The 1,153,433-nt window shown below is 41.8% G+C and overlaps 6 protein-coding genes across 21 annotated transcripts; 4 read left to right on the forward strand and 2 right to left on the reverse strand.

The window, feature by feature from the left end:
• The first annotated feature begins 4,681 nt into the window (after positions 1–4,681).
• On the forward strand, positions 4,682–235,572 carry PTK2 (protein tyrosine kinase 2). 10 transcript variants are annotated; one of them, XM_054191983.1, is made up of 35 exons: positions 4,682–4,852; positions 20,361–20,419; positions 48,038–48,064; positions 96,139–96,365; positions 108,447–108,613; positions 117,599–117,686; positions 135,187–135,266; positions 136,819–136,881; positions 141,390–141,444; positions 145,567–145,707; positions 146,420–146,497; positions 147,475–147,582; positions 148,845–148,962; positions 157,386–157,416; positions 160,066–160,118; positions 169,027–169,110; positions 170,323–170,340; positions 174,209–174,265; positions 176,790–176,887; positions 180,401–180,485; positions 183,042–183,142; positions 184,419–184,534; positions 186,082–186,182; positions 187,349–187,438; positions 188,771–188,975; positions 196,603–196,714; positions 199,521–199,607; positions 200,807–200,944; positions 202,580–202,711; positions 212,232–212,294; positions 217,181–217,220; positions 217,970–218,076; positions 232,649–232,804; positions 233,277–233,357; positions 234,305–235,572. In XM_054191983.1, the coding sequence occupies exons 4-35, from the start codon at positions 96,171–96,173 to the stop codon at positions 234,515–234,517; spliced, it is 3,261 nt and encodes a 1,086-aa protein (XP_054047958.1). In that variant the 5' UTR covers positions 4,682–4,852; positions 20,361–20,419; positions 48,038–48,064; positions 96,139–96,170; the 3' UTR covers positions 234,518–235,572. The 10 variants fall into 10 exon arrangements, 9 of the variants coding, with proteins under 9 accessions (XP_054047958.1, XP_054047959.1, XP_054047960.1 ...); XM_054191984.1 differs by lacking the exon at positions 4,682–4,852 and adding an exon at positions 5,757–5,848; XM_054191980.1 differs by lacking the exons at positions 4,682–4,852; positions 20,361–20,419; positions 48,038–48,064 and adding an exon at positions 64,841–65,306.
• A 1,228-nt stretch (positions 235,573–236,800) lies between these two features.
• On the reverse strand, positions 236,801–238,450 carry RPLP1 (ribosomal protein lateral stalk subunit P1). The gene is made up of 4 exons (XM_054191350.1): positions 238,271–238,450; positions 238,092–238,166; positions 237,496–237,613; positions 236,801–236,921 (listed from the first exon to the last, which is right to left on the reverse strand). Exons 1-4 carry the CDS (start codon positions 238,340–238,342, stop codon positions 236,842–236,844), a joined length of 345 nt encoding a protein of 114 aa, XP_054047325.1. The 5' UTR covers positions 238,343–238,450; the 3' UTR covers positions 236,801–236,841.
• Positions 238,451–250,056: 11,606 nt separating this feature from the next.
• On the forward strand, positions 250,057–301,707 carry AGO2 (argonaute RISC catalytic component 2). 4 transcript variants are annotated; one of them, XM_054189381.1, is made up of 19 exons: positions 250,057–250,306; positions 269,450–269,645; positions 273,502–273,622; positions 279,646–279,830; positions 281,184–281,320; positions 281,456–281,590; positions 283,839–283,926; positions 285,011–285,158; positions 285,357–285,476; positions 285,836–285,958; positions 287,707–287,840; positions 290,713–290,897; positions 292,814–292,973; positions 295,282–295,372; positions 296,497–296,691; positions 297,839–297,973; positions 299,438–299,539; positions 300,137–300,336; positions 300,688–301,707. In XM_054189381.1, exons 1-19 carry the CDS (start codon positions 250,276–250,278, stop codon positions 300,794–300,796), a joined length of 2,595 nt encoding a protein of 864 aa, XP_054045356.1. In that variant the 5' UTR covers positions 250,057–250,275; the 3' UTR covers positions 300,797–301,707. The 4 variants fall into 4 exon arrangements, with proteins under 4 accessions (XP_054045356.1, XP_054045354.1, XP_054045355.1 ...); XM_054189379.1 differs by lacking the exon at positions 250,057–250,306 and adding an exon at positions 263,924–264,269; XM_054189380.1 differs by lacking the exon at positions 250,057–250,306 and adding an exon at positions 263,924–264,269 and having other exon boundaries at positions 279,649–279,830.
• A 17,669-nt stretch (positions 301,708–319,376) lies between these two features.
• Positions 319,377–323,214, reverse strand: CHRAC1 (chromatin accessibility complex subunit 1). Its single transcript, XM_054192942.1, has 3 exons — positions 323,019–323,214; positions 321,355–321,481; positions 319,377–320,489 (listed from the first exon to the last, which is right to left on the reverse strand). The coding sequence occupies exons 1-3, from the start codon at positions 323,151–323,153 to the stop codon at positions 320,344–320,346; spliced, it is 408 nt and encodes a 135-aa protein (XP_054048917.1). The 5' UTR covers positions 323,154–323,214; the 3' UTR covers positions 319,377–320,343.
• Positions 323,215–334,193: 10,979 nt separating this feature from the next.
• On the forward strand, positions 334,194–872,964 carry TRAPPC9 (trafficking protein particle complex subunit 9). Of its 4 annotated transcripts, none has more exons than XM_054191250.1 (23): positions 334,194–334,275; positions 335,535–336,135; positions 346,832–346,977; positions 349,554–349,682; positions 353,035–353,061; positions 354,529–354,650; positions 359,498–359,623; positions 364,819–365,035; positions 367,612–367,755; positions 386,636–386,762; positions 394,886–395,031; positions 401,688–401,773; positions 412,932–413,058; positions 414,678–414,810; positions 421,989–422,152; positions 432,792–432,944; positions 446,055–446,179; positions 522,856–522,998; positions 539,232–539,342; positions 592,900–593,053; positions 603,820–603,910; positions 860,722–860,945; positions 869,731–872,964. In XM_054191250.1, the coding sequence occupies exons 2-23, from the start codon at positions 335,552–335,554 to the stop codon at positions 869,908–869,910; spliced, it is 3,459 nt and encodes a 1,152-aa protein (XP_054047225.1). In that variant the 5' UTR covers positions 334,194–334,275; positions 335,535–335,551; the 3' UTR covers positions 869,911–872,964. The 4 variants fall into 4 exon arrangements, with proteins under 4 accessions (XP_054047225.1, XP_054047224.1, XP_054047226.1 ...); XM_054191249.1 differs by lacking the exon at positions 334,194–334,275 and adding an exon at positions 334,314–334,572; XM_054191251.1 differs by lacking the exons at positions 334,194–334,275; positions 353,035–353,061 and adding an exon at positions 334,314–334,572.
• Positions 872,965–930,359: 57,395 nt separating this feature from the next.
• On the forward strand, positions 930,360–1,013,638 carry KCNK9 (potassium two pore domain channel subfamily K member 9). The gene is made up of 2 exons (XM_054192529.1): positions 930,360–930,945; positions 1,012,797–1,013,638. The coding sequence occupies exons 1-2, from the start codon at positions 930,360–930,362 to the stop codon at positions 1,013,636–1,013,638; spliced, it is 1,428 nt and encodes a 475-aa protein (XP_054048504.1).
• The last annotated feature ends 139,795 nt before the right edge of the window (positions 1,013,639–1,153,433 follow it).

The raw sequence follows: 1,153,433 nt of genomic DNA on the forward strand, positions 1-1,153,433 counted from the left end.
TGGTCCCATGCTTCCACCTAGTCACCCTGCTGGAAGGCCAGGTAAGGTGGTCTGCGTCACCGTTCTGGTAGCAACGCTGCAAACACACACCAGAAAACGGAACAGAACACAGTGGGAGTGTTCCCTTGCTGCCATGCTTGTTTTTAGCCAGCTATATTCAGAAAAAAAATTGTCTTGTTTTTGTTTTGTTTTGGTTTTTTTTGTTTTGTTTCCCACTGGGAAATCTAAGAAGTTATTACGCTGCTTCTAATTAACACATTAACATTTGCTTTGGAGGTTTTAGTTAATAACAGCAACCGATCAAGTGGGTCCCCCAGCTGCTAATTAGTTTTTTCCCCACCAAATTTTCTACCTGAAATTTCCTTCCTGATCCCACGCAATTTTGCCGATTTCCCTTGAAGCTTTTCTTAAGAATTTCTTTGTGTTTTGTTTTGTTTCGTTTTTTAAATAAATTAGAAACACCTCAACTGGTGACTTTCCATTCAGCTTCTACTCTAGATACTGCCCAGAAATGACAATATAATGGTTTGCCTTTTTTTTTTTAAATGCAGAGAGAAGCAAAGACATGCATATTAACATTATTAACATTTTGGTGCCTTTAATTGTTCAAGTCTGTACCTTCCAACCATGAGGCTGCACACACCACTGTGCCCCTAATTGCTGTAACGCTCGTCCTCCATCTGTTTGGCGTTATTCATTGTTCAACGTAGGACCTGATCCCTCAAGGTAACGCACGCCGCTGACCCGACTGATGAAATATGAAAACTCTATATGAAAACTCCCACATGAGAAAAACTTGCAGCATCAGGTTTGCAGCAGGTTGTAACTCTGACAAGATGGGCATTGTCGGTTTATTTCTACCTACTTATAAAATAGGAATTTACTATGCACTTTTCCTTCACTGGTGTCAGGGTACTATGCAGACTGCTTATGTATGCAATTGGAGACTTCTTTATCTGGGGTTGATTTAAGTGATTAAAAAAGAAAAGCTCTTACGATGAAGAATGTTACTATGTATTTTGTGAAATATTTAACATCTTGACATTTTCCCTTTTTTTTTTTTTACAAATCCCTCCGCATTTCATTGTCACAGCTTGAAACAGCCCTGCAGTTCAGAGCTACCTGTCTCCCATCAGCCTGATCACAGAATCACAGAATCTTCGTGGTTGGAAAGGACCCTTAAAATCATCGAGTCCAAGCAAACAACCTACAATCTCTGCCACTAGAGCATGCCCTGAAGCGCCACATCTAGACGTTTCTTAAAAATCACTCTGGTTGTTTTAATGAATATTTACCAGCCTGCAGAAAAAGCTGAAGATGCCTGACTGCAGCTGTGCTCCAAAGCGCCAGAAAGAACTAGTTCTCTTTACAGCCATTAGCCCCAGCTCCATCACTTAATAAAAGGAAAGACAATACATGCTACACTATAATGGAGTTTCCTACCCTTTTTGTTTATACCAATGCGGCACAGGTTTAATAACCACTGTAAATTAAATGAGATAATGGCATGGACTGAACAAATAATATCATTAGTATTAAACTGAATGTCTTACCTCAATATTAATCATTCCGTAATAAATTATAGGGGATAGTCTTTTTTCCACCTACCAACAACCTCTGTGTAGCCAGAGCGGGCAAGAAAATGATTTTACTTTTCCGCGCAAGTTCTCAAGAATCAGAGGAAAATAAGAACCTTAGAAGACAAAGGTGCAAGTCACAACTTATAAAAGTTTAGCTATGTAAAGATTTACGCTAATTACCTAGGCTCTCCCGTAGTCAATTGAGAAAAATAAGGGTGATCAGAGAGCGATTCATTGTATTCTCAACGGGTAGGATGGATGAGCTTCTGGAAGCACCTTTCTCATAGGCAATTAGTTTGGATGAGGCCCTGAAGTTGGAGGGGAAAAAAACACAGCAGAGATTTGAATCTAGGTGCCTTGTTGTCCATAGAGAAGCCATGACTATTATCCTAGCCATGTCTCGTGAGTTTCCACTGAAACTATCCTTTTCGATAATCATGTAACTTTTCATTGGACACCACCACAGCTCCCCTCTCCCAGCTGAGAGCCTGAACCACCAGCTTTTACAGAACTTCCTCTACATTTGACTAAAAACTGCATTCTGTAACGTGAGAAAGATTTCCCAGTAGTGCTTTATCAAAATCAGTATGTTGCTGAAGGCTTCTCTTTTTACAAGCATTTTGCTGATGAAAGAAAGTAACAAGAAACCAAAAAAAAAAAAAAAATCTCACCAGGACCTGAAACTGAAGCTTTTCAGGAATTGCTACAAACCATCAATTTGATATATTATTTTGGGCTTGCCTTCATCCCATTAAAACCAATGGGAAAGCTCCCAAGGACTTTAGGCAGCATACTTCTTTTCCATATGAAAAAGTGTAACTATTAAAAGATTGAGCAGAAATACAAGAATCAGATTCACCGTTCTACCATTGCTCTGGCTTCCCTCTGTCTACTCCATCAATCACCCGTGTATCTCTTCATAGTTTTTCCACCCGTAAGATGGAGAGAATGGGTACACTGATGTTGCCCAGAGGATAAAGTTATAAAAACACAGGAATAGTAATTATTTATTAGAGCAAGGACATTCAAAAAGATATTGAGACGACGAATGTTTATTAAATCGGTATATAAAATCAATATAATATACTATGCGCGACAGGAAGCAGGCATTGCTCCTATCTTGTATGCATAGGATACAGGCCTGGAAAGGAGCTATTTGCTTTTAGGCCTGTTCATCCAGTGAATAATGCGTGAATTTGGCAACTCAAATACTGTCTCAGCTTTCCAGTGTAAAAAAACCGGGGATAACTATCTTCTTCACAAGTTTGCTGAGAGGCTAGAGCACTTTAACATCTTTGGATGAAGGCTGAGACAAAGGAGAAATGATTACTAATTGGGATCAAATGCTTGAAGGGTCATTTAGTGCAATTCCCTGCTACTGCTAACAACCATATCATAAAAATTTATGAAGCTCCATTTTCCCTTTCCAGTATTTATACCACCCCTTCCCTGTGTATTAATCAGAAAACATGCTCCTATTTTACTCATGCATTTCCTTCCATTCTTACTATCCCAGTCCTCAAGAGCATCGGATTTTTCCTGTGTGTTACTGTGAACATCCTCTTTATTGATGTCTCCCAACTTTCTGTCATCAGTAATTTTAATTAGCGCATTTCTACCTTTTCTGGCAAGAGCATCAATAGCGATCCCAAGACCAATAATTACAAAATAACTGAAATCATCCTTCCTTCCTTCCTTCCTTCATTTCTGCAGAGTGGTCCAGCTTCAGTAGAAAGGGTAGAGCGTGTCTGCTGTCCTGTCTCGCCTACAGCCTGCTGGTTAAAGGACTCTCCCAGGAGAATGACAGGTTCAGGTTGGAATCTCTGGGGTTAAGGGAGTCACCAAGTCTCCCATTTTGTTAGTAGCTACTCTAATGGACAAGCTTTTCTATAAAAGATGGTTAGGAATGCTGTACTGCTGCTTAAAAGAGTTTCTAGGACTTATTTCTATATGGGGCTCAATGCATTTGTATCATGTTCAGAGCTTACCTGATGGATTGGCTCCTGGAGGGGGACATTTTAGGTGGGATTCACCTGAAAAACTGTATTTATGATGTAGGTGCCTACTTGTTCAGCACATCTCCCTTGGGTTTTCTTATGGTGCCTGGAAAACTAAAAAGCACAGGGAAGTTTAAGAGCATGACCTGTCATACCCTAAAGTAAGCTACTTTATGATGAGTCACATCCCAACAGCATTGACTGTATCGACTAGTTCTCCGCGGACTCTAAGGCAGCCCAGACAGCTGGCTCAGCTGCAGATACGTAAAACACCAAAGTGAAACGCATCCTACCTCCCGTTTCCAGACACCCTGGACACTTCCAGAGGGCAAGTTCGGGATCTGCTCATGCTCAGGCTGCCTCGAGCATGCAGAAGAGCAAAATCCGAGTTCAACTGCCATTAGAGGCAAGCGTTGGATTAATAGGGACTTTTAAAATGTCTATTTCAGGCTTAGGTTATTAAATATACCTAATGACTGACAAGCACGCAAACACTGTGGTCATATACAAGTAAATACGCAAGGATTTCCTTGAAAGAGAATATCCCAGCATGGAAACAAGAGAAGAATTGTGCCACCGTGGAAATGAAGCAAGGCCCCATCTCCTCAGGGGAGCAGCTGCCTGTGTCTTTGATGTCCCTCAGGAGGGGACACCGGGGTCCCAATAAAGGCCACAGCGCCAGTCGGTGTGAGGCGCCGGGCAGCTGGGCCGCCCGGCCAGGGATGAAGGAGAGAGACGGCGAGGACGCGACCTCAAGAGGCGCTTCTGGAGGACCGAGGGAGGAAAAGGGGTGAAACCTCCCCTCTTCCCGAGCCACCCGGGGAAGGCGAGCGGGAAGAGCCCCTGAAGGCCGGCGAAGGGACGGGACGCGCCCCGCCGCCATCGCCGCTGACAGGACTCCGGGGCTCACGCCACCTGAGGCCCGCAGCCCGCGCCTGCGCAGGCGGGGCGGATCCCCCCTCCTCCGCCGCCCTCCCCGGTCGGGCTGACCCCCCTCTCCATCCCCCGCAGCCATGTTAGTGTGGGGTGCGGAGCGGGCGGGGAGGGAAGGAGGGAGAGGGCAGCCGCGCATCCCATGGTGCAGCGCGCCGGGAGGGCGGGGGAGCGGCCTGGGGTGGCCGGGGCGGGCAGGCAGGCGGGCGGGCGGCTGGCCGCGGAGAGCCAGCTAGAGCGGGGCGGCCTCGGCCAGCCGGCGCTGACGGGACGGTTCCTCCGCTTCTCCTTCCCCCCTCGCCTCAGCCGCCCCTCCGCCCGGAGGCGGCTGCCCGTAGCGCGGTGAGTGCTGGCGGCAGGGGATGCCTGAGGAGAGGAGGAGGAGGAGGAGGGGGGGGACGGAAGGGTGAGGGAGAGAGGAGGCCCCCAACTTACATATGGGGGTGTGAGGAGGCGGGGGGGGGGCGGCTGTGTAGGGAGAAGGGGGCGTGCGTGGGGTGAGGGGGATCTGTGTGGAGAAAGGGGGTTTCTGTGTGGGGAAAGGGTGTTTTTATGGGGAGGGGGGGCTGTGTGGTGAGAAGAGGGGCTGCGTAGGGAAAAGGTGTCTGTGTGGGGAGAGGGGGTTTGTGTGGGGAGAGGGGGGCGGTGGGGAACACAGCGGCTTTTCCTTCCGTGTGCCCCCCTCCCCCGTCGGCCCCCTCTGCTCAGGGGAAGAGCCGCCCGTGCCTGGTGTGCCCCTCGGGAGGGGCTGGTTGGACACCGGGGGTGGGGTGGGGGGGTACGGGAGACACCCCCCTCACCCCCCACGGGGACACGCTTGTGTGCACACACGGCCGTGCCCACGGTGGGTGCCCGCAGCTGAGGGCAGCCCGCGGCCGGAGGGCTGCGGCCGGCCGAGGCGGGGGAAGGCGGGTACGGGGAGGGTGGGCTTGGGGGGGTGCGGGCAGAGCCGCTTCCCTCCTCCCCGCGGCGCCTGCGAGGGAGCTTCGCCGTGGGGACGGGCGGGATGGGGATGGAACGGGAGGAGAGGAGGCTGCGGGCAGAGGTCGGACGGTGCCCCGGGGAGAAGCCGGCCGTCCCCTCCGGCCTGCCAGCCCCGGCCGGCCCTCCCCGCTCCCACCCCCCCCCCGGGGCCGGGGCGGTCCGGTCCGGTCCCACCGGATGCGGCGGGAGGCGGCCCGAGGTGCCGGTGGCGGCGGGGCCGCAGCTCGGCCGGGCGGAGCGGGACGGTCCGTAAAGTAAACAAAGGGAAAGGAAAAGGGAGGAGGAGGTGGTGGTGTCGGTGTCCCCTCGCCGCCGGAGCCCGGCTTTGCCCCGGCCTCTCTCCAGGCGCGCCCGGTAAATCTGTGGTTGCCTCTCAGAGCCCGGGTGGGAGCGCGGGGGAAGTGGTTGAGGTTTCTTCTTTTTTGTGCGTGTTGGGGTTTTCTGGGGTTTAGTTTTCGGTTTTGGTGTGGGTTTTTTTTTTTTTGGTTTCTTCTCCTACCGCACTTGCTGGAGAGCGCGGTGGCGTGATCCGAAGAGAAGCGGGGGCAACCTTTGGGGTCACATACACGGTTTCACCCGGGGATACCTTCCTAAATCTGTAGTGGAGAAGGTGAGCAAGTGCTCCTCAGCGTTGCTTTGGATCGACCCGGCTGGCGCCACCGAAGTTGGATTACATAGAGGAGCCTTTGTGGTTCTTGAAGAAATTAGATTTTATTTTTTTTCCCGTTGTAAACCCGATTTTGGAGTACAGTGAAAATTTTACTTCTGCAGCTGTAACGGAGTATCTTTCTCCTGAAATCCCTGGGACTAATTTTGAAGCATGTGCTGTAGATTGCCAATTTTCACATCCATTCTCTTTCCAAACCTTCTTTACTTGGATGATGCTTTTTTGCAACGAGGGGCAGCCTTTCCCTTTGATTTCTCTGTCTTTTTTTTTTTTTTTTTTCCCCTTCCCCCCCCCCCCCCCCCGGCCGAAAGACCGTTCACTGTATTGTTTCTGTGTGTTAGTTGACTTGCAGTCTGTCTTATTTAAGTGCTCAGAAAGCAGAGTTTATCCTGTAGGCCCTAGCACCAATGTTGGACTCTTGCAGTGTCAGCCTGCAGCTCAGTTTTTGGCAGTTTGACTAGGATAATAGCAGTGCTGTAGTAAATGTGTTGAACAAAAAGTTCACTTGAAAGGAGAAACGCTTGGGGATTCATATTGAAGTGTTTAATGTAAATGTTAGCTTAAAAGTGAAGTGGTATTGCAGTGTCCCTTAAAAATTCAGACTCCTTTGGCCTTTGGTTGTTTAATATCTTTTTTTTTTTTTTTCCCCCCTGTGCTATTTGGAAAAGTCCCACATTCCTCAAAGCTAATAAGCCTTTATCATCTCTGATTCTATTAAACCTGGGTAAGGTCAAGAGCATAACTGGATTGGGACCAGAAAATATTAAATGTTAAATAGTTATTTGGAACAGCTTGTTATCTTACTGATGTTGTCCATGTCCAAAATTCCCCCACTTCCTTTCTCCACCCGGCTCATTTTTTGTTACCTCTGAAATCAGGCTGTTATCCTAACTCGTATCTTTGTTGGAACACCTTTGCCTGTATGGTGTGATTTGCAGATGGAGGTCACAGCCTTTGGATTTCTTAAAGCAAGGTTTATGGCTAAGATTTTATAAAGAACGTGTTATGTGTACCAGTGAGATTGGAGCCTGTGTAATAAATTTAACAGACCTAAAATCTGGGGTACTGTTAACAAAATAAACAGCAAAAAAGAAAAGAGGGAGGAGACACTAGTTGCTGGGAAACACTTTCTCTCACAGGACTGTAAACTCTACAGGCTATTCAACAGGAGAAAAACAGTTCTGAAATTAATTTGTCTTTTCTGCTATTATGTCTTAAATCCAGTTTTTGTAGAACATGGCTTGGACTGATGTTTATGTTGGTTGACCTTTAATTTTGCAGGAACGTTAAAATGTACGTGTAAAAGGAAGATGGCATAGTACTTATTTGTCAAAAGCTCTATGCTTTTCTCCGCCTTAGGTGTTATTAAAAGTACTAAGCATGTGTAGATGACAGCAATCAATCAACTAGTAGTGTATTGGAGTACTTAATCCAGAACTGAATATTCTTAGAATAGCACTGTTGTGCCTTGGATGTGTAATTTGCTGAAATAGCTTTAAAAATGGTTTCAGCTGCTAGAGATCTAATGATGCAACTTTGCTTCAAAGTATGTTACATATTGTTGAAAAGGTGATTTTTAAAAAATATAATGGCTTACCACATGATGGTTAGTAGTTGAATGGGGGAAATCTTGGTCTTGTAAATTCCACCAAGCTAATAGATATGAGGGGGGGTGATAGGAGGAGAGAAAAGCAGGAGTGGTTTTTGGAGATTGAGTAGTAAACCAGGTGGCTTTGACAGTTAGGGGATTTTCTTATTATTTTTTTAATGTGTATATAAATGCGGTGAGTTTTTATTTCTTGCCATTTGTATAACAAAATGATAATTTTATTTCTTCCCCTGGTAGGCATTGCCATGTGTGGCAGTCTCATATTTCGTGTGATGTAACATTCATAATAATAATACAGGCTATTCCCATTCCTTTCCGTATCTCTTAGGAATTGCAGAAAAGTCTTTTTCACTACGACAGAGAACTTTCTGTGTTTTCAAAGTGTAGTTTGGAATAGTACAAAATATAGTAGTACGTTGTGCAGCTGGTTGTTCTTAAATATATGTATATGTGCACACCTACAGGTTTTTGACAGCTACCTGCACTGCTGTTTAAACAAGAGTCATGTTTTGCAGAATATTGGTAACTATAAGTAGGTTGTAATTTTGCTGTAAAATCTGTATATTCAAATCTTATACGTTTTTAGTCTTGCATAATTTTTTGTCTTAAATTGAACGTCCGTAGCTTTACATTTCATGTAGATTATTGCATAAAGTACCTCCGTATTCTCACATTCTGGGCAAATTTCAATAAATTGGTAGAAGGTATTTAAAAAGGATGTTCTTATGCCAGAATTCATACTCCAGATCTTTTTTTCCTGTGTTACAACTACCACTCTGGGATGTTAGCAGTGAAAACGTAGGTTTTATTTACTTCTTAGCAGTGAGGTTATAAGTCTTTGTTTCGGACAGCTGTCAAGCCTGTGAGTGATATTTAGCTCCATCAGATGTGGTTTCCAAACTAAATCTGTCTTTCCTCTTATCTCGTGTCAATGTAGTTCTAAAGTTTCAAGTACCATTGCTTAGTAACATGAAAATGTGGGCATATTGACTTAATTTACTGAAAAAGTTTTAATTAGAGGTCAGCGTTTTAAAAACTGCAACAAAAAAATCCTTGCTGTGTCGCTTTGAGCTCTTGTGTGGAATGACAGCAGAAAGGATTTAGGAACACTCTAAAACTAATTTTCAGTGTACTTATTTAGCACCTGAACTATGACGAGGCTTGTCTCCCTGAATGGTAACTTCTACAGGATAGTTCTTTTGTACTAAAAGCTGTCTTTTTAATTTTTTGTGTGTTTGAAAAAAACGTAGAACTTAATGCCGATTAATGCAAGATTAGAGTTTGTAAATTGTTAGCAATTTCAAGTCAGTCTCTTGGTTTGTATATGACTGCCACTTAGGAACCTCTGAAGCCCAGTGTGTTCTACCACAGGTTCAATGAATGTGGCTTATTGTGTCTGTTAGAAAGATGTGAAGTTGAAAGAATGGGAAATTAAATGGAAAATGTGACACCCACATAGATACCTGGTTTTAAATAGTCTTTTTAATGTAGGAGAGGAAGAACTTCTGTGGAGATGATCAAGTACATCTGTGTAAAAGCTCTTGTTTTTCATGTCCTGCTTTCCATATTCAGGCAGTGGTTGATGGCTAGTCAGATAAACTGTTGAAGAAAGTGTCTGTTTAGGGACTGAATGCCTTAGAAACCTGCAGTTTTTGTGTTATAGTCTTAAATTTTTATTTTCCCTATGTCATTCCTTTCTAGCTTTGTGTTTTCTACCATGTAAACTTCCTAAGGTAGGAATTTGAGTGTTAAGTCTTCATGAATAGAACATGATTTTAAAAAATCCCCAAGTGCACAAAAAAAGTAAACCAACCAACCAAAAGCACAAAAAACTTCAGGTGGCTTGATCTGATTTTCTCTAATTGTATTAAAGCAGACCCAAGAGAGACAGTTGGGATTACCCAGGTGCGTTGTGCTGAAAGGTGTGTGAACTACTAAAACTTGGAAGGGGATGTTTTGAAAGCTAAATCCCGGGGATGTGTTGTTGGAGGGAGCTGACACAGGGGATCGTGTGTATGGAAGAAGTAGTTTCAGAGGTGGCAGGAGAACCACAGAAGCTGAATGCTCTCTGGCTCTGACAATACTTTAAATCTGGAGATTAAGAAATCGGAGAATAGCTTCTGAAATCTGGTTTATAAGGTTTGAATGCAATTTCTGTCAAGTAAAAATTGGGATGGAAGAGGTAAATAAGAAAAGTTCAAAGCAACAGGCTTTGCTAGAGAACATCTGATGATTGCTTGCATCAGCGTTAATTGCGGGTATACCTAAATTTTCTTCAGTTCTGCAGCAGTCCATGGCTGAACTGGTAAAACTCTCCTGTATTGGATTTCCTTTGTCCCCTGTGACTTCAAGACTTTTTTTTCCACCGTCTAACTCTCTGCATTGTTCCTCTGCCCCTTTTTTTATTGTGTTCAGAGCAGAAGGGGCATGTAGAAAAAGTTCAAGTAGTCTTTGTTAGTTTCCTATTGCACTGAAGTATTATTCTTTCTTTTCTCTCTCTTCCCCCCCCCCCATGGGAATTGACAAGCACTCAATTCAGTTTCGTTTTGCTGCACGGTTCCAACTTTGCACAGTACAATATGGGTCAGTTTAGAGCTTAATCCTAAATATTAATGTTGACTCTTTCCCTGCCCATGGAACTGTAATTTAATTCGTTTTAAGACCCTGGACTAATTTCCTTCCTTTTGACCAAAACTGTATAAGCAAAATGTGTGCATCAGTTGTCCTGGAGACAGGAATGGGAGATCACATATTCTTCGCGACTGCTATCATTCTAAGTTTGTTGATGAACAGTAAATTTAGAAGCATTTAGACAGTGTATATGTCAAGAGTCCTTAAATGATGCACTTCTCCCTGCCTTTGCAGAGGTTGTAGTGACAGAGCCAAAGCTGTTCTTGCTGTTGGGCACAGTAAGAAAGAGGTCAGAGGGCTCTGCTGGCTGCAAACTGCTCCTGCTTCCTGCTGCCATGCTTGGGGTTTTTCATTGTTTACCCACACATGAAAATGTGCAATTCCTGCTTTTGTTTTATTTCAGTTTGGGGGAGGGGACAGGGGGCGGACCATCTGACGCTATAAAGTATCTGTGGAAGGCAGAGACGATTTTTTCTTTAGTCTGATTAAAAGTTCCTGGGAAGGATTTGAAGCAGCAGCTGACTATTTCTTTTATTTTTATTTTTTTTTAATATGGGAAGGAGGAGCTACTACTCTTTCCCGTTTTTTTGCTGCTAGGATAGCAAATAATTCAGTTGCAAGGGGGTAGCAGAAGTCTAGTTTAGCAGAAGCTCAAAATGAGCTAAATGATATATTTTGCAGATAGGGATGCACATCTTCAAGCAGGTACCTAGCTTTTTCCCAGGGCTTTCTTAACGCTGCAAAGAGTGTTTACTGATACAATCTATGGGATGTTCAATAGCCAGTATGGTCTTGGGTCCATCTACACTTGATAATTTCCTAGCATTGCCTTCAAGATTGCTGCTACTGAAGATACCAGTAAGAGACTTATAAATCCTAACGTCTGAATTACACTAGTGGTGGGGACTTATATCAATCAATACCTGTTTCATCCTGTCTGTTGTAAGTTTTATGTTCAGCATCAATGCTGAGGCAATTTTCTCCTCAGTAATACTCTGTAGCATTGAGATTCAGAAATTCTGTGATCTTTAAAAGAGAATTTCCTTTTACTGATTTTAGCCAATTTTAAAATTCTTTTTCTATGAAAGATAGTGTAAAAACATAAAATCTACTGCCATTTTCTTATTTTTACATAGATAGCAGTTCTTGATTTCCTTTTTTGGACTAAACAGTCGTAATCTCCCTGTCCTTTGAGGGGAAAATTGTCCATGTTCTGGTTTAGAATGTTGGAATTAAAAATTAAGTTAGTGTTTAAAAGAGTTCAGTTCCTTTTTATTTTTGGTTAATTAACCAAGCTGTTTCTCAACTTTTTTTTCCTCTGCTATTTCTAATACACTTTTCTTCAAGCACAAATTCCGTTTGCTGGTGGCTGCATGCTCTTGTGGTTCTCTCATGCCTGCTCATACCTCAGGTTTTAGCAGTTGTCTCCTTCATCCCCCTTGTGCCTTTACTGATGCTCTTCTGTAGTGGAAGCTGTTTAAAGGCAGGGTTACTTCTTCATAATTGATTTTACAGTCTAGGCTGTTAACACACAGAAGTAACGTGTAACAGGTACCTTCATAGTTCAGGTGCTTGAATTTACTCTTTATATAGAGTTAACCTTCGTACTTCTTTAAGTTCTTACTGCCCTTTCTTCAGCCTTTCTCCCAGCAAGTTCCAGAACTTGATGGAGGTATTGCTGTATTTTTGCCAATAGCTAGGACCCCTCGTTCCTGATACCACTGTTTCTGTTAACCAGTGGTGGAAAGAGATGATAAACATTGATACAACCGCAGCCTTGTCAGGAGACAAGAATTTTATTTCTACCTCTTCTATGGTGCTTTTTTTTTCTTTTTCCTTTTGATGTTGGCTAAACTAATTTAGCTGCTGTGCTGTTGTTTATTCCCCTTTAAAATAAGGACAGTGCTTTGCTCAGGCTCGGTCCACTGGCATATGAATATGTGGTGACTCTGAAGTGCTTTTAGTAGAGGGGTTTGAGGCAGCCCTCACAAGGAAAAGTAGAAACCATGATGTCAGATCCAAGTAGTTCATTTAAGGTGCCATCTTGCTGCTTGGAATGAACCCTGGCATGGTCATTGCAATTAACTCGCATTTGTCAGTGCACTTGTTAACCTTTCACAATGCCTGAGTCGGAACTACATTTGCATTTACTAAATAAAACGCACTTGCATTTTATATAATGAGAAGGAACAAAAGCTGGTCAATGATATGTATATAAAAATGCATGGTTCCATTAGCTGGAGGGTTTTAATATCTTAATTTCCATTTTTAATTGCATTGAAGACCATTTTGTTGCGTTTTTAACTAGTTTTCTATTGCCAGCCTTCACCCAGGAAACCTTTCCCTGCTGCTGAGGTGTCTCTTCCTTGCAGTGGAGCTCTTTGCAAATGTTACAAATTACAGTTTCTGTTCCTGCTCTTGTGTTAACAGCACTGTTATGGGAATGCTGTTAATTAGTGGCTGAAGAAGTAATTCTGAATTTTTATCAGCTCTCATTATCTATGTCAGGCTTAAGCACAATATCCTAGAGGCTTCTAGATTCCAGTTGGTTTATTAATTATCTTGTCATTTTCATTTTAGTTTGTATAAATCGCAAAGGTGGCTGTTTTTCTGCACTTGTTCTGGTGGTTTGCAAATCCACAGCCTCTTCCTACTGTGCGTTTAGTGCCTTTTGAATTTTGGTGTTCAAATGTCTGCCTAAAACATACTTTTCAAGTTGTACAAGAGCTGAGTAAGCAGGTTATTGATTGATTGGTGCGCAGTTTACGATTAACCTGGTTCCGCTGATGCGGAAAAAGAAATGCTCGACTGTGATATATCAAGGGGGGGAAATACTTGGAGTCGTCATTCTATGGGATTTGGTCTGGGTAGGATTTAGTCTAAATGCTGTGTTCAGTTTTGGGGCACTGTTCTTCAAGAAAGGGTTTTCCTCTCTCTTGGATGCTTTTGGTAGCAGATCAGATACCTGAAGAATATGACACACAAGAATTAAGCAAATTAAGATGTTAACTTTTTTACCTCCTTGTAGTCTTTAAGTTGTTCATGTGCATTAGGCTACTACAAGGAGGCAGAAGATAAAGGCTTACAGGGGCTAAAACAAGAAATGGTTGACTTAAGTAGTAGGACTGAAGACTTGGGTTACTTGGGGAGGAAAACTTCTAATGCTAATAACAAACCATTGGAATAGATTAGGGAGGGGACTCTTGTCACTGATTGTCTTTAAGAACAAATTAGATATCTGTCAGAAAGGAAATGCTGTTTGTCCCTACCTCAGCAGTGGCAGATTGACAAGATGACCTGTTGAGTCCTATCCAGCACTGATTTTAGTGATGCTAACGGGTAAAGAATGTGGAGTTATTATTTTCAGGCTTAGACTGACAGTCAAAAGGTAGGTGACAGTAACCCCAGCTGCTGACGGCTTTCTCGGAGCTCTTGTAAGCATGTCCTCTCTGTTACCTTGTTGCCTGAGACTGTGCAGCTTTGATGTAAATCTGTTACAGGCAAAGCATCTTGGTTTTTTTTTTTTTTTTTGTGGAATGCTGTTCTCAGTGATGGCTGTAAAGGTCACGGAGAGAAGATCCTTCCCGTAAATGAAATTGGCATGCTCTTCTATAGATGCAGATGTTACCTAGATATGGCTTGAAAAACAGAATTAGAAACTGGTTGCTGATATTAGAACAACTAGCTTAGTTGCATTTCCTTGTATACTTACAAATTTCACGCAAGACTTCTAAATTGTGCAAGCAAATTAATGAAGTCACCTTGGAGAATGACTTTTCTTATCCCTTTGGTATTGCCCTTTAATTAATGACTATATTTTATTATGTATTGATAAACTGAGCTTTGCTTTCAGAATAGTAGGAACTTCTGGTGGATCTATGCTTTCTTTTGATGTCTGTCTTTCACTCTTTAATACGATAGCTTGTGTTTTGATGCTGCACCAGTAGGCTTCCTCTTAATTGTAACTCAAGTTAATCTGTTTTAAAGCAAGTCAAAATATTTCTCAGCGTTTTGTCATGGAACGAGTAAGTCGCTACTGAGCTTATGAAACAGAATTAAGTAATCTTTAGTGAAAATGTGTGTGGAGACGAATTAAAATGTGGTCTCTGCCTTTCTGTACTCAGTACAGCCTCTGCTGGAAACTGGTATTAATGACGTACCCTGCATTTGAGATCTTTCTTATGAGAGAATAAACTCGTTGATCAGGTAGCTTTTTAAACATCATGTTAAACTTCAGAGGCAGAAGCTGCTGAAATTAACGTTTTAGTGCTACATCTGGGCTTTCAGGGAGCCTCTAAACTAGAAGGTGGAGCTAAAAGTGTACATTTGTGCAATATGTATAAACTCTTTAAGCCATTTGCTGTGGTCTGGGGAACTAGAAGTAATTTAAAAAAAAAAACCAATGTGGTGTGCAGGCAAGGGGAAGTCTTGTGCTCATCATTTCTGTTGAATTCTGTTTTAATAAGTTATAAAAGCACCTTGTCAGACTGGATACTATTGCGTTCATTATCAGGATAATCTAATAATTTCAAATTTATGTGGATTTCTTGTTTAGTATTGCCTGTATAAATTGCATGATTTTTGCTGGTGGGGGAGAATCTCATCTAAGGAGGAGGGTAGCATTGTTATTATATGCTTTAGTGCATATATATGTAAGTTGTTTTGGATGTTTTAATTAATCATTGGTTATCAGGAAAAATCAATGCATTTCCAGAAGTGTACAGTTTAAGGATTGAAAAATGCAGGGGGGAAGAATATCATGCGCTTCTCTTGTGGGGATATTCTGACTTTGTCTCTTCTTGAACACTTTGTGAATATTAGATTGAATATTACTTGTGTTTCTCGGGTTGTGGATGGAAACAAAAATAACATAGTCAGAGCCCCTGCAAAATTTAGGCAAGGAATGGAGTCAAAAGAAGGAGCGGATATAACATCAAATATGCTTCTGTTCCAGCTTCTGCCTAGAGTTTGCATCAATATTTCATTTTTATAAGAAACTGAGCTTCAGTACTACTCTGGATTTCATTCCCTTGTTGCTGTAAATTTGTTACCCACACAAAATTAATAAATCACCAAGTGGATTTCTTTAGGAGATTAGGCACCTTTAGACGAAGATGGTGTGCTGCACAGATGGTTAATCCTTAGGTGGGGATTTAAATGAAGTGAAAGTTTCGTTGTGTCGTTGTGTCATAGGCTACGAGTCCCCCCTTATTCAGCCTTAGCTGAAGGGGAAGGATTTCTTTGTGTCATGGCAGCACTGCTTGTCTCATGCTATTCCAGGGCACTCAACAGCCAGTTTTATGCCTTGCTCTCTTTTTGTCAACATAAGAGAGGGAATTTTTAAAGACTTCTAAATTTTTAAAGAGTGTGTATCATTGACTTCCTTTTACAACTGAATCAGCTTTTTCCTCTCTTAAAGGCAAACAAAACCTTTAAACTGTTTCGTAATCTGAGAAGAGTATTGAACGCAGGAGCTTCCCTTCCTAGGAAACAAATTTTGGAGTTCTGTAATGTATTTATCTATGTGGCTTCTGGGAGATAGATGGGGATTGCATTGAAGTTCTTTCTTTCAAAAGTCTTTGTTACTTCTGTTGAAAATAGATATTGAACTACAGTATTCTCAAGTGGGAGTAAGAACATTGGTCGTATTACAGCAAATGAGATCATAGAGTGGAAGTACTGGAAGGGTGAAGACTGCAGCAAGTTCTGAAAATAAATGTACATAAAGCACACTTGCTTTAATACCTTACTCTTGAAGTTGATAGAAGGAGTAAAATAAGGCAAGACCTTGTGGGTTGCTGAGTTGAGATCAATTTTGGAAAGGCAAGATAAAAGAAGTGAGTCTTGAGAAAGGATTTGAAGTGTAGTCAAAATGAAAAGGGGAGGGGGAAACTGTGGCTCTGCATATAACGGGAGTACTTAATGCACAGCTGCCGCTTGAAATATGATAGTGTTTTGGACTGAGTCTGTGTTACAGCAATTTTAAGTGTTACATCAAACTTGCATTCTGTGTTGTTAAATCTTCGTCTTCATAGCTGATTTTCTGTGATGGCCCTTATGAATAAGAGGGTGATAGTAAGTATGGACTCCTTTATTTTTTTGGTGGTTTTAATATGATAGGGAATTGAGATCTTACTGAAGTTTCCCGTTCTTCACCCAAATAAGTTACAACAATCTCATTAAAAGTTTCTGTAGAACTACTGGTGGTGAGGCTGGCAGTGGCTGTGTGGGTATGTTTTGTGGTGGTGTGTTGGATGTTTGGGTCCAATGAGTCTATTCCAAATTCTGGTTTATGGACTACATTCTTCTGTGTTCAAGCCACTAGGCAATATCAAGATCAAGTTAGTACTTTTATACCAATTATCCTAAAACACTGAGGGTTTAAAGACTACTAAATCTTCACAGCATTGTGTCTGCGCAAATAGCGTCTTTGAGTCAGTCTAGAATTCAATAACTGCCTTGACTGTTCTGGGACTTATCCTGAAGGACATGGGTCATCTGGTAGTAGATTGTGCTCAGGGCTGTGTTGTATTATTTTCCTGTGTAGATTTCTTTTTGGTGCTAAAAGTGCACCAAGCAGGTCCGTTCCCCTCTTCGCTCGATGTGTAGAGGGAGCTGCGTGTATACAGTTGTTTACACATGATATAGGAAAGTATCTAAAAACCTAGGTGTATTGTATAACTAGCAGGGACACTAACACTGCAGATGACTTAGTTATATCTCATCTCTGCTAAAGAAAATATTACTTGTGTCCAGAAATTCTGTTCCTGTTCTTTCCCTGCACTGGCAGAGCTCTTGAAGTCTTTCCTGACTACTGTGAACTTTTGTGGAGTTTTACTGTGACTTACTGCAGTGCCAGAGGGGCATCATTAGAGACCAGACCTGATCATGTTAAATGCTTTATAAGGATGAAAATGTTGCATAACACCAAACTGTTTATTTGCTTTGCTGCTGCAGATCAGAGGTGGAAGGAGAGGGAAGTGAAACAAGTACTGTTGATCATTAGTGGTCCGTCTTTAGCTTTGTAAGGCTTGAGATGATGAATTGCTGTATTGAAATGGAGTGGAGGATCTGGGAGAGGGTTACAAAGAGAGGAGTTTGTGAAGAGTAAATTAATGGAGTGATGAGAAAAGAGCAAAGAGGACAAATTTTCTTGAAGGCCATGATCAAAGAGCATTAAAGGTAACTGAAAACATAAGGAAGCTGAGGAACGGGCTCCCCGCCTAGAAGGTATTTTAAAATTTTTCTTCTTGGCTACTAGTAACTGGTTCATGTCTTCAGTGGTATGCTTGGTGAAGAAGTCAAAATGGAGAGAGAACAGAATGATACTGGAAGATAAAACTTAAAATTTCAGACAGTGTATACGGAGGTTTAGATCTACAAGTAAGATGCTCTCTCTTTTAATTGAAAAACAGGATTATGCATGATTTTTAAGAGGAAAATAAGGTAAGACAGAGTGATAGATAAAGCCGAGTGATAAAAGATAAGAAAACAAATAAAGCCGGACCAAATGGGCAACTTAGAGCTGCCAGTTGGAAAAAGTCTAAAAAGGAATAGTTTTCCGCCACAAAAAAATGTGTTAAATTTAACAGTTCAATATTCTCAGTTTACTAAAAACCTATCCCTTGTGGAGAAAGTAGAGAAATTTAAAAGCTATGAAATTTTCCCCCCAGCAGATATTTTTTTTCTTTTACTTTAAAGAAACCATTTTTTAAGATATATACAGATTTATTATTTTTACAAAAAGTTGAAATAAAAGCACAATGTTTTGCTTAACCCAACCACTTCTTAGACTTAGTCTCCTTTTGACCACTTTAGAAGCTTTCAGCATTTATCCCAATTAGAATGAGACTAATTGATGTTTTAAGAAGTGTTACAGCTGGTCAGACTTGAGCATAGGAGAGTTCTTGTCACCGCTTGCTTCCGGAGTAACTGATGAATGAATTAAATCAGTAAGTAACCTGCGAGGAACAAATCTTGGGAAGGTGTGTCTGGAAATGGCTGTCAGTGTAAAGGAGATGAAATGATCCTGTGTTTGGATCGTCTCTGATGACATTACTCTCTTAATAGCTAATGACCAGAAGAGAGACCCTTTATCTGCACTCTAGGGTTGCTGTCCGACATCAAATCCCATAGCATGTGTTTGTACACTGGATTTTACACACATGGGTAGTTCTATTGAAAATCTGTGGGATAACTTGTGTGGAAAATTTAGCATGCTTGTAAGCGTTTGCATTATTGATGCCTAAGCAATTAAAATAATATTTTTCTAGTTTTTGTGTTTGGTGCATTTTTGATGTTGCATGCGGGTAAGTCCCATGGTATTATGCACACAATTATTTTAACAAATGCTTTAAGGGTGCTATTGACGTAACTTCCCGGAGTGGGGAAAGGTCGTTACTATCGGCCTCAGAAATTAAAAGTAGCTTTTGCTATATCAGAAAACATCTTTAATTAAACCAATAACTGCACGGGTTTCTCAATCTGAGAAACAGTCTCATGAGCGATTTCCCTTTTCATAAAGGACTTGTCATGATGTCATTCCCATTGTGTTAATCGTTGGTGTCTTCACGAATTGTCCCAAATCATGACTAATTCCCTAAAAATATTCAGAGCAGACATGACTCTGGGGAAAGCTGTCGTTTGCCACCCAGTCTGGTAGAGATAATGGGACAGCCAGCTGACTTAACAGATTCTGTGTTAACTTTAAGATTAGTATTTTGAGGCAGTGTCACCATAAAATCACATGCCACCATAAAACCAGTTCAGGTTCTCAGTGGTACTTTTCCCAATGGTATGGGGGTGTGTTTCAGGTGAGTGTCTGTGGTGCATTTGTGGCTTACCTGAAGAAATATGAATATTTTGGTTTTCTTATTTTTTCAGTTTATTATCGTTTAGATGAACACTTAAAATAGGATTGGAGTCTTCTGGTTTTTTATATACCAAGAAAAATGATCTCTGCACAGTTTCTCATAACTTTGTTGTGTTACTTTATCTCATTGGATTCTCTTCTCTTGTGGAAATCTTTCAGTGGCCTTTGTGTGTGGGAAAAACTTAAATAGCAAAGGTGTATGAAGGTTCAGAAGCAGTTCTTAACAAATCGATTTCTGAGTGCTTAATATGTAAGCTTAGGCTTTCTACTGCTATCGCCTTTGTCCCTGTAGTATATATTTGAGAGGCAAAAGAGTGAAAACAGCTAGCAAAATAGCAAAACCAACTCTGTAGATTACTCAGCTCTGCAATTCTTTCGGTTTGATCATTCCATTTCAGAAAAAAAAACCCAGAACTCTTCCTGGACCATGTATTACATATGTGTTTTGAGCTATATCTGTATGTATTTGTTACTTCAGTGAAAAACTGGCTTGGCTGTCCTGTGATGCACGTACCCCGAGGAAATAAATGCTTTTAACTAGTTCCTCCCACACACTACTACGCTTCTGTTTTTTTCTTCTTTTCCCCAGGGAAGCAATCTTCCTAATTCTAGATCTGGATGCTGCTAACTTTTTCAAACACTCATCAGGGTTTTCAGTACTCACTGAATTGTTGTTTCTATTAAATGTACGTTAGCTATATGAACGGTTCTCTTCATAATCCTTCTTTAACCTTCCTCAAAATACCAAACCCATCAACTTGTGACATTTTTTAGTTTCATGGGACCTACAGGATTTCTGGCAACTTGCTTTGTAAGGTATCTATTTTGAGGTCAAATGTAAGCCCCTGGCTTCTACAAACTTCATTTGTGTTTGGTTTGGTTTCTTTGTTGTTTTTTTTTTTATTTGGTTTTGTTTTCTAAGGGCCTCTAGCTAAATAATCTTCACTTGTAAAGTGCATTCCTTTAGAAGGTTATTGTGCCTTCATGATAAGAATATCAGTTATTTGCTGTTAAATTTGTTGGATATTTGACTACTTCAATGTTAGGTCAAGAAAATATCCTAATCAATTCTAAATGTTTGTTTCAGATTTCATGTTTCATCCCTTGTTGAGCACCTGCTGCTAAGAGCTGGAAAAGCTACTTAAGGTATGTGGAACAGCTACTGATTTCACTTCTGCACAGCTTCTTTTCTGGGTAAAATGATTCAAGTTGAGATTATATTCTTTGTTCTTCCCTTGTAATTATTGTTGAAAATACAGATTTTTAAACAGTGGATGTTAAAATGGAATTTCTTGGTTTGTCTTTTCCCCTGAGCCTCCTAGAACTGGCCTTTCTCTGACATCCCATTTATGGCCCTTCTGTTCAGCCTGAGGGGTGCAGAGGTGTGTAGGCCTGTGCAGCAATTGATTTATGGCGCGTGGGAGAAAATTGTAAGGTGTTTTCTCACCTACCAAAACTACTTAGCTGGGAATTGTCTGACCAGACCGATGTGCTAGCTTTGGAGGGAAATAGTAATGATTCTCTATTTTCACATTCTGCTTTTCTGTAGTACGTGAAAATTTATTTCAAGCAAAATCTTTGCTGTAGGGGCACCTAATCCTCAAGTAGTTTTGCTATAAGCAGGAGTAGAGAAGTTGGATAACCGTGGAAGCTATTTCTGGTCTCCTTTTTTTTTTTTTTTGGGAGTCCTTGTGGCCCCCCTCCCGCCCCCCCGGTGAATGGTTATATTTGCAAACCTCAGTTTTATTCCTCATTATACTTAGTATTTCTGACTTCTACTTTTATTGGTGCTGACTTGGAATAGTCTTACATTTGAGTGTGGGTAGAATAATTTATGTGATCCTTTTTTTTTTTTCTTTGTTTCTTCTGATTTGGTGTTTCTGTTGTGGTTTTTTTGGTGTTTTTGTGGTTTGTTTTTTTTTTTCCTTCTACAGCCTTCCCTGTGGCTGGTGGTCTGGGAGCCTGTATTACATTATTTTTTCTATTTCTTAGCCTCTGGCAGGTAACAAAGTTCATCATCTGCTGCTTCAAGAGCACTTTTGTGTCTAATGTGCTGATGTGGAGAACTTTATGTAGAACTTCTGTATCACCTGTTTTAGGTTGTGTTAATGTTCTTGCCTGGGCTGTAATGCACTTGAGAACAAAGGAAATGTGGCATTTCAGGTGGACATTTCAGACTGTTACCTTGCAATTTAACTTCAGAGTGTTGCTTCTCCAGGATCTCTCCATTTTTTCACCCTCAGGAAACAGCAGATGGTCACTCAGTGTCTCCTGACTATCTAAATTTGCAGGTGCGGATGTCTTTATTCTTCAGGGGCTTTTTTGCTTAACTTCTTACTTCATGAGTGCTCTGGATGTTAGTCAGCCTTTCTTAAACTTCAGTTTTCAAGCTTATGGCGACTAGTTGCTTCTCTTTTCTAATTTCTCCCTTCCCTTTTCTGGTATGGAATGATGTTTGTATTACGCAGTTAGTTTTTCAAAGGAATTCCATCTACTTTCACCACTCTGAGGAGTAAGTTGAGTGGTTTAAAAAATAGTAGTCTTCAGTTTTGTCACCTAAACTGGAAAAAACCTGAAGTACTTCAGTTTGAACAAAAAGCACCAGTACTGATATTTTTATAAATTAGGGCTAAAATTTGTCACCTTATGTATCATGTTGAATCTGAACTATGATTCAGATGGGCCCCCAGACATTTTTTAAAATAGTGTTTGATTGCCGAAAACTAGTAGTGTGACAAATCCAGAAAACAAGTTTAATTGCATATAGAGGCCTACAAATCAGACCTGTGATTTCAGGTTTTTTAAGCTTCCTTTCATTTTGCTTGACCTTTTAAAAGGAACAGCTATGACTGTCGTGATGTCATTGGCAAAAAAGCACATGTTTTGTGAACTGAAGCCATTTCTTCCTTGGGATACATGGTTTGTAAAAGGCTGAAGTGAGTCATATCCTGGTAAAACCATGACAACTAAGTATTTATTAGTTTGTTAGGTAAATATCTTGCAGTACCTTCCTAGATAAGACTTTATAGAAGACCAGACCTGTGAATAACAAGGTGGTGAAATATAATGGCAAGTAAGAAGAAGAAACAGCAGAAGATCTTAAATGTAAATTGCAAGTACTTCTGACTTGTCAGGTTTACATTGAAGTATGTGTATTTTTTCTGGCTGGGGATTTGGTAGGAGGAAGAGATTAGTGCTACTTACTCTTTGAAATTGGTATTATATATGCAAATACTGGAATGACAGTTCCGGTGGAAATAACAGAAAAATGCACTGAATCTCTTGCTTACCCAGTGCTTCATAAACTGTTATTGAAAGTCTTATATTCATATTGCAAAAATTTAAGCTCTTATGTATATTATAAGCTATTCGTTACATGATTGTATGTTTTTTTCCACAGAACCACACCTTGTTTGGTACCAAAAACATACTTGTCTATTCACTGTGCTCTTCAAGCCCTTCTCTTACAGGATGGATTTTTTCCTGTTACGTTTGCCATGGTAGTGCTGGCTTTACCCATTCATTTTATGATATTATTAGTATCTGTATTGGATGGAGCCACAGAATTTAGCATAAAAGGCATCAATTTTAGGTCTGTGCTCAGGCATACCATTTTTTTGTTGTAACACTTAAAAGCAGATCTCTCACTGATTTGAATAGCACCGGAAAGTACTTGGCAGTTCTGTGTTTAACCCCCCGAGACCCCAAGTCTCAGGTCCATGAAAGAGAAAAGCATGGCGATTGCAGAAAACTTGACTAAATGACTCTGCTAAGATCATCCAGAAATCCTGAATGCATTGATGACACTTAATTGCTTCAGCTCGTATAGTATTTTTTGTCATCTTCTGATGCTGGTTATTTACTCTGATTACTAACGAATGCAGAAGACATGTATCAATAGGAAGGGACTATGAGAAACAGGGTTTTTTTAGCTTTATAATTCTGATCTATTCCTCAGGCCAGTCTTTATGCACTGAATTTGTGCAAGGGTTTTGTATGTACATGTAATTGTACGGGTATTTATTGCGTCTGTGTTTTCAAAGGTGTCGAACAGCCATTGACAGTAGGTGGTGCTAGCAATTCCACCTAACATGCGGCTTCCAAAAGATGTTCTCCTGACTGTATCACTGCTGCAGGTGACAGCAGATGCTTTCCAACTTTATGGTTTTGTTTCACTTGAAATTAAACTGGTATTTGATGAGCAACTTTGTTGTATCCAGCGTAGCATTTGTTTCTGGCAGATTGATATATTTGTGTTCCTTTTTATCTTTTACAGTAAGAAATGCTTCCTTAATGAATTCTTTTAAAGATCCATGATTTCTGTAAATTTTGGATGTTATGCTTGTATTCTTGTTTTAATACATACAGGGCTTTTCCCTTCTTAATACAGAATCTGTTTCAAAAGATTTCAATTTGTGCTTAAAACTGTAAAGAGTAACCACTCTGTTCTCAAGTGTCAAGATAGTTAATGCACATTGGTTGTTGCCAACAACACCTGTGTGCTTATAGCTCCTCCTGGCTTCTGAAAGGGGAATTTTGCTGGGCTTGTTGTCTGGTTTATTATTCTGGACTTTTGGGGAGTTGAGAAAGATCTACTTTTCCACCAAGGTGATGGTAAACTTCAACTTCTTCCAAGCAGGCCTGGCTCACAAGCGTGTGTGATTTCACCAGTGACTGAGTGCAGAATCCGCTCTTCTGTCTGGCGGGGTTCTTGCTGTGAAGGGCTCTGCCTGGATGCAGTCCTGGGTAAAGTGCTCTAGGCAGCCCTGCTTTAGCAGGGGAGTTGGACTAGATGGTCTCTAGAGGTCCCTTCCAACTCTGAAATTCTGTGATTCCGTGTATTGGCAGCAGAGTTTTAAAAGCAATGAATCTGAATGTAATGAACACAAACTATGCCATGTGGTGCCTAATGCCTTCCTGAACTCCGTCCTGGCCTTTGCTCAGCATAGCTGGTTCTTCCTCGGTCTGTCCCCAGAGCAACCGTTGTCTTTTACATAAAAGTAAGTGGGCTAGGAGAAATATATTTTGGTGCTTTCGATATCCTCCTTAATTGCCTTGTCTCTCAGTGGAGTTTAATAAAACCTCAGCCCGTTTGGATTATCTTGGAATATGTTACCATGGTAGAAAGAACCAGGGTTTTAGTCTTCTCTCTGGAGGTGCCAAAGGTCTTCTATATACCAAAACAAATTATTTGTTTTGGTTGCTAGCCCTTCTGGTAAATGTGAATAGGGAAATATAAAGCAGAAAACAAAGTTTGACTCTGTAAATAGTGCTCCTTTGTAATACGACTTGGATGGATCTGTAGTAGTACATTCTGGTGATGCCAGGAATAGCCATGTAATGCTGCTGCTACCTTCCCAGCTGTTTAAATTGCAGATTTCTGAATGATTGACTTAGTTAAGTATCCATAAAGCTTTCCCCCATACATCAAGGCATTAGCCTGTACATGTCAGCATTGTTTCAGCTTGCAAATGTTGAGACCTTTTCACAGAAAACATTCTTCTTGTCTTGGGGCAACTATTTATTTTTTTCTTCATCCCAACCCTGCAAACACATACCTGTTCAAATTTGTGCAACCATGTTGACATGTTCAAATCGGTAAGAGTAGTTCTTCTATCTGAAGTCAAGCATGCCTATATGTATTTTTTTTTGCTGTTATGGTGGTAGGCACTTATAATAAAGACGGATGCAACCCATTTTATTGGTGTAAAAAGCAAAACTAACTCTGTTTCACTATGGCTGTTCTGTTCCATCCCACTAATGTATTTATCACTTCTCTAAAAATAGACTTAGAGCTTTTGGGAATGCAGGGTTATATTTGCAGTAAAGTTCGCTGTAGCTCTTATTTCTGTGAGGACACTTCACTTGCTCACTGGTAGTGTATAGTAGTCCTTTGATCCTGTATTTTGGTTAATGGGTTAAGGTCTGTACCTCCTGTTATTTGCTGGAGGAAGTACACAAATCTGTTTAACACCGGCCTACGAAAGTTTCTAAAAGCAGCACGTTATTCTGAATCATTCACCAAGACCGTTCTTTAACAAAATAATCAATGATAATGTGCATCTTGCTGCTTGGTGGTAGAATTTTACCTTTGCAGTGTGTCCAAAGTTCAGACACTTAGTGGATCAACTTCACATCAGCCTTGCACCTCAAAGTGTGTTACCTGCTCATAAAAAGAATACTTGAAGAGAATTTTCTGAGAGCATCAAAAAGTCGAATTCAACTCAGACTGTAATCTTTTCAAGGCTTGTAAATGATGGTTTTTATCTGTAAATTGAGTTAGACTTGCCAGGCTTCCTGTTATCCATTGTGATAGTGTTTGGCATTGGAGTATGCCATCTTCAGTTGCAGTTGTAGACCAGGTTGTAATGAGTGTCCTTACAAGAAGAGGAAAATTAGTGGATACAAAGGTACTAACAAATAATAAAATACTGGCCAAAAAAATATTGGCCAACTTGATAGGCAGCAGGACCAGCAAGTGACAACCAAGTTGCCAAGGTTGGTTTGTGTGTGCTGTAGTAAAGGAAAGATCTGGTTTTATTTCCTGGCAAATGTTCATGGGGAACTTCCTCTGAGGAGAAGCAGTCTTGAGTGCACTTCCTGAAATGTGTTTTAATTAGCTGCGCCTGAGATGCAGGGAATTTCACTCCTCAGGAAATTCAGGGCTTATAAATACTGTGCTGAGCCCAAAACGGGTCCTGATGTTCTAGCCTAACCCTTATCGGCATTGTAGAAAGTGAAAAGATTACTTGTCTCCCTTACGTCTGGCACCCCTTGTTCACAAGTCCCAACATAATTTTAATTTTTTATTTATTTTTCCTTTTCAGTCTCGATAGTTCCTGCTCACTTTTGAGTCACTAAAATCTCCAGATTTTCTGTGGTATTACTGTCTTGCTAGTAACCTCACTTTATGTACGCACGGTTGGTTATTCTTACCTACTTGCGAAGCTGGTGGAAAATCATGCGATAGTGTTAAAACCCTCTGATGTGATGTCTTTCCTTCTCATGTATTTATAAGACACGTTACCAGTTACATGTGAACAGCCAGTAATAAATCCTTTCAAATTGACCTGACTACCCTTTATGTTTAGATGCTTGTAGATAATTTGGTTTGCTTATTCTTTTATTTCTTTGGGACTTTGAGTTGTGTAAGTCTTTCTAATGCATCATAATTCTTCAGATGCCAATTTCTTTTGAGACTATTAAGTGTTGGAAGTAATGCTGTGTTTTCATGTGCTTGAATGTCATTAAATCCATTTACAGTAGCAGGGATTGGCAGAAACAGTGGTTTATTTTTGATTGTATTGTGTACCATCCACACGTACTGCTATCTTGGGTGTAGAGTAGGTGACTGTCAGAAGTGATGTGATTTCTTTTGTTTTTTTTTTACTGGTAGCTATCAATTGGTACTTTTTTTTCCTGTGGCAAGAAGTAAAGCAGGCAGCTTGAATTCCCTGTGCAAGACTCTGGACAAATGCTGCTTGGACAGTGTTTCCTTGCTAATGAGGATGAAGAGGACACGAGAAGGCAATAAGAGTTTGTAACTGCACCCATAAATGAATGCATTAAATAAGATAGAATTCTGTTCTAAGAGAGTGCCTTGATGCCTAGCAGAGGTTATTAATAGCTGTTCCAGGTACCACTGAAATGCTGCCCTTTAACAACATGCGGAAGGTATATTGTAACACAGTTCACTCCCAGCTGTATTGTGGAAGGTGCAGGTTTTAAATTGCTAACCAAGATTCACATTTAAAAAAAAACAAACCAAAAGAAAAACCAAAAAACAAAAAGGTCACTTCTTACTTTAGAAAATAGTATTTAGAATGTGGAAAGGAAAAGGGCATTTAAAAAGTCACAGTTGTCAACAGGACTCCACGTTTCGCATTCCAGGTTATTTTTGTATGTATTGTAAGCAGGTGGTTGTGTTGTCATTTCCCTCTTTCAGGATCAGGCTACTCAGTTTAACTTTCAGGATAGGACGATGAAAGTTTGGCAGAATCATAGTAGGTGTTAAGTTCCAAAGGAATTGGGGCAGCTGTAATCATGGAGTTCTTCCTTTCAGCCTGTTCCTTTATTCTAAATGATCTCTGCAAGAGCAATATCCAAAAGGAGTGGTAGGTTTTTTCTGATAGTATAATACTCAATGTGTTTTAAGTTTCTTCTGTTTCTGGAAGTCTTTGTGTTGTTTTGCTAGTAGTAATATTCCTGGCAGTCTGAACCATGTTGTATCCTAGTTATTTTAAGCAGAACAATTCAGGTTGTGCTCCTCTGCCTTCAATGTGTGCTGACTCTTACAAATCACTTCACACGTAAACTTGAGTTGGACTCTTATTATGGTAAATAATTTACCTTAGAAGCCTCTGCATAATAATTTTTGTTTTTGAAAAACACACAAGCAAACAGGACAACAATTTGCACCTCCTTTTTGCATGGTGTTAGGGGCTATGTGTTAATCCTTCTTTGGTACCTTAAAAATTCCGAAGCACAGGGTATATTTGTATCCAGCCTGAGCCTTGTGTTTCTAGCTCTATGCTAAATCCTAAATAGATGTGACCCTATACGAAGGTGGTCCTTAAATAATAACTGCTACATCTTTTTGCGGGGAGGCTTTCTTGGGTGGCTTTTTCTTTCTTTTTTTTTTCTTTTTTCTTTTTTTTTTTAATTTATTTTAAAAGGCCCGCTTTCTCCAGGATATCTTGTTTAGATATAGGTAGTCAATGAAGAATAGGACAGACATCTGGTGAAACCTGGGCTTCAGTTCAGAGGTTTCCTGTTCATAAGGTTTGAAGAGGAGCCAAGCCGAAGCTACCTGGAAGATTTACTTGGGGGGGTGTGCGTGTGTATGTGTGTATAAACATATGTGTATGGTGTGTAACTTCCACCAGTTACTCTTAATATTTTCCTTCAAAAAGTAGAAGAGTTAGAGTTCTATACTAAATCCAGAGTTCAAGTGACATAAAAATTACCAAATCCTGATACTAATACAAGGAATTAATATTTTTGATATTGCTTTTGGTAACAAACGCTTCACTTTAGAGACATAGACATAAATGCAGCTTTCCCCCAGGAAAGGAGGAAGACATAAGGAAAACAGCAAGTTTCGGTGCTTAATATAGTGATGGTCTCTGTATCCATAGTGATGACAGCAGAAAAACCTGCACAGAATGCTGCTGCCATCACTGCACTAATTGTGTACAAGCAATATGAGTAATATGGGTCAGAAGATGCTGTTTTAGCTTTTCTAACTGAAACTCCCACTTGAAGGTATCCTCATACAAAGAAAACCTGTGATGGCCACATTCAGGGGAGCATCACAGATTTTAAAAAGCAGCTGAAATGCACAAATACAGAGTTAATTATTCTTTTGGCATGTAACGCTTTTCTGCATCCCCTAATTCTTAGTGGGCAAAGTGCGGAAGTACTAAGGGTTGGGGCGGGAGGGAGGGTTGCATTCAATAAGAAGGCTCATCTGTTCTTAAATACAAGAGTACATAATCCCTTCTTCATTCAGATTCCTCAGCTGGTTTATATTTTTAAAGAAAATATTTAATCCCTAAATTTGCATCTGAACTGCAAAATATTTTCGTCCGGAAAAAGTAATTTCTATGTTATTTGAGTGAGCTGGGTGGAGTTTACTTTAAATTTTTTACTTCAGCATGAACTTCTTTTCCCCCCTTTCTTCAAATAATTTTTCAAGATAAGTTAGCGGGAACCCGAGAATATTTGAAAAACAGTTTGAAGAAAAGGCCCAAAGCTTGACCTCAGGTCTAGAATTTTGCTCTCATAGAAGTTATAGTTAATTACAGAAGATTATAGAAACTGAATGAAAGACTTGTTGCTCTTGGGGATGGTGGAACTACCGTCTTTCTCAGTCTTCTTAAGTGGCAGCAATGCAGAAATTCTGCAAATTGGCATATTTCAGTTAATGTTGGTTTCCATCTCAGTAGCATCCATATTTTCTGTATAGCTGGTCTGGTGCATAGTTGAGGTCATATGTATTCTGTTCAGGAAATCCTAGTAATTTTGCATTTTCTTATTAATACTACTGTGTCATTAAAATTGCCTAAAATGTGTTTCGAAGCAAGGACGTGTCTTGATTTGTCTGCGGTATCTCAGATTTCTGAAGAATGCAGAAATTTGAAGGAGGGAAGCAGTCGGGGATGTGAGCAGCCCAAGGACAAGGAAACCTCTCCAAGCCCACTTTATTCCCTGTGGTAGAAAGAGAAATATGTGGGGGAAAAAAAATTGGTTTTGGATTATGCAAATAATGGCACATATCTGCCATTTGTAAGTTAAATGGGGTGGTTGTTCCCAAAGTTTTGTTATTTTTTTTTTTAGTATCCCCTGCTTTTATGTTGAAATATTCATAGTATATAATTGCTGAGGCTGTTGGTAGTGCATATTGGTATTTATTTCACTTTGTGGTTTATAATATACACTTTGTAGATAACTTCTGTTATATTTTTAACTTCTACACTGACTGCAAATTAAATATTGATTTGTGCATTGCTGGTTTTTAAGCTTCAAGGCACTTCTGAGCTGTGGTTAATTGATCTCCAACTCCATACTTGAACACACAGTGGTAGTTCTGAAAGCAGGGCATCTGAATTACAAATTACTGTATGTTTTACACATGTGGTTCACATATTTAACTGATTTCACAAACTTCAGACTAGCTTGTTTTGCTGTGCAAGTTACTCTTTGAAGTGCTTGTAAATACGAAGTGAAAATAAGGATAGAACAAAATAAGAAATAAGCTGCTTCTAACAAGTTTTCTAATATAAAATTAATGTTATTTATGTGTGAAATATTTGGAAATTCCATGTTCTTATTCATGCTGTCCATTTCATGGTATTCAGTTTTCCTAAAAGTCAGACCTCAATTTTCTGGAGCTTTCTGTTGCAAACATTAGTATTTAGCCAGTAATCGGGGCTGTAATCTAGTCCGTGAATGTTCCCAGCATAGGTTTCTCCTAGTTTATTATCACAATTTATACGTGTGAATTAAATTTCATCATCTGTTATGGTTTTCTTAAATGAGAGAATTTTGTCCCTATAAATACTTTTTTTTTTTTGTGGCTCTTGTGTGAGGCCATATTATTTTAATCTTTTATGCCACACATAAAACTTTAATCTTCTATGCTACGCATTTGAATGCCTGTTCCTGCTTTGTTCTTAGTCTGTGATAGGACTGTTGCCTTCCATTTGAATAACATACCTAACTTTAAAGGGTGTTGGGATGGAGGTCCACCAGGTCCCTGGTCTTGGTCCTAACGTAAAATTTAAAAACCCACCAAGACCATAGAGGGCAACTATTGAGTTCAGCAGTTGTAAAGAGCTGCTCATTACCTGGAGGTCATGTCTCTGGTGATGAGCTGATAAGAGTTAGTGTACCACAGGGCGACTGACTTAACTCTTCAGCAGGTAGAGTGCATGTTCCTTGTTTGCTCTTTCCTCTTTGAGATGTCCTTGAAAAAGCTGATGTCAGGAGGGAGAGTGTTGTTGGCCTTCGGGCATCAGGTGTAGTAGGTTGACTCCATCAGCCCGCAGTTTATAAGGAGAGAAGGTGTCCATTAATGATCTGCACGGAAGGGAGCACATTGGAACCATTTTGTGACAAAAGTACTATATTGGTGTACCCCAACTGCAAAAGCAATATTTTGAATGACTTTAGTTTTTGGATTTGGGATTGAGGCTGAGAAGAAAATGGGGAGTTAAGTCCTGTGGAGACTAAATCTTGCATGCCTAAATAGAGATAAAGTCCTTAGTTTCTTAGTCTAGCTTGGTATTTTTGTACTTTAGGGGAAAGATGGGCGAGTTGGAACTTTTTATTCTCTTAGCATTCACTTCTTAAAAAGCCAAACAAGATAGTTGTTTTTTTTTTTTTTCTTCAAGCTTTTCAGAAATAGATGCTCTGGATGTAGGACAGGTCAGAAAGGTAAAACTTGAGTGTTCTTGCATTCATGTTAGTGCTTTGGAAAGGGACCTCAGGGTGAATCATGGCAAGTCACTGCTGTCTGCCCAGCCTTCAGTTGCACTTTGTGATTTCTGAAACAATATCTCATCAATTTCTGGACTTTAAATATTAGAGCTGTATGTAATTGCCAAATCTGTTGACATTGTCTAATGTCTACAGACAGATGTGAAGATGTCTTCCTTGGAAAAGGAAGGGAAGAACATGAAATCTTTCAGTATCGTTTTTTCTGAAGTGACGTAAATGCGTTTTAGCTAGTGGACTCTAATCGTACATTGTTGGGATAAGCCTTTTTGTATATGTTCTCTGTAAGAGGTAGGTTGACCCAGACAATGTCCTTTTTCCCTGTACAGAACCTCTTGGACAGGATGAAACTGTTAGAATTCATGGACCTTAGCACCCTGATATCACGCTTACCTTCTCTCCACAGTCATGTTCTTAGTATCGCCTGATGTTAGCCCATTTTCCTTATTAATTACAATACTGCATACCACCTCTGTTACAGTCTCCCCCATGCTTTTTTGGCCATAAGCTGGTTCCTACCAGACTCAGCACAGAGGCATTCAGGCTGCTGACATCAGCGTGTGTACATGGTGTCCCCCAAACTGGTACACTTGGAACTTTGAACCAGCCACAGCTCTAGGATGCTTGTTGCCAGCTGGTAGCAAGAAGGTGGGGTTGGGGCTCGGGGGCTCGCCAGAATGGCTGTCAGGAGGTGGGTAATGGAAGGTCAGATGAGTTTTATGAAAGATTTGCTAGTGTACAGGTGTCTGGGGATGAAGGGGTCGCACTGGTGGTGGTTGTGCTTTCTCCTTGCTCAAGGGTGTTCTGCACACTGTGATGGTGTTGAGTATGTGTGTGTGTGGGGTTGGAATTAGATGATCTTTAAAGGTCCCTTCCAACCCAAACCATTTTCCCATTCACCCAGTCCAGCCTTCCTGGGTTACTGGGGAATGCTTTAAGCCACTGGCAGAGCTAATCCAGCCAGATCTGCTGCAGCGATGTGAAAAGTTACTGCTCTGCTTTCTGGAGGTCAGAGTTGCTCAGTTTACCCCAGATTCTTCTAGAGGATTTCTGTGGCTTTTCTCTTAGCTGTAGAAAGAGAGACATGCTCCATAGGTTTCCTTCTGGCCTTGTGACTTTACTCACTGCTCTGTGATTCAGGAAATGGGAGAAAGGAGATAAATTGACGTACTTAAATTGTGTTCATTTGGCAGCAGGGTTAACATCCCTGTCATTTAGGCTGCAAATAATTCATTCGTTCTTTGAGCTTCCTCTGGTTTGCTCTGAGCTTTCAGTATCCTGTTGTTAAGAACTTGTGCATTTCTTCTGTGGGGCTGCAGCAGACAAATCCAAAGTAGAAATTATTTCAACTCCAATTCCGTGACACGTTGTTAGCATCTGTGGCCCAGAATTCCTTTGTACTGTCACAAATGCTTAATTTGCAGAATGGTGAAATAAATATTAACTGTACCAGAGCTGACGCCAGAATAAGTACACACTAGAGTTCTTTAATTTGATCTCTTTCTGCATATCAGCAAAGATGTATGTGTTCAGAAGTTCCTGAAATACCGGCATCCCTGTGCAGTAGCTGGATGATTTTGTGCCAGAATTACTTTAGCGTTCTCAAGCACACTTAAGTTCACGTCCACTTGGAACCTGATCAGATCTTGAAACAGCTTGCACTGAAAATGAGTCTCTCTGTAATAATGATTGGAAATTCGAATAAGGTTTTTAATTTGGACATTAAGCCATTTTCTTTCTCATTTATGCTTCAGGCTTGAATTAGAATGTTTGGGGTTTTTTTGAGGGCCAGTTTTAGGATACATTCATCAGCAATTCGGAGAGGGAAGATTGAAGAAAAGAGATCTTGATGAACTCAATATTGCTTCAATGTTTTGATTAATTTTAATTTTTTAATAAGCATTGCATATGTATTCCGCACATTATGGGAGACAGAAGATACTGTTACCATGTGTTCTAAATAACTTAGTCTGCGAGGGGTACCTGACATGATAAATTGAAAACTAGACTGTAGTGTAATTAAATGTTCACCATCTTCATGTTACTGAGGTTGAAAGTCCGTGAAACAAGTGTCAGTTCAGTTCTAGATAATCACTGTCACCACGTTTAATCCTTTGTTCTTACTCTTGAGGGATTTGGTGGCATCTGACTTTGTCCAGGTTGGATCTGGAGCAGAGAAAACTGGATGGCTTTTATAGCTGGTCTTTCCTTCTTCTGTGCCCAGTGAATGATCAGAAAAGAAAAAGGTTTTTAGAGAATAGTCCTCAAATAGTTTATCCTTGTTCGAAATAACAGAAGAGGTGAGCTGGTGTTGGTTTTTCAGGCACACGGAGTGGTTGGGTAACGAGTAAACTACAATATCAGTGAAGAATTTAAAAAGCTTAACAATGTTTTTTCTTGGTTTAGACTTTATTATTGTTGCTGTAGTTTCCTACAGATTATATCGAGGTACAAAAGATTTATGTTTTACTGCCTCCTAGCTCTCATTGCTGAGGCAAAAAGCCTACATTTCTTCTGTGCGCTTCTTTGTGATCTTGAATTCTTATCTTTGTGCAGAAAATATTTGTTCACTGAGTCCAACCTACACAGGGTTGTACCAAGTACACTTATATAATGAGGATCTTTGTGGTCCTTTTCTGTTTATTCTTAAAGGTCTACGTCGTCATTTTCTTTATTTCTGCCAATGCATGTTACAGCTAACTTGCTGATAAGGAGTCATTATACGTCAACAGTGTTTGTATTCACCATTAGTATTGCATTTTATGTATCAACAAAGCAAGTTCAAGTAAAATGTAATTGTACAAGTGTATACACTATATGATCCCTTTGCATAAATGCAAAAAGCTGTTAGTGGAATATTTGCCTGTGTGCTTTTCGAGTCAAACAGCACTGTTTCTGAACATCAGCAGCAATAGTAAATTTCAGACTTTAATAGTAGATGCATCTTGTATTGGATTTTTTTTTTCCTAGGAAGTCACATCTAGATACAAAATTATGGTAGACTTAAAATCAATTTAAAATAGGCCTGCAATACTCTGTAGTACTTAAAGGTAAGCTAAGTCAGAGTTACTAAGGGTCTTAGTGATTTTTAGCTAAGACAGTAATGAGCGTGTTCTGTGAGCTGCGCTCCGTCAGGATTCCTTTCCTCGCTGCTGCCATTAAAATTGGCTTGTTCGTTACTTGTGAGGAAAATTGGTTTGACAGCCCTGAAGGCAGAAGTGTTCGTTTCGCAGTACAAATAATGCCGTCACGCCATCGCCCTGGCCCTGGGATGACAAGAGCTGCGTCTTGGAGAACCAGCTCCGGTCTCGCCCCAGGACCATTTGGGTACCTCCAGCTGTGGGGCCACCAGGCAGATGTGTCTCCTGTAACATATGTGAACTTACAGCTTCAAACCCTTGGGTGGACCTCCAAACATTCTTACACGGCAGCTTTCTGTCAATGTTTTTTGGTATTTCTGTGGATAATGTAACTAGTTTAAATAGAACCTTAACAAGCAACTTGCAACCCTACACAAAATTTGTCATCTCATCTAAGACGGCAGGGACCTGGACCTAGAACTTGTTCTGTTCTGCCCCGTGCATTTATCCAACCTGGTTTTGGCCAGGAACCTACACAGGAGAGGTAAAGTGTATATAAATTGAGAGTTCTCTTTGCTGTCCGTGTTCTATCTCCCTGGTGCCTGTGGAGTCTGTTAGTATGTAGCGACAGGACAGGGGGCAATGGTTTTAAACTGAAAGAGAGGAAATTTAGATTGGATATCAGGAAGAAATTCTTGACTGTGAGGGTGGTGAGACACTGGCCCAGGTTGCCCAGAGAAGCTGTGGCTGCCCCATCCCTGGAGGTGTCCAAGGCCAGGCTGGATGGGGCTTGGAGCAGCCTGGTCTGGTGGGAGGTGTCCCTGCCCATGGCAGGGGGTTGGAACTAGATGATCTTTAAGGTTTCTTTCAACCTAAACCATTCTATGGTTCTGTGAAATAATATTTTATGAGATTTTTACCTTAAAAATCGCAGTCCTGGCTTGTGTAGGAGGTGCAACTTGAGTTATCTGCTGAGGAGGTAATTGCAATGTTAAGTGAAAACCCACAGCTCTTGGACACATTATTGAGTCCACAGACTATAGAGTTTATAGCATATCTAATGTTTATCTGCCACCTAAGATGTAATGAATCTTAAATCTTTCTGCAAGTATTTCTGGTGGTCTTAATCTGTTTCATGCCAGAGGCAGAGAGAAATAATGCATTCAATTTTGTCAAATTAAGTTTTTACTGTGCATTAAATTGATTAAATAGAGCAGCAGATTAAGGCGAAAAATACTATCTTAAATAGCAATTCAGGACTGATAGAATCTTAATGATGCCAAGCTGAAATTTTGCAGTGGGTTTGTGGCTATGGGAATCCATTAATCATGTATGCTAGACTCCGCGGGCTGCTGTGTTAGAAACAAACTATTTGACTTGCTGGCTTTGCTGAGATGAGTAATGGCCGCGTTTGGAAGTCGCAGCAAACAGAATACGGAAGCCGCACGCATGATGTGTTCTGTCAAGCCAACTGGGTCTCCTGTTTGATCATCCTGTTCTCGTGGAGAACAGACGTTGTTGGGGGTTTTTCCTTTTACACGAATGACAGTGTCTTTTGAGAGTCGCTCTCCGACGGCTACATGACAGAAGCAATTAGGAGAAGAAAGCCTGTCTTGTGTTGTGTACTGAAATTCTTCTGTCTGCCGTCTTGTTTTCCCCCACTACCCCCTTTTTTTCCCTTCATGATCCAGTTTTTGTCAGTCATCTCTTTTGATTTCTTTGTCCTGGTGTATATGTGTTGTTTTCTTTTGCTGTTTTTTTTTTTTTTCTGTTTGTGGTTCCTCCCCACCTCACTTGTCATCTTTTTTGTTGTCTTAATTCGTCCTCCATTTCTTTTCCATCTGGAAAACTGTATAACAGGGGACAGAAGCAGAGAAGCTGGGGAAAAGATTTATTATTTTTTTTTCTCTATTTCTGCTGGTGTGTCTGCCTTGCATGGGTGTAAAGGGTGGAGAGAACTGACCAAACACAAACGCTACTATCGTGAAACATAGCAAGAAAAATTAATAACATCAGTTTAGATGAATGCATAATACATAGCTTTATAATTACTCTTTCGCCCTTTCCTGATTTGTTGTCTTTATTTCTGTTGCCCCTAAATTCCTATTTCAGACCCTGAGGTAGTCTCTGTGTCTTTTTGGCTTAAAAATAATTACATAAGCTTGTGTAATGATAGAAATAATGATGTTTGTTGTCATCTTCTTGCTAATTCTCATTGCCCTGTGTCTGCTCTGTTCTTTGACAAATAATTTATTCACTGTAGATGGTTCTTGAAACAACATGCCTTTGTGACCTAGGATTTGGAAAGCTTTTTTTTTTTTTGACTTGAAAAAAAACAACAAACCCACCCCAAAAACCAAACAAACAAGAAAAAACCCCAAACTCAACCCACTAGAATTACACTCTGCAGCGTGTTGTGCCTCCGAAGAGAACAGAGTTGGAAGCGTTGTAATTTGTGTAAGATGCGTTAAGACTTGCTGAAACAAGATTCCATTAGAGGAGTCTTTCCTGTGCCTGTGGTGGTACATTTACTGGAAGTTTGGCCCACGGAGTGTGCTGTCCTCTCTTCTCTGCTATTTCTTACATCGTTAAGATCCAAAACTGTCATGTCTCACTGGAGAACTGATTTCAGACTCTCTGTAGCTCTGGCTGCAAATGCCCAGAGCCAGACGCTTGTGGAAATGCCCGTTTGTTGTGAAGGGATGTTACGCTTCGCTTTGAGGACAAGCTCTAACTGCAGAAAAAATTTATCTCCATCCATACTATCAATATTAGACTAAGAAAACACCATTTTTTGGGGGGGTAAAAATAGATTTCATCTTGTTTATTGGGGCAGATTTCTGTACAGAGCAAAACTTCTGCAGCTGCTGTCAAGCTCGCTTTGAATGCCTTGCAGTAATCCCACTGAGATCAAGAAAACATTTTATTTTTTAGGCAATAAGTAGGTTAGTCTTTTCATGCATGCAAGTGTTAACTTGGAACGCCTCCCCCTTTTTTTTTTTTTTTTAGGTAAGTACAGTGTATGAGCAAAGATTATAATCTCTTAAACTTTTGACAAACTACTTTGTGTGTGTTCTTTCCTGGAAAGCTGTCCTTTAGGTTTTTTCCTTCTCCCTCCCTGCGTGCTGGCTGCATTGATTGTCTTCAACCTTCTTTCACTCGTCTTGAATGTTCTGTAACTTCAAATGAAAAAAACGTAGAACTTTAATTCTGGCTTCTGAAAAAGTGCTGTAACAATGGAATCCATGTGTGGGCCATAACCATGGAAACGGCATAATTTTACAGTGGTGGAACATGAAGGGAATGACTCTCCCAGCCTTCTAAGAACTTGTCTTTAAGAAAAACCAGCCCCCAAAACTCGCAAAATATTGTTTTAGTATTCCAAAAAGAAACTTTAAGTAGTTTTTTGTTACAGTGTTAGTCTGTTACCCTAAATCTTCTTAACTAGTTATCATTTTAAAACAAAAGGAAAAAAAAACACCTGAAACCCCCTAAAAAAAAACCCAACCAAACACCAAACCACGCCTCTACCCCCCAGAAAAAATCCCCCCAAAAAACCAAAACAAACACAAAAAAACCCACCCAGACAAAAAAAACACTGAAGAAAGCAGTTTTTTCTTACATTGTGTTCGGGACTCTGTAACTCCATTTGAGTTGTTTGGGGTTGGTTTTTTTTTTTTTTTTTACTTTCCTCCCATCTCTCTTGTTTTCTTGGTTGTGCCCTTGGTGTTTATTTCTCTACCTAGAAAAACATTTATTTTACATTCTGAAACATCTACACGCTGAGTTCCTGTCACACCTAGAGTGCAAAACGGCTTTACTGGCATGCAGTGCTGGTTTGTATTTGAGTACAGGAGCTATAAAATCCTGTCACCTTTTGACAAGGTGGGTGACATGGGGTGGCACACGGCATGTCACGAGTCCATCATGGAAAATGACAAGGGAAATTCAATGACAGCAAGCAATGTCAAGGCAATGTTTTGTTTTGTTTTTTTTTTAAATACTCCACTAAACCTATCACTTCTAACAACAAGCACTCTGTACTGCAAAGGGAGAGGAGCTAGAAAGGTGTAGAGTGCACATCTATGGTTTTCCCTAAGCTTGCCTGAGGGCCTGAATTGTTAGGTTCATAAAATGTCACAGTACTTCCATCAGGAATTACATGATCACAGGTCATAGTGCTGGGGATATTCCTGCTAGATCTGAGCCATTGCCTGCACAGAGATGTCCCGCCTTAAACGTCTTAAGTGGTTTTAAAGTTTCTTGGGCTTGTTCAGAGTTAAACACATCTCCTTTTGCTGTAAGACATGAAAGGATAACATTCCTATAAAGTAGCTGACATTCTTGAAAAAGCACTTCTGATTGAGTAGATATTCTTATAGGTCATATCTAAAGCTTGTGGCTGTCCTACATCTTTACAGAGCCATGACGGGATGTTAAGAGCATGAGACGCTGCTGGATGAAAGCAGGGATCCTCCAGCCCAGCAGTGTGCCTCAATGGCCGCAGCAGGTGGTGTTTAAATAGAGTTTGCACGCGTGGCCCTGTGTGTCCTCGGCATCCCTGTGGCATCAGGGATGGCAGCCGGTACCTCCCTGACTGGTCCTTCTCATCTTCCCTTGTCAACCTGCTGTGAATCTGCCAACTGCCTTTGAGCTTGCTGACGGTCCCTGCCTCCACACTGTTCTCTAGCAGGAACTTCAGGAAGCTCACTGCCAGCTGTGAAGAGAGGCACTTGTACTGGTGTGAAGCTAATCTCCAGTAGTTTCCTCAGATGTTTCCTACTGCTCACGCTGGTGGGATTTGATGAGGGTGGTGCTGCGTTGATTTACTTTTCACAGAATCCCAGAATGGTAGAGGTTGGAAGGGACCTCTGGAGATCATCTAGTCCAGTCCCCCTGCCAGAGCAGGGGCACCCAGTTCAGGTTGCACAGGAACGCATCCAGGCGGGTTTGGAGTGTCTCCAGAGACGGAGACTCCACCACCTCTCTGGGCAGCCTGTGCCAGGGCTCTGCCACCCTCAAAGGAAAGAAGATTCTCCTCATGCTGAGATGGAATTTCCTGTGTTCCAGTTTGTGCCCGTTGCCCCTTGTCCTGTCAGTGGGCACCACTGAGAAGAGTCTGGCCCCATCCTCTTGACACCCGCCCTTTAGATATTGCTCAGCATTGATGAGATCCCCTCTGTCTTCTCTTCTCCAGGCTGAACAGCCCCAGGTCTCTCAGCCTTTCCTCATGAGAGAGATGCTCCAGTCCCTTGATGATCTTTGTAGCCCTCTGCTGCACCCTCTCCAGTAGTTCCCTGTCCCTCTTGAACCGGGGAGCCCAGAACTGGACACAGTACTCCAGCTGTGGCCTTCCCAGGGCAGAGTAGAGGGGGAGGATGGCCTCCCTCAACCTGCTGGCCTTTAATGTACCCCAGGAGAGCACTGTCCTTGTTGGCCACAAGGGCACATTCCTGCCCCATGGTCACCATGACTCCAGGTCTCTCTCTGCAGAGCTGCTTTCCAGCAGCTTTCCTTTTTCTTTCTTTCTTTTTTTTTTTTTTTTTTTTTTTTGGTCCCCCCCCTCGCTTGTAAGCTCTGTCTGAATTCATTGTGAGCCTTGTGTCCTCCCAGCTTAGAGCGCCCAGGTTTCATAGTCTGGCTGTATATGGCAGCTGCTCCATCCCTCGATGCCTTCAGTTGCCTTCTAGACCTTCTTGAAGTCCATTGTGGATTCCTTCTGGTGCAGAGACCAGAACTGAACACAAGATATGGATGCGTTACTGTTTTGTACAGTACCGTGTTTTAAGTACCATGTTTTCAGTACCCTTCCTAATGATACACAACGTTTTATTGCCTTTTTTTGGTCAGCTACTGCTCTTTGAGCTGATGATTTCAGAGAAAACAGTGACTCAGCCTTCCTCCCGCATTTGGAACTGGAGAAAGTGCAAGTGTTAAGTGGTTAAGGAGGTATTGCTCAGAATATTTTTCCCCTAGATGCATTACATCACGTCTATCTGCTGTCTTTTAGCAACTTGCTTCATTTTGTGGGATCCTTCTGGATATTTTTCCCATTGGCATGGCTTTTGTCTACCCATAAGAGCTTAATGTCACCTGCAGATGTGGAGATTTCACTTAACCATTTTGTGATGCTGAGTTAGTTCTTGGGGATCTTACTCCAGTCTCTTCTCTATCCCTGCCTCCCTTCCCCATAGGCAAAAGGTGTTTATAGTGCTTGTGGAGATACTGAGAATAAATTCTTTATCTGAGTTGCTCAGATACCGCATGTTCTGTAACTCAGTGTGTAATGAGATTGATCCCACCTGCCCTGAGTAATGATTGAGTGATTTCTTTTGCTCTTCTTAACCTCCTTGAATGTAGAACTCTTTCATTTAATCTCTTACTGTTCAGTATTTCTGGTCTAAAATTTGGCTACTGGTGGCTGGATAGGTAATGTTGTTCTCTAAGCTCAATGATGCTGTGTAAATGAATTTAAAATTTCCAGCTGCGTGCCCTTTCAGTTCAGGGCAGAGTTCAGCTGAGATGAAGGAAAAAGCCTGTGAATTACTCTCGGCACCTTAATGAGAATTTGGGTTTGTTTTGTTTTTTTTTTTTTTTTTTTTTTTTCAATTTAAAAAACTAGTATTTAACAAGCATAAGGTGAGTGATTTAAGAGGAGTTTCTCCCAGTGGAAGAGGGAAAATTGTGATTGAAAACTTGAAATACTTTTGTAGATGCTATAAACTAAGGAGGCTAAACCTTGCTTTTGTTTTTAAGTCAGGGTGAGTGGGAAGCCGAAGGCAGGTATAAACAGAAGACTGAGGCGAGTGAGAAGAATGCAGCAGTTAATTAGCCACTGATTTGTCAGTTACGGAAGCAAATATAAACTGAACGTGTTCCTGAGGTACAGGACAAGTCGGCTGATGCTGACACTTGTTCTGCTGTAATAACATTATGCTCATGCCTGTCTAAAGCTATTTGAAGCACGTCAGATATGGTGATGATCACACTGTAAATGTGTCTAGTACGTATTTTGTCAACCAAATATGTAATCTGAAAAAAAAATAATGTTAGTGTTCTGTGCAGTACTTCTGTTGGTCCTCTAACTTTTCCTTACTTTCATTTTGTGTTGGTTCTTGTGATTCAGTGGCTGCCGCTTGCATTAAAACTAATAATTGGTTAAACAGAACTTCTCAAAAATATAATATAGGCTGTGCATATTTCCCAAGGAGGGTCTCATAGCGTTCTTGGCTGTTTGCTAGTTAACCTTTTCAACTCATGCAAATGAAAACATTAAATCATTACTGCTGATATTCAAAGTTGAAACCCAGATTGAAATAAAGATAATAAAGGACTACAGTGCAGCGTGAATCTCCTGTGGAGGAGAGTTGTAAACAAAAGATGTGTGATTTTCTACAGACTTTCTTCTGAACTGACCAAGCTAAAAAAAATGCTGGCAAGTTTTGTGCACGGAAGCGTGTCTGTCCCATAATCAACCCCCCCATCTCTCCCCATGGTAAGAGATAAAAATTTACAGTTAATGGTGGATATTCAGCTGCTGCTGTGCCGAAGGCAAATGCAATTAATATGTCAATAGGGGGAAAAAACTCCGTCTAAGCAAGCAAATGGTATTTTTAGTGCTGTTACGATTGACTTACGAATACTGTGTCAGGTATTGGTGGTTGCAAATTGGGGAAGCTACCAAAAGTAAAAATAGTTTGAGCATTCAGAGACTTGTGAGGATGATCAAAGGGTTAGACAAATGGGCCTTTATAGCAATCCACTTCTGCGCCTCATTCTACATAGCTAATATAAGAAAAAATTTGATGGAGTTGCTCTTTAAAATTGCCCTAAAATTGCCTTAATGGGAAATGATATAATAAAGGGCTGTTAACATTCAGCTCTGCAGCCTGCTAAATTAGAAGTAGGTCAGATTTAGGTTAGAAATAAGGGATGAACTTTTAACGATGAAGGAAAAAAAGTACACGTATGGGACAATCTAATGGGTGGTTTATGTAATCTTTTAATCATATTGTAAAACTTTTGAATAGCTTTTCCGTAGTGGGTGTGCTGTCAGAGTGAATTCATCGTTATCTCCAAGGTCTTTGCTTGATGGGTCGGATGATCATGGATAAATCCTTGGAATGGTGATAAAACGGTGTAATTTTACAAAGCAGTTTTTTTGAAAGGTGACTTGTGTTTTCTGCTTAATTATTTACTCTTTAAAAACAGGAAAATATTTTGACATAGATGATGAGATCTCAACTTCATTAAAGATTAGAGGAACATCCAACACTCTTTTTATCCTGCTGGAGAATGATAGGAAGGGAGACTTCCAGGCTGTTGAATCCAGCCTCTAAGGCAGCATCCTTCAGCATCAGTCGCACAAAGGCTAATAGCCGAATACACTTGTGTATTCCTAAATTATTTTGGTACCAGTAGATCAATAGGAAAATTGCATCTTAAAGTTGATTTTGTGATATTCCTCGTTCAGTCGGAAGGATTGTTGCGGAATGACATGTGCTACTTGGCTTCCTGGAGATTGTGGTTTGTGGTTCCTTGTGTGCTGCGAGCCCTTACTCCACACTGGAATGAGAGATTGGTTCATGAACTGAAGATCTGAAGGCATTTCAAGAGAATACTGTTAGATTAGAGTCAGACAGTTCCTGCTACAGGAGAACAGGATTAAATTTCTTGTGGTCGGCCGCTTACCACAGCTCTGGAAGGAGATCAGTGCTGCAGACGGGGTGAGAGTCTGAGCCTCTGTAGTTGTCCATGGAGCCATATTCTCGTTTTACCTTGAGGTAGGAACACGAAGCTCAGAAAATATTCCTGTTTTTGATGATTAGATGTTACTCTTGGAAAGAAGATGTTAAATTGCGGCTCCATTTCCAAGAAAACATTTGAGGAAACTGCGATGCAAAATGCATAGTTTCATAAAAACAAATATAGCGTTAGAGATATCCAGTACTCAAGGCATCCTTAAATCATAGAAAAAACTATTTGTGACAGGATCCACAAAGTCTATTTGAGGACTGTACTGCCCAAAACCATCTCGGTGGGTACAGCAGTAATTCTTTCTTTAAAATATAGGGGGGTTTGTGGGTTTTCTTTTTTTTTTTTTCTTTTTCTTTTTTTTTTTTTTTTTTGTTCCTCAGTGAATTCATATAGCAAATTGGTTTACTTGGAAAGTTTTTTCTGGCTAAGGAACTTTCTTATTTTGTAGCACCTCTAATGTTGTTACAGCTTCTTTCCTGTTCTGTTGTTGTCATCTGTGTATGGTGTTAGCAGAAACCTTGGTTGGAACAGACCTCTTGAGGCCATCTGCCCCATCCTCCCACTATCTATTTGGGATAAAACCAGTTTCCTTGAGAACTGGCTTATCGTTACAAGATATGTAAAAGCTTGTAAAGAATATTGTCCAAAAATTATTTTTCTTTCTGCTTATTCAAACTGATGGTTTGTTTCCTACACAATAAGACATGTAAGAATATAAATACAGAACATGACTGATCACTGGAAAGTATCAGTAGGAGTAGAAGCGCACGAAATCTGATTAATTTTTAATTTCACTTTGAAGAATTGCTTTGGAGCAGTTAAAACACATAAGGTTGGTTCATGTCATACAGCTGTAAATATGGTTTGTGTGACAGCATTCATGTACATTCAGGTAATGAGCTGTAGGAGACAAGTCATTCAGTGACACACCAGAAGGCTGTGCTGCCATACGGCGAGACCTGGACAGGCTGGAGAGTTGGGTGGAGAGAAACCTTATGAAATTCAACAAGGGCAAGTGTAGGGTGCTGTCCCTGGGGAGGAATAACCCCATGCACCAGTACAGGTTGGGGGCTGACCTGTTGGAGAGCAGCTCTGTGGAAAGAGACCTGGGAGTCCCGGTGGAGAACAGGATGACCATGAGCCAGCAATGTGCCCTTGTGGACAAAAAGGCCGATGGCATCCTAGGGTGCATCAAGAAGAGTGTGGTCAGCAGGTCGAGGGAGGTCATCCTCCCCCTCCACTCTGCCTTGGTGAGGCCATATCTGGAGTACTGTGTCCAGTTCTGGGCTCCCCGGTTCAAGAAGGACAGGGAACTGCTGGAGAGGGTGCAGCAAAGGACTATGAAGATGCTGAGGGGACTGGAACACCCCTCTTATGAAGAAAGGCTGAGGGATTTGGGTCTCTTCAGTCTGGAAAAAAGATGATTGACGGGGGATCTTATCAGCACCCACTTAAAGGGTGGGTGTCAGGAGGATGGGGCCAGGCTCTTTTCAGTGGTGCCCAGTGACAGGACAAGAGGTAACGGGCACAAACTTGAGCATAGGAAGTTCCACCTAAACATGAGGAGGAACTTCTTTCCTTTGAGGGTGGCAGAGCCCTGGCACAGGCTGCCCCGAGAGGTGGTGGAGTCTCCAACTCTGGAGACATTCCAAACCCGCCTGGACACGTTCCTGTGCAACCTGCTCTAGGTGACCCTGCTCTGGCGGGGGGTTGAATTAGATGATCTCTGAAGGTCCTGTCCAACCCCGACCACTCTGTGATTCCCTTCAAAAAGGGAAAGGTTTTGCACAGCAAAGGCAGCAAGTTTGTAAACAAGATCTGAAATGAGTAGCTACCTAACTGTATAGTCTCAGTGAATTAAGTTTTTGAAATGTTGCCAGAGTCCACTAATCTTTTTTCAGTGTTAGATATTAAATGGAAAATGATATTTGGAGAATAAAGCTGTTTAAAGCCAGAAAAGATTAGAGAGTAGAGAGTGCTGGGGAAACAGGGTAAACCCAAGGGTAAGAAATATCATCAAAGTTCCTAATGTGACTGTGCAACTAATAAAAATACATGAAGGTAATGAACATTCACTTACTGTTGTGGCGTCTAAATATACAAACACACACCAAAAAGTGGAATTGTTACTTTTATCTTTGGAATTGTGACAGCATTTGCTTCATTTATGCTATCATGAGTGGATATTTCTGTTGTGGCTGGTGTTGCCGGAATTAAGATGGATTAGCCTATAGAGGACCTTGTGCTTAATGGAAATCTTTGGAAAAATATGATACAAATAACTTACTAAGTGCATTTATACAATTTTGAGTAGACTAATATGACCTTCAGGCTTCAATTTCTTTTGTCCTACTTGTTTTTAAATCTAGTGCGTGTCAATTAATTGTAGAAAACAGGCTCACTTACACTAAATTGTATTAGAAGAACGTGTACTTGCAGGAAGCTGTTCAGTATGCTTGTCCCAGAGGTGTAGCATCTCTTTGGTTAATGCACTTATGGAACTGATTTGCAGCGGAACATGGAAGTAAAAAATCATTACGGTGTTTGATTTAAATATAGTAACGATGCTGATGATGTAGGTACCCCGTTTGGATAGGTCCCAGTGCAGGAATGGGATCTGTGTGAGCGCTGGTGCCTGTGCAGGGAGAGATCCCAGCGGAAGCAGCGGCTCAGGTGTTAAGGACAAACACTGGACTATGATCAAGACTTTCTTAAGTTAAAAATGTGTGTGTGTCTTAACTGCAGAGCTTTCCCTGGAGGCGTTTGAAATTGCATGGCTAAGTTCCTGGGATGTAAATGAATGTTTTCTGCCTATCTGTGTGCATATGATAACGTTATTTTTCTGGTGGTTATGTTTACCGTTATTTTCTTGAAGTCTGTTGTGTAGGCACACTTAACCAAATTGCCTGCTTCAAGAGTAATAAATGCCGTGATAAAACATTTCAGAACATCAAGAATTAGAACAAAACTTTAATGCAGCTTGTTAGTAGTAACTTAGTAGGTTTTTTTGTAGTAACTTAAATTTTCCAGTGTTCTTTAATTCTAGTTATAAATGGGATTTAGAGATTAGTTTCTATCACTGTAACAAAAATCAAATACAGTATTTTCTACTCTGCTATTTTAGTTGTTTTTTTCGGGTGGCTATAGTTGTTCTTGCTGTATATCCAAGTGACAAGCAGGAATTTTTTTGTGACTTCATAAAAACAGTACACAGAAACCATTAAATGTATATAAACAAATAGAAAGATGCCACATTTCATTTAATTTTCCAAATCAGTTGTCACTGCAACACATTTTTCTGCCAGAAGAAAGCACCATTCCGTGTGTGCTGATCCGGATTCTGTGCAGGAGGCGACTGGAGGTTTTTCCTTCCTGCAGTTTATGCATCTTCTTCCTTTCTGGGTTTCTCCCATCTCAAGGCATTTCTTATAACGTAAGAAGGCTTGGTTCATAAGCGGACAGCGTGATGAGCACCTTTTAAATGTACCTTATTATCTTTTTAAACTTTGTGTTCTACCAGCGTAAAGCATTCAATATTTTCTCTCTTCCTTGTGGTGTCCTATTACTATTTTCACTTTGTGTTTTAGGTGTGTTTCAACTTCGTGCGTTGCCATTTCATTGTCTCCTCAGTAATACAGTTCATTTTCCAAAATTTTTATTAGACTGCCTTGAACTTTCGGGTGTAATTCTCTTTGGTATTCAAGTTTTATCATGTTTTGCAGCCACAAACATGGACTGTAAATGAAAGCAAGCATAATGCTAAGAATCTGTTGCTTAGAGCGGGGCTAATAAATTTATTACGCCTTGTTATTTCTTCTGTTAGGTAGCAAAGCAGTGACCATCTGCCCTCATAACCTCTGAATCTGTTCCAGTTACTATGTCTCTGGTTAAAGTTCAGTTGCCATGTGGATTTTGTACCCAATACGACAATTTTATTACTCAACATTGCTGTCTCCTTTTAACCAAATAACTGCAGACCTTTTTTTTTCAGTTCAGTTTCTTACTTATTTGTTTTACTACTTGCCCTTTCTCGTTGCCCCCCTACTTGTATTTATTTCAGCTTTCATTAACCCTTTGATGTGTGTCCCCAGTCCTCGTCCTTACAGACTTTGAGTAATTCCTGCTTTCCAGTTCTTTGTGGGGTATAGTTTCTGTTCTGAACTCTGGTCGGCACCTCCAGTCCCAGTTACGATCACGTGTACTGAGATGACAAGTAGATGTATGAAAAGCAGGCAGAAGGAATATAATGAGTTACAGTCTATATAATTACATATTTAGGAAAATTTAATGCATGTGCATCTATACCCATCTTTCTTTAGTGTATAATTTTTAATATGATCTATTTAGAGTGTGAGACAGTGGTTCTTGTAAAGTTGATTGCAGCTCAAGACACGCTTGGCATTTACTATAAAAATATTCAGCAACTGTGTCTCATGTGCCTCAGTGACAAAAATCACTCTCCTTTCTTTTAATATTTTGATTGCTCCATACTTATCCATCTGTAAGCTTGGCTGCCTTTTCTCTAAAGGTTTAAGAATAAAGAAAACATACAGTAATATCCGCTTCGTATGCAAAGACTAACCCTGACACTTTCAGCTCTGAAATTACATAGGTGATAATGGTGAAATCCGCATGTAACACTTAATTTGTGTGTAGTGACCTGTATTCTGCTGTAGTAATTACACTCAGTGCCTCGCAGTATCGTCTTTGTCCTTTGGTTAGGTAGGTAAAACGTAATCTTGTTAATGAACGGGGTGAGACAAGGAAAATGCTTTTGATTTGCATGTGGCATGCCTAGCAGCTAGCAAATTGCCTCCAATAATGTGCTTTATTAAACAAGTATAGCCTTGCAGAAAAATGATTAGGCCAATGAAATTTTAGAGCAATTTTTTTCCCTTCTGTTTCTAAATGTATTTCTTTATTGTTACAGATATTTCAAGACTTTCCTTGCCAGCAGGTAAGTTCTCTTCTTTCATTTATGTCTCAATGTGACAGCAGGCAGCTTTTAAGGGCTTGCTTGCAATATAGTCCTGCTTTTAGATAATCAGAATATCAGTTCTTATTGGCACTGTCATGGTACTCAGTCATGTGGAGATCTGAGGTCAAAACAAAACCTGTTGTACAGATGTTTTTACATTTAAATAGTGTATTTTGACAAGGGGAGGAGGGAACTGAGATATAAATATATGCAGTTGTTAAATATGCGGGTGATATAGTTAATGCTTACAACGACTCAGCACAGCGTGTGATACCGCTGTCAGAAGAACAGATTAGCAGCAGCCACAAATAGTATTAGTGGTGAATCAGAGGGACGACGTGCAAGGAAATGTGGCTTATGGGTAGTTCATGGGGGGAAGGAATGTCCCCAGGTGCTAATGGGGAAGGTGACAGAGACTTTCCCTTGTCTGGGGTCACAGCTGACTTGTGCTAGAGCTGGAAATATCCCTCTGCTCTGTTGGACCCTGGTTCTCTCCTAGCAGTGGTGTTTTAAAAATGAAAAAAAAAAACCCACACCGAAACAACAACAAAAACCACAACCCACCAAAAAAACAGCCCCACCAAAAAAAAACCCAGACCCCCAAAGACTTGATTTTAAAAAATGGTATTTTTTGTTTATTGTTTGATACATTTGGTCTTTATTCAAGTGTTAAGCTTTATAAATTGACTCGTGCTGTGGGCTCAAGCTGTGCTGCAGAACTCAGAATGATGATGTCCTCTGTTCCCCAGCATTGTGTCTGTCCATTCACCGTTTGTAATGTGAGTTCTAGAATCATAACCCTAGTGTGCTTTTACTCCTGGTTGAGCAAATTTGGGATTAGGTGTTTGTTATCGGGCCTGCTGCATTTTGTCCTGAAGTTGCGTTGGTGATTTTGCCTATGTATCCATTCTTTTATTTCTTCTTACTGAGATGTGCTTCATATCTATCCACGAACACCTTTTGTACAAATTAATACCTAAAGTGTAACAATACTTGGTAAATATAAATCTGCTCTGGAGATAGTTGCTATTTCCCATTTGAATCAAACGGCAATTTCAGTTAAAAGCTTGATAGCTCATATATTGCAGTCTTTCCACAAGAACTTTAGAGTGTCTGTTCTGGAAAAAAAAAATTTGCTTGAAGCAGTGAAGAGAACTTTAAATGTGGAAAAAGTTGTGTTTTTTTTCTTTTAAGGATGGCATCTTAAAAATGATTTTAAGTGCTGAGCGGTTGTAAGGCAGGCAAGTATTTGTGGAGAATATTGAAAAAATGAATGCCTGGTGTTTAGGTCAGGCTGACGGGAAGATAAGGGGTGTTGTGTTTTGTTCTGCAGCTTTTGGGACAAGGATGTGTGATGAAACTTCTTCCGAATTTCTATCTGGGAGTTGAAGAGTTCAGCTGGTATTTTGAATCTGAGTCACAATGAGATTATTCTTTTCAATTTGGGTATGTGAGTGGGGGTGTCGTAATTATACTTTTTAGCTAGATTGTTGAAGGGCTGATAAGAGGATAAAAATTTACCCAGGATTTTGAAACGGTAACCTTCTTCCATGGTAAGGCAAGAGGCGTTTATAGAAGGTGGAAAAGCTATTATACACAACTGCTCGCCTGTAGCAGGGGTTTGACACTATCCAATGATAAATGAACTAATGAAACCTGTTAAAAACATGCTTAAAATATTGTCAAAAGAGAAGGGTGTGTCAAATAGAGTTCCACAGGGGTCTGACTTGTCCTGTGGTATTACAGTATTTTCATTAATGACCATGATGATGGATTTTATGTGCCTATTCAATCTGCCAGTAACGCCAATATGAAAAGAGTTTTGAGCACATTGGATGATGAGATTAAAATTCAGAAGAAATTTGACAACTTGGAGAAATAGCCAGGTTAAAAGATATGATGCATTTGAATAAAGATGAGGTTCTACATTCAGATGGGCAGTTTTAATCATCAGAACTCGTCTTTGCAATGAAAACCACTATTTTCTTATTTCAAGTTTTGAAGAACTTTTCTCTCTTTTCTGGGCGCCACTTTTAGTGATGAACAATAGATGTCACTAGAAATGCTCTCACTTTTGCCACCTGGTTTTAGTACTCTAAATTTGCATCATAATAGGGTGGGGGGGTTGCAGTGTTTGAAGACTTTGCAGTAGAGAGGAGACTACTTAAAATGGTCTTTATTGTAGTGTCTTATTTGAGGTTATATTACATGTAAATTCGTTAGAGTCAGTGATATACCAAGGTCATCCAGAACACTGCCTTTTTGCTTTTGATTCCATAGCAAAATCTTCGTGTAAAGAAGGATTGTTTGTGTGCTGTTGAATGCATTAGTTGATTAGGTCGTTAGTTAAATCATTACTCAGGAGAGGTATCCTACATTAATCTATATCACTGCTTTGAAGTCTATGAGTAACTTGGTTTTTTACTACCTTGTAATTGAGGCCATGGATATGAGCGTAGAGAATTTTTGGAATGTGAACCTGTAGGGGCTTGGAGGGCAACTTGCTAAAATATTATAATTTCGAAGCCAGATAGAGAACACAGTACACGCGTCTATACGTGAAGTTATCTTGGAACATGAGTGTGGTCGTGGTATACCGGGAGGAATGAAAGACTGGTTTCCTTTGGTAAATGCAGTTAAACTTTGGCTGTTCGCACTGTTGGGATTAAAAACAATTCCTCCTGGATTGTCGCCATCTGAATTTAAAACGGGTATAGCAGCTGTGTGACGTTGGGGACTTTTCTTTGGACTTGGTCTTTTGTTCTTGATTTTCTAGTGCAAATAAGTATTCATTACCAGAATCAAGAAATAGTAAGAAAGCAAAAGAACTATAGCAAAGACCTATACCAGATAGGTAGAGGAGAACAAAGACAAAGGAAATAAATGAGCATATACTAGGATTTTGGTTAAAAATGGAACAAAACATTCTCCTGGAATGGAATCTTAGGTACGGGCGTTTGTTCCTGCTGACTCTGTCCTTCAGAGAACATCTGAGTTCTGTAAAATCTTGCTGTCTCCTAGCATAAGGTAACAAAAAAAATATAGGAAATTAGTATTGTTTGTGTAGCATAATTCCAGATATGCAATATATTTGAAGTCTGTCTGATGTTTTTGTGTGCATTTTTTGATGTATAGTATACAATCTAGTGCGCTATCCACACACAGTCATTGTTATCTTGAAATATTAAACGGTTTTGGAACTATTTTTAGTTCCAAGTACTCATTTGGGACAAAAAAAAAAAAAAGTTTTTACACAATTTCAGCTCAACCTAAAGAAGTTGTTCTTTCTGAATTAAAACCATGTCCTCGATCAGTGTTTCGTTAGCGTGCACGGCCTTGCTGCTTACATAAAGCCCACTAGCGATCCCTTCAATTAAAGCAGATTCATCTCCTGGCACCTTCCACAGGAGCACGCTGCCTCCAAACAACCTGCTGCTGCTTTTTTCTCTTACCCACTGGATACGAGGTGGGGTGTTTAATCCTGCGCCGGGTAATTAGATCTTCCTTATCCTAAATCTACACCTGCCTGTGTATGAATTTAAATATAGCAACTTGAAATGCAACCCAGCTTTTCAGACTAGAATTAAGAAAAAAAAACAACCAAACAATGCCATGGATACTCTCTAGGATGGAAAATTAAAAATCAGTTGAGGGATCGCCAGATGAAGTCGCAGTACCAAGAACTGACAGAATTGAGGATATGCAGAATTCTTAAAATAAATGTTCACGTGTATTACAGGGGGTAATAAATTATGCAGTGATTATTCACGCAGCTGAGAACAAACTCAACATGAGCAGAGAACTGTTGTTAATGTCCCTACTTAAAGGGAAAGAAAAAGTGACAAACTGTGTAGTCAAAAGTAAAAAAAAAAAAAAAGTATAAAATAGTGGCTTTTTGATTTGTCACTTCAATTTTAAATAAGAACTAAATACAAGCTGCATTAAGACCGTAAACAGTTCCTTTCATGTCAGAATGCCTGACGTGGTTCTTAAGGGATTACGCAAGGAAACCTGCGCTGTCTTTTCCACTAAAAGTAGCATTTTCAATAATCCCTTTGAAAATCAGGATTGTTTTTCTTCTAGGAATCTTTGCAGATTTTATTAAGAATTCTGATTTTATCCAAGAGTAAATTTAATTACAGCCAAAACCATTAAAAGTATATGCATTTTTTTTATTTGCACTTAGATTATGAGGTACTCTTCCAAATAAAAAAGTACGGAACTGAAAACTTCTCAATTTATGAAACGTTCATACTGTCAAGTTAGAATAGCTGTCTGCATGCCCCTATGGTTCAGAGGATGTAAGAAGGCTTTTCTTCTTTTGATGCAAATATGCCTTATAGTTTTAATTCTTTTCACCACCAGTGAGGAATGTGCTATTTCTGGACTTCCAAATGCCGTATCGCAAAACTTCTGTTGGTACTGGATGAGATTATTGCTGACAAAACTTTAATGCCAGTTTGAGGAAGTTTCCCTTGCTATTTGTGTCTCAAACCTTCCTATTTTAAAATTTGATTGAGTAGGTTTAATAATCTAATCCTCGATACCTCCTAAAATGCATTTTCCTGTTGTTACATACCTCTGATACTTGGAAAAACAATATATTTATCCTTTGCAAGCTATTGCTGTTGGTGTCTGGTTTTGGGTGGGGGTTTTTTGCATTGGATTTTTTTTGTGTTTTATGCATATTTTGGCTGTGCTTTTGACACTGCCCTCTTCCCTTCACTCCCATCCATTTTTGATAGCTGATGTCCACATGGGACAATAGCAATGGCATGGGTTGGTAAGAAAAAGGTAGCATTTTTAGCGATGAGCCTGATGTACGTAGTAGTGTTGTAGTAGTGTTATTCAAGTGAAGTACTTGATCTGCATCTAAAGTAGAATATCATCTGGACTCCACCACGGTTCCAGAAATGTGACGTTTCTCACGTTTCTGCAGGAGAAGCTGAAAGCTTTCTTGGCCTCAGGGAGCAGCTGTATGAATGCTGCTGGACTCTCAAGTGGAGGGTGCCTCTGGCTTTCCAGAGGTGGAGCTGGTGCACTCCTTTCTATGGGTACCTGACCCAGTGTCCCTGCTCCACCTCAATACAGCAACCCCTGCTAGAGTGAGACGTCCCGACAGTAGCAAAGAATGCAAAACCCGTGCTCTGTTTTACACTTACTGCGTGCAAGCAGTGAACTCATTTCCAGTCTGTGGTCGAGCATCAGCTGGAGACAGTTGCTTTTACTGGCTAGACTTGCTTAAGAAGTGTGCACCTGCTCAGTTACAGTGGGACACTGTGTGGTTACAAACTTCAAAAGAAATTTTTAAGGGTATTTGGTAAGGGCTTAGGAACGTATAGGATTTATTAGGAAATAAATATTAGGAAGATATCAGGAAGAAATTCTTTGCTGTGAGGGTGGTGAGACACTGGCACAGGCTGCCCAGAGAAGCTGTGGCTGCCCCATCCCTGGAGGTGTTCAAGGCCAGGCTGGATGGGGCTTGGAGCAGCCTGGTCTGGTGGGAGGTGTCCCTGCCCAGGGTAGGGGGGTTGGAACTAGATGATCTTTAAGGTCCCTTCTAACCTAAACCATTCTATGATTTTTGTTGTTGTAGGGTGGTGGATTTTTAGTTCAGAATGTTTTTTGTGATCAGCAAGGCAGGGGTGGGTATCTGCTAAGAGGACTGGAGAATCCATCTCTTTCTCTTTCAGGAGAAAAAATAAATAATCCAGGAGCAGAGCCAGCCTTGCAAATGGAGGACCTGTAATTATTATAGTAATGAGCTATATATATTATATATAACTATATATATTATAGCAGTGAGCTGTAATCAAGGGGTCAGGATATTGTGAATGAGAGACTCTGTTGCCTCTTTATAACACAACGCCTTCAGTGGCAGTCACAGAACCTATCTTGTTCTGGTGCAGAATTACTTAAGGAAAACACAAAACTTCGAAGAAATGAATAATTATGGTACAGAAACATGTGTTCTTTACTCTGTCCTGTGAGCAATATCCTGCTTACGCCCCTGATGCATTCACGTTGTTTTTACAAGACTACTCCACGGAAAGCACAGTTTCAATTAATTTCTGTAACCCCTTCAACTCCTGCAGTTCTTTCAACTTAGCTGCATAATGCACTTAACAGCTTTCTGCGCGCGTTTCTGTTAAATCCACCCAGCACGTTGGAAATGTCCCGTCTTGTGGTGCCCTACTGCGGAAGACAACCTAAATGAGCAATAACTGACTGAGCCTTGAGCAAGTTTTTCAAGACCTTACCTCTTTTTGTTGATGTTGGTGGGGTTTTTTTGCTTGTTTTGTTTCTCCCTGTTGATAAAACACGACATTGGAAAGGAAGGTTTTCCCCATCCCTCCATTTCGTCAAGAAGTTAATTCCTTTACAGTTAATTTTGATGAGACCTGAAGCTTTCTTGGCTGAGCGCGTTGGAGATGCTTCCTCTAGTACCTGAGTCCGTTAGTACCTAAGGTTTTTATCACAGCAACTATGAAGTAAAGGAAGGGCGGGGATGACCGTGTTACTGAAAGAAAGATTCTGAAAATCAAGTTGGATCTTGTGTAGCTGGTTTATATAAAACGTTAGTTGTTAGAGTGTGTTTTTTGTTCTGAGAGACCTGGGCTGGGAGCGGCTTGGGATCTTCTCCCAAAATACACATAAGCTTGTTTGAAGTGGAACATCACGGGCTACAGTGAACCAAGAGGAAAAACATTGCATGGCTGAACTTTTATCAACTACTTTGTTACAAGTTACGCCTAAAATGACCATAAATAAAAGATTATATGAGCTTTCCTTTAGTCTGTTTTTATATCCTTGACAGCTCTTAATATATAGCTCCGCTGCTCTGCTTGTGTAGTTAGCTAATAACTTTTTATTTTTGCAGGGTTTTTTTGCTCAGCAGAAGAGTAGAAAAAGGAAGTAGTAAGAAAAATTGTAGATACTGTACCTATGACTTTTACCTCCTTCTCTTCTTTTATTTTCCGAAGGTGAAGAATACGTTTAAGAAAATACCCAAACAGCTTATGACGGCTGTGTTGTTTCCTGCAGGCCTTTCCCCTGTTGGGTGGGAGGTGGGGATCAATAATCTGAATGTGAAAAACTGCAGGAGTTATTTTGTCAGGCATAAAGCTGATGTTCTTCAGGTTTTCATATGGAAGGGTCACGCTTAAAAAAAAGAAGTCTGTTCCTTGTAGCAACATTTTTCCTTGGGACTTTATTCTTATGTGGGGTCGACTAACAGAAGCAGTCTGTTAAATGCCTGTTGTTCCGTCGATGGGCTGGAATTAACGCTTCAGATGGATGTGAAACTGCTTAGAAATTCGTAAGAAATTGTTTAACTCTGGCACAAAGCTGTTTTGCAGATTATATCTTCATTCACTAATTATCCCTTTAAAATTGAAGTTTCTCGTTAGTCCCCATTCAGATTACTTGCTGGAATGGTTTCACATGGTTTGATTTTTATATATATATTTTTTTCACTGTGCCGTGTGATAACTCTTCCTGTGAAAGGCTTAAAATAGAGAATCACTGGAACTGTATTTCCAGGATTAATAGAGTTTGTCTTTAGATTTGCATGCTTTTTTGATTCACTCTATAAAGACTGGCTGGGCCAGAGTGTGAGCACACACGGTTGCGGTGGGTTTTCTTATTCTGCAGACACTTCACAAAAAGCTCCAGCAAAGTGGTCCTGTGTTGTCGTGGAGCAAACTTCATGGACTCAAAGAGCAGATGAACTGGTAATGAAATCTTAGAATGCAACTAAGGCTTTTAGTCTCCATAACACATTATTGATTAGAATCGAAATTGCTACTGACTGTTCCCTGGTCAACTGTGCATACTCCAAGAGGAGGAGTAAAAGATGTTACTGAAACTGGAGGCCTTATGATAGAGAAAGGTGGAGGAGCCAAGTGATCCAGTGACATGTTAGAGATAGTAATGATGATTTGGGTTCTGGCAACGTTAGTAACTGAATTATTGAAATTTTTGTATAGAACTTCTTAAAGAAGGGTTTTCAGTAGAAATTTGAAGGATGGTGGTCAGGCTTTGTTTAATGACCTGCATCCCTCAAAACTTGAGGAGGGGAAAGGAAGCCTATCCTTCTACCCTAAGGCAGAACTGACTAGCCTTAAGTATTTCCTTGAAGATATTTAACCTATTAAGAACGCAGTTTCAGAGGTCCTTCTGCAATTTAAAAATTCTTACTATGCTTTCATTTCAGGGTACTTGAACTTCTCTACCACCAGTTTAATTTTACTACAGTTTGTTCTCCATGTCTTGGTGGTAGGATAAGTCTTCCTCTGCATATGCATTCACTGATTTTATTTTTTTTGTTCTCAGCCTCTTGTTCTCTTAAAAGCTTTAATACTATTTCTTGGTTGAAGCGCATCAAACGGGATTGTGGAGACCAGTACCACAGGCTTTTGGAAGCGGTGCTCAGCAGCTCTGTACCACACGTGAGATGAGCTCTTGGCCCTGTCAGATGCTCTTATGTGTCAACAATGTTGTTCCTGTGATGTTTGGTGATTTAGGTCATTCAGGCTGCTATCACAAAGGGTGTTTTTTAATGTTCTGATTACCTCTGCAAGACATTGGATATTTATTTAATGTCTCTTCTCCTGATTCGGAAGAAGGACTGTGCCCAAAAAATCCGCTGTATCAGCTGGTCTTGTAGATTTTGGTCTTGCCTAGTTGAATTTTTATAGGAGTGTTCTTGAACATGTCTTCAGCTTCATCAAAACACTGCCTTAATCTGTCCTCAAGCTAATGGGTGAACCTTAGTACACTTAAAGTTTAGTTGAATTTGGAGCTAAAAAAGAGAGGTGGCATTTGCTCATAAATTTACATATCATAAAAGGATATTTGCTGTCTTTGAGTGCTGGTTCATCTCGTTCCACAGCTGGTTGGCTAAACTAACTTGAGCTTTATTCGATTTTGGTAGTGAGCTCCTGGAAGACTCTTTAAGGCTAAGCAACTTGGGCTTGTGTTTTCTGAGAACTTTGATATCACTCTGCAGGCATTTTCGTAGGTAAACATAACTTGTTCACCACAACTCTGCTGACAACGAGCTGTTTTGTGTAATTGGAGGAACAGATGAGGCTATTTAAGGTGGTGGATTTTGCATCAAATGAAAGGGTTTTGTGTTATCTGAAGATGACCTTTGATTCCCCATAATGCAGCATAAAATGACTGCCTTAGGAACTGCTCCTTGAAAGTTTATTGCTGTTCTCATCAACCACTGATAGAGGTGAAAGCTCTTGTAAAGCGAGTGACCCTTCTTGGTATAAAATTGGGAGAAGGATTGATTACAGTGAATAGCAGTTGAATTTTCTGTAGTTTAGAGGCTAAGCTAGACCTGGACTGTACTAGAGGTTCTCCTAAACAAAGCATCAAACTCTGTATGTTGTAATTTCTTATGCGACAGTTTTGAATCCAAATTATGCTAATTGGAGAGGGAAAAGAGGGATTTGTGTCTATTTAACAATATTTTCTTGTTTTTTAAATACGTTAGTCTCTGCTTGATAGGCTAGGCACAGAATTTGCTTGGTTAATAGAGCAGCCTTAACATTTTTATTATAAACCTTTAAAAAGATGTTATGTAAAAATTCATTTTTAATTGTCTGTTTTCTTACCCTTGAAGGGTGTCAACACGGGCTTGATTTGCTCTGTAACACTGGAACTTTAAAGTTAGATAGCCATTTGTCATAGCCTATATGTGTTTGTTTATACATAGGGGATTTATGCCATGCTCATCCTTCACTAAGAAATACAATGTTAACTGTTCCACCAGTGTGTTTTTAAATATAAATGGAATAATATTTTGTTACTGTGAGCACATAGATTATTTTTTATTCAGTTTGTAATTGCAGTTAATGGTTTGGAAGTCTGAGGAATTGCTAATGTCATATTTGTGTTTTATGTAACGCTGGGAGTCTTTGAAAATTACGTATTTTCTTCCAGAGTGCAGCGATACATAAATCAGGTACAGCTCTCAGTTGTAAATGTCCTTTTAGCACAGAGTTTTTGGTAAGCTGTTGTTCTAACTTTGTATTTACCATTTGGTGAGGAAGCAGGACAGGGGAGACATGTCCAGACTGCACTGTTTTTGTTAAATTAATTGGACCCTCTGTGGCAGCAGAGTTTTCCTACTTGCTTTTGTGTTTTCAGGTAGATGAGAGAGAAAGCAGCCCAGATATGAGCAGACGCTTAAGAGACTTGCTGACCCATAAGCATCTTCATTTTCCTAGATCCCTCTCAGAAGATGTGACTGATTATTTCTACATTAGCCTTGAATTAATGAAGTGGGGTTTTAAGAAGCATCTGTAAGGTCAACTGATCCACTCATGGATCCCTTCCACGGAACAAAAGTAATCCTCGCAGAATGCATTTCCTTTAAACAGTATCAAAGGAGTGGGGTCCTCCCCCTTCGGATATCTTCGGCTAGTGGTCAGGCACTGGAACAGCCTGCCCAGGGAGGTGGTTGAGTCACCATCCCTAGAGGTGTTTAAGAAACGTCTAGATGTGGCACTTCAGGGCATGCTCTAGTGGCAGAGATTGTAGGTTGTTTGGTTGGACTCGATGATCTCAAAGGTCCTTTCCAACCATGAAGATTCTATGATTCTACCTTCTACTGTGTTTACCTCATAAATAGAAGGGTTTCCTCGTTAAATAGAGGAAGCTTTGTAAGGTCAGGAAAGGTTCTGGTGACCATTCTGGATTGCTTTGTCTCACTCTTCCTCCTGTTACCCCTCCTCTTTCTCCCCATCTGAGGTTGAAGAGAAGCCGTGCAAACTGATAAGCCCAGTCAGCCTGTCGCAGAGCAAACTTATCAGACTGAATTTTGCAGTAAAACAAGGATTAGGAGGTGTAGGGTTCACTTTTTCTCCTCTTAGTTTTCCAGGTCTCCATGAAGCAGATGTTTGCTTTAAGCACTGGAATTGTGAAGGAACTTCTCAAAGATATCTTCAGGATAGCAACAGTTTTGTTGTTTGTTTGGGTTTTTTTTGTAAATAGCATAGAACATGAAGACGCAGAAGACTGGAATCAGTGCCCCAAGGAAGGAGTAATTTTAAACCATTCTCAGCTTTCATGGCACTGACTTTATACTTCTCTACAGTGAGCCTCCAAAAAGTAAATGGAGGGAAGTGGGAGAATATGAGCGAGTTAGTCCACCCACAGGAAAATGTGCTGCAACTTTCATGCCCGAAAATTAATACAAGCCATATGGCTTTAAAAAATGACTAGTCTTTATTTATGAAATAATAAAAACAAAGTTAACTTAGTGGTCCTTCTAACATCTGTTGTCTTAACAGCATGGGCTGGGAGGCTGCATGGGGTCTGCTCTGCTGCTCAGCATCACAGGACCCTTTGGGAAGGAGAAGTTTGGGAAGCTTCATTACCACTATGGTCCTCCTGCTTTCTCCCAACATCCTGCTCTCTTTCCCTTCCCCACCTTGCTGCTACCAATAGGTTGAGATTTGACAATAACAGCAGTGAATTCTGTTAACTTGTACTTTAAAATGTAGTTCAGAGGATAGTAAGGCTGTGACCATGGCCCAGAAGGTGAGAAAGTGTTGCTTTAAAACTCTGTATGTTTCAGGAATACTGTACACGTATCCTACTAATAAAGCTCAGCAAATGGAGGAAAATGACAAGAAATTCAGTATTGGATTGAATTTATGCCAGAAGAATGTCTTAAGCAGAGATCCAAAGCAGTTTTTATTCTAGAACGAGTTTATGTTGGGATACTGGAGGCTTATTCTGGTCAGTTGAAGAGCTGTAGTGTGACTCTTGCAGTGCATTTTCTTTTCTTCCTGGCTATCGACTGCCCCAGGTTGAAGCGAGGAAGCGTGGCCTTCACTCTGTCCTACCCATTCAAATCTCAGGCATTCTCTGAGCAAGAAATCTTGAAGTGGGTATCACTAGAAGTTCAAAGTGAAGACGAAAATCACAAATGCGAATTTTTCATTTGATTGGTGGCAACCTCACAGGAGAGCACTTGGCTCTACAGGCAATGAACGTGTCTAGTAGTTTGCTTTGCTTTTTTTGTGATTGATTGATTGATTCTCTAAGGTCTATTTCTTAAGCCCCTATTACCATTTTTCCTTCAGGAGAAAAATGGCCTAATCTGATCCAGAGCATGGAATTAGAGTTTGTCTGTCTTGCAAAGAGTCAAATGAATTCATGGAGACAATGTTGCCTCTCAGTTGCGCTGAATGATTTCTGACGGAGGACTGGGCTTGGATTTTGACACTCAAAGTAAAATGTCATTTGTCTTTTGGTTTTATCTGTCAGAACGTTCATAGTTAATAAGAAAGAACATCTCTGGTGGCAGTACCATTTTTCAATAGTTCCTGTGAACAGAGGAGATGATGTTTGTTTGACTCTGGCTAAGGAGAAACTTAGGGCAGATAATCTTTTCCAGTCTTAATTATTACGCACATGAAATAATTATAGTAATTAAAAAAAAAAAACAAACACCATAAGGAACAAGCTTGAGAGCATGAAGACGAATGGAGATTACAGTGCAGTGTCAATGTCTGGAGAGGATCTTCGCAGAATTCTGGATACAAACATGGAAAAGCAACTAGGATGCAGAAGATTCACATAAGCAATAAACATGCTTTAATTTTTAAAACAGTTGTCAGGCACGTTTAGCTTTATAGCCTGTTCTGCAGTTGTCTTAGTAAAAGCATTTGTGGCTTTACCAAAAAATCCTGTGCTTTTCCTGAGGGCAAACTTAGTTTGGGAGCTTTCATTTTTTGTTAGCCAAGTGAATGCAATGAAGAAATGTTCTTCTTCCATCTCTTACATCAGTATGCAGATCTTCTTAAAATAAATACACTAGTTCTTCAGCATCTAGTAACTGTTAGAGGGATAAATAGTAGGCTGTGAAGTGGCTAAGACTATGAATTATCAAGTCCAAAATAATAATACTAACGATGATGTGATTGCTGTGCTCTAGGCTCTACCTCTTTGTTTTTGTCTCGAGCAAATGGGCTGCTCTCCTCTCTCTGTTGGAAGGAGATCTCTGTTGCTGGTATGTGCATCTGGTGGCCAAAATGTTGCAAAAGAGGAACTGAAAACCAAATCTTTATTCCGCTATAAAGTGCTGCTTTGATACAGATCTGTCTGCCTTCTTCACAAAGTTGCTGAATACCGAGTTTAGTTTGGTGAAACTCAGGCAAGTGTTCCCTGTTTGGCTCTGTCCTGTTCCCCTTGTCAGCAGTGCTCCAGCTTGCCAGCCAGTTTGATCAAAATTTGATGACTAGAGATATTAACTGATGTGAAAATAATTGGTTGAATAGCGGAGAGATCCTAATGATGCCGTTCATTGAGGGAGAAACCGTGGTTAGCTCTCTGCTGATGAGATATCCGAGACACCCACAGGAGCTCCGTCTCTAGATATCACCCAAGCTTTGCCAGTTCAGCTGAAAGGCGGTTTAGATCTTTACATTTGTTTGGATAAGCTTGAGTGGAAAAAATTATACAATCTTTTATGTGCCTCCCAGTCATATAAAACCGTTGTTTAACCCTTTATTCCACAAGGCTTTGGGATTTTTGCAGTCGACTTCACTAGGAGACAGGATCAGCCCTGCAGGCAAATTTAAAACAAAAATTAAATGCCTTGATGCAATTCAAAAGCTTCTGACTCTCCCCCCCCTTGCATTCAAAAACTGATGCTGATGTTCAGTAGACTTTAAAACCAGGCTGCAATTGAGAAAGCAAAATCACAGTCACAGTAGAGAAGTCTTGACTTGAATTTTCTTGGAGGCAAAATGCCAATTCTTAGCTGAGGACCTTGCCCTGCCTGTTGTTTTTGGGGGAGTCTGAGGTTTTTCTGGTTAGAATGTGTATTTTCAGGAAATGGCCAGTGCTTCTACGTGTTCTTAGTATCAACTGATGCGTTCATTTTCTAAAAAATAAATATTATTTTAGTATTTTCTGTTGGCATCATTGCTTCCAGAGTGAGTACTGAGCAGATACTATCAGTGTAATCCAGCAGATGCATCGCGCACAACAAGAACCAACACTCCCGTTCCACGCTCCTAATTTCTGACGGATGTTCCTTACCTCGGTAAATGTTATAATCTGATTGGCATCACTTAAAACAGATTATTTTACATAAATGGTACTCGGATACCTACTTGATGAACAGTATTTATAAAATGTTGCAAATACTCGGTACTAAGTATACCAGAGACATATTTAACATGTCTTTTTAAATTTTTTCTTCCCCCCGCCCCCCCCTCCCCCCCCACTTTGTGCCTGGTCTTCTGCTCTATCCCTGCCTTGTCCCCCCACAACTGAAAGTTTGGGGTTTCTGACTTTCTCCAGAGCACAGATTTTTTGCTCTTGGCATTTTTATGCAGGAAAACTGATCGTGTTATTTGAAAGAAGAGAAAGAGCATGTGTCCATGGGTTACTTTTTACATTAACAAATAAAAATTAAGTAATTTTATTTTTTTTTCTAAATTTTAGCATCAAGGAAGTACTTATTTTGAAAAATCTATACTCATGAGTGTCTAAAATGGAATAAAAAATCTCCCATGCTATGTAGTACTTTGTTTTCACCTTCATTTTGTAGCCTAATATTACAAGAAGAAGGTCTGGCCTTGAGGAGAATGATTAGAATACTCGTGTCATCAATAAGGAGAACTGTAACGAGCAGACGCTATCTCTTGACACTTGGATTGATAATCTGTAGTAGTTTCATTTGTTAAAAGTATAAAGAAAAATGCCAGTCCACACATTCTGTTTATTAAAATTCTCCTTGGTAGTGCACTTACCAGTTGCTATTTAAAGGGGTTTGTTTTCATGAATAAAATTTAATTTAGGCTCTACCTTTTTTTACCTCTTGAATTTTTTTTTTTAGCTAGTTTTCTGTGAAACACTTTATTTCTATATTTTACCTAAAGCACAGACCAAACCGACTTAGGGAAAACTGAAGAAGCATCTGGAGCTTTCTGTTTTGTGAGGAAACGGGACTGACTCGCTCAAGGTCATCGCGGGAGCCCGGGGCTGGATGTGTAAAAGCAGCTTTTCACCCTGCGAGATGCAGCTTGGCCCAAAAATGCACCTATCCTGCATCTGGGCATCGTCTGTAGACACACAATTTGTGCTCTAAATATTACTATAACATGTTTTGCTTTATTATCGGAGGTAAATATAATCAACCTTGCTGCTGGAAGTATTCGGCTGGCACTTGGGGGCTTTGAAAACTTTCGGGTGGGGGGGAGGAAGGCACCCAGGCACGTCTTCAGTTCCCTTTGCCTTTCTTCAGCCCCAGAAAGAGCTTTGTGCCTGAGCAGTGATGCAGAACATCTGATGGGCCTGCTTCTGGCCTAATCTCTCTCTCTCTCTCCCCCCCCCCCCCCCGTGAATATTTTTTTCTCCTTTGAATACAGAAGAAAGCAGTGCTTTAAAAAAAAAAAAAAAAAAGCAGCAACTGTATTTAAACTGTATTTATCAAGAGTTTTGCCATACAGCACTGTGGTTCTGCGTTGCCAGTGCATTGAGAAGCGAAGCTGGCAGAATTATCGTCAAGAATGGTAATTAAACATATGCTGTAGACGAGTGCGTGCTGCTACAAGTAGGCAGATAGGTTAAGTTGAAGGCTGCTGGCGGTAGATTAATTCCCTTTTGGTTCTAGGCTTGGATAAGCCTCATGCCTTACTGCTGAGGGCTGGGAGCGAGGAGAGATTACCATGGAATATATAAAGAGCTTTAATGATGTGTGTGTGTGTCTTGTTCCTGTTGACTTTTAATTCATATTTTTGCCGAATCAGTTGTCCAGATTTTTGTGAAACCTTCTGCTGGGAGTAAAATGAATATTTTCTTTATTTCCCTGTACGTATGCTGCCTGAATGTGTGTTTATAAACCTATGCTTTTGCAATGTTTATACTCGCATTTTATGAAGAAGAAAAGAAAAAAAATAATGTCTTAAGCAGTTTTGATGTTGTGTGCTGCAAAGTTAAGAAGAAATGCTGTGCAGCACGTGGTGTGTACATTTGTGTGACCTTTGCCTGGAAGTGTATAAAGAAGCCCTGGTTTTAGAGGAGGGCTAGACGTGGTACTGAGTAATTAGCGGTGGTGATATTTGCTCTTTATTTAAGGCGCGGGAACATTACCAGCGTGGTTTTATCAGTGATTTTTGTAGTTGTGAAGTCGAGCGGGGGGTGATGGAGGCTCTAAGCCCGGGTTGTGGCAGTTCTCCTGCGCTTTTAGGGTGTTGGGTTCTTTTTTTTCAGTACGGCTGTATGTCAGTACAGGAAGAAATTCTTTGCTGTGAGGGAGGTGAGACACTGGCCCAGGTTGCCCAGAGAAGCTGTGGCTGCCCCATCCCTGGAGGTGTCCAAGGCCAGGTTGGACGGGGCTTGGAGCAGCCTGGTCTGGTGGGAGGTGTCCCTGCCCAGGGCAGGGGGGTGGGAACTAGATGATCCTTAAGGTCCCTTCCAGCCCAAACCATTCCATGATTCTGTACAAAATGGGATAAAAGCGATGCCCAAAGGTGGGTGCCTGGGGGGATTTGTTGGATCCAAATGCCCCGGCCGCTGGCCGGGGGGGATGGAGAGATGCTGAAACACCCCCACGCTGGTGGTGGTGGGGGGAAGCGCATCTCCAGCCCCCTCCCGGCCCTGGCGTGATGTGCAGCTCGGTGGCTTTCGGCGGCGGCTCGGTAAACAGCCGGCTGCGCCCAACAGACGGGGGAGATTTGCATATTAATGCGGCGCTTTGCTAATCACCTCCCCTCCCTCCTCCCCGCCTCCCCGATGAAGGCGGGAGGCCGGGCACCCGCGCTCACTCCGCCGCTCGCCCTCGCACGCCCCCGGGAGGGGTGAGGGGGGAGGAGAGGATGGTCCGAGCTTCCACTCGCCCAGGGGGGAGAGGATGAAGCCGCGGCGCCGTCCCCCCCCGCCGGCGGAGCGGGCTGCGCGGGGCGCGGAGCGGGGCCGCGCCGCCGCCGGCAGGTGAAGGAGCGCAGCGCGCCCGCGGAAGGGGAGCGGGTTCCTCCCGGCTTTCCTCCCTCCTTCCTCCTCCCCCACCTCCTCCTCCTCCCCCCCGCGTACCGGCGGAGCGCGGAACCGGGGCGGTGTATGCGGAATCTCCGCAGGGGCGTGTGGATGTGGGTGCTGGAGGTGGCAGGGCAGCGCGCCCCGAAGCCGGCAGGTGCGGGCTGCATGGAGAAGAGCGGCTGTAGCCCATTTCCCATATGCTGGGCTAAAGGTACACAGACCTTTTTTTTTTTTTTTTTTTTTTTGTGGCATTTATTTCTCCCCACCCTGTTAATTTAATGTTTTACCACCTGTGGGTCTATAGCTTTTTTCCTCTCAACGAAAAAAAACAAAGCTGAAAAATAAAATCTCTTTATTCTAGTCATGCGCTTGTAATGCAAAGCAAGTCCGCAGGATCTTCTTTCACCTGACAGCTGTAACGCCTTTTTTTATTTTATTTTTTTTCCCCCTTTGCTTTTCAGAATTATTTGAAATGAAAGAGCAACCGAGCTGTTTGGGGGTTGCTTCCACTGATGCGAGGATGGGAGGGCTTTGTTTTGGATCTTTGTGTGTTGGAAACCCCTGTGCGAGTGTAATTCTGCTTTTGGAAGAAGTAGTTTTTTTAAGTGGCTGATCGTATTTACAGTGGAACACTAACATCTTTTTACTTGATGTCTGAGGAGTTGCCACCCCTATTATTCACCCCCCAAAAAGAGACAATAACTAGCCACAAAGCATGCATTTATTACAATGAGAGGGTTTGACTTGCAGTTGAAGCTTAACAATGATTAGATGGAAATGTGAAACTCAAGTCACGTGATTATCTTAACTTGCACCCCCAGACATTTATAACATTATAAATATCCTGAACATATTTACCCTATTATAATCTAGAAAGTATTTGTATGCTGGTGTTGTGGTTGGGAGTGCGTATATGAAGGTACAGTACAGGGATAAAGCTCGAAATTCTGTTAGTAGCCAAAGAATCAAATCTTCCTTAGATGGCAAACAACTGCAAAAGGTTGAGTGTTGCTGGTTGTAAGCATAACTTTCCTCGTGTTCGCTTTCATTTCAATGTACTTTCTTTTTTGGAAGAGAAACTGGCAGGGAAGTGTTGCGTCACCGTAATCTTGGATCACAGACAGAGGCAGTTACTTCAGAAGCTCAGGAGCTGGTAGGCACAGCTGCTGATGAGTTGTCTCGGGAAAAAATAACAGTAAATTTATTTAGAATTTTTATCATCTCGTTATTTGGAGGAGATGAGAAGGAGCGTTTAACACTGTCTTTGTCTTGCACGCTTCCTCTACCTTACTGAACTGTTCAGGCCAAACTAGCATTTGCCACACACTGACGTATTATAGTAGCACATATAGTAGAAATAACTTAAAAAGAAGAAATTGCAGAACTTGTCCTGGTAACGTCTTGTGGAGTTCAGAATTTGCCATCTCACTGAGGAATAATAGTTAATAAAAGAGTAAGTAACAGTAGCTGGAAACAAAGCTAAACCAGAGCTGTGCTTTGCTTTTACTAAAACTTGTTTACCAGGAAGGGGTAAGAGTGATGCCTGCTCCTCTGCGTCATAAACTGGGTAACGAAAGTATTAGATGAAATTGGTGTTCATCCCCTCCTTGGACTATTCTGAGGCTCAGAATGAAGGTACTTCCCAGAGAGTAACTTTCAAAAATAGGGAAGAAAAATCTTGTGGAAGAAAAAGCAAGTTGTTGCCATCTGTTGTCAAGGCTGGTTAGTACTGGGGATATCAGTTTTCTCCCTCCTGCTCCAGCAGCAGAGGGTGACTGCAGCAGGGCCTGCTGCTCCGCGCAGGAGAGGGCTGCGTTGGGCCGTGATAAAAGGTATCGATTCCCCCACCACCACCACCCACTCCAGCAACTAAAATGAATGAAAAACGATCCCTCCCTCTTCCCCTCGTTGCCTGCGAAGTGTTCTCAGAACGTAACTTCAGGGGAGATGGCTTATCCAGCCGCCTCCGTCCCGAAATGGAGAACAGCCATGTAATCTCTTTTTATTCCTGGGGGGGGAGAAGGGGGACACCAGGAGTTGCATAAGAGGACAAAGGCACCAGCATCTTCATGACTGCCAATGGTGGTGATTTCTAGAAAAAGCTCCCTCTCAGTCCCCCCCCCCAAAAAAATAGGACAGATGAGAAATAGCTTGTGCTATATTTGTTGTTGAATGGTGGCCATTCCGTAGTTGATGAATACTCTGGATCCTGCTCACCAGCGTAACCTTAGGGAAATGAAACGGATCTGGCCTACTTTGATAAGGGCTGTGAGATATCTGCAGTCAAAGAAAGGTAATATATTAATAAGAGAAACATTTAGTCTGGATCGTTTTATTCTGTCTCTTTGGCTTTTCTGTTAAAGTTTCAGGTCGCCTGCAGCAAAAATTGATAAAACTTTTAAAAGTATTTCATAATGCCTTAAAATGTGATCTTGATGTATATGTTTTATTATCTATAATGTCTTTCTAAATGGTCCGTTCTCTATTGGATGCGACAGATTGAGCTTTTGGCATGTTATGTGTGATCTCATAGCAAACGGTCATTCTTTGAAAATGCTTTGAAATCTTTCAGTGCGCCTGTGTTCATACGGAGTGTGCTTCTACTTTTTTTTTGGTAGTGTTCCTAAATCTAAAATCTTCAGTCGTCTTAGTGATGCTGTGTCCTGACCTAATTGCAGCCAATTCTGTGGGCTCTGTCTGTAGGGCTGCATCAAAGAAAAAGATAATATTTGCTTTCTTTATGAAGTGTTTGTGCAATCTCTATACGATACAAGCCAGGTTTTGCCTCTTCTTTACGCTGAAGTCAGTCCTAAAGTAATGTTACTGAACTTGGTAATTTAGTCTGGATCTGCATGCTCCAGATTTGAGAATATTTGGGTTGTCAAATGAAGCGAAAGTGTGTATTTTGCTTACTGGCGTATTTCTTCTCAGCAAGCAAGTCTGTATTACTTTACTTTAGTGGTGGTCGAAGTAAGATGTTTTTGGCTGCTCCCCTCCTCCCTTATTAAGTAATTTGAAACTTAAAATCTCTGGTCTTGCGGAATAAACAGCCTCAAGCTTGGGTACAGCTTTGGGGAACGCCGAGGAGGAAGGACTTGTCTTCTAGCTCAGTACTGGAAATTTTTGCCAGTATCATACAGGGATGTTTTCTGACTGTAACAGCAGACTAGAGACTGCTTCAGTTGCCTCAAATTTTTACCAATTTTTTTTTTTTTGGGGGGGATCATTAGTAATCGTGCCAAAGCCAAATCGTACCAGAGGAGGGATGATGATACATTTTCTAGTGGTCTTTTTTTCCTGAGTTTCCCATGGCATGCTGTTTTAAGTTTACAAAATAACTCGGTGAAATAAATGTAAGTGTAACAGTTAAGGATAGCTGGATAGCTCTGCAGTACGGCTTTAAATTATCCAACCCAATAAGGAGGAAGTTTCTTGAATTATCTTCCGTCAGAAAGCTCTGTTTAATAATTTATGAACAATAAATTGACGTGATGTTGTTAAGTGTATGTCATGTGAGTAGTTAGGGAAGGGTGACCACAGTTGTCTAATTCAACCGTTCAGACTAGCATGAAAAGATCTATACTGTTTTAAGATAATCAGGCCCAATTCAGTCCAAAACTTTGTCTTGATTTAGAAAAAAAAATAACAAAATTAAGCCAACTATGTTGTGAAATGTATTTAATAACGGGGAAGGAGTTTTACCCCATTTATTGCAATCTGTTAATGTTGCAATCTTTTTTTAAAGCGATAAGCAATTCCAAATTAAATGTTTTCTCTTCTGATGAACTCTGCTGTTTCAGGAGGCGTGTTCAGATGGGACCTGCTGGTGATCTTGTGAGTGTAAGCAAGATAGTTGGGTACAGAGGAGAAAAGTTCAATGCTGTTTCTCCTTCATCTCCTTCTCAGAAGTCTCTACTGTTTTCCTAACAGAAAAATGCTCGGCTGGTAATTTTCAGTCTAACAGACCCTTAGATCTTTAGGTGATTGGTAGTCACTAAAAGGGACTCGGTGGTAGAAACGGAATAAGGAACGTGGCTGATACCACAAAGGTAGGTAGGTAAACAGTCTCTAAAACAGGATTTCTTATCTTTTTGATGTACACACTGTGCATATATAACAGAAATATAATAGCTAAGGTGTATTAGGAAAGAAAAAAACGCTCATCTGTTAGCATGAGTGTTCTGCTGCGTCTTCGCAGTGACTTTCAGTGGAGGTGACTGGAGGGAAGCACCCACTCGCGTTTTTTGCAGCTCTGTAGGTGTAGTTACAGAAAGCTGTGAAGTGATTTTTCCCGTGGTTTCTGAGGGCGTAACAGCACGGAGAAGAGTCTCGTCTGTCATTTGACAGTCTCTTCAGCTGACGTGACACAGCAGCCATTTCCTTCCAAACCATAAATTTGTCTAAACTTTATCTGTTAAACTTTATTAACTTATTTATTAATCTGTTAACTTATTTATTAATCTGTTAAACTTTATTAACTTAGTGGCTTCTCAAGGTGTGAGATTTGCAAACTGTTAAAGCGTCTGTTATTTCAAGTCATGGTTTTTTGCCTGTTTTTTTTTTTGTTGGAAATCTTTGTAGAAAAAAAAATCAAAAAAGCGTTAATCTCATCAAACCACTAATTTTCAAAGGTGGTTTAAAAACAATTCCTGAAATGCCTGTGTACATTTAAAAGTGGAAAATAGTCTGGAAAAGCAGAGAGGAGGTTTCTTCCCTTGAGTGTTACAGTACAACATGTGGTACCATCGATGTTCTTCAAAATGTATAGGAAATGTGCAGCTATGAGAGTACTGATCCATTTCCATTGGTGTGATTTGTTTCTTATTCAAATACTCCTGGAGCAGAAGATGGAGCTTTAGATATTTTAACAAAAGGAGGAAAGTGATTGTTTTAAGGGCTGGCCGGTGGGATCATTCAGGGTTCCCTGTGTAATGGAGATGTATGACCTTATCAATTGTAGCACCTCCTAATGAACCAGTGAGACCTGCTGGCTCTGAGCTGCCTGGGAAAAACTTACCCAAGGAAAACAAAATGTTTTAAATATCCTTTTGAAGATGAATTAAGAAAAGGCTGAAGAGCGAAGTCTGGAAGTCAGCATTTAAGAGAAAGGTGCATTGTGAAATGCTGGGTGAATGCAATTGAAACGATGTATTCCTGCAGAAAAGTTAAACAGGAGTTTGTGGCCTTAATAGCTTTCTTATTCAGTTGATATTTGAAATTTGGTATCGCAAGTCACGTTGTGTGTGTATATATACCTGTATTTTCTATATGGCCCATACATATACACACACGTGTGGGCACACACAGCCTCAGCATCACTCACCTTGCCCATTTAGCCTGGCAACAGTTGCGACATTTTGAAATTAGCATCCTGAGATACTGGAGATGATCCCTTGCCTGGTTTTGGTGTGGTTTTAGTGAATGCAATTCATCGGGCAACTGATTTTCATGCACAGCTTTTAGTGGAAGGGCCACTGTAATGAAATAAGCTTTTCTGACTGGTGCTATGTTTGTAAGAAATATATCACCTTGTCTCAGTCCTTCCACTTGCTGAAGTGTTGCTTAAATGGAATAGTTGCAAATTCATGTCTTGTAAAAAAACAAAACAAAAACAACCAACAAAACTTGTCGTGTCAGCAAAGAGTATGTAGTCTTAATTAATTATTAGTCTGAAAAAACCTCGTTGGTATCCTTAAATTCATGACCTGATAGGGATGTGGTCATGGTGATCTATTAAAAACTGGAGACATCTTAAATTAATAAACGCTATCACATCGCAGTAGGCAAGCCCGTACAAGCTACAAAGTTCTATAAACTAGCACAGCAACCAAAAGGCAGACATAAGGAAATGTCTTAGGCTTGTTTTAATATAACATTTACAAAGTACAGCACATCATAAATGTATTTGTTTATAGCAATTATAAAAAGCATTCATGAAGATTTCATCATCTTGCAAAATAAATGAGATCACTGCAATATCTACTGTTGAATCCAGGTTGCGAATTATCGATGCCAGTTTTTCCTGACGGGTTGTAAAGGACGGGGGTTGCTGAGGTTGTGGAGTTAACTGGTGGTCACCCAGCACTTACGTGACGCTTTATTTACTGGCATACAGGAAGAGAGTTGGATTTTCCTCTTCTGGTGTTGAATGTAGCTTAGCGAAGATGTTACAAAAAGTATATCTGGGTGGAATTCAAACCTGCTGAGTCATTTCTTTGAAAATAATCTGCAAACAAACTCCTTTTTTTTTTTTTTTATTTGATAACCAAGGTTTATTTCTTTGCCAGAAGAGAATTTGCTTTTTACTTTTCCCAAGCACTGTCACTGCTTTCCAAAATAACGTTTCCCCTGCCAATTATTTGAGATCCGTAAAACTAAGCATTAGGGGGTTGGTTTGTAATTTTTTATTTAAATTGGACCCAGTCTGCGAATTAAGTATTGTCCCTTGCTTTACTGAGGAAATCTGTAAGGAAAACCAGCTTTTTCCATGGTCTGAGTCCCCTCATCTTGAGTAAGTGCAGGAAGGAAGTTGGTGTGTGATCTTCAGTTCTGCCATTACTGCTCACAGCAGCTGCAGACTCTTCAGTGAAGAGCTGTAGAGGGTGTCATATCGTAGAATGGTTTGGGTTGGAAGGGACCTTAAAGATCATCTAGTTCCAACCCCCTGCCATGGGCAGGGACACCTCCCACCAGACCAGGCTGCTCCAAGCTCCATCCAGCCTGGCCTTGAACACCTCCAGGGATGGGGCAGCCACAGCTTCTCTGGGCAACCTGGGCCAGTGTCTCACCACCCTCAAGACTGTATCAACAGATGAAGAGCATAATCAACTGAAGTGTGGCATTTTGAGACTGAAAGCTAAACTTTGACTTCAATTTGATGTGCTGTAGGACTAAAAGTCTCCTTTTGTCAGAGGAAGTTGAATAATCTTAACTTCTTTGCATCCAGTGTTCGATGGTTCATCTCACGTTTGCTGAATGGGCCCTCAGGGATGTGGCAGTTTTCTTTCAGATTTGGAAGAGGTACGGATACAGCAATTCTAAACATGTCTAAAACAGCGATGGAAAGCTTCTGCTTCTCAACCTTGTAGATGGTGTGGATCATTTTCACTGTCATGTTCCTTATAGTATGTGACACCCCGGGGTTGTCTGAGTAGCAATTAAAGAATGGTAGTGCCTTCCTTTCATTGCATGATTTTTTCTAATTTCTAGAGGAATTTGGCCTAAGCCAATTCTACTTAAAATTGTCTTTAAAATTGTAAAACCCGACTTTTCTTCATTTAGGTGATACTGCTGCTTGATGAAGCTAGACTAATTACTTGATTGCCAGTAAGTATTTGGTCATGAATTCCCATACTGGTTGAGTTTTCTCCTTTAATAAGTGTATAAAGGTTACTGTGGCAAAGAACTTTTTCATCACAAGTAGTTGCAGGGTGAGTAGCAGGCTGCAGTCCTGTTAAATCTTTACTTCTAGGGAAGGGGATGGTAAGGAACTGGATGTTTTTCTGAAGCTTCTCAGCTGGCTTCTGAAGATAAGGGGCGATAAGATTTAAGCTCTTCTCATAGGCTTTCTGCTGTTACGTTTGTGTCTTGGCAGTGATCTGTTGCCCTCACTGTTATGGGGAGATAGTAGAAGGAATCGTATTCCTGAAATCCAAGTGTGTTCTACTCCAAGGGGGTTTTGTCTAGTCTGTGACATGATGGTTGCTCAAGATAAATTGAAGAATTGTGACAAAGATACCTTAGAGGGACCTTTTCAATGTGATCGCAACAGCTGATTCCCGTACAACAACTTGTGTTGCCGGTCAACTTGAACAGCAGCTTTTTGTCTATTCAGGTGTTTGATTGCAATGGTCTGGAGTCATACTGGCAGAATTAAAAGATCTCTGATTTATGGTTGTCTATAGCTGTACCTGCCAAAATGGAAACATATGTGTGTTGTAGATATCTATCCCAACCCTTTACCAGAGGGAAAAGGTACTGCTCAGATGGGAGTTGTGGATCTGTTCCTTACCCAATAGTGTTGGCAGTGCGGTGCTAATTAGTGTCCCGCTTTTATCATGCGAGTGCCAAAGAAGTGGGTGATTTGCACCCTGACCTGTTGAGCTGTTGTGAGCACAGAGGTGGGATGGGCAGTTAGCAGGTTGCCTGTCAGCTCAGCGTGTTAATGTTTTCTCAACTAACTGTAGGGTTTAGCAGAAGGTAGGCTTTTCTGTATGTGTTTCTAAATCGTACTTTCTAATAGAAGGGTTTATTGCTCTAGTTATAATGGGAGGTTTTAATACTTGGGGTTTCTTATACAGAGGCAAGAGAATGTCACTGCACTATTTCTGTTCTGCCCTTGAAATGAGGGATTTGCATCTTTGTACTTCTGCCGAGTTCCTTCAGCCACATTGTGTTTATATTTCTTACATATATGCACATTATTTATAGAGTATATAATATAAAATATGTAATATATGTATAATAGATATAAACTAAATGAATTTATCCGAGGTATAATCAGCGCCTCAGACAGGAAAATGTTGGTCACTTATTCTTTCATAGAATCACAGAATTGTAGGGGTTGGAAGGAACCTTCAGAGATCATCTAGTCCAGTCCCCTGCCAGAGCAGGGGCACCCAGTTCAGGTTGCACAGGAACACATCCAGACAGGTTTGGAGTGTCTCCAGAGAAGGAGACTCCACCACCTCTCTGGGCAGCCTGTGCCAGGGCTCTGCCACCCTCAAAGGAAAGAAATTCCTCCTCATGCTGAGATGGAACTTCCTCTGTTCCAGTTTGTGCCCATTGCCCTTTGTCCTGACACTGGGCACTACTGAAAAGAATCTGGCCCCATCCTCTTGACACCCGCCCTTTAGATATTGATGAGATCCCCTTTCAGTCATCTTCAGGCTAAACAGACTCAAGTCTGTAAGCCTTTCCTCATGGGAGAGATGCTCCAGTCCCTTGATGATCTTTGTAGCCCTCCGCTGGGCTCTCTCCAGTAGTTCTCTGTCCCTCTTGAACCGGGGAGCCCAGAACTGGACACAGTACTCCAGCTGTGGCCTTCCCAGGGAAGAGTAGAGGGGGAGGATGGCCTCCCTCAACCTGCTCGCCACATTCTTTTTAATGTGCTCCAGGAGACCATTGGCCGTCTTGGCCACAAGGCCTCATGCTGCCTCACTTCTTCCAAAATCATTTTGGGAGTTGCGTAGGTTCTGGTTTGATCTGATACGGAACAAAGGTCTTGCTGGTTTTGGCTGCGCTGATCTAGTTCTGCTGAAACAAACTGTGTGACCTGCATTGGCCAGGGGTGTTGGGCACGATGCTTCAAGTACCAAGGTTGCAGATCTCAACATAATTTGAAAAATCCTTTGTCAGTCTGGAGGTGCAGTAAGAATTCATTTAGAATATTGCTATCATCTGTCGCATCTCATTTCTTTTCAGAACTCTGAATGTGGTATCTTTGTACTGCTTAAGTGCGCTATACCTCGATAAAAACCACGGTATTACTCGCTATGCCTGTGGCTACTGAATAATTTCTGTGATAAACCCTCCTTCGGGTCGTTTTCTGAACTTCAGATTTTCAGTGTTCTTATTGTTTGCACTGAAATTAAATTCTGGAATCTCTCTGCTCCAAAATTGCTCGTTTCCTATAACTGGAAGGGCAAGTAGTTAATGCTCAGCCATGCTGCCGTTCCCTCCTCCAGCAGTGTTGCGTCGGGCCCTTTCTAGCAAAATTTTCCATGAGAGAGGAAGGAGGGGAGTGATGTATATTTAGTGTTTCTGTAAATACAGTGCAGCTCTTTAGAAAGTTTTACTCTTTTAATTTAATACTACTTTTTTTGGTTTTACTGTCTCTGATATTCTTTTTTTTTTATCTTAACTACATTTCTGTTGTTCCGCTAGTCTAGTTAACAACCATGTTGCTCGCCGAAAATACATACTAAGAAGGATTACTATATAAGAGAAATTCTTTTCTAACCGTTAACATTTCGTTTTTATGTTTCATGTTTAGATGCTAAGTAGAAAATAGTTTTAGTTGCTAAACATTGACTGGAAAGTAGCAATAGACTTGAGCAGGTTGATGTTGTAGTGCAGAGGAACGATGAGGATAGTGGGAAGCATCTGCTCAGTGCTTCTTGCCGGGCATTACTTCAACAATTTAAAGAAAAGCATAGCAGGTTCCTTAAAGAAAAGCGAGGAAAGAGAAAAAAGTGTAGTTCATCACTTCTGTAAGTGATGAATGTCACATAGTGGCATAAGGCAGTGAAGATCACAGCTTGTACCTCAACAAGTCCCGCGTACCCTGAACCTGGGGTGTGGTACCTGCCTGGCTGCTATTTAGAGAAGATACTGGAGTAGAGAATTGCCCTTCTGAAACACTCATGGTTTAGCAATTAAAGGCAAAGCAAAAATAATGATTATGTGTTGGTCACCATCCCAGTGTGAAGTTCTTTAAAATCCGATGGCTGCTTATTGAGCCGATAGAAAGGGATTTGAGGGCTTGTTGCACAGAAAGTTTGCAGTACTTCAAACATGTGATTTATTTTGTTAAAGATGAATCTTTATCCATCATAGAAAAGCAATGGCACACACTCATTTCTGTGTAATCTAGCCTTATCTCCACTTTGGTGTTTTTTTTAATGTTAAAATCACAGTTCAGCCAAAATAAAATAAACCAGGATGGGCTTAAGAGTCTGAGGAACTAGTAAAATTCATGAAAAAGGGGGAAAACTTGGAAGCTACGTATTTAAAACTGGTTATAAGATGGAATCATTATTTATGAATACAGAAGATGCTTACCATTCAGAGGTTCCCAAAACATTAACTTAAAGATGTTTATATCAGTATCTCTAGTTTCTGTGCGTATTGTGTAGCCACAGTGGCTTGTGCATCTTCAAGAGAGTGAGAAATTAATCCAGTTTTGAAACTTGCACTCGCATCTCTTGTGTCTTTCTACAGTTTGGTCTTAGGCAATTTGGAGAAGTTCAGTGTGTTCATGCTGTATTTGGAGATGTAAAAACAAGAGGGCAGACGGGAGGTAGGAAACCAAACCTCAACTTAAAATGGTTTTACTTGGCTGTTAAGTGTGCTTGCCCACAGCCTGTTGATATGCTATAATGATTTATTTTAATGCTTTTTTTAAAAAAAGAATGGGTCACTGATGCCTTAAGCCAGTCCATATGATAGGAACATAAACAAGAAGTTGAGTAAACTTCAATTCTTTTGACTAACACTACACTTAGGGGAGTGGGAGCCGTTCCCTTTCGCTGGTGTGGATGGGATGGGATCCTCGCTACCCGCGCTGAGGATGTGGACAATTACAATGGATTTATTTTTGTTTGTATCTCTGTGGCAATGTGATGCTTCAGCCCTGGAATAATCATTTGAAGCAGGAGTTAATCTATAACTTTTTGTAACTTATTACCATCAAATTCTTGGAGGGAATATTTTTCCTTCTTATTAGACTTTCCTTGCTCTTTATATCCAGTCTACACTCAGATTACTAATATTGATCCAGTTCTGTTGGAAATAAAATACTGTCGTTGTCTTTCCTTCAATGGGAAAACTATTTCTCGGTGCAGGCAGTAGATGGGCCGTAAGCTCTTACCCTCCGGTTCTTGCAAGGTCAGGCGACCTACTGTAAGGCAATGAAGTTGCTCATAAAATGTGTCCTTTGTGACTGACTGTGCAAGTTTTTACAGGGCCAGGTCTTTTTCCTCCTTCCTTATCTGCCTGCACGTACATATTCCAGTGCTTATCACTTGAACATAAATATGCTTGTCTGTTCAAATCTGCTTTTCTCCTGGAAGCCCAAAGGTACAGTCATCGCATTGCAAAATGGAGGCCATGCTGAAGAAGGGTGGATCCTCCACGCTTCAGGTTGTTGATTTGTTAATTACGGCACATTTTTTTCTTTGCCCTTGGTGGTACAGTGTAATTTGGCACTGAATTTTCAGATGGACTGTTATTTCTGGCTTTGATTGCTACTTCTTTGTGTTCATTCCCTTTTCCTCTCGCTCCTTTCAGGCCACAGAGATGCTGTTTGGTTTATCGCTGTGAAATGTTTTGTTTAGCGTGTAAGAGTAGATTATATAAATGTTATAATAACTTGATTTACGAGTTCAGAGCTTTCTGTCAAAACAACATGTTCTTAGGAATATTCCCAAAGTAACTCGTTGTATCTCTCTTTAATCTTAATTTTGTTGCATTAAAATAAACAAACAAGGAATTTAAGCCTCTCCTGGAAGATGTCCTGGAAGAATTGACAAACCCTCTCCAAAATTTCTTTGTAAATACCTTATATTGGTATATACCTTTGTTAAATGCCTTATAAAAGAAAACATAGGGTAAATCTGTAAGTTTAAGATGGAATATATGCTGTGCAGCATTATATCCTCTTTTTAAATTTAAACTCCGAAAGAAAAAATCCAGTTCTAAAATTACATCCTACGTTTGGAAAATGAGGGATAAAGTGTTGAATCTTTTTTTTTTACTGGACATTTATCTGTTATATAAAAGCATCATCTCTAACTTCAGATTCTTTCTTTTATATCAAGTATTTTGTAGGTGACAGAAAATGAAACAATCAAAGGCAGACACACCAGTGAAAAAGTTTTTTTAATTTTTTTTTTTAAGTCCTCTCCTTTTTAAATACTGTTAAAATGACTGGATTGCTGTGTGCAGGGGAAAATGGGTACGAGGTGTTTTTAACAAATATCCTCGTACATCATAAATGTGAAGTAAATAGAAACTGAAACAAGTTTTTGTTTAGTTTGGGGGTCAGTTGTCTTCATCTCTGAAATCTTTAAGGTGCGAGTTTCTTGTGGTCAATTAAAAAAAAGAAGAATCTTCAGTTGTCTAGTTTAAAAAAAAATATTGAGCACAGATTGGGGGTGAGGAAGGTCTTCCACAGTTGGAGTTGGCCATAGAAACCTCAGCTCCAATGAAGAAATGTTTAAAAATTCCTTCAGGAAGAGCAAGGTAGGGGATCATTAAAATAAGTGAGTAAATGGGGGTGGGCTCTGCTGCCACTTCTGCGGGGAAGAAACATGCCAGTGTCTGTTCCTGAAGGTTTTTCTTACAGCAACACCCTTTTCATGCGTCTCTCGCTTCTGCTCTCAAGTACAGCAGTGACACGGTCTGCGCAGCTGAAGCTCTTGCTGTGAAAAAGACATTTGTCACAAGAAGAGTGGAACGGGGATGTTTTCAGTCTCTTTATTAACTGATGTCTTAAATGAGGAATTAGTGTTGCACATTAATGAATCGGAATTTGCTCTTTCTTAAAACTTTCTAAATGCAGTAAGTGAAAGATGGTGGCTTGAGGGTGTTTGTTTAGGGGGGAGATTGCTCTTTTTCTGTCTATTTTTTAAAGCTGAAGGGGTAGAGTAAGGCATGCCGTCTCGTCGAGTCTGCTGCTCTTCACATTAGCAAAGTATTCTTAAAGGGGGAAAATTAATTTCCTTCTGGAGCGGGAAATAGTAGCTCATTTCTCTTGGAGCAAATCTTATTAACTCTTAATTTCTCAGGTTTTACTCTTGCATAGAAGGAATGTTGGCACTACATCTCCCAAAGCCCAGCAGCAGAGGTCCCACAGTGCTGCCGGGGGCGTGGTGTCCCAGGGCCGTGGCCGCCAGGTGGAATGACAATGCTCTTGAAGCTTGACAAACTTGGCTTTTTTCCTCTTTGCTTCTCTGATTGCCTCTTTTCGGTATCCATCATTGGAGAAGCGTTGGCTTTGACAGAAGAATATAACTGCATTTTAAATGAGGTTTTCCTCTTTGAGTGCCTGCTGTCTATGAAACTCCCTTCACTTAATGAAATACTCTGTAGCTGATTAAAAATGTAGTGGAATCGTTTGTTGTAGAATTGCCAAGGTTGGAAGGGACCTTCCAGATCATCCAGTCCAACCATCAACCTAACACTGACAAAAACCATCACTAAACCATATCTCTAAGCACTGTGTCTACCCGTCTTTTAAATACCTCCAGGGATGGTGCCTCAACCACTTCCCTGGGCAGCCTGTTCCAATGCTTAATAACCCTTTCAGTGTAAAAATTTTTCCTAATTCCCAATCTAAACCTCCCCTGGTGCAACTTGAGGCCATTTCCTCTTGTCCTGTCGCCTGTTACTTGGGAGAAGAGACCAGTCCCCACCTCGCTACAACCTCCAGGCAAATGCTGATCTTCTCTAAACCATACTTTGACATTTACAAAATAGTGGGGAATAATTCAAGGTTAAGTGTGCTGCTCTTGACTGTGCCAGGCCTATTTCAAATTAACCTTTTTCCTTTACACTTCATGGGAGTTACTTGTTCCATCTTGTGTTCAAATGGTCTCTGCCCAAAAAGTTGCTTTTAACTGGTAATGTGCTTCTACCAGCTTTGGCTGAAGATCTGTAGATGGTGCCATGATAGTTAACTATCAGATACTTTGTTGATTGTGGTGCAAATTACAGGTGCTTATCACTGTCAGGTCACCCTTGTATCAGGTGCAAACCAGCCTGACTTGTCTGTCCTGTTCCCCTGGAATTTCATCACCTCTGCCCATGTCCCAGTTTTTGGAATTAAGAATTTCATTGGTAAGAACTTATCAAAGGGTGAAACCTGCTCTAGTACCAGAACTACTGTCTAACCTGTTAGTAAACGCTCTGCTCCTAAACAAAGGGGAACTGTAGTTGTTTTGAGTAAATTAGGTAATTAGGCTATATATTTTTTTCCTTTCAGACTGTGCCTTCAAGGCCTTCATCTCGTCCGCGGTCTAATCTGAACCCAAAAGTCAGGAGATGCCTCAGTTTTTAATAGTAAAAGTTTCTAGAGATATGAAGTTTGGATATGCTTTTGTGAATGTGTTCGATATTTCACAAATAGACTTTCCATACCTTCTTCCTTTGCATATGTTTTGTAATACATCAGCGTGTATGTGGCAGAACAGCATCAGATTGATTGATTTTCATTTTTTCTTTAGAAGATAGTTGTATCTCAAAAGAACACTGGATATTAGAGCAGCTGTGATTGTCCACTTTACAGACACTTCAAACTGGGAAATCACTACCACATAAATTTCTCGTGTTGCTCCATTGTCAGGAAACACAAGAATAATCTTAAATTAATGATACGCAATTAATGTGTGTCTGAGGCCTTACATTTAGTCTGTTATATGCAATCTTTTGAAGTCTGTTACAGCAACAAAACGTTTAAGTTCAGCAAAGCCATTACCATAAACACTATTTTTCATGATTATGATGTAACAAGTCAGTCATCTGCAGTTTCTGTTGGGTTTGGTTTTTTTTTAGTATGCAGGGTAAGGAGTAGAGATGACGTGGGTCTGTCGGTGACCTAAAGGACAGCTCATCTTTATTCTTTAGGAGATGCACGTAGGAGCTTTGTAGATCAGCAGGGTCCTCCCTGGTGAGGCACTGGAAGGGGAGTGTTATTTCAGCCAGGAACCTGGACTCGCTCATGTTTGAACATGCTGCTGAACACCCCAAAAGTGCCCTCGCTCTGCCTTGAAGGTGTTACTTGATTTTTCTCAGCAGCATTTCCCTCTTCTGTCTTCATGTTTGTTCCTTCTGTCCCCGCTGACACTTTGTGGGTATTCCTCTGTGCTCTTTCAGTACGTTACTGTTAAAGATTCGTAGTCTCTTTCAAATTTCTCCTTTTAGTTGGTCCAACATATCTGGGTACCAGCTAAGAGTTGATAAATGGCTTTAAAGGAAGAAGGGGGGAAAAAATAAGGTTGAAGTCGAAAGTAACACTTGAATTTTTAATATTAGTATTTAAACCAAATTATTTTTGCCTTCTTTAATCATTATAGTGGAAGTGTTCCTCTCCTACCCATGCTCTGCCTTCCCCCCTGCGCCCCCCTTGTCCCCAGGTGTTGAAAAGCAGTAAATGCTATGTAATGGTTCGGCATCAGGGGCTCAGAGCTGTCAGATTTGGGCAGCAAATGACTCGTGCAGCCGTACTGGAAGAAAAAGCAATTTTGCCAATACAAAACTCATTCATTTCTCCAACCCTTTGGTGAGCGCAGAGGAAGATGGTTTCTCTCTCCCATTGATGTGTTTATTTCTCCCCCCCCCCTCAAGATGTAGTCCAAGAAAGAGGAGGGAGCCGACACACCAGCTTGAAGCTGCCCAAAATGGGAAGCCTTCTCCTCCCTACTTCTGCCCATGTGCTGTTTACTTTGTGCTGCCCCCAGAGGTTTCTAGAGCTTTTTGGAGCCACTTCACCTCATTTAAATAGACCTCTCTTCGAAAAAACCCAAACGAAGCAAAACCAAACCCCCACCAAAACCAGAAAAAAAGAAGCCTGGATTGATTTCTTCTGTCTTAATAAGTAAAAGCAGCTCCAAAACTGTTTAAGAAGCAGCAGGAGGCTGGAGAAGGGAATAAAGGGCTGCATAGTTGGGAAGAATGCTTGGCAGGGAGGAAAGGGGTAGGAAGCTCCGCAGTTTTGGCAGCAGCAAGGACAAATTGGTTATATTAAGTGGGTTCAGCAGCCTGTGGTGACAACTTAGTTGCCTTTGAAAAATTAACTCAAACCTCTGTACAAATATATTCTTCAGAAGTAATCATATATCAATTCTGCTGTCTGTAGCTTCGTACAGAGACAGATCTGAGAAACCAGATTTAAATTCCTTTAATGATATTTAAACATTAAAATATACAGGAGAACTTGAACTGCGTGCAAGAAAATATTTGACTTTTTAAAAAAAATCTCTGAAAATATTGCATGACCAATGGGCCATCTTTAATTTTGGTTATTTTAAACATATGAACCCTTATAAATATTAGAATATACAGTGTAGACTTTTCTGATGTATTCATAGATGTGTTTTTTTCTAAGATTGTTTAATTTTCTGATTTGTTCTATGCAAAAAAATCATCAAAATGTCATTTATCGTCTTTTTGTTTCCTGATTTGATGTCAGTCTTTTCCAAGCCTGGAAATCATCATCTCGCACTGGCAACTACCGTCTTGATAAATATATAAAAAGTCTATAATATACAAGGCATGAGGAAGCTGGCAATGCTGGTATATCTGTATTTTCATCTGAACTTTCTGGAAGCACTAAGGGTCATGTTTCAGCTTCAACAGTAGAAGCAAAAGGTTAAGCTTTTATGGACGTTCTTAATGTAAAAAAAATAAATAAATGTATCGCATCAGTAGGTCCACTCTTTTTGACAGCATCTCCTATTTGTGACTCTTTCAGGAGACCACGTGAGCATGGCTCTTGTCTGCAGCCCATCCTTGGGTTTCTTCAGCATCCAGTGCATTAGAGGCTTTTAGAGAGGCTTTTAATATCCATCCTTGCGCCCTTTGCCCATACCTTTCTGAACTTGTTGCTACCACCTGCCTCCGCAGTCTGCTGTCTGCTACCTCCTGTTCAGAAAAGATCTTTTGACTGAAACTGATAGGGGATTATTTTAGGGTTCAGTTTATCCATCACTGCAGATTTTGTAAACATTGATTGAATTCTCCGCTGAAATCTCAGCTTTTTTTTTAGGTTCTGGTCACGTGGCTGCTGCTCTGCTCTGTAATCATTTTAGTTGGACTTTCTGGACAGTACTCAAGATGTGGTGGAAATTCCATTGACTTTTCTACTCTGCTGGACCTTGGCGTTCTGTTCTGCGTCTTGGGGTTTTCTGCTGGCAAGGGATGGTATGATGCTGAAGATACTTGACACCCATCCATGGTGTTTACTATGCACTGACAGAACCTCTTCCGATTTACAGTGATCCCGAAGGACCCCATTTCAGGCTAAAATGAACAACGCAGTGAACTACTGCATCCTTCAGTTGGAATACTTCATATTTTATCCCTTTGTGTCATTTACCAGTACCTAAAGGGGTCCTACAAGAAAGATGGGGAGGGACTCTTTATCAGGGAGTGGAACAATAGGACAAGGGGGAACGGTTTTAAACTGAAGGAGGGGAGATTTAGATGAGGTATCAGGAAGAAATTCTTTGTTGTGAGGGTGGTGAGGCCCTGGCCCAGGTTGCCCAGAGAAGCTGTGGCTGCTCCATCCCTGGAGGTGTTCAAGGCCAGGCTGGGTGGGGCTTGGAGCAGCCTGGTCTGATGGGAGGTGTCCCTGCCCAGGGCAGGGGGTTGGAACTGGGTGATCTTTAAGGTCCCTTCCAACCCAAACCAGTCTGTGATTCTATGATTCTATTCCATTATTTTTCCTAAAGCCAGCCACTGTGCCAGTTTGTGTAGGGGTTTGTGTGACATTCGGTGCCTCCGACCTGTGAAATACTGCTGCGTGGAAAAAACTGTAGTGTGGAGGGTGTGTTACCACAACTGCAGTAGTATTCTGGTTTTGTGCAGAAACGTGTGTGTTTTCATACATGTTAAAGCACATGTACTCCTTGTTGAAAGAGCTCGTTTTTCCATTTTCTCTTTAGCTTCTAAGAAGTACTTACTTTAAAATAAATTTAAAAATAAATTTAAACACATTAAGAGCACAGATTGCAAATATATAAAAACACTTTGCTTCCTGAAGCTCATGTGCAAAGGTGTTTTAATTACTGAATCCTTCTGTAAGAGAATGTGTTTTCAGGCCAAGTAAAACTTAACATTTAAATAAACTACACATGTTTAAGTAGCACACACGCACCCCAACGAATCTTTCTGTATGTTCTAATAGGGACTGAAGGAAGATTGGATTGACAGCTCTGGGTGTATTGTTGGCTTGCGGAGGTGTCTTGTTTGTCTAATATCAACTTAAATTATTACCGCCTGCTGTTTCTGCAAATGGTCGGATAGTTGTACGCAAATTGTGGATTTCATCACTATGATGTGGTGGTGAGTTGATTTGTTGTTTCCAGGGAGATGATTTAATAGAATAAAAATACACTAAAAAGTAACATTTAATCTTTAGAAGTCTTCTTAATGCCTACCCATGATCAAATGTAGTATAAAAAGATGCAATAAATTCTTGTGGAGGTAGTGAAACCTGCTTACTTGATTTCTCCAGGTCTGCCCTAGTTTCTTGACCATGATGACGTTACAACAGTCATCCCTTGTGTCCTTTGGTACCCTGGCATGATGAGGGACAGCACACACTGGTGGTTTTGTACCTATGCAAGTGCTGGTAGATCCTTCATCACGTTTGTGCTCATTAGGCAGCTGACGGGCTGTCAAAAAATATGTGAGGACTGAATTTTACTACTGACTTTTTTTTTTTTTTCCCGAAAATGTGCAGCAATTGAATTACCTGATATTTCTGACCCCATACCAAGTTGTTTGAAATTAGGTAACTGGCAGTAACTAATAAACTTCTGTATTTGTTGGGGTGGGATGAGATGGACTAGGTGAAACCACACAAACTGATTTAATGGAACAGGCTGAAGCTGGTTGTGGCAAGGGCCGAGTTGTATTTATGGCCCACCCATCGCAAAGCACGGCAGAGTTTTGATGCCCCCTATCATGAGAGGGCAGAGGAGAGAAGAAAACAGTGCCACATGTACTACGATCAGTTCTTCTTGAGATGTTCCTGCATGACTTCTTCCACAATGTGAAGTGACAAACCCAATGAAGCTTAATTATAACAAAACTCGTTTTGCTGTAGGGGAATTGAACCCATCTCTTCTGGGTTCCAATTGATTTTTCTGCCACAGACCAATATCTTATCCTTTGAAGTATTAAGTTTCTCTTTCAGAGAACGGTGTTGAATGAAGCCCTGAAGCGAATGTATTTCGGCTGGGTAATACCTGGTTTAAGAACAGCTTTTTTTCCCCCCTTGTTTAAAAACTTAAGGAAATAGCAACTCATTGGAAATAGAATGGTCCAGTTGCAGCTGTTACAGTTCAACGCAGAACTCTTAGCCTTTTTGATGGCTTGTCTCATGCAAATCTAAATCTTTTACTGATCCTGACATACATACTAGAGATGGTTATAGGAAAAAAAAGTGGTTATTCTAAAATCAGTTGTTGGGTAAGCGTTTGTCTGTTTTCTGTCCCCATTTACTGGATATTGAGGAAACCCCCATTTGAACTCCCTTTATGTCTTTAGCAAGTTGCCTAAGTGACGGAATTAATGAATTCCTTATTTCTCAGTACAATGCAAAGGATGAACCTCAGGAGCTCTAGTATATTAAACATGCTGCTTTAATCAGACTAAACTCAAGGAAGGTTCAGTAGCTCTATATTAGTAGATTGGAGGTTAAGGATTGAAAAACGCTTTTAACGAGGGCCAAGGGTGTTTTTTGGATGATTCGGGTCTTCAGAGCTTTTCAGCGTTGGTGTGTCTCGTCAAAGACTTAATGGAGCATTCACTGGAAAAACCCACTGCAACGAGTAGCAAAAACTTCATGGGTATTAAAAAGAAGAAAGACAGTGGATGCCCCTCCCGGTAGATGTGCAGTGCACAGAGCAGCAGTCTCTGCTTTTGTGGGGACAGGGACTATGTCCAAGGGAGAACTCCAGCTGCAGTGAGATGGTGAGTTGAAAGGGCAGAGGTCCTGGGTTTCGATTCAGCCCTACACAGCTTGTCAAGAGGATACACTTAGGATGAAAGCAGTGGTAGAGAATCCATAAATCTTATTCTGCCACAAAGCAATATGGAATCATTGGAATTGTCTCCAGAAGTCTGGAGAAGGCCCTGATGTACTGCTTTGAGTGGATTAAGTGTTCTAAATTGTCTTTTTAAGGCTATATCAAGTTTTGTTGGTGTTTTTTGTGGTGTTTGTTTTTTTTTTTTAAATAAAATTATCAAAATGGGCCATACAGTGTATATCTATCTGCTCCTAGCTTGACTTCACCAGAGGACTGAGGCTTAGTAGTCACCATAGCGTAGAGGCTTGGACTTGTGCCAGTTTCATGATTGTGTCGGTACGTGTATGCTGGAGACCACCAACTGATTTCTCACCAGGTAGCATGCCTTTGACTTGACTGTTAAATCAAATGCCAAATTGGAGAAGGTAGTGCTTCTATTAATTAAGCTAATTCTGCTTACTCTTCTGTCTTTGGGTGCAGTAGATGGAGACTTTAGGAGAAATGGATGTCTAGCTCAAGAATGATGTGGCTGGTGTTTAGGTCCTCAAACACGGCTGGAGTCTTGAGGTGCCAAGAGCTCTGATTCCTAAGGGGATCCAAGGGAATATCACGACTTATTCTGCTCTTCGGGATCTCATGTGAGGATGCAAGGAGATGTATGGTACATGCCCAGTTCCAACAACCGCAACTATGGAAATCACTGATTTTTTTATTTTTTTTATTATTTTTTTATTTATTTATTTTGTATGTGTGGAGATACTCAGAAGCATAATCTCAAAAAGTTTGTGATGAGGAGAATTATTAGGGTCAGCCTACTTTGAACTTCCACTTGGTCATTTGAATAAGAATCACTTTAGTCTTTATTTCTACCTGTATAGAGGCTGTAATTACTGGCTTTGGAAAACACTTGAGCGAGAACAGGCTTAAATAAAACTTTTTACAGGTCGTTGAATTTAGTAATAAGCCATTGTCGTGCAGCACAATGACGTGTGACCACTGTTGTCATGCTCTGTTCCTCTTGGGCACTTCGGTGCCTTTTCATCCCATGCCTGCTTCTGGTTTTCGTGAAAAACAGGGATAACACAAACACGGTTGAAACTGTACTAAAGGGGATCAAAAATTAAAAGCCTGTGAAGTTGAATGTTTTGAAATACAGGGCTGGGATGATACAAACATTCAGTAATGTAAAACTAGGGAAGGCAGGTTTAGGGTCAAATAGTAGCCAAACCCAAATGTGTTGAGCTGTGATAGCGCGTGGCCAGAACACCTTACTACTTTCCTTAGCTGCCTCTAGTTTCGGGCACTTCTAGTGTTTAATTTAAGACCCATACTTGCATTATCACTAATTCTAATTAGTTTTTACTATTCTGGAAAGACAATAAACTCTCACTGCTTCTGTTTACTTCTGAGGCTGTTCAGGAAAGAGCTTGTGCTGTGTAGAGCCTTCAGAGAGCAAAAAAAGAAGAACTGAATTCACGCGGCTTACTTCACGCTCTTGTTCTGGTGTTCGTAGGTAGGGCTGCTGCCAACCAGTGGTGCAATTTCAAAATAAAAAGACTTTTATTTTAACCTTTATTTTAAAAATGCAGAATTCTTATTTGCTCACTTCTGTGGTGCCTTTTTAAAGAAAACCGCACTACGGTAATTCTCTGCAGCTTCCTAGAGAAATTCCAAAGATCAGCAACAGAAGATGGAAGGGGAGGGTGGTGTTTACTTGGATTTCAGCGGTGCCAAGGTTCAGAATGCTAGTGAGAAATGAAGTAAGTATCTTAGCTGGGTACCTTGTTCTAATTTAACCATGTACAGACATTGATTTCCTTGTATTCCCCACACAACTGATGTTTCCTCATTATTAAATTTTTTAACGTTAAAAATAGAAATTGGTGCCAACTCCAGAGGGAATTGCTGGTAGCGCAGATTACGCAATATTACAATAAATTGGGTTAAACTGAACGTTTAAGGTATGTCAGGACTTATTCCTGTGGGGGAAGGATGTGAAGTGTGAAGGATGGGGACCGTTTTGAATGTCTCGGGATGGCCAGAGTGCAAGATGTCTTGGTAAATTTAAATTCCTGCTTGGCAGTACAAATAGTTCAGCTGATTTTCAGTGCTCTGAAACTTTTTGCTCTCTCTCTCTCTCTCCATCCCAAGGTGCGGAGCTACCCAGGTAACAGGCTGCTGCTTCTGCAGCACTGAGCAAAGGGGACTTACAAGTCCTTAAAACACCCTGCATCAGTAGCAGCTGTACATGGAACGTGCCCTTGTTCCAATTAGTTTAGGTGATGTATGTATTTATTAATTGATTTTTGCTGAGATATACTTGCCTTGTGTTTAACAGGCCCAAGGTTGTCATATTGCTTTGGTTCATATGGCTCTTGTAGTTCACTCTTCCTACAAAATCCTCCTTCGTGCTCCTCTGAATGCTTAATCTCCTAAAACATTGATATAATTGAAATAAATTTTCCCATCTTGGCAACTTGCATTCCTAAACTAGTTTTGACTTTGGTCTGTGTTATCCTTTCATGTGAATTTTTCTGGTGTGTTTCTAAAATACTTAACTCTGCAAAGAAAGAAAAACTATGTATTTCTGCCATGAAATTTATTGAGACATAGAGTTAGTAACTGTTTAGGCAATATTTCCTTGGGGAAAAAGTAGTCAGAGAAATTACCAGTACCAGGCTGTTTTTCCATTTCATGTGGATATAGTGAAATATTCGATGTGTTAATTTAGACTAAAATAGATACTAAGAACTAAATTTTTAAATTGTTTTAATGTGGCTGATCCGGCTGCTTTATACTTTGACCTGGGGGCCTTGATAAATGCTTTTGACTGCAAATAATGTGCTTAAAAATACGTACGTATCTGGAGGAATGGGGAAAGAGCAGCGACCAGGAGGGGGTCAGAGAGGAGGCAACAGGAGAAATAAATGCATTCTTGGCTGTCGTTGTAGCAAGTATGACCAAGAAGAGTGAATATAGCTGAAGGGTGTGTAAGGTGGAACAAAAGATTATCGCTTTTTTCTTTTGCTTTTGAACATCAGCATTAGCTAAAAGAAAGAGAACAAGAAAAATAAACTCAGGAGGAGATAAACAGGGACTTTCCAATGTGATTTATAGAAATAGCTGAAACTATTGACACTTTTTGAAGGCAAAAGTGATGATCTCTTTCTATGTTTGTCCCTAATTTGAAATCACAAACCTAATGGTTTTCTTGATGTTAGACGTTTAAGGTTGTAGACTTAAGGATGAAAAAAGATGTTAGGAACAGGTAAACACAAAAACCCCATGTTGCACGCCAAGTGTGCACGCTGATGCTTTCCTGTGGTGCGTATGCCTTCTGGGGGGGGGTGCTTTGACCACTTTGCTTTTTTGTAGAAGAAACATGTCTTTTAAGTGCTGCTAAAAAGGATTTTAGCAAGTCATGCATTTTATGTCCAACAGCAAGCATTGGGACCAGATTTTATGATAAATATGTGTGTGTGTGTGTATACATATATATATATGTATGTATCAGGAGACAACATACCAAAAGTCATCAATGTGCTGACTCTTAACACAGACTTATGAAAATACAAGCTTTGTCATGGGGTACCTAGTTAAAATTGTACATAACATCCTTACTTTCTGTGAGGATGAGATAGACAAGCTAATATTTGCAAGGTGAGCTACAGCAGGATTTAATGTAAACTGTGAAAAAGGATTGAGCTTGAAATTCATGAGACGTTTAATGTCTGATGGGAGATGCATTATGGATAATTCTAAGGAATTTAGAGTGTGGAAGAAATTCTTAATCACAAAATCGCTGAGGTTGGAAGGGACCTGGGGAGCTGGTTTGGTGCAACTCCCCTGCTCGGAGTAGGTTCTTCAGGGCTGTGTCTGGTTGTGTTTTGAATATCTTCATGGATGGAGACTCCACAACCTCTCTGGGTAACCTCTTGCAGTGCTTACCCACCTGTGCAAAAGCTTTCTCTTAAGTAGGAATTCCTGTTTGTCACTTTGTGCCCATTAACCTCGTGTCCTCACTGGGCATCGCTGAGAACGGTCTGGCTCGGTCTTCACTGGTATTTATACACATTGGTGAGATCCCTCTGAGCCTTCCCTTCTCCAGATCAAACCATCCCATCTCTCTTAGCCTCTCCTTGTACGACAGATGCTCATATCCCCAAATGACCTTTGTGGTCATTGGTCTGTCTCCATTATGTCCATGTCTGTCTTGTACTGGGCCCAGTGCTCCCGATGCCCCTCACCAGTGCAGAGTAAAGGGAAGGATCATCGACCTGCTGGCAAGGCCTAACGGCCCAGGAGGCTGGTTCTTTGCTGCAAGGGCATGTTGCTGGCTCACGGTTGGCTTGCTGTCCACCAAGATCTCCAGGTCCTTCTCTGCAAAGCTGCTTTCCAGCCAGTCACTCTGGTAAAGCAGCATTGTTTATTGAGGGTGCAAGTAACCTAAAGGCTCTTATTTCTTTTAAAATACTTTAAAATATTGAAGTTATTAAGTCTTTTTACACCAGGATCCAAAGGAAGAAATGAACTCTGATTTTTTTTTTTTTACTGTGTTCTTATATTTTTTTTTTACAGATTTATATAAATTTTTATACGTTTGAATTGAGATGTGCCAAGGTATTTTGTGGAAATGCAACATAGAAGGGGCACTATTTCATTGATGGCGATGCTGTCAATCCTGAGATAGGGATCGGAATATGGAGATCGGGCAACGTTCTAAAACTTCATCATACCTACGAAGGACAATATGAAGTCACAGTGTCAAGAATTACAGCTTGATTCCTTGTCACGTGGACTTGTTAAACACTGTGTTGTTGGCCATCTGCCAATGATAGATTATCCAACTGCTAACATTGAAGACATTGGTGTTGAAAAGATTTCCCTTATGAGAATACTTTAACATTTCTATCAGTTGACTAATCAATTTTTAGTTAATGAATTTAAACTATTTTTTTTAATTTTTTTTGACTCTCATTAGTGGAAATGATTTAGTTTCTAAGTGCTAGGTGCTGGTAGGGAAATGTGACTTTGACTGTTTGTACTGGAAGTCGTAATACTGACTTTGTTCCTGATGTAGTTGGCAAATACAGGTCATATGCAGCGCTCGTAAGATGTGTTGGTAGGAGTCACACTGAGTAGCAAATGACTTGGAAACAGAATTCTAGAAGGATTCAATTAGTTATCTCATCGTTTTGTGGGTTTTTTGAGAAATTAAAACAACTTTTATTAAAGTTTCCTAATGTAAATGGTACCTAAAGTGAAAATGGCAGATATTCAAAACTGACTTGTGTAAAGGCAGAAAGGAGCACAGGAAAGGTCAACGGTGCTTTCTTGTAATTCACTTGAGAAGCTGTGAAGTGCAGTGGTGTTGGTCTTGGTTTGGTTTTTGTATTTTTTTCTGAAAAACTTTATCTTTTAATCTCATTTAACTGTTTCCTGTATGCTTTCCTAAACTTCAGCTACTCCACTACAGTAGAGCAAATCATCTGAACGATAACACACACCATAGTTTGGTAACAACTGCGTCATCTTAACAGAGCTGCTGAATATCAGGAGGCCAGGTTTGGTTTTCTCCACTCTGCTCCCCAAGCTTAGAATAAATCTTTCCAGTACTGAGAAATGTGAGTGGTTTTTGTAAAGCGTGAGCATTTGGAGAACAATAGCCTTTATTCTTGGAAGCACAAAGGGTTAGCTGGCACACAACTTTGTGGACAAACAAGTTTGACCAGACTTGATTTTACATCATTAGTCTTCAGGGACAGGGATCAGGTTGCTCAAAGTCCTGTTCAACCTGGCCTTGAACACCTCCAGGGATGGGGCAGCCACAGCTTCTCTGGGCAGCCTGGGCCAGGGGCTCACCACCCTCGGAATAAAACATTTCTTCCTTCTATCTAGTCTAAATCTACCTTCTTTTAGTTGACTGTAGCTTGTTTGGGCTCCGTGCTACTTGCCTGTTTAATACAAAGAGAACTAAAGCCGCTGTTCTAAACTGGGATCTGTAATGGCAGGATTATAAACCAGTCTGGTTTTAATTTAGAAGAACCCAAGTAGGCACCCAGGTCTTGTAATTTAAGCGTTCTTTGTATCTTGAAACAACCAAGCAAGTCTTGTAAAATAGTTATTGAACTATCCTTGCGTGGAGAGCAGCTACGTTTTACAAAGTTTTGGCCCAGAGCAGAGTTTTATGGTCACACTATAAACTCAAACCCAGGAGCTGGTATTAATGGGAATGTTAATATGCCCATAACCAGAGATATGGCATGGGTTTCTATAACTTGAGCTATCAAGTTTATTGCTCTTTTGGTACCTCATAAAGAAAGCCTTGGGATTTTTTTGAAGAAGTTGTAAAAAACTCAAAAATGATCAAAACCCAAAGGAAAACTGCCTTTCTGGCTTTGCACAGGAGGTTGTTTTACCTTTAAAAACCTCTGTTCTGTAAAACCTTCTGCAAACTGACAGTACCCTGTACCCAGTACAGTCAGTCCCATGTTTAATTCCACATTTTCCTCAGTGTGATGAATATGAAAAAAACTGTAATAGCGTTTTGCCTGTCCATTGAAATCACGCTGCCTGAGAGCACTTCTGTGGGTAGAGACTGATGTCTCTTGTTGCTTTCTGTTTGCTGCTCCCGAGGGACGTAGATTGTCCATATTAAGCCTGTGGCCAGACATCTTCTAAATGCTTGCTTTGGTATTTTCCTGTAGCTTTTCTCCCTGTTCTTTTTTTTGCCAAATAAAACCTGATGAGTGTGTATGTTAAATGGATGGAATACAGCAAATTAATATTAAAGCAGGCTTTCTTTTAGTTCTCCTTTACTAAAAAAATTACTTATTTCATAGAATCACAGACTGGTTTGAGTTGGAAGGGACCTTAAAGATCACCCAGTTCCACCTCCCTGCCCTGGGCAGGGACACCTCCCACCAGACCAGGCTGCTCCAAGCCCCGTCCAGCCTGGCCTTGGACACCTCCAGGGATGGGGCAGCCACAGCTTCTCTGGGCAACCTTTTCCTTGGTTTCTAGCAAGTTTTCCTGCTGTTTGTGTACGTAAGCTTGAACTAAAGCTTAGCATTTTTACTAGTGACTTTGAGGTGCGGTAGGTTGTTCTGAAGGGCTAAAGTGTGATGCAGAAGCTGGACTTGAAAACTGCCATTTCCCTCCGAGCAGTTGCACTACTTGAAGGCCTTTGTCTGCACAGATTCGACCTGATGAAACTCCGCACCCTGCGTCCATTTTGAGTTTCACCACGGCTATTTTAACCTTCCTGGAAAGGAGCCCTGCAGTTAGGAGCGTGTACGGTCATGTCATCTGCCACAGGGGAGACTTTTATAGCTGCTTCAACTTTCAAGTCAAGTTTTCCATGAAAACAGCTCACAAGTGATGAGTATAGGTCAAGAGGAATGTTGCTGAGGGTTTCTCTGCGTTTTCAGGTCTGTATCTGTTGGTGTAGGGTGGACAGGAGGAAAGGTTTTAACATGGGCATAAGGTTGGCTTTATACATTTGTATTGATTGCCAGAAAAGAGAACAATAGAGCAAGGTACAAAGGCTATAATGGTTTCTAGAATTTTCAGACAGGGATATGAAACTGAGCTCCACTTGGAAGGTGGGGGAGGTCCCTCAAGGGTCAGGCACTGGGGGAATGTTTGGGAGAAACATCTCCTTGGCCTGCTCTTACCATCTTCCCTGAGGGCAGGGCATTAGAGGCCTTTTGTCTGACCCAGGACCACCAATCTTAATGATGAATTCAACCATTTATTCAGGAGGTAAAGACATACTGCACAGATGGGCTGTTTGGTTCCTCTTTATCTTGTGGGCCTGGATTATGTAGATGCTTAAGATCCTTGTGTTAGACTTCAAGTCCTGTTTTAGCCTCTAGCAAATGTTGTTATCTGCAGCCTGGAGATTTCAAGCCTTGATATTCCCGGCTCTGGATTCCTGTTAGCTGAGCTCATGCTGTGGTTTGACATTACCGGTGAACTGGTGTGATGGGAGGCTGCTGCTGGAGGGGAGACCTTCCTGCACTGCCCCTCACCACCGGCTGCTTCTACTTGTCTTCCTCTGTGCGTGTCTGACATGGCGAACTACTTCGGGCAGATGTGGTATAAAACTGAGCCAACCCTGAAAACCAAATCACCTTCTTCTCTTTTTTCCTCATAGCTTCCTGAACTGGTTGTCAGGGAGGATGGCAGAGCACCATGGCGGTGGCAGGTTGAGGTCGGCAGAGCATTGGGACAGGTGACAGGTTGAGGTCGGCAGAGCACCGTGGTGGGTGGCAGGTTGAGGTTGGTAGAGCACAGTGGCGGGTTGAGGTATAAGAGACGGCCTGTAAATTCCGTGATGAGGGGCAGAAGGCCCTCCAAACCTTCAATGGAATGCCTCCAACACGCTGAAGGAAATATATAATGCAGGCCTGACCTTCAAAGAACTGATAAGGCTAACACTTCAGGCACCTGAAAGCGTGGGAGGACTGACTGCCTTGTGAAGACAGGATAGTTCTGCTGCTGGTGTGGTGAGCTTGCTAGTTCTCAGTTCTCAAGGCCATTGTGTCCGATAAGTGACTTTTACTTCATCATCTGTGAAATGCATATGAAAGCACACACCCTGCATATGCTAATGAAGATTATAGAGCTCATGCTAAACATGTATAACTGTGGCACTCGTCTCTCCACCCAAATCATGCTACACCTCACCTGGGAGAAGGGAGAAACCTGAGACGAGGCAGTCCTTGGCAAGGGGGGTGGACCGTGCTAATTCAGCAAACATAAAAGGGGAAAATAAGTGCCCCTACAGAGAGGAAACAAGAAGATCATGCCTGGGAAGATTTTTCCCAAGAAAGAATACTGTACTTGGGAAGATTTTTCCAAGAAAGATGATGATTATGCCTGGGAAGGTTCCCTGAAAAAGATGCTGGAACCAGAACTGGTGATCTCTTTTTCTCCGTCTTTTCCTTTCTCTATCCCTCAGTTTCTCTTTTCTCTTACAGTTGTTAAGTAACGGTTAGAGTTGTTAAGTAGTGCTTGCCATAAGTCGTATACCTGTTGTTAAGTAACACAATGCATACCTCACCGTTTGCCATAATTTGGTATATACCTAACCAATTATTGTGGACTTAAGACCTGTACTAACCATTTTGGGAAACTAATAAATGTTTGCATATGGACCTTGGGATTATCTCACCTTAGTCCGCACCGTTGGGGATTTATGAATCTGAAGTCACTTACCGCCGCTGTTCCCTGAGAGTGGAAGGTGACATGAGATCAGCAGAGCGCCGTGGCAGGTTGTGGTTGGCAGAGCACCGTGGCGAGTGGCAGGTTGAGGTGGGCAAAGCACGGTGGCGGTTGGCAGGTCGGTGGCTGAAGCTCTGTTGAGGGACAGGCAGGCGTTACAGGAGCTCAGCTGGAAGCACGGGTCTCTCTTCTGCCTCGCAGGGAAGCAGACGAAGGCTCAGGCGTTCAGTAGCAGTGCTGCTTACAGCAGTTTCACTCTCCTCCAGCCTCTTTGCGCAGGCCAGCTTTACTACCAGAAAGGCATTCTATGCCAAAAAGATCAAGTTTATTTTATTTTTAACGTCTCCAGATTTCCAAAACCGTCTCCCTGCTGGCTGCTCGCTGTGAGGAGGAGGTACAGAAATCTCGGTGCACTTGTCCAAGCCCTGGAGCAAAGCCCTGCAGTTCTTTGCTCTTTCCAGCCAGCAGACTGGAATGATGCTGGAGACTGTGTCAGGCGAGGGAGGAGGTATTGTTTGCTCTTTTTCTCTGGTACTGCGCTGATTTCTCAGACACCATCTGCTTGTGGCTGATTAATTTGCAGCAGTAGCCAAGAGGCAATTTTTTTCTGTTTTTTTTTGAGAGGCAGGCTCATACCATGGTCCTTTGGCCACCAGCCTTGGAAATCACTTGGAAGTTGGGCTAGTCGGTGATAAAACTTAACCACTTATTTAGTAGTTGATGAGAGGAGGGACAGTGGTGTTCCTAACGGTTCCTTGGCAAATAACGAATTTATCTCTGGGTGGTTTTGAGTCACACTAGTTCCCAAAACAGCAAAAAAACGAGTGATGTGACAATGTCTGAGCCTTAAATGGGAGAGCCTGGTGCTGGTGTGCGGCTTCATAGTGGAGAACCTCCAGTTGGGTGACTGGGGGCTGTCAGGGTTTCCCTATGCTGATCTTTAGAGGGCTATTGCAAGACCAGACTCGGCGGATTGTGGGGATGGGAGCTCCTGTTAAAACTGGAAGGCTCTATTCCAGCTTGAAGGCTTTGGCAGGGGCCTGTGTTAAGTCATTGAGGAACTAGAGGAAGAAGTCTTGCCAAAGGTACCACTTTTGTTAATGATTGTGTTGTTTAAATTTGGATCACTTGCTCTGCGGGGCTTCCAGTTCCTCTGGTCGTCGTCTGGGTAGGTTTTTTATGTTTGTAGGTGTATAACTATTTTAGGAGGGGACTCCAAAAAAGGCAACTAAATGTCCCTTAAAAATGGGTCTTTATGGATTTCTGGTAAGCGCTTTGCATGAATCAGTGTACGATTCAGATATAACTAACATTAATTTATTTTTTGTTTCTCTTTCCTAGAATATGACAGATACCTAGCATCTAGCAAAACCATGGCAGCAGCTTACCTTGATCCAAACTTGAATCATACACCAAGTTCGAGTGCAAAGACGCACCTCAGTACTGGGATGGAGCGTTCCCCAGGGGCCATGGAACGAGTCTTAAAGGTTTTTCACTACTTTGAAAATAGCAGTGAACCGACAACGTGGGCCAGCATTATCCGGCATGGAGATGCTACTGATGTCCGAGTAAGTCTGGCTTTAGCATTCTTATGCCATCTTTAGGTTAAGTGTTAACTTCGTGTTCAAAAAATGGGAGGTAAAAGTCTGGAAGCAAACACACACAGAAGTTTTGCGGTTTATTTTAGAAGGATCTTTACCTGTTGTATATTGTAAGTAACTTCTGAAAAAGCTTTAAGTGGTGCCACCTCCCCTTGAGAACAAAAAACACTGATTTATGATTGTGTATTATCTTAAAGACATGAGAACTCTTCCCATTTTTGCAGAATAGAAACTTGAAATTTAGAACAGTGGTTATCAATCTGGATACCGCTACCGATGCATGTCACTTGGCTTTTACCACTTCATACTCCCCCAGAGCCTGTGTGACGCCTCGTGGCAGGGGTGGTGACATTAAATGACACTTTTCATGTTTAAAAAAATTAAAAATAACATGTTTAAATTTAAGATGTGTATATTTACATGCTGAAAATACTAAAATGTAATGTGTACATGAGTTTTTTATAAAAAAAAAAAAAAAAAGTTGTTTGAAAACTCATTCCTCCCCAGTATGAGGAAATTGAGCTGAAGAATCCTTTCTCCCCCAGTAAGTCCCTTTGTCCCCCCTGCCACCCTGGTAGTCACCTGCTGCCTGTATTTGTACAATGTGGTCCTTCAGTGAGTCTATGCAGAAAGAATCAGAAGTTGGGATTTTTTTAAAGAATAACTTTTAAGTATCTGTAATCTTAGAGGTATGTGGAGATGTATGTGTGCATGAAAAAACAGTGGTTATTCTGAAGCAACTACTCTCTAATGCTGAGACCTTTACTTACCGTTTGCTACACTTACTCTTTCAATTTTTGAGGTGTTGCGGTATTTAAACTGCAACAAAGCTCAATTTAACATGTCAAATGCTTTTAGAACTTTGTGGTTTGCTTGTTTTTTGATTCTCCTTCTGGAGCAGAATCTTGCCTGGTGGTAGGTGGTGTGCGGGGTTGTTTTCTTCTGTGAGGTTCTTAGTGTAGAAGCAGGTTCCCATCTGCTCATTCCTTCCAACGTTTGTATTCTCGTTTGTATTCTCTGCACGGTACTTCAGATTCCACTACACCGTGATTCCAATCTGCTGAAGGGAGAGAGTCGTCAGGGTTAAGGAGACCTGTTGTCTCCTTCTGCCCACTATTAAGTTTGCAAATGAAAACCAAGTAAAAAAGACTAAAGAGTTTTCTCTTCCTTTCCTCCTGTTTGTTTTCTCGCATGGCTGTGTGTGATAAGACCTAACAGCATTCCTAAGTGGAGTAGATCTTGTGACAGTGGTCATAGACCTCTGAAATTCAAGGGTTTTCATTGGTGATGATCAGAAAAATCTGTCTCTTGTCAATTTAATAAGCTCACATCTGTGTTCAGGGATAACTTGGTGAATGGACAGATTAGAGGTGCAACAATCGGAATCATTATCATCAATGGCATACATTTATTTTACCAGGAATAGGGTTTTTTTTGGGTGCCACTTGAAACATCTTTGCTCCCTGGCTGAAGTATAGCAGTTTGATATATATCTAACATGATTAATTTGTTTCATAAAGTGTGTTACTTGGTACAAGGGAAGAAAAACTATGTCTCAGAATGTTTTTAACCTTGCAAGCCTCTATTGTGGACGGATGTCTAGGATTCTTTATATGGTACTTAAAATTGAGGTTATCTTTCCAAAGAAGTATGTAGAAACTTGAGAAAACAAAAGCAGAGATTACATCTTGGGTTTCTCCAGCTCAGAAATACCTGTGGTTATGGGCTTTAAGGATCCAAAACTTACAGGGACTGTAAGAAATTCAGTGCTGAGTTCAGTTTGCAGAGTTACATATCCTTATTTTAAGCAGAAATGTGTCATTTTTAATAAAAGCGGGATCAAAAGAACAGGCAAGTAGCAGTTATTTGAGGCTTGCCTTAATTTTTAGTTTTCTTATATCCACACTTAATTGGATATTTTTGTAAAAGTAATGGGATTTTTGTATTGTTCTCCTTTCTTAATAAAGAAGACTGCGATGGGTTGCTGTTAAACTTTGTTCTTTTAACAAATGTAGTTCTTGTTTTATTTTGTGAAACTGGGACAATGACTGTTGAATGTGCAGGTACTCCGTAGTGAAGATCTAGCACTGGTGTATTACAATATCCTGACATTTATTTTAGAAACCATAAACAGTTGTTGAGTACAAGTCTACATTCCATTGGAATGACTGCTGTTTGACCAAGCCGAATAATTTAGGATTAAAATAGCCTTTAAGGTTTTTACGCCTTAGTTTTAACCGCCCCCTCCCCTTTTATGGGGGAGATGGTGTGCAATAGAGCTTCCATTTCTTCTGAATTACAAACTGAGGAGGAGCCTGGTGCTGGGTTTGGCTTTTGACTTCTTTCCAAGGCGCTCTTTAAGAATATTCAGAGGTGGATGTCTTTGAGACAGCTCTGCAATTAAAAGGAAAAGAAAAAAAGGTTTTTCAAGACAACTCCCTGGTTAGCACAGCTTCTGGAACGGTAGCCGAGGAACCTTTCCAGTATTGGAAGGAAGACAGACTTGGTCTGAAATCTCCAGAAGAGCCAATTTAAGGTATTTCTGCTGGTAAAGTGGAGGACTTTGTGGAATGTACTAATACCAAGGGAAAGTAAGCATGGAATTTTCTTTCCTGATTTGTGATTTCTAACATCATCTGTTTGTAACAAAGTCAAGTTTGCTTTTCTCAATGGAAAGGACGCGTTTGACAAGAAGTGAGGAAAGGCCCTTTTCCCTAAAAAAAAAAAATAATCTTATGTGACTTCCTAAGAGTGGAAGCAGTGCTTTAGCTGTGTACATTGTACACAAATCCTCGATCATGAGAGGAAACTCTTTTCATTAAAAACCTCATTGTTAAGCTCAGATGAATAGGAATTACCTTTCTGTAAAAGTGTCTTAAGTGTCTAGACTAAAAGTATGGTTTCCTTGCTATTTGACTTGAAATATCTGCAACCCTGACAGCAGTGTGCCTATATGTAGGCTTTGCTTTGAGGAGAACTGCTGGCTGTGGACCTCTGTTTATTCTGGATGGGTTTAGTCCCTCAAAGACAGCTGTTTCCTTTGAGGGATGAGTCTGTGCTCTGCAAAGGATTCAAGCACAGCTTTTCAATTCTTGGAAATGCTTTCTTGGATTTCAAAGAACTGGCGGTCTCCCTTTACCCCTTTTTTTCCTTGGTGTAATACTGAAGACATGCTTCTCTTCCAAAAGTAAAAAAAAAAAAAAAAGGCGGTTTTTATGAATGTGCAAACAGTGGTCTCCTGCGAAATGTGCATGGAGCCACGCATTTGCCAGAGAAAGAAAGGTTGTTTATCTTGCCTATTTATCTTGGTATGTCTTCAGTTGGATGTGTTGTCTACGTGCATATTCGCAGAGGGATTTCCAGGGCTTTGGGGTTGGAGAGGATGCAGGGCATGCTCTGCCCTGTTCCCAGCCCCAGGTGTGGCATCCGAGTAGGTGGGTGTTGCTGAGATGGAATTTCTTTGGTCTCAAGTGCACCCTGGAAGGAAACACTGCCACCGCATCTTGATCAGCACTTACAGGTGGATCACCTTTCTGTTTTCAGAAGATGTGGCTGAAGCAGAATTGTAACAACCGTAGTTGATAGAGAAATGAATGCGCTGCATCTAGCGCGCTGAGGGGGTAGGGGAGGCTTGGGTTTTTTTAGAAAAGAGACATTTGGAAACCTTGTGTGAGCCCTCATAGATGGCTTTCAGTGAAGTGCAGTTCTGCTCCGTGGTCTGCATTCCCAATCCAGAGGGGCCTAGCTTGCATCCATTACACCTTCTTCTAAACATCTAGCCCTTAAAGCTTCTCCTTGATTCTTTAATAGTAGTTGTGAGAAGTAAAGATGGCATTATTTATGTGGAAATAAAAACCAGAAATCTCAAACCAGGTTATTGCTAGACATGCATCACACCTTTGTTCCTATAAAGCTTTTTTTTCTTCCAGTTTTGTAAGACTAGCTGACTGAAACATAAACTGGATAGGGATAGCATTGAAACTTTTATCTGTCAGCTTTGTCCTTATTTCAGGAACTAGGGAGAAGCGTGGTTTGTCTTTGCCAAATACAGATACGGTGTCCTGGGCTCTCTTAGCCTGTTCAGCATTCTGTCTTTTTCTTCCTTTTTTATGCAGTAGCACCCTAAAGTGTTGGCTTCTTTAATGTTAGCGGAATAAGCACTCAAAAAGCTGAAGAAGAAACTAACATCATTAGCTAAGGAGAAGGATATATCTGACTTAATGGACCCGAAAAATTTTGAAGTCAAGGGGCATGCCTTGGCTGTGTCCCATCCCTACGGCAGGGGAAAAGACTGGAGCAAGTTCATCAGCTTCCCTACCCACCTGCAGAATCTTATTTTTCACTGATAGAAGGGTTGGAAAACTGTATTCCAGCCAATTGCCTAATTTGAGGTTTTTGGAAGAAGGGCTGAAGCACATTCAGCTGAGACATCACTAAAGCAGTTTATTAAACTGCATTGCTGTGTTAGTATTTGCTCACTCTTTTCCTCTTTGACTCTCCCCTTCTATCCATATCCGATTTTTATCTTCCCAAACCATTTGCAGTTTGCATGTCTTAGTCCATCCTACAGAGTCGGTATTTCATTCATTTTTGGCTTGCTGTTTTTGCAGTATTTCCATTCTTTGCAGGTTTCTCTACGTTAGGCTCCTGAGTTTTTGCAGGTGTTTCTGCGCTACGGATGGTTGCTGTATTTTACCCAGTAATAAAGGAGGTTGAGTGTTTGATTGGAGGTTCAGTTTGTGATGGAGGAATGGAAAGAGTCTCTAGTGCAAAGGTCTGAAACTCAAACGATGTCCTAGTTCGACGAGCATTTCTTTGGGCAGCAGTGCCAGCTTCCTTCTCGCTGTTTTCTCGTGCTGCTGCCTTAGTTGTGCTGGCATAGGTGTTGCGACTGTTTGGCAAACTTGGTCCAAGTTAAAATGAATGACTACTTTAGTGTCGTTGACTAACTTCTAGCCATTCATTCTCACCTCTGTGCTCCAAGTGTCTTCCCCCTTTTCAATCTTGCCTTATTTCGACCCAATATCTGGACAAAAGATCACTGTGGCTGGGCTGGAGCAGAGCTGGTGTACACCATACTGGTTCCTATCAACTACCAGGTAGCCAGAAGTTGAACACGATGCTTCCCAACTGCTGAATGGGCCAAGTACACTTTATTGCTTCTTGGTACCTCCTAAACCAAGCAGATAGCTTGAAGACTTTTAGGGGATTGGGCATGTGGTTGGACGGTTCTGATGTGTCTACTGATACCTGTAAAGGAGAAGGCAGATTTATTATACAGGACGTTTTTTTTGTCTGCTGGGTTTCTCTTTTAAAATCGATCGTTATGATATTATAGTACAAGGGTAGCAAGTTGGTCACACAGTTCTTTCACATTTGATGGAAAGAGTCTGTGAACATTAGCAGGACTCAAAACTGCCAGGTAAGTATTTTTGGTGTTACAGAATACTTGGTCTTTAGAATGCCTGTTTTACTTGTGCAAAATACTCTTGATGTCCTTGGATGAGAGAGACGTGCAAAATAACATTTTAAAAACAATAACAATAAATAGCCCTTTGACATTTTTCTGGAAACACCTATATCTAAAGATAGCTTCAAGTCATAGAATGATAGAATATCCCAACTTGGAGGGCACCCATCAGGATCATTGAGTCCAACTCCCTGCCCCTCGCAGGACTACCTAAAACTAAACCAAATGACTAGGAGCGTCCTCCAGATGCTCCTTGAACTCTGACAGGCTTGGTGCCATGACCACTTCCTTGGGGAGCCTGTTCCAGTGACCGACCACCCTCTCAGTGAAGAACCTTTTCCTAATGTCCCATCTGAACTTGCCCTGATGCAGCTTCATTCCATTCCCTCATGTCCTGTCACTCGTCACCGGAGAGAGGAGATCAGCACCCACCTCAAGTCAAGAGCAATCCCACATGAGCCATAGAGGACTGGATCCAAGGAAGCTCCTGGACTTTGCAAATGCAACTGCAGACAGGGGATAGTACATTCTTGTATGTTAAGACTCTGGCAAACTGAACTTATTGTCAACATTTAACGTACTGTAATGTTTATTTCGGAAGCTATACCAGTGTGCAGTAGCATCAGAAGAGTTTGGATTCATCTGAGGAGACTGGGAAGCACAGCAGTATTGGCGCTGTGTTTTTGTGTGCTGTCGGCGTGTGCTCGGAGGTTACTGGAATGTGGAATGCCGCGTGAATGTGGGGAAGCACTTTGGATGACTGATCTGTGTATGGGTTAGGTGGGAGAGATGCTGAGGCACTTGGGTGGATTTGTTGCTTGGGTTGATGGTGTCTCTGGGCTTGCACAGTGACAAAATCCTAGGTGCCAGAATAACGTGTTTTCAGGCTATAGTTTTGATATATACTTGTTGGTGGGCTTCCGCAGCCGAGTTCTTCTTCAGCTGGATCAGTTCCCCAGCCTAGTTTAGCATGACGTGTACAAACGTGTTTGCTGGATCAGTGGAGGAGAGAGAAAGTAGCGCCATAATGAGGAAGAGGGATGTGGGCGTTGCTCTTTGAATATCAGACAGTGTCATTGGAGGACAACCTGCATTTTGGTGTTTTGAGGGCATTCTAGAGTTTTCCTTTATGGAAATTGTAAATTAATTGCATCATAGCTTTGTAGTTTACTTTTGTCCAGCTTTTCGGTTAAGCTCCCCGTATAAATCTCTCATCAGGAGTTACAATACTTGATGTATAAATAGCATTTGACATATTTGAAGTGCTTCACAAACATTACCACTGTGTCCCTATGTCAGAGCAGCTATTTAAGGACTTTTTCTAGTGCAAGACACTTTCTCCTTCCTACTAAATAGGGAAATTAGGTTTGTAGTCACACTGGGAGTATATTGTTCCAACTTCAATTTATTCATAGTAGCACATCAGCTTTGTTAATTTACAAGCAAGAAATTCATTTTCACTCATTTACAGAAGCACAAGGTATTATTATTGATTCGTACTGGGAGAGCCGAGGGTATGCTGCGCCTCTTGGCCTTTCTCTGGTCTGTCTTGACTTTTCAACAGCCTCCTGGATACACTGTACTGTAAATTTTATTTTTGGACGCATGCTCCTAATTTAGGACAAATATTGATCTATTTTTCAAATTAGCTGTGTTGAATATCTGTTGGGTTTTTAGCCAAATGAGTACAAATGAGTGCTAGCCTGTTTTCTAGCTATTGAAAAAGCTTTTCTTTTCCTTCCCTTTGGGGTAAAGGGAGGGAAAGGTGACCTGTCACTTCCCTGTTATTGATAGGAAATTCCTCTAAGGGCTCCCCATTCTCTCTTGCTCAGCTGTACTGGCCTTTTTTATGTTTGGGATGCAAATGTTAGCTCTGGAAACCTAATTAAAGTCAATGTGATGACAGTAAACAGCATTCAACTGGCATATGATTGTGTGACTTCCTTGCAGTTGTAGGATATTTATCAGAATGACAATAGACACCTGAAAACTCGTAGAAATTTATATGCATGTAGGTACCTGTGTACACCCAAAGTGTCAGCTCGTCTGGAGGAGGTTTCTGCTGGAGTCAAGCTCTCCTGTGAGTCGTTCTAGAGGTTGTAAGTTTGTAATCAAGGTTGAAACTGTGGTGTTCCTTACCTGTTTTTTTTCCACTCAAGAATGCATCCTGAGCTAAAAGGCGGGTTGTAGTCAGGCCTGGAGAGATTTCGGATGTCTTTGGCTATGCTTCCAGTTAAAAAATTGTCATGACGTTTCTCAGCAGGATGCCTTAGTCTCTATTGTGCAGTGGTTAAGCAGTTAAATTGTTTGTCTGGAAGCTTCTGATTAAGCATTCTGTTCACTCCGGTGAAGAACATCAGGCGTGTTTCTGGCAAGGCTCCTCACACTGCAACCATGAAAGACAGAGAAGCTGTCACCCATCCTGGAGTGATGGTGATGGCTTTGTTTGACACTCCCTGTGTCTCCACTTGGTCTGTGGAGGCTGTACGCGTTGTTTACTACCCAATCGGAGTTAAATAAACTGACTTGATTACGGCTGCGGTGCCAGTGCAGCCCTTGGAGATGAATCTTGTTCTGTTTGGCAAGAGCAGCCAGATAAACCGAACCCTGTCCTGCTGCAGGGGAATCCCTGGGCTGTTCATCCCTGGGCTGTTCATCCCTGGGCTGTTCATCCCTGGGCTGTTCATCCCTGGGCTGTTCATACGCTGCACCTCCCCGCTGCCGAATGAACCGCACTGTTGTGGTGCTGCGTTATGTTGATTGAAGGTGTTCTAAAATTCAGCTTCTCTGGTTTATTAATAAAAGAGAAAATAATCATAGAATCATAGAATGGTTTTGGTTGAAAGGGACCTTAAAGATCTTCTAGTTCCAACCCCCTGCCATGGGCAGGGACACCTCCCACTAGACCAGGTTACTCAAAGCCCCATCAAGCTTGGTCTCCAGACCTTGGTTCTCCAGAACATCTCCAGGGATGGGGCAGCCACAGCTTCTCTGGGCAACCTGGGCCAGCGTCTCACCACCCTCAGAGTGAAAAATTTTTTCCTGATATCTAATCTAAATCTCCCCTCTTTCAGTTTGAAGCCATCACCCCTTGTCCTATCACTACATTCCCTTGTAAAAAGCTCCTCTCCAGCTTCCTTGTAGGCCCCCTTCAGACGCTGAAAGGCTGCTATAAGGTCTCCCCGGAGCCTTCTCTTCTCCAGGCTGAACAGCCCCAAGTCTCTCGGCCTGTCCTTATAGGCAAATAAGCAAATAGATGTTTTATTTGAGAGGTTTCCCCTGCAGACCAGCCATTTGTGTCTTAATCACCACGTTTCCTTATTTCTCTATTTTTTGATTCTGGCTCTGGTTTGTTAGCGCCTGGAACGACCTCTCGGGCATTCCCAAACAAAAAAGAAGCCGCTCAGATGTTTGTTTTGTGTAAAGCATCACTTCTTCCTTTCTGGGCATGCGTAAGTTTTCAGAATGTATTTCAAACACTTGCACTTGACCTCCTTTGCAGCAATGCTGCTATCTCCTTAATGTTTACATTGAAGTTGAATTCTTGAGTTGCAGTATGTGCTAATTGTTGCTAATTATTATCCTGGGGTGTTATCAACTACCTGGCCGGGAGTGTGGTACCCTTCTTACATAATGTAGAAAATACACTTACTTTTTTATTATTATTTAGTTTTGTACCTGTGATAGGTTTGGAATCAATCGGTGATATAAAAAGGATAGAAACTTAAAAATCTCACTCACTTTTGGTGGGAATTGAGACATCTGATTTCTTAAGCCATTTTGAAATCCCAACCTGAAAATCAGAGAGGTTCTGAGGCGTCTGGCTTGATTCTTTCCTGAGTAAATACTACTGGTTTCAGCTGAGCCCTCTGCATCAGTATCCTCGGTGGTTCATGGTCATAGATAATTTTGCCTTAATTTTTTTTTTCTTTCCAAAGCCATTGCTTATCACAGCAGGCATAGCTGCCTTTTAAGAACACGCGCCCCCATTTTCATTATCGACTGGCACAGTCAGGGGAAGGGGTGGCTTTCCAAAAAGAAACGCTGTGTGTTTTTTGTGCTCTATTTATGCAGGGTGTAGAAAGAGATGCAAATGAAGGAATCTCTTCTGTTTGCATGCGTATAGGCAAGCTGGCAGCCTTCCCTTCCAGGAGAGCAGCCTGCCAAAATGGTAGGCTTTAGTTACTAAGCAGAGATTGTCCTTTGGGTGAAGAAGAGGTTAAATGCGCCTCTGTCACTTCTGAGAGTACTTGGTGGTGGTTTTGTGTTTCCCGGGATACAGGCAACTGTTCTCCTTGGCAGTTATTGATACAAAGACCCTTAAATACAGGCAAGAAACAAACTTAACCAATTTTTGTATGGTGCGGTCAATACGTTTCATTCAGATTTAAAACCGTTCACTGACCTGATAATAGATCTTTGGAACTTGGTGGGGAAGACTGCAAAAAGTTAACTGCTTTAAGAGGAGACGGGATGAGTAACTGGAAGAGTTTCATTGAGGGCTGATGAATGACAGAAACAATGCTTGGCTCAGGAAATCCACTCGGATAAAAATAGTCAGAGGCTGTGAGAGCACTTGGAGGAAGTGTCGTCTGTGCCTGCCTGGTGTCGCCTCTTCCCCCAGCATCCGGCTGTGGCCACTGTGGTTCTTCCTTCAGTTGTATGACCAGTGAACCTGCAGGGAGGTCACTTCTGTTTCTATCAGACATTTGTCCCAGCAACTTGGGCACTTCCTGGCTGCCAGGACTCGGCTGTTGCTGGTCCGGTTGCTGTGCTGCCAGCTGAGAATTTCACTTGAAAACTTGGATTTGCCAGTGTGTTTTGAAGTCTCCCTCCTACACGGTGCAGTTCTGTAAGCATCTGGCATGCTTTGCTGTTTGTGGCCATCTTCCTTTAAGTGTAGGGCTTGTCATCCACTTAGATGGATGTCCAGCTCTTGGGCCTGGGAGAAGGACAAGGGTGTTGGGAGGCACCACTGGGACTGACGCAAATGATGCTCATGTGCTGCTGTCAGACACAGCGTGCTGGGCTTGATGGAACCCCTTCTGACTTGGTTTCCATGAACTTACTAAACACGGCTTCTGTTTCATTCTTGTGGGCTTGAAAGAATTATTATTACTTTTTTTACATTTCACTATGCACTGTGTTGCTTCTGGAAGATCATTTAGAGGTTTGATAAGATGTGTGAACTGATCTAAGAGTTCGCTGTCACCTCACCAAAAGCATGATTCCACTCCTACATGTGTCAGCTTCCTCCTCTGCTCAAGATTTAGTGCTTCCTTAAATATCTTCTTGCAGTTAGTTTTCTGCTTGCTTAATTTGCAGAATTGGGATCTTAAACAATTTCTTTGGGATATAAAATAAGAAATTTGGGGAAACAATGTCATCCTGTAAAAAAAAAAAAAATAAAAAATTCCCTTTTGCCTGACTCACTCCAGTAGCCCACCTGTGGCTCCTGTAGAACTTGCTGTTGGTTGGTATTTTCTGAAATTCTGAGCAAGAATCATGAGCTTGGGCATGTGTGTCTGTATGTATGTGCGTGTGTGTGTATGTGCGTGTGTGTGTATGTGCGTGTGTCTATGCACACACTCGCACACGAGCATTTCCAGTAGGAATTTTTCAGACCGTGGCAGGGTGAGAAGCGAAGGGACTATGAATTCCTGGGAGGAGTGTCTGGGAGCAGTGATAGCCCCCGCTCCTGCCGAGCGCTAAACGTGGGACTGGCAGGGATCTGCCGCCTTGCAGGGAGACAAGCCGGACCTTCTGCTGCGTGGTGAGGCAGCAGCTCTCAGCTCCTGCTGGCTTTCTAATCTGCATCGGAGCAGGACAGCCTGGCACGCGGCACCTGAGAGGTTGCTAATCCACGAGCTGCTAACACATTTGAATTTTAGTTACTGCAAGTTAGACCTTTTTAGGGTCTGAACATGGCAATCTGTTATGCTGTTTTTCCTTTCTTGGGCAAGACATCGTCAAACTATGAAATGTACTTCAGGAACAAACAAGTAGGACATTTGTTTTGTTTGAGAATCTTCCCAAATAATTGTTTCTTGCCTCATTTTCTGTGCGATCTGTGCTGAATGTCAGGAGAAAATGAGTGGGGGGAAGAGGGGGAAGGAAACCAAGGGGCTGTGATGTGACCTACCAAATCCTGGCCGTTGAGGCATTAAATAGGATGAAAGTCTAAGATGATTTTCCAGTTGTAGATGGAGAGTGACTTTTAAAGGCTGGTGGTGGGTTTTTTGAACAAATACATCTTGCTTTCATCCACAGATCTGCTTTTTATATTTTGGCTTTTATGTTACTCTGTTTTACATGAAGGAAATAGTGGCTTAATTCTGATAAGATGCATGGAAATGTATTTACTGATGTTTTGTGAAGCCAGGCTGGTAAAACTTCAGAAATTGTAAATGGTTGCCTGAAATAGCAGCTTACAATTGAACATGTTTAGTATTCTTAATAAAGGTGATACCTGATTTATTGCTTAGTATTCTGTATAGGGTATTACATGGTAATATTTTTCTTTAAAAATATCTATTGCATTTTACGTCTTGTAAGGAGTGTATGTTTCTCTGTTTTAGGGCATAATTCAGAAGATTGTGGACAGTCACAAAGTGAAAAATGTGGCCTGCTATGGGTTACGGCTCAGTCATCTGCAGTCTGAGGAGGTTCACTGGCTACACCTGGACATGGGGGTGTCCAATGTGAGAGAGAAATTTGAACTAGCCCACCCTCCAGAAGAATGGAAGTAAGAGTATAAATCTGTTCAGTGCCAAAATCGAGTCACATAAGTCCTTTTGCCTTGTGTTAAGAAACAACTCCATAATTTTGCTTTATTAAGGGAGATCCTCTTGTGGTGTAATAGAGGTGATGGAACGGGAAAAAACCCCACAGCTTTTCACATCAAAGAGTTAAAAGAAGTGAAGAACACTTTTGTTGTTGTAAGGGGCTTCCTGGAAACTGAGGAGAACAGATGAGTGTTCTTCTCTGGGATTTAGAGGAGGCATGAAGTAGGAGCAGAAATCTCCTAGTCGTTTGTCCTCAAAAACCTGCAAAAATTGTGATAAGTGTCTGGTGAACCAGCCCCATCTCAGGTTTTGTCATCCTTAAAAGTTTTAGGACAGGAATCCTATTTGTGGTATAAGCACTCCGCCAATGATATAAAAGGATAAATCTTGTTATTTAAATGAAAACAAGAGAATATTGTTAAGTACTGGATGTATTTAGATAGAGACTAAGTAGGAGAAAGGTAATTTGAAGCAAGTGAAATGCAGTGAATAGATCAGTTTATCCCTCTGCAGTTATAAAATGATTTATTGGGTAATTAATGGAGGCCCAGAGCGATGAGGAACATCTGCCTTTCTTCTAACTGGGATATTCCATTATTCCAGGAGCAATGGACAATAGAAAGGTAGCTGCAGAACTTGGCTTTTTTTCATAGCTGAAGTACATTTGCTGAGGTATTTTCATGATACCAGTTAGTTGGTTAAAAGAGGCGCTATGACCCGTGCTCTCTGTTGAAGGCTGAGTTTTCTTCATCTTTTTATCAGAGTAAGCTGAAAAGGCAAAGAACAAGGAGAGAACTTAGGCTGGAGAGGAAGAAGGGAAAATTGTCCACTTTCCTGGTAGAAAGACAAGAGGAAACTAAAATTACTTGCAAGAGGACACAATAGTCTACTAGAGAAGATGGGGGAGCTCAGAGTTTTAAAATGCTATTAAACTATGGTTACTAGTTCATTGCAGGGGGGTTGTGCATGTTTTTCTGTGGTTTCTGTTTATAACCACGATTTGTGCGGAAGTCCCTAGTTATTTTGAAGGCTACACGTATCTTCTGCAAAATTATTGTAAATAGCCTATACTTAATTTCTTGCAAATGGAGTTATAATATACTAGCAGATGTCACAGTTGCTAATCTTCAGTTTATAAATTCTCTTTAGGGGCCCGATGTTAACAAACGCAGCAAAGTCAAACAAGTTAGGAATGTTTAAAACTCAAGTTTCAGATGTGTTGCACATTCTCTTCTGTGCATGTGACACTTCGATGTTTCTGTGTATGCATCAATATTTTTCCTTCGGTACCTTACAAGAAATTTGTCATTGATAATACTGTGCAATCCCAGTTTAGGAAGTAGGGAATTCCTGAATCCTTTCCGTGATCATAGTGTAACCTGAATATAGATGTGAATAATCGATGCTCTGGAAATCTGTTACATAGTGTACAGGTGTCAGTTCCAGTTTTATTAAGCGGTGCAACTCACATGGCACGCATTGCAGAACAAAGTTAATCAGTTGTAAAAGCAAAATTAGATGATTGTTTTGAAGTTTGTGGACAGGAATTGTATCAAATACTCATTAAAGAGCTATGATAAGATGTAAATTATTGAATACCTTTCCAGAGTGTCATTTAATGTTTTATCGAACACATACAGCCTGGCGTACCTTTTAAACCCATAGAGATTTGCAGTGCATAATCAAAACGCTGCTGTCATATTTGTAATACCATAACACAGAGTGTTTAAGATCATATGACAGTACTTGTAAAAATATTTAGATTAGTAAAGGGGGAGAAGTCTTGGAATGGTTCTTAAATTAAAAGCTTCCTATAGTGTTAATGAATCAGTAACTGACTCTGATGCGATTATTTTTATTTTTTTTACTCATCTAAATTAAAGGGGCTGTATATTCAGTGTTCAGAAGTTAGATCTCGGACATTCTCCCGGGCTAATCCAGATACTAGAAGTTAAGCTGATCGTCAGTAGTAGGTTGTACACAAAAGTTACCAGAAAAAGGTCGGTTTCCCGTATGTGCAGCTTTTGTTTGGTGCTGCACTGCTTGTGATCCTGCAGAGGATGGGCTAGTGAAGGGGAGAACTAGGGATGGGACTCGGCTTCAGATGGCACAGCTATAGTTAGAGCTTAGGAAAAGTAAATAATAGGGGCCTTTAGGGCAACAAGGCCAACCGCAATTCTGTCACTTCAAATTTTCTTCCCTCTTTCTGTGGCAAACAGTTCGCTTGCAGGAGCACACACAATTTAGCTTTGCCAAACTGGATAACCTCAATTACGTGGCAAAAGAGGAACAGGAAATCATTGCTTACTGGAAGTCTTTTTTTTTTTTTTTTTCCCCACCCTCATGTTTGCTTTTATATACTACTTTGACCTTCTTTTTGCTAAAAAAAGGTTTGGATTTTGCACAAGATAGGAGACTTTTGAACTATCTAGTAGCTTTAAAAAAACCCAAACAAACAGTAAAGTCCTAATACTTCATTTTTTCCTACAGAGAAGAAAGATTTGCCCTAAAATTCAGATAAAAGCTTTCTGATAACTGTGCCTGTGTCTTCACTGTATGTTTACTTCAGGAATGTTCATGTTAATTAACTGTATCAAACAAAATATTCTTTTTTCCATTGTGTTTTATTCTCTAGCAATGAAGATAATTCTGTCCGGCACCAGAAAATTTCGAATGTGTCTCAATCATGGTGCCAAAAGTGATCAGAGTTATAATTATTGGAACTGTTTGCTTATTTGTTTGTAGTAGTTTGTTCAGGAAATAAGTATTCTGGAGTCTGCTGTGTTTTCTGTACTGTCTTATTTCTTTGAGTTATACAAGATTTAGCACTACAGAAGCATTGTATAATTTCAATATAATTTGATGTAATTGCTTTAGAATAACTGTAGTCTTCCAAATGCAGGCTGAGAGTTTTGTTCATTACTGAATGCAAATAATATGGCTGCTTTTAGGTTTATCGTACAGTAGCATAAATTGTTCAATGTTCCTTAAGCATTGTATGAAGGCCTGTGTACCTGTCCAAGCAAGATGATCCCAGATGACAAGTGAAATACAAACAAAATCCAGGGCTTTTTTATGGGAAGGCAATAAAGACTGGAGTGGATTTGTTTGCTTCAGGTTTCCTCTTAGAGTTTACGCTAGCAAGGCAGACCTGGGCATGTATTAAACTCACTTTTTAATGAAGTAATTAGTCTTCGCTTGTGGTATTATTATTTTAATGACTGGATGCCAAGGGCATGAGGGTGAAAGATGAAAGAGCCTTCCTCCCTTAACCTTCACCTGTACCCTGTACAGCCAGGTGAACTAGGGTTAGCGGGATGTGGGACTCTTAAATCATAGCATCAACTGGTCACTTTTGGTAACACTGAGCCTTCAGCAGCAATCCCAGCAGCTATCCTTTCTGTCTATAAAAATGGTATGTGCCAAAACACTGTTACATTTGCTGGTCTTTTTTGTTCCACAAGAGGAGAATCAAGAGGTTTGAGTAATGAATTGTTCCCCACGGCGTTAGACATCTTCCAGTTCTATACTTAAGGCTTGTAGGTAAAGCAGGTCCTTGTGAGCGGGCAACATTCATGCTTTGGCTCTGACAGGTAGAAGATGCCCCAAAGAAGCCCCAGTGCTTTAGCAATCCTGTACTGTAAGTTTTGATAGCTGCAATACAAGTGCCTTGGCACTGACACAAGGGCCAGACCACCTGCGGAATTATTTAATGAGTTGACTAAGTTGATCTAAAAGCTTGGTACCTCTCCGCGGTCTGCCTTCTCCCCTCTTGCTTCCCGTTATCCAATCCCTTCCCTTTTCTTCTGTGAGCCTTAATGCTTGTCTGATCCCCCAGCAAACTGATTCAGTTCATTAAACTCATATAAGGCTGTTTTCTTGCTCCTTTGTCTGCCCTTTTTGTTCCCATCTTCTCCTTTCTGGTCACTTTTCTGCTCACGTGAACCAAATCAGAGCTTGCTGGAAGCAACCATGGTTGGGACTGGTGAGATTGTTTCTTTCAGTGCCACGAAATATTAACAGTTGGATCATCCTTTCCTTTTTTGCTCCACAAACTGCCTGGGTAGTGTTTGTATAGATGCAGAGCAGCAAGTAGAATAGTAGTCTTCTGCTTTTATCAAACATAGGGGAAGTCATCGTCAGCTGGTATACTTGCTCAAAAAGCAGACATGGTTTGTGAGAAAGGGACTTGTTGTTCTCATCAGTTGTCTGCGTTTCAAACACAGTAGATTTACAAGATATTGACAATCAAGCCCATCCTTGAGTTGGCCTTTGGAAGTCAGCCTCTTCATTCCCATAGGCAATAGTCAGAGATTAGGTTATTAAGGTTATAAATAGATAATGAAGGTCACTCTCAGTGACTGTCCCAACCAAGCTGTTTCGCCTTACCTGATTTTCTCATGAGATCCTGTTGCAAACAGCAGTACTTTTCGTGGCTGCTCAGTTAAGTCAACAGCTCCCTGTAAAGCAGAAAGATTGCTTTTCCTATATTGTTTTTAATTCCAGAGAGTAAAGGTGTTCTACATCCTGGTCTAGATCAGGGTGACTGAGGCAGTATGTATGCTGCTGAAGGTCTGAGATCAATTCCATTTGCATTTCTTCAGGCCTCTGTCTTCTGGCTTGTAGGATGACTGAAAAATAGGAAAAGAGGTGGTGTGGAGTGCCTGCCAGTCAGTATTTCTTCTTAGTACATCAGGAGACCAAATAAAGGATGCTTTTCATTTGTATAGTGTGAAAATTCAACCCCATCTTCAGTATCTGTTATTAAATAAGACATCTGAAACACATGCAGTGAATCATAACACTTCCCTTCCAGCATTTAGAAGGTCGTCTTTGTCGGGCATTTGATACCCTTGTGGTGGGTTGACCTTGGTTGGCTGCCAGAGCCCACCCAGCCACTCTCACTCCCTCTCCTCATCAGGACGGGGAGAAAACAGGATGAGAAAACCTGCGCGTCAAGAATAAAGACAGACCACTTACCAAGTGTGGTCACAGGCAAAACGGACTCTAATTCAGGAAAATTCATTTAATTTCTTGCCAATTAATATAGATTGAGGTAGTGATAAACAAAGACAAACATTAATAAACACATCCCCCCTCCCCTTCTTCCCAGGCCCAGTTTCTCCCCTTCACTCCCGGCTCCTCTCCCCCAAACAGTGCTGGGGATGGGGGTTGTGGTCAGGATGAAAAGCTGGACGTGACCTGGCAATGGCCCAGAAAGCCAACCACATCCTGGGCTGCATCAAAAGGAGCATGGCCAGCAGGGGCAAGGGAGGGGATTCTGCCCCTCTGCTCTGCTCCGCTCTTGTGAGACCCCACCTGCAGTGCTGTGTCCAGCTCTGGGGCCCCCAACCTGTTGGAGTGGATCCAGGGGAGGCCAAGAAGATGCTCCGAGGGCTGGAGCACCTCTGCTGTGAGGACAGGCTGAGAGAGCTGGGCTTGTTCAGCCTGGAGAAGAGAAGGCTCTGGGGAGACCTTAGAGCTCCTTCCAGTACCTAAAAGGGGCTACAAGAAAGCTGTAAAGAAAGACTTTTTAGCAGGGCCTGTTGTGACAGTATATGGGGTAATTGCTTTAAACTAAAAGAGGGAAGATTTAGAGTAGATATAAGGAAGCAATTTTTTACGCTGAGGGTGGTGAGACACTGGCCCAGGTCGCCCAGAGAGGTGGTAGATGCCCCATCCCTGGAAACATTCAAGGCCATGTTGGATGAGGCTCTGAGCAACCTGATCTAGTTGAAGATGTCCTGCTCATTACAGTGGGGTTGGACTAGATGACCTTTAAATGTCCCTTCCAACCCAAACTATTCTATGATCCCAGCCCCTCGGGGCCGCTCCTCCCTCCTCAGCCCTCTCCCTGCTCCAGCGCGGGCCCTGCCCCGGGCTGCAGTCCTTCAGGGACAACCTGCTCCCGCCTGGGCTCTCCACGGCCGCAGCTCCTGCAGGAAATATCCCCCCGCTGCGGCCTGGGGCCCTCCCCGGCCTGCAGGGGGGGTCTCTGCTCCAGCGGGGTCTCTGCAGGGCTGCAGGGGATCCCTGCTCCGGGCCTGCAGCACCTCCTGCCCTCCTCCTCCTCCGCCCTGGGGCTCCCTCTGCTGCTGCTCCCTCCTTGCCTTCCTCCTCCTCTGCCTGGGCCGCCTTCGGCCCTTTCGCAAACCTCTTTTCCCCCCGGCGCCCCCAGCTTGGCTGAGGGGCTCAGCTGTGTCCTGCGCTGGGGCCCTTGGAGCCGGCTGGGACCGGCTGTGTCTGGCACCGGGCAGCCCCGGCCGCTCCACACACAGGCAGAGCCCTGACAGGGCCTGGGTACCCAGTACAGCCCCTTGGGGCAGGTACACTTACTAACTTTTCTTTGCTTTGAAATCTTTGAAAATATCTTGTCCATTAACTGTCCCCCAGAAGCGCCGTGTGCTGATATTCTGCCTTGTGCATAAACCATGTAGAAATCCATTCAGATAAAGCCGTAGCTTTTGTGCTCAAGGAAGTGGCCAGTGGTGGTTTGCAGGATACTGAATTTTCCTTAGTTGACTTCACTCTCTGATTTACAAATTCTCTTGTCCCATGGTAATGCCCTCAAGTTGCACACCAGCCTTTTTTGATATGTATTTGGCAGTCCCTCGCAATGATTTATCAGAGCAATAATAAAATAGATACCAGAATTTGTATTAACATCCAATAATCTGACAAAGTCCAGCTCTGATGGGAAGGGATGAAAATGTTTTAATTAAGTGGGAGGTGCTGCAAGACAGATAACCAGTTAGCCAGTCACCTTCAAGTATCCGATTAGCCAACTTTTCTTTGCTCAGAGGTTGGATCTTCACTTTTGAATAATACTCTTTTTCCTACTTGCTGTTTCATGTGGAAACCTGCTGCCATGGAGAAGAATTCAAATAGATAAAGGATGAGAGAATAGAAGAAGAAAAGGCACCTGGGAAACTGTGAGAAATCCATAAGGACAGTTTTCAGAGAGCAGTGTTGGTTTTAATCTTAAAATGTAGGATGTGCCGGGTTATAGAGTCAACAAAATGCAAACAAATAATTTTTTACATAGATTTGTTTTGTTTCATGAGAGTCTTGGTAGTGGTGTTCAGCGGTAGATTTGAGGGGATGTGGCAGAGGCTGGGCGTAGGGAGTTCTGCTTCTGGACACTATGCTCATGCTGCTTTCTCTCCTTAGCCCTTAAACGCTAAAATTTTACTGAATAACTAGATATCTTCTATGTATATGAAAGGTAAACAGTGATCAGTAATAGAAAGTGAATGTGCATGCCTCCTCAATTAGAGTAATTTTTGAGAATTTGTCTTAATTTTGACTTTGAATTTTTTTTGTTTATATGTCTGTGTCGTCGTATCACAGAATGGTTTGGGTTGGAAGGGACTTTAAAGATCATCCAGTTCCAACCCCCTGCCGTGGGCAGGGACACCTCCCACTAGAGCAGGTTGCTCAAACCTGTCCTGCCTGGCCTTGAACACCTCCAGGGATGGGGCAGCCACAGCTTCTCTGGGCAACTGTTTCCAGTCTCTCGCCGCCCTCATCGTAAAAAATTTCTCCTCCCTCAGGTTTTTTTCCACCGCTGTTGTGTATCCTGCAGTCTGAAGACCCTTTACTTTAAAAACATGTTTTTTGTGTGTAAGAAGACTGAGCATGCATTTTCCTTTATGACATAAACTTGCCATGATATGAAAAAACTTAATTCTAAATATTTTATGTGAATGTAATTACAGTTTCTAAATGCTTTCCGTATTTTAATAATTTCTGATGGGACAGTGTGTTTTCAATGAATCTTTCAAAGCAAAGAAGAATACTACAACTTCTGTTTGCCGTGGAATCCTAAGCAGCAGTAACTCCTAGGAACTTTTTATCACATTCCCCTATAAATCTTGATTGCAGGCAGCCAGATCACTTGCTGAAAAGACGTTCTTGTCCTGCCGAAAGCAATAGATTGAAATGTTGCAATATGTGCTCTTACCATCATGAGTAGATTGCTAAATATACTTATTTTGGGGAAGGGCTGTAAGAGTTTTATACTTAGGATATGCTGTATTGGCACACCGAAAGGGATGAGGACATTTATTATCAGAATTTCATGGCAGGAATGTGTTAGAGGGGGAAACATGCAGGGCATGTCAAACATCGTGGGCTGTTACCTCAGGACAAGCAATAGGATTAAATTTAGGGCTTGGAAGTAGTAGTTTTGGGTTTAAGAAGGGATACAAATTTGGTATACGTCACGAATCAAGGCTCATTCTGAATCTGCCTTGCTCTGTGATGTACTATTAAGTTGAAAAATATGACTGTCATGGTGAAAACTGCTTCATTCGGCTTCTGCGTACATCTTGGTGATGAATAAGGAAGAAGAAAACCTTTTTACAGAGAAATCCCTTCAAAACCTTTGGCACAATTCAGAGGTGAATATTGCAGCGCTTAATCAGAGGAGTGGAGTCATGTTCCTTGAGTAAGCCCTTGTTTTGTCTGTAGGATGTGGCTCCTGGTGAGTAACAGTGGTTGCCAGTCTCACTTGGAGCACTGGGATCTGTGTTTTGAGTACCACGCTTGTGATAACCAAAGATAAAAGCTGTTACCAGGGCATCATGTCGGTGGTTATGGCAGCTTGTCTGCTGTCGTCACCTAATTTGGGTTTCCCTTCCTATGGATCTGGCCCTCATAGCTCATCTGCTGCAAGTCTTGGTGCTTCGGTCCCCACTGAAGCTTTGAGAAAGCAGCAGGGGTTTATGTTTGTTTCTGTTGCAAAGGTGCTTTGTAAATATTTTTATGAACTGTCAGATACTACATTCCAGTTCTGCGAGTAATCAAAAGAGAAAATTTCCCCTTAGTTTTCTGAGTTTGTTTCCGATTTTATCCTTATTTTTAAGAATGTTGAAGGCATCTATTTGTGAAGAAATCTCCATTATTTATTTTGTCTCACCAGTTCTCTTTTTCTTGCTTTTCAGATACGAATTGAGAATTCGATATTTGCCAAAAGGATTTCTAAACCAGTTCACTGAGGACAAACCAACTCTAAATTTTTTCTATCAGCAGGTATGTTCCGTTCTACTGCTCTTTTCTGTTGCTGGCATAAATTTGGGAAATTCTGGCTTTGTTTATGCCGATAACATGTTACTGCAGAAACAGAAATTGGTAAAATTGAAGGTTGCATATATAAAGCAGAAAGGGCATGAAGGTCATGGCATCTTTTGCCTTGAGAAGTGATAAGGAATATTTTCCAAAGACAAGGTAATTCTGCAGTTGTTGTCTTAACTTGGGTAAAATTTACTATTGTTCAGCTGTCTTCGTATAGTTGTTTCACACTTTATTAAAATGCTGGATTTCTTTATTTTTGCAAGTGCAAATAAGTGGGCAATTTCACTACGACCGTGGAATTTTTTTCCCCCCCATATGATTAGGTTGTTTTCTTGATTTGAGTATCTCTTATTGATTAGTGAAACTGCATTATGGTAGAAGTTTCTATAAATAAAGCACCTAAATCTTCGTTTTCTTCACTTAAGTAATTTTAATCACAGGGATATCTCGTAGAGAAGTCTGGATGAGAACTGTTACAGTATCCCCTAATGTTAAGAATCCATGTGTCTCTAAAGATTCAAACTTAAACTTTCTTATTTGCTGCTTGTTAGGTGGGTCTTTTCCAGCGTTAGGGTGGTATGCTGTCTGTGTTCATACACCGAAATACTGTTACTGCTTCACAAACAGTTCGTGTTACTCATGGTGACAGGTCTGTGACCCAGATACGTTTTTATGTCAGTTTTAAGCAATACTTTGCACTTCTGTATGGAGGATTAGCTTTAATCTAGATTCTTTAAAGGAGTCATTTTATGGAGTATTGTAACGATAGAGATAAGGTAAGAATGAGAGGCAGAGAGGGCTTGTGAAGTCAGATGAAATGGCAGAGCTCAAGAACTACACCAGGAAAGCTCGGGAGTTTTGTTTTGAAATGGGAAAATTATTTTTGGTTTTTTACCTGATGCATTTTGTTGTGTCAAAGGAACAACATTATGAAGTGCTGATAATTTTACTCAAACCCCAAAGGCTTCTACCAGGAAAACTATTCCCATGGGCTGCTGTTCTTTTGTTTGTGCCTCTGCCACATTCCAAAATATCCTGATCTTCGGTTGGTTGCTTGGGGCATACCATAATTCTTGAGCAACATCCCCTAAAATTAGGATATAACTGGAGCTTCTCCAAAGCGTTGGCACGCTTCTGCCCTTGTTAACAGATGCGTTTGCAGATGAGGAACTAGGAAACAGTAATTCTGATTAAATTTTCTTTTTAAGTTTCTAAAAAGAGGAAAACACAATCCTCCCCTTAGTCTAATACTTTATCTGACAGCAGAATATTGAATTAATACGCTCGTATTAATTTCTTAAATGTCTTCTATCTTTGATTGTATACACACACATTTCTGCTAAAGGATTTTTAATTATTTTAATGTGTGATGAAATTCTTGTGTTGATGTATGACGGAGTTGACTTCTGAGAAGACAATTCTGGTGCAATTCTGTCTGAACTTAGCATTCTAGTTTAACTGATCTGTGTGATATGCTTGTTTCAGCCTAAAAATGTCTGGATTTTGGTGACTTTTTAGTACTGCCTGCGGTTCTTCTAGTAACAACAAAATCGTGTTCCTCATGCGGTACCTCCGCAGCAGGTGACTGACTTCATTCACATTGGCTTTAAACATAGGAGAGCTGTGTCTTCCATGATGCAGAAGTGGGTGATGAGCTCCAAAATAATTTCCTGAACATCATTTCCCTATCCAAGAGCAGGGAACGCTGCAGCGTCCTCTCATTTGTGCCTCAGAGAACTCTTTCTTTCAAGCACGGAATTTTTTGTAGCATTTTCTGAGAAACACATTTTTACTAAATTTCCGGAAATCATTAGAAACGGGTACAAATGTCTCAGAATAGTAAGAAGGTTTATGAAAGGTAGCAGGAACTGGTATGCAAAGATGACAGCTCCCCGTATCTGACGATGGCCTGTATCCTACTTCTATTATAAAATTAAAATCAGAGGTTCTAGTCTCCTTGCTCTGCACACTATACCTTTTTTTTTTCTCTTTTCTTCTCCACCTTATTGTGAGGTATTTCAAACTCTGTTTCTTCAAAAGTCATGGTTCTTGGTTCTGGGGTGCTTCAAGGTATTTGGGTCATCATTGTCATGGAAATCAGGTGCACAACTTTTCAGAGCTGTCTTCTCTGTCCATGACTCTGTTTTGCTCCATAAGTCTCACTTGACCATTTGAATAAATTACAACAATTACTTTTATCTAATAAGAGTGTTAAGGCAACCCCACTGGCTTATGAAAAGAAGGCAGGAAAAGAATTTGTGGAATAATGCCAGATCATAAAACAGACCTAAAACATAGGAGAATGTGGAAAAACAAGGAAAGACAATTTTTCACATTCTGGTCCCCTCTCATTGTTATTCCCACAACATTTTAACATTCTTTTTTGCTAACCACAGCTCACCCTTCGCAATCAGACGTATCATCTCGTATGTAGGCAAGAAGAACAGAATGTATGTAAATCATAGAGTCAGCTAGGTTGGACGGGACCTTTCAGATCATCTGGTCCAACCATCAACCTAACTCTGACAAAAACCAACACTAAACAGTATCTCTAAGCACTGTCTGCCCATCTTTTGCATACATAGATATCTTGAGCTTTCTGCCCGGAAATAACTATGTTAGAAATAATCAACATAGGACCCAGTTACAGAATTAAAAAAAATCCAACAGAATAACTCTTCTGTAATCAAATTGGCTTTTGTAGATGTAAAAGTCAAATATGTTGCTCTTTCCTTATAAATGTTATAAATGAGAAGAAGATTTTGAGGACCAGATGCTGCCTGTGACTAAATCTTTCTTTTCATCAAATGAGGCTGAGAACCTATTGCTAACTTGATAACGCCTAAACACATGTTGTCTGACTTATTAAAAATGTACATCAAATGAAAAAGTTCATGGAGAAGGAAAAGAAATATGGTGACCTCTGTCACCCATGAATTGTCCATGGATTTTAGAAAATATGATTATTTTCTTGAATTTGAGTTGCAGAGCAGCAGTGGTGTTAAAAAAGAAGCTGAAAGTTTAAGAGACTGAATCCTCAAGTGATCTTCATCTTCCAGAAAAGCACAGAACATTTGTAAAGATAACAACGTGTTACCTTAATCACTGTCAACAGACACAGTTTATTCATGCAGTTGACCCAAACCGCAATTATCGGGCTGTTAAACTGAAAACTGGCACACGTTTATAACTGCCATGCATGACTACTCCCATTCACCTCAATGAGTGCATTGCCCTGTGAAAACTGGTGCAGGCATTTCAGTCTTCTCAGCTCGGAGTTAAGTATGTCAAATCTTTCCTTTTGTTTTTTTCCTCCTCTTAGTTTTGATTATTCTGAGGATGCTGTGACCTTTCTTTGTTTTGGATATATTCTTTATTTTCAAGAGCCTTGAACAAATCACGAACCCACGACCAGAACTGTTTGTAGCTTGATGTACAGCCGGTTGTAATTGGGGGGCGGTCATTCTGCCATCTGCAGTGGGCGTAAGCTGTTCTAATTAGAAGTATAAAAGCGGGGCACTTAACGAGACTTTTCAGAAGAGTGCCCCTGGTTTGCAATCTGTAGAGCAAAGGATTAAAATCCATGTGTGTGAGAGTGGGGGACGCACACACCATGGAACTTGTTTGTGATGTCAGAATTAGTCATAATAATATTGATACCGTGCAGTTTGTGGAAGCATCTGTGTTTCAGGCTTTGAGGCTGGAGATGGGGGAGAGGCCGATGCTCAGGCCATTCCTCCTGACTGGAGGAGTTGTGTGTTCAAGGCACGTCATTTTACATCCCAGTTGAGAGCTCTGGTCAACAGACTGACGCTAGAAGTGTGTCTTTTTTTACTGGGCTGTTTGGAAGGTGTCCAAGGCAGTGGATGACAGGTCTTCGGAGGTGTCTTCGCTTTTTTCATTAAGTGGAGCGTTTAGGGGTGATACTCATTGTGTTATTCCCTCGGGCCCAACTGCTTACGATTTCAGCCAAATTAGGCAAATTGGAACCCACCCAGTGCATTGTGAGGTTAAAGTATTAAAAAAATGAGGAAATGCCAGATTTATGGTTGTCTGCACAGTTGGCAGATGCTCGCTGTGTAGGTTTTATGTGCCAGCCTTCAGTTGTGTCCCTTTGTGTTGTGTACCCAAATCTGAACCAAAGTGAACTCTAAGCCCAGCCCCAAAACCTTAAACATCAAGAACGCAGGATTGCTGAGTAGAAATACTGTAAGTTTATTTTTATCAGTAAGCAGTCTCTTTTTTTTTGTTCAGTTGACAGTAAATCTCAGAAGAATAAAGATATCTGTCTTTTGTATCAATTTTTACCATTTTTCAAGAAAACTTCAAGCAAGCATAAGGGTACAAAAGGAGAATTAAAAATGGGATTTTTTTCAATAATGAAAATTAGACTTCACATTTTTCTTGTACTTTTTGGGAGCATTTCCGGCTGCTTTAAATAAGTGTTGGTGAAATTCATTGTGAGAGTCTCCCTTTCCCCTCTGTTCCGGTGACATGGCTGTTCGGAGGTAGAAATAAAGGGGAGAGGATTCTCTTTTCCCTTAATAGCTGAGTGAGGAACGAAAGCAATATCTCACATCAAGATAGAATACAGCTTTTAAAAACATTCTTATAATGAGAATCAGACGTAAGCTACTTGAATTGCCTTCCTTTTATTGTGGGACAAGAGCCTGCACACATTTATCCTTGAATAACGCGTTAGCCTCCAGTAATTGGAGATGGTTTATCCCTTGGTGAAAAGGGAGTGAGCATCTGTATGAGAGTGGAGGGGGGAAACAGCTCTTGGGCATCAGCCCTTCCATTGTTGCTGTCCTTGTGCTTCAAACTGAAGACTCTTAAAGTAACTTTTTGGGGTTTTTTAGAACCCAAAGAACAAGAAAAGGTCAGTTTTGTCAGCGTAGAATTTTTCTGTGTGCTGCTTTGTTTAGCCTGTAGCGTGGAGCTGCCCTGAGGTGTACCTATACATAAAATAACGGAGACCAGAGGACTGGAGCGTATTTTGGTTTTGCTTTTTGAAATAATCCAAAGTTTGTGTAATGCACAAGAGAAAGAATTACAAGTAGAGAGAGGATGATCTCAAAGTTAGAGCAGGTCAATGATGTTCTGCAAAAATCAAGCTGAATTCGGTGCCACAGGGATTCAGTGTTTCACCAGACAAGTACAACGCAGGCTCATTTTCATATGAAAACTGTTTTTAAAAAGAAAAGAGGAAAAAGTAATACTTGTTGTCTTCCAAAAAAAAGAAAATCCTCTAAAGAGGAGGCAAAGTTTCTTGTGGACAAATGGCACGTTTTTGCTCAGCCTCTGTAGTGTCTGTGAAGACAACGTTAACGCTTAAAATGTATTTTCTTAAATGAAAATTCCCTTTTATATTGTGGCAGATAAAGGCATCACGCAAATTCAGTTATTTTTATAACACGGTCCCCCAACATGTAGGAAATTTCAAGTCCAGGCAATTACTGTAATAACTTAATGATTAAAGTTTTATAAGGCTTAGGTGCATGAGATATAATTTGAAGTGCAGGCTGGGAATTGGACTCTTTAACCTAATTAAATAACAACATCTCTTATACCCTAATAAAAATAGGAGACCTAAAGCAAATGACTTTGACAGGAAAAGCGTTGAAGAAAGTCAAGGACATAGGGAGAAAAGCTGGCATTGTTCCTGATATTGGCAGCCTGTTTAAAACAAAAAATAAAAAAAAGATCTTTCAGGAAGAGTTGATGGTTGACACGTAAACTGCGCCCTAAAGGGATTTGGTAATAAATGTAAGAATTGCAGCTGCTTAAAAAGATATTTTAAAAAATTATTTAAAAAAAATGGTAAGAATATAAATCAAACTGAACGTCACCTATCTGCTCCTTACAGCTTGTAAAAATAATTATGAGTGAGATATCCTTTACAGGGGTCGGTTTCTTGAAATTGCTAAACTTCACAATTCCTCATAAAGTATTCATTTTTTAACTATAAAAATTGATTTACCCTCTCAAAACCATGCTGACATTCTTGTTGTGGATCTTGCTGTTTGTGTCGTCATGTAGCTACTTTGGTATCTTCCAAATGTTCTGGGTCAAATGTCTGCTTTCTGTTAGCAGTGCTGTATGACAGGAAGGTAAAACACACTTGTATTCCTAAATACCTCTTAAATAGTCGGCCAAGCTCAGTCCAAAGGAAAATGACCGCTTTGATTTCAAATTTCCACCTGTCAACCGGCATGGTGAAAATAGTGCTTGTGGGCTTTCTTGCAATCATAGGTGAATTACCCTTAATTCAAGACGGTACATTTGAAATGCTCAGGACCGGTTTCCATCTACTGAAGCGTAGATATGTCTTTGTTACTTTTAAAAAAAAAGTTGACTCACGTTGATGCTTGGACTTATTTGCCCTCGAAAAGAAAAATTCTGTGTCGGAGAGAAGAAGTATAAAATTAGCTGTTGGCAAGGCAAGCGTAGTAGGTTGAGTACTCTGTGGCTCCCAAGAGTATAGTCCTACTTTATCGAAGATCTGAGAGGCAGCAGCGTGTATTGCAGTGACATCTGGAGATCAGCCTGCTCGGACAGAAGGGATCATTTTTAGCCATTCTGTCCCTAACAATGCCTCGTCAGAAGTTGATTTTCTCCCCCCCATCCCATCTCTAATGCCCTTATTATTAACAGAGGAGCTTCCAAAATTAGTTAGAGATGTCAAAGTTCACCTCTAGATAATAGAGAGACGGTGACCTTGGAAGACGAAGAGGAGGAGCAGCTGGGGGCAGATGGCAAATGAATGTTGTCCTGATACTGAATTGGGGCTTTTAACTCCACTAGAAAAAGCCAAAGCCTTAATTTTCCCTAATGTAGACTTAGCTTCTATAATAAGTCTTAATATTATCAGATGGGTAAATAGGGGTGGAAACACATGTGTTTCCCTCCTGTGCATGTTTTAAAAACCACCATTACAATCATTAAGGTGGCTCCTAAAAATACTGATGACATTAGAAGCGTGCCCTGGGCTTCTGTGCATATGGGGCTTCGTTCAGAGCAGATGAAGCACAAATCTTTGAGGGTTAATTTTGCATAAGATTTTCTGAAGCTGTAGTAATGTGGGTTGGGACCCTACTCTTACAAGCTGATTATTCTGAGCCTGTAGTGAAGAAAATTCAGTGTCCTACAGGAACCTGCTGGTGGTGAACGAGGGTGGACTCGGCTGTGAGAAGTTGGAGGAACCATCTCCTTTTGCAGTTTGGTGATTACGGAAATAGGCAATTATGTAGGGTGATTGTTCCGCATTCATCCAATGATGTATCTGTCCCAGGGTACGCTACAGCATTTCTGCGGTGCATTTAATGCTACAAGACAGATTACAGAATATTTGAAATAATTATGTCTTACAAGGTACCACGGAAGAGCTGTGTCATGGATCATGGTGGACTTCAATGTGGTACCTGCTGAAGTGCAGAACAAAAAGTGTTCTGAACAGGAGCACTCGGAGCACAGAGCAGCTTTGTTCATTTGGAATGTGAAATTGTGGGGAAAATAAATGTGGTATATGCTTCAGTCGTTGTCTTGGTCACATAAGTAGTTGCTGAAGATCAGCTTTTCTCTTGGATATGTGGAGGTATTCTGAACTTTCGTGTTACAGAAGCCAGAATTTAAGAGTTGGTAAATTACAGGAAAAATTTCACTGGACTTCCATAGGACCAATGTCCCCAGAAGTGATGTGTCTTTGTGTAAAAGGAAGATCCCAATGAGCAGTTTCTGTGGTGTCCGAGAGTGAGTTGTTATATACAAAAAACAAACACCAAAATACCTTCAGATAATAGAAACGTCAATGTTTAAAAGCAGGTGTCAGAACATACCTGAGCCGTTAAAGAGGAGAATAAATAAAAGACTGTCACAGATACAGGCAGGTTAAGAGGAAGGTTGTATTTGTTGATATAAATATCACTAAGCACAAGTACAGAATTTCTGAACATAAAAAACACCAGCTAAAAATATCTGGATAGAACAAATGGATAAGGAGTAAATGATGTGGTGTGAATCGTTGTTTTCCATGCTTCGTTAAACTATTATAATTATGCTTCGTCTGGTACTTACTAAATGGAGTACAGAAGACATTTTGTTTCTTTGTTTGCTTATCTAAATATCTTATGTGTTGTGATTTTTTTTTTTTTTTTGCTATGCACTTAACTCGTTAGGGGGCACTTAATGACTGAAGTGCTGTTTAAATGCAGTTTTCAGATCAATGCCGATTTGAAAGAAAATAAATAAAAAAGGACTAAGTTGTGTAAGTAGGTCATAGACATGGAAAGTAAAGCATGAGAAATAGATTGCTTATTTTTAAACTGTCCTCCTGAAAAATCGGAGATTATCCTGTGGGAAATTTCTTGGTAACATTAAATGAGCTGGGAAAGCCGCTGTGGTGGCTAATTATTGGTATTCGCCCTTTTTGAGACACCATTTGATAGTACTGTTGCTAAAGAATTTCCGCAGCAGTCACGCTTGAAAAGAAAACTCAATAGAAAGTTTGATAATTTTTAAAAAATAATTTCTACGGATATAAGCAAATTTAAACCTAAAATACATTTTTAAGACACAGCAAGTAGGTTTGGGTTTTGGTTTTTTTTAAATCCTTAAACTGCTGGAAAGCATTCAGTGCTAAGTTCAGAATGATTTTACTCCTGTTCTTAATAAAGAAATTTAAATCCAGCGTGGTGTTTTTATGAACTGCGCTGGCAAGATGGCTTGTCAGCCTGGGTGAACGTTTTTCTGAAATACTGCAGCTGCATAAAAAAAAAAAATAGTGTGCAGGAAAATGAAGCAGATGGCTTTTGAAAGTAGCAGCTGGTATATAAAATACGAGGCCTGTGATAGATTTTGTCTTAAATCATGTGTACTAGCGTAGGGCTATTCTCTGATTTCTCCATCTTCACAAACACGGGCTTTCCTCTGTCTCCAGTTTTTATTTTAAATGATACCAGCTGGAATTTGCTAGCCATTTATATAGCTGGGAAAGCGCCCGTTATTTCCTAGTAAATTTTGAGAAGTTAGAAGTTACACTGTCAGTAATTTGCCTATTCAGGCAAAACCCCAAATATTTTAGAAGTCTGACATCAGAAATTAAACTGGGCTTTTGTTTACGTGCCTGTCTTCCTTGTGGAAAACGCTTATTAGCTCATGGTTCAGTGTTCACTTCCTTTCTTTTCCTGTGATTTAAGAGTATCTTTGAACTTTTAATGCTCAAAAGACTGAAGACAGAAGACAGATTTTTGTTCTGGCTAGCCAAAGAAGAATAGTGATGAAAAAAATATTTAAACATATTGGTGAGAATAGAAAGTAAATAAAGTGAATTCTTGTTGAATGTCAAGACGTTAACACGTCAGGAAATGCATTGTGGCGTGGGATTATGTTGAATTCTTGTTTGTTATAAATGCTGCTACCCTTTCTAAGCATGTATCCGTTGAACGCAGGTAGTGTCTGTTGGGGAGTGACAATTTTATTTCACATTTTATCAGAACATGTAAAACACTACTTTTTCCTATCTCCGAGAGGTGTATTTATGCTTGGCATTTATATTTTCCGCATATTGCATCCCTTCCGTGAAGTAGACTGTAGCTGTCATGACCAAGAAGTTAACTACAGATGTGAAGCGTAGGTCACACTTTGATTCTTATTTTCCAGCCTGTGAGTGAGCAAATCCAAATCTGTTTGCTTCTTCTAACACTGACATCGTGGTAGTGCTCATCCGGAAGCCTGAAATGGTTTGCATTTCCATTATACCATGTTTAATCAAACTTAAATAGACTAATCCTCCCCCCCCTCAAAGCATACACCTGCTTGACTGTAAATCTGATTTAAACTTGTTAGAACATTTACCAAAAAAAAATCCGAGGGAAAAGGTGCTTGAAATCACCACAGCAATAAATTATTTTTGTCTCTGTCCTCTTTAAAACTGTTTTCCAATATATTTTTCTCTGGGAGTTCAGATAAGCACATTCTGCTGGAAGGCAAAATGGGTACGTAAGTGGAAGCAACATAAACCGAAGTGTTTCGCTTAAGACATAATATTTTGGGATTTTGATTGTTACCAAATAAAAAGTATAAAGGCTTTTAGCAGCATAACACCTGAATTTATAATTCTAATGTAAATCTAAGTATTTGTCTTCTAATCTTTGTGCATTTTTGTTGCTAAAACATTGTGACCGTGAAGCATTTGAGATGATTACAGACTTCACGGAGTCTTACTGTTGCCAGAGCACCTGGTCTCTAGTTTGTGGCATAACTGAAGTAATGGCACACAGGTTTAGCAGGAGCCTTTTAAAGTTTAAAGGCTTCATTTAAAATTTAAACTTCATTTAAGTTTAAGTTTAAAGGCTTCATTGGGCTGGTGGAAATTGGTACGGGTTGCTGCTTTGCAGTTTCTTGTTTGGTCTGTTGGGTTTTTTTGGGGTGCTTTTTCAAAACAAGGTTTGTGTGACAAGTTTATATAAATTAGTGTTGTCTTAGAAACTAGGTAAAATTAATTTATATTAAATAGCATCCTATAATTTTTTATGATTTAGCCTTTGGAGGGATCTCGTTTGGAACAATTAAAATGGGGTGCAGAACAGCAACAGTGGTACTTGCTGTGCTTGAATGGCATGTATATATATATATATACACACACACCCATATATATATATATATACACACACACACACATATCTATCTCTCTTGATGATATACTCTTCAGCCTTCCTCCAGGCATCGCACACTGTTAACTGAACTTCCAAGCCATAAGTAAAGGTCTGCACATGCCACCAAGGAGGGCGGTTCTGCAGGTGAAACACGAGCTCCCAGATAACACTATCTCCAAAACCCACAGATCAGGGTTCCTCTTCCTTCTTAACATGCTTCTGAATTCATAGTAAGCAGAAAAAACTGGTAGAATTGTTTAAATTTGTCAGAGTTTCATTTTTGTGTCTTTGTGTGTATATGGGCTTTACGCTCTTGAAGATAGGGTCTTTTTTCTCTTCAACAGACAAAAAATATTCTCGTTTCTCTCATTTAACTATATTAACAACAATAATAAAAGTAATAATTGAGCAAACACAAAAGACTTCTAGGAAAACTATTCAATTGCCCTGTGGCAGTGTGTGCTTAATTACCATTAAATTATCTCTTGCGTCTCTTCCATTTCATATTTGTTCAGGCTTTTTGCTTAGGAGGTTATGCAGCTCGTCCTCAACCTCTTGCAAAATTCTTATCTAATCTTTGCACGAGCAGTAGCTCGTGCATTGATCTAATGCCATCTCAAAGAGAATAGTCGAGAAAAATTAAAGGTGATAAGAGAAGTTCTCATTAGTATTCTGGGAGTAGAAATTGAATCTGCTTTCGTTTCGCCCCCTCCCCTTAGACTTACTGAAATTTAAAGAAGAACGTGTGCGGACAGGTTTCTGAAAAAAGCAGGACAAAATTAATTCCTTCTATCAATTTATTACCTTTGCTATCCATAATAGGACACTACTCCATCTAATTAGACCACAGGATTATGGCTATAGGCTTCCTGAAGCTTATAAACTCTTTGTATACCTTCCGAAGTTGAAACACAAAAATAAATAGGTGTATATAAAGCATGTGCGGTGCTTTATGTTAATCAAGTCCAGCTGTTAATTTTGATGAGAGGATGTCATGACTGATTCTGTGAACTCTGCTATTAGGCACTTGGGGACGCTGAAGGAGGGTATTTTTCCAATGTTTTCATCTCATTTCTTAGGCAGATAAAGGCATTTTTATCCCACTCTTCAGGTTGAAGGATGTAGTGAATTTGAAAGACTTGAAACTCCGTGTTACTGTTCCAAGGAACTTCAGAAACGACACCCCCCGCACCCACAACCCCCGTGATAAATCAGCAGGGCAGAGTCTCTGTTGGCTGAAATGTGAGGTGGAGGGAATATATGTCATTTACTCCGTCTTTATGAAATACCTGTGTTTGTCCATCTCTTCTGGACTGGGATGTGCAAAAAAACCCCCTTTTTTCTGCTTATCAGACTACCAAAATTATGCACTCAAGTAGGCGACTGACTGCTTGCAGCGTTACGGTGCAAATGTCTCACTTTTGTCTTGCAAATAAGCTGAGAATTTTCACAATACTTATTTTTTCTTCCAAATTGTTGGGGTTGGGAGGGTTTTTAAAATTTTCTTCCTCAAGTTCTGGTGCCTGTAGTTGGCAGAGTCAAACTGGGAAAACGTGACTGGAATTTGTGAGAGCTCCCGAGCCAGAGGGCAAGAGGAAAGAAACTCCAAACTTGAAATGTTTGGGTTCTGTGGCCTATTTATTTAAGGAATAGTAGTTACTTGAGGCTATAGCAGCATTTTAAAATACGTTTGCGGGAAGCTGAAGATGTTCTTAAACTGTTTAGTTTAACAAATGAAGTACTTTGGTACTGGGATCTACAAGGCAATAAGCTGTGAAAATAAATGAATACAAATGTGATCATGATATACTAGTAGCCTCAAATTCGCATAGTTTCTGCAGTGGGAAGTTTTATATATCAGGATTAAAAAAATACTTCACTACAGTCAGTTCTTCTCAGTGTCTGAATGCCTCAAGGAATAGGTGGATAACAGCTCTGGAATTTCCTGGGGATGCAAAACTGCTGAAATGGTTCAAAACATTGAATGCGTATTTAAAAAAAATAAAAACAGTTTAATTAAATATAAGTGAACTAGCTGATGGATATTTGATTTGGGTGGATGTAAGGCAGGCTAGCTAACGGGGTTTGTGAACAGGTACGTTAGCTTTTTAGCTGAAGTAACTTGGCCTATACGTGAAGGTGAATTCTCAGAATGAAATGACAGCGTGTATTTAAAGTACAATTCAAGTTCATTATACCTCAGCATGGATGTTATAAACAAGAAGGAAATTGATAATATTTTTTTTTAACTTCATACATTTCTGGAATATGGGCATCCATATAAGAGCCGAACTCAGGTAGAATTTGCATTTTCAGTTTGTTGGTTACTTTTCAAATATCCCCATGTAGACCTGGGGGCAAAGAGTACTGAGCTGTCCTTTGCCACTGTGGGTGCTGCAGGGGTCATTTATGGTAATAACACGGGAGCCTGAAAGCAATATTCCTGATTTAAATGCTCTGAGCTTGGGTCTGACAGTTTTAATGCAGGACAGGTTTCATAGCCTTACTGATGAACAGAAGGTCTAATTTAATTTTCTGTTTCAATTACTACGTTGTGCCATTTAGGAAGGCATCTAGATGGTAGCTCTGATTTAAAGTTAAACAAAACCTTGGTTATAGAAGATTTTCTCTTAGAGAAATACTATACCATTGATAACAGGTGCAGTTCTGCAGTGGAATGAAGGGTATTTGTAAATGGACACTAGTTGAGATAAGATACTACTCAAAAATCTCTGCTGGTCAGAAATACACAAATTTCTGGATTGCCAAATTTCTTGAAAATGCCTCCAGGTGTTGTAATGACTTGGAGTACAAGAGAGATCAAGCTTCGGCAGAGGGTCCAGTGAAGGGCCATGGAGATGATGAAGGGCCTGGACCATCTTTGCTGTGGGTGGGAGGAAAGGCTGAGAGAGCTGGGACTGTTCAGCCTGGAGAAGAGAACGCTCAGGGGGGTCTCATCAATGTATACCAATACCTGAAAGGAGAGGGCAAAGAAGATGGAGCCACGCTCTTTCCAGTGGTGCCCAGTGCCAGGACCAGAGGCAATGGGCACCAACTGAAGCACAGGAGGTTCCCTCTGAACATCAGGAAACCTTTTTGGTTTTTTGCTGTGAGGGTGACCGAGCACTGGCACAGCTTGCCCAGGGGTGCTGTGGAGTCTACATCCTTGGAGATACTCAAAAGCCATCTGGACGTGGTCCTGGGCGGCTGGCTCTAGGTTGGCCCTGCTTGAGCAGGGGAGTTGGACCAGTGGGATTCCGAGTGATTCAGATGGGAGAACTCTTCATCACTTTGTAACATTAGGCAGTGTTTTACACGTGATGCTGAAGGATAGGACCTTAAATTTCCCAGCAGAAAATATTTCTGCAGTATCTTCTTTGCCGAGTCTTTTGAATGAATGGAATGTATCTGCCATATCTTATAAATAAATAGATAATATAATAATTTCACTTCATTTAGGTTGGAAAAGACCTTTAAGATCATCGAGTCCAACCATTAACCTAACCCTGCCAAGTCCACCATTAAACCATGTCCCTCAGCACCACACCTACATGTCTTTTAAGTACATCCAGGGATGGTGCCTCAACCACTTCCCTGGGCAGCCTATTCCAATGCTTAATAACCCTTTCAGAGTAAAAATTTTTCCTAATTCCCAATCTAAATCTCCCCTGGTGCAACTTGAGGCCATTTCCTCTTGTCCTATCACTTGTTACTTGGGAGAAGAGACCGACCACCACCTCTCTACCCCCTCCTTTCAGGTAGTTGTAGAGAGCGAGAAGGTCTCCCCTCAGCCTCCTTTTCTCCAGGCTGAACACCCCCAGCTCCCTCAGTCGCTCCTCACAAGACTTGTTCTCCAGACCCCTCACCAGCTCCGTTGCCCTTCTCTGGACGTGCTCCAGCACCTCAGTGTCTGTCTTGTAGTGAGGGGCCCAAAACTGGACACAGCACTTGAGGTGGGGCCTCACCAGTGCCGAGTACAGGGGGACGATCACTGCCCTAGTCCTGCTGGCCACACTGTTCCTGACACAGGCCAGGATGCTGTTGGCCTTCTTGGCCCCCTGGGCACACTGCTGGCTCATATTCAGCCGGCTGTCGACCAACACCTTTTCCACCAGGCAGCTCTCCAGCCACTCTGCCCCAAGCCCGTAGCGTCCATGGGGTTGTTGTGGCCCAAGTGCAGGACCCGGCACTTGGCCTTGTTGAACCTCAGCCCATAGGCCTCAGCCCATCAATCCATATCCATCATATGTACTGTAGATGTATATGATGTCTGTGGTTATATAATTGACAGTTCTCTGTTATTTATACAGTTGTTTGCAAGTTATTTCATGAATTAGAAGATATTTTGTCCACTAGAGCGGTGACTGTTTACTTGGCTGACACTTAGGGATCTTCATGGTTTTGAATGAAAATACTGAATGAAAATCTCTTGACTTCCTGGAAGATGCGTCTCTCTCAGTTTGTATCACTTACAGCCCTTGTAATTACCAGATCCATCTGTGGTTTTAGGTGGGCTTTTTTTTTAACCTTTAGTCAGATAAATCTTTGTAAACGTTACCAGAAAAACTCAAATAGAATGCTGTTTCACATGAGAAGTTTGGGGTTTTTTAATTGTATGCATAATGAAGAAAAATACAATTATTAATTCTACATATTTTGTGTATTACTGCCATGGGAATACAGAATGACTATTTCCGTATGTGTATGCAAATAGTAAGCTACATGATGCTAACGGCCAATTATTTCTTCTGTCTCTCTTATTAGTATTTGTCAAAGTTGAATTGAGAACAGTTAAAAGTTTATTGTTTTGTTATGCTGAGTACCTGTATGAGTTCAAATGCAAGAAGCTTTCTTCTGATGTTGCCGCTATTGTAATAATTCATATTCTCACTCTTGCACAGTTTGTCATATTTCTTCGTTCACATTTTTCAATAACAAATTAAAATTTTCCATGCACTTCATGACTAGGAAAGTCTCACATGTCTGTTGCTGTGTAGTCTCGGGCTGGATCCAGCTGTCGTACTGGTGGCGAGGGAGTGCTGTAGTGCATGCTCCTGTGTTACTGGGAGGATGCTGAACTGGGGAGAACCTCCAGCTTTTGAACCTGCTGTGGTGCTTTCTTATCTGTTAAACTAGGGATTTCATAGCCGTAGCAGTTCGAGATAGGTTTTCCTTCAACATGTCATCACTCAAAAAAAAATTTTACGAAGTATATTTATTTCATAAGGTATAATCTACTCTTCGATTTGTGGGTTTTCGTGATATTTCAGGACTTTCTGCAGCTTTAGGATCTTGGGCTTTAGGATCTCAATAGCAAGTTTATGATTTCATAAGATTGAGGATAACGTGAACTGTTAAAGAAAAGTTGTACTTCTGTAGAGATACGTTACTGATAAAAAATGCCTGTTGCTTAGAAGACAGGAGGGCTGGAGGACCTCTCCTATGAAGACTGGCCAAGGGAGTTGGGGTTGTTCAGCCTGGAGAAGAGAAGGCTCCAGGGAGACCTTATAGCGGCCTTCCTGAAGGGGGCCTGGAGGTGACCTATAAGAAAGCTGGAGAGGGACTTTTTACAAGGGCATGTAGTGATAGGACGAGGGGTAATGGCTTCAAACTTGAAGAAAGTAGATTTAGATTAGATATGAGGAAGAAGTTTTTCACTCAGAGGGTGGTGAGACACTGGCCCAGGTTGCCCAGAGAAGCTGTGGCTGCCCCATCCCTGGAGGTGTTCAAGGCCAGGCTGGATGGGGCTTGGAGCAGCCTGGTCTGGTGGGAGGTGTCCCTGCCCATGGCAGGGGGATTGGAAGTAGATGATCTTTAAGGTCCCTTCCAACCCAAACCATTCTAGGATTCTATCCTACGATTTGCAGAATTGTGTTCTTCAGCACTAGTTCTGTTCTCTCTTACTGTCTTTTGTTTGTTTGTTAATAAGCCTATACATTATCTCAAAAGTAGGCTTTCAGCAACATTGATGTTAGTAAATAAAACAAGTAAGTCCAGGACATGTGGTGGAACTTTGCCCCACCATAGTCCACCTTGTTGAATACTGAGCATGCTCTGTGGTACAGCTTTTGCCCGTGCCACTTTACCATTCTTCTGGAGTGTGCCCCAGCCCAGCTGGGAGACGCTGTTGGCCAGCAATGGCCAAAGACGCTGCTTTGGCCCAGCCGCCCTCTGCGGGAGGGGTGACTGTGAGGCCATAGCGCTTGGCCTCCCCCAGGTCAGAGCACGCTCCTATTTCATTTCCTACTGTAGATGGTAACCATCTAGTTCCACTCTTGTTTCTTCTTCTTGCCACTTCAGACATTATTTTAAGTCGGTGTGCAGTAGCATTTTCACATACCACTCTTTTTACTTACTGCTATTATTATTTTCACAGTAATATACGGACATTTGTCTGGTTTCTATGAATGATTAGATGCGCCTACAAAATGAAAAACTGTTGACAAAGATGATTCAAGAATACAGCAAACGTTCACATATACTAAACGCAGGTGCAACCATTTGCTCAACCTCCTGGGAAGGTTTTGATTATATTTAATAAAACATAGATAATATTGATGTAGATAAGGGAAATGGTTTTATCAAGTTCATGGCGGTTGAAATGGGTTTCTTACAAAAGCGCAGCTCATTTGTGGAGAATATGAACATAACTTCTTTTTTTTCCCTTTGTGCACTGAAAATAGTCATTCAGAAAAATTAAACTTAAGAGATATATTTATTCTAAAGTTGTTTGGGCAATATTATAGTCTGTATCGGCGCTAAACTGATCTTTCTGTGATGCGTACCTACTTCTTTTGCTGTAGGTGAAAAATGACTATATGTTAGAAATAGCAGATCAAGTGGACCAGGAAATTGCTTTGAAACTAGGTTGCCTTGAAATCCGGTAAGCTGATAATTTCATTTATTATTCAACATGTTTCTGACTGAATATATACATTAATTTTGAAACTGCTTATAGTTCATCGATTTCTGAGCAGTATAGTGGAATAAAACATCATAAGACTTTTTTTTGCTTCAAAGTAGTTTGAAGAAGAACTGAATAGACTGTGTTGTAACCAATTTCTAGTGATCTTTAAATTAACATTAATTTAAAAATGTTAATTAATTACATCTTGATACTGCCTTTTGGGTAAATTCGTCATCTGAATAATTCAAAGGCTTGTAGAGTACAGTGAAATAAACTTTAAAAAAATGCATCTGTGGTGTTATTTAGCAAACAGTCTTGTCATGGTGCGTATATAAATCCTACAGCTAGAGAACGTAATTAAAGCTGACTACTGCTTCCTTTCCTCTCTGCATTTACTCAATTTTTAAGGTGCTATTTTCAAATGATTAAATCTTAAGTATTCTTTTGGGTGTTTCTGGTGTTCTTGTCAACTGTGTCGCCAGCTGGAAAATAAAGATAAATTTATCAGATTAAGAGATCCTTGAGAGAGCTCCCAGCACAGCTTTTGAAATGCATGTTTTGGGTTTTGATGATTTATGGAGAGTTTCCAGCCTGAAACATTTGCTTTAGTTATGCTGTTGTCTCGCACAGGGGGATTAGGGAAGAAGTAATATTGATAAGAAATTAATGGCAAATGTAAACTTGTTAGCAGAGAATGAATGTGTCCTTTGAACACTACTTTCCAAATTAAAAGAAAATTTAGGCTTACGAAATCGCCTAGATATCGCAGGAGAACCTGATGTCTTTGCTCTTAGTTTTGCCAGTGGCCCTAGAGAAAACACAAATTCTTTGCGTAACTGCAAACTCCTTACGCCCTTATGAAATTATTGGTGCCTTATTTCAAGATATGTAGTGAGGATGATAATCCACGATTATTTTGTCAGCCAAGTCCTGCTTCCCATGGTTCTCATGCCGTGGCTCTTCGGAGCATTTTCATGAGATGCTTCATGTAGATGACTACTGAGACTCTCTTACCACAAGCATTACTAGTCCACTTTCTCCACGAAAACAATGATCCCAGACGTCTCCCAACAACAGCTACTCATTCCTGATTTATTTATTCATTTATGTTTTTAGAGTGAACGTGTCTGGATTGAAATTGTTAGTTTTCATCATTCCCTGCTTCTCTGGTTCTCCCTGTTACATGCCCAGACACCGGGAGGGAGGCGCTGTTGGAGGTAGAAAGGAGCTGCTGAAGGGCAGGTTAAATCACTTCTCTGGGTAGCAGCGTAGTTAAGCTGGTTTAAAGTGATTCTAAAAATGCAGTACTGCTATAGTCCTGCGTAATGTTCCATACGTGAAATTATTTTGTAAAATAAAAATCTGATCTGTTGAGGCAGGAGAATAATGTACTAATGTTTATATTTGAATTCATTCATCCAATGTTTTCTCATGGTAAGTCTCTGAAAGGTTTTGACTGCATTAATGTTGTAGTTTTAGGCTGGATCATCCAATAATTGTCGCTTTCAAATATTTTTCCTGACTTCAGGAGATCCTACGGAGAGATGAGAGGCAATGCATTAGAAAAGAAGTCCAACTATGAAGTGTTAGAGTAAGTATTGTGTTCTAGCTTGAGGTTTGAACTGTTTCTTAATCAGGGACATTAAATTCAATTCAGTAACAAAACATTTCTGTTGTAATTTTTTATTCCATGAAGTTTGTTGAGATCTTTGAGTGCTTTAATACAAGAGAAGGATGATGAAACCTATCAAGGTATAGAAGTAGGAAGAGCACCTCTAACTCTGGTCCAGGAAAACAGGGTTGGAGTTGTTTAAACTTGATCACGAAGCTCATTACGATTTTTTTTTGTGATTTTGCTAATGTTTATGGGTTCATCAAGTCTAATTCTAAGGTGATTCTGTTTCTAAACAGTTTTCTGTGCACAGTTGCGTTCTTCAGTTGTGACTCATCTGTGGTAAACTTTGAGATACTTGAAAATGTTTGTGGTATTGTTTTTTCTTCTCTTTGCTCAGAATGTGGGTTTCCTGAGTGGTGACCTTGCAATTAGCAAGTTTATTTATCTATGTATCACAAATTTTAAGAAGACCAAGAAGTATCCCTACACTGAAAGTATTTTGCTTACTTGGTCATGTTGTAGAGTAGACAGCTTCAATCCAAACAACCCAAAGTCCTTTAGAACCTTCGGGGATTGAAAACTGGTTTTATTTGTATTCATGGAATGAGTTTCATACATCCATACACCAATGATCTGCTCTTTCCTACTAATTAGCTTTGTGAAAAGATACTGTACAGTTTAACAGAAAATTAGCATAAAAGGTTGGTGCAGCAGTGACGTCTCTACTTTTTATTTTATTTTAATAAAACACGTGCTGACTTTTAGAGGTGTGAAGTTAGAGAATTTGGAGGTGGAAGATAAGATTTTTCATCACAATGAATAAGTTCACGAGGACTTTTGAGGAAACTATATATAGATTTTAATAGGTAAAGATAACTTAAATGAATTGCTTTCTTATTTATATAGCGCTCCTCTATCTGTGCAGAATTTTTAAAGCTTTGTTTTTGTTTGAATTAGGGGGTTTTGGAAGGACTAGTTTTCTGGCAGTTGAGGAACCACAGAGAAAGGGCTAATAAGGACGAACAGGATGAGCTGATAGGCAAGGCTAAAAGGTGATTTTAAAAAGATTTGAAAGTTCTGTGACCTGGAGAAATTCAGATCCATGTCAGCCTCTTCCGGAAAAGGGAGCTTGTGAGTTACGGGGGTTGCAGTTTATGTATGTTCCAGCAAGAACTTGAGAAAGGTATTTTTAAGTCGGTTATTTAGCAACTCATAAGCTACAAACATTAGGAATTAGGTGACCAACTTTGGAAACTGAGACAAAGGAAACAAGGGTCGTAACAGCTGACACGAAGTATTCATTAATAATTGTAACAGGTGAAAGTTCCTGGAGGACTCAGGAAGGGGCTGTTTCCAGTTTAAGTGACATGTTTCTTCCAGTGCACGCGTTTTCCAAGCAGTAACTGTCTTGGTAGGAAATAACTAAATTGCTGCTGTGAAAGACAAAGGGAAGTAAAACCCTGGTATGCTGTGCAGAGTTGGAAATGTAGTATTGTGCATTTCAAGATACTGGTTTTTTTTGAGAAGCAAAATGTGTTTTGTGTGAGAATAAGCAGGGAGAGATGAGGGATAAAAGCACCTTAAAGTGGCTATAGGTAATTATAAGCTACTAAGGGTCTGCAAAAAGTGCCAGAGAACCCCAAAATTTATTCATTCTCTCTTACCACCTTAATAGCCTATAAAGATTTATCTACACAAGTAATATTCCTTTCTCAAGTGAGGCTTTTTGTTTGGTTGGTTTGTGGTTTTTTTCTCGTTTTAGTACATCATGAGGCACTTCACCAGCTGAGTGCAATTTTTAAATGGCACTTCTGTGCATTTGGTGTGATTGCTTCTTGCCTGCCTTTGTCAGATGTCTATTTGATGTATATTCGTCTTTGATCGGATTTTCATACAAAACCAAATCTGGATGGGAAATGGTAGATAGAATCAAACTGTTAAGTAGCCTTTAATAGTTGAGCCTTCGCGTAATGAAAGAAGAATTTTTTTCATAATAAATGTGAAGCCTGTTAGCATAGAGCAGGGATAATTACAAGTACAAAAATGGGAGCTATATGAAGGAACAGCTGCAGCCACAGTTTTGTAAAAAGCATGTTAAGGTCTATTATGTTAATCTAACATTACTTTTTTGTTGTAACTTCAATTGAGATGAAAAATAGAAATAAAGATATATGTTGCCTAAAGCTGCTTATCGTTACACGGCAAGCGGTATCATCTATCTGTAGTTGGTGTTTTATTAATCCTACTGCAGTTTATACATTTAAAAAAAGATAAATTTACAGTTAAGCCCACACGTAGGCTGGAGCAGATGAGGTTAAATACAAAGCTGTAGTAGAACTGTGTGAACCAGGATCTCGCTACTAATTATCTCCTACTGGCGATCAGAAAGCAGATGTCTGAGTTGTTAATCGGGAGGACCGGGTCGGTGTCTATCCCAAGTTGGCCGTTTCGCCCCCACGCAGCGCAGCTGAGGAGGGAAGGGAAGGACTTTGGGTTGTGTGTTTAAAACTGTTTGTGTGGTCCAAGTTCCAGTGCTTCATCTCTTATTTATAGGTACCCTTAGTTTGTTAGTGACTGTGGCATTAAACCTCTATGCTGCTTATGTTAAATTCTGCCCCAGGAAATAAATCTGCCGTCTCAGTTAAACATAGGATATGCTTTATTAACAAATTTTATTGAGTAGTGTTTTGTTCTGCTCTGCTTAAGAATTTCTTCTGAATTTGTCACGTACAGATCTGCGCAAAAGGCTGCTCTGCAACTCTTTTTAATAACGAGTCGAGTCAGATGCTCGCAGCCCCGTGGTGCAGTACTGTTAAACTGGGTGATACTGGAGTGATGTAGGGTGCTTCGTTTTCGAAAACACCATTTCTCTCTCAAATGCTTGATGCTAAACTAATATATTCCGTGTCAAAATGTCTTTGCATGTTATTTAGATGGTAATAGCGTGTTAGATTTATTTAACTGTGTGGGATGATAAACCGCGTATAATTTGCATTTGAGAAGAAATGCATCAAAGGAATTAACATTTATGAAAGTTTTATAATCTTTCAGCTTACTGTCATTGCACAGATGCCAGCGTTCACTGCTGCGCATGAACGTTCTCTCAGTTGAGGATGTTTTTAGTACGTTTTGTGAAATTGTATGTAGAGAGCTTTAAAAATACCGTGTTTTATTATTTTGAGTAAGCTTTTTATATTGACTTTAATGTTGGCTTTCTCCTTGCGCCGTGAGGTAGCAGTAAATAAGAACTGTATATCTCAGGCTGGCTAGCGGCTTTTCTTTTTTTTTTTTTGCCAAATGTATGAATTCCACATGTATTTCTGCTCATGTTCTAGGCCTTTAGTCATGGAAAGCTTTCTTTCATACTCACTTCAGAAGCAGTGTTTGTTTAAAAGAGATTGTAACCTCTTAAATTTAAAGGAAAAGAGTCCGTAATGCCTTTGAGAGGCAGGGATATAAGTCCTTTTCCTATTTACATTTTCCTTTCAGTTTTTCCTTTTCCTCCTGCGAATTTTCTGCTAATACTCTACAACTAGTTCACAGTCATGCAACATTTGATATACCTGGTTCTATAGTGATCATCATCTGCACTAACATCTCTGGCAACTTCTCAGGCATCTTTCTTGAAGTTAATGCTTAGCTGTAGTGCGACATCCGCAGTCGGACGTAAGCTACGAGCAGCACATCTCAGCCACAAGAACATTTAATCTTTATGGCTCTGGGTTTCAAACTAGGGCTGCAACCCCGTTTATGAGTGTGAAGGTGAGCTCGGTATGATTCAGTTTTCAAAATCCAAGCTCACAGACAGATTTAGGATCCTGATTTACTGATGCAAAAAGTGAGATTACTTGCAATAAAGAGCTGGGAATTTTAACATTAGATGCTCAATATGAGGAAAAAGTGACAGTAGAAATGAAAAAAAAAAAAATCCACTTTAATTATACTCCTGCAAAGCGTAAACCAGTAGTGGAACAGCAGTCAACATGCACTTACTGAGGTGGTGTGGTGAGAAGTCCTTTCCTTTATGTTGTATCTCCTACACGATTCTAATAGATGTTTATTAGAATTTGCCATTTTTATCTTGTTCCCTTCTCAGCTTACTACATGCTGTAAATATTTTTTCAATATTCTTTAAATTATTAAAATATACAAAGAACAGTTTTTATTCTAAAACCTTCTCTGTGCCCAAGCCAACATTTCAAATAATATGCTTTTCACCGCGGGTACCTGTTGTAAATGTGATATCCATTTGAATTTAAACTGGAAGACGCTGCTATCCCACCTGTGCTGTGGAGTGGCATTTTAATGGTTCTGTTTGTCACTCTGAGATTGTCAAGCACCTTACTATGAAAATCATGTACTATATTGCATGTGCTAAACAAAAAAACAAAACACAACCAAACCCCAAACCACCACCCTGAAAAAGAGCAATATAATATTGCATGATGCTTTTTATATTAATGCTGTGTGTGTTTTTGTTTCAGGAAAGATGTTGGGTTAAGGCGTTTTTTTCCGAAGAGTTTACTAGATTCTGTGAAGGTAATTATAGTTCCAGTCAATTGTGTAATACCAAAAAAAAAAATCAGTGTCAGATATCGAAAATTGCATTGTTATTTCCACTGTATCATTGTAAGGGAATTGCTGTGCAGTTGTGCTGCCAGAACTAAGATAGTAGAGATTTATATGGCCTTGCTGAGCTATTGTGAGAGGTAGACCTCTGCCTCTCAAACCTTGTGGACAAAAGTTCAAAACAAGTCTTCGGATCACAGAATCACAGAATGGTCGGGGTTGGAAGGGACCTCTGGAGATCACCCAGTCCAACCCCCTGCCAGAGCAGGGTCACCCAGAGCAGGTTGCACAGGAACGCGTCCAGGCGGGTTTGGAATGTCTCCAGAGACGGAGACTCCACCACCTCTCCGGGCAGCCTGTGCCAGGGCTCTGCCACCCTCAAAGGAAAGAAGTTCCTCCTCATGTTTAGGTGGAACTTCCTATGCTCAAGTTTGTGCCTGTTACTGAGAAGAGCCTGGCCCCATCCTCCTGACACCCACCCTTGAAGCATTTATAAGCAGTCATCTTTTTTCCAGACTGAAGAGACCCAAATCCCTCAGCCTTTCTTCATAACGGAGATGTTTTGGTCCCCTCAGCATTTAGTATCATTTACTCTGATCCTTTTATTATCCCCTAAAAAAGAAATGAGACTTCTGGAGAAAGAGGAAGGGGACATGTAAGAAAACAGCATATTTTTAGTGGCCGCTTGATAAAACCATATTCTGCCTTCCTTGCTCAAGGCTGTATCCAGCTCATTCAAGGACGGTTTCCAGTAATTTCCACTTACGTTAATCCTAGTTAAGACTATAAACATTAGTCGAATCCTGCTTCCATTGAAGTCCATATGCTCCCAAAGTAAAAAATGCAAATTTTTCCCGACATGTCTTGAAAAGGAGGGTTAAGAACGGTCACCAAGTATTTTCACAGCTATAGCCGTCGTGATATGAATGTCTCGGAAAAATATCTCTTACCATTCATATGTGAAAGTGTAAATCATAAATTGCTATTTTAGAGCTGGATTTGGTAAGCAGTGATGGTTTTATAGAAATAATAGAATTCAGCTTCAGATTTAGAAGGTTCCTACTTAGTGATTTAAATGGATAAACAGAAAAGGTCTGTCATGAAGGGGTTTTGTTTCAAAAAAGACTTTTGAAAATCAGAAGCTAATGAAGTCAAGTGGATTTAAGTAATCTCTCTGCATTTTAATTTAAGCAATTATATGAAACTGTATTCTCTTCTAATGGGAGAAATTGTGGTGAAAGGCTCCAGACGTAAAAGAATGAATAACTGTCTCAAAAAATGGTATTACGGAGCCAGAAAACTGACCAACAAAGAAAACTGCTCTTCAGAAATCATGAAATGGAGAGAATAGCAGAAAGAAGTTGCAAGAATTGCCAGAAGGTGAAGCTGAACAGAATCTTGCAAAGACATGAAGAAAAATGTTGGACATATGAAGAAGAAAAACGGGTCTGCTTTTTAATGAAAATGAAATCCCTATTAAAAATCATTTAGGATTGGTTCAAATGATTAAATGGCTCTCTCACTTTGTGAAGGCGAATGATTTTGAAGTGGCAGGCAAAGGAGAGCTCGTGATGGCCATGAAAGATAAAATTAATTCTTTCTCTCTATTAGTGAGGTAAAGCTTAGAGGGTAGCGCAGTGGTAATCAAATTTGTTGATGTTACAGATTCAGGAGATGGGAGCTATGCGGAGGGTATCACTCTATGTGCAGGAAGACAAGACAACTGGAAAAATGAAAATCAAAATATTTAACGGTGCAAAGTACGAGGTGATATGCAGGAGTTTAAAAACAGAAAGTTCAGCTTCATTTGGGGAACTCCCTAAATAATTTTTAAGAAGTCAGGAGTTTAGAAAAATCTATATATCAGCTGATTACAGAGTGTCTGTGAGACAACGTTGTAGAAGAAAGCAAGTGCTGTCCCAGGACGTGTCCAGGGAGGTTTCTCCAGGAGGAAACATTGAAGTCGTTGGACAATACTCTGTATCTCGTATATGCTGCAAGTAGTTCTGTCTGTCTGTGTTCAAGAAAGAGTAAGTCCGCCTAATTCAAGCACAGAGGAAAAGTTACTGAGTCAACAGGCCTTCCATTTTCATCACTTCACGAGAGAAGAACAAGAAACCTCCCTGCGCTTTGCTAAGCCATGCTGTGTGTAGGTAGAGCAAGGATGCAAACACCACGGGGGAAAAAACATCTTCTTACGCTAAACCAGCCATTGGGGGGCGAGGGAGATGCGGAGGTGTAAACCAGGTTGTGTTTAGTTTGCAGATTAGGAGTCTTCCCTGTCACTCTAGAGCACGCCTTGAGCAAAAGCTGAGGAAAAAAAAGACACGTTCTTGGGAAATATTTTAAGAGCGAATTTTCAGTGTATTTCCCTTGAAGTCAGGGTGACGCTGAAACAGGCCAGGAGAGCAAACCGTGGCCAGAATGAAGTATCTTTCACCAACTGAGTGGCTGAAATACTTGAGACAACTTGAGCTAGCAGATTTTTTTCTTTTTACAGTGTCATTGCAAAACTGATCATTTTCTATGTGAATGTGCAGTCGCCTTGGATCCCGGCTGTCAGAGTGACTCTTTTCTGACCACTCCCTTTAAAAATTTCTGGCCATTTAGAGTTCTGAATGTTCTTTAAAGTCTTACTAAAAATGAATGCCTAATTTGACTGGAAGTGCTAACGACAAAAGGAAGTTTATATTTGTGTAGTTTGTAATTGTGTAGCTGTTATAGGCAAGGTGAAAGAATTGAGAGGTTTGATGCCATTACAATAGGACATTCAGATGTGTTTTGGTAGAGGAACAGTGGTAATTTCTGTCTTAATCTTGACATATTGCAAAAATAAGCATGGGTTTGCTTTCTAGCATTGTTGTTAGTTGGAAGATATATTAAAAATATATTACTAAGGGGTTTTTTTAAACGTATTCAGTCACTTTAGACATGGGTCAAGCTTTGGCAAAGGGAAAAAGAATAGATGTGTTTGTGGGTTTGTGGATTTTGCATTATGTGATGTAAACAATGATGGAAAAACAGTGGGTCGCCTGGCCCCCCAGCACTGCCGCAGCATACCTGTGCTCCGTCTTTCCCAGCCTAAATGATTCTGTGATTCTTACGATTAGGACAGATGAGGAGAAGGCACTGCACTTCTGTCCAGATGAATTCTAGTGTTTAGAAACAGATGGGTTTATTCAGGATTCTTGATTGCGTGTTCAGTTTTGGGGCACGTTAAAGAGATTGCTTTTCAGATTCTGTTTCTATTTTCACATGAGTGGCAGCTTTCCCAGGGATTATACATTACATACAGGCGAATACTTCACTTTCATAAGTCTCAGTTTAGTTATCCTTTTTTTAAAAAAAAAATGCGGTTGTTTGAAAGCCTGCTTGTATCCGTTACATACTTTATTTTTCAAGATATGTAATTAGGTGTCTTGCTCTGTCCCAGATGTTGGGAGGATGATTGCTGCTGCTCTTTTTAAGTGGTTATTTCTACCCTGGAAACAGTTAATAAAACTATACAAAATATAGTTAAAATGGTTTAATTTAAATGTTTGTTTTACTTTTTCCATTAATTTTCAATTTACTATTTAAATTTATCTTCTATATGGAAGTTTTGCATATCATCAGACTTTAAGAATCGACTGTACTATGGATAGTCCAAGATATTGTGCACAGAGATTAAGATACAGCTACAGCTGGGTTGTTGCCACTGGGTAAAAAAATGGTGATTTAAGTTTAAAACCTAGTATGAAGGTATAGATTGTTGTGGTTTTGTATTGGTACGCAGTTAAGAGGTTGGAAGAAATGAGGAATCTAGAAAGAATAGTTCCTGCAAAGGTTGACATGTTGTCTTTTATTATAATTTATTCAAAACATTATTAGTTAGATATTCCCTCTGTAATATATAGGAGAAATAATTTTGTTCCCGAGCAGAAGTTAGAAGGCAGAACTGTTACTTATCTTTTGAAGTTGATTTTTTCTTGAGAATTGTCTGCGTCTCATTGATAAAGAAACTGTTAGTGATATGAAGTGACTGAAACTCTTAGAATGCACCGTCACTGTTTAGGTGTAAAATAATTGATCTTTGAATGTTTTAATACACAGGCCAAAACACTACGAAAATTAATCCAACAAACATTTCGACAATTTGCCAACCTCAATAGAGAAGAAAGTATTTTGAAATTCTTTGAGATCCTCTCTCCAGTGTACAGATTTGACAAGGAATGCTTCAAGTGTGCTCTCGGTGTAAGTAGAGGAATGTGATGGTCACCAGAATACATGCTGTCGTTACGAGTCGAATTGGTTTTCCTTAGTTCTGCGACTAATTAGCTCCTGGTTTGATGCGGAGATGAGTTCTTGCATTTCATTAACAACAAAATACATTTATTGATTTTACTTCGAGCTTTCTCAGGTAACTGGTAAGAAAGCACTGTTCATTAGTAGGGTAAGAATTATATGTTATTGAATCTGTTTGTGCTTTGTTTGCGAAAGTCAAGCAATTTTTAACCTGGTTTCCCGAGGAAATGAGACTTCTCAGCTTTTTCTGTTTTACATTTTCCTCTAATGCCTTTTAATTTCTAGCAATTTCAAATTTTGAGAAAGGGCCTTAAGTCTGCAAGCTTTGTGAAAACAGACACTCAAGTAGAAATTAGAACATGTACATCAATGTCCATGAGAAGAGGAAATGTAGGAAATATATAGTTCTCATGTAGACCTAAGATAAAACACATGGAAATGCATTTTGGGTAGCACGGATCCCCAGGAAACCAGTCATGAGGAGTTTTGCTACTTATAGAAATGCTTGATTTTAATATATTTTAAATTATTTGAAGGGTTTAAAAGCTTCTTGAGATTAATTAGTAAAAACAGTAATTATAGCATTGGAGGGTAGCATTCCATAGCAAGGTCTTGTCTTACTGTTGAAATTTTGCCCTGTCTTTCTCCTTCGATTCTGAAGTCAAGCTGGATTATTTCAGTGGAGCTGGCGATCGGCCCAGAAGAAGGAATCAGTTACCTTACAGACAAGGGTGCAAATGTAAGTCTGCTTCTGCTTGATTTTCTCAGTTACTGTCTTAACAACCGTGACCTGTTGTGAACTGAACTTCACACAAAGGGGAATGGCAAGTCTAATCTTTGAGTGAAACACAGAAGAGCTGGGAAATTCAGCACATACAGCTGTTATTCAGATATTAACTCATGATTTGGTATCAGAGAAAATGCGCTTGAATAGAGAGATGGTGTCAGCCTTAGCACTGAATTTGTTGGCTTTTGTACCCAGTGAAGTGCTCGCTTGCAGAATTTGAAGTGTTAGCGGTGACTTTTTAACAATGAAACATGAAAATTATTCTAAATTATTCTCCTCTTTCTTAGGAATGTGTGAATGAAGAGCTTGTTTAATCAGTTAGTGTTGAGCGCTTGTGCAGTCATTGCTGGCTTATTTGCTGCACTTCGTGTCCTTAACAGCCTTTTCGTTACCTGATATGGACTGTGCTACAGGAGATACTGTGCACCTCCCCGGTGCGAGGAAGTATGTTCAGACAGGTTCTCGTAGCAAAATGCTTGGGACCTTCACAGTCATGACTTCAGTTGAGTCCATGTCCAACTTTGATTGAAATTCATTCAAAGGCAGTGAAAAGTTTTGAAGATGGGGAATACGTAGTCAGCTGTAAGAACATACCATGCACAGCAGTCTGCTGCGTGTTCTTGGAGGCGACTGTTGAGTCTGACCTGCAGGAGGTTGTTTCCACGATGTACTTTAGCGTGTGCCTGGAGTTACTCAACAGTGACCTCTGTAGGCTTGGTTTCATCTTGCTTGGTTTCATTTTGCAAATACTGTGGGTATGTCTGTTACCCAAAGCCTAGTGAAACTAGAAAGGAACAGAGGGACAAACTTCTGCAAGTGTAATCTGGAGACCAAATTCTACGTGTGCATTTGCAACATCAAGAATAATGACTAAGTATTTTTGCTGTAATTTTGAAATTTTCCTCACTTTTTCCATTGCCTTTCCGCAGCCAACTCATCTAGCAGACTTTAATCAAGTGCAAACTATTCAGTATTCAAACAGTGAAGACAAGGACAGAAAAGGGATGTTGCAACTCAAGATAGCAGGTGCACCTGAGGTATGATACTGATAGTTGTGATAAACTTCCTAGCTTTGGTTTCCCTGGGAAGAGGCAGAGAGTAGTATACTCTTAATGGAGACATTCTGTATGTTGTAGTTTTGTTCTGGTCTGTAACTTCATTCTGGATTTTTCTACTGTCGGTGTAAATACGTACCAAAAGTATACTTCACTTTTGTACCTGCATGTTTGAGCTGGGCACTGCCCTGTGTGTGTGTACAAATACTTCAAGTATTGTTAAACTCTCCTGCCCCTCCTATAGTTACAACCAGTGCATTGTATTTTAACAGTTTGCATTCCGGGCATTCTGCAGTTGTTTGATTTTTCTTGTTCTTTGAGGGGAAAGGGAAGTTGAGTGTGAGCAGTCATCATTATACCAGTTAGATATTTTTGTTTTTAAAACAGATTTAGAACTCATTACGTGTCTTAGGTTTTGCATCTGGTGCTTGTATACTTTGATATTTGTAAAAGAAGCTTAATTCAAAAATACTTGTCCTTAAGTGCAACTTAACTGAAGCCTGCGTATGTATATGAGGCTATGTCTTAAAGAGGAAACTGAGCAATTTCACTTTGTGGAAAGGGGAAATATGAAAGAGGGAAAATTTCTTCCCTTGTGTTACATGGAGGCAGAGCTGGAAGTGAAATCAAATCTTTTCCTTGGTCCGGTGCACTGGAAAACAGTCTCTGTGGTAGAGCGGGACTGGGGGCAAATTGGCAAATCCGTGCAGAGGATGAGGAATGTTGGTGGTATTAAAATTAATAACTTGTCTGTATGTCTCTCATCTCCTTTTCCACTGTCTGTCTCTTTTTTTATTTTCTTTTTATCTTTTTTGAAATTGAGAAAGTTACTTCTTAGGGCAAAGAATAAATTGCTACAAAAGGGTGGAAAAAGAATACCACCTGTAAGAGCTTTAAGGAATAGGCAGCTTCTTCAGAATTGTCGTCATTATAGCCATGAAAGTCATAACAGTTGTAATGAACAGTGATTGACGGAAAACTTAGCCAGCAAGCCACTTAATGAGCCCAGATCAATATTACATTTGGGTGGAGGGTTTTATCAGCTGTGCTTTCTGAACCTCGTGTTTCAAATTTGCTACAGAAGAGGTAAAGCAAGAATCTGATAGTTCTTTCTCACCCGCATTTTTCTGTTTACTGTTTGCAAGTGTGTGTGAAGTTCTGATGCAATGACACAGCTGTTCTGCTCGGTGTTTGCAACTACAATAATTCCTCTTTGTTGGTGCCTTGTTTTTTTCCTTCTTCAGCCTCTGACAGTGACAGCACCATCCTTAACCATTGCAGAGAATATGGCTGACTTGATAGACGGATATTGCCGGCTGGTGAATGGAGCTACGCAATCTTTTATTATCAGGCCACAGAAAGGTAAGGAGATGTTTCATTCCGGTAGTTGCTATGCTCACATCTACTGATAGATTATTTTGCGTTTGAATAGAAGGCACAAGGTATCAGCAAAAACCTCACTGGGAGGCTCTTGTATTTCAGGGGGGAGCCATGAGGTATTTTTGTTATGAGAGACACTGATAGTAAACGTCACTCCCTCAAAAATTACTTAATGGCTGATAATTGAGACTAGTTTTCAGTAATTGCTGCTTTGCACTATTCTGAGCTTCACTAGCAGGTGTAAACAAATTGTAATTAAGGGCACTCCTAACAAGGACATGTTGTCTTGAAATGTGATTCCCTAATATACAAGTGGAAATTCAGAGCAGTTGGTTAGAATGCATTTGGATACGGTTTTGACTAGTGATAAGTTTTAGAAATTACTGCCTTCCTCCTAGATACTCAAAACATCTTTAAAATATAAAAATGTCGAGAGAAGTCTCATGAGCCTTTCTCATGAAATAGAGCTGAAGCAGAGGTATGCATTTTGTAATGCTGATCAGTTGTTTTTGTAACAACCCACAAGCTGGAAGCAGTGAGGCCAGGGTGCAGGTACACCTTTAAGAGAGAGACTTTTTATTAAATTTCATTAGAATTTCTAATTTCAGCCAGCTTTAATTATTGAAAAACACCCAAGCAAAGCTGCTTAAGAATGAAAATTTCTGTCCTCCCGTACTAATCTTTACTTGTGGAAATCAGTTCAACATTTTTAGTATCTAAAACAATGAATAAATTGTTTCCTTCTTCCATATTTGTAATACAAGAAAGTAGACAAACCATCTCAGAAGCTCTCCAGTCTAAAGCTGGGTCCCTTTTTAGCCATGTTTTTCCTTTTCTGTGCCACTGGTTTTCCCTGGTCTGTAGCTGTTGGAATGGAATAGCATTATTGATGTAGTTCAGGTCTTTCCCAGGTCCATACATAGCATCCTGCCTGGCACGGCAGGAGAAATGAAAAAACCTGAAACTTGGTCATTCGGTAATGAAGAAATGTGATTGGAGGGTGTTAGATGTTTTGATAGCACTTAGTAATTGTTCAAATTATTCTTGAGTTTGCATGTTTGTTATTTCTGACCCTTAGTGTGTGTGACTCACCCTTAGCTCCCACACAGGCAGCTCTGTTAGAATTTGCGTTAGTCATGCGACCTTACCTCCATACAAAGGAAAATCTTCCCTCAGCGCAAACTCAGCTCTTCCAGCCACCCTGATGCGCAGCGCTATGATGATGAACCATTGGCCTGAAAATTCAACACCAAAAGGATAAGCTAACATCAGTGATAAGGCTAGTTAATACACCAGAAGTAAAATTGGCATCACAAACCAAGATTTTCACTTCATTAGCCTAGGCTATTCTTGGGAACGATTGTCTTTTGTGCCTCTTCTTTTCTGAAAAATCATGGTTTGGGGTTTGTTACAGTCATTATTCACTCCCAAAACTTTCCTTATAATAGCCAGTGGATTGGCTGTTTTTCAGCCTGAACTATAGCAGCCAAAGCCGAGCTTTTAAAAAACTTTTCATAGCTTAACACATTACCTCTCCCCACCTTTCATTCATACGAGGTTAATGGAGGTCTCTGTCACCTCATTTTTCTTTAGATGCACATACGTAGAGTAAATCCAATTCTTGCCAATTCTGCACTGGTGATATTTCAGAAATTGGGTCCGTTCAGTCTACGTTGCCAGTGCTATTATCCGCTTGTTCCTCTATTAGAACGGCTATCCTTTCCTTACCTGTACATAAATGCTCTTAACTCCACAAAATACCTCTGCCTGAGGATTTCCAGTTCTGTCATTCGCAGCAGGCAGTCAAAGCCTTCATCAGGTCTTAGCTCTGTTCACCCAGTGCCCAAGCTTCCAGAGCTGTGCATGGTGGCATTGATTGTCTGCCATCACGTGCGTTTCCGTTTCCCAGCCAAACCTTGCTCTGCTGCCCTCTGTGCTCTTCTTGCCCCAGCCAGGGAGCAGCTCCCAGTCCAAATCTCCACAGGATTTCCCGTGTCCTCTTCAATATTTGTTCCGTGATGCATAGAAGCAACCCCCATTTAAGATTAGCAGGGCACGGGGGTCCTGATTTGCTGCTGCTGTAGGTGGCAGTAAAAGTTCACCCACTCTTTTTGCACTTTTTCTGTCTCATTCTTGTCTTCCTCTGACCCGATTTGCTTATCTGTTATGTCTTGTAGACCCACAAAGCTCTGTTAAGAGCAAGATCTCTGATTTTTCTATGTGTTTGTACAGTACAAGGCACAACTATGCCTTGCGCTGTGGGTTGCCGGCAGGCATGAATGCAAAATAAATCAATGCATTTAATGGAGTGTGTTTATTTGTGTGATACTGTTATTGGTGTATTTTAACGTAGAGCAGATGAGCAGTGATTGAGTTAAAGGAACATTATACAGCACTTAGGGAACACTCTTTATGCAAACATTAAGAGAATCCCACCAGTTAAAAAAAATTGTGGGGTTATTTTGTCTGAGGTTACTCTTTTTGAAGTTCATAGCAATGCTCAACATAATTAATTAAACATTTCGTAGGAGAGCTGTCCCCACCATGATCTGCATTCCCAGATCCCTCCCACCGTGAGCTTTGATTATACCAGGCACATCAGAAACAAATCATGTAGCAACTCTGGGTCCAACAGTTGTGCTTTCTCCCCTCTTTGAGCTTTCCCGTCCCCTGTTTGTTGTAAATTTACATGTTTATTGCAAGTCTCCTCATAAATTATCCTTCTTGATTACTAAAAGAACCTGTGTTTTTGTGATACTATCTGTCTTGCTATCCATTAATAATCTAGTTTTTCTTAATTTGGTAATGTTTAAGACCTGGACAGTGTTTGGCATGTTTCCATTAAGTTTGTTTTATTTTTCATAAATATTATGGTATATAGGTCCCTTTAGACCAATGTGGAAACTTTAAACTTAGTATCTGTGTTTCCATTATCACACTTTAACTCTTACAGGCCAAGAGCACAAATGAAGCAACTGATAATACCTTAAACTGATATTAAGAAGCTATTTACTGATTAGACTGTGCACTAAGTAGCTTTGCTGTGATCTGAGTCTAGTGGCTGAATTTGGGATCTGTTAATCACTTTAAACAAGCTTTATAGGTAATGCAAAATTGCCAAAACTCTTACAAAAGGCTAAAAATATTTTCAGTCGGAGGAGGACGGTTTACATTGGGATAAATCAAAATACTTGAGTGTTCTTTTTGCGTGTTGTGGAGGCAGGGGTTAGAGGAGTGGTGGAAGGTACTGGGTGTACGTGCGAAGGCTTTGATAGCAGGGGCCGCTGTGGGAACAGCCGCCTCCACGCCATTTCCGCCCCTTGCCTCTGTGGCACACACACTTGACAATTAACATTAAAATATATGTTCATCGCATATTCTTTATGACCTTCACTGCCATCAACAAAAATTCCCTCCGTCAAATTCTAAAGCATCATCATCACAAAAGCAAAACAAGAAAAGAACAGTATAGACACAGTAAAACTCCTCACCTTGTCATGTTACCACTTTACGATGACAAATTCCCAACACCAGCATCCAGGCTCCCCACAATTACTCCAGTCCCGCGTATTTTCCACTCTGACCTTTGGCCGCTGCCTCTTTCAGTGACTGTTGGCGCCTTGAACTGCTGAAGCCCCACGTTGGGCACCACAAAGGTGGGTTAGACCTGGCCAGCAGCCACCGCCTGCTGCCGCTCACTCCTGCTCCTCTGCAGGACGGGGGAGAAAATGGGATGAGAAAGCTCGTGGGTGGAGGTAAAGGCAGGGACATCACTTACCTGTTATTGTCATGGGCAAAACAGGCATAGCTTGTGGAAAATTATGTCATTTACTGCCAAATAAAACAGAACTGTGTGGTAAGAAACAAAAGGACAGACAATAAAAAAAACATTTTCCTGCCCCCTTGCCATTCCCATCTTCCCCCCTCACTCCCAACCCCTCTCCCCACCCCGAGGGGCGCAGGGCTGGGGCTGGGGGTGTGGGTCCGTCCGTGCCAGCCCCTCGGGGCCGCTCCTCCCTCCTCAGCCCTCTCCCTGCTCCAGCGCGGGCCCTGCCCCGGGCTGCAGTCCTTCAGGGACAACCTGCTCCCGCCTGGGCTCTCCACGGCCGCAGCTCCTGCAGGAAATATCCCCCCGCTGCGGCCTGGGGCCCTCCCCGGCCTGCAGGGGGGGTCTCTGCTCCAGCGGGGTCTCTGCAGGGCTGCAGGGGATCCCTGCTCCGGGCCTGCAGCACCTCCTGCCCTCCTCCTCCTCCGCCCTGGGGCTCCCTCTGCTGCTGCTCCCTCCTTGCCTTCCTCCTCCTCTGCCTGGGCCGCCTTCGGCCCTTTCGCAAACCTCTTTTCCCCCCGGCGCCCCCAGCTTGGCTGAGGGGCTCAGCTGTGTCCTGCGCTGGGGCCCTTGGAGCCGGCTGGGACCGGCTGGGACCGGCTGTGTCCGGCACGGGGCAGCCCCGGCCGCTCCACACACAGGCAACACCTGGGCACAGACACCCTGATACAATCATGCGTATCCCGTTTCTTTAATTGAATATAGAATTGGGCAAAATGTTGTGGGTTTCAACTTGTGAAAAACAACATATGCTTTTACTGGGATGTTGTTAGTAATGAATTTTGACTTCAGACCTACAAGGGTACTAATGAATGTTCCGTATTTTATTTAGCTGTAAAAGGATGAGCACCAATTTAGGAAGTGCTGCCTGAAGTGAGCAGTTTGTATCCAGAGAGCACGTAGGCGTCTCTAAGATCAGCTTTGATATGCCATTTTAACAGTAGTTTGATGTGGATGGATTTTTCTTGAATTTTCTGCAGTGAAAGGGGAGGCGTCTCTAATACTACTTAATAGTAGGTTTTTATTTCTGACTGCTTTTTTTTTTACATATGTTTGCGTTTCCGATTTTCCCTGTCCGTAAATGGCCCTCCGCTTGACGTCTGTCTCCAGCAGCCAGAAGGGGGATGTCCATGTAGCTGGTCAGTGTAGACGTGAGATGGTGGCCACAGAGCAGTGCTGTGTGCTCCTTCCTTCTCCCCAGGGCTGAGCGTGCCTTGTCCACCCCTCCCACCCCTGTCAGCCCAGGGGACAAGGGGCTAGTTCTGCTCAGAGCATGACAGTGCGTTGTTCCACTACTAATGAGAACAAAATCAGTCGTGCCTCCTAGAATTTGGCAAAGGACAGTGAAAAGGAAGATGATCAAAAAAACCAAGTATTTAGATATGTTGGACCCACGCATGCTGCCTGTTTTTCCAACCAATCTGTAAAGAAACATTCATTTAACTTGGGTTAGAGTGTCTGCTTTTCTCCGTCCCTCTGTCCCCATCATTTCCTCCCAACGTTTTTCAGCCATCTTCAATTCCTTGTGCCTTTGTCATCCGCTACTTGTTAACCACATCATGTTACTACTCCTCAACTACCTACATAATGATACCAGTTATTCCCATTCTCCTTATCTCACAAAATGTGTAGAATGGGTTTACTATTAAGATGGAATCAGGATTTTGTTGTGAAAGAGATTTTATTACAGTCCTTGCTCTGTATTTCACACTGAGAGAAAGTTGTTCAGTTAAGTGAGACTTGCAGGAGCAGAACAGGATTCTCATCATTAAGGAAACTTAATACTGCATCGGAAAGTTGGATCCTATCTTTAGCTCTCTTAGATCCTTTTTGATAGGTAGTAATTGACTTCAGCGTACACTAGCAGTTGCCACCTGTGGTATTTCTCACTTTCTTGAGAGGTTGGGGTCTACGTTTGCAGGAGAGAGAAACAGTCTGATCTGCAGCTGACTATGAAGCTGCAGCTGAGTTTGAAGTATGCATGCTGCATACTTCAAACATATGAAGCACTGTGGCCCTGCAAGTGTTATGAAATCGTTCCCTGGTGTTTCTGAAGTCCCCAGATACGATACTGATGTGCTCTCCACAAAACAAAAAGCCACAAACACCTAGAGGAAGTTAACAGCTCTATATTTAGAATACAGTTTGCACAGAGCATTGTTAATATGCGATGGTACTACATATTAAGCAGCAAGGAAAATTATTTTGAATAGCTGCTCATTAATTGTGCACCAGTTATCTCAATTTAAAGATATCGAATGATGAAGTTAACTTTGCGGTTTAATGAAGTGTTTTTAACACAGAGGTTTGTATGTTTGTATCATTCCCTAAGTGTTTAAAACCAGCAGACTGTAGGTATGTTTTACCAGTAACACATGTGATTCATCAGCAACGTGTAAACCATTAAATGCGTTGCCAAATGTTAGACCGGTGTTGGAATAACTAACAGTAGCATCATAACTTGATGTAAACTAGAACATGGGGTGCTTTCACAAATAATGGTGACAGCTGGTGTAGGTACCATGTAGATCTTAAAGGTTCTTGAGTCCCCTTCACAACCCTAAGGAGGCCTGCACAGTGGTGGCAGGACTCTTCTGGCTGTTTCTCCAGGCTTGATGTCTCTTGCCCAGTTCCATCCAGCGCAAATCCTCTAGTGCCCATTCCAGTCCCTCTTTTTTGGGTACCTCCCCCCAGTCTTTTTATTGCCAGGCTGTCATCTTCAAGCTTGTCATACTTCTCACTCCACACTACCTTTCATGATTTTTGCCTTCGTTTCCTTTCCTGAAAGGTGTCATTTACCCTAATATCACAACACCTTTATCTCCCACCTCATGCTTCTTGTATAATCTTGCTGTCCTTCCTCCACCCTCCAATTTCAGGGTCTTGCTCTAGGTGCTTTGCTGAGCTGCTCTAGGTCGTCTTCCAAGTCACAGCTCCTTTTTTCCCTTCTCTCCTGCATCTTCCTTTTCAACACCCCCCATCAGACCTTGAGGTGCACCTCTCTTACCCTTTCTGCACTTAGGGGGACCCGCTGTCTCTTCAGCGTCTTTAAGTACCATTGAGTCTGCGTCCAAACCCACTGGGAAAGATCTGACTTTGTAGCCCTGGGCTTGATGTGGAGCATGTGCAGCCCAAGTCCAGTGCTGGAGTCTCCTCTCTGAGGAGGTCTGAGGCTCTAAGAGCCAAAAAAACCTGAGAGCTTGACTAAAATCAGGCAGACTTCCTTTGAAACAGTGAAAGGAAACATCCTGACACAACACCCATCTCATAGCAAATTATGATACATCCCTGCTCAAAACTGTATAGGCCTGGGCAATTTCCAAAGGTTGTTTTTACCATTAAAAGGTCTGACTAGTCCCCTAGAAGTCAGACAGCCAGCTTGGGGCAGAAGTTTAGCATGGAAGCAAGAGACCTGATTAGTGAAAGCACAGTGAAGTTGTAGGAAACGGAAAATGGATATTTGTGAACTTAACAGGCCATGTTGTTAACATCATTTATGGATTAAACATTGTTAAATAAACTTAAAACCAGACCTAGGTTGGTGAGCCAAACTATGTTGCTCTCCCTTTAGACACCAAAAAAAAATAATTGTAATAAAATACTGTATTTTGCCGCGTTGAGCGTGGTGTCTGGGTGCTGGGCATTTCTCTACGTAGTCCCATAATACACAAAGGCAACACTGCAGTTCTCTTTTATAAGGTCTGGAAATTTTGGAAATTTTAACAGGATAAGAACAAGCTAGAATTTACACTACTTTTGTGTAATCGATATGTATCACCATTTTCTGAAAGTGTTGCTCTGTCACTCCATCAGTACTACAGTGATTTAGAGAGTGATAACCCATTTTAATTGCCTTTTCTCTCCTTCCCTTCATACTGTGACCTACTATAAATCATTGGTGTTTTACAAAAGGATCTGTGGCTTCCCCATCGTCCTTTCCCACATGGTTACCAAGTGTCTCATCAAATCCAATAGGGAAAAAAAAGCTTGATTATTTACATCCAAGTTTTCATTATGCAGTACCATTATCAGAGAAAGACCGGCAAAGCTTTGAAAATAGTTCAGAAAAAGCTAACTTCATCTCTGGCTACTAAACATTACTGTTGTATTATCTCAACCAAATGTGAAATCAATATGATATATTATATACTTTAATGATTTATTTCAGTTGTCTTGCTTGGAAGTCCAAGTTGGCTTCAATTGTTTTATTAATGTGTTAGTGCTTAGCATGTCTTGGAGATAAAAGAAAAGCATTTCTTACTGTAGAGATGAGATACTGTCATACCTTCTGCAAGGTGATTTATTGTAGTTCTTGGTTAAGAATAAAAAAGAACTTTTGTATTCTGTATGCATTGTGCTCTCAGATAAGAGTTTGCTAAAAGGTCTGTATCACTGTTTAGAAGGAGTTGTGTTGATACACTGCTCTAAATACATGTCTAGAACAGTCTTTGGAATTAACATCGTTTCCCTGAGAGGTTGTGATGATCGTTGTTTCAGGCATTTACGTATTGCATATTGAGAAAGGTTATTTGGAAACTTGGAATAAAATTTTAATCCTGTTTTCTTCTTGTTTACACAGAAGGTGAAAGAGCTTTACCGTCAATACCAAAGTAAGTGTTACGCTTTCTTTTCTTAAATATTAAAAAAAATGTTTTGAAAAATGGTTTTACTTAAGTGACGCTTTAGGACTTTTTATGCGTGCTTAATTTTTATTGTTGCTTTTGGATTCTAGGACAAATAGGAGACGGTCATTTGGGACCATGGGGCATAAATGACTGACAGCAGCACTAAACGATACAGATATTAGAAATAAAATCAGAGGGAAAAAGTGCATAATGCATAGAACATATTCGATAGTAACAAAAGAAGGATGTTTTGGAAAAGACTTGCCTGGGATTCCGGCTGTTTGTTTTGAGTCCATGAGTAAATGTAATTATAGGAATGATGCTAAACAGTTTCTGAATTGTGGTTTCAGTCTGTGAGTCAGTCAGTGCTCTTGTTTTTCCTATTTGTCCCCTTTTTCTGCTTATGTGAAATACAAAATTTTTTTTTTTTTTCTCCTGACATAAATCTGTCGTGTTGCCTTTTGTTAATAAAATTTCCATAATGGGGCCAGTCTGAGCTGGGACCTCTAGGTTCAACGTAATAAAGGATACCGTTTACCTAGCAAATACTTTTTAATCTATTTTTTTAAAATGCAGTAATGTAGAAAAATCCTTCTCTGATAGTAATTGTGGGTTGTAGAAAATGCTAATCTGTGTTTGGCGAATAGAGTTGCCTTTTTTTCTCTGGCTAGTTTTACGGCGATGCTATATCTGAGGTACGCTGAGACATGCTATCTGCATCTAATAATTCTTACTTAAAGTATGCTGAGATACCTCTCTGCATTTTTCTCCTTCCCAATAAGGTAAATAAGGAAAGATTTCTAATTCAACTCCACTGGAACTAAGGACACTTCTTATGTTGTTGGTATCCCGTAACACAGTGGCAGGCAAGCCTGTTAATTCTTCCTGCGGACTCTCTGCATTCCTGGTGTCAGTGCCGAGGTCTCCATCCCATCTGGCCAGTTTGGGTGGTTCTCTCCCCTTTCCACGTGCAGTTTCTTACTGTGGCCTCCTAAACTTCAGTCTTTTAACCAAACCACTTGGTTTTTGCATTTTTTTTTTGCAATCTGACTGCTTTCTCTATAGCCACGTTCGCACCCAGTTTAAAGCCAGTCTCATCAGATTGTTTGCCTTGAACCTTATCGGGCAGCGTCACCAGTATCCCGTAGCAGGAGATAACTGTTGAAAGCCCAAATGAAATTTAGCAGTTTATAGTATCTCATCGCTTCCTTTTTCCTTTGGGACACAGGGACCGGACCGTGCCTACTTTGACCCAGCCACCTCATTCTTTTTCTTCCACGATTCCTGGAAGAAGTCCAGAATTGTTACTTTTTAAACTACTGGGTAGAGTACGGAAAACAGGTTGTTCCTGAATCTGCAAGAAACTAGCCACTTAGATACTCGGGATTTCTCTCCCTTCCCAGGTCCTGCTGCAGTCCTTGCTAGCCAGGTAGCTTGCTCGTGGTGCAGGAAGAGAGGAGTTAAAATGCAGGGAGGAAAAGGAAATGAAAATGCAGGGAGGAAAAGGAAATGAAAATGCAGGGAGGAAAAGGAAATGAAAGTCGAGGCTGGAAGCAGTAAAATTGGTAAACTTAGTACGTGCTCATATGGAAGAGGAAAACTTGTTTTTGCTTAAATAGATACGACCGAGAAACACAGAATAACTTTCTAATTGCATAGATTTTATTTAATATTAATTACATAGATTACATACATTTATTATATACATATTATATACATTTATACATAAGTAGATTACATTAGATTTAATATTAATTACATAGATTTTATTTGTAGGCATTTCTGGGATGAAATAAGGTTTGAAGGAAAAATTTCTTCCCATTTTTGGGACACTTTACCAAAACTGAATTTGTATGCTTGACGCTGTTTAAACGAGGGCTGCACCATATGCTCTTGGTCCGGCAGCAGAGGAATGGGCTGTTTTCAAATACATAAAACTACTAGCCAACAGCATCTTGCATCTGGAAAGATTTGTCTTTGCCAGATGAAATTCCAGATTTCTCAAAGCGTGAAGTGGAGCGCTCTCTTACTGTTAAAATTGTGTGTATGTATGTACGTGAACAAAATTTAGAAGAATTCATTGGAATTTCTGATACTAGTGACGTGAACAAAATTTAGAAGAATTCATTGGAATTTCTGATACTAGTGAACATTTATACCTAACTACGTTTAAATGTAATTGGTTTTCTTTATTTACTTGACCTGTAATTTAATTTAAAATTGTTGTACAGGATAAGTCGTCTTACAGACAAAAACTCAAGTCATACTTTATTTCCAGTATATAATACAGAAAGTAGAAGCACCATCAGATTACATACATTGACGATGTTTAGACGTGCACGGCTTGACCTTAAAAGTTTGTAAAACTGGGGTTTTGTTTTTTCCTTTACATTTGCTCTGTCGTTGTGAATCACTATGCTAATTAAAACGGTAATGCATTCTCTCCACTCTTACTCCCCCAGCTGGGTTTGAGATGGTAGGTTCCTTTCTGACTTTTCTCCCCCTCAAAAGCTGTCACTGTGGGAAATGGATTGGCCCTGCTAATTACAGTAGGTGCCCTGTTAGGATGAATTCCCAGTGTGTGTGACCGTGAAGAATGTACAGCATTCAGCGATTCCAACCTCTGTTTTACAGGCTGGCCAACAATGAGAAGCAAGGAGTAAGGTCACACACAGTCTCTGTGTCAGGTAAGGCTCATAAAAAAAAAATATAATATACAAGTTTATTTATAAAGCTAGCAGATGTTTAGGCAGTTTTTTCACTCGCAGTTAGCTCACTTCTTGCTCCATGGCTATTGACTTTCCCGAGGCCGGAGCTGTGCTGCCTTTTGAAGTGCAGTTTCTAAAGAGAAACTTTTTGCAGCCATCCCGTGTAGCGTCACTTGCCGGAACAGCCGTATCCCTGCAGTCACGCAGGGCCGGAACACTTCAAAGCAAGGCTGCTCGTCAATATTTTCCCTTAGCTTTGTAATGAAGTAGAATGTGGTGGGCTAGAACTTAAATTACCTGAGTATGTGTTAATTATGAAGGAGGCGCTTTGAAAAGTGAAAATAGGCAATTAAATATTAATCATCGCTTTTCAGAAAGAAGAAACTTAATAGCTTTTTTTGTGTAGCTGCTGTTTAGATCAAAGCACTTCATTTTTGCTATTGAAAATCACAAGTTAATTGAAGGATGAGCATGTGAGGTAATACATGTTGTTTGTATAGCTTATAGGCTTCTGAGATTTCTCTTAGTTACTGTGGCTTAAGTTTTTATACTTGAGAACATTTTTCTTTCGCAGAATCTCCGAACAAATCCTTTTGAGGGATTGATTCAGTGTCTTAGTAGGAAATACATTTCTAGATCCTTATACGTAATATTTATTAAGGAGATTTTCAATGCAAAAGTGTATTAATGACATGGTGTGTTCCTATAGATTACTAGTATTTGGCTACGAACTTCAGGAGCCAATGGTGTGACCCAGTGGAGTGTCCACCCCTGACTTGCAGGGAGGCTGCAGCCCCATTTTAACAGCTATGTGAGCGTTTAGTGGCATGTATTCAAAAAAATGACATATTTCATACAAGGAGGAGGAAAAATATGTAGCTGTTTGATTAATTTTCTACTTTTCAGATTCCTTTCCCCGCCCTTAACCTTTTTGTAAAGATGTTTGAGATTCACCCCGTGGCAGAGGAAGCCCAAGTAAACAGACCTTGTGCAAGAAAATAGATGAGAGGATCGGGAATTCAAATGTGTATCAAGCTGTAGAGGTGTAATAGAGCTTCTTCGGTTACTGTTACCTCCCAGAGTCAAATAGCAGCTCTCCTTCCTTCAGTACTGATCAAGCAAGCATGGTAGATAAGATAGACAAGCATGAAGCACAGTCAACATGTTCTCTCTTGATTCTTACCTGTGTGGTTCCCTTTAGCTGTTAGAAAAAGTTGAAATTTCTTAAGTGATTAGTGCTGTGCTTTTTAAGCGCTCCACTCGCACACAAAAAAGCTAATCTTCAGGACAAAAAAGTCCTGCTCCCCTGCCACCTCAAACTTTTACTCCTTCAGTTTTTCTAAGAATGCTGATATACTTTAAATATTAAAAGCAGTAATAAATGCTTACTTCACAATCCTTTATTGCTGTCACTTTGACTTTGCTAATTTAGGTATCTCTTGCTTGATGCATTGTAGCCGAAGTACTCGTCTCTGAGCACAAACTCACTTCTCTACTCTTTCGAAGTAGTGTTTTGATCTTAACATAGGGAAGTTAGTTAGAATAACACAGAACTCTGGCATTCGGGGTGTCACGTAAAGGTGAGTGCCAGGCACATCAGAGCTTTGCTGTAGCACCGCAGAAACAGAAGTAGCGGCGTGGGAGGTGAGCTGGTCGTTCAAGAGACCATCAAGGAGGCTGTAAGGCGCAAAGCTGCTCCTGATGCCATAAGCAAAACAATAACATTAAACCAGAAAATGTCCGTCTCTTTCTTCCCAATACCAATATCAAAACCAACTAGGTGTTTTCCTTGCATTGTAGAAAGGTTTTGTATCTTTCCACAATGAAGCCATTGTGCTTGATTCTTGCTTTTTATACCGTGTTACAGGCCACTGGAAAGGCTGACATAATTCTGGAATGATTCAAGCCATTGCATTTATTATTCGTTCTCAAGGGTTCTTCTTTTTAACATGGGTACGCAGAACACTGGCATACTTTTTGTTGTTGTTGGTTTGGGGTTTTTGCCCAAAAATGATTTTAAATGCATCGAGTGTGGCATGGATGTCAGTATATTAAATTTAAATCGCAGACAGATCGTTGAGATGAAGTGGCATAATAAGGGTTTTTCCTCGGGAGGTACTTTCTGTAAAAATCTCTGAGTCCCCAAAGGAATCAACTTGTGATAAATGAAGCAATACTTCATGTAGATGTGAAGAAGTGTCACTCCTGTTGTCACACGTAACTGATCCGTCAGTACGGAACAACGGAGGCAACAGATGTACGTGATGTTCAGTTAACCCGAGAGTTCCAGGTCAGCAGCGGCTGACAGCTGACAGCATCCCGTGCAAAGCCAGCTGTGGGTGATGCTAGCGTGGCTTGCAGAATAAGAGCTTTTCTCTGGTGACATTTAAATGACTTGGAGCAAAGGGCGTCAAATAAGACGAGCTTTTATAACTTACTGACAGCTGTAGCGTCCTTCATGCCTTTGGTGGGTTAAATCATAAATTAACTCCGCCGTTCATTTTCAGTGAGATCGCTCCCCTTTCTTTAGACCTCTCCCGATGCTAACGCTAAATAGCAAAAATCTGAGACAGACATTCAGCAGGAAAATTAAGCAGTCAGACACATTTATAGTATTAATAACCTTAGTTCTAAAGGCAAGTTTCACAGTGAGTTCCCTGCTACAATTTGGGGAAACCAGCAATAGCCAAAAACCAGTGTGGAACATGGATTTGGTGGTCTAAAGTTCAGGTGTTTGTCTGAAGTTTGGTAAGTTTAAAAATGAGCCAGTTAATGAAAGATGCCTTGTCTTTCTTTTTTGAACTATTTATTAACATGCCTTGAAATATTTCTGGCCTAGTGAAATGCAGACTTGTTCTTTCCGAGTGTTGCAGTATTCCAAAGCATACAAAGATACCAGGTTTTTAAATACTTTTTTTTTTTTCCCCCTGCTCTAAATAAAGGCCTTTTCAAACTAGTGAAGGGTGAAGTTGGTTCCAGGAATCCAAAGCAGCAGATTGCTGGACCTGGGAGCCAAGAAATGTTCTCTTACGGCTGTGTATCACTGAACCAGGTTTCACCACCCACCTCTTGCTGCACGCTTCTGCTTCTGGTTTTTTCTGGTATTATTTGTCTGTCTTGCTTCTTTAAATTCTGTGTTCCTCGCCGTGGGCACCAGCTTCCACTGTGTGCAAGTAAGACATCAACCAAATTCCCCTGGTTTTTTAAAGCACAGTAATAATCTTATTCCTCAAATTTTACATTTGGTGGGGGTGAGGGTGGGTTTATAAATAAATTTAAATAAAAAGCCCAATTAAATATGAGCTGGATTTCAGATTTCTTTGGTATACACACGATGATTTGATTTAAGTTATTGTGATTCACCAGAAGCAATTAGTGTTTTAGCTAACAGATAGATAGTTCCAACTTCTATCTCCTTCTCCCTCTACTTCTGTCTTTACATTAAGAAGGAATTCTTTGTCCTTAGCCAAGAGCGTACACTCAGGAAATAGTAAGGCTAAACTATTTGCTCTGTGCAAATAGTGTATCAAATCTGTAAGAAGCGGCATAGCAGTTTAGTATAATTTTATTGACCAGATTTCCTGCTGTTTTGCTTGGAGTCACCTTATTAAAAGGCTCTACTCCAGTCTACAGGAACTTATTTTGGCCAGCAGTTTGTTTTGAAATAGCAAACATTCGCCTTAGTAAAGTGATGCACATATTTCCTGATACACGCATTTCCAAAAATAATAATTTACCTAGTCAATTATATATTATAAAAAGTTCTTCATAACATGAAATCAATAAAGCCTTAGTTTGCTTGCTCCCTTTTTACATAAATTCGGTCTGACACAGAGTTCTTTGGTTTCTCCTGCTCCATCCTCACTTGTATAAATATGACTGGGAAGAATAAAGACGCTTTTGCTTCCCTTGGCTAATCGCTCTGCCTCCTTTGCACTAGAGAATCCCGTGGACAGAAGTTTTTTGAATGGTAGCTCAAACCTTACTTTATATGCGGTGCTACGGAATATGACATTTCAGGCCCGCTGGTTTCAGCGCCTGTTGAACAAGCAGAATATTGAACAAGCCGTGGTGGTGTTAGGTTCTTGGCAGTGCTAGGGTTACGGTTGGACTCCATCTTAACGGTGTTTTCCAACCTAAACGATTCTATGATTCTAAGCACGCGCTCTTGACACTTGGATATCCAGGTACTGCTGAGTAAAATACCGTCTTTGTCGGGAGGGAGCTGGAACTGGAGAGATGAGAGTAAGGAGGAAGATGAGCATGTGCCTGAAGAGGGTTTTAGGGGCTGCCCCAGGGTTGGTCTTGCTTCAAAGCGGGTGCTGCGTTTGCAGCTTTACTCTGTGCTTATTTGGTGTAGGAAATTGAAAGGTGTTTAAAAATACCATCACTGTTTCAGATGCTCAGGCAGGCTGTTCAAGCCATCTAAGTAACAGACCCCAGGGCACGCGCCTTCAATAGGGAAAAAGGTATCTTAAAGAGAAATTAATTTCTCATCTTGTTCCCTGGCTGGGGCAGCTGGTGTTACTAACACAAGTAGCTTTTTAAGGTCACAAAGGGTGTAGCTGTAAGTGTATAATAATATGATGGCATAAATTTCTAATAATGCTGATGTGCCGTTGCCTCTCTGTAGAGGGAAAAAAGAAAATTTCTTTGCTTATAGTGACTCTGGAGGAAATTATAACTGCATCCTGTGGTTTAGATATATCCAGTAAGATGCCCTGCGAAGGAGAAATCGGATCTCTTGGAGAGAACATCCTTATAGGAACTGAAGGATTTTAGCATCTTGAAAGAGGGGCTTCTCAGGAAGATTCCAGGTTCTGCTTTAGAAGCACAGGTTTATAATATCATTACACTTAAATCACATATTGTGGTTCAGTCCTGATGGTGGCAGTGAAGTGGTGTGAGAGTTCTTCTTCTCTAGGGCGCTACTGATGAGCAGATCCTGAATTTGAAGTAGTTGCCAATTTAGTCATACCACTTAGCTGAAATTTCAGTTGGAATGAAAAAAAATCTCTTTTGAAGGGGAGAAACATGACGTAAGTGAGATTTTAACCTGCAGAAAAAACCAATATGGTATAGTTCATCCGCGAGAGAGACTTGCAGTAGGTTTCCTAGAGCAAACTGAAATATAGCAGGAGCCAAATGTCAAAATGCAACAAACAGGAGAGGAAAAAAATAATAAATATCTTCCCCTGATTTCAGTATTACAACACTTTAAAATGTTCTTAATGAAGGAGATGTCGGCAAGTGAAAGGACCCGAGTGTACGGGCGAATGATGCGGGGTAGTCAGAAGCAAAGCTGGGAGCAAGGGTGGAAAGACAAACACGATGTTGTTGACGCGCTTCTGCTCGCAAAGCACAGTGCGTGCTCTACGCAGGGTTTCCCGTGCTCAAAATGAAGGTCTGCCCTGTGCTCAACTCTGAAAGAGTTTCTTGTCTAGGACTTGGATTTCCTAGTTCCATTTGAATTAGTTGGTAGGAGTTGTAAAGTTGGGCTTGTTTTACACGCTCACTCCAAAAAGACAATGCTGAAAAGTGTAAGTGAATTTTTAAAACGCAAACTTGTGTCTTGATGCATATGACTGCGTCTGCCGGCTCACTTAGGTCGTACTCTACAGCTCACTTCTGAAAAGGAAGACTAACAGTGTTAGCATAAATTACATAGCTTTACATTCTAATTATTAAGTAATTAGAGGAATGTGAAGGCTCTGTACAGCTGTAGCTGTGCCGTGTGGTCACGGGACTGGGAGACACTCAAGCCGAAGGTTTTTTACAGATTAATTTTGTAAACTTTGAGCAAGCCATTAGTCTCCAAGTTCACAAAGCTACTTCCTTCTTAGCTCACCCAGCTATTCCGCTAATTAATAAATGTAAAGTTTATTATGCCCTTAATGCTAATAAATTACGGTATTTCAGATTCCCGTCACAAGAAGACCAGACTGAGCTGTGGTGACAGGCTGAACAGATTTCCTCCGTTTCAGTGCTTAGGAAGTTACCGCATTGGTTTCCTCGGTCTGTGGTGTGGGTAAAAGAGTTCTTCCCCTCCTACGCTCCTCCTTTGTGATCCATTTATTTGATTTGAGCAGACACTCTTGCTTTACTAGTAGCAACACTGTAGTATGACTAAAGAAACGTTCCATGCAGTATTAGGTTTGGGGGTTTGTTGTTTATATATAAACATACTTGATGTGACAACTGCACAGTGCTCATTTTATTTCGAAAGGTCGAAAACAAATAGATTTATTCATTCTACTGATTTTTTTTGTCAGGGTTTTTCCTCAAACTGGTTTAGGAATGTACGAATAAATAGAATGGGACGTTATCAGTTTCAGGCTTCCAGTATTGGTTATTTACTCATACAATCCTAACGAGGAGCTCCAGTAGTAACAACCCTTTAGCCTGGTTGCTTCCTTTCTAACATAGTCTGTTACATAGTAAGTGATTTGTTCTTTTTTTTTTTTTTTACACAATAATTTTCCTGAGTACTTAGTATCGAGAAGAGGAAATAAACAAAAAAAAAGAAGTCCAGTGCAGTTTTCAGCAGCATTTCTGAGCTTTATGGGCATTTAGGTAGACACCACTGGAAGCCAGTGTGGAACAGTGGAAATCCTTCTAAGTAGTATTCATTTCAAGCAGGCACTCTCTCTCTAAACTCCTGAAAAAGTCTTGGAACTTTTTTTTTTTGTTTAACTTGGAATCAACTTTTTACTTAAATAAGCTTTCTTTTGCAGCTAGACTTGACGATGTGGTGAGTTTAAGACAAAGCAGTGTTCCATGTGGTCTGGCAGAATAGTTCAACAGACTTTAGACAATAAATCATAAAGGCAAAGTTTGAAATGCAGAAGAGGAGTTGGACCCCGTATCGCGGGGCATCAGGACACGCACATGATGAATTAAACCCACTTTTGTCGTTTTGATGTGCCCTTCGTATGAAATAGGTTTCAGTCAGCTTCTGCTACCCGTGGATCAATGCGAGAGGGAGCAGCATTTCAGCATTTCAAGCTTAAATTAGATTCGTGGCCTGAGCAGACGGGTCAAGGGTTGAAACATCTCTTCCCTTTTTGATAGCTTGTGTTGCTTCCAGCGACTCTATACCTGTTCTTCTGTTTCAGTACGGAGTATCGGATTCCTTTATTCTCATTTCCGTAGTCTCTTAAAATAGCTGTAGGGTTTTTTTTCTTTTCTTGCATGCTATGTCTGAAGCTTTTTATGAATGTTACCTCAGGTTTGTGTTAGAATGAGAGTGCTGAAAATGGTGCTGTGTGATGTTAGGAAGAGAAGTCCCTCGGAGTGCGGTAACGTGGTATACACAGGCATGCCGATACACTAACTTAGGCAATAATTTTGCTCTCTCCTTGCATCTCTTTTATTTTTTAGCATTGAATATGATTAATGTTCTGTCATTTCCAATGGCATGTAAATTTTCACAATTGATGAATGATTTCTGTTTGTTTACCCCAGCAGTTTTTATAATGGTCCTTGGTTGTTTAGGACGCAATGATAAATCTCACCCACTTGTTTTAATTTTGGATTAAAATTGCCATCTTAGCAAAGTGTGGCTTGTATCTGGGAGTGCGTTACCCATTAGATTTGCATGCGTGAAATTCGATATGCAGCCTCCAGATTGGACTGTGATCGAACACACTTAATACACCTTTAAAAAGATTCTGCACATTTTCCCTCAAAATCTGGCCACTAAAAACTGCACAGCTCTGTATAAGATGGTGCTTTCGTGTAAGTATAGCTGCTTTGATGGCTCCTAGGTTTCTAGAATCTATGAAAAATGTGAAAGTATTTTAATTAAAAGGTAATTCTCCTTTTCCACCCTTCCTCCACTCTTTCCACCGCTAACTGGTCTGCTGTCCCAGTAGGCTGCTTCTGTGCTACTGGGCTTCTCTTCTAACAGCTGTACCTCCAGTCTGTAGAACTCAAGGTGGCTGGACCTCACTTGAGTTTTGACGGTGAAGGACTACCAGCAACAAGATGCGGGTTTTTAGTTGATTGGCTTTTTAAACCACCTCTCACATTTCCTGAGATGGAGGAGAGAGGGAAAGGAAGAAAACGGATAACGAGAAAGAAAAGGAGCAGCTGTCCTCGGATTCATCTTGTGTCCTCCTTTCTCACCTTGTGAAATCAGTTGTGGCTTCTTTGTATTTTCTCCTACTCAAAAATCTGCTCCTGATAAGCACTTTGCTAATAAATGCAGTAGGGTGAGTAGGAAAGGGACCAGTGAGGACAGTAGCGTGGTCCGCTCACCCAGAGATCCTTGGAGAGCTGAATGTCAGTTGGCGAGACAGGTCTGCACCGGAGTTACAACTCCAGTGGCCATTTTCAGATCATAAAATAACGTCAGTGTTGTATCACAGTGGGACAGAGAAACTGTGTTCTTCCTTGTTCTATGTAACCTTGCTACGTGACATACTTGGTTTGTCTTAAGTTCTTTTAAGGGTCCAGAAAGTCAATACGTCCATGGTTAAGTCTGGTGGCTGCCTCTTAACTCAGAATTTCGCTGTAGCACAGTCCTAGTAGAACGTAGATGGGGAGCTTGCAAAAGGGGGTTACACTTCTGGGATAGACAATGTTCTTTGCGTTGTCGATGGATGGTACACATAGCTGGCAAAAGCTAACTTTTTAATAGATTCTAGTCCTAGTTTTAAAAACTGAAATAAGAACAACTTTGCTGTAGAAAGGAATTTGAAGGAAAATACTAAATGCGCTTTAGAGTTTCAACAACATTCGTATATCTGTTTGCGTATACGGAATTGTAATGTAAACCTTTACTTTTATGTTCATTCGTTGTAGATGTTCTCTCCTGTCTCTTTTCTTTTATTTCCAAATAATTTGTTTCTGTTTTTCTCTTTCCTTTTCTTGCCTCTGTGTAAAGGAGTCAATCACTGTCAGCATAAAGTAAAGAAAGCTAGACGCTTTCTCCCTTTCGTCTTCTGTTCCCATGAGCCGCCGCCTAAGGGTACTGCACTGCTCTTTGTATAGGCTGCCTAAGTAACCCAAAAAGCTGAATATACTAATGCAGTTACTGGTTTTTTGTACTACTTTAGCCTCAGGTAAACAGAGTTCCAAGAATAATGTCATTAAATTTCTGCTACCCCTTCCCTCCTTTTGAATTGGATTTTCATGCCATGTCACAAACTTGCTGGTCCCCGTTTTTATGGGGGACTTAGTTTTAAGCATCATATTCTACAACGACAAACGTATTAATAATGTCAGTTGTATAGCTCTGCATCCCCCGTCTACCCATGGGGTTTTTTGGTTAATATGTTTTTACTTCATTCTTGGACCCCTGATACAGCATGCTTATGAATGAAATAGAATCGCAACAATAAGCATCAGCTGAGATCACTTGGAATTAAATATTGAATACGGTGATGCTTTTGGCTGCATACTGGTTCAGCAGTTGGTCCGGACCAGTTTGGCTTTGTTAGGGGTAAGAAGAATTGGAGTAATAGTTGCATTACTTTTACAACATTAATGCTTATCTTCCTTTTATTCATAAATAATGTCTAAAGTGCATCAGCTTGTGCTGTGGGTATTGGTGTGCAATAGGGCTGCTGCTGTAAATGCAGAATATGGTGCTCATTTGAACATCTTCCCGGTAGAGCTGCCCCCTTTGCCAGTCGTTCAGATTGCAACTTTGTGTAACTGCCGTATGCTCTGTGTAATTCGTGCTTAGATGGTTCCATTTCTTACTCGTGTCTTAGCGATAGCGCAGGAGTGCTATCAGTTTCCTTTGAAAGGGTCAACACCAACGCTACTTACCCGAAGTCGTAAGTGTATGCGCAAAGTCAAATTGAACTGACTCATCTGGCTGTAGATCTAATTTGTAGTGAAGCATTAAATAAAACCAGAAATTGACTTTCCTTAACAATGCCTTAAAAAAACCTAGTTCCACTCCCAGATTTAATTTTTGTGTAATTTTGTGTTCAAAAGTCATTAACTCTGACAAACTTCTTAGAACATATCTTTGTGCCTTGGGTTTTAGGTGAGAAGTCTTAAATTCTGCTACTTTTCTGGTTTCTCTTGAGTCAGGTATATAAGATAACTGCAGTCTGAATACTTTTGGATTACTCATGAATTTAATAGTCTATTTTCCCCTCCCCCTTCTCTGTCCCTTCTCTCTCCCCCTCTGTTTTTCTCTTTCCTTGCATGCCACCTGGATCTGCAGATGAAATTAGTGGGGACGGTAATATGTTTTCTAGTCTGTGTGTTACTAACGTGCAATATGCAACCTTTATATCCGTATGCTGCTTAATGCACATTTCAGTAATAAATTTCCTACCGATTTTAATATTAAAAAGCAGTCTGCTTTGGACATTAGCCAATAAATATTGTACTTTACAAGCTGTGCAACTAACACTTTCCGCTAAACTGGAATTGAAAAAGGAAAAAAAAAAAAACATTTCAGACACACAGGGATGTGCTGTTGCATGCGTTTGCAATGAGAGCTCTGGCATGATGCAAAGAAGGTTTATAGGTTTGCAAGAGCGTCCATTCAGCTTGATTGAAATGGTTATATCACATTTTTTTTGGTCGGTGGGTGAGATAATGGATGTAACATGTGAGAAATGAGTCTACTAAGCGATGCTGTAAAGACACGGTAGCATCAAAGTGCTCTGTTATCCGCTACTGCTCCTTGCTCTACAAGATGGATTAATGTAGATTGAATACATGAAATGTTCATCAGGTTTCAGCCACTCAAACTTCTAATTTTAAAGACAGATTTTAATGTTCTTCTTCAAAACTTTGAAATTTCTTACAAAATATTAAAATTTTCCAGAATTTTAAAGTCTTTTTCCTAGAAAATATTGACTTGCTATCTTCTGCAAACAAGTTGGGCTTTGGTTTTGTTTTTTTTAAAGAAGTTTTTAGCAGTTTTTCTAAAGGATTCCATCTGATGTTGGAAAAAATTCAAACTGCTACTACTGGGAGTGTATGTGTCTTTATTCTTACAAATAGGGGGGACTAAAAGGGCATAAAAAGCAGTATGCAAAGGAAGGCGATAAGAAGAAATAGATAATGTCTTGTGACCTTCCTGTCAGTAAAATATAAAGGGGGTGTACAAATTGTCATCTCCTTCCTCTCCTTGAGATATAAATCATGTTAAGGTAATTCTACCTAAATTTTCTCTCTTTTTTTTTTAAGTTACAAACTCAAAGGGCATTTTTTCTGTCATAAATTCAGAAATTTTATGTCAGATACTAACCCTGTATCGCTTTTTATTGGTGCTTATCATCTGTTATAACTTCTGGTCTCTGATAAGTGGAGGGAAAAGTCATGGAAAAGGAAATATCAAAGAAGTGGTTAAAATCATAGATTAGTTTTTATGGATTTAATATACTGGGATTTTTTTCCTACTATTTAATAAATGCATTCAGATTTAGTGAAGCTCAAATGGACTCGCTCACCTGTACCACCAACGCTGTATCTTTGTCCAAAAGCGACCTATTGGTATTTCCATTGAGAACAATCTCAGGTTGGCCAACAAGTGACAAGGTTCGGTGCTGGTTTTAAAATATGCGAGAGAGCAGCAGTAAACTAATATTTGTAAGTATTAGTTTTACTAGACTTAGGAAAGGCCTCCAAGATAGAACGTCTCCTGGCATCGCTGCTTTGTTGTGGGTGTTCAGCTCTTGAGACTGCTGTGTGTAGCACATCCTTCCTCGTAGAGCAGCCTGGAGAGCCTTGCCCAGAGGAGCTTTGCTCTGGACTCCGCATGGGTTCTGGAATATCTTAGCTGACACGGTTATAGTCTCAGCAGACTTGGTTATAGTCTCCTACGGTATGACTCTAATCGTGCGGTAAAGGCTGCATGGGAGGGAGGTCAGTTATCTTTGTTGCAAAACACTTTGAGCACATCACTGATAATGCCTTGATTGAATTTTCCTCTAATTCCCAGAAACAATGCCAGGCACGTATAGGAATTATTTTCTCAATTCGTATTACATATACTCCTCTCCAGAGTGTTAAATGTGTAACAAAAAATATTTATTTTGTTAATTACATACATTTAATTTATTTGGATTGGCTACTGAAGACCCTTTTCGTTTCAGGATGGTTTTGGGCAATGTGTCAAAACCATGTGAAGTGCTCTGTGGTGTTCTGATAATGCTTTTATTATGAATGAAGTTCATTAATTTAAAACAGAGAGATGAACAAGCCAAGCCATTATCACATTTTGTAAGCACATAATCTAAATTCATCTCAAATATATTTATAATATCTTTGATTCAGCCCATTTTTTTTTACGTAGATTAAGAACTTTCTGGTATCCTCCAATATTAGCTTGTAACAACATTTGATATATATCACACTAAATAAATGTTAAAAACGTCTTACCACAATATTACAAGGAAGCAGAGTGATTTATCCCCATCACATTGGTGTTGTGCTAACGGTTTCTTTCAAACAGGAGCTTATTTTTTAGATCAACCCGGGGCTTATTTTCTACAAAAACTTTAGTTTATAGTTTAGGGAGAAAAAAACATACCAAGAAAGGGATCAGTGCCTCTGGAGTACGCTGGCTGTTTGGAAGTGTGCACTGTCTCTGTAATTAATCAAACTTTCATGAGGTGACTCAGTTTTGCTGTGTCCTAAATAGAAACGGCCTGGCAAAAATTTAAATGGCATAGAATTTCCTGATTCTGTTTTTACAAGACACGGTGTATTCCTACAGGAGTTTGGAAGAAAAATAGCTTTAATTTTATTTAAGTAGTACAAAGTTAGGATCATAAAACTACGTTTACTCACTGAAGTGTGTTGAACTGCAAAGATTATAGGCAACCTGTAGTTTCCTAATTGTTGAATATGCAGTTTGTATGAAAATTAAGCCTCTTGTTTGTGTATGTCTATAATATTTAGGAGCCTTGCTCTGGTTTCAGAGTTGGCTTAAGTTGGTTGACCTGAGGGCTGTCCCAAAAGGGTCATCCCATCCTTCCTTCCCGTCTCACCGTGGCTTTGTCCCATTCTCCATTCAGAACCTCTGCAGGGTGCAGGGAGTATTAGGGATGTATGTATGCTCCAGGGCAGATGGGGAAAAAGGAGGAGTAACTCACAGCTTTCAGAGGCAGCCCAATATGTGGTCACCTGAAACCAACCCTGAAAACCACATACTGGATTTAAAATTACTCAATTTTGAGACTCTCTCTCTGTGCATTTGAAGTTGGCGAGTGGAGTTTAAGGGCCTTGAAGTGAAAAATTATCTCACTCTTGTGGACTGGTTTTGTGACCCCCGGAGGAATTTATCTGACCATTAGGAAATGACCTACGCACGCTGGAAGTTCTTTAGAGCAAGAGAAGGACCTTCTGATGTGACCTGACACCATTTAAACCACTTTGAGAACAGATGACGTTAAAAGTCATAAGTTTTAAACAGAGGAAGAAATAGACTGTTCTTTTTCTGAAAATTTTGAGAATGGGTTGTTTTCAAACACTGTCCATGAGATGTTGATTCTTGACTGCAAAACTGGTGGTGAATTTCCACTAAACAAGGAAAAGTGAGACTAATGCGAGAAAAATGGGTGTAAGGCAAGAGTGTGACTTAAACGATCTTTTTGCTGTAGAAGACTCTGGAAAAGAACTCACCTTGCCACACCGACAGTAGGTAGATGCTGCCCTGGAACATCTTTACTGGCTGTTCTGCATGTTTGACATTAAAAACTAGCAAACTATTATTCACACTTGATTGAAAGTAAAACAATTTAAGCCATTAGTAATGTTTTCTCCTTACCGCAGTGGAATTTGCAGTTAAAAAGATTTTCTTTTTGAGTCAACAGTTTAGATGGGTTTCAGTTACAGAACTTTTTTGAATACGAATGAGTCTTCATTTTACTCCTTGATGAATGCTTCTATGTGACGTAGTATAATTGGCGCTGAGGTCATTATCATACCATAAATTATGCATGAGCAAGTTTTTATTCATGCTTTTGTAAATGCGTCCCAGCAATGTCGAGGTTGGGGGTTGCGACATATCAGCCTTGATAAATTGGAGATATTGTTCTGGAGAATTGTTTTCATCTGCTTTTCCCGAAATTCTTCAATTCCTCCCTTTACAGAGACAGATGACTATGCAGAGATTATAGATGAAGAAGACACTTACACAATGCCATCAAGTAAGTACGGTAGTTAACCTGGGAACTTTTCTGTCCTAAAGCTTCTTTGGTTTAGCAGGGCCTGAATCTTGTCTTTCAGCCTTAAGTAATATGTGCGCAAAGAAAATATTCTTTATGATGTTTTGGAAACTGCTAGATTCGGTGTTTTTCAAGTTCAAGTTTTGAAGGAAATAAAACCAAATTCTGGTTTGCTGCTGCCAGTGACTTCACAGTGAAATTCCTTTTATGTCTCAAAATGTGCATTTTTTTGATTGTGATGCTGAACACAACGCTTAAAGAATGGGTAAGATTTCTGTGATAAGAGCAAACCATTCGTAAAGCTCGTGTGTGTCGGTGTCGAACTGTATCTCACTCTCGCTCTAGGACAGACTTGCTGCTCTCAAATTCCTTGGTAGAGGAAAGTCATCTGTACCACATGCAATTTTGTTAAAGATGAACGACTTCAGGAACAAAAATAAAAATGCAAAGTTCTTCTGAGTCTTCATCTTTGAAGTCAAAAAACTGATGCATGAGCGGCCACAAGGATTTTGTCTTACGGCGTATTTGAATTATAATATAATCTTAATCTGTCAAGGCTAACTAATTTAACGTGGAATTCTAGTATTCTGATTTTAAAAGTTGCGTCTGCAAAATTGCAGTTGTGTTTTGGCAGCCAAGGGTTTCTCTAGAAGTAGACAATCGGTCGATAAGCCGACCTGCACAAATGTGGGGTGTCGTTAGTGTAGGAGGGGTGGATGGTGGTAAGCTGGTACCACATTCTGCTGAAGAACCATCAATCTCCTCAAGGATTTCTGGAGTTTACCATGTGGCAGGAATGTTTCATGATCACCTCCGTGTTTCCAGCACAGTTTCCGCTACTGTGGAAAATATTTGAAAAGCGAGAATATATGTTTTGAAAAACATATATATTTGAACATAAATATTTGAAAAGCAAGAATATATGTTTTCCAGAAATAAACAGTGTGTTTTGAATGTTTTGCAGTAAGTCACTACATGATTCCACTGAAATAATTGCAGGATCAGAAAGTACTGTGATAAATTATATTTTTTTCTTGACATATTAACTTCGTGTGGGGTTTGTTTTTTTTCCTTAATATTTTCATTTAAATTCTCATGAAAGTAATTACTTGTGGGCCCAGCCTTGGATGCTGCTGAACTCTTAAGTATGCCTTCAGTTCCAGGCCCAGGAGATGGGCTGCTGCAGTGAAATTCATTACGTGCGTTGCCGGGTTGAAGTGAACTCAAGTGTTCAGCTCTCCAAGGACTGAGTCAGTAAAGATCACAAGAACAGACCTGTGACTTCTGCTAATGTAAACTTAAAATTGCATCAGTATATTTCTTCATTTTAAAAAAAAAAAAAAGTTAAAAAATGTTTGTCCTTGTCTTGATTTTGAGAAACTTTATCTAAGTAAGCGTTTGATTTTTCTCTTAATTGCACTGCAGAAAGCTATGGAATAGATGAAGGTAACAGGAGACCCTTTACCCATCCTTGTATGCTTGCAATTTGGAATGATGTGGAATTTTTAAGTTTACTATTCACTTTCATTTAATAAACATTCTTTATTTATAGTTAAACCAGTTAGCTTTGGGATTTTAAAGAGGAAAATGCAGTACTTTAAAAAAAAAGAAATTAAAAAGGCATTTATCACTTTCTTATCCAGCTCTAGATGACATTATTTCCGTAGTGTTAATGAAGTCAAAATCATCAGTCGTGGTGTCCTAAGCTGGTTGATTATATTTTTTTTCTCTGAATTGTACAAGTAGAGGTGAAAACATATACTGCACATGCTTTTCTGCTATTCCTGAAATATTTTTCTGTGTCTGCTAGAAATTAAATTGCAAATGAAGCGATTCAATTGCAATTGATTAAATGTTTTGCTGAAGTACTGAGCCATTTTTATCAGTAATATTCGCAGTCGGTTAAACCACTAAATTAACAAAATTGCGTAAGTCCACAAAACATCTCAATTTTACTTCAGTTACACACTGATAGAGGTGTAGTGCTCTCAAAATTTTGCTCGTTCATTTTGTCTTTATTTGCCATGCTCTTGTTCCTGTATTTTTTTCTTGCAGTTACCTCTTTAAAAATTCTCCGGGCTCATTTGATGGTTCCAAAATCTAAAATACCGCATAGTGGAGTTCTCTTAAACATATATAGGGATGAGCGCGCTGAGGCTGTGTTTAATATAATTGGTATTGCCCTAGGCTATTTGTATTGTCTTTTACTAACTATAATTGAGAAGGATTCAATTATGTCTATTGCGTTGAAATAAATAATGCATAGTAGTTAATTTAGCAAATTGGATTTCGCAATTCCTTTTTCATTGCTTGGAGTCAAACGTTTGTTTAAGAGGTTTCCACTGTGTGTACACGGCATTTGTCTAGGTTGGTGTGCAGCAAATGTTAATTGTAGTTATTCATCTGTGAGACATTCGAGTGACTTACTTTGAGTTTTGTATCTTGTGGATTATTTCTTTGCCCTGCATCAGAAATTTGATATTTTAAGTGCGTTATATTCTTATAGCCAGAGATTATGAAATTCAAAGGGAGAGAATTGAACTGGGGCGCTGCATCGGTGAAGGACAGTTTGGAGATGTACACCAAGGAGTTTACATGAGTCCGGTAAGCCTCACTTCTGAAATAAAAATAAACAACAAAAGCTTTCTATTTAAAAAATAAAATAAAAAATAAATGTATTCTTTAGCTGCCTTGGTCTGAGTCTTCCAGAAAAAATAAAAATTGACCTTGTTATTTATTTTTCTGCGTAATCAGCATGTAGAGAATATACCCCACGTTTCAGATAAGTAGAAAACTAGCTCCAGAGTAGTTTTGCTGCTCCTATATCCCCCTTTCTTACAGCTCAGGAAAGGAACCAAAAGAGCCAAATAAATGATTCAGGACTGTCCCAAAGCCAGTGGCTGAGTCAGAATTAGAAGTCGTTGCTTTTCACCCCAGCAATACACTTTCTTCTTTATTTTGAGTGTGTCCAAGCATGGTGAGTACGCGTCCCTTTGGCCACGCTCCCCTAGTGAGCAATCAGTGCTTTAGAACCTTTTCCAGAGTTAAAAACATTATTTATTGGTGTTCAGCCTGACTTGGGTTTAGGTTCAGCGTTCAGTGCAGAAGCTGCCAACTGTGTCAGAATTAGCGAATGTAACTTCTCTGCTGACATAGAGAAGAAATCAGTACCCCACAACTGGGGGACAATAATGTTAAACACATGCATCTGCTTCTCCAGTGCGCATCTCACTAGATCTCTCCCAAAGAAGCTTGTGTGTTAATAAAATTAATACTTATTCCTGAAAGAAAAGATAGAAAATACTTGGACACTGATCCAGCAAAACCCCAATGCACAAAAGTCTCCTGAGTGAAACCAGTGAGGCTGGTGGGACTTGTGTAATTTGGACTGGTCCTTATGTGTTTCTTCTAGACTGCAGCTACAAAAATTAAGATTGCAATTTAAATGGATGAAAAATTAAGTTTGTGGAAAAAAAACAAGAGAAAGCTGGAAAACTATTTCATTTCAACCAGTTTTGAGCTTATAATAAATGAATTTTGCAAGTGTAAAATGAAGATTTATTTCTCATTTGGAGAAATTAAGTGTCTGGATTTTGGATTAAGTGTCTGGATTATTTTCTTCTGGATGAAGTAATAATTCATGTGGACAACAGTCTAGTTCTGACTTCAGAAACGGTATTTCGCAGAAACAGCTGGTTAGGGCCCTGGGTTCGGTGCATTAAATAAACAAATCTTTAATGCAATATTTAAGTAAATAAATAACGATAAATGCTATCTATTTCAGACAAGTTTGAAGTCTATTCCGATACCTTCATTTACAAAAGCATATCTGATATTCTTTGCATGAAGGGAGATTCTTATTTTTCATTTAATCCTGTCCACGTTAACAGGAGTACTTGAGGAGTAATATTTCACTGAACTTGGGGCACAGTGGATAAATCTAATGCTCTATAAAACCAATTAAAGCCCCCTTTTCTTAGGGACTATTGTTTGGAATATGCTGTCTCTCTCCGTTCTTTTTCTTGAATTGGAAAACAGATTTTATTCAGTCATCTTGTGTCTAGTATGAGTTTTTTAAATGGCAATCTCCCGATTGCTTTCATTAATAACATTTTACTACGTCTAAGACACTTGAATGTGGGAAGGGAAAACAGAAAGGTACGATGATTAAATTTTATTGTACTAGTCAGAGTGTAAGTTACACTTTTGGAAGAAATCTTAACACTAGATAAAAGATTAGTTACAATAACATGATAGCGTTTCCATCCTTGTAAATATTCAGCTCACGTGCAAAAACATACGTAAGATTTCTGACCTCCTGTTCCGCTACCTGAAGTTTGAATCTGAAAAATCTCATTTATCCTTGTTCATTGCACTTGCAAAGTTCTTATTCTAGTGATTGTGCGGCATCCACCTCTTCTCAAATGCTGCTTACTGCCAGGTATTCCTGAAATATCACAGCCAGCCTGTATCTATAGGGTACCAAATGGAAAAATGTATGTGTACGTATAGCATCCTATTGCTCAGATGTAAGCAATTCAAATGATACTGTCTTTAAAGGCTGATTTACTGTGGGATTAATCCAGAAGTGTCATTTAAAATAGCATTTGCTGCTCAGTACGTGAAGTGTTGCCAGTCTGATCTGTCCTCACTGGTTTGTCTCCTTATCTGAAAACAAAACATCGGCAAACTCCTATTTCAGGCCTTCTCCTGTATTTATTTTGCAAAATGTTTGGAGCCTTTGCTGGTTGCAGACACTGAAACTCTTCCTTTTGATGCTCATGTCGGTTATGAGGTGTTTCAAAAACTTCAACACCAGGAGAGGGATTGGTCTTGCTGGTCTCCAGAGGTCTCAGCCAGGGTTGGTTATTGAATGCTGATTTCAGAAGGGAATAAAATCATCTCAGTTTACCACCTGTTTTTCTATCTACTGTTTTTCTAACTACCTGTTTGCGTGTGAGAGAAGGTTTTAGTCAGTATTTTCCTGCAAAGTCAGCTTGAAGAGCGATGTTGTGAGTAACTTAGAAAATAGACATTTAAGCCTGAAAAATATAAATCTTATTCTAAAGAACTAAGTGAGGACGTACATTAACCCTTTAGCCTTCTGGGGAAAGGTTAATGTGTAACCTTCCCATTAAACAATGCACAATTCCCGGTTTCCCAGGTGGAAGGAAGGCCTACTAGCCCTCGAGCAGGCCTATAGCCAATGTAGAAGCTTAATTTTAAAACACTTTGGCTGCTTTCAAGGCATTAAGAAGTTGTATGGGTGAACATCTGAGCACCGCATGGTGCCGTGGGGATACACTGTGTTGTAAAAATACCATTTTCTAAGTAAGTCGTGGCGTTTTGAACGCTAGTGAAGCTCGAACACCTAAAGCTTCTTTTCAGGAGAAAAACGCTTGTCTGTAACTTATGGAAAGGGTATTCGAAAAACACCAAAGCAAGAGAAGATGAAAGATGCCGCCGGAGCTCAGAGGCCTCCTTTGGGCTGTCCGAGCGCTCCTCGTTTTTCAGTATTCAGAGGATAAGCAATCATGTGGTAAAATCTGTTCCTGATTTTGAATACGTGTGTTCTGTTGAACTCGCTTTTAAGCCCTTGATATAACTGATTGTGAAGCCAATATGCAAAATCTTTATTTTACTTTCCTTTGTAGTTTGAGTTCAAACTTGTAGCCGGTCTTTGCCCTGCAAGAGCCACAAAAAGTCCTTTATTTGGCTTTCCAGGTTGCTTCCTTGCATAAGCCAAGTGTGGTTTTAGGCATGTATCTGCCTGCTTCCTCTGCTTTTGCTAAATATCGACAAGAGTTTGCCATCCTCAATGACACAAAAAGTTTAGAGTACTATTCAGTTAAGCTTACTATCTTTTGACATAATTTCTGTACGATTTAACATAGTTTAAAACAGATTGAATATTTCCATGGGGCATTAGATGTAAACGTTGTACACTAGGTGTCTTGATTATAATAATATTTCAACACTGAAGCTTTCAAAATGTAATTTCTTAACTAAAGATATTTTAGTTAATGGTCTTTTTCTCTAAAGCATTTTTGCTCGAATTTTGACAGGCTTGGCTTTTGGTGGGCTGTATTTCAGTTATTTCTCAATAATGTCTTTCAGGAAAATCCAGCTATGGCTGTTGCAATCAAAACGTGTAAAAACTGCACCTCAGACAGCGTTAGAGAAAAATTCTTACAAGAAGCCTGTGAGTATTAAAATACTTATTTTTGGGTAGCTTCTGTAACCATTCCTTGCAAAGACTGCAGCCATCTGTGCCAGAAACTTCTGCCACTAATGTAAATCTCGTTATTAATATGTCGCATGACCTTTTTCTCTCCTACAATGTGTGCCAGGAAGACCGCTTTACGTCCTTCCATAGCCCATGTATATGATTATATGTGAGTTTTTTGATTTTTCTGAACTGAACTGTGATATCTGACTCCTGCAAGGCTTCAGAAACAGTTTTGGAATATTAAAGATCTGATCCTCTATTTTCTTCTTCCTCCTTAATGAATTAAAAAAAAAAACTCAGCACTTGTTTCAGTTTATTACTTTAGAAGGTCAGGTGGTTGTCTTTGTTAACGAAGGTGCTAAAAATTATGTGTCTAAGAGAGATCTGTTTTGAAAATTCAGAATTAAAAACCAATTTTCTACCTAATTGCCCAGAAATATTGCATTCCCCAAACTGTACATTTCATACCTGGAGGAAGGCTTTTTGTTGAGGTGAATACGAACAGAAAACAACTATAAGAATGTTGTAGTTACTGATTTCTTTGCTGTTTGGTTTTGTAAGCACATTAAAATATGAGACTTAGGCCTTAACTTTTGCCTGTTATCCTCTACTATTGTATATCTATAAATCTTGTGAAGCTATTGTATTATATCACTAAATTATTCGGTTGTGGACAGATGTTACAGTATACTTTTATTCACTCTTCCTTTGTTCAAGGATATTTTTTCTAATTGTTCAGAAAAGCTGTGTTCATAGTTAATGGCTTCTTGGTTTGGGATGTCAGATTTTTCTTAAATTACTATAGTTTTTTTCCATTACATTTCTGGCTGTTGGAAAAGTAAATACCATCGTGTATAGTAATAACTTAGCAGTCAAAGGTAGGCTGCTGTCTCTTAACAATGTAGAAAAATAATTGCTCATTGAATGCTCCTTATTGTGCTTTGAGCTTGACAGATTAGGAAATGCCAACGTCGTAGACAGATAAATAGTGCTTTTCAATTTTGATTTAATAGTTTTGCCATTTCTTCTTTCCTTTTTTTTTTTTTTTTTTTTTTTTTTAATTTTAATTCCTATCTGTTACCTTTCTCTTGTTTGGGTTCAGATTGCAAACTCTCTCAGAAGATACTGACTCCTAGTTTTTAACAGCATTCTTCAAAAGGCCCAAATCCAACATCTGGAGAGGCAGAGTTGGGTGATACTCTGGAGGGAAGGGATGTCATCAAGAGGGACCTTGGCAGGCGTGAGGAGTGGGACTGTGCGAATCTCATGAGGTTCAACAAGGCCCCAGCACACATACAGATTGGGTGATGAGTGGATTGAGAACAGCCTTGAGAAGAAGCACTTGGGGCTACTGGTGGATTAAAAACTGAATACGAGCCAGCAATGTACACTGGCAGCCTAGAAAGCCAACCGCATCCTGGGCTGCATCCCCAGCAGCGTGGCAGCAGGGCAAGGGAGGGAATTCTGCCCCTCTGCTCCGCTCTGCTGAGACCCCCCTGCAGTGCTGCCTCCAGCTCTGGGGGCCTCAGCACAAGAAGGACATGGACCTGTTGGAGCAGGTCCAGAGGAGGCCACGAAGATGATCCGAGGGCTGGAGCCCCTCTGCTGTGAGGACAGGCTGAGACAGCTGGGGCTGTTCAGCCTGGAGAAGAGAAGGCTCCGGGGAGGCCTTAGAGCCCCTTCCAGTACCTAAAGGGGCTACAGGAGAGATGGGGAGGGACTCTGGATCAGGGAGTGTAGTGGTAGGATGAGGGGTAACGGTTTTAAACTGAAAGAGGGGAGATATAGATTAGATATTAGAAAGAAATTCTTTCCTGTGAGGGTGGTGAGACACTGGCCCAGGTTGCCCAGAGAAGCTGTGGCTGCCCCATCCCTGGAGGTGTTCAAGGCCAGGCTGGATGGGGCTTGGAGCAGCCTGGTCTGGTGGGAGGTGTCCCTGCCCAGGGCAGGGGGGTTTGAACTGGGTGATCTTTAAGGTCTCTTCCAACCCAAACCTTTATATGATTCCGTGATTTGTATGCCTTACTGCATAAAATGCACTGTGACTGCACTGCTGAGACTGAAAAGTTAATTAAGTCCATGGAAAATAAAATGAGATGTGAACACAATGATTAAATGAGATTCTTGTCGATGTCATAAACTGATACACGTTTTTCTCAGACATTGAATTGTACGTACCGTTTTCTCCTTCCTCCTCTTCCGATAGGAAGGCACAGGTTAATTGGTCATGCACTGGATTAATAGGTCATTATGTTAATTTATGTTATGCTCAGCCAGGGCAGAAGAGCCAGAGAACCTGACTTGACTTGCACCTTCCACAGCAGTTTACTAAAGCATGCAGTGTTTCATACTTAAATGCGGAACATTAAATGACCAGACGTTATTGCTTCCAGGCAGTTGTTTCAAGTCCCGCAGAACTGTGATTATATTTTCTGGTCCTAGACTAAATGCTTCTTAAGTGACTTTTTTGTTTTTATTTAAAAAAAAAAGGTTTTGTGTAACACACCGTCTCGTTTCTTTTCCTTTCAGTAACAATGCGTCAGTTTGATCATCCTCACATTGTGAAGCTCATTGGAGTTATTACAGAGAACCCAGTTTGGATAATCATGGAGCTCTGTACGCTTGGAGAGGTATGAAAAATCCTGGTACAACTTTGGTCTTGTCTCTTTAAGCTCGCAGATACCTTTACAAAAGACTAAAAAACCACTTCTCAGCAAAGGCGCTCTCCTCAAATGTGGTATCATACTTTTTTGTAGAATCATGGACTCAGAAACAGGAGTGTCAGAATTTGACCAAACTCCTCCACGGAGGGAACTGCATTAGCTCATACCAAAGTCATTCAGTCATTGTTTTCAGAGAACTTCAGTTGCTGTTCCAGAATGAGAGCATGACCTGGGTCAAGATGATGATAATGCAATAGCATTTAAACAGCATCTGCAAACATACCTTTGAGAAGTGAAATTATGTGGTACATCTTTTATCCTTACTGAATAATACTGCGTTTTCCCTTGGAACACTGAATTTCTGTGGGGTTTTTTCTGTACAACTTCTGCAGCAGAGACCCTAGAGGAGATGACTTTCCTATTATTATGTCTTTTGGATCAGTGGTTTTAACAAAACTAGCTCTCAGGTTTTATAATAATTTTGGTTTTTTGAGCTACATGTTTCTGAAAATGTGAGCTGAAGTAATACTGCGTTGCATTGCAAAGCAGTCATTGTAATTACCAAACTGCGATATGTTGTCCAAGGGAAAAAAAAAGGCAGAAAAACCTGTAGTGGAGAAGTCATTTTGTGTCAAAAACTGACAGATTTCCTTTCCAGTGCCCAAATCACTTGCCAAAGCCATGTTTTAATTTCTAAGGTGACTCCAGTGCCACCTTCCATTAGGTCTTAACTGCCTTCTACTAGGAAGCCTTTAAAAATTCTGCGTTGATATTGGCCACTCTGAGCTATATCCAGTTGTTGTAGCAAATGTAGATTAAAATTAATGCTTCCAAAAAAGTGCTGATCTAATTGGTGTTCGGGTTGTTGTGTGTACGGTTTTGTTCTGAAATTATTTTGGCCAGAAACGCGCGCAGTTCTCAAGGGAAGAATGCATAAGAAGTCCACAAGTGCTTTACTCTGGAACAGCGGCAGCAGATGCTCTCAGTCTTCACACAGAGCCTGCACACAATGCACAGATTTTTGTTTGTTTCTTTGGCTAACGGTTTTCATGTAGAAAAAACCTGCTTGAATTTAACGCCGAGTCAGACTTCTTCATGGGAAGTCATTTTCTTTTCTCATCCAGTCTTAAGGAAGGAACTTAAAGGAACATTAAGGAACTTTACAATTTGAGATGTGCCTTGTTCACATTCATTGTTTTTTCATCCTAACTTGTCTCCTTTTTTTCCTTCTTGGTGCAAAAAGTTGAGATCATTTTTGCAAGTAAGAAAATACAGCTTGGATCTGGCCTCTCTGATACTCTACGCTCACCAGCTTAGCACAGCACTCGCCTACTTAGAGAGCAAAAGATTTGTACATAGGTAAGATTTTATACCTATATATGTGTATGAGTGTATTTTTATACATAACGACTTGAAATCTATGGGAATACGAGCTGTCTTAGATTTTTGACTGGCAGTATCCTGGCTATTAGATACACTTGCTCAAGCGAAGAGAAAACGCTTACAACACGTAATTGGATTCTTTGAAACCTTTCTTTTGTGTTTCTTTTACTTGATTTAGCATGAATGTGTAGCAGCGATACTTTCAAACTCTTAAAATCCACTTACCTCTTTTATGGCAGTCTCCATGTTAGTATGTCATGGTTTTTTTAAATGCTGTCACCAAATTTACACCCTTTTCAAGAGTGACACCTGCTGGCCCACGCCAGGATTGACTCGGGGAGGGTGCCGGATTTTAATCAGAATGGCTTTCAGCCGAGTTGTTGCTTTGCGGTTACAATATTTTTTAAAGCTGCGAGTCAACTGCAATCTTCCAAATACAGCAAAGCAAAACAAGGGACCACCACCTTCTTAAGTGAAGAACAGAGAAAACAAAATATTTATAAAACACAAGTACTTGCTTAATCAGAAAGTGAGCCTAAATTTCCTTCTAGGTGCGTTTTGAATTTTACATGAGCCTACTAGGGAGAAGAGACTGGCTTTAGCCTCTTCCTGTATGCAGTTAAAAGTTCACGGCACTCCAATTATCATGTACCATTTAATTTTGAACTTTAGCATTTTATTTGTTTTTAAATACTTACGTTCAAATTATGTGTGTTGTATGCATTGTACATACAAACACAGGTATATGTAAGTATTAGGTATGTCTATATACATAGATATGTATATAAAAACATTGTAAATAACAGACCCTTAAAATTGTTAAAGACACTTGAATTTTGGCCAAGTTGCTGTTTATTTTAACTCTAGAAATGAAATTTCGAAACAGAACTTGTTCATGCTGTACTGAAACGGGGGAAAGCAGCAGTGCTGTTTGCTGAACTTACTTCCCTGCTCAAAGCTAAATCTGTCCATACTTAGTCAACCTGCTGAAATCCAGAATCAACAGACACATGCGGCGGGCCGTCTCACCTGGGAAGGTGTGGGAGAAAAATGCTCGAGTCTTTTCATCATCCTTGTGGCATCGCCAAAAACCGAGCTCCTTATTAGGAAGCCTCGTACAGGACTGAGATCTTGAACCGATTCCTTATTTTTGCAGGGTCTGGAGGCAGATTTTCTTTTTTCCACCAACTCTAATTGCTAAAAACTTTTAGCCTGTGACATTTAAATAGATGAAGAATAAAACTTTTTCCTCTCATGTTGACACGGATGGTTGTACTTTCAGATGACAGCTGTTACGGATAAGGATCAAACGTACTGCAGCATCTCTGCAAACTTCTCAGAATCAGTAGACAAATACGTAGTTATCTTTTCCTGTACATGCACACCCAAAGCATGACTAGAAAAATAATTCAGTCCGCTCAAAGTTGTTTGATACTTCTGGGTTTTAATAACTTTTTTCCAAATATTATTTCACCACTTCAATTTTTTTAATTACTAGAAATAATATCTCCTCTGTTTGGCAGGGACATTGCTGCTAGAAACGTGCTGGTGTCTGCCACTGACTGTGTGAAATTAGGTGACTTTGGTTTATCCCGATACATGGAAGACAGTACTTACTATAAAGGTAAGTTGACACTCTGGATCCTTCTTGCAGGCCTCTTAGAACACAAATGCCTCCACAATAGCGATCCTTTTGTTGTCAAAAGGAATTAACCAGATTTTCTTGGTCTAGCCGTTGTACGTGTATAAAAAGGCAAGCTATTAAACAATTTAATAGATGACAGTAAATTCCTACGGGTACGCTTAGGGAGAAGGTTCACAAGGTCTGATTTAAGTTGCAAAAAGTAGGAAATTCATGTGTAGGTAAAATTCCATTTTTAAGGATAAGCTAATAGTGCTTTTCTTAACAATTTTTAGAAGATTACCCACATTTAAGGCTTATTTGAGATAATATTCATACTCATGGCATAATATAGCCTACAATGAGCCCAAGGTTACCTGTGGTTAAATTTTGAGTTTGTGCTGTCGCTGCGTGCTGTGTACTTCAGATGCCGCTGGACTAGGGAGGTTCAGTACAAAAAAGTCTTTGAAGCCTACTTTTCCCCCCATTTTGGATGGAACGCTGGTCTTAAGTGGCTCCAGCAGCTGTGGGGTGTCCTGCAGTGCCTGATAGATGGGAAACGCAGCAGGAGAGGAGAGAATGCTTGTAGGGTACCAACAGGAGCATTTTGTATCTGGTGTATATTGTGAAACCATAAATCTGATCTTCAGTGTATTTCTAGTTTCAGACATATATTTTAATATAGCCTTTATCTGTCCCCTTACACTTATTATGTTTCCTTGTTTCATTTGTCTCATACCGCTGTGAGCTACATACCGTCAGTTTAATTGCTGAGAGGAGAGGAGGAATGCTTTCTGACATGATCATTTCTTGTGCTTTTGGGGTTTGTTATCAGGGGCTTTATTGGGAGGTTTGGGGAATTATTGTGGTTTTGTTGGTTCTTTTTTCTGTTTTATGTAAGGCCAAACAACCTACCCTTTTTTTTGATGAATCATTTAACAACACCTACTCCCTTGCTGAGATTTTGTGACTGTTTCGGATTTCATACCGGTACCTTCTTAACCGCAATAGTTGCATCTTGAAATAAGAATTAACTTAAAACTTGCAAGAGCTCAATCAGTCCGAATATTTAGGCGAAGTGCTGCTCTTCTCTCTGTCTAGAGGAACAAAATCTGTGTTTGAGCTCAGTGGTAGGAATAAAAACCTGCCTTCTCTTGCCTTCCCAATAGCTTCCAAAGGAAAATTACCTATTAAATGGATGGCTCCAGAGTCAATCAACTTCCGACGGTTTACCTCAGCGAGCGATGTGTGGATGTTTGGTAAGTGAGTACCGAACGGTGGGGTTTCTCAAGTGTCTTGATGTTTTATTTTAACTTCTGTAAATGAATAATTTCCAGATATTTGGCACTGGTTTTACCGGACTTTCTGAAAATCCATTTTCTTCCAGCACATTTTCCATCTCTCTATTTTTCTTTCCTTTTTCTACTTAGTAAGCCTAAAGTTTCACGTGCCTTTTCGCCTCTAGTAAGAAGCCGCCAGAAATGAAGGTACAAGGAAATTAGGTCATAGTCATAACGGAGATGATTTTTTTTTACTGTCGTTTTTCCTTCTGATTTCTTTTTGATATACCGTTGTTGTTTCTGTTATTTTATATTTTCACTACTTCTTTTACGGTGATGTGCCTGCTTCCTTGCTTAGTGAATAGATCAGCCTACATCATGTCCTGCTTCCAGATATTTAATGCTAAGTTCCCACTTAATTGGTCTGTCGTAGTTCCTGCTAGCTTACAAAACATGACCAGAAGCTGAGTTAGAATAAGGGTAAATGGGAATATCCTGAAGCCTTGATCTTTTTTCCTAAATATGCAAGTTTTTATATGAATCTGATCGCCTGTACTCAGACTGGTCCAGACTGCTGGTCTGGATGGACAGAGCAAAGACAGGCTGCGTAAGGGAGCAAAGATGATGAGGCTTGAAATAAGAGCACGACAAACGAGTAAGGGTTCACCCTTTTTACAAAATAAAATTTGAATGTTTTAAGTGAAGGGCATGTGAATTTTAGCAGGTTTGTAATAGGTTGAAGAAAACTAGTACAGAGTTAGAAAAATGAAGTCTGTGGAACATTCTGGCCAATTCTAAACTGACAGACCACTTTCCCCTTTGTGCTTTTAACACAGTTTCAGCAGAAACTGTTTTATTACCTAGTTTCAGCACAAAAAAAAATTGGATTGATGCCAGCGTTGAAACACCCTCACAGTGATAATGCACTCTACGTGTCCAAACAAGCCCGTTGGAACTAGTCAAAGGGAAAAGCAAACACAGCTCATGCTACTTCGTAAAAGGGTAGATTTGAATATGAGCAACCGTTCTGATTTACAATAGGTAAAAGGTAGTGAAATGTGAAGCCGGGCTGCCATGAGCCAGCTGTGGGTCATGCTTCCTCATAAATAGCTCAGGTTGATCCCGTGTGCGTAATCCTACCGCACATCACTCCTCTCTGCTGCCAGCCGGTAAGTCAAACTGATTCGCCAGCTACACATTTCAGAAGAAATTGCGTTGTTTGGTTCTGCAAAATTGGGGTTTGTTTCTTTTTTAATGGGTTATTTTGTTTGCTCACGCTGGGGAAAACGTTTTTGTGTGTGTGTTTCTCAGGTGTGTGTATGTGGGAGATCCTAATGCATGGGGTAAAGCCCTTCCAAGGAGTGAAGAATAATGATGTGATTGGGCGAATCGAGAACGGTGAGCGGCTCCCAATGCCTCCAAACTGCCCTCCCACCCTCTACAGCCTTATGACCAAGTGCTGGGCGTACGACCCTAGCAGACGACCCAGATTTACTGAACTTAAAGCACAACTCAGGTAGGGTTATACTTCTGAAAGGTCGTTTCCTTCTTCAGAAGCATTTATTTTTCACTGTATCTTCTGTTACAGTATATTCTTTCCATTGAAAATGCAAGACATAGTGTGTTAAGTTTTATCTTCATAAGGCCAGGTTGTTGGTACTCTTGGAAATCTGGACCTTATCTGTTGGAGAAAATTAGACTAGGCAAGAAATTCAAATAACTGTAAATATGAATCACCTTTCTCTCCCAAGAAAACCCTCATATTTTACTAGCAATCTGTTTATAATTTTAGCTATGTATGCTACAATTCTTGGGGAGGGAGGTAGAAAGAATTTAAGAGTGATTACCTAGTCAAAGGTGCAGTGTTTGGTTTTGGGGTAGAAATGTATCCTTTCTTAAATAAATGAACCATCAGGTGAGTGCCGTTATAACATATGTAGCAGACTAGCTGCCCTGTGGCAGCTGTGTCTGTGCAATTGCAGATCCTGCACTAAATGCAACGTCATTAACTAGAAATTCCTTTGCCCTTTGTAAACCAGGATATGGTCTACCTGATGTTTGTCTTGGAATAAATGTGAGCACGCACTTTTGAGACCAGTCTGAATTCACACCCTAGTTATTCTGCAATAATTTATTCCAGCCTCCATATCTCCATTTCACCAGCCACAAAGTGGGAGTGATATTTAATCTTTGAAACATCACTGCTGTATCGTGTAGACACATTTGATATTTGTGACCAGCTTTGGGACTTTATGGGACTTTATCTATTTTGCCTAAGTCAATATAAACTTCAGACAATATCTAGGTATTGTATGCTGTAAATCCACTCTTGCATTTGTTGTAATTCATTGCCAAATTCTTCAGTTTTATCTTATGTCTTCTTCCAAAGTTGTGCTTTTGGGCATGTTTTATTTTCGTAATATCATTGTCACTTGTTCATGGTACAACATAATTCATAGGTGGTTTTTAAAAAAGGACGATTTTAATATAATTATGATGCTGTTTCGGAGTAGCTGTATGGATAACTTAGCTACCTTTAAGTTTTTTCCTATTTCTTAAAAATGTCGCATGATTCCGCCATCTGTTACTCTGGGAGCTCCTGGGTAGACTAAGAATTTACATAGATAGAGGCTGACGGAGCCCTTCTCACAAAGAACTTACGCTATTGACTGTGTGGAGTTAACTGCAAAGGAAGGAATCCTGGTAGGGATTGCAAGGAAAAGACATGACGCGGTTGTGTGATTTGGGTAATAGGTGGGAACTGGCTTTTTTTTTTCTTTTTTTGGCTCTGGAAGAATAGGATTCTTTTTAATTTGCAGTCACATTGTACTGATAACTTACAGCTGACTGGCATGGAGGAGAATGAAACCCTAAAGAAAATGTGACTAGGAAGATGGGTATGGTGTGTAAATCCAGGCAGGGAGAGTATCTCACCAGCAAGGGAAGAGCATGAGTAAATCCAGAGTAAAAGTAATTGTTTTGTGGGTTGAAACAGAATGTAGGTTGCACTCAGACAGAGCGTGATGGCAGCAACACTTATAACAGCGTAAGTCTGGAGTGGGAGAGGGGAAAATAGTGAGAGACATGGAATGGTATCACCAGTTAAACAGGAGAGGCCAGTGCCCAAGAGCCTGGCTCTCCTCAGAAATGCACAGACAGAGGGCGAGAACCAACGCTCACGACATGCAACAAGGCGCAGTCTCCTTAGTTACAAATCACAATGTTTCCCAGTGTGCGGGGTAAGCTCTGAAACAGGTCGCCCAGAAACACTCTGGAATTTCCATGCAGGGAGACTTTCAAACCTTGACTGGAAAAGGCTCTGAGCAACCTGACCTCGCCATGCGTGGAGCTCAGCGGTACCAGCAGATTGGACTGAAGACCTCCCGGAGTCCCTTCCAACCTAAACCATTCTCTGGTTCTAGATGAAAAATTGCACCAAGGGCGTGGGTTTTTGCTCCTCTAGTCATGCTGTGAGATTTGAAGCATTGTTTAGAGGACAGGCTCTCTCCTGGGGCCACAGCAACCCTAAAATCCAGTTTTTACTCTATTGGCGCCAAAGCAGAGAGTTTTCTGCCACTCCAAACTGGTGACCTTTATCTCCTGGAAGTTAGGCAGCACGGTCGTCCTTAGGGCTTCTTTGCGCTGCTTGCAGGCAGAGTCTCGTTGGAAAGGTTGCCAATTCCCGTACGATGAGGCGCTCTCAGGCAGCTAGGAAAGATTGTGTTTCAAAACTCAAATTCCCATGAACTTGCAAAAACAAGCCATTTCCCTGGTGGCCTTTTCTGTGTGGTGTTGCTGCTGCTCGTTCTGGATCATCTCCAGGGTAGTCTTTTCAAGCTGAGAGCAGAGCAGTTGTTTGCTTGAAGCCAGTGAGACGGTAGTGCAACATTCCTCTCTCTTTTAATGAGAAAAAGTCCGTGGCTTTGGGAAAAAACCTTCTTTTCTGCATCTGAAATAGCACTGATGGGAGCATAAGCATTTGGTGTGTTCTCTGTTATTTTTCCCCATTTCGTAGTAACATCTGCTTTGCACAGCTTTACGTGCAGCTGCTTGTGCAATGCGAAGATGCTGATTTCTGTAGAATTTATACGGCGTTATTAGGGTAGTGTTAAGGCCTGATGTTTTATAGCATTTGATCTGTCCAAAGTGGATAGGGGTGAGTTAGTCTTCACAGCAAACACAGAAACAAATGGGCGGGTTGTGGATTTCCAAATTTAATTCCTCCTCTCATCCTGAGTCCTTTTTTTCAATTTTAAGGGGTGGCAAAATTGAGAATAAGTCAGGAAAGTGAGGTGCTACCCTGCTACTCCTGCGATTCTGTCACTGACTGGGCCACAATTAGCATCTGTGGTATTTTAATCAGGAAGCATGTGTTGCCTTACTGATTTCGTGTCGAAGAGATTTTTAGTCTTGCACTACATGGTAAATAAGAGGCCCTTTGCAAAGTGTTTACTGTACCCAAATCATGCAATATCGCTTTTTCCCTTCAGAGTCACTCCTAGCCACTTGCCATAACCATGCACTTACTATACTATAATCATGCGCTCGCTGTAACCATGCATGTAACTATCTCCTACATGCATGTATTATTAAATTTAATTTATTCTTTGCTCTGTTTGGTATGCTGCAGGTGTGTGTTGCCAAATTAACATCAGTGTACTCACAGACTTTCTTATAAATCAGCTCCCAGGCTTGTGCTTGTGGGTGGTCGTGCACTAAATGTCCCTTTGGTTGGTAATGTTTTGTGCTGGAGGTTAAGTTGGATTTTAATTTTGAGCCTTACCATTAATTTACATTAATTTAAAAATGCAATTGGATGACATTTTTCACTGCATCATTGAATGAATTTTATATAAAGTACCTATTGCTTATGCTTTCTCTCTACTGAAAATAGCAAAATAAAGAGCAGTTGTATCCCTGCTGTGGTAAGGGCGTGAGTCCGGCCCTCTGTTGGTCACTGATGAAGCAGCACAGGTTTTACCAGAGTGGATGACCCCACTAGCCCCCCAGCACTGCAGGTCACCTATTTAATACAGCTCTATAAAGAATGCCAAAAAAAAGAGACTTATTTATACTTCTAAAGTCTGGTTTCATGGCAACAGTAAGATAATTAACTGATGAGAACTGGACTCGAGCCTTTTCATGACTGCATTTGATGTGGGACTTGATATTGCTTGTAAATAAAAGGAACAAAACTGATAAGAGGCAGGGTAGTTTGAGTCCTCTCCTTTCATTGCATCCTGCCAAGAACTATTTTAGCACATACCTGAAATACATGGTGGAGGTTGCAAAATGCTTTGTTAGCCTTTTGCTCTTTGACAGTGACCGTTAGCAATAATGTCCATATGAAAGTGGCTTTAAATTAGGGCAGTATGGGGAAATTTGGTGAATGGAGTTAAATCCAGTTGGCGGTCAGTCACGACTGGTGTCCCCAGGGCTCAGTGTTGGGGACAATTCTGTTTAGTATCTTCATCAATGATCTGGAGGAGGGGATTGAGTGCACCCTCAGTAAATTTGCAGACAACACCAACTTAGGTGGGAGTGTTGATCTGCGTGAGGGTAGAAAGGCTCTACAACGGGATCTGGACAGGCTGGATCGATGGGCCAAGGCCAATGGTCTGAGGTTCAACAAGGCCAAGTGCCAGGTCCTGCACTTGGGGCACAACAACCCCATGGACGCTACGGGCTTGGGGCAGAGTGGCTGGAGAGCTGCCTGGTGGAAAAGGACCTGGGGGTGTTGGTCGACAGCCGGCTGAATATGAGCCAGCAGCGTGCCCAGGGGGCCAAGAAGGCCAACAGTGTCCTGGCCTGTGTCAGGAACAGTGTGGTGAGTAGGACTGGATTGGACTAGACAGGACTGTACTTGGCACTGGTGAGGCCCCACCTCAAGTACTGTCTCCAGTTTTGGGCCCCTCACTACAAGACAGACAATGAGGTGTTGGAGTGTGTCCAGAAAATGGCAATGAAACTGGTGAGGGGTCTGGAGAACAAGTCCTGTGAGGAGTGTCTGAGGGAGCTGCGGTTGTTCAGCCTGGAGAAAAGGAGGCTGAGGGGAGACCTTACCGCTCTCTACAACTACCTGAAAGGAGGGTGTAGAGAGGTGGGGGTTGGTCTCTTCTCCCAAGTATCAGGCGACAGGACAAGAGGAAATGGCCTGAAGTTGTACCAGGGGAGGTTTAGATTGGATATTAGGAAAAAGTTTTACACTGAGAGGGTTATTAAGCATTGGAACAGGCTGCCCAGGGAAGTGGTTGAGGCACCATCCCTGGAGGTATTTAAAAGATGGGTGGACACAGTGCTTAGAGATATGGTTTAGTGATGGTTTTTGTCAGAGTTAAGTTGATGGTTGGACTCGATGACCTGGAAGGTCCCTTCCAACCTGGGTAATTCTATGATTCTAAGTCACTCATCTGCATCCAGGTTTGCATTTCTGGTGGCGGGAGACCACAGAGAGAAATAAAGAAGCTGCTTGTTCAGGGTCAGCACTTGCTCTTGGGTCCCACACCACCATTGCAGCGCACACTGATATTGCTGTGCCTTTGGAAATGTAAGGAAATGTTTTAGTATTGCAGATAAACTCCCAGTAGATGTTGCCTTTTCAATGTCACGTGGCCAGTTCCAGTAAAAAGGTTCTTTGTAAAGGAAATAAGTTTATCAATTTTGCAAACTTTTAATAGCTGAGATTTTCATCAGATTTAACCTAGCCAAGAAGATGAGTTAAGTTTGTCTGTGCTACCTCAAGATTTGCTAGGGCAATCTTATGAATAGAAATACTTCTCTGCTTGCTCGTCTTTGCTGCTAAAAATATGTGCAGTTTGGGAAAATATGCCTAGATCTGACTTTCCTGACCTTCTGCAGATTCTAATAAACTGTTCAGAGTCCTTAAGCAGCTGCACTGAGAAAAGGTCAAAAATATTTCTTGGCACGCTCTTACTCCGTCTATGGATTGGTCTTCCCTTTGTAAAAACAAAGACGTTTCTGTGAGTCATTTATATTCTTTGTGGTTTTTTTCGAGTAATGCTTCTCTGAGGCATTCCCGGTTTATATTCTTGTCAGCGGTACCCAAGGGCATCCAAGTGCAAATTCTGCCGCAGCTGATCAGCCCCTGACCAGGCTGGTTACTGGGTTGCTGGGGAAGGGGCCTGGGGAAGAGTGGGATGAAGTAGAGTCATAAGGCAAAAAACTGAGCCTATGTTACGAAAAACAAGTCATTTCGGTAGAAATTTGTGATTTCCAGTGATATTATTAAAGTTAATGGTATTGTATTAAATACCAGGACACCACAGATCAAAGGGCTTTGATAGCAAGGCAGGGAGGTGTTGGTGTTTCATTCCTTTTCATGGAAAAACAGGACTCTGCTGTGACAAATTATACCCATGGCCACGAATTGTCAAGAAGCCATCTCTAAATTTAGTCACCTGCTTTTAGCCCACCCCTGTTCCACTCTTTTGCTCAGATTAGAGCAACTGCCGCATCAGCAGCTTTGTTAAAAATCTATATTTTATTCATGCAATGTCTGGGTGGATTTTTATTTTTTTTGTGCTGTTTTGTTGTGGTTTTTTTTAAACCTTGAGGTATTTCTTGAAAGATCGGGGTCATGATTCATGGCCACGGATGCATGTTGGCTCATTTCTCATGCTACATAAAAATGCATGCCCAGTGTCTGAAGTGTGACCCAGCTTTAAAGCAGTGGGGTTTTTTGCTAGTTCTTTATGGGTCCAAGTAGGAAATACTTCATTTTCCTTACTCTGAAGGAAGAGAAAAGTGAACTAAAAAGATTTTCTCTTTTTAGTTCCCTCCGTTGGGCTGTAGCTGTGTTTCCGTGGTGGTTACATCAGGATGACTTTTGCAAATAACTTGTCTGATTTTGTTTTTGTTCCACATTCTTCTGCTACTTCAGCAATGATGGATGGAAATTGCAGCAATGCTTAGAAACTTGGTTTAGCTGCAGTGAGACGAGATGACTTCTCTGCTTTTTAGAAGTGGCATAGATTTATTTTATTGTTTTGGCTGAGTAAGGGAAAGCAAAGTTCTCGTCTCCAACCAAGCAGGAATTTAGCCTTGAAATAAGCAGTAAAGTTCCAAGATTAGAATAGATTGCTGGAGTTGATCTCATCCCCCGTATGAGTAATTCTGGGTGGTTATTTAGCAGACTGAAGAGGAGATTATAAACTCAGAACCTAGCTTTGTTTCTGGAAACTCTGGAGCGATAAAGAAGCTGGAATAGCTCCTTTACAGGATTATCTTTACGCTGGGGATAGAGATATGTAAATAATCAGCCCTACTCACATCTCCAGCCTATCCACGTAGCGTGCAGCTCCAGCGAATTTGCAGCTCCCTGTTTCAAAGCTTCATTCTGCGTATTTTTCAAATGGCAAATATCCAACATTAATAATCCACATAGCAGAACTGGGAGGAGGCTGCTGTGGGGGCAGCAGTATCACGTTGAACTTCAAACAGTCTTTTTAATAGTCAGAACAGTGGTAAGTAGCGAACCAGTTTTACTACTGTCTTGTACTTTGCTGAAAGTGTCGCCTTTTGACCTGAACGTTTAGAAGCTGAGTGAATACCGTGAGATATTTCTGTTTTGCTAGATTAGTTTGATGAATGTGTTCCTGCTTAGGCTAAAACGTAAGAGCTGAAGACATAGTATTTAAAATATTTTTTGACTGCTTTGTTTAAAAAAGAAAGAAAATCCCAGTGATCTGAAGCTCTGAGTTTCAGCAAAGAACATTTTCGGTTTGTTTTGAACCTTTGCAGCAGTTCAGTAGAATATTTTCTTGTGAAAAATAAGGGTTTGTGCAAGTTAAGTGCTTGATTGATCGTCTTCAAGGATTTCTTTGTGTAATTGCACATCAAAAGAGCTGTTGACATGCAAAAAATTTTTGTACAAGATCAACCACAGCTTTCTAAAAGCTCGTGCTGCTTCTGTTACTAAAAGCACACAGGTAATCCTACAGAAGTATTTCTTCCTGATACTGATTTTCCGAAACCTAACCAATATGAGGAAAAGAAGTTTGTGTTTCAGCTCTCATTCACTTTGTCGAATAGTATTCATTAGTCTGAAAAATGTGGGAGCTCTGGGGAGAGGTTTGTCGGACATTGAACTGGAGTTTTACTTAAATGTAATACATTTTTCTTAGTACAATACTGGAGGAAGAGAAGCTGCAGCAAGAAGAACGAATGAGAATGGAATCCAGGCGACAAGTCACAGTATCCTGGGACTCAGGAGGATCAGATGAAGCTCCTCCCAAGGTAGCAAATTATGTGTGTTTAAAGAACAAACGAAAAAAAAAAAAACTTTCATTCCGTTTATTTCTTCACAGCCTCCTTTGATAGGTTTGTTCAAACAACGGCATTCTGGCCGATTTTGTCATCGTCTGCTAATACTTGCCTGAAATGACCTGGCTCTGCTTGAACCGTTACTAGAACTGATCCATGCTATAACATTGCACCAACGGTTTTCTGTTTCTTGTTGTTTAACTTGTAAAATACTACCATAGTTGCCACAAAATTGTTTCGTAGCTTTTTCTTTCTTCTTCTTTCTTGTAGCACTCCTGTGAAACTTTAGCTAGCGAGCCGTCACACCACTGTGAAGTTTATTCATAACACATCAGTGAGAGCATAGAAATCAACTGATTGCATTTTCCTTATTGTGGACAGAAAATTAGGGGTTTGCGTCCAGGCACCTTCAGTGTTTTAGTTTACGCTTGATTTTGTTTCATTCCACGTCTGTCCTGTTTGGATGTCGCTGATGTGTTTTGCAGCTGTGGCCATCTCACCTCGCTGGTTGCTGAGCTCTCTCTTCTCTCAGTAACTTCTCTGCTTCCCATCACCGTTATTTTGCACTTTGAAGGACTGAGCCTGTATTTTGAAGGATTTCAGTCTGTGCAGTCACCGCTGTAATGTGGAATATTATCTGCGTTCTGATCAGTTTGTGATGGATTCCTGTAGCTCTCTACTCAAGCTCTGGTGCTAATAATGGTGTCAGTATTACTCGTGTGGCACCTTCTGCTGCACGCATCCCCTAACAGCCATAGGAAGGCACCTTATTTTTATTTTGTTTTGGTATGGTTTTTTTCCCCATCCCCAGGTTGTTGCCTAATGTATTTCCAAGCTCGGTTCTGCATTTCGATAGCTTTGCGGCAACCAAGAAATACGGGCAGTGGAATTGCTGCTTTCTTTCCAGAGTTAAAAAAAGTCCTTCAACCTGTTTAGTCATCCGAGATTAACTAGCAGGATTTGGTGTATATATATAAAGACGATGTTCCGAGTTACAGAAGCAGATAAACTGCATAAATTGGAACAATGTGCTACTTAATTCTTACAACCTGGTTTGAAGAGTTTGTTTAGTCTTGAAGCTTTGGAGCTAATCCAAATAGAATAAGTTCCTTTTACTAATGTAATATATGAGCTACACCGTGAAGTGATTATCGTGAGAGCTTTGGGTGTGATGTGTAAACTGAAACACTTGAGAGGTGTTAAGATTGAAATTAATTCTGACACTGCATATCTTTTTTTGAGGGGGTCAGTGCATCCTCACTGTATTTGTGATGCAGTTGTTGCTAAGTTTTTTTATACAGTGTTTTTCTGTAAAATATGGATGCTCGTACTAACAACATTTGAACAAGTTGAATTTCACAGATAAGAGATTTTAAGTATCTCTTCAGTTATTATTGAATTTTCTGATGGTGACAACTGATTTTTCTCTACCAACAATTCATTAGAAAAGTTTCAGGTTTTTATAGGTCTTAAACTCCATTTTATTTATAGCATTAAATTCCTACACATTCTCAAATAATTCATAGCTGTCACAATTTGTACTATGAAATCACTTGTATCTCACAGTGGGTTCAATTAGAAACCTAAGGCAGAAAATACCCTAGTACAGAGTGATAATGACATTTTTCATAAAGTGACGATAAAATTCTGCAATCTCGCAGTAGTAACGTGGTGGTCGCCTTTAAGCGCCAGAAGGACTGAAGGAGCCCATTTGCAGAACACTGAGGTTTGGGTTGGTTTTTTCCCTCTTGGATTGATTTTTCTAGTCCTGAAACACCCAGCAGCACTGTTCCTCTTCAAAAAAAAAACCCAAATATACCTTGGGAGGTTAATATCAAGCAAAGTAAGAGAACATTTCTACTTGGAAGATAAAAACATGTTCTGAGCAACATTTTTCCAACGTCACAGCTTTCAGTAGCGTGAAATTTCTATAGCTACTCTTTTCATGCAGTTTAATTTCTGGTGAATTTTCTCCTGTATTCCTGTCATTGTACGTCTTGTTTGTTCATGTGTAAAGTATTGCCCTTCTCCTGAGGGGGCAAAGCAAAGATGGTCAGGTTAAAGACTCTTGGTTGATGGCTGTTCTTTAGCTCTCCTTTCTATTAGGAGCTCGTTCGTTCTTGTTTTTCCTTGCCTGGGAATGGGTTGCAAAGCAAAGCCTGGATAATGTACCGCCCATGTTCAGAATATGGTCAGAAGCACCTTCCATGTTGAGGCAATTAGTTACAGAGAAGTTAATTATCAGAACTAACTTCAGTCCTCAGAATAACCAGTGGAAATATTCCTGCTAAACAAGCCAACTCGATTTGTGTTCTGACTGAAGTAAAAGCATTATTTTGGGAACAGTCACAAAAGCATCAAATTATTAGCAAAACTTTATGTGCTGCAGATTGTGAACTTAAAACAACGCTATATTTGCACCTGGAAACTTGATTTAATAATTATGTTCTTAGCTGATGTCCCCTCTAGAGTTAAACAGCCCACAGCAGGTCATTTGGTGCAGGCAATTAAATATGCACAAGGAATTCACAGAGCAAGCGTTATTTATTGACATACCTAGCAAACAATTCAGCTGCTTCCATTTCCAAGGAAAAATGGAGGAAAACTTAATTTTAGTTGTTTTAAAAAATGTTAGTCATTTTAGAATATTTATTTTGGGGGCGGGGTTTGAGCTTGCTTTTGTGGTGCACCACCTGTAAATGTTTGTCTCAGCGAAGAGTAATTTTCTGGTTTCAGTTTTCTGTTTCTAAAGTCTCTAAAAATTCCTTTACGTTTACAGCCCAGTAGACCTGGCTACCCCAGTCCGAGATCCAGTGAAGGGTTTTATCCAAGTCCACAGCATATGGTACAGCCGAACCATTACCAGGTATAACATCTAACGCTGTGTGCGCGTTTTTTCAAACGTGGGGTTTATAACTCAGTTGCAGCTGGTGGGATTGATTCACTTCTTACACGGTTTGGTTTCATTGAGTTCTGTTAAATTGTTTTTGGTTTACATCAGAACGAACACCGAGCTCAGCCTGGTAGGTTTACTCCAGGTGGCAAATACTTTCATATCTGATATGGTGCTCGGGTTCCTAAAACTACAGTGAAACGCATCAGACATTTTCATTTTTATTGAAGGAGTGTGGTGTTCCTGTTACATTCCTGCTAAGCTATAAAATGACTTGCCTTATAAAATGGCATTGTCTGGTGGACTTCCCTTGGACTTATTGGTACTCTGCTCCCTGATGAATCTTTGAAACGGTTTTATTTTCTGGTGGCTGATAACTGCCTTCAGATCTACTGCATCCTATTACTCGCAGATTTTGCTTTTCTTCCTAACACCGCTGAAGAAATTTAAAACAAAAGTTTGTCATGAAAGTACTTCAAGCATTCTTGAGTTTGTTCAAAGCTGCAGCCATATACAGCAGTCTCAATTGAGATTATTTCTTTCCATGGAGAGGGGGAGGTTTTCGTTGATTTAATGAGTACTTCATACTCATTAAAACTACTTTGATTTTCCTGTGGAGACATTCTCAGGCTGCACAGCTTAGCACACTAATTATGGGCTGTCACTCAAGACTTAAGCTTGTAACATACACTGGGGGGTACATTTTTACAGGGCTCTGTAGGGTGATGTGTGCAGGCTCCTGTTAACTTGAATATGAGCTCCGCGTGTGTAGCTCTTACAAATATATCAATACATTTATTTTTCTTACTCGGAGGACTTTGATCTTCTTGACTGCAAAGGTTAAAACATAATTTCTCATGCTGCCGTTTTGACAGGCATCCTCAAATAGCGATAGTTATCCTCAAGAAGTGTATTTCTATCTAGTTATGGTTATCCTCAAATAGTTACGTTATGATAGGCATCCTCAAAGACTTAAAAAAGAGGTTTTGCGGCATATTTTGCCTCGGCTTCCTCCTTCTGATGTTGCCTCCCCTCCTCCCTCTCAGTGACTGCTTGAATTGAGTCATATTTGCTCCCCTGGGGGGTGGGGAGCTATTAATTATGGGGAAGCACAAGTCTTACTAATAGAACCCTTTTTTTCTTTTTTATTTCTTTTTTTTTAAATCCTAAAGGTGTCTGGCTACCCCGGTTCTCATGGGATACCAGCCATGGCAGGCAGCATTTATCCTGGGCAGGCTTCTCTCTTGGATCAAGCAGATTCCTGGAACCACCGGCCTCAGGAAATATCAGTGTGGCAACCAAACATGGAGGTATCACGAACTGACACATCTGTTGTTGCGCTCTATACAGTAAATACACTTCTTTTATTATTTAGGTGCATCTGGAGATTATTGTAGGAAAACTAAGTGTTTCTCTGGTATTTTTTAAATTGCCTTACTGCAGTGGGATGGGAGTCATGACTGAATTCTGTTCTTTATGAAACAAATCCTCCTGTGTGGCGCTGGGCATAAAGTATATTCTTTACACAAATTCTCGATGAAGTTATTACTACTTATTATCTTAACTGAATGATAGAAAATATTTTGCATTTGTTAAAAGAAGGCTTTACTGAAACTTATTGCTGTTAAGAGAGATAGGGCCACTCACGTAAAAATATGTAGTATCATTATTGTTTCAAAATACCTCTCATGGGAGATAGCCAGCACAGCTAAAGTATCTGAGGCTTCTCTGTAGCTTATCCAGAACAGAAAATGAAATGGTCTGCAAAACTGTTCTAGAGTTGCATTCCTGTTAGGTGCTTTTCAGCCTGTCACCATTGCACAGAGCTGCTGCAAGGAACATCAAATTAATTCCCCCTTTAACCTTCCGTCATTTTTTTTTTTCTGTTCTCCTCCAGTATTTTGTACTTTTTTCATTCCGTTTTATCCTCTCACAAAGATTCAGTTTGAGCAGCTTCTGTCTTAAATCCGTTTCCTCTCTAACCGATGCTGTATTCCCCGTGCCTCTGATAAACATTGGGATGGTCACCGAGGCTTACCCATTGAATGCAGGCGAGCAGACAGGTGTCCGAGTCCTCAGTTTCCTCTGCTTGTCTTGGTTGGTTCGCCCATATAGTCTGCCTTTGCTACTTGCTGCCGTGCTGTTGTTGTTCACGCCGTGTATAGTTGAGGGTTGTAGTCCCATGTAGTTCAGCATCCCTGTAGGTTATTAGCAGGAGAAACAACTTAGTTTAACTACGTTGGGCTTGAATAAAGTGTTGGTGGAAGCATGTGAATGCTTTGCGCGTGTTCGTGATAATAAGTTACAGCCAAAACATTCACAAAAGCTTGGGAAGTTGGGTACCTACAAACAATCTCAGTCAAGTTTGTTACCAAACTCCCCTTGGCTTCTTTAAGAATACTAATATGTACCCTACTTGCTAATGATTCCCAGACTGCATTGGGATACGGTATATTCAGTATTGTAAGCTTAAGACATGCCTAAAAACTTACTCAAAAATCATGACAAATGTTTTTGTGGCATGCTTTGCAAGTGTCAGCTAAAACTGAAGAGCGTGTTTGTTTGGAGTAAAAAATGTATCTCGCAGCTTTTTAACAACTGGAGGGTTAGATTATTGCTCAAGACCAAGAAAATGAAATAGATAAATCTGTCTTTGTTGTCCAACTTAAATGAAGTGCAATGTATGATGTGACAACGTTACTGAAAAACAGAACAGAATTTTTCAAATCTTTTTGGTTCCAGTGCTTAGGAGCAAGGCAGATAAAATGTTTGTAGTTGGAAAGAGTTTCTTCTGATGGTCTGCTTCAGTTTATAATGAGTTGAAGGAACTCTGCTTGACTGCATTTGGGCTTTTAAAAATCTGTTCTTTTATTATCTGTAAGTTTTTGCAGCTGTTCATATAAATTCGAAGTCGTGAGACTGAATAAACATACTCTGTTTTATAGGATTCGGGCACTTTGGACATACGAGGAATGGGCCAGGTTCTACCCACACATCTGATGGAGGAGAGATTGATACGACAACAACAGGAGATGGAAGAAGATCAGCGCTGGCTTGAAAAAGAGGAACGATTCCTGGTAATGCTTTGTTTCATAGTGCTTTGTAATTCCTTATGATTTTTCATTTTTTATTGCAGCTTGCTAAAACTAATCAATTCCGTGAAATGAGAGCATTTACTGAACATAGGAGTCACTACCAAAATGTAGGTTTGGAAGCAGTTTTTAAGTTAGATGTTCAGCTAGTAAGCATGTCCTGGATTATAAATACCTTGAACAGCTGGGTTTTTTAGTCAGTCTCACTTTATCCAGTTGAGTATTTATGTGTGGGAAGTTGTGGGTATAATTCTGTGCCAATTTGGAGATTGCCTGTTTGTTCTTAAGGAGACAGATCTGTGCGTACTCTGCCCCTAAAAAAGGGATAACCATCAGCCGTCGAACAACCCTGACTGTAGGAGGAGTTGTAAGCGGTCTTGCACTGGAGGAATAATGAGACACGTTAGTGGGAAGAAATAATTTAAGGGAGAGCTCTGTGAGGTGGGGAAAAAGCTCTGAACATCACCAGAGGGAGAAAGAAGAGACGCATCGATAATGGGATCTTCTGTTGCTGTTTCTCTGCAGTTCCGTGTTTTCTTGTTGTCAGTGCCACTGGTGCATGTTTTTTAGTTCAACTCTGGCTTCCTGGCCTTCAAAATTCAACGTGTTAAAATTCTCCTACTCGAGAGCGATGGCTACAGATGGAGCAGAAGATTTCTGGTAGCATATTACTCTGTGTAGGCTCAGGCTGGGGAGCTTATGGGTGCGTGAGCTTCACGTGCGAGGTGGATAATTTACAGTGGTGTGCTACGGGTTGTGACAAAGCTTGTGACAAACATCAGTCGCGTGTTTGGTCTTAAAAAATGTATTTCAAGGAATGTTTCGGTTTGGAAGCCTTTTATGTTGTATATAGTTACAAAATGTGCCTGTATAAAGGCAGGTGCCGTAGGTTTGTTACGGGAGGTAAGTTTGAATAAATGTGCTCTCTATTTATAGCGGATGGTGATAATGGTCTGTGGTTTCTGTAAGAGTTCTCTGCGCTGTCTAGGGCAGGTCTCCAGGAAAATCGTAGTTGTACAGATGAACTATTTTTTAATTTAGACACCAAAACTGCTGGTCGTGATTGTCTCACAGAACTCGAAACAGTCTTTTAGGGATCTTGAATCCAGGACATTGAGTTCCTTGAAAGTAAAAAGTTATGCTTTATTCTACGGGAAGCCGGTGGGCGGGAATGGAGAGCAGATCTTGTACGTAGACGGTGTTACCAAGGCCTTATTCTTTGCCAGCTGAATTGTCTTAGTCTCTCAGGGGTTCAGTTATGCGTGGTATTCAGAAGTGTTCAGAACAGCTGCTGGCTGTGAAGACAACCAAGGTAGGATATATCCCTACTGGCTGTTGAGAGCTAGTGATAGATGCCCTCCACGTCCAGTACACGTTCTATCCAAGATCCAGATTGTTAAGTTGTTGCTTCCGATAAAGGATGTTGAAGCTTGCTTTTGGCTGGTTTCCTCATGAATGCACTTGGGAATTTGCGGTTTGCCATTGGACGACCGTAAAGAAACCACTGTACTCAGATGGCTTTGTCCAATTTATTACAAGCTGAAGAGAGGGAGGGGGAAGGAAAATTTCTTCCCTAATTTAGGCATTAGCTTTTCCAGTCTTGAGTGGCACCAGTTGCTTGCGACTTTCACAAGCCCAGGAAGTCAAATTGATCCCATTGTCGGTTAAAACTTTCAAGATGGTCAAGAACTTTTGGAGGAATTAATATGCTTACTGAGAATGAGGCGTTGTGATTTCAGGTGGCAGTAGATCGTGTGTGAGAACTTTCTGCAGAAAACTTTCTGATCTTTCTGAACTTTCTGGCTTTTTCTGCAGAATAGATTATAATTATTTGTATTTGTTACTCTGTTTTGATTCAGCTTCTGAACCATTAGGATGTTTATCATCCCCCAAATTGCTGCTCGAGGAGAGACTTGCTGTTTTTCTCTTGATCTATAACACAGTCTTAACATATGGTTGGAGAAGAATTACTGTGTTTTCATTATGTGTTAGTTTTTATTGCGAGGGGACACTATCTTTATTGCCACTGCCTACTCAGGAGAACTAGCACTGATGGACTTGTGAGCAGCTCCATAGCTCTGCAGCTTTGCCAGAGCTGGATTTGGATGATGTAAAACCTTAGAGGGTTAAAAAGGCAAAAACCAGAGAAAATGTGAGTGGAAGTATGAACTTAAATGGCTAAAATGAGGAACTGGAATCCATGAGAGACTTCAGTTCTTTTTCTTACTGCATTAACACTTTGACTCTAGAGACTTTAGATTTATATTTGAATGCCTGTTACAGATTTATACACTGGGTCAAAAGCTAAACAAGCTAATGATAGCTACAGGGTATATTTGAACCCATAGCAGGATGTACATCAGAGGAATCTTCAGTTTATAAATGGGTGTTTCTTGGAAAAGGAATGCGGTTTTCTAGGTTTAGCCCTGAAAAAATCAAGATAGTAGAAAAGTCACTTGTGGGGACTCACTCTTGGAGGCCTTGCAGATCTCCTGAAGGATATCCACGGTTCATACATGAGAGTTCAAACACAAGTCCAGTGTAGAAATCATAGAATGGTTTGGGTTGGAAGGGACCTTAAAGATCATCTAGTCCTGCCCTGGGCAGGGACACCTCCCACCGGACCAGGCTGCTCAAAGCCCCGTCCAGCCTGGCCTTGAACACCTCCAGGGATGGGGCAGCCACAGCTTCTCTGGGCAACCTGGGCCAGGGGCTCACCACCCTCACAGGAAAGAATTTCTTCCTAATATCTGATCTAAAGCTACCAATTTAAAACCGTTACCCCCATCCTATCACTACACAATAATCCATATATTACACACACACGCTCCTTGATCCATGTCCTTCAGTGAGTAACTTGTGACATTTCTTCTCTTGGGAGAAGGGACTTCCCTAATTTCATTCCAGGCGACTTCGGGAGGAGAAGCAACTTACTTTCTCAAAGTTGTTATCATGTCTCTCGCTTGCTTTGCGACACCTCTCCACACTAACCTTTAGATTTTGATAAAATGGTTGTGCTGAAGCACGTTGTCCCTTGCCTGCTACAGGCAGGTTTCAGAAGAATATTTTTCCTTTTGAGCACAGAGAACAATAGAGAGAGCAGAGCCAGATTTTAATTTTTAACTTATGTAACCATACAGTGCCGTGTTCTCAATTTAAACTGGCTATTTTGAAAAGCAGCTCTATTTACACAGCCTTCAGACTCCTACAGTGTATCTCACTTCTACTGCTGAGAATTGGACTCACCGGGGAGTGACTGCAAATCATGTAATGTGAGACCCTGCCACAAGAAGAAAAATCCTCAGCGGGGTTCCTGTTAGTACAATTTTTGTTTCCCCAGAGTAACACCAACTTGCTCATGACTTGAAATTCATTGCTGCTTCTACAGGGGGAAAAAAATACAGCTCTCAAAGCATGTTAGTACACGTCTAAACAGCACTGATGCTGTGTTTGCTAGAAAAGACACCCCAGATGAAGAATTAAATTGCGATGGCATTGAAATGGAAATTTGCCAGTCTTGGGAGAGGGTGTTATCTGTGTAAGCAGTTTGCCTGAAACTGGTCCTTTGAGAACCTGTGGCTCGTCAATGCTTGGAAGGAGATAGAAATTTTGCTTTCAAGCTGCAGCTGTAACAGCATCCAGAATTCTGAAACTCTGCTGTAAAAAGAGAAAACAAACAAATCTCTCTTTGTGGGAAGCTCCTGAATGAAAATGAATCTGTTCTGTGAGAAGTGAAGCGTAAAGAAGTGTTTAATTTTAAATTGTACCAAATATATCCACTGGGAAGCAAGAAGAGAATTGATGGAGGGGTTGATTTGGGGGGAATTTTTCCCAGGACTGACACTCCGTCCCACCCCCTGATAGAGAGGGGATGTGGCACACTAGTCTGGTAGCTTTAACATACACTGATTAAATTTGTGGGCTTTCATGCTCTCTTCGTAAGAGGGCTTTGGATATCGGCATCTCCAGGAAGGAGAATAGAAATATCTTAATTATTTTTGAGGAAGCTGGAGGGGAGACAAAGCCTTACTGCACTTAAAGCTTAATACAGGTAACTACAGGAGACAGTCTCTGTCCAGGGCGTATGCAGGTGGAGGGCTGAGATGGCTGCAGAACAAATATCAAACACGTGGGTGTCTGTTCGGTCTTCTACGTAAGGAGTCGTACTCGTGGAATGAGGTTTTTGCTCATTTATATCCTGTGATGTTTGGATCTCAGTCACACAGGCAGTATTGTAAGAAATTCATGAAGTTCTCATTCTGCACTTTCTCCTGGGTTGTTCTTTGATCATATGGGTATTTCTACCCCAAAAAAATAAAATTGACGAAGGTTAATCAAGATTTTACTTGTACATAGTGCATAGCATATAGAAGCCGAAGGAACAACTTCCATCCCCAAAAACAGTGCTCCACAATTGCGAATGGCCTCGCTGCTGCTGGCCCTTACAGCTCGCTGGAACTGAAGATTCGCGTCCAGCTCTGTAGTCCTCAACACAAGAAGGACGTGGACCTGTTGGAACGGGTCCAGCGGAGGGCCACGAAGATGATCAGGGGGCTGGAGCACCTCTGCTGTGAGGACAGGCTGAGAGAGTTGGGGTTGTTCAGCCTGGAGAAGAGAAGGCTCCGGGGAGACCTTAGAGCCCCTTCCAGTACCTAAAGGGGCTACAGGAAAGATGGGGAGGGACTCTGGATCAGGGAGTGTAATGATAGGACGAGGGGTGAAGATTTCAAACTGAAGGAGTGTAGATTTAGATTGGATATCAGGAAGAAATTCTTGACTGTGAGGGTGGTGAGGCCCTGGCCCAGGTTGCCCAGGGAAGCTGTGGCTGCTCCATCCCTGGAGGTGTCCAAGGCCAGGCTGGATGGGGCTTGGAGCAGCCTGGTCTGGTGGGAGGTGTCCCTGCCCAGGGCAGGGGGTTGGAACTGGGTGATCTTTAAGGTCCCTTCTAACCTGAACCAGTCTGTGCGACTCTGTGTGTGATTTGGCCCGTTACCCTGCAGTCTGGCACACGTGCTGCCATACTCGCACTGATGCCCAGCATGCAGTATTTGTGCACACAGAAAATCAGCCCATAAGGAGCAAATTACTCCGTTAGGGCCACAGTATGGTATGTTACTCTTCCAGCCCTGACTTCTTGCGTGTAGAATTAATTTAACAGCAAATAAATTAATTCATTGCGTTAAAATCATTTTTAAAGGCCCCCTGAGGATGCTTTCGTTTGTGAGTTTTGACACAAGTTTGGAACTGCCAAAAACTATCCTGGGAGCTGGGGGTGTTCAGCCTGGAGAGAAGGAGGCTGAGAGAAGACTTTCTCACTCTCTACAACTACCTGAAAGGAGGGTGTAGAGAGGTGGGGGTTGGTCTCTTCTCCCAGGTAACAGGTGACAGGACAAGAGGAAACAGCCTCAAGTTGCACCAGGGGAGGTTTAGATTGGATATTAGGAAAATTTTTTACACTGAAAGGGTTATTAAGCATTGGAACAGGCTGCCCAGGGAAGTGGTTGAGGCACCATCCCTGGAGGTATTTAAAAGACGGGTGGACATAGTGCTTAGAGATATGGTTTAGTGATGGTTTTTTCAGAGTTAGGTTGATGGTTGGACTGGATGATCTGAAAGGTCCCTTCCAACCTAGGCAATTCTATGATTCTATGATGTTTTTATTATTTTTTCTTAATTCGTTCTAGGAGAGAGTCTACCTTCTGTATTTTAATATGGCGTTTGACACAAAAGGAGAATCTTGTGTAACCACAGATAGGAAACCAATGGTGGTGGTCATGCCATGAGGGCGCCTTGGGAACTGGCAGCTAGTTAGTTTGCTTTGAGAAGTTGTGGGAAAGAAACTGTGTCATTCTGTGCCTTTTCAGGGTGACCTTTTAAGTTCAGCAGTATAGTGAAACGAGTGATTTTTATGCTGTAACTTTTGGCGCCGTCGCTAACTTTCTCTGAACATTTTGCAGAACACTTTTCTCCTTTGGGGCCTGTTTAATTACCCGCTTCCTCATTTATATTTGGTTTCCAGTTTGAACCTTTCATTTGTGGCTGTACTGATAATGTGGCATTGTTTTTAATCATATAAAATAAAGATATATACGTGCATGCTTTTTAGTAACTCCTCAGCAGAGAGAGCAGGGTTGCGCTAAGAAATTTATAGTCCTCTCCTATGGTAGGTTAAGAAGAAATAGCTCGCATAGTTTCCTTATCATGTTTGGTTTTGGTTTTTTCTGAAATTCCCACATAGTTGTGGTTTTGTCCTATTTTGACGCTGAGAACTGCAATTCAAATGTAATTGATGTGAGCTGTTGCTAAAATAAGATTTTAATTTTTAGCCTGAGAAAATCCCACCAAGACATTACAATTTGGCATGTCCTGAGAATGCCAAGACTTACATGTTCTTTTATTAGTGAGTGACCAGAAATACTGGAAATAAAGTAGATTATGTTCCAGTTTGTCAACATGCGCATCCTGTCTGAAAAGTCCTCTTGATGTTTCCAAAGATTTCAGACAGTAAACTATTTATTAGGAAAAAATCCATTTACTTTTGAAGGATTTTGATTTTGTGCAAGATTTTAACAACATATAGTTCCTCCCTTAAATACGTATCTGTAATGAATATAACGGTAAGTAGAAGAGGCTTTGCTTAAACTCACATTTTAGTTTAGTACAGTTGGTGCTTTCACAAAAAAAATTCAGAGCACTGCGGTTTGTGTGCTTGAGAAGTCCCACCAGAATGTGGGTGTGAAACACATTTGACAACAGTTTGTCATCAGTCGGTCACTGCTCAGCTTCAAGGCTTGAAAAACACATTCACGAGTGACAACTTCTTCAGATAAAGCTGGAATCCTAAATCTCCGGTTTCCTAAAGGCTTCATTTTCTGAAACAGTCTTACGCTGCACGAGAGTGTTAAGCGGGGCCTTTGTAGATACACACTCTTACTAGCCACCTTCACCTTGGGGGCCTCACAACTTCACGTCTTGAGGGTTCTTCCCCCTCCAGCCCATCTCCCTGCTGTACATGGACTCTCAAGACAGTCGTTCCCCAACAAGTGCCACAAATGTTCTCCAGAAACGCACACAGAGCAACTCGGCACCCACCACCCTGTTTCCAGTCCCTTTAGCTGCCTCTCGGAAAGGATTCGTCAGCCTGAAAGGAGGTCGTAGCGAGGTGGGGGTCGGTCTCTTCTCCCAGGTAACAGGCAATAGGACAAGAGGAAACAGCCTCAAGTTGCGCTAGGGGAGGTTTAGACTGGATATTAGGAAAAAAATTGACACTGAAAGGGTTATCAAACATTGGAACAGGCTGCCCAGGGCAGTGGTGGAATCGCCATCCCTGGAGGGGTTTAAAAGACGGGTAGACGTGGTGCTGAGGGACATGGTTTAATGGTGGACTTGGCGGTGTTAGGTCGATGGTGAGACTCGAGTCCTCTGGAGGATTGTCCCATCCTGGCACTGGGTAGAATTGGGCATTTCGAGAGTTCAGATGCTGAAAGGGAGGAGGACCTTGTTAGTAAGACAAGGATGGGAGGAGATGGATATGATATCTGTTCATTTTTTTCTTATAATACTAAAAAAAAAAAATCTGTTATTTAGACTGTTGTGTATTTTTGTGCTTCTGAATCTTTTAAACTGCTCAATATTTCGTTATCTTTGGAGTCTGGTTTAGGGTGCATTTCTGGAGTAGTAAATTGTTAAAAGCACAAAGAGCACTAAAGACACCCCTATGATAAAATAGTCTGTGGCTATTTCTAAAGACTTTGGGCACTTCCCCGGCTAGAAACGACGGTGAAACGAAGGCAAATTGTGAACATCAGTGTAACAGAAATGTAGTTAGTCATATGCTTAGATAAACAAGGATAGCGATTTGCTTTAGCTTAAAAATATGATGAGAATACAACTTACTTTAGCTATCTAAGGAAGTATTTAACATACCCGTATCAAATGAGACTTTAATCAGAAAAAATTCCTTCATCATAAGGAAATAAACTAGAAATTCATCAGTGGTAGCTTTCATCATCAGATTTGTCACGCATTCCCAGAGAAACATTGGGAGATGGCTTGCTTGTGTCTGCTTCGGTTCTTCGTGTTTAAGATGGGGTTAAATATTTCCCTGTCTCAGATGATTTGTCTATTTTTAATCTGCAAGTTCTTTCAGGCAGCGACTGTCTCTGGCTCTGCCTCACTCAGTCTAGAAAAACTGAATGAAAATCCAAAGTGTAAACCCTTTGGACAGACCACCAGCACAACTGGAGTATTTTTAATGATAAAAAGATCGATGTTAGTGTATCTTTGCAAGTGCCGTCTGCCCTGCTGGGTTTTTAGGGCAAGTTGGAATTATTCCTTAGTGCTTTTAGAAAGAAAGAAGGAAAGGGATCTGGAGTAGCTTTGAACAAGAAGCAAATATATTTGTCCCCCAAAACTGACCCTGAAAGAACATGGGGTCAGTTTAGTTACAGTCAGGATTCACACGCCTACATTTGTCTAAATAAAATATTTGCATTCTCATGCTGTCTGTGGCCATTTTATGTGTATATATAGAACCAGAGAGATGAAGGAAGTATATTTACACTGATGTGGATATGCATTTTATCCCTTTTCATTAACTCCTCATCCAGCCTTGTTGGAGAGTGAATTGAAGAGTCAGATAAATCCTCTTCGGTTTCTGTGCCAGAATTAGTGCAGGAGAAAAGCTTGAATGTGTGTCTTCAGATCAGTGTTAACCTTTGTTTCACATCCACTCTTCCTTTGTCTTTCCATTGTAATTAATTAATGTCTTTCCTTGTAATTAATGTTGTCCTCAAAGAATAAATATAACATACCTGGATTTGCTGGGGAGATGAGAAAAATGACTTTCTGTGTGAAAAAAATTGGTGTGGTCTTTTTAAAACAACCGAGCCCCGGGTTCCTATATCTTGCTTAAAACATATAAAATAGAAATTAGGAGAACAATGCATCTGGATGTCTTTATTAGCTTTCTGTAGCCAAATGCCGTGTTTAAAGAGCTCCAGTAATTGGCCCCATTTGCAGGCTTGGAGAGGGAGCCAAGTACATATAAGCAGTCGTCAGGCAGGAAGCGGGAATTAATGCGCGGCGTTTCTCATTCCAGGCTTGAAATTTTGCTGTCGGGAAGCAAACAGATTTTTTTTTAAAAAAAAAGAAAGCAACTTTTGCTGCCATTGAGAAAATCAAAATGCAGGTTTTCCAATGTTGTGTTAGGGAAATGGTACTATCAATATTTAAAACGAGCATTTTTCCACGTGCGCCAAGAAGGGGGGGTGAGGAGCAGCTGAGAAGAGGCGGCTGCCAGGAGTTTCAGTAGCTGCAGTTGCAGCAGCGCGTAGTCGCGGCAGTGGGGGGGGGGGGTGGTGTATAGACTGGAATGTGAAATGACATCTGTATTTGTCAGTGTAAATTTTTTAACAGTATTTTCCTGCCTTTAAAATGATTTTAAGCCTAGGTCGCGTGAACCGGTAAGCGGAGGACGGAATGACATTTGGGATTTTTGTTTCAGAAACCCGACGTGCGGCTCTCCAGAAGCAGCATCGACCGGGAGGACGGAGGTCTCCAGGGCCCAGTAAGTGGAGGGGGGGGCGTATCTTCTCATCTCCCACCTCTTTCTCTGCTTTGCTGGTAGAACGTGTTGTACCCTGCTTTGAGTACAGGCGATGATTTAAAGCTTTTGCTAAATGTTTCCACTATTATTACATGGTTCTACAACTTTCCAAGAGGCTCAGCTTCTGTGGGAACAGCAGCCCTGGCAAAATTGTTCATGCAGCGGTTCAGGGGACTGGGGGGTTGTTGGGGTTTTTCCCCCCTTGAAGCTGCTGTTGAAACAAATACTAAAACGTTTCCACAAATATGTCGCAAGGATTTTGAAATGTTCATGTGCTGTATAGTTGGGCCTTTTATTTAAAAATGTGGATAGTTTTCTGCAAGTTCTGTCAACAGGAAGCAGGATTAAAATAACTTTTGCAGTTGTTTAAATATCTGAAGGGTTTTCTTACAAGGAATGTAAATGTTACTGTTGTATTACCCAGAAATCTGGTTGGGGTAAGTGATCCGCTATGAAACAAATGGAATAAACCCCATAGCCGTTCGTTTATTGCCAGACAACAGCTGCAGCTGTGGTATTCTTTCTTACCGGCTTAACTCCTGTCTGTTTAACTAAAAAAAGGCTCTCCAATTGTTTAATTGCCATTGGAATCTCTGAATCATCCTGATCGAAGGGAGGGGTCGGGCCAGGGACTGTTAATGGTAGAAACCTGACATTTCATCTACTGTTTGTCCCCAGGGACCACCTTTAAAATATTTGATTTAATATTTTAAATGCACTTCCTAGGGGATGCAATTGTAAACTAACAAGTTTGGCTTCAGTATTTCTTCACTACCTAAGAATTTAGTGACTCTTCCTGCATTTGCAGCCAAAGTACAATCATGAATGAGTATATTAATGACACACTGCAGCATGGGCTCTGGAGACACTCATGTCTGGAAGCTGCTAAGATTTTTTCCATGAAATCAGAGAAGACGATTAGTTACGGTTATGTCTTTGCTATTGTTGCATCTTTATATAAGAGCGAGTAAAGTACCGCTGCATTTTGTGCTACTCGTGAAGATGCTTTGAGATAACCTGGCGCTTTTGAAGTCCTGTCAGAGGTTTGATTCAGGTGATTGTCGGTGGCAGTGGGTTTAAAGCACAGCTCCTTGCAGCCAGCTGGTTTCTCTGTGCTTGATTTCAGCGCGACTGCCTGGGATTAGAATAAAAAATACAACCCCCAGATCTCAAACTGCTTGTAGGGGAAGTCCTGTCATCCCAGACGAGGTAGTACAATTTCACACCCCATTTGAAAGAGTGTGAAGAAAACACTTAGCGATCATTGACAAAATGAGTTTTTAAAGAGACTCTAATTCGTGATAACTACATTTCTAGGTCCAGAGTTTGATTTTGCGTTTTTATAGCTCTTAATACATTCAGAACATAACTCTGACTGACTTTGTTTGCCGTGGGAAATGTCTGATGCTTCTGTGAGTCAGTCTCAGTTTCTCACCGAGAGGATGAGAAACAGGCAGCAGTCATTTCTAGGAGAGCTACGATAAAATAACTGTCCAGTGTAACACAGGGATTTGTGTGACAGTGGTGGGGGCAGAATGCAGTTCACTGAGGTGTCATTCCCACAAAGTGACCTTTTATTTGAGTAGTGGCTGTGATAGTTGGAGCGGGAGCAGAAAGCACGGCAGCTCTGATTCCTGCTCACAGCAGCAGCATCTCGCAGTTCGGGGATGCTGGGAGGGAGAAGGAGTAATACACGACCCTCCTCTTGGATGTGGTGGTACAAATGAAAAGTTATCACCCCCTTTTTAGTGGTTCCTAACTGATGAGCATGCGGCTGCATAACTTTGTGCACATTCTTTTGACGTACCCTTTTAATACACAATTTTCTGGAAGTCAAAATGCAAGAATTGTTCTATTGGAATTTTCCTCTCCTTCTCTACCCCCCCTTTCTTTTCCCTCACGCTTACAAGATTTGAAATAGTTGGTTATTAGCACAGATCTAAGTTAATGACATGAGTGATGGTCCTGGTAGAAAGCAGATGTTTTTTTCTAACTGAAGAGGGCAGCTGTATGACAGTGAGATGATCAGCCTGTGGGTTTCAGATGTTTGTGGTGACAGCAGAAGAGTTTCAGGGCTTTGGATCTTTGATTCCACTCATGGTTTCTGAAAGTGAAATTTGATTTTTTTCAAGTCTGTAGTTACAGACTTGGAGTAGGCAGGGTGAATATCCTCCTTTACTTCTGGCCTTCACGTTTCTGCTCTAAAGTGTTAAGTTGATAGAATATCATCTACAAAACTTAGAACTTCAGATTTCTCCCTGTTCAATACATTTTTATGTGACTTTACTTTCTGGAAGTTGTGCTTCTTGACACAGTTTTCCATAGCAAACTGGTAGAAATGAGCTTGAAGTATGGGAATTTTCATTTCATACAGTTAAAATTTGAAAAATTTTTGAGCAGCTGAAAGCAGGCCTCATGAAGTGCTGGGCAACATTAGCCATTGTCAGATCTGGCTGTGATTTTAAAACCATAACACGAATGTCGAAAAATGCCAGGCTGAAACTTTGAATAAATGCTGAACTATGATCATGAGTGTCCTTTGAGTTTGCTTCAGAAATTTCCTGGACCTGTTTGTGTCCGCTGTGTGATATTCCCAGTTGACATCTGGGAAGTTGATCTAGAGATCAAAGGCAGTTGATCTGGAGATACCCCTTAATTCAGGTGGGTGGTGAATAGTAGACTCCCACAACAACATCCACTTTATTTGCTTTCCCTTCATCCTTACCCGGAGACTCAACTGCAAGCACCGTACAGTCCAACCCCTCCCTTACACACAGTGTCTCCCCCGCCTCGCCTGCCCTGCCGGTCCCTCCTGGAGAGCCCAGAACCGTCCATCTCGGCACCCCGGTCACAGGATTCATCCCACCAGGTTTCGCTTACACCAGTGATGTCGTAGCTCTGGAACTGGGACAAAGCTTGTAGCTCCTCTTGCACATCATTCCTCAAACTTTGGCGTGCCACCTCCAGGCTTATCTCTAGCGAGCCTGATTTTATCCCTTCCCTCCTTCAAATCTAGTTTAAAGCACCTTTGATGAGCCCTGCTAACTCCTGCACAAAGATCATTTTCCCCTTTTGAGAAAGGTGCACCCTGTCTGTCACCAGCAGGACTGGTGGTGTGTGGACTGACCCATGATAAAAAAACCCAAAATTCTGCTGGTGACACCACTCACGGAGCCAGTTATTGATCAGCTGGTCTTCTTGTTTCTTCCCTCATCATTCCCTGCCACAAGGATAGAGGAGAACACTCGTTGTGCTCCTAATCCCTTAGCCGGTTGTCCCAAGGCCCTGAAGTCTCTCTTGATCGCCCTCAGACTTCTTGTCGTGGCTTCATCACTGCCTACTTAAAAAGGCAATAACAGATAGTAATCCAAGGCCATACCAGGGTAGGGTGTTTTCGCATCACATCTTTAACCTGGGCATCTTTAACCCGAGGAGGCAGCAGACTTCGCTCCCTAAGAAGTGGGTCAGTTGGCATATTGGGCCTTCTGTTCCCTGCAGAAGAGAGTCTCCTATGACAATGATCCGTCTTTTTTCCGTTGTGGTTTTGACGCAGGACATAGGTTGGCTTAACCTTGGCGACACCTCCAACCTAGATGGACCATCATCCTCGTCATTGTTCGGTTCCACTTGCACAGCCTCATACCTCGTAGCCTCCAGGGCACCAGGAAGGTGGAGTCTTCATGGAGAAGACACACCTGCTGCACCGGGCAGGAACTTGTCGCCGTTGCCCCCTATCCCTCAAGTCACTGCGTTCTGTTGGGTGGGGAGGGGACAGGGAATCCTCCGTATCATGTGTCCTGTCTGCCTGACAGATCTGTCACAGGGATGGCAGTGTCAGTTCCGGTAGTCTGTCTCCTTCTCAGACTGCTTGATACTCCTCAACCTTCTGACCTCCTCCCGGAGCTCTGTCACCGAGCAGAGGAGTTCCTCTCCCTGGGCACACCTCCCCCAGGTTGCTTACTGCTGCCGTCCCGTACTGGCGTGAGAGCAGGGCGCAGCCTGACACCTGGGTGGCAGCATGTTTCCATCGGAGCCATGTCTGCAAAGCTGCCTGAGTTGTGGTGGATGCAGAGTTTAGAGAGGACGTGGCCTTCTGCTGGGTGGACACCATCGCTCCCTGGTCAAGCTGACAAAGTTAGAAGACTCTTCCATTGCTCCTGGTCCTGCCCAGGCCTCAGCTGCTGTGGCATGAGCTGGGGGCTCCTGGTGGATGTCTCAGCTCCCTTGAGGCTCCCCTGGTTCAGGAACCCCCTGTGCACCGCGCTAGAGCCCTCCACTGCCAATCGTGCTGTCATTGGAGCTGCTCGCCTCGGCGACTGAGGTTGGCATGAAGGTTTTATAAATATAATTGCCAAGGAAAGTCACTTCAGTCTATTATAAATACTTCCAGATGAATAAGCAAATTGACCTTGACTTTGCAACAAAACCAAAGAGGAAACCAGGTTAGAAATGGCTTTCCGTTGTGGAAACCAGCAGTGCAGAAATACTTCAGTCTTCTGATTCTCGCACTGCCGTTTCTTCTTCACCGCCGTGACTTCTACAGTTTGATCTCTGAATACAGACTAAAAATGGCTGTGAATGTACCTCCGCATTTGATTATTAATGAAGGATAAACTGTAATGCAGAGGCCAGGGCTGCTGTGAGCGATACAAAACAAATGAAAATTCTTTTCTCACTGCGTAAATGATACAGCTGTCGTTAGGAGCTTAGCTAGTGATGGTGAATAGCGATGGGTTTTTGACTGTTGGGAATGTGCTGAGAACTGGCTCCTCTCAGCGTTTGAGATTGTGCTGATGAACATTGTGAACTCTGTAATAACTAGTTTAAATGTACATTTTATTTTACAGGCTGGCAACCAGCACATATATCAGCCTGTGGGTAAACCAGGTAAGCAGTAAATTCATATACTGTCATCTTGAATCCTTGGTTACAAGTTTTCTAGCAACGGTAGTGAACAGATTTACGCCAGTATTTTCATACGAGGCGTGGCTTCGATTCCAGGTAACTCCACGTAGGTGTTGCGGTGCGCTGTGTGTTTGAATTCCCCGTGCAGTCCCCAGAGACGCAGTCAGCAAAGCCGAGAAAGTGTTTCATCAGCAGGCGGGAAGTGTCTAGAGGAAGCTGAGTCACTGTGTAGGACTTCACCGTGTGCGCGGTTCAGACATGTAAAGCAAAAGTAGACACCTAAATTTAGGTTTCTCAATCTCCAAGTGAATCACACCCATGATTTCTGCCGTGAAGAAATCCGATTTGCCCAGACACAACGCAGCATGTGTGGCACTCGGCTGTGGCACGAAGGGTGAGTCCCTCCCAGGCCTGGGGTAGGTGCACTGAGATGAGGAGCAGTTGCCCCACGAAGGGATTTTCGATGGATCTTACTAAAACAGCCACGTTCTCATAATCGCAGGAAAACTTGATGAATTCCACAGGCTTTTCTGTCCACATTTCTTCAGTAGAAATACAGATTAAAGCGTAGCTCCTACAAACAATGGATGTACCGTCAGACACGTAAAGATGTGCAGCTCCTCTGCTCGTACAGTAAAGCAGTTATAGCCTTAGTAGTGTCGACAGACCAAAATTATGCGGGTACATCTGGTATGTTGGTCCTCTAAAATCCAGATTGTTTTGTTAACCAGATCACGCGGCTCCGCCAAAGAAACCTCCCCGCCCTGGAGCCCCCAGCCATTTGGGCAGCCTCGCAAGCCTGAACAGCCCCGTGGACAGCTACAACGAAGGCGTGAAGGTACGCTGCTCGGTGTCACATGAAACACACTTCAGAAAACTAAACATTACCACTCTGAGGGAGTTTCCTGATCCTGAAGTAGAGACCATGGAAAGCTAAAGCGACTACGCTGCCCAAATAAGTGTTATCACGGGGCAAACATGGGCTGGCAGCTCTCCAGGGCCGTGGGGAGTTAACTGGTAGGCTTGTATCCTCCATTGCTGTGATTCAGCACATTCCTCCCCTAGAACCTTTCCCAGGTGAATCACAGAATGACATAGGTTGGAAGGGACCTCTGGAGATCATCTAGTCCAACCCCCCTGCCAGAGCAGGGTCACCCAGAGCAGGTTGCACAGGAACGCGTCCAGGCGGGTTTGGAATGTCTCCAGAGATGGAGACTCCACCACCTCTCTGGGCAGCCTGTGCCAGGGCTCTGCCACCCTCAAAGGAAAGAAGTTCCTCCTCATGTTTAGGTGGAACTTCCTATGATCAAGTTTGTGCCTGTTACCCCTTGTCCTGTTGCTCGGCACCACTGAAAAGAGCCTGGCCCCATCCTCCTGACACCCACCCTTTAAGTGTCTATAAGTGTTGATAAGATCCCCCCTCAGTCGTCTTTTTTTCCAGACTGAAAAGACCCAAATCCCTCAGCCTTTCCTCATAAGAGAGGTGTTCCAGTCCCCTCAGCATCTTGGTAGCCCTTTGCTGTCCCCTCTCCAGCAGTTCCCTGCCCTTCTTGAACCGGGGAGCCCAGAATGGGACACAGCACTCCAGATGTGGCCTCACCGGGGCAGAGTAGAGGGGGAGGTGACCTCCCTCGATCTCCTTGCCACACTCTTCTTGAGGCAGCCCAGCTTATTTCTAGTTTGAAGAGCACGTGGGATCTCCCGTACAGGGCTCAGCCTCCCTGCTCAGCAGCTTTGTGAAGCAGGGAGCAGCACACCCAGGGTTCCCGGTTACTCAGGTAGAACCAAAGTCTCCTGTCCTCGGTCCCAGAGAGGTGAGACACCTCTGAACTGCGGTGCTCCAAAAAGCTCTTGCTGCAGCACCAAGGCTCCTAAAACCCTTGCAGCTCTGGAGAACATGGGAAGAGGGAAATGGGCTGTCTCACCTGGGATTGAGATACTTTATAATGTGTTGTTTCATCTCCAGTAAATAGGCAATAAAGCCAAAACTGAAACTTCATAGTTTTCTAGCAGAGAGATGCTGCGGGGGGCTGTGAAGCACAGCGTCCTGTCCCCTGTGGCGCTTGGTGTCGATGGAACTGCTCTTTACTATGTTGGTAACTGTTAAAATCGTGCCCCTCGGTGTTCCCTGCCTTTGGGACTCCGTTACCTTTCCGATCTTCGGGAAAGAGAAACCTCTCAGAGACCTCTGGGGCTCCTGAGGGGCACCAGTGGAGCCGTTTCTGGTGCAAGCAGTTTCCAGTGGCTCGATGTAATTGTAGCTGGGAATTCTGTCAGTAATGCTCCACCAGAAATGCAGGAGAAATGCAGGAGCTCTGTACACATGGCCGTTGCGTGATTTCACAACCTTTGCAGCTGGACACATTCGCCTCCACAGAGACGCTCGGTCTGACAGCAGTGTTACTGACCAGAGCCTTGCAGCAGGATCGCTCCTGCTGCTGCCCCCGTTCTCTCAGCTGCTGCCATCGGTAGCACCCGAGGAGGTGAGGTATTTGTGCTCCAGCTGGTTCCCGAGAGGGGAAAGATGGGTGCTGCGTTAGAGAAGGAGGATGGGTGCAGCGTTAGAGAAGGAGGATGGGTGATGCGTTAGAGAAGGATGGGTGCTACGTTAGAGAAGGAGGATGGGTGCAGCGTTAGAGAAGGAGGATGGGTGCAGCGTTAGAGAAGGGTGATGGGTGCAGCGTTAGAGAAGGAGGATGGGTGCAGCGTTAGAGAAGGGCGATGGGTGCTGCGTTAGAGAAGGGCGATGGGTGCTGCGTTAGAGAAGGAGGATGGGTGCTGCGTTAGAGAAGGAGGATGGGTGCAGCGTTAGAGAAGGGCGATGGGTGCTGCGTTAGAGAAGGAGGATGGGTGCAGCGTTAGAGAAGGAGGATGGGTGCTGCGTTAGAGAAGGAGGATGGGTGCAGCGTTAGAGAAGGAGGATGGGTGCTGCGTTAGAGAAGGAGGATGGGTGCAGCGTTAGAGAAGGAGGATGGGTGCTGCGTTAGAGAAGGAGGATGGGTGCAGCGTTAGAGAAGGAGGATGGGTGCTGCGTTAGAGAAGGAGGATGGGTGCAGCGTTAGAGAAGGGCGATGGGTGCAGCGTTAGAGAAGGAGGATGGGTGCTGCGTTAGAGAAGGAGGATGGGTGCTGCGTTAGAGAAGGAGGATGGGTGCTGCGTTAGAGAAGGAGGATGGGTGCTGCGTTAGAGAAGGAGGATGGGTGCTGCGTTAGAGAAGAAGGATGGGTGCTGCGTTAGAGAAGGAGGATGGGTGCAGCGTTAGAGAAGGAGGATGGGTGCAGCGTTAGAGAAGGAGGATGGGTGCAGCGTTAGAGAAGGAGGATGGGTGCAGCGTTAGAGAAGGAGGATGGGTGATGCGTTAGAGAAGGAGGATGGGTGCTGCGTTAGAGAAGGAGGATGGGTGCTGCGTTAGAGAAGGAGGATGGGTGCAGCGTTAGAGAAGGAGGATGGGTGCAGCGTTAGAGAAGGAGGATGGGTGATGCGTTAGAGAAGGATGGGTGATGCGTTAGAGAAGAAGGATGGGTGCTGCGTTAGAGAAGGAGGATGGGTGATGCGTTAGAGAAGGAGGATGGGTGCAGCGTTAGAGAAGGAGGATGGGTGATGCGTTAGAGAAGGATGGGTGATGCGTTAGAGAAGGAGGATGGGTGCTGCGTTAGAGAAGGAGGATGGGTGCAGCGTTAGAGAAGGAGGATGGGTGATGCGTTAGAGAAGGAGGATGGGTGCAGCGTTAGAGAAGGAGGATGGGTGCTGTGTTAGAGAAGGAGGATGGGTGCAGCGTTAGAGAAGGAGGATGGGTGCAGCGTTAGAGAAGGAGGATGGGTGCTGCGTTAGAGAAGGAGGATGGGTGCAGCGTTAAGAAGGATGGGTGCTGCGTTAGAGAAGGAGGATGGGTGCTGTGTTAGAGAAGGGCGATGGGTGCAGCGTTAGAGAAGGAGGATGGGTGCTGCGTTAGAGAAGGAGGATGGGTGCAGTGTTAGAGAAGGAGGATGGGTGCTGCGTTAGAGAAGGAGGATGGGTGCAGCGTTAGAGAAGGAGGATGGGTGCAGCGTTAAGAAGGATGGGTGCTGCGTTAGAGAAGGAGGATGGGTGCAGCGTTAGAGAAGGGCGATGGGTGCTGCGTTAGAGAAGGAGGATGGGTGCAGCGTTAGAGAAGGAGGATGGGTGCTGCGTTAGAGAAGGAGGATGGGTGCTGTGTTAGAGAAGGAGGATGGGTGCAGCGTTAGAGAAGGAGGATGGGTGCAGCGTTAAGAAGGATGGGTGCTGCGTTAGAGAAGGAGGATGGGTGCAGCGTTAGAGAAGGGCGATGGGTGCAGCGTTAGAGAAGGGCGATGGGTGCTGCGTTAGAGAAGGAGGATGGGTGCTGCGTTAGAGAAGGAGGATGGGTGCAGCGTTAGAGAAGGGCGATGGGTGCTGCGTTAGAGAAGGGCGATGGGTGCTGCGTTAGAGAAGGAGGATGGGTGCTGCGTTAGAGAAGGAGGATGGGTGCAGCGTTAGAGAAGGGCGATGGGTGCTGCGTTAGAGAAGGAGGATGGGTGCAGCGTTAGAGAAGGAGGATGGGTGCTGCGTTAGAGAAGGAGGATGGGTGCAGCGTTAGAGAAGGAGGATGGGTGCTGCGTTAGAGAAGGAGGATGGGTGCAGCGTTAGAGAAGGAGGATGGGTGCTGCGTTAGAGAAGGAGGATGGGTGCAGCGTTAGAGAAGGAGGATGGGTGCTGCGTTAGAGAAGGAGGATGGGTGCAGCGTTAGAGAAGGGCGATGGGTGCAGCGTTAGAGAAGGAGGATGGGTGCTGCGTTAGAGAAGGAGGATGGGTGCAGCGTTAGAGAAGGAGGATGGGTGCTGCGTTAGAGAAGGAGGATGGGTGCAGCGTTAGAGAAGGAGGATGGGTGCAGCGTTAAGAAGGATGGGTGCTGCGTTAGAGAAGGAGGATGGGTGCAGCGTTAGAGAAGGGCGATGGGTGCTGCGTTAGAGAAGGAGGATGGGTGCAGCGTTAGAGAAGGAGGATGGGTGCTGCGTTAGAGAAGGAGGATGGGTGCTGTGTTAGAGAAGGAGGATGGGTGCAGCGTTAGAGAAGGAGGATGGGTGCAGCGTTAAGAAGGATGGGTGCTGCGTTAGAGAAGGAGGATGGGTGCAGCGTTAGAGAAGGGCGATGGGTGCAGCGTTAGAGAAGGGCGATGGGTGCTGCGTTAGAGAAGGAGGATGGGTGCTGCGTTAGAGAAGGAGGATGGGTGCTGCGTTAGAGAAGGAGGATGGGTGCAGCGTTAGAGAAGGGCGATGGGTGCTGCGTTAGAGAAGGGCGATGGGTGCTGCGTTAGAGAAGGAGGATGGGTGCTGCGTTAGAGAAGGAGGATGGGTGCAGCGTTAGAGAAGGGCGATGGGTGCTGCGTTAGAGAAGGAGGATGGGTGCAGCGTTAGAGAAGGAGGATGGGTGCTGCGTTAGAGAAGGAGGATGGGTGCTGCGTTAGAGAAGGAGGATGGGTGCTGCGTTAGAGAAGGAGGATGGGTGCTGCGTTAGAGAAGGAGGATGGGTGCAGCGTTAGAGAAGGAGGATGGGTGCTGCGTTAGAGAAGGAGGATGGGTGCAGCGTTAGAGAAGGAGGATGGGTGCTGCGTTAGAGAAGGAGGATGGGTGCAGCGTTAGAGAAGGAGGATGGGTGCTGCGTTAGAGAAGGAGGATGGGTGCAGCGTTAGAGAAGGAGGATGGGTGCAGCGTTAGAGAAGGAGGATGGGTGCTGCGTTAGAGAAGGAGGATGGGTGCAGCGTTAGAGAAGGAGGATGGGTGCTGCGTTAGAGAAGGAGGATGGGTGCAGCGTTAGAGAAGGGCGATGGGTGCAGCGTTAGAGAAGGAGGATGGGTGCTGCGTTAGAGAAGGAGGATGGGTGCTGCGTTAGAGAAGGAGGATGGGTGCTGCGTTAGAGAAGGAGGATGGGTGCTGCGTTAGAGAAGAAGGATGGGTGCTGCGTTAGAGAAGGAGGATGGGTGCAGCGTTAGAGAAGGAGGATGGGTGCAGCGTTAGAGAAGGAGGATGGGTGATGCGTTAGAGAAGGAGGATGGGTGCAGCGTTAGAGAAGGAGGATGGGTGCAGCGTTAGAGAAGGAGGATGGGTGCAGCGTTAGAGAAGGAGGATGGGTGCAGCGTTAGAGAAGGAGGATGGGTGATGCGTTAGAGAAGGAGGATGGGTGCTGCGTTAGAGAAGGAGGATGGGTGCTGCGTTAGAGAAGGAGGATGGGTGCAGCGTTAGAGAAGGAGGATGGGTGCAGCGTTAGAGAAGGAGGATGGGTGATGCGTTAGAGAAGGATGGGTGATGCGTTAGAGAAGAAGGATGGGTGCTGCGTTAGAGAAGGAGGATGGGTGATGCGTTAGAGAAGGAGGATGGGTGCAGCGTTAGAGAAGGAGGATGGGTGATGCGTTAGAGAAGGATGGGTGATGCGTTAGAGAAGAAGGATGGGTGCTGCGTTAGAGAAGGAGGATGGGTGCAGCGTTAGAGAAGGAGGATGGGTGATGCGTTAGAGAAGGAGGATGGGTGCAGCGTTAGAGAAGGAGGATGGGTGCTGTGTTAGAGAAGGAGGATGGGTGCAGCGTTAGAGAAGGAGGATGGGTGCAGCGTTAGAGAAGGAGGATGGGTGCTGCGTTAGAGAAGGAGGATGGGTGCAGCGTTAAGAAGGATGGGTGCTGCGTTAGAGAAGGAGGATGGGTGCTGTGTTAGAGAAGGGCGATGGGTGCAGCGTTAGAGAAGGAGGATGGGTGCTGCGTTAGAGAAGGAGGATGGGTGCAGTGTTAGAGAAGGAGGATGGGTGCTGCGTTAGAGAAGGAGGATGGGTGCAGCGTTAGAGAAGGAGGATGGGTGCAGCGTTAAGAAGGATGGGTGCTGCGTTAGAGAAGGAGGATGGGTGCAGCGTTAGAGAAGGGCGATGGGTGCTGCGTTAGAGAAGGAGGATGGGTGCAGCGTTAGAGAAGGAGGATGGGTGCTGCGTTAGAGAAGGAGGATGGGTGCTGTGTTAGAGAAGGAGGATGGGTGCAGCGTTAGAGAAGGAGGATGGGTGCAGCGTTAAGAAGGATGGGTGCTGCGTTAGAGAAGGAGGATGGGTGCTGCGTTAGAGAAGGGCGATGGGTGCAGCGTTAGAGAAGGGCGATGGGTGCTGCGTTAGAGAAGGAGGATGGGTGCTGCGTTAGAGAAGGAGGATGGGTGCTGCGTTAGAGAAGGAGGATGGGTGCAGCGTTAGAGAAGGGCGATGGGTGCTGCGTTAGAGAAGGGCGATGGGTGCTGCGTTAGAGAAGGAGGATGGGTGCTGCGTTAGAGAAGGAGGATGGGTGCAGCGTTAGAGAAGGGCGATGGGTGCTGCGTTAGAGAAGGAGGATGGGTGCAGCGTTAGAGAAGGAGGATGGGTGCTGCGTTAGAGAAGGAGGATGGGTGCAGCGTTAGAGAAGGAGGATGGGTGCTGCGTTAGAGAAGGAGGATGGGTGCAGCGTTAGAGAAGGAGGATGGGTACTGCGTTAGAGAAGGAGGATGGGTGCAGCGTTAGAGAAGGAGGATGGGTGCTGCGTTAGAGAAGGAGGATGGGTGCAGCGTTAGAGAAGGGCGATGGGTGCAGCGTTAGAGAAGGAGGATGGGTGCTGCGTTAGAGAAGGAGGATGGGTGCTGCGTTAGAGAAGGAGGATGGGTGCTGCGTTAGAGAAGGAGGATGGGTGCTGCGTTAGAGAAGAAGGATGGGTGCTGCGTTAGAGAAGGAGGATGGGTGCAGCGTTAGAGAAGGAGGATGGGTGCAGCGTTAGAGAAGGAGGATGGGTGCAGCGTTAGAGAAGGAGGATGGGTGCAGCGTTAGAGAAGGAGGATGGGTGCAGCGTTAGAGAAGGAGGATGGGTGCAGCGTTAGAGAAGGAGGATGGGTGCAGCGTTAGAGAAGGAGGATGGGTGATGCGTTAGAGAAGGAGGATGGGTGCTGCGTTAGAGAAGGAGGATGGGTGCTGCGTTAGAGAAGGAGGATGGGTGCAGCGTTAGAGAAGGAGGATGGGTGCAGCGTTAGAGAAGGAGGATGGGTGATGCGTTAGAGAAGGATGGGTGATGCGTTAGAGAAGAAGGATGGGTGCTGCGTTAGAGAAGGAGGATGGGTGCTGCGTTAGAGAAGGAGGATGGGTGCAGCGTTAGAGAAGGAGGATGGGTGATGCGTTAGAGAAGGAGGATGGGTGCTGTGTTAGAGAAGGAGGATGGGTGCTGTGTTAGAGAAGGGCGATGGGTGCAGCGTTAGAGAAGGAGGATGGGTGCTGCGTTAGAGAAGGAGGATGGGTGCAGTGTTAGAGAAGGAGGATGGGTGCTGCGTTAGAGAAGGAGGATGGGTGCAGCGTTAGAGAAGGAGGATGGGTGCAGCGTTAAGAAGGATGGGTGCTGCGTTAGAGAAGGAGGATGGGTGCAGCGTTAGAGAAGGGCGATGGGTGCTGCGTTAGAGAAGGAGGATGGGTGCAGCGTTAGAGAAGGAGGATGGGTGCAGCGTTAGAGAAGGAGGATGGGTGCTGCGTTAGAGAAGGAGGATGGGTGCTGTGTTAGAGAAGGAGGATGGGTGCAGCGTTAGAGAAGGAGGATGGGTGCAGCGTTAAGAAGGATGGGTGCTGCGTTAGAGAAGGAGGATGGGTGCAGCGTTAGAGAAGGGCGATGGGTGCAGCGTTAGAGAAGGGCGATGGGTGCTGCGTTAGAGAAGGAGGATGGGTGCTGCGTTAGAGAAGGAGGATGGGTGCAGCGTTAGAGAAGGAGGATGGGTGCAGCGTTAGAGAAGGGCGATGGGTGCTGCGTTAGAGAAGGGCGATGGGTGCTGCGTTAGAGAAGGAGGATGGGTGCTGCGTTAGAGAAGGAGGATGGGTGCAGCGTTAGAGAAGGGCGATGGGTGCTGCGTTAGAGAAGGAGGATGGGTGCAGCGTTAGAGAAGGAGGATGGGTGCTGCGTTAGAGAAGGAGGATGGGTGCAGCGTTAGAGAAGGAGGATGGGTGCTGCGTTAGAGAAGGAGGATGGGTGTAGCGTTAGAGAAGGAGGATGGGTGCTGCGTTAGAGAAGGAGGATGGGTGCAGCGTTAGAGAAGGAGGATGGGTGCTGCGTTAGAGAAGGAGGATGGGTGCAGCGTTAGAGAAGGAGGATGGGTGCAGCGTTAGAGAAGGAGGATGGGTGCTGCGTTAGAGAAGGAGGATGGGTGCAGCGTTAAGAAGGATGGGTGCTGCGTTAGAGAAGGAGGATGGGTGCTGTGTTAGAGAAGGGCGATGGGTGCAGCGTTAGAGAAGGAGGATGGGTGCTGCGTTAGAGAAGGAGGATGGGTGCAGTGTTAGAGAAGGAGGATGGGTGCAGCGTTAGAGAAGGAGGATGGGTGCAGCGTTAAGAAGGATGGGTGCTGCGTTAGAGAAGGAGGATGGGTGCAGCGTTAGAGAAGGGCGATGGGTGCTGCGTTAGAGAAGGAGGATGGGTGCAGCGTTAGAGAAGGAGGATGGGTGCTGCGTTAGAGAAGGAGGATGGGTGCTGTGTTAGAGAAGGAGGATGGGTGCAGCGTTAGAGAAGGAGGATGGGTGCAGCGTTAAGAAGGATGGGTGCTGCGTTAGAGAAGGAGGATGGGTGCAGCGTTAGAGAAGGGCGATGGGTGCAGCGTTAGAGAAGGGCGATGGGTGCTGCGTTAGAGAAGGAGGATGGGTGCTGCGTTAGAGAAGGAGGATGGGTGCTGCGTTAGAGAAGGAGGATGGGTGCAGCGTTAGAGAAGGGCGATGGGTGCTGCGTTAGAGAAGGGCGATGGGTGCTGCGTTAGAGAAGGAGGATGGGTGCTGCGTTAGAGAAGGAGGATGGGTACAGCGTTAGAGAAGGGCGATGGGTGCTGCGTTAGAGAAGGAGGATGGGTGCAGCGTTAGAGAAGGAGGATGGGTGCTGCGTTAGAGAAGGAGGATGGGTGCAGCGTTAGAGAAGGAGGATGGGTGCTGCGTTAGAGAAGGAGGATGGGTGCAGCGTTAGAGAAGGAGGATGGGTGCTGCGTTAGAGAAGGAGGATGGGTGCAGCGTTAGAGAAGGAGGATGGGTGCTGCGTTAGAGAAGGAGGATGGGTGCTGCGTTAGAGAAGAAGGATGGGTGCTGCGTTAGAGAAGGAGGATGGGTGCAGCGTTAGAGAAGGAGGATGGGTGCAGCGTTAGAGAAGGAGGATGGGTGATGCGTTAGAGAAGGAGGATGGGTGCAGCGTTAGAGAAGGAGGATGGGTGCAGCGTTAGAGAAGGAGGATGGGTGCAGCGTTAGAGAAGGAGGATGGGTGCAGCGTTAGAGAAGGAGGATGGGTGATGCGTTAGAGAAGGAGGATGGGTGCTGCGTTAGAGAAGGAGGATGGGTGCTGCGTTAGAGAAGGAGGATGGGTGCAGCGTTAGAGAAGGAGGATGGGTGCAGCGTTAGAGAAGGAGGATGGGTGATGCGTTAGAGAAGGATGGGTGATGCGTTAGAGAAGAAGGATGGGTGCTGCGTTAGAGAAGGAGGATGGGTGATGCGTTAGAGAAGGAGGATGGGTGCAGCGTTAGAGAAGGAGGATGGGTGATGCGTTAGAGAAGGAGGATGGGTGCAGTGTTAGAGAAGGAGGATGGGTGCTGTGTTAGAGAAGGGCGATGGGTGCAGCGTTAGAGAAGGAGGATGGGTGCTGCGTTAGAGAAGGAGGATGGGTGCAGTGTTAGAGAAGGAGGATGGGTGCTGCGTTAGAGAAGGAGGATGGGTGCAGCGTTAGAGAAGGAGGATGGGTGCAGCGTTAAGAAGGATGGGTGCTGCGTTAGAGAAGGAGGATGGGTGCAGCGTTAGAGAAGGGCGATGGGTGCTGCGTTAGAGAAGGAGGATGGGTGCAGCGTTAGAGAAGGAGGATGGGTGCTGCGTTAGAGAAGGAGGATGGGTGCTGTGTTAGAGAAGGAGGATGGGTGCAGCGTTAGAGAAGGAGGATGGGTGCAGCGTTAAGAAGGATGGGTGCTGCGTTAGAGAAGGAGGATGGGTGCAGCGTTAGAGAAGGGCGATGGGTGCAGCGTTAGAGAAGGGCGATGGGTGCTGCGTTAGAGAAGGAGGATGGGTGCTGCGTTAGAGAAGGAGGATGGGTGCAGCGTTAGAGAAGGAGGATGGGTGCAGCGTTAGAGAAGGGCGATGGGTGCTGCGTTAGAGAAGGGCGATGGGTGCTGCGTTAGAGAAGGAGGATGGGTGCAGCGTTAGAGAAGGGCGATGGGTGCTGCGTTAGAGAAGGAGGATGGGTGCAGCGTTAGAGAAGGAGGATGGGTGCTGCGTTAGAGAAGGAGGATGGGTGCAGCGTTAGAGAAGGAGGATGGGTGCTGCGTTAGAGAAGGAGGATGGGTGCAGCGTTAGAGAAGGAGGATGGGTGCTGCGTTAGAGAAGGAGGATGGGTGCAGCGTTAGAGAAGGAGGATGGGTGCTGCGTTAGAGAAGGAGGATGGGTGCAGCGTTAGAGAAGGGCGATGGGTGCAGCGTTAGAGAAGGAGGATGGGTGCAGCGTTAGAGAAGGAGGATGGGTGCAGCGTTAGAGAAGGAGGATGGGTGCTGCGTTAGAGAAGGAGGATGGGTGCTGCGTTAGAGAAGAAGGATGGGTGCTGCGTTAGAGAAGGAGGATGGGTGCAGCGTTAGAGAAGGAGGATGGGTGCTGCGTTAGAGAAGGAGGATGGGTGCAGCGTTAGAGAAGGAGGATGGGTGCAGCGTTAGAGAAGGAGGATGGGTGATGCGTTAGAGAAGGAGGATGGGTGCAGCGTTAGAGAAGGAGGATGGGTGCAGCGTTAGAGAAGGAGGATGGGTGCAGCGTTAGAGAAGGAGGATGGGTGCTGCGTTAGAGAAGGAGGATGGGTGCAGCGTTAGAGAAGGAGGATGGGTGCTGCGTTAGAGGAGGAGGATGGGTGCAGCGTTAGAGAAGGAGGATGGGTGCAGCGTTAGAGAAGGATGGGTGATGCGTTAGAGAAGGAGGATGGGTGCAGCGTTAGAGAAGGAGGATGGGTGCAGCGTTAGAGAAGGAGGATGGGTGCAGCGTTAGAGAAGGAGGATGGGTGCTGCGTTAGAGAAGGAGGATGGGTGCTGCGTTAGAGAAGGAGGATGGGTGATGCGTTAGAGAAGGATGGGTGCTGCGTTAGAGAAGGAGGATGGGTGCTGCGTTAGAGAAGGAGGATGGGTGCAGCGTTAGAGAAGGAGGATGGGTGATGCGTTAGAGAAGGAGGATGGGCTTTGCGCTGTAGCCCAGGCTGCTGCAAACAGGCCGGGCCGTCCCTGCCGTGATACACCAGCTGGCCTTGGTAGTACAGCTCCTCAGGGCAGGAGAACCTCCCGCTGATCTAGGCCCTGCCGAGCCCGTAGTAAAGAAGGGGAATCCATGTTGTGGTAGCCCCCGGCTGTTGTGGTGAGTGGCACTTACTTCAGGTGGTTTAAGAAAATGCAGGAAAAGTGCAGTTAATCTGACTATGAAATTCAGTACTTGCCATCCAAGCAGTATTTAGCACAAATCGATCTCAGCCGCTGCCTGCCCGTCTCACTCTTGCTCTCTGGTGCTGAGATTATCGGAATATTTAAGAATCACTGGAAATGGACAGCCGTGACGAATTTGAGCAGGATTATTTATTATACACTGATGCCAGTGCTTTTCAAGCTGCCAAGCCTCAGAAAACGTCAAAAAGCAGTAACAGATGTGTTACTAAACTTGGCTTCTCTGAAATTTCCTTTCTAAATGCCGATACTGGAACATGAAAAAAAAATTCTGAAATACATCCTTTTGACAACAAACAAACCTGAGCAGCCAAAGTCACGGGTAATAACAAGTGAAGAAGATTCGCGTACTAACCAGCTTCTCCAGTAGAAAAGGGCTGATGTTGTTTTTTCTGTCAAGAGTTTCTTGAAATTGGATTATTTTGTGCCCCTTCAAGAAAACAGCCCGTTCGTTTCTGATAGCGTGTAACTTTAAGTCTGCGGTCCTAAACTGAAGATGCTTCTAGGGTTCACTTCAGACTCCCTTCTCTGCACGGCCATTTCAGACTCCCATTTCAGTCTCCCTTTTCCGCAGAACACAAATTAAGAGGATTTGAACTGCTTGTCCGCCGGAGCCTTGAGGGCCGGCCCGCACCAGGAAATACGTGGGTTTCTGTTCATTGCTGAGGCAAATTCAGGCAGTCCATGCAAAGGAACTCCTGACTGGATAGGACAAGGGGCAGCGCTTTAAACTAGAGCAGGGTGGGTTTGGATGAGACATTAGGAAGAAGTTCTTTACAATGAGGGTGGTGAGACACTGGCCCAGGTTGCCCAGAGGAGTGGTGGAGGCCCCATCCCTGGAGACATTCAAGGCCAGGCTTGATGAGGCTCTGAGCAACGTGATCTAGTTGAAGATGTCCCTGCTGACTGCAGGGGGTTGGACTGGGTGGCCTTTAAAGGTCCCTTCCAACCCAACACATCCTATGATTCTCTGACTTCACAGTCCATAGAGCAGTTGTGTGTGGGTATAAACAACAGAAAAATGGAGTGTTAAGAAACGCAGGTGTCTGTACTCTTGAAACATGAGGGCCTGGCTGTAGGAATCGAGTAGGGTATAAGCCATCTGGGATGGGTTCTTGGTAGTTCTCAGCCACGACTGTGGTTAGCCACCGCGGACAGGAGTTGCAGTTAGATGACCGTATATTTCCTATCACGACTTTTCGAAAGAAAAAAAAAAAAAGTTTTGAACAATGAACGCAACATTTTCTTGTGTGAAGGGACCGGGGTTGCGGAGGACGTTGTTCCCCAGCGTTGCAGAGGCCCCTCTCCTCCACGTACCCCTCTGCTGCTCGCCCGACTGGCTTGCTCCTGTCAAGCTTTGCATGATCTCTCTTCCCCATGTGTTTAGTAAAAAGCGAGCATGGGTGCATGGCAAACACTTCCACTGCTCCGCGGGTGCACAGCAGGCCGTCGGCACACGCCGCCTCCGTAACGAACGGACCAAGAGCTAACACGAATGACTGCCGGTACTGTCGAGGATGCCTTTTTGTTGCAGGCTTTTTAACTGGTCTCTTATTGCTACACACGGTTTGGGTTTGGTTTGTGTTTGGTTTTGTTTTTTTTTCCTGCTGAGTTTTATTAATATTGTTTTTCTTTTTTTCCCTTCTTTTGGTAAATTTCTTTAACCTTCCCCCACATTCTGCTCAACCATAGCCATGGAGGGTAAGCAGTGCGTGAGCGTGTGTGTACGTGCCCTGTGCCAAAATGTCTTTGCATGTGACTTTGCCAATCACTGTTTAACTTCTCGATTGCTGAAACCAATGAGAATTGCAGCCTTTCTCTGGTGATTGAGGCAATTCCAATGGTCTTTCTCCCAAGGGATTTTCTGATCAATGCACAAGACTGAATCTCCATAATAGTTGTCAGTCCCCACTTGGTGAAATGCAACACAATGGAATCACCGTGCACCAAATCCTGCGCTCCTTCCTTAGGCAAAGTTTCATCCAAGTAGTTTATAGTTTCAGCAGAGGAAGATCTCGGCCGCTTCCAGCAACACGTGTCTGCTGTAAGAACCAGCAGCGACCCAGTGTGGTGGGCTGAAATGCCACGAGCCAGCTCAGAGCAGCGGGGTGGTCGGCCCACTGGGTGACCAGTAGGAAATAAGCCATTTTTTAACCTTCTGCTCCCACTGCGTGGGTGCTTGGGCATCCCGTGGCAGTGAAGAGCTGCGGGGAACTGGGACGCTTGTAGTTTCGCAGCTCAGGAGCAGGGATGCCGAGGACCTTACAGAGGAAGTTTTCCAAGTTTGTTTCTTTTCTAACCCAGGATTATTTTGGTCTGTGTTGGATTTAACTCCAGACAGATCTGACAGGAGAAAAACTTTGCATGAGTGAGGACTACAGGATTTTTAACCTATTGGGTTTTTTCTGGTCTGTTGGAAACAAACTGTGTGAAAACATTTGGTGTTTCCCACCTGTACTGGTGACACCATTTTTGTTAATCTGCTGTGAATTCTCACGAGCAAAACAATTATCCTCTCTTTACGACATTCGTGTGCTAAGTATGTAGTCTGACGTTGTTTTGGAGCAAAAACCCAACTTTCTCGAGCGAGGGATCTGAGACCTGTGTCCTTAGCAGTGGAACTTGTCCCTCAGCAGTGAAGCACTTAGACGTGTCGAGCACTCTGTACCCCTCGTCCCTCAAATTAGTTTCTTCTCTGTTGCGGGAGTCACGCTGGAAGCTCTTCAGGGAAATCCTGGCGAAAACTCCCCAGTGGCATTTCACAGCGCAGGTTCAGTCAGAAGAACTAAAGGAAACTTCCTTCAGATCCGGAGCGATCGTGCTGAGGGGGACAGGGGACCCAGGGGGCTGGGTGGGGGCCGTTGGGGATGTGAGACCTTCCCGGCAGTCTGCAGAGGCTGGGAAGATGCTGAGCCCCATCTGCTGGGGACAGGAGGTTAAACCACCCCTCTCTGCTTCCAGATTCAGCCGCAGGAGATCAGCCCTCCTCCTACGGCCAACCTGGATCGCTCCAACGACAAAGTCTATGAGAACGTAACGGGGCTGGTGAAAGCGGTGATAGAAATGTCCAGTAAAATCCAGCCAGCCCCGCCGGAGGAGTACGTGCCCATGGTAAAGGTACGGAGGCGATTCCTAACATCAGCGTAAGCATCGGCTCCCTTCCTCAATGAGGTCTTCAAGCAACGCAGGAGAAACCTTCGGGAAAGTTGGGAGTAGAAAAGCTTTTTGCGTTTTCGGGGGCTAACCTGCAGTCAGGGTGCTGGGCCGTTGGGTGCTGCTACCAGTAGTGCGGGGACGGTGCTTTTATTCCCCAGTTTGCCAGTGCTTGCCCAGGGGCAGCGAGTTGCGAGCCATCTTCTCTACATTTCATTTCTTAAAAATAACTTTTTTAAAGGCATTTTGTTTTGATGGTGAAACATGGAATTGCAAGTGAGGTGTTCAGAGTCCCTCAGCCATGTTCTAACTCCCGTCGTACCCCGATGAGGGATGAAGTCTATCGGTTGCTTCCTGCACTCCAGCTACACGCCTCTCATCCGTTCATCCCGAGTTCTAAAACTTTATTTTCTTAATTTTTATTTTTTTTCCTTAGGAGGTTGGTTTAGCGTTAAGAACGTTACTGGCAACGGTAGACGAGAGCCTGCCCGTGCTTCCTGCCAGCACCCACAGAGAGGTACGTAGAGCTGCCCTCGCCGGTGCTCGCTCCGCTGCCTTCCACGGGAGCCCCAGCCAGGAGGGATCTGGGCAGGGTTTGGCCCTCTCTGCTTTGCCTGTTTTGGCTCACTCCGCAGTACGGGTTATAATTCTTCCTGGAATTAATTTTATTAGAATGCAGTTGCTGTGTGGACGTAGGTTTGTATTGACTTCAGCGAAGCCGCTCAGACCGGCTGCAAGTGAGGAGCGTACGACACACGCGCTTACAAAGCTGACGTAAAACCCGTTAGCAGGGCTTGCGCGGGACTTCTTAGTGCAAGGTTAACCTTTCGTTAAACTACGGCTTGCACGCGAAGTCATTGCCAGGTAACTGAGCATAGAGCTTGGTGCAGCTGGAAGGCTTTGATGAGATATCCCACAACAGCCTAGTTCTGGGTGAGCGGTGACTGAGATCTTTCAGCGAACGTCATGAGTCAGGACTGAAAACGTTTTCCTGCAAAACCTTGAATGAGTGTGATAATGACCACGCCGGAGAATGGTTCTTAAAGTGCCATCTTCGAGAATCACCCTGACTTTAGGGATGTGGTTCTGTTAAGTCACCTGTGTCTCGCTTATTGACCTGTTTTATTTTTTAGAGCTACTTTAATAATAGTAATAAAAGAGAAATGGTGATAACTATGGAGACCTGCAAACCTGTAAGACATGGATTAAAATCTGCTGTTAGCACTTTGGGTCTTGGTGCCATTTAACATGGGGCGGCTCAGCAGCTGCCGGGGCTGCTCTTCATCTCCATGCAGCATAGAGCAGCAGGTGCCCAAATTCCGTCTGCTCCACGTGATGCCCACAGAAACAGCCGTGGCTTCAACCGGGAATGTCAAGCAGGGGTGAGGGAGGGCGGATGGTGCCGTTGCCGTGTGGTATCGCTGCCATGAGCGCAGAGAGGTTGACTGAACCTTCTCGTTCCAGATCGAGATGGCCCAGAAGCTGCTGAACTCGGACCTGGCGGAGCTCATTAACAAGATGAAGCTGGCCCAGCAGTACGTCATGACCAGCCTGCAGCAGGAGTACAAGAAGCAAATGCTGACGGCTGCTCACGCGCTGGCCGTGGATGCCAAAAACTTGCTGGATGTTATCGACCAAGCCAGACTGAAAATGATCAGCCAGTCCAGGCCCCACTAAGCGCTGAGGGAAGAGTTTCATCAGTCTTCAGAATTCTGCTTGCGAAAGGATGTTTTTTCACCTCCCACCAGCAGTTGAGGATTAACCCAGCGTAGTCCTGGCTTTCCAGCGCCTCTTGCTTCAGCGGAGCTGACTGACAGCTCTTGGTTCTCTCATTACAAAAGTTTAACCACGTTTTTATATCATAAAGCCAAGCTGGTCTGGGATTCAAACAGCGGCATTATCACACGATGAAGTTTGCGCAGACGTCCTCGGGAAATCACGGCTCCGGAGCGCGCTGCGGGTTTATACCGTGGCACGGGACACGCTTGGCCTAGAGCTGCTGCCGGGTTACGGTCTCAGAGCCCAAACTGTCCGAGCAGCAGAGCAGAGAAAGATATTGTGAAGTGAAGAATTCGGGGAAACCTCAGGGCTGAGAATTCTTGCCCACAGTATATGAACTATCCAGACTGGAATTTTTTTTATTAGAACACTTACGTCGCAATATGCTAATCACAATTTACAGAGAAAGAATAAAAAGCTATATTTTCAAGACTTCAGTCATTTCAAGACAAACTAAAAGCCCTCTTCATCTTCCTGCCTTTTACTTTTATGTGAATGTGTGAAGCATTTGTTTGGAACTAGCTGTAGAACACAACTGAAAACTCTCGTCTTTTTCACCAGAATAACGTGCCAGTTCTTTTGTAGCAACGTTGTTTTCCTTGGAAGCAAAAATGCTGCTTTGTACCAGAGCAATTCAGAGCTGCATTTAGAGGAGTTCGGTAACCATTCATGTCCCCCATTTTTATATAATTTATAAAAGACAGATTAAAGCCATGTTGAATATTTTAAACCCACTGTAGTTAACTAACCCATCCTTTTGTCTGTCTTGCCTGGGAGGAGTTACAGTAGAGCGGTGTAATTAGATTTTCCTTGGTTTTCCAGTTACGCCATCTGTTCTGTTAAAATACAAACCACACTCCCTTTTTGCTGTTGAGGGATATAAATTATTCTCAGGAAGAATATAATGAACTGTACAGTTACTTTGACCTATTAAAAAGGTGTTACCAGTGAAATCCCAGCTGTATGATTTTGTGCGTGCGCTGCAGAAGAAACCACTGAGAGTTTTCCCTGTCTGGAATTTTCCCCCCACCCTAATCCACAAACTTTGACCAATTCACTTATGCAGGACTTAAGGATCAACATTAAACATCCAAGGAGGAAATGCAAGATTCAAGTAGCCTTCCGGAAAGCATTTCCCCCTCCCGCTACAGAGCACAGGAACAAGTCCGTGTTACCTGTGCGACATGTAATTACTGCGTGTCGCTCCTTCGGCCTTCTACAATCGGTTTTCCTAGGGGGAGGGTTCTTTAAAGCAGGGGGTTGCACGGCCTAAATCCTTCCCTGGGCGCCCACATCTTTCAAACACCAGATGAGCTCCAGTTTGGTGGGCAGAGGGGGCAGCGCAGAGTGTCCACTGTGGGTCTGGATGCAGAACCACCCTCCTACACAGCTTTGGAGTCGTCCTTACCCACGATTGTCGTCGTTTTAGACTACACATTAGAAAAACAGCCCTTGCCTTGTTCAGTTGCTCCGGAAAAGTCCCATTCAGAAGTTATTTTAGAAAGACGTACTTTTTAAGGTACTCCTTTTATATGTAAAATTACACAATCTTCCCCTCAAAGCAGTTTTCAGAGATGCTCCTTCACTTTTTTCTGGAAAGGCAAAACAATTACACCCCGATACAACCCAGGCTGGGTGCCGGGTACTGCAGGACTCAACTGCTTTTAAATTATACCCGCTCCTGAATAAACGGGATCCCAGCTGCAGCCTCCAACAAGGGCCTGTAGCTGAGAATTCAGCTTTTTCCCCCAGTCTCCAGCTCAACAACTGTCCCGCACTGCGAGACACTTAATCCCTGCCGTGCCTCAGCCTTCAGGTGCCCTGAACAGGCTGAATTACCCGATACTAGAAACTGCCCGAGATGCAGCACTCGAAGCATTAACCAGAGACGCTGCAGCTTCACCGAGAGGCTGCAGGACCCGCCACCTCATGGCACTTCTGCCAAACATGCCATATCCCCTGCTCACCGTGACTGCATTTCCACCTTTGGCTGTACTCTAAAAATGTAATTAGGAGCCCGCAGCTGTCACCACGCTGTGCTGATGCTAAGTGTGAAGAACCAACAAGGGAAGTTGTAAAGCCCTGGATTAACACGGGACGACAGCAGTTCCAATACCTGTAGGTAACCTGGCCATCCCTTGTCCGCTCCCCTGCACACGCACCCACGTTAAGAGACAAGAGTACGTTTACATGTTCTTTATTACAGTTGGGTACAAAAGTAATTAGTCAAAAAGACCAAAGCCCATGTCATCATCAGATTCCTCTGATTCTTCTTTCTTTTCCTCTTCTTTCTTCTCCTCGGCTAGAAAAGGAGAAGAGTGTCAGGATTTTTCCATGTTACCAACTCCCAAGAGTCACGTACAGTGACTAACATCAGCGAGCACGACCTGAGCAATGCTAACACGCTGAGCCAACAACCCGAGACCAGCGTTTCCACTGGGAAAGTGGGTTTGTGCCTTCAAAATTAATTCCCATCAAAACTAAAACAATTTTACAGAGCAGGTGCTCTCTCTTCAGGCACCAGGACGAGATCCTGACAAGATACAGAACGACCAGCCTTAACTCTGAGGCAACACTAATCCCGTTCGCTGACTCGGAATCATAGAATGTGCTGGGTTGGAAGGGACCTTTAAAGGCCATCTAGTCCCTGCAGTACGCAGGGACACCTTTAACTAGATCAGACTCGAAGTGCAATTCCAGCCTTTCTAAAGGCGAGGGTCTGTTCTGCTCTACCCACGTGTACTACGAAGCACAAACCACCCTCAAATTGCAAGGGGAAGGAGCCAGGCTGACTCTCAAGCTGACAACAAGCAGCTTTTTAACCCAGTGTTTGTTCCAGCCGACAATCCCTGCGTCGGGCACGGAATTCCCCTTACCCGGGGCAGCACCGCCCGCTGGTGCAGCGCCACCGGCAGGAGCAGCCGCGGCCGGAGCCCCGCCGCCGCCCGCTCCCACGTTGCAGATGAGGCTGCCGATGTCGATGTTCGCCAGCGCCTGGGGAGAAGCAGCGGAGGAAAGCCCGGTTAGCGCGGGGCAGCCCCGCTTCAGCCCTGCGCAGCCGCACCGTGACGCACCCGCTGACGCTTCATCCCACCTGACAAGTCACTGACAGACAGTGTAATTTGGCGGGTTTATACTCATTAAAAGCGTTTCAACACTAATCCCATAGGGGTCCCCTGCCCAAGTCGCCACCACCGAGCAGCCATTGCTTGGGTGCGATCTGCACCCATGAAACACAGCGAAACCCCCACACACACCCCCCCCGAGGTGCCCCGGCCGCCCCCGGGCCGCTTCCCCCCCTCCATCACCTCAGCCCAGCCCCAGGCCCCTTCCCCCCATACCCGATCACCTCAGCCCGGCCCCGGGTCGCTTCCCCCCCTCACGTCCGCCCGACCCCGGGCCCCCCTTGCCCCCACCTCCGCCCGACCCCGGGGCGCCGCCCCCCTCCGCCCCCCATTTCCCTGCCGCTCACCTTCGCGAAGAGGCCGGGCCAGAACGGCTCCACGTTCACTCCGGCCGCCTTGATGAGCGCGTTGATCTTGTCCTCCTGTAACGAGAGCGGCGCTCAGCACCCGGCCCGTCCCCGCCCCGCCATGCCATGCCGCCGCTCGCCGCCATCTTGTGCCGGCGGGGCGCGGGGCCCGCACTCACCGTGACGGTGACCTCGTCGTCGTGCAGGATGAGGGCGGAGTAGATGCAGGCGAGCTCGGAGACGGAGGCCATGGCGGGGCGGGGCGCGGTGCCAGTCGCCGGGGTGGACGGCCTTAGCTTCAGCTGAAGGACACAGCACCTTGCGCCGCCGGGGAGGAAAAGGACCGCAGGCCTACGGGCTGCCTTTATAATGGCGCGCGCAGCCAATCGCAGGATGAGACGCAACAAGGTCGTCAGCGCCGCTGTCCAACCCGAGAGCGGCAGGGCAGTGCTGGCCAATGGCGGCGGGGCAGGGCTGCACCAATCGCAGCGCGGCGGGGGATGACGGGAGCGTCGGCCCGGCGCGGGCGGCCTCGGAGGGCCTCCGGGTCCCCCCGGGTCCCGCCGCCCGCCGCCTGAGGGCCCCGGCCGTGGGATAAATCATAGAATCGCTTGGGTTGGAAGGGACCTTAAAGGCCATCTGGTTCCAACCCCCTGCCATGGGCAGGGACACCTCCCACCAGACCAGGCTGCTCCAAGCCCTGTCCAGCCTGGCCTTGAACACCTCCAGGGATGGGGCAGCCACAGCTTCTCTGGGCAACCTGGGCCAGTGTCTCACCGCCCTCACAGTCAAGAATTTCTTCCTGATATCCAATCTAAATCTCCCCTCCTTCCGTTTGAAACCCCTCGCCCTATTGCTCCACTCCCTGATCCAGAGTCCCTCCCCATCTCTCCTGTAGCCCCTTTAGAGACTGGAAGGGCCTCTAAGGTCTCCCCGGAGCCTTCTCTTCTCCAGGCTGAACAAGCCCAACTCTCTCAGCCTGTCCTCACAGCAGAGGGGCTCCAGCCCTCGGAGCATCTTCGTGGCGCTCTGCTGGACCCGTTCCAACAGGTCCATGTCCTTGCTGTGCTGAGAACTCCAGAGCTGGATGCAGTTCTCCAGGTGGGGAGCCCAAGACCCAGGTGGTCCCGCAGCCCAAGACCAGCACCAGGCCTGCTGCTGTCGGATGGGATTCAGCTTTCTCAAAGGGGAAAGAGGGTCTTTGCTCATGAGCTATCAGGGCTCACTGACAGAGCTTAAACTAGGCTTGAAAGGGGAGGGGGACAATATCAGGATTGCCCGTGACAGACAAGCCATGGGATGACATGCCAAGGTTAGAGGGGTGTTAGCAAGGTCTCTCAGCTTGTAGCTCTGAGATGTGTTGTCTATGCTGCAGAACACTTGAAGTCTTGCTGAGATGAGCCAGGGGCTTCTGAGGTAATAGGAACCAACAGAGGAACACCAGGGAAATACCTCAAAGGAATTAAGGAGTGTTCCTCTAAGAAGGTGACACGGCCAACAGCCCACCTGAAGTGCCTCTACGCCAATGCATGCAGAGTGGCCAACAAACAAGGAGAAGCTGGAAGCCACTGTGCTGCTAGAAAGCGACAACCTAGTTGCCGTTATTGAAACTTGGTGGGATGAATCCCATGACTGGTGTGCGGCTGGTGATGGGTACAGGCTGTTAGAGTGTGAAGAGCTGTCTCTGAAGAATAGCCATGAGCAGGCTGAAAGCTTATGGGTAAGAATTAGAGACCGAGGCAACAAAAGGAACCTGGTGGTTTGTGTCTACTACATGGCTTCACCAAAGGCAAGTCCCGCACGACCAATCTAGTGGCCTTCTATGATGCAGTGACTACATCAGTGGATAAGGGGAGAACTACAGATGTTGTCTATCTGGACTTCCGTAAGGCCTTTGTCAGGGTCCTTCTCTCTAAATTGGAGAGGTATGGATGTGATGGGTTCAGTGAATAAGGAATTGGTTGGATGGTTGAATCCAGAGAGTAGTGGGACAGGGCTGTGTTGGGACCAGTACTGTTTAATATCTTCATCAATGACACAGGCAGTGGGATCAAGTGCACCCTCACCATGTTTGCAGATGACATCAAGCTGAGTAGTGCGACTGACATGCCTGAGGGACAGGATGTCATCCAGAGGGACCTGGACAGACTCCAGAAGTGGGCCCATGTGAACCTCATGAGGTTCAACAAGGCCAAGTGCAGGGTCCTGCACCTGGGTCGGGGCAAGCCCCCGTATCAGCACAGGCTGGGGATGAAGGGATTGAGAGCATCTCTGCCAAGAAGCACTTGGGGGTACTGCAGGATGAACAGCTGGACATGAGCCGGCAATGTGTGCTCCCAGCCCGAAAAGCCGACCACATCCCGGGCCGCAGCAAAAGCAGCGTGGCCAGCAGGTTAAGGGAGGTGATTCTGCCCCTCTGCTCTGCTGAGAGCCCGCGTGAAGTACTGCGTCCAGCTCTGCAGACCCCAGCATAAGAAGGACATGGACCTGTTGGAGCAAGTCCAGAGGAGGGCCATGAAGATGATCCGAGGGCTGGAGCATCTCTGCTGTGAGGACAGGCTGAGAGAGTTGGGGTTGTTCAGGAGAAGAGAAGGCTCCAGGGAGATCTTCTTGCGGCCTTCCCCTACCTTAAGGAGGCCTACAGGAAAGATGGGGCAAACTTTTTAGCAGGGCCAGTAGCAACAGGACAAATGGTAATTGCTTTAAGCTAAAAGAGGGTAGATTTAGACTAGATATAACGAAGAAATTGTTTACACTGAGGGTAGTGAAACAGTGGCCCAGGCTGCCCAGAGAGGCTGTAGATGCCCCATCCCTGGAAACATTCCAGGTCAGGTTGGTCAGGCTCTGAGCAACCTGATCTAGTTGAAGATGTCCCCGGTCGTTGCAGGGGGGCTGGAGTAGATGACCTTTAAAAGTCCTTTCCAACCCAAACCACTCTATGATTCTATGATAAATAGGTCAAACTTTGAAAAATAAGCTTGAGCAAAATTATTCAAGGATTTGCAAAAAGCCTGAAAGCTTAGAATCCTAAAATGACAATTTTCCATTACAAGCAACTTGTATCCAACAGCCTACTATTGTAACGCTCCTTCATAAAAATTCTGAGGATTTATTAGACCATTGCAAGTAAAACCAAGGTAGGCAAGAGGGACTTGACCTCTTGTATCCATACCTTCCTCATGATCAGAAACAACTCAAGATTTCACTAAATGAAGATTTGACAGTACTTACTGCCGGAGATGAGAAATGCAGAGTGCTCAGCACGTAACTTGTGGGTACTTAACCCTGTTAGCGGGGTCACCAGCTCTCAATTTCAGCAATTACTTAAACTTCCTATACAAGGCACAGGGCAAATGTCTACATTTTTAGTACCTAACTCAAAGTAGCAAATAAATGCATCCTTCCACTAGGATGTAATATCCTGGAACCTCTGTCATTATTAGGTACTTGAGGGTGGGATTTCACAAATGACTTGCATTAACCTGCCTTGTCTGTCCCCCACTCCAGTATTTCCGCAGCCTCCCACATGAAAGCACTTGGAGCTGTGCCGAGAGGTCCATAGAATCATAGAATCGTCTAGGTTGGAAGGGACCTTTCAGATCATTGAGTCCAGCCGTTAACCTAACACTGCCAAAACCACCGCCATGAGACGATCTGACTGAAAACTAACAACAACTTTCAATCAAATGAAAAATGAACTTGCCAATGAAGGCGGTCTGGGAAATTAGTAATGGAAATGTGCAAACAAACAACAAAATTATAGGCTTAATAGAGACCAGTCATAATTTGCTTATGAAGGAAGCTAATATATAGTAAATAACTACGCTCTAAATATCAGAAAGCAGAAAGTGGAGTTTGTTCAAGGGCGTCAGGATCTCAGAATAACTCCTACTACAGCACCTCTGGAAATGCACAGCTCGTCAATAGGCTAAAAATGCTGTAGGAGACCCAAGCTATTCAAACAAGAAAGATTCCCTCCTAAGTGGATCCCACACCAGATTATATTTACATATATGAAGAAGGAACTGAAGATTAGACCAGCCCACATAAGGAGCTGCTCAGATTGCTTTTGCTTTATGTCTAAAGGTACTGCCATCTAATAAACCCAAAAGCGTCAGATTCAGCACCTGAAACGTCTGCTCCACTGAAAACATCCTGTGTTAAACAGAAAGTAACTTATTTTTGCAGGATTTAAATAGCGGCTATGTATCATTGATCTCTTTAGCCAGTAGAGGAAATCTACCTTCAGTGAACTTGCAAGTTCTCTGCATTCCAGGGATTCTTGTTGCAATGATCAGCATGTCGTGCTGTTGATTGCAATGATTAGTGCTGTTGATTGCAATGATTAGTGCTGTTGTACTGAAATGGAATATATTTGGCTACAGCATTCCTATTGTGGATATGAAGACAGGTGAATGCATGGCCCAGCTTTTTCTGTTGTGTTTTAGTGGTGAAAGTAGGAACGGGCATTTGTATGAGCCCTAACAGAGGGAGGAGGAACACTCGTAACAGTTCTGATGTAACAGCCCTTAAGCTAAAAATTATTAAAAATGCTGATGCATTGTTAAAAAATAAAATACGAAGACTTAAAATTTAAATGTGACATTCACATAGGCTTAGGCTTTCGTTGGTAAAGATGTTAATTAAATGAGATTTGCCTGCATCCTTGCTTCATGGCTGTCTTGCTGCATCTGTTGAGTGACACTGATACGGCTGCTCTGTAGGGGCTTGGAATAAATATATGATGAAAACAAATCACTATGTAATAAGAACCATAAAAAAACCCAGTTTTACTGCTTCCCAAAGCTTTTTGAGGCCTAACTATCCAGTTGGGATTGCCGGCTAATAAAGCTGAATTCCAAGGGGTAAGGTCTAGAAATCTGCAGTGGTATGTGCTTTTCACCTCTGATCCTGTAACTGTCTATACCTTGTACACTCTATTTAACACATTGCTATCCTTTCGGAGCAGAACAGTCTCCATTCTAGATGAATTTTTAGCAAATAGATGGGGGCTTAAAAAAAAAAAAAAAGTGTACATGCTCCTGCGTATTCTACAATAGTGAGTTAATTCCAGGGTGGTGAGTTACTGGGACTCGGTACAGAAAACCGATGTTCTGGTTTAGGACGATAATAAAATTGTGTTGCTAGCAAGCTGTTACAGGATAGCACAGGAGTGTCTTCGTGATAAACAAAACAAGTAACTTGGGTATGAAACATCCCTGAGGTGGAAATTTTACACTTTAGAGGATGGCAAAGAGCAGTGGCAGAGATTTGGCTGGATATGCTTGTTCATTACTTACCAGCCAAGAAAGGAGAACATCACCAAGGTGCGGACGAACCGAGGTGACTCTTCCTTTCTTAAAAGAGCCTTTTCCCAGCAATAAAGGCTGCTCTTTTTCAATGACCAATACCTGACCATAAGTTATTGATGGTTTGGGGGACTTTGCCTTCTGCCTGCACCCATAGTTTCAGGGCCCTTGCTGTTATCCCACACTTACACATCACAGCATGAGACGTGGCTTCAAAACAAACTAGCATTAAAGTCTGCATAGTGATTGTTCTGTGGTTCTAAAAAACTGCGTTGTATTGTGACGCCATACTAAGGAAGCAAGAACAAATAGGGTAAGTGAAATGGCAAAGTCTACTGACTTGAAAACAACATTTCAAAACATGAAACAATACATAAGTTAAAAACTTCGCCAAGTATAAGACCAGCAGGTAGTAAAGTCATTTGCATGCCCAAAAAGGAGAAAAGATATGACTGCTTGACCGAAAAAAAAAGAAAGGTGAGATTCCCTGAGCCTCTAAATGGGCTTTGTCTTGCCCAGAATCACTTTCATCTTCCGTATAGACACCATTATCTCCTAAAAGCAATCACTGTATGACAGTGAGAGGACTTAAAAGTAAATAAGCTGTATCAGGTAGTTACAATAGATAGAGTCCACCTTTATCTCTGTACAGTTCCCTTTCTTTCTTCAGTAGTTCATTATTTTTTTCGTGTTTAAACCATGCAAATGGTCTAAATTGTTCATTGGCCCTGGCAGAATCCTAATTTGGCTATACAATTGCCCATATCTCCTGGTTTTAGCAATTAGCCACACTAATGTACTTCAGGTTGTTGATCATCATTAACGGGGTAGAAAGGCTCTACAGAGGGATCTGGACAGGCTGGATCGATGGGCCAAGGCCAATGGTCTGAGGTTCAACAAGGCCAAGTGCCGGGTCCTGCACTTGGGCCACAACAACCCCATGGACGCTACGGGCTTGGGGCAGAGTGGCTGGAGAGCTGCTGGGCAGAAAAGGACCTGGGGGTGTTGGTCGACAGCCGGCTGAATATGAGCCAGCAGTGTGCCCAGGGGGCCAAGAAGGCCAACAGCATCCTGGCCTGTGTCAGGAACAGTGTGGCCAGCAGGACTAGGGCAGTGATCGTCCCCCTCTACTCGGCACTGGTGAGGCCCCACCTCGAGTGCTGTGTCCAGTTTTGGGCCCCTCGCTACAAGAAAGACACTGAGGTGCTGGAGCACGTCCAGAGAAGGGCAACGGAGATGGTGAGGGGTCTGGAGAACAAGTCTTGTGAGGAGTGTCTGAGGGAGCTGGGGGTGTTCAGCCTGGAGAAAAGGAGGCTGAGGGGAGACCTTCTCACTCTTTACAACCACCTGAAAGGAGGGTGTAGAGAGGTGGGGGTCGGTCTCTTCTCCCACGTAACAGGCGATAGGACAAGAGGAAATGGCCTCAAGTTGCACCAAGGGAGGTTTAGATTGGATATTAGGAAAAACTTCTTCACCAAAAGGGTTGTCAAGCATTGGAACAGGCTGCCCAGGGAAGTGGTTGAGTGTCCATCCCTGGAGGTATTTAAAAGATGTGTAGATGTGGCGCTGAGGGCCACGGTTTAGTGGTGCAGTTGGCAGTGTTAGGTTAACAGTTGGCCTCAATAATCTTAAGGGTCTTTTCAAACTAAATGAGGCTATGATTCATGCCAACACCTTCAGCTTTGGGTGCCTTTGGGCAATGGGTTAAAGTCTTTCCGACTCCCAAGGGAGGGAAGGTGTTGGTAGATAATCGGCTTGCCCTGATCTGTTTGAGTTATGTGCTGTTAACCAGAGCAGTCACCCCCTCATGCAAATGTTTTCCACTGTTTTTTGGAGTTGCTCCTACTGTGCCCTGTTGAGTCTGGTGAGGTTTTTGGTTTTTTTTTTAGATTTGACAAAGCAGCTATAGACCATTAAGCTGTTTTCTCCACGTTTGTTTATGAACAGTCTCCAGTACAGTATTTGCTTCCCTTATCCTCTTTTTGGAAACTACTTTTCTCCCTAGCTGGGTTTTCGTTTTTGATAACTAGGTTTTTACACAGAGAACAAAACTCTGTCACTACTTAAAACTGTAATAATCGGCATACCTAACATACCCCCAATAGGTGGTGCTGCATCGTCTGCATAAGTGTTTACTTGTATTGTTGGCCTTGACCACCTAGAAAAGTTCAGTCTTTCTTGAGTGAACTGAAGTTAGTAATCTAATAATAATAAATATTTTGGGTTGGTTTGTGTTGTTTGGGTTTTTTTTTAATAAATAAGTATTGCAATTAATTTGGCAAAACAAATCAAGTATGGTTTTGTACCTTAGCAATTAGGACAGTCATCTAGTTGAGGAGAGAAAAAAATAATCAGCTTTTGGTCCCTCTAGCATGGATTAATTGTGATTAAATCAGTAATTGTAAAATAATAAACAGTCCCCGGGGAGGAGACCAGACCCCTCAAAGTCTTTGTAACCATGTGAACACATTAGATCACAGAGTTGTGGTCGTCTTCTCTCTTGTCCTGATCTCACTCATTTTATATTCTTATGCAAAGCAGAACAGAGACTATGTGAGAAGTCTAATGCACGCACTCCAGGATAATATCTTAAAAGTTAGGCCAGTTGAGAGCTGGAAAATATAAGCTTAAATCCCCACAGATTCAAGAATAAAATTTACATCTTTCTGCTCCGAGTAAAATTTTTTGCCACTGTGTCATTGTTACCAAAGACTAAAAGACATTTACAAACTGTGGGGTTTTTTAAAATTAATTTAGTTTACAAAGGGAAGGATTGTTACCTAGCAAGATCAATGTATGTTTTCTCATCAAAAGAAAAGCCATATCATTTGTCATTAGCCTATTTGTATACAAAATATTTTCCCCAGATTGCTCCTGCTGATACAAATGATTTTTAAAAGCTGTTCCTAAATACCATCTTTACTTCCAAAATTATTAGAAAATGATCAGTTTTTCAAAACTAATAATTACTTCCTTGAGAGATATCAGTTCTGGGAAATGTCATCCTGAAATCCAGCAGTTACAGTAGGCATTATGTTGAACAGTCACTCAGTTTTTTTCTTTAGAGAAACCTGATTTTAAGTGTTTAAGCAGTTCTTCTTATACTACTATATAATCATTGATATAGGATATAAAAAGCATGCAAAAAAGAATGGGTTTATAGAGCTTTCAAAACACTCTTTCAAAGCAAACCTTTTCAAAAACTGAGGTCTTTTTTGGGGTGAAATTGCCCGGTGAGACATAATTAGGTTTCGCTGTGCTCCAAAACGTCAATTGTCAGTGACAAAAAGCATTAGAAATAAAGCGAGTGACACGGCGCAAAATGAGCGTGCGTCCTGTTACTTCAAGAACAGAGGTAGAAGAGAGCTGTGACTCTCCTTTCCTCAGTAACACAGAAATGCTGCTGCAAGTGTGCAGTAGCATGAAAACAGCCTGCAGGAACAGCAGGACTTTTACACGAGAAAACAGTGCCGAAATAAAACTATTTAACTCCATTATTTGACTGATTGTGCAAGTCTGCAGGCATGTATACACAGCGATAAGCCCTTTTGCTTAGGAAGTGCTAAATCCACAAAAATCAGCTTCAAATCAATACGAGTATATTGCACTCTACGGTGTTCCAGGTATTAATTGCTGGTTTCGGGATTTCTGTTTTCCAGGGAATTTCTGAAATCAATTGCAGAGAATCCTGTGGAGCCCAAGAGAAGTGTGGGATACGTGTTCATTGTGTTGTGAAACCTCCCCTTAGATTTCACCTATCTCCTGTTGCTTGTTAGCTTGCTATTTTCAAACTGCTAGCAGAGTACCATAATCTACTTCTTTTTTTTTCTTTTCCAATTGTGTGAGGTATCTGATGAAGTTCCATGTCGGTACATCCCTTCAGCATGTAAGCTCCACTGGCTGCTGCTTTCAGGGCAGGATTTCACAAGCAAAATGATGTGGAAAGGTGAGACAGAATTTTCTGTGGTTATGTGTCCAACACTCAGTGAATTTGGGTTTTTTGTCCATCTATAGGAACCACTTTCCTGGAAGTCTGTATTGGGCTTACTCCACGTGTCTATGAATGTGATCTGATGGAGGTTAGCTGCAGTGCTGCTCGTCAGGGTGACCAAATTAGTCAGGTGGACTTTTCTAGAAACCCATCGGTGTATTTTTATGCTGTCTTGTACTTAAATGCAGAAGCTCTAACAGGCACAGCGGTATGTGTAATGTTAGAGGGAGTTACCTTCCTGATCAGATTGAAGAGATTGATTTAAATATAGAATAAAAAAAAAAAGTTGATAACAGGGAGTGCATGGTTTTCCCCATCACCTCAGCATTTAATACTATCTAATAGAGCAGAAAGGCCAAAGTTGCTTCAGATAACTCTCTTTAGTTATCTTAGGCTCTTAGTTTGGGGGATTTCTACCACCCCCTCATCCCCCCTCCCGCCTCTTTCAGCCTCTAGCAAGGTTATATAGCAGAAACCAGAAATTTTTGGTGGTTGTGCAAAAATATTACCCAACTCTTCAGAGAGGGGAAAGAGCAACCCCTTTGCCAGCTCCCTTGGCAAGTCTATCTTCAAAGTTTATCTATATAATTTTGCTAGACTTACTTGGCTTTACTCTAGAACTAAATTTGACCCATGATTTTGTCCTTTATTTTTTTAGTTACTGGTAAACCTTTACTTTCCAGCAACTCCAGTGGAAACTCCAGTGGTGACAATGGTTTCAGGAACAGTAGACTTGAAGTGAAAGCTGAGCTGTTAATACCAACCCTTGAATATCTGCAAGTATGACCCAAAGGGAAGAGTAAACATATAGTTGATGTAACTTTGGAATAGTGAGATGCTTCTATATCACTTCAGAGATGAACTGATGAAAGAGGGTATTAATTGGTTTGACGAACCATACGAGCAGTATGTTCACTCTCGTCCCTTGGCAGATAATATTTACTGATGGAGTTCAGTGGAATTCAGTTGACTTTGAAGGGGCTTGACTGTTCTGGGATGAGAACAGCGTTATTTTTTTTAAAGGCTTACACATCAAAATGGAGCAGGTGAATGAAAGCGTGGATCATAGCTCCTATAGCGTAATTCTGTAGGTAACACTTTCTGGTGGAAACAAGCATCAGTAACTTGCTCTTTGCCTCCTCAGCAGGTTTAAGATTTTTTTTCACACTTTCTCCTTCTGAAAGGAAGAGGTACCAATGAGGTGACTGCAAAATAATGACAGTTCCATATCATGACGAATATGTCCTGGGCCTCAGTGCATCAGATTGACCAATACCATGCCTCTTTCACGTTATTGCTTGTTGGTATTCCCCGGTACTAAACTTGACATACGTAGGGCCAGAGATTATCTGGTTGTACAAGACAGTAAGGTACCACACCACATCTGGGTTTCATAGATACAACAAAAAGTGGATGTGCTGTGGAGTGAGATCCACGAGGTGACTGATCTGAGGTTTTCACAGCAGCGTTGCCTTTTGACTCATAGGGCGTTGGGGAGGAAGAAAAGAAATTAAACAATCAAATCCAATTTTCAAGTAAACATGGCATTCAAGATCAAGCAGTATGTGCAATATTGATGCCGTTCCAGCATCCCTTTTAAACATGCATAACCAGGCAGACTGCCTTGAAGGAGAGGTAGGGGAGAGCTTAGTGTTTTCCAAGGTCTCACTGAAAGATGGAACAAGTCTCTAGCAGTCCTGGCTGCAGCATACACATATACAATCACAGAGTTGCCTAAGTTGGAAGGGACCTTTCAGATCATCCATCCCAGCCATCAAGCTAACTCTGACAAAAACCATCACTAAACCACATCTCTAAGCATTACGTCTACCTGTCTACCTTGAGGTACCTCCAGGTATGGTGCCTCAACCACTTCCCCGGGCAGCCTGTTCCAATGCTTGACAACCCTTTCAGTGTAAAAATTTTTCTTAATATCCAGTCTAAACCTCCCCTGGTGCAACTTGAGGTCGTTTCCTCTTGTCCTATCACTTGGGAGAAGAGACCAACCCCCACCTCTCTACACCCTCCTTTCAGGTAGTTGTAGAGAGCAAGGTCTCCCCTCAGCCTCCTCTTCTCCAGGCTGAACACCCCCAGCTCCCTCAGACACTCCTCACAAGACTTGTTCTCCAGACCCCTCACCATCTCCGTTGTCCTTCTCTGGACCTGCGCCAGCACCTCAGTGTCTTTCTTGTAGCGAGGGGCCCAAAACTGTTGAGGTTGCTCCTGCCTAAGGCAGAGGCTTGGTAAAAAACGTACCAACGTTCATGGTGGTGGCTGACCCCAGGGCCTAGAAAGGCACCTGGCACACACGGTCGGTGTCTGGTTGACCACGCTGCCGGGCTGTAAGAAGAGCAAAGCACAAGGAGGGCAGGGCTGGGGCAGAGCCGCTCGGATCCAGCGGATGAGATTCGTGCGGGGGAGCAGAAGGAGGCGGCAGAGCCGTGCTGGGCTCCAACAGCGGAGGGTAGGCTGCTGGTGCTGGGCTCGGCCCGTGCCCACCGCCCGGCCGGCGAGCGGGGCCCCTCAGGCGGCGGCGGGCAGGAGGAGGCGGCGGCGGGCAGGAGGAGGCGGTGGCGGCGGGCGGAGCGCCCCTTCCCCGTGACCCCGCGGCTCCTCCCTTCTCCCCACCCACCGCCCCGCTCCTCAGTGCCGCCGAGTAACCTGGTTTCCCGGCGTCGGCCCGGCCCTCCTCCCTCTTTTCTTTTCTTTTCCCCCCCCCTCCTTTCCCCTTTTCTTTTCCTTCCCCCTCCCCTCCCCTCCCCTTCCTCCTCCTTCCCCCCACAGCGTAGCCGGGGCTCGGGCTCCCTCCCCTTTCCTCCCCTGGAGCTGCCGCCGCGGTAGGGACCGGGAGAGAGGCGCCGCCTCCTCCGCCGCACACGGAGACATGTACCCGGGAGCCACCTCCGCCGGACCCGGTGAGGCTTCGGCCGGTTTTTCCATCCTCCGGGCGGGGGGGGCCGCCCGCCGGAACGAGTTTCTCTTCCTCCCTCGGGGCGGCGGGGTTGGAGCTCGGTGGCCCTGTGTGTGCGTGTATCTGTGAGCAGGGGATGCCTGTGAGAGGGTGTCTGTGAGGGGGGTGACCGTTGGCGCACGCGGCGGTCTGTCAGGGCGGGAGGCGGCACGATACCCCCCCCCCCCCCCCACGTCCTCCCGCTCCGGCCTGGGCCTGGCTGCAGCCGCCGGCCGCCCTCACGGGGGAAGGAGGGGTCAGGCTGCCGCCGCCACTTCGGCGAGCCAGCCTGCGTGTCCGGAGGCCCCTTTGAGGGGAGGGTCGCCTTCCCCTGCCCTCCTCTCCCCTCCCTCTGCCGCCGGCGGGGGGCTGGCCCCGGCCTGAGGGAACGGTGGCGGGGGGGAGCCCTGAGGCGGCGGAGGGGGGCTGAGGCGAGGGGGCTGCACCCCTCTGCCGGGCGAGGGGTTCCCCTCGCGGCTGCGGTGGCTGCTGGGGGTGGTGGGAGATGGCGGAGATTCCCCCCCCACACCCACACAGACGCACTCCCCGGCCCGACCTCGTCCCCTCGGCTGTGCGCTACGTGCCGCCTTCCCCAGGCCGACGCTCGGCTGTTCCTGCCAGCTCGGCCTCCTGCTGGCAGCGCGGCACGGACCGGGGTCTCCATTTCCTCCCGCCCAGATCCTCGCAGCCGCCGCATCCTCCCGGGATACCGGCGGTTCAGGCCGCTCTGGCCGGGCTTTGCTCACGGCGGGTTCGCCGACGGCTGTGTCGAGTTAGTTTGTGTTGTTTAGCGGGAGAGAAACCGTATCCACGCGTCGGGTAGGGCTGGAAGAGGTTATCGGTTTAGTTAGGTGTCTTCAGTCGCCGTGGTGGAATGAAATCTGGGCGCAAAGGAACGATGAATGTGGAGAGAAGAAAGGTTACCGTCTCGCTCAGGGACTTTTAATATTATTTAGGGGAAGGATACACGGGTGCTGTGGAAGTTTGTGCAGTTAACACAACGGTGTTTTTTTTTTCTTTTCAGTGATAGGCTGTTTCTGTGGTGAGGATTCTTTTCTAATCTAGAAACTATGGTGTTTGGGTGACTGGTACCTACTTTCCGTATAGAAAAGTTTCAAAATAAATGGAACTTTATTTTATGTTACTTTTCTCAACAGTTTTGCATAAAATCTTTTGCCTTAGAGGGATAATCTAGCAAAGAGTAGTGTAGTGAAACGTGGGACCTGTAGCTGAGATGTCTTTTACTGCAACTTTTATGAATGCTTCTACTGTAAGAGCATTTACATCTTAGGATCCACAGTTAGGTGCTGGCTTCTTTTCTTTGATTTGATTCTCTTGAAGGCACAAGAATCAAGACAGACAGTCTGGATGATTGTTTTCCTCTTAAAGTACAGCTCGTGTTTTTACTTTCTTGCTTTTCTTTCTACAGTGCACGAAGGCTTTTACTAGGCACAACAGGAAGATAGGTCTCTGTAGCTGTGTGAATCCAGACTGATGTTCAAGATTTTGGTTTCATGTATAACATCATTTGCAGATTTCAGTACCAGTAACTGTGTATAACTATTGATTTAATCATTTGCTGGCTTTTAGTGTCAGGTTCTCATGCTCAGGTACAGGTATGCTTTCAGTTTACGGCTGTTCATGGTGCTCAAATTGTACTGTTGTTGCTAAGGCTGTTATGTTCACCTCCTATTGATGCATCTTTTCCAAAGCTATACGTAAGGAGCTAAATCCTTGAAAATATTGCCAATCTATGGGCTGAGAGTAGTTTTACACATAAGAGTGTCTCTACCTTCCTTTCTGTGCTCCCTGTCTGATCCTACCACACTCCCTTTCGCTTGGAATGATCTTACTTCCATAGCACCAGCGTTGGTGGCTGCTGTTTAGCATCAAGAACCCACGTTCAGTGTGTAAGGGTATTTTTTCCGTACTGGAAAAACCTCCTCTTCGTGGTCTTGATAAAACCACCACTATACTTTTACCGAGTCCTAGGTTGCTACAAGTGTCTCAGGCTCCTGCTATTCTGCTCCCTCCAGTCAAGCTCATCTTCTCTCTTGTTTACTTCCTAGTTTATCTCTGTGGCTCAGCCCTTTCCCCGTACGCAGAGCTGGGCAGTGACGGTGTCTGTTCTGGGGTATGAGCTGCAAGTTGTTCTCCACGTTGCGAGGCGCTCCGTTTCCTTCCTGTGAAATCATCCACAGAGAGCCTTAGCAGCCCAGTGGCTTCTAGCAGCCCAAATGGCTTGCTGCTCCACACCAAATCATAAGGCAGGGCATTCGAGTAGAGTCTTTTAGGAGAGTATGGCTGTACTGTGAACCTGTCTGGAAATAGGGACTGTCAGCGGGATGTCTTGTGTAAGACTACGTGTGGCTTGCGAGCTGCCAGTGAAAGTCCCCTTCCATACATTAATCTGATACCTATAAAATGAATGTACGCTGAAATCCTGTGCCGAGGAGTGAGCAAGAAGTGTGGTTTACAACCATTCACTGAGCCACAGCTGCCGTGAATGCGCAAGAACTCCAGCCTCTACATGTCTGTCAGCACATCCTTGTCACCGCATAAACGCTCCATTCATATCTCCTGTAACTTAGATCTTGCCGCCGTTTGCTTCTCCGAATGCTGCCGATGCGTACAAGCTACTTTGCTCTTCCAGCTCCCCTCGCCAAACTGGACACCGCAGCCAACCCCATTCCGAGGGTGCCTGTGGTGCTGGCCTCCTGCCAGCGTAATCGCTCAATTTGCCACAGGGTTTGCTATTTTAATCTTAATTCTTTTTCTGGAAACAGTATAAAGCAAGTTAGGAGGCCATATCTGACTAATTTCAAAAAATTGCTGCTGAATGTGGAAACTTTGTTCAAACATGCTGTTACATTGGGAGTAAGATTTTTTTTTATACTAGAGGAGGACATCGTGAAATCACTGTTTTTGTGGTTAGGAAACCTATGATCCCTGTTCCTTTTTCCCAAATACTGTTTGAGTTCTTCACTTCTTGTTGAATTTGCTGAAACACTGCACCCATATAGTTTTTCCTTGCCTTCAAGAAACGGTGAAAAGTAAAAAAAAACCTGAAAAAATAAGAGATATGTTTTTGGGGTTTTTTTTAAGAAAAAGAAGTTTGATACTGCTATGTTTTGGAAGATGTTTCTAGAAGGACAGAAAAATGTCAAAGCAGCATAATAAAATTACTGTAATTTAGTTTAAAGAATTGATTAAAACTTGCCTAAACTTCTGTAACATACACTGCTTGGTATTCATATGTTTATAAATTCTGAACTTTGCATACTATAGATTGTCTTTTTATTCTTTGAAAGGATATTTGATTTTTGCTTGCTACTCAAGGTCTTAATTTATTGCTGAAGCGCTCTGAAAAAGAGTGTGTTTGTGAAGGGAGTTACGACTTTGCATGTAAAATATAAACTTCTTTTCCTTGCACAAGAAACAACTTTGAACTATCAAACTAGTGAAACAAAGGTTATTTTCTCACTTGGCGTTTAGTTTTAAGTTAACTTTTTAAAATTGTTAATAGACTCTTGAAACTTCTAAGTCTTTCTTGTTTTTCAGTGTGTGTACTTCTTTTTAACTCCCGTATATTTTCTTGAAGATATGTGATGGTTGGGTGTTGATTTTCTTTAGGACTCTTTAGTCTTAAAGTGTGGTGCAGGGAAGGTTGTGCTTGTGCCTTTCTTACCGTGTCAGAAATGGCAACATCTTCATATCATGGAATTTAACTCCACCAGCGTCCTCTTAGCTCGTGCTCCAGTAACAGCAAGAACTCCTTTGTACCTTCTCTCAAGGGTCTGCCCTTCTCTTCTTAGAAAGGCTTTTTGTGTTTTGGGGATGGATCTGGACCTGCTCTTACTGTACTAGCTCTGCTGGTATTAGAGTTGCCCAGTTTCTTTGGCTTAATTTTAGGCAGTAAATTATGTTGAAATTCATTGTAAGCTGCCATACATAGAAGAGGAAATGGGAACTTAATGTACAGCTTCAGCTCTCTTCCTTTTTGTGTAAGAATTTTTCCTTAAATTTAGATTGCATTTGAGAACGTTACAAACTACAAAATGCAGTGTAACTTTTTCAAGCGTATTTTTGTCATGGCCAATACATTTCCCTAAAGAAGACGACGGCTGCGTATTACTGTGTTGCTTCAGCTGGCTGTGTAGTCTTAAGGTGGCTTAAAGATGAGTTAGTCATTTGATGAAAAGATAATTGATGTTGTCATACATGTGAACCAAAACTTTCTCCTTTCTTTAGTGAACTGGAGTATACTATTTGCTATATGAAAAGTGAAACATGTTTTTCAGCAGGGATTACTTTGCTGAAACTGCAGTTACATGGGATTTTGTACACTGATTTTTACTTTGTCTTGATATTTTTCATGTTTGCAGAATCATCGTGTACTCATACGTGCTTGGTGTGTTGTAATGTATATTGAAAGAGTACAGAGGAACAGCCAAACTTTCCTGACTTCCAGGAAAGTGCCGCTTTCATAATTTGTATACCCTCTCGCACTGCTGTTACCACTAGTCTTCCTCTGTTTCACAGAAGGGTGGGAAAGGGAGTTAAATGTTTCAACTCTATAAAAGAAAATATGCCTTAAGTTATCATATGATGGTCTGTTCTTCTGCCTACTTTGAACAGTATAGGAAGGAAGGATTTTTCCATTTCAGAAAGCAGCCCTTCTAAATACTGTTGGCCTTCCAGAAATTGCAGGAATCAAGTCAATGAACGCAGTAAACTTCTAACTGCTCAATGGACTTTGCAAACATAGGCAGTTATAACTAATTGGGAACTTTAGATGCCTAATAGAAGTCTTGTTAATGTTGGCTAAGCATGTGCTGACAATAGCTTTACAAACTTGTAAGACTCATGAAAATTTCGTTGTGTATTGCCTCCCTTATTTCAAGTTTTGGCGGAATACGTGGTCATAATTTTAGTGACGGAATTTCTAATACTCAGACTACCAGAAAATATTACTAAATTTGAAAATTAAGAAAGTCAGCCTCCAGTATTTTATTTTTGGTAAGTTATGAATTAGAAAAAAAAATAGCTGGTGGAAAATATTACAGAGTTTTAACTGTAATGGCTGTGGGTCGGGATCTGTTCCACGCATTGTCCAATTAATTTGCTTTAGTATCGTGCATCCTTTCTGATGTGCACACAAAGCAGCCCACTAGAATGTAAAGTATCTCTTACCCTATTGACTAGGGAAGTGCAGCACTTTCCAACTCGGTGCAAGGGGTTTTTTTTGTGTTTTCTTTTGCTATTTATTGTAATACCCCAATTTGAATTTAAATGTTTCCTTATACTTTTTATGCTATCAAAATTGCGAAAAGGCAGACCTGAATGGCATCATCCCCAGATAGATTGGACTTGTGTAGTGTATCTCATGTCTTACAGGAGAGTTGTCATTTGTTACTACACAGTTCTCTTTAGTAGCCATTTCTAAGAAGTAGTGCTTCAAAGAGACTTTTTAGTACTGTCCAGGAAGTGCTTGTTTTAATCCTCAGGCTGAGGTGATGCCCGTGTTTTTGTATACTTGCGACTGTTTCAGTAGGTGGTGTCTTTCAGTGTGTTTAGCGAGCACCATAGGTTAGTGCAATTCATTTTTAACTTCTCCATTTTAATTTGTTTTGCTTTTACTATTCTCTTTTCAGAGTAAACTTAGTGCTTTTAAATAAAAAGTTGTAGTATGAGTGTTATTTCATCTGTTTCTGTAGTCTCCCTTTGCATTAAGGAAAAATATTTCTCCTAAATATCTTTCTTTATAACTTTGCCGCAGCTGCGAAGCCATGTGGTACCTGATCCCCAGGCTTTCTAGAAAGATAAGTTTTGGGTTTTTTTTTAAAAACTATGTGACCTACAAAACTGGACACAGCCAAGATAGAAGCTGGGATGGTACTATGATAGAAGGTGGGAAAGTACCGTTGATAATGACATAATCAAGTCAGTCCGAAGCTTGCTTTGATGTTTTTCTTTTCTGCTGCCATCGGTGTTGTCTTTTGAATTCAGTTCTGATTGAGCTGTCCACAGTGCTGCCAAATTCTGTTTCTATTTGGGTTGTGAAATAGATTTTTTTTTTTTTTTTTAATCACAGATGTGGCCAGAGTAGTTCACTCTCTCCTACTATAATTTGTTTATCCTCTTCTGTTTTTTTGCCAGTGCTGCTGAGTTGTGTTTTGTTTTTGCTGTAGGTTTTAGTCTCCCTTCAAACTTCATCAAACAGGCAACTGAAAAATAAAACTCTGTGTTGCTGAAAGTAGATTTAAAAACTGTCCATGCATCAGCCTGTAGTTTTACATTCATCTTAAACCAGCCTAATCTATCCCTGCTGCAAAAGAAACGGTCGTGCAGGCGTTAGTGTGGGAGGCTGCATTGTGCACTCTTGGGCGGACTGATCCCAACTAAAACTAAGTCCCTCTCATTCCTTGCCTTTCTCTCCTCTCCTAGCTAGTTTTAACTGCTTTCCTTCTCTGCAGGAACACTCATAACGCACAGGGCAGACTGAACAGCTGCGTGAAGGCAGGGCTGCTCTTTCGGTGCTCATTCTGTCTTATACCAGCTCAAGTTGTATGTGAGCTTATTACGGCCTGAAGTGAAGGTGTTAAGGCCTGGGTGCCAGTGTTAATATATGCCACAGTAGCTCCGCAGTTGTGAAAGTCTCTGTCTCGGAGAGAAGTGTTAAAATATTTAACTTTTCAGAGATACAGGATAACTACATACATCTGCACTGTTTTGGGCCCCGCATGTCTTCCCTAACAGATCTTCTGGCAACGAGCTCATTGCATTCCCTTGTACAAATTGCTTTATAATTGGAACGTGGAGAAAATGCTTAATGTTAGCTTTCACCTGTGTGAAGAGTTAAATCACATAACCCATAATTCCATAAAATATGTGTAAGTCTGAAGGATAACTGATCTCAGCATGTCATCTTGGGGACCTTGGAAATACACTTTTGAAACTATGTTGGTGTTACAGCACGGATTTGCGTATAGGGAAGCAAATTGATGATTTTGTATATAGTCTAGAAAAAAAAAAAAGCAACTCTTTTTTGGCCAGACGAGGAGCTGACTTGGCAGGCGGTGTTAGATACTGTGGGTGGCTCTGTTTGAGCTGCTAATGTCACAGATTGGAGCTTTAGAACTTTTTGTCTTACTGGTGCTTTTTTTTTTTTGTATTCTTAGTTCGGTCATGAAATTTATATTAGAGCTTATTAATGTGAGAAAATAATAAAATTTAAATTTTAATTTAGTAGTAGGAAGTGTGTGGATCTGCTAATTTAGATTTATTTTAAATAAGCCAATTTTAGAAGAGTTCCCAAGAGGGGAGGTTTCACTGGCTTAGCTAGATCAATCTAAAAATTGTTTGAAGTTAAACTTGTCATGTAGATGAATAATGCTTTAAAACATAATTATTACTACGGCCTCGTTATATACCTTCTGAAACTTGTTTAGCAAGTGTTTACTGTTAAAGGACAGGCGTCTATTCATACAGAGGGTAAATTCCTATCTAAATGTTGCTGTGTTCTTGGCTTCATTTATCCTTAGATAATGCACTTATTTCATTGTCCTTTCATAGGACTTGTGGTTTGCAGTGAATGCTCCCTTTCTACTGTTTTGTTGGTTTTTTTTTTTTTTATTGGTCCCTCTGTTGGTTGTGCTCTCTTGCCCCATCATACTCCTCCATCGTTTCCGAAATCTTCGTTTGCCTCCACATGGAGGACAAGACTTTGGGAGAGCAGGGGTTTCCTTGTTTGTGCTTTTTAACTGCCGGTGAAATGTATGGTTTGTCAAACATTAGAATTTGTCAACCTCAGCTCTTCTAACTTGAATATTTCTGTTGAGAAAGTTAATGAGAGACATAGGTTTAAAAAGAAAACCCAAAAAACCACCAACCCTTCTAACCGCAAACAAAACAAAAATAAAGTAGAGAAGAAACCCCAGTTCATGTAGAAATGACAATACAGAAGAATGAATGTCTTGGTAAACCGGTATGTTTCTTTTTAGGAAGAGCTTCAGCGTTTAATGAAGCAATGCTTAGGAATACTTCGTATGGATTCAGAATATTTGCATAAGGGTGTGTTCTTTAAAAAGTGAGAGCTTCATTCAGAAGGAGGAAACTTCCCACCGGGGCAAGGAAGTGGAGCTTTATTGTTTGGGTCTCGTTATGTGATTAGAATACAGTAGCGATTATTTTTTTTCTAATTGTTTCTGACTTTCAAATCCCCTTTAATGTAAAATTTCAGTGGAGGTATAGGCCACTCTGTAGGAAACTTGTATGGGCCTTTTTTTTTTTTTTAATTTACCTTTCACAGAGCCCTTAAAATAATGCACAGACCAAAAATGGAAATTTACAGGACTGAGTGCCACATGGAGTAAAGTTTTGATAGTGACGCTGCAGGAGAAAATTAATTATTTCCAGCGAAAAAAAAAATATCTGTGGGGATTTGGATCTCCCTCTAGTGAGATGCCATTATTTGCTGTCTCCTCCCATGCTGTTGCCGTCACGACTGGGGTGGCACAGTGCCACAGTTGAGTTTTGGTTTGTATCACCTAATATGAGAACTTAAGTTGCTTACAAGAAGCAGGTGGAGGAAAAAAAACCCCGTGATGTAATAGGAAAAAAAAAAATTCTCACTGGGGAGTTCTGCTGAAAGCCTACGCTCTCGTCATATCTCAGTTATTCCATTATTAGGAACCTGCATTTTGCCTCTCTTTTCAGCGATGCTGAAAAACCACAGCCCTATCTCTTGAAACCGCAGTAGATACTGTTGGATCTCTTGCATGTTAAAGATGCTCCTACAGCTGCTTCCACTACCTAAAATGATAAAATAAAGCATAACCTCAGCTCCTAACTGTGAATTTTCTATTTTGAAACTAAGCCATGAGAGTGTTCATGTTTTTGTAGATTAATCCATTGTGGGTATGGGGAAAGATTTCTTTTTCAAGGAAAGCATGACTGCTTCAGAGTTATAGCTCAACAGTTGAGTTTTATAAATTGAAAAAAATATTTTAGGTATGAAGACAACTTAGATTTTTTTATCTTTAGATTTTACACAAAAATACTGCCAGCCAAAGTCTGTTGGGGTATGGATGTGCTTGCAAAGGTACAGCACAAAATACAGCCCTCCTAGCTTTTTTCTTTAATAAGCTGAGGACAAATAATTTCTGTTTTTCATTAAATTGTATACAATGTGAATACCAGAGAGAATGGGGGTTTGGGGCCTCTGTGGCACCAGTTTCCAGCTGGTGAGGCACAGCTCACTAGAAAGACATGTCAGCGGCAACAGAGTAAAGTCTAAGCTGTTAGGGCTCGTTAGGCTTAGTGGAGCTTGTGTGCATGGGGGCCCTAATGTCTCTAATAATATAGAAGGCCGGAGGTGAGGCATGGGGTGTAATGGCAAGGAAGGAGAAGGAAGGGAAAGGTGTTGCCAGAGAGGTTGGAGGAGCAACGTTGTGCTGAGAACTGTGACTCTGGTTCGGGTCACTTGGTCTCTCCAGGGTCCGTTTGTGAGCTATGATATACAGACCAGTTCTTACTATTTCTGAGGGGAAAAAAATCTACAACATACTGAGATCTCGAGTTACAGAGGGAATGGAGTGTCCTAGGGAGGTGTACAGTATAATGGTGTTATTTGGTGGCTGTTTGTGTGTGCAAAGACAGAAGTGTGTACTTGAAGAAGTTGAAGTATTTAATGTGGGGGCGGGGGGTTGGGGCTGAGGACCCCTCGCTGAGCTCGGTGCTGTGCCTGGCACTAGCTGGAATGACTCTGTGCTGTCCTTGGGACTGAATGCAAGTGCTTGTTCGTTTGATATTCACACCGAATAGTTAAATGGAAGTTTCAGTCTGTGCATTGAAATAAATATTATTGGAAGAGTCAGTACTGATGGATAAAGAAGTCACACTTTACCAGCCTACCAGTGACCTAAAAATATGGAGGCTGGGTTGTGTTGTTTCATACATACCTATGCCGTCAACTAATACAGAAGGAGGGGAAGCCACATTTCTTTCCTAACCTAAATGCAGTATTTCAGCAAACATAAGGGGGATAAAGGAAGAGTAACATGGGATGAAGAATACAGATCTTTCTGGTCTTGCCTTCTCTAGGGAAGAAGCAGCATGAAGGGAGAATAGATCCTAGTGGGTGTCTTTATTCCCCTCATAGGTGCGTCTATTCACCACATAGGCCTTTTAGAGTGGCAAAGAACAGAGATTGTATTGAATGGAGGCATTGCTCTTTATGAATGGAGAAAATCCTATTACATTCTTTACTTTAAATTGTTAGAAAAGGCATCTGGAATTAGTTAATCATTTTCTAAGGTATGGAAAAGTGAATGAATCATTATGGTCAAGTGTGATAAATAGCACTAAGAATGTTCTCCATTTCCCCCTTTATCAAGTAGAGGTTTGGCTGAAGACAGAGTTATTTTGTAGTTTGACTTCACATTTAACTTTAAACTGGTTGCTGACTTGTGGGTAAGCCATAAGCATCCCCTCCATTGTTTGGCTGAGGCTCACTATTTGGATGACGTAATTCAACATTGCAGTTTGTAATTAAAAGCATTTCTCTGCATCCTTTAAGGTTTTTGGTAGTACTTTGTACAGTTTTGTGTACAGGAATCAGTTAAACCACCTCGCTTATTAACAGTAGGGATAGATACTGTATGCTCTGTATGCTCCTTGTGTGCTCTGATGGTGCTTCTGCCCCTTGTCCTGCTTGCAGGTGGCCAGTGGTGTGGTGAGAACGAACTTGTTAGCATTTGAAAATTTGGAGGATAACTTTGAAGGTCTAGGCTGGAAGGAGAATGTGGGAGAGAAAAAAAAGAAATTAACACTTGTTGTCTTTTGCAAGTTGCCATTGTCCAGAAGAAGCTTGTGGGCTGGAGAGAAGAACCATTCTTTGTTTCTCACCTGTTGCTTTCTGGTGGAGCATTGATCTCTTCCTCTTTAGTTCTCTGGCATTTTGCCCTTGTAATCTTTCACCTATTCTTATTTGAAACGTGGTCATAACTTACACGGCAAGCTGGATTGATGTCTTGCTTCTCCCTTTCATCTCTGACTGCAACACCCACTCACACCATTGATGTCTGGGAGTGATTCTGGTCTCTGTGGATCATATCACTTGTGGCACCATGAAGAAATCCTGTCTCTATCTTACAGGGGTCAAAAAGTAACCAGAATAACCAAGAGAGCTATAGATCTGTAACTGATTATTTATTCCATACAAAATAATCTTAGAATGGTTTGGGTGAGAAGGGAACTTTAAAGATCATCTAGTCCAACCCCTCTGCCATGTCTTTCAGTAGATAAAAGGATTGAGTTGAGAATTAACATTGCTTGAATTCTTTTGCAGTAAGTGACATTTATTTCATAAAAATGATCTCTAGATTAGGTCCACTGAAGGTAATGAGATTACAAGATTGAAGGCAATGCTGTTTATCTAACACTCTGACTCCTGGTTAAGGTTTCTAATTTCATACTACAATGCTAAGACGTCAGAAGCAATCTGGCAGAGTGGGATTCCTAAATGTCTCAATAGTCATACATGGGACTTAAAATATGACCAAATACTAGGACAGCTTCTCCGTTTTTGCTTGTCAGTATTGAAGCACCTCTAACTCTGATAACCCACCTTGGCGTACGCCAATGTGCCGTGGTTAGAACTTGTGCTAGCTGCTCACTGAGAGACCAGAAGAACCTTTAGAGAGGGGTTCCATCAAAAAATGATGTGAAACACATCATATAGGAATCCTTGACGGGGTCCAGACACAGTTTATACATGGTCAGAGTGAGAAAAGAAATAACAGAAATTGAATACATGCAGAAAAAATGACGAATGCAAGACGATAGTTGAGCTAAGTGTCTTTAAGGGTTGGCTTCCAAATGTAAGTGGAGACACGGGTGGCCTGGAATGAGCAGGTACTTGAGAGACGTACAGGAACAGGCTGAATGCAATGGGGAACAGGGACACCCCATGTGGCGCTGGACAAATAAGAGTTGTAAAGCATTGTTAACAGCACCATGTCTTTACTTTGCCACGAAATAAAAGGAAAAGCGACTTTAGAAGTTGAATGTGATGTGTCCAATGACCACTTTGGGCGCCGTACAACTTACTGGATCTTACTTGATTTCTAGGGCAATAAGGCTTTTACACTGAGTTTACGGATTCCTCGTAGTGGATATAGATAAGGCTTACAGGCTTGCCTGCTCCTCACCCGTCTTTTTTTTTCTGGGGTTACCTTTAGTAATCTGTTAGCCCTCCACCCAGTTGTATAATTGGCCTAATTTGTATAGCTAAGACAGCAAGTGGTTAAAGGAGTTGTTTGAAGTAGTCTTAGGTATACTTTATTTGCATAAAAAGGTAAGAAGAATTGTTTTTCCCTTTTTACCTATTTCCATTCCTCCAGATGCTTATCTGGAGGTTATATGCCATGCTGGGCTTTACAAAGTACTGTTTTTTCTAGAAGATGCATTATTAGGAGAAAACCTCATGAAATCTTCTGGCAATCAGATCTTAGTAAAGAACCTTCAATAACTGATATTTAAGATAATGCTGTAACAGATATCAGATTTAAATGAACTTCTGATTACATCATCTCTTCTTCTGCTTCCCTCCAGCACTTTTCTTGTGGTTTGTTGAGTTCTTGGGGATAATAGATAAGTCCCGTTACCTTTATTTGTTGTGCATCATCTAATCCAACAATGCTGTAGCTTGACTGAAGAACTTCTAGTTTCTGTACTCTAAAACGTGCTTAATGAGCAGCAGACAGATGTACAGGTTCCATATAGACTCTTCTGCCCCCCATAATATCAAGGGACTATGAGCTGCAGCTTTGAGTTTTCCTTATCTCGTAGAAAACACTGCCAGCCTTTTTCCTATCTTTCTCTAACGGTTCTTAACAGAAAGCCAGTGTGAAAGTTAAACTTCTCTATAAAACTCAGACTGTAAGAAAACTTGAAGGCAGCCCGAAGGTTTTTTTTTTTCAGTTGGGTCCTAAAAAGAAAAGGCTGAACTCCCTGTACGCCCTTTCTTGCTGTGACCATATATATATATATATATATATATATATGTGTAAATAAAATAAATAAGAACTCTGTGCAGAGCCTGGCAAGGATTTGTACTGGCCATTTTCCACATTCTTGAATTCCTTCTATTACTAGTATTTGAATAACTATTTCTGGAAAACCTGTTTCCCCCGCCATGGAGTGTCTCCTCCCCAAGTCTCCCGTTCTGTATCTAAAGGCTGGGCTCCTAAAAGGGGACATCACCTGTCTGGAAGCCCAGTGACAGGCCACCAAGATGGCTCGGGGTAGCAGCACATGACATATCAGGAGAGGCTGGGAGAATTAGGTTTGTTCAACCTGAAGAAGAGAAGGCTAAAGGGTGATCTTTGGGCTGTCTACAACTACTTGCGGGGAAGCTATGGAGAAGATGGAGCCAGACTTACGGCAGGTGCACCAGAACAGGGCAGGAGACAAGGGACAGAAGCTGGAATGCAGGAAACTCCAGTTGAGTATAAGGCAAGTTTATTTTACCACGGGTGTGATCAAACACTGGAACAGGTTGTAAGAGATATTGTGGAAACTTTGTTCTTGAAGATATTCAAAACTTGACTGGACAAGTCAACCTGGTCCCTTCCAACCTGCATTAATCTATGTTCATGATACTCAGCACCTCTGCAGTAGCTGCTGGAAGAGCCTTTTCAAGCAGATGTGTCTGTTCCTTTCCCAGTCTTAGTCTTTTTTTAACCTGATCATGATGAACTCATTTGCCATTTTTTTGTTTCCTGCAGTTCTGGAGGCAAAACAGCTGATGCCTAGTTGAAGACAAGTTATTAAACCCTGTTTTTTCCAAGGAGCGATGCCTCCTCTCTGCGTCTGTGTGATGGAATCCGTAACTGACCTGGAGGCAGCAATGAATACGTACAATGGTTGTATCGTCTGTGCTGTCTGTAAGGCTGGGGTTGGCAAGTGAGGTGGATCAAATCAAATGCTGCAGAATTGAATTGCATATTGAATTAAAATTCTGTATGCTAGCATGAAATTTGCCCTTCTTTTACTAAATACTTGGGTATCAAGTAATTAGTTTATCTAAAATACTTTGAAAAGTGCATCTTTTCTTGCACAGCAATATCTGAAAACATCCCCAAGCGATGATTTGGAAGAGCTGCCCTGCTGTCTGATATTAGAAACCTTAGCTGAAAGTAAAGCTTCCAAATAAGGCTTCCTTCCTTCACTTTAGTTCCATTTAGAGGCTATATATTTAGAAAAATGGTTTTAGAGAGACTTCCTATCGACAAATGTAGGTTGCGTTTGCCCAGTGCTAAAACATGCTTTGAGTTGTGAAAACATCACCTGATTATTAAATATGCGTTAGGACTTGCCTCACAAGGAAACTTATTGATATAATTACACTAGTATCATTATGCTCAGATGATTTCCTGTGTCGACAAGCCCTTAGATGCAACTCGTTCGGCCCCTTCTTATTTAGTAACTCATTAGGGCTCTGACTGCGCATTAAAATTGCATAATTCTTTGCTAAAAAATCTTCAACGTGCAAGTTTAGTGCTGACTGGCAGCGCTTGCAGGGTGCTCAGCACACCAGCAGTTAAGCTTTAAAAGATGATGAAGAATCAAGGACAAAAGAAGTGAACGCTCTAAGTCTGGGAAATGGTTATAAATTAAACGCTCCTGAAAAATCATCATTGCATAATTGTGTGGATTTTGGAGCAGACGAGCTGAGCCACGCTCATTCAGGAGCCTGGCTCATTCGCACCTCTTATATACTCGGAGTGTCTTGGCCAGCTGAGTCCTTGAGTCACTGTCTTATCTCTAGTTTTGATCCACAATAACGCGCTGGAGTAGGAGCACGCATGCTGACAGCTTTGCGCTTGCAGTCCTGTTCTCAGTTTGCAAAACTCTGGTGTTTGTACCGAAGCAGCATTTCTGGGATTTTGCAGAGTTTCTTTACCACCCCCGTTTCCCTGCTGCTCTCTTTTGACAGAGCAATGCTGCTTGACATTTAATTTTATTTCAGAAAACTGCCACAAGAATGTTATTTTTCTAATATCCGTCGTCTTCCAGATTTCTTTTTTTTTATTATTTTATTTTAGAAATTGCCATTCTTAAGATTGATAACTATGAATGTTCGGTCTATGTAAATTGGATGAATTATAATAGGAAGTCTGTTTTTTCATGATAAAAATAAGCCTAAAGACAGTATCCTGGCACCTCATCATTCAGTACCCAGCTTACCTTACTTCACACTTTTAAAATGGGGCTCTTGATGGTCTCAATCTTCATATCAAGGCTGAAACGTCCTTATTATTCATATTATCATGTAGCAAATGAGTCAGGAGCTTCTGATACTTATCACACGGATGCTCCACTTTATTAGTCTTTCATCTTTCTTCTAATTCATTTTTCCTTTGACAGTGCTTTAAAAGTAAAATCTAGGTAGGCATGTAGATTTTCCAACGCTTTGAAATAGCGTCTCTCCAAAAGCATCATCTGCGTTAGCGAAGGGGTCTCTGAAAAACAGGAATGGAGCAAGTAACACGTGTTGAGGTATGGATTTTGGCAGATTTCCTTGGGCAGGACATCACCTCGAGCTCCAGTGTCCAGCGGTGTCCTCTGTAACACACCTCATCACGCTGCAAAACCTCCTTGGTAGGAACCTGTGTGCTAAGAAGAGTGTTCTCATATTGGTACCTTTGAAAGTGAGTGAGCGATGGTAATTATGCCGGAGTGCTTGAACAAGGAGCTGGGGCAGATGAATCACTTTGAACATAGCAATTGTGTTTTACGACTGAGGCTCATCGTTTTTTCTTTGATAGAAAAGAGTAATAAGGCTCTAGGCTCTCCTGTCAACACAAATTCAGTATTTGGTGACTCTGCCCTTCACAGCTGGTTGCTGTAGTACATCTCACCCAAGATAGTTTGATTTTGCTTTCTCAGTTTGAGGCAGGAGTCCAAAAAGTGGATTCAGATCAACAGTTGTAATACTCAAGTTTTTTCCCTTGAAGTTCAATTCACATCCCTCAGTCCTATAGCTAAGGCATACGTATCTGTTTTATGCGGCAAAAATATAGGTTGACTGCTTATCGGGTCAATGCTGCTGTTTGATAAACAGTACTTATCTCCTTGAAGCAACACCCTGCCCTAAATAAGTTTGCCTAGGGACCTGAGCCAGAAATAGCTTCCTTTTTAATTTTTTTTTTTATTGTATCCTTTTAAAAAAATCATTGAAAAAAATGTTTAAAATGAAAATACAGGATGGCGTTTGTCCTGCTTTCTGAACAGCTTGAGTTTTGGGTTGTTTTTTTTTCCTCCAGCAGACATGCAGGTTGTAAAGCTCTGCAATCACATCTTTCCCCAGGAGTCTGTGCTTCTTCCCGTGTTTCATGTTATTCCCCAAACTCAATATATTCCCTCACTTATATTTACTGTTTGTCACTAAAACTCCAGTGGAGGAATGTAATGATGTTGTTGAGCAACACGGGATTGTGTTGATCCCTGAACACTTACAGATACGGCTTTGTTACGTCCCTGTGAGAAGCAGTAAACAATCCCATTTTAATACAGCAGGAGGAGGATGTATTGCTTAATTACAAAACTAATTATTTTTTGCAGCATAAATACCTTGTGGGGGATTCCCCCCGTTGTACTTCCAAGTCTTGTAAGCTTTTTTTTTCCTTGATGTTTCTGAAAACTAGGCGTGACGTACCAAATCTGGCACAGAAAAAGGAAGGGCAGGGGAATTAGGATGTGGTAGTAGCCAGAGAAATGTTAGAAAGCATAAAAGTAGACTGGACAGAGACGGGAAATGCTCGTGGTAATGGTTGACCAGGTAGCAGTGGTAAGGCAGTACGTAATTCAGCCGTAATACAGGGTGTGGATAACAAGAAATTGAAGTGTTCAAACCCAGGAGCCTGGGCAGAAGAGAGAAATCTTTGTGAGTGGCTGGTGCTGTGGGAATCCTATGGAACAACGCAAAAAAAAATAAAAATCGTTGAATAATGTTAATGACTAGGACATTGCTTTCTAATGGGAATGTTCTATGACAAAAGGTGGAAATAAAAATAAGTACTTTAATGCAGTGATGAGCTGTAAAACATGAAGCAACGGAGTGGCTGAAATCAGAGGTGGGAGCCAGATTTCTTCGGGAAAAGATGGGGAGTGAGATTCTGATGGAGCAGAGGTAGATGCTTGCTGCCGCTCCTCCTGATCTGATTTGGAGGTGGATAATAGAAACCTTTGTCATATTGCAAGTATAAATATTTGTGGGAGTATTTTTTTACATTACTTTCCAGCCGTAGTGGTAATGCTATGGATAACTTTGTTAATTGTCATATCCAGAATAGAGGGCTCTTTCCAATTAATGACACAGAAACTTTGTGAATTTGTCACACTAAGCAAGGGGAGATGCTGGCTGTGGGGACCACTTGAGTGAGTTCTGAAAAATATTTGAAGTAAGCAGAGCTCCTGTGAGCATTGGGAAAAGATGACAAAGGCAAGATGGATAAATAGGAAGAAAAAATATTCAAATGAGAATTGTTGTATTTCCATTGAAAGCAAAACTGAAGGAGTCAGTACGCTTAAATTAGGGAAACAAGATAATCTTTTTATCACAGAAACCTGAAGGTTTAGGTCATGAAAGCACAAATCTTTAGCAACAAGCCATCGATGGAGTTAATGTTGGAGAATCACAAATTCTAATGGCGATGTTTATGAAAAGGAGGAAGAAAAGCGCGTGTATAGCTCAATATATTTGAAAGACAAGACCTGAAACAAGCTTCCCAAACATAAACGAAAGGAGAAAAAGCAATAAGTTTTTTATTAAAAAAATTAACCAACACAAAACCCTATCATATTCCCGATGAAGAAAGGCTGAGGGATTTGTGTCTCTTCAGTCTGGAAAAAAGACAGCTGAGGGGGGACCTTATCAACACTTATAAATACTTAAAGGTGGGTGTCAGGAGGATGGGGCCAGGCTCTTCTCAGTGGTGCCCGGGGACAGGACAAGAGGTAACGGGCGCAAACTTGAGCATAGGAAGTTCCACCTAAACATGAGGAGGAACTTCTTTCCTTTGAGGGTGGCAGAGCCCTGGCACAGGCTGCCCAGAGAGGTGGTGGAGTCTCCGTCTCTGGAGACATTCCAAACCCGCCTGGACGCGTTCTGTGCATCCTGCTCTAAGGTCCATCTGACAAGGAATAAATAAAAGTGGAAGGATGTTTCTGAGTGTTAGAGCATCACAGTTCTGAAAGAGCTTTCCAGTAGGGAAAGTGAGGGTGGGGAAGTGGTGACTGAGACTGACGTGTTAATGAAGGGATGTGTGTTGTTTCTGGTGCTCACAGAGGACTGAATTTGATAATCCCAGGAAACCACACCTGGTTTCTTACATAAGTAATGAGAAGCCTCCTGGGTTAATTCACATGTGAAGATTTTGCTGCAGGTTGTTATTGCTCTTGACCATTGAAAACCTGAGTACTGATGCTGCTGGAGTTTTGAATACGCGAGTTGGTCCCTTGCACGCTTCTCCGTAGATTTTTAGTGGAATTTTGTAGATTGAAACAACCACAAGTTGTCTGATCTACAGCTGGTGTTTGAGCTCAAGAATACAGTACGCACGCATGCGTTGTATTTGCTTTAGATGCAGGCAGCTCATCCAAATGTGATTGCAAAGGTGGTTTAAGTGGTAGAAACTCCATTTTATAGGTGTTTGCTCAAATAAATGTGCTTAGGTGATTCGCTTCGGTGTCTGTTTCAAAACCAAGGTTCTTCCCTGCAACAAAGTTCTAGTTCATGCTTTCCCAGCAGCACCTGCTTGGCCTCTCAAATTTGCACCCAGCTGAGATGTAGTATCAGAAAATGCAACTGATTTGAAGATTTTGTTCAGTAATAAGGGCTAGGAAATACAGCAAATGGTGAACCAGCGTGGGAAGAAGAGAGTCAGAATTCACGGATTCCTGATGGCAGATTTTTTTCAGATTTTAGATTGCTTAAAAAAAAGTTAGGAGTTAAAATGTGCTGTGCTTCACTGGTCAAATAGCCTGTAAATTTGTTTAACTGTCAGGTTGATACAGCTAACCTGTGCTTTCTCTTTTTCAGTGCTTGCACCTCCTCCACCGTTGCCACCACCAATACAGGGATATGCCTTTAAACCCCCTCCTCGACCAGATTTTGGCACTTCTGGGAGAACAATCAAACTGCAGGCCAACTTCTTTGAAATGGACATTCCTAAAATAGATATCTACCATTATGAATTGGATATAAAGCCAGAAAAATGCCCTAGAAGAGTTAACAGGTAATACAGTGCTTTGCTTTTCCTCAGTTTATTTACATTGTGTTTTCCTTTGAAAATGCTGGAGCCATGTGCCAGTCTTCACTGACAGCGTGGAGGATGTGTCTGTCTTTGTTTGTACTGATAGCTTCTGACTTTGCATATCCATCAACAGGGATTTTTTTCTCCAAGTCTTTCTGTACCAATCCAAGATTTCTGTCCTAATTGTCCCTTATTTTGTTTGAACTTGTCAGCATCTTAAGATGCTGCTGATCAAAGCCACTGGTGACAGATGGATGAGCTGTATTAACCCCAGTGGAGCTAGGTCAGTATAAGCCAACTTGATAAATACGATTCTTAGTGTTGCTTCATTAAATATTGGAGTGCAGTTGGCTGACAAGTCCTTCAGCAGGGAGTTGGTGTTACCAGCTTGTTTTCCCACCTTCCGCTACTGACAAGGCGGGGCAAAACCCATTTGTTTGTGCTGCTGCGAGAGGATCGTGTAGGGCCTAAATTAGGTAAGAAGTTTTCCTTCATCAGTAGATTCTATATAAGGGAAAGATATGCTCCTGAAACAGATAGCAAGGTGAAAACATTAGATCGTCTGGCCAAAGAAACAAGCAATTAGGTCTTGCATTTTGCATATGTGCCCTATTAGTCACAGTGTGGCAACCTCATTGACTTGAAAAAGTGGTGTTGCCAGAAGTGAAACTTGAGAACAAGACTTGGCACTAACTGGAAACCACAAAAGTGTCTTCATCGTAACTACCTACATCTTGACTGTAGAGGATTGGAATGGCATGTTTATATATTCAAGAGCAAAACTTTTCCTTATTAAAAAAGGTCACAGGGGTGGAATACGCAGCCAGGAACAAAATGTGGAGTCAAAAAAGCCACCCGAAAGCCAAAGCTTTCTTAACGTGAATTAATAAACCAGAGTGCACTATCCATTGTTGTACCAAAAAGTCGGTGAAGATAGCATTTTCCTAAAGCAGCATCGCTATGCTTTGCTGTCCTGTTTTTTTTTCCTGTGGTGATGTACTATAAATTTAATTTTTAAGCTAGTCAAGAATTGAATTTAATTTTAAAAGCAAACACTGTTGTAAGTGTATTAAGCTGAACTCTCTTCTTGCCCAAGGGTAACCTGCTGATTTCACTGACATACTCTTACTGCATTGTGAGTGCTGCAAAAAATTTTCAGCAGTCACTTTTTTCAGAGTGGGAGCCGTGATTTGCTTTCATTAAGGGATATCCCTACCACCAGCTCCAGCCCTGCCAGCTGGCACGCTGCGGGCTGGTGCAGATTGCCCTGCCTCTGTAGCTGCTGCACAGCTCTTGTGTGTGTCGTGGCTCTGTGTGATGGTCCAGCGTGTGGGTGGCTGCTCGTCAATGGCAGAGAGCTTAATTACTAAATAATAAAGCAATCTTTCTCACTGAAAAGGCAGATTATACTCAGTAGCAAGTTCTGTCTGTGCTGACAGCTTCTGACCTGCTCAACTTTGTCAGGTTAGTCACTCCCTCTGTTGTGGTAATAGGAGCAAGTATAAATCTGCATAGATTAAATGCCTTTTGCAGTAAACAAGGATGTCATAAATGCATTTGACAGTGGTATGGTGCGTGTTTCTCAGTGCAGTGTTGGAAGAATACAAATTGGATTCGCTTGATGAAGTGTATGCTTTATTTCTTTTGAGTGCTTATTCCTGCGTGCGTTACATATACGTAGATACACACGCATTTGCCTGCGCCTCGGTTTTTGTGAGCCGTGACCTCTCAGTCCTACATGTATACCTATATTTTTGTGTGTGCTTATATATATGTGTATAGGATTGTGCAGGATCCACATGTGGTTCAGTTCTAAATGATAGATTTTTCATCTGGCTACATGTTTCTAGTATTTTGGTTATATAATTCAGATGTATATTTATAGTAAATAGTTTTTATCATGACTTTATATGTTTCAGCCTCTAGAAGGGATAGAGGGAGATTTTATTTTCATTTACGCTACTCCCTCATCTCTCCCAGCTTCAATCTTCAGTTTTATAGTGGGACTTCCTGTGGCTTGGACTATGACCCTGCAGAGCCACTGCAGGGATGTGTACAGTGTCCACGCTGATGAGACGTGAGCTGGAGCAGGACTGGAAAACACAAAGCTGAGACAATACGCTGCTGTGCCAAATCAATACAGTCTGGCTACAATTCTTCACGTCTTGCAGAAATCCCACATCTATTTGTACAGTTAGATAGGGAGAGTGGGAAATGTGAGTTTGGTCACGCATCATAAATGCCTTTGGTTTAATTCATGTGGACAGCTAGGACTCGTACGAGCTTCGAGATGAACTTTGCAGTCACTGGCACTTGTTGTGCTTGCATGATCTTGAAGAATAGCAGTAAGTTAGCGAATCGGTAAATAACTCTTTTAACTTCACATGGAGAAAATAACTTACTTTTCATTAAGATGTCTCCACCCACAGCTGAGAAGCACCAGTGCTAAATGTGGTCTGAAGCTTGAAAACCTTAATTAAGTGGAAGTGCTCATTTTTATATAAAGTAGTTCACAATCGGAAGAACTTGCTCAGTAAAAGAATGGGTTTTCCATTGCTCAGTCTTTCACTCAAGGTTGAAAATAGCTCCTTCCTCCCACCCTCCAAATATGTGCTTGTTCAGTCTGACATTGCAGACCTGAGGCAGAAATTACTGTGGCAAGTTTTATTCATACTTCGCAGGTCAGGCAAGTTTCTTTCAGTGGTCACATCCTATCTTAAAGCCTTGGCGCACAACAAAGAAATTGTCGATTAAGCCAATCTTGATTCTTTTATTGAATGAATTCAGCGTTTCGTCTCAGGTTTTTGCATTGCTTTAATATCTAACTGTATGCTGGGTTAATTACCTTTCCAAGTCAAGGTGTGTGAAACAGTCACCTGCAGCGTCTCTGGGCTGCTGGTTGTCAACAGCACTGAAGAAACCGTGGTTTCCTTTCTGTGTCCGTTTAACTTCTTAATGCTCTTTTGCCCCAAGCTGTATGTTAAGGACCTTGTAGGCAGCGTATTGCAGACTGCTGATGGATATAGCCCTGTGATACGGTTAGCCTGAAGGGTGTCTCTTTGGGACGTTGGGACCAAAGACATTTGGCATCAAAGGGTGTTATTATTCCAACAGACCTCTCATGGGCTGGTGAACTGCTTTGCATGACCAGTGTGTTGTAAACACTGTGGTTTGACAAGAACTTTGTGAGTGGTTACCTCGTTCACGTAAACATGCAACCTAATTCCAGCTATGCTTAAATAAGTATGTATTTTTAATATGCAGGGGTCCCTGTGAATGTGCATATCCAGTTTTGTTGGATGGATCCCAGTTTTGTTGTGTACATGAAAAAATTACATTAAAAAGTAACCTTTCTTAGTGCCGTGTGAAAAGCTTGCATGTCTCCATTACTGTAGAACTATTGTCCTTACGCTACGTCTGTAAACTTGGATAGCCGTTTTTTGAAAGCTTCTCAGGCTGCTGAGCTTTTGGACCATGGTTCTCTGCAGAAAGGGCTGTAGGACAGGGGAGCAGAAGTCCCAGAAGAATATCAAGCACCTCTTGTTTTGAGCTTGAGAGAGCATGAGCTTTCGCTTTACTGCTTTCAGTACATCACAGAAAAGAGGAAGGAAAGTTTCAACCTGAAAAAGCTAAAAAAACAGCTGCTTTAAGAAAACAGTTTAGTCTATGAAAAGGTTGCTTTAATTCAGGTCAGTCAAATCTTGCCTTTAATACCCAAAAGCGGACAACCCTTTCATTTACCTAATGCCTCTATTTATAAATATTAGTGTTAGTGTTTATTTGCTACTTGCCATCAACAGTAAAAAGTTGAATTAACGTAATCTTTTTGTATTTTCAGAGAAATAGTGGAGCACATGGTTCAGCACTTTAAAACCCAGATTTTTGGGGATCGCAAACCAGTGTTTGATGGAAGAAAAAACCTATATACAGCTATGCCGCTTCCCATTGGGAGAGATAAAGTAAGTTTTAAATAGAAAAGTTTCCAATTGGAAAACTTAATATTTGCAGACCCTTTCTAATAACTGATAGGAAATGATTTCATATTTCTGGAATAGATGTCTCCTCCTGTTGCCACTCTGCTCGGGGTGTGGTTCGCCAGGACAGAAGTGTGAGCTTGTTGCCATCAAAATAGCCACTCTCCTTTCCATATCCGTTCTTTCCTCCCTCTTTCTCTCCCCACTTGCGTGGTTTCTCCTGGTTTGGTGAGCTGGATCAACTGCCCAAGACAGCGGACAAGCTCCATGCTGCCACAAGGGAGAAAGTGAAAGCACAGTTGAGTTTGGGAGAGGCGAGTTTTTGTGTCAGCACGTTAATCTCATCAAAGCCCACTGTAAGCTGATTCTCACTATCCACTAGCTGTAAGAAACTCCTCCATCCTTCTGTTGGTGGTGTGGAACTTCTTCCCTAATACTTTACGACGTGAGAGCCAAATTAATTTAAACTGCACAGGTTAAGGCCTGCTAGCTTAGCCCTGGGGCAATTGAAGAGGACTCGCATGTTCTGTTTGCCAGCTCTGTTCGTGGGGCGGTGACCTCTCTGGTCACTCCGGCTGCAGCTGTGAAGTGTAGCCATGTCTGTGCCCATCGGTGACTGGTGAAGCAGAAGGGACTGTGCTGGAACATGCTACCACGCAAACCCTATAAAATAATTTAGGCTACGCTTCTGTGGTCTAATATCAGATTGAATTTTCTGTGGCCTTTTTTGTTTAGACGATGAACACTTGAGGATACAGACATTCTCGTTACTCATACTGTGGTAGTTCCCAGAGGCCATTTTAGCCTTCTGCTGTGGGTGCAAGGTGAGGCATGCACGGTTACAGGGGAATGTCTGATCCCATAGCAGTTGATTACAACCGAACTAGACAAAAGGCAAATGTAAGGGGGAAAGGGAAATACAGAAAAATATGGAAACTTGCTTATGTGATAAAACTGGGAACAGAGCTCAGGTGTTCCTAAATTGAGGAGCAGTGTGCTACAAAATAGTTCATGCAGTGCTTTGCTGTCTCAAATCGTATGCCTGTGCAGTGCTTGACATGGTTAATAGTCCCACTTGAATCAAGCTCTTAATCTCTCTTGTGTAGTTTTTATTTCCCCCGAATGTATTTAAGTGAATGTCATGCAGTAAAGGTGACTCTCTACTCCAGTCTTAATTATTTTTTCATTAACTGATAAGCTAATGTCTAGGAAAACTATCAAGGAATCATTTTAAAAGTATTAGAGATAATTTTTTTTTCACTTTCACATGTAGTATTCCACTTTCTACAGATTTGACGTACAAGATTGCGAAGTATTTGCTAACGGTGGGATGATACTCAATGAGTGTCTCTTAGGGGTTTAAACCAGTCCTCTGGATGTACACGGTTACCTTCTGACACTTCCCAAGTTGTGGATGACCGACAATGTATTTTATGACAAGTATGAAGTTCTGTATTTGCTAAGTAATGGTAAATGAAAAATGGTTTCTCTGTGGAGGATAAACAAACTGGGATCAAATTAATCCTTGGATCTGAGGAGACTTTGTGAGGTGCAAGTTGACCCTACTCTGGGAACTGGATGAGATGGCCTCCTCCTCCTCCTGTTCCGTGTCTGAATGCCCGCTGACCGAACGGGACTCGATTCTTCATGCTCTGCATCTTAAAGCCCACATATACTAAACCATACATGGTAAAAATGAAGTCTAGTGACACTGTGCCAGCAGGAAATGCTTTTGACGCCCTGATTCCTTCACGTCCGTGCAAATGAACGTTGTGTCCTACACCTGGGAAAAGGCTGACTTTAATGATTTCGTTAACCCTTTTGGGTGGCACAGAATTATCTAGCCGGAGCGATGACCACTTGCAAAAGGCGGTCACTGAGGAGAATGTTTTTAGTGGAGGTTAGCACAAGATGGTTCAGATAGTTTCATCTGTGGCTCACGTTTAGGCTCACTTTTAATAAACTCATATCTTTTCCCAGTTTCCCATGGGATATAGGACTTTGTCGGGTTTTCTGCCATACATATATTAACGTTATTACCCTGGAGGAAAGAGCTAATAAAGATAAATCTTCAGCCGGTTTAAATCGGACATGGGAAATTTAGCTTAATGAGGGAAATTGTTACATGGTGCTAAATTGGTTTAAGCACGATTTAAACCAGTATAAAGCTTGTAGGTATTAGGCCTTTCCTCCAGCATAATTAGATTAGGTTTCTTTGGGGTTTTTTTGGCTGTTCGGTACATAATAAATGTAGCAAGTTTACTGCATGTCTGATTACATTTAGGATCATATTGAAAAGATTCATGAACATACAATGATTAATAGATGATCCTTAATCTCAGTGGAAGAAGACCTTGATTTACTGGCAGTGTGCCTTGGTGGTGGAAGAACTGATGCTAAGCAGAAGGCTGACACCAAATTGCCTACGTGGTATTTTTTTTCCCCTCCTGTTGCTCTTTAACTTAATTAATACACTCTGTCCTCATCTCTTGGTGGTGGTGGTTGTTCTAGGGTTGGGTTTTGTGTTTTTTATTGTTGACCTTGCTGACAACCCTGCTTCTCTTACAACTTTACTATTATATAAATACTCTTTATCTTTTCTGCTTGACCTTCATGGTTATGGTACCTATTTTCATTCCTTCCTTATCGTACCTTATTTTCACTCTTCAATTCTTGCATTTCTTTAGACCTTTTGGAACAAGTACGGAGTATGTAAATATTAACAGAATGTTTTTGTAGTTTTTACTCACACCCATCAAGAAGAAACAAGTGTATAGGACACTGTCAAGGTATAAAGATATTAATAGTCTCCTCTTTCCTCGTAGGTTCTAACAGCAAGCCCAGGTCACCTCCGACTGTGGCTTTGTACACCACTGCTGCGTTACTTGTGTATTGCCCTAAAACGTCCTTCTACAGTTAAAAGCGAGAACTAAATTTTAACTGAACTTGAAAGTTTTCTTACCTAGCAAGATTTGAGAACAACTGATCTATCTTAATGTATATCTTAAATAGTCTTTAATTATAACGCCAGTAATTACAAGTGAACCGAGCTGCGGTTTGATACAGAAATGCTATGGCTGTTCCCTTTTGCAGAAAGAGTTATTCCTGTCTATGGCCACAACTGTACTCCGCTTGACTTTATCTATTTGAAGTGCTGCTAATGACTCCGTACATGATAGAAGCAGACCTCTTCCTTGTGTCCATAGCTTGAGATTTCCAAACGAGTCCAGGGGAGGTAGGCACCCAAATATTTGATTGGAAACTGTGCATCTGTTTTCCTCTGAATCCCTGGGAAGGAAAAGCTCTTAGAGAAAAGGTACATTGTATGCTCAAACATGATAAAATAAGCACGTAGTGATGCCAATGTTTTAAAGAGAAGATGTGGTACTAAGAATTTCCCAGAAACACATGGTCAGGTTCAATTTTTATTATTTTTAAACAGTGATACGCTGATTTGTATGAGTCAATCAGGCTACATCAGCTGAGACCTATTGTTTTTAAGAAAGCTTTCCAATTTTTCCACAGGTTTAATGTTTTTTCACATCCCTACAGTAACATCCCTTTCATTTAGTTCCTTTAGCTGCAAAATTATGTCAGCTGAGTTGCAATTTAGCAATGGGTGTAGCAGGTAGGAGCTGAGAGATTGAGATAATAAATGTTTTCATTTGGGATAGATTACACCTGGTGGAACTGTAGGAAATCAAACATTAAATTTGGCATTAGAGTTTATTCCTAGTAGTAAAGTACGTGGTAAAACTACCTTTTAAAACTACGTTGTCTTGAAATTTTTCATATTTTGCTTACTCTGACAAACATGAATGTGTTCACTTGCCCTTAAAAATATAGAGTGGGATAAATAAAATATTACTGAGAGATTTCAATTCTGATTTGGAGTGCCTAAAAATATATGTGATCTTGAGGGATGTGGATTAAGGACACATCTTTTTTGGTCCTAATGTTTTGTTTTTTTTGTTTTTTTTTTTTTTTTTTTTAAACAAAAGCTCTTCAGTCGCATGTAGTTCAGGTGAGATATTAAAGGAAGAAAACCTGGGAAGCTGGAGACTCTAATTCAGAGAGCAGAGACTCTAATTCAATTGTTTTGAAGTGGGGTTAGACCCAGCAGCAAAAGCTCTTTGGGACAAATTCAGCAGCGTGAATTCACTGTCACAGCTTTGCTAAACGTAATAGGGATTTGCAGTCTAGTAATTGGAATAGAAATTGTTCAATCCTGGATCTTTTATTTCTGCCAGGGCCATGGATACTGCAACACAAGTAGTCCAACACAAATCATCTCCTTCCATTCCAAGGAGGTGAAGGAGCTTTGTAAATTGAAACCAGGAGGGGGAAAAAATAAAACAAAATCTTGTCTTAGATTAAGGGTGCCAGAGTTGTTAATAATCAGATGAGTTGTGCATCAACAGTATCGGGAATAATAGAAATTATGAAACTTGATTTGGAGGAGGAGAGAAGTGTAAAGGAAAATGCAGTTCAGGTGCGACAGACATCTTCCATCTGCTGTAAATGAGATGCAAATTGAAGACCTTTTGATAGTGTGGTGGGGGAAAAAGTCTTCATAGAGAAAGCTTCCAACCTGTGTCAGCGAAAACCCGTGCCTTTATTTGCAATGCTTTTCAGCAGAATTCACCTTCTGGGCCAGACTCAGGGCACCGACCCTGCAATTACAGACTCCAGTTGTCACTGCTCTCCCACGGCCGCGTGGCTCCTTCCTCTGCTTGACTTTCCTGGTGAATGATGTCTGTACTAGAGGAGAGATGCGGCTGTAATATTAATTTTGACTGCCTGCTATAAATTGTCAACTCGTTTTTCTGGCAAACGGGAAGGCTTATTATTTGTGTTTTATCTTTCCTTCCTATTTTTTGACTCAAGAAGCTAACTGTTGCAGAAGACCAGATGATTGCATATATTAGCTTGCCGTTACTCATGTATTATTTTTGCTAGCCCACTAATTATAGTTTGTCTGTTAAGTGGATGCCTTTTGTATTTAAATTGTAAGCTCTTTAGGACAGGAAAATGCAATGTTTTTGTTTATATCCAGCACAAAGAAGCCTCTGATCTTGTTATTTCTTGTAGTCACTCTCAGAACTGCTAATCGTTTCAGACAAGCCTTAATTTTAGTCAGTTTAAGAACTTCTGCGTTCAGGCTTTTTTTGTTTTAATAAAGAGGAGAAATCAGCATTACAAGTAATCAGCTAAAGTAATATACCATAATGTAGTTTACCAGTGTTTTTTAGACAAAAAATTAAAAGTAGGGCATAACATGTCAAAGGAGTGTCCCTGTTTCCTGCCTGATAGCATCACTAGTACTTGGGGGGCCGTCTTTTATTCTTTCTTTGGCATTTAAAAATAAGAGGTTTTTAGATTGGTGGGTTTTGTGGTTGGTTTTGGTTTTATTGTCGGGGGCGAGTGGTGTTTGTTCTCTCTCTCTCTTTTTTTTTTTTTTTTTTTTTTTTGTTTCTTTTTACCCCCTGCCCCCCCACACACACTTTGAAAGCTGCTTGTGGATTTAATTTTCTCTCGTTCGGACTATATCTACAGTAATAGTAATATAAAGCACTCCAGTGCTCTAGAGAGCGAATGCTTGAAATTCATGAATCTTGACAGGTAGTGACAGACCATATTTTATTTTAGGCATGCAGGAGCTGACGTGAATGGTGATGCGTTAGTATCTGTTAGGTATCTGAAATCAGGTTATTGCATCTTCGTGGAGACCTCCCTGTTGATACACGAGCACTTCCAAATTATCGGGTTGCCTCAAAGAGGGAGCTAGATGCCAGTTGGGAAGCACGCCAGCTTTCTGAAGTACACCTTTGGAAAGATCTAGCTGTAAAGAGAGGCTGTACCTAACGTATGTTGTTTCTTCATCGTTGCTTTTTTTTGTCTACATGCTTTATAGCGCTGTTCAGAGGAATCCGTCGTCCCCTCCAAGCCCCTTCCATTTTCCCCTTTAAATGGAAAGAATCATCTTGGTTTGTTGTTTGGCATTGTTGCAGGTGGAGCTGGAGGTCACGCTGCCAGGAGAAGGAAAGGACAGAATATTTAAGGTGGCTATAAAGTGGATGTCCTGTGTGAGTTTGCAGGCTTTACATGATGCTCTTTCTGGTCGGCTGCCAAGTGTCCCGTTTGAAACCATCCAGGCACTGGATGTAGTGATGAGGCACTTGCCTTCCATGAGGTGAGGGGAAGACCTTGATGTCGTTTAGGAGGTTGTATTGTTACTTGATTTGCCTCGGTGGCTTTTTGGGTAGGACGTGCTTTCATAGCTCAACCAAAATAATAGCAGATGGCATGCTCGGGCAAGAGGCAATACGGTGCTTTTCTGCTCATCTGGTGGAATTGGTAGCCACCAGCCTGGACACAAGTGCCTTTCCCCGCTGGTCTTCAGACTTGCTCCATGTTTGTGCGCTCTCAGGTCAGGGGTGCCCTGCCATCTCGCTTGTACCCTGTTTCTCTGTAGGCCTCAGAGAAGGAAGGCCTCCCTGCGTGGAAAGTAGTTGGAGGTTGGTAGACATGTAAGGGTGGTTTTCAAACTTGTTACCCTGTTCCTATGTGTCTTTGGGCAAAGGTTTATTGCCAATTTTGTATAAAGGATGCTGTGCTAGGAGGACATTAATGTCAACCCAGTATAGCTATTTTTATAGAAAAGAAAAACTTGACAATGATTTGGTTTTCTTTTTTTTCCAAGCGGTGGGATCTACAGCATTTGCAGTCAAACCCAAACGATACTGGGTTTAATTCTGCTGCCATGAAACAAGTAGCTTAAGACCACTGTTCAAATTACATTCAATTGGAAAGTAAAGAACAAAGCTTAGTAGGGCTGAACTTTCCCATTTTGAAGGGCTAAATGGGGAAAACAAGTTAAATTTATCTAAGTATCTTTAAATAGCCTTACATTACATTGACTTTATCGTCATATTAAGGATAAAAAAAAAATAGGAATCACTTTAGTAAGGTTTTGCAACACAGAAAACAGTCCAGACTCCTTAGTCACACATCTTTGTTCAGAGAAACATATTGGCACTGGTTTTGATTAGTTTGATATTAAGTGTGTAGTACCGCATTACCAAGATGAAAATTGCATCCAAAATATTTGTTAGATCAGTTGTTCACCCACGCAGAGTTTCCATGGATTTCAGAGGCCGCTATGTGAAAGTAAAGGGAGAGGTTATTTTTTACATTGTTGTTTTAATAGCAGAGATGTTCAATTATTTTCTTACTGAAGCATAGCTGAATTTTTTACGGAGAGTACAAAAAAAAGTTATTACTGCTTTTTGTTTGAATTAGTAGGTATGTTAAGGAGTATGCTGAAAATAAATTTACACAGACATGAATAGTAGCCAGTTTCTTACTGTAACTAGCTGGATTTTGGGAGGTGTAACCTGAGTCCTGACAGGAATCTCAGATTATTGGTAATTTGAAACACTGACATTCCTGTGCTTTTGTAAATAGGAATTTGCATTAGTTATGGCTTTATTGTAATCTTTTTTTGCTTTAATTTTATGATCTGATTTTATTTTCTTTATTACAGATATACTCCTGTGGGGCGATCTTTTTTTACAGCGTCAGAAGGGTGCTCAAATCCATTGGGTGGTGGCAGAGAAGTTTGGTTTGGCTTCCATCAATCAGTCAGACCTTCGTTATGGAAAATGATGTTAAATATTGATGGTAGGTCCTATAAAAATATTTTCTTGTTCCTTTTTTCTCATTCAGTGGAAAGGCAAAAATTTAGTTCCATCTGACGGATTTCTTAAAAATTTCCTCAGTATTGCTGTAACATAACGTTAATGTTTTTGTCTCCAGTATCTGCAACCGCGTTTTACAAAGCACAGCCAGTTATCGAGTTTGTATGTGAAGTTTTGGACTTCAAAAGTATTGAAGAACAACAAAAACCTCTGACAGATTCCCAAAGGGTGAAGTTTACCAAAGAAATTAAAGGTAATAATTAAATTACACAAAACTACTTTATTCTTTCTGATGATGCGTTACTACTACACATTCAAAGTATTTTCTGTAGCAGTTGCCTTATTGGGAAACAGATTAACACAATGAACGGGGCACATAAAATTTTTGAGCAAAACTAAGAGGCAAGAATCCATTTTATTACATGTATTTCAAGACTTTCAGAAGTCTGCTGATCAATTTTATGTTTCAGTCTACTTGTCCTTTTTTCTTAGTATGTTGGTTAATCTCTGTAGCTTGACAGAGACGCTTTGTGAATACAAGCAAAGTTGGCTCCGTTCAGATAATTATGTGGCTTCAGATTTGATGAATCACTAGTATAAAAAGTTAAGTGAGCAGGTTTTTTATTTTTTAAATTTCTTTTGAACCAGCCACATTTGGAGCTCAGGTATGCACGTAAGGAAATTATTGAGATTCTGTGGCAAATATATATGTGTGTGCCTTTTGCCTGTGGCAAATACAGGGTAGTTTAATTAGCTTTGCCATTAATGAAAGTGCTTTAGTGAAACTGTGGATATGTTTTACTCTTAAGCGATGGGATGAACTAAAACTTTCTAGCAGATGGATGGTAATTTATTTTAGTGAGATTAGTTGCTGGCTTGTGACTTGTGCAAGCTTCTTCTCTTGACATACCTTCATTTTTTTTTTGTGCCTCACCACCACCCAGCCGCTTGATCAAGTGTCGTGTCAAAGTTACTGGTGCGTGTTGGTGTCTGAGAGCATCTCAGTGCAGAAGCACTATTGAGATCTTTCCAGCACATAGAGCAGCATCCCTTATCATGTCAGTCTCCTTGAAAACAATTTTATCTTCCCAAGTGAATATTGCTTTATTCTATTTAGAGGTTATATTTACTGTAGTGCTTTACTCTTGTTAAAGTACCCCCATCTCTAGAGTAAATACAAGTTACCAGTTACAAAGACAAAAATTTCATATTTTTCACTTTTGAAACATATCGCTAGTGTCGCTTCCAGTTCCATGACAAAGATATTCCTGTTCCTAAGCTAATGATTTCAAAAATGTTTACAAAGGCTGGGATTTCATGGTGGGTTTCTTTTTAAATAACCTGATCTTAAATTTTTCCAATTACTGGTGTCAAGATTTTCATATTCCAGATTTTAGCAATGCGGTTTTACATATTTAGATATATTTCATACATATACTTTCCTGGAAGTAAATTACACTTATTCTAATATGTAATGACCGAATGCAAGAGTAGGAGGAAGGAATCTTACTGTTTGTGTTCACTGAAGGTTTCTTCTGCAAAATGGAGGTCCTTCTTTCATGATACGTTTGATAGAAAGAAAGCAAGTTAAAAAAGAAAAACAAACCATAAATCCATCATGCAGCTTCCTTGCTTCCACAAAATCATCTTTGCCCAACTAGAAGTTAGCAAGAAAAGTATAAATAAGCAGCCTGAGTTTATACACACGTGCAGATGTATGAGGAATTCCTATCTACAGCCCCCTCTTCCCTCTTCCCACACATTCAGCTTCCCATCTCTAATAGCCCACGTACAGCTGTTTCTGCCTAAGCATGAAAGTAATCTCAATGAAAATGCTGCATTCAAGCTTATATTTGTGGACAGTGATAAATTAGAAACAATTCTTTATGGGTAGCTGTCTTGTCCTGGCTTGGGGTGGGTAATTATTTCTTCTAGAAGTTGTTGGCTTTCAGGTGGGCTCAGGTTTTGTGCCAGTGGGGTGCGTGACAGATGTTTGTCTTCACAATGAATATATTCCTGGGCTCGTTCCCCTGGGCTCCTAGAGGCTGTATGGGTATTTCTTCCCCCAACGATTCGTTAGTTCAGGCTCGGTTGCAATAGTTAGAGGTCTCACAGACACCGTATGTTTAGACATAAAGTATAAACAAGCTTTTTGTTTCAAGGAGGTTGCGTGCCCTTTTTGTCCTTCCACCGTCCTGGACTTCCTCAGAGGTACAGAATTGGAATTCACTGAATGTGTTCAGCTTCATCTGCAAACTCTTGGGGTTTGGGGTTTTGACTTGTCTCTAAAATTCTTTGTTGAACTTTGGCTGAAGCTCAGGGTTTTTGAATTTTAAGACTATAAGTTGTGGGTTTTTTTAATTCTGTCTGGGATACCCTTTGGTGCCTTGAGAACGTGCTAAATAATGAATAGCTTTACTGTACAGTGGTCTTGTGTGGCAATTAAGGGGGCCGATGCCTTGATTTTGAAGAAACAGTGATACTTGTTTTCTAATTTTTAGGTCTAAAGGTGGAGATAACACACTGTGGACAAATGAAAAGAAAGTACAGAGTGTGCAATGTCACCAGACGACCAGCAAGTCACCAAACGTAAAGTATTTTACTTCTTTTTAAGTGTATGTTTAATCTCGCGCTGGAAAAGTATCTTGCCTGCCTTACTGACATAGGAAAAGTTGTCTTGAAAAATGGTACTTTCTTTGGTCACTATATTTAAAACAAAGTATTTTCCCAATATATTTAAAACAAAGTGTTTTAAAACAAAGCTGTTCTTTTTGTTCTACTGCTATTCTTTAATGAATGTCATGGCATTTGAACCAGCCGCTTTGTTTTAAATCTGTGGTGGTAGACTTGGTTTTTTTCATTTACAGATTCTTCAACATTGGAAGAACAGGGCACCCTATTGGTAGCGTAATGTTTCCCAGAACTGTCGAGTAGAAAAGTAGTGCCAATTGGGATCAGCTTTCTAATCTTGCTTATTACCAGTCTATTTTTCCACTGAAAAAATGTTGATTTTTAATCATTAACCAGAGATTTGCAGATAGCTTGAATACGGAGCTATTTGTTCCCATTTTTGAGGGAGTACTATAAGGAACAAAACTGCTATCAGCCTTTTACAAGAAGATAACTGATCACTATCTAAATCTGGTATTTAATTGTTTGGGCTTTGTTTCGTGCTCTTTCAGTGATGAGTTACATTAATGAAAAGACAATATTTATTCCATCTTGATGTAAGTATATGCAAATGTGTGTGCATATATGGAAATGTGTTTGTAATGTACAGAAAGAGAAATCCATTTCTGAAGCGATAATTGGTTTTGCAACTCTGGGCAGGCTCACTATTTTCGGTGCATGGCATGTCATAAAATGTAGTACTGCAGCTATCCCATATAAGCAGAAAACATTAGTCTTTGTCTCTAAGGCACCTGCTCTTAGGAAACTTAACTTATAGCTTCAGGTATCAAGAAGGTTAGAGAAATAGCCCTCTGTGGTACTATTAGAAGACACACGGTAGTGGCAATGGTGGTATCTCAATTCTAGAAATAAGCTTGTATCATTTCAGCGGGATAGGTTTCATCTCCAGTAAGCTTAACTTGCGCCAAGAGGTGTATTGAGCAAATGTGGGAAAGTATTCTGCATAAACTAATGGCTTATTTTCATATTTGATTTCCAATAGATTCCCACTTCAGCAGGAGAATGGACAAACAGTTGAATGCACTGTAGCTCAGTATTTTAAGGACAGGCACAAATTAGTTTTACGCTATCCTCACCTTCCATGTTTACAAGTTGGACAGGAGCAGAAACACACATACCTTCCTCTTGAGGCAAGTAAATTTTTAGACAATGCTACATTCTGGGAATGGGGGTAGGGGATCAAAGGAAAAAAAGGCTCAAATGTTGACAAACTGTTTTCTGAGTAGCCAACTTTAGACATTGTGTAATGCGGTAATGAAAAAAGAAAACCAACCCAAAAACCAGCTGCATTGTGTTTTTTAACTTCCTTTTGTGTGGGGATATTTTAGGTGTGCAACATAGTGGCAGGACAACGATGCATAAAGAAACTCACTGACAATCAAACTTCCACTATGATTCGAGCAACTGCCAGATCAGCACCTGACCGTCAAGAAGAGATTAGCAAATTGGTGAGTGTTCTGTTGAATTTGAGCAAAGTGTAGTAAGTGGACTTAATTTTTCTTGCTATTAGCAGGTATGAAATAGTTTATGTGCCTACACACAGGTTATGAACTTATTTTTATAAGACTTTCTTCATTAATCCCAGAGAAATACATTCTCACAAAAGGTTTTCAGGTGTTCTTTTGGTGCTTTATTTCAAATTTTGAGGCATCCATGTATGCAAGTGGAATTACCAGAGGCTCTGAATGTTTGGCATCCCCCATATATAAGGGGTATGTGCCCCAATACAGGTTATCTCAGCAAATTTTAGATCTCCTAAAAGGAACTTCTTTTTCTGCCAAAAATAACTAATTCCTTTTAATTTCAGATGCGGAGCGCGAGTTTTAATACTGACCCTTATGTTCGTGAATTTGGAATAATGGTGAAAGACGAAATGACAGATGTGACCGGTAGAGTCCTACAGCCTCCTTCAATCCTCTACGGAGGCAGGGTATGTTCAACACGTACTGTGCAGTCTGCGAGAGCGTCTGCTGCCAGCTGTGATAACTTCTGTAATACGGTTGTTTTAAATTAGTTATGTTGGATGTAATGGGATAAAGTCATCATAGGTGTAATGTTTAGAACTTATATTTAAGTTTTGAAAGTCCTTAAATCTAATAGCCATGTTGCATCTCCCTCAATCGCTTCTTTATTTCTGAAAGTAAAGCTAGGGTAAAAATGAATTTATGTAAACCTCAGAGGAAAATGCGCGTGTGTTTCCTTCACGCGCTGTTTTACTGTGTGTTGCAAGAAGAAACGGGTAAATAGTGGTTGAAGTTGGTGTGTATGGAGAAGAATAAAGACAACTCCAATTATTAATGTTCATTTTTGCCTCCCCTAACTCTGAAATCTTCCTGAACTTCTGGTTGGTTTTGAATGTGGTGGGTGGAGCAGCTGTGTTTAGGACAACTATCTTAAGGTATTATCTCTATCGGCATGTTTGTCTTTAGAGCCATCTCTTCCTGTTGGGGTGTTTACTCACAAGTTTTTTTTCTTTGCAATGGCTTTTCAGATGGCCTTTCTGACACAATCTTCCTGCTGTGGTGTCTTTCAAAAAAAGCTTGAGAAACAGGATTTTCCACCAATTATATAAGATGTCTTGGTTTTATGCAAGATGAAAGCTTTGATAGCTGGGATAACTTAATTTGTGAAGGCTTCTGATGAACCTCCTCTTTGTCCCTATACCCAAATTGGACTGTTACCCCCCTAAGCCCGCAATGGGAGAGGATCTTGTGTTTTCTGCCTAAAGCTCTTGAGACAAAATCAGGCAGATCAGCTCAAACCTTCCTTTGCTGACAGGTTAAGATAACCCAGCTGTCTCTGCCTGATCCTGATTAGGGAGAGTGCTCTTGTGATCTATTCTGGCACCAGGGGAACAGGGGGAACAAGAGCTTAATGGCAGACGAGTGATGGAAAGTCGGAGTGGGGGAGGTACTGCTTTCAGCAGATGCAACACTTTGCAAAATGAACTATCAAATTGGTGTGTGTCCTGAAAAATCCCCATAGATTTTCTCTGTTGCTGCTAAATAAGAAGGCAAACATCGCGGTAACTTGTCTAAAATATCTACTGGATACTAATACTTATTAAGGTAATTAACATTGCCAGAATTACTTTAGTCATCTTAATATATCCCTTGTCCTCTAGATAATCCACCGCAGTAATGTCTGCTTGATGGATTGAAAAAAAAAAAAGTCTTGCGCGGGTCAAAGTTGAATAACTGCTCATCTTTTGTCAGCTTGTTCACATTTTTTTCTAGAGTTGTGTGAGTGACATCGAACCACTATTTGCCTCTACTTAGTGACGTGTAAAATATTGATTAGCGCTTAATTTGTTGCTCTTGGAAAGTTCACCGAGCAGTTGTAAAGTCGCTGTGGAAATGTACGTTCTTGTTAACGTCACATACCAAACATGAGGCTGACTTACTTATCCACATGGAATTTCTGTCTGCTACTGATTTATATAACCAAAGGAAACCATCAAGAATAAAAATGAACAATATGAGCTTTATTTTTCATGAGGCTAGCAAGCTGTCTTGCTACCGTGATAGAATGAGCTTTATAAGATGTTTGAACAAGAGAGAGAAAGACCTGAGAATATAAATAGCCTGCTAGTTGGAGGGCAGGAGAAACGTAACTGATTTTTGTTGGCATGAATCAATTTTTGCATTAGGGGTTTGCTTTTGTTGTTTTTCCTTCCAGAACAAAGCGATTGCTACACCAGTTCAAGGAGTCTGGGACATGAGGAATAAACAGTTTCACACTGGAATTGAAATAAAGGTTTGGGCAATTGCGTGCTTTGCTCCCCAGCGCCAATGCACTGAAGTTCATCTTAAGTAAGTGTGTTTCATAGGGTGATGATTTTATTATTCATGGAAATATCATAATTTCACTTATTTATTTAGAATGTGTATTTTGTTAAATTGTTTAGCATATGGCAATACATCTTTAACGGTGCCTTTGAAGTTCTGTCTATGTTTTGAATGACGCCAATATGACTTCAATGCTAGCATCATGAAATCCTCCAAATCAGACTTCCCAAAAGCAATTTATACGGTATGGCAGGTTTCTGTCTAGTGAGACCTTAGCAAAGAGTTTAAGATGACCAAAATGATGTAATGAAGGGTGTTTATCCCTTAGTATTTGTCAAGAGTGAAAGCTAACCTGTATGTCGTCTGAGGTTGTTTTCCTGGTTATACGCAATAGATTTATTTGTGCAGAACTTATTTAAAAGGACAATTCTAAAAAGCAATCCAACTTTGGGCTAAAACTTTCTACCCTCTAGAGTTACCCTAATGTGCAAGTTGCTGTATTTGCAAGATGAGCACGAGTAGCTGCTGTTCTGTTGTCTTTGAGCATTTGAATGAAACTTCCCAATTTGGTTTCTCTGTCTTTGGATGGAACATGATTCTTGAAAGACTATTGTTAAAAGTGACATCAGATGAGGGAAAGTGTGCATGCCTGTGTAAATGGATAGTCTTAATTCCTTCTTCGGCACGCAGTTATTTTCCCTTCATGCATGGGCAAGTGCAGCTCCTACAGCTGCCCTAGCAGGTGACTCAGCTGCTCTTTGTAAGGTGAATGCAAGACAGTGATTATTCATAACAACGGCATTGCCATAACAGTGTTCCTTTAGATGATTTGCCAAATAGCTTGGGAATTTTTCCCGAACAAGTGATGAGCAAACAGTCAAAATATTACATAATGGGAAGAAAAGTAAAAGGTAAAGCTATAGAGACTTGTTCTCTCCAGGTACATGGCAGGAACTAAGCTGCCACAGAATTTTCCCTTCCGCACTACTGCTTCTAGTGGAAATGCTGCGTAGGAGAACTTAGTTTTGAGAGACAGGAAGAAGTCCTCAACATAATGAGCTGAAATAAAATTATTTGATGGGTTAGATGGAGTTTGCCCTTACATGAAAGGACATTCCTTCGTTCTAGAAATATGGCTGCATCCAGTTGTATCTTGTTGCCTCATGTTACGCCTTGTTGAACAAGTTGGAACTCAGCTGCTGTACATCTGTCGGAATAAACACCTTCAAAATCCCTAAAAGTCTTCAAAATCATCCTGTTTTACCTGTCAGGAGCTGGGAGAGAACCTTTCTTCTTAGACTCCATACGTACAGATGGACTTCTAAAGGCTTAAAACCTGTAATGGTGTAGACTTGCATGTTCTGCCACTGACTCCGCTTACGGCTGTGTGTGCCTGTTTTGCCTCAGAAAATGCTTAATGCACCTATTTTCTGCAAGAAGCCACAAGTTGCAGGGCTGAAGCTCACAGGCTGCTATGATTCATGAAAATTAACGACGGGTTTAGAAGAAACTAAATCTTCACAGCCTCTCTGTGGGTAAGACTATCTTTGGTGAAAACAAGCGACTTTTTAGACACCTATGGAGACATCCACTCCAAACTTTGTCAGCGCTGATGCCAGTTAAGCATTGCTACCCAGGATCATGTTTGCTATGCTGGGCATTAAGCCAAGTGGCAAAGGAGGACATCTCTGGGTGCGTCTGCACTAGTGTGTTAGTTTGGATCAGGAGCGTATCTTTGAAGTGATGCTCCTGATGGTCACCAATTGCCGTGCTGTATTCTGCATCTGGGAGCAGCCTGAGTATACAGGGTGGATTTTTTTTTTTTTTTTTGAAAAAACTGGACTAGAGGATGTGCTTCAGCCCACTGCGCCAGACTACAGTCACTCTGAAGAAAAATCCTAGAAACACGTGTAGTGAGGATGTTGGTCTCAGCACCAAGTTCTCTGCTCTACAGGTCTGCACTGTGACACCTCACTACTTGCTCATCTTCCCTTTGTTTATGGGGATGGGACTTATGGACTACTCATTCACCACGGATGCAGGCATCCAACCTGAAGGAGCCGTGACTTTGAAGATGCTTTCCAGTCTGGATATGTTCTGTAGAGCCCTAAACTTCTACGCTCAAGTGCTTTTGACTGTCTGGCTTACAAACAGGCACAGTAGCTTCCTGGTGTCCCTTGAATAGGAGAGATAGCCAGACGCTACCATGTGTTACCGAGAGCCAGGAGGAGGAGGCAGGCTTGCAACTCAGCAGACCTTGCTAGCAGGGGACTGAAGGAGTCCGCACTGATAAAAGCTTCTGACAAAATTAGGTTATCTCTGTTTCTGACCACTTCCATCAAAGGGTGACTTATTTTTGCACCATCCTTGGAGAAGGTTTGTCTTCACCTCCAGGACACAGCTTTTCTCTGCTATCTAGCAAGGTTTTCATGTGCGTTATTATTGATGTTAGGTCAGTTCGGTGAGACACAGTTGCTGGTAACTTCTGTGGGTGGTTTTCGTCACCAAGAAAAAGAAGGCACTCAAGTCATTTCTGTAGTGATACACATGGCAGTATGTTAGAGCAGGCTATCCAAAATACCATCATTGCAGTGTGTTCGCAAAAATTAACTCACGCTGTATCTCCCATTGAAAGATTAAATAAGGTGCAATTTGCTTTGGAAGTGAAGGTTTTAGTAGTGGTGTTATTTGTACAGTGTATTTCCTGATCTTGCCCTGTCTTTCTTTCAATAACTACATAGGCACAGTCAATTAAAGATGCACTTGGGGTACATTCACAGCTTTTTGGGCAGCGTAACTCTGCAAGTTCAACAGAACTGTTCCAGTAAAAATAAGAAGACAAATCAAGATGGGTTTTGCGGCCTGAGAATCTAATGTATTTCTTTACATCCTTTAGGTCCTTTACAGAACAACTGAGGAAGATTTCCAGAGACGCAGGAATGCCAATCCAGGGGCAGCCGTGCTTCTGTAAATACGCGCAGGGAGCTGACAGCGTGGAGCCCATGTTCAGGCATCTCAAGAACACTTATACTGGGCTGCAGCTTGTTGTAGTCATTTTGCCAGGAAAAACACCAGTCTATGGTCAGTAAGCGCAAATCACGAGCGTGTGTGTTTCGGTCACAGTTTCATGAATTTTTTGTGAAGTATCTGAATAAGAGAAGTTTAATTTTGGTTTAACTATATAAATTCCATTTGGGGAATGGGCTGGAAATTAATTTTATTCTTCTTCTTGTGTTGCATGGTGTTTTATATTAAGACCTTAATTATTTCATTATTTTTGTCTATGCTTTTAATTTGCATTTCCACATTCTTCCTGTTGGTTGCATTTGAGACGTGTTTGTGAGTGAGAAAGCTAAACCAGGGCTTTTGAGAAATTGGTGAAAGTGATATGCAGTGGATTAAAATATACTTACTGTAATTTGTGTGCTAAAAATTCCAAGTGATTGAAGAACCGTGTAGCTTTTAGAACATCTTTGCTTACTCACGCCATCACTCTTTGGCAAAAAAAGTTGAGTGAAGGAGACTTCTGCCAATCACTTTTTCCTATTCTTTCTTTTAATTCTTGGGTTGCGAGGACACAGCTGCATGGAAGGTGAAAACTCAGCAACTTAAACTGATTTTTGGAGCCAGATTGACAATTACTGCATTTTACATAGCACACATGCATGGGATTTATTATGTTTTAGATAAACCATGCGTTTTGGTTTTAACTAGAGCTTCCTATAGGGAAGACTGCTCATTTTCCTACCCCGCCTTCCTCCTTTTTTCACTCACCTTGCCTAATTGCAGCACCATCCACTATTTTTCTCCCATAGCTTTATGGATTCTCTTCTCTAATGGCGCAGATCTTCCAAGCAGCTGCAGATTTGTTTTCTCCCATCCCTCACCAATGTAATATAGCAGAAAATAATTTCCTAACTTTCTTTTCCCAAGATTATCTCATACAAGGAAAAAAGAGAGATTAAAAAAGGAACCTTAATGAAATAGTACCTTTTTTTTCACCTTGAATTCAGCCTTGCAAAGGAAGTTGCTCATCTCTGATTTGTTCAATAGAAATTCAGTGCAAAATGCCATTTTCACTTTTCTGCTTGGCATTAAAAGGGGACTCCTTCCTCTACTTAACCACTCAAAGGATGTGGTACCACTCTCATCTGCTTTCCTTGTTATTATCTTTAATTATAGTTCTTTCTGCCCCCTCTAATGATCTCTCTTTTCTCCATGCGCTCTTCCATACTCTTGCAGTTCCTATACCCACAGTCTTGCTTTTTCTCCTCTTCTCACCCTGCTCCTCAAAAAGCCTGTCCTTGTTCTGTTGCCAAAGCGGGGTTACATCTTCTCTGAGCCTGTCTTGGAGCCTAAATTTCTTTTCCTGAGTATGGCTCTCTTAAAGCATTTAAGTCTCAATTGTAGTGTTAACATTAGGATTTGTTTTAACCTTTTGAATAGTACCGTTGTTAATGAGTTTGTTTTGGAGTTTCTGTGGGCCATCCTCTGCTAAACTGGCCAGATTTTATGCAAGTGATAAACTTGCAGCGATGAACTGATAATCTGGTTGGCCAAATGTTACTCAGCACGTTACTTTTAAGTTTGCCTTACTAGTCCAGTGTTTAATAATGAAACAAGCGCTCGTCATCCTAATGTTATTCACAATACCTATTTCATTAGCCAAAGGTTCTTCCACGCTGATGATAAAACACTATAATGCTAAAATTACAATTAGTGTAACTTTAAAAATTTCCCAGTTAAAATGAGCCAACAGTGTCTTTAGTTGTATTTCGGACCCAGTTACTGTACCGTCGGCAGGCGGAGCCGTACAGAACTGGGAGAAGGTTTATTGGAGGCTGGGGTTGGGTTTGGGGGTTTGGTTTCTTCTTGTTTCTTAAGCTTAAATAACCACACTGCAAAAACTCTAGGTTTAATTAATTGTCACTAAACTAATGTCTCCTACATTGTTTGATTTCCAATATGTGCATGTTTTTTTCGTCTTTGTTCTGCAGCGGAGGTGAAGCGTGTTGGCGACACTGTGCTGGGAATGGCTACGCAGTGCGTTCAGATGAAAAATGTGCAAAGAACAACACCGCAAACTCTGTCTAACCTTTGCTTAAAAATAAATGTCAAATTAGGAGGCGTAAATAATATTTTACTGCCACAGGGAAGGTAAGCCATCTTTCAAAGAGGAAGAGGGTATTGTATTGTAAAGAGAACGTGCGTCATATGGAGATAACTGGGTGATTTTATCTGTACTCACATAGCACTGCAGTTTAAGTGACTCTTCAAACTCTTTTAGCTTTTAATAGTCCCGCAAGTTAGGTTACGAAGACTGGAGGGGAGTACTTTTTCCAGTTGAAACTTATAATAAAAATATTGGTATTGCAGTCTGACCATTGAATTATACAACTTCCCTTTGAATTAAAAATCTATAGTATTTTATTTGCCTTGAATTTTCAGAAGGAAATAGAGACCAGCTTGAACAGCAGTGCCTTTTCCTTCACAGTTGGATTGTGGTCAAGATTCTTCACTTTCTTGCATGTCCTAACTTACACAGACGTTTAAAAAACCAAAAGCTGGGAACAGAAAACTCTTAATTGGTTTCCAGGTCCAGTTTCCCTTGCAATGTCTTATTAGTGTTACATTGATAAGTTTTAGTTTGACTAGATTCTGTGAAGTTGCTTTGATACTATTGAATTCTGTATCTGACATGTCACTGAAGCCCTGCATGTAGTTGAGTGGGAGTGAAATAAATATCTTATTTGTAAAAAAGAAGGGGCCCTGCTTTTAAAGATTATATTTGGGGTTTGTATCATCTTAAATATTCTTAAATTGAAGCTTTTAATCAGTTTTATTGGAAAAAAAATCAGTGACAAGAAATTCTAATGGAAGAATCAACAAAATATAGCTTGTTTTGTCTTACCTGTGCAGCATAGAGCAGGCTAGCGTAAAGATATATAAAATTACTTTAATCAAAATTAACAACTAGGCTTCTATGTCAATAAAAAGATGGCATTTTTACAATCATTACATTTCAAGTTGGAGAGAGCTCAGGGAACAACCTGCTACATTATTCTTGGGAGCCTGTTTCAAAGAAGTCAACACCCTGTTTTGCGCAGATAAGCAAATTTTCACTTCGTATTTAGGCTAGTCAGAAGGCAGCTGCTTAAAAATAATCCAACAACAAGTACTTCGGGAGGGGAAAAAGAACACGTTATCAGAAGGACTATGTATTTTGTGTATCTTGTTAAATTCTGTTTATTCACCTAAATATACTCAGCCTGGGTAATGTGCCTGTTGGAGGCTCCCGTTAAAGCAACTAAAAACGATCGTATTGCAGAGCATGCATTTCAGAAAGGCACAGTGGGTTTGTTGTTGTTGTGCTGTTGTTGCTTTTCTTTCCAAAAAGGAGTTAAAGGTTCCGCTGTGGGAACAAAACAGGAACATACACACACGCACCATATAAATAGCTTTACGCTGGATTCATAAACATAAGGTTTCTGTTAAACGGCGTGTGCTGACAGCAATAATGTGGCCAGAAAGTTGAATTCTGCTTGTTATAGCAATGAAATATGCATTCATGAAAACAGGAAAAAGGCAAAGTGGTATAACTACACACAACACCTAGACAGTCTAAAACAGTGCAGGGTTTGGGTACTTAAAACGTTAACTCTTTAATTATTATTTTCTGTTGGGATGGCAATAGAACAGCTTTTTATTGCTATAATTGCATTATAAGTTCTCTTGTTATAATTATCTTCAAATTCCTTTTTAGAGAAGGTCTGAAACCAGCAGAATCTATGTACATAACCGCCCCGCCCCCCACCCCCCCCATGAAGAAATTCCATGGCCCAATATCTCCTGTTAAAAACTGTTTTATTAAGGAATAGAGTTGAAACTTAAAACTTCCAATGTAGTGTTTTGGTGTTTTACTCTTGATGAAGTGGATTAGTATCTTAACTTAAATGTTTGTTTAAAACTTTGAAGCATCGTTTAAAAAAAAAATATCTTTTTTTAAGATAATACCTATGATGTCCACAATTTTTGTACTTCCTTACCAATTCTATTTTTTTTATTCAGAAACAAAATCATAGTATCTGTAGATGTCCACAGTCCCTTAATTTTCTCAGATGCTATTTATGATTCTATGATTTAATGCTAAGGAAACAAGTTTTATTCTTTACTAATTAATAAAGGCTGCAATTCTCTAAGTTAAAAAAAATTGTTTTTTTTTTTAAACTCATTTTTAATGAAAAGTAATAATTAGCTAGGCTTTAAAAATACGCCTAAGTGTTTAGTATGAGAACTCTAATCCAGACTTCTAATTACTGTCACAGTACAAGTGACCAACTCAGATCAAGTGCGAATTGTTGACTAAGTCCCTGTAAGAGCAGGGAGTGCTGTGTACTCAGAGTTATAATGCGCTTTCTTAACCGTAAGCCTTGCTGCTTTTACAAACTTGCTTTCTCTTTATCAGACCACCAGTATTTCAACAGCCCGTCATATTCCTTGGTGCAGATGTAACTCATCCGCCAGCTGGAGATGGAAAGAAGCCTTCCATTGCTGCAGTGAGTAAATTTTGTAATGATCTTTAACCCCTGCTCTCTCCTGCCGCTCGGCTCTAATGCGTTTTATTACTTTCAATTGTGTCCTAGTCCATTTCTTCCAATTGCCTAATTATAGTATTATAAACTTATTTTTCTGCAAGAATCTAATGAAACTTTGGAGAGCTTGCTCTCATACGAATTACTTAAATTACCTTGTAAAATGCCTGAAATGCTAATACACAGAGGAGCTTTTCTATTTGCTGATACTTATCAGCGACTTGTAATAAGCTGGAGCATGTTTAAATCTGCTTTTTCAGCAGCTAAAAATGTTAAGAATTTATCCGTTGCTGATGGGGGACGAGGCTGACTCAGTTGTGGGTTTTGGGGGTTCAGGCTTCCTGACGACACAAATCGTGCGGTAATCTCTTGGAAATTTACTCCTTAAATGTAGGTGGAAGGGCTTTGACTTGCGTTATACCAAACACCTGTCACGGCTGCTCTGAATTAAGCAATAATGAAGATGTTGGGTGACAGTACGTGTGGTGTCCATCTTAGGCTTAGCTCTGGTGCTAAATAAACAAGCAAATACCTGTTTTTAAAAGTTACGCATTTATGTCCAGGGAAAACCAGATGACGAAGTGCTTAATTGGGATTTTTGAAGTAAAGAACTTGGAATTTTTTTGTTTGCTTATTTTTAAATCCCATGCCACTTTCAAAATGCATTAATTTTGAAGTTTCCTAAACAAAAAATTCCCTTCCCTTGGTGAGCAGTGTCTGTTTGGTGTGGATATTTCTGTGGTGCCTCACCATTTCGGTTTTATGGATTCACCTTCAGTGTCCCAGAAAGGGACTCTTGTCTTCAGGAGTTCAAGTTCCTATGTTGCAGTCTGAACTAAGTCAATGGTGTCATGGTATCAGTGCTCCAAATCGTATGTACTTGCAAACAGGGAATTAGTCTTTTAGATTTAAAATAAGTTTTTGGGTTCAGCAGGGTGCGTTACCACAGGTAAACTAAACTCAAAGCTCCCTCCAAGCACATCATGACTTTGATCTTTACCTGGTCGACCCTTTGGTTTGCAAGGTACTGTTAAAAAGTGCATTTATTTTCGTGAAATTTGGTTTGATACTAAGCATTTTTTCAACAGGTTGTAGGAAGCATGGACGCTCATCCTAATCGATACTGTGCCACTGTTCGGGTCCAGCAGCACCGCCAAGAAATCATCCAAGATTTGGCTGCCATGGTCAGGGAGTTGCTTATTCAATTCTACAAATCAACCAGATTTAAACCAACTCGTATAATCTTCTACAGAGATGGCGTTTCTGAGGGGCAGTTTCAGCAGGTTATATTTTTCTTTTTGAGATTTTATTACGTAGTTTTCTGGTAGTAGATGAAGTTTTATGTGGTTGGAGTTATGAAAAGAAGTATACCTCAACAAGTCTTCCCTCGACAAATTTGTTGTCTTTTAACTAAGCAGAACGGAGAAAGTGTTTTCATATTTTTCATGAGCTGCTTAAATACTTTTTCCCCTTTAAAATACTTCCCTTTGCAAAAATAAATGACAAAATATAATTGTAGCACTCAAGTATGTTCAACATCTGTGACTTATTCAAGATACATAAGTCAAATTGGAACCCATAGAACATGGACAGTAAAGAAAAACTAAGTGTCAGCTTATTTTCTTAATTTTTTAACCAGGATTAGTAAATCCTGTATTTTCACACTGGCTCTTTTCACTCATTCCTGATAAAATTCAAGAAATACTTGCATGTATTTATTTTGTTTGCTTACAAGTACCATATTTTATGAAATATTTTTCTCTATATTTTAAAGATACTTGCATACACTTTCTGTTCCAGTGTTTTCATATGTAAATTAAAAGATACAGAACTTAGTCAACTTCTTAAAAATCAAGAGTAAGGGAGTAAAGTTCACTTAGCAAATTGAATTAATGGAACTAATTTTTGTATGAACTTTGGATATTTTTTTCCCCATTTATCACTATTTTTCACTGAATTTTTAATTTCAGATTAACCCAGATCCCGAATCATTGCACTTCCCCCTCTCTTGGTTTTTATTGATGCCTGTTAGTCCTGCATGGAAGTTCACAAAGCTGGGAAGGAGCATGCAGTTGAGCAATTCTGGATTTTATCCCTTGTACTAGTCTGAAAAATAATTAGGCTGTTGTGTATTCAACGGCCTAATTAGATGTTCATTTGTATTTGTCAGTTAAAAAGATTTTGACACACAGCTTATTAGTCCGAGCCTCGTGCTTGGAGCTGAACAAATATGGAACCAGCGCTCGCCTGGCTCAGGAAACTGGTGATCTAATTTGTTCTCATTAAGTGAAGAAATTGAGGTTTGACCCTGCGTGCTTTGACATCTCATTACTCTGAGTGACACTGCAAGAAGGAACACGATAAATAAGAATAATCTGTAAGATCACTCTTCTTTTGTATTTATCACACATCTTTACGTTTATGATTCAGGTTCTCCATCATGAATTGCTGGCTATCAGAGAAGCGTGCATCAAACTAGAAAAGGATTACCAGCCTGGAATTACATTTATAGTTGTGCAGAAAAGGCATCACACCAGACTCTTCTGTACAGATAAAAATGAACGGGTATGTTCTAATTGTGACCGGCAAGTATCTAGCAAGCAGCCAAGTTACCTATTATTTACTGATTATTTAAGCAGTAAGAGACTTGTTTGAAGAACTACATAACATAGTGGGTGAGGTCTTTCTGCCTGGAAAAGAAAATCTTCATTTTCTGTCCCATATAATAAACTGGCAAGAAGCTTTTATAAAACATGAGCAGGATGTGCCTTTTGACAATTCTGTCCATCCTTTTTTAAGTTAATCAAATTTTTCAGGTTTTTTTTTTCCCAGTTTTTTTACTGTCTCAAGATCCTCAAGGACTGAGATGGATCTGGGTAGTGCAGGGTTTATAACGTAGATGTCTGCATCTGGGACAGTTACCTTGGATACTCATTGTGAACGGAGATCTGTTTGGTATTCCCAATAAGGCACATTCCATCTGATTCTAGCACTGGTGACTTCACTGCTTTGGTCGCCACTGACTGTAGGGTGACTCTGGCGTTACCAGCTGAGATGTAGACACTGAAATGGTTAGGTAGGGTGAACCCTACACTTCCAGAATACCTTAAACGTAGTGTTAATGCAGAAGAAAGTATCTTAGGTGCCTAATGTCTTAGACACGTGGAGTTTGGTTTGGGCACATCAAGTGTCACAACACATTATTTGTAGTACGCAAACCTCGTTTGAGTACTACAGATTTGAGTATTCCATAATAATAAATTTGAGTACTTGCCTCTAGTTTTGAGTGTTTCATGGTTGTTACTGTATCTGCGTGACGTACGTCAAGAAATATTTGATTCCTCCTTTCTGGCTGGAGAGGAGACTCCCCAAGTCTAGAATGGGGTCATTGCTGTAGATGAAGAGTTAATAATGGCAAACCTCCATTCGCAGACAGGGTTTTCCGTGTTCTTTGTCCTTCTGTCAGGCTTCTCCATGTAAGCATTTGAAGCCCACTAGGCTTCAAGGCAATAATTAATCACTTTTAATGCTGACATGAAGGTGGTTTTTGTATTGATAACATACTACGATTACAGTTGTTAAATTGTTTTAAAGTAAAGAGTATTCTTCAGTTCTGCTTTGAAGTAGAGTGTTTTTGAGGGAATGAGAGGCCTGTCTTAGAATTATGGGTTATACTCTTCCAGGTATAAACAAAACAAGTGAGAGAGGAATAACCTGTCCTGGAATAGGAAGGTGAAAAGAATTTGTCAAATCAGTTGTAGGAATTTTTTACATTAAACAGAAAAGTTTATCTTTGTAGGTAACTTCCAAGAAGATTCTGCATCTCGTCTGTTTTTTTTTCCTCCATAGTAGAGACACTCCAGATTTTCAGTTGAACAAAACCTGTTTTCACTGTTCTTTCTTGACTTTTTACTTTTTATAGATTTATTTTTTCCACAGATGTTTTTCTTGTGCTTTTTCCTTACTATACAGCTGAAAAGAAAAAACTGCCTGTGTGCCTTACTCTGTTTGCATTTTCTGTTCACACAGGTTGGAAAAAGTGGAAACATTCCAGCCGGTACCACAGTGGACACAAAAATCACCCATCCATCAGAGTTTGACTTTTACCTGTGTAGTCACGCTGGTATTCAGGTACAGCGCTTTGTGTGGGGTTGGTGACTTTCAGAGATAACACTCTTGGTATTTCCCACGTTCTTCACGCAGGAGACGAACGCTACAACTCCCGTCTGTGTATTTTGGCTTTTTGTCTGTGCCATCCACAGTGCTCTTCTGTCATCGTTAAAGTGTGATTTCTTCTTCCCAGTCAGAAACTATTAATCAACAGCAGCACCGAAAGTCAACATTTGATATTCTCTAAAAAAGTGTATTCAGTAGGGGCACAAGTTGGATCGCTGTAGGCTAATAATGTTTTGCCTAAAGCGACTTTATGTGATGGCATTTTGTCAGACCGAAGTTTCACAAGATGAAAGTGCATTTCAGTAAGATCTTTTAATTTCAGTAGCAGGGATGAAATTCTAGAAAATGCAATCCTATCCGAAAATGCAAAGTTATTAGTTATATGGGGAGCAAGGAGGGAGGTGGTTTGCCTTTTTAAATGAAAAATTTGCTGTAGAATTGCTCACATGTGATTTTTGAGGAAGTGGCCGGTTATACTGCAGTTGACCTACAGAGGTGGAAATGTAAAGAGTTGTTTTTGAAACGCTGATGTCCTGTGTGATCTGCCTTCAGGGAACAAGCAGACCTTCTCATTACCATGTCCTCTGGGATGACAATCGTTTTTCTTCAGATGAGCTGCAGATTCTTACCTACCAGCTGTGTCATACGTACGTACGCTGTACCCGTTCTGTTTCCATCCCCGCACCAGCATATTACGCACACCTGGTTGCCTTCAGAGCCAGGTATCATCTGGTGGACAAAGAACACGATAGGTGAGTTGCATAGTTTTGATTTACTACCGAATTTGAAAGAAAGCAGGAAGGAAATGGGCATGCTAATTCTGGGGTGAGTGGTATCCCATTTAGCAGTTTGACGGTAAATTTGGTTTTATCACTGAATTATATTGGGGGGGAAAAAGCAGAAGATGTTCTTGTATGCTTCTGTGCTTTTTGCTGTTTCAGAACTTCAGTGGTGTTTTAAGGGTGCTTATCTTTTGACCATTCTGTTCAGAAGAAACGCATATAATGTTTTTGTATCGTTCAAGGAGAGGCAGATGAAATAGGGTTTCACTTCCTTCCCTCCCCAACCTCTGTTTTTTCCCCCCCACCTCCCTTCTCTTTCAGTGCTGAAGGAAGCCACACCTCGGGTCAGAGTAATGGCAGAGATCATCAAGCACTTGCTAAAGCAGTTCAAGTTCATCAGGACACGTTGCGCACTATGTACTTTGCTTGACATGTTTTAATGTTTAGCGACTCAGTACAATACAGAGTTGGATTCACACGAGACCAGCTGCACTTAGACCAACAGTTGCCCGAGCTACAGTGACAGCCAGCAATGAGTGATGCATCTTAATTATTTTTTTCGCCCCCCCCTCGTTTGCAAGAAAGCCTTCCGTCCAAAATTTCACACTTGATTATGAACTGCATTCTTGTACCAAACCCCACTATTGTTGGAAATGTGGTTTGCCAAAAATCTCTAAGCTGCTTGGTATAAAACAGACCCATATCTTATAATGAAATCAAGAGCTGTGATCTCAGGGCTTAGGGAAAATAAAAAAACCAACAACAACCGACCAACAGCCCAACCCGCAAAACTCCTCATTCAGTTTGCTATTCATTAAATTGCTTTTAATAATTTGGAAAGATCTAATTCATACTAAAGTTTGATGGGCTCAAATGCTGTGAATTAGCTTTTAATACAAAGAAAAGCAAAGCATTTTTTGACTATTTATGAAGCCTTGATTATTCTAGATGCATTTACAAAATCTTTATTTTCAAAAGAAGAGCGTGACAAAATTCTGGTTTTCAACTGTCTTATAAAGATTATTCTCTGTGTGTCTAAGGGCAAATGTATTTTCTGAAGCTTGTTCTTGAATGTTTTTTATTGTGCTGCATTTGAAAATGTTTTTCATAGACTAAAGAATTTTAAAAAAAGAATTAACTTGTACCTAAGCTTTTAATAGGTCCAGTTAGATTGGCAAAAGAAAATGTGCCATTTTAAAAAAAAATTGTAAAGAGTTTTTTTTTTTTAAATCATACTGACAGCTAACTTTAAAATTTGTCGTACAGGACTGTGACACTTACTTTCCAAAGTATCTAAAGAATACGGGTCTGTGGTGATAAATACAGTACAATCCTTTTTCACTGTTGTGTGAGTTAATGTAAATTTTATATATGTTTCACAGTATTAATGTGATAGACTAGATGCTATTATTTATTTTTATTTACTAAGGAGTGCTCATTATACTTCTGTTAGCATATCAAGAATGCTTTGGATTTAGAAATTAAAACCTTATCGTGGGGACATTACTTTTCAAATGCAAAAATATGCAATTCACTTAGATGTGAGGGTTCAGAGATGCGTACCGTCTATATTCTATGGCTTATAATTTGTAGAAAGGCTTTTTAAGCGTGGACGCAACATAGCAGGTTTTACCTGTGCAGTTCAGAGACGCACACGAGACCAACATTCTACGTTCATTCAAGCACAAAACAATTGTATTTTATTTATATGTTGAATATTGCTAAGGCGGGAGCTCTGATGGAGGAGAGTGGCTCACTGTAATTTAGACAAAAGTCAGAGAATCTATGCATTAAAGATAAATCTTAAGAAACTGAAGTTTACTTATGAAGGGGGGTGAAACTCTCTTCATTATGCATAAGGTCAATAGTAAATGTGAGAGTTTTGCCATTCTCTTAGGAGAAGCATTAATTAAAACTGGTAACTATTAGACAAACGCTTCTGTTAGTTTGCACACTGGGTTCATTAAAAAAACCATAATACATAGATAACCATTGCACTAACTATGATGCCACAAAGAGGTTTAGAAGAAAATGGAAAAAGCCCAGGAAACTTCTTTATGCTGACTTGATTTTCTTTATTGTTCATAACTGAAATAACATGCTGAGAGGCAGGTTTTTTTAAAATTTCAGTCTCTTCCGCTGATTCGTTTTGCTTTGTCTCTTCCCTTTTCTCTCGGCAGATGCTCGGTCACTGTTTTGAATACATTTACCTCTAGCCACTGAGACGGGCGAGTAGCTTTAACCAATACAGAGCTCTGTGCCATATAGCGGACAGACTATAACCGGTTGCTGTCGAATAAGCTAGAAAATGCCCAACCTTTGCTGCATAAAAGAGTTTTAGGTACATAAACTTGTGCAAGTTTCAGATCTTCACCTTCTAGCAGTGTCTTGGTTGTCGGTGTTGTTCAGGTGAAATAACGATGTAAAACCTATTAGTAGATTAATTGTATTTGTATTTAATTTGGTGATTAGGCTGCTGGGTCAGATTTTCTTCTGGGTCATAGCTATGTAAGTCCAGATTTAAAATTATGCTGGTATAACAGAAAGCAAATTCCAGGTCGCATTGTCTTATCTTTCTGTGTTCCGGCCAGGTTGTACATACCTCCCCTGAAGTACCGCTAAACTGCAGACCCTTCCGTGGTGGGTATGTTGCGCTTCTCTCCACGATTGCTTGAGAGGTTGCAGATTTCAGTGAAAATTTTAATTTGGCGGAGTTTTATATAAGAATTATTTTTTATATGAATTATTCTTAACAAATAGAAAAAAAAATCAACCATTTTAAGACGCTGTTTAGTTTATTTGCTGTTTGTTATGCAGAGACCTCTTGGATGTGAAATTCCTCCTCCTCTTTCCTCTCTGTGCGGATCTGGAGTGAATGACTTTGTGCAGGTGGTCAGATGGGGCGAGGAGGGCAGAATCTGTCTTGACCTCAAAGCTTATTTCTGAAGCGGACGGTGGGACTTCACTGCATCCTATTTGGGATGTGTTCTTTGGGCTGGAATAGTCTTTGCGGCTCCTTTTTGTGAGAAAAGGAGCATTAGGCAGACCCTTAATCTGAGAGTAGCCGTTGTTTGTGTATGTATCCTCTTGGAATGAACAAAAATTCATGTAGCTTTCCTTCCCTGAGTATGAAGAACTTGGGATGTTATATGCATTTCAGGCTAGGGACATTTCTACCTTTTACAGATCTTATTAAGCCTCTAATACCGCTAATTCTTTATGGCTTGATTTCTCCCTCCTTTCCCCTCCCACCTCCCGCAAGTAGTCAATTAGTGAATAATTTAAAGCATTTTTCTTAAAAGTGTTGATGAAGTATATACGTTGAAAAGTACAGCCTGCTATAAGTCCAGCAGCTATCTTTCTGGGAATAATCTTTATATAAATTATATATTCAAAAATGTCTCCTATGAAAAAAAAAAAAACAAACCAAAACCAACCACCATGAACACCTAAAACGCTTATATAAAATTTTTTTCTTACCTCCCATGTGTCTTGTAAGAACAGCAATATCTCAGGTAAACACGAAGCTCAAGATGTCTCTTATCTCACACGCGTTCCTGCTGTTGAAGTCACAGTTGAGGTTGACAGTTATAACCACTAAGTCACTATGCAGCTCAGGTCAGCAATAACCAAATGTGCGTTACCCTCCGGCAGCTGGGCTTTGCTTTGGGGTTTTGGTTTCTTTTTCGGCCCGTGCGAAGGAGTTGGGTGACTCCTGCAGCAAAAGAGTGCTGGGCAGGACTTCATCCCTTACGTTGCTCTCGCTCTCAGTCGTGTTCCTGGCAATGACTTTGTGCTTGAATTGGGTGCAGGCTGTCCTGGTGCTTAGCAGTTTGAAAACTGATAGTAATTCCACCCCGGTGATGAAAATCTTAGTCCCGTTGAAGGCATGAGCGGTGTGATGGACAAACTCACCGCTGCCAGTACTACTTTGTTTTAAAGGAGCATGCTTGAGAGATGAATGGATATTAATGAGTTGCCTGCTATGGATTAGTCTTCTCTGAGGTTTTTTGGTATGGAAATGGTAACACTATTTGAAACAAAAATGCTCAAAGACTGAAGCAAGTTGTAGAATCTCTGTCCTTGGAGAGGCTGGAAGGTGGCTGGACAGGCCCCCGCGCAGGCTTGGCTCGCTGGCCCTGCTTTGGGCAGGGGCCCGGACCAGACATCTCCAGAGAGCCCTTCCGAAGAACGTGGTTCTGGAGCAACCCCCCAAAAGCCAGCAGCAGCAAGCGCGAAATGTTCCTGCTGGGAGGTGAAAAAATAATAGCGACCAAGAGAAAATACTTAAAAGTTGTCCCTTTTTTTTTTTTTTTTTTTTTTCAAATGTAGGAGATAGAATGCAATAATTAGGCTTGCTTAGTTTTTGGAAACTTCTGCTCTGGTGGCTGAATAGTATGGCATTGTCCACTCCACCCCTTCCTCCACCCAGGAAACAAGAGTTGAGTCAACGCGTAAGAGGAAACGTGCTCATGTGAAATGTTGGAAGTAGGTGGCTTTGCCTCTGCCTTATACGAGTTCGGCATTCAAGATAGCCCTATGCAGTCTTAACGCTTCCTATATATGCACTGATGTTTGGAGTGAGATCACTTATTTTTATGAGAATTCCTTGTTTTGGCTGGGCTTGGGTTAGAATATTTCAGCAACCACATTTGGCTTGCTGAATTGCGATCAATGATCTTCCGTCTTACAGAAGCTGCGGCGTATTAATTTCCTTGTTTCTAGATCTGCCAGGTTTTGGGTGAGTCGTTAGGGAAAGGTGTTGTGTTGCGTTGGAGCCAGCATGGAAGATTTACGGGAAGCTTTTATGCTTAAAACAAGAAACCCATAATAAATATTTTTGATCTTCATCCAGGCCTCCAGGCAATGTTCCCTGATTGTAAAAGCAAAAAGGTTGTGAAGGTTTAGTTTTAATTCTGACTCCGTCAATAACTCCGGCAGCCTTTGTCCATTTTTAACGTAAGTTAATGCTGTTCAGATGTCAGTAGATTATTTTTAGAACTAAGGCAAGAGAGAATATTTCCACAAGGCTTTTAAACTTAAATTTTTGAAGGGTAGGTGGGGGTGTTTCAGGTATTCGTGTGCCCAGGTTACTCTCTGAAAAGACTGAAGCTTCTAATCGAGGTAGGAGGCTTCTGAAGCTTTTGTCTAAAGTCAGATGTGTACGTGCACAAAGGTTTTCTGTTAAAGAGAAGATCGTGGTCTGGAGGGGTTTGCGCATCGCTGCCAATGCTGTTTTCTTTACCGCAGCAGTAAATTCCTCAAATACAGTGGTCGCGTGCATCCCGCCTGTAGAAACCCCAGTCTTCCTCATGCCACTGGATCTCTAGAGTTTAACTGAGAGCAAGGATAGGAGGAAGATCTGTGTTAGCACCCTCCCTTCCCTCCCCAGCCGAATCGAGTGGATTGCTCTAGGCTTTTTGCTATACGTGCTGATTGTTTCTTTTTGAGGCAGAAAACGTCGCTATTTTGAGGTGAGAACAGGTTGGTTCTACAAGTCGCGCTTATTCAAAACGGCACGTACTAGAAATGCAGGACTGGGACCTTTGGAGATGTAGATGGACACACTTGCCTCTCGACGTAATCCGGCAGCATTGATAACCCATAACGGATTTCTTCTTTTTTTTTTTTTTAAGATATCTTTTACACATTAAATAAATGAATGTAAAAAAAGCCCTCACGCAGTATTTTTCACACTTGATACCGGTGTAATAAAATCACATAGTTTCCTATTTTTTAAGTCCCCTTCTCCTACAGTAGCATCTCTTTTGGTGTGTTTTCCCTGCCAGTGTGGCTTTCTCAATTTCTAATGCAGGACAGTACATTTTTTACTTTTATATTACATCTGGTAACGTGCTTCTTGAAGCATACCTGCAGTCTTTTCTAAGAAGAAACTTCAAGTAGAAGGTAATTGCACTGATTGTTGTTTGTTTGGTTTTTTTAAAAACTCTCTTTTTACTGTAAGACTTCCTCTTTGCATCTGCTGTAGCTGTTTGAAAATACTGTAAATAGCGCGATGTGTAGTAAATACTGAAATGCTGTGGATACCATTCCTCCTTCTTCTTCTCTTTTTGGGAATACTGCTATATTTTACAGTGTTGAGAGACGAGCTTTGGTTTTAAATGTTGTTCTGCTTTCCGTTTGCGTTACGGTATGAATCCAAGGGCACAGTCGCTTGATTACAGTGGAAATATTTAGGGTTCGTCCGTATTTATAAAATATTTCTTCCTTCTCTTTTCTATGCACACTTCTCCCACACCATAAGGACAGAAAGGCAGCTTTTAAGCTACCGATGCGCTTGTTGTCCGTGCAGCGTTCAAATGCCCATCTTTGATATCGCTGACAGATGTGACTGATAGCATTAATGTAGTGTCTGACTATCAACTGAGGCTGTCGCGCGTTTTCCTTGCTTCTTTCAGCAGGGGATTCTCGCGTCATATGAAGAAGAACTGGTCTGCGTGGCAGAATTAGTGGAATAATAGGGATTTGGGACCCGAGTTGTTGCATCTTGCTCCCTACCCCTCCGCGGGGTGTGGGATTGTCGAGTGCAGTGGATGTTTTAGTGCTCTGAACGAAGGAATAACGTTGTCTCTCTGCCCGTAGAGAAAGCCATCAGTCCCCGATCCAGCAGTAATTGCCTCTTGCTTCTCTAGCCCTCGGGGACAGGAGAGACCCAAAGTCCAGCCCCGCTCTTTAGCGTTAGGATGCAAAACGGCAAGTTCCGTCTCCTGTTTCTGAGGGTTAATGACTGGAAAGATGCGCTCCTCCGAGATGGTTTTAATCCGAGGGATATCGCGTGGGTTTTTTTGCTTGTGCTTGGGGTGGCACGTAATCCGTTTTATCCCGTTTTGTGTGTTTCAGTCGCTTTTTCAGTGTTGTTTCTTTGCCCGAAGTGTTGCTATGAATGTAATGACTTGGCCAAATCACTACAAAAGGTGGTTTTGTAATACTCTTTAGCAAGCAGATGCAGTTAAAGGCTACCTCCTGTATTCCTCCGCAGATGAATTCATTTTCAAAGCAAACCTACTACTAAGCAGCCAAAATCCTCCCAAACGAACCGTCCTTTTATTGGTTTGTCTCTTGCTGGAGAACTCGTGGTGCCATACTGTGATCTCGGAGGGCTGCTCCTCGCTCCTCCCGTCTTCCCGAGGCATAGATGTGCCGATGCGAGGTATTAAGAAGGTATCGGAAATGGTGAGGAAAATGGCACGTCGGCTTTTGTGCAGGGTCCCTCGATAGCGACTCCCTCTGTAGCACGTCCCTTCCCTCGCCGAGTTTGTGTACTGTTGTTTCCATTGAAAAAATGTTTTCCTATTTCTAGCTCTTGCCCGGAAAATGTCATGCTTTCACTGGAAATGACATGAAGGTGCTTGAAATACATTTTGAGTCTGAGGCAAAAATTAGCTGTTGGAATATTTTTTTAACGTATTTTTTAGATAAGTTGATGTGAGACTGTAGCAGTGAAAATACCATATTCCCTGCTCGGATCATAATGAACTTTAAAATGAAAAAAAAAAAAAAAAAAAAAAAAAAAAAACCAACAAAAAAAACCCCCCACACAACCAAAAAAAAAAAACCAAACAAAAAAAAACACACCAAAAAACCAACCCCAACCTTGAATATGTTTGGATTGTGACTATTTTAGTGGCAGTTTATGTGCAAAGCCGTGGCTGTAACTCAACCTTGAAATAAGCGCCCGCAGACTAAAGGGGCTTTAAATGGCCCGAAATGAAACTGTAGAAAACTGTGTTAATGCATTGCGTTTTGTTTACAATGGATCCGAAGAAGCTTCCTCGTTTTATAATTAACCACTCTGCAGACAGAAATGCTGCCTGTTTAAGCACCGCGCGCTGGTGGGCGCTTTCATAGCAGGGATAGAGATTATTTTATTTAAAAGTAAGTGAGCTTTATGCTACGGAGGTTGGCATCTCAGAAGCAAGTTTTGCTGGGATTATGTGCTACCTGCAATTTCATTATCTTAATCTTTGGGCGTAGACACTAATGAAGTTTATCGATGGCAGAAGAGGATTGAAGTTCTGACTTTCTGGAAGCCAATTCTTGCGGAGCAGCGGGGAGGGAGTGAGTAAATAAGCTTCCTAATAACCGAATGGGGCAAAATCCTGAAGATTTTGTTCAGTTCTCAGTTATAATTGAAGAAAGCTCCCCCCAAAAGTGTGAAGTTCAGGGTTTTGCTTGAGAGTAAACGGCTGCTTTCCGGAAAATATTTCACTACATCTTGTATTGTGGATCCATAGACACTATTGATGTTGCTGTGGCCTGGAAGGGGTTTCCCTGTGCTCTCCCTGAGCGTATATCCTCGTTAAAACGGCAAGGGGATCGTTGTGCGCTTCCTCGACTCCCGCTGCAATCCCGCGGGAGCATTGGGAAGCTGAAGGGAGGAGAGAGCCCTGGGCTCGGTGCTTGTCGTGCCTCTATGGATGAGCAATGCCGTCTGCGCTGTGCGGCTGCCCCGTCCCTCCTGGGAATGAGATAAGGAGGCGAGGGGATACGTTTTTCTTGCAAAACTGCTAATTAAGTGCTCATTTTAGTCCTCCCTATCAGAGGGCTGGAGCAAGGGCAGGGCCGTTGGCCGGGTTTGGAGGCGTGAGAGGTTGGCGAGAGCGAACCTTGGGAGTTTTGCATGTGGCAGCGCTAAGAAAAGTGGAGCCGCGGCACGAGATGAAGGCTGGGGGACTCCCTTCCTCCTGTCGAAACAGCCTCAAAAAGAGCAATTGCTTTAACTTTGTCCGTGGAATGGACGGACAGATGCAGCTTAAAACTACCTGTGGCTGCTCTTCAACCAGCCAACCCAGCGATGGTGTTCTGAAGAGCCAAGTACTTGCATTACCGATGCGTATTAAAGGGCATATTCATTTCTACGTGGCTTTTAGGAGCGCACAGATTTTTGTTATTATTTCCCCCCCCCACACACCCCACCACTGTTTGGATGTGCTGTTGTACCCCTCTGCTTTAGTTTTGCCGTTTCCCCCCCTTTCTTTAAGCCCCTTTCTTTAAGCACAGCTAAAATACCTGCTGGAATAACGACTGTCTGATCAGCATCAGGGATTACAGGTATTGGCGAACGCAGGATTAAGCCTAGGAATTGTCCCTGAAATAGAAATTTAAACTTTCCCGTCTGTTTTATGGCTTTTTTTTTTTGCGTGTGCTTGGCAAGTGTGAGCTGTGAAAAGGTCAGCGAGCAAACCTGGGAGTTCCTAATTCCCTGGCCGGTGCGCTTTGTGTTTGCTTTGTTAGGTTAGATTTCCCGCGAGGAGAAAAAATACATTTAATGTGGACTCTATTCTGTATTTATCAGCTCCTCCTGTTCTTAAAGCCACGAGCAGAGGAAGCTTCACTTGTGCCAGTGTACGGAAAATTGCACGTTTTCACTTGCCATGTATCTGACTGGAAGCCGGGCCGTGCTTTAGGGGCACCCCAATGTCCCAGCGACGTGGCTGTGGGTTTGGATCGAATCTGTCGTGGGTCAACGTAACGTACAAAGGAGTTTCTTTCTAGATTTCACCAAAGTTCATTCTGCATCAAGTGGTGAGATGCTCCGATCCCGCTGCTTCTGTGCTATGGAAGGGGGGAAAAAAAAAAAAAAGGTATTATCGCCCCGTTTTGTTGTTCCTGATGCGTTTTCTCATGGGACTTCACAAGACTGAGCCCTTAAACTGCTCATCTCATTTACAAGTCACAACTTTTTGTAATTTTATTTTAAAGCAAATAACGCGTCTCTAATTGGCTGACCGACTTGAATCTTTCACTGGTCTTCAGTTGTTCTGGGGCTGGGGAATCCCCAGAACGTCTCCCACCAAGAGATCGGTGCCTTTTTCCACTTCTTTATTACCTGGTTTGGGGCAGGAGAGATAATTTGAGTAGATGGTGCGGGGAGGGGCTTTCCCTTAACGAAGTTTAAGGAATAATTACTCTCGTAGACCGGTTGGGAAAGCAAGGCGTTTGTGCGGGGCAGGGGGAAGAAAAGAAAAAGGGCGGGGGGGGGGGAGGGGAGACCCAACCTAAACCAAAACTAAAATAACAAAAAGCAAAACATCGAGGAGTAAGTTTCAGAATTGGATAGCTTGGAAAAGCAACTTTTAAATGAGGTGCGATGAGGAAGCGTGTCTGGCCGAGTTCTGTGCTGTCCTAAAGCGTTGCCGTTTCTTTTCGGTATTTTGTTGGTACAGTTGAATAGATTTTATATATATATATGTGTGTGTGTGTTTGTGTGTCCGTATGTGTGCACGCACACACACGTGTTTGTGGAAGGAAAGCGGGCCCGTTCATAGCCCGTTGATGAAAGAGAAGGCGGGCAGCATTGTGCTGGAAATAACGAGCACAATCTCACTGGCTTCCGCAGCACTTGGTCAGTTCGTACAATCCCCAAAAAATCTCGCCGTTCGGGGCAGTCGACACGTAAAGCTCCAGCTGCTGCCACGTTTCTGTGCAGCGAAGGGGTGAACTTCATCTCGGGAGGGGGAGACGGAAACCGGAATGTATTGATTAAATCCATATTATTATTATTTCCGTAATTTTGGTACATTGCAGATTTTGCTGACCTCTGTTAAGGTTTTCATCTTTTGGTTTAGTGGTTTTAAATTTTAATTTTTTTTTTTTAATTATTTTTAGAAAACAACCGAAAAAGAACTAAAACTCAATTCAGAAATTTCGCATTGTAAAAGCTCCCCTGACGCGAAGTGCTTTTAGGACCGTTTAAAGTTTGCTAATTTTTTTTGGAAAGGGGAGGGGGGGGGAAGGAAAATAGATGCTGTTAAAGGCCTCGTGTCAGGTGGTACTAGACGCGCCTGCGTGGTGCGGCTGTACTTAAAACTCTGGCGCTCGCGGTAGAGAACCGACGTCCCTTTGGGTGGGAGCAGCCCTTGGGACGCAAAAGGCAGCCGCGGAAACCCCCGCGGTTGTGCCTTTGGAAGGCGCGGGCGGCATTGGAGGACTCACGGGGTAGATGGTGAGCGTCGCTTTGTGTTGCGCAGCCGCTGCGGTGTCCTGTAGGTGCGTAGTTTAAATCCATCGTGTGCGTCTCGCTGACGGAGTGTAACATGCGCGTGGCGCCGTGTGGCGAGGCCGCGTTAAATCAAGCCTTAACAAAATGATAAATTTGTCAGGTTTTTTTTTTTGTTTTTTTTTCCTCAGAGGATGCAAAAATACTGTTCCATGAGAGTAGCTGAACTTGGTAGAAAAGGAAGTTTTCTTTCTCACCTGTGAAACAAAGGGAAACTTAATTACACGATGTCTATACTGTGACTGACCTCGTTCCCCGGCGCAACGTGGCGCCCGGGCCTTTCGCTGGCCGCTCGCCCCGACCCGACTTTCCCAAATCTCAGCTTTTTCTTTGTGGTGGTGGTTGAACGTATTCTCCTCCCTCCCCCCTGCTCGGGAACCTTTGCCTGAAGGATTTTAACACTTAAATCGACATCAAAAAGCAAAAAAAAAAAAAGAAAAAAAAGCTGTTCTTGAGTTCTGTGCTTGCTTCAGGTAGTGCCGTCCTTTGCCATCCTTTTCCACTTCTCCCGACTGACGTTTAATCCTTAAAACGTTTTAAATAGAGGCAAATAAAATGTTGGGGACTTGCTTTTTTTTTTTTTTTTTTTTTTTTTTTTTAAATGATTGCTGTTGTATTTCTTTTCGATTTGGATCTACCTCATGCCAGCAGTTGGGTGCTATTGACTCAAGTTGTCGACGAGATTGGCAAAAAGCGACCAAACTGCGCTGTCGAGGAGTGACCTCGCGGGAGGCGGCGCTCTGCGAACCGAACCCTCCGCCTTTGGTGTTCAGAGACAACAATATCGGGGTGGAGTTTTATCCTTTGTGCCTTTGGGTGGTGGTGGGGTTTTTCTTGTTTTTCTTTTTCTCCCCCCCCCCCCCCCCCCCCCCGTGCGTAACAATCGAATGCTCTTAAGTAAAAACAGCAAATGAATTTTAGCCACAAAGTAAAAAAAAAAAAAAAAAGTCACAAGACGTAGTTTTAGCAGATTTTAAAACTATTTTTCAGTGTATCAAGTCATAAAATGTACAGTATCGCAGCAGAACTAGGCAAAGAGGAAGACCCAGGACAGAATTTTTTTTTTGGAAATATATAATCCTGACCCCAGATACGCACGTCTCTGTGTGTGTCGCGCTACGCATGCGTAGACACACACCTCTAGTATGCAATTTTGGGTGTGTGTGTATATATATAGATATATATATATTAAAAAAAAAATGAAGGGATCCATGTGTGAGGGTGAGGGAATACGTCGTCATTGACTCTTCCACTGTTTTGTACGTAACAGTTTACAACTGCCTGTAAGTTTTTTCTACTCTGTGAACCTTTTTTACTTAAAAATAATTCCTTTGGGGAAACTTTTCAGTTGTGATATGCTATCATTTTTTGAAGTTAAAAAAAACCCACAACAAACCAACCAAAAAAAAAATCGACTTTTTACCAGTACCTAATACAGAGGGGGGAAATCTTTTTTTTTTTCTGTAAAATTGTATTTAGTTTAAATATTAAAGAAAAAAAAAAATCTATATACGGGATTGTAAAAGTGCTGACATTCCATCGTGGCAGGACGTCAAAGCTGTTTCCGAAGGCTTTCTGCTGCAGAGAGACTCGAACGAAAGGAAAACGCCTCTGTTAAATGTTTTTTATAAAAAAAACTGCTCCATCAGGTCTATACTGAAGCTCTATTTTCTAAAGCCTAATCATCCTTTAATATGCTGCGTATAAATTATCAGCATGGTTGCACTTTCTCGGTAATAAGGTGATAAGGTATGCCCTGCAATTGGCTCCCGATAAGGACTTTAGTTTTTTAACAAAACAACTAGTACTTTGGGCAGAAGGTAATATTTATATAGGTACCTCAAGAAGAAAAAAAAAAAAAAAAAAAGGCAAAAAAAAAAAAAAAAAAAAGCCTGAATATGCTGCATTTTGTTCCTTTAACATTTTTTCATGTAGCATTTGTTTGCTTTCATTATTATTATTATTTTTTTTTTTTTCAAAAGTAGAATTACTAGCTACCTGTTTTGCTTTGGGGGGGACCCCGGTAGCATCTTAGCCCGTCGTTTGTCTCTCGCTCTCGTAGGATGTAGTATCCGTCCTTGGTTTCGCGCCGTCATTCGGGGTGGGATTTGCCCGGCATCGTGTACGTGAGGAGGTGGGGGGGGGGACACACCGTGAGGAAAATACGCTTTATGTCGACTTCAGGAAAAGGATACTATATTTCTAAAACAGACAATACATGTTCCTTATTCTTCACTATTATGGGGTTTTTTCCGCTCCCGCTGTTTTCTTGACTTTTTTCTCAAATACGAGTGCGGGGGGGGTGGGGGGGGGTGGGGGGGTGGGCAGCTTATTAACGGAGGGGAAAAAAAAAACCAAAGCGACCAAAGTTGCCGTGTTGGTCAATGTTTTTTGGGGGGTGATGGAGAAGCGGCGGGAGGGGACGCGGGCTCGGCCACGCTCTGCGCCCAGTCGCCCCGACGCCGGCTCCGGGAAGAGCCGGAGCAGGATCCCTCCTGCTCTGGCCGCTCGCTTGGAGAGGTGTATCCTCTACTTCTTCCTTTCTGAGTCCATAAAAAAAAAACCATCAAAAAATATATAAAAATCTAAAAAAAAATGTGCAGAGATGGGGAATTTTTGTTGAGAACTGTTGAAGGAAGCTTCAAAGGCTGTGAAATTGAGCATTTATTGTCATGTTTTTAAGCTTAGGTGGGTCCTTTTCCAAGTTTGTTTTACAGCTTGTAAGGTAAAATAGTTTGCACTACTTTTGCAATAAACTCATGAAAAACCTAACAGTTTCTGTTTTGGTTTCTTACTGTACATATACAACTAATACTAAAGATTTTAGCATAGTGTTTTTCACCTCAAAACGTAAGACTCGTAACAAGCTCCGAATGCTGTAATTCCTGACAAAATAATGATGTGAATGATATTTTATAAAGTTATTTTGTATGGTGTCGATTTTGTTTTGCCTCATAGTATGTCAATAAAATAAAATTCCTCATCTTTACAAGTGTGGCTTTGACGTCTTTTTCTCTTTTAATTCTGCCAATTTCTGCTGTTCCTTGTGCATTGTTAAGACTTTTTTTTTTTTCTTTTTTTTTCTTTTTTTTTTTTTTTGCCATGAGCACCCAGCGGGATGGATTCCAGCCCCCGGGTACTACACAAATAGCAGTTAATTTGCAGCATCGCTGCTGGGTCTTTCTTGCTGCCAGAGGTCAGAATCGAATTGAGAATTATGGATTGCTCCAGAAAGAGTTGTTAGAAGTCCCAGGGGCAGATCGGAGATCAGACCGCAGCAGAGATCCTTACGTGAAACCAAATTTTGCTCTGTGAAATCGTTAATCCGAATTTAAATGTGCTGGTCTGGCGGCTTTTGCTGTGATGGAAGAGAATGATCTCTGTTGCCCAAGAGACGAAAAGGTCTCCTGGTCCCATCACATCCATAGCATTAATCACTTGGGTGCTTTTCAGGTGCTTCCGTGGGCACCTGCCCGCTCTGGGCCCAGATTTCCAGGGGCAACATGTGCTGCTTTTAACCGTCTTACACTTCTAATCGTGAAATTATTCGTGGAAGGTCAGTATGTTGGAAACCACTTGCCTGAAATCCTGCCTTCTGTTGCTTTGAGTGAATACGCAGGTGGTTGGACTCCGTGATCTTAAGGGTCCCTTCCAACCTCGACGATTCTATGAAATACCTACAGCAGACAATTTTTCAATAAAACCAAAGTCAGCACTTGTTGTTTGCTATGAAGCATCAAGTGAAGGGGATATCAAGATTTGCAAGTACGCCGAGGAGCTCCTGGTGGGAGCCCAACCCTGCAGCCCCGCATTAGTTTTACTCAATAACATGGAATAAAGTCACAGCCGTCTCTGCCGTTTCAGGCAGAGCTTTGTTGTTTTGGGTTTTTTTTCCTTGTTTTTGAAATACTACGTTGAGTTGGGCGTGGTTTTGCTCCGTGTCAAGCTCTTGGGGGCAAACAAATACCACGCACTGGTTTTGATGGCAACGAGCTTTGGCAGATGCGAGGCCTCGGAGATGGCTGTGGCGAATTTTGGCAGCTCCGCAGTCCCCATGGAGGACTCCGGCTGAATGAATCCTGGAGGGTGTTCGAGTTGTTGCGGCCTCACTAATTGACAGAACATGTTGAGCATCCCCCAGGAAACTTCTAAGAGGGATGAAATATGGTAATTTATACTTAGTAACCAACGTTCTTTTGTCATTTTTGCAAGCTTGGGAAGCTTCATCTGCTTTGAGCAGCCTTGACGGGGGGGGAAGGATCTCGCAAGCTGGTATTTTGGGGGGGGGTGGGGAGGGGGGAATAGAAATATGGATGTAATAATAGATTAGATGGAAAGCGTCCCCTGGCCTGTGTTCCACAGTCTAAAATCCCTGAACACCTTAAACAGGCCAAGATCCGCAACTGCGAACTTTGACAAATACAGAAAGAAAAAGCAATGTGTGGCGTGAGCGAAGCTGCCGCTTTCCAGCACGGCGCCCCGTGTCCCACGCCTGTACCTTTGTCCAGATTTAGCCATTTATAGTGAGGTTTCCCGTGCTAGGGGTGGATAGATAAGGATTTGAGGGCAGCTTTCCAGTACCTGAAGAAAGGTTGTCCTTTGTCATGGACCTTCCTGTTCCTGCTTTGGGCGTAGGAAGAGGCTGTGTCAGCCCAGGCCGTGGTGGTTGGCTGGAGGGAAAAAGGTCCTTCAAAGTCATAGCAAAGCAGAGGGATTGCAGAGGCCCAAGCTGTGCTTGAGACCTTCAGCGGTGGTGGAGACCTCGGTGCTGGTGGGGAAGAAGACCCTGAGCTGTAAAAGGAGAGGTGCGAGACAAGCGCTTTTTCTTGTTTTCCCAGTTGTTTCAGCTGTTGTTTAGTGGATGGCAGGCAAACGATCCAGTTCCAGAGTCAGACACAGCACAAGAAGGACATGGACCTGGTGGAGTGAGTCCAGACGAGGCCATGAAGATGCTCTGAGGGCTGGAGCCCCTCTGCTGTGAGGACAGGCTGAGGGAGCTGGGGCTGTTCAGCCTGGAGAAGCGAAGGCTCCGGGGAGACCTTAGAGCCCCTTCCAGTACCTAAAGGAAAGATGGGGAGGGACTTTTACAAGGGCATGTGGTGGTAGGACAAGGGTTAATGGCTTCAAACTGAAAGAGGGGAGATTTAGATTAGATATTGGGAAGAAATTCTTTCCTGGGAGGGTGGTAAGACACTGGCCCAGGTTGCCCAGAGAAGCTGTGGCTGCCCCATCCCTGGAGGTGTTCAAGGCCAGGCTGGATGGGGCTTGGAGCAGCCTGGTCTGGTGGGAGGTGTCCCTGCCCCGGGACATAGGGGTTGGCACTGGGTGATCTCTAAGATGGAACTAGATGATCTTCCAACCCAAACCATTCTACGATTAGTTGTACTTTATGCCAAGGAGCGGCGTGCAGAGAGTCTCCTGCTTACCCTCACTGCTAGAACAAGCCAGACCAGCTCGCTTGGTATTTGCCCCGTTGGAAGGTGGGAAGCAGAAGAGCGTAGAGGGTCCCACCTGCAGGGAGGAGAGGACAAGGACCAAAACTGACCAAGAGAGTATTCCATCCCATCTGCCCCATGCTCAGTATAAAAGCTGAGGAGGGATCAAAGGGGTCAGACTCTTTTCTTCAACAGCCGGCATCCGAGGAGGACTCACTCTGTTCCTCTGCCTTTGATCCCGATCCCTACACTCCTGAATCCAGCTCTGGAATCCAATTCCCATCTGTCATTGGGTCCAGTCTGGGACTTTCCCAGTGCCTGCAGGTGATAGAATCATCATCCTGGGAGCTCGATACAGTTTTGTATCTATTGGATGTAACTTATTATTTACTTTTTATTATTTTATTGATATTTTCATTAGTTTCGTTTCTTCCAAACTCATCTCGGTGGCCAGTCCGGCCCAGCCCAGGTGTCGGAGAGGCTGAGCTACAGGACAACGGAGTGTTGCCTTCTGCTGGTGTGGGCTACTGGTGACCAGGGACACCTCTGCCAGCTGTGAACATGGCCCCGGTACGTAGCTGACAGTCAAGAACTGCGGTGGCCTTTTACCACGGCAGCAGGTTTTCCCCCTTCAGGTGACCCGCAGAGGACTGGCCGTGATCTGTCACGTCCCAGTAAGAGCATTTTGTCTTCAGTCCCAGGATACCAGTGCTCCCAGTCAGCACAGGCACACGGGGACTGGATCACGGTGGCAGTTTTTGTCCTGGACACGTTGGCTGGTCACACTGAGCCACTCTCCTCCCCAGGCTGAGGAGGTCCCAGTGTGTAGAGCAGTGACTGATGAACATCTCGGGAGATTTTTTTATCTTATTTTTTCCTTCTTTTAGGGTGTCTAAAAGCAGAGTTTCTCTGTTACCTACCAAACGTCAGTGGGAACAATCCGTCGCCAGCCCGAGTGGCAGCTGAACCAAAGTGCTAAAAATCCAGGAATGATCACCCCCTGGAGATTCCGAATGGTGGGAGATACTGGTGGCTCTTTTGGCACCTTTCATCAATTTTGTCCTTCATAACCTACACCTGGCTCCAGGACTGACCTGAAAAAAACCCCAAACCAACCCTTTCCAGAGGATTCCGCATACTGGACACTTGGGGTTGGCCACCCAAACAGAACTGGTGGTGGAAAACGCCAGGTCTAAAACGAAGTGGAACTGTGATTTCTATAAATATGAGCACCCTAAAACTTAGCAGCCCTGATGTCTTTCCCTCAAAATACACGTGCCCGGCCCAAAGACCTCTTTGCCAGGGCTGTTTGAGGTCGTTGCAATCCTGGGTTGTCACCTACGTGACGTAACTGCGGGGCGGGTATCGCTTGGCCTCAGCCATCGTACCAGTGAGCTGACCCATGGAGATGCCAGCTCTGGGACCAGGCTGGTCCTCTGTGACTCTCCAACACAGCTAGAACGGTGGCCAGTGGTTTATGGGCCCCTAAAACGATGTATCTCGTTGCCCTCTCCCCTGTTTACACCACAGAACTACCATGCAATTTTGTGCTAGGGTACAAATAGCCTTATTTTTTCCCCAAAAGCTGGCGAGTGCTCGACCCACCACGAGTTGAGCAATGCCGCAGAATTCACATACCCTACTGCAGGCACCCCCTCACCCGCCCCCAAAAGAGAGCATTCAGCCCTGTTTCCCACAGATCCCCATGCACTTCTAATAATATTTTTTAAAAAAAATAGCAAACCAACCCTTTTCAACAATAGTATAGCTCTGCGTACCCACTTGGGAATTTCTCGAGGGAATAAAGCATCGCTCGGCACTTGCTGCAGCGTTCCTGATACAATACCATTTTGATTTATGGTAACTTTGGGAAAATTTTTTATGGTGCAACATACTTTGGTCTTTTAAAATAAGAGCGTTTCTCACGTGGCTCAGTAGCTTTACACCTCCGCCAGTCTCTGATCTTACCTGCCTAACCCGAATTCTTACATTGTTGGATCAAAACGTGGAGTGCAGGAGGTGATGGAGTTGCTGGAGCCTTGTGTTTCAGTAGCAGCTTATTGTATTTGTGTCTTCAACCTAAGAGAAGCTGTCTTCTGGGCTTCCAGAAGCCCAGAATTATCCTGTCTGGGAAGACAGAGTTTCCTGGTAACTCTTCACCGTGCCAGCCAAATTCGGGTGCTGCTCGAGACATCTCCCTTCCTGACTGATTTAGGGCAGGTTTCTGCCCAGCTTTTCAGAGCAGGAGGTTTTGTTCCATAGGAATGTTCCCGTTACTTGAGGTGTTCTTCACATCTGGAGAGAGATCTCGGGCACTTCTCTCTCTCTCGTGACCCTGACCCTGTGCCAGCGTTGGTTGTGTACCAGCTGGTTAACACAGGTAACACTCCCCCGGCAGACGAGATCCCGTTAGTATTACTGACCTCTCAACGCAACACTTTTAGCCCTTTGTCCCGCCTTCCTTCCTGGAAAGATGAACAGTGAGCAGCACGCTGGGCTTGCGCGCTCATCACGTACGTGCCCAAAGCTGGAAAGAACTACAGAAAGCCTCTGCGTCAATTGTCACTTTTCATACAAAACATTTATTTTAAAAAGTTGCATATAAAGTTCTACACAGGAGGGTTACTATAGTAAAAAAAAACCCCAAAAAACACAAACCCCAACAAACAAACCCCGAAACAAAAACAAATGAAAAATCCAGCTCTGTCACTCACATGGTAAAAGAGTCGCTCATTCTCAACAATTCACGTCTAATAGACTTCACCGTGCATTTTGGTGGAACAGCATGGACACCCTGCAGCAGCAGAGCTCATTAGAGTACAAGGTTCTAGATGTACATATTTACACGGTTATCTAACGCGCGTGCTTCTCACCACCACAGCCGCAGGACCACACTCGCTCTTGGAATGGATCTCATCCTCTACCCTGTCTCTGTGCCCACGTGGCTGTTTAGGCTGCATGACAGAAGCAGCTGTTTTTATAAAGACTTTTTTTTTTTTGGTTAATGATCTTGGTCCGCTGGTGATGCCCTGGCACCGTTCCAGAGAAGCGAAGGGAGGGTTTGATCGGTTACTGGCGGCCCCCTCCCCGCCAAGGAGGAGAAGGCTGAGGACAGCAGACACTGTGTAAAACACCTCCCCTCACCTCATCTTCCGCTCCGAGGAGAAACGCAAACTGGGGAAGGACTCCCTTCTAAGTCAGAGGGCGAAAGAGCTTTTGGACTGAAAGCTGCCCCAAAGAAATTTTAAATTTGGATAATGATTGTCTGAAGAAGTCATTTTAAATCATCGGAGCAAGTTCTGCTCTTGGATTTACATGAGGCTCTTCTCACCCCGTCATGTTTCTGAGGGAAGAATTCCACTCTTCACCAAGTATAAAGTTCAATTTCTAAACTTCTTAAACAAAGCAAAAGCAGATGGCTCAGTATATAAATATATCCAGCATCTGGATTCTCAGTCACAAAAATAACATCCTTTATACAACAAAAAAATGGGTCAACTATGAAGCAATTCTCCATTGATCTTAAGATCCAACATCTTCACCAACAGTTACATCTTCATCCTCTTCCTCCTCATCCTCTTCATCACCTTCCCCCACTTCTCCATCTCGCTTCTCCTTTTCAAGCATTTTGAGGTATTTGCTAGCTAGGATCTTCTTTGGTAAGATATCTGGAAGGTAGAATTGTTTCTTTTATAGTTAGTTTGAATACTGACATTGCCTCATTAATACTATTGCATCCATACCGCTAATGAAATGAAGTAAAAAGGAGGCTTTGTTAAAAACATTATTATTTAAGTGAATAACCATGTAAGTTAGCCTGACCTTTACAGCTGTAAGAATAAAAGGGAACTACACCCTTATGGTACAAGTAACCAGAGATAAGGAATATATTTCACAACTGATTACTGGCAACTGTCTTTACTATCTGCTCATGTACATTATTTATTTGATGGACCTGAGAAAAAGCAGAACTGGGCGCTCTGAAAGTACGTCCACAGGGAACCCAGAGAAAGACTGGGCAGGGAATATCTTATTCTCGACCTATATCCTATGCCAACACCTTTTCTGAGCTAAGTGTTATGACAAAAATCCAACTACCAGTAAAAACTCCGCGCGCATGCACACGTGCGTGTAAATATATATACATAAAAGGAGAGGGGAGCCATACGATGAATCGCTTTGAGAAACAAGACTTACAGATTTAAATGTGTAATTTTGGGGCCACATAACTGCTCACATAAAGATGTGCAGCGATCTTGTTTTACAGGCTGAAAGCTTTCAGATGGAGTTGCTGGAATTTAAGAAATGCTTGAGGCAATATGCTGAGAACTAATTAGCCTTGTATAATTTTGAAGCACCAGAAAAATCCCCATTCACAAAGAAGTGTTTTCAGTGATGGAGTTTATGAGTTCCAGTTGAATGTTATACAGCAGATTAACGACCAGGAGAGCTGCGTCCTTACAAAACAATTCAACAAGAGCAAGATTTCATTTTCCAAATTACATACTGGATTTACCATCACGCTATAGATACCTGCAAGGAACTGAAAGGTCTCACACTCTTCTGCAGTGTGAGACAGGTCACTGTAAGTCAGAGCGTTCTTCTCCTTGCCTCTGCCATGTTTGTAGGAGTATGTAGCCAAATACTGAACAAAAAGCTCCTACAAAATTAAAACAAAAGTGAATAGTCAAACGATGAATTCACACATATAGTTGGCAGCAGTTTTCTTTAATCCCTGTTTAAAGACACAAACACTACATTTAAGTGTACACATACTGGACACTTTGTGGAGAGACCCTCTTATTTCAGAGGAGCTTAAGTTCAGCACACAAGTTGCATCTCCTTGGAGCGCTGACTGCAGGTTTGGGTTCTGGTACATCACTTAATTTGTGCCATTCTTCAACCCTTTCCGCAGGCCAGCAAATAACACTTGGGATCAGAAAGCAGCAGGGTATCATTTCCACACAGGCTAATTTATACTAATTGGCAGTGGTGGAAATAAGCTCCTGCGTTGCTCACAGACCCTGGGAGCTCAGCTGGACAGAAAGATGCCCAAATCCTCAGCAAGCTTGCCAACAACACCAAGTTGTGTGGCATGGCTGACACGCTGGAGGGAAGAGATGCCATCCAGAGGGACCTGGACAGGTTTGAGAGGTGGGCCTGTGCAAACCTCATGAAGTTCAAGGCCAAGTGCAATGTTCTGCATGTGGGTCGGGGCAATCCCAGGCACAAATACAGGCTGGGCGGAGAATGAATTGAGAGCAGCCCTGAGGAGAAGGACTTGGATCCCCAAGTTGGTGGATGAGAAGCTCAATGTGAGCTAGCAATGTGCGCTCACAGCCCAGAAAGCCAACTCTATCCTGGGCTGCATCAAAAGCAGCGTGGCCAGCAGGGCGAGGGGGGGGAATCTGCCCCTCTGCTCTGCTCTGGTGGGAAACCCCTGCAGTGCTGCCTCCAGCTCTGGGGCCTCCAACATCAGAAGGACACGGACCTGTTGGAGTGGGTCCAGAGGAGGCCACGAAGACGCTCCAAGGGCTGGAGCCCCTCTGCTGTGAGGACAGGCTGAGGGAGTTGGGGTTGTTCAGCCTGGAGAAGGCTCCAAGGAGACCTTAGAGCCCCTTCCAGTACCTAAAGGGGGCTGCAGGAGAGATAGGGAGGGACTCTTTGTCAGGGAGTTTAGTGATAGGATGTGGGGTAACGATTTTAAACTGAAAGAGGGGAGATTTAGATTGGATATTAGGAAGAAATTCTTTGCTGTGAGGGTGGTGAGACACTGGCCCAGGCTGCCCAGAGAAGCTGCGGCTGCCCCATCTCTGGAGGTGTTCAAGGCCAGGCTGGATGGGGCTTTGAGCAGCCTGGTCTGGTGGGAGGTGTCCCTGCCCAGGGCAGGGGGTGGCACTGGGTGGGCTTTAAGGTCCCTTCTAACTGAAACCATTCTATGGTTCCACGCAACCCCCTTTTGCCCAGCGGGAGAGCGAAGCCTGATGCTGCACGGCTGCCAGTGCCGGGCCCCGGCAGGAGGGGAAGAGCCGCTGGCTGGGGACGAGCCCGGCGCTGACACCGGGCGTCCCGGCGGCGGTGCCGGGAGGGAGGTGCGGGCCCGGCCCGGAGGCAGCGGCCCCTCGGGGAGGCGCAGGCCCAGCCCGGCGGGGAAGAAGCGGGGCCGGCCGAGCGGGAGGGGAAGGGGGAGGCGATACCGTGGCTTTGGCGGTGAGGAAGAGCGCGTCCTGGTTGATGCTGGAGACCTCCGGCGAGCTCTTCATGATCACGCGGATCCGCGACAGGGGCAGCGACACCAGCCGGTTCTCCCCGCCGCTCAACCTCGCCGCCATCTTTCACCCCCCCTCACCCCGGCACCGGCTCCGGCTCTTCTTCCCCAACCCGGCGAGAAATGGGCGGCAGCGGCGCGGCCCGCCGGGAGATGTAGTCCCCGGCCGCCATGGGGAGCCGGCGGGACTACAGCTCCCATGAAGCCGGGCGGAGGGACGACTACAAGCCCCAGGGCGCTCCTCGCCCCGCTCCCGCCCGCGGGGCGACCGCGCTTCCTAAGATGGAGGCGGGCGCCCTGAGGCGCCGGAGGTGTTTGGCTGCTGGTCCCTCGGGGTGGCGGAGTCTACCCTCTCCTTCCTTCCCCTCCCGCCATGGCCGCGTTCCCGCAGGGCCGTGAAGGGCCTGAGGGCTCCCCTGGCTCGGCCCCCCCCCCCGCCTGGGCCTCAGCCCCGGCGTCTGGGGAACTTGTTTTTAATGGGAAATAGGCGCATCCTGCACGCAGCCCAATTACAGGCCAGTGGCTGCAAAATTGTTAACTCGGACTGTAATTGCAGGCTGCTAAATACCTCTTTTGCTGCTGTAGTACACTAAAAGGGAATGCTGTCTGGTAATCCTGACGGTCATCAAACTGGAAGAGGGGAGATTTAGATTAGATATCACAGAATCACAGAATGGTTTCAGTTGGAAGGGGCATTAAAGATCACCCAGTGCCACCCCCTGCCATGGGCAGGGACACCTCCCACCAGACCAGGCTGCTCCAAGCTCCATCCAGCCTGGCCTTGAACACCTCCAGGGATGGGGCAGCCACAGCTTCTCTGGGCAACCTGGGCCAGTGTCTCACCACCCTCACAGTCAAGAATCTCTTCCTAATGTCGAATCTAAATCTCCCCTCTTTCAGTTTAAACCTGTTACCCTCATCCCATTGCTCCACTCCCTGACAAAGTGTCCCACCCCATCTTTCCTGTAGCCCCTTTAGGTACTGGAAGGCTGCTATAAGGTCTCCTCAGAGCCTTCTCTTTTCCAGGCTGAACAACCCCAACTCCCTCAGCCTGTCCTCACAGCAGAGGTGCTCCAGCCCTCAGAGCATCTTCATGGCCTGCTCTGGACCCACTCCAACAGGTCCATGTCCTTTTTATGTTGAGGGCCCTACAGCTGGGTGCTGTACGCCAGGTGGGGTCTCACCAGAGCGGAGTAGAGGGTCAGAATCCCCTCCCTCAACCTGCTGGCCACAGGAAGAAATTCTACATTCTGAGGGCAGTGAGGCCCTGGCCCAGGTTGCCCAGAGAAGCTGTGGCTGCCCCATCCCTGGAGGTGTTCAAGGCCAGGCTGGATGGGGCTTGGAGCAGCCTGGTCTGGTGGGAGGTGTCCCTGCCCAGGGCAGGGGGTTGGAACTGGGTGTTCTTGAAGGTCCCTTCCAACACAAACCATTCTATGATTCTGTGTTGGGGTGTGGAGGGCCCATGTAAACCATTAAGTGATTATGGGGCTGTGTCTTTATTATTAACACATTCCATGTATACAGAGGGTATTTAACCTGTGTGTCTACTGTGTAGGTAGGGTTGTAACACGCTGATGGATGGTGTGTGTCAGCCCAGGGCTGCCGAAGACACCGGGGATTTTGCTGCTGCTGCTGTTGGCTCCAGAAGTTGGTCTGTGCCTCTTTGAGTGAGAGCTCCTGTACTCCACCGAGACTGATGCAGCACTTCCAAAAATGATGACGCATAGTTTGCATTTCATTAATGGCTTTAATGAAAAGTTTCCAATATGCTTTACAAACAATATGCCTGATGATTTGTATTGGTAAGAGGGCCACTTAGGGCCACTAGTTTGATCACTACTTAGCATGAGTGGGAAGAACAGGAGCTTTTTCCATAGCATGCAATAATCGTTTACATGGAATTAAGGGCAGAAAGGGAGGTACTCATAAAGAATTGTATTAAATGGAAAATACAGGGAGTTTGTTAACAGAATTTTACTAGCTTATATAGAATTTGCCCAATACAAAAGGACAATCATAGAACTGTTTTGGTTGGAAAAGACCTTTAAGATCATCAAGTCCAACCATTAATCTAACACTACCAAGTTACCACTAAACCATGTCCCTCCGCACCACATCTACAGGCCTTTTAAGTGCTTTCCAACAGATGATATGCATTGATTAATAAAAGAGAGCGCCTTGAGCAGCTGTCAGCACCTTTGTGCAAGGATGGTACAGTGATGCGTTCACTGGCATCAGTTCCAACACTACAGTATCTGGACGCATCTTTTACAGTTAGCCATTACAGATAATCTCTTCGGCTGCATAATTCCCTTAAGGTTACAAGTTCTGTGAGGCCATTCTGTGTAAGTTATATCTTACACAGTGTAAGTGAAGCATCGTGTCCTACAGTTTCTTCCTTCATCCTTATCATCTTGTGACATCTTGTGGAAACAGTCGACATTACTGTGACAGTGAATTTCTTACAGATACTACTGGGGTCTTTCACGATTTTGACATACATATAAACCCCCATCAAACTACCAAGACTTCTGAGGGTATTGAGCTATTTGTATAGCTCCCATAAGATCTAGCGACCTGCCTGTAGTCATTTTACTCAGCTGTGGACAATGCACTTTAAGGTGGTCTGGGCAAACCCGGACTCACTCTTTCTTCTCCTCTATGTCCTATCTCATAATCAGATGTTCCTCTTTTCCCATGCAGTGCTCCCTGGAAAGGTGTCGTGGTTTTAGCCAAACCAGGACAAAAGGCCATGTGTGGGACAGCTCTGTCTTCTTCACTACCGTGCTGGGCAGATGACGGCTTTCAACTAATGGAGAAGGGGAGCAGGAGCACAGCAAATTTAAGGCATCTCTCCATGCTGCTAACACAGCTTTAGTTTGCGAGACAGAACCACGATGTGGCTGTATAGCGCAAGGTGGGTGTGCACACACTCTGAAAATACCATGATATTGCAATATTACTGATATTTAATAATTTAGCTTTTGAAAATATATTTCGGAATCGCAAAATTAATGTCGTACCAGTAATGGAATCGAACCTGTTCCTAATTAAAACAAACCCATAAAGCAGTTCATACTAGAATTATTCCTCTTGAATCAGAACTGAATCAGTATTGTTATTAAGAAATCTTTGTTAAACCTGACTGGGAACACAGTCAGGAGAAATAAATCTCTCCTCTGGTAAATTCAAACCAACAGTTTGAGTAAAAACTAATATGTCCTGCTCAGTACAGGGGCTGTTTGTACTAATTACAACCTGCAGAGCAGCATCACATCTCAGTCCCTCCTTTCCTACTCTCACCTGACTCACCAGTCTGTGCTAGAGGAGTCCTTTTTGCTGTACTTTGCAGACCCGAGTAAGAAAATGCTCAGTGCGCGTATTTTTGAGCTCTCGAACTAAATTAGCTCCAATAAAGGAGTGACCAGAGATGCTCTTCTTGTCCCATAGTGAAGATCCGTTTCTTGTTACTGACTCTTGCGATCTTCCCCACAGCAATGTCATTTTTTTACTTCATTGCGTAAATGCGTGTGTCCGGGTGGTGTATGCACGTGCACCAATTTCCCAGGAAAAAAAAGGAAAGATTAGATTCTTTCCCCTGACCTCTGTCTCTCATTTCCCTACTGCAATTTGTACTCGCAGTGCAGTCCCAGGGCTTCTCGAAGCTTCTCAACCTCTGTTTCCTATTTAGGGAACTCGAGAGAAACTGCGGTGCTCTGTTAGCAGTACAGGTACTCTGCAAGCTCCAGCAGGAGAAAAGGAGGATGGTGTTAAAGCCTTTTCCCAGCTGCATTCTCACTTATAGCATCACCCTTTTAGTTAGTTATACGTAAGGCAGAGTGCATAAATTCTGTATTACTGGTATAAACTCTGAGTACTCTGAACCTGAACTACACCGGAACAAATTTATTCATTGAAGGAGAACCTAACTGAAGTAATGTACTAATTTGACTCCCTAATTTACTGATTTTCCTTCTGCTCTCCTGTACTGAGTGGAAATACAGCAACGTCAGAAGTAGAACTTGCTGCTCCAATAAATAGTTTGCTCAAAGGAGAACTTATTCATATGTACCAATGAGCTACCTGAAAACAGAAAAGAATGTTGAGTCATTGAAAAGTACTTCTCAGTATCAGATCTTCATTGTATGATATTAGAAGAAAAATAATGATAAACCTGATATAATCAGAATTCCCCATGGAAGAGAATCTGGAGAAACTGTTGGCCGAATTCCCAAAAGCTACTGAGAGAAGTTAAGAATACTATTGGAGAAAGAGGTGTTATAGTAAATGGGGTTACATCAGGCTGGCGGCCAGTCACCAGTGGGGTTCCCCAGGGCTCAATTTTAGGTCCAGTGCTCTTTATAATTTTTTTATAAATCATGTGGAGACAGGAACTGAATGTACATTAAGTAAATTTGCTGTTGATACTAAACTAAGAGGAGCTGTGGATTCCCTTGAGGGTAGAGAGGCCTTACAGAGAGACCCAGATAGACCAGAGAGCTGGGCAACCACCAACCATATGGAATTCAGCAAGAGCAAGTGCCAGGTCTCCATCTGGGATGGGGTAATCCTGGTTACCTATAAAAATCGGGGGACGAGAGGCTGGAGAGCAGCCCCGTGGAAAGAGATCTGGGGGTTTGGGTTGGTGGCAAGGTGAATACGAGTCAGCAGTGTGCCCTGGCAGGCAAAGGGGCCAGCCGTGTCCTGGGGTGCGTCAGCTCAGCACAGCTAGCCAGTCGAGGGAGGTGACTGTCCCACTCTGCACTGCACTGGTGTGGCCCCACCTCGAGTACCGTGTGCAGTTTTGTCCCTTCGATATAAGAAGGACATCAGACTTTTAGAGTGTGTCCAGAGGAGGGCGACCGAGATGGTGAAAGGCCTCGAGGGCAAGACTTAGGAGGAGCGGCTGAGATGACTTGACTTCTTCAGCTTGGAGAAGAGAAGGCTGAGGGGTGACCTCATGGCAGTCTAGAACTTCCTCAAGGGGGGCAGCAGAGGTGGGTGCTGATCTCCTCTCTCTGGTGACCAGAGATAGGACATGAGGGAATGGAATGAAGCTGCATCAGGGCAAGTTCAGATGGGACATTAGGAAAAGGTTCTTCACTGAGAGAGTGGTCGGTCACTGGAACAGGCTCCCCAAGGAAGTGGTCATGGCACCAAGCCTGTCAGAGTTCAAGGAGCATCTGGAGGATGCTCCTAGTCATATGGTTCAGTTTTAGGTAGTCCTGCAAGGAGCGGGGAGTTGGACTTGATGATCCTGATGGGTCCCTTCCAACTTGAGATATTCTATCATTCTATGATTCTATTATAGAAAAAGCATAAGGCAATTCTAGCTGCTGATCTTCCATTCATTCTAGAGAGAATGTGAGGACTGTAAATTGCTTGCCAAAGCCAAAAAAAAACCCTGAAGAATACATTTTCTTTATAAAAAAGCAGAGCACAGCTAAAAAGATCAGCCACTATGTTGATGAGTGACATTTTAAAACCAATTCATACACATTTCAGAATTAGGGACTTAATTATTTATGATATGTAATCACAAAAAAAATAATGAAATTGACCATTATTGTGTAAAGAACAGTGGATAAGTGCTGGACTAGGGAAAAATCTGCGTGTGTCAGCAAACAAGGGAAGGAGCTGAATACAGTCTGGCAAAGCATAAACACAATATGTGGATAAGTAGTTGGCACAGACAATAATAAATGTAAGTTTATATTAAAAGAAAGAGGAATCTAGCTCAAGATGCATACTGTAACAAGAGAAATTAACTTCTATAGTAGCATTCTCTAAATTTGCAGTACAGCAATATCAAAGCAGCATTTACAAACAGTGAAAACAGACAAGTTTATGACGAAGCAGAAGTATTTCTTGCACACTGCAAAAAAAGCTATTCTGAGGGGATTTGATGAAGTGTTGTTTGGTGGGGATAAGAAGCTCGTGTCATGTTCAAAATAGGAGATAAATCTGAGCAGTTGGTAAATTATATGTTAATGCACCAATGCAAATGGAAAATGACTGAACTGTCAACGGTCACTTTAAGATACTTAAACATTTGGAAGTCTCAGGTGAGGCGCTCAGTGTAGGAGTTCCTCCATTAGAAGGGGTGGAGAGATGAAGGTTTTCAAAAGCAAAAATAAGTTAACGGAAGCCCAGCTTTTAGGCAGACAATACCATGTGTAATCTTCCATTTCCATTTTTGATAGATACACATTTAGGCAACTTCTCTTCAGAGTTGCTCTGCCACTTGGAATTATCCAGAACATTACATACCTTCATCCTGGAGGATCTCAGGATGCTGAGTAGCGTAACGGCAATGAGAAAGCTCTAGAACACAGCGTTTATAGAGCCACAATATAAATTATCTTGTAGAGGTGATAAAATATTAGATACTCCAATGTACATTTAGTAATAACTATCTTAATAAATGCAAGTCATATATTGTTATCACCTTTTTGCCTTGTAGGGTAGAAGTGAAACAACAAAAAACTGCTGAGATAAACTGTGTCAAAAAATGTTTCTAAATCCCTCTCCAACCAATGCTAGAGGGTAGATTTATGAGTAACATACAGTCAAGGCCTTTTCTGCTTCTCCCACCACTCCACCAGCGAGCAGGCTGAGGGTACACAAGAAGTTAGGAGGGGACACAGCTGGGACAGCTGACCCCAGCTGACCAAAGGAATATTCCATACCATATGATGTCATGCTCAGCATATAAAGCTGGGGGAAGAAGGAGAAAGGCGGGGGATATTTGGAGTTATGGCATTTATTTTCCCAAATAACCGTTATGGATGATGAAACCCCGCTTTCCTGGAGATGGCTGAACACCTGCCTGACGATGGGAAGTAGTGAATTAATTCCTTGTTTTGCTCTGCTTGTGTGTGCGTCTTTTGCTTTACCTATTGCACTGTCTTTATCTCAACCCACGAGTTTTCTCACTTTTACGCTTCCAATTCTCTCCCTCATCTCACCGGGGGATAGTGTGCGAGCAGCTGCGTGGTGCTTAGTTGCTGGCTGGGGTTAAACCACAACAATAATGCTGAGCATTGGCTGTGTTCACAGGAGACCAAATCTTTAAGGTATTTTGGTATCACTGATATCACAACCAAACACAGCATTTGCCACCCAGTTAGTACTCACATCAATATTGTAGAAATAAATGTAGCAATCACTTCCCTGTGAGTTAGTTACATTCCTGGTAAAATTCTGTGAGAAAAAGCCAGTTATTTTCTTTATTTAAAACTGCCTGGCTCTGTCCCTTCCATCCTAAATTTGGACAAGTTTGAAATACCCATCTTCCCTCCCAAAAGGGGTCTACAGCTTCTGAGTTTTGTATTCTTTCTGAAGTCCCCAGAACTGCTCTATTTGAAAATTCCGGTTCAATCTGTATCGTCTTTGAATTCATATCAGGGAGTCTGAGAGGGAGACAGACTACTGGAAGTGCACCCTACCATCCCCGGGAAAGACCTGTTCAGAAGGAAATCTTAAAGGCAACCGATAATTGCGTGGTGAGAGCAATTCCATTGCATCACTTTATTTTGTATATTCTTTTACCATTATTATTATTATTTTTCTCTTCCATTACTGTTCTCTTAAACTGTCTTTATCTCAACCCATGAGGTTTTTTTCCTCCTTTTTCTCCCTCTTCTCCCTACCCTACTGGGGTGGGTGGGAGAGGAGTGGATGGCTGTGTGGTCCTAGCATTAAAGGAGAAGCTGCTGCCCAAGCACTCACGCACCATTCAAGGAGTCACACAGACCCACCCAAGCCTTTAACTGCTCAGACCAGGGTCCCTTCGCAGTGGGGAACCCCACTGGACTGATGGGTGCCCCTTTTGACCACACACACACACACACACACACACACACAGAGTTACTCTCGGGTGCGCTCCTTCCTTCTTCAGGCTCAACCCTTGATTTCCCACAGCAGTCTCAGGCACCAGATTTTATAAAAACAAGTAATTGAATTGAAAGGTACAGCAACCGGGTCAGCCCAGGCTGGGTGCCTCTCAAAAGGGAGGGACGTTGAACGAAGAAATCCCTTGACAATTACACCCTTGCGATCTGTACACCCGCCCCTCATGTGCTGTTCACACGCCTTCTAGTCCAATGGTGATTTTTGGTCTGCGGTCTTCTAACACTCACCGGATTCTTTTTCTGTGTCCAGGCAGGCTGGCTGTTGACTGCTCTTATCTTGTTGATTTGCAGTCTCTGCTGATGGTTGGAGCCTCCTTATCTTCTGGTTTATGCTTCTTGTGCACCTGCGCTCGCTGGCAGAACATGGGGAACTGAAAAGTCCCAAATGTAGGGAAAACACTACCAAAACATCAGTGTGTTATCAACATTTTCCTTATACTAACAGACCAAACACAGCACTGTAGCAGCTGCTAGAAAAATCACTAAGGGGAATTAACTCTATCGCAGCCTAAGGGCTTCAGCAAATCTAGCTACTCATGCTAAGTAAAGCTAAGCAAACAGCATAAATCACATCATATTATAACCCTAAGTAATGTATTCTATTACTTATTTAAGCTAAACAACTAATATCTCTTAACAATAGTTGCTGGCTGGGGTTAAACAAGGACACAGGGAGATACAGATATATGTAAAAAAATATATGTATCTGTGTGTGTATATATATATCTAAAGTGAAATTATAGAAGAGTCTGGTTCCTGAATGTTGATTTCCAACTCTCCCCATAGCTGGCAGATCAGCAATGTCCAAAGAAGTAAGTTTGCAGTATGTCTCTTTTGTTTTCACATGCATCTGTAAAGCTAATAACCGTTGTGTGTTTTAAAAACAGACACCTGGTTCTCAGGCGTCTCTCTTTAAAATGGTGTCTTTCCATTTTTTTCTGAGGTTGCTGGCCTGTCATTGATAAATGTGTACTTACCATGTTATGAAAGTAATTAGTCTCCTAAAATGGGTTAAGACCCTTATTTGCCTGCATTTACATTTAATATTTCCCCTGCCCATGGCAGGGGGGTTGGAACTAGATGATCTTTAAGGTCCCTTCCAACCCGAACCATTCTGTGATTCTGTGAATATTTGTGTGTTGGAGGTAGGTTTGTGATCCCAGTGACCCTTCCCAGTTGTAACAAGGTCTCTGTAACAGTGAGCTTTGAGGGAGCCACATTCCCAATAATCTACATAAACGCCAGTCTCTATCTAAAGGTGGTAATCATAGAATCATAGAATCATTTAGCTTGGAAAAGACCCTTGGGATCATCGAGTCCAACCATCAACTCCACTCTACAAAGTTCTCCCTTACACCATATCCCTTAACACCACACGTAATATCCCTTAACACATCTAATTAACTGTAATTAACTGTACTTCTTAATATCCCCAAAATGTTTGTATAACTACTTCTAAAATTAATGGTTTAGAAAAGTTAAAGACATACACTTGCTAAACTCAGAGGTAATGTATCTCATTTTTCCCATTTTTTTGGGAAGGGATACACTTGCACCACTTACATGAGCTATCTGTTGATAAACGAGATGGCAATGTTCTTTGGGCTGCCGGCATGAAGAATTTCCCGCTGTCAACAGCAAATGCTTTATCAGACAGTCTCATAATTTAATATCATAGTTCAACTGATGATCAAGATTTTGGTTTACAGAAAATCCCTAAGGGTGCAGTCATATGTAGTGGGATGTTAAATGGGAAGAGAGGCAAATACAGAGACCACCATAACATCACCACCAAAGAGATTTCCATTTGGAAAACAGTGCTGGAAGGATGTTATTTGGGGTCCAGAGCTGACAAGTTGCCGATATGTCCTGTCAGCTCTTGCTCGAGTGAAAACCAGAAGATACTCTGAGAATCTGTCGTAGAGAGCTGCTGTAATGAGGTGTGACAATGCTTTGTTTCCTTCACCAAACCTAAGAACCGGTTTCCTACATGTGTAATTTAGTGGAATAAAATGTTGATTACTTTTCATTTAAATACTGCTGGATTTCAAGAGCAAGGTCAAAGGTATTTGGTAAATACTGTGATATGTCATTCTCACTGGGAACTCTGATATAACTCGGATGTCACACAATCATAGAATGGTTTGGGTTGGAAGGGACTTTTAAAGATAATCTAGTCCAACCCCTCTGCAGTGAGCAGGGACATCTTCCACTAGGTCGGGTTGCTCAAAGCCCCATCCAGCCTGGGTCTTGCCCCAGGGATGAGGCAGCCACAGCTTCTCTCAGCAACCCGGGCCGGTGTCTCACCACCCTCATTTCTTCTTTATGTTTGATCTAAACCTACCCTCTTTCAGTTTAAAACTGTTGCCCCTTGTTTTGTTACTACAGGCCTTGGTAAAAAGTTTCTCTCCATCTTTCCTATAAACCCCCTTTAAGTACTGAAAGGCTGCAGTAAGGTCAGCCCAGAGCTTTTCTTCTCCAGGCTGAACAACCCCAACTCCCTCAGCCTGTCCTCACAGCAGAGGGGCTCCAGCCCTCTGAGCATCTTTGTGGCCTCCTCTGGACCCACTCCAACAGGTCCGCGTCCTTCTGATATTGGGGGCCCCAGAGCTGGAGGCAGCACTGCAGGGGGGTCTCACCAGAGCGGAGCAGAGGTGCAGAATCCCCTCCCTCGCCCTGCTGGCCACGCTGCTGGGGCTGCAGCCCAGGATATGGTTGGCTTTCTGGGCTGCGAGCGCACATTGCCGGCTCATGTTGAGCTTCTCATCCATCAGCACCCCCAAGTCCTTCTCTTCAGGGCTGCTCTCCATCCCTTCATCCCCAGCCTGTGCTGATACTGGGGGCTACCCCGACAAGCGCAGGATCCCGCGCTTGGCCTTGTTGAACCTCGCGAGGTTCCCGTATCCTCCACTAGAGAAGCGCCCCAGCTCTCACACAAGGCTCACACTTCCCAGAGCATTCAGGATTTTTGCCCTTTAGTCTCCAAGATGCCAAAAACCGCTTTCAGGATTTGGAAACGCGGATGGAAGGCTCGCTTTTGGCCACTGCCAACTGCTAGAGTCCCCGAAGTTTTACGTTCTCAGACACAAGCAACATCCCCACACCCTACCTACCCTACCTACCCTCACTGCCCGCCCCACCCCGCCGCCATTTTGCGCATGCGCCGCCGTCCCCCGGCGGGGCGGGGCGGGGCCGGGCCGCGCGCCCATTGCCGTCAGTTCCGCCCCGCGCGTCCGGCAACAGGAGGCGGCGGGGGCGGTTCCTGTCCCGGCTGTGAGTGTCCCCCCTCCGGCGTCACCCTCCGGGTCCCGAGGCGGCCGCCACCCCCCCCCGGAGGGGTTCTGCCCTTCCCTCAGACCCCGCCGTCGTTCCCCTGGGCCCCCCCGCTCCTCACGCCGCCCCTCAGCCCCCTGCCTTCCTCAGCGCTCCGCCCGCTGTGGCGGGACGCGGCCTCCCGTCGAGGCGGGGCGGGCGGCGGGGCCGGGCGCTGTTCCGCTGGCTGCACTTCGGGCTGGAGTTGGGCAGTGTGGGGGGAGAGGGACTTTACATCCTCCAGCCTCGGCGCTGCCGGTAATTATGAGGAAACCCCCCCTCCACAAACAGCTGCTTGGCTGCCACCTCCGCTCCCGGGCTCAGAGCTCTTTCTTCCTTCTGTTTGGTAAAACCAAGTCGTGTCAGTCTAAAGCTGTGCTGCCTTGCGGTTTGGTTCTTTTTTTTTTTTGGGTGATATGTATGTTTTGTAGGGTGCTTTGGAGCTGAAATCCTCCAAGGGATCCGTGGCATCCGGGAGGTCTCAGAGGAGATGTGAGGGCTCAGTGATGCACATCTTCATTTAAGAGATGCAGCTGCAGTACAGTAAATCAATTTCAAATAGCTCAGGGGAGAAGGAAGTCTAAATATTTAAATGTAAAAGCAGGAAACATTGCCTGGTCCCTCTGATGAACCCGTACGTGTTTTGAGAAAATAACTACTTCATTTTTTCTCAAAAATAAGCGTTTTGGACCTGACTTTCCTCTTCCTGGCCATATGCATGTGCTGACAGCTGTGTAAAGTTCGGTCATTCTGATGTGGTGCGTGTTTACATCCCACCTCACACAATTTTCTGTGTTTTCCCCAAGGCGTCTTGTGGAGATGGACTGGAGAGCCCAAGTCCCAAAGGGCATCTCTTCTGAGGTGGTGCCTTAGGAAGTGTTTAATGTGAGACTGTGGGGGAGAGACTCTGCTGCCCCATGTATGAGGTCGGCTTGTGTAGCTGCACAATGAATGGGAAACTGATTTGGCTGGAAAAACCTAATGTACAGATTTTTGTTTGTGGCCATACTGATATGTGACTAAGAACACTCCTTGTGCACTGTGTAACTTTGTCAGTCGGCTGTGTAATTGAAGATTTAGTAAAATGATGAAAGAAAGTACTAGAATTGTAGCACATGTATACAGGATGCAGAAGTGTTTAGCATTGAAGTCCTGGTTTCATTCAGCAACCATGCGTACTTACGAATGTCAAAAAATAATATACATTTTTCTCTTACTAGCCTGCAGTTGATGCAAAATGAGTGTTCCTGACTACATGCAGTGTGCTGAGGATCATCAGACTCTCCTGGTTGTGGTTCAGCCGATTGGCATTGTACCCGAAGAGAGCTTTTTCAGGATCTACAAGCGAATTTCAGCAGTGAGTCAAGTTAACGTGCGTGACTCTCAGCGTGTGTTGTATATCCGTTATAGGCACCATTATCCCCCAGAGAACAACGAATGGGGGGATTTTCAGACACACCGGAAAGTTGTGGGGCTGATAACTATCACGGACTGTTCTTCTGCAAAGGACTGGCCTCAGACATTTGAAAAATTCCATCTTCAAAAGGAAATGTATGGTTCTACTCTCTATGATTCCCGGTTGTTTGTCTTTGGGCTTCAAGGAGAGATTGCGGAACAACCCCGCACAGATGTGGCGTTTTATCCCAGTTATGATGAATGTGAAACTGTGGAGAAGAGAATAGAAGATTTTATCGAATCCCTCTTCATAGTCTTGGAGTCTAAGCGGCTTGACAGAGCCACTGATAAATCTGGAGACAAGATCCCACTCCTCTGTGTTCCTTTTGAGAAGAAGGATTTTGTAGGTCTGGACACAGATAGTAGGTAAGCAGCTATTTTCGTCAGCTTGCAGATCTTGGGGAAAAAAAAAAGTACCTGGCAATTGCTAGCCTTTAGAGTAAGCCTGTTAGAAAGGACAAAGCGTACTCTGTTTCTATCTTGTTGTGTATGTCTGTTGTAATCAAAGAGAATTTAATTTGTCGTCTGACTATATTTGATGTTTTGAGTTTATATATAATATATTTAATTTATGAGGCTACTCAAACAGTAGGAAGAAGTCACAGGAAAGGTTTGACAGATTCTTCTATAGAGAGAGTTTTTGCTGGAAAGCTTCAAATGGTTTATAGATATACAGTATTAATAAAGAAATTCAATTAACATCGATGAAAAATAATTTTATAATATATTGAGTAGTATTTGACTAATCCTACTTACTGTGTTGTTTTTTTTTTCCCCTAAGCCTCTGTCTACTTTTCCATCCTATGAAACAGTGACTGCTATTTTGGTGACTAAGTCCAGCATCTTTCCTTGTTTTTTTGTTTTTATTTAATTATTTGATATTCTTGATCCATCTTGTTTTGCTACTGTTATTCTCACAACTGTTCTCTTTGGTTTTGTGTATGTAATTGGTTTTGGGCTTTCTTTTTCCATTATCGCATCTTTGTTTCCTAATCATTCGCATGCTCATCTTCTCAGATTTGAGTGTTACATAGTTCTTGTATTAGGGATTAGTAATTCTGGTTTGCTAGCTACAGGCAGGTGCAAAATGTGTTTGACTCCTCTGTCTGCAGTCAAATCCAAAGGACAGAAGCAACCGCCTTCCTTTTGTCTTGGAAAAGACAGAGGTGTGGAAGCCCTATCAAAATACATAGTATGTGCGGGAATAGTATCTTTGACATTGGTGTGTACTCCCAGGGATGCCAGCAGTGGTTATTGTGTGAAAAAGCTCAGAAAATACTCAAAAGTGTCCAGGCTGGGAGCTGTGCAGGCAGGTTTGGGAAGCCTTCTGCTTTCCTAGCCTTAGAACCTCTGTGTAAGAATGTGATATACTAGAAGAAAGTAGTCTAAGTTTCTAATTAGTTTGAAGCCCTCCATTAAATTATCTCTGGTTGCTTGAAGGGCCAACAGTACCTTTCTGCCTTGCTCCTGGTCCTCTTTGCTGGTGAGTGGAGCAAGTTGAACTTGCTCTGACTTGCTTATCCGATGTTGTTCCCTACTTGAGCTGCTCTTTCAGTGTTTTGGTTCATCCCCACACTATTCAGCTTTCATTAGCTGTATAAATTATTATGTTATTGGCTGTTTTGTACTCTGCATGTGTGGTAAAATTTTGTAGACTGGATGAGCCCTTTTAGAATCTCAGCTTTAATTACTCGGGTCAGGTGAATTTTAGTTGAACATAATTACAAAGATCTCCTGTTCCAGTTAGCTAAGAAAACTACGGATTTTGGCCAAGAATTAATTATGCCATTCAGTTGTGTCTTCTAAATAGTATGATTCGAAACTGTACTTCGGAAGACAGTTCCTGACATAAATTACTTATTTATGAGCAGTGGCAGTGTTGTAGCTAGTGGCTAAATATTTCCTGTGAAGTTCTGAACCGGTGGGGAGCTCAAATAACAGGTAGTGTGTTTGTCCATACATAACCAAGAAGATATTTTGTACTTTTTCATTGAAGAGTTGAATCAGATTTAGTGTGATGCTTGAATCCTTTGGAAAATGGAAGTTGTATGACCTGGGTTCTGTAAACATAGGGATTTATACAGACTTAAGCACTGGTTTGGGTATTAAAAACAACCTTGCTTGGTGGTTTTAATACCGACTGTTTTTTCAGTTAAGTCTAGATCAATGGATGTACTTTAAATGTTTGTGACACATAACTACTCAAAGAAAAGGTGTTAAATATTCTCATCTTTCCTCTTTCCATTCAATAGTAAGAAAGTTTTTCAGCTTTTTATTTTGCTGTGGAGTTAGTACTGCTGGTTGTTTTAATATTTAGGATTTATATATAAATAGCATAAGCAAGCTGAATTGAAAGATCTTTAAATTCAGTTTAGTATTTTGCATGGCTGATTAAGGAAATACTATAAGTGCCTGGACTTCTTTTTTTTTTTTTTTTAGTATTAGAGTTTTGTAACAGAAAGGAGAAATTTACATAATCCCAAGTGAAGATCAGTTGTATTGAAAAAAGAAGTTGTCCTTGACTGAGTTGGAAATACATGTCCATAGTGTACCTGATCGTCTCTGTACAGGGACCTTTCACGAAGCAGGATGCATCCCTGCTTCTGTGTTCTACTTAGCTGAGATTGAGGACCGTGAAATGTGGTTGAACTAAGATCAGTTTATTAAACCAACCTGCACTTTCAAGCCTAAGTCTTTAGAAGTGAAATGGTAATATATTGCATTTTAGTACTTGGGTTGCAATAAAAGTTTTATATTGTAGCATGGTTTCTTTTGCAATGATGGATTCCCTAATTAAGGGGAAAGTATTGCAGTAAGTCGTAACAGGGACATGCAGGGCTAGAAAGGACCTTCTTCAACTTGAGTCCAGTTTTGTTTTATTTCCAAGATGCTATGTTGTATAATTCTTTTCAGGGAGGGGTAAAGGTTCTCTGAATGCACGGAGTGCATATGAGAACATCTGGTAGAATAACTTTCGCTACTTTGTAGGTTTTGAGGCTGTCAGCATGATGAGTTTAAAGAATGAAATATAAAAAAGATAATATTATTGAGATAGTGAGGCAAATAAAACAGTTTTTTCTAGAATAGGTGGAAATTTCTAAAGGGTTAAACGCAAAGAATGTCCCCTTACTCTCTTTCATATACTCTCCATCCCTTTTTAAAAAATTTTTGGTATATAGTGTATCCTGATCTCCCACTCAGTGTGCAACTAACTAGTTGAAAAGTACAAATATTCTATATTAAATAGCTGGAAGAGAAGGCACACTCTCTTTGCTTATAGCAGAGAGTATATGTCTTGGTTGCTGTAGTTGAAGATGTCTACTTAGGATAAATAAGCATATTTTTTCCTATAACTTCTAAAATTGAAGTGAAATTTCACAGGGTGTAGCAAAGGTCTCATTAGATGTAGAGTGCAGCTGTAACCTTGAGCTGATGAACTGCGTTGATATATTGAATGAGAGTATGTTAAGAAGTTACAAGGGACGTAGTAATTATGATCATGTGATCTGAAGACTAATTAAAGCTACTGAACTGTTTTTCTGTCTTAGAAGAGACTTTTCTCCAAGCAATTTATTGTAAAATACTAAGGCTAATAACTTAGGTGATGATTAGGAATAGATGCATAGAACTGATCTTTGTCACCCGGTTAGTAAGACTAACATTAATTTGGTTGCATAATAATTGGAATGTGATTGACTTCTTTTAAGATGCAGAGTTCATAAGTGAGGAACCTGGATTATCATGCTGCATTTCAAATATGATAACTTGCAGAAAAGTGGAGCTGAGCTTTCTCTTTTGCAAGTTGCTTGTAAAATGAGCAGAAGAGGCAATGTTCCCAGAACTCATGCAGAGATGAGGATGTACACAAGACCACTATATTATATATGTAGAATAATTTTTTGTTTGGTAGAAAACTTTATGTATGAAAAATAGTGGGATTAAGTCCTAAGAAGTTTTGGAGCAAGATTGTCCTGTTAACTAGGAGTTGTGGGACTGGGAGTCTGACCTTGGTTTAATTCCTAGAGCACTTGTCCAGTAGGTGATCTTGGCAAATCTGTTAATTTTTCTTTCTGCTTCTTCGTAAAATGTTTATGTGGCCACAGGGCTGCTGAGGATAATTGAAAAAGTTTCTGAAATCAGTTGCACTGATCATTGTTTGTAGAGGCCAGGAGACTGGTTGAAAAGAATGGAAATGCATGTTCTCATGGTGATACAAAGGTCCTACAAACTTGAAACTAGGAAACATACTTGCCAGAAATACCAGAAATCCCATTTGTTTAATCTTTCTATTTTATTTCTGTTTTCAGCTAAAAAACCAAATAAACATACTCATGTATGATTATAAATCTGCTTCGATAAGCTCATTTCAATGTTGTTTACATCAGTTTGTGTCTTAGGTTCTTTCTTTTTTAATACTGGTAAGGCATCTGTTTAATACCACTGAGTGATGCAAAAGTAGGGCTCTATTTATGGATGTGTCTTTCTCTACGTGGTATCGTAGGTGGGATTTGTTCACTGATTTATCAAAGTTTATAATATCTCAGTATGTGTATGTGAGTGTTAATTTTCTTTCTGTTCTGTGTCTTTCTAATTTTTGTTTTGTTCCTTTCTTTTTTTTTTTTCCTTCTTCTCTCATACTGCCCTGTGAGTTTGTTGTTGGGTCTAAAAAGGTAGGCTTGTGATTGTGTATATTTAAAAATAGTTAGCTTTCTTCCATGTACTGCCTTTCCACTCCGCCTTCATTGCATATTTTAGTGTTGCTTTTTATATTTATTTTTCAGTACACACAAAAATAATTGCTGCCTGGAGCCTTACTACTGTGGTTGACCCCTTTTGGTGCATTTAGCAATTATATTTGGTACCAATGCTGAATTTTTTCGTAGGACACACATAATTTGCTTAGGCGGCTGCTGGCCTCTGGAATTTGCTTTATTTTTTAAACTCCAAAGCCATGAAGCTGTTGCTGCCTGTGTTTGGTTTCCAAATTCAAATGTTCTGGCAGTCGATCAAGTGCCATAGCTGTGTCTTCTAAGTCTGGATAATGTCATGACTGGTGATATCTATAGTTCTGCATGCTAATGGAACTGGTGGAATTTGGTGGAAATTTTTGTTGAAGCATTTTGCATGAATACTTTTGCAAATTCCTTTTGCATGTTTCTTCTTTTTAAATTTAGCCACTTTGAAATTTTGAGGATCCAGAAATTCCTTCCAACTGGTTGCTGGATGGTTTGTAGCAAAAATAAATTCTGTCTTGAAATACAATATTGTTGCTCTGAATTTTCCATAAAATTATGCTGGGATCCTAGAACAGAGCTGGGGAGGAAGAGGTAAAGCATGTTATCTTATGTAGCAAATGCGGTAGAAATGGAAATGGGGTAGAGAGTTCCTGCAACAGGCTTGTTGTCTTTCGGTTTGTAGCAGCAGTAGTAGTAGTGGTCACTGATGGTAATCATCGTGGTTATTATTCTGAAGAGAATATAAAGAGCATGTTAGGTACCAAATTAGCACAACTAACTTTAGAGAATAAGGTTTTAAACTAGTTTTGTAGTCAACTGTATGTGTATGTGTGTTGAGGAGAGGACCTTCTGAAGAGGAGTTTGTGTGACTGATTCTATGGAGTATTCCACCTGTGGTCCTGCGTTATGTGGCATTGCCTTCCCTGAGGGTATTTCTGAGTGGGTCACACTCCAGAAGGGATTTGTGATGTGTCTTTGGGTGAGACTTGGGTGTGTCTTTGAGACTTACTGTTTTAAATGATCTTCTAGAGGAAAAATAAATAAACAGCTCTTAGCAGTAGGGTACTACAAGGAGCTGACCTAGAAAAAGGTTGTCATTTTATCCTAGAAAAAGTAGCAGTTAATTTATGTGGTCTTCCTGTCATCAAATAGATTAGGATTAAGCAGTAGAGAGCCAAAATAATTAAACAGCGTTTTAATAAAAAATAAATTAGAAGATATCTATAAGCTTCTCACTTTCAGCTTTGTGGCCAGATTCTTCAGGTAAAGCTGTGAAGCAAAGCTACAAGGTATTAAAATGAATAATCGTAATTTTATGCTGATATATATATATGCATGTATGATTTTTTCCATTAAATTTGCACCCCATTATGCATTGAAGAAACCATCAGTCACTTAGACATGCTTTTAATGACCTGACATTGTAGATACTAACTTTTTTTTTCAAAACAAGCTTCCCAAATACAAAGTAAATTAAGTTTTGCTGTCTGTGGAGAGTTGAGTTTCATTTCAATGAAATCTTTGCCTTTTGTCTTTTTGGACACGCTTGCAGTAATTGGCTGGGGGGAAAGCCTGAATTTAGAATTCATTGTACTTAATTGAGATCACTAAATTAAGACACAGTTTATACATTTATACAGTGCAAACTTAATCTATAATTACTGAGAAAATGTTTTCCAGGAAGATGGTGAAGGCTTGCAGGGACTGTAGGAGATAGATCCTGTCTTGGCACCACACTTAAGACCATAAAAGTAGGTCTAAATTCAGTCTTTGAATAATTAATAGCAAATTCTTCATCACCAGGAATAAACTATCTGTTTGTTTGTAAATAAGGAGAGTTTCTAAGAGAGAAGTGTGTTGCATGAGCAATGTTTATTGATGTCTAAGTCAGTAAGTGCATTGAAACTTTGCATATATTGATACATGCATAAATCTTCAGCAAAATTAGGTATTGGTTAGGAAGAGCTGGTGGTGAGGCAGTGTGATCGAAATGATTCTGGTATTAGGTGCTGATTTAGGAGTCTGGCACCATCTCTTTTCCTTTTGCTGTGAGACTCATATTTATAAATTCAATCATATGCAATCTAGAAAATCTGGAAAAAAAACACCTAAAAACTACAGTTTTGAGAGAATAAGAGTGTAATTTGTCCATAAACATAGAGATTACTTGAACGTGTAGAGAGAGGAAATTTGAAGTGTTACCGTCTTTTGAAGGAATTATAGCTGTGTAAGGAAACAATGATTCTCCAATTCCACTATTTATTCTGTGTTTAAAAAAAAAAAAAGTTAGGAGCAATATAACATTTACAATCTTAATTTCATTCTGGAATGCAGAGATTAACAAAACCTGATTTGTAAACAATTTATACTCTCATATACAATACTGATTCAAGATTAGAAAGTAACTGGTTGATGGAAGTATTATTTCTCTATAACCCAAAGCTCAGAATGAAATTTTGGTAGGATTTGATGCCCTTCAATAGTTTGAGCAAAGCAATTTTAGCTTTCACTTTGAATTTTCTTGAATTTTTTTTTTCTTAAAAAGATCTGTAAAGTACATGCTTGTTGACAAATAAAAGATAAGAAATATTGCAACTTCTTGACCTATCTGAAAGATAAAGAACAGTTGTTTTGTATTTAGCTTCATTTAATGTCATCTTCACATCAGTTGTGAATATGATGTGATGTATCAGAAAAGTGGGAACATTTGTATAGGAGTTATTTGTAGCTTTTTACGTGGAGAGGAGCAATAGAAGACATGCTTCTTGTCTCCATTTATAATTTCCAGTTTTTCTTATAAACAATGACACTGGTTCTGATTGACTTTCTGATTAATTTTTATAAGGATATTGTATGTGCTTCCATTACCTCCTCTTTTTAAATTTCTGTCCTCCATCCATATAAATCTGTTACTTTTCTCTTCATCTTCTTGATGAACTATTATTTTTTCAAACCGACTACATGGAATAAGACGTTATTTGGTGGCTGAATGCAGTGGTTATCCTTTGGACTTGATGTTTCTCTTTGATGTAAAAGAAACCCAACCAAATCCAAGAATCTTCAAAGCAAACAAACCAGTAACATGTAATTGTTTTTATTGTTACCATTTCTCCTAGGCTTTCTGCCTTAAAATCTAAAGGAAATAAATTAATATGCTTATTCCTACCCTTATACTTCATACCCTTATACTTAGAATCATAGAATCTGTTGGGTTGGAAGGGATCTTTAAAGGTCATCTAGTCCAACCCTCCTGCAGTAAGCAGGGACATCTTTAACTAGATCAGGACACTTCATACGTTCTGTCCCATTTCCAGTTTTTACAGACTTCGTGAAGTCAGTCTGTTAGATGTGTTATGAGAGGTTATTTCAGTTGCCCTTTAACTCATCTCTAGGGTCCTCTGGGAAGTTCTTTGCTGTTAAAAAAAACCCCACCACCCCAAACGCCATTTCATTCCATAATGGTGGCATTTCCTCTTATATTCAAGTCTTGCTCTAGGGAATAAGACTTCAGCATCAAAACCCTCCTTAACATGTTCCTGTGCAACCAGCTCTAGGTGACCCTGCTGTGGCAGGGGGTTGGACTAGATGATCTCCAGAGGTGCCTTCCAACCCCTGCCATTCTGTGGTTGCGTGATCTGGAGAATGGATGTTGCCCTGTAGTGTGGTTTGGGGTATTTTTTTGGTGGTGTGGGTTCCCCGCGCCATTTTTTAAGTTGATAGGTTCAGATATGCTAGTTAATCTTTTTTAAGATATTCTGCTGGACTAAGTTTAGTTGAAAAAGTATCACTGCATCTACTAAAAGCTGAAAATGTAGAACTATGACAGTCAATCCAAGATTGTTCTTTATATTTTTGGAAACTTCTAACCAGATTCTTTAGAGATACTTCACTTATATAATAAAGAATGACATCTACAGAATCTTGTTAATTAAAATTTAATTCTCCTGTAACTTTTATTTTAGTTTAAACCATCCAAAGAAAAAAGATACTTTTTTTTGGTGTGAGGTTTGGACAATAAAATTGTATGCGTCTATACGTTTAGACATTGTTAGAACAAAAAGATATACTATTGGAGTAATGTAGGTAAATGAATAAAATATGTAAGTTTAATTTTTCTCTAAGAAAATAATTTTATAAGGGAGAGCAAGGGCATTCTTGCAAGGGAGTACTTTTGCAGGAGGGAGAACAGTAAAATTGGCAATGAGCTCAGGAGGGCAGTGTTTTTCTGAACCCTGACTTAAATCATGAGATGCTTTGAACATCTCCTGTGTCTTACTTTGCATCTGTTACATTTCTGTAGCTGCAACTTCCTAAAAAAAAAAAATTAAATAGTGAAGTTAGTGCATTTATCATGCGGGTTTGTGTCTGCGTTGCCTTTTCAATTGTACCAAAGTGTCTGTTTAATATTTTCAGTAGGACTTCATTGGCCTTGGGGATTAATTTTGCTTGGGAAATGAAAGAGCTTCACCATTTATTTTACTATATAAAAAAAGGAGTAGCAAGAGAAACCCTGTCAGTTCTTGCCTGAAGTGACAGTGGACGTGTTGGGTCTGTGAGTGTGGAGTAGGGACAGGTGCAGGAATTAATTTCTTCTCTGTCTTGCCAGAGATAGGGGTGCAGGCAGAAGTTGACACATCATGCAGATTCACCTGGCTGATGGTGTTGCCAGGGCTTTGGTTTCTATGATCCGTGGTTGCTCTTCAATGAATAGAGCCTATTGGTGGGAGATGGGATTTACCATTCCAGAAGAGGAAGGGGAATCTTCAGTAGCAAATTGGCTGACTTAGTGAATCATGCTTTAAACTAATGACCTTGGGGGGATAATGTCCAAAGCTGTGATACGTGCATATTCATAAGCAATAGGGTGGATGAGCGCACCTACCAGAGTAGTGAGTCATGCTCCCCAACCCTCTCCAAAGGCAAGAACTCTATATCCACCTGCCTCATGTGCGTGTCTACCAATGCACGCAGTCTGGGCAAGAAACAGGAGGAACTAGACCTCCATGTGTAATCTGAGAGTTATAATGTCATAGGAATCACAAGAAACTTGGTGGTAAAACTCACACGACTGGAAGACCACAAACAACAAACTTTTTCAGAAAGATAGGAAGGGAAGAAAAGGGGACAGAGTTATACTTGATGTGAAAGATAAATTTGAGTGTATGGAGGTGAGCTATGGAGTCCACCCAAGTTCTGTCGAATGCCTTTGGATCAAGATTAGAGGGATCATCACCAAGGGAGATCTTATGTTAGATATGTTACTGACCTCCCAGTCAGGATGATGAGGCTGAAAAAAACCTTACTTTGGCTGTTCAAGGAAGTCTCAGGCTGACAGAACCTGGTCCTCAAGGGTGACTTCAATTACCCAGACATTTGTTGGGAAAACAACACAGCAGCGCACAAGCTGTTCATCAGGTTCTTCGAACGTGTTAAAGACAGCTTCCTGCTATAGATGATGGACATGCTGACAAGGAGCAGCGCACTGCTGGATTTACTGCTCATAAACCAAGAGGACTTACTTGACAACAAAACTACCAATGTTTGCCTTGGGTACAGCGATCACAACGTTGTGGTTTTTAAGATTCTGCTGAGCATGCTGAAGACCAGTAGTAGGACAAAGACCCTAGATTTTAGAAGAGCCAATTTCAATATGCTCAGAGCCCAGCTGTGAGGGATTCCATGGGAAGCATCCATGGATGGCAAAAGAGCCTGTGAGTGCTGGGTGTTGAAATTCAACAACAGCCTCCTGGGAGCACAAGAATGGTCCATCCTCTACCAAAGAAAAGGAAAAAGGTAGAAAAAGAGACCACCTTGGCTTAACAATGAGCTTTTGGGTGTGCTTAAAAGCAAAAAAAGCATAGCGTCTGTGGAAAGGCAGGTCAATACCCATCAAGGACTACAAGAACCTTGCTTTGGAGGTTCCCAAGATGCAATAATCTTGTCTAGGCTCCCTTTTCCATGAAAGGTTGGACCAGATGGTCTTTGGAGGTCCCTTCCAACCTGGGCTGTTCTATGATTGAGTTTTATTTCACTTGTGACAAGGCTATTAAAGCACTCTGGAGTGCAGTCTTTTAGTTTTATGTAACTCTATCTGCATAAGTGTTATGTAGCCAAAATACATGATGCATTGCATTTTTTCAGTATATCCTCAAATTGTTGATTCTTTTGCATATTATGGTCATGAGATACTAGATGTTTGCTCAGAGAAAGAGAGTAGATGAATGTTGATCTACTATTAAGAAGGAAAGAAAATTGGCTTCAGGTGTTTATTACCTCAAATAAGCGTTTCCTGTAAATAACTGTAAATTGTATGTTTTATTTTGCAGGCACTATAAGAAGCGTTGCCAAGGTCGGATGCGGAAACATGTTGGTGACCTGTGTTTACAAGCTGGCATGTTACAAGATTCCTTGGTGCATTATCACATGGCGGTGGAACTTCTGCGGTCTGTGAATGACTTTCTGTGGCTTGGAGGTACTATTGATGATAGTGAATCAAATACTTAGTTGCTAAAACCAAGTAAATCAAACTGTCTTCTATAACTTTTATTCTGTATTATGAAAATTATTTTGGTGTCCAAAATATGAATATCAGGTGTGACTCAGGATTAAGTCAAAATAAAAATTAGTTGATAAGACACGAGAAAGAAATGTGCTGAAGAAAACCTGCAACATAAAAATATACTATTGTAGTAAAGCATGTACTTAAAAAAAAATAACAATATTACATGTGACTGTTTAATACTTCCCTAGAAGGTGTTTATTTTTCAGTGGATGGTATGGATGTTTCAAAAATCTTTCTGTAGGTATCTACTATGGACTGTTAGCAAAAGTTTTTTGCCTTTACATCTACCAAAGCCACAAGCGTTTAACTTCCATGAGCATAACATCCTTCCTTTCACATTAGTTCCTAGACTTCACTTTTTTCCTGACTTTTCTTTCCTCCTTTCCTTTTTTTTTTCCATCCTGCTTTTTTCTCTTTAGTGGATATACATACAAGTGACCTTTGAGCACAATTTCTGTGGTGTGTTTGTTTTTTTTTTTGTTTTTTTAGTTTCATACCCTTTTAGCAAAATTGCTGAATCCAGTTTGTTTTTTAGTTTTCTCATTCTACTTGGAAATACACTTAACTTCATAATGGCTCTATACATTACATGTTATGAAAACTATAACACCTTCTGACTTTCCACTTCTTTCCTTCTACTCTTTCAAAAGGTTGTGTGGTCTGGGATTCTTCAAGCAGGAAAGGAGAACTTTTTTACTTCTGCAGGGCATGAAAATATTTTAAGGCCCATCTGTTGGACTACGGAATTATTCTTATAGACTCAGACTAACTTGAATTGGAAGTGACCTCTGGAAGTCCCCAAGTCTGCTCATATCACATCCAGTTAAATCAGGCTGCTCAGGGACCTGTCCAGATGAGTTTTAAGTACATTTAAGGGTGGAAGTTCTACAATCTGAGCAACCTGTTCTAACATTTTGCTGCTAGTAGTTTGAAAGAAAACCCAAAACCACAACACAAATTGTTCCTACATTAAAGCAGAATTTCCTGTGTCAATGTGCATTGGCCCTCATCCAATCTCCACACCTCTGAGAGGCATCTGACTCCATCTTTTCTGTACCTTCCCACTGTGTCTTTAAAGACACCAATGAGATCTCCCCTTAGCCTCTTGTTGTTTGAGGCTGAAGAAACTCAGTTATCTCCATTTCTCCTATGTCATGGGCTCCAGCCCCCTGACCATTTTGATGGCCTTCCACTGGACTTGCTTCAGGATGTTAAATGTTTTTCTAGTACTGGGGAGCTCAAAGCTGTATGTGTTGCTCCAAATGTGGTGCCTCAGATGCAGAATAGAGGGGAATAACTGGTTCCCTTCACTTACTGGCCACACTGGGGCTGTTACAGCCCAGTATGCAATTGGTCACCTTTGTTGCAAGGGCCTACTACTAACTGCTGTTAACTTGTCCACCAGGACCCCCAGGTTCTTTTCTGCAAAGCTGCTTTCCAGCTAGTCAGCTCCCAGGCTGCTCTGCTGCATGGGGTTATCCCATCTGAGATGCATGAGCCTTTGTTGAACTGCATGAAGTTCCTGATTGCCCATATCTCCTGCCTGTCAAGTTCTCTCTGAAATGAAGATCTGCACTACTGTTCCCCCCAGTTTGGTATCACCCAGCAGTTTTCTTGGGAGTGTTCTATGCAATAATTCAGGCTGTTAATGAAGACATCAGAGTATTGTCCCCAGTGTTGGTTCCTAAGGGGCACCACTAGTGACAGGACTTTGTACTGCTGATCACAATCCTTTGAGCCTGGCTGTCCAACCTGTTTTCCACCTCCTTTATACACCAGCTATCCAAATCTTATCAATATGGCTATAAGCATGCTATGGGAGACGACGTTCAAAGGTCTTGCAAAAGTGAAAATACACAACATCCTCTGCTGTTCCATCTCATCATAGGAGGCAGTGAGGTTGCCAAGGACTGATTTATCCTTGGTAAATCAGTTTGCTGTTCCCAAGTTACCTTCTTGTCCTTCGTGTGCTTGGAAATGGCTTCCAGAAGGATTTCTTTATAGCCTTGCCAGGGAGTTGAGGTTGATCTGCCTGTAGACCTCTTCTACTTCTTTCTTGAGGAAGGGTATGATGTTTCTCTTTGTCCAGTCTTAGAAACCTCCCCCACTTGGCATGACCTGTTTGGAGGTGGTAAGTGAGTGGCCTCGCATTTGGTGAGCTCTCTTGGCATCCATGGATGCATTTTACCAGATTTTGTGTATTTGTGCCCAACTGGATTAAGGGCTTCATATGTCTGTCTTCCTCTGCTGTGGCTAGTGCATACTCGTACAGACTCTGCTAGTTGTCTTGGGGACCTGCGAGGTCTGAGGATAAACCTTACCAGTGAAAACAGATAAAAAAGACATTGAGCATCTCAGGCTTTTCCATGACCTTTGTCACTAGGTCTGCAGTTTGAGGCATGCTTTATGTTTGTGTAAATAGTTTTTACTACATGATACTTCACTTCTTGCAAGTTTCTCTACTAATCTGCTGGCTTTCTTTACAGCTGCTCTCGAGGGGTTATGCTCGGCATCAGTCATCTATCATTATCCAGGTGGTACTGGAGGTAAAGTTGGATCTCGCAGGGCACAAGGAGGTTCTCTTTCTGCTGAGGCAGGCAACAGGCACAGACCAGGTAAGGATGGGATTTCACTTTTGTTCTGTTTGCCACCACTGAACATCTGAAAACTTCTTCCCTACTTTCTATCTCTGCAAAATTATACCAATGACAGGATAAACTCGAGGTGGGTGGAAGAGGAGAACTGTATTTCTTTTTAAAATTTTTACATTAATGACTTTTCTACAGTAACACCCCACAGTGTTTCTGATCCAGAGAGTAAGGTGATCACAGTAAGGTGATCCAGAGAGATGCTCATGTTAACAGACGGTGATGGGTTTCACCCCCAGAAGCTTTGTTGGCTCTGATGGAGTTATTGGGATTCAGCTGGCTGTCAGTGTTCCCCTCTGCTCCTTTGTGTTTGGGTAAATGAGCCTTTAGTCACATAACCTGCACTTGTCACACGGTGTTAAGGCTGCTGAAAGTTTTTATGGCTTCCAGGAGAGGCTGGCCAGGGTGGTGAAGGAAAAATGCATTGATTATTATGAGCTAGACAGGCCTTTGGTCTAACCCAGCACAGGTTACACAGGACCGAAACAAACGCAAGCTGGGTTTAAGTGCTGGTGTAAGTACTCTTGTGTGAAATGTGATCAAAATGAATTCCTTCATTTAAAAAAAAAAAACAGCCACCCATCTTTATTTATCTATAAATCACAATCTAGTAAACACTTGCTTTGTGTTATGTTTATTACAGACTCTGTATGTTGACACCAGATAATTGTGATAGTGAAATTAACTTATTTCAGGAGAGAATACTAATTTTTCATATGATATCTAGTCATTAAAATCTGTGCATTTGGTCCCATGACCAAATGCCAACAGCATTTTCTGGTGGCTCTTAGGGTGTAATTTCACACAGTTCTTAACCTTGGTCCGCTTTTCAACAAATATTTAACAGTAGGTGTTGCAATCTGTTCGTTTGTAATGGGTACTCCTTGTTACTAAAGAAGGTAACAAATAAGTCACAGCTATCAGAATAACTGAACGAGATATATTTTGGGTTTATTATTGCTGCCTCTGTATATAAGTTGTCGTGTAATTCATAGTCCTGTCACTGTGAGCTGTTAGTGAACTTGTTAGTGTGGTCATACTTTAAAAATGTTTTAGTTTTGTATGACAAGATTTTTACAAAGAACTACGTACCAAACGTTTAGGTGAAGAAAAACTGATTACAGGTTTTTTACCATCCCTTCCAGAGGATAATGTTACTTCACGGTCCATTAGATATTGTTCCCTAACTCTAGTTATGATCTCTTCATGTTTTGAGATCTGAACTGCTGAACTCTTGTCTCCCCGAACAGCTGTTGTCATGATGTCTTTTTCCTACAAGGTTTTCTGAAAGTTTCTTTTCAATTCCTTTTTTTTGACTCTGCAATGCCTTTCATTTAAAAATTTTTCAAACTGCACCTTTGTTTATAATCTACTTTGTTATAACTGGTTCTGTGAGGATGGTATTTAATCTGGGGAATAATTTCCAGTGTATCTTTCTGTAGGATAAGGCCAGAAACAAAACAGGTTTCCAAATTCTGCACAAATCGAGAAATGCCGTACTTGGAACTGACATTAAATGTGTGAGGGCTGTAGATGTGATAGTTAACTTTATTGTTTCCTAATGCGCTTGGAATTGCACTTTTTCTTGTGCCTGTACTTCAGCCTTGGGTTTTCTTGGTATTGCCTTTGTGCCCAGAACTGATAAAGAGAAACACCTTTCTCCTGTGACTTCCCCCAGTTGGCATTTTTAGGCTATAGCACAGGACCTGCCTGCTCAAAAAATGTTGTGGTGTATGCTTTATTTAAAAACATTTCTGGAGAGATAGGCATTAATATTGTCTCTCTCCGTATAATATAGAGCACAAGCTTAAGAGGGCAGTGTTAAAGGTATTTTTTTTGGGTGCTGGTTTTTTTCCCTACTAAGTAGAATTTAAATATATTTCATACCTGTCTATAACCATCAGAATATTGGCTGTTTTTTGTTGGTACGCCCTTCAACTTCTTTTGAAACTCTTTTGATAGGAATAGTTCATTCGGAAGAGAATTTGTGGATAATGTAGTGTTTAAACTATTTGTCTGATGGAACGAGACATGGAATCTTGCCTGCTCCAAAGACAGGTTTCTCCCATGGTCATTGCCGTGAGCCCTTGGACTGCAGTGTCTTGCTGATTGTGAGAAGGGAACTTTGATGTTTTAAAGTGTCACTTCCCACGTTCCTAAAACCTTCCGTTTGTAGGGGGAGAGCTTTAGGCTGTGTCCCCTTGAACGGCTGGATTTCTCTCTGCAGCCTTCAGCATAAAAGATTTTGAATTGCTTAGTCCATGTTTTCCAGGAACCTCGCTGTGGTCTGTTGGCTATGAGATTTTTATGTTACAGAATCATAGAATGGTTTAGGTTGGAAGGGACCTTAAAGATCATCTAGTTCCAACCCCATGCCATGGGCAGGGACACCTCCCACTGGGCCAGGCTGCTCAAAGCTGTGTCCACCTGGCCTTGAAAAATATGAATTTAGATTGGTTTATGTTTAGCTTACTAGCTGATTTGTGTTTCTCTATTGTGTTTTGTTTGTTTGAAGTGGTAAGCTCTTGATTTTGTCACCTAACTTACCTCTTCCCCCAGGCAGAATTAGGACGCCTGAGTGAAGCGTTGGAGTATCTTTCTGACTCTAAATCTCTATTTCGCTAGTCTGGAGTCTGAGCAAATCAACTGAAGGGAGGTCCTGTCTTGCTCATAAAGCAATTGTTTTTGACTGCTTAACCCTTGATCTTAATAGTTTTATTGCCATATTTAATCAAAGTTTAGTGCAATAAGGTGTTATATATCTCATAATACAACTTTGCAATACTCTCGGCAACTATTTTATGTGAATAGTCTGGCTTTTTGGGTTGGCACGACTCAATTATTCAGAAAATTTGATGGAGTGAAATTAATGACAACTGAAAGGGATAAAATTACTTGAAAGTGTTATTCTAGAGTATTGTGTAAATTAAATGAGCTCCCGCAAGGAGATTTAAGTGCTGTAGGACCTGATAGTAAAATATGGTAGTGCATTGTGACGGAAACTTGCCGACTAAAACAAGCATAAAGAAAAAGGATATGGCTTTAAATTAAACACTGAAAAATCTTCAGTTGTTCTTGATGTGTCTCAGAATTCATTGCAAGTTTATGGAACTCTTACATTTATTTTTTTAACAAAGTGAGATTTAACATATGGTGACTACTTGAATTATAATTGGTAGTCCTTCAAAATAGCAATGATGATCCTAATAAATCTTATCATTTTGTTCAAGCCTGATGTTAGTTATAAAACATTATAAGAGCTTGTTTTGTTGGCTATATTTAAGGCTGAAAAAAAAATCATTTTTGTTCCTCCTTTTAGGGGCACAAGAAGTTCTCATTGATCCAGGTACACATTATTTTAATGCATGTTTCCAAAGTCTTTTCTCTTATTACTTGCATATGTTTTGCATTTGTTTAGATAGTTTCTGCCACTTGCCAAAACTAGTACTGATTCCTGATGCTTCAGGTTTTGGCTATAAATCTTGAGGAAGCAAAGAGACTGAAGGGTAACTGGCGCAAAATAAATGATGTAGTTCCATGATAGCGTCTGTGTAAATTCTGAGCAAGATTGTTTCTTCTCGTGAGTAGTGAGGATTTTTAAAAATTTTTTTAACCGACAAACCTGAATGGTTACACATAGTCTTGTAGCGTCATGGTACTCTTTCAGTCATCACTAACGAAGATTTTGCACTTAACTTCCATAAAAACCATAAAAACCCTAAAGTGTTAATCTATAGATGTGTTTGGTACGATTCTTTAAGGTTGACAAGCATATAAAAAAAAGTTGCTTTAGCATTTGAACATGTAAATGAACACATTTCTGAATTTATAGAGAGGAGTAGAACGTATCCTTCACAGTAGTTTTTAACTGTCTGTTGAGAGCTAAGTCCAGCTCCGAAACACACAGACTTCTTTGCTGTCTTAGTAGAGAAACCTCTTGCAGCAATAAATGATCATATAAATTTAGGTGTGTAATCCTACAGCTAAAGTAACATGTAAAAAGGTATAGAGCCTTGCCAAACCTTTGATGTATGTTTTCAATTTTATTATGTTAACTCTGCAATAAAACTAAATTCTAGAAATAAAATTTTCATGTTCCTTGTAATACCCTGTATTTCCTTGGCTTCTATTTCTGATTCTTATCCCTTATGTATGTAAAGACTCTTTCTGTCTCTCACCTTCTTTCTTATAGAAGAAAAATAATTTCTTACTGTTTTGTCTGAGTCTCAGGTAATTTTTTTTAACATTGAAGGCTCCGATTTGGTGGCCTTTGTTACAATGTAACACTTGGTTTTCTGTGATTAGACATAGGGAAGAGAAGTATTGGTTTTAAATGATTGGAGGAGAAGGTCACTGTTCTAATAATTAGTTTATAAAAAAAATTGCCCTTTTTTTACTTAGGTATGATTTAGAAGTACTTTTTAAGTAGAACAAGGAATAATTCAAAGATTAAAATGGCATATTCAGATGTGGCCACAATCTAATTTTAGCAATCCAATATTTTAGTCATAGTCTAAATTTTCAGATAAGTGTAAAACATTATGAATATACTTGTTTTTTACTATGTGAAAGATTATTTCCTGTTTGCTGGTTTATGACTTAATCCATTTTTCATTTGCTTTCTTTAAAAATAGCATAGTAAACCAGAACTAGTATTTTCTAGGTAGGGCAGGATTTCTTTCTAGGTAGGGCAAGTATTCTTTGTGTATGCTTTGGTCAAGGCTACAGCATATCCTAGTTTTTTTTTGTTTTTTAAGATATTTAGTATTTGCTAAAAGTCCTACTGCTCATTTCTTACCCTGTTCTGTTCTAGGTGCGCTGACTTCAAATGGTATAAATGCAGATACCAGTGCTGAGATAGGACGTGCAAAGAATTGCCTTAGTCCTGAAGACATCATAGATAAATACAAAGAAGCCATTTCTTACTACGGCAAGGTAATCCTACCTATTTTTAAGAAATTTCCCTGAAATTCTTGTGAATAATGAACTCTGTGGGTTTAGTTTCAGAGGATCTTCTAAAGCATGTGCAATAAAGTTTGTAAAACATATGATCACGGAATCACAGAATCACGGAATCTTCAGAGTTGGAAGGGACCTCTAGAGATCATCTAGTCCAACTCCCCTGCTAGAGCAGGATGGCCTAAAGCACATCCCTCAGGGCTGCATCCAGGCGGGTCTTGAAAATCTCCAGAGAAGGGGACTCCACAACCTCCCTGGGCAGCCTATTCCAGTGCTCTGTCACCCTCACTGTAAAGAAGTTTTTCCGTGTATTTGAACGGAACTTCCTATGTTCTAGCTTGTGCCCATTGCCCCTTGTCCTGTCGCTGGGAACCATTGAAAAGAGCCTGGCTCCGTCCTCCTTAAACCCACCCTTTAGATACTTGTAAACATTAATCAGGTCCCCCCTCAACCTTCTCCAGGCTAGAGAGTCCCAGCTCTTTCAGCCTTTCCTCATAAGGGAGGTGCTCCAGTCCCATAATCATCTTGGTTGCCCTACGCTGGACTCGCTCCAGTAGTTCCCTGTCCCTCTTGAACTGGGGAGCCCAAAACTGGACACAGTACTCCAGTTGTGGCCTCACCAGTGCAGAGTAGAGGGGGAGAATGACCTCCCTCGACCTACTGGCCACAGTCTTCCCTATGCAGCCCAGGATGCCATTGGCCGTCTTGGCGACAAGGGCACACTGCTGGCTCATGGATAATTTGCTGTCTACCAGGACCCCCAGGTCCTTCTCCTCAGAGCTGCTTCCCAGCATGTCCGCCCCTAACCTATACTGGTGTTTGGCATTCTTCCTTCCCAGGTGCAGGACCCTACACTTGCTTTTGTTGAACCTCATTAGGTTCTTCTCTGCCCAGCTCTCCAGCCTGTCCAGGTCATGCTGGATGGCAGCACGGCCCTCCGGAGTGTCGGCCACCCCTCCCAGCTTGGTATCATCAGCAAACTTGCTGAGGATACACTCTGTCCCCTCATCTAGGTCATTAATGAATATGTTGAACAAAATTGGTCCAAGTATTGACCCCTGAGGGACACCACTCGTTACAGGCCTCCAACTGGACTCTGTGCCGCTGATCACAACCCTCTGAGTTCTGTCACTCAGCCAGCTCTCGATCCGCCTCACTGTCACCTCGTCTAGCCCATACTTCCTCAGCTTCCTAATGAGGATGTTATGGGAGACAGTGTCAAAAGCCTTGCTAAGGTCAAGGTAGATGACATCTACGGCTCTCCCCTCATCCAGCCAACCCGTTATAACATCATAGAAAGCTATCAGATTGGTCAGGCATGATTTGCCCTTGGTAAATCCATGCTGACCACTTCCAATAACTTCCTGTTCCTCTATGTGTTTGGAGACGACATCCAGAATGAGTCGTTCCATTACCTTCCCAGGGACAGAGGTGAGACTAACCGGCCTGTAGTTCCCTGGGTCCTCCTTCTTGCCTTTTTTGAAGATTGGAGTGATGTTAGCCTTCCTCCAGTCCTCAGGCACCTCTCCTGTTCCCCATGACTTTTCAAAGACGATGGAGAGTGGTCTAGCGATAACATCTGCCAGCTCTCTCAGCACTCGCGGGTGCATCCCGTCAGGGCCCATGGATTTATGAATGTCCAGCTTGGCCAAGTGGTCTTTGACCCGGTCCTCCTCAACTAAGGGAAAATCTTCCTCTCTCCAGACCTTCCCCCTTGCCTCCAGGGTATGGGATGTGTGAGGGACGGCTTTATCAGTGAAGACCGAAGAAAAGAAGGCATTCAGTAACTCTGCCTTCTCTGTGTCTTCCACCACTAGGGCACCCGTCTCATTCATCAGTGGACCTATATTTTCCCTAGTTTTCCTTTTTCTGTTGATATACTGGAAAAATCTCTTCTTGTTGTCTTTAACTGCAGTGGCCAAGCTGAGTTCTGATTGAGCTTTGGCCCTTCTAATCTTCCCCCTGCATAGCTTTGTTATATCTTGATAATCCTCATAAGTTGCTAAGCCCCTTTTCCAGAGAATGTAAGCCTTCCTTTTTTTCCTGAGGTCCAGCCAAAGCTCTCTATTTAGCCAGGCTGGCCTTCTTCCCTGTCGGCTCGTCTTTTGGGACATGGGGATGGCCTTCACCTGTGCTTCTAAGAGCACCTGCTTGAAGTATGACCAGCTTTCCTGGGCACCTTTGCTCTTCAAAACTGCCTCCCAAGGGACACTCTCAACCATGCTCCTAAACAGGCTAAAGTCTGCCCTTCAGAAATCCAAGGTGGCAGTTTTGCTGGCTCCCCGCCTCCCTTCACCAAGAATTGAAAACTCTATCATTTCATGGTCACTCTGCCCAAGACGACCTCCAACCTTTACATCCCCCACAAGACCTTCTCTGTTAACAAACAGTAGGTCCAGTAGGGCACTTCCCCTAGTAGGTTCCTTCACCAGCTGTGTTAGGAAGTTGTCTTCCACGCACTCCAGGAACCTCCAGGACTGTTCCCTCTCTGCTGTGTAGTATTCCCAGCGGACATCCGGGAAGTTGAAATCCCCCACAAGAACAAGGGCAGATGATCGCGAGACCTTCCATGATAATGGAAGGAATAGGAATAATTTATGCTCCTGAACTAAGTGCTTGGTTTAGAGTCTGCAAATCTCAGATCTTTGGTCAAAGACAACACCTAAACCAGCAATGTGCTGAGTAAACTATTTCCTGTGCCTGCTAGCAGTACCTGGAGGTTTTGGATTAATTGTCTTATTTCTAAAGTACTTCAAGGAGAAGTGTTACATATTTGAAGGTTTGTTAACTATTACATATGTTTATGGTCCTTAATACATACATCATCAACTGCAGCGATGCTTTTATGCATGGTGTGAGTTGACTGCTTACTTACTGTGCCTGCTGGAATGATCTCTGGGGAATTCAGGGGTTGATGAAGAGGTTGCCGATGCTGGAGATGATTTTACGGGATTGTTCAGGGAGGCTCATATTTAGAGCATGCAGAGAGGTTAGGGGATCATGGAAGAAACGTGAAGGACAAACATTCTTAAAAGAGGATTAATAAGAATTAAACAGTTTTCAGCTCTCCTGGAGCATTTTCTTCAGATTTTTGTGCAAGTGCTCACAGCATAATATAGTAAGGTAGCTGAATGTTCGCATTTGTAATATGAAGAGTAAAAAAAAATTATTTCATACTGTGACAACAGTGGCTCAGTATCCACATCAACGTTAAAGATAAGTTTAATTGTATTCCAATGTAGCTATTTATGCTTTAATTGCTTTTTAAGTTCACGTACCTCTCATTTGATATAGCGAGTATCTTTCGACTAAGCTATGTAAATGTGATGTGGTGATGTGGTGTTTCCATGTCTGTTGAAGGGAGGCTCTTCAAATGAGACAAGATAAATCATGTGCTTAAGTTAATTTATGATCAGGAGCAATGAAAGGGGATAGTTTTGGGGATAGTTTCAGATAAATTTGAACCCATCAATATAAAAATAATTCTCAAGTATTCATTCAGCTTTTTATGTTACCTTAAGGGCAAGTTGCTCATCTGGAAACAGCAGGATTTCTTTAGAAGTACAAAATTATTGGACTTTGTTAGACTTAGGGCAGGATATTTATATTTTTATTATAATAGTATACATTATGCTCTCGGCAAGTAATAACTATGCTTCACTGCAGTTTCACTTGCAAATAACAAAGAGCTTTGTTTTGGGACTGATGTATAGCTGTTCAAGACAAGCATAGTTAGCTTTTGTCTGTTTAAGATCTACAGATAGAGTAACTCCTAGCTTTGATGCTGAGGAAGCAGCAGTTTACGTATTTTTTTTAATGTTATCACTGAGCTTAGGAAACTTCTGTAGCATCTTCTAAAATGGATTCAATCTCCAGTGATTTGTTTTTGCTGATGTAAATGCACAAGAGAGGAACACATAACTGCTTTGGTGGAGTAACTCTTGCATTGCGTTCTGAGCTTTATTTCCCCCATTAGATTTCAAAGATGATAAATACCTGAACAGAGTTTAACTTCAGCAGGAGAGAGGTTGACTCAAATATCCAAAATCAGTATTGTTTGAGGAAATAACTAGATCAGATTGTTTGTCTAGAAAATTGCCTGTGTTTGTTATCCGAACTCAGACAGATCAATGCACATCTACATTGTCTCCTGCCTTTCTTAAGCAAGCTAAATAACTGAAACAGTTGTTTACAGAAAATGTTTTGTAAATAGATACTAGCAAATGCAGAATGGTTTGTAATTCACTTGTCATCAGTGGTACTCTTTTAACTAAAGAGAAAATTGATACAGTAAAAGTAAAGTTCTGTTGCTACAGTTTCCTGTGCTGTATAGCGTATTTTCTAATACGTGCAACAGGCAAAATTAATTCTTCGTTTATTGTGATAGAGCAGTTTTAGGTGGTGATGCATTAATGTGAAACTGACCTTTGTGCTTACACAGCTATGACACTGGGAAGGTAGAATTTCTTTCTTTGTTGCAGACACACCACCCACACCCACTCTACATACGAGGTTATCCAAAATGATACTGATATTGCCAGCTAAAAAACCTTGTCTGAACTCTCAGACTGAAGCTGTGCTGTGTCTCAAAGTAGGAAAAGTGAGCAAAGAGGCTGAAAACCGTGGTTTTGCATAATAACATTTTAGATGACACCTTAATTTTCACTTGGGCATATGTTGATAATTTAACAGTATAGTCACTAGCATTAAGGAATTGCTGGGTTTGGAAGATGTGACAGCTGATTTATGTGTTGAGCAGAAGTACTTATCAAATCTAACAGGTGCAATACTTCCATATTATTTTAATTTTCTCCCTCTTCTAGTACAAGAATGCTGGTGTGATTGAACTGGAAGCCTGCGTGAAGGCAGTGAGAGTCCTTGCAATACAGAAAAGGAGCATGGAAGCCTCTGAGTTTCTTCAGAATGCAGTTTATATCAACCTTCGTCAGGTCAGTGCAAAAAATCAGGTTACTTTTCTTTTCTCACTTGAGAGATTATACTGAAGTTTGAAAGTTTCTTAGATTCAGGAGACTCCGGTTTATTTCCTGTATCACGACCTTCCTTCTTGCTAGGACTTGACTTGTGAGGTTTTTCACATCTGTGAGTCTGGTTTGAAAGGTATTCAGAGTTCATCTGAAAACATGAGGATGTAGTTTGAGATTAAAGACTCTATTGGTTATTCTTCCTTCCAAAGGAAAAAAAAATCCCATTGTTGTTCTATGTGATCTTGTACTAGGGTAAAGTAGCTCCTTGGGACAGATCTGCAACGGATTTTTTTTTTTATTATTATTATTGATTGTATCTCTTGCAGTGAAACTGTGAGTAAATCAGGAATGTCCTGTTGCAAATTGAGCTTAAGAGTCTGACTGGTGTTGTTAATCAATTGTTAATTGGATGGGTGGTCTGCAAGATGTAGGAAATTGGCTAACAGGCTGCACTCAGAGGGTGGTGAACAAAGGCTTTTACTTGGTCTGGCAGCCTGTCACAAGTGGGGTCCCCCAGGAATTCATACTGGGCCCCACACTGTTCAACATCTTTAAAAATGATCTGGATGATGGGACTGATGATGACACCAAACTGGGTGGCGAGGTGGACACGTCAGAAGGGAGAGACATTTTATGGGGAGACCTGGATGTGCTGGAAGAGTGGGCTAGGAAGAATTGTATGAGATTTAACAGATGAGTGCATGGTCCTGCACCTGGGATGACATAACCAGAGAGCCCAGTACAGGCCCTACAGTATGGCTGGGGAGCAACTTTGCTGGAAGGGACCTGCGGGTCCTGGTGGACAACCAGCTGAACAGGAGTCATCAGTGCGCAGCTGCAGCAGCAAAGACAAACCAGAAAGTGGGCTGCAACCGCCGGGGCATTGCTAGCAAAGACAGAGATGTGATCATTCCACTCTACTCAGCCCTTGTCAGGCTGCACCTGGAGTACTGGGTCCAGTCTGGTCCCCCCCAGTTCAAGAAAGATTTGGATGGACTGGAGAGGGTCCAAAGGAGGGCCACGAAGATGATCAAAGCAGGGCTGGAGAAACTGCCCAATGAGGAAAGACTGAAAGAGTTAGGTCTTTTTCTCCCTGGATAAGAGAAGGGTCAGGAGGGAGAGAGGGAGGGATCCCTCTCAGGAGGGATCTGAGACCCCACCTGGAGTACTGTGTCCAGCTTTGGAGTCCTCAGCACAGGAAGGACATGGACCTGTTGGAGCGGGTCCAGAGGAGGCCACAAAGATTATCCAAGGGCTGGAGCCCCTCTGCTGTGAGGACAGGCTGAGAGAGCTGGGGGGGTTCAGCCTGGAGAAGAGAAGGCTCTGGGGAGAACTTATAGCCCCTTCCAGTACCTAAAGGGGCTACAGGAGAGATGGGGAGGGACTCTTGATCAGGGAGTGTACTGATAGGATGAGGGGTAACAGTTTTAAACTGAAAGAGGGGAGATCTAGATTGGATATTAGGAAGAAATTCTTTGCTGTGAGGGTGGTGAGACACTGGCCCAGGTTGCCCAGAGAAGCTGTGGCTGCCCCATCCCTGGAGGTGTTCAAGGCCAGGCTGGATGGGGCTTTGAGTAGCCTGGTCTGGTGGGAGGTGTCCCTGCCCATGGCAGGGTGTCGGAACTGGATGATCTTTAAGGTCCCTTCCAACCCAAACCATTCTGTGATTCTATGACCTCATCGCAGTATTCCAGTACTTAAAGGGCAACTACAAAGAGGACAGGGGCTCGCTCTTCACAAGGAGCCGCATGGAGAATGCAAGGGGCAACCATGAGCACCAGGGGCAACCAGTGGCACCATGAGAGGTTTCATTGCAGTATAAGAAAAAAAAAAATTACAGTAAGAACAATCATTTACTGGAACAACCTCTCCAGGGACATGGTGGAGTCTGCGTTGTTTTCAAGATGCTACTGGACAGGATGCTGCTAACTGGACTAGCTCTAAGGAGTTGTCATCCAGTGACAGGTTAGAGAAACAAATTGCAGGATGTTGTTTTTCTCTTGCAGGTAGATAGAACATCAGCACAACTAACGTTTGACAGCAGAAAAAAAACCCCTCACAGGATAAAGCATATGCCTCTGATAAATAGGAAAACTAGTTTCTTTCCATAAATTCAATCTCCTATCCAGTCTAGTAACAGTACGTAATTGGTGTTTTCTGATTATAGGAGAGCTGCAGGGTAATAAGACTTACCTTTGCATCCAGTTGTAAGGAATAAATTGTAATGTGTAATGACAAAGCAAATGAGATTATAGCATTTCTATATAGTAAGGAATAATTAAAAAACAAAGAAAAAGCGATCCTCTTGAAAGCCTGTTTTAAAACAAACCTGTGAAAAAACTGGCTCAGTTCTTGGATAGTGAACTACAGCCTTTACAGGTGCAATTCCTAACTTGGTTAGTTATAACACTTAAACGAAAATTAACCGGATGGCAAAGATGCTGTGCTTCAGGTGTTAACTATTTTGCAGCCACTTTATAGGCACTAAACTTCTATAAATTTGTGAGGTCAGGAAAGATGTTTGTGAATGCTACACTAATAGCCTGCAGAATGCCTGCTGCAGTCTTCCCAGAATTAATTATTTGGAGTATCTGTGTGGGTTTTTTCCTTTGGATTTGTTTGTTTTTTCCTTTGGATTTGTTTGTTTTTTCCTTTGGATTTGTTTGTTTTTTCCTTTGGATTTGTTTTGTCTTTTTTTTAAATCCCTGGGTGGTAGCACATAACTACAGAATCACAGAATGGTTCAGGTTGGAAGGGACCTTAAAGATCACCCAGTTCCAACCCCCCTGCCCTGAGCAGGGACACCTCCCACCAGACCAGGCTGCTCCAAGCCCCATCCAGCCTGGCCTTGAACACCTCCAGGGATGGGGCAGCCACAGCTTCTCTGGGCAACCTATTCCAGTGCCTCACCACCTTCAGAAGAGCTGAGGGAAAGTATTTATGCTGCGGGAAAACACAATTTTGCTATCTTTGCGATGATGAAAAAACCAGTTTCCTGCAACCGCAGAAAATATTTGAGTAACTTTGTGGACAATCATTAAGCAAAAAGTTAGGTAGCAGTGTTAAAAACTCACTCAGATATGACAAAAATAAGACTTTCTAAGAATCCGTTGCCTCTCTGATAGTTGTTCTTATTATTAGTGAGCGCTCATGTCTACCTATATACCATGACCCTGTCTTTTCTGATCTTAAAAATTTAGTTTCCATAGGTGTATGAACATTGGTATTTTATGTATTTGAGGAGTAGCTTTGATAGTTGTGTTTTTTTTAAGCTTTTCTAACTTTAGTACATGATCAAGTGCTCCTGCACGTTTTGGCTCTGCTGCCATATTTTTTTATTGTGCTAACTTTTTAAAAATTACATAAATGGAAAAAAAAAAGGGGGGGAAAAGAAAAGGTGGAGCAGCTTTATTTTTGCTAGAGTAGGTAACCTTCATCTGACACCTCATGTTCTTTCTGAATGATAGCTTTTGGGGATTCGGATAAACTGGTTTAAAATTGTTCTGTATTTTCTTTTTGTGCATGGTGTTCTTTCCAGCTGCATTGATTCATGACAGTTTTCAGCTTGGTGCAATTGCCTTTTTACAACTCCTGTTACAGGGATCGGTCTTTTATATGGATGGGCAGTATTTTTGCATTGGTCATCATCTTGTGTTGTCAGTTCTGAGGGAGATAGAAACTTTGGCTTCAAAAACTGTCTGAAACTTTCTAAAATGATTTGCTGGTCTGTCTGCCTGTGTGTCTGCATGTCCTAAACTGTTAAGATTTGAACGATCAGACAAGGTCGTGGTGCTTCCTGAAAACTCTAGGGTCTCATATCCCGATATCCAAAATTAGAAGTGATTTTTTGAAAACAAACTATTTTTGGTAATTATATTAGGACTTAAGTGACTAAAAGATATTTTGAAGCTTCATTTATAAGACCTAATTATGTCTGTAAAAATTTGGCTAGCATCTTCACAGGACTTTCCAAGTGTAAGTATCTGAAGTTAAATGCACAGAATCCACTGATTGATACTTTCAGTTTTGAAGAACGAGTCACAGAAATGCACCAAAGGACAGAAACGGCTATTTTTGCATGAAGTTTGCCATTTTAAACGCCTTTGCAAAATGTGTTCGCAGCTTTAGAGTAATTTCAAATATTTTATATTGCTTTTGGTTGTGCACGCCAGATATTGCGCACTAGGTGTCAGTATCGGTCCACCTTCAGAACTCAGTAGCGCTTGTTACTGGGATGTAGATGAACTAGTTGGTAGCTTCCAGAGTTTCTGCTGCAGTTTCTTCTTGTCTGCCTCATTTATCACGGAATCACGTAATGGTTTGGGTTGGAAGGGATCTTAAAGGTCATCTAGTTCCAACCCCCTGCCATGGGCAGGGACACCGCCCGCTAGACCAGGCTGCTCCAAGCCCCATCCAGTCCGGTCTTGAACACTTCCAAGGAAGGGGCATATTTCAAAGCAAGATTGTCATTCAGAGCAGAAGGGAAAGAATGGTCACTTGGGATTTGTGCCGATGTATTGATAAGCTAAAGAAGCACATGTTGGTAGTTACTGATCAAGTTTGTTTTAGCTTTAAGCCTGATGGGGCTTAACCTTTCACCAAATTCTTCCTCACTGGTTGGCAGTCTGCATATGTCTAGTGTCAAGGAATGAAAATGTTGTGGTTTACAAGATCAGAGACATATGAAAATTGAGACAGTAGTTTCTTTGCTTTCATAGCCTGAGATTTCCAGATTAATAATTAGATTTAATCTTAAAGGGATGAAAACATTTGAATTGGTAAATCAATAGATTTTGGAAGTGGTATATTTTTGCGTTCTTATTTTATTATGCACATGAATATCACATTAAATATCTCCATAAAATGTGGAGCTGTTTAGCTGTTATTGACTGTTCTGACTATTTGCTTGTTAGTACTACTGACAAATAAAGTTGCTAAAGAACTCTTTGCTGCTTTCCTTAGCCGTTGAACGTGAAGCAAGCTTAAGTTTTCGTGGCAGTAGAAGCTGTCATGACTGGCTATATGCAAAATCACTGGCCTTCTGTAGCGTTGGAGATACGTCTACTACGGTTTTTCTCCTCCTGTTATTATTTTTTTTAAACTCAGATATATGCTTTAAAATTTTAATTAAAGAAAATCTTTTTCCCTTTAAATTTCAGCTTTCAGAAGAAGAAAAAATCCAGCGTTACAGCATTCTTTCTGAGCTGTATGAACGCATTGGTTTTCACCGAAAGTCTGCTTTTTTCAAGCGTATCGCAGCGATGCAGTGCGCTGCACCCAGCATCCCAGAACCTGGGTGGAGGGCCTGCTACAAATTGCTTTTGGAAACTCTCCCTGGCTATAGCTTATCATTGGATCCTAAAGATTTCAGCAAAGGTAAGTGTCTCAGGGGAAGTATGGATTAGCATAATAAGTCACTCAGCTGGCTTTCTAGAACTAATTTCTTTGAGAGATTTCAAATTAAATCAAAATCATTTACCTATCTGAAGCTAATGGTGGCAGATAGAGCAGTTCTTTAACACTATACCTTCACTTTTTATCAGCGTTGCTTTCAGTAATTTCAAATTTCTGTGAGCGATTGCCGAATGTGTTGCTGTATTCCTCTGTTTGCAGCAAATAATTATGTTTTATTTATGACAGCTTCATTTCTACTCTTTTTTCAAAAATGTTGTTGTTTTTGATTATATACTTCTCAGTACAAAAAAGTTCATATTTTATTTTTGAGTATTTTTTTCAATTAAAATGCCTTCAACTTGTGTATCAGAAATTGTATTTCTTTTGGTATTTGTTGCTGTTTGATCTTATAATGAAAGATTCTTTTAGATATTTTTGTACATAGATGCACACATACGTATAATTATATCTTATATGTACGGTCAAATACGTCACATTTTTCCACAAAATAGATCAGAGTTATGTTACCTGTAAGACTAGCATTTGGTTAAGACTTTTCAACAGTTTTTAGATGGTATATATTGTTTGAATTACTATTTTATTGCATCTATTAAAAACCAAGGGAGAACTAGTCCATAAGAACACATGCCAATTCTTGTAGCTGTGAAATTCTGTTCGCTTTCTGCAAGTTATGTGCTGCTTGCTGCCCTTCTTTAGGTAAGCTGTGCTTCAAAAATTTTATCAATGTTATCTAAAGCTGTATATAAAGTAATAATTTTAAAAGTTGTCTTGATTTTGATATACCGTGCTGCATTTTTCCTCTAAAGGAAGAGACAGCTAATATGCAGCTTGGGAACTCCTTTGGAGTAAACCTTTCCACATTGCCCCAAAACTTGTGTTCTTTTGTATGGTAGCATTCTTTGGGACCATTCACTAAATGTTGTAGCTGCAGGAGAGGAGCATCAAGTAATGAGCTGAGCATGAATCAATAGAGAGGAGGTGAGGTTCACCAGTATGAAAACTCTGAACTGGTTTGAATGTGAATGAACTGCAGCCGCAATATTCTTTTTCCTTTTCTGAGGTCACATTGACTATCATTGGGATCCCAGTTCGATGTTGGCTTCTAAATTCAGTTGTAAGTTTAGTTGTTCCCGTAAATGCCAGGTCACTTAGCCATTGGATAGTGGAGCTATCTAGTCAATTCAGTCAAGGGAGAATAAGAAAAAAACTCATCTGACTAGCCAGTAGGTGATATTTTGCAAGCTCTGTTAGCTCCATGGACGAAACAGGCGTGTAGACAACCCACTATATGTGTGAATGGTTAGGTTAGGGTTTGTTTGTTTGTTTTTAAACTGGTGTGGTTTTTAGCAGTCACTGAGAGGCAGAAAATGCAAAGACTAGAAGGAAAGATACAAAGAGTCTAGGAAGAGGGAATGTGCTGGAAAAAATATGCTGTGGCTTGTGGTGGAAAAGGAGAAGACTGGGATGGGACTGTGTTGGGAGAAGAGGTTGTAGAAGTTTTGCAAGAAGTGACTATTAAAAGAAAAAAGGTTACATGGTTGGTATTTATCTTTCATTTTTTTTTACCTTACCTTTATGTTGCACTGAAGTGCTTTCTTAGATTTTTACCCCTAAAATGGCTGTTTCGGAGAGATATGAAAAGATCACTGTAAACTGTAAGAACTACTTAATAAGAACGACATTTCACACATGAAAAATAATGGGACTCTTGTGTGCTAAATATAAGCTCTCAAGGTTTGGTTGCAGTAAATATGTCTAGAAAAGTTTGCCAAGTGCTGAAGGGTAATATTAGAAGGAAGGCTGTTTAGAAGTTTATGAAGTATTGCACATCATGGAATATCCGTTACGTAAAAATTATTGCTCTTGTTTACTACTAAAAGCAGGTTAAGTTTCATGAAGAGTACTGCATATTACATTTTGAAAAGAAAAGTTACATTACGATGGTCTATTTATTGTTACCACAGATATTTTGCAAATGTGAAATAATTTATAGTCCGAAACTTAGTTTTTAAAGACTGAAAATCAGGAAATGGGCCTTAGGTTCTGTAGTTTTATTGCTTTTTACTGACTTTCAATGGCAGCAAGGCATTTAGAGAAAATATCTTTTGCTTGATCTTTAAAAGAGAGTTAAGAAGTACTTGATTTGGATAGAAAATGAAGATTCTGTGTGAAATCTCATGTGAATTTCTTGTTCAGAGAATTTAAAAAAAAAATAAAACTGTAAAGGTTTTTGTGCATCGTTTTATTTTTCTTCATGGGAAGTGTTAGCTTCGTTTTGTGAATAATCATGATAAATTTATTAGTTGATAAGCATATAAAACAGAAATTGCTTTTTCATTTAAATATTCAAGCAAACTCAAAGATCCTATTTTTCTTTTATTTTGAGCACAAGATTTGGATTTTGCAATTATTGGGTCCATTGGGTGATTTTTATAAATGTCAGTGAATTACTGCCTAGTACATAAAGAAAACCAAAACCAGTTGGCTTGTGATGACTTCTAACTTTAAAAAGTATTAAACAACTGCTTACTTTATAGGAACTCATAGAGGATGGGCTGCAGTGCAGATGCGTTTGCTTCATGAACTGGTTTATGCTTCCAGAAGAATGGGCAATCCTGCTCTATGCGTCAGGCATCTGTCTTTCCTTCTCCAGACCATGTTGGATTTTCTTTCTGATCAAGGTATGATTTTTAAAAGAAAGATATTTGCACTTTCTTCTGCCCTACAGTCAAATAGCTTGACTTTGTTTTGAAATATATTTAATTTGAGGACTAATGGAGAGCACAGAAGTTAGGGAATTCTGTGTATGCATGAGGTAGCTTGTTGATGGTAATCAAGTATACAGTGTTATTAGTTTTAAATATAAGTGTTCTGATCTTGATGTGTAGTATCTCACATAAAGCTTCCTTTAATGTTTTTCCATCTATAGATTGACTGCCTCAAGCCTAATAATCTATTTCCTCTGTAAATATTAAGAATATGATTGGAAGGCTTAATTTGCATGTGCATTAAGAAAAGTATTATTTAAAAATACTAGCAGGTTTCATAAGTGCTATTAATCATAGAATTGTCTAGTTTGGAAGGGACCTTTAAAATCATTGAGTCCAACCATAAACCTAACACTGGCAAGTCCACCACTAAACCATGTCCCTCAGCACTACGTCTACCTGCCTTTTAAAGACCTCCAGGGGTGGTGACTTCACCACTCCCTGGGCAGCCTGTTCCAGTGCTTGACAACCCTTTTGGTTGATAACGCTTTTGCTAATATTCCAATCTAAAACCCCCTTGGCTCAATTTGAGGCCATTCCCTCTTGTCCGGTCACCTGTTACTTGAGAGAAGAGACCAACCCCCACCTCTCTACACCCTCCTTTCAGGTAGTTGTAGAGAGCAAAAAGGTCTCCCCTCAGCTTCCTTTTCTGCAGACTAAACACCCCCAGCTCCCTCAGGCACTCCTCACAAGACTTGTTCTCCAGACCCCTCACCAGCTCCATTGCCCTTCTCTGGACCCGCTCCAGCACCTCAGTGTCTGTCTTGTAGTGAGGGGCCCAAAACTGGACACAACACTTGAGGTGGGGCCTCACCAGTGCCGAGTACAGGAGGATGATCACTGCCCTAGTCCTGCTGGCCACACTGTTCCTGCCACAGGCCAGGATGCTGTTGGCCTTCTTGGCCCCCTGGGCACACTGCTGGCTCATATTCAGCCGGCTGTCGACCAACACCCCCAGGTCCTTTTCTGCCCGGCAGCTCTCCAGCCACTCTGCCCCAAGCCCGTAGCGTCCATGGGGTTGTTGTGCGCCAAGTGCAGGACCCGGCACTTGGCCTTGTTGAACCTCAGACCATTGGCCTTGGCCCATCGATCCAGCCTGTCCAGATGCCTCTGTAGAGCCTTTCTACCCTCAAGCAGATCAACACTCCCAACTAAGTTGGTGTCATCTGCAAATTTACTGAATGTGCACTCAATCCCCTCGTCCAGATGGCTGATCTGATAAAGATACTAAATAGAACTGGCCCAAACACTGAGCCCTGGGGACACCACTTGTGACTGGCCACCAACTGGATTTAACTCCGTTCACCGCCACTCTTTGGGCCCGGCCCTCCAGCCACTTTTTCACCCAGTGAAGCGTACTCCTGTCCAAGCCATGGGCAGCCAGTTTCTTCAGGAGAATGCTGTGGGAAATGGTGCCAAAGGCTTTACTAAAGTCCAGGTCAACAACATCCACAGCCTTTCCCTCATCCATGAGGAGATGAGGTTGAAAAGTCAGTTCAGAAGAGCGTACAGTAGTTCAGACTGAATCTACCTTGAGTTTTCTGATGAAATATGTTTTCTGACAGAACATTCATAGTGTGGATACAGAATTCATGAAAGGGAGTAGACACAATCGTTGTCTCTGAGACAATGAACTTGTAGAAGCTTAATGTAATGGAACTGAATTAAACAGTGTTTAACGAGGAACAGTAGGCTTAAGTCTCTGTAAGTTTCTGAGGGTTCTTTCAAAAAATTTGTTTTAATTCAGCAATAAATTTCAGTGGGACTTATTAAATTTGTCAGTGGATGACAAAGGAATGGATGTGTCTGTGGATGGTTTTCAGAAATGGTAATGATGTGTGTGAGCAGCCTTTTGCAGGGGAGGGCCATGCAGCATTTACAAAAATCACCTGGAAAAACAAAAAGTGACAACTGTCATGGTAGCGTTTCTTAGGAAAAATATTTCAAACAGGTTTGCTTATCACCTAGGTTAATGAGAATGAACTAGTGATGAAAGGCTTTAAAAAACGTTTTTGATTCACATTAAGCTAGGTAAAAAGTGCATTATTTTTTTTTTAGCTATTCCCTCGTTTATGATAGAGAGGATGAGAGTAAAATGATGCAGCAGTTTTTCTTTTCTCCTTTAGTTATGGTCAGACATCTCTCCTTGGTGACTCCTGCAGCAAAGAACTTTGCTGGCGAGCTTTAGATCTTTGCCTGCCAGTGAATTCCCTGTTTAGTGGCTCAAATCAGCAGTAGAGGAAGGAGAGGAGCTGATAAACTGGAATAAATTATCTTTCCATCTGTAGACCTTATTTGCTGTCAAAAAGTCCTTGGATTTTCCAGGACTTTTAATGAAACTTCATTGATTTATGTGTGGAAAGTTTGGCTGAAGACAAGGCTTTAAGCTCTTTTACTGTGCATGTCCACGTATGATATTGCTAATCCCTAACCCTAAAAAGGTTTGAAATTTTAAAGAGAAGCCGCTTTTGTGTTTCTTGTCTTCAGATGTTATATGTCTGAGTAAAGCTTCCAGTTTTGTTAGCCCTATGATAACTGTGATGTTTAATGTCGTTGAAAAATCAAACTAGATGTTCTCCAATGTGTTGGAAAAGTATCTGAATCTTTTTCTCTCCCGAAGACACCCAAAATAGAACTTGCTGTTGTGTTTGAAGTCTTTTATTGCTAGCATGTTGCTCAGACGTGGTTAGTGGTGTTCCAGACTAGCTCGAGTGTGGATGCCAGTGCCAGAAATGTATTTCTGGCTTGTAATTTTTTTGTAATTCTTCTGAGATCAATATCGTGTGATGTTGTGCAGGGCTGTGTTTAGCATAGAAAATCACTTAAAATTTATAGTTCTTTTTAAAATATCAAAATATTAGGAAGAAAATAAGCCAACAAAACCCCTTCAAACTTGGATTGTAGTAATGGGCAAAACTAAGTTTTGAATGCATAGGATTATGCTACTTTTTAAAATCTGTGAACTGTTACCCTCATATTATGAACTTTTAAAAAGTGTTGTAATTATTATTCTTTAATCTCATGACTGAAACTTCCAGGTTTTCTTAACCGATTAAAGTTTTAATTAGGAAACGGAAGTAATACAGTAGCACTGGAGTTCAAGACTGCTTAGTTCTTATTCTCTTTCTCTGCTGCTTAGAAAATTGCCAAGTTACTAGTTACCAGGTGGAGGAAAACTCACTCTTTTTAAAACTATATTTTTACCTGAATGCGTTTATTCTTAGATCAAGTGAACTTCATATTTTTAAAGCTTGTAATTGATAACGTATGTTAAATCCTATACTTGTATTTAAAATTCACATAGTTTGCACATTATCTTTAAAAATAGAACAAATAGAAGTGTGAACTCTAAGCTGAAAGTAAGTTACGCGCTAAACATTTGGCACTGGAAATTGATCTTCTAACCCTTTTTGTCTTGGGATTAGCTTCCTCTAAGAATATTTTCTCATTCTAGTTTGTTGATCTAAGTCTGTTCCTTTGCTAGTTCAGTTGAATTTGAGATACTGGGACTTCAGAAAACAGAAAAAACTGATTTCTTCTTCACTTCAAGTAGACGTTCAGAAGGTGATTTTTAGTAGCTACAATGAAACACCTATTAATTAGAAAGTCTTGCTTCTATTCACAGGACACAAATGCGTAGTCAAAACTAGTTTGTGTTTAAAACAAAATTTTCTTATATTTTAATTGAACGACACTAATTATTTTAAAATACAACTTTAGTATATGTTTACTTGAATTGCAACTGTGCAGCCTAGTGAATCTGAATAGAAAGGTATCATCAAGTAAATGGGAGATGTCAGTCATTATTTTAACAACATGGAAGCTAAGAGTCTGATTTAAAATTAAGCATTTAGGTTACATAAATATGTAAAATGCAGTCTTCTGCTTAGCAAAAAGAGGTACCAAATTCTGTATAAAAGCTCTCTAATCTTAAGCCATTATGTTTTAATGTTAACAAGCCCTTGAGAATCACTCTTTCTTTAAATAAGAATTAAAATGTGCAATTGCGAGCTTGCTTGGAATGAAATCTATCGCTTTTGCATAGTGCTTTTTGAGACAACACTGTGTGTACAGCTCACACTGAATTTGATTTGGCTAAGGTCAGATACTTGGAAAAAACCCCAGTATTTTATTGTGGGTCTTTATTGATAATATCTGTACTACTAAAAAGGACTGTGATTTGTATTGTGTGCAAATGATTTGGAATTAGCTCATCTATTAGGGCCTGTCTAAACACAGAGCTACTTGGAAACAGCTATTATCGAAAGTGAGTGTCCACACAGAAACCACTTCCAGAGAGCACATCCGTCACCCCTGCAAGCTCACGTTCTTTCAGATGTTCAGCAGGTTTCCAGCTGTCGTGCCTGCTGTTTCGCTTTTGGGGGCAAGGATCTCAGTGCACTGAGGTGACCTTCTCTCGCCATTCATGGTGTTGGATGAAACTAGGAATGCTTCATTCCCTTATTTTGTGGGCAGGTTCAGTTCATTAAAGTTCCTTGAAGTTTGTCTGTTTTATTATTTGGGAAATAATATACACTTTTCAGTGCTTCTCAGTATACCTCTGCCATTAAGATCTTCCTGTCCTATGACTGTTGTTATGCTTTAGCTCTTTTCAGCCTTCTAGTGAGATGACAGGCTTCACATTGGAGATCTCTACTGCTCCATCTGTTGTGTATTTAATTAACTTACTGACTCTATCATGATTCTGCCTTGCATTAAGCATGCAGAAGTCATTTTTCATCGGTTAACCTGTGTTCTGAATGTCTTTATTCTTGAGGGGAGTGACAGCAGGTGATGGAGAGAACAACATCTAGAAGTACTTCCTGAAATGTCCTAGGGCGCCTTCCCGTCATTCCTGTCTGTGGTTGATTCTCAGATCATTGGACACCACTGTTAGTTCCAGCTGCATCAGTTGGTTCTGAAAGCAGTTTGGCAGGGGATTGAGCTTGTGGAGGCTAAAATGAAGATGCATGTTAGTCTTTTGACACCAGTTCTACCTGTTGGGCCTGGACAGTCAGCAGGCAAAGGTAACAAGATACATGACAACATTCCATAGTTTTTCTTCTCTCCATCATGGTTATTGATTTTGGATACAGCCTGCAGGATTGTCTGGGCTCTCTTGGCACCCTTTCAGTGCATCTCTAGCCACCTGGATTGGCAGCTCAGGTACTGCTACAGCATTAGCATGACCTTTGGTGTCTCAGAACATCTGTTCTACTGCTTTTATCGTTCCCTAGATTAACGTGAATACTCTCTTTAGAAACAGAACCATGTTGGCTAACAGTCTGAAGAATGACCATGTGTCCTCTCATGTATGTACACGTTTACCTTTCAACAGCAGAAAGACAGAGACTAATGGATATCATGCGATTCAAAGTCTTTCCATGGTGACCTTTGCCTTTAGTCTTTTCAGCAGCAGCAGCGACCAGAAATAAATAGGCTAAGTTCCACAGCCATGACCACGAAATGTCTGGCAGCTTGACAAATAAGATACATTTGTTCCAGTTTTGCTGATCTGGTTATCACGGCTTCTTTGCTCACCGAGTGTAAGATTTTGAACAATTTTAGCTTATTTATCTTTCTACGGATGTCATGAAGAAATTTGTTTTAGCCCTAGCAAACTAAAAATGATATCCTGGGCTTCATTATAAATACCGCTTTGCTAGAGGCATACCCTCCCCGGAGTGGATACTCATCACCCTGGCCACAGTCATTGATTCTGCTGAAAGACATGAAATCTTTAGAGAAAGACTTAACTTATTACGGTGTTTCTCTTCAATCAGAGGACAGACAAGGTCCTGCATGTGATGAAGGACTTAAGGGGTTTCCTTGCTGTAGCTGGATATTTTATCTTCAGAAGCAAACCTTATCAACAGAGTTCATCAGTCTCCATTAGGCGGGATTTCTGTATGTGGATTTTGATTTTGATTTCAGTAAGCTGACTTTATATATCTCCATACAGGCATTGCACAGGAAACACCAGAGTGGCTGCAATCGTTACTTGGTCAGGAGTTGTTTTTATGGTTTATCTCAGATGGTGACTGCTTGCCATGGCTGCACTTGCTCAGTGGGATGATAAAAACATAGCTCTAGCTAAGGAAAAGGTTTTTGTTCCTTTCAAAGATCCCAAGTTGAATTTTCAGAAATATCCCTAGTTGTCTAAATTTCATTGATGTGCCTCTGAGCTCCATCATGGCAGGATTCTATCCCTGCTTGGCACTTCAAAATCATGACATGTTGGTCCATTCATGGAAACCTTAGAGGTTTGCAAGTTTGGCTCCAGGCTGTTTTCTCATGAAAACAATCTCCCCCCTTCCAGAAGATACTGATCTCCGCCTGCGCTGAGATCATCCTCCCTGATGAAGAATTTCTGCCAAAATTTCTGCTGAATGCTATATCAGTTCCCCTTATCCTCTAGATCAGTTGCGATGGACTTGTCAGTGTTGGCTGGGTAGACCACTTTGATGCCTTGACAGTTTAGAGTTGTTGGTAGCTGGAGGACCAGGGACTGAATGCCAATGATCTGAGATGCCTTTCAGAACCTTTTCATCCTCCTTTCAAGACCGCCGTGCGCAGGTGATGGCTGACACGTCAACTGCCGGGGTGAGGTCTGTGCCTTTTGCAAAGAAGTGATGAGTTTGATCTAAGAAAAAAAAAATCCCCAAACCTTGTTTATCTTTAGAAATTATGGTTAAGCCTGGACTGATCGTAATTTGATCATGTCAGACGTGGTGTCTGACAACTCAAAATCTGCCTTTCTATCTTATTACAGCTTGAAAGAGGAAACTATGCAGTATTTTACATTTTTATTTATAGAACAGATTGCATATGCATTCACTTGGTGATATTTAAATTTCAAATTGCTATGTAGAAGTACAGGATATAAGAAAGAATATTAAACTGGCCTCGTAAAAATTGACAGCTGGACCAAAAGTGAAGGCGTAAATGCCCTTAAGCGTAACCCTTCTGCCAAGCCTATATTGGCAGCAGTAAAGACCAGACTCAGTTTCTGAGGATCTTTACTTAAAACATTGTCTTGAATTGCTACCCAACCACCTGAAAAAATGAAATGGAGCTGCATGGGCCCTTGGTGAGTTATACTTCCCCACACAGATTTGACTAGATGGCATTTCACTGGAGAAAGGGAGAAGAACAACCTATAAACCTATAAATAACTGCTGCCTCTCCAGAGCATGGAATAACATAAACCACCTCTTGTTTTGAGGGACTGCTGGAAGAACTTGTTCCTGTGTGTTCACCTGGCTCTATCCTGTTCTCTTGTTTATGTCTTGCTATGACTTTCTCTTTTTTTCCCTGTTTAGGCTGCTGTAGCAAGAGTTCTTGAGAGCTTCAGCTCATTTTTTCTTCAGTTTGAGCTGGTTGCAGCCCTTTGTTTACGGTTCCTCCTGCCTGTTCCCACAGTGCTCCTCTTTTTTTTTTCTGCTTCACATTTAGGTGCCAGGAAACAAGATTATAAGTATTAGAAATAAAATCTAGGATAAACAAATATGAATGTCAGATTTTAAAATAAGCAAACCACCTTGATAGCAGCATTGAACTTCTGAAAGGGGGAGCTGCATAAAAGTAAAGAAGCTAATTGGAAGAAATTAAAAGGAGTGGCGTGTTTGCTGATAGTGTGGAGGTTGTTTAAAGATGCCACAGTAGATTCCCAGTAAGTGTATTCTCCTCCATTAAAATGAATTAAAAAATAATGAAAAAAGCAAAGGTAGTTAAGCAGCAAAATAAATGCAATTGGGGAGGAAAAAAAAATACTATATAAAAATGGATGTTGGTTTCAAACATAGAAGGTAGAAGGGAATGTCAGCCCTGGTAAGTTAAATGAGGCGGAGAGAGGAATGTAAATTCAGAAAAGATTTTTGAGGTGTATATTGACAAACTCATGAAATCTAATAACTTCTTCAAATATAAGCTGGGGAGGGACTCTTTGTTAGGGAGCGTGCTGATAGGATGAGGAGTAATGGCTTCAAACTGGAAGAAGGTGGATTTAGATTGGCGATGAGGAATAAATTTGTTATGATGAGGGTGGTGAGACACTGGCCCAGGTTGCCCAGAGAAGCTGTGGCTGCCCTATCCCTGGAGGTGTTCCAGGCCAGGCTGGATGGGGCTTGGAGCAGCCTGGTCTGGTGGGAGGTGTCCCTGCCCAGGGCAGGGGGTTGGAACTGGATCATCTTTAAGGTTCCTTCTGACCCAAACCATTCTGTGATGAGAAGCAGGAAGCCTGCCAGAACTGAAACATAATTGAGGTATAAAGAGAGACACTTGGGGAAGATTAAGCTGTATCAGAAAACTTTGATGAAAGTTTTCATTTTAGGAAGGAAGATTCTGAGGCTTGTTCCTTCCTCTACGGAGAATAAATCTGTGGAGTTCTTTCAAAGTATAATTAGAAATGGTTTATGGTGGGGAGTGATCTGAACTGTAAAATGAGTAGTAATAAATTTCAGGTAGCAGATAAGGTTCAAAGACGCTGAAAGAATTTTAAAGTTAAATAGTTGAACTACTAACAGTTGCAATTAATGGGTTTCTTAAATTATCTTCATTCTCATTTTAAAATTACAAATGGCAAATGTATCTCTGCATTTTTTTTTTAAGAGTTCAGAGAGGGATGGAAATTCTTCTAACTAAATGAGGTGGGTTTATCTTCAGTGTAGATGTCCGCAATGTAGTCACCCTAATGATCCTGGCCATGCCAGTGATTCATTTGCCACGATTCATCACTCCTTTTACACCTGTGTGGCTATCCCAGTACCAGCCAGGTGTCTGCACCTGACTGTAGTCATCGATGCTTCTCTTGAAATAAGGTAAACTGAATTCCATCCTCTGAACCCATCTGGAGTTCAGTAAATTTGGTATCTGTACCAGGTAAATGATAAGAAACTGGAGTAAATAATCGTAGCCATATGGATAATTGTGAACTAATGGGAAGGAGGTAGAATATCTTTGAAGTGTGATTTCTTTCCGAGGAATGATGGAGCATTTAAATGAGTGTGATTTAGTTAATACAATATTCCGCAATTAAAAAAAACCCACAACCAAACCGTTTTTTGGTATGTTGATCCATTAACTGATCAGAAGAGGTAGAAAGAAGCAGTAAGTGCATGAGTTTATGGTGTTGAGGAAAGATTGTCTTTTGCTTTTCAAAACAGTTGTAAGCTATTAGGAACCTGGCAAAAATGGCAATATCACAATTTGTTGCTGAGCTAGGGTTATTTAGAAGAGTTTCTAGAGTAGACTTGATTGTGATATTGTTTCTTGAGAGTGGAAAGTAAGAGATCCTGCATTGGAAGCCACCTGTTAAAAGCTCTGGTTACGCTGACCGCCACAGTAATCCCCTGAAGCGTGTGTAATGTAGGCTCCAGCTGCTTTGCTCTAAAGCTTCTCGCCTTCTGTGCTGCAATACGTGGTAATATAGACATAGCCTGTCAGCAGTTCGCAATGTTTCATCGTCATAAGGCACGTTATTCCTGAACACTGCCTTTAAATTAGCATAGCATTTTCCCTAGGATCCTCTGTAGCGTGTAAATTAATTTTTAGAAAGGTAAAAGTTCCCTGAATATCAAGGGCTGAAAAGAATGGAGGTTTAATCGGACTGAACAGAGAATGTCATGCAAATTAAACCTTGATGTAAACTTCCGAGCTGAAATGAGGTTTACTTAACTGACGGTAATGAACTGGTTTTAATGCACTGCATTGTGTTTTAGTTGACAAAGTACCTGCAAGTTGTATTTGCCTAGCCAATAAATTTCTCAAAAGGGAGCTGGTTTGGTTGGTCTTATAATATTAAAATGAACTGATTTCAGGATGGAGGCGGAAATCTTCAATATAATTACCAGGGAATATTTATAGCAGCACGGTAGGATCTTAGCCATTAATTGGAAATCTTTTTACAGCTTCAGCATGGTGCCATACCTTATCTGTGTATGCATATAAAAAAAAAAAGTGTGCATATATATAAAAAAATGTAATTGAACAGACTTGTCACCTCGTGTGAGTTCGATGTATAGCAGTGGCACAGTATAGTGTAAGAATGAATATAATAAAAAAAAAAACTTGAATGTAAATGCTTTCTGACATATTGTAATAAATGACTTCTGAGACTGCACAAGAAGTAGGAGGGAGCTTCTAGGAAGCCACTTAACTCTTCATATTCATCACGGTACCATGAATTTTGCAGGTTTTCATCTAGTTCTGTGTTTTCTTCAGTTGTGTATTATAAAACTTCAGCACTGGTACCTGCTGCTGTTGCTGGGAGTTGTTTGTCTGCAACACTTTTTCCTGCTTTTTTAAAACCTCTTTTTTTTTTTTTGGTAAAACTGTCTGGGCTTGTTTTATTCTTTCAAGATCTCTCTCTGGAATCAGTGTTTTCTGGAGACAAGCTGGCTTATTAAATAACTTCACTCAAACTGCTTTATTAAAAAGGTGTAAGAAGGTCCTGAAATATGTGTCTTTTATACTATGTAGGAAGGGAAAATTGCGAAGAGGAAAACCGCAACGCCTTTATGTGTTTATCTTTTTCAAATAATGATCTGCTTATCCTCGTGTTCCTTGATCAACTCTGGCTCAGAGCTGATTCAGTGAATTTATTAATTTTGAACTGGAATAAATAAATGAAACTGAGTAGACTAGCAACAGTGATAGAAGATTTAAATTCATTTGCAGAGCACAAAAGATGAAGACTAACGGTTTTTTGAGTCTTACGATGTATGAAAGAAAAACACTGTCAAGTAAATGAAAACTGATCCAAATTGACTAGCATGATAAACAAACCTGAAAGTCTTTGGCACACGATTTACCTTCGTTTAGACTTGCGTGTTGATGAGGTACAGACAAAAACTCCAGCTGACACCATATCCAAATTCTCAGGTAAAGCAGAAGATCAGCCATTACAAGAAAATGGTGCATTTCTTTGTGACAGAAGTTTCCTATTCCTTTGTATAAAGTCATTCATGAACACAAATGAAGTTTCTGAGCTTTAGCTCAAAATTCCTGTCTTTGTGTTGTTACCTCTGATTTTTGAAGAAGCCTGATTTGATTCATTGAGGAAAAACTTACAGACATTCAAATGAAGACAAGTTGCAAGGTTTTTGTTCCAGAAAAAGGGATTACTTTGGGGAAGACATACTTTAATTGGCAATATGAAGACGTGAAAAATTTGTGTTTTATTTTTGGGAGCTAATATTTTTGTACTGAAGGAAGCTGTTTTAGGAGGTGCTATATTACTAAAATTCAAATAAATTTTACATGACACTTCACAGACTCCATACCGCTGTCTTTAGCCTAAAGCCAAATGAAGGCACTGGAGTCAAGGCTGCTACCGAAAGTAGCACTTCATGTGTAAAAAGGAGTATCCCTGTTTAAAAGGGGGTGATCCATGTACTTCGGTGAACTCCCCAAATGATGTCCGTTGAGTATGACTGGGTGTGCTAAGACGAGTAAGATCTAGGAGTGATACTGAAGAAACGTTTTTTTTTTTTTTTTCAAAAGGATGGGAAAAATCAAGGATACGTTAATAGAGCTGGCATTTTCATTGTAAGTTTTCAGACTGTTGTCTAGTTTTTTTTAAACAATTAAACTGTTCTCAAGCGCGAGTCTCCTCTCTGTATCACTAGTGGAGGCATTGAAACTTTGAATCATGAGAATCCTCTCTGGCCAAATTCCTGTGACTTTGTATCACGGTATATTGGGGGAAAATGTCCTACAGAAATTAGCGTGGTGTTTTTGCCTTCTTCTGTCTCTGTGCTTCTTCCACCCAAAATACAAAATCAGGTGTGTTTAACTGTTATACCATTGTATCTGTAAATTTTTACAAAGCCTGCTTTGCTCAGAAGCAGCTTTGCAGCGGCCTTTACCTATTTTTTTTATTGTTATGGAAGTTATTTATGCTTAATTTGCTCCACTTTATGTTAAGGTAGGTCATCTGGTATGAATGAAAAAGTCGTTAATATTGCTCAGTGGTTTACATACTGATTTTGCACAGACAAAATATATTTTTGTAGTATTCAAAGTGCACAGACATGTGAAGTTCTCAGACACAGTTGAGAACTAGATACTAAAATTTTAATGACATGTTTCTGACCCCTGACTTCAGCTATCTTAATCTTTTACGACATACTATCCAAAAATATTTTTGTGCTGGCTGTGAATTTCAAACTGGCCGTGACTTAAAACATACACATTTTATGTAATTATTAAAATCTTATAATAGCAGACCACGGCTTGTTTAGTTAGTCTCTTCCGATTCTCTGTCTCTGTAGTGGTCGTCTTAGAAGCAGAAAGCATTCTGCTTCTAACAGACAAAGCTTCTATTTTTATTTATGTTGAAAAGATGATCTTCTTCCAGCCCCCCTTTCTGCAAAATTAGTAGTAAAGCTGGTAATTTCTTTTTCGAAGATGAGCTATTACACAGCAAATAACTGAATCCTTTTGCTCTCGTTCTCTTCTTTGCGTGGATGGAGCCACTTTCTTTGGTGCTGTTCATGATGATCTGTTCATAAAAGTGAGTCTAGCTCTCTGGGTAGCATAGATTAATTATTTTCTCGTTGTTCCTGCTCTTTTTCATGTCAAACTGTGAATTTTATTAGTTTTAGTCTCCGCTGTATTTTAGAGATTTACTTTGCTTGAGTCCCCAAAGAAACAGGATTCATATAATATGCTGTCTGCTGGTGTCTTTCTGGTTTTCCCCGTAAGAATAGCTTTTGTCTATTGACAAAACACCGTGTGGAGACCAGATCAGCAACGTTAACTTTCATAACAGTTGTTTATACATAGAAAAGGTAGATGCTATCGGTGCCCTGAAGAGGCAAAGGGAAAAAAAAAAAAACAACCATCAGTTCTCGCTCACTTTGGTCATTTTGTCATGCAGTTGGCCAGGTAGCTCGCACGCGCTTCCTGACGGACTGGAGACCTAATGAGTGTAGGTAGGTGTCCGCAGTGTAGCTGATCAGGGCAGTATAAAAACATAGGTAAGTGCTGAGACTGATCGCAGGAGAGAATATTGGAATGAAATCCCAGCATTCCTTGCGTTGCTTTCAAAGCAGCTTGTTCAAGTATGAGATCTCTGAGCAGTTTGAAGTCGTGCTTACTTGCTCCATGTATTTTTCAGGAGAATATTAGAGATGCCTTTTGTTTACTAAAACTGTAGAAAATGCTGTCATCTTAATACCTCTCAGACTTAACGTAATGGAAAAACAGATGAAGCTTGCCTGCAAATTAGAGGAGACCAGCTCTGTTCTGCTGAATTAAACAATTGAAATACTGAATTAGTGGATTGATCATGCCAGTCTTGCTAAGGCACTTCACTTGCAACATTAGCTCGCTCGTGGTGGTGAAGAGTGATGTACTGAGTGTACAAATAGGTTGCTTACTGTCCATCTGCGTCTGTCCCACACTAGAGCTGAGGGTCTCCCTGAAAGGTCACCAAGACCTTTGCATACGTGCTATAATCCAGTGATAACTTCATGGTAGAAAGTTTGTAGCAGTTACTGTCTGTGAATACTCAATTTCTACTTCAGCTTTTGTTAGGGTGTAAATGTATTTTGTGGTCTTTTTGAAATTATTTTTTGGTTTCAGGAGTACACTGTGCCTTGATGGCAGGGTGATGCTGGAGATCTCCCTGGAAGCAGACACTTTTTTTTTTTTCCTCTCTAGTTGTAAGAGGGCTCACTGACCAACTTTCTTCTTCTTTTTTGTGAAGGAAATATCTATGGTTTTGGGTGCAGAAACTACATCTTTTTCTGCTGTCAGGCTGACTTTTCTGTCTTGTTACATATTACTAGTAATTTATCAAGGATATGTTTGACTTTCTGTTCCCGAGAGCTGGGTAGGCCAGCTGGCTGCCACTTCTCAGGGGCTGACTGCTGCAGGAGATCTCCTCAGACTAATCCTTTGTGAACATTATTTGCCGTTTTCAAGGGGGAAGAAAAAGCTCAGCCAGCGCAAAGAACCTGGGGTACTAGGGTTTTTTGTGCAAACTTTGATTCAGGGCTTATCACCAGGGGGAAACTGAAGTCAGAAGGCTTTTAGCTGTTTGTTTTCCAGCTTCCCTTTTCAATATTTTTGCAAGTTGCATGAGGAAACAAAGTTGTTTGTCTTTCAGTGGAATCACAGAGTCCTAGAATTGTAGGGCTTGGAAGGGACCTTCGGAGGTGATCTAGTTCAACCCCCTGCCAAAGCAGGGTCAACCAGAGCAGGTTGCACAGGAACCGCATCCAAGTGGGTTTGGAAGATCTCCAGAGAAGGAGACTCCACCACCTCTCGGGGCAGCCTGTGCCAGGGCTCTGCCACCCTCAAAGGAAAGGAAGTTTTTCCTCATGCTGAGATGGAATTTCCTGTGTTCCAGTTTGTGTCAACTGCCCCTTGTCCCATCGCTGGGCACCACTGAGAAGAGTCTGGCCCCATCCTCTTGACACCCGCCCTTTAGATATTGCTCAGCATTGATGAGATCCCCTCTCAGTCTTCTCTTCTCCAGGCTGAACAGCCCCACGTCTCTGAGCCTTTCCTCATCAGAGAGATGCTCCGGTCCCCTTGTCATCTTTGTAGCCCTCCTCTGGACCTATTCCAGGGGTTCCCTGTCCTTCTTCAACTGGGGAGCCTAGAACTGGACACAGTACTCCAGCTGTGGCCTCACCAGGGCAGAGTAGAGGGGGTGGAACCTCCCTCAGCCTGCTGGCCATGCTCTTTTTAATGCACCCTGAGAGACCATTGGCCTTCCTGGCCACAAGGGCACGTTGTTGGCTCATGGTCAACTTGTCCAAAATTGGCAGGTCAGACATAAAATGTTCCCTTTATTCATTCTACCTTGCTGTTGGTTGTTCTGCAAGGGACACAATGACTTGAGCCGAACAAGATCAACCAATTGTTTGTCAGAGAACAAACATCGTATTTTTAATATTAGACTTTGTTTTTAATGGGTAGTGACTGTGACCAGGTGCAGATATTTTAAATTTCTTCAAATAGTAAAGTTAAAGAGATGAAATGTACATTTTCCCCGTTATCTGCCAAGGCATGAAATGCTGTTTGTGTGATACTGTTAAATCACTGTTTCTGAAGTGCTTAAAAATGTTAGTCTAAGTGACTTTCTTTCCTGTCCTGGTCTGATTTTTCAATGGCTCCATTTTTGTGAAGTACTGCCTGACATTATTGTGAAACTAGCAGGAAGATTTTTTCACATTTAGTGGCTTTTAGTCACAAATGGCTTCTAACTGCAACTGAAGCTTTCAGCTGTTTGTGTTCTCATAGTAGAAAAAAGTTCGAAGCAGCTTTGGGACAAAAACAATGTTCCTTCTGTTGGCATGAAGTGGTTAAGCAAAAAATTGCCAAGAATATTGGTGGACTTGCAAAATTTTCTTTTTTTCAGAGGCAGCCGAAAAAAGGTAATGAAAACAACTTGTTATGAAATGGGGAAATTGTACTATGAGGTTATACTGAACAAACTGAGAAGTATGTGCTCGACTATGGCTTTGCTCAGCTTTATTTGGTTGCAGCCGTTCCATGATCCTGATGTTTCAATGAGCCTAGAGAGAAACTGGAGGGCAAAAAAAATAATCATGAAGGTAGTTATTCCAGATGAGAAAATAACCCATCATTTCTCACTCAATAAATGAGTCTCTATAACACCTACTCAAGAGTATCCAGTAGCATTTCCAGCTGCAGCGCAGGCTTTTAAAGCTGTTGAGGTGAATTCACAGGTCAGAGGATCAAGTGGTGATTGCTTTCCTGCTGACATATACAAGCATGAAGACACTAGGTGGGTAAACACCTCCAAGAATAGCTGTTTTCTATCTCCTCTTTACCAAGAGAAAGGTAAGTACTACTGATAACTGTTTCAGTCTTCTAAACTATGGGTCAGGAGACTTAGTAGTTGAATAGATCCTCCTGGGAGGTTGCTGCAGTTTCTGATTGTGTCAAAATACGATGACAGCCAGGCCGATGCTAGGAAAATTCAGAGCTGTTTGAAAGTAGCCATTTGTCTAAGCAGAGGAATTTGTATCATTCATTCACGCCACAGAGGTCAGGTAGCAGAGGTGCTCACTCGAGAGAGAAAGGCTCCAACGTTTACTTTCAGAAGCAGCTGTCGGGCAAGATCATGCAGTCCTTGCTCTTTTGCATCATGAATGCTTCTTGTTATGTCACAGAATCAGAGAGTTGTGTAGGTTGGAAGGGACCTTTCAGATCATGAAGTCCAACCATCAACCTGACACCGCCAAAACCACCACTAAACCATGTTCCTAAGCACCACATCTACCTCACTTTTAAATACCTCGAGGGATGGTGACTCAACCACTTCTCTAGGCAGCCTGTTCTGATGCTTACTAACATTTTCAGAGTAAAAATTTCTCCTAATAACCAACGTAAACCTCCCCTGGTGCAACCTGAGGCCGTTTTCTCTTACCCTGTTGCCTGTGACTTGGGAGAAGAGACTGACCCCCATCTCTCTACAGCCTCCTCCACTAATGTCCTATTGATGTAGATTCCTGTAGCATCTTATCTGAGATGCAGTGCTAAGTAAAAAGTAATAGAGCTGCTGGCTTTCCAGCAGCATGTTTTAAACTCCATTTCATACAATATCAACATAGAAAAATGTCTTGTGTTAGCCTTGTCTTTGTGGAAAGCATGCTGAGCTTCTGCTGTGAAATAAAAATGTGACTCTAAAATCTATAAACAAATTCTTTTTGCAAGTGGCAGCATGCTTTCTTTGAATACGATTATTGACAGCGTTTCACACTAGGAAATGAAAGCCAGTTCTTCAGAATGACAGACCTCAGGTTTCAGGCAGAATTAAGTGCATGCTGTAGCGTTGTCGCCTTCATTCTTGGTAGCCGTGATGCTTTCCATCTCCGCGGATTCTAGTTGTACTATGTGCCCTTGCTCATAACATGGCAAATAACAGCCTGAATGCTTTAGCCTGAAAATATTATGAAAATACTCAGTCTTGAACCTGTACAACTCCTAGTTGTGCTACACTGATCTGAGCGTACGTGTATGTCTAACAATGTATTTTTGGGAGCATTTCCTACACGCAATTAAAATGTGGTGAGTGGCTCAAGAGACAGTTCAGTGAAACGTGGACACAAGCAAGGCAATTTGTCAGTTATGAGGCATTAATTTCATAGTGAAGGCAATTACAGTCAGTGTTTATTTGCTTTGAAGGAGTAGGTACTCACAGCCTTAGCAGCTTGCAAACTGAGCTGGATTGATGTGGGCACACAAACATCAGTGGATGTTGTGCCTTTCAAGGCCTAAGCCAGTGTTTTGGGGAGTAGCGTGGGTCACAGGGTATGTTTCTCTCACATTTTTCTCACTCCTCCCTCTCACACCTGCTACACAGCATTTTTTACCCTTTCTTAAATGTGTTATCACAGAGGTGCCACCAGCAGAGCTGATGGGTCCTTTTTGGAGTTGGCCGGAGCCTGCTGTCTCTGACATGGAGCTACTCCTGGTCTCTTCTCACAAAGGCCACCCCTGCAGCACCCCTTGCTACCGAAACCTTGCTGCATAAACCCAATACGTTTATCTAAGCAGTTGCTTTGGAAAGCAGTATTTTCTGTCACCCTTCCCTATTTTGGTTTATCGTTGAGTATTTTTATCTCGAAAATATTTTCTAGAAACAGTTTAGTTATTGAATAGTTATTGTTCTTGGTAGCACATGTACGGAGGAATGTTCACTGTGCTTTAAACCAATGTAGGTCTAAAACTTTACAGCTCTCGTTCTCCCCTATAAGCACACACTCTCAGGCTTGTTTCTTTTTGCAGACTCCCATTTCGTCAGAGAAATATAACTTTATGTTCAGGCCATATATTTCCAAATAGACATTTTTTTTACTGGAGACAGGAGTATATACTTTGTTGAAAATAATTGTTGAATGAAATTCATAAGCATTTATTATACATTATTGAAGATAACCCAAATAACCTATGTTTGTTTGAATGTTGCATTTTTAAGCAAAACCAAAGAAAACTTTTCTTACCGGTTGTTATAGAATCATAGAGTTGCTGAGGTTGGAAGGGACCTTTCATATCATCGAGTCCAACCATCAACCTAACTCTGACAAAAGCCGTCACTAAACCATGTTTCTAAGCACCGTGTCTACCCGTCTTTTAAATACCTCCAGGGATGGAGACTCAACCACTTCCCCGGGCAGCCTGTTCCAATGGTTGACAACCCTTTCGGTGTAGAAATTTTTCCTAATATCCAATCTAAACCTCCCCTGGTCCAGCTTGAGGCCAGCTTGAGGCCACTTCATCTTATCCTATGGTTTAGTAGCGTAATATAGTACCGTTATTTTAAGAATTAGATGGTTTTAACACAAGGTAACATCAAAAGTAATTTGTTTCTCTTCTTTGCCTTTGGTATTGTTTCACCTAATGTTTCGGAACGGGGCTTATTCACATAACAATGCTTTTTTTAATAACCTTAACATGCTTGAGGCCAATTGTGTTGGGTATGTAGATTTACTAGTTAAATTGTATAAATTTGTATCTTGATAATGAAAAAATTAACAAAAAGCGGGTATAGACTGACACTTCAAAATTCTAAAAAGTCCAGAAAATCGTCTTGCTTAAGGTCACTTAGTTATGTTTGATCCATCCATTAAGGCTTCTGGAGCATAACTGTAAGCATTGTACGCTAACATTAGCTGGCATTTCATTAGAGTTATTTCGTATAAATAAAAAAACCAAACAAGTAAATCTTTCGGCTATAACTTCATCTTAAACTTTTGTTACGTGTGAGTTTGCAATTGTTTTTTAATTCATTTTCAACAAATCTATTTTCTAGAAAAGAAAGATGTAACACAGAGCTTGGAAAGCTACACAGCAAAATGCCCTGGTACAATGGAATTCATCACCCTTCCAGATGGTTTGAAGTTACCTCCTGTTCCCTTTACCAAATTGCCTATTGTGAGGTAAGACTCCAAAATACAATCTTTAACTTTTCCACAATACCTGTCAAATTTCAAAGGATACTGGAAGGATGTAGTCTTTTCAGTTTACATAAGTTGTTCACGATGACATGGAAAAATGTCAAAATGTCAACTTGTTTTGAGAAGTTCCTGGGCAGAAATACAGCCTTTGAGCAAAAAATACTTTTTGTGGTCTTTAGTTTCAGAAGGAGAGAGGTTGGGGGTTTTTTTGTTGGTTTTTTTTTCTTTTTTTTTAACTGTCATTCAAGAGTTTCTGATACAATCAAAGAACAGTATTTTGTAATTCCAGCTGAGATTTAAGTTAGATACTTGATCATATTGCAGGTCCGTGAGTTGGATGCTGTCTCCATCTGTGGAGCTTGGAACTCAGCTGGAACTGATGCCTTTTGTAGCTCTTCCTTTTCAGATGCTGCATTTTCAAGCAGGCACCTTCACTGGCCTCTTCTAAATCTTATGTTCCATTTTGGGCCTGTGTGCCAGGGCACATCATGCAGTCACTCTTAACGAGTAATGCCTTATTTAGATTAAAGCCTAGCGTGAAGTATTAGAGGGAGTCAGAGAGAGAAAACAGCCATTGGGCATCAATAATAAAAGAAAAGGCTAAAACAAAATCTTTGTCAAGAAGTGGCTTTTTGAAGGAAACATAATTGCTATTCAGAAAAAAAATATGGTAGAAGTTATTGAAAAAAGTTCTGATGGAGATTTGAGTTCTTAGTGGGATGTCATCCAACATTTCATGAAGCAAGACTTCTGGTATCACAAAGAGATAATAAAGCATATAACCAAAGAGTGAAAATTCTATTTATTTTCAGATTACTTTTATTCTCTAAAATGAAAATGAATGTTTTACTCTGTGACCATTTTTCATGCTACAACTAGTTTCACTGTGTTCTCTCTAACTTCTTTGTTTTTTTTTTTTTTTTCACATTTACTGATGGAAAGAGACCTTGTCTATTTGTAGTGCGTTTAACACAATGGGTCTCTTCACACTAACAATTTGTGGTGTGGGAGATGGTTGCTTAAGGTGCAGGTTTGACAGGAGCATGTGGCCAATCACATCCTGCACCGCATCAAAAGAAGCGTGGCCAGCAGATCCAGAGAGGTGATTCTCCCCCTCTACTCTGCTCTCGTGAGACCCCACCTGGAGTGCTGTGTCCAGCTCTGGAGCCCTCAGCACAAGAAGGACATGGACCTATTGGAGTGGGTCCAGTGGAGGGCCACGAAGATGATCCGAGGGCTGGAGCACCTCTGCTGTGAGGACAGGCTGAGAGTTGGGGCTGTTCAGCCTGGAGAAGAGAAGGCTCCGGGGAGACCTTAGAGCCCCTTCCAGTACCTGAAGGGGGCCTACAGGAGAGATGGGGAGGGGCTGTTTGCAAGGGCACGTAGCAATAGGACGAGGGGCAAATCTAAACCCACTAGAGCAGGGTGGGTTTAGATTAGTCATTGGGATGAAGTTCTTTACAATGAGGGTGGTGAGACACTGGAAGAGGTTGCCCAGAGAGGTGGAGGAGGCCCCACCCGTGGAGACATTCAAGGCCAGGCTGGATGAGGCTCTGAGCAACCTGATCTAGTTGAAGATGTCCCTGCTGACTGCAGGGGGGTTGGACTAGATAATCTTTAAAGGTCCCTTCTGATCCAACACATTCTGTGATTCTATGTAGTTGTACGTGGTCAGAGATGGAATTGTATGTGGAATCAGAATGGTCACACCGTTTCCAATGGTCTTTTGGGAACAGGGTTTTGTCTTCTGGTTGGACTAAGTACAAAGCTGTGCACTGATGAGCCACCTGGGTCACCCCACTTCTAGTGCGTGCTTACAGGGGAAAAATGCATCTTCCCTGAGGTCTTCCAGCATTTTCCCCTCAGTGGATCCAGTTAGCACTGACAAATCATCTAGGATGACTTTGCAGATACCTGCTTTGTGTTGCCTGCTCAGTGGTGCAGGGTGTACTTCGGAGTTGCAGCTGGTATCAGCTTCTTTGCTGGAAAACAGGCAATGTGGACGTATGATCCCCAAACCTTAACTGTTAGAAACAAAGCTACGTGTCACAATGGGAAAGTTATTTGACTAATTTATTATTGCCTGACCTTGATTGTTTTAGTTTCACAAAAAATCTATGTGTAGAGCTAAACTAGTCATATTTGAGTACCCTAGATCATAGAATCATAGGGTTGGAAGGGACCTCTGGAGATCATCTAGTCCAACCCCCTGCCAGAGCAGGGTCACCCAGAGCAGGTGGCACAGGAACGCGTCCAGGCGGGTTTGGAATGTCGCCAGAGATGGAGACTCCACCACGGAATCATAGAATCATAGGGTTGGAAGGGACCTCTAGAGATCATCTAGTCCAACTCCCCTGCTAGAGCAGGATTGCCTAAAGCACATCCCTCAGGGCTGCATCCAGGCGGGTCTTGAAAATCTCCAGAGAAGGGGACTCCACAACCTCCCTGGGCAGCCTGTTCCAGTGCTCTGTCACCCTCACTGTAAAGAAGTTTTTCCGTGTATTTGAACGGAACTTCCTATGTTCTAGCTTGTACCCATTGCCCCTTGTCCTGTCGCTGGGAACCATTGAAAAGAGCCTGGCTCCGTCCTCCTTAAACCCACCCTTTAGGTACTTGTAAACATTAATCAGGTCCCCCCTCAACCTTCTCTTCTCCAGGCTAGAGAGTCCCAGCTCTTTCAGCCTTTCCTCATAAGGGAGGTGCTCCAGTCCCATAATCATCTTGGTTGCCCTATGCTGGACTCGCTCCAGTAGTTCCCTGTCCCTCTTGAACTGGGGAGCCCAAAACTGGACACAGTACTCCAGTTGTGGCCTCACCAGTGCAGAGTAGAGGGGGAGAATGACCTCCCTCGACCTACTGGCCACAGTCTTCCCTATGCAGCCCAGGATGCCATTGGCCTTCTTGGCGACAAGGGCACACTGCTGGCTCATGGATAATTTGCTGTCTACCAGGGCCCCCAGGTCCTTCTCCTCAGAGCTGCTTCCCAGCATGTCCGCCCCTAACGTATACTGGTGTTTGGCATTCTTCCTTCGGGCACCTCTCTGGGCAGCCTGTGCCAGGGCTCTGCCACCCTCAAAGGAAAGAAGTTCCTCCTCATGTTTAGGTGGATCTTCCTATGCTCAAGTTTGTGCCCGTTACCTCTTGTCCTGTCGCTGGGCACCACTGAGAAGAGCCTGGCCCCATCCTCCTGACACCCACCCTTTAAGTATTTATAAGTGTTGATAAGGTCCCCCCTCAGGATTCTTTTTTCCAGACTGAAGAGACGCAAATCCCTCAGCCTTTCTTCATAAGAGAGATGTTCCAGTCCCCTCATCATCTTCGTAGCCCTTTGCTGTACCGTCTCCAGCAGTTCCCTGTCCCTCTTGAACAGGGGAGCCCAGAACTGGACACAGTACTCCAGATGTGGCCTCACCAAGGTAGAGTAGAGGGGGAGGATGACCTCCCTTGACCTGCTGGCCACACTCTTCTTGATGCACCCCAGGATGCTATTGGCCTTCTTGGCCATGAGGGCGCATTGCTGGCTCGTGGTCATCCTGTTGTCCACCGGGACTCCCAGGTCTCTTTCAGCTGAGCTGCTCTCCGGCAGGTCACCCCCAACCTGTACTGGTGCATGGATCATACATAGGTAGTCACTTCCAGGCTTTTCTTACCTAATTTAGATATCTGCTGTAGCATGAGTTGAATTACTGGAGTAGGTGCACTGTGTTGACTCATTTTCCATTGTCCTTAAAGGTGTCCAGTGACAAGTTCAGGTAACTGTGTCTGTGTGTTTAGATGAGTTCCTGGTAGGTACGTTCTGAAGGCAGGTTCCCAGCATGAAGGAGGACTCTATTTCTTCTCTTGAAAGCTTTTAGACAACAAACTTAGTGCAAGTTTTAACCTAGCTTTTTTTTTTTTTTGGGAGAAAAATTAACTAGTATTAAAAAAATTGAAGTTAATTAAGCTAAGTGTAATAGTCCTTTCTGGTACTTCAATTATGTGATTGTAGAGAGAATTTAGAGCAAAAGCTTCCATGAAAACATTTTAAAGGCAAATTACTTTCTTTTGAGAGCAGGAGTGCTGTCAGACACTTAGTGCCTCTTGCAGATCTCTGTTCTAGGAATAAACTTAGTATTACACAGTATAAAACCAGAATTCCCTTCTGTAATCTGGCTGTGTACGATCTCTGTCTGCCTTGGCTGTCAAATACCTGCAGAAACACGATGCTTCAAGTTCCCTTATGAATCTAACCCTTAACTTGGGCTAAAAAAGCAGCATTGTGTTTAGCTGTAAAGTGTCAAATCCTGACTTAGTCTCAGGTTTTTGCTTTTTGCTTAAGTTTTAAACCGTGGAGGAGGTGGATTGTACTGGGTGTATCCCATTGTGCTTTTTTGTTCTTCTCCATCCTGAATACTGAAGAAAATTCAAGTCTGGAAGATACGGGAAATGCTGATTTGAATCCTTTATTTATTTATTTAATAATTTATTCATTTTTAATAAGAGTTATGTATATAGAGGCCAGTCAGAACTTTGGCAAGAGATTACCAAGACTTCAACGGGAAAGGCTCTGCCTCGCTTTAAATGTTTTGTATGCTGAGAGAAGGGGATAAACACATTATATTTACTTTGTTATTCCTCGGCCGAGCTTTAAGAAACTGCTCACCATCCAGGTGCTTCATTTACCTGGTCCGTTTGTGCTGACCTGGCTGCACTCAAAGCGTTGAAAATAGTTGCTTCTCTTTTGCCATGGGGTGAGAATCCCAACATCAGCATTATTTAACAGTTAAGAGTTGCTGGTTGTGCTCCTCTGCCCCCTTCCCCTTCTTGTCTTTTATAAGTTCTATAAAAGCCACAGTGATAAAAGCTGTAATCCAAAAAAAAAAATTAGTTGCATCTAAATATAAAGCCTCCACTTACATCTATGCAGCAGGTCTGGTGTGTTGTAAAGCTGTCCAGGTAGTTGGAAAATAGCCATAGTGCAGAGCTCTTTGAGCTAAATCATGCTAATTTCTGAGACAGAAATTATAAAGGTGTGGAAACGTGGTTTTGATCGGTGTTGAATAACTAAGCTTAGGGCTCAATCCATGCTAGAGCCCTCTAGAAACGTACATATGCGCTGGTGATGATGACTTCTATTTACTGTTGGCATTTCATGGTCTACTAGTTTTTAATGCATTTAATGTGGGGTGCTTATTTTAGATGCAGATTTCTTAATCAAAATACCATCAAACATTGAAATGCCGCAATGAAATTGGAATATAGTTGCCCTGTTACCTTTTTCTCCCCCGTACCTATAAAGCAATAGAAGAGATTGGGCTTGGCAAAATCTTTATATTCCGTTACTCATGCGAACTAGTAGTTAATGTCTAGTTGTCCTTTCTTTAAGTATGTTTATAGTCTTTCTTTTTTGTGTGTGTATCACGTCTTTCAGCTAGAATCTTGGTCTGCTATTGATGCACTTTAAATCTTATCATATTTTTATGTATTTTCTTTTAGCCTTTGGAATGTTGGGATTTTTTTTTTTGACATTTCGAACATAAGTAGTACAATCTGGAAAGCTCCTTGCTGAATTTTTATTTATTTAATGAAGCTTCAGAAATTAAAAGCGTGTTGGATTGGCAAGTATTCCATTACAGCATACTGTGAAATCATCAGCTAGTATTTTCTCAAATACAAATAGAAAAATTTATTGTCTTTCTAGTCTAATAGATACGCTGTTCCTGTTTTTATAACTTACCTGTACTGGAATTTATTTTCTTGCTAATATACTAAAAAGAAGAAAGAATTTTCTTCCTTTTTTCCGCTGATGTCTCTTAGTTGTCCTGATATACTTTTTTTGCTACTTTAAATTTAGTTGGTGCCATTTTTTTTCCTTCCTTCTGTTTATTTAGTGCAGTGGGGTTTTTTTAAATTACTTCCATTTCCCCTGTGAGCAAGGCTGGTTTTTAGTAACACAACTGTTTCCGAATACAAGATTTTGATCTTGTGGGTAGCTAGTGAAATTATTTTGCAATTCCTAATTGTAACTAATTTGAATTCTCGGGCTGGGCCAGGGACTAGAAAATGTACGTTAGTGAAGCTTTTCACACAAAGGAATTAAAACATTTGCCATGTTTCTATGTATGACCCGTGAGGGTATAGCTGTCTAATATGTAGTTGAGGAACATTCTATCCTTGCGGGAACACCCAAGCGTTAAGATAAAAAAGGTTACTCACCAGTATTTATATAATAACGTTGGATGAGCCAAAGCACTTCTTTCTATATATAAAATAAAATTCCTTTTTATTAGCACTGTATCAAATTTAATGTTTGTTTCCTCAAATAAGTATCATTCGCATGTTTTGCTTTAAGTCGTGTTCTAATTTGTAACAAAATACTATCAGAAGAGGTTTCAAAATATTAAATATTTAGGAATCTGTCATAGTTTCTCTCTATTCCTCAGGCTCGTTATCTGTTAGTTTGCGTTTGATTGTGATGCTGACGCTGAGCATCACCAACAGATAATATATGGATGTGGTTTACCTCTGGTTCTAAAATAGTTTTAGTGCTTTCTAGTAACTTCTTATCAGGTGTTTTATATCACAGAGGTAACACCTCTGTGTAGTGTTACTCTTACAGCTTCATTCTGTTTAAGCGGTAGCACGTTATCTTGAATGCTTGGGGTAATTTTAAAAAAACAAACTGTTTTCTTGTACGTACGTACGCACTCTTTATTAGTGGGCTGTTGATGCTGTTCTTTAACATGCTGAGCACTTACATGATTTTTCATGTTCTCAGTAATTGTTTATTGTTTTGAAATTAAGTATAATTCTGTAACTTTGGCAGGTGAATGGCTTCAGTTATATCCTGTGAATGATGCAAAACTCTCTTTTAATGTGTGAAAGAATAATTGCCTGCTTTTCAGAACGAAGGCACTTGATTTTAAGTTGTTTCTATGACCTTTACAGCTGAGCAAGGCAGGTTTCTTTCTTAGTGCCCTACTGGTCTTGTCATAGTATTTGAAGAACTTCATAAAAGATGACAATATAATCACGTAGCGTAACATTCATAATCTTCTCGGTTTATTATTGGAATTATCATAGAATTCTGGTGAGGTAAGTTTTGCTGTGGGAGGTGGATGTAGGAAATGGGGGAAGAAGGGAGTTAATCTTTGAACAAGTTGGGGTTTTCTTGCAGTCTTGCGCTTGGTCTCTTAATTGGTTTTAGAAGTCTCCTACGGTTTTAGCTAGATTCTGTTGTTGTTCGTCTTGGTACGTGCCTACCATATCTTTAAATATCTTTTAAAAGGTTACTGCTGGAAAGTTTTGTAAGCGTTTTATTTAATTCCTGCCTGTCTACCTGAGTGTGGTGGGATGCCTCTAGCAATTAGCAAAAAATGTTGTTTTATTCTACAGGATATTTTTTTTCTAGGTGAAAACCAAATTTTTAAAAAGTTGGAGATTTAAGCCATGCGTGACTGTAAAGGGGAGATTCTTGTCTCTTGATGACATTCCTAATTAAAAGCACAAATACTTCAAGCTTAATAGACGGTAGCAAAATAGCTATGATCTGAATGGTGCCTTTATTCACCGTTTGTTTGTCCTTTCCTCACTCTGAGTAGCTAGGATTCTTACAGGCTTTTAAAATGCTGCTACTTTTACTGAATATCCACTAATGTATTGCTTGTTCTTATGCGCAATATTTAATCTTTAATTTCCCATCAGCATCGGAATGGCCAGTGATTTCCCTGCCTGGTATAGTTTGGGTTTAAGTTAAGTATTGGGTTGATTTCTGCACAGGACGTGTGGTGTGTCTGTTGTTCAGTCTGCTCTTAGCTTGGAAATTAGTAGCTGGATTTCAGATCACCAATCCGGCTAGTTTTGGTTTTGCTGGTTTCAGCAGAAGGATGTTTTCCTTTGGTATTTGTTTTCTGAGATCTTTCTGAAACTTTGCTTTTAGTTTCCTTGGGTTGGTATTACTTTCTTTTGTACTGTAGGTGTTTACTTTACACTTTCCATTTCAGGTACTTTCATCAGTGTCTACATAGAGTGTCATTTAGTATTTATTGGTTCATTTTTAACACTACCATGTATTATAAAATAAAACAGAATAAATAAAATACCATAAAACTGTTTTTACTCAACAGGTCTGTGAAGCTCTTGAACCTCCCAACCAGTCTCCGACCTCACAAAATGAAAAGTTTACTTGGTCAGAATGTATCAACCAAAAGCCCCTTCATATATTCTCCAATTATTGCACACAGTCGTGGGGAAGAACGAAATAAGAAAATTGGTAAGAATATTTTGCAGTATTTCCCATTGTTTTGTTAAATTAGAAAATCTCTTTTGGTCAAGGAAAGCAAACCTGAACATTGCTTTCTTCTATTTGAAATAATCTGCCTTTTAGCCTGAAGTTCTACAGGAGCCAAGCTTTGTTCTCCGTGGGAGAGTTTCAAATTCAAAAGAGGAATAAAGTCTCAGAGATGCTAAAATTGACGTTCAGAGCAGATAAACTAGTTTTATTTCCTTATCAAACAAAAGAGAAATTAAGGGAAAATTTAGTTCTGACAGTCTTTGGCAGCAGCCAGCTTAGGCGGGTATCAGGTGTGGTGCCCTGAGCTAGATGGGCACCTCGCTGAGACGCTTGGAGAAAAGTTGCAAATCCACAGGAAACTGGACTGTGCTAGTTCGTCACCCAGAGAATTATTTATTTATTTGGTTTTGGCTAATAGCGAGAGACGATTGGGATTTTAAAACTGGTTTTCAGTTTCTCTCTTTCAGGAGAAAAAAAAAAATGCATCTCGTTGACATCCTGTTATGATTTCACTTAAACTCAGAATGGTTAACTCTCTGATTCGTCAGTTTTTCTTAAAGGCAGTTCAGCAAAAATCAAAAAAGCCTTATAAACAATGTTCAGAATACTATAGTCACTTTCTGCTAGAGGATTATTTCGTTTATTATAAAGCTCTTCAGTGCAGTAATTATGCCATTGGAAATAGATGACAAGGCTTGTTTCAAATCCTGGATTAAGTTACAAATATTAGTAGTCCTTTTTGTTGCTTTTGTGCGTATCACATGCGTGAAAATCTTTAACATAATCATTAGCGTCAGCACAAAATTGACTTGTGCGACTATGGAATAGAACTGATTGCAAAAACTTGAATACAGAAATTTGCAGAATGGTTTTTATCTTAATTTGGCTCCTTGTGTTACTGGCTTCAGTACTGTGTAATCACCAGAAAAAAGTAGGAAAATAGTACTTTGAAATGTCATCGAGGTTTGTTAAATTTTCCTTATCATATTTTGAATTGTAAAATACTAAGCGTTTAGCAAGTCGTCGTCAGTAGTGGCTCCAACTAATTCTTCAAGTAGGTAGGTCAGGAACAAGTCAGAGCAGAAACTTTTGAGTAGGACGAGCGTGTGTGTTCCCCAGCACCTCAACTTCATTTTCCGTCCCCTGCTTCCCGCCCCTTCCCAGCGTGAATGCACCTGAGAGAGATGGGGAAAGCTTTCCAGTTCCCCTGTTCTCCGTTTCTCTTGTTTGGGGTAGGGTATCTGTATTGTAGCATATTGCATCGCTCTCTGGGACTCCACCATTCTTGTCTCCTTTTTTACCCTTCCGACCGTCCTCTTTCACCTACTGTTAAAATTAATTTTCTCCAGCAGTGCAACAACCGCTTGGTTTGTCCATCTGGATTGTTCCTGGGCGGCAGAGCCAGTACTCAGAGAATCTCTGTACAGTTTCTTCATTCTATCTTGTGAGGCCGCAGGCTTTTTTCCACACAATCTTCTAGATTAGATGTTCATAGAATCACGGAATTGTCTAGGTTGGAAGGGACCTTTCAGATCATCGAGGCCAACCAAAATGTTGGTCTTAACCTGTCACGGAATCACAGAATGGTCGGGGTTGGAAGGGACCTCTGGAGATCATCTAGTCCAACCCCCTGCCAGAGCGGGGTCACCCGTCTGCGTTGTGGCCCCCTGATGATGATTAAGATGATATCCCTCACCTTGAGAAGAACACGCACGTTTTCTGGTTTGTTTTATGATGTGTAGTTTCAATAAGTAATTGAAACATGAGGAATGAGGAGATATGCGGAGGTATGGATTATTATCTGTCAGTTTGGTTGGACAAGGTTCAGTGCTACTCTGCTGCGGTACTACTCTGATTTCAAAAGCTAAAGGATAAGAAACTAAAAAAATGAATAAGAAATAAGAATTAAGTAAAGGGTAAGAAATTTTAAAAATGTAGACGTGTGGGAACATCTTAAAGTGCTTTCTCCTTAAAGAAATATATCTTTGGAAAATAGCTTGTATTATTCCCCTTAATAATTTTGTTTAAAAATTAATCACAGTTAAATTTTCAATGTTTAATCTCTTAGGTATACCTTGTCATGTTTTTTTTTTTTTTTTTCATTTAAATAAACCTTATTGCTAGTCTCGTCAAACAGTTGTATTGTGGAGAATTCTTGTTCCTTGATGAACACAAAAGGAACCTGCATTTTTTTTGTTTTAAACACTTCCAGTTAGGATTTGTTTATGTGCTGTGTGCACCATAGGAGTTTTACATTATACAGGGTAATTTCTCCTTTTAGATTTATTTAGCCTAAGGAAGTGTCAGAACTGCTCGTGATCCTGTAAAGCATTTGTCTTTTGAAGTACCTGCACAGTGCATTCACTTGTGAAAGCCTGTAACGTTTCATTCAGAGTTTTGCGAACAAAAGAACAGACAAAACAAACCCAGATACTTCCTTTGCGATCAGCTGGGGAATTTAATAAACTTTGAAACTAATGAGAATATTTTAATGACATGTAACTAATTAAAACCAACAACAATAACAAATGAATTACGTGGAAACATGTAAGCCGCATTTTGGTTAAACTATTGTTACAGCAAAGGAAGTCAAGTACTGCTGACGAGCCAAAGGGAAACAAACCCTTTAGAAAGTCTTGGGGAAATGTTTTCAGCTTTCAGCCTGATAAGCTTTTCCGATTGGAATCAAGAAATGAGATAATTATATTCTGGTTAAATTGCTTTAATATTATGCTGGTCATAAGAAACAAACCCATTGATTTTTTTTTTTGACATAAAATGTTTTTTATTTTAAAGTGCTGATAGTCTAAAGCAGCAAGACTGTATAACATCGTTCCATTAGTAAATCTGTCAACTAATGTCATATCTATATTAGATGATATAAATATAACTTTTTACCTAGGACTGTGTAACCTGATGTCACCTTTCCTTTCAAAAGCTTTCCCCCCAAGGAAGCAATTCTGTAGGTTGCCCTGGCAGCTTTTACATGGGTTAGTGACCTTCTGGAAAGGAAACCAGAGGCAGATAGTGAGATTTCAAGAAGTGGGAGTGTCTTTTTTGGTGGTTGTAGGGACTAGTCATGTTTTCCTGTGGGAAGGAGAAGACTATATGTAGTATGTGTATATATATGTGTGTGTGTATATATATATATGTAGTATGTGTATATATATGTGTGTGTAATATGTGTATATGTATATGTAGTACCACCCTGCAAATAAATAATAGAGTCATACAACAGCTCAGGTTGGAAGGGAAGTCGAAAGATCCCATTTCACGGGAAAGGGAGCCTGGGTCAGATCATCTAGCACCCTGTCCAGTTGCATAGTGCAAAGCTCCAGTAATGTGGAGTCCACCCCGTCCCTGGGGAGGCTGTTCCAGTGAATGATTGTTCTCATTGTAAAGAAAATTCTCTCTTACATTGCGATGAAACCTGTGCTGGTACAACTTGTACCGATTGTCCCTTGCCTTCTCCATGCTGACTCCTTGTGAGAAGAGGGCCTCTGTCCTCTTTGTAGCCACCCTTTAAGTGCTGGAACACTATGATGAGATCCTCCCTGAGCCTGAACTCCTTCAGTCTTTCCTCATTGGGCAGTTTCTCCAGCCCCTTGATCATCTTGATGGCACTCCTTTGGACCCTCTCCAGTTCGTCTGTGGTTTCTTGAACTGGGGGGACCAGACTGGACCCAGTACTCCAGGTGCAGCCTGACAAGGGCTGAGTAGAGTGGAATGATCACATCTCTGTCTTTGCTAGCAATGCCCCGGTGGTTGCAGCCCACTTTCTGGTTTGTCTTTGCTGCTGCAGCTGCGCACTGCTGACTCCTGTTCAGCTGGTTGTCCACCAGGACCCGCAGGTCCCTTCCAGCAAAGTTGCTCCCCAGCCATACAGAGATCCTGGCCTGTACTGGGCTCTCTGGTTATGTCAGCCTGGGTGCAGGACCTTGCACTTGTCACAGCTGTGGACACTACCCCCCAGGTTCTTTAGTTTAAAGCAAGATTGACAAGCCAGCCAATCTGCTGGTGAAGATTCTCCTGCTTCCTATGGGTGGGTGGGTCCTCTCCAAAAGGCTGTATTTGTTGAAGGGCTTCCTGTGATCGTAGAAACCAAAGCCCTAGAGACAACACCAGCCGTGAAGCCGTATATTGATCTGCATGATGTGCCAACTTCTGCCTGCACCCCCATCTCTGACTGGCAAGGCAGAGAAGAAAATCACTTGGATGCCTCTACCCATTACTTGGGCCTCCAAGGCTCTGAAGTCCTTCTTGATCTTGCCCAGGTCTTGCTCTGCAATGTCATTGGTGCCCACATGGAAAAGAAGCAGGGGACAGTAGTGTCTGCTTTTAACCAGCTGTTGCAGTCATCTCTCTGTGACATCCCAGATCTTGACTCCTGGCAAGCAGCAAACTGCCGCTGACTGCAAACCTGGCTGGCAAACGTGTGCCTTGGTGGCTTTCAGCAGAGAGTCACCTGCTGCTAGCACTTGGTGCTTCCTTTTGTGGCTTTTACTGTGTGCTGCTGGTGTGGCTTCTCCCTGTCCATCTTGCTCGTGGGTTTTGTACTCTGCCAAAACTTCCTATCAGTTGCCATCGGTAGATATACATGTCAGTATCTATGCCAGCCTCGGCTTCCCACAGTTACAGTACTATCGTAAAGAGGCAGTTCAGGGAGTAATTCTGCACTGAAGGAGGGATCAAATCTGTAAAAATGAAGAGAAGAGCCTGGAATCCTTTCTTTTGTGGAGAAAAGGCAGATTAAAGGATCAGACAAATTAATGGTTTGTGTTTGCATAGAGATACTTCGATGAGATCAAGAGTTTCCAACGTGTTTTTCTGGGAACTTAACTTATTCAGAATCACTTTTTCTGTGGTTGCATTGCAAGCATTTTCAGAAAAGACGTTCTTGTGGTGGTTGTTATAATGTGGAAATTAATTTAGAAGGACTGAAGTGCCTCCTTTCGCTCCTGCAAGGTTGATGTAGTTAACCATAATGGGGCTTCAGGGCTTAGATGCCTTTGAAGCTCCGTACGTACTTCTGCAGAGGAGGAACCAGCTCTTTTGGGGACTGCAGAATGCATAAGGCATCGTGGGCACTAATAAGCAGTTAAATAAAAAGAAATTTACAGAACACCTCATACAATGGGCTTTTGAAGGTTTTGTTTTAATCATCGGTTTTGCTTTTCAGGTTTCATAGTAACATAACCTGTTAGTATCTCTGAATGTATGTTTTTAATTTCCGCTGGCATTAACTGGAGTTAAACATTTGCATTAAGTACATGTCCCTTGAGCTCTCTAATATTACTTGCAAAGTGTAATCAGATAGTAAATGATTGTGAATGTACAATTAGAGTACAGATGGTTTCAATTGTAAATTACAGTCTTAATATTAGTAATCCTGTTTTTTTTACACTTTCTAATATTCTGGTAAAAAAGCATCAGTAAAGTATGTTGAAACTGTTGAGTAAACTAGTAAAAGTTAATCCATGTATGTTACAGATTAGGTTGTAGTCATGATTTATTTGACAAATACAGTTAAACCACCTTTTTTTATTTGGGCTGCAGGTCCTCAGCTTGTACAGAGAAGTATATAAGCTTGTATATCGTGTCACGTTCAGTTTTAAGCCTGAACGTTGGCTGAATGTGGTTAACTATGAGGAGTTTGGAAGGCAGACAAGGTCTTGTGGACTGAAAAGATTATGAAATGCTGATGTAAAATAATCTTTTGGCATTGAACAGTTCCTCAGAACTTGCCTCTCTGCTGCTGATGTCACTTCCATAAACTTCTCACCTCCTTAAATTAAGAAAAACAAACCAAAATTTAAATTTTTAATTTGGCAGGGTGAAGTGTCTTTAAAGTTGAACCTCTGTCACTTGTTAGGGAGATGCAAATGGGAAGTACAGCTTATTACCTGACCTATTTATGTTCATCATCTTTCCTAAGCAATTTCACAAGTTACTAAATAATTTGTGTTATTGCTTAAGTCTCCATTTTGTGAGAAAAATCTGTATCTGTAGATCCTAGTGTCATCTTCCCCTCCCACGGCGTCTCCCAAACTATTTACTGTTTCCCAAAGAAAATTAGTGGGAGGAAACTAAGGTGGCACTTGCTGGTGAGCAGTTGTTTCCTTCTTAATTTAGAATGATCTTGTATTTACTACGTATCATCAGCTATGTCTATAGGAAGGTTTGTTTTGATTATTTTTAATTTCCTTCTTCCTCTTGTGTTCATTCCTTATCTGGTTGCTTTTTATCTGGGCCTTAATTATCCAAGGCGATGTATACTCTCTACCTAACTCCAACTATGTAAGCCTTTAAGTGTTTAGCATTAAGGATGTGTTAAAAGTAGTGTTTTGAATTGATGCCTGAGTTAATTTTGTCAATGCGACGTTGGCACACTGGGCTTTGGAGCACTATTTCTGTATTAATGAAACCTTCCAGTCCTTTAAGCCATTGCTTTGCCTGTGATTTATAGCTTGTGTCCCACACTGCGCTTGAACAGGACTTGGGCTCTGAAGATTATACAGAGGTGTTAGTGTAGAACATACAGATAATATGGTGATCTGACAGCTCAGCTGATGCTTCTTTTGTATAACACTGTGACGAGGTCATTCTTGCATTAATTCTGTAATCGTTTCACGTAGATTTCCAGTGGGTCCAGGGAGATGTATGTGAAGTTCAGTTGATGGTGTACAACCCTATGCCTTTTGAGCTCCGAGTGGAAAACATGGTATGTATCTTCCGAAATCTCCCCTTTTAATTCTGTATTCTGAAAAATTTCTCAGTTGAACTTTCAAATATGGTTTTCTAAAGAAATCGTTTTAAGCCAGTATGACCTCAGTTTAACAGTACTGTACTGTCAGTTTTCTCAAATCCGTTGGTAATGAGGTATTGAAATGAAAATCTGTGCCATTCAGAGTGTTTAAATGTTTTACCGCTAGTGACCCGTAAATCAATTCTGTACCTTTCTGCATTGACTAGAACTCATGCTACATAATTTACATATACTGGTTTTCAAGTATTAATTATATAGCGAAACCTAATAATTAGTGTATACTTGCTGCTGTAATTTAAAAATCTGCATTCGTCCTAGCTTTTCAAATTCCCATTTTGACCACATTTTTAAAAATTTGAGGGATTAAAATAGTTAGTTCTGAGAAGCTTTGTTTCCTCATAGAAGCTTCAGCTCATGGATCTGCTGTTCCCAGGGATACACGTTATTTGAAACCACCATAAGGTGAAATGATCAGGAGGGAGGAAAAAAAGGCTAAAATACCAGAGAAGATTGTAAGGTTAGAAGGATCACGCTGAAGCCCTCTATGACTTCAGTCGACTGCTTGCAGTGTATCCTGAAACAAAGTCAGTTTTTTCCCCTCTTTAGGCCAACCAGCAGGATTTTTTTCTTTTTCAATTTTTACCCATTTAAAGGTTAAAAGTCCTCTAACTACCAAACAAACTGACTTAATCTTCACCCAGCCCTAATCCAGTGTCGTCCTTTATGTTAAATATTTTTACCTTTACTATTGCTTTAAAAAATAAATCCCGTCTCTTAGAGCCCATTGTTCTCTTAGCTAAGAGAATCAGCGTATATTTATTTACCCTGGATTTTTGTGTGGTTTTTTTATTGATTGGTCTACTGCAGTGGCTAGTCAAACAATTTGACCTAAATTACTGATAATATGCCACGTATTATAAAGCGTTTTTCCATGGGAACTGAACAGGCCCAAAGGTTGTGCTTATGGCATAATAAAGGTAATAAAAGTCATTCTTGGAAGCTAACACGCTGGCTTCTTCAGCAGCGTTTTATCTAACCCTCACAGAAGTATTCCAAATTGTTAGGAATGAATAGAAAAAGTAATTGTAAAGCTGCCCGTTAGAAAGGACTCTATGTAGGAATTAATTTATTTAAGAACATCGTGATTTATAGTCTAATTTGTATTGTGTAAGTAATGACGTAATTATATATTCAAAAAACTGGAGGTTTTGATAACTTCTTAATTTTTTAACGAGGAAATTTCTTATGAGCGCTTACGTACACTTAAGAAGTCAGAATACGGTTGTTTGCATAGATGTGCACTTCCTCCATTCCCTGAGCAAATTAATTGTAGTAGCGAATACTTCTTTTTACTGTTAGCGTGATAAGTTTCGATCTTTGAATTAATACTGAATTTCGGTTTCATTGGTAAGCATAAGAGGAAGCAGGCATGCAAACTAGATACAAATAATTGAAGTGATTAACATAATTCTTTAGTCAGTGCTCCATAAATAGAGTGCTTTGAGAAATTCTGCTCTGCGCTAATGTCATCTCGTTGGTAGAAATTAGTTGATTTTGCTTGATTTGCCCGTGGTACTAAGACCGTAGCCAGCAAGCCGAGAAAAGTAATTATTCCCCTCGATTTGGCATTTGAGAGACAATATCTTTAGAACCGAGGCCAGTTTTGAGCTCCCTGGACAATAGAAATATTGACATCCTGGTGTCGGTCCAGCAGCGTTACCAAGATGCTAGGCAGGCTGAGGCGTATGACAGATGAGGACAGGTTCAAAGAGCTGCATCTCTTCAGTTTGTAGAGGAGAAGAATATTGGGGTAATTCCTATCGCTTTCCTCGATCCCAAAATGGGAAGGTGCAGTGAAAATGGAGCCAGGCTCTTCTCAGAGGTGCCCAGCGTAAGGGTGCGAGTCAGTGAACACGGTGCAGCACTGGAAAACTTGCCTAATAAAAAAATTCCCCTTTTCCAATTATGAGGGTGATCGTACACTGGAACTGGTTGCCCAGAGAGCAAGTGGCCTCTCCATCTTTAGAAATCTTCAAAACTCAAGTGTAAAGGACAGTGAAAAACCGAAACAATCATCAAAGTTAGCCCTGTTTTGAGCAGTGGGCTGGGCAAGAGGACCTCTAGCATTTCCTTCCAGCCTAAGTTGTTCTGATTTTCCAGTCTCATCTGTGAGCCTTCTAGAATCTGGGAATAGTTATTACTTTATCACAAGAACAAAATCTTCTGTTTTTATTTTAATAATTAAAAGCATTGTTCAATATTTTAAAATAGTTTGGTTTATTATTGATACGTACTCATGCTTGCAGTCCGCATGCCCCCTTGTTGTCTGACTTCTCATCACGTATCATGTTCTTTCATACTATTCAGCCTCACAGAATCATTTTCATGGCAAGCGTATCCTTTTCTGTCATTTAGTGGCAGCTTCAGCTTCTCTGTCCCATGACATTTTTCCTTCTGTCTGACTCAGCACCTTACTTTTGCAGTATGACTAATTGTTCAAGCTTGTTTCTGATGACCGGCAGTCCTTCTTGGAGTTCTCCATTGCTTGCTTTCCTTTGTTCTTCACCCTTTTCATGGTTCTCTGTTCGTCAACATGTAACAAACTGTCCTGAAATAGAATCATAGAATAGATTGGGTTGGAACAGACTTTAAAGGCCTCTAATCCAGCCTCCAGCAATGAGCAGGGACATCTTCAACTAGATCGGGTTGCTCAGAGCCCCATCCAACCTGACCTGGAATGTTTCCAGGGATGGGGCATCTACCACCTTCCTGGGCAACCTGGGCCAGTGTTTCAGCACCCTCAGCGTAAAACATTTCTTCCTTTTATCTCGTCTGAATCTCCTATCTTTTAGTTTAAAACCATTACCCCTTGTCCTATTGCAACAGGCCCAGCTAAAAAGTTTCTCCCCATGTTTCAGCCCCCTTTAAGTGTCGAAAGGCCACAATACGGTCTCCCTGGAACCTTCTCTTCTTCAGGCTGAACAACCCCAACTCTCATCCTGTCCTCAAAGCAGAGGTTCTCTGTTTCTCTGATCGTCTTTGTGACCTCTTCTGGACCCAGTCCAACAGGTCTGTGTCCTTCTGATGTTGGGAGCCCCAGAGCTGGATGCAGCACTGCAAGGGGGTGTCTCACAAGAGCACAGTAGAGCAGCACAATCCCCTCCCTCATCTTGCTGGCCACACTTCTCTTCATGCAGCCCAGGATGTGGGGGGCTCTCTGGGCTGCGGGTGAACGTTGCTGGCTCATGTTGAGCTTCTCCTCAGGGCTGCTCTCCATCCCTTCATCCCCAGCCTGTATTGATATCAGGCGTTGCCCTGACCCAGGTGCAGGACCCTGCGCTTGGCCTTGTTGAACCTCGTGAGGCGTGTCTATAGCCTTATTCCTTTTTTTCTAATTTTTCCCTTTCCCTCATCTTTCAGTTTATGATTTGGTGTTCTGTTAGCTTACTCGTTTTGTGTTAAATGAATGCTGGAAGCATCGATCCAGACTTTTCTTGTGATGCTTTTCCTAATATGTTATGTTTGTTATGGCTGGAAGTTGTGATGGTAAACAACAACTTTGTGTTGAGCAGGAGTTGTTAAGGAGGATGATTCCCCATGGAAAGGCTTCTCTAGCTTTTTTCATTATTTGAAGTATTCGTGCTAAGTATGTGTAGTTTAATTGAGGTATGCTTAAGTAAAAGAAGTTGAATTTTTAGACTTGACATGAGGCTGTGGAGACAAGACTTTGATCAGATGATAAGCCTGTCTGAAAAGTTGATTTTTTTTTTGTTGTTTTATTTTATTGTTCTCAAAGCTCTTTGCCCATCTTTGTTGTTCTTGCTGTATATTCCCTGTCATGCATATTCATGATTTAGGACCCTATTTAAATATCTATTCTTCATGCGTGTCCCATTTCTGTATTACTGTTCTGTATTTTTCTCTTTCATGTTTTTCTTTTGTCCATATAGTTAGAAGGTTGATCCAGTGAAAGGTGCAATAGCGTTTGTAAAATGAAAATGAAAAAGTTGAATCATGGAGTATGGAGGTGATCAGGTCCAACAACTGTGTATTTTGGTCAATAAAAATAAAGCGAAGCAGGAGAGATCATAGGGGTGATCAGAGGAAGCGCTTTAATAAAACTTAGCAGGTACCTTAAATCAACAGAGTGAGAGGGGGAGACAAAAATGAGCCTAACTGCCTGCAGTGGATTGGACAGAACGTTTTTGCTAGTGGTGGAGCCCAAGTTAACAGGAGATGTGGTGTTCAGCTGTAATAACTGTGTATTCCACTTTTTTACCCGGGAATATTCATTTCTGTATAGACTTGTTCAGCCGTGGGAAGCACAGAATCACAGAGTGGTTTGGCTTGGAAGGACCTTAGAGATCGTCTCGTTCCACCCCCTGCCATGGGCAGGGACGCCTCCCACCAGACCAGGCTGCTCCAAGCCCCATCCAGCCTGGCCTTGAACACCTCCAGGGACGGGGCAGCCACAGCTTCTCTGGGCAACCTGTTCCAGTGCCTCACCACCCTCAGAATAAAGAATTTCTTCCTGATATCTAACCTAAATCTCCCCCCTTTCAATTTAAACCTGTTACCCTCATCCCATCGCTCCACTCCCTGACAAAGAGTCCCTCGCCATCTCTCCTGTAGCCCCTTTAGGTACTGGAAGGGGCTGTAAGGTCTCCCCGGAGCCTTCTCGTCTCCAGGCTGAACAACCCCAGCTCTCTCAGCCTGTCCTCACAGCAGAGGGGCTCCAGCCCTCCTAGCCTCTGTCTCTTCTGCAGTCACTAAGCCTTTTTTCTGTCCAGGAAAAAATGACTTTCAGATTTCAGGCCTTCAAAACACCCCCCAAAATTCTGGGAAATCTCTGACAGATTTATTTTGTATTTTGGGACAAATATTTAAAGCAGTGAATCATGGTACAGTCTAGTGAGATCTACTATTAAAATAAAATGCAGGTGAAGATGCACTGCAAAGTGTATTGTCTTCTAAGGTTTTAACTACTTTTTTCTCTTTGTTTCTCATGTCTCGTATTAAAGGCAAGAAAAAAAAAAAGCTGAAAAATTTTGAGCAGTGTAGGGTGCTGCACCTGGGGAGGAACAACCCCATGCACCAGTACAGGTTGGCGGCTGACCTGCTGGAGAGCAGCTCAATGGAAAGAGACCTGGGAGTCCTGGTGGACAACAGGATGACCATGAGTCAGCAATGTGCCCTTGTGGCCAAGAAGGCCAATGGCATCCTGAGGTGCATCAAGAAGAGTGTGGCCAGCAGGTCAAGGGAGGTCATCCTCCCCCTCTACTCTGCCTTGGTGAGGCTGCACCTGGAGTACTGTGTCCAGTTCTGGGCTCCCCGGTTCAAGAAGGACAGGGAACTGCTGGAGAGGGTACAGCAAAGGGCTACCAAGATGATTAGGGGACTGGAACATCTCTCTTATGAAGAAAGGCTGAGGGATTTGGGTCTCTTCAGTCTGGAAAAAAGACGTCTGAGGGGTGACCTTATCAACACTTATAAATACTTAAAGGGTGGGTGTCAGGAGGATGGGGCCAGGCTCTTCTCAGTGGTGCCCAGGGACAGGACAAGACGCAATGGGCACAAACTTGAACATAGGAAGTTCCACCTAAACATGAGGAGGAACTTCTTTACCCTGAGGGTGGCAGAGCACTGGAACAGGCTGCCCAGAGAGGTGGCGGAGTCTTCAACTCTGGAGACATTCAAAACCCACCTGGACGTGTTCCTGTGTAACCTGCTGTAGGTGACCCTGCTCTGGCAGGGGGATTGGACTAGATGATCTCCAGAGGTCCCTTCCAACCCTATGATTCTATGATTCTATGATCGAGTGAAAGCATTTATTTTCGGCACTTATTGTAGAAAATATAGCCGTGCTTCTAAGAAGGCTACAATATATACAGAGCAGTGTAAACTGTAATAAATGAATACGGAGACAGTAAAAAATACTACCCCCAAACATGAGGGTAATGTAATTTTTTACTGTATGTAAAATATAGTAATAAATATGTAATTTAAAAGTTCATTAATCAAAAAGAAAGTCTTTGTTCTGTAGTTCTTTTTGGAGCAAGCAGATATTTGAAGACAATTAAGTATAATACTTTGATTAATGACGGTATAAGAATGACTGTTACATTTTTTTCGTAAACTTCAAAGCCGTGTTATTAGCCAAGAGCTCTCTATTGAGGTTTCAAAATACCATCTAAAATTTTGATAAATCTTTATGTATAATCAGTCCCACAACTCAGCTTACGATCGTTTGAATTGTTTCCATGAACTGCTCTTCAGTGAGTTCACATCTTTACGCTGTTCCTGCCAGCTTGAAAGAATGTTTACTTACCGGTAGATCACATTTAATTGAAAGTACATTGGGCAAGAATGTACACAAAAAAGGCGAGGGGGGAGCAGGATAAAAATGGTCATGTTTGGTGTTTTCTAGGCCTGCCTAAAATAATCGTATTAGAAATAGTAGGGAAAATTTCCTTTGAAATAAATACTTGGCAGTTTTTATGTAAAGTGTTTGACAACATTGTGTAAAGTATGTTCAGCACAAAAACTAACTTTGATGGCAGTGTTACTTTAAAAAAAAGAATGATTGTATTTCAGGACTGGTAAGTAAAGCCTAAAAAAAGCGGTTACACGTGCGTGTTGTTTTAACAGCATCCCCAAAAGGTACCATTGACGTACAAGTAGCTTTGTTGCTCTAAAACTAAATGGAGGTTTGAAGTGATTGAAAGGCATGCTGTCATAATAGCATGCATATGTTCACCCTAAGGCAACTTAAATAGTTTTATAAGAATACAAGGAAATGTAAAATCGGGGTGGTTTCTTATGTGATTCATATATACCCTGGAAGAAAACCTTGTATACAGGTAAACTTGTTCCGTAAGGTCAGAAAGAGCCATTTTTACTAAATAATATTACTTGAAAGAAGGTATAAGACTCAAGGAAAAAGAAATCTGTCATTTATTTCCTTTTTTTTTTGTTGTGTTGTTTCTGATACGTTTAGGTAAAGGATATGACAGTACTTCGGTCTTGATTTGATTGTTGCTGTCAATCGAAAAAATTTTTAGGCACCAGAGGGCAATGTTGGGCAAATATTGCTGAATTCTGCTATCCAGCAAGGAGCAACGTTAAAAATGTCTTTCAGACATTCTAGATATGTCATCGTATTTTAAAACTTACTCGTGTGGGTTAAGTTTTAAGGGAAAGGATCTTGATTTCAGTTCATGTCTGGAACTCTGAAGTCTAGCTAAGGTTTATATTGTTTGGTTTTTTTCCATTTTGATGAGCTTTTACTTTTAAAAACTTGAAGTTTTACTGAATAGTAAAACTCTCATAATGGGAGGAACGAATGCTGTATTCTCCTTTGTGTGATAATGCGCTGAGGTGCTTTAATTTCTAGTCCAGGCATAGCGTATGCTTAATGCTGGTGTTTTGGCATTTGCATCGCGTTTGTTCTCTAGAAAATCTCTTCGTTTTCATGGGTTTTTTTTGGTTTGGTTTGGTTTTTTTTTTTTTTTTGGCTAAGTAGTAGACTGAGAATGCATTCCTAATGCATTATAAGAAAAATACCTTGTGCTGAGGACTTATTTTGCTTTAGCAGTTACCGGTGATCAACATGCTGTGTCCGTCATCAACATGTTCCAAGGTTGTCGTTTTCATCTAATTTCAGGGGTTAAGAAATAACATACACTGGATATAGCAATTTTTTTTTTCTGTACCGTTATTAAATAATTTTAATATTAGCAATTTCTTTTAATAGTAACTCTCCCTTCTTGTCCATAAGCACGTGCATATTTTGGGCGATTGTACTCCAGATGCATTCACATGCCTTTTTGTCTATTACTGTCTCTATTTATCTTGATTTTTTTTTTTTTTGCCTGGATTTTGTCTGCTCTTAACATTCTCAGTTTAAATCCTTCAGCGAGGAAGATGCTTTCTCTGACAGCTGGGTTGTGATCATTGCTTTTCCTAAGCCTTGACCATTAGCCTTTAGAAATATTACCAATGACTTATTTAATTTTTCTCTGTTCATTTCCCTGTTTTTATTCCCCCTATGGTTGTGATCTTTATTTAATGTGGGGTTATTTGGCTCTGGTCCATTCCAGGCCTCAATTCCCTGCAATGAGAGAACTCATTGGTGTCATAGATGAAAACTCCTGACTAATTAGGACCAGGTTTTAATGAGCAGCTTCCCATATTTCAGAAAAGTCACCTGACTGTGGTTTTGCAGTGGCATTGTAATTTCTTAGTGTTTTGTATGTGTTTACAGGCACTTGATACAGTGGCTAAATTGGGGGGTTAGCTGGGAATCGAAAAATAATGATGTGTGTTAATTGTTACAAGGGAAGTTCAGTGTAGTATGAGGAGAAACCACTGCATTGAGTCACCTAATCCCCTCTTAGAGACAACTGCTGAAGGAAATTCCAAAACTCCCTAGATAAATGTGCTGGGAATGATTAATGTGGAGTTGGCACTGCTTCAGAGTAAGGAGATGTGTTAGATAATATTTAGGAGTCCCTGTCAGTTCAGTTTATCTACATTTGCTACAGTTGGTACTAAACAAGACACCAGAGGCTTGTTTTTTTTTTTTTGTCATTGATTTTTTTAGGACTTTAAGTTCTTGGGTGAAAGTATTTAGCGGAGGTCAATCCTGAATAATTCAAAGATACGTGAATATTTGGCCGAGTGATAGTACAGTGCCTTGGGGACTGAAATAATCTCACAAAGCCTTCTGTACCTGCTTTAAAAGTGAGTTTTGGAGTGTTTATGGGCTTACCTTTTGTTTATGTTCTACGATTTGCTTCAGCCAAAGCAAAAAAGCAGAATGATTATGATGAAGACTGAGGCTTCGTCAGTCTTAAAGTGTGAATGTTCACCCCGTTTCTGTGTGGTGATCCCGCTGTAAGGATCCATGTTCAGTCACATGCAAAAACAATTATGTTGCATCATATCTAAAATTAGTTTGTATTTGCTAATTATTGCAATAATTCTTTTGATCTCCTTATTCTGAAATGCGGCGAGCAGTATTTCACTAAGAGGTGCAAACAAGGCCTGGTTTAAGCTCCCAGCTACAGGAAGGGACCCATTTGCAAAGCAGTGACCAAGCTTGCGTTTTTGAAGTGGGAATCAAAAAGCATCAGTGCTCTGATACCCTGCGTGGTGAATGTATAGGAAGACGGAATTAGTTTTTGCTTGCTTCTTTATGAATTGTTTCTGACAGCTGAAGTCCCCATGTGAAACTGGGGGAAAACTAAAATTCAGTAGAAATGAGGGTTTGACACAGTATTTTCTTATAACCCAAGTGAAACAATGAAATTGAATTTTGCGCCGTATTAGAGAAGGATGGAGTTCTCTAAGGCACCTTTCCACAAAGCAAGAACAGCTTTGATTGAATACGGCGTTGTCTCAACAATGTCCAGTCTACAAAGAAGTAATTGCTGGAATGAAGGATTTTTTAGCTTTTGGGTGTGTTACAATCTTGATGACTTCACATGCTCAGTAGAAGAGAAATCAAGAACCTGACAGACCTGTTCAGTTTTGCTTTCTTAAGCTTCTGTGAGTTTAGGATTTTGCTGTTAAAAATCTTAGGTGCAAAGCATTTCTTTAGTTGTTAACTTACCAGAAGGCACACCGCCTTCTGAGGAGGGACGAAATTCTGATAATGGCTTTTGATTTAGTTCAGTTTTTGACTGCTGCTGGGTTGATTTTGGTTAATGTCTAGGAATTGCTTAAAGAAGACTCACTGGTGGTTAGTCTCAATGCAAATCAGACCATTAAAACTTAACGTACGTGACAGGTCAAGTTTCAGTCATTGGCTGGGTAATTCCGGTGGTGCCATTTACGTTTCTTTAAGTATTTGTTATAGGAGTATCAATTTTCCTAATTTCTAATTGAGAATTAGAAACGGAAAAGGGCTAGTCTGCCTTTTACAGCTGACGTGAGCATTAGAGGTGCGCCATTCAAAACCCAATTGAATTAAAACCGGGGCAATGGTCAATGTTTTCGAAGGAAAGCAATGCTGGTATTCTGGCACTGTGAAGGTAGTGTTGCTGCTTCTTAAACTCCTTGTTCAGTCTTCAGTCTCTTGGTGGTTTTCTGTGGCTCAAACCATGAGATTTTTCATCTGTCTTGACAAAAATAGTGTCTCCCTCTTTCGTAGAGTTTTGAGTTCCTGTGAAGCATCCTCATGGAGTTGAGGTTTGATCTGGTTGTACTTACTGCATTAATTGATGGAGATATTTGGGTGGCATCCTTATTAAAAAATAAAAATCTGCATGTATAGAAAAGCAGTTGGTAACTTAGACTTACGTGCTTTGCAGCAGTAGATTTCTTACGTATAACAGTACATTCTGTATTCAAGCAACTTAAATTCATTAACTGAGCTTAAAAAAACCCCAGTCTACTAAGGACAGTAACGCCATCTTTAAAAGTTTGTTAAATAATTTTTTTTTCTTCGTTTCTTATTTTGTCCCATGTTTAAAATTCAGGATGCTAAGAGATTTCTCTGACACACACTGAGGGAGTAAATCCTACAGTCTAGCTGCAGGCATCCAGGCTTGATAGAGGATGGATTTAGCAAACTGAATGCCTTGTTCCAACTTGCTGAGATGTTTAGGTTGGATAGTAAAACTAGACTTGCTCTATTATCTGTAAATACTAACATTTTTTTGTCCCCATAGATAAATATTTTCTGGCCAGGAACTTTAATTAAAGCTAAGCAAGAGCCGCTATTGATGTTTGATTTCCACTGTCCAAAATATAAGCAAATAAATAAGTAAGGTCCCAGGTACAATTAAACGTAGGTACAAAACACCACCATGCAGATTATATCACTCATTCTTTTTACTCTGCTTGGGTATAAATTTTTATTAGTTTTTCGTACAGAATTCCCACCTCAGATCCTGGAACACCTCTCGCTGTTGAATACAAATCTTGCCATAATTCTAGATGCGTGCTTCAGTCATTGGGACTTAAAAACCAAAGTAACTGCTATGAGCAAATTGGAATAAATCATAAAAGTTTGGGTGATGTAATGCAAGGGATTAAAATATAAGTATATATCATAGAAATGTAAGTGTATATCATAAATGGATTTATCTATGTAATACGACTTTTTCAGGGTCTCTTGACAACAGGAGTAGAATTCGAATCTCTTCCTGCGGCCCTTTCTCTACCTGCGGAGTCTGGTCTCTATCCGGTAACTCTTGTTGGTGTTCCTCAAACCACTGGACAGATCACTGTCAACGGTAAGGGATGTCTTCAGTCATTCCCTTCCTGGCAAAACCACCGTGTGTTTTACATCTCTGTGGATTACATACATTTATATGACTCAGTTTAAATTGATGTCCTTTGTGTATTTGCCACTCTGAATTCTGCTCAGTACGTAAAAGAAAAAAACAAACCAAAGCAAGCCGATTTCTGTACTAGACTTCATTAAAACCACAGTCTGATACATCACTTGGTTGCAACAGCAGAACACATATTTACAGTATCTCATGTATGAAAGGAAAAGGATAATGAACTCAAACTCCCCTTTATGAACGCCTTCATTTGGAAAGCTTCTGTGGAAGGATTACTTGAACTTTTTTGTGAGAATGCAGAAGATAATCATGCAGTTCATTTTTTCTTAATTAATCGTGTTCATGTAAGATTACAGAAATTTTTGCAGATCGCTTCTGTAGAAACAATTTACCTAATATGTGTAGTCTGTTTCAGTTGAGATATCATTTCATTAATAAGCCTAAATAAAATTGAGTTGGTGGTAAGTAAAGAGAATTAAAGAGCTTTTGTAGAAGACGAGCGGATCAGTCTCCTAGAAAAGGAGGTATATATGAAGATGATAGATTCAACACGTAATAGGACTGAATCATCTTACCAACACACAATTTTAGGTCCCTGTTCCTGGAATACAGAGTTACAGGAAAAAAAAACCCACTTTATTAAAGCTAAACACCAAAAGAAAATGGCTTTGAACTTGAAGAAACTCTGTTCTCACTGAGTTTTTCTTAAGTGCTTTTCTGTCTGCTCATAAAATGATTCTTCATTTGATTTTTTTTTTTTTGCCAAGGACTATTTCAGTAAATACCGAAGAGCATCAAAGCGTTCAGAACATTTGTGCTGTAGTTGTCTGCTTTTAGTTTCACATACTAAAAATGTATTGCAAGTAGAGGAGTTGATTTCTGTACTTGGCGGCTGTTTGTGTGTCAATGTATCAAATTTTCCTTCAGCTATAGTTTGTACATATTGCCTCGTAAGGAATCCATGTAGAGGTGCTTTCCCAATAAATTGAACTTTCAGAGGATAAGCTCTGGTCTTTTATGTCTGAGTATATGCATTTATACTCTTAGTATTTTCCAAATTAATTTCCTTTAGGATTCTTTTATCCGTAGCTTCTGGATACAGTTGAGACTCTTTTCCTATAAACGTTTTTTTTGTAGGAAATAGGGAGCCATTAACACATGTTGAAGGGTAACAAGTTTTATGTGCACCAGTGGATGAGGTGATGTATAAAATGGTGGTCTCTATCCTATGAGTTGTGACGTTGATCTGGTGAAGGATTCTGCAGAACTTAACATAATGTGTGGTAGAAACTTCGGTAGACTCATTATTTTTTAAATTTTACACATCACAGATACAAAGACGTACATATCTGTTGTTTGTATGTTGTCATGTAGTTATAAATGTTGTTATTTAGGGAGTTTGAAAACCCTTTACATATTTTGTGTCCTGAGACGATTCCCCTGCAGAGAACGTGATGGTTTGCGGAGCAGAAATATTGGCAAGATCTGATTAGTAAACTTAGTGCTTTTAGACTTTTCAGAACAGAAAAGTTCACAACATACGGATGTTTCCTTCTAAAAATCAGGCTACCATACTTCAGTTTTTGGAGTCTTCAGTGATTGCCTTCTGGACAATCTGCCAGGAGTGAAGACCAATGGCTGTACTGTTGAAGTCATTCCCGCTTTGCCGAGGCTGCAGATCAGCACCTCCCTTCCAAGGTCAGAAACTGAATTAAATGATGATTTTATTTGGTTGTATTTAGGCGTTAGTCACATTCTGAATAAAAACTCCTTCATCTGAGTATATAATCAGTGCTTTAGTAAAATAAGACATAAAATATGTCTGTGCTATTTACTTTGGAATATAAATCTTAAGTTTTTTGTTTTACTGCTCGAAACCTCGGAATTTCATAGACAATATTTTGACATTTACTTAACCGAGGGAGTGTGATGGTTATTCGTTATTGAAGTCATATTTTAAAAGAATGAATCGTTTAAAGGCTAAATATTCATAAGTTCTTTGACGTAAAGAGGTAACCCGTGGAATAGCATAGGTTGGAAAGGTGCCTCTGGAGGTCACGTGATCCAGGCTCTTGCTCAAAGCAGGGCCAGCTTTGAAAAGTGGTATGACTTGAATGGTAGATCAGGTTGCCCGGGGCATGATCTAGCTAAATTTTAATTATCTTCATGGGCGGTGTTTCCATCACCTCTGTGGTAAATCAGTTCCAATGTCTGACCACACAATAGCAAAAATCACCCCCTCTTCTTTTTTCAAAACTGAACCAACCCAGCTCTTTGAACCTGTCCTAGGTCAGATGCTCTAGCCTCCTAATAATTTTCATAATTCTCTTCTGGATTTGAATGAATATATCAATATTTCCATTGTTCAGGACGGGCCAAACTTGATACCATACTCCAGAAACAATATGTTTAAGAGGTACAGTAAGAATCAACTAAAATAACTTCCTTATATGCTCACCAAAAAAGACACAGTAGGAGTGTGGGGGTTTTTGTGGCTTTTTTTTTTTTGAACTTTTTTTTCCATGAAGACTGTAGCTGACTAATTGCATGATTTTAGAGAGAGCTGGTAAGACACTGATTCAGTTCAATTCTTGGAACTTTTCAAGGTAGGAGCATTCACCTACTAAGCTGCATGTTGATCATTATATGTCAGAGTCTTGCCATCCATCTATGTTTTGCAAATAGCTGTAAAAGTACAGAGTTTCATGGAATCACGGAATCTTCAGAGTTGGAAGGGACCTCTAGAGATCATCTAGTCCAACTCCCTCATCTAGTCCAACTCCCAAAGTTTCAGTTTTCCATTTTTTTGTTTGGTTTGTAGGTTTTTTTTAATATTCCTTCTAGCTATGGATCAGGAAACAGCCTTTTTGTTACTTACTGCCTTGGTAGCTCAAGTACCACAGGGATTGTTCTATTGATTGGAGCATCTCAGCTCCATTTATGATCCTTAGTAGGATGATCATCAGTGTCGTATGTCGCAAAGACATATATACGTGTATATATACATATTTTTTTTCTAGTTGTGTTCTTCAGCAGGGTTTACTTAGTAAAGCAAAGGAACTGGTTTTGTTCTGATTTTTCTGTACTGAATTCTACTTTTCTAATCTGGAATGGGCTGTTTTGATGGCATTGTGTTACAAAGCTATAAAAGTAATATCCTGATGAAGACAGCAAAATAATAAAATGCTGCAGTTGAGTTACATGTTGGTAAATTCCCTATAAAAATTCTGCTAGATTAGGGAGTCTGTGGGGTTCCGCTGTACTCAAAATTAATATTGGCTAGCCAAGGTTATGAATATATTAAAGAACATGATGGGTTTGAAATTAAAAGGGAATTGCAAATATTCTTAAATGAGCATAATATCTGCTCTTTTTGGATATATGTTCAGCTGCTAATGTGGAACATTAACATGATTTTCTTTGTATATTGGTGTCTGTTTGCTTTTTCAGTGCTGTTAAGTGTACTTTTAGTTTCTTCAGACACTTTAGTTTCAGTAGTCAGTCTCAGTTCATGTGACATCCTGGGAGTTCCGATGCGCTCCTGGCTACCTTGCAGCATGCCAGCGAGGTCTCTGTTTACCATCACTTCTTCTCCCAGCCTCTTCGATACCAGCAAATTGCCTCATGTGACTCCTGTCAAGTGTCTTATCCTTTGGGTTCTCTGGAGGACGATGTACTTTTGAAAGACATGGCAAAGAAATGAAAGAGAAAACATACTTCATTTACAGACAGCAGAATAAAATCTCAATCCGATTTCTATCTTTGCATCTTGCTGATTTGCTTTATGTTTACATTTGCGTTGATACCCACCTTACCAAGGGGTGATGTTGGGCTGTATTCTTGAGAGAGAGTCTTTTCCTGACAAAGCACACTAGTTTTTATAGCTGCTTGTCTTTGGAACCTTCTGCTGGAGCTGAGATGACTTGTCTTATTTTTTCACCAAATTTATTTATTTTTGAAGTATTTGAGATCATCTTGATACTGTATTTATTTCCTTGCTTCTTTGTAGGTGATATTGTTGGTATGTAGGAAGAGGTCTCTTTGAAAGGTCAAAGATATATAGCTGTTTATAATTTCTTTTACAGTTAATCTAATAGTAATTTTGGGGTGATAGTCATATTGGCAAGAATAATTCCAGGCCTTTCTAGGCATATCACAAGCTCTTTTTAGAACTGTAAAATACTTTTAAAATTGATCTGTGTTATAGAAGGTCAATTTAATAAACTCAATTTTAGCAGAAGCTGCAATAGAATCAGAGAATCATCTGGGTTAGAAAAGACCCTTAGGATCATTGAGTTCAACTGTTAACCTAACACTGCCAAGTCCACCACTAAATCACGTCACTCAGACCCACATCGACATGTCTCTGAAACACCTCCAGGGGTGGTGACTCAACCACTTCCCTGGGCAGCCTGTTCCGATGCTTGACAGCCCTTCTAGTGAAGAAATTTTTATAATTATCCAATCTAAATCATTTCCTCTTGTCCTATCACTTGTTACTTGGGAGAAGAGACCAACCCCCACCTCTCTACACCCTCCTTTCAGGTAGTTGTAGAGAGCGAGAAGGTCTCCCCTCAGCCTCCTTTTCTCCAGGCTGAACACCCCCAGCTCCCTCAGACACTCCTCACAAGACTTGTTCTCCAGATCCCTCACCAGCTTCGTTGCCCTTCTCTGGAACCGCTCCAGCACCTCAGTGTCTGTCTTGTAGTGAGGGGCCCAAAACTGGACACAGCACTCGAGGTGGGGCCTCACCAGTGCCGAGTAGAGGGGGACGATCACTGCCCTAGTCCTGCTGGCCACACTGTTCCTGACACAGGCCAGGATGCTGTTGGCCTTCTTGGCCCCCTGGGCACACTGCTGGCTCATATTCAGCCGGCTGTCGACCAACACCCCCAGGTCCTTTTCTGCCCAGCAGCTCTCCAGCCACTCTGCCCCAAGCCCGTAGCGTCCATGGGGTTGTTGTGGCCCAAGTGCAGGACCCGGCACTTGGCCTTGTTGAACCTCAGACCATTGGCCTTGGCCCATCGATCCAGCCTGTCCAGATCCCTCTGTAGAGCCTTTCTACCCTGAAGCCGATCAGCGCTCCCGCCCAATTTGGTGTCATCTGCAAACTTACTGAGGGTGCACTCATGAAGCCCGCTGTGGGTTGAGAAAGACTTTGTTAGTATATATGTTCATTGTTATGTGTATTTGTATATATATTTGTGCACAATTTTATATGTATCGTATAGATTATATAAAATTATTACACGACTGAGTAAAACAATCCTAATGGAAAAGCTGATGAAGTAAGAAAATTGAGGGAAGAAAATGCCAAATAAATAAAATTGGGGAAGGCTTCTCATATTGAAAAATATCAGTCACTTCCACAAGAACCAGAAATTTTTGAAGCTGTGTGCCAGGCATTATCGGTTGCTTTCTTGATGAGTACTTTCTAATATAGTGAAATAATTGTGCAATACTGTTTTGCTCACGGCCATGTTTGCAGGCAAAGAAGAAACACGATTTACGTATAAAGCCAAGAATTCACTGTTTTTATTGTAATGATTCCTGTATCAGACTGTTGTTAGTCCAGATGCAGTTATTGCAGGCGAAAGAAAAAGAGAGAGAAAATACTTTGTACAGAAGAAGAATCGTTATTAATAATACACTTGAAACTGCTATACACACACTTCCTATTTTCTACCTATTTTCCTAGTGTTTCCTCAGCTCCTCTGAGTCCTGAGGTTGGCCTTTTCAGTCTGGCCGTATATTGCATTGTCAGCATCTGGAGACCTTCACCGAGAGGAATATGATGGATTGGAGGTTTTTTTTTTTTCCACTCTAGAAAACACTTGAAGCCGTTTTTGTTTGCTACCACATTTTTGTACCTTGTTCTTTCTTCACTTAAAGCTTAACGTTGCATCCAAATTTAATAGATGTGGTGCTTTTTTTTGTGTATTAGATCCTTGTTTTCTTTGTTACCCCTGAAAGCTCTTTTTGCCTAGCTCCATGTCTACGTTTCTTTGACTGTTAGTGATTTTTTTTTTTTTTTTTTATAGCTGTGAGGTCTCCGGTGCTAAGCATGTGCCCTGTCTCTTACCATCCCATTCCAGTACTACTCTTTGCTGCGTCCTGTGTCTCCACTTCGCAGTGCCTCTGCTGTTGTACCAGACCTATGTTTCTCTACACGGTGTCTCCGTGTTAGTCATAAATATCTCATTCTACTCAGAACAACTGCTTTTTACTACTAACTGTATAAAACTATGGTTGTGCCGAACAGAGGTAACAGAAATAAAGCAAATTGAGCATAGCCACCAGGTCAGAAGAAAAATTGCTGCTACAGTAAGTCAAACCAAAGTTGCAGGCAGGTCAGGACAAGTTCAGAGCGGGCACAGAATCACAGAATGGTTTGGGCTGGAAGGGACCTTCAAAGATCACCTGGTTCCAATCCCCTGCCATGGGCAGGGACACCTCCCACCAGACCAGGCTGCTCCAAGCCCCATCCAGCCTGGCCTTGAACACCTCCAGGGATGGGGCATCTACAGCTTCCCTGGGCAACCTGGGCCAGTGTCTCACCACCCTCATTGTAAAAAATGTCTTCCTTATGTCCAGTCTAAACCTACCCTTTTGCAATTTAAAGCTGTTGCCCCTTGTCCTGTCACTAAAGGCCCTGGTAAAAAGTCTCTCCATCTTTCTTCTAAGCCCCCTTTAAGTATTGAGAGGGTGCAATAAGGTCTCCCCAGAGCCTTCTCTCAGTCACTCCAAATGCCCAAACTTCACAGTGCTGCAATGAGAATGATACATGACAGTAAATTTCAAATTCTCAAAAACCATGTGTTTTAGGTACTTGGCATAGATGTGTTCTGAAAGACTAAAATCTGCTCTTATTTGTGGAGGCTGCTTATCTTATGGTGAGGAAGGATGGGATGGAGAGGAAGGACAGCAGAAATACCTGCCAGAAGAAGTTACTGAACCTGGGTTTACCAACAGAATTATCGGTCATTAATCTCAGTAGCTTTTGCCCTTGTATCCTTGATCCCTTCTGACCACTTTGCATTAGCATGAAAAATACAGTCAGAAATTGAACCTCTGCCCATCTGTCTTGTTCTGCAATCCTCTTTCTCATTCATGTTCTAAAGAGTTCATTTATATTCACTATTTCACCTTTCGCGCAGTGAATTTCTTCCAGATCTGTTCCACTAAAACTGCGTTCTCTCAACTCCCGTATTACTTCTTCCTAGCAAAGGTCAAGGTTACCGCTCAATTCTCCTTTATCCATGATGTGTTGTCACAGCATTGCGTGTATCTGCCGTTTCAATAATTGACTGGTTTGACACATTTGTTACTTTAAAATGAAACGCTTGATAGTCATTTGAATAAATTCTCGTGTTTCTGAAGCTTTAGATACCCATGCGTTTTCTCTAGCACATATAACTTGTAGAATAATTTTTGCTTCATCTCCAAGTTATTTTTACAATCTATTGCTCTACTAAGTGTAATTTACCTCATATTTCAGATACTGTTTATAGAATCATAGAATGATTCGGGTTGGAAGGACCTTAAAGATCATTTACTTCCAACCCCCCTGCCGTGGGCAGGGACACCTCCCACCAGACCAGGCTGCTCCAAGCCCCATCCAGCCTGGCCTTGAACACCTCCAGGGATGGGGCAGCCACAGCTTCTCCGGGCAGCCTGGGCCAGTGTCTCACCACCCTCACAGGAAAGAATTTCTTCCTAATATCTAATCTAAATCTCCCCTCTTTGAGTTTAAAACCGTCACCTCTTGTCCTGTCATTACGCTCCCTGATAAGGAGTCCCTCCCCATCCTTCCTGTAGGCCCCCTTTAGGTACTGGAAGGCTGCTAGAAGGTCTCTTCGGAACCTTCTCTTCTCCAGGCTGAACAACCCCAACTCTCTCAGCCTGTGTTCATAGCAGAGGTTCTCCAGCCCTCGGATCATTTTTGTGGCCTCCTCTGGACCTGCTCCAGCAGGTCCATGTCCTTCTTGTGCTGAGGACTCCAGAATTGGATGCAATACTCTGGGTGGGGTCTCACCAGAGCAGAGTAGAGGGTCGGAATCCCCTCCCTCGCCCTGCTGGCCATGCTTCTTTTGATGCAGCCCAGGATGCGGTCCCTTATGATCTCTTAAGAAAATAGTTTCTGGGTGAACTGCTGCATAAAGCAGTGCTGCTTATCTGTCATTAAATGTGTTTGGGTCTTCATTCCACACATATCATATGTTGGTGGACTTGGGAATGCCTAATGATGGAAGATAAGGGATCCTCACTGTGAGGCCAAAGGATTCATCTCTTCTGAGGTTTCTTCTGCTGGTTAACTTTATTCTCACTTTTGTCGTTTTTACGGGCTGATCAGAGAGCAGTGTGGACTTCAGGATCTTGCAGAGGACTCTCACCCTGGTTTCTCCTAAGTAGCACTGAACTTCTTATTCTTCTCAATTTTATTTTTTGTTATTTCTCTTTTACATTCAGCTCTTGATACTCATTGGTACTCAACCCTAGTGTTCAAACACTTGGTAGATGAGATACGACTTTTTCCAAGTTTGCTCATTCTAATGACCTGCTCTTGCTTTTTTTGCTCTTTTCCCTTTTTTATGGTTTTTGCAGCATTTTTTAACAAGCTTTCACAGTTAGGAATACATATTTTATATTGTTTGAAATCTGACTTGTCTTATGCATAAAATATTAACGTTTGTCCTCAATGGTTATAAAAAATGACCCTGTCTAAAATGAGAATGGAAAATGATATCTAATAGCTTCAAGATTGCAGAGCAGTAGTTTCGGAGTTTTCAACGAATAGTTAATAGAATGTAGTAACTTGACAGGTTTTTAACATGTTTATCGTAATATTTTGTTTGTCCATGTGTCACATTTTGTAGGTCTGCTCATACGCTTCAGCCTTCTTCAGGGGACGAAATCTCCACTAATGTGTCTGTCCAGCTTTACAATGGAGAGACCCAACAGCTCATCATTAAGTTAGAAAATATTGGAACAGAACCACTGGAGAAGCTGGAGGTCACAGCAAAAACGGTCAACACCAAGGGTGTGTATGCTGATTTATATTCAGAAAAAATAACCATCACTTTTTCTCTGATAAAAAGGGGACCAGTTGTGTTATGCTTCTTTTAGGTCAGTTTAGAATAAATATCATAATCCCTGTTACGGAACTGGAATCATTCAGTTTGATTTCATTGTAGGAATATAGCTATGAAAGAGAATGTTAGAAAATGTAGAAAGAAAATGAAAGAAAGCGTAGAACCGTCTGTGTATCAAAGGGTCACTTTTCATTTCATTTTAATGTTACTTGGGGAAATTTTGGGTCTAAATTATTTTCTTCTTATGTCTAAATACACTGATTAGTTAAATTACCATTAGCAGTAATGTTGTACTACTTGAGGGAGTGGAAGTAAATAATCGTAGAATCTTCATGGTTGGAAAGGACCTTTGAGATCATCAAGTCCAACCATGTACACACAAAAAAACCCCCAGACCGCTACAATCTCTGCCACTAGAGCATGCCCTGAAGTGCCACATCTACATGTTTCTTAAACACCTCTAGGGATGGTGACTCAACCACCTCCCTGGGCAGGCTGTTCCAGTGCCTGACCACTCTTTCAGTAAAGTCATTCTTCCTAATATCTAATCTAAATCTCCTCTGCCGCAACTTCAGACCATTTCCTCTGGTCCCGTCATTATTCACTTGGGAGAAGAGGCCAACACCCACCTCTCTCCAACCTCCTTTCAGGTAGTTGTAGAGGGCAATGAGGGCTCCCCTCAGCCTCCTCTTCTCCAAGCTAAACATGTCCAGCTCCCTCAGCCTCTCCTCATATGACCTGGTCTCCAGACCCCTCACCAGCCTGGTAGCTCTCCTCTGGACACGCTCCAGCACTTCAATGTCCCTCTTGTACAGCGGGGCCCAGAACTGAACACAGCACTCGAGGTGAAGCCTCACCAGTGCCGAGTACAGAGGCACGATCACTTCCCTGCTCCTGCTGGCCACGCTATTCCTGAGACAAATAAGCCTGCTTCTATCTCACTTAGTGAGCTGTAAGAGAAAAAATGGGATGAAAGACTTTAAAAAACATAGCAATAAATAAAATAAGCTATTGTGAGTTAAAAGAATGATTGAAGGTATGGAAGAAATACAGTACATCTCCTGCTTTCACTTATGTCTCCTAAAATACTCTGTACATATTAGTATTAAAAAGTAGGCTGATAGGTGAATCTTGCCTTTGCTTTGCGATGTGTTTTATCAATTTTGATTTGTCCTCTGAGGCACCGTTATGAAAGTGATATTCACAGAACTGCAGATGACAAGCAACATAATCTTTACTTACAATAGAAATACCTTATTTTATTGCAGGTTTTATTCTGTCAGTGCCAGAGTATTAAAACGCAATGTGATTCCTGGTGATTTTTGTTCATTTCAGTATTGGAGCTCGTGATTTTTTTTATTTTCCAACAGAATATCCTTTTCTCTGTAACCTGAGAGAACAGGACTTGCCAATCATCTAAGAATAGATTTTCTGTCTGAGACTTGTTACCGATAATAATTTTAGAAGCTGAAACATATGATGACTTAATGTTCTTATTTAGATGATTCCAACGTGCGCCTACTGTGCTAGGTGCTGTATGTATGTAACGGAAAGACCAAATACAGAACGCATATAAAATGGTGAAGTTTATGGAATGAAATGTATTAAATGGTGGAATATATGGGCCTCTGAATCAGATGTTAATCAGACTCTTAGCACATAACGGTACGCAGTTAATTGATTCAGAATTTTGAACAAGAGACTCTTGTCAACTTTAAAACCATCATCTCTTAGTTAAAACTTATGTTAAAAACAATGGGGGCAAAGGAGAAAAGTTGATACACTCAGTATGAGTTTAATAAAACTTTTACTTCATCCTTCATTTTCTTTTTCTGTAGCAAATGTTTATAATGAAGCCTCTTTGTGTATTTGACAGTCTCTTAGATGTTATTAAGCATGATAATAATAGCTTTTATCAGAAAAAGGAAAATGTCTGATGAGTAAGTTACAAATATTCATACTCAAAAAATGCAACACTTAAATGGCCATTTTGGAAAAATAGAAATCAGAGCGAGTTTTGAGAGGCACCAAATGATATTTATTCTGAGAGTGTGAGAACCGTGCCGTCAGAACTGCAGAAGCCTACGCGGGCAGGAACCTCTGGAAATCGCCTTAAACAAGCGTCTTTTGAAAGCAGAACTTTAAATGAGGTTATCCAGGGTCCTGTCAAGCAGAGTCTTCAGTTGCATTGTCTCACAGGAGCGAAATGCACCCCCGTGTTTGGAACTGTATGGTCGAGAATGTTATTGGGAGGAAAAGACGTACTTACATAAGTATGACTTTTACATGACTCTGTGCTGTGGGTACAACGTAAAGCGCTGAAAAATGCTATCCATGGCAAAAGAACTCATGGTCCACATTAAGCCTGTAATAATTATGTTATTTCAAATGTGGTTGCGTGTAGGTCTTGCAAAGGATGGACCTTTGCCTTTTTAATGGACTCTCTTCCATTTTAGTTATTATAAATTGATAAATGCATAAGGATGGACTCATGGTACAGTGCGACATGTCCCACGGGATTCTGGTGATCAACAGGGCATTTGTAATGTCATCAGCTGAGTTTGGTTGTTGAATACCACATGTGTGGAAATAATGTGGATGTGACATTAAACCATCTCTAATAGCAACACAAACTCTTACCTTGGTATTATATACCAAACTGAGAACATATGCAGACACTTATGAACTATCTGTAGTGCATTCAGAAGTTGTCTCTTGGATGTTCTTTACTACTCCTCAGCTGAAATGTGCCTGTGATTTAAACTGCTCAAGGTCTCCTTGAAAGCTGTTAGGCATCTTCATCTGCCGTGGCCACAGCTTGCCTGTCAACTTGGGAGCCTGTGAGAAGTTGTCCAATTTCAGCCAAATACAAAGAGCTTTCAATCATCCCTTGTTTCACCTGATTCGCTTTGGTTCTTTTAGTCTTGGCAGTTGCTCGTAAATCTTTCGCAGCTGCTGCGTGCCTGCCTGTCTGACTTCCATTTCCTTCCCTTCTCTTTCTGGGGCCACAACTTTCAGCACGAAGATGAATACCGTAAATAGCAAACATTCTCACTTTTTTGGTTGATATTACTGGGTGGGATTAGGTGTTGCAGTGCGGTGACCTGACCTCCCTCTTCTGTTACATTAGCTTGAGCCAGTCACTTTCCTTGAGGAAGCCCACTTCTCTGGCATTGTTTTCAGTGGTGTCTTGTTAATGAGAACCTCTGGAGATGAGGCTTTCAAACCTGCCTTCCCTTAGTTCTTCTCTTCTGTTTCTTTCAGGTGCAGCTCTTTAGCTTTTCCACTCTGGCCCTCAGATAAATGAGCAGAAATTGCAGCTTGCCCTGTGCAGTTCGTAAAGGACGTGACAGAGTTTTTGAGTCCTTTAGCAACCACGCGTTAGGGAACAGATCCTGAGGCAAATCAGGAAAAGGGACTTGTCATGTTGCCACAATAAACATGTCTGTCACGTCTTTTAATGTCTCATGGCACTGCTCTGTCTGCCAGGCTGTGGTATCTGGAGGTTGGGCGTCACATGTATACTGTCAAGGTCAACTCTGTGTCACCTCACGTTGTCCCTCACCAGGTCAGATGGTCTAATACTTATTTTAGAATGATGACGTGGGCAAAGGGGGATGCCTTCCATCATTTGTCTCCAGCGAGCTCTTGGCAGAGGCTTATTTCTCAGTTAGGGGTTGCACTCTGAAAGCTTTGATAACCCAACTACTTGATCCACTCATGGGCAAATGTAACCCTGATGTTTTCCAACTTGAAGGACTGAGAAGAGCGTGCCAGGTGTTCTCACCAGCCTCATGGCCTTTAGGTTCTAGTAGTGAGCACCAGCTGCATGTGCTGAATGAACTTGGATGATGATGCAAAACCTCACTGATCTTTTTTAGAAGTGATTGACCCCTGGGATTTAAACAGAGAAATAAATTCACCTGTCTAGCTGTATTCTTCCCATGGTTGTTGAACACATCTGCTGTGGTCTCAGCTGTTTAATGGTGCCAGACCACAAATGAAAAATCTCGGCGGTCCAGGTAACCCACTTTAAGAACTGTGAATATCCTGGAATAGATCTATTTACCTTTTTTTTGCCAAACAAAACTGCAAGGTCTTTCAGATTGGAGTTGGGTTATGTTCCATAGAGAGTTGGGAATGCAGGCAGGCTTTTCTCCGCTTAGTCCAGATGTCCTTGTGAAGGTAGGACAGCAAGGAGCGTTGGTAATCCAGCCCCAGTCTGGGTGCTGTGGTTTTACTGTCTGGGTTTCTCAGCTCAGGTCTCTTCCTCTCTGCCCACACTGGCTGACCGAGATCTTCGTGATTTTGTTTGATTCTTACTAACTCTTTTTTCCACTCATAGGGTAAATGTCAAATGGTTCATGATTTTAGAGCATTTTTTTCCTCCTTTTAGGGATACTTGCGAAGTGCCTAGAGGAAACTCTGATAGATACGTTTACATTGTAAAGAACGTAACAAGTCCAGAAAGTTAATTTCTGTCTACCAGGTCTGAATTCAAAATATTCTGGATTTTCGCCTCAAATTTAAAGAGGCTGTTTTTCCCCAGTCGCAAAGGGAAATTAATAATAATGTCGGTACAATGCCTATGAGCTGATGAACTATTGCTGCTTTTAATGCTGTAACTCGAGTGTGCTCTCCTGGTTTGAGCCCCCAGTTCTTCTTTTTTAAAAAAAAGGTGGCGGATACTCTGCAGTGCAAAATGTGCAACTTTCATTTTTGCTAGAACGTCATGCACTTGGAGGAGTTAAGATGTATGAATGCCACTGCCTGTGCATTTCGAACTGATAGGTATTTTGAGGTCCTTTGTATTCTGCTAGCAATATACACTGCAGCTGGTGAGGCAGCGAGAGTCAGACATGCAGATTACCGTAGAAGTCTGAACAGCTTTGTTGCCTTGAAGCACATCAGATTTCTGTCTTCAGGTGTCTGATCATACTTAGAATCATAGAATTGTTTTGGTTGGAAGGGACCTTTAAGATCATCTGGTCTAACCATTAACCTCACCCTGCCAAGTCCACCACTGAACCATGGCCCTCAGCACCACGTCTGCCTGTCTTAAATTCCTCCAGGGACGGAGATGCAACCACTTCCATTGGGCAGCCTGTTCCAATGTTTGATAATCCTTTTGGTGAAGAACTTTTTGCTAGTATCCATCCTAAACCTCCCTTGGCACAACTTGAGGCCATTTCCTCTTGTCCTGTCACCTGTTACTGGAGAGAAGAGACCAACCCCCACCTCTTTACACCCTCCTTTCAGGTAGTTGTAGAGAGTGAGAAGGTCTCCCCTCAGCCTCCTCTTCTCCAGGCTGAACAACTTCCATTCAGTGTAGAATCATAGAATGGTTTGGGCTGGAAGGGACCTTCAAAGGTCATCTAGTCCACCCCCCCTGCAATAAGCAGAGACATCTTCAACTAGATCAGGTTGCCCAGAGCCCCCTCCAACCTGAGCAGTGTTTTTGGAGATGGCGCATCTACCACCTCTCTGGGCAACCTGGGCCAGGGTTTCACCACCCTCATTGTAAAAAATTTGTTCCTTATATCTAGTCTGAATCTTCCCTCTTTTAGTTTAAAACCATTACCCCTTTTCCCATTGCTACTGGCCCTGCTAAAAAGTCTGTCCCCGTCTTTCTCAAAAGCTCTCTTTAGGTACTGGAAGGCCCCAATAAGGTCTCCTCGGAGCCTTCTCTTCTCCAGGCTGAACAACCCCAACTCTCTCAGCCTTTGATTTGAGAGATGTGCAGTACTCTGGTCTCCTCTTTCTGTGCGAGTTGGAAACTGCTCTTGCATTTATATTCCCTTTCAACTGCTCAGTTTGAGAAGCAGCAGTTGTTTTGGTTTTGTTCTACAGACTTCACCTTTCAGCTGTAGTCTGTTTCCTTTTTCTTTCTACTGTTTCCTTTTGTCCTTACCTTTAAACTCTTTCCCCCACTGTTCCCAGTGTCTTAATTAAATTGCCAGCAGTGTTGCTAGCATCTCGCTGGACCTCCAGGCTGAACTGCGTCTTCTTATCCTCCTGTGGGGGTGTTTTTTTTTTTTTTTTTTTTGTAAATTTGCGTTTGTCAGGAATCCACAACTGTGCTCAGAACACTATTCTGTGTATATACAGTTCCTCTGGTGCTTTAAGTTCAGTTTGCAATTTTGAGGCTGTCTGCAGATGATAATGCTGTGGTTAATAGAGGATTCAGTCCCGTCCTGCCCCATTCTCCCATAGGAAGACAAAGGCATAAGAATTTGAGAAATGTCCTCCTAGGGCTGATGGTCCATCTAGCTCAGGAGTCACAGGGCATTAGGAGATGCTTCTGAGGGACAGCGTGCAAGCCTCGCCACTCTTGTGGTGTTTCTGTGGCGCTTGCTTATTATCCGTAGTTGCTGTACGTGTATCCTCCTCTTTAAACAGCCCTTTTTGGTCTTACCCGTGAATGTGCCCGTCCCAGTCTGAAGCTGTTGGTGCTTCTTGCCACTGCAGCCTCCTGGAGCAACACATTCCAGAAATTCACTAGCAGCTGGGTAGAGAACCGCTGAACCTGTTTTAATCCCATCTCCTGCTAGTTTTATCAAGTGCCTGCAGTTCTCATACCAGGGAATTTAGCGAACAACAGTTCTGCACTCACTTTATCTGCCATCTTTGCAATTTTTGTAAGCTGCAGTCATCTTCCCCTACTCAGTCTCTTCTTCAGACTGAAGAATCCCAGGTTTTTCCAATCTCTACTCAAGTGGCAGCTGCTCCACCCCCTCGATCATTTTGGTTTCCCTTCTTTGGATGGTCTCTAGCTCTAGGATGTCCTCCTCACAGTACAGAGACCAGAACCGCAGACAACGCTTAACGTGTGAGCGCACCAAGGTTTTATGCGGTGTCACAATGCCCCCCTTTGACTTGCTCTCAGTATCCTTCCGAATGATGACCTGTGTTTTGCTATGGTGTGGGGTTTTGGAGTTTTTTTGTTCTTTTTCTCCCCCATTGCTGTTCAGTAAGCTGTTGATTCCAGAGGACCATCCACGGTGACTCTAGGGTTTCTTTCTGGAGATGTAACTGCCAGTTCCAAGTTCAACATACCAGGCAGGGCTCACCACCTGCCTGCCCCCCTCCCTCCAAGATGCATTATTTTACCTCTGTCTGTTGCTCCATGTGTGTATGTAAGTCCATCTTTTGCATACTCACTTGATTTCATAAGGTCCTTTTGAACTTCTTGCCTTGGACGTTACTGCTTCCCTAAAGGATTTTGAAACCTACTCGGGATAAACTCTGGAAATTAATCTGATCAAGCGGTGAATGTAATTTGCAGGACAATTTAATGCTGATAGCCTTAAACATTGTTATTGAAAGAAATGGCTTTGTCGACACTGTTCTTCTATAAAGCATTTTATAAAGAGGAAAAAAGAAATCAAAATCGCGGTAGCTCATAAATTCTATACCTTTGCAATATATGCAATTGAGATATTGATGTTCAAATACACCAAATACTAAACACACTTGAATTTGTTCCTATTTAAGTAATTTCGAAATTCATCATTTTATGGTTTTGCTTGTTGACTGGTTATCTTAAGAGCAAATAATTTTGAGAAAAATGGTAGCAGTCCAAATTCATGTTGTTCTGTACAATAGCACGAATTTGTGCTGGTGGGAGGGTAAACACAGATTATGGCTTTTCATAATGGTTTCAAGAGCCATGTAAAGTTAAATACCCGAAGAGTCAATAAAGAATTGTATAGGTGTGCTCACATTAAAATAAACCATTTGTGTGTCTTGGGAAAGAGAGTAAATTAGGAAAATGAGAAATGTAGCAAAAAGCCAGATTTACCTGGGAATTTAAGATTGAAAAGAATCGACAATATGAGGTTCTCGTGATCTCAAAAGACTCGCTTGTCTGCCGAGTTTCTCTATGCAAAATCCAGTGTGGGCTTTTTTCTTTGTCAGACCTCAAAATGTGTTAAGAGTTAGATTGTGTTAGAGTTACCCAAAGTTACCTGGTGAGTTAGCTATTATATGATATTTGTTGTGGGTTTTAGTGATGTAGTATCCAGTAAAATGATGAAACAACTTCCTAATTTAAACTCTTGACTAAAAATTGCTTGTAACTTCAGCTGTTTGCTAAACACAAATTTTGGACTCTAGAAACAACTGAAAACAGGAATATCCCAAATAAGACTCTTTCCCACTGAACTGAAAGGTTTGAAGCCCTGTGCTGTAGTATAATTCACTGTAATAATTATGACTGAACAAGGTGAAGAAAACACTATTAAACTATAAAGCACTGCCAGATAAATATAAAGTAGGTTTTTCTCTACAGTTTAACTTTTAGCTTGAGCTTGGACTTTGTCTTGTAATTACAGGTGTTGAATCAGAGAGTATCGGCAAGGGCTGTTCTCACGTGGAAAGTCTTTTCACTCATAATACCTTCAAATAAATCTCCTACTTAGTGCAAATACAGTTTGGGAACGACTTGCTCATTAAACTGAAAATAGATATGGGATATGTCATTCTTCTTTGCTTACACTGAGCAAAACCATCCCTTTAGCGTATTATGGTTTTACTTACCAGGAAAAGGGTACAGAGATTGCTGTACTTGTTGAGCCGCTGCTTCTCTTTAAAATAGAAGACAATCAGAACAGTGATGTGGTTACAGCTAAATCGCTAGATGAGCTGGAGGTGACTTTAAAGAAGCAATTATTAGGACGATTTTTTTTATTTTTACCTCATCTTTGTTCTTATAAAGAAGTCTGTAATATTGATTTGATGTGGAAAGACACAAGACAACAATTGATGGTCTGTGAGAAAAAATGTATCTCAGGGAAAGCAGTTATTGTTTAGGTAGAAGTTAATGGAAAAATAGTCGCTTTTTTTTTTTCTTTCCCTAGTTGCAGTTGTTTCTGGGCAAATGCACAAAGTTTGGACTGGAATTCTAATTACTTTTTTTTTTTTTTGAAAGACCCTTAATTCCGGATGGTAGCTATTGAGGCAGTCTTCCCGGCCCGTTTTCTCACGCGTGGATCTTAAAGGATGGTTTTGGAAGGGCTCTGAAATGGCAATACACCGATTTACTCTTAAACACAGTAGCCTGGTACAAAGTAGAGGTGAACCGTGTGACTTGCAGTGATCCCCGTGGCACGCACAGCAGTGTTGAACTAAGCCTTTAGAATAATTCTTCAGGGTTCTACAGTAAATTAATAAATATATTTTTAGGATTCTGCCAGTTAAACCATCACACTTATTTTATGTATTAATAAACTTTTCTGCTGTTTTTAACATTCTATGGTCTTGTAAATTTTAATAATTTCATGCATGTGGTGGGTTGACTCTGTCCGGAACTGAAGCCCCCACCGGGACGCCAGACACGTACTGCGCAGCAATGGCCACGAAAGCTGGTGCGTTATCAACCCTGGTTTAGTCACAGATCTGAAACGTACCACCATCCAGGCTGCTGTGAAGAAAATTAACTCCATCTCAGCCAGACCCTGTACGATGGATGTTTTTACCACCCTTCCTGAGATTATTTATGAAGGGCATAAAAGAAATAAGAGATCAGCGGGTATTTCTTGTGCCTATTTAGTATCTGAAGTAAGATTCATTCAGGGAGAAGTCGCTGTGTTCCTGTACCGTTCTAGTACGTAACAACCTTTTCTGTCATTCTAAAAAAAATTATTTGCTCTTGTGTAAAGTTCATAGAATATCACTTTTTAGATTTCTTCTGCTGAAGGCACTTAAATGTCCGTGACTTTTGGTTTTGATGTACTTCAGAGCTTGAAATAACAGATAACTAACTCACCCTTCTTCTTCCTGAAGCTGACTTAATTAACCCTCTGCTCTTCTTTATTTCAAGAAGGATCTTTTGTTGTTCCTGGAGTAATAAGGAGACTGAATAACGGGATAAAGTATCCCAATGTATTGATGAACAGTAAATACTGGGTTTTTTTCTGATATTACCATCTGGCACGTTAGGTTTAGGGCACAGGAGCTAATAATTGCAGATGCCACATCTCATAGGGACCAATGATAAGTAATTTCTCCAACAAATATCTTTTAACACAAACTATCCTGTCTGGCAGCATCCTTAATATTTGGGTCTTGTACACTTGGGGCTTCTCGGTGTTGAGAAAGGACTTTATTTTATAAAAAAATGAAAGCTGATGGTCTTCCTAGCCTCCTCCATTGTGTTTCAGAATTGTAACTGATTTATTTTAGTGTAATATTTTGATGATTTTTTTTTTTCTTTTATGTGCCATTTCCTGCGTTAGAGTCTGTATGATTCAAAACCGTAGGAAGTTTTAGGTTCCCCTTTCAGGGTGTGATCTGGAGCATTCAAAGAATATATTTAATGCTGCCTATTGCGCAGTATTTTTCTTGTGGTTGTGTTCTTCTTCACTTAGGTTCATCTGTTGAGCTTTGCAATCTACGTGCTCCCAGGTCAATGTCAGTGACCTCGCTAATGTCTTTCTAGTGCTACATTCATTTTTAATGCCTTAACTCTGAATGTTTCAGAATGTAAACAGAAAATGACAAATCAGTTAATACTCTCTACACGTTATAAACTTAACCTTCCTTAACACAGGGATTATGCTCATGACATTTTTCCTTATTTTAATACAGAGAAGCTGTATGGGGACTTCCTGAGTTGGAAGCTGGAAGATACCCTCTCCCAGTTCCCTCTAAAACCTGGAAAGATTGCAACGTTTATTGTAAACATTAAAGTGAAGCTGGACTTCTCGTGCCAAGAAAACCTCCTGCAGGATCTCAGTGATGGTGAGTTTTTAATTTCTCCTTGCTTAGGGGGGTTGTGTGTCCTTCTGAGAAACTCTTATCCAATTGTCGTGCCATTCATTTTAAAATACGTGCAATGTGGCTGCGTATTTTCATATTTGTGTCTTGTAATGCAAAGACAACTGTTCAGTGAGCTGTACAGATTGAAGAGTGAATTTTTGTGCCACCTATGGGTAAACTAAACTTTCCCATCATGAGCCCTTGCCCTGCTGGCTTTTTAAATCTTTCTTGACAGAGTGTTTTTGATCTGTCTCTTTGCATCCTTATCTTATGAAGAAAAATAGTTTGCAAACAGCAGTGGGTTTTAAAGAGAAATAACGTTAAGTTGATCATTTAGTTATCCAAGATTGTAGAATTCTTAATCGTGGCTGACTGCAGTTTTGCCAGAAGTGACACACTGAAACGCGGGGCGTAATCCCCCTAATATTTGTACTGGCGAGAAAGTTTCATGTGCTTAAACTCATTGTTTCTTTTGAATAAAAAAACCAAACCAAAACAAAAAAAAACCGCACTCAATGTTTGCTTGTATTAGAATTATCTGGAATTACAAGTACCAGATACTTTTAATAAGGATTTCCTTTTTATAATAAACACACAGTCTCACTGGAGTAATTGCTATACTCTGTATTTTTTCAATTGCCTATTATATTTACACTGATTGAATTAACTTGACAAAACAAGATAATCCTGTATTTAAAAAAAAAAAATTAAAAAAAATCATTGTTATTTGGACTGTTTTGCAGGACGCAGTTGCGGGTATGCATTATCAATATAATTAAATTTTTAAAAAATAAATATTTTCAGTATAGGAAAAATACAACAAAATGATACACGTAGCCTATTCACGTTGAATAGGACTGAGTTCGCTGAGTTGTCTTGCAGATGCATTTAGACAGAAATTATATTAATTGTTAGTAAATATTAAAAGGCTTCTTTGTTTTTTTAAATGTCGCTGGTATAAAATACATAAATTATAAAAATATTTTAGGATTTAACTGCAAAAACCCCATAGTGTTGCTACGCTAAAGTTTACTTCAGAACTTTTTGAAAGAGCTGACAGTGGAGGAATCCCCCACCTTGGTATTATTGGGAAAAAATACCTGACAAGGAACCGAGGCTTTGAGAAATGCCCTTGATAGGAAACGTCATTCCGTACTGCACAGATTTGTGCTACAAACTCACAGGATTGCGGGGGGTGGCGGGAGGAGCTGATTCGACTCTAACCGTAGGATGATTTTGCTGTTTCAGGAGCAGATGCTGCTGCATTGTTTACAGATCCCTGAACTCTTGGTCCTCACACGCCCTGTAGATGACCGCTCTTTTTCCATGGAGATTCTAATGGCTTTTTGCTTCCTGATTTTTATAAGAACTTTTCTTAGATCATAGTTTACTCATTATCTGTTACATTGCGTGGAAAGGGTATAGGCGAGTTGACTGAAAATTTAAATTGAACTTTGGAAACTTAGCGTTTATATGTTGACAGGTTAGCATTAATAGGAACGAAATCAGAGGCATGGAAGTGAGAAGGAACTTGATCAATTTAATCAACATAACTTGAAAATGAATTATCAAAGTCAATATTTTAAAAGATAGACATTACTGTGCTTGGTGTCGGTTCTGCTGATTTAATTTTTGTAAATTTTAAAAATATATATATAGAGAGAGATAGATAAAAATAAAATTTCCTTCATTTGCCCTGTCTCCAAAAAGCTTTAAAGGCACTCTGAAGCTACGCTTGCCCGGCAGTTTTCCAGATGAAATGACATGCAAACAAAATATAGAAGAGAAGATAACATACTTCTCAACTGACGTTGAACAGTTAAGGGATTTGGGCCTCTCTTTTTCTGCCTGGGTTTAACTTTTAGGGGACCACATCCGAACAAAGTCTTTGAACAACATTTTTACCTTGTTATTTCTGCCTGCAGCTTCTTTGAAAGGTTGTGATACTGAAGCCTGGAAGCAATTCAACCTTTTCTCGTTTGGTGATGATAAAGGAGTAGAATCCGTTAGCGTTTCCTTAGAACTTTGGTGTCTTTAGGTGCTGTGTACTGTGTGTACTTTGAAAGTATTATTAGAGATGCTAAGTATGTGGACATTTTTATTTGCTACTTTAATTTTTCTCTATTGCTTTTAACTTTACAAATACTGTACTTTGTAAAGAGGCAGGTAAGATCCTGATGTGAAGAACAGTAAAGAGCTAGAAAAATCAATGGCAACTATGACGTGACTTTTAATCACATGGTAGCTATGGTACCTTTTTCTTTTGAAGACCAGATTTACAATGATGATCAAAATACTCTCGTCTCTTAAAAGTAATGCCCTTAGCAGGGCATCTGTTACTTTGATCTGTTTTCATTTGCTGCTGAAATTGTTTCCTTTTACGCTCTTTGTAATCAGGACGTAGTACAGAAAGGATAAATTACTGATGTTTCTGATGATACACTTATCCAATTGGAAAGTAAACTAAGTTATCAATCAAAATTGATGATCTAATTCTTGTGTGTTGATGGTATACCGTCTCGTAAAGAAAAATGTTAGATGTTCTTCTAGATTAAAGGAAGCAAAAACACATGAGTGGCTGTACAGGATCAGATCAATGACCGTCTAGTCCAATATCCTGGCTGTGATAGTGGCTAAGAGCAGATGCCTGTGGGAGAATGTAGGGGGAATCGTGAACATAATGCGACTTTCCTTTAGGTGGTTGGGCTCCAACTGTTGTTAGCTTAGGAAATTCCAAAGCCTGGTGTGGTTCTGCTGGTTTTAGGCATTGTTTGTTAGTGGGTTTCTCTTTCATGGAGTTCTTCACTCTCTCCATCAGCACTGTACAGTATGTTCTGGCAAGAAGAATCACAGCTAAGTTACTTCTAGCAGCTTTGCACCTGCTGGTGTCCTTCTGATATTACCTGGTTCTTGTATTACAGGAAAGAGGTAACAGTACGTCTTCTAAACATCTTACCTACGCTCATGGTTTTTATACGTTTCCTCATGTTATTGCCACAGTGGTCTCTTTCACAGACTGAAGATTTCTAACTGGGGCTTGGTTGTCCCTGTTATGGAAACAGTTCCATACATTGACAGCCTTGTTGTCCCTTTGGAACCCTTTCAGCTCTATAAGTCTGAGCTGGGCTGTATGCCTTGCATGAAAGGTGATGTATGTATTTCTGTAGTGATCTGATGATGCTCTTTATTTTTGTTTTGTATTACTTTCCTTATAATAATGCAATAATGCACAATTTGTCATTGGCTTTTTTGACTGTTGCTGAACACTGAGTTTGTAGATTCATAAATCTGTGAACCATAGCTCCAGGGTCTTGCTCCTGAACACTAATGGTACGCTGAGAGCCTCTTGCTTCACATGTAAGTTTAGGGTTGTGTTTTTCCCATTTATTTATAGTAAATTTAATTTGACATTTTATTGCCCAGTCATTAAGTTTCGTGAGGCCCTAGCTGTGATGTCAGGAATGTGCCATTCTGTCTGTGTTGTAGAGGCTTCCGTGCTGGGAATTGAGTTTATGCAAATGCAGCCTAATAATGGAAGAATGTACTTCCCATTAAAGCACGTCATTTAGGGTTCTTGTTACAATCTGGATTGCCTTGGTTTATTATCTTTGGAATTCATTACTTTGCAAACCCTTTGAACAGCTGGGCAGGTGTTCTAGAGACACTTTGTTGATTAGGATTAAGAAGACCAGGCTTATGTTTTGAAGTTGACCAAGTTTCAGGGGTTGCCTGTAGGAGACCTGTCGGCTGCAAATGCTAATGAAGTTTTGGATCTCCTGTCCCTCAGCTGGGTGGCTCAGGGTTCCTTCTATGTACGTTCTTGGTCCTCTGGCCAGGAGAGTCAGTGTGTGTATTTAATTTGATTCTAAGGTGGTTGTACTAGGTAAGACAGGAGGAAGCTCGGTATCTGATCCGTCTAGCCAGGCTTAAGGAGCTGAAACAGTAAGGTCTCTGTCACCTGTTCAGTCAAAGAGGTCAAGGGGATGCTCACATTATAAGCATAATCAATTCTCCTTCCCAGTCATTGTGCTTTCATTTCTGAAATCCAGTATTTCCCTGATGCCAAGTAGGAAAAGAACAATAGCTGCTCTTTCTGGATTGCATTATAAATGGCAACTTATTGGTGGGAAGCAGTCTTTCAAAAAGCTTCCGTTACATGGGGATAATGTTTTGCAAAATTAATGAATTAATCTACAATGAGTACTTCATTATGTAAAATGTTAGCGTTCATTTATTCGGTGTATAGGGAACATAAAGACAGGTGAGAGAATATTTAAATTCATACACTCATCAAAGGAACTAATTAATTACACGCTAAGAGAGACGTAAAACTATGCCTTAAGTCTCTCCTTCCCTTCTCTGGGGGAGAAAAGGTTGCAGAGAAATAATAGCATATTTCTAAAAGCAGGGATCCTGGATATTTTTTAATATTGGTATACAAGACCATTGTCTGTTTCATACTCTGTTGCTCTTCTGCTTAAAGGGCTATATTTTATCTACATAACAACGGTCCTACACTTACATAGCATATAGACAATATATTTCTTTGTTAGTAAGATACCTGGCTTTGAATTTGAATGTGGTCTTGACAGGTCTTCTGAAAAACTAAGTAGCCTAGAGGATTCTATTAGGATAATTGTATTAGTGATGATGATGATGATGAAGGAAGTCCTCAGAGATATTTCAGTATGATCATTTACCTGTTACTGTGCTTGGTTGCCTTTATTACGTTTGATCACTCAGAATATTTTTTCAAAGTGACTTCATTTCTAACAAGTTTTTTGTCTCTGCAGTTTGGAAATGTCAGTTTTCATTTTGGTTGCGCTGTTTGTCTGAGTAAATGAGGGGGGTTTTTTTGGTTTGTTTTGGTTTTTAAACTACAAACGCTTTTGTGTCCTCCATAAATTCATCACTGTATTACTTTAAAAATATTCTTACTTTTTTGAGAACTCTTCTTACAGGGTTCTTCTTGCATTCCAGCCATAGTGCTTACGGAAGATAAGGTGCCTTTTCCTCTTACAACTGCCTTTTATTCTAGATACATAATATTGGTTTATAATTTGACTGCTACAGAGTGGGGTTTTTTACCAGTATGTATGTGCCATAGGACCTTAGCCTATATCCGTTGTACCAGCCACTATACAAACATGTAGTAAGAGGTATTTCAGGCCCCAAATCTTTCCAATGGAAATCGGTAAGGCAGACATGAGGCAAATAGCAATAAATTTATGATTGGCGCGTGCAGGCTAATTGACCTGCCCTCTTCTTATGCTGTTTCCTTGCTGAGGCATTTTGTTTTAGCATCTAATGTAGCATGCGTAAATAATCTCTAGTCTTTGATTATGAATTTCTTTACACTTCATTTGCTCCCTTTCGTTGTATTCACCCTTAGTCTAAATTTAACTTCCGATTCTAGTTTAAATCCTTCCTCAGGAAGGAATCTTTGCTTATACTGCATTTCCTATTCTTAATGATTATTACTGTCCTCTTCAAATGTCATGGGGTCTCAAAGAAGTGCTTATTCTGCTACGTGTTGTCTCTGCCCTGCTCCTGGGAGCCGGGGTCGATGCGTTGCTGGCAGCTTTGCCTGGAGTCTCCTGTGGGATTGTCTTCAGCCTGGCTTTGAGAGGGGGAAGGAACAGCCTCTCGATGCACACCTGCGGTGTGAAGGGTGAAGTGATTATACTGCCTGAAACTCTATTTGCTCATGTTATTCCCCTCTTTGTTGCTGCAGACAGCAAGTTTCTAGAATTCTGCCTACTTTCAGCAGAATACAAAGTTCTTTTTTTCTAGGGGAAAAAAAAAAAAAAGCATATTCTGGTTTGGCAAGCATAGTCTCTTTGCTGTCTTGAGTTGTTTTTTTCTCTCTCTTCTGCATGCTGAATGTACTTTAAAACTGTTACGATATTCTTAGGAGAGGTTGCCTACCAAGAAGCTCTTTGTTTTGAAATTTCTATGAGGCAATGGATTCACAAAATAAACAAATGGGCCGAGGGGGCATTTAGTTTTCATATTTGATGCTCAAGTTGTGTACTTCCCCAAAACTCTGACATATCTCTTGGGTTAGTATTTCATTCTGTTAAAACACTCATTTAAGAAAGAAGTTACTATAGTGTTTTTATATTTTTTGAATACGTGGTGGTTAGCCTTGATCCCTGCTCCGGGCCTGCAGCACCTCCTGCCCTCCTCCTCCTGCGCCCTGAGGCTCCCTCTGCTGCTGCTCCCTCTTTGCCTTCCTCCTCCGCTTCCTGGGCCACAAAGGAGGAATGGTTTGGGTTGGAAGGGACCTTAAAGATTATTTAGTTCAACCCCCCTGCCATGGGCAGGGACACAAAGCCCCATCCAGCCTGGCCTTGAACACCTCCAGGGATGGGGCAGCCACAGCTTCTCTGGGCAACCTGGGCCAGTGTCTCACCACACTCAGGGTGAAAAATTTCTTCCTAATGTCGAATCTAAATCTCCCCCTTTCAGTTTAAAACCACTACCCCTCATCCTGTCATTATATGCCCTCGTAAAAAGTCCCTCCCCATCCTTCCTGTAAGGCCACCTTTAGGTACTGGAAGGGGCTCTAAGGTCTCCCCGGAGCCTTCTCTTCTCCAGGCTGAACAATCCCAACTCTCTCAGCCTGTCCTCACAGCAGGGGGGCTCCAGCCCTCGGATCACTTTCGTGGCCTCCTCTGGACCTGTTCCAACACGTCCATGTCCTTCTTGTGCTGAGGGCTCCAGAGCTGGATGCAATACTCCAGGTGGGGTCTCAAGAGACTGGAGTAGAGGGGGAGAATCACCTCCCTCAACCATGTGTCTTGAGAAAACAGCAATACAGAGGTTAGTACTGCTGTTGGATTATACGTATGTCTTCTGCAGAGAAGAGGCAGTTCAACACAAAATCTTATGCTGTTTTGGATCTCAAGTGACTCGCGTTGTCAGTTATCTGTAGACTGCCTTGGAACATAAATGAACCTCTGCGGTGTCCTGGCTTCAGTGGTAAGATCATTTAAGGGTTTCCTTGCCACAGAGTTTGAGATCACAGCAGTTGTGATGCACTTGTGGAAAAGGGTATATATTTTTGTCACCTGGATCAGGCCAGTGCTGGTTGTGCGGCGCGGCGTTACGAGGGAGCCGTGTACGAGAACAGGATGGAAGCTGTCCCGTGCCAGCGCTTTCTTCAGTGCTTCATCATCAGGTTGTAAATCTACAGGTGTAACTCCCTTCTTAAACTTTCCCGGATTCATATATGAAATTGTGTAGGATTCTTCTGTGCAGTGTGCTGTGAAAGTGGCTAATGAAGTTAAATTGACAATTTACTTAACATTTGAGAGGAGAGAGGAAATGCTGGTAAGAGACTTTGCTCTGTTGTGACAGCAGCGACTGCAATGTTGGAAAGGCAAGCTGTGTTTTTGCAGTTACCATGGAAAAAGTGTTGGTCATGTGCTGTTACCATGGAAATATTCGATGTGGATTCTAGAAATTAGGAAGATTTCTGGACAGAGTAGAAAGACAATTGTTCTTTTTATAGTGAAAGGCTGCTCAAGCTGTTTGACGGTATGGATTGACGAAAGAAAACTGTGGAGGGTTTAGCATGTTCAAATCTCTAAACTTCACGACAGAAAATAAAACGTATGAAGTCTGAAAAAATATAAATGTCAAATAATTCAAAATTTCCAGTGAGATGCTTCATTGATGGATCTAAATTTTTCAATTATCCGTTTTCTTCTGCCATCGTGAAGTTCTGCACCCTACCAGGGCTTTTAACAGAATGTGTTTCCTGACTCTGTGGTGACTAATGTATCGCAGAGGAGCTGGGCAATGTCCGACCAACTCTGCTGCCTCGTCAAAGAAGAGGAAAAAGCTAAATAATTTAAAAAAAAAAAATAAAAATTGCTAACAGCAGAACGTTAATTTTTTTTCTCTCCCCTGGCAGAGAAGTCCCCTTGCACAGTCAAAGTTGTGAAGGGCTGAGTCATTTGAAGTATAAGACAGTGCCTGGCGCCGGGCTCTGTGTTATAGCCCATGTTTGAGTGCCACAGATTTGAAAGAGAAAGTCGAATCACTTGTTGGTTACCTTAAACTTTCCTTGTAGCCTGAGGCAGAATCGGTGTTTACTTTGCCATCTTACCTCCTTTTGCCGGTACAGTGTGCAGATTGAAAAAAAAATTCTCTCTTCTCCGGTTGAAAGGTTTAAACCAGCCCTTGTCTTTTCGTTTTCTTAGGGGAAAAAAAAGAAAAAGGTTTTTTTTTTAAAAAACAAAACAATTAAGAAAGGCATTAGTTGTATATCCATGATGGTTTTTTAGGTATTATCTATTCCTTTCTCAAAGAAAGGAAAACTTGTGCCTTATATGAAATAGAAAATCTGACTAATGCTGTGCAGTTTTTCATGCTTGGTTCTTTTCATCTTTTTCTTTGCAATTTTATGCACCAACCAGTGTCAGCTTTTGTTCTAAATATAGAACTGGGGAAAATCATTCATCAATTTGAAAAGAATTCTTTTTCCTCAGGTAAAAGTTTTTATTTTGATTAAAAAAGGGTGGATTTCAAAGCCTGCTATCGAGTAGATTTATGGTCAGTTTTGTTGGCAGGCTGTCTTGAACTTTACAGTGTATTATTGCCTCAAATCTTAGGCTAGTAAGTATGTTTGTTTTAATAGTAGTTGGCTTTTAAGAGATGCTGAGAGCTGGTCTGCGAGTGGTTTGATACCTCGTTATTTCTTGTGGAAGTTTGAAATAAAACACCTGTGAGCCCATAGAAGAGTCTTTTAGTGCTCTCATCTCCCTTCCTTTTCCCTGGTCTTCATGGGCTAGATTAGCGCATGATTTAATGTAGTTACCTTGTAAGAGAAAAGGCTTTCTTAAATTTCAGTTGAACGTTAACAAAAACTACTAAGTTTAGCTGATGTGTTTTCCAGGATAGTCATATAATAACTTGTACGATTGTCTTCCCATTTGTGCTACCCTGTTCAGACTTACGCCTTCTGATTTTTTTTTTTTTTTATCATTTAGATGCTGCTGATTGATTTTTCTGCCGTGGAACCCACATGGAACAAATATGTTTTAGAATTTAATATTAATAAACGGTCTTAGTTTCAACATTCATAGAGATTAAAAGAAGAATTCTAACAATGAGGAAAACCAGGCTAATGCTGCCTGTGTTTCTAAGTAGTACAATGTGGACGTGTTCCTTTCATGCTCTGGTTTGCTGGCAGGGGTTTTTTTTGTTTGTTTTATCGGGTTTTTTGTTTGTTTGTTTGTGTTTTAACATTTAAATCATTCACAGGTTAACCTGGAAAAGAACAACCGTGAAGGTGAAAAAAGAAGGTGGGGTGGGGTTTGGCCTAGATGATCTTTAAAGGTCCCTTCCAACCCAAACCATCCTATGAAAATGCACGGTTTATTTTAGAAGCTAATCATGGAAATACAAACCTTTGGGATGTGTAACTGGAACTACTCTTTCTTGAATTTCAGACATCGTGATGCCTTATCTTTGTTGTTCTTATCTATGGTGCCGTCTAAAAGATGGAACAGGTATTACATCATGTGTTACTTTGATAGACCTACGCAAGTCACTTTAATATCTGTCCCTTAACAGTAACCTATTAATAAATTTGCTACTGAACAGTCCAAAGCAGTGTTTGCATGTGGATAAACAAATTTATACACAGTAAGTTTTGATTAATTTGTAGTAAAGCTACATTGCACAGGCAGAGTGTTCTCACCGGCGTGTCCTGCTCGACCCCAGTAACTAATACAGCAGGATATTCAGTGCTTTGGCATTATGCTTGAGCAAAGATAGAACATTGGAAAATACAGTGTTAGTCTCTCACTTTTAAATTCTTTCAGACTGTCCGTTGAGGAATGCTTGATCTGTGCTGGCTCTCTGATGGCGGCTGGAAACCGCCTGGCAAAAAGTGGTTCCATCAGATGGTTGGCAAATCCAGGTTCTGAAAATTCATTAGGGGCTTTGTTGTATTTGGGTCTTACATCTAACGAAACTCTAAATGCCTGATCTTGAATGTGTAGTACACGTGTCTGATCGCAGGCAGCTTTTTTCTTTTCTTGCCTGGTGATCTCACTATAATTCCTTATTTAGAATTGCTGGATTTAGCGACTAAAGGCTGTATCTACATTAAGAAGATGCACTATGAATAGATTGGTAGGTAGAAGCACTTGGTACTAAAGCTTTTACAGTACTCTGTGGTGTGATTCAGGTATTTTATCTGTAGCCAGACTGTTCTGGTCCTCTGGATAAAATAACCCCTCCACACGTGACCCAAATTTGGTTGAAGGGCTGCTTGTTGGTTCAGACTATTATGCCCCCATTAGGGATTGGAGTAAATTACATGTGCTCTGGGATTAAAATCTTTGATTTTGGTTTGTTTACGCCAAAAAGAATCTAGTTTGTATGCACTGAAATTGCTCTGCAAACCCAAAGTAGGTGGGGATGGTGATGAGATTGGCTTCAAAACCATGCACCAAAACACAGGGTTTGGCAAAGTCCATCCTGTTGCACAAAGACTTATATCTAATGAACATTAAACATAAATATGACAACTTTTGCTGTGAGTTGAGGGGGGAAAAAGGCAGTTTTTCATGCGCTCCACACAAAAATTGATACGTGTTTTATTTAGCTACTAGTTCTTTTGCTTCTGTGCGAAGGTCACCAGAACCATCACAATAATTTTCCCTTCCTTTAAGTTTCCCTTCCTTAAAATTCCCTTCCTTTAAAGCACTAAGAATTGTTTCTGTGATCATTCCTTACGCTATGTCAGTGGTAGCATCTCGTACCATCTTCTGAAGGATAGTTCCTTGGCCCTTGGGGAGCCAGTAGTGTGCTGTGGCAACTGCAAGAATGGCAGTGGAAGCCTGGAGAATGTCGTGGTTTAACCCCAGACGGCGGCTGCGCACCAGGCAGCCGCTCACTCACTCCCCCCTGGCCCCCAAGGGGATGGGGGAAGAATTGGAAGGCTAAAAGTGAGAAAGAAACTCGTGGGTTGAGATAAAACCAAACCATTTAATAATTAAAAAAAAAAATAATAAGAATAATTAAAAAAAAAATTAAGGAAAAGAAAAAAAATAAGAAAGGAAAATAATCCCCAAGAAAGACAAGTGGGGCAAATGAAAACAATTGCTCACCACCAACTGACTGATGCCCAGCCTGTCCCCGAGCAGCAGCCTGCCTGCCGACCTCCTTTCCAGGTTTATCGCTGAGCATGACGTCATATGGTATGGAATATCCCTTTGTCAGCTGGGGTCAGCTGTCCCGGCTGTGTCCCCTCCCAGCTTCTTGTGCACCCCCAGCCTGCTCGCTGGTGGGGCGGTGTGAGGAGCAGAAAAGGCCTTGACTCTGTTTAAGCACTGTTATCAACCCTGTTTTCAGCACAAATCTGAAACATAGCTCTCTGCTAGCTACTGGGAAGAAATTTAACTCTATCTCAGACAAAACCAGCACACCCAGCCCAAACCAGTACAAATATACGGCATCATGTCAGGCTTTGCCCACGTGAAGTGCATCAGTGTATGCGATTACGTCTTTTGCCATAATCTGGAAAGGTTATTGACCTTGTAGGAAGTCCCGAATGCTCTTGACTGAGCAGGTGATTTTGATGATAGTTGGCAATGGAAATACTAATTTTCTGAGAAACAGTAACCTTTTTTTTCACTTTTTTTTTCATATGAGATAAGTAAATTTTTAATTAAAAACTTGTGTTTTGACTAGTAAACCCCCTGAATCAGAATCTTCAAATCTGATGTTTGTCATAGTGTTGTACCTTAAAGGCTGAAGTAAGGTGCATTTTAAAACCAATTGGTGAAGGAAATTGGAAATAAAGGAATATGGGAATATACCTTTTTTTTTTTTTCTCATTTGGATACCTGGGAAGCTGGATTTTACTGAAGCAAAACCATTTCATGCTTCATCTTGTTCTTCTGGTTCCTTCTTTTGAAGAATGTATCCCAAACAGGTCCAGATTCGAGGTCATCCATGGAATTGGAAAGTGATCTTAGCAAACAGAACCTGATAGGAGCAATTTCCAAAGAGGAAATACATTTGGGTTTTGTGTAATAACCTGGTGTTTCCCGTATATTTGGATATATGTGTCTGCTGCGATAGATGGGATTTTCCCTGTGTTTAATTGGTGTTTGTGCACTGCAGTTTCTCTGCACAGAATAAAGGAACAAAATCTTGCTCTTCTTTGGATGTGAATCTAAGTAATAGCGGATTGTTAATAATAAATTGTGAATCTAGTTTTAATGTATGTTAAAACTTCATTATTTTAATTTTCTTGTTCCTCTGACTTTTTGATTCAACAGTAATTTTCACCCATTTTAATGGGTTTTGCTTAGAATGTGGCTTTGGTAGGTTGAGAAACCCAAATACGCTGCAATTTGTTTATTTACCTTCAAGTTACGCAATCCTTTCAGCAATAAAAAATACTAGTACGTTGTCGTATTGTCTTTTATTGCTATACTATAAGGCGGTACACAGACTGCTAGGAAAAACCAAACTGAGGACATTCCTCTAAGGATGTCCATTTCTGTTAAGCTTTTTGTTGGCTATTACAATGTAAGCCTTAGTTTCCATTCTGTCTTTGTTACGCGTCACAAATGTTTGATGGATTTTGACATCAGTAGATGGTAGAAAACATGACTTCTCTATTTTCAGTTCTTTTCCGCAGCACATACTTTCAGTGGAATCCGCAGGCCTTATACTGGAAGTTAGTGTACAGATATTAAGCAGTTGATAGGGTGGCTATCGTGGAAAAGCACAAACTTTTATCTTTGTTCTTGTGTAATATCATAAATTTTAGAACTAATTTTATGTTATTAACTCTGACATCTCTGTTGCGATACTTCAGATGCAGTTACCTTCCTTTCCTGTGACCTTCACTGAGTTTTGGGTGTATTCCTGTTCGAGTCTTTTTGGCTTCTAGAGAAAAATGGAGCAAAATAGTCTTTACCTTTTGTTTGGCCTTTTTGGATAAAATGTTAATATTACTTTTTGTGCATTTTCTCTCCCTTTGATAATACAGATATAGATTCGTTGAAATAAAACATAATATTAGACAAGCAAAAGTAATTTCATTTATTCTGTTTCTAGATGGCATCAGTGTTAGTGGACTTCCGCTCTCCAGTCCTTTTCGGCAGGTTGTCAAACCAAGAGTAGAGACTAAACCTCTTAATCCACAAGAAAGCAGCAAGGTTGGTGACTTCAGTCATGTGAAGGTGAGTGACATCAAAGTGAAAGATGTGGTTTTCATTGTGCTGTGTTATGGTTTGTTGTGTGAATAAAAAATTGAGTTTTCTTTGTCTCATAAATATTTCCCTTTGGAGGTTTTTTTTTTTTTTAGAACAGCTTGATGTTCTGTCTTTGGATCGTTATATTAGAACAAAGAAAGAAAAAGGCGAAACAAGATCACAGGAACAGTAGAAGGTGTAGAGTTGGTTATCAGTACGGTATACTCAAGGAGCTGTCAGTCCTTCAGCTCACGTTGCTTTCTTATGCTACATACTCTGTAGGAAGGGGCTTCTCTAGGAATTTTTGGTTTCTTTATATTAAGCTGCATGTAAAGTATTGTACCTTCTAAGCATTTTGGCGTCAAGTTCTTATCTTCACGCTTGCAGTAGTGAGCCTTTTGGAGGTGTTTGTAGAAGTAATGAAACAGAATAGTTGAGAGAGCCAGAAGAAAAGTAAATAAAAGTAGCAGGATAAAAGGACGATTGTGTGGGTAGAAGCTGCACTGTGCTTCCTGAGAGAGCAGCTTCCCGGGAGTGAGCTACTCTTTGTTTGTCTGTTGAAGATCTTACCTGTTGAAGACATAAACTTCTTGTTTTGAGCAGTAAAATAAGAACAGCTTCATACTGGCCAGATTTGCAGAAGAGATAATTTAAAATTAAAGTAACAAAGACTGTAAAAAATGTACCGTAGCACTTCATTAGTCTCTCCCGTAGCTGTGCTGAATGTTTTGCATGCCTTGTGCTTGGTGAGTTTCGTACATGGATCTGTGTTCTGAATTAATTAATTCATTCAAAATTTAGATCGAGCGTTGTACACTGCAGTATTTGGCTTAGCCTGTCTTTGGCTGAGGAGGAAAGCTTTGTTTTTTGCAGTAACTTGCTTTGCATGTGAATTTGCTTTCTTCCCAGTGAGATTATTTACAATTCTATTTGACCAATAAACAGGTGAAGCTATTAATTTTTAAATATGTTTCGTTTGGACCATTAGCACTGCTAATTCATCATTGTTTGATACTGCTGTACAAAAAGGATGATGACAGCATATTAAAGATTATAAGTTTACCATTGGTAAAGCCTTTCTTTGTATTTTATGACATAGCAAGGTATTTCCCAGTTGGTCATAAATAGAAATTGGCATGACTGAGGAAACAACCTGATATTTAAGGGAGTAAAATGTTCAGCTTTAATTTTTAAGTGTAGAACGTCTGACCTATAGGCACTTCTGACTTACGGAAGGAAGGGTACGTTACTTTGAAATTGGACTAAAAAATCCAGAAATGCAGAACTTCTTTGCATCAAATAAGTGGAAAAAAAACCCAAACAAACCCTTTTGGTGCACTTTTTGCTTGTCAGCCAGTTGTCCTGGCAACCAAGAAGTTGCAGGTTCACAATGACCCATGTGATGGTATTACGAGGACGTTGGAGACCCGTAAAGCAAGAACTCGGTTTTTAACAGTGTGTAGTGAAACACCCAGGTGGGAATACACATACTTGGTCGTGGTGTTAGCTTTGTGGAATGAGTTTTGATTTACTTAATTGGTATTTTGTGATGGAAGGACCTTGCAGGTGATCAAAACTATGTTCAATAGAGGATAAACATTCCAAGAGCATCAAGGGATTCCTTGCTCAGTAAATTTATCTGTGTATTGAGCCTGATTTGTATGGCTGCTGTGCAGCTCCCATAGCATGCCCGAAATTAGCCATTTACTGTGTTAACGTCTGTTCTAAAACCAGCTTAATCACTAACCTTGTGCTTTTTGTAATGTTTAGAAGAGATGATTTATAGAGGGGAGGGGGAAATAAAAATCAAGGTGTTAAAATAGCCACAAGTCTACAAAATTATGTTTCTAATTACTTAAATTATTATCATTCTGATCATGTATTTGCAGACAACATCCATGACAAGTGAAATATGGTATATTTTTCCAATATTTATAAAATTGTAGATGAGAAGAGAGAAAACCGCAGTAGGATATCACCACCTGTAGGGTCATTTACTGTCATAGCTCATTCCATTTTAACAAATGTCTGTTTCTGTAACTTCCATTTCTACGTACCTTGTTAATTTACTCATGAATAATAATCTTATCCCAGTTTGTTGCAGTTAAACTACTATAAACAAATCTTTGATCTTCCTGGATTAAAAATACTTATGAAGCTCAGGACTCTTTAGAGTATCTTAGAAGTATTTTTCGATTCACCGGACTGTCCACATAAAATGAAGTCTCTAGGGATATGGACATACAGAGTTGGTACTGGGCAAATGACCAGAAGAAATTAACCTGTTGTAAGTGATTTTATGTCTGCCTGCTAGTCATTCTGTGATAAGGTATTACATCCAGCTTTTTCCTCCATTGTCTACTTTTTCTGTTTAGTACTGTCTCGTTGTTTCTATTTGCTACTTCTCTCTGCATTGGCAGCGCTCTTGAGTAAGCGTGGCGTTAAAAGGACTGTAGTTTCGATATTTATCTGTCAGAGTCCCGGGATTTTCACTGATTTACTATCAGAGTCCCACCAAAGGACTTTCACTGAGTCAGATTCACAAATAATCGAAATCAGTTGTTTTATTGAGAGCGACAGTCGCAGATTCGAGATTGCCGTTGATAAATTCACTGACTACAATAGCGTTAATTACTTAAGGTTAATATTGCTAGCAAAAATAACGATAGTACAACAACCCGGGGTAGCATTCCCCGGAGGGTGAAAGACGCAGCGCTGACCCAGAAAGGCGTCCTTGCCGGGGGTGCAGGAGGGGAACGCAGCCCCTCGACTGGTCCGTCAGGTATCAAGTTGCTTCTCTCCCAGTTTAACTGTCATTTTCTCCATCCTTTTATCCCCAAAACTACAAGGTTTCCCTCCCCTAGGTGACGTGTAGTATGATTTGGGTGGAGAGACGAGTGCTATAGTCATATATGTTTAGCATGATCTCTAAAAGCTTCATTAGCACACACAGGGGTGTCAACTTTAATATGCATTTCACAGGTAACGAGGCAAAGGTCAATTACCGGGCATGGTAGCCTCTCGAGGAAACAGAGAGCTACACAAAGTCTCTGTTATCTTGATTTTACTGTCTCTTCTGATGAAAAGCAGGGCTGTCCTGGCTCCCCAAGGCTCCCCTGTTATTTATGTATCCTGCGATAGCCAGACAAGCCGTCCCTCCCCTGGGTTGCACAACCGATAGCAAAACCAGTCTTAATTGCTCTTTGAGCACAGAGACTTCACCTCATTATCCAAATTCCACAGTAAGAACCACCAGTAGCTTAAAATAAAAGCTAGATGAATTCCAAATAAAACAATCAGGCAGCTATTGTAAAGAATTGAGTCGATTAAGCATTTAAATATATAATTAGAATGTGTTCTGGTCCAGTTTTCTTGGCTGGGTTGTGAGGAATTTGCTGTATTTTTGGTTGTGACTTGCTTGGTTTTAGACTGGGTGTCTTTCCGAGTGCACGAATATATATATGCTTGTTGTCAAATACGAGGGCTTTTGCTCAGTAAGAACATTATTGTCTAAAGTGTAGCAAGCTGGGGTATGCATACCTGTGAAAGAGATGATTCAAGGGTCTCTTTGAACCTGAATCTCAAAGTATGTAATATTTACGAATGTTTTTGAGTTCCGTAGAACCTCCTTAAAAGATCCTTCGGTTCCTCTCTGTTGCTGCGGAACAATTCAGTGCTTGTGGGCTGGGGCCCATGTCCTGCCATTTGGGACCATCTCTTGATTATGTTTTAAAGTTTATCTTGTAATAATCAAGTCAATTAAAGTGGTTTTACAAGGACTAGAGTAAGAAGCAAGAGGGAGTTTTTAAGTTAAGAAATAAGATTGATCTTAAACAATTTGTACATGTGGTGAAAATGCTCTGCTGCCATTTATTCATGGTTTAGCGACAGGTGCCTGTTGTGAATATTCAGGAGGAGCAGTTATTTCTCAATCCTGTATGCTGCGCGTAAGTTACTCTTCAAATAAAGACGAATTTTTGCAAATGAAAATTAATGTAAATCAATGCTTCTCTTGTTGCTGATTCTGAAACGTCCTTGTTCAGATATTTATAAGTCTTAATGCTTAAGCCTTCCCTCCCCACTTGTTTGCCTTACAGGTTTTGTGCTTCAGCCTTGGCTGTTGCCGGTATTGCAGTTGAGCGTCTCTGCAATCTGCGTTTTCAATTTTGCTACAGGCTGTCTTCTAATAAACCAGTCACCGGCTGCTGGAAATGACTGTTATAATGATCTCATAAATTCAGTGTAAAAATTGCTTTATGACCTCATCATAAAGCTTGCTTATAACCTCAAGCTGAATAGAATAGCACAGTGAATATTATGTTTGGATGTACTCTTTGCTGCTGCTCACAGTAGTTGTGGTGAGCGTTGTCTAAAACCTTGGTTGTTCTAGGGTGCATCTGTAGGACAGAGTTAGCCCCTGCTCAGCTCCACATTGCTGCGGTTATACTGGTCTGTGAAATAATCTGTTTTAAGGCTGAATCTGTTATTTTTTGAGTAACGCTGCAGCGCGTTTAGATATTCAGCTATTCCATGTCTTAATGCAAAAGCCGCAGAGAGAAATTTAAACAAATATCACAATCTCTCAGCAAACAGTCTGTTATTTTTAACCTGGGGAATTCTGTACTGGCTTTCATGCTTGGAAGCTGAGTTTGTTTGGTTTAGTCTAGTGCTTCTCAGTGTCGGAAGAGACACATTCTTACTCCATGCTACATATTACGGATTTGAGGTTTAGCGCAGTCTGATCCGTGGAAATTTGGTCCTTAAAGTCACAATGATTACCATCAGGCAATGGTAATTCATTGGTAGTTCCTTTTTGTCACAAGATGAAAAAGGAGAATTATTCATCAAGATATCTCGGTTCAACAGAATGACCATGGTTTCTTTGGAAGACATCTTCTGGGATTAAGAAATGCTACATGACCCTAACTGGACGAAAGACCAAATCAAGAATTAATTGGGCGAAGAAAACCTTGAAAGCATATTGTGGGTTTTTTTTTAATCTTGGTTTGAGCTGTTAAACACAGACGTTGGTTACTGGCCGGTTGTGTGGCAGACTGAGGGCCGGTTTATAATTTATAAGGGCCTCAGCTGACTTATTTATTTGGTTTGAAACTTGTATGTTCAGGAGGATTTGCCTCTGCATACTGAACATGAGCTGTAATTCTAGCGATTCAACAGAAACTGGAGAGAATTGAAGGGTTCTCATGGAACTACTCTGTTCCTGCACTATCAGTAAATGGTAGGAAGTCTTAAAATACGGTACGTAAAGCTAATCTAACTTAATATACCATCTTTAGTGTATCTTTTCTAATTTAGTCAGCAGTATGTTAAAATGAGATACAGGCCTTAATTGGATTTTTTTCCGTGCAGTTCTCAGGCTCTACTCTTCTAGTACGAAAGTGTACTGTTAATTGAGATAAACTTTGTATTGTTGATACTTTAAGCTCAAACCGCTTTTACCCGAAAGCCTTAAATCTATTCTAAGTTTAAGCCCTTAAACAGAACAAGTTGGATTTTTCTTTTTTTTTTAAACTTTTAAATAATTCTGGATCCTGCTGAAGTTAGTGGGGTTGTTGAATATACGGAGCATGATGGAAATTTAGATTCCTTCCTTTTGGTTGGCTAAACGTGAATTGAGGAATGAGATCTTAGGCACAAGCATCTAATCCAAGTTAGATGTTCTGCTTCCCCACTGTTCTATTTTGGAATTCAGTACTGTGTTTGTAAATTCCGTGGCTTTGAGTTCTCCTTCAGTATTAAACCTATCAAGTCTTATGAAGAAAAAAAAAAAGGTAGAGAAGCTGTGGCTGCCCCATCCCTGGAGGTGTCCAAGGCCAGGCTGGATGGGGCTTGGAGCAGCCTGGTCTGGTGGGAAGTGTCCCTGTCCAGGGCAGGGGGTGGGAACTGGGTGATCTTTAAGGTCCCTTCCAACCCAAACCATTCTGTGATTCTATGTCTTTCAGCTTTCAGGCCTGTAAAAGAAAAAAAATCCCAAACAAACCTCTTTCTCCTCTCAAGTTGATTTTTATCAAAATACTCTTTTCTTGTTTTTTTTTTTTTTTTAGAATTAATTGACAGTGGTGAGATAAGTGTCAGAAAGCCAGTCACATTTCCTGAAGTCTGCTCAGTTTGGAACCGTGAGCCAGATTAACCTTTGCCAGGTCAGCAAGGCGTTTTTTATTGCCTTTCTGGCTTAGAATTGCCTTTTCCCTGGAGTTAAAGAGGATAATAACAGTAGAGTTGTTCTGCAAAAATGCGAGGGGGCTGGATTTCTGGTCATTGGTACGTGCCTGGCAAAATTTGCTTATGATCTGGATTTGGATGAAAGCCTGAAGCTTTTGATTAGTCTGAGTCTAAAGGCTCTTAACTTTCCTTCCCTGCGCAGTTTGGCATTGCTTATATTCCTTTAAGTGTTTTTTGGGTTTTATAAATAGTTAGTTCAATGTTCAGCGCTATTTCTGCTCACGAACCCTCTTCCTCTTCTGTGAATTGTTCCATCAAGAAATGAACACTCTGTTGTGCCCTAGAGAGGATTGAACATGAAGAAAATATTTTACTAGAGCTATTCTCTAGAGCCATGGGAAAAATAAATTTGCTACTCCCCCCTGGATTTGAATAAATTCGATTCATTCATCTCATCTGGTATTTTACATTCAGTATTACTGCTGTAGTAGCTGCAATTTCAATTCAACGTATTTTACAACTTCAAGTACTTCCTATTTTTGCCATTTTATTTGACTTCAAAGCAGCATTAAAAATTTTATATTGTTCGAAAAAAATTTGGATAGGTTCACCATCTGCCTGTGAAAAGCGCTGTTTTCTTCAAACGTTTTTCAGTGTCACTCAGTAAACAAGAGATGATAGTCTACTTATACCCAAACAAATGTCTCATCAAGGGTGGCTGCAGCCGGTACAATGCACTGTAGAAACCAGACTTCATCTATCTTTCTCTCTTGTCTAAAGATGAACGAAGACAAATTAAAGTTGACATCAACAGGATAAACAGAGCTTATGCGAGCAGTAATAGACTCTACAGTCATGAGAGCTTCTTTCCCTGAGGAGAGATCCATGGCCATCGTTGGCCCTGTTACTCAGCTGCAATAAAGTCCTGCCGCTGTCGTTGGGATGTGTCAGTATCTTTCGAGATGAACGATTTCTGGTATTTTTTCATCAGCTTGCCAGACTACATTTGAGTCATTAAGGTAGTCAGTGAGCATCAACAGCAGACATCATTTGTATGTATCTGTTACCCGTGTTCGGAGTGTCCCAGTGCTGTCACGTGGGAAATATTTCAGGCAAAAGGAGTTCCCTCTGAGCGGCTGTTGTCACTCGGGAGGTAGCGGTAGATGAACCCGTTTGAGGATGGGGATACCCTGAGATCACTCTGAAGTCCGAAAATTACTTTGGATTGTTTATCATAGTAATACCGAAGAAGTGCTCTCTACAAATAGAACAGCAGTAGGTGGTTACTTCTATAACGACGTTATGGTAAGAAAGCAGAAAATCTTAATATTGAGGTATTGAGGTGGGTTTATGTAGGAGGGTATCGGCTGTATAGAAAGTGAAGAGAAAAGTGGAGAGGGAGGTGACTGGGTTAAAGTAATGGAGAAAAATAAAAGGCGGGCTTATGTGAAGTCTTGCTAAGGTGAAAACTTGAAGGGGGGAAAGGGTTGGAACAAACATTTAGAATAGGGTGGTGAAAGTCCAGTCAGCTCTGTAAGAAATTTTAAGAATAATTAGAAATTGAGAGGTTTGTCTCAGTGTTCTGCTTGCGTTGGACGATACATTTCCTCACAGAGGACAGAGATCACCTGTAGCCTAGAGCTCTCGGAATGTAAACTGCTCTGCGCCACATGGTCAGTGTCCCAAATTCAGGATACCTCTGGATTCAGGATATTCAGGATACTTCAGTTTAGCGCTTGTGAATTCTTGCATGTTTAGTTTTCCTCCTTCATGAGGACAAATGAGGTAGGTCAGATACGGGGTTTAGACCAAAGGCCACTCTTTATTTCAGGTGCGTCATTTATTTGTACATTTTTACAACTCTTGCCGGTTGATCTCTGGCAGTCGAGATGGTGCGGTAGCCCTCACGATTGCTTCTGCCAAATGGAGAGCGTTTCAGCTCCGAGGTAAGAGTGCGGTTCATCGGCCTTCCGAAGACTCACTCTACTGATTAGACTTAATTCACAACAACGAACTGCCTTTTGTCGGTACTCGGCTTCCCTGCTCATGCTTTGGATTTGGTCTGAATGGCCAATTTAAAGTGTTTTTTCATCTTGTCTGCAGGTGGATTTTGATTCATTGACCGTGCTCCTAAAATGAGAGTATATAGTCCAGGTCTGAGTTGGAAGCCCTGGAGCATAGTGGGTATCATGCTATGCTTCAACTAATAAATCCTTTCTTTCAACAGTGCTTATTTTATTCATAGCGCTGTACTTCTTTGGCTACGTGTCTTCCAGTTCCTAACTGACTCGTGTTCAGTCAAATCAGGTTCTGGACAGAGTGAGCTGAAGTATGTTTATGAAAAAAGCTGTAGGTAAGATTTAAAAGATCTGGTTTTGCCCGAAGTGTAGAAAATCTTACTCTGCAACACAAGAATTCTTCCAGGATGGCTGACCTGAAAATGTGGAAGAGGCTTGTGTTCTAAGTGGAGATAAGTGGAGACCCTTTCAAGCATTTGATACTTAGATTTTGATTATAATAGAAATTCTGGATATTCTATTAACTTCGTGGCCAAATGTGTTTTCACGCTTCATCCTTACGAAGATTTATGCAGTATTTTCATCCGTTTCATTTATGGGTGTTGATAAACTTGGAATTTTACTGTGCTCGTTTTCACCAGGCTCATCGTGATAATTTCTAGTACTTTAACTTAACCAGGAATGTGGAATTGCCTGGAAGGAAGGCAGCTACTCTGGGGGGAGAACGTGGTGGTGGAAGCTGAAATGCACCAGGAAACAGAACTGGGGAGACACGGTGAGAGGGCAGCTCTGATCAGCTGGAAAGTTCTCTAGCGCCTGCATAAATTGATCCAATGAAGTTGTTCATGTGCTTTTGAATGTCATGATCGAGATTATATTTCAACCTACGTGAGTGTGGTATTAAACGCAGGGAGTGTCATACAGGTGCTGTCTTACTACAGTATAACTGTAACCTACTTTAAGGACGTTATTGTTCCTGACATGGAATACCAAATAATGCCGTTTACTGAACATACGAGAGGATTTTATTCAAATCTTTAGAGCTATCCATAGAAGAAAAATGTTACACAATGTAACATTAGATTTTCAAGGTAATGTGTGTCTTGTATCAAGCAGTTGGAGAAAAGCTGGAATTGTATTTAAAGCAACTTAATGGATTTGGGTTATTCTTTTCTGCAAAGCAAAATTTTGAATATGAGGAATAGATGGAATCATGCTTTTTATTTCCGTTTGAAACTACTGTTATTTCATCTGTTTCAAAATCCTGTTGCTACTTAGTGTGACATGAAGTTGTCCTCAGTTGAGTATCTGTGCATTCTGTTTAGTAACCTTGCATTTGTGAGTTGTTCCGTGTAAGTTCAGTAAAATTCATGGCTGCATTTTCATTTTTAGCTAGATATTAAACTCTTAATCCTTTTACATGTGCTGTAATACAGTCAATATTCTAAGAACTAGCGTGAACAACTTCTGTTCTACCACAATTGAATTTGTGCAGTTCCATAGGTGCCTTAGCAATGCTAAGGGCCTTCCATCTGCAGTTCTCCAGCTCGCCTTACATCCCCTGCTTGATTCACCCTTTTCTTCCTCCCTTTTCTCTCATTTCACCATGTAGGTTTTAATTTATAACTCCATACTAAGATCTCCTCGCCCTTAGCCTCGTAGCTGTTAGTTTATTTAGAGACTAGTAGACGACACAGTAGGCGGATCACATACCAAATAAATACTACTCGTGTGGTTTACTTTTTTGTGTCTGTTTGCCTTCTTGTTTTGCCCCTGAAAATAAGGGAGACTAGTTTGTTATAGCTCTGGAAAACTGCTACCTGGAGGAAATAGTTTTTCTAACTTCGGAGTGATTTAGTCAGAAATACAAGTTTGCGTGCGGCATTGTGAACGTAGATTATGGTTCCTTTGACTTAGAGCCTAATAATGATGCTGTATTACTTCCCCTGAAACAGTAACGAATCGCCTACCTCCAGAAATCCTTCTGATGTGATAGTCTTAACCAAATGAGCTTGTAAATGGTCATTTAGGATAAAAATGATGTTTTCTTCAGAAGAATGGTTTGTGAGAGAGGAGGTGTGCTCTGCAAATTATGATAACTGAAACAGTTACTCCATAAATGTAATACCACTTCTGATGCCGTGCAGGAAATGCATCCTGATCATCTTCACATCCAAACCCGCCTGCTTAGGCTTTTATTTCATTAATAGCTGGCGGTGCCAAACAGCGTCTCCATCTCCTCGATTCATTTATGTAGCTGCTGCTATCAACGGTTTTTATTTACGCTTCTTTGTCTAGAGCCAAATACCAATACCCTCTTTCAATATATGGAAGAAGACGTGGATATGAAAGGGTAATTTATGTTCTTTTTCCTCTCTTTGGAGTATTTTCTTCTGATGACTAAAATTTAGTTCTTACGTTATGAAACGGTCAAGTTCAAAATGTGATGACCTAGAAGTTTGCTACTGAAGTTGATTTCAACTTCATGTTACGTTTTCGCTTAAATATTCCTCATCCTGCATATGGTAATACCTTCTTATCGAATGTTCGATGGAATTTTTTGAGAGTACATAGATTTTATCAATACAGTCTTTTTCTGTGGTCTTGTAACGACAGGGATCCAGTGCATTGAAATAATAATAATGAAGACTAGCTTTTCTGAAGGCTGAGGTGTAGGCCAAATACCACGTGTAAGACTTTCTTAGCAGCGTATCCTTGATTGGTTTAAAATTACTTATGCTTTTGCATTAGTTTTTATTCTGTTCTTTTTAAAATATGTAGATCAGTTCTTTTTCTCTCAATTTGAGAATAAATAGATCTGCAAGCAAGTTCAGTTTCTTAAGTTTTCAAATAACTTCCTTCTTGAAATGTTCTTGATTTCTCCATCGCAGACACAGATCATGGTTGTGCAGGGAGGTTTGCTCTGGTTTTTGGGGAACTAGCCAAAGGAGTTAAAGTGCATCGTCATAAAAAAGTAGAATCTTTGGACTGCAGATCTTCTGTTCAGCTAAAAGTGGCGTTCTTAATAGCTGCCTTGCCCAGGAGTAAGAGAAAGAGAATGAAGTTTAGTAATTTATCACTATGGGGACTTCACAAGAGTAGGTCAAGTGTGGTAGTTATCTGCAGAAGAAATTGGAAACACAGAAAGTGATAGCTGTAATTGATGCCAAGCCATTTTGGAAAGGGCACATCAGAATCTGCTTTACTAACTTCGTTTCACGTAGGGAAGCGGCTGGATAATCATCACAGCGGGCTCCGCATTTACTGTTTATGGGGTAAACCAGGTTTTAAATGTCACAGGTTGCAATTTTTTAATAAGATGGTTTGGACTAATATTCTCATTGAGGGGTTGCTTAAGAGAATTCCAGTGTTATTTTTTTTAAATTTGTTTAAGGGTTTCTAGTCCCATCAGGGAAAACAGGCATAAAATACCAAGTTTTAATGCAGATTTATATCTTAGTATAGTACTAAGAATGACATTGTGCTAACTTTATCATTGATCAGTGTCAAATGCTGACTCTTCGTGAGGAGGCGTAGCATAAGTTTGGCTTTAAAGCCATAAATTTCCCAGAAATGAAAAATTTCTAAAGGTTTCAAATGTAGGGGAGAGGAAAATCCTAGCACAAGAGGAAGAAGAAAGCAGGACTTAAATAAATAAATAAATGCACTTTTAAATATTGTGTTACATGGCGTAGATCCGAGTTATAACTCATATTTTGTTGGCCATTTTATGAAAGTGGTTTCTGTGCATTGTCATTAAACTGCTTTTCCTGCTGTATATTGCAGTGACTGATGATGCGAGAGAGGAAAAACAGTTGATGAAACAAATACTTGTATGAAGAGAGGGAAGTGCAGGAATTTGGAGATATTGATCAAATAGAGTGTAATTTCTTGGATTTTTCTCTATGGTTGGTTCAGACCTGATTTTCTATAGGTGTAAACTTGCACTAAATTAAATTTCTGATGTTACTGTGCTTAAATGGAATAAAGATCTTGTCCTCTGGTGGCAGATGATGTAGAGAAAAGTACTGTGACTATTACTGTGGAAAAATTAATTCTTCGCACTGGTGCATGTGCCTGGAATATTTTCTATGCCCCTTGACTTAGAGATCTGTAGTTTGATGATGTATTAGTATAAATATTACTGTTAAGTGACTTGGATGCGCATCAACTGTCTGTAGCCATCAAGTACAGTGAACATAATAAATCATTCTCTGCAATTATATTTGTAGAAGTGACGAACTCGTAATGACTAGCTAATTTTAAACCTGGGATTCTTAAACCATATTGTTGGTGTAGCAGAAATAGGTCTGAGCAAGAAGAAAAGAGAAACGACAAGACGCAATGAAAATGCATGTCTTCCAAGAAAGCGATTTGCAGGAGCAAGGAGGCTTCTGGATTACTTCATGGTGGTAGCTAGTTTATAGAAATTTTATTACGTTTACTTTCAGTTATGGTATATCTTTGTATAAAATGACTAGCAAACTGAGCAGTACATTTCAAGTCCTGTACAAGTAACTTTATGAGGATTAAGGCATTCTGTAAAACTCCACTCATTTTTTGTTCGGCGCTATGCAAATGCAAGTAATGGACAATTTTATTACTAGTGCTGCCATTTGCTGTAGTGGCTGACAGTCCAGAACAATGAGTAAATGACTTGCCCAAGATCGCGTAATGTGTACAGTTAGGAATACTTTTGATACAACCACCAAATGTTCATTACCATGACTAGGGTGAGAAACAGGTGATGTAGTCCTGTGTCTTAAGAACCCCCTCCAAAAAAGTCTAAAACCCCACATTCTTCACTGCTGCAGAAATTCAACATGAGATTTTTCTCCGCTCAGCGTCTTGATACTTTTTCCAAAAGCCATTTCTAGATTTCACCCCTTCCCTGGAACTCATTTGCTATGGGTAATTATCTATTTGTTTTAAGTCTTCCATGTTAATTTCTGTTACACCCTAATTTATTTTTCTACCTCTCGCTTGGTCGGCGCAGTGTGTGGTCAGTCCAAACCCTCTCCCTGAGCTTATCCGATTGCTTGACAGACACATATAGACTATGTTGTTTGCTCCAGTCCAGAACAGGGGGAAAATAGCTACAAATGGTGAGCAAATGAGTTGAAATACAAAAATGTGGAATGTTATCCAGATGCTGCAAATCTAGTCTCGTAGCCTTGGTGGAAAAAAATACCTCCTGATGATCCATCTAATCTGGTCCTGGTAAATTTACCTCAGTGGTTCCAGCATCGAGCCAAGAATTCTGAGCTGAAACGTGCATTTTTGGAAGCCATCCAGTCTTATTAAAATATTTCGGTGGCAGAAAACTTTCTACGTCTTTATAGCAGTTACTTTAACGGTGGCATACCCATGTCATTCAAGAGTGCATTATACCATTAGCCTTAATTTGTCCACCTTCGGTTTCCGTCACTGGGTTTTGAAGCGAGTAAAGGGCCTCCTGTCCTAGATATCTTTTCTCTACTTATTGTAAGTGAGCTCATGTGAGACCAATTATTTTTAGAGTTTTATTTTGAACTTTCACGTATGACAGAGATGTCAAATTCAGAAGGAGGGAGAACGCTACCTTTCCAGCACTATACAGCTCAGCGATGATTTCCCAAAAGGTGCTGGTTTTGCTATTCCGGCTGTATCTCTGTGAAGTTTTAAAGTTTTACAAATTCTAATGAACATTTTTTAATGTTACAGTTTTGAAACTAACCTTTTGGGTTTCCTTTGTGGTGGCACTGTCATGCAACTCTAATGTATACCTTCACCCAGATGATTTTTCTACTACAAAAGGAGTAAAAAAGTTTGATTGAATTGGTATCCAAGTGTGAGTTACGATCTCCCAGTCTAGATGGAATGGAATAGAAATGTTAGGTGGTGGTTAGATTTTTAACTGAAAAATTAATAAAAGTAACCGTAATTGTATTGTCATGTTCTATGCTACTTAATTTAGTGAGCGTTGCTCAGAGGGCTTGCTGTTCGACTTACCAGAAGTCAGTTGAGAAAGAGAAAAAGCTGTCCCCAAATTTGAGCAGTGATAATCCCGTATAACTGAATAATAACTTTCACTATGATTTCTCTGGAAGAAAAAAAACAAAATCCACATAAACCAAAAAAACCTAATCCTCAGATATTAGTGCGGTGGCAGCTCTGCTTACCTTACCTCTTGTGAAAGTCGCTCCCTTCAGGACAAGAGGTAACGGGCACAAACTTGAGCATAGGAAGTTCCACCTAAACATGAGGAGGAACTTCTTTCCTTTGAGGGTGGCAGAGCCCTGGCACAGGCTCCCCAGAGAGGTGGCGGAGTCTCCATCTCTGGAGACATTCCAAACCCGCCTGGACGTGTTCCTGTGCAACCTGCTCTGGGTGACCCTGCTCTGGCAGGGGGTTGGACTGGGTGATCTCCAGAGGTCCCTTCCAACCCCGACTATTCTGGGATTCTGTGAAACGTCCCCGTTGTAAAAGGTAACTCCTGTGCATCTGCGAGTCACAGATAATGGTGGGAGCTGTAGAGCCAGTGGGCACCACTTGTAACCATTACCTAGTAGCATTTTTTCAGTACATATTTTGTCAAGGCACTTGGCATTTGAATTTGAAAGCATGACGATGAGTGTGTGGACATTCTCTCGTTATGTTCTACGTGTAGCCAGAGGACCTTGTTCCCCCCTGAAAACAAGGTGTGATGACATAACTGTGCAAACAAGTCATGACATCTCTCTGGACTGTGCAGTGTCAGGCTGAGTCCTGGTGGGTTGCGTGTCCATCACACGAGGCTCTCCTGATTGCACGTGTGTTGAATCTGCCCTGGAACGGTGAGGCACAAGACAGGGTATTTCTATTCCGAGAACAAACTTCTAGGGGATACTGGCTGAACAAGGAAGCGGTCAGGAACACAGACATCAATTTGATAATTTTGCTTGGTGAGAAAAAGACCTGTTGCATTCTGGACAAAATTTACAGATGCTTCTCTAACCTCTGTTATGGTGATCTCCATCTCACCCAGGGAGGAATGTACAGGAGATGATACCAGAAGGACAACTTGACAGCAGCAGTAACCTGCAATAACTCAGGTTCTGATACCTGGAGAGTCTCTCCCATATGGAAGAGCAATTCCTTGACGTAGAAACATCTTCCACTTTTACATCTACACGTCTCCGTGTGTAATTCCAGGCATGCATACCACTGCCTTATACTTCCACTTGGTGTTTTCCTCCTTCGTAGCGCTAGTGTGTGTCTAGCCATTTCTAGAATTGCCTGTGCTGGGTAGGATAATATTTTTATAATTAAGCTCTTTGAAGCTTTTCTGCCTTTTGGTGGTTTTTTTTTTTGGTCTCTTCTCATCTGTCATAGTATTTTCTACTCATTGAAGTGCTTTGCCATGTACAAAAACCTGGCTTTCTTTTTCAGGAGTCTTGCCATCTGTTGAGTACCTTGTACGAGCCTAATGTGTGAAATGCGATGTACGATTCAGCTCATCTTCTCTTTTCCTCATTTGTTCAGCTTACAGGCCTGCCATCTTACTCAGAAAGAAAGTCATGCTGGATGAACATTAGGCTTTTTAAGGATATCTATGAATATGTAGGAATACCAAATGGGCATAGAAGTCAGTCTATAATTGAGAGCGTAGTGCATTTTTGTTTTACATCTTAATTTTGCCTTCCTTTCTAGGTTCAACAAAAAAATCTCCCCATTTCAAAATGATGTGTATGTTTTAGACTGCAACATAATGGGGTCATACAGTTTGGAGTTCAAAATTCATTTTTTCTCATATATGTGATGTGAGTTGGTTGAGAATCACCGAAGTAGTGGGTGAACGTATATTTATCATTAGAAGTTTTTCAGCCCTTCATTTAAAAAAAAAAAAAAAAAAAAAAAAAAGTTTTAGGTAAGGCAACTTCTGTAAAGTCTTCAAACAGACATATAGTACCTTTAATACTGAATATTTTCTTTATTGAAAGTTTTTCACCAGTTTGTATAACAGCGTTATAAAATATCTGATCTAGCGAATGTAATGCGTCAGACTCACGTCCCTCTAGAAAGGACTGAAAAATAAAATCATACTGGTATCTTTTTGGTAAAGGTTTAATTTCCTTCAAAGAGTTAGAAAGTCTTTCTGCCTATTTCAGGAAAGAGAGGAGGCTGCTCGGTTGCTATTCAGTATGCTTTCCCAGCAGACAATCGGAAATTTATAAAAGTGGAACTTGCTTTTGGAAACTGAAACCTTCAGGTCAGAGGATTAGGAAAACAATGGGAAATGCCCTTTGTAAACTTGCTCTCTGAGACAAGAAAAGCTTTTTTGAAGAAGTTGAAAAGAAAAACTCAGAATGCTGCAAAATGAGGAACGGTTAGTCCTTTGCGCTCAAATGGTTAAAGTCTCCAGTACAGTGAAACGCTTCATTAAAATTTTGTCAGCCGCGCTGAAGTGTTAGCCTTGGACTAACCTACACAAACGGGATGGATTGGCACAGGAGTATCGTGCAGTTCTACATCTTAACACAATTTCACAGTTTGTCTAACATCTTTTTTTTTTTTCTTTTACCCTCTTGTATTCCTCCTTTGGAGGGAAGCTACATTTTATTTTGGTCATTTACTTCCTGCATTTTAAAAATTTATTCCTTCACGTGCGCGTGGCTTACCTGTCTGGAGTTACAGTGGGCCATTTATCTTTCTGGCCATTAAATAAGCCGTGAATTTTAGCTCATCGTGCGGCATAAACTGAATTTTTTTTTGTACTTCGTTGTCTGTGTGACTAGCTCGCTGTTTCATATTTTATTGCTGCTTTACCAATTGGGAAAACCTTAAAGAATAGTAGCAGATTTTAAAAAGAGATTTCCATGTTGTCCTCTGTGTAACTGGAAATGCATTTCCTTGCCGTTGGTCCGTGGGTTTTGTTCAGGGCTCTGTTTGATTCTAAAGCAATGAAATGCAAAACAGACACTATAGTTACTCTGCAGGTTTCTCTGCAGCGCTTACGCTTGGAGAGCAGGTCCAGAACTGGAGCGGCTGCTGGACTTGGGGAGAATATCAAACGTGGATTCTCAGTACAGGGCATGAGAAGCACTGGGGGCCTGGGAGCTGAGGTTATCCGTGGAATTCTGAACTGGAAGGAGCATGGATTGAGTGAATTCTATTAAACTAATTTTAAGGTGAAGAGATGAGGGATATCTGTACGTCTTTAAGGGATACTATTGTTCTGTAATGTATTTTATATTTCTAGAACACTTTCCTTTTTTTTCAGTAAGAGAAACAGGGACCAAAATTGACAAAACAGGAAGAATACGAAAGAGTTTTCTGGTTATTGTCCTACAGGTTGGGTTATAGCTTAAGTTTGGCTTCATGTTTCGCTCCAGTGCGCGCACGGTTCCTAATCTGAGTATGCTTCTTGGAGGACGAGGCAAGGACGCGCCTTTCTCGTGGAACTAACAGCATTAGGACGATGTTCTCACCTACTCTAGGTATTCAGCTGGGGTACTGTTTTCCGGCGTGCTTATCCTTGCTTTAGCCAGGTTAACTCCGTAGCAATAATTACAGTGTGAATAACTACAGCTGCAAAGAAAATAAGCAGGCAAAAGACTGAAATTTGAGTATTACTTGCCTTTTCCTTTATATTCCGTGACAGTGTCCAAGTTCTTTAAAATGACTGTGATTGCTACTGGGTTGTTTTTTTTTTGTTTTTCTTTTTTTCCCTCTCAGGAATTCTCCTAATTGCCTACCACTGCCACCCCTTCAGGTCTTTCTGTCAGTTTATCATCATATAATCTATGGCAAATCGCTACCCTGCACCTTCGATAAATACTCAGGGCACAGAGTGAAAAGAAATCTAGGGCGTCTTAGAAAGCATTAAGATTTTTCTGCAGCTAGAGGTTTTAATCTGTAATGTAAATAAAATTATTTGACTGCAAATAAACATAAGCGAATTGTCAACATTTCCCTCCCCCAGTTGCATAATTTTGTTTGCACCCTTCTGGGTAGGTTTTCACTTTACTTTTTCACTTAGGAAGTTAGAAGAAGAGGTTATGGCTCTGAAAATTATATAGTTCGGTATCACCGTTGTGATAACGTCATGATACCTGTGACTGTTTATGTCCCTGGCTTTTTGAAAGCAACCTTGTTTGGAGTGTGTGTCAGTGCTCATTCTTGAAAAAGTAGCGATGCACCTGTTCGGAAATTAATTCAAGAGGACGTTTCAGTGTTGTGCAGTCTTGGCAAGTGTTAAATGCATTAATCCTTACGTGCCACCGAAACTTGCATGTTATTTGGATAAAATTCAGCTTAAATTATCACAGCATCCCAACTACTTCTGGTGATTGCTCCCCGCCCCGCCCCGGGGAATCTAAGTCTCTTTCAAAGAAATCTGATTGAAAGTCAACCCTCTTAATATATCCCCAAGATAAAATTTCCCCAAATTTACCTATGAAGATCATAGTTTGATTTTTTAAAATAGATTTCTATTTTCCATTAATATATAGTTTAAGATGAAGTTGAGTTCAAGTTGCAAAAATAATTAATGATAGCTAGAAAAGGCCTGTGTAAATTAACTCATCAAGGTGGCCAGGCGTGAGAGTTAGGGTATTTTAAAAAAAAATTAAAATCTTAAAGGATACCCAAATTCACTGTGCTTCGAAGCCAGCATGTTACCTGTCCTGTCACCAACTTGTGATAGATTTTAAAGGGGCGGCTCTTGAAAAATGGCTGCTGGGAATTGAAAAGATTTGTTACCTACGTGGAATTATACCTTATGTTTTTATTTAAGTTAAGAAATGTATGTAAAAACTAAGCAGGATTCCTAAGATTAGTTTGATAATGCAAAGAAGGAATTTATATAAGATCTAAACAGCAAACCCTAGTATTAATTTAATATCACAAGGTGGATTGAATTGTGAATGACAAACTTCTGTGGATGATTTACTCATATTCTGTTGAAAGAAGTTTATTTTTCATCTACCACATACAGGAGTACTTAATTTAAAGAAAATGTGCGTGTGCATGTGTATAGGAGGTTTGAACCATGAAGTGGTGGGGAACATTCCAGAAATAATAGAGAGGAGAGATCTTCTTTGCAGACACATTTGTGCTTCTGTTGGAAGTAACTGATCTATCACGTGTTAAGTAATTGTGATGGAAAGGACTGAAATTGTCAGGTTTTAGGCCATTACAAGTTTCTACACTTTCTAGGACTTCAGTAGGGCATAAAAAAAAACCCTGAAGAAACAATTTGGGAATAGACTATATCGTATGGAAAAGTCTTCAGAAAGACCACCGAGTCTAGCAGGAGGTGTCTCTGCCCAGAGCAGGGGGTTTGCAACTAGGTGATCTTTAAAGTCCCTGCCAACCTGAACCATTCTGTGATTTTTCTTAGACTCCACTACAGAAGAGAATTGAAATAACTCGATTTATTTAGTACGCAGGGTACGCCTGTAAGCCTGTGTATTCTGCACTTAGACTTTCCCTTAGTGATTCACATGTTTGTGAGATCGATCATATAGAAATGCAACAACACAGCAGAAGAAAAGCCATAAGAAAACAAGGTTTTGTGGGCATACAGTAGGTACGTTTGAGTGCGTAAAATGCTTAGGTGTCTAGGGGAGAGATTTGGACCTGCTGATTTTTGGCGGCATATTAATGGAGGCTACCTGGGTAGTAAGCTGAGATTGTTGCTTGATGTAGTCTTCATGTTCCTTTCCCTTTTGTCATATAATCCTATAATGTATTCCCTGGAAAACTACTGCTTTAATAGATCTGTCGGCTTTTAGTGTTCTAATCTATGGCTGAGGTTCTGAGCCACATAAGCTAGAAATAACTTAGAAATTGCAAGATAAAATAAATTAATTCAGCATTATGAAGAACTATTTTAAACTGATTAACACCAGTTAAGACCGTATACAAATAGGTAGATTTTTAAAAGGCGAAATATAACTTGCTTTTATAAATGAAACTGAAGATATTTCAGTCTTACTTGATTTATATTTAGAAAAAAAAACAAACGGTGACTGTTCTACTACTTTCAGCTGTCGTTTTTGTCACTTCTTAATTTGCTTCTTTCTAAACAAGCTTACGAATTTGTTCATTTAAAATTGAAAGTTGGCCGCTGCTGTTTCTGTTTAACACATGCTTGAAAATGTGCTACTTTTGAAGATGCTTATTTAGGTGAAAGCTTAAGTCAAGCCTTTGAATGTGTTTACTTTCAGAAATCTGTTTCGATTGTCTGCTTTACTAGGTCTTCCAGTGTTCCTATTTTCTCATTTTAACTTGAAAGTGGAATGAAAAAACAACCACCATTACTGTTTAATATGAATTTGGGGACTAGTTTGTTTCTACTGATTAACAGATTACATGGTTCTATATGCGTAGAAAGATTCTTCTGACTTTCTACTAAGAGGTCGTGAGAAGCTGTGTGAATCCTTACATTGTAAGAGTTCTGTGAACTGAGTTTTTACCTTGTGGTTTTGTGTTGGATGTTCTAATTATGAAAGCTTACATGATACGTAGTAGTTGGGATGTGGCAGTTTGAATGGAGCTTTGTGGTAAATTTCTCTTGTTGAGAGGGAATTTCTTGTTACAACCGGATACCGATGCCTTGGCACGTGAACTGGCTGGTAGTAAGGGCAGTTGCTTGGAGTGGTTCAGCTTGAATCAAGCAGGAGATGGATTTTGAATAGATTTTCCCTTATTATAAAAGTGCATTTCATCAGGTTTGACTTGGCCAGTATCTCCTGTTAGCTGTGCTTTCTTTGCATGAATATTTCTGCGGACAGTAGAAGACCCATTGGCTGAACACAATCATTTTGGATTGAGAGTCTCATTTTCGAGACTGTACTCAGCCTGATTTGGGGCAGTACACTCCCTTAGGAGGACGCTCTTCCATTTTAGCGTGGGCTGCTCCATACCATCTTTCATCCAACAACTTCAAGGTCAAAGTACTGAATAGGAAAAAATCGAAACACGTTTTTCGGAATAAAACTGTGTTCTTGTAGTTGTGTTATCATCTTTCTGCTTTTCTCTTGAGTGATCTGCAGCATTCCTGTGGCATTTTTCACCAGTACATGAAAAAGTCTCGAGAATGTGTGATGCTAATTATATTCTACGTCATAATCATCTCTATCAGAGCGGAAAACATAAGTTAAAGTATGAAATTATTTGAACTTTCAGGTTCTAATTCATTAAGGAAAATCAGTAGTTGCATTACTGAGTCATATTCGTAGAATCATGGAATACCAGGTTGGGAGGGAGCTCAAAGATCATCTGGTCCAACCTTTCTTGGCAAAAGCACGGTCTAGACAAGATGGCCCAGCCCCTGTCCAGCTGAATCTTAAGTGTCCCATGATGGTTAATCCACCACTTCCCTGGGGAGATTATTCCAATGTCTGATTGTTCTTGTTGGGAAAAATTTTTCTTGCGTCCAATCAGAATCTGCCCGGGAGTAAGCTGTACCCATTACCCCTCATCTTTTCCATGTGACTCCTTGTAAAAATGGAGTCTCCATCTTCTTTGTAGCCACCCTTTAAATACTGGAACGTGGTGATAGGGTCTCCCCTAAGCCTTCTTTTCTCAAGATGGAACAAACCCAATTCTCTTAGCCTTTCCTTATACGGCAGGCTTGCCAGTCCTTTTGTCATGTTGGTGGCCCTTCTCTGGACCCTCTCCAGCCTGTCCACATCTTTTTTGTATAGCGGGGACCAATTTATATGGAACACAGTATTCCAGGTGTGGCCTGACAAGTGCTGAGTAGAGTGTGATAATGACTTCTTTATCTCTGCTGGTGATGCTTTTGTTGACGCAACCTGGGGTCCTGTTGGCTTTCTTTGCTGCAGCAGCACATTGTTCACTTGTATTGAGCTTGTCCAGGTCCCTTTCCATAGACCTGCTCCCCAGCCAGGTAAATCCCGCTCTGTGTGCTGCACTCCAGGATTGTGTTTTCCCAGGTGCAAGACCTTACCCTTGCCCTTGTTGAACTTTAGAAGGTTCTTGTTAGCCCACTCTTCCAGCGTATCCAGGTCTTCCTGCAGGGTGGCTTTCCCTTCTGGGGTGTCTACTTCCCCACTCAGTTTGGTGTCATCAGCAAACCTTGTCAGGGTACGCTTGATCCCATCATCCAGATCACTTATGGAGATATTAAACAGCGTTGGGCCCACTATCGATCCCCAGGGGAATCCCACTTGTGACAGGTTGCCAGTTTGAAGAGGCGCTATTGACCACCACCCTCTTGGGTGCATGGCCTGTCAGCCAGTTCCCCACCCACCGCACAGACCACTTGTCCAGACTGTAAAGCATCAGTTTCTCTAGGAGGAGGCTGTGGGCAACCATGTTGAAAGCCTTGGAGAAATCCAGGTAGACATTGTCCACCGCTCACCCTATATCAACCGAGCAGGTTACTTTGTCATAGAAGGCGATCCGGTTTATCAAACATGATTTGCCCTTGTTGAATCCGTGCTGTCTTTTCCCAATCACATGCTTCATTTGACTTGTGATAGCCCCCAGGAGGATTCATTCCGTAACTTTCCCAGGGACTGAAGTAAGACCAATGGGTTTATAATTTCCTGGATCCTCCTTTAAGGAGGATCCCTGGATCCTACCTCCTTCTTGTAGATGGGGGTGACATTAACCTTTTCTGCTTGTTGTTTATGTACCTGAAGGACCCTTTCTTGTAGTTTTTGACATCTCTGGACGATTTCAATTCTAGCTGAGCTTTTGCTTTTCTAACTGCTTCCCTGCATACCCTGGCAATGCTCTTGTAGTTCTCAACGGGTATTCATACGCGTCTCCATCTCTGGTACGCTTCTCTTTTGGTTTTCAGCAGACTCAGAAGCCTGCAGTTAAACCAAGAGGGTCTCTTGCTCCACCTACTTCCCGTACCTTTTATGGGGATGAACTGGCTTCGTGCTTCCAGGAAGAGTGTTCTTGAAAAACTCCCGGTGCTTCCTAACTCCTTTATCCTCCATGGAAGCTTCCCATGGAATCCCTCCCAACCGAGCTCTGAGCAAGCTGAAGTTTGCTCTTCTAAAATCTAAAACCTTTGTCTTAATGCTAACCTTCAGTGTGCTCTGCCAGATCCCAAACTCCACAATATTTGCGATGACTGCAGCCACAGCTATTACAAAGCGGGTTCTCTTGGTTTGTGAATGGCAAGTCCAGCAGTGCCTCATGCGATGAGGAATTCATTTTCTAACTTGTCAGGCACGCGCAGTTTGTTTCGTATGAAGTTGAGATGTGATTGCTCCTATTGAAAACCTGAAAGAAGTGTAGCATGATATGGCATGGTCGTTTTTTTTGAGAAAGAAGGAGAGACTTGTAATTTTTGTTCAATATCTATCTTTTTTCATGTAACAGTTTCTGGGTGAATTGTTTGTACTGTCTTAACTTCCAATCAGGTATTCTTCTTACAGCACGTCTGTATCGACGAAAAATGTTACCAAGTATAACACAATATTTCCCTTGATGGTCCTCTTTTAGAGATATGCAATATATTATAGTCTTGTCACTTATTTTGTTGTGGGAAGGGGTGAAGGGTGAATGACAACGGGAATATTTGTTTTGAGTTTGGGGAAGAGGGAAAAAATAAAGGTCAACACTAACATGAGAAATCTTTCTCCTGTGTTACCATCTTCGTCAAAGTGTCACAGCTTGGCTCATCACTTCTATAAATTGTTAACAGAGATAAAATATATAATGAGCCTGGGAAGTCTATTCAAATTTTTCATATGTGAATACAGTAAGCTGATCAAGGAATTGTATACTTGATATTCCGATTTATCTTCACTAAGGTTTATTTATCTGCCACCACTTTTTAAATGAAAGCTGTGGTAATTTTAGCAACAGAACTTGAACCCCAAAGTTCAGCAATGTTTGTCCTTGCATAGCTGGCTTTTAAGAGGCCAAATTCCAGGGAAAAGCAAACAAAAAGCATACCCTTGCATTTATCTCATTCTTGAGATCACGCTGTTCATTTCCATCCATAGTAACTTTTTTTATTTTATAGCGATATTCATATGACTTAGCGATTAAAGCCCGCTGTGTTCCTAGGACACGCTTAAGTTTGCAAGAACTTGCCAGTTGGAAATTTTGAACCATTCCAGTTGATAGAGAATCATTTCTGTCCTCGCCTTCAGATAAGCCAAGTGGAGGGGGTGAATGTAGGGTAATGGATGACACGAGGTGGTTGGATGAGCCTAAAACGTACCATCTATTTAAAATGTATAAGGGTATAAATAGTCGCCAGATGGCACTGTGACTGAAATTTAAACAAAGCAACCATAAATATAGTCAGCTAGATCCTGGAATAAATGTTAGTTTTCTCTGAAGTCATTATATCAAGCAGGGTTGGTTTGTTGTGGTGTTTTTTTTTTTTCTTTCTGTGTTGAACTTTAACTGTACTTTTTCTTAGCTTCAGTAGCTAGAGCTTAGGAAGTGCTGGTTTATCCAAGCAAATACATATACGTAAATTGAGCCAGCCAATTGATAGTTGCTGACGGTTAATTTTAGACTATCTGATTAAATGATAATAAATTCAGACAACTTTTGATACTCTGCTTTTACTTCTAAGGGAATACATGCAACACATTATTTGAGGAAAAACAGTCGTTCTGATCAGAGTCAAATGCTACTTGACCGAAGATTTATACTGAAGCAAAGTCAGAAAGTAATAATCATAGTATCCTCTTTAAATTTGTGGCACGAGTTTAACTGGAACTCTTACTGAACCTTTTACAGCCCTTGGAATAAAAGCAGTTTTGTAATAGACATTGAAGTTAAGTGGAACAAAAATTGCCTTCTTTTGCATAGAGGTTTCATGTAATTTTTGTTTTATTTGTAAGAATCAGTTACCTAAATGATGAATGCTACCAGTCAAGCTATTGCTCATTCTAAAGGCTTATTTTGACATGAATTTTTCTGTTTGAAAAAAAAAATCTAACCCGATCTGACATCACTTTGCTTTGGTCCTCAGCATCGCACTTTGACGGGTTGAGTACAAAACTTCGTGGCAGTAATATCACTTGGCAGATATGCAAAAATCCTGGAGAGATATGAAGTAGCTCTGTCAGTATGTGTATAAATTTTCAGAAGTTCAGAGTTGTAATGTATGCTCTGTGTTCTAATTCCTGTCTGATATTCTGAGAAAAAAGGTTGGAAGAGTTTAAGCTTTAAAGAAAGAACCGATGTGTAGTTGATAGTGGACAAATCTGAGTAGAAGTGTTAATTCTTTTTCCCTTGCGGTCTAAGTTCACTGCCATGATCAAGTTGATCCCTATGCGTTATGAAAACAGCAATTCTGATTATCCCAAGAGCTTAATTTCCTTGCCTGAATATTAAAGTCTCATACTGTGGTATAGTTCACGTTTTCAGGTTTTAAGTTTTATGGGGAACATTACCATATCTTACCAAAAATAAGGCTTTAAGAAGGATACAACTGATAGAAGTTGTTCTATTTAAATAATCTTCAAGAAAGATGGAAAGTGTAATATAAGCCTATTCTAAAACCTGTATTTCATTTTGGCTGGGAGATACTTTTTATTTCCTAGTATCTTTTTTTCACTTGCTTTTGGAAGTATACATCAAAGGTCTTGCCTTTACTGCCGAAGAACACAAATTCAGTGCACCTTAAACTTTGTTTAAATTTAATTCCTTATTTTTAATGTAGGTAACACCTTTTGAAACCCTATTACTGAAACTTAACACACACATATACACTTCTAATATAAAATTAAATACTTACCTTACACCGTATTACTCCAGGGAATAGTATAGGCTGGATGCTGACGGGCTAGAAAGCAGCTTTGCACAAAAGGCCAGGATGGACAGCGGGTTGAAGAGGAGTCAGCAGTGTGTCCTTGCAGTGGTGGCCAACTCCATATGGGATGTACCAGAAGAAGTGTAGCCAGCAGGCTGAGGGAAGCGATTCTTCCCCTCTCTTCAGCACTTGTGAGTCCGCGTCTGGAGTACTGTGCCCGGTTTTGGGTTCCTCAGTATAAGACAGACGTGGACGTGCTGGATTGAGTCCAGTGGAGGACCACCATGCTGGGTAGGGGATCGGAGTCCATGACGTATGTTGAGAGCTAGAAGAGAGCTGGGTTTCTGCGGTCTTAAGGAGATGGGAGTTACATGATGGAAGAATATAGAGGAGGGAAACAGAGTCATCTCGGAAGTGCACAGTAAAAAAATAATAACAGAACGGCTAAGATTGGAAGGCACATCTGGAGGCCATCTAGTCCAACCCCACTGCTCAAGCAGGGCCACATAGAGTCACTTGCCCAGGACTGTGTCTAGATGACCTTTGAATATCGTTAAGGAAGGAGACTCTACAGCCTCTTGGGGCAACCTGGGCCAGTGCTCAGTCACCCTCACAGGTAGAAAGTGTTTCGTGATGTTCTTGATGGGCACAAACTGAAACACAAGAGTGTTTCAGTTGCCGCTTGTCCTGACACTGGCACCACCCAAATAATAAGCAATAGGCACAAGCCGGAACATAAGAAATTGCAGTCAAATATTAGGAAGATTCGTGTTCCCAGGGAAGGCACTCAAACACAAAATGGTCGCTCAGAGATGTTGCAGAATCTCCATTGTCAGAGATGTGTTCAGAATTTGAGTCGAGGAGTCCCGAAACAACCTACTGTAACTTAGCCGTGCTTTGGGCAGAGGGTTGTACCAAATAACCTCCAGAGATTCCTCCTCACCTAAAATATTCTGTCATATATGACATGATTTACTCTGCAAGCACATTGTTGTGAAGGTCTTAATATTTGTGTCATTTTTTTGAATGGCCACATTTTCCAGTGTACAGTTGCTTATTAGGAAATTAGCAGCCTGTATTTTTATTTGGTAATTTAAAGAAATGTGAACATTTCCTTAAATAATAAAGGAAGCTTGTTTATTTTTCATCAGCTGACCTAAATGGCCATAATGGTATTACTGCACTGTTATCAACCGTGGTTACAAAGATTTTGACTTAAGGTGATGAGAATACTAAAAGTAGCAATCGAAAGTCCAGTTCTGGGCTCCCTGGTTCAAGAAGGACAGGGAACTGCTGGAGAGGGGACAGCAAAGGGCTACAAAGATGATGAGGGGACTGGAACATCTCTCTTATGAAGAAAGGCTGAGGGATTTGGGTCTCTCCAGTCTGGAAAAAAGACGGCTGAGGGGGGATCTTATCAACACTTATAAATACTTAAAGGGTGGGTGTCAGGAGGATGGGGCCAGGCTCTTTTCAGTGGTGCCCGGGGACAGGACAAGAGGTAATGGGCACAATCTTGAGCATAGGAAGTTCTGCCTAAACATGAGGAGGAACTTCTTTCCTTTGAGGGTGGCAGAGCCCTGGCACAGGCTGCCCAGAGAGGTGGTGGAGTCTCCTTCTCTGGAGACATTCCAAACCCGCCCGGACACGTTCCTGTGCAACCTGCTGTGGGTGACCCTGCTCTGGCAGGGGGTTGGACTGGGTGATCTCCAGACGTCCCTTCCAACCCTATGGTTCTATGATTCTATGAAAGGAATCACTTTTTGAGAACGTGTGTCTGATTTCATGAGTACTGAATTTAGAAAGCTATTTTCAGATGCTTTGCCTTTATTCATATTGAATGGTGGCTCATACAGTTGTTAACAACAACTGCGTAACCATTATTTCCTTGTCTCAGTTATATGGAAGTGTATTAGAATGAAGCTGAGCTCCAGCAGCTCAGGCAGATGATTTGTGTGCTGTTGATTGCCGCGCGTTCCTTTTTTTTTTTTTCTTGTAAAAGGATTTTTGATTCTGCCCTTGCTTCATGTACTTTGAATTCTAGGCATTCCTTCATGCTTTATAGCAGCCTTTTCAAGATTTTTTACTGTTGTGCTTCTATTTGTAGTGTTATAGGGAGGAGGGAGGTCAAAAAATGTCATCTCGTCTGTCTCCTGTGTGCCACAGATCTTCATTTTCAGCTTCACACCGGAAAAAAAAAAAAAAAAAATTGAAATTTGCTATGTGTGTGTGACAAAGTGTTTCTGAGGACAAGCGTTCAAATGCAATATTGTCAAGCTATTTTTAGCCCTCTGCTGTCCCTATAGTGCTGTTTAAAGATTCAGCTCAGGCTGCTAATAGATATATTTATAACCATTCTGTCAACTGCCACAGCATGAGTGCTGTTACAGATGATAATTCTATTCTTGGAAGCAGCGCCATGGTTACCATTCCCCTCGCTGCTCACACAGAAGCTATACATCTGTATACACTTTGCAATGTTTTAATGTACTAGCACATTTTTACACTGGAAGAAAGAACAAAGCTAGACGCGATATTAAAAAAAAAAAAAGCAGAAAAGCACGTGAAAAAATTAGTGTATTTACTTGTTTAAGAAAATGCAGTAACTTCTGTAGTATTACATAGTCTGAGGTCTGGGTGTGAAAGAAACTGTACAAGGGGTTTTAACTACATTTTACTGGCATTTATTTTTAATATAAGCAGTTTCACTTTACTGGTTTTTGTTTTGTGTCAGATTGCTAATGTACAGACAATTACAATATGATTGTGAGTGGACTCGCTTTTAGTACTGTAACAAGTCATTATGCTAATGAGGGTGGTGTTACACCTCCTAAAAAAAATCGGAAGCACTAAATTAGAGACTCGTCTGCCTAATGGGGAAATTTGATACAAAAAATTTACATTTGTGTGCTGTGTTCCAAGCATGGGTTCGTGAGGTGCTCTTGCCTTTGGAAGCTTCCAGCAGTGGCTTTAGATGGCTGCCTGGCATCCCAGTGAGCACCTGGGTCTTTTCTGAGGCTGGGTATCATGTAGAAACCTTGGATATTCCTTCCTTTGGGCCTAAACGCAAGCGATCCAAGGTCTGTCTTGGTCTCTTCTGAGTAAATCTTTGCTAAACGATTCTACAGAGTCTGGGACTCAACTGCTTCATTTGCTTCCTCTAAGTACTGAGGAGGCTTTAAGTGACCGTGACTGGAGGGAGGACATTAGGTCTGGACTAGAAAAGAGAGCATAGAGCTGCATGGCAGGGGAGCTGTCAGAGGTTTGGAGGGGTTTTTTGTTTATTTTTGTTTTGTTTTGCCATTAGGTTTGCAGGGAATTAGACTGCAGGGCAATGAGTAGTGGCAAAAGGCTCGGAATGACGGTGGTGGTACAGGTTTGGGGATGCTGTGATTTCATCCACCATGCTGAGAGACAGAAGATCTAGTTTAGTTTTACTCTGTTGATAGGACGATGGTTTTACACTAGAGCAGGGCAGATTTAGATTAGACATTAGGAAGAAGTTCTTTACAATGAGGGTGGTGAGACACTGTCCCAGGTTGCCCAGAGAGGTGGTGGAGGCCCCATCCCTGGAGACATTCAAGGCCAGGCTGGATGAGGCTCTGAGCAACCTGATCTAGTTGAAGATGTCCCTGCTGACTGCAGGGGGTTGGACTGGATGGCCTTTAAAGGTCCCTTCCAACCCAACACATTCTATGATTCTCTTGCTTCTATGGAGTTGGGAAAAAGGCTTCTGTGACTCACGGACAGCAGCAGTTAATTTTTCTTTGCCTTTAAGTTCATTAGGTACACATAAATAAATAATAATAAAAAGCTACCTTGACGTTTATACAACTACCATAATCATAAGAAGATCAATTTTTTTTTTAGCACGTTGTTGTTGTCACTGAGTGTATGTTTTCTGCTAGACGTTGACGTGAATTACAGATCATGCCTGCCTGAAAAATTGAAAAGAAAATGAACTTTATTTCTGTAGGAAGATTTGTGGAAAGATTAATATTTTGAAGGAGATAGCATCAGTATTACTGATTTATTCAGCTGTGGGAATTACCAAGTGAAGTTTTAAACTAATCAAAAGGACATTTGTTTCCATAGTGGACATAATTTGCATGGCAGAATTCATTGTTACTAAATGTTATGAAGGCCAGACAGGTTCAATATGGAACAAGAGAAATGGAAAACTGGCTTTGATAGGGAACTGTTGTCTTGATGATCCAAATGCAATGTCTGTGCTAAAAAACTTTCATTCCTGGATGCGGAGAATAAATGAGCGACGATCATTTTGTTGCCTTGCTTGTCACATTCCTCCTTAAACAGAGACTGCTGTCCCTTGTAGGATGCTGAGCTACACGGACGTCTGGTTTGGTCCGGCAAGATAAGCCCTGTATCAAGAAGAAGAGCAACAGGGCTCCATTTAGCCAGAGGATTTTGTTACAAAATAAAGAAATGTTCACAAGTCATCCAGTATACCAGAAAACATCTTACTGGTGTATGTAAAATACAAGAGCCAAGTTTGTGTGGTTTGGCTGCTCAGAGGAAATTTTCTGTTTTTAACATTTTTCACACTTTTTAACTGGTTTGTTAAGCGGGTTTTGTCAAACCTAGTGAATTTATTGAGCAGTTTAAAAAAAAAAAAAAGATAATATACTGGCTCATTACTTAATAATTTACTTTTTGTACAATTTTCAGTAAAGGTTTCAAAAAACATTGCATTAATGTGGATGAGGTGCTCTGGGTGACCCTGCTCTGGCAGGGGGTTGCGCTAGATGATCTCCAGAGGTCCCTTCCAACCCTATGATTCTATGTTTTTATGTAGGTGATAGAGCAATTTCTAGTTTTAATAGTGTTCTTGAGGGTAACTTTTTTTGTAATCGGTGCAGGCAAGTAGTCTGTGTCTTCTCATTGTGAAGGTGGTGAGGAATGAACAAATACAAATCCAGATTCTATTCATAGGTTTGCTCAAATTTTGCCCCAGAAATGTGAATCGTGCTGCAGTTTGTCTTTCTAGTTTATTATGGGAATGGCTTTGTCCCTGATTGTGTCTCTGAATGAAGCGGGTATCCAGCTTGTATTGTGAATGTGAAATAGTTCAGGCAAAATTGTGTTAAGAAAAGACTAAAATCCATTTTGAGATGGACTGAATATCTCAGAGTATCTACTCCTTAGAATTTATGCGTGGTTTCTAGAATGTACCAGAGGCTTACGTGTTGGGTAAGGTGGTGTGTAAAAATCGAGAGAGCAAATAAAAACCTTACATGCTGGTTTTGCACTTGCCTTCAGATGGAGGAAGGAAGGAGCAGGAAGAATGTCATGCCAGTGATTAATAGAGATTCTACTTCTGTGAAAAGCAAAGTGATTGATTGGCAGGAGAAGAGTTTTTACACGATGTATACCTTAAAGCATATTACATCTGTGAGATTTACTACTCTTAATTGTATCACGCTATCAAAACTATATTATGTATTGCAGCGAAGGTAACTGCGATTAAAGCTGCCCGTGTTCCAGAAGTGCTTCAAATAAAAGTTTAAGAGGATATGCTGCAAAGTGAAGGGTCTATAGGGTTGTAATTTCTGAACTGCTGAGTTTTTTTAGAATGCGATAGGAATATTGTCATGTTAGGTGCATTTAGTAGGACAGCAGGAAAAAAGTGTATGAAGGAATGGTCAAAATAAACTTTATTGGGCAATGAAGAACTTCCCTGCGTTAGTTGTTAGCTTGTCATGCCCAAAATTCTAGATATATATGTCTATATAAATTACTGGGTATATGTACACACCTCTCTGTGTGTATGTATGTATGCGTTTGTGTATGCGTGCACCCAGGAACAAGTGGGAGAACTTGGTGTTTGGTTCTGGGCACATACAGAAAAAGAAAGAAAAAATGTCTGAAGATGAAGTTATAGTAAAACCCAAAAATTTATGAAGACAATGCTGGAGAGCATGCAAAAATATTTTGGTAAAGAAGAGAACTTTGAAGGAAAGAATTACTTTGTTGTTGAGTAACATCCCATAGATGGCACCCAGATGGGATTTTTGAAGTGATGCAATTTCTTTTTTTGAAGCCTGATGAACTCATGAAGGATATGGTGGTTTTCATATTGAAGGGACAAAAGCAGATGAGAGATTGGCAACTCAGGAAGGTTCCTGATGACTGGAAAAACATCAGTGCTGTACCCATCTAAAGGAAAGATAAGGAAGCGGATTCAGAGTTGCACAGGCCACTCAGCTTCATTTCAGTTTCTGAGAAGATAATGGAGCCTTCTCCAATCACGTGAAAGACAAGGACGTAATTGGGCACAGTCAGTGTGGACTTACGAACCTCAGCTCAAGCTTGACCAACCCGATTGCCTTCTTGAATGAAATGGCTGGTTCTTTGACAATGCTGAGGCTGATATTGTCCATTCTCAACAATCCAGATGGTGAAACAGAATGTGTCCTCAGCAAATTTGTGGATGATGCTGAGTGTTGGGTAGACATTGTAAGTGGTAGAGATTGAGTGCGGAAGTATCTTGGGAAACTTGAGAGTGGGGCCAACAGGACTTTCAGAAGTTCAGCAAGGAGAAATGCAAAATTATTCTGATGAAATGATCGTTGTAGTCACGGTGGATGCCAAATTTAATATGAGCCAAGAGTGTGTCCTCACTGGGAATAAGGTTCTTGATTCTCCATATTATGGAGTATTACGGAATCCTTCGTGGATGTAAAGTAAGTTTGATCATCATTAAGTTCTCGAGCACATTTCATCTACTTCCTCCTAACATGCCGAAATCACACTGGTTTTATTGTTTTCTAATACTGTATTAATAACGGAACATGTGAAGCACGAGTGCTGTATTCACTTTCGCTGGCCATAAGAGATGGTTGCCAGATCTCCACGTTATCTTAGTGTTTGGCAGAACTATGCTTTAATTATTCCCTTTTTGTTATCTCCCAGACAGATGAGTGGTTTGAAGCAGTTGTTTCTTCTCTTCCAGAAGTTTTCCCATGGAATTTTTCAGATCCCTGCCAACCTTGCCTTTTATGTGAGTCTGCAAAGGACGTTGTGACAGATTGGTTTGCAGTTTCATCAATATGCCACTAATATTCATTTTTACATCTCCCTTTCATGAAACACAGATGGTCAGGTTTTTTAGATGATCAATGTGTGACTGAAATTGGGTTTTGGCTAAGAGCTTGTTGGCTGAAACTCAGACTAACTGAAGCAGATGACACTGGTTGACTAAGGGGAAAAGAAGAGAATGTAGGAATTTGTTTCTTCAAAAAGGTGTAGCTGCATTTAGTTGTTAAGACATATGATGCTTGGCTTAGATTTTGTTTTTGCTTTTTTCATATGAAGAAAGAAAAGGCATCCGATCATTTTTCCTAATGTTCATTTAAAATGCAATTTTCTGGTTTTACTGATGAGATGCTGGCTTTAGCTGATGATGTCAAATGTCATTTTTGTGGCTTTGTCCTCAGATGCGTTGAATTCCGGTTGCCAAGAGTGTATCTGTGATGTGACATGTACCTTCTTTTGTTTAGTGTTCTGTGTAGAATACATTATATGTAGCCTTTTGGAAAGAGCATTACCTTTCAGAATGGTTTTTATTTCTGCTTGGAGTCCTAAAAATGACTTTGTTTGCATCTGTGTATCTCGGTTTCCCGTTCTCTTGACTGAGAACAGATAGAATTCTTGAGATAGGGTTTGTAGGTTGAGCTCCTGTCCTTCATCCTCTGTTTGGCGTATTAGTTTCTTTCCATTTAAGAAATAATCATTTCCATAGCTCAGTTACCAACAAATGTGCGTGGCAGACAACAGTGTTCTGGTAGATGTAGTTTTTTGCAGCACTTAAACAATTAAATGCCCGCAAGTCTCAAGCGAAGACCTGAGAGAGCTCCTGCATTTGAATTAAAATTTGAAAGAGGGATGAAATTATATAACAATCTCCGTAAGCCTAAAATATTGTTTAGTCTTTGAAAACATTACTGACTTCATAAAGGGGTATCCAATTCCATTTATTGGAGCCGCGCATCAAGAATTCCACCCACGTGTGCATAGAAATCGTACGTTTTAATGCAACTCTCACTTAAATGTATTTTATATGTACTTAGACAAAGTAGAAATTTAATTTGCAAAATATTCCTTGGCAGGAGTTGTCTGTTTTCAGTGGTGATTTTTTTTGGTGATCTCTTTAAAAACTGGTATACAACGTACAAAGACAATTCCAACTTTTAAGAAAACTCTTTTCAGTTCAAAATGGTAGTTTTCTAATCTTGTTTATCTAGAGAGATGTCCCATACCTCAGAAAGAGCAGCATCGAGAAATGTTCACTGTGTTTTAGCATGGAATGGGGAGTGGAGAGCGCTGTGGGGAACTGAAAGGGAGCAATACAGGTGACATGGATGTCCATCAGGTGCCAAGCAGTTGGAGTTTGCCTGCTTGGCCATAGATGGGAGAGCTTCTACTTCATTCTTCCATCAAGTATAAAAGAAACAGAGTAGGTGTCCTTCGGATGAGAGAAAGATGTATAATGTCAAGGGGTAAAGTGGCCTCAGCTATTCTTTCCTCTGTTCTTTTTGGTCATAGTAGTAGAGGCTTGTGGTGCTGTGTAGTTTTACGTGAGATTAACAGCAATCAGATATTTTATTGTAACTATAACTTGTGTTGATATCTGGTAGCAAATGCGTAATATACATGAATTTGGAAAATTCCCTTTGGGAAAAAGATAGTTCTGGTACTCCGATTTGCTGCCTTTCCGTCCCACCCGCCACCCCTTTTTTTTCCTTCTCTTTAAAGAAGATATTGACAGTAAGAGAAGACCACCCTTTTTCTCTCTCTCTCTTTTTCAGAAAGTCTCTTTAAAGAAATTTTTAAAATTTATTATTGTTATTCCATAATCTGAAGACTCATAGACTAGTATTTGTATTTATCGTGGCCCTGCCTTTAAATCTTGACCATAACTCTTCTTCCAAGGGATCAGGTCCTGTGATTCCCAAGTGCTGTGGAGCAAATTAAAACCACTAATACCCAGTCTTTGGAAAAGAGTAAGGAGGAACGTGATTCTCACCCTGCAGATATGGGCCATGCTGCTGGATGTTCTGTCTAATACCACAAAGGCCTTTCTCTTCGTCCTGATCTGCTATAGAAGATTGATGGACTATTAGGTCAGATTTCTTTGAGGTCACCAGCTAACTTAATCGTTTTCTCAAAACTTTTTTTCTGTCCGTCCTCTGATAGTGACTTTAAATTTTGACATCCACATCCTCTCTTCCAGGAACCTTGGATTCCCTGCTACACTTACTTTCTAGCAGAACTTGGCACTGTTACATTGCAAGAGAAATCCTGCAAATGATTGGTTATCCCGCTGTCCCATTCCTCATAGTTTCAAGAATCCATCATTAGCAAGTTCTTGTTTGTCTGAACATTTGTGGCCAGCTCAGCATCTGTCTGCTCTATCGATATTTAAGAGAAGATAATTGCGACTGGACTCCTTGTAAGGACTCATCATGTTTCTTCGACTGACAGTTTTAGGATCATTAGTGGTAGCACTGCTGATGAAAGCTGAATGCTCCATTATGAGGAAAAGGAATAAGCTGCTTCAGAAAGCTGTGAGTCATAAGTATAAAGAACTAATTTTTATAGCCTTAACGTAAGGACATCCATCTTTTTTCTTGATAAAAGAGCAGCCAAGAATACTCTATCTGTTCAAAAGTGCTGTGTAAGCAGATCAGTGCAAAAAGTATCTGTTTTACCAAGGTAAAAGTAATTTATTTGACATGCAGCAACAGTACTTTTTTAAGCAGACAGAAGTTTCTACAAGGTTAGAGAGAGTAGGCATGTCCAACATCCGTGACAAAAAATTGTCCTCTTCACATTCCAGAAATCTCCTGGATTTCGTGTGTCCTGCCATGTTACCTTCCTAGCAGATGCTGAAAGTTTTTTTGTCCTCCATTAAAAGAAGGAATACAACTGGGAGATGTCTTTGATTTAAATAAGGCTTTGTCCACTTCTTGGTCAGGCAGTCTGTATTAAAATGTCCACCGTAACATTCTCTTGCTGGTCTCCCCTTTGATCTTGGCTGGTCATTCTTTCTGTAGCAGAGCTCCATGTATTTGAGCCTTTGTATTCAAGTTTTTTCTGTTCACCTTATCTATTCTGCATTTACATTTCCAAACTCCCCTCCCTGCAGGGTTGGACTAGATGACCTTTTAAGGTCCCTTCCAACCCAAACTGTTCTGTGATTCTATGGTGATCTGCTGGATCCATCCACTTCTGCTAGCATGTCCGTCCTGAGTGGCAGGATCCAGGGGGAGCAAAGTCCTGCAGTTGCCAGTGATCTGTGCTCCAAGTCTCTTTTTGCAGCGTCATCTGTGCCCACGGGAGTGGCAAATGGAGGGTAGTACGTGAGCCTGGCAATCTTCTTGGCATCCTCATTAAGGACATTAAGTGAAGAGCAAACAATACGATTCCAGGCAGATGGATGCCTCTGTCCTTCACGGCTAAAAGTTTTACTACTATACAGCAAAGGGCTACCAAGATGATGAGGGGACTGGAACATCTCTCTTATGAAGAAAGGCTGAGGGATTTGGGTCTCTTCAGTCTGGAAAAAAGACCGCTGAGGGGGAACCTTATCAACATTTATAAATACCTAAAGGGTGGGTGTCAGGAGGATGGGGCCAGGCTCTTTTCAGTGGTGCCCAGGGACAGGACAAGAGGTAACGGGCACAAACTTGAGCATAGGAAGTTCCGCCTAAACATGAGGAGGAACTTCTTTCCTTTGAGGGTGGCAGAGCCCTGGCACAGGCTGCCCAGAGAGGCGGTGGAGTCTCTTTCTCTGGAGACATTCCAAACCCACCTGGACGCGTTCCTGTGCCACCTGCTGTGGGTGACCCTGCTCTGGCAGGGGGTTGGACTGGGTGATCTCCAGAGGTCCCTTCCAACCCTATGATTCTATGATTGTATACACACAGTTGAAATTCAATAAAACTGTTTTGTTGCAAACATTTACTAGGATATCCAAAGCAGTCCCACGGAGAGATGTGGGACCATCTTGTGAGTTGTCAAGGAAGCCCTTCAGTAATTTCTTCTATACTTAAGTTGTGTATTTGTTAGATGCAGTAGCAGATGATTATGTGTGTCAACAGTGGCTATAGAGTAAGTTCATGTGGAACAACAGGAGAAGCTGAGGGGTCTCCACATAGCAATTGAAGATTTCCAGTTTAAAGCAGAGGGTGTAGCTGATCAATCGATCTTATTTAAAACCTACCACTTAGGCAATCTTTTACCTGAAATTTTCAACTCCCTTTCTGAGTTTATGGCCTCCAACGTATCCTGCTGAAATTGGGGTTGTTTTTGCAGGTAGAGTTTGTTGCCTGTCATATAATTTTATCAGTTAGCCTCTCTTTCCCCCCTCCCCTCCCCCCTCCAGAATAGTAGCTTAATCATTCTGTATTCGTTTTCTGCACAGAGTTTATTATTTAATAGGCTGTGTTCCTCTCACCTTGCAGTAGTCTCTGTCTACCTGAAGACTCTCAGTCTACTGAATCTCTCCTTTTGGAACTTGCTGACTCCTTAGCCGGTGTTTCCAGAGAGCTCCCCTCGATGATCCAGTTGTAATTAATAACCGGTGATGGTGTTTAAATACTTAGTATATTATTATATTGACATATTATTAGAAAAACTTACCGCTTATCAGCACCCTCGTTTTCTGATCATGTGACTGTATTGCACAGCACTGGATGAGACAGGACCATTTGGGCAACCAAGATGATTATGGGACTGGAGCACCTCCCTTATGAGGAAAGGCTGAAAGAGCTGGGACTCTTTAGCCTGGAGAAGAGAAGGTTGAGGGGGGACCTGATTAATGCTTACAAGTATCTAAAGGGTGGGTTTAAGGAGGACGGAGCCAGGCTCTTTTCAATGGTTCCCAGTGACAGGACAAGGGGCAATGGGCACAAGCTAGAACATAGGAAGTTCCGTTCAAATACACGGAAAAACTTCTTTACAGTGAGGGTGACAGAGCACTGGAACAGGCTGCCCAGGGAGGTTGTGGAGTCCCCTTCTCTGGAGATTTTCAAGACCCGCCTGGATGCAGCCCTGAGGGATGTGCTTTAGGTAATCCTGCTCTAGCAGGGGAGTTGGACTAGATGATCTCTAGAGGTCCCTTCCAACTCTGAAGATTCTGTGATTCCGTGATTCTGTGATTTTGACCCTGGTGGTAGTATTTCCCTACGCCGTTTCAATAGTGCCTGTTTGCACTTGTGTGGTGGTTACTGTATTGAACCAGTTTTCTGTGAGGAGAACCTTTTCTCTTACCCCATGTACCTTGGTTCCTTAAGTGCTTTTTAGGAAGCTTTTGGAAAATTTGAACGTACTCATCCTTATTCATATTGACATTGACTTCCTTGGAGAACAGATTTGGCAGACATCGTTTCTGACCTTAAAATACGTTTGAGGGCTTCTGATGTATCACTTCAATCCATTTGTCCACTAATGTTGTTTTCTGTTATGGTTCCTGCCTGTTTGCCCAGTATAGAAGTCATTTGCAGGTCTGTAATTTCCTTTATCGTTTGTTGAGAATCTCCTTCCTTTAAAAAGAAAGAAAAGGCACGTTGGACATCCTGTGCTGAGGATAGTTTATATGAGTACTTCACCAGTTTGGTCTGTGAGTTCATGCAGGTGTCTAATACGAATACCATGATAGCAATTTATAATCAGAGAATCATAGAATGATTTGGGTGGGAAGGGACCTTCAAAGATCATCCAGTCCATCCCCCCTGCCATGGGCAGGGACATCTTTCGCTAGATCAGGTTGCGCAAAGCCCCATCCAGCCTGGCCTTGAACACCTCCAGGAGAGGAGTGTCCACAGCTGCTCTGGGCAACCTGTGCCAGTGCCTCACTACTCTGAGTGAAAAATTTCTTCCTAATATCTAAGTCTGCCCTCTACTAGTCTGAAGCCATTGCCCCTCGTTCAGTCACTACACGCCCTTGTGAAAAGTCCCTCCACAGCTTTCATGTAGCCCTTTTAGGTACTGGAAGGGGCTCTAAGTTCTCCCCGGAGCCTTCTCTTCTCCAGGCTGAACAACTCCAGCCCTTGGATCACCTTTGTGTCCCCCATTTGTTTTTCTTCTCCTGATTTGTTCCAAAGTTTACCGACCTTCCAGTCTGAAGGAAATTCTAAAGACTTATCCTTTGTAAAGGAAGTTATATGTAGTCTAATACATACAAAAAGAAAAAATACTACCCATCCACGGGGTGGTATGTCAGCCACTGAGAGGTATGCCAGGGAATTTTGATACATTTGCGTTGACAGTCTTTCTTCCTCTTGACCTCTGTGCAATATGAATGACTAAAAATGTTTAATGTTTAAATGGTATGTACTAGAAATGCTAAAAACCTTTTGGATTTGAAACTTGCTCAGAAACTGAGTTTAAAAATGGGAAACGTTCTTGTGATTTGCTTGGGTGCTGAAAAAAGTAGGAAGAGGAATATTCTGAAAAAAACTCATCAAAAAACTCTACAGATTTTTTTGTGCTCAGAATTGTCTGTAAAGAAGGTTATTTTCTGACCTAATTACAAATAAGGGCAATCACAGGGAGCTAGTGAAAGCGACTTTTTGCTTGACTGTTCCTACATTGGTGTGTGTTGCTCTACCTTTTATCTCTATTTGTTTGCATTTGTTTGGTAACAGTTATAATAGTAGCGCTTTTTTTGCCAAGAAAGGCTTGAGGGAGAAATGCCATGCGTGTCCGTGAATGATAAATGTCTTGCATAAAGGTTAATTACTTTGTGATTCACAAAATAGCTGAAAGCACTGATGAATGCATCATGGAGACTAACTTTAAAGCAGGATCAGACCTGACCTTAAACGCTGGAAGAAATAGTGAAAATGCAGTTTCTAGGCTAAGAATTAATAAGAAGAGTTCTGCGGTGATGTGCTGTATTGGAAAAGCTTCGGTATCTTTTGTGTAAGAACTAATATCTTTTACCTCATATTTGGGAACCTTTTGAGTAGGAGCCATTAGACAAATACCAGTTCCATCTATGTATGTATTTAGTAACGGCATTGTTATACTGTATCATCTTGAAAATTCTGTAATTATTTTTCCGCTGTATGAGTTCTGGTAATAAAAATAGCAGGTATGAAAAGACAGTGTCCCAGCTCTAGATAAGCAGTTACATCTTCAGACTACTCAGAGTGATAATCCATTACCCTTTAAAGGTTAAAATAATACTCATTTTTTTAATATTTGGTGAGAAAAATATGCATGCTAGTTACGGTGGTTATATTAGTCATTCACTGACTGAAAGTTGTAGAATAGTTAGTTAATGTTATCGGTAACGTCGGATTTTTCTGTTTAAATTTCAGATTCAGGAGATGCTTCCTGGTACATGATGTTTCCTTGATCTTGTGAATGCTCAGCATAGTAGTATGTTCAAAGGTTAGAACTTGAAAAATCACAGATTTCCTCACAAACAGTAGATTACTGCTGTGGAGACAGCATTACGAGAAAATGTTTCCCATTATATGTTACTCCGTCTGCCTTCTTTCTTCTCATTAAGAGGCAAGGTTATCTCTTCTGTAGCTGCTGAACACGTTGATGTTCTTTTTGCGGCTGATATCTGAAAGTCAGTAAAAGCTAAATTATTTCAGAATTCCTGTTTAACAAAAAGTGAATGTGCTGCTCTTTTATGTGTATGCCATTAAAATAAAATAGCTTCAGTTAATAATACTGCTTTATGATAAGGGTTTTTTTTATCAGAAGCTTTTTAAAAAAAACCTTCCTATTCTGCCTGAAGAGAAAGTCGATTTCTAGGAGAAAGTAAGATTTCAGTTAGCGTGTACTCAATTTCATTACTGACGACTTAAACAAATATTCCAGCTGCAGTTAATAAATTTTCCTGTCCATGTTTGTACAAGAGATGCTAAACACATCCCAGAAGGTGGAGCTGGGGGGGACTTTAAGGGAACATCTAGTTTTTATCTTGCCACCTGAAAGGTCCGGTTACAGAGAAGTGCTGTCTAGGCCGTTCTGGAAAAAGATCTGGTGATGGAAATTCCACAATCTGTATTTAGTCAGTTCTAGCCTTTGCTATTGTCGAAAAGTATAGAAAGGTTTTCCTTTTTTCTGGGCTAGCTCTTCCTGTTCACGGTTTTCCTATCCCCAGTGGAAACCGTTCCCATCCTCTGCACATAAAACTTTCAGTTACTTAAAAACTGTTATTTGATCTTTTCTGTCAAACATCTCTGAGTCTTAATTGTTAGGAGAAAGGACTCTAAATGGGAAATATCTAGAGTTTTAATTCAAAACTGAATGACTAGTTAATTTGTTGACTTTGGGAGAGATGTCTAACACTGTCATTTCAGGGAAGACCCGATTCAAGATCTGCTACGTCCAGTTGAGCATTGGTAGATTAATTTCCTGGAGTGGTGAGTGTTTCAGTTACAGTCACCAAGCTGTTTCAGATGGAAGACAAAACTGAATTTAAAAAACAACGTTATAACTAAAAACTATGGTCCATATAAGAGGCAGCCTAAGACTACTTCCACCGGTTAAAAAACCAGTTTTGGCATTCTGTAGGTGTATGGTTGATTTGGTGAATTTTTGGTGTCAGAATGACTTTGAAAATAAGTTGAATAATGCCGTATAATTGCGTGCTTCTTTACCATCACCTGTCAGGTGTATTAAAGTAGTTGGTGAAACTAAGACAAACTGATTTTAGCAACGGGAGAATTCTTAAAATTTTTGCAATTTGATGTTTCTCTTAAAAAGCTTTTTACGTGGTGGTCGTCGTGAGAAGAAAGGTCAATGAGCACTCTTAGCATACAGTTTGAGAAAGTATTGGCAAACTCTTTGTTCATCTGCGACACAGAGCTTAGAAGGCCTTTACTTTCTTGGATGCTTCATAGTTATAATTTATTTTAAGGCTTTATTCAAAAGGGCATGTATTATTTTTTTTCTTTAGGCTTTTATAGACTGAAGTACTTTATGGCAGAGGGGTCACAAATCAGTAAAAGGATTGAGAAAATAAATGCATGTTATACTGATTGGAGCTTAAGAGAAAGGAATAATTTTCATCTCCCCTTACATTTTAAAAATTGCTTCACCGAACTGCTACTGGTAGGAAGCATGTGGAATACTCTGCATAAAAAAACTATGATAAACTGTGTTAATTACCTGGCAGAGTAGTACGTAATGCTGACATACGCAGTACTTGACAAGAAATGCTCTGTGTATGTTTGAACTAAGAAGACGAATAAGTGTATTGATTATGGAAACTCAATTCAACGTAAAGTCCTTTAAATAAATAGTTTGGTCCTTAATATATGGGTTAATTATTCATAAATCCCATTTCATGCAGTGTTTTTTTTAAACTTCCATGATCAGTTTCAATTGCGTTAATTGATTACAACTCGTAAAGCTCCGCAACTGAACAGAGATGTGGAATTGGACAATACTTTCTCCCGCTTTTCTTTCCCTTTCTTTCTTTTACCTTCCTTTCTTTCTGACGATCCTAGATATTGTTTAAATTAAATGTTGAATGCGTTGATTATTACATTATTGCAGTGGTTCCTTGCAGAGATGAAGACATCTAACATGAATATATTTGTCTGCCTATATATATGTTTTCAGCTACCAATGCTTTGAGCAAGGCCAAGGTAGCAGCGTATACTAAAAATACACACACAGAAGACTGTGTGGATGCAGGGTTTATTTTATTTGTACGTGGTATATACGCTTATGAAATTTATTTTTACTACTTGTGAAAGATTTAATACACACTGAGCACTAGTTCTATTATTTTTGATAAGAACTGGCGTATTGATGGAGGTACTTTAATTCAAAGAAGACTGAATTTTTTTAAATTTGAAGTAGCAGAGTCATATACATGGAGCTGGTTATTCAGTTTGCCTGAGCAGTTATTTTATTAAGCTGTCGCCTTGGATAGAATATATTAAATGATTTACTACAAATGAAAACATTTTTTCATAATTACTGTTAAAGTTATAAATATTTTAGAAGACATTATAACCCATACACTCTGGACCAAAAAGTGCCGTGTAAGTCAGTCATTTTTAAGTTGCAAAGGTTTTTATATCAACAGCGGTTGTGCTTTGGTCTTTTTTTTTTTTATCGAGGATGGAATATCGGATAAAACATCCTTAAGTTTGAAATCTCTTGATGTGTGAATGAAAGTCTTGCTTTTTGTGATGGCTTTGCCTTTTCGACATTTTCTTGCAGGAAGGAAAGATTTAACATAATACAACTCTTAGTGATGTCAAATTCTCCAGGTGTAGCCAATGAGATCAGTGTTTCTGTGAGTTCTGAGGCTCAGCTATGTATGTTAGTGTAGATGTTCATCCTTTTACATGTTGTTAAACATTTTTAACTTAGAATTGTATCATAGAATTATAGAATTGTCGAGGTTGGAGGGGACCTTTCGGATCATTGAGTCCAACCATCAACGTAACACTGATAAAAACTGTCACTAAACCATGTCCCTCAGCACCGCGTCTACCCGTCTTTTAAATACCTCCAGGGATGGCGATTCCACCACTTCCCTGGGCAGCCTGTTCCAATGCTTAATAACCCTTTCAGTGAAGAAATTTTTCCTAGTATTCAATCTGAACCTCCCCTGTGCAACCTGAGGCCATTTCCTCTTCTCCTGTTACTTGGGAGGAGAGACCGACCTCCACCTCACTACAACGGCCTCTCAGGTAGTTGTAGAACGTAGTTTGGGATTATATGCAGGCGCATGTGTTGCGTGAAAAGGCGGCAAAGTGGTTTTGGCAGAAAATAAACTCCCTTGCGTTCTGACACTCCTCACCGAGGTGGGAGGCTAGGTGCGGCTAGGTTTAAATTGAGTGATGCCCAATTCACCACTATCAGTCCAGTTGCGTTTAGTATGTATTAAACTATTATGATTTGGATACACTAGTAGTGGACTGCACCTTCAGTCTAGTCGTGCTCATGAACTAGCACGGCCACTCTCGAGTCTTTGGTTGCGTTCAGTGAGAAACTGAAATGACTAGCTGCTTAAACAGTGCAGTTTATTTTTACAACAGATATATAGGTTCTTATGACTGCCGGTGATAAATACACTCTCTGCAAAGCACGTGCAAATAAAGATAGAGTTAAATATACAAAGCGCGTGACAAAGTTATAAACAATACAGACTGGCTATAAATGTAGGAGAGAGATTCTCTAGAGAGATTTCTAAGTTCCCCAAGGAAATAATCTAAGTCTTACCCAAAGGCATCCCTATCATGGGGGAAGAAAGGCTCAGCCCGTTGGCTGGTCCCAGAAGTCAGTGATGGAGTTCTTCTCAACTAGTTTGCGATGGTGTCTTCCCTGATATCCTCTCTCTTTTGGGCTATTTTTATGCTATTTTTTTATCTTCAAAGTGGAGTTTGAGTGACTTTAGTCATAAATACTTTTATTATGAGTGGTCGCACCTTAGAGGCGGGTAGCCTCCAGGATGGAGGTGTGTTTTGGTACGTTATGATGAACAAAGTTCGCACAAAGGACAGCATTTCATCAGAATTTGACGAAATGTTGGCTCAGGGTAGCGAGTAGGCAGCTTATTGGTTCCACACATAGTACCATCTCGTTCCCATATCTGCTATTCGTCACAAGGCAAGGCTACAGGATGATAACATTTCGTTCCATCCCTCCTGTAGCTTCGCAAGGAACCTTGTACAGGGAACCGCAGATGTTGCATCATGCCAGCTCCAGCTCTTTTCTACCTCAGAAGCCTCTTGATTTTATACTTTTCCTTAATGTGTGAACAATGCTGTACTTTTGTATTCTTGGCCAATTTAGTAATTATTCCACAACATGGTGTCCTAGAAAGTCTTTAGGGTTGTTTGAAGCTACCGTCCCAAACTTCAGCGGTCATCTGATTTGCTTGTGTCAATTCCTGATGTTCTTGTACATAATTACACAAGACAACCTAATAAAACAGATAACTTCCTCCTGTATAGCTACATGTTTGCATTATGTGCGCAGTAATATTAATGTAGCCTTCATTCGATTTTCAGATGTAAAATGGTGATAACCTTTTGGTTTCTAAGAACGTATTTAGTTAGGTTTAGTGGACTAAGCTCTAATACCGTGCTCACAATTGACATTACTGCTTAGATTTATTTTTTTTCTGGTTGCTGAAATAATCAGGCACATAGTTATTACCATAAAGAAGCAAAAAGTGCTTAAATTACTTGCACATATAACAAATAGAAGCTCTCTTGAGATTCTAGCTATACTATAGAAAAATAAAAATTTTGATTAAGCGGGCTTTGAATAGAAAATATCTAAATGTGCATTTGTAATGGAGACATTTGTGCACCATGAAGTGCTCAAGGCTGGAGCCTTTTTTTAGACTAGGTAGTGTGTATATTCCATGTATTCCCCATGTTCTTTCTGCTTAGATGCATGCTATGTGTGTGATAGTGCTTTTCTGTCTTGGACTTGGTACCTCTTGAATTCCGTTGACTTGGGATGGAGCGTTCAGTTGATCCTCTGCAAAAAGTCGGTTTGCTTTGTCTATCTGAATATGATTTTTCACTGGAACTTTCCTTGAGTTCTTTTATTTATTTAATTATTGTTCTTTTTCTCTTGTTTTAGTTCAGTGGCTTATGCTGCTATCCATTTCTTTGACTTAGTAGATGTCTCTGGGACATAACTTTGAAGCAACTTCCTTTCAGTGGGTGTTCTTAAGGCCTTTTACTTTCTTTTTCTTTCAATTTTGTTGTCCCTTTGACAGTTAGCCTTTTTTTTTTTTCTTTTAAGAGAGAGAGAGAGAACTAACTGGGAGTTATACTGACATTAAATTATATTACAGTCATTATAGGTTTTGGAAATAATGTTTATTGGCTATGAGCTTGCTTAACAAAGGCATAAAAAACCCAGTTTCCAGATCTTGTTTTTGTCACAATATTGTATTATGTCTCTTAATCTTTTAAGATGCACATTGACTTTGTCATACATAATAATACAATGTCTCTCCAGAGAGCGGGAGACAGGTGTAATGCTTCAAAACTAATATTCTGGCCATTTCATGGAACTTTCTTTCTTTTCTGCAGGGTTGTTTTAGTTTTTTGAGACTGCACATTAACATACTGCTTCCAGTGCAAGATTGCACGGTACTGCTTGAGTTTGGCCTGTAAAATAGTGCACAGGCTGAATCGACGGGCTGAGGCCAAAGGTTCAACAAGGCCAAGTGCCGGGTCCTGCACTTGGGCCACAACAACCCCATGGACGCTACGGGCTTGGGGCAGAGTGGCTGGAGAGCTGCCTGGTGGAAAAGGACCTGGGGGTGTTGGTCAACAGCCGGCTGAATATGAGCCAGCAGTGTGCCCAGGGGGCCAAGAAGGCCTGTGTCAGGAACGGTATGTCCTGGCCTGTATCAGGAACAGTGTGGCCTGTGTCAGGAGCAGTGTGGCCAGCAGGACTAGGGCAGTGATTGTCCCCCTGTCCTCAGCACTGGTGAGGCCCCACCTCGAGTGCTGTGTCCAGTTTTGGGCCCCTCACTACAAGAAAGACACTGAGGTGCTGGAGCGGGTCCAGAGAAGGGCAACGAAGCTGGTGAGGGGTCTGGAGAACAAGTCTTGTGAGGAGTGTCTGAGGGAGCTGGGGTTGTTCAGCCTGGAGAAAAGGAGGCTGAGGGGAGACCTTCTCGCTCTCTACGACTACCTGAAAGGAGGGTGTAGGTGAGGTTGGTCTCTTCTCCCAGGTAACAAGTGACAGGATGAGAGGAAATGGCCTTAAGTTGCCCCAGGGGATGTTTAGATTGAATATTAGGAAAAACTTCTTCACCAAAAAGGTTGTCAAGCACTGGACCAGGCTGCCCAAGGAAGTGGTGGAATCGCCATCCCTGGAGGTATTTAAAAGATGTGTAGATGTGGTGCTGAGGGACATGGTTTAGTGATAGTTTTCCTCAGTGGTAGGTTAACGGTTGGACTCGATGATCTCAAAGGTCTCTTCCAACCAGAACGATTCCGTGATTCTGTGGTACTGCTTTAGGCCGTGATTTCTGCAGTGTAACATGCCATGTCACAATTCAGCAAACTTAAGTAGGTTTGGGACTCAGTTTGCTCCAAGATTTTATGTTTTTGTAGATGTGGTGTAGATGTGACCATCTACAGCAGGTCTAAAGTACAGGACTGGCTGTGGAAAAGGTAACCAAACTGTCGCTTTGAAGATAAGTACTTTTTAAATAGCATGACAGCACAAGAACATTATTTTGATGAGCGATGTAATTAGATATTTTTTCAGTAGCCTGCTTAGCTGTTAGATTTTATTAACTGATAATTATTACATCAGTAATACTCCAGGTATTGTTTTCATCGCCTGAATTTTAAATTTCCTGCCATGTGGAACTAGGGGAATCAGTCGTAAAGACCCTAGGAAGGTACATATGGGCAGAAGAGAATGGGGTTCTTGAATTCTCTTATGCTTTTATCTAAGCTCGCTGACAAACACAAAGCTGTTTTACAAAATCCAAAGTTCTGTGAGTCTGAGCAGCTGATTTTGAAGTCATACTTTTGGTATCAAGGTGAGCACATCAAACACAATCATTTTGCCTTCTTGGAAATACTTTGTCAGAATGGAAGAGCTCCTTTGAGGACTTGAAGAAAGCACTATGAAATTCATCTTTCCGAAGTGGTGCATAGGTGCGTTTTGTGAGTCTCAGATGAATGAATTGCTTTCACAACAAATAAAGCACTAATACGCCTTTTTAAAATGACTATAATAAAAATGTAAAATGCTTATATGAGGAGATATCATATTGCAGAGCAATCGGTTTCCCTGTCACGCTGCAAATGTTTAATATAACTTGTTAGAAGTGTTAAAAGGGAGCTAAGAAACATATTCAAAATTTGTTTATAGTCTTTAGCTCCTTCTTTTACAAGTCAGTTTTGTATCCCAGGGTTAAAATGTGTTGTTTGTTTATTTATTTGCGTATTATTGAAGTGTTCGACAGGATAAGGTGTTGCTTATGGAAAATACAGGTGAGTTGACTTAGGGAGAAGTTAAATCTTATGTTTGGTGAAGAGCGAGCTTACCAGCAAAGGTTAAAAAGTTAAAGCAATTTTAGTGAAGTCCTTGAAAGGATGGCTTTTATGTATGTGATACTAAATGGAAGTGGTAGCTTGTACGTCTGAGGTGCATCGGGAATAGAATATTAGTCGCTAAACAGTGATGATCTCTTCCCTCCTAAAGGAAACCCACCTTTTGGGTTATTACGTTAGGTTTTAATTTATTCTAAAAGATAAACACGATACACTCATAGTATCTTGAAGTACCTATAAATATGCTCTGGGATACGTATATAAACGTCTCAGGGCTTTAGAAGCTTTATTCAGCCAAACGATGATAGTTTGAATGAAGGGTGTAGTTTGCTGTCAAGTAGTATAGCGCTGTTTCAGTGGTTCCATGTATTTGTCAGATAAGGAGAGGTTATTTTGGTAGGCTATTTTATATCACCAATGGCAGTGCAAGATGTGTCTTGAAAGTGACCTCAAGTAAACAAATTTACTAAGAAAATATTTTCTTATTTTCCTGGTGTGCTTGCTCTACTTTTTCAGTTACAGTGTGTTGAGTGGCTCATATCTTAAGAAATTTAGTGTAAGGGTTAAACGTACAGGTTATATTTCAAAAAGGGAATTTTGTTATTTTGGTTTTGTTCTTGCCTTTTTCTTTCCATACTACAAAATCCTTGATTTGCTCCATTGCGTACACAATGAGAACATCCTTGTTCTACTCCAGGGTCTTGATGCGTGTAGTTGGTTTGAACCTAGAAAGTTCCTTAGATGAAAAAATATCAGTGATATGAAAATATCACTTTCTATTTTTTCCCTTCTCAAGATTTTCTAACGTGTGAAATTTTACCTTTGATACCATAGCCTTAACTCCTCTGAGAAATTAAACAAATCTGTTACTTGTTTTTTGGCCTAAGTTCTAAGCAGATGTGTTGCTTGACTTTGTCCCTTTTTGAGGATGATTTAGGTCATTTTTTTCATTCCTGCACCTGGTCAGTCATTAAAGTATATTTTGTATTAGTTTTTTTTTTTTCACTACTTGTCTTGTTTTCCTCTGGTGTAGTATTTTTCCCGTGCTTGTGGTATTCCTTGTATTGTAAGGAATAAGGAAGAATTATCCTTATTGCACTTGTTTCTGAAAACAGAGATCATGCACGTGTAATAGGTCTTTCTTTGCTGAAGTGCAGAGCGCCACTACACTTCACAGGAGGATAGCTTTTTTCAGTGAATAAAGGCTGTAAAAGGAGCCGCTGTCTAAACTAAAGCTCAGGTTTTGTGAGTTAATGAATGCAGTCCACAGCCTGTGCATGTGACTGTTACTGCAGATCTCGTATACTTTTCACTGTAATTTTCAAAAATTTTACCTTAGCTCTCCATTGCATTTTATATCCTACATGAAATTGCTTCGCTGACATTTAGAATTGCCTACCGATCTATTGCTGTTTATCTCAGTGACCTTCCAGTTCCTTATATTCTGGTGTGAGAGCTAAGATGTAGTGTAATTTATTTTGGTGACTCTCAGACAGTTGAAATTACCAGAGCAGTTAGTTGGAATATAATTATCCAAAAGAAGTTTAGCCAAAACTTGAAGGTTAACATTATTCTGCTAGTGAAAACTATCGGGTTTTAAGAATGGGAGCCAGAATTCCAGTTTTATGCCTCATCAGAAATATAGATTATTTAAATACTATACTAGCGTATGAAGTCAGTGCCTCATCCTAAAGAAAAAGTGCTACCTTCTGAAGGGTGAAGGATTTCCTTTCTTTAACTGTATGATAGACTTTAAAACTACATATTCATGTTTTCCGCAACTTAAATTCAATTCTAAAAATCTTTCTGTAACTTGGCCCCGTTTACTGTTTCTGCTTCTTGCAGACTTCTGCTCCTTGCAGTGAGCAAAGTCTCCGTTCTTAATAAAAATACAGAATGTGAATAGTTCTGTTGATTTTTGGAACTGATAAGGGCGAGTACAATGCCAGTGGCACATTTATTATGGTTCGTCACCTATATTTAACTCAGATTTGATGATGTTTCTGACAAGCTGCTTCTATTTAGACCAAGTCAGCAGTTCTCCGTGATGACACGTGGGCTGGGACAGGAGAACAAATCATCTGAAAAGGACAGAAAATAAAGGATTTAGTAGCAAGACATGAGGAAAGAGAATTTAAAGTAAATACTGAAAGCAATATTATTGTTAATTTTAATCTGTCAGTTTGACATGTGTGAAGTGCTGAGTGCTTAACTTCTGTGGTTATACAGATATGACGACTGAAATGAGCAATGGTGTTGAAGACCCAGAAAGATTTAGTTCTTTACGGTCTTTACAAGTACAAGAATATATTGTTTTAGCAGAAACTTAAGATTCTACATGCTGTATTTTATTTATTAGCATTTTTGAGTTCCTTATTGTGATCCTCAGTCAGAACTTCTGTGCTTGTTTTTCTGTTTCTTTCCAGTATAGGCTTTATTATTGACAAGCTTGGTAGACTCTTATCAAGAATTGTTTAAAGTTGTGCCATTGAATTAATTTCATTCATAAGTATGAACAAATCAGGAGAGAAGGGAGTTTACGTTAGAGTGCTATTGCCTGCCTGAATGCAGTTTTTTGTAATGCCATTGTCAGAGAAAAACAAATTATCTGTTTTGGGGTCTAATAAGAACAAAAGTTTAAATTAAAATTATGTTTTTATAGACAATTCCAGTGTAGTGGGTTGACCTCGGCTGGCTGCCAGATGTCCCCCTAGTCGCTTCCCCCACAACAGGATGGGGAGAGAATAAGATGTAAAAGCTCATGGGTGGCAATAAGGACAGTAATTCAGGTAGCTGGGAGAGGTAACGGGTGAAACTCAGGCTGGACTTTGCCAGAGAGTGGAATAATTGTGGGGAATCTTTTGTTGCTGTAAAGCTGTGAAAGGACAAGGATTGGTGTTTTATTGTGTGTATACATTGTCCACCTTTGGTGTGGTGATGTTGCTTTGATTTTCACAGAATCAAAGAATGATAGGGGTTAGAAGGGACCTTCCAACCCCCTGCCAAAGCAGGGTCACCCAAAGCAGGTTGCACAGGAACGCGTCCAGGCGGGTTTGGAATGTCTCCAGAGACGGAGACTCCACCACCTCTCTGGGCAGCCTGTGCCAGGGCTCTGCCACCCTCAAAGGAAAGAAGATTCTCCTCATGTTGAGATGGAATTTCCTGTGTTCCAGTTTGTGCCCGTTGCCCCTTGTCCTGTCACCTGGCACCACTGAGAAGAGTCTGGCCCCATCCTCTTGACACCCGCCCTTTAGATATTGCTCAGCATTGATGAGATCCCCTCTGTCTTCTCTTCTCCAGGCTGAACAGTCCCCGGTCTCTGAGCCTTTCCTCATCAGAGAGGTGCTCCAGTCCCTTGGTCATCTCTGTAGCCCTCCTCTGGACTCTTTCCAGTAGTTCTCTGTCCTTCTTGAACTGGGGGCCCCAGAACTGGACACAGTAACACAGTACTCCAGCTGTGGCCTGACCGGGGCAGAGCAGAGGGGGAGGATGACGTCTCTCGACCTGCTGGCCACGCTCTTTTTAATGCACCACAGGAGACCAATGGCCTTCTTGGCCACAAGGGCACATTGCTGCCTCATGGTCAGCTTGTCTACCAAGACTCCCAGGTCCCTCTTCTGCAGAAGAGGTCCAGCGCGGGCCCTGCCCCGGGCTGCAGTCCTTCAGGGACAACCTGCTCCCGCCTGGGCTCTCCACGGCCGCAGCTCCTGCAGGAAATATCCCCCCGCTGCGGCCTGGGGCCCTCCCCGGCCTGCAGGGGGGGTCTCTGCTCCAGCGGGGTCTCTGCAGGGCTGCAGGGGATCCCTGCTCCGGGCCTGCAGCACCTCCTGCCCTCCTCCTCCTCCGCCCTGGGGCTCCCTCTGCTGCTGCTCCCTCCTTGCCTTCCTCCTCCTCTGCCTGGGCCGCCTTCGGCCCTTTCGCAAACCTCTTTTCCCCCCGGCGCCCCCAGCTTGGCTGAGGGGCTCAGCTGTGTCCTGTGCTGGGGCCCTTGGAGCCGGCTGGGACCGGCTGGGACCGGCTGTGTCCGGCACCGGGCAGCCCCGGCCGCTCCACACACAGGCAACACCTGGGCACGGACACCACATTCATCCAGTAAACAGAAAAAATAACCTTTAGTCAAGAAGCAACTTCCACCCCAAATTTAGATGCCCCTTTCCCCCCACTGTTTGCTGTTTTCTGGTCAGATCTTCCTGATAAAATTCCTTGAATCTCAGGTTGAGCAGACAGAACTGGTGAAAAAGTGGGTCCTTTCTGAGGTGACGCAGTGAAAAGCATCTGAGAGCTCGACTGAATATGCGTATAATTAAAACACGAAAATATTGCAATACAAAACACTTATTACACCATCCGTCATGATCATTCAAAGAACTGCTATTTTAATAGCAGAAACTAATTTTACTTTGTGTAGCTGTGAATTTAATGAGCAATTTGCTTTTAAAATATTTGGAAAATGTGAAAGGAGAACATTTGCAGGTCGTATTTTTGAATATTGGCTTTGTATAGGAAAGAGGGTTTATCTTTCAAAGATGGATTTTTTAAGTATCGCACAGAAAATCAAACTGCAGACCTTTCTTCTGTTTCTGGTCTCTCCTCCGTGTGGTGCTGTGTCTCTACAGCAGTACAAAGCTGGATTTTTTTGAGTAGTTTTTCCTATACATTAAAGCATTTGACATTAACTTCTTAGCTTGATTGAACTAGAAGAAAACATTCCACATCTATAGATAAATCAGCAGCTGGAACTTTGCGTGCATGAATAGTCTGTCACATCTCTTCTGTTTTGACTGATATAATAGCACTTAAAAGCACAGGCAGATTAGTGGGTTCCAATAATAATGAGTTAAAATATATTGGTTAATCCTGAATTCATTACCCATCACATAGTTCCAGGCTTAGAGATGAGCGCAGGACAGGCATTCCAAAAGCGAGGAACACTCACCGTGTTGTGGGATAAGTAAGTCTTTTAGAGAAGTTTGCCGATATTTGAGCTTTGAAGTCCAGTACCGTACTGTACCAGACCATTCTCTTTAGCATAGCTATAAACTGCAGAACATCACTTTACAAATTTTGTTAACATAATTTAAAGTTTCTGAATATTTCCTCTGCATTATAATGGTGGGCATTTCAGTGAATGCGCCGTAGGTTTTTTGATGGCGGCATAGTGCTACTAATTAGGGAAAATTTTAAGCGAATCAGATTAATAAATCAACCGTATCACTGAGTAACACTGAATTTCTTTGTTAATAGCTGCAACAAATAACATGGAATTCCGAGCTTGAAATTTCAGTCCTAAGTGGGAAGAAGACGGTAGTGAATCAACACTACGGCTTGGTCGGCATGATGGTACTGATTGTAGGATCTTAGGGGAAATGAGACGCTTTGAATTTTGGATAGAATAGTAAGAGATAGCTCCAACTGTTCTCTGTAAATTGGACCAGTGCTGCACTGGGCTATGAGACAGACTGAATTTGCAGACACATCTGTTTGGAGGAGCAGTTGATTAGAAAGCCAAGGAGAGAAAGTCAATCTCTGACATTTTCCTGGGGAACATGCAGGACCTGCTGCAAAATGTGAGGTTGAAGCGCCACCTCGTAGTAGTGATTTTTGGTATGCCTGGATAGAGCAACAACAGTCGATGAAGTAGTGCACAGCTTCTTAAAGCTACTTAAAGCAAATATTCATAAAAAGGAGAAAAGTTGTTGAAAAGAAAAGAAACAGAGCAGCTGAGAGTTAAATCTTGGTAGCAGCATGGAAACTTTTTGAGGGCACTCTATCAGAAGCACAGAACAAAAATATTTCCATAGGAAGAGCCTTTTATCTGTCAAGAATGACTTGAGGATAGTGGAAGAGAAATTGGCATATCTAAAGAGTAAGGCAAAAGAGCACATTAAAAGCAAGATGACATCTTTCAAAAGTGCCCTGAGAACATTTTTGTTAGGATCCAGATTTGCATGGAAAATGCAAGTGGTACGAATAAAGAAAACTAGTATTACTGTCAACAAGGACACCTCTGTGAACTAAAGCATTGTAATGGTTATCAGCTGTAGTTTGTCACCTCCTGCTTTCAGCCATCTTAGTGCTTGAGGACCAATTGATAGATGGCACATACGATGCCAGGGCTTTCTGAGAATTCCAGATCTGGGACTCTGCATGCTGCTAAGCCTGATGTCTCCATTGGACACTTTGTTAGAAATTGTAATACAGAATTAATGGACACATGATTGTGTCCGATATACCAGGGAAAAGGCTTCTTTATATTTCTTTTTAAGTCAGTGCTTCACAGTCCATATGCTCCACGTACTGGAGTCCTTTGAAGATGTGAAGAAATACTTCAAGGAGGGAGATGGTGAAAGTTTTTCTGGATTCAGAGAAACACTGAACAGAATCAGAGAAGACAGGTTCAGTAAGGGTTACTAAATAGATAGAATTCATCTTTGTTTCAAGGAATCTTGTACTATTTGTGATTGGGAGAGTGGGATGAGAAGTACTTTGTGTGCTTGCTCTGTTCTCTAGGCATCCTGTTTTGGTTACTGTATGTGGCCACTCTTTGGTTACTGTATGTGACCATTCCAACCCCCCTGCCGTGGGCAGGGACACCTCCCACTAGATCAGGTTGCTCAGAGCCCTGTCCAGCCTGGCCTTAAAAACTTCCAGGGATGGGGCTTCCACCATCTCTCTGGGCAACCTGTTCCAGTGTCTCACCACCCTCATGGTGAAGAACTTCTTCCTAACGTCCAGTCTGAATCATCCCATCTCTAGTTTGAATCCATTCCCTCTAGTCCTACCATTACCCGATATCCTAAAAAGTCCCTCCCCAGCTTTCTTGTAGGCCCCCTTAAGATACTGGTAGGCCACTGTAAGGTCTCCTTGGAGCCTTCTTTTCTCCAGACTGAATAACTCCACCTCTCTCAGTCTGTCCTCATAGGAGAGGTGCTCCAGCCCTCTGATCATCCTTGTGGCCCTTCTCTGGACACGTTCCAGCACGTCCATATCTCTTCTGTAGTAGGGGCTCCAGAACTGAACGCAGTGCTCCAGGTGGGGTCTCACGAGAGTGGAGTAGAGGGGGAGAATAGCCTCCCTCGACCTGCTGGCCACGCTTCTCCTGATGCAGCCCAGGATATGATTGGCTTTCTGGGCCGCTAGTGCACACTGATGGCTCATGTTGAGCCTCTTGTCCACCAGCACCCCCAAGTCCTTTTTTTCAGGGCTGCTCTCAAGCCAATCACTGCCCAGCCTATATTGGTGCTTGGGATTGCCCCTACCTGGCTGGAGGACCTTGCACTTGGTCTTGTTGAACTTCATGAGGTTGGCATGGGCCCACCTCTCCAACCTGTCAAGGTCCCTCTGGATGGCATCCCTTCCCTCCAGCGTGTCAGCCGCCCCACACAGCGTGGTGTCGTTGGCAAACTTGCTGAGGGTGCACTCAATGCCACTGTCCATGTCACTGATGAAGATGTTAAACAAGACCGGTCCCAGTACTGATCCTTGAGGGACTCCACTTGTCACTGGCCTCCACTTGGACATGGACCCATTGACAGCCACTATTTGGGTGTGGCCGTCAAGCCAGTTCTTTATCCACTGAGTTGTCAGTCCATCAATCCCATATTTTATCAGCTTGGAGACCAGGATATCATGTGGGACAGTGTCAAAGGCGCCGCTCAGGTCCAGGTAAATGACGTCAGCTGCTCTCCCCTTGTCTATTGATGTTGTGACCTTCTCATAGAAGGCCACCAGGTTTGTCAGGCACGATTTGCCCTTGGTGAAGCCACGTTGATTGTACCCAATCACCTCTTCGTTATTCTTCTGCCTGAGCAGTGCCTCCAGGAGGATCTGCTCCATAATCTTAAAAGGCACGGAGGTGAGACTGACTGGCCTATAGTTCCCTGGTTCCTCCTTCTTTCCCTTTTTGAAAATGGGGATTAAGTTCTATCTTAGTTATAAGACTCTTAACTTCTAGTTGTTAGTGAATGAGAGTAAATTTAGGTGAGCTGGTGTCCACCTGGGGAGAGCATTGAATATGCTGCATAATGGTCCTGTTTAACTAAAAGAATGAGCATTAAAAACATACTGTCTTAAATATTTTTGAAGAAGATGCATCCTAGCAAGTATGGAGAGATAGCCAGGAGCTGGATCTTCTGATGTAAGAGATCCGAAGTAAAAAGCATCTATTTTTTACATTACTGTACTGATCATTAACTCTTTAAGATTTGGGTTTGTATTAGAACTGTTACTGCAAATCAGGATTTGTTTTTGTGTTATATTTTTATGTTCATGCATTGATTCTTGCATCAAACAATTCAAAGAAGCACTTTGAAATGTGAGAGTCCCCATAACGTGGTGGTACAATTTTGAGAGGACTGGTGAAATGTACAACCACTTCTAGCACATTTGGTTGTTTAAGTTTGTATTATGATCTCCACTGTACGGAAAATGGCTAAACCCCCTAATTATTCTCTCTCCAGTTCCCAAGCTTAAATTGTATGTTGCGTTGGCCTTTATCTTTTTAAACTAGTGTATGAAAAAGTAAAAGAATTTAATTTGTATGAAGCAGAGAAAGGGAGAGCAAGGCCTGAGACGTCCGAGTAATGTGGGCAGAGGGTGAGTAGTGTATAATAACTTGCCATATATTTGCTCTGTAGAGCAACGTTTTTCCTTGACGTCATTCATAAAGCTGTCACATCCACACCACAATAGAAAGATACTTCCCTCTACAAATTTTACAATATCTTGCAAGCTTGTTTGACAGGGCACATGACAGGTCTATCAAAACTGGGAGTCTCCGGTGACAAAATTCGAGACAAGTGGCAATCCTGTAAATGGAAAAGGTGGAATTTATATATGTCAAAAGCAACCCCATTTTTATTTAAATTTCTGGGAGTTGTCTTACCATTTTTCCTTCTCATTTTTCTATCTATAGGATCTGAAATATTAAAATGAGAAACACACTGAAATGCTGTCTAGCTGTACCATGCTTTTATATAATCTTACATGAACACTTTCTTGTCTTATCCTCGAATCTCTTCCTTTATCTCATTTAGCTGGAAAGAGTCAAACTAGAGCAAAATTGGGAAATCAACTTTTAAAAAAATCTTCTTACCGTATTTTTCCCTCAACATTTTAGAGGCTTACGGTCAGTGAAACAGATGGCTGAAGCCTGACCTGCAGACTGCCGTGTGCTGACAAAGGCTTGTGAGTTCTTCTCCTCGCGCAGGTGCTCTGATGAAGGCAGCTGAAAAAGAGCAGAGAAGCAAAAGGCAGTGATGGACATGGAGTCCATAAATCAAGCGCAAAAGCGACATTTCAGCGCCTGAGGACATGAACAATTTATTTCTATTAATTGAGGATATATTTAGAGCGGTGCAGACTGTTGTCCACAGCGCTTTCTTAAAGTGGTGAAGTGTTGGCGCATGTTGATTATAATACGTATAAATGGATAGTCATTCACCTGTCTTATACATTGCAACACAAATGTATTCAGGTAAGAGTAGCTGTGGGCTGTGTTTCTGTACAAGGGTTTGGCTGGGTGCCAGAAAAGGGGGATAGAAGGTCTCTGCTTGCTTTCCTTCTGGGGACACAGGTCAGAAGGCTTGAGAGGGAAAGAAGTTTTCAAGTCAGGGGTGAGAAAGGGGAAAAAGGAATGGCTGAAAGGATGGGAGCTCTGCTGTCAGGACGTGTAGACCTCAGCAGCCAGGGAGACGCATGGGAATAGCAAGAATCGGATCGTTATCTCTCTCTGGTGACAGAACGGACTGTATCTACGTTAGTAAGTAATGTGGCCAAAAAAAATGCAGGTTTTTAAAGTGAAACAGTTGCTGCTGAGGATAGGCTGTCTATGCTACCAATGCTTTTGAGGAGGAATGTGGGGGGATTTTCTTTTAGGTTGTCTCTAATCTGATATTGCTCAGGTTGAACTGGGCTCTGAGCAACCCGATCGAATTGAAGATGTCCCTGCTCATTGCGGTGGGGGTTGGACTAGATGACCTTTAAAGGTCCCTCCTGACCCAAACGATTCTATGATTCTGTGATTGTGGACTTGAATGCCTAGTAGTGGCTGGAGTGCACGTTCCAATGTAGTATCACAGAATTGTTTCTGTTGGAAGGGATCTCTGGAGATGGTCTAGTCCAACACACCTGGTCAAAGCTTGGTGAGCTAGAGCAGGTTACTCAGGGCTGTGTCCTGTCAGATGTTGAGTATCTCCAAGAATGGGCACTTTGCAAGCTCTCTGGGTAACCTGTTCGAGCATTTGACTATCCTAACAATGACAAAGGTCTTCTGTATGATTAAAGGGAATTTTCTGTATTTCATTTGTACCCATTGCTTCTCGTCCTCCATTGGAACCCACTGAGAAGAGCCTGGCTTCATCTTCTTTGGTCCCTCCCTTTGGGTATTTATACACATGGATAAGATCTCCCCGAGCCTTCTCTTTTCCAGGCGGAACACTGCAAGCTCTCTCAGCCTCTCCTCATATGACAGGTGCCCAAATTCCTCAGTCATCTTCATGAACCTGGGCTGGACTTGCTCTAGTATTCCTGTATCTCACCTGTGCTGGGGAGCCCAGCGCTGGACACGGCAGTCCTGGTGGGTCTCAGCAGTGCTGAGTAGAGGGGAACGATCACCTCCCTTCACCTGCTGCCAACACTTCCTAATGCAGCCCTTCATAATTCACCCTGAAAGAATCAAGTTTGCGTGCTTCCAGACCACTCCTCAACGTGAACAAAGGCTCAGGAAATAAGAACAAGCAGGAGACTGACCACAAAAGGATCTTCCTGATCCAGATCCCGATCCAGACAAACCAAATCCTGAAAATGCACCCATAAAGACTAACAGTGGACTGTGCGGAGTTCACACAAAGTCTCCAAGGTGGACTGATAGAAAATGTGAAAGAATAGAGTAGACGGGGAGATCTTATTTACAAAGCTTTTAAAATTCTGTTCTGTCTCCTTTTGTTTTGTTTTTTAAATTGTAGCTGTTCTCGGAGAATTAGAACTTCTAAGGAAAGGTGGACAGAGAAGTCTAGGTAAATCTATCTCAGAGTTCTGGCTGTCTTAAAGTCCCATCATAATTTTGTGGTTAATTTTATCCTGTGGTATTTTAAACCTGAGTATTTTCTTTTTAACATTTTTTTGGCTACTGCACTTACCTTGGCACATTTTTAGTACCAAATATTTGAACTATTACGTATAACTCTAATAACTTGCATTTTTCAGAACTCATTTGGACTTCTCGTCTGCTTTGGAAAAGTTAGTTTCCTTTTTTAAAGCCATACAGCTTCTTTTTTCTCTGATAGGAGTTGAATGCAGATAGGTTGCCTTAGGCAAACAATTGCAAATCAATCCTCAAGCAGAGTCCTGAGGAGTAATTTACACTTTTCCTACATTAAACCTGCGAGGCTTATGTTTAAACTGAGTTCTTATGTGTCTTTATTTCAATACGAAAGTTACCCTCATGTTACCTGGTAAAAATAGATCGTCAGTTGCCAAACAGATTGTTTACCATTTGGTGTGATAAAATTAAAATGTTAGAGATGGACAAGAACAACTTGGTTCTTAATAATCTTATTATTTTTTTAAAGCAGGGTGTGACACTTGTCATCTGGATGCAAGAACGTGTAGTCAGCTATTTATGCTTCATTGTTGCTTGACTTTGAAAGCAAGTTTTGACTACTATTTAGCTTCTATTAAAGAGAGTATAATACAAATTCATTGGTAAACGGTTCTTGACTTTTAAAATTAATCCCTGTGAATTTTGTGGTGTTGCATGCGGAAGTTTTGTCATTCGAGTGGTAGATGGAGGGATGTTTTGACTTTTGTTACCGTGTGATGATATTAATTTTTATTTATATGGTTTTATATTGTGCATACATTAGCTTGTCTTTTGGTGAAACAACTACTAAAGTGTCCATAAAATGAGCCAGTATTTTGCTAAGATGTGGAAGAATGAGTAGATGAGGCGTTCTTGTTCATTTTACAGAACTCCCTGCCGGTACAGTGATTACATTTATTTTTAATACCGTTAAACTCGAAAAAGATACTATTTTTTTCATTTCAGAACAAAATGGGAACATTATGATGGTATTTAGCAATAAGCCATTAAACATTTATTCTAAGTATCATGGTTCTGTAAGGGTAGGTAACTAGAGGGTGTCAGTGGCTTTTCTGACTAGGAACTCGACAGGACGCTTCAGTTGCAACTTTCAGTAGATACGCACAAAAAGAGTTCTGTGGAGAAGAAACTTCAGGATTATTGCATGCTCTCAGATCGTGCCTCATTTTGCTTTTCTCTGGGGGAAAAAAAAAAGTTAGTGAAGTTTTGGGGTTTTTTTGTTTGTTTAGTTGTTTTTTTTTTTTTTAAATATGTTATTCATTTTTAAACAAGCTGGAGACAAAACCCACCCACACCAGTTTTAAGGGAAAGAATTATTGTTCAGTGTATGTATGAAATAGTTTTTCCATATAAGCTGTTAAGAATTAGCACGCTTTTCCCAGTTATCTAATTTGGGTTGGTTTTTTTCCCATAGCGCTCTTATTTCTCTAGAACTGAATGGATGGTCAAGTGGAATTCACAACAGCGGAATGGTTTTGGCTCAGGATTTAATTGAGAATGAGGAACAGTTGGAAAATTCATGGTTATTTGTCTGTTTTAAACCTCTGAAGTTATGAGTCACTGTTTGGGAGTTTCCTGCTGCATATTTATGAAGTTCTCTGGGTGAGCTGACTCAGTGTGTTTTTTAAATAAGCGTTTGTAATCCTTTTAAATGCCTGCTAACCACTTAGATTGGAAATCAAGTTAGCATCCCCAATAAAATCAAAACAGTGATTTAAAGATCAGGCACCAGTTCCTTATATCTATCTAGCTTTAATATTACATAGAATCATAGAATACCTCAAGTTGGAGGGGGACCCATAAGGATCATCAAGTCCAACTTCCTGCTCCTCCATATGACTAAAAGCATTGTCCAGACGCTCTTTGAATAGGCGTATATTTGCGTATAAAATCCATATATACATACTATGCAAAAATCTTTTAAATTTAATAATTTGTTTATGTCAGTTCACCACTGAGGATCCTTAGAGAGTGAAGCGATCACATGAGGAAGAGGTTTTTGCTGAAGTTTTATTTATGTGTAAGCAGTTGTTGGAAGATGGGGAGATATGCTTAATGTTCTTGAGTATCTCAGAGGAAAAAGGAAGGAATCGGGGACTGACTATTTCCTATTCCCACAGAAAGATTTTCTGTTCTTTTAGAAAGTTCTCCTGATCTATTAGCGTGTGGTGGTTTGAAATGGTTTTACTACTTGAATTCTGGAATTTGATTTGTTGTGTTTCCTTCAGGAAAAGATCGCTGAATCCGCTGATTAATTCTTTTGTTGATAGCGAGTTACTGGACCTAATGGTAATGACCTGCAGATGACTTTTAAGAATGTATTTTGTCAGAGGAGGAAAACCCAAAAGTAGCGACATACATTAAGCATTTTTTTGGGTGGTATTTTTATAGGATGTTCTGTTACTTTTAGAGCACGATGGATCTATGTGAAGAATACAGATCTGTAAGTAGCGGCAGCTCAAAACCAGTGATGGTTCGAGTATTGTCTGACTTGTGAGATCACGCTCAGAAATCAATAATAAACCCGTACTGCAGCCTAGTCTGACATACGCTGTTCAAATTGCCAGTGACCAGCCCTTTATAAATCTATATTTCTGAGAAAACATTTTGTCATGCCTTTCATCTGTTTTTAAGACCTTTGCCTTTGTAAAATTTGCCTGTTTTCATTGTAACATCACAGCATTTAAAGTGTATTCTCAGCCTTCATGAATCTTTAGTGCAGGTGGGACTTGGAGTGGCTGATGGTGCCGGAGCCTGTTGGCACAGACGGTGTTTACCTGGCTGGATTATGGCAAAATGGGATCAGTGGAGAGAGAAAATGAATTTTAATGTCACCTCTATTTCTGTTTCATCCGGGGAGACCTTATAGCCCCTTCCAGTACCCAAAGGGGGCCTACAGGAAAGCTGGGGAGGGACTCTTGATCAGGAAGTGTAATGATAGGACGAGGGGTAATGGTTTTAAACTGAAAGAGGGGAGATTTAGATTAGGTATTAGGAAGAAATTCTTTGCTGTGGGTGTGGTGAGACACTGGCCCAGGTTGCCCAGGGAAGTTATGGCTGCCCCATCCCTGAAGGTGTTCAAGGCCAGGCTGGATGGGGCTTGGAGCAGCCTGGTCTGGTGGGAGGTGTCCCTGCCCGTGGCAGGGTGTCAGAACTAGATGATCTTTAAGGTCCCTTCCAACCTGAACCATTCTATGATTCCATATCTGCAATTATCTTCTTGTGCTTACGGACAAGCTAAGTCCAAATTCCCTGTATTGCGGAAAAACATTTGAGGAAATCACATACACCGGGTTTATTAAGAGAACTGTATGTTTTAATAATGCGAGTGAATGCTTGGTTGCTTGGCATATTAGTTTTCGGCTAGCGTGCCCAGTGAAAGGCAGAAGATAAGTTGGAATGGAAAGCGTCGCCATTCTGCAGCTCTAGGACCTGATTTCTAGCAAAGCTATTGGACAAATTTAATTTCTGAAGCGTTAATCCCTGAAAACTAGTTTCATTATTTTTTTTTTATTCTGTTAGTTTTTATCATCAAATTAAGGAGTGGGAATTTGCAATATTAATTCTGTATAAAACTCATTAAATCAGTGGTAAATTTAGCTCGATAACTTTACTGATTTTGAAAATGATTGTGCTACTAGAGCCTCTATTTCCAACCCAAGTAGCAGCTGAAAAATCTGAAGTACTCAGTCTTCCATATTTATATGTTAATGGCTGTGCTGAATAAACAGATCTATTGATTAAGTTGTTCAAGCATTCCTGTTTTAAAGCCTCTTTTTTCACTTGCTCCTACTTTTGAACAATCACTTAATTGGGCTTATCCCTCCTAATCACAGGAATTCCTGAAAAAAATAAGGATTGCTTAACACAAGAATACCAAAGAGCTCTCATGTAAAAAATGCGATCACTCCGTTTCAAGGATCTTTTATGTGTTATAGTCAATTTTTTTTTCTGATTTGCTGGATGCATTATTTCTTCTTAAAGTACGTCAGCTATTGCAGAGGAGGATTTGTTTTGTCTTTTGAAGGTGTGAGTATCATTTTTGTTTTGAGTACAATACAGCAATATTATGAGTAAAAGGTATACGAATAGTGAATGGAGCTTGGTTCTTCAGGAGACTGTTATTGAACAGTGAATCATAGAATCGTAGAATTGTTAGGGTTGGAAGGGACCTTAAAGATATCTAGTTCCAACCCCCTGCCTTGGGCAGGGACACCTCCCACCAGACCAGGCTGCTCAAAGCCCCATCCAGCCTGGCCTTAAAAACTTCCAGAGATGGGGCTTCCACCACCTCTCTGGTGGAAGAACTTCTCATGGGGAAGAACTTCTTCCTAACGTCCAGTCTGAATCGTCGCATCTCTAGTTTGAATCCATTCCCTCTAGTCCTACCATTACCCGACATCCTAAAAAGTCCCTCCCCAGCTTTCTTGTAGGCCCCCTTAAGATACTGGTAGTCCACTGTAAGGTCTGCTTGGAGCCTTCTTTTCTCCAGACTGAATAACCCCACCTCTCTCAGTCTGTCCTCATAGGAGAGGTGCTCCAGCCCTCTGATAATCCTTGCGGCCCTTCTGGATTTAAGAGCTTCAGGAAGCCATTTTAGTTTTTGTGTGTCCTTTGTGTGGGATGGATTTGTGTGTTGTGAAATAGAAACTCTAAATTTTGCTTACTTGGGTTATGGTGGTAGTCTTGGACCTTGTGTCAGACCGCACACCCATAAGGGGATGCATGTGGCTATTCTTTGTCTGGAATATAATCTTCAAATTCTCTGGTGTTTTAAAAGCCCATAAACTTTGAAAAGTGAAGTTTTATATTGCCATTGGGGAAGCAGAGTAACCAATACAGTTACTTGACTCTTATTATTGGTTAATGTAGTAAAAACAGAAATGTAATGGCAGAGTTAATAGTAAGGTACGTATGTTGGGATACTGCTGAAATGCCTTTTTTATGAAGGGCAGTCGTGGTAAGCAAATCTGTCAGAATCCTTTGAAGAGTATGCTGAGCTCATGAACAAAGGGAAAATTGTTGATAGCACTTACTTTATTCCTAAAACACTCCAAAAAGACTCTCACAAAAGGGTCTTTGAGGAACAAATATGCTGTGAGATAAACGTGGAGGTTGCATCCTGAGTTAAGAGCTTGTTAAGGGCAGGACAAGTGGCCCATTTATTCACTGAAGGGTGGTCTCCAGACGAATTGGTAGAGGTCTGGATTATAGAATCACAGAATGGTAGGGGTTGGAAGGGACCTCTGGAGATCATCTAGTCCAACCCCCTGCCAGAGCAGGGTCACCCACAGCAGGTGGCACAGAACGTGTCTAGGTGGGTTTGGAATGTCTCCAGAGACGGAGACTCCACCACCTCTCTGGGCAGCCTGTGCCAGGGCTCTGCCACCCTCAAAGGAAAGAAGTTTCTCCTCATGTTTAGGTGGAACTTCCTGTGTTCGAGTTTGTGCCCATTACCCCTTGTCCTGTTGCCGGGCACCACTGAAAAGAGCCTGGCCCCATCCTCCTGACACCCACCCTTAAAGTATTTATAAGTGTTGATAAGGTCCCCCCCAGTCATCTTTTTTCCAGACTGAAGAGACCCAAATCTCTCAGCCTTTCTTCATAAGAGAGATGTTCCAGTCCCCTCATCGTCTTGGTAGCCCTTTGCTGTCCCCTCTCCAGCAGTTCCCTGTCCTTCTTGAACCGGGGAGCCCAGAACTGGACACAATACTCCAGTTGCGGCCTCACCGGGGCAGAGTAGAGGGGCACATTGCTGGCTCAGGGTCATCCTCTTGTCCTCCAGGACTCCCAGGTCTCTTTCCACCGAGCTGCTCTCCAGCAGGTCAGCCCCCAGCCCATACTAGTGCGTGGGGTTATTCCTCCCCAGGTGCAGCACCCTACACTTGCCCTGGTTGAATTTCATGAGGTTTCTTGTGCCTGTTCCTTTGAGCGCGCTCATAAAGCATCTGGATATTCGGGTGAGTAGGATTGTGCCAAAGTTTATCAAGGGGAGCGTACCTGAAAACCAGCCTTTAAGGATCACAGGCTTATCCTGTGATAGAGGTGGTTTGTTAAAATCTGAGGTGGAGATCAGCATTGATCCACATGCGCATTGTAAAGTAACGCACATGAAGAAAACCCAATCTTAAGTCCAAATACACAGTGATGGGCTCCGAATTAACCATCGCCATTCAGGATACGGATCTTGGAGGTATGAGACATTCTACAAGATGTTAGTTTAATTTGTAGCAGCAATGCAAAAGGCAAACAGGATATTATGAATAACAGAAAGTAAAAGAATAGAGAGGAAAATAAAAAGATTCTTCTGTGTTTACACCACTTCGTGTGCAGTCTCTCCCCCTTTTCTCACAAAAGGCACGGTAGGAGGGAGCAGAGAAGGGATGGGCCCGTGTTGGGGAAGCGTGAAACAGTGTAGAAGAATTTGGCGTGAAAAAATAAAACTGAATAACTTCATTGTGTTACTCAGAGACTTCAGGTTATTGCATATGAGCCTGTTCAGGCTTGGTGGTGTTGCTTTCATTCCCTTCCTGGGTGGGAGGGTTGGAGAAGAGAACTTGCACTCACACTTTGCAAACTTTAACAGTGTCATCCAGCTTTCTAAAATTCTCATTTCCTTAACTCAAAATATATACGGAAAGATAATACTTGATTGCTGAGTCTGCAGTAGCAAGATGTGGTGGATGGCAATTCAAAAAAGCAGTGTGCTGGCTCTCTCAAAAGGTGACCTGGTTGTGGATGGGTAGCACCATTGACCCGATGTGTCATTCTTAACTGGGGAGTTGCTTGTGCAGCATTTTTTTTTTTTTCTTGGTGTTCTTCCTGGGTTTGTGACTGTTTTTATACTATCTTGTTATTTCATTTATGATTTCGTGACACGTGGGGTGCTTATGTTGGACACATGGTCTTTGCACCGTTACGTGCAAGAGTTGGTTTTATCCACCTCCCACAGGTGTCGTCTTCCATTGAGGAGGTATCTGCCGACATCTCGTGCCTTTGCTCTTGGGGACCTTGCCTGCAGGGTGTAATGAAGAGGTTTCAGTGAGGAAATACATTCAGTGATGCTTCTTTACAGCAACCAACATGTTACATCGCCATCACTGGGAGAACCACTCTGAGTTGCTGGTCTCCACATGAAGAAATTTCCCTTTTGAAGGATGTGTGTGATTTGTTCTTCAACGCCTCTCCCTGCATTTACTCTCCTTTTGTACTTTTCTACTTCAGAATCGGGGCAGGATTTCAGAATTGGGGAAGTTATTGAGGAACAACATGTGTGATGGCTTGCCCTTCCATTGCTTCGGGTTCCCCACGAGCATTTTTCTAGGAGGTTCTGCAGTTTAGCGTCAGTAGACGGAAGACTCTCGATAGGAATGTTCCACATAAAAGTTGCTTGTACTTAAATTATTTTTAACCTCTCATCTGTCCCTTGGCCAAGAATGAGGTTCTGTGAAGGCTGCGGTCAGCAGAGCTTGCATCTCAGTTGACGGAGGTAAAACCCTTGAGGCAGACGAGAAAGTGCATCAGCCACTTGGGCACTGGGCTGCAATAGCACTGCCCTGGAGGCCTGGGTGCAATTTGCCCTTAATTAAAGAAAGCAGAGTTCTGTGGTTAATATTACAAGAAGAATTATGTATTATATTTCCAGAGGGGAACTGAACTCTGGGAGAGAATACTGTCCAGAGGAATAATGCCGTATTTCTATATTTCTCCTGTCTTTTGGAAGCAACAACTTGTGTTTTAGCTAAAAAATGCACACAGAATAACTGGTGAACGTGTGGCTGCAATAGCCAATTAAAAAGCGCAGAGTTTAGTGCAAAATTAATGCTCTTCAGGAAAAGATCGCCGTATATTGTATTTTACGTGTCAGTCTGTATGTCTGTTTTGTTCAAATGACCTTTGATTCACCCTGTTTGTTAATGTGGAAGGACTACAGCCTGCCTTTAAACTTAATATTATTCTGCTCACATCTCCATTCTCATTATAAACATGGCTATTTTTAGCTAGCACAGATTCAGAATATGCCTTGTAAGCTTAAGGGGGATTTATTGAGCTCCTGTGTGTATTCACTAGAGATTCCTTGTTGAAGCTTACTGATTTAGGGGTGGGGAGGGGTAGAACATACTGTTTAATTCCCGGCATATGCCTGCAGGAGCTATATTTAGCCACAGCTACTTGTCATTGCCATTGTGCTATTTTTACAAAGGGATGCAGCAGTTTCGTTGTTCAGGGGCTGAACTCGACAGAAATGTAGATGGATGAGCTAGATAAACATGGGTGTACTGCAAAAATTGCTGCTGAAAGTCGGTGCGTGTGCAGTAGGTGTGCTTGAGTAAAACCGCGCTGGAGCGTGAACACAACAGGCACCTCGTTCGATAGGCTGGTCGTGTAAATTCACCTGATTAACACACGTGCTGAAAATGATATTTAATTTTGCTTTAGACTGATAAGGTAGTTTAACAGGAAGAACAATGTGGGCTTTGGATTTGTGCGTAAAAACCACTGCAGTGGCACGATGTATTTCATCGCCTAATCAGTTATTAAGGATTTTATCATAGGTTTTGTAGTTGCCATGTATATTTTTAATGGAATACAGAGGAGAAAAATTAGTATGGAGAATGCTTGCTGCAGTTCAGTCCTAGAGGATGATTACATATGCACTACAAGATGATTACATATGCATATCCTTTTTATAATGCATGTATCAGGGCTCTGCTATCAATTACGGCACTACTTGGTGCTTTAAGGAACAGTATCTGCTGGGAGAGTCTCCTTTTTCCATTTGGGGGAAATTGGAATTCTGCCTTGATCAATTAAGTATTCCAGCAGATTTAGATTTGTGTAATGATTTGCATTCAGAGAAATGTATAGGTACTTTCTGTCCTTTCTTGGCTGTTTAATTTCTCCTTAAAAACACAGAATTTTTTTTTTAGCTAGAAAAAGAAAAAAGAGAGGTTTTGTGTCATTTGTAAAAATACAGAAAGCTTGAAGTATGTTTTGTATATCAGAAGATCAGACAGGTTAGCCGTAAGTGAAAAGACTAATATTCTCCGGTGAGAGAGAGAGAACAATGAATAGATCTTATTGTGCAAATTTGCATATCGCTACGCACTCATTCCATCAATAGTTTCATGTAAAAATTCAATTTATGATACAATTTACTTTTTATGAGCCATGATAAGGTGATTTCTCCAGGTAGAAAATTTCATATATGGTTCTTCGTGTGTTCCACTTCTGATCTTCATTTCTTATTGTGGACCTTTCTTGGGTAGCCTAAGATTTGAGCTAGATACTAAAGACATCAGGGAGGACTAATGAATTAATTAGTAATTAATTAATTTTCAGTTTTGGAATAACACTGAGCTTGAAATAAACCTTGTGGGGTAAACGCTTGGTGCTCTCCTTATCACAAATGACACGCGCCACTTCTCTTCCCAAAAATCCTTTCAAATGCCTGTATTTCAAGTAAGGTCTAAGTGTTGGAGGGAATGATGTGAATTCCTGCATGGAAGAAGCTTTGAACGTAGCAGCATCCGAGTCCCTGTGGTCTTAGTTTTGCAGTAACAGACCGGTCTGAAGAATCAATGCTAAGATGCGTGTGTACTTCAGAAACCATGAACTAGAAACGCAATGCCAGTGACATTTCGTTGGAGGTTTTTTTTTCCTTTTAGATTGGAGATTTTTGTCCTCCTGAAAAGAATTATAGGACTTCTAGTCAGTAGTTTCGCTGCTTTTCCTCTTTAGTGGGGTGGGGGTGGGTGTTTGTTTTCTTTTTTCTTTTATCCTCCTGAGAACAAGCGGGCAGGAGGATAGTCAGCGTCTGTACATAAGGGCACCTGTTGCTTCTCCCAGCACTGCTGTTAAGCCTTAGTTTTTTCATACAGACTTTATCCTTTAAACGCAATTTTTAAACAGACTTTATCCTTTGTCATGTATACAGAATCCCAGAATGGTAGGGGTTGGAAGGGACCTTCGGAGATCATCTAGGCCAACCCCCCCTGCCAAAGCAGGGTCACCCAGAGCAGACTGGACAGGAACGCATCCAGGTGGGTTTGGAAGATCTCCAGAGAAGGAGACTCCACCACCTCTCTGGGCAGCCTGTGCCAGGGCTCTGCCACCCTCAAAGGAAAGAAGATTCTCCTCATGTTGAGATGGAATTTCCTGTGTTCCAGTTTGTGCCCGTTGCCCCTTGTCCCATCGCTGGGCACCACTGAGAAGAGTCTGGCCCCATCCTCTTGACACCCGCCCTTTAGATATTGCTCAGCATTGATGAGATCCCCTCTGTCTTCTCTTCTCCAGGCTGAACAGCCCCAGGTCTCTGAGCCTTTCCTCATCAGGGAGGTGCTCCAGTCCCTTGGTCATCTTCGTAGGCCTCCTGTGGAATTATGGCCTGTAGGCTCAGCAATGGGAGAAAGAAGGAAAGATCACAAGTATTTGTCTTGTTAGGCTATTGTAAATTCAAAGTCAAGAAAGTGCTAATTTAAATTAATTTTGATAGCCAAATGAATACATAGGCAGAGATGGGTGCATTGGTAAATGCCAGGACTGAATTTTTTCATGAGAACAACTCTAAACATAGACACAGTCTTTGCATTCACAGATTGGTCCAAAGACTGGAAGCTTGGTGTATTTGAGTCCCATCTTCCTTGGTTTCAGCTATGCAGGCATCTCCATTTCCCTCCTGATGCTCACAATTCCCTGAAAAATTCAGCTGTGTTCTATGTACTGCATTTCTGCATGAACCAGGTTGCTGGAGCAGCATATCCCATGTGCTTGTATTCGAAAGCTTGCAGTCTCTAAGACTCTGGACCTTTTCGGGTTTGGTCCAGCAATGCTTAGGCCGGATCATTTTGATAGTAAAGATGGGAAATTGAGGTATAGAATCATAGAATCATTTTGGTTGGAAGAGACCTTTAAGATCATCAAGTTAACCTACCACTGACAAAACCACCACTAAACCGTGTCCCTCAGCACCACGTCTATGTGTCTTTTAAATACCTCCAGGGATGGTGCCTCAACCACATCCCTGGGCAGCCTGTTCCAATGCTTGACAACCCTTTCCATGAAGAAATTTTTCCTAATATCCTATCTAAACTTCCCCGGGCGCGACTGGAGGCCATTTCCTGTTGTCCTACAGAGTGACATATAGAAAGAGGGATAAAAAACGTAGTCTGACTAGGGCAACCCCCCCCTCCTCCGCCCTGTGATAACTGTGTGCTGTGTGGATGGGGATAACCCACGCAACTTAGCGTGAATTCAGGTGAGCAGTAGGGCTGGCCTAAGGCAGCAAGGAGCAGAAGAGGGCTTGAACACACCATTTGGAGATGCGGTCTGCACCCTGAAGCATTACGGAGTCCCTGCGGGGCTGTGTGAGTACCGCAGCCCTGAGGAGAGCTTGGCTTCACAGCCCAGAAGCAGCGAGGAAGCCATGGAGGTGCCACCAGCACTTCATCGCTGCACCCATGGAGCCAAGGCTGGGGATGCCATCTGGGTCAGCAACGTTGTCACTCTGAGCACGCTTTGGGCTGGCCATCTCTTTGCTGGTGTGGGCATATTTATTGCCAGGGTTACCTGCTGCTGTTGAAAAGAGTTTGGTTAATTTGAGAAACTCATTTTCTCTTTGTTACTGCCAGATAATTTAATTAGTTGCAGTTAGGCAGCTGAAACGCCTGATCCCTGATTTATGTGCACAATCCTCAAAGCTCTTAAAAGAATTTAAGCATGGCACCCAACAGAAGAAATGGAGAAATTAATTTTGTAGAGAGAGGTTCTCTGGTGCCTTTTGCGAGATGGAACTGGTGAACTAGTACATTTTTATTTCTCTTTATTACTGATGAATATCACTGATCGCCCATCAGAGTTGAATATGGGAACAGAATGGTCAGAGAAGGAGAGGAAAGGAGAGAGACGGACAGAGAGTTTAATAACAAGGGGATTTATAGACTGTTTAAGGGAAAAAAAAAATAAATTCAAACCCGAAAACAAAAGGCATCCAATGAGAAGAGGGACTAAAAGTAAGAAGGAATGGAATGGCTAAGCACTCACGAACGCGTGGAGCATGCCCTGCTAATGCTGATTTGTGTGAGAAGCAGAAGAACAGGAACATGATGGGATTTGGGAAGAAAACGTGTTTACTGCTGGGCAAATAATTTGATTTATTTGTTTGTTTGGTTGGTTTGTTTTTAAAAGAAGGTATGTTTGAAGATTACACACGTAGAGCAAGTTCTATTTCAAATTTCAAGCCCTAATCCTCAGAGAAATTATACTCCTTAATAAGAATTGTTTTCTATAAACAGTCCAGAAACTAAAATGTAAAGATTATATTCTGAATTTCTATATATTTAGTCTGGTCTTCTGTTTCTTAATGGGGAGCCTGCAGTGATACGTTCTGGTATTTCTTCACAGTTGTTGCAGTCAGTATCTGCCGAGCCTCAGGAGCAAACTGCCTGTAGCGAAGCGCCGGCATTTCGTCTCGTATTAGATGTTGAGATCTACTCAGTGTCATTTTTACTATACTGAGGGAATTTAGGAAAGACCTGCAAATGCAGCGTAGGTGAGCCTTTGTTACAAAGTATGAATTGTTAATTATGGAAAACACTGGTAATAAATATTTCAGAAATTAATGTTCCAGTTTGGGGAAAAAAATTGAGGACAAAATCTTGCTTTGCTATCTGAAACGCAAAGTGCAGTACGTGTGGGGATGCGATACTGTACGAATTGTTATAAAACAGAATCTTCTACTTCTAGTAGCAAGATGTGCGAATTTAAAATCAGAGTTATTGCTGCTGCGAGTAAAATTGCTAAGGAATAAGGAAATAAAGAATAAAGAAACACATCTACTAAGCAAAATAGGTGATGTAAGAATTAAACCCTGGAGCTTCTGACCTGAACACCTTTTCTTTCAACTTCGTAAATTTTACAAAAGCAAAAATTTAGATGCATAAAAGTATTTTTTCAGCACTGAGGAGAAAATTACATGAACATTTTATTGATTGTTTACTCATTAACAACATATCACTAGAAATTAAGAGTTTCCTGACTAATTCACCTACCCTGTATATCGTTCTCATTGTTGGTAGTTTCTTTGTTGGCCGTATCTAATATTGATGTTCAGTTGTTCCTGTTTTTTGTTTTTTTTTTAAAGAAAAGGACTCTCTTAATGTTTCTCGTATCTTGAGGACTTTTTCTTAAAACCAGTCTAATCATGAGAGCTGCTAATATTAAATTAAGCTAATATTTTGTGTTGTTCTGTGGAACGTTTACTTTCCTTTACATACAGCATATAATGATTACATTTCTGCAGGTAGATTCTTGCACCCTTGAGTTATACTTACCTTAACACACACTTGGTGTAAACGAATTTTTTAAGCTAAAATAGTGTTCTGCTACATATAACTTGGAACACGTTTTCTGGGGCAAAGCTTCTTGATTTTGATAGTCAGTCTACCCTCTACTTGAAAACAAGCATACAGGGTGGATCGAGCTCCATATTTAACTTCCCAGAACAAGGAATTATCTCTGTCTCTGCTCTTTCCCCCTTCATTTCTATGTTTCTTGTGTCATTAGGTGTTTTGGGGAGATTTCTTCTCAACCAGCGGTGTTCTAGCTTCTGCATAAGAAACAATATTTTTAGAATTATATGGAAATTCTCTTTAAATAAAATCATAGAATGTGTTGGGTTGGAAGGGACCTCTAAAGGTCATCTAGTCCGACCCCCCTGCAGTCAGCAGGGGCATCTTCAACTAGATCAGGTTGCTCAGAGCCTCATCCAACCTGGCCTTGAATGTCTCCAGGGATGGGGTCTCCACCACCTCTCTGGGCAACCTCTTCCAGCGTCTCACCCCCCTCTCTCTACTTCTCGGTAAGAAGTACTGTAGTAGTAGGTCAGTAGAAATAATTGATCTGAGTTGTAGATTGTAATTGTTTGAATTGGCGATTAAAAATCAGTACGTTGCTGTTCAGACAGAGTCGCTGCTGAGGGATTGGCAGAAGGGTTCTGACTGTTGTCATTCAGTTACAAAAATTTAATGCCCAACATTTTGCTTTTCATTAGTGGCATAGTGTTATTCAAATAGCAGTTCTTTTCTAATTTTGCTTTTAATTCTGTTATGAAAGTGAATATGGGAAGGATTTCCATGAGCAGATTGGAGAGAATGATTTAAAAAAAAAAAAAAAAGCCTGGTACCTGCTCTATGCAGAAGATGTGTTTGAGGACAAAATGCCTGAAAGAAACCAAAACGGTAATTTTTTTAGAGTTTATCTGTAAAATATTTCTTGTCAATATAGCAGGTGGTGTTAAGGTCTGGTGCTGTTGGTTATGAGTCTTGTCACCTGGAACTTACATACAGAAACACTTTCATTTCCTTTTCTTCATCAATACAAGAAAGGACCAATGAAGTAGTAAAAAAATTATCAAGCCAACGACAGGTTAGGTTAAACACTTTATCTGTATTTTTCCTATTGACTTTCCAGAAAGCAACTCTGCTTAAAAACAAGAATCCCCCTGCTAGTCCGTAGCTATTCTGAATTCCAGATGTGTTCGGTTAAGGACAGGCTGCTTCTCCTGGCTGCCTGCCCTCAGAGGCCAGCGCGCTCCGTCCTTCCGCAGGCAAAACGGTGGTTTTGGGAAACAGCGGCACCCTGCTGGTTCCTTTTTGGTCTGCAGTGATGCAGTTGGGAGAAATCTAATAAATCCTATTGGTATTTGTAAAGATGAACAGGATCTGGAGCTCAGTCTGGTATTTGTGTAGGTTTGAGTGGAGTAAGTATACAATATTATTTAAATCAGGGGCTGTAGCGTTGGGACTGTTCTTCTCTGCGGGTGCTGCGGGAGAAAGCGGTAAATTGTTATAAATTGGAGCTTTGTAAATATATGAAAGCGTAGGATTTTTTTTTTCTATCCTAGAGATAGAAAATCAATCTTTCATATTGTATGTGGAGTCCTTTCCAAGGTGTGTGTGTGTAGAGGCATTTAAAGGAGATTGAATTTGTGTTTGTTTGTTGGGTTTTTTTTGGGTTTTTTTTTGTTTTTTTTTTTACGTTTTGTTCATGTTATAGCAATAAAACTTTCTCTGATCACCTGAAGTCACCTGAGAAAATTATTTCCTTCAGTCATGCACCCCCCTACATCTACACCTCTGATGTAAAGTCTCCCTGATGTTTTATCTTTGGGCGTGTGTGTACGTTCCTAGGAACCCTGCAAATTATCGTGGCCAGAGAAAGAATATAGGTTTGGGTGTCCTGTGGCGCTCGGAGATCTTCAGCACCTCTTGTGTCTCTAGTGTTCAATGTTTCCAGTTCAAGCTTACATTTGGGTGAGAAGAGATGTCCTCCTGATGTCTAGAGTGATAGAAGACCGTTAGGTTTTCTTTTCCCTGTTCTCCAGCGTGGGACACGCGCAGGGTCATGAGCACGTTTCCTTGGATGAATTCCTTACTACAACAGGGACCGAGATTATGATGATGCCCTTAAACTCTCCTGCTCATCAACGGCACGTGACATTTTTTAACCTTTTTCTGGAATTTTTTCATTTGCAATTGGATGTTAGGAAGGGCTTTGCATCTGGAATGATAATGCTCCATTTATTATATTTATTACATATTTAGCTGTAATTATACGGGACTAGGCTTAATAAAGCAGCCTTGTGCCATGGTCCTATGGAGCATAAACCATGGATCCATCCCAGAGTAGCCTTCCCAGGCATGATACTGAGTGTTACACCAATAATACAGAACATACATAACGAGAGTTTTCACACATAACCTAATGGAAATTGAAGTCCGTTCTCACGTTATGGTGTAAGTCGTCTCAGATCCTTGTACTTGTGCAGTTTAGCTCTGGTTTTTATTAACTGGTCCAGATGGTTAATTGGAATGAAGTGTGTCTTGAATGGGTTTGTGCTTTTTTATTTTTGTATTTAATATTGATTAGCTTTCCTGACATAAACTTGAGTTCATTAACTACAAATTAGGAGTTGACATAAACAGAGTAGACGGGTATGTCCAGAGTGCCCAGTGTAGGTTTTTATTTGTATTATAAGGTGACTCTCATGAATTTTAAAGAAACTTAATTAGAAATTGGAGTTAGCCCACTTTACTTAAAAGCAAGATGGAAACAGGCAAAACATTTCTGCTGCATGTGTGCGCTTAACATTAAACTCTTGGTTTGGGTACTCTTTAAATCACTGGATTGTGGTTATTTTAAGTAATTGATTCTATCTCTGTTTCTTTTCCTTCAGCCAGACTTAGAAACAGGATGGTATCAAATATAAATGTTTTTTTTTTATAAGTAAGAAAATCCTTAGATTGTTCCTTAAAGCTTATGAAAAAAATTAACAGGTTTCAGAAATTGTTTTGGGCATCTTCAGTTGGAAGGGAGAGTACTTTTAACTGTCTGTGGATCGATGATATCTGTTAAATGTAATTGGTTTCCTGGATAAGTTGTTGACCTGAGGTTTGGTGGGTTTTTTGTAGTCTTCGTGTTTTTTTTTTTTCCTTTAAGTAAAGAATGAGCTAAAAGCCAATCAAAGAGGACATACACGTAGTTTCTAAATCTTTTTAAGAAATGGCTGTCCTTCTAGACATAGTCTTCGGCACAACATGGTAATGGCCACGTTCGGGTAGAGTTCTGCCACTGCCTTTGTCCTTGCCCTGAGATGTGGCAATAGCAGCGGCCTGGGGGCCAGAATAAGAGCTGAGAAAAAAAAATAAAAATCCACTGACACTTCCCAAATTCTCACCTTGCTTCCAGCAAATTCTGTTTCAGGAACGTAATGACAGAAGAGGTGGTGTGTAGTCTCTTTGGATGAATCAAATGTTCTGAGCTTGAACACTGATGCTGACACAGGACTGGTATGATGGGAAGCATCCCACGTGCTGTTCATTAAGGAAAACACACAAAGCCCAAAATTTCATCAGGGAAGTGAAGGCTCAGTGCTACTGAGAGTAATGAGGGCATGAGAGTAATGCTAAAGAATCGTCCTCATTTTTAATATTTACTAACCAATGGTGTTCTATAAAATGAACATCAAAGAAAGACAAGGTTCATGCCCCAGATGTAGTCAACAGTGTTGGCTTGATCGATTCGTTAATGGAGATGTTTACAGTGACTGCTTAAGAGACCAGATGCTTTTGGTTTTGTATAATCTTTATCTGTCCACACTCAAAAACTTTAAAGGTTTTCCATTTGATTACGAAGGTAATGAAGTGGTGAATATTCTTCACAAGTATGAGAGAGCGTATCATTTAATAGATCCTGAATTCTTCTAAGCAAAAATAAGCTCTTTGTTTTTTCTATGTTAAATGTGGTATGGAGAGGAATGAGAGGAAGGGAGGTCCAGCTGACTTTGTTCTGTACTCCTGAGTTTTTGTAAAGATTAGGGGGAAAAGCAACTGTTTACATAAGATGAAGTTATTTGTTAGATTGCCTTTTTTCTCGAGATAATAGAATGGATGGGTTAGGAAGGCAAATTCTTGAGGGCATAGAAACTTTGTTGGTGAATCACTTTTATGGTCTAATTTAATTGAACTTGTGAAATGCACAGTAATGAAACATAGCTAATAAGTAATTTACTTTTGTTTCTCTAGACGCTGGAAGCCATTTTGAATTTTAAGTACTCTGGTGGACCAGGGCATGTTGAAGGATATTACAGGAACCTCTCACTAGGCCTTCATGTAGAAGTTGAGCCATCTGTGTTCTTCACACGCGTCAGCACCCTTCCAGCAACGAGGTAAGCCTTGTTTTGACTCGTGTATGTTTGACTCATTGTCTCCGTTATATTGGCTATAACGTAAAGACCATGGTGGAAACTTTCAATATCATCAGCAACATGTAAGTAAAGAATTATGTGAACAAATTTTCAAAATTCCTCATTTAGGAGTTTAACCTACTTTAACTGCCCTTAAAGCAATCCATGTGCATTGGACAATTTCTGAGATTCAAGCACTTTTTTTTTCATGATGGTTTATTTTACCAGGGACCGGATATCTCTTGTTTATTGTAAAATTTGATGACTCCTTTCTATATCTCTTCGCTGTTGTAGTGCGTTGTGCATTACATTGTTTTGTGTTTGTCTAACAGAATCTTACCCAAAATGCACGTGTAAATGACTGTCTTTGGATGTGAGGAGTAAATTGTAATCAGTCTCTCCTTTGGTGCTTGCTTTCTCTTGTAAGCCACAGAGTAGTTTCACATATCATCGTGAGTTTTAAAAATCATGGCAACACGTGATGGTGGTCAAATGCCATAATTACTAAAATCTGATTGCCTAAAATTCATCACCAACTGAGTACAATCAGTTTTAATAATTACTTGTTTTGATAAAATTGTCTTTATTTGCTGCTAAATACACAGTTCCTATTCTGTATGTTTTTATTAATTTCCTATTGCTTTAAATAATGGTTAAGCACATTGGCTTTTGCAAAAATGGGTTCTGTAAGTTAATGATTTTACCGATCCTTAATCCACAATTTTTTGTTAATGTAAGTTCACTTGTACTAGTAGTTAAATACTCTACAACCTTTAAATATTTTGAGATGCATTCAAACCCTGGCGGTTCCAGAGGTGGCCTTCGTATAGGTGTCATTCAAATGATGAATAAATGAGCTTGTGTTTGCCGGGAAGAAAGAAGATTGAGAGTGGGCTTTGTTTCAGTGCATAAGTACTTCTTGAGGTAGAAATATCGAGGAGGAGGAAATACTGTTTTTAGATGGAAGGTGAAGTTAGTGCAAGACAAAATTGTTATAAATTTGGACAGGAATATGCTTTTATTAAAAATTCCCGTGTAATAATCAGCTACCAACTATCAAAGTAGCAGGATTATTGGAAAGAAAGCCAGTGTGCGTAGTGGGAACCAGCATTTCGTTTGGTTTAAAGTCTGGAATTATTTCAGTGCAGTTGTGTAATACTACTACTAATAATAGTTGAGAGTGAACTTAATTGATCCAAGAGATTCCTACTGGCCCTTCGACCTTTTTCATGACAGACTTCAGAAATAAAACCCAACGACAGGCAAGACGGGAATTTAAGTCTAGGAGATACTGGGAGCATGTTTCATTTTCAAAGGAAAGAAATGAGTCACCGGTATCAAACCATTGCAAAAAATGCCAAAGGATGGACGGACAGCAATGTAGCCTGCAAAACATGACATGTTTCTTTTGTTCCTGCGAAAAATAGAAGTAAAGCCTCGAGAAAAGTTTGAGGCTTCAACTTGGAGAAACGTGGAGAAAAATGGACAAGTTGGAGAAGGCCTAGAGCAAGAAGAGCGGTAAAATGTGACTTATGCTAAAGCACAAGTTTAAAGAAACTCTCGGCCTTGCTGAAGCCAAAGAGAGCGCTGACAGACGACTAAAGTTTTTAATTACATAAACGGCACTGCCAAGAGGATAGGTATCTGTTTTTCACAGCAGATGATACAGTAAATAATGACCTTTGCATATAGCAAGGGGATTTTAGGTTAGGCAAAGATAATGAAACACTGAAATAGCTTTTGTAAAAAATGCTTAAAAATGAGACAAACAAGATTGTTCAAACTGAATTTTTTTTTTTTTTTTTTTTTTTAGTGAATAGATTGTGTCCAGCTCTTATAAAAGAGCCCTAGAACTGTACGGCTTTCTTGGTAAGCAGGTTTGTCAAGCATTTTGCTGCTTGAAAATGTAGCATAATAGCCATCATTTTATTCTTTAGGAACCGCTCTAGTAAAATAAATGTAATGCTTCTAGCGAAGTCAGAATACAGTATCCGGGACAGCTGTTTGCAAAATCCCTGGAACCTTGTTAGTGATGTTCAGAGTTTCATCCCTGCAATGGCTTTGTAAGGTTTTCAAGGTTTAATAAATGATCTTTCTTTATCGGCCTGTAAATACCACAGCATCTACTTTAAATAGTTTTCAAGAAGATTCCTTATAGAGGTTAACACACTCAGTTTGCATTTATTATTTGAGTGCATAGTCCTCTTCATTCAGTGCCCCAAAAGTCCTCTCTACTCTGTCTGTGTGTACTTTTAAATGGACAGCACGAGGTCAGTGATGAGTGGTGTCCCCAGGGGTCCGTACTGGGTCCAGTCCTCTTCAATATACTCATCAATGTATCAGGAATAGTGCGGTGAGCCGGACTAGGGCAGTGATCATCCCCCTGCACTCGGCACTGGTGAGGCCCCACCTCGAGTGCTGTGCCCAGTTTTGGGCCCCTCACTACAAGAGGGACATTGAGGTGCTGGAGCGGGTCCAGAGAAGGGCTACAAAGCTGGTGAGGGGTCTGGAGGACAAACCTTATGAGGAACAACTGAGGGAGCTGGGGTTGTTCAGCCTGGAGAACAGGAGGCTGAGGGGAGACCTTATCACCCTCTACAACTACCTGAAAGGAGGTTGTAGAGAGATGGGGGCTGACCTCTTCTCCCTGGTGACAAGTGATAGGACGAGAGGAAACGGGTTCAAGTTATGTCAGGGGAGGTTTAGATTGGACATTAGGAAACATTTTTTCACTGAAAGGGTTATTAAACATTGGAATAGGCTGCCCAGGGAGGTGGTGGATTCACCATCCCTGGAGGTGTTTAAAAAAAGGGTAGATGGGGCACTTAGGGACATGATTAAAAGTGTTTTTTGTCAGGGTAGGTTAATGGTTGGACTTGATGATCTTAAAGGTCCCTTCCAACCTCAGCGATTCTATGATTCTATGACCCGGATGAGGTGATGGAGTGCACGCTCTACAAAGTTGTTTGCTGATGACACAAGGCTGGGGGGGGTGGCTGACACACCGGAAGGCTGTGCCGCCATACAGAGAGACCTGGACAGGTTGGAGATCTGGGCAAAGAGGAACCTTATGAAATTCAATAAGGGCAAGCGTAGGGTGCTGCACCTGGGGAGGAATAACCCCACACACCAGTACAGGTTGGGGGCTGACCTGCTGGAGAGCAGCTCAGCTGAAAGAGACCTGGGAGTCCTGGTGGACAACAGGATGACCATGAGTCAGCAATGTGCCCTTGTGGCCAAGAAGGCCAATGGCATCCTGAGGTGCATCAAGAAGAGTGTGGCCAGCAGGTGGAGGGAGGTCATCCTCCCCCTCTGCTTTGCCCTGGTGAGGCCGCACCTGGAGTACTGTGTCCAGTTCTGGGTTCTCCGGTTCAAGGCTGGAGAGGGTACAGCAAAGGGCTACAAAGATCTCTCTCATGAAGAAAGGCTGAGGGATTTGGGTCTCTTCAGCCTGGAAAAAAAGCCGTCTGAGGGTGGACCTTATCAACACTTATAAATACTTAAAGGGTGGGTGTCAGGAGGATGGGGCCAGGCTCTTTTCAGTGGTGCCCGGGGACAGGACAAGGGGTAACAGGCACAAACTTGAGCATAGGAAGTTCCACCTAAACATGAGGAGGAACTTCTTTCCTTTGAGGGTGGCAGAGCCCTGGCACAGGCTGCCCAGAGAGGTGGTGGAGTCTCCATCTCTGGAGACATTCCAAACCCGCCTGGACGTGTTCCTGTGCAGCCTGCTGTGGGTGACCCTGCTCTGGCAGGGGGTTGGACTGGGTGATCTCCAGAGGTCCCTTCCAACCCCGACCATTCTGTGATTCTGTGCTCCTTGGTTCACTGCAATGACTTCCCTCCAGTCACAGAGCAGCTTGTGTGGGAAGCTGCGAACCTTCCATAAAAGCTTCAAACACAACACGGCGCTTTTATTTGAAACCCTCGTGTTGGTAAGCTGCCTTTTTGTGCTGGGTTTCCCCAGCTGTGTTTTGTGTAAGACGAGGTTATCCTACCCCTGCCTCCTCGGTCTGTTCTCAGGAATTTACGCTGTGAGGGAAGTATTTAAGCCCGAGATTTTTATAAATAGGTTGAGGTGCTAATTCAAAGGTAGAGTTTCTGCGTTGTTCTGCTGTGTATGGTGTCACAAGTCTTATAGCAGCAGGTGCTAGAAATAGTGGCTCCAGTTCAGCCAAGTGCTTCAGCTCATGTTGTATGCATTTGCGTCATTCTTTGCCTGTTCGTCACACCCATCAGCGTTTATGGCAGTGGAAACTTTATTTTAAGTGATTTGCTGATTGGAGATGCAGTTGAAGATGTGACTGCTTTTAATCAGGGTGCCTAAAAGCTTTACTGGGTTGGGGGAAAATCCTTGTAATATTTAAATTTCTTTCAGAAATGGTTTATTGCACGTTCTGTCAAAAGGCTATTCAAATCTTTTTTTTTTTTTTGTTACATTAGGTATACATTGTCCATTAAGTCATGAATGCATTTTGTTTTCAAGTATTTATTATCTCCTGCTGTTTGTTTCATGCTATTAGTGATCGGTAACGCCATTCCTTTACTCCTGTGCTTCCCCGTGCTGATTCTCCATCGGAAGGAGAAGTCAAGTGTCATTTGATATTATGTTTTAGAGTGGAAAAATAGCAGAAATATGTCATCTTGCAATCTGCTAAGGATAAATATTTATCATTAAATGAAACAAAGTTTGTGTTTTGACTGTTGATCATCTCTGCCAATATCTGAGACTCAGTGACAGCAAATTATATGTTAAATTTTGTACTTTTACTTGCTTGGGTAAAATCTGGAATCTGGTTTCCTTTTGATTTACAGATGAGATTTCATTGCTTAAATTCTATCTGAGGCACTGAGCTATTTTTGTTTAGTCATTATGAGAAACTTCATTTTATAATTTACCTTCTCAGCTGTCATTTCAGAAGGGAAGTTATCATTGCTTTCATTTTCTGGATTCAATTTTCCCCCTTTCTTTAATGTTTTTGTTGTTTTTAGTTTACATTTTACCCCAACAAAAGTAAGAAGTAATAGCTTACTAGCTGCTGGGCTTAAAAAGTCAAAGCGAAATAAAAAAAATTTTGAACATTGATTCTTCCCTTAGGCGTTTCCTGAAAAAAAAAACCAGGAAAAGTGTTAATGAAATAATTTCTCCCCCCTCCCCGCCCCCCCCCCCGCCCTGAGTTGTAACATAAAGATTATGATTTACGTAAAAGTTTTCCGAACGTAATTGGTATTTCCTTTATTTAGCTGCTTGAGCAGATATGCATGGGAAATATCACTGCAACAGCTGGGGATTTGGGTTTGTTTTTTTTTTTGGTTTTGTTTTTCTAAATATCCAGCCAAAATTATGCCTTCCACTCATGCACAGGTTTCTGCTTTATAGGGAGAAGTTTCATTAACTGCATCTTCAGTGTATCTTAAGATGTGTTTAATCCTGACAAGAGGCCCTTTTAACCTTTAGCCGTGCCGGTCTGTAGAGGCCTCGGTGGTGAGGTTGATGCAGCCCTTAACACGCTGCAGTGCCTAATCTGTTGCTTAATTCTGATTCAGATAGCAGCTCTCCTGTCCAAAGAGATGATGTTCTGGCAGTAAATGGATGTAATCTGCTCCGAGGTTTTTCAACGGGTGTATCAACCTACTCTCAGTCGGCTGCCTGCATCCAAAAAGACCGGTGGAACACCCTTGTGGTGGGAAACTGCCTCTGATCGTGTTACCTGTAATTCTTCATTCTCCTTGTTTGTGCTTGTCCGGAGACGGTTGTCCTGTGATGCATAATCAAGAACCTAGGTGTTCAAAGCACCCCGGGTATAGGGTATAAGAGATAATGAGTTAACGTTGAAAGTTTTTCCAGTCTGACCTATAGATCACTGAAGTCTTAAAGGGCTTCAGGGATCTACTTGCTTGCCTGTTTATTTACCATAAAATGCAGATAAATATATGTAGTACAATTGTATTCATTGTCTTCTATAATCAAGCATACCATGTTGCCATTACTGAAACTTGGTGGGATGAATCCCAAGACTGGAGAGTGGCTATTGATGGCTACAGGCTGTACAGAAGGGACAGGCGAGGAAGGAGGGGTGGAGGCATTGCCCTCTACGTCAAGAAATGGAAAGAGTCTGAAGAGCTGTCTCTGAAGAATAGCCACGAGCAGGTTGAAAGGTTATGGGTAAGAATTAGAGACCAAGGCAACAAAGGGAACCTTGTGGTTGATCGCCTGATCAAGGGGAGCCTCATCAGGCCATCCGACCAAGGGGAGGCTGTTGACGAAGTCTTCTTAGTCCAGCTACAGGAGGCATCGTGCCACAGGCTCTCGTCCTGCCGGGGGACTTCAACCACCCTGACATCTGCTGGAAAAGTAGCACGGTGAGCTGTAGACAGTCCATCAGACTCCTGGTGTGCATTGAAGATAACTTCCGAAGCCAGCTAACAGAGAGCGCTACCCAAGGGGATGTGGTATTGGACCCTGATGATCACCAACGCGAGTGGGCTAATTGGTGATGTATGTCAAGATTGGAGGCAGCCTGGGTTGCAGTGATCATGCACTAGTGGACTTCGTGGTCCTGAGGGTTATGGGTCACGTGAAAAGTGAAGTCAGGACCCTGAATTTTAGGAAAGCAAACTTCCAGGTCTTCAAGGAGCTAGTTGATAGGACCCCCTGGGAAACTGCCCTCGGGGACAAGGGAGCAGAACAGAGCTGGCAGATCTTTAAGGATGCTTTCCATAGACTGCAAAAGCTCTTGGTTCCCATGTGTAAGAAATCAGGAAAGGAAGGCAAGAGGCTGGCATTGGCTGAGTCGAGACCTGCTGGTCTAAACTAAACCTGAACATACACAAGTCTATGGGACCCAACGAGGTGCATCCCAGAGTCCTGAGGGAATTGGCTGATGTAGTTGCCAAGCCACTCTCCATGACATTTGAAAAGTCATGGCAGTCAGGTGAAGTCCCCAGTTACTGGAAAAAGGGAAAAATTGCACCCATTTTAAAAAAGGGTGGAAAGGAGGACGTGGGAACTACCAACCTGTCAGCCTCACCTCCGTGCCTGGGAAGATCATGGAGAAACAGATCCTCCTAGAAGCTATGCTGGAGGACAGGGAGGTGATCCGAGACAGCCAGAACGGCTTCACCAAGGGCAAGTCCTGCCGGACCAACCTAGTGGCCTTCTGTGATGGAGTGAGTGGCAACACAGTGGACAAGGGAAGAACTATGGATGTCATCTATCTGGATTTCTGTAAGGCCTTTGACACAGTCCCCCACAGCATCCTTCTCTAAATTGGCAAGGTATGGATTTGATGGGCGGACTGTCGGTGGATGAGGAATTGGTTGGATGGTCGCATCCCGAGGGCAGCAGTCAACGTCTCAGTGTCCAGATGGAGACTGATGATGGGGAGAAACATTTTAACAGGGCCTGTTGTGATAGGACAAGGGGTAATGGTTTTATGCTAAAAGAGAGTAGATTTAGACTAGATATAAGGAGGAAATATTTTACAGTGAGGGTGGTGAAACGCTGGCCCAGGTTGCCCAGAGAGGTGGTAGATGCTCCATCCCTGGAAACATTTGAAGTCAGGATGGATGGGGCTCTGAGAAACCTGATCTAGTTGAAGATGGAGCTGCTTATTGCAGGGGGGTTGGACTAGATGGCCTTTAGAGGTCCCTTCCAATCTAACACATCCTATGATTCTGTGATAATTGATTCCTTTTCATTTCTTAGCCCTAAAACTACCAGTGTGATTCTGGGCCTCAAAACAGTTCAGTTGCCAGCAGATTGTAGACTGCCAGCAGAGATGTGATGATCTGATCCTAGAGCGCCAGCGGAGATCTGATGCTAACGGTTGAGTGTAAGGGAAACGTTCTGTTTACAGTTTCATGTGATACACCTCTTCATTTTGACATACTGTTAGCTCCAAGAAAGTCTGTTGTTGAAACCTGTACTGGCTAGATTGCCTTGAACTATCTCCTTTATATGTCTTGATTTTCTCAAAGGCATTATCTGCCAGTTTTGGCGGGCACTGTATGTCCTTCCTTATTGCCTTTATCAAAGAGCAGAGAGCGTGAAAAAATGCCAGAAAAAAAATCCTGCTGCACTCCACACATAAGAATTCAAGTCAGGAGTGTTGGGTGTGCTGTGAGGTGCCTGTTGGTCTCCTTGTGTCCCTTGCCGTCATGCCATCAGTACAAAAGTGTCTTAAATAAGAGCCATCTACAAAGGTTGGAAAATTTTGGCCTTGCTTATTACAGAGGTGTTGAAATGGTCTGAATTTCTAGATGAAGTCAACCCACAGTGCAACAGGGATGCTGCCTATGCTGATGGGCAATGTTCGGAAGCCAGATATGTAAGAATATTCTTACCTGTAAATTCTAAAATTTCAAGATGATGAAAAAGGTATTTTATTTTTTTTTCAATTATCTGACGCGGCGGAATTTTTTTTCCCCTGTCTTAAAAGTACCATACAGCTGACGAGATGTCAGCTGCAGATCTCTCTTGGCAAGTGCAGAGGCTTAGTCTCTGTTCTTGTAATTGAGTCAGAGAAAAAAAAAAAAAGGAAGGAACTGCAGCAGGTCTGACACTGTTAAATTCAAAGTGTCAGTTCATCTAACTGTAGGTTCAAGTTAATTTTTCTTTGTATCATTAATATATATCCTTTAATGAAATGTTTTAGTTTTGTAAAGAAGGCACCAGATCATAATAAAGCCCCCACTGTGCTCTCTAGTCTTAAGGCCTTACATTGTTTTGTATTTACTGTTAGGATCCCGTTTTTCCAACTTGGTTTCACTCAAGTGTTTGGAGACTGAAAACCAACAATCTTGACTGTATTGAGGGTTCTCAGGAGATCATTAGTTTGGTGGGTAGAACTTTGGGTCTACCCATTTTGGGTCTTCCCATGTTTGGAAATCAGACATAATTTTCAGAATTTTCATTCCAGTTTCCAGCTTTGTTTTACATTTTCACTGCCATAAATTGCAACACAGCCTCTTCCGCAGCCAGCTGCGGGTTAGGAATCCTGGGTGTTATATGTTTACAAATCTTACAAGGCAAAGAGCAAACAGCATGTGTCTTCAGCCATGTTCTAACAAACATTTTTGTTATGCAATAAAAGTGTTTTCTGAAACAATTCTTAGTGCTTTGGAGCTGAATTTTTAAATTAAATATACACATTTGCTATGTTCAGAGTGAGAATCGACTACCTACTGACAGGGAGCTGTTTCTGGTCTTCTCGTTCTCAATATTTCAGTGTTCAGATGTCATAGAGCTTTGAAGGGTGGAGAAAACCTCTTGGTTGTGTGCTTGTAGAGCAGCCCCTTTAGTTTGGAGGAAGGCTAAAATACGACCTGCTTAAAATGACTGGATGTTTCTACATGGAGGAAATAATCAGTATGAAATTCACGGTTTCGTTTATGAAAAATGGTAATAATAAAAGCCCCTCAAAATGGAAACCAGGCAAATTCAACTACAAAAAAAGCTCTCATTTTGATCAATTAGACTGATTTAAAAGTTAGAAAAATCTGTCGAGCAGTGGATTTAATAACCATTTTTTCATGTTATGAGGACTGGATGTCTTTCTAGAATATATTCTTTATTTATACACACACCACTGAGCGTAATATAGGTTCTAGCGAGTCAGAACCCTTGACACGTGGGAGGTTACATCCAATAGTTAAATCATCTTGCTAACCTTAAGCTCTGCTAATTGTATAACGTTGCAGTGGGTTCAGGGAAGAGCAGCAAAAAGTGGCTTACAGATTGAGAGAATTGATTTTTGAGATCAAAATGTTAAATATGTATTGTTTCATGTTTGGCATGTGAAGACGTGGGAACATAAATCTGCAAATATTTATAGATGTGCTGGGAACATTTAGCATAATTGAAAAGGTTTGAAACTGGGAGAAGTCAGATGAGGACAGTTCTTGGAATATGAGAAAAGGCCTTTTAACAGTAAAATGGATAATCTGACTTAATCAGCTAAAGTTAGTCTCGAAAGCCTCATTTTTAGAGAATTTAATAAAAATGAAATTGAGTTAAAGAAACCGTATTGAAAACGCAAGAGCACCAGCAAAGGTGCTCTAGGTGGTTGTTTTGCTGTGACGCTCGTCGTGTTTGTCAGGGCATTTTGGAGAACAGGGTTGTCAACTGGTACACCACCACCTGCCGTCATTGCCAGCGCTTCGCTTCGCTTCCCGCTCGCTCCTTTTGAGTAAGGAGGTTGTCTATGCCTGGTCAAAGAAACCAGAAAAGAAGCAAACAAAAGCGTGGATGTGAAAACACTCCGTGATTTCAGTTGATGGGGACACTGAGCTGAGTCAGGATGTCGATCATTTGCCAAACCCCCCTTAGCGTTTCTTGTTTAAACTGCCTTTAAAACTGAGCTCGAAACAGAACCGCAATAAGATTATTCACTGAAGTGAGCCGTCATTAGAGCGTGGCAGCAGCATCTGGTTTTTTAATAGTGTTAAATGTTACTGAAGAATATCGTCTGCTGTCGTTTCGGAGTAGATTGGAATAGCAATCGCAATAACCCTGAAAGAAATTTCTAGATTGTGCTGTAATTGTCTCTTGCCTTAAGTTCCCGTGGCCCCAGTTTTGTTGACTATTTTTGGAGTCATAACTGTCATTGTAAGATTTTTAAAATACAGCATGATTCATCATGTCACTAACTTTTGTTTGTGTCAGATCCCGAATTCTGCAATAGAGGATAGCAGGCATTAATTTATACAATAAATCTTCAAGACGCTGTTGAATTAACTCGATTTTCAAAAAAAGATTAAGAATTCTTATTTTTTAGTGTTTGAAATGAGTATTGACTTAATTTTGCGTGTTATTTTTGAGACCTTCGGATTATAAATCACCCAACTGAAAAGAACTTTCTTTGTAACTCTGGGTTTTGCATTTACAAACCAATGCATAGATTTTTGCGTTACTTGTAAAAGAAAATCTTCAACATGCAATTTGTGGTAGATTGTTCTAAAGGAAACCTCACGGATAAATAAGGAAGATCAGTGAAATGGAAATTGTTTGCAGACTGTGATTTTGAGTGTTCTTTCACTTAGACTTTGAAACTGCTTAACCCAGGCTTATTTTCTTTCCATTAGCGGTCGAAATGACAGATGGAAAGAAGAGTAAAACCCTTTGAAGCACTTTTGTTCTTTATCCTAGAGTCTATATACAGCCCAGTACAGCTTTAATTTCATCTTCATTTGATTTGGACTTTTAACATAATGCAATAATTTGTATATCATTCCATTCAGAAAAGATAAATGTTGTGTTTGGGGTGTCTGCTGTATTTTTCTGAATAATGTTAGATTTTTATTTCCTAGGGAAATTAAATTTATATGATCACTTTAACTGTTTCCCCCTCTCCCCTAGGGAAATTTTGACTAGTTTCAGCCAGCTATGTAGAGAAAAGTTAAATATATTCCTGGACAGAGAAGAGATATCCCAATTTATGTCCCAGTGAGGAAAGGCAGAGGCATGAGCTCAGCAGTTACCTGCTCTCTTCCCTGCGCCAGCTTCCAGAAGAATCCATCAAGAGTTGGTTATTTGGGTTTTGCAGAAATGAGAAACTCCGAACTAATCCATGTAGTTTTCCTTAATGCTTGTGTATTGTGCGTTCACATCCATCAATCTATGGAGTAAAGCTAGATGACGGTTTAATTTCGCGTCTGTTGATGTGCGATGATACTATGCTATCTCAATAGATTAAAAAAAACCGCAAAATCAAACCACCCAAACACAGCCTGACTTACTTTAGATGTCTTTGACCCAAATTTAAAAAGGGGATAGTAACAGCAAAATGACACAAAACCTCTAAAAAAGACTGGGAAACCACTCGTGACCCCGCATGTTGTGTGAAATGTTGAAAATGGAGTTCTCCGCCTTCCCTGGGATGAACAGAATCATAGAATTGCCAAGGTTGGACGGGACCTTTCGGATCATTGAGTCCAACCATCAACCTAACTCTGACAAAAGCCATCACTAAACCGTATCTCTAAGCACTGTGTCTACCCGTCTTTTAAATACCTCCAGGGATGGTGCCTCAACCACTTCCCTGGGCAGCCTGTTCCAATGCTTAATAACTCTTTCGGTGTAAAAATTTTTCCTAATATCCAATCTAAACCTCCCCTGGTAACTAACATCTACTTAACTGACTTAGAGGACTCAAAATCCACTCAAAGTAGATTTTTTTCCCCCAGTAACTCACCCTGTACTTCCCTCCCCAAGCCACTAAACATTTAGTGTAAACTATTACATGATGGTAGATATTTTGTAAAAGAAGAAGTTGGGTAAGTGTGGGATAATTATTCCCAGTTCCAGGAATCTGTGGCTTATGACTGGTGTTTCTCAGCCAAAAATTTCACTAGGCCATTATGGTATATAATTTAATAATCTTCAAATCCATTTACTATTTTGAGTGGTTTACGTTTTTAAAAGCCTACATACTTCTTTTAAAAATTAATTTACTTAGTATGGAGGCCAGGGTTAATGGTCTAAGATTTACTCTATTGCCTTAAAATCCTTAAAACAATATGACATTGGAAATGTGTCTGATACAGAGCTTCGTTTAAGCAACGGGCTGCTGGCTGGACTTACACGTGGTTGTGCGGCAAAGTCATACTGGAGTTCCTTTATCACACCCGCATGATTATAATTGGCCTCTCAAATCTCATTTACTGACACTTGGGGATAGATTCTTTAATTCCTCTCTCACAAAAGATGGCCTGCTGGAATTTCACCTGTAGTGAAAACTGATATAAAAAATTAATTTGGCTTTCTTGCCAGTTCTTTGTTTTCCTGGAACTTTCACTCTCACCCAGGTCATGATTCGGCATCATCAGTTCTACACTGATTCTTACTGATTGTGGCACGTTACAAAAAAAAAAAAAAAAAAAAAAATCATGCTCGTTTTCAGATGTTTAGCAAATTGTTCCTTAACAACTTGAGGGTTTCTTTTTTCCTCTCTAATCTTATTATGATGTTACCTCTAATTTTTGCTTTGTCTTGGTTTCTTTACTTGGATACAGCTTCCAGTGTTTGAAGCTTGCTGTTTTAATTAAAATGTTTTTGTAACCTTTAATTGTGTTTGATTTTCATTGCTCTGATACTCCCCTTGATACTGTCCTGTGTTTACTCGGAACATCTAATGCTGTCGTCTTCTACAGTCTTAATGTTGCCTTCAGTCGTTTCATACCTGTATCATCTTCTTCCAAGTTATCTAAGTACTGTAATAATTCTGCAACTTTGATTTTTATTAAAGATTTCCCTGGAGAATTAACTTAAAATTGACAAGGAAAGAATTATTTCCCCCACCTGTCTATTTTGTGTGGTGTTTGAGGGGGATGAAATAAATGTAATGATGATGAATAATTTTCACTGCGTAGTCCAAGAGCTCGGACTTGAGAAATCTTAGTATTAGTGATGGTGTTTAGTCCTGAAGGGCTGCCGGTTGTATAGGTCCTTTATATTTATGGCACGAATTACGTTATTTACAAAACTCCGGTTCTGCCGCCAAAAGGCATTTCAGCCAATTGTTTGGTTTTGCTCGGGGATAAATAAAAAATTCTTTCCATGTTGAATTTTGTAAACACCATCTACACTAAAAGTCTCTCTTGCAGGTCATTACTTTATACCTACTGGAGAGGCAGAAGTTTGCCGTGTCTTCACAGGTCTTGTCCCACTCTCCCAATGATGAGATGGAAGCCAGGCTTTTTTTTTTTTTATTCTCTCTTTCGTTATTTTATTCTCTCTTGCTGGTAACAGGACAGCTACCGACTCGAATCTGCCCTTCCAGCCTTTTTTTTTTCTTGTGAGCTGTTAAGGAAGGGAGTTTCTAATAAGAGCTATGACTCCATATTTGTTCTAAATTCTTAAGTTTTGACATGTTTGCTTCGGGCGCTCAGCTACCTTTGTGCGTTCTTTCCTATATGCAGTATTCATTGGGGTTTTACCCAAAGAGAGTGAAAACTCTTAAAATATGTATAAAACCAGCCTCCACCCCCACTTTTGCTTTCCACTTTTGCTAAGAGACATGCCACTGTCCCCAAGCAGTGCTTGCTTGTCGTTTACTGCCTGATTGCATGTGACCTGATTGCAAGTGACATGTCACTTTGGTGGCCTGAACCTTAACCTCCCGTGCTTGTCCTAAGAGCGGTCCCATCTCGAGGGCTTGCGGGGTGGCGATGGAGTTCCTCCTGTGGATGCTCAGAAAATCACAGAATCACAGAATCTTCATGGTTGGAAAGGACTCTTAAGATCATCGAATCCAACCAAACAACCTACAGTCTCTGCCCTTCAGAGCATGCCCTGAAGCGCCACATCTAGACGTTTCTTAAACACCTCTAGGGATGGTGACTCAACCACCTCCCTGGGCAGGCTGTTCCAGTGCCTGACCACTCTTTCAGTAAAGTCATTCTTCCTAATATCTAATGTAAACCTCCCCTGCCGCAGGTTCAGACCATTTCCTCTGGTCCTGTCATTATTCACCTGGGAGAAGAGGCCAACCCCCACCTCTCTCCAACCTCCTTTCAGGTAGTTGTAGAGGGCAATGAGGTCTCCCCTCAGCCTCCTCTTCTCCAAGCTAAACATGTCCAGCTCCCTCAGCCTCTCCTCATATGACCTGGTCTCCAGACCCCTCCCCAGCCTGGTAGCTCTCCTCTGGACACGCTCCAGCACTTCAACGTCCCTCTTGTACAGCGGGGCCCAGAACTGAACTCTTGATTTTCAGGAGAGAGTTGTGTTATGTACCGGAGAACGTGTTTCCAAAGTAGAACAGCGGTTCGCAAATTCTTGCGCCTCTTGAGTTTATTTGCCTTTGGAATGGCTGGTGTTTGGTTTTAATTGTAAACTATTATACAACAGGATAAATATACTTGGTTCCCTGACGCAGGCAACCGTATCTTACTTAATTTGAATATGCATATTGTTCAAAGGATGGCTCTGATGGCTCTCCCCTTATCAGCATGTTCTTCTTTCGTCCCTTTTGGGGACCTTCTGATTTCACGTGAACTCTCTCTCTAATTAGTGCTGCTGATGGGTTCTGCTTCTGAAACCGAATACAAGTTGCTTTTTCCCTTCTCGTTGATTCTGATAGCAACTACACGGCATCAGAGGGTCCGTAATCTTTGTGCAATAGCTATACTACTTTATCCTGTAATTACCAATAAGTCACCTGATTTTGTTATATGTGCATTTAAACTTCATTGACAGCTAAAGCTAAATTGTTGTCCTGCTTCAGGCTGGGATATGTCGCTGTTGTTAAGTAGCTTCTTAGGAAGTTTTGAATTTCAGAAATGAAACTGAGTTATTGCAGCCGTATGATTGTATTTGGCATTCTGGTATCTCGTTCTGATATTTTCCCATGTGTATGGTGTTATAATCACTCAGTGCTGCTATTTGTGTGTAGTTTCACAAGGCAGAAAAGTTTCTAAATAAGAATAAAAACTGACAAGAAAGTTTCTTCTCTGTAGCTTTGTCGGCGTTATTTCCTAAGCTTATCAGAAGTGTGGTTGGTATATTTATACTGACTGCTTCTAGGGAAATTTGGATTTGAAGGGCAGTAGCTGCCAAATAGAAGGTTTCCTGCACGAAGTGCCTGGGTTTCCCTTTCTTGCAGAAGGGACAGAGTTGTCTCTCCGAGCGGTTGGTGTGATGGAAAAGTACTCGAGTTGCCAGCTTGCTTTGGTCTGCAGGCAAACCAGCTATCCTGGTACAGGGAACTGCTTCCTGACACTGGGCAGGGATTGAAGTTTTTAATTGTAAATTTGTTTCTTAAGAAGATAATGTCACGAGAGTTTGAAATAATAAAGCTGTTGCGTGTGAATGCTCCAAGAACTGAAAAAAAAATTAAAAATATCTGCAGCTTTTTCCATAGAAGTGAAACTGAAAGCTGCAGAATGAGAATATACACAGGGGATCAAATATTGTGCCGGTTGTAATTGTCGTGGAACTTCTACTCTTTAGGATATACGCTTCTCTCTAGTTTTAGTAAAAAAGAATAATTAAATTTCCAGTTATTAAAAAAAAAGAAAAGATATTTCTAGTAAAAGAGGAAGATACTCTTAGAATTAGACTAGGGTACAAAACATATGGATGCAAATGTATATGTATTTATATTTACGCATATATGTTTATATTTATGTATAAATAGCAATTCGGATACGTGTATCATAATTCTGTGGTGTGTTATTGTAATTGGGGTATTCTTTCTCCCCCCTCCATCTGAACAGCACCCGGCAATGCCATCTACTTCTGGATGTCTTCAATTCGACGGAGCATGAGCTGACCATCAGTGCTAGGAATAACGAAGATTTAATTCTGCATGCTGGGGAATGCCAGCGGTAAGTGTTCTCCGTATTAAAAGGGTCCTAATTTAGCCCTGATATTTATTGATTTATATGCAATTGATGATATTTGTGACCTATTTTTCTTTTTAAATATTGTTCTCATGTCAAAGAGTATAAGAGTTCTACTTTCTTGAAGGTGCGTCACTGATTTCTCGCAACAGCTCAAGTGAATTTAACTTGGCTGTGAATCTGGTAGTACGGAAAATAACAAAATACGAAATAGTTGGTTCTGAGGTGTACAGGTCATTTAACTTGTTTTTGGAGAATGTTTTGATATAATTTTCATGTGCTCTGAATGTAGTTCTGATGTTAAAACCTGATCTCACTGGTTTGTTATCCTTTCCCAGTTCTAAATAGTCTTTTCTTTATGTGGTTCCCCAGCCGTTTTATCAGTTTTTGTAGAAAGAAAACTGCAGGAAAGAAAAATAGAATTGAAAAAAAGGCAATCACAATCTCTGCGGAAAAAAATTTCTAGTTGAAGTAGACTGTTATGTGTATTGATTCTTCCAACCCTACTATGGTGACGTAAAGTTCATTTAGTAGTGAACTCTAACCGTTGTTTGCCATAACGTATCTGCCTAGGATTCCTGCTGCTGCTGGTACCCGAGGTTGCTTTTTTTTACCTGCATCACATGATGTTTACATCCAGATGACACCATTTTCATCTTTTAAAAGGTGAAACCGTGAAAAAAGGAAATGTTTTCCCTTCGGTCATGGGCTGTCTGCACGGCTCTCGTCTGTGGGAGAGTTGCGCTGCACTCTTAGATCATGCAATTCATAAACTGATTTAAAGAGAGATGCTTTAATGTCTTCAAATGTCAGTCTGAATGTTAAATTCAAAGTAAAAATGCATGAATTGCAAGGCATGCAATTGTCAAAAAGAAGTATAGGAGGTGTATCGATAGCAGTAAATTCGAAATGCTTTTTGCCTTTTTACTGTGATAAAATGCATTGTCTCAAACCAAGGCTGATTTTTCTCAATTTTACTTTGCCAAGGAATGGACAAAAATATCAGTAACATACAGTGCTTGTTCCTTTTATTTAGAAAGAATTGGGTTATTTTCTTTTTTTAAAAGCATTCTAAATACTCCCCCAAACGTTCGTGTTCTTATCCATACTGTTTTGTAATGTTGTTTTTATGCCTCTTGCTATTTCCCATCATTTTAGCAGTTGATAAAATAAATTCCTTGAAATCTTTCCCTCCCAACTTTTGGGACAATTTTATAAACCCTTTCAATAAGTCTTTTGAAACACACATTTATCAAGACGGATTGTGTATTATTTTGCAAGTATTTAAACCTTTTAAAGATAGTGACTTTTTTTCTTACTGTACAATATGTTATTGTTTTACCCTTGGTTAGAAGTTGCACTGAGTTTTCTATCAGTTCCGAACTCATTTGTTATCTATTTCTTGAATGATCAGTGCTTTTAATTGTAGTAATGTGTACATAGCTCCTATGTTGCTTAGAGTTTTAATTTTTATTCTGATGGATCTGCCCCAGAAGCTTAGGTGGAACATACGCTGGGCCTTAAGATTAGCTTCCTCCTCCTAGCATAGTGCTTTTGTTAATCTTATATGAAAAAAAAATCCAAAATCGGGTATCTTCCCCCTTTTTTGAGCAATGGTTAACGGTTCTAGGTCTTTCTTTTTAAAGATAGGACAGTCATTCTCAGGAGTTTACATTTGAACCAAGTGTTTTCAGTCCAGATACACAATGCTTTTCGACAGAACCTACTCTCACATTCTCCTCACAGGATCTTTTCTTATCTTTGGACATTGGTTTTTTGTTAATGTCTGGTTAATATTTAAAGAGAGACTCTTCAGTCAAGTTCAGGGTTTTTTCCCTTTCCCTGTACCTTCTTGATTCCGTCCTCATTCTTACGGTTTTCCTCATTCCACTTTTATTTAAATTATAACTTTTTTTGCCAGCTTTGGTCACTCTTGCTTCCTTTTGTAATTTACTCTCCTTCCATTCATCACCATCAGTTTGAAATCTCCTGTCCTGACAAAGTGTAGATAGCAGGAAATTGTTTTCTTCGTTCTTGTTCGTACTGCTGGAGACTGTAAGCGCTCATATTCTCTGCCTCCAGACCTACAAAGAAGGATAATGCTGCATCCTGCCTGTGCTTGCCTCTTTGCTTCTTGCTTTTATTTTTAGAACGTAAAATAACTTGGAAGTCTCTGGTGTGTTGCTTCGCTTTTCTATATTATGGAGCCGTCACTGTAGAGTGTAAGTTTTGCCCTCCTGTGCCTGGTGAGAGGGAATTTGGAGGAGATCTTTCCATTGCTTTTATGTAAAATGAAGAACTGGACAGGTTGGAGATCTGGGCAAAGAGGAACCTTATGAAATTCAATAAGGGCAAGCGTAGGGTGCTGCACCCAGGGAGGAATAACCCCAGGCACCAGTACGGGTTGGGGGTGACCTGCTGGAGAGCAGCTCAATGGAAAGAGACCTGGGAGTCCTGGTGGACAACAGGATGACCACGAGCCAGCAATGTGCCCTTGTGGCCAAGAAGGCCAATGGCATCCTGGGGTGCATCAAGAAGAGTGTGGCCAGCAGGTGGAGGGAGGTCATCCTCCCCCTCTGCTTTGCCCTGGTGAGGCCGCACCTGGAGTACTGTGTCCAGTTCTGGGCTCCCCGGTTCAAGAGGGACAGGGAACTGCTGGAGAGGGTGCAGCAAAGGGCTACCAAGATGATGAGGGGACTGGAACACCTCTCTTATGAAGAAAGGCTGAGGGATTTGGGTCTCTTCAGTCTGGAAAAGAGACGGCTGAGGGGGTACCTTATCAACGCTTATAAATACTTAAAGGGTGGGTGTCAGGAGGATGGGGCCAGGCTCTTTTCAGTGGTGCCCGGGGACAGGACAAGAGGTAATGGGTGCAAACTTGAACACAGGAAGTTCTACCTAAATGTGAGGAGGAACTTCTTTCCTTTGAGGGTGGCAGAGCCCTGGCACAGGCTGCCCAGAGAGGTGGTGGAGTCTCTGTCTCTGGAGACATTCCAAACCCGCCTGGACGCGTTCCTGTGCAACCTGCTGTGGGTGACCCTGCTCTGGCAGGGGGTTGGACTGGGTGATCTCCAGACGTCCCTTCCAACCCTATGATTCTATGATGGAAGGGTCTGGATGCTGCGCTTATTAAAGCACTCTCCATAACGTACGTGAGTTATAGCTAAAATCCACAATTGACTATGTTGCTGGAAATGGGGAGGGTGTAGATGGAAGCAAAGATGCCAAAAAAAGGCTGGGGTGATCGTCAGGTCAGTGCTGGCTGAGTCCACGCAGGGTGGTCCCTGGTATCCATCTTACGGTATCCGTATTATTTGGTGCATTCCAGCTCCCTCGTGTTCTCCGGCTTATTTGTATTTATGTAAAATGGATCAAATGCATAGAATATTTCCCACCCTTTTGACTTTAAGGTCTGAAGTTTACTTTGAGTAACTTAGAGATAGGGAAGCAGTAGCCGTCACAGCACACAGTGTGAAAAAATGCTGTTATACTATTAAGGAAAAGTGGTATCTTTAGGCCATTAAAATACTGTCTGGAAAATACATGGCTTTTTGTACAGTAAGGTTATTCTGCTGGCTAGTAAAGATTATCATTTTAGTTTTCAGAAAACTGTAAGTTTACAATTTAGTGTAATTTTTAAGCCGTTGATTGGAAATATTTGGGGTGTGCATTGTAGCTGTTTTCAGATATGTATGGGAGTGGTTTTTCTGAGACGCAACATGCTTCGCTCCCCATCATTTTATAGTAAGAAATGATACTTTGGGCTCAGTGATTATTTTGTTCACTCATTTTTCTGTCTTTTATCATAATATTTTCTGCGGACACACAAACGGACAGGATCAGCTTTTCATTTTTTTCGCTGTATCCCAAGATGTGACTTAGTGATCTTCGTACTCCCCTTCCTGGTTTCCATATAGTTGGAAATGTTCCTTTGTTTCTCGTTGTGGGGACAATTAGTGATATGTTTTACTTTGAGGCCTTTTGTTCTCAGAAGATTGCGGTGGTGAGGAGAAAGAATTAAGACTCATTTAGAGGAGAGAAGGAAAAGGAAGGAGATTTGCCCTCCCTTTCCTGTGGGGTGGCACGTTGAAGAAAACAGTGGGGTGAGGGTTTTGGAGGGTCATTCGATGAAATCCTGCAAACGTAATCAGGCTTCATTACAAAGCTAGATTCAAAATCAAATTATTTTTTGCTGCTTTACCTCTGCCAGACTTTTTTTAAGCTTTAATATACATGGGGAAATACAGTGGACAACTGCTGTCCTGGCAAAATTTGCCAGACAAGTTGCTCTACTGAAGTTCTGGCTGCAGGGAGCGATGCCGAGATGTTGGCAACGTTTTCAGTTAATACCAAATACGTTTGATATACCACACTGTGGTGTCAACATGTTTTATTAATCTGTCGGGTTGAGTATACTTCATGTGATGACGAGGGAAAGGAGTACTTTGATATGGGCTGTTGGAAAGTTCAGCCTTCAGATGTTTTGCTCAAACCTCCTGTGTGCAAAGCTGTTTCTTGAAGGACTCAGCCGCGCTCTGTTTGTTGCAGGGGCTTTGCTATGAACGCGGAAATGTTTTGAATGTAATCAGCAGTAAAACTGAACTTGTTTATCACAGCGATGTGGCATTCAACAGTTGTTCTCAAATGGAAGAATACAGCAGACAGCTCCGGGAGGGGGATTGTGTTATGTATGTTAACAAAAAAAGTGTTGCCACTAGCGGTGATTTTAATTTATTGAAAAACTTGGGTATGGTAATTATTGTGTTTCTTACTTGATTATCAAACCATTAAAATTAAATTTCATGACAACCCTCATTTATGCGTAAATCACTTCATAATTTATGGTAATAGATGTTATCTCATTATGTGCTCCAGGATATCTCATTTTGTACAACATACCCGGCTCTGCCTTTACATTTCTATTCTGTGCATGGTGTGTCTGGCATTTGGGAACAGCAAACATCATCATCAGTGGGAGATTTATCGTGGTGATGGTCTGAGTAGATCAATCCTCTCATGTATCCTCGTGGTGCAGCACAACTGAATTGTTAAAGTTGTCCGCGTATACGAGACTCCACAGGTGGTGGCTGTAGATATAACGCTTTTAGACTAAATTAGAGTTTTCAGACTGTTTTAGCCTTGGTGTGGGGACCATAGGGATTAAAGCTTCAGACTGCCCAGGAGTAGGACTGGAGTGAGGAGTTAAGAGCAAACAGGACCTGAGTAAGAACAAGATGGAGAAAAAGGGTCAGATGGTGGAGCTGTGAAGGAACATTCAGACATCTTCCCAACCAGAGAGGATGTCTTCTCCACTGGATGCTGGAAAGAAATCTAAAATTTTTGGAGTTGTATTTCCTTGAGAGGAATAGGTAGTTCTGAAACTTCTGAATAGGTGTATCGCTGGTACAGGCCATCCTAAATGAGGAAATCCTTTTACTGGTAATCGAAATGGCAGAAGCTTTTGTGCAAAAAAGTTCTGACAAGTACCAGTGATCCATGTGAATGCCAATGTGAAGTAACATGATGGGATTTCGTTTTTATTTTGTTTTAACTGGGAGGTAACATAAGAAAAAACAGGCTAAAGAAATACTACTGTAGCAAAGTCAACACTCAGAAGTTAAGAACTGCCAAACTTCTTGCTGGGTCGGCGGTTCCTGCCTTTCAGCAGGGTAATAGGGCTAAATGAGTGAGTTTACTTATACATACCCACTATGGTAAGTTTTGTTGGTTTTTTTTAAAGTCAGCAGAAGCATAGCTATTTTTCTCAGTTTTGATAAGTGAACTTGTGTGTGTATTGACTTCACCTATTTTTTTTAATGCTTTTTTGGTTAAATTCTAATGAGTCAAGAATAACAAAAGAAAAAAATTATTTTCATTTTTATACCTCTCATCACATAGTATGGTGTTTCTTTCATCCATGGCAAGTAAAGAATTTTTTTGAAGTCCTTTGTGTGCATACTATTAATGAGGGCCATTGACTACTGCTTAATTATTTTACTTAAATGCGTTGATTAATTGAGCTGTGAAGTCTTTGATGTGGTATACTGCAGTTTCTGCAATATTAGTTAACAATGCACGGAGATATTGAAAACATTTTGAAATAAGTCCTCTGCCAAAGGGTATGAGAATTAAAAATTCTGCCCATTTTTAAACTATAAGTTCTCTTAATAAATTTATTGTCCATGTGTAAGTAAATCATGATTGTTATTTCTCATAGCTGCCAAGTCAGTGTTTAATTTGTGCTTCTGTTTATGACAGGGTGTGTTGTCTGTATGAGAGATTAATGATTTTTTCCTTACGTTGCTGGTACGGTTTATGTTTTAAAGACAAAGCTGCTATGACTAAGGCTTTACATGCTGTTATCAAGAGAAAATAAAATTTCACAGCAATTTCCCTGGGTCTTCATGTTAAATCCATGGCAAGCTAGAAGTCTCTGAGATACCTTCGGGTCAAATTAAAAAACATCAAAGGTTGTATTAACTAGAACATGAAGTTTTCAGTTTCACCTGCTGTTTTCAGGGTAATCCGTTTTATTTTGTCTTTTACTTGGCATTTGTTAAATACACTTTTAATTTTTTTTAAGGCTTGCCTCTTTTTTGCTAATAGCCAAATCAATCTCGAAATATGCTACATAATTTTGAGTGAATAATTAGGTATTTTCAATAAAGAATTGGAAAGGAAATGTTTGTTTGGGTAGGAAAGGGTGATATATCTAGCACTGATCAGATCCGTAGTATGATCCAGTTCTAATATGGATATTTATTTCAAAGCATTTTGCAGAAATTGGAGATGTTACAGGAAGAATCTGCAAAAATTATCGGCTGAGAAAATAATAAATGTAATAATAAAAAAAAAAAGAGCAATATAAGGAATAATACAGAGAAATTTTGGGTTTGGACTGCTTTGTAGTTAGAGCACTCAAGGAGTTCCTTCACTGAAGGGGGCATGCTTCCCATGAAATGTTAATCCAGATGTCTTTTGAGGTCCCTTCCAGCCTTGACTCTTCTGTGATTGTGATTCTGCGGTAAGGTGCAAAGTCATGACGGGTGATCGCAGGGTGGTCGTGAGTGCAAGGTCCTGCACCTGGGTCATGACAATGCCAGGCACAAATACAGGTCGGGCGGAGAAAGGCTTGAGAGCAGCCCTGAGGAGAAGGACTTGGGGGTGCTGGTGGACGAGAAGCTCAACATAAGCCAGCAATGCGCGCTTGCAGCCCAGAAAGCCAACCGCATCCTGGGCTGCATCAAAAGAAGTGTGGCCAGCAGGGCGAGGGAGGGGATTCTGCCCCTCTACTCTGCTCTGGTGAGACCCCACCTGGAGTACTGCGTCCAGCTCTGGAGTCCTCAACACAAGAAGGACGTGGACCTGTTGGAACGACCTTTGTGGAGGGCCACAAAGATGATCTGAGGGCTGGAGCACCTCTCCTACGAGGACAGGCTGAGAGAGTTGGGGTTGTTCAGCCTGGAGAAGAGAAGGCTCCAGGGAGACTTTATAGCAGCCTTCCAGTACCTAAAGGGGGCTACAGGAAGGATGGGGGGGGACTCTTTACCAGGGAGTGTAATGACAGGACACAGGGTAACGGCCTCAAACTGGAAGAGGGTAGATTTAGATTGGATATCAGGAAGAAATTCTTGACTGTAAGGCTGGTGAAACACTGGAACAGGTTGCTCAGGGAAGTTGTCAGTGCCCCGTCCCTGGAGGTGTTCAAGGCCAGGCTGGATGGGGCTTTGAGCAACCTGGTCTAGTGGGAGGTGTCCCTGCCCATGGCAGGGGCGTTGGAACTAGATGATCTTTGAGGTCCCTTCCAACCCGAACTATTCTGTGAGTGTACTGCAAAAAAACCAAATATGATCTGAGAACAGGACAAGCAAATAGAAATAGGGAATAAGAAGTGAGAATTATGACATTCAGTTCTGCTCGCGAGTATACAAGAAAGAGGAGATGGAATGGTAGAAGATGCAGATAACTGATGAAAATAACGTAGACATTGACTTTGGTTTGATAAGTGCAGTAAAATTTACAAGGGATTATTAATGTATTCTATGAACTTGGGGGCAGAGAAGGGCTCTCTTCTAAAGGTTAAGGGAGGTGAGGACACCAAGAAGAGTTGAACTTTGAGCTGTCTATGAATGCGGCTAGAAATGAAGAGATTTTCAGGCCTCGGACATCATCAGATTGTTTGGCAGCCTCCCTCGGAGAGAAGTGGAGGCAAAGAACCTGGCTGCTCCTAAGGTGTCCTCACTGGAATTGCTCAAGACCTGCCTGCCATTGCCACAGTTTCCAACAGGAAGACCTTTTCCAGTGTTCTGTCCTTGTAATTGATGAAAACAAATGCCCTCGTAGGTTTTACGGCAACAAATACTTGAATAGACACCTGTTCCTGCCACCATTCCCTCCCCAGTGCAATGTCATCCTTTTGTTCTGAACGTAGAGTTATGGTGTATTTCTACAGGCAACGTGCAAGAGAATCTCGTTCCTGTGATTTGCACTTGAATTTAGCATTTCTGTTTCTGATCAAAACCACACATAATTTGGAACCCAGATAAACCAACCTTCTCTAATTGCTGGTACGGAGACTTTCCCCTGTTTCCAGGTTTGTCCGTGTAAGGTGTTTCTCCCCTCTCCCAGCTTCATTTGAAAGACTCCGTGTATTGCTTGTATGAGTTGGAGCAGGCAACCGGTTTGGTATTATATGACTTCTCAGCAGATCTTTCTCTTCTTCCACTTCTTCAAAAGTAGGTCTAAGCAATTTAATTGTTTTTCTAAATCGGGGATGGCTAGCTGACCGGATCTTGCCTGCACGGCAGTTTTTCTGACCTCTTTGAACGTTGACTTGACCTCAGGAGACCCAATTTGCACTATTTCTAATATTTTGTGTGCGCAGCTAGGGAAATGGGTGGTTTGTGAGTGCAGGCCAAGTTTGTCTCTGGCAGGATTTATGAAGTTTAACAGGGTACAGCATAAACATGGCGAGATAGGCTGGCCCTTATACAAAATACCACGTAGATATAGTACGAGTTTGCTATCCTAGTTTCAGATGGTCTATAAATCTCTCAAAATCCAAAAGAGTAATCTTCATTTTCCCCTTAAATCATAAGTAGATCACAGGTTGTAGGAAGTGCAGGGGTTCAAAAGCTCTCTCTTGAAAAAAGTCAGAATAATTGATTTCATAATTCAGATTAAGAAATTATTTAAAAAAAAAATAGAGTTGGGGTTGGTGTAGGTTTTGTTTTTTCTTTTCCACAGAAGAAACCAGACTTTTTCCTTCCTTCATTTCTTCAATACTTGGAAAAATTATTTATTTATTGAAATTTTTGGGTGCTAGGCACACTTGTGGAAGCAATTGGCTGAAGCGCTAATACATTATTATTGGGTTTTCATTTTTGCGCGAGAGATCCGGAAGAAAAAGTAACAAAGTAAGAAAATTCATTAGTGTTTCTTTTGTTAGAAAACAACAGAGCAAGAGGCTGAACAGGAAAAAATACGGCTTCGTGGAGGGAGTCGTAGTTGAAATGGCTTGTGCTTGCCCTTACTTCACATGTATTCAAGCCAACAGATTAGTATTGTGGTTTAAGAAAATCGTGTTTCAGCATTGATGGATGATGGAAAATAGCGGAGAGTTAAGGTGAACAGTATCAACCTTTTTCCCTCCAGAGGATGAATTCCTTTCTTCCTTTATTTTTCACCTGTTACAGATGGCGTGGTGCCAGTTTCTGGTAAGGCTCTTGGCCTCTAGACTTATATAGTACTTTAAGTAGCGTGTTATTGGGAGTAGTGTGTATTTGCAGAATCCTTCATAGGTCCGATTAGATGCATTACTTCTTCTCTTCACTTGTACCTAAAATTCTGGTGCCTTGTATGTTCATCTAAGAGGTGAAAAGTTGCCGTGGAATGTATTTTCCTGATAAATTGCTCTAGTACCGTATTTGGAGATGTGGAAATAGGAAATGAAGGGTATCTGGAGGTGTAGAACCTTTAGAGGTTGTAGGTTCATGCGGTGAAGATAACTGAATGCTTTTAGTCCATTTCCTAATTAACCATCATCTTTATTTTCGGGGAAAAAGCTACCTAACACATTTCAGGACGTTTTTGTCCATGCTGCCAGTAAGAGTGAGTACTTGGGTGTACGTACAGCTCCAGGTCACACCATGTTTGATCGATATCTGTAGATAAATAAATTAATTTAGCCTATGGCGGTATCTGTATTTAGGAGCACTTGCTGTGTTTTGTGGCTGTGGTGACATGGTGACTGCATTAATGGGATGAAAGAAGATTGTCTTGAGCGGCTGCCAGTTATGTCTGCTCTAATGGCCAAAGGATTTATTAAAGTTACACTCTGATGTTGTGCTGATTTGGCTTTCTGCCTGCTCTCTGATGTTCTGTAGAAGATCACAGTGCTACGGCGTAGATTTCCTGGAGTTGGAAATGAAAATACCCAATTCCTATTAATTTATTTTAGATGATCAAAAGTATAACTAAAATAACTGTTTTCTGAGTCTTTCCTTCGAAGAGAACAGCCATTTAAAATCAGTGCTTCAGCAGCGTGAATTTCTTCTGCGCTCTTGACATCCATTTACTTCTTCCTTCATTAACTGGAAACAAAAGCTAAACCAACAGTGATCTGAGAATATCACTGAAAGATGTTCTGTAAATGCTGTAGTATAGAAAGCCTGCTTTTTATCCCATTTTCGTCTTGCAGTTATAAAGGTGTCTCCAGAAGTTGGTCTGAAGTGGAGTCTTTGCTTTTTTTCTCCTGATGCCACTGTACTAACTGGTAGGCAAAAAGTTGAAGCCTTCTTTGGAATAATGCAAGGATTTATAAGTTCTGATAACAATATTCTGATAAATTTGAATGCAATGTGTGATTTGCCCTACCGAAGTGCATAGTATTGGCAGGGGATATGGGGTGGTCTTAAGTCCATACTCTTTTCTCCTCAGCCACTTTGTCTCTCCGCTCTGGCCCACTCTTGCGATGGCTGGATCTTCCCAAGGGAGAGCTTCACCTGCCGTAGCTCGCCGTGCTCTCGGTCCACAGGGCAGTTTTCGACACTGCCGACTGCTTCTATTTTGTTTTCTTACAAGTGACATCTGTAATAAAAATGAAGGCACATGCTCTAGCTTTGGATTTTTAAAGAATAACAGAGAGTTCTCCAATGAGATCATGGGATTGTTTAATTTTCTGGCCCTCAGAAGGACTGTTGCTTGAGGGAAGGGGACTCTAAATCTGAATCCTGTAGTACTTTGATTTCTGCCTAGTGTGGTAGGTGTGTTTAAAACCTCCATAATATACACTTTTAAAATTACTCCTCGTCTTGTGCAGTACTTTCAGGCTATGAAAGATCCCGACGTTATGGAAACGTTCCAAATTTAATACGTTGAATCGTAAGGCAGTTCTCTCAGGAAAGAGGGTGACTTGTAATAAAGAGGGTTTATTACAGGTTTCTTTCTTTTTTTTTTTTTTTTTTGGTATACATCTGCATCACAGAAGTGTGCTGAATTGGGAAAGAGTAAACACGATTTTATGCAGGGAAGTTGTAGCTCATAAATCCCTTGCAGTTCTGTCAAAGGAGCTAACAAGCTTGTGGATAAGGAAGATCTACTGAATATAATTATTGATGTATGACAATGTTCCCCACCAAAGGCTGATAGAGAATCCAAGCTGCTGTGGGATAAGAAGGGAAAGTTATTAATTGGTTAAGAGAAAGGGGACAGTGGGGTTTTCAGTGTCGAGATCAAGTCTTTGTTGGAGCCGATCTGGAATGTGGGTTGGGCTCTGAGCTGCTCAGCCTCTTGGGACGGTGTGTGGGGAAGGGGGTGGGCAGGGGGCCAGGGAGTCCCCCGTAGTAAACTCTGGGCTGCACAGGGGGAAGCTGACGGCGAGGAATTACGGAAGGACCAGGGGATAAATTGGCAGGTGAACTTCAGTCTCAGTAAATCCAAAGTGATGTATGGGATGGACAAAGAATCCAAACTTTCAATAGTGAACGCTGAGCTCTGAGCTCTTTCACCTCTTAGGAACAGGATGCGGGTTTTGACACACCCATCTGTGAAAATGCTGCCCAGGGTCTAGAGCAGCTGAATACAACACAACCGTCTTTTGGAGCAGATTTATTGTATCAGCGCGGAGTAGGGTGTTTTCCCTTCTTTGCTATGATCTCCCCTAATGAGAAGGTGATACTTGAAAACTATTCGGAGTTGAAAGGAAGTGCTAGGAAGGAAATATCTGCAAAAGGGAACCTGATATGACCAAGGAATGTAGATGCTTTTACACTTGAGGGGGAAAAAAAAAGAAAATAAAAGCAAGCCCACATTATAAATGGAAGAATGAATTATAAAACTATTTGAAGTTTAATAGCCTGAGATGGTTGGTAGTATCTTCTTTCCCCCCCCACTTTCATTTATGGGATTAAAGTTTTGCCATCTGGTATCACTGTTGGCAAAGTGGTTAAACGGAAACTGGTTTATCAGTTCTTATCTTCACAAACTAAATTATTTACTGCTTGGTGAAGACTTTGCTATTGCCTGCAGATCTTTTCCTGACTTCCGACCTGAAGGTTTCGGGAGTGTTCCCACACGTGCAGCTGATGCAGGCTTTGCACTGCCAAAGTGCAGCTTCAAGGAGAGCGGCTGGTAACGGGTTGGAGCCTCTTTATAGTAGATTATTTGGGGATAGAATAGAGATTTTCCTCTCCTGTGAGAGGTGGTCTTTCAGATTCTTCAGATACTCTAAGGTGTTTCTCTGTTTCCCGGTGGCTAATTCTCCTCATCCTTTCAGAATTTCCTTTCCCATGACTTGTGCCCATGCACAATTCAACTAGTTGTAGGTCTGTCCTTTAACTGAGAGGGGAAAGCAGTGGACAAGTAGGAATGGCAACCACTCCTTTAATATTTTTGAAATCAGCTGAAAGCATTATAAATCACATGACAAAATTAAAAATTATAATCTGGATAAATTCAGGTACGTATTGAAACTAGATATGCTCAGGATAACAGAATAGAGTTTGGCCAGTGGTTTAGTGTGGTTACATGCCTTTAATAGAATTAAAATAACTTTTCCTCTTTGCTGTGTAAGTCTCCAGAAGCTAATCTTGTTTTGGAAAGAATCTACTGAGTCATTACTCGGAGAAGGAAATTTTTCTCTCTAAATTGCTCCCGCTATAAGAGTTGACTAGGTCGTCTGTATTTTTCCTGAAATGTTTAGTCGTTGTCTTTTTTTTTTTTTTTTCAGTTCAAACTGAAATATATGTCAACTCCACAGAACACGCGGCAGAATGTTAATTCTGTTAATAGTTGCTGTGAAACACGTACGGTGAAATCCCCGCCATGGATGGATCTCAGCTAAAAGCTTTCCCTTTGACAAATGAGGGCCTAACACGGAAATTATACATCCTGATCACCAAAGTTTCCTTCCAGGGTTAGATCATCAGGGAGTCTTGGTTCTCAGCCCTATCTTTTATCTCAAAATGGTCTTAATGAGTTGTGCATCTCCCGATGAGTTGACAGAGCTTTCGCAGCTTCAAGGAGATCTAACACCTGCTAATACCAGTGTGAAAGCTTGGCTGCTAAGTTGCCAAGACCACATTTAACCTATTTAAATAAAAAAAAGCCTACCATTGATCTGGTTTTCGTACTGTGTTATCTTGACCGCTTTGATTTGGGGAGATGTATTATTTAAAGGAAGATTTTAGTATTTAATTTGCAATGTTTAAAAGGAGAGAAGCTGCCTTTCTGGGATTGATAAAGATAATAAAATACAGTTGAGTGATAATTTAGTGATAGGAATTTCTGAGCTCTTAAAAGAAGATTCTTCTCCTACGTGAAGATTCTGTTTGGTGTGAACAAAACCAGGCTGGATCAAGAAGAAATTTCGCATGATATGAGGAGAAGGTTTTAGTGAACCTGAGCCGTGAGGGTAGGAGCAGTGAATGACACCGCGTGTAAACCAGGTGTATCCCTGTCGTTCCGACGTAGTTGAATTCCCACTTTCATCAGTCCCAGGTTTTGAGGATGGTGGTAGTTTTGAACAAACATTTCTGTCCACGTGTGTAGTTTTAAATTGTAGAACCATAGGATAGTTTGGGTTGGAAGGTCATCTAGTTCCCACCCTCTGCCCTGGGCAGGGACACCTCCCACCAGACCAGGTTGCTCCAAGCCCCATCCAGCCTGGCCTTGAACACCTCCAGGGATGGGGCAGCCACAGCTTCTCTGGGCAGCCTGGCCCAGGCACTCACCTGCCTCATCGTAATAAATTTATTCCTCATCTCCAATCTAAATCTACCCTCTTTCAGTTTAAAATCATTGCCCCTTGTCCTGTCCCTACAAGCCTTGGTAAAAAGTCTCTCTCCATCTTTCTTATAAGCCCCCTTTAAGTACTGGAAGGCCGCTATATGGTCTCCCCGGAGCCTTCTCTTCTCCAGGCTGAACAACCCCAACTCTCTCAGCCTGTCCCCACAGCAGAGGGGCTCCAGCCCTCGGATCATCTTCGTGGCCTCCTCTGGATCCGCTCCAACAGGTCCGTGTCCTTCTTGTGCTGGGGACCCCAGAGCTGGAGGCAGCACTCCAGGAGGGGCACCAAGGAGTAACAGCAGCACATGTTTTTTTTATTTTTTCACAGTTCTGAAAAATATGTTATTTAGGGATGGGAACCGTGTCATTTTGTGTGTACAGTAATGAGTTAATGCAGACTTCTCTTTAATGAGGGTGCTTGGGGTGGCAGTGACGGTCCGGGTTTGAAATTGGCTGGTTTTGGTCAACGCTGGAAATAGAAGTGAAATGGACTTTGTGTAGAAAAAGGAGAAACCTTGTTTTTTATAAGCTGTTCACACTGAATACGTGTTTGTGTGTGCTTGGAAAAAGTTTCAGACAGATATTTGAGATGATTTCAACTAGCAAAATACAATTTGTATGGATAATAGTTGCACATTGCGTTGGCAAATAAGAGCATTTATACAAATTTCTTTTTACAAATATTTGTCTTAGTTTCAGAATGTCTTGTTTCACAGTACAGTAAAACTGCATTATTTTACCGTAAGCCCTGTGGCTGTATCTTTTTCGGTAACTAGGCGAAGCGTTTCACCTCTCGCTACTTGGGAGTTTTTGTACGAGTTGTGAGCGAAATCTATTTTGCAAAGAGCAGAAAAACCGCGGGTGACGCCTGCAAATCTAACCTCTTCCGTTTGAATAAAGCTTACGTTGAGGGCGTAGCAGTTCAGTGGCTGAAGAAGTGGAAAGAGAATACGAAATTAGGAAAATAGACGCATTAAAGCTACTTGTGTAGCAGTTTACTTTCCTGCTGCTCTTTGAAGAAAAGGGGGCAGGGAAGAAAACAGTGTCTTTAAATAACCTGTCAGGCTGCTGCTGCAGCTACTTCCTTGTGTGACAGATACTGCATTTCTCATTAATGGTACCTTGCGAGTGCCTGTGGTTGCCATAGTAACTATCTCTGAGCCTTATACCTTAAATTTATCCTGACAAAGGTTATTGTGGCAATTCCTACTAATTGGCTTTTTTCGCTGCTGCTATTTTTAACTCATCCCCTCCTCCTCTATTTAAGTTACAGATCCTAAGGGGAATGAATTGGCAGGATGGCCCTGGGTGAGAAAATGCTTTACAGGGCAGGACTAATTGGCAACTAAACTCTACGTTTTATTCTGTAGCGCTTGGTCCGAAAAATCTAAATTGTGACTTTCAGTGGTAACTAAAATGTTATCTGGTTTGTCCTTCAAACGTTTTGGTATGAAATAAGAGAGATGCTCTTGAAACGCGGTTTTGGTTCCTGCAGGCTGCTACTATTGTTTATTACCAAATATTAGTCATGACGTTTATTACCAGATACTACTACCAGCAGAGATACAAGGAAATAAGCCACATCCTGAAGAACTGAAAAGCTAATTTAAAGTAAGTTTCTAATAACCGGAAGATTGCACAATAAGAGAGCGAGCCTCGCGCTGTACTTGCACCTGGGACAGGTGCTGTATTAGTACGAACGCAGTTACGTGGCGTGTGCTGGTACAGCAGGTTGAATTAAAAAGTGATGATATCATCGTTTAATTTCCTGTAGCTGCTTTAGAGGGTTTTAGAGGACTGCTGCTCCAACATTTCCAGTGGCTGAGAACTCCTAATTGCTTGATTGACTTCAGTTACATTTTCCAGGCTCAGGGCTGAGAGAGCAAAGCAGTGACGTGATGAGCAGTCCCGGAGTATTCATTTCATGGGCACAGAGCAGCAGAGAAGAGAAGTCGCAGGTAGAAGGTGGCGGCGGGGGAGGGACACTGACAAGCGCTGTAACTTTTGATAGTGTGGCAGGAACAGTTCAGTTCTGCTGAACAGCGAGAAATGTGATTGCAGCTATGATAAGGTACAAAATGTAGCCATAAAGAAGGCAACACGATAGCAGTAAATCAAGCCATGCCATTAGAGGACGGGAAGCGGCAGAGGATTCTCAACTTTTCCGTAAGGTGAAGGACACAGAGGCACGTTCAACCCCCTGTTTTACACCCAGCCAATTTCTGCCCGGCACCGTTCACCCAAAGGTGCAGCCAGCAGTCATTTGACCGCCTTTCTTTTGAGATGTATGAGAAAACCTCTTAAAACTTCACAACCTTTAAACATTGAACTTTCTCGTTTGGATATCTTCAGCCCTGATGTAGATCAGCACTTAAGTTTAGAGCAAAGCAACCTTAAATGGCGCAAGAAATGTTTATTCACAGTTGACTTCTGAACCATTAAGGCTAATGCATTCAGTTGCTTTGAAGCCCAAGAGTCCATCCACTGGAACTTCTTAGAACAGTTTCACTTTCTTCCCGTGCTTTGTCAGAAGGCATTTACAAGGAATTTAAATTCATGTCTGGGAATGGAAATTTGCTACAAAGCTAGAAAGATCCCTATAGAAATCTGAAAAAAAAAATAATATGGAGATTTGGGCACTATATACTTCCTTAGGGGCTATGCAGGGGTAAGTTTCATTCAGCATTGTTTTTTATGGTGTATCACTTTGGCCAAAAAGCCTCTTTTTCAATATAAAAACAAAATGGAAAGCTCTGGAAGTTTGTCATTGGCTTTCAGCGTTTTTAATTCTCCTCCTTCAGCGTGAAGGATAAGATGGAGGATAACTCTATGCTAAGTAGGTGGACGGGATTTATAGCTTGTTTACAGTAAGTCTGCCTTTCATATAATTTAAGATGAAGGTAACAGAGCTTTGTGGGATACAGCATTGGTATTTTGGCACTCTGAAGCGGGTTCAATGTGCTACTTTAGAAACCTCATTCTCTCTCCTCACGTATTCCATGCTACAATTCCTAACGCACTGTTGAGCTTTCTAGATTTTCCTGTATTCTTCATGTCTGAACAAGAACAGAATTCAGAACTGGTATTTGCTCATTTTTTGGAACTTTAGTCATTTACTGTAACAGGTAGTGAACTGCAATAACGAAGTCCGTCACGCATGTTTTTTCGTCCTGATGCTTAAGTATGGAGGTGTATGTTGTGATTTGGGGCCCGAGAGATAAAACGGTAAGCGATTTTCTGGCTGTCACTCAGCAGGAAAGTGCCAAGAGCAGAAACACAATCTGCCTTTCTGGGTTTGCTGCTGCCACTGAGTGCGGAATTCACTGCCCCGGCAGCAGCAGAACATGTACCGTGTACCTGAACGTAGATAGACACGCAGTGATACCAAGAGCTGGGATGTCTAAAGAGCACCTCGAAGATTTCCAGAAGTTTTTACTTTAAATACATCAGCAATAGTGGTCTGAAATGTAAATGATGATTTACAGTCACATAGGAAATTACAGCATTGGTAAAGACAAATCGTTTTTTCCTGTGGTCAGTCCTGGAAATGCCAGAGCCCTGTTGGAAATCTAAAATTAAATATGGGTTGAAGAAAACATCATTCACATACTGTTATAATTTTTCAAGCTTTTGAGGCATTTAAACTTCACTTTTGTATAGAAAATTATACTCATTTTCTGCATAAAAGAATTCCTAGCTGAACACCTACCGAAGAGTTTTTCTTCTTATGTTGACTTTTCTATTGTGTTGACCATTAACTATAATTTTTGTTCTTCTCAGCAATTTCATATCTTCATTTTGTTTATAAATCCATTGACAATGGGATGTCTTTTTCCTGTGTGTGTTTTCTCCCTGACACAAAGTGATTCTGGTCAGTACTTAGGTTGTATACTTGCTGCTGCAGGAATTACAAAAGATTAAGGAATAATATGGAAAAAGAAGAAAATATTAATTTAGGGTGGATGTGTTCTCAGATCTTGCACTTAGACATAAAGAATGTATCTAATACATAGCATCATAGAATGGTTTGGGTTGGAAGGGACCTTAAAGATCATCTTGTTCCAACCCCCCTGCCATGAACAGGGACACTTCCCACTAGACCAGGTGGGATGCTCAAAACATCATAGATACTAATTTTATTACTGCTGGGGGAACTATACAATTATTTTTGATACTGTCATAGAATATAATACATTCTACTGAATTATGAACTCCATGTTTTATTCTTCATATGTTTCATCTGAAGACCACTACAGTCAGCGCCTTGTGCAGTGCCCCAGAATAGAGGGAAATAACAGAAATAAAAAACTTGCTGTAATAAGAAGATCGAATCCTGGCTGATTCCAAACAGTTTTGGAAATACTGCATTTTCTTGACCAAATAAGTGTTGGAGAAACTTGATCGATGTACATAATGGGGGGTGGAACTACCTGCTTAAGCTGGGTCACCCAGCACAGGTGCCAGGATTGTGTCTAGTTGGCTTTGAATGTTGAATATCTCCGTAGATGAAGATTCTACAACCTCTTTGGATAACCTGTCTCAGCGTTTGACCATCTTCACAGAAAAAAAAGTGTTTTCTCAAGTTCAGATCGAATTTCATGCGTTTTAATGTGTTCTGTGCCTCTTCGCCTGTCACTGGGCACTACTGAGAAGAGTCTGTCTCCCACATCATCATTTCGTATCGCATATTTGTAGACATTGATGAGATCCCTCCTGAGCCTTCCAGTCTTCAGGCTGAACAGGTCCCAGGTCTCAGCCTTTCCTCATATGAAAGATTCTCCAGTCTCTTAATCACCTTAGTGGCCCCATGCTGGACTCGCTCCAGGAAGTCAATATCTTCTACTGGGTAGCCCAGCGCTGGACCCAGTGCTCCAGTTATGTCTCAGCAGTTCGGAGTAGATGGGAAGGATCACCTCCCTCAACCTGTGGGCAACTCTCTGCCTAATTCATTCCAGGATGCTGTTGGACTTTTTTGGAATACGGGCACATGGCTGCCTCGTGATCAGCTTGTTCTTCCAGCTGTTGGTCCCCACTATATACTGGTACCGGGTGTTATTCCTTCCCAGGTGCAGGACTTTGCATTTCCTCTTGTTCAACTTCATGAGATTCCACTCAGTCCATTTCTCCAGGCTGTCGAGGTCCCTCTGAATGGCATCATGATCCTCAGGTGTATCAGCCACTCCCTCTGATTTTGTATTATCTGTGAACTTGCTAAGGATGCTTAATCAACCAAATCATTAATGAAGATGTTAAACAGCATCAGACCCACTCACTATTGACCCCTGGAATATGCTGCTAGCGATTGGCTTCCAACTGAACCTTGTGTCGCTGATCACAACACTGTTGGCTCAGTAGTTCAGCTAGTTTTTATCCACCTCACTCTCCACTTATCTAACCCGTACTTTGTCAGCTTGTCTATGATGATGTTATGGGAAAGAGTGTCAAAGGCATTACTGAATTTGAGGTAGAAACAACATCCATTGCTCTCCCCGGTCAACCAAGCCAGTCACCTTATTGTATGAGGCAATGAGATTGTTAAAGCACGGTTTCCCCTTCATAAACCCGTGCAAACTACTCCCGATCATCATCTTGTCCTTCATGTGTTTGGAAGTGGCTTCTTTGATGGATTTTTTCCATCACCTTCCCAGGGACTGAGGTGCGGCTGACTGGACTTTGGTCAAAAATATAGATAGGTCTTTACAATATACGCTGTCCCAGGCATTTTTGTCTTTGTACAAACATTCTTGCTATACGATACTAAGATGTACTGTAGATATCTCAAGATTCTTAAGTGCGTCTTTGATCTACAAAAGTTGGTTTGAGGGCTATTACTACTGGATGTCAAACCTGGTAAAAGTACCAGACCACCAGAGAGAGAGCTCCCTTGATGGACAGTAGAGTGCGGCCTCTCCAAGCGTCGTGGTTCAAGCCCAGCCAGCAACTAAAAACCACACAGCTGCTTGCTCGCTCCCCCTGGTGGGATGGGGCAGAGAATCGAAAGGGTAAAAGTGAGAAAACTCGTCGGTTGAGATAAAGACAGTTCAATAGTTAGAGCAAAAGCTGGACACAGAAGCAAAGCAAAACAAGGAATTCATTCGCCATTTCCCATCAGCAGGCAGATGTTCAGCCTGGGAAGGCTGGGTTTCATCATCCATAAAGGTTACCTGGGAAGACAAACACCATAACTCCGCACGTCCCCCCTTTTTCTTCCCCCAGCTTTATATGCTGAGCGTGATGTCATTTGGTATGGAATATTCCTTTGGTCAGCTGGGGTCAGCTGTCCCAGTTGTGTCCCCTCCCAACTTCATGTGTCCTCCCAGCCCACTTGCTGGTGGAGTGGTGTGAGTAGCTGCAAAGGTCTTGACTCTGGGTAAGCACTGCTCACCGATAGCTAAAACATCCCTGCATTATCAGCACTGTTTTCAGCACAAATCCAAAACGTAGCCTCGTACTAGCGACTCTGAAGAAAATTAACTCTATCCCAGCCAAAACCAGCACACCAAGGGACCATAGTGGTGGGAAGACCATTCATGATTGTGGGTAGCTCCTAAATATTTCACAAACTGACAGCAGCTGAGGCTCAAGACTTAGCTCTGATTAAATCTCATTATTTTACCCCAAAATGGCTTAAATCCTGCAAAAGGTAATTAATTATTTTCATGTGCTGTGAAGCCACGCATAGAATTTAAACACTATGATTTTGGTTTCGTTATCAGAACCTGGAATCTAGTGGTTATGGCGAGGATTAGTGCTCGGCCTGACCTTTCCGTGCTGCTTTTTTAAATCTGGTTTTCTGACAACAGAAGTTTGTGTTGTCAGAAAAACACAATTGCTTTTTCGGTTCTTTCGCTACTAAGTTTTGAATTCACCAGTAAATTGAAGACTAAAGGTCTCAAAGATAGATTTGATTCCTAAAAGTTCTGTCAAAACCATTGATGGGTAGAGGGGAAAGAGAAAAATCCCTGCCCCTGTTCTGAGAAAGACAGTCAGAATTTAGTGAATGTATATTTGATTTGGCACGTGGGGCTTTTTGGTTCTTTTGGTGGGGAACGTGGAGAAATGAAGGCTGAGGGTAGACGATCAAGAAGAGTGAAAGAACACAAATCCTTATGAAACAGACTTTGTTGTTCTTTCTGCTTATGAAATAACTTCTTTGACTCAAAGTAGTGTTCTTTAAAATTTCTCGGAGGGAAGGATTTTGACCAAATACTCCCTGTGCTTCTGTTTTACCTTTGTTAAAAAAGATTCTGAGTTTTTATCTCCACCTGAGATAACTCGTTATATTGTCTTTAAGGAATATAGTAACTTGACAAAGAACAGAATCCTGGTATTAAGTGTACTCTCTCTGTTAAGGACCGAGTTTTCTAAGACATGATTCCTTTAAGCTGCTATGTGCCTTCCGCTCCCACGTCTTTGAAGAGCAGTTTTAGAAGTCCAAGCATTTATCTCTACTTCTGATGGGACTCAATCCCGAATGATGAAGGGAGTAGGAAGGTTCCCCACAGAGCAGCTGATAAGCGAGCTGCGTTAGGATGCTCAAAGTCCTCCCTTAACTGACTGATCCAGGAAATATGGTGCCCAATAAAAACCGGTCCTTTTGGCATCCAGCCTAATGACTTTTTGGCCCTTATTTTTCAAATGTCTCTCTTTTAAAAAATATTTTTAAAAGGATTTGTTTTGTTTGATTTTTTTTTTTAATAATTTTTTTTTTGCCTTTCAAAAATGACAAATAGTTCCAATATAATATTCACTTTGAGCTGTTCTTTATCGCTTTTAAAGATGGCTTTGTTGGTGTTGCTCATTGGACGTGAAATCTACCCAGTCTTTTTGCCTAGATCCAGAAAAGCAGGTGATTCTTCCCTTTGCTTTCATGGTGTCATTTTGCCTGTCTCATGCGTGGGTTTTCTTTACACTAGCAAAGACACCGTGCTGGTTTTGAGTATCTAATGGAAGATTTTCATCATGATCAGATCATCTCAAAATCTGTATTGGCGTCTCCATTTTTATCGGTGTGCTTTCTGCAATTCACTTCAGTCCATTCTGTTCATGTCTGACCTGTGTCAGAGATTGGTGCCTCACTCTTTTTTTAGATTACGTATGTATGTATATATATATATCTATACTTATTTACAGCTATATTTTTCACACCGGAGGCTCTTGAAGTTTTTCATCCTGTGTATTCCTTAACTTTCCTGGGCTTTACTTGAGGAATGTTGGAACTATGTTGGAAAAACAGAAGTTGTTCAGTTCAGAGTTTTCTTTTAGTGGTATATGATAATTAGAAACTAATCAGAGGTTCATAACTCAAAGGTTAATTTATCGACTGTGAATACATTTGTGATTTTCAAATGATGGCTGTCCTTGCAGTTGATATCTGATCTCTGAGACCAAAGGTTATTTGAGTTTGAACGCTTCTTAAATTCTAAGAGATATCCTTGAAGCCTCAGTACTGTTAAAATAAAATTTGGTTTTGGTTTAAATTGTTTTGTACACCCTTCCAGTTAAAATATTTTGCTTTGTTTTATTGAAAAAAATGACAAATATCACAGAATCATAGGATAGTTTGGGGTGGAAGAGACCTTTAAAGATCATCTAGTCCAACCCCCCTGCCATGAGCAGGGACATCTTCAACTCCATCACGTTGCTCAGAGCCCCGTCCAACCTGACCTTGAATGTTTCCAGGGATGGGGCATCTACCACCTCTCTGGGCAACCTCTGCTAGGGTTTCACCATCCTCATTTTAAAGAATTTCTCCCTTTTATCTAGCCTAAATCCAACCTGGCCTTGAACACCTCCAGGGATGCGGCATCCACAGCTTCTCTGGGCAACCTGTTCCAGTGTCATCTTGATTAACTATCATTAATTAGGACACTTGACTTTTCTTGATATAACCTGTAGATGCACTAGTAAAACTTTATATACTCTTGGATGAGAAATCACTTGTTTTACTATCTTTTTCTCTGTTAAATTCATGGACAGACCAGGTGTGGCACAGCAAGGAGTGAAATGCAGAGTGCTCAGACTTTTCCTTCTCCAGGCGCTGTTGCTTTTATAGGATATTCTTCAGAGCCCTCATCACCCTCTCATTCCCTCCATCACCTCAAAAATGCTTGGGAGGGAGCTCCAAACCTGATCCGCAGCCTTTTTGCTGGTGAGCTGTTCCCCGGTGATGTTTTCATAAACAGATCCGCTCACCCACAATCATCAGGAAGGAAACGAAGCAGCAAATTCAACTAATTTGCCTGAAGGTGTGAGAGTATCAAGTTCGAGAGGGTTCCAGAAACTGTCACAGGTGATCAAATTGGAGCTCCTCAAGGGTCCTATCCCACCTCCAGCAAAGTGGGAAGCAGCTCCTGGGAAATCATATAAAGGAATTTCAGATATAAGACATTATAGTAGAAATATTTTTTTTTTTTTTTAATACTTTATTCTTATTTGGGTGTGGAATACTGGGGAAACGTTTAAACTGAAATGGTAGAAATTGTAGGAATTATTCCAGGGACATGGGATTGTATTTCTCACATTAGAAAATTTAACCCAACAGGGTATTCTCTGTTGTACTTCAGTTATAACAATTGAATATATAATGAAAAGTAAGACAGAAGAATATACAATGTCATTTTCTGGCATCTCCTAGGTGTGGAGGATCCCCCAGTGCCAGTGTGCTGGGGCACCTTAACGCGTGTTAGGGTCTCGGTTCGTGTTTGGAAGAGGAAGAGGTTCTGCAGTCCCCATCTCTGAAGTGTCTTTTGGTGAAAGATTGTGCCTTGGTAGCTCCGCTGTATGTCTCACAAAATGACGGTGTCAGTTCCAATTAAATACTGACTTAGCTGTTATCCTGTATGTAACTGAAACCAGTAGGAAATTGTTTCAGTAGAATTTGTAAAAACAGGGTGCATGCACCGAATCTGAAAAAAAAGTTGTAATTTTCTATCAGCATATTTTACTCTGATCTGCCAATTGAACAGTTAAGACTGAAAGATGTTTAGCTTTGATTTAGGCTTCCAAAAGTTCTGTCAGTACCTGGCAAGCCTACTGAGTGATCGGCGATGCCTTGCAGACCACCTGCGTGGTGAATGCCATGGTTTAGCTCCGTACCTGCTATCAAACAATACTAATGCTGTGAAAAAGTACATAATTACAGTTCCGTAGTTGAAAACACATTGCGTTAAAAACTAACAATGAGGAGGACATGTTTTTCTGAATCTACTGAAAAACAAAGATGCTGAGAGCTAATCACTTGGAAATTCATCATTTCTCAAGCCCGGTTCAGATCATACAGATGAAATCTGCTTGTATCTAAGAGGAGTGTCTAATACTTTTGTGCAGAAGGAATGGTCTTACACAGAAATAATGATCATCTACAGGGTTTTAAAATCATTTATAATAAAAAATACATGTATATTATGACAGCATTCTGTTGCTGGTCTGAGATATTTTTTAAAAAAAATCATCATTGACTGTTACACAAGTATTTCATGGCACTTTTTTATGTTTTTCCTTGCTTCAGTTCAGAAATGTCTGACAAGTTTCCGAATCCGGTCTTGTTCTCTTAGTGTTTAAAGCAAAACTAATTATTGTCAAAGGTCTTGAATAATGTGCAGGACACGCTGATAAAGAAATAAATGATATAACCGAGGAGAAACAATACTTTACTTTTCAGAAACAGTTTTAGAAAACAGTAGCAAGATGTACAAGACAAAAAAGCAGTAATATGCTCGGCCAGAGTTCTCTGACAAGCAATACTGGGGCCTCTGCTGTCATTAAGCTGCTTTTATGCCATCCTGGTAAGCAAAGAGGGTACAGAACTCCTTTGGTCAGCAAGTGAATAATGTCCTGTTTTAACAAATACCAAGTAGGCAATGTGGTCTTTGGGGTGTTGTTTCTACCTAATGGATTAAATTTGGATTAAACCCAATTTTTCAGGCAGGAAAAAGCTGTAATTAAGCAAGTGCCTGATCAGAAAAATGTATTCAGGACTGACCTGGCCTGAAGCTTAGAAAGTTGGAGAACGTAAATGGTCTACGAGCTTAGGAATAAGGTGTGTCCATGGCCAGAAGTGAAGCTGAAGGCAGGAGACCCGGGGGGTTCATGCCAAAAACTTCAGTGGTGTGACAAGAGCAAGGGCAAAGCTTTGGCTGGGTTGGGTGATTGGATCCGCAGAGGAAACTGAAGTCAGAGGCCAACAAGCCAGACATAAAAGCATGGCAAAAAACAGAGTTGCCACAAATTAGACATTTTCTAGTAGGAATAATGTGGTGTTCTCTTGATTGCAATGTAAACAAAGAGCAGCAAGGGTCAGCTGTGTCAAACGCAGCACCAGTGTCGTAGACGATGATGCAGACGTTCAGATTTAACCTAGGTGAGATGCTTGTAATCCTTGTTAAGATTGTGAAATGGAAGAAGCAGGGATTAGGTTGGAGAGCATCAAAAACTGATGCGGGGAAATGAATTGGAACGTTTGGGTAACATGTTCAGTCATTTCAGATTTCGGCACAGAGATTGTGTTTGGGGACGGAGAAGATAAAGAGCTGGGATCTCTTAGACAGGAAAGAAACATGTATTATAAGGAAATAATCTAATAAAATGGAAATGTAGAAAGAAAAATGAGTGAAGGAAGTGAGAATGTACTTAGAGGAATGAGAATGTATTTCCTCTGAATGTATTTCAGAGGAGTGAGAACCTACATTCCTCTGAAACAGGAAGGTTAGTGTTGCTGAAAGAGCAAAAACCATCAGTGTTGTCCCAAATCTGCGTTCTTTTACCCGGTGTGCAAAAACCAATGGACACATGGGGTTGAGATATTTGTTTTATTCCGGTTCTGTGCAGAAAATGGTGCTAGGCAATAATTCATAAAGCCTGCACAGCTTTTTGAGAAATAAGCCAGGTCATTTAATAATAAAGAAATAAGAAATTAGAAATAAGCCAGGTCATTTTTTTGTCAATAGGCTCAGGTTATTGAGAAATAACAACAAAGAAGCTACAGTAAATTAAATAATTGGTCAGTCATTCTTCACTCCTAACCTTATGCACAAAAGCAGAAATTTACTATTCTCTTATCTCGAGTCTACTGTCTTTTGAGGTCAGTTTGGAGTCACCAAGGTATGATGCCCTGGGGCCATCTCTTCCCCTTAGCACCACTCACCAACCACACAAGGCCACCTGGTTTTAAAACCTGGAACTTTTGTGGCTGTTAACCCTTTTCTTTCAACACAAAGATGAGAGAAAGGATCAGAAAGAAGAGTTAATCTTAGTGTGTCCTTAAAAACACAACACTATGAGGGTGGTGAGACACTGGCCCAGGTTGCCCAGAGAAGCTGTGGCTGCCCCATCCCTGGAGGTGTTCAAGGCCAGGCTGGATGGGGCTTTGAGCAGCCTGGTCTGGTGGGAGGTGTCCCTGCCCATGGCAGGAGGGTGGAACTAGATGATCTTTGAGGTCCCTTCCAACCTAAACTATTCTATGATTCTAACACCCTTGTTTCATAGTGCTTGTTAGTGAGGAAGAGGACCAAGAGAAGAATTATGCTTATAACCTCTCCAGCTGCAGACTCCCCTCTGACATACAGCAGGAGACTGGGCTTTGTCTGTGCGGTGTGTGTTGATCTACCACCTTAGACTCTGTTCCTCAGGGCAAGTCCGAGTCATCTTCAAGACCTTGGTCTGCTAAAGCAATGAAACATTTCTCATCTGTAAAATAAAGGTTCCACTTTGCATGGCGTGCCAGAAAAGCGATTATATTTGACAGCTTCAATATTTTGATTTCACACCGTGCCCCGTTTTGAATTGTATCTGTCAAGGTAAAGGAAAGGTTTGCTCCTGCAGAAAGTGTTGTCTATAAGACATGAGTCTTTATGATGCTGCTCAGCAAATTTGTGTGTTTGTCTTCAGAGGGCAAAGGATCAGTTTCATTTGGGGTATCATTAAAAACAGAAGGAATCAATAAGGAATTAAATGGTCATAAGTCAGATAAGGCCTGATGGAGAGTTGTATTACAGTTTTCCACTTTTTTTTTGCTCGCTAGTGAAACAAAAGTACAAGAATTAGACGTAAAACTTACAGGAAGTAAATAAAAAGAAATGCCCAAAGTAGCTCAATTACTGTGATTTAACGGGTGGAGTGTCATTAGTTCTGTCTTTTCTGCTTGTACTCATCATTAGTAATTAAAATAACTTGTTTTGAACATAATGGCATAAAGCTCAGGAAATGGTTTTAGTTGTTTTGGTAATTTGCTCCTTATTTCTGTTATTTTAGCCTTTTACGTTGGAGAATGCTTATTATTATATGATGTAGTGGCTTCTAGATAAAAGTAATAATGAGACTAGTCAAGGACGTGGTAGCCGCGGTAAAGACAGGACACTAATTAATTACTGTGACATTATACTCTTCAAGCCTTTTCAAACCAGTATAGACTCTTTCAAGTTTCTTGTTGTCAAGTCTAGTAAGTATCTTCCTGGTTCGTCAGGAGAGTGTTAATGAAGGCAGCCGGTGTTCTGGCCTGTTAATCCAAGAGGAGCTGCTGCTGTTGAAGGGGCAGTTGGGCTCCTTGGACGTGCTTGGGTGTGAAAGGAGGTGAACAAGAAGACTTGGTTAACACACACATTTCAACCTCTGACATAAGTGCTGAGAGTAGCAATAAACAGAAGGGGGCTCTAAAGAAAAATCTGCTTTTATGGCTAATCTTTGAAATGTTTCAAATTGTGGAGAGTTACGCGAAAGAAAATTAATTTAATGGAAACAAGTGTAAAACCTAAGAAATTCTTAATTTTTTTTTTAAAGTATTTACAACCATGTAACATCATCTTGAAATTCATTTATGTAATAAAAGAGTCACAGATAGTTACTGCTATAACATGGAGCATTTTGAGGAAAAAAGCTCGAGGCCTGGGATTTCACCAAGAATCTTCTATGAAACCATAGTAGAGGGAAAGAACAGATTTGATGAGTTTTTAGTAATCGCTGTTACTGAAGTGATTGTTGTCAATGTTTTTGTGATACGGGAGTCAGATGCGTGCTGAGGTCTCAAGAAGAGAACGTGAGAATAAGAAGCTTTACGATTGTGGCGGAGGAGAGCTGTGTGTAAAGAGTGAATGGATACCACATACTGAACATACTATTTCGAGTTCGTGTAACTGTTGATCTGTTGCATTATAATCAGCAATCTGAGAGAATAATTAAAGAGGATTTTCTTTTTTTCTGAATCCAGCAGAAAGTCGTCCCTGAACCTGAATTTTGGAAGGTCTATGTTGCATCCCAAGTCTTAGTGATTCAGGATGCTGCCAGAAGATAAATGATACTGAGCTTAGACACACTAATTTCTATGACCTTCTCAAATGAAAAGAGAATAGAACTTTTACTGTTACAGCAAATTCTTCATCTATCTGAAGTTTAATGATGCGTGTGTCATCTGAGCTATCTTGGTGTATTATGGTTATTTTTACTTATGACTCTCTGAACCAAGAGCCTCCTCCTTTTATGATAGAACTTCAGGAGATTCCCATTAGAACCCCGTACTCCATAAATAATGTGCTTTATTGATGCAGAATGTTGTTGAGTGAATTGGCAACCTTAAACACTGTAGTCATTAAAAGCCATAGTAAAATGCAGTTCCACAATCATTGGGATAATTGGGCTTTACTGTTAAGGCCCTCATTAGATTGAGTTCAGAGCTCCCTTTGAAAGCTGCCTGGTGATTCGGAACAGCACACCTGTTCGAGTTTACTTGTCTTCATGTTGTCCATTTGTTTGTCCGTGGGTGCTGAAGTGCTAAATTCTGCAGACTGTGTTTGTCAGATGTACTTACTGGGTTGTAGTCAGGTGTCGACCTGGAATATGTATTACGTCTGCCTCATGTCGACGGTGGGTGCGTTAAATAGCCACGTGTGAAAATTGGCATCATAAAATTCCTTAGGGATTCCCTTTTGCGTCTTGCTTCCCTTCTCTCTCTCACTTATTCCCCAGTTTAGCCTCTATTTTTCCTCTTACCCCTTCACCTTAAGCTGCTCCCCATTTCAAATGAACAGATTTCTGAAGCAAAAGAAGATTTTCCCTCCCACCACCACCCCACCTCCCCCTCCCCAGGCAATATTTTGTGTAAATGTTGGGGATAACCGAAGGTTGGAGATTTCCTTACAGAGAACTCATTTTTGTGAAATTAATTGAGACAACAGTATGAAATGAGTATACAAGAAAACTTTCAGGTTTTGTGAGGGCAGAGATAATGAGCAGGAGATGATCCCACCGGTTCTTGTGTACATTTCTTTTCCACTGTGTTAACGTGTTTTCTGAGCTAACTATGCCTATGCAAGCAATCTTTCAAGTACTTGAATGTAAAAAAAAAGCCCAAACAAACACCCAACTCTGCATAACTCCACCTGATAAATAGAAATGCTCTCCTTTTGCAAATGACATAAATATTTATTCTTGTAGAGCGATCTTCTAAATGTTTTGTTCTGTGTTTTTCAGCCCCTTTAACATTTGGGAATATTTTATTTAATCAATTGAAGATTTTTTCCCTGTTGCTTTCTAATTATTTGGTAGTAAACATAACCTGGAATCCTGAACTTTTAGAGGATAGACGTTCTGGAATAACCTTCAGACGGGCTTTTTGCCCTTCCAGTCTTCCTAAATAGTTTGAAGGCAGAATTGGTAATGAGTAAGGTTACAGGAGCACATACGCAATCACAGACTGCATGGAGACTACACAGCCTCTCCGAGCAACCTCTTCTAGCCTTTGACCGCCCTCACAGTATAAAAGGTTTCTTCTATGTCTACATGGAATTTCCTGTATTTTAATTTTTGCCCATCGCCTCTTGTCCTGTCACTGGGAACCACTGAGGAGAGCTTGGATCTGTCTTCTGTACTCCTTGCCCCCATCAAGTATTTATTCTCATGGATAAGATACTCCTGAGCTCTCTCTTCTCTGGGTTGAACGGTCCCAGCCTCTCCTGTATGACAAATACTCTCATCCATTAATCATAGAATCATGGAATTGCCAAGGTTGGACGGGACCTTTCGGATCATCGAGTCCAACCATCAACCTAACTCTGACAAAAACCATCACTAAACCATATCTCTAAGCACTGTGTCTACCCGTCTTTTAAATACCTCCAGGGATGGTGCCTCAGCCACTTCCCTGGGCAGCCTGTTCCAATGCTTAATATCCCTTTCAGTGTAAAAATTTTTCCTAATATCCAGTCTAAACCTCTCCTGGTCATTTCCTCTTGTCCTATCACCTGTTCCTTGGACTGTCGTGAGACAGGTTAGTTTTACCCTACTGATGATGTGTTGTTGCAAGAGTAATCCTGCTCAGTACGAGAGGAACCGCAGGTTCAGACCCCTGGTGTGTGCGCTTGGCTGAGGAGCCACTGGCGCGAGGCTACCATCTGTGGGCTTATAACTGAACGCCTCTAAGTCAGAATCCCACCTAGACGTAGCGATCCCGTGGCGCCGCCGGTGCCTCGGTGGGCTCGAGATAGCTAGCCGCCTGCCCCACCCCGGGGCGGGCCCGATGTGGACCGCTGTTTGCGGTCAGGACTGGAGGGGCAGACGGATGGGGCGCTGCCTCTCCCCCGTCGCGTACCGCATGGTTGTGGGGCACCCAGCGCTAAATCATTTGTAGACGACCTGATTCTGGGTCAGGGTTTCGTACATAGCAGAGCAGCTCCCTCTCTGCGATCTATTGAGAATCATCCCTCAACACAAGCGTTTGTCCTGAAAGGAGGTTGGAGAGAGGTGGGTGTTGGCCTCTTCTCCCAAGTGAGTAATGACAGGACCAGAGGAAATGGTCTGAAGTTGCGGCAGGGGAGGTTTAGATTAGATATTAGGAAGAATGACTTTACTGAAAGAGTGGTCAGGCACTGGAACAGCCTGCCCAGGGAGGTGGGTGAGTCACCATCCCTAGAGGTATTTAAAAAACGTCTAGATGTGGCACTTCAGGGCATGCTCTAGTGGCAGAGATTGTAGGTTGTTTGATTGGACTCGATGATCTTAAGGGTCCTTTCCAACCATGAAGATTCTATGATTCTACTTGGGAGAAGAGACAAACCTCCACCTCTCTACCCCCTCCTTTCAGGTAGTTGTAGAGAGCGCGAAGGTCACCCCTCAGCCTCCTTTTCTCCACGCTGAACAACCCCAGTTCCGTCAGCTGCTCCTCACAAGACTTGTTCTCCAGACCCCTCACCAGCTTCGTTGCCCTCCTCTGGACCCGCTCCAGCACCTCAGTGTCTTTCTTGTAGTGAGGGGCCCAAAACTGGACACAGAATTTGAGGTGTGGCCTCACCAGTGCCGAGTACAGGGGGACGATCACTGCCCTAGTTGTACTCATCATCTTCATGACCCTGGGCTGGACTTGCTCCAGTATGTCCATGTCTCACTTGTACCGGGGAGCCCAGCATTGGACACCTGCTATATCTCACCAGTGTTGAGCGGGGAGGAAGGATCACCTCTCTCGACATGTTGGCAATGCTCTACGAAATGCAGCCCAGGATGCCGTTGGCCACTTTGCTACAAGGACGCATTGCTGGCACCCGTGCAACTTGTTCACCAGGACCCCCAGGGTCTTTTCTGCAAAGTTGCTTTTTGCTCGTCAGCCCCAGTCTCTGCTGGTTCCCAGGGTTATTCCTCTCCTGGGGCAGGGCTTTGCATTACATGATATACTGCTTACTCCTGGTGGAAGCTGGACTCCGTGACCCTGGAGAATCTTTCCAGCTACAGCTTTAATTAGAGTAATGAGAAGAATAATGATCATACCTGCTCTATTATTTTTTTTTCTCTAAGAGTTTAAATTCAACCTGTAGCGTAAGTATTTTCTCTGTTGATGTACAATGCAGTGGGGCCGACAAAGCATTCATTTTTACATCTTAGGCAATAGTGATGCAAAAGGTCTTTATTTCAAAATGCTACTGTATTTACTTCAGAAAGGGAATACAAAACACTGCACATTTTTGCCATGTAGTTTTCTTTTATTTCTTGCCTGAGCTTGGTTTTCAATGAAAAATCAGTCAGCTGTTGATTTGGGATACCAGCTCAAACCTCATTCCTTCCTTTCCACCTCTTCATCTATTTCAGTGGTAGTCCTTACTCTTCAATGTATACCTTATTATTTTGATCTACTTGGATAAGTTATAAATATTGGGGGTTTTGAGAGCTTTTCATTGGAATACAACTGATTATCTCCTTATCATAAATGTAATGGTATAATATTTCAATGCTACTTTCAAAAGTTATCAATGTTTGAGTTAGAGTTTCCAATTTAGCAGAACACCTTGACTTGCAGGAAGCACTAGGTAATTCTGAACGTGTTTTCCCTATAAGTAATTAATCCGTCATTGAGTAGTGCTCTAAAGCTTATCTGTGGGATGCTGCAATTTATATTTTCTTTTCAGAGACAGTATTGTATTTTAATTTCTCTTTCTGTCCTGACTTTTGGTAGTGTTGCATTAACCTCATCTGATGCTTGATGAAAGGAAAGAAGAAAGGAAATGGAAATTTGACATCTTGTGGGCAGTAGTGTTTTCTGAGTTTCAGTTAGCAGTAAAACAATTCAGCTTTCCTGCTGTTGTCCCCAATTAGATAAGTATTCGACAGAGCAGAGCCATTTCTGTTTGCTACATCAAGAAAAAAAGTCTTATTTGAAAATATATTTGCTCTTTTCAATGTTTTGTTAAGATTTCCACCCACATAAATATGTGATCTTTCTTACTTTTAATACATGATCTGTCATTTTACTTGAAACAATATCACAATCAGGAAAAAAAAGTACAGATTTTGATCAGGCATTATGAAGCGAGTGCTGCAGATACTTTCTATCCTGAAATGCGCTAGAGGAATTTTGTTAACATACAGCAAAAACCCTAATTTATTTTGACATGCGTCGATGTTTGACTGTATTGTCCTCCTTCAAGGATGTAACAGCCGAATTCACCTCATTTAATTTAATACGTGATTCTTAAGGCATTTCGTACTTTCTCCCAGGAAGTTGTTTCATTCAGTTGAAGGGACATTCTTAAAACAGAGAGAAGAAGCTGTTTGAGTGTTCATGACTTGTTTTAGGTCGTACTACCCAAACTTAACAAATCTTTTCAGTAACATTGAAACTGAAAATCAAACATAATTACTGAGGAACATAGTATTTCTGTACATAGCTTTAGCTAAAAACATGAAAGAACCTCAGGACACGATGGTGGTAAATCTATTTTTAAAAGAGATCATTGCTATTTAATGAAATGCTGAGCCCAGGGAATGCAGTACAGGATAATCAGAGGCACTTGTCACCTTTGACAGGCTGCAGTAGTTCTTACGGTTTTGCTTCAGCCCATGACTTCTTACTTCGGTAATCAAATACTTCCTGTGCCCATTTCTAGGGAAAACATTAAAGTTTTAAAAAAGCGTAGTAAGAAAAAAAGTATAGCTGGAGGGGATGGGAGAGTGCTTGAAACATCAGGTTTGAAATATTTAGACTCCTTAAATCAGAGGTTCAAATCCCAGGAGGGTTGACTTAGTCCTTCATCTTTTGCAAGCTACGTAAAGTCAACTCGATGCAGAATCACTGAAGTCCCTAAATTGTTGTATCAGTGAATCACTTTACTGGTGTTTGGAGCACACTTATTGATGGTCTTGGATTGTTTTTCAGGGTCTACAAAGAGGACCTCTCTATCTTATGATATGATATGATATTCTACCAAGTGTAGACCTTCCACAGCCAAATAAATAAATAAATAAATTAATAAGCACATTCTTGAGGAAGTCTGAGCCCCCATCATTATCACTGCTTCCACTATATTTTTCAACTCTGAGAAGCATGAAGTATGTTAAAGTAATGGTTGTGCTATGATATGGCTGATTTAGTTTCGACTGGGACTTGGAAAAGAATCCATTAGAAGATCCACATGGGGACAAGGTTTGTGATGTAGCGTGATCAACATTGTACGTGTTCTCTGTGTTCATAGTAACTGGACATGCTGGACTACACTGAATTGTTGAAAATTACTGGTTTCTGACTTAATGCATCTCAAATACATTTATCTTTATTCTCCTTTAGTACCTCATTAGTAAAGAATGGAAAGGACATGCACAAAAGTTTCATTTCACTTAATAAGTTCAAATAAGTATGCGCTGCACACCAGTGAAGTATTTCACTGATGAGAACTGCATATTTGAGATTACTTCTACATCTCATGGAATCATAGAATGGTTGGAGACCTTAAAGATCATCTAGTGTCACCCCCCTGCCCTGGGCAGGGACACCTCCCACCAGACCAGGCTGCTCCAAGCCCCATCCAACCTGGCCTTGAACACCTCCAGGGATGGGGCAGCCACAGCTTCTCTGGGCAACCTGGGCCAGTGTCTCACCACCCTCAGAGTGAAAAAATTCTTCCTAATACCCAATCTAAATCTCCCCTCTTTCAGTTTAAAACCTTTACCCCTCATCCTATCATTAAACTCCCTGATCCAGAGTCCCTCCCCATCCTTCCTGTAAGGCTCTAAGGTCTCCCCGGAGCCTTCTCTTCTCCAGGCTGAACAACCCCAGCTCTCTCAGCCTGTCCTCATAGCAGAGGGGCTCCAGCCCTCAGATCATCTTTGTGACCCACAAGTCATTTCAGCTTGAGTATAACTTGGCGGAAGTTGATGCTGAAGAACTGCACAGAAATACCTGTGAACCGGCGGCAACGCTTTCACTTCTGTCAGTAGTGTTTTCCTTACTGAAAGCTCTTTGTGGAGCTTCAGTTTTTGGCGTCTGCTGCTCCTGACCTTGTGGGTAGGCAGCTGCAAGTTATTTTTAGACCAATTGTGAGCATATTTATGTGACACTGACTTTTTTAAATTTGAAAAGCCAAGGAGCTTTTTATAACATTGTTAAAGAGGCAGCGGTCATGGCTCAGTAGTTAAAATTGAATTCTGTTTTGGACTTAAAAGCTGAGATTTATCCTTTTAAGCCCTGCGCTGGCTTAATGATTCCATACAACTGTATGTTTGCTGGGAAGTGGTTTCTGGCTGCCTTGCTCTGGCTGTGTGGATTTCTCCCTTAAAAAGGCCAGATGGAGTTTGTACCGTGTATCATCTTTATGCTGTCTTTTCCTGTTTTAATGAGTTTCATTTCTGACATTGTAGATAATTTTGGAAAACAATGCAATTTCAGAATAAAACCAAAACTCCAGCTATATATAAAACAGCTGAGGTCTGAATGTACCGACTGGCAATTTAAACCAGAGGAAAAAAAGGATACGGTAATTACCCCCACATTAATCACTACAATTTCAATAAATTCACAATTAAAACTTAGCCCAGAGAAAGACTGATGTGCAAGGTACCGGATCAGGGGCAGTTTCGCCATGCAATGACTTGCATTTTGTCTTTCTAATTTTTTTTTTTCCCCTGATGGAATTGAGAGAAGCTTGTCTTGGCATCTCATAAAATAGCCGCCGCCTTCTGCACAAGTTATTTGATCAAAGTCTAGGATCTGCAGGTATTTTTCTGTTAATGAAAACTGGCTGTGGAAAGAATGCTTTAGAGCAACTATATGTGTTCTCTTTGGGTAGTTTGCCTTTGACGCACTTTTTGTTGTTAAAATAAATATTTTTTTTTTCTTTCTGCAATTGCCCCCTGTATGCTTTCTAACAAGGATGTGTGCATTTCCAACTGCTTGCCACCAAATACTTTAACTTCTCCTTTACCGAATAAACTAATGCCCTTAAAATACACGTGTACCTCCTGAAGGAGACTTCATCTGCTTGCGTCACTCTTAGCACATAACATTGCAGCTGCGTTTTTCTAGTTTCCTTGCCGTCCCTTTTAGAATAGTGCCTTGCTTCTGTTCTGAGTACTCAGTGTATGGTTGGACTCGATGATCTCAAAGATCCTTTCCAACCATGAAGATTCTATGACAAAAATATTTATAGACGGTTTGCAATTTTGGATGTCGACTTTGAAGCTGTTGGGCTTTGAGGGTCTCACTCCTTTCAGTCTGTTTCTACCTCTTGAGTAAATCTAAATTTTTCATGTTTGATCCCACAGGGCATAGATTTTCTTTTCTTGATTTCCTCTTTTCAAATGCAAAAGACAAAAAGTTTCAGAATACCCAGTCTTGAGGAAGATCGTTGGTTTGTGCTGTGTCACAAATAGCAGAGTTACCTTCTCTGTTGTCTTCTGGCCCCGTATGTGTTTACGGTGTGGTCTGAAGCAGACCTTAGTCAAACAGCCTTTATAAGCTGCAACAGAAGGAAATAAATAACCCTCATCTGCTCTGGAGGTGCTTATGGCTGTGAGCATTTCTGCTGGTGATGCCTTAGTGCAGCCCTCTGTCAGGTCACAGTGGTCTTCAGTGAACCCCACGATGCTCAATTGGGAAAATCTCAGTCTTTCCCTGGAGCTTCCGTAGCATTTAAACTTCCAGGACTTCCCAAGAACATCTTGGAAACTAGGCGATTCTATCATTCTGTTAGGATGGATATTAGGAAAAATTTCTTCCCTGAAAGGGTTATCAAACATTGGAAGAGGCTGACCAGGGAAATGGTTGAATCTCCATCCCTGGACATATTTAAAAGATGGGTAGACGTGGTGCTTACGGCCATGGTTTAGTGGTGGTTTTGGCAGTGATGATGTTAAAGGTCCCTTTGAACCTAGATGATTCTATGATTCGAACTTTTTCTCGGTAACGCAATTACATTAATGGAAGTACGTCATGTATCTGAATCCTGGAGATACCTGGAATTATTCCCATCCATAACTTGTTATTTACAACACACATGCTGTCACAGTTACTTACTGAATTAAGGCAAATCCATGTCATTGCTGTGCCACAGGTTGACGCGAAGGGCATGTCCTGCAGCTTAGATACTATTTCCTCAAAATTGTAAAAGGCAAAGTACATTGCCAAGAAGAAGCCCCATTGTGGAAGAGCTGGAGAACTGGGAGATGCAGTTCCTTGTGCTTGACGAGTGCCTCTGAGGCTTGAACTAACTTTACAAAAGCTGTCATTTGTTCTCTGCCCCCCTGAGCGGGCTCCAGCAAGGGTCTTCATCTTTACAAGGGGACTGTCAGCCTCCCTGACCTGCTTTGGCTGCAGTTGATACGCAGCAGCAATGGTCATCCTCATGGCATCCCAGATCTTTGTTAGGGGACCACCCTCTTTATCTCCTCCCTTGAGTTTCATGGGTATTTAAGCACCTACGTAGATAGCAGTACAGGTTTCTTTATTTTGAAGTAAACCCCACTATTATATCCCTTGACAGTAAGAATGACTGCTTTGCCTACCCATCTTTCTCCATCCTTTTCACAGAATCACAGAATGGTAGGGGTGGGAAGGAACCTCTGGAGATCATCTAGTCCAACCCCCTTGCCAAAGCAGGGACATTTTCAGGAGCGTTCCTCATGGAGCCTGCTTAGAAGCACTGCTAAACATCTTCCCCACTAGGTTTTTTAAGAGTGGAGCTCTACAGCAGCTGTTTTCTGCTAACAAAGAGGAGAAAAAGGGCAGAGACTTATTCTGAATTTCAGAAATGGAGAACAGTTTTTGTGGTTCAAGTTAAATACGGTAGCTGCAGTTGAAATATTCAGTCACTTTATAAGGAAAACTGGTTTGTGTCTATACGTCTTCTGGGGCCTGTGCTTTTCATATTTTGCATGTTCTCGTGTAAATAAAATCTGTTTTTCATAGGTCAAGACCCCTATCACTACAAAGATGTGTAGTGCGGATTATCTGTAACTCTAAGGAGGTCCCTGCAGCAGTAGATATGTACTCTTTAAGTTAAGTGGAGTTATTTTTTATCATTACTTCAGACAGGTACAAAGATTTCTAGAGATGATTGTGCAGCTGTTTCACTTACTCAAGTTAATTTGAGCCATGCTTTTTGTTTGATGATGAGACGTGGCCAGCATCTGCAAAGAGGAGCCTTTCATCTTCAGCCCTTGCCCTGTTATGGTTTTTCCCTGGGTAGGACACAAAAGCTCTGATGCGTGTAAGTGCATTGGAGCTCTGGGCTCCTTTTATATCAGCGATGATCACGTTGCAGGTCCTGATGGGTACTAAATAGGACTGTGTGATACGTAGTCAGGAGACTAGTATAAAATGAAGCACGGAGCATTTTGATTTGTCTGAGTCATTTCTGGCTTCCAAATAAAGAGCTAACATCCAAGATAATCTCCTTTGCTTAATTTTCAGCACTGAATACGCCTGGAATTTCATTCGTATTTGATGCCACCAAGAGATTTGACTCTGCTGTGGGTGCTGTGCTGGCCCAGATCAGATGTAGTTCTGATTCACTGATGTGTGTTTCTAATTCACTGATTTGCGTTCCTGATTCGCTGGTTGTAACTAATGATGGATCCTTTTCCTCAATTCCAGCTCTTACTGAAAATACCTTAGGAAGAATGCATTGAAAGCTGCTATAGTGATTATATTCATATTATCAGGAGTAAGTTTCCAACAGCTGCGTGGTTTTTTGAGTTATGCAACTGCCCCAAAGTTCAGATGAAAAGTCTATGGTCTGGAGAGCATCTCTGCACTGAGTGGCTCCCAGAGCTACAGAGAATTTACCCCAAATCAGCTAGACGTATTTTCATTGAAGGCAGGAAAAGATGCAATTTCTCTCTGCTCAAATTAGTCTCTGGCCTTTCCAACGTTGTTAACACAGAGCTTGATGGAGTCTCGTGAGACCCCGCCTGGAGTACTGCATCCAGCTCTGGGGCCCCCATCATCAGAAGGACACAGACCTGTTGGAGCGGGTTCAGAGGAGGCTACAAAGATGCTCCGAGGGCTGGAGCACCTCTGCTGTGAGGACAGGCTGAGGGAGTTGGGGTTGTTCAGCCTGGAGAAGAGAAGGCTCCGGGGAGACCTTAGAGGCCCTTCCAGTACCTTAAAGCGGGCTGCAGGAAAGATTGGGGGGGCTCTTTATCAGGGAGTTTAGTGATAGGATGAGGGGTAATGGTTTTAAACTGAAGGAGGGGAGATTTAGATTAGATATCAGGAAGAAATTCTTTGCTGTGAGGGTGGTGAGACACTGGCCCAGGTTGCCCAGAGAAGCTGTGGCTGCCCCATCCCTGGAGGTGTCCAAGGCCAGGCTGGATGGGGCTTGGAGCAGCCTGGTCTGGTGGGAGGTGTCCCTGCCCATGGCAGGGGGGTGGAACTAGATGGCCTTTAAGGTCCCTTCCAACCCAAACCATTCTATGATTCTTTAAGACCTGCAGTTTAAAAAGTCAGCAGACTTTTTCCTTTTATCAGTCTCGTTTTTTTGTTTTTGAATTTAGTTTGGACGATGGGAGAAGCTGAATGGGGTGGGGGAAGTACGCTCTCCTTTTTTACATCATTTTCCAGCAGGATGTGGATGGGTCACAGCTTGAGTGAGGTGTTAAGCGAGGTGATAAGGCTAAGGCAAAAAAAGTACCTTACGTCCTGTAGGTGAGTGTAATCAATATGTAAAAACAAGTGGACCAGGACATCTTAAAAGAACTTCCAGTTTTTGGTGAATAGCCTTCCTTTTCTGTATCTATAAATATTAAAAACTGTTTAGCCACTGGAGTGGAAGAGCATGATAAAGGGTTTCATTATAGTCTGGACCATGTATTATCTATGGAAATGTTAACTGAATTCTAATTACTTGGCCAAATTCTGACCTTCCTTTGCACTTCCTCCTCTTCTGGGCATGGCAGAGTGTTTGGAAAAGCTGGTTATTGATAGTGATGAATGGGAAAAAGATTATAAACATCAATAATCTGAGTGTGGGGATTAGAGGACTGGAAGGAGGGAATTAAATGATAACCGGAAGAAATTTTATTTGGAGTCACTTACCCAATAAACCATAGGATAATTTTTAGAATGTAAGTGCAAATGAAACAAAGGATTATTGTCCCCCAGGTGACCTTAGTTTAAGCAATGAGAATTCATGGGCAGGGCTAAAGTTTTATCAAAATATGTCTGTATTTTTGAGAAAACTTCTGTGCTACAAAAAATCATTTTAATTATTAATAGACCTGAGACTGAGAATAGATTATTTCTTCACTGAAATAAACAGAGTACATCAAAACACGTAATATTTTTGTACCTTGAGATCGGTAAACCTGCATCTCCTCAAACTGTTACACAAGAGTAATTTATTTTCCTAGAAAGGCTTACGACGACAATAAAAATCATGAAACAATCAAAATTTTCACGCTTAGAAAAGAAACTGCATTATTAAATCCACTGAAATTTGGAAGAAATAGGAGTAAAATAATACAGGGACATCTTTAGATTCAGCGAATATTTTATCATTATTAGTTCCATGCACTTGCAAGTCTTTAGTTTGTTGTTGTTGTTTGTTTGGGGTTTTTTTGTGTATTTGATATCTGTTATTTGTATAAGCGTTGTGTTTTTAGCTGCATGATCAGATCTTACTGTTTTGGATCTTGACATGAATGTCACAATTTAGCTGCTTTTCCCCTCTGAATTCAGTTTAGATTTATTCCGAGGCCTTACGTTCTATATTGTATATTATTCATTATTCAGTGGAGGGAAAAGCAAAGTACGTATGTAAAATGAAGTGAAAGGTGAAAGTTAAGAAGTTCAGAAACATTAGTTTAAAGATAAGAGAGCATATGCATTATGCTTGAAGTTGGGAGCTGAGGTTTTGTTGTTTTGCATTTGAATTTAGACTTGTAAGGGCTAAAGTAAACTTAAAAAAGTGAAGTTTGTGTTAAGTCATTGAGGTTTTTTTTTTTTAACATATCCATAGGCTTAAATGATAGGCTGTGCTGTGTTCTGTAAATAATGCTCCAAACTACTTCTTATTGACATATTTTGTATTACTCATGAGCAGCCTTTATGCCATCTCATCCTACAGCAACGCTGCCGTGCCCGACGGTGTCAGGCAAAACAGATACATCGTACTTTACCAATGTTTCCTTTTTTCCCCTCAGTATATTGGTGGAAAGCATACCTTAAGATGGGCATCACTAGCAGCTTATTTCAGCTGTCACTTATTTTCCTTCTGAATACACAGTGCCTTGAGGAGGGCAGGACTTAATTAAGAATATTCAGAGTCATGACCTCTTTAATACCAAATAGAGAATTTCATGCAAGTAAGATACAGAGTGATTAGCGAGCGATGATAAAATGGTGACAGCAGGCATTAAGTCCACATACGCAGGCTTAGTTGTGGAATTTAAATCCAGATGAGGAATATTCTTACGTCAGTACTCCTTATTGTTTGTTTCCCCAGCTGTTTTGTGTGGGCCCAGGTCAACTTCTTGTATTCTCTCTTGCATTTTGATGTTAGGTCTCCTTTTCTGGGAAGAGCCGGCCATCTGTAATTTTGAAGGAGAGCTTCTTGTCTTTTATCTGGTATTATCTGAGAGGCTGTGCAGGCTGGACTCCTGTACAATGATATTTTCAAGCACACGGTGACATTAGACAGTTGGTTATATCTGCACTACTTGTCCTGAAAACGCGCTCCCCAACACAAGCCCTGTTTTGTGTCTTTCGTATATCCTCTTGCTACTCTCAGCGCTGCTATCAACTACGCAAATTCACTTATTTTTGATCCCTTGTGCACAAGAACTGGTTTATACAAATAATTAACATTTAAAAAAATTAGCATTTTTAAAAATAAGCTGTTTGTTCTTCTGATATGAACTGGCTATTTTTTGTTTCCTAAGGCAATTTTAACCATGTGGCTTTCTTGTTTTCTGCGTTTCTATACTGTTCGATTGAGAAAGCAAATCACTTTATTTCCTTTCCATGTCTTCCTTTTTAGTTTGTGTACATGTATGAAAGAAACAATAAACTGATATTTCCAATAGTGAAATAATGACAATGATTTAACCAGGATTTCTAAGCCTTCTTGGCAAGCGTATTCCAATAGGACAGGGAACTTTCTCAAGACAGAAGGTCCCAGATTTCCTATTGAAAATATATTCTCTCAAGAATTGTAGAATCATAGAATGGTTTGGGTTGGAAGGGACCTTAAAGATCATCTAGTTCCAACCCCCTGCCGTGGGCAGGGACACCTCCCACTAGACCAGGTGGGATGCTCAAAACCCCATCAAATACCTCCAGGGATGGGGCAGCCACAGCTTCTCTAGGCAATCTGGGCCAGTGTCTCACCACCCTCATAGTCAAGAATTTCTTCCTAATATCTAAATCTCCCCTCTTCCAGTTTAAAACCGTTACCCCTTGTCCTATCACTAAACTCCGTGATCAAGAGTCCCTCCCCATCTCTCCTGGAGCCCCTTAAGGGACTGGAAGGGGCTCTGAGGTCTCCCTGGAGCCTTCTCTTCTCCAGGCTGAACAACCCCAACTCCCTCAGCCTGTCCTCACAGCAGAGGTGCTCCAGCCCTCTGAGCATCTTCGTGCCCCTCCTCTGGACGCGTTCCAACAAGTCCATGTCTTTCCTGTGCCAAGGGCTCCAGAGCCGGATGCAGTACTCCAGGTGGGGTCTCGCCAAAGTGGCGTAGAGGGGTAGAATCCCCTCCCTTGCCCTTCTGGCCACACTTCTTTTGATGCAGCCCAGGATGTGGTCGGCATTCTGGGCTGTGAGTGTTCATTGCCAACTCGTGTTGAGCTTCTCATCCACCAGCCTCCCCAAGTCTGTCTCCTCAGGGCTGCTCTCGATCCATTCTCCTCCCAGCCTGTATTTGTGCTTGGGATTGCCCTGACCCACGTGCACTTGGCCTTGTTGAACATGTTGCACGTGCCCACCTCTCAAGCCTGTCAAGGTTGAACATAAAAAGCAGTAGACAAAAAGTGAGTTATTGGGGATTACTTGAAGGAAAATACTGATTTGGCTTAGAGTATACAGGTTTGTAAAACTGTTTGCCCCCTTCGTTTGCAGAATGATTGCAGAATTCATTTAGTTCCAAAATGCAATTTGTACTTAGAGCTGTTAATCCATGTCTGGTGTTCTGCTTATCGGCTAGATGAACAATTATTGGTTCAACTAAATCCTGCTGTATTGTTCTCAAAATGGGGTGAAGGTGCCTTACTTTTTTATTGGTTTAGACATTTTTCAGAAAGGAAAAGTGTAGAAAAGCACCGTGGGGAGAGGTGAGTGTTGCCTCTCCTGCTCCTCTGGCTTCTGGAGCTTTGGATAGTCATTCGCATCTGCTTTATGGAGCATGTTTTGATCCCAGCCTGTGTTCCAGCTCCTGAAATAGCTGCCGAGGGCTGAACCAAAGCACCTGTGTGGTGGCACAAGGACAGGGCTCCGAGCGCTGGTGAGCTGGTGCCTGCCACAAGCAATGGTTTGCCTCAACACTGAGAACGGCTAGAGAAGAAGAGCACGAAAACGTGCTCGAAAACGAAAAAATGAGAATTTTTTGCACTGCATTCCCCTGCCCCCCACGTTATTCTTCTTGATGATGTTTGTCATTACAAGCCAAAATTATCCCTACTTATTGTCACTCGCATTACCGTTGGCAATTAAGGTGGTGATTTGATTTAGTGATTTCCTGTGTTCTATGATAGCATATGGATTTCTGTAAGAGAACAGTCCAGGTGAAAATATGTGTGTAGGTACCTATTTGAAGGATATTACAGCTAAAATCCCCATGAAAACTACTCTTTTATGACTTTGTACTCAATTATGCATCATTAGAGTCTTGTATATTTAGGAAGAAATGCTGCTATTTAGCCCATTTCCTACCACCTGGAAGTAACTTGATTTACAATTAAGAAAACTGCTTAACAATATCAAAACTCTTAATGTACTATTTTAGTGACATGTCATAAAACGTGTCATGTGCTGATTAAAGTCAAGTTTTGTCCTTTTTTTGGAAATGAGTCTAATGTAGTCTAGTCAAAGAATTTCTTTTAATTACATATGTAATACAACTTTCTGCCTTTTACTTAATTGGTCTCGCCTACGTTGTTTCGGCCTATTAGATGATAATTTAGCAATTTCCAATTTGTATGTCCCTGAGGGAGGCTCAATGGGAATAAATGGGAGTAAAAAAATCTCTGCAGCTTTCTTCCTCGATTTACTGCTTGATGGCGTCTCTCTTTTAAGTTGTGTGGAAGAAGAGGAATGGAGAATAGTAAGCAATAAAAAGGGAAATCTTTTGTATTAAAAGCTTAGTTTCAGAACAAAGCAGATTGTGTAATCTTTGCTTAGTATATTTACAGTGTTATTTGCTTAGCATAAGATAAATAAACCAAATTTTAATAATATATATGCTTCCGGTTTTAATATTAACCCTATAATCCTGTATAATTGAATAACTCAGAGGAAGGTAACACATCAGAAGCATGGAGGCTTTTCAGCTGGGGCTGGGGAGGTTTATAAAACTACCACACAATTCTGCAGTACAATTTGTACCAGTCTATCGTTTTGGGATAATCTGACTCTGGGATTTGCTATATTAAATTGTTCGTTGTAGATGGGAATTTTTATTCTTTTTTTTTTTTTTGCCTGAAGAAGAGGGCAACTGGCAGGGCAGTTATTTAATAAGATACGGCAATTTCCAAATGGGAAGTTGCAACAGTTGAGTTTTGACTGAAATAACAAAGTGTTTTAGAGCTGCGCTCATTTTCTGATACACTAATCGGGCAACTAATGCAACACAGCAATATGCAGGGCAAAAGGTGCAAAGGTAAATTGATATAAACATGATGAGATTCAGGTGAAGACAATCCTACCTCTGCCTCTTGCTGGAGTTGGATCCAGGGCTGCTAAAGGCTGCGTATGATTAGAAAAAGAAGCAACACCTTGCTTTATTAACCATTATTTCCTGGGTGGAGGGGAAGTGCTTTGAGGCTATCACATTGACATTCATTAAGAATCTAACTATTGACGAGAACTGGGAAGACCAACGTGGTCTTTCAGGCCGCTGCACTGCTCAGTGGGAGAGTTTGTTTTCTGAAAATAGCTTGTTTCTCAGCATGCTTCTAAATCCACGTTTTGGTGTTATTGGGGGAAGGAAGCACTAAATAAATTTCTCAGTTGGCTGCTATGGAACCTGTAGGCCTCCTCGGGTGAAGCTTACTGGGAGCTAAGGTTTAGGGAGCTTGATTAAAGGTTCTTGTGCCCCTACTCATGTTTGTGAACATTATTCCTGGTAATAGTTACAAAATAAGCTCTAAAGGTCAAAACTGACGGACCACGTTGCTGCGGTGGGAGATGTTTGCTGTCGTACTGGCGCTTTGGTTTCCTGATGGTCCCCCAACTTTGCTTTTTGTCAGGCTAGTTTAAGTCTGGCGTCACTCACAAAACTTGCTTCTGGGACTTGAGAATCTGTAGTAAAATCTGTAGAACTCCTTTTTATACCAAAAGAATCAATGAGGCTGTGCAAAATAAACATTTTAAATTCCATGGACTGGACTAACTTGAATATGAGACTCTTCAAGGAACTAACCACAGAGTGCTCTAAACAGCTATTGGTTTTTTTTAAGAAATCCAGAAAATCTGAACGTCGCATGTGATAGGAGTATACTAGGAAGGGAAGTCGTTTGGGAAAACAGTGACTTGGAAAATAATTTGGTTATCGCAGTAAATCATCTCAAGGTGAACTTCTGCTGAAGTGCTCCGGGAAAAGGGCAAATGTTGTTTTTGTCTATAAAAAAAAGAAGACAAGCAAGTAGATTGTAAATTAACAATTCACTATGAATGTAAAGCCTAGTTGCATCTTGAAGTGACGGTCCATGGCAAAATGTGTATACTTGCACACTGAGCATTCATGCATCCTATCATTTTACCCCAAAAATGTTCGAATCCCTTCCTTTATGGAAAATTTGTGTGTAAAGCTCTGCGTCATTTCATTTCCTCCTGTGTAAGCACTGAGAGGGACTGCTTCAGGTATGAATGATTTCCCAGTTGTAGAGGCTGTTCTGGGGTTTTGAGCACTGTTTAGTTTCGAGCGCTCTGAGTTTGGTTTTGACTAGGATCTCAGTATCTTCTCTGAAGAAAACGCTTCAGGTGTGTGCATCATGTTACAGTCACATTCCTTTAAAAGCGGAGCGTTGCCATTGATTGCATGATTTATTAGAATCATAGAATCATAGAATTGCTGAGGTTGGAAGGGACCTTTAAGATCATCAAGTCCAACCTTTAACCTACCCTGACAAAAGCCACTTCTAAACCATGTCCCTAAGTGCCCCATCTACCCTTTTTTTAAACACCTCCAGGGATGGTGAATCCACCACCTCCCTGGGCAGCCTATTCCAATGTTTAATAACCCTTTCAGTGAAAAAATGTTTCCTAATATCCAATCTAATTGGGGATTTTAAAGTTTTTTCTCTGAAGAGAAAGTGAGTTGATGCTCCAGGTTTATCATGTGCAGGAGGCTGTGGGTCCTGGTGTCCTACACCACATTCGCGTGTCCAACGCGTGTCTAACGTGGACACCATGTGTCCAACTCCACGTGTACCATACTGCTGTGCCCTGGGACCAGCAACCACCATCAGCGTCGGGAGAGGACACGGACCATGCTGTGAAGTGATCTGGTGGTGATTCCTGACCGCAGTTCTCCTTACCAGTGTTTCTGGTTTCTTTGGAGTGTTCCAAAAGCAGAGGCACTTGGTGTCTCTATCCTGTGTTCCTTGATGCCAGGTGTGTGTGAGCAGAGTCAGAAGGAAGATGAGGGTTGGAGCAGGTGAATGCCTGGTTCCTCCGCTTGAGGCTGCCTCGAAAAGATTCTTTGAACATAACCAAGATGCTTGCGATAATGTGTTGTATTTTTCTCTTTATTTTTTAGGGTGGGCAATTATCCTGATCTTTTCTTGAGGAGATCGGTAGAGCTGGAATAATGACTATGCGTGACTGTAGAATGAGGTTTTTTTGGTCTGGTTTGTTATATCTGGCACAAAATTCCATGTTTTTAATTTACATGTGTTTTCTTTTGAACTTTATGCCTTATAAAAGCAATACGGAATTATACAAACGAGCAACTGAATATGAACATATACCTTTTGAAATTAATTTCTCTGATTTTTAATATCCCACTGAGAGAGAGGTGGGAGGTGCGGTATGGCACTGTTTTGGATAATGACAGGATTACAATCCTTGCGTAGTTCAGCTGAGAAAAATAAAAGGAGGATTTTTAACTCAGTCTTCAAGTTTTACTGTGCTTAGGCTTTTCTAGATTTCCTAATGGAGTGAATGACTATTGATTATTCATCTCTTATACCCCCTATAGAAATTGGTGTATTTATAGAGCAGCCTATTATCATTATTGTTTTAAATCTATTTCCTTAAGTAGCTGACAGTTTTGCTGCAAGGTGATTGCCATAGAAGTCCAAATAATTTAAATGGGGAAGTGAAAAAAGATGCAAGTTGAAGTTAATTGTTATGCCTCTTCATTGCCAGTTTATGGTTTTCAGATTTGGAGTTACGAATTAAAAAGCCAGATTCTCAGCATGCATGGTATAATCTCATTTAAACCGAGGATTTACGTAGCGAACTATCCCTTAACGCTGTTCCATTTTCAAATATTGCATTATATACCGTGGAACCAGTTTAACTTTTTATCGTCTGAAATGTTGTGGATCAGATAAGTATAAGCTGTTGAATTTTACAGACTTCAGCGCTACAGTTTGACTGTTGTCTCCTATTCAATTATTTTAAATAAATAATTAAGTTCCAAATGCAAACTTTTTAATTTAATTGACCTTTGCAAGATTAATGGAAAAATTTATCTTTTGCTCTGCATAGTTCAGATATTAAAGCAATCCTTTTTCTTTATGAAGTCAGTTTTAGGGCAGGAGGACAGATCATTACTTATGGGTCGCTTGAGCTACTTAATTTTTACAGTTGTATTGGAGAGTAGTGAATGAGGTACATTCACTATTCACTATACATTCACTATACGTTCACTAAACAAAGCAGTGAAATAATTAGAAGCAAACACAAGGTATATGTTAATTTGGGTTACTTTACTGTCTCGTTTTCTTCTAGTGATAACGTATGTGTTCATCTCACAAGAGATTTGATTCTTGAGGTCCCTCTTTGCCTATAAATTATTGTATACTGGGTGGGGGGGCACAACTATTATTTTTTATATCAGCTGCAGAACTTGGATTTAGGGTGGAATTATGTGTGTCTGAAACATGTTGTAAAAACATTATTACTGAGATTGCACGACGGAAGAATCAGGTGAAGTTTCTTTTTTCAAAGTGGGCTTGTCTTAGGGCATTTTTTTTTCCCTTGTGCAAGTGAGAACAAGAGCATCGTCCTCACTTCTAGCTTCTCCTGAAATTTAAAGTCGTTGACTATACAGAGATTATTCATATACATAAGCATTTTGTGTAAGCGGTGTTAATAAGGCCTGGCTCTGTGTCCCTACTCTCTACTTTATATAAGAAAGGAGGATGAACAAGGAGCATAATATTGAATAAAGTCTCCAACTGCCTCCTTTCAGCTTCGTTGTGGAAGCAGCTTGCAAACTCATCTGTGGACGATAGTGTTTAAATAGGTAGTTAGCCGTGAGGAAGGGTTCTTGAGTTCCTGTTATACCATTTCTTCCTAAAGATAATTGAGTAAGGACTAACTCTAGATTTTATTCTTCCAACCCAAGCAGTGGTATTTTATTTACTTAATGAAAGGTGAAATCTAGTTATGTTAACCAGATTCCTGCTTTCCTTTTAATACCGTGCCTGCTTTTAACCCTGTTTTTATTTGGAGAGTGTGACATACTTAATTTCACTTTATAGATTCATCCTTTTATACGAGAGGAGGACAACCAAAGAGCCGAGATGCATCACCGGGGGATAGGGTATTCCCGGGACCTGCCGCTCTCCCGCCAGGAGCAAGGGCAGGAGTTTATAGCGCTACAGGCCATACTCCACTCCCTTACTGAATCTTTCACCTCTTCATTTTATCTGCTACTTGCCACTTCTGTGAAACCGTTGGTGTTGCTTAATTTGAACTGGCACGGCTTTTGGTCAAGAGGGATGTGCAAGGCGCTGGCTCAGGAATAGTCGCGATGCCATTTAAAGGAAGGTTTTTTTTTCCTTGATACAAAGTCCTTTCTGCTGTGCGTTTTGTTGTCAGGACGGAGTAATATTTCCAGTAAAGCTGAAACTCGTTTTATGAGAAGCGGTGAAACGATCTGTCCGGTGTCTTTAATAATTCGGTGCTGTTACTTTAATAGGACTTTAGATAACTGTCATTGAAACGTCTGCTGCACCATCAGAAAGTTTGTCATTTTTTTTCCCTGTAAGTCATCCTGACAGGTGACGTGAGATGATTCCGTGCAGACGTACCATCAGAATTGCCAATGAGCTGACCTTTTCCTCTTCGTTCACTTAATTTGTATTTGAATAATTTGCATCCCTGTAACGATGCTTGGTTGTCTGAGTAGCTGTCACAACGGCTTGGGCTCGTTTCATGACAAAACCCAGTAGTTTTATAACACGATTGTTTCATTATTCATGGAAACTGTCGTTCCTTTATCCCTCCTCACGCACAAGCAAGGTTAGCCAGAGAGAAACAAAACCTGTTTTGCATTTGCAGGTTTGGCTATTAAATATTTTTACATAATGCAGTGTTTTTATACAAATATCTCATGATTTATTGAAAACTCTCCTTGTAGGAAATTTGGATAGCCACCCACAAGGCAAAGAAGGTTAAAATGAAATTCTCATCCCTTTTCCTGAAGCCAGTATATGTTTAAACTTTTGCGTTTTAAGATCTTTTATGTTTTCCCTGATACGTAATTACTGGGAAGGGCAAGGTACTGTGTAGACAGTTACCCTTGCACAACGCGAGCTATCGTTATCCTAGCGGTTTGTAATAAATCGAATGCCTGTTCCGGTTGGAATTGTCTTTTTAAAATTCTTTCTATAGAGATTCTATAGGTACTTGTCTATCACAAGAAACAAGAACAAATCCGGGGAGAAAAGAGGTGCAGAGAAATCAAGACAAGAACCATGGGCTGTTAAGTAACTGCAGATCACTGCAGTGATTAAAGTGGAGATGGACTTTCACAGCTAAAATACATTCCAGTGGCATTATTCTGATGCACGGTGTGGGGACAAAGTTGGGTGGTGTTCAAGAGGTTGCCTTTCACTGCCTTCTGCTTCTTTTAGGATAAAGCCCATAAGATCTCTACGGATCACTCAAAATTTGACAAATCCTGGTTTAGTTGGTGATGGTAACCCAACTTCCAGTTTATCCATTTTCTCCTTCAGCGGAATTGGCTCCAGGAATTGTTGGTCCGTTCGTTAATACCTGACTATTGTGAAATACATCTTTGAGACGGGAGAAATCAGCCCTTTGGGAGTGAAGCAAAGAAGCTGTGTTTGTGTAGGGGTAGATTTTGAAGGATGAGTGACTGATTTAGGTTACGGTATTTATTTTCTGTTTCGATTTCTCTGTAAAGCCTTCCAATTTACTACACATTCCATAGGCTGAGGAATAAATAGTGGAGCAGCATTATTGATAAAAAATGCAGAGACAAAACTCAATACGAATATTTTTAGCACAAGAGGAAGCAGAATACCAATGACAAAAGGCGTATATGTTTAAGAAAAAGAGCTAGGATTTAATTTTGTCGTGCTTTACTTTGAGTGTAACTACAGCCTTGGCAAATTTTCTCTCTCTTGCTTTTGTCTATTCTGCCTACTGCTGTATTCGTAATAGTGTTTTGTGTGATATTTTTCTCTTCGTAGTTCCCTTTTACTCAGACCTCTTCACTTTCTAGCTGGCAAGTATGTTGTTGGGGGGGTTCTTTGTATCTTCTCCTGTGACATGAAGTGTCACCGTGCTAAATGCAGCATACAGGGTATAAATAAAAACATAGTTAGAAAATCTGAAAAATTAGTAGAGGTTCTGAGTACTGGGAGCCCTATTTACTAAAGTTTTCTGTACCGTAGAGCTTAATAAAAGTTACTTCAAACCGAGCTGTACAATGAACCATTGGTAAGAGTAATCCAGGCTGTATTCCTGAAGCTGGTGTGGATTTATTGTAGCCTGTTGGGGTAAAAAGTGCTTGCATGCATATTTAATTTCCAGAAAAAAAAATAAATTACCATATTGCCAGTAATGATCCATTAACAGAAGAATGCAATCTGAATGCCCTCAATTAAATATTAAATGTTGTTAGGCAGGAATGTTTTTCTAATATATCATTCACTTAGAAGAGTGTGGCACAATAATTAGATGAGAGCTGTTTTCCAGATCCGTTGGGAGACGGATTCTAAATATGTTTGACTGTTTGGAACTAAGACAATTTACTGTCGAAATATGACTGTAGGTAACTAACTATGAGTATTTATGTGAGAATTTAAGCAGTACTGTGTATATAATAGAAACCAAGTCCTGAGTTTGCATCTGCCCGTGTGCCGCAGAGTGATGAAATAGTCTCGGAAACAAAGGCAAAAATGATTCTGTAATGTTCCAGTTGCATCTCTGTCTTCTGCATGCGTTGCCCAGGCAAAATCCAGGAAACTCGACCGGCATTTGCAGAATCGAATCATACTTCAGTGCCAGTAAGGATTGATGTTGTTAAGTCATAGTTTCAGGCCCGATATTTTTTTTTTTTTCTAAAATCCCCTCTACAGATTGTATCTCGGTGTTTTTCATTACGTTCTTTATTTCTGGCTTGGTTCCTGCAGTGACTGTGATACACTTTGGTAGCTCACGTTAGCGGTTTTATATGCCCAGCACGTGATGGTCTTTGCATTCAAATGAAGAACTCGTAAGGATCTCTCGCTGTAGGAAAAAAAATACCCAAAACAAAAACACCCCTTAGAGAGGAAGAGATTAATTCCTCTGCCTTTTTTTGATTTTTTTCTAATGTGAAGATCAGCAAAGATGCAGCCTGCAGAAGAGGTAGCTTACAGAAACAGTAACTGTGCCACCTTTGTCTCGGTGCTGTATTTGTACTTTTTAATGATGAAGGTACTTTTGGAACATTAACAGCTTCTCCTGAGATGTCAGGTTTTGCTCAGGGTGAAGCGTGATGGGCCTATTTGAATTCATCTTTCCTCAGGAAACTTCATAAACTCCAGGTTATTCCTTGTTCTTGTAATTGCCGTGTATTTTCTCCCAGTTTCTTTTAGGGTCAAAATTCTCTTAAATTCATGCTAATTATAGAAAAGCTCGTCTGGTCTGGAGGGATTTCAAAGCCCTTTCTCGTTGACTTTTGTTCCTCATGTTTTCCTTTTGGCGACATTTATGGAATACGTTTCCCTCTTTATATGTAGAAATAGATAAAGGAATAACAGTAGTCCTGTGTTTTTGTGAAATGCCATTCCCATACCCCTTCTTAGGTTGTAGTTGCATTTAATCACAAATGGTTTTCAAAGCTGTTGCTTGGTCGTCTGTTTTCCTTAAGTGCAAAGTCATCTCAAGAGCAATATATTTTAATTCTTCCCTAATTATTTTTCTATTTCAGATGATTCAGGAAATTAAAGCTGTTTTGGCAGCACAGTATATTAGATCTGCTATAACCACATTTCATGTGATATGAGCTGGTCTAAATTCCCTTTTATATTAGATTAGTGATTCTAGTTTAACATATAAGTATTTAGTATGCATTCTAGTGTAATATATTTAATTTAATTTGCTTTTATGCCTTACTGTACATTTAATAAAGCAATTATTTAACCATTTACTACCAATGAATTACACCGTGATACTGAAATTAATATTGCCTGTAATTCATGAAGATACATTATGCAAGATGCAAGTATCTTCTCAAAGAAAAAGGCAAGGGCCATATTTAGGCCCTAGTGCTGTGGTTGGTTATTTCGTCTCTCCTTCCTGAGTTTTGTAAGGAAATTTTAAAGGGAAATTTAGGAAGGCAGCTCGTAAAACCAATGAAGTGTGCGTGGCTTTGTACGTGTGTTACTGCTCACTGCAGGAGACCCTTTTGTATATAATATTTTGCTTCACTTGTGTGTAGGTTGGGATTTGTAGACTACTTTAAATAGTAAGGTCATCAGCATTTGGCGCAGTCTTGTTGCTTTTTTTTTCAGCGAGTCTTAAGCACACCAGGAGCATTTACATACCAAGGGTGACGGCAGATGAACCTCTGCAGAACCAGAATAAGGTCAACTGGATTGCAACTGCAAACCAGATATCGTGTGTACCACTCACAAAGGCATTAAGATGTTGGATGCCGGTTTTTAAAAAATCTTACCGTCTTTAATTGATTTAGACTTCTGTTTTCAGTAGCGTAAATCATATGGCTTATATATCATTAGTACACAGACTAGATGCCGCTGAGACAAATATACTAATATTGCAGTGCTTGGTTTCGCAGTGATCTGCATTTTCTGCAGAAGTGCTATCTGTAAAATTCTTGTAGTAAAAATCCTGGGTTTTTTCTCTTTCTTTTCCCTTTGTTACAGTATGGCTATCCAGGTTGACAAGTTCAATTTTGAGAGCTTCCCAGAATCCCCTGCTGATGGGACACAGTTTGCGAATACAAAGCAGCTGGAAGAAGAAAGGCAACAAGCAAAAGGTCTGGAGATTAACAGCAAGCTGGATATTTGCTGGAAAATTATATCCTTTCATAAATACTTGCTTTAAAAATATATAAATAGGTGGCCTGTGACACATTTTATTTTATAATTCAACACGCTTTACACCAGTGTTACTGAAAAGTAATTAGAACTATGAAGCTTATCATAATTATAGACTGTTTAAGGTTAATTGTGCTGTATATTATTTAGATGATGCTTGGGTCTTACTCTAACAGCTTTTTCTGAGTCATTGAGCCTGCCACAAACCCTGTGTGTTTTTCCCAACTTTCAGGGGACGGAGGAAGTGTAGGTAGGATTGATTAATAGTAGTTTTATAGGGTGAAATTTTTCTATTTTCCCCCCATACCAAGTAACTGAATCATAAAGAAAGACGTGAAGCTGGATTTAGAGAGTTTTCTTGTATTTAATTAAATTTGAGCAAATCAGAGCATATTAGAATAATATATTTCCAAGTCCTCTTTACAGATTTTGTAATATATCTAATCTTGGGTAGCTTTTTTAAGGCTTAGAAAGGACTTGTGTGATGACTTAGTCATCCTAAACATAAAATCCCCATAAGCATTGTAAATGCAGTAAAATATTGCCTTATGATTATTAATAAGAAATTATATTCAGTTTAGAGTTAAAATAAACCAATAGCCTTGCTGTAAATTTCATGATTTCCATAAAAAAATCTTGCGCTTGGCTTGTCAGAAGTACACTTTATCTTTATTTTCATCGGGGAAACATTCTGTGCAGCCAACGGCCCCCCACCCCCCAAGCCATGTGTCGATACTCTGCATCTTCCAGGAGATTTATATTTTTCACTCGAATCATCCTCCGATGGTGGGTGGCAAAAAATGAGGGAAGAGTGGCAATCAAATCATGGTTTATCTTTAAAGATGTCGTTTTGTACTTTTAATTGTACTTTTATCTAGTGATCCGAAATGATTTTTCATTGCTAATTATTAAATTAGCTGCACAGGATTTGTCAAAGGCAAGACCCGAGACATAATCCCAATGCCTGGTTCCGTCCAGGCTCCCTAAGAAACATTTCAGAAAGATTTCCGTTTGTGCAAAAATGTCAATATTTAACCAGGACTCACTTAGAAAATTTCTGTGTTATGGAAAGATATAAATATTCTTTGATAGCATAGTTGAATTCTTATGCTGGAATTGAATGCATAGTTGTAATAATTTTTGTCAGGGTGTAAAAATACATTCATTTCTGTTGCTGAGCAACACTGTTTACATCCATTCTGTGTCCTGTATTTAAACCCAATTTTGATACCAGAATTGTCATGGCTGACATGTAAGTCAGGACCGTAGAAAATCAATAGAACAACGCATGAATTCTGGGTGTTAAATTCAGTGCAAGCGTTAGTTTTTGTGTTTTTAAGATTTGTTATGAACGTTCTCTTTGTTCCTAGAACTAAAACTATTCTAATGAAAGGCAATGAATTGCGTGTGTGCTTAAAAATTCTTCAAGAAACATGTACCTTGTTTTCCAGGTTTCGTGTCCCAACTGGAGTTGGTCTTTCTCATCCTTTTATTTCTTAAAGCAACATTTAGATGTGAACCAGGGAAAAAAATATTATCCTCTCACTTCTGCTGAGTTTGAGAAGAATTGTTTGAGACGTCTGTCCTCCCGCCAGAGTAATTTGACAGGGGCCAGCAGACGTTATTTCAGACATACCGATGGACAGACACACGGAGAAATGGATGGATAGCTTAGCGGCGTAAGCCTTGTTTTCCTTCAGAAGCCAAAGTGCCGCCAAGAGATAAAAAGTACTTGCAAAAATACAAAGGGACGTAGTTGCTTATATTTCTTCCTAGAGAAGGCATTTTTGCAAAAGTCTTTTGAATGGTGAGACCAAGTGATCTCTTTGGTGTCTGCTATCATTGAGCTACTTTGAGCTCCCCAGCTAAGCTTTCTCTGCTAAGTACATGCATGAGAAGAGGAACGTCTATTTTAGAGAACACAGTTTAGACAATTTTGCTGTAAGTAATCTTAACATTGTTTACAGAGGAAGGGCTATATTATTCAGCTTGCAATTCCTTAAATTCTTACTTTATTGGTTAATACCGTATGAAACCATCACATAAACAAAGGCTTCAGATTTTAAGTGTGTGGATTACATTGACTGCAATAAAAAGTTAGTTATATGATAATCCTGTGAGGGCCAAAAATAGTTCACAAAGGATGAGGATTTCAGGTTGTATCTGTAGTCTTGAGAAGCGCCAGAAGTATTTTCTAGCATGGAAAGTCCATTTTCCGTGGCTTTTATCCGTTGAAATAGTCAGGGTTTCAAGTGATGAGATTGTCAGTGCTTCGTTTGTGAAAGTATTGTAAAACTTGATCAATTTTCATATACTTGGAGGGCTGAAGGCAGGAGGTAAAGACAACACAGCATATTGTTCAATTCAACCTTTGTACATTTTTGATAGAATGAAAATTATTAGGAAAATAGACTTTCTTACGAGAAAACTTACTGCCATGCCATTTTGAATTAAGAAAAATTCTGGAGTAATGTAATTTAGCGTATCTTTGAGATTAGAGGTGTGTTGAGATCAGTTAAATTAAGAACATTCTGTCTTGGTTTTTTAGCATCTGTTAGATGGCATCTGGTATCAGCTTAACAACTGGGGTTTGTTTTAACACAGAATTTGAACAGACAGAGCGTATGTACCATTAAGATGGCTAATATTTCCAAATTATTCTTCTCTTCATATTTTCTAAACATTTTTAAACAAAAATTATATCTTCTTCGGGGACCTGCTATGCGTTCTGACTCACGGATCAAGGCATCTGTACTAAGCATCCTTTAAAGTTTATAGAGTGCTGTGTCTGCTCTAAGATTTTAATCTTTTTACTGATACTTTGTGCCTGACTTCATCAAAATCTTGAGTTAAGAAGCGTCGTGTTCCCTCTGTGTAAGTTGAAGGGCAGGTTAAACTTCTCTCTGTGGTCTTTAATTTGTGGTCTTTACAGGATGACCATGAGCCAGCAATGTGCCCTTGTGGCCAGAAAGGCCAATGGCATCCTGAGGTGCATCAAGAAGAGTGTGGCCAGCAGGTGGAGGGAGGTCATCCTCCCCCTCTACTCTGCCTTGGTGGGGCCGCATCTGGAGTGCTGTGTCCAGTTCTGGGCTCCCCGGTTCAAGAAGGACAGGGAACTGCTGGAGAGGGTGCAGCAAAGGGCTACCAAGATGATGAGGGGACTGGAACATCTCTCTTATGAAGAACGACTGATGGACTTGGGTCTCTTCAGTCTGGAAAAGAGACGGCTGAGGGGGTACCTTATCAACGCTTATAAATACTTAAAGGGTGGGTGTCAGGAGGATGGGGCCAGGCTCTTTTCAGTGGTGCCCGGGGACAGGACAAGAGGTAACGGGCACAAACTTGAGCATAGGAAGTTCTACCTAAATGTGAGGAGGAACTTCTTTCCTTTGAGGGTGGCAGAGCCCTGGCACAGGCTGCCCGGAGAGGCGGTGGAGTCTCTGTCTCTGGAGACATTCCAAACCCGCCTGGACGCGTTCCTGTGCCACCTGCTGTGGGTGACCCTGTTCTGGCAGGGATTTGGACTAGATGATCTCCAGAGGTCCCTTCCAACCCCTACCATTCTGTGATTCTATGATTTACGCACTCTGTGTTAGACCCACCATAGATTATTACTCTTCAGTATACCATTGATTTGTGCCATCTACATTTTGACTTCAGAAATTCAAATATGTTCAGAATTATTTCAGAGGATTTGGTCGCGTGAAGGTGATCCTCAGTTTTAGAAGAATAAACAAGGATTTATTGATGTTCAGATGGCAGAAGGGATGTTTTTGTAGGAAACACAGAAAGGTTTGCTTAGGGGTAGCACCAAGAAGTCATTTATGCTTTAGTTTTATATCTGTTTTAGTTTGTCGTAGCTCTTGCTGTTTAATGAACTGTCTTTCCCTGTCCTCTAGCTCTGGGCATTTCTTGTCACTGTCCTGATGAAGTGAGTTAAGAACATCTTTGCCAGCAGACTTGCTAGTCTAGTGAATCTAGCTTTAAACTTGGTACGTTGCAGGATGGACCCCAAAGACTGTAGAGCAATGCAAGAAGGGGGAACCAGGAGAAAGTGATGGGTTAAGATCACCAAATCTGCCCTGAGGTATGATTGAGAGCCCGTGTCAGATGCTTACACCTGATCTTGCAAAAGCATCTGGAGGAGGAATCAGAGGTCCTCCTGAGCGCTGGTGTCATCGGGGTTTCAGAGACGGTGGGTGGTTTGTGTGAACAGGGTGCACTGGCGGGTGGGTATGGGTTATTCAGGAAGGTTAGGCAGAGATGGTGGTGAGGGGTTGTTCTCCTCTGTGCAGATGGATGGCTGAAGTGCACAGGGGATTGTTAGGAAATGAGGGAGGGGCCAATTGACAGCTTTTGGATCAAGGACAGAGTCGTCCAGCAGAGTGATGCGGTGTGCATTTGTTACAGACCACTCAATCGAGAAGCAAAGTTGGATGGACTCTTCGTTTAACAACTGAAAGAAGTCTTCCAAATGCGGAGATCTCTGGAGTATGTTTAAGGACACTTTTTGTGTACAGGTGCTGGATGGCTTGATTTGGCACGTGCTGCGTGGGATCTGCTACTCGAAAATAATGAAGATCCAGTTAGAGAGGTTAGGTTTGACGGCAGCCTTGGCTCCATTCGCCCCGAGATGGTGGAGTTTGGTATCCCAAGGCAAGTGAGGAGGGCAAGTAGCAGTATAACGACTGGACTTTAGGAGAGGAGACTGTTAGGCAGAGGGGAACTGTTAGGCGGAATTGCACAGGAGGCTGCCCTCAGGAGGAGAGGGGTCCAGGAGAGCTGATGGACCCCCAGGGACAACCTTCTCAAAGCCCAAGAGTTGCGGCAGTCAGTGAGGTACCTCTGACTCTACAAGCAAGGCGTATCACGAGGTGACTGTAGGAAGTCGCAGCCAAGGTAAATTCCAGTTAGGTACTAGGAAAAATCCTTTTCGCAAGGAGGGTGCTCAAATAGTGGAACGGGTTGTTGGAAAGTGCTGTAAAATTCATGTCTTTAAAGATGTTGAAAAATTCTGGATGAGTCCTTGCCCAACCTTATGAAATTTTAATATTTTCCATGGTTTGGGAACAGGGTGGGACAGTGACTCCGGAATTGCCTTTCAGTATAAATTATTCTGTGATTTGTGCAGCCCCGCAGTGGCCTGGGTAAGAGAATGACTCCTGAAAACTAAACTCCTTTTCCTCCCCCTGTCTCCTGCTCTCCCCTGGTTTGATTGCAGCCAGAGAAATTTTCTAATGTACTGTGAAAGAATTGCTATTTCAGTGAAATGAGGCTATTACATTTTGGAGTCATTTTCTTGAAAATATTCTAAACCTGGCCCTAACAGCCTTTAAAAAACAAGACTTCCAGTGCCACCTTAAGCATCATGTTCCATTTTTAACTTTTATAATAGCTAGACATTTTTTTCTTACTTCAGCATTAATTTGTGTGATTTATATGAAGCCTGTCCTATTTGCAGTGTTTTCCTACATTTTTGAAATTGTGTTCTCTGTCCCTTCCTCTGTTTTTTCTTTTCTATATTTAAACCTAATTGCCAACTTTTTTTCAAAGCACATTCTCTTTCAGTCATATTGCTGATGATGTTCTGCAGTTCAGCTATATTTGCCTCGATATGTGGGATCCAAAGCTGGAAGCAATGCTTCAGGTGAGGTTTCTTATAGAATAGAAGCTGTACCTTCCATGTTTCAGCTATAATGTTTACTCTGAGAAATATTCTTGACTTCTTCTGCAAGCGTCCCGTGTCTGATTGATTTTTTTTTTTGCATGTGGTCCAGCGTAACTGACTGAAGAATTGTTCGCAGCTTCCATTTGTAGGCTTCTTGATTCCTTCCGGGGTGACACTTGGAACTTTTTTCCATTGAATTTCATCTAAATGATCTTCATAAGTTCCACTCATTTATTAGGTTTGTGAAGACTGGCATCTTTTCCACGTACATACATTTTTGGAATGTTTTTTGTATTTCATCATCTAAGGAGCCAGTCAGAATTTTGAAATTATTATGTATCGGACAGAACCTTGAGTCATCTCATTCGATACGCTGTCTGGGCTAGACGGGAAACCACTGATAACTGTTACTGAAATTTACTTTTCTGTTTGTCTATTCGGCTTTTGATGACTTCATTGTGATCGTAATTGTGTATCTTCGGTTATGAGAATATTGCATGTTGTGGAACTTCTGTACATCAGTAAAGGTTTCCTTAGAAATACTTTAGTTGGATGGAGCTTTACATTTCCATGCAGCTTCTCAGCATCAACAATTGTTTGCAGAAGCACCTATTATTTAAGAACCTCGATAACTGCATGTAATTAATTTTAATAATGAAGTACCACAACAATAATCAAGCACAAAGCTTAAAATATTACTAAGGGTACTGCTATAAGTAAACTGGGATCATTAATCATTTAAATTTGTTTTTCATTAGTATAACATTATTTATGAACATTTGCTAATTTGTTTGTGATTGTGTGCACGCTTCCACCTGTATTTATCTGTGAAGAAACTGAGAAATATGTTCTTGAAAATAAATCTTTTTAGAAGGATGCAAGATGTGGAAGGCTGTGTAACAGAGAAGAAAAAAGATGAGTAACTTTAAGATTGAAACCAATTTTTAAAATCTATTGTCTTTTTAAGCGGTAAGATTTAGGTAACATGCTGTGTTATAATTGTGGGGTACCCAGCTACACATTAGACAATCCAGATAGTATAAAAGACCAAAGATTTCCTTGGGGAAATAACTAGTTCCTTTGGCTGTCACGCAGGTTTTTGGAATGAAAGAGTTGATATCATATACAATCTGTTGCTAAAGAAAGGTGAAATAAAGGTGTCTACTGTGAAAAATTAGGTTTTGGATTTTATTTTTTTTAAACAGCAGCTGGTGGTTGTGTATTTGTTGGCTCTGAGGCGCCCGTTGGAACTCATTTGATTGCGCACATGAAGATGTTTGGAGGTTTGGTTAAGTACATAGATTCTAGAAGGTCAAACGTAACTTCAGCGGTCTGTACTTCTCTTTATCTATGCAGTTTTTCCCAGTGACTTTTAAATTCTAGATCTTGCACTTTTGTCTTTTATCTGGTTCCACTTTGAGCTCAGAATAAAGGGTATATTGGCACCCCCTCTTCCAACTGCTTTGCTTTAGTTGACATCTAAAGGCTTGTGCTAGAAAATAGGCAAACTCTTGAGTCAAGCTTTTCTCTCTTTTTCCTCTGACATTTTATTACTGCTTATTTCGGTTACTTTTCATCTCCAAGGCTGTGAGTTTGCTACGATGTTCAGTTTGTATTTGCACTCTAATGAGCCATTTTATATACTTGCCTAATACACAGTCAGGAGACAAAGATCAATGATCTGAAATTCAGTACTATTTGTGTCCATTAGGAATGGTTAGACTGTACCAACTATACGGAGCTTTTCTCTGTCAACTTCAGTGATTTTTGTCTTGGAGTCTGCTTGGCAGCAGAGCTTAGGCTGGACTAGATACTCTGAGGACAAGATTTTAGGTACTGGTTAAACTAAGTACTTTTGGGGATTTGCTGGCAAGGGGAGGCGTGTTTTCTGAATTGGTTTGTGCAACTTCGGCATTTACATTGTGTTTAAGTCTATTTTGCCATACCTATGGGGCAGCACTGAATGCCGTGGGCACTGCCAGGTCCTCCTGGGCACTAATCTGAAGACGGCGAGGTTACATTCATTGTAGAATAATTTAGGTTGGATGGGACCTGTTCAGGTCTGGTATAACACATATCACCTCAAGAAGGACATGGACCTGTTGGAATGGGTCCAGCAGAGGGCCATAAAGATGGTCCGAGGGCTGGAGCACCTCTGCTGGAAGGACAGTCTGAGAGAGTTGGGTTCAGCCTGGAGATTTAGATTGGATGTTAGGAAGAAATTCTTGACTGTGAGGGTGGTGAGACACTGGCCCAGGTTGCCCAGGGAAGCTGTAGATGCCCCATCCCTGGAGGTGTCCAAGGCCAGGCTGGATGGGGCTTGGAGCAGCCTGGTCTGGTGGGAGGTGTCCCTGCCCATGGCAGGGGGGTGGAACTGGGTGATCTTTAAGGCCCCTTCCAATCTGAAACATTCTATGATAACACCCTCCCCTGCAACTTGTGTCCATCGGCCTTTTTGCTATTACTATATGCTCCTCCAAAAAAATTCCGGCTCCCTCTTCTTTAAACCCTCCTACTGTAATAGACAGCAATAAAATGTCTCCTTAGGCTTTCTTCTGCTCTCAAGACCAAACCAACCCCATTGTCTCAACTTCATTTTTTATGTTACGTGCTCCAGTTCTCGAATCATCTTGGTAACCTTCCAGGGAACTTTATCCTGTATTTCAGTGTCTTGAACTGGGGAACCAAAACTGGACACAGGATTTGAGAAGTGTAGCAATGTCATTTTTTTATAAGTTGAGATATAGCTATGCATACTTTTTGCATCCAATCTAAGAAGTTGTTGGTTTCGGAAACAATCTGTAGCTGTGTTGCCTTTGAAATTGCAAAATGTGTTTTCCTTGAGAATACATGGATCTGCTTTGATAGCATTTACCAGTGATAAAGTATGGAGAATCACCTATTTTATAGTCATTTTATAATGGTATCTGAGACATTAAGCTTTCCATGGAGCTTTAAGCAGTAAAAATTTGTAATATCCCAGGCACCACTGTGAGCCAGTTGTAAGTAAATTACAGTTAAGTTAGTTTTAACGTTACAGTTAATGGCAGCCACTCTGTTTTAAAACTTCTTTTAAATACTGCCTTTTAATTAGTTTTCTCTCACTTATATTCCTTACATTAAAGATGTGATAACAGGATTATTTATATGCTGTATCTATAAAGTAATCCAAGTTACGTATTCTCTGTCCTATAGTTTGGGTTATGGAAATTATTCTATTGCGCTTGTGTCCTGGGTCTTGTTTTTCAGCAGCAGTGTTTTCCTAAGGTGGCATTCTGCTGCCTTCAGTGTTCCAAATAGGTGCTTTTCCTTAATGGTGTTTACAACTTCCGTACTCTTTGGGATTTGTGAATTCTGCAGCTGTAGTCCTTTTAGGGGGGAAACAAAGCTATTTAAGACATTTTTCAGGGCATAATGATGATATTAAAAAAAAAAATAAGCGAGAATGCTATATAATGTATTGATTTTCCTCTTCTGTCATCCCCTTGAGCTCTTGAGTCTCAGTCACTAATTGTTAGATCTCATTTTGATCTGAGGTTTCAAGACTTTTCTTTTAAATCTCCTGGAGAGCCTGTGAAATGATGTCCTCTGGTAGGAATTAGTTATCTGCAGTACTTGTTAATTTTCTTTTAAATGACACAGATGAGAGCGTACTTTGTCAGTCAGATGATTTGCCAGCCTTTCCAGAGTTTCGCAGAAAAAGGACTGTTCACATTTGGGAGCTGTTAATGAAAGCTCAGATATTCTTCTGTTTTTTAAAAATCTATTTTCGAGGAAAATGGTTCCAGTACTTTTGGAGTTGTTGGTTGAAACCTTCATCAGTCCTGCTAGGAGCTTAGGCCTTACTTTTGATGGGCCACCATCTCACCTATGGCTGTTTCATTTGAAGATTACGAAGCTGGAAAAGGAGTGTTTTCAGGTCTCAGAGAGGGTCTTGCCTCTCTCTTGAATTTTTTTTCTGTGTGAGGCTCTCGTTCTTGGAAAGCACGAGCCGGGCTGTAAAGACGATGGAAGTTTTGCCGGAGGAGTTCTGGTGTAAGTACCCAGAAGCTCATGGGCTGTATGTGCATCCAAAAAGGAGCTGTGCTTCCTCCATCTCCACTTCTTCCTCTCAACCTACCTGAGATGGGGGCTTGCAGTAAAAAAGTGTACCAAAAGCCACTGAATGCAGCTTTGGCCAAATTCAAGACGATGCTGATGTTTGCATGTGCTTCAAAGCCCTTTGTGCCTTTCTGAAGTCACGGAATTTGAAAAAAGAAGTCTAGCGCTCTTCCTGTTACCGATACGTATTACCTTGGTTCATGCATCACACATGAAATTGGTATTAATTTGTTTGAATGGAAAATACTATCTTTGTTACATTGAATATTGCCTAAGCTTTTATATTAGCACTTCCATAACCTGTTTTGAAGCCCTTTAAAAATAGAGATTCTACTTTTCGCAACAGTTTCTTTCAATGCTTCACTGTCCTTAGAGTAAGAACAATTTCCTCATTTTTTCTCATTTGGGTTTGAGCTCATACAGGAGTGAGTAGAAAGGGGAGCTTGCGGGTTATGTGCCTGTGCAATTCTGGTATGATGTTTGCCCTCGATGATGACACCGTCACCGCGTTGTCTGACATGCCTGTACCCCCACAGAAGTGGCACCCAGCCAGTATTCAAAGCTATCCTAGCCCAAACCTGTTCTGTTTTGTATTGCCCTATTAAATTTTATCCTTTTTTTTTGTTTTCAGATTGCTCTTGTCATTTTGAACTCGGATCCTGCACCACATAGCTACAGGTCCTGCTTTTTTACAGTTTCCAGAGTTTTTTCCCCCTCGTGTTTTACTGTGGTTCAGGTACATTTTACCTGTGCATCTTCATATTTAACACTCCTCAGTGGAATTAATTTTTTATATTTTGAAGATATCAAATGGTCTATTTATTATTGTTAGCCAATTCATGGGTTAATAGGCCAAATATGTAACATTAACCATTAGTGAATCTCTAGCCTGTAGTTTTGATTTGCAATAATAAAAGTCGTATGTATTTCATGCTCTTTTTCTCTCTGAAACAAAATTTTCCTTAATTCCAATTTACCCTTCCTTGAAGCGTGAAGGGGAAGCCAGTGTGGAAGGCGTTCTTAATCAGCTGGTCCTGGAGCATCTACAGTTGGCTCCTCTCCAGTGGGGTGAGTAATGTCAAAATCTATTGATGATCCTTTTAGAGGATATAGTGGCTTGTAATTTTTAGCAGCATGAGAACGATAATGTTTTCATTTACTGATAATCTATGATACGGGAGAATTCGCTAGGAATTTTATTTTCCTTTAGATATTTTACTTAGGTGAAGATAAAAGTTAAGTTGGTATCTATTTTATGTTGAGTACCACTGTTCGGTGGTAGGAAATATGAAACCTGAGTGCGCACTTTTTTCTGTAATTTGCAGTCCTAGTTGTATTGTATGAGAGGTAGCTGCTACTTAAATTTCCCTTTGCCTTACAGTGGGTGTTTTTAATGCGATTTCTCTAAAATATTTTCATAGGGAATTGTAATATACTTTGTGGTGTATTTCTTATCATGATCTAGACGTTTGCATTACTAACTTTTTAGAAACAGAAAAAGTTCTTACTCTGTGTAGTGAGAAAGGACAATTTCTCTTAATTTTGAATGTAGAATGATGTTCCAACAATGAAATATTGAATTAATCTAATTTTGAAGAGTCTTAATAATGTGACTTCTGTCTGAGGTTCTTAACAAATCTTGTTCAGACGCTTTGGAACGTGGTTTATCCCCAACGCTTCTATGGCAGTTACGAGTTTTGGAAAAAGTCCCCAGTTCATAAGAAAATTGTTTTCAAAGCTTTTGCTTTTAAAGCAAATTTAACTCTGTCCTTCTTGATTTAGTTAATTTGATGACCTAGAGAGAACCGATTGTAAAGAGCAATGATCCATCACTATTATCTGCATTAACTATTAAAACTAAAATAACCCCAAACTCCAGTATTTATGTAATCTTTTAAATGCTTGTGGTTTTTTTTTTCAAGCACGTAGACCCTCCTCAACTCATATGTTAGAACTTGTGAGCACTTTGTTTATAGATGAGAAGATTAAAACTCGTAATGGTTTAAAGTTGTTTGTTGTAAAGATGTTGAACTCTAACCGTGATCATCTGTTTCTGAAACGATGCTTATCTGGCCTCTGTTCTTCAGAGGATTCAAGGATTTGGTAGCACTTGCTTGTGTGACTGGCTTTGGCAATGATCGCCCTGCTCCTTATCCGTAAAATGAGGAGATTTGTGTCAGATGTGTGTTGTGAGCTCAGACAGGTCACTTGAGAGTCATCTTAGTTCTGTGGAGTGCCATTGACTTTCAACAGGTTTGTAACCTGGGCTCTGTGTTTGGAAATTGTCCCTTTGTCCCTCTGTGTTTTTGCATGGGAGATCACCTTAAGGAGGAAAAACGTAGTCTTTTTTTTTTTATATTCTTTTTGGTTTTGTCTTTCAATTTTCTTCTCATGCTGAATTTCACTATTTTCTTAGTAAAAGAGTCATAGGATTGATTCTGCTATTCCTGCCTACATGGTGATATTCATGGGTGCTTTGATGCAGTAGTTGGAAAACGTGAATGTAGCAGATTCACCATGAAGTCTGATTGCCTGTGGATTGGTAATTTCTCCGGTCATTGCTTAATTCAGTTAAAGAATCCCGTTGCCTTTAGTTTTCAGAAATGTATGAACAGAGACAAAACTCCGTGCTATTCTCTGCCTCATAACTGCAGAATTCTTTGAAGCACAATCTCTCGGCTGATTATGGCCTACATGTTTATGTTCTCCATTAAATAAAGCAGGGAAAAGGAGATCCTATGGGATATCCAATACGTCATTTGCCACAACTTCTATATGGTACTTCCTTTTGGAAAGTTCTGGTAGCAGAAAATACTGTTTTTGCAGAAGTCTGCTTTATTTTTTTGTCAAATGTTTTCTCAATCTGAAATTAGCATTGCACATATTATTGATTTTGTATAACACAAAAAAATGTCTCCACGTAGAATCTGTAGCTCATTGCGGAGACTATTGAAAACGACATTTTGATTAAATGCCTGATTTTACTTCAAAAGCAAAAAATTAAAAGTAAAAACAATAGAGAAATTTCAATTTCTTTCAATTAACCATAACGTCAAATACTCAGCAGTTAAATCTTGGCTAGTTGGTTTCACGATGTTCAAGCCAGGTTGCCCTACCTGCGGTCATCATGAGGAAAGTTACTGTGGTCCCTCCAGAAAGTGTATCATGGCAACACAGGCTAGGTTTTTTTTATTTTTTTTTTTTTTAATGTGTGGGATGGAGGAGGAATTAAAAGATTGATTTTTTTCAGTTTTGTAGGTGGGAGTAATAAGGAATTGTTGGACTATCTGGACAATCAAGAGTGTGCGTGTTAGTACACATGTATTTAGACAATGTGACATACTGTCAGAGTTTAAATTGTCTTTCGATGCCAGAGTATGTTTCCTATTCAACACTTACAAACATGGTAAAGTGTTCTGTGTTTCAAATAATCTAAGACGTAACACAAGTTGTTTTCCCTTTGGTTTTGTCCTTGATATTTTGAAGTGTTTGACCTTAACTATTGCGTAAGAATCAGGTCGTTTTAGAGGTAGTGGTCTGTACTGAGGGCCAGTAATGAGATAAACTCATGCAAGCTATCTTAAAAAATTCTTTGATCATTAACATTTCTACTGAAAGAGAACTATAATCTCCCTGTGTATATTATTTATCAAGCAATAGTCTACAGATTTTATTTTCTCGTCCTGTGTTGTCCAATATTTTGATGTCATTGATAAGAAGTTACTTTAAAAATACTGTAATATGGTAGTGTCAGGTGTTTCTTTCTTTTAACACTGTTTGTCCCCCCAGCCTTACTTTGCTTTGAGTTTTGCTTTCCTATATGTTAAGAATAAATTGTGTTTTAATGTGAACCCTTTAATACTAGCCATCATTGTAATATAATCTTTGCATATATTGGCTGCAAATTTTGCCTTAGGATTATGCAATAAAATTGATTCTATGATTATTCAAGACTTTTTCTATATTGATGGTTACATTGAAGGGTTTGCTTTATTATAAGTGCTCACACTGAAACATGAATGAATATTTAACGTGGTTTTGATTAAAAAAATGACTGGCTCTTGTTCAAATTTATAAAAGCTGGACTTCAAAATTCCTTTTAAATTTGGCATATTTAATTCATATTAGAGTTAATATTACATTTCTAAAATTATAAAACCATATTGAAATAATTTTTTATGTAAATTTGACAATCCTGTCTTTTTTTCATTAAATGCAAGGCAAAGAGTAGAATTACAAGTTAGTGGCATTGAAGTTTTGGTTTGAGGATAAGAAGTCAGCTCGGAAGGTTGTCAGATAGAGGAAAAAAAGTGGCTCAGTGAACGCTGTTGGTTGTGATTTTATATAATTAAATGACTGGGGAAGGGAAAAGTGTTTAAAACATGAGGAATCGTAAAAAAGAAAATATGTCAAAGGCTGGAGTGAGAGTTCTTAATATGTTGTTAAAATTGATTTTAAGATTTAGGACATCTCTGTAAAGTGAAGTTGTCTATTAGGCAGGTTAGTAAATCACATGTAATTGGAAAACATAATCTTGCTCAACACCACGAAGTTCAACGTTCTCTAAAATTTATGACATATTTTCTTTTTACTGCTGGGCAACAAACCAAATGTAGGAATAGATGTGGTGTTAAGGTGAATATATTAATATCATCAAAGCAAGGAAACATAGCCTGCAAATTTAATGAGGAGAACCGAGACTCTTCAAAGGCATATGTCGTGCAAGTTCTGTGGTTAGATGTGAAAATGATCAGATGGAGGCATTTGTAGTTGCTGGCTGCGCGATAATTTTTTTTCATTGGATTTACGTTGCTAGGTTTTTGCAAAGCAGGCAAAATTCAGAGACCGAACACTTCTCACTTTGATGGTGCTCTTCTGCATTTCGTAGCAAAATTATCATAGGTACAAATGCTCTGCACAAAATGTTGTTATTGAACTCGAAATGGAGTGAGTTTGAAATAGGCTGCGGGTTGAACCTGGAACAGGCTGGACCCAGGATATTCCGACATTCAAATGAAAGCACCTCTTAAGCGAGAGGTTCCCCACACTTAGCATGCTGTACACAAATTTCACAATACAAACTTATTTTAAATTCTCCTACGTAAAGCAAAATAAATGTAACTTCCTTCACTGCTTGCAGCCACAAGATAAAGACGTCTTTTCCTGATATTAGTGAAATTTGATTTAGGAATGTAGAACTGTAGGCAAATCTAAATGTGGTAAATGTTTTAATATATTGGGCAAATACCTAGCTTTTCTTTCTCTGTAGAAACTAGCTGAATACCAATAATTATACATGAACTCTAAAGACAATATTTGCAGTAATATTCAAAGAACCATACATCGGTAAAGCTTCACCATGGGCAAAGTCCAGAAATAGTGTTTTGTATTCATTCATTCTTGTATTTCATTCACTGATTTTCTTCATTCTTCACTTCTTCCTTCATAAGAAACGTGAATTTCAACACAGTTTAGAGCATTTAAATTAATCGTGGACACCTTTGACACGCAGTACGATTCATTTGCTAGGATGTGATTGAAGGGAAAGCCAGCAGGAGTGTTGCTGAATGCTCTCCAGATTGTAATTAAGAACAGTGATAGTTAGTAACCAAAGTCTTAATTGTTTACGTATAGGTAGAGAATGCTACCCTTTTTGTTGTGGATTCACAATAAATGGTGTGTCTACTTGCATCATATAGGCATGTTTTACGTAGAAAAAACCCCAAAACCTTGGAATTGAAGGGTGCTTTGAAGTTGTCCCTCACAGGTAGTTGGCATCAATAGAAGAGGTAGATTTAAAAGTATTTTAAAGTGTTTTATAAGCACGGGGTTCCTGACAGCTCGTTTGGAAGTTCTGTCTGGTTAAGTTTCACAAAACATCTTATGTAAGCATTACTTTTAAAATAAATTATCTTAATAATTTATTGTATGTTTTAGAGAGCACCAAATCAGAATCAATTTTCACAGCTTATATATTTCATGGATCTCAAAATTAATTACTGAAACTACTCACCCATTTTATTTTGCATTTTCCAGTCTGACCTTAGACCATAATTAAATCTTTCTTTCCACAATCCATGTGATTAACTCGTAGGGATGGCAGCAGTGTCAAATCACCGCATCCTGAACACAGAGGGAAATATTTTAAAGTATCTGTTGGTGAGTAGATGAGGAAATGATACATCTCTGAGCCTGTGTTTTGGATGCCGTCTTGACACCCTGCCAGCTCGTTGTGCCCAAGGACCTAGTTAAAAAGGGCCGCATCTCTGCAGACAGTTGTGCTTTAGTCGAGGCAGTCCTACAATTTGCTCTTCCCCCATATTTGAAATTCCAAGGCTGTCTTGGATGCTTGTTCAAAGAATAGTTTTAACGGGGAACTGTAAGGAAGTGGTTTTATTTTCCCTTTTAATAAGCAACCCCCTCATAGGCCCTCCACAGGAGCACGTAGGTTATACAGGTGTAAGCTTGGAAATATGGAGAGGTCAGCTGGGTATACAAAGATCTGCCTTTCAAAAATTTATGAATGTTACTCTGTTCATTTGTCAAACTAAAATATTCTTTAATGATTCCTATTTTAGAATTACAGTAGACTGGCCATTATCATCATTAGAAAGATGAAACCAAGAGTGTTAGCCAGAAAATCTCGAGAGTAAGCTGCCTATAGGGTAGAGGATCACAGTCTGATTCATAACAAGACCAAAACTGAGAATCAGTCTGGTGGTAAATGGATTTTACTAGGGAACCAACCTTTCTCATCCATTTAGAAAAATCTTCAGGTTTTTCATTTTTATTTTTAAGATGCAAGAGAGGTGGGAACACTTTCATATCTTAACAGCTTGTGTGCGGGCTGTTTTGGAGGATATTTTGGCAATGTCAAACAAGCAACATGCTTTAGTTACTGGGAAGTGTTAGGGGACCGGGGTAGTACATTGAAAAAATGGACTAACTTGATAAAACTAGGGCATCTGGCACAAGAATAATGTTCTCACATGTCAAAACATGCTATTGTGTGATATGTTTTCAATCAGCTGTTGTTTCTAATTCCTACTGAAGCCTTGGTTACTCTAAACGGAGAGGGAAAACTTGCAGAGAAAGGGTTTCAGGCCGAACAGGACCAGTAGGGATTTCAAAGAAAAGATGCTAAGAATAAAGAGAGCACCCTAAAGTGAAAATAAATTAACAAAACCTCTTATGTAAAGACAGATAGCTTGAGACAGGTTGGGTGCAGTGCCAGTGCTTACTTCGTCTCAGGTTTCTGACCGAACTGGTAGCTGAAGCTGCAGGTCCAGCATTTCTAACACAGCAGTGAGAAGAGATGGGAGGGAAAAAGGAGTGATAAATACTAAGGGAGTTGTCTAAGTATTGGTCTAGGACCAATTTCTCCAATGCGAATCATTAGTGATTTTTGCTTAATAAAAAAAGAAAAAAAAATGAAAGCTTATATGAGGAGAAGGAATAAACTGATGAAATATGCTGCTGGCTCCAAGATAAGCACCACCATCTCTCCAAACAGAGATCAGGCTACTGCACAGAATCATGGAATGGTTTGGGGCGGAAGGGACCTTCAAAGATCATCTAGTCCAACCCCTGCCATGTGCAAGGACATCTAGGACACTCGATCAGGTTGCTCAAAGCCCCATCCAACCTGACCACGAACACTTCCACGACAGGGCATCCACAGCTTCTCTGGGCAACCTGTTCCACTGTCTCACCACCCTCAGTGTAAAGAATTTCTTCCTTATGTCCAGTCTAAACCTACCCTCTTTCAGTTTAAAACCCTTGCTCCTTGTCCTGTTGCTACAGTTCTTGGTCAAAAGTATCTCTCTGCATTTCTTATAATCTCTCAATTTCAAAAACCACAGTACCAGAAATGAAATGGATGAAATGTAGTCCAGAAAAGTTATCTGTTCTGAGACTAGTAACATAGAAATCTGCTAGAAGTTCAGCTGTCTGAAGTGATTGGAAAGGATTTGATGAAGCGTTATTCTGAGCTACCAGTGCACTTCAGCTATGAGGAAAGGCGTATGTGACGGTTGTCCAAGTCTGTAATGAAACCTCCCATAGGAAACTCCTTATAGAAGAACTCAAATCAAACCGGAATAGGAAAAAGTAAAGTTTTGGAGGTCATCAAGGAAGGAAGACTTATTGTTGGGTTTATTCTATGGAGATACTATGCTGAATAACATTGGATCAGTTCTCGAATGCTGAGTAAATCTGGCAGGTGAGTTCTGTGTTCACTATTTAGATATCTAATACAGTCTTGCTTCCTTTGAGGTACAGTATCTGAGACACATTTCTTTAATTTAGTAAAATCAAGAGTTGACTGATCTCCAGGAATCCACCAGAGGTCCGGCTCTCAAGGAGGGGAAAAAATTTGCTGAAGTAGGGCAACTTTTGGCATAAGAGCATACTAGAGACTGTCTGTTAATAAGTGCAGTCTAGATTTTTTAAAGACCATAAAGGTTTTCAGTGGACTCTTACCGCAGAAATACTGGTGGAGAGGGAAGTAACAAATAATGGTGTTTAATTGGATACAATACAAAGGGAGAAAAAGAAACAGGATATTGTGGTAGCAGGAAAAGTACCTCATTCAAGCTTGATTCAGGTACATGTGCCTAATACATTCTCTGATGTTGAATGCGAGTGACTTTGTTTTCAATATTTCATTTACAAAACCATTCTATTTTTAAAGCAAAAAAAAAAAATCAATTAGTTGACTTCTTTATAGAAATATTGCTTACAACATTTCGGTTAAGCCATAACAGGTGATTAAGGAACACCATAACGATGATAAATTGGTACACTGTTACGCAAGGTACTTAATTTTTTCTAGGTATTGTTAGAACTAAATTGAATAACAGATTAATTGAACATCCAAATTAAAAAATGAAAAGCTATGGAAATAATTATGAAAATGGGTTACACAATCAAAAAGAGGTAGAGGTGTGACGATAATTGTGAGGAAGAAGATTGAAAAGACAAAAAAGCCGTCTTGGAAAGCAGTTGGTGAAAGGTATCACTGAATCTGCAGAGAAGTAGATTTCTATTACTTTGATGGACACAGAAGATACCATTCGACTAAAGATTGAGAAAAATATGATTCAGCTTGTAGACAATTAAAAAAAAAGAAAAAAGGAAAAAAGATCAGAAGATGTATGTATTAACAAGAGAGGCAAGAAAGATGCTTTGATCAGGCAGGATTTTAATTACCCAGCAATTAAATGAATTGTACAGTTAAGTGTGTAGAGAATGAGAAATGGAAAATATGCAAATTGTAGTGGAAGAATGTCCTGAATAGCTTATGTAGGACAGGTTCAACGTGTAATTGGTTTCGGGCAGTAAGCAAGAAGTGGGGCCTTATTCCAGAATGAGTATGCTGAGCTTTCCGTATCTGGCTTCTGACATTTTCCAGCTTTTGTTTTATTTCACTTGAAAAAATAATGCATGTGCTTGGAACTGAGTGCCATGAACGTTGTAAATGGAAGCAGTCTTTTCACTGACTGCGTTGTACTTTGGATCAGACTCTTTTTTACTAATAAAATGTTTCATTTGACTGGACTAGTACATCTTCTCAGTAGAAATACAAATGTACTCTGTTGTAGTTTAAAGTTTATATGTAATCAAGTTAAATGGAAAGTTTTCCTTTTATTTTTGTAGTTTACTAAAAGCAAAATTTTCCAAGCATTTGCAAGTGTTCTCCCGCCACCCCCATGTGTTTTGACTCATAGGTTAAGGCCAACGTGACCTATCATCAGTAGAAGTTCTCTGTCAAAGAGACGTTTTGCGAGGAGGGAAGTTGGTTTAATTTTCAGTGTTCGTTCTGAAGTAGTCTTTTATTTCATCAAGGAAGCAGAAGTGAATTAATGACTGTAAAGAACATAAATCCACCTCAATAAGCCTTGTAATACTGAAATTAATAGCTTCCAACTGTCAAAACCTCAACAGTACGAGCACAGACCAGAACAGGCAGATTTGTGTGAGGAAATATAAGCTTTGACTGAAGTCCTCTCTCTTTCATGTTCTCTCCTTTTCTCTTTTTTAGTCTCTCACAAAATCGGCAGCTAATTGTCTATTTTTTAGCATAAGAGATTTTTTTTTGCCATCTTGTTTTTCTCCATTTTGCGGTTTTTCTAAGCCCATTCCTCCTCCCCATTGTCTCTTTGGTAAAACAATGTCAGAACTTGGTTTGATTTTACTTTTGTTTTATTTTGTATCCCAGACCTTTGTGTTAAGCAATCGTAATTTTGTTTTGTTTTCTTTTGTTTTTGGTTTTTTTTGTTTTTTTTTTTTTAAAGACAGACTGCACGGTTTTAGGCCAGAAAGAAGTTAACTTCATTTGATTGACTTGAATCATTAATTGATTTGATTTTACAAAGGAAGCTAGTCAAACAGAAAATCTTTCCTGAGCTGTGATTCTGTGTGCTTATTGACACTCTGTAGTGAACTTAGACTTTTTATTTTAGTATCCATTTCCTTATCCACCAGAAATTCAGGCTCACTTCAGTAACATTTCTAATTACCTATGGGTACATTAGAAGAAGTTACAGAAGGAGAAGGGCTGGGTTTTTTGCATCTTAGGATATAAAAAAGGAGCTGAGCAAGTGCGTTCTGTAGGCTGACTTTGTACAAAAGGGCTTTCATCAAAAGATACTCAAGTTGTTTTCTGTTACTTATTACATTTTGTAAGTATCATACAAAGTTGTGGCTCAATAATATCAGACACGTACAGAGCTGTTACAGAACTTTTATATCAAGGCCAGACACACGAGATGAAATAAGGAAGAATCTTAATTAAAAATGCCAGTGCTGTACAGAAAGGGTAAAATGTCTTGGCAGTGTCTGGAATTACGCAGAGAAATAATTGGTTGCCTCATGTGAAAACTTCAGGAAAGAAAAAAAGGCAGCAGCAGCAATCCTCAATAATTAAAAGAAGTGTTGAGGGATAATTACATTTCTGTGCTTTGATAAACAGTCAACTGTCAGTTATCTGGGTGAATGATGGGGTTGGGTTCAAGCTAAAGGAAAAGCCAGGTATTAAAAGTGTTGGAGACAAGAAACTTCAGAGCAGAAACGGATACCACCAGCCTTGAATAGTGCCGGTTGGAACCCCCCAAAACGGGAGCTGACCCCACGAGGAGGGGTGTCCATGCCGTGCTGCCTGGTGGGTTCCTTCATGGCATTTAACTCCCAGTAACTGCATCACCTTTTGCTTTACTCACAGTTTTTCCCGTATATGCTTCACTTCCAGAAAGAAAACATGCAGGTTTCTCTCACTAATGAAATTGCCAAATAGTGGTAGTGAAACAAAGAAAATGAAAAATGAGTGAGAAATGTAATCTAAGTTTTGAGGTTTGGATGAAAATAAGATCAGTAAACAGGTGTCAGTTGGAGTGAACATCCTGAACTTTGCCTGTTAAAGAGCAAAATGACCTCTTCTGGTTTCCTAGCGACTATGATTTTGTGTAACTTGCTGGAGCAACCAGTGAGTGTCTGAACATCTGTTCCTAATGAAGGTATTAATCAGCAGTGTGCTCACTAATCGCTATTTATGAACTATTTTTGTTAAACAGTTAGGCTGTATTTGAAGGAAATTATTTCTGTTTATGGATACTTAATAGACAGTGATTTGTATTGTCCACATATTCTTTTGAATTAACCCCATAACGTGCAATATACATCTTTATGTTATTTAATTCAGAAGTAGATTGCCAAAGGTGTCTCAATATAATTTTGTTTGGAGAGCTGTTTGTAAACTTACTGAGTTCCGTCTGAGAACCTTGCTGCGAATAGGAATTTCAAGATTAAATATATTTGTGACTCATTTCCAGCCCTTTTGTTCTCATGTCAATATTGTTCTTTAGCTTAAATAGCTTTTTTTAGTCTCTGATGTTTGCCTTTTTTTTTACTCTCGCTCTTTCTTTTGTGCGTTTCGACACAGCAGTCAGGGTTACCTCTCCTAGTCTCCTTGATAGCATAGGGGGGGTATTTTATTGCCCACCCCACAGTTATCCCAGTAGCCTCTGCCTACATCTGTTGTAAAGGGTTTTTTTCTTTTTAGATCTGGATTACAAGATCAGATCTTGAGTAGGATCGTTCCTGACACGGATCCTTAATGATCTCTACCTTAATAAAGTAAATCTGTACTTTCATTTCAATACTATCTATTGTTCTCTATTAATCACCAGAACTATAGTGAATATTCAGTATTTCATGGAACACGATGCAGGCTATTGAAACCAGCATTACCTCTCTCACAAACGTTGGTTTGAAACTGGCAACGATGGAGTAAGTCCAACTTATTAAGCCTTCTAGCTCGTTTCAAAGTTCATGTATTAATTCACCACTGTGAATTTTGTTGGTATCTGGCTACAACACAGTGGTTAGCAAGTTGCTGCTGTCTCTCTAGCAGAGCAAGATCTTTAATGTTTAAGGTGGATAATAATGTAATAATTTGCTCTGAGCAAATGCAAAGTAATTAAACCACCAAAACTTTCAGAAGTTAATTTTGGTTACATTTCAAGTTTCAGCTCCTCAACACCATGACTGATATTGGAGTAAAGCGGTATCAGGCCTTATTTCTGTCAGAGATTAATATCATACTGTGAAGGCGCATCTATATTTCAAATGGAGTATAGTTTGTCCGTTGATTTGAAATTCCTGTGGTTTTAGGCTTTTTTCATCACATTAAGTCCTTCTTAGCAAACAGTAAGGAAGATGTTCCGCATGACTTTGGGAGTCATTTCTCCAAACAGCTGGAATGGTGTCGTATTTGCCAGGTCCGTGCCATTTCCCTGGCTGTGCTGATGATGTTGCCGTAGAAGATATTTTCCGAGGAAAAGGCTCCTTCCTGCTGTCATTTGCCCTGATGCTGAGAAAACCGTCCATTTGTGGCTGTGATGAACCCTGCACCTGGGTCGCTGTCTCGCAAGAACTGGATTGATGCCTGCAGCTCAATCACTAGCTGCTCAAATATATAACAGCTTTTTTTTTCCTGTTATCCAGGATTGTATTCTGAGTGCCTGAGTGACGAAGTGACATTTGGCTGTCCAGGGGACTTGTATTGTCCTTATGAATATAGAATCAAAGGCGCGTTTCTTGTAGTATCCGTTAGCGCTGCTAGCTGGAAACTCAACGGTTGTTAGGAAACACAGATATACAGAGGATTTCAAGTTTAGGTTAGTTTTAATTACACAATAATTAGGGTTTGTGCCACATGCACAAGTAAAATCTTAGAAATGAGGAGGTACGGGGTGTCCGTGCCCAGGTGTTGCCTGTGTGTGGAGCGGCCGGGGCTGCCCCGTGCCGGACACAGCCGGTCCCAGCCGGTCCCAGCCGGCTCCAAGGGCCCCAGCGCAGGACACAGCTGAGCCCCTCAGCCAAGCTGGGGGCGCCGGGGGGAAAAGAGGTTTGCGAAAGGGCCGAAGGCGGCCCAGGCAGAGGAGGAGGAAGGCAAGGAGGGAGCAGCAGCAGAGGGAGCCCCAGGGCGGAGGAGGAGGAGGGCAGGAGGTGCTGCAGGCCCGGAGCAGGGATCCCCTGCAGCCCTGCAGAGACCCCGCTGGAGCAGAGACCCCCCCTGCAGGCCGGGGAGGGCCCCAGGCCGCAGCGGGGGGATATTTCCTGCAGGAGCTGCGGCCGTGGAGAGCCCAGGCGGGAGCAGGTTGTCCCTGAAGGACTGCAGCCCGGGGCAGGGCCCGCGCTGGAGCAGGGAGAGGGCTGAGGAGGGAGGAGCGGCCCCGAGGGGCTGGCACGGACGGACCCACACCCCCAGCCCCAGCCCTGCGCCCCTCGGGGTGGGGAGAGGGGTCGGGAGGGGAGGAAGGAAGCTGGGAATGGGAAAGGGATGGTGGGAAGGTGTTTTAAATTTTGACTTAGCTTCTTACAATCTAAATCTATTTTAATTGGCAGTAAGTTAAATTTTCCCCATGCTGGGTCTGTTTTCCCCATGACAGTGACTGGGAAGTGATCTCCCCGTCTTCATCTTGACCCATGAGCTTTTCTAATCCTTTTTTCTTCCCCTGTCCTGTTGCGGAGGGGGGAGTGAGCGAGCAGCTGGGTGGGCACCTGGCAGCTGACCAAGGTCAACCCACCACATATTGTTACTTCAATATTTGGATATTTCCTTTCAATTATTGTCTTTGTTTTTGCGGGGTGGGGGGTTGTAGTGCAGTCCATGCAGTTTCTTGGAGCCAGTAATGCTCAGAAATCTCTGCAAAAGCAATAGATACTAGCCAAAGGTAAAAAAATGTGCTAGAGTGACTTAAGACAAGGAACGAAAATGAGACAATACAGCATTGTTTGCTTGTGGGAGATTGTTTTGGCTTTCTAGCTGTCACAGTACACAGTTTTGGTACAGGAGGTGCGTTCAGAACGCTCTGCGTAATTCAGTCAAGTAAAAATGAGCAGAGGCAAACCAGGACTGTGACATGCAGCGATACATGCCTGATAGGGGAAGCAGCTTGTAATAGAGGTTGGCGATGATAATCTGGAAGCTGTTCTTCAAAAAGCACAGTGGCAGACAATGAAGTTCTTCTGTTATTTTGAGAGAGTGAAAAAATCCAGGTGCTTGATCATGCAGAGCTAACCTTCACAGGTTTCCTTCTGTTCTTGTAATAAATCGTTTCTTAGGGAATGTATCGTGTGAGATTCAAAACAACTCTGACATACTGTATAGCATCATTCTTAATCCTCCATGTTCTCTTTTAAAGTATCTTTTTGTGTTGCATTGGCACTGGCAACTTGGTAACAATCCAGTAGTGTTACCTAATTTATGTAAAATACACAGATGGCGTTTACCTCTGTCTTTCATCTGGAGTTTCAGTCTCCGGAGCTGTTCGTTTGCCATACAGCACGCCATAATAATCAGCAACCTTTAGTCAAATTAGGTTGGATAGTTTGATGGTATGAACTCAGCAGGAAATTGTTACATGTCTAAATTTAAAGATGAAGGGACAAAGGCATTACAGAAAACCAGACGTTTCGTGTAGCCCAGGAACTACATTTTATTCAGATCTTGTTGTCTGTAGATACTGACTAAAACGTTACTCCATTGGATTTTTTGAAGCAGATTGTCTGTGCCTTCAGTTCTCTCCCATTATAGTTTACATTACATTCTAACTAGAAACTCACTGTATTCTGTATGGGATAGTGGATGTTTCGCCGTTGCACAGGTTCCAAACGTGACCCTTGATTGTTCAGTTACTTTTGTTTTTCGTGAAAGTTCATGCTAACAACGTGCAGGTTTCCAACATGCCAGTCTTTTGGGCATCGTTGGGTCGTACTGTTGCATAGTACTATTTATACCCAAACTTGCAGTAATAAAGTCTTCGAACTATCTTTGGGAAGAAGCTTTAAACTGAAATACCGTAGTGATGACTCCTATGCTTTCCCTTGACGTGCTAAAATCTAGAGAGGAGGCTCTATTGTCGTGGCCCTATATGAAGGGCTTTTCTGAGGGATGAGATAACACTGAAGAGACAGGAGATGTAAGTGCAGGTTCAAATATTTTCAGTGCTAAAGTGGAATTGCCCTGAGCATTTCACTAGAAATTAAATCTGAGTACATTAATCTGGCAATTAATAGCAAATTAAAACTATCTTTCTAAGCAGTGATTAGACAGTCTTTGATTGTGATTACTTCACATTCTGATGGCAAAGTGGATTTATTAAAGTTTGCAAACACTGAAATAAACACAAGTAAATATTTTGTTCGGCAAAATATTACCCATATGTAATAGTGTCTAGGTGAAAAGTCATTTGGGATTCTGTTTTGAAACAGGGATTAAAATGAATTCGAGTCATCTTGCTATTCATTAAGTAGCTCACTCCTGCTCCATCATAAATAATAAATTACATGATGGGAAGACTCATCACTTGTTAGTGAAATTGGAATATCAGCAAGTAAGTTAATAGATACAAATGAAACGCAAGCTAATGTCAGCATAAAATATCTTTGAAACTTTCTAAAGCTGTATGATGAAGATGAGGATTGGATACCTTTTACTGCATAAGAAAGTGGAATTTTACGAGGTCTACCTGTAGAGGTGTTTCCTGATTTTTCTATTCCTATACCCTATTCAAACGAGCCATAACTGGCAAGAATATAGAATGTTTAGTTTCTTGGGCTTACCCATGAAACTGGGTGATTTTCAAATGTTCAGGTAAGCTCATTCTATAAGATCCTTAAGATGTCAGAAATAGCTGCATGTTTCTTCCTCTCAACCCCTATTAGCAGAGACACCTCATTACGGAAGGTCAAGGCATTTTAGATACATGTTGATTGCCACCCCCCCCCAAAAAAACCCAAACCCCAGCCCACCCATAAAACTCCACCTGAGATCTTTACCCCATTTCTGGGGTTGAATATCTTCAAACTTTTATGGGAAATCCTGGGAAATTACAAGGATGGTGCTGCCAGTAGAAATGCATCTTCCATTCTCCTCTCTCCCCATCCTCTCCTTTTCAGTCTCCTGTGTGTGGAGGTCTCATACTAAAGCCAAACCATATTTGTGATTTTGAAGATGTGTGGATTAAAATATTGTAGGCTCTGTCGAATGCCTGAAAGCACCAGCGACACTAGGAAATTTATACTTTACCCCTCTAATTGTTGGAAAATATGAGCTCTTGATTGGTATGCAATTAGAAGTGTAACATTCTGTTAAACATATCACACAGCATATGGCATGTTAGTAGCAAATCCTCTAATTTAAAATGAAAAAAGTATCTAGTTCTGCATATTAGAAATTTTTGCAGGGAATTAAAATTTGCCATTTGTCTAAATGTCAGGGGGGAAAAAGCCATCCTTAGTTATTTCAGTAATCTAAATTTGTTTTATGTTTGATAAAATTTCTGTTCTATAATGATAAACAAATATAAAAGAGGAAAAAACATAATGTATTCCAGTGTGCCATTAGTTCCAAAATCAAAACTATGTTTTTTATTAAAAAAAATTAAATGGATTTACCTTATCATATCTGCCTTAATTCAAACAAGCTAAAAATGCTAAAGCAAAAGCATAATTGCAGAACCACAGAAATAAAAAGTCAAAGGACCCTGAGTGGAATTAATTGATGGGCAATCAGATCGTTTTGTCAGTTAAAAAGATAGAATGGGTCCATAGCCAGATGAGCCTTTCTTTAACAACCTCAGTGGTTTGAAGGCTCGATATACTCTGTAGTCTTTCAGTACATATGGTGTGTTTTGGGGCATTTTAGAATAACGTTTTCATATATATACCAAGGTGCTGCAAGAAATATCCTTCTCTCAGAGGCTGAAGTCTTGCTTGTGTGCGCCCAAGGATGACTAGTACTTGGAAGATGTACTAGCCCATTTATAAGGCTAGTTGTAAGCACTGCTAATTGTAAGCATGGTTCGTTGAGAGGCGGTTTGGTAGTCCAGGCTGAGATGGGAGCAAGTAAACCGCGTCTGAGAATGAAATAGTTTCCTGTCACAGTGGTTGTGCAGAGTTACAGCCTGTCTTCGGACACGATTAGTCTTGGAGGGGATTGCAGTTCATTGATTGACTGCACATACGCCACAATTCTTATCTGTGAAGTTTAACAGTCTTTGAATGCTTCAGACACATTTTTGTTAACAGGGTACTCGACAAGCTTGTTATTTCTAATATTTGTAGATGGTCAATTTATCTCATGTTCGGCAGGTAATATTTATCTTCTTCCTCGAAGTTTCTGTCTTCCTAGTCAGTCTTTCACTGTTGCTATGTGAGGATAACTCATCACTTTAAACATGTGCCTTATTTCTGCTTTAATTTACATCTTGTCTCCGGTCTTTTTCCCAAGGCATAGTATTTGTGAGACATCGATCTGATGGTATATTTGCCAGCGTATCTCAAAGTAACCTCCTACCGCTGGCTTTATTAAGTGTTTATCCGGAAATGGTGAGTAGGATTCCCGTTCTGCTTGTCTCCTCGTCGTCCCTGCCTTTGTCACCCTCCTACTTCAGTCACTGAGAGGGACTCGTACCGCAGTGTAGCTGAGCGCTGCAGAGCCGCCGCCTCGCCTTGTGAGAATTTGCCTCCCTATCTTAAACTGGGCAGGGAAGAAAATTTTTCAGCTCTAGCAGATAACTGATCATTTATTACGCTCAAGTACTGACATCAGTTTTGTTGTGACTTTGTACTTCATTTTGACATTGCATTATACAGTCAATTTGGCATTGAACTGGAGAAGATGAGAGTACTAGGAAGCAGATTCCTCAAACTATTAATTTTATATCAAAGACAGCTCTCCAAAATGTTGCATGGGGAGGAGAGAGTTCTTTTTCATTCTGCTTTGCTCACCAAATTATGCCGTTACTTTGGAAATCTTAAATCTAGTACACTTAAAATCAGTTTGTGTTACAAAGCCTGAGGTTTGGTATCGGTTGTTCCTGGTGTTGTAGTCACTAATCCTTTTAATGAAGAGCTTTTAGCATTGAAGAGATTCTATTTATAGTAAAGCCATTAGAGCATAAAGCTCCTCATTGCTATTCTGCAGCATGTAGCTGTAATGTTTGTCAGTGGAGGAAAGATATTTTTAGCTGCAGCATTGAAAACCGAGGCTGAAAGGTCAAGAATCCTCGCGGGGATATGTTCTGCTACATCAGTGCTATCACACAGCTGCTGTTTACTCTCTTATCGTTCTTCAGTAATAAGAAGATTTCTTTATTGTGACACTAAAGGTATAAAGCATCAAAAGGATTTTGTGCATGAAATGAATACTCAGGGAAGGATGATGTATCCCATCACATTAAATTTTTTACTTCTCCTTAAGTGAATGATTTTATTTTCCCAAAGACTATCTCAATACCTATTCGTCAAAAGATTCATTCTAGGAAAGGTTGGGGGTTTTTTTATTATTTTTATTAGAGGGGATAAGACCTAATGCAAGCAAAAGGCAATCTGCTGAAATAGCAAAGAATTTTAAGTACACGCTATTCTGCCTGACATCTACACCATTCATTTTCTTCGCAGCGTACTGCCTGAACGGAAGACATAATACCAACGTGTAGTTTGCCAAAGCAAAAAGGGCCTGGAGGTTTCTATTGGTAATTTGAGGAACAGAATTGGGGGTGGTGGTGATTGTATCTGCTACGGGACAGCTCGTAGCACACTGGGTAGGTACTCAGCAAGCACAAAAAGATCATGTGGTCCTATTGAGCACGGTATGATAGATGGTATGTAAAAGGGAGAGGGGAGAAAACAGGGGGGAAAAAGGGATAATTAGAGGAATACAAGGCTGCATATATTAGCTGACTGTACAATGTGGAGGCTTCAGAGGGTTTTCTAATATCTTTATATAAAAATCAGGGGGAAAAGAGATTAATTGCCACATTGAGAAAATTAAGGCTGTATGATCAAAGGAAAAGCAGAGAAGAAATGGCCTGTTGACAGATGGCTTATAAAAATGAAAAGATTTTTCAGAGGATATGAGTCTGGAGTTTTGTGCTGCTTGGGGAGACACAGGCACTGTCATCATATTTTAAGAATAATAAGCTGCTATGTAACCCTTTTTATTCGCCAAACATTATGTAGCATAGGAAAAGTATGAGTAAAACAATATACTGTTAGGTACGCTTTCTTCTCAGGGTATAATGAAATTAATTGTACTTCTCCTCTAAGAATTTCTTCGAGGTCTTGCTGCTGGAGGTTGTTCTTATCTTCTGACACATGGGAGTCCATTATCACTTACCTTTTAAAACAGGTTCTTTCACATGAGGAAATTATTTTAATTCTGCTCTTCCTGCGTACCCAAAACAGTTTTTAACACCATCTTTTCCGAGCTTTCTCTATGGGCAGTATTTGCCTTGGTCCGTGCGGTTATAACTGTTGCGTTGTTCTGCCTGTTATTGTCGCGCCAGGCAGCAGCAGAGCGTGAGCACGCATTAGTAGGCAGCTCCTGTCCCTGGAATCTCATACATACATAAACCAAAAATGGAAGTATTGTGAAAAAAGAATTGGAGAAACTGAAAAGATCTCAATTCTGCAATTATTTTCTTCTGTAATTGAATGAGACTTAGGTAAATGGGCACCGGCTGAAGGGAACGACAGAGAAAGGGAGGGTATAGCTTTATGAAAATACAAGACATTAATGGCTTGTTCCTATCAAAACCAACAGCTGTTGCTTAGTCCCATTATCTCTCATCTCTCACTCTTATGTGAAAGAAACTCGTGTTTCTGGCTCTGTCCCTTCATGGCACAGTGACTCAAATCAACTCACTAAAATGTCAGGAAAAAAAACCCAGAAAAAATAAATAGTAATTTCTCTTTTCCTCTGGGGCAGGGGCAGGTTAGGAGGTTGAATCAGCAATGCCTTGTAGCAGGGCAGTGAGTGCCGGGGCAATGGAGCAGCAGGCTCATGCAGTGGGGAGCCAGGGGTGGACAGAAGAGGAGGGCAGGATGGAGCCCTTCTCCTCCTCCCTGCTAAGGTGAGGGGCTCTTAATTTAGCTTACCATCATAGGAAACAGAGGAACAAGTCTGAGGAAGGCCACAAGGAGCAGGGACGATAGGTGGAGAGAGGCTCAATTACGCAGGAGGAAACCTGCGTGATCAGCCAGTCTTCATGTGGCAGAGAACGTCCTGAGAAGGAGCTGTCAAAAGCTGTCCTGACGCCATTCAATGGGCTTGGCCATCCCTGCTCTAAGTCTTTAAACCTATGGTTGTGCTGCTCCTCGTAGCTCCAGGTCCTGTGGCGCTGGGGTATTTTTTTTCTGTTCATTGATTTGTTGTCTTCGAATATGCATGGCTTGGAAAAAGAAGGACACTACCCAGGGCTTCATGCTGACTTGGGAAGTGGTTGCTCATATGTGAGATATGCGTGTAATATATGGAATGGAGGACTTTATTCTGAGTTCTTGACCTCATGATGTGTATATGTACTTGCTGTCTTAAGGAAAGAGAAACTTTATAAACACCAGTGATGGATTTAATATATCGGAAGAACTGGAAATTCCTGTGATTTTGATGGTAGCATGAAGATTTCTTTCAAAAGAAAGAATTAAGGATGTTTTTTGTTTCTTTCTGTAACTGCTAGACTACAGAAGGAATCAGCAGAGAATATGATAAAAAATTACGCAAACTCATAATCCATGATCTTAACTGCAAATTCGTAAGTTATTTGTTTATAGCTTCCATAGCCTCCACATGTAGGCATGGTGTTTGTAGGAAAAAACCCAAGTAGTAAGTTCTAGGTCACAGACAGATAAAATACTGTTTAAATAGATTGTTAATATTTTGTGTGAAAGTGCATATGAATTTGGCGATCTAGCTACTAGATTATTGTGGAAATCCGGATGTATACTCTAGTTTTCCTCAACTTCCCTGGTTAATCTTGATGATTTTTATACTTACTAGTCCTGTGAAATACCACGTAGGTTTGCTATCTGTGCTGCATTCTCTCTTGCTTTCTTAGACCATTCAATTCTTATTTGGGCTTAGACCAGCTTTAATTACTTTAATAGTGGTGTCTTTGTTGCAATTTTACAATCACTATGAGGTCTTTTTTTTTTTTGTAGTTGCTTTTTTTTATAGTTAGCTGTTCACATACTACCTAGTTTCCTTTATTAGCTAAGCATTCTTTGGAGAGACAAAGGGTTTCTCTCTTTTTTTACGAACAGTGGCTTTTGTTAGTAAAAGCAAAGGCGGCTCTTTTGGAGCCTAATGGGCTAATGCTACTCCTTGGTCGTGCATTGGCATGAAGTTGAAGACTGGTAAATTTTGGTAACTCTTGACACTCAACTTTCCTGTAAATTTGTAAAATTCAGTGCAAAGTCAGTTACTAAAACACTTTGTTTTCATTAAATTGTCCCCTGGATCTCTTCTGTGTGCAGAGATAGGTTAAAAATAATTGCAAAGTAGACATGCCCGCCTTTATTGACATAGATTCAACGAACATGCAGCAATTCACAGTTGCCTTTTACTAGTTTCATATTTTCACTTTAAATACACAGTTTCCCTGAGAGAGTGGAAATGTCAAAGCTGTATCTGTAGTGAAGACAAAAATACTTGCCTGTAATTATTGTTCTCTGAAAATGTTTTTTTTTGTGAGAGAGGTCTTATCTGTTCTCCTTTTTGCTTTATCTGAGACTTGTATATTCTTTTCTTGATTTCTTTGTTAACCAAGGGGAATTTTTATCTGCTTGCTCTCTCGTGTTTTGAGATTTATTGTGTCATTGCCTGTAATTTGAAACTCATCAACTTCTGTGAAATATGGAAATGTGACCTAGCTCCGACCTCATATACCTATGCTCCATTTTATAGCGATGCCCCTAGCACGTTTGCTGGCCTTGCAAGTCCTTTTATTTGCAGTCTGTCATCACAAAACGTATTTGGCTCCTGGTTACCATATAAAAGGATTAACAATTCTTGGCACAGCTGAAGTTTCGGTTTAGGAATCTCAGTTTAAATCTCCTCGCAATGACTGAAATATCAAGGGTTGTTATTAGAGAAAGATTGAGTCGTTTTGAGAGATGTGTGGAGACCTGTGCAAAACTGTATGTACATTAGAGAATCTCATCATTTCAACAGCAGTTTTCTGGCTGGTACAGAGCAGTATCTGGAGAATTCAGTTTATCTATTTGAGCTAATCCATGAACTTCAGTTTATTGTATATACAGAGCCTATGCTGTAGATCCAGTTCAAATTAAAATGAAGTACTAGAAGCACTAGGTCTTAGCGTTTCAGTCCATCTGAAGCAGCAGTTGTTTGATGATAGCAATGCCAAGAACACTTTTCCAAATAAAGCTGCAAACAGTGACTAACATTTTAATTGTCCTGTCCTTTAAATTTGCTCAGGGAGTCTTGGTGCTAATGCTGTCTCAATAATACAAAGCTAGGAAGGCTTGTGATTGACTGTTTAAGTGGATATATTTTATGTGTAACTGGTGACTTGCTGCTAGTGAATAATAAGTGTAACTACTGACTTGGTTTATTGTCTGTTTAAAGCTCTCATGAATCTCTGAAAGAGTCTTAAGACGCGTTTTTGCTGTGGTTTCCTGCTTGTGGTTGGGTGCCGTTCAAGATTTGTAAGGAATTAAGAGCTATAGGTAGCCTCGTCTGCATCTCTTCCTTTATAGCATTTCACATAGCCTTTGACATCATTTTCTACAGCATTCTCCTAGAGAAACTGGCTGCTCAAGGCTCGGACAAAAGTATTTTTCACTGGAAAAAAAACTGTCTGGATGGCTTGGCTCAAACAGTTGTGGCGAATGGAGTTAAATCCAGTTGGTGGCCAGTCACAAGTGGTGTCCCCAGGGCTCAGTGTTTGGGCCAGTTTTGTTTAATATCTTTATCAATGATCTGGATGAGGGGATTGAGTGCACCCTCAGTGAGTTTGCAGATGACACCAAGTTGGGCGGGAGCGCTGATCGGCTTCAGGGTAGAAAGGCTCTACAGAGGGATCTGGACAGGCTGGATCGATGGGCCAAGGCCAATGGTCTGAGGTTCAACAAGGCCAAGTGCCGGGTCCTGCACTTGGCGCACAACAACCCCATGGACGCTACGGGCTTGGGGCAGAGTGGCTGGAGAGCTGCCTGGTGGAAAAAGACCTGGGGGTGTTGGTCGACAGCCAGCTGAATATGAGCCAGCAGTGTGCCCAAGGGGCCAAGAAGGCCAACAGTGTCCTGGCCTGTGTCAGGAACAGTGTGGCCAGCAGGACTAGGGCAGTGATCGTCCCCCTGTACTCGGCACTGGTGAGGCCCCACCTCGAATACTGTGTTCAGTTTTGGGCCCCTCACTACAAGAAAAGACACTGAGGTGCTGGAGCGGTTCCAGAGAAGGGCAACGAAGCTGGTGAGGGGTCTGGAGAACAAGTCTTGTGAGGAGTGTCTGAGGGAGCTGGGCATGTTTAGCTTGGAGAAAAGGAGGCTGAGGGGAGACCTTTTTGCTCTCTACAACTACCTGAAAGGAGGGTGTAGAGAGGTGGGGGTTGGTCTCTTCTCCCAAGTAACAGGTAACAGGACAAGAGGAAATGGCCTGAAGTTGTACCAGGGGAAGTTTAGATTGAATATTAGGAAAAATTTCTTCCCTGAAAGGGTTGTCAAGCATTGGACCAGGCTGCCCAAGGAAGTCGTGGAATTGCCATCCCTGGAGGTATTAAAGATGTGTAGATCTGGGTCTGAGGGACATGGTTTAGTGGTGAATGTGATAGTGTTAGGTCAATGGTGGACTCGATGATCCTAAGGGTGTTTTCCAACCGAGACAATTCTATGATTCTGTGATTTCAGCATTTGGGATCCAGTGCAATTTGTGTTAACAAAATCTAAACTGGGATGCTTAAGGGTAAAACATTTCTGGAAATGAACTTTGTTGTCCTTGCTGTCAGTTAAATGACTAGGTCTCAGTGTAAAATGTTCCTCTTTATTGAAGATTCTGATTTGTGTACTGTTGGCATGCTGGCAACGTAGATAAGATGTGGTAAAAGGTACTGTTACTATTGCCTGCCCACATATATAATCTGTTTGCTGCACAAACACACCTACAGGCTTGTTCCATGCAGGGGTCTGAGTAACTCCATAGAAACATGTATTTGCTTTGTTAATTTGCTGAATTTTTCTGTGATATGTTCAACATAAACATAGATAAATAAGACAAGTCTTCATCAGGGAAAACCATGTTTCTGCCAAATTGCACTACAGTAGGCCAAAAAAATTCCTTCCAAAACATTCCTGACATCTCAACCACTGCATTCGATTTCTAAAATAATCAATCTGTTCCTAGGGAGTAAAAGTTGAAGACGAAAGAATAATTTTGCCTTTTCACCCCATAATTCTGAGTTTAGGAACTGTACAATGAATAATCCAAACTGATTCTTAAAAACATGGAAAGAGAATGTAGGTATGTTACAGGGGAGCCAAAGCCTATGAAGATGTCCAATTTGGACATCAAGCGTTGCATCTAAGAACAAAATGAAATACGAGCTAGAAACGTGACTAAGCAGACAGCCTCTTTGATAGCTCCAGTTTCTAACTAATTCCCAGAAGAAAACGTTGCAAAATTCTCCTGCAGAACTGTTAGAGCTCCTCTTCCGTACTGTGCATATCCGAAGAAACATACCGTTACCAGTCTCTGCGACTGCATTGCGGACATGGCATTTTAATAAAATAAATGAGCAAGTCTGTTTAACTGCAGAAGCAAATCCTGTCGTCACCGTTTTATCTGGTTTCTTCCCTGTACTCCTTCTCCCACATCAGCTTTCCAAGTCAGCACTCTCCAGCATCTCCTTCGTTTTTCTTGGCTTGTGCTGTCCTCCTGAGCTGACAGAGCTCGAGTCTTGCCGTTCCTGTTCTCTCTCAGGGTTCGTGAGATGACGTGGAAGATCTCATCCCTTCTGGCTCCAGATTAGAAGTCCCGAAACAGTGAAATGGGTATCTTTCTCTGAGGGCAGGATGAACTTCTGACTTTTCTCTTCTGGCCGACATTATGTTTATAAGGCTGGAAACTGTCTTGGGAAGCTGATTTTTTATTTTTTCCAAAAAACCCTCAGAAACCTTGGAGAGCTTGATACCAGAGAACGGTACATATCTAGGTAAAAAGTTTGTTGTAACTTTAAAATTGTCCAACTGCAGTGGTATATGACAGTTGTTTTCACTCTGTTGCTTACCTCTTGTGAATTTATGATGCTATTTTTCTCTGAACACTGAAATGTTTCTTATCATCAGTGAGCGAATCATATCCCTGTGAGCAGCATAATGTGCATATTACATATAGACAGACTGAGAAAAGATCATTACTTTGCCTCAGGCTACAAAATAAGGCAGTAATATAGTGGGAAGCTCAGTCTCGCAGTCTCCCGGTTTAACCAGTGAATGACTCATTTATGATCCTGGCTTACAATGCACTAGGAAGGAATGGTGGTGAATAAAGCTTAGGAAATGATTGGTCAGAACGATGTCTCCTATTCAGGGTTTAATAACGTGTGACTTTCACAGCAGTTTTGAAATTAAACTAAAACTATGGGACTGTATTTTGCTTCTGGCAATATCCCTGATTAATAAGCAAAGCAAATGTTTTTCTACAGTGAATTACTTTCCAGTATCTTTATTTACACATCAGTGTGTCAGAGTAGTCCTCTCCCTTGTAATTTGGCCGTTTCACAAATCTTTTTTTGTTACTCCCTTTAGCTGCCACCGCCTTAGCAATGAGGTGGCATTAGGCTTACATCCTTCTGAACGTGAAGACTTCCAGATCCTCCTCAGCATCGCAGCAATATTTCTGTCCAAAGACCTTTCTCATCCTGTAACTGCAAGAAACAACATCTAGGAAGAGGTTTTATTTTTAATTGCAGGTAGAGCATCCACAAATCTGTGCTCAATTTATTCCAAGCCCAGTTCAACTCAGAGGGGCTTCAGATGGGATGTCAAATTCCTAGCTGTCCTCCTGATCCTGCAGCCCACTGCTTTCCTTCTTCTTCCTCAAGTGGAGTTTGAGGAGGCCTTTTAATTGACCTAAGATGGGGGCGGCTACGAGGGAGTATTTGTGCATTCCCCTCTTCCTGGTTGTGTACTCCTGGATTTTGGCGCTAGTGTTTGTATAGCTGTCGGGTAAGTCAAAGTTGATCTCTCTGAAAAGTTTTCTCCCCTCACTGCGAAGTCTTCCTCCGGATTATTTCCTCAATTACTTTGTGCACTTTTACTACCTAATTTGTTCCAGCTTTGACTCTCGCCAGACTTCCCTGAGCTGATTTAACACACCAGTCTGACAGAATACAAACCCAGTGAGAAACACAGATAGTTTTCTGTAGCATCAGTGAGTTGAATGACTGATGGGAAGGCTTGCTTGCTTTGAGAATTGCAGACTCAGATCGTCTGTTCCCCAAAAGAGAGAGGAAATAGTTTGCTAAGGAAGTAGAATCGCCTTCATCCCTATCCCAACCCTTCTTTATGTGATCCTCATTAAAAATTGTGTCTTACGACCGATCCCTTCTCTCTGGGCTTCAGTGTACCAACCTTAAGACCTTCCACTGCTGGAGTACTTTATAATCCAAGGCTGGTTCTGTGCCTGTGAAAGCCCATTGCAGAATATCCTTTGATCCGTATACCTATTCAGCTAGATATTTTAAAATACAGAACGCTTAAGAATTGACTGCTCAATTCCAACCAGAATTTGCAAATTATCTGATGAAGTTTCGTTTTTCTCCAGAGTTGTATGACTAAATGTGAGCGGGGAAAACAGAGTAATCATCAGTGAAAATAAACAAATAATGACTTAATAATCACAAATCTAACTGAGAAAGTGGTATTAATTATTCATAGAGGGTGATTTATCTTAAAACTCACCGTTAGACTAGCAGCTGAAATAAAGGCAGATGTTTCTGCTTTGTCCCAGAGGGCTGGAAATACGGAATTGGAGTCAAATTCGATATCTACATAATGATGTGGGAGGGTTTGGAGGGTCTGTATAGTTGTTATTTGTGTACAAAGTTTGTTTTGAATAACAGCTGGAAACACTTTTTTCAGTATTTGTACCATTTCTAGTTTCTTCTGTATGTTGTGTAGAGACTGCACTGTAGCTAACAGCTTTCATTTAGCACTCTTGCTGCATATTTTGGAACAAATATTTACAGGAACAAAGACAAATGAAAAATGCCATGTATTAAAATTTTAATAGATATTTTTAAATTATGAAATCACTTCTAGTAGTTACATTTCACTTTTGAAGTGCTTTGCAAACACACTTAAATACCACAAACCCATACTTTCAGAATACAAAGTTTAGATTAAAGCTGGGGGCACTAAAGCAAAGTGGAGTGAGAAGGCAGAAATAAGTTTATGACAAAAGCTTGAAGTTCCAGGTCTCAGAACATCTGATTTTGTCTTCCACCTTTATTGAAAATTTACCGTGATACTTTGGATAAGTTGCTTTTGGTTTGTGTTGAAAGAAGTATTGTGAGTGAGCTATGAAAGTTTTAAAGAAGTTGAAAAGTGCTAAACAGCGCCAGGGGAGGTTTAGACTGGATGTTAGGAAAAATTTTTACACGGGAAGGGTAACAGGCTGCCCAGGGAAGTGGCTGAGGCACCATCCCTGGAGGTATTTAAAAGACGGGTAGACATAGTGCTTAGAGATATGATTTAGTGACATTTTTAGAGTATATGGCATCCTCTTTGTTTGAAATGTGGTATCATGATCTTTCTTTCTAAAAAAACAAACCAAACCCAAACCCACATCAGCATGTATTCGTATTCAGTGCTTATCCTGCTGCTCAGCACATTTATATGAAAATAATCCAGATTTATTTGAGCCTACTGGGAAAAGCTGTGGCATTTACAGTTAACATGTTTGTATTTTTCTTCTTGTACCTGAATTTTGGGATGTGTACGATTACAAATAGAGTTTGTTAATGTATAGAAATAAATGATGCCATGCAACAGAAGGAAGGCATCAGTGGCCTGCCTAGCTCTGCTCTCTCTCGTCATAAAATTGTCTTGTCTTGCTGTGCTGATGGGGCACAGAATTGCAACAGGCACGGAAGGATGTGCAGGCAGCTGCAGAAAAGTGATGCTGTTTGCCGCCCCCTGCCACTGTGCCTGTATGGCCTTTGCAGATCCAGGTTTGGAATGTGTTTTTTATTTCTTTGATGTGGCTCATGTCTGGCTTTAGTGGACACGGAGACCAATATGTCTTAGCTGTTTCTCACGTGGAAATGATAAAACTAGAACAGTTTGCCTTGAAGATGTTGCAAGAAAGCTGCTCTCCATTCGGTACTTTTGTTTAGCCAAGAATCTGATCCTATGGGGTTAAATCATCTAGAATTATTTGTCATTATTAAATAAAATTCTATGTGCTGTTATGCTATGCTCAAGCTTCTCTGTACTAACTCCTAGGATTCCTAATTTTTATCTATCTGAACGATGACAAAATGTAATAGCCTTTTATGTATTGTAATTCACATCTTTCCTGGGCACCCTCAGAATGTTTCCTATTGGCATCTCTATCTCAGAGATTTTAATGATTTTTCTCTAACGTTTGCTTTAGAGAGTCAGTCCTTTTCTGGAAGCTTGTTGCCAAGCTAACTTCATTATGCTATTATTATTTAGTGGATTTTTTCCATTGCAGAACACCACAACTTTTAAGAACTTAATTTTGTGAGAGTGGTCGACCCTTGCTGGTATAGCAAACCCACACATTTTCTTTGGGAAGGTGGTTGTATTTTATCTGTAGGACATCAGTCTGGAAAGACCGAGAGAACTGCTTGAAAAGAACTTCTTTCAGCTACTTTTATGTACTGATGCCTAAATGAAAATTGGTAATAATTGCCAATGCCTCTTCACATGGCTTAATAATAGAACCTGTGCTAGAACATCCTATCAGCTGAAGATTTCATACGTCATTTCAAGAGAGAGAACGCACACAGAATTTTAACAGCCTCAGGCCTTGTCGAAACAGACGATTTAAAAAAATTTTAATTTTCTATTCATTTGCCTGAGCATTAGCAGTATTTGGATCACTGCTGACTATTACTCTGAACCAATGTACACTTCACCTCTTAGCTAGACTCAAGTGCATGAAGTTGTAGGAAGAGAGCTTTTAGCTCTCAAGTATGTACGTTCTTTTATATTTTTCTGCAAAAATAATCTGGTGATTACTTATGCCCACCTTGCCCAGAGGCATACCTCTTTTGTGTCTGCCAAGTCAAAACAAGGCATGAAACTAATGGATATTTGATCTCCTTGGAAAAACTAATGAATTATGGGTGAACAATTATTATTGCTGTTGGTATTACCTGTGGTTGTCACATTGAGGCACAGATTTCTATTCCTGCCAGCTAAGTAAAGGTGACCAAGGGAAGGAGAATTAAATTGGGTTTTTGCAAGATTTAGTGGTCTTTGTTCCTCTACCCAAATCATCTTGGTATTCATTCGAGGAGGTTCAGATTTTTTGTCTCAGCTTTCTCATTTTTCTATAAAGTGTTTGTTGCCGTTCCTATTTTTAGACACAGTTTTATGTGTTTGTACTATTAGCGTTTCTTGTGTGCTTGTGTATGTGAACAAAAAATGTATTGATTCTGTATGCGGGTCAGTGTAGTTTACGTGATTAGTGCGTGATTGTGCAAAACCCACAAAATTTGGAGGAGAAAACAAGCTTGTGGACAAGATTATGGAATCCAGGATACAGAAACTTGCTAATTTAGTCTTTGAAGACACAAGTGATATTTTCACCCTGTATCTACTTGCTGAATATTCCATAAATAGACTTTATTCATATTCCTCTAGGAAAGACGTGGCTGCAATTTATGGAAACCTCATCACGCTTCATGAAAAAGCTGAATGCTGCAGCTTTAACTAAAGCGCACTGGTTCATAAATGTTGCAATGCTATGAGAAGTATAAAAGTATGCCTTTTCTTTTTTTTTTTTCGTTTCTGTCAGGCGATATGATTTTATTGCTTGAAGATGATTCCTACAGAGTTCAAAGAGAAAAAACATGATCGCAATGAATTTTCGAAAGAGTTTGATGCTGGGTAGTAAAAAGATTTTTCAAAATAATCTGACAGCCTGATTGACAAGGTGCGGTTTCCGTGGACTGTACGCTTCTGTTGTTTCTGCTCTGTGTATACAGTGTCGCGTTGCAATCAAGTCCTCCATTCTTGATTTGCTTGTCAAGAGCTAAAATTCAGCGAGAAACTTAAGTGGGGCCCAGCTCTGCATAGCTGCAGACCTTAGAGCTTTCAGATGTTAATGGTGGGAAAAAAAAAAGATCAATAGAAAAGAACTTTGCTATGCAGTGATTTTTTTTTTTCCCCCTGAAGATGAAAGCTGTTAGTCACAACAAATTATATTCTTCCCTTATGCCAACAAGTGCATACATGCTGAGTAGAAATACTGCCATGGTGAAGCTGGTGCTTTTAGTGTCCCTGCAGCGTCCTTGGCAAAGTGCTTGATGGATTAGCAAGAGAGTGGTTCTGCTACACAGATGAGGGGCGACTCGGTCTTCATAGGAACAGCCGGTTACGGTGCGTTGTTATTTACCATTCCATGCATACAAAATTACAGTTTTAATATAGTTATAAGAAAGCCACATATCAAAAAGAAAGAAAACGAAAAAATTATAAAAAGGATACACTATAGTTTTAACTTGCTGGTTTTGAGTTTGCGAAGCACCCGCAGCTCTCTGGTGGGGCCCAGAATCTCAGGCTTTCAGTACCTTCTGAGGCTTAGGTAGACACTAAAGATTCTGAGTAATTTTTAAGGAGACGCCAACCCTCTTAGTTCAGATCTTGTGTGTTTAAGTGTAAATGCCCCCTACATAAAGTAGGTGTGAGAGTACAGATGGAATAGAGAGAGTAGAGCCTAATAATCCTTTAAATGGGATATAGCCTACAACTGGTTTCCCTCATTCCTACGACCTGACTCCCACCTCTGTTCTTTCCAAAGCTGAAAATAGCAAATGTACTTACTGCAAAGAAAGCATCTTGGTGTTGAATTTTGGCTTTTCACTAAATGGAACAATCTAGAGTATCAAGAAGATGTAGGAAAGCCCTAAAGAAATATTGAAATGAATGAAAATTTCAAAGGAATAACGTTGTTTCTTGGTGTTGTTGAAAGTAATTAAGATCCATAAATATTTTGGTTACTCTGCAATAAGCAAATCCTTAAGGGATGAAAATATGCTCTAACTAGCTGCTTTGCAAACGTATAAAATTCATAATGCGTTTGGTTAAAACTTCTGTATTGCTTACTTAAGCTTTGCACTGAATTCCACAAACCTTTCCTAAAGAGTAGTTCATAAATCCTATAAGGTACGTTTGCCATCTCCGTCAAAATCTGAAGTAAGCCCTGTTGAGAATTCAAAAAAAAAAAAAATTCTTCAAAACTTCATAGGAATTTAGAAATACAGCAAGGAAACAAAAAAGTCCTTGTCTTACTGAGACCTTGGGCAGTGCTGGGACTTGATATTTTTGCTTAGAATTGCCTTGTCTACGTACTATTTGAAATGTTCTTAGGCATGCTAGAGCTACGTGACAAAGGATGAATGGGAAAGCAATGCAGAAAATAGGGCAAAAACGTGGAACTTGAGTTGTAAACCGGCAACAGATTGTTGAAGGGATTTCTACTTGATTTATTTTAATATTTTTAAAATAGAATAGTTAGGATAATTTTACTTTCTGTTCCTGAAAACCTTTGACAGGCTTGCCATGAAATAAAGATTTTCTTCCCTAATTGTGAATCTGTGGGTGAACAAACTAATGCGATCCTCTCAGTACAAACACTTACAAATAAAGTCAGCAAATTAGCTTATAAATTCTTCTGCTGGATACACGAATTGCATAATAATTAGAGGTTATAATCAAGTCTTAAATAAAGTGAGTTTATGTAAATAATTCATGTGGTACAAATGCTGTTAATACAGCATTTATCAATAACCTGTTTCTTGAATGATCATCTCTATGTCACCTGAAGTACCCTTCTTACCTCTTTTTTTGCTGAATTTTATTATATACCCTAGTGATTTTCCAACTCAGAAATAGAAAAGGGCCATGGTGACATTATTGTGATGGTTTTTGTTGCTGAAATTTTCTCCAAGCCCTTGAGCAAAGTGAAACTGAACCAAAATTGGTGGCATTCATCTGCCACAGCGAACAAACAGGATCACTCTTCACCTCAGAAAGAATTTTAATGTTTCATTACAGTCCATAATTAACTACTCGCTCTTTCCTCATCTCCCCTCCCCAGTCTATTTACTTGGCCATTCATAATACTGACATTTATGCTGACCTGTGTTCCTTAAAATTATTTTGTAGGTCTTTAGCTCCATTTTCCAGATTACCCTGAGGTGAAATTTTTTTGCCATTCTCTTCAGTGACAAAGGCTGCTAGAAACACCAGCCAGTCTTAGTATGGCCTTAATCTCAAAATTCAGTCCCAAAAGCTTCAAAAAGAAGAAACACAGAGCAGAAGAAAGGGAAAGTCACATGAAAAACAACGTGTGATGCTTCAGTTGGAGGGAAATAAAAGTCAGTTGGATGTTTTCGTGTATTATGATATCTGAAATCTTACGCGACGCGTTAAACATCACAAATGGTAATTCTGCTTTAAGACGAGGGTAAATCATTGGAAGAAAGAAGGTTAATTTATATACGTTTAAGATCCCTGACGAAGTGGCAAATAAAATAAAAATTAGTCTTCTTGCATTTCAGATTAAATTCCAAAAGTAAATAATAAAATATATTAACTAGAAATGAATCAAACTTCTAGATGTTTTTGAAAATCTTTGTAGTTAATTTTCCTTCTCTATTTTTATTACAGTAAAATCATCATATTTGATAAAATAAAGCATGATAGAAATGCCATAATGAGTTTTGGAATCCCAAACGTTGGTAAGCTCGTGACCGGAAAGGAAAGAAAGAAAGAAAAAAAGCTGTTTTCTTTCCCTGGTCACAATGAATGACGGCTCTCCTTGTGCACTGCCCAGTGCAGCACTTCAAGCAGCTGCGTGTGCTTTTCACTTTGGTGATTCAGAGCAAATTAAGTTTGGAAGCTCCAAATTTTGCCGCCTTCATATAATTTAATGCATGGTACTCCTTTTGAGCCAAAGCATGACCAACAGCAGATCCATGAGAACTTGCAAATTCAGAAGCCTTATGATGCGAATTTATAAGAGATTTTTTTTCAATCCAAGAGGAACACAACAGCTGCTTATTTCACCAGAATCGTAAAATTCCGCAGAGGCTGATAGTGTTTGCCCAGCCATTTGATCAGTAGAGATGGGAATATTTAAGACCTTTTGGGCTCACAAGGAGGTTTTTTAAACAATAGACTTCAACCTAAATAAAATCCCGCTGTAACAACAATTAACCATTTTGAAAGTCTATATTTTATTTTAAGATATTGAGTGAGACTTTAGCTACAAACTTGACTTCCCGTTTTGTTCTGTGATGCACGGAAGCTTAAAAAGAGGTTTGTGCCTCTTAAGACATACATACTTTTTTTGGATTGTAACCCATCAAATTGATTTTAACTTAATGTACTGCAGAATACCCTGCGTAGCACATCTCATCTGGTCAGGGACTTAGTGATGCGCTTCAGTACGTGGGATCAGCATACAGCAGATAGGAAGAGCAGCCTGGGAAATCAGTTCATCTGGAAAATAAGCAGAAATCTGATTTTAGGAAATCTTAATTTTAGATGCTGTGGCATTTGCCTGTTGCTGAGATTATGGAAAACTTGTTTTCATGTGTTGACACTTGTTCCCTTATTGGGCCACTTTCAGTTGTGCATTGCAGTTTCATGAGTTAAAAACCATTAGTAAGAGTGTGGATATTTATTAGGAGTCCACATTTTGGAACAGTATTGAAGATGATATGTATTGGAATGATTAATTTTCTTTGCTGTTAATTGCGAAAATGCATTTGAATTTAACCGACTTTTTATTCCAATTTGGCAATGCATCTGTACGTGATGGTGGGCGCAAGTGTTTTTGAAAATGCAAATCTAATTGATTAACGAGCATTTAATCCCAGGGAGATTTTTCTTTTTCTGAAGACCTTTTTTTTCCCCACTAGGAATAGCTATCAGTATTTTAACAACTGTTCTCTTTAAATGAAATATTATGCCTGGTTGTGTTCCCAGAGAATTTTAAAACAATTTTGCAATGCCTTTTTTACAAAATTGAAACACGTGGTGGTGCACGTTAAGAATAGGAAGGAAAAATATTCATTAGAGCATGAAATCGGGCACTCACAGCCCAGGCGGCCAATTGCCTCCTGGGCTTCATCCCCAGCAGCGTGGCCAGCAGGGCGAGGGAGGGGATTCTGCGCCTCTGCTCCGCTCTGCTGAGACCCCCCTGCAGTGCTGCCTCCAGCTCTGGGGCCTACAACACAAGAAGGACATGGACCTGTTGGAGCAGGTCCAGAGGAGGCCACGAAGACAATCCAAGGGCTGGAGCCCCTCTGCTGTGAGGACAGGCTGAGGGAGCTGGAGTTGTTCAGCCTGGAGAAGAGAAGGCTTCAGGAAGACCTTATTGCAGCCTTTCACGGTGGCTTATAAGAATGACATAGAGAGACTTTTTGCCAAGGCCTGTAGTGACAGGACAAGGGGCAACAGTTTTAAACTGAAAGAGGGGAGATTTAGATTGGAGATGAGGAATAAATTTATTATGATGAGGCAGGTGAGCGCCTGGGCCAGGCTGCCCAGAGAAGCTGTGGCTGCCCCATCCCTGGAGGTGTTCAAGGCCAGGCTGGATGGGGCTTGGAGCAGCCTGGTCTGGTGGGAGGTGTCCCTGCCCATGACAGGGGCTTGGAACTAGATGATCTTTAAGGTCCCTTCCAACCCAAACCATTCTATGATTCTGTGAAATTGGAAAAGGAATTTGAGTAGTACATCACCCATTAGCTAAAATAATTTAAAATATCGGATTTAATTTTTTCTTAATATGTTCTCTCCAAATTTTTTTAAGGCAAGGCTTCTCTAAGCATGGACTTTGAAGATTTAATGCAGTTATAATCATGACTTAGTATTTTGATTATTTTCTAAACAAATTTTTTTCACTACTTTTGGTTATACGTTCCAAGTTGGGATCATTGAGCCTTGTTTTAGAGGAGGAGATTAACTGCATTTTTCCCTTCACACTATGTATTTTACATTTAACTTTCCACTAATTCTGGCTGAGTGGGCGGGCAATGGTATTTGTTGCAGTTCATTGTGTGGGTACAGGAAAGTAAGAAACGTAAAGCTAAATTCAGCAAAGTAATTCTCAAGGAAAACATTTTTTTAAACAATTATTTCAAAAAAATTGTAGTATACATACACTGAGACAAAATTCCCTTTCTTTTTTTTTTGTTACGTCCTTTCCCCTCCAATTTTTTTTGCCTTCTGTAGTTGCTGTCCTACCTAAGAAAGGAAAACAAATAAGGCCACTTTCCTTGTCAATAATGCCCCAAGATGGACCCAATTTAGGTGTATTTTACCAGACTTCAGTACTTTACCCACTCTGGGTGTCAAGCATCTGTGGTAGAGATTAATGTACGTCATACTATGGAAAGTATATTAAATGTTTAATTACAAAATGCTTCATAACGCATTTTATCTGATAATTTACACTTTAATTCCATAAATACTTGAACACTCTGTAATTTTACATCTAGAAGTGTTCAAGGCCAGGCTGGATGGCGCGTTAGGCAGCCTGGTCTAGTGGGAGGTGTCCCTGCCTAGGGCAGGGGGGTTGGAACTAGATAATATTTAAAGTCCCTTCCAACCTGAACCATTCTATGATTCTGTGTTGAACTGTTGTTCACAGTGTTCCTATACGTTTCTTCCAGTTTTGAGGCATTTCCATGCGCTAGTCTGGGCACAGACCTGGGGGCCGGGAGCGCTTGTGTTAGCTCTGCTGCCATCTTACTTTGGATAAGTTGCCAAATTCTTGTATTTTTATTTCTGCCTCTGTAAATTCCCAGGTGTTTTTTTTTTTTTTCCATCCTTAAACCTTGCATAGATCTTTTGGCTTTTGCCTGCCTATTAAGAAATAAAACTGACTTTTGTCTCTGGTCTGGGAGAAACGCTGTGGAAGTGTTTTCAGAAAAGGTGAATGCACTTTGACAGAGAGGTCTTAATGATGCAGCAATTTTCATAGTAAGAACTATTTAAAAATTGTGTAGCATCAGTCTAATATTATCAGAGACTCTTTAGGTTGAACGGTGTCCTGATAGGCCTCCTAAATAAACTAAGGGTATCCACACCTTGAGTCCTTTTGGGGTTCTGCTGATATTTGTGAGGGAAAATTCTGGCGCTGCATGTCAAAAACTTCCCAAATTCTGCTCCAAGAGATCATGAGCACAGCAATAAAATCCTTATCTTCCAGCTCCTCATTCTATGCCTTATCCTGCAAGACCAGCCCTTCTCTCATTTTATTGGAAAAATTGCTTTTCCCTTATATTTCTTGTAGGAAAATTGACCTTTAGGAAGTCTCCCACTGCTTCCCCAATTTATAAATCGTTGTTTGACAGCGTAATTCTTTCTACCCTGTGCAAAATGGGAAAGAGACAGATCTCTGGAGACAGATCCTGGAGGAGACCTGTAATAAAATTGCAATTAAAACCAGAAGCAGTCTCACACTTGAGCTATTTTTTCTTTCTCAGGGATGCTCATTCAGGCATCTTATCCTGGTGCACGCTGAGCCGCACTATCACGTGCGTTGTCTGGGGCTTCTTTGTTGGCTGTATGCAGGCTGTAACTCTGCAGCAAAACTATCACAAAAGGTATTACTTTAAGCTGTTTATTTTACTGTTTCTGTCTGCACCAAATTCTTCCGTGGCATACTAGGAGAGTTTATCTTCTATGCGCTATTGCTTTCTGTGTCCACAGCAAAAATAATATCTATGTCTACATTTTTGGCTGTTCTTCCTCTCATAGAAAGTGAGTTGACAGAATAGAAGTTGAAAGTGGAAGTATGCCTAATATCAAGAATCAGTTCTTCCTGAAATATGGTAGAAATCACACATGGCTGTCTACTCAAGCGTAGGGGATATATGGGTGAAAAGGGCATGAAGTGGTACTGCTGCACTGTACTTCGTACTGCCTCTGGGAGCGAAACAGCAGGTAAATATGTCCAAACCTTAGCTTTTTGCTCACCCTCACCTCCTTTGGCATTTTTTCTGCTGGAATTTTTGCCATCAAACTTACCAAATTCGATAAGGTTATCAAATGAAGTTCAATCTAGTGGCTTAGTCCAGGGCTTAAATCTAGGCACCTGCCCAGCTTTAGGAAATTGGGGACAACCAAATGATATTTATTCCATAAATGCTTCATTGGCTATAGGTTACTGTTTCTTCAATTTAACATTCCTTCCCCCCCCGCCCCCCCCCCCGCGATTTTTAAGTTAAGCAAAAGGCAGCTGTTCCACAGTCAGAATTTGTTGGTGTTAAAGTAGGAGCCAACCAGACCTTGCTCTCAAATAAAATTGTTTGGAAACCTCTTATTTTCATTCAGAACCTTAATGATTGACCGGCTGTCCTCTGCTTCCTCCTTAGCTCACCTACATCTGCAGCAAGGTCCAATGTTTGGACACTAATGTGACAGTCACATAAAACCACTGCAATGCCATGTGCTCATGATGCTTGCAAACGAAGAGAGACATAAAATAAGTGTAAGCAGATTTTAACATGAATTATAGAATCATAGAATCTTCATGGTTGTAAAGGACCTTTGAGATCGAGTCCAACCATACACATGCACACACACAAAAAAAAACCAAAACCAAACCAAAACCTAAAAAAAAAAAACCAACCCCCAACAACCTACAATCTCTGCCCTTTAGAGCATGCCCTGACGTGCCACATCTAGATGATTCTTAAATACCTCTAGGGATGGTGACTCAACCACCTCCCTGGGCAGGCTGTTCCAGTGCCTGACCACTCTTTCAGTAAAGTCGTTCTTCCTAATATCTAATCCAAACCTCCCCTGCCGCAGCTTCAGACCGTTGCCTCTGGTCCTGTCATTATTCACCTGGGAGAAGAGGCCAACACCCACCTCTCTCCAACCTCCTTTCAGGTAGTTGTAGAGGGCAATGAGGTGTCCCCTCAGCCTCCTCTTCTCCAAGCTAAACATGCCCAGCTCCCTCAGCCTCTCCTCATATGACCTGGTCTCCAGACCCCTCACCAGCCTGGTAGCTCTCCTCTGGACACGCTCCAGCACTTCAACGTCCCTCTTGTACAGCGGGGCCCAGAACTGAACTCTTGATTTTCAGGAGAGAGTTGTGTTATGTACCGGAGAACGTGTTTCCAAAGTAGAAGAGCGGTTCCAGCCACTCTTCCCCAAGCCTGTAGTGCTGCTTGGGGTTGTTGCGACCAAAATGCAGGACCCGGCACTTGGCCTTATTAAATCTCATACAGTTGGCCTTGGCCCATCGATCCAGCCTGTCCAGGTCCCTCTGGAGAGCCTTCCTACCCTCAAGCAGATCAGCACTCCCACCTAGTTTGGTGTCACCTGCAAACTTACTGAGGGTGCACTCAATCCCCTCATCCAGAGCATTGGTAAAGATATTAAACAAAACTGGCCCCAAAACTGAGCCCTGAGGGACACCACTGGTGAGCGGCCGCCAAGAGGATTTCACCCCATTAATCACAACTCTCTGGGCACGGCCATCCAGCCAGTTTTTAACCCAGCGAAGAGTACACTTGTCTATGCCATGATTCACCAGCTTCTGCAGGAGAATGCTGTGGGGGACGGTGTCAAAGGCCCTCCCAAAGTCCAGACAGACAATGTCCACAGCCTTCCCCGCATCCAGAAGGCGGGTCACATGGTCATGGAAAGAGATCAGGTTGGTTAAGCAGGACCTCCCTTTCCTAAACCCCTGCTGGCTGGCCCTGATCCCTTGGCTGCCCTGCACTTGCCGTGAGAGCTCACTCAAGATGATCCTCTCCATGATCTTTCCCGCTACCGAGGTCAGGCTGACAGGCCTGTAGTTCCCCGGATCCTCCTTCCGACCCTTCTTGTAGATGGACGTCACATTAGCCACCCTCCAGGAATTAAGGAAACAGGAAGGACTCACAAAGTCTTTATAACATATTTCTAAATGAAAAAATGTGTATTGCAATAAATTGAGCTGTTGTACCAAGCGCTGACTATATTCGTACCACCAACTTGTATGTGCAGTTCTCAGATAGAAACTTGGTTCGACCAAATTCAAGATTTCGTAATATCATTTTCAGTTTCAAAAACAGGAGGGCTGTTAGCAAAGACGCCAATTCTACCCTGAATTAAGCAGTACTTGAGAGGTGGTTGAGAACAGCTGGTTTTATTATAGGTTGAGGAAATCCTGAAGCTGTCCTGTTATGCAGCTCTAATATGAACTTATTTGTTCAGTATTGGTTAAAGAGATTTAAGTGGGCAGCAATGAGGAGTCCTTAAATGGGCAGAGAAAGATTATTCCTCTCTGAAGGAAAAAGGGGTTCAATTTGGAGACATTCCTCTTGCAAAGAGGGGTAGGGAGAGGGACACGTTGTTGAAGCAGAGGCTGCTGGAAAAGGGAGGAGAAACTGAGCCAGCCCTTGCCGTTCAGAAAGGAGAAATTCAGAAAGAACAATCGGAGAAGGCAACAAGACTTGTTTCGACTTCTGTTTTCATTCTTTCTCATCTAGTTGTTCTGAGCCAATTCTATTTAAAGTACATTTCCAGTTCCTATTGTAGGAGAATGTAGCGTTGGTGGTAATTCCACCAGAAATTCGGAGGGTTGTGTCCTGTCTCAGTTCAGGTCTGCATTTGCAATTGTATTCATCCTTGCTTTCCCTGCTAGCTCTTACAACAAATTGGGCTTTTATTACTACAACATATTCTTGCAAGTTTACAATTTACTGTATTTCATCCAAGACAAGGAATTTAGACTGAAGAGGCTTTCAGGAAAAAAATATTTTTCCCTCTATTATACCCTTGCGGGTCACTGTTCAGTCCATTTCCACGTACAAAGCAACCCTTACTTTAGAGAAGAAGCGAGATCTATCGTAGTGTAGTTATCATGGTAAGTTTTTCTACAAAAGCACCCATTCGTTGTTTTTTAGTTACTTTTTAACCTCTTTCAGAGATGTCTTTGATAGTGGCTGAAGTTGTCTTTTTTTTTTGGACAGAGTGTTTGGTGCATAATGCTGATTTTTTAGGTAGTCATTAGGTGATGCTGCTTGCAATAATGTGCAGTGCAACGTGTGAAGGGCCGCAGAGAGGATTTTTTTTTCCTGTCAAGTAATCATCTTAGTCTGGTTCATTATTAGTGATAGTGACCTAGAAAAAGGTCTTAAAATAGTGGAAAGCTTTATAAAGCAGGCAGCATTTGAAACGGCAGGCGTGTAGTCTGGGTGGCCACTTGACAGTGTGGACAAATGGGATGATTGTCTCGGCAGAGTTTCTCTTCAAGATTGAAGGTTAACAGCCACTGGGGGTACAGCTGTGGCAGAGCTGAACATGAACCTGAGCTTTGAAATTCGGTCTTGCCAGGGGTATGTTTAATGGGTTCGTATTCAACCAATCGTTTCCCATCAGAGCGTTTCTCAGCTGGGAGATTGATCTCTTGAGTGGTGATTATTCCTGTACACCTGCGTTTTACTCGTATACCTTGCTCGGGAAGCTAGGCACAAAGTCTGGCCTTTCTCCGACAGGCAACGTGAAAACCAGGGGGATTCTTCTAACATTAAAAAAAAAAAGTGTATTTTTCTTCTTTCCTGTTTTAAAATTCCACGACTGTCAGGGAGCGCAGTACCACTCCCAGATTCATTCTAATGTCATTACCAGTTCGGGAGATGATGTACAAAGATGATGTCAATTTTTGCAAAAATAGTGTGAAGATTATTTTTTTTAAATCAGAAATTTCCAAAATATTGATGAATTCAGCTTTAGATTACTATACTTCACTGGCTGCCTTCCCTATTCCCGAATTTATGTACTAGAGCTTTGACATCAGTGACAGGTCCTCTGCTTTCTGTTACATCCTGATACTTTTTTCAGTACAGGGGAAGAGATTTACCCACACTGCTACGTGAGACTCAGCTCTGAAAGTTCTTCCTGAACACACTAAGCACTGCAAATAAAGAGGGAAAGCAAAAGAGGAAGAAAAAAAGAAGAGAATAAAAAAAAAGAAAAAAAATCTACTTTTTTCGTATGTCTTTTATTGGAGTGAAGCCACAGGAATATGATTTTCACCTCTGAGCAAACCTTTCCTGCAGGATTGCCGTATCCAAAACCTAAACTGAGACCTCTGCACATCTGAGTTCCAAGAAATCATCACTATTAAGGGAAATTTTCGTTATCAGAATTAGACTGGAATGGTTTGTTAACAAGATGTGTGTGCTATTTAATTTAGAAACTTAAAATGGTGTTACCTGTCAGGTACCTGTAAGCGTCAGGAGCAGTGAAGGCAGTGGTCTGGTCCAACGAAGCCAAGGGATGGGATACGAACGCAGGAGCTGATTCAGTCTCTTTTCTTTTAATGTGTGCTGGTTTTAAAAGGCATCAAGTAAAGTGCTTGTCCTGGTTCCCAAGACAAATAACAAAATATTCATGCTCATAAAATATAAATAAATGATAAATATATTTTTGTATTCATCCCTGTGAAAGTTCCATTATATTATGTGTTCATCTATTTTTCATTATTTTTACCTTAAATTTGTCAGTGTTCGCACTCCTAGGAAATGTATGCTCTTGCAAGGGGAAAAAGGAAAAAAATTAGTTTTTAAACATTGATTGCAAATAGAAATGGATAAGATGTACATAAATAATGGAAGCAGTGGAAACAGGCTTCAGACCACCGATGTGTTTTACTAGGGATTTTGATAGCAAGGGGAATGGATAGTTTTGAAGTTGAACAATATTGCCGGGGGCTCTGCTGAAAGTACAGAGATCTGGAGACACAAAGCAGGTGGTTCTCGTATACATTAATTCAGTCTTTCCTAAGCGACGTGTCAGCTCCTTCAGTGCAGGGCTTTGCGACTAGAGAAGGTGGAAGAGGGTGGCTGTGAGCGCCCCTGGCTTTGAAGTGAATGTCAAATACAACCACAGTTGGAAAAAGTGAATAGTAATTGCAAAAAAAAAAAAGTATCCATTTATCAGTATCGGATGTCAAAGGGAAAGCAGTGAATCTGCATATGTCTTGGCAAGTTTGCATAGCACAGAAAAAGGGATTATTGCTGAATACGTTGCGTACTTGGCATCCTAAGTTGTCAGAAAGGGACAAGATAAAGAAAACATATTTTCATTATGAAGCAGTCCAGTTCTTAACTCTTCTAATAAAACCCAAATATCCAGTAAAGGCTCAGAGGAGCTTTATTGCAGTGCTCCAGCCCTGCAGACCTGTTGCAAATTGTGTCATTTGTGCGAAGGGTGAGATGGCTTAGAGAAAACAATGTTTACTTTCTTATTTAAAAATCAATTTTCATAAGACCTGGAAGAAGAGCGTATAATTTCAACCACTTTTCTAGAGTATAAATTTGTAACAATATTTTTAATTATGGCGGATTTCAAGGGACAGTCTTTTACAGTCTTAACAATGCTGGTGGATGTTTCTCCTGGTGATATGATTTTTTTTCTGGGGAAACACAAAGTTCTGCAAATTTTTCAGGTCATTTGTTAATCTCAGCTCCTGAAAGAAGAGTATGCTTGTCTGCTCTACAGGTTTGGAAGTCATTAGTTATCCTGGGTCAACTAGCTTGCGTAGACAAATCAAAGGTTAAAGATGATGTTCTATTATGTTTAAATATGATGGTCTATTATGTGTATTGTAGGAAGTCTAATAATTTGTATTTTACCCACGTAGTCTCAGTTGGAATAATCCCTAGGCGATTTGCAGGATGCTGAACCAGTGTCTTGAAGCTGTCATTTATTGGTAGGATGAAAGAACACTTAATCTGTGATTTTTATTTTGCCAGTGTTCGTTAGCATCATGAATTCCCCTTGGAAAAAAAAAATGGGGGGGGGGGAGGGGGGGGCGGAACAGAATATGTTGAATTGAGAATATGTCGTAAGGTGGAAAAACAGTTTGGAGCTAAAAATGTGAAGTGTAATGGGCTGCTGTAGATGGCTATCTTGTGTTTAGTGCACGTGAAAATGTTATGATTGACCTGCTGTAGAATGTTGAGAGACTAAATCCCTGGTCTGCAAATGGTACCTCATCCATTGGCAGAAAGGTCACCATCAATCACTGTGGAAGGAAAATTTTCAATTGAAAGTTCTGTAAGGTTTCTTTGCCAGATTCAAGCAGAATATTGGTAAACGTGTCCTCACGCTGAAGGTCTTTCAGAAAAATTTGCCTGCTTATTCTAGACTGCCATTGTAATGAGCAGTTTTAGCATTTTCTTTGACTGCTTTAAAAAAAATGTCCAAATGGCATTAATTTAGTAAAATAGCTTAGCTAAGTGAATTTATTTTGAACTATTTATCATAGTTCATAGTGATATGGGTCTAAACAAATGGGATTTTTGTCATGATGAAATGGCAAATTAAATGCAAATTGGATCTTTAAAAAAATTAAAGCGTAAGAGAGAGATATAATTGCAGTAAAATGCATTGATAATAAATACTTTAAAAAGAACCCCCAAATGAATATACAAGATGTATCATTGATAACTAACAGAAGGTATCTAGTTAGTGCTAATTTCAGCACAGGAGGAGACAGCTGGCAGAAAGCCAGCAGAGCAAAAGTTTCAAGTCCCACATCTTGTCTCTAGTTCTTCTGTTGGTTACGAAGTGGAAGTTTCAACATAGATTTAGAAAACTATTTTTTATGATGTTGTTATGTTGATTTTTTAAACTGACATAGGAAGCATTTTTTTTTCCTTTTACTTTTTCAAAATACTAATTTTCTTTTTCATTTGAGCCCCGAGTGAAAGAATAAAATAAACTGCAAAAGTTGCTATGACCTGTAAGCTGGACTTTCGGACAGTGTTTCAGATTTGAACCAACTCTGATATCTCCCATTTCAGTTTCAGACACTGTAGAAAACAAAATAAAAAGCCAGTAACAGCTTTTATTTGTGTTCATGTAATGTTATCTTTGCTTTATCTTGCACTATGCCAGAGTGCTCTGCACAAACGATGCTGAGGTGTATCCTCTGGCCTGTGTTATAACATCATGTGGGGAGCAAAACTGTGGTGTGTGCATTTTTGGGGAAGAAATGCAGATGTGTAGTGGGGCCGTAAGAGGTCCGCGACTCTTCGGTACTGTGAAGAGCAAACCTCTCTTACCATTAGGTACAGCTGTTGTGAGCCAAATTAAAAGTTGTATTTAAAGTATGGAATTGAAAGTATTTTCTATTAAAATACATTTAACGTGCCAAAAATACAGTATATATTCTATTTAATTTCTGTAGACACACACATAAGCCAACTTTTTTGGCCAGTTTTTCCCTCTCAAGTCCATGACTTGCTATTATTCAGACAGATTGACTATTCTGGTAGGGATCTGAGAGGTACTTCGCACTTTCTCCTTAATTGGGCATGGAGAAAAGGGGAGGAGAACAGAAAAGACATGGGGATGCATTTTTTCCTGCCTATAGCCTCCTGCAACCTTGCTAAATCTCTCCCTGAATGTTATCCCTCTCCTGTCTACCGTAGACTTTAGCCCCACATTCTCATTATGTACATTTTTGTCATACAATTGCCACAGCCGTGATAAAAAAGGAAACGTGGTCTGCTATTGAGTTTGCTGAGCTTAAATTAAGAAAAAGCAAGAAAAAAGATGAAAGATTGAGCAGAGAGATATTTTAATCTTTTTAGATTAACGTGGTTACCTTTTATTTTGGAAACATGTCAACCAGATTTGACCAAGGACGGGAGGTGACATTTCAGAGATGCAGGGAGATGGATTTCTTTTTTCCTTGGTAGGCAGGGATGGAGGGGGGTAGTTGGAAACTAAAGCAAATCTTTTTCTTTCTAACAGCTTAAAGAACGTTGGATTTAGTGGCTGGAATACGGCTGCTTTCTTCTTGCCTTTAGCTTAGTGTGAGGATTCGTGGAGTTCCTCTGCTCTTCAGCATTCATTTTTCAAGAAGCTGTTCAGAACATTATACTTTTAAGACCTCTACTCATTTTGTCAAATTTGGTTGAAATAATAAAAAGTATTAAAAAAAAAAATTACTAGAAAGGGACAAATTAATTTGGAGACTGTGTGATTGAATAAACCTTATTTTGTTATGAAACCTGGTACACATGAGCAAGTCTGAGCCAGCTGCGTAGGGATTTTTGCTTTTTTTCTCTGTGAGCATTGTCATCAAACTCAAACTTAGCTGGATTGACTCCATATCTTCCCCCAGCCAATCAATTAGCAGAAACATTAATTTTTTATAAATGTCACACCGTTATAAAATTACTTTGTGTCAGTTGTTTTTCCCCTGGAACTAATTTTTATAGCACAGGGAGAAGTACTAAAGTGTATAATTTTTTGGATCTGAACAAGATTTGTTACAGTAGGATAATAACCGTATGCTTTTATACAGATGGGATATCATTTATTTTCTTTGGGCCTGCGTTCTTTCATCACAAAACATTTAATGAGAAATACGACTGTTTGCCAGTGGAGTTTTTCTTCCCACCCACACTGATGAGATATCGCCATCACGTATGAGAACCAAATCACTATCATGGGTCGTCCTAAGCAAGTATCGGGTGATAAAATTCTTTCTATTTGTTGCTGATCCAAGGAAGGATTGTTGTTAGGGTTATAATGGTCTTGCGGTATGTTGAACTGCTCTTACTTCTATTTTGCTGCAATTTTTCCTTTGGGTAAAGGAAAGAATTTGTAGCAGAAAGAAACACGCCTAAAGGTAGGCCATTATGGTTGACCTCTGAATTTTTTAATCAAGTGTCAAGTTTCCCTGATGAATTTTTAACCCCTGAAATTCCAGCTGATATATTTGGCATTTTCTTATGACTACAGTGAAATATGCTGAGCTTCTTGGCATTTTATTTGAATATTTGTAAATATTTACTGTTGCAAGGTGAAGGTGTTAAGGCTACTACTATGCTCTTGAGCATTCCAGAATAAGTATGGAAAAAACTCAAGCGGGGACCAATGCTCCCTGCTTTTCATAGACTTTCTCTGACTTTCCTGTGCAGCAGGAAGTGTGGTGCTGGTCACCTTTTCATCAAAAACTCTTGCCTTGAAGATAGGCTGTCTGAACACACTGCTCAATATTCACTACCAACAAGCTAAAGTTGCCTTTCCTTTTGGGTTTGCAAGCTCCGCTGAGTGAGCTGTGTTTGAGGAGACCTGTGCTTGTGATGTGAAACTGTAGGAATTCCTCCTCACTCAGTTCTTAAAAAGCATGAATTGTATTTTACAAAATGTTTTCCTTTCTTCTCACTTTCATCCGAATTTCTGTCTCAGGAAGGAGTTTGCAGTTTCTGAAATCTCTGCACTTTCTAAAGTCCCTCTGCTCATAGAAGTGATGTGTGTACAGGCAGGAAGAAGGAAGTTCTTAAATAATCCTGCAATAACATTCCAAATTTCTCCTTAATATTCTCATGCAAATTTTGCTCTACAGTGACTGTAGAGCTGCACTAAGATTTTTCCTATAATGAGGCCTAGGGAGTCCCAGTTTTTGAATTAGGATATGGCTACCTGTTTGTTATACTCCTCCTCCTTTTTGATTTTCTGTTGCAAACCTACCAGCTAAAAGATGTTTGGTACTTTTTACTAGGGATCTGGTTAAGATACAGCATTAAAAAGAAATAGTATACTTAGCAGCTGTCCCGGTACATACTTGATTCCAGATAAGGTAGCTGTATTTTGGTATTGTTTAGAAAATATAAATCTGTATCTTTTTATATAATCCTTTGTTCAGGTATGGTGTATCGTGTTCATTCTTTATGACAGCTATATCAACTTCAGGTTTTGTGAGGGTACATAATTGGAAAAGTAGGCTGTTAATTGTACACTCAGCGGGTTTGATCTGCAGTCATTGGCAGACAAGAAACATTGACTCACAAAAATATCAATGTTCCTACGAAGCCATTTATTACTATCGTTTTAAAAGCCTCATATGGCAGAGCCATGATGTACTGCAGAAAAGGAGACCTAAACCTGAAGTCCGCCAAGAATGAACACTGCACTCATGCTTCAAAGTGGTCAACAGCCTAGTTCCCATGCTTGAGTTGTAAAGAATATAATGTGTGTCATTTTTCTGCACTTTAGAAGAGCTAAATTTTCCGGTTGGAATTGTTGTTTGGCACTTCTAGTGAATTTTGTATGCGTGCAGCTCATCAAACGGATAGTAATTCAAGTTCTGATATATTGGTATGTCCACCGCATCAATTGGAACTATTGCACAGAGTAAAACCGTTATCCTTTTGAATGAAAAAAGAATAATCAAAGGCATTAATATCCTCAAACAAGGGGATAAAGATCGATGAGCAGGGAGTAGTCAAAAAGAAATGTCTGATTTTTCAGGAGGAAGTGGTAAGCCTTAAGGAGAGAGAAAAATTAGTAGATGGTGTATTTTGGGGTGTTTAGTAAGGTTTTTGCCATTCCTTCTCACGACACTTTAAGCTGAAGGAACATGGTTTAGATTACTGTGCTGTACGGCGAATGCAGAACTCGTTGGAAAACCTCCTATAGAAAACAGTTACGAGTGGTTCGTTGTGAGACAGGCAGGATATGTTGAACGGAGCTCAGCAAAGACTGTTTCCATTACCAGCCCGGGTGGAGGACTAGAAGGCATTCTTATTAATGTCGCAAATGCAAGAAAGCTGGGAAAGAGCGCGAGTGTGTCAGCATACAGAATTAAAATTCAAAATTACTTGAAGAACTGGACTGAAAAAATGTAAGAATTCTTACAGGAATGAGGACAAACTACTAAGTTTAGGTGGGAGCACTTTGTTAATTCTCTGGTGTGCCTTTCCAGTCGGGTACAGACTAATTATAGAGAATTCAGAGTGCAGTCATGGTTGTGATTAGACATCTACACAGCTTGACAGAAGACCAGGAGGTACATAACAGCCCTTTAATATGTTACCTCTTGTACTGATTCTGGCTGGGGTAAAGTTAATTTTGTTGATAGTAGCTTGTGTGGTGCTATGATTTGGATTTCTGATGAAAACAGCGTTGATAACACAGGGATGTTTTTGTTATTGCTGAGCCGTGCTAATGCGGAGTCAAGGCCTTTTCGACTCGTCACGCTGCCCTGACAGCAGATAGGCTGGGGGTGCACAAGGACTTGGGAGGGGACACAACTGGGACAGCTGACTCCAGCTGACCAAAGGGATATTCCATACCATGCCACGTTGTTCACAGCAATAAAAGCTGGTGGAAGAAGAAGGATGGGGGAACGTTCAGAGTTATGGCGTTTGTCTTCCCAAATAACGGTTACGCGTGATGGAGCTCTGCTTTCCTGGAGATGGCTGAACACCTTCCTGCCGATGGGAAGCAGTGAATTAATTCCTTGTTTTGTTTGCTGGCGCTCGCAGCTTTTGCTTTACGTATTAAACTGTCTTTATCGCAACCCACGAGTTTTCTCACTTTTACTCTTCTGACTCTTGGCCCCATCCCACTGGGGGAGGAGTGAGCGAGCGGCCCTGTGGGGCTGAGCTGCCTACTGAGGTTAAACCACAACAGCTCCGCTGTAGAAAAGAAGATAAGGAAAAAAATAACAGGTTATTTCTGTTTCTGGTTGAGATTTGTACAGGGTATTTGAAAAAAAATAGTAAGTTATTGCAAAGTTATGGAAGAAATTGTCCAGAGAGGCTGTGGTGGCTTTAGCATGGAAGCCTCTGAGATCCGACTAGACAGAAATGTCTCCTGAATGATTAGGTCTAACAAGATCCTCATGTGGGAAAAGGAGATGGAGCAGATGTCTTCTTCGGGATCAAGATCTTCTAATTTTCATGACAATCTCGCAAGGTTGCCATATGTGGCACACCAGAAATTTATGTGATCATCCATCCTCACCATTTTAATTGGTGGGTGTGTGTTCAGGCATATAAACTTGTCAGGCTGTATCCTCCATTGTTGATGAGTGAATAAATTAGATCTTTTATTTTTACATTTATGAGACTATAAAGGCTTCCCTTGCCTATCAAAACAGAAACTTACACATTTACTAATGGGTTGTAGGAAGCAAATGAAGCTTGAATTCAGTTCTTTTCATTTTGACAACTGTTATTGATACGAAGTGCAATGAAAACCGCCTGTCTGTTGTTAGGCTTTTCGTTATTTGGTATGCTGTTTCCAGCCTTTAATTTACAAGGATGAAATAATTGACCTTGTATCCTTACAGGGCTGACTGGGAATTACTGACTGTGGTTATGTTTTATTTAACCGGTAGCACTGTGCCGTTGAGAATAAATGGACGTGTGTCTTCAATAAACATAGAGGATGGTCTGGTTAAATGTTCTCCTAAAGATTTTTGGTACTTGATAGCCTTCTGATTGCACAAATATGGACTGAAAAAAACTTGCAAATTATTAGCAACGATAAATCCAAAGGAAATGAAAAAGAAAATATACATTAATATCACTACTGCTGAGTTTAGGTTCTCGTGACAAATACAGACCATTTTGCTTTGCTGTCCTACAACTGAGCCCCGAGGTACTTGTGAAATAACATGCTTTTTGATGTAACAATTAAAATTATTTTAGTGTAATTATTGTTTCCTTCAGTTGGATCTGATTGCCACAAAAGTTAAAACTACTTAATTCTTGTTGTTTACATCATAGATGTGAGTATCCTTTGAAGAGAGTCCAAGAGTAACTACTAAACATAAGTAAGCCTTGCAGAGCTCCTAAGGACATCGCCATAGCAAGTTACTGACTTTTTTTTGTTGCAATTAGGGTCAGATTTCTGTCAATTTAACAAAGTTGAGTTGCATGTCAGTGGTATCACAGCTAAATTTTGGTGTGAAGATTACATGAGCTCTGTGATTGACATAGTGAAGGATATGACCTGGAGAATTTGAGACATCATAAAAACCACTTCTTGCTGACGAAAACTTGACACCTCCCCCTCCTCTATACACAATTTTGAGCTATGCCCCATCCTGCTACTCAGATGCACTTATCTTATTTGGGTATGTCTAATCAGAATTCCTATGTAATTATTTTAATTATTAATTTAGGAGTTATGTAAAGAGTGGGTTCTGTTGGATAAGAGAGGTTATTGGCAGCTGTCAGCAAAGAGTTTTGCTAAATCTGCCATGAAGAAAGCCTAGCATAGTTACTTGGCAAGGAATAATCTAAAACAAGTTAAAAGCCTGAAGATTCTGACTTGAAGTGCCAAATTGCCTTTTGCCATTCCATTACACCTCCATTATCATACAGCTTGCTTTTGTTTTGACCAGGTATAAACTATCCACAGTTTTGACTGCCAGTTTAATACCAGCCTTTTCCATTTGCTCTACAGCAACCTCACTTGCTCCGTGTGCCTTTCATGATGCCCTCTCTGTTGTTTTTTTTTTTTTTTTTTGCTTCCTCCTGCTCCTCATTACTTATCCTTGAACTTCCCACCTCTCCTCAACTTGCTGGTGTCTACTGTGTTTCCTTCTTTCATACTGTGGTGGGTGCCTTGCTGCAATATTTGAGGAATGTGTCACTCTTGATGCCTTCTCTCCCTTGCTCCCTGGGATGGTGACCTGTGCCAGATTATTTTCCCTAGAAGAGTGTACTTTCCTTTATTGGCTAATGTGTTGGTAGTTGTCTACCGAACCTTCATTTCCCATCTTCTTGCCATGCATCTGCCCTTCCTCTTGCTTAAAGTCTGCCTGGTCTCTTAAATCCTTGCATAGTTCTGCAAACAGATTTATTGTTGAAAGTATATTATTAGTACGGTGCCTAACACAGAGCCTCTGGGTGGCACCACAACATGAATAATGATAATTATAATGAGTCGAGTCAGCCATTAAATCACTTCACCTTCAAATCTTGGCTACGTGTGGAAGCCTTTTTTATTTCTAGAGCTGACTTCTTCCAAATCTAAAATTCATTACTCTGTGCATTTTTCATCTCCACAGACATGCTACTGCTCAGAGAAAATTGGGCCGCAAAAAGAAACTGAAAAAGCTTTAATTAAAAAGCAAATAGCATTTTTCAGCAGGGAAAAGAAGTGGAGAGATCTCCCCCAGGCTTTTCTTACTATAAAAAGATCCTTCTATTTTTGTTTCGCTTGCCTTTTAAAATCCACCACCTACCTTATTTATTCATCCCCACTTGGAGTTTACTGATCCAGTTGTAGGAGAGGTATTCCAAATTAGCAGCTGTGCTGTGGCAGCCTTAAGGGGTATACGACTTCCTTCTGTAAAAGCAAAATTGCAGGCTCCGCACATCACTTGTACAGCTAGTCAGCCAGGGGGATGAAGCTCTAATAGTGTCAGTACCTTTTATTTTCAATATTTAATTGCCTGGTGTGTAAAGACAGATTACTTTTGGCAATAAGTAGAGCAAGTAAGACGTGGGTATTTTTTATTTTTCAGAACAGACCAGGCTGATTGGAGAAGGCAAAGGGAGATGCTGTAGTTATCATCTCATTTCAATTTTCAGAATCTCATTTAGGGTTAGCAATTCCACTGTTGGTATTCTGGGGAGAATTAAGAAATTTAGCCTACGTATCTTTTAAAATATTATTCGCTTCTTTGAATAAATAAAGTACTTATCACACTTCTTCCAAACTTTGCAAAATTGGCTGAGTTGTGGTAGAACTTCTCCGAAAGCTTTTGTATGCGGTTTCCTATTTTGTATTCAAATTCAAAGTGATGAAAGCCCTTTACAATTTATTAGCTATTTGATGACCAATTTGAAATCAACTGTGATCTTTCTTTGTACTGCAAAAGAGCATATCTTGTTCTGTTATATTTAGCTGTAATTGGCAGCTTTATCGGCAGTCTTAAGAAAATGAAATGGTGAGGTGGGCCCTGGGAGCTGATTAGACCCTCTTAATTACTGAATGTTTGTACTCCTGGGAGACGCCTGACTGTAGCTGTGGCAAAGGGGAACGTTACCCTGCTGCTCTTTTTTTTTAATTACCTTTGCAAAAATGGAGCAACCAACACTCTGCGGAGCTTTCAGTCCACCATCCTTCATAAAAATAAAAAAGGAGAATTATTTTCTTAAGACCATTTGAATTTCTTTCTGAACGTTGGACAGTGCATTTCTAAGTACTTCCTCAGGTGTTGAATGTTTCCATGTGCTGGAACATGTCATCCATCCCACGGTGTAGTTTGATCTCAGAGATGAAATCCAGGTTTTACTTTAGTTAGTAAGAGTTTGATTTTTGGTTAAATGACAGCAAGGACTTCACCTGTGATGGTACACGTTAAGACGGCCTAGCCGTCAGCTCATGTAGTGAATGATATTTCCTGGATTTAGGGAATAAGATGTCTTTGGTATTTTTTCTTCGTGAACATCTAAAATTAATACAGTGTTATACTGCTGAAAAGTACCGTGCAGAAAACTTGTGTAAAACTTGTGTATTCTTATAATGTTGGAGTTGCTCACAACTGTACTGACAATACCACATTTTTCTCTGAAATGGAGGTTTATGAAATTTAGGAGTGCCATAAATATCGACTCTAAAATCTACAAGCTATAGCTTGATTGTTCTGAAAACTATAGTGCTTTCCAAATAGTGTTTGGGATTTTGAGGATTTCTTCATCAATAGGCACAATTTGGTGCTGGGGAAAGCTCTGCTCTCTGCGTGAATGTCTAAATTGCCTCTGTGTATGGTCTCTCTTGAGATAAGATTTGACTTCTGAAATGTGCCTCTTTACGGCTATTTTGAAATGGAGAATGTGCACTTCAGCATTTTCCAAGTGGCATGGACATTACTTATGAATGCTCCCTTTTTGAATAGCATAAACTCCAATCATTCATTCAATCAATCAACCAGTCAATCTTTTCTCCTAAATCAGGGGTTCTCTTCATCCTCCTAACTAAGGACTGACTTGCTCCTTATGCTAACTCAGAATATACAGTGTGATAAAACTGCAGCTGGAGGTGATTTGACAGCCTATTTTTTTATTTTTTTTTTAGCTCATTACTTATGATAATCACATATAAAAGGCCTTCTTTTTTGTTGGGATGTAGATGTTAGGTAGTAATCCTTCAGAGCAGTCTCTACATTGCTGCTGGTTTGTGTTTGAGAGAGTATAAAACCATGAGAGTTTGCAACTACATTTAACCTCCTGCTGTCAAACATATGGCTAAAACTTTAAGGCTTGTGGTTTAAAATCTTTTAGTAATATAAAAACTTTTAAGGTCATCCGTTTTATCGTAGACTTTTCGGTGCTTTTGAAGTCTTCTGAGAGACGTTACCTTCCTCTTGTCTGGTATACCTGAGAGCCTCTTCCTCTAGTCCTTTAATACATAATTATTAGTGATTGCAATGAAGTTTGCATCTTGATGGATGTTCTCTTATTAAAGACTGCTGATAAAATGAACTCTGACACTGTATGATGAAGTGTTGAAACAAGTAACTGTTCAAGGTGGAAACTATACTCAGAATTGTTGTAGTAATGGATAACATATACTTGAGAAAGGTCTTTTTCTTATCCACGTTATGAGTTGATTGACCTTATTCTTACCATATAAATATAGTGGTACTGTGTGTGTTGAATGATAGTTTGATTTTTATGAATCATTTTTTTATGAATGAGAGTTTGCTATGTTACTAGATGAAAATATTTCGAATTTCACTCTTTTAAACAATTATTGGCATCCTTTCATAGTGAACCTGGACTTTGAAAGACAAACTTGAATCATCAGATGAGGGGCTCTAGGTGTGCCGCCAAGGTTCCTGCTTTTCATTTTACTGCCTTATAATTTATGTTTTCTTCGCTCTAAAAAGCTTTTATCCTCCTGTAGTTTGAAATACTATTCTACATGTACTTTGATTTTTTCATAGTCCCTTTGTTTCTAGCTGTTTTAGGCAGTCTCCAACACCTTTGTTATATTAAGCTTCTTGCCTTTATTTCCTGCCTAGAAATCTGCCCTTGTCTTTATTTTTCCTCTAGCCAGGCTTTCCTCATGACATGTAGATCCCCTCAGAAGATGTATTTCCATTACGATGCCAACAACACTGTTGACAAATTATAATGGTGCATTTTAAAGGCATTTATTTATTTTAAAGGCGTTTATTAAAAAGGGGAGCATAACCACACTGCCTGTTTTATTTATATAGGGTACCGTTCTCTCTAATCCTCCTCTGGTTTTAAATTCCTAAATTTGAAAATTGATTACAAAAAGAAAAGGAAAAAATGGGAATTTGAGCAATCTCCAAGTAAGGGTCTTCTAATTGTCATCTTTCCGAAGTAGTTACCTACAAATTACTACAAATTGTTTAAGCATCTAGGGTCAACTGCAACAGTAGAAACAAACCCCAAAATCTTCTTTAGAAAAGTGTTCGCAGACCTATTAGGCATTAGCTGTACTCTTAAGATTTGAAAAATGATACTTTAAAATCAGCCTCTGTAATTAAAACATTATTAAAGGAAAAGAGGGGGAAAGATAAAGTGTCAACAGAAGTTAATGATGTGAAAGGATCCATGTTATTAAATGTGTATCACAGGTTTAAAATTTTCTTGGAAGTTGTCGCAATAGAAGTACAAACCACCAGACTTGTACATCAGTGCTGAAAAAAAAGTGGGTTTGACTCGTTGGAACAGTGATGGTCTCTCGCAGGTTTCAGCTGTTAGACTTGGAGACTAACAACAGCAGTTCTTCCCAGTGATGAATGACCACTTAGATTTTCCTTTCAGTTAAAATTACTTTGGTGTAAAATGCTGTAGATTTTAAATTGGGAGAGGAGGCTATTTATCCAGCCCTTGCTATTTGTTATATTTCTCCTTTAATATTGCATGGAAAAATGATCCCCTTTACACAGAAACAGATTGTAAGCAGTAGGCAATCTGGTATCATAAACTGTATTTCTGTCCTTAAATATTCTGTTGGGAAAGAAGAAGTGACCATCTGAAATTCTCCAGGAGCAGGAAGATATATCTGTGATATCTGAAGTTCAGTAAATTGAATAGGAGAGTAAAAGGAACACACAGCACTTGAGTACTTAAAGTAGGAGGAACTGTGCGGTAACTACTTAGTAAATCAAAAGTCAGATTCTCCTTTGCTGACAAATGGAGGGAGGAGGAGGAGGATGGGGGTTTGTGTGATGGGTCCTTTCAATTTTCCAGTGAAATTGTGTTCCCCTTGGGACACTCCGTTTTACCTTCTGAGCGGTTGGGCCCTTCAGCAGGCATTTGTTCACCTGCCCAGATAACCGATGGGAGCAGCCATGCAGGTGGAGGACACAGATTTATCTGCCCCGTGAGTTGTCTTCTAATGGCCCCCAGTTGTCTTCTAATTCTGGCTGGTGGCTCGGGAGGGAGTTTAAGGAGCTGGGGCAATACGAGGAGATCCTTCCCTTCCCGTATCTACATGTCCGGGATTTACATTCCCAGCTTTCAGGACATTCTCAGCTGCAGCTACAATGAACTTGATGACGTTACGCTACACAAATTAGCCTAATCTCTTGTTGAGCCCCTATACTCTTGGCGCCTGTAGTAGTGTCCTGTGGTGGTGAAGTCCCACAGTTCAGCTGTGCTGCCTGAAATGCATTTTTTAGGGTTTGTTTTACCTTTGTCACTCAATAACTTCATTCATGTCCCAGTTGTGTCATGTGGAACTGTGAGAGAATGGCTCCTGCATCATCTTTATTTTATAATTTGCGATTTTTTACATCTGTATCAGATCCTATTTTACCAGCTGTAGTATCAAAATAACTGTTTTTTTCCTCATGTTAAAAGTGCCATATTTCATCTCTTTTTTTTTTCTTCATCCTGTTTTTTTTCTTGTTCTGCTCTCTTTGAGATTGCTTCGCCTGCAGTGCTGGAGATGGGGGCACACCATGGATTTCTGTACAGTAGCACACTAGTGTTTTCTCTCTTACTTTCAGTCCCATTCTTTATTAATGTCTTACGTGCTGTTTTCTTTTGTGTTGTCTGCTGAGCGTTCACATCTCTTCTGCTTCCCAGAGAGCTGTCTACCGCATGTCTGAGATCTCTTTCCAGCGTGGTAATGACTAACTAAGAACCTGTCAGTCCTTGCATTATTCTTCAGACCTATCTGCCTGCCTTTGCACTTCGCCTGCCATTTTATCATCTCCATCACTTCGGTGGTTTATGCAACGCTACAATTTTTTGCAGTAAGCTTTTGATTGTGATTATTCTGAACTATTTTCTGTTGTCAGCAAAATTCACCCCTACACCAGTCAGTCATTTTCCAGATCGTGTGTTAATCTTTTCAGCGGCACATAGGTCCCCTGTGTGTTTCCCTGCTGTGGAAACCTGGTAAGCGAGCTATATTTTTAGCAAACTTACAGGTTTTTTCACTATGATTTCTCTTTTAGAAGCTTTCCAGTGATCTGTATGGAAAGAACTTGGTGGTTTTCTCTTTGGTCTTCTGCACATTGCTCTCAGCACTGTCATGTTACAACCAAGAAAGAGCAAGGACTCGAGTAGGTGTTGAGGTCACCTCCATCTGCTCTGTGCTTTGTCTTTGTTAGGACAGAAGCTCATTGCGTCCACAGGTCGTGGGAGATTCGCACGGCCATGGCCTGTACGGCCCCTCTTTTGTGCATGAAATAGGGATTTAAGGATGAATCACCATCAGCCTTGAGGTATTGCTCATAAATGCAAAAATGCCCTTTTTTTTAAGGGAAGTTTATGAAGCTGTGCAATGATTTTTTTGCTGCAGCCATTACTGTGTCATGAATCTTTAGATAGAAAAATAGCAAGCAAATAACTATTGATCATCTGATATTCCCCATATTTAGATGCACGTAAGTACAATTTCCCTTTGTTAGTTTGCACTGTGGCCCTAGCCTGGCCATCAGAATGAAGTAATGTTGACATTTTTCAGTTTTATGATCCTTTTTTTCAAAGCCAAAACCTTGTGTGATCAGTGCTGCTATATTTAATATCCTTTGCTGTATTTCCTTTAGTGTGATAGTGTATGCTACTATAGCAAAATAAAACTCTAGAAAACATAATGTATCAAAAGTTTATATTGAAGTACATTTCAGTAGTATTCCAGCAATGGATTTTAATGGCCCTCATGCGAGCTGTTTACCAGATGCATCAACATATTTAGATAGCTTTTTTTTTTTTTTTAAGAGAAAGCCAAATTCTGTCAATCTCAGGAAAGTTCCTACAGAAACGACGGCAGGCAGGATGCTCTCTCTTGAACACTGCTGCTCTGTAGGTGAGACTGGTGTGTGATTCTAGTACTTAAGATGCACACATAAACACCTCTTTGCATTTCTACAAAAATTAAAAACCAATTGTGAAGAAGGGTTCTCTGTTATCAGGCTGAGCTGCCTATGAACCTTTAGTTGGCCGCACTGTTCAGAGCCAGAGATGTTGGCAGTATTGTAGGTTTATTCACATTTATTTCTGTCAAGCTTTGATGGGTAGCAACGACGGGGAAAGAAGGTCCAGTTGCCATACAAGCTGTCCAGTGAACTAGCACCTGGGCTTGGCTGGTCCTACCTTTACTGCTGCTGTTACCCTCCCTAGCAACAAATTCATTGAATACAAGTTGTTATGGTCTTCCTGCAAGTAGGTCAGATGCAGGGTAACGGTTACTCAGCATGTTCTTTGCAAGCAAAGATACAGTATTAGAATCATAGAATGTGTTGGGTTGGAAGGGACCTTTAAAGGTCATCCGGTCCAAGCCCCCTGCAGTCAGCAGGGAGGTCTTCAACTAGGTCAGGTTGCTCAGAGCCTCGTCAAGCCTGGCCTTGAACGTCTCCAGGGATGGGGCCTCCTCCACCTCTCTGGGCAACCTGGGCCAGTGTCTCACCCCCCTCACTGTAAAGAACTTCTTCCTAATGTCTCATCTAAACCCACCCTGCTCTAGTTTATAACAATTGCCCCTCGTCCTATCGCTACACGCCCTTGCAAACAGTCCCTCCCCAGCTTTCTTGTAGGCCCCCTTCAGGTACTGGAAGGGGCTCTAAGGTCTCCCCGGAGCCTTCTCTTCTCCAGGCTGAACAACCCCAACTCTCTCAGCCTGTCATTATACGGCAGATATTTAATCATGTATAGTTAAATTCAAGGAATCTCACTGGATGTGTGAAGTGTAACTGTATGTACTGGCTTTTCTTTCATTGTCTACTTTTCCTGCTAGGAAGATTTAACAGGAACCCTGGAGGCTCTGCTTATTTGTATTAGGGGTTGAGTTTATGTCTGCTTGGAAGTAGCTAAAAGTAAAAATAACAAAAACTGAATGCATGAATGCAAAAAATTGTTTTGTGTGGCTATTCATTAGAGAAATGTCCACATTAATTTTAAGAACTGGTACATTTCTGAGAATTTTGGCACAGAGGAACTCCAGTGTGGAAATATAAGTTTTGAAGTTTATGACACTAATAGAACATCGGACCTAAAGCTAGAGAGCTTTGCTGTAATACGAAATGGCATGGAATATTTAATGGCTGTACGTTGAAATTGTTTGGGAAGTCTGGTGGGAGTCACGTCCTGTTGTGACACACTTCTGGCAAATGACAACTGCTATTCTTGTTTGCATCGAGGATGTATTGCTTCTTCTGTGTACTTGTTACTTTCACTAACACTTAATTTTGGTTTGCTAATGGATTTGGCTACTCTTCCCAGCGCTGTAGGTTAGGATCTTGACAGATTGACTAAGCTTGGCAGGGTTTTTGGACTGATGAGCCATGAAGAAGATTTTGGAGAACACAGTCTTGAATCAGGGTGGGTTTTATTCCCCAATTGTTTCTTCGTCTTGTACTGATGCTAGTTCAGTCCTTTCTCCTCTGGAAGTTGGGATCTCTCAACTCTGAAGAGCTTTTGAAAGAAGGATCCGTGCTCGATTTGAGGGGAGAAAGCTTCGGTAGAACTTCAGAACTTAACCAAGAAAAGTTTAAATGTATACACAAAGTCATGAAAACTCCCTTTGAAGATTTAAGAGAAAGAGAGTGCAAACATGGTATATTTTTTAGACACACATTAAAATCAAGACATAAGTGTCTTATTAGAGAGGTGCAGAGACAAATTAGAGATGACACCTTTCTGGCATGGTAACGGTTGTCGCTTTTTAATGAACGATTGAAAGATTTATAGCTTTTAGAGCTTTTCATTACCCTCTAGAATAAGACTTGTGAACTACTCGCTATGCTGCAGGTCAGGCAGACGTGTTGCTGTGGATGTGATTCCTGTTACCGATGCAGTTGGCACTTTTATTCCCGGTCCTATTAGCAGTTATTGTCCAGCAGTTTCACTCTACTGTTTACTCAGTTACCGTTAGCTGAGTTGGCAGCTCTTGTTTCTCAGGACCCAGTGCAATATTATGTGGCTGCAGAATTTATTCTAGAATGACTTTCAAATGCTTTCAAGTCCTCTTTTCTTCTCACCAGTCTTGTTGCAGAGATACAGTTATATCTCCTTGCAGATACACGCTGGAAGTAGTCTTGTACCGAGAACAGCAGTGATGAGGGAAGCAGCAATGGCTTTTGCTGGATATACCTGTTAATTTTTTTTTGCTGAGTGAAAGAGTGATATCCACCCTTCAGGGAGAGGTTACCCATCTCTACGTACGGCAGGATCAATCCTGCAGAGAACAGTATTGCAGGACAGCACACGCTTTTCTAGAATGGAGCCTCCTAAAACCCCTTTGTCTGGCTCCAGGTTGCACACAGCATGAAAGAGGAGGAAGGAGGGTAAGAGAAGAGTGAAGGAGATGCTACTGTAGTTTCTTTACCTTCCTTCAAATCACAGAACCTGAATAATGGTTTGTCCAGTAACATGCTGCACGTTTTTCCAATACAGTCTGTGCATTTGTTTGCAAAGGATGTTCCTAGCACTTTCTCAGTGCAAGGTGCTGGGTGTTTGGGAGAGGAGACGCTGGTTAATCAAAGGGGAGGTGATGCGAGATTCCCGTCTCTAAAATCCTGGTGGAAACATCACTGTCATGACATAGTTTGGTTTCATTGCTGTAATGTACAGATAAGTGTTTAAAAACTAATTTAAATTAATTAAACCCAGCATTTTAAAATGTATTGTTAGCTCAGTGCCTGGGTAAACCAATATTTGAGTACCTAAATAAACAAACAATTTTCAATGAAGCTAAATACCAGTGGCTTCCATTGACTCAATAGTGCTTGTGGCTAAATTCAGCTGCATGTAGCCAAGCTCCGTGCCATTACAGATGACTTGGACTCTTTAATTCATTAAATTCCAGACCTCGGAGAAGATTCGGCACTTAATAATGTATTTGCAGGGCTGGATGAAATTAGTTTGCACTTGCATGTTTTTTTTTTTTTTTTCTCTTAATAAATTAAGAAATTTGTAACTACGATGTGTCCGAAGACCCTCAGGAGAAAGTATCCTGAGGAATAGAGCTTTATTGCATGGGATGCGCCTATTTAATTTCTGGCTTGTAGTGTATTCAGTAGGAGTTTTCTCAGAACTTTCTGGGACTTCACAGCCAGACTTTAAGTAAGAGAAGAAGATAGATTTTTGAGCTATGAGAAGTCGGTAAAGAGTGGAGGGAGGGATTTTTCATGAATTTTATCAGGATGAATATGCATTTAGACATAGATATTAGAGCCAGTGCTTGCAGAAACCTGCTAAATTTGCCAAGAAGCATTACCAATTAACGTAGTTAATTAACAAGAAGCTATGTTAAAATTAGTTTGGGGTTGGAGGAGGGGAGGGAGAGTGAATTGTAATTAGAAAAAGAAATCACAGCTGCTATTTAGAGAACTGGTAGGGAGTTTGCAGGTCTCGCTGTTGGAAGAAGCACTGCATTGCGGCTATGCCTCGTTCATTCATTCCGTTCTCCGTTTTCTAGGAAAGAGCTAGTTTGGTGTTACCTATCACGATTTCCAAGCAATATTGATTACCCTAATCGAATTTCACTTTCTGCAGGCTGAAATAATAACACAAAAAAGTCCAAATTTTTTGAACTTCTCAGAAAGGTGAGACTCTCAGTGTTTCTTGAGCATCTAATTTTCAAGAAATTATGCTGATTTTCTCCAGTTAAGGATTTGGATCCTGCTGAGTAGTAGAAAAGAAAAATGCCGATTTTCCCAGCTTGTATTACCCTGCATGCTGTTACTAAGCAAAGAGGAAAAATCAAGGCATTTGTCTTTGCAAATTGAAATGAGTTTCACGCTAGAAATATATGAAAGTTACCCATGTAGTAGTGACTGTCTCAAATATATCATTTTATTTTCCCAATGAAAAATAAACTACAATTTATTTCATAGATTCCTGGAAAGGCCTGCTGTTAGCCATGGGAATTTTCAGGTCCTTCTCAAGTGTATGTCTTTATTTAAAAAAAAAATAAATTGGGCATACAGATTAGGATGTGTGAAGCAAGCTTGAATCTTGTTCGCCATGGCACCGTGAGTCACATTACCAATAGCCTACATTACAGAGATTTTAACAGGATGTCTGTTCCAATAGTAGTATAGAGGAGTTATGGTTTATCCTGTCAAAAATTGACCTTTCTTGGCTAGTGTGATTAAACATTTCCACAAAAGGTACCCATCATATGGAAAAGCACCCTCTCACCAACGTATTCTACACACAGGGGAAAGGATTTCCTGCGGTGCCCTATGGTCAGGGTTACAATACGATACATTCAGCTTCAAGAAAGAACAAATTCCAACTTTTCTGCTGGGGCAGAAGCTTGATTAATAGAAGCGCATCAGACCTGGACAACCAATGCTCTGATTTCTCCAGATTCTATTATTTTAAGGCATACTCATTTTTGGAAAGTACCACATTTATGGCAGCATACTGCATAAATTCATAGAATCATAGAATGGTTTGGGTTGGAAGGGACCTTCAAGAACACCCAGTTCCAACCCCCCTGCCCTGGGCAGGGACACCTCCCACCAGACCAGGCTGCTCTAAGCCCCATCCAGCCTGGCCTTGAACACCTCCAGGGATGGGGCAGCCACAGCTTCTCTGGGCAGCCTGGGCCAGTGTCTCACCACCCTCACAGTGAAGAGTTTCTTCCTAGTATCTAACCTAAATCTCCCCTCTTTCAGTTTAAAACTGTTACCCCTCATCCTATCACTCCACTCCCTGAGTGGTCCCTCCCCAGCTTTCCTGTAGGCCCTTTAGGTACTGGAAGGTGCTATAAGTTTTGACCATCTTGAGGCGAGATAGTCAGGGTTTAGGTGGTCAGGGCTTTCAGGTTCCTTTCTCGCGTGCTGTTCATCATTACAGTTCAGGCAAATCCAAATCTTGTGCTCCTTTCATCTTACCTTGTGGATGTGTACTCTAATCCCCATTGTCCTCACTGTACCTATTCAGCCAAATTTGCAGTTTGTTGAATACATGAGTATGTTTATCTGATCCCCATTGGCCTCAGTGGACCTATTTCAAGTATGTTGAGTATGTGAGTACGCCTAAGCTGTAATACAACTAAAAAAATTTCATTACACAATGCCTAGTTTTCAGTTCTGACAGACAAACCCAATGTCTGTACTGCTTCCCTGTATAACAGCTTTTTCTGGAGGTCTTTTTAACACCAGCCGTTCACCAGCTAAAGCAGGTTTTTGTGCCAGTAGAAGACCAAGGGTTGAGTACACACTGGGTTGGCTAGCCATGCTCCTAATTGGTATTTTTTAAAGATGTGCTGGCAAAAGTTTTGTGGTATCGTTTACGTCAGACATGTTGATATTATTTAAATAGATGGAACCCAGCCACCGAAGGAATGGGACCTGCTGTTTGTGCGCAGTCTGTTTATAAATAACATCAGCGAGGAAGTCTATCGTAGATGTGCAGAGACAATATCTGTGAAGAATGTTGGTTACTGTATTTATATTTTAAGTACCTGGATGAGGAGTTGTCCAGTGTCTCTGTGGCTCTTGTGAAGTGCATACATAGGCAGTGAAACTAGCTTGGTGTCTTCTAAACACCTTAAATCATTACCTATTGCTCTGGTTGCACTCAAGAAAGGTTAGAATAGATAATATTTTTACTCTTTCTTTAAAAGATTTGGCTTTTTAGTTTAACATAACATTTATTTGACTTTTTAATGCAGTCGATACATCCTGCGAAGGTCTGTGTGTACAAGCAGTTCTATTTAAGGATTATTAGAAATGACATTAATAGCAAATCTAGTAGCTTCTGCTTCCCATTCTCCATTAGAAATCATGATCCTTTGTTTTTGCTGACATAATTACCTCCATATGAGCCAGTCCTAACAAGCAGAATTAAGAGTTCACATTATAAATGAGCAGCAGGAACGGATGGACTGAGAAAATAGTCAGGTTTCATGCAAATATCAATAAAGGTGATTAGTAAAGCAATAAAAGCATTGGGCTCATATGTTGCTTCTTATTAATAGAGACTGCCTAACGGGAAAGAGCTTGAGACCAGTTGGAGGTCCGGAGAGTTAGACTTCCTGCTTCTGTATATTGCCAAGTCAAGTTTTGGTTTGTGAGAAGACGCCGCTGCCGTGAGTGGTGTCGCGCTGCCAGGCCCAGTGTTAAAATTCATCATTTTCACAGATTCGTTAAGCTTAAGGGCTGAAAGCGTTCCATTTCATCCAGCGAAACAGATACTGAGCTCGGGAGCTTAAATTTGATTAAAACACTGCTGTGACCAGGTAAAATGGGATTAGGGCCCCTTTTGCCGGGGTTTCACTTTTCTGGTTTATGAACCTCCACTTGCAGGTCCCCATGGCTCGGAGCCTTCCCACCGTGCCTCTCCTTACTCTTTCTGGAGGTGTCAGTCTTCCGCAATGCTTTGAGTGTGTTGTTTTATGGTGATGTTGGTGCACTCCCGTGTTTCTCTGTACCATATGGATCTGTGCCCTTTGGTAGATCTGTTTGTCCTGCAGTTTCTCGCACTTCTGTAACTGCCAGAGACAGAGAGGAGAACAGCAGAGCCTCTGGCAACGTAGAAGATAGGAAACAGCTGGAATATACGTATCAGATGTATAGCACATGTCTACAGATTCCTATCCAGGATTTTTTGGAGAGAAACGGCGTTGTACATTATGTAGCATTTGTTTGTTGGCTCCCACGTGCTCTTGACTCGTCGGAATATCAACACACACATTTGGACGTTACTCCTGCATGCTGGACAAGGGCTTTGGAATCGCTGCCCGTGTAGTTGATGCGCACATGTGCTACAGGCTGAATATCTTGGATAGCCAAATTGAGCCAGTAGCTCAGAGTTGCCACTCAGATATCTGGAAAAATATCAGAAGCCCTCAGAATTCGTCTGAACATAATTTCCTAACAGATATCCAGGGAAACCTAGGCAGCCCTTATCTACATCAGAGGGTTACGATCACCTCCCCCTTTTTCTCGCATGCTCTGAGCTGCTGAGAGTCACGCCAATGTAGACATGTATTTTATGTGTATGTCTAAAAAGCTATATTTACTCTGAGAACAAAAATTATTTCCCAGTCAGGTAAAGCATACTGTATAGAAAGGCATCCAGTGATTTTGTTCTTATTTACTAATGAATGAACACTTGGAAGAAAATAATTCTTCACTTAAAATTCAGTTAGCTAACTCCTTTCAGTTGTAAATACAGGAAATGCTCATTGCTCCAAGTAAGTCCTTAGGCAGAGGGAGGTGATACAGTAGGATCTTGGATGGCAATAGGCTTTTCCATTGTATATTTCAGGTTTACCTTCCTGGAAGAAAATCTCTCATGACCATCCCTGACTTGTATATATTTCTATCTCTTAGTGTGGGGTCTTGTGATGGCCTTTGAAAAATAGTACTACGTATTGTAGATTTCTTATTATCTTTGAATAACTTTGAAATATTGTACGTTTAATTATTTTCCTTCCACTTAATAACATTTTTTCTTCTCGTCAACGTTAACAATGGCTGTAGAACCTTGGCTGTAACCTTGGTTTCCTTAGTTTTGCTGTAACCATTAAGACTTGTAGCCAGAGCCCACTCGTTTTTTTTTTTTTGTTGCAGTCTGCTCTGGGAGGACAGGGAGCTTTCTCAGCTAGATCCAAAGCTTCATGCATTTCACTTAGCTTTTGATCGATTTTGTTGCTGCTCGCTGTTGGTACTGTATTGAAGTTGTATTTTTATTGTTGTAAGCTCCTATGTGCTGTGGTGGTTGGCAATCTAGAAATGTGTTAAATAATATTGATTTTTTTTTTTCCCTGCTTGGCAAGCATTTTATTTTACTCTGTCTCTAATACTATTTTAAGTATCATTTACTGGTTTTATTTTCTTTCTTATTTACGACTTGGCATCTCATAGAGCAAGGGGCCATCGCAGTGCCTGGAGAGAAATCCTGAGAGAGAGGATGCTCACAAGAATATACTTTCCAATTCTGGTGCTAACTTCCTTTAGACAACAACAAGATGAGTTTGCATGTTATATTCTTACCACATCAGTAAAAGTCGATTTCCGTATTTGTCTCAGAAAAATATAAATTATTTGGATTTTCACTGCAGTCTATGTAACCTATCAGGTAGTCACCCTAACAACTTCCAGAAAACATCCTTCCTGGACCTATAAGGGCCAACAAGATGGTACAAGAAAACCTGTCCATTTCTGATGTATTTCACAATAAATACACACATTTAGGTGTTTTTCAGTTCATGATAAAATGGGGGCCCGTCTATTAAAAGTGATTTTTTCTGAATTGTCTTTGTTTGTCATATGAAGGTATTGGGGAAAGGAAGGCTGTCCTTCACTGGGGGGAAATAAAGATTTTCTTTGAAGTGCAGGTCCCACCTCATGCTACAGAAGTTGTTACTACATCGTAGAGCCTTCCACAGCGTTCTTGTGGTTTTGTCCTGAGTTGGAAACCTGCACTGAGCAGTAAGCCACGCCAGGGAGAATAAGGTACAGAAAACAGCCGGGTGATAAAGCTGTGGTTTCCAACAGTGGTTTTCACTTCAGCTATTAAGGGAGCACAGTGGCCTTTTCAACTATGGTAATTGTCTGTTTCTGTTGAGACTTTTCTTGAAATAATAGTGGGAGATTAGTTTTTAAATCAAAAGAGGTTAATATGGTGGTTTATTCTCACCATTTATTTCTTTCACTTTTGCTCTGTGCAGATTCGCAAAACTCTGAGTTGTTTCCGACAATGAAATGTTTCTTTAATAAATAGTGCTTTGATCCCAAATTTTGGACAACTGTTGAAGCCTTTCATTTTGGAGGAAAAATGTAGACCACAGGTCGGGCTGTTACGGCCTCTTCTCTGTAGCTCTGTGTGTGTGTGTGAGGGGAAGAGGTTAATTGTTTTTCCTGAAAAGATTTCTTTATTTAAAAATTCTGAACAAAAAAATTTCAGGACAAGTTATGGAAAAATACTAGCAGTTCTGTTTTTCTGTTAGAAAAGTTTGTATCTTGCTGTATGGAAAGGGGTAAAAAGAGAAGCAGTTCATCAACTTCTAATGAATTTCCTTTCTGTGTAGGAAAGTAGGAAGGGATAGGACGGAGGAGTTTGGAGAACGCTTGGAAACCCCTCCACGGGGGCATGAGCACTCACATTTTTCACTTCGTTTTCCCTCCGTGAAGACTGATGAAACCTGTCGTTGGATCCAATTCTCCATAATCTGAAGTTGTGGTTAGGTGAATACATGAATTTCCAAGGCAATGGTATAATATAAATCTGAATAAAAATAAACCAGCCCTTATTTATGAAGTCAAGAATTTATTGCTGGTATGACTAAAATCTTAGCAGTTTATTTAAAGAATATTAGTCTCAGTAACATAGTTGGAATTGTTATACACATATTCTATATATATGTATAAATAGAATCTTCCTTTGCTGTTACGCCCATCCTTCTCTTTCTGTTTTGGGTTCTAAGCTTGATGGTACCCGTATTCCTGAAGAAGCAGCCGGGGGTTGCGGTGAGTTATTAGCATACTCCAGTTCTTTAGTCTACTTGAGGCTGTTTTTGTGTTTTCTGACACACTTTTTCTCCTCACTCTTTCTTAACTGGTGTGCGGCCGCATGGTACAACTGGATTCGCTATTAGCTACATAGATTGGATATGTTTTTTGATCTCTTTATTACTCCTAAAACTTCTTTTCCCGCTCCTAGGTCTGCATTTCTTTGACCTACCATTTGTGAGTTGTTTATGGCTCTGGGTCTCCAGTGTCAGCCTGTGGCCTTGTTCTTCCTATGCCTGTTGTCCTCCACACAGTATCCCATATCCCAGCTTTCAAAGGCCTCTGCTGTCGTACCAGGTTTATATTCCTCTGTGCTATATCATAAATACTACAACATAAATTCACTCACATTCATAAGTACTTCAATTCACCCCAAATAATTACTTGTTACTGGTATTGTATACAAATTAAGGTTATAACATACAAAGATAGGTAAAATTAATTAGGCCTAGCCACCTGCTCATTAGGAAATTTGCTGATAAAGGAGCTAAAATGAAGCCTCTTGGAGTTCAAGACAAGTTGAGACTGAGTTTCCTGGGCTGCAGCGCTATGATGGATGATGATCTTGGAAGCCTGAAGACAGAAAAGCCTTTACATTGCATATGGAAATTTGGACCGTCTCTAGAAAAGAGTTCTCCCAGGCTATTTTGACTAGGAATTAGTGTTGATGATTTTGGATATCATCAGCAGCAGTTCTCACCGTTTTTCAGTGTGCAGACCACTTTGAGATGCAGATGAGGCAGTGGGGCCAGTTGTTTAGCGGAGCGAAGCCAAGGGCTTTGAAAATCCCAACCATGATTCTACCCCATCCTTTGCCAAGCCGGCTGATGTCTCTTCGGGAGAGCCTGTAGGATGTGCCATAGCACCCGTCCTGTGAACGAGGAGCCTTGGGGGCTTTTCAAAAACAGTAGTTTGTGTCACAGTCCTTCATATGTCTTTTCTGTCCTGGAAGCAGATAAGTCTTGTCCTGTCATCCTTAGAGCAGCCATACTCTGAGGCATACACTCTTGGGAAGCCTTCAACCAGTGCTGCCAGAATCTATTCACAGTTTTAATCCATTTCAACTACTGAGGTTGACATTTGTTTTTTTTTTTCTTTGAAGCACACACAGTTTTCTTGCATTTCTTGTCATAGATGCACTTTCAGATCTCCAGACTGCCTTTTGGATTTGAAAATGAAGGATGCCTTTGTGCTTCCCTCCTCTAGGATAGCCAGTGGCACCATGAATATTGAATGCAGATGAATTCTAGCTGATCTATAACTGTACCTACCGCATCCAATCTTCACCAACTTGTCTTTTAAAATTTGCATTAGTTCATAATGCAGAAATAGTCTGGGTTGGCTTTTTATGTTTTTTTTTTTTTTTTCATAGGTTAGCATTAGTTGATATATTACAAGTTCATCTCAGTCATTTGAGTAATAAAACAGGCATTTCCTGCCAAATATCTCTTACGGATAGACACTATACTATGTCTTCTTGAGCCCTAATACTATCTTTGGCTGACTACAAAGGTGCCACTTGAAAAGTTTGCAGCATCACATCTGTGTAAATTATCTTCTAGTTACATTCATGCCATCATGTACATCTCACTCCCTTTTACTAATGTGAATGGAGCCTTTTTCTCTGATCCGGTACGCAGCTCATTTACAATGTTAATGAAGGCATGTTGGGGGAGTTAAACTTTGGAGGCGATGTTCGTGCAGAGTATTATTTATGTCTAATGCTGCAGTTGTACACATGACAATTTGCAGACGGATGTAAGACGTGAAACCTAATTAATTTACCATCTGAACTGAATACACTGCAGGGTACAGCACGGGGGCAGTAAGCGAAGGGAGATGGCAAAGCAGATGGCGAGGTTACAGTAGTAAAGTGCTATGGCAAAGGTGTATTTTCGGTGTTCGTTTCAATATCACTGACCTGTGTTTCTAAACCAGACCTGCTCCTTGGATCTGTCAATAATTCCCAATGTCTGGGCGAGTCTTTGTTTTAGAGTCTATTTGATAACTTAATTCTCCACACTCAATTGATTTCTGACCTGAGTTTCATTCTTGATTCAAATGGTTTTCTTAATAGCTGAGCTAACTACAGTTGCCAGTAATTGATCCTTATTAAACATTTTTTTTAATGTATCTCAGCATTTTTGCCACCCATCTGCTTTTAAACTGCCCGTTTGTATGGATTCTTTGCATAAATATTTTGCGGCTCATTTGATTTTCTGCATAATTAATTAATTGCTTCTCAGTTAGTTTTCTGCATAACTAATCCACTGCCACATAATTAACAAACTCTTTAATTCCTTATTAATTATTTACTGTTCTTTTGAATATATGAATTAATTGACTGTTTAAATCTGCTGCTGTGCTGATTTGACATCTAGTTAATTGTTTTGATTAATCAATTAATTAGCAGCTTAATCTCTGCTTAAAAGCGTAACCCCATGACTGCGTTGCAAATGTTCTAGCTCCCTTCCCCTTTCTCTTCTCGTTCAGGGCTATCACCTCATCCACATCTGGATGCTCAACTTACTGTCCAGGCACACGTGGACCTTCTGGGCTTATACGTATCCTTCCGGTGAAGCCATCTCTGTAACCCCAGTGATGCTCCTTATCTCTCTGATCTTCCTCCAAACGTGTTTTTTTTTTTTCCCACATGACACACTGCTCAGACACTTGAACCTCAAGAGAGATTCGGCTCTGCTTAGTTATGCCAAAATGGAAAGGGGCGAATTAGGAAGAAAAGCATTAAAACGTTGAGGAATGAAAATCCAGGAGGTGAATGTGACACAAGAAAAGACCCGCAGAATTAGGCATTTTTATGGCACAGAGGACGAGGGTGTTTCAGATGCAATATAACTACTGAAGATGTTTGTGGTAAATTGATGTAGCTGATAAAGTTCCTGAAACTTTATATTTATGTATAGCTCTTCTGCTAGGCTTACCTGTTGAGGCTGTTTTTCTCTGGTTCTTCACTACAGAAGAATTTTAGTAGAAAGGAACCTTTTTCTTCACACTTTGCTTTATTTACGTGCTAATCCTGGACTTAAGATTTCACAACTGGTTGCTGTAGAAACTGCTGTTCTCTTTGGGGACAAGGCCTTTGAAAGAGGTGTTGCCTTAAAAAGTAGTTTGTTGTTATAGATCACAAATGAGCCAACAGAAAACATACCTGATATGAAAACTCCTTCGAAATGGAATGTTTTTTTTAAAGTTTTCCACAAGGTGTCAGCTGCTCTTCGAAGGTATTAAATTGCGGTTTCTTATACAAGTGGAAGTGTGAGAGGTGAAATGGCTTTATCAAGTGTGCAACATGAAACATGGGAGTACATTTATGTCTTTAAAAGAAGGTGCTAAGTTGAGTATTACCTTTAATAGCAAGAGAATAATCAGGTCAGAATCCAAATAGGTTGGACTTGCTTATGTGTTTGATGGGTGCTGCCCTAATTTATTGTCTGACGTTGATTAGTCCACAGACTTAATAGTGAGAGTGGTTGCCAGAAATATAATACTTCTGGATCATATGAAAATGTGTAAAAACTGTGTTAGCAAGGAAAATTTTCAAAAACATGGTATGATAGGTTATTCTGTTATCATATATATTTAAAAAGTTACAGTATGCGTGATGTGTAAGTTATAACATATCTTAACAGGACTGTTTAGCATTGTCATGTGTCTGCTGAACCATATTAGACAGTAAAAGGTTGGAGCTGGTAGAGCAATTCCCTGCATCCTAGAAGTGATCTGGTACTGGGTACCCAGCTCCTCCTTGTCCTGCGTGCCATCGACTATGGCAGCTTGATCTCCATTCACTAGGGTGGGACCATAAACACCGAGTGCCTGTGGACATACCTACATTCAGAAGACTAAAATTTAGATGTCTTAATCTCGAGCTGAATCCCACCTCAAGGTGTTTTTCGTTGAACACATTGGGAAGAAGGCACCAGCTGGTCCACGACAAGTCGCCTTTAGCCGTGGTCTCCATGCCCGAATGTCTGGGACTCGCTCCTCTGGTGGAAACCATTGGAGAATATGCAGAAGTTGTTAATGTTTCAAGGGAATAGATACAAAGTCTGCTACTCTTTTTTATCTTCAATTTCTGTGAAACTGATTATCATTACAACTTGCCACGAAAAGATGCTAGGCAATACGCACAACCTACGAGCTTCCCTTTTTGCTGAAAGTGTAGAGGTGAAGAATTTAAAGTAGCTTGCATTTCTTTATTTACCCTAGGCAAATTACCTAGAGGCTTTTTCAGGGCCGTTTTACGATATATTGAGTCCAATTCATAAAGAGTCTGAAACAATCGGATTCCCTGCACATGGAGTGAATAATAATGAAAAACAAAAGATGAGGTTGTTGTTATTCCTCTGATGCTGTTTAATTAGTCTGTGATATAGTAAGTGTGCTGTAAAGTATGGATCGTCTCAGTCTATGTGTATCTCTGAAGGATGAAGCTTTACTCTTAATTTTTCCAGGCAGTGCCCGATATGAAAGCTATTAATAACTGTGACCAGCATTAAGCGTAGAAGTATTACATTTCAGGGAGACTATTCATATGATGAAAATTAAGCATTAAAGTTAGATAACTCAGTGGACCCAAGCCCTAATAATATTCACTTTGGACCTTTGCCATTGTAAAAAATTATTTTGAGAAGAGGTACAATCTGAATGAAAAATGAGCTTTTCAAAAAGTTAAAAAAAAAAATAGCAGAAGATGGGTCATAACGTGATATAGGAGAAACACTTAATGAAGTGATATAGGTGGGAGAAATTAAGATTTTTATCATCAGGAAATATATATATATATACGTCTGTATATATGTACGCATTTATTGTCAGTATTTCTTAATAGTGAGAAAAAATATGTCAACAACCCAGGGGTCCATAGGAATTATTAGAGAAGGTGAAATAGCTGAGCCTGCAGGAATATCGTTCCCATTCAGCCCGGTCTCATTGCATTTTTATGTCAGCATAAATCCACCGATTCAGTGAAATTCAGCCCACACCTTGATTTCTGTGTCTAACTGGAGCTGTGCAAGCAGAAAGCCATACATTTCAGAGTTCTTGTTTTATTTACTGCTGATAGAGCGTTAGTCCAGCGTGGTCCAGAGGATAATATGGTTATTCCGTATAGTATTTAATTATTTAAAAAAAACAAACCCTAAAACGTCTTCCCTGGGTTCCTGTATGTTTAGTAGCTCACTCTCAAATTCAAGTTAACATTCATAATAGTGTATTCAAGCTGAATTTTAGCATTCCTTTTCTTTAGTTTTCTTTCTTAAATGTAGAAGAATCACATCCAACAGTATGATTACCCACTTGTTTAAAAATCTGTCACAAGCGTGACATGTTGCTATTGGTTTCATCAGCAGCATTGGGAGACAACATCTCAAATAAAAATATCTAGAACACTTGGCTTCACATGTACACAAACATGTTGGGTACTGAATAATCTCTTTTGTCAGGTCTTTACCTTTCCCATCTTTCTACCAGAAGCAAAAGGTTGCGAAAATAGGCAAAATGTAAAATATATATGTATGTTTTTGCAGGATTAGGCGTATTACTTTGTCTGTGATTGAGTAGCTGCGGTTGACAAAAGGATGGAGGCAGAACATCCATCCAGAAACCATTGATTTGTTGTGGGTCTGGTTTGTATCCCAGCTTCAATAGTCTGTTTTTTAATGATTATATGCACTTGGTAACATTTGAAATTTGTAAGAGATGAGGCAGTGTTTATACTGAAAGTATATCAGCCTGAAATATAGGTTGGCATTGTTTTAGCAAAACTTTGGAAAAATAACTCTTAAGTGCTAAACAGAGAAAATTGGCTTCCTTTGCTGCTTTCTCTTCACTTTAGAATTTATTTAGAATTTCAATTTGTTTGAAAATAAGATTTGGGGGGAAGCTTAACATTCAACAGCCTAATACTTTAATTACCCAGTATTAAATTTTGCTTAATTATACAACAACGCATTGAACTTTTTGACATACCAACAAAACATTACCAGCAGCTTTCTTTTGAAATCTAAAAATCCGCAGGAAAACGCAGGTGCTGAGACATTTAATAATGCTCAGTCATTTTACAGAACTCCCTTGAAAGACAATGGAGTGTTTTAATGGATAAATTAGAAATCATTTAGCTGTTATTATTTAACTTATGTAAGAAGCTGAACAGCAAATTGTTTTTATATCTGTGTATGTGCCTCAGTACTTTCAGAAAAAATAACAGAAGTCTGTCTTTGAATTTGACTTTAAGAAGCCCAGTGGAGTCTTACAGTTTTCCAGAAGGTCAGGGATGAAGGGGACTGGAGCATCTCTCTCATGAGGAAAGGCTGAGAGACCTGAGTCCGTTTAGCCTGGACAAGACCGAGAGGGGAATCTCATCAGTGTTCATCAATATCTAAAGGGCAGGTGTCAAGAGGATGGGGCCAGACTCTTCTCAGTGGTGTCCAGTGACAGGACAAGGGGTAACGGGCACAAACTGGAACACAGGAAATTCCATCTCAACATGAGGAGGAACTTCTTTCCTTTGAGGGTGGCAGAGCCCTGGCACAGGCTGCCCAGAGAGGTGGTGGAGTCTCCGTCTCTGGAGACATTCCAAACCTGCTGTAGGTGGCCCTGCTTTGGCAGGGGGGCTGGACAAGGAGATCCCTGAAAGTCCCTTCCAACGCCTACCATTCTGGGATTCTGTGGGAGTTGCCTATAAAGGCAACCCAACAACAGCATCATCTCTGCTGCTCCACCTGAGCCCTGCTCCACCTGAGCCCAACAGCCCTGCTCCACCTGAGCATCCAGATGAGATAAAATTAACAAATGGCCGATATTGAAACGCTGATCTTGGTCTTAGAGGGTTTCTTTTGCCCAGCTCTTGAGCAGAGAATTAATTACTGAAACAAACACTTGCCTTTTCCTTGCAGTTACAGTTTAGCTACTCCCCATAATTCATTGCCTAGTATGGTAGAGGAGGTAGCTGGGTTTCAAACCTGTAAAATAAAACAAAAATACTGGAGCTACCTCTTAATTGTCATGCTTTGGTAGACTTGTGGTTGGAACGCTCTGAAGGACAGCGTGCTCATCTATGTAATAAGGGAAGTCAGACTAGACTTCTTCCAGGTCACTTCTATATGAGATGTAATATTATGTTACATTAAAAAGGTTCCACGTTACACTTGGTCCTGACTTGAGCTTCAAGAAATGGGAGAAATCTGTTTCCCTTTAATTCCTCTTTCCTGCTGTCGACTGGGAGACGCAGAAACCAGAATGAAATTGGTCCTTTAAGGCGACATCAACCCTAACTCTGAGCTCTCTAGTTTTCGTAGCCTTATTTATAACTCAGATTTCCAGAGGCTCCAGAAGGACACGCACCAGTGCTGGATAACTGTAGCTACACATAAATAGTGTTTCTGAGAACTTTGCTTGCGTTGCTTAAGAAGATAAAGTACACGGCAAAACTTAACACTACAATGAGCAAGAGTCGGGTTCTGCTCCTTCTGCTTTTTGGCAGCGCCTTTCTCAGCTACAGAGAGCGCTGGCAGCACAGCGGGGTCTGTCTCTCCCCGTGTTGTATCCCATCGATGCATCCCTGTCTTTTGTCCTTTCTAAAAATAGCAGATTTCACCAAGAAAGACACCTATCAAGAAATTAGGGAAAAGGTACAGGAAACGATGTAGGACAGATGGGCCAAACAAAGATGCTTTTCGTGGGGAAAGGAAAAAAGATGGTTTGGTAAAGATGAAGAACACGGGAATTTTAGAGTTGTTTTCAGAACTTGACCAGGTGTTGTATATTACCTTTCAGAAACAGATTTGCTTCCTAAATAGCTCTACTATTCAAAGCGTGCTGCTAAAGTTTCAGTTCCCCTTGATGGTGACATCTGGCCCTCTGATTATTTATTGTCCTATTACTGACAAATAAGGATTTGAGCCCCGAGCGCATGGTTGTTCTAATGTTCGGTGGCAACAGCTTGTTCCCCTGTCTGAGGCAGCCTCTGCGCTTCGGCAGAGGCCTGGGCTGCCAGATGTTGTCTTTGATCTGAATCGTTGACTTAGTCCTTAACAAATCCTTGAGTGTAACACCATGTCCCAGAGTCAGTGAGTGCCAACTTGTTTGTGAGGCACATATTAAGTCACTAAAATGAATTTGGGAGGATCAGAAATATAATCTGGTCCTCCTTGTGCGTTAAAATAAAGTGGGACTAATTAATTCTGATCTTTTAGTTGAAAACATTGTTCTGGGAGCACCTTGCTTGAATTAATCCAAATGTGGACCTTTAATATTGTGTGGACCTCATTTGTATGTGGCAGGCAGATACCAAGATTAGCTGGGTAAACACACGGATAAAAGAGCATTTAGGCTATGGAATCTTCGACTGAGAAGTGTTCATTGTTAAATACAGAGCTGGTGCTCCAGTGCAGCGATGCAAAATCCAGTTCTAGATTTTGTTCCTCACTCTCCAACTCAGTAACTGCTGCTCTGTTGCCTTAGGCAGTCTCTTAGTGTTTAACTTTAGAAAGCGTGGGGTTCCTGAAAGGTGCAGTTGGTATCAGGAGGATCTGTGGGAGCAGGGGAAGGTGAGAGCATCAAGGGAATTGCATCTTCTTCCGTCTTCCTACCTACCTATGCAGCCTGCTGGAATAGGATGATTTCCGTGATAGGATGAAATAGGATTAGTTCCGTGATTCACTCTGAGGAGGCAAATGGCATATAGTCCAGCCGTTAACGGTTGGATATTTAGTACTGTCCTAACTCATGTAAAGTCTAACCCTGACCATAGATCGTTTCTGGCACTCCGGGAAAGTTGTTAGGAAATAAGAAAGGCTGTATGTCAGAGCTGGTTTTCCTCCAAGCCCAGCACAAGGCAGCAACCTCTTTCTTCGTGCCTGAGTGCCTTCTCTTCTGGAGCACTTGGCCCAGGCTGGCTGGAGAGGGTCACATCGGAGCTACCATCTCATGAGACAGCACCTCGCCAACATTTCTGCTCTTAGCTTCTACTCAGCAAAGGATCAAGGTGTATCCTGACAAGAAATCTCAACAGAGAAAAACCTGAATTCTTTTATGCATGTAATAGACAGTGTTTTCTAGTCATAAACGGCCTGAAAAGCATGTGTCTCTCTTTGACATAGATGGTGACTATAAAAGGATTTATAAAAGGCCTGGGCATAATAAATAATGGAAAATTTAAAAAGTCATAATATGACTGACACATCTTGACTTTTTAAAAAATTTTTTCTTGCTTTTCATTCCTCTTCTGCATGTATACAGCATCCAGGTTCTGGTAATACTGTAAAGGCTATAAATGAAAATGCAGGAAGTGATGGTCAGTGTATTGGCAAGTCTGAACTGCTGCTTGTAAAGTATTTCATATAACAAAGTTTGCTTCTAACAAAACAAGACCACTCTACATCGGTGGAGTGCATTAAGTTCAATTTAATGCAGTGCTAAAAATCTGTAAAGAAAGTTTTTCCGAATTGTTCTTTAGAGAAGAGTTTTTTGCCACAAATTTCTTTCTGATTGATAGAGGAGCGCATTTGGGAGCGGAGGAGGAAAGTAACTGGTGGGAGGCTGAACACCAGTACACTTGGTGCCTCTGCTTGAAGGACAGCTTCTTTGTAGCCGATAGTGAGAAAGTAGAGCTTTATTTCGAAAACCCCTGGAGAGCAAAGATGCAGAAAGGTCTAAAAGGAGCACATGGGACAATGCTGTCTCTCACTATAGCAGGAGACTGAAAATACAAAAATACAGGGAGGGTGAAGAACCTATTCTTGGGGAAATTATCATGCAGTCAAACCCCAACCAATTTGTAGTACCACAGGTAGGACTTCCCTTGGCTTCCTTCCTTGCATATAAACCATTATGAACAAGTAGTTTCCATACTTCCAATACAAATATCCTTTCTGAAAGATACGTTGTTTAAGATTTTCCTTAAATGGGAATATTGTGCCTTATGGAGCCACCAAATCGTGCTGAATTTTCATGTTTGTGTCTTGGTTAGCTGCAGCTCAAGAAAACTCCGCTGCTGTTTGGCTTTCAGTTTCCTTCATGATCTGAATGTCAGTTCTTTTGGGATTAGAAATAATTGCTGGTAAATAGAGTCTGTGATGCTGAATTTATTTAATCACTTTCTGGATGATGATGGAATCAAAATGGGATTTGTTTAACTTGCCATACCTTTATTTATTCTTTATTCAAGAAAAATCAAGACATGCATTTGGTTGAATTAGTGCAATATGAAGATGAAAATCAGAGTGCTCAAGGTACCTTTTTGTAGAACGAACAAGAAGTATTACTTTTCAGTGGTGTCACATGATTATGAAAATTCTCATTACAGTACTCCTGACAGAATACCATCTTATTAGGAGATAGCTGGTTTTTCCAACTTCTTCAAATAATTTGAAAAATATGCAGATGTTAACAATATGTCTGCTGCACGCAGAAAGGGTTGTGGCTTTTACTTTTATGCAGATAAATAATATTTGGCAGAAATATCGGCCAAAATGTTGCTGGTTTTGACATTGTCCATTAGGATGATCAAATTGATTATTCTTTTTTCAAGAATTTAGGTCTTCTCCTAATACTTCTTCCATTCTTGAGCCATTTCTTGAACAACAATGATTTCAAATGGAAGGGCCACAGCAAAGCTGCTGCCGTTCCAGTCACTGATAAATGTTCAGGCTGCCTTTTGCAGCTGCTACGTGTGATAGGAATAAAGTACAAGGGTTTAATGCTGTTAAGAGCTCTTCTTTTGCGTTGACTCATTTTACTAGTGATTTCCAATCATTTTTTGCTCTCCTTCCAATAGAAGTCCTCACACTCATCCCCAAATATCTCCTAAGGTTCAGTTACGCAGTAGATATTTTCTTCATAGGCAAGCTGACATCAGTAACAGGAACCGCTGGTTGCTTTCCTGCTTCTTTTGATACTGCATTTTAGTAACACCCAGTCTGACGGCGCGTAATGGCAAGTAGCTCAGTACCTTTGGCTTTTCTACAGCGGCGTGTTTTATAATTGTGTTGCAGCAGAGTTGGAGAACGTGAATGTCTTTATTTTGAGCTGTTAATTAACAGTGGAAGCAGGATGTGCAGTAACCTACAGATTTAACATCTGATTTGAAGGTGGTAAAGTTTTGATTCAGTTTTCTGCAGAAGACTGGAGAAGGAGCAATAGAAAGTTTTTATTTTTACCCTTTCTTCAGAAACCACATGCTGAGGTTACAGGAAAGTATCTAAGGATAAATGAGAGAACAGGGAAACAAAGAACTTCTAAGCCTGGTCGTGTTGGAATTTAGCAACCCGAGAGATTTTCTGAAGTCTCTGGATTTTAAAAATTCCTGCAAATAATGGTTTAAGACTTGCTGAGAGCAAAGCCCCACATCTCTGGAAGCTTGCATTTGAATAACAGATGACGATACAGAAGGTCGCTAAGTGTTTAATGGTCTTAGTTGTGTTTACATGTTAACACTTGTATATATTTTTAGTTAAAGTAAGCTAACTACTGATATCGGAACTATAAAACCAAGATAAAGCATTGAGAGGATTCCCGGAAGAATGGGGGGTTGAGAGGAAGCTCCCAGTACCCAAGTGTGTGGCCATGAACAGGAGGGTGTGACTCTTGGCAGAGCTCACGGTCTTCTGGATCAGTGCCCGTTCCTGTGAGCGGGAACAGTCCTGTTGCCTATGGATCAGAAAAACTGGAGTTTACTTTTCAGAAAGTGGAGATTATTCTTATTTTCCTAGAAGTATTTCTTGCAAAGCTGACAGCCTTGACTTGGAGTTCCAGTTGGATTTGAGCATCTTGCAAAAAGTAACATCAGTTTAATTTCTTGTGTGTACGTACTAGCAAAATGGCTTTTTGAACCAGTGAGCGGAACTTATTGACTCCGTGAAAATGTTAGGGATAGGTGCTCGAGTGTCATTTCCTTTTTTTGCTTTTTAAATTACTTGTGGAGTTAATTCTTCAGGTATTCTAAGTGTTTTTTCGGTTGTTCTGAGCTAAAGAATGGCTACTTAGTTTACACTGAGATGAACCTATTAACCTGTGTTAATATACGTGTGTGGGTGTATGAATTTGTACAGCCAGTGAAATCCAGCTTCATTCAGCATTGCTTTCCCTTTTTTTCCCTTATTGATTTGAAGCTTTGCAATCCTTTCTGTTTCAAAAGCAGAGAGCAAATAGAATCTAACATTTCTTCAAAAAAAAAAAAGAGAGAGACGAGGTTGTAATCTCTTCTGCTTGCAAAAAGCCCTGGCTATGTAGTTTGTGCAAGCCTGTTTCTTAGTTGAGAACTGAATTTTCCTAAAAGTTGGAGAGTTGTTATTCACATTTCTCTCAGCACAACCAGATTTAAAGTTGTAAAAAACTGGAAGGATTTTTTGTCCTTTTTTTTTTTTTTTCTTTTTTTCTTCTTTATCACGGCGGGAGGCTCCAGCCTATTTGGAGGTGTTGGAGTGCCTAGGTCTCCTGGAGAAGGTATGAGCTCCTTGCAGGTGGTTGCTGGGGTGATGCTGGCTCTCCTCTGAGCCCGGAGCCCGATTGCTTCCAGCCATGATGCTGAACCCCCTGGTTGTCCCTTAGTTGTCTTTGTCAAGCTATGTAATATTTTAAGATGACTGATGTAATTAAGGCTAGTATTATTATTATTTTTTAGATGATACTTTGAATTGGAAGAACTGGACCCGAACCATTGCACATTCTTATTTTCCTCTATTTTTACATGTGCTCTTGCACCACATATACCAGAAAGCATGTCATTCTTACATCCATTTAATGTGGAACTGCTGGAGCAAGTCCAGAGGAGACCACAAAGATGGGTGGAGCCCCTCTGCTGTGAGTACAGGCTGAGAGAGTTGGGGTTGTTCAGCCTGGAGAAGAGAAGGCTCCGGGGAGGCCTTAGAGCCCCTTCCAGTACCTAAAGGGGCTACAGGAGAGATGGGGAGGGACTCTTTATTAGGGGGTGGAGCGATAGGACGAGGTGTAATGATTTTAAACTGAAAGAGGGGAGATTTAGGTTAGATATTAGGAAGTAATTCTTTCCTATGAGGGTGGTAAGCCCAGGTTGCCCAGAGAAGCTGTGGCTGCCCCATCCCTGGAGGTGTTCAAGGCCAGGCTGGATGGGGCTTGGAGCAACCTGGTCTGGTGGGAGGTGTCCCTGCCCATGGCAGGGGGTTGGAACTAGATGGCCTTTAAGGTCCCTTCTAACTTAAACCATTCTGTGGTTCTGTCATCACTAGGTATGACAGCACACAGCAAACCATAAGAAAAAGGATAGTGATAAAAATCCCTCCGGCACCATCTACCAGGGGTCATTCACAGATTCTTACTGTGTTGTGCAGGGAAATAATGAGGAGGTGCTAGGAGGCTGAGGGGAGACCTCATCGCTCTCTACAACTACTTGAAAGGCCATTGTAGAGAGGTTGGTGCTGGTCTCTTCTCACAGGTAATTAGCGATAGAACAAGAGGGAATGGGTTCAGGCTGCAACAGGGTAGGTTTAGGCTGGACATTAGGAAAAAATTCTTCACGGAAAGAGTGGTTAGACACTGGAATAGGCTGCCCAGGGAGGTGGTGGAGTCACCATCCCTGAATGTGTTTAAGAGTCGTTTAGATGTGGTGTTAAGGGATATGGCGTAAGGGAGAACTTTGTAGCATGGAGTTGATGGTTGTACTCGATGATCCCAAGGGTGTTTTCCAACCTAAATGATTCTATGATTCTATGGCAGCTTTTGCTGCGATAGCTTCTAATGTTGATTTCAAATGTTATCAAACAGTAACTTTTGGGGTTTTTTTTTAAGTAAATGGTTTCAAATCTTGATGATTTGAAAGAAAATGTAGGTTTCGGCATGTTCTTGTTTTTCTTTCTGCACTTCACCTACTTGCAGTGTAGTAAATTGGAACCTCTGTTTGTATTTTAAATCTCATGATTTTACTGCAATTTCATAAACCTAAATAAAAGAAGAGTTTTAATAAGCTGAATACTTACTGTTACATTATGAGTAATGCTTTTTGCAGGTTTTTTTCCCAGATGGGTATTAAAGCAAGGTTCTGGGCTTAGAGTGCTCAAGACAATGAGTTACGGTGAAAGATCCCAAAGAGAAGAGACTCAGAGCTGCTCTTTCATTATTTTATCTCTCTCTGCTTGTTTTTTACTGGTAGCCATTTGCTGTTCTGAACAGTTTTGAGAGCTGCCTCATGTACCATGTTAAAAAAAATTAAAAAATCGTTTTGTTAGTCCTAGATTTTAAATCTTGCATCTGTTGTAAATTGAAATGGTCTAGTTTGCACCAGGACATAAAGAATTCGCACAGCATGAGGGTGTGAAGTGTGTGTCGGGTGAGAAGCCAAAAAGCACTTTACTTACAATGAAATGTTGCATTATCGAACTGTGTCTTCTCACCGCTGGAAAAAAACCCAAAATCTCTGGTTGGTTGCTCAGGGCGTTTTTTTAAAGGTACGAAAGGCCACACTCAGGTAATACTTCTGCCTGGGAGACAGAAGAGGAGCTCCGGTCTGTGTGCTCTTGCTGGTGCTGTGCTTCGGTCCCGCTATGGGAGATAGAGATGAATCGGCCCATGGTGCAACCCCACTGTGGCCAACCTTGGCACTGGTCACAAGATTAAAGGTAGCTTTGGTTTGTCTATGTATATATCTATATATTGCAGTCCTGTCACTTCTGGGATGGTGGGGTTGACCTTAAGGATGAAATGAGGCAGCGACAGCCCAGTGTTAACCAAGTTAACAAGTGAGCGGCTTGCTCTGATTCAGGTGTTCTCCATGGGAATCAAGCTTCCTGCCTCTGCGGGAACTCTCTTTGCTTGTACAACTCCTAGAAATATATTTTGAAGAGAGAGTTTAATGACCTGAATGTGCATCTTGTATCCTACCTAACAAAAATGAGATCTGAAGATTTAAAATCCTGTATTTTTGATATTTCGCTCTTGAATAGCGTTTCTGGCTTCAAAATATTCTTGAGACTCTGTATAGCCGATGCGCACGGTATCTGGGATGCAGCTGCTCTGTAGAGACTGCTGGGAAAATATTAGCTCCAATCTGAAAAAAACAGGGAGAGTTGGCACCAACTTTAGAACTCAAGAAGTGTCCCTTTATTCCTCTGTTCTCCATAAGGAAGAGAGGGAAAAAACCATTTACTTTCATGTGATAGGCTGAATATTTTTTGCTATACATGAACCGTGGTTCCTTCCAGAGCTATGTGATTACCAGAACAGTAATGAAAGATGGAAGTTTTGTTTAACTCTCAGCAGGTGGATGTACAATGCCCCAAAAAAGTAAATCACCTTGAAATCAGAGAGTTAGGCAAGCGCAGTCAGCACACCGCTGTCACGGGCTGTACTCTCAGAAATGGGAAACAAGATGATAGCTCTCCTTGGTTCAAAGCTGAGGCTCAAACTCCAAATGTTTCAAGGACTGCATGTGAATTTGTGAATCTATTATGTGCAAGGTAGTTAAGGATGCTTGACACTTCATACAGGCATACTGCTATGCCTTAAATATTCAGCCCCGAAGCCAGAAAGAAGTTGTAATAGAAATGCCACAAAACTCAGGTTCTTGTCCAAAAAATTTAAGTGGACAACATGAGGAAAGAGGGTGGAACAGGCTGAATTTATCACGTGGATTGCTAATGTTTGCTTGATCCCAGTGCAGACTGCCAGTTTGAATTTGGGAGACTTACTACAAGATTTTCGAGACCTGTTTCTTCCAGTCTGGAAATAGAAGAACACCTGATGCTGTTGTCGAGGCTGGTCTGAGCATGATTTTAGTGGAAAGGATTCTCCTCCAAATTTTGGAATCTCACAGAAATTGCCCGTAAGTCACTGTCTAAAGTTGCAGAGCAATGAAAGACCAAATCAGACTGTTGGAGAGGTCAGCAAGTTTTTTATTCTTGTACTCCTCTTAAAACTGAACTCTTTTCATGTTGATATCTTTTCAGAACCTGAAGAAATTTTTTTTGTTCTTTTTGTGTGTGTAGAGTGTGAATCAAGGGTTCTCCTTGTAGCTGCTGTGCGGTGCACCTACCTCAGCTATCAGCTGCAGACCAGAGTGAAGAAAAGTGGTGTTTGTACTGCTAATGATAAAAAAAAAACGATCAAAGAAAGATAAAAGAATCCAAAAAAGAAAAAAAATAGGTTTAAGTTCTGCGTCTATTCCATAAAGACTGTTCTAACCTACGTGGAAGGTCTGGCACAATGAGCTTTGACACCTCTGCTATGTATTAAATACTGAATGTAGAAGTTTGATCTGAGGGTATTAAATTTCATTATAAACTCTATTTCTTATCTGTTGTATCCCTTTATGCCAAACCACATTTTGTGGATCACGATGCTGTGAAGTGGCTGCCATGGTTGTTCTTTTGATCTGCACAGCGGAGTAGTTTTTGTGGGCTCACAGCGCGCTACCATTTATGTATCTAAAATTTTCAATCCGATTTTGGTCCTTGCGATAGCAGGGAGATGGTTCTGCATCTTACCTAAACCTAATAATCAGAATCACTATTTCTTGTTTTCTTGATTTAACTTTCTTAACTGCGTCTCTTTGCTGTTCAAAGCTTTATCCATTTTCAGGAAAATACGTGGGTCCTCCCAGGGGAGGCAATGCAAGAAATACTCCTCCCGCCGATGGTGCACGGTGCTTTCTGGAAGTCGTGCCCTGGAGAGCCTGTTCCTCTCCCTTGACACAGAGGGAGACTCAACTCCTATCACGGACCCTCAGATGCGTAATCTTTCACATACAATGATTTTACTTGCTGCTGCATTTTATCTAATGATCTCAAACTGAAATGGGTTTTATTCAGTCATTGAAAGAGCAACAAGTCTCAAAGCTGAACCACCAGCCTTCTGAGATGAGTTAACTGTGCTTGTTTTACAGCGAGAAGCAAGTTCCTGAGTGTTGAAATTTGCTTGCCTAAGGTCAAAGTGAATTGACAACAGATCCCAAACCAGGACCTAGAAACACGGTTCCAAGGCTTTAATTGCAAGCTGGGAAGGGAGTAGTTGTCTTAAGCTATTTTATTGCATTGCATCTCTGACCTGAACATAGTCAAGAAAAATCAATATTTTCCATAGACTTCTGGAGTTGGCTTTGTGGGTGGATGAAGATAGTCTGATTTATTTAATGAAGCTGCTGGCATGAAGTAAATGCTGTCATGGACTTCGTCACCCCATATTGGAGGGAAAGCAATGATTTCTAAAGAGGCTGCTATTTGCACATTTATTGGTCTTTTGGTGGAGCCGTAGCTACCAATAATTTTGTGATGCCAGACTATTTTACCAGTGACGCGTCATGTGTTTCCTCCTTAATCCATTCATATTCCCTTTAGGCACCGTCAGAGCGTGGCAAAGCAGTTTTCTGGCAGAAGGTGGCATTTTCTTTCTGAGTTGGAGCATTCACTCTCTGTCATTGCCATGCTAAATTATCTAATAATTAAGAACTGATGTAAGCTTGGTTATAAAGAGCCAGTGGGTTCTGACTACCGGCTTTAAGGTTGTTACTTTATGTGCTGTGTGTTTCTAACATCGAAACGAGAGAGTCTCAATCTGCTGTTCAGTGAAGCAAAGACTTCTCCTCAGACAATCAGAGGATCCCAATAAGTCACAAAAGGCTAAGTAGAAAACGTATATCGTTGTTCTTAACGGCAATAAAAGGCAACTTAGGAAGTGTTTTGGCTCAGGAAGTTAAAGACCAGTGGAATTCAGAAAGCCTCTTACCGTGTTACCAGAATGATGAATGCCAGTTGCAAATTACAGGGCTTTTTAGATCTGTTTCCTGCGCGCTTCGAAGGCGCTTACAGAAAGATTGACTCAATGGTGTATTTTAATATTGTTAAACTGCTGCGTGTACGATGTAATGAGTCCCTAACCTTGTTTGATCGAAGTGAATCAAGCAAACTTGTTAAAGTCTTTAAAGTCTCATAATTTATGAAGTTTAAAAATGATTTTAAAAATAGAGTCTAATTGAGGTGCATATTGCCATTTCTGTTTCTTCATGCTCCACAAAGCCAATTAATTCTCTCAGCAAACCAAAATGTGTGACAAGGAGGAACTGAGCACAGCCCAAGGGTGCTCCTACCTTTGAAGGTTTATTTTTGGATGGGATGCAGGCAAGAAACTTTTGAGCCCATGAAATAGCAGAAGTGTCTAGGTAGTCACAAAGGCACTGAATGCCATCGGTGTCTGAAATCAGGGGGAGGCATGACGTGGGGACAGTGCCCCAAATGGGAATCCAAGAGGTTAAGCCGGCATCACACCTCATGCTGGTAGAGGTTGTTTGGTGTGGTGAGATGATGTTTGCAGGTGTTAGTGTTCGTAAAATCATACATTCTAGCAAAATCAGGTTTTTATGTCTCACATCTCTTCTAAACGGGCTTGGAGAGCTGCACACCCTCTTTTCTTAGAGGGTTTCCAGCTGCCACTGCACCACTAGTGGGAAAAGGAGGATGGTCTAGGGAAATCCGTATCCAGATGGTTGGAGGAGTTTTGTGGCCCAGATCAGGGTGATGCAAAAGGTTACAGTATCAGCAAGAATTTTCTGCCTTAGAGACAAGTTGTTTTAGTTTATTTTTAATATTTATAACTTCTAGATAGCTTAGGTCAGTCCTCCTAACTCAGAGCAGAAGACAAATAAAATCTTCCAGCAGTGGCTCATTAATGGCACGTGGCATCCTCTCAATCCTTGTGCTCCCCTGAGATTTAATTTTTAAAAAACAGAAGTCCCATAAAACATTGGGCTTGCACTCAGTTGATTAGCTGAATTCAGCAACAACATTCTAATAAATATTTGCTTTCAGTTCCTCTGTGCCTGTTACTTGCAGATGTTTGCATCTAAAACAGGAAAGTTGTCTATTTACGGCTCACAGGATAATTTCTTTCCTATCTGGCAAAACGATATTGGTCTTTGTAAGTAGAATAAAACAACCAGTTGCTGCTTTAGCTTTACCCTCTGGTGCTCTTTAATCACTTTACCATCCTGTTTTCCAGCCAGGGTTTTCTTAGTACTATGAGTCTGATACTCTGAAGATAGATTTTTTTTTTTTTTTTTTTTTTTTTGGCTAGTGTATCTGTAAAGCGCCTTGAGCACAAAGTCATTATCTGCGAGCTACAAACTAGAATTGATCTGTTTTAGGCTTAGCATAATTTCCATGTCTGGGCTGACCTGAACGTTATTGTCCAACAGGTTTCTGAAAATGTCAAGAGCCAGAGGGGAGGTCCCAGTGAAATTGAAGTTCTTCTTTCCCTCGGAGTAACTGAATTTTAAAGTCCCCAAGCTGTGTAAATAAAAGAGAAAAATTGGTAATGAGAAAGGGAATTAATAGGATAGTCTTTCACACGATTTATATAGCTTTCAAAAACTGTTGCATTATTGTGTTTAAAAGTGCTGGTCTACAGCACTTTCACACCAGGAAGATAAGATTAAAAACTCGAAGGGGCAGCTCTGGGAATTAGAAGCTAGAAGAGCTGATGGATTTGAAATGAAATAAAAGCTGCTATTGGGGAAAATTTATTTTGAAGCTAAAATAGCGTGTCTGCCAATGAAGTATTCAGAGGACTCGGATGTTTACCTTGATATAGATGTCACATTTCAATTTAGTAGACAAGTACTTTTTTTCAGCTACTGTTGTCATTATGGAAATCAGCTGAATTAATCTCTGCCATGCAATACATTATCGAGTAAATTGGAATCTGAGGTGAAGTTACCGTTATGCAGATGTGATATATCCTCTTCGGATGCGTGCGAAAAGTCATGTCATTGCAACCCAACTGCACTTGAACAGGGAAAATTTCAACCAGAAGTTAGAATGCTTTTTTAATTAAAAGGGAGAAGAATGAGCAGGCACTGATGCATCTGCAGAGCAGCTGTCTTTATTAAAGGTTTCCTTTTTGGGGAAGCTATTTATTTTAAACTTTTAGCATTTATGATGAAATACATCTCTGCGGTGAACCTTATTTTAGGGAAACAAGGGCATATGTTCTAGTAGCAGAGGTGATGTGTTTACTCTTCGTGCCTTTATTTGTAATATATTTCTGCATGTCTATAAACTCTCCCTCTTTCTCTCAAATGTGTGTATCTTCTCATTTATTCTTGCTGTGAAAAATGGCTGAATTTGTAGGCATGTGCATAGAAGTATTGTCTTACTCATTGTTTTACTCTGCATTTAATGCATTGGGAGTGAGATTAAGTTGATTGCTTCTGAAGTAAGGTACCATTGGAACATTCCAAGTTTCTACAGCTTTCCAGTTTTTACCAGAAGCTCTTCTCTTTGAGTGGAGTTCTTGCAAAAAAACCCACCCAACTTTGGTACTTTTTTTTTGATAATTTCCTGCATGAAAATTCATGCAAAAAGAGTCAATGTTGCTGAAGAAGGATGGGGATGCTAATTATTGTTTTTAAATGAATACGTGGTCTTTTCATTGGAAGCTTTCTTTTTTGCCTGCAGTTTGCTCTAGGGAGTTTTTCTCTGCTAAGAATTTCCATCTCCCGATATTGTTGAATTGTCTGTCTTATTTTTTCTTCCCTTACAAGAGCTTTAGAAGTTTTCTAGGCAAACAAATTGATTGTTACACTGCAGTGTAGGAGGATTTTGTGTTGCATTTGTTTGAAAATATTATTGCTCCTGGAGCTTCGTTGTTAAACTAACAAACTTCTGTAGTGCCTGCTCTGTTTTCGGCTCCATTTGTACCTTTTTTTTTTTTTCCAACTGCATGGAAATAATCTACAGTAGTGTTAAAAGGAAGTTAATGAATATAAGAGTGCCGCAGGAATTAGCAGAACTCTAAGTAGGAAATGCATAGTCTTAGGAGAAGTTTGGTGTCAGCAGAAGCCGGAATCACAGGATGAATTATTTCTTTTCTTTTTTCATTTGTTCTCAGGCTGTTTATCTACAGTATTTAGTACAAAAGGAAACAGAATCAAGTTTCTACCAGTATTTCCAGGAAAAAAAAAAAGAGAAGTTTTATTTTTGCCCATTTAGAAACGCAGTGAAGCAAAAGCATCTAAAGCAGATCAGGGCTAAAGATTTTTAAAAGCTAACCTATTTTTTCTAATATATAATTGCTGGGCTGTTTACTAGTAGTTAGCCTATTACGGCCATATACAACACTTAGAAATAAGTGTTATACAGCTGACAGTTCCATAGATCCCGTGGATGACATAAAATCTATGCTTTGCAAAGCCCTGCAGACCTGAACACGACTTCCACCTACCAACAATGTTCCTCCAGGGAACTCTGCCGCGATACACACAGAAATACGGCACACCACAAACCAGAAGGTCCCGTTGACCATAGCTGGTCATTGCCTACAGCCCTACATTGGAATGCGTATTGAAATCCCTAAATAATTGCAGCATATGCTGGAAAGAGGGAAACTACTCTCTCTCCTGCCTTTCAGACACCTCCCCGGCCTTGGCAGATGTATTACCACACGGAAACTTCACATTAGTACCAAAAATTAGCAAGATCATCAGTACTTTCTGCAGAATCGTGAAATGAGTCTTTTAAACGTGTATCCCCTACTATGCGTTTGTATCAGTGAGCATAATGCCTTGTGGAAGCTGTGGGAAGAGGGAGGATGAGGGTCTCACAGCAGGACTCCATCACAAACCGTTGGTTGGGCAGGAGCACTCATTCATTAGTGGGAGAATAATTGTCACGAACCGTTTCCTTACTCCTGATTTCCAAGACGGTTCCCCAAAATACCTCCAGAAGATGAACCTGAGTGCTAAAATTCCTGGCACCAGATGGAAATGAAGGTTTCTCTGAGATACTGGTTTTATGGCCCTGTCCAGTCCTCAATAGAGAGCTTCCTAATCCACTTGCCTCTTTCCCCTTTGCAGGGGCTGACTTAACCTCTCACCGCTAGCCCTGGTGCATCAACCCCACTCTTTGCTAGGGCTAGGTATCCTCTTCTTCCAGCTAGTCGAATAGAACATTATACTTAGCTTCATTAAGACCAGTTGTGTCCAGTGGGTGGCCAGCTTGCAGTTGTCTGTTGCTTTGTGAGAACCACAGAAGAGGAAGGAAGGAAATTTGTATTTTAGAAAGGTATTAGCTCGTCTTATAAAAAAAAAATACATTGCATTCTATTTCCAAATTGCAATTCTAGTTTCAGACCTGGTGGAAGATTAAACATGTGGAGCTCTGCTGCTAACACCAGTGTAGGACTGCTGTAGGTTTTGGACCACGTCCTTGGTATCTCTTCTTGGTTTCTAGCCTGCTTTCTTGTTCTAGTTTTCTTCCTCGGTTTAGCCAATTTATTTGGCTGGTCAGAAAAACTGTTACTCAGAACCAGTTTCTACATGTTCCTGCTTCTTTATTATCTTTTCTTATAGGAAAATGACATAGAGCTAGTGTAAGAGTTGTATCTGTCTTTGCTAAGCTTTGGTATTGTTCCCATAAGCCGTAGTGCTGGAGAACTATTCTGGTCCTGTATCTTTGGGACCTAAGGAGAAGCACCATAGCTGCATGGTACTAATCATAGAATCATTTAGGTTGGAAAAGATGCTTAAGATCATCAAGTCCAACCATCAGATTGCCATATTGGTCGTGTATACTTCTACACAATCTGGTGTTTCTGAAAAGGCAGTGTTTGTATGAATAGTTAAATCCATTTAAAATATGTTTTTGTCGGGCAAGTTTTCAATCATTTTTGTGTATCGCCTAATCTTAAGTAAAGCAATTTGTAGATGGCAACAACCAAATATAACACAGCAGAGAGCAGGCAGGCTAGGAGGTTCCTCGAGTGTATGGAGGATAACTTCCTGACACAAATGGTAGGTGAGCCTACCAGGGGAGGTGCCTTGCTAGACCTACTGTTCACAAACAAAGAAGGGCTAGTGGGGGACGTGGAGGTCGGAGGCTGTCTTGGGCTTAGTGACCATGAAATGGTTAAGTTTTCCATCCATAGTGAGGTAAGGAATGGGGTTAACAAAACCTCCATCTTGGACTTCCGGTGCGCAGACTTTAGCCTGTTCAGAACACTGGTTGTGAGAGTCCCGTGGGAGGTAGTCCTGAGAGACAAAGGAGCCCAGGAAGGCTGGACGCTCTTCAAGAGGGAAATCCTAAAGGCCCAGGAGCAGGCTGTCCCCATGAGGCGCAAAATTAAAGGGCGGGGAAAATGGCCGGCCTGGATGAACAAAGAGCTCTTGATGGGACTTAAGGAAAAAAGGAAGGTTTACCACCTTTGGAAGAGGGGACAGGCAACTCAGGAGGAGTACAGAGATCGTGTTAGGTCATACAGAGAAAAAATCAGGAAGGCAAAAGCCCAGCTGGAACTCAACCTGGCAATTAATATAAGGGACAACAAAAAAAGTTTCTATAAATACATCAACAAAAAGAGAGTGACAGAGAACGTCCATCCCTTACTGGATGCGGGGGGAAACCTTGCAACCAAGGACGAGGAGAAGGCTGAGATACTTAATGCCTTCTTTGCCTCTGTCTTTAACAGTCAGACCAGCTACCCCCAGGGTGTTCAGCTTCTTGGGCTGGAAGATAAGAATGGAGAACAGGACAACTCCCCTGTAATCCAGGAGGAAGTAGTTAATGATTTGCTTATGCACCTGGACACGCATAAGTATATGGGGCCGGACGGGATTCACCCAAAGGTTCTCAGGGAGCTGGCAGGAGAGCTCACCAAGCCTCTCTCCATTATCTATCAACAATCCTGGTCAACAGGAGAGGTGCCGGATGACTGGAGGGTGGCTAATGTGACGTCCATCTACAAGAAGGGCCGGAAGGAGGATCCCGGAAACTACAGGCCTGTCAGCCTGACCTCGGTGCCGGGAAAGATGGAGAGGATCATCCTGAGTGAGCTCTCAAGGCAAGTGCAGGGCAGCCAAGGGATCAGGGCCAGCCAGCAGGGGTTTATGAAAGGGAGGTCCTGCCTGACCAACTTGATCTCTTTCTATGACCATGTGACCTGCTTTCTCGATGAGGGGAAGGCTGTGGATGTTGTCTGTCTGGACTTTGGTAAGGCCTTCGACACCGTCCCCCACGGCATTCTCCTGGAGAAACTGGAGAATCATGGCATAGACAAGTGTACCCTCCGCTGGATAAAAAACTGGCTGGATGGCCGTGCCCAGAGAGTTGTGATTAATGGAGCAAAATCTGGTTGGCGGCCACTCACCAGTGGTGTCCCTCAGGGCTCAGTTTTGGGGCCAGTCTTGTTCAATATCTTTATTGATGATCTAGACAAGGGGATTGAATGCACCCTCAGTAAGTTTGCGGATGACACCAAACTAGGTGGGAGTGTTGATCTGCTTGAGGGTAGGAAGGCTTTACAGAGGGATCTAGACAGGTTGGATCAATGGGCCAAGGGCAATGGGATGAGGTTTAATAAGGCCAAGTGCCGGGTCCTGCATTTTGGTCACAACAACCCCAAGCAGCGCTACAGGCTTGGGGCTGAGTGGCTGGAAAGCTGCCTGGAAGAAAAGGGCCTGGGAGCGTTAGTGAACAGCCGGCTTAACATGAGCCAGCAGTGTGCCCAGGTGGCCAAGAGGGCCAATGGCATCCTGGCTTGTATCAGGAATAGCGTGGCCAGCAGGAGTAGGGAAGTCATCGTGCCTCTGTACTCGGCACTGGTGAGGCCTCACCTCGAGTGCTGTGTTCAGTTTTGGGCCCCTCACTACAGGAAAGACATTGAAGTGCTGGAGCGTGTCCAGAGAGCCACCAAGCTGGTGAGGGGTCTGGAGACCAAGTCATATGAGGAGAGGCTGAGGGAGCTGGGCATGTTTAGCTTGGAGAAGAGGAGGCTGAGGGGACACCTCATTGCCCTCTACAACTACCTGAAAGGAAACTGTAGAGAGGTGGATGTTGGCCTCTTCTCCCAAGGGAATAATGACAGGACCAGAGGAAATGGTCTGAAGTTGTGGCAGGGGAGGTTTAGATTAGATATTAGGAAGAATGACTTTACTGAAAGAGTGGTCAGGCACTGGAACAGCCTGCCCAGGGAGGTGGTGGAGTCACCATCCCTGGAGGTATTTAAGAAACGTGTAGACATGGTTCTTCAGGGCATGCTCTAGTGCCCAAGATTATTGGTTTGTGGTGGGGTGTTGTGTGTGGGGTTGTGGGTGTGGAGTTTAGTAGGTGGGTGCTTTTTTTTTTTTTCTTCTTTGTGTGGTTTGTTGGGGTTTTTTTGTGTGTGGGTTTTTTTTTTTTTTTTTTATGTGGTTGGACTCGATGATCTCAGAGGTCCCTTCCAACCACTAAGATTCTGTGATTCTGTGATTCTGTAACCCCTGGACCCTCCAGTTCTACAGAATGTTTTTTTGACAGCCATGTACGTACTATTGCTGGTTTGGTGTTAGGGTTTTTTTAAAGTTTGAACATTGATCTTATTGCGTTACTTGTTTTTTGCCTGAATGATTTTCAAGTTTGGAAGACAGCCCCAAACCAACTTTAAATTTCAGAAAGATTACAATAGTATGTTAATCACAAGGACTCCACTGCTGGCACTGGGGTTTTTAGGTTTAGTAATAGATTCATGTAAATCAATGTTATCAATATTACAAGACTAAACTATGATTGACAAAAATATTTCATACACTGAAGATTTCCAAGGATTTGAAAAAAAAACCCAACACAAAAATCCAAGAAAAACTGCAACCCCCCTGCAGTTCTTTTCATGAATTCATGTTGAAATGATGACTGACACAGTGACAAACAATATTTCGGGACTTGCTGGGTGCTCAAGACTTCAGAATATCAGGCAATTTATCTAGATGCTTAAACATAACACCGCAAGCTTTTTTTTTCCCCTTTGAATTTTACTGAAAAACTTGGAGTTTTCTTGCATATTGAAGTCAGGAACCCAAATCAAGTCAGTTAAAAGTGTCCAGAGGAGTGGCACTTTCTCTTCCAAATTAATCCAGGAACTTCTTCCTCTGTTCCACAATCACCATTTTATACCAACAGGTGAAATAAGTAAGCTGGCTTTGCTTCAGGTCTCCCTGCGGACACAGGGAAACTCCTAAGAGAAAATAATGATGACGTCTTTTCAGCATAGACGCCTAGCTGCCTTCTGCATGTTGCATCCAAGTCTTAAAATTCAGCACGTCACCGTGGCTTATACCCTGTCTCTTCTTACAGAGGCAGAACTTTGTAAGTATGAAGGGAGAGACAGAGTTTGTTTTATAGTTTATGCAGCCAGTTTGTAGTGTCTAAAGTGCTTCAGAACCCGTTCCAGTAAAACTCTTTATAAAATGTAAGAATTTTGGTATTAATTGCTTTGTCAATAGCCTGAGAAGATGGTAAAGAAGAGCACTTGTCTGATGGCATTTACGCTTGCAGGGCCAAGGTGACAAATTGAACATTTTCTATTGGAAAAAAGTCATAAAAAGTCCAAAAAAAAAAAAGGGCTACTGAAGTGCTTGTTTTGCCTCTCTGGATCTGCAAGAGAGGCATGGAACAAGACCTGGAAGTCAGCAAAGTCTGTTTTTAGATAGAATTAGTAGATATATGTGGAATGAAACAAGAAGAATGGTACATGTAGGTACAATGTTATGCTCTTGGCAAGCCTGGCTGCTCATCTGAGTGATTTATTTGCGCTGTGGAGAAGCTAACCTCAGAAAATCTACCTCTATGGTAGCTTTTAATGGAATCAAGGTGGTTATGCAATACAGAAAGCAAAAAACCTAAACATGTCATAGCTAAAAATAGGGGTTAATGGTCTGATATGTTTCATGCTACTGTGGCATGCGTAGCTCTGAGTTGCTGTGATTAGATAAGGGAAGTATTTATTGTCTAAACACAGATGAAGTGTTTCATCTCAGCACCTTACTCTGAAAGCAGTGGTGTCATCTGCTTGTTGAATGCTACGCGCATCCCAGCGTTTCTCCGAACAGGAGTCAGTGCTTTAGAAAGGATATCGTTAATGACTTGGAGGCTTCTTCAGCGAAGGGATCATGAAAGAACTCGTAAGAGGAGGAGAAGGTCCATCTCATGGGAAATCTCACTTTGCTCTAGGGACAGAAAGGTCGACCATGCTGTAAATATTTAATACTTCCCAGAAGGAGGCAGAAAACTATATGTCATCTTGATGCTATGTGACACACATAGATAATGTGTATACACAAGGTAAATAGTACATGCAGAACTTGCACTCTTATCTTGCAGCGCTGTTGTATTCTTCGTATTCAGTTTTATAGTGTAACAACAGAAAATATATTTGGATTCAGAGTAAGTCAAGCCACGCTTTATTAAAAAATGTTTTTCTGGGTAGTGAGTCTAGGCATTCTGGGTAGCAAATCTAAGTATTTGTGCTACAGGAAAAAAATTGTATGCTTTAGGTTGTCACGCAAGCTCTGCCCTTCAACCCTTCCTGCTATGAATATATTCTGTATCTGAAGCCACGGGCATCAGTCTGACTCCCTGGAAATTATTCTCATGTCCTGAAATGTTGAGTCCTTGTCTGAAGGAAATGGCAGTCACGACCAGAAGATGATTCCTGTGCCTAGATTGTATGGTTTAGTTTTCAGTCTTATATGTTTTGTGCTGTTTGGTAGCAGAAATAATTAGTACGTATGACAAGTGCTGCTCTCACTGCTTGTTTTTCTGGCAGTATACCTGGTACACGGTATTTCCTCTCTCTAAATAGACTATCTTCTCATTCCCACTTGCCTTCCCTTAGAGATTTTCTACTCTTCGCCCTGATGCCATCCCCTCTTTGCTCTATGGATCTTCTTCCAATTGAAATGCAGGTGGTTCACCCCTGAAGTCTTCATTTCTTCTTCTTCCCTTGCTACGTTGTGAGGAGATTGACAAGATGATAAGAGGTGGTGAATTGAGATGGGAGACTTTCATCTGAACCTCAGGTGTGCCGGTACGCGGGTGCTCATAGCAATGCTCAGTCTTCTACCTTCATGGGTGAGAGCCTGGACTGTATCTGTCTCCACACTCTGGCTTTTTTCTGTATTTGTATGAAGTTGTTCTGGTAGTTTGGGTTTTACTTCTCTTGCTTACAAGAGGAGCAGAGTTCAAAGTCCCCTTGGGTGTATCAGTGGTGTTTCAAATAGGCAGAAAATAAGCAGGCGCAGGAGCTCTGGAGACCACAGTAGCACTGCTGCCCAGCAAACTCTGCAAAACAAGTGCTGCTACGAAGAAATGGAGGTTTTGTTCAAGTACAGCAGCGGGGAGCGCAGCAGAATGGAAGTGGGTAACCTGGCCCTTGGAGATGATTTCCCATGCACGTCAAAAGTTTCCAAATAATGAACTTTGAGCAAACTGTCGTAGAGTTGGACACATTACCAAATCTTCATAAAAATCAAATGCAGGCCTAGCATTTGCAAAGACAACAGGAAATTTGGAAAGCCAGCAGGGGGATATTTCACTGCAGAAATGTTGTTGTCCTATGAAATTACTAAGTTCCTTGAATTATCTGAATTAAAAAACCCCTAAATAAAGGCTGAAGTGATCTCACAGATTGATGCGGCACAACATGGATAGAGTAACCTTTGCTACCTGATCTAGCAATAATGGCAAAATGTAAGCAAAGCTTTTGGAAAGAAGAGAAGTAATTACTGAATTCATACTATAAAAACTGTTACGGACCAGCACCTTCTTGGTGATGAGAACAGATTTGCCCAGAGAGGCAGGTGAGTGGCTCGGCTTGTCCTTTGGTCTCCAAAAATGAGCTTGCATGCATGAGGTTATGTTGGAAAATGCTTGATTTGGATATGGTAGGTTTTAAATAGATAATTCTAGGAAAACAGCCTCTCTCTCTCTTTTTTTTTTTTTTTTTTTTGTAAATGAAACTAAAGCTTTAATTAGCTGTAGAAGGAAACAAAGTCCACAGCATATGCATTCTGAAAACGCACAAGGGAAATAAAATGCCTGTCATGGAGGGAAATGAGAGAACCATTTTCCTTTAGTCAATAGAGTAAAAATTCAAAAAAGTCTACGTATGAATGTTTTTTTATCTAACCTCGATAACGTTAGATTTGAAGAACTGTATGAACTGTGCGTCAAGCTAATGGTAATGATAATCCCCCAAATCAATACAGAAAATATCTTGCTTATTTAGTAGAAATGTCTTAATTGGGACTTTCAAGGAGTATAACAAAACTAACCATTTCCTCTCCAAATGTATTTTGAAAGGAACATGTATTTTCAGACTAAGATGATTTATGGCAGAAGGGATTTCATTTAATGTCAAGTCTTTAGGCAGTTATCTCCGCTGAGAGCAAAATCCAATTTTGGCACATCTGTACTATGAATTCGGTTGATATTCGCTGCATTTATTTGTATTTTTAGACTGATTTCCTGCGGAATGAGGCTCCCTGTGTGTGTGCTTATCTCTGTCACCCCCTATGATGTTTTTAACCTATTGGGCTACCTAAACCAAATTCAAAAGGGTGGAGGACTACTCAAATGTAATCTGCCAGTTTTACAAAAGACTGAAGAAACAGACCCCCAAATGTTAGTGAACTTGGGAAGAGGCTGGAGAATTTGCCTGGTTTGTGTCGTGTTTGGCAGCAGCTAATTTATAGGTCCAATTAACTAACCCCAGCGCTTAATCGCTTTTGCTTAGTGAAGGTGACCTTACGATGGAGAGGAGCGCAGAAGCAGAGCACGCGTGTCCCTGGGCAACCAGGCTCTAGTGTTTGCTCTGGTGTTTTTTGGCATTGTTTTGGCAAGTTATTTTGTGTCTCAAAGCAAGCTCTGAACAAACCAGTGTGGCAAATAGTGGCCATCTGGTGTGGACACCTGAAGTGCATCAAGGACTGTTTCACCCTCCCAAGCAGAGTGAGCAAGCCGGTGGCTATACTGTACTTTCTACTTAAACTCTCATTTTAAAAACTAATTCGCTGTGCTGCTGTTGTTTCACTAGATGATATTTTTGCTTATATTGTTCAACATAAAGACCAGTTATTGTTGCGGATACGCGTTGGACAAAATTATTCCCTTAAGCTTGATTAGTACTATCAGATGGTGAAGTATCTCTCTCAAGTGTGTCTTTAAGTACCTTCTATACCCTACTTAAAAATCGAGTAATACCCATATTTTACAGCCGACTTCAAAAATGGGGTAAAAACCCATGACACTGTAGTTTCAATGATATGCGGGCATGCCAAGAACTGTCTTACTTGGTGCTGTCCTTCAGTGCAGATTGAATTAGTTGGCTTTGCTTCCTGATGCTCATTTGTGCTAGGAAAAGAACTACACACTCAAGTTCTTCGGGGAAACGGGGCTTCATCCTTTACAAACCAGTACAGGATGATGGACCATGCTTCAAAGAGCACAGCGCCAGAAAGGTCGTTTATTAGCAGGAAGGTGAGGTGAACAAATGGCTTGTTGTGATGGATATCAAGTACAGAAGAACAAAAGGTATCTGCAGTTCTTAGCCAAAACAGTTAAATTTTGTTCTTTGCTAAGTGTGGCCCTTAAAAAAACAAACTCCCAAAACCTCATCAGTTGTTTTGAATTTTGGTAGCTGAATTCAAGCTTCTACTGAGATGGCAATAAGCAGTACTGGGTTGGTGATGTACATTAATTTCTTGGCTGGTGTAATGAGGCATATAGTTGTCATGCAGGGTCACTCTGGGCATAGGAAATTGTGCCAGTCGGAAGTGATAACTTGCATTCTGTCCTGCCCAGGTGGAATCGCAAAGATTTGGCTGCACCGGCCCAGGCTGTAGCCAACAGCTCATCATGCATGCAGAAACTTGAAAGATCAGATGGTGCCTTATGTGTATGGCAGGGGAGCAGAGATTAGTCAGGAACAGATACAGTTTGTATGTCAGCATATTTTATATTTCCATTCTTTATTTTTGACTTCATAATTCAGATCCATTGATATCCATCATGCCATCTTCTGCTTATTTCTTTAGCTTATTTGACTCCATTTTAAACTTCATTGGTATTGTAGCCCTTTCACTGCGGTGCTCTTGACACAAGCTGAGGATGCATCATTTAGCATGATCCTGTGTTTTGCTTTGTTCAGTGAAATGACGACAGTAGGATGATGTATGTTGAGCTAAATATATCCTCAGGGTTTAAAAATGGCATTTGGTTGGCCATATGGGGCAGTGCTGTACGATATCAAAAGTCATGCTTAAAAAGATGGTGTTTCTTCATAAAAATCATGCATTTTTGGCAGTTCTCAAGGTGTGTTATAAACCCAGTTATTTTTGCTACCGATGTGACCTTCACAACATGTTTCTTTGGGGTCTGACCTGCACCGTCATGTGGTAAAAAGATGTTCCAACCCATATGTCTAATACTGTAAGACCAAGTGATCGTTACAAACTAGAACTAGCTTTAACAGCAAATCAGAGTATTTTCTTAATACCTGTTTAAGAACTTGGTCAGCTGTTAATTGAAGTACCTTAAATCCAGACTCTGATTTTTAGAGATCGTTTATTTTTCTTGCATGATTGGCCATATGACTTTGAGGTGTCATTGAGGAGCTTCTTTGCTGGAATCAGTGATTTAGTTCGACACAGTGCAATATGCTTTAGGCTAGTAAAATTTTTCCATAACTCAGTTTGCCTTAAAAATGTAAAGAATTGTTCTTGTCACTTTTTATAGTGGAATGAAAATAATAACGCATTTCAAAGGCATCCTGCATTAAAGAATCATAGAATAGTTTGGATTGGATGGCTAATCACAAATTGCTATTTTGAATACAAAAAATAAGATAAGATAAAACCCTAAACCCTATAAAGCTATCTGCCTGTAAAATCTAAACTTACACTGTTGAGAAGATGCTTCATGCACCTCATGGGCTGCACACAGCTGGTACCTTGCCCCCGTTCGGCTGTTTCAACTGCTGTTGAATGAAATTCATATGTTTTTCCGATATGATTTTAGTATGTGATTGTGAGTGATTTGCTTATTGACTGGTATAGCAGAACATTAAGTGTTATCTGGAAATACTGTTCTGGCTGAATGGGAAAGAAAAGATTTCTTTTTTTCTTGGGGAACCCAGAATCCTTCTTTCCTTCGTGGCTAAGGAGAAAGCATATTACCCCTGGGAAAATAACATGGTATACTTGAATTGCAAGGGCATTGAGCTGAAGACAAGCACTTACATGGTCCTAGCTGGGGAGGACAAAGACATGAAGAAAATAAGGAAAGAATAAAAAAAAAAGAAAAGGCTGTCTTTCATTCTCAAAAAGAATCTTGCTTTCCCAGACTGGTTTAACTTGCAGTAACAGAAATCAGTTACTACAGTGCTTCAGGGAAGATATTCTGGTTTGGTTGGTTGGTTGGTTTAGTGTAGCTGTTACGGTGGGTTCACCTTAAGAATAAACAATTGCAAGAGTGGGCAGGAGGTAGAAATAAACTCTTGTTTCTGGGGTTGACAGTTCTCAGTTCTGTGGTTGAAGGTAGATTTGAGAGCTCCAAAGTTCAGCAAAGAAAAGGTATCTGGTGACTACTGGGTGAGTGAGATCTAGTGTGGCTACTACTGATTTATTGTCACCCAAAGACACATCCTTGAAAAAGATGCCCGTGTCCAGCTGATTGCCCCAAAAAACAGTTTCTCATCTGTTTCTCTCTCCTTTCCCTTCCTCTGTTGTAGCATTCACGTTCTAAATACCTGTATAAGGATTTTGTCCATTTTAAATTTCTGCCTCTTGAAGCAAAATGAGAGGTTTTGCTATAGCATATGATAGATTTTTAATTCCTGTGCAGAGAACGTGTCAAAATTTTATTTTAGTTGCTTTGTTTTTTATTCACATGGAAAGGGAAGAGTGCCAACACAGTCAGGTTTATCCATTTCTAAGAACAGATTGGAACTCTGGTCTGGTGATGAATTGAGAAATCATTTAGCCAAACTTTTATCTGATGGATTTTCCTGTGATATGTTATCCTTAGGGACTGGGGGGAGAGGAAGTAGGAAAGCTTCAGCATATGGACTAAACTTAATTTGTGTGTGCTTGAAAATGGGAAAAAAGTTCTCCGTCAGCCTTTTTGTGGGAAGTTAGAGAAGCCCCTGGCATGTTAAGCAAGCTGTTGAGATTACGTAGTAATGAATAATACATGTGTACCAGTGGAGAGATCTCACTGCTGATTATTTAAGTGGGTATTTTTTTGGCCGAACTACTTGTGAAATATGCAGATCATTTCTTATTATTAGCAGAAGAGATAAAGAGAAGATTGAAGAAAGTTTCAGAAGATTGAATGATTTGGAGTGATTTGTTATAGGAAGTGGTTAACCACACTAGTTGCATGATTTTGGAAGGCTGGCCATATGCATTTGCAAGCAAAATTGTCATCATGACCAACAACGTAGAGATTCTTCAAGCTACCTGGCTCTGAGGGACTCCCCTGGAAGGTAATACTTCATCTTAGGATCACAGAATCATTTAGGTTGGAGAAGACCTTTAAGATCATGGAGTCCAACTTAGACCTAACACTACCAAGTCCACCACTAAACCACGTCGCTAAGTGCCGCATCTACATGTCTTTTCAATACCTCCAGGGCTGGTGACTCAGCGGCTTCCCTGGGCAGCCTGTTCCAGTGCTTGACAGCCCTTTCAGGGAAGAAATTTTTCCTAATATCCAATCTAAACCTCCCCTGGCACAACTTGAGGCTATTTTGTCTCATCCTATCACTTGTTACTTGGGAGAAGAGACCGACCCCCACCGCTCTACACCCTCCTTTCAGGTAGTTGTAGAGAGCGAGAAGGTCTCCCCTCAGCCTCCTTTTCTCCAGGCTGAACACCCCCAGCTCCCTCAGCTGCTCCTCATAAGACTTGTTCTCCAGACCCTTCACCAGCTTCGTTGTTCTTCGTTGCTCTTCAGAGCCAGGGATGTGGTTTATAGCTCTGTTCCCTCTTAGCCCATATCCAGCAGTTTCCGTGGATCAATGTAATACAATTCCAACCAACTCGCATGTGAGGAAAGAGTTTTAAATGTCTTTGGAGCACAGGCTGCAATTTGAGTATTTCCGTCCTCTTCACCGCATGGTGTCCTCACAGGGCATCACAGCTATTTTCACTGTCTTCCCCTTTTCTCTTGAGTAATTGGTACTTTTTTGATTCCCAAATATGAAACAGATGCAAGAGATGTGTGGGGTTCCCTGTACAGAGTTTTCATGCTGTGGGAGAGGCAGACTCCCACATTTTGGGAGAATCCAAGTAATTCGATGATGCAAGGTAGAACAAGCTCTTGATGCTGTGACTATTCCTTTAGGAAGGCTGACACTTGGCGTTTCACTCAGAAACAAATCAGGATTGTGGCGTCGGGGAAGCACAACTGCTTTCCTGCTGTTTAAAAGGCTTTTGCTCTCAGTGAGGGGCAAGATTTAAAGATGCACCTGTCACCTCCGTGTTTCCTCCCAGCTGAGCTTGATGTCCCCTCCAAAGCTTGCCTGGGTCTGTGGAGTCCACACGACAGCAAGTCATCTTCCCTGGTGTCCCTCGCACCTCCCAATTCAGGTATGGCTTCAGCTAGACTGAAATTAGATGATGAGAGGGAATATTGTACCATCTATTTCTATCTGTGGATCCAACTATAGTTACCTGCTAGTACCACGTCAAACATCAGGACTGCCACTGCCCTGTATGTTTGTATTTATTTTTTTTTTAAATTTATTTGGACTTCTTTTAAAATCAAATGTGCATACCTAAAGAACCAGTTGAAATCAGTAATTTTGATATGCTGAGGGTACAGTTTTATTTTACTTGCTATATCTCTTTTTGACTCACGCAACTCTTAACAGAAAAGACAGAAAATGTATTTAAGGTTCTTTATATAACTGGATGTTATCGTTTAGTGATGACAGAAGCTGTGGGAGCAGTAGCTGGGCAGTCGGAATTCCTCTCTTCATGAGCATGAGCAATACGGGGCATACTTCTTCCATGCTGCAGTGCTAGTGTCCCATAAATGCAGTTCAAAGGGAGTAACATCAGCTTGTTTCATATGTGCGTTTTGCTTTTGGCCATTGTTTTTGTGTAAAGTTACCATTGTGCCTTATCCAGGGGCTGTTAAAAGAGCTTCTGTTCCTCATTCCAAAGGGCTATGACTACACTACAATGAGGTACCAAAGATCCTGACTGTTCTCAGATACGTTTACTCAGATAGATGCAGAAATATATCTCAGGTATATTTATTAAGTGTTGTCTCATTGCAATGAGTTGAATTCAGTGTACTGCCCGGGCACTTGATGCAGGATGCAACACACGTGAGAGAATCAGGTTGTTGGAGAGACTCATGGTAGGATCCCTCATCTGCTCGTAAATGCCATTTATTGACCCCCTTGGCACACTTTGTCTCCTTCCAACATCACGTGAGCTGAAATCTCTAAAGTGAACTTCCTCCCTAATGTATTTGACCTTATCAAACACTTCACACGTGGATCCTGGTTCATCATCCGGGCAGATATCCAGAGCTTTGGCTTCACTTTCAAAGGTCTGTGCAGCTCTCACCTCTCAAGTCAAACTCTACATCTTCTGCTTTGCGGTCATCCCCAGTCTCATTTTTTTCATCTTTTCAGCTAATCGACTCCTTTCTTTCTCTTATGCGGCCTCCAACGTATATTGTACCACTGTTTGGCTCACGTTTAAGTTCATGTAGATTCCTCATCAGGACTATTTTGCTTAAATTGAGAGTAAAAGGGTTCTTTCTCTTCCCTAAACCTCTGTTGACCTGACTGTGACTCCATGCAAATCCTATACCAAAATTTATTTGCTTGCGCAGTGCTTCAGTTTGTGTGCCTCATCTCTCAGCTTTTATGTTTCTGTTTTGCTGTTGGTTTCACGGAGCTTCAGAGGTTCTGAAGGTCACTTATAAATTTGCTTCATCCTTTCATCAGACATTGTCTTGTTCCAGTAGCAGAAGACTTAATCTGCTAAATTGGTTTTAGTTGCATTGCGATCTTATTGCTAGGAATTAAGTCTAAAATACACTGCATAGGATTTTTCTCCCACTCTTGACAATAGTGACCCCAAATTATTTCTAAAATTGCATTGTGAAAATATGACAGTGACCAGGAGCCTGGAAATACAGTTCTTGACAGAGATATGGTACTTCGGCGCTCATTGTCTCTGTTCATTTGCCATAGTTCCTACCATCTCTGGCTTCTTCAATTTCTACTTCTTCCACTTCCATACATCAAAAGCAATACACAAACAAAAGCAGTTTATAAATAGAATGAAGTGGAGATAATTGGTGGGACTAGGGGAAGAGTTTTCAGCATTCTTGTGATTTGGTCCATTGGTGACTACTAGATTTTAGCTCAAGAAAAATAATTTTAACGAGCATCTTTGCAATCTCTGCCCATCACTGCCTACCCCAGGAAATGCATTAATACTTCAGAGCTTTCATGTGCTCATCTGTGTCTTGCTTTTGGGGGAATTAATGGAATTTACCCTGTAATTTCACTGAGCAGATATATTGCTTTTCTGTCTGATTTAGGTTACATGAAAGAATTGAGGAAGGAAAAAACTGTGCAACCTTGTTGGGATCAGAGATTGTTAAAGGCACAAATGTTTTTAGAATTATGTCATAATAATAGCTTATTTAAAATAATATGTCAATTATAATGGAACCATGACACTATTAGATACTGATTTTTCTTTTGTTTGCTTGCACATTATTTAGAGTATCAAGTTTGTGTTGTGGTTTTTTTTTTTTTTTCCCCTTTTTCCTTTGGGATTATGCTAACAGGAGCGCCATAAGTAGAAAATAATTTTCAAAAATATACTGTAGAGAGATGGAGACATCACAGTTAGCTCAATATGTAACACAGGTTTAAATGTGGCTGAATGAATTTAAAAGGATGAATTTAAATCAAGCCTTCAGATAAGATTTAGGCGTGAATATAGGAAAAAAATATTTTTTTGGAACAGTAACAATAGGGCCAAAGGACCTGTCTGGTTAATCTCCTCTGCAGTTTTACGGATTGCGTTGTCCTCCAGACCTTCCATATTTACATTACGGGTTTGTCTGTTTAGAGCAGCCTTTTGTGTAAGGCTGGAAGAAGCATTTTCTGCGGATATTGTTTTTTTAATATTTGTTTTGAATATTTGTGAAAATATTCCTATGTTCATAATATTTAAGCTTCTGTAGAGTTGTAGACATTTGGTAGACCCACGGTGGTCCTCTGGTCCTGTTCAGATGTCATTTTTCTAGCAGTCACTTGTTTAACACCTAGGAGTCTCCTCAGAAGTTCCTATGCTTCAATCTCCATCCTTCCAAATACCAGTCTCTGACCCTTTTAAAGAGTTGTTGGATTATCTGTTCAACTGCTAACCACTGATTGCTGAGTTTAATGACATGAGGTCAGCTGAATCATTTGAATTTGAGCATTTCAGCTCTTGGAAGGCTGTACAGTACGTACCAGGCATGAAGTACTAAACTTCAAATGTCTCTGCTGCCAAGATTGGAGCATCAGCAAGGAATTGATAGAGCTGAGAGAGAACCAGATCATTTGAAGAAACAAGTCAGGTCCTACGCTACAAGAAAAGCCCTGAGAAAATAAATCCAAAGCTCATCCTTGCAAAGGATTCCTTGGCTCCCACCTCATTAGAAAATCTAGATACATTGGGTACTGCCATGCAATAACCAATGGCTACTACATTAACATGAAGCGCATTTAACTTTTTTTCACACAAAACTCTACTTTCTGTTGACCTGAATTTGCTGTCTAGCCCAGTTTTTCTCACTATGTGTAACCATTCAGAGTGTATTTTCCAAGAAAAATTTGTTCATCCCTACAAGAAGACCTGGATGATGGCAGGTGGTTGCCAGTTTTAGAGTCTGCGATAACGTAAGAAGGGTTATATAGAATCATAGAATCATAGAACATCTCAAGCTGGAAGGGACCCATAAGGATCACTGAGTCCAACTCCCCGCTCCTCACAGGACTACCTAAAACTAAACCATATGACTAAGAGTGTCGCCCAGATGCTTCTTGAACTCTGACAGGCTTGGTGCCGTGACCGCTTCCACATACAACTCCAGTCATCAGCTGGAACAGTAAGGATGGAGAAGAAAGTCATCTGGCCTTGACCCCCTGAGAGCAGAGTGTGATGGCTCCAAGAGGAGATGCAGCAAAGTATGGACTGTACTGAAGCAGTTATTTTCAAGGAGCAGTATTTTTAGACTCTGTGGCTATCTGACAGCTGGGTTATGCTTGTGAGAAAGGAGCAGGTTTTTTTTTGTCAGAGTAATGTGCTCCAGCGTTACTGGAAAATGTTGTTTTGGATGAGATGAACTTTCCTTGGCTGTTGGTGGATCACGCTTATTTGCACTTACCCTGAAAGGGAGGAAAACTTGTCGCTTTTAGCTGTAGCAAGTTGTCAGCATCCTGTTGACGTGGAAGAAGTAGACTTTGAAAACTGAATCCTGTCCTCTGCTGCCTGCTCCCCCGCCCCGGTTATCCGAAGGCTGACTGGGATGCTTGTAGGTCGTAGCTGCGGTCTTTTGAAAGCTAGCCACAGGTTGCGGTTAGAGAAATCAATTTTCCTCTAGCAATAGGTAAAGTGAAATACCTCTTGCAAAAGCCCTCTGTGATCTGTAATCATTCTGCTTGTCTGTCCCCCTAGTTTTGCTGTGCTGGAAGAAGGAGGCAGCACTTGAGATTTTAATTTTGGGCAATCAGGAGAGTGCAGTCTGAATTGACTTGACCAAAATGAAAAATGATGATGAACTTGCAACCACTGGACAGACACCGAGAGGAATCAATGGTTAACATTTCCAGATTATTTTATATTTAGAATCCGAATAAGCTAAATCCAGGCTGAAGGATTACAGCAAACCTTTCAGATGGAACATTGCAGCAATCGTTTTCGAAGAGATAAAGAAACTGTAATTCTGATAAGGTTTGCATGAGGAATCCTCGAATCCTTACATCACTGCAAATGAAAACTCAGTTTATAAAAAGAAGTCCTGTAAAAAACAGTCCGTTATGTCATAAACCTTGGAGAGCAAAACATTTTCATAGCCTTTCATAGCCATAATGTGTTCAAAGCTCTACATGTGCTATTTGTAAATTGTCTTGAAGCTAGGGAAGGTTAATCTGGGCAGCTCCTGAGCGTGCGCGACACATTGGACAGACGTCAGAGTTTGCCATTTCATTTCTCCCTGTCTGTACTTCTGACGTTTCCATTTCCTTTAAGGTAAACTGCAGGTCCGAATTTCCTGACTTTCTAATATTTGGAGTTTATTTGGTTTATCACTACAGACTTTTAAAATTACTGCAGTTACCAAAATGTGCCTTCAGGCTTCACTTTGTCTTAGCTTTTATTTGCAAGCGTGTAGCATATTACGGTGCATCCTTGTGGTACTATAAAGTTCAACTTTTAGCAAACACTGTGAGCTTTTATTTGTAAACATCTCACCGTAACACCACCACTAAGACTGAAAAATTTGAGTACCACTTGAACTTTCACTGGAATATTATGAAGAATGGATGAGACTAGAGAAAATAATAGGTATTGACAATTACCTCTTTGTCAGTTTTTCGCCAGAAAATCTCCTTGCTCTGCATGCTTTTCAAGGGAAGAATAAAAATTTCTTTTCTTGTCCCCAGTCCATATCATTTAATCATCGCTTGTTGTGTACCGGCTCATAGAATATCAGTTATAATTCAATAGCTTTTGTCTAGAGCTCATTATCTGTAATTGAATGTATGCACCAAGCTGAATATGTTTATTTGTAACTTGATAATTAAGCTGCTGCAGACACTTATTCTGGGAAAAGGGAGGAGAGGAGACAGACAGCTTGTTATCCCGCAAACACTGCTCTGGCCTGAAATGGGAAAAGGAGGATGTGTTTGAAGGGGATCAAAGTTCACCTCTCAGCATTAACAACCACTGTTTAAATCTCACTGGGGTTATGGTTGTTTGTTTATTAATTTTCTTGTCTCCAAACTAAGTGGGCAGTGAGGAAAAGGGGCTTCATCGTTCTTTTCACAGATTGTGTTGGCCCACATGTTACTTAAGACTGGTGGCTTAAGGTTCTTTAAGACTGATGCTGCCCAATTTTTACCACTGTAACTCCTAATTAATCTACTCTGTGGATTAAGAAGGGGCGATTTCATCAGTTCTGGGCAAAATGGGTAGGATCCTGTGTGGTTCTGTGATGTGCAGGAGCACCTTTCACAGAATCACAGAATGGTCGGGGTTGGAAGGGACCTCTGGAGATCATCTAGTCCAACCCCCTGCCAGAGCAGGGTCACCCAGAGCAGGTTGCACAGGAACGCGTCCACGCGGGTTTGGAATGTCTCCAGAGACTCCACCACCTCTCTGGGCAGCCTGTGCCAGGGCTCTGCCACCTTCAAAGGAAAGAGGTTTTTCCTCATGTTGAGATGGAATTTCCTGTGTTCCAGCTTGTGCCCGTTGCCCCTTGTCCTGTCACTGGGCACCACTGAGAAGAGTCTGGCCCCATCCTCTTGACACCCGCCCTTTAGATATTGCTCAGCATTGATGAGATCCCCTCTCAGTCTTCTCTTCTCCAGGCTAAACAGCCACAGGTCTCTCTCTCTGTTATTAAAGCTGATACCAAAGTATGTGAAGCTTCTTTAAAAAAAAAAAATACTAAGAGCAAGTTTAATGGGAGTATATTACATTATGGTATAACTTGGTGATAAAATGAGAGCCTACTGACGTCTGGTAGCCATGGTTGCTAACATTTCAGGAAGCACAAAAGCAGGGTTGAACGTAAAAGTCTTTCACTTCCTAATTCCTTTCCTATGAGGTTTTGAATAAATCAGACACATAGTGCGACCTTAATTTTTACTAAATATATCTTAGTTCGCTAATGCTTTCTCAGAGCAGACCTGAGATGACATTGTAGAACATAACTGCTTTGTTTTTGCTCTAGTTACCCTTATGCATTTTTTAAAGTAGAGCATGTTCGCCTGAATTTTTATTTTCTGTGAAGTGTAAGAGTCGGTACTACATTATGTCGCATTAATCATGTTTTAAAAATAAGTCCAGATCCTGAGAGGAAGATCACAACATTCACTGATTGACTCTCTAGGTAATGAAATAAGGGGGAAAAAAAATTGCCTTGGGAAGACCCACTGTGCTGCAGGGTCCTGATCACTGGCTGTATTCTTGGAAGGTACTGAAGGGCAGGTTTAACATCTCTGCATAAGTTGTCCTTCCGAAGCCAGTGGGACCAGAGTTTTTATGAACCTGAAAGAAAGAAGATGATGGGACTCTGAAGAGGAGCGTGGTGGATGAGAGATGGGCCTTTCTGTCGCTGAATTTTAAGCCATCCTTATACTCAGGTGTGCAGTGTATGCGAGAGAATATTCCAAAGAAGAAATTCTATCACTTGGTTAAAGATCTTGATAAACTCCTTGTTGAGGTTGGTTGAATGTATCAGGTTTGCTTTAACAAGTAGTCAACCTTAGTATGTTCTTAAATAGTAAAACATGCCGGAGATTAGTATTTTAAAATGGGGATGTGATCACTGAAATCTCACTACCAGATTTGCGATTCTGGACTGGAGTTGTTGGTTTTGGAGCCTGCAGACATTTTTGCAAACTAAAACGGGCCCCAGTATCCTGATACAGAAGGTGCTGAAAACAGCCAAGTGGTGTCTATGTGCGGAACATCTCAAAAAGGGACAGTTTGGATCCAGGCTGAACTCCTACCAGTGTTTCTCATTTGCCAGGTAAAAACTGGTTTATGATCTGTACTGTCATTGTCCATGAGTTTATTCCCCGGGAGTGGAAAAAGGCAACGAGTCATAAAAAACGGATATTGTGAATGTGAGCAATGGTTGTAGGGCACATGACAGAAATTGGTAGGATTTTTGGGCTGGAATGTGTGGTGTTGTGCGTGTATAAATATGCACATACACAAAGATACACCAGATTTTGAACCCTAAGGCAGGGTTTACTACCTAGGTTTCGTTTATGTCCTGCTTGGTTTGGGGAAGTTTGAGGTGTTGTGTACAATCCCAGTTGTGTGAGCTTTTATAAACACCCTCGTCCTCTCCTGGGTACTGCAGCTTTCTGCGATGATGGCGTTGGTCCCCTGAGTTTTAATGACAGGACTGCTTTCTGCCTGTGTTCTTTAGTAACTGTTGTCTGGGGATGTTCTCTTTGTGTCGTGATGTAGGATCACAGCTCAGGGAGGATTGCTTTGAATCTCCGCAGCTTGTCTTGGTATTTATTTTAGTTTTTGAGAAAAAATGTACCCCAAAGCCATTCTGAATTAGCTCATCTTTACGGACTTAAATGCAAAGAGCAGTTGTATGAGGCTGCAGACAGATTCGTGGTTTAATTTCTTCACCTTTTTCTGACACTGTTGTGAGAGACCCAATTACTGGTACATTTGTGCATTTATAATCCCTTGGAATTAGTGTTCTATTCTGGAATAAAGTGGAATATAAGGGAGAAATAAATAACTGCCTCTAAATTCGCTTTCTTCCCTCGAAGCTATGTAAGTGTTTGAAAGACCGTTAAAATCATCCATTTGATATGATACTGTGAGAGCTTTTTTAGTTCTGAAAGCTTGTCTTAATGCAGAAAAATGACCTTAATATCTAAAAAGATTAAAACTTCTGAATTAGTAGAATCTTGGAGTATGGCGGAATTTTTCCTGGAGTGACCATTGCATCATACTGCTGTAAATTATTCAAGTACCTAGGAAGATGTTTTCTCCGCAGGGTTTTACCACCCTCACGTCATCCTGTAATGTACTTGCTTCCTTTCCATAGAATAATTTCAGTTAGAAAGAGGAGGATCTCTGGAGGTCATCTCATCCAGCCTCTGCCCGTACAAGTTCACCAATCTGCATATATATTCATATATAGTAAAAGTATTGTGCCAGTTTAAAAATACAGATACAAAAATCTCAGTTTTCTTACTGCTGGATTTCCTCAATTATGTTTTCGCTAATCTTTTGTAGAACTTCTCCATGACATATTTTTCAGCAGGTGCCTCTGTATCTTGTGGCTTTTTTCTCTGGTTCTAATGTTTCCCGTGTGTTAAAATAGTTTTGACGGTTACTTCTCAGTTCACTTCAGTGTACCCTGAAAGTCTGTGGTTTTGCTGTTTAGTATTCTTTTGTGCTTGGAAATGGGCAACAGTTAGGATATATTTGTGGGTGGGAGGATCTTAGGAGTTAGCCCGTGGTGGATTTATTTTGCCTGTTTGAATGCAGTGAGTATAATTCACTGAGGGATTGCTGAATGCTCAGAAAAAGATAAAAAAAATAATGAAACCCTTTGAATATTCTCTCTCTTTTCACAAGTATGCTGTCTTAGAGACAAAGATCAAATGACACAGTTTTTGAAAGCATCCCACCCAAACATGACAGCATCTAAGCTGAGAGTCAACAGTAGAAAAGTGTGTGACGATCTATACTGTCTCTCCGTATATACATGTATACACAGATGTTTGTGTATATTTGAAGTAGTATAATTCACATGTCCACATTCCCAATCTGATTTCTTATCCTAACCACATCCTGGGCTGCATCAAAAGCAGCGTGACCAGCAGGTCGAGGGAGGTGATTCTGCCCCTCTGCTCCGCTCTGGTGAGACCCCACCTGGCGTACTGCGTCCAGCTCTGGAGTCCTCAGCACAAGAAGGTCACGGACCTGTTGGAGCGGGTCCAGCAGAGGGCCACAAAGATGATCCGAAGGCCGGAGCACCTCTGCTGTGAGAACAGGCTGAGAGAGCTGGGGTTGTTCAGCCTGGAGAAGAGAAGGCTCCGGGGAGACCTTAGAGGCCCTTCCAGTCCCCAAAGGAGCCTACTGGAGAGATGGCGATGGACTCTTGATCAGGGAGTGGAGCAATAGGATGAGGGGTAATGGTTTCAAACTGAAAGAGGGGAGATTTAGATTCGATATTAGGAAGAAATTCTTTCCTGTGAGGGTGGTGAGACACTGGCCCAGGTTGCCCAGAGAAGCCATGGCTGCCCTATCCCTGGAGGTGTCCAAGGCCAGGCTGGATGGGGCTTGGAGCAGCCTGGTCTGGTGGGAGGTGTCCCTGCCCATGGGAGGGGGTTTGGAACTAGATGATCTTTAAGGTCCCTTCCAACCCAAACCATTCTATGATTCTATGAATGTATGCCTTACATTTATTATTTATTGCGTACCATTATTTAAGTGCCAACATACACTGTAAATTATATATGGTGATCTCTGATGTTGTGGTAGCAACTCAGTGGAGCAACCATCTTTAAAATCATCTATTATCTTAGAGTATAAAAATCCAAGAGTATTCCTGAGCAGCGTTGTTTGTTTACCAGGTTTTCTTTTGCCTTGGTAAGGCATTGCAGCAAAGGGGTGGTGAAGCTGCCTTTGGGGTGGATTTTATGATTAGGGAGACTTGCTCTGTGCTCCTTTCCATTTGGGAAGGAAGCAGAGCATGCCGCAACTGCAGATGTTCAACGTGGGACCTCTCTGACAAATGCCCATGATACGCAAAGAAATCGAATGAGATGGTTTCTAAAGGAGGTGCTTTGAGTCCATGAGGCAGCAAACTCAAATTATCAGACAAATTCTTGACCAGTTGGCTTCATAGGCATCTCATAGCCAAATATTTATTAAAAACCTGGGTTCTTTAAATTTTTTTCTTCCTTCTGCCCAAACATATGCACTAGTTTTGTATTCTTATTAACAGGGCTAATATCTGTTGCTGAAAATCTATCCACTCTGTATAATGGTATAAGCAACTGAAATAGGGTTTCTTGCCACATCTTCCGTTTGCTTAAGTCCCAGGTACATATTAAGTCTTCACAAACATAAACTCTGGTAGCAACTGAGACATTTTTTAGTTTTCATAATTATAGTGAGTATTAGTGAGAGTTGAACCTATTTGATGATGCCTGGGTGGGCATTTTTGGCTTGAATACTTGACCTATTTCCACAGTGACTTCTGGTGATAAATAAACACCCTCTACCCCCCACCACCCCCTGAAAAAAACCCAACCCAACAACCACAAATTTTGGCCCTATTTGGCCCATTTTGGTCATAAATTATGTGAAGAACATTCTGGGTCTCTCGCTGTGGGTTACGGGGAGTGAGCAGAACGACGTGCTCCATTTGGATCTGTTTGAATGGATGTCGCAGGCTGGGGTGCAGCTGAACAGCGTTTTCAAATGGCATTTCCAAACCCTCTAAGCAAAGTTGGGGTTCCTCCTGAACTTCTGACAAACTGCTCATGCGTTCCCTGTCTGCCTAAGTTTGGGTGGCTTTGGTAGTTTTTCACATATCGGAGTTTACAGTACATTTTCCAGCCTTTTTGGAGCAACTGTCTGGATTTCTCTTCTTGCTTGAAATGCAAATGTTAAGATGTATTTGTTGCCAACTGACAGAAAGCAAGAAAAATTATTTTAGGAGAAAGAAATCAAGCAAGCAAGCATAGCCATTCATTATTTAAATGACTGTGTTTCGTGGCAATTTTGTCTTGGAATAACCTTTTGGTTTTGTAAATTGTGCGGCACTCTTTTTCAGTGGCCAAAACTCTTTGTCACGCACTCAAAACCCTTTGTGATACATGCGTTGATATCTCAGTAATGGAAAGGTGGGAGCAGATAATTAGCAAATAGTATTAACCAGCAGTATGTTCCAGTGAGGGTAATGAATCAGTGTTTTGCTTCCATAACTGCATGTTGGTATCCAAGCAATTTGGCAACCCTTGAGGTTTGACCTGAAAATATAACTAGAAGAGGATTTTTTGTGTATCCCCACATTCAGTATCCCAGAGTTGTCTTTCCCGTCCTGGCCCTTCCACCCAGAAATGTGGAATCGAGAGCTTACTCCCCACTGATGCAAAGAAGTTTGTTGGCGCTGGCTCTTCCCCTAGGACGATTGTAAAAAAGATGGACATTCTTGGTGAGGATCGGTCCCTGAGCTGAAGTCACAGGATGTGCCAATTGAGGCTGCCAAGGTGTTTCAGGAGATAAGTTAGAAAGTGGCCGTGCTGTGCATTCAGTATTTTTTCTTTGCCATCTGCCTGAAAGAAGTACCTTTAAGTAGATTCAAATCAAGGGAAAAAATTGCAGTGATTGTTTCCAAATGGCCCATTTTGTGCAGAATCAGTTGCTTCAAAGATATAGTCTTTTATAACTTCTCTATTAGAGATGTTTGGCTTTTTTTTTCCCCTCCTTTTTATTACACCGCCAATATTTCAGGGGTATCCTTAACATAGAAACCGAAGATTATTTAAAGTTAGGTCTAATTTTTCATTCAGAGATCATCAAAGAGCTAGTGATATACACACAATGTGTTGGGTCTCCCCAGGCTACCGGTATTAGAAAAGAGTTAGTATCTGAAAATTGTTACAACATACCTACATGCAGCAATCTAAACACTGCTTTTGCTCAGGTTTTGAGGCAGAGCGTCTGACTTTGAAAGCCACTTTTAGATAACAAAATAATTGCCTTAGGACTCTAGTCATCTTCTCTTTGCAGATGAAGTTCTTCTGCTGTACCCAGAGGAAACTTTTATTTTGTTCATATCTGAGCTGTTCTGTGATCTGTGTGAGTTTTTGCCACGGTCCTTTGGCTTACAGCAAGCTGCCATGTGTGTTATTAGTGAACTCTCTCCAACAGTAATCTCTGTATCTGTTACGATATGGATGAGCCCTACAAAAGCTCTCATAAGAACACTTACGCTGTGAATGCCGTGGGCTCCAGGCAAGGGCTTGTTTAAAAGGCGCCTTGTATTTCTCATGCACGACTTTTCAGACTCTCGGTTCGGGAGTGGTTTACCAGAATTAATTTTATTTTATATCCGACATTAACAAAAAATTGCCACTGGTTATTATTTCTTTAAGCAGGCATTTATTTCGAGAATTTAAGTTTGGAGGGGAAGAAAAACACACCTGTGTTAGAGCCCCCGGTTATCTATGATGACTGTAATGTCGGCGTCCATTGGCACAGTTGTTACTCATCACCATTCCCTATAAAATCAAGCCTCATTTTAATGGGTTATCGTAGACATTTAGTAGCAGAACTTGCTTTCACTCAGCTGTTGAGGAGGAGGAATTGAAGCTGTTGCAATCTTGGCCCTTCCTGGACTCTGGGTGCGGGAGCTGCCACCTCTCGGTGGGCAACGCTCCCGTGAAAGTGATAATAAATAGTGTTTGTACTGCACATTCAGGTCTTGAGCAAAGCAACACTTTATATTGGCTTCAAGAAATATGATAATAATAAAAGTTAGCTACCACGTTTGTTATATTTCATGATAGTGCTATGCAGATGTATAAATACAGAAGTAAGCACGCTGAAGAGAGGGAGCCCACGCTGGCACTGTTTGTACCCAGCGCCTAAAATCACAGCTGTGTCATTAGTAGAGCCTCCATTCCAAATGGATGGGTCACCATTCAAAAAAATCAAATAATCTATGTCGGTCAGTATCTCAGTCTTACTAAATCAATGTTTCATGACTCTACACAACAAAAACCTATTGTTATCTGCAGACAAGTAGGCTGCATTTTAGACCTAAAAAGGGAAATTAAATTCATGAATTAGTGATGATATCCAAGATATCCAATTTTATGTTGTCCTTTTTTTTTTTTTTTTTTTTTTTTTTGTCCTGGTGCTGAGATTGCAAGTTTAACATCTTACCCAGATGTACCAGAAAACACCTGGTGTTGCAGCTTAACGAAGTGAATATTTAATGTTCCATAACAACATGTGACTAAGGCAGGCAATGAAAAAAAATTAGTCCATTATTGGCAAAGATTATACAGACAAAATACATTTCCTTCATGCAGCGGGAAGGAAAAATGCCAGCAAGGATGATGAAGACTTTCTTAATAAGATTTCTGTTTTCAAATATTCCGCTTCAGACCTCTTAATAAAATGAATGCATTAGATGCACAGAGCTAAGATCACTGTTGAATGAGATTATACTCTCGTCCATTTAATAATGATGCAGTTGTAGTTTTTTTTCCCCTAGCTTCTCTTGTAACTTTAAATATTCAGTGCTGGGCAAATTTTGCCTGGATTTAAATGGGCTTATTTATTAGTATTTTTTCTAAATAAGCTTTCCATTTCTGTAATCTGAATAGTACCTCATCTCACAAAAGGCTGAACGTAATTTGTTCCAGTCGTCTTGTGACTTCAGCATGTCTATTTACTGCAGAGGCCACACGGACAGGAGCCTTTTTAGGACCCGCCATTTGAAAATTGAATTTAAAAAGAGCATTTTGGTTTAATTTGCTGGGTCAATTTGTTTAAATCAGCAATAATCTTGTATTTGTCCCGGTGAGACCTTGGACAGAGAGTACGCTTGGGCATCGGTTTTGATGCTGTAGAATATAACACTTGTGCTAATAACTGCCGGTAAACTGATACATTTATGTATTTTTCCTGGGAATGACTGATTTTTGGCTTACATATTATTTGTGATTGACTGCAGGCTGCCTATTCATTTTTCTTTCTGCCTGGGCTATGGAAAGAGGAATTACTCTTTCTCTTTACTTCCTTACTCCCCTCTGTTCTCAGCCGCCTCCCCAAGAGATCAGCTCCAATCTCGGCACCGCGTGACAGTTAGCAGTTGTGACAGGCTAGCCTATTTTTGGAACTCTGTCCCCACTCTTTCCCTGCTGGAAAAGAAAAGCACGTTTATCTTGAAAAATTAATCCGCCTGGAAAAGGAGGAGAAAGCTTCACGAGGCACTCGCCACTCGGTGCCTGGGCTGCAGTTTTGCTCATTATTGGTTCAGCTCATGTCACGGGACGGGAGAGGTTTGCACATCACCTGCCCTTAAGCTCTGCAAGAGCCCTTCTGTTCTGCATGGAAAAAGCAGCAGACTGAAATACAGCATGGAGCTGCATGGATGTTGTCCAGTCTTGTCTTACATTTCACACATTTTCTGAGCTGCTTCTGCAAACCCAGAAATACTCCTGCTTGTCTCCAAGGAACAGACACACAAGTTCAGAATTTGGCAGTTCGGGTGGAAAGATTTATTTTTTTCCCCCCTCATTTATTTTGCCCCTTCTTTAGACTCTGCAGGCTCTGCAAGTAGTAAAATGTGTGTGTGAAATCGTACTCGCATTGGGGTAACATCCGTAATGCAGTTCCGTGTGAAGAAGTAACTGCTGTGTGCTTAGTGATTACATCTCGTTTTGATGTGGTCTCCTTATAATCAAACAGCTACATCTCTGTGCATTGCAAACCCAGCCCAAATGGGGCAGATGTAGTCTTGGGACTTTCTTAGGATTATCAATTAAAAAATAGAAGGCAAATGCTAATGTCTGGTAGGGAAAGTGTGGCAGCAGAATTACATTGTCAATGGATAGTTTTATTGTATCACAAAAACACGAATTTCAGGTTTGTGAAAATATGACCAAAAAGGCTTTTAAATTCTCGTTGCATGCTGTTGGTGTCCCTAAAGCTCAGTAGCACGCTGGGCAGCTGATGTTCGTTTTGATCTCCCGAAGCACTATTATATTGTTTTCTCATAGGTGGCTATTATTGGAACTTTAAAAATAGGCTCTGCTGTCTGTCTAATCTATTCATTTAATCTTGTTCTAGATGCTTCCCTTTATTTCCTTATATATGATGTGAATACCTCTGTGCCTACACTTTATATACCTGTCATCACTAGAATATCAGAACACCTTTCCCTGGAAAGTTGGTGCTGAGTCATCTTCAGAAGGTGTTCGTCCTCCCCACATCGGTTTGATATACAAGAAACGAAATATTCAAAATATCAATGATGTAAGGAGCACAAAAGGAGTGGGGATCACTTGGCCATTCAGGCCTGATCCTGTATTTTCGAGGGGGTCTGTGGAAGCTGCGTTGTTTCAGGCTCCTGAACCACAAGGCACAGATTTATAATGTTAGTTGGCTAATGAGGCAGGTGCCATAAAATCTGCAAAATAAAATACCTTTGGAGGCAAGACTGTGATACCCAATCACAGTGCTCTGTTTACATGGATAACATTTTCTGAATGGGGCTTTCCCCTTGTCCCCTTTAAAGGTCATGATAACACTATATGGCTCCCCTGTACCAGCTGAAGCTCAAAATGTACGTGGGCTTATCTGTTGGAATGGGTTGAATTGAAAGTGAAGCAGTAAAGTCATTTACAGCAACAGTAAAGCATGTATTGATTCCTCCAACTGTACCATGTTTCTTCTCCTTTCTACCTCCCAAAGAAATAAATGCGTATGTTACATATTTTAATTCTTCAGAGTTAAGACCTTCCTGAGGAATGTAGCTCACCTGATTATATTCTCACCTAGAGGCTTTTTTTTTATTACTGCATGACATTAAATTCACGCTTCTCTCTCATCTCAGCCTTCATTACCAGAAGGAGATGCCCATGGGTGTACGGGTACACACACTGTGTTTATACTGTTTCATATCAACGAGCGTAGTGCATGTGCACACTGCATAAATTCATAGAATCATAGAATGGTTTGGGTTGGAAGGGACCTTAAAGGCCATCTAGTTCCAACCCCCTGCCATGGGCAGGGACACCTCCCACCAGACCAGGCTGCTCCAAGCCCCATCCAGCCTGGCCTTGAACCCCTCCAGGGATGGGGCAGCCACAGCTTCTCTGGGCAACCTGGGCCAGTGTCTCACCACCCTCACAGGAAAGAATTTCTTCCTAATATCTAATCTAAATCTCCCCTCTTTCATTTTAAAAACATTACCCCTCGTCCTATCACTACATGCCCTTGTAAAAAGTCCCTCCCCATCTTTCCTGTAGCCCCTTTATGTACTGAAAGGCCTCTATAAGGTCTCCCTGGAGCCTTCTCTTCTCCAGGCTGAACAGCCCCAGCTCTCTCAGCCTGTCCTCACAGCAGAGGGGCTCCAGCCCTCTGATCGTCTTCATGGCCCTCCTCTGGACTCGTTCCAGCAGGTCCATGTCCTGTCCATTCACAGTGACACGGCCAGCAAGCCAGCCCCACGTGTTTGCAGGTCTTTGGTGTGCACCCTATGTGATTTGAAGCGTAAACTACATGTGTGTAATTCTGTGTATTTTGGCGACATTTTATCATACCAATTAGATGTTCTTATAGAGCAGAATAGCTTCATTGTGGAAGACAAAGAAACGGGAGAGGAGAAAGAGATTTTAGGATAACTTTTGGTACATATGTGTGAGTGCGTGCCTGTATGTATATACTGTCTGGTGTTTGTCGAGGTAGATCAGTAAGGGGCAGATTCCTTTGGGTGTTGTATTCCTTCTGCATGGTTTTGTGCATGCAAAGAAAATGTTTCCTTAATTCTACCCCTCATCTCATTTACAGAAGAGTAGCCAATTATGCCTGTAGATTGATGATTATTCTTTCATAATCCATCACCGCTAGGATGCAGCATTTTTAAAATATTCATTTAAAGTGCATGCGAACTAGCAAAGTAATGAATAGGCTGCGCTTCTGGACTTTGTCTTTTCATATGCTAAATAGTAATAGTTAATCAGCATTGGTATGTGGTACAACATCAGATAATCAGACCAAAAACATCCATCTGCTTCTCTTGAAGTGAATCATCGTTCTAGCATCCTTGCTCAATATCTTCTGTAGGAGAAAAATAAAACAAACTTATTTTAGTGTAAAAAGTCTTTGCTGGCTTATTCTAAACGAATATCTAAGAGGAGTGGAAAAAGAAGTTAATTGACACAAGTATGTATTTTTATGAGGCTGGGTGATCTGTAATATTTTCTCTATGTCCTTTGTAGGAGTCCAGCAGAAACAAATGTGCTTCTCCGCACAGTGGCCTGCCTGGGCATGGGGGGAAGCATCTATCCCTTGAAGTTTTACCCTGCTCTCTCTCTGTATCTTGAGCGATAGACTCCCATCATCTATCTTTTTACCTTGTATACTTTCTTTTTTTCTTTCTGAAATATGAATTAATTTAATGCAATTGCATGTATTTCAGTTAATAGCTTTCTGTGTGCCATGATCAGCAAATCGCTCCTTCCTTTTTGGCTGTATGTGTGGATTTTATCTTTTAATCTGCTTTTCTCCAAAAATGTAGTCATACTGGTCTGAATTTCCTAAATCAGTTCTGTGGCTATAAAATACCATGACAGATTTCAAGTCAGTCTATATTTGGACACACAGAGCAAGTACCGGGAAGTTGCTCTGAACTATGGACGTGTTTCAACTATTGTCCTTCGCTTACAAAAATCATTCTTCCTCCAAGAGGTGAGGGGTTTTGCCTTCACAACTCTGCAGTTTGAGAATAATTCTTGTACATGTACCATGTGTTTTCCATGGCCAGTGTTTTTTAATTTTTAAATAATTATTTAAGACAGAAGACTTAAATAGTTCCGGTTCTGTATTACTAAATGCCCAATTAAACCTATCAACTGCAAGAAGTTACGACAATTAATACTTCACATGTAGGTGTGTTGATGGTCCGATAGCTGTAGCAAAAATGTAGCCCATTTTTTAGCCTTTCTTGAGGATGCTTGGCTTTGTTCTGCATGAATTTGTGCTCCGAGTTTGTCATTTGCCATGTTGTAGCACGAGTGGTGTGAAAGGGACACTTTGCCCAGCAGCTCCTGCTGTGCCTAGGCCAATTTGAGTGCCCAACAGCCTGGATGGAGTGTCCCAGAGACTCTCCTGGGTTGTTTCTGCTGTAGGAGGGATCAGATTGTTCATAAGACATTTATTAATAGTCAACAGAAACTATCCCACAGAAATGATTATGCGGAACGGTCTTTTGTGTGTTATTAGGATATTGAAGAGATGTTTTGTATCTAGTCAAGACATATCAATAGCGATAAATTATGCACATGCTGGGGTGGTCACAGAAGACCATGGTCAGCAGGATTAAATAACTGAGCAAAAGTGATTTGCGGAGTCTCCTAGAGGAAATTTTGGAAATGTTGAAGTAAAGGGAGTATTTGTGTAAGGACGTAGGTTTGACTTTGATCATTTTGAGATCCATGCGAATAGATGCGTAATGTGCCTCTGCGCTCAACTGAGGATGTGTGACTATTGCTTGGAGCAAGTGAGAAACTCTACCTAAAGCATCTGGCAGAAGATGTCTGGTTTCCTCCTCTCTCTCCCACTTCCCTTGGTCTCCAGCAGTGTCTCCTGTTTTGGGGGTCCTTCACAGCATCTCGCCACAACTACTGCAAGTCTGTCCTCTGTCATTCCTGCTACTTGGACCCTGAATCAGGGAGAATGCAGGGGAAATCTCACTTTTAGCAGCCCAAAGCTAATTCTTTCTTTGGCCAAAGCTTGTTATTTCTATCCACAGACATGTTCATCTGGTTTTAGTGTTAAACACTTACTGCTCCTCTTGTTCTCTTTTTGTTTATTGTAGTATCATTTAGATATAAGGCAATGCTTGCATTTGTTTTTTTCAAATGCTACTATTTTAGGGGCTTTCCAAGGGCTAGTTATGCATATTATTGTAATTTTGCAAATCATGTGTGTTGCTGAAATTCCAAAGCGTGCAAATTAAAGTGCTTCCATATGGCCACCTCGGCTTTAGTGCTTTGTTAATGGGTAGAAGAAGGGGTCTAGCTGGACTTTTTTTTTCCATATGAACATCCATCTGTTGTATGATTGTCTTCATCTCCATGACTTTGGCATCGTTACGCTTTGCTCTGGCACTTATCTGATTGTAAATAATGCTTCTTTATAGATTTGGTCATTATACTTGTTTCTCTTTGATTACCAGCTTGCAAGCTGATCAGTGTCAAGAAGCTTCCATAATATTTATTATAATACGGAATAAATCAATATCTGTGTAATGGAACAAGAATGTGTGCGTTAATTTGTGAATTACGGTGGTGTCTCTGGTGTTGGTTAGTGTTTCTGGACTCTGGCCTTTCAGAAGGATGGGATGATGCTGCCTGACAAAAATATAAAAGATGTAAAAGAGCTGGTTCATGTAATTTTTCTTTACGTGGGCTCCCGGGTAAAGAGACCTGTTTGTTGTTCACATCACTTTTTAACAGGGTAAGCCAGATTGCTTTATACTAACGTATCTAAAGCCCACTGTGTAAGCAGTTTGGTTTTTTGTTTATCTCGAACCTGGGGGGCTCCATTTCCACCCCCTATTGATTCAAAAGCTCCCATGTTTACATTGCTACAAAGCTCATCAAAACACGAGTGAAAGCCTTAATTTCTAATAGCCAAATATCACAATGTTAGCGTGCTTTGTACTCCCGGTCATGATTTCACCCAGTTGCCTAGAAAGGAACTTTATGCCGTTTTTCAAAGCTTACTCATGGCTCTGCTTCTCACATAGTTATATCTGCTGACTTGTGTGGCAAAGTGGTTTTTCTGCTTCTTGTTACTCGGGACCCTGGAAACCAGTTCACCAAAGACAGATGCCAGCTCGTGCCTGTGCATCTCCATCATGAGGTTTTTATAACCTTACTGAAAGGACTGTGTCGGGATTGTTGGAAAACACGCTCTTTTGTTCGCTTCCGTGCCGTTATCTGTATTGCATCCCTCATGACATCTCGTGTTATAAACACTAGTGGTGTTCTTACCATGTTCCTGAGAAAAAATTGGTTTAAGGGGAGGAACTATTTAAGCGAATAACTCATCAGCATGATATATTTTTGTTAGCAAAGGCAAAACTGTAGAAGTTCATCTGTGTTTTGAATGTGAGGACATGGCTAGTGACATCTAGCATTTTCTTCAGCCTCGGATCAGTCCTTTGACTCTTGGGCCATTTTCTCCTGGCACGGTTGTATCTGAGGAATGGATTTCTTACCCCCAAAGTGGTGGTATTTGGTGATATTTCGGGTGTCTTGGCTGCAAGTGACTTGGAAGCATTGAGAACTGTAACTGATGTAGAATTGGCTTTGTGAGATCTTTCCTATTGGTGGGGCTATGTGAGAAGATGGTAACGCAGGTTGACTTTTAGATCCCTTTTAGAACCCGGTTGAAGCACTAACTTTTAGGGGGAAAGCAGGATTGATGCATAAAATACGGCATTATGGATTCTTGGCATGTAAAGCCGTAAGGCTGTTTTTCCAGGAATGTTTTTCAGAGCAGAGTCAGTTTCTCCAATGTCCTTCATATCATGTACTTTTATTAGATATTTAAATAACATGGGGAAGGATATCCCTACTCTTCTAATTTGGACTCCAGTCTTTCAAATGCTTTCTTATATCCTTATATATTTATTCATGTGAGTTGTTCTTTTGACTAGTCTGCTTGCAGAATAAGAGATGTATAAATGGTGCATTTTGAGTTTATTACGCAAAGTTAAGGGAAGATGAGGGAAAGTATGTATATGTCATTGCAAGCTCATTTGTTTCACAGTGTACTGTACAGAACACACCAGCATGTTCTGCGATGAAATATATCCATGTGCTGCTGGTGGTACAGAGGAGTGAATAAAATACATTTGTTGTAACATAATAAACCATATTAATACCAAATAAAATAGGATAGGGATCTTGTTACAGATACAGTGGCTGCAATGTAACCCAGGGCAATATCTGAGTAAGTAACATTGATTATTAAGTGTAATTTTTATGCTGCTTTGAAAGTGACAAACATTTGACATGTTCAGTTAATAGGCTTAATTAAAATTCAAGATTAATTATGAAGATGAGTAACTCTCTTTCATTACCTTGTAGGAACAAAAGATACTTACATTTTGAGAAAGAAAAGATGATTAACCCAGTAACATGTATCAGAAGAATTGCAAATACTCCCTTTACAGGAGCAGCAATCATAAATATTAAATTCTGCCTCCCCCAGCAAAGAGGGAATGAGACTCAAAGCAAACTGGGTTTGCAGAACTGCTGGGTTTCAAAAAAGTGATTTAAAAATAACCGTAAGAGCACTTGTCAAAGAGGTGAACTGTTGCTTCAGACAGATCAGAGATGATTAGAACAGGGGAAGGTGTTGGAGTCTTACTCTAAATTTCAACAGGTTATCGAAGTCTTACTCAGGTGTAAAGCACTGGATGTGGGATTGGTTCCCTGCATTTAAGTTTCGAGTAATATCTGACGGTCTTGTCAAATCTTGAAAGAGGATAGACAACTATACTCATTTCTTCCACCATTTCCAAGAAAGTGGCAAAACCAACTGATGCATTGTAATACAGTATATTTATAGGTCAATTTAGCAGCTTTTTCTATTAAATTTTGTCAGGCTCTGTGATTTATATGATATTTGTTCAGCATGCCTGTAGCAGATATGACTGGTAATTTGAAAAATGAAATGTGTTAACCTCTGAGTTAAGCTAATGATGAAGTTGAATTAGGCTAATCGCAGTTTAAAACAGCCATATGTTTCCTTTCAACTTTGTAGACTTTCAGTCTTAGATATGCTTTAGCCTCGTATAAAAATACAGAACATTATTTCTTTGTAAGTACAGCATGTTGTTCTGAACGGTCACCTCCAGGTCTTCGACTTACAAGTAGGAGAGAACGGATTTTGGTTTTAGTATGTTCTGAAATTCCAGTTTTTGAAAGATGTCCCCTTCTCATATTTTCTGTGTCAGTCATTGCTATTTAACTTAGATTTTTAATCAATTGCCAGATCTCATCAGTGATTTAAAATAACCAGTATAGTTGTTTCATCTTTGCAGCCTTTTTTTTGTTGGGTCCTTTGAATTAGCTCCAAATAAGCTACCAACACTGCAACTGTCATACCAGTTTATGCATTTGATGTGAAAACAAGGCATTGCTGGACCTGTCATAGAAAGAAACTCTTGAAACTCATCTGATAAGAGTGCGTTTTGGCCAAGGTTCACCACCTTACTATCAAATTTGACAAGCAGGTTCAGCTTTCCAAAGCTGCCTTCACTTCGGTGATATCTTAGCTGGTTGGTGTGTCCAGTCTTCTAGTGTGTAATGCAGTTAAACTATTTTAAATGTAAAATACTATTGAGTGCCTTTAAAAAAAAAAATGTACTATTTTTTGCTCATAAATGAAGGAATTCAGTTTTTAGGAGTGACGTCTGTGTCCCTGGCATGCCTTGAAGGTCACAGCTTGTTTAATGATGTCTCATCATTGCTATTCTTTTTATCCCAGCTTTCCCACTTGTGTATCCCACCAGTTTCCATACCAATTCCTAGGGAAACCCAGATTTGGGGGTTCATTCGGACCTTGCTTCATCCATGACAGTAAAAGTTTATGTTTGGAAGTGTGGAATTCTTAGTGGCGTTACTAGATTGGGAGAGGGCAAGGTGCGGATCTGAAATGGGCTCTTTCTGTACAGGTTGAGAATTTCTCGTTTCAATTAGGAAGGCTGTCCCTGCTGGTGACTCCTTGAACTGCTCTACGAGTATCCAGGTGTGGAAGTTCAGCTTTTTGTGTCGCTCTGAATAAGCAGTAATGACTAGAAAAAGTAGAAAACTTAGAAAATTCCCCCTCCCACTTCTTCTCTTTCCAATAATGAATTTATATACAAAATTAGTTTTCTTTTCATTGTCTTGATTAACAGCGGATTTATGTTTTTATCCTCAGTAGTTTTGCAGGCAAATTTTTATATGTAGATCTGGATGAGCTTGCTATGTTCAGCGTGGTTACCAGCACCCAGAATCTAAAGCGTGTGGTCATGAAGATCTGGTATAGACACCACAGAACATAATTAAGTTGCCACAGAAAAAAAAAACAATTGCCTTTGTTAGCTGACTCATCTAATGCCTCGAGGTAACCCTTAAAATCATACATATTTGTGCTGTGTAAACGGTGCTTGTCAAAATGCTGCTGTCGAGGGGATGTGGGTTTTTTCTGCGGACAGGATTACTGTTCGGGCGCATTAGCAGAGCGCTGTGCTTTGCCATGGGCACTGCAATAAACTTCCAGATCTTGACTGTCACAGCAGAGGTACTGATCTAGGGTGAATTTAGATTGCTTTTCAACGCGTGGCCGTGAGATCAGATTGGAAGAGCCCAGGAAAATCTTTTGAGTGGAGAGTATCAGTCACCCCCCGCATCCAAATGTATTTGTGTCTCACATAAAAATGGCCTGTAATGTTAAGCAGTAACTACAACGTATTTCTTGGGTAAGCTGTCGCCTGGCAGCATGCTGCAGATTTGAATAAAATAAAGATTTTCTGCAGCACAAATAAAACCAAAATGGAAATCCCTTTGTTGGACACCGCTGTGCTGCAACTTGTTTAGATAACTTGTGTGTCATTGTCCCCACTTCTTTTTGATGTACATAATTTATGCCAGGGGTTAATGGTTCCTCGGTGTCCTGGATCTGCTCAGGTGCTCTTGAATGGTTTCCCACCTTTTTGCGAGTGACGATTTGGAAATTTGCTCAGAGATAGTGACTCTGCACCAGGGTCCTTCAGCCAAAATGGAAAATCTGATGGGTCTGCTCTCTTATGTGAAAAAACCTTTCTGTTGTTTTCTTGAAAAACATAGGTCCTAGCCTCGCATCATGGCAAGACACCCATTTAAGAAAATGTAGACTGCCAACCTATATGGAATCATGTCGTTAGCTTCATTGAGACCTTCCCAATCCAGATGGTGAAAAAGTTCTTAGAAAAGATTCGGCACTTTCTGGAACCTTGGTAGAAATTGCCTTCTCAGCATCGTTCAATACAAGACCAATCTTGTGCTTCATGGGATCATTATTGCTGCTGTTCTGTTTTACTTTAGGATCTGAGGAAGACCTTTAGATGCCTGTGTCAGCTAGTTACGGTAGTTGGTCTCACAAAAGTGATTACCTCTTCTAGAAAACTTACCCACATAAAAAAAAATTACTTACCCTTAAGGTTGAGAGAGACCCAGCTTTGCTGGAAGCTGCACCCGATGCTGGAAGTTCAGTGGGAGAAAAAATAAAACTGAAAAACATGGAGTTCTTCATCTGCAGATGTGTAATTTACTACATTTTAAGGAAGAAATAGAAAAGTAATGTTTTCCAGGGGAAACAATTCTAGGCTGAACAGGGGAAATTGCAAGGGCACGTGATTAGAGACAAACGCCTGTGTGGGATGACAAATAGTAGCTTTTATGCATTGTTTTACTGACGATGTTTTTTGTGTTAGATAACAAACACAGTTAAACTCTGAGCATGTTTCAATCTTTTTCGAAATGCCTTGAAACACGTAGCTAAGCTGCATTTCAGGCTTTGCAACGTGTAGTCCAGAAAGTTGGCTACTGTGACAGATGGCGTTGAGACATGCTTTTAGTTCTGAGGATTTCTTAGAATGTAGCACAAAGAAAGTTTTCAGCGAGGAAAGGAGCTCATCCCTTTTATCTTTGAAAAGTTCGTAGTCTAGCAGCAAATAAAAAAAAACCCTATTGGTTTCTGCGTTTCAGTCCCTCAAAAGGGGTCTACAGAGACCTCTTCCATATTTATTCTTCATTTTTCCTTGGAAGACACTGGAAAAGAAAAGTTTTTATCCAGTTTGGGTTATGGTAGATTTTCCATAGTAAGACTTTGTGTCGTTCCCCATGAAGGTTTAGCCCACAAAGAGTGAGGTCATACCTCCCTTGAAACTGTTAGTTTGTAGGGAGATATGAGAAGATCAAAACTTCTCATATATAGGCATGAATGTGAAGGCGCGTTGGGAAGAAAGTGGCTTTTAATTTATTTCCTAGTCAGAACGATCTGAATTTTTTCAGAACTGAGATGGCCTTCTGCCACTTTTGTTCTCTGTCTGGCGCCTACCTGTAAATAGAAAGCCATTTTCTACTTCTCAGTAATATTCCCCTACATATGCGCCAGTGGGATGTCACATCTCAAAGAGTCTTGCCCTTAGCCTCCTGTATGTCCATCCAGCAGGTCTAAGGCCTTCATACAAATCAGAAATAAGTGCCCAGAAGTTACACTGAAGAAGAAATGTTCTCATAGACCACTTAAATATTTCACTTCTCTTCAGCTTTTTGGGGTGTAGAAAGAGTAACCATACCATGATCTGTTTTAGGGGAGACCAGAGGTCCCACCCTAACCCGGTATCCTTTTTCTGACAGTGGTCACTCGCATGAATCTTTTTAGGGAATAAAATGTCAAGTCTAAAATAACACTTTCCCAACTGCGTGCCCTTCTAGTTTTGGAAAACCGCATCCTAGGCACTTTTTGAGCCAGAGGTTGTATCCATAGCTTTGTGTTTATTAGGTCATGCTGAACTTTCTTTGATGGATTTATCTAATTAGTCTTTGAAACCACTTGTACTTTCCAGTGCCTATATCACAGAGAGTAATTTTTTATGCATGTTTTATAGCAGCTTAAAGGACCTCCTACGATTACCTACAGGGGTTTTTTTTTGTCTACCATAAATCCTTTTCTAAGTCCATAAATCCAATTAGTATAGCTTTTACTCTATCTGTTGACATTTTGGTAAACATCTCTGCATCAACATTTTTATCAACAGGTTTATATAACAAGCCATTATTCCAGTCTCTAAGTACAACTGTCCTTTCTTAATTGTGGGAGAAAGAAATATTTCTACTTTGCCAAATTTTGTAAAAGAAACGCACTGATAAAGAATTAAAGCTCCTTTTTATAGCATGTAAAATTCAGATATGAACTCATATATAATTGGATTCTCCAGCCTCATCTTCTCATCGTCTTTTTCTTACTGAAGCTGGTGTCAATCCATCGGATGGTTGGTTGTCTTTTGTGTAAAGGTGACGTATCTGTTCCACATAATCCTTTATAAATCATGTCCAAAAACTTTTGCTGTTTATTCTGAACTAGTTATCAGATATTTCTTGCTATTCCTAATGAATTGACTAGCCTCATTGTCCTTTTTTTCCTTAAGCTTAGCATCCTATTATTTTCTCTACATTGTCTTCTGCTGTTAAAGAGACGTGGTTTCTCTCTTGCTTTTCTATTTTCTTTAAGACGTTTTAGTTCCACTTGTGCTTTAATTCCAGAGCTAATGAGATTTTTGTCAGATAGCATTCAGTCCTTGGGTTTTAGGATTGGAAGCTTTATCAATTAAGGCTGCTTTTCATCCCAGCCCTGCTGGTATCCAGTTTGGGAGTTTATGTGTTTCTTCTTTATCTTTCTCCCTTAGTTCTGAAAAAACTGTTCATCGTATTTAAGTGGCACCAAATAAAGGTGTGCTGAATCTGCTGAGTCTCGAAAAATATTACTTGGTTTTTATTTCCAGCCTCTTCACCCTAAATTGGTGGGTGATCTTGTATCTACAGCATTCAGTGCATTTCTTACCAGCCAGAAGGGAATAAAGGGCTTGCTTTAATATTTAATAGGATCTCTCCTCCGGAAGCCTTATAACTGCATGTTATTCTTTCAAGCGTTTCTTATCCTCCATGTTCTCTGTAGGGCACCCCATTTTATTTTTTTTTTTATGTTTTAAATAATGATCTGTATTTTACTGGTCCTGTCTTAGTTGTAGCTTTTAAAATGCATTTAGTTTAGAGACTGTGTTTGCAGTTCCTCCTGTCTCCTTGATTCAGTTTCTGAGCTCAGCTCATCAGGGACCTCTCTCCTCCCAGAGCCTGTTTTATGTCTCTTCTTTTCTCTCCTCTTCTTTTCTCCTTTTTTTCACTTGAGCAACCATATTTTATTTACCCAATTCCCTGTGGTATCCAGAGCTGTGATCCTCCCTGGGAATTTCCTTTGGGAAACAGCACTTCTAATTGCTGCCTTCCATAGAGTATCTGTTTCACACCCCAGGGAGTAAAGGTAGGGAGTAAACAGGGAGTGGTATTTTTGGAAGATTTTAGCATCTCCCCCTTCAAATTCTAGTATCAAGCAATGACAAGGTCTTTTAGTGTTTCTTTTTTTTTTTTTTTTTATAATTTTTGAAAGTTTAATGTAAAGGTGAATTCAGAAATTACTATTTGGATGCCACTAACAGTTGGTGCTATTATGAAGGTTGTAAAAGATGAATACCAGAGAGTGTGTGTGTCTTATGGATTTTAAAATACCTGAACTTGTTTTTAAGTTGCCAAACCGTGTTGCCAGTGTTCCTAAATATCTATCCCAAATGCCAGAAGAAAAAACCCAAAGGAAATATTAAAAGTTATCCAGGTAATGATTTCTGCAAAGCAGAGAAATTGGAAGAGTTTTTAGAAACCAAAATTTGTTCTTGTTATACATCACTAGTTTTAAGATTATCACATGTTAAGCGTTTCCACTTTTTTATATAAATCAATTTGTCTGGAAATTCTTGACGATTTTCCTGTAATGAAAAGGCTTTTAATGGAAAACCTTGGGGCAAGCGATACTCTGCCGTTTCAACCATGGAAGAGCGACGGAGGATAACAGAGGAGCAATAAGAACAAAAGTGAGGAGAAAATAAAGGCTGTGGCTTTGGTGGCTTAAAGAAGGAGCAAAAGGCCACAATAAGAAATTAAATCCAAGGTACAAGGCAGGGATCACTGCAGAGCCGAGAACATGCATGTGCTGTTGTTAGTCGGGATGTGTTGGGTGGGAGGGGAGGACTCCATGCAGTAAAAGTTTATGTACCCTGGGAGGAAGGGAAGGATGTTTCCAGACTATCAGACTGGGAAGATTATTTTAGCAGCTGTGATTTGAACAGGCTGGAAAGGAAGGAAGCATGTGGGAACTGAATCTCAGGTAGGAAGAAGTCTCAGCAATTGAGGCAGGAGATGATCAGGGCAAGGATGAATGATTTAGCTGGGCTGGTAGGAAGAGTGTTTGATATTCAGTAAATTGCAAAGCAGGGGAGGGATGTGACCTGCTGAGCATCCAGATGCCGCGCTGAGGGCAAAGCGAGCGGCAGAGCAGATGGGGGTGTTGCAAGGCTGCTTGAGCGCGAGGTTGGGAGCGGTGTTCCCAGACGTGGAAAGAAGAGGTGTGGGAGGAAAAAGAATTCACCCCTTGCTAGTGTGTGACGTGCCCTCCCGGCTCCGAGTGCTGGGGGCTGTGCTGGGAGACCACGCAGCGAAGTTTGTGTTGAATTTTCATGTTAGCTGCCTAGCAGTTGCTGCTAGCTCGGGAATGAGTGCGCTCGTGGGCAAGGGAAGAAACACGGAGAACTTATGCATGCAATCTTTGCAGGTGGGAGAGTGAATGGAGAGAGATATTAAAAAAATGCTCGGTCCGGAGGTTAAAGTTTACCAAAACTTATAATTACACTGTCACCCCGTACTGCAGCAAAGAAAAAAGCTTTTTAGTGACATCTAATACTATTTACTCCAGCAGGTTTTGATTTTTTAACAAAGCAACCGTATGCTGTCTTTTCAGCTGGAGGGAAGTGACATATGGTGTTGTTTAATAATTGAATTTATATTAGAGCATCATGTAACGTAATTGCCCTGGAAGTACTGTACATAGTGCTTAGCTGCCTGCGAGAATGAAGAACAGTGCTCAGCTCTTGCCTGCAACTGTGCTATTGTGCTGGTAGATAGCTTTGAACATCAACAAGTCAAATAAGTGATGGTAGATGGTGGAAGTGATTCTGGAACCATTTATATCTGGGGAGGTGAGAGACCTTTCTGGCTTTCACTCTGCTTTTCTTATCGACTGGTTGTGACCATTTGTCAGCCATGATCAGACTAAGTTAAGGCGCCTGATTGTCATAGAAACGTGGAATTGCCTAGGTTGGAAGGGACCTTTCAGATCATCTACTCCAACCTTCAACCTAACTCTGACAAAAGCCATCACTAAACCACATCTCTAAGCACTGTGTCTACCCATCTTTTAAATACCTCCAGGGATGGAGACTCAACCACTTCCCTGGGCAGCCTGGTCCAATGCTTGATAACCCTTTCAGTGTAAAAATCTTTCCTAGTATTCAATCTAAACCTGATGCAACTTGAGGCCGTTTCCTCTTGTCCTATTGCCTGTTGCTTGGGGGAAGAGACTGACTCTCCCTAGCTACACCCTCCTTTCAGGTAGTTGTATAGAGCGAGAAGGTCTCCCCTCAGCCTCCTTTTCTCCAGGCTGAACAACCCCAGCTCCCTCAGCCGCTCCTCATAAGACTTGTTCTCCAGACCCCTCACCAGCTTCGTTGCCCTTCTCTGGACCCACTCCAGCACCTCAATGTCACCGTCTGCAAACTCAGTAAATACATGCCCAAGCACTTTTTATTCTTGACTCCACTTTCTTCATTAATACTTTTATTTATGAAAGTAGATGGGGGGGAACTGATGTTTACTCCACTTGTCCTTCCTGCATCTACAAATTTGCCAGAGTGAGTTTTTGGTTGTGCTCCTTTTGCCCTGGCATCCTCCTTTTAGCAGGAATGGCAAATGGGAACACATAGGAAGGCATTTGTAGAGCTGTCTTGGGCAGCACTTGCGGTGGCAGAATCGCCCTCCCAGTGTGGCTCATGCCCACTGCTTGACCTGTCATTAAAAGCCCCTGTGCAATGGGGAGAATCTTCCGCTTTATTCCCAACAGGGAGTAAAATGTCTGAGAGCACTGGGACTCTTCCTAGTATGAATCCCTGGTGATATTTTTGTAGTCCTGGAAAAAAGACACTTTTGTTCTAGTTGGATTGTGCTAGTGCGTTCTTTGTGTTTTTAAAAATCTTCGTTCTGTCTCTTCACAAGATTGAATGGGAGCCAGAAACAGCAGGATTGATATTCTGCCTTGGTTAGATATAAATTTTTTATCATGTTAGCAATTTTGTTGTCATATTGGTTTTCACTTTCATTAGTACAAGGTGTTCAGATGTTTATTTTCCTTTTGAGTTATCTGAAATAAATTATAATTTAATAAACGCAAATAGCTGCATAAAAACAACAGTAGAACCAAGGGGGAAGAAAAATAAGAAATAATTAATAGAGAGGTAAAGATTCTAGTTTGCATCCTTCTGTTCCCACAGGGTCCCAAAATAGGCATTCCCATTGCAGACGTGGCTTTGTTTTTTGCCGTCCAAGAAATTTCCCAGTGGAAGTGACCACACTACAGTCCTTCCTCACATCATGCTGAACCAAGTAGGGATGTTATCCAGTTTGTCAAACAGTTTTGTCAAACCCTCTTGGATTTGTACTTTATTTACTGTAGTATAGTACGGTATATTATTTATTGTATTGTATTATCTATTTTTAGTGCTCTTAACTGCAGAAAATAAATCCATTCGTAGCCTTCTACATCGTGCTCAGGTCCATAGGTCCTTAAAAAGGTAAATCAGCTTTTGTAGGGACCAGATTGGAGCAAGTTATGTTGCTTCTACAGTTCCACTTCGGGTCTTTAGAGCCTCCATTATTTCTCCTAGTACTCCTGGCTGCTAGTTTTTCCCTCATTCAGAGGGAAATTCCTAACTATATTTGAAACTGCTAAGTAATTATTTCTGGATAGCGATTTGGCTCCATAATGCATTTTTCCAGTTCTGAATTATATCTGCAACTGCACTTATTTTAGGGGAAGACGGTCCTTTTACTGAGCTCTCTCAGGAAAGTGTTTTTAGCAGCAGATGTTTCAGGAAGGAAAGCCAGAAAATCAAAGGCATCAGTTTCTATGTCCATTATGAGCCCATTACCCCTGTGTTACAGTGGGTTATTTTAGCTTTTTGGCTGATCAAAGAGGCAAGTAAGAGATCTAGAGTAGCTGGCTCCTGCCGAGGAATCACCCCTTCTGTCCTTCCCTTCCGTTTTCTTCAAGAGAAAATGAGAAGGACAGTATGAAAGATAATATCGATACCTGTAAAGATTTTACCAGCAGTTCTTCCAGGTGTGGCTGGTGGTCAGTTACACACCGTACACGTTGTCAATCTTAGAGAGCGGAATAACTAGGAACTGCTTGCAATGACACTGCGGATGATGCTATACTGCTTTGAGGAGGAAATTAGTTTAACCATGTGTACGTGAGACTTGCCATGGCTCTTATCTGCCTGGTGAATTTTATTTTTTTTATACTAATTTAATGATTTACGCTGTCAGAGCTCTTTTAGGAAGTTGAATCTCCAGCGTCTTCCAGGAGAGATTCATATGTAACCTCTTGGAAAGGGAAGACCATAAACGTAATCTCCAGACTCCCCAGTGGGGAGATTCGTGGCCAAACACAAATGCCTGGAGTTTCAGTAGGAGAAATGAATGAAATTATATGTCCTGGGAAGTAGAAGAGGTCAGAGAAGAAGAAGATAGAATGTTACCTGTTGGTTGTAATGTCTATGAATCGGGGACAAACTCTCAAAGGAAACATTCATAAATCTGAACTAGTTACCCTGCTCGATTTATTTTAAGCCAAACTGATGGGTTGGTGGTTGACCTCTTTGCATCGTGAACAGCAGCAAGGTCCCTTCTCTCCACTTGATATATAGGAACCTAAAATCTCAGACCATCTTTGCAGAAATGATAAATGTTCCTGCCTGATATATTCCCACTGATCTGCATGGCTACATAAAACCCATGAAGGAGGAAACACGGTGCATATAATTTCTTACTTGCTGACCTGTCTAGAGCTTGCACTGATCTATTTGTTGATGCTACATTACGACAGGCTACTGTTCCCTGTCCCTTTCTACGCACCACCAACAAAAAAACCCTAAAAAAACCCTCAAAACCAATCCGCAATCTGTCATCAAAGAGGCCAAAGGAGGGTTATTGGATGAAAAGGATATCACTGCTATAGGCTGGAGAAATAAACAAACAAATCAACAAATTTATTCCATTCAAAACAGGGTTTGTGATTTGAGTAGTTAAAAAGAAAGTGAATAATAGCCTTACATTCCTCTGAGAGACTTCTTATTTGTGTGTATAAGCATCCAAGAAAAATGATATTTTTTTTCTAATTAACTCAGGTAATATTCCATGAAAGGAAGATCTATTCAAGCAGAAACAATAAGGACAAGACTCATGGTACTTGATGTAGATGTCTGTGCCGTTAAATTGGAATGATAGTAATAAGCACTTGCAAGGTTTGAGTTCTTTGGCGTATACAGTTGTCTGGGTCAGGACCTGCCTGTGTCTCCCCGTTGACCTTGAGGGGAGCACAGGGAGGTGGAAAACTGTTGAAAACCAGCTACATTTGCTCATTCTGCCTTAATTATTTCCTCTATTAAGGAACCAAGGTTTTTTTTTTCTAGCTCTATGGGTTATAGAATACAACCTTGGAACAGCTCCAACCATACGTATGATAGAATAATGAAATCTTTATAGTTATTAAGAAGTCGAGCAAGGTTTGCTCTAACTGCCAATCCAAATGTTGCTTTACATCCTACTAATGGTCATTGGCATGTCTGCTGTGGCAGCGAAATACTAGTATATAAAAATTTAAAAGTTAAAGGAAATATGGAAGCACTGTGCATATAGGCTATAAATGAGACAAGACTGGTAATACCAAAAGGCAGTATCATTTGAAGAAAACTATCTAAATAGTTGGTTTCTAAACTACACTAATTTGGCAAATGTTTAAGGTCACAGGTAAAATTTCACAGTGGAATTTGCTTCTAGGAAATGTGTAATATTCTAGGAAACGTGTAATATTCCCCAGTGCATTTGAGGACAGGATTTAAGGGACACACACTTAGACTGCTAAACACTGACATGTGAACAAACCCTTGATTCACAATTTTGTTAGTAGGAAGAGCAGAGCACACACCGATTTCATAAAGTTTTCTTAAAACTCCAGCATGTTGCATCTAAAGGATCTGAAGACAGGCTGAGAGAGTGATAATCAGAGGGCTGGAGCCCCTCTGCTCTGAGGACAGGCTGAGGGCTGTTCAGCCTGGAGAAGAGAAGGCTCCAGGGAGACCCTAGAGCCCCTTCTGGTACCTAAAGGGGCTCCAGGAGAGATGGGGAGGGACTCTTGATCAGGGAGTGGAACAACAGGACGAGGCGTAATGGTTTTAAACTGAAAGAGGGGAGATTTAGATGAGATACGAGGAAGAAATTCTTTGCTGTGGGTTTGGTGAGACACTGGCCCAGGTTGCCCAGAGAAGCTGTGGCTGCCCCATCCCTGGAGGTGTTCAAGGTCAGGCTGGATGGGGCTTTGAGCAGCCTGGTCTACTGGGAGGTGTCCCTGCCCATGGCAGGGGCTTGGAACTAGATGATCTTTAAGGTCCCTTTTAACCCAAACCATTCTATGATTCTATGATATTTGAAGGATGCAGGTTAGTTCTATTGGATCAGACCCAAACTAAATGGGTTGTTTAATACACAAAATGGAGAGGAGGAAAAGATTTTGAGTGTGTCTTGAAGTCTGACAGCACAACTACTGTAGTTTGCCCAGGGAATATTAAAACAGTAATTTGTTTGCTGAAAATGTGCAAGTAAATGAAACTGGCTGCTAAACTGTTGATGTTTGTTTGCTTTTCTTTGTCCCCTTGAGGTTTGATCTTTGGAGATGTCGGTGTTATTGCAGGTTTGAAGTTGAGTAACTTTCTTTGTTATAGTTTATTTTAAACTGTGTCCCAGAAATTAGATGCTACTCAGAGAAAGAGAGATAATTTCCAAAACAAATTAGGTCTCCTGAGTTGAAGCCTCTGTTGACAGTTCTGTAGGGCTCTTTCTAGAGCACTGCAGAAGGTATCTGTAACGTATCATATTGAATTTCTATAAATTCATTAAGTAACAATTTTGACTTTGGTTCCTCTGTAATACCTACTTCCCATTGTTACAGCTTCGTTTTTCTGCATTGTGTGCCGTGCATTTTTATGAGATGCAAAGAAATGTAATTAAGAGCAAAATGAAAAGAAAAATCGTTCCTATTTGGAAGCATGTTTGGTTGAGGCATGCTGGGTGGTAGAGCTTCTCGCAAGAGTCGTGGTAGTTGTCCCATAACTGCAGGGAGTTTGTGGTTATTTAGGAAAAAAAAACATAGGAAAATAGAATCATAGAATGTGTTGGGTTGGAAGGGACCTTTAAAGGTCATCTAGTCCAACCCCGCTGTAGTCACCAGGGACATCTTCAACTAGATCAGGTTGCTCAGAGCCTCATCAAGCCTGGCCTTGAATGTCTCCAGGGACGGGGCCTCCACCACCTGCTGAGCAACCTGTTCCAATATGGAACAGGTTGGAAAATAGGTTGGAACAGGTATGGAAAATATGGACTAACCCTTTTCTGTTTCTTATGCTTGAACTCCTCCACCTACTTCTTACTCCAAAACGAAATATTCAACTATAACTGTCTTGGCCTCATAACTTCCTTCTCTTGCTTCCAATTGACTGCTCAGCCTGGAATTCTTTCACCTCTCTCACTAGGCAGAATATGACGCATTTAGCCACTAGACAATTCAGGTAACATAGCATGTGAAATTATGGATCCAGGAAATTCTTAAAAACCCCCACAAAATCAACAACAACTTTAACCCCCTCTATTCTATGCATTTAGCAATGATCAAGTGCTAAAGCATATGGGAAAATAGAGTATGCTCACCGAGGAAAGTATTACAGTTAAACTAAAGATGTGAAAGAAAGCATACTTGAGGTAAGGAGCTACTTGGATTTCGAAGTAGTGTCTGATTTTGAACAGCTTTTGAGAAATTTGAGGTGAATTTATTAGCAGCTTCCAGACGGACTGCATGTCTGCAATATCAAGGTCGCCCTTCTGTGGGTTTCCCCATGTTCTTGTGGCTGTGGGAAGGATTCCTGCACACGTTGAGTGACGAGTTGCGTGATTTAACAGTGCGTTTTTCTCCTTAATTCCTAAGATTTATTTTTTTTTTCCTCAGGAGTTAGCATGAGTCTGAGTTTTACTGGGCTCAAAATTGCTCTCCTTTAAAGGTTCATTTGGTCAACAGCCCCTGCAATGTATACCAACTGTAAAATGTTCATTGTGAATAACGGCCTCCTTCCAGCAACCTAAAATAGCACGGCTTTTTCTGTCCATGGCTATGAATCCTGGGGAGGATTTTGAAAAGCCAGCCACTAGGCATAGATACAGATCGTTCCTTTTTGACAATGAAAATCCCGTTGGTATCTTCAAGCTAGACTGTATTTCCATGTGTCTATCTCTAATATAGGGAAATAGTTTTAGTTATAATATTAGGAAATTCTCCTTTTTTTTTTTTTTTTTACTTTAATAAAGAGAGGAAAAATGAGGAGAAACCTAAAACATAGTCTCTGATTTTTGAAAGAGTTAATAAGTGCTAATGTGGGGAAGTAAAAGAGAAAATACGATCCATTAAAAATGGCAAAATTGCTTATTTATTTTCCCAAACTCCTAATTAGTTAATTATTATTTGTTATTTCTGCTAGTGTAGAACCTGTAAATCCTGCTAATCCTGCTGACTAACTGGTGCATTGCAAGCAACAGGACAAAACGGGAGACCGTGTCCAGAAATAACCCTCTGTGTAAAAGATGAAAGAAAATAACTGAATGAGCCGGGGAGGGTTCGAGAAGACACGGGGATGCCGTGGTTCACCGCGATAGGCAGTGATCTCTAACACCTCAACAGCGTTACCCTTGTGAAGCCTTTGTGGGCATCACACCAAGGAAGTGCTCGAAGGGGGGAGTAAAGCAATGCAAGTCTTCCGAGAGCCGATGGGCAGCGTGAGCAACAGCTTGAAAAAACCCCCTTGATTTAAAATCAAACAGATGGGCGATGGATGTTCTGGCACGCCTGCTAGAGGTGAGCGCAGCCATCCAGCGCAGAACGGGAGAGGAGAAGACATGGGGGGACAGACTGTGGGAGAGGCTGAGAGCAACGAAATGTGGCAGGCATTACATTCCTGTGCTTCTTATGCGATGGTATGAAGTCAGAATTCATTAAAGCCTTTTTATAGGTACGGTAGCAACACCATATGGAATATTTCTGTCTTCACCATGGCCACATGATAGTCTCTGAAGAACACCATGTGTGTTCAGTACACAGTCTGTGGCACTGAAACCGCAGAGGTGTGTGGAAGGGGTATACGCACAGGATCAAATGTATCTAGTAGCCAACTAACATCTAGTAAATTATGTTCTCCTTACCACTCAGAGGACTACACAAGCAATTATTTCCGGAGGAGGGATGTGCTGGGTTGACCTTGGCCAGCTGCCCCCCGCAGCCGCTCTCTTACTCCCCACCTCAACAGGACGGGGGAGAGGAAATAAGAGATAAAGATCATGGGTTGCAGTAAAGAAAGGGAGATCACTTACGTTACTGTTAAAGGCAAAGGAGACTCGACTTGTGGAAAGTTAATTAGATTTATTGACAATTAAAGTAGATTTGGATGGTGAGAAACAAAGACAAAAACTAAAACACCTTCCCGTCACCCACCACCCTTTTTTCCCCATTCCCATCTTCCCTTCCTCACTCCCGACCCCTCTCCCCACCCCGAGGGGCGCAGGGCTGGGGCTGGGGGTGTGGGTCCGTCCGTGCCAGCCCCTCGGGGCCGCTCCTCCCTCCTCACCCCTCTCCCTGCTCCAGCGCGGGCCCTGCCCCGGGCTGCAGTCCTTCAGGGACAACCTGCTCCCGCCTGGGCTCTCCACGGCCGCAGCTCCTGCAGTTCCCCCCGCAGTTCTTCATCACGTGAAGCCCGTTTCAAAGGAGAAGATGAATGCAGTCTCGGTGGAGGTTGCAGATCTGGGGCTGAAACCATTTCTATTTTCAGTTCAGCTAATTGGTTTCCAATTGCCTCTTTCATTTCACTGCACCCAAATGCTCATTTTCAAATCTGGAAGCAACTGCATTGCTAACTGCTAACAGAAATATTTTTGCTTGGCGTCTTGATTATCTGAAGCATTTTTCCGATATCACTGAACTTAGAGCTACTTAGGAGACTCGTAACTAGAGTTACTCTATTTACATTACTCCTACAAAATGTAAACTTACAAGGTTCAAATTGGTTCCTACGTTACTGTACTGTAACGTAACGGTCATTTCATGTCTGCACATGTCATAAAGTAAGTTCATCGCTTGGAACTACCATGAAGACAGGACAAATACCTTGATGTCAGAAACTTTTTTGGATTTAACAGAAATTCACATCAAGGAAAGCTGCAGGTTTTACAGGCTGTCTACGCCCAGTGTACGTCAGGCACAAGTGTTTGACGTGTAACATCTAATCAACTATCCCAATAAGAATAATTTATAGATTATTTAAGATATACCGTGAGCATTTCTATTTCTTTCTTAAATGTTTGCATGCTGAGGAAGACTTGTCGGTTGATTTGGACTACAGGTTTACCCCACTATGTTTTCAGTTTGCCAGGCTGAGGTTGTCTGTGCCCATCCTTCCTGAGGTACTCCGTGCCTCCTCGCACCATCGTGCGGTGCATGACGTTCGTGGGTTCATACTCCTTGAACCAGCGAGTTACTGACTCCATTTTCAGTAACGTCAGGGAAGATAAAATGCGTCAATTAAGCTTGATATATTTCATGCAGAAGCAAAGTTGAGCACTGGTAACATCCAAGGTGGTATGAATCACACAAATAAGAGCAGCACTAATACAGTTTACGAGTTGAAGATTGTTAATGTTTCACTGAAGAAACTTTTACATTTTTGTTTGCTTGATTTGTGATGCTCTCCTCTTTCATTTTAATATTCCAGTTTTCTCTTGTACTTGCCTACTTGGAGAATGTCTGAGAAACCCTTTTATGTTTATTTGAGCACTTAGAAGAATTAATGCTGGTTTACTCCTCTCAAAGATAATTACATTTTACAATTAGCTAAATTTTATTTTCATTCTTCTGTCTAATTGTTTAGATGGCAGCAGTACTAAAATTGCTGTGGTCTTTCATGTCTCCTCTTCTCTGAGCTGGCCCGTGTTCATTAGAAAGAAGCCTTTGGGAAAACAATAAGAAGCAGAATTTCATTGTTCAAAGGCAGCACACATCATGTAGAGTGCATTAAATTCCGTCATTTTCCAGTTATCTTGTGTAACAGCAATATGGAAATTTTGATAAAATCTGAATATGGTAATCTAAATATATATAAATTACATATACTCTTTGCACATTTTCAGTTGTAAGCTATTTTTATACTTCCTTTTTTGTAAAGTAATACTTCCATAATAAAGATTTTAAAACGTTACCTTAAAGCTATATCGGTTTCCCAACGTAAGAGGAGACTTTGATGTACTTATATCTTCAGACCATCATGGTTACACCAATCCTGTTGTTATAAAGAAAAATAGCTACGGTTTTGAAAAATTGGATGAGATTCAGAAACGCTCAGATGACTAGAAAAATATATTAAAAGGGTCGGGAGGGAGTTCAGTGTATTTAGTTTTAAGAAGACAAGGTTATGGGCTGTTGATTACAATCTGTGCATAGCTTTTTGGGGGACAGAAAACTGGTGATGGAAAGCAAAACCGGTGGTGGCAAAGAAAGATCCAGCAGCTGGAGACTGAAGCTAGATACGTTCAGGTTTGAATCGGAGAGATCTTCTGAACGGGGAAAATAACTCACTGATCACAGCAGCACTCACGTGAAGGGCGTTGGATTTACCACCGCTCAGCACCGATGTTTTTCTAGAAGTCGTTCCTGTGCGAACACAGATAAATTGGAGGAATCTGGTGGCGTGTGTTGTACAGGTCACACTGCAAGTTCTGAGAAAACCTGTTTTCTCTCCGAGTCACGGCTGACGTGGGTGGACGCGTTAGAGATGGTGCAACCTGTAGAAGTGACAGCGTGATCTCTGGACAAGAATATTAGGTTGATCTGATGTTAGGTCTCTTCAGGGGTGTGATTGCTCTCTGAACCTAAATGTTGTGCTAATGCTCCTAATGCCCTAATTCCTTTATGTGCGACAGGCAGACTGACAGGAACAGTCACTGCCGACATCATGAGAAGAAGATGAAGTTCAGTTAGAGGGATGAAGTGTGTGTTCCTGTTCTCCTTTCCATTACTAAGTAATATTCTTGGTATTAAATGACTGTAGCCAACACAGACATGTAATCATTTTTCAAAGTGTCTAGCTTTCCTGCTCTGCTCTCAGGCGCATGATTCATCCCAGCGCATGACTTAGATTGAAAATAAGCATGCTACGGTTTGCAATTTTTTTTCAATGCAAGCTTAATGCCATGGGCTGAGTTTTCCAGAGGAGGTTAAAAAAGCCAGTGCTGATTGCTGGTAAGAATGGTGCCTATTATTTTTCAAGACCTTTTGTAAATACAGATTTGATTTATTCATTCTATTTTATTTTCTTTCTATATTGCGATCTCCTTCTATACAAGTCTGCAGGGATCAAAGAGAAGGATGCAGGCTTCCTTTAAATTTTTTTTCATTCACACCTCATCGGAACTAGTACAATATTGGAAGGGCATTCCAAGAATTCAGACTCTCAGTTGGTCATTCACTGTTTCCATGCTAACAGGGAACCTGCTTTCCTTAAAACTTTGTTGTTACCCTGAATTTAATTTGTGCTAGTAGCTGAAAACAATCCAGAGATTAGGATGAGTAAAGTTGGAATGTTAAATAATGAAAAGGAAATGGTGGGAATTTAAGTCACGGTTGTCTTTGTTACTAGTGGACAACCAATCAGAAGCAGAAACGTCCCTGCAAAAATCTTGGGGATTCTTCTTGGTAGACATCGGTTTTCTATTTTGCAAACAGAAGCCTGTAGCAGTGACACACACATGTAAATACATCCATATTTGCTAGTATCTGTGAATATAGTTTAAAATGGTTTGGTATCTGCATTTAATTCTGCTGTTTCAAATTATATTAAATTTGAAAATCATTACTGAGCAATGAATTGTAATAAAATACATATTTAATAATCTTTACTAGTCAGTGGTACATGAAATACTGTGTTTTCCATCCATTGTGTCATCTAAGAATAGCTCCAATACCACTATGTACATACTCCAATATTAACTTTTATTAAACGTACACTTCAAAAAAAAATGATAGCAGTATATTTCTATCTTCAAATCCCACATCTGGGCTAGCCGTGATCAGCTTGCTACCATGGAGCGTTAAACAAGAAATCCCAACTACACCCCAGAGAGAAAAGGTTGGCAAGTGGTGACTGCCTTCCAGACTTACTGGAGAAGGGAAAATAATCTCTTTGTCGAGATACCGAGAAAAGAAAGGTTCGATGTGTTTCTTTAACAGCTGCTTCTCTTTTTCAATCCCTAATTAATTTTAGCAGTTATTACCCTCTTTAAAATCTCTTTTTTATATGTAATATATGTATTTGCCTTATAGTCCAGGTAGAATGGTGAACCCAACAGCAGGACCTAGTAATCATGTCTATTAGAAGACGTACACTGAAGTTGAAATTGATCTTTCTGGAGGAAAAATACTATAATTGTTTTTGTATTCTTAGATCTGTGCTTCTAAGTGATAAGTCATACTGATCAGCATGGGTTTATTGCATTATTTCAACGGTGGAGATAATTAAATGAATGATGACCGAAAGAGGATATTTATATGGCATTCAATTATTTAACGATGTAAACCGTCAAAGTGTTTTATTCCAAGATTCTAATAGCTGAATTGAAGAAGCCAATCCAGTGAAGTCTTTGAAATTGAATTTTTCATTAGCTTTAATGACTTTTTTCAATGGTTATTGTATGGGTCATCTGCAAACTGCAGTAATTAAAGCACTGGTGCTAATTACAACTTACAGAAAATAACTGAAACTTGAGTTTGAGTGTAATGTCTGTCTGTGCCACAGGACTACACCAAAGGCAGGTATGCATGCTTTGTTTTCAGTGACTGCGCTTGCCTTTCTGTGGTGGAAGCCATTGGGAAATAATTACTCAGAAATGATGAATCCCTTCCACCACATTATATTTAAGGTTCTGTTGAGGTTTTTTTCTAGCCAAATTTTGAAATAAGCTCATAGTTGCTAATATCAGAAGTGTGTTTCTGTGCCAGATAACCCTCTTTCTCAGCCCTTGGACATTCTTTACATACACTTCGTGCACACAGTCCCAAGCGTTTAACCATTAATAGATGTGTGAAAAGGAGTAGATGCCCATTTTTTCCCTAGAGCCTTCATCCTCCCTCACTCTTCAATCTTTCCTTTAAAGGGTATAAATATCAGAACATGGTGCAAAGCTCCTTACTTCAAGGAAATTGGTGTATGTCCTATCATTCAGCAGTCTTCAATGATTCAGATTAGTTGATGATCCTCAGCATACGTTTTAGCTTTGATCCCCAATGGTTTATTGTCTTTACAATCCTTAGCATTGGGGGACAGTTCCGTGGATAGGGCGCTAGACTAAGTTTTTCTCTGCCCTGCTGAATGAACACAGCTTTCTATGTCTGTAAAAGAAGGGGACATCTTCCCTTTTGACGTACTTTGAGCAATGGAAAATTAAAAAAAAAAAAAAAAAAGGAAAAAGAATTTTAAAAGGCCCTTGCATTATCATTTTGCTTTGGACTTTACTAGGAAGCAATGCACTTAACATATTCTCTTAAATATACTCTTAGGTTGATTTTGGGCTCTACCATTTAATTATTTGGAGTTGGAAAAGTCACTTAGTGGTATGTTCCTTGGTTTATGTCTGTAGACAGAAATGTCTACAGGGGAGATGATCCTGTGCTGCTGTGCTTCACGTATCTCTTGATGATTTAAAATGAGTGAACAGTTTAAGTAGGGATGATCATAATTAGTGTGTGTTAAACGCCTCAACAAATCCCTCAACATAATGTAAAGTGATTAAAATAGAGGACAGTGTTGCTCCTACTAGAACAACTCTTCTTGTTTTGGGGCAAAATGTCTATTTCAGCATCAAGTACAGTGGCAGAAAGAAGGAAATGAATTGTCAATTGAGGTGCTAAATTAACCAGATTATCTTGTTTGAAGATGCTTTGACCATGAATATGCATAGTGTTCCCTTACAAGGGTTAACCATGAAGTGAGAAGGTATATAACATGCTCGTTGGATAGAGTAGGCTAAATATAGCAGAGATCAATTTTTTGTGTGTTTTGTTTTCTTTCTGACATCTTGAAAAACAGATGAGATCCGTGGTGTTTGTTTCATTAGTGTGCAGAAGTTATAAATGCCTTAGCTTTGGGGGGGTTCCTAAGGAAATACAGTTATTGTTTTGGCTTTTTCATGGATTTTGAATCATCTATTAAAGTCACAGGTCCTTGCTTACAAATCAAGATCCCATATGTGAAGCGGAATTGTAATTTCTTGGATATTACTCTTATTTTTGTTCACATGTTTACAAAGCACTCTAGTCTCAGGGAAGGGTGTTACTAATATTTTAGGTTTTTAATTTTTTAGTACTGTGTGGCTTCCAGAATAAGTGCAAACTCTTTCGTGGGAAAGCCTGTTTTGAGTTTATAGTTAAAAGGGATTTAAAGGTTGCAGATGTTCCAGCTTTGGAAGCAGGCCAGACTAGAGCTGCAAACTTGATTTTATACCCTATAAGGGTAAAGAGGTTGGAGAGTTTTTACCAAGAATACTTTACTAACAGCCTGGGCTTCACTACGGAGAAAGTTGCCAATTAAAAAAACTCCCTCCAATACTTATTTATGTATTTTGCTTCTAAAGGGCTGAAGTCACGGGCCCAGGTCGTGTTCCTGGTGAAGTTAAGAGGATCTGCCCTTCAACAGCGTGTGACATTGTGGTTGGGGACAAGGTTTTCATTCTGCCTGTGTGTCACTAAGCACCCAGGAGCCCAGCTCTGAAGATCTGACTCAGAGTCTACCTCAGGCAAGGGTAAATGGAGGTCTTGCCCGAGGAATGACTGACTATTTCATACAGGAATCCTTAGGATATAAAGTGATTTGTAGTAAACGAAGGAAATTTGATTCCTCATAAAGTGCTGACACACAATTCCCATTGGCTCACCCAGGGAGAAATTATTCTTTTGTGTCTGATCTTGTAAAAGTAATGTCTCCAGACCCTTAAACATCCAGCTTTGTGCCATTGGCAAGCTGGGGTGTGTGTGTGTGTGTGAGTGACAGCTGCTTTCTTCTGGGTGGGAGGGAATGGTTTGGTGCAGAGGAATATTCATTAAAACATTTGATGCAAACCTGAGTGGCATTTCAGAAAACTGAGAAACATTTGAAAAAATGGGTAAAGGTATTGAAAATTGCTATTGGCCTTATGTTTCATAGATGTTTTGTGAAGAAGCTTTCAAAAGGCTTAGTACCATTTTCCAGCCCTCTCTTGGAAAACTCGAGTTTTGTTGAACGCCAAGTTTCTTGGGACCAAGGCAGAAGAATTAGAAGGGTGTGTTGCTCATTTTTTGTTCCCTCCCCCTTCCACGGTACCGGAAGATGAAGCTCTTTGCTATCCTTCTGAACTGTCTGCTGTAGAGGTAGTGTTGGACTAGGTGAGTCTTGTGAGCAGTTTAGCACAGTGATTGCCACAAACATAAACTACCGTGAAATTACATTACTGAGCTGTACGAATAGCTTCTGCCAAAGCACTGTATACTTAGGATGCTTTAAAATAGGGCAATACCCTTAATATGTGTGATTTAAACTTATTATTGGCTACTCCTGTCACAGCAGGTAGGAGGAGGAAGCAAGCGTGGTGGCTTCTACTCTAAGACACTGGAATGTAGTGGATCTGGGTCTTAGCTGTCAGCAACTGAAGGTTATAGCCCTTGGTGAGGAATCCAAGAAAGGATGAAAATACATATCACAACATCAATATTGCTTACCAAACCTGTCCAATATTTTGAGTCTTCTAGATTCATCCAGTGACTAATGTACGTGTCGTTTTGGTGGTAACAGAAAACTGTGACAACAGCAATCCCTATTCATGTACTGAAACGATAGATTCCTTTAGACAGAGGGTGTAAAACTAAGTGAAATTTTGAGGTTTTGAGGGGGAGATTGTTACATTTTCCCATCTCAACAGAAGAAATTTTAAGGAACTAGCTGAAAGCTCCAGTTGGGGTGGTGTTGTCTGGATAATGATACCTTCAAATCTACCTTGCAGCCTAGAGCCCCTTCTAATTTTTTTGAACTGAGTTGCTATCAGGAGGAAAAAAAGAGTTTTAGTAGCCTTGTGGCTGGTGTCCCCAGTGGAGACTGCCTTGAGCAACCTGCCCTTGTCTAAGTTGTGAGCTTAGTCCACCTTTGAGAGAGCAACAAGCAGTTCTCAAGACAGACCTCAATCAAAAAAGGGCAAGAAGTGTGTATCAGGGTGCTTAGCCAACTTCTCCCTGTGGAATCACTAGCATACCTGCTCGAGGGGATGGATAACAAGACAGTTTTGTAAAAAACCTGCTGAAAGTTATTTTGGGTAGAAAAAAAAATCTACCCTGAATCCCTTCTGTTGCTGTGTCCGTAGTTGAAAGAGTTCTTTAGCCACCAAATTCTCAGATAAAGAAGTTTGAGGGCTAGTTGGAACCGCGGTTCTTCGGGTTGATTTTCTCTTAGGTAAGAACAAACTGTCAAAAGTCAACGTTTGAAGTGTTCGACATCTGAAACTGCTGCTTTCACTTGGTATTTGGAATTGCCTTTGAGCAAAGGTAACACTGTGTTCCCATTTAAATATATAGGTGTAGATATGTAGGTTCTTAATTTACAAGGTAAATTCACTCTGCAGTTATGATTGCTTTAAAACTAGCTGCTAAATTATTGTACTTGTTTTCAAACTGTTCTTTAGAGAGATTCTTTTCTGGTTTTTGAGAGAATGATGATTGAATTTATCACCGTGTTCTCTATAGCAACATCAGTTATTCCAATAAAGGCCAAATAAAAAGAGCTATTTACTTGTTTTCTCAGACAAAGGCTTGCTGGAACTTTCAAGTACCTCAGGTGTCTGTATCACAGCAAGCCTCTGCAACGCAAGGAGTTCTCCTGCTGCCTTCACATGGGTTCTCACACTATTCAGTAGCGAGGTCCCTGAAAAGGCGCATGGTGATGCCTTATAGACTAGCTTGTTATCCAGCTTTTTGTAGGCTGTTTCCCCAAATAATGCAGTTCAATGCAATGGAACCTAAAATAGGAGTCAACAGTGTTGAAAATTGGTTTGGTATTTCACTGAGCAAGTGTCGCTTTAGCAGGAGCGTGTCTTTGGTCTGCTGGACTAAAATAAATTTGTTGCTGGTGAAAAACTAGGAAGCTCCCTGCTGTTTGTTTTGCAACAGCAAAGATTGTTGTTGTCTTTCTGCTGGAGTTTATAGTAGCCTTCTACAGAATGGAGAGGCACAAATTTAAAGGATGGAGAAATTTCCATTTCTGCTGATACAAAGCAATTTTATTCTGTATGAAAAGGGAATAGAGGCCTCGTCCTGTGCATGTGCCAAGTGGCTACTTAAGCCTTAAGTGTAAGACAAGATCACCTCGCTGATTCGCTCCGGCTCTGCTAAGTTATCACTTTGGATCTGTTTATTGCATAGCTGATTGCTTGGCATCAAAGTTACACATGTGCAATTGCTCAGATGTCCTTTTTTTAAAACTGTGAGGAGAATGAGAATTAGCATGGGATTTGTTTAGATTTGTTTCTTTTTCTAAGGAACTTCATTTTCATTAAGTCTATCTCACACTCTGACCATGATTTCCCTTAGCCTAAAACAAGGGAAATGATCTCCCCAATTTAATATTAGCCTTTGATTAAAATTGTGTAACTCATGCTGAGAGTAGTAACGTGTTTTACAGTTTTTTTCTTTAACTGTACCACTCAAAGGGCGCCATAAAGGGGTAGGTGGCATTAACACCATCTTGCAGATAAGAAATTGAAACAGAGAGAAGGAAATGCCTTTCCAAAGATTTCACTCAGTTGACCAGTCTGGTGGCCTCTGTGACAAAGTAATGCCATTTATCTGTAAATAACTCAACTGAACGCTGGTGAATCAGATTATTTCATGCTTCTGCTCTGTCTTTGGTGATTTAGCTCTATGCTAACTTAGTCTTGCTTTGCAGACCATGTGGGCTGCGACATGCTAGTGGTCCTAATGCTGGTAAAAGAAAACCATGGGTACTTAATTTTGAACTCTTTTTTTTTCACCTGTGATTGTAATAGAAAACCACATCTTTCTAGAAAAATCACAACGAACCGTAGCAGATGGGAATGACGAGCTGCTAAAATGTCCCGAAGCTCAGCTTCAGTGCTTGGGCATTGAAGATGAAGACAGAAGACAATGAAATCTCGAGGGGAAAAGCTGTCATTCTGAGAAACAGCCAAAGAAATGACACCAGAGGGACATGGATGTCCAGCAGTACCCCTGACAGCACTGGGGTTTTCTGTAGCCACATTACTACTGGTTTCCTCATGGCGGTGGAGACTGAGGTGTCATAGTTGTACCGACAGCTTTAGGTCTGCTCTGGAGCCTGCTGTTGGATGATGCTTATGGTACTTGGTTTCCAGTCACACATTGCTTAATGCTGGTTAAAAATTTCATCCACAGTATCTTTCAAAACACTTAAGATGAAACAAGACTTGAGTTTCTCTAGCTTCATTATTTTCTGGAAGTAGGAGGTGAAAAGTTGGAGCAAACAGTACAAAGAACTACATAAGGGGTGGCCCAACTCTTTTCAACTTCTGATGACTTTGTGTTCTTAGGCAGCTGCGTGAAGAACTGCCAGCCTTACGAGATTGTTTTCAAAGGAGAACTTCGGTAACATTTTACAAGTTTTCAAAGGCAACAACTATGATAAGTTGTTGACTCCTAAATTCCATACCCAGGTTTGATTAAAAAAAAATCTCCATTATTGGACTGCATTTACTCACACGGAAAAGAACTGTTCATAGTAACCGTGTTGTAGCCATGATAGTCTGATAGTCTAAGGATATAAATGAGGTAAAGTTTGTAAGAAGAGGTCATCTCTTCTATTACTTCTCTCTGCAAACCCTTCATTCTAATTAATATGCATTCCTGTTCCCTCTACTATAGAAAACATAATCATGCACCAGAATGACTATTCCCTTTGAGCTTTGTCACCTCAGGCTTTACAGTGTTATTTCGTTTTGGTTCTCATTTAAGAAATTACTCAAGTACTGTTTCTAAAAGAGGTTTGGAATGTTAATTAGGTCCATTAGGTCTGTGCTGAGGCCATCAAATTAATTTTGCTTCTGTCCTATGTAGATTTGAATCTCAGCTTCCTGAATTGAAAAGGCTGTTACGTTATATACAACCCATTGTGTCCTGGAACTTCTCAATAATGCGTTTATAGTACTTATCTGCCCCAAAGAAGTATTTCTGCTCATTCAGGATAAGTTTAAAACACCTACTTTGCAGAAGACGGCAGACTCCTCTGTCTCTTTTTACTTCTGATTTGTGGCAAAGGTCTAACTGAAGTTAAACTGAAAATAAATTTGTTCTTATTTAAACCATAGGACTTTTATGGGGGCTTCAGAATTTAGGACTGTTTAAGGAAAGCATTATTCATGCTATCCAAAGAAGGCACATTAAAAAAAACGTACCCTGTTGAGTAAATGGGTGAAAATTCAAGTTTCAACCATTATTGCAACTTTCCTTGCGAAGGAAATCTGGAACACGGGGCTGTTGTGCATTTTATGAGGTAGGGAGGATTAGAATTTGTCTCAGGACTCCTTTGGCTCACTTTTCTTTGGTGCCTTTGACTGAGTATCCTTGGGCGTGCACATCATTTGCGTGCGCCAGCTCGTGCTTCACATCTCCGTCTGTGTCACATACAACTCATAAGTATCTCAAATACCCACCTAGGAAACCTAATTTGTTTATAAAAGCCATGTCAGTTGGGAAAGACAGATTTAAAATCTTCCTAAAAATTATCTGTCCCTATCCCTGATTTGGGACTTACCAAGGGGAGATAAGCAGTAATTGCTTGATGACACTGGAGGTTCTTACAGTTTAATTAATCAATAACTGTAGATGCACTGAGAACGTCTGATAAAAGACACCCAAGACATAGAAAGTATACTTGGTTTAATGTCTCATTGCAAGGACCCTTTCTTCAAATGAATATCCCTGGGTTAATATAATTGTCATGATAGTCAATTACAAGTCTGTGTGGTTCCTCTGTAATTCTTTTTTCTTTTCTAATTGTCACCTTAGGAAGAAATTATTCCAGTTACATTTTTCACAGCCAAGCTGTAAACAGTAAATTAAGCTTAAAGGAAGCTAATAAAGAAACGCAGTAAGAAGATGCGGTTTTATGTGTGATGTCGGAAAATACAGTATAATTAGGATTTTCCCCTCAGAGGGAGGAAATATAGAAGCACTGGTCTTTAGTACAAAAAAAAAAAAAAAGAAAAGTTTACATTTCTGATATTTCAGATAAGAATGAGATAAAAAAAATAATCTGAGATGGAGGCACTTTACTGAGCTCTGTAGTATGTAGATGAGTTATCCAGTGGTAGGAAATGTCAGTAGGAGCTTGTCACTGATGTCTTTTCAGGGCTTGAACGAGCCATTGAACTGTGCCTTGATTTCTTCATCAGCAAAATTAAGTTAGGGATCGACATTTTGGTTCAGAATATTGTGATGAACATAGGTGAGTAAATTTGAATAGTTTTTCAAACGTGCTTGCCAGTAAGTTGAACTTAACCACCCAGATAATTGCAGCTGATATTAGTAGTACACTAAATCAATGTTACTTCATATGTTTTCCTTCAGGCAATCAAAGCTAAAACAATGTACAATTTGATTTCAAGTCTATGAAGTTCTCCCTGGGGACACACTGGGGTTTTTGAGCCTGCAATGCCCTATGGTTCTGCAAAAGAAATCACAGCTCTTTTCCCCAGAAACTTGATGAGGTAAACACCATGGTAGAGTCAGCGGTACATCCATATTTTGATTTCATATATGTCTTTTTCACACAACCTTTGATGTTGATTCTGAAAACAAATTTGCACCGTTTCTTTGGGGGGATTCAGGCCTATGAAGCTTGGTTTTCCCAACAGCAGATGGATTTTCTTTTCTTTGTTCCATTTAATTTGTTGCTCTTACTAACCTGATCCCCGAAGGAATGCAGCAGTCAAGAATGCACCGTTCCTTATTGCTTCCCTTTCCCGGTGGTAAAATAGCCAAATACATCTTCACTAAAAGTTATTTTTATACAGTAAAACTGAAGGAAAAGTTAGACATTACTGCAGAGAGACTGACTTGACATAGCCAGGGGGTGTCGACTAGATGAGTGACCAGAGATGGATAGATGGCTTTAACTTTGTAAATGTTATGACGTTAGAAGTCTGAGATGAAATACCGCTGTGTCATGAGCTCAGTCAGCATTTGGGAGATGAATGCGTCCGCCATTGGTGGTGTGATTAAAAAGCATAAAGTGGCGTAAATCCAATAAATTATTCCAGAAGTTTGTGAGGTTTTTTGCATCTTTTAAATATGAAAACTTACGGTTTCCTTGTGACAGGGATTAAGAAATATCTCGGCGAACTAGCGAGTAATAGATTTTCTACTTGAAAATTATGAGCCATATCATAATGAATATATGGCAAAAAACCCCACGGCAATAAAGGAAGACAGCAAATCCATGGCAAAAAACCCTGAAAACATGCCCAATAATATATCCAAAACAGTATGTGAATTATTGAAAGTAGAGCATAAAAACTGAGCTGGCTCTAATGTAAGTAAATTGTCTGAGGTAATAGCAAGAACTTAGGTAAATGAATGCTGTGCTGCTCTGCCACATCCATCTGTGTCCACGCTGCCTCCAGTGATTTGTATTTTGACTTTTTGCTGACGACGCTTGAAAAGACGACAGTCTACCCAGCAGAAATCTGGTTTTCCTAGGTTGTATGAGTGCTATATAGATTTTAGCATAATATTTCCAATGTGTTAGTTTTTATTAGAAGGAAAAAAACGCTCTTTGAGATAAACTAACAGCCTGTGGATTCCTCCTATATGTATTAATGTAACAGGAATGTGCTAGGGCCTTTGGAACTGGGGCTGGGATGCAGCATTGTCCCAGATGTGTAGAAAGGCTGTCCAGAGTGGAAATGAGAACAAGTACAGCAGGGATTAGCTATTTGAAGGTTTTGATCTCCAGGCAAATTGGTGTTTGACAAATAGCAAATTTTCAGTGCAGACTCGACAGTCAAAATCTGGGCATTTGAGCCTTATAGAATAAAGTCTTTGTTAAAATGGAGGCTCGAAAGATGCCAGTTAGGAACTCCATGCTGAGCAGTGGTAGTAGAGGGCCGTCCATGTATGTGTCCTACAAGGTCTGGTGACTGAAACACGTGTGGGAACATTACGAGGAACAACTCTGTGTCTTCAAGATTTTTGTATACGCTATGGTAATAGTAGTATTTGGCACTTACGTAGTTTCACATATCGGACGCATGGTTAAGCCATTAAGGGATGCTCATGGCACATCTGTGAATGAAGAATAATTGCTGATCAATTCACACTCTGTGGCTTGAAAATGCATGCTTTGATCTTTGGGAAACTATCTGTCTCTCTGTTAGTGACTCAATGGCAGCCCATGGTTTAAACTCAGGTGTGTTTCATTCCCAGAATCTACTTATATGAGCTATGTGCGTTGAGGAGCATTACAAACCTAGTTGGCTTCAAATAAAAATTTTAAAAAATATAAATAAATTAATAAATAAACCCTAAGGCAACAAGCCAGTATGTTCATTGCTACAAATATAAATGCATTTAGCAATAATCCCCTCATTTTTTCCTGTCTCGTTCTCATTGCCCTGGATACCCTCAGATCTTCTTTCTGTGTTGAATGCATGGCTTCATGTGGTGTGTCTGCTGCAGTGTGGTAAAGATGTGAGAAGGAATCAGGGTGAAAACTCACTAGGACCATCTCCAGTGCAATTCTAGTATCTTTCATTCGGAAATCTAGGAAAAAAATCCCAGAAATACCCAACTGTAGCAGAATGGTTTGGCTTTTTATTTTATACTGTTCCTTTGGCAAACGAAGGAAGTTATCACCATCCCTGATGATTTTTCTACAGCACTTTCCTGTTTCAGTTGCAGATGAGCGTATATATTTATTGTTTGGGGGAACGTGGTGTTTAATGCCTTGAAAACCTTGCGTGATTTGATTATTTTAAATTTAGTGTCACTGCTCCAAAGTCAACTCGCTGGGCATTGCCCCTTTCCCTCTCCTCGAAGGCTGCTCCATGTAACTCTCAGGTCTTGAACCTCATCAACCCGTCTTGAACCTGTCCAAGACCAGGCTGGATGGGGCTTTGAGCAGCCTGGTCTAGTGGGAGGTGTCCCTGCCCATGGCAGGGGGTTGGAACTAGATGATCTTTAAGGTTTCTTCCAACCTAAACCATTCTGTGGTTCTATGATTCTGTGTCTAAGCTGCTGGTCACAAACAACATCTCCAGCATTGCTGGCAGACACGGGGAATTTAAAAGCTGAAATAGAGGCCAACAAGTAATATTACACCTAATGTTGCTTGCCGGTGGGCAGCGAAGGGTGGTTACCTGGCTCATGCCCAAAGATCCTGAATCTTCCCGGTAACACCTTTGAGGATTCACACCTTCAGCACGTGTGGGTCTGTCCTCCCACAGGTAATGACGGTGTTTTCAAGGCTCAACTTTAATAAAACAAAATGCTACACAATTGGAAAAAAACCTGTAGTCTGGAAAATATACACAAAACATGTTCAAGTGAACCAGTTCAGATCCCTCATGTACTTCTCTGTTAGTCAGGAGGAGCATTTGTTTAATACTTTTCTTGAATTATTTTCTTGAAACCCCCCCACAAATGCTTTTTTGGGGGAAGGGCAGTGAGTCCCTCAGAGAGCATGCAGCTTCTTATGGATTTAGTTAGAAATTCTGTTGCTAGGAAGCCTGTAAAGAAAAATGTGGTATGAATAACACGAATACATACAGTAGTCCTCAAATAGCCCTTGTATCCATCTGTCACGTGTCAACATTTGTTTATGGAAATGTCCTTTCCCAAATGTCAGTCTACTTCATTCAGAACTTCACAAGTTTGCTGTAAAATTGTCATCTTCAGCGATGCAGATGAGTCCAAATAACTCTAGTGCAAATAACAAGTTTTGACCTCAAGCAAAGCACTTTTATTGTTGAGTTGCTGCATTTCTCCTTTAGCTTTCACTGCCATTCTTCAGCTATATGTGTAATTTATTCTTTATTTAATTTTTTTCTGTTACAGATTTCATAATTGCAATTTAAGCATTACACTGGGACAGGGCAAAGATTAATTTGATTTTAATTTAAGTTTTTAATTGCAGTTTTCTCAAAAGCTTGAGTTACATTTCTCTATGTATTTAGAGTTGCTACATTGGTCTAACATAAGTATTAGCCCACTTAAAGCTACATATTACTTTTAATCTTAGAAAAACCCTCTCTTTAGTTTAGGAAGACATTTCACCTCTGTTCACTGTGAAATTGCCACAAATGAGCAAGAATAGAGTTGTGCTGTTAATTCCGTGTGCGTGACATTGAATCATTATTCCTTAAGGGATTTATGCATTACCCTTTGAATAGGGAATCTAGTTTTCAAATAAATTTATGGATTTAATGTTATCTCAGAGATCTGCCTGTATTTTCCTTGTTCTGTATCTAGACTAATGTTTGTCTGGGCAAGGGCTGTGTACTGGCACTTGGGTCACGGGAAAAGATTAAACATTTGCGCTAGAAACAAAAATAGCCTGGAGGGTCTGGAATCACTGTTATCACCAAGTTGTTCCACTGTCCAGATGCGCTTTGCAACTCAAAATCCATTTTGGAGTTTACTTTCCAGCGGGATCTCCGTCTTTGTTGCCAGGTACCACGTGTAAAATAGAAAGATCTTGGGCTCAGTGGATTAATCTTGTTGTTGGCACACTGATAGGCTGATATTATGTGCCTGTGTTGGTGCTCCTTCTCAAAAAGCTTCAAAGTTTAATGTTTCTACCCATCTGGTTCATATGGGAAAGATGTCCCCACTGTACATTGCTTTCTTTCCTGGAAAACTCATTGGACCAGTCGCAAAAAAAATGTATACAAGTCTTAACAGAGCAGAACTTACTTGACTTCTGAATTTGTCTGAAGAATTCAAACAGCAAAATGGTAGTCTGTTATGATAAAAGCCTTTTTAATTTGTACGATCTCAGAATTCTATCACTGTGAATGTTTCTGTTTTGGGAAATGGTGTTATTTACCTCCCGCACAAATCGGAGGACCACCAGGAATGTGGACCTCTTAATTCTTGTGGTAGCAATCATGCTGCTCTTAATAAGAATAAAAAACTCAAGTTAATAACTCTTTGTTCCAAGAACAGGCACAGGTAGCGTTTAATGTTACCTCCTGAGGTTTGTAGTCTCACTCAGATGAGATCACTTTGAAGGAGCAGACTGCATCTGTCAGTCCGTAGTCATGTAATGAGGCACTAACTGCTGCGTCACATCGTGTTCCTGACAGGCCGTCCCTGCATTTGCTTTGTTTTCAGTAGCAATATTTGAGGAAGATTTGTGGGAATTTCATCCTCCTGGATGAGGAGCGAGAGCAGGCCAAAGGCTCCAAAGGCCAAAGGGTGCAGTGGTGGCCAGTGGCCCCACCATGGGCACGTTGAGGCAGACAGGAGCGCTGAGACAGGATGTGGGGCGGCAAGTGTTTGGAGTGTGTCCAGAGAGCCAGGTGTAAAGCTTTAAGGCTCCGGATTCTCAGCCCTGTGTTTAGACCCCAGAATTAAATGACAAAGAATCATGGCATGTTTTTGGTTCCCCCTGTCCTCAGCATTGGTGAGGCCCCACCTCGAATACTGTGTTTTGAGGCCCCACCTCAAATACAGTTTTGGGCCCTTCACTGCAAGAAACGACATTGAGGTGCTGGAGCGGGTCCAGAGAAGGGCAACGAAGCTGGTGAAGGGTCTGGAGAACAAGTCTTATGAGGAGCAGCTGAGGGAGCTGGGGGTGTTCAACCTGGAGAAAAGGAGGCTGAGGGGAGACCTTCTTGCTCTCTACAACTACCTGAAAGGAGGTTGTAGAGGGGTGGGGGTCGGTCTCTTCTCTCAAGTAACAAGCGATAGGACAAGAGGAAATGGCCTCAAGTTGTGCCAGGGTTGGTTTAGGATGGATATTTGGCAAAATTTCTTCCCTGAAAGGGTTGTCAAGCATTGGAACAGGCTGCCCAGGGAAGTGGTTGAGTCTCCATCCCTGGAGGTATTTAAAAGATGTGTAGGTGTGGTGCTGAGGACCATGGCTTAGTGGTGGACTTGGCAGTGTTAGGTCAATGGTTGGACTTGGTGATCTTAAAGGTGTCTTCCAACCAAAATGATTCTATGATTTTAAGTCAGGATTGGGTCTAGAGACACTGCTCAGTGTCTGACACCCCCGGTGAGTCCATAACCATGAGACAGCTCCAGCGTCAAGCCAGGAACCCCAAGCATCAGGTCTGGGTCTGGATGTGAGAGACAGGAGACCAGCTGCAAGACATAGCTGCTGCACAGCTGCAGCTTGAAATCAGCTCCAATATTTTTATTGATTTCACCCTTTCCATCACCTTTCTTTTCTGCAAAGAACAGCATCTCGCAGTGTCCCAGCAATGCCATGCCCCTGTCTATGCACATGTATTTGCCAAGGCTGGAGTGTACAGTGGAGCATCAAAGATCATCGCAGGAAACAGAAAGACTTCCAAGAACCATCGAAAGACAGACTTAACAGGAACTTTGGGCAGGTCATTTTCATGGATCCACCACATTGTTTAGCCATTGTGAAGAATCTTAGAAATGCATCTATTCCCCAGCAACTTAAGAGCCATTTATGAAGGCGTCACTCAAGTGGATTGTTCTTGCTTGTAAAATGTCACCTAAGCACTGGCCCTGCATATGGTGTTTCTGAGTTGGTGACAGTGATGAAGCTTTCTCATGTTGTTAGGCATTTGAATATGTAATAAGCTTTTATATAAGTACCGGTGTAATTCCTGTAAGTTTCCTGGATTTTATGTGCTGTTTTGGGTACTGGCAGCTTAAGTGGTTTTATGGGTAGTTTGGGCTGCCACTATGACATTATAGCATTTGGAAAGATTTTGGTGAATCTCTGCCCAGTCCTATGTCCTTCTTTTGCAGAAAAGCTTTTCTTAGTCGAGATGAAGAAATAATGAAGGAATCTACAATTTCCATATTTATTTAAAATATGACTGTATTTATTTATGGAGCAGGTAATCAATCAGAAGAGGTATGAAGAGATCATCTCAGTGAACTTTCCCTTTCTAGATAAGGTGGCCTTCCATCAAATGATAATATATAACATTGCAGAGCTGCCTCTCCAGTAAATTTTACGGCAACCTTGCCAATGTTTTAATAAGGTAACTGGGAACTACTGTGGTTTACACTACGTTTGATACTGTTTTACACTTACGTTTCGAAAAAGAGAAGTGAAATAGGCAAGCATTTAAGCCACTTAGTAAAACCCTAAGTCAGAAACTTGTACAGCCAGTGCTGGCAATGTGCCCGATATTGCTGTTGTAGGTACCAGCGCGTAGCCTATTTTAAATTTTGCTCCTGTTCGTAGTATTTAGGCGTCAGCAATGAGTTGGTGTTTCATGACCCATATTAACAATAAGACCATAGCTTTTTCTCAACTTTCTGTGAATGAGCTTAAGGGTCTGTTTTTCTGGTAGTCGAGCAAAGAGCTCCAAATCAGGAAGGTGAATTTAAAGGGTTTTGGGGAGCGCAGTTTGAGTCTGCTCATTTGACTCCTTGTGCTGAAGTGATTTTTCACATTTCTTTTTCCATGTTTTTTTCCATGATACTGGTTATGGATTTTCTCTGGATGATGTGTTGAGGGTTTGATACACGAAAGGATCTCTTCTCCAAAATCCATATAATCCATATTATTTTTTACACACCTTGAACCTTCTGTATGGTCACGTGTACTTGTTCTGGGAAGATGATGGAAAGGTTTCTAGTAAGGACTGAGTGATAAATTGGGGTTGTACTTTAACTAAGGTAATTGCAATACTGAATTTGCTCAAGTGTTTAACTTTTCATACTACTTTATTCTAAACTTAGAGGTGATCTGATTGTTGGGTTTTCGGCAACCAGGATGAGTGGAAATACTTATTATGTAGGTGGCTGGCCACGGGGTTTTATCGCATCTCTGAAATAGAAACAATATTCCTTTTCATTTGTGTGGAGACTTTTGCCTGCGGATGTTAATGCAGCTTTATAACATTCTTGGGAAGGAGAAGAACATTATTAAATCTAGTCTGCCAGTCGAGTAGATTTAGTCACACTCCAGCAGCGAGAGTGTACCCCAGTGGGGAGCAGAACCGTATTTTCCCCATCTCTCGAGTTTAGAGCTTATATTGGACAAAGTTGTGTGCTCTTGGTGGCAGATACATATTTATTTGTAGATAAATAAGTCCTTTGCAGCGTTCCTTCTGTCTCATCAGTATGGTCCATCAAATCATAGCAAACTGCTTGCGGATCGTCAGGATCAAACTGGGACTAGTGTCCACGAGCCTGTGCCATCCTAACAGCAATTCGCAGCGGTGAAACCTGACTTTAAGTCAGGGAGTGTATTTTGTGTGGTGTGAATAAAAATAAAACGGCATAGCACTTCCAGGAGTTCCCATTGAAACTGAGAAACTGATAAGAGTTGTCTCATTCAGGAATCAAAGCTCACGGCAATCTGTTTACCAAAGGAATATGCAGGCTCTGTTACAAAGTTATAAAAGCCACAATATGCATTATCTTCCTTAATCATGAAATAGAGATTAGCATCCTTAGCTAATGTTAGCTGGCTGATTCTGTGCGTGATGCCTTTCAGAAATGTGTTTCTTTTTCTTGCTCTGAAATACCTTTTCCTCCCCCTTCTTGTTTTTTTCTCACTTTATTTTCCCTTTTTGGCACATAGAGACTGATGGCAGTTTGTTGATAGACACTGAGGTGATGCTGCTTCATTGGTACCTTGGTTCTGGCAAACCTGTGAAACTCCCCTTTCCCCAGTGGTCTTGTCGTCTTCTTTCATTTGTAGGTATATTGGTCAATTCTGACAGAAGACAGCGTCTTAGCTTTGCCCTCGTAGATCTTCCCTGTGGTCTAGTAACCATCATTGTAACTATGGTCAACTGAAGTGTATAAGAAGCAGGTAGAATACAAACTACTTGGCGCTGGAGCCCCTCTGCTGTGAGGACAGGCTGAGAGAGCTGGGGTTGTTCAGCCTGGAGAAGAGAAGGCTCCGGGGAGACCTTAGAGCCCCTTGCAGTCTTTAAAGAGGCTACAGGAGAGATGGGGAGGGACTCTTGATCAGGGAGTGGAATGACAGGACAACGCGTAATGGTTTTAAACTGAAAGAGGGGAGATTTAGATGAGATATCAGGAAGAAATTCTTTGCTGTGAGGGTGGTGAGACACTGGCCCAGGTTGCCCAGAGAAGCTGTGGCTGCCCCATCCCTGGAGGTGTTCAAGGCCAGGCTGGATGGGGCTTTGAGAAACCTGGTCTGGTGGGAGGTGTCCCTGCCCATGGCAGGGGGGTGGAACTAGATGATCTTTAAGGTTTCTTCCAACCTAAACCATTCTATGGTTCTACGAATCTATTTAAGGCATTTACTGAAGACATTAAGGAAAGAGCACTTGGAAATTTATTCTCTCAATAATTGCTTGAACTTTTTCAGGACTGACAGCACATGAAAAATCAAGTGACGGTGTGTAAGACAAGGCTGCGGAGAGAGGGGATGGAGAGCATGGTGGGAGGGGTGGCGTTGGAGGCACAGCAGGCTCAGGGGTTCTGTGAACTAGGGCCCGTGCTTCAAAGTGCTGGGCTGTGTGCTCGCTCCATCAAGCCAGCCAAAAAAGCCTCCTTCATCTTTTTCACTTTTTCTGATTTCTGGAAAACTCACGCAACCTGTACCTGCCTTAGAAATGCCTCCCTATTTGTAGGCAGGATTTATAAATAGATGTGTTTGTGTAGCAGTTGATTAAAAAAAAATAAAATAATCCAAATAACAAATGTACTGTGTGATGAATTCTACATGCTTGCCTAAGGAATCGATACCCTCTTTGATTTGCACAGTATGGATTCAATTTATATCTGCTGAGAGAAGCAGGAATGCACTTTTCCAAAGAAAACAAAATGATTCTTTAAGTTGTTTATATACAATATTTTATTTGCAGATGAAGAATACCATGTGCAAGTGTAATGGATCTGTCAGTTACAAATGATTTCTACGTGTATAAAAAGAGATCAAAGATACAACCTTCCTAAAATAGACCTCTTTATGTAATCATTATAAACTACTACCACAGGCAAGATAAATAGAGGCTCATCGTGGTGATAATATACTTAGAAAGTTGAGTTCAAGCCTAATAAGGAAATTATTTTGCTATTATTGCTGTTCATATACTTTAATTATTTATAAGCGTACTATCAAGAACAAGACGGGCTTTATAGATAAAAACAGTAGAAAGCTGGTATCTTTTCCATTTCTCTTCCGTAAAGGTTTTGACCATTACAATTTTGTGCAAAATGTTTTATGTTTTATGTGTATCTTTTTTCCTTTCTCTTTTGTAAAGGTTTTGCCCACTATAATTTTGTGCAAAATGTTTTATGTGATGTCAGTTCAAAGTGGGAAGGAAATGAGAATAATATAACAGAGGTTTGAGTATTTGACTCAAGTGAAAGGAATCAACAACTAAATTAATTTAAAGCATGAAGCATCATTTCAGTTCCTTTTGCTAGGGAAATAAGATATGTGCTTTCAGGTTGCATTTTATGAGCGGCTTTATGAAAACCTTGTATAGTTTCAGCAAAGATGAAGAAAGCAGAGTCAGGATCCTGCAAGCATTTTTGCAGAAACCTGAACTTGGATGTGCAGAAGCAGAGACTTAGTGCTGTTTATAAGTGTTTCTAGGGCTGGGGCCTAAGAAGAGAAAATCACTAGTAGAGTTTTTAGTTCACCCTGTTACCGACATAGAAATGTTCAGTTGTTCAGCTGAAGATCCGTTAGCTAGAGGCACTTCTGCTGGTTCCTCCCCCCTTCCCGGAATGAAGCAGTTGTTCAGTGCAGTCTTGTTGTCTTCTTTTATTTATATATATATATTTTTTTTTTTCAGTAGTCATTTAATTATTATTTGGCCAAGCTGCACTTACTGCAGTATCTTTCATACTAATTTAGGCACTCCATCTTTTGAATGATGAACGTCAACTGTGCTCAGAAATCTTCCTGAGCCTTTCCAGCCCGGAGATGTGTTGAAGTGCGCGGTCTGGCTTTGATGTGAAGTCCACTGGGCTGAACAGGAATAACTGAGGTGTGGCTGGACTGGGCTACTGTGTGTATTCTGTAGGCAGCCCAGCGACCTCGCTGTCTTGACTGGTTGTAAGGCTGGGTCTGAGCTACTGTCTCTTGTTTGAATGGGGTTCTGGTGTTGCCGCTTTTAAGGTTTTTTTTCCCCTTTTTCGAGTACCTTTTTGATACTATTCCCCCTCACATGTAATACTTTCTGTAACTCTAATTCTGATCACTGTATATTCATACCTCTATTTTAACCTTTTCCATCACGGCAGTATTGGTAATGCTCACTCCGATGACTTGTAGGAAACCATTTAAATTCAACTAAATCCAGGTCCAGTGTTTTGCCTCCCAGCTCTAGCTTTTTTTAAACAACCCACTGCCATCTACCATTACCACTTCTTGTCTGTCTTTTGACCAATTTTTGCTTATAAATAAAAAACTGAATTAATTTTTCATTTCAAGTCTAGTAACTTACAGTGGGGAGTGCTTCCCCGGAGTTCAGACAGGCGGTTGGATGCACCATGTCCTCTCCATTCACTAATTTGTGTAGGTTGATCAAAAATTGCTTTCCACATGAAATTAAATATCCTGGGAGAAAGGATGTTTTGAAAGCTGTGTGGCAAGGCATGTTCATATAGAAATTAATATTCAGTGCAGAAGAGAAGTTGGCTGTTAATTTTCACAAGTGTTTTATGATGGCAGTAGTACTTTAATACAGAAAACACTTCATAGCTAGAGAAAATAGATAACTCTATTATCTGTAAACAACAATAGAAACTATACATCAAGTTGTTTATGTAGCCATGCCATTTTTAAGATTTAGCGAGGCTTACTTTTAATTTTAGTTTCTACCAAGCCTTCCTGATTTATCACTTCAATGTCTCCCAGTTTATTGTAGCGCTGAACTGAGTGCAGTCTCCCCTCCATAAATAGACACACCCCCTTATCGTATTGTCTGTTAGCACAAAACTCAAAAGTAATATTTAGGCAATAAACTTCCATAAAATTTGCTTGTTGTCTCCTCTAGTTTGTTCTGTCTTCTCATTAGCAGACCTGCTTGACAGGAGCTGGGAAATAAAACAGGAACAGAAAATCTGTTTTACCAGCTCAGGTGGTCCTTGCCACCCACTGTCCCTTCTCCAGGACCAGGCTCTCCCAGGGCTTTTGGGCGAAGGTGGGTCTGGAAATACTTGCCGAGAGACACAATGGCTTCATAACGCTCCCACAGTCCCACCTGTTCTCTTGAAGATGAAAATGTACATCCCTGCCATGTCTTCTTTACTAATTTCAATAAAAGTCTCTTCCTTCGGTGGAGAAGGAAATGATTATAAAGTCTTACTGAGCCATTGGCTTTACTCATACCTTGGAGAAATGAGCTTCAAATATTTATACGAAGTTGCCTTTTGATTTTACTGCATCTAAAATGATAGTCAGCTAATTGGTATCAACATGGGCTGTTTTCATGTGTGTAAAATTTGCATTTGGAATTAAAAAACCTTCTTTTTGAAATCAGACACAGTTATCAAATGGCTGCAGGAAAGGCAGAGGCCACTGTACACTGCGCTCTCTGCTTGGACTTGGTTTAATTACTGTCACATTGCCCAGCAAATGGTTCAGGTCTTAATTTTCAGGTGGGGGATACAGTCCTAGTGTCGGAGTATCTTCAATGGCAGGTGGGAGGTTGAGGGGAAAGTAAAGTCCACTAAAATTATAGAATAATAAAAGAGAAACCAGGCACCAATGACACCTTGTGCTGCCCTCCCACACATGCGCGTGTTTTCCGCCCTGAGTCAAGACCTTCCCAGCAGTTTATGGAATTTGATTTACGTTATGGTTCTGCTCTTTAACCTCTGGAGAAGAGATGGGGTCAAACCTAGAGGAATCCTCCTGTGCCTGGTGGGAAGCTGTAGGTGGCACAGCATCGTGGAGATGAGTTGTGAGCGTGATGGGTTATACTGTTGCATCCCTGTTAGACCAGTTTTTCTTAGAACTGGGGCAAGAGCCTGGCAGCGTAAATGAAAGTGGGTTTACTTCACAAATTGTGGTTGGAAATATTTAGGACCCACCACTGCAAACTGTCATGACTATGCGTCTTTGTCTCCAGTTAGGTGCTCACAAGGGCCAAAATTTAAAGCTAAACCAGTTCTTCTAACATCTTTATACCTTCTGGCTGCTGCATCGGCTGATCACTCTGTGATGGCAGAATTTGTCTTTCCTCAACACTGGTCCTAGTTTTCTATCTGATTTTCCTTTCTGAATGCACTGGAGGAATACTGTGATATATTGCCACTTGGTCTGTTGATGTTTCAGTCATTAAACCTGGGAATGAGCAAACCGTTGTGTCGGCAGCAGTGAAGGATGGGCATCTCCACAGGTCTCCTGAGAAGACTGGGGAAGGGGTTGTTGACTGCACAGACTCCTGCAAATTTGTCTTGAGCTCCTTGGGGAGGTGCCTTATGCATGAGTCAGACTGGATCATCCCAACAAAAATGCTCTCACGAGAGGCCAAAAGAGGACATTATTTAATTTGGGGTTTGACTTATTACTGTGCTTTCCCAAGTCTATTGAACCTCTTTTGGGGGAGGGAGAAAGGTGGGAAGAGCCAGACATACCAAACACTAAGGTTGGGAAGGTCTCGTGTGAAAAACTGATTTTTCAAGAAGAAAAATTCTATTTGAATCTAACTAAAGGTGATTTTTAAAAAAATTCTTGTGTTGAGGGAGGCAGAAAAAATTGTGGATGTGGTTTCCTTGGTCCTCAAAAGAATGATAAAAAGGAAGTTTGGCCTCTTGAAATGTTATGGAGATGAAAATAAGACTTGCCTGTGTTAAAGAAAAATTCAGTGGCACATGGGATTAAATATGGATTTCCCTTCCTGGATGAGTGCCCTAGCCCTTCATATATCAGCATATACATAGTGCTCTGTATAATGGGCTACTACAAGGAGGGCCTGGCAGAGATGTGTCGGGTCACCCACTAGCCAAGCGGTTCACAGTCTTGCAAGAAGTGGGAGACTAATGGAATTACCAGCATTGTGTGGCTAGAGAGTGGATATTAATGTAAGTAATTAAATTTGGACTTCTGTCAATTTTTGAGAGCTGAACCGTTGAAACTCTGAAACAAAACCTGGCCCATTAAAGCCCTTCAGTGGAAAGCTGACTTCTTTCTTAGGGTTTATTTTTAATGTACTCTTGAGATCCAGCAATGGGATTTCTACCACTTCCTCAGCTGGTGCTTTGGAGGCTGATCTATTATTTCCAAGATACGTTTGCCAGGATCTGAAACAGTACTCAGAACTTTCCTGTTCTTCCATGTCCTTAATTCAAGTTATTGCTACCGATTCCAAAGGTCGTCATGGAGGTTCTGAAAAAGCAAAGAGAAAGTATTTTCAAAGCAGGTGAGCTACGACCTTTCTCGCTTTGAGGAGTGAGAAAAATGGTCAATATTTTATTTGAAATAATGGAGATTGTCCCTGTTAGTGGTGGATAAAATATCTGTATTTGCACTCAGGTAATGGCTGTTCATTTTAGTATTCGTAAAACATGGAAATATTTATATTTCTCCTGTAATTGGTGTAAACTTTGGACCGAACAGCATTTGGCAATGCCCCTTCAGATCCTGGGAAGGTTTCTTTCGGTCCTCTCTTGAGAGGAATAAAACCACATTAGGAAAAGCTGTGGGTACTCATGGCTCTTCCTAGCCAAGCGCTAAAGTGCTTCCCCTCATAGCTACGGAGATGAACTGGGCTGTAAACTGTGGATACAAAGCTGTGCTGTAAAGCACTTTATAACCTACCAGCACAATGTGCTATTTTGCAAAGCAATTTATAGCACTATTCAAGGCTGGCCGGAGGAAGCACATTACCACCTTGCAGGTGAGAAGCGTGTTCTAAAACGCGGCAGTCAGGACAGTTTTGAATCCTGCTATAAAGAGGAGCCCTCTAAATGTACCAGAAAGACGCCCAACGGAAGGAGGTGTAGTCTTGTCTGTAGTCTAGGGAGTTGATATTTGATGAAATTTCCTCTGTACTTCATGTTATTTATATCCAAAGATATTGCACTCCATGCCTGATATAATCTCTGTGTTATCTCTGGTACATATAGTCTCCCTCAGGCTTCTCCTGAAAATGAGGCATTTATGATTTCCCTTAAAAATCAGATTTTACCTAAATACATCCACACTGATTACAAAAAATGCTGCAAAAATCTTCACATTTAGGATTGCATGCATGTTTCCATCCTAATTCCTTGACGGCAGCATTAAACCTTTCTGTACTTTCCCTCTGAGGAGAATTTTTTCCCATTCTGATTTCTGCCTGAAGATTAATACATAGTTTTTCAGCTTTCAGTAGAAGTTGTTCATCTGCTTTTGGACAGAAATATTATTTTTCTTCTTACTAAATAAGCACAGGCAGATGAATCTTGCAGCTCAGGTTATATCCGTGATTATATAGTGCACCATCACCCACAGCTTGAATACCTTTAGGATTAAGGGATAATCCAATTTTGAAAGGGTTAAGCAGAATTGGTTTGTCCTGTTATGATAGTTTCTCCTTGTTTAACTTTTGCAAATCGCCTAAAGAAAGTTGATGGCTAAAAAGAAAGCATATAGGTTTTTTCTTTTAGCTGTATGTTATTTAAGATGCGACTACATTTGAAGGAAAAAGGCTTTGGCAGTTTAGTGTCTGTTTTGTATCAAACAACGGCACCGTGAGTCCCGCAGCCCACAACATGATCTGGAAGACAGTAGTTTCACAGAATCACGGAATGGTCGGGGTTGGAAGGGACCTCTGGAGATCATCTAGTCCAACCCCCTGCCAGAGCAGGGTCACCCAGAGCAGGTTGCACGGGAATGCATCCAGGCGGGTTTGGAATGTCTCCAGAGATGGAGACTCCACCACCTCTCTGGGCAGCCTGTGCCAGGGCTCTGCCACCCTCAAAGGAAAGAAGTTCCTCCTCATGTTTAGGTGGAACTTCCTATGTTCCAGTTTGTGCCCATTACCTCTTGTCCTGTTGCCGGGCACCACTGAAAAGAGCCTGGCCCCATCCTCCTGACACCCGCCCTTTAAGTATTTATAAGCATTGATAAGATCCCCCCTCGGTCATCTTTTTTCCAGACTGAAGAGACCCAAGTCCCTCAGCCTTTCTTCATAAGAGAGATGTTCCAGTCCACTAATGGATAGCCCTAAGTTTGTAGAAAGCAACCCAACCTGTTACTTCTCTCGAGACTGTATTAAAGCACATTTTAGGGGACCACAGAGGGGGCTTGGTCTGGGAATTTGTTTTGTTAAATGTCATAACACTAAATGCAGCAATATCGTTGCAGAAAAGAACTGGGGCACGTACTTAGCTCAGTGCAGCGGCTGAGATTTCTAGTAGGAAACCATTTGGTTTTGATCACTGGCAGGGTGCTCAAAATTGACAAAATGCTTAGAAGTTACAGGATTTGTCAGGATTTATATTCTTTCGCTCTGTAGCAAAGGGGCCAGCAAGGAGATTTCTCTGTCTCCACAGAAGGAGGAAGAAGCATATTTGGCCAGCCGAGACGACTGGCGATTGCTACTAAAAAGAAGCATCCACGCCAATGTGCCGTTCCTCATGTTCGTTAAAATGCAAGTGAACAAATTATTACTTCACTTCTAAATGACCAGCAGCACGTGAAGTCATAAAGCGGGGATGTATTTTATGTTTTGGCAGATATGGATGGAGAAAGGAAATTGTTTGCTAGATTTATATTATCTGCCGTGGTTCAACCTTTCGTTTTTTCCTATTTAGCTCTTGTGAAGAAGGGCAACCTTTAAAAATTAATAAGTGCAGTAATGATAAATACAACAGTGGAAGGGAAAGGAGGAGAGATTAGTTTAAAGGAAGACTTGGCAATCATGCAGGAACATCCTTAAGCAAAAATTTAGAAATTTTACGTAAATCAGACCACTACGTTTAAAAACACTTGAAACAGAGTACACAGCCCAAGCAACTGAAAGTTAATTTTAATTTTTTAATGATAACGTATCTGAAATTTACTGAGTGGACTTAAGCAAAGCCTTTGCTTTTCAAAAGTGGTATCTACTTCATCCTTGGTGTACAGTTGAAAACTTCTCTGTACTAACAGAGACCCACAGTGGTGCTTGTTGCTGGCTACCTGTCTCATTCAGTATCATCAGAACGTGTTTGAGGTTCTTGAATAAGTTGTAGCAATGAAAGCAAATCAGCACTTTCCTATTTTGTATATTGAATTCTTCGAAGAATTAGGGGGGAAAAGAGCATTGGAGATGTATGTTGGTAAAGCTGGTGTAGCAGCTACTGCAAAATTCAGTAGATTTGCATGCCCTGAATAGTGGAAAAGAAATCCGCCTAGCTAAGTTATCACAATTGAGTGTTTTCTAGCGCCCTGCATATTTAAAGTAGAGCCTGCTGGCAAATGTGTCAATGAAAAAGACCATCAGGCTAATTGGACAGGGAGAAAAAAATACTGGATAAGGTGAGTCCAAATGTAGGTAGATGAATGCCTTGCACTAAATCACTGTGCACTGCCTGGAAGAGGTGGGATGTGTCCAGTTCTGGGCTCCCAGGTTCAAGAAGGACAGGGAACTGCTGGAGAGGGTGCAGCAAAGGGCTACCAAGATGATTAGGGGACTGGAACATCTCTCTTACAAAGAAAGGCTGAGGGACTTGGGTCTTTTCAGTCTGGAAAAAAAGATGACTGAGGGGGGATCTTATCAATGGTTACAAATACTTAAAGGGTGGGTGTCAGGAGGATGGGGCCAGGCTCTTTTCAGTGGTGCCCGGCGGCAGGACAAGAGGTAACGGGCACAAACTTGAACATAGGAGGTTCCATAGCAACATGAGGAGGAACTTCTTTCCTTTGAGGGTGGCAGAGCCCTGGCACAGGCTGCCCAGAGAGGTGGTGGAGTCCCCGTCTCTGGAGACATTCCAAACCCACCTGGATGCGTTCTGTGCAACCTGCTGTGGGTGACCCTGCTCTGGCAGGGATTTGGACTAGATGATCTCCAGAGGTCCCTTCCAACCCCGACCATTCTGTGATTCTGTGAGCTGGAATAAAGGGGCTCAGACCAAAGAACATAGTTCCCATTTTGGACACCTCGCAAAGGAGAAGGGAGCTGCATGCGATGGGTTTCGAGGGCAGGGTTGGGTGGCCTTTATGACATTGAGGAGATCACAGACAACAAATTTTGACAGCCTGGAGAGGTGGGGAGAGAGCTGCCCGATGCTTCCATACCTCTGCACTTTGGTGTGCCCAGAAAATGGGAAGTTTTCTTGGAAGTCCATCAGTAACTCTTGATGAGAGCGAACCGGGCACAGAGGGAAGCTCTAAAGCACGCGGCTGAGTGGAATAACGATGCCTTTCATCAGTGCTTACTTTTCTGTATCATCAAGTCTATAGCAGGCACGGAAAGACAAATCCAGTCTCAGATTTCTGAGCGAGTCTGAGTAAAAGTAACGTGCCGTAGTTGGCACGGCTGTCTGACACAGAGAAGGCTTTGAAGTATGAGCTTCATTTGCAGTAAGTTGGCTTGTTTTCACACAGCAGAAACTGGCTTTTTGTTCTCTCCCCAGTCCCTTCATGTAAATAGAAGTTAAATAAAAATAATCTTGTCCAAATTAATGGGAAAATTTATGCTATGGATGGCAGTTTGATGGGAAGTTCATACGCAGGGTTGTTGGCAAGCCCCAGGGATGGTGAGGCTTCACCAGGCAGTGGTCTGGGTGCAGCCTTCAGCGCCTCTTGCTCAGCTCTCTAATGGGGCAAGTCCAGTGGAAGTCAGACACTTGATCAGATCAAAACCCATCATCTTAATCCCCCTATACTATAAATTGGGATTAGAATGGTTCCTTTAATCCTATTAGCTAAAAACTATTAATTCCTTTCTCCTCTTGAATGGTGTGTTGGAGAGAACTTCTACAGACTTCCTGTTTTAAATAAAGCATGTGACATTATAATTTGGGGTTGCTATCATACATTTTTTGTAAGTGATAGACCTAGGAGGTTCTTGCAGGGTTGTGATCCAAGGGTTGTGAACACCTCTGAGGTATCTTTTCCATTGGCTGGAGGAACCTTCATACACATAGGTGCCCACTTACTCCTTCACGAGGCATTCACGGGATCCGGAATAATTCCCTAATGAGAAGCAAGCTAAAACCTACCACTGGCAATCTGTTGTTTCATACCGTGGAAATGGCTAAGCTGGGGTGTGCTGATAGTTTGCATGGTCCTCTGTTGTGTTTCTTATACCAAATGAAATGTGCGTTTCGGCATGGGTTGACATCTCTTGGGTAGTTTTGTCTACCTGGAGCACTTCAGTGAACACTGTACAGAGGTAATAAGCCACTAGCGTTAAAGACCAAAAAATTGACACCGTTTGGGAAGCAGTACAGTGTATTTCTTTCCCCCAACACTATGTCATTGGCGTGCCTGGGCAGAGATTTACAGTGTAGGCACTTGTCACTATGGAAGTAGGCAAAGGCCACTATATTACACTGCGAAGCAGGCTGGAAGGCTGCAGATTTTGCTCTTTAGATCAGTGGCTTTCGTTATTGGAAAGAAAAAAAAAAATAAAAAAAAATGCCTGAAGCCTGTAACTGAAGCCTTTGCTTCTGAAGTGCACCAGCTTGTATTACGTTGGAAACTTGTGCCATTATTGTTAATGGAACCTGTTCATAAAATCTGTTTCCCCAAATGCTTAACAGAAAGAAAGCATCGCACAACAAAATTTATAATTATAGAGAGATGTCTCTTTTCTTTTTTGTACCTCTTCGTTTATTTGTGCTTTCTCCATTACACAGAAACATATGGAAGAGAATAAATAGAAAAAACCATATGATTGGGGGAAGGCAGAGAAATTAGGAGACGTAGCCAAAAGAGAAAAAATGTGTTTCCACGTATGTCATTTCCACCACTGCAATATATCAAGTTAGTTTATAATCTGTCTCCTTGTTTATAAGAGTATCACAGTCTTGGCCAGAAGATGATGAACTGAGGCAGGGACAGTTGAAGCGAAAGCACAAATCTGTGCCTCGCACTGGCAAGCTCCCTGCAGCCGCCGAGAAGGTCCAGCTGCCTTCTTGGGTCATGTCCCAAATGGCGTGCAAAGCACCCTGCCAGTGGAGCAGTTGGTGGTGAAAGGAGGTTGTTTTAACAATATCCGTGAAGTTTTACGCTGTTTCCCGTCACAGGGCATTCTAGATTCTTTTGAGGCTTTCGATTTGACCATCGGCCTGACTTTGCTTTCTGAAGGCTTTACAGAGATTCAAAATGAAGGCTGGAGACTGAAAGAAATGTGAGGAGAAGGAAGATGAGGGATTTTTGTAGCCAAGAACTGAAGCACCTGCCCAGTACTGAGTTTTCCTGGCAAGCCAGGCCTGGCCAGTCCAAGGCTCTGGGAAATTAAAATGCCTCCTTGAGACTGACATGGATTTATAGCTCTCCATCAGATCTGGTTCAGCCCATAAATATCCTCATTAGGATACATACCTTGCATAAAATTGTGCAAATAACAAAATATGGAAAATATTTAGATAAATCAGAGCTTCTTGTTTTGATTACTGTATGTGGCTGAAGGACAGCAGGAACAGCGAGAATTCAAATAGGTTCAACTGAAATGCAGAAGCAAGTGGAAAGGTTTTAAGTCTCCCTTGTCAAATGCAGAAACTCTTGTAATACTGATCCCTTGCTTTGTGTTAGTTTAAGTGGTAGAAATGCCCCTTATGAAAATTTATGGAAGTGCTTTGGAAATATATCTTCAGTTTTCAAGACTTAGCTGTAGGATTGTTGTTACCATTGATTGTAATTTAAAGTCACTCACCTGGTTTCCTGTATGTTAAGGCATGAGATCTCTTCATTTTGTACAGATCCACTTCTCAGCTTGCTGTTGCTGAAATATGTGCCCTTCGCCTAAAGAATAAAGAGGCAGCACAAAACATTGAGCATTAGCGGCAAAAAATAGCTTCTGCACTCTTGTGTTTAGGACTTGCTTTGTAGAAAATTGTTTCTTTTTCACTGCAATTTTGCCGTTACAAAGCGGGAAGATAGCGGCACATCGAGCCGTAGTGGGGCAGTCCATTAGAAATTTCTGTCTTTGATCAGAGTAAATGCATAACTAATTGCACTTTGTCTTGTCACCCGGTGGACTGAGGCACTTCAGGCTGCAGTGGCGTCTGTCCTTTTGAATTCCAGTGTGGACTGACAGAGATCCTTTCACTTTTAATAAGTGAGCGAATCTCCTCGGTCAGCAGCCCGTAAAAAGGTAGTGATAATTGTTACCTACCCAGGAGGAGTGTTATGAAGTCTAATTAGTGAATGTTTTAGTGGTTGGTTTTTTTTTTGGGGGGGGGGCGGGGAAGATGTGCAAACGCTGCTTTGATTTTTCTCTTCTAAGACTGTATCTATTAAATCTGCTATTGTGGGATTGTTCTCAGTGCTTTCAGGTATCAGCTCAGCAATCTAAGAGGGCTTCGCCATCCTGAAATACTGTGGCTCTTGACCAGCCTTAGGTACAAAGGCTTTTTCTCACAAATGTAAGGAAAATAATACTTCAGAGCCCTTCGCTTCCTTTCAATAGCATGTTCTAAAGGGGAACTATTTTAAATAGGAATGCAAAGCAAATCATAGCACTTCAATAACAGCCTCATCTTGCCACTGTTTAAGGATGTAAGTAACTCTGCACTTGTGAGTTTTCCTGTAAGTTTGCAAGGTCTGCCGAAGTGGAAGTGTTTCCAAGACAGATAATGTTACCTGCCTTTCCGACAAGCTTAGGTGATTCTGTCTCTGATCTGTCTTTGTTCTTTTTGGTCTTTTTTTTTTTTTTTTTTTTTAAAGTTTCTCTCTTTGTCAGTATTTCAGCACTTCCTAGGTAAATTGGACTTACCACAGCAAGCCTCCCAGTAGACTTCATGGGCTCTTCTTCAAAGTGGCTTTCTCCTTATAAGTATGCTCATTAAAGTACTCAGTTACATGAAGTATGGGTAAGCTTCACAAAAAAAACCCAACCCAAATCCTACAAGTTGTCCTCCTGATGGTAAAATATCTTTCAGCCCAGTGTTCTTGGGGAAGCCGATCTGCTGGTCAGAAGTGCTGTAGCCCCAACTCTGCTGTCTTTCAGCCTTTCATACTGAGCTTTCTTAAAAATATCTTCCCTAAGGAGGACTCTTTCCTCGTTGTCATAGACTGGGAACAATAAATAAATAAAATTATAGTCAACAAAATTATAGCCCAGATAATATGTATAGTTGAAATAGAAAAATGGGTGGAAATGCATTGTAATTGCCTTCCAGTCTGAGATTGCGGGAGCCAGGTAGAGGGCTAGCCGATGTTTTTGGCCTGGTTTACCATTTAATCATAGCAGACTATGAAATCTGCTGTCACTTACTCCAGCAGCATGACTAGCATTTCAGAAATACAGTCCTAGCTTCTGTTGTGAGCTGTTAACTGGAAGAAAAGGTAACTGAGACAAGTGACCTCCTTGCCTTCTCCTCTCTCTCCATCCTCCTCCCCCACTGCGGTTTTGAAAAATCCATGTAGGACTTGGTTCAGTTGCTGTGGCCTGATATCTGGCACGTGATAATGAGGTGTGACATTGGGGCCCTATCTGAGAAAAGCTTGGTTAAACTAGAGTTAGCCTGGCGCTTAATTTAATTAAGCGCAGATTTTGGTAAGCAGAAGATAAGATTGCAGCTCTGTGCTGTGTTCTCACACATCGCCCCTTTCCATTTTGTGTGTATGAAATAACAGGTGGGCTGAGATTTTTACTTGCTGTTCATTTAATAATCCAGTAGCCTAGTGGTAGAAGACCTTCCTACCACATTTTTACATTTAGGAACAGGAAAATTTGTGCTGGGATTTCATTCTCAGAAACCATATGCAGTTGTCCACGAGAGACAGGGAACTGCTGGAGAGAGTCCAGCGTAGAGCAACAAAGATGACTGAGGGATTGGAGCGTCTCCCTTATGAGGAAAGGCTGAGAGAGCTGGGACTCTTCAGCCTGGAGAAGAGAAGGCTGAGGGGAGACCTTATTAATGTTTACAAGTATCTAAAGGGTGGGTTTAAGGAGGATGGAGCCAGACTCTTTTCAGTGGTTCCCAGTGACAGGACAAGGGGTAACGGGCACAAGCTGGAACATAGGAAGTTCCAATCAAATATGAGAAAAAACTTCTTTACGGTGAGGGTGACAGCACTGGAACAGGCTGCCCAGGGAGGTTGTGGGGTCCCTTCTCTGGAGACTTTCAAGACCTGCCTGGATGAAGTCCTGAGTAATGTGCTCTAGGCAGTCCTGCTTTAGCAGGGGAGTTGGACTAGATGATCTCTAGAGGTCCCTTCCAACTCTGAAAATTCCGTGATTACGTGATTTTGTCTGCTGACACATTTCTGGTTAAAAAGGTCTCCCCTGCACCTTCCCCTGCGAAATTAAAACCTTCCAAGGGCATCTTGAAGTTTAGTGAGGTCATTATGGTTCCAATTTAATTGTTAGACAGGCCATAATATTGTTATTATTTAATTATGTAATTAACTTCCATCAATTTCTTAAACCATTAAGGAAAAAGAAGCATGGTTAAATATTTGACCATAATTTTGACAGACTAATCCTTGCCTGGAGCAAGGGCTTCTCTGTCCTTCTAAGTTTATGCAAGCTCCTCCTTATTTTTAATTTTACACTTGATTAATTCTACTTTGTTTATGAATTTGTTATTTGCGGATGACTCCCCAGGATGCTAATTGCTACTGTAAACTACAGATACTGCTGAGCTAATGTATTCTGAAAATATCAGGAAAAGAAAGGATGTCACGAATGTACAGTTCAAAAATGAGCCACTGATTTGTAACTTTGAGTTCTTTCCAAAATAATAACAATAAAAACCAGATCCCTTATTCTTTGCTTCTTTTGGAGAAAATGCCCATCTCTGCTTTATTTATATCTGTGAAAGATGAGAGTGGATCTGGTAAAAAGAGACTTTTTTCTGTATTTGGTCTTGTACTTGAGATGTTTTATTCCATGGAAGCCAGTATGACCTCACATATTCCAGTCGAAATTTCAAGGTTATTTAGACTATAATATTTAGGAATTGGGTCTGGGTAATTCTTACTCTAAGTGAAAGGAATACAGAAATTGATGGCATCAAACTTACAAATTCTTTGCGTTGTCTTTTCATTGCTGCCTTTTACCTAGTGAAGAGCAAGTAAGATGTTCAGTGCAATGCAGATTAGCTTTAAAAAATACAAATCAAATTACTAGTCCTTTCACAGGGAGAGTTGTCCTATTGGTTATCCGATGACCTGGATGAGGATCAGAAGAACTTTTGTTGCTACACTGATCTTCCAGACCAAGTCTGACAGCCAGAAGAGAAGTCTCCCATGCCCAGGATGGCTTTTGGTGGAGGTCTCTGGGTGGACATCCAGATGTTGTGAAGCTTTTGAATGGCCTGAGGCAAATCAGTTCAATCAGTTGGACTTGAATTTCTTATCTTCACAAATGCAGGCATATTTGTATTTATCCACTGTTATAAGGTGTCCCAGAGCCCTTTCCTTCCTTGGCAAATGTCAGTGAAACCAGTCACACTGGTTTTCCCTGTTTCTCTTAGGTTTTAAGGTGGCATATCCTTTTGTCGGTTCAAGATGGATTTTGGCTGCCTTCTCTGCCTTTGCCCAAAATACGACTTGTCCTTTATCCCCCCCTCATGCAGAGCCTTTGCTTCATCCCCTGGGCAATACTGAGATTTTATTTCCTTCTTTCTTGTGGCTGGACAGTGGATTACTATGTGGTAGTGAGACGCACGTCATAGTAGCCCTTTCTCTTCTTCAGTCTTCATTAAATACTTTAATTAGCATGTCTCTGGCTTCAGGCTGCCTTTTCTTATTTGAAGCCTACTAAAGAAACACTGGTAATACTTTATATGTCAGATTGTCTCAAATATTTAGACACACTTGTCTTTGGTGTTTGACTATTTTCTTTACATGAGCATTGATTAAAGGAAAAAAAAAAGGGTGCTTAGACCAAGAGCAATATCATCCTCCCCAACAAGCCCTCTGCTACAGGGTGAGTTTTGCTCTGGTTCATCACAGGGTTCCTCTTACACCCACACCTTGAGAGTGTTTGGAGACCAACAAGCAAACAGTTGTAGTTAAAAGCACGGTGTTACTTCGCATTGGGGAACACATAAATGAGTCGTGAAATAGATGGAGATCCTTACAGGAGTTGCTTCGATGGCCGTGACTTTCTCCAGTGGGGTTTATAGAGTTTAATAGTCAGGGTAGCAAAATATTTGCCTGGGGGAGCAGACAGCCCTGTCGTGGTACCGTCTGCCAACTGCAGGAATTTCATTTACAGCCCTGAAGAACTGTGCTGTGCCTGCCATGAATTACTCCAGCGAAGGTGCTAATAGCTCATTGTACTGCAAGCAGGTGGCACGGATTCTTGCTGTCTGTCGTATCTGGAGAGTCGGCAGGAATGTGATGGTTCAGCTGGAAAGGCATCGCTGGCCACTGGGTTTTCCGTAGTTTCTGCCGATATCTAAGCAAAATACTAGTGGCGATGTTTCTCCAGGAGCCAGGGCTGTACGCTGTGTTTTCATGCCACGTTTTGGGTTGAGACTTTGAATTTTCATTGGGAAACATTAACATGCTGTCATATCCTGAGGAGGAAGCAATTGCCTGAATAGATGCTTTTGTCTTATTGCATGGTCCAGAGCGCATTACTTGCCATCCCTTTCTTAGTGTTGGCTTCCATAAAATGAAGTATTTACCACCAGACTCCTGCAGAGTCTTCAAAATAGTGAAAAAAGTATTGTATTACATATTAATGTAGCATAATAATAGCGGTATTCAGAGAAGAGGGGCTGATTTAGTTTGTGCAGAAGAAAAATAATGGTTATTTCATTATCTTTATTTAATCTTGCAAATGGGAAGTCTGTGTGGCCTAACATTCATCTCCCTGCCGCTGGGTTGTTTTGTTTAACTTTGGTCCAGATGAGCTGATTTCTAGACCCTTGCTAGCTGATCCTTCATTTTTATGATATCTGGGTTCTCGTGACCTCTGTCCTCCTCTCCTTTGACACCACATAGTGCTTTGAACTTCAGTTCTAATAACCGAATGTGGAGTTCGCAGGTACTGAAATCAAAACAAACGTTAAATCACGATGTGCCCAGTAACTGTTTAACTTGATTAGCATTTTGACTGCGTAGGGAACCTGAAAAGTGCTTGATAGAAGCAATATAAAGCTTTGCAGTGGCAGCAAAAGATATTACTTGTTTAATGTCAGCACTAAATAATGTAATGTTGATACTGTTGTCAAATGTCAATTTTCATTGCTATTTTCAGTGCAGCTTGATTGCTGGAAAATTAATACATCACCATTTCAGAGATTCTTACAGCTTTTCCATGAAAAAGTAATCTTTAGAGACAGTATTCTGAAGAAGGAAAGCTTCTTCATGCCAGACACCAAATTTTAAAATTAATTCGTAGGATTTATTCATTAAGGTCAACAGGAAGGGAATAAATCTCAGACTTTCAGATTTTAGGTTATAATTTTGAGAATTTTGTGATCTGAGACCGTTTCTTTGGAAAGAAAAGCAGCTCTGTGCTTTGCGTCATTAATGAAGTGTGAGACTTCTCCTATGAATAATATCCTGGCTTAATTAAAAAGTATTTAACCAAATATTTAAATCAAAGCAAATGCAGGAAAAATAACATCCTGATTTAATTACAAAGCAGTTAAGAAAGATTTAAATCACTGCAAATCTGAGAGGTGAATAAAATATTAAAAGGTATGGGCTCCCATCTTCAAAATATCAGAACTTTGAGGATGGCTGTCACAAAATACCAACGACTGTTTGGCCCCTGTGTCAAATAAACGTCTTTGTCCGTGTTCCCACCTCCAAAAGTCTCGGCCTTTGTATGGACGCATCAAGGACCTACAATAGATTTTGTTTGAAATGAAACCCAAACGCTATCTCCCCTGGTGGCAGTCCTGCTTGAATGTGTTTGTGTCAGTTGTTTGTCTACATACATTATACGTATTTCTTCAATGTATTTTATTCTGACATAATTCAGTGGCTTTCTTTCAAAGTACAAGTGAATATTAGTCTCCTAAATTGCTTTACTACTTGGGAACTCCCTTTGGTAGTTTTTCTTAGTCATTAAACATACCACAGCTGTCTAATGCTGCCTTTTTCTTAAGCACAGCAAAGAAGCCTTTATTAAACTCTGATGTGGGGCACAGGATCCTCAGCTATAATGTGACCACATTGGTTTCCGCAGATGGAAGGAAAATTTTACTTTCTTATATTCAAGACACTGTCAAGGTGAGGCCATGATTTGTGTAGCTATAAATCTCAGCAATGAGGTTCTTGGTCAGCTTTTCTTTGATGCATTGCTAAAACGTGTTGGTGGTGAGACATCCAAAAGTCAGTTTGCTGCTGGAGTTAATGTGAGGCTCTATCATTTCTGAAAATAAGACTGGAAGAATGTTACATCAGGAAAGTTAAGACTGAATTGCAAATTCAGATCTTCAAGGAGTTAGGAAATGTAAAAATTAAAGGTCCTTTGAATCTTGATGACTATGCAAGTTTTTTGCCAGCCCCAATTATTCAATGATCTGACTCAAAATACAGATGTGGGACCTGCCATGGCTTCGTGCTATTATTTTACTTATTATTTTATTTGCTATTGTTATCATCGTATTATTTTACACATTCAAATTCCTTTACAAGCAGGGTTCATGGAGGCCATCTGTAAGAGAACTCATCAAAACCATTGCTTTGCCTGCTGCAATTTTTCCCAACTCCCTAATAAGCTCTACGCATCACGGTGTTTTTTTTGAGGTTTCCATTTCTTTCATTTTCACATATAGAATTTATGTTGAAAACCACATTGCTGTGAAGCTGACAAAGGCTCCTGGGCTTCCTTTCCTGAGACTAATTGTGCACGGGTATGTATGGGGAAGCGTGTAAGGGAGGATTGGATACAGAATCATAGAATGGTTGGAGTTGGAAGGGACCTTAAAGATCATCCAGTTCCACCCCTCTGCCATAGGCAGGAACGCCTCCCACCAGACCAGGCTGCTCAAAGCCCCATCCAGCCTGGCCTTGAACACCTCCAGGGATGGGACATCCACAACTTCCCTGGGCAACCTGTTCCAGTGCCTCACCACCCTCACAGTAAAGAATTTCTTCCTGATATCTAATCTAAATCTACCCTCTTTCATGGATGAATCTTATCTGGTCCCATGGACTTGTGCACCTTCAGGTTCCTCAGGTGGTCTCGAATGTGGTCTTCTCCTACGGTGGGTGGTTCTTCATTCTCCCAGTCCCTGCCTTTGCCTTCTGCAACCTGGGCGGCGTGGCTAGAGCACTTGCTGTTGAAGATCAAGGCAAAAAAGTCATTGAGTATCTCAGCCTTCTGAGGTATGCTTGGCAGTCATCCTGCTTGCTTTCTGCTCCTCTGACATTGCTGAGACCGTGCTACAAGTGTCCTTTCCCCTTTTGGAATGGACACATTGCAGATAAGGTCTTTAACAGAGGCTTAGACGTTAAATCTTTTTGCTTCCCTGTGTATACACGCAAGATCGTTCTATTTAGTTGTGCTGTGAAAGCACTTTGTACCTGCGCTAATTGTTTTTATCCTTCCCAAAGTTATTTTGACAAAACCAGCATACTTCCCTTCCGCCTGAGCTTGTGAAAAAGAGAGGAGGAGGAGAGCGAGCAAAATGAAGATTCCTGCTGACTTGCATGGCAACAGCCATCTCCTTCCAGTTGGAATTAATCAATTGTGTAGCTGTGTGAATCAATTTGTCTGCAGCATGCTGTCAACTTATTAAGGAAGCGAAAATGAGTGCTAGATAATCGCTTGGAGGAAATGACTGAAAGGGTTAACTGCAGGCTTGGTAGTTACAGAAATAAAACTACAGAAGAAATATCTTCTCGATGTGATGCAGTTCTGCCTTGGGCTGCACTAATAGGCCAATTGACCACACTACGGAGTTACTTGCAATTAGCGCTAGGATATTTTTCTCCAAGTTTGAATGAAGACTTTTGTTGCTTTAAGTGAATTTCAGGAGAATACGTTGATTTAGAGCTCTCACCAGTTTAGGGTTGGATGTTACACTACGCATTTGAAGCAAAAAGCACAAAAGCAAGAACCGCTGGGGCCAAAAAGTGATCCAAGATTGTTCACAACCATTGCATCTCTACAAGGCAGCGTTTTCCTCTGTGACCTTTTCAAGTTGCAAAGGCGTATAAGGAAATCAGGAGTTGAGTGAGATGAGGCAAATGGGCAGAATTGGTCATTGGAACCAAAGGCATTTCTTGCCGTTCGGGGGGTACATCTGCTGTTATGCAGACAACGTGGTTTGGTGACATTTCTCTTGGCACTTGGCTGCCATGGGGAGAGGTGCCTTAGCAGTGCTATAGGAAAAAACATGTTTTATGAATGAACAGGTCATGGCATTTTTTTTCTTTCCCCTCCAACTTTTCCTCTGTTTTATAATTGATCTTAGAGGAAAATAACTCCTCACTTTATACCTTAAATAGTTATGGTCTCTATCTATGTTTACAAGGAAGATAAACATAAAAAGAATGCAACATAGGCACTACAGAGACATAAATGACAGCTGGAGGAAGACTAGTAATTTTGGAGATTCATGTGGGAAAATGTTCTCGAGCTGCCGTTACCAGGACATTGCCATTCTTGATTCAAAGATACAATTTTTAGGGTGTACCAGAAGGTTTCCCACTTATGCCAAGATAGTATATTAAAACTCGTTTCATAACTGTCATTATTAGCTCTGGAAAAAAATTCTTAGAAGCCCTGTGGTTTTGGAATAGAAACTGGGTAGATCTCCACAAAATCTCTTTGGTGGGAATGCTGACTATTCGAGACTATTCAGGTGATTTAAACCTTTTGTTAATAATGGAAGAACCTGTTGCCTTAAACAACAAAAATGACCCAGCAGAGGAAACCCATACAGCATATAGATCAGAAAAAACCCTTAATGTGGTCTACAACGTGAAGTTGTTCAGTGTACGGATTCTTTGTCCAACAGCTTATCGTGTCTCCTTTAAAATATAATAACAATTGTAATCAAGTATCTGTGACATTAATGGTACAGAGAAATTTTTCGCGTGTGGTGGTAATTCACCAGAACTGGCAGAAAACATATAAGCTTCTATCAGTTGCGCTAAGTGTAATATCATCAAAGACTGGGTAATGAGCAATAAGAGGAATTTGAAGAAAAAATGGAGAGAACAAAAACTTTTTACTACTTCTCAACTGAGAATATATTCTGTTTAAAAAGGATGTTATTACCAGAAGGAAACTACATATTGGCCTTTTTTCCTATTTTATATGTAGATAAAGAAGGATGTTTTGTATTTAAATACTAGAAATACAGCATTGTTCTGTAGCCTGACATTACAGGAGCTTGTTTAGCGAGTGCCAACCATGTAGCATCGTCAATAGGAACACAGAGGTCCCCTCTGACTTTATCGGTGGCATGTACCGATGTCTTCAAGAGAAAACCCCACTGAGACTGGTGCAGACGCCCTGCATTTGAACTGGCATCTTTTGCAGCCAATTAAAAATACTGTGCTGTGTAAGATGTTATGTGTCCCTGCGAGTAGGTACTGCCCGCGTGTAGGATACTGGGCAGAGCTTATGCTGTGATAGTCAGGTAAAAAAATCTGTGGACCCTTTGGATGCCAGCAGCCTAACAATTTGGTTCAGGCTTCTTTGCTAGTTTATCGTTGAAAGTCCATGTGGTTTTTTCCCCATTGTGTTCATGTGCGATGCTGTAGGGAGCTTTAGAAAACAGCACCGCTACCCAAAAGCAAGGCATAACACTGAAAAGAATAAAAACACTGTTAAAGATATCGAGGCTGTCAGACAAACAACCTGGCAGTGAATGTTTGCTGATATATAGGAAATATCCAAAAAGACCTCCGAAATACTGCTAAGATAAATTCAATGGATTTATTTTTTTTTACTGTAAGAGGTTAAAAGTCCAACAGGCATATGATTAAAGAGTGATGGACATGAACCTCTCTAATACCTTCACGGCTGGCATGCAGCATAGGAGATTAAATTCCAGCAGCGAAGAGCAGATAGAAAAACATTTAACTGTCCATCCATTTCGATATCTGGTTGCCGAGGCTGTCCTTCAGCAACTGAAAAAAAGCAGATTGGTTATGATACGTTGATAGTTTAAAAAACGTAATCTAAGTGTGTGATCTTTTTTTCTGTTTCATCCGAGTGAGTCCCAGTAGGTGAGACCATGCTTGGTTTGCTTTAAGTATGAAATACTTACATAGCTTGCATTGCGCTTAGGTGGCAAATTGATTTATGGTTTAGAGAACAATGTGAATTTTTGGTACCAAAATTGTATGAAATCAAGAGTTATTTTTACCCTCTGGTAGGTTCCTGTTTCTGCTGTGCTAACTAAATCAGACTAGTTTGGAAGTTCAGTTCCTGGACTCCTTTCAGCTGATTTTTCTTTCGACCACTGTGCATCTTCAGGAATTAACGAACATGCTTTGGCTGTAGTCAAGACATTTAGCTGTGTTTAGGACAGCGTATGAGAATGGTGCTGAAATTAAAGTGCCCTTAAATTTTTATTATTCCACAGAGGCTGAAATAAGCCCGTAAATTCAGCTTTGTGCTTAAGCGTTGTTTTGACTGCAAGTCCTTTCCTGAATTTTTAGTTGTTAAGATTTGACTTTTTAGAGTGTGGTTATGTCTGAGCACCCCCGAATTTTTGGCTGACGCCGCTCTCCGAAATTAGAGAGGGACTTTTTATCTCTGCCGTGCAGCTGAGGAGCAGGGGGAGGGTGGAATTCACGGCGTGCCTCAAGGTGTGCAGGACTGTGGCAGAGCGGGCAATGAAGCCTGGGTCTCCCAAGTCCTCGGCTTGAGCAATGCCACTAAATCTGGAAGCTGTGAGCTGCCTTCTTGATTAATTTCTTTTCATGCAGCTGCTCGGTCCCGCTTGGACCAGGGAGTGAGGACTGATTGTAGGTGTGAACATTCACTCCTCTGCTCTGATTAAGGGCAGACAGAGAGTGTGCGGCGAGTATGAACAATCGCAGCCAGCACTGGCAACTACTTCTTGTCTCACTGCTGGAAAAAACTGAGCTATGGCTGACTAGTACTGCTTTTTTTTTTTAAACTCTATAATCCCCATTGAACTCAATGTCTGAGTTCCCTGGGCTAGCATTTGTTAGCCCAACTCTGAGCTAAACCATCCTTTTTCTCCAATTATAGGCCTTGGCATCGATGGTTTTTATAAATCTTCTTTTTCAACAGTTTTTTTTTCCCCATGGATAAGATTGGGATATTGAATGACTACCTTTCTGTAAGCTAATCTAATAACGTAATGATTTTCAGACTCTTTGGTACAAAACGAGAGAAAAGCCTCTTTAGGCTTCCTGCTTAATAAGATTTACAGTGTTTTCTATTAACCACAGACATAGTTTCATTCCTAGCTCGGAGTACGTTCGCTTCGCAGTCAGGCTTCCTAAATTAATGCCTGGTTCTTTTTCCAACAGTTTTTCGTCTCTTTTAATTGGCACCGGTCGCAGGCCACTCTTGTCACATTTTACCACCTCCACTTCAGCGCCGGCCGGTCGCTGCTCCCTGAGCTCCTGCCTTAACCCCCACTCATCCCCCCCTTCCTCTTGATTTCATCCTACCTACATCTCCTCTCTCTTGGCAGTACGAGAATTTTAGAGTTCATTCCAGCCTTCTTCAGGTGCTCTGATCTGATACCTGAGAAAGAAATGGCTTATTTTGTTCAGTTTATCTTGTTTAGGTGAAAACACCTTAGAAAAGGTAAGCAAGATCCAGCAGTCTCTTATTCCAGATAAACCTTTTGCAACTTTTAGAATATCAAGTATTGCAATTATAGGTCTAACGGACACATTAGATTCTGTAATATTCAACTTCTGTGTCCTGTGAGATTTATCTACAGGAAAAATGGCAGGTGTGTAACCTTAATTTTCCATTATATAATTTAAATGATAGAACTTGCTGCTATGTATTTTTAATACGTAACTTTTCATCTATAAAAATGCTTTTTTTTTTTTTAGACCAGACCCTAATTATATGAATTATAACCAACACACACCTACTCCACTTTTCTTCATGTAGGTGGTTGTTATAGTGTTCTCCAGCAGAAAGCCTATGGTCTGTTTACTTCTATTTTATGTATTTCCTACTTTTTAAAATAAATGCTTTATACTTTGCTCCAGTTTATCTTACTGTACACTGAATTAACTGCATTGACTTCAACAGAGTTAACCATAATCTTCATTTACGTAGGAGGTAAATTGTGCACATTTAGCTAATTCTCTAGGTGTCTGGGCTTGAAATGGAGTGTAATGGATCTTAGTCACTGCTGTATTTTCATGCAAACTGTTAAAACAACACTTTATTTGCAATTTCCCAAAGCAACTGAAAATAAAGACATTCACGAGCATGCTTTTGGCTACAGAAATGCAAATCTAAAATGTGCTGATTTCACAGTGAATGGCCCTGGGAGAAAGGAATGAACTTTAGTAAGATCAGGGAAACTCCAAAATATCAACGGCCAACAAACATTTCCAGCTGTGACTCCTTACTAAGTATTTTCTTAATGCAGCCTTTTCTATTTTTAGCTGTATTTTCCATTTGGAGCTGATGTAGGTTAAGCATGGTCCCTGCAAGTGCAGTTAGGAAGGAAGAGAGCGTAGCTAAATAGAGAAGATAAACCAGAGCATTTTGTCACTCTCTTGTTTTAATACCAAGCATAAACCAAACCCGTAAGTAGCGCAGAATATTTAGACAAAAGGATGTAAACATGAAGTGATGAGGAGCTGGCTGGGAGCTGATGGGTCAGGTTCAGAGGGCAGACCAACGCAGACCATGCTGTGCTGTGTGTCCCCTCCAAGACCGCCTGTTCGGGGACAAGTAGGTGAGACCTTCTTCAAATGACTGGAAGAAGCCTTGCCTGGACAGGCACTGGTCCTCAGGGGGGACTTTAGGCACCCCAAAAACTGCTGGAGGGACAACAGAGCAGGGCACAAGAGGTTCAGGAGGCTTGGGGAGGACATTGGTGACAGCTTCCAGACACAGGTGGTTGAGGAGCCAGCAAGTGGACATGATCTGCCTGGACCTGATGCTTTAGACAAGGAAGAACTGGTCAGGTATTTGAAAGTCAGCAGCAGCCTTGGCTGCAGTGACCATGGGATGGTGGTGTTCAGGATGCTGAGAAGATGAGAAAAATAGTAGGCTCACAACCCTGGATTTCAGGAGAACAATTTTGGACACTGTTTCCCGTAACATTCTCACAGACAAACAAAGTATGGGCAGGGAGGTGGACTCGGATCTAGGATCTGACAATCAGAAAAAGAAGGAAACAGCTGTTAGTGAAATCTCTTGGTCCACGGACCAGCCTTCTGGGAGGCCCACTGGGTGTAGTTGTTTAAAACGACATAAAACAATATAGGAAACACCACACAGTAATGGAATAAGAAGATGTAATTTAAGTTTCAGTTAGCAGGGGCAGCGGCAATGCCTTCAGGCCCCTGCTCTGCTCTCAAGAGCTGCACACTGTGTTCCAATTCTGCCTCCTGTGTGAGACAGAGATTAACGTACTGCTTTTTCCTTCTGAGAGACGGCATCTCTGTGCAGTAGAACAAATTCAGACCTACCCATCCCTGGTTCCACATCACCTCTGTCTTCAGGCTGCTCTCCCTGGCTTTCTTTAACTCCCATTTGCTTTCCGATGCTGCCTTCTTTCTTAGTTGGTAATGAGTATTTTTATATTCTTCCATTTGTTTTGAAGAAGTCTCGATGAGGTGTTTGCCATTCCATTCTCACACTGTCTTATATTAGCGAACATCCATCGTTCCCTGTTTACCAGCGTTTGTCTCTGCTGTACAGGCATTGTTGAATTGAAATAGCCTTCTGGGGAAACTAGACTGCCAAATGAGTAAATATGTGACCGAGTGAGCAGTGAATCAGTTTTATGAAAAGCTCTGAGTCCGAGAAGATGGAAAAACTAGTTCTTGCAGACCTCTGATTGGATCTCTCCTCCCTCTTACGTTCAATACAAGCCACTATATATTTGATGTCTATCTTTATAAAGCACTATATTTAAGGAAAATCTTTGGGAAATGATCTCCTTTTCTGTAGACAACTCTTTGTTAATGGCTGTTTTGACCCAATAAAATTAGATCCCTGCCAGAGACTTCCTGCTTTTCCAAAACAACTCAGATGTCATCTATTTTATATCTATGATATCTAGAAAAGCTATAATTTCTGCTCTTGTTTTAGGCTTAACGCTTTGTCTTTGTCTTCTCTGTCTTACACGGACATCTTTATGAGTATGTGTTACCGCAGGCTCCTCTCCTCCCCCACTGTTTATCTTCAGAAGGTGACTGAGGAGTGGGAATGTACCGAAAACCGCGAGGCATTGACTCTCTGTCTCAGGCGAGGGGCTGGTTCCCCATATTCCCTGACTTACCCAAGCCACCCCAGGTAAAGCCGCTCTCGTCATTCACTGCTTGGGTCACTTCGGTGATTGCTGTAGTTGGAGTTATTTGCATTCACCCTTCACATCCCTCACTCCTCATCCTCCCGCCCAGGCCTTCGCATCTGCGAGGTGCTCCGTTTTGTCTGACTCTTTCCCCGATTTTGACAACAGACTTTCCCTCTTTTATCCCATGGTAAGCTCCAGCTGGCTGCTGTCTTTCCCTTCTCTCCCACTAACCACTGCAAATGGATATCCTTGAGTCCACGGGATTTATAAACACCTTCAGTCAAAAGATACCGTTCGATCTGATCTCTGCCGTGTTCTGGGAGCTTAGCTGTCACTCCTTGCTAATAGGTTGTGCTCAGCTACTTGAGTTTGATTGTAGAAAGGCACCGGTCTTTGTATGAAGAGGTCAGGATAGGAGTAATCCCCTCTTCCCTGACTAATTTGAACAACTTCTGCTCCAGCTTCCATCTGTTACTTTTAGTAACGTGTTTCTCCACTAAATTAAAGAGTCCTTTATCGCTCTTCATTTTCTCTCCATAGAGATACTTACACACTAATGAAGTCATTTTTTCTATCTTTTTGATAAGCTAAACAGATTATGCCTTTTAAGTCCATCACTGAAAAACATTTTCTCTAGCCTTCAGTTATTTTATTTTTTCCCTCTTTTCTGCCTCCCTATCGTTCTGCGTTCCCTTTAAAAAAGGGACACCAGAACTGCATGCTGGTTATAGGGTTAATCTTACCAATGGCAAATACAAAAGTAAATTATTTTCTTCTGCTTTTTGCCTGTTTCTGTGGTTCACAAATTTTTTAATGCAACTTGGCATTGGAAGCAGAAGTTACTTATTTCCTGCGACTCTTCACATGCAGGAACACAGAAATGGCCTTTCAGGGTGAGACTAAAGACTCGTCTGGTCCAGGATCTCATCTCTGACAGCACCCAGTGGTAGATCCTGGGGAATGGCATAAGAATACAGTGAGCACAGCAATTGGTAACCATTGTCATACCACTCAAGAAGTAGTGGTGCTGTATTTAATAGATCTCGATGACTCTCTCTTCTGATCCTTTTGTCCACGCACTTTTTTTTGAACCCAGGGAAACCTTTTATGTTCATAACTTACCTTGGCAAGCTCAACTGCAGCTTGTGTGGCGAGGCATGTCCTTCCTTTGTTTTTAGTGCACCATCTGCTCCTTTTGTTTGACTTCCTCTGCTCCTTCTGACAGAAGAGACTGTGAACAGTCATTCCCTGCTCACCCACTGCACGTCACTCTTGATTTTATAGATCTGTACCATAACCCTCCTACATCAGCTTCGAAACCACTGATTTTCATGGCAGGTCTTCCACTCTCTAAGAATAACTTTTGTTACTTGAAGAAATATGAGTGTATTTATTTGTATGTGTTCGTATCACAGTAAATGCTTTTTTGAATAAACCCAGCTCTCTGCATGGTCTGTGTTGTCCTTAACAGTTCCCCTGTCCTCATTATTTGTTATTATGTCTGTGCTTGCTAAGGAATAAAAGGGGTGTGATATTATTTCTGCGCAGTGTTTTCTTCATGAGCCTCTTTTTAAAACCCTGACATTTGGTCTTTCTTATGCTTTCTCTCCCAGACAGGTTGACAGTAACCACAGCTCAGTAACAGTAATGTCACATAATTAATTCCAGCTAGAAATCTTAGATACTTAAACAGGATTAGCCAAATAATATGGATCTATTTACGATATTTTTGGGGATGAGCTTTCTTACAGATCTTACAATGTAAAGGCTTGCTATACCTAATACTTATAAAAACCTCTTTTAATACTTCTCCTTTAGGGAGGTAGATTAGGAAGTCTTTAATGTCACTCCAAGGTTTCAGGTGAACTTAGCCCACTGGTACACTGTTGCTGCAGGTTTTTTTTATTTTGCATGCTTAAAATACATTCTTAACCATATAAAATATAAGGCTTCACTTTTACCTGGGAAGAGCAGCTCAGCAAACACTGATTTATGTGGAGAGGATCAGTTATGAACTTCTTGTTGGAAAAAAATGAAAAGCAAATCTTGTTTCTTCTTGCCTGCATCATGCACTGGCACAAAGACAACCTCCCGAATGAGTAGCCTGCTCCATATGCTTGGTCTTCTGAGCCAAGAGCATTGCATAAAAGGGTTTGGGTGGTGGTGTGTTATTTAACATGATGCTGGTGATAATTTCAAAGAAACCAACCTGCAAAGTATTTCATAGCCCTAAAAAGAGTCTTACAGTGAAAATCAGGTTACTTCAGTTCTGTAGTCTACTACAACAAAAAAAATCTGATTAAACTGGGAACATGAGGAAATAATGGGTAATTGCTTGGCACTGGTCTGTTAAAAGTGTTCAGAGTGTAATGTTGAATGCACCTTCGCAAGAAATTACTTAAGCAAATGAGAGAAAAGATTTGGAGAGAAGCAGGTTTTTGCAGTCTTGAAGAAGCGGCATCCTAACCTGGTCGTGACAACAAGAATGTTAAAAATAGTTCAGGTATCTTTTCAGTTACTCATAAAATTTAGTCAGAGCGAATGGTAGCCTTCTTTTCCCAGCTGCTTCTAATGAAATTTATTCTTCAAATTAGGATATTATTTGTGATTTTGCAGGATTTTTGCAGTTAGGAACTATATAAGAACAAGTCATAGGACAAGAGGAAATGGCCTCAAGTTGCACCAGGGGAAGTTTAGGGTGGATATTTGGAAAAATTTCTTCACTGAAAGCGTTGTCAAACATTGGAACAGGCTGCCTAGGGAAGTCGCCATCCCTGGAGGTATTTGAAAGGTGGATAGATGTGGTGCTGAGGGACATGGTTTAGTGGTGGACTTGGCAGTGTGAGGTTAACGGCTGGACTCAGTGATCCAACCTAGACGATTCCATGATTCTTCTCAATCAGATAGCGCATTCAGAGGGCAGCTGGTTGACTCAGTGCTTCTTGGGACACCTTCAGGATTTGCATTATCCAGAAGCACTGAAGATGCATTCAAACAGACCTTTGACTCCAATACATGGGAGTAGTAGAACGGGGATGTTACCAAAGAATAATGTAGGTTCTACGCTGTGTTTGCCTCTTGTTAGAATCCTGATGCAAGTAGGACTAGGTGCCTTTAATGAGAACCTGGACAAAACCTGGAAGAAACGTATGTAGAAACTTGCAACAATCTCTGCCATATGCTGAAAAAGGTGTCTAGAGCCTGGCCATAGCTCACTGCCAGAGAGAAGAGAGAAGATGAGTCTTTCAGATGCTTATAGCTGATATTTGGGGAAGACAAAGGTTTCCCAGCACTTACAAGGGTGGTAAAATGTAAACTTGACTTGTAAAGCTGTTGTGAGTGAAACCATAAAGTTTAGTATTTCAGCAGTCATTCTCAGATCTGGCATTACTTCTAAACCTCATAGGATTTGAAGAGCTGCAGATCTAAAGATTTTGTGTACTTCATAAAACATCATTTAATCATAAGCTACATCAGCATTATGTTAGGAATCTGCCCTGCCATTTGTTAGTTTTCTTAAAAATATGTGGCTTCTTATAAGGAAGGTGGTGGGTGATGGGACTCGATACCATTACTATCCCAAGTAGTGACTTCTGGTTTGTGATTTTGAGAAGCTGAATTCCCTTCCCTGCAGAAGAAAATAGCACTTACCTTTTTAATATAATTTGAATTGTCAGATAAACCAATTGGTCTGTTGATTCAAAAGCATAAACCAATTTGACAGTGCGAATAGACCTGTGTGATACTCCACAGCAAAAATAGATGGTGTGAAAATTATATTTATAGTTAAATATTCACAATATAAAATGATTCCTATATAGGACCACAGAGGGACTGTTTTAAGGCTTCCTTGGGGTAGGTAAATGCATATCAGTGTAGTAATAGAGACTCAGACTCGCTCTCCCATTTTGTCTCAGGTCCCTAACTTCTGCTTTGCCAGGGAGAGGGGGAAAGTAGAATACTTTCTGTATAGGCTCTCTGTCTAAATTTCTATAAATTAGGGCTAAAAGTAGATAATTAATTATTCTTTCCCCAACTTTTCTCACTCCTTTCATATCCTTATACTTCATACTCTCAGAAATAGCATGCTTTTATGCAAAGGCTCCCCTCTTTTGACATAAAACCAATATATTTTTTAAACATTTAATAAGCAGCAGATAATTTGGTTACCTCATGCTCCTAAATTCAGCTGTTAATTATTTATTTGGAAGTGTTGGGTGGGCTACCACAATTAGCCTTGACATATTAAATAAATAGATTTTACAGTAATTGGTGGTTGATGCCATGCTGCTTAGAATAGGTTTCAATATTTCGTTCCTGTCGTGGAGCTGGCCGTAATTTTTAATTTTGTAAAACACTTTAGGACACCATAAGAAAAAATAATCACATTACAAGTGAGAAGCGTTGAGTAAATTTCTTTTACAAAAATGCACCCGTTATAAATTTAGCCCTTAATTGGTAGCATTACAAAGTGCTGAGATGGAAAACAAACAGGAGGAAACCTAATAATCCGTAACGTCAGGAGTCTGCACCTGCAGCTCGGTCGTGGTCTGCTTGCCAGTTTGCTTACAGGCTGTCGAAGAGGTAGGAGCTTTCAGTAGAAAGACAAAATAATCTTCAGATACTCTGTGCCTGTGGTGGAAAAGTGTCCAGCTGAGGAAACAAGAGGTAGGCGATGACCTTTCAGTTCTTATTTACTTTTACGGTCGCAGCCAAAGGGCTTTCCTGCGCTGTCGCTTCCAAGGCAGCAGGGCGAGTCATTGGTTCTCCAGGTTTTCTTTCTGCCAGGCTGCAGGCTCTCCACGGGCAAGCTGGTCTCTGCGTTTTATCCTGTCTGTTGTTTGCTTTCAGCTCTGTTCAGCCAACTTGGGCTTCTCACGTCACAGTCAACTGGATGGAGAGAAAGCCCCAGATCTGGCTGCATGGTGACACAATTGGGCTGTGCAGGTATATAGACCTGGCTCTATGATATCATCTGGCTGACTGGAAGATGTCCAAGCTAAGGGACTCCTTCTTGTCTCACTCCGGGCCTCCTGACAGAACAAGGGAGCAGCAGGATTTGGGTTTGCATAGCAAGTCTGCCCATCCAGGAGCTCATTTGGCATTCCTTATGGTTGGCCTCCCTTCTTCCACACACCATCCAGGTAGTCTGTACCTTCAAAAGTGTACAAGGATGATAAAAAGGGCACTTTGGGAGCTTTACTGTATTTCAGGCTTTCATGTCTACAGCAGGGTAAGATATTGTCGATACAGCTTAGTTGACATGTTTCTCAGGGAGCTTCAGCACTCTGATTTTACCCGTTTTCTCTGCGTTACATCAGCTTCAGAGACTCCTTCCTTTCAGTTTAGGCATGAATTCATAATAGGATAGTTCTCTGTTGTGGTGGGCCCTTCCAGTAGCAGGTTCCTCCTGATCCTTTCATTCTGTCTTTGGGTCCGAGTTTCAGATGTATGTTCCTGCTTACCAGTTTGAAGAGCAGTTTTGTCTTCTGAAGTTCTCCAACCTCTTCATCTCCAGGGAGCTACTGGTTGTTCTCTGTGGACATCACCTGGGCAATTTGCAAGCTTCTATAATGAAAAGTACTGAGACTATAGTTAAAAGTCACAGAACAATCCTTTTTATACCGGAATTCTGTAAGTTGTAGAGAGCTGATGGTATTTCTGCTGCATTTCAAAGGCAGCTTTGAGGGAAACGGTGCACTCTGCTCCACAGTGCTGGAGGTTTGATGGGTGCGCATTTCCAAATGATGGACTTTGTGCGAGGTGATCTGTGTCTCAGCATGCTCAGAGACCAGTTCTTCATTACCATCCCTGAGTAGTTGGCATTAGGGCAACATTTTTTTAGCCCTGTCTTCCTTTCCTTACTAATCAGAATTCTGTTTCATTTTGCAAATATGTCCTAATTTCTCTGTACAGCTAAAGCCATTGAACTTGCCGTCTGTAAATCTAGTATAACAATATTCTGAGAGGCTGAGGAGACAGACTTTTTTCCCTGATATCACTCTATTTCCTCTGCAATGCCTTGTGTTAAACTTCTGTCTTCATCAGGACCTTCTTCAAGAAATGGTAGCCACAGGCATATCTTATAAAAAGCAGACAGATTTTGGAGTGGTGGTGTGTGGATGTGTGTGTGTGTGGGAACTGTATAATAGAGTATCTATTATAATATATAATAGGGAAACTATATGAATTCTCCTTGGAGGAGATATTAACTTCTTGTCTTTCCAGAAAACCTATGGTTTTCTTTTTCCATTGTCCCGTAAGAGGTAAGAAGTTTTAAAGGAGGAGATATGGTAACGTGTGCGATGTGGGGAGCCGTCATAGACTTTGCTTCTTATTCTGTGCTTCTGCAGGGACGATGTCTGACCTGACGAGTCCTCTTATTGTAAATCCCTGCCGCACCAATGACTTGTGATGGTATTTCTGTAAGCCGTTGCTTAGGCAGTGGAGGGAACAAGAAGAATCCGGCTTTCTTTCCTCTTTAGAAGTTCCCAGTCAATTATTGTGGCCTCTTGCATTGAGTTGTTTCTTTTCCTCTACTCCCTTCTCATACTAAACTGCCCTTTTCAAGGGGATGAACATTGTATGAGATAAGCCTGTGAACTGACTCTTGACAGACTGTTGTTGTCTAATACTGGAGGAGATAAGCCTTTTTAGCCTTTATCTCTTCCTTTAGGCATCTGTATCAATTCAGACAGTGGTGTTTGATGTCATGATTGATTGAATTTTAATAGAAGTTTGAATTGAATCTTAATAAAACTTCTATAGTGGCAAATAAAGGCAATTATGTACACAGGTCAGGAAACTGAAGTCACCTGTCCATTCAGCCAGGGACATGTCCATGAAATAACTTCTGCCCAGTGCTCTGTGAATATGTTTCCTTCCGAAATGGAATCAGTTATGTAAATACTTGTTTCTGCTTTTGAATACTCTCTTATCTCTAGCCTAACATTGTCAAAATACATAGTGGGAGAGTATCTACCTAACAAACATCGACCTCTTGTAGATGACTTTGGTAACCCATTGCATAAAGTTGGTTTGGTATACTCAAAAGTCCTATGCTGGCAGTAATTGCAGGCTATAGTGCAATGCTTAGTGTAAGTCTTAATCAAGATGCCCCATTTGAACATGGGGGTCCCAGCCTTGGACACGCAGTAGACATAACATGCACGTGTTAACAGGGATGACGTAGTGACCCTACCATCTAAACACCAAAAAAGAGACTCCAGTTGTTGACGATAAAGAGGGGAGATGACAAAGATGGGCATAGTCTGCTCTTACTGCTGTGTGCTCGTGGCCTGGCACAGGCACTTGGGTGAGAAATCTCTGAGACTACTGCTGTGAACGGGGGCAGCTGTCACAGTAAAGGTTTGCAAGACTGTTTAGTTTTAATGCAGGGAGGAATTGAAATATGAATGAATTTCATAAAAAGCTGATATAATCCGTCTCCAGTGTCTCATATCTATTATTTTTCCACTGTTCTGTAACCACTTGAGAATGGATTTCCCAGTGGGCTAATTAAAATCCTCTTGTGACATCCCATTCTCTCGGCAAACTCCTGTCTCCCTGTGTGATGATTTTATATTGTCACTGGGAGGATAAGTTTGGATTGTATGGACTATATGGCATAAACATAGGCGTCTTTGATGTTGGCCTGGTTTTGCCAGAATGTGACTGTATTTGTGGGCTTTAAGAGCATGTCTGAGAGGAAAGTAATGGAAAACTGATAGCAGCAAAATTTAATAAAGTCAGAAGAAAGAAAATGCCATGTCTGTGACTACCTGAAGAGAAAGACATGAACTAAAATGCAGCATATTAATGAGGACTGAAACGATCTTCCTCATTCATCTCTGAAACAGTCTCTGCAAACTCCTGTGCGTTCTGGCTTTCTGCACATAAGTCCATTAATTTAATTGAGTGTTTTGGTATGTGCGGGTAAAAAGAATGATATATCTTTTTTCTTCATAAAATTATAATTTTTTTCTTTAACAGTGGGTACCGTTTGGGGGTAAGAAAGGGAAAAATTTTACAGTAAATCATGGGAGCTTATTTTTGCATGTTCAGTTAGTTCCTCTGGTGTGCGACATTTCCCTTAATATGCTAAAAGTTAAGCTGGAGGTCACAAATAATAAAAACAAGTAAGAATTTTTCTTTCTTCAGCTATGCCCTAATTGTCAGGTCTCCTCTTTGTGGAAGAGGATTGGTCCTCTGGGGAGAGGAGAGGTCATTAATATGTTGGTGAGAGCTTTTTAAAAACTCTGGCTCCGCTTCAGACCTCATGACCTGATGAGGTGTATTTGTGTGGCAGTCATGTACGTTTGATGGGGAGGATTACCAGAGTAAAACAAACACTGAAAAATTGTGTAGGCTCTGCTTGTGTTTCCAACATCTGTATGATGAGCAGAAATGATGTGCAACTGGACCCCAAAAAATCACTGGAGATTGCTCAATAGCGTAGCCAATTTTTTTTCAGAATGGTGTTACACGTATTGAAATACACCGTATGTGAAGAAAGCCTGATTTCCTGTAGGAATACATATTTTTTTAGAGACTTAATCTCATGGATCACTTTTATGGTTTTCCATTTCTGTCCTTTCTCCGTAGTCTAAACAATAAGTCTTGTTATCCACAGGCGGTTTGTGTTGCTTCCTCAGGGTCCCCATTCTGGGGATTGCTTTTTACAGGGCTTTATATTGCAATAAAAATGAAGATAAAATAAACTGTCCAGATGGGGCTTTAAAGATATGGACTGTGGAGATGTACTGTCTACACACGCTGTGAATGGTTTGTGATAGTCCCGCAGCGTTAGAAGGGAAGTGCACTTTCTTCGTGCTTCTTTTCTACCTTGGAAGCCAAATACAACAGAAAACTCTTTTTTACCATCATCATTGTTGCTTTCATTTCAAACAAATCCAGGACTATGAGGAGGGTGCAGGTAAAGGAAGCCTAACAGCACAGGTTTAGGCGGTAGATAGGACCTCCCAATCCAGACAGCCAAGAAATCACTGCGATCCCTGTCTTGGGTTGTTTCGTTTTCACAGATGCTAAGGGGTGTATGTGAGAACAGTTTCTATGATGGTTCACATAAAACCGCATGGAAATACTTAGCATTTTCATACTGGGTCCTAGAGATGCTTCATACTGATTTTAAGTTGGTCATTAAAGATTGAAGTCAGCATATCTTAAGGGGGCCTAGAAGAAAGCTGGTGAGGGACTTTTTAGGATGTCAGGTAATGGTAGGACTAGAGGGAATGGATTAAAACTAGAGATGGGGCAATTCAGATTGGACGTTAGGAAGAAGTTCTTCACCATGAGGGTGGTGAGACGCTGGAGCAGGTTGCCCAGAGAGGTGGTGGAAGCCCCATCCCTGGAAGTTTTTAAGGCCAGGCTGGATGGGGCTGGGAGCAATCTGGTCTGGTGGGAGGTGTCCGTGCCCATGGCAGGGGGGTTGGAACTAGATGACCTTTAAGGTCCCTTCCAACCCTAACAATTCGATGATTCTATGATTCTATATTGTCATTACTAAGCCTCCAAATGCCCAACTTTGCTCTGACGATCACTTTCAATGGAGACTTTAAATATCTCCATTTAAAATGCTTCCTGGCAAATAAAAATCTAAAATCTCACGATTGCCATAAAGTTGTATTCTAAGTTTCTCAGTCGTCAGTTTGCAAAAAAGAAAGGGAGCTGTGGTGCACTCCAGCAGGACCCTGGTTTAGGTTTTGGGAGACCAGGACCCTGGAGCAGAGCACCTGTGTCCATGAGCCAGGACATTATCAAGATGCACATCCAAAAAGTAGGCCTGTAAGTCATATAATTCACATTGGGGATGCAGGGTGACATTCCCATCAAAATATAACAGAGCATCAAAATCCAGTAGAACAGCACTTCTGTCAGAGAGAGCAAATCCAAGCCTTATGTGTTGCTAGAAACCTAAACTGTGTAACTCTTCAAAATCTGTTTAATTTACATTAGATCATTTCTTAATGTAAGCAAATGTCTCTGTACTAGTAGTATGTTCTCATAAGTGCAAAAAATTTTGCTTTTGCTTGGCAGTGCATCAATGGTTTAAGTAGCGTATGTTTGAAAGAAGGATAAGAGCAAGAAATGTAGATTTTATTAATTGAGTGTCATGTCATAGAATCATAGAATAGTTTGGGTTGGAAAGGACCTTTAAAGGTCATCTAGTCCAGCCCCCCTGCAGGATGGCAGGGACATCTTCAACTAGATCAGGTTGCTCAGAGCCCCGTCCAATCTGACCTTGAATGTTTCCAGGGATGGGGCATCTCTGGGCAACCTGGGCCGGTGTTTCATCACCCTCACCGTAAAACATTTCTTCCTTATATCTAGTCTAAATCTACTCTCTTTTAGTTTAAAACCACTGCCCCTTGTCCTATCACAACAGGCCCTGCTAAAAAGTTTATCCCTATCTTTCCTGTAGGCCTCCTTTAAGTACTGAAAGGCCGCAATATGGTGTCCCAGAGCCTTTTCTTCTCCAAACTGAACAACCCCAACTCTCTCAGCCTGTCCTCATAGCAGAGGTGTTCCATCCCTCTCATCATTTTTGTGGCCTCCTCTGGACTCACTTCAGCAGGTCCATGTCTCTCCTGTGCTTAGGGCCCCAGAGCTGGAGGCAGCACTGCAGGTCGTGTCTCATGAGTAGAGGGGCAGAATCACCTCCCTCGCACTGCTGGCTCATGTCCAGTCTTTCATCCCTCAGTACCCCCAAGTCCTTCTCCTCAGGGCTGCTCTCAATCCCTTCATCCCCCAGCCGGTATTGATACTGGGGGTTGCCCTGACCCACATGCAGGACCCTGCACTTGGCCTTGTCGAACCTCATGAGGTTCACACGGGCCCTCTTCTCCAGCTTGTCCAGGTCCTTCTGGATGGCATCCCATCCCTCAGGTGTGTCAACTTCAGCACTCAGCTTGCTTTTGTTTGCAGACTTTCTGAGGGTGCCCTTGATCCCACTGCCTATGTCATTGATGAAGGTATTGAAAAGTACTGGTCCCAATACATTGAAAACCCTAAAGTCTGTACCTTAAGTTTCAAACTATTGAAACTTGTGTATAAAATCACATAGGTGCAGAGTGCTATAACTTAAAAGCTGAAGATGGTTTTATTTTCAAAAGGATATATAGGTGCAGTGACGATGTTAACATATACAGTATGGGCAAGTTGCTTAAGGGAATAATGTATCTTATCAATTTTAGTGTCTTTCAGTAAACTATTCTCAGTTACATTCGCAAAGACTTGAGCGGTAACTAATACATAAAATAGTATTAATTGAATAAGTTAGTAAGTGACTTTTTCAGTGATTACCACTACATCTCCGCACAATTATTTGACGAGCTTTCATGGGCAGTTCCTGTCGGAAGCCACATTCCCCCAGCTCTTATTCCAGTGCTGATTTAGAGGAGACTGAAATAATATTTTACAAGTTCATTTTACAGTCTGGTCAAAAGGTTGAGAGCTAAAGCTTAAACTGATAATGTCCAAGTGAATGAAGGCATTAGGTGGAATATAAAGCTTTACTTGATAGACATAGTTAAAAAAGGGGAAAGAAATGTCATTTGAAGCAAAAAAGCTGACCAGTGAAATTTCTAGTGAATCAAGGCTCTTCACTGAATGTTCACCGAGTGCGTAGGATCATGAGGAAGAGAAAGATGACCTTTTTCTATCATTATTGCCTCACCTCAGCCATCTCTGGCAATTTCAAGAGGAATACAGGTTTGCTGAGACTATCGACACACTGGCTGGGAATTGCCTGGTGCACCACATTGCTTCTAGGCTGACGTGTGTCTTGGATTAGAGGAGCCACATGGCCCGATAAGCTGTGCTGGGGGGGACCTGCAGAGGTCTCGGGACTCATAACTCCGGTTGGCTTCACAAGCCTGGGGCTCCCGTGCTACAGAGCAACACGAGTGGAGAAACCGGTGAAATTTACTGTCCTGCTGTTTCTAACTGTCCTTTTCATGAGCACGCGGGGTGGTAAATTCTCCCCCTTTCCTTTCCTGCTTCTCTTCCCTGGCTGTCCCAGTGATTTGTGGGAATTAATTATTTTTTAAGTTATCTTTCTAAAAAAGTAATTTTTAACTTGACCGTCTTCCTGTCAGGCACACTCGGGCAGAAGGGACCACACAAGGCACTTGCTGCTACTGAACAGATCAGAAAAGATGAAAGTAGGGAGTTAGAAATCTTGTGTGTTAAAGACATTGGGGTTTTGCATTGTTGTTTTTCCCAATGATTTATTTTTTAAATAAACTTTCTGATGAGAGCAGTGTTCCAATGCCAAAGCCTGATTTTTTTTTTCCCCTTAAAATGTGTTTAAAATAGTAAACAGTGTTCTGAGTGCCTGTTAATCTTAGACGGGGTCTCCTTCAAAAGAAAAGATATATGAGAAATGCAGTCTACTGAATACAGTTAATTTGGTGTCTTTTGCTGCAAATGCAGCACAAAATTTTAGACAAAAAGAGACTTCCAAGTTTGCTGTGTCCTGAAGAAGGGGAGGAATGGAGGGAACCATTGCTAGATGACAAAAAGCATATCCAAATTCTCACTGCAGGGAAAATGAGCATAAGAAAGAAAATCTCTTCTGTGTGTTTTGAAAAAGTTGTTTTTCTGTTCATTATAGGTGGATGGGATCAACGTATTATTTCATAGTGACACCAAAAGGTGTTCCCAACCAATCATCTGATTTATGCTCGATCAGGGAGCCTCTCCTACTGCATTCTGGAATCACTAATTAAATGTCAGGCTCTGTTCAAAGGCTTTAAGGGATTGGCCACTATTGGTTTGTTTTAAAATATTGGTGTTAGTTCTATTAATAATGATATTCTCTTTGACAACATGTGCAGCAGTCAATGAAACCTTCACTTTGTTTAGTTTTCTTTTACTGTATAGGAACCAGTTTCCCGATGCACTGATAGAAAGCACTCTATAAATATCTTTGCCCTTTGGAAATAGGAGACCCTTTTTTGCAGTTTATATATCCTCAAAGTATTTACTGAAGCAGAATTGCCTCCATTTTGGAGTGGTTTTCTCGTTGCACGTTTCCCTTCCCGTTTAACAAGATATTAAAAAGATATCCTTGAGGGCAGGCAGTGAAATGTAACAGTGGAAAGGTCACCCAGAGACCATGAAGATGGCCTTTGAAGAGCTCATTCTGCAGGAAATACAGAAGAGAAAAATGCGCTTTCTAAAATTTCTAAGAAAGAAAAAAAGGTTTTCTTCTTTTTTCCCTCCTTTTTTTTTGAACCCAGCATTGCCAGTTTTTCCCCTGCATGGCTAGCAACTGCTCTGTTTTTAAGATTTTAGGATATTCTTCTTAATATTCTAGATGCTTTAGGGGCCCAGAATGCTATGGATTAAAGTTGTGCCTACTGCGTCTAATTTTGGGTTGTGCTTCAAAGGCCTATTTTAGCTTGTGGAAAAATTAGTAGGCCTCTGTTTTCTTAAAATGTCATTACTTTTTATAACTTTGATATAAAATTTCCTGTCTGATCATGTTAGAAGGAGGATGAGTCCCTCTAACTCTGAAATAAAGGAGTGTTAACCAGGACTGCATGTGTAACTGGGGTCGACTAGAATTTTAAGACTGATGGTGGCTGGTTTGCCTTCACAAATCCTTTCTCCTTAGTAATGAACACTTGTTCCATGGTGGTGTTAATCCTTCAATTTAAGTGAAAGTCGTCACACTTCTTGTGTGTGAGTACAGGAGAGAAAACGGTGCGCAGGAGACAGAAGTGCATCCACGCTTTTGCCCTTTTTTAATTGCTTCCATTCACCCAAGCACTTTAAAGACGTTATGGGTGCTACAGCATCAGTTGTTGAGAGCCGCATGTCTAATTTTAGTCTCAAAATTTGAGAGCAGGTCACTGCAAATGTTCATGTTATCTTTCTTTCTAAACTTCCAGCTCACTTTGGTGTTACTGTTAGGGAGGTGAGTGATTGTAAATCTCTTTCCACACGTGAAAAAACGAAGAACTTCTCTGCTTTCAGTGAAGCTTTGAGTGCCTGAATACCTTAATAAAACAAAAAGGGGTGGGGGGGAGAGGGAGAGGAATGCAATACCTCAACTAATTCGTCACTCAACAAAATAAGTGAAAAATTAGTGAATAACGGAACTAAAGTTGCTTTGATGGTCCGAGCAGATTAGTCAATAGAACAATAACACTTCTCTGACTCACCAGTTAAAATTAGTAAAGGAATTATGACAGATTGCGTACATGCAATAAAACTTTTAGTTTCATTTTTATACGCTGATTTTTCTTTCCATTTTCTGCTGCCTGTATAGAAATAGCATTCCTTGGGGTGCTATTCAGGCACTTTGTTATTATGAAGAAGTTGTGTTTGTTTCCTTATTGCTGCTTTCAGACTGCCGCTTTAGGAGCTTTTTACTAGAGATCCCTGTGTGGAAGACCTGTATATATGGTACTTTATAGCATCATCTATTCTGTAAAAATTCCAGTTGCTAAATTTGGATCAAAAAATAAAGACATTTAGGTAATGCCTCTTTGCTAAGGACATATCTTTCATAAAAATGAAACACGTTCTGTGATTCCAGTAGGAAGAGTATTGCAAAGAAATGGTGAACTCTTAACTCAGCTGCTTCTTATTTCATTTCAAGTTTTGAGGATGGATGCTGCAATTTACTAAAACTGTTGGGGTTTTTCTTTTGGTTTTTGGTTGGTTGGTTGGTTCGGTTGTGTTTGGTTGGTTTGTGTTTTGCTTTTTTTTTTAGTTTCCCTTTCCCTTTCTGAATTTGTATTTCGTAGATCACCTTAGTGCCTCAGGAACTTCTTAAAAGCCCAAAATAAGCGTGGTTCTGGTATGTGGGTGACTGTATGATGAAAAAAGGAAAAATAGTTTTACTTTTGCCACCCAAATTACTGTCTCAATTAGTAGTCATAGGAGAAGGGGCACAAGTACCCGAAGAGCTACCTTTCCTTTGTTACTTCACTTTCCTGATCACCAGAGCACAGTCCTTCCCCATACTTTATCAGTGACTATTTACACAATGATTTTGCTTTTCTCTTGAGTACTTTAAAGGAGTTAAGCTAATTCCTGATAGTCTAAATTCAGGAAAAATTTGTAGGTTTTGCTGTGTGTAAATTATCTTTTAAGCCTCTGTTGAGGTCATTAAGACATGAGTATTATTGAGGCAAAATACTGAAAATAAGATATTATCACACAAATATTTTTCCTTTTCATGCTCTGTTGCTTTTAGAGTAAATCTTTCTCTTTGTCAAAAGGTTGTTGACTTATCAACACATGCTTAATTACTTACATTGAAAAGTACAACATGGGAAGTCTCACCTGTAGCACAGTTAGAGCCGTTGTTCCCCAGCTTAGCCTGTAGTGAAATGATTATCTGGACTAAATAAATAAACCCGCCATACCGCCTTGTATTTGTGGTCAGGCTTGTGTCTATGTGCTGTTCTTCGTAGAGCCTTCTGTCGCTAACCTTGAGTTCTGGAATCTGTCACCATTACCTAGAAAACACCCTGTTCTTTGATCTCTGTTTTTTTCAACGTGAAAAGTAGGAGTGATTTTCTAAAATCGTTTGGCTACTGAAGCGATATTGCTACACAATGAGCTCACAGTGTGCAGCGGGATGCATAGCGGGGGTGCCAGTTTTCAAAGTGATCTAAGCGTGACACAGTGAAATAGAGGCACGGTTGCTGTTATGAAGAACAGCAGGTGTATAATTCTCTGTGCGCTTGCTCTTGCCCTCTGTGTTTTATTTCTCAATTCCCCCAGAGGGAAAACAGGGAGCAGAGTCACAACAAATCAGCTGCTTTTGGTCATACGGAGGTCCCCTGGCTGCATGGGAGCTGAAGACACTCCCTCTCCTAAAACCAGAAGAAAAAGGGAGGCTACCTCATCTCTTCTCTAACGAGCAGTAGGTTTTGGGTTTCCTCCCATCCCTCCTTTTCTGGAATGCTTAAAGATGTGGATAAGTAATGCCAAGTGTAGGTTGTACCCCTATCTCTCTGTCCGCTTGAAAAGTAATGATGAAAACCTGACTCCTTTGCCTACCTTTTCCTGTAACAGCCATCACAAAAAGAAGTAGTGCATGAGTACAGACCTAGATATTGAGCATCGTATCAGATTTTTGGTCGGAAGGGCCTTCTGGAAGCTGTGTAATCCCATGCCCTGCTCAAAGGAAGCCTGACTTCAACATCAGGTCAGATTGCTCAGAGCTGCCTCCAGCAAGTTTTGTAAATCTCCAAGGATGGAGAATCCACACTTTCTCCTAGCGTGGATGTTTTTTTTCCATGTCTCTGATCAGGATTTCCTCCACTACAACTTGTAACCATTGCCTCGTGTCCATCTGATGTGCACCTCTGAGAAAACCCGTCCCTGTCTTCTCTGTAAGCTCCCTTTAGGTAGGGATATTGATGGCGAGAAGCCCCCTGAGCCTCCTCTCCCAGTTCGTTTAGTCTTTCCACGTACATCGTGTGCTCCACCCCCCGCCATGTGAATTCATTCCAGTTTGCCAACATCTCTCTTGTACTGGGGGAGTCCCAAAACTGGACATGGTATCCCAGGTGAGGCAGGTGAGTAGAGGGGAATAATCACTTCCAGTTGACTTGCAGACTGCGCTCCCAGGAAAGCAATCCAGCATGCATTTAGCTGTCATTGCTGCCTGGACACCTGTATTGAGGTTGTTGCTTCCCAAATGCAAGACTTTGCTTGTGCAGTTTCTGGCAGTCCATTCTTCCAGCTTCCGGATGTCCCTCTGAATGGCAAAACCCTCTAGCATCTTGACAGCTCTCCCTCCTGAATTTGGGGTCATCTGCAAACTTGCTGAGAACAGACGGCATCTGATCAGCCAGGTGAAGATGGGAAAACGGTATCAGCTCCAGTATTGACCCCTGAGAAACATCCCTTGTACCCACTTGTGAAAAGTTGAAGTTCTGTAGCTGTACTCTTTGTCTATGGTCAGATCGTTTCTTTATACTCATGGAGAAGGAAAATGGCTATAGCAAGCAGGGTCTTGAAATGAGAAAGTTCAATTCTTAATATCATTTTTTTCTTGAATTGGAATGTTCTTTGCTGATTTTTATGGCTACATAGTAGAATAGAATTATTACATTAAAAAAAAAGCAGAAAAGGATCATTCTTGTAATTTTTTGTATGCAGTGTGATATTCAGTTTTGTCCTAATAGGCTTATTCTTGCCCCTCATCTATTTCAGTTCAGCTGCAAAAAGTCAAAAGTACTGCTGCACATATTCTAGACAAAATGCCCTTTCAAAAACCATCTTAAAATTTCACGTAACCACTGGTATGGAACTGCCAATACTGGTCCTGCTCTGCATAATATTGATGTATTGTTACGCCTGTGGAAGATGAGCGCGCCGAGCCTCAGATGAGTTTGATTGCCAAAAGGTTATATGCGCTTAGTTGAAGGATTTGGGGGAAAAAGGAAGGGGGACGTCTTGAGCATGCGGTTGAAGTCTGGAGAACTGCCCTCTCCCTATCGCAGCCTCGGTCCCCTGTGATTCTTTTCACTGAGGTCAATTTAATAAACTGACAGATACAAATTTTCATTACTGTCAGCAGGGCGCAGCCAATACGAGAGCGAAAGATCAAGCTGTGTGCTCGCTCTGCTTCCCCTATCAGCAATGCGGTCGCCAGCTCGGTTGTGTCTCCGGGCTCCTTGGCGTGAGGATGAGGATGGGTTGCCATTGGGGAAAGGTCACCAGCTGACCTTTCAGTGGTTGCAGCCAGGTAGAGGTTGCAGGCTGAACAACATGAAATACCTTGTTTTGATTTGTGAATGGAGCAAGCTCAGAACAAGCCCTGTTGGAGGAATAGCTCGATGACCACGTAATGTCATGGCCGCGCGTGGCTTTGATATGCAAAGTTAATGCTTCTCCCTTTCCTTTGTAAACGTCTTTTTCAAGTAGACCAAGATGACTTTTTCTCCTTCCTAATGACATCTCCCTAGACAGCTGACTTTTGCTGTATGGTGAGGATTACCAGTAGAGGAAACCCTCCTCCCCTTGACCATCCCCACAAGCGATATTGTCTTCTCCTGGGCGGAGAGAAACCTTGTGAAATTCAACAAGGGCAAGTGTAGGGTGCTGCACCTGGGGAGGAATAACCCCACACACCAGTACAGGTTGGGGGCTGACCTGCTGGAGAGCAGCTCAGTGTAAAGAGACGTGGGAGTCCTGGTGGACAACAGGATGACCATGAACCAGCAATGTGCCCTTGCGGCCAAGAAGGCCGATGGCATCCTGGGGTGCATCAAGAAGAGTGTGGCCAGCAGGTGGAGGGAGGTCATCCTCCCCCTCTACTCTGCCCTGGTGAGGCCACATCTGGAGTACTGTATCCAGTTCTGGGATCCCCGGTTCAAGAAGGACAGGGAACTGCTGGAGAGGGTGCAGCAAAGGGCTACCAAGATGATGAGGGGACTGGAACACCTCTCTTATGAGGAAAGGCTGAGGGATTTGGGTCTCTTCAGTCTGGAAAAGAGACGGCTGAGGGGTGACCTTATCAACACTTATAAATACTTAAAGGGTGGGTGTCAGGAGGATGGGGCCAGGCTCTTTTCAGTGGTGCCCGGCAACAGGACAAGAGGTAATGGGCACAAACTTGAGCATAGGAAGTTCCACCTAAACGTGAGGAGGAACTTCTTTACTTTGAGGGTGTCAGAGCCCTGGCACAGGCTGCCCAGAGAGGTGGTGGAGTCTCCATCTCTGGAGACATTCCAAACCTGCCTGGACGCGTTCCTGTGCCACCTGCTGTGGGTGACCCTGCTCTGGCAGGGGGTTGGACTAGATGATCTCCAGAGGTCCCTTCCAACCCCTACCGTTCTGTGATTCTGTGATTCTGTGGGCATGTGTGTGTGTGTGTGCCACGTCTGCCCACCTCTGGTCCCACACGGGACCCAGTTCAAGGACTGACTTGACTGCCCGTATTTTTGTGGATGCTGCTGAGCAGTTGTGCTCCAGCCCAGCATTCGGCTTTTTAATTTTTATTGTTTTAATGCAATCGAAGGTGCTAAATAACAGTGCTCTGCTGCTTAGGAGTGGAGGAAGATCATGTTAGCTTTAGCCTGGGCTGGTTAATCATTGATGGAGAGGCAATTGCTCCTGGCCCGTGTCCTCCTTCCCTCCCCTTGCTTTCATTCTCTTCCCTACATGAAACTCAGTTAATATGCTACATTATTTCAGGACAAAACCTGATCTCAAAATATGCAAAATAAAGTTTTCAATTTTATGTCTTCAGTCACCTTGGCAGGGGGTATTTTTAGCCCAATTTCCACATGAATATTATATCATAAAAGGGCTGATTAAAATGAGGTAACATGACAGGATTGGCTTGTAGTGAATGGATATGTTATTTGTCCTGTGAGAGGACATTACTGTAACCTTGCCTGCAATCCTGCGGAGTGGTTCCCGGTAAGTTATGTGCCACCTAACCTTCCCCGAAATTTATTCCTAACAATTGACATGTAGATTGTCAATGCAGCAGAAGTCTTTTATGTTCTCTTTGGAGCAGTGGGTGGCAAGTAAGCAACCTTTCAAACAAAAATCCAAAGCTGCCATTGATAAAACTGGAGATACAGAATTTAGATTTTTTTTTAATTCTGGATTTCAGCAGAGGAGTAAAAGAAAAGCATTGAAAGAATTTGGTAGTCAAAAAAAAGGTGCTCTTTTTGTTCTCATTTCGAAGGGTTTTGCCTTTGCTTGAGTAAGGTATTTCATTTCTAAAGCAGATACCTGCTACAGCGTGAGCCTATTATTTTGGAAAAAAAGAGTGTGTTGTCTTTTGTATTGAAGATTTACAATTAACCGACAAAAAAGTTTCCGGCGTTAGCAGTAACATGACTTTAGTAGAACATTTTTCAGCAATAGATCTTGAAGTAATAAACAGAAGACATCAGGGTCATCCTTCGTACTTGATGGGTGGTGAAGCCAAAGCACGGATTGAGACACCAGTTTGCCCAGTACACCGGTGGCACGGCTCTAAACCAAATGCCGGTTTTCGGAGTTCTGCTGTGGCACTGTGTGCTCAGTAGTATCACTGGCATCATGTGCTGAGGCAGATGGAGGTCTCCAACTGGTCGTCTCCTATTTTCCAGACACATCAAGGAAATACTAGAAATACATGTGGAATCTCTTTGCAGAACCTGGTCCCAGCGTCTTTCACCAGAACAACAGCTTTCCCCTTTAAGGCGTCCTCCTTCTCTTCACTCCCTTCTTTTCGCAGAGCTGATAACTGAAATGTCTGAAGGAGAATTGCCGTCGTCATCCTGTCCCTAAATATCACAGATGCTACTACTTCACTTCTAAATTTCTGCACCGAACCCTGTTAATTCTGGACTGCAGGATTTTCAGAAGGATACCAGATTTTGCTTTGATTTGTCCATGTCCTTTAAAAATCAGTCACCCCTGTGATTCATCTTTTATTTCCCATTCTAATTTCTCTAGGTTTAACCTCTGCCACTAGCTGTCATTCTGCCTTTGCTAGAGTGGAGCACCTTTCCAATATCAAATAGATGAGAGTAGACTCTAATATTGGTTCCCTGAGCAGATACGGTGACCCAGGTGGTGTTTCATTTTTTTCCGTTCTGCCTTTCAGTCTGTGCCCAACAGAGTTGAGACTAGTTGAGAAGAGGACACAAACCTTTTCTGTAATCAGTGGTAAAAGGCTTTAAGAAAGCCCCCAATGTAGTAAATTTTGCCTCCAAACTGTGACTTGTTTCTCTGCTGATTGAGAATTAAAAAAAGGGCCAAAGGATATTTGCGGTCCTAATGACAAACAGATACGTGTACGTTGTGCACTTACGTTATCAGCCGCTGTTATGTTAATGATTGATGTAACTAAGGCTGCGGCTTGTTTCTTTAGCTTGGGTATGAGTTAGGATTGCTGTAGAGAGAGCTAGAGACACATGGGGTTAAGGAAGGGGGACTTCAGTCTGGCAATAGAGGCAGGAAACCAGTTTTTAGCTTTATTTCCTAAGGAAATCAGTATCTGCTTTGCTCTCTGCCTACATGCCCCTCCCCAGTAATTTTTCAAGGCAGTAGTTGAATTCAACGGTATTTGAAATAGGACAGAAATCTCAAAAATTACTTATGTTCCTACAAGTCAGAACAGGTGAAGATCTCAACGGGCCAGGGATGGTTTCTTATACCCTTGAGGGGGTAACAGAGACTGGGTTGGAGCCGGGGTGCTGGCACAGGACACGGGACACAGCACAGCTTTTGCAGGAAACTGGGAATTTTTTTCTTCTCCTACTTGCATGGGAGGGCATCGTGCAAGGGAATGGCTGCTGCCGCACATCACATCGGGACCGCTTTGGGGCGAGCAGGAAGGATGAATTTTCTGACCATGGGCTGTGGTTTTGAGGATGTAGTTGGCTGGGGGCAGGGCAGATTTAAGCCCTTCAGCCTACATGGCAATGGGGCACAATTTAGTGCCAATTTTGTTTCTCTGTTTCAGTCCTTTCGTTCTGAGAACGAAACAGTGTTTGGGGGTAAGGATACATCTAACTCAAGGCTTGTAGTCGGTGAAGCCAGATCATCCCCGAGCTAATTAGGACTGAGGCTCCTGGTCGAACAGTAACGTGAGGTTTCTTTTGGCACAATTATTTTTGCTCATTTGCTTCAACACACGGCGAAGGGAAGTGGGTGCCAAAGAGATGTTTAGGACAAGCTGTTTGTATCTGGTCTTAAATAGGAAACAGTTTCTCCATCCTTGATTTCTTCCTCACTTTATTTGAGCTATATTAAGTGAATGTTATGCACAAGCTATTTTCAGAAAGTGGTAATTATATTAAATTTTCTTCTTCCGGTATTCTCTCATTTTCTCGTGTATTCAAATGCTGGTAAGATATCGTCCAGACTAGATGATGATAAAATCTGATCATCTGTTACTGTTTAGTAATGAAAGCAAAATTGGAAGATTGTGTAGCAACTTTAAAAAGGGTACTTTGACAGTTTTTATTTTATTGGAGTTGTTCTAGTCTATTATTTAACAAACCATCTCTTTATTGCTTAAAGAAGTGATTGCAATATTTCACAAGGAGCTCATTTTTCTTCAATTTCTATTCACTTGTGCAGCGTTCTTCTGATAGCTTTGTGCTCTGCTTCTCATGCTAATTCCTGTTACAGCAGCTGCTGGAGAATCTTAATGAAATTTGGCATTTCAGCCCCCTTCGCTGCCTGCCATACCCAGTGCAGCAGCACAACCTGGTCCAGCATACGCGTTACCACCTCAGCACAGGCTGGTGGTAAACCTGGCCACTCGGCTCCTGAGCCTGCAAACCTTTTCTCTAATATCCTTCATTTATATGCATGCCCCTTTTTAAATCACTGCGTATAAAGCAAATACTAGAAACATCTTTTCAGGACCAAACTGGTATCGCTCCCACAGTGGCTGAAGCTAAATCCTAGTAGCAGAGGGAAAACACGTATAAGGCAATTACCGTTTAATGGTGGTAGAACATTGCTGTGGTTTTTTGACCAAAGACAACCATCAGTTTACTCTCTGGTGCCATAGACTACTCTGACATTTTCAATCTATCTAGTGAGTTGTATGGTGAAAACTATATTAATTCACATGAAAATCAGCCCTGATTTGAAACTCTTGGCAGGGAGTTCTGCAGGTTAATTGAATTAGAGACTGTGTGTGCTGCTTTATCCTACCAATTTGTATCCTTTAGTTTTATTGATAGATCTTTTGCTTGTGTAGTCAGGAGAAAATGAACATGAGAGTCCAACCAGCTTTCTCATTCTTTTTCTGTAGTTCAATCATCAGTGTTTTTTTCATTTCTGCTCTATGAGGAATTTATTAAAACAGTTTTCTTCATTCCTGCAAACACAACCAGGCAAATTTCATTCAGACTGGAAAGGTTTGTAAGGTCTAGCTCCATTATCTGTGTGAAAATAAAATAGTCTTATTTTCTTTACGCTTACGGATATATATGAGAATATATATGAATATGTATGTTTTGTAGAGATAAGAAATTTCAGAATTTTGCAGTTGCTAATTTAGGTACACAAGCTCTCAAAGGAACTTTTATAGAGGTTGAAAATGGAAGGGAAAAGGCTATACTCTCTCATTATATCCTGCCATTGTCTCTGCAGGGCAGCTCTTATAAAAGGATTCTCCTCTATATATCTCCTAGTCTGTACCAAAAATCAGCCCTGAACAGAAGTTGGCCATCAGTGGTTGAACATGAAGAACTCCATTCTATGATTCTATAAAGCTGGGAGGTGGTGTTTCTTCAACTCCTTCTTCATTCTGTTCATTTTTTTCACTTATCCGGTGAGGCAGGGAGTTCTTGCTTCTAGTGCCAAGCACCCGACGCATGTTGGAAGCGACCCGCTCTGGGGATGGTGGGACGTGGGGAGGTTGAGTGGGACAGTGCACCTCTCAAAGCGTAAGGCGAGCTCAGGGAGGATGGAAACCTCCTGCAGAGCAGAAGACCAAAAGCTCTCTTGATCTCGATTTTCAGTACAAACGCTGGCCATGAAAGTGGGGCCTCATGATCCTTCCGGCTTTTTGGGTTTTAAGCAGGAGGAGTCAGAAAAGTTAGCACAGGGATAACTGGCTTGTGGAGGCCAAGCTTTCATAGCGACGTCACTTTTTGATCCTTCGATCTTGGCTTTGTGGTGAAGCAGAATTCACCAAGCGTTGGATTGTTCACCCACTAATAGCGAACGTGAGCTGGGTTTGGCTGGGTTAGCCGGGGTAGTTTTACCCTACAGATGATGGGTTGTTGCAGTAGCAATCCAGTTCAGTAGGAGAGGACCCGCAGGTTCAGACTCCTGGTGCGGGCGCTTGGCTGAGGAGCCTCTGGTTTGAGGCTATCATCTGCGGGCTCGTGACCAAACGCATCTAAGTCAGAATCCAGTCTAGGCATAGCAATACCGCAGTGTTGATGGCACCTCGGTGGGCTCATGATAGCTGGCTGCCTGCCAAGGTGGACAAACGCAAAACCACCTCTCCCCCGTTGTGTACTGCATGTTGGTGGGGCACCCGATGCTAAATTGTAGGTGTCCTGATTCTGAGTCGGGATTTTGTACATGGCAGAGGAGCTCCCTCGCTGCGATCTATTGAGAGTCAGCTCTTGACACAAGCTTTTGTAATTAATTTTTTTACAGGTTGCCCAGAGAGGTGGTAGACGCCCCATCCCTGGAAACATTGAAGGCCAGCTTGGACGGGGCTCTGAGCAACTCAATCTAGTCGAAAATGTCCCTGCTTATAGCAGGGGAGTTAGACTAGACGACCTTTAAAGGTCCCTTCCAACCCAAACCGATCTATGATTCTATGATTCTGTGATTCTATGATTCTCAACCTGTCTTGAAGACTTTGCTACCAAAGAGCCATTTTACACCCAAGACCCCATTTCACTTATCTGAAAGACAAACCCTTTGCAGGGGGCATTTAATTGTCTGCCAGCTTTTGCCTCTGCTGTTGCTGTATGCTTCCTTAGCTGTCAGTTCTGAGGCTCTGGCTTCTTGCAAACTGAAAAAATGAATTTTCTGTTATGTACTGTGGTCTCGGGGATCCATAGCTTGGTGTATATCACTGGTCAGTATTTATGTATGCTTGCAGCCACCAGCCTTCAGATATTGCTTTTTACTATAGCTCTGTATTCCCCATTAGTATTCCTACTATTATTTTTAATATTTATGCTGATGCTGTACCATTCCATGTAATGACCATACATTTCAGAGCCAAACTTTACTCTTGCAAACACAAGAGTTATATTCACAAGCCTTCCCTGAGCAAAGCCCAAGTCCTCTGCTTTACTTCAGGTAGACAGAAACGTGTTTAAGGTAGACGGCATCATCAGGTTTATCCCAGCCTGTTCCCGTTCCCTACTCTCAGCCCCCAGCTCTGTACTCACATTTTGCACTCACAGATTGATAGAAGTGAAAATTGTGATATAGAGATGAATTTTTCCTGCCCTGGCCCGAAGGTGATCCCGGGAGGGGGGAGTCATGCTCCAAACCCTCATCAGCTTTTCCAAACCTGCTGGTCAAGGAAGGCGGGGGATGGCTACAAGCCGAGTCTCAGCGGTGTGTGCAGTGTTGTGATGTTGCTACAATGCTCAGGAGCAATTCTTGTGGACGGTGAAAGGCACTTTTAATAAAAAAGCAACCGTTTACCACATGCTTTTTTGAGGAGCTGGGTTGCCACTGGGGTAATCACTCTAATAGAACTGGAAAGGTGTTGTGCTACAGTTGTTTTCATATTTATGTGGTGTTTTCATATTTATGTGGTGCTCTCTTTGGCTATTATTTTACTTTTACTGGGTCCACTATTGTATTTCCCAATTGGAGCTAAACACTCTCGAGCCCTGGGGATTTTTGCAATTATTGCCACTGACAGAGGAAACAGGAGCGAGGAATCTAAGCCGTTGCTATAGAGGCTGTATATAACACAATGCCAGTGGAACACTGGGCATAATAACTGTAACGTGAAAAATGAGCTATTGATTCTCTGCCCACTTCCAGAGAATGAAAAATTTCCTCCCAATCTGTAAGCCAGTGCGCTGACAGCATCGTCCTCCTGAGCGCTTGTCCACTTCGTCCTCTGGTCACCATTTAGTTTAGACTAATGAAAATGCATGTGCATTTGAGGAAAAACTTGTCATAGGCTTATTTAGTGGCTGTACGGCATCACCCATGCAATGATCTCGCAGCACTTAGGCATGCAAGAGGCTGTTTTGACTTCAGTGGGTACCAGTCCTGCCTCACGTCTCGGGGAGGAGCGAGGGCTGAATCACAGAAAGCGTCAAGAGGCAATTCTGACATCCTTACTCACTCAGAGCATTGTTTCAACCTCTGCATAGCCGTGCTGTGCATAAACGTCCTACTCGTTGTGAGGAAGGATGTCACGGTTTAAGTGATTTTAGCCCAATCACGCAAGAAAGTGTTCGGGAAAGATTAGTCCCCAGTCCTGTGTCATACGTAGAGACAATACGAGAAGCCATCACTCCCATTCTCACGAGCTAAAATTAATGTTTCCTTTGAAGTGATCAACTATTTAGTCATGCCTGAAATTTTCCTTTTGCTTTTGCGTTGGACTAGGTGATCTCCAGAGGTCCCTTCCAACCCATACCATTCTGTGATTATGTGCTTCTCTTTATTGGGATTCTCAGTGCCGCCCCGTGCAGGTTTGCTCTGACCTCTTCTGTGTGCAGTGGCTTGAGGGGGTGGTGGCCCACGGACAAATCTACCACGAGAACTGACATTGGTTTTCCTTTCCTTGACATCCCTGTCATTGGTTTTAGGTACCAATTATTGGGCAAATGGCCCGCACAAGGCAGTATTAGTTCTTTGTGGGCAGCTGAAAGAGAAGCACCGTGTGGATATCAGCAGAACTTGGCGATTTGTTTTGCCAGCATCAGTGCCAGCATTTCATTTGGTTTGCTCCATGCAGATTTGGGACCTTGCGTTTCATTTGGAATTTTGCTCGGGACTGAACCCAAGCCTGGGAGACAACGCTGCCAAGTTTTCTCTGCTTTTGTGTCAAGAGCAACTTTGGATTGAAGCTGGAACTGAACCAGGCACGTGATCGAACTCCTATACTGTCTCATACGTTGAGGAAAGCCAGCCTCGTCTAGCCAAAATGGAGTCAGACAGAGGGTGTTATGTATTCCTGATGTAAGATCAGAGTAACACCCATGGACATTTTTACTCTCCCTTTTACTCTTGATCTCACGAAAGAGCAGTTGTGGGACAGACCTTCAATGTGAAGGTTGTGAGTGTTCTCTTTTTCCCCCTCTCTCCATTTCTGAAGTCATGCGTGGAAGGATGACTCTGCCCTTTTTGAACGTGTGGTTGAAGGAAAAGGATGCGAGAGCAGCAAGTGCAGCCCTGTGGTTGAATGCCAGGTGCCTGGAGCCGCCGCATCCCCGTAGCCTTGGGGACGGGTCCCCAAAAGCAGCATCTGACTCCCTCTTTGAATACTTTGAGGTGTTCTGCTGGGCGCTGGGCTGAAGGCTGTCACCTGAGAGTAATATATGAAGAAGCCAAGTAAATTGTTTGATGTGTCAGCATTTCTGTTAATACAAATAATTAACAAAAAGATTGATTTTTGGACTGAATTCCTTCTCTCAGGGGGAGGGATGAGCTCACAAAAGGTATCTTCCTCTTTATTTGGGTATTTCTGCACTATTTGTCACAGGCATTGCAGAAGAGGATTGGGATGGCATTTTTAGACCAGTTTTCAACCAAAAAACATAGCATGAGACTCTCAAATGTGAGCAGTGGGTCTGTGTAACCCCACAAACAGCCTGGAGGAACAGGTGAACCATCGCCCTGTATCTGCAAACACCTTTTGTGCGCTGCTGTTACCTCCCCTAGATCATCATCCCTTCATTGTCTCGTGCCGAAGCATCTGTGTGCTGCTGTGCTGAACATTTCTGCCTCGACGCTGGGTCTCTGAAACCAGAGAGCCCCTTCCTTGGTTATCTGCTGTGCTCTGCCTCCAGCACGGAGGGAACACCTTAAGCACGGCCCATTAGGTTTTATGTTCCCGGCTGTGGCTCCTGTTATTTTTGCTCGTGCAAAATATCTGTGCTGTTGACAGGAATTAATTTGCCCAAATTGGGAAGACCGAGAGAGATGTTTTAGGGTATATTTTTGTTTTGGATGGAGATCTGACTCCCACTTACTCATAACTAACAAGTTTTATTTTTAGCATTTGGACGCGGAGTGACAAACAGGCATGGAAATAAACCAAACCAAGACCGACCTCAAACTCTGTTTTCAAATGTATAGAGATATCACCCTATTCCGTGGAGTTTCTGCTATCTCTTGTCATATCAGTGCGTGTTTCTGTGCTCTGTGCTCAACCAATCTATTTGCTTTCCCTCTTGGGCTGCCTTTCAAGCAACACCTGACCGATGCTGATCAGCCGAGAGAGATGTGATATGTGCCCTACCCACTCGACTTACAGCAAATCAGGCTCCGCAGAGTCTATTTTTAGAAGTCTGGTTTCTGTGTTAGGCTCCTGGAATTCTATGTTTGCTTCATCTGGAGTACAGCAAAAAATCGTTTGATTAATTTCAGAGGCAAAGCTCCTTGGAATAAAATTTGGTTTAATAATGGAAGCGCATTAAAAATTTATATGAGGAACGGGAATATATATCTCTCTGGGAACTCAAGATTTAAATACAATCTACCTGAAACAGACATTCAAGATGTAATAAACACAAATTTCACGTTGAATGTTTGAGCCCTGTTGAGATCTCCAGTCCCATCCTGTTTAAAAACCTTCCTGCACAGGAGCTGGTTACCATGCTTCCCACTCACTATTTTCTGGCATAAATAACCACCCTCCCGCCAGATTTTTTCTTGATGAGGTAAAAGCCTCTCACCTTTCTTGTTACCATCTTCTGTCCATTTATTCCCACTGCCCTGTGCTCGAAGTGTGGTCCAAACCCAAAGCTGGTGTTGGTGCCGAAGTGCCAGCAATGCTGCGTGCAACGGAGCGATGTCCTCCCGGACTTCCGTGCATACGTTGGGGCAGCTTGGAGGGACGTCCGGGTATTTCGCTATAGAAGCCACTCGTGCCTGGTTAGCCCAGCTGCTAGTTGAGAGCCTTCCCTGAGCTGCTGGTCCCCAAGCCAGCTTTTTGGGTGGATTTTTTTAGCCGCTAAACATTTACTTTTGCATTCTCTTGCTGAAGATTTGTATTCTGTCCACATCTTCAGTGAATTGCATTTTACTGATTTTTGGTCTGAGTTATCAAAATCCCATTGGATTTTAATTCGTGTGCTCTAAATCGTCAGTAGCACCTTTCGGTTTGAATCAGTTTTCCTTTATTTTTTTAGATTTATTTTCTTTTCCCCCCTAGAACTTAAATTGTCAATGAAAATATTGTCTAGACCTCAAAACTCACCTTCTTGGGTTTCACCTGTTTGAAATATTCTGAATTTTTTTGGCAAAAGATACCAGATTTTCAATGATCTCTCTGTGAATACAGATTTTCAATTATCTTTAAATCACGTGCGTTACATATAGATTCAGACCACAAATGGAAAGGTAGATAGTGAAGTGTCATGGAAAAGACTGTCATTGATGTTCTTCTGTCCCAGCTGGGACCAGGAAAGTCTCTGAATGTCAATAATTATTTTCTGGTATTTTGTAGCCCTGCCTCAGCCAGCCTTTGAGTTCAGAGCAAGGATTTCAAAGCAAATAAACCACAGAAATTTTGTGTGTGTAACAATATGAAACAGGGCACCCTGAGCTAGTAGATATTTTTAAAGTTGGGTTTCAGAAAATGAAAAAAAAGATGATGAGACCTTTAAGATCATCAAGTCCAACCGTAAGCCTAACACTGCCAACTCCACCACTAAACCGTGTCCCTCAGCACCACATCTACACATCTTTTAAATACCGCCAGGGATGGTGACTCAACCACTTCCCTGGGCAGCCTGTTCCAATGCTTGACAACCCTTTCAGGGAAGAAGTTTTTCCTAATATTCAATCTAAACCATTTCCTCTTGTCTTATCACTTGTTACTTGGGAGAAGAGACCGACCCCCACCGCTCTACACCCTCCTTTCAGGTAGTTGTAGAGAGCGAGAAGGTCTCCCCTCAGCCTCCTTCTCTCCAGGCTGAACACCCCCAGCTCCCTCAGCCGCTCCTCATAAGACTTGTTCTCCAGACCCCTCACCAGCTTCGTTGCCTTTCTCTGGACCCGCTCCAGCACCTCAACGTCTTTTCTTGCAGTGAGGGGCCCAAAACCGTATTCGAGGTGGGGCCTCAAAACACAGTATTCAAGGTGGGGCCGCACCAGTGCTGAGGACAGGGGGAACCAAAAACATGCCATGATTCTTTGTCATTTAATTCTGGGGTCTAAACACAGGGCTGAGAATCCCGAACCTTAAAGCTTTACACCTGGCTCAGTGACTCGGCATTGCAAAAGGGAAATTGTGTTCTGGATCACTGTCGTCTTCTAAAAAAGCTGTGTGTGGGCAAAGTGCACTAATTTACCAGTGCGAAGGCATAACATTTTTTAAATTTACTTGTGCCCACACAAGTTGAAATGGAAGCTATTATTTTAATGTTAAGTACTACCTTTTTTTTTTTTTTTTTGTTACATTGCAAGGTCTAGATCCTGCACTCTTTTCCAATGAGTGCTGGACTTAAATCAGTCTTCGGTCTCACATATCAATCTTTTTCTTTTCTTCCAACTATCTTTTATTCCGCTTTGCTTCTTGCCTTTTACAGCTCTACTAAAATCTATTTAGCTTTTGTGGTCTGCTTAATATACTCTCCCAATATTTAATTTGTTGGAGGTTAACAGCATTCTGATTGAAATTTCCGTCAGCTCAGAAATAGTATCAAAGGAGAAAATGATAGACAGGGGAAATCTAGGGTATTTTTAAATCTAAAAGGCTAATTTAGACTAAATGCAAAATGGATGTGAACAACTGCCCTAGTATTTTCACAATAGCCAACCAGATGCCATCTGAAAAAAAAAAAAGCCCTAATATCCTCATTTCTTTTTATGCTAAAACATTGGCAGGTATTGATGTAGGAGGCAAACTAACTCATTTGAACTAAATTGGGCCGTTCACACTGAACAAAAGGCCTTCAGCTGCAGTTGCATAAAACATGGTATAGAGACCCCTGAATCCTGGAAAGCTGTGTGTGAAATTGCCTCAGAACCGTGTGTGTGTTTGTTAAATTGATGTTTTTCTGCAAATATCACGCACTTTTGAGTTTGTTTTTACTGAGATTTTTCTGTCTGACTTTACTCTCACTTCCAGCGTGCAGGCTGGAGTAATTGAATATGAAATTTGGCGGTGCAGGACTGGGAGTAAGGAGCGTGGTACTGTCTACTCTGACCAGCCCCTCAACAACTCATTTGGACATACAGAAAAAAAAAAAAAGTCAAAGCAGAAAGATCTGAATATTTTTCCAGAGATAAATTTGGGGTTTGCCATGGCGGCAATGATTTGCCATTGCCATGGCAGTTAAGAAATTTAGCCTTGGTTAAGATTGTTGTCTTGAAAACCTTGGAGATTTAAATCTTCCATAGATGTGATTGTCATCGCAGCAAAGAGACTGCGCTGAAAGGTTTTCTGTGGAAGTGAGAGAATGAGAAACCTTTTTTTCTGATTTATTTTTAGCATTGATCATGATCTGTTAAGAACAGGAGTGAAACACTGGTAGGATATACCTTTTTTTTAATTTTATTTTCACAAGGTATTATTTTTCTATACCGTATGAATATGCCCTGTGTGTATCTAAGGCTTCCTGCCTTGCTTAGTTACGTCCTCTTTTTTAAGGTCAGTCCTTCTTCCACCCCGACTATGCTGTAGTCACTTGTCAGTTCATTTGGGTTTTTTTTTCCCCGTAATGTATCCACCTTGAAACACTCATCCTGTTGCTAACGGCACAGCCTGTTATCAAACTTGGTCTCTAGATAGGCAGACACAGTGAATGACTGGCTTGATTCAGCTCTGTTAATTCAGTAACTACACAGATGTAAAGAAGTTCCATAAATATATTATTTTTGCAAGTAACACCAGAATCAAACCTGCAGGAAAGCCATCCACACAACAGCAATTGGAAGGTTCAATCAATGTATGCAATGAATAGATTCCATCAATGGATATATATTTCATATCCTGAGACCCTTAAGATCAGGAGAATTCACTATGGGTGAACTTCTTGAAAGTTCAGTCACTTTCTAACCTCAGGGTTTGATCCAATGATTTTCATAAAAAAAAATGTTTTAAATTTAGTTGGTTAGCACAAGTCACTCTAAGGAGGATGAGGATTAGTTGTCTTTGTGTATAAGATTTTTTGATCTGCCAAATGCCTTTGCAAGAAGCATCACATAAGGCCAAAAAAAAAACCAAACAAAAATGCACTAGGAAATCAAAAGAGGAAGGAAAAAAGCCCACTGTGGTCTTTGAGTCTCCCTTTTGTACCATGATTTATTGGTCTCTCAGTTTTGTTTCAGGCCCCAGCTTGGAGGACAGTGTGGCCACGTAGGCTGGCTTGACAGAGATGCATGTTGGATCTGTAATGTAGAGGAAGCTGGAAGGAAAGGTGGCTGAGAGTTCAGGGAAAGGAGGCAGCCTTTTTTCTTTCCTTCTTTCTTGCTCTCTTTCTTTGTTTCTTTCTTTATTCCTTTTTTATTAAAGGATTTTGTGCGTAATATTATGCATTTACTAAACTATTAATTTTCCCTAGACCATTGAAAGTTAATATCTGCTTGTCCTCATTGTATTTTTGCATTGCTTACTACTTACACGGAAGTCTAAATTCATGTTATTGATTTCTCTTAATGACCAGTAGGCCATAAATCAGCAGCGAGATAAACAACTTGCAGTAGTATCGCCGTGCGTTGATATTTATCTTTAGAGTGGATGTGAACCAAGATGAATTACAGAAACCCCACCTACACTCGCAACACCTACATGTTTCTCAACAGTTTTTATGCCCATGCTATCTGAAAATGGATTTGGCATTAGAAATGTGCCTTCAAAATATTGATAACAATAAAAAGGCATCCCGGTGAATTACTGTAAAGTTTTGGCTGTAGGAGTCTGTGCCTAATTATCTCTGTTGTATAGTATAGGTGATATTTATCTCCCTTAATTTGAATTGCCTGAAAGTTGATGCTCTGTCCACCGCCAGTGGAGGGAGAAGAGTAGCCCCAGGGCAATTCTTCCCATCCTACAAGAACTGCCCAAGGTAGGTGGAGTGGAGACAGCTTTGGAAGCTTATTTATCTCCATGAACTGAGAGAGGATCTTGCTTTTACATGGATACAGTTTCAGAGATGAATCCTGTTGATGGGAATGATTATGTTAGTACCGTATCATGCCGTAGGTGTAGGTGCCGCTGTAAAGGTGCTTGTTTTATGGGTCAAGTATAAGGAAGAAGTATATTGTACCCGATTAAAGAACTCTCCTGTGTGGAAATGCACATATAGATTCATTAGAAATTAAGGACAGATTATCAGATCTTTTTGTCACTCAACCACACTATTACCAGCCTGAAGACATTAGTGGTATTTGTTTCAGTCTTCCAGAAATTCAAATATGGACTTCAGGGTGGAGGACTGAGTCTCTGCTCCAGCATCGTTGAACATCAAAAATAGCAATAGCTGTCTCACATGATGCTCTCCTGGCCCTCTTCTTCCTGGTTTTCATTAAAATGCAGAACTTCATGTTTCCTTCCAAGCTGCCTGGTGTGACACCCCTTCGAGGAGAGGCTGCCATTGCTCTGTGTGTCTCACTCTTCCTTCTTGATATTCCTATCATGGCTTTGTATGGGATGAATAAGTTGGGGAGGCAATTCAACTGGAATTGTTTGAAGCAACGGATGATTATGATTTTCCGCAGCGAATGTAAGTCTTGGCGTTGTCAGACAATAACTCATCCTGGGTTCTTCTGATAAATTGGCTCGATCATGGCTGATGAGCACTGTATAGCCACAGTGGCTGTGGCAGCGAATCTTTCAGAACCATTGCAAATATGTTCATCTCCGAATAAAGCGATAGAGGCATTTTTTTTTTTTTCAGTGAAACCTTTGTGACTGATGCCACAGTCTGGTTTGGCATGACTAAAAATTCACTTTGTCCATTTTCATTCAATATCTCCCATTCAGCCGCACAATGTCCCTTTAATGAAACCATTTAGGAAAATGATTCTATTTTGCGGTAATACTGGCAGGCCAGGGAGGTTCATGCTTGTTAAGCAAACTGGCTCATACACTGACCAAATCACTGCTGCAATACTCCCTTTCAGAAGGCATTTACCACTAAGTGTTTGTTAGCACAGAGAGAACCCAAGCTGTTTCTAAACCTTTGCAAATCTAATACAGAGAAGTCTTATCCTGGAATATCTTTTTAGCAGGTGAACTCAGGAACTATTAAGAGGCCAGGGCATTGTTAGCAGAGAGAAGAAAATAAAATACATGCTGAAAAGAGAACATAAGATTAAAGATAATAGTTCTGCTGTAGGGGCCCCTTTAGGCGATCAAGAGAAATAGAATAAGGTTTGCAATATTCTTCTCTTTCTCTCGTAGCCTAAAGAAATCTTTGTGTGCAAAATATTTTTAATCTCGTTTTCTATTTTGAGACTCCATTTCGCAAAGTCATTTTTATACATCCCAGTATAAACACTGCAGCAGATTTGAGAGGGATTTTGTGTCTGTCAAAATTAAGTGCATCAGTCTGTGTGCGAGGCTGGGAAACGTTAGGAGGCAATCATAGTGAAAAACAAACATACAAAAAAGGCAAACATCAAGTATGGAAGAGTTTTATGTTTCAGATAAGTGACTTTATTCCCAAGGCTGACTAATGACGGAGGAGAGAGAGGTTATTTAGTGGTTATCACAGACGATGGATGATTGGGGCTTTTGGGTTCTTTTTCTTTGCTGACTCATTTTCTGGCCTTTAATGAGTCAAACTCTGTGTCATTGTAATCTGTGAAAATGGGTGTAATAAGGACGTGCGTCCCAGAAGCATTCTGAGTCTTAATTGGCATTGGTAAAATATTCTGATATTTTTGTTTGAAGACACTAAAATGAAAATAGCATCACTAACAGAAGCACCAGCTCTTTCCATGTGAACATTTCTGCATGGAACTACACTCTTGTGGTCCTAAATCTTTTGGATTTTCTTTGCTTTCCCTTAGTTTTTATACTTTGCGGATCATGCAGGAAGGTGATGCACTTCCACTGGCGCGTTCAGCAATGCTACTCAAATTCGATATTTGAACCTTCCCATGTTTCTCTGTCTTTCTCCGGTGTGAACGCTTTTATCTTGAAATTTAAGGTTTATCCAAATTGAGCTTTCTCTGTGACAGTTGCTGGAGCTCTATGCTACCAGGTCTTTGGGAGCGTAAATGTGTTAAGTCCCTCTCCCATGAAAGTCTGGGACAAAATTCCATTGATCTTCGGTAGGGCAGGATCAGATTCAATATTAAGAAAACTCCATTTCCTGCTAATAATCTGTTTTGGTCTCCAGACAAATTGCAGAGTTGCCTTTAAAACAGATGACTAAATCTGATCGTCTGCTTGTTTTGTTCTCTCTAAATAACCTGCAAAAAATTACATTTATAAGGTTCAGTCCTGCAGATTCTTATCAGCGTTGTCGCTGCTCATTCAAAGGTGACCCTTTTTATAAATAAGGATTACTATTTACTATTTAGAATAGAGTCTGGCAGTATCACACTCTAAAATTCTCACAGCTGTTTGTATTTCAGACTGAATTTCATGTCAGTCAGCCGACTACGTTTGCTTTGACTGCAGCGAAGCCCGGTAAATAGAAAGCAGACAAATGAATTAATAGTGAACTCAACTAAACCAGGAAAGTTTGAAGAGATGCTAAAAGAAAATAAAAAAAGGTCTTAGGCAAGTAGAGACCATGGCTTGAATGAGAGAGCATATTTGTCACTTGGATTACATGGTCGGTAATACCTAGTGCAACACCAGCCCTGTTCTAAGCAGTAGTCTGTAAATCGTATCAAGCAGAATATAAACAGGATCTACAAATTATTTCCAAATCAGGATTACATAATGTAAATTAAGGGAAGTACTAATAAAGAGGGATAGAAATTGTGAAGCAGAGACATGGTTATGGAACGGGTTCCAGGAAAGGGAGACTGAAGAGCTGAGCATTTCTTGCAGCATCTTTGATGAGATTTTGCGAGGTTCAGAGCTGGGCAAACACAAATCACAGGAGAAGGACTGGCAGAGATGCGGGGCCATATTCAGACTGTTTTTCTACAGAAGCCTATCTTTAGCATCCGAATTTGAGAAAGTGATCAGTGATTCAGGCCACCTACAATCCAGCGCTGCCAGACCCGGCTGTCTGCACTGTCAGTGGAGAAAAGCAGTCATGATACCTAAATTAGCTACCGGGAGCAGATTATACTGAATGCAGCCCCGAATTTAGGAATGGAAGTAAGTTCTTGTACTGAACTAAAGAAGGCTGTTGAAACAGCTGGGGACCCAAAAGGATGAAAGTGTGCATATTGCTTGGCTCTGATTTCCTAATTTAATAGCTATGGAGGAGCATGAAAATCTGGTTTACTTTAAGGTAAAATTTGTGGGAAAAAAAATATGAGGAGAAAATAGAAAGTAATGGTGGGTTCTCCAGTGCCCCTGCATATTTTGGGCAAGGATTTGAAGTCATGCACAACGGGAAAATTCAGAGAGGAATCTTAAAACAGAAGAAGTGCAATGAACAGTGCAGAACTGCAGCTTGTCAAAAAAAAATGCCAGGTAGGATTGCGTTTAGCTAACATGGTGATTCCGTTGAACCTATTTGTCAGGGGTCATGTATTCACTGTTACTTTTTATATTTTTAATATAGTTGCTTGTTATCAAGATGCTTTTGCATAGTTTTGCTTTTGCAGCTGTATTTTGGTTTTAACTCATTGTCACGCCATAAAATTTTAGCGCTAATAATAATTACAGATGGATTTTAGTTGTCCCATGTGGATCCATTGTGCTCACTGTTCCTTGTTGTTTCGTTGTTTTTTTTTTCCCCTGCTTTATCTGGTATATCGTGCTTAGAGTTATGTACAATAATGCCTAATGATTTTCATGGGTGAATAAAAAAAACTTGTGCAAATAAGAGCAGGAGACAAAGAATAAAGGAAAGGGGGGAAATGAGGATGCTTCAGCTCAGAAGTGTAGGAAAAGCTAAGAAAATTGCAGAAGAAAGCCTGTATTACACAATTCTCTTGCATATCTCTGACAAAGATGATTTTAGCCTCTTGATTTAAAAAAAAAATAAAATTGGGAAGTCAGTGGGTGGCTTTTCTAATGGCTCAGTGGGTTTTGGCTGACTAATACTCTGAGTCTTAAAGAATATGAGCAAAGTACTGTTGTTATTTGTCAGAGAGGACCTGATTGCTCTGCCCAAGAATTAAGCAATGTTTAGATTGAAATTCACTTGGCCTGATGTTGGGTGGCTACATCTGAGCTTCTGCCTGAGCTACCCTGAGCTTCTGCCAAACCCGGGGGAAACCTCATCAGATTTTTTTTTTTCCTTGAGTGGGACCTCCCAGATCAAGAAGATGAATGCTGTCAGCCTCTCAGTCTCACATTGCTTCAGACAGGCACAAAAGATCTACCTGTTCTTTAATGAGGTAATGTACCGAGACTCCTTCTGGAGTCTGAGAGAGTTGGGGTTGTTCAGCCTGGAGAAGAGAATGCTCCAGGGAGACTTTATAGCGTCCTTGCAGTACCTAAAGGAGCCTACAGGAAAGCTGGGGAGGGACTGTTTGCAAGGGCAGGTAGCGATAGGACGAGGGGCAATGGTTTTAAACTAGAGCAGGGCAGGTTTAGATTAGACATTAGGAAGAAGTTCTTTACAATGAGGGTGGTGAGACACTGGCCCAGGTTGCCCAGAGAGGTGGTGGAGGCCCCATCCCTGGAGACATTCAAGGCCAGGTTGGATGAGGCTCTGAGCAACCTGATCTAGTTGAAGATGCCCCTGCTGACTGCAGGGGGCTTGGACTAGATGACCTTTAAAGGTCCCTTCCAACCCAACACATTCTATGATTCTATGATTCTCCCCACTGTAAATGGAAGGAGAAGGGTTGATCAGAAAGCTCTGGATATGCTCAGCTGCGGGTGGGGGATTTGTGAGAGTACAGAACTGCCTCTGGAATGAGCCCGTGGGCAGATGACATGTATCCAAGCCTGGACCATCAGTAAGAAACAATGCTGCGCTTCTTTCAAAAAAGGAAATTATATGAATGGCATTCACAGTGCTGCTGCTCTCGCTTTCCAAGCAGAAAAAAACCCAACCTTGTCAAATGGCAAAACAAAGAAAGATCAAAAAGCGCTTTCTTATTTTGGGTTGTTATCAAGATGGAGGATGCTGTCAAGAAGCCCTAAGAACTTTTGCTGTTGATTTTATGTGGAAGGTTTGGGGAGGTTTTGGTGAAAGGTGGTGGTAAATAAAAGACATTTTGTGATAGATAGAGTCAGAACTCAAAAGACTCACTGGAGTCCTGTATGTCTTCTTTTCCTTAGCGACTGGGCCAGCATCCCTGCCTGGGAGCGTAGAATGGACAGTTAATCTCTTCCAAGCAAGCCAAAATTGTCTTTTCTCACCCCAGTGGATGTAATGGCTGGTATTTCAGACATCAGTTCATGCACTGTGTGGGTGCACATTGTATTTATCGTTAAGTGTGGAAAAGACCAATTAAATATGTGAAGTATTAAGTAAGACCTCCAGATTCTCTCCTGAACAGCTTCCCAACATGGGCAGCTAGATGTTTCCTCCTGAACTCACCAGCTCACAACACGGGTATTCGTGATGCACAGGAACATCTTTCACTCAGCATAATTATATGCTAACTTTGATTTCTGCTTTAGCATCTTGGAGAGCCCGATGTTGTAACTCACTTTCTCAGCTCAGTCAATACATTAGGAGAAATACCACTCGGAGGTCATAACATGCTGTTCCATCTGCTCTGTCCTGGCCTATATCCTCAGCTGGATTTGCAAATCAGGTCATGGACATAAACGCTACATGGGGGCCAGAACTCAGGAATTACAATAGCAGGTCAGAGCAGTTGTCTGCCTCGTCTGAGATTATGTCTGGCAGAGCTGGCACCATGGGCCTCAGGAAAAGGGGTGTGCTGGAGAGTAGGACCATACATGTGTTGGGAAGATGAATGGTGATTTTGTGCCTTCATATCTCTGTGTTAAGGACAGACTGAACAGGACAAAAATTCCCACATGCGCTGGCCTGTGGCAGTTTGCCCTGTGGCATAACTTTGTGGGAGCAAAACAAAAAATAAAAGTGTGTGATCATTCCTCTCTGGAAAGAAGGAGAAAAATGAGCGTGTTGGCATCTCTGTCTTTCTGTCTCTATTTTCTCCCTCTATCTCACCCAACGTCTTTTGAATTTGTTCGCTAATTTTTTATGCAATTTGATAAAGAGGTACAGAGCTCAGTAACAATGAAATTCCGTCAAATTTGTGAAGTCTGGGGGAGAGGAGAAAGACTTTAAATAAGGGAAAGGCTCTAACGAGCAGACCGCAGTCTGGGCACTAACCTTTGCAGGCACCACCAAGCCCATATCATAGAAGGTAGAAGTGTCCCTTGGAAGGGACTGCTGGAGGTCTCCAGTCCAGCCTCCTGTTCAAAGCACCAAACTACATCAGGGCAAAATTTTGCACGTGAAGAACCTTTTCCTGATGTCCAGTCTGAACCTCCAACTTGGGGCCATGTGCCCATGATAGAGAAACTTTTGTCTCCATCATCTTGACAACTCCCTTTCAGGTAGCGGCAGGCTGAGATTAGATTCTCCCTTAGCCTCCTCTTCTCAAAACAAGCTGATGTTGATGAGTCAATCAACCACAAGAAAAAGAAGTCATAGGTGACCAGTACCCTTAGAATTACTTTTACATTTATAAATGGGAAGACCAAGGGATGAGAATTAGATGTTCCTGCACTTCCTGAAAAAAATCATAAATGCAGCACTGCAATGCATTTATCTCTACTTTTTCCTATAGTCCTTGAAGAATAACAGCTATTGCTACAAGAACAACTACAAGTCCTTTCTTCCAAATAAATGGTAAAGGATCTTACCTTAAGTCAGCATTAAAGAACAGAAATCAGTTGTCTATCTGCCAGCGTTATGTATTTCACGAGAAGTTCGGATACTGTCCTCTCTAGTGCGGTTTTGAATCAGTACCTTATTTGCAGAGTTTATTTAATGCCTCACTGATAGTGCTCCCTTAATGTTTGACAGTTTGCATGTCAGAGCTGGGTTTTAAATAATTTCCAAATTGCAAACTTATTATTGTTTTGCTATTTCTCTCATTGCCTTTCAAAAAAAATCATTAAAATATTTCCATTTTATTTTTCCGTAAAGAAGCATTACAGCTGTTGGTTACACGGGAAAATCAAGGCATCAATGGATACCGTAAAAGAAGCGTAGAGATTTGCAGTATTTCCCATTAAATGTCAATTTACATTGTTTGGGCCAGGGGTCGGCTAGGATTTAGTAACTCTATCTCGTTGCAACCTAAGAAGTTCCACTGGGTAGCATGTGTGTTGTTTATCTGTAAAGTTGTACTCTTCTCTGTGCTTCCACCAAGAAAAAAGGATGCTTTGAACAGAAGCTGCTGTGGTTGACGGCGTTCACTAGGACTGTAGTAAACTCATGAGGTGAGCGCAGATAAAAGAGGCAGGCAACAGACGAGCAGTTTCTGTGCTTTCCTTTGAGATGTCCTGGGAGATTCTGGGGCTATTGGAGGACTCTTAGGAGCTCTTTGAGGATGTTCAGGGTGCTGGCTGCAATTGGGAAAGGATAGCTACAGGAGGCCTGTCTTCCAGCAGACTCTAGCAGCTTCTGATGAGCTCTGCCAGCTATTCCTGGTCAGAAGGTGCTTTGAGCTTGTGTTTTTTTCCATCTGACTCCCAGTTAAGGAAGATCAAGCACCCTTTCAGCAGGTGCTGTGGAGAAGCCTATATAGCTGCTGGCTATACTGGCCAGAGCTCTCAGATGCAGCAGTTGGTGCAGAAGTGGTCCAGAAAGAGACTGGCTGGTTCTTCTCCAAGACGCTGAGCATATAAAAGCCTGACCCCCCAAGTGTACTACTGAAGGATGTGCTGTCAGTCTGTGCTCGTCAGGTTGGGAAATGAAGAATTCCATGATGGCAAAGGCAGAAGCTGGTGATTTCTGGCTTCAGGAGGAAGGCTCCTGTTCCACCTGGAGATCTGCAACTACGGAATAGCTTCAGTTCCCTTGGAGCTCTGTCCAATGAAGCATCTGAGCCTGAGAAGGAAGGCTGATATTGGCGAGTGATTCCCTCCTGTGGGGGATGGAGTCCACATCTGTGAACCTTACCTGCTGTCTAGGCATGTTTTCTGCTTACCAGTGTCCTGGATCTGGGATGTTGTAGACAAACTGCTTAGGCCTGTCCAGCCCTTGGGCTATTACCCACTTGCTTGTGAGCACCAATGGAAGTCAAGGAAACCTGGAGCACATCAAGTATGGCTACATGGTTTCACAGGTCATGGTTGAGGACACGTGGCCCAGATGGTTTTCTCCTTTAGGAGGAGGGCTAGAGAAGGAGTGGACAGACCCTGTAGGTCAGCAACTACTTGCACAGCTGGTGTCAACAACAAAGATCTGGCTTTTATGACTATGGGATCTTCTTTGGGGATCAAAGATGGCTGCAAAGAGACAGGACCTGCCTGACCAAGTTGGGCAAAAACGTCATACAAGTGACAGGGGAGGGCAGGGATGATCCACAGTAGGTTTTGCACTTTACAATGAGGGTGTCTGAAAACTGGCATTGAGAGCCCGGAGAAGCTGTGGACTCTCAATCCTTGCAGCTATTCAAACCTGTCTCGACGTGGCCCTGGGCAAACTGCTCTGTCTGACCCCACTTTGAGCAGAGGTTGAACTAGATGATCCTCAGAAATCCGTGCCAGCCTCAGTGATTCTGCAGGTCTGTGAGAAACCACATTCCTTCTCTTCCTTTACATCAGTGAAGCAGCATATGGCAGTGAGGAACAAGGTACCTGGTTTCTGGGCATGTGCTTGGAATTTACATGAAGAGACAAAAAGTGGGAAGGGTTTGCAGCGCAGCTTTCCCAGAGCATATTTGCTTACTGCAATGTACATTTTCATGAGGGAAATAGTCTACCTTGAATTGCTTAATTATTGGCAATAAAAGAAACCACAAAGGCAGACCTGCAAATTGCAGGGATAAAAAAACTAAGTGCAAGTTTAGACTTCACTGAAGCTTTGTTGAAACTCTGTAGGTATTCCAAGCGTATGTTTAAGAATGTCAAATGAATAAATAACAGCTACTTGAGCCATCTACTCTTTTTAACTGCAATTAGTGGTACACTGCAATCTGCTTTCTGAAAGAGTTGGAAATCTTCCAAAGACAGAACAGGCCACAGGATTTTGGTGCAGTTGGTAGAGATGAAGTGATGTGATGTCCTTGCAGGGTGGAGGAAGGAAAGCCAAAAGAGAATGACCAGACGGATGCTCAGTGGGAAACATCTGGATTTCAGATCAAGCTGGACAAAGGAAAAGATTTCACAGGCTCATAGTCAGTGAATAACTGGTGTTACTCTTAAGGCAATACTTCGAAGGCATCTTGAACATCTCTTCTGAAAAAAGCAGCATAAAAGAATAAAAGAATAACAAATTTCTGTATTTCAATGGTAAATGAAATTCAGTATAGGTCATTTGCTAAGTGCTCAATTACAGTAATTCATACATTGTATGCCATTAAACATAGTTTAGGACAGGTAGGTTTAGCACCTACAGGAATGGTTTAGAGACCATTCAAGCAAAGTAGGAAAAGAAGCTGTTTGGTTAAACCAGAAATGGTAACAAAGGGAAAGTCAGTGTCACAGGGTAAACTTAGTTACCTGAAGAAAGGCAAGTTTTGGACTGAAGACAGCCCTGGAAACAAAGTCTCCTTAAATTAAGAAATCCATCCAACTGACCTGCAGTCAGTCAGAAGCACGTTGGGTGGTAGATTAGATGGCCAAAGACTTGGCCAGGGCAACTGTAATAAAAAAAAGTGGTTGCCAAGTGCTTCAGAGCTGCCTTACAGATAAATAGGATCAGTTCTTCTCTGCTGTGCCAAAGGAGGAGGTCCATTCCTGTGTTCTGCCTCTGGGGCCAGGATCACTAGCAGTGGGGTGATGTGAAATTGTGTATTGCAGTTTTGGCGGGTGCCGTTAGCATTCTGTCAGTCTGCAGCAGAACGATAGCTATTCACCAAATGGCATCCCTGGTCTGCTTCTTCCTCTTGACCGTAGTGCAGATTTCTTATGTGCGAATGTTGACTCATCCCTACAGTCTCTCTCCTGCCTCTTGTTTCTCCAGTTGCAAGATCTTCCCAATGCTGATGCAAAGACTGGCGAGGTCTCCTTTTTTCTTGCTTACTTTTCATTCTTCCACTACTCTGTCACTGACAGAGACTTATCACTTTGTTTTTCCCTCTAGTCTCTGTACCTGCCTCTTTGCCCTTCATTTGCAATATAATTTCAGGGTCTCCACTCTTGCACCCTCTTGTTCCTTCTCTTCACCTTGACGTCAAGATTTCATCTCTTTCTTTTTTACTTCTTGTCAGCCCCATTTCATGAAGTCTGCTTTGCGCAGGGCTATTTTTTGTTGTCTCCACTTTGTTGATTCCTAGAAAATCCACTATTAATTATTATTGTGTTTCTTTGAAGGTTAGCCGTAAACTAACTTTACAGACACATAGCAAACAATATCCTAAACCTATACCAAACAGCTCTACTACAATTCATGTTTCCCTATTGAAAGCAAACGAATTGTCTGTGTAGCTAATGCCAGCGTGGGAAAAAGAAAAAAGCTTCAAAGGAGTGATGAGTCTATTGGTTGATCTGCTGAAAGGGAATAAACTATGAATGAAACGACAACAGACCTCAAAAGGTGACATCCTCCTGCAGAAAACAGAGTAAAATTGATTTGCCCAGCTGCAAGTTGTTCTTTTGCTTTTGTGACGTTTGGAATCAATTATTTCTTCTGTGTGTTGGAGACGAATTTGTTGCTAGAGCCTGCGTCACAGTGGACAGGGCTGAGTCTGGCATTCCTGTTCCCACCTGTGTATCTGCCGTATAGTGTAGTTGTGAGCAAATTGTTTCACCTCTCTGTGCCTGTTTCTCACTATTAAGTAGGGCTAATGATACTTCCTTTGTAAAGCTTTTTCAGTCTGACTGGAGAGCCAAACTATGAAAGGTATGTATCCTTGCTGTTACTACACAGCAAAATATCTTGAAGGCTTCCGTTAAAATTTAGGAGAGGACACAACCGCATGTATCGAAAGTCAGCATGAAGTATTATGGCTGTAATATTAAGGCCTAAGAATCCAAATAAACTAGAGTTGGTGCCTAATGCACTTTTTTATGCTTTGTGTTGCTGGTTTTTCATATGTATAAGAGGATATTTCTTCTGTTACCCACCATCCTCCTTTCTCTGCGTAGAGCTTTTTAAACTGCCAAGAATAGAAATGAGTACATAAATGGATGTACTTCTAAACCACCTTCCCCTTCTTACAGAATTTAAAATGAGGAGGTTATTTCTGCTATGCTATAAAACGTGTGAAGTTGCAGTGGCTTTGAGAGGCTTCAGCTTTCCAGTTAGTGTAAGGGATGTGGTTCTGTTACGAGGACGCTACAGTGTCTTCCAAAAAATAATGAAAAACAGTCCTTTTCTTCATTTATTTCTCCAAGGCATTGTATTTGTATTACAGTACAGACCGATGTGATCTGATTACTTCAAAGGCGATCTAACTTTGAGCTCCGTGTGTTTATAGGCATTTGGTCATTACACGTTGCTCCCTCTGAAGGTCTTGGGTAATGATGTTGCTTATCAGAGCTTTTATCTGTGGGTTAAGTATTTTAGGGAATTTATTCAGAGCAGCTCTGCTGCAGAGGCAGCACTGACAATCTGTTTTCCTTTTCTGCCTTGCTGTTTGCTTTCTGAGATAGCTGTATTTTGAGAGAAACTGTGTCTAAACAGAGAGCTTGGTCACTGTAAATGTATGCAGGAAGAATGAGTTCTGCAAACAGGGAAGACTTTGCAATGAGACTTCTTTTTTTGAGAAGATCCTTGGGGAGATGCATGGATGGGCAGAAGTAATACACTTCTCAGTACATTGACTTTCTGGAGGGGTTGTAGGTCAGCCTGACTAAACCTGGGATCTCTCGAAAAAGAATGCTAAGGAAGAATATTTCGGATGTTTTTGCTGAAGGGGCCCGCGTGACTCTCGGCATTGATTTCAGTGTGTTAATCGTAGCTTAATCCATCAGTTGGTATTCAGTGCAGATTTGCAAAGTGTTGTCTTCTCAATAATGGTTCAAGACCTCAGTCCTGGTTGTCCACATGTCGTCTGCACCTTCTTTGCCATTTTAGCAGAGAGAGTAAGACTTCAGTGTACACAAATGCACCCTTCTGAGAGTTAAAATGAGCTTCAAATCCAAATTCATGTCATGCCACTAGGGCTGATAGTGGTCACATTCCTCCCTGTGATGTTAAGGGATTCAAAGCCAAAACTCATTTATAATTTGAAAAGCTACAAATCCTTCTGCCTTGGAATATGTTTTCGTCTTCGGATTGTCTCCGTCAAAACAGAGCCATCCTATACACAGTTGTCCAATGCATGAGTTGTGGATCCAGGACAGAGGACTGCATTCCCACATCAGGATGATTCTTTGCCCGGACATGCAGAAATGTTTTCTATTTTTTTTTTTTTGTTCCTTTATGTCTACGTATTAAGCAATGCAACAATTATGAAAAAATAGAGAAATTAAAAAAAAGAAGTGAGGCTCGATGCTCTCCAAATAGCTTTCTCTCTTCAAAAGTTAAAAGAAAAGTTGGAATTCATAACTGAAACCATCTGATAGACCATTATTATTAGTCAAACAGTTTCTGAAAGAGAATGAGAGTGAGGAGATACGTAGTCTGGTCATGATAATTAATTGCTTTCAGTTGTGCCATAAATCTGTCTGAAAGCAAAGAAGTTGTAGAGTTGCCTCTTACATTGGTTAACAGCTATTAGAGAAGAGATAAAATAGCTGGAAAGTATGTACACATGTCCTTTTTAAAGCATGGAAATGTTAGCGTTGATTGTTCTTGTCTTGGGCTGCACAGCCCTTAAGAGCTCATTGCTCAAGTTCTTCTGGCGAATATTATTTTTACAGCTTAAGAAAGGGCACAACAGTCAAAAAACCATCAAAACCTGCTGGTTGAAGTTTCAGAATTATGGAAAATTCGATTAAAAAATATATCCCTTTTCTTCTTTATGGAAATTAGAGCATTGAATGTAACACTGCTAGAGGCTGAGTTAGGAATGACGCTGCTCCTTCTGACTTTTGATTATTAGTTAAAAGTGTATCTGCTAGGAGAGGAGGATTTGGACATGCACGCGCTGGTCTGACCAAAGGTCTGAGACAAATCTCGCTAACAAAGTCATTGAAAGCCTCTCTTGGCTCTTATCCCCCTTAAATTAAGGGACATGAGAAGATCTCCATAGTTGTCCGTAACCATACCATTCCTGAGTGTTTAACTCATTTAATTTGAAGTTTCTCATGTGGCTTTGGGTGTAGCTGGGGGAGTCCTGAGGAACCAGACTGCTCTGACCTATGGCGCTCGCAGCTGTAACAGGCTGCACATGATATTTAGGAGGGAAATCTTCCATATCTTGTGGTGCTGGAAAGGGGACTACTCAGCAAAGGGGACATAGGGGGTGCCTGGGTGAAAAGTCTTGACTAGGAATACAGAATATTTTACAAAGCTTGTAATTTACAGGAATTTGGGTTGAGCAGGAAAAGTATCATGCTGAACGTACAGGCAAATCGAACCTCCCCAGCCAAATTTCAGACCCGAGCTATAATGCCTGAAAATGCTAGAGCTGCTCAGGAAAAAAAATCTGTACAGATTCTAAGCACATCTTTGAAACTTTTGAGTCATACTAGACGCTATGCTAAAAAAAAACCCTGCTGTAATTGTGCCCGAACTAATTCATCTCAATGGTGAAAGACAGAACTGGCATCTTGGGTCAATATTTATCCAGGAATATTGAAAAGAAAAATCTCTGCTGTCACTCAGACCACTGTATTATCAGAAGAAATCTGTGGTAGCATTCAAAAAGCAAAAATTAACCAAAATATAATTCTCCTTTTGGAGAAAAGCAATTTAACATTTAATAAAAAAAGTAACTTTGCTTGGGAGGTGAATCTGCAGCCTATCAAGCCTGCCATATCATTTTAAAATTTATAACTCTCATGATTAGAAAATGTCAAGATAATCAAAATACAGGGGAAATTACAGCTGCTCCAGTAAATGAATGCTCTGAAAGTACTCAGATTGTGCGATGCTATAACATCCACATAACAATCCTAACTTTTCAAACACTTCTGTCATGCACGGTTTTTTGCTTATACATTGCTTGAAGATAGTGAAGATTTGGGTATGATTTCATAGTTGATCTTAAGAGCGAGTTATTAAATCCCTTACATTTGATACACTGCTCCGATAATGAACCCGCGCTGCAGAGAAAGTGTCAAAAAAGTTTAATTTCTTTTGTGCTCAAACCCTCCATATAAGTCTGCGTAGGTAATGAAATTATGATCACATATTCATACCTCTTTGCAAAATAAATGTAATGATACTTTGTATTCCCTCAGCGCCAGCTCTCTCAAGTTTTTCAGGCACTTTATAAACATTAATTAAGACTCGCACCTCTGCGTTGCATAAGTGCCACACTGATCGCCTTCATTGTTTTGTAAAGTATCTGCCATATTTTGATTACTCCAGAGCTGCTTGTTAATATTATACACACCGGTAAACTGAGGCAGGGCGGTTAAGTCGCATGATTAAATTCTCGCCGCAAATCAGTGATTAAGGTTGGGGCTGCAATTAAGAGAGTTTCACTTTCCAGTTCCCTGCTGTAACCACCGGACTAACTCCTATGGGGACTTCAAAGCTTTTCCAGTGATTCAAATTGGTTTCTGCATTGGAAGGAAATTTAATTCGTAACATTAATCGGTGGAGGATTGTTAATGCATTGTCACCTGCTGTCTCTCGAGGGCAAACGTGTGACAGTAGGGCAGCCCCGAACCGAGGAAACCCATTAAAGCTACTTTTTCTATAATAAACTGTGATGGGCAGCTGTCTGCAAGCATAAGCTGCGCTTTATTATGGGGAGTCTGTGGCTCATTTATGACTGAACGGACTCTTTTCCAGTTGGTCCTGAGCTTGCAGTGTGCTACGTTTTCCTCTTTTTCCGGTCGAGAAAATTGTCCCTTCTCCTGGAACTGGCGTTTCTCTCCTCTCTTGCCAAAGGCTGTTTTATCAACTCCTGTCCGACTTCTGTTTCCTGTCATTTTCTGCTGCTTTTCCATCTGAAGGAAGACAGTGGTCATGTCATAATTATTTTCTTTAGTAATTGCCACAAAGATGCTGAGTGTTTCCTAATTAGATCAGGCAGCGTTCATGGCGAAACCTCAGAGATGCTGTCCAAGGACGCGAGTTTCCTTCAGATCTCCGTAATTGAGTTGTACAGCCCCTGCTTGCGCAACCCGAGTTTCTCTCTGCAGCTCTTGAAGCACGCCAGGGGGTTGGGAATGGTGGTATTTAAAGAGAAAGAATAAAAAAAAAAGCTTAATTGGGGAAGTAATGGGATTTCCCCCCCCACCCCCCATTTCTTTAAATACGCCACGGTGTGGAAATCTACTCAGTTGTATCTCATCACAGTCTCATTTTGCAAACAGCAAACTGGAGCTAAAATACTTCTTATAGGTGAGGATCAGCTAAAAAAAATTGAAGACTTAGATGGGGTTTTGGGACAGATGGATAAAACTCATCTAGGGATTGAAAGCACATTTTTCAAACGTACTGTTATGTTCCAAAGTAACTTTACAGAATGTTGTCAATAGTGCCTTATTTTGCTGCTGAAGGGCTGTAAAATTACAGATCATTGCACTGTAGAGGGGATGTTAATTTGGAGGTGTTTGTGAGCAATGTAGAATTGCTGGATACATTTGCTGGGCTGCTTGTTTTCATTTGGGCCACAACAACCCCATGCATCGCTACAGGCTTGGGGAAGTGTGGCTGGAGAGCTGCCTGGCAGAAAAGGACCTGGGGGTTCTAATTGACAAGCGGCTGAACATGAGCCAGCAGTGTGCCCAGGTGGCCAAGAGGGCCAATGGCATCCTGGCTTGTATTAGACATAGTGTGACCAGCAGAAGGAGGGAGGTGATTGTCCCCCTGTACTCAGCACTGGTGAGGCCACACCTTGAGTCTTGTGTCCAGTTCTGGGCACCTCAATACGAGAGAGATTTCGAGGTGCTGGAGCGAGTGCAGAGGAGGGCAACGAAGGTGGTGAAGGGCCTGGAGAATAAATCTGATGAGGAGCGATTGAAGGAGCTGGGACTGTTTAGTTTGAGGAAGAGGAGGCTGAGGGGAGACCTCATCACTCTCTACAACTACTTGAAAGGACATTGTGGAGAGGCTGGTGCTGGTCTCTTCTCACAGGTAATTAGCGATAGAACAAGAGGAAATGGGTTCAAGCTGCAGCAGGGTAGGTTTAGGCTGGACATTAGGAAAAAATTCTTCATGGAAAGAGTGGTCAGACACTGGAATAGGCTGCCCAGGGAGGTGGTGGAGTCACCATCCCTGAATGTGTTTAAGAGTCGTTTAGATGTGGTGTTAAGGGATATGGAGTACGGGAGAACTTCATAGGGTGGAGTTGATGGTTGGACTCAATGATCCCAAGAGTCTTTTCCAACCTAAATGATTCTATGATTCTATGATTTTTGTTAGTCAAAATGAGCAACGGGGTGGTCAGCATTTGAGAGCACCAGCAGTGAGGATGTTTAATGTTCATGGCAAATGCCAGAAGCGATGGGAGAAATGGTAAAACTGCCCCTATCATGGTAGGGGGGAATGTTCCCTTTGCCCTGCTATTTGTGTTACGAGCACCTCCCTTCCACCTTTTTGTTTAGTGGATAGGAATGGGACATTTATCTGGAGATAATTTATCTGACATTTATATAATAGATATTCATCTGGAGTACTGCATGTAGCTCTGGAGTCCTCAGCACAAGAAGGACATGGACCTGTTGGAGCGGGTCCAGAGGAGGCCACGAAGATGATCCGAGGGCTGGAGCACTTCTCCTATGAGGACAGGCTGAGAGAGCTGGGGTTGTTCAGCCTGGAGAAGAGAAGGCTCCAGGGAGATCTTAGAGCCCTTTCCAGTACCTGAAGGGGCTACAGGAGAGATGGGGAGGGACACTTGATCAGGGGGTGTAATGATAGGATGAGGGGTAATGGTTTCAAACTGAAAGACGGGAGATTTAGATTGGATATCAGGAAGAAATTCTTTACTGTGAGGGTGGTGAGGCACTGGAACAGGTTGCCCAGGGAAGTTGTGGCTGCCCCATCCCTGGAGGTGTTCAAGGCCAGGCTGGATGGGGCTTGGAGCAGCCTGGTCTGGTGGGAGGTGTCCCTGCCCATGGCAGGGGGGTGGAACTAGATGACCTTTAAGGTCCCTTCCAACCCAAACTATTCTATGATTCTATGAGATAGGAACAGGACGCCTATCCAGAGATAAGCCCAGAGGGCATCTTGGGGGCCTGTGATCTGGTCCTTCCTTTGACCACTGCTGTGTGTTTCCCATTTTAGCACACTGGCTCCTGGGGCAGGGACATGGTTTAGCAGTGGTTTTGTGCAGTGTTGGACTCGGTGATCTTAAAGGTCCCTTCCAACCTAGAGGATTCTATGATTCTATAAATAGTTCTGTGCACTCTGCAAGCATCATTACAAAGCAGATGAGGAAGGAGGGTGAAGCTTGCTTTATCCAGCTCAAAGTTGAGGTATACCGAAGATCTTCCACCACCCCTCAACTCCATGTTCCCTTGAAAATTGTGCTTTTAATTATAGACTTTTGAAAACAATCACAGCTGATCAGCTTCTGGGATTCATGTCTTCATGTAAAACCTGCAGCAACACTGTCCCCAGGCATTTTTGGGGAAAAAGGGCACCTTTTTGCAGCATGGTGTTTTCTTAAGCTCTCTTCTTTGCGTGATGGTCAGACCCAACGCAGCTCGGCTTGTGACTCTTATTGAGCTTTCGAATTCTACAGTGCAAAAAATTAATTTAATCCTTAAAAGAAAGGGTTAAAAATTGAAAGTATCACTTAAAACAGGACCGTGAAGTGTGTGGTGATGTTTATGTATCGTCAGGTAAAATGCTGGAGGAAAGGAAGCCATAGGTTAGTCAGGAAAAGAAGATAATTTAGTTTTATGTTAATAGCTGTGTTTAATAATAATAATTATACCAAATTATACTTTTCTGTTGTGGAGATAAAAAAAGCAAAGACTGGCCTTCTCAGTCTGGAATGGTAGTTAGATACCCTGTTCATACTAGTTATTAAACCCTTCATTTGATGAGCTACTTAAGTGTAAGTGTCTTCACGCAACAGCTAAAAATGACTCTGAAGCCTGAGCCAAGACAGGCAGAGCACGTCTAGTTATTTTGCTAAGGAGGAGGATGAAAAGGTAACCTGGAAAACAGGCAAAAAGACAGGAGAAAGGCAGGAACCCTCTGCTTCTCTCCTATCAGTCCTTGTGGTCGAACATTTAAAAAGACAAAATGCTGCTGAAGGACACCGAAGCAAGGTAACCTTTTCTTTATCCAGCGGGTGATGGGGAACGTTGCTGCCATTTCCAGGGCTTAGTGGATTCATTCTGTTCACCAACATTTCAGGCTGCCGATGCTGTGTATGCAGTATAATAGTGGGGGAAAGCTGTTGCACGCTGCACAAAGAGACACGTATCAGCAGGAGGGTTCTGCTTTGGGCTGTTGGCAATGGGATTCCGTCATCTTTCTCTCTTAAGAAAGATTAGGAACAAATTCAAGAAACATGACACTTCTCACTACACAGAAACCACTGTGATATATAGGATGGCAGAGCTTCTGCGTATTAGCAGGGCTTTTTTTTTTTTTCCCCTCCTTTCTCCAGCTAGAATTCACATAAATAATGAAAAAAAAAAAAACAAAAACCTGGTTCAACCCGGCTGTCCAGCAGAAGAGAAGATAAATATTTGGAATATTCTACAATATATTGTCATAAGACAGAATTGTGGCTGGATTCTTCCCTGTGTTTTGTGGTCTTTTTGCCATTCCCAACAGTTTTTGCCAATTAGATTCTACCCAGAGTCTGTAAGATCATATGCATATTTGAGACTTTTAAGTTCTCACTTTGATATGAAGATAACAATGATTTAACTTGTAGAGACCAAAAAAAAAAAAATCATTTAGGATGTTTTCCTGCAGTGTGTGGCAACACTGAATGTCACTTCTTCAGCACAGTCCATGACTCAGGATGCTGTTTGCAAAATCAGAATCAAAAGAGTTGGAATTGCTATCAAAATTATGCCAGTTAGACCTGCTTTAAGGGTTGGTTGCAAAAATAATTGGCCCTGCATTAAAATTCAGGAAATCTGAATTGATCCCTTTGACTTTCCAAAAATTGGTGAGCATTAGAACTCGTGTTCGGGGCATATGCTTCCAGCTACAGTCTCTTAGGCATATCTTGAAAAAAAAAGCACTTGTAGAAAAAAAATATTCTGGACACTGTAGGCTTTTATCATGAATAAAAGGATTTTTCTTTATTCAGAATCTATCAGATCTCTTTCATTGCAGTCTCCAAGTAAAAGCTGTCATAATTGTTGCTCTAGACACTAGTTTTTCTTTATAAAACAGAGTATTGTTATTCAAGTGCTTACTGTTCATGGTGTCTTAAAACCAAAACACCAAAGCAATGACCGTTCTAAACCAGGTGCTGAAGAAACACAAAGCAAAACATGATGATGTTTTCTCTAGACTGTCGATAGCGTATTGCGGTTTAGATGTGGGATGTCCTCGAATCTTTCAGGCCAGCTGAAGTCATCACCTTTCATATTTTCGAGTACTCAGAAATTAAACTGAAATGTCTTTTTATGTGCTGCTTATACAGAAGGGAGGACATAAGATTCAACTCAACACCAGAAGCCCACGGAGCCCCGAGTTTTCCAGGAACAAGGCAAATGGGAAGGCTGGAACTCAGCCTTGCTTCCCCTGTGCCATATGAGCAGATCGAGAGCATCCTTACTGAAATCATTTACGTACGTCAGCAAATGTCACTCCTGTAACAGGCCTGAAGAGGCTGGTAATAAAATAAACCAAGGTAATTTAGCAGAGAGACAAAGCGATTTGGTTTTCCCCTACTGGTTAGCAATGACGGTGGTTTTCCTGGCTTTCCTTAAGTTGCTAAGGAACCTTCTTTGCTTTTGAATCTATTTTTAATTGACCCAACGATGAAGAGTTTTGTAACAAGAAAATGCTTTCTTGAATCTAGATTTGTGAATCGAGATCACTCGAAGAAACAGAGTTCATTCTAGACCGAGAGGTCTGGTATTTTCAATGCAACTCTTCGGTCCTTAAGCCAACTGTTTAAAACTAAATGCAGACTGAAGCCTGCTAGATATTTTTTAGATTAACTGGGGTTTATTGGTAAAAAAAGGTTTAGGAGCAACTTTACTGTTCTTCCTTGAGGGTCCTCTGTTGAAAAATGAAATTACTTCTATCTTGAGCTAATTCAGGTATAACCAAGAAAACGAAAAGAAAACCTAACTGAAGGGGTGCTGCTGGTGATCACGGTCATGCTGCATGGTCTGACTTTTGGAATATGTATTTAAGTTTATGTTCCCTTTAAAATAACTTTCACAAGACTTACAGATTTGAGATTTTGATGTATTGCTGTTTCATTTGGGCCATCTGTCTTCTGATATCCTGAAACGGATTTTCTTGTAACACAATTCCTATCAGAGTTGTGGTGTTATTAAAAATCAAATTTCTTTTTTTTTTTTTTATGCCAGGCAAAGCTGCTTGGCATCAACACTGTTGGTAAACAAACACAATCAAATATTCTTCCAGTACTGCATTCCCATGTGTGTCTGTTGAAGCTGTAGCTCAGATGAGGTTGGATGTGGCAGTTCTACCTGTCTGCAGGCAGGCACAGCAATATTTCCCTTTGCACTCACTTTGAAGAAGGCACAGGCTTGACAGGTAACATTCGTGAAGTCCTGTCCGAGATCTTCACATTGGGGATAAGTTTGCTGTAAGACAAACCACGCCATTTTCTTAAAAGAAAAAGAAATTTAACGTGATTTTTGAGAAATAAAACTGAACATACCTTCAGGTGCTGCTGTATTAGCATTTTAAGACATATTGTATAGAGGCCAGGAAAGTCTAAATTAGAGAAGATACGCAAGATTCTTCTTGACCTTTTGGCTTAGATCACATTTAATATCAGATTAATTTAAGACATCCTGTATTCAGGGACGCATTCGGTAATCTAATAGGCCTTCTCCATTTTTAACTGCTCTAATTGTATTTATTTTTAAATTATCTGGCATTCATTGGTTTTTCTGACAGTTTTAATTTATTCTAGTATATTTTTCTAATGTCTTCCTATGCCAGAGGGTAGTGGAGGCTAGAAATATTAGAAGGATACCAACCTCATGCGGGAGTGGAATTATTTTGAGGCTAGAATATAGGCTATAACTAAGAGTAATGGGATAAAATGAATATGGGAGCGTTTAGACTGAGACTTAAGGAGCCTTGACAGTAAGATCTATTGAACCGAGGAGGTATTTCCTACAGGGTATGGTGAAAGTCTCATCATTATGAAGTTGCAACTAGATGGGATAAGTAGAAGAGTTACTATACGTGGAGCAATCATGGACTTGCTTATAGTTGGAGATTACCTCTCTTTTCACTCTAATTTCTGGCTATTTCTCCTCCTTTACTTCATCCGTCTCCTTCAGTGGGACTGGAAAGAGTTTATGGAGAAGAAAGTATGCTGTATTTGAATATAGGATTACCTGAGAAAGCTATACCGCAAGAGACATTTGTAGCTTTTTCCTATGGAGCCAAGAAGCCACCAGAGATCTGATTTTTCTCCATCTCTCCCTCCTGTGGAGAGAAATGCTATGACTGTTCTCTGCCTTGCCACCCAAAGAACTAGTAAGACTAGTTGTTTCCATTGCTAATATCATTTTGAGACAAAAAAATGCAGAATGCAGAATAAAAAAAATCTCTTCCTTGAATGGCTATGATGGCATCAATAATATGATAAAAGTGAATTTTGATAGTTGGTTTGAGAGACATGCCTTTCTAAAGTGCTGAGTTTGATTCTCACTGGGAACTTGCATTACGGTGATGAAAGTGAAATGTGGTAGCACCTGGATGTGGTGGGATCTGGGCACCCGTGACTGTCATCACTACACACGCATGCAGCAGAGATCTCTGCTGCCCCAGTGAAGTTGAGGCAGGTGCAACAAGGGAGCAAAACGCTCAATCTGCAAGCCTGGGGAGAGAAGGTCTGGGAAAACTCCTCTATGAAAGTGGATGCAATGGCCAGAAAAAGAAATAGTGGTCATTTCTTCCGGTCACCTCCCAGGCCATTATCTTCTAGTAGTCTCCCCAAAAGCGGCGTGCTGGAAATGCCGTGGGAAGTAAGGTCACATTGCAACCCAGTGGTCTCATGTGGAGAGACCATCACATGTATAATTGACATTTTAGGAGAAGGCTGGAGAGGAAAGAGCATTTGAGGTCAACCTTGGTGGCAAGGCAGAGTGTGGGGAAGAACAAGGCTTTGATCACGGATAGAGATGGGGGCACAGCTCTAAGGACCATCAGAAATAGCAACTGTGGCTTTTTTTTTGCGGTGGAGAATAGGCAGTCGGGGACAGAATCCAAAGAAAGTGTGATATGACCAGAATCATGGCCCAGGAAATAAAGCCAGGCTATTTGGCCACTTCGGTAAAGCTCTTTTGAGTTTTTTTCTTTGAGTGCATTTAGCTGTCCAACATGTGTAATGATCAATGATTTTTGGTATGTTAGCTATGCCATACCAGCTTTAAGTAGGGAACTATTTCTGAGACATCTCTTTGGGTGCTGCCAATTTAACAGGCCTGTGACAATGATGTAGCGAAGATAAAGGAGAGATATATAAGAGAAACCAACCAGACAAGTAAACAATTTTTTAGTCTTTGGAGAAGAGAGGAGTTTGTGTCTCCCCCTAACTCAAGCGATCTTTTTTAATCACTATTTCAGAAGTATTAGGACTCATTTCATGTAATCACCGTTATTTTCTTTGCTACAGGTCTCTTTCTGCAAGGTGGTATGGTAACTTGAAAAGCAACGATCATAATGCCGGCTCTGCTCATTAGTATAGGCAACTTGCAGACAAACTTGAGCTATTTTATTAATTAACAGCTGTATTGTTCTCCCTTGGAAATCTCCACAGAAAGGCCATTCACGTGGCTGCCCAGCAGAAATTGCTTATCTGTCAGAGCCAAAGATGGCAGGTGGTTTTCCAGGGCTCTCAATAAAGCCTGTGTGTAATATTTTTATTCTACCCAGGGCTCGGCGAATGGGCAGTCAGGGAAATGGTGATTGCTGGCTTTGGTGGCAATTCACACTATGGCCAAGCAATAGAGCTGTGCTTGCAAGCAGTCCAGGAGACGATTACAGTCCCCAGTCCCCGACAATGCATCTTCTCATACAGGATTCAAGTATTTAGGACTGTTTTGACAGGACGATAAGTCTAGGTAAGGTAAATTGTTGCTCAGTGTCATCTGCAGGCAAATCAGATCACAGAACAAAGACTTGTGTAAATATTTCAGCGGACTGCAAGAAAATTAACCTCATGCTGATCTCAGATGTATTTTTCCGAAGTGATTTGTGCCATGATTTCTTTCAAATATTTAGTTTTATTGTTGCGGTTATTGTGATGCCATGGATTCACAATGCATGAGAAAATATGTGGGTGGAATACTGCTGCATTTGCAGGGGAAGGGCCGACTGAGCAAACATAACCCTTTTTCCACCTCAGTGTCAAATAGAAATATTCCAGATATAACTAGACCTCGTACTTTTAGGCATAGAAAAGCTGTTAGTGGCACAGGATGGAGTCCTTCAGAACAGGCATATTTCGGAAGAAAATTCTGTACTTAGTGAGTTGTGGACAGGGATGGACAAAGGGATATATGAAAACGGCCAAGATTTGAAATGCTACAGGGACTCTAAAAATGAGTGCGTCAATGGGCAAAGGAAGCAGACATGGTAGAAAGGGAATGATGGAGGTCTATGTATAGATAGCTGCTAGCAAATAATAGTAAATCAATTAGCTATCTTAACTTGATACCTGGAGTCAGTGATTACATGGATTTCTCTATAAACCCCCTGGATGTATACATGGATAATTATATGTATCACGGGTTCAGCAAGGTTCTAATACCAAATTTAAAATAAATGCCGGAGGCCCAAATGCCAAAGCCGTACAGAAAGAGTGTAGAGATTATGTATATTAATTACAGTTATCTAATGTGTCATAAAACTGGAAGACTCTTCCTTTCTAGACCATCAAAATGTAGGCAGGAAAAAAAATTATTAGAAATTATCCCTGTGGATCCCTATCAGGAAGTACCCCCATGAATTTTTGACCAGGTTAATTACTGTTTACTCACAGAAGACGTAACTACAGCTTATATGTTTTTAACCAAACTATAGCTTACATATTATGAACCACAGGCATGTTCCTAAGTTGGAAAGAGGTTGTCTGCTCTGTTATTTTTTTTCCTCATTCTCGCTTCTCTGAACTTTTTTAATCATGTTTTCTCATTAGCGGAATATACTTGATTAACTCACTCATTTAATGAGGTGCTTTGGGATGGTAAAGACAGCAGCCCATACTGCGGTATGACTTTGAGATGTTAAAAAATAAATAAAACTTGTAAGTGCCAATAGATCTCCTGTTGGTCTTTATTGGTAGTTGTGCTTTGATGTTAGCGAATATTCAATTCCAGCTAGTGTCCCCCTTCAAGATGTTGATTTTCAGATTGTTGTTAATAACAAGTGTTGGCACACCGTGGCAGATGCTGGCTTCTTTTCTTAGAGAAATACTTAAATTAAGTAAGAATATGTCAAGCGTGCCTGATTTTCAAGTAACTAACAATTTTATTAGGTTTTTTTATCGTATTTTTTAGAGAGAAGATAGTGATATCCACTTAAATCAGATCTCAAAGAAAAGCGTCAGAGGAAACAGGCCTTTTCTCTTACAAAGCATTTTTCACTTGAGGCTGCCATGCTCCAAAATGTGAAAATGGAGCCTAGCTACAAAGAAAATTGGGAAAACAAGAGGATGGATGCTACCGTTGTTTTTTGTATGATTCAGGGCATTAAAGACAACTGGAATTGATCTTCCCTGTCAAAGACAATTCTCTACTATTTTTCTATAATTTTTCAGTGTTTTGCTTTCTGGGTTTATTGCTTCTTTACTTGCATAAGAATCCTGAGAGTAATGTTAACTTTATTGCATTTTATGATAACAAAGATCTTGGCTCAACGTTTTTAAGACAGGGAGTGAGTTCCCTTTATACTGAGAGGTCGAATGGTAGGAGTTCAGTGTGCTCAACATCTGCATGTCACTTCAACCGCTGGCAACCTCCTTGCGGAGCATCTGCTTGCGATTCCAGCTACTTTTCATTGAGGCATATTGAACGTGGCATCTGGAAGGGCTCTTTGCATACATGGAGATTTCACTGGTCATTATGTGACAAAGTGATTATTTAAGAGCAGAGATTTTGCCTGTTTTCATACAGCGCGTGGTACACTGTGGTTGCTGTCAGAGGCAAATGCAAGAGACATTAAGAAATGATCAGGAGAGATGTGGAGAGAGAGGAAAACAGTGAAGACAAGATAGCAAAAATTTCTACATCTGTAGATATTTATTACCAAGTTTCTGAAATGCTCAAACTCAGCTTTATAGATTTTGAATGCTTTTTATTGTTTTGAATGAGATGCTTCACTTCAACAGATTGTCCTACTCTGATAGATGTTTAAGACTGATGCTATTTTTAGAACCCTTTCAAAGTCACACCTCTGAAAGGTGAGTTCACACATGAATTTTTCACCTCTGATTTTTGTTTCGTTTGTTTTGATCAAGGATGCTCTGTTGACCTATTTGGTATCTAAATCTCAAGAAATCTCATCCTGCTTCTACCCTATTAGTGTGTATTTTATGTGCTTTTATCACTATATATGGCTCAGGAACTTCAGCAATACCTTTATGGAAGAAGTAATAACTGGGATTTGGCCAGTGATCTTCCCAAATTACCATCTTATGATGTCTGTCATTTCTCAAGAATGGATTTTAGGAGATTCATATTGACGGGGCTCAAGCAAAAAATATCTTCAGAGAAAAGGCCCCTGAGTGTTATACCAATAAGTGATTATATAGCTATGGATAGGAGGCTGAAGCCACCTGCACTGATACTGTGTTCCAGCAATGATGTCTGACACTATGGGTCAGGACATTTTGTTGACTCATACTAATATCTGTGAAGATTGGATGCACCTTTTCCCTTCCTTGAAAGCATCTCTTCTTTGAATCGCCTATGCCAGGTCGAGCTGGATGTCCTCTGCTTCTCCCCATGCATGTAGTGCAGTTGGCTCTCTCCTCCTTGTCCCATCCTCATTTGTTCTCAGGCCGTAGAATCATAGAAATATAGAATGGTTCAGGTTGAAAGGGACCTTAGAGATCATCTAGTTCCCCCTGCCATGGGCAGGGACACCTCCCTCTAGACCAGGTTGCTCAAAGCCCCATCCGGCCTGGCCTTGAACACTTCCAGGGATGGGGTATCCACAACTTCCCTGGGCAACCTGTTGCCTGTCATCTGGGAATACCATCTTTAGTTGAAGAGCAAAGTAAGAGCTCTCTGGATGTGCACAAACACATACCAGCAGGCTTTCACATTGTGATCTGCTGAGCCTGGTGCCAGCACCGAGTCCCCTGTTGGAGGACACGGGCTCATGGTGCGAGTGCTTGACCAGAGAACCTCAAGGGAACTAAGGTTCACAACTGAAGTTTCCTAGAGCTTGCAGTCAGGTCTCTGTATGTGACTGCAAGTTGTTTTCTTCTTACTCCCATCCTGACATTTGACATCCATTCTCAAACTTTGAGCCAGGAGCCACATAGTCTGTATTCCCTGGGTGAGATCAGTTGCACGCGCTGGTTTACAAGGGGGATTATAATACCTGTTCAAGTCCTTTATGGAAAAATTGTTCAATTCTATTGTCGCTTGTTACTGTTTCCTCATAGCTGTTTATCTGGTTGCCGTGTTCTCTTGTGGTCTTGCCACTAAGCATGCTAATGCCATTGATGGAAACGAATGAGAGAGAACTTCATTTATTTCAGAGAGTATTCCAGGAGAGGGCAGCCATAGTTAATTCTGGGTCAGTTCATGTAAAACAATGTGAATATAAATGACTGGCAGCGTTTGACTATGACGCTCTATTGCCCAGCATGGTTGGTGTGCTTAGTTCTTTTAATTTGTTCTTTTGTTTGGATTGCAAGTGCATAAAAGATAGACTTTTTCACAAATTAATACTGGAAAAGAAAAACCACATAATAGAGTGGTTAACTCCCAATGCCCTGTACTTGCTGAAATTGCAGTTCTACTGGGTAGTTATTCATTCATTTCTGCTCCATAAAAAACCCTGACTGCTCTTTACAGGACAGGTTAACTCCTTCCTAAAATGTCTCAGTGTCCCCATTTGGAAAACTGGTACAGTGCTCACTTCCTTACCTCACCAGAGAGCCTTGAGATTTGAGAGATACATCTTTTTACTTTTTTTTTTCTTTATTTTATTTAGGATGATTTCTCTTATTGTGTCTATTTCTCTAACAGTGCTGGCTGGACATCCCAGAAAAACAGGTCTGTGTAGTTTTAGGTGCCGTACAAATTGTTCTGCTAAGCTCTTGGGAACAGGAGTATTGTTGTCCCTAAGAGCCTACAGTCTGGTATTCTATATATACATATGTATTTGTATATATATGTATTTTATGTATATGCTATAGAAGTGTGGAGGTTATATGAAAAAAAAAGGTTAGCAGGGAAGAGGAATAGGGAAAATAGTGTAACATATTGATTGTGGGACTGGAGCACCTCCCTTATGAGGAAAGGCTGAAAGAGCTGGGACTCTTTAGCCTGGAGAAGAGAAGGCTGAGGGGGGACCTGATTAATGTTTACAAGTATCTAAAGGGTGGGTTTAAGGAGGACGGAGCCAGGCTCTTTTCAATGGTTCCCAGCGACAGGACAAGGGGCAATGGGCACAAGCTAGAACATAGGAAGTTCCGTTCAAATACACGGAAAAACTTCTTTACGGTGAGGGTGACAGAGCACTGGAACAGGCTGCCCAGGGAGGTGGTGGAGTCCCCTTCTCTGGAGATTTTCAAGACCCGCCTGGATGCAGCCCTGAGGGATGTGCTTTAGGCAATCCTGCTCTAGCAGGGGAGTTGGACTAGATGATCTCTAGAGGTCCCTTCCAACTCTGAAGATTCCGTGATTCCGTGATTCCGTGATATGACACGCAAATTCATGAAGCGTTCCAAATTTTTTCTTCCGGGCTCCCTGGTTCGAGAAGGACAGGGAACTGCTGGAGAGGGGACAGCAAAGGGCAGTAAAGATGATGAGGGGACTGGAACATCTCTCTTATGAAGAAAGGTTGAGGGACTTGGGTCTTTTTAGTCTAGAAAAAAGACGACTGAGGGAGGATCTTATCAACGCTTATAAATACTTAAAGGGTGGGTGTCAGGAGGATGGGGCCAGGCTCTTTTCAGTTTGGCAACAGGACAAGAGGTAATGGGCACAAACTTGAACATAGGAAGTTCCATCTCAACATGAGGAGGAACTTCTTTCCTTTGAGGGTGGCAGAGCCCTGGCACAGGCTGCCCAGAGAGGTGGTGGAGTGTCCAACTCTGGAGACATTCCAAACCCGCCTGGACGCGTTCTGTGCCACCTGCTGTGGGTGACCCTGCTCTGGCAGGGGGTTGGACTAGATGATCTCCAGAGGTCCCTTCCAACCCCGACCATTCTGTGATTCTGTTATATAGTATAACAATAGTATAACATAGGAGAGAAGTAGTTTTGCATGCAAGTTGTAGCCCATAGGTAGCAGTAGCACAAGTTGCCACTTCTGTAGTGATCAGATAGCAGGTTTCTGTGAGTATTACTGTGTGACCTCAGCAGCAGGTTTCAGCTTGCACAGGAGAAGTTGGGTCAGTATGTGGCAATTTGGCCTGGGCTGAGCTTTACTGCTATAGCTAGAAAGTAGACAAGCTCGGAATGATGTCTCTGCAAAGTACCATATGGACATCACCACATTATAGACCTATGGGATGATCTTTGAATCAAAGTCTTCAGTAGATTAAAAAGACACTAGTTTGGAGGTGTCGAAAGCAGAGATGAAGAGATTTTAATTGTTAAGGCTAATAATCCAATTAGATTTTAGACAAGGGTTTGGCAAAGCAGGCAGAGCGAAAAGGTCAAATTTGGACAAGTTTTGTAGAAAGTGGCATCAGGATTTAATCACAGGCTGGTGGTGTGAGTCATGAGAGAGAGGAGATCAAGTCAAAGAGAAAGCTGAGATTGGCAGGAAAGTGTCTGATTTTATTTCTGAAATTAAGACAAGTATGGAAAGGATTTCATGAAAAATTCAGGAGTTAGGTATTGAGCATGTTCAGTTTTAGCAAGTAGTAAATTATTAACAGAAGGATCTCAGAGAGAGGCCTGAAGTTGTTTGGGTTGATGACTCTAGGCTTAAAGATTTCTTGTTTTCAGTAAGTTTGATTATTATTTTTGTGCTCATGTCCTGTCTAACAAGGAAGAATATGGATTTCTGTCACAGAGGATGACTGAAAACTTCCATCTGCGTGTATCTATTAGTGCACCTCTTGTGTGGATTCAAATGGGATTTTGAGATAGGTCATGATGTAGAAGAAGGATGCAATCGGAATAAAGAAGTCATAGCACCATAGTAGGGCTTGATAGTTTCCAAGTCACATCTACCTGATTCACTGTCTCATGTCTTAATGCAAAAGTGGCAGAATGGACTAACCATACCTAGGGAAAATAGTAAAAAATTAACTCAATCCACTGGTAAGTAAAACAACTTAGGGTCATTAGACTGAAATATGCTTTGTCTGAAATTCAAAGAAACTTCATTAAGAATATGTCCATTTTATTACGTAGCTCTGCTTTTCAGCAACTCTGGTCTGTAGACATTAGCCACGTGTAGTCTAGTAACCACACGTCACACCTTCCCTGTACACAAAGTGCTGCGATACAGCGTTCGTACCCGGAGTTGTTTAATATCTCTCATTTAGCTCAGCTCATTGCGTTTCAATCATGGTTGGGCTAAAGGAGGCCCAGGAGGCTCAGTGTCCTGGTGCTCATATTTACACAGTTACTGAGATGTGGTAAATCATCTACCTGCCTGTTAATAGGGGGTTATATATTATCTCGTACCAGGCTTTGGCTGCTCTACAAGGATACAAAAATTCTTATGGCCCGGACATCTCATGCAATATTTTGTGGTTCTTTTTTAAGAGAAGCATGGAAAAGAGGCCATGTACCCATCATTTTTCTTTAAGTAATCAACATCACTTTTTTTTGCTTTGTTAAAGCATCCTGCCCTTATGTGTCTGTACATCTGGGCATCTGGGTTTGAGTTCCTTCTGCTTCAGACACTACATTGCATGTTTCATCGTACAGGAGCACCAAATAGCCCTCAAATATGACAATTATACTACACATAGTATAATAATTTAACTAGGAATTTTAAAAATGCTGCCTGTTAGGTATGATCCCTTATCTATCTGTCTAAGAGTCCAGAGCACCGCTTAGTGCCTGTTGAATAGACAATGTGGAAAATACTGTTTACACATAAAACAGTTGGAAATGCAGAAAAAAAGAAAAACAGTTTCCACTTCCGTATTGCCATATTCAGGGAGAGTTTGGGTAAGTAGATTGTGTGGTGAAACCCACATATTTGACTTCGCATGTGCAGCAAAGAGCATGGGAGCCTAGATGTGTGTCTCTGCTGTTATGTAGGCATTAGTTATTTTGTGACTGCGTGCTAGCTCGCTCCTATCTCCGTAGGGAATGTGCCACAATCACTGTCCTTATCACTGATTTCTACAGTAGATAACACTCCCTGGAGTTCTCCAATCTATGTAGTTTCTCGACTAAACCTACTTTGATACCAGAAAGACTCCCAAACCAGCACATAAGGGCTACAGGCTCTTTTTATACCATTAACTTTTCAGCCACAAGTCAGAAACTCTTACAAAGGTTGCATGAGACCTTTAAAAATCTCCTCTGCAGAGGGAGAGGATTGTCTCACATCCATCACTGCAGAATCGCAGAGGGAAGGAGAAAATTTTAAGTCTCATTATGCAACCAGTGAGGAATAAGGTGATTTTCTTTCAGTAAGCTGAAGGTTGAGCCACCTTATTCATGACCTGCAGCGGTTTTGCACAAAGCTGCCAGTATACAAAAAATAGCGTTATATGATATATCCAAGCATGGATTAGGTTTTTTTTTTTAAATGTAATATAGTGTGCTTTTTTCCTTTCCCCTTTTTTTTTTTTTTCCCCACAAGGAAGGGAAAGAATACTCTGAAAGGAGTCCTGCCACAAAAAAAAAGCTATAGAAATAAAGTATTCAGTAACCTAAAATAACATGCAAATCCCGGGCTAGCGAAATTTCAAAACGCAGGCATACGGTGCATTCCAACCTGACCTTCTGGCTGTGTAGCAGACAATCAAAAGAAGTCTTCTGAAAACTTGCTTGTGATAAATAGATAAAAAGGGGTTGTCCCACATTTAGAAATGAGACTGTTTGAGCAAGCTGGAGCTACGTCATGGACTATTTTAAAATAAGTCAAAAGGAGCTGAGGCTCACTGGAAAACACAGAGCTTTGAGAATTTGGAAAACACAGAGCTTTGAGAATTTTAAACTTTTCGGAGTCTGCCTTTTGAGGATTTAGATTAGGACTGGACACAAGCCATACAAACTCAGAAGTGATTTTCACTTTGATAACAAATTGGGCAAGTCACCAAATGACAGGTTATAGAATGGTTTGGGTTGGAAGGGACCTCAAAGATCATCTAGTTCCACCCCCCTGCCATGGGCAGGGACACCTCCCACCAGACCAGGCTGCTCCAAGCCCCATCCAGCCTGGCCTTGAACACCTCCAGGGATGCCACAGCTGTTGCCACAGCTTCTCTGGGCAACCTGGGCCAGTGTCTCACCACCCTCACAGTAAAGAATTTCTTCCTGATATCCAATCTATCTAAATCTCCCCTCTTTCAGTTTGAAACCATTACCCCGTGTCCTGTCATTACACTCCCTGATCCAGAGTCCCTCCCCATCCTTCCTATAGCGCCCCTTTAGGTACTGGAAAGGGCTGTAAGGTCTCCCTGGAGCCTTCTCTTCTCCAGGCTGAACAACCCCAACTCTCTCAGCCTGTCCTCACAGCAGAGGGGCTCCAGTCCTCGGATCATCTTCATCTTATCTTGGCTGCCAGAGGACAAGTGAAACAAGCAGGTGCCATCCACAGGCCAGCAATTTCGCCGGGCAGGAGAAATGTCTATCGTAAAAGGCACGTGTAAAGTAAAATAACTCACACCAAAACTAGAGAGGTTAAACTGAACAACTAATTTCTCAAATCTGTGGTTAATGTGCGTTCAGGTTTGCTGTTTTAAGATCCCAAGTAAAAGTTGGATGCAGTCAAACCCCAGAGCACTAGACGTGCTCATGCTTCTCTTTTCAGCTAGCGTGACCCTGGTACTTAGAGTTAATTGGAGAAGATTGTACTACCTCTAAATGTTTATAGCCGGGATCAAGCAGCACTGAAGTTGAATGCTGATCACGTGTCTGCCAAGGGTAGATTTGGAGATTAAAACTGGATTATAAACATGATACTCATTTGGAGGAAGACCGCTTACTCAGTCCAAATGGACGAGGTTGAGAAATCCTTTTGCAAGCGAGTCCTGTGGGGATGCTGCGGCAGCCTCGCTCCGTTGTCATCACAGAGTTAAGAACAGACACAAACTCGAAACAATTTGGCAAGAGCGATAATGGGACCAGTCGGGATCTGTCGTCAGCATACTGGCCACTGCAAAAGAGTGATTAAATAGGAAGACACAGACAATTATCAAAGACTAATTGCTTATTGTTGCTAGAACTATATTTTAAATGTGTTTTTCTTTTTAATTGCTTTTGGAGCGAATAAAGTGTCCTTAATTCAATTGTGAAATGTTTGGGAATGGGAAGCCTGCCAGGAATGAGGCAGCTCGGAGGTCTTGTGGAAGCGATTGCCTCTTTCACTAGCCTATATTCACGTTCAGCCTTCCCATCCTCTGCCAGCTTTCCTGTTTTCAGGTCCGTGCCCCTGTGTCAGCTGAAGGTCTCGGGGTTGTTGGTACTTGCAGGAAGCTGCACTAGTTTGTGCGCGTCTTTTCCTGTAGTTTTTATTCATCCCTGTCCAAGGGCCTTGACCCAAAGAGGAGCTGAACTCTTCAGGTCCGTCGGGGTTTTGGATCAGCAGGCTCCGAATATCAGGGCACTTTCTAGGACAGGACCAGCAGCGGTTGACAAGGTGAGATATTCCTGTAATTTGGACCTGTGACAATACAAACACCTGTATCCCTCTGTTGCTATTGACGGCAGTGACATTATGCAGGGGATGGATTTGGCTCGGGATTGTGTCGGTATAACAGTGAATGACCACGGGGGTGTTACTCCGAGTCAAGATGCTCAGGTTTGGTGTGAGGAGCAGATCCAAACCACACACAGAAGCTTTTATGCAAATAGCTACGAGGCTCTCGTGTTATTAAATAACCACTCAGCGTTTGCATGATGAGAGTGACAGGGAACACAGTTTTTATATTCATAGAAATATCTTTTGTATGGATGTATTCAGCCCTGAAAAGACTTGCAATGGACAAACAAATGTAGCCAATGCTGTATCTCTATGTGTAAATAATTTGCATGAGTGGTTTAGAAAATGAAAGGGAACTGGTCTACATGAGGGAGAACAAGTGGGAGGAGAGGAAACAGAAACAGCGTTTAGGTTCGTGTACTGGAGGAGATACATAGGAAAATTCAAGGAACCTGCTGTCTTACCAGAACGCCCCGTGTTACCTGCCAGCTCCTCGGAATGGGCGACACAACCCCAAATAACAGGCTGCTAAAACTGATGCTGACCTGACATGCAGCAGGAGAGGAGGGACAGGGGACTTGCTTGTTTGGAGACAGGCAGGATCAGCTTGCTCCGTACCCAGAGTTTGCCTGTAGTACAGGTTTTTTTTTCTCCATTCTAATCTTCCATCCGTCTGCATAATATGTGAGATCAGAAACGAACAGAATTGTTCAGCCTATTTCTAAATGAATGATGTAAAAAAAAAAAAAAAAAAGAAAAGAAAAAAGAATTCTCTTTGCATTGTTCGGTTCCTTGCAAAATCCTGAACAAACACTCTCACAGAAGAGGACAGGAAAAAAAAAAAAAAAAGTTGTTCCAGACAGAATGGCTGGCCCTTTCCTTGCTCTTTTAGGGCAATTAGAGGTAGAGCTGGCCTGGGCAGACATTTTAATCAGCACTTTAGATTTAGCACAGAAAAACTGAATCATTCTGCAAGACTTTCACTGTAGCAACTCTGGCTTGGGCTCTTGGTCTTTGGCTTTCCTCCTCTGAAGCACCTGATGAGTATTATCTAGAGACACTGCTGCTCCTCTCGCCTCCTCAGACCACGGCTCTCCCCGAGACCGAGATGAGTAAAACTAGTATTTTGGAACAGCTCTAAACAGCATAAAAAATGGTTGATTGACTAAAATTCCCCTAACTATCACAGTACGTCTGAGCAAGGCTTGCTTTGCTGGGCTCGAAGATCTCTTTTACATCCTATGTGAGAAGTGTTTACTCATTTGGGCATCTCTTGCCTTGAGTTTTGTTGACCTACTTGTCTGTGCAAAGCCATGCGTCCATGAGGTGTTTGCTTGAAGTCTTGAGGCAGGTTCGCAGCTGCAGCGAATGGCAGAGACCGATGCGTCTGCTTCAGTTCGGGATTCAAAATCCAGTTTAAAAGCAAATATCCAATGGAAACTTCTCCATCCCCCACTGTAAAGATGAGCACAAACACCCTGCCTTCCTCTGCAGCCTGTTTTTAAAAATCAACCCCAACTTGAGCGAGGAGAGTAAACATTGCTGGAATATGCATTTCCACTGAGATTAACCATGTATTTGTATGCGGCTTTCCAAAATTAAACTCTCACAGTGGCAAATAGGGAGTTGGGTGCGGAAATGCAATTAGCCACGAGTCAGGGCTCTTGACGTACAGGTGGCCAATGAGTTGCGAGGGCTCGCACAGCAACTTGACAAAGTAGCAAGAACAACTTGCTATGTGTTAACATGAGCAGAGTAAATAACACAAAATTTTAATAATGTTTGGTATTCATTTCCAAGCTGCTCCTTTGGGTGATGTAGACCGAAGTGCACCTGGCAGGTGATAGTAAATTATGTTTTTCTTGTGGAAAATTTAGTGATTGTCTTCCCCTTAATAACATTCATTCCCTTTTCTTGAGTTTTGAGATCCGGAAAGACAGACGCTATGTGAAATCTGATGTATTATTTTCATATAATGGTCTCCCAGGCATTGTGGTGTCAATAAGCATCACCTGTCAACTGGGCCATGAAATATTTTTGCCAACTAAAAGATGAATTCTTAGAAGTTCTAAAAGTCTTGGCTAGGGCCAGCAGTGGAAAAGCAAGGCTTTCCAATCACTCTTTTCACCCATTCTTTCGATGATCTTAAGGGTGTTTTCCAACCTAAATGATTCTGTGATTCCATGGTTCTCAGTGGCTTGTGTCATCCTCATTCTCTGCCTTCCAAAATGTGTTGGACATTTTCTCCCTTGGTACAATAATCGCTTCGGGAAGGTCCTAGAAATAAAATATCCTGCACTTCCTCAGAACAGCCCCGTACCTGTTCCCAGGTTTCATGTAGAGACTTTCCTTTTTTCGTGGCCATCAAGCATTGGAGGGTAATGTTGGCACCCAAGGACGGGTGCCAGTGGACGTGTGTAGGTAAATGAGCAGGAAAGGAGAGAGGGGGAGAGAGAGAGAGAGAGGAAAAAAAATAATTTAAAAGCAGCATTCCGTTGGCTTATTAACGTACTTTAAAAATGATTTAACTTTTAATTAGAAGGAGATTGCTGGGGTTTTTTTTGCCCTGACATCCTGAGTTTACGCTTGACATCCTGAGTTTACGCTTCCACCTTTGTTATGTCATTTATATGTGCTGTTTACGTTAACTTGGTCCTTCTAATTTTCAGAAGTACTATTTATCTCTTATCTGAATCTTTGGAAGATGGAGATACGGCCACCACTGTCTTCTGTGCTAGTGACTGTGTCTTCTGATTCAGAGCTCCTGTATACCGAAGCCAATAATGATTCACTCTCACAGCAGTGGTGTGAGCAGTCTCAGCTTTTATATGCCATCTGTGTGAGTGAGCTGAATCTGCAGAAACGGGACCCCGTACACATGGCTTTTCCTCTGCTCATGGATGAAAATATTAAAGCAAATCCGTATGGTCCATGAGATGTTTTCTGTGTCAGGAAGGGAGTAAAACTGCCTGTCAAACCAAGCTGTTCTCTCTGATGACAGGGGACTGTTTTTAAACACTCCTTTCCATAGTATTTTGCACGCCAGCCATGTGTGTTTTCTCATCTGACATCTCATTGAGATCCTTGGCTTCGGTACGACAGGAGGGAAGGGTGTGCGGGGAGGGAAGGAAATAATCTCTCAATATGTACACAAGCACATGTGCACACACACGCTCTTAAATCAATCTTAAATTAATTTAATTTTTTTTTTTTGAATACAGAAGAAAATTAATCTAGTTGAGCCAGACTTAATTGCCTCCCTTCTGTTTGAATTTTCTGTTTTCACATGAAGGTATTGGGAAGCAATGCTTTGAGCTATTATTAGATACAAAGGTGGAGACAGAGGGCAAAGGGTTCATTTACAATTCGTAAAGCAGAGCATTGAATTTTAAAGCCAAAAGGCAAATTGATGAGCAGCTTGAAAAAGATTCATGTGCTTAGCTTACCGAGTATTTCTGAAGGTTCATGCTGGTCCGGGGAGCTAACCGTTCTCACAGCTGTAATACCCGCTGGCTGAAGGAACCAGGAAAAAAAAAAAGGGTTGTGGTTTTTTTTTTTTTTTTATTGAAAGCACTTACCTTGCAGGGAGAAGCTTGAAAACATAAACTGCTATAAAGTCATGAATTTGTATAAATGCATTTCTTTTGAAGGAAGCAACTGGACATCACTTCTGTGGCAGGAGGCTAGGAAGCATAAAAATTATACACACACTTTTGTGTTTTGCAGAAGTCAAGTCAGTTAATCTCAGATAATGGGGTACCGCTATAATCACTACTTCACCTCCATGCTCTTAGGGCAATCCTGTAAGAAGCAATTTGATCATGTTGGGCAGGAGAGACCGTAACATTAGAGTGTGCTATTGCAAAAGAAATCCGGTGCCAAACAGGTTTTCTAGTCCCTTCCTAAAATGCAATGGTGATTATAACTTCCTTTCAGAGAATCACAGAATCACAGAATGGTTGAGGTTGACCGGACCTCTGGAGGTTCATCTGGGCCAACCCCCTGCAGAAGCATGGCCACCTAGAGCCAGCCGCCCAGGACCATGTCCAGATGGCTTTTGAGTATCTCCAAGGATGGAGACTCTACAACATCCCTGGGCAACCTGTGCCAGTGCTCCGTCACCCTCAGAGTAAAAAAAGTGGTTCCTGGTGTTCAGAGGGAACCTCCTGTGTTTCAGCTTGTGCCCATTGTCTCTGGTCCTAGCACTGGGCACCACTGAAAAGAGCCTGGCTCCATCTTCTTTGCCCTCACCCTTCAGGTATTTATATACATTGATGAGATCCCCCTGAGCCTTCTCTTCTCAAGGCCGACCAGTCACAGTTCTCTCAAGCCTTCCTCACAGGAGAGGTGCTCCGGTCCCTTAATCACCTTTGTGGCCCTTCACTGGACTCTCTCCAGTATGTCCGTATCTCTCTTGTACAGAGGAGCCCAGAACTGGACCCAACACACCAGGTGTGGCTTCACCAAGTGCTCTCGTTGTCAAAAACTGGGCATCTCCTTTGGAAATGGAAGTTTTGGCACTGGGACTGTTCAAGCTGGGACACCAACATGGGTTTTGGATAGCTGCAGCTTGAGCACTGCTGAGTTTCTTTATACTTACTCTGCCAAGACTCTTGTATCTGGGACTTGCTGCTGCATTTGGGCAGCTTTGGTCAAGGAGCTGTTTTCATAGAGTCATAGAATCATTTCAGTTGGAGAAGCCTTTAAGATAATTGAGTCCAACCAGTAACCTAACATTGCCAAGTCCACCACTAAACCATGTCCCTAAGTCATGTCTACACGTCTTTTAAATACCTCCAGGGATGATGATTCAACCACTTCCCTGGGCAGCCTGTTCCAATGCTTGATAATGCTTTTGGTGAAGAAATTTTTCCTAATATCCAATCTGAACCTGCCCTGGTGCAACTTGAGGCTGTTTCCTCTCATCCAATCACTTGTTACTTGGGATTGGAGACCTACACGCACCTCTCTACAACCTCCTTTCAGGTAATTGTAGAGTGAGGCTGGGTAGCTCAGCTTTGCTGACCTGACCTCTGGAATAAATGTCCCATTATGAACCTGTTTCTTCTTTGGCTCTAGTTTTTTTTTTTCCTTTCTTTTTTTTTTCCCCCAATTGTTGCACTAAGGCTTGTTCAATTTTCCGGGCTAAAAGGCATCTAGAGAACATGCATCATTTTGTAGTTTTTTTGTCTAAGGCAACAAAACAAAAATAAGTACTAAAAAAAATATCATTTTTGTGTAAAATGGTTTTTTCTGTGAAAGCTCCTGAAGTATAAAAATAGTGTCTTTTTTTTGAAGAGGGGATATTACTAATGTAAATCCGATGCTGCTGGCAGAGGAATAATGTGCTGTATGTCATAAGGCAAGTGACTGAGGAGGAGCTGGAGTGATCGAAATGCCTCATGGGCGTATGAGATTGTGGGGATAGGTATTCACACAGAGGATGCTTTCTTACATGCGCCCAGGGCTTTCTCTTATCTCTGAACGTGAACCCATAGTGAAGTAGAAATGTTCCTGTATTAATAGTGCACCGGAGATAACCCCCATCTGAAAAATACAGTAATACTGCACAACTGGGAACCCTTTCAGAGCGGGGAATTGGACTAGCAATTTCGCAGTGTGTTGGTAGTGAAACATTTTGGTTCTGTATAAGCAAATGGGCAAGGTTAGTGGACACATTACTCCGGATGTCATTGTCCCAGCAGCAACCAATTTAGAGGCTTTATATTTTCTACTATCCCAGTAAGGGAAAGAAAAGTGGAAAGTTAAAAATAGAAATCCCAGGATGAATTAAAGCGCAAAGAGTGAACAAGCCCGTAGTACTGCTGCATAATTTTAAAACCTCTTTTTTCCTTACAATCTGGAGTTTAATATATGTATTACATTGCAAATTCTGGCAGTGTCTATCCTGCTTCAAAAGGTCACCTCCATACATGAGGATTTATTCTGACTGTAACACGTGAACATGGGCATCCAGCCCTGGATCTATGTAGCCACCATTTGTATTGATGATTCGGGTTTGTATTTCCATTCACCTGATGCTGTTGATTCACAGGAGAAGCATGAAAAGTTGTCTGTGGCTTTGGCCTGCAAGGGAAGACGTTAAAAAGATAACTTCTGATGCCTGTGTATAGATCATAATTGAGTTTTTTCATAGCTTTTTCAGCAGTTGTGGAGAGATATCAGACCTTCATGAACTGGATGTTGCACGTAGTTTCCCTGCAGCATTGCCCTGCATAACACTGCAGAGTTGGGGTTCCTTTCCTAAGGTTAACCATCATGCAATCTTGGTTTCATTTAGGTTAATTTTTCCTGTTAAATTTCCTAACAGTCAAGATTAATACAGTTTTTAAAGCAGGAGTTCAACATAACGTGGAATGGTTTTCTTGATTTGCAGATATCCTCGTTGACGGCAAGCTTTGCGACTGCGATATTGTGGTGGACTGCAAAGTGGGGGACCCCATCCCACTGGAGGTGAAGCTGACCAACTGGAGCAAACACAGCGTGGGGCCCTTCGCTCTCACCGTGACGCCCTACCAGGATTACCAAAATGGGGTGCACAACTATGAGCTGCAAGATGCTATCACTTTTGTGGGATCCAACACCTTCTACATCGATTCAGTAAGTCTTTCTGTCCAATGGATCACGATTCTGGATGATAAGCATTTGCAGAAAAGAGCTTCATTATTCAATTGTGCATTTTCTGCGGCAATGTGTGCTTCAGCCCAGAAAGCCAGCTATATCCAGTGCTGCATCCAGCTCTGGGGCCTCCAACATCAGAAGGACGTGGACCTGTTGGAGTGGGGCCAGAGGAGGCCACGAAGATGATCAGACGGATGGAGCACCTCTGCTCTGAAGACAGGCTGAGAGAGTTGGGGTTGTTCAGCCTGGAGAAGAGAAGGAGAGACCTTACAGCCCCTTCCTGTACCTAAAGGGGGGTACAGGAGAGATGGGGAGATCACTAAGATCTCTACAGTCTTTATCAGGGAGTGTGGCGTTAGGACGAGGGTAACGGTTTTAAACTGAAAGAGGGGAGATTTAGATTGGATATCAGGAAGAAATTCTTTACTGTGAGGGTGGTGAGACACTGGCCCAGGTTGCCCAGAGAAGCTGTGGCTGCCCCATCTCTGGAGGTGTTCAAGGCCAGGCTGGATGGGGCTTGGAGCAGCCTGGTCTGGTGGAAAGTGTCCCTGCCCATGGCAGGGGGGGTTAGATGATGTTTAAGGTCCCTTCCAACTCAAACCATTCTATGATTCTATAATTTTGAGGCATATTCATTTTTGGAAAGCACCACTTTTATGGCAGCTATTGATAAAAGTGCTGCTGGGTTTGTGGATATAGATTCATCTCTGAGGTGGTTTAAGACTGTAATTTCCTGTATATAAACCACTAGTAAACTATCAGAGATGTTAACTTTTGGTCACTCTAGATCTGACTAAATGTGAATAGGGAATCTAGATAAAATGTTTAATACCATATTGCCAGTCCCTTGAGCCATACAGTGCAGCCTGCAGTAATAGATTTTAAGTAACTTTTTCTCTTTAGTCCATAAGAAATATTCCCCAGGCTGAGCCAAGGAACTCAGCAAATCCTTTTTAGTCAGGTCCTGAGGAAATGCAACAGACTGCAAAAAGAAAATGCTAAACATTAATGACCAGTGTGATGAGCCGGCTCATTTCCTTGTTGCCTAGCATAGTCTTATAAAACCATAAAAAAAAATAGAAAACATGCCTAAAATGAGACAAAAACCCTCCCTTTTCAGAAAAATTGAGATTTTTAGTTTTCTCTCAAATTCTTCTTTGGAAAATTCAAGTCTAGGAGCTTTTGCAAGACACTGAAAATACAGATAAAACTACTTTCTCCTACATACTGCCCCAAAAAACCATAAACAACAAAAATACAGGAATGAAAAACGTATGCACAGTACTGCAGAGTGGGATAAGCAGTATTTCTGGTAACTTATAAAATAAACATGAAGAAGAGGGTGAGTGCTTGGGATAGCGCTTAGGACCTTTGCTTAGGTCAGCTCTTCGGATCGCTAATAAAACGTACCTGTCAAAACGGAATATTTAAGTGAACCTTAGTAAGTAAGAAATTAAAGGTTAACCACAGGGATAGTCACCATGCATATTTTTCAATTACATATCAGGGGAAGAAAACATTTCAAAAAAGCTAATGAGCACGGAATACACCATCAGCTTGAATTTTAATGGGGGCTAACTATATTCTTAGCTGAATAATTTAAATATGTCAACAGCAATAATCAAGAGATGGCTTTCTTTGACTCTCTTTCTGACAATGTGGATTTTTTTAATCAGAGTGGCAGTGTTTGGATGCCCAGCTGCCGAAGGGCCTGACCCTCCAGGCTAATGAGGGAAAAGGGAGATGTCAGCGTGATGTATTCTTACCTTCTGATTGAGGCTCCTATGGGGCAAAAAGTCAGGAGGTCACCTCTCTTGTGCCTGCCCAGGCAGCCTTCTCATACGTTACGGACCCCGCTTTTGCCCTGTTGTTCAGTATTGTGACATTTCTCCTGTAAACACAGTCCCCGATCAGTTAAAAATAGAGTTGTTTTCTGCTATTTGTCCTCCTTTTCATCCAAAAAGGTGAAATGAAGAAAATGTCGACTCTTAGACAAGAAGTGCTGTATTTCATGGTATGTAGTATTGTTACTTGTCCTACACAGGCTCCCAGAGAAAATGCTTAGTCATATTTCTTTGAGGCATAGAGCCCTGATCATGGAAGAAAATTCTTCAAACAGTGTATCTAATGCTGTCAGAGGCCCTTTCATCCCCCGTAATAACTAATTCAGTAATGGAAAAAAGATTTCAGAAAGCCGCACCTGTTTTGGGGACAAGAAGAAAGTCCTGGTTTCTGCATTTGATGCTTCAGGGAAGAACGAACACACTCAGAATTGTGTTTGTGCTCTGAGTTTGGCAGGAACTCAGACAGACACTGGTTAAGAAACTGAAGAAGCTCATGGTTGGGTGAGATGAAAGAGATTGAGAGTTTCTCTTTTTTATAAATGAAAGCTGAGACACTGGACCCCATTCAGTACTCAGAGGGGGCCTACAGGAAAGATGGGGACAAACTTTTTAGCAGGTCCTGTTGCAACAGGACAAGGGGTAATGGTTTTAAACTTAAAGAGGGAAGATTCAGACTAGATATAAGGAAGAATTTTTTTATACTGAGAGTGGGGAAACACTGGCCCAGGTTGCCCAGAGAGGTGGTAGATGCCCCATCCCTGGAAACATTCCAGGTTGGACGGGGCTCTGGGCAACCTCATCTAGTTGAAGATGTCCCCGCTCATGGCACGGGGGTTGGACTAGATGGCCTTTAAAGGTGCCTTCCAACCCAAACCATTCTATGATTCTATGATTCCCTTCTGTTGTAGCTCAGTGCTGTTCTGTTGAAGCTATTAAACATGTTCCCATTATTTTTATAAACTGAGGTCATGGGCATATGATTATTTTGCTTGTTTAATGGAGGAGGCTTGAGATCTACCGTTTCCCAGCTGCTTGTTTCTGCCCCTCCGCAGGAAGATGCTCCTCTCTTCCCCAGCAGACCAAGCGGGAGAGATGGTGTGAGCATTTGTTTTCGTGCAAAGTTGGCCAGTTTAGCAAAAACTACATTCGTCAGCAGTTTAAGCTAATTGGGCTGACTGTACACCGACACTGGCAAGGAGGTGGTGACATGATTTATTGCACTGCCGAGTTGGGTGGGAGGAAGGATGGAGAACTAGCGTGTGGTTTGGCGTATCAGTAGTATATGGTAACGAACAAGTGGGAGCATCAGGTGTTACAGCAAGACAAGATACTTCTCACGCCCTGAAAATTTGGTCTGTTGTCATGCTGATGCAGAAACGACAACATTATTGGTGCTCAACTGAATGTGATTTCTCAGGGGGGAAAAAAAGCAACAACCCAAACCCCAAACCCCCTCTGCTTTCCTAAATGGAATTTCATATTAAGCCTGATGCTCAGCACATCACAATTATTCTTTTGTTTCCAGACTAAAAAGTTTCAAATCAGTTTCTGCTGCTATCTGGAAGACAGGGGATATATACAGGAATTTTCAGCATGCACATGCTGCTTCACAGTATGAATATAAATTGTTTAAAGGGTAAAAGTCACACGATTTTGTATTTCTCTTTCTGGCAGCTTGGAGTCCAGGTTAGGTGATTTATCTTGAAAGTAACGTAATGAGTGCTTATTCGTCTTTTTGCGCTTTTACTTCAATTCAATGCAGCAGTCTCTGTGACAGAAAGTCTCTGCTGGGATATACTACTTCAAAAAGCAAATTCTTTTACTGAAAATTTTAAAGGATATTGAGATATTTCCATACATTTTAAATGAAGTAAAATCTTTATTTTTAAGCACAGCTTCTAATTTGGTTAATCTTACCTTTCTATGTCTGTATTTAACAGAAAAAGTGACTTCATCAGTTATCATTTACATTTTTGTTCAGTGCGGGGTTTCGAAACATGAGATAACATGGTGGACCCCATATTATCTCCCCCATCCACTAAAATACATTGCATTCATTTATTAATTTATTATTTTTTCTCTCACTTCACAACCTGAAGTTTAGCTTAAGCCGTACTATTAAAAATTCTTAGTTCTTACCAGTGGAGTTTTTTGACTAGTTGATCAGACAGAGTTGCTTCTTGCCAAATTAAAAAAAAAAATATTAAAATTATCTTCTATGGAGATTCCTGTAACTCTCAGCAATTTGTCTTTTTCTTGTTGTTCCTGCTTTTGCCATTACTATCCTCCAGCAGTACTTTTCCCTGTATGTGTGATCATGCACTAGCTCAAGTGATTGGTAGTGGGAGATGAGGAGAAATTCATTAGTAGATGGTCATTTTGAATCAGCTCAGAAGCTATGATGAACATTTGCTCACTTCTGGCAGGTCCTCTGTGGCCCATCTGGAACAAATTAGTTTTCTTGGCACTGTGTTACTCGCACTGTAAACTCTTTGGGGCAGCGAACAGTAGCTGGCACTAGCCCTAATCTCCAACTGAGCTCCCTAAGTACAACAGCAGTATAAATAAGTAGTAATTAGTTCTAAGCAATCGCAGTCCCACATGGTAGTCTGAATCAGGGAAGGATTAGGATGGAGCTAGAAAGTTAATTTTTCATCTATCTCAGTGGAACAGAGGGGTAATGTGGGCATTTTTTTCTTGATTCCTCAGTCATGTTTTTCTAGGGTAGAAGCTTTCCGTCTTTGGTCTCCACATAAAGGATTTGGTGGAATTTTAGTAAAATCTCTTTTGACTCTGACTCGATGCAACAAGCACGTGTTCAATGGCACCCCAGACTGGCACAACGTATAAACGCGTATCTAGGCAGTTTGCCGCTAGATCGAACAACAGTACAAATTTGGTCTGGATCGCACGAGTATGGGATCTTCATGTTTCTCGCAGGTTGGCTGGATCATGCATTGCCATCAGTGGGATGGTGTGTACTTGTCAGCTACAGTAGGAAGCATCTTGCTTGCGTGCACATCTGACCAAGTCACCCTGAGCTCCCTTCACAGTCAGTGGAGTCATCAGGGTTGATGGAGTTTAGGGGATATTTTACCTCATTCTGCATTGATCAGATGAATCCTTGTGTTGAAGAGCTGGCTCAGATATAGACATCTACAGACGTTTGGGTGGATTCAATTCCAGACTGAGGCATCTGAGTGAGTTGGTGTAACCATGGATGCTGGCCAGCAAAGCTCCCATTAGTCAATGGAGGTGTGGTCTGCAGCCAGTAGAACCTGACTTACACTAACATAGACACCTGGGGTGAGATTCAGTTGCCCAAAAGGTGTCTAGCATCATTTAGGTGCTGTGGGTATCCCACCTGGCCTCCATCTACTGCCAGAAATCCTGTAAATCATCCCGTAAATCTTGCCAGCCCTGTGCAGATGTCTCAGTGCCTTAGGTCATCCCAAAACTCACGAGGTGCCTATATTTAAGCAGTTATCCTGACTCTGTAGTCTGGCCAGGTAGACCATTGTGTGTTTGCTCCACTGGCGACAATGACTAGATGTCTTCTTACTGTAGTAGGAGTTTGGATACCTAGTGTGCAGAGAGACACCTAAATGTAGGTGGTTTAACCTCAGAATTAGTCCTGTGACTGCCTCATTTCTTCCTGTGACAACCAGTTGGGTTGGATCTGGCCCTCTACTGACCTGACTGCTGCTGGTGTACTTGTGGTCTTCTGGGAATGTTTGTAGGCAGCCCCACTGGAGAGGCAGCCTTACTTTCCAAAGTTAGTTACTATTTTGGAAGAAACTTCATGTACTTTCTGCAGAGCCACTTGCATCTCAACAGCGTAAAGGTTTCAAGCTGCTTTTGCTTCCCTGATTCTTCCCCAAACCACAAGTGTTGATTAAAGTAGTGGCTGTACAAGCGGTCATACAACTGTGGATAGTCCCCAGACCATGTTGTCACGTCGTTGTCAGGTCTGTGCATGCTGCACTCAGGGAGATGTGCTGCAGGCAAAACTGGACACATACCACTACCTGCCTTGCTGGCTCTTCTCACTTTCGATGAAGAAACTGATGACTGGTGCAGAGACTTGTGCTCTGAAGACAGGAGGAAGGTGCAACCACGTAGGCAGAACTTCAAATGAGTGAAAAGACTGTTTATGCTGATGTGCCTGAAGCCACCTTACTGCTTGACAACGGCTCTGATCAATGCTGTTACAGGCATTTCTTCATGGTGCAGCTACATTCAGGAAGAAATTTTTCACTATGAAGGTGATGAGACACTGGCCCAGGTTGCCCAGAGAAGCTGTGACTGCCCCATCCCTGGAGGTGTTCAAGGCCAGGCTGGATGGGGCTTTGAGAAACCTGGTCTGGTCGGAGCTGTCCCTGCCCATGGCAGGGGCTTGGAACTGGGTGATCTTTAAGGTCCCTTCCAATCTAAACTATTCTGTGATTCTGTGTATCTATGATTAGGAAAAATGGACTGTGAGCTTGAAAATGCTATTGGTCCTGAGAAGGCTTTGTTTGCTATTTGCCTCCACTCATTGCTGGCGTTAATGCCTGCCTCTGTCCTCCTCTGGATGCAAGTCGTCATCAGTTCCAGTGAGGCGGAAATAAGGCAGACGGCCCCGGGAGGAAGGGAAGGAAGCAAGAGGGGAGATTGCTTGATGTTGTTCCGCATGTCCAGACGCAATGCCAGAGGGCAAGAACTTGTACCCAGCGAGAAGGGGAGATGCCAAGGACAGGGGTCAGGAGAACAGCTGTGGCTGCTCTGATCACTCACGTGGATGATACGATGCTGACACAAGTTTGCTGTAGGTCAGCAAAAGTGCTCAGCACCAAAGCCAAAGGGAGCCTGGGCTCTGCCAGCTCTGATATGTTGCTGCCTGTGAAGAGACAGACTCCTGTGCAGGAGCAGCGGTTTAGGCAGGTTCAGCAAAGAAGCCTGATACCCCAGAGGACTATACGGGGTGCATGTCTGCTGGCTAAAGGACCCAGCAATGAAGGTCCAGAATAACCTAGAAGAGGAGAAAACAGAAACAAACTGCTCATTCCCTTCACAGCTGAAAGCTACAGAAAACCTTCCTCACTGGAGGTGGTGGCAGGCAATTTTCAGCTCTGGCATATTCTAGAGGTCCCCCACGCCCCTGGAAACCTTTTCATAGAATCATAGAATGGTTAGAGTTGGAAGGGACCTTAAAGATCATCTAGTTCTAACCCCCCTGCCCTGGGCAGAGACACTACGCGCTAGACCAGGTTGCTCAAAGCCCCATCCAGCCTGGCCTCAAACCTTTTCTAGTGGTTTGTCTCCCCCCTCTCCTTTGCCATGGTCCAGTCATCATCTTTCTTCTTGCCTTCCTATGCAATGGCAAGGTGCCCTTCAGCAAGGGATGTCCATAGACACATTCCCAGTTAATATCCAGTTGTTAATGTCCCAGTTTACCACGCAACCACATTTTTTATACTGGATGAGAATCCTGATAACCCGCCTCGGAGCCTTAGCCTTATCTCTTCACTGTTCCAGGTGGTAACGTCCCATCGGTTCCCAATGATGTCCCTTGCAAAGATTTTCTGCCCCTGAATCCAGTCCAGTCCAGCACATCTGGACAGCTCAGTTCTTCTGGATCCAACACCAGAGTTTCTGTTGTGGTTGGGCTTGGGTCTTGGCTTGGCTGACCAATGGTATGTCACGCTGTCATTTGGAGTCAGCGCTGGACTCTGTAACATGATGGACACTAGGATGTTTGGAGATGACCAAGGAAAGGCCCATTACCAATGACTATTCAAGTAAAAAAGAAAATACATGGGCACAGGCCTACCTGTGACAGTAGGGATGACCCCATGACATATCTTGAGCTGTGCTTTCAGAGAGCAGAAGGGAACTGGTAAGATGGTCTTGGCAGAGAGAAGACCAATACTGGGGAGCATCAGGTGCCCTTTATTGGGGTCTTTTCTGCTGGGATGAAGTTGCTTTTTCACAATTTTTTTAATAAATTCTATCCAATAGAGTGGCTTTGTGCTGATTCTGTGTTTTGCATCTGCAACAACTCTAACCCAATTCAAAGCACCCTGAAACTGGATTGAACATCTTGTGGGAACTGATATTAATTCAAACATTATCACATGCTAAACAGTCATGGGCTTGTTGAAGTTAGAAATTACTTAAGTGTCTTGCTGAAATGATGGACTAAGATATATTAATTTTTGTAAAGATATGGACTGTGAATGGTTTGGGGATGAAGTGAGATATATAGATGTAGAAATAGTGTGAACTCTGTATTTAATTTGGACAAGTTAAACCAGGGTGGCTATTTCTTGTGGGATGTTTCTTGCTATACTTAATTATTTTAATGGTAGTGACTGTTAAAGATTCCTGATTAGAATTTGCAGTCAGATTGTGTCTGAATAATGAGTGGGGATGAATTTAGTTATTGCTAGATTTTTAAATGGTGTTTAACCATGTGTTTAACATGAGTACAGAGCCATGATATAGACCGTTAATATAGATGTTGGTAATTGCAGTCTGAGACAAGATGTTCCTGGATATTCAGGACATTTTGTGGGAATGTCACCTTAAACCAACTCTGTTTTGGTTTAAGTCACTGGTTTAAGTCTGTTTTGGTTTAAGTCACTCTGTTTTGGTTTAAGTCACTGATCAGTGACTCCTGAAGATCTTTATTCTGGTTTGAGCTGTGCCACAGCTTTGCTGCATGAGAGAATAATACAGGATTTAATTTTCAGCACTCCAGTTTTACCATTGCTAGAATAGGGACAAGATCTTTACTCCTTTTTGTGTGAAGGCAATACTGAGAAGTGAATCTAGAGATTCACTTTGAGATCATTTGAAGGGGCTACTGAACTGCAAAGTGCAATTATTTTGTTTTGTTGCTGGTTTAATTGTACTGATTTCCATGTTCTCTTTTCTAGGTGAAGCCGACCAAAGACTCGGTGTACTTTGGAGCACTTCTCTTTCTCTACACGGGCGATTTCTACCTGAATATCAAATTCCATGAAGACAACTGCAGCAGGGAGCTGCCTCTCTCCTGGTTCTGCCTTCCTAGTGTCCACATCCGTGCTATGGAGCCTGTGGTCCAAACTAAGCCGTAAATGTACTGTGTGCTGCTTGATTCACCACAGTGTGCAGAAATGCTTGGCACATCCTCTGCTTGACCCCAGCTTGTTTCTGTCTAACCCCAGGCCACAGTCCCTACTTTGGAGGAACAGCTGAACACTTTCTGAATTGGCTGATAGTCATTTGGGCAGCTGCTATAGCTAATTTCAGAGAGAGAGAGAGAGAGAGATTATAACTATGCTAGAGTTTTCCTCTGTTTCCAAAAAGCCTTTGAAACTGCTAATATATGCATTATACTTTCATATACTCTGTTGATATTAGTGGGTTTGAAAGGCTCTTGGGGGCTGAATTTAAGAGGGCTGAATTTAACCATGTGTTCAAGGTCTCAGTTCCAACTCAAATAATCCCATTTTAGCCTTTTTCACCAAGAGTTGTATATCTGTATGACATTCCTCCTGGCTTACGCTGGACCCATTGTATGTACCCTTGAGATGTACTTCTCTCTCAGACTTGTTCCCAGGCTTGTTCTTGCTCACTTGTTTGCTGAGTGTTTGGTGTCTTTGGTAGTAAATAGCAGTAGTGATGCTTTTTCCTGCGTTACTGAAAGTAAGAATAGCAAATGTGCCTCCAGTTATTCTTTTCCTCCCCTGAGCTCAGTGTCGCTTGCTCCCGGTAAAGTCACCGCCTTTAGTTTGGTAGATCTATGAACAAGAAAGATGGAAATGAAGAGCTGAAGAGTTTTGTCCTTGAGAAAGGAAATAAGCCAACTTTTGGGTTGCCTAGGGCTTGCCTGTGAATTTGGGCTTTCACAGTTGTGCTTTATACAATCACCATCGCTTGAAACATTTGCAGACACTTAAGGAGCCACCAGAATTAATCATCTGGTCGTTAATATCCCTCTGCATGGGTTTTTGCAAACTCTTCTGATCAGATTTCTCATGCTAATAGACTGGGCTTGATTATGTGGTTGTTTTTTTCCTCCTTTTTTTTTTTTTTAGAATGATTAAGTTTAATTATTAGGCAATTAAGGCCATGGAGTTCCTGACCATAAAAGTAGATGAATATACTGAAAAAGTAGCCTGTTGTCTTTCAGAATAATGTTTTCGTATAAAGAGTCCCGCATTTACCCCGTGTAAAGCAGGGAGATGTCTTAGCTGTATGATTAATACATTATTTCATGGACCGTATGTTTCAAACCTGTCTCAATCTTTTCTGAAATTTACAGCCTGCAGCAATTAAATTTGGTGGTAGTGGACTTTTGGGGGTGGATACACCAAGATGTGGCAGGGGGGCTCCAGTTAGCTCCAGGTATCTCTATACGTGCTAAACCTACATGCGCAACCTCTTTGCTGATTTTGTGTGTTTGTTTAGGCTTCATCCAAATGTGGGCACACCACTTCATGCCTGACCTGCTCATGCTGTAGATCGCTAGCCCAGATAGCTCATCCTGGCTCTCTGCACCACGCCTAGTTGTACTTTTAGATGTGACTGGTTTTTTTCCGTAGGAACGACGGTGCTCAAAACTCAATTCATTGCATGTTTGCAAATGACTGGAATGTATTCATCCTAAACACATTTCTGATTTGAGGGAACTATAGCTATAGCATGATAGCTGTATTTCCAGTGCGTGCAGGGTATTATCTCTAAAAAACTGTATTGTGACAATGTTATCAGTGTTTGCTCCTGAGCTGTGGTTCTGTACACAGCTTTGAATGCGAGAGTGGAAGTCTTCAGTCTCTAAACTGATGGAAATCTGAGACCGACTGAAGATTTACTTGCCATGATGTACTGCTCTGCCAGCGCCCAGCATGCAAAGTAAGAAAACTCTTCCTTCGACTTGCACGGTGGTTCTGTGCCGGAGACATTCATGGAAAGAGGGTCCAAGCTGTTGAGCTGGGCATGTTTTATGTGTTAGTAGAGCTTGGTTGACCAGTTTGTGCCATGAGGCTGAATTCTTTGTCACTACATAGGCATATACACAGAAAAAATAAGATCCCGGGAGAGCAGGAATTAAACCAGTTAATCTTCTCCGTAAAAGCTTGCTTTTGACATGTGTCTCCGTACTATGTTACACAACACTGTTGCAGCGAAATCCAAATTGGGTTTTGTTCAGTATTCCCAGCAGGTAATCTGCAGATGCTAGGAATACAGCTAAGGCTTTGTAAGGACCACATTGCATTTGCAACAAAAAATAGTGTGAAGCAGATGCTGTCGCAGTCAGGGTGTTTCAGCTTACCCAGCTAAGGGATCATTTCCTAGTTTATTTTTGAGAGCATTCTCTGAGAACAGAGGATATTGTTCCGTGAAGCCTATGCTGGGATGCAGCACTCCTGTGCCCTTTACTTTATAAAGGATGCTGATCCACAGCCTGCTGAAGCTGTTGGAATGGGAACAGGTTTTATCAGAACAAAAGCAAGCCGCGTATTTCCAATATGCCATTATAAATCTGCCATATGTGCTCATAAATATAAGTTCTTACGTGTGAGCTGACCCTTAATGTTCATTATATTGTAGACCACTCTGTCCCTTGTCAACTTTGATGCTTAGTTGCTTTTGGCATTTATGATATCTTTCCCAATTTTCTCACGCTTCTACTTGTCTTGGTGAGAGAGATGAAACACAAGAAGTTCTTCCTTCTGGGGATCATTTGTGACTTGTCCAGAAGGAGAATATTTAAGTGTCAGCGTAATTTGGAAAAGGATGAGGCGAAGGTACTTGAAATGAGAATACTGCATTGCTTTTGGTTTTCTTTTTTAGTGGAAGTTTTCACTGGGATTGCTGTCAGGATTGGTCCTTGCAGTGACTGAAAAAAAGATGATACTTTTCTGTTCTGCTCTCCTTTTTTGGAACTGAAAACTTGTTTTTATTTCTCCAAACTGCCCAGTTATTATTTTGAACATGATGAGCCAAATTGTGCATTTTTATACAGATGTAAATCTGATATGATCCCACTTGGGTGAATTAAATCATGCCTAATTTAAATCACCATTGCCGAGAGCAGACGTTGGTCCAATATATGTATGCATTGGAGAAGCATAAGTTGCATAAATTTAATTGACTGAATAAATACTTATCTTGTGTTATTTACACCTCTGCCTGTCTCTTCTGTCTATAATTCTTGGTAGTGTTCTTGTGTGCGTTTTACTGGTAATAACATACCTCTTGATGCTGCGTTCTGTGTCTGCAGGAACGTATTTGATCCTGGGACTGAAATTTCAGCTTCACTCAAATGTTCTTTTCCTAGATGAACTCAGAGCCGATGAAAGATGTATGCTCCATCATGTGACTCCCGTGTCAGCGTCCATTAACTGTCAGCTGAGGGGAGAGAGATGCACTCACATGAAAGGTTACTTATGCCCCAGTATCCTAATATTGTCATTGAGGATGGTGAGACACTCTCCCAGGTTGCCCAGAGAGGTGGTAGATGCCCCATTCCTGGAAGCATTCAAGGTCAGGCTGGATGGGACTCTGAGCAACCTCATCTAGTTGAAGATGTCTCTGCTCATGGCAGGGGGGCTGGACTACATGGTCTTTAAAGGTCCCTTCCAACCCAAACCATTCTATGATTTTCTGGTCCTTTCCATTTTCTACAGAAACAGCTCAATGGCTAGAAGGAGGAATACTTATGGAGGTGGTATGTCTGGGAAGGCTGATTGGAAGCACTTGTTTTGTGTGCAGCATCTGATGTGCAACCCTGCTTGAACTCCTTCTGTCAAACAGTCCTAGGGCTCCTGTGTTTGGGTTCCCCATCTAGAAGCTCTTAAGCTTTCCTTAGTGAGAGCCAGCTGCACTCACCCTTCCTTGGATCCTCTGGCTCTCTTCCTGGGTGTGGTACTTTGTCTCTCACTGAAATGGGACTATGCATCCATCCTACTTGCACTACGCACACTGGAATGGTGCTATCTGCCAACTCCACGAGATATTAAGCAAACCATCTACAGCTCTGGGCTTGCAGTTCAGCTGTTTGGGCACATGTGGGATTTGAAGTCTTTCCTACAGGTACATGCTCTGCAGAGGTTTGTAAATGCTAGTGCTCTTTTCTTAATACAGAAGACACATAGATCTGGACAATTTTCATGTTCAGTGTTCAATGACGTTTACTTTTGCAGGTTGGGCCATTCTGGGGCTTAGGTCAGGGTCCTTGAGTTGTCCAGCATCTTTCTATTTTAACTGTTGATTTCTCATCTCTTTCACCTCAGCGTTCCCACCAACTCGTCCTCTTACTGCTTTTCTGTTTTTCTTTAGTTGATTCCAACGGAAAGGATGAACATGTCCCTTTCTTTTCCTGTCTCTTTCCTCTGCATCTCCACAGAGTCTTCCTAACACTTAGGCCATCTACTGGGTTAAAAACTTGCTTCATACTCTATTTCAGTTGTTAAACTGGAGTTTGGCTCTTGGATCTTTTCTTAAAAGCATCTTGAGATGTTTCAGTTGAGTGGGACCTTGTTTATTTTATTACCGTCTGGTGTTGCTTGTTGGAGTGATACTTGGGCTACTACATTGACGATGCATCAGTTCCATAGCACCAATGGGACTTGTGCTGCATGTAGATGACATGTCATTTAGCATGTATTGATTATTTATTGTCCCTGCGTTCCTTGTTCAGCGAGATATCTAAGCATGTGCCTAATGTTAAGCACATTAATAGACCCACTGATTACAGCTAATTCAGTCACACATCTGCCCGGGGAACTTGCTAATAAACCTGTGTCCAGATGCACAATCTGCACCTGAAGCTACAAATTTGAGATTGAGGCCCCTGTCCTATTATGGTGCATTGGCCATCGTATTCTTGAATCACCACTGGTTCCTAGGAACCTTGGTACAAGGAGAAGACATCTCATCAAACTTGGGCACTGTCATTTTAATACATGAGGAATAGATACATAAAACAAGCCTGGGAGTACAGAAGATCCTTCCAGGCCAGTATGTCCTCAGTGTATATCTGTATCAACCACAGTAATGAACCTTGGAGGCATAAATTATGCGAACAGACTTGCTTGGGAAATCATGTTATACCCAAAGGCTGTGCCCTGTAGCTGTGTACTGGGTGAGACAGCCCTCATCCACCTCCTGCTTGCTGTTGCCCTTCCAAGGGTTCCTCTTCTAAGGGCTGGTACCAGCACAGGCTGCGCTGACGTCCTCAGCCTACCCATCTCCACATCCATAGGAAATCTCCCCAGGAACTGTTCAGAAATTACTTGGCATAAGGGAAGGTGTATGTTAACAGTGAGGAAACACAGCACCACTTTGTGATGAGGGAGCGCTGGGTCCTCTGAAGAGAAGAATTTGTTATGGCCCAATGTTCTTTGATATCATGACTGAAGAAGGGCAATTTCAGCCCCTTTTCAGCATGTGTTCAGTTTGAACAAAACAACGTAGACACTGCCAGAAAGAAATCAGCCAACTATTGAAATGGTTTAACAATGAGCATCTTGTTAATGGCTATGAGGATGTCATCACTAATCTGTGTCTGAAACAGGGCTATCCAAAGTCTGCCCGTGTTCTTACAGAACGGTCCAGCTCAATGGCCGAAGTGATGCCATGGTCCAGTTTAGGCATCTGCCACCCACCTTCTTTCCCAACAGCTCAGATCTGGAGCACAGATGCCATTCCATCCCCATTCCTTTGCCTGATTCACCTCTTCACGTGGCCACACAAGGCTGAACCCATGCAATGGGTTTGGCTGAAAAAAGGGAAAGAAGCGTCACAGGAGTGTTTTCCTTTATAGAATCACAGAATCATGGAATGGTTTGAGTTGGAAGGGACCTTAAAGATCATCTAGTTCCAAGCCCCTGCCATGGGCAGGGACACCTCCCACTAGACCAGGTTGCTCAAAACCCCATCCAGCCTGGCCTTGAGCACCTCCAGGGATGGGGCAGCCACAGCTTCTCTGGGCAACCTGGGCCAGTGTCTCACCACCCTCACAGTAAAGAATTTCTTCCTGATATCCAATCTAAATCTCCCCTCTTACAGTTCAGTGCATGTACACGCGTCTGAGGGGGTTATTGACGTGCAGCTCGATCATCGCGCAGACTTTTGAAGCCTGCAAGGTTGCAGCATCCCTCCCAGACACATTTGCAGCGCTCTTCGGGGCATAATAAATAAGCAGTGGGAGGAAGGGAGGGTCGAACTGCAGAGAGAAATGGTACAGGGCTACAACCAGTGACACCTCCGCAAGGTGCCCAAAGTTAACTGAGATGAATCAAGGCCAAATGTGTTATGTAACCACCACGACATTAAAAATAGGTTACACTGTATATTAAGATTTCATTTATAAATTGTTTATAAAGCATTCATAAATGTTAGATGTGGTAAGCACGTTATGCACACGAATGCTTTGTGTTCCAACGTTATCGATGGCTGTATATACAGCAGCTGCGGGTATTATAGATGATTAAGTCACAGCTCTAGAGACCAACGGTTCAATAGCAATATACAATAAATGATTCATCAATCACTTAAACATGTATTAAGCATTTATGTGTTCTTTATAAATGGAACCTTAATATGAAGTGTGACCTTAAGAAGTGTGAAACAGGGAACTTTTCCCCTTTCATCTTTTTTTTTTTCTTTCTAAAAAAAATTAAAATACCTCTCAAATCACCAATTTAATAATGATTGTGCTTTCCCTCACCTCTGGTTTGCAAGAGGCCACAGGCTCCTGAGAATTAAACAGGGTTCATGGAACGAGGGCGGCATTTGGATGTGCTCCCCTCTGCCTGCAAATATGTTTTGTGTCAGTTGAGGGTATGGGCTCCAGCGGTGCAGAAGGATGTCACCCCAGAAGGATGTCACCTTGCCAGCCTTTGGCCTTGCTCAGTTGGATGTCTGTGGATCCCTGGAGGAAGCACAAGAGCAAAGGATAACGTGGGTGTATAGTAAGTAAAGAGCAGGGCAGAAGAGCCGTGAAATGAGACTTGAGTAGAATAATTTAATTCATTAAACAAACTCTGCAGCCAGCTCTGTGGGCATTTGCTTGCATGGAAGATGCCGCCAGAGAAGATGTCACCATTGCAGACCAGGTAAAAGGTTTCTCTTTCCCTACCATGGCACCTGCAATGTAAAAAGAAACGTGGAGGAAGGTGTAAAGGTGTAAAGCCCGTCCATCCCATCCCAGCTCTCACTCCCTTGGAGAGCTGAGCCCCTTAAGATTCTTCTTGATTAGTGGAAGAGATCCAAGATACTCCTACCTTTCCACACTTGGCTGAAGTCCTGGCCAGGGCTATGTCTTTACAAGTCTCTTGAGGAGGGCACTGCAGGGACCTGGCCCAGGTCTGTAGCATTTGAATTGTATATAGATATTATCCACCTCCATGTGGTGTCAGAACAAAGCCCTTGGATAATGAGCATTTAAATTTAGCACAAAAGTAAGACAAAATACATGCAAATGCTTTGGGATATTATTTTTCAACACAAATATTGGGTAAATCTACCAGATTTTCCCAATTGCATAGCTCTCCAAATGTTGCTGCTGTTGATTTAAATATAAATTCTGTCCTTTAAAGCTTGTGGTCAGTCCATACTGGGGGCTTGAGGTCACACAAACTCTGTTGGGAGAAACAACAGGAGGGATCAGTGATGTTATTAACACAAGCCTCTTTATTTAAAACCACTGGATATGAACAGGAGCCACATGATGAGCTGCTGTGATTTACAGGGCGGTCCTCTGTGCTCCGCAGGAAATCCATGGGGAGAAAGGGGCTCTGTGAGGTAGGAATCCAGCCACCTTTAAGCAAACACCCACCCTGCATCAGAAAAGTCATGTTTCCAACCCAAAATGCCTGTTTTTTTACCAGGGGCTATAAGGGAGAGGGTGAGGTGATTGGCTGAGATGGAGACATCCACTTACCAGACCTCTGCATTTGCGTGAGGTAAATCCCTCTGCCCTATCCCATCAAATGTGGATGAAGTTAGCGAATGTGTTTAAAATTTTAAAGGGACCCAGGGAGACACTTCTGCATGCAAACACCTCATTTCTGTGGAGGTGGGCTAGAGCAGAAACCTTTTGCTCCCAATCCAGGATACAATTCCACAGGGGCCAGGTTCATACACGGGCTCTTCAGCGCTGCTGTGCTACAAATACCAGCACTGCGGCTCATTCCCAGTATTTTTCCTTTTCGCTGTGCACACCATCGGCCAGGTGCACCATGACCTTCCGGGCGAGCAGGGCATCACGCGGTATGTCAGCGAGGAGCCACATGACGGGGAAATACAGATCTCCTGGGGACCACCGATGTATAAACGTCCAGGGGAAGAGGGAAACCTGCTGCAGCTTTATCTTGGCTTTGTGCAAACCTGCTCTGATGAGACCCTCGGCTGAGAGGCGTTTTAAGCTGTTACCAAATGAACGCGGTCATATTTTCCTTCTCTCTTTTCCCCGCGCCCCTTGCTGCGCTGTAGATAAGGGGGCAGTGTTTTGGCAGCTGGGAGGTGATGCTCTGTCTGTTTGCACATAGAGGATGCTAATGGAAATGTGCCACCCATCACCGTTACTGGGGTTTAGCTCGCCTCTGCTTATCATGCTGGGGACATCGGCTGGTTCTTTTGGTGGCGATGCAAAGAGCAGCGATTGCCGGGCACAGATCATAGACCAGGCAGACGACTGCGTTCAGAACTCAAAGAGCCCCTGCGTCAGCCTTGCTTACCACTCTGTTGTAAGGCCCGGCTCCAAACCTCTTTTTTCCCCCTGCCTCTTTAGATTTTCAATTTCCAGGAATTTTTTTCTGATGTCAGATTTATTTATTTTGTAATCCCTCGCTCTCCTTTGTGTCACTTTTCTGCAACTAGACCATACCGTTTTGTCCGTTTGACCTACCCTTGGTTTCTGGGTTTGGAGCCGTCAGAGAGGGTCTGTGCCAGGGTCTGTACTGCAGATGAAGTCCTCATCTCTGTTTTCAAGTGCATCCTTCATCTGCTCAAGGCTCGTCCACCTCCTGCCCTGCTCTGCTGCCTGCCTTATTTCAAGGTTAGGGACTGGGAGAAGAGCCCTGCCTGGCTGGGGTCTCTTCAGACCTGGCATATCTGGTTTGAATTAGCCCATGATATTGTTGTCCACTCTTGCCTTATTTATCAGTCCTCCCGCTGGCTCTCAAACAACACCCAGGCCAGACTCTGTTCTGGCAACCTGGGTGCATTGGAGAGGAGGGAGGAGGAAAGGAGATTTAGTATCACCTTACAATCTCCTGTAAAATCTTTGTTTTGTTGCTTAGTGACAACATCTTTATTCACAGTCCCAGTGCTACATGTAAAATACTGAATGCAAAGCGCTGCCGTGCAGTAAGAAGTTAAGCTTCGCTAAATGCCACGTCTCCCTGCTCGGCGATGTGGCTCCCAGCTCCTCTTCCAAACACTGAAGGGCACATCAGGACCTAGCACTGCAGGTTGGCACTGGATGCACCAGCTCCATGGCAGTGTGGCGGGGCGGGGAATTTGAGGCAACTGCCTCACACGTGTAGACACGGCCTCGCTTAGCTCAACCCAAAGTTTATTTTTATTACACAATCTTTCCCAGGAGGAAACACTTCAGCAGCTCTATTTCTCACTTCCACCTGAAGATATAAAGATGACTCCTGACTGTTTTCAAGCCTCTGTCTTGGTGATACTATAATTCACATTAAGAGAGGAGGCCCTGGAGCTACAGGCGGTCCAGCCCCACGGTGACAGCCACAGTGTGTACCAACCCGAAGGACTTGAGCAAGGGAGCACACTGCACAGCCATACGCCCTTCCTTCCGCTTTTGAACCTTGAGCACCTTGTACACCTTGTGCTTGTGGGTCCAACAAAGGCAATATAGAATAGAATGGGATGGGATGGAATGGCATGGAATGGCATGGAATGGGACAGAATAGAATAGAATAGAATAGAATAGAAAATAGAATATTTCAGTTGGAAGGGACTACAACTATGATCCAGTCCAACTGCCTGACCCCTTCAGGGCTGACCAAAAGTCAGAGCATGTTATTGAGGTCATTATCCAAATGCCTCTTAAACACTGACAAGCATCAGGCATCAACCACCTCTCTAGGAAGCCTGTTTCAGTGTTTGACCACCCTTTCAGTAAAGAAATATCCCACACACACACCCCAAAACCAAGTAATCTGAATTGGCAACAGGAGATGAGTGAGGATCGGGCCACCCTCTCCATAACAGACGGTGGCAGAGAAGTGGAGAGGGTTTTCTGGGCCTCAGAATCTCTCTGGTAGGAACAATTAGCAGGCCTTCATTTGTCACTCTGACAAAGTGAAGCTGGGAGACATGGATCTGGCCTCTGGCTTGTAACCCACCTTGTTACCAGTAACTGGACGTACAAGATAAACCATAACCGAAACAGTGGCAAAATCCCCCAGCTGCATCAGAGAGGAGAGCTCGGGGATGAATGCCTGGTTCAATCGAAATGAAGTGGCTGCTGTATGAAAATGCATATTTCATGGACTACCTCCGACTGACAATGCACCAAATATATTTCGGACGGTCTGCCTTGCTTGTAAACTCTGCCTAATCGACTCCAGGGACTGAAGTGGTTGCAGCAGCCTTGGCTACACCAACACAATATTCCATTTTTGTCTTGTTTCGTACCGTGAGGCAGCACACTCTCAGCTGAAAGCTGCATTTGCTATTCTTATAACAAAAGAAAGATCTCGTCTTGTTTTAGGTGAAGTCTCCATTTGCATTAAGAATGCCCAGGGGATGCGGATACACGAACACACTTTATCCGAGGGAAATGCTGAGCAGGGTTCCTAGTAAGCTCCATCTCATCTGTCTCAGGAAAAAAATAAAAAGCCAAGTCAGGGCTGTAGCAACACAGTCGGCCTTTTTTTTATCTGCCATGCCGGGCAGCAAAGCCGCACCTGCAATGGTGCACAGGAGTGCTGTAACAGCGAGAACATGCCTCTGGAATGGATTCAGAGATAATAAGAAATCATCTTAATGCGACTGTTGAATGTACAAGGGATCCAGTAATAGTTATCACAGGTACACTTTCATTAACTCCCTTTAATTTAAAAGCTCAGTGTTTGCAGCGATCTTATATGGGATAGAAAAAGTTAAATCAAATAGAAAAAATCCCACTGAAATGTGGTGCTGCTTTATAGCACAGCCTGAAGTCCACCTGCAGTGGTCCTCCCCCTCTACTCTGCCTGGGTGAGGCCGCGTCTGGAGTACTGTGTCCAGTTCTGGGCTCCCCGGTTCAAGAGGGACAGGGAACTGCTGGAGAGGGGACAGCAAAGGGCTACCAAGATGCTGAGGGGACTGGAACACCCCTCTTATGAAGAAAGGCTGAGGGACTTGGGTCTCTTCAGTCTGGAAAAAAGACGGCTGAGGGAGGATCTTAGCAATGCTTACAAATACTTAAAGGGTGGGTGTCAGGAGGATGGGGCCAGGCTCTTTTCAGTTTGGCGACAGGACAAGAGGTAACGGGCACAAACTTGAACACAGGAAGTTCTGCCTAAACATGAGGAGGAACTTCTTTCCTTTGAGGGTGGCAGAGCCCTGGCACAGGCTGCCCAGAGAGGTGGTGGAGTCTCCATCTCTGGAGACATTCAAAACCTGCCTGGACGCGTTCCTGTGCAACCTGCTCTGGGTGACCCTGCTCTGGCAGGGGGTTGGACTAGATGATCTCCAGAGGTCCCTTCCAACCCCTACCATTCTGTGATTCTGTCGTCCCTCCAGCCAGGTCCTGCAGCCCCTCCTTGGGCCAGGTGGGCGCTGCCAGTCCTGGGGTGCCACTGAAACACCATCTGTCATCCTTTACCCCCTGATCTCATTACAGCAGGGACCCATGTTTGCTGCGTACAAACGGGGCTTGGGTGGGACCTTTCCAGTGAGCGGAACACAGGTGACAGCACCTACCACATCACCACAGCTGCAGCTTTTCCCCACAATCCGGGTGAGATAGTGATCACAGTCCAGCAATAATGTTCCTCCACCCAGGAATAACCCGTGTTCATACCTACTGGGGGGAAAAAAATAAAAGAAAAAAGAAAATAGCTGGTTTAATACCCAAACCTGATATAATTCTGCAACAGAAACCTAAATTTTATAATCACGATGCAAAGTAACTCTCCTGAAAGTTAATAAACTATTCAACATACCCAATATATTAGCGCACAAATCAATAAACATGCCAGAGAAACCAGGCATTTCAAACAAAAGCCTATAGCTTATGAAACTTGTGATTGCAGAGTGGGGCGAACAGACCATTGCTTCAACACGTCGTTGTTCCCCTTTTCCTCCTCCACTCCCCACCCTCCACCCTGCAGAGGTCCCACTCAATGCTGGCAGGGAGCAAGGAGAAAAGCCGACCCAACCACGTGTTGGTTGACTTTCCAACGTCTTGCTGATCTCTGCTCCTAGTTTTTCTGTGAGCAATTCAGCTTTATGAAAGCCTTCATACATATTCAGGCATTTCAGAGGACAAACGCCAGGAAGGTTGTAGGAAATTTCGGTGCAGTGATGGAGTGTTCCCGTGGCTGCAATAGGAAATGCCTTTACTTGCGGAAGCAGGATGAGAGGTGGGGACGCAGAAAGGAAAAATAGTTCAGGCAAGGTTTATTAAAGGAAAATAACCCAATGGTTAGATGCTATCATCAGTGTTGTGAATCATACACATTTCCAGCTCACCTTCAATGGAGGACTGACAGCAGCGCCCTGCTCCATAGGGAGGGTGGTGTAAAAACATTTACCTACACAATTGACTTACAAGGGTGCAATTCAAAATAACCTACAAGAAGTTTTGGGTGCACTCTAGGCTATCCAGATAAGGATATATCTGGGTCTTGTTTTCTTTCCTCCTATTCATCCTTCCCCCTGGCACTCCCACAGGCTGTAAGAACACACTCAGAGCAGACACACAGAAAGCTGGTGTCCCTCCTCACCCCACCACAGAAGTTTGTAGATGCTTCCAGCTGGGCCCACCTGGAAAATGCAAAGGGTCCAGGGCTGGGAGTTTTTTTGGGGTAAAATAGGAATGCAAAGGTGCTTGTGGTTATCAGAGGGGAAGGAAATATGTATATATGAGTGTCTTCTGGGTGCTTTCTCTGTGGTGTATCCTGCGCATCTCCTTTCCCTTGGCTGGCCTTCACATCATCACTAGCTTGAGCAGAAGCTCACATGGTCTGTGGCGTGGGAAATGTGGGATGAGGGGCTTCTCTGGACAAGGGGGAGCTGAGATCTCTTCTTCCTGAAGATGAAAAGTTGAGATGAAATGGAGTGGCCATTACCCATTGTCGTGTATCACTTTGCATGCAATAACCCAGTAAAGGCAAGGGTTCAACATCAATGCGGCTGATTGATTTACAGACAAAGCAATTATTTCATGCTAAAAGCAGTGTCTGGAGAAAGGGCTTGTCACAGAAAGCTGTGTCACAAAGCGAACCTCTCCATGTTGCATGAAGTGACGATTAACACAGTTAATCTGGACTTTACTTCACGTGCTGGAACCCTCGCAGGGTACTCTAGGCATGATAGCCTGAAGGACACTGGTATCTCCTTTCCAGCCTATGTGTTGCTTTCTTACCTCTCCTTTCTGTCTCAGCCACAATCTGGTTTACCTCCACCTACCAACCAGAATGACAATGTCCCCTTTGCAGTTGGGTACCAGGACCCTCTGGGCCCACACAGGAGCAAAAAGGAGGACCCTGCTTGGAGAAATGACAAAGACCAAACTGCGATGGGGAGACCAGGTGGGCCTGACCCCAGCAGCTGAAGAGTGGGTTGTTATCCATATGAGAGCCGCTGGTGTGCAGATGAGCAGGAGAACAGGCATCTCGATGGGAGACAGCTCTGAGAAGTCTCCTGTCTTTGTGAAACCCATCCCACCATGGGACAAGATCCCCACAAAGCATCTCAAGATGAAAGACTGTTCATCCAAACCCTTCCCTCATGACCTCTAACACTTTGCCCCTGGCTCAGTGGGAGCTTCAGAGCCATCAGGTTTGGTCTCTGCGAGGTGGAAATAAATCCATCTTCTCTTGCAAATGGCTCTATAGGGCACAGCCACCCCAAGGCTCTGAGTTTCATTCACCTACACCCAAATTTTCAGCATCCCTCCTCTAGCCCTGGGTTCTCATGGCTGTCCTCCCTGCCGAGGGCTGTCTCTTGGTGCATGTGGCAGCTTTGGTTGTGTTTCTACAGGCAATGAGGGACAATGGCCTGTGAAAGGACCTCCAGGGCTGCAGCTCTCCAAATACTGATTTTTGCAGCAAAAGCAGCTGCTACCAGAAACTCCTGTAGGCTTCGGGTCCACTGAAGGATCACGAGCAATGCAAGTGCCACTGGGTTCCTCCAGGAAAGCTGGAAGAAGCCTGTCTCCATGCACAGGGCAGCTGGCACATGGGTTTTGTCTGAGCAAGTCGTAAAGGATTTCTTAGCCTCACAGAGAGGCTAAGAGAGAGGCTGGCACACATGTCTCGGCAGGGTGAGTCACACCTGTACTCCACTTTTGAACACAAGGCACTACACACAAAATGCTCTCGGGTGGTTTTGGCAAGCGGCTTCATTCTGGTACCCCCCTCTTCATCTCCCCTTAGCTACAGCATCTTGTGTAACTGAGAAACATGGCATATTTATCCCATACCTCAGGCCGTCTCTATGCTCTTTCACTGTACCTTGGAAACCAAACTTCTATTCTTGCCAACAAATCACTTTCAGACAAACGGGGGAGTGTGTGGTAGCTTGGATTTCTTTTTTTTTTTTTTTTTAAGAAATTTTTTGCAATCTAAGAAAAGACTTGAGGATCTATTTTTAAAGATTATATCCCCCCTCCACCCACTGCGCTGCAACAACTGAACACTTTGGCTTGATGAGAATATTAGTAAAGCAGTCACAATCTGTAGGGTGCACTTCTTAAAACTACATTGCATAATGGGACGAGCACTGAGCATAACACAACAAAATGCAGCGGGGGCTGGGATTTGCTGTAGTATGTGAACTAAAAAGTCATGTCTTCAGCCAGGCTTGATCACCAACTCGTTTGCAATAACCCACCCCCAACCTTCTCTGCTTTTGTCTCCCCAGATTTAAATCCATCTATCCTAGAGGTATACTGGAGCACGGTTAATACGGTGTTTTGCAGGAAATGTAACTGCTCAAACAATCTCTTTTTCCTCCTTGATATATTTTGGTATTTACAGAAACCAATAAGTACATTAATGGCAATCATATGCCTGTAAGATGATTTGAAAAGTGCATTTTTATCATTAGAGTCTGAGGCAATTGCATTAGCTCTAATAAAATCCTATAGGACTTCAGTGAGGAAAATAATTTAAAAATGTTTTTATTATTAGCATTGTCAATTCTATTCTGAGATCTGCAGAGTTAACAAATTAGATGTAACAAAAGAATTTCATTTGATTCAGTTGAAGGCTACCACGTTCAAGGAAAAATGTATCACTTTCTAGATTTTATTGAAAGTCCTTGGGAATCAGCCACCCACCCAGGGTGTACCGAGTGATTAATGCTGGTCATGTGCTATTTATCCCTTAAAATGTAATCACAAGCTGATTATTTTGTTCAACACATTTTTAGTGATTTGATTAAGAAGCTGCATGGACTAAACAGATTCAAAGGAAAACACACGGAAGAGGAGTCAAAAGACAAAGGTTGCCGCTAGGTAAGAATGTTCTTGGGACCTTGGTATAGCCAAATATCTCTGATTAAGATTCAGCTTTTGCAGCGCTTTAGGCTCCTGTGTGTTTGCATCTATCTTAAAAGAAGTGGGCTAAGTGGATGAAGGTAGATGTGAGAATCAGGCCTTACTCTGCAGACCTTTTTGGAGCTAAAAGTAAAAAAAAACATCACACCTCAGGTCCACAGAACATGTAGGGGAGAAGGGGGAGAAAAAGGTGAAGATTTGATATGATGTTTAAAATTTGAAACAGAAAGGTGTTCATTCTGAGCTGACCTCCCTTCGTTGAACAGACACTCTTTGTGCCTGCCTTGGGATCTAGCAAACAGGAACCTTTGGATAATAATAATAATAAAATAATAATGTTTATGTGGCTCTTTGCGTGAGTGTATAATGAAGAACACTGAAAGACAAGTAAATATGACTATCCCTGCTGCTGAGATGTGCTACAAGAGCACAGAAAAAGCTTTCTCTTCTGGTTAGTTAGCAACCACATCATCAAGTCCTGGGATGGATGTTCTCCAGCCTGCTGCTTGTTTCTGATTTCCTGGGCTAATCTGTTCTGGCCTACAGAGGGGTAAAAGCTATTGGTTTCTTTGGGACAAGGCGAAAAAAAAAGATGTTTTCCTTTTCAACTACTCTGTCTATCTGCTTTCATGGCTGGTTTTCTTTTGGTTGTTTTTTTTTTGTTGGGGTTTTTATTTTGAAGGGCTGAGATGTGACAATGACAACTGAGATGCCCTCTCTGGCAGGTGTTAGATATCAAAGTCTTGAAAGAGTCTTGTGAGAACCCGGAGGTGGGTCTGAATCAACCACAGAAAAGCCACGAGGTGTATGTCTGAAAATCTGCTGGCGTTATGCTGGCAATTGCAGGAAGCAGAAGAGGAGGCCGTGCCTGCATATGAATGCAAAAACAGTTGATGTGAGAATGGAAGCTTATCCTAATTAACTGAGTGAAAGCAAATTCAATTTGTCTGGCAACATGTGCGTGTTGGATTCAGTTTGCCTAATAATGGTCTGAGTTTAACCCTGTTAAGAAAAGAACTGGGATCCAGGACATAATGCCTGGGAATTGATGGGACACTTCCCCCATGAGATGCCTGTCCTTGTCCGAGGCAGTAACTCAGGAAAAAGATGAGAAAAAGAGTTCCCAACTTTTCTCTGCTGTGTGGCAACTAGTTTTAACATTAGAGAGATTGACTGTGTCGAGCTTAAAAGATGGTTAATGTTCTAAAGTCCACAGACAGTAAATGGTCTTGGACACTTTTGGGCTTTGCATGAGCTGAGATGCCATTCAAACGCATTGTGTCCAGCCTGCTAGCTGGAGGACAGGAGAGAGGGTTTGACAGCCTTGAACGTAACTGCTGTTTTAGCCTGGGAGCTTAAAACAAGGTGAACTTATTCATAAAAAAATCAACCTTTTGTTGAGTCCTGTCGTTCACAGTCTCTCTGAAAGATGTTTGACTTGGAGGCAGTTATTTTTTTGTTTTCTAGACTGTGGTTCTCCTGGGAGTGGTTCCTCTTTGCTTCCTTCTGGAACAAACATCTCTGTGCTTCCCATGCCAAATCCCTTCCTCATCATCACTCCCTTGCCCTCTTCTGGGGTCCCATTCCTACATTCCACCACTTGCCACCTTTTATATGCTTCTCCCCACTATGGCAGGCACACAGCATCAGCTAAGGACCCTTGCAACACAATACTTTTCTCCAAGCAGTTATTTTTTTATGTCCCATATTCCTTGCCTCCAGGCCTTCCCCAAGACACCATTCTCCCAGCCTTCTCCTGCCTTTTCTGGCCTCCCACCAGTGTGCCTTTTGTCCTTCTCCATTTTCCATTTTTCACTGGAGCTGTACAGAATTCCATGCTCTTCTCACATTATCATAGAATCAGAGAATGGTTCAGGTTAGAAGGGACCTTAAAGATCACCTAGTTCCACCCCCCTGCCATGGGCAGGGACACCTCCCACTAGACCAGGCTGCTCAAAGCCCCATCCAGCCTGGCCTTGAACACCTCCAGGGATGGGGCAGCCACAGCTTCTCTGGGAAACCCGTTACAGTGTCTCACCACCCTCACAGTCAAGAATTATTTCTTCCTAATTATTTCTTCCTAATATCTAATCTAAATCTCCCTTCTTTCAGTTTAAAACCATTACCCCTTGTCCTATCATGCTATTATGACCAATCAGTGACTCCCCTGGATCCAATGGATGGCATTGGTGTTTCTAGCTGACCGTTTTATAGGTACTACGCTCTCAGACCACTCCTCCTGCTTCATTGCTGCTTCTTAAATAGAAGGATATCTCAAGCTGCACTGTTGGAAGAGGTGGATGATGCAGGACTTCTTGTCTTCTCTCTGACAGGTCTAAAGCAGCATTGCTCTTCACACCACTTAAACCCACAATCCAGGTGCCACATTTGAGTTTGGCCATCCCTTCCCCTTAGATCCCTGACCTCTCCGAATGACCAGGCCACCACACTGATGCACTGCTTCTGGTACCAGCTTTACGTGACAGTTTTCATAGAAACATAGAATGGTTAGAGTTGGAAGGGACCTTGAAGATCATCTCGTTCCAACCCCCCTGCCATGGGCAGGGACACCCTCCACTAGACCAGGTTGCTGAAAGCCCCATCCAGCCTGGACAAGTTTTCTTTACTGCCTGTCTGAAACTTTTAAGGTGTGTGAAAGAGAGTTCAGCTCTTTCCATTTGTGGTGGGAGGTGCCTGCAACAGTTTTGGATGTCATTAAAATAATAGAAAGCAGAGATTATTTCTCCCTGAACCACAAAGTAAGGGACATCTTGCAAAGAAAATTTCTTCTCGGGAGATCTAGAAGCGCAACATCTAGAGGAGAAACACCCAAAAGCAGAGCTGCACTTGATGTAATACAGCATGGGTCTACTTATGTCAAAGGAAGAGCTCAGATTCAAACCAGCTGAGTCTCCAGCACCTGAAAGACTTCATATGGGCTTCAGCTGAGACTCATTTTGCACTAAACAAACAAGTAGTTCATAGCCAGGGTCTCTGGATTTGTTTTTCAAAGAGCAGAATAACATTGAGAAAAAAACTGCTAACAGTGGCACAGAAAGGTCTTGCAGCAGGGAAGAATCTCAGCACAGGCTTAGCTACAGCAGGGGATTTTTGCATTACAGCAGGCAATTATTGCATCTTGTGTGAGATCAAGAGGCTTCTGGAGCATCGTGTGGGGGCCTGGGGAAGGTACTGTGAGGAACAGAAGGTGCCGACACCGCGCCGACTCCAGCTCAGTGGAAACATGAGAGAAGCAGGGTTTCAGCTGCTCATATCTTTGAGATTACCCCATGTCACAGGATGCCGATGAGATGTGTGTACGTTCGTTGCTGTCAGGGATACAGAACTGTGCTGGGCTCAGTAGAACAAATCCAAAGCTGTAACTGAGAACCAGAGATGGTCTTGCTAGAACCCACTCCTAAATATTAATGCAGGAGAGTGAGAGATAAGAAACCCAAGAGTCTCGTTTTATTGCTGCTTAAGGGAGAGAAAGTCATGTTCGATACTGACAAATTTGCTTTTTTTTTCATTATTATTTTTTCCTAAAGCCAGAGATGTTTCAAAACTAGTTCCCGCAGAATTCCAAGGGGCTGAGAAATGGAGTTGAACAGAGGAAATGGCTCTAATTTCCAGCAAACCCAAGTAAAGAATTGTTATCGACAAGGCTTCTGCCAGACCATTAAAAAACCCAGCAGCCATTTTTTCACTCCTGATATTGTGCAAGATAACGGAGTCGGCTGCAGTACGGACAACTCCTGCCTCATTATTCTGACACTGTGCTCAATAGGTTAAAAGAAATCACTGCCAGAGATGGGACCAGAGAGTCTGCAGGGACTGAGTGATGCACAGGGCCCACCCAGGCAAAGCTGGGGGTTGCAGGAGACTTCTGCTGGTAGATCTGTTTGGGCAGCCAGAGACCAAAACCCTGGGGGAAGGGGTGCTGCAGCTAAAGGTTAAAAGCCCCCCTGGCTCTTTCACTGTCGAGGTGACAGAGCAGCTTCTTTCCTCCTTTGAGCAATGAGTATCTAAACCATGAATAGTCTCATCCCCTCTAAGTGATGGTTTCAACTCTTCATAGATCTTCTAGTTACTTTAGCGAACTGAATTCTGTGAAATTTCATATGATTGCTTAAATTCTTTTTAAAGCCCAATTTGTTAAGAAAACCAAGGCCTTTGTTAGTTTTCCAGAGGGAAACTCCAGCAGGAGACTTTAGTGGAGGATGTGTCTGTGTAAAGACGAGGTTTCTGAGCGATGACCAGGGAGAGAAATGCACCACCTGTGGTCTGTGACCCCATCCCATCTCTGACCACACAGATGTGATACTGTGCCAACTGAAATTATGGAAAACTCCCATTGCTTTCAGTAGGATTAAATCCCAAAAGAGGATGGTTTGGAGGCAGAAGTGTGGCCCATGTGGCCCTTTCCCTTTGATGTCTCATTAGGATTCCTTTGAAAAGAGTCTGACACGGGCATTTCGCTTTCAAGCCACAATCTTGGAGACAGTTCAGATCAATAGTGACTGGATCTGTTGCCCTCTCCTCTGTGATCAGAGGGTTTCAAGACACGGACAGATAGGTTCAGAGCATCTCACTGCTTAGATGTCCACATCCTCCTAACCAGAGCCTTTGTTCTAGGCTCAGGGGTGCAATGAAGATGTGGCTGGACCTGCATGCTAAATTATCCTCTCATCCTGTGGGTGATACAATTAAGCCAAATTTGAAGAGAACCAGAGAAGTTCATGCTCTGCCTTGCTGTGCATGAAGTCAGCAGGTTAATAATGGACATTGATCTCTAGGGCTGTCAGTCGGTCTAGGACTGGGTGGAAGAGATTTCAGATTCTTTTTTTTCATGACATCGTTAGGTTTCATACTGCAAGCAATAAGCTCTGTAGCCTTCAGCTGTGAAAACACTAATTTGAAAGCTATTATTTTTGAGAACTTGCTGCTGTATTTTTATATATATATATATAAAAAAAATTTTCCCACAGAAACTCCAGTAGTTTGTTCAGTTTACTTTTCTCCTTTTCTGATTTTCTGCACTTTCATATCAATTAGGCTATCTCTTTTCCCCTCTTCCCTCCATTCCCCTTTCTCTTTTTTTCTTCTCTGTCCCTTTAGTTGCTAGAGCAACAAAAACCTTTAGAGTAGAGGGGATTTACCCAGTACAGACTCTAAACATACAGCGACACCAAAGTTTTGCCTTTTACTTAAATGTATAATATGAGCCCTTGTCATATCTACCCCTTCATTTTGGGTGTGTTAATCTAGTGTCTTTTCCCTGTCTGAAACTGTAATTTCCCAGATCTGTTGGCTTCATTCTTACATCTTCAACCTTGTTAGATCGCAAGAATAGCTCTTGGCCAGGACTGAGGGACACTATCTACAAAAGGAATTGTCACCCTTCAGTGGCATGTTCAAGAATTTCTCTCTTCTCTCTCTTTTGTGCCTTCACCCTGTGTTTACTCCCCACAGAGATCTCTCTGCTTTATTGGTCCCTACAGCTGCAGGGTCCCGTGCTAGTTAATAAAGACAATCTTTTCAGTATAGTTTTCTCCACTTAATGTATCAAAGGGAGATCAGTGCAAAAGCTGGCCCTGGGAAGAGATGTTTTGAAGGCAACAATAATGTTAAACCTAGAGACACTTTTGTCAGCCTGTGTCTTTTCGATTAGTGAAAGAAGATGCAGTACCTGCCCTTCTGCTGTTGTGGGATGGTTATGGTTAATCATGCTGGCATATAGCACCGGGTGATGAAAAGCCACATTTCTGTCTGACTTAAATATAGGCTTGGAAAATAATAACAGGAGTTAAAGTGTGACTAAGCACTTCCAGGGGCTGTCATGCTTGACACTGAAGGCAGCTGGTCATGCCCTTAAAGTCCTTTTTAATAAGATTACTGTGTTGCTTATTATTCAGAGGTCTAGAAAAAACAATAAATTGTTATGTTCTTATAAAGGTAACTAGCTGCTAGGGTATGTCCTTATTCCTCCTGCACTAGGGCTCCTGAAGGGCTCTCTCTGTGATGGCCAGGCTGGACCCATGATGTTTAATTTAGGATGCCAGCTTCCTTCTCATAGTTGCATGTTTTGTAATGAGCCTTGAGTTCACCAAAGTCCTTGGGTTTGTACCTAAATAGTTCTGAATTCAGTAGCACCTGCTTTATGTGCGTGACAAAAGACATACCAGTGCTATAGGCTCTGCAGAACAGCAGCTGGGGAGCTTTCAACCCCAATCTTGAATGGCATCGTGTGGTTACTGGCGTCCAAGCCAGGGCACAGTCAAAAACAAGGGGTGCTTGATCTGCCCCTGCTATTAACGAACAAAAAGAAATCTCTCCCCTGTCGGAGCCTACAGTGGGCTGGAGAATGAGACATACAGGAAACCTGACTTTAATTTTCTTTCCAATCCCCATGTTCAAATCTCCATGACTGTGATTCATTACTGAGAAATGACTCTGTTCTACCTTCGTGTGTTGTAACTAGATTAATACAGCCGTTTCGCATGTATTGGTGATAATGGCCAGTGGTTAGCACACCTGGGATTGAATTAAAAGCCTCTAGAGCTAAGAGCATGAGTCATACGTACAGGCTGAGCTCAGGAGTCAACCTTTGTAACTGGGGCTGAGAAACACATCTCCTGCACAGAGCTGGGTGGTGATCTGGGCCTCACCCGATTTCTGTCTGGCAGAGGGGAGTCATTGGCTCTGCATCTCACCCACCAATGCTGGCACATTCGTGGGACTGAGAGCCCAAGTACGTGGGGATGCTGGGGTTGGGGGTACTGACTCCTCCTATCCTCTATCAGTCTCTCTGGAAAGGATGAATACATTTTAGATTACAAGCATAAAAAGGTTTGAAGGTATATCTTTACTTGCAGATAGTCATTCACAAGGGTTAGCCTTCACCTGGGTACCTGAAATCATTTTCCAGCTGCTGGTACAACCAGGGAGACTGCGGGAACCATATCTCTATGAAAATACTGTGCGTTGCAGTAAGAGGAATCAAAACAATTTCATTTGGAGGAGAAAAGGAACTGGGAAACATGGCTGGTCTTGAGGATCTGGGTAGATCAACTTAAGCACAACAGCAGCAAGGAAGAGAGGGTTACTCTCTTTGCGATGGACAAAGCGACCCTATATTAGGCAGCATTTGTTCTTGGAAAACTTTGCCAAGTCTTCTACTTGTATTATCTCTATAAATCTTTTGGATCCAGAGTGTGTCCACTGTGATGGCTTTAGGAAGAAGTGTATGTACTGAGGAGGGCTGGGGTGATGCTGACATTTGGCAGCATGCTCTAACTGCTCTGTTAGGAGGGACTGCCTTGGTCCATGTAGACAGCACTTAATGCATGGACAACTGGTCCCTGGTCAGTGATGCTGGAAAACCTCGGCAACAAATATGTAACTAGTTTCAGTCTTTGAGGGAAAATGTGCATACTACTAAAACTAAAAATAAAATCACAGCAGATGGTACCTTGATGGTACAGCTGCTGGCGTGAACTGGCCGTGCCACAGAAGCTAAACTCCCCTCCGCTGACACCCAGAAGCACCCTTCTAAACTGGGGCTGATGGAAATGTAAGTGCTGTTTGTGTTCGTGTTTTCTCCGTTCTGTGGCACACGTCCAACGTTATTCACTAACCACAAGCAACAGAAATCACCATGAATTTAGAAAGGAATTCTCTCTCTTTTTTTTTAATGGATTAGGCTTTTGGATGCAATGAATTCAGGTTCATTTTCAGCTTGGAGAATGTGGGCTTAAGCTGTCTCTGACTTCTTTGAATCTGTGGAAATAAGAATAAAACATGACCCTTCACGTCCTCAATGGCTCAAACTGAATTGAAGTAGGTGATTATTTCAGGTTCAGAATAGGTTAGGGATCTGCTCCATTGTACTGACAAGTTTCTCTCTCTTCATCTCTTTCTTACTTTTCCCTCATCTGTGCTCTGACCAAGCCCTAGAAAAAAGACAATGCCAAACCAAAACCAAAAATTCAGGTAAGAACTGAAACAGAGTGGGCGTACCAGAAATACAGTAAGAAAATATATTCTCAGAGGCCAAGTGATCTGGATAGTCAACAAAGCTTAGGAGTTTGTGACTGATGTTTAGTGTCCCTATTTGGTTTTGTTTATTTGTTTCTTCAAAGGTGAAGTGTTTGGGACTTATTTTTGTTAATAAGCAGATAAATTTCATCTCAACAGAGAGACGCACTGGGAAAAAAAAATAAAAATCACTGCTGTGGTGCAGCCCTGTCCATCTATGATGGCTTGGTCTACAGATCTCAACCCAGCATTGGATTTTAGGGTTCCAACACAATTTATTGTCTTTCTAACCATTTTTGTTGTCACTGGGAGCTCTTGGTATTTGGGATCAATCTGTAACAACTTCTAAAATCTGCTCTTTGCATACTGGTTGAATAGAATAGAATAGAATAGAATAGAATAGAATAGAATATGTTGGAAGGGACCTTTCGGATTGTCTAGTCCAACCATCAACCTAACATTGACAGGAACCATCACTAAACTGTATCTCTAAGCACTAGGTCTTCCAGTGATTCTTTCTAGTTCCCATGTGCAGAACTGGTGCTGAAAGGGTTTTAGTGCCAGTCTCAGCCATCACAGATCAAGACACAGCCCTTTTTGCAGTAAAAGGCTGAACCACTTTCTACTGTTGCATTTAACTAGAAGTCACTCTCCCTGGTTTTTTTTGTGGCATAAAATCAATGCCATAATAGCTATTCCTTTTTGGCAAGAGACTGATAGCATTGGCTCGCACCCAGAAAAATGCAAGCTGGAGATATAGAGTTCTGCCAATGTACCTTAAACCTCCTGACCTTCAGCATCTCAGGATTTCCAGCCCTGAGAAGAGAGTTTTCAGGAGAAGAGATTGATAATTCTGCCTGGCTGCAGGACGGTGTCCAAGAAAGAGCCCCAGTGGGAAACTGAAAACCTCCTCTGTGTTGCTTCTGCTTTCACAGTAAGGTAAATAATGGCTGATGCCACTGAAGCCAAGGGAACTGACTACTGAAACTAGGGCTAAAAACAGCAAAATCAGTCCTCCTAGTCATGTTCTGGCTCCAGGACTGCATGGTGTTGAGTTTGCTCACAGACGTCTATTGGATGAAAACAAGAATGTGCTTGGCGTGATTTTTTTGCCCTGCAAATCAGGCTGTGTTTTGGAGAGTGGCTCTTTGTGTATGCTGATATGCTGTTCCCCTGTGGGCTACCCACTTTGGGGCAGGTTAGCCCTGATGCTCCAAGGCAGCCGGACTGTTTGACCCTTGCAGATTGTCATAAGACTGCAGTTGCAGTTCGGCATCTCTTGGCTTCTGGGAGTGCTACTTGCGCTGATTTTACTCTAACTAACCTGCTGTGTTGTTGATGTACCAGGGCAAACTTGCTCCATGCTTCAGACATTAACGTTTTACTTCTTGCTGAATGGGAGGGTTTGGTTCACTAGTCAAAGCACGGATCTGGGAGCCAAAAGCGCTGACATCTCAGTCTGCCTTGAGCAATGACTTACCACACGACTTTGTCCCAGATGCTCTGCCTTTATTTTCCCATCTGTAAAAATGGGTTTATGAATTCTCAGCAATCCACTTTTCCAAGACTGTTTACTAACATGCAGAGTGGTAATTTTTCCCGTTTACTGCTCACTTGACTTGCTTCATGAACCAGAGTGGGCTGCTAGATGTAATGATGCAAAAGAAACCTTACCTCAAGCTGATCCCCATAATATAATTCCACCATGAAATACGACTTCTGAAGAAATATCGAACGCAAGGATACTGATGCATTGCTATATCTATTCACTCCTTCCAGCTTAAAGCTTGCAGTCCTGTTGTCTACAGCATGGCTGCTGCTCTAATCCTTCATGTATTACTTTCACTTAATCTGAGAAAATTCCTTCAAGGGGATATTGTGTTGTGCATCTGTATCATTTTTTTTCTTTATAGCGAATGAAACCATCCTGCTCACATGCTATCAGACTTCTGAGGACTGAAAGGGTACTGTTATTTCATAGGTCTTAGATCAAGTGCATCCATTATAGTTGTTGGACCTGATCTTCTGCATAGCCAGGCTATTGAATTTTACCAACAGATTTCTGCATCAGCGTATATTTTATATATTTTATTTTCTTTCTTTCTGAAGAATATCAGCAGCAGAGAGCATATCTTCAGACACGAGTGTTAGGAAAAAAGGAGAAGCAAGAGTTAAGCTAAACTGGAAAGTGACAATGTACCAGATGCGTTGACACTAATGTGCCTCTTTAGAGTTCACGCCTAAAGGCTCTGTGTGCGATGATAAATATATTTGTTTTGGTTGCTGGAGGTGCCCTTAAATTATTAAAAGACAAAACAGAAAAAGGACTTTTCATTTTCTAGCCCCATTAACTTGTTTCACTGGCCATGAGAGACTCAAAAAAGGATTCAGAATTGAAAAATCAAGGCTCAGATCTCCCTAAATGTAGTTATAATTTTCAACCTTTTGTTGTGTTTCACGTTCCTATCTGTCTAGGTCCAGTTAGCCATGCTTCTTAATCATAAACCCCACAACCTCTTGCTGCTGCAAAAGCCTTTTTATAATAAAAGAGGGAAAATAGGGCATTTTCAATATTTCCTTCTATTGATTTTGTATATGTGTGTGAGAGAGAGAGAGGGAGAGAGAAGAGAAAAAACGCAACTGTGATAAAATAATAATACAGTAGCAGTATAATTTTAGCTAAAAGAAAAATGTTAAAGGGAAAAAAAACTTCTGGCTCTGTGAAGTTCTTTGACACAGTCAGAGACATATTTTGGGCTAAACTTTTTAAAGTGGAGATTGACCTCATCGTGTGTTACCTTTTATCTATTCCAGCTGCATTTTGCTTGCTGTTGCCCATTCATTTAACCCTTTGCTCCCTCCATAGCTTTCCAGATCACAGAGCTTTTTAAAAAGGCAAGGTCTCATCTGGATCTTGTGGAGCTCCATAATTACTTTTTTTTTTTGTGTTCCCCAAATTGAAAATAAACCATTTGGTTGAACGCTGCAGATCCTCTTGGCATTCCTCCACGGTACACTGAACTCGTGGCTCAACTCGACCTGGTGGCGGTCAACGTAATGGTGTGTATCTGCCAGCTCTGTATGTCCTTTACAGCCCTGTCCACGTGCTCTCAGGTGCAGACTGAATGTTGATAAACAGATACCAAGCTTTGAGTCTCTCAGTTCTGAAAATACTAGTCCTTTTTTTTAAAAGAAAAAGTTACATTCACTAATTACTGTGAAAAACATCACTAGGTACATTATGAGACAGGTAACAACTTCCCAGGCTCAGTTAGTAATGCAGTCTGTCTCAAGGTCCTTGACCGTTTCAGACAGCAACCTCCTAACTGATGCCAATAAAAGAACAATATCCCATATAAAGACATGCACTTTTGGAGGAAAACTAAGTAAATCAGACACATCTATTTTCCTGAGATCTGTGCAATGAAGTGGGATGAATCTGTGCAACTGAATGCCAAGCAGAGTAGCATGGAGGGCTCAGGATCCCTGCAGTCATACATATTTTGATACCAGAAAGGTCCGTAGCAAATAGATGTGTATAGGACACTAGGTAGGACTGCTTGTCTTGGGGCACAGGAGAGCTTAGCAGCATTTTCAAAATCATGGTTAGCGAGATGCTGGATGGGGGCTAAACTGAAGACACGGAGTTGATGAGCTTCATGGTTAATGAAGCATTGATTCAAAGAAATGGAGGTGACTTTTTTGCTTCTGTCAGGGGAAGTTTGCTATGCTCTTCACCCACATCTCTGGATATGTTACCTAGATGTCCCCCCCACGCTCCCCCTACACACTCATCAAAGGCTTATATAAGAGGTTGGTCCTACTGACTCCACATGATGTGTACGTAACGCATATGGGCACACCCTGTGATCAGACTGGGATCAAGAACTCAGGAAGTCTTGAATGAAGAAATATCAGGGAACATTTAAGCCTTGGAGGAAGTTTAGGCAGGCACTAGAAAAGAAAATGCCACTGCAGTCAGCACTGGTCAGATGCCTGGGGCTGGAGCACAGCACCTGCCACCCATCCTGAAAGGGAAAGGGCGAAATAAAACTAAAAACATTGATTCCCTAGGTGGGTTCAATTGTAAGTAAAATCTCCCACAAACTTTGAAGCATCTGGCTTTACCGCAATAAAAGCTATTTATTTATTTATTAAGCTATGTTCTTTCAGGCTAAGAAAGGTCTTTAACTATGATAACCTATGATGATCTTTATCCCATTAAACACATAATAAAACAGTATTACATCTCCCTTGTTAGTGGTTTGCTTGGTACACGGCGTTTTAAAATATCAAGTGCCATTCATTTCATAGGTACCTTCACCACAGGTAGTAGAACAACATTTTAAAGGTGCTGTGAAAGAAAACCTGGGCAATCAAATATAGATATACTCAAATGCAATTACAGCAGCAAATGATTGTGTACCAGTGAATCTTGGTTTAATCTAAGCTATGCAATCACCTTCTGTACCCTTTTCAGTGTCTTATTATTAACCTCTTGTCTATGGAAAAACCACTCTCAAAATGAAGGAGCAAATGAAAGTAGTTTTAATGTTAGGCTTTAAATCTTAGCTGGGTCTTTATTCAGGAACAAGCACAGGCAGAGCTGACAGTGCAACCTATAAAGCTACCTAACGCTTTCACTTCTGTATGACCCCTCTTTTCAGAAGTTTTGCCAGACTTTCATACATTCATGGAAAAACTTTAACTGCTTTGGCTGAAATATTCTCTCTGCCTATTTCTGAGCTACTTCTTTCTGTGCTTTTTTGTTTGTTGGTTGGTTTGGTTTTTTAATATTATTTTTTCCTCAAAACAACTATGTCTTAATTTCAGCAAAAATGATTTGGCTGGAAGATACAGCAGGGAAATGGAAAAACTGCTTGGTTTGCCCAGGTCCTGAGGTTTTTTTGGGAAGCCGAGCATCCAGATGTTCCACAGCAGACATGACGTCCTCCTTGTGCCAGGGATGTGCCTTCTGCTACTCCTATTAAAATTCATCCCGATTAATTTGGGTTATGAGCTGCTGAAATGTCTGTTTGCACATACTCAGAAGGGATATATGGGTGTCTGCATGCCACATTTTGCTAAGATGCCACCCACTGTGAGTGTGCTCTACTCCCTCACTATACCTCCTTGTTGGCAGTACTGGGTGTACAACTATCTAAACTACATATGGCTAAATGTGTTAATCTACAGTGCAGACATCTCCACCTGAGAAAGACACTCTTCCTTTACAGACAGTGCAGAGTTGATCCGTACGGTCAATGGAGCTCGAGATATGATACATTTCATTCTGTCTCTGCTCAGATCTACCCTGAACGCCACGCTCTCCATGGGAACACCACTAGCTCTCCATGGGAGGCCAAAAAGAGGCACAGACATCTAAATTGTGGACAGGTGAATTTAGTCGAGATTAATTTTGCCTGAAGTAACTGATTGGTCTAGGACCGTAGGGACTGAGCAGTAACATTTCCTGGGAATCTGTCATAATCAAATATTTAGAGGGAGAAATTACTTGCCTGAACATTTGTTTAGCATCATTTCTGGGTGGAATTTTTGACACTATTTCTTCCCAAATTAACTCAAGCTACTGGGGGTTTCAGGCCCATTCCAACTTCTCTAATGGAATGAGAAAAAGAAGAAAGAAACTGCAAACCTATGAAAGCACCAAGCTAGCCAGATGCAGTGAGGTGCCAATGGAAATTTTTATTGTGCAAAGATTAAGAGCAAAAGGAACAACCCTGTATAAACCAACATTTTTAAACAAAGACTCATATTTTTGTGATAGAAAAAAATCTCTCAAACAAGTACATGTACAAGCACTTTTTTTGAAAAAGTGAGTTTAAATATTTGGAGAATAATTAGTGAAATCGGTTCCGGGAGGAAATGTAAGACCTGGACTCACATAAACTCCAGTGGGATTGCCTACTGTTAAAATATATGTCTAACAGGTGGCAGAATACGACAACCTAATTAAAGTACCAGTTTATATTGCGGTTGTGGACTTCCTAGACTCAAATTCTGCTCATGGTCTGGTCAAACAGGCTTGTTAAATTAGCTTGGATATGCCTTATTAACAGCAGCAAAGCCTGCACGTAGTCACTCTTTGCATACGCACTGAGCTTCCCTCCCCCATTTGCTTTCATGATGGACATTACCTAGTGCTCAAGAAGCTAAAATGAGACTCCAGAAGAAATTGGTGAAGCACCAATAGCGTCTCAAGACTCTACATCCTCCTTTCTCCCAAGCCTGCTAAATTAATTTTAATGCCTTCCTCAGGTTCTGATCCCTGTATGAGTTCCAGAAAGCATGGGGATGATCCTCTCTTCTCCATCAGGCAGGAAAAGCAAGAACTGCAGATATGCCAGAAGAAATTGTTTTCACTGCAAAAGCTGGCCTGAGAAATGCTTGCAGAGAAAAGCTGTTCCTTTAGAGGTGGACATACATCTACACCCTCAGCACCAGAAACAGCTGTTCTTGGACATTCCCCTCCAAGAGCCAATGAAAGAGGAAAGGACAGTCAATCCACAGAGATAATTCCAAAAGACCAGTTAAGGGTGACGATAAAGAACGGGAAGTTAAGTAATTTTATGAGAGACTGAGGATGCAGATAAACAACCAGAAAATTTCCTGGTCTCCTGATATATGCCTTGTGCTCTCGTGGTCTCTCAGTTGTCATCTGTGTGCATGTTAGTGCTGTAGAAGCCAGTTTCTCAATAAGCAGCATCTCCAATGGAGCGAGAGCCTTGGAGGAGCGATGTCTGGTAGCAGACTGTGGGAAGCTTGACCAAACTGGTAACCTCTGTTGCAGCCTCCGTGAGCTGCTCATCCAGAAACTTCTCAGCTGTTTGTTAGCTTCTGCACTTGAGAACATGACTATCCCTGGTGTTGCTGAAGAGTCTGTTTACCGCTGCCACCCTTAATGGGACACAGCATGTCTCTGCTGCGTGTTCTACCAGCCCTAACTGCAAAAGGGAGGAGGGGAAGAAAGGGGTAGGACTTTGCTCCTGCTTCCTTTCTCCATTAGGAGGGCTGGGAGGGAACGAGTCTTCAGCTGTGAATGGATGCTGCATGGGGATACTGGGGTCTGCCCTTCAGTATCTCCACACCTTGCCCTAAAGAAAATGTGGAAAGGTTTGATGATTCAGCAGTACTTGCCGGTTCTGGGCATTTCCAGCAGCCTAAACAGATTCATCAGTAACTTTATAATGTTTATCATGTAAGCGATCATCATGGATTTCATGAGTTTGTGCAGGGCGTTAAGGAAGGAATGGAAAGTATCTGCTGATGCATTTTATTTGCAAGTGCCCTTCACCAGTGACGTCATATACTTGGAAGACTGAGGAGGAATCAAGAATGAAATGGATTGCTGCAGACGGCAAAAGATTTCATTGGTTCGCACAAGTGAAGGATGTGTCTCCAACATCTATTCTTCTCTACTGCAGTTGTTGCCTGGTCTCAGGCTTCACAGGTATAGGTGAAGATTATTTCTTATTTGCAAAAAATGTGCTGAAGTGTTTCAGAGAAAGAAAATTAATAGTTATGACATGGCTTCTAGACTGGAAGAGCTTGCAACCTGATTTAAATACGATGCTCAGTGTGAGCAGAGCAAAAAATAGGGTCAAAGTGGTCAGAATTTGTGGTGACTTAGTCTAGTGTTTTTGTATCTGTGTGTCTATGTAGGTGCGTGTTTCTGGTTCTCTTCCATCCATGAAATGGGCATCCAAAACTAAAGAATTTGGCTAAGAAAAGCAGGCTATAGTCTTCCTGTCTTTTGAAATGGGAGGGGTGTACTGTCCACTCCCAGAACACAAGAGTGCATTTGAAAGTAAGAATAACTCTTTTTGTCCATTCACAAGGAATACAAGTTACCTTGAAATGCATCATCTTCTCTGGCTGCCAGAAAGGACTTGCTCTCCTACCTGCCATTTGATCTTTTTCAAGGCTCTTGCTACTACTTTCCTCATTTTCAGGCTCCCTCATGCATCCAAACTTTTCTTCATTCCTTCAGTGTCCCTCTGATTTCCATACAACCCCTTTATCTTTCAACAGAGATGTTACCCTGAGAATGAGGAAGGGCTTGACCTGTACAACATGACTTTATCCCAGAGGGAAAGCCCATTTACCATACCAATGAGCAGATGGGGGTCCTCTCCAGCTAGGTGGGAAATTGTAGCTTGAAGAAGGTCACCAACACATCTCCTCTGTTCCCTGCCAGTTGAGTTGGCAGAAAGGATTTCCATAATTACTAAGTGTCACAGCCATCAATGTACACATAAGGTTATTTTCCAACCTAAGGAGTCCAGTTAGGGTGGAAAATATTCCTTTGATTTGTGGCCCTCAGATAGTCAGCTCATAAATTAACGTTTGCATTGGCAGCTTCAATATGTGCCTTTTACATCTGAAGGCTGCAGGTAGCAGAGAGTGACAGGAAGGCATCAGACTAAGATGTGTAAAACATACAGAAACTGTGTTTATTTTCCATGTCTCGACTGAGAAGGCATTTCACTATGAGTGTTATACCATGGCTCTTTAAATGCTTTATTATTTATAGACATGACTTGGATAGTATTGAAAGCAAGATTTCTGGGTGACAGTAAATGGTGAGGAAAGGTAAATAATGATGAACAATGCAGTTAGACACAAAAGGTCTTAGATCATTTAAGTAATTGGGCAAAAAGATGACAAATCCAGTTCGGTGCAGATAAATGTAGAATAATGAGTCTTGGAGCAAAGAATACAAAGAGAGAATATGTTAACTAAGAGAATGCTACAGCATACTGACTAGCATGCAGATCTGGGAGATAATGGAGAGAAATCTCCTTAATGTTCAGGATGTAACTGCTCCTGAATGGGTGGAGTCACAGAGGAATAAGTAAAGGGTCAAGAACTGAATTTTTCATAGACATAAAACCCTTTTAGGTTATCTTGTCCATCCCCTTGCATCAGCTGAGAGACAATTCTTTCTGCAAAGAACCCTATTATGTTGAATTATGAGCACTGTCAAGGTGATTTATAAGACAGATTTAGCTAGAGTGTGAACATTTTTGCTAGCCAACACAAAAAGCTGAACGTTTTGGATGAGATTCTGACCTCACTGACACAGATGTAAATAAAGTCACCTGTGCGGTTTGAGCAGAATCTCTGATGCTATACGGAAGTATATACGCACATATTTATTCTCAGAACTGGAATTTTACTGCAGGCAACACTGGGATTTTAGCTACAGCTGCAGACGAGACAATGCAGAATCTGGTGAAGATGGGATTTCTACCAGGGAAATTCATAGGACCTGTGAAGCACAAGCTGACTTAAGATTGGTGATTGGAATCCTATTGCCTCTCTGGCGTGGCTGCTGCATGGTGAGCCAGTTCAAATGTTGATCTGGGAAAAAGGTTATCTGCTTTCTCAGCAGACCCACTGACTTCAGGAGATACTATTGGAGAGGGAAAAGAGTAGGAATTGACTCTTGCAGTAAGAATATAAATGTGAAAAGCAAGAATCAAAGCCCAGAATTGTGAGCTTAAAAACCCGTGTTCAACTCCCACTAAAAACATGCACATCTTCTATTGGTGTGTATATGACACCAATAGAAGATGGGTTCTTGAAGTTCTGCTCTGTGCTTGTGCTTTGCTGCTAGAATCTGCACCAAAGTCCATCTGTGATCCAGAAAAAAGTTCAAATTCCTTGTCTTATCTGGGAAGCATAAGACCTAGGTTCTTTTCTTCCTCCAAGGGCTGGTCATCGCCTTTACATTTAACAGGCACAGAAGCAGTGAGAAGAACCCAGACCTCCCCTTTCCTCATGAGTGCTGTCATGAGCAGACTCTAGCTCTCTTGTGCTTCTGCCCAATGCGTCAATGAAGGCTGTGCTCCTTCCTTCTTTTGACACAAGGGGTGGAGACTACCTCCCCAAACCTCTTTTTCTGAAGCCTGGAATTACAAATGTGGGTGAGATATATCTTGCTTTGAGGGGAACACTGATCTCAGCACCTCTGTTAAATAACACTGAAATAACAAATGTGAGTAGTACAGCATTGCTCTAAAATGGAAAGAAACTCCTGCTCATGTCTTTTGGAGGACGGACCTATGTTTCTTCTTTAGGGAGGGTTGGGGTTCTTCAAGACTTCAAGTTCTGAGAAGATGCAGGAACCCTCCCACTACCCTTTGCTGGGTGAAGGAAGGATGAGAAAAGGATTCAGCAGAACCCAATCACAGAAACACAGGATGGTTTGGGTTGGAAGGAAGCTTAAAAATTATCTAGTTCCAACTCCCCTGCACCTCCCACTAGACCAGGTTGCCCAAAGTCCCATCCAGCTTGGCCTTGAACACCTCCAGGGATGGGGCATCCACAGCTTCTCTGGGCAATCTGGGCGAGTGTCTCACCACCATCACATAAAGAACCTCTTCGTAATATCTAATCTAAATCTGCCCTCTTTCAGTTTAAAACCGTCACCCCTGATTGCTACACTCCCTGATAAAGAGTCCCTCCCCAGCTCCCCTTTAGGTACTGGGAGGGGGTCTAAAGTCTCTCCGGAACCTTCTCTTCTCCAGGCTGAACAACCCCAACCCTCTCAGCCTGTCCTCGTATGGGAGTTGCTCCAGCCCTCAGATCATCTTTGTGGCCTCCTCTAGACCTGCTTATGCTGAGGACCCCAGAGGTGGGCACAGTACTCAGGTGCAGTCTCACAACTTCTCTGTACAGTGCTGTAGGGAATCAGCACTGAGTGCTGGGTCCTGGATTTCAGATGCCTAGGATCCTGCATCCCAGGCAAGTATTATGGAGCCTAAATCTTTCCATGGAAAAATCCTGAAATCCACAAGTGAGCTCAGTGCAAAAGTAACAGGGTAATCTAATCAAAGCACTGTTGTTTTGTTAATTCAGCCTTGGAGAAACTTACCTCTAGGTAAACAATAGCTGCAATATCCTTTTGTCATGTCAATGAGGTGTATATTCCACTGCATCATTCACCTCTGTCAGTTCTTATTTCCAATCCTTGCTGGGGGACCAGAAAATGCTTACACCATTAAACACAGGCAATTTAAGAAATGAACACTCAATTGGAAGTTGAGATGTTAATTAAATGTTGATTTTCTGATATCTAGTTCCTTTTTTGTTTGCTGTTTTCATCAGGCCGGGCAGTACTCACGAGCAGGTAAAGCAGAGTTTGGGTGAGGTAGAAATAAATAATGCAGGGTGGGATGGAAGCAAGCTATGCGCATTGCACTGCAGTGGGCACCAAGCAGCTCCCTTTGTATAAACGGTCCATTTTAACAGGGATTTTCCAAGAGCTGTACCTCAGATGAGGGAAGTGGAGGCAACCCCTTGATCCACCACAAGCTTTCCATACCACCATTGCAAAGGTCCTTCTGGTTTTGTATAACTGTCTGTAAAACCTATACACGCACAAACAGGCAGCGTGTATACAGAGCCCGTCCCCATCTCCCAGGGGCAGGATACCAATAAATCCATTAAAACCCTCTATATGGCACTTAGGGACATGCTTTAGTGGTGGACTTGGCAGTGTCAGGCTTATGGTTGGACTCAATCTTAAAGGTGTTTTCCAACCTAAACAATTCTATGCTTTCTGATAGCTTGGTCTTGGGAGCCTTTAAAATGCTTGGGAGATTTTTTGACGCTTAATTCCTTTTATGCTGTTTCTATAAGGTGTGTTGTGTGTGGGGAGACACTAGCCACCTGAAACCCACTGCAGCTTTAATGTTTTGTGGAAAAAGGCTTTTACTTTGTGCTGAGGTATTGACTTTCTGGAGCAGTACTAAAATAATGCTTTTTTATTTATTATTCTTATTTTCTTTCGAAGCTGGGGTTACTGTCTGTGTCTAATAAAGCTGCTAACAACCCTCTGCGGCAATTGATTTCCTTCTGATGCCTTGTTCACAAGGCCCTTGAAAAGTGTGGCATCACATTGGCTTTTCAACATATAAATGAATTTTTTTTGCTGCACTTTGGTCTGCTATAGGTTCCAAATACCTTTCCTTGGTTATCCAATGGATGCCAGCGATCAGTCACACAATTTTCAGGTATTCATTTAACCTTTTTGACACACCAAAATGTCGAATGCTTCGAGACGCCTCCCCATTTTGAATACAAAGCTACAGAACTTTCTCTTAAATTCTGATGTGTATTAAAAACTCTAGGATGCTGTTGTCTTAAATGCTATATATGGCTTTAAAATAAAATGATACCCTGCTTAGTACTGATGAGCAGCTCCTAAAGCCTACCAGCTATACAGACTAAGATAATTACAGTTCCCTCTGATGGGAAATCTCTGACTGTAGCCAACCACAGAGAGAATAGGATGCTGAAGAAACTTTCTGGTAGGCAGCTAGTATCCCAGCTTGAAAATTTGTCTTCTCGTGAAGCATAAAGGGCAACTCCTGACATGGGGTGTGAACAGACTATGAGCCCCGGGTTTCCGTGGGCATGGGAGATAACCTGACCTGAGGAACGAAAGAGAGCAATTCTGCATGAGGTTGCTGTTAACTCTCCATCATTTTCTCCATCAATGAACCCTTTCTGCAGTGCTGCAGATGGTATTCCCCCTTTTTAAAGGAGATGTCCCAACACACATATAATCTCCAAGACATAATGATGTTCACATAGTCACATCCAGGATCATATCCCACCAGCCCAGATCCTGGATTAATGTCGCTTTAGGAAAGAAATTTGACATTTGAAAGACACAGTAAGATTCTTCCAAAGATCTGCCTGAGATGTCCTGGTGGGATGATGTGTTGTGCTGAGGGAGAAGGAGCAAAAGAGAATTGAACACAGAGGAATACACAAGATAATAGTTTCTATAGGATCAACGTGTGTCATGTAGCACATTTTACTGGAATGAAAAAACATATCTCTAGGAACTAACTACTAGGGCCAGTTCTGTAGAGGAAAAATGGTGTTCTTTTCTTTTAATTTTTTAAATCAAGAGTAGATATCTTTCCAGAAGACATGGCTTATTTCAAAGAGGAAGGAAGAACTGAATGCAGCAGTTGCTGGCTGGAAATCATGATAGCAGGTTACAGCAGTTCCCTCTCAACTTGAAAACTCTGGGTGAAGTCCTGCCTTCACTAGAACAGGAGAGGATGGGATTTTACCACATCAAGTAATGACTTGTACATCCAGAAGATACATGCATATAGCTGTATTTTATATTAACTCAAAACTTGAAATACAGTTAATGCATTTTGTATCACTCAATACAGGAAGAACTCCAGAATCATCTGCAAGGGGCAAGCACAACTAGTGTTTGGATGGTTAGGTGTCCAGTAGCATCGCAGATGGATCAAGACAGCAGTTGCTGAAATGCTGAACTTGAGTCAGAAAGGCCAGAGGATACTATCTGTAAGCCTTGCTTCTGAACTTTGATAACAGGATCAGAGGAAGCCAAGAAGTAGTACTGTTGTAGAGGAGGAGAAATGTGGGCTGGTTTTTGAAAGAATGGCCTGAGATCAGCTACACTGCTGCATTTCGTGTCAAAGCACGCTTTCTAAGTCTGGGACTGTAGTAGGACGTATTATCATGGATTGGCATATTTACAGTGATGGAAATTACTATCTAGGCTTGAAGGAAAGCGTATAAAATGCATTGTAAATGTAGTGTGTGTATGTAGTGTGTGTATATATATAAAAAAAATTTAGTTTGCATTGACTATGTGGTGTTTTAAACACCTGAACATGAAATGCATGCACATGGGTCATTTTGATCATTGGCACCTGTTTTGTGTGACAGCACATGCTGTGATCCAGTGAAGGAACTGTTCAGGAGCTACAGTCAGGCCAAGGAGACCTGAATTTTCCTACAAGTTTTATTGAGATAACTTGACCTATGGAACCACCTTGGGCAAAATCAGTGTAAATCTGTGCGCCGCATTTTTACAATCATTAAAATGGGGACACTGTAGTGTGCTCTGCAAATACAATGACATCTACAGCGGTCAAAACCTTGATACCAGAGTTAGGAGGTTCAATATGGATGTGTGGTCTGTGGCCTTACGGGTGAGTAAAGGACACACTCCTTGCCTAAAAAGAGGATTAGAACCTTCTTGTGCTTTTTACTGCTCCAGCAGGACATTCCTATTGGTGAAGCCTCTGATTAAGAAGCAGTACTTGAGAGATAAAAAATTTTCAGTGATTACCATGGGAACCACAAACGATTTCATAAGGGTGGAGAAATTATAAAAATTTCTAATTGAGAGAGGATGAGGCTTAAAACAGTTTCTATGGAAACCAGAGGTGGCATCCAAAAAAAGTGTATGTACTAATCTGATAGTCTGATTGGCAGGTAATTGGTTCAGTGTTGGAGTGGTAGAAGCCTTGGGTTGTGAGATGAAGTGTCCATCACACAAATATATAAAACACATCATCTCCTGAAGAGGAGCTGGAGTCTCGAACTCTTTCCCTCCCAGCAGAATATGCTCATCACTCAATAGGTGATTCTTTTTCATTCTTGTCTCTGTGCTGATTGAATCTGGTTTGGTTCTGGTTTTTTTCTTTTTTTTTTTTTTTTTAACGTGGAACAGCTTCAACAGAGGTGATGGATGGAGCTACTTCCTCACCTTACCCAAAGGGTAGAAATCATGAGGAAGCTTTTATGGACAGCAGGAGATAGGGTGCTTTTTATGGATAGCAGATGTGGGCTCCAGTGTCCTTCTTCTCAGACAGAAAAGAGAAATGAACACAGACTTCCAGCCTTCAGTAAGCACTCTGAATAGTTGGATGAGACACATGCCTGTGTTTTCCAGGACTTCAATTTCTTCTGACTGACTGGCTAATATCCAGCTAAGCTCAGTTCACCAAATTCGGAATTTCTGCAGTACTTTTACTTGTCAGACCACAGTGGAAATCTGAAGGACACAATGTCCTATATGACCTGTGAAGGAACCTACACGCATAGAATAAACCAGCTAACCTAGTATTTGTATCTACAAGAACTATGTGCTTTTAGGGCAAGTGGAAAACTGTTGTCAAGAGTTTTGGGGAAGACGTAGGATGAGCAAATCAAATCTTTGCTCTCTTTCATGGGGCTACAGCCCAAGTACATTATGATATCCTTCAGCGTGATGCCTCATGAAGGAAAATAACATAACACTGTTGTCAGTAAATTAGATAAATAACAGGCCTTTGGCCAGCTGCAAGTTGCTGAAGTCCTCAGCAAAATCTTTGCCAGCTCAGTGGTTTGGCAGACACATACTTTCCTCCAGTATTCTCTGAGCTCACCAAATTCATTTCTCCATTCAGCAGATGTAGACAGAAAAGCCTAGCATTTTGAAATATGTTATGGATCTGAAGTGTTTTGAAAGAAGATAAGACTTTCTGTTGAAAGACCTAGAAGGCTGGTCTTCAATCTCTGTGGCACTGTGGTTCATGTCTCCCCCCATCATCGATATCCATAATCATGATCTAAATGAAGTATTGCAAAAATATTAGGAGAAAAAGCATCCTGTTACTTAGCAAATGTGCATTTGGAGAATTTACTTTGATTTACTTTGCCCATTTTCTAATCATAGAATTACCAGTGCCAGCACAGTCTAGGCTGGAGCCATCTGCAGAATGGCCACACTTCCCGTCATCAGTGGCCAAACTTTTAGGCAAATTTGTATGCAGAATGGCATAACCTCATAACCTCTATATGCTCCAGCATAAATTGGATTTGAAGAACGGTACACAAAGGTACTTCAGGAAATCTGGAAGATTTCTTACTCCACTTTTGGTCTGGCCATTTTAGATTAATTTTGGATCAAGCTTCACTCTGTGTTTTAGATATAGGACTAAGTTTAGGTGAGCCTTATGCATACCACACCTTTGTAAAACATTGAAATGCCTGCCTGCATAATAAGCTTAAGCTGCAGCCTGTCAAGGATTCTGTCTTTATAGTATGATAAAAAAATTATTTTCTATAGACTAAAGGGCTCAGAGAAGCTATGAGTATGGCGGTGACATCCTTTCAAAGATGACTCTTAGAATAATGCCACATTAACAGGCATTGTGCAACTGAAGGGGCTCTCAGGTGGCCACCCTGCCTTGTGGTTCAGTGAATCCATTGCTACTTGTACCACACGTTCTTTTTAACAGCATTTCACAAAAACAGAGCAGTGAAATAAACAGAGCAGCTGAAGAAAATGAGAGGAGATGCAGGTCAAACACCCAGGGCTCCATGCTGCTCACTCAGCCTGGGTAGTCTTAGTGTTGTTTTTTTCCTCTCAAAAACTGTGCATTTGTGAATTTTCATGTATGCTTTTACTCCCATTGCCACCAGTGGGCAAGAAGACAGAAGAAACACACTTGAACCAGCCATACTTCTGGTTGGGTGCTTGTACATCTGCTGTTTTTCTGATACATTCATGGATGATGCTGGTCTCTGCCCTATCTGTTATGAACCATCCAAAATTTTCCCGGCAACAAAATCATTAATCCATATTTCATTTCATTTCATTTCAGATCTTGAAATTGCACTTCTCAGAAGTGTATGTCTGCAGCGGGGAAGGTGTGTAATAACCTTATTTATATACATGCTCAATAGAAAGCAACAGTGAAAGTTTCAGGTTTACACAGGTGAACATTTCTGTGTGGGTCTTGCAGGTGGTGCTTCATCCTTTCCAGTACAGCGTGCCGGTAGTTATAAATCCCTCTGGAGAGTCTCAGGTATTTTCTATGCAAAAAAAAATTGTTCCACTAGCTACAGAACTGTCAGAGTTCTGGAGCTGCAAAAAAGACAGCAATCCTCTACCATAGTGGACAGAAAATAGCATCTACCACTGATGTGAGATCAACATGCAAGAATAATGACTGGGTCAAGATCAGGTGAACTAAATGAAGGAACTTTTGTGGGACTTAGACAGGAGATGCTTAGCCTGTGGAGATTAAGAGATGTTTGAGCATGTGCAGAGCAGTTGTTTATTATGATGTGGGAGCAAAATTTTGAGGCTAAAATAACAATTTGCATGAAAACAAAAGTGTGCTGCTCCATAGGGGTCAAAAATGCAAATCAGATGTTGGAAAAAGGAGTTGACAACATGAGAGAGAACTTTGTCATGCCTGTGTAACCACACTGCTCACAACCTGGTGACTCCTGTCTGGGGTTATGTCCCATCCCTCTCAAAAAGGTGCATTAGAACTGAAAGGCACAGACAGGGTGACACAGCAAGGGATAACTGTCTGAGGGATGATTAAAAGCCTAAGATTCTTCTCCCTCAAAAGGGAACATCAGAGGAGGAATTTTAAAGAGGCCTTTAAAAACCTGAGTGGTATGGAGAAAATAAAAGAGGAGAGTTTTCTTCATGTCCTCTTTCAATACAAGCACTAGGGGATACTGATGAACCTAGCAGGCTGTAGATTGCAAGTCCAGAGCAAACAAGAGGATACAGTCTCTTGTGTAATGTATAATTAGGCCGTGAAATTTCTTCCCATGGGAAGCTGTAGATGCTAAAAGTTTACAAGGGTTCAGGAAGTGATTAGTCAGATTCATAGAAGAAAATATCTGCTAAGGACTGTTAAATACATAGGAACAATGTCTGTGTCAGGAATTCCTAGAAGAAGATTTACAGAAGGTGGGCAAATATCAGCACATGCTGACTCAGTTCTTTCTATTTCTTAGGAATCCACTTATGACCAATTTCAGGGGTGGCATAATGAGCTGAAGGAAATTTAGGTCCCACCTAGAAAAGCTGTTGTCTCCTGAAAAACAGTGGACTTGTGCAGGGATCTAGCTGTGAGAAAGAGAAGCTAAATGTGGAATGAAGAGAAGAAACTACCACAGGGTAATGACGATCCACTGATGAGAAATGCAGTTCAGGAGTACCAGGTAGGGTTTCAGAGCACTTTTAATTCTGTTTGAGTTCAAAATCATAATCCTGACTGCACTGGGAGCCCTTCAGAATTCTTTGTAACATTGGGAATACACAGTCCAACAGACTAATAGTTTGCCGCAATTTTTGGAGCTCAGCTCAAGGCATATTATCATAGAATCATAGAATGGTTCAGGTTGGAAGGGACCTCAAAGATCATCTAGTTCCAGCCCCCTGCCATGGGCAAGGACACTTCCCACTGGACCAGGTTGCTCAAAGCCCCATCCAGCCTGGCCTTGAACACCTCCAGGGATGGGGCAGCCACAACTTCCCTGGGCAACCTGTTCCAGTGTCTCACCACCCTCACAGTAAAAAATTTCTTCATGATATCCAATCTAAATCTACTCTCCTTCAGTTTGAAACCGCTACCCCGTGTCCTATCATTACACTCCCTGATAAAGAGTCCCTCCCCATCCTTCCTGTAGGCCCCCTTTAGGTACTGGAAGGCTGCTATAAGGTCTCCTCAGAGCCTTCTCTTCTCCAGGCTGATTCAAAGAGCCTGATGTTCAGATGGTTGGTAGTCCCATCCCTGTTCAATAATGTCATGAAGCCCAGGAATAACTGGGATCCTGTGAGGAAATTCAACAGAAAAGAGTTCACATCCAGATGCTTGCCTGATCTCTATAGCCAATGAACAAACTTTGTTGAGTTTCTTATTCTTGTTTTCAGCTCTCTTTTAGATTGCAGTGTATCTTGTGTGTCCCAGAGTACAACTTGATGTTTTTTGGCATGATTAAGCAAGTTTTGGGGGAAGGCAGAGTAAGAGCATTTGTGAGATTTAAAGTCCTCATGTAATCATGGCTTACACTGCAGCCAGGGACAATGGTCCACAGGGGTGTTCCATCCCATCTGCCCCATGCTCAGTAAAAAAGCTGAGGGATCAAAGGGTCAGCCCTCTTTCTTCAATGGCCGGTGTCCGAGGAGGACCCTGTTTGTCTGCCTTTGATTCTGATCTGTGCATTCCTGAATCCAGATCCGGAATCCAGTTCCCGTGCATCGCTGAATCCAATCTGGATTTCCCAGTGCCTGATGGTGACATGATCGTCATTTTGGGAGCTTGATATGGGGTTTGTATATATTGTATATAATTCATTATTTTCCTATTAATATTATTATCTTTTCTTTTAATTATTTTATTATTAATATTTCACTAAAGTAGGTTAGTTTCTTTTTCAATCCATAAGTTCTCTCTCTCTCATTCTGTCTTCCTTCTCTGAACAACAGATGCCTCTCCCTGAAGGAAGAGAAGTTAAAGGGAGAAAGTGTCACTTGTTTGTTGGTCATCCCAGCCTAAACCACAACAGGGTGCACTCAAAATGCAAACCCAGACTTGTTTATAGTTTTGGTCTGAATGTAGTTGTTATTTAGACCTTAATGGTCTAATGAAGCCATTATAGATATTTGTTCAGATTTAAGCTAAATTAAAAGAATTTAGCCGTTTATTTTTAAAAAAGAGGGGGGAGGGGGAATGTGTGTTCACCATAAAAGTGGTCATAAACCAAAATTTAAATTAAATTAAACAGTGCCAGTTCTATTTGCAGACATGCCAAGAGTTACATGAGAGTGAAGTCAATGTGCATGTTCCTAAAGATTGCTTACAGTGATTTGCTTGCAGAGTTTGCAGATATAATGATTTGCTCATTTGTTGAGTGACAGTTAATATAGTAGCCTAGCTAATACATTAGCCTTTCTTCCTCCAAGCTGTGAGGTAAGGTAACATTAATGGAGTATAGGGGACAGGCAGAGTTGGGAGAGTAATTTGCCATCAGTAATTTCTCTGATAAATGTTACCTTTCTTTTTTTTTTTTTCTTCCATTCACAAACTGTCCATGAATAGGCTATGAGTGGAATTACGTACTGAACAATTTCTGCCACTGTGTCTCCATCTATCAGGAACTTTTTTCTATGAATGTATGATTGACAAAGGTCAAGCAGCTTTGTGTACACACCTAAGTTACATGGATTGTTTCTTTTCCATCATTGGATGGCAGGAAATCTCAGAGTAAAGCCTTCTGGGAAAACAGCTGTAAAAACAAATTCTGAGTCTGCCTGACGATTGATTCAGTTATATTTTGCTGTTCTATTAAGCTTTTCAAAGTCCATTACGTGCTCCCTTCCAAAAGCTGTCATTCACAAAGAACCTGGTAACTCCTCAACTCAAAAGCTGAAGAAACTCATGACCTCATGTATAAAGGCCTTCAGATCCACCTTTGATACCATTTAAAATGAAGAGTACTGTTATTTGCCTAAGCAATCTGGACAATTAAATTGTCTTACAAATATATTTTAGAATCAGGGATTACTATAGATTGCAAAGGATGTCTGGAGGTCTCTAGTTCAACCTTCTGCTCAAAGCAAGTCTTTGGGTCAGGGTGCTTGAGGTCCCCTCCAGCTGAGTTTAATATATCTGAGGATGGAGATACCACAGTATCTCTGGGTAACCCGTTCCAGTGCTTAGCTATCCTCATTGTGAAAAATGTTTCCTTGCAAATAGCTGGAATTTCCTCACTGCAACCTGTGTCCATTGCTTCTTGTCTTTTCACTGTGCACCCCCAAGAAGAATCTGTCTCCAGTGTTTCTATAAGCACCCCCTAGGTTAATAAAGTCTTCAACTTTAATAAGGGCAAATATGAAACACTGGAAGAAACACTTGTTTGTACAAGGTTGTGTTAAAAGGTGAGCTACTTATAAAATTAATAATTGGGATATTATCCTTGCTTCTAATGGCAAAATTCATCAGCACAGACGTCATTGAGATAGGACACATGGAAACATAAAAGTAAAGAAAGGAAACAGACAGATTTAATGAATAAGATAGTTTCTATGTCTGCAATGTTTCTCATTACAGCAAAGCTCTCCTCTCCCCTCCAAAGCACCCAGCCCTCACCCTGACTGCCACTTCTGTGTGTGCATGCAGTGCTCGCATAACCTGTCTCAAATACGCATGACTTTCTGCAATTTGCAAATAGTTCTATGGCATTAACAGATTACCATAGAGAACACCACAGGAAAGGAAGAAAAAACCACCATGTCCCATTGAAACTGCAGTCCATTTGTTCTGTGGGAAGTAAATCTGCTCCATAGGCCATACCATATGCAATGTAATAGCAGGATAAATTCAGAGTAGTTTACACCAGTGACTGTAATGAATGTAATTGCCAAGGAGGATTTTTCAGATGAGATTAGCGTAGACATCGGGGATATAAAGTTACAGTACTGCGAGCTTTAGTGGTACCAGTGGTGCAGAGCCCCTGACTTTTACACATTGTTGATGCTGGAGTCCTGAGGAACAAGGTTTGCTAATGCGGCCAAAGGATGGGTTTAGGTCATGTGGGCAGTGGTTTTCCAACCCCCGAAGGCAGTATGAACACCAAGTTTAGCTGTCCAAGGGACTTCTCAGCTCTGTGTTCCAGCTTTCCTTTCCCACAGTGGGAACAGCAAGACCTCAGTATGGTTATTAATATTGATATTTGTCTGCGTAAAATTAGCTTTACTCTCTATGGGTCACAAATAGAAAAGGATACCAAAGCCCTCAGAAGCCAAGCTTGGTTCAGTTATTATTATCAGTACTGAGTCGTTCATTTCTGAAAAGGCAAAGAATATACCAGTATCAAGTGGTTCGTTTTTGCGAAGGAAAAGAATAAAACAGCTGTTAAATACCAAAGCCCTTATTCTCCTGTGTGTGCTAACCTATCCCTTCAAGGAAATTGTCGGCACAGGTGTGTCACTAGTCAGACCCATTCTCATTACAGTACAGCTGGTTTAGTGCCTTTCCATAGCCCTCATGGATCTCTCCTAGGCACTGAGTCAATACAGTAATTTTAAATGGACTGCTCTATCCAGTTCTCATATTAGGGGTCTTGTAATAGGCCACACGGGGAAGAAGGAGGTCAGGGGCAGAGCAGTGCTGCTTGCTGGCTATTCATGGCCGGTGGGATGTCTATTGACAACCTTGAGTCTGTTTTAACCAAGCCCAGGAGCAGACAAAGGGCTGCCACTCGGACGAGGAGGGTATGAAGATAGGCAACGGCAATCCCGATTCATACCAGATGGCTGTTGTGCTGAACGTGGACAACTGGAAGAGAAACTAAGACAAGTTGTGTGATATTGCTGAGTGGAAGCACTCGAATACTTGGTCCTAGCTTCTTAAATTACAGCAACTGGTGTAAAACATCCTTCTCCAGCTCAGTTGTGTCAAATGATTTCAGTTAGGTTCAGAGCTAACTGGTACCTATTCCAGTTAGCTGGTGTATGTTAGGTGCTGGGCACCTTCATTGCACTGTATGCCGGTGTTAAATTATACTAAAAGAGGGGTTCTTTTAGGAGTCTAGCCATTGACTTTAATGAAATAGCTAATTTGATCATTTTAATTATGAATTGAGGCAAAGCAAGAGCATAAATGTTAAAATATCATTTCATGCCAGTAGAGAGAAAAGTTGACATTTACCTAAACCAAAGACTAGATTGCTGAGAATGAAGGAGAGAGATAATGAGCAAGTGCAAAGGAAAATAGGAATGAAAAGGTGAGACAATCTGAAAGCTGACAAGAGACTAGAAGGACATGACCTGAAGCCAGAGATGGCTGGAAAAGCCTTCAGGCAGGGAGAAGATGAGAAGTTTTGTGAAAAGGTTTCATGTGCTGCTCTAGTTAGGGAGGAATAGTCTTGGTGATGGAAAATGGAGCCTCTGTTTCCTCCAGTTGTGAAACAAAGCATTGAGCATCACGCACACACAATATCATCTCTGGATTCTTTTCTGAATGGAATTATTTCTGCATTTGTAAAGCTAAATTTGATCAAATTGCCACAGGAAGAGAAGCAGGCACACAGACTGTCTTATTTTTTTTAATAAATAAAGCCATACTTCCATTGCGAGAGGCTAACAACTACAACAGGCTAACAACAATGTTAACAGAAAACAGGTTTCTAAGAAAGAAAGAAAAATGGGATTACACAATCTCTTCGATACCAGAAACAGCAGAATTACCAAAGCACTGCAATTGCAAACCATTCCGGCACCAAAACACCTCCTCCTACACAGGCTGAGTTCTTCCTTTGATTTAGCCATTGATTAGGTGGGTGTTGACTTTACATGAATCATCTAAATTCCCCGAGTGAACTTGTGGTGCTTCTGAATTGGATGAGAATTTTATCATTGGTATCACTGGGGGCCAAAATGCCGGTGTACAGTTTTGAGAAGGGGGTGTAAGAATATTTACTGACTTTACAGGGCTGTTAGTCACTCGCTATTTGGTGCTCATGTAGCACTTGGATGGCCATGGTGCTATGGGGAGGCTGGCTATGTTTGAAGGTTGATCAACTCCTGCTTTGTGTACCTTATGCTACAGCCAGATTTTCCAAGCTTTTTTTTTTATATCACTTTTTTATTTATCAAGAACAAAATCTGTCACCCGAATAATTGCAGTGAGCTGTGGCAATGGCTTTGCCCAAACGCTGAGCTATCAAAATCACCTTAAGATCTGGGGCCCAGTACTCTCGTTCATGACTTTATATGGGTCTGGGAAAGTTGCTGTTAATCAATATCCTCACCATGATCCTGAATGATATCTGATGGAAACACAGAGCTGGAGAAAAGTTTATTCATAAAGTAATTTCTCATGTGAAACATTTCCTCACAAAAGAAATTCCCTGTTTCTAGTAAATTTAGTACCAATACTGTAAAAAGAGAATCCTTGCCTCACATTAAAGATTTTTGTTCCTACCAATCCAGTAGAGAGAAATTCCCTAAGATCTTACAGTCTAGGAGACTGCTTTGAGCTTATGTTAAAGATATATAATATCTGACAATTTTAGTGGTTTATCATCTGTGTAATTGGATGCAGTGAATGAATTGGGCGAAATTCTCAGCAGGTGTAAAATGACATCGTTGGCAGCTTTGAAGCTGTGCATTTCCTCTAGTTTCTGACAGCTAAAAATTTCAATATGGCTTTGAGATTATCGTGTGGTGGTTGGAAATATTGGTTGTGTGGGCCTAGCCAGGGAGCAGTCTCATGGAAATCTGGTCCCCGTAGGTCCTAGACAGAGGTATGTGGGGAGGCAGATTTGGCTCCTGTTTATAGCCTTTGCGTCCGCATTGCTTTGGATTGAGGTTTCTGATCTGCACAGATTTCCCGTGCGCTCCCAGTCAATGCTGTAATTTCTCTAAGACACAGTTTTCCGTCTGTAAGATGAGGATAGTAATTCCGCACTGAATTTCTCCTCACTCAAGTGATGCAGGGAGAAATCCATTAATGCGAGGCATTTAGGTAATAGAGTAATGGTGGTTACAAGCATCGCAAATACCTGGGTCTAGTCCTGCAGAGGGATGCACTCTTATAATTATATGGAGATAAGACCCATGTTTTTCTATCTGCTACCAAACCATTTGATGTTCCGTGTTGAAAAAGCACAAGACAGGGAAATAAATATCCTAATTGCAGAGAAAAATCATGTGGAAATAAAAAACGGAAAATTGGAAAGTGCTGTTTTAACTTCTGTTGTCAGTTGCTCTGCCAAGCTATGGGAAGGTTTTGAAAAATAAAAGTGCTGTTTTGTCGCTCCTGCTCTCCCTCTGTAATGATCCCCTCTCCTTTGCTCTAAAGCATCATGACACCGTGGCATTTAATAACGACCTTACATAAAATTTAATTCTCCCTCCCTCCTCAGGTCCCTCAGACCCTGTCCCGTTCCTTAACCACACAAGTTGTGCTAGGATGGATTTAATGACATATTCATAATAAATGCTTTGGGCTAAATCCTGTTTTTTCATTCATTCTCAGACTCTGCTCATTCAAACTCCCAGTGAAAACACTCATTTCCACCAAACGCAGACTTGGATTTACTAGACCTCAAGACACACAGAGAATCAAGTTCTGAGCGAGGTTTGGGTTTGGCATCAGGTTATAGGTTCTTCTTTCCGTATGTGAAGAAACTGAGGCCCAGAGGAGCGCAGAGAGTTGCACCATGTCATACAGTCACCCTGTGCAGAGCCAGGAACACAGACCTATGGTGGCATCCCAGGAAGGGTGTCCGGAGTTTTCGGCTCGTGTCATGGCAGAAGTGATTTTTACTGAGGACTTACATCAGCTGGTGGCATCGAGGGTCAGCAGGAAAACTGAATCCAGGAAAGCAAGATGCATGGAAATAGGCATGGAGTCAGAAGAGGAAGAGCAAGATAAACAGGGCACAAGGGCCAGAGTAACTGCAAGGTGGGAGTAGAAGTTGGATGATGGCGGAGGATGTGATAACAGATGAGGCTGTTGTAAGAAAGCTCAACTATTAGTAGTATATCAGTATATTTGCTTAGCAGCGTGCTGGAAAGTGTGATGAATTCAGTTGTGTGTAGCCTGTGAAAAGGCAGCTCTACATACATCTGAAACACATGTGAAAAGCATTTGAGATGCTGTGATCTGGAGTGGATCTCAGCCCCTGTTTTATCTTGCACACCTGACATTTACCGTTGAAGGAAGCCTGCAGCAGGAAATGGATTGCGGTTTATTTCACAACATTTATATGAAAAACATTCAATCATATGCCCTGCTGTTCATACAGTTGCTAAGAGGATGAGATTGATGGTAAGTGGTCTTACGAAGTTATCAAGCAGCTTCATATTCAGAGCTCAGATTTCTGCCTTTTCAATCTGCCCAAAACAGGCCTTTTCAGGACTTTCCAATCTGCCAGAAATCATTACCCTTGCCAAGAAGTGATCTTCAGGGAAAACCGAAAAGTCCCAAGCCCCTCCTTCCCCATCTCCATTGCCTGACTCAGCAGAACAGAAATACCATTTACCATTTTCTCGTAGACTTTCGAGCTGTAACTCTTGCCGGTTATTTAATGTGGCTTTAGAGCAGGTTCGGCGAGGAAGAGCTCAGCAGTGCCCTGAGCACACACGCTGCAGAAGCAGGGCCAACTCCAGCCACGCTACTTGGCCAATGCCAACCACAAGCTTTTTGCTGGCTGAGCGACATTGCCCTGGGGTATAGGAGGTGTGAACCGTGACTGTCTAGCTGTGCTGGCACCAAGTTCTAAAAGCAGTGCAGTTCTACAGCTAAAGCTGCGTGCTGCAATCAGATAGCTTGCTTTGCTGATGGGGAAAAGACACTAAGCTTGTGCAAAGGTCTGCTTTGCAGGCAGGAGTCTGTGGCTACTTGCAAAGATGCTTTGCCACTATAGTTTAGGAGTAGGGAAATGTATCTACTGTAGACATAAATTTAATCCCAGGGAAAGTCTAAGCAGCAAATTTCCCTCCTGAACAGTGTGTCCTGAGCAGTCTTTTCAGGAGAATGGAGGGAAGAGTTATTTGGGAGGTGCATTAGGGTTAATGTCCATGCAATGTCCATGCAATTAGGGTTACGTCCATGCAAGAAAAAAAAAAAAAAGCCTTAGCAAGAGATGTGCTCAGAAATCTTCAAGGCACGATGCCTGTTGGAAGCACAGTTTGGGTTTTGAAAGCCCACTATATTCTGCCAGTACAGTGGTAACTTCACTGAACACAATGTGCCTTTCCCCAGAATCTTCTAGATTTTAACACTGCATGACAGACTATCTGCCCCGCTGGGGAAACTAAAATGCGGGTGCTATCTGTTCCCTCCTTTACTTTGTTGCCTTCAAGAAAAAATGCCAAGAGTATTCAGCCAGTCTCCAGACAGCTGGAAAAGCTGCAGACGCAGCTGAAGTGGGCATTGATAAACATTTTCTGCAGTTTTCTGACTGCAATATTTTTCTGACCGGTGCTAAATGGCCGATTGCACCAACCGTCTCCCTCCTAGCCCCTCATCCTCAGCTCTTAATTTCTCTGTCCACTTTCTTCCTCAGTCTCCCACACCTTCTTTCCAGTCTGCATTTTTTCCCCCCATCTAAGTTAGATCCCCTGCATGACAACCGTCACTGTCATACTCTTCACTCTCTTTGTGCATTCTGCCCCTGCCACTGATCTTTTCTGTCTTGCATACGTAGGTTGTGAGCCATCAGTGGCAGCCATCCCTAGGCTCGGCTGGTGCTTCAAGATGGTCTTACTGAACTTGGTGAGCAGTCAAGCATCTCTAAACTCACTAGTAAGCATAGTTTTTCAACTCCTATAAGTTAAATGGAGTGTGGCTTGTTGAGCAAAGCCATGGGTCTTGGAGTGACAAGATGCAATATCACGCAGGTATAAAGGAAGCAGCACCATGACAACGCAATGTCATCCTTCTTGGTAGCGAAAAGAGACAAAATTGGAGAAATTCTCACTCTACTTAGGTATTATTATAACCTTATTCAGTCAGTTAGACTGGCCTGTACTGAGCAACCACAAGGAAGCAATGCTGTCCCAAAACACTGCTGTATGATAGTCAGGATATGGCAACCTGCATTTTGTTCATGCTCTGCCGCTAGTTCATTCGTTGGGCTTGTAACCATATAACAATGCTATGCTTCAGAGCAACCATCTGCAAACTGAATACAGTACTTAGTGAATCACAGGCATGTTGTGAGGCTTCATCAATCAATTGTGGTTTTAAAAGGACTCTCAACTCCTGGCCCAAAAGTGTAAATCATCATCATTTATGTCCTTGTTAGAATTTTTTTATACAGGTCTTTGTCCTATTCTTTTCTCATAGCAAATGTACACCAGGTCAGTTCTCAGTGGGCTACTCCTGATTTAAATGTGTGTAACAGAGCTGAGAATCAAATCCCTCGTCTTCAGCCAGAGGAAGGCTCTTAATACTGTAGCCACTTATGCACCCTCGAAAATGGAAGCTATTTAAAAGCCTTATTTCACTTCAACAGCAGGAAAACGTGCACCTCACTTCCCTCAGCATCAATCCTTTTTAAAGCATATTGTGTGTTTACAAGCTGTCTCGAGCACTGAGATTGATTTTAAAGCCGGGCAGTTATTAAATGTTCGTTTTCCCTCCCTCCTCCAGTTTCAAAATAAGCGATAATATGAGGTGGTGGGAAATTCTCTCCATGAGATGGTACTGCCTTTGCCCTGACTCTCTGAGTTTCTCAGGAAAGGTTTTCACTAAAGTATATATCCTGCTTGATCTCTACAAGTAAAACTATAATCTTCCTTTCAAAGAAACAGTTTAGCCTTGTGTGTATATACAGGTTGGAATTTATTTTGGAAAATAGCTGTAAGAGACTCTGGCACAGCTAAATGCAATTGAATTAGCTGGAGATTAAGCTACTGCTATGCTCTTACTTCCATTTCAACACAGTCAGATACGGTAATAACAATATTTAGCATCAATTTCTTAATTACTAGTTAGTCCAGCCACTGTCTGATTTTAGTGAGATAAAGCTGACACTTCCAGCATGTCTATGGAGAGGAGGGAAGATGCTGTTCGTCCACTTGCTCTACAACAGATGGGCTTGCTCAGCCCTAGTGTGTCCTAGGTAGACTCCAAAGTTGCATCCACAATTGGAGCATTCAGGGATGACATTGGAGTATTCAGTCCTTGGACCACTGAGACAGGTTTGCAAGACATGGAAGTGGAGGCAGTGGAGAACACCCCACAAGATGTCTGTCTTTGTTTGTGAAAGATCTAGATGAAGGCTGCAGCCGGGTACCCCACCTGCCACAGGCTTTCTCTATGGATTTGGTAAACCTCTCCATTCCCTGCCTGAAAAATGGTATACACCAGAGGAAAATGTTGGTTGGAAAAAGCTTTTCCATTACTGGGAGGTGGTCATGTCATAAATGATAGGAATAGAGGCCAGAAAAAATGTGTTAGAACAAAATGCACTCTGAAAACTACAGAGGTTGATACCGAAGGGTGAGTGTATTCATGTGTCCTCAAACAGGAAAAAAATAGGAGGGGGTCTGGCAGAGAACACTCAATCTCTTCCAAATAAAAATGATGTATATACATCAACCATTTATTCAAAGGAGATAAAAGCTAGGTCCTGCTGCTCAAGCAGTCAACACAGAGAAGACAGTAAGGTAAATCAACACATTTTATTCATCCTTATTTTAAATATTCCAAACAATATGGAGTCTTTTCATCTGGACAAGAGAATTCCACAATTCATGGTAGCTCCTATTTTCCCTTTACAGTGGCATTCCATTAGCAGCAGTGGTAGCTTATTGCACCAGCCAGGAAGCCCCCCAGGCAATTAATTTCCTCCCTTCAGTGGTGATTTTAGCAAAATACACACTCCCACAAATTCATTCAGAAGTTGTTGCACCAAATTATAGTACCCATTGCTACAGGAAGACTGTTGTATCTTCCAGCGCTCTGGATCTTTGCAGCTCAGTTACCTCTGGTGATGATGGAAAAGGCTGTACCAGTAGAGGAATCCTCCCGTCTACTTTGCCAGGGTTCTTCTCCAAGACATTCTTATTCAGTGTCAGTTTTGGTACGCAAGGTAGTCATCTAAAGTATGCATCAAATACTACATTGAGGCATCAGCTGCAGTAAATGCAAAAGTGACAGTCACACTGTGAGCATTTGGTAACCTACAAATAGAGCTGGAAGTCACATTGGCTCAGGAAACTTAGGCAGAGTCAATTCGGTAACAAATGCATCAATAATCAACACCTTTGCTGCATTAATTTCTCCAAGGCAGCCTGTTCCTCTATAGTGTGCCTACAAGATGTGCATACATTACCGTCAGTGACTGACGCTGTCCCCTTAGCTGCTCATGTTTAATGAAAGCTTTGTGCCTATATATAAATTCTGTGTTTGAGTGAAACATCCTCCAAATCCTTCACAGCAGTTCTGGAAGAGACCTTTGGCTTGTACGTGAACTCACCCTTTCCGCCATGCGCCAGCTCTGCAGAATAAAAATGATACATGAATATAAAAATAGAACAGAAGAGACTATTTAGGTTGGACCAGATGCTCACATTCCTGCCACCTAGCTTGATTTAATATCAGCAAATTCCCTGTAAAAAGAAAGGAGTGTGGGGAAAAATACAAAGCGTAGGTCTGATCCCGGTCTTTTTTCTCCCATGTGTGAACTTGCTTCACACATGCACCCTCTCCCTAAGTCAGTGAAACTCTTCGTGCATGTTTTCTGTCACTGTTGGTTACTTTCAAGAGGACTGTCATGTTGCAGGCACAGGGCGGGTGGAAGCAAGAATTAAAGCACCAGTCTCCCGTTCTACCTTCTGCATAAACACCGCTCGAGGAAGGGAACACTAGTGAATCATTTGAGACCTGGCTGAGCGTATCCGAAAGAGGTTGCACTCCTTTGAACATCAATGGGAGAAAGGTACAAAGAATAAAACGAGAGCTGCACAGGGAAGGTTCCCTCCTCCGTCATTTTCCCGAGCTACTGCTCTAAGGGCACAGGTGTGTTCACCTGGTAACCCGAGCTCGGCTTCCTCCCGCAGTCAGCCAAATAAGTCCATGGTCCACGAACACTTCAGTGACTGTGCAAATGCCCACAGCTGATGGAAGGAAACGACAAGAGAGCTTGTGAAGCTAAAGGGAATTTGGCTCCTTACAACCCAGTCTCTAATGCTCGTCGTGATCCTCTTTGCATTCCTGATAACGGCCACCAAAGGCCACCAGAGCTGAGAGGCTTTGAGTCAGGCATTGCATCATTGCATTTTTAAACTGAGCCACTTCCCACTTGTTAAAATCGCAACGTTTTCCTCGGTGCTGCAGCCGCATGGTGAAGGACAGTCTTCATTCATGGTCGCATCATTTTGTGAATGAGTCTTTGTCAGCTTGCAGGGAAGCATTATTATGGGGGACCTCTGGTGAGCTATTCTTAGTCACTGAGATCGCAGTGTTTTTCTTATGCATCCCCGGTCTCACTGGGTGTTGGAATTGCTAAAGATCTGAAGCACTCCTCTTGTGTATTCGGTGTGGCAACAACCACTCCTTGTGCGTGACCACCCTCCACCAGTTATTGTCTAATGCCCCTCAAAAGCACATCCACAGCAAATTTCAACACCCACCGGGTGCTGGTATGTATCTCTCACCTGAGTATCTAAGCTTCCTTAGGGCATGCAGCACCAGAGAGGAGAACGCCTCCTATGGTACGTTTATTGTAGTAATTCAATGAAATCCCCAGAAGGGCTACACCTCTGCCTTGCTCGCCTGTACACAAAGAATTTGGCACCGAGCCTCTTACTCTGATTGCCATGGCAGACAGATGGGAAGCCACACAGAGCTGTCACGTTACACCCCTACATGGGGACAGTAACTAAAAATGAGGCTTCTTCAGCTTCAAAAGCTCTACCAAACCATGAGTGGCATGGAGAAATCGCACAGCTCACTCTCTCTTCCAGCAGAGGGGCAAGGGGCAATTGAAGGAAGCCTGGTCCGAGCAAACAAAAAGGAGTGCTCTTCTTGCTCTGAATAAGAGATCTGCTGAACACCTCCTAAGTTGAAGGGTGAGGATTTTTGCTGAGGATGAAAAAGTTTAGCTGGATTCAGGAATGACTGAATTCAGGAATTCAGGACAAATGCCTGGGAGAAAGACCCATCATGGATCGCTAAATAGAACAACTAACTGAGGCTCAGAAAATCTCCTGAATTAAAATAGTCTGAGGTTAGGAGAGCACTTAAAGAAGTGAAAAGAATCACATATACTTGTTGTGTTCGCATTTCTCCTGACATGTCTGCTACAACCTGTGTGGAAGAGAGACTTCTGGGCTAAATGAACCTTGGCCCTGAAGAAGAACTACCGCTCTGACCATCTTCATGTCACTGTTTCAAGACACAGAAAATGGTTTCTTGATAACCTGTGTAGAAAAATAAACAGGTTAGATCTTTTTTTCTTTCCAGTTTTGATCATGGTTTTTGGTTATTTTTCTGATTTGGGGACTTTTTTTCCTTATCCAATTTGTTGTGACTTCTGTGGTTCAGCTGGAAGATGGCTCAGGGATTGGCAGCTCTCAACCCCTTCTTGCAAAGAGGGAGGCATTAGATCTCTCTCAAGGAGCATCGCTGAGAGGTCAACAGGAGCGACTGGAGAGGTCCACAAAAGCAACTTGGATGCCTGTTGCCCTTGCAACTACCTCTTCCTTCATTGCCAAGTAAACTCAAGGTAAAACAGGGGCTGCTGTAAGACAACAGCCCCCGCACACTCTTACTCTCGAATGTCGGAGATTTCTAACTCTCCTTGGCTTCTTGTAGAGGCAGTAGGTGAAATGTTGGGTTAGCACAGCTGTCATCAGCCAGGGCAACCACTACACAGCTCAGGGCTATATTCCGGCCTGCTTGCTCTCCTTCAAGTTAGACTAAACTGAGAGGAACTAAGAGATATGTGTTGACACTTTGAGTTAACCTTCCTTTTGGTGACTAATCAAGGTTTCCTCCTTCAGTAGCTCTGTCTATGACTGTCAGGTCCCCAGTCACTTTTCCACGGAATAAAAGACATTTTTTTTACCTTATGGAGAAAACTTTTGGCCAGGAATGACCTTTTTAGACATTTCCATCTGTATTAAAGAGAGAAAAGGTCTTCACTCATGCCTTACCCCTCCAATCCTTTCCATGCCAGCTTTACAAAGCGATATTTTCTAGATTCTTCATCTTTACAATTTCCTTTTCTTTCAGTCATGCCGTATACCCCTGGGTCCCAATCCTGCACTCAGGCTGACAATGAACTTTCTGTTCCTGGGTACATGTGTCTCTGCCTCTCTCGGGTGATGCCAGCTCAGCCTGGCACTCTGGCAAAGCCCGCGAGCTGAGCCATTGATCATCCTGCCCAATGTCAGTCCTTCTCCCCGAAGTTTGCCTGACTGCTCCGCTGTAGGTTTCCATCTACAGCATCGTAGGATCTTCAAACTACAGGACTGAAGGACACTTCTTTTTGGAAGTCCGTTCAAAATACGGACTTCTGACGGTGAGTCTGGATGAGCAAAGACTGGTCCTCAGAGAGGTGGATGCTTTCTTGGCAACAAGGTCAGCGAAAAAGAAGAAAATCCCAACTTCTTGCAGATTTAAGTAGACATTTAAAAAGTGAATGTGACTTTTCTCTAAGCAATGTTGAAACCTTTGCAAGCACACAAAACTACAAACATCTCCTGTTCCACAACCCCAGCTCAGATATTTCTCCAGAAAGCACTACACCAATCCGCAGCCTGACACCGCAGCCTGATGAGAGGAAGGCTACGAGCTCACGGCCGTGCCTGTACCCTCCACGACTGTCGCGCTACTCTGTGCCCTGAAGTCCCATGGAGACCTCGTCCCTTCCCAGCTGCCCACAGGCTTCGCTTCGACCCCACGCTAACCACTGCTTTCCAGGTAAAGGTTAATTACTCCAGGGGACATTTCCACCCAAGCCGTTGCCCGCAGGTTGCAATCCCTGCCTGAGTGCTATTTTTAGACCAGCTCCTTCGTCGCTATTGATCCCAGTCACCCTCTGTTAATTAGATACACACAACACACACAGCATTTGCAACTCATTTATCAATTCCGTTCAGCACCTCCCTCCCCCGAGATGTAATTTGGAGCCCTCCTTGAATCACGCTATTGATCTTTCCCAGCAACTTTGCTATAGGATTCTCTGTGTTGCAAACTATTTATAGATTCTTCTTCTTCTGCTCTCCCTTGGGGAATCAGAAATGGGCAACGGTAATCAGACTTCTATTTTTAAGGAGATGATCGAAAACAGGTATTTCCTCTTTTCTCCCTCTTTCCCCTTCTTCCCCCTGTGGGTGTTATGTACAAGCTTTGGCAGGCGAGACCTTCCCGGTCCGTGTGGTGCTGTAATGATTTTGGCAATGCTCAGGTGACGTGATGCAGAATTTGCCCTGGGTGAAATCTTGTTTGCCGAATTGATGAAATTAATTCCTCCTCCTCTCTGTGTCCAAGGGTTTCACAAAGGGCTTTGTCTGCTCAGCTGGAGGTGCACCTTTCAGAGGACTTCAGTCTCGCAGACTGCCTCCTCAGCCCACACGTTTGATCCATTTGCAAGGCACTGGGTTCCCATTGCCCCCTTGTATCTCAGGAAGGGCATCTGAAGGCCTTGGACAATGTGTAGCCAGGAATGAGATAGATGGAACTGCTTTTAGGATGACAGTAACGAGCCCTGGCCTCGAGTTACTCGAGTTACTCGAGTAACGAGTCCTAGGATTTGAGAAAGATCTGAAACAGGGGAATGTCACCTGAGGCTCAAAGAAGTCAGAAGGTGCTCAGCCTTGAAAATCCCAGCTCTAACACAGAAGGGGGCCTACAGTGACCATGGACAAAGTGACACCAGAAGGGACAGCCTTGTCTCAGGGCGTACATGAAAGCAGCCCCGGGCTTCTGTGGTAACACCTGCTGCTGAGAAGCTGATGGTGAAATGAGAGATAGGTGTGAAGCCCCGGGTTCACAGTGGGCCTGGGGCAGCCGAGGGCATTGCGGTCCCACCCAAGCAGCATGGTGGCTCAGGAGCCATGGGGCTGGGCAGCGTGGAGCAGGGCTGGCTCCTCAGAGCCACGGCAAATACGGGACTGCACGTGCATGTGTTTGAGGATCAAAGAGTGTGCCTGTGCTTGGGGAGGCTGTGCTGTGGCTGGGGAAGGGGTTGTGTGGTGTGCGTGGGATGGGGGCGGCATGTGTGGTGTGGGGCTGTGTGGTGTGTGTGATGCTGTGGTGAGGTTGGCTGAGGACTGGGAAGGGCTGGGGTGTGTGGGGCTGGGGTGTGTGGAGTAGTGAGGGCATGATGTGGAGCTGTGGTGTGTGGAGCTGTGGTGCGTGGGGCTGTGTGTGTTCGTGGGGCTGTGGTGTGTGTAGGGCAGTGTGTGTGGGAGGCTGTGGTGTAAGTGGAGCTGTGGTGTGTGTGGCAGCCATGGTGTGTGAAGGTCAGTGTGTGTAGGGCTGTGTGTGCGTGTCTAACTGTGGTGTATGTAGCTGTGGTGCGCATAGCTGTGGCGTGTGGGGCTGTATGCATGTGTGTAGCTGTGGCGTGTGGGGCTGTGTGTGTGTAAGGTGATAGTGGTGTGTGGGGTTTTGTGTGTTTGTTGGGGTTGTGTGTGTGTGTGTGAGGCTGTGGTGTGTGGAGATGTGGTTGTGTGGGGCTGCGTGTGTGTGTGTGTGACGGTGGTGTGTGGAGCTGTGGTGTGTGTGTGGGACAGAGGGGGGTGGGGGGCTCTGTGTGCGTGTGTGTGATTGTGTGCATGTGTGAGGCTGTAGTGTGTGGAGCTGTTGACATGTGGGACTCTGTGTGTGTGTGTGTGTGACTGGTGTGTGGGACCATGTGTGCGTGTGTGTGACTGGCGTTTGGAGCTGTGGGGGGTGTGTGGGGCTGTGTGTGCGGGGAGGGCAGTGGTGTGTGGAGCTGTGGCGTGTGTGTGAGAGGCTGTGGTGTGTGTGTGTGTAGATGTGCTGTGTGTGGGAAGGGTGGTGGTGTGTGTAGCTGTGGTGTATGGGGCTGTGTTGTGTGTGTGTGTGTGTAGCTGCGGTGTGTGTAGCTGTGGTGTATGGGGCTGTGTGTGTGTGTAGCTGTGGTGAGTGGGGGGGTGTGTGTGTGTGCGCGCATCCGCGGTGTGTGTAGCAGAGGTGTGTTAGCCAAACCTCACCGCGGGGCCGCGTCTCCGCTATCCCCGGGGCTCCCGCAGCGCAGCTGGAGCTTTGCCCGCCGCTCCCGCCCCCTCCGTCCCGCGGCCCCGCTCTCCCCCGGCCCGGCCGGCACCGGCCGCTCGGCTCGGGGGCGGCAACGGCCCGGGCTGTCCCCGGGGATGCTCCGCCAGCCCGCCCCGCCGCCAGCTCGCCCCGCCGCCGCCGGGCGTGGCCAAACCCGGGGGAGCCCCGCGGCTTCTCCCGGGCAAGGCAGCGCCGAGGGGGTTAACCCGCTCCCCGCGGCGGGCCGGGGCGAGCTCCCGCCTCCCGTACCGCGCCACACACACACACACACACACACACACACACACACACACACACGCGCGCGCAGGCGATGGCTGAGGGGCGCGGGCTCGATTTTCCCCGAGATGATGTCAAGAGCTTGGGAGAAGGAGGAGGAGGAGGAGGAGGACGGTTGCTCTTTTTCTTAACGGCTTTGTTCTAAAATCATCCTAAATAAATCAGCCCCAGCCCCAAGCGCCGGGGGAGCAGCCGCGAAAGTAGCTTTTTTGGTTTTTTTTCCTTCTTTTTTTCCTTTTTTTTTTTTTTTCGATTTTTTTCCTCATCTCCGGCTTTGTGTCCGCCTGGGGCCGAGCCCCCTTCCCCGCCCGCTCCCTTCCCCCGGGGGAAGCCGCCGGCTTTTTTTTTCCGCTCCCTCCCGCCAGCCCGAGGCCGGAGCCAGCCCCCGCCCCCGCCGCCGCCGCCGCCGCTACCCCCGGGGCAGGTGCTCCGCCGGCTGCCGCCCGCTCCCGCCGGCCGCCTCCTCGCTGCCCTCCCGCCTCCCCCGCCCGCCGGCCGGGGCGGCTCCGCGCCGCTCCTCCCGCTCGCCGCCGGCTCCTCGCCGCCAGGGCCACGCCGGTAGCCCGGCTCCCCCGCCTCCCGCCGGACCGGCGGCGCGGCCCGCCGCTCCCGGGGATGCTGCCCCCAACTCCCTGCCCGCCGTCTGACACCGACACCGCCGCCGCCGCCGCCCTCCTCCTCGCCGCACTGGACGCCGTTCCGCGGCCACCTGCAGCATCCCGACTCCCCGCCGCCCTCCTCGCACCGCGGCGGAAGGAATAAAGCGCCCAGACCGTTCCCGGTCGCTCCCCCTCACCCAAGGCAACCGGGGCCGGGGCGGGCCGGGCCCCCGGGCGCCCGCCGCCCCTCGCCCCCCCCAACTTCCCCCGCGGATGGGCGCGCTGCCGCCGCCCGGTCCCCCCCAGCCCCGCCGCGCCGCCTGAAGAAACTTGGGGACGGCGGCGGCCTCCGCCTCCCCGCCGCGCCCCGCCCGGGCTGCGGGGGACCCTTCCCCGCACCGCCGCGACAACTTCGCGGGGCGACCCGCCCGCCGCAGGACTCCGATCCGGGGCCGCCGGCCCTTGGGCGGGGAGACGCCCAGCACCCCCTTCCCTCGGCGGGGACCCCCTGCCCCTGGCCTCGGTGCTGGGGAGGAGCGGGGGTGCCCTGGATGGCCCTGCGCACTGGGACGGCTTGGTTTGGGCAGGTCCTGCGCAGAGTTTCCCGGCTCCAGGGCACCTGGTCCCGGCGCTCCAGCAGCCTCCTGTGCCTCTCCTCCTCCCAGGAGCCGGAGCAGGCGGGCGGAGAGCGGCCGCCGCCGCAGCACAAGCTGCCCCGGAGCAGCGGCAGCGGCGGCGGCGGGCGCCGCCAGCCCCCCCGGCAGCTGCCCCCCTGCTGCGGTTGCTGCGGCCTGTCGGATCCCCGGGCGGCCAGGGGGGGACATGGTCCCCTCACTCGCCCCTTGCTGGCGGCCATGAAGAGGCAGAACGTGCGGACCCTGTCCCTCATCATCTGCACGTTCACCTACCTGCTGGTCGGGGCCGCCGTCTTTGATGCCCTGGAGTCCGACAACGAGATGCGGGAGGAGGAGAAACTCAAAGCCGAGGAGATCCGGCTCAAAGGAAAGTACAACATCACCAGCGAGGACTACCGGCAGCTGGAGTTGGTGATCATGCAGTCCGAGCCGCACCGGGCCGGCGTCCAGTGGAAATTTGCCGGCTCCTTCTACTTTGCCATCACGGTCATCACGACCATTGGTGAGTGGGGTGGCCCTTGGGGGGCAGGACCGAGGCTGGGGCAGAATCCCCCCTGGTTGGGAGAATGGGAGAGGGTGGGGGGTGTGTGTGTGTGGCATGCAAAGGGTTAAGTGTGGGATGAGTTTTTTGGCTTTCCTCACGTGTTATGTAATTTATTGCTCTTCACGGGCACTTGTTGGACTTGGCGGTGTCCTGCACCTCTTCCTCTGGAGATGGAGGATGTGTCCCCTGGGTGTGACTGGAGAGAAATGGGACTGGCCTGGTGGGGGGATTGGTGCTGGCCAGGTGGCTACCACAGAGCTGTGGCTTGGGTGGCAAGGAGGAGTGGGGAAGAGGCACGGTGACACTCGCCTGGGGTTTCTCGCAGACAGAAGGAGGCCCTGTTGCCACGCTCCTTGCACCTTTGCTTAAGAGACACGGGGAAAACTTAGGCAAAGGTCAGCTGGATGAGGATGAAAATGATGAGGGCATGGGAACTGGATCAGCTGGGAAAGACCTCAATGTAGCCAAGTGTAGCCCTGCTTTTGCAAACTTTGTTTTGGTGTTGGCAAGAGCCGTGGTGGGGGTTCCCACAGCTGTGGTCCCATCTCTGGGCCTCTCCTGAGCATTCCCAATGCGTTCCTGAAGTTTTTATTGCAGCTGGAGCATCTGATGTGCCAACAGGTCACAGTCTACGTCTCCTCTTTGTGAGCACAAGGTCTGACGGGCAAAACAACGACCGCTGTCACATCCATGCTGCCCAGCTTCCCAGATGTGCCATTTCCCAGGACAGTTGGGGGACAGTCAGTGGACACAGCCACAGGCTGTCATTTTGTGCTTCTCTGCTTCCCGCAGCTTAAGCGGAGTGTTTCGCCTAAAGTTTGCTTCATTGCTGTAAAAATAAATACCATGATAACTGGAGGCTGCAGAGTGCACACAAAACTGTGCTGCAACTCTTGGCTTTGGTTTGATGAGCAGGTTTGTTCTTCCTGGTTTTGTATTCATTAAGGTGGATTTACTGAGGCAGTCGATAACGTCCTTCTCCCAGTACTTCTAGATGCTCCCCCCGAACATCTGGGGAGATTTGAAAAGACCTCTCTAGCTCAGTGGCGGTTTGATAGTGCATTATATCGAACAGGACACAAAAGACTAGCTCTCTTATTAATACAGAAGGACTTGATCTTTGTACCAGTTAGGGCTTGTTACAAGAAATTTGTACGTTGCCACCTGAAGATACTGACGGTTTTCAGTAGAACGTGCTGCCCACTGCCCTTTGAGCAGTGTCTACTTAGGTTTGTATTTGATTGTGTTATACCTGGGGCAGTAAAAAATTTCCTTTGAAAGACCATCTGACAGTATAAAGCCTATTTGTCCTTACAAAGATAAGATTTTTCAGGGATAATCTCTTCTTTTCTGTTACTATATATATCTATCTATATACATAATGCATATATTAATAGGTTATAGAATATAAAGTAGAATGTAACTTTGGCTGATGACTTAGATTTTCTGCTGTTCATTATGATGTCAGAACTCTCCTTCCTCCTTTGGTCACTGATTCTCTCTTCCTCAATCTATCTCTTTTGATTTATTTGTGCTAAATGAATACTGGACTGTCATACCCCTCTGGATTACAACCAGGCTTCCATGCACATGCCTGTGTACTCACGGTGCCCTATACTCCTGCCTAAGAGGTAGCTGCAATACTTTCTGCATTCTTAAGCTTGGTCAGTGACAGGTAGAAAGTGCTGTTTTTACAGTAGTTTGTTGTTTTGATCGTATTTTACCTGGAAACAAGTACAAATTGCTTGGGAAGCTTTAGCATTTTCTCCTGCAAAGAGCTGGGATTTGTTTAGGAAGCTTGGAGCACCTCAGCGTGCAGAGGATAGCATGCATTTCTGTAGGCAGAGGTGCTTTGGGATGTCAGAATTGTTTAAATTTAAAATGTGTATAGCAACTGGGAACCACTGGGAGGAAGAGTGATAATAAAGAATGGTGCAGAAAGACAGACATTCTTTAACGATAGTTCATTTGGGAAACTCTGCTCCAGGAGGATATGTAATCTGTCTTTCAAAAGTTTATTAATAGTTACTATCTGGATCTTGCCAAATGCACTTCTATTTTGTGTATCATCTCTTCAGTGCTAAAGTAGCTTCGTGATGTTATCTGACATACTGTTAGTCTGGAAAAGTGACCATGGAAGATTTTTCTTTAATACCTTATTTATCCTAAAAGAATTTGGTTCAGGGCTGGGGGGGGGGGGGGGAGGGGGGAATTATTTTCTGTATTTAAGTTCTCAGGAAAACAAATGAAGATTTCTTCTCTGTGTTTCTTGCACAGGACAGTAATCTTAAATGTTCATATTAATCTTTTGTGATGGTTCTTCTTTTTAATCTGACTGTGTGTACGCCCTTACATACATTTCCTTCTCCCTCTGAAACCTTCCAGACAGACTTCAAGAGGCACATGCAGTGGTGTATGCATTAGTGAACGCGCTGTAGTCTGCTCCTGCAGAAGTGCGTCTAACTAACCATCGCAGCTGATTTTTAAAAAAGAGTGAATAAACTCCATCTCTGCCTAATCTAGAGTGGTACATCTATCTCCAAAAAACTTCTCTTCAGAGGAGTGCGATAGGAATCAGCGGACCACAAAGTCTAGGAATATGCATATGATAGCAGACTAATTTGTCTAACTTAATTGTTCTCCTTGAGATTGCCACGCTAGCAAGACGTCTGAAGCGATCACCTCTTTCCTGTGTTGACTTAAACTCCTGTGGCTTTAATTCAATCTCAGCCGTTCATCGCTGGCCGTGGACCACGAACCAGCCGCGATGATCGGTAGCCTGGCGGGGACTGCCGGAGCCGAGGAGCGAGGCGCTGCCGGGCGGGGCGGGCGGTGGTGCTGAAGGGACAGCTCCGATCATGGTGCTGAAGGAACAGCTCCGGACGGCGCTCCCTCACCGCCAGCTCCGGCCTCGCCTCCTCCCTCCTCGTCGGGCAACCTCCCCGGCTTGTTGCTTCCTGTGAAAAGACTTCATTAAAGACCTGTTGGGACGGGAGCATGAAGAACTGAAAGGCTCCCGTGCGAGGCAAAGCGCTGAGATTTGGTCAACTGTCACAGTTCCTCCAATCTATGGCGTTTGGCTTTTATTAGAGGGTGGTGGGGTGTTGTAGCTCACTTGCCAAGCTGAGTACTAAAGAACTGAGAGCTGATCAACTAAACAGAAACAGTTTTTTCACCTGTGACACAACATTTTTTTCTACTCTCCAGGTGCAATAGTGTTTTTTTTTCTTTTTTTTTTAACTGATCCAACAAAAAAATTAACAACTGCAAGTGCTACAACATTTGATGAGTCAGCTGTTAAAACCCATTAGCAGAAGAAAAATATCCCGCTTTCACAAAGTTTTGGTCATGTTTGAATTCTTTGAAAGTTTTTAGGTGATCAAAAAGAATGAATAAGCTGTTCCAGGCTCTCACCAGTTGCTGAGTTTATTTCGGGATTATTCTCACTTCAGAGTTAGCTAGTATTATTTCTTATCCATTTCCAGTTACACAGCCATTTCCAGTTACATAGCCAAAATGATGGCAGGGAGCGATTTAATTAAGTTGTCCATCCAGCTATTTATCTTTTATAAGATACATTGTAGAATACTCCCCAGAGTTCTTCAAGAGGCTGGATAGGATGAAAGAAAACACCAACTTTTGAAAATAAAAAGTAATTCCTAGGATTCCTACTAAGTTTTAATGCCCTTTCCTACAGGTTTATAAGAGTGGGTAAACTTCTTCTATGTAAGCAGGTGTCAACACTGTCAAAATGTGTTATTGGTATGGATATCGCTCCATCATTTAGGCCTGAAAGGGTGATAGTCATACTTGATTTAACACCACTGAGCTCTAGTAAACACTGAATATTTCTGGAGGCTTGTGCAGAATGTAAAGAACTGAAAGCTGTTTATGTCACCCTAAAATGAACTGAAACAACAAACAGATTGAGGATTTTTATTTATTTATTTATTTATTTTTCTGAGAAGTGACTGTAAGGAGAGCAAAATTCAGACAATGTGTGCTGTGAATTGCTAGTCTCTTTTTCTAGCTTTTAGGCCTTTGTTTTCAGTCTCAAATCTACTACAAGCAGTGACTGAACAATACTGGTGAACAGAGACAAAATATTTTTTAAGAATGTGGTACAATACCAGTCATGGTGAATGGATTATCCACCTATTGACAGCCATTTGTCTTCTCAGTAGCTAAATACTGAGGAACTGTATACATCCAGATGAGGAGATTGCTTTCTTCTGTCAGACAGTGGCCTGACAGGGGTTTTGAACCTGGGCTAATGAACTAAGCAAACACATGCTTAAATCCATTTCATGGTAGTGGTTAAGTCTTCGTATACTTTCTCTGCATCACTTTACCCTTCTGTAAAACAGGTATAAAAATACCAAGTTGGTAGTGTTGCAATGTCTCTAATTTGGTTTAGAAAAAGACATAAGTATTTTTACGTGTGAATTATTTTTATAGTATTGCTCCTCCTTTAAGACCAGCCTCTGATGTTTTGAGTCTGCTCTTGATTTTTGATGGATGGTAATATTTAGAGGCAGTCCATGGTAGAGAATCATGACAGAGGGACAATTTGCAATGTAAAGAAAGAAAAGAAAGGAGAAGACGAAACATGAAAAGGGAAAGATAGAGAACGAAGATACCAATGCTTTGGTCAGTTAACTTCTACATTCATGACTTGCCAGGACCATGAAGGTCATATCTCGTATTAAAAAAACCGCAAACAAACACAGAGTAGATTAAAGCAACTCTATTATTAATAAACGCAAGTGAAAGTAGAAAGCAAGATTTTCTAGTGATAGGAATGCTTGCAGATGCACTGAAGTAATGAATCTATTCATTCATACCATCTGAAACTTCAGTGGAGGATAGTGGATGATCAGGACTTGTAATATCTGTTGCTGGTATCTCCCAGGCAAGGAGGAGGTCAGCTTCCGTGAGCTGCATGAAGATGAACTGTGAGCAGGATTTTGCTCCCCTCCATAACTAAAATATTCTGCAAGATCTTTTCTCACTATATTCTTTGTCTCATGGAGAATTGAAAAAAAAAATAAAAAATCAAAAAGAGTGTTCCACTAACAGTACTTCGTGGCTACTTTGCTCACATGTTCATAGAAACTGCTCTTGAGTTCTTGAAAACTGGTTTTGCAATGATACCTCACATTCCTGCCAGAGGCACCTTAGCAAAAGCTTTTTAAAAATCACTGATAAGCAAGGCAAAAATACATCTCAGACTGATACTGAACTGCAACTTCCTGCTGTACGGCTTACCGGCAGTGGAAAAGCAATATCCACTAAGAGTCTGAAAACAGTTTTGGGGAAGCATCGAGAAGCCTCTAGCCACTCAGCTAGGTGATGGTGTCAGCAGATTTCCTTAGCGTAACCAAGCTTGAGAAATTAGTGTCTTGTAGTTTTTTAGGATTTGGTGCCCTTTGATTTCCTCCTAACTACTCATAACTTCTTTCTTTAACTGAAGTGAGTGAGATTTAGATTAGGCACGAGGAAACTTTCCAGCTGTCAGGGTGGTTGTGTGCTGGAAGAGACTGCCTTAGGAGACTGTGTAATCTCCACTGTTGGAGCGTTTTAAAAAGAGTTTAGACAAAAATCTGTCAGGGATGGTTAAGTTATAGCTGCTTTTGCCTTTGGGGAGGAAGATGGACTGGCTGACCTCTTGAAGTCTTTATCAGCTGTATGTTCTATGATTTTCTGAATCTTCCTTTTCCACATCTCAAGCTCTAATAGTTCCTGGGCTAGCTTGTTTTTCTTGAGGGAGAAAACCAAAGATGTTTGAAATTCCATTTTCTCCACTATATGGTCTTTGCTTATTGATTATTTTTCTAGGCAGTTAACCCATTTACATGCCTTTGCAAGTGTCAGCATAGAAATATCTGTGTTTGTCCACTGACAAGGCTACAAGTTGGAGGTGTCGGTGAGCCTTTTGGGAAAGATGTTTGCTAAAGAAGAAAATGATTCTGCTGATATAAGGATGGTAAGCAGAAATTTACAGGGCAGAACTGGGAGGGAGAGGAGGTGTTCTAGACTAAGAATAAAGGAAGAAGTTTAGCTGTTAGCTATGGGCTTCAACTAAAAAGAATAAAGATCTCTCTGCTTTCTCTGGGAAAAGCATCAGAACGATGAGGCTTGATCTAAAGGAAAACTGATTGACGGAGAGCCTGCCTTTTGGACACCATGGCTTTTGGGACAGACGCTGCTGGTCCAGCACATAGCAAGGACCAGAATGCTGTTGTCTTCCTTTGAAGGCAATCTGAGCTGAGATGCTTAGTTCGTTCAATGCCGGAACATATTCCTTCATAAATGCTGAAAGCCATGCTCATGGCTTCGAGCTGGAGTTACGCAGCACTTTATATTCAGAATGCTGTACTGACATTAGGTGATTCATCTTCACAACACCTCTGTGTAAAAATTATCCGCAATTTAGAGACAAGAAGATAAAATGACTTTCTGAAGATTCAGGTTGGGAACTATTTCTAATTGCCAAACGGCTCACTTCTCTCTCTTTCAGACCACATGGCATTAGTTTATAGCCAGCTTAAACAGTGAAGATGAACCAAAGACAGAGATCCATAATGTATTCAGGGTGATATTAGCAAACTCCTGCAGCTTAGGTCTTCTGACATGCACTAACAGCAGAACCTGGAGCTTTAGTAGGTGAAGGAGCATATACAATTCTGGGTAATCATCTCTGTTATTACCATGTGTCTTCCGTCAAAGGCCCTTTAGGGTTTTTAGGTATCTGGTTTCTATGGATTTTTACTGAAAATCCTTGACTGGATCTGGATAAAGGCCACATGAAATATCCTGCTCCCCGGTAACAGATGCTAGCAAGGACGCTTGCTGGTGATGCAGAACTAATCAGTAAGAGTCCTTGCTGCTTCTAAGTTGAACTAAGAGGTTATTGTGGACTTGCAACAGATGTTTTCTGTGTGTAGCAGCCCTAGTCATCTCTTTTTGTGTATATTTTTGAGTGAAGCTATGGACTACTTCTGAAATTTCACACACGTAGATTGCCGTGATGCAAATTAATTTGAATTCGTTACCTTCTCTGGATTATAGTCCGTGAAATCTACTGACTTAAAATTCAAATGTATGGATAGAGTCCTTCCCCCGGGTTACCTGTACCCTACCGCGTGTCTGTTTGATTGCTTGTTAATTATCTACAACTAACATTGATATTGTTGGTGATGTAGTTATGGCAGTTTCTTTGATAAAAGTGAGAGGGTCCATGGATTAGGGAATGTTAGGCAAAAAAACCCCAGAAATCAAGGTCTGATACAAAGTCTGTTGTAAATAACGGAAAGAATATTTTGAATCACAGTAGTTTTGGATCAAGCCATTATTTGACATGAATTCTGCAATGCAAGGAGCTATATTCTACAGCAAACCAACTCCTGGAAAATATCTGTAGCAGCAGTTTTCAGATTTATTTTTTTTTTAACAATGAAGCAAACAGAGTTTGTGGAGTTAGAGTGTATGTTGACTTTGGCGTTTGTACTGATTTTTATTTTTTTAATCAAAAGTAAACGGATACGTGCCTACTGCATACCTTAAACTTTGAGCAAAGAGAAATCTTAAGGAAAAATGTTGATGCTTTTTATTCCATTTATTTGTTTTGGTGCAGGGTTTTTTTTAAATTTTGCTTTTTTTCATTGCTGCCAGACAGTTAACAATGTTTTCTGATCCAACTTCTTCTGACCCACTGAGAAGCTTTTTTTTTTTTTTGAAAGCGTATTGCGCACATACTTCTTTTCTGTTTTGGGGGAAGAACCTCTAAGTTTCTTAGAAGTTTTTTTTGTTTTTAAGGAGTTAAGTGACCATTTTTTTAATATCTGGCCAATTGCCATAAGAGGCTTGTGCAGTCACCAGTTGGCTAAAGGGTTCAGTGTCCTTTTTAACTGCTTTCATTATGGAGATGATTAGGGAATGTCAGTGAAAGGCATACGTCTATTAAGGACTCACGTATTTGTTACTTGTCGTGATGATTAGGTGTGAATAGACTATATTATCCTTTCAACTCCTGCAAGAAAAGCAAGGCAAATAGTGGGGTTAAAAATATATCTGATGGGAAGCTGATTGTCTCCTTACCCCCCTGTTACAGAAGAGGGTTGCTCTCTTCACTAGCTGTGGGAGCCTTCTCCAAGAAATTTCACAGAGAGCTTTAGGGCACAGACTGATGAATGAAACCTGCAGCAGCTCTCTCTAATTGTATAGTGCGCGAGATAAGCTACGAGGAAATGTTCGTAGACTTCCAATTTAGGGATATTCTTGACATATTGAAGGGAAGGTAGAAATAAAAGAGATCTAGTCCCAAGGCAATTGGCACTGTCAGCAATTTCCAATGTATGCTACCATTAAGTCATTACAGAGATGTTTTGGGTGCAGATGGAATATTTTATTTCTTTCCACCCTGTTTTCTTTTCATGTCCTCTAGAGAGGATGTCCTCCTCCTATGTTTGAACCACCACAGGCCATTGCTATGGGCAGTGTATCAGAAATTAACTGTTGCAACAAACCTGTGACCACCTGGAGTTTCGAGTTGTCGCTTTGCTGCATTTCACACCAATCTGGAACATATCAGGACCAGACACAGTAGGAAAAGGCATTGAATACTTTTGTTTCAAAGATCTAGGCCCCCATTAATTGAACAAATGAACAGTTACTGTTAGAATCATAGAATCACTTAGGTTGGAAAAGACCTTTAAGATCACTGTGTCCATCTGTCAGCTGCTAATAGTTTGGACTGTATGGTGAAACAGGTCTGACTTCACTCAGTGAAAACAGTGTTATAGACAGTAACAATTTTTAAGAATCTGCAGTTTGGTACTTAGATTAACTTTGCTTTGGAAACTAGGGGACCTGCAATAAAACAAACTCCAGCAGCAGGAAGGATGTGGAGCCCTGACCATAAGGTTCTGCATGCAGGCTGTGTCGTATAAGGTACTGTGTCTGAAATGTTTTAAAAATGTTCATGAAATATAGATGATTGAACTCGCCATTACAAATCTTGCATCAGAGAAACACCTCATACCTGCAGAGGTGACTTGAAGGCTCAGTGCTCACCCACCATTTTTCTGGCCTTTGGGAACTTCTTGGGCTTCCAGAGGTAGACCAGGAGTTTTACAAGAATTCCTTACAGGATAAAGCATATGGTATTTTCTGCTGAGGACTAAAACCAGTAGAAAGGTGCCCTTTCAGCATTATTCAGGATTGCTATGTATACTAGGCTGTCGAAAAAAATGGATTGCCCTAGACTGCCAAAAAGCAAAAAAGCACATTTTGGAACGTGGAAGTCTGGGGACCAATGTTTGGGGAGTGAGAGTCTCTCCCAGCGTTTGAAGGGATCTATCCACCATCACTCCTGTCATGGTTTCGGCTGGGATGGAGTTGACTTTCTTACTAGCAGCTGATGTAATGCTATGTTTTGGGTTTGGGATGGGAATACTGTTGATCGTGCACTAATGTTTTTTCGGTGTTGCTAAGCAGTCAAGGCCTTTTCGGCTCCTCACACCACCCCGCCAGTGAGTAGGGCAGGAGTGCACAAAAGGTTGGGAGGAGACACAGCTGGGACAGCTGACCACAACTGACCGAAGGGATATTCCATGCCATATGATGCCATGCTCAGTATATAAAGCTGGGGGAAGAAGAAGGAAGGGGGGGACTGTCAGAGTTATGGTGTTTCTCTTCCCAAGTACCCGTTATGCATGATGGAGCCCTGCTTTCTTGGAGATAGCTAAACACCTGCCTGCCAAGGGGAAGTGGTGAATTAATTCCTTGTTTTGCTTTGCTTCCATCCACGGCTTTTGCTTTACTTATTAAACTGTCCTTATCTCAACCCACAAGTTTTCTCACTTTATCTCTTCTGATTTTATGATTCTATTCTTTTCCCCATCCCACCATGGGGGAAGTGAGCGAGCAGCTGCATGGTGCTTGGTTGCCAGCTGGGGTTAAATGATGACAACTCCACCGCATCCTCCATAAAAGTCCCTGATCTACTGTTTGTTTGCTCACGGACATCAAATATGATTTACCATTGCAGTCTTTTTTGCATTATTACTTACGTGTGTTAGAAACAAGATAAAGCTAATTTTAGGCAACTGATAGTTTAAACAGCAACACTGGATCTGTGCCATTGGAAGCACCTGGAAATCCCAGTGATTTGACCTGAATTCTTCAGTTGACCTTTCAATTCGTATAAGAATTCAGTGATCTTCTCAAACTCTCTCCTTCGGAGTTTCTCCTCTCCTTTGCTGTTTTATGCAGGAACGAACACCCCAAGAAGAGGAAGGAGATGGTAACTGTTCAGTCTGTACTGATGCCCTATCAACTTTTCCATTCTTTTCTGTTATTTTTGTCTGACAAACAAATAAATGATCAGTCTTCTGGCAGCAAAGGCTTAAGCTCATGATTTCCTCTTAAAACACATCCTGCCTAGTAGTAAAAGGCCTGTTATTTAAAGGGCACTTTTCAAAACAATTAGGGCTTTAGTAGCAATGTGTTTGCCTTAATGAGTGCACTCTGCCAGTCAGAGGAAACAACATAAGCTAATACCTACTGATGTAGGCCAACAGAAGCAAATTAGCAGTGTTACAAGTCAGTTCGTGAATGTACTACACATCCTAAAGTTTTATTTTAATGCTTGAGGAGCACTAGATATGATTCAGATTGGCTTCAATTTTGTTTTCTTCCTAAATATCTACCCCCAATTATTTTTTCATTTAGAAGTCTTTGTACCACTCCTATGCTTGTGATAGCTTAATCTTTATGGGTTGCATTCAGCTCTGGTTTGACTTGTTGGAATGACGCCAGAGATAATTTTTCATGAAGCCTCAGTCTTACTACATTGCTGCTGTTGTATGACATTTGAAGTCAATATCTTTGTGATGGAGGTAGGTCAGCTGCTGGCTTTTTGGTATGACATAGATTTATTTTTTAAAGGTTTCAAGAGGTGTTTCTTTTCTCAAGAGGGGCTACAGTAAAGGCTGGTGGTACTAAAGAAGCAGATATATGTGGTACTGCAGTGGCAGGTGTGGCTCTGAGTACCTAGCGATAGTTATCACAATCGAAGTTGCTGGCTTTTGAGCATATGTGGTCCTGATTGGGATGACTAGCTGAAACCTGACTGCAGTTTGGGTGATAAGCAGTTAAAAAATATTTCCATGATCTGCCTGAGAAGAATCCAGTCTGAGGAGCTTTTCAAGTCTGATCAAAACCACGGTCTGTTCCTGAAGAACTTGAGTGCGGTACAGTGAATAAGAACAGCTGTTAAACAAGAGCAAGGAAGAGTTAGAGTGGCCACAGAGAAATAATCTTTCTAGCAGTGATACTAGGGAAACACTGAAATGCATTGCCTGGGGAGGGTGTGGGCTCTCATTTGCTACGTCTTGAAGAACAGGATAGACAAGCATCTGTCAAGAATGACCTATGCATACTGTCCTGCCTTGCGGCAAGGTATGGACTAGCCTCCTCCGGCTTTATTTTTAATGGTTCTGTACACACACAGGCTGTTTGAAGTTTGTCTTGGATCTTGCTTGAGATCTATGTAAGTTTATCTTGTCCTTTTTTGCTGAAGGTTCCTGCTTCCCTGAGGGATTATCAGTGCATCCTACAATTTTGTCTCCAGCTGAATATCTGGATAAGAATCAAACCTCTTCTCTAGGCAGCAACTGTTCACTGTCAGCAGTGTCACCAGTTTTTTATGGCTGCTGTTTGAACAGCTCTACCAGTGGCTGTTGCAGGGAAAAACAAATACACTGCCTATCTTCAAAAAAGGGACAAGAGAGAGCACGGGGAGTTAATGCTCAGTCAACCTAAATTTGATACTCAGAAAGATATTTGACCAAGCTGTTAAACAATCAGTGTGAAAGTACCTAGAGGATAACAAGGGACAAGCTGGAACAAACACAGTTTTTTCTCGAATAACTCACATCAGACTTTTCTGGGTTGTTGTTTTGGTTTTTTGTCTTTTTTTTTTTTTAATAGAGTAGCTGGTCTAGCTGATAGTGGAGGAACAGTAGATCTTGACGTTTATTACATATGTGGCATTATAATAGCATTGAGTTCTCATAATCAGTGTAGAAAAACATAGACTGGATTGAATTGCCACAGGTAGGTGCAAGGTCTGGATGCACACACCCTGTGGACTGGAGGTTGCACTGTGGCTGGCCTTATTACATGTGTGAAAAGCACCTACACTCTGCAGGTTGTTGTAAATGGGGCAGAAAATACAAACTCAGTGGCCCCCTGCTACATCTGCCACCACATAAGTTCACAACAGGATATAAAAAAAGCAAAAATATTCATCAGTAGTTTTCTGTCAAATTGGATGGACATAACATGTACAGTCTTACTAGGGTCTCTCTTGTGGTTGGTACTATTACATTTTCCCATTAATGGTTTGGCTGATAGAACAGAGAGTGCACATACTAATTGTGAGAGGAGCGGCTAGCACTTTGGAGGGCGGGAGCAGAATACAAAATGGTTTTGATAAATTGTAGAAATGCTCTGAAATCAATACGATGAAATTCAATAAAGACAAGTGTGAAGTATTACACTGCAGAAGGAAACATCAAATGCACACGTAGAAAAATGATGTGAACTGACTAGATGCAAGTAGTGCAACATCATGCTGATAAAGTGGATTGCAGTCTAAATATGAGTCTATGGTGTGAGATGCTCAAAACAGGCAAGTGTTGGATGTAAGTCACAGAAGGTAGATATTCTGTTTTTTTGGTATTGGTAAGGCTTCACCCTGAAAATTAGGTCCAGTTTTGAGCATACTGTTTTGAGAAAGGAACAGAAAAATCAAAGTGCTAAGAGAAAACTTGACCTGTGTTCAGTGTGAAGTGGACAGAGACTATTTAGTCTGGAAAAGAAGTATATAAAGGGAGGAATAATAACAGTCTTCAAATATGTGAAAGGTTATTGTAAAGAGAACAGTGATAAGTTTGTTCTACATGTCTACCCATGGTTTAATTTTCAGCACGTCAGATGTAGCTTCATTGTCAGCTATGAAAACAGCTGTAACATGATCTGTAAGGAACCTCCAAAGTGCCAACAGTAGGATATTTATCTGAATGGATGAAACAGTTGTCCAACACACATGGGCTTGGTATACTTCAGCCTGCCTCAGATCTGAATGGACTAGGTTGAGGACCCTCCAAGCCACGTGTTCCTAGGAGTGGTTGGGCGATAGCTGCTATACAGAAGCTAACTGAAGAGTTGAGTAACCCCTAAGTGATGGACTGAGGATCTAAGCACCATGAAACAGGTCAAGTAGTTTGTTGAGGTCTCTCCCAGCCCTCAGCTTCTGGGATTATATGCTCTATGGATGTTTCTGAGTACTGTGCTAAACGTACAGCAACATTTGTTAACTTGTAGTGGACTTCATTACGGTCAAGGCTGAACTTGCCTTTAACACAGCTGTTCTGCTAGAATGGGCATCAATATACATCTTGCAACCCCCGCTCACTTTGCATTTTGGGCTACAAATTCTGTCATGCTGAAACAAAGAGGTTTCTCCTCTTTCCCTAAATCCCATGCATACAAACCAGCAATTTCCATAACACAGACAATCATCCAATCTGTTATCTTGGCAGACACCAATGCCTTTCTACTTTGGAGGAAGGAAATCTATCCCATAATACACCTGTGCAATATATGGCGATGGTGATTTCGTTGCTAACCCCCGCAGCAATCAGTTTATGCCCTCAAGCATGGGATTTGATTATCCTTGTCATTATCTTAGCTACAAATGTTATTAGCAGCCATAAAATTGTCCATTAAAGTGAGAGGAATTACTTGCCTGCACCAAGGGGAGAACAGATAATTTACTACACAGATTTTAAGCCCAAATGCACTTTTTTTCCAGAAGAGCCCTCTAAGCCTTTGTACAACGTCCATTTTTGTATTTCAAAACCTCCTTTCCCCTCTGTGGGCTTCAAGTCTGGGTTTTTATACCATAACAGTGAGATAGATACATGTTATTCTTGAAATAACCTTGAGATCATGACCATATATTTTTTCATCTTCTGTGGCTTGGATGAATTAATCTCTATCTGGAACTACAGATGCCCAAACTTTGATTGGGTTCCATAATTTCTACACTTCAGTGTTGGTTTGGGCTTCCTTTACACACAAACAATTCTGGATGCCTTGGGCTGACTTTGCACCCATGGAGTGACTGTACATCGATGGTTGAGCGTAGGATCAGTTGATCTGCTCCTGGCAGGGTCATTTTTGCAGGTTTACTTGATACAGCAATACTAGGTTTTTATGAGAGAAAGAGACGATGTATCACAGGGGCCAAGAAAAGATGCTGTGTCTGAGTGGGTGAGATCCAGGGTAGTGTCTGAAAAATTTCTTTGTCTTCACTGGGACTGGCTGATTCATTCCCTTCCCACCACCCTGTTAATTCCTGTTCTTATATCAGTTCACCGTAAAGCTGCTTTTTTATTCCCATGTGGTACTGCGTTCCCGCCCCCTTCCATCAACAGGGAGTGGGAGAGACCACCTACATCTTTCCCAACAGACAAAAATGGTGGATCCTGACAGACCGGGACAGATTCTGATCACAGTTGCTCTCTGTAAATCCTGTGGAACTTCATTGTTTTGGTGTATTTGTTGGCTTTAAACTGAGATAAATGTGTGCAGAATCTGGTCTGGAGAGCCTGTATTTTGAAGGAAGCATCCCCTCCTACTCACCCAACAAATTCACACACACACGGTGTAGCATCAATATTAGCTCTTGTAGCAAATGGAAAATGTGTCAGTGGCCCGAAAGGAACAGAAAATGTTCTCAAACAGGGCTTAAAAAAGTAAATAAACATCATATAACCAACAAAATCAATACAGTTCCATATTAGCTATTACAGATATCTCTGTCTTTGTCTCCATCATACTGCACACATTTCAGTGCTGTGGAAAATGTATAACCCAGGGGACCTCATTTCAGAACTTGGAGATGGTATATTAAATGCAGGGTCTGGGATAGAAGGCCTGACAGAGATTGATGTCAAATAACAAAAGAGATTTTCCCTTTCCATCCACAGAAGAGCATTAACTGAACTGAAGAAGTGTAAATAAATATCCCAAATGGTTATATATTAATGGGTGTTACAATGTCATTAGAAACAATCCTCAAAAGCTCTTTTTTTCTGAGTCATCTCCACTGACTTAAAAAATGACTTTGCAAGAATAAGTGTTAGGTTCATGATGTCCAAGAGGGGACAGACTTTCAGCTTTCTGCATTCTAAAAGCTTTATATTCCTCAGCTGCTCTTCTGCTTGGAGGGAATCCTAGATGGAGAAATGTCGTTATGCTTTCCAGTCTATGCCTCATGGCCTTCTTCCGTTACTCTTCACGTCTTCCAACACAATCAGTAATACTCAAGCTATTCTTCCAGGCTTCCCTATTGAATTTGCTCAAGCCAAGCTGCTCTTGGCTGCTGAAGGCATTCCCTCTTTTCCTCTTTGAGAACTCATCATCCCTGTTGATCCAGGAAGCAAGACAGGACTGAGGACTAAGCAGGTCGTTGATCTTCCTAACCAGAAGACTGTGTCATCAACTGTTTCGGTGGAAGTTGTGTTAGATTTAAAAGGAGGAAATGCTCATGTCACCCAGGACCATTCTTTGGTTGCTTGCCTAATAGACATAATATTAGGGGAACATCCTGTATGTTTTGAATGGTGACTTTTGCTTCCATTCACAGTGCAGAGCTCTTTGCTAAGGAGAGGCTGGCAAGTTTTCCTACACAGCACGTTGGTAGAGACTTTGAAGAAGAGGAAGAAGCTAGGAACGTCTGTTAGGACAAAATGGACCATTGTTTGGAATCCTTCATTCAGGTGATTTCCTGAAACAGAAATGTCTGGGTTTGGTGGTCTTCAGTCTCCTAGTGTTTTAGTTCTGCATATCAGAAAAGGTGTGCATGCTCATTGAGGGTGCTGGAGAGCCACAGGAGCTGTGCTGCACTGTGTTCACTTTTCTATTAGAACGACAGTATTACCTGAAAAGTAGATTGATAGATAGATAGACAGCTAATTTATTTTCTTTCGTATGTAACTTTTTAATGTGACATGCTCCAAGTATTTTAAAAGTGTCTGTAGGCCCTCTGGGAAGTCCACAGCCTTTCATCTTGAAGGAGAGACAGACGGCTTTTGTCTCTTGTCTAGCTTCTACTTCACCACCCAACTGCAGTGCTTGCTGTCGATCTTGCTGCTCAGAGTGCCTGCAGCATGCACGAGACTTGGGGGCCTGGGTTTCTTGCCTCTTTAATGGCATTCTGTGAGCTTGTGTTCAGACAGAGACAGAAAGATCAATGGCTGTGCAAGCGCACTGCACTTGATTTTGCTTACACCAATATGAATCGATTGACTTCACTGAGTTATGAGGGATTTACAGCTGGAGAAGAACAGATTCTGACCTAATGGCTCCAAAAGAGGCTTTTCTTGGATGAGCAATGTAATTAGAGCACTGGAACAGACAGATTTCGTGACTCATCTGTGGGTCTGCAGTCTTTTCTTTGCTTCTAGTAGGGTGTTTGCTAATGTCACCACACTTTCATTTCACCCGTGGGCTGATCTAATAACGGACCAACCTTTGCTTGAACGAGATTCCTATTCAGCTGCAAAGCATCCTCCAATCTTCATGTCACTGTAAAAACTTTATTTAGTGCAGAGCACCCTAGGAAGGGATCAGCAAGCTCAGGGCAGTCACTTGGGTAGTGGAAAGTTTCCACTTCCTTCCTTTGTTGCAGTAAAGCAGATGGTTGAAAAAATAGAAGTAGGGAGGCAGGGAGAACGGATTGATGACTGGATCCACTTACTAATCCCAAATATGTGTCTTAGCAGGGGGTAAAATGGTGGAGCACATGTGCCAACATCAACCTGTGGTGTATATCCAGCTGGAAAGCAGTAGATGCATTTTGAGATCAGTATAGCTCCTTTTCAGAGCTGGCTGGAGGTCTGAGGATGAAATATTTTTGTCAGAGGATACCAATTCATTGAGACTGTGAGGCATCACTTCGTGAAACTTTGTGGACAACGTTCCCCAAGTTTTGGGAAGAGGCGGCAATGGTCAGTGTAAGAGGGACTGAGCCTGTGTTTGGAATAAGTGGAGGTCAGCATAGTCACAAGGATCAGGCTTGTCTCCTCCTGGTGTCTGGAGGCTATGCTGGGCAGAAGGACCTCATGGAGAGGTGGCAGCACTCAGGAGGTGGAGGTGGTGCAGCTTTAGCTGCCGGTTCTCCTTCCATCACAGTGCAAGAGGAACTGGAGATGGGGGACAGCTGTTGCAGTGTGGCTGGTCCATGACCATGACAATAACAGTACCAGGGTTGTGTCAGGACTGAGTAGGCAGAAGCCCCTACCCTGCTGCTGCATACATAGTCCCACCTGTTTCTTACCCATCTCTAATTTCAGCAGAGCTTGAGCTGTGAGACGTCTTCAATACCAGGGATGTTGCAGTGTCAGGCAGAAGTGGCCTGGCTTTGGTCCCCCAAAATAATAAGGAGCCAGGAGTTTCAGGAAAGGGTAGGGAGACAGTGATGCAGTGGACTCAAGTTCAGCATGGGGTGGGAGAGGTGAGGCATAGACACCACATCTAACATCACTGAGGGTTCCTCCAAAAAGACTGGGGGCCATTGATATGGGGAACCCAATGGAGGTGCCTGCCTTACATTCAACCCTATCCTTTGTGCCTGTGTGCTCTCTTCTGAAGCCTCCAAGATGCCAGTGTGCATTTGCTCCAAAATCACAACCTACTGCAGCTATACCTCTGCTACATTTAGCCTTCCTAAGTGGGTTGCTGCTAGTGTGGTACTTGGCACAGATTGTGAGACCCACCTGGGAAGAAGGTGAATTGCTATGTGCTGTATTGTGTGCCTCGCCACTTGGCAGTGACAATAGCACAGCTACATCTGCGGTTGGATTTGATGTTGGTTTTCTTCTGATTTGACACTCACTGAAACTTAGAGCCAGTCATGATGATTGGTCCTGTCCTTGGATTTGAGCCCTGATGCACCGGGCTCTGTACCAGCATGAAATTCAGGGTAATTTCAAAAAAGTGTCTAGAAGACCACAGAACTAAAGCTCCATTTTCAAAAGTAGCTTTTGCACTTAGGAGGAGAGTTTCCAAGCCAAGTAAGCTTGTACCTGCCAAATACGGGTTTAGAAAACAGGTTGGATGGGGTGTGAAGTCATTGAAGAACATGTGAAAAATATTCCTTTCAGGACAGTTTAAAAAAAGGGGGTACAGGTGCCTGGTAACTCTGAGTCCTCTGGTAACCCACCTCTTCAGCTACCTGTTACACCAACTTCCCTTGGAAGATTTTCCTCTCCTGTTACTCATGAGGGAGTAAGTCACCACATGAAGTATTAATGAAAGATGCAGTAGGTGCTGGTCTGCTCGTACATAGAAGTTAAAACTGCTCTTTCTGCATGTTGACTCAGGAGGTACCGACTCCTGCTGATATTCACAGGAACTTGATGAATACCTGTAAAACACAGAAGTCACTGCCTTGGAGAAATTTCAGCTGCTTTGAAACAAGCCACAACTGAGTGCAACAAGTAATAGGATAGAAGGAGAAGAAATAATGAAAATAATAACAGTTAGGTTCTGCTAATTGCTCTCAGTTGCCACCATCACTGACTAGCTGAAGAATTTATCCCAAGAAAGATACTGGCCTTGTGGGTTAGTTCAGGACACCTTTTGTGTCCAAGATGCTGTGAGGAACAATGCCTGGAGACACTTTTTGAAGAAGCCAAAAAATGCTAGTCACTGCTGGCACAAATGGTGTTGCAGATGGGGAAGTGGGTGAGGAGAAATGGGAGCTGGGAAAGATGGAGCAGGGCTGTGTGGTCATGAAAAGCTTGAAGATGTGGGAAAAAAGAGAAGTCAATAGAGAGGGAAGGGTGAAGTTCTTGAGGTATTGTGCTCCTCAGAATAGAGTATTGACTTTGTTTTCCTTTGATGTTTTTTTCAAGATCGGTGAGGATATCCCACCTGAATGGGATAGCCTGCAGGTATAGAACATCACAGCTTATATGAGTGCTGTTTGGAATAGTTGGGACTTGATTGACTTACCCTGGGTTGCCACTGCTAATCGGACTTTGGCTGAGGGCTTTCTTTATGCCTTGCATAGTTGTGGGGATCTGGATGTGGGATGCACTGTCCTTTCCGAAAGAGTGTGCAGCTACATATTTTGATTTTTTAAGCCTCCAGAGATAAGCACTACCATACTTTCGCAGGCTATTCACACTGCACAGCTACCTGTAATATGGTCTAACACAACATACGAGGTTCACACGGCTCACAAAGCTGCAACGTAGGCAGGGCTGAAGCATCCCAGTGCAGCGCTGCCTGAATCTACAGGCTTTGTGTGCTCTCTGCGCTAGGTTTAGCATTCTAGCATCAGCCTCATTAATAGCACAGCTCTAACAGTCACCAACACTTTTCAGCAAACTTTGGGGTTAAAAAAAATGGTGGGAGAGCCGTAAAACTCTTCCCACTGTTCTGATCTGTGGAGGTATTTGGCTGTGGAAAAAGTTGTACCTCATCAGGATTAGACAATGTCCGAGTAGAAATGCTAGACATGGCATTGAAGCCAGGTCATTGATCAATAATCTGCAATCCTAATTTTCCAAGCCCAGATACTTCTTAATGACTTCAGCTGGATTTGTGGACACCTTCCAGCTTTGGGTGTCTTGAAACAGACCTCTAAGGAGGGAAGCCTCTATTACAAACGTGTGGCAGATATGCTGATGCTTCTGTTTTCAGTCTGGGGGCAGGACAATGTAAGCCTTCCTGGAACTGTTCTCTAGGTTAAACCACGCTCGGGGAGTACTAAATATTGTCGTTATTACTTGTGTGACTGCACAGAGCAAAATTACCTCGGGGAAGAAGGAACCGGCCAAATCCACTCTCCCGTCTGCGTCACCCCAAAGAAGAATTTTGATTGTGAGCAGCACAACTTCAGGCTGCCGTGATGCTCAGCTGCCGTCATTGTAATGCTGAGGCAGACGTGCCGCTTCCTCTCGGGATTGTGTATTTTGAGCACGTTTCAGTAGTGCTCTGAGTTAACATTTTTTTTTCTCTTCCTCTACAGTGCCAGTCATTGCCTTTTCTTCATTTTAGTGATTAATTGCTCTAAATACTCCTGCTCCTGGACTGCGGGAGTACAATTTCTGAGCTGTATTTCATTTGAACTTGCTATGCAAGTACAGGCGAACTTGGGGGAGTGCACACACCCACGTATTGCTAGGTAGAGATGGTTGCCAAAAGGACACCAAGTAAAAGAACAGTTAGTTCTTAAACAAGGGTATAATCTAATAAGCCAAAAAAGAGAAAATTACATACTGGAATCTTCAGTGCCTTCCCCCTCCCCCCCAGTTTCAAAATTTACAGCTAGTACAACCCCTGAGCAGTGAGTTAAATATATATAGGCATCTGTGCTTCTAAGAAAAGGAAGTGTGTCTGTTTGGGGAGCTGTGTGGAATGAGTTGGTGGATCTCAGTCCAACTTCTGGCAGCCAGGTTTTCACATCACTCAAAGCCACCCCCTCACCCAGCCCCCTTCCAGGGCTCGTGCCAAGCTCTTCATCTCTTCCTCATATGATGCCACCTGCCTTAGCACCTTCTGCAGAGATGGAGTGTTTCTCATTTTCGGTTGTGGTCCTTCTGGGCTGGCACTGAGACGTGCTATGGGCCTGTCAGCCCTGCACGTGGAGGGTAGGGTTGGCTTCTTCTTGCTCTCTCCCTCCATGGGGCCAATCTTTCGCACATGCTTCCCACAATCCTCATGTGTTAGACGCTTTTAGCCATCCCCATGACTGGTTTTGCCTGGCATGTGGTGTCGTCTTTTCAGCATGGTGAAAAGAAGCCAAGGAGAAGGCACGGTGCTGTCTTGTGTTAGGATGATGGCATGTCCCCCATGGGTGGACATGCAGACACGCACCTCTCCTGGGTACAATGTACCAGACATATCAGGAGCACGGATGTTGTCTAGGATGTGGTAGGACGTCACTTCTTTACCTTTTCTGTACCATGGCTCTGTTTTGTTACAGGCAAAAAGCATCAGGACTTGCAAAAAATTTAACAGCTCAGAAATAGAAGGTTATTTTGTGCTACCTGGAGGTTACAATTTCCTCCCCAGCTCTTAAGTGGAAAATCCATGGCTTGCTGCTTCCCTCCTTCATCTGTTCTTAGGATGTCCATTGCCAGGACCCTCAATCTGGTCTTGTTTATGTGCTGCCTTCCAATCCTGACTGTGCGAGTTATTTCTTACAAAGCTGTCGCTATGCCTGGGTGTATTTAGCTGTTTAACGATCTTCCCCGTGCCCCTTGAAAAGCACAACAGCCCTTTCTGATGAAAGCGGCACTCTGCGGGCTGAGTGCTTTTACCTTGACTCAAAAACTTAAAAGGAAATGTTAATTGCTTTAGTGGTGTTATTATTGAAAAAGGCTTGCCGGGCAGACTAGCTGGGAAAGATGAGTCCTGGTGCTGATAAGGGAGAGAGCAATCTGTGCGAGTCTGAGAAAAGTCAGTAGTGCCCAGGGCAAATTCGAAAGTGGAATGGAAATATCTCAGTGATTTGCTTTCCTTGCTGCTTTTGTCTGGAGATGGCAGAACCGACTGGCATCTCAGGGCTGTGTTAACTTCTGCACTGCTTTGTCACAGGCTCTGGGCTCCTTTGTGTGCTGCCTGTGCTGCTTTTCTCTGTTATGGCAAATGGCCAGCTGCGATGGAAATGCAACGGGGAGAGGGAAAAGAGACTCTTTGGGGAATGTACTAGTTACAGGAGTCATGAAGGACATGGGAAAGGTGAGTGCTTGCTCTTCCCCTGGATGTAGAAGTGTGGTGGGTGGAACAACACAATCAAATTCAATATTCATTCAAGCCTGGGGGATTGAATAGGTCAGGAAAAGGTGACACAGCTCTCCAGGAGCCTGGGTTCAGAACCAGGGCATATGACCCCAGAAACACAAGGATGTCCCAGCAAGTTCCCTTCACAGCTCCCATCTGCCATAAAACCAAATCAACATGGCCTTGCAGTTGCTGGTGGTTGGAAATGTGTCTTCATGTCTCAGGCTTGCTCTCTTTGGTGCTTAGGTGACCTAACCTATAGTGTTCTGATGTCTCTCTTGTTTTGCTTATTTTTTCCCTTTAATTTTTGAGCTCTTCTAGTTACAAAAGTCGCAGTTTTGCATGTGTGCAGAACCACTCCTCTCTCTTATCATCTCAACACCTAACACAACACATATTTAGGCATCCTCAGGATCATAAATAGAGGTTACATGAAGTAAGAGAAGGTAGGGAATGAGCCCTTTCTACCCATGCTGTTAAAAGTGAGCCATTCTATAGAAAAGGATCCAGCAAGAGAGAGTACAAGGGAGGGAGCATGTGATGCTGTAGCATGGTGATGAGATGAGGAGGAAGTCTTTGAATCTGTTTTTTGTCTGCACTGACTCTGGATTTTTTATTTCATTAAATACTTTAACAGTCCTGACAACCACATCTCCCAAGCCCCTGAGACGAGGTTTTGAATTTGACTCTGTCAACTCGATGCATACAGTATGGGCATTACTAGACCTCTGTTCTGGGTGCTCAAGTATCTTCCTGCTTCTAGACCTTAATCTGACTGTGCCTCAGCTTCCTGCAAGGGAAATAGGTACAACAGTGCCTCCACCTTCCCCTACATGTGCAGTCTGCGCTGAGAAAGAATCCTTCCCTTGTCTCTTACTACGTCTGTGCAGTACATAATATATAGGTTCTTCGCTGAGGTTTTGAAAACCCAGCTCAAATCCAACGTGATATTTCAATTTCTGTATGCACCTGTTATCATTATCCAAATTCCTGCATTATTTTTTTTTCTTTTAAAAATTCATGCTCATTCTCCCCAAAGAGGTTTTAACGGCCAGAGAGAATTAAGGCAGACAGCCTGTAAAAAATCCTGACACTTAAGAAAAAGCAGCAACCTAAATTATTATCTCAAGTTATCACTGTACTGTGTTACTGCTCATCCTACAAAGTGCTGTGAGCTGTGAGGAAGCAGCTGGTTTGTAATAGTGGAGCTGATTGGTATCAGGTAAAATCAGAAATGCCCCATTCCATGCTGTAAGGGTGGTCTTCTGCGTGAGAGCATGGTGGAAGCTGTCCTATATCAGAGAAATGCCTGCAGTCTTACATGAGGCCACAAACTGGCTATAAATGGCATTTATTTAATAGTATCTCCAACTCATACTACAGAATGCTCACAAAGATAGCCTATAGTCAGTTAATCTTAGTGCTGGCTGGTGGGTCAGGAATAAAACAACATAAGAAGCATCCTACAAGACAAATGGGAATGGAAAGATTCTGTAGTGTGTAGAGTGGGAAATAAATTGGCCTGAGCCAATCTTGGAAAAAAGGTAGCCTTATGCTCTGCAGACTTCCAGGCAGCCAACTTACCCTCTACTTGTTTTTTCTTGCTCTGTCATTCACTGGTAGACTCAATCCCTTTGCATTACTCTCTTTCTCTTACCATATCTCAAGCTATCCCTGACCCCCGTTTACTCTCTTTTTGATCCTTAGCCCATGTTATGTCTAGTTCATGGAATTTCTACCCAGGATCTGATGCTGAAGGGTTATACAGCAGGCAGCTGTTATCTGTCGGAACCGTTGCTGGTAGGTGAACAGTGATGGATAAAATTTAAAAAGTACCAATTAATGCTTGTTTGAACTATTCAATAGTCTACAAAAGTGGGCGCTATCCTGAGACATTCATAACATTCTCAGAAAGACCTGGGCTTCAGGATTCACAGGCAACTGAGGGTATTTAATCCTAGCACAAGATAATGTTTTGCCTGGCCTGTGACTTTTTATTCGTGAGTAAAGGAAGACCACAGCAGTGTGGTAAAAGCAGTGTGGCAGAATGTGGCTGCCTGGGTTTAACACCACAGTTGTGATGGTGTTTGTGTGGGTTTCCCCTTGATTTTCAAATTGGTCTGTTTTTCTGGGATGGTGCTTCTTTGTGCTTGTCATTGCTCCAAAGAGAGCAAACATTCAAGAGGTGGATGGACTAGTCTGGTCGTAAAGATAGCGACTTGGGTGAGATTCATGTTATCGCTCTGCTAATGGCTCGGTAAGATCCATAAAGAAGATTAGGTCCAAGGGAGAGAGAAGGAAATAGTGTTATTGGGAGCTTGGTGATGGGATGCCAGGATTCAGGTCCTTTGTGAATGGAGCCGTGTCATTCACTCTAATGACAGCGCTTTTCAGCCTGAAATTCCATCGTGCTCCTAAGAATAATCTTGTATGACAGAAGTGGTGTGTTCCCAAGCAGGGGGCAAGGGCTGAATTGACACTGTTAATAAAAAATACAGGAAAATTACTGTCTACTCAGTATCCGTCCTCATTGCTGCAAGGGAATCCATCTGGGTGCCCCATATGTCCCCCGGGAGAAGCAGCAATCCTCTCTCCAGTGCTGAAGTTGAGCACAATCCCAGTGCAATCAATTCTGTTCCTAAAGTGAACAGGGGTTCCTTAATATGCCCCTGCAAATGCAATGGGAACTTCAGAAGTGCACCCAGAGATCTGCATCCCCCTGTAAGATCTAAGCAGGCAGAGAGGAAGCGAGAAAAGTGAAAGTCTTGTTCAGCTCAAGTGATGGGGACAGGTCTGTCCTCACAAATTCGCTTCAGGAATGTGGTGTAGTTGGGAGAATGACTACTCCCCACACTCTGGAAGAGTTGCTATTGCTGGGCAGCCCCAGAGTGTAATCTAAATATCTGTCACGGCATTATGGCTGCTTGAGAAAGTTTTTTTTTGGCCACTTGTGAGCCAGGTAACTGTGAAAGGAGCCTAAGAAAACTGTATGGTATTTTAAAAGCTGTAGATTCAGTCACAGGGATCCTGGACATTGGGGAAGGCAGCTGGCAGGTGGGACCTGCTGGGCAGAAAAGGTCTCCCACAGAACATACCCATGGCTGTTGAAGTAAGAACTTCGTTACGAAAAACTTCAGGGAGCCCAGTATTGTGCTTCAGCCAATTCGAAGTAATCTAATACATTTTCCAATATCCTGTGAGCAGGAATAATGTAACTGTAGTGCTTTTTCTTTTATCCCTGACATTCATCACAAAGACGAAAGCAATGATGTTGTGACTCAGCCAACCTGAACGAGCCTGACAGTTCGTCTCTCTGATGGGTTGGGACTGGGTTATGATATGGAGTCATTTACTCTTAGTTGGCTTTCAAGCAGTAAGGACTTCTGAAATGTCCCTGGTGAGGCAGGGATGAGGGCACTTAGCAAAAGCCAGTTCTTATCTAACCGACAAAAAAAAATCTGTTAAGAAGCTCCTTATTCCTGCTAGAAACGTAACATCGACACAAAGAAGATGAAGTTGGAAAAATGCCTCATTCCAAAGTGTGTTTATCCATGGTAAAGTGCTTCTATAAAAGGCATCTTGGGACTCCATGTTTATTCCCCCTCAATGACTTCTAGACTGGATTTGCTTGATTTTCAAGTCAACAGTGTTGTTTTCTTTTTTTTTGCTCCTGCCAACCATATAAACTCAGCTGGATTCTGGAAATCAAACAGTGCTTTCTCCCTCACGACTGTTGCCTTCAGTAATATCCTGCAATCAGCACATGGGAAACAGCTTTATTGGCGATACGTGAGCCAGTTTAGATACCAGTTCATTCCCTACCACAGTGACCCTATCGTGCTAAGAATAGTAAAAACAGGTCCCTCTAAACAAAATTGGAAGACCTAATCTGGGGACATACCACCTTAAGAAAGAAGGGGCTGCTTTTTACTTTGACATGGTGCTAACTGTGGACTTCCGTGGATTTCTACCTTATTTTTTTCCTGGTTCCCACACTAATTTTTAAAGTTCACTGTGGTGAAAAGCTGATGCTTCTGTGCCTGTTTTGTGGTGGAGAGGAAAAGCACATGTACGTATGTATTTTCCCTCTTTTTGGAGGGTCATGTGGATCCCCCACTTGTACATTACAGATTCTGTAGGTTGGGATGTGTGGTGTCCTAAAAGTAGAAGCTTGGAGAGTGATTCCCAAAGGGGAGCATGCAAAGGTGGCATTACATTTTAATTCGTATCTTTGGGATTTTGGGTGGATGTCTGGGACGGTTTGGGTCTTCAACAGTGTTATGGGGAGGGGAAGAAGGAGAATGGTTTCTGTGAGTTGTTTCTGATGCAGCTCTAGATCCGTTTTGTGCTTTTGAGGGCTCTTGCTCCTGATCTTGCTCCCAATTTTGGTTCAAGTGAGCTCCTTACATAGAACCGCAGAATGGCTTATGTGGGAAGGGACCTCTGTTGGTCATCAGTCCAAGCCTCTCCTCAAAGCACACCCAATCCTGAGTTAGGTCAGAGCCATGTCCAGTTGTGTTTTGATCATCTCCAAGGCAGATTTTTAACCAACTGGAGATTGCACAGATTCTCTGTCCCTGTTCTGGTGTTTGTTGTGAAGATTTTTATCCTAATACCGAAATTGAGTTTCTCTCTCTGCAATTCATGACCACTGCCTCTCATTTTGCGGTGCACCTCTGGGTATACAGCTCTCTCTTCTCTTGATCTGCCACTTAATGCTCTTACTAATGCCACACGGTGTGGTTGGCCCTCGTTGCTGCAAGGGCACACTGCTGACTGCTCTTCAACTTGTTGTCCACCAGCACCCACAGACCTTTTTTCCTCAAAGCTGCTCCCTCACCAGTCCTGATGATTTCCAGGCCCCTCATGACTGTTTCCAGCACTTGCAATTCCAGAGGATCATAGGGGCAAGAGCAAGGGACCAGGAATCCATCTAGATGAATAGTAGAAAAAAGGAATGGAAAACCTTCAGTGAGGGATCTGTCACCGAGTAGCAGAGCAGAGCTGCTTCCTTTTGTAGCTGGAGCGATGTTTTTTTTCCTTCCTTTAGTGTAGAGCTGCTAAAAAATTGCACAGTATCAGTTGTAAGAGCAGCGTTACAATTTGCAAACATGCTATGTTAAGCAGTTAGTGTGAGGCTGTGTGCCGGAGCCCGCAGGTTCCTCCACTGATTTCGGCTGAATCCTTGTCGATGTCAGATGGTTCTGAGAGACTACGTCCGTGTTCAATAAAATCTTTGCTTTTTCTGGGAAAGATCACTTTCCTCGACGGTCTGTTCCCTTGATATATAGGCCCAGCATTTGGAATAGGCTCCTAATTTTTAGGCTGAGTTTTTTGTTTCATAAATTCCTTCAATTCTTGATAGTTTTTCTGCCTCAAGTAAAATATTCACATCCTTCCGGTATTTCCAGGCTGTTATAAAGTCCTCACCACAGATTATATTTAGTCAAACTGTATACTTATTTGGCCATTTTAATCTCACCTTGTTAGTCAGTTCCTTCCAGCATTGAAATAATTTCTCATGCCTTTCTTTTTCATTTCCTTATCTTGTACAATTAGCTTTCCTCCCTTTTTGGGCCAGGGAGTACTATGGAGAAGCAATCACAGGTGAGCTTTTCTCCCCTCGTTTTTTCGCCAGAACATTCATGTCAATTATATTTCATTGCTGATTCTTGTTTTTAATTTTGCCTTCCTTGATGAAAGTGTGAATGCAAGAGCGATGCGAGTATGTCAGCACGTACCGCATTGAACTGGGGACTTCTGGAACTGAGAGCCACATCTATAACTTAGGCTGAAATGGAGGAGCAACACGCTGACTGGCTGCCTTCATATTTCTATCTGGTCCTTGGAAACATGGCTTTTCCCAAGCTCAGCTTAGCTAACATCAAGGGACATCACAGCTACGAGCCCAAATTCAGACTGGCAAGGGTGATGCGGACAGGAGGGTCACAGATTCTCTTCTCCCAGGGAGCGAGGGGATGCTTAGCGTATATTCCCTGTAGACTTTTCTCAGCAAGAGGGGTTCAAGGAGCTGTCTTTCACCGAGGGATACGAATGGAGTGCTCTGGTCCTCAGTGATAAAATTGATGGAGATAGCTGGGACGGGCACTGAGGGACCAAGGTAGAAGATGTTGAGATTAATTAATTCGGAAGCTATTCAAAATGCCTGAGGCTCTGAGAGCTCCCACAGGAGCTGGTTGAAAAACGTGCCACTGACTTCAGCATCGCTGCTGGTACTCAGGGCAGTGCCTGGGATGCCTTGTCTGGGGATCAGGGCGTTGTGTGCCTGATCCCATACACAGGTACCACTGGTAGCACTCCAAAGAGACGCTGATGTTGAGAGCAGTGTTGCAGGGCCTGATATGGGTTTGTTCAACCCCTGTGTTTCTATTTATTTTCAAGCTGGCTGCCAAAACGCTGTGAAATAGATACCTGCCTTTCCGAACTGAATTTCCAGGGGAAGAGGATGCTTATTTCTCAAACGACAGACAAGGAGGAGAGAAGGCTGTTTTTTCCCCCCCCTTCCCTAATTTCACAGCAGAGACAGGGAGATGGAGACAGCCCGGTGGGGGGGACAACCGCGGTTCCCGAGCTCCCCCCAGAGGCACGCCGGCGCCCCGCTCCCCGCCAGCCTCGACAGGGCTTCAAAGCCTCTTTTTTCTTACTTTTCCCTCTCTTTCCCTTTTATTTCTTTCCCAAAGAAAGCTGTGAGTAAGTAAAGCATTTCTGATCTTCTGCACAAATGTGCCCCCCGCCTCCATTTCCCTTTCCCGCGGGTGGATTTTGTGTGTAGAATAAGGCGTCCACCACTGTCTGCAAGGAAAAAAAACCACAGGTACCCTCTGATCTGTCAGTCGGTAAGCCTTTTGTGGACACAGGGATAAAAAGGAAGGGAAAGGAAAAGAAAGGAAAAGAAAGGAAAAGAAAGGGAAGGAAAAGAAAGGGAAGGAAAGGAAAGGAAAAGAAAGAAAAGAAAAGAAAAGAAAAGAAAAGAAAAGAAAAGAAAAGAAAAGAAAAGAAAAGAAAAGAAAAGAAAAGAAAAGAAAAGAAAAGAAAAGAAAAGAAAAGAAAAGAAAAGAAAAAGAAAAGAAAGAAAAGCAAAAAAGAAAAGAGCTTCCAAATTTATTTTCAACAATTTTAACTGCTTTATTTGTAGTGTTAGCTTTTAGGAGAGACTACAGGTTAAAAGAGATTTGCTGATGGCTGAGAGTGTACAAATGCTTCTCATTTAGGCTGTTTTAGTACAAGGCATCATTGGAGAGAGGGTATAAAAGGCAGGAGGGACGTTTGTGCAGAGTCCTTTGAGGGATGTGGTTATACTTAGGTTTTTGCCTCATGCGGTGTTCGGACATCCTCATATTGGATGTTCCCATTGACTCTGGATTCCTGGCCAAACCAAACTCCCACTTTTTGGGAGTGCAGTCTCATGTCTCTAGGTAACACTTGTTTCTGGCTGAGTTGTTAGGACTTCTCCAGGTTTGAGGGATGTGCTTCATTAAGCTTGTGTTTTTCTTCTGATTTTGCTGGGGAATTTTGGATCGATTCCCCCTCCCATCCCACTCTTCCATTCCTCCCCAAAAGGGTGGGTTATGGCAATAAAGAAAAATGGGCTGCAGTGAACAGCAATGTCAGTTAGACTGCAGTGTGGGGAATGTTTGGTCAACCTTGTGAGTGGGTGCTGTGGAGGAGAGAGGTGATACAGACATTAAACCGGTGTTTTGTAGGAGCTCTTCAAATTACATGGGTTTCATGCAAGGGATTATAGGGGGAGATGCTAATGCTTTGTCAGTACTTATCTCCCGAGCCTGTGTTACGGTGTTTGGTTAACATTATGGTGACTTTTGGATGGTTTCATTAGCCTCTCCGAGATGAAGGAGGAGAAGACAGTAGTCTTTATGCCGTCAGCAAGGCCTTGGCCAAGTCCTAGTGAGTCAGTGAACTGAAAGCAGCATGCAATTGGGGAGCTATGAGGATGCCAATTTATTTGTAGAGAGTTCCCATTCCAGGATGGTGGCTTTTTGACTATCTTTTCTCAGCTTCTATTTGTTTTGCTTGACACTCCATAGACACAGTCTTTCCACCTTTTAAATTTATTATGTATTCATCTGGGACACGCACAGACTGATGGATTCCCTATTGGATTTCTTTTTGGCTCCTGGGCTAGACTTTTACAATGGACTATGTACTTACTAAGGATTATTTTCTGGTATTTCCCTCTTCATTTTATGCACTCTGACTGTATCTGTCCTGTGTGAGCACACGCCTGAAATCACTCACCCAATGTCTCTCAAGTCACGTAACTGCTTGTAATGGGCAGGGAGTAGAATTTGAGCTGGCTTCTTCTTGTGCAGCGAGGAATTTCTTCACTTGATAGCAAACTTTTTTTTTCCAGATTTGAGGCAGAGTGGGAACCAATGTGAGAATGTTCTCAAGATACTTGCATGTTTCATGTTGTAAGAAGATGTTTTGTGGTGGAGACTGCTCCATGCTGTGCGTGTCACCCAGAGTAAATCTCTAAGGTGTTGTCCAGAGGTTCTCCATCAGCACGAGAAGAAAGAGTAGGTACATTTTTAGGCATTATGTTTTTCTAATCAATGTGATTTATGTAGGAATTTTTTGTCTCTTTATGGCTTGAGTGCTAAAGACTGGAGCATGTTCTTCAGCAACTACCTTTGATTGATGTCACTTCAGTTCCCTTGAAGAGCTGTGCCCTGGGGTCACTGCATCTGCTGGGCAGCAGAAAAATACCGGTGGACATCAGAGAGGCTTTGCCTCCTGTTGCAATAAAACATCTACTGGAGCAGACCTGACCTGAAATTGTCTGTCTGGCATTTCTTACCCACAAGCCTACCTCCTTCTCTGTAACCACGAAGCTCAGTGGGGATGGAATTGGAGTGCCTTTCTTTTTCTTATTTAAAGTATAATTTCAAAATTTTTGGTAAACGATAAAAAATTAACAAGCTTTCAGGCAGTGATGTGTAAACAAGAAATAAATAGCTGGTGGCTAAGTCCTCTGAATGCCATGAGTGGTAAAGCTGTGTTAGATTAAAAGGAGAAAAATACTGTGTAAAATCTTTTCAGTATGTGTATATCTCATTCGTAATAAAATATTACATTCAAAATGTGCAGTTTTTTAGCCAGTATCTAGTTAAATTTGACCTGTTTAGTGGCTATGGAACATGTAGAAAATAAAAAAAACCCATACGTCATTGAATGTGTCAGTAAGTAAATACAAATCATGTTATGTTCTGGTTAATAGATCCTTAATAAAACAAGATAAGCAAATGCTGCTTTTATACTTTTCATTTAGAAGACTATAAAAAAGGATAAACCATTGTGGAAAATACACATGTGTTTTGGATAGATGCACTGCTTCTAACTCAAGGAGACTTTAGTACCAGAAGTCATGAGAAAATGTACATCGAAGTACTTCTAAGTTTATAGTCAAAAACATGTTCAAGATGACGAAAGAATTCCATGGGAATGATGCAGAATTAAGTCTCTGTTGATATTTTGTTAAGGTAATTTTTTTTTACTTTCCAGACCATCAGGTTTCAATAAAAGAAAGTGAAATTGAAGAACAACAGTGACATTCACATTCTGATGGAATTGACTCAAATAATCAATTCCCTTGTCTGAATCATTCAGCTTTTCAATCAATGAATCAAGATATTCATTGCTCTTCTTTTTTCTCTTGATTTGACTATTCAGAAGTGCCACTATTTTATCATAATCATTAGAGACCATTTTTAGTATCTTCAGCAAAACGATGTTTGGTGGGAAGAGGAAATGAAATAGTGAATCCTAGTGAAGACAAACAAAGGTTTTTGTTTGGTGTTTTTTTTTTTTTTTTCTGGCAAAGGTGCTACTAAAAAGTTAGGTGAAAATTATGAGATGTTTTAAATGGAAACAATACATGCTGTTTGCTCTTTCAATTAGGACTGTCGGTCAGTCATGATCTAATTTCCACAAACCCTCAGTGTTTCGCATCTGTAGGGCGTCGTGGTTCTCCAGTATCACACTGATCTCCAAGCTCTCACAGCTTTACAACAGGGGAAGTCTGCCAACTAAAATCCACGTAACTCTTATTTAGTCCTCATTTGTTGTTCATTCAGACTTCCCTCTGCTGTAATATCTATTGAACATTTTCTGTTGATAATTTTCCAGCGGGAGGGAGGGTGAACTTGTGTTTATGGTGCTGTTAGAAGAGGTTGAGGATTTCTGCTACACCTGAGACTGTGGGACTCAGTTCCAGGCCTGAGGAAGGAAGGATATACCCACCCCTAAGTGTGCTATGAACCAGTCACAAACATGGGATCAGTAGTCTTAGAAGTACCTGCACTGACATCACTTCATGTAATGCAAATGTGTGATTAAGTCATTGCTACCTTACAGTCTTCATTTGTTGGCACCGTCTATCTGCCTAGCTGAGGAAGCGTCCCATGCCTTACAACTGCATCCCACTGAGCCCACTCTCAGGAGTGCAGGACCAGTGAAGGGACCTGGGGGCAGCTAGAGCTCCTCTGTGCTCCAGGAAATCTGTCCCTGCCTATAACAAGAACCTCTTGTATCTGCAGCAAAGTTAAATTAGTGCTCAAAAGCTGGAAAGAAGATTTCTCCTGGAAGCCATGTGAGAAGTCAGAACTGCCAGAGTAGCCACACTGGTGTTGTCTTGGCTTTATCTTTCTCTCTAGAAACATTTGGAGGGACAGAAAAACCTCCCTGAGAGGTCAGTCAATCTGCTTAGTGGGCAGATTTGGGGGAGAGATCCTCTTAGTTTTGCTCCTTCTCCTCTTTGCTTTACTGGGTCATTTTGAGCAAGTGGCTTGAATTTGCTGCCTCAGTTTCCTCCTGTAGCTGCCACGGTACACTCCACTCCTACCTTCCTGAATCCGTGCTGAGGATTGTTTAGTTAATGTTGGTACAGTTCTGTGGGAGTGAAGAAATACCTCCAAAAGTGCTAATTGTTAACCCAAGTGATGAAATGCTGTTGTGCACAGTAATTCTTTTTCTTTTTTTTCAGGATGAATTGGCTAGTACTGGCAAATTAGCTAATGCTCAGAACAATTCACTCCAAGGTCCTGCTTAGCTGGGTTTATCAGCCATTGAATTATTAGCCCGGCGTATTGTTACGTATTACACAGTGAAGCCATCAAACATGCATCAGCAAAGCCTCTATTAGCAAGACAGGATGGGTGTAATGCCGTAAGTTGCAGCCAAGTCCAATTACCACGCGAGAACGCCTCTCCTGTTCGGTGGCTGCCAACCATTTCGATTGCATATTAACGGCGTTTACTCCATTTAAGTGGCTTTGCCATCCCGTCCCTGGCTTCCGTTTCCCTGCACGGCACTGCACGGCTGTAAGCAGGGACAGGCATGTTCAGAGGTTGTTTTGGCTTCGAGGTGGGATTAATTGTCCTTTGACGATGGGACTGGGGTTGGGGGTTGACCATGCTCAGCAGCACCGGTTGCTGCCCCAACCACCTCCACCACCACTGTGTGGGGTAGGAGTGTGAAGCTTGCTCTGTAGCCATCTCCCCCCAAAATTTCCCTCCTATACACACATCTTCCCCCAGCTTTCAGTTCGGCGTTCACTCTGAAGAGCTCCCACTTGGCTTCTGAACAGAGAAACCTGTGCAGTCGGGCTTGTCGGTACCAGCTTTTTCAAGCCAATGTGAGATGACCCATATGATGGGGCTTCCTCCGCCTCAGCCCTCTGGCTGCTGGTTCAAAAGAGGGATTAGGCCACGTCTGATCCCCCCTGGTAATCTGAGGCCAGACATGGTCTTTTCTTTCAAGAACAGTTGCTGAAAAGATTTTAAGGATGTTGTCACAGCTACCCTCATGGGCAAATGGAGCAGTTCGTCTGCTTCAGGCTGTGAAGATTTAATTGAGCTCTGAGGGAAGGCTGGAAGCTGAATTCAATCTTTTTCAGGGAGAGAGCAAGGTCTGCTGTAAAGAAATTCGCCCGATGGTTGCCTTCCCCGCCTGCTGGCCGTGCTGACACAGGACCAGTTCCGACCCAGTCCAGGGCAGAGTTTGTGCTGTTTGCTCTGCTGGACTTACGTTCCACAAGCAAATAAACTACTTTATTCTCTGTTCAGCATGTGAAAAAGATATTCAGAGCAACTGGACTGCCATTTTTTAATTGCTGTTACTCTGTAGCTAGAATTTGTGAGACGATTCTATGATTCTGTGATTTGCAGGCTCTCAGTCAAAACGCCATGGCAAGATTGTTCTTTACAATCGTGTAAGAAGAAACGGCATATGTGGGAGACAGGGGCCAAGAGAGAATAGTTTATCTGTTTTCCTTAGCAATATAAGGATGACGTGTATTAATTTCGGAGCAGACTGTGGAGATTTGTGGTAGGACCTCACACATTTTACTCCTGAATTTTACTCCTGAATAAATAAATACTCGAACTCTAGCATGTTTTGAGTCTCAGGGCAAGTTTTCAGCCTTCTTGCTACCAAAGGTACCTGGTTGGTCCATACCTGTAAGGATTACATTTGGAGACCCCAAGAGACTAATCTTTTGCTGGTTACCGGGAGTCCATTCCCCTGGATTTCTGCACAGTAAACACTTCTTAAAGTGGCTTTTAAAATATAACTTCATCCCTGTGTTGCTGTTAGTAGGTTTGGCAAAGACATCCTCAGCAGCCAGCAGTCCACTGCTGGAACATGGCTTTGTGGGATCTTCTGGAGATAGACAAAGGCTTTACCCCTGAGCCTCAGAGACCCCGCGGCATCGTTAGGGATGTGTCAAAAAAGTGCTTCCGTGGAAGGGGATCTTTATGCAGAGTGTCTTCAGCTGACTTTGGCTTTGTGAACAGGAGAATGTCGGTTCTGCAAGTATGGGGTTTTTTTTAGGATCTGTTTTGGTGGGGTTTTTTGTTTGTTTGTTGTGTTTGGTTTTTTTTTAAATGCAGAAAGAAGTACTGAAAATCTCTTAAAAATCTCCACCTCACTCTTTTGAGCACTTTGGTAAAACCAAGAGGGTCAGATGTCTGGGTAAGGATCAGAACTGCAAGATATTGGTGTGAATGAAACTTTTGGGAATTTGTAAGATACCACTTTTTTTTTTATTTACTATAGAGAGATGCTGGCTGAGAAGATATTTTTGCCATCACACAATATTTCCATGGATTTAACAGGAATTCAAAGAGGTCTCCTGATATTAGATCATTTCATTAACATACCCCCAAACTTCAAGTCTGCTAAAGACCTTATATTTTTCCTTTTTTTTTCAGAGATCGTCCCTTCTTGTAACATGTCTGAAAACATTTTCATTCAGGTGTAACTGACCTGAGACCAGCTAAGGTGTCAGGAGTGTTTAAACTAGAAAAGAGTTATTACAGAATTCAACCTTGAACTACCCGGGGTTACAGGAAAGCAAAGAACTAGGCATGAATTACAGGGAAATAGGGGTGAGGTGAGTGATAGGTAATCTGCTTGAAGGCTTTATGATTCCAGGAAAGAGGGAAATGTGAAATGGAAGGTGAGCCAAAATTAGAGACCCTTCAGAGACACTAATAAATCTGGGGGGTGCTGATTAGTGCAAGGTTTGTGAGCAGCTTCCCATCTTCTGTGCAATCGAGGGAGAATTCTTTCTAAATCAGTGCACGCTAACCTGGTTCTCACCTTCTGCCATCATTTACACAGGCAGAAAAGGTGACATAAATCACAGAGGTGATCTGTTTTGGTAGCTTTTTACCAACCCTCTGGACAGATGAAAATGAAAGCAAACATCACAACGACTATACTGGATTTTGCTCTGTGAGTGTGAGATTTTATTGCACAGTTCTGGGTCTTCATTCTTTTACATTTTTCTCTGTCTTAATTCTTTTATATTTGTCTGACATGACAAAATGAAAGGCGGCTAAACCAGACATAGCCTCATCCAGAACAAAACTTGAACCAAACGTAGTGCAAAAATGAACAGGCTGATACCTGTGACTGAAGCTTGTGGACGCCTCACACCTTCTTATGCTGAAGCGGCACTGGGAAGGGATTACCTCTCCCATAGGAGATCCAGGGTCCCGTTGTCCTGTAATTTTTACTGGTGATTTAGGTATTGCATCAAATAATGCTGCGTGTAGAATACTGCTGGAGCTAAGGCTCTCACTGACCTTGGTGAGGTTAATCTTCATGTTTGCTAGTGTGAAAACAGAATCCAGTCCATATGTTCAGCCTTGCATGTGGCTTCGGGAAGTGCCATGGATGGGTTCAATATTAGAGTCATACGACTGTCTCCTTGGGTAGATGGAAGCTTGCCAGGGCTGGAGGGCAAAATGTTAGCTGATATTCACGAAAACAAGGACATTCATGATTTTTCCTTCTCTCACCTAGGTTAGACATCGGGAGAACCTGAGGACTTTTCTCTTCTGTTTTATGAGTGAAGGGATGGAAAGATTGATTTTGATTTAAATGTCAGATGACAGAATTATAGCCTTGCCAATGCCTTGGGTGCCCTTTTATTTAGAAGAAGCATCATCACAAGAATCGGTACCCGCAACAGAGCCAAAGTCTCAGACCGCAAAATTAAAGTGACTCTAACCAACCAGTAAACACAAAGCGCAAGTGCACCTAAATCTGCCTCAGAAACTTCAACTTCTCTTCAAGCTTCAGGATAGGGATGACAGATTTTCCTAATCCTCTGACACACATACCAAATAGTTCGGCAAAGCCTGTGGGCCACGGGATGTATCATTGTCCCTGGGAGATGAAGGGATGGGAAGATTCAGGAATAGTTTGCAGGGGGAGATGATGGTGGTTTCTCAATGGTCAGATGATGGTGGTTTCTCAAGGGTCAGTCACTCCATTTGGCTCTGATAGATAATCTGATGGAGCTGGTCTCAAGAGTCGTGGCTAGTCTCAGGGGTCCTGTGTCCAGGTCTGCACTCCCCAGTACAAGAGAGACATGGACATACCAGGGAGCCTGCAGTGAAGGACCACAGGGGTGATTAAGGGACTGGAGCATATCTCCTATGAGGAAAGGCTTAGAAAGCTGGGACTGATTAGCCTGAAGAAGAGAAGGCTCAGGGGGAATTTTATCAATGTATGTAAATACCTGAAAGGAGAGTGCAAAGAGGATGCAGCCAGGCTCTTTTCAGTGGTGCCCAGTGATAGGACCACAGAAGGGTCCATCTGAACATCAGGAAACACTTTTTTTACTGTGAGGGTGACTGAGCGGCTGGCACAGGTTGCTCAGGGAGCTTGTGGAATCTCCATCCCTGGAGATGTTCAAAAGCCATCTGGACATGGTCCTGGGCAACCAGCTTTAGGTGGCCCTGCAGCGAGGTGGGGCAGGATGACCTCTAGAGGTCCCTTCCTACCTCAACCATTCTGTGATTCTGTCTTTCTTTGTAATGGTTCAATTTACAGAAAGCTGTGGCTCACCTGGCCTTGTTCCTGAAATGTGAGTGGCTCTTGAACTATTCAGCCTGCATGCTACTCAAAAGCCAAAGCCTCCCCTTGCCTTTCTTGGGTTAGAAGTAGTCAACCCCAAAACCCAGATCTTAGCTATTCCAAATGGGAAGGAGAGCACGTTTCACGCTTGGCAGCCTTTGAAAGGGTAGACCTCACCCGCTGTAGAGAAGGAACTACATCTGTCTAACCACAGCTGTATGACCACATATCTTTGTTTGAGAAATTTGTAGTAGAGGGTATCTCTGTTTCTAGAGCTCCACTTGGAAACATGAAGCTAGCCCAGATTACGAGACAGGGATGTGCGGGCTGCTGTTAAGGCACAGGCTCTGTGAAGCAATGTTTCAGTGTACTTTGCTCTCATAAATAGGCTTTGAGGGAGGGAGTTCCCTGCATCAGGGGAACCCGGCACCACCTCAGGTCTGGGTAGCATCAGTGTCCTCATCTGAGGGGTGAAGCTAAAAACTCTCAACCTCTGTCCCAATTGGGCTTTGCTGGGAGCTTTGCAGTCTACCCAAAATAGCAGCACAACGTGACTGACTCACCTTATGCTATGCGCCACTGAAACGCCACGCAACATTGCAGGTGACCCAGTAGGAGTTAAATAATATCTACAAGCCCACTGATGTCTCCTGGAGAGGTCTGAACTACTGGCACCATGTAGTGCAGCGGAAAAATGGGAAATGAGTTTTGATAGGAGGGAGGGTAGCAGTAAAGACAAAAATCCCTTCTAGATCAAGAGGTTAATACAGGCCAGGCCAGTGAAGCGTTGCTGATAGAGGTGCAGATAGGCCATGAAAAATTCACAAGCTAACATCTCGAGCCCCTGTCAGACTGTAAATTGTTGACCTTAATCCCCTGAGCTCATGATGCCATTGCCAGGCCGTAGATGCTGAGCCTTTGCAGAAGAGCGAGATCGGGCACCGACGGTCAGTCTGCTTTCCCTGCAGCATTCTTCTAGGATCTGCAGATCCCTGCATCTCGCATGGTGTCATCCCAAATATGGCTGGATGTCTGATCTGTTTGCTCTAAAAACGCAGAGCCGTGGCCTCACTGGAGGCTTGGCAGGAAGGTGTGGGCTAACTGGTCTCTGTGCTGGACCTGCTGAAGTGTGGGCTTCACTGGAAACACAAACAATATGTCTCATCCTAAAAGGTCCTAAAAACTCCTCGAATTCCATGTCAGGCAGGGTTCTCTCTGGCATAGCAGTGGCATTGTAACTGCTTAACATTTCTTTTTCTTCATTGATGCTTTTTCTTCTTTATAGAAGTGCTGAGCATGCTTGTTTATCTGAAAGAAGGAAAGACCCACTAACACCACTTGATTAGATGAATACTAACCTAAAGGGTGCAAAAGTTGTTGTTCTGAGGATACAGATTTAAAACCTTGTACTTCATCTAAGCCCTGATGTGGGCTATGGGAAGATGTGACATGGCCAATGGAAAACTGAGGAACCTCACATCATCTCAGTCCCAAAGAGGAGAGACTGGTTGGAGGACCAGGCTAAAAATTAACTCAGCTGCGTCTTCCTCCCAGTTCTGATCCTGACTTGCCATGAAGGTTGTGTAAGCACTCTCCTCCCCCTCCAAAGCAGATAGCTCACTGTCTCGACAGTGTCAGAAGGTCTGATTGCCTGGTGTTTATAAAATGTTGGAAAACCTCCAGCAAGAGGCTGAGTGCTATTTCACTCTTTTAACAACCCACCATCTTGCGTGAGCTGTAACCCCAGTGACAATGGTATGTCACTCTTATTTTAAGCCTAATCTGATTTATACTTGCTTATACAAAAGCAGAGAGAGAGAGATGAGGACAGTTGACCCCATACATACCTACTTAGAATACCAGTTTAAAGACACTGCAAATAAAGATTCTAGGGAGTCCTTTTTTCCCCCTTGGAATGAATGTAGTGGTAATGGGAGTCCCTTGCCTCACATCTCTGGGCCCACCCCTCCACGTGCTCTTGGAGACACAGGTTGTTTCCACCTTCCTGAGTTGCAGCACTCTCCACCGTGCTCTGTCTCATCTGTGCACCATTGATCTGTGACAGAAAAAGCCAAATCCAGCTGATGTCATGGAATCATAGAATGGTTAGAGTTAGAAGGGATCTTAAAGATCATCTAGGTCCAACCCCCTGCCCTGGGCAGGGACACCTCCCACTAGACCAGGCTGCTCAAAGCCCCATCCAGCCTGGCCTTGAACACCTCCAGGGATGGGGCAGCCACAGCTTCCCTGGGCAACCTGGGCCAGTGTCTCACCACAGTGACAGTAAAGAATTTCTTCCTGATATCTAATCTAAATCTCCCCTCTTTCAGTTTAAAACCGTTACCCCTCATCTGTTGCATCCTCATCACCTCACTCCACTCCCTGTTAAAGAGTCCCTCCCCATCTCTCCTGTAGGCCCCCTTTAACTACTGGAAGGCTGCTATAAGGTCTCCCTGGAGTCTTCTCTTCTCCAGGTTGAACAACCCCAACTCTCTCAACCTGTCCTCATAGAAGACGTGCTCCAGCCCTCTGATCATCTTCGTGGTCTTCCTCTGGACCTTCTCCAACAGGTCCATGTCATCAGCACTGAAAATGTGGTGGTCTTCAGCTGGTGTGCAAGGCCCTAGCACCGCAGATTTTGGCCATGCTGCTTGGCAGAGAGGCAAATAGATGCAAAGGATACAAGCCAAGCCAGATGGGGTCTTATTAGCGGTCTCCAGCCCTGGTAGCTGTCAGGCAGCTGTTTGTCTGTTGAAAGATGGAATATCTACTTGCAGGGTAAATCAAACAGATAGATGTGAGGCATCCAGCTGAAAAGTCTCCTAACACATATTGATTGAGTATTGGCTAATAGAAGAATAGATTGCATGGCTTCCATTGAACTATGTGACCGCAGACCTCAAAGATTTTACTGCTGGTTGTCAGGGGAAAACTTGTGTACATAAAATGGTGATAAATCAGAGCCTGAAAGGTATTTGGATTTAGTGGGACAGTGAACAGCATGGAAACAAGACCAAGTATTTCCCCTTCTTCCATATCCCTTTCTCTCCCTCTCTCCCTTCAGGTTTTGTGTTTTGTTGTAAGGAAGTACTGAGGGAGGCTAAACAACATCACTTTTCCTAAGATGAAGTCTCCAACTGTTGGGTTTTTTTTCCATTCTGCAGACACAAAATTTAGTATGACAATAAATCAATGGCAATGATATGCTCCCCAATTTATCACTGTATTCATGTATAAAAACGAATGTGAAATACAGCATTCTTACTGCTGACCTGTAGTTTGTAGCAAGGCAGCCAGAAACCATAGCTTCCCTTTCCACAGAGATGGGGACCCCCTCCTACTGGCTTCATTCATGCGGAGGTGATCAGGCTTCTCATAAAGCTTTGTGGACTTCCAAGTGATGCATCATTTTCAAATTCATTTCCTGCTTGGGTTAATAAATAGTTGATTCATCTCCTTCTTCCTAGTTACAATCTAGTTGCAATGACTCTAAATACTAGACTGTCAAGGTGAAAGGGAGGCGATCATGGGCAATAAACAGACTGCAGAGGAGTTCAATTACTTGTTTGCATCAATCTTCACTCCAAAGCTGTGTTCGTATTGAATTGGAAAGGGTTTGGGCGGCAGGGTGAGAAGAGATGTGTGGGAGGGAATCCCTTTCCTCTTCTGAGTTTTAATTTCTGACTGCCATTGAACTATTCCCACAAGCAACGCTCTGTGAGCCAGAGTATTTCTGACATAACATCTCCCCTGTGAGTGCATCACATCAAGGCAGCTAAAAGACTATCCTGACACTGGGGTTGCAGGTAATCCAGGATCGCATTTCACAGAGTTTTTCCTTCTTTGCTCATGCTTTTCCAAGAGAACAATTTGGGGAGGGAGTACAAGGCAGAGGCTGAGAGAGGGAGCCAAAATCAACGTGTCACTGGAACAAATGGGGATCATAAGGCTGCAGCATGGTCAGGACCACGTCACGGGCACATCTCTGCTGTACCCCACTGAAGTTAGCTGGGTGCAGGATTTTGTTCCTAGGGACCAGGTCCCAGAAGAGAGGCACAGATCAGGACAGTGGGGAAAATCTAGGTGTCTCGAAAGAGCTAAGCAATTTGGTATTACATGGGAGATGCATAACCGTGCTGCTTAGCATAAAAACCAGCTGGAGAAATGGAATAATAAGGCAATTAAAATAGAGGGGATTTTTTTTTTTGTGACTGAGCTCTTGACTTCACTATACTTTGCTTAGTTCACTTCATGCTCTTTGCAAGTATACTGAGAGCCACAAAGAATTTGGGAAAGCATCTTTCAGTCTCCAAAGTCCAGTGGTGTCCAATGATAAATCAAAGTCCAATGATAAATCAATTTATCATTGATCAATGATTTTCCAATGTAGTATGTGGCTTCTCTAATAAAGCAGGTGCAAAAGATCATGGACATGGGGAACCAACCAGGAACCAACCATTAAAAGTGAAGTCAAAGAAAATTGTTTGCAGATAACTTAAGCTCTATTTGACAAGTGTTTATAAACAATCAATACATTTAAAGAAAATCAGGATGGTTCCCAAACATTCTGCTAACCAAAATGGGGCTTTATTCATAATAAATACTATTTATGATGAATAATTTGACTAGGGAGGACTGGAGAGAGGCCAATGTATCCATCTATTTAATAAGAACTATGGGTGATCCAAAGAATTATAGACTTCTCAGTCTTATTTCAGTTGCTGAAAGAATAACTGAGAAATTAATTAAAGAACAGGCAGTAAAGCACCAGGATAAGTATACGTTGAAAGTAGCAAAACTCCATGGATTTTAAGGGTAAAATTGTGTGTGCTTTCATTTACATTTTCTAGAGTCAAGGTAAGAACGGTTCCTTTCACTGGCATTTCTGTCTCTGCTAAGATTGGGGACCAACAGGGATGGGGATTTTCACTCGCTGTCGACAGAGCTTAGCATGTTGCCACCTAATCTTTGCTGATGTCTTTGAAAACTGAAGCACTTGAATACAAATAATAAGTTACGTCTCTAACGTTAATAACCCCTCAATTTCTTTGGAAAGATTAAGAGCAGAGCAGATAAAGGATGACTGGTAAATACAGTTAATTTAGATTTTCAAGATGTTTTTGAAGAAGTGCCTTACAAGAAGCTATTAATGGGATTTGGTGACTATAGGGGGAGAAGGAAGGCAGAGGCATAGCTTCACCTGGTCTAGTGGGAGACGTCCCTGCCCATGGCAGTTGGGTTGGAACAAGATGATCTTTAAGGTCCCTTCCAACCCAAACCATTCTATGATTCTATGACATCGGCATTGCTGAAGAGGAGCGACAGGAAGAGAAGGGACAGAAAGAGGAGGGCTAAGAGTTCAATTCTCAGCATGGGAAGAGATTAATAACAAGGTCCACCCAGAATCAGGTTTGTGAAGACTAGTGAGGAATAAAAGCAACTCCATAGAGGCCTGATAAACCTCAAAAATTGCCAACGTGAATTTCAATATAGCGAAGCACAAGGCAATGCTGCTCGAAAGGACTGATTTAAATGCTTCGTAGACGCTGATGGTTTCTGCATTCCTTTTAACTCTCCAGACCTTGGGACATTATTGCCAACAGCTGAAAGAAGGGATTCACACCATACTCTGCAGAGGTTTGCAGCAGTGAAAGGACTGCTCAGCTGAGTTAGGGAATGGGTGGAGGAAGCTGTGGCTAATAATAATGATGTGGCTAATAATAATCTGATGAACTAATGCTTCATCTGTACCACCTGCTGTATTCAGTTCTGATCGCCCTTTAGCTGAGAAGAGGGATGGTGGTGCAAATAGGAAAAAAATGAGAGTGATCAGCAGCATGTGGTTCCTCTATACGGTGAGAAGGGAAAGCAATGAGGCTTAATCCATAGGGAAAGAAGATGAATAAGTCATAACTGACGTAGTTTACAGGGTTAATACTCATAGGGAAGAACTTGTCTGCCACTCTCTGGTTTTGCTTTTTCTCTTTTAAACCTTTTTATGGAGTGATGAGTGCAGAGAAGTACAAAGAAAGCTAAAGGCAGTTTGTTTCAGAGAGGAGAAGTGTTCACAGGCTGCATGACAACTATTTTCAGTTTGTGGACCTCGGAGGGGGAAATATTTCTTGGAGGTAGCTGTATAGTTTTGCAATATATGCTTTTATTTATATATATATATGGATATATTTTTTTTGTAAGTATCTAGTACTTTAGTATTCTAACAGAAAGAAAATGTCCTGGGCTGTGAAAATTCAAGGTGCATACTGATGTCAAACTGGGAATGGAAAGGGATGTCACACCATGGAAATATCACCTTGTTCACAAGTGCTGCTATACACAAATCCCTTGCACACAGCAGTGATTGCACCGTGCGTTACCTCCTTCGAAACTGTACGTGGTTGATATTTGATGGCAGTTTTGGGGTCTAGGTCAGGCTATCTAGAAGTTGCCAGTGGCCAGTGTGTAGTGTCCCGGACCAATCTAAAATGACTTGGGCAGGGGTGGGAGGCTTTGCCTGTGTATGACTGCAGCTGGCAGAAACACAGCAGGTTTAGTTTAGTCTGAGGCTCAGTGTTTGAGCTCATTTGAACCTCAGGAATGAAAGACGGGCAGGCCTGTTCATCCCAACTGATGGGTAGCAAAGCGCCAAATCAATTTCCCTGGAAAGGTGCAAAGTGAAATCCACCCAAAGCTGAAGATTGCCTTCAGAAACTGCCCGTGACCTGACACAGGCTGGGACACTGCTACTGTGCACGATTGTGCTGGCTTGGGAGGGACACCAAGCTTCAGGCAGCTGCGAGATGCTTGCTGATGGGTAGGGCTGCTGCTGTGAGTGAGATGTCAGTCCCCCACGCCATCGATGGGGATGCGTTGCTGGAGAACTGAAGACGTGCTGTCTATTCTTCTCCTTTTTCCTGAAGCCACTTGTTAAGATATGACCACCTGAGATACCCGATACATCTGTTTTGCCCATAATGGTGTTTGCTCTCCCAGCCTTATGCTAACTGGAGTCCTCCCGCTGGTGCTGAGAGGTCATCTGCTCTCCTCCTGCCTCACCCTTCTCTGCAGCACTGTTGCTATTGCTGTTAACTGCAAAGGTAGCAAATAGGACAAAGAAGGTCTAGTTGGATGCTAACTAAGCGCTTAAGACACTGATGAAATGTGACAGAGGGACCACGTCTCCCCTTTGCTTGAGAAGGAAGATTAGTGCTCCATACTTCAATAATCACTGGCGAGCTGAGGCACAGAAAATATCCTGGCGATACCATAAAGAAATTCAATGCCAGCAACTGACTCTGGCTTTCCTGGATCCCAGCCCTGGGTGTAAAGCAGAAGCTTGACCCTTTGTCAAGGCTGTCTTTTCCCCTCCTGCCTGTTTGTCACCATGCCTCATTGCATCGTGCTTGGTGTTAGCATCCACACGTGCTGTGGACCGGTCAGGTCTTCCTGGGGTGCTCTGTGGGGAATGAGCCTTGCTTCAGGGCTCTTATGCAAATTCGTAACAACAATGATCCAGAAACAGTAATCCTTAATCATGGGTAATTTCTAAAATGAATCAAACACATCCTTTCCTTTCTAATGAATAATTCTCTTAGTGCTGAGCATTAGTAATGATAAGGACTTTTTAATTTCCCTACAATATGTTTTTAAAAGGCATTGGTCTCTCCTTTTACTAAATCCCCTTTGGAAATCTTCTGTTTAATTTGAAAACGTTAGAAAAACAGAAGGGTCTGGTCAAAAGCAGTTGCTGCTGTTCAGCCTTAATCACATCAAGATGGTTTTTGTCTGCAGATTTAACGCATGTGTGTGGACGTGTGGGTCAGACCCTTCCTTAGGCATGCACTGACTAGATAAGCCTTAACAGCCATGTCAGTGATCCATGGATGATAGGTCACCGGGACACTGGGCATTTTGAAACTGCACCTTTCAATCCATGCTGCTGCACCTTTGGGGGGTTTCTGAGGCAGCCGCAGGAACCAGCCAAGCAGCAGTGATTTTTTACCCATCATAGAGCATCCTAGAAACACCTTGGGCAGTGACTTTCATCATACCCCTGGCCTTTGTACAGCTCTGAAGACAACTCTAAACTGCAGGAAGTTGAGCAAAACCAGAAAGTCAGGCGAGGTAGTATTGAACCACGTTGCCCTGCACTGGTATGGCTTTGCTAATTGGGGATAAAGCTGCTATGGGCTTGCTGGATAAGCCTAGAAGTAAATGCATGAGCGCAGTCTGTCCTGGAGGCACTGTGTGGAGTCAGTGGAGGGATGCCTGGAGGCATCTGGCTGGAGGTGTCTGCCTTGAAGGGCTTGGACTCTAAGAGGGGACTTAACTGAGCTGGGCTGGAGAGACACGGTGGTCACACACGTGCACGTGTCCTCACTGTCAAGAACGTAATGCTTTCAACTAATATTGGTCTTTCCGTACTGCCCTTCTACTCTTTCCTCCTGCCAGTCTAGATGAAAAAAGCCCAGATTGTTTCCTTAGAGCTGTGACAAGGAAAGGCCACGGGAGGAAAGTTTAATGGATATCATCAGGGCTTGAAAGGCAGAAGGGCAGTCAAGGAAAGACACAGATGCTTGTGGCTCTGCAGATGATATGGTAACTGTGTGTTCAAAAATGCCTGTGCCCATCAACGTGCCAGCTGCCCCGCTGCATGGGGAGACACGATTTCATGCGGTTCCCTGCTGATGTGCCCACAGGACAAGTTTGTGAGCACTGCAGTTGTGAACACTCAGTCCCATCTTCAGGAAGACAGAGTTACACCCAGGTGTTCCTGGTGCTTCTATTCATACTTTTCCCATAGAATGCCCTGACCACCTGGCACAGTAGTTATTTTACCAACTTATTTTTGGTAAATCAGAAGTAAGAAGGCATGGAATTAACAACATAAAACCTTTTTCCCTTTCAGGAATGTGTTTCACCAGGAACTAAGAGCTTGTCCCAACATGCAGTGCCCCAATGCCAGAAGTCCATTGCCAAGGATGCAAAGATACCTGCTCCTGCAGTGTGGTTGCACTAAACACCCAGAATAAGCAGCTGATCTTGGTTTTTCCCTCTGTTTTCAAGGTTGTCCCACAGACAGCATTGAGATCTCTACATGGGGATGCAGCATTAGATTTGAACTCTTGTTCTGTGTTACTATATAGTTCGCTCTTGCACGAAGAGTATGTAGATAAGGAGAATATGGCCTCGTGTTACAGACCAGAAACGTGAGTGTGAGCTTCCCTTTATGCCCCTACTGAAGGTTAAGCATGTTTCAGGGTGGTGAGAAGAAAAAGACCCTCATTTGAAGAGCTGATGATCCAGTTGGAGAGCATTAAAGGCAAGGGGAGTGAGGGAAGTGAACATCCAAACTGAGAGCTGAATAGGGAAATTAACTGCCCTTTCTAGCTCGTCCAATGTTGGCTGGATGTTGGTCTCCGTGCTTGGCTCACTGGAACTGGTAGCCCTCCCCTTGCCTGGGACTGCAGTCCCTGGGACCACCTGGGTCTGCTGCCTTCCTGCTCTCACCCTGTCCAGGAGGAAGAGGACCTCTAACTATGCAGAGTTAGTGGGATAATTTGACTGAAAATTATCCTCTACCTGGTTTGGATGTCATGCAAGACCCAAAGTGGCCCTATAGGATGCAAAAGACAATTACACTCTTTGTGGGAGTCATGGGTTAAGTAATGCACAGAGGCATAGAATTGCAGAAGGCAAAGATCTACCGACAAATTCTTCCTATCCCATCCTCTAACATTCGTTCTGTACATGCACACTCACAGAGAAACTGTTCTGCAAACATTATAGAGAGCTGTAATGTATTAAAATTAGATTTAGATTAGCATCCTCCCACCTGGAAATCCAGGTGCTTTACTTATCATGAGTTGAGCTCTCCGGTGCTTGGAGACAACCGTAAAGCTTCTGTGAACATCCTTAAATAGCTGTTCAACACATATAAATGCTGCTCCTTTGAAATCAACTACCTAATTTCCAGAGCAAGTGATATGTATTGCTGTGCATACTGCTCTCCTTCCCTGGCTATGAATTGCCCTATTCTGCTGAAGCGCATGGACCAGGGCCCAGAGTGGCAGTTTCTGTATTGCATGCTTATGTCTGGTTGAATTTTCCTTCTCCATTTAGTGGAAGGTGCAAGTGGGCAAGGGAGAAGAAATGCCATGTCAGAGAAAAAAAAAGAAGGAAACAGTGTGTGGAAGATCTAAAAAATAATAATTAGTGGTAGTCATTTGGAGGTGTCCAGATAAGATGGTGGAGGGGTAACATCACAATGTATCGGTGTTCTTGTAATCATTAGTGTTATCCTAACAACTCTCCAGCTCATCACAGGGGTATCGTTTCTCCAGGTGTGGAGTATATCAGTTATTTTTAAGGGCTGAAATCTAAGGTGTGTCTTCAGGTGGCATGGGGTGGCATAACTACATGACCTAAGAAGAACTCTGTGGATTTATTCCAACTGAAGTTCTGGTTTATTGTCCGATTGCCATAAAACGCCCCCTGCATGGGTTCAAGGCGGCGAGTACAGAGCGCTGTATCCAAGGGAAATTTTAGGGGAAGCAGAAACAACACAAAACTCGCTCACTGCAGCTGGCGTCCTGCCAGGATGCCGGGATTAAGCTGGTGAATCCTTATAAACAGCACGGCTGGCCCTGGTTGTAGCTCTCCCCTTAATCCGAACGGCGCGGTTCCCCCTGAGCAGCCTTGGGGTCAACACTGCTTCAGAGGAAGAAAAGCTGCCGATGAAAGGGCTGGTTGCCTGGTGTCCCCTTCTTCTGGCTTACACGTTGGAAGGCTAATTGCAGAAAATTCCCAGCTTGGGGGGAAAAAAAAGTGGAAAAGACAAATGGGGGAAGGATGGTAGGATTTTGCTGTCAGCCTGAGGAGGTGAATAGTTGGAGTGTGGGGTTTATTGTGAAATGGAAGCCTAACCCTGTGGCCTTTGAAATCAATAGAAAGCCTCCAGCTGGCTTCAGTGTCTTTTTGTTCTAAGCAAGGGGAAGATCATGGAAATAGAAAAGCAAAATGACAACAGACTTTAGACCTGCAGAATGCACACTTATCCTGGGCTCTACAGAGATGCAATTACTTGTCTAGGTTCATGGACAGACAAAATAGTGATGTTTGCCTTAAGGGAAATGATTTAAAAAACAAAACAAAACAAAACAAATAATGCATTCAGGGGAATTGGATGGAGGTGTCTGCAAAGGATGAGGATTAAATGCTTGGTTCTGCCTGTCACACTCCTGCCCAGACCTGAGTTTAGAGGCAATGTAATACAGTGCAAGGAGCAGAGGAGCCAGTTCCAGTTCTACAAGGAGATAGTGGGTATGATTAGCCAAAAGATAAAGGAGGCTAAATAAAAAACAACCAACAGCTTCCTATTGTAGAGTCAAAGAACTTAAAAGATCTGCTAGAGAGTATCCAGGAGGGAGCAAGCCCAAGTTGGCAAAAAATTGAGGACAGACGGGTTGACTTGGGAGTCTTCAGTCTACCTGGTTGTCTGTGCACGTATCAGCCATTTTCTACATGGGGCATGCTATAACTACAGTAGAAAACCAGAATAGTCCATGACATACACTGAGGGTGTTGCTTTGCATATGTATACCTGAACAATGCCTGGTTACTATGACGATGGGCACTATAGAAGGCGTTCACATGGATTCCTTGACAATTTGTAATCCAGCGGGGAGAGAGAGAGAGGTCTGAGACGGGAGTCTTTGCCAGATGGATAGCCTCTAGAGAACACCCCTGCAGGGACTAATGGGTCTTCACTGGAGATCTTTGATTCCTATGTTGAATTTATATTCTTTAAGAGAAATAAAATGAGCTCTGAACACCTGTCCTCTGCAGCTAGGGTCTTTCGTGGCACATGGCTAGACATTGACTCAGAAACTTATGGGCACCTGAGTAAATACCCTGAATTTTACATTTAGTGAGGCCTATCAGGTATTTAAACGTGTATCTGCTTTTAAACAGCTAAATCCATTATGTAGGTGATATTAATATCCTTGAATAGCCAATGAACTGGGGTGAGACTCATGGAATCACAGAGTCATGGTGGTTTGAAGGGACCTCTGGAGATCATCCCGCCCCTAGCTCAAGCAAGGTCAGATAGAGCAGGGTTGCTGAGGGCCACATCCAACTCAGGGTTGAATATCTCCAAGGAAGGACACTCCACAACCTCTCTGAGCAACCTGTTCTGGTGTTTGTCCACTCTCACAGTAAATAAGTTCCTTATGTTTAATGGCATTTCCTGTATGCCATTGTGGGCCCATTGTCCTTTCAGTGGGCACCACTGACAAGAGTCTGGCTCCATCTTCTTTACATTCTCCTGTCAGATATTTATACGATAAGATCCCCCGAGCCTTCTCTTCTCCAGGCTGAACAGTCCCAGCTCTCTCAGCCTCTTCTTGTGTGACAGACACTCCCATCCCTTAATCATCTTCATGGCCCTTTGCTGGACTCGCTCCAGTATGTCCATGTCTCTCTTGTACTGGGGAGCCAGCTCTGGATGCCTCAGCTACAAGCACTGTCCTTTGGAGAGCTTCCATGTTGTCCATCAGAAAATGATCAAGGGAGGCAGGATCTGGTCCCGTGTGTCCCAACTCTCCACTCTGACAGTGAGGCCACGTTTTCTAGCCAGGCTAGGAGATGGTTCTTTTCTCTGGCTTCTCTTCCTTGCTGTAATGAAAACCTGGTTGGACTGATTATCAGAAGTGGAGAAGTTGATGAGTCACTGTCTTGTTGAGCAGCGCAATTTTGTGTGGAGCGCTGCACCGATCTGCCTACCTATCTCAGGCGAAGATTTATTTCTGGTGCTCTCCGAAGTGATACTGTAATATCCTTTTCTAACCCACGTTCCCTCTGGTGTTTGCTCACTACGAGATTTCTTTTTTTTCTTTTTTTTTTTTTTCCCAATGAGTTAAATAAGATTATAGCATATTGAGGTTGAAGGGAGCAGGATATTGTTAGGATTTTTATCATCAAATTACTACTTTAAGCAAACTGGAAGTCTCTGATCAATCATGTAGAGCACAGTGTACTGCTCCTGTCCTCAACGTCCTCTCTCCTCTCAAAGCCCCAGCAAGATTCAGTGAGGATCCAGAGGTTACCCGAGGTAAAGGTGGAAAACATATTGGTGTGAACAGCTGCTCCTGATCCTGGCTCCTTCACTCTCAGAGAGAGTTCAGAGGCAATAGATTTGTCTCAGTGAAACATTTCTCCTGCTTGGTAAGTCGTGCTTCACTAATGTACTCATCTACTGGGAGGCTATTTTCAGTTCATGCCCATTCCAACACGGAAAGCACACCTCTCCACTCCTCCCCAGCTTCCTTGCTCTGCCCTGGGAGGGCTTGAGGGGCTAGTGGAGGCATCTGATGCCTGCTGGGAAGCGTGGGTGCTTTGCCATCTTCCTCTTCAACACAGTGTGGGAATAGTGATCTGCTGAAAGTGTCTGGGCCAGGCAGAGCTGGCCGGCCACTATTTTTTCCTCTTCTGTTGCAAATATAAAGGTGGTCAAGCGACATTTAATTTTGATATAAAATTAGGATGCGTTTAGAGGCAAATTCAGCGTGTTTCCTGGCAAGGGACCTGCATTGCCCTCGGCACTGCTAAGTTTAGATTGCTAAGTGCAGGTGATAAAGTGGTACCTTCCCTGCTTCAGAAGAAGCCCAACGTCTCTCTTTCTACAGTGGGCTGGTGGATGCATGGTGGTGATGTTCCTTTCACTTCTTGAAATACTAAATTTGCGTTATTTTGACTCGTGCCCGTCCTTCAGTCAGTATACAGAGGCTATTCAGTCTAATACCAAAAAGTTAACCCAGAGGGGCAGCAGCGAAATGGTTAACAAAAAGGGCAGGGGAGCGCAGAGAGATGGAGATGAACCGGAGATGAAACGGGATTATCCAGGACAAGTTGTTTCGGTTTGCTGCAGGGGGATGAGTCACTGGTGATGGTGGCTAATGTACATTGCGAGAAGTGTGCGCCTCTTCTTCTGAGTGAGATTTTTCAATGGAAAACATGGTTTAAATGTGGACTAATGTCAAACGATGTAACGGGGACAGTAAAGTGCATATGTTAAATGGAACAGCTCTGCAGCCGGCCACCCGGTGAAAGGATTGATGGGTTATTTATTGCAGATTATATGACAGGGGAAGAAATCTGGCTCATCAGGGGCTAGGGAAATTAAATGTTATTCTCCTGTCACGGTAGGTGCTGAAATAAGTCTGTTACCTCCTGTTACTTCTTTTGATGAGCATGCAAAGCAGCCTGTTGCTCGGTGGATGAGGACAGCTTTTTAGAGTTGTAGCTGCCTAATTTTGAGGGCAGCAATAACATTTCTGGTTATGAATTTCAGAGCATAAAATGTTTTCTGCATAGATCAAGAAAGATGACATCCCTGAGAGGTAAAATATTGATTACCCATTATGGAAGTGTTTTTACATAAAGAGTGCTTCTTTGAACCATTCAAATAATGGTGCTACTAGAAGCATGATACTGAAGCAGACCTGCCTTTTTTTTCCTGTTTTGTGCAAAATTTTGGCTTCTGTACGTTTCAGGAGACATCACCTAGTTTACACTTCTATAGGGCTTGACCCTATTTCTGTGGCATGTAATCCTGTGCCATTATGTGAATACTGTGTCTCTACTTCCCTATGGACACATAACAACATTTATCAAAGTCCAAAAACACATGCTGGGAATGTGTTAGCCAGGGCAAATTTAGTCCCGTGCTTAGCATCCAGCCACCGATACTGCTCCCCAAACCCTTCTTAGATCTTTAAGCCTGGTTGTGGTAAGGGTTCTGCACACACAGTCGGTGCCCTCGGTGACTGATTTAGTTGGAACAACTTTTCCTAAAGCAGGAGAAGATATTTCCTGCTTTGAAAACAGTAGTCACTTCTTTGCTCATCTGCCAACATCTGTTGTTGTGTGCCAGCCACAACTTATGTGTCTTAATCCAAAGTATATCATGCTCTAACACCTACCAAACCCCAGGCCTAAAGCGACTTGGCTCATGCCCATGGCCTTTGGGGACCATTGCTATACAAATGATTAATAGTGATAGCATACATGCTGTGGCCCTCCGTGGCTGTCAATACCAACACCTGGCAGAGTACTGAGGGTTGCCTTATGGCCATCCATGATGTGTTATGTGGTGCAGATAAGTGCTAAAAAATACCTGGTAGAGCTGGAGAGATGGGACTGATGCTTTTCCAGTGGAGAGACAGGCTACAAATCCAAATCTACCCTATGCCAACATACAGCTCAGTTTTAAGGGGACTCTATGTGCAGACTGATTGCTTTTACTGGAGACACATTTCTTCTACTATAAAAAACCTGGTGTCTAGTACCTGACAATAGGGTTCATTGCATTCAGCTTATAAAAATATTATTTATATATCAGCAAAGATTAAGGACCTGAGTCTGTTCCTACTACACAGACAGCTGTGAGGTTACCAAGTGCTCGGCATTATGAAGCAATTTGGTAAATCTGAATGAGATCAGCAGTCGTTGTTGAGAGCAGCCTGAAAAACACCACAGACGAGGCAATCTAAATGCAAGCGGAATAGATGGGACATGCTGCTTTATGCAAGAGACAGTCATATGGAGTCAGGACATGGGCAAAAAGCAAGGCTAACCAGCTTAGGAGACAATTAGGCTGTGGCTGAGCGGAAGGATAGTCGTCTGATTTAAATGCTAACAGAGCTGTCGGATGAGGGTTCTGCTCCGAACTCTGCTGCAGGCTCGCAGGCTCCTTCGGTTGCTATTGATGCTCTCCCCTGCACAGCTGCCGAAGTACAGGGGTTGCCATATGGGCAGCAAAATGTTTTGCTAAAGACTTTGAGCTCAAGGCAAAACCAGTCAGGTCTTGGTTGAGAGAGGGTTGCTGGCAGCAAGGCTGGCTCCTGCAGTATCTATGGCCGTATATGCATATATATGTGTTTGTGTATATATATATATATGTATATAGCTACGTATGTCTGTGTAGCTGTAAGGCTGTAGCTGTAAGTTATTGTCTCTGCCTGTCACAGACTTGAAGGTGCTTTTGTGGAGGTGGTAAGGGTGGTAGGAATGCAGCTGTACCTTCACCTTCTCCACCCTGGTCTCTTCTGATGTCTCTGTCTCTGTCTCTGGAGAGAAGATGAGGGGAACTGCACCAAGGGCTCCAGCAGGCTAAAGCAAAAGCTGTGACTCTGCCTGCTTTATAGCAAAAACTATTGCAAAACAGGAGTTGGTGGCCTCTTGGGTAGAGGAGTCTTCTCACTGTGATTGTCTAGCAGAATGGTGGTCCTTTTGACCACCCTGGTATGTGGCAGACCCGTAGTGGGAAAATAGATCAATCGTTTGCTCAAAATGCAGTATTTGCCAGCAGGTTTTATGCCAAAGTGTCTGAGTCAGTCTTCTGTGTGTGTGTACCTTCTGGATTTCCCAACTCAGCCTTGGTGGCTGGTAAAGCCCAGCTGTGCAGAAGCCAGTACTGGTCTTTGGAGGTGACCAGTCCTCCTGCCACCGCTCACCAGCACCATGGAGGGGCTGAAATCTTTCATGCAACGACCCCAGGAAGCTCAAAATCACTTGTGCTTGTCTCCTGCACATGGGAAGCAATCTAGGAGCATAGGGTTTGCTGTGGAAAGCTGAACGGAAATGGAGGGACAGATGGGGAAGAAAGCGGCAGGTGGGAGAAGAGAAATTGGGCAAGTACAGGACAGACTTCAAGCCAGTGGTGGCCAAACCTGCTAGCCAGAACATGCCAGGATGATGCAGAGATCATGATCAGCCATCAAAATATCCCTGGTATCCCTTGCCAATCATTTCTCCCTGGAAAGACAAAACAAATAGGAGGTTAACTGACTTCATGTCATCCCAAGAGCCTCCAGCACAGCGTCAGCAGCTGTAGCATGCCATAGGCTGACCTTCTCTACCCTGAGTCAGATTTTGTCCGTTCTTGGTTTGGAGCCCTTCTCTCAGATGGGCCAGAGAAGATCAGACTGCCAGGAGCCAGAGTGTGAAGGGCTCGACAGGCTGTGACGGCCATGTCCCACATGGCCAGGAGCAAAAATGAATGTGACATGGCTCTCCAGCCGAAACACGAGAAAATGCGAGGAGCACTGTCCCTAATTTGTCAGTCAGGCAGAGCTCCAGCGATGTGGCGCAGCCACCATCAGGGAGGAGGACGGTGTGTGCATGTGCTCAGCCCTGCTGCACATCGTCGGGGCAATTATTTCCTACTGGTTCCCCCTCCCACAGATGTACCAGAAAAGTCTGCTGAATTAGCTCTTTGACTGCAAAAGCCAGTGAAATAGTAATTTTGGCAAGGAACAAGTTTTCTGGAAATCAATTACCTAAAATTCAACCTCTGGCTGGGTAAGGTCCTGCAGATTCCAGTACAGCGTTTGCATTGCCTGATGGATTTCTTGTGTTGGGGATTGCTCTCTCCTTGTTTTAATTACGGCCACTTTCAACAAATGCAGCAAGGAACACCCTTTAAAACCAAGTCAGGCAGCTCTTCCCCATGCACCCTTCAAATATAGGTGGTGAGGCCATTGATCTTGCCATCTTGTTACATCCGGAGATCATAAAATGAGACTTGTGCTTAAGTGGATTATGTACTTTTGCTCAGTGGCTTCACGTGGAGAACAGAGACCGTGAGCCAAGATTTCTGCTTCCCTGCAATGCCTGTTGGCAATGGCTGGGCTCTTCCGCAGCATGGGACATGGCCACCTGTTTCATTATTTGGTAGAAAGCTGGGGCTTCCTTCGAATGCACCTTCCTAGGGACCTATCCAGGATCCCTCCCACAGAACTGGATTTCTTCCCTGTTTATTCCTTTCCTGTTTTCTTTATATGCCTCAGTCTTTAACTCTGCAGAATGCAACTGGAAAGATGCTACATAGACGAGTTTAGAGATTACAGCTTGCATGTGAATCCTCCTGGACTCTTGGCATGACCTCTAGATATGCTGTAGGTGCTAGGAGATGAGTAGATGGCTTCATGCCATGATATAAAATGTGCAACGCTTCCTGCAAGCACAAGCATCGTGGGGAGAAGCAATCACTGGTACAGGCACTGGAAAGAAAAAGGAAGAGACTGAAGGTGTTGTACGCTATTAAGAAAGAGGAGTCCCCCACTCATAGCTTCAGTAAGGGCAGGTATTCAGACCTTGTTATGCTATTAAAAAAAAAAAAAAAAAAAAAAAGAGGATTACCAGGAAATGCACAAAAAGCAGTGAGAAAGCGATGCAAAATACTAGTGGAGACTTAAATCTGGAGAGCTTGTCCAAGGGATGAGTAAAAGGGCTGTGCTACCCAGCTACAAAAATTTAATGGATGTAAAAACTGAAGAAAGAGGGGAATGATTTAGTTTAGTCAAAGGGCATAGCACTTAGCAGTAATGGGGGGAAATTATGGAAGGTTAAAATCCAGGTTGAGCACAGTACAAATTTGCAGTTAGATGTGTTAGTTTAGAGAATAACCTCCCATGGAGATGTGTCGCACTTAGTTGGCATTTTGCAACTAGGTAAGTGCACAGAATGGTTAAGGGCAAATAGGCACCTGGAGAAGAGAATGGTGTGTGAGCAGATCTGTTGAGATATGAATGCATGTGAAGCTGCGTTGTGAGGACCCATGGGTATTTTGCCCATAAATAATATGAACAGAAGAGCTGTGAGAAACCAAGGAAGACTCTTATGGGAAAAAACACAAATCAGCAGGGTTTATTGGAACATTTTCATGTCCAGTGCTTGCTGTTCAGAGATCCCACAACCATTTTTGCTTATTGATGGACAGGCACCACTATTCCCAGTTTGCGGAAGAGGTAAAGGGAAGACTTGGAAGGCCAAGACTCTCTGTAGAGAGGTGTTTGAGGCCCTTTCAGCAATCACACTGGCAATTTCATCCAGGAAACAGCAGCTTTTTTACTTCCTGTTGCACCTGTTTTTACGCCCAGTGTGAATGAGCTGCTATATTCAAAATTTACAGGAAGCCACAAAGTTCATGTGTTCATTCATTTATTTTTCATCCATGTAGGGAGCAGAAGGCTGACAACAGCTCTTGCACCATGATTCAGAGAGGGAGGAAATGGCAGCAAATCAGGGGTTACAAATACGTCTCTCCTCCGGTTGGAAGTGTAGCAGAATTACCAGGTGAACAATTCAGAGACAGAGACATCTGTAATCGCTAAGGAGCTGGTCCCTAGCTAAGAAATTGGCTTAGTGAAGAATCAGTCTGGAGCTCTGAAGAAATGTCCAGAGAACCAGAACCCTTTTAAGTCAGCAAATTTTGGAGCAATTGTGAATTTGTCCTGAGACAGAGAAATCCAGTGATGACAAGAAACATTACATTTTCTTTTCTTTCCTTGCTCATTTGATTTTCCTGTTTATTCTTAGCATCACATACAAGACACTGTCATTTTCCCAATCTCTTTAAAGCCCTAGGATCTAGTTCTGCTCATTTTTCACTCTGTATTTATTTAATATGTGCAAGCAGAAGCTGGTTGATAAAACATGCTACTGAACTGAATGAGGCCATCACAGGAGAAAATGGGTTTATTTTTCTCCTTAATGACAATTCAGAGAAGTAGGCGATGACTCCTGGAGGATTTTGCATTGAGATCATGGAGTTACAGGCAGCTCTCCTTCCATAGTTCCCCTCAAAGCCTCAACTTTGGTCCTAATGTGTCATGTTCATATGCTTTGGCCTCTTCGTACCAATGGTGTTACACAGTGAGATGCCTTTGGGACTTGGAACAGAGCAGCCAGGAAGGATTTGGTGTTCAAAGATCCCATGTTGATTATCAGACCCACAAAAGACAGGAAAAAGATACTACCCATGCACCACACCTCTAAACCTGAACAGAACCATGGAGCCATGCCCTTCCTCTCAGTCTGTGTGCAGTGTTGGTTGTTGACAATGAAGGAGACGGTTTCTCTCTTGCCTAAGGCCCACGTTAGAGCACAGTGGTCTCCAGATCAGTGTCAGGGGAGACAGTCCCTCCAAGTCCATGAGCATACAAAGGCACTAGCGTGATGTTGGTGTGAAGACAGGTTTTGACATACATACAGCTGGCAGCCCACGTACCTGCTGCCGTGTGATGGTTAGTGGTTGATGTCATGGCTAACATACCAGGAGTTTAGCCAGCTACACAAGATTCGGTTAAAGAAAAGCTATGCGGTGGTAAGGCTTCCAGGAGTGGCCATTGAAGAGGATACATAACCCACAGTGATACGTCCCCAGATCTGTATATGACTATATCTGATACCCTTTACTGCTTAACTAAATTTACAGACTTTGTAGGACCAAATATCTTAGGCATGCAAACAGCAAGATCTCCTTCCTGTCTGAGATGGGATTTGTTTCTAAATTGGTTGATGCCAATTGCCTGTGCTCCCTGATAAGCTAAATAACTGCAGTTGGGATCATCTTCATGGAAATTTCCATATGCCCCTTGCAGAGAAGCCAATAACCAGCTGTCAAGCAATGAACCTCAGCCCAAACACCCGACCAGGACGGCTGCTAAATGGGTATGGAGGGAGTGATGACTCCTTATCCACATCTAGCTCCTGCCTCTGTGTGACGACAGGGTTGCAGGGTTGCATGACTGCTTGCACAGTGGGCTTGGGCTGCTGTGGAGTGGCTGTCCCAGCTATGCAAGAACCTCCCAGGTGGACATATGGGAACTGCTACTGTCGACTGCCCATAAATTCAACCCAATTAGGGATGGAGAGGATGTCTTCTTCGTTTGGTCCCCATCCCTTTTTCAGTGCAGAGGTAGAATGAAATGCTGTCATCATGAGTGCTAGGTTGTTGCAGGTCTTCCTTGCCAGCAGATTTTAAAGGTGGTCTTACCTCCTTCAGCCTTTACAGAGCTCCCACGATCATATAGCAGGGTGAACTTTGCTTTTGTCACTTGTCAGCTCCGCAGCAATACGATTTTTATTGCAGCTTTGTTCTTTCTTTCCTTGAAAGGTAGGCTAGCGTCTCCTATTTCCCTTATGATACTCAAGCAGTAGTAGTAGAGATCGTGTATTTGGAGTATTTAGAGTAGAAGTTTACAGTTACCTAATCTGCAGCTTGAGAGAAGTAATATATGTCATTCAGGAGTAGAGAGAGTTGTTTTGTTATTATTTTATTAAAAGTGCATTTTTTGGTAAAGGGGATCCTTAGCCAATAATCAAATAAGAGAAGCTGCAGATCATTAGGAAAACAATAAAGGATCAGACTAATGACTCTTAGGGCCTCATTTGCTCTCCAGTTAATTAAACAGACAACACAGATGCTGCTGCTGTTAATAATATCATTCAATTACTGTGCTGCTAAGTATTATGGTCCCTAGGAAACCATTACCCAGTGCTGATTGAGAAGGGGAACTGTGAAGGGCTACTTAGGGGACAATAAACCATGTCTCTGTTGAAAAGGGGGCTGAAAGCAGTGTTTACTGGAGACACTAGGTGCTCTAGTACAAGTAGGTGCAAGGTTGTTTGAGGTGATGGAGGAGCTGAAGGGGCTAATCCGAAAAGCTATGCTCCTACCCCAAGTGTGCGAAAGAAGCTCAGAGCAGCTGGTTGCGGGTCAACGGGAGGTATTTTTGTGAAGAAAGGGCTGGAGAGAAAGGCTGGTTTCTTGTGGAAAGAAGAGAGTGTGTGCATGTAGCAGACAGGAGATGGATGGTGAATAAAAAGGAATTGGAAATGGAAATGAATGTATCTCAACACCCCAGAGTATACTAACCATCTCTCTGAGGGGGACAGAGAATATCATAAAAGCCTCATTGAGCAGCACAGGTAATAGATTCACTTGTGTGATATTTCCACTCTCCTAGCTTGGGGATGAGTGTAAAATCCAAGGCTGGCAGTAGAAGACCTCATCTCAGCCCTTAGGACTTCATCAAACTCAGCTTTCTCGTCCAGGCGTTGCAGCGAGAGGGATATCGAGCTGAAGGAGCACAGCACAGTGCGGTCCCAGGTGGCTCCTGCCCATGGCACGAACCCACTTTCCCCAGCATCCCAGGAGGGTCATGCCCAAGGGTTTGAGAGGGCAGAGGAGAGGTGTTGGAAGGAAACCTGGACCTTCCCCAGAAGGATGTCTCCTTGCACCCTTTTCTCTGTCCCAATCAATCGAGTATCTCTCATTTCCCTCACAAGGGTCAGAGAGTGCTTATTGTTTTCCTTTTTTTCTCCATTTCTCTGTGTTTGCTTGTGCAAAAGGACCTTTTGTAGTATGTATCTGTACTGTGGTAGCAGCTGGAGACCCTGACCAGGAATGTAGGGGGACTTGTACACCACAGTGCTCAAGCTGGCAGTTAACAACAGTCTGGGGTTAATGGTCTGTGTGCCTGGTACTTTCAGCTGTTCTCTGGTCCTCAGGAAATGCCTTGGGTCACGGTCATAATAGCTTAAGTAATATGAAGAAATGTGTTGGAAAACGCTTGACAGTAGCTCCGTATAAGAAAACCGCTCCTGCATGGCTGCACTGACATTTCGAGCACAATGCCGAGGAGTTTGCTTCTGTGTCGGGCTACCTCTTTGCAGTTTCTCAGGATAAGCGAGTGAATATGGAGGGTTTGGGATGCTAATGCTGCATCCGTAAGGAGGTATGGCAATGTCAGGGGCTGCACTGCCGTGTGGTGACACCAAGCTGCATTATAACTGGTTTTGGTAGTAGCAGAGGGAACCTTTACTGGCCTCTCCTGGAACACTGCGCTAAGATCAGGGTTTCAGGTTGCATGTTACAGGCTAAAAAGATCTATGTTTGTATGTGGATTTGCCCATGATACAAAATGACTCAACCCCAAACCAAAAAGAAGGGAATTATATTCACTTCTGAAAGATGCTCTGGGGAAAGTGGTTTTCTTTAACGCTCAATTTTTCTTTAAAGCTCAATTTAAAAAAAAACAAAAAGCAACAGACCTGTCTGGTTTTTTTTTTTACCCAAACTTGCATTTATTCATTCAGGTTCTCCTTTGTCACTACGTTAATATACTATGCCAAAATAATTTCAAATGCCTTTAAGCCCACAAATATCTGTACCCCCACTGAATTACTGTCTGGGCGCCTCAAATCTAGAACGCAGAGACTGTTCTGGCCCCTGGGACTTGTAGTGTGACCTGGCGATTAGCATCTCTTTGCTCTTTGGCCATGAGCAAGGTATGGATTTGGGAACACGCTGAGATCAGAGGCCTGGGCATGCACTAGCGTATCAACAGCCCTTGGGCTGGAAGGAGGCCATGAAAGACCAAGGCCAACCCAGATCTGGTGCTGTTGCCAAGGGGTGGACCTGCTACTTTGATATCAGACTGGGACCGTCCAGATGTTTTCAGGAGTTCCAGGTCACCGGGGCTATGTAGCTCCTCTTTCTGGAGAGTGGGGAAGTGTCTTGGTGGCCAAGACGCTGCATGTTGCTTGGCCCAAGGCAGTGGCCAAGGACAGTGCAGTATAAGACTGAACCTCTCAGGATGTGTCCTAGTACCGTGGCAAACTTGAGCAGAGAAAAGTTTAAATAGGAGGATGCAGTGAAGCAATAGCAAAGGAAATTTGGACTCAGTTCTGCGCTTAAAACATGGTAAATTAGGACTAATGTCAATCAGGGGAATTAAATGCAAGGACAACCCATCCCCTTGCAATCGCCACTGCTGAGAAAGGAGATTTATTGTGAATGAAATCATTCTCTGTGGTGCTTCGGCGTAAGCAAAGTGTCTCCTCATTTCCGTACAGTTTGTCTCTGTTGGCACTGGCCTGTCGAAAGGCAGCTCTGAATCTCCTTCGTGTCAGCAAGATGGGGATCAGCCTTGCAAGGGACACGCTGCTACTCTCGCCCGGTCACTCGGGTCGCGTGAGAGGCGGGAAAGGGCTGGGGTGGTGCGGGTGAGGGGGGCCAGGTCCCTGTTCCATGTCTGGGGAGATGGAAAACTGTCCAGGATACTGTTTTCCTTGCTCTTTCCCAGCATCCTGGAAAGGGGCTGGCAGCCTGTGCTGACGAAGACATTCACCTCCTGTATGATCAGGTGTGCTCGGTGGGTGACTGTGCAAACCTCCCCAGTGCTCCCACTTTACTTTTTGGTAGTGTATCAGCTACAGACCCCTCCTTTATTACGCATGTAATAGGGACAGAGTTTTTAGCAGGGCCTGTTGTGATAGGACAAGAGGTAATGTTTTTAAATTAAAAGAGGTAAATTTCGGACAAGATATAAGGAAGAACTTTTTTACAATGAGGGTGGTGAGACACTGGAACAAGGTTGCCCAGAGAGGTTGGAGATGCCCCATCCTTGGAAACATTCCGGGTCAGGTTGGACGGGGCTCTGAGCAACCTGATCTAGTTGAAGATGTCCCTGCTCATTGCAGGGGGGTTGGACTAGATGACCTTTAAACATCCCTTCCAACCCAAACTGTTCTATGATTCTATGTGTTTGTGACTTGCTAGTTGGCTTATCTCATCACCGGCATCCCACTTCTGTGCCAGGGATGGAAATACTAATTAAGATCAGCCCCACCATGAGGAGCTCCCTGTGTGCTTGCAGGGATGGGACCTCTCTCCAGCAAGGCTTCGGCTGTAGCACCCAGCTGCCATCCTGTGTCTGCAGCCTGCTGAGATCTGTGGATCTCTGCCCCTGCCTCAGCTCCTCCTTGCTCAGATGTTTCTTCTCTGACTTGCTATTGTACTGAAGGCTTGTCTTCCTCATAAGCTGCCACGGACATCTCTTTAACCACAGGGATAAAATACAGCCAGTAACTCTTTCTGGACGGATCCTCTCCCATCCCACACAACGTGTTGGCATTTCTTATTTAGTCCTTCTGCATTCCTCATTTTCACGAGGGATTCCCTGTGGGGCATATTAATTAATCTCTCTGGAGTGCAACAAGAAACACACCTGCAATTCATTTTTTTTAATGCTTTAATTAATTAATTAATTATTTCTGATATAGTGATACTTGGTTTCTACATTTGAGGATGTGGGGAGTTGTTCAGGACTTGTTACCAGTTCTCTAGCCCAGTTACTAGTCTCTATCTGGACTTTGCCTGACCATCAAGTAAATTGCAAAATGACACATCTCCCAGTAGTTTTTATCTTTCTATTAATTTCCCAGAGATCTCTTGTCAAGTCTGGATCCAATGGCAGAGATCTTTAATAGCTTCCCAGAAAATTAATTGTATTCAGATGGATCCTGTTATATAGTTTTTTAAATCCTTATGAGCTACCGTGTTACTCACTTGCACTGCAGTTTTGCCATTATGTCTTTTATTTCTCTCTCAGCTCATATCCCCCGGTACTGTGTACTGATCGCATCGTGTTCCTGTTATCACAGAAATACTCTGTTTCACATCTGGCACCAGGAGTTCTTGTTCTTCCAAGCATTCACATTGCGTATCTGCCATTTTCCATGGGCAAGTTTTCCTCATCTTTTTGTTTCCTTATCACTTCCTCTTTTTCTCTCTCCTTTCTGTTTCTTCATATCTGCCTTTCTCTTTTTCACCTCTTTGCTCTGCTCATTTCATCTCTTTTTCAACCCATTTCCTGTCTCGTCTTATTTTGCTCTTTTTTTCCCCCTTTCTATTTTTCTACTCTTATTGCGAAAGAGTTCCCATGTCCTTATAAATCCATTTGCGCTTCTCTCCCTGCTTGAGGTTAGCCTGCAAAAGAGTCGCAGGGAACCACACTTTAAAGGCATTTAAGATGTGCCTAATCTATAAAGTATGGAGCATGTTCAGACACAGTGAATCTGTCTCATCTAATGTCCCGGTACGTCAGCGAGAGTTAAACAATGAAGGTCAGAGCAGTTCGGGGCTTGTGTGCACACTGGATTACTTAAAGCCCGGCACATAATGGCACTTGTTACCTCTGATTTGACTATTTGGCTTGTGTTTTGATACCCTGATGATTTTTGCACCAAACTGCCTGCTCCAGGCTGCAAGTGGAGATGGGAGAGGATGGGTCCAGTCTGGGAAATGGGGGAGAGGGTGTAAGAGCTGAGGAATGATGAGGAAGGGAACGTGAGAAGAGGCTGGAAGGTATTGGGGGTGGAGAGGCATAATGAGGGGGGAAAGATGAGAAGTTTTGGGGGGAACCGTGGTGGTCAGGAGGGGTAAGAAGGGCTATTCGGGCACCTGAATGGTGCTGGAGATGGTACACTGGCCAAGATGAGCTCCAGATCTGTGCTGTATTGCATTACTTCATGTGAAGGGAGGGAAGGAAACAGGGGCACAAAGGAAGAGGAGAAAGTGTATGAAGAGGAAGGCACGGAAAGGGACTGTGAGTTATAAAATGTACAGAGTAGGCTGGAGGTGGAAAACGGGCACCCCTGGTCCGCCATGTGTGTCTCTCATAGCGGGAAGCCACCGTTCTCCTCCCCAGTCCCACTTAGTGTCTGGGGGATGCCAGCATGACCTTGATGTTGCCTGCCTGCTGCACCTGACGAGCGCTGCCCGGACGAGCCTTCAGTGCTCGCTCCTTGGGTCAGCATCAGCAGCGCCGGCAACAGCGGCAAAGTAACAGGGTCAGCTGCTGGCAAGATGCTATAGTTAAAAAACAAAACAAGCAAAAAAATTATACACATAAGAAAAGGAAAATGAAGCAATGATGGGTTGGGCAATTAAGCTAAAAGCATTTGAGAGTGTAATCCAGCTCTCTCTATCAATAATTCAGGAGTCCAAGATCAGTCTAATTGATTGAACACCTTCCACAGTCGTCAGCCACTAATAAGACAAATGAAATGTCTTTTTTATTGTCAAATCTCCATCTCACATTCGCGCAGGCAAAATCCTGCAGGGCTTTTCATTTGAGGAGCTCGGGTATTTTTTCTCTTGATGGAGATAAATTGAGGACCAGTGTCTCTTTTTAAACAGCAGTAAATTAAGCTGGTCTGCTCCTTTGGCTGTGGGTGGGTGGAGGAACAAGGCTGTGCTGAACAGGATTCACACGTAAAACTTGTGTGGGTCATCAAAAGTTGAACCCAGTTCCCAGAGGATGTGTTATCGCTGTGTAATGATTTAAGTGCCTAGGACACTTGGCCTTGACAGACTCCCAGGGACTACAGATCTTACCCTAAAGACAGTGTCTCTTACCTCCCTTCCTCTAAGGAAGAACCACATTAGGATCCTTGGTTTCCTAATAACGGTATTGATGCTTGCCTTTTGACAAGGCATAGGTATTTAAAGGGGGCTAGACAAATGTTTAAATTTTCCAATTTACGTGAGCAAACCGCATCACAGGTTCGGAAAAAAAAAAAAGAAAAAAAATGGTGGGTTGAAACTGTTCTGTGTTTTATAGCTTTCTTACAAAATGCCAAATTCAGTGATTTGAAGGACCTCTGTGATGACAAAGTAGGCCATACTCAGCAAATTTGCTTGATTTTACTTCCTTTGGACCATGTCCCTGAGTAGAGGGGAGTCAGCCCCAGCAGGATGGAGCTTGTGGACACCAGCTCTGGAGCATTGCTAATTGATCAGCTGATATAGAGAAGAGGTGAGACTTGAGTTACTATCGATATATACACAAGCGCCTATCTGCACAGTGAAAATCTGTGTGTGAGCAAGGCCTCTTTAAGCCCAGATACTCACCAGTAATGCTAACACATCCTCATGTACGCACAGAGGCTCAGGGACTGGAGTTTTAGCCAACATAAATCAAAGTAGCTCCTCTGGGTCATTCTGCTGACTTTTATGAGCCGAAGATCCAGCCCTAGGGTGAGGGAGCAGCTCTGATTATGATGTGTGCATTATGTGTTTAATTAGGAAAGACCACAAGCTGTGTGCGTGCTCAGGAGTGCCCACCAAATTAACCTTTTCACTGGTGTGGCACAAGTTATCTTCTGAGCAAACCCAAAATCTGGAGATCTGGTAGCGACTTTCCTCATTTGCTATTATTACACGCGTTTCCCTGTGTCTTGCTGGGGTGGGAGGGAAGGAGGGAAAGTGTCTAAGAGCAGTTTAATTTTGATTGTATTACCTCTGAAACATTATAGAATGTCTTCGAATGCTTGACCTAACCAAAGAATAGTTGTTTTACTTCCTAATCAAATAAATTCATGATGTCTGTCTCCTCTTAGCTTTCCTCTAGCTTGACTGTGCAAATGCCATTTAATTGTGTTCCTGCGAAAACTAAAGGCCAGTAGCTTTGCCAAGGATGGCTAATTTTATAATGCGCCATGCCAGAATTAATCTTGACTGCACAGATAAGGCTGATGGTTTATAGTTGGCAATTATGGTCATAGAACAACTGTTGTATAGGGTGTTTGTAGGCTATGAAGTTCTTTTAACTATTGCGCATTGCCTAAGGCGGCAGGTGTTTGGCATATTCAAGTCAGAGTAGAATGAAGAGGGGGTAGACGGGAATGAAAGTGGGCAAGAGAGAGGAGGGAAATAGCAGAAAAAAAGAGGCGGCAACAGCAAATGTAGGGTGAAGGCACAAGAATGGCATGAGAGTGAGATATAGGTGGACCAGGGGAAGAAGAGGAATAGATGTGGTGAAACTGATGGAAGAAATAGGCCAGTGAGTACAGAAGTCTGTCTGAGATGCAGTGCAGCCAAAGAAGACTTTTTTTTTTTTTGTTTTGAAGGATATTTTCAGATTCTCTACCTTTAGGCCGTGTACCACCTATCTGCCTAGTAAGAAAAACAACTTCGTTACCCAGTAGATGTGCTGATGCTTACTGGAGTCTTCTCCCTGGGACAGGTTTTTTCAAGCTGAGAGCTGGTCCTCTGCAAAGATAAATAAAACACTGCAAGGTTTATAATTCTACTGCTGCTACACAGTCAGGAAGTCAGGAGGTCTTCAGGACTGAGAAACCACTTCAGCCTCAGTGTGAACACTTGAAGTTGGTGACAACACCTCCATCAAACTGGTTATGGTTTCGCAAAGCAAATGAAACACAGCAGCAAATGAGGTAGCAAGTCTGGAAGTGGAGGTGCTACTTCCAAGACTTACAAGCAACCAAGCAAGCAAATAAAAAATAGCTATTGATCTGTATTGGGTTTAGGTAGTAAGGTTTTTGTAGACAGGGGCTGCAGGTGCCAGCCAAGGTCAACCCACCACATAATTATATATATTGATTCCCTGAAATGTGCAGTGGATGACACTTGACTTCCACAGAACTATGCTAAGATCCTTACTGAGAGTCCAAACTTTAGCATGTGTCTACAACTCCAGTTCCAAACTGAGGAGTGCGAGATGATATCACACTAGAAATACAAGGAGTCCAGAAAAGGGCAATGAAGCTGGTGAGAGTTCTGGAGAACAAGTCTTATGAGGAGCGGCGGAAGGAACTGGGGTTGTTTATTTTGGAGAAAAGGAGGCTGAGGGGAGACCTTATCGCTCTCTACAGCTACCTGAAAGGAGGTTGTAGAGAGGTGGAGGTCGGTCTCTTCTCCCAGGTAACAAGCAATAGGACAAGAGGAAATGGCCTCAAGTTGCGCCAGGGGAGGTTTAGATTGGGTATTAGGAAAAATTTCTCCATGGGTTATCAAATATTGGAACAGGCTGCCCAGGGAAGTGGTGGAATTGACATCCCTGGAGGTATTTAAGAGGTGGGTAAACATGGTGCTGAGGGACATGGTTTAGGGGTGGACTTGGCAGTGTTAGGATGATAGCTGGGCTTGATGATCTGAAAGGTCCCTTCCAACCTAGACAATTCTATGATTCTATGGTTCTATGAAATAAAATGGAAAACACTTGGTTATGATATTAAAATAATATAGTAGGACACTGTTCTCCACCCAGCAAAAGAGAAATGGTGATGAGAAGAGGTTTGAAGAAGTTTTGCTAAGTGGTTTCCCGTTTCTTCCCATTCAGTTTGACTATTCCTGTTGGCTGGGAATAGAAAACTGAAATGATGGATTGCTCTGATCATGCCTAGTCAGGTGCATTAAATGGTGTCTCACTCTACTGCCTTCTGCAATCTTGCTGCTTGGTGTGCTTATCAGGGCTGACATGGAAAAGGTAGATGTCTGTAAACAATGAAGAAATAAAAGGGGAGGTGAAAGATCTCAGATTGGTCTCAGCAAAAGGATTTGTTTGGAACTGGAAATGTGTTGAGGAGACTAAACCAAGCCACTTTTAGAATAACTAATTGGGATATGCCTGTCAGCTTCAAGACTCAGTAGCGCACATGAGCCCCATCCTGCTTTTCATGGGTCATTTGTTGGAGAGATGCTTGCAGTATATGGAAAGTTTCTTTTTAGCAGCCATCTGTTTAACGCTAACATGGAGCTTAGCTCAAACGCTAGTCTCTAGTTAAACCATGAACTCATGTGTACTTGAGTTATAGTGCTATGAGTTCATAGTCACCGAGAAAGATTACTCTATTTTCATCAGTGTGAGACAAAATAAGATCCCATGGATTTTTAGTACTGTGAAGCAGAGGCAGGTAGGTTTGAGACGCAGTACTTCAAGTTTTGTGTCAGTGCTGTCTACAAGATCTGTCTAAAATTGTATGAAATACTATTCAAAGTCTGTACAAATAGAGCATTGAATTTCTGTGTTTCTGTATCTAAATTTGGGTTGTTGATGAACAAGAAAATGGAATTCAAGCTGGAAAGGTGCAAAATGCTATGAAAGTGAAACTGTCTAATGCAACACACTAGCAGTAGCTGAGTTATTCATCGAAGGAAAAAAAACAGGCTGGTGAGATATGGCTGATCTTTATTCATCTATAGGAATAGGGAAGACAAACGGGGAAGAATTGCTGTTTGAGCTAAGGCCTTCACTTTTATCAGAACAAACAGACTATGAACAAGTAGGAAAGGAAAGAAAAAGAAAATAGGAAGACTTTTACCTGTAAGAACAGTGAGTTTAAGGACAGCCTTACAGCTTGATTAGTGGAGATGGAAGCCCTAACAGAGGTGGAGCTCCATCTTTTTAGAAAGGGAATTTTCACTGCATGTGAAAGGAAGTTTTGAGTTAATATCTGTTAGGCTCAAGTTCCTAAACCACCTGACTTGGATAGTTTCTGCTGGCTGGAACATCATCCCGTGAGAAATGCCACTGGTTTTGTCTTGGTGGGAAAAGGTACTTGCAGTCTCTATGCTCCTGGTGTGTGCTTGCTTCTTTGGGATAAAAGTTGTTATCACAAAAAAAGGATGAGGTGGCTTGTTATGAAAGTGTCAACCCAATGACTTAGACCAGTCTAGCTCCAGCGGTGTAATTACCCTGATACGGCAATTCCAGCAAATCTTCCCATAGACAGACCTGAACAATGTTGCAAAATTTTGACCTTGACATTTTAGCTCAGCTCTTCTATCAAGTGCAAGGATAAATGTACCTCAAAGTTAGCACTGGCTCAATGGAAAACTGAACAGGGCAGTAGAGTTGGGCAATATATTTCCATTAACTTTCTTGGTTTCAACTTCAAAAAAGCTTTCTCAATCAGCATTGAACTTCTTCCTTCAAAAAAGTTTTGGTTGAATTATTTCAGTTTTTCAAAGACAATTGACTGAACACATGTAAAGTTTGTAAAGGAAAATTGAGAAATCTTTTTGCTTGTATTTTGAAGCATAAGTCTGTTTTGGGAATAAGAGCGACAGAAGTAAAAAACTGTATGTTGGTAAGATAAGCTCAAGCCAAAGCATTTGAACAAATTTTTTTCCTTTTTTTTTTTTTTTGTTTTTTTTTAAATGAAATACATGTACTTCTTTGGTGAAATCTATCTATAAATATGATCGAATCACTACTTGGTCTATATGTGATGTAATGGGGGAAATTATGATGGACTCCACTTGCTTTGGCTGTTAGATCACTGAAGCCAGGTTTCAGCTAATAAAGCTGCTGGAAAATTAGAGTGTCTGCAGGGAAAATAGCCTTGGCCAAAACTGCATCCAGCCAGATTCAGAAGATGTGTTGGAAGCGTTTTTTTCAGAGAAGGGTACAATAAATGCTGTAACTGATGTAAAGACGTCTATGATTGCAAAGATCTAGAAGCAGGAAAACTTGTGTCCATCTGAAAAATTCCTTATTGTGGTTATGAAGGGATAGAGAATGAGAAGCAAAGGAGAGGGAAGAGGAATTGGTGTTTCCTCTGCACTCGACTGTTCACCTACCAGGACAGAGACTACGATGGAAGAAGCGCTTTTGTATCCCTATAACTTTGTCTAGGCCAGAGCTTGTAGCACTTTATCTGTATTAATAAAAGTCATGTCTCTGAATTGGTTTGCTGGCATGTTTTTCTAGCAGGGACCGAAGCTGAGCACAGTGGGAATTGCTAACCCTTCCTTTAGCTGCCCTTTCGGATGGGGGAAGCTCTTGTTTCTTAAACAGCAGAAAGGAGAATCTGCTCAAAATACCATGTGCCTATTAATATTTTCCAGACGTTTGAAAAATATCCTTTTTTATTTTTTTCTTCCACATGGGAGGAATCTGCAGTAGATACAGCATGAAATAAAAACAGCTAGGTGAGCAAACTCGTGGCAAGTTGTCTGTGCTCTTCTAAGTCTCTTGGTTGTATAGAGAGAGTCGTAGAGGCAAAATTCAATTGCTTCCATGAAAACACAGATGAACTGCTCCCTAAATGTCACCCCGCTTCTCTCGCTGGGTATGCTGACAGCATTTGATGTCACACCAATTTGCAAACAGAGCCCGCTGGATAATGACATCACAGGTTCGGAGGACGTGATTACTACGTCAGGAATGATGTGTCCCTGATGTTTTGAGTCACTCTGATGCTTGCCAGCCTTCGGTAAAGTTTCTTTAACAGGGTTTTGTTGAGATCAAGCTTCTCAAGCCCTGGCAGCATCAGACTGAGAGCAGCCTCAGCCATTCAAGCAGGACTGTGAGCAGAATCCTGTTAACCCCGCGAAGGCTGAGACTTGGTTGGTTTTAGTTTGAAAAGAGCTAATCCTCTGAACAATGAGGAATCAGAAATTTCTCATGCCCCTTTCCCTGTCATCACAACATAGTAAAGTAAGAAGAAACCCATTCATTTTTGGCCTCTTGTTAAGATGGACTCTGCCCCAAAGAGCTCTGTTTATAGTTAATGTTGACTAAGGGATGAAGCTGTGGCTATCTCCAAGATGTATAAAGGAGCAAATAATCATAGAGAGAAATGGGGTGTGTTGGATTGAGGGCTATAAAGGAACACTGTGATAAAAGACAGCATAGAAAAATACAGGCTGTGTATCAAAAAAACCTTCCTAATAGATGGATCTGCTAGACAGGAGAATAATTTCCCAAGGGACAGAGCAGAAACCCTGTTATTTCAATCATTTAAACAAAACCGGACAAAGCCCTAGAGATTATGTTGTAGGGAACAATCATATGCTGGCCTCCGGGAATGGATAACATGGCCTGATAAGTCTTTTCCTAGTGGTTGCTACAATTCTTTTTAGATTGAGAACTTGTTCTGGGCATGATTTGCCTTGGGACTAGATGTGATGTGAGCTTGAGGTCAATCCTCTGACTGTTTCAGAGAACAAAACGGAGAGGAGGAAGAGGAGGAAAGGTGTGCAGGGGCAGTGAGAAATAGAGTGCATGGGAAAATGTTGACTCAGAAGTGTGACAGGGCTTTGTGCAGTCAGGTATCTCAGTGCCAAAGAGATATAAACCACACACGGGTCCAGATGCAAAGGTTTTACGCTGAGCTGATGGTGTGCAGGCTCCAGAAAACCTGATCATTTGGTGCTTGCCACAAAGCTCCCAAGATGTATGAACCCAAAGAGTCACGGTCAACCTACTTGTCCTTGGACTTTGGAGGTTTGTTTTTCTTGCTGTTACAAAAATCCAGCTTGTTGGCTGATCTGTCTTGCTGCGTCCCTGTGATGCACACACAGTCTCCTGGTGGTGTGCCTGGCTGACGATTTGTACCACTGTTGATTTCTTCAGAAAGTTGGCCAGGCTCAGCTGCAGGCCAGGGAGCTGTCAACTACTGCCCAGCTGGAAATCCAGAACAGAGCTGCTATTGGTTTCGGTATGACTTAGGAAATGGTACACCAGAAACATGGCCCTGCTGTTTTTGATTCTAATCTCATGACAGAGCTGGAGAGAAACCTGTTACCTCTTCCCAGCCTCTTTGCTGAAGCAGAGGAAGTCGCGGAGATGAGTAGAGATAATGTTGTCATGTATGGACAAAATTAACTGGCAAGTGTTGGCATCCTTGATTTCCTGGGGGGTGGTACACCAGGTGGCAATTACCTCGGATGCTCTGTCATCTTATTCAAAAGAATTGCCAGTGATCGCAGACATCTCTTATCTAAGCAGTAAAAATAGAGGCTGTGTAAGTTCAACAAGAGGACGTCTGAGATAATCAGGTCTTCTGTGTCATATAGATGAGCAGGAAGATTGTCAGTGGTTTCATATGGCGATTTGAAAATTTCCACTTTCCCTCGTTTAATTTTTTAGTAAAACCCTTTATAGTGTAAATTTTACACAGAAAAAGTGGAAAAGGTTCACATGCAAAAGAAAAAAAGAACAAGAAACACAAACAAATGCAGAACTCTCAAATATTTTGGTTTTTTTTAAAGCAGCATTTTTCGAGTTCTTTCTTTTGCTAGCAACAAGTCATTTCGTGAGCGGCAGCAGTAATCAAGCCTGGTTTCCTGTGAACTCCAAAACATCCCCCAGTTCTCTTGAACCCCACTCTGCATCCTCATATTTGCAGGCAGATAGGTATTCCATTACGGGTTGTCTTGACATCCATAAGACGATGGAGATGTCCTATTCCTGCAGTCCTCTCCCATGCCACTACGTCTCACCCCACCTTGCAGGACCCACAGCTCTTGTTTCTTTCCTGTAGCTGGCCAGAGAAAGAGCGGATCACATTGCAGCTGAGTCTGCACTATGTGTGTGTTGATTTTTTGGCCCTTTTATGTGTATTCACAGATTGGCCAGATGGCCGGCCCAGCAGAACAGATTACTATCAAGTTCACATTACAGCTTCTAAGTGATGGAAATTGGTGAGCGGCTTCAAAGCTACTGGGGAGGAAAGACAGATGGGCAGAGACATAGATATAGGTGTCTCATCCTTATCAAGAAATAAGAATAAAACCAGAGCTAATTAGAAATAGAAAAGTTTCCTATGGCTTGGTTTAAACTTGTAAACCTATTCCTTCATGCAGTACACCAGTGGGTATCTGAAAGGGCCAAATATTGTGACCAGTTAGCTTCCCCATTAGGCAGAAACAATATCTCTCAAAACAGGGGAGCTGTGTGCCATTGGGGTATACGTTCAGGAGGAATACAAGATCTTTTCCAGGCGAAACAGAGAAGCCCCCAGGTCTCTCCAGCTGTGGGGAGGGTGGGGGCTACCTGGGCACACACCTCTGACAGACACACGACTGAAGGAGCAGCACTTCCAGCTGCTCTGCCACAATGAACTGAATAGGTTTGTCCCCTCACCACCCCAGGTAGGGGTCCAACAGGAGGACAGAGGAGAGGCCATCCCTTCTACATGCTGGTGGTGGAGTCCAGGCAGGGAAGGAGGAGGAAAGCCCAATCCAAGCAGCCTGAGAACCTCTGCAACACAGTTCTCCGATGCATCCCATGGAGGTGACGTTACTGAGAGCCTTAGTGGGACTGGGACACATTATTTGCTTTGATCCTCTAAGAATCCAAAGAAAGTCTCTTCAAGAGGGGCAACTTCTTGCAGGGAACACCTGACAGTGTATTGCATGTGATCCCCAGATGAAACCAGCCAAGCCTGAAGTCCTAAGTCCTACCCTGAATGAGAAATGAGCATGGCACTGCATGGCTGTGTTTCACTAAATTTCTGCCTTTGGATCCCTATAATTTAAGGTAGTATGAGAAACATATTGTATTCCCAAGCTACACTCAGAAGAGGACTACCCAGGAGGCTGTCACAGCTGATGGCTTCAGTTCTTGCTCCATCATGGCTGTAAGACTTCAGGGCTGTATTCTTAAGCAGTTGCCCAAGTACACCCGACGTAGTGCTTTTACTGTGGTTGTATCTTAGAATCATAGAATGGTCTCATTTTCCAATGGGACATGGTTTAGGAACACCTGGTAATGGTCAGGGGTGGGCATTTATGCCAATAGGCAGTTTGGGCAACGCAAAGAATTCACCGTGCTGGTATTTACTGCGACTTGGTATGGCTGGAAGAGAAGCTACAGGAAAAAAATTCCCATCAGGAATGCTCCAGAGTGGGAAGTTCAGGGTTCGTAAGGCAAGAGGTAATGTGTGATGGCTGTGGATCTGACTAATAGAGGGAGTGAGGGAACATGGCAGAGGGATGAGTGGCACAGATGCTGGCATTGTGCTGGCTCAGCAGTAGTTATCAGTCTTATCAGTCGTTTTGGATGAGTCCTTCACATCTGCTGCTGGGCTGTCAGGCACTGCATTTGCTGACAGGCAGTAGATTCAGTGTGCGCAGTGAGCTTATAGAAATTGCTGTGCCAGGGGTAATTTCTGAGGCTGACACACTTGTCTGCCCCAACTCATGATGCGCCCGGGTCAGGGCTGACCACCCACCCACAAGAAGACCGTCTTTGGCTGCGCCTTCACCTGCTGGTCTGCAGATCACAGAGCCATTTCTCCTCCTCCTCATCGCATTGCTGCACACTGCCTGTGTGTATGTGTGTGTCTGCCTGTGCGGTCAGAGCTGCTTTTGAAACTCTTTTCCTTCAACATCTTCAGAGTTTGGCTTCAGAGTCAACAAGAAAAGATGTCTGTGCTCATGGTGGGGAGAATAAAGTGAAGGAAGCCTGCTGCATCCCTGCTGCCCAGAAGAAGAGGTTTTCTGCAGGTCCTGATACAATGGAAAACGATGAGTGTAATTTCCAAGGTGGCATGACCTTACCTCTGCAGTCAGGACATGGAAGCAGTCATAACAGACCAGGGGTGAGAGGCTGTGCCGACCTTGTCGAGGAATTTTGGATTTGAGGTTGCACCTGGGGGTTGGCACATCCTTCCTTCTCTCACAGGATGTCCAAGTCTTCACAACATGGGATGATAACAGCCCATATTGCTGTGTGTTCCCGTAGGGAGCCATGTGCGACGCTTTGAGACTGTCTCTTGAGCATGGAAGGGGAAGGTGTCTTTGAGGATGGAAGGGAAAGCTCTGTAAAATAAGAGAGATGATACAGGTGATGTGCTGAAGTCAGTTCAAGTGACAAGGGAATGAAAGAAAAAAGGGGTCCTGAAGAGAGAAAGGCAGAAGGGTTCAGGGAGAGCCCAGACAGGTGGGAAAGAGACGAGGGAGCAGTCAGAGGTGCTCGTGTGCCAGGAGGCTGGTGCAGTTACACGTCAGCTTTCATCCAGGTACAGTAGCATCCATGATGTACCTTCGATTGCCTTACAGGAGAAAGCCTTTGTCCTGGTAAATGAATTACTACCAGGTAGTTAAATGAAGTATCTCCCTGATCCCTACTGAAACCTCTTTCATCTGCACTGCAAAGATGTTTCTTCTCCCTGCTGAAAGCACAGGTAGCAAATCCAGTGGAGAACCAGCCTGCTCTTTGTGGCAGTTCCTCTGACGTAGATGAACCTCTGAAGTGAAGTGTGTGACATCAGGAAGATGTTTTAATCTGAGTTATGCTTGCCCATCTGAGTAACAGGTGCCGTTATCCTCTTTTCATTATCTTGCGGCCAGGGCAGCTGCCAGCATGAGTAAGAAAGGTTTGAGTCACGGGGATGGAGTAGTTCATTTCTTTCCAGAGGCTGTTGTCAGAGACGACCAAGCCCAAATGTCCATCACAAGGATGAATGATGTGTGGATGAATGAGGGGAGAAACCTGCCCCTGAGAGAAATAAAGCATCCCTCATGAATAACGCAGAGTGTTGCTTTGAGATTCAAGACATCTAAAACCTGTTGTACATTGAATGTGAATGTGAATGAGGCTTAGCCTCTCTGCAGCTACACACTGTCCCGAACGTGAACTATAAATAACTTACCACTGCCACATTTAATTGTAATTTTTTAACACTGACCATGTATTTGGCCTGGTACCAATGCACATCTAGAGACAAACCTCTCCCAATCTCTGACGGAGCCCCGTGTAGACAAACACCCTTTGCTTTGCGCCACACAGGCTCCATCTATGCTGCTAAGTAGAGCAGGACCTGTGTTTTGTAAGACACGGAGGCCAACAAAGATGGTATGGAGAATGCCAGTAACAGCTAAACACACATACTGCCCCAGGGGGTTCTTAGCTGCTTATCTGCAGTGGTCCCTGGCCAGTGTTGACCTCCATGGGTGGACCAGGCATGGACTTTACCTGGGACAGTGCTGGCTGGTCCAGGATAAAGCCATGAAGGGAACTGTGCTAATGATTTAACAGTGTAGATAATCATGGGTTGGTGGTGGAATCCATTCCTTGTCCCAGTTTAGTTTGCTAGCGTAGCATAGATATTACCTTGTAATACTGGAGGTGGTTACTATGTAGATGCAATGCACTGGAAGTATTCAGGATTTTTTTCCCCTAATGTTGTATTTTTCTTATGGATTTACTTATTCTGGGCAGTCTGCATCATTGCAATAGCATGAAATTGTTTATTGAGACCCTTTTTGCCCCAGAAGCAAAGTGTTATTCAAGAGAATTTGTGTTGGAGGACAAGACAGACGTTACGGGCCTGTCTATACCCTGCAGCTGAGCATGGTGCAAAGATTGCTGATGTAGATCCAAGCAAGCTGGTCTGTCCACATGAGGCTAAACAGTGCCAGAGATACTTGTTTAGGGCCTGAATGCAAGCACGACATTTTTGTTGATAAAATGTCTATAAAATCATGAGTGACACAGAATCACAGAATGGTAGGGGTTGGAAGGGACCTCTGGAGATCATCTAGTCCAACCCCCTGCCAGAGCAGGGTCACCCAGAGCAGGTTGCACAGGAACGCGTCCAGGCAGGTTTTGAATGTCTCCAGAGATGGAGACTCCACCACCTCTCTGGGCAGTCTGTGCCAGGGCTCTGCCACCCTCAAAGGAAAGAAATTCCTCCTCATGTTGAGATGGAACTTCCTATGTTCAAGTTTGTGCCCGTTACCTCTTGTCCTGCCACCGGACACCACTGAAAAGAGCCTGGCCCCATCCTCCTGACACCCACCCTTTAAGTATTTATAAGCGTTGATAAGATCCACCCTCAGTCATCTTTTTTCCAAACTAAAAAGACCCAAGTCCCTCAGCCTTTCTTCATCAGCGAGGTGTTCCAGTCCCCTAATCATCTTGGTAGCCCTTTGCTGTACCCTCTCCACAAAGAGGTATAGTAGGGAATGATTGTTCCTGGTCTCTTCCATAGAGGAGGTGGGGACATCAGATTATAGTAATAGGAGAGAAGTAAAGAAGGGATGATGATTTTTTTAAAGAACACATGGCTGATCTGTGGACCTTCTTGCCACAGGATGTTGCAGGTGCTAAAATTTTATACCCACTCAAGGGACAATGCCCGAGCTCCTGGAAGAGAAATCTATTGTGTGTTACTAAACCCAGTGCAACCATATCTGGTTTAGGAAATCCCTGAGCTCCAGATGATGAAGCTGGGTACATGAACTTGGAGGAAATGTCACATATAATTATAACATTCCTATACTCTTCCCCAGCCATCTGCTTGTGGTCACTGTTGGATTTGGGGTAGCTGTGCGCCGTGTTCCACTGCACACTATGGTTGTGGCCTGGTACCCCAGCACAATGTCCCTTTAGAAATGAGAGAGAGCTATTTGGGTTGTCCTCCTGAATAGACCTCACATATATCGGAATGAGGAGTTTCTGTGTCTCATCTGAAAGGCACCATGGTAAAATAAGCTTTGAAGGAGGCTGAGTGGGTTTTCCCCAGACTTCCATAGCTACACTCTGGTAAACAAGAAAACAGTATTTCCTTTTTTTCTAGAATTATATATAGATGCGCGTGGTCTTTGAGATTTTTCCACTGGAGAACCGACAAGGCCTGGAAAAATCAAAGGCAGGGAAGACCTCAACAGAGTACTCACTTGGTGTCAGCCCTTACAGACTGAGCTTTTGGCTCCCTTGCCTACACCTTCCTGCAGTTCTGCTTGATGTCCGTATCCCAGCCCTTCCGTAATTGGGAGGAGATGGCTTTTGTGGTGCATTGGTGCTCCGCAGTCCAGAATTGGAATAACACTCCAAGACGTGACGTTTCTTCATGCCAAACTATTCTTCCTGGTGCCAACCCAGATGAGCTCTGTCTTGAAAGCCTAAGCAGCTGGGAGGGATTATAAAAGAGAGAGAGAATATTAATGACATCACTCCCAATCAAGGTGAAATTTATTTAGACTGTCCTTGATCATACAAATTATATCTAATGAAATATCAGACAAACCTGCCTGCTGTGGTCAAATTGCTGTATTGTGGGACCTCAGCAAACTGGTTAGTATACTAGAGTAGTATAGGTAGTATTTACCTAGGTGTAGTCCAATGTAAGGCTCCATATACTCCTTTCTCACTGTTATCCCAGCGCCTTGGCTTGTTAGGGGATGCATTCGCTATACCTAATTTCAAGGTCTTCTATGTGATGTTTCTTCTTCATCACAGAAGAGTGAGAAATGGCTGAATTTTGGTAGCTGGAATCTGCTACCAAAGCAGTTGCTTCTGTTTCTGCCTTTACTTGACACGAGTAAAACCCATCTACTTAAAGACTAACCCTGTGCACTGCCGAGGGCTGTTTCCTGGCGTTAATGATCCTCTGTGCCCCTCTTCCTCTGGCAATTACTGACCTCATTTTTCCCAGAGGCAGTCTCTGATGTTAAGAAGACAGTGATTTGTTTTAAATTTGAGATTTACTGAATTTCAGACAACATGCCCTGCTGGAGGTTGCTTTTCATGCATTGCTCTGTGTATTGCTGGATAGATTCTGTAATGCTAAAGTAATGGAGAGTTAAGTCTTTGGTGCATTTTGAAACCCCTCATTTCGGAGTGCTGAAGGCAATGACTAAGGTGCCTATTCCTTAAAACCATGTTGTACTGGAGAAATATATGACTTTCATCCCCTATACATGAATCTGTTTGTAAAGTCTTATTCCAGCTCCATGAATAAAGTCCTTTCTTTACGCCAGCTTCATGGTGAAAATACAGTAAAAGACTTTTATCTGATATTGTGGTAAGTGAGTATGACATGGGACAGAATAGAAATCAGAATTTCTGGATATATTCTGTCTACCTATGTGAATTGGAGGGAAATTATAGCCTGCCGGTGTCTGTGCTTTCCTATCTGTAAAACAGCGATATGGATATATTCCTATCTTATGGGAGAACTGTGAGTCCCAAGTTAATTAGAAACTCTGTGACAAATCTTAGAAATTGAATTGTGAGATAGTGTGTAAGCATATAATATTAATGTTTTATAATCTCCCAAAACTGTCTCTGTGGATATCTTTAGTGAGAGGCATATAGTGATATCAAAAGAAATCTTTTTTCACCCCAACCGTTTTCTTTAGAACCCAAAGTGAAAGCTGTTTCCACCAACTGCCATCTCTGCAACCATCTGGAAAATCACATTTTCTGAAGCTTTCCTTCTCTTTATCAGCTGTAACTAAAACTATAAAATGGGAAGATGTCCCTGGTTTAATTAACACCCCTGTAGTTCAAAAGCTGATCTTAGTAATGAGAGGTAATTATAGCCTTTATTGAGGGACAGTCAGGTGGAACAAACCCAGCATCAATCTATTGAAGACACTTCCCTTTCCAGGTAATTTGGGAACTGCTTTTTATGATGAACAGGCTACCTTGCCCAATACAACACGTGAATCTTTTTGTTTTGTAACCTGAGAAGAACTTCCTATTTTGAGTTATGAGCTTCTTTTGTAAACTGGCTTTTACATCCCACCTGTCTGCCAACCACTAACAACTGAGCTAAGGAAATACTGGTTGGTTCTTGGAGAGCATTCTTGCTGGTTTTCTCATTTTATTTTCCTTGTCCATTGTTGCTTTTCATTTTGAAGGTTGCCTGGTGTTCATATTTTTGTTCTAGCAAAACATCAGACTCCGTGGTGTGTCTACATCTAGAGGGCTGTGCAGAGTTTTGGTTTCTGCACATCCAAAATGATGTGGTAGAGCTTGAGAAGGTCCAGAGAAGGACATTGAAATGACCAAGGGAATGTGGTGTCTGCTCTATGAGTTAAAAAGGCGGTGGCTCCAGTTCAGACAGGAGAAAATTGAGAGCAGAGATAAAGGTGAGTTTAGCTGAAGTCATGAAGGCGGTAGATAAGGTACATGTAGAACTTTACTACTAGAGCTAAGGGGCACTAGCTGAAACAAGGAGATCTCCTTGAAATTATGAAGTACTGTTTTACTCAGCAGATGGTGAACTTCTGGAATCTGTTGCCACAGGAGATTGAGGAGGCGGGCAGTGTCAACAGTTTCAAAAAAAGGATTAGATAAATTCAGAGCAGCAGGTCCATGACCCGAGTCTAAAGGTGATGGGCAGTGCTGAAGCAGTGCGAGGGAAATGGTCCTGCCTCAGTAGTATCTCCAGTGCTGTCTGGCCTCCAGTTTCTGATCTCTAAGCATGTGGGTCTGCGGTATGCCCCATGTTTCATCTGCCTGTCTATGGATATCCTGATATCTCAGGGGTCTCAGATGATGCTAGATGTCTCTTTCTGGAAAGCTGATTTAAACCCTCAGTGTCTACAATGTAGGCATCTACACTGGAGCTGGTCATGGAAGGCAGAGCTCTATTCATTATTAAGATGCCAGCATTGGGCTGTTTGTATGTAGTTTACCTGTGCAGTAGGTGTCTAAATTTTTCTGCAGTCGAAAGACGTCTAGTCAGTCTACGGGGGACCTAATGAATAGGGTGAATGGAACAGTCAGTACTGTCATTTCATCTTGCCATAAGGTAGATTTGGGATGGTCAGTTAAATAGCTCACTACTGCCTGTTTTCATGAAATCTTTGTTGACTATAATGGGAGCTTGGAAACTAGCACGCATGGAATTACCAAAATTTAGGTATTCTAATCTTTATCTGAATTTTGTCCCAAGATTTCTATTATAATGGCTGTAGAGAAATAGGTGTCTCCTGAGAATAACTCATTGACCTGTGTTAGACACGTAGGTGTAGATGGGAGGAACTGCACTTGTGAAATCCATATTTTTATTCATTGACATTAAGGGGAGTCTAGCTAGTGGTACCCACCTGGTCAATACACACCATAGCCAGGTGAGTCCCAGCAATCCCATTTTGAAGACATTGGTACTGTCACCTAGAATCTCAGCAGTAGGTTTTTAAAGCAGTGTGATGTGAAAAAGTGAAATTATAATTTCAAAACACCCCCCCTCCCTTATGGTTTGATTTAGAATAAAGGCTTAGCCAGGATTTTACCATCTTTAACTATGCTTTAACTACGCTACATCCTCTGTCCTGGATTAGTTTAACACCCTGATGAAACCGCCTTTGCCAGACTAGCTGTAAAAACTGTAAAACTATAAATCAAGCTGGTAAGTTGTTTATTCTTCAGTAATTATCCTGGGCTGGACACTAGGTTGATGGAGGTGATTCTGTCACTCTTTTCCGCTCTGGAGACATCCCACCTGGAGTACTGCATCCAGCTCTGCAGCCCTCAGCATAGGAAGGACATGGAACTGTTGGAACGGGTCCAAAGGAGGACGATGAAAATTACCTGAGGGATGAGACACCTTTGCTATGAAGACAGGCTGAAAGAGCTGGGGTTGTTCAGCCTGGAGAAGAGAAGGCTCCAGGGAGACCTTATTGTGGCCTTTCAGTACTTAAAGGGGGCCTATGGGAAAGATGGGGACAGACTTTTTAGCAGGGCCTGTTGTGATAGGACAAGGGGTAATGGTTTTAAACTTGAAGAGGGTAGGTTCAGACTAGAGAGAAGGAAGAAATTTTTAATGTTGATGGTGGTGAGACACTGGCACAAGTTGCTCAGAGAGGTGGTAGATGCCCCATCCCTGGAAACATCCAAGGTCAGGTTCGACGGGGCTCTGAGCATCCCGATCTAGTTGAAGATGTCCCTGCTCATTACAGGGGGGTCAGACTAGATGACCTTTAACCCAACACTTCCAACCCAAACTATTCTACGATTCTATTTTTCTAATTAAAGACAGAGCAGGCATTATATCCCTAAAGTCCTGTGGTGTTCCAGCAGTGAGTGGCTTCCGTAGGGTGTCTAGGAGAAAGGTTTGTTCAGTATGGAAGAGTTTGAAGAGGAATTTCTTTCTTTGGTGAGTATGTGGGTGTTGTTAACTCCATGCTGACAGCAGACACAGAATTTGGATGACATCAATGTACTCTGGTTTTTGGACAGGGCAACATTCAAAAATACTGTGGAAAATTCCACCTATTTCCAAAGTTTCCAGTATTGCATGTAATACAGGATGGACATGAAATTTCTTTAGCAAATGAATGCGATATAATCTTGTTTAGGAGACTGCACAGGTATTTAAAGTAAGATGGATTGCCCATTCTTTCATCTTTTCCATTCCTGTGCATTCAGCTTTGTTGTTCTGTGTCTTATTTGCTTTGGTTACAGCACATAGGCCAGGAGATAGGAAGACAGTGTGACTGCAGTGTTCCTGTAACTTTGGATCTCGCTGCGGTGTCAGCATCTCTGTGATTCACGTGGTTTGTGTGAAAGGGGAAGCTGTGGTCATCACCTGCCTTGCTGACTGTCCTGTCTTTTCATTCCCCCTCCCAGGTTATGGACATGCTGCCCCAGGGACGGATGCGGGGAAGGCCTTTTGCATGTTCTATGCGGTCCTGGGGATCCCACTGACACTCGTCATGTTCCAGAGCTTGGGCGAGCGCATGAACACCTTCGTCAAGTACCTCTTGAAACGCATCAAAAAGTGCTGTGGGATGAGGAGCACCGAGGTCTCCATGGAAAACATGGTCACTGTGGGTTTCTTCTCCTGCATGGGAACACTCTGCATTGGAGCAGCAGCCTTTTCCCAGTACGAGGAATGGAGCTTTTTCCATGCTTACTATTACTGCTTTATAACATTGACTACGATAGGGTTTGGAGACTATGTGGCCCTGCAGACCAAAGGGGCCCTTCAAAAGAAGCCTCTCTACGTGGCTTTTAGCTTTATGTACATTCTAGTGGGGTTGACGGTCATTGGGGCATTTCTAAATCTGGTTGTTCTCAGGTTCTTAACCATGAACAGCGAGGACGAGAGGCGGGATGCCGAGGAACGGGCGTCCCTGGCAGGGAACCGCAACAGCATGATTATCCACATCCAAGAGGACTCCCAGCATGGTCGGCCACGGTACAAGGCCGAAGTAACAGACCTTCAGTCAGTTTGTTCCTGCATGTGTTACAGGTCCCACGAGTACACCAGCCGGGTGGTGTCCCACCAAAATTCGTTCAGCTCAAAGCTGAACCCCCAGTACTTTCACTCCATCTCTTACAAGATAGAGGAGATCTCGCCAAGCACATTAAAAAACAGCCTTTTCCCATCTCCTGTCAGCTCCATCTCACCTGGGTTGCACAGCTTTACAGATAACCACAGGCTGATGAAAAGGCGAAAGTCCATTTAAAGGGATTTGTCTTCTTTTGCTTTCCTTGTTTTCCCCAGTTCTTCTCCGTTGTTTTGGGGTTTTTTTGTTCCTTGAGTGAGACGGAGCGAGGCCAAAGGGAGCAGAGAAAGCCAGTCCTCCTCTGAGACTCAGCTCTTGAGCATGAAGCATGGATTATTACTGTTCCAGCAAAGTATGCCTTACATTACCCCCTCGGTGGATGTCAGAGGATTCAAGGTGACGTGAAGTGGGTACCAAATCCAAAGTTGCACACACAGCTGGGAGCCTTCATGTGCCGCTGGCACTCCTGACCTAATAAACTATTTTCCTCACGAGCAGGTTGCAGCGTGCGTGCGTGCGTGTTGGGTGTGTGTGCGTGTGTGTGCGCGTGCAATTCCACAACTAGTGCCATGTGACAAAAATTAAAGCATCAGGTATTATTATTTTGGTTTTTTTTTTCTTTCCCTTGAGGCAATTGTGTTCCAGCCTGCTTTTAACTTTTAGATTGCTTCCAAAAGGAATGGGGAGGGTGGGAGGGGAGCCAATTTGTTTCGGGTTTTTTTTTTTGCCAAGACAAGCATGCGCCATAAGCAGTCAATATACCAGGTGTATCATGATAAATTTTTTAATGCTAGATTTTAGATTGTATAAACATTTAAAAAAGGCAGGAAAAGATGGATCATTTTAGCTTGCCAGTTCAAAATTAAAAAAAAATAAAATAAAATAAAGCATGCACTTTGTAAAACTGGTATGCATAAATAAGAACACAAGAAAAACTAGCAATGGAATTAATAATCAAAAGCAAATAATCTTATTGATTTAACTATATTTACTTTTTTCATTTTCAATGGTTCCAACAATTTGCAAGTGGAATTTTTAGGAGAAATTGGGAGAATTGTTGGAACTAAAGTGTATTTTGTTATTTTAATTTTATTTATAATATTATTATTATTATTATTATTATTATTATTATTATTATTATTATTATTATTATTATTATTATTATTTTGTGCAGCAATCACCTGCATGAATAGGAATTATATTTTTCGGAATGCTTGGATTAGGATGGGTATAAATAGGTGGATGTATATTTTTTCTTATATAATAGTGACAGGGCATTCCTTGTTTTAAATAAAAAAATAAAGATGATTGTCTCTAAATGCTTTTGATTTGTAAATAATGGAAAGCCTTTGTTGGTCTCAGGAAGAATTCAAGGGACAGTATCTTGTGTTTGGCTCACTGGGAACTTGTGAGATTAGATGTGATGTTGCTTTTTTGCTAGGCAGAAAAGGCAAAATGCGTTTAGCAGAAATGGGCAAACGCAGTTTTACTCCAGTGTTTGGAGGGTAACATTGGGAGTGACTGCGTGGGCAAGTTATAGTGGAGGATGTTGAGACCATGTCGTGGAGTTGTTCCTTGGGGATTGTCCATCTCTCGGTTGTTCATCTGGACCAAACAGACTTTACTGAACTCAATTAGAGGCCTAATCCAGCTCCCTTTTAAGACAATAGGAATTTGCAATGATTACCTGGGATTTAGTGCTTTTGGGAGATTTATCTTTGACTTGACAGGGGTGGGACTGGGAGTTTTATAAACCTGTACCTTTGTCTCTGATTTAATCCTATCTTTTAAATTGCCTTCCGTGTTAACTTGCCATTACAAAACCCATTTTATTTTGGCACTAATCACCTCCTGCTGGTTCTACCATTTTGTGCTCTCAGTGTAAAAGCAATAATCCTTTTTTTTTTTTTTGCTTAAACTAGATGGTGTATTTTTGTACAAGCCCCAGCTCTGAGCTCTGTGTGATGATGGATGTTGATATCCTTTCAAAAAGGCACCTATAAAAAGCATTAACAGGGAGAAATAAGGAATGTCATTCCTCCTCTATTCTCTTCTCCCGGGCTTTAAATTATTAGCTATATCAAATATGTTCATGTTCTCCTAATTTCCGTATCTGTGTTTCAAGAAGTAAATGAAAAGCAAGTATCCATGACTTTGACTCCCCTATGCAGCTTCCTTTGGGATTATAAATTGCTGTGGCATGAAAGCCTCCTTTAAGATTAGTGAAGAAATAACGTCGGATTCTTAATGAGGATGGATGAGGATGGATTTTTTTTCAGTCTAACATGGAAGGGGATAACATCCTTCAGCACAGTGAGAGAGCATGCTGGATGTATTAATGATACCTTGGTACTGTGTCCTAAGGCAAATGCCGATGGCAGAAGTATTGAAGGAAGCATAGCTAGAAAAAGTGCTTCAGGATGCGTTAAAACACCTCAGTGATTGCCACCTAGAAGCTGGTTTCCGCGAGGGTGTCCCATAGGGTTCACAGTGCTGCCCAAATTCACTTTCGTAGGCTTTGCTTGTGGTATCCCAGAAGAGCAAATACATGTAGGCTTCTTTTCCTGCTAAGGAGATAAGAAAAAGCGTGCCTGGAATATACATGTCTATATCATGTAAAACTGCTGGGTATATTTGACATGGGAGAAAAGCAGGAAAAGTTTGGGGTTTTGCACAACTTGAGTGAAATTCTGTCTGCCTAGGAAAGGAGAACTTTTGTAACAGGACTTTTAGCAAAAAAACTTAAACAGTTTTGTGAAAAAAGGTAACAACATAAAACTTTTTTATAAAACACCATATAAGCTTTTTCCTTTTTTTTTTTCCATTAAGAGGATAATTCTACTGCTGCTGCATATACAAATAATCTTTAAATGTCGTATAAATCATGTTGAACTCCAGAAGTTCAAAGCTGTTACATACTCTAGCCGATTCGTTACTAAATCTTCCCTCTGGAAGCATAAATGAAGAGTAAATTTTAATATGTAGGGTATTTAACCAGGGGAACAACTTACCTTGGCATGTCATGGGCTATCTGCCACTTAGAGTCTGTGGATTAAAACTCAACGGCTTTGTCAAAGCTCTGCTTTAGCTTAGTCTAAGTTTATGGATGTGGTTGAAGAAATCTGTGTATGTTGATATGAAGGAGCCAGAGCAGACGTCCGTAGTGACATTTTAAGTTTAAAAGCTGTAATGAGCGTGTATGTGGGAAAGTGTTTTGCTAAAATGTATCTGCATTTCTTAGGATTTTGAGATATGTTTATTTACTTTAATTTTCTGCCTGAAGAGCCTGCAATTCTGTCCAATCTATATTTTTATTACACATGAGATTTTGAAGTGGCGAGATGCTGCCTTTGCAAGCCTGCATGCATTCAGGCGTTTGCATGAGCTCTCGCAGGACTGCGCTTTGTGAGCAGCCACAAATACCAGAACTCTCATGTGTACACATCGGTACACCGGGCAAAATATGCCTCTCTGTTTCGTTGTTTTTGTGGTTTTTGAGTGATATGTGAATAATGACTTGGGCTGCCTGGAACTGGAACCGACAGTATCATGAAAGGGAAGCTTTTGTCCAAGGTTAATCCCAGCTTTTCAGTTGCACATGAAAAATCAGTCAGTGAAAGGTGAGCTGATTTTTGCCTGTTCTGTCTTTGACTTCTTATTGCCCTACATGAATACGAGTTTTCTTCTGATGACACTGCTTTTCACAGAATATTTTCCCTGGTACATTATTAGGTTTATTCCACTTAAGACATCATTTCTTTCAGTTCAACCTCTCTTGCTTGCTGCTCGCTCTTTTGAAATTCAGCTAGAAGCAGGTAGTAGCGATGCTGCTTATGACAAGATTTCCTAATATCCCAAATACCTAACCTGTGTTTCTGTAGCACACAGACGTCTGCTATCACTTTGTGATGCACTCTCAGTCCCCAGAGTCTCATTTCCCCTATCCTTCCCTATTATTAAGCATTAGAAATAATAATAATAAATCAGATTAGTCTATTTATGTCACACTAATGTGCTCTTCATCAAAACAACACAAATTTAGCTCCCTGCTGTCAAGTTTGATTATATAACAACCCCATTATCCTATCATATTTCATATTATCATCAAAGGGAAAAATCAGTTTGATCAGTGAAGCACCAAAATAGCTTTGACTGAGCATGCTGTGATACGGAAACGAAGGAGGAAACTTAATAGAACAATGCAGGCACAACTGTCCACCTGGTCTTCATCACTGCGTAAGGAAGATCCTGACTGATCTAACTGGGGCTGCTTTGCCAGAGCTTCGTACATATATCTGCTTCACAGGGATGACTGTAATGGCACGGCTCTAGAAGGGGTGTTTGGATGTTACTTCATAGAATCAAAGGATCATAGAATGCTTTAGGTTAGAAGGGACCTTAGAGATCATCTCATTCCAACGCCCTGCCATGGGCAGCGACACCTCCCGCCAGACCAGGCTGCTCCAAGCCCCATCCAGCCTGGCCTTGAACACCTCCAGGGATGGGGCAGCCACAGCTTCTCTGGGCAACCTGTTCCAGTGCCTCACCACCCTCACAGTCAAGAATTTCTTCCTGATCTAAATTTCCCCTCTTCCAGTTTGAAGCCATTATAACCTCATCCTATCAAGAACTCTACTTCAAGGGTCCAAAGTATCTTCTTGGTTTTTAATGAATAGAGAAGATGTACAGTAACCTTCAGCACTAGGCTTCTGTTTGGATTCCTCTGTAACACCTCATGAAGACAAAATCAGCAACAGAATTAAAAAAAAAAAAAAAAAGAGGGATTTGACCAAGTTAATCTACAGTCTTGTAGGTTGTCTCATTAGTTTTCCAGTGCTTCAACTGAAGAAATGACAGGGCAGTAATAAAGATTATTGTGAATCAAACCTGAGCAAGGTAATTTCTTGTTTTCTCTGACAGATTTGAAAGCTTTTATTATGGAAAAAAGGCATCATTTGTTGCTAAAAGCTTAAAAAAGAGCAGTCAGTGGAACCAAGATGGAGAATGAAAATGTTCCAGAACGATTTGGTGTGTGCAGACCACAGGGCAGGGGCTTGGGTGGAAGTAGCTTTCAGATGAATTTTATGTCCTCGTTTAGCATGTAATATTCCTGTTAATATTAGGATCTAATTAAGACAGTCATTTAATATCTTTATGAGGAAGCCAGACCAGAGAGATGTGTTGGAGTGTGTCCATCACACTAATATTATGGACTTTTTAATGCATATTTCAACAAGACATTATTATTGACTGGAATCAATGAGAATCACACTGCCACTACTTTCATCAACTGGAGATGCATAACACTCATGGAACTGGAAAAGAAATATTGCCTTTCTGACCAGTCTGCCTGTCATCTAACTTTAATATCAAACTTTATTTGGGGAACTTCAGCAACAGAGAGCGTATGACAAGGATTTGCCATCACGATGATACACCAAAGTTGAAACAAATGGAATAATGACATTGGACACAGAGAAATTGATTATAGATGGAAGGCACTCTGGGACTTTCATGCTAGTTAATCTCAGCTCAGAGGCCGAATTAAAACCGTGAAAAGTGATGGTACCCTTTGCCAAAAATGCAGTTCTTAGTTATTTAAGATGCAGATAATGGACATGGCAAAGGAACTTTCACCCCCAGAAAGTATTAGAAGGGCAAAAAGAAAGTTGGAAAGAAAGAAATGCTTCTCAACAGCAGGAGTAGTTGTGTTATTTCCAGTTGAAACCACCTTGAGGTGACACTGAAGTGTTGTGCTTTGATCTGGGTAGAATCAGTCTGGGAGACTGACTGTCCTTTGCTCAGGCAAGGTGTTTCACTGATTGCTGCTGAAAAGGAGATTCATGGAGTTCCTCATTCTCCAGACAGGTTTTTGCTGCTGTCTTCATTGAAACCAGGATTTTATTCAGCCATCCTGTCCTGAGCATTGCTGCTCCATGTGATATATTATGTTAGTGATGCTGTTTCCTTTACTGGCACTCCCAAGTGCAAGGGCTCAGTAGGATGTAAGCAAATTCTTTCCTCCTCTAAAGCCTGGAGTGGTAGGACGTTCCTCTGAAGCCAGTGGGCACTTTACTAAAGCTAAACTTATTCAGACTGGCCCTAATCTTTCATTTAATTGGAAATTGTTACGTGATTGCTTTTCTTATTTTTTCCTTTCCCCAAAGAGGCTTCTCCAAAGCCCCTGACTGATTCTCAGTCAAACCGCGTTGTCCTTTGCACAAATTTCCAAGTCATGTACATGTACACATCAGTATTCCTCTGGGGGGAAAAATCCAACACAAAGCTTCAAATTGAGGAGCTTTCAGCATTTGCGTCCCCGTTACACTGGGAGCTCCACAGAGCTTCTCCTTGTCTGTGCTGGAGAACACAGATATGGGAAATGCATAGTGGCTGGGTTCGCATGGTTGGTGGGGGCATGGATGTTACAGCTGCTGAGCTGGCTTTTGCTGGACTGTTTTCTGAAGTTGGTGTGAATTGATAAGCTGCGGAGACATCAAAATGCTCTAAGGCTATTTTTTTCTCATGCAGATCTCCAGTATGGTAACCTAACTAATCAGTGCAATGAGCCCTGATTTATACTCCTTTACTGAAACTGGAATGTGAGCCTTTTTCTATCTACTGCTAAATGCTATATCAGTGTCTCCAACTACTGCTTACCATGAACAAACTTTCCTAAACCTAATGGAGAGCAGAAAGACCTAAAGACAACAGTCAACCTGTATAATTTATGCAGCTGTATTTTGCTTTATGGAATCCAGTCATCCAAAGCTGCCTGATAATTTTAGGCTGGAAATACTATCCCAGGAGCCTTCAGCCTTCATTTGTCTCTCCTTCTGTGAATATTGTGGTTAATAAATATCCCAAAGCCCTCCCTCACCTTGCTTTCTGACAATGTGAGGAATGCTGCCATACATTAACACCCACAACAGTTTGGGGGTGGTGTGGGGGGCGGGAAAGAGACAGATTAGTGCTGCAATTTTATTCGTAATTAATATTCACAGTCCCAAGCTGTGTTGTCTTTCAGTTCACTTTGAGAAATGCAGAGCAAACAACAGCGTGATAACATTTATCATAGCTGGCTAATTCGCAAGTGGAGCTAGCAAATATAATAATTGAAACTATGCTCTATAATGCATCTTCCTCATGCATGAGTTCTGATACCACTAGCCCGGCTTTGATTCATTGTTTATCTGGTCTGTGGAACAGCTTGCAGTAATTGCTGTATCCAGAGCACTATACGCGAGGCTAGAAGAGAGATCCATTTCACAGATAGTGGCCCTCCGGCTTTCTCCATATGCCCTCCCCCCTTTCCTACCCAGACATTAACTCATTAGCTTGCCATTTCATAGACGTATGTTCAGACCCAAGATCACCACACTCTGTACTTTCCCCCCTCATCTATTAATGAAAAGCATTATGCTACAGAACTGCACCCTGGGGAAGGAAATGTTCCACTCTAATTACTACTGACAAAAGAAATCTACAGATTGATTAAAAACAATATGCGGGGAATCAAAGAGGAAATGCAAAGTGCATGAACCTCCACGGGTGCGATCCACTTCTTCCCTAGCCAGGATGCAATGCATTAGCCTGTGAGGAGAATTTGGGAGTGAGAATTTGGAAGTCCATCAGGAGAAAGGGCAGCACAAATGACATGAGCAGGCAAAGAGACACAGTGGTTTGGCTCATTGTCTGGAGATCATTGGTAAGGTCTGTGCCATGGTTTCAAATTAAGGAAGAGCCGTGGGTCTTCTGGGTTTAGTCTATTTGCTAGTCATCTGCCAGCATCCTCCCAAGCAGGAATGGCAGGAAGTGTGGGAAGGATGGACCATGGCTGGTTCAAGGTGGACTGAATTGACATTGGTGAGACCAAATTACCGATGTTGGTGTCAAGGAGGAAGCAGGGAAAATTGTGTCTTCTAGAGCATCGTCCCTCTACTATTGCTTGGAAGAGACCAATTACAGCATCCCTCCTATTGCCTGCAGCAAATCCGTACTGTGGCTCAGAAAGACCTGGATTGTGGTATCCTTGCCCATCTTTGATAGCATGTCCCCAGAACCGTGCCATAGAAATGTGTGGGAAATGCTAAGCTTCTCCAGCTGGGTTTAGGAGGTCACAATATAGCAAAGAAACCTCTTCATATTGACCGTGTTTTGACAGTTTCTACATATCAAAACATAATCAAAATTGACCTTTAGAGAAAATAACATTAATTCAGTATTGCTGGCTCTCCCTACAGCATGGGTATGCAGCTCTTTAATCATAATTATTGTTAAGAGGCTAATTAATCTGATAACAGTATTTAATTAGATTAGCTAAAGTAGAGCGTATAAATGATTTTGGCCTCCCAAAGTCTGAAATCACAAGTCTACAAAATTATTTCCAAAAGGCCTGTTTGTTAATATCACTGCTGACCTAGGGGTCGTGCCATGGCTGTCCTATTGACAAGCATCATCTTGGCCTGTTGACTGGGGCTGGTCATGGGAGTATCTGGGGAAAGGATTTTAGCTCAGCTCCAATGTATGCAGTGAAACTCTTAGTTCCCACTGAACTAAACAGGCGCTTAAATGTCTCTGTGGAGATAGGCTTTGAGCCTGATTTTGTCCAGTGTTGTGTTTTTCCAGGGGAAAGCATCAGAGTCGTGTCTTAGAGAGATGGCATGATGTAGATGGATGAGAAGGGGCTGTATTTCAGGATGGAGCATGGTTCTGGTACCCATTTGGTGCAATGGCCAAAGTGTCTCAGCTGTCTGGGATAGATTATACTTCTAGGAGGAAGGGTTGCTGGATACATGTCCAAACATGTTTTGACCACCTGAAGTGGTGAAGATACAGTTGGATTTCTGTGTCACAAGCTGGATTGATGAGAACACTGATGCTATGGCATATCCTGCTCCCAAACTCTCTCTGAGCAAGGTTAAAAAAGGCAGAGCAAAAGACTGGACTTCTTGCTAGTCTCTCGGTGAGGGTGATGGAGGACAGGGCTGATTTCCAACTTGCACACTGGGCAAGAGCTCAGGGTAGCATTCTCCTTAGGGACCCAGACAAGGAACTTTGGTGCCAGAGCCCTCAGATAGCTCCACAGCTGTTTCTTCTAATGTTTCCTTTAAAGTACGTAGCACATTTCTCTCATGTCTCTGATTTGAAGTTCTTCTGAGCACCCCTGAATGATGAGGTGGGTGAACTGGAGTTTTTTGTTCAGGACGCAACAGTGAGCACATCTTATTATCTTCTTCGTGCCAGTCATCCAAATGGATCTGCAGGGCAGCTCACAGCTATTTATTGTGGTTGTGGCCAACAGAACATGGCCAAATTCTTCCAGTTGCTCTGGCAGCTGTTGTTTAGTGAAAAGATCGGCCGAGTGCAACAGAGGAGCAAAGACATGTATGTGAGATCCTTTGAGCAATGCAAAGTTGTTGTGGGGTGGTTTTAGTCTTCACTGTACATACCTTTCATGTTGTTCAGCATCTCAGCCCCTGTTGCTCTATGGTGACATATCTTCCTATGTCACTTCTCCTTTCTTTGAAGAATTCCTTACTGTCACACTCGTTTTCCAGAAAAGATGGATGCCATATTGCTCCTTTTTAGCATATTTTTTCAGTTCCCAACATGGAGAGATACTGCAGTCAGAGGCAGCAGTAGGAAATTCCTCTTTATCATTGATACTGTGCCCTTTTTATTCTCCTGGGAAGATTAGTACAGCAGAGTCTGCCGTGGTCATCACTGACCAACACAACTGGTATGCTCAACACAATTTAGTGATCTTCTCATGCCAGTTTACCTCCTTTTTGACTGCTCAGCTGCATTTACATTGTGGCAGATACTTTCTGTGTAAATTGTTAGTGCAGGAATATTATTCAGATATTGGAGGACGAGTATACCACATGCATAACAAGAGAGGGATCGCAGTGTCCAGGTTACAACAGGTTTAAGACTCTGTTAATCTAAACGGTTGGCTTTTTAAAGTTATTTCCTGGGTATCACTCTGAGGCCTGCTCTTTTGGACTTCATCATTAACAAATTTGGTTAATCCACACAAAGTTAGTTTGGGTGTAAGTACTGTTGGGCTGACCCTGTATGAAAAAAGGACCAGTATATGCTTCAGAAAGAGTCCTGTCTACTACAAACCTTTTTAACAACTAACTTAAAAGCAGAAATTATGAGAGACTGGCTCATTCTTTAGAATGCAAAGCTAATCTGTCTTTCTTTTACAGAATGTAAATTTCCTGTAATATGCTATACAACAAATAATCCATCTGTTCCTTTTTCGCAAGGTCAGGAGTGAACTGTGGAAGAAAACAATGTTTTCTTTTTCCTCTTCCCTTGACTTGTTAAGATTTGTGTGGCTGTTTGTTGCCATTGAGGAGTACTGACTAAAACTTTTGATCCTAGTGATATGACAGCAAAGGAAATTATTTGGAGCTGGATAGGTCAATGAGGAATGGGAGGGGGGCTTAAAAGTTGTTTCCAGTAGGCCAAAAGAATGTGGATACTGTCTCTTCAAGGTGCAATTTCTTACTTCAACAAACTGTTCATCTACGAGAAACAGGGATAAAAGTGTTCAATTTGGGACCTAAGGAGTTTATGTGGAAATTCTTGGATTTCTTCCAAACACACATACATGTTGAAATTAAATTGTGATTCCTACTTTGGAGACTGAGCCTTCCTGCTCAGACAGAAGCGCGTGTGTATGTGTGTGTTTGCGAGTGCGTGTTGATGCTATGTCTCTTTTGGATCTCTTGACACTTTTTGGTGCATTTTTGTACTTCTTTGAATGTGCATATGCAGACTTACCGATGGTGTATTGACGGCATTCTAAAGGCCCTCAACAGCCTGAGATAGAGCAAAACTCTAAATTCCTACCCTGGTTGATACATATTCTGTGCAGCATACAGAGAATTAGGAGCACGGTCATCTAGAAAGAGGAGCTGCTTGGCCGTGGAGACTGCACTGGGAATTTACCTCCTGGAAGCTGTTTTCTCTGCTCATTTCAGACCTCTAACTTCAACATAGTTGTTGAGCTGGTCCTAGCAAAAGACAAAGAGCAGGTCATAAGCATTAAGATGCGATTTGTTAAACCAGTGATAACTTGATGACAAAGAACCAAATTAAAGACTCTTTTGTGTTTTCATTTCTTTTTCTGGCCTTCTCCGTAATGGGAGAGGATGCCTCCACACATGGCCTTAGAATGCCGTACCAGAGTTAGAATGCAACAACAGTCAAATGAAAATAAGATGTATTGCAGCTTACATAAAGAATGAAAACTGTATCACACAAATGTTTACAAGTCCAAGTAGACAGCGAACCCCTGTACAATATGTAATTTATGCAAGGGATTGCATCTTTCTTTTGTAATGAATGCACTAAGCAACCCTGTATATATTTTACAATGTCTTTACAGAGAAAAGAAAAAAGAATCATTTACTGTAGTGTTGTAAAATAATGCACTTTTCTAATTTTTTCATTAAAAATCCTATGGCACGTTTTCAAATGTATATTGTTTCTTTTATATTGAATGTGGAAATGTTAACTTCCTGTAAAATTGCACTACAGAAGTAAAATCCACTGATGGAACTTATTTTGTTAAAGAAAAGTCCCTTGACAACCAACAGATGTTTATGATTATACGATATGTGTGTGTGTGCATATATGTGTATATAGTGTATATGTAATGTGTATATATATGTGTATTTGCACACACACATATACCTAGTGATATGTGTATATATATATAAAATGATATAGGTCCAGATTTATATATGATTGTATTAATATAATATCTATAGATTGATAGATATATAGATATGTATATATATTCATACATACACACAAGAATCACAATGTACAAACCCAGAAAGGATTACTCATTAAATTTAAAGGGGTTGGGGGGGAGAAAGATGTCATATACAGAAGATATTTTGCATTGCAATAAAAGCTTTTTTGACAAAAGTACGTGCAGAGTGAAGTATGAACCTTCATCAAATACCCAACCATGCTGTTCCCAGAAGACTACAGTACAGAATAAGCTTAGGGGAGGCACAGGAGCAGAATCAGTGCGTGGACTGGAGTTTGTCGTTGAGACTCCCCCCACCTTAACTTTGTGGAGCTGAAGGGCAGGATCTTAGGATACCAAAGTGAACAGCATAGCCTCTCCTGACTTGAGGAGATCAGCATTTCACTCACTAAATTATTAATCTAGTGCTTCCTAATGAAAGAGGGGAAGTGGGTCTCGGTGCCAGTTTTAGCTGGCAGGTGTGATGTGAGGCACAAGCACGATTTCTCATTTGGGATGGAGCGTTGGGCAACTTGTACCGTTGTTGCCATCCAGGTAAGTCACAAGTGAAGTCAGGTACAGGACCTCACTTTGTCTTTACGATGTGATTTCTACACACTGCTGCTCATGGAAGAGTTATGAAAGGTTCCAGAGCTAATATTTAATGTTTGAGAAACACCTTACCAATAGGAAGAATACTTTTTTCTTTTTTTTTTCTTTTTTTTTTTTTTCCTGATGATGCTGTGGCCAGAAGCTGATCCCAGTTGTGCTGTGACAGAGAATGAGAGGTTTTATATTTCCTGCCAGCAGCTTTGATGAAAGAAATCATCTATGTGAACAGTGAGCATAGTTAACCATTAGAATAAAAAACTGGTTGCAGCAAATTTGTCATGACATGCAGGGGTAAAACAGGCACCAACTAACTTGTGCACTCTTACAGGAAGAAACCATTGCCTTAATGCAGGAAGTATTTAGTAGATGTCACTGTTCTGTATAACGGGAAAAAGATGATCTTGTCATCATAGCCTTCATCTGTTCTTGCTGTGTATGAGACTCACAAACAAGTGAAGAGACAACGTATCCTGGTATTATATACACCCTATATTTAGTCCCTGGCCCGCATTAAAACAACAACAACAAAAAATGCTTGTAAAAACTTCCATTTTCTGATGGTGAAGACAGGAGTTCTTGTGGCACCGAAAGGAGAAAAACAGCTTTAACAATAGAAATAAATATACCCAAGCAATCTCACATGTTTTCTGCACTGCATAAGATAACACCTCTGTTAACAATTAAGATCAACAATTTCTTTCTTTTTGGAGTGGTATTTGCCAGCATATTTTTTCATCTCAATTTATCCATCACGCACAGACAAGACAAAGTGTCGTTGAATCCTGTCCACCCATTTTGCAAGGAAAAAAAACCTTTTAGAGTAATTAATTAAGCAATCAATAATATAGACTAGGAGACCACATTTTAAAGGTCTGCAGGTAGTGCAGCAGCATGCCCAGGAGAATCTGAAGAAGACCTTGTGTGCTGAAATTCTCTTAACAACCACAGAAATGTTAGACTTCAGGGGATGGGGGAAAAAAATGCAGAAAAAAACCCTCCAATCTTTCATCTATAGGCATATAAATATCTTCACAAATCTGAATCAAAGTCACAGATGCCTGATTGTTAAGCGTTTGGCTGCTGCCATGTGCCTGGGTCCTGTCTCAGAGGACAAAAGAAATTAAGCATCCTGCAGCAAAATGCAAGAGCCTGCTCAGTACACATCAACTGCTTGGTTGACAGAAAACAAAATATTTCAGTCACTGAAAATGGGTTTGTGCCTGTAATCACGCTGTGACCAAATCTCTGCATCTTTCTCACCTAAGGCAATGTCTTCAGTTCAGCTTGCCTGTTGTAAAAAACAGTGACTTTTGAGAGGGGACAAATGAGGGAATTGTACAAAATAATGAGCAGTACAGAAAAGGTAAATGAGCTCTTCCCTGTTGTGCTTTCTCACTCTCTTAGGACAAAGCAATAGCCAATTAAACAGAAACCAAAACATTTAGAACTGAGAGAAGGAAATATTTTTGTTTCCTTTATTTTATTTAAAAAACAAGAAGTTTTTTAGGAAAAAAGAAAGGCGTATTTCTAGGATCTTCAAAGCCAGGAAAAAACTGTTACTTGATTAAAAGGCAGAAAACAAAAACTCTGGAAGACCTGCAATCAGTGTGTCAGTCCAAGTTCAGCCACTGAAGGAGGTATAAAAGACTAGTTGCTGCTTATATTCAGACTACCCTTGGCTACAGCAATTTTACTGCTGGGAAATTTTGACTGTTGGAGGAAAGGAAGAAAATGTTCCTATAGATGAATTCAATGTACTGTGCCACTTACATCGTGGCTATTAATGGAAACTCTTGGCTTTAACACTTGATATGGATTCAGATGAGTTGTCCTGTCTTAGCACTATGGTTATTTGTTCCAGGTTTGGCTGGGGTGGGAGTGTGTCATTTGATTTCTAAGAGGGTGGAAATGCTAGAGTTAGAAACTACTGACCTCTACAGCCTCAGACTGCCTGGAGGTTAATCTTTCCCTCCTACCTCCTAGTCAAGGTTGAGAGGAAGAAAAAAACCCTTTGATAGCCACATTGCTTCTACATAGCTCATAAACTAATGGTCTCGTGTCATGACAGAGTCCAGTTTCACACTGGAAGTTCAGATCATATGAATGAACTTGGTATTTCCAAAGGGAACAACCCACAGCTCTGACATTAGACTTAGGTTTGAATAGAAGGAGAACATATGGTACATCTAGATCACAGGGAATTTCAGACCGGACCCTTGACCTGTTTCCACTTTGCACTTAGTGCTGGAGAGGACCTGTGTAAAAGGAGACACTAGATTGTTGGTGCCATATGGCTGGAAGAGCATCTCCTCAGTGTATAATACTAAGATTAATCTGGTATCCTTCCCTACACAAAAGCCAGAGGCTGACTTTTCAAGCAAAGAAGGACAGCTTACACCATCCTCTGGTGTCCTGTGCTGCACAGCGTATCACAAGCAACAGCTTTCATTTTGTGTCTCACTGTTGTAGTGTCCAGTGGGTGTTACCAGCTGCATTTTGAATACTAGGATGCAGAGACAAACAGCAAGATATTGACAAGGCCAAGTGCAAGGTCCTGCACGTGGGTCATGGCAATCCCAGGCACAAATGCAGGCTCGGCAGAGAATGGATTGAGAGCAGCCCTGAGGAGACAGGCTTGGGGGTGCTGGTGGATGAGAAGCTCAACATGAGCCGACAATGTGCGCTCGCAGCCCAGAAAGCCAACCGCATCCTGGGCTGCATCAAAAGCAGCGTGGCCAGCAGGTCAAGGGACGTGATTCTGCCCCTCTGCTCTGCTCTGGTGAGACCCCACCTGCAGTACTGCTCCAGGTGTCAGGCCCCCAACATAAGAAGGACATGGACCTGTTGGAGCGGGTCCGGAGGAGGGCCACGAAGATGATCAATGGGCTGGAGGGAGGACCTCTCCTATGAGGACAGGCTGAGAGAGAGAGAATGGGGTTGTTGAGCCTGGAGAAGAGAAGGCTCCAAGGAAACCTTACTGTGGCCTTTCAGTACTTAAAGGGGGCCTACAGGAAAGATGGGGAGGGACTCTTTAGCAGGGCCTGTTGCAATAGGACAAGGGGTAATGGTTTTAAACTATAAGAGGGTAGATTTTAGACTAGATAGAAGGAAGAAATGTTTTACGCTAAGGGTGGTGAAAAACTGGCCCAGGCTGCCCAGAGAAGCTGTGGATGCCCCTTCCCTGGAAATGTTCAAGGCCAGGCTGGATGGTGCTTTGAGCAACCTGGTCTAGTGGGAGGTGTCCCTGCCCATGGCAGGGGGGGGTGGAACAAGATGATCTTTAAGGTCCCTTCCAACACAAACTATTCTATGATTCTATGATTCTATTACACATCTGCAGAGTTCTAGGGCAGAGGTTTGCTGTGATGTACACAGAAGTGAGAGGAAAAGAGGCCAACTCGCAATGTGAGTGATCTTGATCTCAAACTCTGAGTTATGTCTCTTGACGATGCTCACATTTAGTGTTATTGCTGTGCTTTTCTTTCATTATTTCTTCTTCATAAAGTGTAAGAGATTTCATGAATAAAAAGGGGGCTGCTAAGACATGCAATCACCCTACTCCTCTAAGATTTATTTGTGAACGTTGGCCCTGTCTCAGTCTTTGAAGATGTGAGTTGAAATAATTTTCCCAAGAGACAAAAGGAGAGAAGCATCAGAGATGGAACAAGGCAACCTCCCTCCATTCTAGACTCATGTTGCTGTTGTGAAACACTGCACAGTACAAGTGATCCCTGCTTGTATTTCTGTTATCTCTCCCCACACTATGCATGGGCTCTGACTATCATGGTATGGACTCCGCATTGCAGAATAAATCTCATATCGTCTCACTGAATTTTTATCACTGTAAACAACAGGACTATTTGGACTGATGGGTTAAATTAATCTGTATTTTGGTGCAAGACCCTGTGGCATAGTATGAGCCAAATCGTTGGGCGGTAGTGTAAATCCCAACACCACTGAGACAGGACTCAGCTGAATACAGATGTGAAAAAGAAAGGAGATGGTAGAGCAGCGATTAATAGAATTTGAATTATTTAACTAGTCAGATTTATTAAGAGAGCTTAGATTGTTTTTTCAGCATTGCACTAAGCAGTTTAATCCAGGCATAGACTACACTGGGGCAAAACTTTGCTTATTTGAGACAACAAAGAATTGGTGCAAATTATAACACCTTGCTAGTTCTACCTGTAAGGTCTTCCTGCCTGGAGTATTTGCACTGTTCACATCATCGACAGCCTGATTCTGCTTTCCTTGTCTCTGATTTCATGTCCATGGTACACTTCTCTTCCTAATGCTAATACAATTTGCCTATTATTTTCTTTCCTTTCCAAAACGTCTGCAGAAAAGTCTTTTCCCTTCATGTTGTAAATTTGCCTGCCCAGAAGATATGGTCACCAAGGAAGAGCTTTCCTGCAACCATAAAACATGTGGATGGTGTATGTGGATGCTAATAGCTTCTGGCTCATTAGCACAAGAGCAAGTATCTGTGGGAGGTAATTGCTGTGAGGGTAATAATGTAGGAAACATCCAAACCATCGATTTCTGCATGAAGGTGAATCCCCAGGTGCTAAATCACTGAAATTAATCACCCGGTGGTGCTACAGGCAATGATTAGTGTCTGGGAGAGGGATGAAGAGAGAGAGAGAAATCTAGAACGCAAATCACGACGTGTTTGTTGTCCTATGGACATTCTCCACCTCCTTGAAACAGCTTGTAGGCTAATACGGCTTCACAAGATGTGACCTTGTCAAGATTCCCAAGCACAAACAAGTCAATCAAGTCTGGCAGAGCCACTAACAAGAAGAATAACAGGTGACCAGATGCTGTTTTAGCAAAAGGGAGAGCTCTGGGAGCCTACTTGCTAAGCGGAATCCCAAATACAGTCTGTGGCAATTGCAGTTGGATAATTTCAAGACAATTTTGGCCTGCCTTTGATCATTTAAATCCATGCCATGCTCATGTCATAGAATCATAGAATAGTTTGGATTGGAAGGGACCTTTAAAGGTCATCTAGTCCAACTTGCCCCTGCAATGAACAGGGACATCTTCAACTAGATCAGGATGCTCAGAGCCCTGCCCAACCTGACCATGAATGTTTCCAGGGATGGGGCATCTACCACCTCTCTGAGCAACCTGGGACAGCGTCTCACCACCCTCAGCATAAAACATTTCTTCCTTCTATCTAGTCTAAATCTACCCTCTTATAGTTTAAAACCATTACCCCTTGTCCTATTGCAACATGCCCTGCTAAAGACTTCCTCCCCATCTTTCCTGTAGGCCCCCTTTAAGTACTGAAAGGCTGCAATAAGGTCTCCCTGGAGCCTTCTCTTCTCCAGGCTGAACAACCCCAGCTCCCTCAGCCTGCCCTCACAGCAGGGGTGCTCCAGTCCTCTGATCATTTTTGTGACTCTCCTCTGGACCCGCTCCAAGAGGTCAATGTCCATGTTGGGGGTTCCAGAGCTGGAGCAGTAGTCCAGGTGGTATGTCACTAGAGAAGAGTAGAGCAGCAGAATCACCTCCCTCAACCTGATGGCCATGCTTCTTTTGGTGCAGCCCAGGATGCAATTGGCTTTCTGGGCTGTGAGCGCGCATTGTTGGCTCATAGAATCATAGAATCTTCATAGTTGGAAAGGACCTTTGAGATCATCAAGTCCAACCATACACACACACAAAAACCCCTATAATGTCTGCCACTAGAGCATGCCCTGAAGTGCCAAATCTAGATGTTTCTTAAATACCTCCAGGGACGGTGACTTAACCACCTCCCTGGGCAGGCTGTTCCAGTGCCTGACCACTCTTTCAGTAAAGTCATTCTTCCTAATGTCTAATCTAAACCTCCTGTGTCACAGCTTCAGACCATTTCCTCTGGTCCTGTCATTATTCACTTGGGAGAAGAGGCCAACACCCACCTCTCCCCAACCTCCTTTCAGGCAGTTGTAGAGGGCAATGAGGTCTCCCCTCAGCCTCCTCTTCTCCAAGCTAAACATGCCCAGCTCCCTCAGCCTCTCCTCATATGACCTGGTCTCCAGACCCCTCAGCAGCCTGGTAGCTCTCCTCTGGACACGCTCCAGCACTTCAATGTCCCTCTTGTACAGCGGGGCCCAGAACTGAACACAGTACTCGAGGTGAGTTGAGCTTCTCATCCACCAGTACTCCCAAGTCCTTCTTGCCAGGGCTGCTCTCAATCCCTTCATCCCCCAGCCTGTATTGATACCAGGGGTTGTCCGTACTCGGGTGCAGGACCCTGCATTTGGCCTTGTTGAACCTCATGAGGTTCACACAGGCCCACTTCTTGAACCTGTGCAGATCCCTCTGGATGGCTTCCCTTCCCTCAAGCGAATCAACCGCACCGCTCAGCTTGGTGTCATTGGCAAACTTGCTGAGGATGCACTTAATCCCACTGTCTGTGTCATTGATGAAGATATTGAAAAATATTCATCCCAATACACATCCTGAGGGACACAACTTGTCACTGCTCTCCATCAGGACATTGAGCTGTTGATCACTATCCTCTGGATGTGACTGTCCAAGCAATTCCTCATCCACCTAACAGTCCACCCATCAAATCCATATCTCTCCTATTTAGAGAGAAGGATTTGTGGGGGATCAATTCAAAGGCCTTACAGAAGTCCAGATAGACCACATGCATAGCTCTTTGCCTGCTCACTGATGTAGTCACTCTATCACAGAAGGCAACTAGGTTGGTCAGGCAGGACTTGCTCTTGGTGAAGTGATGTTGGACGTCTCAAATCACCTCCCTGTCCTCAACATGCCTTAGCTTAGCTTCTAGGAGGATCTATTCCACGATCTTCCCAGGCACAGAGGTGAGACTGACAGGTCGGTAGTTCCCAGGGTCCTCCTTTCTACTTTTTTTTTTAAAATGCAATATTTCCCTTTTTCCAATGACCATGGATTCACCTGACTGCTATGACTTTTCAAATGTCATGGAGGGTGGCTTGGCAACTACATCAGCCAGTTCCCTCAGGACTCTGGGACGCACCTCATCAGGTCCCATAGATTTCCATATGTTCAGGTTCCTCAGGTGCTCACAAACCTGATCTTGTCTTGTGGTGGGAGGCACTTTGCTCCCCCAGTCCCTGCCTTACAGTCCATCCACTTGAGAGGTGTGAGGAGAGAGGTTGCCAGTGAAGACCAAGGAAAAAAGTTGTTGAGTACCTCAGCCTTCTCCTTGTCCATTGTTACCAGTTTGCCGGTCTTGCTCATCAGGGGGAATATGCTTTCTTCAACCTTCCTGTTCTGGCTGACATACCTGTAGAAGGCCTATTTAGTATTTTTTGCATTTCTTGCCAAGTTTAGCTCCATCCATGCCTTGGCCTTCCTGACCCCATCCCTACACAACCAGGCAGTGTCCCTATACTCTTCCCAGGATACCTGTCCCTGCTTCCACTGCCTGTGCATTTCCTTCTTGCCCTTTAGTTTGACCAGCAGGTCTTGACTCAATCATGCTGGTCTCTTGCCATCCTTTCCTGATTTCTTACACATGGGGATCGAGACCTCTTTCGCTGTGTGGAAAGCATCCTTAAAGATCTGCCAGCTCTGTTCTGCTCCCTTGTCCCTGAGCGCAGTTTCCCCAGGGGGTCCTATTGACTAACTCCTTGAAGAGCTGGAAGTTTGCTTTCCTTAAATGCAGGGTCCTGACTTTTCACCTGACCCATACACCTCAGGACTGTGAACTCCACTAGTGCATGATCACTGCATCCCAGGCTGCCTCCAGACTTGATGTCACCGATTAGCTCACTTGTGTTGGTGACCATCAGATCCCGTATCGCATCCCCTCTGGGGGGGCTGTCTATTACCTGGTTTAAGAATTTATCTTCAATGCACTCCAGGAATCTCCTGGATTTCCTACAGCTCACCGTGCTACTTTTCCAGCAGATGTCAGGGTGGTTGAAGTCCCCCAGCAGGATGAGAGCCTGAGATCACGATGCCTCCTGTGGCAGGAGAAAAGGTCTCACCATTGAGTAACCATCTAGTTTCTTGTAGCTGTAGCAGATGAGTTTTCAAATTTGCCATTACTTCCCTGTATGCCTTTACATAATCTGATAGGGCCCAGGCCTGAATGAGTTATAGAGACAGGATTCGGTAGTCTAGAGTTGCAGTAAAAAAAAGCATCATCTTTTGTGTGTTGTCTGGGCCTTTAGTGGAATGTCTGAAAGAAGCAATGTCCTGGAGGTATTCCTGAGCTCTCCAGACTTCCTACAGCCAGAGGGATAGCACAAGGGTTCAATTCCATCATGAAGTTAGTGTCTTAACAAGCTGTTGCATATCAGGTAAGCTGTAACACCTGGCCTCAGGTCTCTCCGCAGCCCATGGCCATGCTGCATGGTTTTACAGTCAGTTGTGATGGAGTGTGTGTTTCTGGACAAATACACAGAGACATTCATTCTAGCTCATATTTATTGAGGAGCTATCTGGTCTGCTCCACTCCAGTTAAGTCTCTGTAGGAAACTGGTGTACTTCTCTATCCAGTCAAAGACCTTTACACAGGGAAGCCAGCTCAAACTCCATTTTGGTCAGGATCAGAAACACTCTTTCCATTTCAACTGCTACTACCTCTTAACAAGTTTGGAATGCCAAAGACAGTTAACGAGCCCATCTGAGGAACCAGCAGAATTGAGGGGCAGCAGAGCACCTCTCTCTTGTGACCAGTGACAGGACACAAAGAAATGGAATGAAGCTGTGTCAGGGAAAGTTCTAGTTGGACATTAGGAAAAGATTCTTCACTGAAAGGCTGGTCGGTCACTGCAACAGGCTCCCCAGGGAAGTGGTCATGGCACCAAGCCTGTCAGAGTTCAAGAAGCATGCTCCTAGTCATATGCTCCTAGTCATACTGTAGATATGACATATAGACGATGCTCCTAGTCATATGGTTTAGTTTTAGGTTGCCCTGCAAGGAGCAGGGATTTAGACTCAATGATCCTTATAGGTCTCTTCCAACTTGAGACGTTCTTTCATGCTAAGGTTGTTTTAAACACATGACTCTTCAAGGCAGATCCAGACAGACTGGGAAAAATACCTCTTATCCTCACGTTGGTCTTATATTCAAGACTACATGTTATTTTGACTGCAGTTGTGCTTAATGCCAAGCAAAAATGCCATGTACAATGCCATTCAGCTTGGCATTGTACATGGACAACACCGAGGCAATTCGCTCCCTCAGAGTGTTTATAATCTATTATGCTAATATGCACTGCTCTTCTGGGAGTGTTACCATGAATTAATGGGGGGAAAAACCCCATATTCTGCTGCTCCAGTACCTCAAGTAGCCACAAACAGGTAACAGCTGCTGATGACATGTCAGAGAGGGAGTGAACACAACCTTCGGGATGTTTGTGGTGAAGATCATCATTCCAAATCTACTCCAATAACGGAAGGCACATGTAAGGAAGGCACCACAGGGATGAAAAGGGGGGAGAGAGATTGCCCAGAGCAGGTGAAGAGTCAGCAGCTGTATTGTGTGTCCATGCCCAGGCAGAAGAGGAGGGCAGGAGGTGCTGCAGGCCCGGAGCAGGGATCCCCTGCAGCCCTGCAGAGACCCCGCTGGAGCAGAGACCCCCCCTGCAGGCCGGGGAGGGCCCCAGGCCGCAGCGGGGGGATATTTCCTGCAGGAGCTGCGGCCGTGGAGAGCCCAGGCGGGAGCAGGTTGTCCCTGAAGGACTGCAGCCCGGGGCAGGGCCCGCGCTGGAGCAGGGAGAGGGCTGAGGAGGGAGGAGCGGCCCCGAGGGGCTGGCACGGACGGACCCACACCCCCATCCCCAGCCCTGCGCCCCTCGGGGTGGGGAGAGGGGTCGGGAGGGGAAGGGGGAAGCTGGGAAAGAGAAAAGGGATGGCGAGAAGGTGTTGGGTTTGTTTCTCCCCATTTGGATTTAATTGGCAAGAAATTAAATTAATTTTCCTTGGTTTGAGTTTTTTTGCCCAAGACAGTAACTGGTAAGTGATCTCCCTGTCTTTCTCTCAACTCGCAAGATTTCTGTTCTTATTTTTCCACCCTGACTTCTTGAGGAATAAGAGTGAGAGAGCAGTTGAGTTGGAGTTTCTTTCTTAGCCAAAGCTAACTCACCACAGCGCCCAAGTGGAAAAAGCCCTAAACAACCTGGTCTGACTTTAGCGTTGGCCCAACTTGAAGCAGGAGGTTGGGCTAGAGACCTCCTGGGGTCCCACCCAGCCTGAGCAAGACTGTGACTCGGTGTTTGAATCAGTGTAACACGAAAGAGACACCTAGAATCAAGACTTGTCCCATAGATATAACAGCAGTGACACAAACATAGTCTCTCAATATCATCAACACTTCTCCAGAGACACTAGATCTGTCACTCCAAATTGACATGGTGGAAGATTTGACCTGATGTCCATGAATTGGAAGGAAGCTTAAATGAAGCATAATTTTAACCTAAAATGAAGCATAACACTTAAATGAAGCATAATATTGCAGAAATATTCTGCAATATTTCTTCTATTGCAGAAGAAATAAATCTTCTGCAAAGCACAGTCTCTCTTCGCAGCACCCTGGACTTCCTGGTAACGATCGCACATTCATACCCATCTTCCACTGGCCCCAAAACATCATACATGCAGCTTCACTGCCTCCCAGGGAGAGCTGTGTGTGGGCTCCGGTAGGCAGACATTAATCATTCAGGACGGCCAAGTGACGAATGGCTGAGTGAACAGGGCACAGTGTGCTTTCACTCTCAAAGAAGGCTCTGATAAGCAGAAGCCAGGGTTGTAAAGACATGATTATTAGTGTAGCTGTCTGATTACCCAAGAAACAGCAACAGAAAACAGTCTGGTTGCAACTGCTACCTGAACACCTCTCCCCTGTAACAGCTCAGGGGAAGGTGAAGTCATGCAGGAGACGGATGGTCCTGCAATGTTTACAGCCCCATGAGTTGCCTGCGAAGCACTGTTACATGCTGAGCAGAGTGTAAGACAGAGGGAGCTGGGCTGTTACCTCTGCTTCTGGAGGAAGAGGTGACCCCTGTACATAAGGACAGTTGCAAGTTAGCCTCTTCTTGCCAACCCGACTCCTGACTCCATGGAAAATCACCGAGAGGTAAGGTCTTTGACCACTGACTTGGGAAAGGGCTGGGGAAATCAGGGGCAAAGAAACAACTGCACTCACCAGTGTTGCCACATCTTGCCTGTCCCCTGGGAAGCTGCCAGAGGCTCAGTGGTGAGTCTGAACTACCATTTCCTCAAGTCAGGGGGAATTTCCCTGTGTACCACAACACTGACGCTAGTGCAGAGAGCAACACCCCACCCCAGAGAGACAGGCTGTTGACAGGCAAGTGCCTGGGTCATAAAAGCAGCATTCAAAATGATGCCAGAAGTTTTCCTTAGTGGAAATCTCAATACAATGAGAAAGACCAAGAATGTGAAAAGAAATGAGCTTCCTTCTAGCCACCTCCTAAGACTCTGCTGTGGCATATAACTTGAAGAGAGACTGAGATCCTTTACAGACATCATCAGGCAGTGGGGAGAAATGGTGCCATACACAGACCCTTTGCCTCCTCCAGCTAGCTGACTTAGACCTTGTAACTACTTGTCTCCATCGACTTTATCGAAAACCATGCTCTGGTGCCCCTTATTAGAAGACAGTCTGAATAAATCACAGCCACACCAGCTGGGAGGCTCGTGCTGCTGCCTCTGCAGAGGACTCAGCTCTCCAGTTCAGTGGTGCTTGACTCAATTGATTCAAAGAGAAAGTGACCACAGAGGGAAAAAATGATACTGGTGTGTCTGTGAAGACTCTCCTACACACTCCTATCATATGTAAAAAATGACCTTTCCCAAAATATAGCTGGGAGGCTGTGTGAGTTATACTGCCTAGATTCTCTTCCAGCAGCTGACTTCATGGCTCTGCTTGTCTTCAGTACATGTTGCCTTCCATTTTGGTTCACTCTGTTCTTTATCTGTGCTATCCATGGCTGAAGGACAATGATAATTCTCGTCTACTTAACTTCTGGACAGGAAGCTACATGAACTCACGCATCACCTCTAAGGATGCTTCTGAGGGGATACGCCGTGGCAGTGATTTAGAGCTCCAGAAGAAAGAAAAAAAACATTTGCATTCAATTTTCAATAAGCAGATGGCACACGGCTTGTTTTATACTGCAGTAAATTTTGAAGTCCCTACTGAAAAATAAGAAAAGCGAGTGTATTCGCTTTTATTTCAAACTTTCCTTGTTTCCATGGCAATATCCCAGTGAGGTACTAAGAGTAGATGCTGGGATATGAGGTATTAAATAGTTCTTTTTCTCTGCATCATGAAAGGCAGTGCTGAGATCCATGTATAAAGACAAGCAAGTCGGGAAATGACGCAGGGACATTGAAGAATTATTACAGTGAGGAAGAGAAAATTTCAACACTCCATGAATCCACAGAAGGACAAGCTAGATTTGTCCCTTTGCTTTACCCCAGTGCAACTCAATTGATTTTCAGTAGAGCTGTACCAGCACTAAAAAGATGGGACCATTCCCATATTATATGAGTGATTATGGAAAAGATGGATCCAGACCCTAAGTTGGAGCTGTGCAGCAAAAGGATGAGCAGCAACAGACACAAGATGCAGCAAGTGAAATTCCCATTAGATACCAGGGAAAAATGATTCACAATAAGAACGGTCAAACCCTGGAACATATTGCCCCAGTACTAACCTTGAAATAATCAAAGCCTGACTGGAAAAGTTCTTTAGCGGCTTGATCTAACTTTGAAGTTGGCTCTGCTTTATTCCGAGGTTAGATGATCAGTGCTTCCAACCTAAATTATTTCGCTATTTTATGATTCCCTGTCACAGGCACTTCGAGAAGCCTCCTTTTTCCTGTTGCACTGTGTATTCAGCCTAGTCTGCATTTAAGGTAACTAAAATGATGCTCCTTCTGTTGCATCCTTTTGCAGATCATTCTGCAATTTCATAGATTTTGCCTATAGTGAATAGGTAAGGCAAATTTCCCCACTGCTCCTTTCTCCTCAGTTTTAGTATTGCCCTTGGCTGACACATTTCAGTACACTTGACTGAGCTCTGTATTTACTGTTTACTTCAGTAATTGGAGACCTTTGATACCACCACAGCCAGACAACGAGACACCTCTTCAGATAAAATATGTAGCCCAAGCATCATTAGCCAATTACAAAAATATAACAGGATCATATGATAATTCCCTTTGGAAAGGACCTCAGGAGATCATCTCGTCCAGCCTCGTGCCTGAAACAGGATGTGAGGGAAGTTCATTTGTACAGACTTATTGTTTCAGGGAAGCGTGCGAGTACCCTAAAAGAGTCAGAGGTCTTGAAATCTAACAGGCATTGAATTGCCTTCTCTAATAACTGAAAATATACATAGTAATCTGTTTTTATTGTTATTATTAGTAGCAGTATTAGTATGCATTGAAGATCTAACCCTTTAAATGAAAAGGTATCTCCTTATTAAAATCTAGATGGGGAAAAAAGACCAAATGGAGATTAAAAGAAGTATATTAGATTCATTATTTTACAAACTGACAAATTGTAAGACATTTCTGAAGGATGCATGCTGATCACACAGCTGGAAAACACCCACACTCTCCTATAGACCAGTTCCTATAGGTAAGACCACTCTTTCTAACGAGAAGACCATTCGCGAAAGCTTAAGATCCTTCAGCAAGGAAAAGGATAAGAAGAGGATATTGCCTGTGATTTGGGAAAGAAACTGAGATCTCTTTTTTCCCCTGTCTGCATGTGGTAAACCTGAAGCTTATTCTTTAAACGGGTCATACCCATGAATATCTGGTTTTTTCCCATTTCCAAGTTGGGTCTAGCTTTCAAGATTTCAGGAACACCATCTCTGCTGTTAAAGCGAAGGCAAATGAACAAACAAAAATCTCCACAGCACTTTGTAAAGGCACCTGTTTCCCTTTCCTCAGTGTAAAGGCAGTGGATCAGACCTTACTCAGCCCCTACAAATTCACCTTTAGTGACAGGTCAGCTTCTGTAATAACTCCGAGCTGGCTACCAAAACGAAGAGTAGCCGAGTTTCTGAGTTCTGCAAGTCAAAGACCATCCTGCTACGGGGCCCAATAAGTCTGTTGTATTCCTGTCCCTTTGTTCTTGTTCTTACTATACTTAATTTATTACTTTCATGTTTTTATTATTATATTCAGTCTTATTTTATTGATATATTTATTACTGATTGATTATAGACTAAAAATGCTTCTCTAATACAGTCTGAATTTTTTCTAATGAGTGCACAATGTACCACTTCTCCAAACACAGCAGGCATCAGTGTCTTTGGTCAGTTCATATCCTCTTTGCAACCAGTGCAACATCACATCCCTCCTTGTTTCTCTCATGGTCATACTGTCAGTATTTCTCTTGCTTTCCCTTCTTCTCCGGCCCTTCCGTTTCTGTTAGCGGAGGTCCTGTGCAGTGCCTCTCCCATCAGTCCTTTGTGAAATAGCCACTGGCTCATGCTTTGAACAGTGAGTTTGACCACTGAGCTTATTTGCTTCTTCAGTTAATCCTCGAAGAAAGCTGGCTGAGATGCTCACCACCTTCCCACTGCTTCTGTCTAAGGGTTGAAACTGAGGGCTGTGAATGCTCTTTGCTGGAAGGGGATCCCAAAACAATGGCATTGACAATAGTGAATAGTTTAAGTATAATGTGAGCCTGCCTTGCCAGAGAGGGAGGCACTAGTTGGGCTCTCAAGTCCTACCAGCCCAACACAGGAAGGACTAAAGGATCCCCATGGGATCTAACACTCAGGGAGTGCAAAACAGATTCTTGGCCTGCAGAATAACCCATCAGAAAAGTGAGACAAAAACCCACTTGGCAGAGCCCCATCTCCTAATACAACAACAACGCCGCCTTCTGTAGTGCAAAAGAACCCACAGCTTGTGAGGTGAGTAGTGATTCATTACATTTGGAATGTCTGAATTCCGCAAATCATTTGGTTGCGACCGCTTTAGCTGAAATTCAGAAAGAGCATGAGTCTTGTTCCGACTTCAGGAAAGGCGTTTGTAGGTTGAACTGACACCCACTGGGATCCAGCCAGATCCTGAGGCTGGGTGTGTTTCAGCAAAAAGCACGACTGAAAGTGTTTGGCTAGACAGGTCCTGTTTGAACACTGACCACCCTCCAGGAGTACCCCAAACACCAGACAGCACCAACTGTTCACTAACTATTGAGGAAAAGAAATGCTTTCAACAAGCACTTTCTTCTGTAGCAACAGATGGCTTGAAGCTGCCGCCAGTAAGAATTCCTAATGAGGTCCTTCTAGTGGACCTCCTGCAAAGGGCAGAGGAGGGAGAGAAATGTCCCCTAGATTCACAGAAGTGCTCATCTGCACTCATGCTGTCCTTCTCTGATCAGCTGTAGGGGAAGAAACAGAATCTCACTGCCTCCTTGCAGAGATCAAGCTCAGTCAGCAAAGTCAAGCCAATGAGACAAATACAAAACTAAGCAAACAGTTCTAAAAGAAGACATGAGCTGTAAGGTGGCTTGTTTTCAAGGTTCACTGATAGTAAATTTTTGTGGTTTCATATTTGCGAAAGCAATGACGTGTGAGTGGAGTGCTGTGCAGAGAGCGTGAGGCAGAGAGACCCCTTTGCCATCTCTGCTGCAAAATCTCAGAAAATCAATACTAATAATATTAACACACAGGGAGGCTGAAATAAACTGCACACACCAGGGCTGTGATATTTAAATATGGTCTTTTCAGTGAGCAGTGGAGGATAACGAGGTATGACAGGGAGAGCAGTTCTCAGATCCAGAACTAATGAGGAACTTAGACCCTCGAAGTTACTTTCTGTGTTATCTAATTTCACTCTTCTGGCTCTAAGAGTAGAACTGAGATGTCCTGCATGAGATTTCTGGGTGTCCTATATTATGAACACAATACAAAATTGGGAGGCGTATTTGAGAGACCAGAGGCTTGTGCTGACTTTCAGAGGGACCTCAACAGGGTGGAGAAATGGTCTGACAGAACTTCATGCAGTTCAACAAAGGGAAATGCCAAGCCCTGCCCCTGGGCAGCAATACCCCAGGCACCAGTAAAGGCTGGGGAGCAAGTGACTGGAAAACAGCCTTGCAGAAAAAGACACAGAGGTCCTGGTGGACAACAAGTTGTGCTTGAGCTGGCAAAGTGTAGCAAAAAAAGGCCAAGAGCCTCCTGGGCTGTATTAAGCAGTATGTTTCCAGCAGATTAAGGGAGCTGATCCCTCACCTCTATCCAGCACTGGTGAGACCCATCAGGAGTGCTGTGTCTGGCACTGGGCTCCTCAGTATGAGAGAGACATGGGCATACTGGGGTGAGTCCAGTGAAGGGCCAAAAACATGGTTCAGGTATTGGAGCATCTGACATATGAGGAGAGGCTGAGAGCTGGGACTCTTCAGCCTTAAGAAGAGAAGGTTCAGGGGGATCTTATCCATGTGTACAAGTATCTGATGGAGGGAAGTAAAGAAGATGGAACCATCTTGCGTTGTCCAAGATGTCCTCGGTGGTGCCCAGTGACAGGACAAAAGGAAATGACAGAAATTGAAACAGAGGAAATCCCATTTAAACATCAGAGAAAACATTTTTATTGGAAGCGGGGAGACTGGGGGGTGTGTGGGAGTGTAGGGGGGGAGACTCTGGCACAGGTGACCCAAACAGTTTGTGGAGTTTCCATCTTTGGAAGTATTCAAATCGTGAATGGACATGGTCCTGAGCAAACTCCTCTAGCTGATGCACAGTCCTATTGGCAAATTAAACAAATAAGCTTTTGAAAATGGGAAAGGACAGTGAAGTCCAAGACTTTAAAGAATAAAGATTAGTGAGATATAACACGGTATCTGATGGCAAACTATGTGCCAAAGAAGGAGGAATGCCCACAGAGCCAGTAACGGGCTGCTCTGCACTCAGTGTTCAAAGAACTGAGTGTCTCTGTCCAGTTAGACTGAGTTAAGCTGAGTCTCTCTTCAGACCCAATTTTTTCTAATGGCATTCTCATATTTGCCATAAAGAACCTCACCAACTGGGGTGCTGTGTGATCAGGGGTAGGGTGGGACTAGTGTGGTTCTGCTGATGTTTCCTTCAAAACCAGAATTCATGGATCGTTTAATCACAAATTCCTTAACAGCCCAGTATAGTCTTGATCGAAATCCAACAGTAGGCCACAGGCATCAGTACCATTTATTTAGCTGGATAAAATGTGATTGTCAATTTACATGGCTCTGTGGAATCTGAAGATGAATAACGAGGCTTCACTCTGGCATTTGACTATAGCTGTTGCAGGGAGGAAGATCATTTTCTTTTACAGTGACTTAATAACTTATCCCCTGACCACAGGAATATTCATTAAATAACTTTATTGATCATCTGGGCAAACAGAATTTGCACTAGGCTATATCCAAAAGACATTACTCTTTTCAATGCTAGTGGGGCCAGACCATGGTGTGGGGATAGGATGCTGCAACACTCTTATTGATTGAATAAGAAATCTTTGGATCTGAAGAAACTGCAAACTTAAATTGTAAATGAGCACGGGTTGCCTTTTGTGAGGCAGCCAGATGGTGAATGGGTTGTGCGAGTCCTTGAATAAGAAGGCTGAGAAGCATCTTTCAGCTTATTAGCTGAATCACAGAGTGTGAAAGAAACTCTGAAACCTGCTAGACTAGAAAGTAGCATATTTATAGAAACATCTCTGTGAACTGTATTATCTATTCCTGCACTGCATACTCTATCCAGTATTACTACTATTTGCTCTTACCTTAGCCCAGCTTGAAATAAGGTGACTGCAAGATACTGGGCTTATACTAAGTGTTGTCATCTTTTTGGTATGCCAGTCCTTAAAATAAAGTTGCTGACGTACTCCAACAGTGTTCAATTTCCTAAAACTCCGAAGAGAATGGGAATGTATATCCCCTCACACCCCACAGGATGCCTGCCAGCATGGTACTTGGGAGCAAGGAGAATCTTCTCATGACCATTGTTAAGCCAAAAGGACTTCGATGTGCAGCAGACCCAGGAGGTTTGTGCTGAGACCATTGAGTTTGCAAGGACTCCAAGGTAACACTGCAGAGACATAGGCAACAGGCTGACATGGCAGGAAAAGATTCATTCCACTAAGACTGTGTCCTGAGAAGACGGTCTTCTCTCTGGAAAAATTGCTTGGCCCAGAGCCCAGATGCTTGGGTTATGGGTGTAGCCTATGAATAGCCTGGGTTTGGGGAGGTTAGAGTTCATTTTTTTCAATTTGCTTGAGAACCAACACCAGCGAGTGCAGCACCTGCCACAGAGACAGTCCTGCTTTTTTCATAATACAGTTTTGTAGCAGATATTGTTAGCAGTAAAACAAAAGTAGTGGATCTTATTGGGCCTGATTATAGAGCTATATGCTATTGAGTTTTTAGACCCTTCCCTGAGTGTCTCAGTGCTTTTCTTGATGCCAAGGTTATGAAGGTTAGTGGTAGCGTGAGAAACAGTTACATCCTTAATCAATCAAGGCCAATTCAGTGAGAAACAGATCAGTGTAATGCAGAGGATTAGTCCTAGCAAAGGTCCACACAACTGCAGAATAGTAAAACCAATTCCCGTGGTCCTCAGGGGATGTGCAGCTAACTATCCCTGTAGCGAGCCGAATGTCCTAGCAGAGAGATTAATTCACTTGAGCAATATGCCCCAGGGGAAACAGAGCACCTGAGATGTTAAGAACTGGATGGGGCACCGTCTCTGTCTCTCCCTGGGCAGGGAGTGGTGGGTGAGACTCAGCGCACAAGGTGACGAGCAGGGGTGAGGCGTGAGCGTGTGGGGTATTAGACAAGGGAGGGATGTACCAGGGTCCAGAGAGCAACCATTCCCTTACCGGGAGATCTGTCTGCCAGGGTTGGGGCCAGATCAGAGCCAGTGCAGCTAAGGGGGGTCCTTCCCACGGGGAGACACTATCCGGGAGCTCCTTGGTGGACAACCCAGCCTTGATGTGAACTGCCAGGATGGAGGGAGAAGGAACACAGGAGAGGAACCCTTCATGCAGCCCCTGGCACAGCAGCATCCTGGTTCTACAAATACAAACCCGAGCAGGAAATCCAACTACTGTTTTCTAAAGAGTCATGTCTAGTGAAGTTCCCAGTGGCTGTCACAAGGCAGACACACAAACATACAGTCCATAGCAGACATCGAGAAGGGTGCAATACAGGCCAATGGCAGCAGGAAGACCAGAAGGAGCAGTGAGAAGCCAGGTGGGAAGATACAGCAGGATGACAGGGGGGTTGGCATCAAACAGGGAGCTGGGGACACCTTGCGAGGCACCATTAATCACTGCAAAGTCTTTATCTCAAGCATTTTTTTTTTTAGTGTGCGGTATCAATTAACACTTATCTATGCCCTGTAGCAAGATGGTTCCTCCTCTTCCCCCAACTCCTACAGGCCAACTGCTTTCAAAGTCACCGCTTTCCCCACCAGATTGCTCCTGAGTGGAGGAGGGTAATCAGCATATCACATATAACCTGTGTAGATGTTTTAAATCAGGTCTATCTTGTGGCCAGATCTTGGTATGGGTGGGATTTGGAGGCGGGGGTTAGCGTGTTTCAGCACAGCAGTATGTTATAATGCCATGGTATAATGAGAGATTGCTTCGGGTGCTGGGTCAGTTCATCACTGCTCTCTTCTGCCAGGTGATCACCACCCAGGGCTGGGGTACGAGGTTTACAAACAGGAATTGAGAACTGATGTGAAAGTAAGAGTGACCTGATTACTGCAGATAATTATTACTTTTTGGGTTTTTTTTGAGATTTGTTTCCTTAAAAGCAATCATGATGTTTAAAATCAGCACAAGAGCCACTGCTTTGCAGAAAAAGACTAGACAAAATAAATGAGTTGAAAACTCAGAACTGAGAGACTAAATCTCTCCCTTGCAGGCATCCCCTGAAACCACATGGGATCCTGGGCTTTTGGGTTTGAATGCCTGTACTTTGCCCAAGGCAAAAGACAAAGTCATATCTCCTGGGGCTTGGGCAATGCTTGTGTTACCTCGTACCTAACCCAGCCCTGCTGAGCAAAGGGTCTCCATCCATCCTAAACATGAGCTGCAGATTCAACGGAAAGAGGCATACCTCGATGTCAGGAAACTTCCAAGTCACCAATTCTAGGTCTGACATGATTTTTGTAGGTCTTTATATGGACTAACACCTCATCTGGCCTTTGGTTTCAATTCACCTTCATCCATGCAAACGACACAGGAGATTCAACAGTCTGTTCCCTGGGGTCAGGTCTGGTTCCAGACTTTTGAACATCAGGGTTGGCAGTATTGGATACTATCTCTTCTCAGTTTTCCCGCCTCGTTATGCAGTGCCAAGAGGGTTTGGAGAGGTGTTTGACCTTCAGTGCTTGCCTTGCAACTGAGGTTTAGCTGCCCGAGAGGAGTGAAATGCGAAACTCAAAATCATTAAAGCAATTTAGTTTAATAATTCAAGCAGCAATGTAAGCAAGGACGAGCAAAAGCCAAGACCTCACATCCAAAGCCAGATTTTGTGTGTCCGGGGATGCAGAAGTCTGGATTATGTTTGATCTTACTCCCTCAGTGAGAGTTTTCTGGGCAGGTCGGGACTTCTGTGTCAAAAGCATTTTTTACACAGTCAGGACATGGTCTAGTTCTTTAAATGCAGTACAGATTGTCCAAGGAATCATCAATACCACGTCTCGCACTCAGACTTGTGCATTTGCAACTTATCTCCCTTCTGCAAGGTGGATATTCAACTTTTGCAATACGAGGTGGCTAAATTTCCCCCAAAGAGCCAAACTCAGCTCTGGGAAATGGGCTTGCAGCAACACCCTTGTGTAGTGCTGACAGGGGGGAACAGGACATGTCCTACTGAGTAGGGTGTTTGAGTTATTTGGGGAATTAATATTTTTTTGCTGGAGTATTCCCTTCCCTTCTGTGCAAGTTACTTTTTTCATTTGCACTCCTTGTCTGCTGTTCAGACTGATGCATAAGCTGTTTGCAAAGTGCCTAACACAGATGGCAGTATCCGAGTCTGCTGCAGGTATTAACGGATAATTGAAGCAGTAACGCAAGTGAATGGTGAGCATCCTCCAGCGTGTAATTCACTGGTGTCCCCACTTCTACAGAAACTCACAGATCACCAGCTGATCCAAGGTCTATAGGGGAGGAGGGAAAAAACCACCCATATACACAAACGTATATTCTACCTTGTTTTAAGACTTCCTGAAGCTTACAGTGAGATTTCTTACAGTCTCTCTTACAGTGAGATTATTTCTGAAAAGAATAACTTCAATAGTTAAAAAGAAATATAGGAAGGCAATGCAATCTCCCTGCAGGTGCAGATAACCTTCTGGGACTTACACCTGGGACAGAGAAGGTAAAGCATTAACTCACAGACAATGGAGAAAGGATGAAAAAAAAAATCCCTGAAAAGCTTTCATCAAAGAAAATTGAATTTAGGGGATGAATTTGCCCCATAAATCTAGGAGTAAAAATAGCCAAGGCTGGCTGATAGTGGTCTGAAAAATGAGTTCAGTTAGAACGGTCACAGCTTTGATGGATAGGGGAGCCGCTTCTTATCAGGTCAGGCCAGTAATGGAAAGGCAATGGGATAATCATCAAATAATTCTTTTTACTACCTATCAGTTACACATAAGTGGTTGCCTTACAGAACCAGTTAACTGGTGACAGTAAATCTGAGCAGAGCCTGTACGCTCCAAATAAGGATCTCCTTGTGCTCCTCCCTTACTTGTTCGAGTGCATTTTGTTTTTCCATCTCTGGTGTTGCCTGGGTTTGCTCTGACTAAGTGCTGTTGCCATCTGATAGTGTCTTGGTACCTATGGGAAATGTACTAGAGATGCCACACTAGTTTCAAGTAGATGTGCATCACCAGCAAGCCCCCCTCCCCAGACTTTACTGGTTTCGCCAGTGCGACTAAGCTGAGATGCTTTAAAATATTACTTTTTTTTCAGATAAAAGGAAAGCTGAAGTCGTGACTATGGAGCTCCTGAGAATAATGCTCTTGTTACTATTGTTATTGCTACTGCTACTACTAATACTATTACTAATACAGGTGATATAGCATAGGTAGTAGTGCTAATGATAAAAGCAACAAATAATAACAATAACGAAGACATTTCCCTCCTTCTTCCTCAGCACTAGAACTTCCCTTGCAAAATTGAAAGAATAGCACTGACTCCCCAGCCTTGGACTGCTGCAGTTTATCCATGCAGGAATTTCTTGGGGTGTCACTTCGGAGCTGGTGTTCTTTAAGTTTGCTGCAGGGGTGCCTTTAAAACGGGGGGTGAAAGGGTGGGTGGGTGTATGTGTGAAGATAAATAGGCCAGTGGGAAAGGCTGTGTTGGTGCTGCAAGGAATTACAAACATACTATTAAGGTCCAGTGATAAAATTGTGACCATGGCCATGTTCACATGGATATGGGATATGTCTCTGAAGCTCATTTACCATTTCCAGAGTAGAAATAATGCCCATATAGCCAGATACCTGGTTTCTCCCTGTGTTTCCAAGTTGAAATATTCTCCTGTTTTACAAAACATTGACCCTTATAGTATTGTGGGTCAACTATTGTACTGAGGCATGGTGTATACGTAGAAGAGCCAGGTCAAGATCTTGTCTGTCCCTGGACACATTGTTTTCAGTTTAAAGGAGATGATAATCCCAGAACTGAGCAGAAAGGGTGGCTATCGGTATGGCACATTCCTAGTTTTTTCTGTTATTTGGGATGTTCTTGAGAAAATAAACTATCCTTTAGTGCAATGGTTTATGCTTGGTCATGACAGAGTTGCATCCACCAATGAAGTTACCAAGCATCTGTGAAGCAAAGGGAAACCTGCAGTGGTGCCCTGTGCTCCTTGGTCTCCTCAGCTCCACAGTAGAAGACATTGACCTTTCCCACTGAGCAGGGGTTGTCTTTTACTTTACTGCTTGTTCAGCGGAGTCCTAATTTTATTTGGGTTTTGGATGCTGCTGTACTCTTGATATAATAATTCTTTGGAAAAGGGAAATATTGACTTCTTCATGCATATCCTTCTCTTTTTAAAACAAAAAATATATATGCTGAAAGAAAAGTACTCACTATTTGATTACTAGTGATGTTGTCTTTGTAGTTTTCAGCACTAAGTCTTCATCTTCAGAGCTTCGGCTATTCACACAGCTTTACAGTGTTCTTTCCAAAGCACCAGACTATTCAGTGAAGCTTGAGCCAACTCATGAGTTTAATTAGTTATGTGACTCAAAGGAAAACATGGTTCCAGTTTCCTACATGCCATGTCACGCTGCACATCTGTCAAATAGGCTGTGGGAATCTTCCAAGAAATGCTTGCCCTGTTATTCAGAAAGCCAAGGCCTTTTGTTCCCTTCAGTGGCAGCTTGACTTAATAATTAATACTTAGCACTATGTAAACATGAGTTAATGAATCCTCACGCTACCCCAAGGCTAAGGATTAGTGCTTCACTTACATGAAGGGGGAGACTGGGCCACAGCTAGCCCCGTTGTGTCGTCTTCTCCAGTTATAATGGCCCAGGAAACTTGAGGACTGTGACGCTCCTATAGAATAAACTGGCTTCAGACCATGAACTGACACAGGAGGGTTTTTTGTTCAAGGACAGTAGGAAGAAACACTGAGTACAGTGGATCTGTGCTTCTGGACCCTTATCTTCTTGCTGGTGCAGCAGAAGGCCACAATACCCACCCTTTCCAGATATAGGCTGGAATTCATGCTGCTGTGAGTAGGGCTGGCTAATATAAATCCAGCTTCCATGTAAAAATTATTCTTAAGGGACCATGAGTCCCACGGCAGTTCCTCCTTGACCTTTTTGAAAGTTTGATGTCATAGACTGAGGTACCTAGTCAGGCTTGTCACTCTGTCTCATCTCATAAATCAAGAGAAATGGTGGATCCTTGAAAAATTCAATAGTTAAGTGCAGGTGCCAGAGTAAAATATAATGTAGAACTCAGGTCATGGAAAAACAATCCACGTTCAAATAAAGAGAAAACTCAGTCAGATAATAATCCCTTGAGCATTGCCTCAGGAATACAAGAGACCACCTGGAGTGTCCTGCTCCACAGAAGAAATGTGTGGAGTTTAGAAAGATACAGATGATGCCAACAATATGTTCTTCTTCTCTGCCTTTTCCCACATATTACAAGTGCCTAAAAATTCCCCGGTGTTCCTGTACCATAAGACTGTCAAAGCACAAACGCCATACTCAGAATTCAGACCTACTGATAAGATAAGCAGGACAAATCTGGTCTCACAAACCTGCTCCATAGTCTTGCTTTGGGCTAGCTCTATGAATGGCTCATCAGCTGAAGCTGGTGGACAAATACTGTGTATTTTTGAGGATATGTTCCCAAGGTACATAAGTTAGATGAGGCCTGATCAGTGGTTTTCAGTATACTGATGATGCCCAAGCAATAGCTTGAAGTGCCCACATGGACAGGAGGAAAAATAGGTGTCAGTGGTTTAATCAATTCCCTCAGACCTCTGTCAGAGCCAATAACTGGATACAAATCTTCCAATATCTTTCTGTGTCCACACACCTGTCTGGGCATAAAACTGAACCACAGTTATGAGTCTGTGCATTTTCATTCATTTTTTCAATGGCATCAAGGGCTAAAACACCGTAGCCAAAACTCTCCTTTCTTATCAGGCTGTGGATGACTTTAACCTCTTGCAGGTCCATTCAAAGCTTGGCAGGGAAGGGGCTCCGGGGAAGGGGAGGCCTCTATTTCAAAGCAGCTTAATCCTACGAGGGAATTGCTTCTGAGCCCACTGCTGAATGTCATCCTCCGCTGCCCACCTCAGCACTCTGGTGAGGAATAACTCGATGGCTTAAGCTTCTCCCTGTGACTCGGGCTTCTCCCCAATGATTGCAGTGATGACGCAGCAAGAGCAGCTCATCACTGACTCACTCCATCGACGCCTCTGAGAGAAGCAGGGGCAGGGGGGAGACCTGCGTTTCCTTCATTTAAATTCCAGATTTTCTGTGAAACTGGCAAAGCGTGCCGGAGTCCGTCTGCATGCCGTGCTACAGAAACCTTCATACTCGCTCCCTCTGGGAAAGCTGCCTGTGGCATCCGGCACCCCTCTGAGTCAGAGCTGGCGGCTCTTCTGTTTGTTTGTTTCGCTGGACATAGACAAATGCATCACGGGGAAAATGGGAAATGAAAATACTTTCAAAGGATGGTCACTGGCCCAGCGATGAATGCCGTAGCTTTTCATTCAACACAAGGGAAAACAAGACTTAACAACAGCGGCATTAATAAAGTATATGTGTGCCAAAGCACCGCAAGAAACCAGAAAGAGCTGCATATTGCACAGTCTTCCCCAGTTCTCTGTGGCAATTGCCTTGGGATGTCTGATAAATCACCTTTGTCTCAAGCTGAATTAAAAACGGCTTCTTTTGTCAGTGCATGCGTTGCTATGATGTTCCCAACACTCTGGTTCCTCATCTGCAAAGCTACCATGCAGCAGAGCCTCCTGGAATCCTTATCTTGGTGTCTGACACAGTTTTGCCCTGAACATGTTGTGCCCTTGCAAATTATAATCCGATTTGAAAGTGATACTTATCTAAAGTGGGCTAAATGACTTACAGTTCATAATCCTGGACTTCAATAAAAGTCTAGGCATCAGGCACACAATATCTCTCTGTCCAGAATGTAGTGTTATAATCTGTCAAAGGCCCTTATTTAGGAAAGGGATTGAATTCCTTGTGTGTAGCACAGACATCATCGCTTGCATGATCCCCTAGCTTTCAAGTCATTACACCACTGACTGCTCCATTTCTCAAGTGACTTCTACAGCTTCGTTTCTGTGCCTGATCCCAGGAGTTTTATTTCCCTGGTTCGCAGAGCATCACAGCAGCAGTCTTCGTCATCAAACCGTTGGTGACATCGATGTCTCAGACTTCAAAGCCTTATCCAGCTCAGGTGTCTCTGCAAAAAAACTTCATCCAAGGGTTTTTTGAATAGAAAGTATGTTGTTACACTCATCAAAACAGGATGTTTCTCTATCACAGGTGGGGTTTTTTTCCATTATTTTCTGCAAAATGGCGTTCTCATCCATTAATGGCAGTCATGCAGACCTCCATACACGCACTGTTGTTAATACAGTGGACAAGCATTTGGAAGACGACCTTGGTGGGCTGGTGTCCTGATGCTCTGCACCAGCTGTTGCTGTCACCAGGTGGATGATACAGTTCCTGGGAGGGAAAATGTTTACCTGAAAGGAGGTTGTAGAGAGGTGAGGGTCAGTCTCTTCTCCCAAGCAACAGGCGATAGGACAAGAGGAAATGGCCTCAAGTTGCACCAAGGGAGGTTTAGATTGGATATTAGGAAAAAAATTTACACTGAAAGGGTTATTAAGCGTTGGAACAGGCTGCCCAGGGAAGTGGCTGATGCACCATCCCTGGAGGTATTTAAAAGATGGGTGGACATAGTGCTTAGAGATACAGTTTAGTGATGGTTTTTGTCAGAGTTAGGTTGATGGTTGGACTAGATGATCTGAAAGGTCCCTTCCAACCTAGACAATTCTATGATTCTATGAATGTTGCTGGTGGTGTGTTGCTGGTAACTGACCCTTGCTGGCGTACAAGCTCTTGTGATAACAACAGTGACCCTGGGACAAATCTGGAAGAGCAGCAGATAAATTGTGGCTAATAAATTGTGCCTACCCAGACACGCTGCAGCACCGCACAGATTGCAGTTCTCAAAAGTATTTGCTCCAGGGCAAGGGAATGCAGAAAATGTACTGTGGAAAGAAAGCAACGTTTAGCATTGGAAGGCAACACCAAATATGTTTGACTATAATGTCCCTGCAAATACAAAACAGAGAGAGAATAATATGAGGCAGGAGAAGACAGATGAAGAATGACTGAGGCGGATCTGGAGTTTTGGGTTGATTCTGTGCCTTGCTGCGTCCAAGCAGTCTCGGACTGAGCAAGGATCTGCTCGTCAGGAGATCAGGGTCCCATCACATTACTGGTTGCAGTCACCTGCATAGACTGCGGAGTTTAGCTCAGTGGGTGTCTGAGCTTCAGATAGACACTGGATTAGTTTGTGAGTACACTGCAAAATATGCTATAAAGCAATACCCTTCTCCAAATCTGGACAACCTTGAATAACCTTACCCAGGCAGCTTTCTGCCTGCTTTTGAGTCTTTGCTTTTGCAATCTGAAAAGAAGACAAGCATTTCTAGTTCTAGGCTGACACTGTCCAGACGCATAATGGAAACAACATGGTTTGTTTCTGCTCCTCTGGTTGTGGCACATAAGACATATTGAAATGGGTCTCAAAAAAGCACTGAGGAGGAGAGAAACAGAATGAGGATTTTTGCTTCAAGTGGCTCCTGAAATGAATTTGTCTCCCTTTACTTTGGGCACTGCCCTTGTGGTATTAACAAGGTATATGTTCCACCTCCTTAGGGCATGGGAACAAGCTATTCTGCTAGTGAGACCCATTTTATCCATATTTTTCACCGCTCTATGAATCCCTGCAGGGACGGCTTCCTCACCTTCTGCAGATCCCACCTCAATTTTCTAGTATTACCGCCATGTAAGACATCAGACTTCAAACTAGCTGTTGGGGAAAGTTTTGTCCAATAACCAGGTAAGAGTGGGATGAAATCCCAAATTTTATGGGGTTTAATTTTTATGGCAATCAGATTTGATTACTCCAAGGACATCTGCTTGACAACGTTGCATTAGAACTTTGGAAATAAACTATATGGAGATTAGCTCATGGTTTGAAGGGAAAATGAGATGCCATTAACAAAAATGCAGTATAGGCAGTGTCTAGATATGGGACTTGTCAGGTCCGTGTCTGGAGGGAGATTTGGAGATTATGTTTAACCCATTAAAGGTTTCACGGTGAAGCTTAGGACAGCTGTACTATTCATGAGTGGCTCTTATACTCCTGGTTTGTTTATGCCACAGACTCTTACAGAAATATTACGGGTTAGAGAGTTATAAAACATTTTATGGTCTGCTCATCCCACTATAAATCCAGGTTGCCTTAGTTACCATCTGGCTAACTGCACAGGTGAGGAGAGAGATCGAGAGGGAAAGAGAGAGATTAGTACTAATACATTTTTAAAATCTCAAAAGATCTTGTGAATTGTAATGTTGTGATACGATAGAAAGCTTTCAAGACCTGCACAACACAAGAGGACTATGAAAGCAAAGATTCAGACTGGCAGCTCTCTGACAAGATAGTGAACACACATATGCGTCTTTTTATTAAGAAAATCATGAATCTAAGCCTGAATATTGCCAAATCAAAAGCTTTAGCAAAGCTAATACTTAGTCCCTTCTTGAACACTTTCTGTATTTGGGCTGAAGAGCTGTCTTCCCTGGTAATAAAACGTGCTTCAGCCTCTGATGGTGAGAGCAGTTGGCATGGCACAATTTATATCCATATGATTAAATCATCTTCCCAAGCCTCTTATCCGAACTCTGTACTGGGATCAGTCTAGTCTATGCCACCTCCTGACCCTAATGGTTTGGCTGCCCTGTCCTGTGAAGCAGGCACGAGCACTGCGCATGTTAGTTTGGACCAAAATCATACCATGGGGTAAGCTAAGCTGATGACTAAACAGTAAAGACTGGATGCAGGATAGTGTGCTCTGGTCTATGCTCTTTTCTGATTTATTGTAAATGGAGGCACAGGGAGAAAAGACATCTTCCAAATACCTTCAAAAATGGTATGGCGCCTTGAACAAAGCAGGCGGGAAGGGTGGCACTGGTATTACTGTGAAGTTTTGTGACACAGTTGTGAGTCACATAATAGTTGATGTTTTTCTTAGAGCAAGTCCCAGCTGCCAGAATCAACAGCAAAGGCTTGATATTCTCAGCCTTCATTCGAAAAGACATAGGAGAAGATTAAATCAAATAATTCTAGCACACACTGTCGTGAAGGAAAGTTTGCATGAATTGAGGTCCCCCTGTGGGCAGAGAGGCCAGCATTTCATAAAAGTTGTTATTTTTGGCCAAGCTTGTAATCTTCTGAGAAGAGACTCATTCCTTTGTGACAAGAGCAGTACTGTTAGCAGGTTAGATGCCTCGGACTCCTGATGCTTTCTTCATTCAACTGCCCTATGCATCCATGGTAAACCAAATTATGCTTTTTTTTTTGCGTGACAAAACGCACCTAAGAAGTTCGGAAGCAAAGCCAGAACTGTCTGTCCCATGTCCGTTCTCTGCACACAATCTGGAAAGGTAATCATGGCTCATTAGACCCATGGATTGACTTTTTGGTTAATTGCTACTGAATAATATGATCATATAGGTTGAGCGCTGTGTATTGACCTACATGGGAGTCTGATTCTCCAGGGAAGCTGAATACAGATGTTTGCAGTCACTCATCTATAAAAGATACCCTGGGGATCTTGGATATTAGTGATGAGAGTTCCTAACCACGTCCTGATAAAAATAGTTTCTCTAAATTAGAATGAGGAGAATGGATAGAAATCATGCCATGTTTATTTTATTTTTAGTCTGAGTTTTTACTGAAATCAGTAGGAAATGTGGTTGTGTGAACATGCTGGCTGTTTGTGCGTCAGTATCCCCCAATCCTTTATAAGTTTTAACCTGATGGCCACTTTCAAACAAATTTAAACAAAAGTTTGAGATGTCAGTTCTCAATTTTCCATGTGTATAGGATAAAAGATGCTTGTAATACTCTGACAGAAAGGCTCTAGGCATGATAATTCTTACTAGAGGTAGGAGAATTCACACAGGAGTGTAAATTTAGGACATGGGACCCACACCTATTGGCTTCCCACTCAAGGGCCTACTAGTTTCTAAATGAGGTAGCAGAGGATAGGATCCCAGACACCAAAATGGATGTTGGGGATAAGTGGAAGAATTTGTTTCAAAAACTTATTTATTTTGGGGTAGGAGTGAGATGCAGTATTGCAAAAGAAGCATTACCTTCTTACCTGAACATGTTTAAAGCAGTTGCTACACTCTTTTACGTCAGAGGTATGAAGTGTTTGGCCACCTCGATCAGGTTCTAACTGGCATGATGCATCTCACTGAGGTTTTTCTGACTGTTCATGCCCAACCAATATTTGTTGACTCACTGAGGTGGGCTAACTCCGGTAGGCAGCTAAGGACCACACAGCTGCTTGCTCGCTCCCATCCAGCGGGATGGGGAAGAGAATTGGAAGGACCAAAGTGAGAAAACTTGTGGGTTAAGATAAAGACAGTTCAATAGGTAAACCAAAGCTGTGCACACAAACAGAACAATGTTGGAGGATTTTTAATACAAAGGGGTCATCCTGTGAACACTCCAAGCACCGAAGAGCTGCTAACAACTATGTAGGCTTTGTTAGTTTGAAGGCCATGTGAAAACATTGTAGCGATGTTAGAAATGCTGAGACCAACAAGATATGAGAAAATGTGCTGAATTCAGTGTGCGAAATGTAGAACTTCACCCAGGATATAGGAGGGGTGATTGTCCGCGTGGACAGATGCTTTAAGCCAATTATAATATGTTGCTTGCCGCGTGCACAGCTCGTGCAACCAATCAGCAAATTGTCGGCGCGTGATGCCGAATCAGAACATCTATAATAACTGAGCTATCTGTGCAATAAACTGGCATTAACCTGATCACATTGGTCGCTGTGTTATTGTCCGAGCCTTCCGCGCCGACAAGTGGCGCCCGAACAGGGACCCTCAGATCGGTATTGGGATCAGCGAATACCCGATGAGCAACCGACGGACGGAGGGGGTGGAAGAAGCCGGTCGATAGGCGAGTGCTGCCCCGGCACTCGGGAAGACGCTAGCGCATCAAGGTAGGGAATCTCGCATTGGCCAAGCGAGCGGCCGGGGAGGAGATGGGGTCTACACTCTCCAAAGAAGAAGAGGCAGTAGTTAAGCTCCTCCAACATATACTCTCTACGAGAGGATTAAAGTATGATACGCCAACCTTGAAGGCGCTCTTAGTATGGGCGCGGGATAAAGGACTTATCCCCACTGTTGCTACCGCTTTTGCTCAAGATACGTGGGCTAAAATAGGAGCGGTGTTGTGGGATGACATAAGTAAAGGATCCAAGGAGGCGCAGAAACTCTCCGCAGTGTGGAGGTTAGTATCAGAGACTTTGGAAACAATGCAGGCAGAACGTGCTGCGGCTGCCTCTGCCTTTGCAGCATTAACACCTGGAGTTAAGGATGTTTCCCCCACGAGTCTTTCTTTCGGGGGATCGCCAGAAGCTGTCGTCCCTCAATCCCGGGGCTGCAGAATAACACAGGGGAATGTAGCGAGTCGCGCCGTTACTGCCCCGAGCCAGCCTACTCCCGCTACAGACTCTCTTGAGACACCTGTTTATGAAAGTGGAAAAGAGGAAGAAACTATGTTTCCTCCTCCCCCTCCCAAAGACACTGTTGTTGAAAATACCGAAGGAGACTCCCCTGAGGATTCCAGGGATCAGTCAATACCGTACCCTCCTCTGCCACCCTCTACCCCACCATCACCCGGCAGCAGCACTAGAGTACCACCTGGTGTACTGACAGACCATCAATTCCGGGAGTTGTTAAAAAAGTTGGAAGCGATGGAAGCTCGTCTAGATGATCAATCCAGTTCACGAGCTTCTCCAGTTTACCCTGCTCCTTTGCCACTGCCTCATCATGCCTTGTCGTGGCCACCATCGTCGGAAAATGCGGGGGGTGGGGGAGCGGTAGGAGGGGAGAAAGAATTAACAAACCGATGGAGGGGAGTAATTAGAGATGCGGCAATTGAGGGCGTGTTTCTTGATCCTGTGGCATTTCCGGTGTTTGCTAATGCGGGGGGTGGAAAGGATTGGGAACAGTTTGATTGGAAATTGTTAAAGGAGGCAAAACAAGCTGTTAGCCAATATGGACTAAGCTCTCCCTATACTAGGGCTATGGTAGAGCATTTATTTACTGCGAATTTACTCACACCACATGATTCAAAGCAGATTTCTCAAATGTTGCTCACCCCTTCTCAGCAGTTGCAGTTTTTCAGTGTGTGGCAGAACCTATGTGATCAGGCTGCTGCCACCCCGCGTCCTCAAGGTGATCCTTTGTATGGGGTACAAACACAGATGTTAATGGGGACGGGACCTTACGTTCGGACTGACTGGCAAGCTAATTTTGCTGTGGAGGTTTTGCAACTCAGTCAACAGTTAGCTCACAGGGCTTTTTTGGGGATTAGAGGGGAAAAAACTCCTCCTGCTTTTACAAATATTCGCCAAAAATCTACGGAGCCTTATTCTGAGTTTGTCGATAGATTGCATGCGGCTATTTCTGCTCACCCTGACCTTGATGAGACCATGAAAGCAACGTTTTTAGACTTACTTGCTTTTGATAATGCAAATGATAAAACCAAAAAAGCTCTTAGTACCCTACCTCGAGGCAGTACCACTGCTCAGCTGCTGGAAACAGCAGAGCGAGTACTTTCCCAAGAACAGGCTACGGTTATGGCTGCTACTGTTAGAGCTGCGGTACGTCCTTTGATGCAACAGCAATCAAAAGGAAAATGTAATAATAACGATAAGAAAAAGCAAACGTCGTATCGTTGATTTAACTGGACATGAGCCAGAGGTTATGTATGTTCCAATTACCCAGAATTATCTGAATTGGCTTCTCTCTTCCTCAGAGGTTTTACAATATGCATTAGCGGATTTTTCTGGACAAATCACTAATGTCTACCCACCGATGAAACTTTTGCCATTAATCCGAAATCAAACTTTTGAAGAGACTCCACGACGTTCGAATTCTCCAGTATCTGGACTCACGGTATTTACGGATGCCGGAAAGAAATCAAAAAGAGCAGCGATTACCTGGTACCTTAATGGACAATGGCATTCCAAACTGCTCGATGGTGCTTTACAAGATTCTTTACAGACTTTAGAACTACGGGCAGTGGTGTGGGCTTTTCAAAATTGGCAGGATGAACCGATTAATATTGTTTCAGATTCTATGTATGTGGTTGGTACTGTTATGAGACTGGAACGCTCGATGCTTCGATCTCTTAGAAATTCTGTCTTATATCAGTTATTGTTACAATTGTTACATTTGTTAAATCAGAGAATGTATCCTTATTTTATAGTGCACATACGTAGCCATCAACCTGATTATGGCCTGGCCATTGGTAATAATTGTGGTGACCGTTTGGTTTCAGCAACCTGGGAGAACCGTCAAATGAACCTATTTGAACAAGCTCGAGTGTCTCATGAATTTTTTCATCAATCAGCTAAAGTATTAGCGAGACAGTTTAATTTACCTATTTCTGAGACACGTGGCATTGTGCAATCCCGTCCAGATTGCCAAGGAACTGGTTTTGGGCTTGGCCTGGGCGTGAACCCACGTGGGTTGCATTCCTTGCAATTATGGCAAATGGATATTACCCATGTTCCTGAATTTGGACGGCTCAAATATGTCCATGTAAGCATTGATACCTATTCGCATGCCATCTGGGCCACAGCACAAACTGGAGAAACGGCCAAACATGTTATTAAGCATATGTGTGCAGCTATAGCAGTTTTGGGGGTACCCCAGGAAATTAAAACTGATAATGGACCTTCTTATGTTTCTCAACGATTTGCTAAATTCTGTACTTTATGGGGTATACGTAAACATACTGGAATTCCTCATTCTCCCACAGGACAGGCCATAGTCGAGCGTGCACACGCTACATTGAAGTCGCTTTTGCAAAAAACAAAAAGGGGGAGAAATTATCTCTTCTCCTGCAGAACGCCTTGCAAAAGCTTTATATGTATTGAACTATTTGCGATTAACTGGAGAACGTGACTCACCTCCGATAGTGATTCATCACATGTCATTACGGTCTGGTTTGCAAGCAACCACACCAGTACGGGTACAGTATAAGGATTGGCAATCAGGGCAATGGAAGGGTCCAGTGGAGATAAAAATGACTGGTCGCGGATATGTTTGTGTTTTGACAGATCAAGGTCCAAGATGGGTACCAGCACGTTGGATTAAGCCGTGGAGGGAACCTGAAACGCAAGAGAATAGAACGCGAGACGGTGATGTGACCACGTGACCTCACCACTCTGGCTCTCGCAGGCTTGACAACTGTCATATGTCCAGTTTGTAAAGAATGTGAATTGTGGGTTCTTTGTAAGTGTAACGAGTGGAAGAAGACGAAGAAAAAGTGTGCAAGGCGATTTGGCTGGAAGCAAAAAGGAAAGTCATAGCAGCAACATGGGTTGGATAATTGGGATAATGATTATTGGTTTAGTGGGACCAGAAGTGGAAGGTATTACAAACATATCCCCTAGGCAGAACATATGGGTAACATGGGCAAATCAGACAGGCAATTCGGCTTTTTGCTTATCCATGGCTACTCCATCAGATCCTTTCCGAACATGTTTGATTGGTTTTCCGTTCCTGCGATTGGAGGACTTTGAAGGCATGTGTTGTATGAATTTGTCTGATCACTCACGCTCCATTCATGACCACTTAGCCCAGTTACAGCACAATATGCATAAGCTCACTCAGGGTCATTCGTGGTTGGAGCAATTGTTTAATTCTTGGGGACTGGCAGGCTGGGTACAAGATTTGTTGAAACAGGGCCTTGTAATTTTGATTGTTGTAATGATATTGCTGATCATTTTACCTTGTTTGTTTTCTTGTCTACGAAGATCTTTAGAAGCGTCTGTGGAAAAAATGTTTTCAGGTGCTTGGATTGTTCAAAAACAAAAAGGGGGATTTGTTGGAGGATTTTTAATACAAAGGGGTCATCCTGTGAACACTCCAAGCACCGAAGAGCTGCTAACAACTATGTAGGCTTTGTTAGTTTGAAGGCCATGTGAAAACATTGTAGCGATGTTAGAAATGCTGAGACCAACAAGATATGAGAAAATGTGCTGAATTCAGTGTGCGAAATGTAGAACTTCACCCAGGATATAGGAGGGGTGATTGTCCGCGTGGACAGATGCTTTAAGCCAATTATAATATGTTGCTTGCCGCGTGCACAGCTCGTGCAACCAATCAGCAAATTGTCGGCGCGTGATGCCGAATCAGAACATCTATAATAACTGAGCTATCTGTGCAATAAACTGGCATTAACCTGATCACATTGGTCGCTGTGTTATTGTCCGAGCCTTCCGCGCCGACAGAACAATATAGAGTTTATTCACTACTTCCCATTGGCACGCAGATTTTTAGACATTTCTAGGAAAGTTGGGTTTCATCATGCATAGGAGTTACTTGGGAAGACAAATGCTGTAACTCCCAATGCCCTCCCTTCCTCCTTCTTCCCACCAGTGCTGATTGTTGAGCACACCATCATATGGTATGCAATATGCCTTTGGTCAGTTTGGGTCAGCTGTGCCAGCTGTGTCCTCTTCTAAATTCTTGTGCACCCTCAGCCTACTCACTGGTGGGGTGGGGTGAAAAGCAGAAAAGGTCTTGACGCCATGTAAGCACTGCTCAGCAATAGCTAAAAGACTGATGTGTTTTCAACACTGTTTTCAACACATCAAAACATATCACCATATGAGCTACTGTGAAGAAAATTTACTCAATCCTAGTAACAATACTTTCACTAAGGAACTCAAGTATTATACATCTCGATTTAAAAATGCCCAGATCTTTTTCTTCAATGTAGTCATAGCAATGAACCATACCAGGTAAGAAAATCAGGAATGCTAAGTTGAAGCGCTTCTTGGAAGGAAGCAGGATCCTCCGCTCAGGTGAAAGTGAAAGAGTGACCCAGGCAGGCACTTGCTCTTCCTGCAGTAACTCTGGTTGGCTGGTGGTATTAGCTTTCCCCATAATGTAATGACCTTCTTTCACGAATCCTGCACTCAGGCAAGCATGTGCTTCTTGCGATAATAAGACCAAACCAGCTCTTTCAGCAACTGTGCATGCTGAAGCCAGAGTTACTGAGATTCGTCCACAGATAGGAGACTTGGACATCAATCCTTATTCTCAATTCTGGCATTGAAGATGTGTTTTTTCAGGGCTTCTTTTTACCCTTCTCCATCATGAATGCAATCATAACTTACTTGTATTATATGTAGAGATTATAACATAAAAGTAGTTTTCAAAGTGTAACTAAGAAATAATTATTCTCACTGATCACTGAACCACATGGGACCAAATATTAGACTGGAATATAGAGCTGAGTACAAAATAGTTCCCAGTGCTTTCTCCATGGCTCCCAGTTTCCTTTTGCTGACTTGATGTCTGAAATATACTGGACAGATATATTTTCTAGCATTGTTAAACATAGATGAGTAATTCTTATGGTCTTTAAAAATAGTTCAGGCTAAGAACCACCCATCTGCACAATTAATGTACTTATAACCACCACATCTTGAAATTGCCTGGCTTCTTTTAAGGGACTCTTGTTCCAGCAATTGAAGCTTACTGAAACAATAAATATGGCAGTGCTGTCATTTCTGACGGGGTGAGGAGCTCAGAACTGGTTAGTGTTAATTTACTCCTTGAGGGGGTTTGGATTTTGTCAAATATAGTGTTTTGCTGTTGCTGTTTCAGTTTGCTGGCTGAGCATTTCTTTAAATGCTTACTGCCTCTGCTCAGCAATATAAAAGCAAGATTGCTTTTTAATGCCATTCTCTCCCAGCACAAGATTGTGTCTGGGTCTCTTACAGACTTAGCTAAACTTGTCAATCTGAGAACTTTATTTGTAATTTGCCAGGAGCCCTCAGGCCGTATTTCTTGCAGTATTTCTCTGTCTCCCAGGAGAGGTGATAGATTCACCCTTAGGACTGTGAGATAACAAAGGACCAGCATGCATCCTCCTGTGCAGGTTCTACGGGGGCTTTTGATGCTGTGATAGATGGTGGTATCAGACTAAAGCCAACGAATAAAGGTAACCTGGTAGTTCAGCAAGGTTCTTATAAGTTATAAACCAGTAGTGCCGTTAGTATAAGACAGCATGAATAATAGGAGAAGTTATGAGTTTCACAGCTGGTTGGTTAAGAATAAGGCAGGTACCTAGGAATGGGAACACACTGAAGAAACTGACGACCAATACATATTGCAAGCCAAAGAAGAAGCATATATGGCTAGATCAACTGAGTTCATCAAGCAGTCACTGCATAGTGGGTCTTTGACCACTGAACACCACCAGAGGGACCACCATGACTCCACCATGCATGCATTCTATAGGAGGGGACTATGTAAATGAGTTCTGAGAATTTGAGTGAATGTGTATAACAATTATGGGAAATCAGAATGCATGTGTATGTGATAGCCTAATAAAAACTGCGTTTTGTTTAACATACGGTATGCACGCTAAGAGGAATGATCCCCCATGCATCCAGCGCTACGATAAAGAATGCCTGCCTTCTAGAACTCAAAACAAGTCTTAGAGGGTTTCCCTTTAACCATGGGTTACATGTAGCAGTGGGCTACATGCTTTCTCTTCTGTCCCATTCGCAACGGGACTGAGACAGCAAGCTGATGGATCCCAGGGCAGCGACACAGCTCAGGGAATTGTATTTGCTGTTGTGGGGACTGTTCTGCCCCAGGCTTGTTTGCTGTGCATTCCAGTGCTATTCCTTTCCCTGTGGTCCTCCATTCCCCAGGCTCCTCATATTTCCACTCACAGCCAGGTTCTTGTCCCTTCTGTTCCTCTTGGCTGCATGGGTATAAGCCACCCTGTTTTCAGTCCCATAACTCTCCCTACCAGCAATTGCAGAAAAATTTATCCCATTCTTCCAAAACCTGGGATGGAGCATACTTGCTAGACTGAGAGCTTCAGAAGGACCTAGAGTCTCTGTGCAACATATTCAGATGAAACTGCAGCTCATCAGGCAAAAGGACAGTGGATGGGACACTGCTGATAAGTGAAGCATGGAGGTGAGCATGAAGGTGTTAGAGAATCATCATGAAGACAGTGAAATAAATACTTTAAATCTATGGAAAGTTTACTTCCCTAGATTTACTTTAAATTACTTTAAATCTGCTTCTTTCTTTTGTCTCACTCCTTCAAATAGCAGAAGCAATTTTACTGAAATTTTCTAAGGACTCTTCTTTTTCCACAACTAAAACATACATTTATGGGAAAATATTTAAGCTTTCCAACCTCCAAGCTTGCTGTTTGTAAATAACAGTTAGGGCGTGAGAGGAAACTTTCTGTTGATCTCAATGGAAGTTGAGGACAAAGAGAGAAGGCTGAGACAGAAACACAAGGGACAAAGCGGAGAGATCACTCAAAATGTGTCAGATCAGTGAACACATGCAGTCCTGCCTTGATGGCTTACTTTTGCTTGTTTTCCTCCAGCAAAAACAGTGGTTTTTTTATGCTTTGCCAGTACAGCCTGTGTCTCACTGAAGATGTTGAGAGGGGGAAGGGAAGGCTCAGAGAGGAGCTGAAAAGTGATGGGAAAATTCCACTCATGATTCATTTCTGTGCTTGGAACTTCAAATTCAAGGTTCAAACTTCATTTAAAGGGATATGTTTAAAGTCTGGGGAGTTTTCTAAGGGATTTCTGCATACAGAGATGGATAAGGGTGCCTCACAGCACTTGCAAAAGAAACTAAGCGGGGTGGGTGCCTAATCCTCTAAAATTCCCTTCTTAGGCTCTCTTGTAGATCATACTGAGTTCCTATCTCACATCTTAACATGCCTTTGTAAACCTTACGTAATCTTGTATTCACCAAATCCCTTTGGTTTGTTATGCAGCAGGCAGTTATTTGCAGCAATACCTTATGAGAACAGCAGGTGCTTTCAAGTAGCGTTTCCCCAGAATAATTTCCTTTCTACAAACCATTTTATCCTCCCAGTAACAACAGCAGCCCTTCAGGAAAAGCCGAGCATCAGGGCATTGCTGGTACCGAGCATTCCCTGTATTTGTGCTGTACTCGGGCCGATATGGTATGTGCTGGCTCTCACTTTAACCAACATAACTCCAACTTGGTATCCATTCACCAGTCACTGAAGTCTCTTACTATGGCATCATCATGTCACTTCTCTTTCTCACTTCCCTTTCTCACTTCCCTCAAAAAAAAAGCACTTCAGCATCCAGCTGTTCTCTACTTTTGGTAAGTCTGAATCCAGAAATGATGTAGATCCATCTTTTTCCCCCCCGAGTTTCATTGTTTGATATGGCAGAATACTTTTTGCTGAAACTTTAAAGATAGATATATCTATATATATATTTATATCTCTCCCCATTTTGTCGTCTATTTTTAGATGCTACTGTTGAATACCATGAGCTACTGCACGCAAACAATGCATTACAGGTTGATATATATTGCCTTTCCCTTGTTTTTCATCTTCTACTGCAACTGTAAAGAAGAATGTGGCTTGAAATGAAGTAAATCTGAGTAGCTCACTTTATGATCACTTGGAAGAGTCAATCAGTTTTTCAAAAAAGCTGTAATTGATTTTATATAAGAAAATAATTCCCTAGCTAGAGGACTAAGTAGAGAGAAGTCAGTTTTATAAGAGTAATTGTCTGACTCTCTTTATAGAGCTGCCTGAGTCTCAGACATTTTAAAAAAAAAACCAATAAACAACAAAATAATGGAAAACAATTCTGGAAAAGGTCTTGAGGAGCTACCTAATTACCCCTTTGAAAAAAGCCAAAGATTAATAGATGTTTCTTTAGCCCTATGATTCTCAAGCACTAGGTTACAAGCAAAGGGCCTGGTACCTCTCGTGTCCCATGAAATGTGCCCTCACTGATGAAATTTCATGTGTGTTTTGTATTTTTACTGCCCCTTTTTCCCATTTACTTCCCTCAAAACTTCTTTCTTTTCCACACTCATGAAACAGCTTACTTGGGCAGATGGGCTGAAACCTCCTTATTCTACTCTGTACTCGTTTTGGCTGGGATGGAATTAATTTTCTTCATAGTAGCTAGTATAGTGTTATGCTTTGGATTTGTGATGAAAACAGTGTTGGTAACACACTGATGTTTTAGCTGTTACACTGCTGGAGAGCTGAACCCAACTGAACAGTGTGGTGAGTAGGACTAGGGAAGTAACCACCCCCCTGTACTCAGCACTGGTGAGGCCCCACCTTGAGTACTGTGTCCAGTTTTGGAACCCTCACCACAAAAAAGACATTGAGGTGCTGGAGTGGGTCCAGAGAAGGGTAACAAAGCTGGTGAGGGGTCTGGAGAATAAGTCTTATGAGGAGCAGCTGAGGGAGCTGGGGTTGTTCAGCCTGGAGAAAAAGAGGTTGAGAGGAGACCTTATTGCTCTCTACAGCCACCTGAAAGGAGGATGTAGCAAGGTGGGGGTCGGTCTCCTCTCCCAAGTAACAAGAGGAAATGGCCTCAAGTTGCACCAGGGAGGTTTAGGCTGGGTATTAGGAAAAAAATTTACACTGAAAGCGTTATTAAGCGTTGGAACAGGCTGCCCAGGGAAGTCACTGAGGCACCATCCCTGGAGATATTTAAAATACAGGTAGACATAGTGCTTAGAGATATGGTTTAGTGATGGTTTTTGTCAGAGTTCGGTTGATGGTTGGACTAGATGATCTGAAAGGTCCCTTCCAACCTGGGTAATTCTATGATTCTATGATTCTATGATTCTATGACCAAAGGGATATCCCATACTATATGACATTGTGCTCAGCAATAAAAGCTAGAGGGAAGAAGGAAGAAGGAGGGGTATTTGGATTTATGGCATTTGTCTTCCAAAGTCACTGTTATGCCTGATGAAGCCCTGCTTTCCTAGAAATGGCTAAAAATCTGCCTGCTAATGGGAAGTAGTGAATTAATTCCTTATTTTGCTTTGTCTGTCTGTCTATTAAGCTGTCTTTATCTCAACCCAGAAGTTTTCTCACTTTCACCCTTTTGACTCTCTCCCCCATCCCACTGGAGGGGAGTGAGGAGTGGCTGCGTGGTTCTTAGCTGCCTGTTGGGGTTAACTTATGACTTACTCCCCATTTTCACATGGTTTTATCCCTGTGCAGCTGTGAGCAAGCTCAGCTTGGCAGAAGTGCTGTGATGGCTGTGAAAGTGTAAAGTGAGGAGACGCTGGACGGATGTTGGGAAAGTCAAGGGAATCCTTGCTGGATGTTGGACTGGGACCTGAGTGTGGCTGTGCTGAGTATGACCAGAAGCTACTTTGCAAGCAGGTCGGATGAAAGTCTTTTTGGGGAGGGAATAGACAATTCACATTGTCAGAAGAAGATAGATGACTAAAGGACAGAAGGTCTGGGATGACCAGAGGGTGCAAGTTATTTGTGGAAGAAGGTGGGACTGAATGGTCCCAAGTTATTATAAAAAGAAGGTGGAAGATTTTGATCTGAAGCAGGGGTGAAAGAAGGGTTGATGAGTCCTCATCTAACCTGCACAGAAGCCTGTCCTGGCTCCCACCACCCCCCTAGACATTCCCTTGCAGTATTTCTCTATGTCCTATCTGTCATCCTTGTGTGGTTATCCTAGAATAATTCAAGTGGCTCTACACACATACTTTTTGGCAACTGAATTGCTTGCTTAGTCAAAAAGAGCAATTCGGTTATTCCTAAAGTAGCCGCTTACTGACAAATCAGTCAAAATTCTTTTAAATCCATTCACTGTACTGACTAGATTGGACCGGATTATAATGAAAGGCTGGGCCTCTACATAGGTGTAGACATTTCTTTCTCAGCTGGGGCTTGGTCCCACCTGAGATGTCAAAGGACAAAGGAACAACAAGGGACCGTGCTGTTAGCAATTCTTGGCGTTGTCTCATCACATTGGGTTTGGATTTCCCCTGGCTTGTCTCTCTGAAGCTGTGCTAAACCAACAATTTCTCAATATGTCCCTGTCGCAAGCAGCCAGCATCCTCTGTCCCTGTATTAAGGCCCACTTTCCTGTTCATAGTCTGCAGGAAATTCTTCACTTAAGAGTTTCTTAAGGAAAAAGGATGGAGGCCACATCTCCAAATGGTAATCTGTATTACTTTTTTTCACAAGATTCTCCAGCCTGATTTCTGAGATGGACAATTTTGGGATCTGGATGTTCACCACAGGTCAGGTTAGATGCCCCCATAGAGAAAGATTTCATAGTCTCTGAACCTTCCCATCAAACACCCCTGGCGTCTTTTACGAAGGCATGTTTGCCAGACCCCAAATGAATCTTTTAGCTCTCCTCTAAATCCTTTCTATTTTTTGAATTATTTTTTTTTCTAAAGTGTGGATATGACAACTGCACACAGCACTGCAGCAGTGGTTTCTCCACTGTTCTATGTAAAAAGTAGGTAATTTTTCTTTCCTACTGTTATTTATGTCGTTCTGCTTATACATCTTGTGCCTGAGTGAAAAAAAGAAAAAGAGACACTGATCACACCAGTGTAATCTCTCATCAAAGTTCTTAATGAGTGTTCCCTGCAAAGAAACAAAGAAATGGAAAACATTATGTTTTCTTCTTTTGGTTCCTTCTGCAATATACCAAGAAACGTTGCTCTACACATTATCAGCAGTATAAATCTAATCCTGCCTAGAAACACTTGTTTAAGAGATAAGAACCAGAGACCAAAATACATAAAACTTGATGCTGGGTCTGCCACCATGGCTTTACAACAAATGATAGGAGGAATTTATTTTTCCTTATTTCTCCTCTCAGGGAATTCATAGCTTTGGCTTTATGGCAGATAAAAATATTTTTAATAACCTTGCAGTGAGGAATTTAGTGTGTGATTCTTAAAACTAATGCAAGACAAACAAAACCTTCTCTGCTTCAGGAGTATGAGTGATCAAAGAGTGTATCTGAAACACCTCCGGTGCTGCCTGGTACAATTCCATTCATTGGTGGTTCGTTCTTTGCATACAAGTGTAAAAACCCAGCAAGATCTAATGCATTCATATCCAGTCCCTTTTTTACACTTCATTTCCTGTTCTTATTATGAAGCATTGTCAGACAACTAGATCTCTGTACTTTATGGTTCATTAGCACCCTTGCCAAAACACTCACAGGATTACCAAGTGCTGGAGGCAGACTCACTATTTGCACAAACACACATACACACACATACACACACAGGCCATTTACATTGAATTATTATTCATAAATTAGTCTTAATTAGACTGTTCCTCAGTCTGAGAGATTGTGCTCCCCTGTTACGAGTAGTATTCAATTACTTCTTAAAATTCATTACCATGGCTTGTTTTTCATGTGTGTTTTTTTCCCCCAGTTTAAAATAGCATCCTCTTATTGCTGAAACAGTTCAGAAGATTTTGACATTGCCCAGCTTGGCGTTAACTCCATAATCCTGGCTGCTCCTCCAGGAGGGTTCCTCACCTTGCATAAGGGGGGAACAGTTATGGGAAAAGATCTTATCGAGCAGAACCGGATGACAGGGATATGAAGTGATCAGGATCTGGCCTGGCTTGCGTTCCCAGAGGTTTCATACATGTGATTCCCCACTCACATCTACATCCTAGGCAGACCCTTGCCCCTTCAGTGGTCTCTTTGAAAGGTAGGTCCTATCTTAAGGAGAAGCTTTAAATGAATATTGTGCTAAGCCACTTACTTAGATCCTGAAGAGAAGGGGGATTAATCTGACCTCAGCATTCCCTATTTCCTAGCAGAGTGCTCTTGGCTTTCATGCGTGACTTTCATAGATCCTTTACAGAAAAATCTAAATCTCCTTCCCCTCTGCAGGGACCCACTTGTCTCAAGTGGAAAGTTTCTACTATAAAATCACACACCAAAATAGGATTTGCCATCCTGAGCCTCACAGCAGCTGACTGAAATTTTGGGAGGTCTTGGCTGGCCAGAGAGGGTCAGTGCGGGGGGTGGGGAGAACCATTTCTTTTTCCTATGGGCTGTCTCATATGGTTTAATGTGCGCTCTTGACTTCACTTCACAGTGCAGCTGTTTGTCTCCAAACAGTCCAGGCTCCTGTGTCTGGAAATGGGTCTTTGGATCTGGCATCTGCAGAGGCAGCTGGATCTTTCCCACCTTTTTCACTAGAAAGTAGCTGCTTGTGATGCCTTCAGCTGGGCAGTCAGTTTTCCCTCTTCTCCATGTTCCTAAGCAGACTGCACCATCAAACGCTTTTTTATTTTGCTTGTGACACGGTAAGGCAAGAGGCAAGAAAGCTCAGAAAAAAATAATACTCACAAGCAGCCACGAAGAAGATAAGACAAAACAAATCCTCCCACCGAGGTAGAGATCTCAGAGCTCATTTGTTTCAACTTCCAACTTACGCTGAGGTTTCCCAATTTGCTGACATTGAAAAGTACATCGAATCTTGGCTGAGGTACAAGATCTCAAACTCCTTTTTTTTAAAAAAAAAAAAAAAGAAGCAGAATTTACATCTACAGCTGCACAGGAGACAGATAAAAGACTGGGCAGATAAAGCCTGCCCTTTCCAGGATGGGGAATTTGTGAGCACTGTGATAAATTTCAGAGAAGGAGAGCTATTTCCTCTGAGTTTCAGCTGTGTTGTGGTATTGAAAACCGTCAAAGCTAATTTCCTCGTTGTCAGAACTGTGAGGGAGGAAAGAGACATTGCCGGGTTATTTACTTCATTGCTACCTTTTCTTCCCTTGGGATTTCATCATCTGTGATCCTTCTTGATGATGTCCGGCTTGTCTAACTATGATATTGAAGTGTCCTGCCAATCTATTATGCTTCTTCAAACAGGGCTCCAAGGTACAAGGAGGACCAAAAATCTACTGTCAAAGTGTGTTAAACTTGCTTTTTCTCCACTTGAGAACTACTTTAGCAACTTGCCATGCATACAACTCAACTGAACCCCAGCAGTACAGCAGGAACCAAATGGTGGGCAAACCAAATTAAGGGTCTGACTCACAGCTGCTCTGGGGAGCAAGCTGAGCTGTTATGACTGATCCTTGCTGATTAGTTCAAGCAGTCCTTGTCCTCATGGAGAAGAGAAGGACTTGCTGTGCTGGGGTTGCCCACCTTACCTCATTGCCATACCCATGTGATGGGCTTCAGGGGGTTAGCGAAGGGCAGAAGGCTTAATTTCTGACTAAGAAGCAAGCTTGTACTTATTCATGTTTGCTCCAGGCTCGGATGGCTTTCGCTGACTTTAGCCTGCTGAAGATCAGAAGAGCTCTGCAACTCTGACTTACCTGCGCAACGTGGAACCTCTAGAGTTTATCTACCTCAGCCCACAGTTTGAAGTGTGAGATTTAACCTTCCCCACTGACATGTCCTCAAATATCCCGAATTACGAATCTCCTGTAAGATCCATGAAATGTAAATTCCCTCTAATTATATCATTTTCTTTCAGTGTGTTCAGCCAGTATCATATAATTGGTTTTTAACCTAAAACAGATTTATAACGCTCCTTAAGCTTGAAATACCTGAGTCCTTGATGATTTTTCTTCTCGTGTGTATTGTGTGTCTCTTCCGGGAGTGTGTGTGGAGCGGCCGGGGCTGCCCCGTGCCACACACAGCCGGTCCCAGCCGGTCCCAGCCGGCTCCAAGGGCCCCAGCGCAGGACACAGCTGAGCCCCTCAGCCAAGCTGGGGGCGCCGGGGGGAAAAGAGGTTTGCGAAAGGGCCGAAGGCGGCCCAGGCAGAGGAGGAGGAAGGCAAGGAGGGAGCAGCAGCAGAGGGAGCCCCAGGGCGGAGGAGGAGGAGGGCAGGAGGTGCTGCAGGCCCGGAGCAGGGATCCCCTGCAGCCCTGCAGAGACCCCGCTGGAGCAGAGACCCCCCCTGCAGGCCGGGGAGGGCCCCAGGCCGCAGCGGGGGGATATTTCCTGCAGGAGCTGCGGCCGTGGAGAGCCCAGGCGGGAGCAGGTTGTCCCTGAAGGACTGCAGCCCGGGGCAGGGCCCGCGCTGGAGCAGGGAGAGGGGTGAGGAGGGAGGAGCGGCCCCGAGGGGCTGGCACGGACGGACCCACACCCCCATCCCCAGCCCTGCGCCCCTCGGGGTGGGGAGAGGGGGAAGCTGAAAATGGGATAGGGATGGGGGAAGCTGGTTTTGTTTCTCACCATCCGAATTTACTTTAACTGGCAAGAAATTAAATTATTTTTCCTTGGTTTGAGTCTGTTTCGCCCATGACGGTAACTGGTAAGTGATTTCTCCTTTTCTTGAGTCACGAGGTTTCTCATCCTATTTTCTCCCCCTGACCTGTTGAAGCAGAATGAGTGAGGAACTGGGTGGAATTTTGGCCCTTAGCCAGGGCTAGCCTGCCGCATCATGACAAACTGATCACGTAATTAAAAGCACCTATTCATTTTCTTTGCTTCTTAGTATCTTTCTTTTATGATTGTATGTGCAAAACTCCAGTAAAATTGTTCAGTGTAGACTCTTCTGTTGGCAGCAAACCCCACTGTCTCCTCAGTGTCCTTAGACTTAATGACTGAAGATCTTTGCTGTTTTAATGCAAAGGCACCAGGAAAAGTGAAAACTTGCTGGTAAAGTAGCTTGCCTGGAGAGACATTTAGACTTCATGAGAAATGTTTAGCATCACAAATGGTTTTGAAAAGATGCGTGACTGACACACGCTGAGGACCTATTGGGACCAGCACTGGTGAATACCGTGACTTAGTTCCTCAAGTCGTAGCTGAGGTGATTGTCTCTGGGACCTTAGAAACTCTGTAGGTTGTCTTCAGAGTGCCCTTTCGTGGCAATAGTCCCAATAGGAAAGAGTATTTAGCATTACTGTGACTCTCTAAGTACTGGAATAGGTTAACTGCTGCAGCTATCTCTTTGTTTTCTGCTAATGCAGTTTCTTTGCCTGACTGCTCACACTTTCAAGATCAAGGGACCACATCCTTATATTGGCCATTTATCTGGCTAGTTTTTCCCTTGAAGCCAAAAAACGATCTGTGATGGCCAAAAAACCTATAAAACATTCTGTCAGAATATATAGTTTTCTTTGCTCAGATCTCCACCCCAGCTGGCTACATGGATTAGACAAGGTCTTTAACTTGACTCGACTGAGTTGTTACTACTTCTCTTCAGTAGCAGAAGTTAAGGGCAAGTGGGAACCTAAGGGCCAGAGGGGTCTCAGTCATGCCTGTTTCTTCCCTGCTAGCTATGCAGGAGATAACAGCCTGAGACATGTGCTAAGCTAAGCTATGCTTGAAATAGTGCCCTACTAGACTCCTGTTTTGGACTTAGCAGGAAAGGGGGCACCATCTAGTTGCCTGATTAAAGACATCGAGGAGCACTTTAGAGTCCCTAAGGCATCCTGCCTGAAACTGCCTTTCTTGTAGGTCCTGTGGCATACTTGTGCAGCCACATGGATGCCACTGGCATCTCAAAAGTCAATACACACTTATTTTTGGGCTACTGAGTTCAGCTCAAAGAATCAAAATGGCAAAGAAACGTGTATCTTCCACTCAGGCTTTCCCCAGAACTCATGCTCCCACCTTCAGGTTTTAGCATAAAAGAGAAATAATGGTTTAAGCTTTTCCCAGTGTTCAGATAAAGAGAGGAGTTTAGTATTACTAAATACACAGATTCATAGCATTCTCAGTAATGATCAGTGGAAATATCTCCATGTCACTGACTTGAGTCTGATTTGAGAGGAACCTGATTGGTGTTGCATGCTCCATGGAAAAGGGATTGTGTCTTTGGCGTAGCAGTGCCCATAAATGACAATGATTAAGTGCTGAGCAATACGCTATAGTCCCCTAAAGGAATGATTGGACAATCTATTTAAAACCAAGATAAACGGAAAATTGGAGTAAACACTCCATGGGAAGGCTCATGCATTGACTGTCGTGCCGTCTGTCTGGAAGCCTGCCAGTCTCATACTGGTGGTTCTTCCCTTGGTTGCTTTCTGGACCAGCGTGGCTGGGAGCATCTTGAAACATGGAAACACTAAAGAAAATGTGATGAAATGAAAGCCACAGTGTTATTTTCACTGGGGGCCAGTAGCAGGAAAAAAACATTAGTGAAGCAGAGAACAAGGTAAAAGAGCACAAAGTCCAGGAAATTCCCCTAGGAGTGAGAGAAAGGTATAAGTAAAAGGGGAATAGTATGCATGCGAATATGGTAGGAATGAATATGATAGACAGGTTAGGGAAGGGAGAAAACCACTAGGAGCAGGATTAGTGGACATGGAGCTAAGCTTTGTGTCAGGAAACCTGAGATGTCTCACCAGCACAGTTGTGATTTACCCGCAGGTGAATTACATGCTTTCTCTGGACACCTAATTCCCTTTCCACCCTTTACCTACCAGCCTTTAGATGTAAGGCTCACTACAGCGAGGCCCCTCTTCTGTAGCTGGGGCCTCCATGACCCTTGGCAATAACCCAAAGTGGTTCCCTTCTCCAGAGTGGCTTCAGATGGTCAGGAGGGAGACAGCTTGCTTTTCACTTTCCTGGTGTTACTCTTCCATGGTTACTATCCAAGTAGCAGATGTAAAGACATCAGAAAGTCACTGGATAAGGAGCAGCATCTCTGGCAGAAGGAGTGGTGGCACTTACCTATGGAGAAGTCTAAGGATGACTAAATGCGATGACAGATTTCTCTCCCATCTCTACTTGTGCCCCTTCCAAAGTCCTTTATGCTGAAGCTTGCTGCCCACCTGTATTCTAGGCTTGCTCTGGCTGCCTGGATCTTATGGTTTTAGAAACCTCCTGATGTGAAATAATAATAAACAAATGAAAGAGGTTATTGAAAACATTACAGGCCATAATTTTAATAAATGTTGGCTCCTGTCACTATGTTCTCTAGTATTTATAGTTTTATATACTGCCAACAGATCCAAGTGTTTTGTCTTTTTGACAAACATTTCGTGCAATCATAAATTAACTCATTTTTCAGCAAAATCTGACATCAGCAGTTAAGCTGTCAGTGTATAGAAGTACTAAGGTTGGCAAATCCTCATCTCATAATGAAAACAAAGAGCTTTAAATGTGTCCCAGACAGTGAGCTAAGTGCGCCCAGGCTGAGTCTGCTATCGCAGGCCACATTGGTCACAGATCTGACAGGCAGTGATTCTGCAGCTCATGCATCAGCCAAAATAGCTCTCTCAAATGTTGTCCTTTTTAATAATCCTGCAAAGGTATGCAGGAACACCTCATGAGCTTTCGATGAAGCCAGGGAACTTAAAACCTCTTCATTGCTTCTTACTGACTTGTGTCAAGTTCCATGTGTAACTAGTTTAGATCTTGAGTTCTGCACCACGTGAGTGGGTTTTTAAGAAACAGTGCTAATAAAAACAGACTACAGAGTGGTAGAAGATTAATTTATCCACTTGATGCTGGGACTTACCCACTTTCTGATTGAGTCGGACACTTTGGGCAGATAGGTCTGCTGCCACCTCTCTTGAGGGAACTGCGGAGGAGGAGGCAGAGGTGCCCTGAGCTACATAGAAGCTCAGGGAGAGCTCTGTTTATAGCTGTAATCCATATGAATCTTCCATTCTGAGCAAAAAAACACCAGTAGTTTGGTCTCATTAGCTGTTCTGTTTCTCAGTGTTCTTGAAGAGAGGGCTCATCCGCAGACTTCATTGGGGCGACATCCTGCCTGCAGAAACCTGTCTAAGCATAGTAGTGTTAACACACTCCTCAAAAAGGGGAAAACTTTCACCCTTCCAGCGCCCCAGAGCACTAGGTAGAAAACACATCTTGTTTGCACAAAGATGGCAGATTAAATTATAGCAATGAGTGGCTCCTTGAAGGAGTTGAGGCAGAAGGCAAGAGTGAGGAAACGTACCCAGGCTACTACCAGCACAGCTGTAGTTGGCGTGGAGGTACAGAGGCTGCTGAAAGAGCACTTGGCAAGCTTGAGAGATTTGGGTGCCTGCAGACCCACAGAAATCCTTCCAGAAGTCTTGATACTAACAAGTATCACGCAAGCTCACACTTGAAGGTCTGAGATTAAAGGCAAGCAGGAGTTCAATCACCATTCCAGGTGTGCATCTCTTACAGGAAATAGTTCATGTTATTATCAGGGAGTAACTGTGGAATCATAGAATCATAGAATGGTTAAAGTTTGAAGGGATCTTAAAGGTTATCTAGTTCCAACCTGCCTACCATGGGCAGGGGCACCTCCCACTAGACCAGGTTACTCAAAGCCTCATCCAACCTGGCCTTGAACACTTTGAGGGATGGGGCATCCACACCTTCTCAAAGCTACAAAGCTGGTGAGGGGTCTGGAGGACAAACCTTATGAAGAACGACTGAGGGAGCTGGGGTTGTTTAGCCTGGAGAAGAGGAGGCTGAGGGGAGACCTTATCACCCTCTACAACTACCTGAAAGGAGGTTGTAGAGAGATGGGGGCTGACCTCTTCTCCCTGGTGACAAGTGATAGGACGAGAGGAAACGGGTTCAAATTACGTCAGGGGAGGTTTAGATTGGACATTAGGAAACATTTTTTCACTGAAAGGGTTGTTAAACATTGGAATAGGCTGCCCAGGGAGGTGGTGGATTCACCATCCCTGGAGGTGTTTAAAAAAAGGGTAGATGGGGCACTTAGGGACGTGGTTTAGAAGTGGTTTTTGTCAGGGTAGGTTAATGGTTGGACTTGATGATCTTAAAGGTCCCTTCCAACCTCAGCAATTCTATGATTCTATGATTCTCTGGGCAGTCTGTTCCTCACCACCCTCAGAATAAAGAATTTCTTCCTAATATCTAATCTATATCTCCCTTCTTTTCAGTTTAAAATCATTACCCCTTGTCCTACCACTATACTCCCTGACAAAGAGTCCCTCCCCATCTTTTCTGTAGGCCCCCTTCAGATGCTGGAAGGGAGTATAAGGTCTCCCTGGAGACTTCTCTTCACGCTGAACAACCGCAGCTATCTCAGCCTGTCCTCATGTACTCCAGCCCTCAGATCATCTTTGTGGCATTCTCTTGACCTGCTCCAACAGGTCCATGTCCTTCTTATGTTGGGGACGCCAGATCTGGACACAGTACTCCAGGTGGGGTCTCACTAGAGCAGAGTAGAGGGGTAGAATCACCTCTCTTGACCTGCTGGCCACGCTTCTTTTGATGCAGCCCGGGATATGGTTGGCCTTCTGGGCTGTGAGCTCATGTTGCCACCTCACATCGAACTTCTCATCAACCAACAAACCCAAGTCATTTTCCTCAGGGCTGCTCTCAATCCATTCTCCGTCCAGTCTTTATCCGTGTTCGGGATGTAATGTACAGAAAGAACCCAGCTCACATTGCCAGGACATCAAACTTGGCCACATGTGTGCCAGATCCGGGATCTATGACCATGCTCATAGTTTCCTTGGGAGACTGATTTTCCTGCCCTGGGTGTGGCACTGCACCAGCACAGCTACACATCTTCGCCTGCAACCTGATTGATGCCAAGGTAACTGTGAGCAGGAGAGAGCAAATTCAGTTTACTGGTGCATGCTGAAAGGGACTGTTTAATTTGCATCGGCAAATCAACTAGGTCAAATTTTAGGAGACAGTGTGAAGGGATGGTGACAAGACTCCACTTGGAATTCACTTAGTGCCCACTGTCTAAACATGAGTACTTAGCGCCATCTTAGACTTTTTGGCACGTCTCACCTGGTTTCTGTTGGGTCATGAATCCTGCACAAGACCCATGTCATATCTGTGGATGTCTAGGACACGGTAGGGCATTTTACAATGTTTGCAGAACTAAATGAAACCTTAAGGTCCGTGGAAACATTAACAAAAAACTTCACTGTACTTTGGAGCCTACTTTCAAATGACTGGGGGATTTGTGACCCAGGAGAATTGTCCACTCAGGAAAAGGTTTCTGTAAACCTCTCGTAACTGCAGATTTCTGCTTCCATGGGGAAGAAGAACGTGCTGTCTTCCTATTCTGGGAGCAAGTGTGGAGCAGCTCCCTCATGCATCTCAGGACGCAACCTTTTGTTGTTTCCAACCTGCCTGTATGGGGACTGGTTGTGGCAATGGTGCAAGTTTAATTAAAAATAGCCAATATTCCATTTATATGGACGTAACTATTAAATTGAAAAACATAAGTTCTTATGTTTTAATAAGTGGCGGCCTTCAGATTTGCTAGCAATAATAAAAGCAGTACCATGCCGATGCCTTGCATTTTTTGTTCAGTGTTCCTGCTTCAGCTAATGTCTACTCTCATTCATCATATCTTTTCAACATTTTGGCTTCCCTCCCAGGCAGGATATGTTTGATTATTTTTTTTTCTAAAAGGAATAGAATATAATAGGAACCATTTTTGTTTAGTTGCAGTGAAATATACAAGGAGATAAATAGTACCTGAATCAATAAAGGATGAGACCACAGGTCTAACTGTTTAAAGATTTAAACACCTCTTATTTCTCCATTCTTCCAAAATGAAAAAATTGTGATTCTTTAATCATTTAAAAATGGTTAGAGACAAATGTTTGGATAAAGTTTTTGTTTGTTTATCAGTCTGTAGTGTGTTGTGTCCCTCTTGTCTTCACTTGTTTAATACAAAGCCTTTCAAGATCTTTTCTCTCAACTATTTTGTTGAGGAGTGCATGGAGTACTTAATAAAGTATAATGCTCAAAGTGCCACTGACGTCTCACTTACACAGTTGCAAATGAATAACTTAGATCTTTTTGCTTAGAGAAACAAAGGGAAGCAAGATGGAAAGCAGGGTGTAAGGATAGGTAATAATTTCCTCCAGCAGAGCTAGGCTAAGAGCAGATTTGGCAGGTCTTCACAGCTTTGGCTCCAGCGATTCTGGATCTTTGTTGACTTCAAACCCTGCTGAGAAATCTTCTTGCACCTGACTTGCACTCTGAGCTTCTGCTGTTGACCACCCAAAGGGAAGACAAGAGAAGAGCATGAGAAGGGTGTTCTCAAGAACAAGGTTTTAGTGCTAAGAGAATATAAGAAAGGTTAGGCTAGCTCATGTAACCTTGTGCTCTGTCTGCTCCTTAATAATTTCAGTTTTCTGGTAAAGTGAATTACAGATTTTTTAAATAATGCTGTGGATTCAAACCTCCCACTGGAGAATACAGAGTCAAAACAAGTGTAAAAGTCCTAGCAGGAAACAAAGACGAATCCCGGTATATTCATTACCATTCCCCCTCCACAATCTAGATAGAGTGGGAGTATTTAGAAACAGACGTGGCTTTTACTCTTACAAACTGGTTTGTTTTTACCACAGCTTGATGGTGGGTGGAGTTATGGGCTATTTCATAGTGGAGAAAAATAGAAACGAAGAAGTCTAAGAGACTTGTCATGGTATCACACATGGGGTATATGTAAGGCCATTCTCCAAACTGTTGGATCTTTAGCATTAGGGAACCCATAGAAATTCAGAGGTCATCTCTCAGAATGAGTCTGAAAACACCAAAGCAGCTGGAAGTGACCACTGAGCCAGGCCAGATCCATGTGTGCCATAAATTCAGTAAGTCAGATGAGCAGCTAGAGTTGCACCGCAGCCAGAATCACAGAATCATGGAATGACAGGGGTTGGAAGGGACCTCTGGAGATCGTGTAGTCCAAGCCCCCTGCCAGAGCAGGGTCATCTAGAGCAGGTTGCACAGGAACACGTCCAGGCGGGTTTTGAATGTCTCCAGAGTTGGAGACTCCACCACCTCTCTGGGCAGCCTGTTCCAGTGCTCTGCCACCCTCAAAGTAACGAAGTTCCTTCTCATGTTTAGGAGTAAGAATCCTTTCTAAGGCAGTGATTTCCCCTTCCCACACAGTAAATCTAAACCTGGTTGCTTAATTATTTTCCTACATTATGATGTATCGGAGCAAAGCGCTTGTCACATCATTCCCTGGTGCTCTGTTAACTGCAAACATGGGGAGGCCTTAACTGCATTATCCCAGTGTCCTGTTTGTCTTGGAAATCCTTGCAAATCCAGCCATCATAATCCCAGTCGTCTCAAGCAATTATTCTAGAGTGTGTGTTTAAACACTTCCCTGAAATGGGATTGTTTCCTCAACTGGCCTCAAGTGGTTTATATAAATGCAGGGTGGACTGCAAGTTCACCACTTCAACAAGTGGTTAAAACTTGGTCTAGTCTAGATTGTTGAAGTCTTTACACACAAAGGAGTGCAGCAATAATTAGAAATCAATTGCATAAGGAGATTTGAAAAATGCATTGAAAGAGTTTGTCTCATTAAAGAACTGGTCACACCAAAGTGAACATGCAAACACTGGACTGAACTACTTGGTTCAACAAGTTAAATTCCTTACAATTATAAACAAGTGTATAATAAATATGTAATATAGAAAGGTCTATAAAACATTTATTCCACCTGCCTTCACGGGCCAATAAACCATTTACAACAGCCTGTGCCAAGACTTATATTAAAAAAAATCAAATGCCACCACTCTAGTATGGCATACAAAGACCAAGGGCTTTGCCATGACATCCTCCAGTACTCATAGGAGACAGGCAGTGCAAAATGCTACAGACAAAGGCAAAAATACAGCTCCAGCACTTTACACCACTCTGATCTGAGTGGCATATACCCCAGAGATGTGAGTGTGTTGTGACACTCACCAGCAAAGATACAACATATCGCCTATGCCTGTCTGTAGCAATCTGCAGTGGTTCAGAGGGAGGCAAAATCTTCCTCTAAAGCATCCCAGGAGACAAATTATACCTAAGAAGGAAACAATTTCTCCGCCATCCCTCTAGACAGCTGGCAGAAACCCTGAAGAATGACAATGATATTATATTCAATGATTTAGGCTTCCTTGTCAAACCAATGGCATCACCTGAAAGCATCAGCTGCTTCAAAGGAAGTTGAAAGGAATGAAGTTGGCATCTAAAAAGAAATGAGACTATAATAGAGGTGGGGGGTGGGGAAAGCTACATTTGACGTGCAGGTCCTGATCATTTCCAGTCCTCCTATAATATGAGTGTACTATGGACAAATGGTCCATGAAATACGGAGGAAATAAAGCAAAGAAAAAGACAAGATACCAGCTTATGAGGAGATAAAACTGCTCCATGGTCCTGCAGAGGTAAGAGTATGGCATGGACTTTTGAAATGTTCACATGTATGTATGTATGTTCGCTCAAATGTAATTGGAAATACGCACCACAGACATTTTATCAGGGCAGAGACAGTCTCAGAAAATTACCATCAGTGGGGTAGCTTCTGCTTGCAGAGGCTTTTGATGAAGTTAATGAGAATAACACTTTAATCATAGATAGCTGGTGTTGTGGGGAGTATAATAGCCACATTATTTAGGCTGGATTTTTGCTCTGACAAACACAAATTCAGATCATAATGGTCAGATGTTTGGTTCCCAATTCTCAACTGAGTCAATTAAAAGTAGAGAGAGTAAGAGAGTTCTTGCTGAGAGATGAATGCACCCAAACTCTTTTGAAAGACAAATCTTTTTTGTTCGCATCTCTACATATTGATTTAGGAACTTAACATTGGCTACTGAATTTAAATTAGGAGCCAAAAGATACTGCTCTGCTTTATGAACACAGTTAATGAATTAAGCTTTCCAGTATGCCCTCAAGGTAAGTAACAATCATTATTTGAATTTTAGAAATGCAGAATGCGAAGGCCAAGTAATCTCTGAAGTATTCATCAATGTGCCTAGTTCAGGATGCCTTTCTTTTGGTTTTCCAGAGGCTTGTTGAGCATTCTGCTGACAGTAGGTGCAAAAAATAAGCCAAAGCACAAGATCTGGAAAAACACCGTAATCACTTCCAATTTAGGTGTCAGAGGATGAAAAACTGGATATCTGTGCTCCCTGTCCTGCCACACTGCATGGTGAGGAAAAGGAAATGTGTGGCATCTAGGCTCCCTGCAAACTCAATGGGGACAAGTTACTACCCCATGGCCACACACAGCCTGGCGTTAAACAGAATCACAGAATGACAGGGGTTGGAAGGGACCTCTGGAGATCATCTAGTCCAACCCCCTGCCAGAGCATGGTCACCCAGAGCAGGTTGCACAGGAACGCGTCCAGGCAGGTTTTGAATGTCTCCGGAGATGGAGACTCCACCACCTCTCTGGGCAGCCTGTTCCAGTGCTCTGCCACCCTCAAAGTAAAGAAGTTCCTCCTCATGTTTAGGTGGAACTTCCCATGCTCAAGTTTGTGCCCGTTACCTCTTGTCTTGTTACCGGGCACCACTGAAAAGAGCTTGGCCCCATCCTCTTGACACCCACCCCTTAAGTATTTATAAACATTGATAAGATCCCCCCTCAGCCGTCTTTTTTCCAGACTGAAGAGACCCAAATCACGGAATCACGGAATCACGGAATCTTCAGAGTTGGAAGGGACCTCTAGAGATCATCTAGTCCAACTCCCCTGCTAGAGCAGGATTGCCTGAAGCACATCCCTCAGGGCTGCATCCAGGCGGGTCTTGAAAATCTCCAGAGAAGGGGACTCCACAACCTCCCTGGGCAGCCTGTTCCAGTGCTCTGTCACCCTCACTGTAAAGAAGTTTTTCCATGTATTTGAATGGAACTTCCTATGTTCTAGCTTGTGCCCGTTGCCCCTTGTCCTGTCGCTGGGAACCATTGAAAAGAGCCTGGCTCCGTCCTCCTTAAACCCACCCTTTAGGTACTTGTAAACATTAATCAGGTCCCCCCTCAACCTTCTCTTCTCCAGGCTAGAGAGTCCCAGCTCTTTCAGCCTTTCCTCATAAGGGTGGTGCTCCAGTCCCATAATCATCTTGGTTGCCCTACGCTGGACTCGCTCCAGTAGTTCCCTGTCCCTCTTGAACTGGGGAGCCCAAAACTGGACACAGTACTCCAGTTGTGGCCTCACCAGTGCAGAGTAGAGGGGGAGAATGACCTCCCTCGACCTACTGGCCACAGTCTTCCCTATGCACCCCAGGATGCCATTGGCCTTCTTGGCGACAAGGGCACACTGCTGGCTCATGGATAATTTGCTGTCTACCAGGACCCCCAGGTCCTTCTCCTCAGAGCTGCTTCCCAGCATGTCCGCCCCTAACATATACTGGTGTTTGGCATTCTTCCTTCCCAGGTGCAGGACCCTACGCTTGCTTTTGTTGAACCTCATTAGGTTCTTCTCTGCCCAGCTCTCCAGCCTGTCCAGGTCACGCTGGATGGCAGCACGGCCCTCTGGAGTGTCGGCCACCCCTCCCAGCTTGGTATCATCAGCAAACTTGCTGAGGATACACTCTGTCCCCTCATCTAGGTCATTAATGAATATATTGAACAAAATTGGTCCAAGTATTGACCCCTGAGGGACACCACTCGTTACAGGCCTCCAACTGGACTCTGTGCCGCTGATCACAACCCTCTGGGTTCTGTCACTCAGCCAGCTCTCGATCCACCTCACTGTCACCTCGTCTAGCCCATACTTCCTCAGCTTCCTAATGAGGATGTTATGGGAGACAGTGTCAAAAGCCTTGCTAAGGTCAAGGTAGATGACATCTACGGCTCTCCCCTCATCCAGCCAACCCGTTATAACATCATAGAAAGCTATCAGATTGGTCAGGCATGATTTGCCCTTGGTAAATCCATGCTGACCACTTCCAATAACTTCCTGTTCCTCTATGTGTTTGGAGACGACATCCAGAATGAGTCGCTCCATTACCTTCCCAGGGACAGAGGTGAGACTAACCGGCCTGTAGTTCCCTGGGTCCTCCTTCTTGCCTTTTTTGAAGATTGGAGTGATGTTAGCCTTCCTCCAGTCCTCAGGCACCTCTCCTGTTCCCCATGACCTTGCAAAGACAATGGAGAGTGGTCTAGCGATAACATCTGCCAGCTCTCTCAGCACTCGCGGGTGCATCCCGTCAGGGCCCATGGATTTATGAATGTCCAGCTTGGCCAAGTGGTCTCTGACCCGGTCCTCCTCAACTAAGGGAAAATCTTCCTCTCTCCAGACCTTCCCCCTTGCCTCCAGGGTATGGGATGTGTGAGGGACGGCTTTATCAGTGAAGACCAAAGAAAAGAAGGCATTCAGTAACTCTGCCTTCTCTGTGTCTTCCAGACTTTCTTCATAAGAGAGATATTTCAGTCCCCTAATCATCTTGGTAGCCCTTTGCTGTACCCTGTCCAGCAGTTCCCGGTCCTTCTTGAACCGGGGAGCCCAGAACTGGATACAGTACTCCAGATGCGGCCTCACCAAGGCAGAGTAGAGGGGGAGGATGATCTCCCTCCACCTGCTGGCCACACTCTTCTTGATGCACCCCAGGATGCCATCGGCCTTCTTGGCCGCAAGGGCGCATTGCTGGCTCATGGTCATCCTGTTATCCACCAGGACTCCCAGGTCTCTTTCCACTGAGCTGCTCTCCAGCAGGTCAGCCCCCAACCTGTACCGGTGCGTGGGGTTATTCCTCCCCAGGTGCAGCACCCTACACTTGCCCTTATTGAATTTCATAAGGTTCCGCTCTGCCCAACTCTCCAGCCTGTCTAGGTCTCTCTGTATGGCAGCACAGAGCAGAGGAGTGTGTTCAAGTGCCCTCTGCAGAGTGCGTATGTCTGAATCAAGCATGTAGCTTAGATGCCTCCATCCCTTCAAGTTCCCTGGCTGAGGGAAAGCTTGCAATGTGAGGAGGTTTTTCTCTCTTTGAAGGTGATACTATGATGAATGTGTATGTAATGAACTAGCCTCTAGGCCTTCCCCATCTTCAAATATCATGTCACTAAAAAGAAAGTCTTAATCATATCTTCTACTGAAACGTGTTTACTGTTCAAAGAGACGGTTGAAGGGAAGTTGAACAAAGAGGTTCTAGTCCTAGTCCTACCTCTATTTACGTACTTTTAATCAAGGATTATCTAATGTGATGGGAGCAGAGTAAGGACTGGAGAGAACCTTCCTTTCAACGCAGTTGAGTCTTACAAACAGTGCAGCCAGGAGGCCAGCCAGTGTGGAAAAACTGATATACCCAGGTCTGAAGTTGACGTTGGTCCTATTCACATGTTTAGGAATGAAACCTAAAGCTTCACCAGTTATCTCTTGCACCACAAATCCATGCCGAAAAAGAAAAACAGTGAGCACGTCGAGCTGGTAGTAGAGGGTCACCTTGCAAGTGCAAACTTATTTTCTGATAACTATAAATATATATTCTGAACGTTATGGATGGTATCCAGATTTCTAGGAGTGTGGCAGTAAGGAAAATTGAAGTTGTAACAGGAAAATCTATGGGGAAATTGAAAAAAGTTGGAAGCATGCATGCTCACTGTCTTCCTCTTAAACGAGTCAGCAGCTGTTGTCGACACAGCCCAGTACTCATTTGAGTGATGTCCATAGAACACAGTTTCAAAGGAGAATTGTTTAAAACTCTAACAAAAGAAAACACTGGGAGGAAGCATTTTCCTGCTATTCACAAGGTAGATGGAAGATGTAGAAGTGCTTATTCCACAACTTGTTTCCATAACAGCAGCTGGTGGTTTTCCCTTGCCTCAGTGATGATACTAATCTACTACACAGGAAAAAGTTATCTTTCCAGGCCCTGTAAGTCCCTGCTAAGGTTAACAGTAGTCCTTTGGTAACACAGACCATCCTGAAGACAGCAAATTTCATCCCTGTCAGATTCCATTACTTGCATTTTTAAAATGATCTTCTAATAGTGCACATTACAGCTGCCTACCTTTTCCACCAACAGTGCAACAGAAAAGGAAAAACACTGAAAAGATTTCAAAATCTTCCAGAAATATGTCACTTCTTGGATGAGAGAGGTAAACAGTATGAGGAATTCAATGGTCCTCCCCAGCAGTCTGGTTTGGCTTTCACTGTTGAGCTGACATCAAAACTTAAAGACCTTAATCTTTAAATTCAAGGTGAAGGGAAACCTGACACAAATTATTTCATCAGTAAGTGCTTTCAGAATGAAACTTGGGCTTAGATAACTTAGTTCAACAGAGATTTCTTTTCTCTACATTTCAAAAGAAAGTCAAAGAGGAAGCAAATTGCCCTAAAATGATGTAGTCAGAGATTTGGAAAATGCTGAGGAGGATTTTGGGGTGTGACTTTCTGTCTTCAGCTGCAACATACTCACTTCTTCACTAGGTTCTTGGTTGCTAGACTTATATGAGAATTTCTAATCATATTGGAAGTGTCTTGAAAGTAAATGTCAGTGACCTAGAATGGAAATTATAACCTTGCAAACAGATGTGCAATTAAATGCACAGCCACGTCAGCCATATTTTTAGCCATTACTGGAAAAAAAATCGGCTTTTTCTTTCTGAGTGGAGTTCCCTTTTGATTAAATGAATGTTTCAGGTCAACACGTCTGAGTGAAGCTGAAATTTCCATGATGAAAACACTGAAGTCCAAGTTCAGGTCTGTCTTGTCAGATGACCTCCTTAATGACCGCAGACAAGTGGCAGTGACACATTACATATCCTGAAAGTTGGCTGAGAATATGGAATGATGGAGTTCTCATTATTGCTTCTCCAAGAGCAATTCTTATGACACTGATGGCAATAATATACCTTTAGGTCTATGACTGCACTGTATTTTTTTAATATAGTGTTATAAGAAATGTAAAATTATGTAAAAATTAGATAATTATCAGCTACATATTATTTTAACCTCCCATTTTTGTGCAAAGTGCAGGTCTTATTGAAAAATCTCACCCTGGCATTGGCCCTGAAGGACAGCACAGTGGAGGCACAGCCCAGCCACACAATGTAAATCATAAAAGACATTTAGAGGTGTCCCCAGATATCAGTGTTGAAACAGATATATTGGTGCTGGACCTGAACTGACAGTTCCATATATCCATGCTGGGGCTTGTGAACTTACTGGTTTGCTTGAAGATCTTTTTTCTGCCCTTCATTGTGTGCTGTAGTAGCACCCGGGTCTGAAATGTGTAGGTGGCATTTGGTCAAGAAATGTTTATCCTCCTAGTCTAGTTCTATGGTTGGATGCAATCAATGGGGGGAAAAAAAAAACCCAAACCCACACAAAAACCTGTGGTGTGGAGAGTGGATAATGTGTCAATCAAGTGAGCAATGCTGCCTTCCTGGAGCAAACTGTTAGAGCTGGCCGTCAGGTGGTGCATTTTGTGGACATCCTTGAAAATGTGAGTCTTGAGGGTGGGATTTGGAAGAGACAGAAGCGGTGGCTGCACACTTCAAGATGATATTCTCTTTAGTAGCAAAATGTGATTTAGGAGGAGAAACATGTGACTTGATTGGTGGGCAGATGTATATGGTACAAGTACCTCCGGCTTGATCATACTGGCTGTACCCCTCTGCTTTTTTCCATGGCCTAGGGGTGTAGCTCTCTAAATTCTTCAGAACAGTTGGTCTCTGTTAACCCAGCTCATTTTTGATGAGGTAAGTTGAGGTGCACTGATGCCATCTGCTCTGCTGACAGGTCTGAGGAACCAGTAACATCTACGGAGGGGGAAACCTGGGCCTGCAGGGTTGGTAATCTCTACCTGTATCTGGAAGAGGATGTTATTAAAGGCCCCAGGAGGCCAGCAAAACCCTAAACTCCTCCTGACCTGCTTTGTCTGGGGGAGCGACTCAAAAATCTCTTTTTTTCTGTAAACAGGTATTTATATCTGTTTCAACACCATGAGAACAAAAGCAAAGCAGCTTGAAATAAGACTCATTCTGTCTCCTGAATGCAAAGGCTCCACAGTCCATTTTCAATGGCCCCTCCAGTTTGACAGCATCTATTGTTCTCATGTAAGTATTCCATTAACTCAAATTTCTACCAAAATGGGTTAGTCACTCCTGGCTTCTCCTTTATGAGCTGTACCAGATTAAAAATGCCTCAGTAATAAACACCCGGGCTTAACCTCACTGCTATGGTAATGTATTGTGACCATACATTAGAAACTATTGGATAATGCATTCTAAAAAAAAAAAAAGCACAAAGCAACTTTGCAATAAATTATGAAACAGCCCCATCATAAAACACGTAAATGATGATTCTTCAGATGAATGTGCCATTGATATTTTGTCATTGATTATTATGCTTCATAGCACAATACACGGCCATAAATATTGCTCAAATGTCTAGCACATGACAGGCTGTACAGTAATACTGTACCTTACCTCTGCGCGGATGTAGATGCAGTCATAGCTTTCAACCACCTTTGAGTAGGGTCTGTGAAGAACAGTGACTAGCCCCTGCTATAAGGTAGAGCAGTCTTCAGCCACTGCATTCTACATCCAGTGCGTGTAGAACTGAAGAGATTGATGCATTTCAAGGATCTCTATTGTTCTTGCATCTACAGGGAACTCCTATTTTTGTTACTGTTCTGGATGCTGGATTTCTCCTTCTAGATCTTAATTTTTTTCCCCCTTAATGCTTCCATTGATTTTAGTGGAGCTACTCTTGGCCACAAGACATCAGGATCTTACCAGAGAACCAAAATAGTAATCCAAGCTCTGGGAAAATATGTCTTGTGATGTTTCTCAAAGAGGGAGAATAGGAGTATTGACTAAATTCTCATTTTCTGTCAGAGTGGAGCCAGCTGTCTGCTTTTGGTTGGGATTGGTCAAGTGTATTTTCTTCACAGTATAGCAGAAAGACGCATTGTAGAAAATGAACGTATAATGATGGGTATTTTATTACCATGCAGTGTCTGGGAGAGTTGAGCACTGGGAACATAACTTGGGAGATTTCTTTTTTATCTGAATATTCTCTCTCCAAGGAACTGTTGGAAGGCGAGGTTCCATGTAATCTAGTACTGTACAACGCCTCAGAATGTATTAGCCATTTCATAAAGAATGTACTAAAATATAGCCACTGCCCCAAAAGAATTGGAGTGAAAATAGCCTACACACAACATTACTGCTGTTGTCATTATCAGTAACTGATGTGATCTTTTCACAGCAGGGCTGGCTCAGCTGCTCTGCCTGTTCAGAGAGAGGAAGGCAGGTAGAGCTGCCTGGGCTTGTCCTGGAAGCTGGTGAAGTGTTGACCCACACATTTATTCTAGAGGAAAAAAAAATAAATTGCTTTTAAGGTAAGTGAACACCTTTTCTTGATTCATCTGGATCCTACACCCCTTATGAGGGAGGAGAAGTGGAGCTTGAGAAGAGTTACCCATCTTCCTGGCTTTGTACTTTCTGCAATGCAAACAGGCTGGGCACGCTCTTCACCGTTCTAAGCATTCCTGGGTGATCTCATTGATATAATCCTTTTCCTGCATGTGGATTAGAACATGTAATTTAGAAGTACTTGATCTTGTGGAAGGGCAGTCCAAATGGGCCGGTCAGTCCTATGCGAACAGGGATTCAGGTAGATGTGAGCTGAATGGGAAATCACTGTGGGACAAAGACCCTTGAAAGATGTCATGTGATTGCCTGTTTTTCCTAAGTCGGATCTAACGCGGTGCTATGGTAATGGTGAATGCATATCACTGTACAAGTGTGACCCTATTGTATACAAAAGGCAAAACTAAGGTCAAGGCAGCAAAATCCCTTGTGCTTTCTGCAGGAATAGCCTTCTTTGTGGTTCTGTGCTGATGAAATTCCAAGGTTTTGTTCCAGGAAGACAAGCAAGAGGAACGGAAAGTAGTTTCTTCAGCTTCCTAGCGTTAAAGCATGACTGTCCCCAGTATGACTCTCCCTAGGTGCTGGCATGTTTTCCTTCTGGTGCAGCATGCTCTGCATTATTAAAAGGCTTCTTGTTTGACCTCATCATTAGGTTTTTATTTTACTTTTTGATTGTAGTGACTAAATATAACAATAAATGATTTAAAGAGGAGACAGAAATAAGTGTTAGAGAAAACAAACAGCCTCCCCCCTGCCAAAATGCTGAGTGGCGTAGCAGCAAATGGTTGAAAGAATCAGATTTAATTAGGGTTCCTTTCAGCACTGAAAATTCCATTTATGCACACTATTAAAATAATCTTCTGCATTAATACTAATTTACATCATCAAAATAGCACTTCATCTATTATTCATATGGCATTGTAATTTCTCCCGACTGAGAGGGTGAAGCGTGGTAAGAGTCTTCTGCTAAATACTGCACAGATATTAAGATATCAGTAATGGCTTAGGCTTTTTTTCCTACCACATTAGATATCCCACACAGTTTCCTCTCTTCTCGCAATCTGTGTAATGACTACTGAAAAGATCGTAATAGTTATTACACTCTTTCTATGCCCCTTATGGCCAAAGGGTCTCCCTTTCGCAGGGATTCTTGTAAAACCAATCTCCCTTTGCCTGCTGTCCAAGTGCAGCCTCATTCAGGGGAGGGTACAGGAGCTTTTAAAATAAGAGAGTAGCTCTTGAAGGAGAGCAAAGAAAAATCTCCTTTCTTCTCGAGTTTGAAGGGTGATAGGGAGAGTTGCTGTGCAGAGAGCAACACAACTGGAATTCCATACAGTCTTGTCTTGGACATAGCAAACTCTTCCTTTCTGTACAAAAGCAAGTGACGGATGCTAGTTTGCAGCTTCCATCCTCTTTGGTGGGTTCTCTGTGTCCATGTGCGTGTGTAGGATATTGGTGTAGCTCCCTGTTCCCAACGGGTGTCATGGGACACACCTACCTCATGGTACGCTACATGCCAGACGGGGGCCTCTGGCTTTTTGAGGAGCAGGTGCAGGACACCGCGATGGTTTTTGATTTCTGGGCCTGACTCTCAATATGCTAAGACGACAGTCCAAAGTTGTCTTTAGACTATGCTGTCAGTACAGAAGGGTCTTTCAGCAGTATAGTTTTCATCTAATTGAAATCATGGTTCTCTGGGCATATTCTTTCTTCACCTGCACACTTCTGAAGTGAAAATAAAAACTTCTAAATCACCAGTTAAGGAGAAACCTCCCTGGTAACTTACCTATTAGGCTGAAAAAAGAGTAGGTAGAAAATCATAGAATCATAGAATCATCGAGTAGTTTGGGTTGGAAGGAACCTTAAAAGGTAATCTAGTCCAAGCCCCCAGCAGTGAGCATTGACTGCACTGAGCATCAGCTTTTATCTCCTGCTCCAGCGGAGGGAAGGCCAGATGACCTAGCACGACTTTCATGTTCTGTGGTGGAGTGAGTCACTCTATTCCTACTGATTAATACAAAGGAAGAAATAATTGTCTACAAAGACTGCTGCTAATCACTGAATAACAAGGTGGAGGGAAGAAAGGAGGTAGGGGGATGTAATTTTACTTTTGACGAACAAAGGGATCTGAACAGAAGTTTCATGTCTCAGCTGAAGATGAGAAAAAGACCTCACATGGTATTTCTTGGCTTTTGGATTCAAGTGGCCTTCCTACTGCTTGTTGGTTTAGAGTCTGCAGCAAAGCACAGTATGACTCTGCAATGTTTAAAGAGCAATAATCATGTAGACTTGGAAATCAATAACTAAGACAAAGTCATTCCAGCCTCAATAACCAGAAATCTTATAAAAGGGATTATTTTTTCCATGAGTTGAAAGGTCTTGCTTTATTACCCTTATAGTTTTATGAATCTCTATAAAGGTTTTTTTTTTGCACCTAGGCTGGTGTTTAATAATTAATGTTTGTCATATTCCTGGATTTTTAGAATACATTAAGCACTGTAGAGCAGAGGTACAGTAAAGTGCAACTAAGCCTGACCAGTCATCATGAAACTGCCCATGGGAATGATACTTTGATGATCAGTCTTAAGTGTGGAGGCACCATAAACTTGTGGAAGCAGATTGAGCTTTCAACGCACTTAGGAAACCATTAACTAACATGCATTATGGATAGATTTCCATCACTGATTTCTTGCTGCTACATGTGATCATAATAACATAATAAAAGACCTCTGACAGAGTAAAAATTAAGCTTCAGAGTGGATTTATATGATTTAAATGAATATATGAAAGAAAAGATATTTTAATGTGCTCTGCATTCTCTCTCACAGTGTGAGTTCTGTGAACTTCGTGAGTTCTTTGTTAACTTATTGATGCATATCACTATAGTAACAATTAAACCAGGGTCCTCACAATAAGGTATTCTGCACTGATTTATTGATTAATTGGTCTTTATAGCCAAAACCTTACCACTTCAACTGAGAAGATAAGCAGGTAAAAGATGGATGAAATGAGTTTAGATAAAGAGCTGGATATTTGTAGCAGACGATATACAATGGCCTTTTGCTCAAGGTCTCAGAAGATATTTGTGGAAAGCAGAAGCAGATACCTGGGAGAAGAGATCCAAATTACTGGCAGCGATTGGTTAAGGAACTGGGTTTCACAAAGCTTGATAGGCTTGGAGCTGTAATGACTGGACAGAAGGGAGCTGTTTTGGAGAAGCGGAGCTGCCTTTAGCAAATGTCAATATCTATGACAGAGAAAGCTTGAACAGATGGTTAAGCTTTCCCTACCTCATTTTAAGAACTTTCAATGAGAAGCTGAAGGACCGTGACCTCACATTATCATAGAATCATAGAATTGCTGAGGTTGGAAGGGACCTTTAAGATCATCAAGTCCAACCATTAACCTACCCTGACAAAAACCACTTCTAAACCATGTCCCTAAGTGCCCCATCTACCCTTTTTTTAAACACCTCCAGGGATGGTGAATCCACCACCTCCCTGGGCAGCCTATTCCAATGTTTAATAACCCTTTCAGTGAAAAAATGTTTCCTAATATCCAATCTAAACCTCCCCTGACGTAACTTGAACCCGTTTCCTCTCGTCCTATCACTTGTCACCAGGGAGAAGAGGTCAGCCCCCATCTCTCTACAACCTCCTTTCAGGTAGTTGTAGAGGGTGATAAGGTCTCCCCTCAGCCTCCTCTTCTCCAGGCTAAACAACCCCAGCTCCCTCAGTCGTTCTTCATAAGGTTTGTCCTCCAGACCCCTCACCAGCTTTGTAGCCCTTCTCTGGACACGCTCCAACACCTCAATGTCCCTCTTGTAACGAGGGGCCCAAAACTGAACGCAGTACTCAAGGTGGGGCCTCACCAGTGCCGAGTACAGGGGTACGATCACTTCCCTAGTCCGGCTCACCACACTATTCCTGATACAGGCCAGGATGCTGTTGGCCTTCTTGGCCACCTGGGCACACTGCTGGCTCATATTCAGCCAGCTGTCAACAACAATTGTACTCAAGATTCTCTGTGAAACTAAGGATTCTACTTTCTAGCCTTTCCAAAAGTTTCAGCGTCAGGTCGCTAATGTACAATAGGCCCAGACAGTGATTCATATGTCTGTGTATATATATATATGTATACACACACATACTGGAAGGAGTAAAATTGACAGAACTTTCAAGTCATTGTCTCATCAGGTACTCTGACCACGACAAGGACACCCAAGTCATCCACTCAAGTGTTAAGCAGGAAAATGCTGCGTGGTAACCCTCAAATGCCAGTTACGACTCTCAAACGTGTTGCTGTTTTTCTAGTGTAGTAGCTTTTAAAGCCAGAAGGAACTATAGTAATTATCCAGTGTGAAATGCATAGACCAAGCCATAGGACATGCTTTATCTGATTCCTTTTTCAAGCCCATTATCTCTCCTTGAGTTGCGATGTAACTTTCAGAAAAACATCCATTATTGATTTAAAATTTTCCAGTGGTAGAAAATCCATCATAGCTGTTGGTAAGTTGTTCTGATGGTTAATTACCTTGCCTGTTGAAAGTTCATGACTTATTTCTTGTCTGAGCTTGTCTAGACTTGGCTAGATCTTTCTGTGTGATTGCCTGGGAGATAGAGGAATGTTTAATTCACTTTTCAGTTTGGTGTGTGATAACTGGTGGGCAGCTTAAGTTACCATGTGATCTTCCTAATATTTTGATACCCATCCTGAAGTGTAGAGACGAGTAATCCTACAGCTGTGATAGCTTCTCAAATTGAAATGCTGTATAATTTCTCTTCATACACTTAGAAATCCTCAAATTTACATATCCAGGAGTCATATTAGCCCTTTTGAGTACATTACACTCAGAAGTCATGATTTTTTTCCAAAGTTACTAGTTTCCAAGAGAGAAGGGACTAATACGTTATTCTTTATTCCTTAATGTATAACTTGGCAGTTGATAAAACCATACTTTTTGTGTGTCTACTTTATTAGGTCGCTCTGTCTCAGTGACCTCTCTTTTCAGTATTGTCTCACTCACCTCTCTTTTCAGTATTGTCTGCTTAGAAACCTGACTAAATATACACTCTGTTTGCAATTACATGTCAAAGACTATCAGTCAACCAGTTGTAAAAAGTTCAAAATCTACATATTAATTTCACATCTTCTTAGTTCTCGTACAAGTTGTTTCTAGTGTGAAGTGAAATACCATGGTGATTTCTACTGGTTTGACATTATTGTCTTTTTCATCCAAGCCTGCAGTCTCAGGAAAAAATACACCTTATTATTATTGCAAGATTTGTTCTTACACTCAAATTCTGATTTACATATTGCCATTTTTAATTCCTCATTAACCAATTCTCATGTTAGGCAGGCTATTTTTTTGCCCAGGACAGATGTCAGACAGAAATTTAGTCCACATTTTTCTTTCAAAATATTGGATCATATGCATTTTACCCCAGTTCCTTGGAATTTTCCTAGTATTCTAAAATATTTTAAAAATAAATAGAACAGCACCTGACCAAACATATTCTCTTTGTAGAAGCTTGGAGGCAACAAATGTGGGCCAGTGGATTAAAAGTGTCCTAATTTCATAGCTAGCAGTCCAAAATCCACCAAAACCAATAGTGGTTTTTCTTATTACTTAGGTAAAGAGCTCCACCATGCATAGCTTTTTAGCATAATAGCTTTGGGTAGTTAAATTAACATACATATGGTTCTTTAATGCCAAGAAAGATAGGTCATTATGGCATTAATAGTTCTTAATGGTCATGGTTTAATGATCAGGTGCCCTGCTATATATCCCTTGTGTTCCTAATACTTTGTTCGTCAAGAGTAGGCTGCAATTTGATGTACCTCCATAGAGTAGTGATGGTAAAAAGGAACTGTGGTTAATAGGAAGTTAATAGATATTTCTGTATTTTTTCATTGTTAATGTATTTTTTATTTTATTGATCAAGTATGAATCAGAATGAAGTAATAAGGTTTTAAATGGTAGGTGATGAATGTGTAGTTTGCATGATGTAAGCTTTAATTCCTGAGAGAACAAGGGAAACAGAGGTCAACTGGTCTAGGCACAAGCCCGAGTTTTTAACGGTTTTTAGGTACTACCTGCTATGAGATGGGGGTCAGATGCTCCTAATTGTTATGTTTGTTTTTTACTTCAGCAGATGGGTTCAATCATTCGTTTTCTCTTCAGTTGCTTAGTACCTTGAGGGCAGTCATCACCTGGTATCAGCAAAGACAGATACATCCTTGATCAGAATAGGAGAAATGTGAAACTGCGTGGGAGCTCCCACATGATGTGACAGGGAATGTGTTTGCTAAAGAGAAAATAAATAGGCACCATTAGGCAAGTTCCTCTGACTGATTTAGACCGACTGAGCATTTGTCTTTGATTGTGTCTTTACAATCTAGGGCCTTCCTTCCTTCCTTCCTTCCTTCCTTCCTTCCTTCCTTCCTTCCTTCCTTCCTTCCTTCCTTCCTTCCTTCCTTCCTTCCTTCCTTCCTTCCTTCCTTCCTTCCTTCCTTCCTTCCTTCCTTCCTTCCTTCCTTCCTTCCTTCCTTCCTTCCTTCCTTCCTCTCTTTTTCTTTCTTCTTTTTTTCCCCCTTCCTCTCTCTCTTCTTCTTTCTCCCTTCTCTTTTCACTCTTTTCGCACAGAATCACTAATGTTGGAAGTTTCCTCTGGACATCATCTGGTCCAACCCCCTGCTCAGGCAGGGCCACCAAGAACTAGTTGCCCAGGATGGCAAAAGTCACAGAATCACAGAATGGTAGGGGTTGGAAGGGACCTCTGGAGATCATCTAGTCAAACCCCCTGCCAGAGCAGGGTCATCTAGAGCAGGTTGCACAGGAACGCGTCCAGGCGGGTTTGGAATGTCTCCAGAGATGGAGACTCCACCACCTCTTTGGACAGCCTGTTCCAGTGCTCTGCCACTCTCAGAGTAACGAAGTTCCTCCTCATGTTGAGATGGAACTTCCTATGTTCAAGTTTGTGCCTGTTATCCCTTGTCCTGTTACCAGGCACCACCGAAAAGAGCCTGGCCCCATCCTCCTGACACCCACCCTTTAAGTATTTATAAGTCTTGATAAGATCCCCCCTTGGTCATCTTTTTTCCAGACTAAAAAGACCCAAGTCCCTCAGCCTTTCTTCATAAAAGAGGTGTTCCAGTCCCCTAATCGTCTTGGTAGCCCTTTGCTGTACTGTCTCCAGCAGTTCCCTGTCCTTCTTGAACTGGAGAGCCCAGAACTGGAAGTCTAAGGGGTCCAGAGGTCCAAAGTCCAGAGGGCTTTTGAATACCTCCAAGGACTGAGACTCCACAACCTTCCTGGGCAACCTGTGCCAGTGCTAAGTCACCCTTACAGTAAAAACGTGTTTCCTGATGTTCAGATATACCCTCCTGTGTTTCAGTTTGTGCAGATTGCCCCTGGGTCTGTGCTTAAGAGCCTGGCCCCATCCTCTTTGCGCCCTCCTGTCACATATATACATTAAAAAGAAGCCTTCTCTTCTCCAGGTTAAACAGTCATAGCTGTCTCCACTTCTCCTTTCTCTTTTCTCTCTTTTTTGAATCCAAATATTAAAAGGACTTCAGCATAATGAATCATCGCATGTTATGGAAGAGGTCAGTTACAGTGACTAGAGTTACAGCTGTCTTGACTAAATTGTAAAGTAATATTACAGAGCCGTTAGAGACTTGTGAATTCAAGATACGACACTGCTATTTCAGGTGAAAAGGGATGCATTTTCCCATCTGTTCTTTCAGTCCCAGTAGTTAAACAGATTAATTACTGGCACGATTCCAGCACATTAGGGATTGATTTGCCTGATTTTTGTGTGTGTATGTGTTATTGAAGGACTGCAATGAAGCGTATAGTATTTTTAAAATAAAAAGCACTAACCTATAAGCTCTAGAGAATATGTTTCAAATCTGCCTTAATTTACTAGACCTTCACTGTCTGAAGCGTGTCCTTGATGGGCATTTACCAGTGTTACAAAATCACCAGAAAATGATCTGTTGCAATGCTTAGAAACTCCTGAGGGCTGTAACAAGGCAGAGGGCTGCCAGCCAGGTTACAGTGCAGACATTTTGCTTTCTCACTACTGCAGTCTTCTACTATGAGAATTCAACTGAGGCATACACAAAACATAAACAACATCTCCAGGCTACACTGAAGACTTTACAAAGACTCATTTGAATCATACCTATTTAAACACAGGGACTGTCACAACATTCAGAGGAATTCTGGCATCGGTTGTCCCATGCCCTGGCTAATACTGTCTCACCAAAGTTGGGACCTAGCCTAGGCAGCCTGGTGGAGGAACATACCTCTGACTTCTGGATTTCCCTTGATCTGGTATGGGGTGAAGGATTCACCCGTTTCCCTTTTTGCAGATCCCTTTGGAACGCTCTGTCTGGCTAGCTTGGTTCTTGCAAGCACTCAAACCCAGACAGCTATTATGGTAAAAGTAGAGAATGTATGTACTGATGTAATTCATAATCTGCGCAGCAACAATGTAGGAAATGAAGGCGTCCTTCTATGACTGTATATATTTATTCACCTTGAAGGGATTCACTCTGTTTCAGCCCACTTGCTCAGCCTTCCCAGCTGTGATGAAATCCTTCAGCAAGGTGCTAGTATTCACAATTGCTTTCATTGACTGGGGTCTTGATCTTATTTGTCTTTGGAGACAAACATTTCCCTAGACACTGATTTTGTGCTTGGGGTTCTGCTCAAGTTCAAAGCTTTCGTCTTGAGCACTTTCTATCACTCATACAATTGATATATAATGGAGATATTATGCACTCACTTTTCTTCTAGTCTTTCCTGCACATGCCTGTCTTCAGAGGTGCTGGTGTCTTCTGAGTATAGATGGCCAAGTAGATGGATCTCCTGGCAGACTGTAAACAAAATTTGCTAATTACAGTTAATAATAATATACTCTGTGAAGGAAACTCTGAGTGGGCAGTTTCAGTAAAATACTGAAAAGCGTCATACATGGAGACATCGGTTGAGAACTCCACTTAAGAAAGCACACATAGGAAAACAATGTCTGCAAGAAGTTACTTTGATTGTGACTATATACTAAAGAAGCTAAGTATAATTTCATCATAGTAGACTTGAGATAAATAGCCCATTAACTCATCTTTGAAAGATACTGCAAGATGGACATGCTGCGTAGACTTAGTGGCAAAGTTAGGATAAAGGCTGAATTTTGATCTGTATTTTCTCAAAACAAACAGGATATTTAAATATTGCCACAGTTTCATTTTTATTGTTTGATGACTTGCTGCACTGTGGGTTTTTCAGACATGACAAACCACAGAGAGGTAAGGATGCAAGGAGCAGGTGGACAACATCAGAATATATATTGAAACCTATTGCATTAAACAAGAAAACAGAATGGAGCAGACAGTGAGCAGTAAATCTTTATAGATGTCATGGGAAGAACACACATGGTTTGTGTCATTTCCCAGCCTTGGAACCAAAATCAAACAAGGGTGGAAAAATCAGTGATGTGGGAAACAAACAGTTGTTAGGACTGAAATGAAACTTTCTCACCTCTAAATTGGAGAGATATGAGTTTGATGGATGGACCGTTAGATAGATAAGGCATCCAAGAGGTTATAGTCAATGGCTCAATGTCCAAGCGAAAAACAGTAGCAAGTGGTATCCCTCAGGGGTCCATATTGACACTGATACTATTTAATATCTCCATCAATGACAGACAGTGGGATTGAGCATGCCCTCAGCAAATTTGTGTCATCAAGCTGAGTGGTGCAGTTGATTTGCTTGAGGGAAGGGATGTCATCGAGAGGGACCTTGACAGGCTTGAGGAGTGGGCCTATGCGAATATCATGAAGTTCAACAAGGCCAACTGCAAGGTCAAGTGCAATATCAATACAGGCTGGAGGCTGAATGGATTCAGAGCAGCCCTGCTGAGAAGGACTTGGGGATACTGGATGAAAGGCTGGACGTGAACTGGCAATGTGCACTTGTAGGCCAGAAAGCCAATTGTATCCTGGGCTGCATCAAAAGAAGAGTGGCCAGTAGGTCAAGGGAGACTCCACTCTTATGAGACTCCACCTGAAGCATTGCATTGAGCTCTGGGCCCCCAGTAGAAGAAAGACATGGACCTATTGGAGTGGATCCAGAGGAGGGCTGCAAAAATTATGAGAGGGCTGGAACACCTCTCCTGTAAGGACAGACTGAGAGAGTTGGGCTTGTACAGCCTGGAGAAGAGAAGGCTCCGAGGAGACCTTATTGTGGACTTTCAGCACTTAAAGGGGGTATATATGAAAAACAGGGACCAGCTTTTAGCAGGGCCTGTTGCAATAGGGCAAGGGATAATGGTTTTAACTAAAAGAGGGAAGATTTAGACTAGATATAAGGAAGAAATTTTTTACAATGAAGGTGGTGAAACAGTGGCCCAGGTTGCCCAGAGAGGTGGTAGTTCCCCTATCCCTGGAAACGTTGGATGGGGCTCTGAGCAACCTGATCTAGTTGAAGGTCTACCTGCTCATTGCAGAGGAGGTTGTACTAGACGGCCTTTAAAGGTCCCTTCCAACCCAAACTATTCTATGATTCTATGAAAAGGAGGCGAATTTATCAAACAGTTGCAGTAATGTCTCTGCCAAACTGTGAGTTTTGACAGCTCCTCTAAACTAAGCAAGGTTGTGCTAAATCAATGCCAAGATGAGAGACCACCAAATAAAACCTGACTCAGTAAGCAGCACTTCATCTTTTCAAGCAATTTAGTTTGGCTCTTCCAATACAACATCATTAGACATCATGCTTTTTTTGAATTAATAGCTATTGGAAAATAATCATGTTCAGTTCCTTGTTGTCTTTTGTGTTCAGTTTTATAGAGGGGAGTCTTTTCAGTTTCAGGAAAATTAAGAGCTACTTCAATATCCTTGATTCAATGGGTATGGTAGCTGTTACTGTCCCTACAATGCTGAAGTGGAGTTTTATGTCTAGAGTGACTGTTATGCACTATCTCTTATCTACTGCTTATGAATGCATCACTCCTAAGATAAATGGAATTTACAAGCAGAGAGTTGACTTCAGCTTGAACCCAAACAAAAATATGGTTTAAATATATACATTTTCTTGAGCTGAAGCATAACTGAATTGGTCAGTACGAAGTCTTTTTTGAAACTGAATCACTTCATTTTTCCTTTTTTTTTTCTTTTCTTTTCCCCTGGAAATGGAGGTAAAGCCAAACTGTCCCTTTGAAAAATGTTGAATTTAAATCTGCACAAAACCAGAACAGCTCAGGTCATGCTTGAAACAAGATAAGAGTTGAATAAAGAGTTTCCATGTGTGACTCCTTTACAAGTAAAAAGGCCTCCAAAACACAAAGTCCTGAAAAATATAGGTGTATGCCGGCTCTACAAAAGCAATCAGAAATTAGACGGGATTTTCTTTGCTCATTATTGATGTGCTAGAATCATAATTCCTTGTGCAAAGAGAGCCTCCCTTTACCTGGTACCCTTGTGTCAGTGACTTGCCGCCTCTCTGCAAGTTAAATAATGAGGCAACTCAAGTGTGGAAAGCCTTGTTGAAAGCCTGCTCAAGTGACACTGTTCATTGACATCTCTGATGTTTGGGTCAGACTCCAAGGGCGGAAGAGCATCCAAACTCTGCTGAAGGGTTTGGGCTGACTCAGTGGATTCAGAGGCCCCAAGGGTGGTACAGTTTGTCTTTCCACTGATTTTATCCAAAAAACTTAAAACATTGTCCTCAAACCAAATGTTTGGATATTTAACGATCACAGCAGTACCACATCCCTCACTTCTTGTAGTTACTCCTGGGGAAACGTTGCTAATAGGATTTAACAGTCTGTTGCACAAGGAAGCCAGTGGCATTTAACAAACCCTTCATTCCTCTCCTCTCTCTCCTTTGTTCAAAGCTGCCAGATTGAAGTTTACTCGGTAAATATGCGGAGACTTAAAATTACCTTTCAGTTAGCATGGTCTGAAATGGGAAAAATCCCCTTTCTGTCTAATCTAATTTACTGCCAGTATCAAGAATGTCAATAGAAAAGAGTCATCCATGTGACGTGCACATGAAAAATAATTCATTTCTCTGTGTTCCCAGGTGGTTGTGGTGCAGATGCAGTGGTTGCTTGCGTCCTGTAATTAAGCCCCAACAGCTTTGCAATTGTATTATCTGTTACATACGTTGTCCTCAAATTGTCTCCCTTCCAATGACGTGTCTGACATACGCTGTGCCACTAAACAGCTGACGCGAGGATGATGATGCAGCACTAGCAAAATGAACCTTGCAATGCAGGCACAGGGATGATATATAACCCTATAGTGGCTCTGTTTAAGCTGAGGAGAAAGCACCCAGGTGGGACAGAATGACACAGGTGGAGGCTTTTGGGGATCTGGGAACAATCTCCCCTTTAGGCTCTCTCTCCAGCACAGTTTCTGCCAATTTTATAACAGTGGATTTCTAAACCTGTCTAACTTCCCTTCCTCCCTCTGTTTAGATAACAATATTTAACTTTTTATAGCACTGCAGTGGCAGGGATAAACTGTGACAATTGTTGCTGAAACTGGAGAGAAAATAAAATACAAGCCTGTTCAACAGAAGATGGCTGTTGGCTCCTGATTCAACAGTGCGTCACGTTAAACTTTCTTGCCACTCTCTTTAGAGCTCTTCTTCAGAGCTCTTCCCTTCCCTCCTTCTCCCCCGTTGCCGGACTCTGAGTCCTCCTCACCCCCATGACTGCTGTCGCTCTGCCAACGCTTCTAGATTTGTCCGGTTGTTGATCAACAACTCCCACTGTTGCCCATGAGCCCTACCACATATAGCTCTCTATATAAATGGCCCAACTTCCACCCACATCTTTAAGACTCCTTTGTGCTGTATTACAATGAATTGAATATACTCTGCCCAGGCAAAGGCTTCAAAGAGTGACAGAGTAGATGATTTTCTAACTGAGATATTAGGTGCTGCAAGTATTTGTTATTTGGTAGCAAATATACCTCATTAAAATTTGCTAGAGTGAAAAGTCTGATCCTATTCATATTTGATGGGGAGCTAGTCCAAAAACTTGGCGTACAGTACTGCTGCCTGCACTCAAAAGTGAGCTAAAACTGGCTGTGTGCCTGTTCCTCTTTCTCTCCTTTAAAGTACATCCATCCTCAGATCATGAGCTCCTGGGCATGAAATACCCCCATCCTGAACCAAGCAAAAATTTGGCATAACTTTAAAGAAACAACCATCTTTTATACAAATGATATCCCATAATGCTTTACTGGTTTAAGGGAAGACAACTGGTATTAAAAAAAATTGGTAAAAGATAGGGCAATTTAGAGTAGTGGTGGAAAGTATTCGTAGCTAAGGTTTGAAACGAGAGCTCACACCAGACACATGGAAGAAGTCTACATGGAATAGGAGTTCAGGTTGCTGCAATGAAAAGAGCTGTTGTAGTCCAGAAGTCAAAATTGTAGTGAGGAGGAAAGGCTCAGAGTGAAAGTGTTGCTGGGGCAAGTGGATGAATGATTTTAAATTCTAAAAAGAATTGATTGAGACGGAAATGTCCAGTTACAGGAAAAGCTATTATGAGGAGGTTAGGAAAACATCGTCTAAGGTAACTTTCTAAGAGAGGGACAGTGATGGTCTTCATGATACAATATGGAGAGGTGCAATGAAATTAAAAACAAAAAAAGGAAGCTTAAATAAGATTGTACATTTTGAGGAAAATGCATAAAAGCCGATGATAGATTTCTAGACCAGAAAGCTGGGAAACAAATAGGATTAAAAATTATGGAGTGTGAGCAGACACTGCAAACACCATAGTAATTCTAGATGATACAGAATTTGTCTATAGACTTTTTGTTCATGTGGTTCAAACCAAGTCAACATAGTTGGCCATTGCCAAAACCCCATCTATGTGACAGTTACGAGCAGAAGAGGGTTGTTCTGGGGTCTCCAGTTGCATCTTATTTTTCTCACAGCAACATTGGTTCGAGATTTCCGTGGGAATTATACTGGAACTTCTTCACGCATCTCTTATTCTTTGGGCTTTTTTTCCTCGTTGATTTTCATCTAGCTGTTCCATGCTGCCTTTAAGTTCAGTCAAAAACAATGAAAAATCAAATTGAGCCTTCCTAGCAGTTCAACAGATTTTTAGGTCATGCTTTCAAAGTCATTAAAAAGGGATTTGGGATCACCTCTGTTGTTAGTTCAGGGAATGAGACTGAGAGAATGGCAGGTTTCTTACTGTGTCCCCAAGGTTAGGCTGCAAGACATTCAATGGAGCTTAAGTGCCCCAGTGCCAGAACTTTGGTGTCTGTGGTTTGTTTTTTGTTTGTTTGTATTTTTTTTTCTCTCTGGGTTAAAAGGAGCTGCAGGAAACTTAGGAAAAGTCATTAAAACGGAAATGACTCATCCAATAAGGCAGTAAGGGATTTAATTAGATCCCAAAATGAGTAAATCTGGTCAGTCCACGGCAGTCTGGAGCAGGTGCCAAGCATGACAAGCATCTTTGTGAGGACGGAAAGCCCTGTCTGTTAGTACAGAACAAGAAGGGGTGGTGGAAGGTGCCAAATATCTGTTGATAACTATAAAGGGAATACATCAGGGGAGGCAGAGACATGCCATCAATAAGCTCTACAGCTCACTGTGTCTGCCATGATCCCTGGAGCAGAAACTTATTGTGAAAGTCCCAGCATGCAGTGTATGACGGGATCCTGCTCCAGGGCTAGTCATTTATTATCTTTCTCTGTGTCAACCAGGCAAAAAAGAAATGAAAATTTTTAAACAATGACAAATGGAAAATTCAGAAAACCGGAATGCTTGAAAAATATCAGTTCAAAGACATTTAATGAACTGTGATTAAGTATTTCACGTTTCAATTAGGGCCTAAGTGAAAGTGAGTTCAGGTTCACACAAAAGCTACCAGTGACTTCAGCTCTGGCCCCTACCTTAAGTTTAGGTTTTATCTTAAACGTCTATGGTATAGGGAAGCTTCACAGTGGGGTCTAGTGTGGAGGTTTGCTAACTTTGTTTTGTGTATTGGTGGTAAAGGTGGCTGAAGAAGGATGGTTACGTGGTGCCCTTCAGGAACTCCCTCTTGGTGTGAAGAAGTGGGCTCCCAGGGTCTGTTCGCACCAGGTCCTTCCTGACCCCTGAAGCAAGTCATGCATGAGTGTGGTAGAAACAGCAGGTTAATGTCCTAATAAAAAAATACAGTGATCAGATGCAGGGCAGTCAACGGGGAGCCTGAACAATCATTTCTGCAGGAGGAGAAAGATACAGTTCTGTAAACATAAACACACTTACGGTCCACTTAACTCTTGCTGTTATGAGCGGAGTGAATAGCTCCCCATTTCACACAGCTTGGTTAACTGCACGTTTACAGCAGGGATCACTTGAGGCCCCTTGGACTCAGATGCTTTTGCTTTGTTCCTCCACCTGCCATGGCGCTAAGTTTTATTCAATGACTGCTTTATTTCCATTACGGAGTTGATCAGCCTTTCACTTCCTTAATCAGCTGCCACCGGTTAAAATGAAATATTTGCACATATCATGCCTTTTAAAATTTAGTCCTGTTCAGCTCGCAATATCCTCTTTTCCAAAAAGCTGTACTTTCAAAAATTATATATATGAAAGTAGAAGATATGAAGTGATTGTAAAAGGAAAGTGATTTAAAGATTTCAGTGTAATTTAATGTAATTCCAAACAATATTCTGTATCATTTTACCTATAATAGCTTCTCTTTGATGATGGAAAGTTTTCTGTAACTCTATCCTACTCTCTGGCAATTATTCATATCCTAGTTGAAAGGCTTTACATTCCTATAACCGTAATCTTTTATATTAATGGTTTGCACATCAGCTACCCAGTAATATTTTATAGAGATATCTTTCTCATTCTACAAAATTCCTTCCTGCTTTTTATAACTATTCAGAAACCAAAGAGCATAAAATGTGCCATTTGGAAGGGAACTTGTTGATACCCCTTACTCACTAGAAATTGTCATCTGGAAGTTTCCCAAAACCGACAACAGTCTTCATTTCATAACGCTGCATTAGCTTCAACCACAAAAATACTGAAATTAGGATACAGCTAATTTTTCTGGGGAGTCAAAGATTGCAAAAGTGGACTCTTGGATAGTTAGTTGTTCAGAAATATTTTGAAACTAGTTGGAAGCCGTTTGGGGCACCTACAATAATAAGAAGGACAAAAGGCCAAAAACCCGCTTTGGTTGTTGTCACTGATGAGAAATTTTTCCTCTTTCAAAAGTGCTTTGCACTGATTGGAAAAAGAGAGTTAAAGAGAACCAATGGCTGAGCTTCTGATGAACCTCTGTCTCTACATAACCTCAAAATCCGTCAGGCAGAGTGCACATTGCATGTAGATGTTTTCTGGTGATCATCTTACATTGCTGGAGAGGACAACAGTGTACACTGTTTAGAGATGTTCCATCCATGGTGGTTTCACAGCATTTGTTAGAGGAGCCATTTATTTCTCCTGTCTGAGGGGATTTTAATCTAACTATGGAGACCCCTTTGGCATTGATCTCATGAAATTATTTTCATTTGGAGATACTGAGTAGCTGGGGTGGAGGTGAAGCTTCATACAACTTGAAATTTTGTGTCCTTTATGGGACAAACAGGTAAGGCCTGTCTAGAAATGCTTGGAGAATACCACAAGTGAAAACAGTTCCTCTAAACATGATACATCAAAGTTATTAATTCTGTGAGTCTGTGTCCTAGAAGTTTCTCTTCCAAGAGATTAATCAAACTGGATGAAAAAAGGAATTCTAACACTTCAGGGGGTTGCTGTTGAAGTAATAACATCATAGCGTAACCAATTATAATCACTTGTATTTAAAATAAAGTAACATCCTTCCTGTAAATGGCAGCTCATTTTTTCAGTCCCTCATACTCAGTGGAAGACAAATTCATGTGACAGTTGTAGCAATTCTGTCAAACAATAATTCAGGTTGGCTTTATCTTTCAGGACAAAAAGGGATATATAATATGCAACTGAAAATTGTAGTCAGATCAATTTACCAAGGAAAGAGAAAAGGACAATATGTTGCTTCTAGAGGAGTCCTAACTTAATTTTTCCCCATTCACATTTGTATTCTTGGAAAAGTGATTCAAATTTTGAAATAATCAATGAAAGTTTCAGAGTAAATTCCAGTTATTGATATTCCTGGTAGCTGAGAACATCTCATCTTTGTCTTACTATGCTTCTAATCTCACAGGCTGATTTTTCTTCCCTTCCAGTACCACAGCTGCTTGCAGCATAACTGGAAATTCTGATTTAATCATGCACTGTTGTTGTCCAAGGAGCTAAACTTATGCTTGGAGATACAATATCAGCTACAGGCTCACAGATTCCAGGACTAAAACATCCAAAGGAACCATTGTAGCTGGATAGTCTGACCTGTTGCATAGTGCACAGCTGGGGACCTCCCTGATTTTATCTGTGTTAGAACAAGAGGATATATTTTCCAGCACGGTGATTTGGCGATAAGTGCTGTAGAATCCCCTGCAATTGCTATTCCAATCTTTCTGTATTAAATTATGCATCTCAGTCTAGCTTGGTTATCCAACTACAGACGTTTGTCTGTAACTTTTGTCTACGTGATTGAAGAGCTCATTATCCATGAATATGTTCAACTCCTACCCATCTCCACTGGTGCAAAAGATTGTTTCTGAGCTGGGGAAAAAGAATATTTGAAATATTAGGCACCCAGTATTTCTTCCAATACTGCAAATAAAGTGTTGTGACTCCCCAAAGCAGACGCAACTACGAATTTTACTGGGTTTTCACAAACTTCTTCATTCACAATTTTTAAGGCTAGAAGGGATAGTTATGATTACCTAATTTGCCTGTTTCTCTAAATACTGTGAATTGCAATTAAGTGATTTGTACACACGTGATTTGTGTAACAGCATTTCTGTTGAAGATAGCCATTGTTGAGTGAAGAAAGTGCAGAAGAGATATCTGGATCCTGGGAAAAGGGAGAAGTAAAGCAGAACTCCCATGTCCAGGCATGAGGCCCTGGAAGCAGTTATGTGTGAGGAAAAATGAAAAAGAGAAGGTTCTTTAAACTGCTCCAAATATATCACTTTCAAGACTGAGATTATTATCAGCAAAGTCAGTCATGTTCAGTCATGTTGTTCGTCATAGAAGCTCTTCTTAAGTTTTACAACATGTCACATTCTAATGAAAAATAAAAAGATAACGCTCATGCGTTGAACTGGACTGTGCTTCTCTAAAATTTTGGCATCTTGGTTCTAAGCAGTTTTCTTCTGTCAGTGGAGCACCCTAGTGTTTTCAAAGGCCAAGACGTAGAAGGCAATGCAAGCAGTAAGTGGACAAGCATCCTCCTCCTTCTACTTTTGTGTCAGTCAGTCTTCTATTACAGCTTGGAGCAGGCAAGGATGGTAGAGTAGGAAAAACTGACACCCATTTATTGCCATTAGGAAGATGAGAAGCGCACGTGTCTGTCCTCGAGAGTTGGTTACTACCTGGCACCCAGGTCTGTGCCTCAATGACCAGCTTGTGCTTCCTGAACAGAATAAATATGAAATGAACCACAACCTTATTTTATGTCAGAAAAGCAAAAAAATGCTGGGGGTCTGTATTGCCCAGTTGCACATCAAAGTTCACATTTAATCTTTGCAATGCATATTAAAATTTTAAAGGGGAATAAAGTTTTTTAGCATGCAGGAAAAAAAAAAAAGAGACTCTCTGAAGAGTCAGGCTTGAAAGTGTTTAGCTTTGATCCTGTGCCAGCTAGCAAACGGAGGATGTTATTTTCGTTTATGGTGAGTTTATAATTTTAAACCACAATGACAACAATATCAGATTAAAAGTTTATACAATGCTAACACTTGCTTTCAGGTCTTGATTGCATCTCATAGTTCTCAAACACATGTAACTCAGAAAAATATGATCTTCAGGAATATGGGGTTTCAAAATTTGTAAAAGGCCATAAAATTGTCAATTCAAATTCCCCATAAATCATGTGCAGCCTGGGATGAATCTTTGTTGCTTGATGCTATGTGTTCATCTCTGTCCCTTGTGAGCTTGGGATGCGTATTGCGTCCTGGTTTTCACTCCAGCAAAAGTGCTTGCTCAGTGGTCTGCAGCATACAAAACTGTTCTATGGATTTGGGCTAAAATACCACTGAAACACCATGTCTAGACTTCCTTTTTCTATTAGTTGTAAAAATGCTATATGTATATTATACCATAGAAAAGAAATGAGCAGATATTTATGCTGAGTTAGTCCTTCGGTGCTCCAGTCATATCAAGGCATTATTAGGAAGGACGCTGTGCAACCACCAAGAAGAATGGTTGAACCATCAAGACCTCACAAATTAAATGGAGCTCAAGAAACAAGAGGCGGTTATAACACAGAGGCAGGAGGAGTGTTACAGGAATTTGTTTCTGCCTGTGGAGCCGCAGGTGAATCACAACCTTTGCATTTTGGCAGAACTATTAGGATACTGCATGGTCATGGGCTTTCTCCAGAAAGCTCTGTTATCCCATTTCTGGCATCAGCCAGATGTATTTATGGAATAAGCGTAGGTTCCAGAATTTCAAAGATGTATGGAAATAAAACAAAACCGCCGCCGACAGGAAAAAACCCCAGCAAATGCTTATTATTCCAAACTTCTCACAGTTGAGAAGAATGTTGTGGGAGGGAGTGTGTTTATATTGTGGATTGTGCGTTGAAGGCAAGTGGTCTTAATAGATTTTTGGAACATTTCTCTGAGAAATACACAGTGTAACTGCATCTCAAGGATTTCTGCTGTGTTGCTGTCTAAGCTCTTTGTGGTGGAAGAGATTCCGTGTGCCCGGTTCCTCTCTCAGTCAGCACGTGAGCCACTCCACTGGAGACTGTGGTGTTGCACCCCTTATTGTTTGTGTAATTAAGATGAGAATCTACCTCCCCTTAATAAGTTTAAGGTGATGAACCAGTAAAATACAAACTGGAAACATGTTTGCAGCAGCATTTTTATTTTCTTAGCCAACCACCTGTGGGAAAGCTGCGTAGAACTCTCTTCACTAATTGCCTTTCATTGCAGACCAAACTTACCTCCAGCTGGGAGTGCTGCAGGGGCCAACAAATCTCTACACATCTCATTAGAGGAAGTCTGATAGAGGGCACACCATGGTCACGGTGTTGAGCAGGAAATTGGCTAAACGAGGAGTGTCTGGCATCAATGAAAAGATCTTTCAAACCATCAAGTTATGGCACAGCTTTTACTGAGGTAAGACACATGGTATATTCCCAGGAGGAGCTACTGGGGAGTCTAAGCTAGGCATGAAAGGGATTATCTCCGGAGATCCTGTGGAAGGACAGGGGCTCCTCTGAAATACTCAGTGATGCTGCTACCAGAAAGCCATTCCAATTACAACAAACAGGGATGGACAGGGAGAAAAAGTGGGACAGCATCGGTCATAAGGCTGTTGTGGTTCGTTGATGGATTTGTGAAATACTTGCTGGTGTAGCACCCAAGTGCTCTGCTTTTGACATGAAATGGAGCCTTGTGAAGGGGTGGATGGCAAACCTGCTTATCTCCAAGCTCGTAACTATTAACATAAACCTGGAGTGAGGCAGTTGAGGTACTGATGGTTATCATATGTGTTCCTCTCTTGCAGTATGCATTGTCTCAAAGACCCCTTTGAAACTCATGTACTGTGATGAGGGGAGGGTGGCAGGAAAATGAAGGCCTGGCTGTAAAATGAAAATCATGCTTCACAATGTGTCAAGGATCTCTTGGCTTCCTTTTTGCTAGTCTTTTGCAAACTAGTATTTTATAGTTTTTTCTCAAAGAAACATGTAAAAGAGATGCATCTTGGAATATCAGCTTGGATAGAGCAGTAAATTGTAGCTTCATACACATCTACAGCAAATTTCCTAACCACCAGGCAATCAGTTCTCTGGTAATGTTTCCCTTTTGTCTCACTTGTATCCTGATGTGATACCTTTGTGTTTACTCATTGACTCACAGCTGAGACCTGGGAAACCTTATTGAATAGTAACCGTGCACAGTGTACAGTTAAGAAAATCCTGACCAGTTCTTGCACATCCATTTATAAGTGTCAAACACTCCATTCATCCTCCTCTGTACACTGCTGTGTAGAAGGTCTTCAAAGATGTCCTCTTTTGAAGAGTAAGGAGTTAATTTATTTGTTTCTCTTTTTAGCAGACAGAAGGACTACCTGGGATTCTGTATTCTGAATCTGGTGGCAGAACTGATTGCAAGTTTTCCAGTAAATCTCCATTTACCTGAAAGCACGGTCTTATAATACACACTATTTGTGAGTAACGATTAAAAGGGGCTTCATTTTAATGTCCATATTCATGAAAGGAAAATAGGATTTGTGAATAAAGCAGGATGTTTGCCCACAAAGTCAGACAAATGTATTGGATTCATCATTTGATACTTGCTCATCTGAAATTTTCATTACATAGATGTGAAAGTATATAATTTATAAACAGAGTAAGAGTAAAGAGAGTAATGCTGAAATAAAATAATTTATTTGAAGGATGCCATGAGCAAAAAAAGCATCATATTTATCAGGTAACACACTGATGAGGAAGGATATGAGCCCTCTAGCCCATACATGCAACCTCAGATAGAGAATGTCTTGTACAACTGGTTGTCTTCAGATACTGTCTCAGAAGTTAAAATAAAGAAGCGAATGTGGATTTTTTAAAATTTGTTTCTTTCTTTCTATGCACAAAATTGTTTGTTAGAAATATGCTCTGCAAGAAAAAGTCCAGTTAATATTCTATTAAAAGATAGCCACTCTGAATAAGTAAACATAAATTGATTTTCCTCCATTAGCTGTTGGTGCAGCAACTTTGATATCATACAATATATCTTCTAAGCTGCGGGTACAATTCTAGTTGGTTAGAAGGAGTTTGCTCCTCATTTGTCTTTTCAGTCTGCTATCCGTCTCCCATGACTTTGCAAATTTTACCTGCTCTTCTCGGAAGCAAAAATGCAGAATAGAGCTTAATATGTTGCAGCAAGTTATTAGAAGATTTTAACTCTGAAAGCTGATACAGCAGCACCAGGTGAGAGAGCGAACAGAGAGTGCCTGGCTTAAGTGATAATAATTAAAAAAAAAAAAAAACCTTAAAATTTAATCAGGTGATTATGTGGCAACGAGATAACGCAATCAATCTCCAGTAAAACATCTGCAGTGTGCTGACATAGGTTTTGTAGCCTCAGGTCAGCCTCGGTTTTTTCAGTTGCAGATCATCTGGCTAGCAAGTTTGCTAGCTGGAATCATAAATCATTAAAAAGATATTCTGTTATTCCGGGCACTGATGCTCCAGTTTGTTGGTGCTCTTCTCATTCAGGGGCACAGCACAGCTAAACAGGTCATTGTTTGACTTATGCAGCACTTCTAAGAGAGGTTGGTAAAATGTTCAGAATTGCTAATGCCCATTATATGTCCACTGGCAATGACCTTTCTGTGAGATACCCAGAAAAGCACAGCTTGCGCTGGGATTTACCACTAGGAGAAGCTGGAAGCTCTGTTGTTGCTAGGCAGATGTTATGGATGAAGGTAATGTTAGCTGTTAGTCAAGCAAGAGATGTTCAGGATGACCATATCTATGATATTTTATCTTTTCCACCTGGTATGCATTGCAGATGTGTGTGCTGGAATTTCCTGGGCGCATACTGTGCTCTTGCATCCCTCCTTCTCTGGTAAGGACTTATTATGGTCTCCATTGTAATGGTCCCTGTACTCCCTACCACCAACGATGGCTCCAGAACTGCCCCTCATAGAAATTCCCACATATGTATGAAGGAATACAAGCAGAGCAAGGGAAAAAGGAACAACGATACTGTCTGTAACAGTATCATGAATAACACTTGTGAACCTATCAGCTCTCTGATCAGTGTTCACTAACAGAGAACCCTGCATCCGAGTTCTCATGCTCTGCTGGAGGTTCATCAAGGCAGCTTTGGTCCTGGGGTGGAAGATGAGGGAAGTGAGAACACACGTTGTCATGTATATTAATCTTCTCAATCACAGAATTGTAGGGGTTGGAAGGGACGTCTGGAGATCATCTAGTCCAGCCCCCTGCCAGAGCAGGGTCACCTACAGCAGGTTGCACAGGAACGCATCCAGGCAGGTTTTGAATGTCTCCAGAGACAGAGACTCCATGACCTCTCTGGGCAGCCTGTTCCTACCTAATTTTCTAGACCTTTACTTCCAATTGTCAATGTTAGTTGAGGCTGTTCCTACAGATGATTCAATGAGCTATTGTTCAGCGCTGGCACCTGGCTATGCCGGGGACATGGAGGGATGAGATGGAAATGTCAGGGTTACACATGTATCAGAAGGGTCTCATGTCCTAAAAACGGGTCCAACCAAATAAAGGCCTCTACCTTCATTGGCCTGCATAATGAAAAGGGTGCCATGGTGAGTTGTTTAATGTATAGAGCTGTAGAAGGCAGCAGAAAAATCTTGCACATACATCAGTAATGGGTAGTTTCCTATATAAAGGGAATGAAGGGACTTCCAGGCATGATGTATTTGGAGAACCCAGTGAGTGACTAATGGATGAGTAACTGTGCATGATGACTTAATTGCAATGCCTGGATTTGTGCATGTTGAGTCTTCGTGGAGACCTTAAATGTGTATCTTCAGCTTTCAACCTACTTCTGAGCCTTCCGTTTGATTGTTCAGATCCTCCCCCCATCTCTAGCCTTCTGAAGCACTCATGCAAATAGCACGCTTCTCCAGCAAATACCCTGGGCCACGAGAGAGGCAGGCTTTGCTAAATCTGTAAAACCTGCCTCTATAAAATCCCATGTAAGTGACTTTGTCGAGCTGCCTTCTCTTGCAGATGTTCCAAGCACACCACACCACCTACAGCACAGCTTCATTTCGCATGGTGTCTCTGGGGCAAGCTGCATCCTCAAGTTATTGCCCAGAGATAAAGAATGAGCAATGCTGCAAAGAGAGCAATCATCCTACCAGGCATGTGCAGAGAGCTGGGGCTGCAGAGGAAATCTGCAAATAAATGGGAAAAGTAAATGGGTGACTGCAAAACTGCATACCTGCCTCAAGTGTGGGACACCAGCCAGGGCCGAAATACCCCAACTTGGGGAGGTACTGCTGTCTGCTCGAGCACTTCAGAAGACCAGTTTTCTCTTGTTCATACTTTTTAACAGTAAATCACAGTATATAAAGCTGACTCTGCCATTAAATCAAGAGTCAGGTAATCTGGCTTTTCACTTGGAAGGAAACTTCCTCGTTAATTAACATAAATAAAGCCTTTGGGGCTTGTAGGTGTCAGAGCCAAAGCACAAGGGAAAAAGTGATAAAGGCAGGCAACTGGATGGCAAAATGGGAGGATCATTAAAAGGGTTGGAAATGGACCTGTCACATTTAGTTTTGCTGGTAAGTTGATTATTAAAAGATTTAAAATTTGATGATCTTAGAGAATAAATGGCTTGATTTACAGAGCTGGAAGGGAAGTGCAAAGTGGAGTGGAGGGAGCTGCAGATTCCAGTATATCATATTCATTTCTTTTTCAGAAAACTGGCAATTAAAGGAATGCTCTCTAGAGTTCGTCTTTGGAAGAAGAAAATTCCTTACCAAGGGCTCAGCTTTTTTTGTTGGTCCTCCATCACACCACTTCTGTATCACAAAAGTAACACCTGTGGCTAGTTCAAGCACCACTGAAATGCCCTGTCTAGGAATATGAACAGCGATGTTTCCTTGGGGAAAAAAGTTACAGAGCAGGTTATAGAGATGGACTCCTCAGGGGTAGAGGGCAGTGCAGGCTCTAGGTGCAGCTGAAGCAATGAGAGGAAACGGGGGGTTGTCCCCCTTTGGTTCCTCACTCAGCCCCATTGGCCTCTCCTCTCTGCTTCTAAAGTGATGGCGATGTACACAACCAGGATCTGGGGCAGATACATACACTCCAGACTGGGGACCCCTCTTTGGATGATACCAACCTGCAACAGCAGCTCTGATCAGGAAGGACACTTGGGAATCCCTCCTGAAGCTGCAGCATTGCAATGACAGGAGAAGCAGCTCCTCTGAGGACTTTTGCTCCTCTGTAACCCTCCCAAGGTGAATACCCGAGATGGCTGGTTTTTGTGGGGTTCTTGGAGACATCAAGGATAGAGCAAGGTGGTACTGTGACCTTTAAAAAGCAGATGAGGAACTCAGCCTAAATTGACATCATTGTGCTTTTAAATATTGCCTGAAGATTTGAAGATCTCTCCCTAGCTGGGAGAGAAGGCAGCATTTCCTTCTCCTTGAAAGAGTAAAGCATCACCCAGGGGCTCTGGATCTACTCAAGAAACAAACCAGACAGAGGAGATAATGCAGTTAAGTGTGACCACCCCTCAGTAGCTTGAAAGAAAATCCATGAAGAAGGGCTCCAACTCACAGGTGTCTGACAGTTTCCAGGCTGTGTCTCATCTGGCTTTGGAAGTAATCCAATTCAGGACAAAACTGGCACAATGTGCTTGGGAAGTTACCCAAAACCAAACAGCCTGGTGCCAGCAGGAGTACTAGCATCAAGGCACGGCAGTCAGATGTCACGCTAAGCTGAGACACAAGTGCACGAGTGAGGATCAGACAAAAGTTTGCATGGCTTCTCTTTTACTTTTTTTCCCTCCACTCCTTGGTTTTCATCAAAAGAACTCATGGGAATCATCTTAAAAAAAAACCTCTTGACCTAAAATCCCGAAGTGGATTGATTTTTTTCTTGCCTTAAGAGAGATTGCTGGTGCTAGCGAGTGACTCGTTAAACCAAAGACTTCCCTCTGAAGCATCTCTGTGCATGTGAGAGGAATAAAGGGAAATTTTCCTAGAAGAAAAGTCATTTGACTTTTTCAAAGTATTTTAAATTTCCTTTCTTTCATTTCTTTTTCTTGATGTATTTCAAACTGTTTGAAGGGATTGCTGTACAGCAGCCACTATGGGAGAAATTAGTCTTTTCTTCAGTCATCAGTTACGTATTTAATATTTTAACAGTGGAAAGAACTTGTCTTTTAGTGAGAAACTCACCATTTTTTTTTTGTTAAGTTTTTTTGTTAAGCCTCTGAAGATTCTGAAAATGGACAGAAGATGAAAATCTTGGAACCTATGAAACAAGGGAAAGTTCTGCAGTTTATTTTAGGGTTGAAATGTCTCTATTTTGTTCTCCATGATATGTATCACTGGAAATGGTGTGATTTTGCTTGAGACAACTTGGTTAATTCACAGCGACAGCATCCCAGAGCTTTAAGTTCAGCTGGTTCCCTGACAGACTCTGGATGACCTCTGCTTTCATAAACCTGAAGCTACTTGGAGTGAAGGTCTGTCAAACTGTCCTTCTTCATTCAGAAACAGGCATTCAAAAGGGTCTGTCATTAGTCTCCACAGTGTAAGAACTGACACCTCCATTACAAGGTGGCCGTAACCACTAGGTAACCTTGTCAGAAAGGTCAATTAATAAATCCTCTGATAATGGTGACAAACTGTAACGTTCCACATTGCTGAATGCTCCAGATCACTGAATGGGGAAAGATCTGAAAATTGTTTTCAGTCTGAGGTTTCACTCTGCTGGGGAAGCCTTTTCCAGGACAAGAGTTTTTTACAATCCTGAAACTATAAGCAGCAAAAAAACTTGGTGTGTAATATAAGCAAAACAGAAGGGAAACATCTTTTTATGGACAGGGGTTATTTAATTTCTGCTTGGAAGCAGGTGGGGTGGGTATGCTGGTTGGGGCATGACTTGTGCTCCAAGTTTCTCAGCTTAGGAAGTTCCTGGTGTGCTCCCAGAAGAAGAGGGGGACACTGGGTGTTAAGGTCCTCCCTGGGCACTGGGTCAGGAAACAAGAGACATTGTCCTCTTAACATCTGTCTGGAGAGGCACTGGTCTGATTTAGGTGGTTGTTACCAGCTTGATGTGTCTGAAAGCCTGGATTCAGCCCAAGGGAAGCATTAAGCTCAAGGCCATAGATGGGGCTTGAGCATGTGGACAGAGGCTGTCAGACACCAGCCCTTGTGCAACTGTGTGTGGGGAAAGTTAACTGAAGCTTCAGTCCACCAAATGCCATAACCCATATGGGGCAGAACATGTAAGAACTGCCCTTCTAACTTGAGCTGTCTAATTGCAGTTTGTCATCTAATTGCAGTTGTATCAAGGCAACCTTCTTAGCCTGAAGGATGTCTTATTTCTAAACATGGAGACAGAGGTGGCTGTGCCCCACGTGGGTGAGGATAGGAGGGGGACAGGTCTAGGCAGCTCACTGGTGTTGAAGATCAGAAGCTTCCGCATACCCAAAAAATGATTGTGGTATGAAGTCTGCTAATTCAGGGGGAGAAGTTCAAGTATTTCCATAGCAATGAAATTAAAGAATCAATTCCTAATGGATCCTTTGACACCATACATGAAGACTTGATTTGTTCCAGCCACTCTGTATAAGCTAAATTGGTATTACTGGAAGGTCTCCGACAGCCATTTCAATGTGTTGTCTCTATGCAATGAACAACTTCTGCACTCTGGAGGTAGATACAGGAAAAAGAGGGGTAGACTCTCGTTTGGAGTGGGAGTTTGGTTCAGAGTCATCTTTAAAATGAGGAAAGACTTTTAAAAGACTTTTAGTCATAGAAGGCGGGGTAGAGGAAGCAAATAAATATTGATGAAGAAGGAATCTGAGCATATAACACCACATTCATTAGCTTGCTCTCTCCTGAGCTCCTGTGATATTTTATGCATTTTATATCAACCAGTTTAGCAGAGGCCATGTTAATTCCTATCACCTGGAAATGTATATATATATAAACATTTTGAAGGTGTTTCTGGAAGCAGGAGGTATTCATCAAGTGTATGATTTGCTCTGCAAATTTTCATTTTAAATTGAAGAATGTTTCATAAATAATGATTTGAAGCCTCAAGAATATGAGGCCAACAGTAATATGAGATGCCCTGAGGCAAATAAACATCCTCACATGCAGAGAGAGATGACCACAACCAGGTCTATTGAATGCATTAAGGCAATTTTATGGCAACCTTGTTGTACCATTTGTGCTCTAGACTGCAGAGAAATGAATCAATTCAAAGTTTCCTGCTAAGTGCTTGGAGAATTTTTATGGCAAATTTGTGTTAAAAAGAATTCTACTAATTTTTTAACAGGTATGCTTCCTTGCTCTTATCCTAGCTTTGACACCGACTCCTTCTGTTGCCGTAGGCAAATTCTATACATTGATTAAAACTTTGAGCTTTTCTAGAGTTTGTTTTCTGCCTTCTTGAAGAAATTCATGAGTGATAAAGTATGTGAGGTCGAAAACCTTCCTGATGGTTGGATTTGAGACATAACCTTGAGGTGGGACTTTGCTCTTTGATCTCCTTCTCACATAGCAGACATTGCATAAGCAGATTTTTTATCCAAGTGAAAATGTAACAGAAATGTAGGGAGGCAGATTAGGATGGCTAAAATGCTGAATACTTCTGTTTCACAGAATCACAGAATGGTAGGTTTTGGAAGGAACCTTCGGAGATCCTCTAGTCCAACCCCCCTGCCAAAGCAGGGTCACCTAGAGCAGGTTGGACAGGTGGGTTTTGAATATCTCCAGAGAAGGAGACTCCACCACCTCTCTGGGCAGCCTGTTCCAGTGCTCTGGCACCCTCAAAGTAAAGAAGTTCCTCCTCATGTTGAGATGGAATTTCCTGTGTTCCAGTTTGTGCCCATTGTGGTTGTCCTGTCCCTAGGCACCACTGAATCACCTTGAGGTTGACGGGATCTTCCTAGTCCAGATATACATATTGGCAATTCAATCTATTTTACTGTAATGTTTGAGGAGAGACCCATTTTCTATTTCTACAAAATGTCCATTGCAGTGGATGGATGGTTGAGTTGTAATTTCTTGGCATCATTCTGAGTGAGGAGCAGCAGAAATAGTTGCTGATCTTGTACAATGAGAGAAGGCAGGGGGGTTATTCATATCTTGCTGGGGAACTCCTTCATTTCATCCGACTCAAATGCTGTACCAGTCTCAGAGATGAATCAGACTTTAAAAAAAAAAAAAATTTAAAAGAAAAGGAAACATAACGAATGCTTAGGTATGCAAATTGATAGTACACATTTACAGTTTGTGATATCATCAAAATCTATGTAAAAATTGGAGGATTTTCTGATCAGCTAAACAGCAAGAAATAATTGAGGCTCTAGATGCAAGCTCTGACAACCTTAGAAGTCCTTGAACGCTTTACCAGTTTTACTGCTAGTGTTCCCATTGCCACATCAGTCCCCACATTGCTGTGAGACCAAACGGAAGGCAGTGCTGACAGAGCCCAATTCATTGCTTTCACCTTGAAACAAAAGTCAAGCTGGCAAACTGCTGAAATGAGCTGTTTGATGCAGCTTTTGAATGGTGCCTGGTTGCTTCCCGGCATGTCCATGGTGGTAGAGTCAGCGCGTTGGCCTGATCCTGCCTCCTCAGCACTGAGTCTTGGGGGGGAGTGCAGCAGAATTAAACATGAAAGAAATACCACTGCTTATGTCCTGTGGTATTTCAGGACGCTGTTTGCCTTCATCTCTTATGAAGACAGGCTGAGAGAGTTGGGATTGTTCAGCTTGCAGAAAAGAAGGCTCCAGGTAGACCTAATAGCAGCCTTCCAGTACCTAAAGGGGCCCAGGTTGCCCAGAGGAGCTGTGGATGCCCCATCCCTGGAAACATTCAAGGCCAGGTTGGATGGGGCTTTGAGCAACCTGGTCTAGTGGGAGGTGTCCCTGCCCATGGTAGGCAGGTTGGAACTAGATGATCTTTAAGGTCCCTTGCAACCCAAACCATTCTATGATTCTATGATTCTATGATTTTTCAGTCTCAGTGGTCTGTTTCAAGCAATGTAGCAATCCCTAAAATTAGAGGAGGCTTGTATGTACTCAGAATTGCCGCCTGTAGCAGCGTTATCATGGCTGGCACCTGCCATTGCCTCCATGTTCATGTAGCCTGAGAAAAGCCAGGCTACACGAACCTGTAATGCGTGCTGGTCTTTCCTCTGATTTGTTTCCTTTTGTTGGGGCCTAGAAAGTCCATATGCTTTCCATTGCAAGAAATGTGATGCTAGATACCAGATATGAGGGTATCCTGCATTGTACAATCACTCTCACTTCCCACATATTATAAATGAAAAGAAATTCCACCTTTGGCATGAATTTATTATATTTAGTTGCTACACCAAGCACCACCTTGAAAATCAGAGATCCAGCACAGTTAAAGGTACAACCAAGTAAGGAGAAGATACCAGCCCCAAACATTCATGTGTTTAATTCTCATTTTAATTCAGAAATGTTTCCTGACTTTCATGAATATGTGTGTTATTTATAAGCTTTTGCTAAATACTGTTGACGAAAACTTTTCAATCTGTGCACTGTTTGCAAACTGTTTACTCCAAATCATCACTATTCATCATATGTGTTAGCTCACGTGGCCTGTTTTTTGCATCCTGCTTGGATGCCTGAGATACATTCATAGGAAAATAATGAGTAGTACTTCTTCAGTACAATCTGTTTAACATTCAGAAATGTTTTCCGGAGTGGGAAACAGTTCTCCAATTCACAACTACGCAGAATATGAAGAGTGCGACCTGTTGAATAGAAGAGCTTTAAATTAGAATCTATATTAGATTTGATTATTCTGAAATATATTCATGAATATTTTACTTAGCCAAACATATGCCGTAAAATATTTAAAAAGGTAGTCCTGACCCACGCTAGAAATAACTTCAGTGTTCAGTATGAATAATGACAGACACTTTATGCAATAGAATTTCTCTCTGCATTCATATTATGCCCGTGTACAATACTAGCATTTTTCATTACTGGAATATGTGACACCACAGAAATGTATAATCTTTACAAGTGAACGTGCTCAAAGATCCAAGGTTCAAAGCAATAAAACATGTGGGCATCTTTACTCGGATAACTTAAGTTAGGCTTAACATAACGTAAAGACGAGCCTGAACAGAACCAACTTTTCCCCAAGAACTGTTTCCCAGAATACCAGAATTAGAACCAGGTTCCTGACTTTCCAACATCATGCTCTGAATTTCTTTAAAATGGTACCTTCTCAATATTGTTAATTCCCAATTTAACTCAATCTAAAGTAAGTTTCTTTAATATTCCAAATTATCACTTTGTTAAGGCCTGCCATGATGTAATCTAGTTTTGTTACTTTTCATTGATAAATGACATGAACGCTTTTGACATCATAATTTCATAGTGGCAATAATCTGCAACATCAAATATATGTTTGTTCAAAGAATTTTAAAATTATTCAATTATTAAAAGAATCTGATTTCTGCAGTACTTTGGCATTGTTTTACCAAAACCAGTTTGTGTTGAATTTTTGTCACAAAAAAAGGGAAAGGCTTTCAGAAGTGAAGACGTATGTTTTGACAGTTATTTGAAAAGAAGAAAGAAATAATAGTGCCAGAAAATGAAAGTTGCAAAGTGCTGAGCTTTCAAAACTGATGTGGAAATCATATTGAAGAGGATGAAACAGAGTAAAGAAGACGGATAGCTCAAGAGTGAAATCTGGACAGAAAGTGTACTTTAGTATGAAATTCTCAAAAAGTGAATCAGAGCTGTATTTTAATAGAATATGAATGATTTATACATATCTCACAATCTACTCTCCAGAAGCATAAGCAAAAAAAACGTTTTTAACCTTTTGACATGATCAACTCCACATCACATCTCTGCTGTGAAACTTTAATGTTCTTTCAGGCTTATCTCCAGCTGCAAAATGATTATGGCAAGTACCCGAACCTCTTTAGCTAGTCTTACAACAGCTCTTTTTATTTGTTCCGCTGTGTGGTTTTTGCACGTAAAGTACACTGTCAGCACCATTTAAGGGCACCATTTGAAGTTAGATGCCTCGCACTTTTTTCAGTGGCAATAACTATATATACTGTAGTAAATAGAAGATATAAAAGCAGACGTGTAAGTGGTCTTGAATCTATGCATCCTTCTGAGAAGCATTTAGGCATTAACTCACGAAGGAATAGTGTGGAAATCTTGCATATTCTTTCACTATTCATTTCCCCAGTACCTAAAAATATTCCTTTGCTTCACCATTAAGTGAAGCGTGATGAAGGCAAGGTGAGCCAACATGAAATTGGAGGATACTCTTCTCTTTCAGAACTAAAATATCCAAATAGTTCAGTACGTACTGATATACGTAAGCCAGGACCTGGGTTCAAGGGAGCCATGAGCAGGTGGTTTCCTTGGAAGTGGGAGAGGATTTGTGTAACTTTGGGGAAGAAGCAGGATTTTGGGAATGGGCTTCTTTTAACTGCAAGGAGAAGAGAATGGAGACTTCCATCGCTCTGAGCAAACCTCAGCATCCAGCAATAAACAAAACTTTGTTAGGCCCTTTTGGGTCTGACGACATTCTGCATGTTTCTGTCTTCTCTTTTATGCATGTACAAATGAAGACTACAAAGATTATTCTTTTTTCTATTCCTTTTTTCAGTGAAACAAGTTAATCAGAACTATTTTTAGAATTTATTTTTCCCCTTCTCTGTTCTCGCTAAACTTTAGTTGACAGGTTTCCAAGCCTGCTTTCTCATGTGCTGTAAATAAAACAAAAGAATCAGTGTTGGAAGATTTCTCCTACACTTATATAAGATGCACAGAGAACAAATTCCAAAGGAGACAATCACAGATGTCCTCAGTATGGAAGACTACATTTGGCTTAATTTCCAGGATTAATGACTGTGCAGTTAGTTATTGTTAAAATTGGATTTGCTGCCAAGTTTGTTAAAAAGTATCAGTAATTAAGCTTGAAAATATTTTCTTCCTATGTAAGCTAATGCGGTCATATCTTTGAAGTCATCATGCATCATTATTTGATTGGTACAGCCGAGATTTTAGAGGCATCCATGGCTATTCTTTTCAAATAATTGAAATGCCTTAGTGTTTTCATTTGATCAGTTAAATTTTTAGTTATTGGAAAAAAATTAGATATTCTGATGCCAAGTAGAAGTAGCTTATGTATAATGGAAAGTAATAATTCAGTGGAATGACTGTTCTTGATGATGAACAGTGCTTGGAGAGAAAAGCTAAAGACCACGACAGAGTCAAAGCTGCTCTTCAGAGTACTAATGAGTCTCCTTCTCCATAGCATAACGAAATAAATGGGACTTAAAGTTACTCGAAGAAACCCTTCCTATTAAGAGAGAGGAATGTGTTACAGTTGAATCAGATGCTGTCAGCAGAGAAATTCTGCAAAACAAAGGAAAAAATGCCTCCTTTGTTTGACCTAGAAATTATATAGGAGATAGATGTAGTCCGTAGGGCTGTTAAGGAACAGTCAGGTTGGGATACACAGGAGAAAGCCACAGCAGGTTTTGTGAACCACAGTGGAACTCAGCTCAGTCTCAGTCAAGATTATAACAATGGTAGATACTGTAGACCTCCTCCTCCTTACTCTGTCTGCTCACACAAGGAAAGCAAGACACTCAAAAGACAGTAGAGTTAGACAGCAGGGATACGTGGAATTATCGCCTTTAAACTAAGCAGGCAGATTTTGTAGATGGGATTTTGGTAGGTTTTTTTCATTGTTGCTGTTGTTGCAAAATGGCTAATTTTATGACTGTCTGATGGAAGGGGAATACTCGAGTCCCAGGTCCAACATTCAGAGATGCTGTGGTTTAATAACTCCCAAGGGTCAGCCAAAACTGTTTAGTGAACCACTTATCTTCTCACTTGAGTTGCATAGCCAGGTTTCTCTTCCTGATAAAACTTTGATGAACTTTCCCTTGAACAGCTGCATGGAAGCAGTATTTGATGGAAGGCTCAATTTCGAACTGATGCAATAGGCTTCAAACTATCTTTCCAGAACCAAGGTCTTGCTAATTGCCCTATAGCTTCTTCTTAATGTCTGCAAATAAAACAGTTACACAGATTCCAAATTGCCTCTCTTAAAAGCTGGATATTAGTTAAGCTTGTTCCTATAAAAGCACCTTAAGCATCTTTACTCACTCATTTTCTTATTTGTTTATGCACTTGCGCTATAAAAATAGTTCATTAAAAGAAAAATGAAGATCATATTCAGATGCAGAATAAAGTCTCCTCAGTTACTGAGCTTGAAATGTTGCCATAAAAAACAATGCTTTCTGATGAGACACATTTTGTAATGTTTAATGAAAGGTAAAATGAAGACTTAAAAAAAAGATAGGTCATAAAAAAGCCCATACTTAATGCAGCACAAGGGAGAGAGATTCACGGTTCTGGTGCATGCACATTTGGGAAGTGGCATATCTGTTTTAACTCGGTCGAGTTTGCAAAATATGTTTTAGATGCAGAGTAGCGCTGATTCATTTTTTTCTTCCTCATCTTTAGCACCGAATTCTCTCTCTTTCTTAAATTTTTATATACATATATACATAACCTGTGTGTGATATGTACATTTATATTTGTCATATTCAGGCGGACAGCTAGACAGCATTCTCTGTCTTAGCATTCTCTAAATTTCTACAAATATATGTGCGTGGGGTGGGGTGTTTTTTTTTTAGCTAATGGCAATGCTTTTATTTGAGATCCAGTGAGTAGGGCATTTCACAGGTCCCATGGCCACATAAAAGATCCTTGGAGACATTCAAATCTTGACCGGACATGGCTCTGAACAACCTTGTCTAGTCTAACCACCTTTGAGCAGGAGGTGGGATTAGGGACCTTCAGAGGACCCTTTTGACCCAAATTATCCTGTGATTCTGTGATACTTTATTTCCTGTAGGCCAACTGGGACAGATTTAGCGCTAGTATGAACTTGTTTACAAGACTAGATTCCCTATATGGAATTATTTTGGAAGTGAAGAATTTAGCAACATTTGAAATGCAAAGGAAGGCAGTCAGCTCTTCTATAGAAAAGACCTGAATGGGTTGTCTCAGTTCTTATAATTTAAAATTAATAAGAGAATTATGAGGTTGAAATTGTTCAAGAGATATTAAAAATGAGTGGAATTCAGAGACAACTTATTGATGATAAAAGGAGGCAATAGTAGGATTATGAATAAATAAAGTGAGGGTAGTTCTTTTTGTTCGGGAAGTCTTTTGGTGAAATTAAGGGAAGTATGAGGGCAAGAGTGTGATCTAGGTTAGCAGACTGTTATCATCTGCCTCCAAAAGATATCTATCCAATCTTCTTTTAGGTGACTAGTGAAAAATTTATTCATTCTTTCTTGTTCTAGTCACCATAACACAGCAACATTTCAACAAAAACCTTCTCAACTAAATGAACTGAGATGTGTCACACGCTAGAGAGACCAGAGTTCGTATGTTGTATATATGAACTCTTTCCTCTAGTATGACATTTAAAAACCCCAGATACCCTTTCTAAGTGGCTATAGGCTCCACATTAAAGTTCGTGCCTTAAAAATTCAGTACATAATTAACTTAGTATTTTCTAAAAACATTACTATGAATTTATATATTAGTTATTCAAAGATAATTCTTGCAGCTCATGTCATCTATTGTTTTCACCAGGGATATTGGCTCAAAAATAAGACCATATCAGCAGAAGTAAGTGATGACAAAAAATTTGGGATTCGTTATCAAGGTAGAGAAGTATTGGATAAACATTGAAAAGGAATTTCTGGCTACAAAGACTGGAAAAACTGCCATAGGATGAAATTTGGGGGAAGGTTTAGAAGTTTTAAAGGTCTGTTATAAGATGAAGTCTTCTCAGCAGAAAAAAAAAAAAAAGATAGAGACATATGAGCTGTCTTACAATGGCTGTGACCCACCAGAGCAAGGCTGTCAGGAGAAAGCACACTGGGGTATTTTAGGTGGGATTTCTCCTTAAAAAGAGGGAAATTTTAATGCCGTTGTAACAGACCTGGAATACAATGTATACCTCTCATCAACATTATTCAAGAGAGATATTAAAATTAGAAGAGGGTTACTAGAATGGAAGAATAGAGAAACTACCTTAAAAAAAAAAAAAGAATTAAAAGCTTGCTTTCTTCAGGCTAGCAAAATGAAAGCTAGCAGAGGATGTAATCATTGCTTATAAATATCTACAAGCAGGTAAATTCCAGGAAGAGATAGAAGCTAAAGGACAAATGGGGTATAAACTGATCATAAATATGGTTAGGCAGGGAATTAGAAGAAGCCTTGGAGTAAGAAGATTAATGCAGATGAGCCGTTCACTTGGAGTAGTGGGTACAGATCACATAACTACTTTTAAGAGGGCGTTTGATAAATGCGTGACTGGGGTGATATGACATGACTTCCTGCCGTGATTGAGGACTGGAACTGATTACCCAGGAGATCAGTTCCTAAGTGGATAGATAATTGGTGGAGAGATGAGGGAATAAGCCAAGCAGCACATAGTGTGGGGACCCGAATAGAGAGAAAGCCAGAGATTAGAATTCATTTAACCATTTAGGAGGTAGATCTATGGTTTAAGAGAGTTTTCTACGTTCACCCTGTAGACAATGCAAAGGAATCAGCAATTTCAAGGGGCAATTCATCCCACCAAAACAGAGGCATATAAAACTAGGGGATGAATTATCTTCTGAAGTGTGTTTTCTTTTTTTAAGTCCTTCTCTGTTGAAAATAGCATGAGCTTAAAGGGCAATCTTAGAAAGCCAAGCCTAGCTTTTTTGGTGGCTGTAGTTAATTGAAATAAATCTTGCCATATCTAAGGGAAAATGTGTGAACAAATGGGGAGTTATAGAGGGAGATGTGAGAAATTCTGCTGCAGAGAGGAAAATAAAGAAAGTGCTTTTGCTTAATTCCTGTAGTTTTATAATAACCTTGATAACTATTCGGCATTTAAATTACTTTTGCAAGTGATTTCCTTGGCAGGAGAAGTGAGTTGACAATGACAGCAGGTTCATCAGAGAATGCTTGCTAGAGATGTGTGTTAGAAGAGTTGAAAGGTGAACGTTTCATCTAAGGTTAAGAAAATCATTCTTTTATCTTCTGTCCACATTTCTTAAAGTTACAAAGCTGTTGCTACCTAATTTTTACTTGCATTTGATTTTAGGAGAAATAGAAGTTTATACGCGTATTTTAAGAAATTATTTTTGGATCAACTGACTGTCCCCTGTCACATTTACTATAAAAACGCAATTGTTTCTTATGCTAATCTGAGTGCTGAGTTCTGCACAAGTCTGCAACTGTGCACAGGATATTTTCCTTTAATATTATCCTTCGGTATATTATAGTTAATTACCATAATACAGAAAATGCACTTACAACAGCATTTTGCAATTTCCTCAAAACCATACTGACATCAAAGCTTCTGAGACACATGAATGAACAATTTCAAATGCATGCCAAATTGGGCAAAAAGACAAGGGGCAAGATCAATAGCATATACCAAGGAAAAGGAAAACGCTTCTTTCTTATGTAAAGAAACAGTGATTCTTAGCAAAGATCATTAAACATTGTATTGTTCCTGCCATGCCACGCAGATGAAAGCTTTCTATTTAATTTCTGTAGGGAGTTGTTTGTCTGTGAGGGTTTTCTTCTCATCTGTGACCAAAAAGCCCGTTCAAAGTTACTTTCAAAATACCCATCACACAAGCACACACATGAACACTCTTTGTCCTTCCACTTCTTCTAGGGGTCCAACTCCTCACCTGGGAAATATCGTGTCTTCCTACCTCCCACGCTGACCTTATTCAAATTATTCAAATGGAAGAATTACTTATACCTCTAGGGAATGGCTGAAATACTGATATCAGCTGTTACCCTCTCCCAAGGCAGATGCTAACAGCAGTGGTTTACCTTCTGTGTCAGGTGGCAGAAGCCAATAATGAAAACATCTATTGTTGTCTTTCATGGTTGCCCTCAACTTGTCACAAGCTCTATGTAGTACCAGTTGAAGTGATACAATCCCTTATTGTAGAGTGGGATCCTCTCACCAAGAAAAATGTGAAAAATCACAAGCTTTGTGTTCTGATCATTTGAGGTGATGTCTTAATTACGTCAGTCCTTCTTTCAGTGGAGAAGATTTGGAGATTTTGTCATTTCAGAGAGAAAGATGTTGAATAGCAATGTATGAAGTTCTGCTGCTACATCAACTCATGCCACAATTTCCATTTCCCCTGGAAACAATAACTGATGTATAAAATTTGTATAAAACTTGATAGCATGCTGCATATTTCAAGCACTCAAGCTAGGGTAGGCAACACATAGTGCTATCTCAGCAGGAGAGTTACTTGTCTTTAAAGAAGTGGATGTCCAGCTGGCTTCCTAGAGCTGTTGCCTTGCAATTGGCGATTCCAAGGGAATGTTCACTCCAGTGAATTTACTGAGCCTAGACAAAGTTGGCCTGGTTGGGTTAGTTTGTTGGCACATTTGCATTCTGCAGCAGAAAGAGGTTTGTTTTAATTACTTAGGAATGTTGCATGCACACAAATCATTACCAACCATTTGCTTGTAATGCAGACACACTAGGGGAAAAGCTTCTGCCAAGCGAATATGACTAGGCCAGTATTGTACTGTGATTGCTGTCTTGCAACTGCAAAATCAGAGGGTTTTATTACTTTTTGGACTGTTTTTGGCCTCCCAACTGCCCCTAACATTGCTGGGTTATACACTTGACCTGAACATCTGCAGTAGAGTGAGGAAAGGAGAGGGTTCCCTTCACACGAGTCAACCTCCCTCCAGCACTGGAGCTGCCTTGTGTTTTAAAGGTTTCAGAGCAAAGGAGGACAGAGTAGGTAGAGCAATTACAAAAAAGGAGAACTGTTTTTTTAAAGTCTTTTTTCCAGTCCTAAAACTTTGTTCAGTGTGCATTAATATGTAGATACTTCTGGTTGGACAGTGCCTGGAGGAACCACCAGTAATAACTGATATATAAAGAGAGTGTTCAGACATCTCATCTGCAATCATGACAATTGTACAAATACAAAGTAAACGGTTGTGCCTACTCTGAGATGCCTTTTTCTCGATGGATGAGACATAAAAGGTGGCTGACACAAACAAGAGGACTAGATGGAAGAGAAAAGGGAAAGCTTTTGGCTGTAACAAGCCGCAATAACACACACCAGCTGTGTGCTCAATGTTTAGTCCATTGGTAGCAGAAAGCACACGAGTCCCAGCTTACTACACAGACAGTCTCTGACGTGATAGCCATAAATTTCCCAGCCACACACAGTTTTCTTTTTCTCACAGTCTGCCATTTTGTAGGGTTTCTGCCAAACTGGAGAGTGGATGGGGCCAGAGTCAATGTAGAGGCTGAGGAGATCCAGCCATTGGGGCTGGACCAGTTCACTGTTTTGAAGGAGATGGGGATGGTCAGACTTAGCACTACATAATGAATTATATCAAGTCATTGGAGCTGTGGTAGCTGTCTCTGTGCATCCTCTTAATTCGTTGCATTTTGTCCTCAGTAAAATTCAGGTTTGTTTAAATGACTGTGGGGTAGTACCGTGGACAGACTGTTACTACAGGCAGGAAACATGTGTTGTACCAACTCTGACTGGCAGAGGAACTGCATCGCTCTGGAGCAGCAGCAGCATAACACGCAGCATCCAGAGTGACTCCAGAGGCTGTGTTTGGGCAGCTGAACTTTATTCCCAAAATAACTGAGTCACAGCATAATTCCTTTGCTTGCTTTGAAGTGCGTAACACTTCTGTGCAGGGTTGGCTGAATCGATAGGAGACTTATAGTTGCTTAGTGGTGGTCAGACAACAGCCAGAATGTGGTGGAACACGTGAATATGGAGATGGTCTGTATGTCACAGTATTTAATGTGACCAACACCAAGTTTCAAAATGTAAAACCGCAAATGAAACCCTGATGGTAGAATTTATTTCCAAATCAAGACATCTATACATGGATGACACTTCTATTGAAACCTCCATGAGAGTCACAGGAGGAGTAGAATGGAGTTGTCTAACCACAGTTATCTGGTACCATCTGAGACATATTTGAGGTACATCTCAGCCATCTGTATATAGCTGTCAGATGTAACAGAGGGTCTGGAGGAGGTTGTTTAGTTTCTTGAGAGGAAAGTGAAGAACAGACAGGTTACCTGAGCATCTGAATTGGTTTACTGTGCCTAGGCAATGCAATAGGGTGAGATCTGGTCAATGCAACTTAGAGGGCAATCCTGGACACACTACAACACTGAGCTGCACCCAGTTTCCACTGATTGCATTGGCTGGATCTCCATTACCTGGAATGGGAGCTTGAGTACCTTGCTAACATTTACTAACCTGCATCTTAACGCCTCAGTTGAAGAGCCTCAGCCTGGAGGTCTGCCCCATCCAGTCTTCCCCTGCTTCATTTCTCCCAGTTATAAAATGTGTCTGACAATACTTCTTTCTGTCAAAATGTTCTGTCCTGCCTACTTGGACTATATTCTTTCTGCCCAGCCCATCTTTTGCTATGTATCTGCAAAGAGCCTTTGTCATATACAGGGGTTTCTATGAATTTAATACAAATAATCAAGAAGTACTTTAATACTTAAAACATTTATACAGATACTCAGAAATAAAAATACTTCAGGTGGTACCATAAGCACACTTTTTGAATCCCCTGTTCCCCTTCCAGTGCTCATCACTTGTCTGTTGTGTCTGGCTATTTTAGATCTTAAATCTTTAGAAGACTCCTCTTTGCCCGCTCAAAATATTTTTTCACTTCAAAATTACTTTTCCTCATTGTCCCAGCAACTTTCAGTGATGTGACAGGCATGAAAACTACCAATTAACACTTTATACAAGTCCTTCCACTAATTCCAATAAAAATGTAAATCACCATTAACAATTCCTTTGCATGGTTAAATATGAAAAAGGAGAAGAATGGCTCTTCTGTTTTAGTGGCCTAGACTGAAAATAAGGGTTTACTATGCTGATCAGAGATTTAAAATAAATGTACCTGCTCTAAAATCTAGGCAGCAGTTCACTGTACAAGTATGATATTTAATCACAGCAGGGTGGTCAGGCTTCCAGGGATGTTATAGCTGTGTTAAGACTAAAAATAGCGATGAGTTAGCACTAAAGTACCAGCCTGCTTTTTCAATGATGTGTACTCAAATGTTAAGCACCTTAACTTAGTGCCTTAAAGATATGTGGCTTGAATATTTATTACATGCAAAAGGATGAAGACATCTCATGTAGTGTTTGCCTCAGGTACAGCATTAGCTGGAGGTAGACCTTTTGTATTTTCTCTTACTGAGCTCTTGTTCACACAGAAAAACACCCTGTAGATCAATTTGAGCTGGGTTTTATACTTCTGCAATCTGCCTGTCTTTGGGTGGGCCCCCAAGCTGTGAGCAGAGCTTGAGGGGAGCTTGGGTACTGAGCCAAAGTCAGAAGAATGGATGGGAAGCTTGGAAGAAGGAGGACTGAGGTTGCCTAAGATCGTTCCCAAACTTGCTTTTCATCAAGCAGGGAAGAGATAGCTGTGGTATGCTCTTTGGACTCACATAGCAACAACCATCTCTTTAGGCTCTCTGATGTCCTCCATGTAGCCATTAGCAGCGTGCACAGCTTTGGCAGGACCACTGGCTTGCATGAAGTGCAGGGAAGATGTCCTTATGGGCTGGAATGGATTGAAGCAATAATCTTCCTCCAGGGAAGATAGAAGTACCTCTCTCCCCTCTTCTCTGAGTCAGTCCTCAAACCTCTGTCTGCTCTTCTCCACGTCGTGGTGGCAGAACGTTTGGGCTGCTTGGCTGCAATTAGCACTGTCACTACGCTGATACAAAGTGAGGAGCAGCACTTTGTTGATGGCTCATGAAATTATGTGGGATAGAACAGAGTCATGTAGGTGGTTCTGACTGGAGCTGCCAGGACCAACTAGTAAAATGACTTTTTTTCTGCAGGAAAAGAGGAAAGAGGGCTTTATTCCATGTTAAAAAGCAAATTACAAAAACCCTAAATTGCACTTTTTGGAGCCTTCATCTGGTACGTTCTGGTGAAAACAGAATTATAGATGTTCTGGCTAGCAAGAAATCATTTCATCTTACCTCTCTACTGTATATGAGCGCAGGAGCCAGGACCTGGTTTCTGAATATCTGGAGAAAACAGACAGGTCTTGGACATATAATATGGGTCCCCATGTTTATGCAGAGGGAAGACCAAGGAGAGTGCTTCATTAGCAGCTTTTTACATCTTTCCAGAGGACTGTGGAGCTTCAGAAGGATTAATACTACTAACTACTTTTGGGAACTGAGTTCAGACACATTTACTGGGAAAAAAGAATGCTGAATTCACTTCCTCTGTGATCATTCCCCTTTTGTGTTTGCTTTGGCAGACCTTCTAGCGAGCAAGTACATTGCCGTGTTGCTACATGGATGACATTTCTCCCCCAAGTTTCTTTTAACTCAATATTAGCATTTAAAAGAGGCATTGTAGTTCTCCAAAGTTATTTTTTTTAAAATTTCTAGCATTTGCAAAGAACCAGAAACATATTCAGCCTGGGCCTGAACGTCAGGTTTTCTGCCTGCTCCTTAAACGGGTCTGTATTTGTTGTCTCATCTTTGTTGCTTATGACCTAAATTTTATTAATTTCTGTGCTATGTCTTGTTAGGGAAAGGGAGGTTTTGTGTCTTCAATTGCTTTTCAAAGCGAACATTTATGGTGTCCAGCTGAATCTTTTCTGTGCCTGTTGCTTTGTCCCATCTCTAGATGAGGACCTCCCTATGGTGCCTGCAGGTTGATTCCCTCCCAGGATTTCCTACAGATCCTAGTAAATATCTACCCTTCTTCCCATGGCTTCTTTCAGCCAGGCATCAGGACTTTGCTTCTAGTCAGGTCTGGGGTTGGCACTGGGAATGGTTCAGAGAATTTTCCTGTGGAGTCCTACTCTATAATTCTTACCAACAACTTAGAGTTTGCTTCCAGAAATGCACTTCCTCCCCTCCCATAATTTGTGAGCCTTCACAGATTAGACTAGAAGAGAATAGACTATTTAAGCTGGAAGGGACCTACAAAGATCATCTGCAAGTGCCATCCTTGATACAGCACGCCTGCTAGGTGCAGTGAAATGTACAGCAAAGTGTGCAGGAAAATGAAGCTTCCTACTGGATTTCTGTCTTCATTCTGGTTTACTATGAGGTTTCCTGTGACAGTTGTTTATTTTATTTGTTCTCCCCACCTCACGACTCTCTTAACTCTGTGGATTGGGGCAGGGAGGAAGGGAAGGAAGTATTTTTCATGAGGAATGAACGGTCCTGTAAACTCATCCCACAGCAGCTGAACTCCCAGTTGGGAACATTACAAAGCCCTACTGGCAGCTTGCAAAGTCCTGAAAGCATCACTGGAGAGACATGGATGCTGTAGATGGCTCTGAAGTGCCCTTCTGGGGTGTTTAATTCTCTCTATTGACCTGCACTGACTTGGCTATTACCTAAGATAGATGGTTGGAAGCATGCTGCTCTTGTTAAGCATTTCAACAGATGCCCAAAGTAATCACTCTATACATGGCCCTTACTTCCACATCAATAAGTGGGGATTTTAGAATTCCTGTGTCTAATGGAACTGTTATTAGGATACCATGAGGTGCTTTGCTGCCTCCTTAGAGGAGCTGTATAATAGCTGAGATTGATGTGTGTTGACAACAGAGATCATAGCCTGAATTATTATTCATATTACAGTGAGTGAGACGCGGAGTGCTTAGCTCCATTGTGCTAAACCGTGCATGAAGATAAAACAAGAGAAGATCTTTGCTTTTTGCAGACTTGGAATAAAACAATTGAAGGATACAACAAAGAGAGGAAGAATGTTACCTGGTGATCATGAGATAATCATGGTCACTGTGATTACTGGACTGTTGAAAGAATGGCCTCATTTTTCACATCAGAAACTATTTGCAGAAAATATTCATCAGAATTTTTAACATAACGAATTAAAGAAAATTGTGTTCTCCTGTACTCACAGGGCACAATTTATGAAAGAGAAGTGTCTAAATTTGTTAAATAAATTATTCACTTGGAAGTAACTGCCAGACTTTTTCTGATGTCCTTCACAGCACTGAGGTATGAACTCATAGCTCAAAGACACTGAGGAGTAAATTTAGATTTAGCTGAAGAACAGCATTCTCCACTTAAATGGCGTGTTTCAGTGCATCTTTCAGTGTGACCTCACTCACAACAGTGTGATGGCACTGTAACATCATCACTTCTCAAAATAGCTAGTTTCATGAGCAAATAAACAAGATGATAGCCTAGTTTCCTGTGGATCCATAAGGGGGAGTGGATTCTCTAACTTTTATTGAGAGTGAGGCCAGGTTGCAGTGACTGGTAGAGTCTCTCCCATTCAAAGGCTTGCTAGACAGGCAGGCAGTTGAGACGCACACAGGTTCATACTCATAGCCACTCACAGACCATAATGGCTTCAGCTTTATTTTCTTGAGAAAGCAGACAGAAAATGTTGAAAAATATCCCCCTATTTTTTCCAGTTCTTACAATTTTATTTATCTCCTATGTACAGTACCTGCTACTGATTCGAATAACTGAAATCCCTACCTAATTTATAAGCGCTCTTAAAACAAGAAGTGCAGACTTCATGTTTCAGACTCACAGTTGTCGTATTTCTTCAGAACATATATTTTTTCTTGAATTAAATATCTGAAGAGCAGAAATAAGAAGAAAAAAATTAAGAGGAGCATGGTCTAATCCCATGGAATATCAAGTTCTAAATGAATTTGAAAGGCAAGGGTGACTAAAGAGCAATAAATGGGGTAGAAGGCAAGCTGGACTTATGATTAGGAATGTATTAAGTTACCCAGCAGCTGTCTTATGGGAAAGAACTAGATATCAACAATGTGGAGTGTTTTCTACAGCTCTTCAATGTGAATTAGCACTATAATGGGAGAAATGGAGATGGGTGCAGTACTTAGAGAGGTTGCAGAGAAGTAACTAACTGGTTGCAATGACAATGAGTATCAGCACCAGTGGGTGTTACTAACAGAATTCCTTAAAGAAAAATTTTAAGAGTAGTCATATTTAATGTTTTATAATGTTTAATATTTTCTTTTATAAATTGGCGTAAAATTGGGGGTTTGAAAATAACATTAACTTGCGATAGTAATGATGCAGCCTCAATGCAAAGGGAGCTGGGTCTATCATGAGTGAGGTAGGCGTTGGATGACTTAGAAGGTTGCAGTGTAGGAAATAAAATCAAATACAATCCAAAGAATGCTCAGGTCACGTGGGACTGAAGACAGGAACTCTGGCAATGTGGCAGAGCTCATCAGCTGGAAATGCCTGAGGAGGATAAAAACATGGTTGTCTGCAGGTTAGCAATGAAATACCAAGGTGGTTAAACCACGGAAAGGGTATTAAAGGGTACTTGTGTCTCAGGGCAGCGGACACAGGGAGTTAGAGTGCACTGAAAGCACGTTATCTTTATGCTCAATGCAAATGAACTCCAACTGGAACTTGCAGCTAGGAGTTAACTTCAACGTTAACAGGAGTGGGGAGCCTTTCTTAACTGGAGCGTCTGAAAGAGCTTGGCTTGCTCAGACAAGCAAAAACCAGTCTGGCCAGAGCCGAGGCTGTCTTTTAGCTTAAATAGTTCTTTTGCCACCCAGGTATTTACCCTCCTGGTGTATTTACAGGCAACAATGTTGGCAAGAGAGCAAACAGTTATAAAGTGACCAGAAACGCATTTTGGCTAGGAATTGGCAGAAAGTTTCTATCATCAGAGGAATTAAAGCTTTTCAGAATGAGAAATGGGGAAGAATCAATCTGATTTGTTTAATGAGGGTGGTACATTGTAACTCTGAATATAAGGGAGCTGGACTTGCTGACATAAGACATCGACCTTCATTCCAAGGGCATAAAAATTTGTTTCACATGGATGTTTAACTGTACATTGTGTTTCTGTATTGCCAGCAGACTGGCTGGATGGGAGTTCTCGTGAAGTTCTCTTATTTATTTGTGTACAGACCATTTATTGAATTTTTGAAATTCAACTGAAAGGCCTTTGCCTTTTTAAAAGGCACTTGTGAATGGACTTGGGCTTGCTTGTGCATTTATTACTTATGATCATCTCTGATGGGAGAAAAGATAGGCAAAGCATGATTCAACCACGTTTTTTGGTGTTAAGTCCCCCAATTCATGTTGTGCTAATACTGATGCTGTCAGAGGTCATCACATGGCCAGTGGTGAAGGACTTTGTCTCTTCTCAGGAAAGCAGAACTGGGCATGGGGGCTGCATGCATCACACACATTATTCTTTACCCAATATCAAATGTGTATGCTGCTTTCTTTGACCACCACTCACCACAGGCGTAGGCATTCCATAACTACAAGGGCATGCATATAAACAGAACTTGGAATTGGTAGTTATTGCTGCATCAGACCTCTACTTAGAGGCATAGGGAACATTTCACCATGTCTCTCACTCTGAATTAGTTATCCATAGCTCTTCTGTTTCTGTTCTGTCCCTGTTACCTTAATGAATTAAACAATCCAGAAGAGAGACATGCATGGAAGAGGAATAAGCCCTTGTATTTATGGACCCATGTACATACAAGAAATTTGACTCCACTGCCTGCAGTCAAAATGGTTTGGATACAAGCTTTTGGTTTTTACTGTTCACAGATGTCTACACTTTAATTTGATCATTTTTTTCACCTTTCTGTTACAAACCAGGAGGTCTAGATTTTGGCCTGAAACATTCCCTGTTACAGAAAAATCCGTTTAATGGTGTTGTGTATTAATAGCTCACGTGAACCAATGTATAACTGATTCTTTAGTCCACATTAAGTGTGTTGTCCTGGGCATGTTGTGTAAGTTGCACACTAAAGCAGGAGCTCTGGCCTCTGCTCTCACGCCTAGTACATGTTCTTTGTCTTCCCCTTGTGCTCAGTCTACTGCTTGAAGTTTGGAACAGAATAGCTGAAATAAAAGGTCTATTATGGCATTTGGGAATTATTACTGCTTGCTGTATCTTCAGTTCTTCCCTTTGGGCTGTTTTCCTTTTGCACTGTTTTTCCTTTGCTGTTTTGAAAGGGCTGATGTGTACTCACAAAGTCATGTCTTCTCAAATGTACTCAGGAAAGGGACTCCCACCAGCTCCCTTGGCAATGTATGAGAGCAGCCCTTCTTCTCTCCAAGCGACGACTTTCAGAAAGTTACTGGAAATTTCTCTAAGGCCACCTTATTCATCCTTCCCCACAAGAGCTTCAATGCTGTAAAATCTAGGTCTGAAATATGACAATCCAAGGCTGTCTTTCCTTTTTGCAGATTACCTTTTCTATAAATATTACTTCTCTCATCCCAGTCCTCCCCACATTAGTAGCTATTAATGTCTTAATAACACTAGCATTCATTAGGAAAACGCATTTCACCTTCTATCACATTCAGATCAGAACCCATCTTTTTTTTTTAACTTCAGAGAAGAGATTTTTTCCAGGAGATGCTTGCTATTCAGAGATTGCAATTGAAATTGCAATTGATCACGTTGCAATTGAAAGGGATTTAATGACCCATTTATAATAATTAGAGCTGTCGTGTTTTTGTTCTTAATACATTTTGTGAACCACTAACTGCAGCACCTCCCAGCTGGCCTCAGTAATGCTTGATGGGGCTTTTTGCCCCACCAGGTCTGGAAAGTTTCACAAAAAGAGTAATTTCAAATAATGAAAGTTCAAAGGGTGATGTGTAAGTCTTTATTTGACACACCTATACAAATTATTTGTCATGCCATGGAATTACTGGAATAGACTAAAAGAATTGAAAGAACGAAGTGTTATGTTGTCTTCCACAATTCCGTGTTTTATTTACTCTATGACCTTATTTTTGAATAACATTTTAGACCTACCTGACCTAACACAACTAGAAATTTTAGCCTCAGGCTGCATTTGCCAGCTAAAGAGCATGACTGTGTTATACCAGGGGAATCTATAATGGTATAATAGCTTCATAGGCAGGCTAAAATGTAATTGATCATCTATTAAGAACTGGGAAATAACTGTAGTTGGTCACCCAGCAGGAGCTGGTTAGGAAGAGAATTAATGAGTTCAGAGTTATTTCTCTCACCACTTTACCTAAACATCGTACTGTAGTCATTCACTCATTCATTGATTCATCTTTTCATTCATTCATTTATGTTCTCAGTATCACCAAGCATCGGTCTCTTGATCTCAAAATCTGCATTTTCTTTTATTTCTGTCACTTTTCACCATGTTACATGGGCTTGTACTGGAGTGTTTTGATGAATGGAATATGAAAGTGCTAAGGGAAGAATAGCTCTTTACCTGACTAATCACACTCTAAAATTCAAAGCAAAGAATAATTAGAAAAGGATGTCAGTGAAAAATATGCTTGCCAAGTGGCTTTACCAGCACTTAGAGCATGCCAGACCCAGCTGGTTACTTTCTTGATAAAAGAGACGCAGTATATTTCTGGCTTCTGGATGTCAGTAGAGTGATTGAATTGACGCAGTGTCAACTTCTCTAATGATGCAAAAAGATCAGGAATTAACATATGCGTTGTAAAATGTTCAAGGAGCTGGATAAACTGGGCATGAATGTGGATTGTATGAAAAAAGAAACTAACTCGTTTCAAAAGGGAACTTGATCCAGTTCCACAATAGTTTAGCTGATGTGTGTGTCCTACTGGAGGAGGTCTGTGGATCTGGAGACTGAGGAGGTTCTTCTCAGGCCTGCTTTCTTGTTGAGGGAGGGAAGGAGGTGACATATTCGGAGTCACAGAGCAGGAATAAAACTTCAGTAATAGCACCTTGAATGCATCTGTGCAGCTGAGGCAGTAGTAGGCAAAGTCAGAGGAAATTTTTTTAAGATAAGGGACACATCTGCTCCTGAACATCTGTTAGTTGTGTGGACTCAGAAGAAAGGTGTGTCCCAGAGGTATTGCCAGAGAAGGTACAAAATGTTTCAAGCATTCAGCACAGACAGAGCACACCGACACTTAGATATTTTAATGTGTAGTAAGTACTGAACATGGATATTATTGTAGGGGGACACTGGATCCTTCAGATGCTGTTGGGATAAGAAAAATAACCATAATACAAACAATAGCACGTACCAGTAGACTTTAGAATGGGGTGTTTCAGGCACTGTCTTACACTCTGCCAGTCTTAAGCAGATGAGCACAAATTAAATTTCATGCTAACTCACTCTGGGCAATGAGCACCCAAGTTTTTAATTAAGTTTTAGTGAATTAAGGTAACTTAATTAATTTCTTTCCCCACACATTTCATAGATACAACGAAAATGTTTTGATAGCAATATTAATCTGCTCCACAGTCTGCATATGCGACAGGCAATGTTGCTGGTGTCATTAGTGGTACTGGTGCAGTGACTACATCCTGGTTGTGAAAGTTGGCAAAGCGACTGTAACAACTAAATTGCCTGGTATAGAATAAATTGGTAAAAACAACAGAATTCAAGTTATTTAGAAGCAAGTAGATGGGGATGGGAGGAAAAACACTGAAAACAGAAAGGAGAGAATGAAACTTTTTACTGTGAGGGTAGTCAGATTCTGAAACAGTTTGCCCAGAGAGGCTGTTGAGTCTCCAATCCTTGGAGATATCCAACAATCCTGAGCAACCTCCTCTAGCTGTTCCCACTCTGAGCAGGTTGGTTGGATGATCCACAGAGGTTCCTTCCACCTTCCAGATTCAACTATTGTGTGTGATTTTGTGTCAAATTATGGGTGCATAGAAACCCTAATTTCTGATGTTTGAGTGCTTGATTTTAGAACATTCTGGGTTTTTTTAATGTAAAGTGTATATGAACATGTGTAGAGATGGGCAGTGGGGACACAAACACACACACACACACATATATATAAAAATACAATAGGTGGATGCTAACACTTATATATAGCATGTGACATAGAAGTTGCACATCATACATGATTACCAGGTCTGTGAAGATCAGTTCTTTCCCTTAGAATGGGCAATGGGGAAAGCACAGGTTTATAAAGAAGGAAACCAAGATTTGTATCCACAGCTGCTTTTTGACCTGCAGCACAACCATGGAAAAGACTCTGAGGTTTTGTTGTCTATTGGTAATGCCAGAGTCAACTGTCTCTCAACAAGCGTGTATGGAGTAAGATCTCCATCTCAGCAGGAGCTGCCAAAGATACCTGGTATTGACTTAGTCCTTTGCGCAGTAGATGAGAAGAACAAGGGATCACTCTCTAAAAATAAAGTTGTGTTGGTCCATTTATCACGTCAGGATATGCTTGAAAAATGGTGTGGTTTTGGCAGATGTTGCGAGGTAAAGGCTGGGGCAAGAAAATAAGTACAGCCCCATATATTTGTGCGTAAGGTCTCTGGATTGCTCTAGCTTGTCCTTGTATGCACCTTCTTCAACCAGAGCCACAGGGAATTAAGCAGGCAGCAGGCTCAAGAAGGGAGCTAACTAGTGAAATCACGTTTCAATGTCAAAGGCTGAGAGGATGGCTCGTAAGCTCCATCACTTTTTCTCCAAATCTAGAGTGGGTCAACATTGACCAAACTGTCTTCACTTGAGGAGAAAATGAGTGCACAATTAAGTCCTGTTTTAAAGGAGACTGTGTGCCTCATAAATCACTGCTCTTTCTATCATTCTATACAATCAGTCTATCATTCCTACCAATCTCTCTCTGACCACAGCGTAAGCTTGCGGTGCAGAGAGCATGGTCTGTGGGGCTGCAGTCCAGCCTACATGTTCTGTTCTTTCTGGTACAGAAAGAGGAAAGTGTGAGAACAGCATTTCCTGGAAGAAGTCAAATGGACTAAAAGTATCAGGGAAGAGAAAAGAAATGTGGGGTTATGCCCTCTGATTTTTTGATTTTTTTCTGATTAATGTTTCAATTATGTATGTAGTGCTTAAGGCTGGTTATGCTAATATTTTTCTTTTTAAAAAATCTCTGAGTATTTTTATTGGTTGTTTTTTTTTTTTATTTTAAATAGTGTCTTTGTGAACCTTGAAACAATGGTTGAATATTTTTCATCTTTAGAGACATGCAAAATATTAACAGGAAGCAGAAGCTTGACCAGAAGAAAGAGAAAAAAATGAAAAAGAAAAAACAAAAAATGCTAAAACTCCCAAATGAAACCCTTGAGAATTTCAAGAGAGGTTTTTTAAATTGATGTGTGGGGAAGCAAGTACTGTTCAGGCACGTGGAAGCAATATCATTCTTAGATCTTATAGATGAGAATGCTGCATGAATAAAGGGAACAAAACTGCCAAAACATGGGATCTGAGTGCCAAAGTCACAAAGAAGATATGGAATAAAATGCAGCATCTGCAGACCGGCTCAGTGCCATGGAAGGAGAGACAATCCTGAATTTGAATGGGGAACCAGATTGCAGAAAGAGCCTCATCTGGTCTTCTGCAAACATCTGACTGTAAAAACCCAACTAAGCTGTGAGTTTCCATTTGGTTTTGTTGTCACTCCTAATGAACGGGGGGAAAGAAAGTTGCAAAGGAGGGAAGGAGCATGGTACAGAAAGCTTTTGAGAGAGGAGGAAATATCCGAGTGTTTGGACAGTCCTGTGAGTTTTGGAGTCAGATGAGAAAGGAGTCTGAAAACAAATAGTGTGAAGTGTATCTTGTCGACGGACTGCAATTTTCATAGAATCACAGAAGAGAGAAGTGTGGAGAGAAGGACAGAAAACTCGTCCTGGTAAAGAAGTGCAGCCCAACCCAGCTGTTTGGGACAGCGGTGCTATCTCTTCACAATATAGTAGGATTTGGGGCAAAAAAGAAAGAGAAACATTTTCCACCTTCAAAGAGGGCTGTGTGTCTAAAGAAAGGCCTAAGAAGAGTTGTGATATATTATGTTTAACTAGCCATCAATGATGACCAGACTGATTTAAGGCCGTTACAGATATGCCCAAGAGGTAGGACAGGGAAATGTGAGCCAAGATTACAGATGCCACCAAGAAAAAGGGAAAGAAAGCCTGATGGGACACTGACCAAGGGCTGTGGAAGAGAAGTCACTCGGGGCGGGGGGGGGGTGTTTGTGTGTGTGGGGGTATGTGTGGGCTCTGAAGCAAGAGAAGTGGCTGAAAAGCCCTCAAAAGGGAAAAATTACAAATTAAAACTAGGACCAGTGGCTGTTAATGTTGGAGGAAGCTGACAATCTGATACACAGAAATGAAAAAAAAATCTTAATTCTGTCCTTGTACAGTAATCTTCCAAGAGAAACAGAAAAACAATGAAAGAATAAAGCATGGAGTGAATATTCATGAAAGGAAGAAAAAAAAGTCTTGTACCATTAGAGATTTGTCTAGAGATGGGATGTTGTCCTCCTGCCTCTATTTGTTACAGTTCTTGGCCTGAAGTCCAAAACAAAAGCAGAAAAGGAAGATCCAGCCAAACTGCAGCTGGCAGATTATCATGTATTCCTGGCAAACTGCTGTGAATGTGCCTCGCTTGCATTTTCTTACAGCCCTCACCAGCAGCTACTTCAGCCTCTCCAGTAATGAAGATGTGTCTCATTTACACATATTGAAGCCATTCCATTTTAGCATAAATAATTAATTATTCACTGGAGCAGGAACTAGGAAAAAGTGTCCTGCATCCCAGGTGAATGCCCAAACTACCGTACTATGGAGAAATTCCCACTTTCTCTTGCTCATTAGGTATTAATTCAGCTATGCAAAGCAGAGCAGTGTCAACAGAAACAAATGAAATGGCTCTGTCCCAAATAACCATGCGATGCACTGAGGAGGGCATCTGCAAAGAAGGTGAAAGGCCTAGTTACAAGCTCTCTGCTACTTCATTTGAGAAGAGCTTTTAACGTTGTTGTGGTTTAACCACAGCCGGCAACTAAGCCGGCAACTAAGCACCACACAGACACCGGGCACTCTCCCGCAGTGGGATGGGGGAGAGAATTGGAAGGGTAAAAGTGAGAAAACTCATGGGTTGAGATAAAGACAGTGCAATAGGTAAAGCAAAAGACGCACACACAAGCAGAGCAAAACAAGGAATTAATTCACTGCTCCCCATCGGCAGGCAGATGTTCAGCCATCTCCAGGAAAGCGGGGTTCCATCATCCATAAAGCTTATTTGGGTAGACAAACATCATAACTACAAACGTCCCCCCCTTCCTTCTTTTTTCCCCAGCTTTATATGCTGAACATGACATCATAAGGGATGGAATATCCCTTTGGTCAGTTGGGGTCAGCTGTCCCAGCTGTGTCCCCTCCCAACTTCTTGTGTACCACCATCCTAGCCCCGGGTGGGGCGGTGTGAGAAGCAGAAAAGGCCTTGACTCTGCGTTAGCACTGCTCAGCAATAATTAAAACATCCCTGTGTTATCAACACTGTTTTCAGCACAAATCCAAAACATAGGCCCATACAAGCTACTGAGAAGAAAGTTAAATCTATCCCAGCAAAACCCAGCACAAACACTTAGGAAGATGTAGCCACATGAATCTTATGTCTTTCATTCTTAAAGAAGAATTTCTAAGAAAAAATGAGAGAAAACATAGTGCATGGAGACTTTCCAATCCCCTACCCACAGGGACATCAGCAATTTTTGTCTATCGACTCTTTTTTCACAAGTGAAGGTTGCGGGTGGAAAAGAAACAAAATAGCAGGACATGAGTGAATCAGAGTGACGCTGGTTTAAATAGGGGCGTTTGATGTGCCTGCTGTACCTCCTACTGCCTTGGTACATGGAACACTATGGGACATCTTTGCAAAAGGTAAACCAAAGGGTAGAACAAATCAGATAATTTTCATGCCTAGGCTAGGCAATGAAATATGGTCATGTAACACTTATATCAACATGCAGCAAACAATGAGCATTTTGAGGAAAATCAGATGTAATATCACCGTTGCCATGAAAGCCAGGTCTGTGGGAGCATGACTCACTGAAAGATCTTTACAGAGCATGCGTGTTAGATGGCACAGCTGCAATGACCCCAACTTCTCCAGCCTCTGTTGGGGACTTCCTCACTATAAAAGATAATTGAAAAAACACATCTTCGCCCATATGGAAAGGCTTCCATGGCATATCTGTGCAGTGCAGAGAGGAAGGTGCAGGAGATCAACAGGAAGAGAAGTACAGGGAACAGGTTTGGTGTGAGGGTTTGGTGCCAGGACTGACCTTGAACACTTCCAGTGATGGAGCATCCACAACTTCTCTGGGCAATTTGGTCCAGTGTTTCACCAAACTCACTGTAAAGAATTTCTTTCTTATATTGAATATAAATCTACCCTCTTTCAATGTAAATCATTGTCCCTTCTCCTTCCACTACAGGCCTTGGCAAAAAGTCTCACTCTGTCTTTCTCATAAGTCCCCTCTATACATTGAAATGCTGCAATAAGGTCTCCCCTGAGCCTTCTCTTCTCCAGGCTGAACAGCCCCGACTTTCTCCACCTTTCTTCATAGCAGAGGTGTTCCAGCCCTCTGATCATTTTTGTGGCCCTCCTCTGGATTTGTTATAAGAGGTCCATGTCTTTCTTGTGCTGGGAACCCCAGAGCTGGACACAATACTCCAGGTGGGAGCTCTTGAGAGTGCGGAGGAGAAGAAAGAGGGAAAGAATCAACTCCCTCGACCTGATGGACACTCTTCTTTTGATGCAGCCCAGGATACAATTGGCTTGCTAGCCTACAAGTGGATATCATGTCATTCCCCAGCCTGTGTTGATATTGGGGATTGCCCCAACCCGGGTGGCAGGACCTTCAATTTGGCCTCTTTGAACTTTATGAGGTTTGCTGAGGCCCACTCCTCAAGCCTGTCAAGGTCACTCTGGATGTCATCCCTTCCCTCTAGAGTATCATCTGCACCACTCAGCTTTGTGTTATCTGCAGACTTGCTGAGAGCACACTTCATCCCACTGTCTATGCCATTAGTAAAGATGCTGAACAGTACCTGCCACAATATGGACCTCTGAAGGACACTACTTGTTACTGATCTCCATTCGGACACCAAGCCATTGACTGCAACTCTTTGGATGTAGTCACCCAGCCGACTCTCTATCCATAAAATAATGTATCCATCAACACCATGTCTCCCATTTAGAGACAAGGATGTTGTGTTGGACCATGTCGAAGAGGTCAGGATGGTCAAGATAGATGAAATCAGTTGTATGTGCCTCTAGTACCTTGAGGTCTGACAGATTCCTGTGCCTTTCTCTCCCCTTTTCCTGGGTGAAATTGTGAGATGCGGAATGTTTCTTGTCAGGTCAGGTTTGATTTTGCAGGCTTTGTGGAATGTGAGACAAAGAAACCTCCACATTTCCTATCTAAGCTATGTACTAGGTTCCTATTGGAATTTGGATCCCTCTTGCCTGATGATCAGTAGAAAAAGAATATTTTCCAGGAGTTTATCTTTATTTTTTACATGTATTTGCTACTGCAAATACGACCTACACCTTTGTTTTCTGTTTCTCATAACAACCTTACAATGCTTCTGTCAGCCTTCCATTGCTATATTCGTTTAGGGCTGCCTCATGTGGTGTGGATGCTTTTTTCAGATAGTGCCAGTGACAAAAATGAGCTTTGATGATGAAGGTAGTGAAGCAAATCTTTAGCAGTAACTTGTTACTTCTGGGTTATGGTACAGAGGAATTGATAGCACACCCATGTTTTAAGATAAAAGGAGGCTTTTTCTCAGGAAAAAAAGAAAAAAAAAAGGTAGTCAAACCCAGTGTTTTTATGCATTTGACACTTGCTGTTGTGTTTGAATACATGATATCCAACAAAGCACTCCCCCTAAGCCCATTACATGGGAATGCTGGGGAGTTACAAAAATCAGATGGTTAGATGGTGTCACAGGGGAAGAGTGAAAGAGCTTTTCACCCTGCAAAAGCGAGAATACCTGGGAGTGCTGTGTGAGGATGGGGAGTTGCATTGCAAGAGAAAGTTCTTGTACAGCACAGTGTCAGGATGTTGCTGGCTATGTGACAAGCTTTGCAAATAGTTTTGAACTGAAGTAGGGTTTGATATATTAAAGCTGTAAACTAATTGAAGTAGGTGCTTAATATGTTAGAACTGTAAATTAGAGTAGATGCTTAATTTAGGAGACTGGGTGCTTTAAGGCTGTACAACGAGCAGTTGCAACAGTTGTACTACTAAATGTCAGAACCTATCTCCTATTTTTTAAGGAAGAATGCTTTAGGACAATATAACCTTGTAGTAGAAGCTTATCTCTCAAAACAAGGGGCCCAGGATTACTGAGAAATGCAGAGACTAGTCAAAGCTAACACTTTTGATGCGCCAGCAAGAATAAAGGGGTAGAGCAGAGGCTTGCAGTTGACCCAGAAGTCACAACGATGAAGAGGAGTGGAGGAAGTAAACTACCACCAGATGTCTCTGAAGACCACCGACAGACTCTAGTGCGCATGCGGGAGTGGGCAGTAACCTGTAATAATGAGTTAATGAATAAGTAATCATTTCTTGGAAAACTGGTGAAGATGCATACATAGTATGTATTTAAACTGTACATCTAAATCAGTTGGCGCACACATTAGGTGGACCAATCCCCTATGCGCCTGGCACTGCAATAAAGAATACCTGCTTAATAGTCACCAAGGCTATTGAGTCTTAACTTCGGCATTTCACTGCATCAGTTCCCAGCTTGAATATATCAAACCCTACTTCAGAACATTGCCCAGAGCTGACCACTGCATGGAAAGTTACCTAATGCCAGCAAGAAATTGCTGTCAAAGAGATCGGATGCTTCTTTCTGATGGCAAGCGGCATCCTGTATATTAGTGTAGGATAAAGGGCCTTTTCCATTCTGCACCATGATCTGGTGGGTGAAAAGTCACAGTGCCTGAAATGAAATGCCTTTAGTTTTCTCTTTTTCTTCATCTGCTGAAGCATTTTCTAGCTTAGTCTGTTTTCGGTCACACTTTCTATGAATTTTTCATTATAAACAGCTAAAGGTTTAGTAAATAATTAATTGCTCCTATAAGCATCTTACAGACACAAGCACCTGGATGAGAGGCATTTTTAATTACGAAAACTGTGGGGTGGGCAACCTATTGGGCTGCTAGGCTTTCTAAAAGCTAATTTCAGAAGGCTTATTAAACGATCAGTTATAAATTAACCCTTTACAGTTAATCTTCAAGGATTATTTGACCACATTTATTTTCAAAATGAGAATTGCAGAGGTTTGGGGCAATTGGTCTAGGCTCCTTCTCTGTCTGAAAATACCTGTGATGGGGCTGGTTTTGGGGCTGGTTTCAGATCAAAGCTGGTTGTATGAGCTCTGATCTGCAGTGGGACACGGGGTTCAGTGAAACTTTCCATTGTAGCTCTTTGGAGTCGTGTAGAAGTTCTGGGGGTGGCACCGTTGAAGTCTCGGTCTGGAGAGAGAGGAACGTCTGTGGTGTTCCCGTGGCACTGCACCACCCAGAAAATGAGAAATTGAAACAATCCTTTGCCCTGTCTGTGCCTGGGTCCCTGCAGCCTGCTCCACTGAGTCACGCTTCCCTCTGAAACCTGGGATCTTGTCCTAAGTAAACAAAACTCTTGTGACAACAAAACAAGTGCAAATAATTAGATCACAGGAGGAAATAACGAAACCTGTCTTGAAAGAGGAACCCAAACCGAACCCAACTACAGGCCTATCCCAAGAACCCTTCTGCCACAAGCGAAGTCGTCGATTGACAAAGACTTTATTTAGCAACAACTCTAAATTCACCCCCTCGCTCACATTCTGAGAGGGATTTCAGCACAGCCACACCTGTGGGAAAAGGACAGTAGCTTTTGCCAGCAGTTGCTTTAGCTCTTTCCATCCGTATCCCAAAAGGTTTCTGGTATGGCTACATGGAAAGGGCAGGGATCAACACCTCTTTCCAGGGTCCTTGATCGTGAGATCAGGGCTGTAAGCTGTCGGAAATCAAGCTCTCCTTGAATGTTTTGAGACCCTACAGTTGCTTCAGCCTCATCTTCTTACAGACTGGGTATTTCTTTTATAATCAATCTCCTTCATATGTTGATAAATGGAGGTTGTTTGAGAAACCAAGGGGAAAAAAAAAAAAGAAAAAAAAAGAGAAAAGGCTTCTCACCTGTTTGAAAAATTGCTTCACAGACCAGTAGCCTCCTTTCCCTCCTCCACCCTCCTCCCGTGACTCTCAGGACATTGCCTGGCTGCGTTATTCCCGGTTCAGCTCCCCTCTCCCATGCTGGGGCCAGTCTCCTTGTACAAAGTCAAGTGGCGGCAGAAGTCACACAAGCAGGTCAGCCCCTGGGCTGTTTGCTCTCGGGGGATGGATCCTGCATGGGAGGTTGGCTTGGGCTGCTGTGTTGGAGCTTCCCTCAGCACCTCTCCTGACGGAGCTAAAAACACAAGGCCGGATTGATGGAGACGTCAGAAGTACATTTTCCCAGAGGTCAACTAAATTCAGGTAATGATGCAATGCTGCAGTGCACTCCTCCTAATCCAATCAAATAACGTAATGTTTTAGGCTCTATCAAATAAAGTTCAAGGTAAGCATGTGAAACGTGGCTGCTCCTCGGCTGCTGGCAGCTTTCCTAAGTGCTGAGAATCAGATCAGAGGAAGAAAAAAACCTCCCATCTCCAAAGAGAAACTTCTACGCAGACACATACTTGGAAGAAAGACAACACTTGAGTGCAGCTTGCTTTGCCAGGCAGTTCTTTTTTATTTATTTTTTTTTTATAATAACTTTTGTTTTACTTTCATCTTCCCATTTTAAAGCCTATTTGCTTTAGGTCCAGATGATTTCTAAAATCGCTGATGAATTTGGGTGCCTCAGTTTATGGGTTGAAACCTTGTCTGGAGTGGGGAGTCCTGATTTGTTCTCAGACGTGAGCAGACTCAGTATGTTGAGGAAACTCAAGCCCTTTTTAAAACACCTCAAATTGAGCATCCAGAAGTTGGTATGCCAGAAAATATTGTTAATTTCTGGAACTCTTTGGCCTTTGCACTTTGGCAAGTGCCCATCTTTGCTCAGTAAAGTCATTGTTGTTCCTTAACCAGTTCAAAATATTAGATTGGGGCATACAAGTCTCTGTATAATCTGTCTGGTATTGCGTAAGTACTGTAATATTATTTCTGTATAAATTTAATCCATCGAACAGTAAATGCACCAGCAAAAATTCATGCAGCTATTGATCTGATTTGTTCCTTATTAAATATTAATTGAAGTTTCTCCATCATGCCCTATGAAAGTTGTCCAGCTGTTTGAGAAATATATGCATATGTATCTTTTACGTAATGCAGTGCATTCATCCAAATAGCAGGCAGCATCGACTACACACTGGTTATTTCCCATGCAGAACATTTGAATAAAAGCAAATTGGAGGTACTTTAAAGATCTATCTATCCGCCACGTCTGTTTAACCCAGTATGACACCAAAAAGATTTTTCTGGCTTTGGAGAGTGCCCGTCCTGCTCCTCTCTTTGCATGTTCTTGTCCCCAGTGAAACACATTTAAGTGCCCGTGGATGTATTTTCAAAGGAGTGAGCCTTGCAATGAGCAGGGTGCTGTGCACCTTCCTCTGGCGATTCCGGGATATGGTCAATTCTTAATTACCCGTGAGGGGATTATCCACAGCACGGATTAACCCTGCTGTGGCTGTAAACCACTGAGGCTGGACCTGCCGGAGGGGGCTCAGATCTGCATCCAGCAGGAGGGCACTGGCTCAGCGCTGCGGATGCTCCCAGGTCTGGGCTCCCCTGGGATGTCCGGCCGCTACAGGCAGGTTGAGCTTTAGCCTTGCTTGGTTTCGTGCTTGCGTGTTACCTTGCAGAATGAGGACAGAACCGCAAATCACTGTCATGGCAATGAGTTAATCATACTGAAACCCTGCTAAACCCAACTTATTAATATAAAACCTGCCTTGAAGGAAAATGAAGGCCTGAGCTAATTATTGAAGACTGGATTCCTTCTTCTGTTTCAGAGCCCCTGACTTTTGTTTTCTCCTGAACTCGGTGCACATCTCGCCTTTTACAAGCACTTTCCCAGGTTCTGCAACACTGTTATGACAGTGTGATGTATAAGGAGTGAAATGGTTCCTCTCCTCTGATTTATTTGTGTCTCTTGCCTGCTGCGAGCTCATGTGCCGGCCTCTGCCTGAGCAAGTGTTCCTTTGGAATCTGGTTGCTCTCTCTGAGTAAACTATGTGGTTGCCAGTGTTTACTGAAGGGATTTGTTGTCTGGGAAATGCAGCCATTTCTTCCACATTGATTGAGACTCTCGCCAGCCACTGTTTTGAACTGTGCACTGTTTTCTGAAGAGTTCGTTACCCTGGCCAAAGATTTTGTTTCACTCAACTGCAGCTCCTAAGTCTGCTGTGTGGGTCTCAGTTACTTCAGGAGGGCCACAAAGATGATCAGAGGGCTGGAGCACCTCTGTTATGAAGACAGGCTGAGAGAGTTGGGGTTGTTCAGCCTGGAGAAGAAAAGGCTCTGGGGAAACCTTATAGCGGCCTTCCAGTACCTGAAGGGGGCCTACAGGAAAGAGGAAAGCTGGGGAGAGACTTTTTACAAGGGCATGTAGTGATAGGGTGAGGGGTAATGGCTTCAAACTGGAAGAGGGGAGGTTTAGATTAGATATCAGGAAAAAAAAAAATCACTCTGAGGATGGTGAGACACTGGAACAGGTTGCCCAGAGAAGCTGTGGCTGCCCCATCCCTGGAAGTGTTCAAGGCCAGGCTGGATGGGGCTTTGAGCAACCTGGACTAGTGGGAGGTGTCCCTGCCCAGGGCAGGGGGTTGGAACTAGATGATCTTTAAGGTCCCTTCCAACCCAAACCATTCTATGATTCTATGATTCGTCTATTGGGGTTTTTTGTAAGCTTGTTATTAGATGACTCACTTGAGCACTATGGAATAGTTGACCATGACAGCTCCAGTCATCCCAGGGCTAACCTTGAATGGTCTTAGAGCAGTGGACAATGCACCAGCCTCCATCCTACATCCAGACCTGATCCCTTCTGAGCACCCCTGGGCACTGCCAGGGAGTGCCTGATGGGATAATCAGGCTAGATCAAGGAGAAGCCATGGCAGGCATATGCTTTGCCTTATCCTGGGCCATATGGGCTTTGATGTTGAGGCGGAAGTGTCTTGCTGTTCCTGAATGATCAAGCCACTCCTGGATGTTGGCAGATACTTCCCATCTACTGGCCCATCGCTTTCCCCTGCTGATGGAGTACTCCAGCCTCACCTGCAGATGACCTGGGGAAACAGGGATCATGCTGACAGCACAGAGCATGAAGCTGCAAAAGCAAGTGCTGGTTCGCTAACAGCAGTGCAAACCACCTCTGCTAGAGAGGAGTCCTGGATCAGCCTTCTAACCAGACTCCCTCTCTCTTCCTTGCATGGCTAATAAAACACAATATAAGAACTGTCTTTTTCAGGAAGGGAGCTACATTAGATGATATAATCTTTCCTAAAGTTTTATTCTATAGAGGAATGAACCAACATGTCCCAAGGTCTGAGAAATTTTGAGGGAATTTGATTTTGACAAAGTGTGTTTGTTTGGAACAGTCTTTTCAAGGCATCTTTTCTTTGGTTACATTTAGTGTTCTAAGTATACTCCAGAGTGAAAGATGTGCTTTTCAGGGAAGAAATGCATTTAAAGCTAAATTTTATCCTGAGATCTTCCTTTGTAATGCCCATTGCCTGGGCTAAGACATAAATGCAGGAATCTCAAGTCAGAATCTGCCTCTCATTTCTCAGAAAACAGAGATTATGGTAACCTCTTTTTTATTCTTGGGAGAAAGTAACTGGGACAGCTTTAAAGTACTGCAAGAACCATTCATGCACATGATTTAAATCATGCTGTTCTGCTGACAAGCTGCAACCTACTAGGAAATGGGTTTTACTTGCTCTTTAAGTAGATAATTTTTTAGGGGGGAACTGTGAAATGAGGGAATCTGACAGGAGCAGCAGTTATGATGGTGACAAAGACAGACAAACTTCATAAAAATATGTTCACTAGGCATTCAGAAATAAACAATTCTTTACTTTCTGAGTAAAAATGACATTTCTAGATAACATTCCCTGAATGCTTATTTTTGTTTCTTTTATTTTTTCTGACAATTTTGTGGGTGAAAACTTCCTTACCTTCTCCCCATTTTACTAATCCTTTGAGCCACAGGGTAGGAAAAAAGTTCTGAGACTTGAATTCAAGGAATAAAGGATGAATGTGAAGCAGAAATGACCCATTCTTGGCCTCGCCATTGACTCTTTGCTTTCCCTCTAGCAAGTTTCTCAAGGCCATATACAATACAGTATCCAAAAGATGAGAAAAGTATCCAAAACATGCAGCACGCTGGGTGAAGAGGGGTAAGTCATCCCTGTGCTCAGCACAGAGGTGTCCAGAGTGAGCCAGCAGAAGATGCTGATGACAGGGATGTTAAAATCTTGATTCAGAGCTGCAGAGCTGATTCCTCTGAACCCAGCCTTCAGCCATCCCTCGGAAGTGTCACAGGTCCTTCCTGGCTCCACATTACGTCCAGCCAGATGAGATCCTTCTGGCTTCTCTGTTTTGATTTATGTGGCCTCCACCCAAGTGTAGAAACAGTTTTCAGACATGAGGGAGAAGGAGGGGAAAGGAGCTTCCTTCACCCAGAGATGCGGCGCTGGGAAGACATTTATTCCTGCACAGGGCTGGATTAAGTATATCTGTATCTCATCAATGATAAATATCCGTCTAACCTGCTCTTTAAAAGCTCTGTAGGAGGAGCTCTCCAAATTGTCTGAGGTCTTTCTGCTGCCCTTCTTCATCAGCAACCTCTAACAGTCTAATGTGAACTGTCTATTCTGAAATTTCTATTTCCCCATAGGCCCTTGCATGGGCTGGAAGACCATTGATATATCCCTCCTCATATCATCATTTCCTGAACAAAACAAAGCCACTTTCCCCACGGCCCATTTTAAAAACTGCTATCCTTGCTGTTATCCTCTGGACTCTCTCCAGTCTTTCTACATCTTTGTGGGATGCCCGATACTAGACACAACACTCCAGGTGAGGTATCACCACCAAGATAAAGGAGAATAATTCTAATTACTTCCAGTGTCTTCCATATGTTAATTCAGTTCGGAATGAGATGTGCTTTTTCTGCAACAGCAGCATATTGTTGAGTCCTATTTAGTGGTCAGCTCTCACACCGAGTTCTTTTCCGCAGGATTACTGCTTAGCCAGTTACTTCCCATTTTGCATTGGAATTCTCCTTCCTAAGCAGAGCACTTATTTATTGATTTTGTTTTTATCAGAGCAACTCCTCAATATGTCAAGATCGTTTTGGTTTGTGATCCTGTCCTCTGGGGTCCCTGCAACAGCTTGACTTCATCAGGATATTTTATGGGCCTTTTCTATACTATCCAAGGTATTAAAAATAATACTGAATGAGCCACATACATGAAAGACCCTCACAGGACCCCTTGTAAAGCCGTCCAAGTTTGATATCGAGCTCCAATTAACTTTTGAAATCATAGAATCATAGAATGGTTTCGGTTGGAAAGGACCTTAAATTATGTATTTACCTGAATCCAAGACATGTCTGTAATCTAAACTTCACACCTGTGCACAGCGTTCATTAACGGGAAAGGTTTTAATGCGTGGACACCACTCATTAACTTCACCAGGTCAATGGCCACTTCCTATACACAGAGTGGCAGACAGGGGAGGCTGAAGTTTTTTGCATCTCCTGAACTGTCCTTGTGAAGAAACAAGTTATATGTTCTCACCAAGGCAAAAGATGATAAATCACCCTTCTTTAATAGGGTGGCAAGGCACTTCCAGCTGCCTCACCTTTATCAATGGGAAAAGGCCAATTATTCTGAAGAAGCTAATGCGTGTCAGCTTCTTGTCCTGCTGTCTTTGCCCCAGGTAGCTGAGATAGTCTGGCTAAACACAATTTGAATGTTTGATCTTCTCGGGGCAAAGAAAATAGCACCCTGAATGTGAATAAATATGTTTGCAACGATGAACACACATTTTAGAAATATCTTCTACACCATCTTCTTCCCAACTGCTTATAGGATGTTGTGGGAGACTGTAAGAAAGGCTCGGTGAAGTCAGCTTAAATCACATCCACCACTGCCTCCTCATTCAAGACTTGTGCTACCTTGTCAAGGCAGAAATTTGGTCATTCTGACACGATGTATTCTTCACAAATACCTGTTGGCTGTTTCCTATCACCTGTTTTTTGCCATAGTGCCTATAGATTGTTCAAGAATTCCCTCCAGAATCAGCCTAGGGATAAAGGTGAGGCTAACTGGCCGCATGGCTTTGGTCCCCCTTTCTTTATGTATTCTCCTTTCTCTGCTTCAGGCCTCTGGCATCTCTCGTGTCTACCACAAGTCCTCAGAGGTAATTGCAAATGGTTCACAGATTATTTTGAACTCCTTTAAAATCCTTTGGAGAATTCCATTATACCTTACAAAGTTGAATAGCTCTATCTTATCTACATATTCTTTAACCTATTCCTTTTCTCTGAGCTTGTCCTCTTGTCCTCTTGTTAAAATTAATTGCCTTAAGTAGCTGTTCATAATTAAATTTTTACCATAGTCTGCAGCAAAGAGAGAATTGAATTCTTCAGTCTTCTCTGGATCATGTGCTATTTATTCTCCTTCCCTGTTAAGTAATGGACTAGTACTTTCCTATGTTTTTTCCTACTTTCAATGCATTTACAAAACCTTTTCCTATGGCTCTCATGTTCCTTTCAACCTGTAACCCATTTTATCCCAAACCCGCCCTGAGGTTTTTATCCCTTGTCCTTAATGACGCACTTTTTTTTTGCCTTTTGTGTCATTTTTTTCTTCTTAGTTTATTTTCAGGCCCTTAAAAAGCTCCTGATGCAGTCATAATGGCTTCTCACTGTGCTCTCTGTCCTTCCTCTGTATCAAGATAGGCTGCTATTGTGCCTTTAATACACTCTCTTGCTATAACTGTCAGCTCTTCTGCCCTCCTTTATCCCTTAAATTACCTTCCCAAGATACCCTACAGATGAGTTCCCTGGATTTGCTGAAATCTGGTTGTTTTTTTTAGGGGGGAAGTCCATTATCCTTACTTTTTGTCTCCGACTCTTTCTTTT

Source organism: Rissa tridactyla, chromosome 2 (assembly GCF_028500815.1).
Source record: "Rissa tridactyla isolate bRisTri1 chromosome 2, bRisTri1.patW.cur.20221130, whole genome shotgun sequence".
In the NCBI taxonomy this organism is placed as follows: domain Eukaryota; kingdom Metazoa; phylum Chordata; class Aves; order Charadriiformes; family Laridae; genus Rissa; species Rissa tridactyla.

Coding starts and splice junctions, on each gene's coding strand:
- CHRAC1 (XM_054192942.1), bottom strand. CDS start 323,153: ATGGCGGCGAGGTTGAGCGGCGGGGAGAACCGGCTGGTGTCGCTGCCC. Junction 321,482..323,018: donor TCCTCACCGCCAAAGCCACG/GTATCGCCTCCC, acceptor TTAATTTTGTAG/GAGCTTTTTGTTCAGTATTT. Junction 320,490..321,354: donor GACCTTTCAGTTCCTTGCAG/GTATCTATAGCG, acceptor TCTACCTTCCAG/ATATCTTACCAAAGAAGATC.
- KCNK9 (XM_054192529.1), top strand. CDS start 930,360: ATGGCCCTGCGCACTGGGACGGCTTGGTTTGGGCAGGTCCTGCGCAGA. Junction 930,946..1,012,796: donor CACGGTCATCACGACCATTG/GTGAGTGGGGTG, acceptor TCCCCCTCCCAG/GTTATGGACATGCTGCCCCA.
- PTK2 (XM_054191980.1), top strand. CDS start 65,177: ATGCGGAATCTCCGCAGGGGCGTGTGGATGTGGGTGCTGGAGGTGGCA. Junction 174,266..176,789: donor CACTTACACAATGCCATCAA/GTAAGTACGGTA, acceptor ATATTCTTATAG/CCAGAGATTATGAAATTCAA. Junction 218,077..232,648: donor GCTACAACGAAGGCGTGAAG/GTACGCTGCTCG, acceptor CTCTGCTTCCAG/ATTCAGCCGCAGGAGATCAG.
- AGO2 (XM_054189379.1), top strand. CDS start 264,200: ATGCCTCCTCTCTGCGTCTGTGTGATGGAATCCGTAACTGACCTGGAG. Junction 273,623..279,645: donor TTCCCATTGGGAGAGATAAA/GTAAGTTTTAAA, acceptor TTGGCATTGTTG/CAGGTGGAGCTGGAGGTCAC. Junction 295,373..296,496: donor AGAAGCCTTCCATTGCTGCA/GTGAGTAAATTT, acceptor TTTTTTCAACAG/GTTGTAGGAAGCATGGACGC.
- TRAPPC9 (XM_054191250.1), top strand. CDS start 335,552: ATGAGTGTTCCTGACTACATGCAGTGTGCTGAGGATCATCAGACTCTC. Junction 349,683..353,034: donor AGGCAACAGGCACAGACCAG/GTAAGGATGGGA, acceptor TCCTCCTTTTAG/GGGCACAAGAAGTTCTCATT. Junction 414,811..421,988: donor ATCAGCACCTCCCTTCCAAG/GTCAGAAACTGA, acceptor CACATTTTGTAG/GTCTGCTCATACGCTTCAGC.
- RPLP1 (XM_054191350.1), bottom strand. CDS start 238,342: ATGGCCTCCGTCTCCGAGCTCGCCTGCATCTACTCCGCCCTCATCCTG. Junction 237,614..238,091: donor GGCCCGGCCTCTTCGCGAAG/GTGAGCGGCAGG, acceptor GCTTCTCCCCAG/GCGCTGGCGAACATCGACAT. Junction 236,922..237,495: donor AGCGGGCGGTGCTGCCCCGG/GTAAGGGGAATT, acceptor CTCCTTTTCTAG/CCGAGGAGAAGAAAGAAGAG.